At 35.4% G+C, this 1,153,433-nt stretch overlaps 4 protein-coding genes and 6 long non-coding RNA genes across 31 annotated transcripts; 6 read left to right on the top strand and 4 right to left on the bottom strand.

Annotated features, from left to right (window-relative positions):
* Window positions 1-92,413: 92,413 nt before the first annotated feature.
* LOC126931256 (uncharacterized) lies at window positions 92,414-126,441 on the bottom strand. The gene is made up of 3 exons (XR_007717809.1): window positions 125,861-126,441; window positions 125,536-125,768; window positions 92,414-93,116 (listed from the first exon to the last, which is right to left on the bottom strand). It is a non-coding gene; the product is annotated as an uncharacterized LOC126931256 (long non-coding RNA).
* Window positions 126,442-313,159: 186,718 nt separating this feature from the next.
* Window positions 313,160-817,963, top strand: PPFIA2 (PTPRF interacting protein alpha 2). Of its 22 annotated transcripts, none has more exons than XM_050749215.1 (33): window positions 313,161-313,374; window positions 314,138-314,245; window positions 318,487-318,737; window positions 400,052-400,105; window positions 608,445-608,546; window positions 623,103-623,267; window positions 628,427-628,501; window positions 668,249-668,365; window positions 689,958-690,179; window positions 698,231-698,377; window positions 699,408-699,542; window positions 704,923-705,006; window positions 705,262-705,393; window positions 706,953-707,015; window positions 711,337-711,428; window positions 715,810-715,945; window positions 722,104-722,324; window positions 727,742-727,979; window positions 731,227-731,256; window positions 734,626-734,756; window positions 736,478-736,632; window positions 750,518-750,611; window positions 776,906-776,987; window positions 781,657-781,857; window positions 792,183-792,245; window positions 793,462-793,491; window positions 795,061-795,236; window positions 799,163-799,260; window positions 807,745-807,920; window positions 808,829-808,897; window positions 812,788-812,947; window positions 814,141-814,232; window positions 816,573-817,963. In XM_050749215.1, exons 3-32 carry the CDS (start codon window positions 318,489-318,491, stop codon window positions 814,197-814,199), a joined length of 3,756 nt encoding a protein of 1,251 aa, XP_050605172.1. In that variant the 5' UTR covers window positions 313,161-313,374; window positions 314,138-314,245; window positions 318,487-318,488; the 3' UTR covers window positions 814,200-814,232; window positions 816,573-817,963. The 22 variants fall into 22 exon arrangements, with proteins under 22 accessions (XP_050605176.1, XP_050605172.1, XP_050605169.1 ...); XM_050749212.1 differs by having other exon boundaries at window positions 795,043-795,236; XM_050749219.1 differs by lacking the exon at window positions 628,427-628,501 and having other exon boundaries at window positions 313,160-313,374; window positions 795,043-795,236.
* Window positions 817,964-819,410: 1,447 nt separating this feature from the next.
* Window positions 819,411-1,001,445, bottom strand: ACSS3 (acyl-CoA synthetase short chain family member 3). The gene is made up of 16 exons (XM_050749257.1): window positions 1,000,756-1,001,445; window positions 970,791-970,935; window positions 946,148-946,336; window positions 942,042-942,176; window positions 938,339-938,479; window positions 929,319-929,399; window positions 929,147-929,242; window positions 905,872-906,023; window positions 881,106-881,209; window positions 864,025-864,120; window positions 860,929-860,992; window positions 848,944-849,025; window positions 846,609-846,731; window positions 822,773-822,872; window positions 822,508-822,683; window positions 819,411-821,338 (listed from the first exon to the last, which is right to left on the bottom strand). The coding sequence occupies exons 1-16, from the start codon at window positions 1,001,064-1,001,066 to the stop codon at window positions 821,273-821,275; spliced, it is 2,061 nt and encodes a 686-aa protein (XP_050605214.1). The 5' UTR covers window positions 1,001,067-1,001,445; the 3' UTR covers window positions 819,411-821,272.
* LOC126931249 (uncharacterized) lies at window positions 870,854-877,448 on the top strand. The gene is made up of 3 exons (XR_007717802.1): window positions 870,854-871,000; window positions 875,711-875,847; window positions 877,170-877,448. It is a non-coding gene; the product is annotated as an uncharacterized LOC126931249 (long non-coding RNA).
* LOC126931237 (40S ribosomal protein S2-like) lies at window positions 885,204-886,123 on the top strand. The gene has a single exon (XM_050749258.1). It carries the CDS (start codon window positions 885,208-885,210, stop codon window positions 886,120-886,122), a length of 915 nt encoding a protein of 304 aa, XP_050605215.1. The 5' UTR covers window positions 885,204-885,207; the 3' UTR covers window position 886,123.
* A 3,947-nt stretch (window positions 1,001,446-1,005,392) lies between the features above and the next one.
* On the top strand, window positions 1,005,393-1,015,669 carry LOC126931252 (uncharacterized). Its single transcript, XR_007717805.1, has 2 exons — window positions 1,005,393-1,006,125; window positions 1,013,027-1,015,669. It is a non-coding gene; the product is annotated as an uncharacterized LOC126931252 (long non-coding RNA).
* A 12,481-nt stretch (window positions 1,015,670-1,028,150) lies between these two features.
* On the top strand, window positions 1,028,151-1,033,816 carry LOC126931250 (uncharacterized). The gene is made up of 3 exons (XR_007717803.1): window positions 1,028,151-1,028,409; window positions 1,028,527-1,028,642; window positions 1,030,818-1,033,816. It is a non-coding gene; the product is annotated as an uncharacterized LOC126931250 (long non-coding RNA).
* A 33,190-nt stretch (window positions 1,033,817-1,067,006) lies between these two features.
* Window positions 1,067,007-1,068,316, top strand: LOC126931238 (nucleophosmin-like). Its single transcript, XM_050749259.1, has one exon. It carries the CDS (start codon window positions 1,067,111-1,067,113, stop codon window positions 1,067,993-1,067,995), a length of 885 nt encoding a protein of 294 aa, XP_050605216.1. The 5' UTR covers window positions 1,067,007-1,067,110; the 3' UTR covers window positions 1,067,996-1,068,316.
* A 17,658-nt stretch (window positions 1,068,317-1,085,974) lies between these two features.
* LOC126931253 (uncharacterized) lies at window positions 1,085,975-1,086,482 on the bottom strand. Its single transcript, XR_007717806.1, has 2 exons — window positions 1,086,287-1,086,482; window positions 1,085,975-1,086,208 (listed from the first exon to the last, which is right to left on the bottom strand). It is a non-coding gene; the product is annotated as an uncharacterized LOC126931253 (long non-coding RNA).
* A 2,422-nt stretch (window positions 1,086,483-1,088,904) lies between these two features.
* On the bottom strand, window positions 1,088,905-1,118,435 carry LOC126931247 (uncharacterized). Its single transcript, XR_007717800.1, has 7 exons — window positions 1,118,023-1,118,435; window positions 1,115,983-1,116,046; window positions 1,108,479-1,108,559; window positions 1,102,573-1,102,635; window positions 1,099,336-1,099,386; window positions 1,090,798-1,090,861; window positions 1,088,905-1,089,891 (listed from the first exon to the last, which is right to left on the bottom strand). It is a non-coding gene; the product is annotated as an uncharacterized LOC126931247 (long non-coding RNA).
* Window positions 1,118,436-1,153,433: the final 34,998 nt, after the last annotated feature.

The following is a 1,153,433-nucleotide window of genomic DNA, read 5'->3' as shown; positions in this document are numbered from 1 at the left end:
TGTCAGAGATCAAATGGCTATAAATATGTGGCTTTAGGTTTGGGTTCCCTACTCTGTTCCATTGGTCTACGTTTCTGTTTTTACACCAATACATGCTTTGGGTGATGGATGCCCTAAATACTCTGACTTGATCACTACTCATGATATACATGTAAAAAATTTCTTTTATAACTCACACATTTGCACAAATAATAATAAAAAGAGTGGAGTTATTTTAGAAACCTGAATCTGATTGGATCATGGCATCCAAGATTTTGGTTTGGTGTTGATTGTGGCTCCTTTCTTTCATCCTTTGTGAGTTGACAGTAAAGCTTCGTGCAGAATAAGACTTGTTTAGTGTGAGCTTCATTGAGAATTGAACACTTTTGAGGAGGCCAGTAGCTATTACTTGAACTAAACCAATCTGTGCACTCTGGATAGGACAGAGACTACATAGAAGTAATAGTATTATCTCACTGTATTTTCTATTGCAGTATGACACATGACCCCAAACTTAGTGCCTTAAAACAACACCCATTTATTAACTCACAGTTCCATGGGGTCAGAAATGCGGCACATCACGGCCAAATTGTCTCTTCCACGTTTCACAGGTTAAAATCAGGTTGTCAGCCAGGTTGATTTCTTTTCTGGAGACTCTGGGGAAAAATACGTTTTCACTCTCATTCTTGTTTAAATTCTTTGTTGTTAAATGACTGACTTCTCCTTCTCCTTTCCTAGCTTTCAGTCAGGGGTCACTCTCAGCTCCTAGAGGCCACCCAGCTTCCTTGACACATAGCCCCCTCCAGCAACAAAAATTCTCAAGTCCTGAATCTTTGTTATTTGGAATTTCTTTGACTTTCCCTTCTCCAGTGTGCTGAAGGAAATTTTCTGCTTTTAAAGGATTCGTGCAATTACGCCAGGCTGCCCAGACCTAATCTGTTTATTTTAAGGTTTGAGTTCTTAATTATTTTAGCAAAATGGCTTTACAGCAGTACCTAAATTACTTCTTGAAACAGACTATCTTCTGTGGGTTAATGTCAATATCTTCAAGTCTATTTTAGTAGTTCACTATCTTTACTCAACCAAATCAAATTAAACATTTTAAAATAGACAAAAGGTAAACACTCATTAGTGTGGACAAATAGCATAGGTAGAGATGGCACCAAAAACCCAGATTCCCATTTCCCACACTTATTCTTAGGTGGATGGGAGGCTATCACAAATTTAGGTATACTTCTTCTTTGGAGTATATGTAGTTCCAAGAACACAATGTAAATGGTTCCTTGGTTCGGCTAATTGCATATTCATTTAATCTATTGCTGGAAGAGTCAGATAAATATGGTTTGGTTTCAAGAAGTTCTTTGAGTGTGATGCATACAACACAAGATGCAGCTTCCCTATTCCATAATAAAGATGTGGTATTTGTGGGAAGTGCCAGACTTTTTCCTAATATCCAGGCAAAGAAAAGTTTTAATTACTTTTATCCAGCAACATATTGTGCTTAGAAACAAAAATTTAATAAAGCAGAATATTCTCAGCCAGGTGCTAATGAGAGTTTCCTTTTGATTCATGATGTATTTTGAGGTGGAGCACACTCAACAGTGTGAATACTGGTCAATAGTATGGCTTGATTTTTACATTTTCAGCAAAGATAAAGAACTATCTAGTTACAAAAATTCCCGTATATAGGATGAAATTTGATTCCCTTTTTCTGTTGTAATACTTGAAAGCTAGCAATCATAAGCAAACATTTAAGCCCTTCTGTACTTTCTAATCTGTATAATAGCTTTTTGGGGATCCCTGTAAAGGAATAGAATGTTGAGGAGGAGGATACTTCTCTGTAGACCAACACTATTGAATAGAATTCACTGCAACAAACTGTGAGTGTTCCCCTCTGCTGTCCAATGTGGTAGCCACTGGCAATAATTGAGTTGAGAAGCTGAAATGTGGTTAGTACATCTAAGGAAGTGAATTTTGAATTTTAATGTGTTTAAATTTAAATTTAATAGATATGTGTGTCTGTTAGGTTCTAGATTAGACTACAAACTACTATATACTATAGACTACAATATTAGCTATAGACTTTGCAGAAGAGGTGGTCAAGCTGTGGAAGCCTTTTGTAGTGCTCTAGGAATTGGCCAGCAAATGAGTAGAGCGGCAGAGATAATCATTCTGTCTAAACAGAGAGTCAATAGTGGTAATTAAAATTAAAGTCAAAGCATCATGGTCAGAAGTAATTAGGATAGATTCCTAAATGTATTAGAGATAGCTTTGGATTCTCCTAGAAATATCAGGGAAAGCAAAGTTAACCCAGAAGAGGCATTGAGGTCCCATAGCCAGAAAAGCAGGCTAATGAGCTAGCAAATTCTAGGTCTCTAAAATAACATGAAAATGACTTCAAAATCCTCAATAAAAATACCAGTAAACTGAATATAACAGCACAGTTAAAGGATGATTCACCATAATCAAGTGGAATTTATCCCTGGGCTGCAAGGAGAATTCAACATACACAAATGAATAAATGTGTTACATCATTAAAAATGAAAGACAAAAACCCTATAATCATCTCAATATATGCAGAAAAAGCTTTTGACAAAATTCAACAGTCTTTCAAGATAAAAACTGTCAAAGTATTAGATACAGAAGGAATGTGAATTCATATAATAAAGGCCATGTATGACAATCTCACAGTTAATATCATACTCAATGGTAAAAAGTTTTAGGCTTTTTCTCTTTGATCAGAAACAAAACAAGGATGTCCACTCTTGCCACTCCTATTCAACATGTTACTGAAAGTCCTGGTAGATCAATTAGGCAAGAAAAACAAATAAAAGGCATCCAAGTCAGAAAAAAAAATTAAATTGTCGCTGTTTTTAGGCATTAAGTCTACTTATGTCTTACTATAGAAAACCTCAAAGACTGTGAAATAACTGCTTGAACTAATGAACAAATTCAGTAACGTTGTAGGATACAGAATTAACATACACAAATCAGTAGTATTTCTACACGCCAACAACAAACTATCTGAAAAAGAAATCAAGAAAACAATTCATTTAGAATAGCTACAGAAAAATAAAATGCTTAGAAATAGACTTAACCAAGAAGGTGAAATATCAGTACACTGAAAACCATAAAACATTGATAAAAAAATTGAAAAAAGCTCAAATAGATTGATTAAAATAATTAATATTTTAAAAATGTCTAAAATACCAAAAGTAATCAGTAAATTCAATGCAATTCCTATCAAAATTCCAATGACATTTTTCATAGGAGTAGAAAATCATAACTACCATACTGCAAAATCAACTAAGCTGTGGTAATCAAAACAGTATGGTACTAACGTGAAAACAGATACATTGGCCAGTGGAAGAGGATAAAGAACCCATAAATAAATCCACATATATAAGATCAATTGATTTCTGACAAAGGGAACAAGAGAACAAAACAGGGAAAGGACAGTCACTTCAATAAACGGTGTTGGGAAAACTGGATATCCACATGCAGAAGAATAAAATTAAATCTTTATGTCACAGCACATAGAAAAATCAACTCAAAATGGAGTAAAGACCCTTTTCCCGCTTAGAAAAACAAAGTGCAGCTCACTGCCAATGCCGATTTAATTTTATATAAACATGTTCTTTGAGGCCAAAGCAAATCTGACTTATTTTCAATGTGAAAATAAAATATAAAAACTGTTATTGGAGTTACTTCTAAACAGAACTAACATTAGAATTGTCAGAATCATCAGAATCGTCTATTTTTGAAAAATCAGATTCATCAAATGAATCTTTGGCCAACAACTGTTTGAGAACAATGTTAACGTCATGCATAGAAAAGCTATGTTTTCTAGGATTTGACATTTTCAGCAATCAAGAATTACTATATTATGTAAATGATATACCACTACTGAAAATAGAATGCTATAAACAGAATAATATTCTTTGTTGCCAAAATCGACATAATAGAACAATGCAAAAATAATAATGGGCAAAGCAAGATATTTTGTGGCAAAGTTATTTCTGGGTAAACATTGCAGCCGCAAGCACTGTTGGTGAGTATTGTCGGGGTATACAGGAAAAGGGTTCGATGTAAGACCTGAAACTGTAAAATTTCTATAAGAAAGCAATGGGGAAAACTCAATGACATTGATGTAGGCAATAGACTCATTTTTGGTCTGGGCATTTTCTAATTTGACCCCAAAAGCACAGCTAACAAAAGCAAAAATAGACACATAGGATTAAATCAAATTAAAAACTTCTGCATAGCAAAGAAAACAGTCACAGGGTGAAGAAACAATGCATGAAATGAGGATAATATTTGCAAATAGTGCATCTTGTAAGTGGTTAATATCCAAAATATATAAGGAACTCAAATAACTCACTAGCAAGAAGACAAACAAAACCTGATTTAGAAATGGGCAAAAGACCTGAATAGACATTTCTAATAAAAAGACATACAAATGGCCAACGGATATATGAAAATATACATCTAATATAACTAATCCTCAGGGAAATGCAAATCAAAACCACAGTAAGATATAACTCCACATCTGTTAGAATGTCTAAATTAAAAAAAAAAAAAAGAAAGATAATAAGGGTTGATGAGGATATGAAGAAAAGGTAACCCTTGTATACTTCTGATGCAAATGTAAATTAGTACAGCTGTTATGAAAACCAGTATTAAAGTTTTTCAAAAAAATTAAAAATAGCACTGCTATATGATCCAGCAATCCCACTTCTGAGTATGTAGCCAAAGGAAATAAAATCAGCATCTTGAAGAGATTCTTGAACTCTGATGTTTCATGCATCATTAAATTCACAATAGCCAATCTATGATATCATCCTAAGTGTCCATTAATGAACAAATAAAGAAAATATGCTATATATGCATAATGGAACACCATTATAGTATTCACTTTTAAAGAAGGAAATCTTGTCATTTGAGACAACATGGATGGACATTATGTTAAGTGAAATAAGCCAGGCACAGAAAGACAGATATCACATGATGACATTTCTATGTAGAATTTAAAAAAGTTGAACTCATAAAAGCAGAGAGTACAATAGTGGTTACCAGAGACTGCAGGGGTGGTAGGACTGGGGAGATGTTGGTCAAAGAATATAAAATTTTAGTTAGACAGGAGGAATAATTTCAAGAGACCTGTTGTAGATAATGGTGATTATAGTTAATAACAATGTCTTATATATTTAATAGCTAAGAGAGTAGATTTTTAAAGTGTTCTCATCACACACACAAAATATCTTTTTGAGGGAATGCATGTGTAAATCATATTGACTTAACCATTCCACAGTGTACACATATCAAAACATCAAAATCCATATATATGTATATATACTTAAAAATGACTTCAAAGGCAACATTTGTGAGAATGTAAAAAGAGAGAGGCACCAAAGTAACATTAGTATCATCCCAGAGCCAACTACACAAATGTTGCTTCTTTATAATTTTTAAATTTGAAGGTGACAGACTAACAGATGGAGGGAATGGATGACGTGTTCCTGACACAAACTACAGAACTGGCACGGAGGCAAAATGAGAGACTTTCTGGACATCTGCTGGAAGTCTTGGTTGGCTAAAATCAGAGTATCTGACAAGTTCTGGACTTGCCTTGCTGATGACTTCATCTCCCAGGAGACAGGGAGAACAAATACAGAAACTGCTATTCTAATTTTGACCCTTTCCTGAAAAGAATTGGTGTAACAGAAGAGATGGAAAGCCTCGAGGAAGAGAAATAATGCCATTTTGGAAATCAGAGAAGAGATAAGAGGATGGCTGGGCTGTGCTGATATATAATTTAGATATTCTGAAGGCCAGCTTAATAAAAGTAAAGGAAAAGACAGGTTCACTTCCATGAGATGGGCTCTATAAGGGAGGAGAATTGTGGGTGGTATTAATTTTCTATTTCTGCTCTAACAAATTACCACATAATCAGTGGTTTCAAACAAGGCACATTTATTATCTCAGCTTTGTGGTTCAGAAGTCTGGACACAGTGTGGCTAAACTGAATTATCTGCTCAAGGCCTAACAAGGCCAAAATTAATGTTTCTTCTGGACTAAGATATTATTTAGATCTCATTTAGGTTGTTGACCAAATTCATTTCCTTGAGTTTGTAAGACTGTTCCCCATTTCTTTCTTAGCCATCAGCCAGGAGAGGGTTGTCCTTTGCTGCTAGAGTTTGTCTATCTTCCTTCTGATGCTTTCCATCTTGCTTTCTCCAGCAATAGCAAATTGAGTCCCTCTCATAATGTGAAGTCTCTCTGACTTCTTCTTCTTCTTCTTTTTTTTTTTTTTTTTTTTTTTTTTGGCCGCATTTTTATATAGGAAAACACCCTCTGCTTTTAAATGCTCCTGTGATTAAATTGGGCACACATAGATCATCTATGGTAATTCCCCTATTATGAGATATGTAACTTTAATTATGTCTGGAAAGTCCCTTTTGCAATGTGAAAGGGCGTGAACATCTTTATGGGGGTCATTTTGCATATCACACTGAGAATTTTCTTGATAAGACTTGAACTATACAAAGGATCCAAGTAAGGCATAAATGGACAGATGAAATTTCTCTTGAGGTAAAATTTTAGTCTATATAAAGTTTTAAGAAAAAATTTTAAGAATAGTGTCAGGAAGAATAACAACTTAAATGAGCTGATGCTTCCAAAAATGTTCAGAAAATCTAGAAAGACCATTATATTTAGATTTGCATTAAGAAGATAAAGAGAATTTTAGGCCTAGGGCTGGCCAAGGGAAGAGTATTAATGAATATCCACGAGATAAAGACACTTTTTTTTACTTACTTTCAAACTGAAAAAAATCCATTCAGCAAATGTGAGAAGTAATTCGTTTAGCTGCTCAAATGAGTTGTGTCTTGGCCTTCTCTAGCTGAATATCATGTTAGGGCAGTGAGGTGATTTCAGAAGGAAGGCACCAAATCCTTGAGGAATCATGTTGAATAGGAAAGATTCAGAAAATATAAGGCATAAAAGCATTGACTCCATCCTGTTCTGTTTAGTAATTTAGACAATGAATTTGACAGGAATATAGAAGAGGTTGCTCAGAAGTATCTTGTTCTTTAATTATAAAATAAATTAACACATATTATAACTTCCTAGAATTCTGATTTGAATGTTTATTATTGCCCACTAAATAGGAATATTCATTCAGATGTTATGAATTTGATGTTGACACAAATTGTGGCCAGATAATGTTCTTAAAACTAAAAAGAATTGATAGTATGTGGAGACTGTTTTTCATGTGTATGTGAGATGAAAATACAAAGAAGATATAAAACAAGTTCCCATATTAAGCCCCAGTTTATCCACATAAAGGAACTGAAAACTCTTAACCAGCATGGTTAACCAGCATGAAAAAAAGAAATTTTATTTGGTCTTATTTGTAGTTTTTCTAAAAAAATGAGAATCTGATAATTATTTTTAAATTGTGATACACTTTTCATTCTAAAATTTGTGCTCCAATAACCATATTTTAAGTTATATATAAAAATATTGTATTAGTTTTCTAACAAACAATTTGTGAGCACCCATTATGAATCAGAGCTGACTCCAGGCAGAGAGAGTTTCTTTCTTGCATATCTGCCTATTTGTGAAATCAATTTTCTTCTTGAAATGCATTCCTAAAGATAATTTTTTTCAGTGAGTGAACTGATGAAGGTAAACTTCCACAATTCTCATGTGTCTGAAAATGTCTCTATTTCATTCTTATTTTTTGATGATCATTTAGCTAGCTATAAAATTCTAGGTTAACTGTTATTTTATTTCAATCACCAGAAGGTACAATTTGTCTTTTGAATTCTCTTGCTGCTGCTGTATTCTGTCACCTATACAATTGTTACCAATTTTTTTCTTGTAATTTGTCTTTTCTCTTTAGTTACTTCTTGTCTTTAGCGTTCCTCAGTTTCATTATGATATGTCAAAGTATAAATTTGATTTTGTTTCATTTTCAGAGAAAATTCTCTGAAATTTGTTTCAGAGAAAATGAAACAAAATACAATAAATTGTATTTAAACTTTGTGATCTGATATTTGATATTCTTCATTAGCTCTATATATGTTAGCTATTTTTTCCTTAAAAATTTGTCCCTCCCTTACTCATTTCATGCTTTTCACTTGATATCTTTAACTATCTTTTAGAGTTCTTAATGTCTATTCACAAAACATTTATCTCCTGCTTCCACATTCCAGATAATTTCTTCATTGCTAACTTCCATTTTACCAATTATCTCTTTAACAATATCTAGTCTAGTATTTAATCAACTCATTGAAATTTATTTTTTATGTCAATTACTGCATTTTCAATTTCTACAAGATCTTTGGATTGTTTCCATAGTTTCCTGGTGTTGTTTTCTATAGATTTCCTTCTGACAGTATTGTTATGTGTATGATTATTTAAAATACATATTTAATAATTTCCAACTAATAATTTTAGTGTCTGGTTTTCAGGAATATAATTAACATAGCTATAGATTCCACTGACTCCCACTCACAATGTTTTCTTTTCTTCATATATTATGTAAATTTGCATATGATGCTTATTTTCATCAGAGATTTACCTGTGGAAACCCTATGAAGCCTCACTTGAATATATTTGCTTATTTCATGCACTTCTGAGATTTTAAAAAATACTATACCAAGAAGAATGTGGAAATCCACATCCTAAACTTGTATGATGGCAGGACTTGGAGAATTTTTAGGGGGAGATTTTTATTGTTGTTTTTATCAAAATCCTAGTCTAGACACCTTTTAATTTTTTTTTAGGAATCTTGAAATCTTTTTTTTGTGAATGTAAAAATATAGGCTAACTTATATAGGAAAGTGAGGTTTAGTGACAGGATGCAGTATTGTTTCAGTGAAAACGAGAAACATGCATTATAGAAACATCATAGAATCAAATATTGTCAGATATTTATCACCCAGCCCACATCTCTCATTCTCTCTGTCCCTCTTCCATTACAAATTATTGGAAAAGAGTATTATTGGATCAATTTATATAACCTAGGGGCTACTTCACATCACACAAAATGGATTCTAAAAGATCTGCTCTTTAGATAGGTCAAAAATTAAGAGAGAGTTAATTATAAGTTTTAAAGATTTGAAAATAATTTTAGGTGCCATCTAAGCTGAATAAAAGCTCTCAGTTCTCAAACAATTGATGATTGATGTAGACAGCAAGTAAACAGACCTACCCAATTAACATGAACGTTAGAAGGCAGAAACATATTTTAAATTATAAAGCATGAAACCTAAGAGAAGAACAGAGAATCTGTAATCATAAAAGTCATTGTAAGTGCCAGATACTATACATAAATAGTGTTTAATCCTAAAAGTTGTTATGGGGAAGTGGTATCAATGTTTTCTAGATCTACAAAATTGATCAGATGTCAGCAAGATGACTGATTAGAGATGCCTAGCATTAATTTCCCCCACAAGATAAAGGCTAAGGCAATAAATAAGCAGCTAAGATTTTACTGGAGTGTCAAAGGGAGAGTGCTGGAGTGCAGTGGGAAAGGAGATGCACCTGTGGTAACTGGAAGTCCAGGAGGGAAGCATGGAGGCACGCAGCCTCTGCAGCCCCATCACCCCAATTGGGTGGGATCTACCTGGAGGTAGGAGGGACTTCCTGTTGAGGGGAAAAAGTTAAGTAGGAGATCCCCACCAGCCCTCATTGCCATTAAAAGCACCTTCAGTTCTTACAAGAGAATTACACAGTCCTCACAAATCCTAAATTCAGTTTGGTGCCCACCTGAGGCAGCCCATTGCGTGGCCAGGTGAACTGCTGGGAATTCACAGAGACACATTGTCCTAAATTAGGAGCACAAGATGTGCATTCCTCATCCCCAGCTCACCCTCTGTGAGCCAAGCTGCTTCACCATGATGTATCCTGAGATAAGAACTACCTCTGGAGTTCACCCTGCTCTGGGGGCCAGGAGCCACTGCACCTCTCCAGCACTGGGACTCCATCTTCATTACACCAAGCCCACATGGGTGACTGAATGCCATAACCCAAGCTTTGTGGTACCTGGGCCCAGGACTGACTGTGACTCGGTCCTGTACATCAGGGAAACCAACCCAGCACCTATAGGTGGAGGACTAATCTGCCAGTCTCGCACAAGGTGAACCTGCCCTTGAGTTGGCCAAACTGCAGAAAGCCCTATCCCAAGTAGGAGAAGCCCATGAGCTTCCAATAAGCTGTTACACCCCCTTGCCAGCAAAATGGTTGCACACTCACATTTGGGACCTGAGAAAGAACCCCGCAGCATCCCAAGACCCCACAGATGTGTACCCCCCATAAGGCGAACAGTCCTGGTTTCTGACACTCACAACATCCCTATGCCCCCCAATAAGGGCCTGAGAAACTGCCCCATGGATCATCTCAGGTGGGCACGTCCGCAGGCCAGATGAGCAACCATGCGCCTGTGCTCCTGGCCATAGTAACAACACTGTAGACCCAAGCTCAGTGAGCCAGACCCCAAATTGCCTGACCCACCATATGCACACATGTGCCCCCAACCTGAGAAACCACCTGGAAAACTCATTTGGGATTTAAACTGAACTTTAGACCAAATGGACCCAACAAAAATTTACAGAACATTCTATTCAACAATTCCAGAATACACATTCTTCTCATCAGCACATGGGACATTCTCCAGGATAGACCATATGTCAAGTCACAAAATAAGTGTCAACAGATTTTTTAAAATCAAAGTCATATCCAGTATCCTCTCAGACCAATACTAAGAAAAACTTTGGAAAGTGTTTAAATACATAGTAATTAAACATACCACTGAATGACCACTGGGTCAATGAAAAAATTCAGTACAAAATTTAAAAATTTATTGAAACAAATAAAAATGGAAACACAACATACCAAAACCTACAGGATACAGTCGAAAGAATGCTAAGAGAAAAGTTTATAGTAATAAAAGCCTACATTAAAAAAGTAGAATGACTTCAAATAAACAACCTAATGATGCATCTCAAGGAATTAGAAAAGCAAGAACAAATCAAACCCCAAATTAGTAGAAGAAAAGAAATAATAAAGATCAAAGCAAAAACCAATAGAGACAAAAAAATAAGAAGGTAAACAAAACAAAATGTTATTTTTTGAAAAGAGGCAAAATGGACAAACCTTTAGGTAGACTAAGGAAAAAAGAGAAGATCCTTTTAAAATCAGAGATCATAGAGAAGACATTACAGTTAATACTACAGTCATTCAAAGGATCACTTGAGACTACTATGAACTATATGCCAATAAATTTGAAAACCTAGAGGAAATGGATAAATTCCTGGACACATGCAACCTACCCAGATTGAACTAAGAAGAAATAGAAAACCTGAATAGACTAATATATAATGAAATTGAATCAGTGATAAAAAGCTTCCAACAAAGAAAAGTCCAGGACTGGATAGATTCATTGCTGAATTCTATCAAATCGTTAAAGAAAAATTGACACCAATTCTTCTGAAACTATTCAAAAACATTGAGGCAGAGCGAACTTTTCCTAACTCATTTTAAAAGGCTATCATAATCTTGATACCCAAACCAGACAAAGACACAAAATAAAAGGAAAGCTACGGGTCAATATCTGTGATAAACAAATGCCCTCAACAAAATACTAACAAGCCAAATCCAACAATACATCAAAAAGATAATACACATGATCAAGTAAGATTCATGATGAGAACACAATAATGGTTTAACATACACAAATCAATATGCATCAAATATCAAGTCAATAGAATGAAGGACAAAAACCGTATGATAATCTCAATGGTTGCAGGAATTTTTTGATAAACTTTAATATCTCTTTATGATAAAAACTCTTAGTAAATCAGGTATATAGGGAAAGTATCTTAACATAATAAAGGCACATTATTTGACAAACTTATAGCTAACTTCTTACGGTTCATTGCAAAATTATTCACAGTACCCAAAATATGGAATCAACCTAAGTGTCCATCAGTGGATAAATGGATAAAGAAAATGTAGTGTATACACACAATGAAATACTATTCGGCCATAAAAAGAAATGAAATCCTATCAATCACAGCAGTATTGATAGAACTGGAGGCCATTATGTTAAGTGAAATAATCCAGGAACAGATAATTAAACACTAGTGTTCTCATTCATATGTGGGAGCTAAAAAGAGTTTATCTCAGGGAAGTGAAAAGTAGAACAGAGGATACCAGAGGATGAGAAGGATAAGGGGAACAGAGAAATAGGGAGATATTTGTTAAAGGTTACAAAATTACAGCTAGGTAGGAGGAATGCATTCTAGTGTTCTATACCACTATAGGATGATTACAGTTAATAATATATTATATAGTTTCAAATAGCTAGAAGGAAGATATTCTATGTTCCCCACACAAAGAAATTATAAATGTTTGAAATGATGAATATGGTTCTAACCCTGATCTGATCAGTATACATTATATGTATGGAAACATCAATATGTACCCCATGAATATGTATAATTATTTGTCAATTAAAAATATAAAGTTAAATAAATAAATAAAACAATAATAAATAAATACTTTGTTCAGATTGACCAAATATCAAACAGTTAATAATAAGTAGAACTGACATGTGAATCTAGGTCTGACTTCGAAGATTATGCTTTCTCTAAGAACACTCTGTTTTATTGTAAGATTATACAATGAGAGCAACACACAATTACAGGAGTCAGATGTGCTTAAATAAGCCATGTTCTTTCAGTTTTCAGGGTTTTGTTTGTTTGTTTGTTTGTTTTAATTTGAGACAGGGTCTTGCTTGGACACCCAGGCTGGAATGCAGTGGTGTGATCATAGCTCCCTACAGCTTCCAACTGCTGGGCTCAGGGAATCTTCTCACCTCAGCCTCCCAAATAACTAGAACTAAAGGTATGAACCACCACTTGCCTAATTTTGTGTAAAATTTTTTTGTCGAGACAGGGTCTATCTATGTTGCCCAGGCTAGTCTCAAACTCCTGACCTCAAGTGATCCTTCCACCTCCACCTCCCAAAGTGCTGGGGTTACAGGTGTGAGCCACCCCACCTGGCCCTACTGGTTGAATTTTTATTATCTCCTGTAATCCTTTCTCCTGGATTCACATTCAGGTAAAAGTTTAATTTAAATGTTTTTCTTCCCTGTCCACACTAAACTTATTTCATGTTCTCAGACTAGTAACTCAATCAAGAACCCAGGCTCTAGAGTCAAAATACCTGATGTGAATCCTGGCTTCATTGTTTAATAGCTGTGTGACTTCAGGAAAGTTTTAAAATTACTCTGTGACTAGCTTTTTATCTAAAGAAGAAAGGAAATAACAATAGTAAATATCTCACCATATTTTTGTGTGACACACAGTAAGCACCTCAAAAATGTTAACTTTGGCCAGGGGTGGTGGCTCAAGCCTGTAATCTCAGAACTTTGAGAGGCCGAGGCAGGCAGATTTTTGAGTCCAGGAGTGCGAGACCAGACTGGGCAACATAGCAGAACCCCTTCTGTACCAAAAATACAAAAAAAAAAAAAAATTAGCTGGGCATGGTGGCAGGCACCTGTGTTCCCAGCTACTCAGGAGGCTGAAGTGAGCAGACCTCTTGAGATGGGGAAGGGCAGGTTGCAGTGAAAAAAAAAAAAAAAAAAAAAAGGTAACTTCAGCAATATCCTTGAGTAGAGGAGGAACAATACATGTGTTCAGTGTGATACGCAAAATATCTGTATGTTTGGTTTGCATGTAAACCAATTAGGAAAGACACTGACCCTAGCACAGCAGCAGAATGCTGGAAACATTTTTTTTTTTTTAACTGACATGTAACTGGGGAGGTTCAGTGGGTCCTGGGAAGGGAAAAAAATAGCTTGAGCAGTGAGAAGGCACTAAGAACTCAGTACTAGGGTATTTACCGTTTAATGCAGTGAGATTCTAATGAATTAACAAATGGCACAGCCCTGCTAGTACGTACTAATTTGATACAGCTCTGGACACATCCAAAGAAAAAAGAAGGTAATGAGAGAAACTAGACTTTAATTACGAAACCAGCCAGGCTCCATGTCCGTATTAGAACATTGGTCATCTGATGTGGAGGGTGCCTTTAAATCCTGTTCTGTTGGATTAGCTGAAGAGAAAAATAATAGCCAATGCTGTCTGAGTACATTTTTAGTGTCATGCATTGTGCTAAGTGATTTACATGAAATAATTAATACAATCTTCACAATAACATTTTGAGGTTGGCTTAATTAAAATCTGAAATTTACAGATAACAAAGTGAGCGAGAGAAAGCGTGTCAAGACCCATTCAGGAAATCAAAACCAGTAGGTATTGTAAATAGAGTATACTTAATATGAAAGACAGAATAAAATGATAATGGAAGCCAGATAGAGCAAACAGGAGATGCTAGGAACATATAAAAATAAATAAATAAAGGCAGGCAGAAACTACCATTCCTAAAGCTGAAAAAAAAAAAGGCATAGATGGAGTTAGATCATGGAAGTTGGGAGGAGTTACCCTTTCATGCTGGAGTTTGCACTTCTCTGGGGAAGCTCTGCTCAGCTGGTGTTAGACCTCTGTGGAATGGGAATACCTGGAAGATGTTCAGACCATCAAGGAATCATGGGCTGTAAATACTTGGATAGTTTACAGCCCAAAGGGTAAGAAAGCCATACCTATTACTCCCATCACATGAAGGAAGCAAGTCCAGGTTTATATTCAAATCACTGAGTGAATGTGGTGAGGCTAATGTTGGAAGTAAAAAAATAAGCTCCAGGTGACAGCCATCAACTTGCTGCTGTTGAAGCAATGCTGATGAAATTGAATAAAAGGTGGTGCAAGGTCGTTCTCCCTTGCACACACTTTTCAACATCTTTTCACTGCTCCTCATAGCAGAACCTAACAGAAATCCAACTGACAAAGGCATCTGGGAAATGTAATTTGTATAGTCTCAGCCCTAGCATCCCAAGTGGATGGGACGCTATGATTACATCACCATCCCATGGGGAGCTACGATTACATCACTGAACTCCATTCTATATGTCATATAGAATGGTGAATTTGGAGTATAAAGGTGTGGGGCATAAGGTATAGTGTAGGTATGTATAGTATACAGTGGAGAGCTAGAAATTGTGTAGTTTATTTACCTTCACAGAGATTAAGTAAAAAGCACCACCCCTGGGAGCCATATTTCTCCCTGTTGGAGTGTGAGTTTACAGAAAAGCAAGGGGAAGTGGCCAGGATATTCCATGTGGGAATGGGTTAGAATTGGAGATATCAATATGAACTCCTGTTTAGTGAGATGAGTTTAATTAGATAAGAATATAGTTGCATATGGTCACATATAAAAGCATGTATAGATATGTACATATACATGGTTTAATATATACATGTCTATTTCCTCACTGTGTCAGCTAGAGAGTCTGAAATCAATGGTATCCAGTAGCAAGAAGCACACCTAGCATTCAGATCTTGGTTTCTAATGCCATTCTCCAATACCAGGAGCTAAGCTCCTTGGAGGAATGGCTTATTCAAGGACTGGAGCAAGGAAGAGATAAGATGAGCATGAAGCATCTTATAGTGCTTAGAAAGTCAGAAAGTGCTAAACAAACAAAACCATTTTAATATAGGTATGTCAAAGAGGTACAAAAGTCAACTGAAAGTGCAACCAATAGCCAAAACCAGAAAAAAATAAGTTTTGGCAACCAATAGCCAAAGCCAACAACAAAATAAAGTAGTAATAAGTTATAACACAAAGTATGAAATAAATATACAAAAGCTCATATTGATATAAATAAATACTTAAATAAACCCACAATGGAGGGAGAAGACATTAATATTCCATGCAAAAGAATTCCAAGTAATTTTTTTCAAAACACTGCCGTTAAGAAGTAGAGCATAATTCCATACTCCTTAACTATGTGCTGTGCATAGTGACTTCATTAAAAAGAGTACAATATAGAAAGTGATTGGGAGATAGCACCTTTATGGTGAGAAGCCTTATAAACAATACTTTTTAATCAGGTTATTAAGGTCAATGTCAACAGTGACAAATCATGTTGATATCAGATGCCTTTGTTATAATGTGATGAAAATGACACTTTAACCCCATGATTTTCTATCCATAACCACAGTCTAATTATGAGAAAACAATATGAACAAATTCCATTGGAGGGTAATCCTCAAACCCGTCAATGCCATCAAAAGAAGGAAAGTCTCACAAAATCAAGGTCACTAAAAACAGGAATGTTTGAAATCCCATCACAAACAAGAGGAGCCTATGGAGACATGATGACTGCCTTGGTTTGGGCTGGGTGGCTTATAAATAACATAGACCGCAATAGACTTGGTGGCTGACAGATAACATAAATGTATTTCTTATAGTTCCGGAGGCTGGTATCCAAGCTCAGTGTGCCAGCATTGTCAGGGTCATGTGAGGTCGCAGACTGCCTACCTCTCCTTGTGTCTTTATAAGGTGGAAAAAGGGGCAAGAAAATTATCTGCGGTCTCTTTTATAAAGGTAGTAATCTAATTCAAGAGAGATCCACCATCATGACCTAATTACCCCCCAAAGGCCCCATTTCCTAATACGCTCACATTATGGGTTGGATTTTAACATACGGATTTGGGGAAGACACATTCAGTCCATAGGACTCTGCCCCTGGCTCTTTCCAAATTAATGTCCTACTTGCATGCAAAATACATTCATTCTACTCTAACTCGCAAAGTCTTAATTATTCCAGTATTAACCCTAAGTTTCATAGTCTCATCTAAGTGTCCCTTCTCTGTTTCATTCTCCTTATTACTTGCCACTTTCTTAAATACCGTCTTAAAATACTAAATGTTTAACTTACGTGATATCTCTGATTTCCACCCTCCATTCCCTGACCCTGACTTGAAATAAAAGCTTCATGGGAGGAAGGAATGTGTCTATTTTGTTCACTATTCTATCCTTGGCACCTAAAACAGTGCTTGGCATATATTCAGTGCTCAAGAAATACTTGTTGAGTGAATGAATGACATTTGCTATGTAGTTTCTTTAAAACTGTAACTTTATTTCGGTGTTTTAACTCTGGCCACCAAAACCTCTGTAAAAACAAAGTCCACAGTTATTTGGAAAATAGTTCCCTGAAGAAAGTGACATGGAACCAAAAGTGATTTACTACAAGAACATCTACCCCAGCGTTCTGTGTCCCCACCCAAATCTCACGTCAAATTGTAATCCCCATGTGTCAGAGCAGAGACTTGGTCAGAGGTGATTGGATCATGGGAGTGGTTTCCCCCTGTTGTGCTCATGATACCATGTAAGTTCTCAGGAGATCTGATGGTTTAAAAGTGTGGTACTTTCTTCTTCACTCTCTCTCTCTCTCTCCTTGATGCCATGTAAGACATGCCTTGCTTCCCCTTCGCCTCCCACCATGATTGTAACTTTCCTGAGGCTTTCTCAGTCATGTGAAACTGTGAATCAATTAAATGTCTGTCCTTTATAAATTACCCAGTCTCAGGTAGTCCTTTATAGCAGAATGAAAATGAACTAATACACAAAATTGGAGGCTGGGTACCAGTACCGATTAGAGTAGGGTACTGTTGAAAAGGTACCTGAAAATGTGGAAACATTAGAACTGGGTAATGGGCAGAGATTGGAACAGTTTGGAGGGCTCAGAAGAAGACAGGAAGATGTGAGAAAGTTTGAAACTTCCTGGACTTGTTGAATGGTTTTGGCCAAAATGCTGATCATCATATGGACAATGAAGTCCAGGATGAGGCAGTCTCAGATTGAGATGACGAACTTGTTGGGAACTGGAGTAAGGGTCATCGTTGCTATGAAAAGATACTGGTAGCATTTTGCCCCTGCCCTAGAGATCTGTGGAACTTTGAACTTGAGAGAGATGATTTAGGGTATCTGGAAGAAGAAATTTCTTAGTGGCAAAGCCTTCAAGAGGAAGCAGAACATATAAGTTTGGAAAATTTGATGATGCAGCAGAAAAGAAAAATCCATTTTCTAAGAAGAAATTCAAGTCTGCTGCAGAAATTTCCACAGGAAATAAGGAACCAAATGTTAATCACCAAGACAATGGGGGAAATGTCTCCAGGGAACATCAGAGACTTTCACAGCAGTCCCTCCCATCACAGGCCAAGCCTAGGAGGAAATAAATCACTCTGTGGGCTGGGCCCAGGGCTCCCCCTGCTCTGTGCAGCCTCAGGACATAGTGCCCTGCATCCCAGCTGCTTCAACTCCAGCTGTGGCTAAAAGGGGTCAAGGTAGAGCTCAGGACATTACTTCAGAGGGTGCAAACCCCAAGCCTTCATGGCTTCCACGTGTTGTTGATCCTGTGGGTACACAGAAGTCAAGAATTGAGGCTCGGAAATCTCTGCTTAAATTTCAGAAGATGTATGGGAATGCCTGGATGTCCAGACAGAAGTTTGCTGCAGGGGCAGAGGCCTCATGGAGAACCTCTGCTAGGGCAGTGCAGAGGGGAAATGTGGGGTTGGAGCCCCCACACAGAGTCCCCACTGGGGCACTGCCTAGTGGAACTGTGAGAAGAGGAGTACTATCCTCCAGACCCCAGAATGGTAGATCCACTGATAACTTGCACTGTGCATCTGCCAATGTCACAGGCACTCAATGCCAGCCCATGAAAGCAGTCGTGGGGGCTATGCTCTGCAGAGCCATAGGGACGGAACTGCCCAAGGGCATGGGAGCCCACCTCTTGCATCAGTGTGACCTGGATGTGATACATGGAGTTGAAGGAGATTATTTTGGAACTTTAAAGTTTAATGACTGTACTATTGGATTTCAGACTTACATGGGGCCTATGGCCTCTTGGTTTGTGTCCATTTCTCCCATTTTGGGTATATTTACCCAGTGCCCGTACCCCCACTGTATCTAGGAAGTAACTAACTTGCTTTTGATTTTACAGGCTCATAGGAAGAAGGGACTTGCCTCCTCTCAGATGAGACTTTGTACTTAAATTTTTGGGTTAATGCTGGAATGAGTTAAGAGCTTGAGGGACTGTTGGAAAGGCGTGATTGTATTTTGAAATGTGAGGACATGAGATTTGGAAGTGGCCAAGGGAGAATGATATAGTTCAGTTGTGTCCCCACCCAAAATCTCATCCTGAATCTGAGTATAATCCCCATGTGTTGGCAGAGGGACCTTGTGGGAGGTGATTAGATCATGGGGGTGGTTCCCCCATACCATTCTCATGATAGCGAGTGAGTTACCATGAGATCTGATGGGTTTTTATGGGGATTTTCCCCACGTTGCTCTGCACGTCTCTCTCCTGCTGCCAGGTGAAGAAGGACATGTTTACTTCCCCTTCCATCATGATTGTAAGTTTCCTTACGCCTCTCCAGCTATGCATAACTGTGAGTCAATTAAACCTCTTTCCATTACAAATTACCTAGTCTCAGGCAGGTATTTATAGCAGTGTGAGAACAAATTAATACAATCATTTAATTTCAAGTCAGATATACTAGGATTTGGAGTCATACTATGTGATATATACCATTGCCTTTTTTTATATCTTAGATACCTTAAAACTCCTCAAATTTAAACTGTCCAATACTAAACTCGTGGTCTTCACCTGAAATCCACTCCTCTTTCAGTGTTCATATCTCAATGAATGATATCACAATCCAACCAAATATACAAAGTATACATCTGGGAATTTCCCTATTGCCTTTCTTTCCTCCCCATCTGCTATGGAGTCCATTAACAAATGTTACCGAAATGTATCTTAGTTCCATTCTCTCTATATTATAAGAACTAAGTTCCATTCTCTCTATATCATAACTACTCCAATCTGAGCATCAATCATCTATTATCTCAGTTACTCCCAATAGCCTTTTAATCATCTTCCCTAAATACATTCTTTCTTGTGTACAATCTGTTTTACAATCTGAAAACAGAATCTTTTAAATCTTAAAAACACAAATTTGACCTTCCAGTAGATTTGTATTGCTCTTAGGATATGTGTTAACTGTTTAACATGGTCCTCAAGTCCTTGTCTGCCCTGGCCACTGCCCAGCTGCCAAAATCACTCTCTCTCTCTCACTTCTTGCCTTTCATGCACACTGGCCTCTCCACACTCCTGTATTTACAGCATTGCATATATGGTTCTCATTTTTTCTCTTCTTTGCTGGATAAAATCCCATTTACCTTTCAACTCTCAGGTCAAACATGATTCAGAGACCCATACTCCAGCAGATACCAGAAAATTCTAATGCTTCTATGGTTTTCCTTCTTATCATATATCACAATATTGTAATCTACTTTGTGAGAAGCATTTGTCTCTACCCAGACCATATCTGTAATGTACAGAACTCTGGAAAAATGTTTTAGTTTGTAAGTCCTGAACCTATGTAAACATTTTGATTAGAATATATATTACAAAAGTCTTGGGCCTTTTTGCGATGCAGGGATTTATCAGTAAAAATTTAAAATAATGGGTAGAAATAAAGTGCTTATTCATTATTGTCAAACCTTAGTACAAGTGGGAATTCTTTGTAGTGGCTAGTCACCATCTTTTCTCGTTCTTAATTTTTGCCATGAGAATAAGATAGCAACACTGCCATTACTCATAATGCAATGGCCGGTCAAAATCAGCTTGCTTCTGCAATTTCCGAATACCATTTATTTAACGTGGAGTAGATCATCACTGAATATTTTGTATATATCATCCATTGTGCTACTGTGAATACTTGCTTCCAATGACCCTTTTAGGTGTTGTTACTGTGCTCTGCTAGTGATATTCACAAATGGTGATCTTACATAGATTATGCAGAAAAGTGTGAAAGATAATTTGTTTTCTGAAAATATTAAATTAGGAGTCTTAGAGCATAAAAGTAAGACAACACACTTTCTAACCATGTCTTCTCTTAAACTCTTTAAGCTTAATTTAAGTCTGATATATGATATCTTTCAGTGTTGAGCATACTCTTGCCTTTCCCATATTGCCGACAGCAGGAAGACTAGAAGAGGATCCATGGGCAAAATGAGAAGAGTGGTACCACTTGAGCAAAGAGTTTCTGTCCCTTGTTCAACATCGTTAAGACTGACCTGGAAGAGCATGACATCATTCATCACCATATTTATGAGAGGCAAACGAGGGCATTGATCAGAAGGGCCCAGTGGTTTCTTTGGTGCAACAATCTCAAAAGCTTTTGGATGAGATGGGTGCAACTACCCTAGAACAGTCCTTCTCATGTGACCTCGAGCCTACAAGGGGTGCAAGTAATAGGGAGCTCACAAAGGAAAGTTTGCTTCTCATCACCCTCAGATACTGGAGACCAGCGGCAGCACTGTGGTCAGAACACAGATATATGAGATTTGACACATGATTTCAACATAAGACCCAACACCTGAGCCCAAGCCGGATGGTAGTCAGTGTGCTAATGGTAGCCTAGAGCCCTGAACTCGCCCTGTGCCTGAACTGAGTGAGCATCGCATACAACCAGGTTGCCAGGTTTTCTGAAAGACTAATTGTATGTAGTTGTGAACAAATAAGGCACTGGCTTGAAGGGAGAAATTCTCACTCTCCAGGTCACCCTCTAGGAAGCAAGGCCCAGCCACAGAGTCCTAGGATGACCTCATATACATGAATCCTGGAATCTGTGGAGCCTTTATTTAACTCCATGCACATGATTCAAATTTGGAAAGTGCCTGCAAGAAAGACACAGGCAAAGGGGCCACAGGAATCCCAGTCTGAGTCTGAGACTCTCTTCTTGGATAGTACTGCTGGTCTCAGTTATTCCCAGGCACAGGAAAGAGATTGACAATTTTGAAGACGGCCTTTCAATATTTAGGGCACTGTGAAGAGCAGAGACTGCCTGGATCTAAGGGAGTTACTGGTCTACTATGAGCTCCAAGAGGACAGGAATGAGTCTGTTTACCACTACCAAATACTGAATAAATACTGGAAACATGAGTGGATTGGAACTTGGCTGCCACGAACATGACAAATTAGTCAATTGTAACAGAAATTTAACTTCTGGGTGTTCCTCTTCCTCAAATTTAAAGCATACAGATGATCTACAATTTACTCTAGTTCCACATACAATTTTTGGACTTTTCAATGGTGTGACAGTGATACACATTCAGAAGAAACCATACTTCGAATTTTGAATTTTGATCTTGCAATCAAAAGATCAACATTCTGGGCTAGCAGTATGCCATACGATACTCTCTCGCAATGCTGGGCAGCACCAGCCAGCCGCAGCCAGCCACACAATCTCGAGTGCCAGCAGTCAATACTCAGCAATTTACTGAGCCGCCAGATGATTTTGCCCAACTGTAGGTTAATGTAAGTGTTCTGAGCATGTTTAAGGTAGGCTAGGCTAAGCCATGATGTTCTATAGGTTAGGTGTATATTAAATGCATTTTCAACTTAAAACATCTTCAACTAATTACTAATTTTGATGTTTTCCTCCTAAGTTGGGTAGCATCTGTATATCACAATTTTCTCATAAGATTTTTTAAAGTGTTAATGTGATAAATTATATTAAGTGCTTAGATGAGTGTCTGACTCAGAGGTGCCCTTAACATATATTTGTTGAGAAAATGAATGAATGAATGAATCATTGAATAAAAAATGTGGTTTTTTGTTTGTTTGTTTGTTTGTTTGTTTTGTTGGCAAACCTTTAGTTTATTATTTAATTTTATGGTTTATGACTCTATCATGATTTAAAAAGTTAATTTTAGAAATGGTAGATTCTGACTCTGTCTGGTTGGTCTGCTGGATAATATATAGATTTCATCTCCTATACTTTTTTCTTGTTTTCTTTCTTCCCTGCAGAATAGCACCTCTGGAGTTTCAGGCACTAGTATCTAGCTTCGTGTCTACACGCAATAGATACTTAATAAATTTGTGGAGAATTTGATTGATTTTACTGAGATAGTCAAACTAACTGGTTTTATTGGTCGTACCCTAATCTTAGAGCTTGCCAAGGTCGGAATAGTAGTTCCTAGGATGTTTAATCTTCCCTAAGTGTGTAGAGGACTTGAATTCTGATGAACATCTGGATTCCCATTAAAAGACCTAAGCAGTGAATTTCTTTGTAGTTGTTTCCATTTCTTTCATCTACTTAAAAAAGCACTCTCAGGCACAAAGTTAGAGAAATCATAACAAGTATTTTGAAACATGTAAAAAATAATCTTTTTTTCGGAAGTTATGTATATCCTATAACAAGCAGTAAAATACTGTATGCTTAATTTATCTATGAGATTCTAACTCATATTAAAATAAATATACTGATAATTCCTTTTCATATTGTAGCTTACCTTGGAAAATCTTTGAGGATAAAAATATTCTTTTATACACATATAAAACCTTCCGTCTCTGGAATATTTTGTTTTAAAATAATAACCACTGCTTGAAAAAATGTATAATTCCTTGGTAGCTAAAAGCTATAAATAGCTCTGCAGAGGTTTAGCATATTCCAGAAGAGAATAAAAGAAAATATATAATCTTATTTGAACTTGAGGTGAAAATGACCAAAATGTGTACTCTTTTTTTTTTTTTTTTTTTTTTTTTTTTTGTATTTAAAATGCTATTGGTATGTAAAGGCACAGTACTGAATCAAAACTCCAGCCACATGTTTCTCACCTTGTATACGACTGGATTAGGATGGCAGCTGTCAGCATGATCTTCTGAAATAAATTTAGGAGTCTGATAATCTCCATTGTATTCCCAGCTACCCACAAAGATGCTGTCAACTTCAATAATAAGTGTGAAACTTGCTCTTTCTAGCTGAGTGTCCTCTCCAGAGGATGTCATGATTTTCTTCAATGTATCACCATTATTCAACCTGAAAATGAACATCAGGCTAATTGGCATAGTATGGTGGATATTAGAGTGTCTATTTTGTTTCCTTTTCTAAGGAAAAATGGAGTGTAAACAGATGTGAAATGAAAGTTTCATTATCAAGGATACATAGTTGAACAACAGCTACAATTTCCTTCGTTAGTGATGACAAATAAATAGCAATTCCTGATCTACTAATTTAAAATCACCATTTAAACCATGGTTGTTTTTTTTTTTTAAGTAATCTCCTGAAGCATACATTACTTAGAAATCTTAAAGTAGTGGTAACTGCCCGTATGCTTTGGATTGTTATAATGTTCATCTGTTTCAGATTTTGTTGGTCCTGAATGGAGAACACTTGGTGAACAGGATTTGTTTCTGCAGGGTCTCACCATCAAACTTGTGAAAAATATCAAAATATCATGCACGGACTGATCTGATAAAGGCAGACTACACCCAAAGGGTGAGGGAGGGTTTGCTTTAACTCTTTTTGCCCACTTTTCTTGTTTTAATTGAATTCTGATAGAAAGTCTCTACATTTAAAATGTTTGCAATTGTCAATTGCTCTATGCTGTATGCTTTTGTTGTATCTTGGAATTGTAACTGGTTGTAATCTCATTAACTGACTTTTAGTTCATTTGTGCTCATTTCAGCTATTTTGACGCTATGTGCATGTGGTCTACATTATCAATGAAGAATGCAAAGCAATGATCTCATTAGCAGATCTTACTTTTTGAGTTCCATTGCTTTTAAATGCAGTAGGTTTGTGTGTGGCAGTTAAATCCGTAAAGAAAACTGTTATTGTTGATGCCATTCTTCTGGAATAATTTCATCAATTCAACCCAATTCATGTTACCCACATCTAGACATAACTATGGTTAAAAATATATAGGCATTTACAAAAAAAAATAAGTATCAGTGAATAGCAGAAAAAATTAGTGTCTATTTAAAGCAGATTACTAGATGACAAGAAAGTTCTAAGCAGGTATTGGAAGCCTATATGACCTACAGGTTTCCGGACTATATTATTTTCAGGAAATGTTCTCCATTATTTTGAGGCGTTTATCATAGAAACAAGCAAAATTATACCCAAAATTCAGCTACTGTGACCTAGTTTAGGCCTAACATATATTGAGGTTCAATTTATAAGGATTTAGAAAGTAAGATTGCCTTTTTGCATCTGACATTGGCAGGTGTGAGAATTAGGTGGGTCTCTACTTTGATGCCTGTTCAGTTATATCTGTACATGTTTAACATAACCCTGGTATTCTGTCCCTTCCTCGAGCTCCCGTCCTCTCCTTAGCAGAGGATATTTTATAACCTTTGAGTAGCAACTTAGCATATATCTGGTTTTACTAGTAGTCATGCTTTGATCTTTGCCCCAGATCCAATAATTGAGATCTTCCGAAGAATCTATCTCCATTGTGTGGGGCTCTGTCTCAGCTCTTGCCCCGGTTCCTTTTATATCAAATTTAACATAATTCTTATATAAAATCTTCTGGTCTTGTGGTTTCCCACCTTTTGGTCCTTGTATTAGTTAGCTAGGGCTGCCATAACAAAGTATCCAGTTTAAGACTGGATAGGTTAAACACAGACATTTATTTGACAACAATGCTAAAGGCTAGAGGTCTGAGACCAAAATGATGGCAGGATGAGTTTCTTCTGAGGCCTTCTTCCTTGGCTTGCAGATGGCCATCTTTTTTCTGTGTCTTCACATGGTCTTCCCTCTGTAAACATCTGTGTTTTAATATTTTTTTCTTATAAGGACACCAGTCATATTGGATTAGGGTCCACCCTAATGACTTTATGTTAACTTTACCTCTTTAAAGACCCTGTCTGCAAATATAGTCACACCTGAGGTACTGAGGGTTAGGAGTTCAACACATGGATTTTGGGTGGACTACATTCAACTCATAACACTTTCCAGCTCTTCTTCCTGTCACAACAGCAAGAACAATTGTTATTACTTTCGTAACTAACATTTATTGGTTGCTTATTATATGCCAGACACTGTTCTAGTTGCTTCACATCTATTGTGCCATAAAGAAGAGACCTCTGACCCCATATCTCAAATCCCTAAACTTGTGACCTGAGTCCTGCTTTCTACTGCCAGATTCTCTGCTGTCATCTGACTTTGCAGACACAGAATTTCTCTTAGTTTGTTACTGCTGCTGTAACAAAATCTCTGAGACTGCATATTTTATAAGGAACAGAAATTTATTTCTCACAGTTCTAGAGGCTGGAAGTTCAAGATCACGGCATCGGCAGGTTTTGTGTCTCATGAGGGCCCTATCTCTGCTTCCAAGGTGGCACCTTGTTGCTGCATTCTCACATGACAGAAAGGGTAAATAACATTCCCTCACATAGTGGAAAGTAGAACAGTGAAAAAGGGGCCTAGCTAGTTCTCTTCAGCCCTTTTATATAAAGGTCTCTAATCCTTTTCATGACCTCACCACCTTCCAAAGGCCACAACCCTTAATAGTGTTGCATTGAAGATTACATTTCAACATGAGTTTTGGAGATGACACAAACCTTCAAACCATAGCAGGGTTACCTAGTGGTTATAAGGCTGGGCTTCAGAGCTGGGCAGTATGGACTTTTATTCTAACTCTGCTTTGTGTTGGTTGTTTGATCTTGGGCAAATTACTAATCTCATTGTACTTCAGTTGTTTGTGCAAATGAGGATAACAATACTACCTGCAGTGTTATTGGTGATGATTAAATAAGTTACCATAATAGACAAAGCACTTAGAGGTTTTCTGGATGTGTGGTTGGCACAGTGAAACACTGAGATAATGTACCTTGAAATAATGCAAATTTAGATAGAATGTGATTAACAATTTGGCTCCCATCCTCTGTAGCAGCCTTATCCCAGTGATTTTGTTAATTTATTTTGTAACTGCACATACTACAGGTTTTTTGAATCTCATGTAGAGAAGTATGGTGAACTTTCACTGTACTTGCTGTATTCGAGTTCCTGTTACTATTTCATTTTTCCTGCCACTGGGCTTACTGCTTCTGTTTCTTTTCTTGCCTTTAAGGATGCCTGTTCTTACCTCTTACATAGGCATTACCTCCCTGAATTGCCACCTATCTGTACTATTTGAATACTCTACCAGCTTGACTGTGCTTCTGATGACTGCCTGTAATGGGCTTGCCCTGCTTCACTGAATATGTCTAATTCCTTTCCTGTTTTTGGCATCTAAGTGCCTACATTCCATACCTGGTATAAGGCATGAGTCCTTAAGATTCACCATCTGCTGCAAAGAATTTAAAATCACCATGTTCACTGTAGTGCTGACATTACGCTATCACTCAGCAATGTATATGTTCAAAGTCTGTATTGTCTTTCCATGTGTCATCCAATAGTTTAGATTTAATAAAAACTCTCTCTCTCTTTTTTTTTTTTGTCATGCACAAGAAGTTACAGGCATGGTAGATGTGGAAGGTGTTATAGTATGTGAGTTAAGTCTACTGCCTCTGGAGTCATATTGATGGGTCTGAATAGCAACTCCATCATTTTTGCTAGCTCTATGATTTTGGCCTCAGTTTTCTCATCTATAAAACTAGGATACGTAGTCTTATGGGGATGATTCAGTGAAATAATTTACTGAAAAATTGTATCAGCCAAATGCTCTGCAAACATTATCTTATTTGATGCCTACAACTACTGTCTATACTAGGTATTATTATCACCTTATAGAGATGTGATAATACAATCAGTATAGCCCTGTTATTTTTTTCTATGCTTGCCTGCCATTTTCCTTTAAAATATTTTCTATTATTTGGATGTTTAGATCTTGTTTATAAGCTCCCTTGACTCAGTGAGTGTGTTAGGCTTATGCTCAGGCTTAAAACCAGATCTTACTCCCGGTAATTTAATAATAAATGTAAATTAATATATTTCCCAAGGGTAATTTTATGATAATTCTATATCACATAGAAACTTGTCATGGAAATTAGAAATAATTATATTTTCTCAACTTGTCTAATAGAACACTTAAATTTGGGAAAGTATCCTAAGAATCTGATAAATGAGAAGGATGATCGCAAAAGACATTATTGACTGTCAAAGATCATTGTTTTCAATAGGCCATTTTGGACTTTCTTTTCTAGAAAGAAACTTGCATAGCTTTTTTTTTTGTTCTTTGTTTGTTTTTTTCAGAAAGGTCATTAGTTGGTTGGCACATCTTATATTGAATTTTGTCTTATTTTAAAAAATGACTTAATAGAAATCCTTTTAAAAAGCCACAACCATAATTGAAATACCACACATTAGAAAAAGGCTATAATATAATTGGCATCAGAACCACAGGTTGTTGGGCTAAGAAGAACTTGAGCAATCATTCAATCAAAACTCCCCAAGGGATAGGTGAGGGAATTGAGCTCTCGCTACATCACATGACTTGCTCAAAACACAGAATAGTAGAGTTAGGATTAGAACCTTTGTCCTATGTCCTTAAAATATATGTTAAATATTGGTGAATGATGAAAAAATGGCTCTTAAAACTTGGTATATTTTGTATGAAAATATTCTAGTATAACAAAAATGTCAGGCTTGCCCCTTAGGTCAGTTCTACGCTGTAGGTGCTTCCTTGAAACACTCTCGTTTATGCTCTGGGCAACCTTTCAGTTTGCTATTGGTTGCATTCACTGAATACACGAATGAATAATGTTATATAAAGATAGTTTCACTTTGAAATTGTTTCTAATAAAACCTAATCCCAAGGGAATCTGTAATGACAAATGGAACTGGAAACTCCTGTCCAAGTTATTCTGAAGAGGAACTCAAATTGGTGGAAAGAGTGAATTACAAGGAAGACTCTACATCTTGTCACCACTCCTTTTCTTTTTCTTCTCAATATCATCATAGGATAACATTTCAGTGTATCGGACTCTCCTGAAAATGTAGGGAGATAATAGAGGTTAATATTATACCAATAAAAATAGCTTAGAATTAAATATTAAATGTTCCTTGTTCTAAAGCATTCTCTTTAGCCACTGGAACAGAAGAAAGTTACCCTCTGGTTACCTTGTTGACATGTTCTCTGTGTGTGTGTGTCTCTGTCTGTCTTCCTGTCCCTCCCTTCTTCGCTCCTCCTTCTACCTCTTCCTCTCTTTCTCCCCTTCTTCTTCTTCCCTTTTCTTCTCCACTCTTCCACCATGAAATTCTCATTGATTTGTTATGCAGTACAGTTTAGCTATGCCTTTTATCTACTTCATTATTTTATAACTGGGATTCAGCTTCCTCCTTAATAAGGTTCTATCCCTCTAGCAAATTTGGAAACAAGAAGTTTTGTCTCACATCTGCTGCTGAATCAGTTTCATACTGCAGCTGCTAATTTTATTGCCTAGCCCTCTTCCAAATGATGTATCAGGTAGGCATTATCCTACACAAAAATGCTACCTTGTTAACAAGCATCTAGACTAAATGTGTTGCACTATTTTTTTTTATCTTGATAGATGTCTTTTATAATCTTGTTCTATTTTCTCTCTGCGTGTGTCACTATTTGACTTTGGTGTTATCCAATGCAATGCTTGCTTCTTTGTTTACTGAATCAGGACGCATCTTACTCTTATTCTATTTTCATACCACCATAGTGGGTGGTATTTAATATGTGTTTATATTTCTTGTTAAGGAAAAGCACACAAGATTTATTATATGCTCCTGGTATCTTTGTTTTACTTCCTAACCTTTGGCTTTGTCAAATAGCATCAGGATTTAGCAATTATTAAAAAAATAAAGTTTAACCACACAAATAAAATTGGTACTTTGCTAATAATTTATAAATGTTATGTCTAATTTTCTATTTTTTCTTCTATTTTAGAATTACATGACATCTTTAACATCTTTTGAAATGGAAAGACCCTAAGGACTGAAACAAATTCAGGGTATTAATCTGGAGACTTATCAAATTCATATCCAGAACCAATTCCTCTTTTCCAATCACAGGGTATTTTCCTCCTTGATTTCTGTGATATAACCATACATGACCAGTCGTAACACATAGGAATCACCATTGCTTTTGCTCTTTCTTTCATTTTCTAAATCCGAATCTTTGCCAATGGCTGTTTACGCTAACTGTAACCATTAAATATCCCTTGAATCATTTGTTTTCAGTCTACCTATCCTGTCAGCAACTTGCAGCAGCCTCTTAAACAGTTTCCTTGTTTCTAATATTGATTCTGCTGACTCTGTTCTTCACATTGCGGAAAGAATATTTCTAACACAGAAGTTTTAGTGGGTTATCCCTTTGCTTAATTCCATGACTCCTCATTGCTTTTATGATACAATCTAAGGTTACATGGCAAATACAACAGTCCAGTTACCATGCATTTATTTTTCCTTTTCCCATTACCAAGGGTCCCTGGTTTCTATTAGCTCCCCGTGGTTTCAGGAAAGCTATTTCCATCTAGGCTCACGAGATTGAGCAGGAGACCTGGGCTAGGCCATTCCAATACCTACCTTTCATGTAGTTTTTGAGTCATTTGAAGTAAATCTTAGACTTTTTGCTATAAGTAGGAATCATCTTCCTTTTTTTTTTTTTTTTTTTTTTTTTTTTTTTCTATGCTGGGTGAGAAAGAGAAGGAAATAAGCCTGAAAGCTGCTGACAGTCACTTTCAGACCATCATTGTGGAGGCTGGGATACCAAGAATACAGTGGCTAAAAAATGGATCTGAGAAAAGGAAAGAATAAACTAGGCCTTGGCCTGAGTGTTTGCACAACCAGCTCAGCTCAGGATTTAGAGGTGATTTTCTGTTACGTGGTGCTGAAAATATCTCCTGAAAACATCTCAACTTACACCCCTCCTCCATCGTTTTTAACTCTAAAATAGAATTGCATAGAATTTCTTTCAGGACATTCTTTATCTCATTCCTGGGCCTTTGCACATACAGTTCTCCTTACGTTGAGAAGTTTTCATTCCTTTATGCTTGCCTCTCAAAAACTTGGCTAATCTCCAGACATCTTTCAGGTCTGAGTTTCAATTTCAGAAAGCTTTCTTTGAATTTCAGAATTAGCTACTGCTGCTTTGCTCTCTCTCACAGTATTTGTGACATTGGTCTTTTCTGCTTGCTTGCCTGTACCTTCAGTTAACTATAGACTCTGTCATGTAGGGACCAGGTCTATATTGTTCATTACTGCATCTTCAGCACCTAGTTCATGGCACATGATAACCATTCATTTATTCACTCAGTAAATATTATAAAACCCCTAGTATGAACCTGGGGCTGTTCTAAGATCCAGATATAAAATAGCATATATTATAGGGTCCTGTCATGGAGTTCATATTCTATCGGGAGGATACAGACAGCACACGAATAAAACAAAAAATATGTAACAGGTTAAGGGGTGGTAATTGTTATGAAGATAAATAAGAGAAAAGCAGAGTAAATGAAATAATTAACTTCAAAAATGGTTTTATTTTTTAGTTTTAAATTATGAAAAATTTTGAGAAACTTAATTGTTCTGGCCACTTAAACTGTTCGTAGCAATTATGTTCTAAAGATAATGCTTTAATTTTTAAAATAATTGTTTAGCAACTGGAAAGACTTAGTTTAACCATTACCTACCAATGTTTTTAACAAACCTCCTTTCACTCCTTCCATTATTTTAAATACAATAAGTTCACAAACTAATATTTAAAGAAATCAGTTAACCACCCTCTTAGCTTTCTATTCATTGTGTTTGATAGCTCAGATTATTATTAAAGTATAGGTTACTATAACATAGAAAAATAAAGCATAGAGAACGTTTATCAATATTTAAGTTCCTCAGTCATATCTTAGAACAATTTATCAGCTTAAAATTGCCTTTAAAATGATTTCTCAGTCACTTTCTCATTTTCTTGCCAGAATCATGAATTATAAATTATAGTATAGAAGTACCTATGAGACAAGAGTGGAAAAGAGGTAGTTCATGACATATTTGAAGTGGTTTTAAATTACCCTAATTTCAGTTTTTGAGTCCTAATATAATTTTCATTGAAACTACATACATATACTATAATAAAGGCAAGAGGATTTTGTTGTTATGAATACTTTTTGACCTTTTGAAAAGATGCAAAAAACTCTCATTTTTTTTTCTTCAAATTACTGTCATTTGGAAATCCAACTTTCCAGTCTAGCAGAAATATTTTGCTTCTCTTATATGTGCTTAAGATTTTGGACATTCATGGATTTTTAGTTTTCTCTAATGCCTACTGACCCTTGAAATATTTGCACAAGTATCTAACATATCACAGGCATTTTGCATAAAGAGTGATAAAAAATAGTGTATTTTATCAATAAGTATTTATAATACCTATTATGTACCAATCACTGTGTGTCCATTACTGTCAATTATTTGAAACAATATAAGTATAATATTATTTAGAAATGTGAGCTAGAGAGTTACATCAAATTATGTCATTGAAATGAAAATTCCACAGGTTGATTTGTAAATTTCGCTGTACAACTGCAATGAATTCTGTAGCTCAGAGCCTTCAAAAGTAGGGAGGGAAAGGATGTTTCTTTTAGAGGATAAGTATGACTAAACTGGAGAACCCCCAAAGTATTTAGACTTAAGCAGACATGGGACAGTATAAGAAGTTTGCTTAAATGTTTCAGACCATTAGGTGCCCTTGTGGAGGTTGGGTATCAAACAGGCACTGCCAGTATACACCTTGTGAAACTAAACCCTACTTATCCCGCTGACCCAGGCAATGTGTGCTGAGTAAGAAGAAAATTCTAGAAGTGTAGATTTTATGCTAAGCCAAGATTATAGAGCAAAACAGTAGCAGGTATTTGAAAACATCACTGTTGTGACGTGGAAGGAGTGGAATACCACAAAATGCCAGTATTGCCCCAATCTTTTCACACATTACCAATTAAATAAATATTTAAGCAAAACTCTATTTGTATCATGTCTATTTAAGTCTAGATACACTTGGGGGTTCCCCAGCTTAGTCGTATTTACACACGTTTGTGTAGTGCCCTCCGACATTGTGCCAGGGCATTGTCTGTATGATCAAATGGCAGAAGTGTGAGCAAATGAAAGAAGTGGTCTTCTTGTGTAACTCCGAGAGTAGGTTCTAAAAGACTGCAGCTTCTGTCTTGATATCTGGCTCTCTTGAATCACTTGTTCTAGTGAAAGTCATCATGTCGTCTGGGTAGCTCTGTGGAGAGGCCCATGGAGGGAAGAACTTCAGTGAACTTGGACATGGATTTTCAGCCCCTTTAGACTACTGCAGCCCTGGCTGGCTTGACTGCAACTCATGAGGGATTCTGAGCCAGAACCACTCAGCTAAGCCCTGTTTGATGTCTGACCCTCATCAATTGTCTTGTGAGATAATAAATGTTTGTTAATTTAAGCTGCTAAATTTGAGGGTCTTTTGCTATACAGCAGTGGATAACTAAAATGTCTGCAAAGTATTCAACTTTGTCCTTTGGTTTTACAAACTAGGCCAGGGATTCAGTACAATAAATTTTCAATAACTAAAATCTATTCTTAAGGCAAATGCAGGAAAACTTGCACAGACTTGCCATTTTTCTTTGAAGTAGAAACTACTTGTCATCTTATTTTTTCAGCTTTCCTTTCTCTTAAATCCATGCATATGACTTTAAGGAAGGAAGGGAAGAAGAGAGAAGATGAAAGAGGAATTGCAAGGGAGCATATTGGGTGCTTGCTATATTCCAGGCCTTGTGCTAGGCACTTTACATATGGCAACCAATTTAATCTTGTCAACAATGTCAACAAATCTTCGCAAATTCCTTTTTACTTAGATGACATTATGCAACTAAAACATTTTACAGCCAGAATGCAAATATGGGTCTGTTTGATTCCAGTGACTGTGATTTTATATTACACAAAGCTGCTAAATAAATCTATCAAAGACTTAAGTCCATAATGTAGAGATACTAATCTCCAGTTTAATTGGAGCCTCTGTTAAAATGTTAAAATGTTTGGGGAATTGATCCTAAATTTATATATATATATGTGTGTGTGTGTGTGTGTGTGTGTGTATCTATATATACATTTATATGTGTGCATATATATACATTTATATATGTGTGTGTATATATATATGTAGACAGATTTGATGTGAGGATAAAATGAGAAAGCAAGAGCAAACAAAGCTTTCACAACTGTAAAGCACCATGTAGAATCTAAGACTTGGTCTAATTTTTATAGATCTTGCAGTGGATGCTAAATATGCATTTGCTCAAGAATAAAGCTGCTGAACAGGAGTGGAGTTTTATCCTTCTGTAGGCAAAACAAGTTTTAATACATTTTTTAATAGTCTATATATTTTTATAAGAGAGCATGGATTTAAAAATGTTTCTATACCATAGATCTGATTATTGTGGATGGCATGTTTGTGTCCATCAAAATTCATATTTTGAAACCCTAACCTTCAATGGGATGATGTTAGGTGGTGGGACTTTAGGGAGATAGATTATTAATATGGAGCCCCCACGATGACATTAGTGACCCACATGCAAAGCGGAAGAAAGGTAATTCTTGTTCTCCTTTCTTCCATGTTAGTATATGAGGAGAATATAGCCATCTGTTAACCAGGAATTTGGCCCTCATCAGACATTGTATCTGCTGACACCTTGATCTTGGGCTTTCCATCTTCCAGAACTTTGAAAAGTAAAGGTTTATTGTTTAAGTTATCCAGTCTATGGTATATTTGTTACAGCAGTACAAACTGACTAAGACACTTACATGCACTTATTTTTTTGCATTGAGAATCTATTTTTGACTTCTATATAAGCTTTGTGAGAAAAAAAATTCTTCAAGTCATGTGTTACCGCCATGCATCATCTGAAGTACAAGAATGTGGATGAAATAGTTATTTTAAATTGCTGAAAGCATGTGTTAATGTCAATGTTGGTTGCTTTATCTTACATGCAATTTTTTTTAAATATATATATTATTTTGTTAATGCTTAATGTTAGCTGAGGCATTATGATGTGCATTTTGTGAATGGTTTGCTTCAATTAATATCACAATTATTTTGCTTCAGTTGATATCAGAGTAGAATTGCAATTGTTCCTCTTAACTGACTATATTGTTGGTGTTATTTGTCCTACTGCTTTCCTAATGTCAGCTCTAAAAGCAGCTATATTTACTGACAAAGTTTTGTAACTTATGTTTACAGTTATGTGAGTAAACTACTGAATAATTCTACTTGCAACCTTTGGGTTTCTTATAGAGAAATTTAGATTTAAGTAAGAAGCCTGAGAATGGAGGTTTGGAGACTGGCCCTCAGTACTCACTTGTGTAAGTTCAATAAGCCACAGATTAAATCTCAATATCTTTATAGGTCATAGAAATATTTATAAAACAAGAATAAGTCTTTTTGAAATTATTTTGACTTACATGATAGAGAAGATCAATAATTTATTTTTTATTATTTTCTACACATAATGAGTTAAGACTAGAGCTTAATCAGCTTACTGATAAAGTTTCTAAGATAGGTTGAAGGGCAAGGTTCATACTTGTCATTCAAATAATAGGTCATTTGTTTCTTTCAAAAGAAAATGACACTATAGATAGAATTCTGTTGGCCCCATATTTACTAAATCCTCTATACATGTACAATGAATAAATAATCTTTAAATTAATAAATGAATTAATGAAGCTGAAGAGGCAATCGATGTGCCCATTATCCAGGTGACTTTATTATGACAGATTTGGGAGCCACTGAAAGATTTTAAAGAGGATATTAATTGATGAGTATTGGATTATAGAAAGATCATCTGATAGCACATGGGTTAAATTGGAGGTAATAAAGCTAATCAGATGGCTAATCTAGACAAGAAGTGCTAGTTTGTTAACAAGAATGGTTAGGATGGATAGAAGTCTGAAGAGTTGCCATATATTTTTAGCAAGATCTTGGGCTGCAAGTAGTAGAAAGCCCTATTTGCAGTGGTACATTATCAGGGTTGTTTTTTTCTTTTTTTTCCACATAACAAATGTTCTATAACTAGATGGTGGCTGAAGTTGGTTCTATGAGTTGTAAGGACAAGTGCCTTTGTAGTTCTTCGGGAAATCTTTTGCTGTAATGAAGAAAATAAATTGACGCAAAATAATGGCAGAAGGATAATGGTCCTTAGGTACACATGTCCCTTTTTACTGGGGAAACAAAAAGATTTCCCAGAAGCCCCTTCAGCAGACTCTCTCTTAAGTCTTTTTGACCAGAACCAGTGGTCATAGATACCCCAACTTCAAGGGATACTGGGATATCAAGGAAAGGCATGGTCATGATTCATTATCATGATCCATCACTAGGAGGTCACAGTGTTTCCCTAATTTAAATTATGATTCTCTTAGCAAAGAATACAAAGAGAGTAGATATTGCAAGGGAATTAACAGTATTGTCTACAGTTGTCCATTTCAGTCCAAGTGGTACAGTGTAATAGGTTGCTCTAACTGTCTGTACTTAGGTATAAACGTGCTGCTTCATTGACTGACTGATGTCCATGATTGTTTATGATAACCTTAATTAGTGAATACGTAACCTAAAGGGATATGAGAATTAAATTTAAAAATAAAGTGGCTTGCTGGGCATAGTGGCTTATACTTGTAATCTCAACACTTTGGGAGGTCAAGGAGGGCGGATCGCTTGAGCTCAGGAGTTTCAGACCAGCATGGGAAACCTAGTAAAACGTTGTCTCTACAAAAAATGCAAAAATGAGCTGGGTGTGGTGGAACATGTCTATAGTTCCAACTATTTGTGGGGCTGAGGCAAGAGGATTGTTTGAGCCTGGGGCCTCAAGGCTACAGTGAACCGTGCTGGCACCACTGCACTCCAGCCTGGTGACAAAGTGAGACCCTATCTCAAAAATAAAAATAAAAATAAAAATAAAACAATAAGATGACTCAAGCAATTTATAATTTTCCTTATCTTCCATTTTTGTGTAATAATATCCTCAAACACAAGCTGTACCAGTCAAAGCATCTCTCCTTTCAGCCTGGCTGTGGTAAAGCATTTTACTTCCATGACAATAAAATGCATGAGAAGGAATTGAGATGGAGGCTTTATAACTAGAATGTCATGGAATACCATATCACTGACCTGCATTTAAAATTTGTCATTATCTGGATATTTTATAATTGTAAATTTTTTTGTCAAGGCAGTTGACTTTTCTTAATAGCAGTAATTCCCCAATGGGAGTGAAATCATATGATTATGCAGACTTGCACAATCTGCTTCAGTTCTTTGGCAACAGCTGATCAAAGGACACGAACTCCGGGAGCCTTCATCAGGCTTGAAGAGCAGTGGCATCTGGCATGTTAACTGGGGAATTTTATAAAGACTGTGGAAACAAAATAACTTCTGTGTGTTTTTAATTAGTTTAAGAAAACTGAATACTAGGGTCTTTAAATGTTGGCAATTTAACAATTTAATAACAAGAATTAAACTCTTTGCCCATAGAAATGAATATATTATTCAATTCCCTTAGGTATATAGAAAATATCTTGATTCCTTGCTGTATAATAAACACTACTTAATTCATCTTTAAGGTAAATTGGACTATCTTGAGCAGTTTGGTTACGGAGCACTTTTCTTGGATGGAAATTACAAAAACATTCACCTAAAACTCATACTCAGGAAAAAAGAAAAGTTATTTCAGTCAGTGCAATTCCATTTAGGGCATATTTTCTACAGTAATATTTTCTACTTCTATATTTTATATTTACATATGATATATTTTTATTGTTATATGCCATAAATAAAAATAAAGATAAAAATAAGTATTATTTCATAAAGCACTTATATGTTAAATTATAGGCTAAATGAAAATATCCCACTCTCCTTTCTTTGAAAATTTCTATTATGCTTTTAATCTCTATTTTATGTCAGTAGCTTTTTGGGGAACAGGTGGTTTTTGGTTACATGGATAAATTCTTTAGTGGTAATTTCTGAGATTTTGGAGCACCTGTCACCTGAGCAGTTTACATTGTACCCAATTTGTAGTCTTTTATCCATCATAGCCCTCCTACCCTTCTCCTCAAGCCCCGAAAGTCCATTATACCATTCTGATGCCTTTTTGTCCTCATAACTTAGCTCCCACTTATAAGTGAGAACATATGATACTTGGTTTTCATTCCTGAGTTACTTCACTTAAAATAATTGTCTCCAACTCCATCCAAATTGCTATGAATGCCATTATTTTATTCTTTATTATGGCTGAGTAGTATTCCATGGTGTATAAATACCATGTTTTTCTTATCCACTCCTTGGTTGAAGGGCATTTAGGCTGGTTTCATATTTTTGCAATTGTTAATTGTGCTGCTATAAACAGATGTGTGCAAAGGTTTGTTGTTGTTGTTGTTGTTGTTGTTGTTTTTTTCATATAAAGACTCCTTTTCCTCTGGGTAGATAACCAGTAGAGGAAAATATATTCCAGTCTTCTAGAAAAGGAAAACAAATCAACAATATAATTTCTAGAGTCATCAAAGTTAAATTGACAGGGTGATCTGAGAGACCAACTTTCTTTTTTTTTTTTTCTTTTTTTTTTCTTTTTTTAAAATTTTTTATTATTATTATACTTTAAGTTCTAGGGTACATGTGCATAACGTGCAGGTTTGTTACACTCTGTAGCCCTACTTCTCTTACAGATGAGGAAATACAAAATCCAGCTCATTGAGTTACCTGCTCGCGATCTCACAGCTTGCTAGGGACAGTCAATACTAAGATCACAATCTTCTAATATTCAGTGTTTCTTGTTGATCCCAGATTCATTTTCCTTAATATATAGATATAATAATTACTTGAACCAGGCAATCCTTTAACTGTATCTAATATCATATAGTTGAGACTGGTCTGTTAAGCACTGTTTGGCCCCTTGGATAATTACTCTTAGAACCTCAATTTGTAGAAGAACGGGATCTGTGAAAAAGTGAGAAGCAGTTGACAGGACATCCCTAGGGTTATATTTCATTCATTCATTCCTTTATTCATATAATATTAATAGATATTTAGGGAATATTTGCCAAGCAGCATGTACTATTTGAGAAACTGGAGGTATATTAGTGAATAAAATGGATATAATTCTTGTTCTTATGATACAATTAGAGAAAATGTGGAGAATAAACAGATGAAGGAATAAACAAGAAATGTATGTACTTGAAAACATTCATTTTCAACACTCTGCTACAGTGCGATTTTTCCATTTTGAGAGACCCTACACATTCTTTGAAGGAAGCGCAAATTCGGTTACACGTTAGTATGTTTTAAAGTCTTAAAGACAGTGGGCAGCTGCAGGAAAACTTTAGGGTGGAATGAGATAGTCAGATGTGGATAGAAGAGACAATATTTTACTTTAGCTGCACTTTGGAGGATGCATTGGGTTAGGGAAGGTGATATAATCAGAAGCAGAGAGCCCAGTTAAGTGGATGAATAGAAAAATACTGGAGGTGGAACTGGTAAGACCCTGGAATTGAATCAATGCAGAGGTTCAGGAGTGCAGAGACTAAAAATGGGGGACCAGCCATATGTAATCTGAAGCCATGATTTTTTGAAGAAAATATTGAAGCATAATAAATGCAAAGATGATTATAATTATAGGTGTTATTTCCTGTTGCTATATAGTGGAAATGTAGTATTTTATAAACAGTATTTAAAGGTAATTTCTAGAAAACACATCATACATTAAGATAGCCTTCAGATATGATCAACATGTAAGGACTGTTTGAGATTTTTGAAGTGCCACAATTGCTCCACACCTAGTTTTATTTACAAACAATAGGCTTTTAGATAAAGATCCTCAGGAAACCAGCAGTCCTTCATTCTACACAGTAGGCGTGGCTAGTTCAAACCTAATTAATTGCTTCTATAAACATTTACCTGAAAGGTAGAATGTGATATAATAATTATTAAAATATGTGTTACATTGCTATCATGTATTATTGCTGCTGTATGACATTAGTACTACCCATAATCTTTTTATCTTATTTATTATTCATTTTCACTTTGCTATCTAACCTTGGATCTTTCCATATTGTTGCATTAACATTTTCTTTTTTCTGTCAGATTCTCCTGTCATTCCCATAGGTAGGGAAATGTACAAGATCAACATTAGATTAGAATTAAACATAATATTATCAAAACATGATATCACCATAATTTAGTACATATTCATTAACGAATGGAAACCTTTTGTCTTAATATACATTAATGTCCAAGAAATGAAAGTGAACAGAAGAATTGCCAATAAGAAAAAGGGGAAACAAATGAATTAATTGCAGTGAGTGGATGAACGATTAATCTAGGAATATTTCTATGTTATTTAATTTTGGTGCATTCTTGCCTTGCCAGTATTACTCAGTTATTTAAACTAAGTTAAACTGTTAATTTGAAGTAATGCTTATTCCAGAGAACAATAGATGACAAACATCTATGGTACAGTAACACTAATTAGAATTTTTGCATCATCTTGCTGGGTTAATTTTTTTGATGTTTTATTTCTATTTATCTATGTTTCAAGAGTATTTGGATATTGCATTTTACAAAACACCTTCATATTCTCTGTATTTTTTATTCTCCCAACAATTTGTTAGAAAGTTATTTTAACTCTTCTTTTATATAACAGAAAATTGAGACTTAGTGAGGTTAAGTGACTTTTCTGACAACATCACACTGGTAAATATCAGAGTTTGCACTCAAATTTGGGCATGCTGACTCTAAATCTTGCCGTTTTTTTCTATATCATGATCTTGCTCTAAAAATGTAAAGAGATATGTTGTAGTGCATAAGTTCAGTTTCACTAACATTCATTGAATGCTACTTATGGCCAGCACTGTGCAAAGTTCTGAGGCTAATCAAACATCTTATTGTCTCAGATAGGGATAACTTCAATATATTATGGAATATGCTATCTGATACATTGTGTAGAGTTAGTATATCCTTCAAGAAAGAATATTCTATTTTTTGAAGTTGAGGAAAGCAAAATGTCATCCCCTGCAAAAAGTGGGAAGAATCAAATTCCAATCCAGATTGTTTCATTAGCTAGCTCTGGTGGAACAGAAAATAACAGTTTATTGGTAAGTATTCTGTATACACAGAGGTCTTCTTCTCTGTGGTATTGAATTTGCAATAAATTTTATAAGCATTAATACCTGTGTACAGCACTACACCATTTGTTTGATTCTGCCCAGCTTTATTCAGCCAGAAAAACAACATAGCACAGCTCATTGGCATATACTACATTAACTAATGGAATATTACAACTATAGTAGTTACCTCTATTTAAATGAAGGAGACATATCTTTAAATACATATCTTTTGAGTGCTTTGAGAGATGAAATGTGAATATCTTTTTGCAAATAAGAGACAAATATATATATTTACTATATATAAATATGTATGTAAATGTACATATATAAATATATATAACTGGCTTCTATATAGTTTGGGGACAGGTTATTTCTGAACTAGGAATGAGACTTATTTTTTTTGGTCCTCTAAAACGAGTCCTAAAATAAACTATGATTTTAAGACTAACTTTTGGATTTTTTTATTGGAGATGAGCTTTAAATCTAAAATTCTTACATATAAAAAATTTGAGAAGGATTGACATTAATTATTTGAATTGTTGTTGGAATTCACCACTAAAGTTATCTGGTCCTGGGCTTTTCTTTGCTGGAAGGTTTTTGATTACCAATTTAATGTCCTTACTCATTACTGGTTCTGTTCATATTTTCCTTTCCTTCAAAATACAGTCTTGGTAGGTGGTTTGTTTCTTGAATGTATCAATATTCCTAGGTTATCCAGTTTGTTGATATATAAATATTCATGATATTTTTTATGATTCTTTGTATTTCTCTGGTATCAGTTGTAGTGTCTCCTGTTTCATTTCCAATTTCATTTATTTAACTCTTTTCTTTTTTCTAAAAAAACAAGGTTGCCAATTTTATCTTTTCAGAAAGCCACATTCCAGTTTTGTTGACACTTTCTATTGTTTTTCTAGTCTCTATTTCATTTATTTCTGTTCCAATCTTTATTTCCTTCCTTTTATTAGCTTTGGACTTAGTTTGTTCTTTTTCTAGTTCCTTGACGTATAATGTTTAGTTGTTTATTTGAAAATTTTTCTTCTTTCTAAGTGTAAGCATTTATGGCCATAAACTTCCTTCTTGGTATTGCTTTTGCTATATCCCATAAGTTTGGGCCTGTTATGTTTTCATTTTCAGTTGGCTCAAGATACGTCTTAATTTCTCTTTGGATTTCTTTTTGACCCATTGTTTCTTTAGGAGTATGTTGTTTAATTTCCATGTATTTGTGAATTAAAATTAAATTTTTAATTTCCTCCTGTTATTGGTTTCTAGTTTCATACCCTTGTGAAATAATTAAAATAAAGATCTTGAAGAAGTATCTGTACCCCATGTTCATTGGAGCAATATTCATACTAGTAAATATATGGAAACAATGCAAATGTCCATGTATGTAAGAATAAAGCAACTGCGTTATATACATACAAGAATATTACTCAGCTTTATAAAAGAAAGAAATTCTGTCATTGTGACAACATGAATGGACCTGGAGAATATTTTGCTAAATGAAATAAGCCAGTCACAAAAGGACCAATACTACATGATCCGCTTATAGGAGGTATTTAAAATAGCCAAACTCAAGAGAAGCAGAGGATAGGATGGTGGCTGCCAGGGGCTTGGTGGGGAATGAGAGAGAAATGGAGGTTTTTTTTGTTTGTTTGTTTTGTTTTGTTTTTTTAATGGGTATAGAGTTTCTTTTGCAAACATGGATAAGTTATAGAGATTTGGTAAATAACATAGTATCTATAGTTAACAATACAGTATTGTGTATTTTAAAATATATTAAGATGGTAGATCTCATGTTTCATTCTTTTGAAAAAGAAACAAAAAAAAAAAAGAAGCAAAAACAAAACCCACAAAAGGACACAGAAAAGTTTTGGAGGTGATAGATATATTTACTACCTTTGTTACGGTCATGGTTTCATGGGTATACGCATATGTCCTAATTCATCAATTGCACAGTCAATGTGTGCAATTTTTTAGGTATCAACTATATCTCAATAGATAAAATACGGAAAAATTCTGTTGTATAAGCTTGAGTCTTGGGTGAGTTTAGACAATGTCTTCAACTACAGAAAAATATTTATTAGGGATTTATTAAAAATGAAATAATTGCCAATAAGGCACACAATACCTTCAGCTTGCTGCAAGTTGATTATCAGTGAGTAAGCTATAAGTAGAACTCCTCAGAGGCAGATGGTCAAGTACAAATTATGCTCTAAGTGAAATTATCTTGGGGGAATGTGAATGAATATTTCAGATGCTTGCAATTTTTATTCATAGCAATTTTTAAGGTTACTTCTTTTCATAGCCAGAGAGAAAAAAGTAGTGCTTCTTCTTTTCATAGCCAGAGAGAAAAAAAAAATGTGCTTGTTGATCTCTGCACCTTAACTATTGCTATCCATTGCTGAGATTCTGCTAGAACTGATTTAAATCTCAGACTATTGAAGATCTTTACTTTCTGCATGAGCACGAGTTTCTAAAGCCTAACCAAGCTGCAAGAAACTAACACGCAAATTCCAAATTATTGAACAAAAGCAGAAAAAGAACTTTATATCCTGAGTAAATTTTATGTACTTTGTAGGATTTTTAAAAGAGTCTAATCCTGCTAAATACCAGTGTGTTTACTCTACTTTTAGGTACCTACTGTTAAAAGAAAAACCTCAGACAAATTAAATTTAAGAGTTTAATTGAGCGAAGAATGATCCATGCATGAGCCAATCTTCTGAACCAGAGTAGGCTCAGTGATTCCTGTACAGCCATTTGTCAGAGGAAGATTTATGGACAGAAAAAGGAAAGTGACGGTGCAGAAGATGAAAGGAAGGTACAGAAACAGTGAGATTGGTTACAAATTTGCCTTATTTGAACACAGTTCGAACAGTTGGCCACCTTTGGTTGGCAGAAACTTGGTGATGGTACAAGAGTAGGTTGAAGTCTGTTTATGCATCCCGTTCGGTTCACTATGTATGGATAAATCTTTAGGATAAGCTTTAAATATGTAAGGAGGCAGCCTTAGCCTAAAGTCAGTCTAACACCATATATGCCCTGTATTAGGCTGACGAAAGATTTGGAAACATTTAACAAGTTGGTAAAAAGCGATCTTAGGAAGCAGCTGAGTAGACTGTGAAAGTTTGGTTACAAAGAAGACGACATTTGAGAAAACATGGATAAATGAACCTTAATTGTCTTTATTTCTTTTGTAAAAATCACAAAAATAGAGTGATTATTGATCCAAGGTTAATAGAGCAATTTTGTTACGGCTATTGTACAATTGCATAGTTATGTGAATAGTTAGGGGCCTCCAAGGCCCCTTGCCTTTATGGAGGTACTCCGTAAAATTGGCCAGAAGTCTTTACTTTTATAATTTATTAGTCATCTAGTGCCTAACGTGTGTGAGGAAAGCTAAAGAATTATGCAGACTTACATAATTTTCAGTGGAAATATGGTTTTAAACTTACATGAGAAATATATTTTAGAAAACCTTTGTGTTCCACTCTTCCTTGACTCTGACAAACCAAATGTTTCTGTTATCTTTGCATTTGTATATAAATAATGGGAGGCTATTCAAATCCCTTAAAATTTTTCTAAATATTATATTAGAACAACTCAAATAAATTTTTAAAATTCTACTGAGTTTCTGTATAATATAAAAAATTAAAAGACCAATGATTTAAAATTTAATTATTTATAGAATATTTAATTAAGTCATTTGTAGGTATATTTTGGGGAGAAATTCAATGGTACTAGCTGGTAGTAGGCACAAATTACATTATCCCTTTTTACTGCAAAGGATTTATAGCATAATGTAATATAAATAAATAAATGATTAATGAAATAGCATTTTAAAGATTCATAATGAAGATAAATACATTTAGCAAAATAAAATTTTAAAGGCTAGTTAAAAATTACAGCTCCTTATCAATTGAGGGGAGGTAGGGCTTGATGGTGAGAGGATGGAGATAGAGCTTCTAATCATTGGCACTGATGAGTGGTGAACAAGAATGAGCTAGTAAATGAGCAAGTAATAGTAAAAAAAATAGTAAATAAAAAATAAAATAAAAATAAAATATAATAAAAATAAAATAGAAAATTAGAAAAAATAGTAAGTGCCAGAGGTTTGTCTGTGACTGAATTCAAAAATCCGGTGGACAGTCTTTTTTCCTGGGTCTCAAAATTCTTTTAAGAGAATGTCTATGTATCAGCCATCATATTAAACCTTAGCAAAGGAACATGATTTTCAAAACTTAAAATAAATTTCTTGTTAAGACTCCTTTGCTCATTAGATGCAGGTCTTGATAAATAGAAGGTATCTGTAATTGCATTTTTGAAAGTAAGTGTCCAGGTTATGTCATGGTAATACATGATTTTCTCTTTAAAATATTTTTTTCCTTTAAGATTTGATAGCAAGTATAGCTGGTTCTTTATATCAACAGTGAAAATTAAGTAGACTGAGTACCTTAGTAACAAGCATTAAAATAAATTTTACACTACAACTACTTTATCAAAGTTTATTGCAATCCATTGGCAAAAATCTCCCCTGCCTCACTATCCATGGAATACACTTTATCTGATATTCCAGTTATATACATTTGCACATTTCTTAGAACATTTTATCAATCCAGTGTTTCCACTGAAACTCACATTCTTTACCCACTAAACTCCCTTCTCTATTATCTTCTTCAGATTTTTTAACATATTTAACATATTCTGTTACAATAACTTGATGCTTAATGGCATTCTATGCTAATTGATAGCCATTGATCTATGGCACAAGGTATTCTCTAGTTATTTTTAAAAGATTACATTGTACTTTGATAATATGGTAAAACTTTCCAGAATTGAATACACATTTTTTAAACAAAAAAATTATTTTTTGCTCATTTTCTTGTTCATATGTATATCTAAATTTACAACTTTTATGTGCTTTCTTCTATATATACAGTTTATAACTTTTAACTTTTCTAATACATGGGCTTTTCTAGGGGTTTTAAGTTCAATTACCTTCTTCAAAGCCTTTTACCTATTTTTTTTACTTAATAATGTAGGTAATAATGTAGGAAAGGTAATAATCATAATACACAATACACTTAAATGATAGGTGCACAAAATATGATTCTGTTGGAAGAAAAGTTGATATGTAATGACAAGTTAATTTTAGATTTTCTTTCCAGACTCACAGGCAATTTAAGTGTTTTTGCTTCCTCATACATATAGATTCATTGTCCTGCTTTTTGATTTGGATATAGACTTTTGAGTACACATGATTGCACTCAATTGAAACATGTCTTCAGATGGAATGACTTCAGCTAGGGTGGATGTGGCAGAGTGCATTATTGTTCCAACTCTTTACTCCCTCTCCAGTAGTAGGATTATACATCCACACTCTTTGCCATCTATCTTTGTGGTGCCCTCCTACTATTGGGATGACTGTATCTCTCCATCACTTGGTTCTAGGTTTAAAAGGACCTTGCTTTGGCTAGATATTAGCAAGTGTAATGTAAACCAAGGCTTGAAAAGCATTTGTGTAATTGAGTCTTCTTTCCTGGCCTCTACATTGACATGAGAAGAACATGCAAGGCCAGCACTCTGGTCAGTTCCCAGGAGGAGAATCACAGATGTGTGGATCAAATCCAACCCAGCCAGCCAAATTGACTGCAGATAGTCCACTGAATAAAGCTAGTTGAGATTAGCAGAGGCAGCGAGTTTGGTTGAGACTCAGCTAAGTGTAGACTGGAATGAACAAATCCTAGACTACCCACCAACTTGTGAGCTAATTAAAATCTTATTGTTCTATGTAGCTGACATTCAATGTTTTCATTTTTTAAATACAACATTATTGTGACCATATATAGCTAACTGATACTGAGGGATATGTGTATAAATAACCAAAATATAACTTTCACAAAACAACTATTTTTAGCTTAGCTCTATTATATACTAATGATTTTTTCCTATAATAATACTATTATATTCTAATTATCTGTTCAGTTCCCATTTTATTATTTAAAAGTAATGATTATAATCAACTAAGATGGATTATATTACCACCAACAGGTCTCCATTCAAACTACCTTAATTTGTTTATTGTTTCAGGTCTCCTGGACTCTTTCTATATGCTCCATGCTATCTCATGTAGCACACTCAATTTGCAGATACTGTTACTAAAGCAAACATACAAGACAGGCAAGGCCAAACCCAAGGCTCGAATTATTTGGTAAAGATACAATAAGACACTTTTAGATTTAGACAGTTTGTTTCTTATATAGTCAGTGAAAACAAGATTAGGCCAAGGTACCAGTTTCTTGTCCCATGCACTGAAAAGGCTAAATTCAAACAACAGGAGCCAGATGAGTGCAATGCCATCTGTAGGATGCATCATTGCTAAGGAGCCAAATATTGTCAGGGGAAACCCACTCCCGATATTCAAAGTGAGTCCTTTTCTATTTTCCCTAAATGTCGGCTGGTCTGAGAAATAAAGGGAAAGAGTACAAAAGAGAGAAATTTTGAAGCTGGGTGTCCGGTGGAGACATCACATGTCAGCAGGTTCCGTGATGCCCCCTGAGTTGTAAAACCAGCAACTTTTTATTAGCAATTTTCAAAGGAGAGGGAGTCCATGAATAGGGTGTGGTTCACAGAGATCACATGCTTCAAGGGTGACAGAAGATCACAAGGCAGAAGGTCAGGGCGAAACTAGAATCACTAATGAACTTCCATGTCCCACTGTGCACACATTGTCAGGTTTCAAGAGCAGAGAACTGGTCTGACTAGAATTCACCAGGCTGGAATTTCCTAATCCTAGCAAGCCTGGGGACACTGCAGGAGACTAGGGCGTGTTTCATCCCTATCTACATCTGCATAAGGCAGACACCCCCAGAGTGGCCATTTCAGAGGCCTCCTCTGGGAATGCATTCTTTTCTCATGGCTGTTAATTATTAATATTCCTTACTGGGGAAAGAATTCAGCAATACGTCTCTTACCCATTTTTGGTAATAAGAGAAATATAGCTCTGTCCTGCCCAGCCCCCAGGGCACCAGACTTTAATGTTATCTCCCTTGTTCCCTGAAAATCGCCGTTATCCTGTTCTTAAGGTGCCCAGATTTCATATTGTTCAAATACACATGCTCTACAAACAATTTGTGCAGTTAATGCAATCATCACAGGGTCCTGAGGTGACATTCATCCTCAGTTTATGAAGATGACAGGATTAAGAGGTTAAAGTAAAGACAGGCATAGGAAATCACAAGAGTATTGATTGGGGAAGGAATAAATGTCCACGAAATCTTCACAATTTATGTTCTTCTGCCACGGCTTCAGCCAGTCCCTCCGTTTGGGGTCCCTGACTTCCTGAAACAAAATATAGCCTGCACCTAAGTATTTTTATATTCTGACACTCTAATTCTGAAGGGAGTGGGGCAGAAAGCTTCATAACTTATCAAAACACAGCGGTTCTGAGAAACTTTCTCATGACAGCCTCCCAGGGAAGACAGGGAGATGAGTAGATGATGGCCTCATAATAGCTCTTTTCAGGCCTCTTTTCCCCTCCCTATTGTAAGATTATCGATTATCATAAGATGTTCTGCCAAGACTCAAATAAGCTGTGAATCAAGTCTTTGGCTATATAGATATGTACAAGGTAATCAGAACACCATGGAGGAGCTATTTCCCTAAATTTAGTACCTTTTCTGTTTTTCTTGCAACAAATGCTCAAAGTTCACAGACTTTATAAAAGTGTGATATGCTTCCAATAGTCTATGCAAAAATAGTAATTACTTTACTTGTTATCTCAAATGGCTGCACAATATGTCAACATCTTATAAGAACACTTAGTAACTATTTTTCCCCTCTGACATAATTATTTTCTCCCTAGTGGTCAGCATTATGAAGACACTGATGATTAAAGGGTTATTTAAACCTCTTTTGGAAAGAAGAATTAAATGTGCTTGCAGTCAGAGCTAAATGTGAACTTACATTGCACAGTGCTGTGAGATTTCTTGTGTAATACCAATGACTTTCATCTAGAAGCAATTGTTCAGAGGCCTTAACATATAATAATTTCATGCCTTATATCTTGTAGTCTACAAAATAGCATGTACAATACAAAATGGTACTAATTTTAACATATTATGATTTTAAAGATACTTAATTCCTATCCCTAGAAAATATATTGTAATATGTACTACAAATCCCATAATTGGTGTAAAGGAAATTTTGGGTTGACTTTGAAAATGTATCATGATATTGTCTTATGATTATGCATTATAGTTTTCAAAAAATCAATATTTTGTTACTCTTAAATACTATTGAAAAGTTTATACAATTCAGGTTCAAGAAGCTATACTGAGCAACATATTTAACTACATTAGCTTTGAATAAATTTTTTTAAGTGGAAATAAATTTACACTAACTTTCTCAGTAAGACTAGAAAGGTTGAACAATAGCAAACAGGTAAATCCACTTTACTGATGAGGAAACAGAGACACAGACAAATACATCTATTTAAAGGCATTGGAGAGGAACTGAGAAGTTTATTAGTTCAAGAGCAGAAGTCGAGATGCTGAACACTAAGCAGCAGCTAGGAAAATGGGAAACTAGTTCAGGCAATTTTAGTCTTCCAGAGACCTTCATTCTAGAGAAAAGAGTGAACTGGAAATTGAGTAGCTCTCCAAAGATTAAAGCCTAGTTTCAAATCTATTCAATTCATGATTAGATTAAGACGATCCACCTTGTCTTAGTTTAATATAAAAGCAAAGATTGATACAAAAATCTGGATGTAAATAGTCTGCTTTAGACATTATTCTGGAAGCAGAAAGAGATAATGGAGAGACAATATCAGAGGAGGAGGCAAAAATCAATAAGGAGTATTTTATTGATCTCGTTACTACTGAAGGCAATTGGGTCTCAAACCAACAGGTAATTCTCCGAGGAACCATGCAAAAATTACTTCAGAATTATCCCTTACTGAATGATGTGAAAGCTGGAGCATTTATTTACTGACAGCTATCCATTGTTGATTAAAGATTATTCCCCAAAACACTACTTACACTGCAGTTCAAGACCATGGCTATGCATAGTTTTGGAGCAGGTGTCTATGGCATTGAAGAAAGATTTTAGGTAAAGAGGCACCAAAATGCTGATGTTTATAGTTAAAGTGAATACTGACATTATATATGCAATTGTAAACCTCAGCTGTACTGAAGTCAGGTGGTCCAAGATAATGTGGTACAAGGCACCTCAAATATTTTGCACGCTAAGTGACTACCAAAAACAAACAGAAAACCTTTCTGAAAGAACATGACATCATCAAGAGTTTCAAATTATTTCTACAATTTTAATTTTAGCGTTTAGTCAATGTAACTCATGCGAAAGAACAAGCCTTAAATGAAAATCAAGAGGAAAATAGATCAAAAAACAGATAGACAGAAGAACTAGATATAGGAGTTAACCCACAGAGTTTAAAATGACTTTTTAGGTGACGATATGAAACTTTCATCAGATGAAGGAAAACAAAAATAAAATCTTAGTAATAAAAATATAATAATTGAAATTTAGATATCAATGGATGGGTTTAAATGATTTAGACATGGTTGAAAAGTGAATTAACTGAAATGTAGAAGAAAATATTTAGCCTAAAGTACTAAGATAAAAAGTTGTAAAGTACAGAAAAGATATGAAAACATACATGGAATACATCTAAAATACTTGAATTTAGAGTATCAGAATGAGAAAAAAAAAAACAGAATGGAAGTAGATATCACATTTGAAGAGATAATTGTGAAAACATTTTTAGAAAGATTATACTGATAAAAAATATCAAGCCACAGATTCAAAAAGCTCTATTAACCAACCACAGGCAGAGTAAATAAAAATATAACTACGGCTAGGCATATCGTTGTAAAATTTCTCCAAAACCTATATGAAAAAGCATTTTAAAAGTAGCCAAAGAAAAAGATTGCTTTTAAATAAGGAACAATTATAAATTCAGCTGATTTCTCAGCAGTAACATTGGAGGCCAAATGACAATGGGATCATATCTTTAAAGTGCTTAAAGCAAATAACCGTCAACCTAGAATATTTATAATCAGTTAGGATATCATTTAAATATAAAAGTGAAATAAAGATGTTTAAAAAAAAAAAAAAACAAATCCTGAAAAAATTAATCAGTAAATTGCAAGTAATACCTTGTGAGACTGAAAACATATAGAGAAATAAAATACATGAAGCGAAGAAAGGCAGGAGGCAGTAAATGGAGTTAAAGGAGCCTAAGTTTCTAATATTCCTTACCCCATTCTCCCAATATCCAACTGATTATAATTTAGCATATATATGGGGAATTACAGTCTGCTTTCTTGGTGATCATGTGCTGAACTACTGATGAATAAAAAAGATAATGTTGCCATTCCAATTGTATTTACTTGGCTTTGAAAACTATGTGTCTATATTACTTTGTTTTGAATCCTCTGTCATATTAAAAATAATACAACAGTAGGTCTTACTTTGATTCCTTGAAAAGAGAATTTATTTAAAAGCTAACTGAAAATGAAAAGATATAAAATTTTTACACTTTATATTATTAATAATTATTCTACCATTGCCATGTTAGAGAAAGATAGTGTTTAAATAAATAATATTTTAGAAGTTGTATTTTAAATACTATTGTTAGATATGAGTTATTCATGACCACAGTTTTTAGAGGAAGGAAAATATTATAGCTGACCCATTATATTTTACATATTAGAAAGTAGCTTGTCATTAATCATCAGGGAAATGAAAGTCAAAACAAGAATAAGATATCATTTCACTCAAGTTAAGATGGCTGTTATCAAAAGCAAAACAAAACAAAGTAACAAATGCTGGTAAGAATGTGGAGAAAAGGGCACTCTTAGACACTGTTGGTAGCAATGTACACTAGTACAACCACTACGGAGAACAGTATGCATGTTCCTGAAAATACAACAAATAGAACTAACATATGATTCAGCAATTCCACTACTGGGAAATTATTCAAAGGAAAGAAAATCATTAAGTCAAAGAGATGTCTGCACTCCCATGTTTATTGTAGCACTCTTCACAATAGCCAAGATATGGAATCAGTGTAGGTATGTACCAACAGATTAATGAATGAAGAAAATATGGTATATGTACATAATGGAATACTATTCAGCCATAAAAAGAATGAAATCCTGTCATTTGTGACAACATGAATGGAACTGGAGGACATTGTATTAAGTGAAATAAGCCAGGAACAGAAAGTTAAATACCACATGTTCTCACTCTTAAGCAAATGTTAAAATATGTATATAAAAAAGTTGATCTCATAGAAGTACAAAGTACAATAGAGAATACTAGAGACTGAGAAGTGAAGGGGAAGGTCAAGGTAGGGAGTGGTTTGTTAAAGAATACAAAATTACATCTAGATAGGGGAAATAACTTCTAATGTTCTCTACCACTGTTGAATGATAGTTAACAGTAATATATTATATAACTTCAAATAGCTAGAGGGAGGATATGGAATGTTCCCAACACAAATAAATGATGAATATTTGAGATGACGGATATGTCAATTCACCTGAGCTGAACACTATCCATTATAAGTATTGAAACATCAATATGTATCCCATATTTACAATTATTGTGTGTCAATTAAAAATAAAATACAATAATAAAAAGTAGTTTATTTCAAAGTAAATTTCATATCTTTAGAAGTATAGAAAAATATGAACTAGACCATTTAATTTTTGGTTCAATCAGAAGAGAGCATCTTTGTCCAGCATTGGCATAGTTATAAAATTACTGAAATAATTTACTTTAGTTTTAATAAACAAATATGGCTTGAATGGTCTGAGAGAGAAAAAGCAATTAATTCTGCACAGTTTCTGTAAAATATTTAGGATAACGAATTTAACAAAATAGTAATTTATATTTCTTAAGCTACTTTTTATAGAAGACAACTAAAAGTAAAAATATCCCCCATTATTAGTGCTAACACTAACAATTTAAAATAGCTATCTTTGAAGAAACTTTGCATGACAAGTTTAAAATTAGATAATGGTTGATGCAAATATGTTAAAAATAAAAGATAAAAGTGTGTTTTTAAAATATACATTGACAACAGTTTTAACACCATAAAAAGAAACCTATTTCACAACTTTCCTGGAAATGGCACTAGAATACACTGCTATTTTTTGTTTTCTTTCTCCTGTGAATAAAACTGTACTCTTTGTTCTGAGGTCCCCTGCTACCTTAACCTAGTGATAAGTCACTTGCATTTGTACCAAACATACTTTGACTCATTGATGTCATAGATAAAATGGTAAAGGCTTCCCAATATAGCTTTCTGATTTGTAAAACTATATACTTTAAAATAATCTAAAATAGAGAATACTCCTTTTGGTAAAGTGCACTGATTTTCATCTTGTTCTGGCAGGTTGTCAATGAATAGGGTGCTTCCCTGCACTACCTCACAACAAAGTGCAGCTAATGCCAAAATTAAAAAGCTCCCTTAACTTTCACACACAATTCAACATGTCTTCTTATTCCTAATTATGCTTGCTGTAGCAAGAAAAAACAATTTCATTGAAACAGAAAATACATATGATAATTCAAAACAACTCTATATGGGAAAGGGAACTCTTTTTATATATTATTATACTGAAGTGCTATTAGAACCTCTAGTTAAAAAATTATAACATGAAAGATGATACAGTAAAAATCAAGTCTCTTCCCATTACATACTTACAATGTCCCCTTCCTCAGAGGTAATCATCATGAATAGATTTTCTGAAGTGTTCTTCACTTTTCTGTTCAATACTTTTCCTAAGTGTTCTATTTACTTATAAGTGTGTGTGTGTATGTGTGTGTGTGTCTGTAGTGTGTGTGTCTGTGTATATCTACTCATTTCAAAAGGAGTTTATTTTAAAGCAAACTATGGGTATATCATGATAATTATTTTTAAATAATATGCTTTATATACAGGTGTTAATTTAAGATGTGCTAGTGGCCATATTTCTAATGAATGCATTTAAGTATTTTACTGTTAGTAGCAAGTTTCTCCTTATAATCAATTTACTGAGAATAATTTAACATTAACTGCAGTTTATTTTAATACTCTACCAGATTCCTGTAGGGGGCATATTATTCAAATAAGATATTCTTCGTGTGAATAATAACAGTAATAAATGAAGTTAATTGAGTGCTTACTGTCTACCATGCCATCTTCTAAATGAGTTGCATATATTAACTTATTTAACAATAATAACATAAACCTACTAATTTTATCCCATTTTATAGATGAAGAAATTGAATCACAGAAAGATAATTAACCTGTGAAAATTCACATAGCATATAAATAGCAAAGTCTGGGTTTTATTTCAAATAGCATGACTCAAGAATCATGATCCTACAGATTCTCCTATATTGCCATCAATAGTTAATAACTACTTTTATGCTATGAATCTGAAAATATTACCTTTACATACATTATATAGTTTGTTTTTATTTTATTATTTATTTTACTTTATTTTATTTATTTCTTCTTTTGAGACAGGGTTTTGCTCTGTCACCCTGACTGGAGTGCAGTGGCATGATCTCGGCTCACTGCAACTCCTGCCTCCCAGGTTTCAAGTGATTCTCGTGCTTCAGCCTCCTTGGTAGCTGGAATTACAGGCATGCACCACATGCCAGGCTAAGTTTTGTACTTTTAGTAGAGACGGAGTTTCACCATGTTGGCCAGGCTGGTCTTGAACTCCTGACCTCAAGTGATCTGCCTGCCTCAGCCTCCCAAAGTGCTGGAATTACAGGCGTGAGCCACCACACCCAGCCCATCATATAGTTTCTAAAGAAAGTTTATATTACGACATAATTTTCCCTTTATGTTTCCTTGTGTGTCTCTGTGAATTACTCTCCACGCTCTATATTGCTGTTTTTCCTAATTTCTCCAACAGAACTCTAAGAAATATCACTTCCTAGCCGGGTGCGGTGGCTTACACCTGTAATCCCAGCACTTTGGGAGGCCGAGGAGGGTGGATCACGAGGTCAAGAGATTGATCCTGGCCAACATGGTGAAACCCCATCTCTACTAAAAATACAAAAATTAGCTGGGCGTGGTGGCACATGCCTATAATCCCAGCTACTTGGGAGGCTGAGTCAGGAGAATCTCTTGAACCCGGGACGTGGAGGTTGCAGTGAGCCAAGATTGCACCACTGCACTCCAGCCTGGCAACAGAGTGAGACTCCGTCTCAAAAAAAAAAAAAAAGAAAGAAAGAAATATAATTTCTTTGGAGCCATCCTGACAGCTTTGCAGAGAGTGCTATATTTACCTTACATATCTGAGGTTATGGCATCAAACTTCCCATTCTTTGCAGATCCAACTGGAAATTGACTTTCTGTCTCTCTTGGCATTGCGTGCCTCAGCTGTGTGACACTGGAATACCTTTTGGGTTCTTCTTTCTGGCTTCTCTTCTACTCTGCTTGTCACTCCCTTTAAAACAAAAATCTTTTAGTGATATATTAACTCTTCTGGGAGTAAACTTCCTTCTAAAGAAGTAATCATGACTTTTTGGAAATGTTGACCCACATTATCTTCCTTAATAAAAACATTCTGCTAACCTTGTGTGCGTGCAGCTGTGCATAACGCATAACCAAAATACTTCCATATACACTTTTTATTTGTCCTTACACAGCAAAAGCTAAACAGTCTTTCTCACAGAAAAATAATGAAGATTTTGAATGTTTTGCAGGAAGATCTCAGTTTCTCCTTTCTGAAATCATATCTAGTTCTTATCACTGTGACTAGATACTTCTTTTTAAGTTCTGTATCTCAAATTGTGAAACCATTAGATTACATCTGAAAAGAAATTTTAAGAGTCATATGACAGAAAAAATAAAAATGGAAGTGCAGGGTCAGGGAGAATGTTTCTAAAATTTTTCCAAGAAAAACATTGGCCTAGATGCCCAATTTTGTCCCTCTCACCTGACTAGGAGGACTCAATATGTTGAATTTACAATCAGTTTTATACAAGGGATGATATTCATCCCCTGAGAATTATGAGCTAAAGGGTATAACTATGTGGTAAAAGTTTCTAGGTTTTACAGAGGGTGAAGTCATGGCCTAGTGTTATAGATTTTCAACTACTTAGCCGAATTAAGTCTTTTTACTTCTCAAATACTTATTATGCATATTTATTTTTTCAAAACCCTTTTTGCAACTTAATTGGTTTATTTTATTATCATCTTGTGGTCATTATGGCTATTCATAAATATTCTCTTTCTCTTTCTTTATTGCTTTGGCTAACAAATTGTGAACAGATGTGATAGGTATAACTTCTAGGTGTTATCGTGCTAGTGTGGGATGAAGACTCTATCAGCCTGGGTCCTAGAGCAACCACAGTGAACATCCACTCTGCTGCCCTGCAATGGACATCGAGTGTGAGGAAGAAATAAACTTTTATTGTCTTGTCTACTAAAATTTGAAGATTGTTACCAAAGCCTAATCTAGCCAGTCTTACTTAACCTAACACACATTATTTCTCTCTAGAATCCCTGTGGACCCTTGTCTTAGTCTGTTCAGGCTGCTATAACAAAATACCATAGACTAGGTGGTTTATAAACAATGGAAATGTATTTTTCATAGTGCTAGAGGCTGGGAAGTTCAAAATCAAAACATCAGTAGATTCAGTGTCTGCTGAAGACCTGATTCCTAGACGACCATCCTTTCACTGCAAGCTCACATGATGGAAGCAGCCAGAGACCCCTCTAGGTTCTCCTTTAAAAGGGCACTAATCTCATTCATGAGGGTTCTGCCTTCATGACCTAATTACCTCCCAAAGGCCCCAACTCTTAATATAAGAATACCATGGCCTGCGGTGTTAGGGTTTCAACATATGAATATTGGGGCTGACACGAACATTCAGATCAGGGTAACCTTGAATGATTTAAAATTTGTTAACATTTTTATCACAATATATTGTTGGAGTACATTAATTTTGTTATTCTGATTGTCACATATTGTTACATCAGCAAATTACGTTGCTATAATTCTCATACTTTCTTCTGCTCCTAAGAGAGGTCACACGTGGTTCTCCATGCCACTATTTTTCTCTTTCAGCTCACCTTTTTATCTTCTCTGACTTTATTGTCTTAGTGGAATGCTGTCATATAACTTTACTAATTACCATTAAAGGGAACCTCTATATGTTTAAGACTCTCACAATTAATAAGTCAGGTGCTGTTGCTTGTGCCTGTAATCCCAAGTACTAGGGAGGCTAAGGTCAGAGGAGACCTTGAGCCCAGGTGTTTGAGACTGCATTGAGCTATGATTATGACACTGCCCTCTAGCCTGGGTGACAGAGTGAGACCTGTCTCTAAGAAAATAAATTAACAATTGTCTTGCTTATATTGGTACATCTGATACCTAGTTACATCACTGCCTGAAATATGTGTATCTATCAGTCTTTTGAGAAGATGCTCTGATCTCATCTACTGGAAAAGAGTTTTCCCGCTGTCTTAGCTTATTTTGTGATGCTCAATAAACTAAGCCAAGGTAATTTATAATGAATATACATTTTTGTTCTCATATTTCCAGAGGCTAGGAAGTTCAAGCTCAAGGTGCAAACATTTGGCAAGGAGCAAACGTATCACATGACAGAAGGGCAAAGAGAGAGAGAGGAAGAGAGGGTGAACCCACTCTCACAATAGTTTCATTAGTCCATTCATAAGGGTGGAGCCATCATGAACTAAACACCTCTTATAGGTGTCACCTATTTAAGAATGCTGTTACAGTAGCAATTAAATTTCAACATGAGTTTTGCAGAGGGCAAATATTCAAATGACAGCACCCTCCTCTGGCTCCATTTATAACATGGAGACTTCCTGCTTCATTTCAGTTCCCAATGCTTACTATAAATTTAACATATACCTTTTGGGGGTGGAAGTTGCATAGAGTTTTATTTAATATTACTTAAAAATAAGGTCCATAAATAATCGATTAAGTCAGCCTTTCATTCAACAGTAAAGCTTTAAATTAAGCTAAAATTGGGAAACACAAATTTTACATCAACTAGTTTCTTTATTAGATAGAACCTGTAATGGTAGAGATGACACCTATTTCTCGAGAATGTTAACTCCTGTTTCGCAGATTCTCTTTTGTGACTTAACTTGGAGCAATTTAAATATACATGTAATGCTAAAAACTCTCAATAAATTCGGTATTGATGGAACGTAACTCAAAATAATAAGAGTTATTTATGACAAACCCACAGCCAATATCATACTGAATGGGCAAAAACTGGAAGCATTCCCTTTGAAAACTGGCACAAGATGGGATGCCCACTCTCACCACTCCTATTCAACATAGTGTTGGAAGTTCTGGCCAGGGCAATCAGGCAAGAGAAAGAAATCAAGGGTATTCAGTTAGGAAAAGAAGAAGTCAAATTGTCCCTCTTTGCAGATGACATGATTGTATATTTAGAAAACCCCATCATCTCAGCCCAAAATCTCCTTAAGCTGATAAGCAACTTCAGCAAAGTCTCAGGATACAAAATTAATGTACAAAAATCACAAGCATTCTTATACACCAGTAATAGACAAACAGAGAGTCAAATCATGAATGAACTCCCATTCACAATTGCTTCAAAGAGATAAAATACCTAGGAATCCAACTTACAAGGGATGTAAAGGACCTCTTCAAGGAGAACTACAAACCACTGCTCAGTGAAATAAAAGAGGACACAAACAAATGGAAGAACATACCATGGTCACAGATAGGAAGAATCAATATCATGAAAATGGCCATACTGCCCAAGGTTATTTATAGATTCAATGCCATCCCCATCAAGCTACCAATGAGTTTCTTCACAGAATTGGAAAAAACTGCTTTAAAGTTCATATGGAACCAAAAAAGAGCCTGCATTGCCAAGACAATCCTAAGTCAAAAAAAAAAAGCTGGAGGCATCACGCTACCTGACTTCAAACTATGCTACAAGGCTACAGTAACCAAAACAGCATGGTACTGGTACCAAAACAGAGATATAGACCAATGGAACAGAACAGAGTCCTCAGAAATAATACCACACATCTACAGCCATCTGATTTTTGACAAACCTGAGAAAAACAAGAAATGGGGAAAGGATTCCCTATTTAATAAATGGTGCTGGGAAAATTGGCTAGCCATAACTAGAAAGCTGAAACTGGATCCTTTCCTTACTCCTTATACGAAAATTAATTCAAGATGGATTAGAGACTTAAATGTTAGACCTAATACCATAAAAATCCTAGAGGAAAACCTAGGTAGTACCATTCAGGACATAGGCATGGGCAAAGATTTCATGTCTAAAACACCAAAAGCAACGGCAGCAAAAGCCAAAATTGACAAATGGGATCTCATTAAACTAAAGAGCTTCTGCACAGCAAAAGACACTACCATCAGAGTGAACAGGCAACCTACAGAATGGGAGAAAATTTTTGCAATCTACTCATCTGACAAAGGGCTAATATCCAGAACCTACAAAGAACTCAAACAAATTTACAAGAAAAAAACAAACAACCCCATCAAAAAGTGGGCAAAGGACATGAACAGACATTTCTCAAAAGAAGACATTCATACAGCCAACAGACACATGAAAAAATGCTCATCATCACTGGCCATCAGAGAAATGCAAATCAAAACCACAATGAGATACCATCTCACACCAGTTAGAATGGCAATTATTAAAAAGTCAGGAAACAACAGGTGCTGGAGAGGATGTGGAGAAATAGGAACACTTTTACACTGTTGGTGGGATTGTAAACTAGTTCAACCATTATGGAAAACAGTATGGCGATTCCTCAAGGATCTAGAACTAGATGTACCGTATGACCCAGCCATCCCATTACTGGGTATATGCCCAAAGGATTATAAATTATGCTGCTATAAAGACACATGCACACGTATGTTTATTGCGGCACTATTCACAATAGCAAAGACTTGGAATCAACCCAAATGTCCATCAGTGACAGATTGGATTAAGAAAATGTGGCACATATACACCATGGAATACTATGCAGCCATCAAAAAGGATGAGTTTGAGTCCTTTGTAGGGACTTGGATGCAGCTGGAATCCATCATTCTTAGCAAACTATCACAAGAACAGAAAACCAAACACCACATGTTCTCACTCATAGGTGGGAACTGAACAATGAGATCACTCGGACTCAGGAAGGGGAACATCACACACCGGGGCCTATCATGGGGAGGGGGGAGGGGGGAGGGATTGCATTGGGAGTTATACCTGATGTAAATGACGAGTTGATGGGTGCAGCACAGCAACATGGCACAAGTATACATATGTAACAAACCTGCACGTTATGCACATGTACCCTACAACTTAAAGTATAATAATAATAAATAAATAAAAAAAAAAAAAAAAAAAAATAAGGTCCAAAAATAATATATTAAGTCAGCCTTTCATTCAACAATAAAGCTTTAAATTAAGGTTTACTATATTAATATGTTAATATATAAATATATAATATGTATAATATATATTAAATTATATTTAAATATAAAATATAAATATATAAATAGATATTCTCTTTAAAAACAGCCACTCTGTTGGAACTAAATCGTATCTCCTGTTATATACTGGATTTCATTGTACCAGGAATCCTCCTCTTTCCAATATCATTTTTTCTACTTTGTGTAAATCAGTGTACAAATATTTTGTTTCTTTTATCAGAGAGCATTTTTTGCCTTATTATATCCCATGCCACTCTTCTTCTCCTTTACAGGAAAACTTACCAGAGCATTTGTATATACTTGCTGTCTCCAATTTACTTGGTCTCTTAAAACCACTCCAATCAGGTTATCCCCAAATACTCTACTGAAACTGCTCTTTTGTAGTTCACTAATGACCACGATGACAAATCCAGTGATTTAGTCTCAGTTCTCATTTTGTTTGACCTATTAGCAACAATAAACACAACTCATCACTCTTTTCTTCCCATTATATTTGCTTCTATTGGCTTTGAAACAACACATTTTATTGGTTTTCTTCCTATCTCACTAATATCCTTCTCATCGCCTTTGCCATTTCCTACTTGTCTTTAACTCTTGACATTGTGGAGTTCAGTTTTAATTCTCTCCTCTTTTCTGTCTACACATATTTCACTGGAGATCACAGACAGTCCCATGGTGTTTTAAATTTTTTATTTGTATAAATTTAAAGTGTACAAGTGCAATTTTGTTATGTCGATATATCACACAGTGGTGAAGTCTGGGTTTTTGGTGTAACCATCACTTAAATAACATATACTCACTAAGTAATTTCTCATTCATCAACCCCCTCCCACACTCCCACCATTCTGAGTCTCCAGTGTCTACTTATTACTCTCTTTGTGTCCATATGTACAAATGATTTAGCTTCCAATTCTAAGTGAGAACACATGGCATTTGATTTTCTGAGTTGTTTCACTTATGATAATGGCCTCCAGTTCAACCTCTGTTGCTGCAAAAGACATGAATTCAGTCTTTTTAAGGTCGAATGAGTATTCCCCTGTGGGATATATATATATAACATTTTCTTTAGACAATCACCCGCTGATGGACACCTAGCCTGATTTCATATCTTTGCTATTGTGAATAATACTGCAATAAACGTATAACTGTAGGTATCTTTTGATAAAGATATTTCTTTTATTTTGGGTAGTTATAGAGTAGAGGGTTTGTTGGATTAAATGGTGGTTTTATTTTTAGTTCTTTGAGAAATCTTCATACTGTTTTCCACAGAGGTTGCACTAATTTATATGCCCACCAACAGTGTATAAGCATTCCCTTTTCTCCACATTGTCCTCAACATCTGTTGTTTTTTGACTTTTTAATAATAGCCACTCTGACTGGATGATATCTCATTGTGGTTTTAATTTGTATTTCTCTGATGATTGGTAATGTTGAGCATTTTTATATATACTTATGGGCCATTTGTATGTTTTCTTTTGAGAAATGTCTATTCATGTCATTTGTCCACTTATTAATGAAGTTATTTGCTTTGTAGTGGTGGCGGTGGTGGTTGAATTCCTTGTAAATTCTGATTACTATAGCCTTGTAGTATAGTGATATCAGTCACCTGTTGAACGCATAGCTTACAAATATTTTCTCCCATTCTGCAGGTTGTCTGTTCACTCCATTGATTATTATTATTACTTTTTGCTGATTAGAAGTTTTTTAGTTTAAATCCCATTTGTCTATTTTTTGTTTCTATTTTTTTGAGGTCTTAGTCCTAAATTCTTGGTTTGAAGCAAGGTCTAAAAGACTTTCCCCTAGGTTTTCTTCTGGTATTTTTATAGTTTCAGGTCTTACATTTAAGTCTTTGTTTCATCTGGAGTAGATTTTTGTATATAGTGAAAGATAGGAGTTCAGTTTTATTCTTCTGCATATGGCAATTCAGTTTTCCCAGAAGCAGTTATTGAAAAGGGTGTCCTTTCCCTAGTGTATGTTTTTGTTGACTTTGTCAAAGATCATTTGTCTGCAGATATGCGTCTTTATTACTGGGTTCTCTCATCTGTTCCATTGACCCATATGTTTATTTTTATACCAGTGTCATGTTTTGGTTATTGTAGTCTTGTAGTATAATTTAGAGTCAAGTAATGTGATGCCTCCAGCTCTGGTTCTTTTTGATTAAGTGTGCTTTGGCTCTTTGAGTTCTTTTTTGTTACCGTATGAATTTTAGGATTACTTTTTCTAATTCTGTGAAAAATGGTGTTGGTATTTCAGTAGGGATTGCATTGGGTCTCTAGTTTGCTTTGCATAGTATGGTCATTTTAACCATATTGATTACTCTAATCTATGAGCATGGGATAGGTTTCCATTTGTTGTGTCATCTAAAATTTCATTTATCAATGTTTTGTAGTTTTCCTTGTAAATATATTTTACCTTTTGGTTAAATATACTTCTAGGTATTTTTTGTAGCTATTGTAAATGGAATTGATGTCCTGATTTTGTTCTCATCTTGATTGTTATTGGTATATAGATTGTTATTTCTGAACGTTGATTTTGTATCTTAAAATATTACTGAATTCATTTATCAAATCTAGGAGTCTTTTGAGGAGTCTTTATGGTTTTCTAAGTATAAGATCATGTCACGAGCTAACCAATAATTCGACTTCCTCTTTTCCAATTTGGATGTTTTTTATTTCTTTCTGTTGCATGATTGCTCTGGCTAGTACTTCCAGCAATATGGTGAATAAGAATAGTGAAAGTGGGCATCCTTGTCTTTTTCCATTTCTCAGGGGGAATGGTTCCAACATTTGCATATTTGGAATGATGTTGAATATGGGTTTGTCATAGATGGCATATTCTGAGGTATGTTCCTTCTTTGCCTAGTTTGTTGAGGGCTTTTATTATGGAGTAATGCTGAATGTTAGCAAATGTTTTAAATAGGGGGTTTTCCTCATTTTCCTTGTACTATATTAGAAGTATTTATTCAAAAGTTACCTAGAATTTTGACATGCATGCTTAACTTCAAAAAGTTTAATTTAATCAACATCAATGTCCTCTGAAACAACATAAGGATTTTAGAGTAATTTACCTCTAATCATATCATTTACACCTATTCTATTTTTTCATTTAATTCTATTTTAACTCTTTAAATTAGATATTATAATCATTATTTTATGCAGAATGCTAAAACTGTGTTTATCATTGTACTTTCCAAATCTTATTTACTTAGACTATTTTCCTTCTTCCTGATGTTCATCCCATGGAAACTCTTTATATGGAAGATTATTGATGGTGATTTATCTCAGTTTCCTTTGTTTATTTATTTGTCGGAAGTTGTTTTTTTAATATCTATATTATGGCATCTTAAAGTATGAGATGTTAATATTGCAAGTGATATTGACATCTATTTAACTCCCACAAGATGTCATGTATTCCGTGGGACAATAAGTATGTACAAGCAAGTGAAACAGAACTAGTCCCTGCTCTCATCAAGCTTAAAATAGCTTTATATTTACTATTTCAAATTAATTACTTTAATGGTATAAGATAATCTGTCTCAGATTTATCTAAACGTTTATATATTTTTACTTTCTAAGTTTTAAAAATTTTATATAGTTTTCTCAAAAAAATTTATTTTATACTTTGATTTCATATTGAAAAACTAAACTAATTATTATTCAGTAGATTAATTGGCAAACCTGATGTTGCAAACTTACCTAGTAAAATTCACTTTTCGAGGAATGTTTTTAAAGACACCACAAACATATTTTGTTCCAGTTGTTATTTTTGTCCTCACATGTCCTTTTTAATATGCTATTATGTGTTCTAGATTCATCTGTATATTTGTTCAACAATTTTGTTAAATATATAAAGGAAGTTGATCTTATGAAGTACTATAAATGGCACAGCTTATTCTATAGAGAAGAAATATCTCATTTAAGTCATATGCCTGCTTATTCTATATATAATTCAAAGATATCTTTGGTCAGCTCAAAATAGAGTCCTGCTAACTCACAAACTAAAAGTTAAAATGGTAAAAAAAAATAACAGAATGGGCAATTCCTGCATAATGTTCATGGTTGTTTGTTGAAAAGCTTATTTGAATTTTTTAAATCTTATTTTCTTTATAGATTACATTCTACATATATAATTAAATGTGCTTCTTGCAACATTTAGTTTACAAAATGGATACCATGAGTTACCCTTACATCCACATCATGGATACTATGAGTTACTCTTACATCTATTTAATAGAAGTATATTTATTTACCTGAGAGATGTTCTAAAATTTTTATGTTTTATTAGGATATAATTTATAAAAATTTAAATTATTTGTATGTATTTATGTAAATGATGTATCACATTAAAAATATATTTGGACAGATTTTTCATGTTATTTTTAGATTCTAGTTTATGATGAAATGATTATATTTTATAAAAGTGCTACTCATTCGAATCCAGTGAGTGGAGCTATAATTTACTTCATTTAATTGGATTTTATACTTCATATGTATTGGAAAAACTATGAATGGAGCATATACATTAAATACATACATATATGTGTATACGTATATTCTGTATATACATATAACTATATGTACATATAGTCTCCATTTTATAGTATGTATATAGGTATATATACATATATACGTTTAAAAGAGAGCCAGTCTTCCAGTAAATCTTTGTAACTCACCTAATTATAAGCATTATTGGACTCCTTCAACAATCATATGTGGTTTTTTTGTGATTCTGAATATTGTTCTTAGAGAAGTAGATTAAGTGAGAAGATGAGATCGTAAGACTTCTTACCCTAAAATAAAATAGCCACTTTGAGTTTTAACTTCAAAAATAATCACTATTGGTGATATGAATTTATGTAAATAATGGTATATTTTAAATATGTTAGAGCACCTTTTTGTAACTGTTTTTAAGATCCAAATTTATGAGTGGTAAAGAATGAGCTTATTGTTAAACTTCACATATAATGAAAATGTAATTGAAATTGTAACCATATTTTTACAGTCTAAATAGCACTATGAAATATTAGTCTGGTGACTTTGAACTGCATGCCAGCTTGAACTAAGAAAGCTCCCAAAGACCTCAAAAAAGAAAAGAGTAAGGAAGAAAGTACAACATTTTATTTAATTTATTGAATTAAAGTTTCCATCATATTCTACTAATTTGTGCTACACATTGCTTGAGGGGAAGAACTGGGGAAAACTTACTAAGGAATATTGTCACACATTTAAGAATTACCAAACATTGTAAGATAAATGTATCTTAGATCAGAACCAACCCATCAGATGTGCCTTTAGTTCTTTTCAACCTACCATAAATTTGAAAGACATAAATTAGCTATAGGCATTATCTATTGATTTCCATTGTCTAGAAAAAAGGTAAAATATTTGAGTGGAGCCAGTTCATCAGTGCTGAAGTTATTTTTTTTATTGAAAACTAGACAATATTCATTCTGGCTTATTTAGGAAATCAATTAGAATAAATTTTCAAACTCATTGCTGATCTCCTTCTGTTGTAGTCAAGTCAACACCATAACATCCCCCTTTTACTTTTTGTTTTTGTTTTTGTTTTTTTTTCCATTAGAGTAGCACTAGAGAATATGCTGGTTTTTCTATATTTTATTTACATCCCAGATCCATTGGATTTAGTAATCCTGAAATAGGTAGTACCCAAATGGTTAGTACAACATGAATGCTAGAGAATGAGAGAAAAATTACTCCATAAAATTTGGAAGATGTTCATATCTGTCATGATCCTTGAGTCCAGGAAGTCTGGGGCATGCCAGAGTACTCTTTAAAGTAAAAGGCAAATTTCTATGTAATATGCAACTCATCCATGCACAAAGAACAACTCCTGTTGAGCCTCTTTGGATTTTGGCAGTAATATAGGCCACATGTCAGTGTACTGCCCTGACCTGTTCACTAAGTAACACATAATAAACTTTGAGTGGGTTCTAGCAGGAGAGGGCTCTGTGGCGAAGGTGTATGCTGTAGAGCCCACTATCCCTTCCTTCGGCCTTATGACCCAAAAGATCCAATAATAATTGAATATCTGTGGCACATATTGCCTCATTAATACAATTTTTATGTCTTGCATTTGTGTAACTATGTAAGTTAAATTAAACATAATTTGGCATAAACAATGAAAATGTTGGTCGAGTGCAGAATAAAAAGCACAAGAAATTGGAACTCTTAAACACTGTTGGTGGGAATGTAAAATGGTGCAAGCACTATGAAAAACACTGTGGAGATTCGTATCTGAAAGAAAAAGAAAAAATCAAGATCTTAAAGAAATATCTGTGTTCCTATATTCATTTTAGCATTATTCATAATAACAAAATATGAGAACAACCCAAATGTTTATCTACAGATAAATCAATAAGGAAAATGTGGTATGTGTGTGTATATATATATACTGTGTGTGTATATATATGTATGTATGTGTATATATGTATGTACATATATACACATTTGCAACATGAGTGACACTGGAGGACATTATTTTAAGTTAAATAAGACAGAGGAGGACAAATTCTTCATGATTTAGATACACTTATAGGAGTATAACCATTATACTTATAGGAGTATGACAATTTTAGATACCTCCTATAAGTGTATTTAGGTACACTTATACCACTTAGATACACTTATAGGAGTTATCTAAATTGTTCAAACTTAGAAGCAAAGGATAGACTGGTGTTTGCTAGTGTATTAGCTCATTCTCACATTGCTATGAAGATACTACCTGAGACTGGGTAATTTATAAAGAAAAGAGGTTTAATTGACTCACAGTTCTGCATGGCTGTGAGGCCTCAGGAAATTTACAATCATGGTGGAAGGCAAAAGGAAAGCAGGCACCTTCCACACAAGACGGTAGTAGAGAGAGAGCCTGCAGGGGAAACTGCCACTTTTAAAACCATCAAATATCATGAGAATTTTTTATCAAGAGAACAGCATGGGGTAAACCACCTCCATTATTCAATTACCTTCCACCAGGTCTCTCCCTCTACATGTGGGGATTACAATTTGAGAAGAGATTTGGATAGGGGCACAGAGCCAAAGCTTATTATTATGCCCCAGCCCCTCCCAAATTTCATGTCCTTTCACATTTCAAAACCAGTCATGCCTTCCCAACAGTTCCCTAAAGTCTTAACTCATTTCAGCATTACCCCAAAAATCAAGCCCAAAGTCTTACCTGAGACAAAGCAAGTCCCTTTGGCCTATGATACTGCAAAATCAAAAACAAGTTAGTTACTTCCAAGATATAATGGGGCTACAAGCATTGGGTAAATATTCCCATTTCAAATGGGAGAAGTCGGCCAAAACAAAGGGCCACAGGCTGCATGCAAGTCATTAAATCCTAATGACTCCATGTCTCACATCCAGGCCATGCTGATGCAAGGGGCGGTTTGGGCACCCACCACTGCTTTCATGGGCAGAAATTGAGTGCCTGTGGCTTTTGCAGGTGCATGGTGCAAGCTGTCAGTGGATCTACCATTCTGGTGTTTGGAGGAGGGTGGCCCTCTTCTCACAGCTCCACTAGGGTGTGCCCCAGTGGGGATTCTCTGTAGGGGCTCCAAACCCACAGTTCCTTTCTGCATTGCCCTAGCAGATGTTCTTCATGAGGGCTCTCTCCCTGCAGCAGACTTCTGCCTGGACATCCAGACATGTCCATACATCCTCTGAAATCTAGATGGAGGTTCCCAAAGCTCAACTCTTGTCTTCTGCACACCTGCAGGCACAACACCAGGTGGAAGTCACCAATGCTTGAGACTTGCACTTTTTGAAGCAATGGCCCAAGCTGTAGTTGGGCCCCTTTTAGCACTGGATGGGGCTGGAGTGGCTAGGACACTGGGTACCATGCCCCAAAGCTCCACAAGGCAGTGGGGTCCTGGGCCTGTCCCATGAAGCCCTTTGTCCTTCATAGACCTCTGTGCCTGTGATGGAAGGGGTTGTTGTGAAGGTCTTTGTCATGTGTTGCAGACATTTTCCCCATTTCATTCCAATTTTGGATAAGTTGTTACTTATCCAAACTTCTGCAGCAAACTTGAATTCCTCCCCAGAAAATGGATTTTTCTTTTCTACCACATAGTCAGGCTGCAAATTTTTCAAACCTTTATGCTTTGCTGTGTTCCAAATTCAAGCCATCTCCTTGTGAACACAAATAATTGGATGCTTTCAGAGTAAGTCACGTTATGTCTTGAATGCTTTGCTGCTTAGAAATTTCCTCCACCTGATACCCTAAATCATCCCTCTCAAATTCAAAGTTCCACAGACATCCAGGGCAGGGCCAAAATGCTGCCAGTCTCTTTGCTAATGCATAGCTTGAGTAACTTTTACTTCAGTTCCCAATTAGTTGCTCATCTACATCAGAGACCATGTCAGCTTGGACTTCATGGTCCATATCACTATCAGCATTTTGGTCAAAACTGTTCTACAAGTCTCTAGAAAGTTCCAAACTTTCCCACATCTTCCTGTCTTCTTCTGAACCTTCCAAACTGTTCCAAACCGTGCCTGTTACCCAGTTCCAAAGTTACTTCCACATTTTCAGTTTATCTTTATAGCAGTATCCCACTCTGCTAGTACCAATTCTCTTTATTATTCTGTTCTCACACTGCCATTAAAGATACTACCTGAGACTGGGTAACTTACAAAGAAAAGAAGTTTAATTGACTCACAGTTCCACATGGCTGAGAGACCTCAGGAAACTAACAATCATGGTGTAAGGAGAAGGGGAAGCAGGCAACTTCCTCATAAGGTGGCAGGAGTGACAGAGCTTGAAGGGGAAACTGCATGTTTTAAAACCATCAGATCTCGTGAGAACTCACTCCTATCCCAAGAACAGCATGGGGGTAACCACCCTCATGATCTAATCACCTCCCATCAGACCCGTCTCTCGATACCTGAGGATTAAGATTTGAGATGAGATTTGGGTGAGGACACAGAGACAAACCATATCAGCAAGGGCCTGGTTGGGGAGGGTAAAATAGGGAACTGTTGCTCAATGGGCATAAAATTTCAGTTATATAAGATGAATAAGTTCTGGAGATTTGCTGTACAACATAGTACCTATAGTTAACAATATTTAAAGTTCAAGGGAGTAGATCTCATATTAAGTATTCTTACCCCTTCAAAGAAAATCACACAAAAATCAAAATATGCACAAATCCAAACCCATAAAGCAACACAACGTTATTTTTTGAGGCAATGGATATATTTAATATCTTGATTGTGGTGATGGTATCATGGGTATATGTAGACGTCCAAATTCATGTGCTTTTTGTCAGTTTTTGTATATCTATAACTCAACAAACCTGTTGGTATGGTTTTTCCGTGTCCCTACCCAAATCTCACCTTGAATTGGAGTTCCCATGTATTAGTCTGTTTTCACTGCTGATAAAGACATACTAAAGACTGGGTGATTTATATAGAAAAAGAGGTTTAATGAACTCACACGTTCACATGGATCGGGAGGTCTCACAATCATGGCGGAAGGCAAAAGGCATGTTACATGACGACAGACAAGAGAGAAAGTGAGCGCCAAGCAAAAGGGGAAATGCTGTACAAAGTCATCAGGTCTCATCAGACTTATTCACTACCAGGAGAACAGCATGGGGGAAAAAACCACCCCCACGATTCAATGATCCCCCACGGGGTCCCTCTCACAACATGTGGGAATTATGGGAGCTAAAATTGAAGATGAGATTTGTGTGGGGACATAACCAAACCATATCATCTCGTAATTCCACATGTCTTGGAAGGGACCCAGTGGGAGGTAATTGAATCATGGGGGCAGTTACCCCCATGCTGCTGTTCTCATGATAGTGAGTGAGTTCTCATAAGATCTAGTGGTTTTATAAGGGGCTTTTCTCTCTTTGCTCAGCACTCTTTCTTCCTGCCATCATGTGAAGAAAGGAGTGTTTTCTTCCCCTTCTGCCGTGATGGTAAATTTCCTGAGGCTGCCCCAGCCATGCACAAGTGTGAGTCAATCAAACCTCTTTCCTTTATAAATTACCCAGTCTTGGAAAATTGTTTATAGCAGCATAAGAATGGGTTAATACACCTGTGAAAAGATTTTTAAAAATTCTAAACTAGAAATGGACTTGCTTTTTAAAAATTAACCCAACATAAGACATATGAGATAGATCCATGAAGAAGAAAACTCATAACTTCCAATTACAGTCATGCACTGCATAACAATGTTTCAGCCAATGACGCTGGTCTCATGAGATTTGAAAGAAGCTGAAAAGTTTCTATTGCCTAGTGTTATCATAGCCATAGTAAAATCATTGCATACTTTATTTTTTTATGATTTACTGTAGCCTAAGTATACAATGTTTATAAAGTCTACAGTAGTGCACAGTAATGTCCTAGGTTTTCACATTTACTCATCAGTCACTCACTGACTCACCCAGAGTAAAAAAAAAAAGTCTACATTTGAAATCTCTGTCACTAGAAACTTTTTCGTTTTTATTTGCTGATGGCAGAAACAGCAATCACTTTTGCACCAACCTAAATCCAACATGTACTGCTCAAATGACTTGTGAATGAGTGATAAAGTTTTAACTTAAAACTGATTAATATTCAACTGTTTTTATCAGTTATCAATTAGAAAATACCCACTATATAATCAAGGGTTATGAACAAATTGTATTGATAAAAACTGGTTATATATTAAAGACCCAATGAACAAATACTCATTTTTAACTGTAAGAAGTCAGTCTAATTAAACCTTCTTTTAAAGGCAATTAATTGTGCTGCAGCTCTCGTTATATTGTACTCAGTTGTGCAAAATTGAGCCTTAGCCCCTGCTACCTCATCCTTTTTTCCAAATTATATTTTTCATCGCATGTTTTTTTCTCACATTAAGGATTTTGCAATGTAAACAAATAATGTATGCAGTTAGCAAAATAATTTCGGTTGATATGATATTTTCATCTGTGTTTGTGAAAAGGCACAACTTTTTTACTTTAAAAATCATCTTAATTCTCTTCTTATCAATACTGTTAAAGCACGTATTTGTTGAAGATAATAATATTAGTGGAAATGTGGTTTCACTTTCTCTCCCAATAGAAGAGTGAAAAAGAAAACAAAATAGAACAAAAAAAAAAAAAAAACTTTTTTGCCTTTTGCAATTACAGATGCTCTCACAGCAGAAAATAACTGGGTAATTGTTTTGTCAGTTAAGAGATCACACACAGAATTGTAGCATTTGTTTCATTTCACTCTATGTCTTGAATTGATAGAATATGCTATTTGGGGAAGATTTTGGTTTCAAAGTACACTGCGAAATGTTGCCATCAAAATCAATATCTCTGAAAAAGATGTGCATGATGAATGGGATTTTGTACCTTTAATGACAACCTCCACAGTTCTCAATATTTCTCACTGTCAAGGACAAAGTAGTTATCATAAAATAAACTTGCATCAGGCTTTCCATTGTTTTCTTCAAACTGTGGATTGATTTCTCGCATTTGGATTTCACTGACTGCTTGACCTAAAATTGGCTCATTGATTGTGATACATCTTTCTGTGCTTCTTCTAGTAATTGCTTGCCAGGGAATGTGACTTAAAAGTTAAATACTAAATAATTTGTGTAGGATCAGAAGACATCAATAATAAACCCAAAAATTAAATGTATAGTATATAATGAAATATTGATAATCTTCAAGAAATAAATAACACTCTGACTAGCAATATCCATGAAAACCCATATATATGGTTATTTTATATATATATAGTGTTTTTTTTTTTTTTTTGAGACAGGATCTAGCTCTGTTGCCTAGGTGGGAGTGCAATAGCACATCATGGCTCAATGCAGCTGTAACCTCCCCAGGCTCAAGTGATTCTCCCACTTCAACCTCCCAAGTAGCTGGAACTACAGGTGCATACCACCATGCCCAGCTCATTTTGCTGCTTTCAAGTAGAGACAAGATCTCCCTATGTCGCCTAGGCTGATCTCAAACTCCTGAGCTCAAGTGATCCTCCTGCCTAGGTGTCCCAAAGTGCTGGGATTCAAACATTTATAATTTAAAAGGACCTTATAGCATAGACGTTCATAATTCTAATATTGTTCAAAACTGCTGAACTATGGAGAACATTAATGTGTTTATTAATGATGAAAGAAAACATCACAGATATGCTGTTCTTGGAAAATCAGCTTTAACTGAGGCAGCAAGGGAAAAACATGTGACCTCTCCTCTGTAATTCTTCTGTTACTCCCAAATTTAAACCAGAGCCCACGAACTTAAATGGCTGAAAAACTGTACCATTAACATACAAGCATAAAGAGAGATGGGTATCTGTCAATAAGTATATTTTGAGTGCCATCCATATTATCTGCTTAATTTCACTGCTGCTTATGACAACCAAACAAGTCACATCTCGGTTTAGAGCAGTGTATGAAACTTGGCTTAGACTATATCCTCATTCTGGCTCACTTGTAGCACACAGTGTCTCTGTTTTTCATCTCCAATAACTCCAGTACTAGTACATCCTACACACCTCTATATTGATCTTCTAAATACTAGGTTGCCAGTATTTTTAATGGCAAAAACATCAATTACTTTGTGCCAACCTAATACCTAAACTGATTATGTCGTTTTTCTGTTTAAAATGTCCTTTCTTATTTGATGCAAACACATCACTTTCCAACATCATCATCTTCTACCTCTCATTTCACTGTGCAGCCTATGCTCTGGCCATACTAAACGTCTCACTGGGACTCTTCAGTGTCTCAAGTTTTTTCCATGACCAACATCTATCCCCTAATATTCTTCATTTCCCTAAGTTTACATAATTTGTGAATCTTTCCTTTAAAATCGCATTTTTTTTTTTTTTTTTTGAGACGGAGTCTCCCTCTGTCGCCCAGACTGGAGTACAGTGGCGTGATCTTTGCTCACTGCAATTTCTGCTTCCCAGGTTCAAGTGACTCTCCTGCCTCAGCCTCCTGAGTAGCTGAGATTACAGGTGTGCACCACCACACCCGGCTAATTTTTGTATTTTTAGTAGAGAGTGGGTTTCACCATGTTGGTCAGGCTGATCTCAAACTCCTGATCTTGTAATCCTCCCACCTCAGCCTCCCAAAGTGCTGGGATTACAGGCGTGAGTCACTGCACCTGGCCAAAATCAGCTATTTTTTAAATCTAGGACCCTGGTTCTATCTATACCTATTCTACTTCTCATATAGTACTTCAATTTGCCATATAAGTTTGTATTTCTGCTACTTACAAGGCAAAGAAAAATGCTCATTTATCTCTACATCAAACCTCACAAGATCTAGTACTCAAGAGGTTTTCAATTAATGTGTGTGTGTATGTGTGTGTGTGTGCTAGACAATTTCAAAAGGCATACTTCCCCTATTTTCATGTTAACTGAGATTATTCTGTACATAATTCATATATTTACCATTATTTCCTAGCCTTGACATAAGTACCTTCCATATCTGTGATTATGATTTGCTGCCTTTCTGTAGAGCTTTCATCTACTTTTTATTCAAGTAACAGAATAACGGTCCTTGAAATTTGAATGTTTTTAAAGCAACTGAAACTGTTTAGCTGTCTGCTTTTCACCTAGCAGATTTTTCTATGACATCATGTATCTGGGTCTCAATTAGACTTCATAAGACAAAATGAAAAAAGCACAATAAACTTACATTTGGTGTGTGCATGTGTGTGAGTATGTGTGTTTTTAAATAGCAAGGACTAGAGCTAGTGATTTGAAAAATTCATGCTGTGGTATTCCAGAACATACGTTATTATTTATATATCCATAAAATCTCTATTTTCTTTATTGGACTTACAGTATGGTTAATACCTGTCTTTGTGATGATTCTGCTATTATTGTAATATTCTTTTAATTAGGCTTCCTTTAAAATTGATTTCAAAAACTGATGGAAGAGCATATAGTCATTATGTACCTTCTTGAAGAAAGAAAATTATGTATATACAAAATGGAGTTTAAGGATTTATTTTCTCAGATTTGGTTATTTTCCCTGATCTCTTTAAAAGCATCACCTACATTTTTATTAAGACATTCTTTTTTTAATAATAAATGTTATAATTTCTTATTGTTGAATTATTTTAATATTGCTCTATCCTCTTCCATTTATTTGGCATAGTACAGAGTTCTAAAATTGTTCTCTGATTTCCACATTCATCTGAGAATTCAGGTTATGAATTCAGGCTTTGATGACAAATCTAGTTTGAAGAACATTTTTGCCAGTTATTACTTCCATCTTGATCAAGATTCTTAACCTTTCTAAGCCACAGAGAAAATGGAAATAATACTAAAATCCAGGCCACAGAGTTGGAAAATTTAAATAAGAAAATGCATGTAAAGCAAGCTGCAAATTTTTTAGAATATAATAAGCATTCAATAAATGTTAGTTGTGATAATGATGATGATAATATTTTCTCCATGTCCATTTACACCATGCCCTTTTCAGTCTAGCTTCCACACATGTTGTTTCATACCATAACAATTGCCTTTCTGTAATGATGATGATTCATTAATTCATTCAATAAGATCTTCTATGATATACCAGGCACTGTTCTAGTGGTTGGAGATACAGCAGTATACGAATAAAAATCCAAGTCCTTTTAAACCTTTATTTGTGTTAGGGAAAGAGGTAATACACACATAAGTGAATTATGTTGTGCTTTAGGTGATAATAAGCACAATGGAGAAAAATAAAGCAGAAATTAAGTACAGATAACCAGGAAACAATGATGTTTTAATGAAGGCATATTTGAATGATGTTTGAATAAAGGCAAAAGAGGTGGTGAGGTACTTGTGCCAATATCTTGGGAAAGAGCATTTCAAGTACAGGGCAAATGTTTACTATGTGTGGCAACTAGAATTAGGTCAGAAAGCTATAGAGGTTAGAGTGTGGCTAGAGATCAGTTCCATTATGATAGCATAATTCATTATCATACTTTGCTTTTCCTCAAGTCAGTGGAGGTCTTGAACCTTTTGATAATCTTACCTTTCTCATTTTAAGATTGCTGTGTATGTCTGTTCACAGTAAGAATAGGGCAAAAGTGCACCACAAGGTACCTAAGTGGAACACGTGTTTTCCACACATGCTATTCCCTGTCCTCATTGTGCAAAAAGCAGCTCTACTTTCTGCTGATCAGAGTCACCACTACTCCTCTTCTCAGGTGGTCCCTTGTAGTGTATCCTGACAAGAATGTTTCTTGTTTGGGCACTGGGATCCCTGACACTAAAATATTCAGAGTGATGGGGCCAGGAAGCACAAGATCTTTCAATGGCTGTTTGGAAGGATTGATAAGTGGGGTCACTCATGCCTCCACCCTTTAAAGGAATGACCTGTGTAACTGTATATCTTCCCTACTGCGGTTGCAGCACTATACCATGGTCTTTGATTTAGTGAATATACTATGTCCTGAAGGACAATGCATCATCTCTCCAGGGTGCTTCTTTTAGTTCCGCCTTTAGAAGACTGCTACAGCATTGTATGAAGCTAGCTGCTTCTGGAAAGTGTTGTACAGGATTGGGCCAGTAGATTCTATGGACATGAGCTCACCCTCATACCTTCTATATTGTAAGAAGAATCTCCTGGCCAGATTTTATGCTGTGTGGGATTCCGTACCTATGCATTAGGCATTGCATAAGCTCTTCAGTGGTAACAATGACTGATGATCTGCAAAGAAGAAAAGAAAACCCACCCCACAGTAAGTATGTTTCCCTAGGAGAACAAACCACTGGCCCTTCCAGGATTGAAGCTGGTGGATGTAGCAACTTGCCACAAACTTGCTGGACAATCTTCTTAAAGAAGAGTGCCATATCTGGAGCTCAGTTTTGGTCTGTTGTTAACGAGTTGGACAATCAGAGGTAGATTTACCCAGGTAAATGGGGTCTATAATTTTGATGTTCATATGTCTCTATCTGCCACTGTGGCCCCTCTGGTCCACCCTTAGGCTTGATTTCAGATGTGTTATTTCTATCTTGTGATGGACTGCTGATAGGGCTGTTTTATAACTCTATTATTTGGCAGGTCTGAAAGAAGCTAACTCATAATGAGTAGTTCTGGACATATATTCACTTGAAGCCACATTGGTTAAACGCGCAGTTTCTACTAGTTCCCAAAAGCATGCCAAGTGTTGCTTCTCAGCTTATCAAAACATATAATTATCTCCTCTGGATACTTGGCCTTGCTCCAGAATTCCAGTGGCCTGCATCTGATTCTTATGAATTTGCCGTAAGCTCCACATTGCATCTTTTCCCATCATTGACAGCTCCGGTACCATAATGTCTGCCAGATTGCATAATACAAGTTACAAGGCTGATTGCATCAAGACAAGCACCTCCTACAGCATCCTTTCCTTCTCCAGGCCCTATTCAATGTTGGAAGCCTTAGTTTCACCTGGTACATGAGCCAGAGCAAAATTCCTAAATGTGGAATGTGTTGGCTCTACAGCTTAAAGAGGTCTACCAGACACTATGGCTTCATTCTTTTTGGTAGGAAATGCAATGTCTTTTTATTTGTGGAGAAACTCAGCACGCCTTTGACCACTCGACCCCTAATAATTTCACTGAAGTGAAACATCTCTGAAGCTGCCTAGGATTGGTTTCCTATACTCTGGAGTTCTCCACACAGTTTCTTGTCATCTCATGCTCATCCTGTCCAATCAACATGATATCCATCAGTATAAAAGAGGAGTGAGATGTTCTATGCAATGTCCAGGTGGTACAGGTCTCTTCAGACTAGATTATGACAGAGAACAGAAGAGTTAACATAGCCCTGAGGCAAACACATAAATGAAAATTATTGTCCCTTCTGTATGAATGTTAACTATTTCTTATTCTTTTTCCTAATTGGAATGGTAAAAAACATGTTCACCAAATTAACGGCTTCAAATCATATACCTGAGGGTTTAATAATGTGTTCAGCAATGATAACACATCAAAAGCAGCAGCTGCTATTGTTGCTATGACTTCATTAAATCTGATATATAGTCTATAGCTATTCTCCATAACTATCCATTTATTCAGGGGCCAGTCTTGTGAATTAAATAGAGATTTAACATGAAGCATCTCCCTTGTATCCTTAGTCTTTAATTGTACTGCTAAACCTCTGACATAACCTCATAACCCTTGGGATATGATGTTGGTTTTTATTTTATGACTTGGCTGAAGTTGGATGAGTGCAGGGTAGAGATTTTCAGAAATTTCCGTTTGGCCTTTCCTGATATGACAGCTCTTACTCTCCAAACTAAGGACTTCTATGGCCAGTATGCCAAATAGAAATATTCCACAGGGACTGGGGAACTGACCACTGGATTGGGTTCCTAGGCCCCATGGGCACACTGTGAGTTGGAATTTAGCCTGGACTCCATTCTTTACTTGCTCTCTGTAGATTCCTATTCTAATAAGAGGATGTGGTAGAACTTTGGGCCTAGTTTGTGCTCACAAATTTGTGCTAGAAAATTCCTTAAATATTCAGTGAACAGTGTTTTTCTAGGCTCTCTAGTGGCTCTTCTGCTCTTACATAACATATCCATTTTAGCATACCCCCTTTTTTTAGCCTCTTAACTCATTTCTCTACCATCTACCAGGGTAACACAGTGTACATCACTAAGTGTTGGCTAAAATTCCTTAGCCCACTACAAGCTTCTAAGAGCTACTCACGAAACAATTTTGCTTCCACTGATGGTGTCCTTGGTTGGGTATTCAATCCCAAATTCCGAGAAAATATAATACTTCCTCAGTCAATGAATTCTTGCTTATCTATACTTAAATTCTGGCACTCTTAATCAAGCACTCTTAAAATTCTATCTCAGAAGAGCTCTCCTGGATCCTGTTCATTAATGACAATGAATTCTTGCAATTCCTTTTTGCATACTGTCTTTATCTTCCCTTAAAAGACTCAGCACATCCCCCACTGGGTTATGCTGGGATTTAACACTGGTCACCAGCTTGGTGGCCAGTAAAGGAGGTGGAAGGACACCTGATGCTTCATGTAAGAGAGGCTCCTGCAACATATTTCAGCACAGTGAAGTGCTAATTCTTACCAGAGAAGAATGGGTCCCTCCTTTGCTAGACCATAATCTGACCAAGTAAGTAGTCTCCATCCAGATGTACTCGAACCATATTTAACTTCTCAGGTTTTCTCTACCAGGGCCCTTTGTATAACAGACACCTTGGTTTAGCATTCAAACATTTCCCCTGAGCTTTGTGGCTTCAACAATTAAATCATTCTGTTGATCCACTGTTTCTGCCCTTCCACTGTAGGACATAAGCATCTCTATCACAGGGCTCTCTGGCTGTCCCACTTAGACATTAACTAGTTGTTAATAGCCCTTAATCGCTCATTATCTTTCTTCTGGAAATCAATACAGTTTAGCAGTACTCAGCCAACTCCACTGTCTTTGTAGGCATTTCTGCCAATATTTTTCAAATGCTTACATTATTTCACCTGCCAAGGAACTCCTTTCTATTGAGACTTCCTCCCCTCCTCCTTCCCTCCTTCCCTCCTTCCCTCCTTCTCTCCTTCCCTCCTCATTCCTTCTTTGCTTCTTTCCTTCCCTATCTTTCTGTCATTACAGGTAACATCACTGGCAATGTGCTAGCACTTTGTGCCAAGGAGTATCCATTTCTCATTTATAAAGGAGAATCATGTCCTCTCCAACTGTTGGATGGTGAGTGAGTCAGTTTCTTTCCCCATTTAACGGCCTGGTTTTTTTGGATCACCCAACTTATATACCTCTCGTATTTGTCTAGGTCCGACAAGAGGTAGACATTAAGGTAGGCTTAACCAGGCAAGGCTTTTATTAGAAAAAAATGCCTCTGTGACAGAAATGGGGAGCAAGCTGGATAAAACTGGGGGATGAAAATCTGACCCCTTTTAAAAGAAGGTTGAAAGGAAACAGTTTGCTCTGCAATGTAAGAAGGTTCAGCATGATCATCAGAGAGTCCTAGAGCCAAAGCTGGGTATAAGAAGAGACCTATGTTCTTCAGGAATAATCTTGTTTCAGGATCCTCGTGTGCTCAATCATTGGCTCGGAGAAGACAGTAAGAAGCACACCCTTGGTGAAAATATGGCAGATTCAGAGTGCAGCAGGCTTTGGCTAGTTAAGGTCCTTAGAGTTGAAAGTCTGAGGTGTACCTCATGCCTGCCACAACTGGTGAATAAAAATAATATGTTAGTCCAGGGTTTGGGGCAAATAACTATAGGAATGAGGCAGGTAACATCAATGAACTAGGCAGCCTGGCTAGTGGAAAGAAACGTTGCTGAAGCTTGAAGATAACCTCGCCTCAGTGCTGGAAAAACAACAGAGTTTGGTGCTGTGAGGGTATGACTGTTGTTAGAAAACTCAGAGTCTAGCATTTCCAGATCTTCTGATTTTAATTTTAAGAAGCATGAAATGTAGGAATTTACATAATGTATACATTTCAAATAATGAGAAATAATTTTTAAAAATTTATTGTAGGCCCGGTGCTGTGGCTCACGCCTGTAATCCCAGCCCTTTGGGAGGCTGAGACAGGGCGAATCACGAGGTCAGGAGATCCAGACCATCCCGGCTAACACAGTGAAACCCCGTCTCTACTAAAATACAAAAAAATTAGCCGGGCGCGGTGGACGGCGCCTGTAGTCCCAGCTACTTGGGAGACTGAGACAGGAGAATGGCATAAACCCTGGAGGCAGAGCTTGCAGTGAGCCGACATCACGCCACTGCACTCCAGCCTGGGTGACAGAGCGAGACTCTGTCTAAAAAAAAAAAAAAAAAAAACTTATTGTATTGGCCGATTGTATTAAGTTGATTTTGGTCTACAGAATTGAGTTTGCACTTCTCAATTTAACTCTTAGTAGAATATTTGTCCTTACCTTCCTTTACATATTGCAGGAAGAATGCTAGGTCTCAGATTATTCACTCTGTACTTCCAAACTCAAGATCTAGTAACTTCATCCCCTATCCTTTCTTCTCTGTACTTGAATTCTTCCTAGTACTTGAATTCTTGGCATTGCTGCATAAAAGCAAAGGATTGAGATGGCCCTGTGGGGCAAATTCTGTCTCCTTGTGATGTGCCAATGTCATAGTCTTTGATAAGGATGCCTCAAACCCTACTTGACCTTTGATACACTTGCCAATATCCTTAGCAGACCCATTGCTGCTATAGCATAGCCATTACCATTTCAATTCACCTTCCACATATAGGCATCTGCCATTTGCCAGCTCTCTTATTTTTCAGATTGGCAAAGCAAGAAATAAGTTTTCAGATTTTTTTTTCCTTGCTGTAAAACCTCAGCATCAACATTCTTCTAAAACCAGGGTGGGCTGAGAGCTAAGGTTTGCCACATTTAATCAGTCAATGGATGTGTAGTAGTTTTCACTGCATCTTAAAGGAGTCCTTTTCCCAGGTAATAATATGAACATTTGTGTTCTTTGTTTTTTTTTTTTTTTGTATTTAGAACCTCTTCTATGAAGGAAGTGAAGTTGGCCTTCCCAAGCACCTTTTACAGCACGTCTCTCTGCTTTCTATTTCAGAGTCATCATTTTCTCATTCACTAATAATAGAAACTTATGGAAGTAAATCTCTCTCCCACACTCCACTCCACGCTGTGATCATTCCTTTCTTTGAATTAGTCTCATTAAATATATTGTTGTATGTTTTTACCTTTGCTGAAGTGTCCTTCCTAGTAAAGATCATTTCAAGAGACTGGGGCCCATTCACAGACATTATTTTCAACCCCATGTAGCCCCAAGCTGAACTGTTTGTTTATTCTTAATGCTAAAAAGCAGTTTAAAATAAGACATGAAATATGTTATTATTTACTCCAGCCTGGGCGACAGAGTGAGATCCTGTCTCAAAAAAAAAAAAAAAAAGAAAAGAAAAGAAAAGAAAACAACACATGTTATTGTTGGAGCATGTATAGATATAGAAGACTTATTCATTCATCTTCTTATAAAAACAATGCCATGAAGCTTACATGTGCTATAAGAATGTTATTGAGAATGTCATTCAGTGCATTAAAAAGGATCTTTTACGAGAGTCTGCAGGATACATTTTGTTCTCATCTCAGAAAAGTTATTGTTCCCCTTGGGAAACTGTTACCAGAAAGGGGTCCTGGTCCAGATCCCAAGAGAGGGAAGAGAAGGTCTTTAGATCTTGCACAAGAAAGAATGAAGGAGAAGTCCAAACAGTACAGTGAAAGCAAGTATTTTAAGAAAGTAGAGGAATAAAAGAATGGCTACTCTATAGGCCACTCTATAGAAGGCTGCTGGATCCCCATTTTTATGGTTATTTCTTGATTATATGCTAAACAAGGTGCAGATTATTCATGCCTTCCTTTTTTAGACCACATGGGGTAACTTCCTGATGTTGCCATGGCATTTGTAAACTATCATGGTGCTGGTGGGAGTGTACCAGTGAGGATAACCAGAGGTCACTTTATCACCATCTTGGTTTTGGTGGGTCTTAGCTGGCTTCTATATTGCAGCTTGTTTTATCAGCAAGGTCTTCATGATCTGTATCTTGTGCGAACCTCCCATTTCATCCTGCAACTTAGAATGCCTATCCTTCTGGGAATGCAGCCCAGTAGGTCTCCACCTTATTCTACCCAGCCCCTATTTAAGATAGGATTGCTCTGGTTCAAACGCCTCTGACAAAGCTAGTTGTTTTGTTGTTGTTGTTGTTGTTGTTGTTTTTATCTTAAGACAGTAAACAATTATGTAGCTGAATAAATATCATTCTTCTGGAAAGCTTGGAGCCAATTTGTGAACCCTCCACAAAGGTTAACGCCCTATATTTTGTGTTAAGCTCGTGCTGGCTCCATTTTACTTCCTCATCCTTATTTTCTCTTTACTTTGTTTTTCTTCTCTTTTTTAAAAACTAGCTTTATCTTGCTGTATGGCCTGTGCCTTTTACAGTATATCTTCTTTCAAGTTCTTTATGAACCAAAGCAACATATAAACAAATTATACATAAAGTCAGCACCCCTCCAACTAACAAGTTCCAAATGACACAGAATGGCTACATTTGAGATGTAAATACCATGTAAGAGTCCATGGGAACATTTAGTCTGTCTGACTCAAAGATACATTACCATAGGTGAGATTCATTTTAGAGTTGTTTCCTGAGTATATGGTGGCATTTTTTGAAAGCTCATTGCAGAATGAATGTATTTTGTGTCAATTAGAAGAAAACTTAGGAAGTATGGCTGCAAATGTTACAGACGTTAATCTTCTTCTTTTTTTTTTTTTTTTTTTTTTTTTTTTTTGAGATAGTCTCACTCTGTCGCCCAGGCTGGAGTGCAATAGTGCAATCTCTGCTCACTGCAACCTCCACCTGCTGGGTTCAAGTGATTCTGCTGCCTCAGCCTCCTGAGTAGCTAGGACTACAGGCACCTGCCACTCTGCCCAGCTAATTTTTGTATTTCTTTTGTTTTTAGTAGAGATGGGATTTCACCATGTTGGCCAGACTGGTCTCGAACTCCTGGCCTCAAGTGATCTGCCTGCCTTGGGCTCCCAAAGTGCTAGGATTACAGGCATGAGCCACTGCGTCTGGCCTGATGTTGATACTCTTAAATTCTTGTTTCTCACAAGCATCAGGATAATCCTGTGAAATGTGACTTTCCAAAAAAAAAAAGGAAACCAAACAAATTGGACCTTCTAAAACTAGACATTTCTAAAGTAGACAATACTTTCTACTCTGCTCTTCTATCCAGATAGAGGTAAGAAGAATGTTATGAGCAGGATGGGGTTTCATTTAACATCTGAGGCTTATGGCTTCTTTTAAAGGCCTGTTTTAGATCGATAACTTCTCAAAAGCAAACTCAAAAGTCTATCTCATTTGATGTTGTCTTTAATATTTTTTCATGCAATAAGATCATTGAATTCTATATTTGATCATTTGTAAACTTTGCAAAGCTTTATTTTGGTGGTACATAAATTTATCCTTATTATTTATACACTAAAACTTAAAATACTGGTCCCATAACTTAAGTTTTGTCAAACTGCTAAAGAGTTAAAGTGTTTTGGGGGAACTAACTTCTCCAAAATGGTGGATAAACCGTTTCCACTGCCTAGAACCCTCCGATAGCTTCCCAGTGTATTTAGAGAATAAACTCTAACTCAGTGTCATGACTTGTAATTCTTCCCTGGCCTGATGCCTACCTCCTCCTCTGACTTCACCTCCTGCCACTAAGTCCCTTGTTATCTGGGTTAAATAGAGTTCTTCCTTGTATTCTTCTAATAACCCATATTGGTTCCTTCTCAAATATGTGCACTAACTCCTCCCTTTCATGAAACTTTCCCCTTGAATCTTTAAAAGGCTAGTTCTTTCTCCTTATTCAAATTTGACTTAAATATACCTTTTAAGAGGGCTTTGCTGAACATTTTGTCTATATTAGACTGATTTCCTGTGACCTCATGCAATCATTCTCCATCACATTATTTTTTTAATTTATGTTACAAAACTGATTACAACAACTAGTTTATTTCTTAGTTTACCTATAGACTGTTTGGTTTCCTCTGATGAATGTAAACTCCTTGAAGGAGTGAGCTAGTTTGTCTTTTGATTGCCTCATCCCCTGTTTCTATGACAGACCTGTTCTGTTGTAATCGGTTCTCAGTCAACATTACTTATTTTAATGAATGGGAAAAAAAAAGTGCACTGACTTACAGAGACAATTCCAGATATGAATCTCAGTGGTGCTTTACCAAGGTGGTGAGTGGCCATCCTGGGAATGATTTCTTCCTCTACTCTTCAGCAGCTGGGATAATGAGGACTGAGAGTTCCAAAAGCTTCTTCACTCAGTGATAGTGGGTTTTTTCCCATGGAAAATTGGAATCCTGGAAATGTATCACTCTTAGTTTTAGAAGGCTGAATATGTAGCACAGTAGGACATTCTGTAAGATTTACTTTTCACTTTGTCAAATCTCAACAGTTACACTTGAAAATCTTGTGTACTTTCCACTTGAATCTCTTAATTGAAAATTATATAGATTTTGCTTGTCTATGTTATTTTAAAGTTTGTCTCAAAACCATCAAACCCCGAAACCTGGAGTTACGCAATGTGATTGTATAAACCAGAAAATCATTAGAATGAAATTGCCTTCCACACTCAATATTATTGTCTCTTTTTTTTCCTGTTTTACCACGTATTTGATGGAAAAACTACTTCATAATTTAATCTCATATTTTATTCAAAGTATGTAAGAGATAATTTGTGAAAAACCGTGATGAGAAAATGATCATATGAATTGAGTTTATATTGTGTGCTAGGCACTTTTCTAAGCACATTGATCTTATTTATTCCCAAAACAAATTTCTGTGGCAGTGCAGCTATGGTTCCATTTTACAAACAAGGAGACTGAGGAAAAGAATGTAGCGATAGTTAATGTGAAACAAGGATTTGAATCCAGGTCATATGATAGGTGGCCTTTGTAGCTTTCATCTGGGAGAAAGAAGAGTGTTTTCTACCCTCTCAGCAGAGGACCCCGGTGGACATTGCTCTGTCTATTGTTTGCCTGAATCATAGTCTGGGCAGTTTGGAAAGTATTTTGCCCTAGGGGTGTCCCCCAGAATCTTCCTTCCCCTCATCTAACATTCTCTTGCCCACGGGTCTTTGGACATGCTGTTCAATCTTTCTATAAACATTTCTATAAACATGGATTTATTTAGTTACAAATTATTTGCTCACTCTAGACAATTTTACAAGGAGTAAAAATATATAACAGTATAAAAATCCCTTATAATCTCTATTGTTAGTCATTGTTCCTTTTCTTCCAGTCTCTTATTATCTTCATTTTATGACTAGATACTTTGTGTCAGCATCTCCTTATGTGTTTTCACACATCTATCTCTCCATGCATGTTCCAGGAGCAGCTCCTCCATGGTTCTTGTACACCTGTCATCCCTCAATCTTTTAGATTTTAGAGACATCTAAAATAAGAAAGTTAGTAGTTTGAACAATAGGTTGTATCCCTGCTACTGATCTAGAGGCAATAATTAGTCAACTTCTCCCTCCTCCACTGTTCATTCTGAATCCCCCATTCCCTCAGATACTACCTCATCAGGCCTTGGTGGCTTACTGGATTGTGTGACTCAAACCTTCATTTCTGAGGGGTCTGAGTTCTTGATAATTATACCCTCCCTAGGCTGGAGTTACGCATATGTTTGATCACAGTTATTAAGGGGCTAGGGAATACCAGAGACACCTGGGTTCCATATGTATCCCAGTTTGTCCCCATTGTGTAACAGCATCCCTACCTCCTTCTGCTGAACACAATTATCCTTGCTGCAACAATGACTTCTCTTCTTATTTGCTCATTCTTGGGCACAAGATATCCAAAGTTCCTTGATAGCAGGCATAACTTGTAGTTCAATGAGACCTTTGCTGTGTCATTTGTCAGGACCTTTGTGGACCAGAACAGCAAACAATACAGATTTCCGAGTGGGCGTCAACAGGAATAAAATTTCTCCAAGGAGTCATTGGTGGTGACGGTAAGCGTTATGGTAAGATGGGCCAGTCATGTTTCTACACCTTGATTCCCAAACCCACGCAATCTTCCTATTAATGGCACAGCACCATATAGCATTTCCTGATTTCATGCACGTACAACATCATGAAGGATGCCTGCCCCCCCCCACACACATCTTCTTCAAGTGTTGCCTCCAAGCTAGAGCTTCAGTCATTCCATTGTTCTATGAAACTTGTTATTTCTGGATGATGAGGGATGTGTTATGACTACTCAATCCCATGGGCATGGTGCTCCTCCCATATCTCCTTGCTGTGAAGTAGATCTGCTGGTTGGATGCTGATATGGTTTGGCTGTGTCCCCACCCAAATACACTGACATAATACATTAACATTTACATAATATATTTAGAATCACATGGTTTCCAGTGATTAGAATTTAGTCATGCCTCAAAAGGAACAGAAGACAATGACTAGGCTGCACATTCCTTATAAAGGATACAGTAATGGTGTACTTAGGATGACTAATATTAAGAATTTAAACAGTGAATTCTTTTTCCTCAGAGGAAGCAATTTTATTTTCTAAAAAGCATTTACCTCTGACATGTCAATTCCTGATTTCAGTGGCTGCAGACTTAAGTACCTCTGTGCCACACTTAGGACAAGTAAAGTACATGTCAAGTAATAAACCACTTTTAGCACAGAAATAACAGAAGATATGCTCACATCCTGTGGTGTGAGGCATAGTGGGACAATCTCCACATAGAGATCATTCTTTGCCACTAGTGGTTAATGTATTGTCACTACTGGGAGCACCAGTAAGAGGGATACACCATGAAGATAACTTGGCTTTCAACTTCTGGACATTGGTAAATGGTAGAGAAAAATCAGAAATTCAGAAAAACCATGCCAGAGAATAGCATCTCTGAATTCCTACATGTTGTGGGAGGGACCCAGTGGGAGGTAATTGAATTATGGGGGCAAGTCTTTCCCATGTTATTCTCATTATAGTGAATAAGTCTCATGAGATCTAATGGTTTTATAAAGAGGAATTTCCCTGTACAAGCTCTCTCTGTTTGCTTGCTGCCATCTATGTAAGATGTGGCTTGCTCTTCCTTGCCTTCTGCCATAATTGTGAGGTCTCCCCAGCCATGTGGAACTGTAAGTCCATTAAACCACTTTTTTGTGTGTGTAAATTTCCCAGTCTTGGTTGTGTCTTTATCAGTAGCGTGAAAATTGACTAATACAGTAAATTGGTACCAGTAGAGTGAAGTGCTGCTGTAAAGATAACCAAAAATGTTGAAGGGACTTTGGAACTGGGCAGCAGGCAGAGGTTGGAACAGTTTAGAGGGCTCAGAAGATAGGAAGATGTGGAAAAGTTTGGAACTCCCTAGAGACTTGTTGAATGGCTTTGACCAAAATGCTGATAATGATATGGACAATGAAATCCAGGCTGAGGTGGTCTCAGATGAAGATGATGAACTGTTTGGGGACTGGAACAAAGGTGACTTTTGTTATGTTTTGGCAAAGAGACTGGCAGAATTTTTTCCCTGCCCTAGAAATCTGTGGAACTTTGAACTTGAAAGACATGATTTAAGGTATCTGGCAGAAGAAATTTCTAAGCAGCAAAGCATTCAAGAGGTGACTTGAGTGCTGTTAAGGGCATTCAGTTTTAAAAGGGAAACAGGGCATAAAAGTTTGGAAAATTTGCATGCTGACAATATGATAGAAAACAAAAAATCCCACTTTTTTTTTAGGAGAAATTCTAGCCAGCTGCAGAAATTTGCATAAGTAACAAGGAGCTGAATGTTAGGTGTCCAGGGCATGTTAGAGACCTTTGTGGTAGCACCTTTCATCACAGGCCTGGAGGTTTAGGAGGAAAGAATGGTTTCATGGGCTGGGCCAAGGGCCTCTCTCCTGTGTACAGTCTAGGGATTTGGTACTGTGTGTCCCAGTTGCTCTAGCCATGACTAAAAGCGGCCAAGGTACAGTTTGGGTTGTTGCTTCAGAGGGTGGAAACCCGAAGCCTTGGCAGCTTCCATGTGGTGTTGAGACTGAAAGTACATGGAAGTCAAGAATTGAGGTTTGGGAACCTCCACCTAGATTTCAGAGGATGTATGGAAATGCCTGGATTCCCAGGCAGAATTTTACTGCAGGGGTGGGGCTCTTAGGGAGAGTTGCCTTCTGCCATGATTGTGAGGCCTCCCCAGACATGTGGAACTGTAAGTCAATTAAACCTTTATTTTATTATTATTTTTCTTTTTTTTTTGCCAAGTCTCAGGTATGTTTTTATCAATAGTGTGAAAATGGACTAATACAGATGCCATGTTACAGGGTTTGAATGCCTGTGGATCAGGCATTCTCTAAGCCTCAGGCTGGTGGCAGCAACTGAGTCACAGCAAGCAGGAAAGGCAAATGCACATCCTAAGTAGGTGTCTAACCCTTTGAGAATGAACCGCTGCCCCTCTCAGGATGGAAAGAGCCCAGTGCTGTTTATTTCCACCATGTGGTCAGTTGGTCCCTTGAGGAATAGTGCCACACTGGGATGTCTGGAGCTGTTATAGACTGAATTGTGCCTTTCCAAAATTCATATTTAGAAACCCTAACTCTCAATGTGACTGTATTTAGAGATAGGGATTTTCAGAATATAATTAAGTTTTAATAAAATCTTAAGGTAAGGCCCTAATATGAGAGGACTGTTGTCCTCATATGCGGAGGAAGAGACATCAGAGTTCTGTTTCTCTCCCTGTACATCCCACAAAAGAAAAGCCACGTGAGAACACAGTGAGAAGGTGCAGTGTGCAAGTGAATGAGGGAGGCCACACCAGAAACCAACCCTGTTGGCACCTTAATCTTGGACTTCCAGGCTCCAGAACTGTGAGAAAATAAATTTGTGTTGTTTAAACCACCCAGTCTGTAGTATTTTGTTATGCAGCCCTAGCAGACGAATATAGTGGCTGACTGGATAGAAATTCAAAGATGTAGTAGCTGAATGTGTGTATCAATTATGCTCTCTCCAGAGGAGGCTCTGAGTGAGTGACTGTCACACCTTATTATTTTATTAATCAATTGGCAGACAATATTTTAAAGTTGGAATTGTTTTAAATATGAGAATTAACTACAAAATTTTAATAAAATGCCTTCTCCATTCAAATCACTTTTTTGTTTTAAATTTTCTTAAATTGAGATAAAATTAGTATAACAAAGTTCAACACATTAACAATATTAAAGTGTAAAATCAGTGCTTTTTGGTGTATTCACAATATTTTGCAATCATCACCACCAAATAATTCCAGAGTGATATATATACCCCCCAAAAAACCCTACTCTTATAGAGCACCTGAATATTTCAGTTACGAGTGCTAGGGAAGAGATAACTAATACTATATGTCAGCCCTTAGAGCTTTCAACAATCTGTGAAAAATTCAAATAACATGTATTTCTGCAAGAAGGTATATTTTGCCTTCAGTTTCAAAAGGCATGTTATTGAAATTGCTAAAAATAGAAAGTAGAATTGCCTTAAACATCTTTTATAGTCCATTCATTAAATCTTTAGCATGAATAAAAGTGAATTTGACATTTTTAAAATCTCAAAATAAATCCATAAAAAAATCATTTCCCACTTATTTGGAGTTGACATCTCTGAACCACTGCATACATTTATAAGCAATGTGGCATATTTTTATTGTGCATCTGCTGTGTTTTACCCAACTAGGTGGTCAGGATAAAACAATCAAAAAGACAGGTGCTCATTCATGCTCATCCTACTCTTAAGGAAATTACAGAGTAATGTGTTCCTTATCAGACCTTCACTTAAGATGTTAAGATCAAAGAGATTTTACATCTTTTGATGCAGCTTTGGAGGCCTGTGTATCTGTTTTACCTCTATTACCATTTGTATGGTCAAGTAGAGCATAATGAGAGGAAACACTGGGCAGAGTATCTGTCATTTTATTCAGTTGATACACACTGTGAAGATAAATGTTTCTAATAAGGTAAGCAAAAATGAGCATTGTCATGCAGTGCATAGCCAGCTGTAAGTAAAAACATTAAATGCAAATGAAGGAAACCCAATCCAAATCAAATTTATGAGCTATAGAAATGGGACCTGGATATGTTTTAAAAATTGTTTTATATGTATTAATATTTTCTTAAATTATATGTTACAGTCCACGAGTGTCCAATCTTTTGGCTTCCCTGGGCCACACTGGAGGAAGAATTGTCTTGGACCACGCTAAAATACACTAACATTAACAGCAGCTGATGACCTTTAGAAAATGGCAAAAAAAAAAACACCTCATAATGTTTTAAGAAAGTTTATGAATTTGTATTGGGTCACATTCAAATTTGTTCTGGGCCACATGCAAGTCACAGCCTAGGGGTTGGACAAGCTTCTTATAGACCATTTCTATAATGTGTTCTATAAAATAATAATTTCCAGTGATGAAATTATTTTCTTCATTATTTACCAAAGATATTTTAATCTTTTAAGGTGTTTAAGGTATCTACTATTTTTGCAGTGAACAAAATTATTTTGTTAAAAAGTGGTCTACAGTGTGTGGGTGTGTGTCTTTATATATGTGTGTGTGTGTGCATGTGGGTGTGTGTCTGTGTGCACACTGTTTGGTATAATCCTTATATTTCTTTCTACCTCATCTAGTTCTTTATTTACACTACATATATTCTAGAGTTTATGCTAAATTACTCTTCTATATTAAATTAAAAATCCTCATGAGGAAATGTCTCTTCATTCCTTTGGAAGTTAAATTTAATATAGTCATAGTAAAGTTTATTCTCAAGACTTTTAGCTATATATAATAAATATGTCTAAGTAAGAACATGCATTATTTTTATATCATCAAACTCAAGGACAGTATCACTGGAGTAACTTTATAGCATTTTATAAAATTAAATACATATAATTCTTTTGTTGCAGTTGCCTAGGAACACATTATATTTGAAAATGCTTCCAAGAATCCCAGTAAGGTGGAAGGAGTAGATTGGAGCCAAGCAGAAGATTTTACTTTATAAATACAGTTTACACTAAACTCCTTTCAAAGAATACAACTGGAGTTGTGATCATAAGTTTGCTTCTGAGTTAGATAGAAAATGTCTACCTCTTAATTAGTCATATTTGTTAAAATATAAAAAATTGTCGTATCTTCTCTCATGGGATTTGGTCGCTAGACTACATAGTTAATGATGTGTAATTTATGAAGGTGTAACTACTCCCTTCGTAACGCGAGGAAACATTTTAGTCACCTTATTCCTCCTAATAATTTAGCTTCAATTTTGAATGTGTTTCCAGTTTATGAATCACAAAAGGGTTATGAATAAAATAATCCTTGTGATGTCATTTTGCTTTCTGAGTAAGGAAATATTTGGGTCTGGAAACAGCAAAGCAAAATAATACCCAGTGTTAGGGAAGGCACGAAGAAGGCAAGTTGTGCTGTTCAAAAGTGGGCTGCTTTGGCTTTTTGCAAAATATAAATGTGTTCTTTTCTCTCTTGATTATTACTTTTTGCCATGGGTCTAAGCTTATTATTTTATTATAATTCACTAAACACCACTTCAATTGGTTTATATGTTCTATAAAGTACCCTATTAACTAGTACTCCAATTACAGGTATAAAACACAATCTGAATGTGACCTTAATGTAATTCAAGAATTGCATAATCATGTAATTAGAGTTCTGATTGGTTTTATTCTTATGTGAATGAAGCAGAAATGGTTTACTTGAAATAGCTGAGTTTTACATTCCCAAGTTAGGACTGCAGGGGGTGTCCTGAGGCTGGTGTGTGTACCCATCTCTTCACAGTTCAAATAAAACCAATCAGAACTCTAATTACATGATTATGCGATCCGCATCTCAAAGATGTAGGAAGCACAAGTCATTCCTGCAGCAAATATATTATTGCCTGTGTTTTATATCTCCATAATATGTGACAACTTATATTTGTTCTACATATGTATCTAAAATGGCGATTCAACAAATACTGTGGATAAAATAACCCAAAACACATCAAACTTATTTATATTACAGGTTGAACATTCCTAATCTGAAAATTCAAAATCTGAAATGCTCCGAAATCCAAAACTTTTTGTGCTGACGTGATGCCATAAGTGAAAAATTCCATGAAGACCTCATGTTATAGTCATGGTCAAAATTTCGCTTCATGCATAAACTTATTTAAAATATCACATAAAATTACTTCAGGCTATGTGTATGAGGTATATATGAAACATAAATAAATGTTGTGTTTTGATTTGGCTACCATCTCCAAGCTGTCTCATTATGTATGTATAAATATTTAAAATTCGCCAAAAAAAAAATCTGAAATCTGAAACACTTCTGGTCCCAAGCATTTCAGATAAGGCATATTCAACCTTTATATCAATATGCTAGATATTCTCTGGGTAGAGTCTCATGCTCCTTTGAAGTCACTTGAGATAGGTTCAAACCTCCAATTCCATGATCTGTGGAAACATAAGCCCTTTTTCCATTCAAGTGTTACATGAATGTATTGGGGCTTCTGTGGTTACCATTTCTCTACCCTTGAGCTCAGGTTTCTGCACATGCCGTGTTTCACCCTGCCCAACTTACCCCATTTGCAAGGCTTACAGGGAAATATCCTACAAGAAAACACTCATAACTAAAGTAGTTCCATAGAAGATTGATTGGGAAGGATATCATAATGAGGTGCTGGATTTGGGGGAGGTAAGGTTGAAGTAACAGAAATAACTAGAAAGGAGACAGTTGCTATTGGATGCTTCTTAAAAACCTCCTGTTACACACCATCGCTCTGGTTCTTCTGACTTTCTTGCTGTTCTGTCTTTGTCTTCATATATTGATCTCTCAGGAGCTGAACAAATCCCTTTCCTTGTCTCCTAGAGAAAAATTTACTCACAATTGTTTGTTTCTTGGTTTTTCCTGATCCTAATGTCTGCAGTACTTAACCTCTGCAGAAAGTAGCTTAGCACAGTAATTAACCAAAGACATTTTTTTTTTCCTTAGGTAAGTTCTTATTTTGTCGTATCCATATGACTTTTGTGAAGGAAATGTTCTTATGTGAATGAAGCAGAAATGGTTTACTTGAAATAGCTGAGTTTTACATTCCCAAGTTAGGACTGCAGGGGGTGTCCTGAGGCTGGTGTGTGTACCTATCTCTTCACAGTGATGGCCATATCAGTTGCCACATTCACTCTGTGATACAGCTACCTCTGCAAAAGTAGGGCAGCATTTTCACAGGGAAGGGCATCTTTCTCTCGTTTCAAAGGAACATATTTACTACTTACAACTTTATATGAAAAGTGGGTCTTTTCCTTTAGTTTAAGAAGTGACAAATATAACCTCCAAAAGCACTGAAAAAGAAAGAAAGGAGTGACAATTGTGTTACTGTTTTTTGCAGTATTAGCAAAACCCAACATTTTTTATATAATAAATTACTGAATTTTTAGTGCTGTACCTTCATAATAAAATTACATTTACTACACAATAATTTATAAATTGAAGTACATGTTATCAAGTCAGAAGATAGCTTCTTATCATATATTTCCAGAAATATTATCTGTGAAAGACCTTATTTCCAGAACAGGGCCATTAATCCAAAATATCTGAATAGTTGTCTTAGAAATGATTCACGAGTTACAAAAAAGAAACCAAAAGCAATTAAAAACATTTTATATCTTGGCAGGTGAACAGGGCCAAAATGGAACTGAAAAATTAAAATTAACCCAATGGTGGTTGAGATTTTGCTTTCCATTTCATCCTCAATCCATCCACTTTCTCTGAATACACCAGCTCACACACACATAACCATTTTTGAAAGATAATATAGAAATATTTATTTTTGCAAATAATATGAGCCGAGTCCACAAAATGCCAGACTTACCATAGGCCTTACATGCTTGTACTTTAGACATGTCTCCATATCTAAGAATTGTTTTACACTGTTGCTTAGCAACAATCTGGTCATTTAATTCAAAAGCTATTTCTAAACTACAAAGCCTTTTGTGTAAAAGAAATCAAATAATCTGATGTTTTGTGTGTATAGAAAAAATGCAGGCAAGGTCTTCTGTTTTTCATAAAGGGACTATAGTATTAAATCTGGAAAATAACACTCTGATGGAAATGTTTGTTATAATTTTTAAGTCTTTTTATTTAAAATATTGAAAATAATGAAGTCAAGTGTCCTTTGCTCTGCTTATTCAGTTGCTGGTTAATGTGACATCCAATTTATATCCTAAGTTAAATGTGTCTGGGAGCTAATCTTTTGAGGAAAGCTGGTTGAAAAGGTGGTCCTTTGAGTTTTGTTTCTTTTGTTTTGCCTAAAGAAGAAAAGATTAAGGAGATACTTAATATTTAAAACACATAAACATGTATTTAACCATTGTACTTATGCATCTATTATAGAAACTTGTTACATTCTACCTGGTATTAGAGTTTTCTACATATTTTTTCTCTCACACTATTGATTGTATTATTTATAATCAGGTATCCTTTCTTATTTCAGTTTTCTATAATCTATTATTATCTTGTATGAAACAGGCTCTTCATAAATATATATCAAGTTTAATATATTAATAATAGTTATAACAATAATAACAATGCCATTTTTGACCAGTTATCTATGTGCCATGCATTTCATTAATGATCTATTTTAATGGTAAGAACAATTATGGCTATTTTTTCTGTTTCTATGAAGGACAGAGAAGAAGGAAATCTTAAATTATAGCTACTGTAAAGGTTGGGAAACACTAAAATAGGTGACCAAGAACTTGCATTCTCCCATATTATGATAATAAGGTAAAGTTAAATGCTTATATTTTTGGATACTAATGGGTTTCAATAATTGTTTTTTACAAACTTAGATCTTAGGCCACATCAGGAATAATAATTTATATCATAGTGCAGTGGATATTTGTTGATTTGACCTGTGTCAAATTTTGTATCACTATTTTTGGTGTTTTCTTTTTAACCTAAGAAGTCTTCTCTCCATTCTCATTTTGTGTGGTTTCAGTGCGACAACCCCAGCCCCCAACTAGAGAAAGAGGAACATAAGCCAGGCCTTGTCTATGACAGTGGCCTTCCCTTTGGCTATGGCAATCAAGTTAGCACTGTATGGTACATGCCCCCACAAAGGAAACCATTGGTAGCTCTATTGTAACTGGGGAAAAAGGTGCGATCTTTTTATTGGGATTGCTAAGCTGGTTAAACTAAAGTCTAGGCTACTTTCTGTCACTATTTCTTCAGCAATGTCTTTCTGAAAATGAATCTAGGGCAGAAAAAACATTGCCAAGGCAAACGTCACAGAATAATTGTTGCAGTTTTGAAAGGAAAATAAAAACATGGGAAATAATTCACTATGCCTAAAGGAAAAAATTAAGCTAAAAACTGAGTCACACAAGAAACTGCTTTTCCTTTTGTTGCTAAGCAGATAGCTCCAGGTTAAAGGTTAAATCTCTCCACAGGTAACTACTTTATGTTTGCCATATCTTATGTAAAGTGCCAGTTTACTGAGGAAGAGAGGAATATATAATTGACTATTCCCCTGCCTTTTCCCTTTCTATTGCACTTGTGGATTACCATACACTCCCTCCTTCCCCTCCAGCCCACTTTTCCCCTTTAAATATTGAAGTTCTCAAATTCATCTTTGGAGGAAGTCACAGACCACAGACTGTTTCTGTGATTTTGTGTTCTTTTCTTCCAGGCATGTCTTTAACCTTGGCAAAATAAACTTCTAAATTGATTGAGTCACAGACCACAGACTGTTTCTGTGATTTTGTGTTCTTTTCTTCCAGGGATGTCTTTAACCTTGGCAAAATAAACTTCTAAATTGATTGATTCCTGTCTCAGATGCTTTTTGGTTTACACTGTCAATATTCACCAATAGATGTTAAAATCATTGAGTGAAAGTTTGAGGAGAAAAATGATATTAACATAGTCTCAAAGTGTCTTCCTGTAGTTATTTATAAATTACAAAGGGGAAAATGTTAATTTTACAATGGAAAAACCTGGTAGAGAAACCTTAACCAAGTAATCAAGGTTAATATTGACAGAAATAACATATATTGGCACTGTGTTCCCCCAATAATACGTACTTAGAGGGGAAAAATAATTACTTCTGTAATTTGTGCCAAAAGGAAAAAACCTCAATCTAATCATAAAGAAACATCAGACAAAGTCAAATTGAGGCACATCTACAGTATAATGGACCAGTACTTATAAAAAGTACCAAGATAATGAAAGGTGAGCAAAGACCATGGAATTGTCACAAATAGAAAGAAACTAAAAAGACACAACATTAAATGCAATGTGGCAGCTTTGATTGAATCTTAGAAAAGAAAAAAAAGACTTTTGGGGAAAAAAACTACCTGATGAAATTCAAATAAGATCTGTAGTTTAATAGTACTATAGTAACAATGTTAATTTCCTGGTTTTAAAATTACGGCTATTTAAATTTTTAACAGTAGAGAAAACTGAGGAAAGAATATATGTGAACTCTTTGTAATATATTCCTGATATGGTTTGGCTGTGTCCCCACCCAAATCTCACCTTGAATTGTAATAATCCCCACATGTCAAAGGTGGGGCCAGTTGGAGATAATTGAATCATGGGGGTAGATTCCCCCATACTGTTCTCCTGGTAATGAATAAATCTCATGAAATCTGATGGTTTTATAAATGGGAGTTCCCTTGCACACACTCTTTTCTCTGCCATCGTGTAAGACGTGACCTTGCTCCTCCTTTGTCTTCCAACTTGATTGTGAGGCCTCCTTAGACATCTGGACCTGTAAGTCCATTAAACCTCTTTTTCTTTATAAACCACCCAGTCTCGGGTATGTTCTTATTAGCAATGTGAGAACGGACTAATAATTCCCAACATCCCTGTAACTTCTAAATGTATTTTAAAATAAAAAGTTAAAGAAATCGAGTCAAGAGATTAACAAAAATAGACTCCTGGTAATTCTATCTACCTCTGTCCAGCCATATTTGAATAGAAACCTACCACTATACTTTTCAGGTACATGGGTCAAAAATTATTTAATCATTTTATTTGAGTTTCTTCTCATTTCTATGCAAAAGAGATATGACTAATATATATTTCTTTTTTCCTCTGTTGAATTTACTATGGCCTGTGTAGAAAATACCTCGTTACCAATGAGGTGCTTCACATAAGGGAATTTTCCAGATAATTCTATACTCAAGGCAATAATTTTTTCAGTTTAATAATCTTGCATGGAGCCTTTTCTATAATGTACTTTTCACTTTCCTGGCTTTGCTATGGAGTACACAGAAGATGATTTTTTATTCACTCGATGACTTTGAGTCATCACCCTGAACATAAATCATCTTGTGTAATAATAGCATGTGATGGCATCATGATCGATTGAGGTGTGGAAGTGTATGTTTCTATTCTACATTAATTGGCCTCTGCTAAGATTTTTTGTCTATATTCATAATTTTTGTGAATATTTCTCAACTTATATGGTTTTATACACATTTTTCTGCTCTTAAACTATATTTAGCAGTTCTTCTCCCTGTAGAACTTGCTGCTACATATCTGCCTTAGAAAACACAATATTAATAAAATCACATCTAAAATAATAGTTGTGCTCTGGATGAAGATCTCTCATGTAATCAAAGTTCCTGTATTTTGTGCTATTGATTTTGACTAAATAGATTGGTGGGTTTCCTTTTCTTCATACTAATAAGTGTGGACTATGATCTAGAAGGGTGAATTTGGTGACTATATGACCTTGGAATATGAGAGTATGGCTGTATTAGAAATTAAAGTTTGTAGCTTATATTATTGTTAACATTTTTTTAGCATTTGTTTTCTCAATAAGTCATCAGTATCCTGTTCACTATGATACCTTTTCCAAAATGACCTATGAAAAATGAACATCACATATAACAAGAACTAAAAGTAATTCCCTTGGGCAGATTAAATGTTTCTCCATGTGCCAGGGCCTGTGATTACTTTGATTACTTCTTCCTGCTTACAGAACTATTCATGATATGTCTGTTATGACAGGTCTTTTGTCCTTGCTGATGTGAATTTAGAGGCTTCTCTTTTTCTTTCTTTTTGTATAAATTTGTCCATTCCCTACAGCCAACTTAAATGCCTATCCCTTTTTATCTCGATCTCCTTCGAAATTTGTCCCTTGCACATGTACTGAACTTGTAATTAATCTGAGCTGATTGCACTTTTCTTCACTGCCCATATGCATCTATTATTATCCATTCTTCTTTTTTTTCCTTCCTTCAAGTCAGCACCAGCTATACTGTGCTGTCATTTCCTTGGCTTGGAATCAATTCTCTTTTGCTGCCAAGTGCCATAGATCCTATAAAGTGCTTCTGTTGCAGTAGTAATTTTGTTACCTAATATAAATGAACAGCAAAGCTTCAGAGCCGTTACTATAAATAGCATAGAGCTTCTCAAAAGTCTCCCACTGATTGTTCATCAGACTGATTTAATCTCTACTAATAGTTTTAATTCATAAATTGGCATTTTAGCAATTCATTCTGGATTTTTTCCCACCACAGTGCACATTAATTTTTCATATTGTATGTAGAGAAATAGTTCTTCATTGTTTGTTTGTTCATTTTCAAATATTTATATGTAAATATGTCTAATCTCAAAGAGAAGAAAAAAGGAATTACAAAGAAAATCCAGGATTTCCGATTATTTCTTATCCTTGTGAATTATTTGCCCCTCAACCTTTTGAACAGAGTATAATTTGGAGTACCTCCTTTGGTACATTTTGTCAATTAGGATCATCAGTTGGTAAGCAAATATAGGGACCATTGACTATGCTTAGGGTGTGGTGTTTAGTAAAAGGGAAATGATGCACTGATGTAATGGAGACAGTCCTGGGCTGGGAGCCAGAGAGGTGAGTTTTAGTTCCAACTATGCTAATATATTTATGTATACTCTTGTGAGTTTACTGTGGCCTGTCTAGAAAATCCTATCTTCCGAACATGGCAAGGTATGTATGACTATGTGAACTTAAGTTGCTTTCATCTCTAATAGTTTATGAGTCTAGAATACTGTGTTCCTTTAGAAATTCACAATTTGAGATGGAGACTGATGAGTTCTGTTGTCTGCAATTCCTATGAGAATTTGAAGTAAAAGAACCATGTCTTATCCTGTGTATGGTTTCAACTTCAAGCATAGTCTGAAACAGGTTCCAGTTCCTTCCCTCTAACATGCAAATGACAGATGGCATTCATATTCAAGACAAATGCTCATAAGTCTACATGATATTATGAACTGTTCCACGATGATAACTTTCACCTTTTTTTCTGTCATATTAAAATCCAATGATACTATTGAGTCTGCTTTTAAAAATGTATTAAAACATCTTTTTCAGATATTATTAAAACACAATATGTCTTTCACATATTTAAACTGTAAAATTTAGTAAGTGTTGACATATGTATATTGCTAAAGAATTATCACCACAATCAGGATAATGAACACATCTATCAACTCTAATTATTTCTCTGTGCTTCTTTATAATCTGTCTCATCTGCTTCTCCATCATCTTTCTTCATCAATAAGCAAATACTGATCTTGCTTCTCCCATTAGAGATTATTTTGTATCTTCTAGAAATTTAAACAAATTGAAACAGTAAACAAGAAGATATTAACACTATAGCGGGGGTTGGTCTGGCTTTTGAAGCTGCATAATTGTTTTTATATTCATCCGCCTTTTGTGAGTTCATAACTTTTTAAGAAAATAGACTTTGTTTTTATAGCGGTTTCAGGTTCACAGCAGTATTCAGCAGAAGTTACAACAATGTTCCATATCCCCATCTTCCCTGACACATACATAGCCTCGCCTATTATTAAGATCACCCATCAGACTGGTACACTTATTACAACTGGTGAACCTACATTGACAAGTCATTATTACCCTAGGTGCATAGTCTACTCTAAAGCTCGCTCTTGGTGTTATATATTTTATGGCTATGGATCAATTTATGTTGACATGTATTCATTATTATGATACAGAGTAGTTTCATTGCCCTGAAAACCCTCTCTGCTCTATGTATCCTTCCCTTCCCACTAACTCCTGGTAACTGATGTTCTTTTTACTGTGTCCATAGTTTGCCTTCTATAGAATGTCATCTAGACAGAATCAGACAGTATATAATCTTTCCATATTGGCTTCTTTCACTTAGTAATAGCGACTTAAATTTATGCCATGTCTTTTCATGGCTTGGTATTTTATTTCTTTTTAGCACTAAATAATATACCATTGTCTAGATGTAACATTTTGTTTATCAATTTACCTACTGAAGGACATTTTGTTTGCTTCCAGGTTTTGGCAACTATGAATAAAGCAGCTATAAATAGTTGTGTGTAGATTTTTGTGTGAATAGGTTTTCAACTCTTTTGGGTAAATACCAAAGAGTGGTTGCTGGATGGTTTGGTAAAAGTATGTTTAGTTTTGTAAGAAAAAACCAAACCATCTTCCAAAGTGTATTTTGGAACCATTTTGCTTTCCCACCAGAAGTAAACGAGAGTTATGACGGTTCCACATCCTCACCAGCATTTAGTGGTGTCAGCGTTCTGGATTTTTGCCATTTTGATAGGCGTGTTGTGGTATTTCATTGTTGTTCTAATTTACATTTTCTGATCATATATGATGCGAAGCATCTTTTCATATGCTTATTTTCCATCTGCATATGTTCTTTAATGAAATTTCTGTTAAGGGCTTTGGGCCATTTTTTAACCTGGTTTTCTGTTTTCTTATTTTTCAGTTTTAAGAATTCTTCATATATGTTAGATAACAGTCCTTTATCAGATATGTCTTTTGCAAATACGTTCTTCCTATCCATGGCATATCTTTTCATTCTCTCAAAAATGTCTCGCAGAGAAGAAACTTTTAATACTAACAAAGTGCAGCTTATCACCTTTTTTCTTTTATGGATTATAAATTTGGTGTTGTATCTAAAAGGTCATCACCAAACACATGGTCATTTAGATTTTCACCAATGATATCTTCTAGGAGTTTTTGCATTTTATATTTAGTTCTGTGATCTATTTAATTGTTTTTTGTATAGATTCATTTTTTTGTATATGTATATCCAGTTGTTTATTGAAAAGGTTATATTTTCTCCACTGTGATGCATTTGCTCTTTTGTGAAAGATCAGTTGACTATTTGCATAAGTCTATTTCTGTTTACTTCCTTATTTGGTGTTGGAATCTTCGGTATGCTCCAGTTAAATAGAATTTTAAATGAAAGTGTTCTTTAAAATGTAATATAATATGTGATATAATTTGGATATTTATCCCCACCCAAATCTCATGGTGAAATGCAACCTCCACTGTTGGAGGTGGGGCTTGGTGAAAGGTGTTTGAATCTTGGGGGCAGATCCCTCAGGAATGGCTTGGACCATATTCTTGGTGATAAGTGAGTTCTCACGCTGAGTGCACATGAGATCTAGTGGTTTAAGTTTGTGTGGCACCTCCCACCCTACTATTTCTCTCTTTCTCCTGCTTTTGCCATGTGATGTTTCTGCTCTCCTTTCACCTTGTGCCATGACTGGAAGCTTCCTGAAGCCTCCCCAAAAGTAGATGCTGCTATGCTTCCTGTGTAGCCTGCAGAACCATGAGCCAATTAAACTTTTTCTTATAAATTACATAGTCTCAGGTAATTCCGTATAGAAATGCAAGGATTGCCTGATATAATACATAGTCCTTGAATATGTAGTATAATGTAACGCCTTTACATTATATAATAGAAGTTAATTTAAGTGTTTTCTAATACCTAGATCAAATCTGATCATTAAGGAAATAGTAAATTGGAGGGGTGTGACAAAGAAAGAAGTAGGATACATTGAATACATTGAAAATAAGTGAATAAAAACACAGTAGTTTACTAAGCAGTAGGAAGATATGGCACAGAACTTACGACGAATACTAGAAACCCAACAATATCTCTTCATTACCTCATTCTTTAGTATTTGAGCTTCCAGGTTCTAGCTGGCCATATGGTTGTCATATACAGGCTACATTCCCAGCTTTCTCTGCAGTTGATGTAGCTGTGTGATTAAGTGCTGGCCAATAATCAGTTTGGACTGCTATAACAAATTATCATAGACTGGCAGGCTTAAACAACAGAAAAGTATGCTTCATAGTTCTAGATTCTGGGAAGTCCAATATCAAGGCACCCACATATCCAGGGTTTGGTGAGATCAACTGTGCAAACCACATTGAGTTTAGTTTGCAGAAATGCTTGGAAATAAGAGGTGATTTAGTTTTGTTCCAGCTATGAATGTAAAAATCTCTGGATTTTTGTTTTATGTGTGATTAAAAGACATTGCAGGACTTGAGCAGAGAAGTGTCATGATCTGACTGATGTTTTGAAAAGATAGCTCAGAATGCCATTTAAAATCAATTACAGAGGGGAGCATGAGTGGAAACATGGTAAACCATTAGAAGATGGTTATAGTAGTGCTATTTAAAGATCATATTGGCTGCAATTGGGTGGTCAAGGTGGAGGTGGTCAGAAATAAGATTTGTGATATATTTTATAGAGAGGTTGATAAAATTTGCTAATTGATTGAGATCTAGTTTTAGGATATAATCAAAAGAGAAGAATGGAGTATTACTTCTAGTTTTCTTACCAAACCTACTTAGTGAATGATACCATCATTTTCTGATATGGAAAATCCAGGGTGAGGAGATTCCATGGGTAATCAAGAATGCTGTCTGGAACATGTTAAATTTGAAATGCCTCACTGGCAGCCAAGTAGAGTTGTCCAGTAGGGGTGTAGATTTGTGCAAAAGATTGGGACTGGAGACTTAGATGTTGGAGTTATCAGCATTATGGATGGTATTTACACTTATCCCATATACTTTCTCATCTCTGATGTTTGTTAAATGTTTTCCCTTTCTGAGTAGTTATTCCTTATGTTGTTTTGTGAATTTTGACTGATTGTATATGTTGCTCTTATTAGTGGTCTATTTTGGTTCATATACTTTGGTAATTCAGTCTTACAATGTTGTGGTAACACCATCTGGAGTCCCTGAGTTTGCAGTGCTATGATGTGTCACAGATATATTGTGTCTGGAGCAGAGGAGAATTCATTGTGGTATCTCTTTAGAAACATTGCACACAAGATATATGATTAGGCACTAATTGGATTAAGTATGTAGGGAATGTACTTCTCTTATACTGGCTAACTGTAAGGACCATGAATTGAAAAAACATTAAAGTTCATTTCTCTGGTTGCTCTGCAATCAACATAATTGTAGCAGCCTGCTTCTTAAATAACTGAATGATCTTGAAGTCAAACTGTGTCCAATAAGAGAAGGTAGTGGGAATAGAATTAGAAGTCAGTACTCCTAAATTCCAACACTCTTTCTTCCTCATTTTTGACCCTTCATATTCATCTCTTTTTTCTCAAAGTATTTTGGTCACATCTCCCTTTGGCACCTATATTTTGTCTATATGATTGTTTTGTGGGATATATTTTATTGTCTTTACTAACTTTTGAACTCTGTTTAAGTTATACTATCACCTTGTTTTTTAAAAATCCAGTATACCTATAGCAATGATTTATGTAAAATAGATGTAAGAAAATGTTTCTTTCCATCTCAAATCAATTTATCAGTGATATTTGCTTTTGTATTTGTTGGTATTGTCAGACAGTTTCTTAAGGCTACCAAATGATCTAAATCTAAGTAAGATGATACCGTCTTTTGCAAAGTAGTAGTCAAGATCAAATGAAAGACATAAAATATTGATACCAATATTAGGAAGACTTAAACATGAATTTATAATGCCATAACTTTTAAGGATTTTAAAAATGAGTTCCAGAAAAATTGAGGATATAATAAATGTTTTACCTCTGTAACATTAGCTATTGGTTTTTAACTGACTTATCAATAAGTTTTTTTCCTACATTTTGTTTATTTTTGAGTTCCTTGATATTAAATTCAAAATAAATATTTTTAAAATCCTTGCTCCTTACATAATAAATTCAATAATAAATAACAAAATTATTAACCAAATAAAGATTTTTGTTTATATTACATAAGATCCAGTCCAAACTGCAGAAATTTGAGCAGCAAAATAAATACAGCATTATTAGATTGTAACTCACAGTATAAAATAAATATATGAGTTCATATTGACAAAAATGAATGATTAATAAATTCTTAAGTGGGGAAGAGAAGACAAATCTTCCATGGTGAAGAACTGCAAATTAATTATATAGATATTTCAGTCTTAAGGGGGGAAAACAACTCCCTGCTCATTAAGTATAGGCTGCACATGGGAGGCTTAATACCAAAGACTAAAGTATGAGAAAAGGAGGAAAAGAGTAGCTTACAGTGGAAGCACCTAACAAGTGCAGCCTCAGCCATGAGATCAAGGTTAACATGAATAGCCATAAATCATGTTGATAGCATATTTTCTTGTTATGATGTAATTAAAAATGGTATGTTAGCACAGTGGTATTCTCTGCTAAAACCCACAACACCAGTAAAATCACAAGAAAAATGTCAGACAAATGCTGATAGAAGTGCATCTTACAATGCAACTAACCAAAACTCCCTGAACTTATCAAGGTAATCAAAAATAAGGAATGTCTGAGAAACTATCGCAGCCAACAGGAGCCTAAGGAGATGTGACAATTAAATCTATTGTGATAACATGTATAGAATCCTGGGATGGAAAATCTAAGAAAACCGGAATAATCTATGGACTTTAGTTAATAATAATATGTCAGTTTAGGTCTATTAATTATGCCACATGGGCCACACTAACATAAGATGTTCATAATAAGGGAGACTGTAGGCAGGGAAGATGTGGGGGTGGAACTTATGTGGGAAGTTTCTGTGCTGTCTAATTTCTCTGTAAATTTAAAACTATTCTTTACAAATAAAATCTATTAATAATGGTAATTTTAGAAAACAAAAGAGGAAGAAAGACAGTGAGGCAAAGAAATAGTAGCATAAAGTGGATTCAATGTCCTGTTGCTTACTGGTCCTGAGATGTAGGTGTCTACATTCAAGAACCCAACAGAAATCTGTAAGAACTAAGAACAGCCTGTAGCCAACACAGCTAGCAAGGAAATAAGAGATTATACTTTAACAGTCATATGGAACTAAATCTGACAACATCTGAATGAGCAGGAAATGGATTCTGCCCTAGGGTATACAGCAGGGCAAGGAACACAGCTCTCCTGATACCTTGATTTTAGCCCAGTAATACCAATTTCTGACCTACCCAACTGTGTGGAAACCTGACTGATGCAGTCCTGATCGGAATTTTTTCTGTTATATTTGCATATTTACTTAAGAAATATAATAAAAAATTTAACAAATTTAACAACTGGTATTATAACATGTTGATTTTCATCAAAAATTTTGTAGATTTTAACATTTTTCTTAATAGTTTTCAGACTAAATTTTATTAGAGTTGGTTTCCTTAAGAATAGGTGTGATTTAACTAAAGTAAAAACATAAATTATGTTAAGAATTTTTGCATCTCAGTTCATCAGGGATATTGGTCTCTAGTTTTCTTTTTTTATGTCCTGTCCTGTTTTTGGTATTAGGGTGATACTGGCTTCACAAATGATTTAGGGAGGGCTCCCTCTTTCTCTATCTTGTGGAATAGTGTCAGTATGATTGGTACCAATTCTTCTTTGAATCTCTGGTCGAATTCAGCTGTGAATCTGTCTTTTGTCTTGGATTTATTTTGTTGGTAACTTTTAAATTACAATTTCAATCTCTCTGTTTGTTATTGGCCTGTTCAGGGTTTCTAACTCTTCCTGATGTAAGCTGGGAGGATTGTATATTTCCAGGAATTTATCCATCTCCTCTTGGTTTTCTAGTTTATGACCATAAAGGTGTTCATAATAGCCTTTAATTATCATTTGTATTTCTGTAGTGTCAGTTGTAATATCTCTCATTTTGTTTTTAATTGAGCTTATTTGGATCTTCTTTTCTTGGTTAATCTTGCTAATGATCTTGCTAATGCTTACCACCTTTTTGTTTTATTTATCTTCTTTATTTTCTTTTGTTTCAATTTTATTTAGTTCTGCTGTGATCTTGGTTACTTCGTTTCTTCGGCTGGGCTTGCGTTTGGTTTGTTCTTGTTTCTCTGATTCCTTGAGGTGTGACCTTAGATTGTCTATTTGGCCTCTTTCAGACTTTTTGATGTAGGCATTTAAGGTTACGAACTTTCCTCTTAACACCACCTTTGCTGTGTCCCAGAGGTTTTGATAGGTTGTGTCACTATTATTGCTCAGTACAAAGAATTTTTAAATTTTCATCTTGATTTCATTGTTGACCCAGTGATCATTCAGGAGCAGGCTATTTAATTTCCATGTATTCGCATGGTTTTGAAGATTCCTTTTGTAGTTGATTTCCAATTTTCTTCCACATTGTCTGAGAGAGTACTTGATATAATTTCAATTTTCTTAAATTTACTGAGACTTGTTTTGTCGCCTATCATATGGTCTATCTTGGAGAATGTTCCATGTGCTGATGAATAGAATGTATATTCTGTGTTTGTTGGGTAGAATTTTCTGTAAATATCTGTTAAGTCCATGTGTTCTAGGGTATACTTTAAGGCCATTGTTTCTTGTTGACTTTCTGTCTTGATGACCTGTCTAGTGCTGTTAGTGGAGTATTGAAGTCCCCCACTATTATTGTGTTGCTATCTATCTCAGTTATTATATCTAGGAGTAATTGTTTTATAAATTTGGGAGTGCCAGTGATAGGTACATATATATTGAGGATTGTGATATTTTCCTGTTGGACAAGGCCTTTTATCATTACATAATGTTCCTCTTTGTCTTTTTAGGCTGCTGTTTCTTTATAGCTTGTTTTGTCTGATATAAGAATAGCTATTCCTGCTTGCTTTTGGTGTCCATTTGCATGGAATGTCTTTTTCTATCCCTTTACCTTAAGTTTTTGTGAGTCCTTATGTGTTAGGTGAGTCTTTTGAAGGCAGCAGATAATTGGTTGGTGAATTCTTATCCATTCTTCAATTCTGTGTCTTTTAAGTGGAGCATTTAGGCCATTTACATTCAATGTTAGTATTTAGATATGAGGTACTACTGTCCCACTCAATGTGCTATTTGTTGCTCGAATACCTTGGCTTTTTTAAAAAAATTGTTTATTGTATTACAGTTGTAGAAGTCTATGAGATTCATGCTTTAAAGAGATTCTGTTGTGATGCGTTTCCAGAGTTTGTTTTGGGATTTAGAGTTCCTTTAGCAGTTCTTGTAGTGCTGGTTTGGTAGTGTCAAATTCTTTCAGAATTTTTTTTTCTAAAAAAGACTGTATCTTTTCTTCATTTATAAAGCTTAGTTTCACTGACTACTAAATTCCTGACTGATAATTGTTTTGTTTAAGGAGGCTGAAGGTATGGTTCATATCCCTTCTAGTCTGTGGCATTTCTGCTGAGATATCTGCTGTTAATCTTACAAGTTTTCCTTCATACAGTACCTGGTGCTTTTGTCTCATGGCTCTTAAATTTCTTTCCTTCATCTTGACTTTAGATAACCTGATGACTATGTGCCTAGGTGATTATCTTTTTACAATGAATTTCCCAGGTGTTCTTTGACCTTCTTATATTTGGATATCTAGATCTCTAGAAAGGCTGGGGAAGTTTTCCTCAATTCTTCCCCCAAATATGTTTTCCAGGCTTTTAGATTTCTCTTCTTCCTCAGAGTGGGAGAAAATCTTCACAATCTACACATTTGACAAAGGATTAATACCCAGAATCTACAATGAACTCAAACAAATTAACAAGAAAGAAAACAAACAATCCCATCAAAAAGTGAGTGAAGAGCATGAATAGACACTTCTCAAAAGAAGATATACAAATGACAAATGAGCATATGAAAAGTGCTCAACATCACTAATGATCAGGGGAGTGCAAATCAAAAACACAATGTGATACCACCTTACTCCTGCAAGGATGGCCACAATCGAAAACTAAAAATAATAGATGTTTGCGTGGTTATGGTGAAATGGGAACACTTCTACACTGCTGATGGTAATGTAAATAGTACAACTGATACAGGAGATGTAAATTATTTAGGCAGAGAGTGAGGGTAAAAAAGTCCTCAGTGGAATTTCCCTTTTAACAAAAAAATGTAGTGCCAGAATCATTTATTTTCTATCAAAGAGCACTCTGAAAAATCGAGTTGCAAATATAGATAAGCAAGCTGGAAGCTTGCCCGGGTGAATGCCAGCAACCGTGCTAACAGAAAAGAGCTACCTGATGGCCAGGCATGTATGATATGGAGGTTCCATCTTCCTTTTCTTTTTTTTTTTTGTCACCACGTGTTCAGTAAAGGAATAGGCAGCATCGTGCTTCTCAGGCGGAAAAGTAATCTGCATAATAAAAAATTAGGATGGATATGGCCAGCTTTTTGCACACCATGCAAATGACATGCCTGGTCTGACCAATCTTTTGTCCCCTATGTAAATCAGACACTGCCTCCTCAAGTATTTATTTATAAAACCTTCTGCATTTCACCATGGAATTGGCAACCCATTTCTCCAGTACTTCTCTCTCTACAACAGAGAGCTCTTCTCTTTCTTTTGCCTATTAAACTTCCGCTCTGAACCTCACTCTTTGTGTGTCTGCATCCTAGTTTTCCATGATCATGAGACAATGAATCTTGGGCATTTACTCTGGACACTTCACAACCACTAGGGAAAACTGTGTGGAGATTCCTTAAAGAACTAAAAGTACAACTACCATTTGATCCAGCGTTCCCACTACTGGGTATCTACCCAGAGGAAAGGAAGTCATTATATGGAAAAGAAGCTTGCACATGTATTTTTATAGCAGCACAATTTGCAATAGCAAAAATATGGAACCAGCCCAAATGCCTATCAATCAATGAGTGGATGAAAAAATTGTGTGATACACACACACACACACACACACACACACACACAATAGAATACTACTCTGCCATAAAAAGGAATGAATTAATGGCATTTGCAACAACCTGGATGGAACTGGAGACTATTATTTAAAGTGAAGTAACTCAGGAATGGAAAACCAAACATCCTATGTTCTCCGTCATAACTGGGAACTAAGCTATGAGAATGCAAAAACATAAGAATTATACAATGTGCTTTGGGAACTCCAGGGAAGGGGTGGGAGGGAGGTGAGGGACAAAAACTACAAATTGGGTTCAGTGTATACTGTTTGGGTAATGGGAGCACCAAAATCACATAAATCACCACTGAAGAACCTAATCATGTAACCAAATACCACTTGTTCCCCAAAAACCTATGGAAATAATTTTTTTTTTTAAAACATAAATTAAATGTCCGACATGCCAAAAGGACTATGTTTGGCATTGGAGGAAATATTAATTATGTTATTTAGCCTAACAGTGAGTTTCTGTAGAGGTCAATTTAAAATCTAATGGATGTTCTACTAAAATGATAAATAAGGTATCTGGTCTCATGATTAGAAGTTATTGCCTGATTTCATATGTTGTGGTTATTCTCCTCCTAAAGAGTTTGCTAAACCCTAATTACACACACACACACACACACACGGACACACACAAACACACATGCCACACACTTATAAATGAAAGTAATCATGGTTAAAACGGACATTTTGATCTTTAAGAATTTTATACATCTGTGATCTGATTGTATTATTAGGCCTGAGAATTTCTACATGTCCCAAAGACTGGAAATCTTCAGGTTAGTCTTTGATGGCTCTTTTAAGTCTTAGGTTAGCAAGTGGGACCTGTCGTAGCTTTTGACTTTGATTTTTCAGCAGCCTTATATGTTTCTTAAAGTTCGCATTTCTGGTTTTGCAGTTGACTTTTTTACTATGAAGCCTGGGGAGTTTGTTTTGAATTTCGACTTTTATAAGGGCCGGGGAAATAGGCTTATGAGCATACCAGTTTACCCTGCTTTATGAAGGCTTTGTTTATAGGCTTGTGGCAGTTTGTATTTAGGTGAGTGACTTTTATGCAGGCAAGGGGATCTTTTTACATGTGTAGAACTACAGCAACAGCCTTAACAAATGCAGGCGGTCAATGCTGCAATACTGCCCTTAGCAATCTGGCACCACAGAAACAAGGATTCAGTTATGGAGAATAGAGTGGATCAGTTTTATATTGCTGTGTAACATATTTCCACAAGCTTAATAGCAGAAAAAATATACAAATTTACTATCTTACAGTTTCTATGGGTCAGCAGTCACGGCACAGATTGGCTGGATTTTCTGCTCAGTTCTCACACAGCTGAAATAAAACTGTTAGGAGTCAAAGTGTTATCTGGGGCTGTATTCTTATCTTCAACTTGAAATTTATTTAGTTTGTTGGCAGAATTCACTTTTTTGTAGCTGTAGAACTCCTGACAAGTTCCATTTTCTCCTAGGCCAGCAGAAGAGCATGTCTCTCATACTTCACCTTATATTTTAAAATGAATGTTATTGTGTCTATTTGAGATTTACAACATTATGTTATGAAATATGTAGAGAAAGTAAGATGGTTACTATAGTAAAGTGGATTAACATATCTATCATCTCATATAACTACTGTTTTTAAATGATGAGAGAAGTTAAAATCTATTTAACAAAAATCTCCAATGAAATAATTTTATTAACTTTAGTCTTCATTTTATTAATCCTCATTTTATACATTAGATCTGTAGATTTGTTCATCCTACATACCTGCTATTTTGTTGTTTTTAATTTGCATGTCTCTATTTCCTTCCCCATGCCCAGCCCGTGATAAAAACTGTTTCATTTTCTATCTACTTCTGTATCTCCATATATTTGAGCTCATATATATATATGGCACATATAAGTGAGATTATGTGATTTTTTTCTTTGTCTGGCTTACTTCACTTAGTATAATGTCCTCTAAGTACATTCATGTTGTGACAAATAGCATAATCTCTTTCTTTTTAAAGACTGTATAATATCCTGTTACACACAGACCCACTCAGACACACATGTGCATACACACACACACCATTTTCTTTATTGATCTGTCAATGGGCATTTAGATTATTTGTATATCTAGGCTATTGTGAATAATGTGATTAACATGAGAATGCAGGTAGCTTTACAAGATAGCAATTTCATCATCTTGTAGAAGACAAGACTGCTGCGTCATATGGTAATTTTATTTTTATTTTATTTTTTTAGAAACCTCTATACTGTTGTTCATAATGGCTATACCACACTTCATCTTATTTTATTGTATTTACTTGCATATTTATTTATTTAATTGTAGTAAGAACATTTAACGTGAGATCTACTTACACAACAAATTTTTAAGTGCACAATACAATATCATTAATTATAAGCAAAATGTCAAACAACATATCTCTAGAAATGATTCATCCTGCATATCTTAAACTATATACCTGTGAAATAGCAATTCCTCACTTTCCCTTTCCCCAACTCCTGGAAAAAAAATTCTACTCTCTGTTTCTGAGAGTATGACTATTTTAGATACTTCATATGCATGGAACCTTGCAGTATTTGTCCTTCTGCGACTGACTTATTTCACTTAGCATAATGATCTCCGAGTTTCATTCATGTTGTTGCACGCTGTTGGGAAAAGTGGATATCCACAATGGAAAGAATGAAATTGAACGTTTTTCTTACACAGTACCCCAAAACTAATTCAAAGTCAATTAAAGACTTAATGTAAAACCTGAAACTATAAATCTCCTGGAAGAAAACTTTGGGAAAAATTATATGGCATTGTTATTGGCAATGATTTAGATATGAATCCCAAAGCACAAGCAATAAAATAAAATTAGACAAGTGGGAATATATCAAACTAGAAAGCTTCTAACAGTAAAGGAAATATTTAGTAGAGTAAAAAGACAGCCTATGCAATGGATACAATATTGGAAAACCATATATCTATATCTGATAAGGGATTAATATCCAAAATATATAAGGCTCTCCTATAACTCAACAGCAAGAACAAAACAACCAAACAAAAAGTCCACACAACTAAACTAAAAAATAAACAAAGGGCTTCAATAGACAATTCTCCAAAGACATAAAAATTACCAACAGATATATGAATAAATGTTCAACATCACTAATTACCAGTATGATTCAAACCACAATGAAATATTACTTTACAACTATTGAAATGGCTATTAGTCAAAATCAAAAGATAACAAGTGTTGGTGAAGATGTGGAAAAATTGGAACCCTTGTATACTATTCATGGGAATATAAAATTGGTACAGCCACTATTAAAAACACTATGGTGGCTTCTCAAAATATTATAAAAAGGAATTGCCTTATGCTCCAGCCATCTCACTTCTGGTTATATTGAAGTCAGGATCTTAAAGAGATATTAGTACTCTCCTGTTCATTGAACTATTATTTACTATTGTCAAGATAAAAAATCTAAGTGTCTATTGATAGATAAATGGATACAGAAAACGTGCCATAAGCATACCATAAAATATTATTCATTTTTTTTTTGAGGCGGAGTCTCTTTCAGCCGCCCAGGCTGGAGTACAGTGGCATGATCTCGGTTCACTGCAATCACCATCTCTCGAGTTCAAGCGATTCTCCTGTCTCAGCCTCCTGAGTAGCTGAGATTACAGGTACCTGCCATTATGCCTGGCTAAGTTTTTGGGTTTTTTTTTTTTTTTTTTTTGTATTTTAGTAGAGATGGGTTTCACCATGTTGACCAGGCTGATCTTGAACTCCTCACCTCAGGTGATCTGCCCGCCTCGGCCTCCCAAAGTGTTGGGATTACAGGCATGAGCCAGAGTGCCTGGCCTATTCATTCTTTAAAAAGGAAATTCTAGCACTTCATCTTATTTTAATTATTTACCTGATTAGGTCACACTTACCTAGGATAATTTTCCTAAGTTAAGCCAATTGAATAAAGGCTTTAATTACCTCTGCAAAATCTTTTACAGCAACACATACATTAGTGTTTGAATAACTGGGGGAAGGTGCGTACACCAGGGCCTAGAAATCTGAGGTGGAGGCGGTCTTAGAATCCTGCCTACCTCGGGATTTCTTTAAAAGGTTTTTAGACATTAAGATGATAAATTATTTTTCGCCTGCTTAAATTGTCTTTCTCAGCCAATTTACACACTAAGGCTTAGGCTTTTATTCACAAAGATAATTTCCTTCCAGATGGCACCAGAGAGCCATTTTAGATTAAAATTTAATTTTAGATTGATAGCCATTGTGACTGGTGTGAGACGGTATCTCATTGTGGTTTAGATTTGCATTTTTTTGATGATTTGTGATGGTAATTATTTTTTCATGTTTGCTGGCCAGTTGTATATCTCCTTTTGAGAAGTGTCTGTTCGCGTCCTTTGCCAACATTTTAATGGGGTTATTTGGTTTTTGTTTGGTGGTTTGTTTAAGTGCCGTTTAGATTCTGAATATTAGACCTCTATCTAATATTGCACGGATTGCAAATATTTACTGCCATTCTGTAAGATTGTCTATTTACTTTTGATAAGTTGATTTGCTGTGCAGAAGCTCTTTAGTTTAATTAGGTTCCACTTATAAATTTTTGTTTCTGTTGCAATTGTTTTGGGGGGCTGAGCCAAAAATTCCTTGCCAAGGTTGATGTTGACAAGGGTATTTCCTAGGTTTTCTTCTTGGATTTTTTTTTTTTTTTTTTTTTTTTTTTTTTTTTTTTTTTTTTTTTTTGAGGCGGAGTCTCGCTCTGTCGCCCAGGCTGGAGGGCAGTGATGCGATCTCGGCTCACTGCAAGCTCCACCTCCTGGGTTCACGCCATTCTCTTGCCTCAGCCTCCTGAGTAGCTGGGACTACAGGCGCCCGCCACCACGCCCGGCTAATTTTTTTTTGTATTTTAGTAGAGACAGTGTTTCACCGTGTTAGCCAGGAGGGTCTCCATCTCCTGACCTCGTGATCCGCCCGCCTCGGCCTCCCAAAGTGCTGGGATTACAGGCGTGAGCCACCGCGCCCGGCCTCTTCTTGGATTTTTATATTTCGAGGTCTTACATTTATATATTTAATTTGTATACGGTGACAGGTAGGGGTCCAGTTTCATTACTCTGCATATGGTTAGCTAGTTATCCCAGCACCACTTAATGACTAAGGAGTCCTTTCCCCACTGCTTGTATTTGTCAGCCATGTTGAAGATCAGATGGTTGCAGGTGCACGACTTTATTTCTGAATTTTTGAATCTGTTCCATTGATCTATGTGTCTGTTGTACTAGTAAGATGCTGTTTTGGTCACTGTAGCCTTATAGTACAGTGAGAAGTTGGGTAGTCTGATGCCTCTGGCTTTGTTCATTTTGCTTAGAATTGCTTTGGCTATTCAGGTTCTTTTTTGGTGCCATATGCATTTTAGAATTGTTTTGTTTTGTTTTGTTTCTAACTGTAAAAAATGACTTTGGTAGTTTGAGAGTAACAGTGTTAAATTTGTAAATTGCTTTTGGCAGTATGGTCATTTTAACAATATTGATTCTTCTAATCCATAAGCATGGAATGATTTTCCATTTATTTGTGTTGTCCCTGATTTCTTTCAGCAGTGTTTTGTGGTTCTCATTGCAGAGATCTTTCATCTTCTTTGTGAGCTGTATTCCTTGGTATTTTATTTTCTTTGTGGCTATTTTAAATGGGACTGCATTCCTGATTTGGCTCTCAGCTTGAGCATTATTAGTGTTAAAATGCTACTAATTTTTGAACATTTGTTCTGTAACCTGAAACTTTGCCGAAGTTATTTCTCAGTTCTTGGAGACTTTTGGTGGTGTCTTTCGGATTTTCAAGGCACAGAATCATATCATCTGTGAGGAGAGATTCTTTAACTCATTTTCCTATTTAGAAACCTTTTATCTCCTTTGCTTGCCTGATAACTCTGTCTAGCCCCTCCAGTATTATGTTAAATAAGAGTGGTGAGAGTGGGAATTCTTGTCTTCTTCTATCTCTCAAAGGAAGTGCTTCCAGTTTTTGCCCATTCAATATGACATAGCTGTGGGTTTGTCATAGATGGCTCTAATTATTTTGAAATATGTTCCTCTGATTTAGTTTCTTGTTTTTTATCATGAAGGGCTATTGAATTTTATCAAAACTGTTTTCTCTGTCTATTGTGGTGATCATGTGATTTTTGATTTTAATTCTGTTTATGTGGTGAATCATATTTATTGATCTGTGTGTGTTGAACCAACTTTGCATCCCAGTAATGAAGCCTACTTGAACATGGTGAATTAACTTTTTGATGTGCTGTTGAATTAAATTTGCTAGTATTTTGTTCAGGAGTTTTGCACCTATGTTTATCAGGGATATTGGCCTGTAGTTTTCTTTTTTCACTGTATCTTAGCCACGTTTTGGTATCAGGGTGATGTAGGTTCACAGAATGAATTCGGGAGGAGTCCCTCCTCTTCAATTGTTTGAAATAGTTTTAGTGGAAATGGTACCAGCTCTTCTTCATACGTCAGGTAGAATTCAGCTGTGATTCCATCTAGTTTGAGACTTTTTTTAATTGGTAGGGTTTTTTTTATTACTGATTCAAGTTCAGAACTCAACATTGGTTTGTTCATTGTTTCTGCATTTACATGTTCATCACAGCACTATTTATAATAGCAAAGATATGGAATCAAGCTAGGTGCCCATCAATGGTGGATTGGGTGAAGAAAGTGTGGTACATATACACCATGGAATACTATGCAGCCATAAAAAAGAGTGAAGTCATATCTTTTGTAGCAATGTGAATGCAGCTGGAATTATTAATGAATTTATTATTATTATTACTATATAGTAATCATTATTATCATTATTAGTGAATTAATGCAGGAACAGAAAACCAAATACGGCATGTTCTCACTTATAAGTGAGCTAAACATTATGTACTCATGGACATGAAGATTACAACAATAGACACTGGAAAACACTAGAGTGGAGAGAGAGAGGAAATGGGGCAAGTGTTGAAAAATGAACTGTACAGATATAAGCTCTGTATTTGAGTGACAAGATTATTCATACCCCCAAAAAAAAGAAAAAAAAAAAGGAAAAAATAAATGTTAACATTACACTTGTCAATGGATATTCAGTCTTAGATGACATTATGAGGTTGATGTTTCACTATTACAGACTGAATATTTGTGTCTTCCTCAAGATCATATGTTGAAATCCTAACCTCCAGTGTTACTAAATTTGGAGAGGGGGACCTTGGAAGAAACAATTAGAGGTAAATGAAGTCATAAGGATGGGACTTTGTTCCCTAAGGATTAATGACCTTGCAAGAAGAGATACACAAGAACTCACTTCCTCTCTCTGTGCAAATGAACCAAGAAAAGACTCATGTGAGGACACAGAAAGAAGGGACTCAGCAAGAAGATGGCCATATACAAGCTGGAGAAAGAGTCCTTGCCAGAAACCAAATCAGCTAAACCCTGATCTTGAACTTCTAGCCTCCAGGGATGTGAGAAAATAAATTTCTGTTGTTTAATCAAAAAGAAAAAAGTGGTATTTATTAAACTAATATAGGAATATAAAATGATGTACCATGTCTGTTGCAAAACAGAATTTTATTTATCAAGCTAAGCAATTTAGAGAAAAACATTATACCTTCATTCATTTAAAAAACTAATAATAAAAATAAAAATTATACATTTTTAGAAAAAAAGGAAAGAAAAGAAAATGTAGTACATATTGGTCATGGAATACCATGCAGCCAGAAAAAAATGAAGTAATGTTTTTGCAGCAACATGGACACAGCTAGAGGTTATAAATCTAAGTGAATCAATGCAGGAACAGGAAACCAAATGCTGCATGTTCTCACTTTTAAGTGGGAGATAAATGTTGAACACACAGGGACATAAACATGGCAACAATAGACACCGTAGACTACTAGAAAGGGGAGGGAAGAAGATAGGCATGGCTTAAAAGCCTAACTATTGGGTATTGTGTTCACTGCCTTGGGTATAGGATCCATACCCCAAACCTCAGCATTACACAAACTACCCATGTAACAATCCTGCACCTTTACCCCTTGTACCCTGTGTATCTTTTTTTTCCTTTATGTTTTTGAGACAGGTTCTCACTCTGTCACACAGGCTGGAGCACTGTGGCGTAATCATAGCTCTCTGCAATCTCAAACTCCTGGGCTCAAGTGATCCTCCCACCTTAGCTCCTGAGTAGCTGGGACTACAGGCACACACCAATGTGCCTGGCTAATTTTTTACTTTTTTGTAGAGATGAGGGTCTTACTTTGTTGCCCAGGCTGGTCTCTAAATCCTGGGCCCAAAGTGATACTCTTACCTCAGTCTGCCAGAGTACTAGGATTACAGGTGTGAGCCACTCTGCCTGGCTATGCCATATCTAAAATTAAAGTTGAAAATGTTTAAAAACAACAAAATAGTTCATGCCAGGTATAAAGGGCTAAATAAGCTTCCTCAAAGTCAACTTCAACTCACCCTCTCAAATTGTATCTGGAAGTGTTAATTAGAAATTTCCAAATGTAGCTTTACATATCCGAGCCTTAATGGGCCATCTCACTCACAAAGGAGAAGTAGGTATTATTAGTAAAAAACAAAAGGAAAGGAATAATCCATCTTTTGGAGTTGTGATAATGAAAAAAACACAATGACATCATTTTAAGTCCCAAAGCTTAGACACTGGTAGGTCTGATACAAACAAAATGGCAGAGTAGCCAGAAGCTTACCAGAGACAATCAGAGAAAAAGACAGCAAATAAAAGCCCGTCTATGATGTAGACAATTCTAGAGGAGGCCTGTGCCTGTGTAATAGGCTTACCCAGACAGAAACATGAAATCTACATGTGGGGGTGTATTTAAAAACACCTCCCAAGACTCACACAAATCAACATGTCTGAAGCTTCACTGGCAAATGGGCTTACACACAACCTCTGACTGAACATTGACAGAATAATAAGCTACTCTGACCCAGAGGTGACTCCTAACCAGTATTCTAAATAATATCATAGTCATTCCTGGCATTCTCAAAAAACATCACGCCTGTAATCTCAGCACTTTGGGAGGCCGAGACGGGTGGATCACAAGGTCAGGAGATCGAGACCATCCTGACTAACACGGTGAAATCCCGTCTCTACTAAAAATACAAAAAAATTACCCAGACGTGGTGGCGGGCACCTGTGGTCCCAGCTACGTGGGAGGCTGAGGCAGGAGAATGGCGGGAACCCGGGAGGCGGAGATTGCAGTGAGCCGAGATCGTGTCACTGAACTCCAGCCTGGGCGACAGAGCGAGACTCCACCTCCAAAAAGAAAAAAAAAAAAAAAAAGAGAAAAAGAAAAAACATATGCGTGCCCAAGACTGCACACTCTCAGGAGTGACCAGAGAGAGACCCTCTCGGCTATTGTTCCTGGTTGAATATGCAGAGACATGTAAAATTGCTGAACTGTGCTAGCAGTTTACAAACCACAAACACATACTAATGGTAAAGAGTAAAACTAACTGGCCAAAGAGATTTACATGTAACATTTGACAAATTAGTAGCTATACTGACCAGGGTGGCCAGGCTTAAAGAAAAAACAAGGGGGAATATGTGAGCAATGACATCAGAATCTTCTCCCTGTAAGGGAAATATACGGCATAGAATTATTTCAGTCAAGCAACTAAGCAAATTTTAAAAGACCAAATAAGCAATACAACCCCAGGAATTATCAGTATCTAGGATTGGTAAAATAGATTATCTGAAATGTTCAGTTTTCAACAATATAATGGGACATACCAAGAAATAGGAAAGTGTGACTTATAAATAAGGAAAAAAATGGCTATAGAATATGTCTTTAAAGTGACCCTGATAGTGGAGTTAGTGGACAGAAACTTCAAAGCAGCAATTACAAATACTTTCAAAGAACAGAAAGAAATCAAGCTTAAATAACTAAAGGAAGGTATGATGACAATATATTATCAAGTATAGAATACCAATAAGGAGACAGATATTATTAAAAAATAACCAAATTAAAATTCTATAGTTTAAAAGTAAAATAACTAAAAAGAAAAAATAATTAGAAGAGTAGAAATGAGCTAGCAGAAGAAAAGAATAGTGAACTTGAAGACAGATCAATAGAGATCAGGCAATCTGAAACAGAATAAAGAATAAATAAAAATTAACAGAGTCTCAGAGAAATGTAGAACACCATTAAACACACCAACATACATTTCATGGGACTAACAATGGAGAAGACAGCAAGGGACAAAACAAATAAGCAAAGAAATAAAAGCTGAAGACTTATTAAATTTGATGAAAAATATTCACATAAAGAACCTCAGCAAATTCCAAATACAATAAGTACAAAGAGAAAAACAGCCAGACATATCACAGTCAAAATGCTAACAGACAAAGAGAAAATCTTGAAAGGTGCAAGAGTAAAAGGAATCATCACATCAAGCTGACAGCTCATCGGAAAGAAGGGGCCAGAAGGTAGTGGGATGACATATTCAAAAAGCTAAAAGTAAAAACAGTGAAAAATAAATTTATATCTAGCAAGACTATCTTTCAAAAATGAGGGTAAGATAAGACATTCCCAAGGAAACAAAAATTGAGAGAATTTGTTGCCAGTAAACTGCCTTAAAATAAATAGTAAAAGAATTTCTTCAGGTTGAAAGCAAGTGACAATAGACAGTAGTTCAAAGCTATGAGAAAAACAAAGAGTGCCCATAAAGGTAATTATGTAGCTAATTGAAAAATAGAGCATAATTGCATGCTCTTGTCTTTTATTCTTTTGACTGATTCAAAAAGCAATTGCATAATACAACACTCTGACATGTAACACAAAGATATGTCATGTATTTGACAATCACCATTCAAGGAACTGGGTGAGAACGAAGTTATGTTGGACTAAGGAAATGATACCAACTGTTATCTCACACCACTAGACAGAATAAAAAGAAACAGAAAGGGTAAATAAGAATGTTAATATAACAGGCTCTATACATATATATTTGCTTCTATTTCTTTAGTTCTTTAAAAAATTAAGATTATATAAAGTAATAATTATAAAAATGTATTGTTCAGTTTGTAAACTTTATAGAAGTAATATGTATGACAGTAATAGGACAAAATGTAGGGAGGAAAGGTAGCTGTATAGGAATAAAGTTTCGGTATTTTATGGGTATTAAATCAGTATAAATTTAAATTAGGCTTTCATAAGTTAAGACATACATTGTAAGTCCTCGAAGAACCACCAATAAATATTTCAAAATAAGATTTAAAATTTACTAAAAATTAAACTGTTACATTAAACATAAGCTGCCTAGTATAAAAAACACAAATAGATACAGAAAAAAGACATGTGACGCATAGAAAAAAAAAGGCAAAATGGCAGATAAAATTCTAAACATATCAATAATATTAAATGCACATGGGTTATACAATCTCACCAAAAAACAAGGACTTTTGAATTGGATTTTAAAGACTGTGATCCAATAATACTTTGTCTGGAAGAGACATAAATAGTTTGAAAGTAATAGGATGGAAGAAGATATACCACACAACTATAAATGAAAGAAAAGCAGGAGTAGCTATTTCATGCTTTTAAAAATAGCAAAAACCTGACAAAATTTTAGCTGGACTAACCAAGAATAAAAAACTAAGAGAAGTCTGAAATTACTAAAATCAAGAATAAAAAGAGAATGTTACTATTTATTGTATTGAAATAAAAAGATTATAAGGGAATATAATTACAAACAACTATAAACCAACAAGATGAGTTGCATGAAAAGAATTAATTTCTTGGAAGATACAAAGTACTGACTCTTACTCTAGTATAAATAGAAATTCCAGATAGATCTATAATAAGCAAAAGATTGAATTGATCATTTTAAAACTTCCTGAAAGAAAAGCCAAGTACCATATGTTTTCACTGGTGAAATCTATCAAACATTCAAAGAAAAACTACTATAAATACTTCACAAATTCTTTTAATAAATAGAAGAGTTGGAAACAGTTTCCAACTCATCCTATGAGGGCAATAGTACCCTGATAGTAAAACTAGAAGAAAAAAGCTACGACTTAATATTGCTTATGAATATATTTGCAAAATTACTCATCAAAATACTAGCAAACCAAATCCAATAACATATTAAAAGGATTATACTCCATGAACAAGTAGGATTTATCCTAGGAACACAAGGTTGACTTAACATCCAAAAATTAATTAATGGAATAAGCCATTTTGACAGAATAAAAGAAAAAAATATTATACAGTCATTTCGAAAACATTTGATGTACTACAACTACATTTCATGATAAAAATACTCATTTATACCTAGTAAAGACCATCTCTAAAAAATCAATAGTTAACCTTATACTTAATAGTGAAAGAATGGATATTTTCACCCTAATATCAAGAACCAGACACAGATGTTTGACTTCATCACCTTAATTTAACATTGTGTTGGAGTTTCCAGCCCAGGCAACTAGGTAAGAGGAAATAAAAGACATCTAAATTGGAAAGAAGGAATTAAAACTATCTCTATTTGCAGATCACATTATTTTGTATACAGAAAATCCTAAGGATTACACTAAAAACCTGTGAAAGCTGAAAAATAAAAGATCAATTTCTAAAAATCAATTATTTCTATAGGTTAGCAATGAAAATTATGCATTTGAAATTAAAACATTTCTAACCAAAATGGCATGAAAAAGAACAAAATATTTAAGTATAACAAAAAGGTTTATAAGATGTGTACACTAGAAAATACAAAACATTGCTTAAAGATATTTTAAAAACCCTTAAATAAATAGAAAGACATCTCATGTTCATGGATTGAAAGACTAATAATGTTAAGATGCCCATTACTTCCTAAATTGGTGGAAATATTCAATGCAACCCCTGTCAGAATTCTTGCTGGCTTTTTTGAAGAAATTGGCAAATTGAAGTTAAAATTCATGAGGAAATGCAAGGGACCCAGAATAGTCAAGCGATCTTGGCTCATATTTCCTGATTTCAACCCTTACTGCATAGCTACAGTAATCAAGACAGTGTGGTACTGGCATAATTACAAACATATGGTCAATTTATTTTTGACAAATGTACCAAGAAAATTAAATAGTGAAAAAATAGTCATTTCAACAAACACTGCTGGGGAAACTGAATGACCATTTTCAAAGGAAAAAAGTTGGAACCTTACCTCAAATCATATGCAAAACAAAAAACAAATAACAACAAAGAAATAAACAAACAAAAACATAAAAACTCAGAATGGATCATAGACTTAAACATAAGGGATTAAACTATAAATTCCTGCCAAAAATGTAGGAGTAAATCCTAATGATCATGGGTTAGGAAACTTTCGTAGTTAACACATTGAAAACATAAGTAGGAAAAAAACAAAATAAATTAAACTGTATTATTTAAAAACTTTTATGCTTCAAATTATATCCTCAAGAAAAAAAAAACACAGAATGAGAGAACATATGTCTGATAAATAACTTATATCCAGATATTTAAATGAATCTTACCATTCAATAAAAAAGGCAGTAACTCAATTTTAAAATGGTGAAAGGAATTGAATAGGTATTTTATCTGAGAAGATATACATGTGACCAATAAGTGTATGAAAAGTTGTTCTACATCATTAGTGAAAATCAAATCAAAGCCACAATGAGATGCTATTTACACTTACTGGATGGCTATGATAAAAAAGATGACAACAGCAACTTTAGCAAAGATGTGGAGAAATTGGAACGCGTATATGCTGCTGGTGGGAATGTAAGATGGTGCAGTCACTTTGAAAAATAGTCTGGCAGTTTCTCAAAAGTTAAACATAGTGTTATCATATGACCCACAATTCCATTCCAATGTATATATCCAAATGAAATGAAAATCTATATCCATACAAAACCTTGTTTATGATTATTCGTGACAATACTATTCATAGTGGCCCAAGAATGGAAACAACCCAAATGTCTATCAGCTGAAAAATGTGTCCATACAATCTGGCATATCCATACAATGGAATATTATTTAGCAATAAAAAGAAATGAAGTATTAATTCATGCTATGGTACAATGACTCTTAAAAACATTATGCTAAGTTAAAGAATCTAGCCACAAAAGAACATATTTGTATTAAATGGCCAGAATAATGAAGTATATTAGTAAGTTGCTTAGGGTTGGTATAGAATAGGGATTGACTATTAATGGGAACAAGGATTTTTTTGTTTTAGGATGTTGAAATGTTCTAAAATTTAATTGTGCTGATGGCCATGCAACACAGTGAGTAGACTGAAAAATGTTAGATGGTATACTCTAAATGAATAGGTTGTATGGCAGGTGAATTATTTTCAATAAAGCTGTTTGAAAACAAAAACAACAAAAACAAATGATTCACCAGATCTGGGATTTTCAAAAGCTGAGCAAGACGATGTATTGAGGAGCATATGACAAAAGTTGGTACATCTTAGGCTTCTGGGGTCACAAGTTACAGAAAAAGAAAAAAAACACAAACAAACAGAGCAAGTTTACCTTAGAAATATGCTGAAGGTGATTCTCCAGTTCAAATAAATGAGAGGACTAGGGGAATTCTTTTCTGTGCCACAGATTTCAAAAATTTCTAAGCTTACCCTTATTAAATGACTGAATTAAAGCATAGGACTAAAATGCTTGCTCACAAGGAAGTGTGAAAGCACAGAGCTCAAAAAATAAATGGAATTAGGAGGGATTAAATTAAATTTAGAGGTGAGATAGGGAGGGAGTAAAACAGCATATGGTGACTGGAGCTGCTACCAGTGTAAATTTCTAGACTTTGCAAGAAGGCAGCAGTAGCTCAAATGGCAGCATGAGAAGACAGTTTGAGTAGGTGGATTCCCTCTAAAATGATAGGTGCTTATTCAAAAATATTAACCCCATAATGAGAACTTTCACTCACTTCTGTTTCACGTAAGTGTTTATGCACTGAAATTGACTGCCTGACAGCTCATTATGGCTAAAATAAACATTTACCCCATTTCCTCTTCCTTCAGATACTATTGAGTTTCTGCTATGGTCTATGGCAGAGGTTAACTCTGGCTGGACATTAAAATATCCTGGGCTGAGACGTCCCTAAATAGATGAATGGATAAATAAACTGTGGTTCATCCAGACACTGGAATATTATTCAGTAATAAGAAGAAATGAGCTTTCAAGCCATGAAAAGACATGAAGAAAACTGAGATATATACTGCTAAGTGAAAGAAGTCAATCTGAAAAGGCTACATACAGAATGATTTCAACTAGGTAATTCATCTGGAAAAGGCAAAACTGTGAAGACAGAACAAAAGAAAACAGCAGTAGTTGAGAGCCAGGGGTTCCAGTGGAGGGAAAAAAGAATGAATTATTGGAGCTTAGGGGAATTTAAGGCCAGTGAAACTATTTTGAATCATAAGTAATACTGGGTATATGCCATCCATTTGTTAAGACCTATAGAATGTACAACACAGAGTGAATGTTAGTGTCAACCACAGATTTTAGTTAATAATTATTCATCAAAATTGTGTCATCAGTGTAGCAAAGGTACCACACTGGTGCAATATGGGAACTCCCTGTACTTTCCACTCAACGTCTGTAAACTTAGAACTGCTTTTATTGTGGTTACTAAAAAATAATAATAAAAAACCTTGGGATATTTAAAAAATACATCTTTACACAGTCCTCATTCAAAGATGCTGATTTAACTATTATTGGGTAAGATATTAGTATTTTTTTAAAGTATACAAGACAATGATAGTATACATTTGGGAATGAGAACTACTGGTTAATGACAACACTAAGTATGTTATTATAATAAAATTTTATGAAGAAATGTCTAGGTATTGGGGTTTGGCTGGTTATCTAGATTTGTCAGAAATGGACCAGGGCTATGAAGCTATGATATATTTTATTAATTATTTGACTTTTTATGGCATGATTTTTTTTTTTTATGAGATGGAGTCTCACTCTGTCACCCAGGCTGGAGTGCAGTGGCATAATCTCAGCTCACTGCAACCTCTGCCTCCTGGGTTCAAGTGATTTTCCTGCCTTAGTCATCCGAGTAGCTGGGATTACAGGTATGCACCCCCACGCCCAGCTAATTTTTGTATTTTTAGTAGAGACAAGGTTTCCCCATGTTGGCCAGACTGGTCTTGAACTCCTGATCTCAGGTGATCCACCTGCCTCAGTCTCCCAAAGTGCTGGGATTATAGGCATTAGCCTCTGCACTCCACCAGAATATTTTGATTCTTTTTTTTAATGAGATACATGAGAGACTTTGGCTAAGTTCAACTTTATTAGTGCTATGGCATTCGTAGCTTTTACAATAGGTGAAACATACTATAGCTTCAAGTATCAAGACTTCTTGCAGAGATTAAATGGAATAAGAAATTGAGAAGAACTTTAAATTTTTAGGCTTCAAATTATTTTACTTAAATAAAATATTGATATCTTAAATGTAAAATTTCTTTGAACATTTTAAAATATTTCTGTGAAACTCATAATGGAAGGGGAGTTTATTTTAGCTGTTATTTTATCTTTGGTACATCACAAAGTTATTTAATCTTATTGCAGAAAATTTGATGAGATATAACGAAATATAGGTTGACATAATTTTAGCTGGGAAATAGTAAAGGGTATATAATTTGGACTGAGCAAATCTTAGAGTTAGTTTTTTTTTTTTTTTTTTTTTTTTTTTTTTTTTTTTTTTTTTTGATGGGCTGTGGAGCTTTTTGTGGGATATACCTTATGAGTTAGAGGATCACAGATAATCCAGGGAGAACTCATTGGTATTTTGATTGGAGCCTCTTGGGTATGGAAGCAAACTAGTCCTGAAAAAAAGCTAACATGCTTACCTGAGAGGGACAATCATAACCCAAGATGACCTTACGTAAGATGTTCAAATCCAATAGGTAAGAGTGCAAAAGGCTTGAAGGATTGATGATGGCTACTTCTACCTCTACTATTTCTTCCCTAGAGAGGATATTCTCATGACAGGCTGCACAATAGAAACACTTGAGAAGTTTTCAAAAATCCTGATGTCCAGGTGACAAGTAGACTAGTTAAATAAGAATATCTTGGAGGAGACCTAGCATCAAAAAGAGAGGCAGCACTTATTCTTTGGTGATTTGGAAGAACACACTGCATATGTATAGATCACCTATTTCTTTCTTCTCTCACTATGAAATTGGCCTGACTGCAGAGAGATGCATTATCTATCTTTGCATCTATGCTGTGATTATTACTGGGCTTGTGACTAGGTAGGTAAATCTGACAAATCTGGGGTGAATTATTAGCAGTTTGCCCTTCTCCAACTTAGCTTTTATCCCCAATTAAAGCTGACAGCTTGATCTCTGTCATGCTTCCAAATATATCTCTCAATTTGTTCCAAAATAAAGACCTAATTTACTAGCCCATTATGTCTGTGAAGCACTTATGAACCAGAGAAATTTCAAGGAACCCAGTTGCTCGAAATACATCTGGCTTCTAATAAGATTCTATTCTCCTGTTCTCTCTCCCTCTTTCTTTGGGGCTGGAGGCTGCATGTTCAGCTTTATTCTCTTTTTCTCTGGATACGTCTGTCTTTGAGTCCCTTGATGACTCATGGTGAATCTAGGTTTCTATGACACTGGTTCTAACAGCAGTTGAATAATACCTTATAACTCCAGGAACCAATGCCAACAAGTTGTATTCCTGAATCTCAAAATGTAAATTTCCAAGAGAAAATAAGATTATCTTATCTTGAAATATATGCTAACTTCTCTTCTCATCAACTGTGCTAGCTAGAAAGTCACAAGTTGCACAGAAGGCTGCCCACTCCTTCATCAGTCTGGGTCTGAGGATGTTTCCCAGAAAGGTGTTGGCTGGAAGGGCATCCCACAGTATAGCTACTGAATCACCAGCTTTGTTCTGTTTTTATATTTATTCCAAGTTTCCCGTGTAACTTTCAAAAAGTTCTTGAAAACTTTTATCCCTTAATTGTAAAAATTACCAAAACTGCCATTGTGAGAATAAGACAATTAGATGCACAATTTAGAGAACTTTAGAAAAAGTTGGATTTATGATATTTTTAGGTAGTTCAAATGTATTTCTTAAACTACAGGTTAAATAAGAGTTATTGTTTAAACTTCTGAAGTTGTTACTATTATTTAAGGATAAAATGATTATTGGAGATTATCTTACCTGGGGAAAGAGAATGATCACAATCATTTTACTTCTAATGTTTCTTTTTTAGACATTAATTGTACCTCTACAACATTTTTTAAAAGAACTTCTTCAAAGTGTTTAAACCCTATTATTGAATGTTTAATTTTGCTTAAAAATAGTCTCAACTGAATTTTACCTCACTAGTGAACTATCTACAAATTGATTTTTGCTTTTCGAGAAAAGTGTTGAAATGTGGCTTGTTAAGGAAATACTGTTTCATTTTTTAAAATATGTTCTCTTACACTTTTGTTGTTTAGATTCCTTTCATTTAGTTTTACTTTAATGTTGTAGGATATGAAATTTCCTAGGGAGACCAAAGTGTCCATTTTGATTTTCCCTGCTATTAACCAATTATTCACTGGAGGCAGCACTAGTTTTAAGTTGCAATAGCATTAGTCAGAGTTTTTAGAAGACCTGTATTTGATTCCATCTTTCTAACTAATGAATTGTATAACCTTGGGCTGGTGACAATATTTCTGAACTTCAGTTTCTCATCTTTGAAAGAACAGAGTTAGAATATATTTTCTTTAATTCCCCTTCTAGTTCTGACGTATTATTCCATGAATGGCTCCACAGAGCAGAACTCTTGGCTCATGGTTATTATGGTAAACTATTACAAGGCTATAGAATTACATTTATAGATTTCTATGAAACACCATCAGAGGTTCACTGCTTGTGCCCCAAGAACTTAACAGAGGATCCTAAAAGGTACTGATATTCCTTGATTTATTCATGTACCTTAGCATTTGCTCCTGATCCAAATGGGCAATCAGTTTTCCTGAGGCATTAAGGTGTCATGATGGTAAAGGCAGGGAGTGACGTGTACCGAGAAACAGAGAATATGTGATTTAAAATTTATGTAAGTAGTAGGGTCTTTTCTGAAGAACCTGAAAAGTTTTACAAAATTTAGGAAATCCTTATGCATGAGGCTCATTCCAGGTTTTATTTCTTGATCTTGTTATCGCTTATACTTGCTCTGCATAATGGGGATACAACAGAAGAAGGGCCCACGAGACAGGGCTAGACTAAGCTGGTAGAATGTCATTCCCGTTGTGTTCTATTGATCAAAGCAAGCCACAAGACCAAGTCTTATAGGGAAATAGGCTCCATCTCTTGACGGGAGAATCTGCAAAGTGTTGCAATCATTTTTGAAATCGGGAGAATCTGCTAAGTGTTGCAATCATTTTTGAAATCTATCACATCCTCAGATTCTGATAAAATTGACAACTAATATATACTTTACAGAGTTTCCATAAGCATTCAGTAAAATAGAGTGCTTGTTTCAGTACTTGGTATAGAATGTCCACTCAGTAGGTGAAACCTCTTTATCAGCTACATAGCTATTATTAGAATATCATATCTGGGTTTTGGTCATCAGAATGACTAAATCTTGTTACGTCTACTCCTATCTTAAAAAAAATGCATCCTTTATTTTCCACTTCTGCTACTACTGCCTCAATTGTGACCCTCCTCACTTCTTACCATGATTATTGAAATAGAATCCCAACTGGTCTCCTTCAGTAATAAACAATTGATTACCTGTCTCTATTGGGGAACTGTAAACTCCATGAGGGTAGGGACCCAGACTTTATTGCTTATTGCTGCATTTTCCTTTCCTGTACATTTCTTATAGTAAATACTAATAAATATTTGTTGAATATATGAATAGATTAAACTCTGCATATAAAGAAAATTTTATAACATGCAAATCTTGTTACTCTACTTCTTTACATTCTGCGAACGACTCCGCATAGTGCCCAAGATGAAATTTAAGCTTCTCAGCTTAACCTACAAGGCTCTCAATGATCTGACCCCTTCCCTGTTAACTTCCTCTCTCACTCTTCTTGTACATGTAACCTATATTCCAGTAGTTGCCTGAAACTATCGTTCAGAAATGGTATCCTCTTCCCAAGAACGGCCTGAGCTCCCTTCTTCATGTGGCTTAACTCCTATATGTTTTAAGACTTTGGCGAAAAATTTCCTCCTCTGGGACACTCACCTTGATGGTTCTGAATTTGGCCAGACATTACGCCCTTGTCTCTTAGCACTCTATGCGTAACTTTGTCACAACAATTTTCAACCTTCCAAAGTAGGTACCTCATCCTCCACATGACCAGCAAGCACCGGCATGTAGTAGAAGCTTTGTAATTTTATGTGAATGAATGAAAGCAGCATAACAGGAGGGGAAAAAGGTAGCTTTAAAAATTCATTGCCAGAGCCAGGTGCAGTGGATCATGCCTGTAATCCCAGCACTTTGGGAGGCAAAGGTGGGTGAATAACTTGAGGCCAGGAGTTTGAGACCAGCCTGGCCAACATAGTGAAAACCCGTCTCTACAAAAAATACAAAATTTAGCTGGGCATGGTGGCAGGTGCCTGTAATCCCAGCTACTTGGGAGGCTGAGGCAGGAGAATCGTTTGAACCCTGGGAGGCAGAGGTTGCAGAGGGTCGAGATTGCACCACTGCACTCCAGCCTGGGTGACAGAGAGAGATTCTGTCTCAAAAAAAAAAAAAAAAAAAAGTTACTGCCAGAGGTTTGATGGAGTCACACCCTGCTTAAGCACTTAAGCCAAGGTATGTTTATTTATTCCATTATTAAAGTCTCGCTAGAGTGTTCTTCCACTAAGTAGACTAAATTGTGTTTCTTTATTCTTAAAAAATTATCAATAGTGAGTTTGGTGTTATTCTATCCCCAAATGACTATTGTCCTAACCTTTATTTGCATTGAAGCTTGACTTCATTTTTCTTTGATTGCTTTTGTTGATTGAGCAAGTGGCTTATATTTTATTTCTGAACAATCTCAAAAGGTTCAGACTAGTCCAAGCAAAGCCATGTTTGTAAAATGCTAAACTATTCATTTGGCAATGACTAAATTATTTTGGCATCTTGAGCACAGAGCTAGTCTCAGCTTCTTCGACAATAATAATGATATTGTGCTAGTATAATTGCCTTTAGGAAAGAAGAGAAATCCAGCATCGATTTGACAAGACTAATGTTTAAGTGGATCCTGCTGCATCTGCCTTTGAGTAGAAAGAGAAAAATAAATGATAGTTAGACAAAGCACCACGTGAATCCTGTGCCTGCCATTGTTGCATCAGTTAAAGTAGCCGCAGGCAACCCTTTTAGTTACTCTTCTTTGATTTACTATCATTCTTACAATAGAACATGAATGCATTCTAAACAATTTTAGGTCACCTAGTGCTTTTCATTATTTCCCAATTATAGCCCAGTTCTCTAAATTTTTAACTATTTAAAGGAAGTTACAAGACATAATTTAGTAAAGAAAAATATAGCAGAACATCACAAGCTACAATCTGAATAACCACAATTTCCTCTTTCTTAAGAATAAACTGGAGTAACCCTTCCATAAATATATTTGATAATTTCAGAGGATAGGTGATTTCTCTTTGGAAAACAAAAAATTATCCTTTACTTTTCATTGTAATGTTGTCTAAGGTTGAGCACGTGCCTTCATTACGTATCAGTTAACTCCTCTCCTGGCAGCACTAAATAATAAATGACATGCTTACAATAAGATACAAAGACTGAAATGGAGTTTGCTTTATGAAAGCCAACATCCCCTTTATCCTGCTAAGAAGACTGAAGCCAAGGGAACGCAGGTGACTAGGACAAGGTTATTCAGCTATCTAATAGAAAAACTAAACCAGGGACTAAGACTTCACTCTCTTTCCTTTATATTCTTTCTCCTGAGCCTCTAATTTTCATATTATTTTATTTCTTAGTCTTTTCCTTCTGAATACTTATATGTAACAAATTGTTTCAAAGGTAGCGTTATAACATTGTTTCATTGAAGATTGTTTGGTTGTAATATCGAGAAAAAACATATTCCAGCTGGAGCCAAGGTTTGCATGGAATTTACTAGCTTCTCCCCACACTTGTGTGGGCTTTCTCTGGGTACCCCTGTTTCCTCCCACATCCCTAGGATGTACACATCAGTGAGTTGGAGTGTCTAAGTGGCCCTGGTCTGAGTGCTTGTGGGTGTGCCTGTGAGTGCACCCTGCAATGGAATGGCATCCTGTCGGGGCAGACGGCAGGGAGGTTGTTCCTCACCTTCTCCCTAAACTTTGCAGATAGGCTGTGGCCATCCTCAACTCTGAACTGGAATAATGAAGGAAATAATTGTCTTACCTGTTTTCATGAATCTTTCTTAAATGTTTACATTTACTTCAGTGTTTAATATTAGAAGTGTTTGAGGTATTTATTTTGAAGTTTCATGATGCTTTTGTGACCAGAAATATGCCATAGATACTTAACTGTTTTTTGTATCAATTAGCCTATGTAAAATTGATTTCGATATATGTCGTTTTGCTTAAAGTCACAATTTCCAGGAAATTATTGAGGACATTAAGAAAGGATTTATTGTACATTTTAAACAGAGTGAGATTTTTAACTTAAAGAAATTGGTTTTGAGGAGGATTTGTTTATGGATACAAGAAAATTATTATCCTGTCCAAATTATAAAGCTGTCTTTTTTATATAAGATTTTACATTAACAAAAGAGAAATTAATATTTAATTACAATTGCTATGAAGATTGCAAGTCTTCTCCAGGATTTTTTGAGATACATGCTACATGTATATATTCAAGGTAAAATATATCATTTACATTTAATTCAAATTAAATTTAATTTTTACTGGATGTTGTAGGAATTGCTAGTGTATATTCTACAACATTGTCTGGGCCTGTATACATATTACTTGTTGTACTCAGTCTTTAATATAAATCTACCTACAAAAACACGGGTTTATTTATGAGCAGTCCAACTTTTTATTTCAGGCTTGATTAGTACTCATGCACTCAAGATGCAAATATGTCTGGATAATATTGAAAAAATGGCTGGATTCCTTAAATTAAATCCTTTGTACATATGTCAAGGTGCCATAACATATATGTATTCCATGTAGTTTGCTGTTTTGTAAATATATGAAAATAATTTTTCAAGATTTTTTACAAACTTATGGTCTGTATGAGCAGGAGTACAGTTATTCCTGTACATGCCAAGATAAAAATAGCATATATATATTTATGTTTATTTACTTTAAGATCTCATTTATTTAATATTACCTAATTTTCCTTCACTTTATTATATGTATCTATCTCTTGTAAGATTTGATTGTCAAAGAGTGGTTTCTCATTTTTAAAGCATTTCATAGATCTTGCAAATTAGACTTTTCTAACAACACTGTGAACCACCCACAGTGGCTCATGCCTTTAATCCCAGCACTTAGGGAAGCAAAGGTGGGAGGATCACTGGAGCCCAGGAGGTCGAGGCTGCAGTGAGCCCTAAGCATGCCCTGCGCTCCAACCTGGGTGATAGAGTGAGACTTTGTCTCAATTTTTTTTTTTTTTTTTTTTTTTTAATTTTTAAAACAGCCAGGCACAGTGGCTCACGCCTGTAATCCTAGCACTTTGGGAAGCCAAGGCGGGTGGATTGCCTGAGCTGAGGAGTTGGAGACCAGCCTGGGCAACATGGCTAAACCCTGTCACTAGTAAAAATACAAATAATTATCTAGATGTGGTGCTGTGTACCTGTAATCCCAGCTGCTCAGGAGACTGAGGCAGGAGAATCTCTTGAACCCAGGAGGTGGAGGTTGTAGTGAGCCAATATTGTGCCACTTCACTCCAGCCTGTGTGAAAGAGTGAAACTCCATCTAATAATAATAATAATAATAATAATAATAATAATAACAACAACACAACTAGGAAAAGATTATATAATTTTTATTAAGGAAGAAATATAAATTCAGAATTTTTTTTGTACTTGTGTTTTCCGAGCTAGTTTTCTTGTCAAAATAGGCGGGACTAGATCTCAGATTTATTGGGTTATTATTTTACTACAGGTCATGTTAAAACCTTATCTCTTTCTCTAGTGACAACAGAGGACTGAATTTGGATGAACTCTAATAACTACACACTCTAAAGTTAACAAGTTATTAAGAATAAAATGGTTACTGACACTTCGAGTTTATTTTGCAGTGTGTGTGCGTGTGTGTTGGTTTGGGAAATGAGAATGGCAGTGGGGATGGTGATAATGATGAGAATGATTATGAAAATGTTTTGTGGAGTTGACATTAGACTGACTTTGGGAGAAAAGGAGAGAGGTAACCAAGAAAGGAAGTGTGAACAAATGGCAAAAGAAAACACTGAGGAAGAAACCCCCTTAAAAAAAATCCCTTAATCTGTCAAATATGCTTTTGGTTGCAAGTCACAGAAGCCCAGCTCAATCTGGCTTAAGCAAAAAGAATTCTTATTTAAAAATATCATAGAGTAGATTTAGTTTCAGGCCAGCTAAACCCATGATTTTGACACTTGTGATGTAAAATTTTTTTTCTCGTCATCTCTCAGCTCTTTTATCTGTGATATTTTACAAGCTTGTAATTTAGGAGTCAGATCTGTATAAGGAGTACAGATTTAGGAGTCATCACCAGGTAACTGTTAATTGTTTTCTTAGTAAAAGATGAAATCATTCATGAGAAAGTTCAAGAAAGAAGAGAAAAGGACCTTGAAGAGAATCCCAAAAAACACCAGCATTTAGGAGGAAGAGAAGCCTAACAAGAACAGGAAGAACTACTGGAAAAGGAAGAGTACAAGGAACACTGAGGCCATGGGGAAAACTGCACGTGCCATAGACATGCACTGTCTGGCTATTTGACTTATAGCAGTTTCCTCTTTTCCAGAAATAGTCGCTGTACTCAGGAATGGCCATTTGGACCATAGGATGCTGACTCCTGGCCATAGCTACATGTTTTAGGTGGCTCCAATTGAGCCAGGCTGGCCCCATCAAATTCCCATTTCTTTTGTTGCTGTTGTATTTATTTATTTATTTATTCATTTAGAGACACCAACACGACTCCTTTTCCTTCTTTGCATTGTGTCACAATGTGAAAAAAAGAACTCTGGTAAATTTCTCTACCATATTGTTATAAATAGGCTCCAACAATTAAATAACCTAATATGTGGGGTTACTTTATTGCAAAACTAGTGAGATGCAGTCTGAGTCTTCAGCTACCGATACTGAATTCCAGGGGTCTGTCTGCAAGGCCCCAATCCATCTTATTCTTGCTGCAGTTTGGCATCATCTAGTAGTGGCTCTTCACCCTGGTGTAAATATGTTCGAAAATGATTCTAGGACCTAAAACTGGCTGTGACTTCTTGGACAGCACTTGTAATTCCAAGGCTGCTCCTAGTTATTTTGCCCTTCACCTCTTGGGACTAGTAAATTCTAATAACACAAAAATCTCTTCCACTGTCTGCAGTTTTCTTGCCTGTTTACAACCCCCTTCTATTGTATTCCCTTCCTTCCAGAAAATGAAAGCTTTAATATGTTCCAGTTTGAGAATGGGAGCTGGAATGGAAGCCAGGGGCTGATGACCCTGTGTGTTACACTATATGTCAAGTTTCTCCTGTCTTCTCAAATGTGTTCCTTAGGATTACCATATCCTCAATGCTTATTTAGCACAGTGCTGAGTACATTGTAGGATGTCAATTCAATTTTGTAAATTATGTGAATGGATGGATACATAAATGAATAGATGGACAATCTGCACAAATTGGAGGAGGCCAGGATCCAGAGTACAAGAGAGGACAGATAACTTTTAGGGAAGAGGAACTTCTTTTTCTATTGAAACATTTCTATTCTTCAGGGAAGGAAACAATATGCCTTGGTGTGGATTGTAGTATATATGTCACATACTACAAAGAAAAAAAGAAAATCAGATAACAGGAATTTAGTGTTCTTTTTTAAAAAATATATTTTTGAGCAATTTTAGGTTCACAGTAATAATGAAGAGGAGGTACAGAAATTCTCCATCTGTTCCTGCCCACACTCAGGCAAAAATCTCCCCTACCATCAAAATCCCCACCGGTGTGCTTTAATTGTTATAGTTGAGGAACATACATTGTTAAGATTCCTTTAAATTTTCAGAATGGTGTCCTGGGTGAATAAAGAATTATAATAATTGGGAATATGTTTAAATGTGTACTTCCAATTTTCATTTCTATGTGAATTAATTGAAGTAGTTTGATATAATTTTCTTATTTTGGAACAACCAGCATTATTAAAGTAAGTTATCATGGATTGAATGGATTGAACAGCTGTGAGTTTTAAATTGAGCATGACTATTAAAGCAATGTCTCTTAGGCTTAAAAACATAGTGCTTTATTTACATTGCTATTATTTAAAATGGGGCTCTCTTTGCTCAAAACCTTTGGGATTTTTTTTAAGTGTTAGTCTTTGACTTCTGCATCTTTCTTTCTTAAAACAAGCAGAGAACAACAAGCAGAGAACAATTCCTATTTTCTGATTCTTTTGGAAACCCAGAAGCAACTCTCTAGAATAGGCATTTTATTATATGTCTGATAGATTACCTAGTTCACAGCAATTTTTTTCATGCTGTCTGCTTTTATCCCTGTTATTCTTGAAATATCCTGTAACCCTCCCTGTTTCTGTTTGATAGGTTCTTTTTAATGGATGGGGAAAAAAAAGAAAAAGAAAATCTCCTTGAAATGTGTTTTCAGATTGTCAAGGGTTGGAGATACTTTGATATTTAGGTAAATTGATGAAAAGAAGTTTAGCTTTGTTATGTTAATTGTACTCGGCCTCTATATATATCAAGACAAAGTTATTCTAGGGAATATTGTTTTGTTTACCTTTATCTTTCTTAGAGGAAAAGACGGAGATAAGGAAAGAAGCTTGTAATTTTTAAAATTTAATAATATTGGAGCCTCTCTAGAGGCTCACGTGATTTTCCCACCTTTGCCTCCCTAAGTGCTGGGATTAAAGGCATGAGCCACTGCAACTGGTCCACAGTGTTGTTAGGAAAGTCTAATCTGCAAGATCTTTGAAATACTTTAAAAATGATAAACTGCTCTTTGACAATAAGATCTTAAAAGAGTTAGATACCTATGATAAATTGAAGGAAATTAGGCAATATTAAATGAATGTTAAGTTTTAATATTAAGTTTTCATGTGATTTAATATTTAATATGATTTGTGGGGATTTTCTTATAGTTTTAAAATTAGATTAGGCTAATATGATGACATCTAGTGCTATTTATCAGTATTTCTGGTTCTCCTTTTTCTGGATACAAGGAAGGATTGCATCTTTCAGCTTTTTTGAAGATAGGCGTGACCATGTCACTTTCTTTGGCAAATAAAGTGTGAGCAGAAATGGCACGTATCACCTTTGAATGGTAGTCTTTGAGGAATGAAACATAATTTGTCATGTTCTTTTCTTCCTGTAGTGGCGAACCACAATATTTCAGGAGGTGGAATCTCCAGCAGCCTACAACCCTAAAAGTGGTTAATGTACAGAAAAACTGCTTGTTGACCAAAGACGAATGTGTAGCATGAGTGAAAAATAAACCTTTGCTTTAAATTACTCTGATTTGGGCTTCATGTAAAAATTAGTCGATTTTCACATACACAGGAATTAGCACAAGGAAGTAGAGATCCTCTATAAAAGCTAAAAAGTAATATATGATGTTCACTTATAAGCTGGTGGCTGGATAAAAGGCAATACATTTTATATGGTAACTGTGATGACTAATACTGAGTGTCAACTTGACTGGATTGAAGGATGCAAAGTATTGATTCTGGGTGTGTCTGTGAGGGTTTTGCCAAAGGAGATTAACATTTGAGTCAGTGGGCTGGGAAAAACAAGCCTACCCTTAATCTGGGTGGATACCATCTAATCAGCTGCTAGCATGACTAGAATATAAAGCAGACAGAAAAATGTGAAAAGACTAGATAGGCTTCGCCTCCCAGCCTATATCTTTCTACTGTGCTGGATGCATTCTGCCCTTGAACATTATAATCCAAGTTCTTCAGGTTTGGGTCTCAGACTGGCTCTCTTTCCTCTTCAGCTTGCAGACAACCTATTGTGGGAACATATGATTGTGTGAGTTAATACTGAATAAACTCCCTTTTGTATATGTATCTATCCTATTAGTTCTGTTTCTCTAGAGAATCCTAACTAATACAGATTTTGGTACCAGGAGTTGTTCTAGAGGAATAGAATACCAAGGATGGAGTTCCTTTGTTGGTTTTGGGTTTTCTGGAGTTGGCTGCTAAATATGATTAGACCCCAAAACGCTAAGGACTCTACTTCTAATAGTATGGAGAACACTGATGGTTCTTGGCTTTGACTGTTTAGAGAGTTATGCAATATAAATGCATTTAACACTCCTGATTCACTGCTCATGAGAGGCAAGGAGTTTTGTGCCTCTATACATAATACCTTTGACCATATGTGGAGAACCAAGGAACATAATGAAGCTGGTTGGTTGCTCCTAAGTTCAGTGGACAAAGTAATGAAAGGAAATGATGAACTTAGGGATTCTAACTCCTGACTTTAGAAGCAGACACTGAGCCTCAAATCTATTAAGATTGCCCTGAGAGTCTCATCTCCTGTAGAGAAAGAGCTGAAATTGTGGAAAAACAGACACACACTCTTATCATGTGAGTGGCTGACCTGCAAGAAAAGGTGCATGCACAGCCTTGTCAGGTGTCTACTGTTAAAAAAAAGTGAGGGCATTGATTGGAAAAGAATAGGACCCTGCAACTTGGAATGGGGATATGTGGGAGGACCCTGATGAAGCTGGAGACACTAAACTTGTAAACTCTAATGAATGTCTTTTGCCAGAAAAACAGCTTCCCCATCCCCAGTAGTGGCAACATCCCCTCCTCAACCCATGCTACCATCAGCCTTTCCACCTTTGTCTGAGGAGATATACCCTGCACTGACTGAGGCAACAGTGATGGCCTCTCCTGAGGCAGTTGCCAGTCAAGATAATGTTGATTCTCCTCAGGAACCACCCCCAACACACCTGTTTGCTTCTAGACCTATAAATGAACTAAAGTCCCAGTGGGCCTTTAGAGGTGAAGTTAAGAGCATGACCCATGAGGCGGTACAGTACACTCAAAAAGAGTTCCATGAGTTTTCTAATTTATATAAGCAGAAATCTGGAGAACAGGTATGTGGATAGATATTAAGGGTGTGGGATAATTGTGGAAGGAACATAGAGTTAAATAAGGCTGAATTTAATGATTTGGGCCCACTAAGTAGGGACTCTGCATTTAATGTTGCAGTTCGAGGAATTAAAAAAAAGTTTCTAATAGTTTATTTGCTTGGTTAGCTGAAATATGGATTAAAAGATGGCCCACTGTGAGAGAGCTGGAAATGCCTAATCTCCCTTGGTTTAACATAGAGCAAGGGATCCAAAAGTTTAGAGGGATTGGAATGGTGGACTGGATTAGTCACTTTAGACCTACTCATCCCAGCTGGGAGGGTCCAGAAGATATACCCTTGACCAATGCCTTGCAAAATAGAGTGCAGCACCTGTATCTTTGAAGAGCCTTGTAATAGCCCTTGTCTCTATGTCAGATCTAACAGTGGGAACCACAGTCACTCAACTACAGAATTTAAATACACTGGGAATAATTGGATCCCAACATGTCAGGGGCCAAGTTGCAGCACTCCACTGTCAAAGGCAAGGTGGACATAGCTACCATAATGGACAGCAGAGACAAAGTGGCACCAGCATAGTCTGACTAGTGGACTAGTGTAGAGCTCTGGCATTGGCTAATTAGTCATGGGGTTCCTAGAAGTGAAATTGATAGGAAGCCTACTGCATTCCTACTTAATATATGTAAGCAGAAAATTTCCAGGTCAAATGGACAAAAGACTAATTTGAATTATAAAAACAGAGGAGGCTGTGTCCTTTGAGGAAGGACCCCACTACACCACCTACAATTTATGCTGCTAATCTTTGTCTCACCCTTCCCCAAGGAAAGCTATGCCCTTTTTACCAGGGTAACTGTCCATTGGGGAAAGGGAAATGTAAGGGTGCATTAAATCCTTTTTTCCTGTATAAGTTACCCAGTCTTGGGTATGTCTTTAACACAGCAATGTGAAAATGGACTAATACAGTAAATTGGTACCAGTAGAGTGGGATGTTGTGAAAAGATATCTGAAAATGTGGAAATGACTTTGGAACTGGGTAACAAGTAGGGATTGGAACAGTTTGCAGGAATGAGAAGGAGACAGGAAAATGTGGGAAAGTTTGGAACTTCCTAAAGGCTTGTTAAATGGCTTTGCCCAAAATGCCGATAGTGATATGGACAATGAAGTCCAGGCTGAGGTGGTCTCAGATGAAAATGAGGAACTTGTTGAGAACTGGAGTAAAGGTGACTGTTGTTGTTTTATCAAAGAGACTGGCAGCATTTTGTCCCAGTCCTGGAGACTTGTGGAATTTTGAACTTGAGAGAGATGATTTAGGGTATCTGGCAGAAGAAATTTCTAAATAGCAAAGTATTCAAGAGGTCACTTGGGTGTTATTAATGGCATTTAGTTTTGTAAGCAAAGCAGAGCATAAAAGTTTGAAAAATTTGCAGCCTGACAATGTGAAAGAAAAGAAAATCCCATTTTCTGAGGAGAAATTCAAGCCAGCTGCAGAAATTTGCATTAGTAATGAGGAGCTGAATGTTCCTCACCAAGATAGTGGGGAAAATGTCTCCAGGGCATGCCAGAGGTCTTCAAAGAAGCCCTCTCATCACAGACCCAAAGGCCTAGGAGAGAAAAGTAGTTTCATGGGCCAGACCCAGGGTACTTGTGTTGTGTACAGGATAGGGATTTGGTGCTTTGCATCCCATATGCTCTAGCCATGGCTGAAAGGGGCCGGTGAAGAGCTCGGGCCATGGCTTTAGAGGGTACAAGCCTCAAGGGTTGGTAGTTTCCATGTGGTGTTGAGTCTGCCAGGGCAAAAAGTCAAGAATTGAGGGTTGGGAACCTGACTTCAGAGGATGTATAGAAATGCCTGGATGGCCAGGCAGAAGTTTGTGGCAGGGGTGGGACTCTCATGGAGAACCTCTGTTAGGGCAGTGTGGAAGGGAAATGTGGGGTCAGAGTCCCCACATGGAGTTCCTTCTGGTGCACTGCCTAATGAAGCTGTGAGAAGAGGGCCACTGTCCTCCAGACCCTAGAATTGTAGATCCACTGACAGCTTGCACAGCACAGATAGAAAATCTGCAGACACTCAACACCAACCTGTGAAAGCAGCTGGGAGGGAGGCTGTACCCTTCAAAGCCACAGGGGTGGAGCTACCCAAGACCATGGGAACACACCTCTTGCATTAGCATGACCTGGATGTGAGACATGGAGTCAAAGGAGATCATTTTGGAGCTCTAAGATTTGACTGCCCAGCTGGATTTCAGACTTGCATGGGGCCTGTAGCCTCTTTGTTTTGGCCAATTTATTCCATTTGAAATGGTTGGATTTATTCAATGCCTATACCCCCACTGTGTCTAGGAAGTAATTAACTTGCTTTTGATTTTACAGACTCATATGCAGAAGGGACTTGCCTTGTCTTGAATGAGATTTGGGGCTGTGGGCTTTTGAGTTAATGCTGAAATCAGTTAATACTTTGTGGGACCATTGGGAAGGCATGATTGGTTTTGAAAGGTGAGGATATGAGATTTGGGAGTGGCCAGGGGTGGAATGATATGGTTTGATTGTGTCCCAACCCAAGTATCATCTTATATTCCCATGCGTTGTGGAAGGTACCTGGTGGGAGGTTATTGAATCATGGGGACAGGTCTTTCCTGTGCTGTTCTTGTGATAGTGAATAGGTCTCAGGAGATCTGATGGTTCTCCAAGCAGTAGTTTCCCTATACAAGCTCTCTCTTTCCTTGCTGCCATGCATGCAAGATGTGACTTGCTCCACCTTGCCTTCTGCCATGGTTGTGAGGCTTCTGCAGCCATGTAGAATTGTAAGTCCATTAAACATTTTTTCCTGTATAAATTACTCAGTCTTGGCTATGTCCTTATCAGCAATGTGAAAACAGATTAGTACAGGAGGTCAGGTAATTAATGGAGCTTTAGCTCAGGTCCAACTCACAGTGAGTCCAGTGGGTCCCCAGACTCATCCTCTGGTCATTTCCCTAGTGCCAGAATGCACAATTGGCATAGATATGCTTAGCAGCTGGCAGAACCACCACACTGGCTCCCTGACTGGTAGGGTAATGGCTATTATGTTGGGAAAGGCCAGATGGAAGACATTAGAGCTGGCTGTACCTCAAAAAAATAGTAAATAAAGAAAGATATCACAACCCTGGAGGGATTGCAGAGATTAGTGCCACCATCAAGAACTTGAAAGACGCAGGAGTGGTGATCCCCACTACATCCCTATTCAACTCTCCAATTTGGCCTGTGCAGAACATGAACGAACTTTGGAGAATGACAGTGGGTTATTGTAAGCTTAACTAAGTGGTAACTCCAATTGCAGCTGCTGTACCAGATGTGGTTTTATTGCTTCAGCAAATTAACACATCTCCTGGTACCTGGTATGCAGCCACTGACTTGCCTAATGCTTTTATCTCCATTCCTGTCCACAAGGCCTACCAGAGCAATTTACTTACACCTGTAAGGCCAGTAATATACCTTTATTGTCCTACCTCATGGGTATATCAACTCTCTGGCTTTGTGTCACAATCTTATTTGGAGAGACTGATTGCTTTTTGCTTTTGCAAGATGTCCCACTGGTTCATTACATTAATGACGATGCTGATTGGATCCAGTGATTAAGAAGTGAAAACACACTGGACTTATTGGTGAGACGTTTGTGTGCCAGAGGATGGGAAATAAATTTGGCTAAATTTCTGACTCAGTAAAATTTCTAGGGGTCCAGTGGTGTGGGACCTGTCAAGATATTCCTTCTAAGGTGAAGGGTAAATTGCTTCATTTGGCCCTTCCTACAACCAAGAAAGATGCACAACACTTAGTAGGCCTATCTGGATTTAGGAGAATACACATTCCTAATTTGGGAGTGTTACTGTGGTCTATTTATTGAGTGACTCAAAAGGCTGCGAGTTTTGAGTGGGGTCCAGAGCAGAAGATGGCTCTGCAACAGGTCCAGGCTGCTGTGCAACCTGCTCTGCCACTTAGGTCATATGACCCAGAAGATCTAATAGTGAGTGAGGTGTCAGTGGCAGAGAGGAATGCTGTTTGGAGCCTTTGGAAGGTCCCCATAGGTGAATCACAGTGGAGGCCTCTAGGGTTTTGGAGCAAGGCCATGCCATCTTCTGCAGATAGCTACTCTCTTTTTGAGAGACAGCTCTTGGCCTGTTACTGGTTTTGGTGGAAACTGAACATTTGATTATGGGTCATCAAGTCACCATGTGACCTGAACTGCCTATCATGAACTGGGTGCTTTCTGAACCATCCAGCCATAAAATGTGTCATGCACAGCAGCATTCCATTATCAAACAGAAGTGGTATATATGTGATCAGGCTTGAGTAGGTCCTGAAGGCACAAGTAAGTTACATGAAGAAGTGGCTCAAATGCCCAAGGTCTCCACTCCTGCAACCCTGCCTTCTCTCCCCTGGGATAAATTGACGGCCTCATGGGGAGTTCCCTATGAGGAATTAACAGAGGAAGAGAAGACTAGGGCCGGGTTCACAGATGGTTATGCACGATATGCGGGTACCACCCAAAAGTGGACAGCTGCAGCACTACAACCCCTTTCTAGGACATCCCTAAAGGACAGTGGTCAAGGAAAATCTTCCCAGTGGGCAGAACTTTGAGCAGTGCACCTGATTGTGCACTTTTCATGGAAGGGAAATGGTTAGATGTGTGATTGTATAAAGATTCATGGGCTGTAGCCAATGGTTTGGCTGGATAGTAAGGGACTTGGAAGAATCATGATTGAAAAATTAGGGACAAAGAATTTTGGGGAAGAGGATGTGGATGGACCTCTCTGAGTGGTCAAAAACTGTGAAGATAATTGTGTCCCATGTGACGGCTCACCAATGGGTGACCTCAGCAGAGGAGGATTTTAAAAATCGAGTTAATAGGATGACCCATTCTCTGGACACTACTCAGCCTCTTTCCAGCCCCTTCTGTCATAGCCCAATGGGTCCATGAACAAAATGGCCATGGTGGCAGGGATGGAGGTTATGCATGGGCTCAGCAACATGGACTTCCACTCACCAAAGTGTACCTGGCTACTGCCACTGCTGAGTGCCCAATTTGCCAGCAGCAGAGACCAACACTGAGCGCTCAATTATAGCATCATTTCTCAGGGTGATCAGCCAGCTGCCGGGTGACTGGTTGATTATATTGTATCTCTTCCATCATGGAAATGGCAGAGGCTTGTCCTCACTGGAATAGACACTTACTCCAGTTATGGGTTTGCCTGTCCTGCACGCAATGCTTCTGTCAATATTACCATCCATAGACTTATGGAATGACTTATCCTCTGTCATGGTATTCCAAACAGCATTGCCTCTGATCAAGGCACTGACTTTATGGCTAAAGAAGTGCAGCAGTGGGCTCATGTTCATGGAATTCACTGATTTTTCCATGTTCCCCATCATCCTGAAGCAGCTGGGTTGATAGAATGGTGGAATGGCCTTTTGAAGTCACAATTACAATGCCATCTTGGTGACAATACTTTGCAGGGCTGGGGCAAAGTTCTCCAGAAGGCTGTGTATGGTCAGAATCAGCATCCGATATATAGTACTGTTTGTCCTACAGCCAGGATTCAAGGATCCAAGAATCAAGGGGTGAAAGTGGAAGTGGCACCACTCACTATCACCCCTAGTGATCCACTAGCAAAATTTTTGCTTCCTGGTCTCACAACATTACATTCTGCTGACCTGGAGGTCTTAGTTCCAGAGGGGGGAATGCTGCCACCAGGAGACACAACAATTATTCCATTAAACAGGAAGTTAAGATTGCCACCTGGACACTTTGGGCCCTTGTTACCTTTAAGTCAATAGGCTAAGAAGGGAGTTACAGCTTTGGCTGTGGTGATTGACCCGGACTATCAAGATGAAATCAGTCTACCACTCCACAACGGAGATAAGGAAGAATATGCACGGAGTACAGGAGATCCATTAGAACATCTCTTAGTATTACCATGCCCTGTGATTGAGGTCAATGGGAAACTACAACAGCACATTCTAGGCAGGACTACAAATGGTCCAGACCTTTCAGGAATGAAGGTTTGGATCACTCCACCAGGAAAAAAACCATGACCTGCTGAGGTGCTTGTGAAGGCGAAGGGAATACAGAATGGGTAGTAAAAGAAGGTAGTCATCAATACCAACTATGACCGCATGACCTGTTGCAGAAACAAAGACTGTAATTGTCATGAGTATTTCCTCCTACTTTTGTTAAATACATGTTTGTGCATGTATACACTTGTATGAAGAAAATATCTTCATTTTATTTCCTTTTTCCTTTATCATGTGACACAATATTTATTGATTTCATATCAGCATTTAAGTATTGTTAACTTTTTGTAACAGTATTTGGGCTGGGGACCAGGGCATTTCTGGTTGTACAAAGGATAGTTGTATTATGTTAGGTATAATTATGAACTTATTTTTGTCTTTATTTGAAGATTATGTATGATGTCAGGAGACGTGAATGGGTTCAAGTTGACAAGGGGTGGACTTGTGATGGTTAATACTGTCAACTTGATTGCATTGAAGGATGCAAAGTATTGATCCTGAGTGTGTCTGTGAGGGTGTTGCCAAAGGAAATTAACACTTGAGTCAGTGGGCTGGGAAAGGCAGACCCACTCTTAATCTGGGTGGATACCATCTAATCAGCTGCCAACATGACTAGATATAAAGCAGGCAGAAAAATGTGAAAAGACTAGACTGGTCTAGTCTCACAGCCTACATCTTTCTCCGGTGCTGAATGCTTCCTGCCCTTGAATATCAGACTCCAAGTTCTTCAGTTTTGGAACTCAGACTGGCTCTCCTTGCTCTCAGTTTGTGGATAGCCTATCATGTGAGTTAATACTTAATAAACTCATACACACACAAACACACACACACACATATATATATATATATACACACACCCTATTGGTTTTGTCCCTGTAGAGAACCCTGACTAATAAAGTAACAATCAATGTTATGTTATGTTTGTTATGTTATGTAATGTTATGGGAAAAAATATTTGGCAAACCTGTCTCCTAAGGTAACATGAGAGGCAGACCATGTACACAATGAACTCTTAGCTTTAGCCGATGAAGTTGGAAGACAGGCTACTAATGTGTATGTCGGTCATTGACTGCATTTGATCAGTTGTTGGAGGAAGCTATGAGATTAACAAAGGACTTGCTGGGGTTGCAAGAAAGAGTTAACAGCAGCAGAAACTGCAGAAACTTAAGGCCATGAAATCTTGGCAGAGACAACTAATTTTATACCCAAAAGAGTGTAGATAACAATGTAAAACACTTTGAACAACAAAAGCAACAAAAGCTAATTAAAATTCAGTCTTATCAGTTTTATCTCTACACATCTATTAGAATGGCTAAAATCCAAAACACTCACAATACCAAATGCTGGTGAGGATGTGAAGCAATAAGATTTTTTTTTTTTTTTGAGATGGAGTTTCACTCTTGTTGCCCAGGCCGGAGTGCAATGGCACGATCTCAGCTAACTATAACCTCTGCCTCTCAGGTTCAAGGGTTATTCTCCCTCAGCGTCCTGAGTAGCTGGGATTACAGGCACTTGACACCATGCGTGTCTAATTTTGTATTTTGAGTAGAGATGGGGTTTCTCCATGTTGGTCAGGCTGGTCTTGAACTCCTGACCTCAGGTCGATCCGCCCGCCTCGCCTCCCAAAGTACTGGGATTACAGGCATGAGCCACCGCGCCTGGCCAGCAATAGGATCTTATTCACTACTGTTAGGAATGCAAAATGTACATCCACTTTGGGATACAATTTGGCAGTTTCTTAGAAACCTAAATTTAGCCTTAATGTATAATTCAGCAATTCCACTTCTATGTATTTACCCAAATGATTTCAAAATTTATGTCCACACAAAAACCTGCACATGAATGTTTATAGCAATTTTCTACGTAATTGACAGAAATTGGAAGTAATGAAGATGTTTTTCACTAGATGACTGGATAAACAAACTGTGGTACATTCATACTATGAAATATTACGCAGTGATAAAAAGAAATAAATTATCAAGCCATGAAGAGATGAAGACACCTTAAGTATATTTTGTCACGTGAAAGAAGCCAATCTAAAAATGCTGCAAAATGTATATTTCAATTATATGACACTCTAGAAAAGGCAAAACTATGGAGACAGTAAAAAGATCAGTAGTTGTTGGGGATTCAGTGAACAGACACTCACACAAACAAACACACACACACACACCCCTGACAGCATTTTAGTCATTAAGATTTTGAACATGTGTGAACAATAATTTCAGTTTTGACTGGAATTTTCTCTTGCTATTTGAGTAGCCTTGAAGAGGAAGAGGCTTTGTACTTGGCTTTCTGCTTATTCTCAGGAAGTCCAAGGAAGTACCACTTAAAATGAGAATGAGAATCTAAGACTGTTGTACAAATAATTTGCATAATTATGATTGCTAGTTTCATGTACATTTTGGGAATCTTGAGGTACATATTTCCCTTCTTATTACTGTATTGTTTTTTAAAATGAATATTTACTCCTTGGAGTTTTTGTGTATGTGAGTATATGTATATGTATGTGTGTGTGTGGAGGGGTAGTAATGTATTTATGTCTATTTGATCCAGAGTGCACCATGGTAAAAATTATGAAAAGTCTGTGCCAAGCAATTCACACTGAAGAGAGACCTGAAAGAAAACTGGACTTTGATTGCTTAAGGACGAGTACATATTGTAGTATGGTTGGAAGAAACCATACTTTGAAGTCAGGCAGACTGAGGTCTAATTTAGGTTTTGCTACCATGAGTCTCTAAAGTTTTGTTAACTTTAAGTCTTGATTTACTAATCTGCAATGTAGGATTAGTAATTTATAGCTCATAGTGTTACTTTGATAATTAAAAGATGATGTACGCAAAAGGCTTGGCTCATAGTAGAAGCTCAGAAGTAGGAACCATTGAAAGTGCTTGAAAAAACAGTGAAGCAAGTGAGAAAGTAGATCTAGAGAAACACACCCTTGGTTAGGGGACCATAAAAACCTTGGTCCGCTGGTTGCGGTGGCTCACGCTGGTAATCCCAACACTTTGGGAGGCCGAGACGGGCGGATCACAAGGTCAGGAGATCGAGACTATCCTGGCTAACACGGTGAAACCCCGTCTCTACTAAACATACAAAAAATTAGCCGGGCGTGGTGGCAGGGCTCTTGTAGTCCCAATTACTTGGGAGACTGAGGCAGGAGAATGGCATGAACCCGGGGGCTGGAGCTTGCAGTGAGCGGAGATCGTGGCACTGCAATCCAGCCTGGGGCGACAGAGCAAGACTCTGTCTGAAAAAAGAGAAAAAAAATCTTGGTCCAAGCTCCATATAAATTCTTAGATATAAATGAATAACATTTTCTTATGTTTAGTCTTCATGAATAAATATTTACTAAGCAATTTTGCATTCCATACTACTCTAAGGTATATGTATTCAAAAGCATCTAATTATTTTCTTTGTGATGTTTAGAAGAAGGTTGAAAGAGTGATTATTCATAAATCTAACAGATAGATGATACATAACAAACAGTAACAAAAAAGGGAGTACACATTGACAAGTGAGACCAGATTGCTATGATCCAGGAATGTTGGCAAAATCCAGGTTGAAGATGAAAGATTTGATCTCCATTCTAAAAGAGGAAAATGGCTTAGATATGGGAATGTAGAATCAGAACACAGTAGGGGAGTAGGTGACTGATATTTGTCGAGTGATGCAATGTTTCAGGCACTATCAGCAAGTATCAACATATTTAGATAGGGTCTGATATAATGTTTGCAAGCAAACAGATGGATAGATGGATTATATTGCTTTATCAACAATAAAATCTGGTTATTTTCATTTAAATAAATTTACATTTGTTTAGATGACTAATACTTTCTTTTTGTTCTGGATATCATATGTCCTATAACATTACAATACAATTTTATCGTTATATGCTGTATAATATTGAGGAATGCCGGTTTGTATGGGGATCATTGATAATGAGCAATTTCTGTTTTGTCTGTCAAACATTTACTGGAATATTACCAAAGTCAGTATAAGTAATTATTATAACTTATTCTTACGGTGCTTGAACACATTATATGTGGCTTTCATTTCTGTATTCTTTAATGAGACATCTTCAAAAGGCGAGTACATATAGATTGAGAAAAGTTTTTGATTTTCTACGTCACGAGTTTTTTTTTTTTCAATTTTGTATACATAGTTGCTTAATACTACCTATCAATGGTGCTATAAAAATACTGTTGGAGTCTCTTTTTTCATCCTCTTGAAGGAAGTTTTCTGTAACTGTCAAATTAATTTTCTATAAGATGCATGTGACATACTGTCTTTCACATGAGGCTTATATAAAATTTATTTAGATCATCAATGGTTTTTCTCTAATTGGCTTAGCCTATTATTTTTACATGAGGTTATTATTTGGTTGTTTAAGTTTGTAGTTAAAAGCTGTATCTGTTTATTATTAGATTTTCCTAGCAGTTGGCCAACTGTCTCATGTCATATATATTAACATTTTAAATTAGTCACAATATTCACTGTTCGTTAGTGTCTTATGTAAAAAAAAAATAGAAAATACATCTACTGCATATATTTATAATATAGGCACATGTAAATAAGAAAATGAGTAATTCATAATTACATGACAGGGATAACTACCATTAACCTTTACATGCATTTTGAGAGTTAGATAGAAAATAGATAGATGAAAAAATTATACTAAGAAGTTTAATTTTCTTGGTGAAGTCACATTCAGACACACTTACTGGTGTAGGCATTAAATGGTTAGCCTTGCAACAGGGTTTATCATCTAAATAGGATCATCCCCCAAAATTGCAGTCAAGAAAGCAGTAGACACACAGCTTTAAGACAAAAATGATCAAAACCGAATCTAATCTTATGTCCCCAAGAGGAGATGGATATGTGAATATTCCAGTTGTAGTGGCAGATACATAAATTTCTAAATCCTATAATATTCAAATTCTCAGATAATACAGTTAGTAATCTGGGTTTTAATGGTATTAATATATGATTTTTGAATCTCCAATGTTGGTAGGAATGAATGGCCTATCCAATAATATTTAGACTATTATTCAATAATTTCTTTCTAAAAATATGCTCCTACAAATGTGGAGATGTGCAGATACTGCCACATAGATGTAAGACAGAAAGAGAACATGTAATACAGAAAGAGAAGAAGCCATGGAGGGTGGATAGCTATGAGCCTCCTCTTCTGCTCTAAGCAGAGCCAGTTCACTTTTTTCTGCCTTTCATGTGTATTACTGTATTACATTGTTTTGAAGAATGGGCTTTTTTTTGCCAGCAACAAATATTTGAAAATTTTTGCATATACGGTTCCAGCAGCTCTTACCAGTTCCTAAGTTGTCAAGATTTATTTTTGTTGCTGTCGTTCCACTTCTTTTACAGAAATTTTGTGGTAAATGTCAATTCAATCTCTTTTCCAGTAAATATACTTCTGAACTCAAATTGGTATATTTTTAACATGGTATATGGATGAGATAATGAGTCATGGAAAATGAAAACATGTATATACTCTTCCCTTCTACTATTTGGGGGAAACTCACAACACCATAAATTAGTGATAATAACATATTCATCTAGGGCTTCAAGGCATTCAGATAGTATTTCAGGCATGGGAAAAGGGTGATCCTTTTCCTCCTTATGGGGAAAGTTCACAGTCGACACTCCTATAACAAAAAACAGGTCAATAAGAGAAAAGCATGATGCATTTACTACTGTTACATGTACATGTGTGCATGGGAGTCATACAAAAAATGAACTCAAAGAGGGGCCAAATAGTTGAGACTTAAATGTCCTGTTCATAAGGGAATAGGAAGTGGTTGGTGTAGGAGTGAATTAATTTCAGGAAAAAGGAATAGACCCAATGCTCAGACAATGGTTCATTGGAAAAAAGTTGGTCTTATTATGCAGATAAAAATGTTTAGATTATCTCTTGGAGCTGCCTTCAGATTAGATGGAAAATCTGTCTGGGCATAATGATGACTCCCAGTGTCTTCTCTTCTCAGAGGATGAATGTTTTCTGTGTATTTGATGAGGTCCCAAGGGAGGAAATCGTCAGACAAGTGCATTTATTTTAGAAAGAAGCTTTCTTGGCCAGATAACAAAATCCAGAGAGTCCCTGTCTCTGCTTGGAGAAGGGCAACAAAGTAGGTTAGAGGGACCTTGATTTTGAGGCAGCTTCTAAGGCCTCTCAGAACACTAACGTGCCAGTCTTTGAGGCATTGCTTTCTGAGCCCCATCTGTGTGTGTGTGTGTGTGTGTGTGTGTGTGTGTATGTGTGTGTATAGTTTGTAGTTAAAAGCTGTATCTGTTTATTAGATTTTCCGAGCAGTTGCCCAACTGCTTTTATATATATATATATATACACACACACACACACACACACACACACACATATACACACGCATACATATACACATATATATACTTATATATAAATATATATACACACACTATATATATTTATATATAAGTATATGCTTATATATCTCATATGCTTATATATATACATATAAATATATGTGTGTATAAATATGTGTATATAAATATAAATGTGTATATATGTGCTTATATAAATACATATATACACACACACACGGTTCTCATAATTTTTATCTGTGATTTTCCCTTTTTTTATCTGAAAGGATTTCAAATCTGTTCTGAATTATATTTTTTCAATAATAATTCCTTTCTGTTTATGTAATTTAAACCTAAACACTTCTATTCTATTTTAACTACTTCCATCTTCTGGTCTGACATATTGAGAACTTAGATGTCATCGCTCCCATCTTCACAACTGGAAAAACACTAAAACCATTACATTTATTAGATCCATTAGAGAACAAAGGTCACAGGGCAGACCACTGCCCCCATGACTGGAGAGACACACAAGAATAGAAAATCCCAGTTTACTGAGATTAAAAGCTACTGCTTGAGCCAGCAACCAGTAGGAAAACTTAAAGGATATTGAAGATATGCTGGATACAACACGGATCAGCTTGAGAGACAAAAACTCCTTAAAAAGGGCTCACACTTTCATGAGTTTTACCTCCAGGAGTTCCACCAAGTTCTCTTAAGATGAACAGAACAATCTCCTCATGCTTCTGGCAGGGAGAGGAGAAAAGTAATCATTTTTAAATATTCCCAGAGCACTCTGTTCTTAACAAAGGCTTGCATTCAAGGGAAACTATTTTACCAGAGCCTAACCTATTTGGCACATAATGGAGCATAACTGACGTGGGAGAAGGGAAATATCCAACTTCAGCCCTGTCTAGTCTTCCCGTCTCACCTAAAACGGCTGAAGATAGCTGAGAAGCACTTAGGAAGGTCACGTCCCTGGTATGGAAGCTCACTGAAAGACTGAGACTAATCATGGGATTATAAAATGCTTCCCCTTTTTCCACACTTTACCACCAAATCAATCAGGCTTCTGCATGATAACAGGGGATTACAATGGAAAGAACTGCCAGCCTCAAATGCTATTTAAGAAAAAGCCCTTAGGAAACCCAAGGAAGCAGAGAAGATAAATGCAGGGACTCTAGAGGAAACTCTGGCCTCTGACTCCAAAGTTATAGCAGAAAGTTTAACTCTTACCCAGATCAACATAAAACCTCACACTAAGGCCAATTTATCTGAGTGTCTTTTCCACTAGTATCATGTTTAGTTTTCAAGAACAAAAATTAACAGGAATGCTAAAAAGCAAAAACAATCTGAAGAAGCAAAGCATGCATCATAACCAGACTCAAGTATGGCAGAGGCTTTGGAATTACTAAACCAGGAATTTAAAATAACTATTATTAGTAGAAAAATGTACAAATGATGAGGAATATAAGCAGCGAGATGGAAACAAAAATGAATATCTTTGAAGGGCTTTTCAGTAGACTGAACTCAACTAAGAAAATAACGGGTGAGCTTGAATATAAGTCTATAGAAACTTCCCAAACTGCAAATCAAGAAGAAAATTAGATTAAAATTTGAAATAGAATATCTAAGAATTGTGGGATAATTACAAAAAGAATGTTACATATGCATAATGGAGAAACTAGAAAGAGAAGAAAGAAATGGAAGTAATATTTGAACCAATAATGACTGAGAATTTTAATCAATAGCACACACCAAATCACAGATCAAGAAAGATCAGAGAATGCCAAGCAAAAAAGATACCTATCAATCTATAGGTAGGCATATTCCATTCAAATTGCAGAAAATCAAAGACAAAAATATAATCTTGAAGGAACCCACAGGAGAGGATAAAACACCTTGTCTATAAAGACTAAGAATAAGAATTACATTGGACTTTTCCTCAAAAGACATACAAGCAAAAGGAATATGAATGACCACCAATATAGACTTATATATTCAGCAAAATTATCCTTCAAAAGTGAAGGCGAAATAACGACTTTCTCAAACAAACCAAAAACTGAAGATAGTTGTCACCTACCATGCAAGATATATTAAAATATATTTTTCAGAGAAAAAACAATATAGGTGAGAAATTCAGAGCTACATAAAGAAGGAAGAGCATTAGGGAAGTAATAAATGAAGGTTAAAAATACATTTTTAAATTCATCTAATGGATAATAACTTGTTCACAGTAATAATAGCGACAACATATAGTGTGGTTATAGCTATGAATAAGTGAAATGAATGAAAGCAAGGTAGTAAGAAATAGGAAGGAAAATAGATGATTCTTTGTTATAGGTTACCTGAGCCACTCCTAATGCAGTATGGTGCTATTTATCTCCCATATGAATGTTCATCAACCAAAAGCAAAGCTGGAGACATATACTTCCTGACTGCAAATTATATTATTACAAAGCTATAGTAATCAAAACAGTATAATACTGGCCTAAAAATAGACACATACAACAATGGAACAGAATAGAAAGTTCAGAAGTAAATTTGCATACATACAGTCAGTCAACCAGTCTTTGACAAAAGAGTCAAAAATACACAATGGGGAAAAAAATAGCTTTTTCAAGAAATGTGTTAGAGAAACTGGATATCCAAATGCAACAAAAAAAAAAGAAAAGAAAAGAAAAGAAATTTGATCGTTATCTTACATCATACTACAAAATCAACTTGAATTAATTATATATTTAAATATAAGACCCCAAGTAGTTAAAACTCCTAGAAGAAAACAAAAGGAAAAAACTCTATGACACTCATCTTGGCAATGATTTTTTGGATATGACAACAAAAGCACAGGCAACAAAAGCAAAAGTAAACAAGTGAACTAAATCAAACTGAAAAGTTTCTTTTCAGCAAAGGAAAAAAATCTACAAAATCAATAGGCAACTATGGAATGGGAGAAAATATTTACAAAGCATATATCCATTAAGTGGTTAGCAGTCAAACCATATAATCAACTCATACAACTCAACAGCAAACAATAAAACAAACAAAAATATAATAATCCAGTTTTAAAATGGGCAGAAAATCTGAGCAGGCATTTTTTTTCAAAGAAAAGATACAGATGGTCAACAGGCATATGAAAAGGTGCTCAACATCACTAATCAAGAAAATGCAATGCAAAACCATGAGATATTAACATACACTTGTTAGGATGGCTATTATAAAAAAGATGACAGATAAGGGTTGGTGAGGTTGTGGAGAAAAGGAAACCCTTGTGCATTTTCGATGGGAATGTAAATTAGTACAACCATTGTGATTAACAGTATGAAGTTTCTGCCAAAAAAAAAACCAACAACAACAACAACCACACAACAAAACAATAGAACTACCTATGATCCTGCAATCCCACTTTTGGGTATATAGCCAAAAGAAATTAAATAAGTATGTGAAAGAGATAATTGCATTACCATGTTCATTGTGACATTGTTCATAAAAGTCAAGATACGGAATCAACCCAAGTGTTCTTTGACAGATAAATGGATAAAAAATGTGATACATGTATACACAGACACACACATATATGTACACAATATTATTGTGAAATATTATTTAGTCTTGAAAAAGAAGGAAATCCTATAATTTATAACAACATGGATGAACCTGGGAGACCTTATGCTAATGAAATAAGCCAGTTACAGAGGAAAAAATAATGGACTGTTTCACTTCTATGTGGAATTTTTAAAAATCAAACTCATCAATGGAGACCATCCTGGCTAACACGGTGAAACCCTGTTTCTACTAAAAATACAAAAAATTAGCCAGGTGTGGTGGCATGTGCCTGTAGTCCCAGGTATTTGGGAGGCTGAGGCAGGAGAATCACTTGAACCCAGGAGGCGGAGGTTGCCGTGAGCCCAGATCACACGCTTGCACTCCAGCCTGGGTGACAGAGGGAGACTCCGTCTCAAAAAAGAAAAAAAAAAAAAAACTCACAGAAGCAGAGAGTAGAAAGGTGGTTACCAGGAGTCAGGGATGGGAAAAAATGGGATGATGTCAGTCAAAGAGTACAAACTTGTAATTATAAATTGAATAAGTTCTATAGAACTAATGTACAGCATGTTCACTATAGCTGATTATAATGTGTTACACATTTGAAGTTTGCTAAGAGAGATCTTAAATATCTTCATCAAACCCACACAGGTAACCAACTGAAGTGACGGATATATTAATTAGCTTGATTGTAGCAATTATATTACAATGTATAGATATATTAAAAATACCTTGTTAGATGCACAATTGTTGCTTGTCAATTATATCTCAATAAAGCTGAAAAATCAAAACCAAATGAAAACAAGACATGACAAGACTGCAATATCCACTCCTCTTTGAGTTTCCAGCCGGCTGGCCTTCCCTAGAAATTTTAGACTTGCCAGTCCCCACAATTGCAAGAGTCAATTTCTTAAGATAGATCTCTCAATATGTATGTATGCACATGTCCTGTTAGTTCTATATCTCTGGGTAATTCTGACTGATACAGCAAATTTTAAAAATCGTGTATGTATATATGTGTTTATTTATTTAGTTTTGAGATAGAGTCTCCCTTTGTTACCCAAGCTGGAGTGCAGTGGCACAATCTTGGCTCACTGCAACCTCTGTCTCCTGGACTCAAGTGATGCCCCCACCTCACCCTCCCCAATAGATAGACACCCACCACCTTGCCTGGCTAATTTTTATATGATTTTGTAGAGAAAAGGTTTAACCATGTTGCTCAGGCTGGTCTTAAACTCCTGAGCTCAAGAAATCCTCCTGCCTTGGCCTCCCAAAGTGCTGGGATTTAAAAGTTATTTAGGTATAAGTTAAATTAGCTGTAACATGAGACGAATAAATGACACCTAAATCATAGTATTATTATGAGTATAAAATCAGAGTGCAATCAAATCACTTAGAAAAATATCAGACAAATCATAAGCACTTTATAAATATTAGCCTCCATTCTTTTTACAGTATTCTGATTTCTAAAGCTGAAAAAAAAATCCTGGTATAAGTTTATTATTTTTATCTCTGTCTATATCTCAATCTATTTTAATGTGTAATAATTTCACTGAGCTTTTCCTATAGCATGGCTCATGATATGATTAAATTTTCCAAATATTGAGGGACTGATTCTTTTTGACAGCGTGTTCATTGATTATCTCAACTCCTCAGGTAGACTGAACTCATATTTTAAGTCTCGAAACTATTGAGCTACTATAAATGATTGTCTAGATAATGTTCACAGAAAATCTATGATCAAAGAAAAAAATGATAACGGGCTCGATCTTACCCCAACAAGCCTTTGGTCATTTTAGTCAAAAGTTTGGCTTATTGTTCAAAAGTATTTACTGAACATCTACTGTGTGTCAGGAGTTGTTTTACCAGCTGATTAAATAGCAGTAAGCCAAGCAAACAAAGTTCCATTTTCATAGAGGCTGCATTCTATACGGGGACTTTGTAAGGACTTATGCTTTCCTCAGAAGGAATTCAAGAGCTATTGGAGGGTTCTGAACACAGGAGAGCTGTGTGTGGAAGCATAATTGGCAGTGTGTCCTGCTTCCATAATGAATAAGTTTGCCCGTCTAAACTTTACTTATGACATCATGTCTTCCTGTAATAAGTAAAATAAACTCTTTGCACTCTAGATAAAGCAACAAACAAAAATTGGGTCACCCTTTCTAGTTCTAATCCTCCAAATAAATAGAATTTTTTTTTTTTTTTTTTTTTTTTTTTGCATAAGTTACAAACTCCTTAGCGGAAAACAACTTTATCCCTGACTTGCATTGCTAATGTCTGAATATATGTAATGTCTGAAATATATTTGTTATCTAATCCCCACATGCTTGAAAACTGTTTTACTACCTTGAACAGATTAATTAATATAAATATGGTAAACGTACTCATCCTGCATTTTTCATTTAATCCTTTTTTGTTTATTTTTTTATTTGACTAAAATTGCATGATGAGGAGAAAGAAAAATTGATGGAACAATGTCCTTGAGTAAGTGGTAGAGCTTTACGATGTGTGCTGGTGCATAGAAACAACGAGCTTCCTGGGAAAAAGCCCTGATTAGTAGCATTTGCAAATATTTGTGGTATAAACACTCCCTTCCAAATTTGTGTTGTTTTGTTTAACAATGAGCACAATCAGGAAAGGTAAATGAATGTATCTATGTAAAAGTTCTTATTTATCTAGAATGAATTCCTTCCCAGCATTTTTTAGGAACGTGTAAACGTCTGTCATCAACGTTACTGGTACAATACTCACCTCTGCTAAGATGAAGCAGTATGCATGCTCTCATCTTCTTTTTTTAAGTTCCGATAACTTTATTCTCCATTCAAGTAGGAATAATATAATATAATAAAATAATAAAGCTATTATATTCATAATAAAGACTCTAAGCGAATTGAATGAAACAGCATCATTAAATTCAGAGTCATTTCCACTCCAGCAAATCAGAATGTAAATTGATTGAAACAAAGCATCACAAGCTAATTTAGGGATTCTTGACATATCGGTCATTTCTAATGCGGTGCAAAATTTATTCAATCATCTTCCCTCAGTATAAAATGAACATCATGTTTTATGTTTTGTACAACAATAGTGCAATTATAATAAATTTAGATGCTGATTGAAACAATTTCTGATTCCTATTTTTATGAATAGAAATTTTAACTCTTGGTGGTAACCAACTCTAATGCTTTATTTTATTTATTTATATTCATTTATTGAACATATTATACTCCAGATGCTGTATGTGTCTTTGAGATAAAATGGTACACCACACGGATATAGTCTCAGCCTTAGAATACACTGGGGATTACAGTCTTGCTATTTCATAATAGGTTTTAAAAGAACACACACAACGTATTATTCGTGTGTGTTTTAGGGAGATAAATAAAGAGAATGTTGAGTCATGTTACAGATTGACCTTCCCAAGAGGGACATTCTGAGGAAGGATTTTCATGTAAAGTTTATTAAAGAGTATTTTGGTCCTATTGTGGGGAGGAGGTAGGGGGAAGGAATAGCATTAGGAGATATACCTAATGTAAATGATGAGTTAATGGGTGCAGCACACCAACATGGCACATGTATACATATGTAACAAACCTGCACGTTGTTCACATGTACCCTAGAACTTAAAGTGTAAAAAAAAAAAAAAAAAAAAAAAAGATTATTTTCTTGCCTGCGGAAGAAGACAAGAAAGTAAGATTGCTCAGAGTAAGATTTGCAGTCTCAACAAAGGCTTCTGTCAACCAGGAGAAATTTTAAAGTTGATATGACCCTTCAGGGTTTTCCTAAGTTGAAGCAAGGGAGTGAGGTTTTAATGGACCTGCACAGATCAGTTTTTAAGTGCTTGGTGGTCTGGGAAGGGACCATGACCGTGGGTGAGGAGACCCTCTTCAGCCTAGGCGATTCTCAAAGCAGGCTATGTGATGATCAGTTTTATGTATTACCTTGTCTGTGTTATAGTCTTGTTATGCAAACACTAACAGAGGTGGTGTTGTGAGGGTGATTTCAGTTGTCTTTACGTAAGAAAGATTAACCTGGATAGTCTTGTCGAGCCTGATTCAATAAATTGAAAGACTTTTAGAACAAAACTGAGGCTTCCCTGAGAAAAAAGACATTCCACCTGTGAATGGCAGCTTCAGCTTATGCCCAGAAGATCTGACCTGCCTTTCCTGATGGACTGTCCCACAGATTTTACACTTGCCTTGACAGCCCTCACAATTGTATAAACTATTTTTTTGCAATAAATGTGTGTGTGTGTGTGTATATATGTACATATATATGTATATATGTGTGTGTATATGTATATATACATGTATATACACACACACACACACACACACACACACACACATATGTACTGCTGGTTGTTTCTCTGATTGAATACTGACTGATATAGGCTGACAACTGAGAATTATCTGCTAACAAAACATATATACACACACACTACTGGTTCTATTTCTTTGTTTGAATCCTGACTGATACAGGCTGACAAGTGAGAATTATCTACTAACAAAATGCCCAGTAGCCAGCTTATTAATCCTTCAGCCCAGAAGGGGTATCTGAGTTAGATATCACAGGGTTACCTACATGGTAGTTAAATTATTTCTTGTTTTCTATCTTTTGCATTCAAATTCATACTTTCTGTCACTTGCCAAAAATGAGAAATATGGGGGAAGACTAAGAATAGCTATTATGCAATTATACTAGATAGGAGTTTCATATCAAGGTTGCAAAAACCCAATTCAAGCCGACTTCAACTCACATAAATTGAAAATCTGGTGATTCAGGTATAGTGAACCTAGGGGCTCAAATAAAATGGTTCTTTAAATTCCCATCCTTTATGTTTCTCCTCTGCATCCATCTGTGTTAACAATATTCTCACAATTTGCTAGATCCTCCACTGTTCAGGGCTTCATCAGCCTCTCACTAGTAAGTTCAATGGAAACATACAAAGAAAACCAATCTGTGCATCAAGCATGCTGATGGTAGAATTAAGTTTTATTTTTCATGCTTAGGTGACAAGACTTAACTCTGAACCAGTCACTATGAACAAGGAAGACAAAGTATACTGATTGGCTAACAAAACCTGAGTCATTTGCCTACCACTGAAGATGGAGGTTTTAAATTTAAAGAAAGGGCAGCACCTGGAGCCCTGGTGGGTAGGTGATTGTTAGACAACTGCCTACACCCAGAGACAATCTCTGTAAACTAGAACAACATCCTCTCCTCTCCAACATAAAAAGATGACAGGAAAGTGTGTCTGTCTCAGCCTGGACTCTAGAAGAAAAAAATAGGTCCTTCATTCATAATAAATACTGTTCAAATTTAGCTAACTCAAATCATCCTGGGTGAAGCCAAGAAATTAATATTAAGAGTGGTCTCAGGGCACCCAGAAAAAGCAAAACCAAAATGTATCTGTGAGGAATTCAAGGTTGCTCAGGATTTCAAATATGAAGCCCAAATGAAGCAAACTCACTCTTAAAAATTACAAAACTCAACAAGCAACAACTACATATGAGTGAGAGTCAGTCAATACAACAAATAACAGAATTACACATGGGAAGTTCAAATAATAGAATTATCAGATGTTTATTATTAAATAAATATGTGTAATTTAACTATTATACATATTATGATAACTTATTTTTTAACTTCTCTTTTAATTTGATTACACATAATATATGTAAGTATATATGGCATATATAATATATAAGAATATATTATAATTTATACACATGTATTATATATGCATAATATATGGAGAGTTTTACCTCTAAAGAAATCATTGAATAATAATCTTGTAATTATGTTCTCAAAGTAAATTATCGGGTGTTTATTATTAAATAAATATGTGTAAAATAAAGACAAAATTTAAAGCAAAACATTAAGTTCGGACCTAGTGGTTCACGCCTCTTATCTTAGTACTTTGGGAGGCTGAGGTGGGAGGATCACCTGAGCCTAGGATTTCAAGACCAGCTTAGGCAACTTGGTGAAACCCCATCTTTACAAAAAATACAAAAGTTAGCTGTGCATGGTGACATGCACCTATGGTCCCAGCTACATGGGAGGCTGAAGTGGGAGGATTGCTAGAGCTTTGGGAGGTCGAGGCTGCAGTGAATAGAGATTGCACCACTGCACTCCAGCCTGGGCAACAGAGTGAGACTCTGTCCCAAAAGAAAAGAAAAGAAAAAAAAAGAAAGAAATGACAATGTTTCATAAAAAAATAGATGTAATTTTAAAAGAACAAAATAAAACTTGTAGAATTGAAGCATAATGTAATTGAAATTCAAAGCTCAGTAGATGGATTGAACCATTTAGTCACAACACAAGATAGAATTAGTTAATTGAAAAATAAATTGGAGGAAATTACCTAAAAAACAGAAGTGAAAATTAGAGAATTTCTGAGAAATTAATATAAATAGAGGTTTCAATGTATATTGAATAGAAATTACATGAATAGAAACTAAGAGGAATGAGAAGCAGTAAGATTTGGAGGGACAATTTCCTAGTATGTATGAAAGACATAAATCCTCATATTCGGAAGCAAAATTGGTTCCTGAGGAGGAAAACCAAAAAATCAAAGTCATATCTAGACCCATTGTAGTAAAAATTGAGAGCATCAAAAACAAAGACAGCTTAAACTTGGAGGGAAATCAGATCAGTTACAAATGAAAGATAGCTTTTAGACAGTAAACTCTTCTTCTTAAAATCAAAATTCAAAAGAAAGTGTAAGAATTAACTTTAATGTGCAGAGAGAAATACACTATCTACATAGAAGTATATTCTGGTGTGCTGGAACCAGCTTTCTGGCTTATAAAAACAAAATGTTAAATATTTAAAAATTTTGCAAATAAGTCATCAAACCAGCTTCAAATGTGAGCCACAAAATAGGAAAAAAAAAAAAAAATTCCCAGGCACAAAAAGAACCAAATATATTCTCTGTAACATTAGCTAAGAATTTTCCTGAATTGATCAAAGACTATTTCATATTCCAGAAACTCAACATAACTTAAATAGGAAAAGCAAAAAGAAACACACTAGCAGACACCTCTGACTGACAATTCAGAACGCTAAAGGCAAAGACGAGATTATAAATGCAGATGGAGGGGAAAAGGAGAAAAGGGAGTGTTAATCAGTTTAAGATTTTTAACATCACAAATGGAAGCCATGAGACAGTGGAGTAATATCTTCAAAATTGATACTACTTAGAACTGTATGCTCGTTATATGTTTGCATTTTAGATAACCCTATTTTTTAAAAAATACTATCTTTTAATATGAACTAAGGGCTACATATTTTATACTCTTTTTTCTAAAAATAATAGGAATAAATTATATGATTATTTTTGGTGTCACACTAAGCCTAGGGTGGGGTTTGGATTTTTAAAGATGATTTCTCTCTATATAAAGTATGCTAACTTAGTTTTTAACTTCTCTTTTCATTTGATTACATATAATATATGTAAGTAATATGGCATATATAATATATAAGAACGTATTATAATTTATACACATGCATTATATATGCATAACATATGGAGAGTTTTACCTCTAAAGAAATCATTGAATAAAAATCCTGTCATTATGTTCTCAAAGTAAATATAATCTCAAATTTTATGTACACTTTTTAGATTTTGCTACGAATATCCTAAAATGTACCACTACATAATATATTTTTAGTATAAAGAAGGAGGTATAAAAGGAATGGTAAAGAATTCCGTTCATTTTTGTTGTTGTTGTTAAATCCTTATGTCATCTGGAAATACAAAAGCAATCTGAGATTGCTAGCTAAAAAAAGTATTTATCGCTTTGAAGAAATTTGGCTTATTTGAATCCCTAACACTTTCTGGAAGTCTTTCTATATCTACAGCCTTTAACCAGTTGCTCAACCTGGTGAATGGATTGATGTATCCTACAGAGTAAATTCTGATGGGCATTATGAACACATTATACCCTCTTCTCTCCATATCTCATTTTTGTCTTTAGCTCATGATAAACTACTGTATTTTTAATGATCAATTATGTGCATTTCATGATTGGTTTCCACCAATCCTCTGGTTAAAATTTTATATGGAAGGAATTTCATGAGTAGAACCATGGTACTCAATTCATATTTATATTCCCCTTACTCTGAAAAATCTAGAACATGAAGTCTTCAGTGTTTATTTGACCTTAATTACTTAAGCATAACAAAATCAGGTTTTTTTGGAGATGAGGTAATCTATTATAACTTACAGTAGGACTTTGTCCTACCCTAGGCTTAATCTAACCTAAAAAAAGTTAATAGTGTATAATTTATTCATATTTTTAAAGAAAATAATAAAATGCTTAATTTTGAATTAAATTTAAAACGTTATTTCCTGAATAGATTTAGCTAAAACATAAAATGTTATTAGAAGCATTGACTAATTTCACCAGATATAGAAAAGTGATATAAGCATAAGGAAAGTATTGGAGTATTGAAGTATGTTTTACATAAGAAATGTTTGAAAATAAGTAAAAATATTTAATGTGGAGAAGAAATAATTAAGAGTAGACATAATAACTGTCATCAAAGATTTGAGAGCTTTCATATGAAAGGGAAATTCATATGGATTATAAGAAGAAAATTTTTAATTACTGTATAGAAGAACCTTTTTAACAACCAGTCATTCAACATTGGAATCAACTACCTCAAAATGAAGAGTTTAAATGATAGCTGAATATCTGAAGTTATGATACAAAAAATTAGAAGAGGTATAGAATTAGAGATCAGCAAGCATATGTAGCAAGTATAGCAAATTTTTGGAGTGTTTGCTCTACTAGAAAAAATAGAAATGGTACAGAAAAACAACGTGAGACAAGATAAATTTGTTTTTTAAGACATAAAAAAAGCAAGATTATATGTTAAGAAGAATGATAGTCTGGGAGGAAAGGGAAATACAGGAAATGGAGAAGGAGAAGGAGAGAGAGAGAGAACAATTGTAGGATAAAAACTCTCTACTATGAAGCTAGCATAGTACACTGTACCTGTGCTGTAGTCTTATCTACTGCAGAGGCTGAGATGGGAGGATCACTGGAGCCCAGGAGTTTGAAGCCTGGGCAACATGGTAGAACCTTGTCTCAAAAAAAAAAAAGAAAAGAAAAAGAAGACAACAAAAATAAAAAGCAGATGGGATGCAAGGCCCAGGTGACAGACAAATATTTGATAGAAGTGCAAGGAGTTCGTTTCCTGTGATTGGCAGAGAATAGCAGTAGGTGCAGTAGACGGAGGTACACTATGGTGAAAGAACAAATGTGCTCTAATGACATCTAAATATGTATCTACATCTTATTCCCTGAAAATTCTGAAAAAGTCTAATTTTTTAAATTTTTTATTTCATAAAAGAGGAATAAAAAAGATCAGAAAACATGCCAATATTTACTGAATATATATTGCATTCCAGATATTCATAAGAAACTTATGTTGTTACATATTATCCTCATAAAGTCTCTAAAATAAAGGCATTATTGTATTGTTTAGGTACTAAAAAGCCAGGAGCTTAAAATCTTTGCCTACAATAACACAGTCCTAGAAGTGACAAAGTAAGAATTTAGAATGAAAGTGTGACTGGCTTTAGATTCCATGTTCTTGCGGTAACTCATCATTGCCTGAATAATTGAAAACCACATGCAAGAAACCCCATTCAAACTGATCTTAATGAAAAATGAATACTAATATGTTTTTGAAATTTTTCCTAGGGCATGAGTTTTATGATAATGACTTGAAGCAATTATTATAAGTTCTCTATTTTTAGTTTTCAAGAACTTGATACCACATTGGCATTCTGGAAGTATTTAACAGACAATTTCTAAGAGAAGGAATTTAGAAGCTAATATGTATTTTTACTGTTCAAAATTTGTCTTAATTTGCCAATTCCATCATTTTGTTGTACAATTTTGATGCCTAGTAGTTATTTATAACTTTTGAAATTGCCAACACACCATATGTTTAATGTCAAATGGCACTAACTTCACGAAGTTTTGAATTTCAGGCAAAATATCTTGCATTTTAAAAACAGTGCAGGCCGGTCACAGTGGCTCATGACTGTAATCCCAGCACTTCAGGAGTCTGAGGCAGGTGGATCGTTTTTAGCCAGGAGTTCGAGAACAGCCTGGGCAATATGGTAAAACCCCGTCTCTATTAAAAATACAAAAATTAGCTAGGCATGGTGGTACGCCTGTAGTCCCAGCTACTCAGGAGGTTGAAGTGGAAGAATCACCTGAGCCCTTGAGGTTGACGCTGCAGTGAGCTGTGATCCCATCAGTGCACTCCAACCTGGGTGACAGAGTGAGACCCTCTCTCAAAAACAAAAAAACGAATAAAACAAAACAACAGCAACAAAAAATAACAGTGCTGTGTGAAAAGTTAATCACCTACATTGTGTAGAATACTAGTAATTTTTTTTCTATTTGTCTACACTAAGAATATCAGTTGTGCATTCTGTCATTTTATTAGTACATGGTCATTTATAAACCAACAGCTTAGCTTTAACAAAAATCGATTAATATTTTTTCTGCAAATTATTAGTAATTTTCTTTTGTGCTCTTAAGCGCACAACATATTAAACATCTGTGACCTTTCTTTTGTAATGTTAGCACATACATATTTGATATTATTTGTATATGGGAAATTCAAAAATACTTGAGAAATCATTATAAATTGTAGAAAAGAAAGCTCTACTCGCTTTGCCTAATTATTATTAACATTAATAAATCTCAGTAAAAAAATCAGAAATATATACATCATGAGAAGAGATTTTGCTATATGTAAAGTTAGCAGATTGCAAAATAATTTAATTTAAAACAAATAACAGAAATATGCTTACTAATATTATACATAACCCCAAACCCTCACTTTTTTTAGTAATCAAAACAAGTAACCAAGACAGAACAGGCCACTGAAAATGTTAAAAATGCTGAAGTTTCTCAAAAATAAAATGTTCAAAAGAGTGTTAGACCATATATAGTGATATATGAGACAAGTAGAGATGTTTTCAAAAACACAAGCTATTTAGAAACATTCAGATAAATTATTCTATGGTAAACATTCTAGATGACACATTATAGGAAGGCTGGATTATGTTGATTTTTAGAAAAAAAGAATATTGATTTCTGTTCTGGCAAGCAGTTAGGTGGATCCTTTTCAGCTTATCAGGATTTTATTTTTTACTGGGCAGTTTATTTCAGTTTTATTTTCACTCCTAGGATGTAGTCTCACTCTTTGCATTGTCCCTACTCTCAAGATTTAGACTTTCAGGGGTCTCACCTGGGTGATGGTGATGCTATGGAGAGCTCCTGATTCTATTTTGTTCAATAATACATCTCTAGAGCTTTCATTTCCAGCTATAATCGGCTAAGTGGATTGGTACTGGACCTATTTAGAATAATAAATATTTCTAAAACTGGACAAAATACATGAGTAACAGTTTTCCTGAATTGAGGATCACATGTTAGAATGAAAGCTGCTAAAGTGGCTGAAAATTCAAGGCTGATGATGATAATCCAGGATTCTATGTGGGGGTCTCCCATGGGTCTTCGGTCAATGCCTGGGCTACAAATGTAAAGAGTAAGACCTACTGTTGCAGGGCTGAATTATGATACCAGTTGTCAGCCCACAATATTTCAGCTTGACCAGACTGAATCAATACAATTATTCTCAAACTATTAAAAAATAAGAGCAGTGAGAATTCTCTTTACCCATTCTACAAGGCCAGTATTACCCTGATAGCAAAACCAGATGAGAACACAACAACAACAAAATAAAACTACAGGCCAATATTATTGACGAACATGCATGCAAAAATCCTTGGCAAAATACTAGCAAATCAAATTTAACAGCACATTAAAAGGCTTACTTACCATGATCAAGTAGGATTTATCCCAGGGATGAAAGGGTGGTTAAATAAACAAAAATGTATAAATGTGATACACCATGCTAACAGAATGAAGGCCAAAAATCATATAATCATCTCATTAGATGCAGAAAAGGCATTTGACAAAATTCAACACCCATTCATAATTAAAAAAAAAAAATCTCAACAGATTTAGTATAGAAGAACTGTACCTCAATACAATAAAAGCCATATACACATGACAAGCCTATAGGTAGCATTATATTTAAAGGTAAAAAGATGAAAACTTTTCTTCTAAGGTCAGGAACAAGGCATGGATGCCCACTCTCACCATTTCAATATACTACTGAAAGTCCTTACCAGAGCAATTAGGCAAGAAAAAGATAAAAAGTATCCAAATAGAAAAAAAAAGAAGTGAAATTGTCGCCATTTGCTGGTGACATGACCTTATACATAGAAAACCCTAAAGACTCCAAAAAACTGTTAGAACTAATACATGAACACAGTAAGGTTGCAAGATACAATCAATATACACAAATCAGTTGTGTTTGTATACACTAACAATGAACAATCTAGAAAATAAATTGAGAAAACAATCCCATTTGCAACAGCTACAAAAATTATAATACTTAGGGATAAATGTAACCAAGGAGATAAAAGAGCTGTACACAGAAAACTACAAAACTTTATAGTAGAATGATTTATAATCCTTTGGGTATATACCCAGTAATGGGATTGCTGGGTCAAATGGTATTTCTAGTTCTAGACCCTTGAGAAATTGCCACACTGTCTTCCACAATGGTTGAACTAATTTAAACTCCCACCAAGAGTGTAAAAGCATTCCTATTTCTCCACATCCTCTCCAGGATCTGTTGTTTCCTGACTTTTTAATGATCACCATTCTAACTGGCATGAGATGGTATCTCACTGTGATTTTGATTTGCATTTCTGTAATGACGAGTGATGAACTTTTTTCCATATGTTTGTTGGCTGCATAAATGTCTTCTTTTGAGAAGTGTCTTTCATATCCATCGCCCACTTTTTGATGGAGTGGTTTACTTTTTTCTTACAAATATATTTAAGTTCTTTGTAGATTCTGGATATTTGTGTTTGTCACATAGATAGATAGCAAAAATTTTATCTCATTCTGTAGGTTGCCTGTTGACTCTGATGATAGTTTCTTTTGCTGTGCAGAAGCTCTTTAGTTTAATTAGATCCCATTTGTCAATTTTGGCGTTTGTTGCCATTGCTTTTGGTGTTTTAGTCACGAAGTCTTTGCCCATGCCTATGTCCTGAATGGTATTGCCTAGGTTTTCTTCTAGGGTTTTTTATGGTTTTAGGTCTTACATTTAAGTCTGTGATCCATCTTGAGTTAATTTTTGTATAAGGTGTAAGGAAGCTATCCAGTTTCAGTTTTCTGCATATGACTAGCCAGTTTTCCCAACACCATTTATTAAATAGAGAATCATTTCCCCATTGCTTGTATTTGTCTGCTTTGTGAAAGATCAGATAGCTGTAGATGTGTGGTGGTATTTCTGAGGCCTCTGGTCTGTTCCATTGGTCTATAAAGACACACGAACACGTATGTTTATTGTGTCACTGTTCACAATAGCAAAGACTTGGAACCAACCCAAATGCCCATCAATAATAGACTGGATAAAGAAAATGTGACACATACACATCATGGAATACTATGCAGCTATAAAAAATGATGAGTTCATGGCCTTTGCAGAGACGTGGATGAAGCTGGAAACCATCATTCTCAGCAAACTAACACAATGACAGAAAACCAAACACCACATGTTCTCACTCACATGTGTGAGTTGAACAAAGAGAACACATGGATATGCGGTGTGGGGCGTGGGGGTCATCACACACCAGGGCCTATCAGGGGGTTGGGGGTCAGGAGGAGGAATAGCATTAGGAGAAATACCTAATGTAGATGACGGGTTGATGGGTGCAGCAAACCACCATGACACATGTATACCTATGTAATAAACCTACACTTTCTGCACATGTACCCTGGAACTTAAAGTATATATATGTAAAAGAATAAGTTTAAAAGGTAAGAGAATAAGATAAATAAATTCTGCAAAAAAAGGAAAAAATAAAATAAAATTACAAAACTTTGCTGAAATTGAGGAAGATACTAATAAATGGAAAGCTATTTTGCGTTCATTCGTTGTAAGAGTTAAGATTGTTAAAATGTTCATACTACCGAAAGCAATCCACAGATTCAATGCAATCTCTGTTGAAATTCCACTTTTTCACAAAAATAAGCAAAATTCAAAACTTCGTATAGAACCAGAAAAATAACCAAGGCAATTTTGAGCAAAAAGGACAAAGCTGGAGGCTTCACAATAATTGACTTCAAATTTTATTACAAAGCTATAGTAATTTTAAAAGCATGATACTAACATAAAAACAGATGCAAAGACCAATGGAACAGAATAGAGAGCCCATTAATAAATGCATGAATTTACAGTCAACTGAATTTTGACACACACAAAAAAATTTGGCAAAGTTTCCAAGAACACACAATGGGGAAGAACAGTCTCTTCAATAAATGATATTGGGACAACTGTATATTCATATACAGAAGAATAAAATTGAAATTTGATCTCACATAATATACAAAAATTAAATCCAAATGGGTAAAAGACTTAAACAAAAGATCTGAAACTGTGAAACTACTAGAAGAAACTGAATGGCAAATTATATGACATTGATGTAGGCAATACTCTTTTGGATTTGTCCTCAAAAGCTAGGCAACAACAACAAAGAACTAGACAAATGGGATTATATTAAATTAAAGGTGACTGCACAGCAAAGAAAATAATTAACAGATGTGATGGCTAATACTGTGTCAACTTGATCGGATCAAAGGATACAAAGTATTGATTCTGGATGTGTCTGTGAGGGTGTTGCCAAAAGGGATTAACTTTTGAGTCAGTGGGCAGGGAAAGGCAGACCCACCCTTAATCTGTGTGGGCACAATCTAATCAGCTGCCAGCATGGCTAGAATATAAGCAGGCAGAAAAAATGTGAAAACAGAGACAGGCCTAGCCTCCCAGCCTATATCTTTCTCCCAAGCTGGATGCTTCCTGCTCTCAAACATCATTGGACTCCAAGTTCTTCAGTCTTGGGACTTGGACTAGCTCTCCTTGCTCCTCAGCCTGCAGATGACCTATTGTGAGAACTTTTGATTGTGTGAGTTAATACTTAATAAACTCCCCCTTTATATATATATATATATTTCATTAGTTCTGTCCGTGTAGAGAGCCCTAATTAATACAGCAAGGAACACAGGCAACCTGTGCCACAGAAGAAAATATTTGTAAGCCATACATCTGATAAAGGGTTAATATCCAAAATATATGAGCAACTCAAACAACTGAATAGCAAATAATAATAATAATAATTCAGTTGAAAAATGGGCAAAGAACATGAATAACCATTTATCAAAAGAAGACATATAATGACCAAGAGATATATTTAAAAAGTTCAACATCAGTAGTTATTAGGGAAATGCAAATTGAAAACACAATGAGACATCACCTCAAGCCTCTTAGAATAGGTACTATTAAAAAAACAAGAAAAAGTGAATGTTGTCAAGGATGTAGAGAAAAGGAAACCCTTATGCATTTTGGTGTGGATATAATTAGTGCAACCATTATGATAAATGGGTCCTCAAAAAATTAAAAATAAGAGGTACCATATGACTTCTGAGTGTATATCCAAAAGATTTGAAATCAGCATGTGAGATATACCTTCATTCCAATGTTTATTGCAGCATAATTCACAATAGCCAAGTTATGTATTCAACCTGTCTATAAACTGATTTAAAAAAAATAAACAAATTGTGGTGTATATACACAATGGCATGCTACTGAGCCTTAAAATAAAAAGGAATCTCTGTGGCACATATACACCATGTAATACTATACAGCCATAAAAAAGGATAAGTTCATGTCCTTTGCAGGGACGTGGAGAAAGCTGGAAATCATCATTCTCAGCAAACTTATACAAGAACAGAAAACCAAATACCATATGTTCTCACTCATAAGTGGGAGCTGAACAATGAGAACACATGGACACAGGGAGGGGAACATCACACACTGGGGCCTGTCGGGAGGTGGGGGCCTAGGGGAGGTGTGTCCAGAGTTGGTTCCTGCCAGTGGGTTCGCACTCTCACTGACTTCAAGAATGAAGCTGCGAACCTTTGCAGTGAGTGTTACAGCTCTTAAAGATGGCATGGACCAAAAGATAGAGTGGTAGCAAGGTTTATTGTGAAGGGTGAAAAAAACAAAGCTTCCATAGCATGGAAGGGGATCCGAGTGGGTTGCTGTTGCTGGCTGCAGTGGCTAGCTTTTATTCCCTTATTTGTCCCCCACCATGTTCCATTTCTGTCCTATTAGAATTCCCTTTTTTTCAATCCTCCCTGCAATTGGCTACTTTTAGGATCCTGCTGATTGGTGCGTTTTACAGAGCACTGAATGGTGCATTTTACAATCCTCTTGTGAGACAGAAAAGTTCTCAAAGTCCCCACTCAACCCAGGAAGTCCAAATGGCTTTACCTCTCAATCCCCTCTCTAAACAGGACACCCCAACTGCTGTTGGGAATTGGGAAATGACTGCTCTAACTACTTCCTGCTAGGTAAGGGTGAAGAGGGGCCCCTGCAGTTATAGTGTCCTCCAGAGGGGAACTTTCTAGGCCAGTCAAAAGGCCAGTGGGTCAGTCCAGGGTCCTTGGTAGAAGTTGTGAGTTGAGCTCATTTGGGGTTCCATTTGTAAGACCATCTATAGCTTGATGGCCTCAATGCTGGAGGAAACAAATTTGACAAGGAGGTTAAAAATACAGGGCCCAAAGGCAAGTAATAGCAAGATGGCTGTCACGGGACCTAGAAAGGGGAGAAGTCATGTCACCCAACTTGGTGTAAGACTTTGAAGGGCGTTGTCTGATTTCACAAGTCTTTTCCTGTAAATGCTGGGTGGTGTCTCATACTATCCCTGACTGGTTAGTGCAAAAACAACACTCTTCCCCTAAGAAAGTGTGAAGTCCTCCTTTCTCAGCAGTGAGGAGGTCGAGGCCTCAGGGTTTTTGGAGAGTCACTGCTGTCAAAGAGTGTATTTGGGATTGTAGAGCAAGGATAGATTTTGTTATTTCTTGTAAACTGTCTGAGAAATCCTTTGAGAGTGTGTGGCAGTAGGATAATGAAGTAGATAAATTTGTTATTCCGGCGCTTTGAGGGGCACTAATACGGCCTGATTTCCTGGGACATTGTCAATGTTGAGACTTAGGAAGGCTAAAGTTACAGGTGCCTGTCCAGTTGGTAAAGAGGCAGATACAGTTTGAAGTTCCACATAAGAACATGCCTTGGCTGGGTAGAGAGAACTGATTATGTATGTTTAAAAGGTGTGTGAGTTTGTTGTTTTCATTTTCCCATACTCCTAGAGTACTTGCCAAGGTAGCTCCAGTGAGTGGCTGGAAAGGGGTGTTGGGAGCAAACTGAGTGACTCCCTATGTTCTGTTTTCCCATTGGAAAAACAACCATTTCGTATCTACTAGGAACCATTCAAGAGAGCGATTGAAAGAGGGGATGATAAGGCATTCACTAGTGGTGGGGGCGCTGCTGCAGGGGGTTCAGGGGTGAATGGTCATGCAGGGAGTATGTTTGCCATTACAAAACCCAGACTGTTTGTTAAACAGGGAGGAGGTGATGATTTTTGGAGGCCCTGAGAAGCCGACAAGCCATCTGAATAGAGCTGTTTGGGTGACTGGGAAGTTATTATGATCAGCTGGGGCTTGAAGTTGTAGGGTGTAATTACATTGCTGGGATAGTAGGTGCCCCAGGGGCAGGCCTGATAAAAGGTTGCATTGAAAGTGCAAAGGGGCTTGGAAAGTTAAGGTGGTATTCATAGTTACAGGGCCTTGTCTGGGCTTTTTATTGCTCGTGTAACAGGTGAGGTTTAAAATGTAAGTGTGTAAACGCTGGATTTTGCATCCTGTTGGGGTACTTTTGGTCCTATCAGAGATGGGGAAGTCAGCTAATGATTGCATCTTTAGAAGTTGGAAAGGATCTCTTCCTTCATAACGGGGGTGGTAGGTTAAGTTAGTAAAGACCCAGTTTTTTGCAGGAACGGGAGTGGCAACGTAAGCAGTGGCTGATAGAGAGATACAAAGCCAACAGTCGTTTGCCAGGGAAGGATTGGACTGTTTTAACAGACAGTGGGTTAAGTTGAGAGCTTGTACAGGTAATTAGGAGCTAGTGAAAGGGGAGAGGCAACTGTGTGGAGTATCCAAGGAAGCAGGAGGGATAAATAAGCAAATAGTAAGTAGGAAGGTGAAGAGGTTGCCCTGGAAGATGAGATCATTTTATAGTCTGAGTTAAAAGTAGGAGTAAATTGCTGTCAGAAGAAAGGATGATAGCAAAAAGGTTGATGCGATTAGGATTTTTGTCCCAGCAGAAGCTACAATACATAGTCCTACTGCAAAGAGTATGGTTAGTACTGCTTAATAATGTGATGAAACAGTAAAAGGATGCTGTTAAAGGGTCAAGGAGAGTTGTTAAAGATTATGTAGGTTTTCACTTAGTAAGTAGGAAGAGATTTTTCCTCAGGATCAGCTGTAGGAGCCTTTTTAGTCTGGGATGTTTCCTTCCAAAATAGGAGACACAAGTCCTCCAATGGTTCACAGGTGTATCGAGGCTGGTCTGGCTGATCTTGGGACTCCTGAGCTGATGGTGCTACAGGTTCTTCAGGGGGTGTCCAAAGTTTAACTCGGGTGTGGTGAATCCAACATTCCACCCCTGCCACCGTAACTGCAGTAGGGGTAGAGAGGATTAGCGACTGTGGTCTTCCCGCAAAGAATCCATAGATGGGGAGGTAGAGGGGAGGGATTTGACCAATACTAGATCTCCCGGTTGAAACAACTCCATCCCCTTTTCTCTGTGACATCCTTCAGGTAGGTTTTTAAGGTTTTGTTGATATTTTGCCAAAGAAGTATATCCTTGACCAAGTTAGCCGTTTCCTGATCATGTAGGAGGTCATTTGTGAGAAAAGGTGGTCCATACAGCATTTCATATGGACTGAGCCCTATTTTGTGAGGAGAATTTCAGATTCTCAACAAGGCCACAGGCAAGAGAGTAGGCCATGAGAATGAGTTTCTTGTGTTAATTTCCTTAAGTGTCTCTTGAGTGTTTCTTTTGCCTTCTTGATCTTCCCTGAGAATTATGACCTCCAGGCACAGTGAAGGTGATATTACATCCCTAGCACCCTGGAAATTCCCGAGTTATCGTGGCTTTAAAAGCCGGACCACTGTCACTTTGTGAGCTTTGGGGAGGCCCAAACCTAGGAATTATTTTTTTTTTTTTTTTTTTAATTTATTTATTATTATTATACTTTAAGTTGTAGGGTACATGTGCATAACGTGCAGGTTTGTTACATATGTATACTTGTGCCATGTTGCTGTGCTGCACCCATCAACTCGTCATTTACATCAGGTATAACTCCCAATGCAATCCCTCCCCCCTCCCCCCTCCCCATGATAGGCCCCGGTGTGTGATGTTCCCCTTCCTGAGTCCGAGTGATCTCATTGTTCAGTTCCCACCTATGAGTGAGAACATGCGGTGTTTGGTTTTCTGTTCTTGTGATAGTTGGCTAAGAATGATGGATTCCAGCTGCATCCAAGTCCCTACAAAGGACTCAAACTCATCCTTTTTTATGGCTGCATAGTATTCCATGGTGTATATGTGCCACATTTTCTTAATCCAATCTGTCACTGATGGACATTTGGGTTGATTCCAAGTCTTTGCTATTGTGAATAGTGCTGCAATAAACATACGTGTGCATGTGTCTTTATAGCAGCATAATTTATAATCCTTTGGGTATATACCCAGTAATGGGATGGCTGGGTCATATGGTACATCTAGTTCTAGATCCTTGAGGAATCGCCATACTGTTTTCCATAATGGTTGAACTAGTTTACAATCCCACCAACAGTGCAAAAGTGTTCCTATTTCTCCACATCCTCTCCAGCACCTGTTGTTTCCTGACTTTTTAATGATCGCCATTCTAACTGGTGTGAGATGGTATCTCATTGTGGTTTTGATTTGCATTTCTCTGATGGCCAGTGATGATGAGCATTTTTTCATGTGTCTGTTGGCTGTATGAATGTCTTCTTTTGAGAAATGTCTGTTCATGTCCTTTGCCCACTTTTTGATGGGGTTTTGTTTGTTTTTTTCTTGTAAATTTGTTTGAGTTCTTTGTAGGTTCTGGATATTAGCCCTTTGTCAGATGAGTAGATTGCAAAAATTTTCTCCCATTCTGTAGGTTGCCTGTTCACTCTGATGGTAGTGTCTTTTGCTGTGCAGAAGCTCTTTAGTTTAATGAGATCCCATTTGTCAATTTTGGCTTTTGCTGCCGTTGCTTTTGGTGTTTTAGACATGAAATCTTTGCCCATGCCTATGTCCTGAATGGTACTACCTAGGTTTTCCTCTAGGATTTTTATGGTATTAGGTCTAACATTTAAGTCTCTAATCCATCTTGAATTAATTTTCGTATAAGGAGTAAGGAAAGGATCCAGTTTCAGCTTTCTACTTATGGCTAGCCAATTTTCCCAGCACCATTTATTAAATAGGGAATCCTTTCCCCATTTCTTGTTTCTCTCAGGTTTGTCAAAGATCAGATGGCTGTAGATGTGTGGTATTATTTCTGAGGCCTCTGTTCTGTTCCATTGGTCTATATCTCTGTTTTGGTACCAGTACCATGCTGTTTTGGTTACTGTAGCCTTGTAGTATAGTTTGAAGTCAGGTAGCGTGATGCCTCCAGCTTTGTTCTTTTGACTTAGGATTGTCTTGGAGATGCGGGCTCTTTTTTGGTTCCATATGAACTTTAAAGCAGTTTTTTCCAATTCTGTGAAGAAAGTCATTGGTAGCTTGATGGGGATGGCATTGAATCTATAAATTACCTTGGGCAGTATGGCCATTTTCACAATATTGATTCTTCCTATCCATGAGCATGGTATGTTCTTCCATTTGTTTGTGTCCTCTTTGATTTCACTGAGCAGTGGTTTGTAGTTCTCCTTGAAGAGGTCCTTTACATCCCTTGTAAGTTGGATTCCTAGGTATTTTATTCTCTTTGAAGCAATTGTGAATGGAAGTTCATTCCTGATTTGGCTCTCTGTTTGTCTGTTACTGGTGTATAAGAATGCTTGTGATTTTTGCACATTAATTTGTATCCTGAGACTTTGCTGAAGTTGCTTATCAGCTTAAGGAGATTTTGGGCTGAGACAATGGGGTTTTCTAAATATACAATCATGTCATCTGCAAACAGGGACAATTTGACTTCTTCTTTTCCTAACTGAATACCCTTGATTTCTTTCTCTTGCCTGATTGCCCTAGCCAGAACTTCCAACACTATGTTGAATAGGAGTGGTGAGAGAGGGCATCCCTGTCTTGTGCCAGTTTTCAAAGGGAATTTTTCCAGTTTTTGCCCATTCAGTATGATATTGGCTGTGGGTTTGTCATAAATAGCTCTTATTATTTTGAGGTACGTTCCATCAATACCGAATTTATTGAGCGTTTTTAGCATGAAGGGCTGTTGAATTTTGTCAAAAGCCTTTTCTGCATCAATTGAGATAATCATGTGGTTCTTGTCTTTGGTTCTGTTTATATGCTGGATTATGTTTATTGATTTGCGAATGTTGAACCAGCCTTGCATCCCAGGGATGAAGCCCACTTGATCATGGTGGATAAGCTTTTTGATGTGTTGCTGAATCCGGTTTGCCAGTATTTTATTGAGGATTTTTGCATCGATGTTCATCAGGGATATTGGTCTAAAATTCTCTTTTTTTGTTGTGTCTCTGCCAGGCTTTGGTATCAGGATGATGTTGGCCTCATAAAATGAGTTAGGGAGGATTCCCTCTTCTTCTATTGATTATTTTGTGAATTAGTACTTTAACCACTTCCTGAACCTTCTCTGTCTTGCAAGGGAAGGCTTCTATCCAATTTGTAAAGGTATTAATACAGACCAACAAGTATGGAAATCCCCTTGACTTAGGCATATGGGTGACAGCTAACTGCCAGTCCTCTCCTGGATAGTGCTCTATTCTTTGTTCCCCTAGAAGGGCTTTATGATGGACCAAGGGATTATTCCTTTGGCACACCTTTGTCTACTTGTCTAACAGGCTTTCACTACTTGTCAGATAGTCTGGAGGACATTTGGCCCTGTAAATAGGGCCAAATTTGATGAGTGTTCTCAATACCCATATGAAAAGTTTGGTGGAGAGTCTTAAGGATTTTCCACTGGCTGGCTTCGGGGATGAGTACCTTTCCCTCTTCTGTCATTAACCACCCCAAGGGGAGAAAACTATGCCACTGTGAAAGTCCCCATTCTGTTATGGTCGGGGAATATTGGGGCTTAATCTCTTGAAGAGGGTTATTCCATACCAAGGGTCCTTCAATAAGTGTTTCTAATGGGAGGTTCCACCTGGCAGCAATTTTGGCCTCAGCGTCTGCCCCACGGTTTCCTTCTGCCTTTTCTCCTTTACTTTTTTGATGCCTTTGGCAGTGTAAGCCTGCCACCTCCTTGGGTTTTTGCACTGCGTGCGATACTCCATGATTTCCTTGTGGTATTTAATGGGGGTTCCCTCAGAGGCTAGTAATTCCCTTTCTTTCCATATTGCAGCATGAGCATGTAGGATTAGATAAGCTTACTTACTATCTGTATACACATTTGTTCTTTTATCCTTTCCCAGTTCTAAGGCTCGGGTAAGTGCCACTAGTTCTGCTAACTGGGCACTGGTTCCTAGGGAAGAGGCTTACTTTCAAGTACTGCTACATCACTATCTATGACATAACCTGCCCTTTATGTCCCATTCTCCACAAATGAACTTCCATCAATATATAGGTTAAGGTCAGGATTAACTAAGGGGACTTCTAAGGATCCTCTCGGGCAGCATAAGTCTGGGCTACAATTTGTTGGCAGTCATGCTCTATTGGTTCTCCATCCTCTGCGAGACAAGTGGCAGGGTTGAGGGCCACACACATGTGTATTTGAAGCAACAGTCCCTCAAGGAGTAGAGCCTGGTATCTAAGCAGGTGGTTGTCTGATAGCTGTAAATTTCCTTTGGCACCTAGTATATCATTTACATCATGAATAGTCCAGACAGTGAGATCCTTTCTTGTATTATTTTGATAGCCTCTGATACTAAGATGGGCCACAACTACTGAGGCCAGCCTTTTGCTACTACATCAATTTCTTTGTTAGGTATGCCACTGGCTGTGTGGTTGTCCCATGAGTCTGAGTAAGGACTTCAAGAGCTATTCCCACGCTCTCTGTGGTATATAAAGACAAGTTTTGTCCTGTGGGAAGGCTTAAGGTGGGAGCTTGTACTAGGGCCTGCTTTAATGTGTTAAAGGCTGTTTCTGCCTCTGGTTCCCATTCTACTAGATGAGTATTTGTCCTCTGGGTAAATACTCCTTGACTAGAGTATAGAGTGGCCTGACCATCTCACCATATCCGGGGATCCATAGTCGGCAAAAGCTGGTGATCCCAAGGAAACCCCACAACAGTTTTAATGTCTTAGGGTGAGGAAAAGCCAGTATAGGCTGTATTCATTCTTTGCTGAGGGCCCTGATTCCTCTGGCTAAGATTAGGCCTAGATATTTGACTTGTAGTAGGCAGAGCTGGGTCTTTGATTTAGATGCCTTGTACCCTTGATTAGCTAGAAAGTTCAATATATCTAGAGTAGCCTGCTGGTATGAGGCTTCCGAACTGGTAGCCAAAAGTAAATCATCCACCTACTGATGAACCAGAGTGACTGGACTTGAGAAGTGGCCTAGATCTTGGGCCAGTGCCTGACCAAACAGATGAGTACTATTCCTAAACCCTTGAGGCAAGACCGTCCACGTAACTTGGGATGTGCGGTCTGTGGGATCCTCAAAAGCAAAGAGAAACTGCGAGTCAGAGTGCAGGGGAATGCAGAAGAAGGCATCCTTGAGGTCCAGAAGAGCGAACTATTCTGCTTCCTCTGGTATTTGAGAGAGCAGGGTATAGGGGTTGGGTACAGCTGGATATAGAGGAATTACTGCCTCACTGATGAGTCTAAGATCTTGCACTAGTCTCCACTGATCATTCTGTTTTTGTACTCCTAGAATTGGGTTGTTTCAGGGACTGCTGCATTTTCTTACTAAGCCTTGAGCTTTTAAATGTCCAACAACATCCTGTAATCCTTTATGAGCTTCACGCCTTAAGGGATATTGCCATTGATATGGAAAAGTGGTTAGGTCTTTTAGCCTGATTTAAAATGGGTGGACATTTTTTGCCCTTCCAAATTGTCCTTCCAATGCCCAGACTTCAGGGTTGATTCCCTCCTCAAATAGAGGACAATAAATGGGTAACTTGTTCCCCATATTCATGTAGATAATAGTCCTAGATTTGGCTAATATGTCCCTCCTTAATGAGGGTGTACAACTTTTAGGCATAACAAGAAAGGCAGGCAAAAAGAGCTAAGTCTTCCAATTACAACTGAGGAGGTGGGAGAAATACCTGGTTATGGGCTGCTCCAGGATTCCTTGGATGGTAATGGACCTTGAGGACAGCCATCCAGGGCATGAGATTAACACTGAGAAGGCCATGCCAGTGTCCAGGAGGAAATCAATTTCCTAGCCCTCAATGGTTAAACTTACCTGGGCCTCAGTGAGGGTGATGACATGAGCTGGCACTTGCCCCAGACACCCTCAGTCCTGTTATTGGATCATCTGGTTGGGGGCTTCTGACCCAGAGAACCTTTGTCCTCTGAGGCAGTGCGCCTTCCAGTGATTGCCTTGGCATAGTGGACGTGGGCAAAGGGGCGGCTTGTTTCTTGTTGGACAATCTTTTTTAAAGTGTCCTTGCAAACCACATTGATAACAAGCCCTACAGCGTGATTGGTCTGCTCCATTTTCTGTCCCCTCTGAACCACCAAGGTTTGTTTGCCTGAGGGCCATGACTAAGGCTGTGGCGTTTCTCTTATCTACCATTTCCTTTTTAGCCTGTTCCTCTTGGTCCCTCTTATAGAACACCAAGGTTGCCAGGTTTAAAAATGCTTCCAGATTTTGTTCAGGACCCAGGGCTTGCTTTTGGAGCTTTCTCCTGATATCTGCTGCTGATTGGGTAATAAACTTATCTTTTAGCATCAATTGATCCTCGTGTGAGTTGGGTGACAGGGGAGCATATTTTCTTAAGGCCTCCCATAGCCACTCAAGGAAGGTGGAAGGATTTTTTTCCTTTCCCTGAGTTATGGTGGACATCATTGAATAATTCATGGGGTTTTCCCTAATTCTCCTTAGTCCTTCTAGAACACAGATCAACAGATGTTTGTGACTCTACTCCCCATGATCTGAGTCTAGGTCCCAGTGGGGATCCATACTAGGGCTTGCTGACCAGTAGGGAATTTGTCCCTTTCTTCAGCTGTCATTCTATCATTTACTTGACTAAGATACCAGGTATCTCCAAACTCTCAGGCTGCAGCTAAAGCCTCATTTTTTTCATTAAACGCCAGGGTTTGATCTAACAATAACATGATGTCTCTCCAAGTGAGGTAGAAGATTTGCCCTAGACCCTGTAGTACATCCATGTACCTATCAGGATCATCTGAAAACTTCCCCAGGTCTGCCTTGATCTGATTTAAATCAGAGAGGGAGAAGGGGACAGGTACCCAGGTTGGGTCAAATTCCCCTCCCCCTACAGCTTGAAGGGGACAAAACCAATAGCCTCGGGGTTTTGGTGTTCTCTTGGCAATTTCTTCCTTGTTTCCTTCTGGGTGGGGGTGATTAGAGGAGGCTTATCATTAATAGGAAGGGGAGCTGTAGGGAGGCTAAGATATGGAGGTAAGCTGAGAGGTCCTCCTATGGAATGTAAATTGCAAGATTTGCATAGTTGTGGATTATCTTTCAATGAAAAAAAAGCTTGGACATGAGATATTTCACTCCATTTGCCTTCCCTCTTACAGAAAAGGTCAAGCTGCAGGATAGTATTATAATTCATACTTCCCTTAGGTGGCCATTTTTCCCCATCAGAGAAAGAATATGGGGGCCAGGCTGTAGTGCAGAAAAAAATAAGATGTTTCTTTTTCAGGGTTTGCAGGTCAAATTGGTCCCAATGGCTTAGGATGCATTTCTAGGGTAAGCATGTTGATGCCTGAGTGTTTCCCATCTGAAAGAAAAAAATGCCCATGGTTTTGGTTTGTTTGTCTGTTTGTTTGTTTTCCTGCCCAGGAACTTGCAACGGTCCCTGGACCCTGCTGTTCAGAATAGTTGTGCTCACCGAAGCAGCAGCAAAAACACTATTTTTCCTCCTACACCATAAAGAGGACCAAGGAAGGTCAGATTTAGTGGCCCCTACCAATGCATTCTTGAAAACATGCACCCGTACCTTTCCTCTTAGACCACAAAGAGGACTGAGAAAAATCGGATTTAGTAGCCCTTACCGATGCATTCTTGAAAACCTGTTAGAGTCCTAAGCCTTTTCTCCTGTTGATATTGGCACCTTACGCTTGTCCTATAAAGACAATATGCCTCAAAATGGAGTGGAGGGCCATACCTTGAGGGAGGGAAGGTATCTCCAGGATTGAAAGAGTGACACCTTTGGTCCTCACTTTTCATCATATGAATAGGAAAGATATGCCCCCAATTTTGGAGTCTATAGTTTCTGAGATTCCCCATATCCTAGTTTCAGGAATAGCCTTTGTTAGGTCTGCTACTCTGAGGAGGGATCCTAAAATTCCAGATAGTCCTGCCCCAATGAGGCTTTGGGCAAAATGTCTTTTTGATTGGTGAGCTTGGTGCCTAAGGAAGGGAACAGAGTCCTGAAATTTATATTAGAAATCATTTTTGTAGGATAAACTAGAAGAGCACCAGGGACAGGGAGTGGTTTTTAGAAGGAGGACTAGCCTTGGAGAAGAGAGGTGGGAGGGAGTTTGTCTGACAGGCATTAGGACCCAGGAGGCAAGGGTCAGGATAGAAAGGATAGATGGGCAAGTCTCACTTGGGTGACATAACTTTGAGAGTTGCGCTCATGGCTGCAGGGTCAAACAACTTTTGTTGGGACCCTGGAGCTGAATGGCTTTCCTCTCTCTTGACCCTTGGCTCAGCCCGGAAGTGCAGGAAAGGTGGTTCCAGGCAAACCAATGCTCCCGATTCTGAAAAGTCGGGAGTTGTTAGAAAGCCCTTTCCCAGAAAGCCTGGCACCCATGTCTTTAGTCTGGTGGTCGTACTAGTAGCTTTTAACTGGCTGACAGATGCCCAGTGTTTACCCCCAAATTCTAAGGAAAAATAGGACAGAATAGCAAGTGAAAGGGGTCCGATGGTACTCACTGTGTGGTGTTATCCTGGACGAGCCCCCAAGATGTATCCAGAGTTGGTTCCTGCCGGTGGGTTTGTAGTCTCACTGACTTCAAGAATGAAGCCGTGGACCTTCACAGTGAGTGTTACAGCTCTTAAAGATGGCACGAACCCAAAGAGTGAGTGGTAGCAAGGTTTATTGTGAAGAGCGAAAGAACAAAGCTTCCACAGAATGGAAGGGGACCCAAGTGGGTTGGCGTTGCTGGCTGGGGTGGCCAGCTTTTATTCTCTTATTTGTCCCTTCTCATGTTCCATTTCTGTCTTATCAGAGTGCCCTTTTTTCAATCCTCCATGCAATTGGCTACTTTTAGGACCCTCCTGATTTTTGTGTTTTACAGAGCACTGATTGGTTCATTTTACAGAGTGCTGATTGGTGCATTTTACAATCCTCTTCCTAGCTACAGAGCGCTGATTAGTGCATTTTTACAGAGCACTGATGGGTGCATTTTACAATCCCTTTGCTAGCTACAGACTGCTGATTGATGCATTTTACAATCCTCTTGTAATACAGAAAGGTTCTCCAAGTCCCCACTTGACTCAGGAAGTCCAGCTGGCTTCAATTCTCAGAGGGATAGCATTAGGAGAAATATGTAGTGTAGGCGACAGGTTGATGGGTGCTGCAAACCACCATGGCATGTGTATACCTAGGTAACAAACCTGTAAGTTCTGTACATGTATCCCAGAACTTAAAGTATAATAAAAATAAAAAGGAATCTTGCCATTTGAGACATATGGATGAATCTGGAGATTCAGAAAGAAAAATACTGCATGTTCTTTCTTATGTCAAAACCAACACAATCAAAGTTACAGAAGCAGAGAGCACGATGGTGTTTTCGAGAGGCTGGGGGATGGGGAAAATGGGAAGACATTTCTCAAAAGGTACAATGTTTCAGTTACATGGGGAGAATAAACAATCAGTATTTGAGGTGATAGATTTGCTAATTAGCCTGATTCAATTATTCCACATTATATAAATATATTGTACCCTATAAATACAAACAATTAAAATTTGTCAGTATCCAATACAATTATTTTAAAAGTCAAGGAAAATAGATTGAAACAAGCACAGCAAAATATGATTTTTGAAGCTAAATGATAGAGGTCATTGAGTTTATTTTACTGTACTGTTCTGCATGTTTGAAAATTTTATTAATTTGCATTATAGACAAGATACCTGTGAAGCTATATTTCACTGTCTTTGAAGAGAAAGGATTTTAAAAAGTCTATTTTAAAACATAATGTCAATATCCACAATCATCCAAGACAGGAACTTGAACTCAGTTCACATGTAATATTGATATGACACATACCTTGTCAGGCAGAAAACAGATGGCATGCTCAAAATGATTTGCTGATGAAAGTTTAATGGCTAAACTATTTAGAGAGGTGAGTGTAGGGTGAAGTAAACCAAGGGATGGTGAAGTCCAAGGGACTTAAGGTAGCCAAGAACACCCTCGATCTGAAAGGACAAGGGGAGGAAATGGATGAATGTTACTGGAACCTATGAAAGTTGGAGCCCTGGGAATGGACCACCAGAGAGGAGCCAGAGCTGAGGAGGCAATGAACATGCAGGAAAGACCATCAAATTTCCTGCTGGTGTCTTCTGATGCATGGTTGGAAGTCAATGTCAAAGGAATCTGCAGTCTGCAGACTTCAAACTCCCGGAGCACACTGCTGTGCAGAGGCAGGCAGAAAATGAATGTGATGTGGGGTAAGAAGCCATGAATGGAGAAAATTATTAATTAAATATGTATTCCACTAAAAGTCTAATCCTGATTGGGAATAAATTCAGATAATGTAAATTGAAATTTTATGAGTATATAGTCAGTGTTCTCTAGAGAAACAGAAAGTCCGTGGATGGTAGTCTTGGAAGTACCATTGTGTAAAGGATAGGCAAACCTATAACCGGAGTAAGTGTCTATTCCGATGAGGACAAACCTCTGCCTTTTTTATGACAGAAGATGTCCAAAATAATCAACCTTGTCCACCAGATAGTTGGCTGATCACCCTGAGAAATGGTGCCATATGGAGGGCTCAGTGTTTGTCTCTGCTGCTGGCAATTTTGGCTCTCAGCAGTGGCTGTAGCCAGGTCAGTCTTGGTGAGTGGAAGTCCATGTTGCTGAGCCCATGCATAACCTCCATCTCTGCCACCATGGCCATCTTGTTCATGGACCCATTGGGCAATGACAGGGCTGGTTGAGAAAGAGGCTGAGTAGTGTCCAGAGAACAGGTCGTCCTATCCACTTGATTATTAAAGTTCTCCTCTACTGAGTTCACCCATTGGTGAACATGAGATACAAATATCTTCAGTTTTTGACCACCGAGAGAGGTCAATCCACATGCCTCTTCCTCAGATTTCTTTGTCACCAATTTTCCAATTGTGCTTCTTCCGAGTCCCTGACCATCCAGCCAAACCATTGGCTACAGCCCATGAATCAGTGTATAATAGCACATCTGGCCATTTCTCCTTCTATGCAAAGTGCACAGACAGGTGCACTGCTCGAAGTGCTTCCCACTGGGAAGATTTCCCTTCACCAATGTCTTTCAGGGATGTCCTAGAAAGGGACAATATTGCTGCAGCTGTCCACTTTTGGGTGGTACCCGCATATCGTGCAGAACCATCTGTGAACCCAGCTCTAGTCTTCTCTTCCTCTGTTAATTCCTCACAGGAACTCCCCATGAGGCCATCGATTTATCCTGGGGGAGAGAAGGCAGGGTGGCAGGAGTGGAGACCTTGGGCATTTGAGCCACTTCTTCATGTAACTTACTTGTGCCTTCACGACCTACTCAAGCCGGATCACATATATACCACTTCCATTTGATGATGGAATGCTGCTGTACATGACCCATTTTATGGTTAGATAGGTGAGAAAGCACCCAGTTCATGACAGGCAGTTCAGGTCACATGGTGACTTGATGACCCATAGTCAAACGTTCAGTTTCCACTAAAGCCTAGTAATAGGCCAAAAGCTGTCTCTCCAAAATATTTTAGTAATCTGCAGAAGATGGCAGAGTCTTGCTCCAAACTCCTGGAGGCCTCCACTCTGATTTGCCTATGGGGACCTGCCAAAGGCTCTAAACAGCATCCCTATCTACCACTGACACCTCACGTGTCATATGTGTCATATGGTCCAAGTGGCAGAGCAGCTTGCACAGCAGCCTGGACTTTTTGCAGAGCCTTCTCCTGTTGACACTGCTCAAAGCTGGCAGCCTTTCAGGTCACTCAACAAATGGGTGGGAGTAACACAAATGAGGAATGTGTTGCCTCCAAAATCCAAATAGCCCCACTAGGCATTGTGTCTCTTTCTTGGTTGTAGGAAGGGTGAAATGCAGCAAATTATCCTTCACCTTGGAAGCATATATTCACAGGCCCCACACCACTGAACCCCTAGATATTTTACTGAGGTAGAAGGTCCCTGCATTTTAGTTGGATTTATTTCCCATTCTCTGGTATGCAAATGTCTCACCAATAAGTCCCGTGCGTTTGCTACTTCTTGCTCACTGGATCCAGTCAGCATAATGTAATCAATATAATGGACCTGTGTGATATCTTGTGAAAGCAAAAAGGAAATCAAGGTCTATTCGAATAAGATTATGACGCAAAGCTGGAGAGTTGATATACCCATGAGGTAGGACAGTAAAGGTATATTGCTGGCTTTGCCAGCTGAAGGCAAATTGTTTCTGGTTAGCCTTATGGACAGGAATGGAGGAAAAGGCATTTGCCAAGTCAATGACTACACACAAAGATACCAGGAGATTTGTTAATTTGCTCAAGCAATGAAACCACATCTGGTACAGTGGCTGCAATTGCAGTCACCACTTTGTTAAGCTTATGATAATCCACTGTCATTCTCCTAGGTCCATCCGTCTTCTGCACAGTCCAAATAGGAGAGTTGAACTGGGATGTGGTGGGAATCACCACCCATACGTCTTTCAAGTCCTCAATGGTGGCGCTAATTTCCACAGTCCTTCCAGGGATGAGATATTGTTTTTGATTTACTATTTCTCCATGTAGAGGCACCTCTAATGGCTTCCATTTGGCCTTTCCCAACATAATAGCCCTCATCCTACCAGTCAAGGAGCCAATGTAGGGGTTCTGCCAGCTGCTAAGTATGTCTATGCAGATTATGCATTATGGCACTGAGGAAATGACCACAGGATGAGTCGGAGGACACACTGGACCCACTGTAAGTCGAACCTGAGCTAAAACTCCATTAATTACCTGACCTCCATAAGCCCCTACTTTAAATGGAGGATCACAATGACTTTTTGGGTCCCCTGGCATCAAGATCAACTCAGAGCCAGTGTTCAGTAGTCCCCGAGATATCTGATCATTTCCCTTTCCCCAGTGCACAGTTACCATGGTAAAAGGCCAGAGGTCTACTTAGGGAAGGAAGGGAGAAAGATTAACGCATAAGTTGTCAGTAGTGTAGTGGGATTCTTCCTCAAGGGGACCCGCCCTCATCTTCATTCAAGGGGTTCTGGGTCTATAAACTGGCTGCAATATGGAAATTGGTTGGTGGGGGCGTGATTCTCTGTTTTATAATTCAAATTAGTCTTCTGTCTGTTCGACCTGGAAGTTTTCTGCTTATATAAATTAAGTAGGAATGCAATAGATTTCGTATCAATTTCACTTCTAGGAACACCATGATTCATTAGCCAATGCCAGAGAGCTACACGAGCCAGACTATTCTGATTGCTGCTTTGCTTCTGCTATCCATTACAGTAGCTATGCCCACCTTGCCTTTGACAGATGAGTGCCACCACTTGGCCCCTGCCACCTTGGGATCCAATTATTCCCAATGTATTTGCATTTTTTAGTTAGTGACTGTTGTTCCCACTGTTAGATCTGACATACAGAGAAGAGGAATTATGGGTTTTTCAAAGATGCAGGTGCTGCCCTCACAAATTTATTTCACAAAACGTTGGTCAGGAGTGTATATTCTGGACCCTCACAGTTGATGAGTAGGTCTAAAGTGACTAATCCACTCCACCATCCCAATCTCCCTAAGCATTTGGATCCCTTCCTCTACATTAAAACAAGGGAGCATTTCCAGCTCACTTACAGTGGGCCATCTTTTAATATATATTTCAGTTAACTAAGCAAGAAAATGATTAGAATCTTTTTTTATCTCTGCAAGCTGCAACATAAAATGCAGAGTCTCTACTTAGTGGACCCAAGTCAATAAATTCAGCCTGATTGAACTCTATGTTCCTTACACCATTTTCCCACACCATTAATATCCATCCCCATGTCTGTTCTCCAAATTGTTGTCTATATAAATTAGAAAACTCAAGCAGTTCTTTTTGAGTGTTGCGCATCTCCTCATGAGTCACACTCTGAACCTCACCTTTAAAGGCCTGCCGGGACTTTAGTGTAGTTATAGGCCTAGAAGCAAACTGAGGTGTTGGGGGTGGCTCCTATGGAAAGTCAGCATTATATTGTCTGGCAACTGCCTCAGGGGAGGCCATCACTGTTGCCTCAGACAGTGCAGGGTTTTTTTTCCCTCAGACAAAGATGAAAAGGCTGATGGCAGCATGGGTCAGGGAGGGGATGTTGCCACCACTGGGGATGGGGAAGCTGTTTCTTCTGGCAAAAATGATTCATCACAGTTTACAAGCTCAGTGTCCCCAGCTTTATCAGGGTCCTCCCACGTGTCCCCATTCCAAAGTGCATAGTCCCATTCTTTTCCAATCAATGCCTTCATTTTAACAGTAGACACCTTGTAAGGCTGTGCATGCACCCTTCATTGCAGGTCAGCCACTTGCATGATAAGAGCTTATGTCTGTTTTTCCACAATTTCAGCTCTTTCTCTACAGGAGATGAGACTCTCACTCAGGACAATTTTTGCAGATTTGAGGCTCAGTATCTACTTCTAAATCTAGGAGTTAGAATCCCTGAGTTCATCACTTTCTTTTATCACTTTGTCCACTAAACTTAGGAGCAACCAACCAGCTTCATTATGTTCCTTGGTTCTCCACATATGGTCAAAGGTATTATGTATAGATTCACTAAACTCCTTGCCTCTTGTGAGTGGTCAATCAGGAGTGTCAAATGCATTTATTTTGCATAATTGTCTAAACAGTTCATGCCAAGGACTATCAGTGTTCTCTATACTATTAGAAGTAGAGTCCCTAACAATTTTAGGTCTAATCATATTGAGCAGCCAACTCCAGAAACCCCCAAACCAACAAAAGAACTCCATCCTTAATATTCTATTCCTCTAGAGCCACTCCTGGTACCAAAATCTGTATTAATCAGGGTTCTCTAGAGACACAGAACTAATAGGATATATATACATATGTTTTTTAGGAGTATTAACTCACATGATCAATAGGCTGTCTGCAAGCTGAAGAGCAAGGAAGCCAGTCCAAGTCCCAAACCTGAAGAACTTAGAGTCCAATGTTTGAGACAGGAAATATCCAGCATGGGAGAAGGATGTAGGCTTGGAGGTTATGCTAATCTAGACTTTTCACGTTTTTCTGCCTGCTTTATATCCAGGCCATCCTGGCAGCTGATTAGATGGTGCCCACCCAGATTAGGGATGGGTCTGCCTTTCCCAGCCCACTGACTCAAATGTTAACCTCATTTGGCAACACCCTCACAGGCACACCCAGGATCAATACTTTGCATCCTTCAATCCAATCAAGTTGGCCCTCAATATTTCCATCACAATGAGGTTCCCAGAAGTTTCATAGTATGGGCAGTATCTGTCAAATTGCCTGGGGTAAAGTTACTTCTCTTATGTTATAATAATATTTGATCATTATGTTTGTATTTTAAAGCATATTAATGTGTCTTTATTCTCAATTTGTGTTTTCTTTTTTGTTTATGAAATTTTAATAGCATCTTTACCTATTTTTTATAGCTGAGTCACTTACAAAAACTACCGAAAGCTAAAATAATTTTTAATTTTTAATTCAATTGGTAATTTATAGAATGATGTAATCATCATATTCATGAAAAAATTTGCATGTACTTTGTAAAATATATCATGCATATGGCAACAATTTAAAGAAAAGAGAGGGTTGGACACTATATTTAGAAAAAATACATGGATCAAGATCATGCTATTGTGTTTAGTGTGACCATGAGAGACCAATGAATTTGGTCAGGAACATTTCGAGAATCATAGTCCCATTAAATTTTGCACCTGCACTGCGTAACTGAGGGACTGAAAGCTACAAGTCAAGATAGGATCTTTGCTGATCTGACCCAAATATTTGTGTAGTTTTTGCTATGTTAAAGAGAAATTGGCTGGGTGTGGTGGCTCGTGCCTGTAGTCCCAGTACTTTGGGAGGCCAAGGCGGGCAGATCACGAGGTCAGGAGTTCAAGACCAGTCTGGCCAATATGACAAAACCCCGTCTCTACTAAAAATACAGAAATAAACTGGGCGTGGTGGTGTGCACCTATAGTCCCAGCTACTTTGGAGGCTGAGACAGGAGAATCGCTTGAACCCGGGAGGTGGAGGTTGCAGTGAGCCGATATCACACCACTGCAACTGCAGCCTGGGGCAGCAGAGAGAGACTCTGTCGAAAAAAAAAAAAAAAGAAAGAAAAAGGAAAAAAAAAAAGAAATTGCACCAGACCAGTTAAACCATGACAAAACACTTTATTCAAGACTTTTACAATAGGGGAGATAGAAAATTGCTGTATAAGAGAAGGGCTGAACTCAACTCTACTGAAGCAAAAGGTATAAGAGTGAAAAAGTATTGAAAGACTTGGGAGAGAGAGGGATTAGTCAATGTGATTAGACCATCTGCGTTTGCTAATTAGCACTAATAGTAGTTAGGCTCCTGCCTGCCCAGGGAGACTGGGAGGTGGCAACCCTATCTTTCTTGATGATTACCTTTCAAAAGGATGACTCCAAGGTATTTGAGAGAGACATTTCTAGGTTGTAGCAGATTTCCAGCTCAAAGGGACAGAGAAGTAACGTACAAGGGCAAGTTTTCCTATAGCAAATGTCCTAAGAAGGGAGGTCAGGGCCCTACATCCAGGAAGAAACCTTATCTAAAGTTTCATTGAGCTGAGAGGAATGTTAGGGAAAGGCAATCTTGGTCAACTATATATCAACATTCTAATTATTAGGCCTGAAATGAAGATTTCATAAAACAGCAATATATTTTGTAACGGATGTTCTTAATGTGTTTTGGACAAGTAACATATAACTACCTCAGAGTTAATCCTCTGTTCTAGTTCTAGTTCCTTGTTCTAGTTCAAACCATCACACTTTCATAAAACTGGGGCTCCCATTTAAATGGAAAAATGCTTTGAGTTCTGTTTATCCCAGGCTGAGTAAGCAGCCAATCTGTATTCTTAGATAATGAGAGGCAATGAGCAGTCCAACTGTTGAAGAAAGTAATAAATTTGTCTGTTAATAAGAAAGGAACTCTACATACCAAGGATTCTTTGTGGGAAGGTTGGCATAACTAACTGCAAATTGTTGTAAACTAAGGCATAAGCAAGCACTGCATCACAAAAAATTCTTTCAGGCAATTCAGTGAAGAATATCTATCATGATTGATATGCAGTTTACATTCCAAAAGACTCTAGCCCTTTTTTGACTTAAAACTTTATACTTGCTGCTTCTTGAACCCACTACTTTTATTTTGTTTTGTTTATTTCTGGGCAACAGTACAGAAGGGAATTTCTTGGTATAACACTCTAAAGAAAATGAGGTCTGTAAAATCCCCTTGGAAGAGGGAAGCAGAAAAATGAGTGGTATTTTTGAACAAAGAAAGGACAAAATCTAAGATTGTCTTTTTTTTTTCTTTTTTTTTGAGACGGAGTCTCGCTCTGTCGCCCAGCCTGGGGTGCAGTGGCGCCATCTCGGCTCACTGCAAGCTCCGCCTCCTGGGTTCTCTTGCCTCAGTCTCCCCAGTAGCTGGGACTACAGGCGCCTGCCACCACGCCCAACAAATTTTTTGTATTTTTAGCAGGGACAGGGTTTCATCGTGTTAGCCAGGATGGTCTCGATCTCCTGACCTCGTGATCTGCCCGCCTCAAACTCCCAAAATGCTGGGATTACAGGCGTGAGCCACCGCGCCCGGCCTGTCTTTTCTTATATATGACCGAAAGGTTGGAATTAAAGATATTTTAAAATAAATATAGTTTTACAAGACAAAAGAATAGCTTGTTAGCTACAGAAATTATTTCTGCAAATGTCTGAGATAAAATTAAGAAAGCAAACAAAGGACTATGATTGAAAACTTGCAGAAAGCAGGGGAAAAAAAGCTGTTTTGTGAAAAGACTTAGATCCAGTCCATATCTCAATGAGAAGAAACAGAACATTGATATTGGAATCAGTCGAAAGGTATAGCCTCATATTATTTATAATTTTGTGGACATTCAGGCCTAAGTTAATAGACTATTATTTATAGTTCATTCTGGTATGAGATCACAAATTTGAAAAATCTCTCATATATATATATATATGTCTTTTCAAACTAATTCTTCTCTGTTACTAAATTTGAAGCTATTCAAAGTGAAGCTCTTCAAAGCTTGGCCCTAATTCCACTCTTAGCTTCTCACTATATATACACTCTCAATCCAATTACACCTATGCCTGTGGTTTATTTACCACACAAAGGAAGATGACTAGATGACTCCAATTTATATATCTGATCCAGGCCTGTTCTTTAAGTTCCAAAGTAAATAACAACAGTTTACCTGGCTTCTTCTCTTGGGGGTCTGAAAAATTCAACACATTGGAAGATGAATTAAAGGAAAATATAATCTTTTCCGAGTGCTACCTATCTCATGACAGGCAGCCTCCATATCCAGTACTTTATGGTGGCACATTACTTTCTATCTTAAATATCTTTTGAGCTTTCTTACATCTATCCATCTATATTGCCACCACCATCCTCCAAGCTGCCATCATTTGACATTTGCACGACTTCAGCCACCTGGACTACTTACATCTCTCTCCCTTGTTCTTTCCTCAGCTATCTGCCCCGTACTAAGACCAAAATATTCCCATCTCTTATCTTTGCTACAGCTGGAGTGATCTTTCTGGAATATAAGTTTAATAATCACATCCACCTCCTCTTTCAACTTTTCAATAGCTTTTCTTTGCTTTTAGAATAAGTCCTTTACAAGATATGCAAGGTCTTGCACTGTTCAGCTTCCACCTATCTTGCCAGCCTTATCCCATTCCAAGCTGCCCCTTATTCTTTCTCTACAGCCACAGTGGTTTTCTTTTCTCCTTCACTGCTTCACTAACATACTATCATGTTCTCGCCCAGAAATTTGTCCTTATCAGTTCCTCTACTCCAAATGTTTTTTCCTAAGAAAAAAAAAAAATTTATCTGAGAAATGTAAACCCTTTCAAATTATCAGGTCCAGAGAGGCATTAAAATGAGACAGTCCTACTTCTGACCTTTTAAGCTACATATTCATCTATTGAAACTTCTTGCTATTGCCCCAGGTAGCTATGAATTAACCTAATAATGCTGCTGTATAGCTTAATAATGTATAGCTATATCAGTCCGTTTTCACACTGCCGATAAGGATATATCCAAGACTCAACAATTTACCAAAGAAAGAGGTTTACTGGACTTACAGTTCCATATGGCTAGAGAGGCCTGACAATCATGGCAGAAGGCAAGGAGATGCCATCTACATCTCACGTGGATGGCAGCAGGCAAAAAGGGAGTTTGTGCGGGGCAACTCCTGTTTTTAAAAACATTAGATCTCATGACACCCATTCACTATCTTGAGAATGGCACAGGAAAGACCCACCCCCATAATTCATCTCCCATTGAGTCCCTCCCACAACACGTGGGAATTATGGGAACTACAAGATGAGATTTGGGTGGGGACACAAAGCCAAACCATATCAATAGCCAATCATGAATCAATGTTATTTCTGCAAACCAATGAAAATTCTTGACCACTTCATATCAGCCTACTCCCTGTCCTCTTCCACTTCTTTTTTTTTTTTTTTTTTTTTTTTTTTTTTGCCTTAAAAAATCTTCTCGTAACAAAGGACAAATGGAGCTCATATCCAAGGTTACTTGGCTCTGAATCTTCTGGGCAGTTGTCCTCACTTTGGCTCAAATAAATTCTATAAATTGTATTTTGTGCCTCAGCTTTTTCCTTTTAGGTTGGCACTCCCTGGGTAGTTATATAACCCCCTCTTCAGTTCTTTGTTCAAATATAACTTCCTTAGTGAGACCTTTCCTGATTATTCTATTTAAAAACTAGTCACCTACCCACAACTTCTGCACTCCCTATTCTAGCCTTTATTATTTTAGTTTCTTAGTTTTTCTCCGTAAAACCTATCATCTTGTTTCATACTATATATTTTACTTGTTTTGTTTATTTTCTTCACAAATCTATTAGAATATAAATATTCTGCTGCAGGAATTTTTCCCTCTGTTTCTTTCTAACACTGCAGAACCTAAAAAATTACCAGGAACATAGCGAAACCATCTTTGCAAAGATTCTGATAGTAGCAGAAATCTGACATAATTTGATCCATCTTATTTCTTATCTCATAAGCTGTCTTTTCTCATTCCAAGTTAACTAGGCAGGATTTAGTCTATACTTTAAAACACAGATAACAACCTCTTCCCACAACTAACTTGCTCCTTACTTGGAGACTGAAACCACATTCACAAAATTAAGAAAAGCCACCAGGCTAGAATTGTGATAGGGTCTAAATTCTGCTAAAATGTAGACATATTTAAGCTCTAACCAGCTATTGTCTTTTCTGCTAAGATGTAGATATAAATTCCTACCAGCCATTGTCTCTTCTGCTAGAATGTAGGCATAGTTTAACCAGTCACTCTTTAACCAGTCATTGTTTTATAACTTGCCTTCTTTTTTTACTAGGTACCTCTCAAAAGTCACATAGCCAATAGCTGCAAGATTTATAAAGTCCCCAGTTTCCCTTATAAATAACACTGGTATGTAAAACCTAAGACTAGCCTGGAGATATTTTTCAGACTTTGCATTCTATATGGACCAACTGGCAGCACGTGGACCAGTAAACCCCTACCCAGGGACTGACTGAGTATAAGAAGAGAGCTCCAATCTCCTACGACTTCATCCTTATCTCAACCAATCAGCATTCTCCATTCCCTAGCCCCCAGGCTCACCAAACTATCCTTGAAAAACTCTAGCCTCTGAATTTGAGGCTGATTTGAGTAATAAGCTTCTGCCTTTTCTCTTGTCTAGCCATGCATTTTTTAAACTCTTTCCCTACTGCTGTAGCACTGTCTCAGTGAATTGGTTTTATCTGTGCAGCCAGTAAGAATAACCTGTTGGACGATTACAGTAGTGCTAGATATTCTCCATTTACCATACTAGATCTGTTCCATACCTGTCTGTTCTGTGCTTGCTATGGGAGGCTGGATTGAATATCTGAACTCCCTTGCACTCTGGCTATCTATTGGTTGAAATTTGCTAATGGGAAGCACTGTCAGAGCATCAAGGGAAAAGGAAACATAAGTTAGGTATTTGTTGCTCTCGCAGCACCTCCTTAGCAGCTGTGTTTGTCTATTTCAAGCCACAGCTATCCCATAACACCATTTCAAACGTTTTAGGATCCCCAGGTTCTGGTAACTGCTTCCTTGCTTCCTGTTCTTGCTCTTTAGGGATACGTCTTCTGTTTTGATTCCTAGGCTTTCATCCTCTTCCTTTGATTCCCTCAACTCTTCCTACACTTTTGTAATTTGTCCTTCACCAACATTTCCTCAGTTACTCACTTGAATATGCCATCTATTTCCCAGTGGAACCTTGACTGATACAGTAGGCATTCAATGGTAATTTTTTAAAAAGTGTCTTATAGGAAAATCAGATGTTTAAAAAAGTATATATCTGACACATTGTGAATGCTCAATAAATGGTACTTATTATTTGGACAAGATTTATTATCAATATTGACATCCTAATACAGTTCCATATGGCATTTTGTATACAATATACTATTTTGACAAATACTAATAGAACATAAGCTATCATTTTGCTACATATATCTAGTCTTTTCCAGCTTCAGCTTTCTTTTCCAGCTTCAGCTTTTTCTTCAATAACTAGGAAATAATATAGTAATAATTTTGTTAAGATATGGCTCTTTATGATTAATTTATTAGCATTTCATAAAAATTCAAGTACATCTTCGAAAACCTAATACAGTAGTAGAAATACATTTACTTTGTTTTATGTTAACTGAGTGACTTCTCTGTGTACAATGGTGTAGTTCAAAGATAGTTCAATTTATGATGCAAGCAAGAAGATAACTTATAGAAGAAGAATTCTAAAAATAGCTGGTGATTACCTGTCAGCTCCCTGACTTTCAGACTGCTATAAATGGCTTATTTTTACTAAATGCAGACAATAGTCACAAAATCCAAATAGCCAAATCTAAAGCTGTGGGGTGTTCGACAACTAATTTAAAAGTAGGCTTTAAATTCTGTATTTCTTTAATTTATGTTGGTGGATATAATCTTTAGGAGGGTAAATATGCATGATGCTATTCATGATTTTTAAAAAAATTATCTGCTGATAAATAGGCCAGCATTTCAGTCTTCTGTTTGGGATTCTTCTTAGGCTCACACCTAAGCAAGATGTAGTCTCTATAATGACCACATGGCATCCCAGAAGATTCTTAATGAGCTGGAGCAGAATTACTGGGAAAATAATTACGCCAATGTCTATAGGGAGTCCTGTGAGCTCTCTGTTGCCAAGAAGATAAAATTCAAACGAGGAAAGAGGCTTTGGTCAGATATAAACTCAAAAAGAAAAGTAATAATTTTTATTTTTATAGGCACATTATGTAATTCATCTCAAACCATAATTATAATTTTTAAACTCCATAATTAGTAATTTTAGTTCAATACTGTAGTAATTTACTTTATCAACAGTACAAAATACATAATACCAAGTCAAACTGATGTTGTTAAAGGCCAAATATCCCTTGGGTCATATAAAATAAATTCATATGGAATCTACTTTTCTCTCATTTATAGCCACCATGACTGTGAAAGGTGAAAAAGCTTACATATTCTATGAATTCATTTAATTCACATTTTTCTGTGTCAACTATCTATGACATTTATCTTGCAGATTTATATTTAAGCTGTTTGTCAGACATCTCTTCACTCCTGGCATATAGTGTCTGACCAGCTGTTTTCAGTTTTTATCCCTTCCAAGCCTTTTGGCTCAGTGACAATATCCCCCCTCCAAAGATCCGCAGACCCATATCCACACTGCACAATTCCAGGGCCTGCTTAGTGCTCCCCCACAGTTATGCAGGATAGGAAGTAGGATTTCCCTGTGGGTAGGAAAAAGAGGTAACTTGAAAACCTTACAAAAAAGGTTTGCTAAGAATACCTCCAACGTTATTGTGAAATTAATGTGTCTGACTAACACAAAAAGAAGTCCAAATGAATATACATAATATCACACCACAAAAGAACACTTCTGGGAATGAAAGGCTATTATAGTTCCCCAGTCCAAAGATAAAAATGACCAGGAGTACAATTGGTTCACAGATCACTTAGGATAAGGAACTGCCTCATTATGCTTCAGGGAGTTCAAGTACAAACAACATTTGCCACTCTAGAGTAAAATAAAGATTGCTCTACTAAATGTGGTGGGTGTTCATTTTAATTTGTCTAATCTAGCTGCATTTTAGGAGACCTAACCACGAGGTTTTCAAAATCTAAGTTCAATGTGAACACATAGACACAGGGAGGGGAATACCACACACTGGGACCTGTTGAGGGGGCAGGAGAGGGAGAGCATCAAGAAAAATAGCTAATACATCCTGGGCTTAATACCTAGGTGATAGGTTGATAGGTGCAACAAATCATCATGGCACACATTTACCTATGTAACAAACCTGCACATCCTGCACATGTACCTTGGGTCTTATAAAATAAAATAAGAAAAAAAAAAAAGAGAAACATAAAAAACAAAACAAATTTAAGTACAGTGAAAATCTACGGAAGGTTTGAAAGTTAATTTAAATATGTTGGTATTTAAAATAGCTTAACATGTAGTCATTAAGAAAATCTGACATTTTTATTAACTCAAAAACACTTTATTAGTGAGATCATTTGATTTTCTCCTCACAGAATTAGGATTCCCTACTTTGGCTATTCCCACCTGCCAATTGTTAGGTAAGTCAGGTGAGGTAGCAATTGGGTACATCCCTTCTGCTCTCCTGTGTGTCTTCATGCCTCTGCCTCTTTGTGTTATAAAGGGAATGGCGGATTGACCGGCAAGTGCAAAGAAAAATGAATAGATGATCTCTATGGCACCTTTCAGCTCAAAGAGTCTGAAGCCTGAGATTATAAACGAAATTACTCATGTAGTTCCATTTCTGCTCAAAGAGTCTGAAGTCTGAGATTATAAATGAAATTACTCATTTAATTCCATTTCTGCCTAGACAATACTCTTCATATATATCCAGCCATTATAACAAAATTAAGTGTTAGAATGATTGCTAGGTCAGGCATACTCTAACATTTCATTCCACAGATATTTACTGGATTCATAAACTCTGGCATTTTTCTCACCAGTGATTCTTTTCACATTTTTGCTTTTATATAAAAATGCTCATCAAGGTAATATGGACATACAGTTAAGAAATACATAATATTAAAAATCCCACTCTTTACTGCCAATCCCCATTGTCAATCACTTCTTATGCTTTTAGCTATCTGTTATGATAGTTACCTGCATATATTCATGTAATAAGCTAATGCCATTATTTAATTTATAACTTTGCATAACACGTATTGACCTCCTTTGATGGCAGATAAGGACATTCCCTTTTTTCTATGCAATATGGAAATCATAATTTTGAGTTATTAATCAATGTTTAGATTATCATTACTGTGTAAATATTTGTTGTTGAGGATCATTAATGTTTCCTTTTAAAAATATATTTTCATGAAGTTAAATTTTTTTGCATGCAAATTTTTTGTTATGATGTAACATAACATCTGATGTAAGCTTACAATGGCAAAAATATAGGAGAATAAGAATGGAAACACTGAAGAAGGCATACCAACGGAAAATTTAAAATGTTGAAAGTTCATGATTTTATAAAGCACAGGAACTATATTTAATCATCTTTCTCCTAAATTATATATCATCCCAATATGCATAGCTTAAATACATTTTGAGAAGGAAAATTGTCTGCTATCTATATGATTATTTATTTGAAATAGTGATTCACTTTGCTAACAAAAGCTGTTCTAAGTTAAATATCACTTTTTTATTATTTTTATCAGGGAATTCAAGAGGTCACACAAAAAAAGAGCATGAGCTTTCAGTGACTAGGAAAGAAATTATTCGTATTTTTAAAATTCCTTGTGCTATTCTCTCTCACTCATAAGTACTCCTTCTTTGTTGATTTTTCTATGTTATACTTCCCTAGACCATAGCTGTACAACATGAGAGCCTCTAGGCACTTATGGCTCTTTAAATTTAAATTGGTTAAGGTAATATACAATTACAAATTCAGTTTCTTAGTTACACTAGCTACACTTCAAGTGCTCAGCAGCCGCATGTAGTTACTCTACTGCACAATGCAAATATAGGACATTTGCATCATCATAGAATGTTCAATTGAACAGCACTGCCCTAGACAAATACAGAATTATTAATCATGAACAAATAGACGGCTTCTCTCTTGTGAGGGGATTAAAGCACAAGCTTAACTTACAAAGGCTGCCTGACTCTCTTTTCCTATTATCAACAGCTGTTTGAGCTCCAAAACAAAAACTTGAAAGAAATATTACCTTTAAAACACTCCATTAGGACTTCCTTGTTTTTATAACTTGACCTGTGATTCAATCTATAACAAAGGCCAAGACATGAGAGAAACATGGCACATTAGAGGAAGAGCAACGTGTTTCATATTTGGAAACATGACACATGAAAGGAGAGTATTAACATATTGGGGCAAGTGAAGGGTTAGGATCTGAAGGAATATGTAAAACATGTTTAGATGTTAATTTTAATCCCCAGGACAGTAGAAAAGACGTTCCAAATTTTTAAAGAGGGAAAGGGCATAAACATTGTGTTAAAAAAAAAACTTTTGATTTTATGAAAAAGGAAAGCTAGAAAGATGATAAGATTTAGTATCAATCTTATCTAGATTCATATTATTTTTATATCTGTCACAATTTAAATGGTCTAGTACAAGTTAATTTCTTCTGGACAAACAGAGGGGTAACAATAAGCAAGAAAATGTGGATTGACAGCAATATCAATGGTTCACTTTATTAGCTATTAAAATGTTCTGTGTATCTGAGTTTTCATTTACAAAATGGAGTTAATATTGCTTCATAGATTTGTTGAGATCAATGAATAGAATGTGAAATGTAGCATGCCTACTTGAATGCTTGGCATTTAATAGGAATTTTGTAATTTGTTACTGCGTAGTCTTTTTCTTATATGTTTACACTGAAACTATCAAGGGATATGAAACAGAAATTGTGCAAGTCAATATAGTATTTGATCTCATAGTTCAAGATGATATATACATGGTTTAATTGTTAGGAAGTACAAGAAGTTTGAGATCTGGAAATAGCTTGTCAATCACCCAGTGGCATACCTGAGTACAGCAATATCAGAATAGAACCAAACACCTAGTAATCAAATGGTAGCAGGCATAGTGCAGGCATACCAACCAGCTAACTTAACGGCTACTCTGAGACCCATCAATACAGCATTAGGAGTGGCCATAATAAATGCAAAGAGGAAAGTTCATTTTCTTCATATTATAAACATTTTTCAGTTAGTATTATGGTTCACTGGGATACTACAATTGTTCATAGTTGTACTGCTAATCTTCAAGAGATGTTTGTAATTTATATTGTTTACAATTGATTGTAGGTATTATGAAGACACTTATTTTAATGCTTGTATGCATAAAAAGCTTTCCTCCCAGAGCATCATATAACTTTATTTTTCACTTTGTTCAGGTATCTGCTCAAATCTTATCTGTTCCCATGGTACCTCCTTGCCCATAGCATCTAAAATAGCTATTTTCCAAAGGCCTAAGTTTTACTTGAAGGATCAAATTTTATCTTTGGCAACAAATGCTGTCAGTTGTTTTCTTGAAGTGACAGGCTTACTCCATTCATTTTCAAGTAATTATCTGCCAAGTACCTAAGTCTGAATAACCATAGTTTATCTGCCACTTGTTCCATCAAGTGAAAATGTTGTTTTGAGAATAAAGCTGCTAGTTCAGCTCTCAATTCAAATAACTGTACAAGTTTTCTTTTCCTTGAGACAACCATAGTACTTTCGGTATGCAGCAAAAATATTTTATGCATTTATGCCTACTTCACACAGAATGTTAGGAACATGCACGTTCACTAATCAATATTTAATAAAATTAATAATTTTTACTGCTTCATTAAATACATTCTTAAGTGGAACTGACTTTTTTCTGCAAGTACATTCTAGTAAAGAATGCAAAGATTAATAGTACAGTTTGGTAGCAATGTCTTGATTCATACTAAGGTACCTATAATTTTACCTACCATTACTTTTTCACTATCTAAATTGCCTACAATAGATCATTAGCACAGGGAATAATATTAAAATAGATTATACAATAAATAATTTTATTTATAATTCATAAAATAAATGATAAAAATCTAAGCTTTCAATATACCTGAATATTAAATGAAAATTATATAATAAAGAAATAAGTATATATATTAAAGAGAGAAAACAGAGGCACAGAATTTAGAATCAGAAGGAAATATAATCACATAAGATATTTTAACATTATGAGATACTATTTCCAACAGTATTCTCATAAATTGCAAATAATTTGAGTAATGAATAATATTGTAGAAAAACACAAATTACCACAACGTTCCTAGTAGAAAATATGGAAAAACCTGAGAAAAACCATTAACCATGTAACTTAATTATCTTTAATTTCTTCTGGACAAACAAAGGGGCAACAATAAGCAAGAAAATGTGGGTTGATAGCTATAGCAATGGTTCACTTTATTAGTTATTAAAATGTATATGAATAGAGAGCTTAATTAAATTTAATATGTAGTACAGAAATAGACATATCCCTTTTATCATCATAGCTGACACCTATTGAGCATTTGCAATAATCCCGACACTGTCCTAAGTAGTTAACATGCCTTAAACCAAAAGCCTGAAAACAATCCTGTCAAGGAATTGACCCATAGTCGCACAACCTGGATATGGTTTGATCACTAGGTAAGAATACTTTCTATGATAAAGTATTTCAAAAGAGTAGAAGATGGATGAATCATTTGTAATACTGATGTGAAAACTGGTTATATGTTTAAAATTATTTAAATCCTCTTTTGATTAGATTATTAAATTTAAAATGGAATAAAACCCTTAGAAAAAAGTAAATGAAACTCTGATAACTATTTAACAGTTTTCGAAAGTATAGTTATACCCACACCTCAATATTTCCAAGAAAATTAATTATAGAGAGAATAAAGATGTAACTGCAAATATAATGAAAGACATAAAAGTGAATATACAGCCAGATATTTGGGGGATGGGAAATTCTAATTATCCTGCAAAGACTGTATTTAAATGAGAACTGATAAATTTGATTACATGCATGTATAAATCATGCATGGTGAAACAACACACATAAATAATAAAAGACAAATAAAAACTTTGGGAAAGTATTTGCAACATATATGACATGTATTGTATGAATAAACCAAATATACATAAAGAGCTTCTATCAGTGAAAAGACAGCCAATGGAGACTCAAGAATAAGAGAAGATTTATAAAAGGTCAGAGGCCCCGGTGTGGTGGCTCATGCCTGTAATCCCAGTTTTCGAGGATTACTTTGGGAACCTGAGGTGGGAGTATTGATTGAGCCCAGGAATTTGAGACCAGCCTGGGCAATATAGCAAGACCCCCATCTCTATACAAAATTTAAAAATGAGCTGGACATGATGGCACTTGCCTGTAGTCCCAGATACTCCAGAGGCTGAGGTTTGAGCCCAGAAGTTCAAGCCTGCAATGCGTTATACTTGCGCCACTGCACTCCAACCTGGCTAACAGAGCAATATCCTGTCTCAGACAAACAAAAATAAAAATAAAAGGTCAGAGACAATGGCCAATAGACATCAGGAAAAGTTTTAGTGTTACAAAATCAAAGATGTGCCCACTGAAACAACATTAAGATCTTGTTTTTTACATATTGAAAAGTCAATGATTAAGAGTAAGGTCAAACATGGGGAAATGAGTCCTTCTGTTGTCAGAGCACTTAAATTGGTAGGAATTTCCATAAGGAAATTTGCTATGTATCAAAAATTTTCAAAATGCCCATACAAATGCCCATGAAATTCAGTTTACCATATTTTATGCTAAAGCATAAACAATTTTATATATATTGAAGCACTATTCATAATAGTAAAAGTTCAGAATGTGAATGTATATAAATTAGAAACTCTGTTTTAAAATGATGGTACATCTGGATACTCTGCCATTTCAAAAAAAGGTTTATATTTTTATTTACTAACCTAAAACAATATTGATACATGTATGTGTATCTCTGTAGATTAACCTGGGAGTTTAGAGATTATTCTAGTTACCTTTAAATTTTTCTTTATTAATTTATGTTCCTATTTTCTGTAATTAGATTTTATTCATTTTATATAGGTAAAGAGTATTTTAAAATATTGAAAATAAAAGTTAATTTTTAAGGATCATAACTGTACTTATAACTGACAAGAGATAATGTCAGTGATGATTAAACTGATATAAACTCTTAAGAATATTACATAACATTTATTAAACATTTTTCATTTCTGATTAAAGTTTAGACATATAATTTGAGAAAGGTGAAGATAACCTATAACTATTTGTGCAGGAGCTGGGAGAACTGATAATTCAGATTATTGTCAAATACACCTCACTGATTTTTTTAATGTTTCTCATCGACTGTTTTAAAATTTCTGTAGCAAAACCTCTTTTTCATACATTTAAAACAAACTTTGAGCCTTTCCATTATCCTTTATATTCTTATATCAAACTCAAACTTCTTATCCCTAAATGGCTACAAATAATCTGACATGGTACTGGATCAGATTCCTAACTTGAGCACTTCACTTGGAAATTTCTGAACCCAAAGGGTACATCTGATTAGGACTTAGAATATGTTCTCCCAGAAGCAGAATATGCTTGACACAATCTATGTCCTAGAAATTGCAAAGCGATGCTCACTTGTCACATCCGTCCTAGGTACCTTTTCTTTGGTTCACACAAAATTGCAAAAATTTTGAATTAATAAACAACAACTTTAAAATGCTTGATTTTATACAAAACTTTAACAGTTGCGATTCCAGGCTTCATGTTTGCATCTTGCATGGCAACATCTTTTGGAACGGAGCAGCTGCAGGGTGCCCTAGATGTGGTCTTCACACTCAAATCTGCAACACAAAGTCTGCGTTGCTCATATATATTCCTTGCCTGACATCTTTATAAAATGTTAATTTATGATCACATCTTTAGGCATGTCCAAAGTCTTACCTGACACAACATGATTGCTCAACATGCCTGCTCTACTATCAAATTTCTATAAATAAAGACTTTTTTGTTTATATTAGGTTGAAAGTAATGGCAGAAACTGCAATTACTTTTGCACCAACCAACCAAATAGACCTCTATTTCTAGGCAGAGAGAAGATACGTATCATGTGAGAGAGTAATAATTGCATTCTAACATTAACAAAGATTGGATAGGGAATAGAGTTCCGAGTGAAAGTGGCACATAGGATATTTAAGTGTTCGTGGAGGATGCAATCAGAAGCAATGGGTACCAATTTTCACAGAAGTCTGCGATTGGGCTGTGGCGAGGAGAATAAAAATGGACATTTCATAGAAAGCAACAGAGGTAATTTACTTCTGAAGTTAATGTATAAAACTTTCCTTACCTGAAACAAACACTTAGTTGCAGTTTATAAAGCTATTCACATTGACTTTTGAGCAACTGAGTCTGTTGAAGACTCAATATGTGCTTAAATATACCTCTTTTTTTTTTAAAGAGATAAACATGTGCTATGTTTGATATTCTAAGGTAGTTTAATCTCAAAAGTGCTTTTTAATTCTTGTGCTATTCTTGATAATTTTGAAATCTGTTGTTATCTCTTCAAGACAGATGTTCTCAGTTGATTTTGGGCATTGTTCCAACAGCAAACATGACTAAACTTGTAATGGAAGCATTCATTCAGCCCCTAATAAGATGTGAATTAAATTCGTATTTTAAAACTCCTCATAATTTTTTCTATAAATTCATTCAACTTTTTGAATATTGTCTCAAATAATTTTGGAGCTGAGATTTACTACTGTTAGCACTTATCTGAATGTTCTGCTGCCCTAAGTGATGATAAAATCCGGGTCAGAGAATTTAGGTCTAATTTGGGGAAAGAGAGTATATGCTCCTTTTACTTATTCAAAAACATTTCTTAAGGTTAGATTATATGTTTCTTACACTAGTCTTTGCTGGGGGTTTAAGGTGAAGAGGACATGGTTAATGCTTACAAGAAACTGGCAACTTACCCAGGCCGAAAAACAGCTAACTAGTACAATGTGGTAACTGTACAAATAACCCAAGGCAACCGCAAAGGGAACGCAGTGGAAGGGTCGATTAATATTGCCATGAGAATCAGAGAGCTTCCCCCAAAACAGAGTGAGAAGTAACAGTGAACTGGACTTTGAAAGAGGCAGTGACTTTATCATATAGCAAAAGGATATATGAAAGCACATATCAGGTTCTGGGGGCCATAAGTAAACTCACAACATTAGAAAATAATTTTGAGGAAAGATAAGGCTGCCAAAGGATGTTGGAACCAGATGGTGAAATGTTTTAAACTGAGGCATTGTCCAAGGAAAATCAACAGCAATTGGGAAATGTATACCAAGAGTCTTAGAAGTTATATACATTTTGAAAAATTTTATGTTCAGGACCTTACCATAAGGAAATAGTGTGGAATAGACAATATACTGTAGTAGAAAGAATGTTTCTCACAGCACTATCTATAATACAAAAAAATAGAAAATAGCTGAAATGAATAGTGATAGAGGACTGAAATAGAAGTAAATAAAAGAAATCATTTCCATATTTCACCATTGGATTTGATGTTTGCTAGGGGCTTATATAGAAATCTTTGCCCCCTTAAAAGGTAGTTTTCTATTACTAGTTTTCTGAAGTTTGTTATTATTTGTTTAGTTTTTTATTTTTATTTTTTTTTACTAAGAATGCATGTTTAATCATGCTTAATATTTGTATTTATTTATTTGGATTATTATCTTTTTTCTCTCATGACTGAAGTAAAGCAGATGAAGAGACATTCAGAGGTTAAATTATTTTGCATTACTTGTTAATAATGAGTTGCTAAATAAGATTTTCTTCTGTTTTACTGAGAATATTTCTTCTATGATTATATATCAGATGGGTCTGTATATTTTCTTTCTGATACAGTTATTTTCTGGTTTTGGCATCAATGCTATGCAAGCTTCATGAAGTGTGTTGGACTCACTCAATTTACCATCCTCAGAAAGAACTTGCATGTAATTGAAATGATCTCTTTCTTGAATGTATTCTAAGACTTGTCCTTAAAAATACCTTTGACCTGGCCGGGCGCGGTGGCTCAAGCCTGTAATCCCAGCACTTTGGGAGGCCGAGGCGGGTGGATCACGAGGTCAGGAGAGCGAGACTATCCTGGCTAACATGGTGAAACCCCGTCTCTACTAAAAATACAAAAAAAAAACTAGCCGGGCGTGGTGGCGGGCGCCTGTAGTCTCAGCTACTTGGGAGGCTGAGGCGGGAGAATGGCGTGAACCCGGGAGGCGGAGCTTGCAGTGAGCCGAGATCACGCCACTGCACTCCAGCCTGGGAGACACAGCGAGACTCCGTCTCGAAAAAAAAAAAAAAAAAAAATACCTTTGACCTTTAAAACCTACCCAGTAGGTTTGGATGTGTATGTTTATATGTATATAATTTAAATTATTAGTTTAATTAATTTAAAATTTTTCCTTTGTAACAAGAGATGTAGTCCAAAGAGATATGAATCAACGTTTAGCAAAATATAAACTACATGGATGCATTTTTCTTCCATTCTTCTTTTCCCTTGAGTAACATGTGAGTCTTAAATGCTTACTTCTCACAGTCAATTTTGCTTATAACACCAATGTGCCAGCGACAATAGCCCATACCACTTTTTATGCCAGCTGATGTCCAAACAATATATAATTTTATCACTCTCCATGATTGCCAAAAATTGACAAAGGTGTTTTATCACACACTGAACTGACAATAAGAGACAAGTGGCCATTTTAAGTGATAGTCTTTTGTTTCTACCGAAAATAAAAAACTATAGATTTGATCCAATTAAAAAAGGCTTCCACTTCTACAGATACTATAAAGCTGTATATATATATTTTTTTTTTACTGGAATTCTAAATCACTTTACCATCAAAGTATCAAAAACTTCTGAGTTCTCATTTTTGACAGCACACTGGAGGAGAGTGAACCATCAACAATGACAAAAAGAAAACTATGCAGGGAAACACGTTGACAACCTGCTCCAGCCACCATAAGATGAAACCTAACTTTGTTAATACTTACAGTATTGCTAGGTATGACTCAGCTGGTGATATGATTAGGTGTAATAGGAAAATTACACCAAAATTTTTATTTTGAATTGTAATCTCAATAATCCCCACATGTCAAGGGAGAGACCAGGTGGAGGTGATTGAATCATGGGGGCTGTTTCCTCCACGTTGTTCTCATGATAGTGAGTGAATTCTTACAACAGCTGATGGTTTTTTAAGGAACTCTTCCCCCTTTGCTCAGTACTTCTTCCTGCCACTTTGGGAAGAAGGTGCCTTTCTTCCCCTTCACCTTCCTCCATGATTGTAAGTTTCCTGAGGCCTCCCCAACCATGCTGAACTGTGAGTCAATTAAACGTCTCTCCTTTATAAATTACCTAGTTTCAGGTATGTCCTTATAGCAGTGTGCAAATGGAATAATATAGCTAGTATATGCCAATACAGCATATCATCTGAGTTTCCTGACTATTCAGGCACTTACCCTGACTGAATGGTTCTCATAACACACCATTAAATAGTACTATTGCTTAAAATTATTTTGCTTGTTTTTAATTGGTATGTTGTTAGGATCTAGGTATGTGATGTGAGAGAGAAGGAGGAAATTTTGTGAGAAATGTCTGCTGGCAGCGATTGATAGACTCGATGAAGAGAAGAAATGCAGGATGGTTTATGCTCAGACTTGCTCCCATTTGCTACTTTGGAAATTTCTAGAAAGAATACCTTTGTTTAAAAGTGAAGATAAATGTTTCAAAGGCATTTAGGAAATACGGAGTATAGACAGTGCTGCCTCAGGGCTTAGAGACCAGTGGGGTCTCGAGTGGGCAAAAGCATTATTTCAGTTTCTGTGAGGAGCACACTGAAGTTCTGACTCCCTGTGAACTGATGAATCTTTAGTGTCCAAGAGAGCTTTGCATCAAGATGGAAATGAGCAAGACGTTAGAGGATGTCGTTGAGATCATATACAATACACATTGGTGACCTCTAGAAATAATTGGAGTTTGGGGAAGGGTGGAGTGGGTGCTGTGGTTCTAAAGTCATTTTCCTAAGGCTAGAAGATAGCAAAATGGACAGTAATAGTAACCGAATTTGCATAAATACCAGTTACACAAATATGAAAGGATGATACCTCATGATTTGATCTTAATAGCAGATGGTGTACAGGGAGAGAATATTTTAGATGTTACATCAGGTTAAGGGATTATCTCATATTTGTAATTTGTTGAGTACTCAGACAAACAAACAAAAACAGCAAAAATAAAGTTCTTGTTACACCTTGTCTTTTATTTTTATGTTTTTATTTTTATTTGTTTATTTTATTTTATTTTTTTATTTTTAGACAGAGTCTCGCTCTGTCGACCAGGCTGGAGTGCAGTGGTGCGATCTCGGTTCACTGCAACCTCTGCCTCCTGAGTTCAAGCAATTCTCCTGCCTCAACCTCCTGAGTAGCTGGGACTACAGGTGCCCCCCGCCATGCCCTGCTAATTTTTTGTATTTTTAGTAGAGATGGAGTTTCACTGTGTTAGCCAGGATGGTCTTGATCTCCTGACCTCGTGATCTACCCACCTTGGCCTCCCAAAGTGCTGGGATTACAGGCATGAGCCACCACGCTGGCACACCTTGTCTTATAATAGGGAATTTAACCAAGTTACATTCATGATAATAGGTAAAATTTTTGTCCCTGTTCAGGTTATTTATTTTATGCCTAATATATTTTCACATTTTCAACTTCTGCTTTATGTTTGAAACCATCCAACTTCGTATTTTTAAAGGTAATCTTACTGGTTATATATTCCTATGGCAACACTAATTTACTGTGTATACTTGGAAACATTCTTTTTACTTCTCTCTGACTTTCATTCTTAATCTTGTTGACATAACTACTTAGAAATGAGCTGTTTTCTCTTTGCAAGTGATATCTTCTTATTTTAGATAAAATGTGCTTCCTGGATATGTATTTTATTTTTTATATAAAATCAGTTCAGGAAACACAACCATTATTTCTTGAAATATTGCCTGTTGTTTAGTGTGTGTTTAATATATTTTTTGAATATTTTTTACTTTCCCTACTTACTTTTTTTATTACCTGCTTCTGGATGCCAATAAGATGCTCACTAGACTTCTCATTCTGTCCTATATAAATATTAATATCATTTTAATACATCTCTTTATCTGCATGACGTATTTTAGTCATTTCTTGGGATATATATTCCAGTTTGTTAATTCTCTTTTTGACTCTTTCTAATCTACTATTTAAGCAATTCAGTGGTTCTTTTTATTTTGAAAAATTACATATGATTATTTCTAGAAGTTAATTCCTCCTTGTTTTGTTATGGACTGTATTTTAAAAAAGGAATTCATCTGTAGCCGTTCTCTAACATCTGCAGTTTCAATAGCTCTAAATTTTAGTGTCTAAATATTTTTAAAAATTTTTGCTTTGCTTATCATGGATACACAGATAACACTTTTCTATTTTTATGGGATACATGTGATATTTTTATACAGGTATACGATATGTGTGATAAAATCAGGGTTATTGGGATATTGATAGTCTTATGCACTTATTATTTCTTTGTGTTAGAAACATTGCATTTTCACTTTATTACTTTAAAATATACCATAAATTATTGTTAACTATAACCACCCTATTGTATTACTGAATACAACATCTTTTCTTTTTTAATCAAACTCTGAGTTAGTGGGTGGACTTCTTTTGGTGACCTTTGATAATTTGGTAATCTTTGATATATTTTATTTCTTTATTTTATCCATTGAGAATGTAGCATTACACAAATTGGAAAATCTTTCTTCCAGAGAGGATTTGTTTCTGCCTTTGCTGGCACCAAAACTGAGATCATTTCAGCCTTTGGAGATTCATAGTCAGGGGGGAATCACAGACTCTACTGCTCTACTTCATCCCAACTGAAACTGAATATTCATTCAGCAGTGTTATCAGTGTCAAATGTCCTCAGAGCAACCCATTTCTTTAGAGCTATGTACTGTTCCAGCACCAAATCACACTTTGTGTTTTCACTGTGAGGAGAGTAATTAGAGACCTCATGACCTCTTGCAAAATCAACTGTGCCTCATGATAAAATTCTATTTAGGATGTACTATAGTAGACCTGTAGTCAGAATGGTCTATCAACACTCCTAGTCACTGATAATGTGCAAAGCAGAAGGCCACATTAACTATATATAAACATTTATCATTATTTTCTACTGCAATCTTTATTGCTAGAATCTAAAAACTATTGGGAATGTTGGTGAGCTATACTTCCTTCTTTACTGAACATTATACTTTGCCTCTTTTTTGAAAATATAAAAGAATTTTTGCTTTATAATTTCATTTATATATAGTACAAAACAGGCAAAAGTGATTTAATCTCTTAAATATTAGAACTGATATAAACCTGTGTCTCAACAATTTCACTCCTACAAATATACTCAACAGAACTATAGCCTTAGGGACAGTGAGTTAGTGGGGGCAAAAGGGGTTTCTAGGGGGCTGGCAATATTCTGTTTCTTGATCCAGGTGTTGCAATGAAGGTGTATTTTGTTTGTAAAATTCCACTGACTTGTGCACTTATAACAAGTATGTTTCTTTAATAAAAATATATTTCACAAAATAAATTAACTTTGGAAGAAGCAGCTGGGGAATAGATTGTTCCTGTGAATGTGTTTGACCTGCTGCTTGAGTCTGTACAGGATAAAACTTATGTAGCCACAAGCCTAGATCATAAATCCAGACATGAAACATGGGGAATAATAATAATATTGTATATTGTAAATCATGGTTTTTTCATGAAGCTCAGCAAAACAGTGTCCCCAATCTATGTTTTTTTTCTTCTATGATATTTTTCTGCTCCATTGAGCAACCATAGATGTAGGAAAAGAGATCATTGCTAGCATACACAGGACCGGTAGAGAAAAATTAAAAACTAAATATATTTGGGAGTTTCTTCTTAATATTCTACCCACCTGGAGTTCTTGGGGCTTATTGAGATAGCTAGAGATACTCAAGGGGACACTCATATGGACATACCCTGTCTAATCTATGAAGACAGAAAACAGATTTACATTCAAAATCTCTGAGGAAATGTTTCAACCTAAAAGGCGTCATCATCTAGGAGTTTGGGGGCACCTTTAAAGAGGGTGAACAAGTGGCTACAATGAGGTGCTTGCATGTCAAACTTATGGACCTCAGTCTTCATTTAGTACAGTAAAGGAAAAAACAATGGGGAAGAAGAGAAAAAATGCCCAAGATTCTAACTATAGTCTGAGATATGTAGATCATGTATATTGCCAAATATCTGGTGGTCATTCTTCCAGTTCCCATTGATTGGCATCTTCGGAGCCAAAGAATTCTGCATAAGAACATGAAAGTGTGGGCTAAATTCATCATATCAACTGAAATCCAATATTATTACTGAGAAATATTTGCTTAAGGTCTTTGTTTTGTTTCTAGGGGATTTTAATTAATTAAGTTTAGATACAGGGGTTGCATATTCTTATTTGTTACATGAGTATGTTGCATACTGGTGAAGATTGGGCCTCTAGTGTGTCCATTACCCAAATAGGGAACATTGTACCCAATACGTAATTTATGAACCCTCACCCCCCTCCCACACTTTCTTCTTTTAGAGTCCCCAGTGTTTATTATTTCCATCTTTATGTCCATGTGTATCGATTGTTGAACTCCCACTTAGAAGTGAGAACGTGCACTATTTGGTTTTCTGTTTCTCAATTCCCTTAGGGTAATGGCTTCCATCTTCATCCATGTTGCTGCAAAGGACATGATTTCTTCTTCTTTTTTTTTTTTTTTGGTTGTGTACACTTTATCCTGTTTAAGAATCTTGGAGGTCACCAGTTAGAAACTTTTTAAATGTGGTAAGGAATTTTGTTTCCAGGACTTTTTTGTTGTTAATTTTATAGGTTATATTTTACTCATTGTGAGAAATTTTTGTGATTTAATATTTCTTTGGAAAATATATAAAATAGGAAAATAAATTATAATCTTCAGATTATCTAGGAAAACACCATTATCATTTTAAACTATCCAATTCCACTACTATGCATATTTACTGATATGTTTTCATTTACTCTGCTTATTGATAATCTATTTTCATTTAGGAAATATATTTTTAAAATAAATGTATATGATCAATCTAGAAATTCAAATAAGTTTAAAAATTGGAAATCAGAGAAAAAGACATAAAATTTTAACACCCTGATGTAACAACTACTAATGCTTTGATGAACCTTGTTCAAGATCTCTAAGTACACACACACGTGTAGACATACTATTTTCATGAGAGTATATTGTGTAATATCATATTATGTGTGCTATTCTACAACTACCTTTCCCCCTCAGCAGTATGTTCTAAACTACACAGAGAAAACCCTTTTAAAATAGTATCTTAGAATTTTGAAATAAAGATAAAGCTCAAGGGAATAGTTGAGACAAAGTTGAGATATACAAATAGAGTTGATGAGAATAAATGTTTTCATCTTTTCATGAGCTGTTTAAAATTTATGTCTTTATAAATTGTCACCTTTCATTATTTGGTTTATTCTCATACATTCTTTCATAAATTTATACATTAGGCATTACAGCTGCTATTGAGAGCCCATGATTTTAAGTGCTAGAACTAGATGTTGGAAAATAAATGCAGCCTTGCCCATGAGACATATCAACCCAATTAAGAGGAAACAATTAAACATATTAGCAACCTATATAGAAAACACCCAGGCTACAAAGAAGAATTAGCAATTCTTTCTGAGAGGAAAACAGTCCAAAAATCTTAAAGAAGAATATCTGAGTTAAGTACTGATCATGGGAAATGTTTGCTTACCTGGTGGACTTACAAGTCTCAAAGTGAGAGAAAAAATATGAAATAGTATCTGTTAGTCAAGTAACAGCAATTTATTAGATTCAGTAAATCAAGGGTATAAGAGTATTAAATCATAGGTAATGGCGGTAGAACTAAGTTAACCGAATTAGTGAAACAGTTAAACAACTAAAAAAGACATTTTTTTTCTAATTCAACAATATGGAAAACAAATAATCTCATTAAAAATGGGCAAAGGACACAAATAGACAATTCTCAGAAGAAGACATAGAGATGGGCTACAAAATGACTGACTAGATGCAGCCAGTGAGCCCTGCTCCCATAGAACGAGATGAAGTTAATGAGTAAACCAACATAATTTGGGCAGATCTACAGAGAGAAAACACCAAGAATACATAGAGAGATGATGCTGATGTCAAGGCTGAAGAGAGAAGAAGCTGGGAACCCTGTACAGCCCTAAACAACTCCTGGGGAAGGAGCGAGTGAGGAGAATGAGAGACAGTCTATCCCTGCGGCAGACCTCTGGGATCTTAGCTACAGCAAACCTCACATACCCCAAGGATGTATGAGCTGGCAGGAGGATCTGCCCAGGAAGTAGGCAGACATCAAGCTTCAGCTAGTGCAGAGCCCTAGGGCTTTTGTCCTTGAGGCAACTCCAGTAAATTGCAGCCATAGGCACTTATTCCCTGGAGATCCTCATCTCTCTCCTAGAAGCCCTAGCCCCAGGTGACCACAAAGGCAGGAGAGAACAGCTCAGGCTTTCCTGTGGGACTGGGGCATTTCTGTCCTGCAGGCCCTTCTGCATGCCAGCCCCTCCCAGGGATCCTGCCTAGCCATCCCAAAGGAGCATGGGCACAGTGCAGCATCCAATGCCCATCATGAGTGCTTTGCTACATCTGACTACTTTTCTAGTGACCTAGGAGTACTGCACATACCCCAGTGTAGCTGGAGCCAACTTTGCGCCCCAGGGATGTAATGTGCAGCTCAGGAGTGCTGAGTGGAGATCTGTGGCCAGCAATCAAGTGAGGGAGGAGCCCTCAGTCTAAGAGCACTGAAAAGGGTAAGAAATGGGTATTCAAGGGCTGGTGTAGGAGCAGGGTGTGCATTCTACTGCAGGGATAGTCCAGAAAGTATGAGGCCTATCTCCCTGCCGCAGCTTCTGCCTTAGGGAACCCCATAGTCCAGAAAACCTAGTAAAAGAAACATAAGCATGGCACCAGTGATCAGAGGGGGTTCCCTGAAGGCCCAGGAGAAGAGCTGGTGAGGGAATCATGTCTCCCCTCAACCCCCACTACAGAGCATGCCAGCAAACACAAGGAAATACAAAAGAGCCGCGTGGCTAAGAGGCTTTCTACTGGTCATTACTCTTAAATACCATCTAGTGTATCACTGCCCAAACCACAACACTAAAAATTATTCTGCTAATATACACCCCTGAAAACAAGTGCAAGAATTTGCTCACAAATAAAGATCCCGTATGAGCCTTGACCCTCTGAAAGAAACAAACTGAGTTGACAATACTCAGCTTACACCCCAATTAAAGAAACACCAGTCCCCTCAGATAGGAAAGAATCAGCACAAGACTGGCAATTCAAAACACCACAGTGTCTCCTTATCTCCAAATGAGCCCACTAGCTCCCCAGCAATGGCCTTTAACCAGACTGAAATGCCTGAAGTGAAAGGCACAGAATTCAGAATCTGGATAACAAGACTTAACTATCATAAATATATATGCACCCAACATTGAAGCACCCAGATTCATTAAAAAAAGTTCTCCTTGACTTACAAAAATACTTAGATAGCCACACAATAATACTAGGAGACTTCAATACTTCATTGAAAGCATTAGACCAATCATTGAGGCAGAAAAGCAACAAAGTTTGGACTTAAACTCAGTACTTGACCAACTGAACCTAATAGACATCTATAGAATACTTCACCCAACAATCACAAAGTATACATTTTCCTTATTTGCACACAACATATTCTATGATTGACCACATACTTAATCATAAAGCAAGTTCCAATAAATTCAAAAAACTCAAATAATACCAAACACATTCTCTAATCACAGTGCAATAAAAACAGAAGTCAATATCAAGACCATCTCTCAAAATTACACAAGTACATGGAATCCAAGGAATCCAAGCAATCAAGTTAAGCAATCCAAGAACTGATAGCCATTTTAAGAAAGAACAAAACTAAACTTCTGGAACTGAAATATTTACTAGAAGAATTTCATAAGACAGTTGGAAAAAAAATATATATATAGGAAATATATATATTTGGAATATATATGTATAGTTGGAAATATATATATATACACACACACACATATATATATATAATTGTTTTTTTGAAATGGAGTCTCGCTCTGTTGCTCAGGCTGTAGTGCAGTGACATGATCTCAGCTCACTGCAACCTCCACCTCCTGGGTTCAAACAATTCTCCTGCCTCAGCCTCCCGAATAGCTGAGATTACAGGCATGCGCCACCATGCCCAGCTAATTTTTTTGTATTTTTAGTAGAAAGGAGGTTTCACCATATTGGCCAGGCTGGTCTCAAACTCCTTACCTTGTGATCCGTCCACCTCGGCCTCCCAAAGTGCTGGGGTTAAATATTAACAGCAGAATAGACCAAGCTGAGGAAAGAATCTCAGAGCTTGAAGACCGGTTTTTGAGTCAACTCAGTCAAAAATAAAGAAAAAATAATTTTAAAAAATGAACAAAACTTCTGTGAAATATGGGATTATGTAAAGAGACCAAACTTACGACTCGTTCGCATGCCTGCAAAAAGAGAGAGAGTAAGCACCTTGGAAAATACATTTAAGGATACCGTCCACAAAATTTCCCCAGTCTTGATAGAGAGGTTGACATACAAATTCAAGAAGCACAGAGAACCCCCTGGCTAGATACTATACAAGATACAATCCCCAAGGGACATGAATATCAGATTCACCAAGGTCTATGTGAAAGAAAAAATCTCAAAGGCAACTAGACAGAAGGATGAGGTCATGTAAAAAGTGAACCCAATCAGGCTAGCAGCAGATGTCTCAATAGAAATCTTATAAGTCCACAGAGATTAGGGGACTATTTTCAGCATCTTTAAATGAAAGAAATGCCACCAAGAATTTAATATCCCATCTAACCAAGCTTCATAAGTGAACAAGAAATAAAATCCTTCTCAGACAAGCAAATGATGAGGGAATTCATTACAACTAAACCAGCCTTACAAGAGGTACTTAAAAGGGTGTTAAACACAGAATTGAAAGAACAACACATGCTACCACAAAAACACACTTAAGCACATAACCAACAGACACTATAAATTAATGATGCAATCAAGTCTACAACACAATGACCAACTAACAACACAATGACAGCATCAAAATCTCACATGTCAATACTAACCCTGAATGTAAATGGGCTAAAATCCTCATTTAAAAGACATATAGTGGCAAACTGGATAAATGATTCAATTGTCTACTGTCTTGAAGAGACCCATCTCACGTGTAACAACACTCACAGGCTCTGAGTACAGGGTTGGAGAAAGATCTACCATGCAAATGGAAAATGAAAAAGAGTAGAAGTCACTATTCTTATTTCAGATAAAACAGACTTTAAATCAATAACTATTAAGAAGGACAAAGAAGGTCGCCAAATGATGAAGGGTACAGTGCAACACGAAGACTTAACTATCATAAATATATATGCACCCAACATTGAAGCACCCAGATTCATTTAAAAAAAAAAGTTCTCTTTGACTTACAAAATACTTAGATAGCCACACTATCTAGTAGGAGACTTCAATACTCCATTTAAAGCATTAGACCAATCATTGAGGCAGAAAAGCAAGAAAGGAAGTTTGGACTTAAACTCAATATTTGACCAATTGAACCTGATAGACATCTATAGAAAATTCTATCCAACAATCACAAAGTATACATTTTCCTTATTTACACACAACATATTCTATGATTGACCACATACTTAGCCATAAAGCAAGTTCCAATAAATTCAAAAACCTTAAATAATACCAAGCACACTCTCCAATCACAGTGCAATAAAAATAGAAGATAACATCAAGATGATCTCTCAAAATTATACAAGTACATGGAAATTAAATAACTTGCTCCAGATAACTTCTGGGTGAACATTGAAATTTAAGTCAGAAATCAAAAAATTCTTTGAAATTAATGAAAATAGGGGCACAACTTGCCAAGATCTCTGGGATGCAGTTAAGGCAGTATTATGAAGAAAGTTGTAGCCCTAAACACTTTAACCAAGAAGCTGGAAAGATCTCAAATTAACAATCTCATATTGCACCTTGAGTAACTGAAAAAAAAAAAAAAAAAAAAGCATACCAGAGGTGGGGAAGGGTGTGAGGGTGAGAGGAGTAAGTGAAGAGAGAGGTTAGTGAATAAGTATAAACTGACAGTTAGATAGAAGAAATAAGTTATAATGTTTCCTACCAGGCTAGGTTGAGTATAGGTAGCAACAATATATTTTATATTTTACAATAGGTAGAAGAGAGGACTCCACATACTACCAACACATATAAATGGTAAATACTTAAGGTGATGGATACCTCAAATATCCTTGCTTGGTCATTACACATTCTATGCATGTAAAAAAATCCTCACAAAAGACTTTTTTTTTCCAAATTCATTTCCAGTGCTATGTAACTCTTTATATTATCAGTTATATCACATGACCTCTTGCTATGATGGTTAGATTAGGTATTCATTTCAGTAAACACCAATATGTTCTAATTAAAACGCCTTCTGAGAAAATGGAATGTCACATTTTTAAATAGAATTTCAGGTTGCTATAGCAACTAATAAAACTGTCACTATTTATTCTAAATAAGATAAAAAGCATCCTTAAAGATAGTAAATCATTTTCAAAATAGCTTAATATCATTTAATATCTTTAGTTACTGATATTAAATTGAATTACATTAACAATTAGATGAATATTTCATGAGTGAGAAATTGCAGAGTATGTATCAGAAAAGAGAGAAAATAGAGATATCCTTAAAAAGCTTAATGGGTTAGCTGGAGACAAATGTTTAATGTACCTTCTGCAAAAGAGGAGACAGTTTCTCTTCACAGATCAGATCATCTGTTAAATTCAGATTATCCCATAACAGTAACTTATTGTTGTTGTTGTTCCCATGGAAGCATGAGTGTGGTTAAGTGAGGGAAACAGCATAACACATTCTGGAATTATGTGGCTCCTGGGGTCAAATCCCTGCAGGAATCCTTGTCTCTTTGTTTCAGACCTTGGGATGTAGGAAATAAAAGGCCAGCTGTAAAAGAGTGCAAGTATTTTTAAATATGTTTTATAAGATGTAACTAATGCAATATAGAATCTTAGAGGCTTCCTGATATCTTTTGAAACCTACTTTAATAAAATTTTAAAACATGTCATCATGCCCTTACTACTTGGTAGTGGCAGAGATCCCCTAGTATATTAAAAGAAGCAAAGTCAGGAGCTTATGATCAGAATCCCTTTAAGGGTTAAGAAGAATGCCAGCTAAAGATCTCCAGGGCAAGTTCAAGGCCTAAAAGCAAATTCAAGCTTTACTAGTAGACTAATGGATACCATCATGCTCCTTCTTATTTTTAAGGAAGCAGCATAATTGCTATATTATCCTAGTTCATCTTTCTCTGGCCTCAGTTTACTTATCTACAAAATGGAGAAAATATCATCTACAGCAAATGAGGAAATGATTTTAAGGATTCTAGCACAGTGCCTAATATACTTTGGTTCTCTTCTTTTGCCATTCTTTTTTAAGCTTTTAACAAATCCCACCCTGTCATAGAAATTTATAAAAGAATATTTTCACTTATGGTTACAATTTTGGACTAAAGGAAGAGCTAAAAACTCTTGCTTTTTTTTTTTTTTTTTTTTTGTCCCCAAAGGAGAAGACCACCCATGGCAAAGCTAAGTAATTGATTTTGTCCATAAAAAGATGCAAAAAATTTCTGTGAGATCCTCTTGTCTTATCAGTGCTTTCCTGATTCAATATGTACATTTAAGAATTCCCATCCATATAGTTTTGCTTTTATCTATTTTATATTTACCAAAATTATTGAGTGTAATTCTTCCTTTATAATGTTTTATTTTAATGTTTAAAAGATTTGAAAAATTTAGCTGAAGATCCTTCGTACATACTAATGTCTTTCAAGGTTAGTCATTTAGCTGTGACAATTCCTAGAACTCTTTAGGTTGAAATAACAGAGATATTAATTTCCTCTTCTTTCTTTTTTTTTTTTTCTTTTTGTAGAAAGGAGATCTTACTGTGTTGCTCAAGCTGGTCTACTACTCCTGGGTTCAAGTGTTGCTCCCCCCTTGTTCTCCCAAAGTGCTGGGATTACAGAGATATTCATTTCTTATTAAATATATCTCAGTGAAAATATTTTGTATGATAATTTGAAATATGAACTTGATTTTTAAATATACATTTCCCGGATTAACTTTGTTAATGAACATTAATTTTGGCAATACTTGCTGTAAAGCATGTGCTTTCTCAGGGAAGATAAAGTTTGAAATATGATTAAAAGGCAAACAACAAATCCAGCCAGGTATTGGAAAGAATTGGTATGAGAATGAAAATGTTATTTTTAAACTAGGACTTCACATTGTATTAATATTTTAACAGTACTAAAATTAAATAAAATAATCTCTGTTAGGCAAAAGTGACCCAAGAAACAGATGAAAAAAATTAAAACTTGTACGTATGGATAATTAGTCCATATTAGTTTCAGTGTTCTAAAGGAAAGAAAAGCTCTTTTCTTAAAAATTATTTTCTGGGCCTGGCACAGTGGCTCACACCTGTAATCCCAGCACTTTGGGAGGCTGAAGCAGGTGGATTGCTTGAGTCTAGGAGTTTGAAACCAGTCTGGGCAACAGGACAAAACCCTGTGTCTATAAACAAACAAAAATTAGCCAGGCATGGTGGCATGTGCCTGTAGTCCTAGCTACTTGGGAGGCTGAGATGGGAGGATCATCTGAGCCAGGGAGGCAGAGGTTGCAGTGAGCCTAAATCTCACCATTGCATTCCAGCTTGCGTGACAGAGCGAGACCCTGTCTCAAAAAAATAATTTTCTGCAATGTTAAAGGTAATTATCCAGACATTGTGAGGTGACAAAGTATAGAGTATAAAAATCAGATGCTAGAGTTAGAAAAATTTAACTATTAATCCCACATCGGCTGCGTACATATTGGGTATATTACTTAATTTTTGTAAACTCCAGTTTTCTCAACTGAAAAATGGAGATAGTTAACTCTAAGTAGTTAATTAAATAAAAGAGATAATATACGTGACACCCTTAGCAAACACTGTGTATTGCTGATGGTAAGCAATCAATAGTTGTTATTATTACAATTATATTTCTCTTATTTTTTCATACAGTAGTAAGCTCAATAAAATTAAGTATATAATTTACTTCATACATCTATGTCCCTTGCAGAATTAACTTGTAACTGATGGAAGTAGAGCCAGAAAGGAGGCTTCAGGAAAAATACAAAATTTTCATCTCCACTTCTACATTGATCTGAATGAGTATGTATTAGTTTTTAATAACCATTAGAAAAAGATAAAATATGTACTCATACCTTTTCTAAGGAATCTTATAATAAATGAAATAATCAGCTTTTGCCCTAATATTATATTTAAGTTATTTAGGGGGTTGGAGGTGAGGAGGAGGGAACAAAATGCCTATGATTTCCTTAATTGAATACCTTAGTTTTAAAAATATCTATACATCCTGAGTGCACATATATTGAAGGCAAAATACACTTACTCCATAAATGCCTTGAAGAACATAATAGTAATATCCAAAATTTAAAAACTAGAAGGTAATTTCACCACAATATCGAGATATTTCTAAATACCATGTACAGATGGTGTCAGACTTATGATGGTTTGACTTACAATTTTCCACTTTGCGATGGTACAAAGCGACAGGAATTCAATAGGCTCCTTGGCTTAAGATGAGGTACGTCCAGATAAATCCATCCTAAATTGAAAATATTTTAAGGCAAAAATGCACTTTCAATATAGTATATTTTCAATTTAGGATGGGTTTACTGGAATGTCACCTCATGATGATTGAGGAACATCTGTAATTTGTAATTAAGTACTGACATCAGGTAATATAGGTAATTATATATATCTTCTCTAGATTCATATAATAACCATTTTTTTCTCTACATTTATATGACTTAACATATAAGGAGAAATGCTTACAAAATGCAGAACACTTTAATCCATAAATTATTTGGGAAAAGCCTTGGTAAGAAATTAGAAAACTTTTTAAGTGAGGGTTTGCCATGCGTTGTTCACTGCAGGTGATCTCTCTCAGTGAACCATTCATCACAGTGGTTTACCTGTTTTTGTATTTACAGTGCTGTGTCATTTAAAAGATTTTTAAGCCTCAGAATGAGTTTGTGAGTTATATCATTAAATTTGTAAATTTCTCTTCTCAAACCAGATTGTATATTCCCAAAGCATAAAGTTTCTTTTCACCTAACTTTAAATGAACATCAGTAACTAATACTCATGACTGCTTGATTGGATTAAACTGAATTGCATGAAAGACTCCTAGAGTCTGATTTTAGCAGTCTTAGAGATTCTTATTCTAACTCTACTATTAATAAACTATGGGACACTGAACCAGTTGCAAATGCCCTAAATCTGTGATTTTTCAGCTGTAAATAAGGATTATAACATGCTCTGCCTTGCTGACTTCAAAGTTCTATTTAGTACAATAATATAAGTGAAAGCATGTTGGTTGCCATAAATGCTTTGCTTCCTTTCTAATCACATGTTCTCCACCTTAGAAGCTTTCCATTACCAGCAGATACTAAATTACAGAGCTCAGATTTTACAATGCCAAACTTTGGTGGCAAAATAAATAGTCCCTTTCTCACTACTTTTTTCATTAAAAACAAAATACACTATGCCTAAAAATACTAAGTCATATCCATTTATATAGGACCAGTTATCTAGTAAAATTTGGTAGAGAAAAGGTTACCAAGGGCAAGAGAATGGCTCTGTCCGCTTGTGTTTTGAGTATAATTTATAGATCTGGATAATTTTGTTAATTTTATTAATCTTTAAATTGCATTGTGCTTTATCAGGCCTGATCCCTGGCATGTAAACTGAATACACCTTACCCTGAATTGGATTTGTGTCTCGATTTAGCAGGTTGTGTGTGTGTGTGTGTGTGTGTGTGTGTGTGTGTGTGTGTGTGTGTGTTTTAGCATAAGAAACCTCATAAGCCAACTACAATTGTTACTGACATTTTTATCAAGCTGTTTCCGTCAAGGAGTTCTTAATCATTCTTACTATAATAACTAACATGTATTTGACACTTCTGTTAAACTCTCCACAATTATCCAATGTGAATGTACTGTTTCCTGATGGACCATGGCCAAGAGCATTAAGGAAGTAGCTTAATGGGGAGATAAGCTACTGATTCCGAAGGATGTCCATTTCTTAAAGGAGTATGCTTTTATTCTGTCTATAATAATAGGGCCACTGAAAGTTTTTAAATAGAAGAGTCCATTTTCAAATTTTAATGCTTTTGCTAGTAGTAATACCCCTGAGTGTTGTGGCAGCTCAATACATCAAAATATTCTGCAATTTCATAATTGAGCTTATTTGGGTCCAGTGGTTTAATACAATAAAAAAAACAAAGAAACAACTAGCTTGCTTACATGAGTTTACGGACTGCTGTCAACCTATATTTAATCCAGATGAGGCAAGATATATGGAAGAAAGCTTATCAATATTAATCTCTCCTCCAAAATACTTCAGACTCCTCACACAAACATTCATGAACCTCTATTATTAGATTACTTTGACATAGCAACCATTTCCATCCTTTCCTTGTCCTACTATCTCAAAAGTACTATCTGACCTACCTTTGGTATTTTTACCTTCATCAGATTAGTGATAGTGTTCTTGTTTCTGAGGAGAAGTCTCAGGAAGCTCTCAGTGATCTCTTTTTATGCAATTTTCTTCCTCTCTTTTATCAAAGGGGATCTTAAATTCAAGGTCATAAAGTTAGAAAGAGGAAAAGCAGAGGCTTAAAACTTGGTTACCTGTCCACTGCTTTCTTGCCAAAGGCATTGGTCCTACCATGATTTTTCCTGCCCTTTAGGATTTGCATCTCTCCTGCTTCTTATTTAGTGTTTTCAAATTTCTTTCTTCTTTTTTTTTTTTTTTAAGTTCCAGGATACACGTGCAGAACGTGCAGGTTTGTCACATGGGTATATGTGTGGTTTGCTGCACCTATTGACCCATCCCCTAAGTTCTCTCCCCTTGGCCCCCACACCCCAACAGGTGCTGGTATGTGTTGTTCCTCTCCCTGCGTCCATCTGTTGTCATTGTTCAACTGCCACTTATGAGTGAGAACAAGCAGTATTTGGTTTTCTGTTCCTGTGTTAGTTTGCTTAGGATGATGGCTTCTAGCTTTATCCATGTCCCTGCAAAGGACATGAACTCATTCCTTTTTATGGCCACATAGTATTCCATTGGTGTATATGCACCACATTTTCTTTATCCAGTCTATCATTGATGGGCAATGATTTGGGTTGATTCCATGTCTTTGCTATTGTGAATAGTGCTGCAGTGAACATATGTGTGCATGTGTCTCTATAATAGAATGATTTATATTCCTTTGGGTATATATCCAATAATGAGATTACTGGGTCAAATGGTATTTCTGGTTCTAAATCTTCGAGGAATCACCACAGGAAGACCCTGAAACGGCTGATCACTGAAGGCTATGTACTGACCACACACCTCAGAGTTGGGGTAACAAGTCAAATTCTTCATTGAAGTGAGATTGGTACTTCACAGTGTCCATCATAGAGGTAAAAGATAAAGTCACTGAAGTTAGAGATTGTCCTTGGAATCATGATGTAAGAAGTTGAATCCATTGTTTGTCAATTGCCAAGATAAATTCAGAAAGAAAAAGTGAAGACAACATTTGGGAGGATATGTTTAAAGGCATGAAAAAATCATAGGCATCAAGGACAGAAATAGAAATATGTCTTAGAAAAAAAGAGGACTTTTTTTCTGAAAAATAAGATGATTTGAAGATTGTATGGAACTGTATTTATGTTTAAAAAAAAGACAGCAGTAGAGTAAAATGAGGATCAGAGACTAAACGGGGATCTATAAAACCAAGGTCATAAAGTTAGTAAGAGGCTTAAAACTTAGTTGCCTGTCTACTGTTTTCTCGCCAAAACATTGTTTCTATTGTGATTTTTCCCGCCCTTTATAACTTGCATCTCTCCTGGTTCCTATTTGATCTTTCAAATTTCATTAATAAATGTTGCAACTTCAGTAATATTTTTGTTCATTTACAAACATCTTATTCCAGTCTCCATCCCTCTAACCAGTATTTCTGCATGATTCTGCAAAATCATCTCATTCATCTAGTTCCACATTCACAACTTCAGTTTGAACATCAGCTTCAAAACTTTGTCTTGTTTCACTCATGCCTGTGTCCATCCTCTTTCCTAAAATATGATATGATATGGTTGAGGCTCTTCTACTTCTATCTCCTGGGAAGGAAGAGAGAAAATAAATATTTATCAATCATCTACTTTGTACCTGGTAGAGTAGTAGAGTTTCTACAATAGTTATGTCTTGCTTTTTTATCATAACTCATAACAATGATAAAAATTGTGCTTTATACCCTATTTTACAGATAAGAAATCTAAGATACAAAAATACTAAATAAATTTGACCTATACTGCAAACTTCCCACTGATAGGAAGTTACATCTCAGATTAAAATGATACATTACATGACTATTTCTGTCATACCATATTGGATCTCATATCCTGTTGGTGAAATTATAAACTGGTACTTCTTTGCTATCATTCCAATTAGGCTTTCATTTCTATAACTTCAGTGAAAGTATTCCTGTCAAGGTCATCAGTGACTTGTATATTGCTAAACCCTGGTAGTACATTCTCAGATCTCATTTAATGTGACCTGTCAGCAGCATTTGACAAACTTAATCACTATATATACGTTAATATACTCTGTCATCAGTTTTCTGGACACCCCACTCTTCCTTTCTACATACCTCTCTATTCACTCTCTTTTTCACTAGTCTCTCCTCTACTCCTTGACCTTTTAATCTTTAAATGCCCAAATTCCTTGATTCTATTTTCTTCTCTACCTACATTCACTTCCTTTTGGCCTTATTCTGGATACTCCAACTTCTCTCAGATTTGTATTTCCAGCCAGGACATCTATTTCAAACTCCAGATGTGGGTATAAAATTGTGTACTTGACATCTTTACTTAAATTCTAAATAGTTATTTTAAAACTTGAATAATCAAACACATCCAAAACTGTGCTCTTGATTTTCTTCAACTGACTTTTCATCCTACAGTTCTCATTTCAGGTGATGGCAACTCAAACTTCTAGTTGCTCAGGCCAAAAATATTGGAGATACCTTTGTTTTTTTGAAAATCTGGATATACCAGATACATTCTATTAGGAAATTTTTTTCTGTCTACCTTTCAGATGTTCCAGAAATCCAATCATTTTATACAAAGTCCAGCATGAAACCTTAGGCCAAGTCACCATTAACTCTTACCTGAATTATTGCAAGAGTCTTCTTTCTGGACTCCCTGCTTCTTTCCTTGACCCTTCGTGGTATATTCTCAACATAATATCAGGGGTGGTCTTTTAAAAACATTAGTTAGATCATGTCTCCTATCTGCTGAAAACCCCATTTTATTCCCAGTAAGAACCCCAAATCCTAGATGACCTACAAGTTCCCATATGATCAGTGCCACCACAGACCACTATTTTTCTGATTTAATTCCTACATAACCACTCCTTCAGCTACAATGGCATTCTTTGCAGAATATATTTTGCTTTGACTGCTCCTTCTACTTGAAAAGTCCTTCTACTAGATATCTGCATGTCCAACATCCTTACCTCCTTCAAGTATTGCTCAAATAAGTTTTCAATGAAATTTTAAAATGCAACCTGCCTCTGTTCAACAGTCCTCCTGATCCTTTTAAACTTATTAGTACTTTTCCTTTCTCCCATAGTGCTTATCACCTTCTAATATACTATTTAATTTACTAATGTGATTGTGCTCTTCACCTAAAATGCAAACTCCTTGAAGACAGTACTCTGTTTTCATTCTTCAATGTATTCCAAGAATCTAAAACAATATCTGGCATAATATCTTTCCAATATTTTCTGAATGAAAAAATTCTTTCACACACCATTTTGGTATTGTATTCTGACATTGAAAACTCACATGCTCACCAGTAATTAGACTTCAAGGCATATATACTCAAGAGAAATATTAGCACATAAGGGGACATACACAATCCAAAACATCTAAAGAATTCTTACAACTTGATAGCAAATAATCAAATAAAAAATTGTCAAAGGACTTGAATAGATATCTCTTCAGAGAAAACAAAAAATGACCAACAGATGCTCGATATTATGCAAAGATGGTCAACATCACTAATCATCAGAGAAATGCAAATTCAAACCGCAATGAGATATCACCTGTTAGGGTGACTGTTATCTAAAAACAAAAGATAAAAAATGTTAGCAAGAATGTCGAGAAATTGAAACCCATGTACAATGTTAGTGGGAATGTAAAATGGTGCAGCTGCGGTGGAAAACATTATGGAGGTTCTTCAAAAAATTAAAAATAGGACTATCATATGAGCCAGCAATCTCACAATACTTTTTATATCACTTTCAAATAAACTGGGTTTATTCTCAGAGAATATCATAAAAATAACACCAGATTCTCTGGTCTGAAATAATTTACAAAAAGTAGAAACATGAGTAATCAACTACATGGATGAGTTGAAATGAAAATAGCTAGCAATATGGTTGAATAACACTTAGAATCAACTTATTTGAAATATGGTCAAATTTCATTTGGAATATTTTGGACACTAAGAACCCTCATTTGGCTTTCCAAATGGAAATGTTCAGTTTCCTGCTTTTAAAATATTTATGTGAGTTTGAAAATTCAGCAGTATCTTGGATACTGGGTTTTGTTTTACCTCATAGACATAATAAAAATGTGATTAAGATGGTGATAATTTCCTGTTTTAGCTATGACACTTTCTGACAATAAGAATTTTCATAAAAATATTATCATGAATGTGAGCACCAGAACACCATGAAAAATAAAATTAGAATAAAAAAGTTGGCATAGTCTAGGAAAGAGACTAGAGTTTATCTTTGTTAATAGTAATATTTTTCTTACTGGAAGAGCCTTATGAAATATACATCTGCTATTCAAAACAGTCCCATGAGAATAGTAGAAATTTTGCATTTACAAACATGCTTATGAATACATGAGTAATATTGTGTTGTAAATTTTATAGCAGCAATTATAATTATTTTGTAATCAAAGGGTGGATGATAAATGTGGAAAGTAAAATTTTTGGATATGAAATATTTATTATTTCCATAATGGGATCGAAAGTTTATTCTACGACCTCCTGGTTCTTCACCTTGTAAAAGGACTAGATAAAATGAAGAAGAGAAAACAATTGTTTCTACTAGTGACAATATAAATGCCATCAATATATACTTAGTGAAATTTCTAATAAGGATATGGTATGATTTTATTAAGTATGTCTTTTTTTTTTTTTTTTTTTTTTTTTTGAGGTGGAATTTTGCTCTCGTCTCCCAGGCTGAAGTGCAGTGGCGTGATCTCAGCTCACTGCAACTTCCACCTCCCGGGTTCAAGCAGTTCTCCTGCCTCAGCCTCCAGAGTAGCTGTGATTACAGGCATCTGCCACTATGCAAACCTAATTTTATATTTTTAGTGGAGACGGGGTTTCACCATGTTGGCCAGGCTGGTCTTGAATTCCTGACCTCAAGTGATCTATCTGCCTAAGACTCTCAAAGTGCTGGGATTACAGGTATGAGCCACTGCGTCTGGCCAAATATGTACATTTTTATGTAAAAATTTCCATCTTGATTTTAGACCACTAGTTAAATAAACAAGATTTCATTTTAAAAATAAATTTAACTCTTACATTTCACACATGTCAATACCAAAAATAAAATATACATTTGTTCATTGTACTTTACTAGAAATGTTTGCCACAGTTGGCCTTAATCTTCATTATAATGTAATTAATTTAGATGACAGAGGTAAGCAAGTCAGCATTAAAATCATTTATTGTGTTTCTAAAGTATTGTCCTGTGTTTAAGCTAAATATATCAAACTCAAGTTCTTATAATATGCTATGAGTTCTTATTTTATCAGCTCGAAACCCTCTATAGCTTATTACCGAGCATCATCTACCTGATTATTGATAAACAAACTACTGATTCTTTCTTATATTGAACACAATTCCATTTTGGAGCAATAAGAAAACTGCAGTCCAATTGAAAAGACAGAAGAAAACCTAATCATAGTGGGTTAACCGATTTGCATGCTCTGAGATGTTACCAACTGCTGCTCTTAATAATAAATGAAGTCATCACATTTAGCAATCTGGAAAATAAACTGAAATCATTATGTTTTCAGTTTTAACTGAAAAACAGTTAATGGGAGAGGGCTCAAAATTCTCCCAGTTGAAACAAGCTATAATTCACTGACAACCAGGTCAAGTGTGTATTTTTCACAGTGGCCTAATTTATTATATGTATACCCACTGAAGTGAAGAAGACCTCAGAGGGCTTTAAGGCAGAGGCCCAAGAATAAAGCTGAAAAAGTTCTGTATTCAAACCAACCAGATATCATTTAAAGGCACTGTTTTGAGATTGCTATTGAATTCCAGCCTTATTTTACATTAATAACCAGCATTTATTCAACACATAATCTCTAACTTGTTTTCCTACTACATTAAATGTCACATTTAATCCCCAAAATATAACTGAGAGAAGGTGGATTTCTTATCCCTATTTTAAACATAGGGAAACTGAAAGGTATTTACCTGCTTAAGGCCACACAGTAAGTGACAGATTTTGGATTTCTAGTCTTTCTAATTCAAAATCTTAGTTTTTTTTTTTTTTTTTTTTTTTTTAAATCCCTGTGATACTGATACTTCCTATGGGCTTATTACTAAATTCACTATTTATACAGCAGAACTAATATTCACATTACGTATTTGGTTTAAGAAATATTTTCAAGAGAAACAAAGTAATTTTCTGTGTCTTCGTAGAGCATATAAACCACAGTCCAGGACCATGAATATTTAAGGTCTCAATAGCCCACATAACATCACTAAAAGTACTTAATGGATAAGCTACATTTATTTTATCTGATCTCATAAGTTAGTAGTTGGATATAAAATTATACTAACTCAGGACCACAATGCACAATTGTGGTATTGTGTGTACGCAAGGCTAGTGGGTACTATTCATGTTGCATACTATGTAACTGAGATGATATGCTATTACATAAGTATCTAACTTCTGTATACATTCTTCCAGAAATTGGTAGAGTTTAGATTTTAAAGAGTTATAATTTATTTATATTTATTTATTTTCATTTTTTCGGGGGGAAGACAGAGTCTCACTGTCTCGCCCAAGCTGGAGTGCAATGGCACGATCTCGGCTCACTGCAACCTCTGCCTCCCGGGTTCAAGCAATTCTCTGAGCCTCCTGAGGAGCTGGGATTACAGATGCGCACCACCACACCCGGTTAATTTTTGTAGTTTTAGTAGAGATGGGGTTTCACCATGTTGGCCAGGAATTGTAACACTTTTTAAAATATATTTCACAGAGCAGGAAATGATTAGAAATTAGTAATTCCCCCCTCTAATCACAGGACAAAAATATAAATTAAACACAATGGAATTCTTCCCAGTCAGAGCCTTAAATAACTGCTCAAAGATAAACCAAAGGAAATATATCCTTGTAAGGTGTTAGATTTTTCTGAAGAAGTAGTCAGAGCTTGAAAATCAATCTGCTGGATTTTGGAATCTAGCTTTCCTACTAAGTGTTAGTTAATTGTTGTATACCTTAGTTTCCTATCTATGAAATGGGGCTAACAATAGCAACTGTCTCATAATTACTGTTAAGAATTAAGTGAGCCAGTGTATATAAACCTGTTGTCATGGTGCTTGTGACATAAAATAGTTCAATTAGTGTTCAGTGTGTTAACACACTTTAAGACAAAATTGCAAGTATGGTAGAAGTAATTGCTTGTCTTTAAAAATGATTTTTACAAGTTAATGAGGAAAAAAATAACATGACGAAATGGAAATAGACAAACAAAAGAGGAAATATCATTAGTACTTAAATGTATAATTTTAAAAATTCTATTTCAGTTGCACAATCATTCTAATGCAAAATAAAGGAAAATGAAAAATTATGTTCTGTGCATCCATTAAATAAGATATAGTGAATAATATTTATATGGGAAAATGTGATATACAGTGGTTAATCCTTTATTGATGGTGACTTTGTAATTGTATAACTGTATTGGATATACATTAGGCAATCTGTATCAACAGCTATTTTAGGTTAATTATTTTTGATCAGTAATACCAATACTGTGAATCTTGTATAATGAAATAACACCAATATGAAAACAATGTACAAATAGACTCTAATAAGGAAATCTTACATGATTAATAGTTTATTTACATAAGAATATTGTATGTGACTCAAAACTAAGCACTATAAAATTTACATCAAAAAGGAAAATACTTATTTTAAGTTGAAAAAAGGGATAGATATTGTAAGTATGAAAAAAAGGACAAAAGAAATCTTAAATTGAGGAACAACACGACATCACAGTGTATTAAATTAGCCGCATTTTGAGTGACTTTATTTGTTGTTCTTTCTCTCTTCTGTAACATGACTATAATATTTTTGTAATTTCAAAAATTGCTTAAAATATACGTTATACCATATGAATGATATTAAACAAACAGGTAATTATGTACATTTCTTTGTGTTGGAAAGTCATATTGAGAATACACTGTCGCAGACCAAATGAGAAATATAACCAGAATTTTCTGAAAATTAATTTTTTAAGCCTCAAAAACAAACACAAGTTAAAAGCACAGTTCTTGTCCTGTGTTTAGGTATAAATTGTTATAAACTGAAATTATTAAGAAGAAATACAGGACCATCACATGAGCTTGAAGTAGAGGGATTAGACAGAAACAACAAGGTGTGTGTGTGGGTGTGGGTGTGTGTGTATAATATATATAAGGTATTCATATATATAAAGTATTTCATATATGAACAATAAATAATGTAAAATTATATTTTATTGTTTGAGAATTCTATAATGAAATAATTGCTACCTTCATCTAGAGTGTATCATAAATCAGGCATTATATTCCACCTAAATTTTAAAGCTTTAAAACACAGTATCTTTTGAATAAATTTTGGAGACATATAAGGGAATGATTAAGCTCAATTTAGGAGTTCAGATAGTACTTCTTACAGGAGTTGATATCTTAGTCAAATATCAACTCCTATTGATATTGAAGGATTATTGAAGGATGAGGAAAATTTGCCAAACCAAAAATGTTGTGGCAAATAATACAGCATTATAATAGAGAAGAGATATTGAAAAAAGAAATATCAATGTATTTGGAAAGAGATGAGGCAGTTCAGTATTATTAAAATGCAAATTACCAGGCGGGGATATTAAGAGAAGAAGGCAGAAAAATAACCAGGTGATGGGAAAGTATATATGAAATATTTAGAAATATAAGCTCAATAGTTCTTGCCTCACTTTGAGTCACAGACCTCTGATTACCTGATGATAGTAATTAACTCTCTCCCCCACAACATTGTATATATAAATAAATGCACTCAATTATTTTGCATACAACTGTAGGGAGTTCACTGAGCACCTGAAATCTGTTAATTGACTCCCTGAATCCTGTGACAGGTGAAAAACAAAACAAACTATAACAGAAAAATAAAAAACTGGGCTCATTAATGAGGCCATAATTATGACAGAAGAAAAGGAGCTATAATTTCAGTAAATCTTTCTTGTTTCAATCTTGGAAATGTATTCCAACTGAACCCACCACTTCCCATTTCCATTACCCCCACCCAAATGGAAGCCACTGTTTAGCTATCTGCTTATTTCACTGTTTCCATTCTGCCCTCCCATAATCTGTTATCTGTATTGTAGCCAAAGTGATGCATCTAAAAAAGATATCAAATAATGGTGTCCACTAATTAAGACTCTAAAGACATCTGTTTTTGCACTTAGATTAAACCCACAATAAGTACTATGTCCCCAAACTCTTGTGCTCTGGCTAGGGTCAACTCCCAGCCTTACTTGGAACCATGCTCTCCAGCTGTATCTACTTTCTAGCTCATTGGATTCTTCCTCCCCTCCACCTACCTAGATTTTTTTTCCCAACTCAAGCCTTTGCATCTGCTTTTTCCTCTGCACCAAATACTTCCCCCAACTTTCTTATTCATTCCCTATCATTAAAATTCCAGCTCAAGTGTTTACTCCTGTGACAGGAATTCCTTGACAACCCAGCAAAACTCTGCTACCTTTAAGTCACTATTTCAATGATCTATTTTTATAAAAATTACTAATAGCTGATATGTCATGAATATTCAATTATGTTCATAGTGACTCTTCTTCTGTCTTTCTCTACGTGTATCCCCTAAGTAGAACTTGACTGTTTTTCTTCTCAACATCCCTAAATGCTTGGCACATAGTAGGTAGTCAATACATGTTAGATAAGTCAATTTCTCTGAATAATTGTGACTCTCAACTCTTCAGTATTTATATCTAAGTAAAAAGAAATATTAGATTGCATATATGTCCTGAACAAATGCGTTAAGTGAATGGATTATATCTTTTAGCAATTATTTTATGCTGGCATTTCTGAGAACAAGAAACCTTTGCAATAGATATAGTTCCTACACAGACTTAAGCAATTTTATCTTAAAGTTTGCAATTTCTGTACATCTAAAGGGAACTTAAAATTATCTGTATTTTTCTATCTGGGTCCTCTGCCAATTTCTTTTCCTGCTTATTTGAAGAAAAAAACAAACGTTGCTGACAATTGTATTGATGCTGCTACCTATTGTGAATAATGTTGCAATACTGTATAGTCCATCTCAAGTATTAGAAACTAATAAAATAAAAATTCAAAATTGTACTAATATTTAAGTGTCAAAAGAATATAGTGTCACTTCTATTTTCTTAAAACTGTTATTTAATACAAGTAGGATGATCATGTTTTGGTTTGCCTGTGACAGCCTTAATTCATGTCTGTCCTAATTACTCATACTTGCATTCTCAAAGTATTCCAAAATAGATGACAATTTATATGTTCCCTATAACTACAGGTAATATTAACTTCCATATTATTTCACATAATATTATCTGTTAAATGGTGAACAGGATAAAAATAAAGTAATTTCTTCTATAGGCTCCTGCAGAGATTAAATAATTTAGTGTATTTAATGTGCTTGCAAAGATACCTGGCATATAATGTATATGAAATAAATGTTTGCTACCATTATCTAGTTCAAATAGAAAGGACAGAGTAGCAGAAGCTGCCCAATTAAGTGGAAGAGCAAGCACTGAATGAATTCAGAATCACTGCTCCATCAAAGGTATCTTTTCTTACTTAGTTACATTTGATATTCTCCGATATTTTCATGTTTCCTGGTTTTCTTCTGTAAATTGAAGCCAGATAAACACTCAGGCCCCATGTAGTCCTTTAAAATTATTGCTTTCCTTGTAGGTTTTGTTTTGTTTTGTTTTGTTTTCCGCATTTGACTACACTAGGAACAGGCTATGCTGAATAAAACAATATGACAAAACAGAGCATGCAGACATTATGTGGTTAGGAACACAATTTTCTCTTCATGTTGGGAAAGAATTGGATTTTGGAATATGTAAGAACAGGAAGACTAAGATAATCTGATTGCATGTATTGTGCATTAACTACCCTAACTCTTATAGATCTCTAGTTTCATGATATAATTTGTTTTCTTATATAAATCAGTTTCAGATGTGATAGACTCACACTGAAACACCAAAAGGCTGTATTATTCATGCATTCATGAACATTGACTTGCATTTTATGATAAGAAGTGTTTTGAGATTGATTTCTTTGTGATCTTCAAGACATTAAGCAATATTTAAGGACTACAACGCTGCTGTTCTTTAAGGTATACATGATTTTATCTCTATAATTTATGTATGAAGATTTCAATCATATTAAATTTGAAGCTGTTTAATTTTCCAGAAAACATCACTAGTAAAAACAATTGGTCAGGAGCCCCTCAGTTATAAATATGCCTGTGTGGAAGTTTATAATTTATTTTTGAATGTTAAATTACCAAGGTATTTGTAACTTGGTTATTTTATTTTATTTAATTTAAATTAATGTTATAATTAATTTTTACCTATAAATTAATTACAAAAACTTTGGAAAATAGTGCTGATTTATATTTGCTTTTTATTAAACTGTACTGATAACCATTGATCCTTGGTTTATGTTGCCATTTAGGTTTAAATATATTGTTCCATAAGCAGATCATTTTGGGAAATCTACAGAACCATGTCAATCTTTGACAGAAAACAGAGAAAGCTCCCTAACTCCCAAATTTGACTCAGGAAAAAAAAAAATTTTACTACTTATTTTTAGTTCACATTTCCTCAGATAATTGTCTTTCATGAGTGTATTCATGAGAAATGTAATGTTTTAATGTTATTTTATTTAATTTTTAAATTGTTTTATTTATTTTTATTGTGTATATTTATATTTATTATGTGCCGTGTGATGTTTCAATGTAGGTCTTCATGATTGAATGATTAAATCAAGCTAATTAACATATCCATTAACTCACATACTTTTTTTTTGTAATGAGAACATTTGAAGTCTACTCGCTTAGCAATTTTCAAGTATACAATATGTTTTGTTAATTATACTCACAGTGATGGACAGCAGATGTCCAGAACTTACTCCTCCTGTGTGACTGAAACTTTGTAACCTTTGACCAACATCTCCTCATCCTCTGTCTTTGGCCCTCATCCCCTGGTAACCACCGTCCTACTCTCTGCTTCTATAAATACACATTTTTTAGTTTCCATATATATGTGAGATCATACAGTATTTATTTTTCTGTGTCTGGCATGTTTCACTGAGCATAAAGTCCTCCAGTTTCATTCACTTTGTCACAAATGACAGAATTTCCTTCTTTTCTAAGACTGAATAGTATTCTATTGTGTGTATATACCCATTTTCTTTATTTATTCATTTACTGGACACTTAGTTTGATTCGTATCTTAGCTATTGTGAATAATGTTGCAATGAACATGGGAGTACAGGCGTATTATTAACATATTAATTCCAACTCCTTTGTGTATATACCTTAAAGTTAGATTGTTGGATTATATAGTAGTTCTAGTTTAAAATTTTTAAGAAACTTATCTTCTGTTTCTCAAATTGGCTATACTAATTTTCATTTCCACCAACAGTATGTAAGTGTTCTTTTTCTGCATCCTCACCAACATTTTTTTTCTTGTGCCAATTATGCACTGAACAAAGGTCTAATATCTAGAATCTGTAAGGAACTTAACCACTTCAACAAGCAAAAAACTAAATAACCTCGTTAAAAGGTGGATAAAGGACATGAACAGCCACTTCTCAAAAGAAGACATACAAGTGGCCAATAAACATGAAAAAATGCTCGACACCAGTAATCATCAGAGAAATGCAAATCAAAAACACAATGAGATACCATCTTGCACCAGTCAAAATGGCTATTATTAAAAACTATTCACAATAGCAAAGACATGGAATCAACCTAAATGCCCATCAATGGTAAACTGGATAAAGAATATGTGATACATATACACCATGAAATACTATGCAGCCATAAGAAAGAATGAGACCACGTCTTTTGCAGCAACATGGATGGAGCTGCAGGCCATTATCCTAAGTGAACTAACAGAGGGACAGAAAACCAAATACTGCATGTTCTCACTTAGAAGTGGGAGCTAAAATTTGAGAACAAATGGACATGATGGAGGTAACAACAGATACTGCAGCCTTCTTGAGGGTGGAGGGTGGGAGGAGGATGAGGATTGAAAAACTATCAGGTACTATGCTTACTACCTGGGTGACAAAACAACCTGTACACAAAACTCCTGAGGCATGCAATTTACCTATAAAACAAACCTGTGCATATTTTTTTTTAAAAAAAGGGAGTGAATAGAAATATTTAAGACCTTGCCTTAAAGATGTTACAATTTTTTTTTTTTTTAATTGGGAGGCCATCAGGCTGAGATGGCTCCAACACTTTGGGTTCCTACAGAAACAATCCAAAAGCCCAATGTAAACAGTAAAACAAAATTGAAGACATTACCAATCAGAAACCACCAACTAACCTCTAACTACAGAATTTCCACACTAACGAGTCAAATATATTTTCTTAAAAGCACATTGCCCACACTATTGCAGCAGAGCTCTGTGAACGTCTTTTGATTTTGAATGCTGCCCAATTTATGAATTGTTTTAGCTCAGATGAACTCTTTAATATTTGAAATAAATAAATAAATAAATAATAAAAACTTTAAAAATAGCAGATGTTGGAGAGGTTACAAAGAAAAGTGAAAGCTTATATACTGTTTGCAGGAATGTAAATTAGTTCAGCCACTGTGGAAAGCAGTTTGGATATTTCTCAAAGAACTTAACACAGAGCTACTATTTGACTCAGCAATCCCAGTACTGGATATATACCCACAGGAAAATAAGTCATTCTACCAAAAAGACACATATTCATGTGTTCTTCACAGCACTTTTCACATAGAAGAGACATAGAATCAGCCTACCTGCCTATCAACCATAGATTGGGTAAAGAAAAAGTGGTACATATACACCATGGAATACTATGCAGCCATAAAAAAGAATGAAATCATGTCCTTTGCAGAAACATGGATGCAGCTGGAGGCCATTATCATAAGCAAAGTAACACAGGAATAGAAAAATAAATACCACATGTTCTTACTTAAAAGTTGGAGGAAAACACTGAATACATATGGATATAAAGATGGGAACAATTGACATTGGGGTCGACTGGGGTGGGGGTAAGGTGGAGGATGAGAGCTCAGAAAGCCCCTATTAGGTAATATTATTTTTTAACTTATGAAAAATGTCAAGCAGCAAATACGGTACACTTAAATATTTCATTATTGTGCAAAAATACATTCTTATTTTAGTCAAATTCATCATCTGTTTCAGTGACTTGGATGTATAATACTTCCCACAGAATAAAACAGAAAGTAAAGATAATTTGCCATTTAATTAGTTGTGAAATACACAGAAATCCTATATGATTTTAAAGAGTTGGAGATTGATGCCTTTTGAAGGGGCATTGTTACTGTACAAAAGAACAATCTGATGACTGATATTGTGGAAATGACTGAGAACATGTTAACCAAGACAAAAAGAATTTCTAAGAAATAATATTTCTGATATAGTCTGTCAAATAGTAATCTTTACACTATATTCCATTTATATATCCAATGCAATTCATAGCTTATTGATTATTGCATGGATTACTAAATATAGCCTTACCAGTTTATCAAATTCACAACTGGGCTATTTTAGTTATTAACTCCCTTCAACATTAAAGAAGGCTGAAAAACAATTGTTGAACCTCTATGCATTCATTTTTACTGCATTATCTGAGAGCAGTATACAAAGTTGCTATAAGCTGGTTTTAAGACGATTACTATTTTGAATCATTCATGTATTTATGTATTAAATAAATACTGTGATAAATATAAAAGAAGCAGGCATTTATTGTGAAAAACTTTGGAAGTTCATTATTGACAGAATAATATGTTTACTTAAGATAATATGAAATACTTTTTGAATCAAATAGCATGTTAATATTATGGGCTTAACAAGTTGGATTTATTGTTTATACTCTATCAAGTTGATTGACATTTCTTTTAGCTTCTTATAGAAGGAACTGATTGTTAAAACAACTAAGTAAATATCAACAAATAGTTCCCAGTAAAAGCATTACTTATAAATTGCTAACATTTACTAAGCTTTTACTATCGGTGAGGCTATGTGTTAAAATGTTCTTCACAACAATTCTAGGTCAGTTGTTAGAATATGGTAAACTACTGTAGCAAATGGCGCAAAAACAATGACTCAAATATATAGTCAAAGGGCATTAGTCCTGTTTGGTAGGCAGCTTTCCTTCATGGAGAGAAAACACGCTCTTCTTAACAATATTAATTTGAAAGAGATAAACATCACTTCTATTCAGATTTCGTCAACAAGAACTAGAATCATGACCACATCTGGCTGCAGCAGGAGCTGAGAAAGAGGGTCCATTAATGAATAAATTCTTCCTAGCAGAACTTGATTAAGAAGGGGAGAACAGATTTTGTTGAAGAGATAACCAGCCCTGTCTAATATATGTTAATGTTATCCACATTATACTGATGAGGAAACTGAGATATAGAATCGGTAAAATCTTGCTCAAGATTACACAGATAATTAGTGGCATATTTGGGATTTTCACTGAGAATGCATTGCCTTTTAATGTCTCTTCTCAACTGTCATTTTAGTTAATGCATGTGAAATGCAAACTGCTTGTTAAATTCCCTTAAAGTTTTCCCATGCTCATATTTTGTGTTTCTTGAAGTAGCATTTAAATACTTAACAGCAGAGACTCTGACTCCTTCTGTGTTTTTTAAACACTGTAGTATTTTTTTGTGACTCTGAGGTTGCTTTAATTCATAATTAATGTTCAATAAATTTTATCTGAATGTCTGCTTGCAAGTTAATGTCTAACCCAATTTAGAAGCATAAGGCATGATGTAGGAATTGATGTAAGAAAGGAGTGAAAGTAATGGTTGAGTTGTGTCTTGACAAGCTTTCATAAATAAATCACAATGTAGCTAGTGTTAAAATGTTAGCACAATCTTCATTCTAACCAAGCAAATGATGTACATGAAGTAAAACACAAGTGAGTGTTTTTTAAGTGTCATTTGAAAATATCCTTTATATATACGCAGTTAATATTGCATGAAAAATGGGAAAATGGTTGCTACAGAATGCTTATACTTGTTTTTGAATGTATAAAGGTATGAAGTAAATAAATAATAGCTATACTTTTATGTCAAAAAAACCTGTAGAAAATATTTGTCCAACCCAAAGTAACCAAATTTATTATGGCAGGTATTAATAAAAAGATGCCATAGTTAAAAGTGCTCTTATAAAAGTCAGATAGAGTTAACTTACTAAATATTCTCTAAAAATATTTTATATAACATTTCTCCTCTAATTTCTGTAGAATATTTTGAGAGAAAATCCAAATAAGGATATGTATAAAATATGTTCATTTGGAAGGGTGAGGTCAGATAACACATATGATCATATAACAATTGTAGAATTCATGAGCAATGTTTACGACAAAAAAAATATATGACCCACTCTAAAACTTCCCAGGTGGATTTGCATATTAAAGAGATAAACTTTGGGATTAAATATTGCATTTTAGAGGACACCTGGAAAACTGATGTCTTCGTAAAACAAATTTAAGTGGTCTTTATTTTGATACGTTTGAATGTCTGGCCACTATTCTGGTGAGTTCAAAATTTTTTTCTTTATTGCTTCCGAATCTTGAGCACACTCTTTCCCCAGTTCAAATACTTATATAGGACCTTTATGTTATTTGCCATTTTGCAATTTACATTAACTAAATTTTGTATTTGAATCAGCTTGCTTTTTTCTTAAGGAAACTTATTTAAAAATAAAACTCTACATCACAACTTTAAATAAAAAAGCACCAGTCTCCATAAATAAAATGGAATAGCGAATATAAATAATTTTATTTTAAATTTATTCAAATTAATAAATTGTATCAAATTTATGATTGAACAATTATAAAGTTTTTGCCAGTTCAGTGTTACTTGAAAAAATATATTGTCAATTATACAAAGGTATTGACAATAGGTAACGATGTAAGAGGTTGTCTCTGAAGTAATTAGAGAGATTGAAGAGAGTACTTGTCTTACTACTTGGCTTAATTATTACTATTGTGTTTACATACATAAAACCATCTTTTGCCAACAGTGGTATTATCCTGCATGTTGGAAGGCATCGAGAATATGCATGCAAGGTTTTCTTTGGTATGGAAAGCATCAGTGTTTTTTAAAACATTTGATTACATCTTGAGTTTTTGTATTGCTACAGAGACCAAGAATATTGGTTTGCTTATTAAAAGAAATACAGATTTTGAGTTTTTCTTATAGCCATCCTCTCTGTCTGAAGTATCTTTACTACCATTTCTGTCTGTTAAACACTGCTGCATCTTTTAAATCCACAATGTAGTGCCACCTCTGTGAGGAATCGTTCAAGATCACAGTCAGCAACATATACTTCTTCTTGACTTATAGTAATCAAGTGCTCAATAATTCTGTAATCCCATCTGGTTTAGTATATATCTTAGAGTTTTCTCTTTTTAATGAAGTATTACAGTTTTAGTTTAGGAGACTAGGAGGTATTGTACTAGTTAATTACCATGATTCTAGAGGGGCAGTGAATATTGATGGCAATAGTGACAGAAAATAAATGTTTCAAAGTCTAGATTCTTAAAAATTACTGCTCAAATCAATTACCCTTAATTTCTATATCTTGGTAAGATCTTTGACATAGGAATAGACAAGCATGATAAATGTTAATATTTAATTTTATATTAATGTCATATTTTAAACTTTGACTGGAACAGGAAACACAGTTTGAAGAGAAAAGAAGAAAAATAAAACAAATAGTGAGAAAAATTATTTTAAAATGATAGTAATCTTGAATGATATTTTAGATTAATGAATTTTTATGTTGGCTTGCAAAACTAAAGCTAAATTATATTCCAGTTGGTTAATTATTTTTGCTAAACTCAATCAGATTATTTTTGGTATTCAAATGAAATTGCTCACATTTGAAGTAACTTGTAAATTATAACTTTATTGCTTACACTTCTATTCATCTCATGCACATTAACACTGAACAAAACTAATGTTTTAAAAGAAAAGAATAATTAACATCCTTTAAATTATATTTATAGCTTTAATTATTTTCACAAAATTATTTTATTATTCAAAACCTTTTGTTTTGATTATATCAAAGAAAAAGACTTCTCTCCACACAAATTTTTTTAAAATGAAGAATCATAAAGAAACTCTTGAAGGTAATGAATATGTTTATTGCCTTGGTTGTGGTGATGATTTTGCAATGTATAAATACGTACAAACTCATCAAATTGTATACATTAAATGTGTGCAGTTTTTGTGTATTAATTATACTTCAATGAAGCCGTTTTAAAAAAGATTTTAAAAAGATTGAACAATATAACTATATAGGATAGAAGATATAGATTTTGCATAGATTTAAGAAATTGAACACAGTTCACTTGATGATTGACATCATGAAGCTAAAAGCTTTTCTTACTTAACTGTGCTTAGAAAAATAAGTATGGAACTGGGCAGGGTGGCTCATGCCTGTAATACCAGCACTTTGGGAGGCCAAGGCAGAAAGATTGTTTGAGCCCAGAAGTTCAAGACCAGCCTGGGCAACAGAGTGAGACCCAGCCTCCACAAAAAATAAAGTAAAAAAAAGTTAACTGGATATGATGGAGTGTGCCTATAGTCCCAGCTACTTAGGAGGCTGAGATGAGAGAATTACTTTATCCCAGCAGGTTGAGACTGCAGCAAGCCATGATTCTGCCATTGCACCCCACCCTAGGTGACACAGAGAGACCCTGTCTCAAAATATAAATAAATAAAAATAAAAAATAAATATGAACTTGATTACATTGTCTTTTTATTTCCAGTTTTATAGAATAACGGATTCTTCCTTTCTAATTTTAGCATCAATTATTATATTAACTATATTTAATTCATTCATTTATATAATTTAATTAGGAGTCCATTAGTACTGAAAAATTAAGCACGCAACAAAATAAACTAATGTAAGCATTTTAAGATAGATCAATAATATGAGAATAAATAGGAGAATCGTAGGCATCCTGAAAAGTGGGTTTCTGAAGATATCATCTCTTCACTAATTTCCTATTTGAAAACCACATCCAGGGCAACAACTGCCTCATTATTTGAAGGAAAAGGAAATAAGATTTAAGAATACTCATGCTGTAGAATAAATTAGTAATTATTGTGCAGAAAGGAGATAATTCATTTAAAAATTCTTCCATCTTCAAGAGTAATTCATCATGTCATGATACACATTTAAAAAGATTCATGGTCTTGTCAGCAAAGCCTTACAAAGCATGAAGGAACTAGCAAGGGGAGTCGTTATGTACTAGCATAAAAAAATTTAACCAGACTGAGCGTTTCTCGGACTTGCTTATGCTTAGTCTTACAGATGAAGCATGTGATGAGGATGGGCTGTTTAGCTAAGCGCTTCTTCAGCTGGGCTTTTAGTAAGCATCTACGGGCCAAAGGAATGGTTTTCAGCTCCATGTTTTCAAAGCATTTTGATCATATCTAACCTTGTGTTCATGTGTAGGTGTTTACTTTTAAATTGAGATACACCTATGTACAATTAATTGCACTAATTCAAAGTATATTGCTAGAGAAATTTTAACATAAAAAATGTTTACCTATTCCTACATCAATGTAACAACCACGACCCAGATCAAAAGACCAAGCTCCAGAAGGTGCCCTTGTACTGAGATCCATCCCAGTCAATACCTCCCTCCAGAGATACTCAGTATTCTCCTATTCAACAACATTGATTAATTTCACCTGTCTTTGAACCTCATATGAATTGAATCACACAGTATATATTATTTCTTTTACTCAAAATGATGTCTGTGAGAGCCATCTATGCTGTTGTGGTTATCACTAATTTGTTCTTTTTTGGTGCTGTATAGCATTCCTGTGAGTTTGCATATACATAATCTGTGCATCTGTTCTCTTGGTAGTGGCCATTAATGTTTTTATAAGTAAATGGCTATTCTAAATAAAGCTGCTAGGAACAAATCATATGGTACACATATGCACTCTTAAGAATATCTAAAAGTAGAAGTAACGAGTCTAGGGTAAATGTAGGTTTTACCTTTGCCAAAAGTTTGCCAAAGTGGTTGTAGCAACTTATACTACCACTTCGCAGAGTGAAAGAGTTTAACTCCATCTCTGTTACAATATTTGAAATGTTCATTCTTTTTCATGTTAGCTACTGTGATGGGTGTTTTATCATTTCAATTTTAATGTCTTTGATAATAAATGATGTGGAACTTTTCACACTTATTTAACCACTTTTGTGAAGTGCTTGGTCAGTCTTTTGGCCATTTATTTTTTTGAAATTAAGTTATTTCTCTATTATTGTTTAGTTATAGTTCTTTATTCTATATATGAGTCCTTTATCAGGTACATCTATTATAAATACTTTCTTATATTCTGCAAATGTTAAGACTGTCTTACTTATGAACTCTGTTGATATGTTTTGAGTAACAAATATTCTTAATTAAATGTTGTACAGTTTGGCAATTTTTAATTATTTTTGTATGTCATGTTTAAAAAATCTTCACCTATCTTATAGTAATAAAGATATATTCCCATGTTCTTGTCTGGAAGTCTCATGGTTTTACATTTTCAATTGAATTGACCATGCAAATTGAATTTCTTTTGGATTGTGGTGAACAGAAGAGTAGAGATTCATTATTTCTTATTTATATCTAATTTTCTAGTACCATTATTGAAAAGAACACCCTTTTCTCACTGACTGTCATTGGCCTGTTTATTTATATAAATAAAATGGCCTGGTATGTATAAGTCTACTTCTTAACTATTGTAGTTATTGTTTTATTTGACTATTCTTAGGTCAATAACACATTGTCTTAATTATTAAAGCTTTATAACCAGTCTTGTAATCTGATGGTGTAAATTCTATAACTTGTTGAACACGTTCAAAATTGCCTTTGCTATTCAAGCATCTTTGGATTTCCAAAATAAAATTGTATTAATTTTTCCAAAAATACTTACAGAAACTTTGACTGGAATTTTATTAAATCTATAAATTAGTTTGGGAAGAATTGCTGTTCTAACAGTATCGTGTCCTCTAATTTATGTTTGCCTCACTTCATTTATTTAAGTCTTCTTTGTCTTTTTCTCGGCTCTTCTTTGTAGTTTTAAGGACACACGTCTTATCTTGCATTAGCTTTAATCCTAGGAATATTGTTTATTTATTGTGGTAAAGTATACAGAAAATTTATTATTTTAAGTGTATAGTTCAGTGGCATTAAGTCCATTCACATTTTTGTGTAACCATCACCACCATCCATCACCAAAATTATTTTCACCTTAAAAAACTGAAATACTACAACTCTCCATTCTCCCCTTTCACAGCCCCTGGAAACTACTGTTCTACTTTCTGTCTCAATAATTTTGACTTCTCTATTTGTTTTTCTGTGGCTAGCTTGTTTCACTTAGCATAATGCCCTCAAGCTTCATATATGTTGTAGCATATGTCCAGACTTCCTTTTTTAAGTCTGAATAATATTTCTGTTGTTTGCATATACATTTTATTATTCCATTTATCTATCATTGGATATTTTGGTTGCTTCTATGTTTTGGCTCTTGTGGAATAATGCTGTTATGGACAAAGGTGCACAAATATCTTCTCAAAACTCTGCTTTCAGTTTCTTTGGGAAGCAACCCAGATGCCCACAAAAGTGGAATTGTTGGAACATATGGTAATGCTATGCTCACTTTTTTTTGAAGAACTACCATAATATTTTGAAAATGGCTTCAAAGTTTTACATTCCCATCAGAAAAGCAAAGAAGTTCTAATTTCTTTATATCCCTTTCAACAATTAATTTTTGTTTGTGGTTTTGATTTTATTTTTGTAATGCTTAGTGATATTGAGCATTGTTTCACATACTTACCATCATTTGTATATCTTCTTTGGCAAAACATACTTTCAAGTCCTTTGCTCATTTTTTAATATGGATGTTTGTATTTTTTGTTGTTGAATTGTCAGAGTGCTTTATGTATTCTTAACATTAATTCTTTATCAGATAAATGACTTGCAACAATTTTACCCCATTCTGTGGATTGCCTTTTCACTCTGTTAATAGCATCCTTTGATATACAAAGTTTTTAATTCTGATGATATTCACTTCATTAATTTTTTTTCTTTTCAGCACAAAAGCCTGTGCATTAGATTTCATATCTAAGAAATAATCATCAAATCCAATGTCATTGCAGCTTTTCTTCTATATTTTCTTCTAAGAGTTTTATACTTTTTGTTATTACATTTAGGTCTTTGATCCATTTTAAATTAATTTTTGTATATAATGTGAGTTTAGGGTACAATTTCATTCTTTTGCATATTCTGGTTTTTCAAAATGCCATTTCGAATAGTGTTTTAAGATTTTACTTTACTTCCCAGTTATTTATTCCAAGTATATAGAAATACAATTGATTGTTGTATATTGAACTTGTTTCCAGATACTTGCAAAATTTAATTATGAATGAGATTAATTTTATTTCTAGATTATCTTGAAATTTTTATGTACATGCAATTTTTATGTGTATGCAATTACATCAATTGTAAATGAAGAGAGTTTTACATGTTATTATCCAGTTGCGATATTTTTTTTAATCACTCCTACTCCTTTTTGTTTCATTCCTGGGCTCAGGAATTAACATTTTTACCACAAAGTATAATGTTAGCTATAGGCTATTTGCACATTACCTTTTTTAAATTAAGAAAAGCCATTCTATTTCTAGTTTACTGGAAGTTATTGATCTTTAAGAAGTGTTAAAATTACCAAAAAAAAAAAAATTAATTCAGTAAGAAAGTTGTATATTTCTTCTTTATTCTGTTAATATGGTAAACTTTTAAACTTTAAACCACATTGTATTACTGAAGTAAACTTCATGTAAAGTTTATTACCCTTTTAATATATATCCTGAATTCAATTAGCTTATATTTTGTTCAGAAATTGTATTAGTCTAATCTCACGCTGCTGATAAACACCTATTACCAAGACTGGGTAATTCATAAAGAAAAGAGGTTTAATTGACTTGCAGTCTCACATGGCTGGGGAGACCTCACAATCATGGTGGAAGGTGAATGAGGAGCAAAATCATGTCTTACCTAGCAGCAGGCAAGAGAGCTTGTGCAGGGGAACTCCCACTTTTAAAACCATCAGATCTCATGAGACTTATTAATTATTCAAGAATACTTGGTGGAAACCGCCCCCATGAGTCAATTATCTCCATCTGGCCCTGCCCTTGACACATGGGAATTATTACAATTCAAGATGAGATTTGGGTGGGGAAACAGTCAAACTATATCACTCCACCCCAGCCGCTCCCAAATCTCATGTCCTCACATTTCAAAACCAATTATGCCTTCCCAACAGTCCTACACAGTCTTAACTCATTTCAGCATTAACTCAAAAGTCTGTAGTCCCAAGTCTCATCTGAGACAAGGTACGTCCTTTCTGCTTATGAGTCTGTAAAATCAAAAGCAAGTTAGTTACTTCCTAGATATAATGGGGTTACAGACATTAGGTAAATACAACCATCCCAATTGGCCAAAATGAAGGAACTACAGGCCCCATGCAAGTCTGAATCCAATGGGACAGTCACACCTTAGCACCAAAATGATCTCCTTTGACTCCATGTCTCATATCCAGGTCACGCTGATGCAAGAGGTGGGTTCCCATGATTTTGGGTAGCTCCACCACTGTGGCTTTGCAGGGTACAGCCTCCCTCCTTGTTGCTATGGCTTTTCCAGGGGCACGATGCAAGCTGTCAGTGGCTCTACCATTCTGTTGTCTGGAGGATGGTGGCCCTCTTCTCACAGCTTCATTAGGAACTGCCCCAGTAGGGACTCTGTCAGGGGGCTCCAACCCCACATTTCTTTTCTGCATTGCCCTAGCAGAGGGTATTCATGAGGGCCCTGCCCATGCAGCAGACTTCTGCCTGGACATCCAGGCATTTCCATACATCCTCTGAAATCTAGGTGGAGGTTCCCAAACCACAATTCTTAACTTCTGAGCATCTACAGGCTCAATACCACATGGACACTGCCAAGTCTTGGGGCTTATACCCTCTGAAGCCACAGCCCAAGCTGTACCTTGACCCCTTTTAACTATAGCTAGAGCAACTGGGATGCAGGGCACCAACTCCCTGGGCTGCACAGAGCAAGGGGACCCTGGTCCCAGACCATGATAACCATATTTTCCCCCTAGGTCTCCAGGCCTGTGAAGGAAGGGGCTGCCTCAAAGGTGTCTGACATGCCCTCAAGATATTTTCCCTATTGTCATGGTGATTAACATTTGTCTCCTTGTTATGCAAATTTCTGCAGCTAGCTTGAATTTCTCCCCAGAAAGTGGGTTTTTCTTTTGTACTGCCTCATCAGGCTGCAAAGTTTTCAAACTTTTATGCTCCGCTTCCTCTAGAACATTTTGCTGCTTAGAAATTTCTTCTGCCAGATACCCTAAATCATATCTCTCAAGTTCAAAATTCCACAGATATCTGGGGCAGGAGCAAAATGCCACCAGTCTCTTGGTATATCAAGAGTAACCTTTACTCCGGTTTCCAAGAAGTTCCAAACTTTACTCCAGTTCCCAAGAAGTTCCTCATCTCCGGGTTCCTCAGCCTAGACTTCATTGTCCATATCACAATCAGCATTTTGGTCAAAGCCATTCAACAAGTCTCTAGGAAGTTCCAAACTTTCCCACATCTTCCTGTCTTCTTCAGAATGCTCCAAACTGTTCCAACCTCTGCCTGTTACCCAGTTTCAAAGTCATTTCCACATTTTCAGGTATCTTTACAGCAGCACCCCATTCAACCTGTACCAATTTACTATATCAGTCTGTTCTCATGCTGCTAATAAAGAGATATCCAAGATGGGTAATTTATAAAGGCAAGAGATTTAATTGACTCACAGTTCCATATGTCTGGGAAGTCATCACACTCATGGTGGAAGGCAAATGAAGAGGAAAAATCACATCTTACATGGCAGCAGGAAAGAGAACTTGTACCGGGGAACTCCCATTTTTAAAACTATCAGATCTCATGAGACTTATTCACTACCACAAGAACAATGTGGTGGAAACCGCCCCCATGATTCAATTATGTCCACCTGGCCCCACCCTTGACACTTGGGGATTATTAAAATTCAAGGTGAGGTTTGGGTGGGGACACAGCTAAACCATATCAGAAATTTTGTTCCTATCCTTATTAGAGATACTGTCATATAATTATGACAATAATTTTTTTTATTTCTGAAACAGTTTGTATAAGAATGGTATTAATTTTTTGTTAAACAATTTTTTAAAATCAGGCATGAAATCAACTGGATCTGAATTCGTCTTAGTGGGAAAGTTTGTTTTATTATTATTATTGGTTAATTGTATTTAGCTATAATAGGACTATTCAGAATTTTTAATTATTATACCAGTTTTGGCACACTTGTTTTTTTAAAATGTGTGTATTTTATCTAAATTGTCAAATGTATTTGAACCAACTTATTTATAAAACCCTCTAATTGCCTTTTAAATGTTATTAGGATCTGTGGTGATGTTCATTTATTTTATTTCATTTGTTTAACTAGGTGTTTATTATTTTTATAAATCTTAACTATCAGTTTATTACTTTTGTTGGTCTTTGTAAAGAACAAACTTTTGACTCCATGGGTTTTCTCTATCGTGCACCTCCTTTTCTATGTACTAAAACTGTGTTCTTCAAAAATTTGTATGATGAAACTCTAACCACCAATGTGATGATATGTGAAGATATGGCCCTTGCTCAAGTCTCTTATATAAAATAGTGTAGTATTTGCGTACAACCAACATATCTTCTCTTACATACTTTACATCATCTCTAGATTACTTATAATACAAAGTGTAGTACCATGGAATCAAAAGGAGAAAAACATTTGAAGAAGCAAAGTAAGCCAAAATTATAAAATATTTGTAAAGTATCAAGTAGCATGAGGATCAAAAGGCAAGTTTTGGATTTGTCAACATGAAGCACATAGATTATAGGATAATTAAAAGTCGTTGAAAAGTAAATTCAATTTTTTTCTCACCTAGTTAGAATTGGTTATATAGGAGTTATATTTCTATATCTATCTATCCATATCTTTATACCTATATCTATATATAGATATATACACAGAGAAAGAGAGAGAGTGCCCTATTATGCAATTGTTAGGTCAATTTTGCTGTCGTCTTCTGTTCTTCATATTCCTTGTAGTTGTCAGATTTTGAACTATTAACACCTTACATTTGGATAAAACTTTAGAGTTCACCAAGTATTTTCTCCTCTTTTGTCCAAATTCATGCAACTAAGCAAAATTGCTCTCTGGAATTGCTGCATATCTATAATTGCTAAATCAGTTCTTCTGTTTCTTCTTCTAGTGCTGTTTTCACTATACCACAGGGGAAATAGTAATGCACTTTTAGTCAGACTGATTTAATTGTCCTGGGAAGGCTTCAGTTGTATTTATTTCTACATATGTTGTAATTTGTACATAAAGAAACACATAAAATCTTTTTCCTTTAATGTGTCATAAATTTTTTAAAAAAGACTCAATATTAATTACTCAAATGATGATTGAATCCGGTGGATAATGTCTTAAAAGAATTCTGTGATCATTTTTTCTACTTTTTTGAAAAAATAATATTTTGTACTGTACATATTTGTGTCTTCTTTTTTATTAGTATTAGAAATGTAGATTCTTTTATTCTGTTTTTTTTTTTTAAGTGAGGCATACCTGAGCTTATCAGAAGGAAAGTGAACATATCACTTTGTGTAACCAATAAATTGAATATCTGCATTTCAAGTATGCATATCTTTTAAGGAACAACTTTAAGTTTCAAAGACATCATTTATGCTTCAAGGTTTTATATAAATCCACACTGGCAGAGATCCAAAAATAAATAGCATGATTAATAAAGAAAGATTCTTTCTATTTCCCAACAACCACTGTTGCAGGAAAAACTCTCTCAAAATGTGCTCTCACACCAACACAACAACAATCAGCACAGAAGACTTCTGTGACCTCAAAATACATGGTGGTTTCTCCTGACCAACAAGCAAGCAAGCAGTTCTGCAGCAGATATCAGCTAGGTGTCATCCAATTCAATTCTGCTACTATCTACCTGGTTATAGCATTTTATCCCACAATTTGAGGGCTCAGTCTCACAAGACTGCTCCCACACATTACCAGTGGCAAGTACAGGCCTCTGGAACTTCTGACCAAAGCGGCTTCACTTTGGGATTCCCAGGACTCCATCTCTGAATTTGATTAATTTGCTGGAGTAGCTCACAGTACTCAGGGAAACTCTGACTTACATTTATCTGTTCATTATAAAGTGTATTATAAAGGAAACAGATGAAAGGATGCATAAGCTCAGGTATGGGGGATGGGGCCTGGACCTTTCCTCCCTGGTGCATCCAGGGACTTCTATATATTCAGCTATCTGGAAACTCCCAGAACCCAGTTCTCTTGGATTTTATGGAAGCTTTTTGACATCAGCATTCCTTGACCCAGGTTATGTGGTGGTATCCTTCTGGAATGAGAGTCCTATGACCCACAATTAGAAAGGTGGGGAAAAGTCAGAGTCCTAATTTGGAGCAGAAGAAAGGAGGGTAGGAGAAGGTCAGAGAGCTTCCATTTCCTGGGACCTGACACACCCAACATTATAACAAAAGACTGTAACAGGGGCTATGTGAGTCATGAATCAGGAACAATGAAATGTATATAATAACACCACAACTACATCAATTTCTTTTTTTATTTTTTTATTTTTTGCCATGCATGTAATAGCATTTATGTGACAACTGAAATATCCTCTTGAAAATCTCTTTGAAATTTGAAAAGTTAAAGTATGATCATTTAAAATTTGAAATGAAGATCGATACTCTATAACTTCTTCAGGCTTATTCGAATAGGTGATTTCCTTTCTTTTGGATAAATATTCAGTAGTGAAGTTTCAAATATTAAATTATCATGCCTTAACTTTTCAAGTTTCAAAGAGATTTTCAAGAGGATATTTCAATTGTCAAACCTCTGCCAAAACAAGAGGTGGGAGGGGTAAGCTAGTGGGGAAGTATTACAGAACATTAGGGGGAAAGTTGGTCAATGTGTTTAGGTCCTCTGTGTTTGCTAGTTAGAGCTATTGAAGTGAGGCTTCTATCTCCCACAGAAGCTGGGGGGTAGTGGTGATATCTTCTTCCATAATTATAATTCAAAGAGAAGACTACTGGATTATTTTACTTTTCCTAAGTTGTGAAACTTACAAGAGGCTGGGAGACTTATCTACATTTCAAAGAGACATCGACAAATAATAAACAATATATATAGAGAGAGAAATATATTGTAAGATGGTAAGTACTATGGAGAAAAATAAAACAGAGCAGAGGAAATAATGACTTAGTAGGGGCTGCAATTTTTTAGATGACAGTCTGGAGGCACACTTTGAAAAGAAAACATTTGAACATATTGTTGAATCAGAAAACATAAACCAAGCACTTCAGGTAAAGTGCATTCTAAGTAGAGGGAAAAACCAGTTCAAAGGTCCTAAGGTAAGAAATGCCTGAGTTTGAAAATAGCAAGGGGAGTCAATATGTCTTGCATAAGGTAAATAAGAAGAGCAGTAGGAAGCGAAATCAGAAAGGAAATGGTTTATGTTGGGCTTTGTAGGCAATTTAAAAGTTCTGGTTTTTAGTGTTTAAAACATGAGTAAAGGATGAGTTTGTGTACTTTGTAGGGACATGGATGCAGCTGGAGACCATCATTCTTAGCAAACTATCACAAGAACAGAAAACCAAACACCGCATGTTCTCACTCATAGGTGGGAACTGAACAATGAGATCACTTGGACTCGGGAAGGGGGACATCACACACCGGGGCCTATCATGGGGAGGGGGGAGGGGGGAGGGATTGCATTGGGAGTTATACCTGATGTAAATGACGAGTTGATGGGTGCTGACGAGTTGATGGGTGCAGCACACCAACATGGCACAAGTATACATATGTAAAAAACCTGCACGTTATGCACATGTACCCTAGAACTTAAAGTATAATAATAATAGATAAATAAAAAATAAAAATAAAAAATAAAAAATTTAAAAATTTAAAAATGTGTATTCAAAAAAAAAAAAACATGGGTAGACATTATTGGAAGGTTTTGAAGAGAGAAGTCGTGTTATGTGTCTTACATTCTTCAAGGATCACTCTCACTTATATCGGGATTCAATTTTCAGGGAGCAAGGGTGGAAGCAGGAAGACATGTTATAAGGTCACTGCAAAATATAAGCAAGAGATGGCAGTGGTTCTTAGGAAGTGTTGAAAAGTGGTCAGAGTTTGGATATATGCCAAAGGTAGATGTGTATGGATTAGATGTGAAGCATGAGAGAAAGAGAAGTGTTAAGCATATTTTTTTAAAATAAGAGTAACGCATTTATTTAGTTAGTTTTATTTTCCTAGATTTAGGAGGTATAAGTGCTTGCACATGTTCTTCACAGGTACTTTCATTTCTATGACAAAATTTATTACTGAACATCCAAAAATGGATAGTAGTAATCACCCAAATAGTGCACATTGTACCCAACAGATAGTTTCATACATCACATCCCTCCCACCCTCCTACCTTTTGGAGTCTCTGCTATTACACTCTGTATGTCTATGTGTACTCATTGTTTAGCTCCTACTTATAAGTGAGAACCTGCGGGTTTTTATTTTGTTTCTGAGTCATTTCACTTAAGATAATGGCTTTCAGTTCCATCCATGTTGCTGCAAAAGACATGATTTGATCCTTTTTTATGACTGGGTAGTATTCCATTATATATGTGTGTGTATGTGTGTGTGTATATATATTATTATCTATTTATATCTATCATTGATCTATCATCTATCTACATTATTTATCAACTATATAATATATTTATATCTAGCTATTATCTATCTATCTATCTATCTATCTATCTATCTATCTATCTATTATCTATCTGTCTCACAGTTTTCAATCCAGTGAACACTTAGGTTGCTTCCATGACTTTGCTATTGTGAATAATGCTGTGATCATTATGCAAGAGCTGTTGTCTTTTTGATATATTAATTTCTTTTTTGGAGAGGTAGGTATCCAGTAGTGGGATTGTTGGATTGAATGATAGTTCTATTTTCAGTTCTTTGAGAAAGCTCCATATTGTTTTCCATAGAAATTGTACTAATTTACATTCCCACCAACAGTGTATAAGTGTTCCCTTTTCTCCACATCCTTGCCAACATCTGTTGTTTTTAGACTTTTTATGAAGAGCCATTCTGACTGGTGTGAGATGGCATCTCATTCTGGTTTTGATTTGCATATCTCTGATGATTAGTCATGTTGAGCTTTTTTTCATGTTTGTTGGCCACTTGCATGTCTTCTTTTAAAAAATGTCTGTTCATGTCCTATGTCTACATTTTAACAAAGTTATTTGTTTTTTCCTTGTTGGATTATTTGAGTTTCTTGTAGATTCTGAACATTAGCCATTTTTCAGATGCAGAGTTTGAAATATTTTCTACCATTCTGTAGGGTTGTTCATTTACTCTGTTGATTTTCTTTTTCTGCACAGATGCTTTTTAGTAAAGTCCCACTTATCTATTTTTGGTCTGCTGTGTTATTTTTGAGGACTTAGGACTTAGTCATAGACTCTTGGCCTAAGCCAATGTCCAGAAGAATTTTTCCTAGGATTTACTCTTGAATTTTTATAGTTTCAGGCCTTACATTTAAGTATTTAAATAGTCTTGAGTTAATTTTTGGATATGGTGAGAGATAAGTGTCCAGTTTCATTCTTCCACTTACGGCTATCCAATTTTCCCAGCACCATTTATTGAATACGGTTTCCTTTCCCCGGTGTATATTTTGTCAACTTTGTTGAAGTTGTGGCATTATTTCTGGGTTCTCCATTCTGATTCATTGATGTATGTGTCTACGTTTATACCAGCACCATTCTCTTTGGGTTACTATAGCTTTGTAACATAATCTGAAATCATAGCAAACATCATATTGAATGGAGAAGAGTTGAAAGCATTTCCCCAAGAACTGGAACTATACAAGAAGCTCACTTTCAATACACCTATTCAACATAGTACCAGAAGTCCCAGCAAAAGCAATCAGGCAAGAGAAAGAAATGAAAGGGATCCAAATTGGAAAAGAGGAAGTCAAATGAGATCTGTTCACTTAACATATGGCCTCCTACCAAAGAAACCATAAAGACTCCTCCAAAACACTCCCAGGTTTGATAAATTACTTCAGTAAACTTTCAGGATACAAAATTCATGAGGAGTAGCTGGGACTACGGGCACCCGCCAACGTGCCCAGCTAATTTTTTTGTATTTTTAGTAGAGACAGGATTTCACCGTGTTAGCCAGGATGGTCTCTATCTCCTGACCTCCTGATCCGCCCACCTCGGCCTCCCAAAGTGCTGGGATTACAGGAGTGAGCCACCATGCCCGGCCTAAACTCAGGAGCATTTTTATGCATCAATAATGATCAAACTGGGAACCAAATTAAGAACTCATTCCCATTTATAATAGCTACAAATATACCCCTAGGAGTGCGTTTAACCAATGAGGTGAATGATCTCTACAAAAAGAACTACAAAACACTGATGAAAAAAATCTAGATGGCACAAGTTGTAATATATTTTGATGTAATAAGTTAAGAACACTGTATTTTTCTACTCCAACAATACTTCCATTATGTGTGAAAGGATAGTGGCTAGGTGTTACAGAAAAGGAGGAGTTGAATTAGAACTATGTTTAGTTTGGGTTAGATCTGATATATTTTTTAGCTTTATTCTCATTCATGTAGAAGGTTATCCTTTTATTTTCTTTCTTTTCTTTTTTCTTTTCTTTCTTTCCTTTTTTTTCTTTCCTTTCCTTTCCTTTCTTTTCTTTTCTTTTCTTTTCCTTTCCTTTCCTTTCTTTTCTTTTCTTTTCTTTTTCTCCTTCCTCTTCTTTATCTCTCTCTTTCTTTTTTTCTTTCATATCCAAGAGTTATTTTAAGTTCATGGGTACGTGTGCAGAATGTACAGGCTTGTTACATAGGTAAATGTGCATCATGATGGTTTGCTGCACAGATCATCCCATCACCTAGGTATTAAGACCAGCATGCAATAGCTGTTTTTCCTGATGCCTTCCCTCCTCCCAGCTCCCATGCTCCCACATTCCAACAGGCCCCAGCGTGTGTTGTTCTCCACCTTCATGTGTCCATGTGCTCTCATCATTCAGCTCCCACCTATAAGTGAGAACATGTGGTATTTGGTTTTCTGTTCCTATGTTAGTTGACTGAGGATAATGACTTTCGGCTCCATCAGTGTTCCTGCAAAGTAGAAGATCTTGTTCCTTTTTATGGCTGCATCTATTTCATGGTGTATATGTGCCACATTTTTTTAGCCAGTCTATCATTGATGGGCATTTAGATTAATTCTATGTCTTTGCTATTGTGAATAGTGATGCAATGAACATACACACGTATGTATCTTTAAAATAGAATGATTTATATTCCTTTGAGTATAAACCCAGTAATGAGATTGCTGGAACATATGGTATTTTTGCAGGTCTGGTAATAACAAATTCCCTTAGCATTGCTTGCCTGAAAAGGATCTTATTTCTTCTTTGCTTATGAAGCTTAGTTTGGTTGAATATGAGATTCTGTGTTGGAAATTCTTTTCTTAAATAATGTTGAAGTTTGGTCCCCCAATTTCTTCTGGCTGGTTGAGTTTCCATTGAGAGATCTGCTATTAGCCCATTGGGCTTCCCTTTGTAGGTGACCACATCTTTCTCCTCTGTCTGCCCTTAACACATTTTCTTTCATTTCAACCTTGGAGAATCTGATGACTATGTGTCTTGGGGATGATCTTCTTGTGGATATTCTTACAGGGATTATCTGCATTTCCTGAATTTGAATGTTGGCCTGTCTTGCTAGGTTGGGGAAGTTCTCCTGGTTGGTATCCTGAAGTACATTTTCCAACTTTGTTCAATTATCCTCATCTCTTTCTGGTACCCCAATCAGACATAGATTTGGTCTCTTTACATAATCTCATATGCCTCAGAGGTTTTGTTCATTTGTTTTCATTTTTTTTTATGTATTCTTGTCTGCCTTATTTCAGAAAGACAGTATTCAAGTTCTGAGATTCTTTTCTCTGCTTAGTCTATTATGGTATTAATGCTTGTGATTGCATTGTAAAGCTCTCATGTTGTATTTTTCAGCTCTAACAGGTCAGTTATGCTCCTTTCTAAACTGTCTATTTTGGCTATCAGCTCCTGTATTGTTTTATCATGATTCTTAGTTTCTTGGCATTAAGTTACAACATCTTCTTTAGCTCAGCAAAGTTTGTTATTACCCACTGTCTGAAGCCTAATTCTGTCTTTTTAGCCACCTCAGCCTCAGCCCAGTTCTGAGCCCTTGATGGAGAGGTGTTGTGGTCATTTCAAAGAAAAGGGGCACCCTGGCTTTTAGAGTTCTCTGTGTTTTTGTGTTGATTCCTTTTCATCTTTGTGGGCTTATCTACCTTTAATCTTTGAAGTTGCTGACTTCTTTGTGGGCTTGTGGTTGTTGTTATTGTTGTTTTCTGTTTGTTTTTCTTTTAACAGTCTGGCCGTTCTTCCATAGGGACATTGCAGTTTGCTGGGGGTCTGCTCCACACCCTAGTTGCCTCGCTTTTTCCTGTACCTGGAGGTATCATCAGAGAAGTCCATGAAACAGCAAAGATGGCAGCCTGCCCACTCCTCTATAAGCTCCATCCCAGGGGAGTACTGATGTATTGCCTGTCCCAATGCACCTACAGGAGGTGGCTGGAGACCCACGTTGGGAAATCTCACCCAGTTAGGAGGAACAGAATCAGGGACCCATTTAAAGAAGCAGCCTGGCTCTTTGGTAGAGCAGCTGTGCTGTGTTGAGGATTCCTTCAGCCCCTGATTGGTTTGGACTTTCCAAGGCCCACAGGCTATACTAGCTGAGAAATCCAAATGGCCAAGGTGGTGGCCTGCTCCATCCCTCAGACACTTCATCCCAGGAAGAAATTAGAGCTCTGTTGGCCTGGTAGAGCACAAGTAGGGTAGCCGGAGTCCCTGGCTGGGAAGACCTGACTGGGAGGATCTGCCCTGTAAGGAGGAATGGATTGGGATCCCGCTTAAAGAAGCAATCTGGCCATGCTTTGACAAAACAGCTGTGTCATGGTGGGGAACCGCCTCTTGTCAACTTGGACTCTCCAAAGCCCGCAGGCTGGAACTGCTGAGTCATCTAACCAACCCGGGTGGTGACCCCTCACTCCCCAGGACACTCTCTCCCAGGGAGAGATTATAGCTCTTCCCCTGACAGTTGTGGGCAGGTGTGGCTGGAGGACAGGGCTAGGAGATCCTGCCCAGTGAGAAGGAATGGATGGGGGCCCCATTTAAAGGAGTATGATCTGGCAAAGCTGCTGTACTGCGCTGCTGTAGGGAACCTTCCTGATCTGGAAAATTTGGACTCTCTAAAGCCTACAGGCAGGAATGGCTAAGTTGATCAAACAGCAGAGATGGTCCCTGCCCCTCCCCACAGGGGCTCCTTCTGGTTTCAGGCAGGCTCTATCCTGTTGCCAGTGGTTGGCTGGAATTCCAAGCCAGTGGGTCTTATCTTGTGAGGTGTCGTGGAAGTGGGGACCACAGAAAGATGCTGCTCAGCTCCCTGAATTTTGCCCCCTCTCTGAGGGTATGTGCGAACCTGCCTTGCCTGAGTTGCAGACACTTTTTTTGGGAATCCCAGGGCTGGAGTACATATAGGTCCTGAGTCTCTGTCTGCCTGAGCAGCTGCTTTGCCAAGACTCCACACAGCTTTCTGCATCAGACCTAAGGCTCTAGTGGATTGGGTTCACAAGAGGATCTCCTGACCCATGGATCGCAAATATCTGTGGAAAAAGAATGGTTTCCAAGGGTTGCACAATCACTCACCACTTCCCCTGACTGGTGGTGGGTGTTCCCTTGGCTCCGTGTTGCTCCTGGGTGAGCGGTTACCTTGCCCGGGTTTTTTCTTTCTCCGTGGATAGAGTTGTTTCCCATTGTAGGAATGACTTCCCAGAACTCCTTTTACTGTCCTAGTGGCAACTTATTCTACTCGTGATACAAAGATACAAGGCAAAGGGTCTTTTTATAAAATAAAGATGTTTTATGGCATCAGAAACTAGAAGTATTTGGAGGGTAGTGGTTGAGAGATAAAAAATATATAAAATATTCAGAACCAGAAACTAATCTTTGAAAACATTCTTCCAATCTCAAAATGTGTTTATATATATACATAAACACTATATATATGTGTATATATATGTGTGTGTGTATATGTGTGTGTGTGTGTATATATATATAGAGAGAGAGAGAGAGAGGAGTAGTCTCACTGTAGGTTTATGGGGCATAATACTACTGAGAATTAAGTCTGAAATCAGTGACCAATGAAACTCATCATCTGTTTATTTCCAGTTTTGTCAAAGCAAGATGGTGCTCCATGGAAGACTTAGTTTCATTCCAGGCCTCTGTGACTTCCTACTTGGGTGGTTCATCTGCTTAAATGACCTCCCAACCTACTCCAGGAAAACTCAGCAGCCAGCATCTTCATCTGCTTTCTGAGATCCATCTCAACTCATGAAAGAACTCTGGAGGGTCAAACTCTAGCTACATTGCCTAACCATGAAGTATGATCACTTATTCTGCTATAGGCACTCCAAGATTGATGTGAGAGAGAACACCCATGAGACAGTTTTATTTCACACTTCAAACAGGAAATGGAGCAGCATTTCCTCTCTGTCTCATTTATTTGACTCTCCTTTCCATGTAAATTCTAGAAAGGAGAAATTAGAATACAAATTTAACTAATTTCACTTCCTTCTCTATCTCTTTGTTTATTATGCTTTCATAATCCCATGAGACAGAGAAGGACTGGGTTATTTCCATCCTCTATGTTCCAGCTTCATTCTACTATGAACAAAAAGCCTGAAGAACTAGCAGTCAAAGGATAAAGCAGTATCTTCTCACTGCTACGGCTATGCCCCTTATGATTGTCCCTTAAAATATTAAATTGGCACTCAAAAAGCCTGACAATTTTTCCTCTCTCCATAGAGCCAGGTCTTCAAGTCCAATGTTTTGCTAAAGAGAGTAAGGTCCTACTCTTTTTTTTCCTAGAAGTAATAAATTTCCTGGCTTGGCTCTAAAGATGGGAAATGGAAAACCAAACATGACTTAAAGGGAAAATTAAAATGCATTTGGGTCACTATTTGCAAAAGATTAGCCATAATACAAAAACTGTGTCTTTCAATAGCTTTTCTTTGCTCTACCTTATTCCCAACCCTTGTTTTCAGGTGGGAACACAGAAAAAATACGTAAATAAACCCTAGGATACCTTAAAGGAATACAAAATTGATATTTTAAATTTAAAAAGTGAAAATTTGTCCAACCCATCGTTAGTACCCTTGAAACAATATTAGTACCTTTGAAACTAATTTTATTTTCCTGAGACAGAGGAACCCTTCTGACCAAAGTTCAAGAAGAAACCATATTTGTGTGAGAGTATTGAAACTCTTATGAATGAGTAAAAACAATGAGAATTATACTTTTATCATCACTCTGTCATAACTTACAGCATAACTTTCAGATGATACCTCTGATTCATTTTAATACATGTTTAAACAAAACTTATGTTGGCTATACTATAGCAAACTTCTGTCATTCGGGTGTCTAAAAATAATAATAACGCCCTTTAGTTAATCACATTTTCTGTGATAGGAAGAAAGGAAAAGAATCTGCCTTGTATTAAAAACACTTTTTCAAACTTTGCTACTGTTTCTAACTTTCACACTTCTATAATGTTTTTCCTTCATCATCATAGTAAGGTAGTTACATTTCTTCAATCAAAAATCTGAAAGGTAGGTGGTCAGGGCTGTCAAAACTGCTTCAGGGTGTCATTAGGAAACCAGGCTCCTTCTGTTGTCATTATCTTCCATCCTTAACGTACAGCTTTCTTCCTGATGGCTTTAAGAAAGCTGCTGTACTTCTGATCATCATGTTCACATTCTAGACAGAGGAAAAAGAAAGGGGAAGGTCCAAGACCAAGCCATTTTTCAAGCAACTTTGACTTTTCATTCAGTAAATACAGCTTGCGGTGTTCTTCTACATTCTACTGGCCACATCTGTGTGTCCTGGCCGACTTTGTCAGGCAGTTGTAAAGGATACCGGGATAAAGTGTTCAGCTTTCCAGTGTCCAAAGAAGAGGAAGACAGGAGAGGCGTTCAGTGAGTTGTGAGTGAGTCAACTGCCAGCATCTGACAAACTGACACGAGATTATCTTTCAGCATGAGTTCAAAAGTAAAGGAACTTCGAAACTCTTCTTTCCTGTCTACATTCATAATTATAAATTACATTGTAATTCTAAAACTTCCTGTACAGCAAATGTTTGTGATTTTTGAATAAACATATTAACTAGTAATGTACAATTTTTACATACTACATAGCATCCAGTAAAGTTAAATATTAAGTCTGATCTATCATGACAGAAGTTTCTTAAGGATTGAGATAATAATTCTTAGTCAAAATCATGGTAAGCAGATAATATTTTCAATTATAATATAAAGCTGTAGTTTGTATTTATTATTTCCCCAAAAAGCAAAAGAAACATTATTTTTCATTTGAAATTCTATTTAAACCTTAGTGAAAATTCCTTTTGTCAACACATCAGAAAGAATGCAAAAATAGTGAAAGGCAAGACTTATGAATGAGAATGAAATTGATTCAGGAAAATATCACATTTAGCTCTTTTCTTCAGATTATATTCTTAATCATAGGTAGTTTAATGTATTATCATATATCTGATTATGTACTGTAACTCAGGATAAGCAGAACTATGATAAGGGTCAGTTTACATTATATTGAGTTTTCATTTAACGAAATAAAACATTTTGATCACTCCTAAAAGAAATCTAGCACTCATTAGCAGTCTCTCCTCAACTTCTTCCCAAAGCCCTCCCCTCTCAGCCCTAGGAAACCACTAATTAAATTACATTTTATGGGTTCGCTAATTCTAGACATTTATTAAAAATTGAATCATACAATATGTGGTACTTTGTGACTGCTTATTTTACTTAACATAGTGCTTTTAAGGTTTTTCCATGTTGTAACATTTATCAGTACTTCATTTCATTTTAATGCCTCATAATGTTTATTCCATTTTATGGATATACCATAGTTTATCCATTTGTCAGTTGATTAACATTGGTCTTGTTTTCACTCTTGCCTATTATAAATCAAATGCTGCTATGCGCATCTGTGTACATGTGTTTGTGTGTATGTATGTTTTAGTTTCTCCTGGGCATATACCTAGGAGAATTACTGGGTCATATGGTACTCTATGTTTAATCTTCTGAAGAACTGCCAGACCATTTTCCAAGGCTGCTGTAACATTTTAAATCATACAAGCAGCCTCTGAGGGTTCCAGTTTTTCACAAGATAAATACTTACATTTTAGCTTTTCAGATTTAAAAGGTAGCCTTAGAAATAGAATAGTACTTCATAGCCTCCCAAACTTATTAGTAACCTCAAACCCCTATTTATTTGCGATAGTCTGAACTGACCCAAGCAGTTTCATCACCTGTTATAATTCTAAATAATATGCATTATTTTGTCTCCCATTCTCTTAGGCTCTTATTTCATTTACTATCTATTATTCCTAAAAATAATCACTGTTCTGAGATGTGGTAGGCTGAATAATGGTCCCCAAAGATAACCAAGTACTTATCTTTGGGAAATTTGCAAACTTATATAGCAAAATGGACTTGCAGATGTAATTAAAATGGGAAGATTATCCTAAATTATGCAGATGGGTCCTAAATGAAATCCCAAATTGGGATGTAGAGAGAGATTTGGTGCAGAAGAAGGCAATGTGACCATTGAAGCAAGATGGTACACAGGTAGCTTTAAAAATTGAAGAAGGGGCCATGGGCCAAGAAATACAAGTAATACAGCTCTAGATGATGGAAAGGTCAAGGAAAGAGATTGTCCTCTACAGCTGCTGAAAGGAGCATGGCAATGCCAACACCTTGATTTAGATCAAGTGAAACTGATTTCAGATTTCTGACCTCCAGAATGTAAAAGAATAAATGTGTGCAGTTTTAAGCCATCATATTATTGGTAATTTATCATAGCAGCCAAGGAAACTACTGCATCAGGTATATATTTAAATTTTAATAGGATTCTTAGGGGAGATGTACTGCATTACCTCATAGGACTAATTCTAATACTAATATCATACATAGAGTATGTAATTGAAGGAGCTATTTGAGGGTAAACAAGGTTTTTACGTTCCATCAAATCCGACATTCTATATAATAGTTTATTCTTTAATTTCTATAATTGGGAAAGTACACAAAGATCTTTGTATGGATGATAGGATTCCAGGGGAAGAAAGCTACATTCCATCAACTCAAGGATGCTGATTTACCCTCATTGTTTTTTTTAATTAAAGAAAATCTATGAGCACTGGGGCTATGCTCTTGATATTCCTGTGGATTGAGTAGAAGAAAGTATAGCTAAATGGTTTACAAATTCAGGCTCTGATATTGATAGTCATTAAATTGTGCTGAAAAGTACAGGTTGAGCATCCCTAATTTGAAAATACAAAATCTAAAAGGCTCCAAAATCTGAAACTTTCTGAGTGTCAACATGACACCACAAGTAGAAAATTCTACACTTGACCTCATATGACAAATGACAAATCACCATCAAAATGCATATACACAATACAGTTTCTTCAGCTCCCCAAAGGAAGAAAAGAGAGACCTTCAATTTCCCTTTAGCTGTGATGTATCTTTTTCAAGCATGCCAAAATTTCCCATACTCATGCACACCCAAAACAAGTGTGTGGGTTTGATGTGCCAAGTGCCAGTTCCCATGATGCCCTGCATGGAAACAAGACCTATGTTCATTATTCACTGGGTACTTTTGCTTATTCTCTGCTCTGTGGTATAAAGATATTCTTGACAATATCAAGAAACTCTATGGATACCCCTATGGTAACTGAAATAAGGAAAAGTTAAAGCATTTATATTTGTCTATAGTGCAGAAAGTCAAAGTGTTAGAGAAAGTGGACAGTGGTGTAAGTGTGAAACATCTTACAGAAGAGTATAATGTTGGAATGACCACCATATATAACCTGAAGAAACAAAAGGATAGACTATTGATGTTCTATTCGGAAAGTAAGGAACAGAAATTAATGAAAACTTTTTTTAAAACTTAATAAAACTAAAAAGGAAGATCTTAATCATATATTGAAGTAGTATATACATCAGTGTTGCAGTGAACATGTGCCACTTAATAAGCTGATAATGAAACAAAGATCTACCACAATGAAATGAAAATTGAAGTGAACTGTGAAAATTCAACAGGCTGGATGCAGAAATTTAAGAAAATGCATGACATTAAAATTTTAAAGATTTCTGATGAAAAAGCATCTGCTGATCACAAAGCAGTAGAGCAATTCATTAATGAGTTGGACATCATTGCTGATGAAAATCTGATGCCAGAACAAGTGTTTGATGCTGATGAAACATCAACTGTTTTGGCATTATTTTCCTAAAAAGACACTAGCTACAGCTAATGAAACAGACCCTACAAGAATTAGTGCCAATGACAAAATAACTGCTTGGATGTGCTAATGCAGCAGGCATGCACAAATGTAAACTTGCTATGATAGGCCAATGCTTGCATCCTTACTGTTTCCAAGAGCTCAATTTCTTACCAGTCTAATTATTATGCTCATAAAAAGGCATGGATCGCTGGCAACATCTTTTCTGATTGGTTTTATAAACATTCAGTACCAGTGGTTCATGCTCACTGCAAGGAAGCTGGACTTGATGATGACTGCAAAATTTTGTTACTCCTTAGCAACTATTCTGCTCATTGTCTAAAATTCTCACCCAAAATAATGTTTATCCTATGTAATTTTTCTCAAATATGACTCCGTTAATTCAGTCATGTTACCAGGGTATGCTTAAGTGTATAAAGATTAAATATAAAAACACTTTCTTGAACAGCACGCTAGCAGCAGTAAACACAGCATGGATGTGGAAGATTTTTCAAAATGAGTTTGGCATATAGGATGCTGTATAGGCTGCTGCCAACATTTAGAACAGGTGACTAAAGACACAGTTGTGCAGGCCTGACACAATCTCTGGTTTGTGACTATGTTCAGCGATGATGAATAAGGTGGTGACTTTGAAAGATTCCGTATGTCAAGTGAGAAAAAACATGCTGTCTGACCTCTTCAGATACGCAAAAAATATACCTTCAGTGTCCCTCAATAAGCTGGAAGAAGTGAATATTGAAGTTTTTAACATCAATAATGAAGCTCCAGTTGTTCTTTCATTGACTGATAGTGAAATTGCTAAAATCAAAGTGATCATGATAATAGTGATGAGGAAGATGACATTGTTTTTTTTTTTTTTTTTTTTTTTTTTTTTTTGAGACGGAGTCTGGCTCTGTCGCCCAGGCTGGAGTGCAGTGGCCGGATCTCAGCTCACTGCAAGCTCCACCTCCCGGGTTTACGCCATTCTCCTGCCTCAGCCTCCCGAGTAGCTGGGACCACAGGCGCCCGCCACTTCGCCCGGCTAGTTTTTTGTATTTTTTAGTAGAGATGGGGTTTCACCGTGTTAGCCAGGATGGTCTCGATCTCCTGACCTCGTGATCCGCCCGTCTCGGCCTCCCAAAGTGCTGGGATTACAGGCTTGAGCCACCGCGCCCGGCGGAAGATGACATTGTTAACACTGCAAAGAAAAGTGCCTATAATGTGTGATGAGTTTATTGAAGGACTAGAGCAGTATGCCTTTATAACAGGTTAAGGAATAGTGTCATTTCATAAAATCCAAAAGAGAATTCTAAGACAAAAACTGTTGTTAATGTGGCAGATGAATCTGGAGGACGCATTTTAAAAAGCAACCCAGTAGAATGCCTAGACATCCCCAGAAGACTCACTTCCCGGTCCTTCAACTCCTTCTGATGTTTCCACTCACCTAAAACAATAAAATACAATGTGTGGTAACCTTTTAATCAAAACACAACATTGTAGATAGAGGCTGAAAGCCTGCCATTGTTTGTTGGTGGTGGTGTTTAACAGCTGCTATTCTTGTGACGTTACAGCACTGCTTAGTTACCCTGAACACATTATTTTCTCACTGTATTAATGGTGTGTCTTATTTTTTACTGCTAAGTGCTTATGACATTTATGTGTGGATAAGTGTAATAAAATTATTGCTTATCAGTAGCATAAAAATTCAGTCGGGGTAATGGTGATACCAATCAACCACAGATTGTCGACATGGGTGACTGAGATAGTGACACTTTTGCTTTCTGATGATTCAATGTACACAAACTTTGTTTCATGCAAAAAGCTATTAAAATATTGCATAAAATTCTCTTTAGGCTCTGTGTATAAGGTGATTATAAAACATAAATTTAGTTTTTGTTTAAACTTGGGAACCTTTTGCAAAGTACCTCATTATTCATATTTAAATATTTCCAAATCTGAAAAGAAAATCTGAAATTCAAAATGTTTCTGGTCCTAAGCATTTTGGATTAGGGATACTCAGTCGATATAATGCATATATATCAGAATTTGTTACGTAAAAATTTAAGAAGGTAAGTTTTGTAAAGTACTCAATACAGAGCCTAGTGCATAATAAACATTCAAGAATGCCTTAAATAATAACATTATTTTTATTAACATGGTCAAGACTCAGCCAAACATTAGGTGCAAGGCCTTGGATAAGTCATTTGTCAGCTCTGTGTCTCAGTTTCTTCCTGTATAAGATGGTATTAATAGGAGCAACTGAATTATTTAATAAATGAAAATTTGAAGAGTCATTCCAATTACTTACAGTCTGAGTAGCATAAATTCTTCATATTATTTATTAAAGAATTGCTTTCACTAACCTATCTACACATTTGAGAGTCTCTTTCAGTTGTGGAGTCATGTTTGTTTACAGGTGGGTAGAGAAAAGCTGGATAAGCTGATGTTGTGTTTCTGTGTCTTCCAGCCTGTCATATCCCTTTTGTCACTACACTATTCATGCCAAACAGTGATGCCCAGCTCTCATAAACCAACAGGGAAAAAATCCCTGTTAGATGGCCTCCTTACTCATCTCACTCAAACAGTACTTGGTGATAAAGGGGCTTCTGTAATTCTGCATGCTTCCCTGGGGGCAACATTCCTATTTCCACCTGTGTGCAAGTTTGTTTCTACATTTTAGAAAGTTGCTTTGTTTGTGATGACAACACTCAGCCAAACACCTGATGGGGCTCAGTTTACAGAATCCAAGCTCCAAATTTAGGTTAGATACAGGGGAGGAACAATGAATGCAGAATCAAGACCAGAAGAAAAAATAATAGTCTAAATTTTATATTTGCTCTCAACAAAAATACTGTAGGATGGATGTTATTGATCCCATTGTGTATCTGAAGAAACAAAAGCTAAGTTTAATAGTTTAGAAAAAGTAAGACACAAGAAGAGAGAATATCGGGACTTAAACCTGTGCCCAATTTCATCACCCAAACAGCAGGTGGATGTGTCAATATGCATTCAATCCCTTTCCAAACATTAAACATGTAAGTTGTTTCTAATATCTTGCTATTAAAAGTAATGACACAATGAATAGATCAGTGCATTAATCTTTGTCAGAAATTTTATTGCCTCTAGATAGATAGAATACTAGGAAGAGTATTCTAGTCCAAAAGCGTATGTAATATTTTTAAAGTTTTTTTAATACATGAGATGAAATTGCTTCCCAGAAAAGCGCAGGAATGAGTGCCAAATTTGTGTATTTTCACCCATATTATCATTCTTTAATCTTTGAGGATTCATTAGGGAATATAAAGTGTTAATGTACATAATTGACATAATAATGAGATTGAAAACTATTGTTTCTTAGCCATTTATATTTCTTCTATGAATTTTTCTACTAGTATTTTTAAATTGGAGATGTTAGAATTTTAGCAATTGATTTGTGGGCACTCTTCATATATTAAAACATCTTTTTGATTCTGACATATGACTGCATTTCCCTTGGTTAATTTTTGCTTTTAAATTTGTTTATGGTGGTTTTGTTGTTTTTAGTAGGTAATTATGCCCAATACATATAATAAAATTTACATTTTCCCATTATAAATTATCTTACTATTTTTGTCTTTTCTCCTTACCCTTAATCACATACACATGTTTACTTTTAAGCCCATCTAACCCTTTTGCAGTTTTATAACTCACATATAATTTTTCAAACTTCTTGGTATTACTATAGAATAATAAGGTTAGGATATAACTTTATCTTGTCTCAGAAAGCTAAAAATTTTAACTATTTTAACTATGTTATATGTAGATCTTCTCTTGTTACTTTTTATTAGACCTTTTAAACCTCTAATAGGTATTATCCTGTCCTTTTCATTTTGCATTTTTGTACTATTTTTGTAAATGTTAGCATTATTTTAGTTTCCATCTATTGTCTGTGAAGAAACTGATGATCCTATGAAGATAAATGGTGAACTGCATCATAGAGTTGATACATGGTGTGGTGGAGACTGGATTAAACCCAAGTTTTCAAGCTCTAAATGCCGTATAGTTATCATCATGCTGATCTTGCCTGTTTTATTTTTCCTCCTTTTTTTCTCTTCCTCTTAGTTCAGATAACAGATTTTTTTCTTACATTTTAGTGATAACACATAGTAAATGCTGTCTGACATCTTCTTACATCTCCAGTGGTGCTACATTTCATGAGTAAACTTTCCGGTATATTTTTAAGGCAATGTCCCCATTATGTTTGTGTAGTCTTTTCATTAGCCTAAGGCCACTTCCACGTCTCAATACCCCTGCTAGTTTCCTTACTCTGGAATAATGAGTGCTCTATTCTAGTAGTTTGCTGTTCAGCACAGATAAGATGTGTGTTTTCCCCCCTGGAGTCTCTCACGGTACACCTGGATGCTTCCAGAACACTCCTCTCGGATCTTCAGCTTGAGGACAGTTCAATGTGCAAAGTCTTTGCCAAATTTCCATTTACTGGCAGCCTTTAGCTAATGTGGATCTGCAAGATTAAGGAATGATCTCTTATCCTTCTCATTTTGGCCTGTTCTTTCAACTCTGAAGGGTGGAATTTTTTCCCCTGAACATTTGGAAATAAACGATATTTCATTTGCCAGCCTCAGAATCACTGCCCCAGTTTACAGTGGCGTTCCTATCCCAGGGCTGGCTTCCTTATTTGGAAATGTTCTCACCGGGGCAAGCTACATTACTGAATGCTTAGCCTCCAGGTCAAATGCTAAAAGTACAGAGGGGGCTAGTAATGCCATGAAACTGAAGAAAGCAGGTTCACAGTTTTGGTGCAGATCCTATCTTTCTGAGGTCACTGTACAGTGGGACTGTACCCGAACCTTATACTCGTGACCTTCCTATATGACTGTGTTTGGTTTACTTCTCAAAATATGGGGCAGGTCAGAGTATTTTCTGAATCTGGAACATCTGTGTGTAGCAGAGGAAATTATTCCCAGAATGTGGCAAATCACAATCAGTACTCTCTCGTCTACAGCCCTGGAGATTTATATGCTTGTGATTTCATGAGTAATTTGAGTACTGGAGGTGAACGAGTCTATCATTGGGAACTGTTAGTCATCGACATAAGACAAAAGCCACAAACTTGTTTAAAAATTCTACTATCACACAAATTTGGAAAATGTATACACTTGTGACACATCACATCCACCCCTCTTCCTGAAAATGCCTGTTTTGTAGCACATGATTTCAGGGAAGTTAATGGAAAAGATCTTTCCGTTCCCTCGTCTTCAGGCTTTGTACTATTTCTGTATCTCTTTCTCTTTGCAGAAACCAGCACTGTGAAGCAATTGTGAGACACATAATAAGTGGTTTTAAGTTGTTTCTAATTAGATTTTCTTGTCTTAGTGTTTTGCTCCATAGTTTCCATCCACTCCTTCTTCACTGCTATGTGTTTCTTCATGAAAATCAAGACAAAAGCTACACTAGCTCTGAAAAAGGACTGAATCATTTTGTATTTATTCTTCTACTTCAATTATTTTTAAGAACCATACATAACGAAGTCCAGCGCTTCTTATCTTGGATCAACAACTATTTGTTCAAGAGTATTTTCTACTTTGTTTCTTCCTCCTCACTCAAACACCATTGTGCAATTACCAAAAAAGACAATTTCTCGTAACTTACAGGGCAAATTGTTACAGGTAGTTTCAAAGACTTGCCCATAGCTGTAAACATGATACATCAGTGGTAGAGGCCAAAGTGGATATAAGGATGTTAATCTTATGTGCTTATAGTTTAAAATTCTAATATGCCCACTGTCTTCTTGGGGGTTACTATTATTCATAAATAATAATTATAAACTAATATGACATGTATTTTTGATGAACTATGATATCATATAAATTCTTCATAAAGCTAATAAAATGTTACCTTGATTATATTCACTTTTATAAAAATTAAGAGGAGTAATTGAGACAATAAATATAAAGTGGTTAGCAGTGCCTGGCACATAGTAAGTGCTAAATAAGACTTCATTATCATTATTTATTAAGTGGCTAATAGATGCCAACTGAGCTGCTCTTCACTTCACAGCTAAGGAAACCTTTATAGCAAATCATTTAATTATCTAAATTTCTTTTTGGCTTTTATATATTCCTTGTGTCTATTTTATCTACCCAGTATCATTTCATTTCCAGTATAATTTAAATTGCAGTATATCATTAAATCATTTAGAGTTTACATATTAGAGAGTGCTGGGTTTTTCTTAATCTATTTAATTTCCTCTAGTTGTATGCTTCACTGAAATGGCCAGGTCCAGAATTCTATTGTTGAAAAACAAACAAACAAAAAAAAAAACACACTCTCATAAGCCTACTTGTGACTGTTTAAAAAAAGTTGCTTGAAAAAAGTTTAAAACTAAAGAAAAATTACTTTTAAAATGTTTTTTACGCTCTAATACTTTTTACATAGTGAGTATGTAAGAAGGAACCCTGTGATTGAAAATAAGCAACTACAAAAGGAAGACAGGCAGTTACACAGAAGACTGCTGCAGGACGGGTCAGGAAGGCAGACAGACACAGTCACTACAGGAGCAAAATCCTCTTCAGGTCAATACATATGACCAGGGGTAACATGTCGGGGAGATCTGTATGTTTAAAATGAAAGACAGTAATAATCCATTTCATAGACACGGTAAGGGTTTTGTCGTTGCTGTTGTTGTTTTATAATGAAGAGTTCCTAACAAGTTACCTATAGAAAACTATTGAGCTGTGTCTCCCTTAGCAGCCTAGGGTGAAACTGATCACCACAGTGATGTTTACTTTGTATTCACAGATGTCGTGTTTAGGGTTGTGGTTGGGATGCCCAGAAACAGATCCTTTTCTTCATTATCTTCAAAGACAGGGCTTTCTGATACTGTGTTCCTTGCTTACAGGATGGCAGCAGTAGTTAATCCTCTCATTTTTCCAACGTTAGCCTTCTGCTCCTTCTGGGTGATTGTCATGTTGGTCCCTGTTCTTCCTTTGTTCCAGGTAAATAATTGGGAGATGAGAAGAAACTGAACATATGTGGTCTTATTTATCATCATTCTGGGCTTTCCGTCTACTCAATGTCCTCTTCTGCCCCAGTATAAAGCAAAGCCCAAGTCAGAAGAGGTATTATATCTGGACAGGAAGTGAGAAAAACCAGAGCAGCATAATGTGTAGGATTTGGCATATTCCTTGAGGGGAAGCAGAGGCCCAGTTTTCTTTGAGAAGGAAAGGCTGAACCAGCTAGGAACACCTACTTTCTGCGTCGCCTGGCTGCCTGCGAAATGCAGATGGAAAAGCTTGAGTACGTTCAGGAAGAAGCAGCTTCCCCCCAGGTATCCACGCTTACCTGTAGTTAATCAGTCTTTCTTCAGTACCTCATGTTTCTATTTTCCTGCTCCATCTTGTGTCCCTCTGTAAAGAGATTCTCAGTTATCTGTAGTTTAAACCCACTAAGGTGTGATCTGATAATGTTTTAAGGGAAAGGTTTTCAGTGTAGGCGTGTGTGACAAGAGGCTAAGAGAGAACTTGAAGCTACTTAAACACTTTATGTTTAATTAGGACTGCCACTGGTTACTTATTAAAGAAACTTGCCTATCTAGTTTAACCAAATAGTGGTATAGGTTTAATTGTACCATCTAATATAGTGACCACTAGCCACATGTGACTAATTAAATTTAAATTTAAAAATACATTAAGCATTTATTCCTCAGTCTCACTAGCTGCATTTCAACTGCTCTGTATGTGGCTAGTGGCTACTGTATCGGGCGGCACACAGTATTGCAGGAAGTTGCGATGAGCAACATTAGATGTGGGCAGTCACATGCTGGTGACACTCAGGGTCCTTTTAGATTCTCACCAGGTTATTCATTACGTACAGGTGTCCCAGAATCCTCAGCTCAAAGTGACTGTTCCTTTTCCAGGCCTCATGTCAATGCTCCAGGCAGGAGAGGGGGAAAGAACAAGAAAGAACTGATAACAGTTCATTCTCTTCCCACTTTCTGTTTTTCAGAAAAATAGTAACTTATTCAGAATTCCCAACTGTTAAATTACTTCTTATAGCACATGAAACGAAAATCAGTTGCATGGCCTTCCCTGACTGGGAGAAGGACTGGGGTTAAGTGAATATTTTTAATCGGCACATGGCTACTACAAACAAAGTCAGAATTATGTTGGAAGACAGAAGGGAAGAATCAAAACTGAGGAGGTAACATCAGAATCTGAAACACATGGGATACCTTTTTTATAGCATCAATTGTACTCAATTTAAAATATGTGCTTTGAATTTTTGGTAAGTAAATTTTAAGTAACTGAAAATGGTGCATATTTAAAGAAACACGGATGTGCTGTACAGTAGAATATTTCCAAATTACAAATTTTTGGTAAAACATGATGATACAAAGAAATGTTGTCCCTTGGCAGGGCCAGTTTAATACATACCTCCACGTACTGTTGGGGTACTTAGCCTTCTTTTGCCACTAGGGGGATTTGGGTTTAATAGTTTGAAGAAAAGAAACATACATTAGGTGCTTCTTTTATCAGCACAGTTCTCATTGTCATGGGAGGCTCTAGGCAACTGATATGTCTTCAGGGTCTCAAGGAATAATGAGATGTCTCACACTGTTAGAGCAGAGAAGATTTTGGTTGTTTGGGATCATGTGAGTTTTACAGCTTTTTGCAATCCCTCAGATAAGCCCAAAACAATTGTGTATAAAAGGTATATTAGTGCCTCATCTGCCTTACACGGCTCTTTAAACTCTTCCTAAGATCTTTTTAAAATGAAAAACTGGGTTTGGATTTCTTAATGCGATGGTGGAGGAGAGAAAGCATCAATCTAATTTTTCTGCTTTCTAATTTTTCAAAGTATACTTCCAAAATGTGAATATCCACTTACAAGTGAGTTTGCTTTGAAAGTGCTATGGTATATTTGTTCTATGGTAGGATTCTTTGGCAGTGGGGACTCCTTAATGACCATAGACATAGGCTTACTGTAGCACAGGGGTGGCCCCACAAGAAAGGTTTTAGTAGAGGTGAGCTATGATTTTGCAGAATAAATGACCAATAATAGTGTATCAATTTTCCATAATTTCCCTGACCTTCTCTCCCACATCCCAATATTGTTAATAAGACAAAATGGGATTTTGGTACATCTTGATTCTTTGATGCATCCATCCTAAAATTTGCAAATTAGCCACAAATATTAGAGACAGAAGTAGCCTTACAATTTTTCTTTGTGGGTAATTTTTAAAAATCTTTAATCGTTTAAAATATGTAATATTTAACATTCCTCCAGATATACCATTGTGCTTTATAGCTTGGACATACTCTTATGTGTTTATGTGTTACTATGATCATAATCCTTCATGAAAGCAAGACAAATAAAATAAAATAAACTCTGTTCTTCCCTATACAATTGCTTATAAAGCCAGATTAATACCAGAGCACAGATAAACACAGCCAAATGTAAATTTTCACATAGAGTCCACAGCAACAAGTGAATAAATTGATATGCCTATGTCTTGGACACAGAAAACCAAGGCAGCAGACTTTATATTTGGTTTTGCTGGAATGACAAGATTGGAAAGAAATGTAAAAGATTATTAAATTAACTTTTTGAAACTTTTAAAACCAAACTATATTGTACATATAAAAGAAAGCAAGTCATACTGTACTGCCTGATTTACTATTAAAAGGTAAACACATTTTTATAGCTACTACCTGTATCAGAACATAAGACAGACCCGGCATCTCGAGAAGCCTCTCTTATGCCTCCTCCCAGTGTTGCCTCTCCACAGGTAATTACTATTCTGAATTGCATAATCATGAACTAGGTTTGTCAAATTTTTGCATTTTATAGGAATGGACTCATATGGTACCTCTTGTTTTGTGCCTGAATTCTTTCGATCAACATAGCGCATCTGAGATTTATCAATGTGGTATGCAGCACTGGTGCAGGATATTTCTTCTTGGTCACTGTGCAAGTCAGAAACCCCTGGTCAGTGATGCCCTGCCCAGGCCTCACTCGGCCATGCTGGCGTGCCCCAGCTTACCTGTGTTATAGCTTGTATCCACGTTTGGCAGTTCCTGAACTCTTGTACTGTGCCCAAGAAGAATGAGGATATGCTGGACACTGAAGGGTGAGGAGGGCCGAGAAAAATTTTATTGAGTGACAGAACAGCTCTCAGCAGAGAGGGGATGCAGCAGGGTCAGGGAGGGGATCCCCTACTCAAAGATGGGAAAGTCCTCCTCTATGGCTGGGTCTGGGGTATTTCATGGACTCAGAATGGTGTGTGTGTGTGTGTGTGTGTGTGTGTGTGTGTGTGTGTGTGCTGATTGGTTTGTGAGTATGCAAAAAGGGTTAAAGCGAATAAACCACTCAAAGCTGTACATGACAGTGTAGAAAAACAATTAGGAAAGAGTAGGTATATGTAAAATAGGTGAAGGGTGGAGATCAATCAGAGGAAAGAGGAGGACAAGTTCTCAATTCAGTCCAAGGGTTTAACTTGTAGCTTGGTTTTCAGGCTTTAAACTGTCTTCCGCTTGGCAGTGAGGTTTCACTGGGGACCCGCCCCTATCTGCTTAATCATTTGGCTGCCTCCTGTCACTGTCAGCAGTGATTTGTTCTTCTTCATTGATGTGCAGTTTTCCATTTTAAGGATGTAACACTGTTTACCTATTCTACTGCTGATGGTTATTTGAGTTGTTTCCAATTTAGAGTGCTTGTGAAGAGTGCTGCTTTGAATATGTAGCATTAATCTCATATTAAAATTCTGTTCACTTTTTAATTACGTAAATATACCTCAGAGTGGAACAGAGGAAATGCAAAGTATAACTGACTAGAGTCAGCTTGTTAGATACTGCCAGTTTTCCAAGGAGATTGTAACAGTTTATGCATCATGATCAATGTTTGAGGCTTGAAGTTGTATTCCTTGTCCTCACCAACAGTTTGCATTGTTGGCTATCTAAGGCATGCTTTTGAGCGCAGGATAGTATCTCACTGTTGGTCTTGAATTTGCTTTTCCCTTATCACTTGGAATATGCAACACCTCTTCATATTCCTAAAGACCATTTGGAATTTCCTCTTTTGTGGAGAGTTTGTCATTAGTCTGTTTTCCTAAAAGGGTCATCTATCTTTTTCTTGTTCGTTTTTTTTTTTTTTCCTTGAATTTTCAAGTATTTAGAATGACAGTTATCTTTTAGATATAAGTATTACAAATATCATCTATCTGAAGCTTGGCTTTACACTCTTTAAATATTTTTTATAAATAAATGTTATTAAAATTTTACTGAAAATGTGGAAACATTGCTACCATGCAGCAGAACTTAATAAAGATTCTTGTAAGAAATTTTTGTATCTCATTCATCAATATTTCTGAGTTTTTTTGTTCTGTTTTTGTTTTTATTTTTTGTTTAACCAATCTGTGCCCATAAGTTTCTATAAGTCTGTCCTATAAATTCATTTTTCTCTCCTGTTCAAATGCTTAAACATCTTTGTTTTCAGATAATTATTTTATTTGTGAGTTAAAATAGCTTATTTGTAATATAAAAATATTTACTGTTTCAAGCTTCAATAAGGAACACGCTTTATTTGCTGTGCTGGGCGATAAGAATGAGGAAATTTGCAAGACTCTAGAGGTCAATGGGTAACTGAATTATGTTATAGAAAGAAACCATGAAATAAAGAAACCTGGCTCACAGATTCTAGAGTTTGAAAAGCTGTAGCTTTAAATTTTGGAGATTTAGGGGAAAAGGATGGAACAGAAGGTGCTTAGATTTTTATTAATTTCTGCTGTGTGGCTACAATAAGTTTCTCAATAAAGTCTACATTGCAAGCTGTTGCTTCCTAAAATTGTGTCTAATTTAGGGGAAAATATGCAAAAAATTCTGAAGATGACTCATGATGGACACAAGTAAGTGCAAAAGTTATCATGAGGACCCCATCATATCTGTGAAATCCACAATTCTAACATATCTACACAGTGCAATTTTCAGTTGCATTTTCAGTTAATTATAGAAAAATCATTTATTATTCTTTGTGATATCATACTTTACAAAGAAAAGTTAGCCCAATTATTTTAACTATGTTTTCTAACTTTAATAACATTTTATTTAAATTTTCTATGTGCCTTTTATTTCAGAAGTTGATATAGTCTTGCAGCAATATGTTTATTAGAATAAATAAAGTGATACCATATTTTCAACATGCTGTAATTCTCTAAATTGTGGCCATGTAAGAATTATGCCAGAATATATCCAAACTGGGTTAGTCTTTTTTTTCTCTTTTTGCTACAACAAATTCATGTTATTGTTTAGATTTACATTAATAATAGAGATAGTAAATTGCCATCTTGTGTTTACAAAGTAGGTTTTGTTTTATTTGACATATTTTAGCCATGCCCTTGGGTTTTCCTCTCACTAACGTAATTTGGCTGGGGGAATCTAGTTTTTACTGTTTCCAGAAAAATGAATACTGGTAAGAATTGATAGTAATATTGATAATTGCCTGCCTTAAATATTGTCATGTATTTACTGAAAAAAAAGAATACTGCACCCTCAGAAGGATACTACTGGTGCTATTACTCACATTCAAAAACTGTATTTATTGCCGTATACCACTAGATTTTCTTCTCCTGCTTCATTCTCTGTTTTCTCTCCTGTAGTATTAGAAAGTAATAAAATTCACTAAACTACTATTCTTGACAAACTAATCCTGCCCTGACAGAAGAAAGACCTTAGATTAAAATTTCTATAAAAAGAATTTCAAGACTTCTACAATTTTGACTGCAGGCAAAATTCACGTAACATTTACATTCACAAAGGTCGTCCACGTTGTTATTATCATAAGTGAGAACTGATCTAATTAGAAAGAGTGCCAATGCCCCTGCAGATGGAAGAGGGGTAAGATGATTGACACAGAGATTTTGAGTGTCAAAAGTAGAGTGCTGATGTCATACTTTGTTTAGACTTTCAACAAAGATTTTCAAAATCAAGAACATTAGATGTTGTTAATTCAGATATTTTGTAAAGTGACAATTTATTCTATGTGGGATCTTCTAACCAAAAAATTAATTTTTGCTTTTGGCTGGCTATCAAGGGCTGATTAGGTAGTATAGAAGTGGAATAATAAAGGAGTTATTTTTTAAATAGAGGAATTTTTGTCTACCACATTCCAGCAGGAAAAACAAAAAGAGGCCAGGCACAGTGGCTCACGCCTGTAATCCCAGCACTCTGGGAGGCCGAGGGGGGCGGATCGTGAGGTCAGGAGTTCAAGAACAGCCTGTACAGCATTGTGAAACCCTGTCTCTACTAAAAATACAAAAAACAAAAAAATTAGCCAGGCACAGTGGTGCGTGCCTGTAATCCCAGTTACTCAGGAGACTGAGGCAGGAAAATTGCTGGAACCTGGGAGTTGGCGGTTGCAGTGAGCCAAAATGCCGTCAGTGACTCCCAGGATGGAGTCACTGCACTCCAGCCTGAGCAACTGAGCAAGATTCTGTTAGAAAAGAAAAGAAAAGAAAAGAAAAAGAAACTTCTACCCTATCGCAAGTGGGATTAAGAATTTTTTTTTTTCCTAATGAATTACACAGGAAATCAGGCACAATGCTCTATAAACATGTAGGAAATGTGTATTGAGCACCTCTATTATACACTATGAACCTAGGACTTCTGGGAAATTCTTTATACATACTGCCTTCCATGTGTCTATGGAAAAACAAAAAACAACAACAACAACAACAAAAAAAACAGCCTAAAATTCCCGGTAAGCATTGGTATCTCCTGTTGGAAAAGTTATTCTGCATTCATAAAAGATGGCTTCTATATTTTTTTACTTCTTCCATTAGCCTGCAGAGAATGTTAATGATTAGGTGACAATTATCTTTGTTCTTATTTCTCCTCAATTTCCTTATAAATTGGTATCTAAATTCAGCAGGCTTATTATTATTATTACTTTTTCTGTATATTTTACTGAATTACGAGAAATGTGTCCCAGAAGAGCAGTGTGTGGTGTGCCCAGTTCTGCTGAATGTTTTTCCTGCCATCTGCCTAGATTCTTGTTTTTGCTTCTCCTACCCTGCTCTAATAATCAAGCAAATCAAGCAAACAGAGAAAGCAGCAGCAAACTCGGTAATTTTTCTTTCATCCTCTTGTTGATAATGTTTATTTTGACATCAGATATCAGCAACACTCATACAGATTACAAGGAGGCAGCATGTTGTGCTGTGGGGAGAAAGGGCTTTGTAGCCAAGGGTTTGAATACTGGCTTTGCCACTTAGGAATGTGGAATTAGATAAGTCATACATTTCTCTGTGACTTAGTTTCCCTTATATAAGATAATGATAACAATACTTAGCATAAGGTGCCGTGTAATTAGAGATAATGTTGTTAGAATGTAGCAGGCATGATTTAATTGATAGCTAGAAATCAAAAGAAAAATCTACAATCTCTTTCCTTAAGTAGCTTGGCATATTATGGGAGATATATGGAACAAAGAAAATAATTCAATATATTAATATAGTATTTAATTTTTCCAAATGATTGATCAGGATAATCAGTGCTAGAGAATTTCAGAAGCCAAGTGAAAGATTTAGTAACATTCATAAACTAGTGCCCTTTGCTCAGCCAAAAGCACCACAGTGAAATCATTGTCTTAGGCAGTTCCCCTTAACAGCAGTTGCTCCAATACACCAGGAGTGGCTATTGGAGGTTAGAAAGCTATTGCAAAAATTTAACAACATGTTAAAGGCTGGAATTGTACAGACAGATAATGCTGTTCACGTTGGAATTAAAAGCACTTAAGGACTGAAGGGAGCGAGCAGCACAAATAGCTAATTCGCTCACCAAATGTTAAACAGAGATAAGCATAATTTTCTTCCATAGATAGATAGTTAGCATCATTGATTTGAAATAAATTAAATTGCATTGAGCTACTTATTAATCCAGAAAAAAACCAATTGGAGCTATGAATAAGAATCTTTCCACATTATTTCCCTAGCCACTTCACACCCTGGTACTAGTGTTGAATTTAATAAAACAGGACCAAAGAAGCTGTGGCAATTGAAGCATGTAGCTTAGCTACAGAGCTCAGAAAGGGTATACACAGCTTTATCCAGGCTGTTTCACAAGGGATATGTAATATCCACAGAAAGAACCTCAGGATTTGCTCCCTTCTAACAACCTAGCCCTCCCCTCACTCAAGGCCTCCTACATTCACAGATATAGAAAAGATATATTTTCTAACACCCAACAGAGTAAAAATAATAACTGTATTGTTCTATATTTGCATAATACTTTATAGTTGTCAAAGTGCAGTGATACATATTTTCAGTAAGTTTTTATTGGCTACCTTTCCTATATTTCCAAATATATATTTTAAATATGTATTTCATTTTCACAAAAGTTGCAATCTCCGTGTATTAAATTGAAAAAAGAGGCCAGGTGCAGTGGCTCACGCCTGTAATCCCAGCACTTTGGGAGGCCGAGGTGGGAGGATCACCTGAGGTCGAGAGTTCGAGACCAGCCTGACCGACATGGAGAAACCCCATCTGTACTAAAAATACAAAGTTATTTGGGCATGGTGGTGCATGCCTGTAATCCCAGCTACTTGGGAGGCTGAAGAAGGAGGATCGCCTGAACCCAGGAGGCGGAGTTTGTGGTGAGCCTATCTCGCCTCCCATTGCACTCCAGCCTGGGCAACAAGAGTGGAAAAAAAAGGAAAAAGAACTTTAGATGTCACTATTGTCAAATCATTTTAAAGATATTAGATGAATGATGGAAATACAGAAAGGGTGGTCAGAGTAATTCTATCTTTTGGCAATACTTTGTTTAAAGAACGAAAATGAAGTATTTGACATAGAGCCTTGAAGGTTCTGGGCAATAAGTAAAAACAGTAAATATGTCCTCAATTCGGCCTCTTGAATGCATCAGTTTAGTATTAATATGGTTATATAAGTCTTCACAGAAAGGGGTTGGAGTTTTCCAGAACTCTAAACTCAAACATTGAGAATAAAAAGTATTATCTGAGTATTAAAAGTGACCCTTACATGGCATTCGAGGACATATGCCCAAGTCAGCAAAAGTGAACTGCTCATTATCAACTCTAATAAATATGAGCCCTGCAAGTCACAATCTATCCCCCAGTGATCCTGACAAGGATATAAATAATTGTAAATCATATGCGGATTTTTCACTTCTTCTATTATGAGAAATCAGTGGTAAAACATAATAGACCCAAAACAAGTTGGCTAGTAGGATAGCCTTTTAGTGTATGTGTGGCAGAGGATGTAAGAGAAGTAAAAGCATCAAAGCATATGGTATAGATAGAAAGTTCAGAGATAAAAAAGCTCTGAAAATCAGTTTTTAAGTCCTCTAAAAGCACATACATTCCAAAGCAATGATTTTTGAACATTCAGTTAATAGTATGTTTTCTGAGAATTTAAACTTCCTATTGGGGAGGGCACAGAAATAATTAGAGACTAGTCATGCAATCTCCATCTTTTGTTCTATTCAAATAAGTAAATTTACTTTAAAGTCTACATGAGACGATGCTCAAGAATATTTTAATATGACAATATAATAATAATGCTTAACATATTATTAAAATGTGAATGCTGTCTAATGTACATATTTTTCATATGTTAAGCAAGATCATAGCAGAATCTGGAAATTTTAAAGTACCAATTTACCAAGTAAATCTTGCCATATTTAGTGTAAGAATTAACAGTTATCTTTGATTTCAAAATGAAAAATCATGAACAAAAATGATTGTTCATGAAAAATCATGCACAAAAATATCCAGTTCATGAAAAACACTGGATATGACACCATATCAGTAAGCATAATTCAAGACTCTCTTTTAAAAAAACCCAAGAAATATCGGTACTCTGTTTAAGGGTAAAGTCAGAGAATATGGTTTTAGGAAAGCCAAAGGAAGAGAGAGTTGTGAGAAACAGTATTTATTAACAGTGTCAGATGTTTCTGGGAGCTTAGTTTAGAGGAAGCCTGTCAGGTGCCCATTTGGTTTAGCATCATGAAGTTCAAGGATGGGCTTGATTAGAAAGTGTTGATGTGAATTATGGAATGAGAGGGAGCAGATGAAATGGACATATTACAGGTAGTATGTCAGTAAGATTGGCTATAAATGGGAAGATATAGAGTAGTAATTGGTAGAGTATATGGATGGTAGGAGGGTCTTAAAAAGATGGATAAGACTTGAGTACATTTACATATTTGTAATAATGAGGCAAAAGAAGAGGAGAGGTTGATAATGAAAGTAGAGGTTGAGAAAAATCAACAAATCAGAAAGAGAGCTCCAGAGAACAGGCATATATGTGAAGGCTATGTGATACTCAATTGTAAATACTCTGTAAAGAATATATTTGTACATGTGTAGCAAACTAAAGTGAATAAGAACCAACAGAAAAAAAAACTTATTAAGAGGGGATAAAATAATAAGTTATGAAGGCAAACCTTCAGTAATTTTAAGTGAATTTCATTATAAAATGCATTAAATAAATGAGAAGCTGATCGTGGTAGTAATGGGTTTTAAGTTTTATGAAATGCTGCTATAATTAGGTCAGAATTTTCAAGTAGAATTTGAGTGATCATCATTGGAGATGCAAAATATTCATGGAACCTGTAACCAAGATGTTATTAAAGTCTTCAGATAAATATAATTCTGGCACAAAATAATAAGCTTTCATTTATAATTCTGAATCTCTATAAAATTTGCACCCAAGTGTTTTTATAGAATCTAATATTCTAATAATTTTTACAGTTTCTGAATGAGAAGTTTTGAAAGTCAACTTAGCTTGAATTTGTTTTATGTTTGAAAACTTATAAAACTGGATATATAGATATGAAATGAAAAATTAATCTGTTTAAAAACTTTAATTCCATTCTGTCATTACTTCATCTTTTATACAGCAGTGTAACTGAATAAAGGTTTAGTTTATTGTCTATAGTTTTCTGTGTCATTCTGTCTGTCCATTACTTACTCCTACTATGAAGTCAATATGTTTATATGCTACAGCTGATAAAAGCAAGGTTTCTTTATTATTAAGGTACATAATGTGGTGACTCTAGTGAAAACCTAAAAACAGAAAATGCTCTATATTCTATTTTAGAAATGTGACATATTAGACAGGCGTGGTGGCAAACACCCGCCTGTAAGTCCAGGTACTCAGCAGGCTGAGGCAGGAGAAGTGCTTGAACCTGGGAGGCAGAGGTTGTGGTGAGCTGATTGAGCCACTGCACTCCAGCCTGGGTGATGGAGAAGTTTAAAAACAAAAAAAGAAGTGTTACTTTTTCATTGTGTAACAATACAAACATTAATCCATGTCTTTTCATATTAATTGCTTCAAGTGAAACTGAATGAGATACAACTTTCAGTACATTAACAAGAGAAAAAATTTCATAGACTAGCCATCCTATTCTCCATGACTATTGGTGATATATTCTATTTAAAGGTATTATTTACCTAATATGTTGAAACATTTTTAATGAAAGAGTTCACTTCTGTTTAGATAGAATCACAATAATTTAACTTATGTTTACAGTTATGTAGATATAATCATACAATATGGTTCACTTCATGGTTTTGAAACACAGTGTGGACAGAAACTAATATTTTTCTAATGTAGTGAAAGAATGGATGTGAAGGATACTATATCCACACACATATTAAGAATAAGGGATGGCTTTTGAATTTATACATGTCTTTTAATTAAACTGAAATATTTTAATGTGTTATTTCAGTTTAATTGCTAAAAATAACTCCAAAAAATGACAAAAACTAAAGGAGCATAATTTTTTCTTTGTTTTAGTTATTTTCTTATATACTAATTATCCATGTGTGCAGGCTCTTTGTAAACTGTAAAGCCCTATACAAATATATTTTTATTGATTTTTCTAGATCACTAGAGTGATTCTATTTATCAAAACTTGTAACAATTCGGAGAGCAAACATATGAGATGGGTTTTATAAAACTGTAAAATTTTATTTTGATTTGTCATAAAGTTTGAGTGATACACCTACGCATCCCAGCCCCAAAGCCTTTTTGTGAGCAAATATTTCTTTAAAGTTGAAGTAGAATATTCTAACAAAAAATGCTAACTAAACAACTTGATGGTTTTATTATCCTTATAATAGACTAGGTGCTATGTAAAATATGAATTGTAGCTCATCCTTTTTTGGTTCAAAAACATTTAATTTGGTTTTGAAAATCCTAATTACAAAATGACTCAGTGACTTAGCACAGAGCTAAATAATTGTTTTTGTAATGAAACAAAACAAATATTCTCAAAGCGTATTTTGTTCATCATTGCTGACTTGTCATACAATAAAGGTAAAGGCAAAAAAAAAGTAACTTGAAAGATATTTCAGTATGACTTGTTTTACAGAATAATTAATTCTGCCATTCTACACTACATTAAGAAAAATTTCCTATCTTAGATGAACTCGAGTGTAAAGTATACTGGAAATTAATTGGTATAGAGGACAGCATCTAGCCTAAAGAGATGAGGAATGAAGGGTGCTTGTGAACCGAAAGTGACTGGGAATGGTGATGACTTCCCCAAAGGGCAGAGCTTATCAACAGGAATTTGTGGTCCATAGCAATGCTTTACACACCAGGCAACGGTCATTTTCTGGCTCCTAGGGCCATCTAATTTCCTGCAGCACAAAGAGCTACTGGTGTCAGGGATCAGGAGCCACTCTAGGAGAACAGAAGCTGAAAATACTAAACAAAGTGTCGACACCAGCCGTGTGGTTAGAGTTTCAGGAAAGAACTCCACCTAAAAAGAGAATTTGAGAGTGCAACAAATAACGGGAACAGAAGAGACAGAATTTGGGGAGAAGGATGAAGCTCAGAGAGCTCTATGATATTTGGAAATCTCTTCAAAGTACTGGCTCCAAAATATGCCTTGATAAGACTGATTCCAGAGTCTACATTGCTGATTTCCCACGTATTTCACTGGAAGAAGTGAAATATACAATGCCTATAACTGAGCTGTGAAAAGTTTTCAAAAACTTTAAAAAAACAGAAATAATTGTACAAAATCTATACTCCAACCAGATTGTGTGTGAATATTTATATGCGTAGATGTTTAATATGTAATAAAATACAGAAAAATATAAATAGAATCACATAAAGTATAAAATCAACAACATAGGGGGTTGAGATCTGTTGGTTCAGAGAGGAAATCAACATGAAAATGACCAAATCTCTGTAAAATAATAATAACCAAAGTCAAAAATCCATGCAGATTTCTGCTCTGGTCAAGATGAAGTTATGATACTAGATGTAACTTACCACCCTAACCACTAAAAAATAAACATACAAATCTATAAACAATGGTATTCAAAACACTGGACATTAATCAAGGAAGCACAAAGATCCCAAAAAGTTGTGAGATAAGTAAGATACGTTATTGCCCAACTTATTGCCTTGATAGAGGTTTTGTGCTGTGCTGCACAAAGACAGGCTACTAAATAGTGCCTGGCGTGCTCACTAAGTTGAGGTGAATGGAGTCCGGCAGGTCAGACACCCGACAAGAGAGGGTTCTATGGTGGATTCCCCTGGAGTATTCAAGAGAATACTCATCAGCACATGCCTATGAGGAAATTACCCAAAGCTGGGAAAAGAACTGCACAAAGTGATGGGTAGTTTCTTGATAAGCATGACATAAAATACAGGACCTCAAGTAAAGATTGATAAGTTTGTTTACATAACAACTTAAAACACTCTGTCAGAAAAGGCAAAAGGCAAATAATAAACAAATAAAAATATATGCAATATATCAGACAGATGAGGGTCAGCTTCCTTATTATGCCAAAACTCTCATACAAATTAAGAAAGAGACTAATAACTTGATGGAAAAATTAAAACACTGTAAAACTGCAGATATGTGTGTAAAAATGACTATTTCAGGATTGTTCATAACTGAAAATGTTCTGTATTCTAGCAACAATGAAGCCATTAAATATATTTAAAATTACATGCCAATGACCAATAAATCTATGAATATATAGTTATGTTAAACGACACATTAAAAACAGTTGAAAACATCAGTGTGGACAACTGCTAAATAAAACAGAAACTCTCAAATATTTGTTTTTAATATAACAAGATTGAACACTTTTGGTAATCAATAAGGCAGCAAATATTGAAACTATTTCTTTTTTTCTTCTTCTTTTTTTGAGACAGAGTCTCGCTCTGTCACCCAGACTGGAGTGCAGTGATGTGATCTCGGCTCACTGCAACCTCTGCCTCCCGGGTTCAAGCAATTCCCCTGCCTCAGCCTCCTAAATAGCTGGGACTACAAGCCTGCACCACCACGCCCAGCTAATTTTGTACTTTTTAGTAAGAGACAGGGTTTCACCATATTGGCCAGGCTGTGTTTTGAACTCCTGACCTCAAGTGATCTGCCCTCCTCAGCCTCCCAAAGTGCTGGGATTACAGGTATTAGCCACTCCACCCAGCCGAACTTTTTTTTTTTTTTTTTTAACTAGAAATTCTGCTTGTAGAAATCTATTGCATAGACAAGTGAGGAAGAATAGATGCATACAGGTAGCCAGTTCTTACAATAGTCAAACGTGAAATAAAACTGTAAAATAAGACCCCAACCTCTCCAGATCAGAGAGACTCCCTGTTGCTAATAAAAATGCTCTAAATTTAAAAGCAGAACCAGGTAGCAGAGCAGGATGAGATAGAGTCCTGGCATATTCTTGGGTCCCTAGCAAAAGCGGCTCTTGACAAACATTCTGCTTTACCTTTCCGAGTCAGAAGAGTTCCTGTAACCACAGACAAGATAAACTGAGGCCAGAAACACACCTCACTGATCATTTGAAATAAACACCTGACAGAAACTTCTGGTTTGGGGCTTAGAAACAACTCAATTAGGGCTTATTTTGACCAATCAGAACTGAAAGATTTGAATCCTTAATTTGTATAAATTAACCTGGTTAAGTACTTAGGTGAGAACTTTTCCTATTTAAGCCAGACCCTTTCTTTGTTCATTTACATTTTCACTGGTGCTGAAGGCTCTGTCTCCCCAATCTGCAGATTGTTGTTGTTGTTGTTGTTTTTAATGGAAAACAAAGCCCTCCCTTTTCCTTCCACAGATCTCATGGACCTTTGTTAACACCAAAAAAGAAGTCAATGACCATTCATAAGTGTTGCGGGAAGTCAGGGACCCTGAATGGAGGGACCGTCTAGAGCCACAGCAAAGGAACATAAATTGTGAAGATTTCATGGACATCTATCAGTTCTCAAATAATACTTTTATAATTTCTTATGCCTGTCTTTACTTTAATCTCTTAATCCTGTTATCTTCATAAGCTGAGGATGTACGTCACCTCAGGACCACTGTGATAATTGTGTTAACTGTACAAATTGATTGTAAAACATGTGTGTTTGAACAATACGAAATCAATTCACCTTGAAAAAGAACAGAATAACAATGATTTTGGGGGAAAAAGGGAAGACAACCATAAGGTCTGACTGCCTGCGGGGTCAGGCAAAAAGAGTCATATTTTTCTTCTTGCAGAGAGCCTATAAATGGACATGCAAATAGGAGAGATCTCACTAAATTCTTTTCCTAGCAAGGAATATTAATACCAATACCCTGCAAAAGGAATGCATTCCTGGGGGGAGGTCTATAAACAATCGCTCTGGGAGTGTCTGTCTTATGCAGTTGAGATAAGGACTGAGATCCGCCCTGGCCTCCTGCTGAACCCTCAGGCTTACTAGGGTGGGGAAAAACCCCTCGCTGGTAAATTTGTGGTCAGACTGCTTCTCTGCTCTCGAACCCTGTTTTCTGTTGTTTAAGATGTTTATCAAGACAATACGTGCACTGCTGAACATAGACCCTTATTAGTAGTTCAGCTTTTGCCCTTTGCCTTGTGATCTTTGTTGAACCCTTATCAGTTCTGCTTTTGCCCTTTGTCCTGTTCCCTCAGAAGCATGTGATCTTTGTTAGACCCTCATTAGTAGTTCTGCTTTATGCCCTTTGAAGCATATGATCTTTATACCTACTCCCTGTTCTTATACCCCCTCCCTTTTTGAAACCCTTAATAAAAATCTTGCTGGTTTGAGACTCAGGTGGGCATCACGGTCCTACCGATATGTGATGTCACCCCCAGCAGCCCAGCTGTAAAATTCCTCTCTTTATACTGTCTCTTTATTTCTCAGCTGGCTGACACTTACGGAAAATAGAAAAAACCTACATAGAAATATTGGGGATGGGTTCCCCAGATACATAAGAAACTACTTTAAAAATTAAGGTTTCAAAATACAATTAATATTCTTCAAGTTTTTTAAATGATGTGGTAAAAGGAGAATTATTTGATGACAGTTTGCCTCTCCAGATCCACTCCCGTCTCTCTCCACCAAGTTCTGTGCTACCTAGTCTTGTAAATAAGTTTTCTTGACCTCTGGACCCATAAACTTTCTTGACCTCTGGTTTCCTGTTGAGTGGAAGAGGAAGATGAGCTAGGGTTCTCCACTCCCTGCTGGGTCACTAAGGTTAGAGTGGGCAGATGATTTTCATTTCCTGTAAAACAGGCGTATCTACACAATTCTCTCTGATGTCAAGGAGCACTACACATTAAGCCATTGTTTTTTAAAATCCATATACATTACCTTCAAAATAAAATATGTGTGCTTATCTATTCCTATGTATCTATCTCCTCTTATGCGTATGAATATACCTATCTATATCTCATTAAATTTCAATTCATTTATTTATGTACATACAACCAAAATAGTACATACATTTACAATTATTTTTAGTTGAATTTCATACATAAATAATGTAACTCTTCCTTGTAGTTAATTGTCAAAAGTCTAAAACTTATATCATCAAATAAAATCACTAAATGTGCTTTATGTTTAGAAAATATATGGTTTTGGTATTTTTGAACAGTGTTTATTTTCTTATGAATATGAAGAAAGATTTCTCTGTATTTGTGAGAAATGTTTTTCTTTTGTGCTATCAAACTGAAGTGATAAGTTTTACCTGGGAAGCTACTATTTTACATGTGTTAAATGAAAGACTATATTTTATTTATTTCTATTTTACTTACGAAGCTCCAATATTGTTTAATATAAGTAGCTGCTATTCTGAAACCCTCTCACTTATTATTTCTCCCCCAAGATTAGAGGCTCCTTTAAAATACTGGAATATGCTTTACATGAAGGACATAACACAAATTAATAGAAGCTCTGACTAATGCATAAAAAACCTCTTCTAATGTAACCATGGTTTCATCATTGAACATTTCTATTGTTAGTTCCTTATTCTAATGGGGAAAGGCAAAACAGCAGGACTTTTTGATATCAAGATAATTTGAATGTCAAATGATAGAATATAATACAAAATGAAAATAACTGAACTTTATGTGAGTATGGGTTAAAAATATTTTTTTATTTACAAAAAGTAATATAGATTCCTATACCAAAGCAATGCCTCTAATTTAAAGCATTATTTATTTTGAAGAATGAATTACATGATGAAACATTAGGGCAAACTGTCAGTACTGATGCTTAAATGTTGTGATTACCAATATTACAACTATTATTGCTATTCGGGGGCAGAGATCACTTCACTTGACTTCCTTGCTGATAATTTATTGTTAAAATGTGGTATAAAAGGGATAGCTACAATCAATGGACCTGTAATTTGTATATCTGTGATAGATATTTAAGGTTAGGATATTTATTGTTAAAATAACATGGTCCCTAAAATGTGGTATAAAAAGGGTAGCTATATTTAGTGAACCTGCAATTTATATATCTGTGGTAGATATTGTAATGTTGCTATGTACAAAGACAATAAAGAAGGCAAACCAATGGGAAGAATGTCAAAGATTCAAGTTGAATTAATAGCAAGGACATTTTACAATAATGTTTTCTTAAGATGAGCTTTAACATTAATAATAGAGTAAAACAAGGGTAAAATTTGGTTTTCTGTCTTTTTATTTCTAACATGTTTATTTTAAAGTCCTTTGAAAAGGTTTCATAAGACATGGTAAAAAGCGAAGTAACAAGATAACATTTGTGTTATATTTTTCATAACTCACTTTGATCTTTGCATGCTAAATGTTCTCACAAATTCTTGTCATCTGGGTAATGTTTATATTAAACATTTCATGCCAATTAGTTTCTAAGCAAAACCTTTTCCTAGGTCATTTATATTTTCTTATTTTTTTCTTTTGACTTTTATTTTAGGTTCAGGGTACATGCGCAGATTTTTCACATGAGTAAATTGTATGTCACTGAGATTTGGCACATGAATAATCCTGTCACCCCGGTAGTGAGTATAGTACCTGACAGGTAGTTTTTCAACCCATGCCTTGTCCCACCCTCCCCACTCAAGTAGTTCCCAGTGTCTGTTGTTTCCATCTTGGTGCCTATGTTTATTCAATGTTTAGCTCCCACGTATGAGTGAGAAAATAACAGTATTTGGTTTTGTGTTCCTGTGTTAGTTCACTTAAAATAATGGCCTCCAGCTGCATCTATGTCACTGTGAAAGACATAATTTCATTCATTTTTATGGTTGCCTAGTATTTCATGGCGTATATGTACCAAGTTTTCTGTATTCAGTTCACTGTTGATGGGCATCTAGGTTGATTCCATGTCTTTGTTATTGTGCATAGTGCAGCAGCAAACATATCAGACAATATCTACCACAGATGTATAAATTGCAGGTCTATTGAATATAGCTACCCTTTTATACCACATTTTAGGGACCATATTATTTTTGCTAGAATGATGTATATTCTTTTGGATATATACTCTGCAATGGGATTACTGGGTAGAATGGCAGTTCTAAGTTTTTTGAGGAATCTCCACATTGCTTTCCACAGTGACCAAACTAATTTACACTCTCACCAGCAGTGTGTGTGTTCCCTTATCTCTGCAGTCTCACAGGCATTTGTTATTGTGTAAACTTTTTGTTAGTAGCCATTCTGACTGGTATGATATGATATCTCATTGTGGTTTTCATTTGCATTTTTCTAATAATTACTGATGATTTTTTTTTCACACATTTGTTGGCCATATAAATGTCCTCTTTTAGGAAGTATCTGTTCATGTCCTTTGCCCATGTTTAGTGGGGTTGTTTTTTGTTTCTTGAACTAAGTTCCTTATAGATTCTGGATATTAGATCTCTGTCGGATGCATAGTTTGTGAATATTTTCTCCCATTCTGTAGGTTGTCTGTTTACTCTGTTGATAGTTTCTTTTGCTGTGCAAAACTCTTTAGTTTATTTAGGTCCTACATGTCAAATTTTGTTTGTGTAATAGCGGGGAAATTATAACGCATATTCCAGGTTCACATGCAGTTACCTTTGTTGTAGTTGGAAGAAAATAAATGTTCTAAAAAAGAACAAAATAACAAGGGACTTCGGCTCTATTAGTAAATAACATTTAACAATATTATGTGATGGTGAAGTTAAATTGTACATCATTTATATTGATGAATAAAAATGTGACATAATATATTAAATCAATAGTTGTAATGTGAAGTATAAACTTAAAACCCTCCAGAGCCAAATCTTCAAAGATCGTAACTTAGTCTTTCTTTTACCTGCCAAACAAATGATGATGTACATAGCAGAGAATACTCTTTTTCCCAGCAATTTTTCCATTAGTCTCAAAACTATATTCAAATACAAAAAAACCTCTCACATGATTCTCAAAATGCCACATCAGAGTTCCCAGGTAAAATTTATTAGATTTTTAAAAAATGTGTATACATTCTATAAACTGAAATATGATAATGATGGTCTAATCATAACCCAGTCTGGTGAGTAACTTCTTGAAATAGATCCCAACATTACATTTTAAAATTTCCATAATATATTTTGAGCTACTATAGATTTTTCATATCAATTTTTTATTAGCTAATCATAGATGATTCTAAGTCACCATATGAAAATAAAAGTAATTTAATACTATGGCCTTATTATTAATAATTATTTTTAGTTCACAATGGTATTACAAATGGCGTCAATTCATGTTAGGCAAGAATTGGCATTACAATAAAGTTCATATAATATTTTGAAATTCCTTACATGTGAGTCACTATTTGTACATGTGAGTAATTATTTGCACATTTGAGGAATTATTTGCAAATTATTTACAAATGTATTTCTACCTCCATCCACCATACCTTCTTTTACCACTTCTCTGATAATACTTGAAGTTGTTTGAAGATAATAAATTTAGTTAGTTTTGTTTTCTTCCACAAAACCATAGATATGTATACTATCTACATAAATATATGTATAAAATTCTTTGTGATCTAGGATACAAAGATAAGCAAATAAGTTTTTAAAATCTGTGTGGTGTTTTTTTTTTTTTTTTTTGCCTTTTTAAGTTAATTTTTTTAGAATCACTTTACTCTTTTCTTTCAAAGATCTGAATGTAAAAATGTATTGGAGGCACTCAATTTAAAGGTGCCATTTAATATGACGATGTTTTAATGCATTTTCCTTTTACAATAATTAAATCGTAAAGTGCATGGCTGCTGATGTGAAAAATTTGTGCTACAATGATATCATTTAAGAATTGATTTATCTTAGAAAACTGACAGCATAATGAATATAATATCATTAACCTTGAAACCAAGACTTATAAACAGCCACAGTTGACAAGGAACAAAGGTCACCATCTGAAGGTTAACCTCAATATCTTGATCCAATTTCTAAAGGACAAACTACTTCATCTAACACTAAATCTCTAATTATTACAAAATGATAACTGTAAGTTAGTCTAAGCTAAATCACCTTGTCCATCTGTAAAGCTCTTTTATCCTTTGAGAGGTAATTGACAAAGAAAGATAATATTGAATTGTTGTTGTTGATGTCCATAAACGTTTACAGCCTATTAAGCTAGTTGTATTTTGTTAATCTTAGCCATATTTGCCAATGGGGTCAGTCCTTCCTAAAACATGCCCTTTCTTAACCAAGTATAGGTTTTTATTAAAGTTTCTCAAGTAGATGACATCATTGCAACCCAGGATCCTTGAAATAGTTTTCCCACTTGAGTAACTTAGTGTCTCCTGGTGACAGAAAAGCAATTAAAAATTGAGTGTTTTGAAGGACTTTTAGGCAGAAGTACAGATGGCAATTTACATGACTAAAAAACAATTCCAGTAAAAGACAAGAAAATAAAAAAGTATAAATATTACTTAGGAGGCTTTTCAAGTAATGTGAGTTTATAAGATAACATACAGCAAGATTTAATTTTTCCAAATATAAATGTACACGTGGGAAATAACAACTCTTATTCTTATGAACGTAAACTGTATAGAGAGGTGGAGGAAGAGAGGAAGAGAGGAAGGGAGGGATAGATGGGTAAGTAGAAAGATATACAAAACAACAATTGTTTAAACGTGGAGTGATTGGGTGTGAACATTTTATGAAGATGGTAATTGATAAATGGGAGCTATCATTCTTTAGCTGCGTGCTGACTTTACAATGTTATGACAGTGCCCATTTTATTAGTCATATTTTCAATTATTTGTCCAATTTTTAAATGTGCTTCATCTTCTATGTATGGTCTGAATTTAAAGGACATTCATATGGAATATTATAATTTTTTGTCATAATTAGAACATTTGATATAAAACTAGGACATTTGATTTGTTTTCTTGTGTTCTAACTTACGAAAATTAGAACGTGATAGAACATTTGATATATAACACTTCTTACAGAAATATTAAGTTTATTCTTATGGTAAGAAAGATAAATTAAATTAAATTACATTTTTCCATATTAGAAAAAGAAACTCCTAGTTTTATTCCTAATGCAATTTTAACATTCAGTTTCTGATGATATGAGCCCAAATATTCCAATCATCTTAGGGAACTTTGCTTATCTTCCTATAACATGCCTTTTGTATAAAAATTTCATCACATTTAACATAAAAATGTGAGGTAATCATTTTTGGTAGCCCATGTTTTATTTAAGATTTTGAAAACGGTCCCTTCTAAGGACCTTCAAAATCCCAATACTTGGAGATAAAAATATTTTCTTATAACCATTATATTTGATGGTATCAGATGTTGGCTGAAGACTATTATAATAGTCCATCGAATAAATGACAACTTGGTAAAGTAGGATAAACAAGTAATACTTACCTTGAAGTAGAGAAAAGCAGTCATGAAAAGTTACTCAAGTGAACAATTTGTCTTTGCATATTTCTCTCTAATATCAATAATATTTTATTGTTTTTCTTTTCTTGACTAAGTCTTGTTTGTCAACAACTCTATTACATTACTAGAGTGCTGTTTCATCATGTACAATTTCTTATCTTTTAAAGTAAAACTAATACCTCAGAACAATTTAAGTAGATATTGCTTGTTTTGATAAATGAATTAAATGATTATTACAATCATTGCTCAAAGAGAATATATCATGTTAATTGCTGTATTTTCTGTGTCCAGCACAATAAATATTTGTTGAATAACAAATTTGTTTAATGTTTTAAATAGAAGGAAATTTTCCATATATGTAAACAATATATAGCCCTAAAACAATTATATTAATAATATTTTGCCATGTGTTTTATGCTTTTTAAAAGAGCTTTCATATAGCTTTGTGAGAAAATCAATATTACTTGAGGAAATAATTTAAGCTGGTATTGCCTTCTCCCAAGTTGTTTCAGCTTCCTACCATGGGATTTAGATATGAAGTCCAAAAAGGGTAATTATAATGTATTTTCCCCTAAAATGAACATATAAAGCATTCTTATACTTACTTTAAAAATCTACCCTTAGCAAACACTTAAATCCTCATAAACAGGCTATGAAGATAACTGTATTAGAAATCACTTATGAATGTACTAATAAACTAAATTTTTAGCTCAGTTTATATGTTGGCAGCTTAAATGTTAACAAAAATTCTATATAATTTAGTTATATATTTTTTGTATGAGACTGCATAATTGAGAGGTTAGAGGAAGGTATGTTTATCTATCAAGACCATCCCTGACTTTCATCTACTTATACAAATTAGCTTTACAGTGACCTCTAATTTTTATCTCTGCTGCAAATATGAGGTTTTGCCTGGTTTCTCAGGTCTGAAATTACTGATGCTAATAATAGTTGGCATTTATTAAGCCTTGTATATGAATGATCTCCTTTAATCCTACATCCATAGATGTAGATATTATTTTATCCCTATTTTACACATAATGATATGGGTGATACAGAAAGGTTTAATAATTTTCTCAAAGTCAGCTAGCATGTGATGTGGCAGAGATAGGGTTTGAAAACAGGCAGTCTATGTAGATGATGCTTTCCATACTACATTCTGTTCTTTTCATACCCTGCCAGAAATTTTTAAGGCAGGTATCCTATCTTGATTTTGTACCCTTTCATGGGCTGGAATTCTGTTTCTGTCTATAGCCGAGTAAACCTCACATGCTGTCAGGCAACCCAGTCTGCAGCCCCTACTTGCCTGCTTAAGTCTCACATATTATGTGTGGACATGATGATTCAAATGCTCTTCTTGCTGACATATTTATGTATCATTTACCATTATACCTCACTGGTGCATCTTCCTATGTTTCCTGTCCCAAGAGCCTCTTTATATCCCAACCTCCTCGTATACTTACTGAATTGCTTCAAGATTAGTAAAGAAGGTTAAATGCCTTATGCAATAACATGACTTGAGGTACTGAGTCACAGTTGGATAAAAAGGAAAATATTGAGAAATATTTTGTAGTTAAAATTCAACAAATTTTACCATCATACTAGTTATAGGGTCAAAATTTATAATTAAGTGGGGATTACAAAATTATGAATTTTAGTTACTGGGAGGATGATATGGCATACAGAAGGACACCTGGAAGGAGTTAAGGATAAAACATTATAAAAACTCCATAACCTTGGTTTTACATACATTGACTTTGAGGCAAAGGAGAAACATACAAAGAGAGATCTTGTGGTATCACTATGTCTACAAGTTTATTATTTCATTATACATGATATTTTGATTTCTGAATATCTTCTACAGTAGCAGATCAATAAGTTGCATTAAGATATAGATAATAGGTGTTCAGGAAGTTCACAGTAAATTGAATTGTAGTGATCAGACTAAGGCATAGATTGATATCTAATTTTGCCAATTTCAAGGCCAAATCATCTCAAATTAAATGTGCTATACTCAATTGTTAATAATATTTTTTTTAAAAATCAACCGTTGCCACTAAGGCAAAATCTGATTTGCAGATATATACAATTAATCTCAAGATGTTCTGTAATAAATTAAAAAAATACTCTTAACAAATTTTATTTGTGCCCTTAATAACTTTGAAGTAAAATTAAAAATCAGTCCAAAAGTTTCTGATTAATAATGCTTAAGCTTTAATTGCAGGCAACTTTGAGGTGTTTTAATAAGGTATCTTGTTATACAATCCCTTTCACAAGGCATTCTGAAGGAAGAGATTATGAGATTTATTCCTGATAACTTACTTAGGAAAAATTTTATTGTTAATATCTGTGACACCTAAAATATTTGATGAATTAATAAATTCATATTTTTAGAAAGCAAAAAATATGTTTCTCTTTGTTTCTCTGCACTTATCTTTTTTTCTGCTTTCTGAATGATTTAATTAGAACCCTGAAATCTAATTGGACAGAAATTAATCTTTAAAATTGACTGCCTTCATTCAAGCCCTAGTCACAGGGCAGCAAATAAAATGAAAAAATATATATATATTTAAAAATGGGCTTTCTGGTTCTGCAAGAGCTAGAAGTCGTTAATAAAATTTTGTGTCTACAAAATTTCAGAATAATTTTCCAAGTTATTTGCTTGTCAACTATTAAATGTAGAAGCATCTTAATATAAAGCCATGCATGACTGTAAACAAATCCAATAGGAGCGTAAATAATAGTTTAATAAAGGTGTATTTTGCATTTAAACTTCTTCATGATGTAATAGGAACAGAGGTAAAGTGAAGTGAATTTTAAAAGTACAATATTTGTGAAATGTTTCTGAGGTCAAAATTCTCCCTGCACGCCCTTCCCCACAGGATTCATGGTTTTTAAAGCATTATATAATAATTGATATTTATAAGTGATAAACCATAATACTGATGCATTGTCTGATGAAAATAAGGTCTGTAATAAATATTTTTAAATGAGTGAACACTAGAATGTAAGCTTCATGTAAACAAGAATTTTGTTTTATTCTACTATTTATTGCTGAATCCTAAGCATCTGTAATATTGCCTGGCATATCATAGATGTTCAATAAGATATAGAGAATGAAAGAAAGGAAATGCATAAAATAAGAAACTAGTAACAGGGGAAAATGGTCTATACTTCAGCTATTTGGATATGACAGTGCGCCTTTAAGCTCCATATGCCCAAATCCCAAAAGAGTTTCAACTATCAACGTGAACTTCTAATTTAATTCCTTTTTACTCTTCTCCCTGTTATTTATTTCTAGAATTAATTAACATAATTTTCTTTTTCCTTTTTACTTCAAATGTCCTTTGATTACTTTCTTTCACTAAAATTTTATTGTCACCTATTTGAATAAGGTAATCTCATGTTTTATAATTTTGATGTCTTATTCCTGTATATCCATGTCATCTTTCTTGTCAGATGATGCTTCTAATCATTTAATTTTTTCTCCACTTCCCACATGGACCAAAGAAATTCTATGTATTTGTTCACTCCATATGTTGACTTATATCTTCCCTTCAACATAATTCATAAAGACCATTTAAAATCAAATGTATATCTTCCTCCTTTGAAAACATTATTGGTTTGATTGCACAAAATGTCAGTGCATTTTACATTTACTTTTTTTTGTTAAAGTCTATTTTGTTTTTATTTTATTCCTTCCACATTGCCTCAAGGAATGCAGCCCCAGTTTTCTTTTTATATATTTCATATTAATCAGCATATTGTCATGACTCAATATATACTTGCTTTGTGAAAAAAATAAAATGTTTCATGCAGTCCTTCTTTACATTGGTTACGTAGAATGGAAATGAAGAAAACTCCCGAAAACAGCATCAATACCCCAAAAATTGTAATGTGTGAACATACTAGGCAAAGTATGCTTTTGAAGACTATATTTACGTATTTTTCAGGTTTCAGATACAACCACTATCTCGGATCTGTGGCAAAGGGAAAGGAGTCGTGGCAAAACTGTAATGATTTTTTACATTTCTGCTAAGACATGGCATGGTCACTTCTGCTTACTTTCCATGAACAGAGACGGGTAACATGACCATACGTATATCAATACAGAAGGGAAGCCTACCCCATCCACAGAAGGCAGTGCAATGAACATGGCAACAGGTGGTGGCTTATACTCTTCTTTAGGGAGGATTGTGAATAATAGGAAATAGTAAAACATACCAAAATATACATTATAATAAAGTAACAAGATATTTTATTTTCTGTTATGAACAAAACTAGTCCTAATAATTCATTGTTATTATGTAAAAATTAAGCTCTATACAAGTTTAACATTTCATATATATAGTATGGAATACTAACGTGTATTAAATATATTACATGAAACTATGGTTATTAATGTATTTGATCCTTGATTGCTTTAAAAATCTCATACCATAAATATGCATCTCAAAGAGATGCACTTATGCAAATACATGGAAAAATCTGTATACAAATTCAGGAGAGTTTGGAACTTTCTAAAGCCTACCTAAGGATTGCAGAGAGCTCTATTGACTCTCAAGACGAAAACCTCTATTATCTCTTTTCAACTTGACTCCATCTCTTTGAAACCACTAGCATCTAAATGTATTGAACAGCCACTATTTCCATTTATGCATCTCCTGTAATCTCCTTAAGCCATTATGATTTATATTTTGCAATCATCATCTTACTGAAACCTCCCTTAATAAATATAATATGTTCTTGCTAAATCCAAATTATGTTTTCCAATTGTTATCTTACTTGATTTCTCAGGAGTATTTCACACTCATCACCACTCCCTGCTTCTTGCCGTGATTGCACTCTTTCCTTTCTTCCCTTCCTCATCTCTGCCTACTTCTTGTTAGAAGCATTTCCTAAGTATTAGTGGTCATTGAGGTCCTGTCATCATTTCCTCATATTATCTGATTCTACACCCTCTTAATTATCAATGTTCCTCTCTTCCATCATTTCAAACTCCAGTAATGATTTTCAAACACTTCTTATCAGCCCAGATTCTCTTTGATAGACTGGTATTTCAACTGCTTTTGAATATGTCTAATTAGATGGCTCACGGTCAGATAATAACCCTTAACATGATCAAAGGTGAATTCATTTTGCTTCAACCCAAATATACTCATCTCTGTTTCATATCCCATTGAAAGGAGGTTCAATATTTATATCACCTATCCTTTCTTATCTCTCAATTTTTATCCTGCCTCTTGCAAACTATACACCACATGCCCTTGCTTTAAAACTTTAATAGGCTCCCTGTTATCCACAGGACACATCTTAAAACACTTTAACAAGATTTGCATGTCTCGCTTAGATTTTTATTCTTTTCTTTCAGTCAAAGCCTCCCTTACCACTCTGCTATAGCCAACTCGGCACCATCCACCATTCCTTATGCAAGCCATAGTTTATCTGCCTCTAGTTATTTGTCCTCACTTTTACCCTTTCATGTCATTCATCCACAAATTTCCTTGGTAACACATTTTCATCCTAATTTCTGATCTTCCACAAATTGATTAAATATATTACCTCCATTATATTTTTTATCACAATGTGGGACTCCTGACTCCCTATGTATCTGGTTCCCACATGATGCAAGGAAACCAAAAATTATAAATCAATACATTATTTATATTATCAAATAAGTCTCAATACCCAAGACACATTTTATAATCCCCAAACTCAAAAAATTAATTGGTATGGTAAATAAAGAGAAAATAAAGCAGAAACACAAATGTACGCTGTAACAAATATTTGCTAACCATGGTAAAATGATCACTAAAATTTAATTACATAAAATGTGAGTTTGCATAATTTCAAGATTAATTAAAGGACCATAATGAGATTTTATCGCTAGCTTGCCAGGAGTCCCAAGCTCCCTCTATCCAAATCTACACTGGACACAGTTGCAGTTTGGCATTATTTTGTGGTAGTGGTCTGCCACAACTTGCATATCTCTGAGATGATTTGGGGTTCTTTGGCTGAATAGGACTTCAGATATGCCAGGAAGTTGGCTGACATGTTTGATTAGTACCTGCTTTGCGTTTTTTTGTTTTGTTTCTTTTGTTTGCGACAGTTTCTCACTTTGTCACCCAGGCTGGATTGCAGTGGCATGATCATGGCTCACTGTAGCCTCAACCTCCCAGGCTCAAGCAATTCTCCCACCCTGGCCACTCAAATAGCTAGAAGTACAGGCATACATCACCACACCCAATTAATTATTATTTTTTGTTATTATTTTATAGAGATGAGGTTTTGCTATGTTGCCCAGGCTGGTCTTTAACACCTGGGCTCAAGCGATCCCCCCATTTCAGCCTCCCAAAGTGCAAGAATTATAGGCGTAAGCCACCGCACCCAACCTTTTCTTTTCTTTTTGTTTGTTTGTATTTGTTTTTGGACTAATTCAGGGAGATCTGAGAACATATTTTGGGTCATAAGAACCCAAGTTTTTCATTACCACTTGCCAAAATAAAGTGTCATGTGGGACATCACCTTGATACAATGGAAGCCTCCACGTTAATTACCAGCAAGTACATCCCAGAGGTCACAGAATAGAAAGGCACACAGAACAAATGAAAATGATCAAATGATCCATTTTCTCAAGTCTACTAAAAACACGTAGAAACAAGGGAAAAGAGATGGAGTTGGTTATCACTTGTAGGATAGGGCACAAACAGTGTGGAGAAACCTTACTACCTAAACTCTGGGATCCACAGTGTTTTTATGTCTTGTTCCTCTCTCTGTCCCATTAGCCTTCCACATGAATGGTGTGGTTACAAGGCCCATAATTGAGGGGACTTGGAACACCTGCTAGGGGTCAAAAGGGCAGAAGGCATCCTGGGTCAATGGCACACACTCTATTAGAAACACACAGGGACAAATACATCTGGCTGGGAGATGTAGCTCTCTACTTAGCTGGATGAATAGTGATGGGTTTTATTTGTGTTACTTGGGCAGAAGATATACATGGTTATAATTAGTGTCACCTATGGATGGCCAAATAAAGACCTCTTAAATGCTAGTTTTTCATGTATATCTAGTGTATCCTAAATACTTAGAATCTCCTGTGTATTTGTTATCAAGTATATTCATATATAATGAATACAAATACATACACAAATATGTACTACTCACATGTATCATGAACATTGGATATCTCTAGTCTTTCTGTGCTTTTCTGTCTATGTTTAACACACACAAGCTCTGATATTTATTTTATACTTTACAATTCCCATGAATTCTGCCTATGTCTAACAAACATTTTGCTTACTAACTACTTATCCATTCTTGAAATATAAAAGACTTGGCGCATCTTTTACAAACTACAAACTTATCTATGAAAATTGAATATTTGAAATAGCAAATGCACATTTCAAAAACATAGCCAGCTGTGTCTGACTTTATTTTCTAAAAATGGCAGCAACAATACTTTTTACCATGTGATTTGGTGCTACTCTCATTAAGAGAAAGGGATTTATGTTTCTTCCCCTTGAAACCAGGTGGGTTGTTATGGCTGTCTCATAATACGAGTATTGCATGTGACTTCTAAAGATTAAGTCACTTAAGCTTAAAAATTACATGTGACTTCTAAAGCTTAAGTCACTGTTTGTGACCTTGTTCACTACTTGCTCTCCTGCCTTGCTCACTACTTGCTCTTGAAGATTTATCTGGTCATATCTGACTATCCTTGGGCTGCCATAATTGTGAGTAAGCCCGAGCTATCCCATTTTGCAATACAACGTAGGGAATCCATATGATGACACACATACACAGAGGAAAAGAGAGATTCCTGGACAGCCCCCACTACTTTAGTTGACTCCCACCCTGACACTTCCTAGTTTAGTCACTGTCTGACTGTATGTGCATAAGAGATTCCAAGCCAGAACTACTTAGGCGAGCTCTGACCCACTTATACCATGATTAAGAATAAAGTGATTGTTGTTTTAAATTACTAAGTTTTGGCATGATTTTTTACTCAGTAATGCATCGGTAGAGTATCTGTCATTTTCCTACCTGGTCTTGACCTATCTTCTATATCTTATGCCTTAATATTCATAATATATGAACTTAAGTTCACCCTATTTAGGTGGAGAAGAAGATAAGAGTCAATTGCTCAATAAATTATATAAACTATTATTTTGGAGAAATTTTTCTACATAATTTCAACTGTCTAGCACTTCTTAAAATTAGTACTAATTTGGGATTGAAGTTGCTGACTTCTCTTTACTGTCTTTGTAAAGCATGCATTTGCCTTCTTCATTGTTCAATGAATCTTTAAACTATGTCCAAAGTGAGGATTACTCATATCAGTTATTCTTGTGGTTTAATTTATTGTCCATGACTTCTTGCACACATCTTTGAATGGTAAATAGTAAGTAAGGGGTCATTGTCATGTTAGTGACTTTTTCCCAATGATTTCTCATCTAAAGAACAGTAACATTCACTGATCTCAACTTCATACAGTTTATTTGTGTTGCTGGTTAATCAAGTAAAATGTTCACTAGGCATCAGCAATGCCAATGGTCAAAGTAATTTGGTAATCATAAATCAGTTTGAGTCATAGCTGGATGATTTATATTTGATAGAAGTTAAAAAGTAGGTATTATCCTCAAAATAATAACAGCTATTTATGACAAACCCACAGCCAATATCATACTGAATGGGCAAAAACTGGAAAAATTCCCTTTGAAAACTGGCACAAGACAGGGATGCCCTCTCTCACCACTCCTATTCAACATAGTGTTGGAAGTTCTGGCTAGGGCAATTAGGCAAGAGAAAGAAATCAAGGGTATTCAATTAGGAAAAGAAGAAGTCAAACTGTCCCTGTTTGCAGATGACATGATTGTATATTTAGAAAACCCCATTGTCTCAGCCCAAAATCTCCTTAAGCTGATAAGCAACTTCACCAAAGTCTCAGGATACAAAATTAATGTGCAAAAATCACAAGCATTCTTATACACCAGTAACAGACAAACAGAGAGCCAAATCAGAATGAACTTCCATTCACAATTGCTTCAAAGAGAATAAAATACCTAGGAATCCAACTTATAAGGGATGTAAAGGACCTCTTCATGGAGAACTACAAACCACTGCTCAGTGAAATAAAAGAGGACACAAACAAATGGAAGAACATACCATGCTCATGGATAGGAAGAATCAATATCGTGAAAATGGCCATACTGCCCAAGGTAATTTATAGATTCAATGCCATCCCCATCAAGCTGCCAATGAGTTTCTTCACAGAATTGGAAAAAACTGCTTTAAAGTTCATATGGAACCAAAAAAGAGCCCGCATCTCCAAGACAATCCTAAGTCAAAAGAACAAAGCTGGAGGCATCACGCTACCTGACTTCAAACTATACTACAAGGCTACAGTAACCAAAACAGCATGGTACTCGTACCAAAACAGAGATATAGACCAATGGAACAGAACAGAGTCCTCAGAAATAATACCACACATCTACAGCCATCTGATCTTTGACAAACCTGAGAGAAACAAGAAATGGGGAAAGGATTCCCTATTTAATAAATGGTGCTGGGAAAATTGGCTAGCCATAAGTAGAAAGCTGAAACTGGATCCTTTCCTTACTCCTTATACGAAAATTAATTCAAGATGGATTAGAGACTTAAATGTTAGACCTAATACCATAAAAATCCTAGAGGAAAACCTAGGTAGTACCATTCAGAACATAGGCATGGGCAAAGACTTCATGTCTAAAACACCAAAAGCAACGACAGCAAAAGCCAAAATTGACAAATGGGATCTAATTAAATTAAAGAGCTTCTGCACAGCAAAAGAAACTACCATCAGAGTGAACAGGCAACCTACAGAATGGGAGAAAATTTTTGCAATCTACTCATCTGACAAAGGGCTAATATCCAGAACCTACAAAGAACTCAAACAAATTTACAAGAAAAAAACAAACAACCCCATCAAAAAGTGGGCAAAGGATATGAACAGACATTTCTCAAAAGAAGACATTCATACAGCCAACAGACACATGAAAAAATGCTCATCATCACTGGCCATCAGAGAAATGCAAATCAAAACCACAATGAGATACCATCTCACACCAGTTAGAATGGCGATCATTAAAAAGTCAGGAAACAACAGGTGCTGGAGAGGATGTGGAGAAATAGGAACACTTTTACACTGTTGGTGGGATTGTAAACTAGTTCAACCATTATGGAAAACAGTATGGCGATTCCTCAAGGATCTAGAACTAGATGTACCATATGACCTAGCCATCCCATTACTGGGTATATACCCAAAGGATTATAAATTATGCTGCTATAAAGACACATGCACACGTATGTTTATTGCAGCACTATTCACAATAGCAAAGACTTGGAATCAACCCAAATGTCCATCAGTGACAGATTGGATTAAGAAAATGTGGCACATATACACCATGGAATACTATGCAGCCATCAAAAAGGATGAGTTTGCGTCCTTTGTAGGGACATGGATGCAGCTGGAAACCATCATTCTTAGCAAACTATCACAAGAACAGAAAACCAAACACCGCATGTTCTCACTCATAGGTGGGAACTGAACAATGAGATCACTTGGACTCAGGAAGGGGAACATCACACACAGGGGCCTATCATGGGGAGGGGGGAGGGGGGAGGGGGGAGGGATTGCATTGGGAGTTATACCTGATGTAAATGATGAGTTGATGGGTGCAGCACAGCAACATGGCACAAGTATACATATGTAACAAACCTGCACGTTATGCACATGTACCCTACAACTTAAAGTACAATAATAATAAATAAATTTAAAAAAAAAAAAGTAGGTATTATAAGTCATGCAGTACCTGTCTAGCTTCTTCAGGTAGTCGAGGTGGAAAATTCAGGAATTTATATTACTGAGTTTTAATTTTACTAATTTGTAAGATTGAAATTACACTAGTACTGTCAGTATAAAACATTTTTAATTACAAAGTGAGGGTCTCTAAATTGGAGTAGAGTGAAAAATGAAAACCTTTATTATAAGCTTCATGTTAGAATAAATACTTTCTATTTAAAAACAACTGTTCATTGTATTTACACCATTTCTCTTCCCTTTTTATCAGACTTTTTATAAGTGTATGGTCACCAAATCTGGAGATGGACATAAAAGACTTTTTCCTATGAAATTTTATTTTCCTTTAAAAAAGAGAAAATATTTTAGAAGGCATTGCCATTTTTTATTGTTTGTTTTTTCTCTCCTAGTTCTCTTAGATTTAATGTCAGAAAGTATTGAGTGATGCAAAACAAAATTCCCTGAAACTTGTCTTCTCGTACCATACTTTGACTTCAAAATATAACTAACAGTTTTTGCTTTTGAGAACAGTAAGATATCCTTGGTTATGAATTGAAATGTCAGTAAATATTTGTCAAGTTGCTAGAGTTTACAGTAATCTCATATAAATGCATAGATAAAAGCTGACTAATATAGGCTTTCACAAAAATTTATCTTGTGAGAAGTGATGCTTATAAATTTGCGTGGAGGCACAAGAGTCAGTAACGATGTGCTTAGCATAGCTTTAATATTCTGCAGTTTGCTTTTTTAGACAGGTAGGAAGAATAACATATAGCATAAACATCACAAGAAACATGCTAAACTTACAATAAACAATGCTTACCCTTTGTAATAAAAAGAATTGGGTGTTTAATTTTTACCTTTGTTTTCAATTAATTGAGTTTAATATGTTTCTTAAATTTACGCATCACAGAAAGTTAAAACATAACATTTTCTAACATACCTTTCATTTCCATTATTATTTTCACAAACAATGTATGGGAGAAACTGGCTAAGTTTTAATCAAAATCTTTTTATCTTTTCTGTACTTAAGTCTAGACTACTTTCCCAGTTTCTTTTGTAATTAGATGTTGCCATGTGAGTTGTTCTTACCAGTGGAACTTGAAAAAAGTCTGGTCATGTGTGGGCCAAGGTTTTTTATGAAGTGAGTATGCTGCCGCCACCCTCTTTCCCCTGCCACTGCCTGGCAAAACCCAAGGGGATGACAAGGCACAGACAAGAAATGAGTCTGAATTACTCTAAAGGAGAAAGCAGTCCACTGATCAATTCTACCCTGGGATACTGAGAAAGTAAAGAATAAACTTCGTTTCAGTTTGACATATTAAATATTTGGGATTGTTTTGTCACCCACCCTAATAATACAGTGTGATAATACCATATGACTTTACTTTCAATGGAAATACCGTTTGTGTTCTCACAAGACTATTATATGTAAAGTGTATTATGATAGTTTCTTCTACTATCTGTATATAAATCCATCTTAAATTTTAAGTTCAACTTTAAGCATAAATATAGAAAATGTAATTTGTTTTTAATAATGTTAATAAATTATTTTCATTGTAGGAAAAATATTTTGGTAAATAGGTAACTATACAGTTGAAATGGTGTAATATTGAGATGAAAATGTCTTTTACAATGAACATTATTTGCATTCTATTTGCATGAAAATTATTCCTGTACTTAAAAGGTAAATTATTGCTATTTACTAAATTTTTGTTATTTTAATGGCCCATTTTAATTACCCAATTTTTTTTGGTGCCTGATATCATTAAACTTCATCTTCACAAATAAATCCACCCTTGATTTAAATAAAAACAAGTGACCATTATTATATTTGTATATTATTATATTATTAATATACCATGTGATATTCAGACTATCTAAAGGGATGGGAGGAAAGGATTACCATAGTAAAAATAAGTTGTATAACAGATTCCATTTAAGGAGTTGTATTAGTCAGGGTTGTCTAGAGGGACAGACCTAATTGGAGAGATGTGTGTGTGTGTGTGTGTGTGTGTGTGTGTATATAACTTAATACTTCCCCTTTATATATATAAAGGAGAAGCTCCATATGTATATGAAGCTCTCTATCTATATATAGTGTGTGCATATATATACATATATATGTGTGTATATACATATACACATATACATATATATGTAAAGGGGAGCTTATTAAGTCTTAACTCACATGATTATGAGGTCCCACAACAGGCTGTCTGCAAGCTGAAGAGCAAGGAAGCCAGTCCAATTCTCAAAGTTGAAGAACTTGGAGTCTGATGTTAGGGGCCAGGAAGCATACAGCATGGGAGAAGTTGTAGGCTGGGAAACTAGGCCAGTCTAGTTTTTTCACAGTTTTCTGCCTGCTTATGTTCTAGCCATGCTGGCAGCTGATTAGATGGTGCCCACCCAGATTAAGGGGGGGTTCTGCCTTTCCCAGCCCACTGACTCAAATGTTAATCACCTTTAGCAACATCTCATACCTCACAGACACACCCAGGATCAATACATTGCATCCTCCAATCCAATCAAGTTGCCACTCTCTATTAACCATCACAAGTTCATCCCTTGTCAATCTGAACACATACAGATCTCCTGAGATCATACATGATCTTCAAGTAAAGACAATAATAAGGTCATAATTATGCCAAACATAATGCAAATATCCTTCATACAACCAGAAATGCACCAATCCCCCACCCAAAATACTATTACATAAAGTTAACAATATTTAAATGTTGATATAAAGTCAATAAATCTTACTTCACATGATAAAGGAAAAAGGAAATAAAATGAAGATATATTATTAGTACAAGAAAACATGCACGAACATGTTTTTAACAAAATAAGGAAGAAATACTCATGACAGTTACAGTTCCCCTTTCTTGCAGCTGGTCACATGGCCGTAGCTGCTATTGATGACTACCTTCTTCTACTATTCATTCTGTATTCACCTTGCCTTCAGCAAGCACATCAGCAGGTCATGGTTTTCTTTTCCTGGTGGAATGACCCAAACCTTCATTCCTGAAGGGTCTAGGACATTTGTAGTCCTGCCTGGATTGGGCTGTTGTAGTATCCCATTGACCTTAATCAAAGGGCATGGTAATACTAAAACACACCCTAATGGATCTCCTGTATTCCATGCATACTTTTCCTTATCTCTATTGTGGAATAGTAGACTGATTTCATCTTGATAGTCCAGGTCAATCACCCCAGTCAACACTGTAACTCCCTTCATAGCCTGTTACCTTAAAGGTAGGAGGAGCCCAAAGTGTGCAGGTGGCAATCTTAACTTCCAGTTTAATGGAATCGTTGTTGTGTCTCCTGGTGGCAGAGTTCCTCCCTCTGGAACTAAGACCACTAGGCCAGCAGAACAGAATGTCACAAGAACAGGAAGCAAAAATTTTGCTAGTGGATCACTAGGGGTGATGGTAAGTGGTGCCACTTCCACTTCCACCCCTTGATCCCTGGATCCTTAAATCCTGGCTATGGGAAAAACAGTACCATATATTGGACTCTGATTCGGAGCATACACCACCTTCTGGAGAACTCTGCCCCAGACCTTAAAAGTATGGACACCTAGTTGGTGTTGTAATTGTGATTTCAAAAGGTACTTCCACTGTTCTATCAATCCAGCTGCTTTAGGATGATGGGGAACATGGTAAGACCAGTGAATTCCATGAGCATGAGCCCACTACTGCACTTCTTTAGCAGTAAAGTGAGTGCCTTGGTCAGAGGCAATGCTTTATGGTATACCATGACAGTGGATAAGGCATTCCATGAGTCCACGGATGGTATTCTTGGCAGAAGCATTGAGTACAGGATAGGTAAACCCATATCCAGAGTAAGTGTCTATCACAGTAAGGACAAACCTCTGACCTTTCTGTAATGGAAGAGGTCCAATATAACCAACCAACATGCCACCAGGTAGCTGGCTGATCACACTGAGGAATTGTGCCATATTGAGGGCTCAGTGTTTGTTTCTGCTGCTGGCACATTGGGCACTCGGCATTGGCTGTAGTCAGCAGCCTTGGTGAGTGGAAGTCCATGTTGCTGAGCCCATGTATAACCTCTATCCCTGCCACCATGGACACTTTGTTCATTGGCCCATTGGGCAATGACAGGAGTAACTGGGGAAAGAGTCTCGTGTCCACAGAATGGGTCATCCTATCCACTTCATAATTAGAATCCTTTGCTGAGGTCACCTGTTAGTGAGCACTCACATGGCATACAAATATCTTCACAATTTTTGACAATTCAGACAGATTCATCCACATACCTTTTCCCCACATTTCTTTGTCACCAATTTCCAATCATGCTTCTTCCAAGTCCCTGACCATCCAGCCAAACCATTGGCCCATAATCAGTATACAGTCACACATTTGGTCATTTCTCCTTCCATGCAAAGTGCACAACAAGGTGCACTTCTCAAAGTTCTGCCCACTGGGAAGATTTCCCTTCACTAGTGTCCTTCAGGGATGTCCTAGAAAGGGGTTTTAGTGCTGCAGCTGTCCACTTTCGGGTGGTGCCTGCATACCATGCAGAACCATCTGTAAACCAGGCCCTAGTCTTCTCTTCCTCTGTCAACTGATCATAGGGAACTCCCCATGAGGCCATTGGTGCAGGTTGGGGGAGAGAAGGCAGGATGGCAGGAGTGGACACCATGGGCATTTGAGCCGCTTCCTCATGTAACTGACTTGTGCCTTCAGGACCTGCTCGAGCCCAATGATGTATATGTCACTTCCATTTGATGATGGGATGCTGCCGTTCATGACCCACTTTATGCCTAGATGGGTCAGAAAGCACCATGTTCATGATAGGCAGTTCAGGTTACATGGTGACTTGATGACCCATAGTCAAACATTCAGTTTCCACCAAAGCCGAGTAACAGGTCAAGAACTGTCTCTCAAAAGGAGAGTAGTTATCTGCAGAATATGGCAGGGTCTTGCACCAAAATCCTAGAGTCCTCCGCTGTGGTTCACTCTGGGGGCCTGCTAAAGGCTTCAGACAGCATCCCTTTCTACTGCTGACACCTCAAGCACTATTGGATCAGCTTGGTCATAGGACCCAAGTGGCAGAGCCACTTGCACAGCAGCCTGAACCTGTTGGAGACCCTTCTTTTGTTCTGGACCCCACTCAAAACTGGTGGCCTTTCAGGTCACTCAATAAATGGGCCACAGTAACACACCCAAATGAGGAATGTGTTCCTCCAAAATCCAAATAGTTCCTCTAGGCATTGTGCCTCTTTCTTGGTATAGGAGGGACCAAATGCAGCAACTTATTCTTTACTTTAAAAGTCTCACACCACTGGACCCCTAGAAATTTTACCGAGGTAGAAGGTCCCTGAATTTTAGTTAAATTTATTTCCCATACTCTGGCAAGCAAATGTCTCACCAATAAGTTCAGTGCTACTTCTTGCTCACAGGATCCAGTCAACATAATGTCATCAATGTAATAGACCAATGTGATACCTAGTGGTAGCGAAAAGCAATCAAATTCTCTTCCAATAATAAGATTATGACACGAAGCTGGACAATTGATATACCCCTGAGGTAGGACAGTAAAGGTATATTGTTCATCTTTCCAGTTGAAGGTAAATGGCCTCTGGTGGGCCCTATGGACAGGAATGGAGAAAAAGGCATTTGTCAAGTCAATGACTGCTGCATAGCAGGTACCAGGAGATGTGTTAATTAGCTCAAACAATGAAGCCACATCTGGTAGAGCAGCTGCAATTGGGGTCACCACTTCGTTAAGCTTACGATAATCCACTGTCATTCTCCAAAGTCCATCTGTCTTCTGCACAGGCCAAATAGGAGAGTTGAACAGGGACGTGGAGGGAATCACCACCTCTGCGTCTTTCAACTCCTTGATGGTGGCACTAATCTCCACGATTCCTGCAGGGACGCAATATTATTTTTTATGTACTATTTTTCTTGGTAGAGACAGTTCTAATGCCTTTCATTTGGTCTTTCCCAACATAATAGCTGTCACCCTACCAGTCACAGAGCCAATGTGAGGGTTATACCAGCTGCTAAGTATGTCTATGCCAATTATGCATTCTGGCACTGGGGAAAGACCACAGGATAAGTCCCTGGCCCCACTGGACCCACTGTAAGTTGGACCTGAGCTAAAACTCCTGTAATTACCTGACCTCCATAAGCCCCAACTTTAACTGGAGGACCACAATGAGATTTTGGGTCCCCTGGAGTCAATGTCAGCTCAAGCTAGTCTTCAGTGGTCCCCGAAATGTCTAATCATTTCCTTTTCCCCATTGCACAGTTACCCTGGTAAAAGGCCAGAGGTCTTCCTGGGGGAGGATGGGAGAAAGATTAACAGCATAAATTGTCGGTTGTGTAGTGGGGTCTTTCCTCAAGGGGACCCAGACTCCCCTCCATTCAAGGGGTTCTGGGTCTGTAAACTGGCTGAAGTCTGGAAATTGATAGAAGGGCCATGATTCTCTGTTTTTATAATTCAAATTAGTCTTTTGTACATTCAACCTAGAAGTTTTATACTTGTATAAATTAAGTAGGAATGTAGTAGGCTTCCTATCAATTTCACTTCTAGGAACACCGCGATTACTCAGCCAATGTCAGAGCCTAACACAAGTCAGACTCTTCTGATTGCTGCTTTGCCTCTGCTGTCCATTATGATAGCCAGGCCCACCTTGCCTTTGATGGTTGAATGCCACCACTTGGCCCCTCTTTAGGATCCAATTATTCCTACTGTATTTAAATTTTGTAGTTGAGTGACTGCAGTTCCCACTGTTAGATCTGACATATAGAGAAGAGCAATTACAGAGCTTTTGAAGATGCAGATGTTGCCCTCACAAATCTATTTCACAAAGCATTGGCCAAGAGTATATTTTCTGGACCTCCCAGCTGGGATGAGTAGGTCTAAAGTGACTAATCTACCCCACTATCCCAATCTCCCTAAGCCTTTGGATCCCATCCTCTACATTAAACCAAGGGAGATCAGGCATTTCCAACTCACTTGCAGTGGGCCATCTTTTAATCCATATTTCAGCTAACCAAGCAAATAAACTATTAGAAGTTTTTTAACTCCCCGAGTTGCAACAATAAATGCAGTGTCCCTACTTAGTGAGCCCAAATCAATAAATTCAGGCTGATCCAACTCTGTGTTCTTTCCATCATTATCCCACACCCTTAATATCCATTCCCATGCCTGTTCTCCAGATTTCTGCTTACAAAAATTAGAAAACTCAGGCAGTTGTTTTCGAGTGTAGCACACCTCCTTATGGGTCATGCTCTCAACCTCACCTCTAGGGGCCCCCTGGGGCTTTAGTTCAGATATACGTCTAGAAGCAAACGGGGTGTTGGGGGTGGTTCCTGAGGAAAATCAACATTATCTTGCCTGGAAGCTGCCTCAGGGGAGGCCATCACTGTTGTCTCAGGCAGTGCAGGGTTTATCTCCTCAAACAAAGGTGGAAAGGCTGATGGCATCGTGGGTCAGGGAGTGGATGTTGCCACTACTGGGGATGGAGAAGCTGTTTTTCTGGCAAAAAAAAAAGTTTCATCAGAGTTCACAAACTCAATGTGCCCAGCTTTGTCAGGGTCCTTCCACATGTCCCCATTCCAAGTTGAATGGTCCCATTCTTTTCCAATCAATGCCATCACTTTAACAGTAGACACCTGGCAAGGCTGTGCATGCACCTTTCTTTGCAGGTGAGCCACTTGCATGATGAGAGGTTGTGTCTGCTTTTCAAGAATTTCAGCTTTTTCCTGCAGAGGAGAAAAGACTCTCACTCACGGCAATCTTAGCAGATTTGAGTCTCAGAATCTGCTTCTGAAGCTGGGAGTTAGAATCCTGAGTTCATCATTTTCTCTTATCACTTTGTCTCCTGAACTTACAAGCAACCAACCAGTTTCATTTCATTCCTTGGTTCTCCACATATGGTCAAAGATATTATGTATAGAGTCACTAAACTCCTTGCCTCTCATGAGCCGTAAGTCAGGAGTGTTAAATGCATTTATTTTGCATAACTCTCTAAACAATTCATGCCAAGACTATCAGTGTTCTCCATACTATTATAAGTAGAGTCCTTAGCATTTTTGGGTCTAATCATTAAGCAGCCAACTCCAGAAGCTCCAAAACCGATAAAATAACTCCATTCTTAATATTTTGTTCCTCGAGAACCCCTCTTGGTACCAAAATCTGTATTAGTCAGGGTTCTGTAGTGGGACAGAAGTAATAGGAGATACACACACACACACACACACACACACACATATATATATATATATATGAATTATTCATTCACATGATCACAAGGTCCCACAATAGACTGTCTGCAAACTGAGGAGTAAGGTGAGCCAGTCCAAGAACTGAAGAATTTAGCATCCGATGTTCGAGGGCAGGAAGCATCTAGCACAAGAGAAGACGTAGGCTGGAAGCTAGGCCAGTCCAGTCTTTTCACATTTTTCTGCCTGCTTTATATTCTAGCTACACTATCAGCTGATTATGTGGTGCCCATCCAGATTAAGGGTGGGTCTTACTGTCCCAGTCCACTGACTCTAATGTTAATCTCCTTTGTCAACACCCTCACAGACACACCCTGCATCAATACTTTGCATCCTTCAATGCAATCAAGTTGACCTTTAGTATTAACCACCACAGGATTATATAGACAAAAAAACTCATATTTAAAATAAAATGTTAACAAGAAGCATCAGTACATGTGGCTACTATAATATTATATGCTAGTGTGGACTACTTTGATTGATATTAGGCACTAAGACAAATAATGGCTTTCACTACTTCTACTTAAATCTGGTTAACTATTCAGGAGACAAGCATATCTCATCTTAATAATTGATTGGGCATCAAAAACAACAGAGTCAGATTTATATTGGTATAGGAGATTTTTTTTGAATACAAAATATTTACTAGTTCTTTTTTTTTTTTTTTTTTTTTTTTTTTTTTTTTTTTTTTTTTTTTTTGCTCTGTGCTTCTTTTGTTCCCAAAATTCTCCAGACATATCTACACAGTGGTTCTCAGAGTGGGATCCCTGACCTAGCAGTATTAGTACCACGTGGGAGCTTATTAGAAATGTAATGAATCAGATGTAGTGAATCAGAAACTCGAAGGATAGGGCCCAGCAATCTGTGTTGTAACAAGCCCTTCTGGAGATGCTCTCGTATGATAAATTTAAGGGCCACTAAACTTAGAGGAACTGGTGCAGGTGGTGACTCTTCTCAGGTGAATTGGCTCACCTAATGCCTTCTGCAAAATTGCTACTTTAAATAGTCTTTCTCAGTTTTAATATATCATTTACACCCTTTGCAGTGAAGTTCACAGTGATAATGTAGAGTTTCTCAGCTGAAATTTACTATGAAGACTGTATCTTCTCACCAAAATATCCTTTAACTTGTGATTTTTTTCTGCCTCCCATTATCAAAGTTTTTCTTTCTGTGATAACTACCATGGGTTAGCCTTTAACTATGTTGTGCCAACTGTATGTGGGGATTATACTTACAATTAAAACTTGTATTTGACATACGAATGGGACTCAAGGAAATCAAAACTCTTCTTGGAAACAGTAAGAACATCTGAGTCAGTAATTAACAAATGTTGACTGCCAAGGAAATTCAAACCAAGGTTTAATAAGGGAGGAATTCTTGTACAAATAAATATAATAGCTATATTTAAAAATAAGAATATCTCTCATGTATAAGGAATTTTTATATTTTGTGTAGAATTCTCGAGAGTGAAATTTATGAGTACTGATATCTGATTAGTATGTTGAAGCTATTACAATATGAAGTTTGTCTGAAAATAGACTAGGCTATTGTGTGAGGTGAAGAGTTTCCTGTAGTTAGGGGTATTTAAGCCACATCAAATTATGGGTTGATTGGGTGGTCTAGACCCTTCCTCCTCAAAGTGTAGTACCATCTGGGAGTCATTAAAAGGGTAGAATTTCAGGTTTCACCCCATTCCTGGTGAATCAGTATCTATAACTTAACAAGATCCATGGATGATCTGTATGCACGTTATGTCTGAGAAATAGTGCTCCAGTTGACATCTAATGAATTTTCATATTGTTTTTATACTTTTTATAGGAGTATGTTGTGTTGCAAAAATTTAAATAACAGTCTAGAAGTGGGGTAAATACATGAGCTTAACCCCTCTTTCTACTGTAAAGTCGCTAACTGAATTAAATACTTCCCCCAGAAACAAAGATTGTTTCTTGGATATTGTAGTTAATTTTAAGTGAACAGTTATTGACATACTAGTTCTTTGTTAACTTTGGACTCTTGGCTTTATACAAAAGTAAAACACGCCTTTTGGACTTGCTGTAGTACACTCAGAATATTTTCACTAACCCCCAAATTATATTCAGTGTTTAATCCTTCTCCAATTCCTTCATGCATGTCCTCTTCATTTTCACGAAATCCAGGATTCGTGACTCTCCCTCACAGAAACGTTCCCTGTCTGCTCAGAGTAGGTACTGATTTTGTCTCGTGCTTCCTCAGTCTGTATGAATGGACAGCAGCAGCAGAAAGAAAAGAGGGTAGTTAAAGGGAGGTGGAGATACAAGGGGGACTGGAGTGCAATGGAGAGACCAGACTCTGCTCAAAGCTAAAATTTACTGGGGCATGGAATACTTAACATACAATTCTCATTACCAAAACAATATGAATGAAGAAGAACTGAAGAGGTAATGAGAAATGACAGATGCCGCCACACCCTAGATTGGCTCAGGTCCCTACAACCATGACTACCATGTCCTGGCCCAGTGGGAAGAAAACTGCTTAAAGAAATGACAAGCACAGAAGACCGGGGAGCCAAAAGGTGCCCAAGTCCGTTCCCATCCCCACCAGCTCAGACTGACAGGAGCGAAGGCTGTGGAGCCCATTGTGTGAAAGAAGCCCAGGCGGGGTAGAGTGTGCCCCCTTCCTACTTTGCCCATCCCTGGCCCTCGCCTTCGCAGGGGGCACTGGGAGCAGAGCGAGCCTCGGCAGCCCGGGAGCGGCTCTGGGGGAGACGAGTGTATCCGCGGGCGCGTGTGCGTGAGGAGGAGAGCAAAGACGTGATTACTTCAGAATTTATTTAAGGGCCGGTGGAAACCACTGCAGCAGCTTCCAGGGGAAGCCCTTGTTCCAGAGGAAGAGGAGGTGGTGGCTGCCAAGGAGGAGGAGGGGAGGAGACTGAGGAGGAGGAGTAGCAACCACCGCACGAGGCAAGTGAGGAGAGAAGATGCTGTAGCGTCCTCACCGGCTCCCAGCAGGTTGGTTCTCCCGGCCAACTGAAGCAAGCAGAGGCTTGCAAAAAGGCTGGGAGGAGAAAAATGGGTGTGTGTGTGGTGGTGGTGGGGAGGGGGGGAGCAGTGGGGAGGGAGGGGGGCGGAGGGGGGTGATGCTTGCCTTTCCGGAGAAAAAGCGCCTCCTTTAAGTGAAATGAGACGCGGGAGCGCGGAAACAGGCTGGGGGCCAGGAGGAGACCTGTCCTGCTTTTTGCATCCCTAGGGACTCGTTTTCCTTCAGGTTTCTAACTCCCAGGGTTAGCCTTAAACTCCAGAGGGGCTCCAGGAGGGACGACTGGGTGGAGAACTTCTCTCCCAGATACTTCTCACGCCTTTTCTCCAAGATCTCTTTTGGAGGGACGCCCCACACACCCCGGGTGGCCCGGGCGCGGAGGGGGAGCGGCGCCGCTTGGTTAAGTTTCTGAAAGTCAAACCCAGTCCCCGGTCCCCGGTCTCCGCCCCGGGGCTCCAGCTGCACGCGGGGAGCTGCGGCTGCTCTGGCAAAGGGGCCGCGGCTGCTTTAAGAGCCGCCTCCCCCTCTCCTCGTTTGACAATGGTCTGAACCGAGCTCTGCTTCCCAAAGCAAAATTTGTAATATGCCATTTTTCCGATGGACGCTTCTCCTTTTGGCTGCTGACGGAGCCACGGGAAGATGCCGAGCTCCTGCCACGCCACCGGGCCGGGGCACGTTCCGGGAGGGCGCCGGGGCACGCGTGTGTCTGAGCTGCCTTTCTCCTCCCGTTGCTAGGGAAATGGTCCAGGAGTGCTGGGTGTGAGCCTCCCTTCTCCTCAAGCCGGAGACTGCGGTTGTCATTGATCAATTGAAGAAGCAAGGACCCGAAATCACAGACATTAGGTACAGAAACTGTCTTTGAGTTTTACTGTCTTCTTTCGCTGTATTTTTTGACCACCTCCCTGGCCCCACCCCGCCCCCAGGGAAGATGAGATGCAAATTCCTCCTTGTTGATTACTGTTAGGTGTCTTTTGCTTTCACCTCATCCTCTCCGTCTCCTATCTCTCTACCTCCTGCCTACTTGGCTGTGTCCTGTTGGGCAGGATGAACAATTTTAATATGGAAATGATGAAGTCAACTTCTTCAAGGTGGTGGGGGGTGTGGCTGAGAGATAACTGTCCAGTAGTGTGGGGTGAGCTGGCTCTTTGGCTGTCTGTAAATGCACTAGGGTAAAGAAAGTGTAAAATGTGTCCATTAAAGGTGATAATATTTCCCGAGGACAGAGGCTTTCAAAGAGTTAAACAGGAGGGAGAATATTCATGTAATGTAATCAGACAATAGCTAGGATTTCTCTCACTGAATTACTCCTTGTAGGTTAACTGAGGTGGAGCTGGGATGGTTCTTAAGACTAAATATTTTCAGAAGAAACTCACTATAGAGAATAATTACATTCTTACTTCTCGTAGGGCCGACATCTTACTGATATGATTAGATAAAGTCATTTATTGACAGCAAAAAGAAAAAATGCTTTTTGTAGCATTCTCATATCTGAAGACGTACTGCTTGGATGGCATACATTGCTAAGGAACACATTGGATTTTGAAAGCCCTTGAGTGAGGACTCCAGTGGGCATTCAAACTTTTATTTTGAAATCTGAGAAATTTAAAAGACAGTCAAGGTTATGTGCTAAGAATAAAGGAGTTGATTTTCCTGATATAAAATTCTGCCAGCTAAATTTCAGCACTGGGATAATTAAGCCAATCAGGTTTATTATTACTTTTTTTATTTATCAACAAAATTAACAATGTCTCTGACTAGGTTTCAAAACCTTCAGCAATTTAATGAGGAAAGCTTCAATATCTAGATGAAGATAACATAATTTATATATCGAATTGACTTGGAGGGGGGAATGATGAAAAGGCAAATATCAAGGCAAATTGTTAGGATGCCCTTTCTGGCTTTTCAGAAATTATGTGATGAATGCAGTTTTTAGTATTGAAACTGATTATAAAAGTTAAAAGTGATATATCTGAGTGAAATGCACTAGACATTGAATGACCATAGCCTTCTGGACTGTGTAAGTTGCTTCAGATGTCATCCATTCTTTAAAAGGGTGTTTAACTCTTACATTGAATATGTATCTTTAATTGCTTTTAATACTTAAAATGTACAAAATGTGCATTTAAGAAATGTTATACTGCATTTTAAGGATTATTCAAATATTTTGTAATTTATGTTAGAATCTGAATTCTAATGAAATAAACTAAGCTAGTTCATGAAAGTGGCCTTATTTTTTTGTAGACTATTTTTTTTTCTAAATTTGATAAGAAGACTTTGGATATACTCCTTTGGGTTGACTGTAAGGTATAAGCAACATATATTCATCTTATTTCCTAAGTAAATTTTGCATAATTTGATTTTTATAAATTGGATATGAAGAGTTCAAAAGTATCTACTAGAATTAAACCTTTAGCAGAGCAGCAGAATGAGTCATAAAGGTAAAATATTGTTTCTACAAAGATAAATGCTTATCACTTTATAATAGAAATAAATACTTACATTTGTAATTGCCCTTTATATGTTTTGCTGTGTGTTCTCAGTCAGATTACCTATTAGATCTTTTCTTTTTTTTTTCCTAAGCATAGCTTATTGGCCCTCTTTCATGAAAGAGATAACTAAAGTTTTAACATGTAAAGTAACTTGTCCTGGTTCACGTGCCTTAGGAGTGGAATCAAATCAAGTTCTTTTGAGTGTAGATTTAATAGACTTTCTAAGTCCCTAAGCCACTTTTAATCATAGCATCTTTTGACTAAATCTAAGACTACCTTTAATGTTGATTTAAGACCCTAAAGTTTGTGAATGTTTAGTATCTCATGGTAACAACGAGGGATTGTTAGGATATTATATTCAGGTGAAAATTATACTGGGGTATTCACTGCTGTTATGCTTTGCCTTGGAATTTAAAGTTGTTCTAAGTGATTCAGGGTGGAAAGGAATTAATAACTTTCATTCAAGAACGACATAGTTTAAAGTATAGATTTAAGAATTTAAAATATAGTTTTAAGAATTTAAATCTACAGGTAACCCTAAAATTTAAACCTTTTAGGGTTTCGTTAACCCTAAAATTTAAACCTTGTGAGTATTTGGGCACAAATTGTCCCACTGCTATGATTTGCTCTCCCAGTACTTTGTTTTAACCTTAAGTGTCAAAAGTAAACACATTGGCTCCTGGTGATTATTTCTCAGAATGACATAGCTGCTCAGTGTGTAGATTTCATGCATGACCTGCTAACTAATTGTTTTAAATAATCAAATGTGTTGGAACACTGTTGTTTTCTAATTCCTTTTCAATTAATATAAAGAAAGTTTGAAGCAGTTAAAAAGAGTTTGCATTTTCCATCTTTGTGATAGTCTTTGAATGAAAATCAAATTGAGACAAATGCAAGAAACAGTTTTATCTATTAAGTGTGTAACAGTAGTATCAAGTGTGGGTATCGGGGTGTGTGTGCTTATATTCATTTTATGTGTGTACTCTGTTACATATTTTAGTGTGCATACAAAATTGAACAAATTAAATTCCTGCCTTCAGGTAGCTCAATGTTATGAGCAATGAGCAAAACTTCAAAACATTTAAAATTTTCCTAATATTCACTGACCCCTTTAGTTTTTTAATATAGGTTATCATTCACAAAATACTTTATTACTTACATACTTTTTAAAAGTTTCTCTTAGTTTTCAGGAGTCCCTGACCAGATCATTCACAGATAATTGAATTTTGCTCCTCAATAACCCAATTTATATGAAGACTCACATAAAAAGTAATTAAATATTGAGCTGTTAAATCTTGACATTCTATTTGAAAATATCACCAGAAATATTTTCCCTAAGGACAGGAATGTGTAGGCAGAAAAATTAATTGACCTTGCATTATAAAACCAAAAAATGCTTCAGGATCAACAACCAAACCTGCCTTTCTTCACATTAGCCTTTTGCAAAACCAAGCCGTCTAATTAATAGCTGCTGGCCATAGTACAACAACCAAAACTGAGATGAGTTTGACTTTTCTTTGAAACATTAGCTAGAGGATGAAAGAGAAAATGAGATAATTTCTGACTTTTAAGATGCCACGTAATTGTTCAACCATGCACCTAAGTGTGTTTTGTCTATTTTAAATCAAATTTAAAAATATTCTGAAAGCAGTTCATTTATTTCATGACTGAGAATTTGTGATTGGCAGCTGAGATGTGAAGTTACTACATTAGCTAATATAATTTATGACATCTGTTTTGCAGAATATTTGAAAGAGTGTTAGTTTGTATTGTTTGGATGAAAACCAGACTATGTAGTTAACAGGAAAAAAGGAATATTAAGTGTAATGATGAGTATAATACTCTAAACAAATTTATATACCTCAGTTTATTTCATAACGTTTTTGTCTAATTCAGTCAGCATCACTTATCTGCTCTGGGTAGACCACATAGGAATTCAGGGAAAGAGCATACAAAAGTAATAAAATGGAAAATGTAATGTCAAAAAGCTTAAAACTAGTCAATTTGAAAAAAAAATCTGTTGACTAAAAAAGTAAAAGCTGATTATCATATAAAATAAATAATGATTTGTAGATTTTCTACAAGAAAGAGTAAACATTAATTCGTTGAATTACGTAAGTCATTCAAAAGTCATTTACTTCCTACCGGTTAAGTGCCAGACACTGTGCTTGCCATGAACAATATACAGTAATAACAAATAAGGGTAACATAAAAAGTATTCACTCTAAGAGATTTGTAAACTTGCAGATAAGAAAGGTGATGAAATAATAATGGAAATAACATGTTTATTTAAATTGAATTAGGTGGGATAAATCATGAACATGAACTTTGAGAAACAAGTGAAACAAAGTTGCATATGGGAGGTAGGACAAATGTGATGTCATGGAAAGAGAAAGCACTTAGGGCTGAAGGAAGTAAATGAATCATATTTCATTGAGGTCAAAACATTTTGCTTGGTTGGATTTGGGGCAACAGGTAGGGGAAATAGAGACAAATAGGCTAATAAGCTGAAAAATATTTAGTGAATTGATGTCCAAATGACATTTTTGGAAATCATTTGTTTACTAAGACTCCTTCCCACTTACTTTCTTTAAGCAATGATGTGTGAAGTGATGCCCACGATTAATGAGGACACCCCAATGAGCCAAAGGGGGTCCCAAAGCAGTGGCTCGGACTCAGACTCCCATTTTGAGCAGCTGATGGTGAATATGCTAGATGAAAGGGATCGTCTTCTAGACACCCTTCGGGAGACCCAGGAAAGCCTCTCACTTGCCCAGCAGAGACTTCAGGATGTCATCTATGACCGAGACTCACTCCAGAGACAGCTCAATTCAGCCCTGCCACAGGTATGCTTCCTGGTAGCCTTTGTTTCTGCTATTGTAATTGAAAATTCGGAAAGATTTAAATAAAATTCACTTTACTCCCATTCTTAATGTTATTTTTCCACTTAACATATGTGATATGCACATTTTGTTAAGAACAACTTAGGAATAGATGATTAGTTCACTTGAAACCTTGCCTCAAACAAAGTCATGGACTGTTAATGGTGGTTGGGGGTTTATGTGAGAAGCAAGAGTTCTTACCTGGTCTTTCTTAAAAGTTGTATTTGTGTGTCTTAGTAGGGTAGAAAACCACTTGTTGATCAGCTTTTAATGACCAGAATGTGGAGATAGTTTTATCTTTCTTACCTTTTAAACACAATGTTGACATTTGGAAATAAGTGTTTTTCATTTTCAGTTGTATGGTCTGCCTTTGACCGTACTTTGGAAGCCTCGTGTCCAACTATTGTTTCGTCTTTTTTTTTTTTTTTAATGCCTAATATCTGCTTTAAAATTCTTGGAATTACTAATATATTATCCTCTCCCTTGGGGAAAAAAAAAAAAAAAAACACTTTAACTGGTTTCTTTTTATTTTTAAAACATTTTGAAGATTGGTGAAAGGGAAAAAGTCAAGCCTCACTAACTTAACATTGTTAGATTAGCTATGTTTAAATACATTTCTGTCAATCTTTGTATTTTACAGAAAAAAAAATCCTAAGATATTTTAAGAACTGCCAGCCTATTTATATACAAAGTTAATGATTAAAGTCAATTTACTTGTTTTAGAAACGCATAGGCTGGGCGCAGTGACTCAGGCCTGTACTCCTAGCACTTTGAGAGGCCGAGGTGGGTGGATTGCCTGAGCTCAGGAGTTCAAGACCAGCCTGAGCAACATGGTGAAACCCCATCTCTAGTAAAATACAAAAAATTAGGTAGGCATGGTGGCGTGTGCCTGTAGTCCCAGTTACTCGGGAGGCTGAGACAGGAGAATTGCTTGAACCTGGGGAGGCAGAGGTTACAGTGAGCCAAGATCACGCCGCTGCACTCCAGCATGGGACAGAACAAGACTCCATCTCCAAAAATAATAATAATAATAATAATAATAATAATAATATAATTATGCCTCTTTTAGGTATGAGAAGAAACATAAAAATGAATGGGATTTTTGACAGTCACCCCCATTAAACTAAAACTTTCTTTTAAATACAAGGTTGATTGGCCCTTTCCTTAAAAAACAGTACACTAAATGTTAAAGAGTTGAATTCTCTTCACAGAGTTATGGCTTGTAACAAAGATATCTTTATAAATATTGAAAACTATATATTCAAAATTGATAAAATTCTAAAGCTATCTGTACTGTTAACTCATAGACATATTTACGACTCTCAAAATGGAAAGGATCGCTAAGAATCCCCTGTTGCATCCTGATTAGGTAATCCCATAGCCCTATGTGAATAACTGCTATTCCAGTCCTTTTCATTTTCAGTCAGTTTATCTTGTGCTGAGATGAAATAATGTTTTTATAACTCTCACTTCTTGGTACCATGGTTTGTGTCATCACACAAAATGTTTTGACTCATTTCAAAAGGCAGCTATGATAGCTACACCAAATATTATATATTTTTAAGGAAGATATTTTAGTCTTTGCAATTGCTCTTCATAAGGTGATTTCTAGAACTGTCACCATCATACTTACTCTCTTGGAGGATTATTTGAGTTGGTTAATTCTCTTGTTAAAGTGGTCCAAGAACCAGTCACACTCTTCCTCATCTACTGTGACAAGTGGAAAATGGGGCAATCATTTCTCCTTCTGGATACAGTGTTTCATTAGCTTACACTAGGATTTTATGATATTTGGAGACAAGTTCAACATACCTTCAATGTGTACTGGGACAGCAGTCAACTGAAGTTTCTAATTGACTTGCGTAGATGCTGCAGTGTGTTCCCATTTCCCCTCCACTCTTCTTGGAAGTTGATTCTGATCCTACATGTAAGACTCTGCATGTATCCCGCTTACATTTGTCTTTCTATATTTTATTCAAGCTTGAAGTTTTCAGTTTAAATCCTAATCTTATCAAAATGTATCTAAAAGTAATTTGGATTTTTAAATTTCCCCCTTCTGTAAAAAAAAGGTGACTATTTTACTTAAAAATGTTGTGAAAATAAAGCACTAGAACAAGATACTTTAGGAAAAAAAGGAGAAAATTAAAAAATATTTTTATACATAACTGATTGTGGAGGTGAATCTCTTTGTATAATTGATTGTGGAGGTAAATCTCTTTGTAAAGGTATAAGAAAAAAATGTTTTATTTCTAGCTCTTCAGTTGTATTGAGTATCTAAATTATGATTGCCTTTAAAATGTTAAGTTTTAATTTTTAAATATACTGCCCAGCCTTTTATCTAACTCCCTTGGGGCCAGTTGTGTTTTGGAGCTCACAGGTTTTCTGATTCTCTCTCTCTCTCTCTCTTCGTCTCTTGTTCTCAGTTTCTTCTCTCATTCTCTCTCTCTCTCTTTCTGTGTGTGTGTAGCATATTATAGAACACTATTCCTGAAGGACTATGGGCAGCACCCGTATTTCTGAATATTTCTGAAATTTTTCTGAAGAGAATTCTATGAGTATCCCTACTGCATGGAAAAGATAAAGACTGTAAATAGTCTCATGATAAGTATAGGTCTGATTTTCCCACCCATCAAATTCATTACATATTTACAAATAAAATGTCAATTTCAGAGTATATGGATTTTAGAATTATAGATTAGGGATTATGAGCCTATACATTTAGATGGCTATAGTTCCATTCTAAATTAAAAATACTTTAAGGATATCTTTTTCAATGTCAATTTGTATGTTGCTATTATAAATATCTGAGTACCCCTAGAAATCCACAGGTCCTCAGACAGCGATAATCCTCTTATTTTTTTTAAAAGAAAGTGTTTAATAACCTAATCTGTATCTTTAGGGCTGTAAATTTTCTATAACTAATGGAGGAATATTCTTCATTAATTGCTATCGTTGAAAGTTTATGAATATTTTGTAAATAATGTGCCATTGTGTGGTGGCACTGCATTTGATATTTAGATGGAAGTTGAAAATGACTACCATAAATGTGAGTTTTGAGGCAGAAATAAGGCATGTAAAATTGAAAACCACTAGAGTAACAGAAAAATGAAAATTATTTCAGCAAACACAGGGTAGAATTGAAAGCAGAGATAAACTTTATGACATAGATGTCTTAAATTGCCTATTCAGTGCTATTAGGTCTTGGTGATTGGAGCTTTACTTTAGTCACTTTCTCTCCCATTTTTTCTTTATAAAAGAAGGCAACAATAATTTTTAACAATTTTAGCCATGTAAATTATTTTATAGCCATGTTGTTTAGTTTTTCATTGTGTCTTTGGGTATATCTGTTTAAAGAGTGCTGATAATTTCACATCATTCCACACCTCCAGGCCTGACGTTTCTAAGCTATTCCCTCAACGATCTAACTTATTAATGCACAGATCCATTTTAATGTTCCACAGAACCTCAGATTCAACATGCTGCAAACCCAGTCATCATCTACCTCCAACTCACAACCTAAGTGTGCTCCAACTCCTTACCTAGACACCTTAAGAGTTCTTATAGTTGGTGCCTTCTTCCTCCTCTAAATTCAGTCTTCAGTGGGCCATACTTTTTGTACCTCTTAAATAATTCTCAAATCTCTCTACTCTTCTGTTTTTCTTGACACCTGACCCTGAAATTCTTTGCTACATCTCCTAACATTTCTAGTGTTGTAAATATGTCACATTATATGCTTGTTTAGTATGACACTGTTTGATGTGTCCCAGCAAACTCCATTCTTTTTCCTTCATGCATGTTCATCTCTCTACCTATAATGTTCTTCCTCATTGTCTTTGTCTGGTTAATTTCCCATCCTAGCCAAAAGTTTATCTCTTTCAGGAACTCTTTTCTGAACCCTAAGTACATCTGTTCTGTGTGCTTTACTCTTATCGTTTATCATATTGTAATTAAATTATCTGTTTATGTGCCTGTTCCCCAACCTAAACTATAAGCTCCTTGAGAAAACGAGCAGATCTCAATAGTGCAAAACCCCCTGAACTGCCAAAGTACCAGGCTCATAAAAAAGGCTTTTAAAGTAAATGCAGAACTAAATATATGTGCATTTTGATGTAGAAAGAACAATAAACTTGAAATAGGAAGATCAGGTTTGTACTGTGACCCAACTACACATCACCAGTTTGAGACAGAACTTCAGATTTCCATGCTACAGAAAGTGTTTAATACTAACAGCTTATAGGGTAACTTGTGATGATTGAAGAAAATGAGACACATAAAAACTAATTAATGTATAAGGCATTAAATATAGAATTGCTTTCATTTCTTTTATCCAGAATGCCAAAAGATGATTATTTCCATGTATGTGAATAATCATTAGGATAATTAGAATAATTTACTAGGAATATTGACAAAATCCTACACATTTTTGAGAACAAGGGGAATAATTGTCAATTATTCATATATTTGTTAAGAATGTTTAGAGGAGAGGTAAAGGGAATGTGCTTCCTATTGCAGAATGTCATATGTAAAAGTTTAAAATTTGTTTTCATCACCTTTTTTAGCATATATTGAGGGTCCACTGTGCATTATTAAATAGTTACATATGTTTGTAAAGCGGATAGGGGAAAACAGTTTGGCTCTTCGACAGTTTAGGGAATAGAGTTGCTTGGAAAAAATACATAAATGGGCCCAAATATAGTACTGGAAGATTATAGAAGTACTGAAAGTATTTGAATTATGAAGTTGATATGTGATTCACTACAACAAGTTTCATGTGGAAAGTGATATTAAAGAGGTATTTTTGAGAAAAGGTTGGTAAAGATTCTGAGATATTCCATGTGGGGTAGTAAAGTTGTGCAGATAGAACTTTGCTGAAGGACATATGGGAAACCAAAATTCAGCATATGCTCTGCTTCTCAGGCTAGGCTTAGAGTCCCTACTTTGCACAAATAAGACTCTTTGGGGATTCTTGTTTGTTTTGTTTTAAAAAATTAAGTGGCAATCAATAATGAAAAAAGATTTGTTTGATGAAATGTTATGGGATGAAAGTAAAGTTCTATATAGTGGCTGTGGAGTGTAGACTGTTATTATGTGTGGTGCAAAATAAAGACAGGAATTTCCCTGTAGAATAATCTGTAGAATTTTGGGTGAACTGATGATCAGATCATGAATAAAAATTATTCTACAATCTTGATTTTGGATGGATTACATGATATTTATCAGTTATCTATTGCTTAAATAATGCTATATAACAACACAAAAACCTCAATAACATACAAAAATATGGGTTTGTGGAATTCAGCTGATCTTGAATTGGCTGATCTTGGCTGGACTAACTTTATGTCACTGGCTAGCTGAAGGTTGGCTGTGTCAGCTTTATGTTAGTTGGCTGTTGTCTGATTCTGATCCAGGATGGCCTTGGCTGAGTCAACTGGGGCCATTTACCTCTATGCCATGTGTCTAATCCTGCAATGGGCTAGCCCTGGCAGGTTCTCATGATCATGGAAGAGGAGTAAGAGCCAAATGGATATAAGCAGATGCTTATTAAACTTCTGCATAAGTCATTTTTGGCAATGTCACTTGGCCAAACCCAGAGAGAGTGGAAAGCAGAACAGAATTACATGACAAAGGGTATGGCTACAGGATAAGTGAAACACTGGGACTATTAGTGCAACTGACCTACCACAAATGTCACTAAAAGAGTGATTTTGATTTGGGTCATTTTCATGTTAGAGAAAGCTTATTGTGATAACCTTCTGGTGAAGTATGGAGATTTGAAATAGAAATGTGACCAGAAAACTAGAAAAGATAATTGAAATGTAAAGACTATTGAAGAGAAAGAATGGTCAGAGATGGGTAATGTCCTGAATGGCTAAGGCTTTGGACTTGAGTCAGAAGATCTGAATTTAAATTGGGGCTCCTTCCTTTGTTAGCTGGAGGACCATTGGAAAGTCACTTGATTTGTCTCAAACTCTGTTTCCTTAATTGAAAAGAGTAAATGGCATCTACCCTTAGGAGTGATTGAAAAGAGGTATGAGTATGTGCTTCAGAAACCCTGAGCATTTTAAAATACCAGGTTTTTATATGTATAATTTGGGATGTGCTGGTGTACATCTTGACAAGAAATTAAAAGAGGCTACTTATGGAGGACATATATATCTTTTGACATTCTAACATTCAAACTATTTGAGTAAATCTTATAGAGAGCAACAGCTTCTGCCCTGACGGCACTTTTATTCTGAATGAATACTACCTAGGTAGAATTGGACTTGCTACTTACTAGCTCAATAACCTTGGTCAAAGTGCTTACTTCAAATAATGATAAAAACTGTCTCATAAGATCGTTATGAGAAACAAATGAGTTGGAACATGTCAAATGATCAATTCAATGCCTCACAGGTAGTACATGCTCAATAAATGTTAAATGTAGCTATTGTTGCTGATATTATCATTGTAGATATTATCATCATTATCTTTAGCCAACCTTAACTGCACAATTTTACTGGGTAATAATGAACAGTAGCACAAACTGAGAGCACTAAAAATCCTTACTCTCTTCCATCTTTATCAAATTTTAAAGGTCTTTTGATTTATCTTTTTAAAAAGTTCTTAACTGCATTTTCCTAAATTTTCCACTTCCACCATGGCCAGTCACCTATGTCCCTTGATTACATCAAACAACATCCCTTCCTATTGTGCTGAGATTATAACTGAATTGAGCTCCTTTGTGTTCTGTGAAACCTAATACCAGCACATTGCATTATCCCTTACCTGTCAGAGAGAAAGATGTTCCATCTTTTACCTCCTGTTATAGCCATACTATTTTCTTAATGTGTATTTTTCTCTTTTAGTTATTTTTTCTTCTGGCCAAATAAAATGATATCCACTTGCGGTCTATATTGCTCATTGCTTCTTTTTCTTTTTTAATGCTTACAATCAGGCTTCTATCATCATTGTTTTCCTAAAATAAAGTACATGTGTATATGCCACCAATATTTTGCAAATCTAGTGATGCTTTCATATTCTCCATGTCCCTTGAATTCTTTTTGTTAAGCAATGCTATTAATTATTTCATGTTGAAATTCCCATGCTCTTAATTCTCCATAACATTCCCTTTCTAGGCTAGTAGATATGTTGTCCTTCAGTGCTCCTTATTTTCCTCCCACACACTTATCTACACCCATACTTGTCTTCATTTACTTACATTCTCCAATCTAAAGCCTTGCCCTTCTAGTATATGAATATTTATCTCTAAATCCTTGACAACATTCCTTTTTACCTCCTCTCTTGATTGTTTTTTCCCTCTGTCTCTAGTATCTTCAATTACTTTTCCTCTAAGCTGGCTATTTTGCAAGATATTCAAATAGATTTCTTAAAATGATGACAAGTACAATTAACAACAAAAAAGTCCCTTGACTCTGTTTCCCCTTAGTTTTCAACTTATTTTTTTCTTCTTCTGTAAACTTATTCTCCACATTTATTCTCCAGACTTGCTCTCACTGTCTCAATTTTTTCAACTTCTATACTGCAGTCTGATTTTTACTCTAACTTCCTGTTCAGAATGTTCGCTGTCACCAATAACCAATTAATAATTGTAGTAGGTTTGTTTTATTTGACACCACCCTTCTCCAAAACCCAGATAAATTAATCTTATCCCTTTAACTTTCATGATGCCATACTGTCTTAGTTCTTAAATATTTTGTTTTATTCCTCTCAATTTTTTTTCTTGTGGACAATTCTTTATGTAGTTACTTCTTAAATGTTCAATAACAAAGATAAAATTAATTATAACAGCTAACATTTCTGAACACTCCCACTATGCCATTCAGTGTTTTATTTAAGCACCTAGATATTCAAATGGGAGTGCTTCCCTCTCTCTCTGTTGGAGATAAAGCTAATTAAGTGAGGCAGAAGACTTTATTTGCAGGAGATGCTAAGATATAGTCCAACCCGTTAAGTTTAGTCTTAACTCAAACTCCACATTGGAACTCTACAAAGATTGAGTTGGAAAAGCTAGAAGAGAAGTACAATTGTTTTGGAGAGCTGTTGGTTTGTTGTACATAATCTACCACTCCATGTATGAGAAATGAGAGCAATTCCTGCTCACCTTAGCCAAGTGAGATGAGCTTCAGGAAAAACATTCAGAGAGCTTAACAGGTTTCCTCTAGAGAGTAAAGGATATAGAGTCTGAAATCTAAAAGCAGCCATGTAGCAGATGAAGGACTTGCAAGGCAGGCAAGTCCTCTTGGTTCTCCATGGTCAAGAAGGTTGGCAATGTTTGAAAAGCAACTGTGATCTCACAAGGGGAGCTTGCTTAGGGTTATCTTAAGCCCATAGGCGAGTAGACTCACAGAAGCCCAGGTTCCAAGGTTCCAATGTGGTGAATTATGAGCAACAAATTTGGAGGATTGATTCCAAGAGAGGAGAACTGACAGAGGGGTTCTTTGAGAATGCCACAGATGCACTGCAGAAGAAGAAGAAGAAGAAGAAGAAGAAGAAGAAGGAGAAGGAGAAGGAGAAGGAGGAGGAGGAGGAGGAGGAGGAGGAGGAGGAGAAGAAGAAGAAGAAGAAGAAGAAGAAGAAGAAGAAGAAGAAGAAGAAGAAGAAGAAGAAGAAGAAGAAGAAAGAAGAAAGAAAGAAAAAGAAGAAAGAAGAAAGAAGAAAGAAGAAAGAAGAAGAGGTCATTGCTTCCACATTTGCCATTCCAGAAATCCCAGACAGTGGTGACACAAGGGTCAGCCACATGTAACTGTGGTCTTTCCCCTCCAAGTTTTTTTCACAGGCCCTGAGTCTGAAGTGGTCGGAAACAGTTGCTGTGAGTGGGTGATGTGAGAGACCACCAGACACCTACCCTCCAATGCAGACTTCAGGGCTTGAAGTAAGCCTGAACCAAGTGTGAGGGGAGAAACTTTAGGTTAGATGGGACCTTAGGGCTGTGTCTATTTTATAATCCTATATCGAACCAAAACTATAAAATCATTAGTCTAGACTAGACTTTTTCATTATAAAAGAAAAGATAATAATTTATTGTCTAATCATACCAGAGAAGCTAGGATGGCTGTCTGAAATTTTGTTTCATATTAATTTCTTAACCTGAGGGAATTAGAGGAGATAAAATGGCTACTAAATTCAGCTTATTCATTAAACTGGGTAGAGGAATCATCTCAATTAAGATTCTAAACATTCCAATGACGCCATTATTATTACTATTCCCATTTTACAGATAATGAAACCAAGGCACAGAGAGATTAGGTAACTTCTTCAGCACCACACAATTTGTAAGTGGTATTCACCAGGATCCCATTAATGACATACTTTTGTTTTTACCCTGAGCCCTCTTCTTCATCTTGTTATGTTCATCTAGATTAAAAGAAGTATTAAAGTCCTCTGGAAACCCTGTTTAAGAGACATGGACAATAGAAAGCATTTCTTGTGGCCAGGTGCAGTGGCTCATGCTTGTCATCCCAGCGCTTTGGGAGGCCAAGGTGGGTAGATCACCTGAGGTTGGGAGTTTGAGACCAGCCTGGCCAACACGGTGAAACCCCATCCCTAATAAAAATACAAAAAAAAATTAGTTGGGCATAGCAGCAGGCACCTGTAATCCCAGCTGCTTGGGAGGCTGAAGCAGAATTGCTTGAACCCAGGAGTCGGAGGTTGCAGTGAGCTGAGATCATGCCATTGCACTTCAGCCTGGGTGACAAGAGTGAAACTCTGTCTAAAAAAAAAAAAAAAAAAAAAGGAAGCATTTATCATAACTACTTCTAAGGCAAACAAATTATTATTAATGAAATTTGAAATTATTATAAGAATTCATATAATTATACTGAATTTAATTACTCAAGGATCCCCAGTCTGATATTTATAATACTATAAATTTACCTTTTTATGCATTGAGCATACTTTATAAGATCCTTTTTATCAGCCAGAAAGTATAGGTTACATGAAAAGATATTTAACTAGAAAGTGGAACACTTGGATTTCAGTTTCAACTTTTGCTAAACCGTGTGACATTGGAAAACCAGTGAACTTCTGAGGTTTCTATTTACTTACATACAAAAGAATTTACTATTTTCTATTGTCTTAAATACAAAAGAATTATAGTCTCTCTAATCTGTCATATTATTTTGCTAATCGTTATAAAGGGCAAACATTTTAGCTGTATTAGTTTAATCGTAACTATTTCATGAATAATTACTATTTATTCAACAAATACTTTAGGGCCTATTCTGTGTAAACTTCTATGCTTATGGCATAGTGTTGCTATCTATATTTTATTTTATCTTATCTTTGGTCAATTATGGTTTCTAGGAATATTTAATGGCAAATAAGAAGGCATTGCCTAAATTCTGCTGACTGTCACATGTATTTGTAAATTCAGTGAAACTGGCTGTTATTTTTAGTGATCTTATTGCCTTTTATCCTCTACTGTGATGAACTGTACATGTTCCTAGAAAAGGTCAACTTTTTCCCTTTTGTTCTAGATCTCATCCCCCCTTACTATTCCTGCACAAAACTTTTGCATTCTTTTTCCTACATTATGAATCGGTCCATCTCTAATAATTATAACTGAAATATTAAAATATGTTCTTACATTTCTCTTAATTTTTTTAAAGCTATTAACACTCCCCCCCCCCGCCCCACCATTCTACCAAGATACCACCCCACCATTTATCTTTCCCTTTACAGCAAAAGTTTTTTTGCTTTTTTTGTTTTTTGAGACGGAGTCTCACTCTGTCACTTGGGTCGGAGTGCAGTGGTGCAATCTCGGCTCACTGCAACCTCTGCCTCCCAGATTCAAATGTTTCTTCTGCCTCGGCCTCCCCAGTAGCTGGAGCATCAGGCATGTGCCACCGTGCCCAGCTAATTTTTGTATTTTTAGTAGAGACGGGGTTTCACTGTGTTAGCCAGGATGATCTCCATCTCCTGACCTCATGATCCACCCGCCTTGGCCTCCCAAAGCTCTGGGATTATAGACGTGAGCCACCGTGCCCAGCCTTGTTTGTTTCTTTTAATTGCCTATATCTGTTCTTATTTCTCTCCCCAAATTTTCTCTTTAATCTACTCCTGGATTTAGGCATTCAGCTTGAATTCACCCTGAGTGGAGTGGATTTAAGAAAACATGAATTTAGATCAACTTCATCTAAACTGCTCTGTGAAGATTAGCAATATCCCCCATATTGCTAAATGCAGTGGTCATTTCTTAGTCTTTATTCATGCTTACTTTATCAGCATCTTTAGACACAGTGGATCTCCCCTTCTTTCTTGAGACACTTACCTCATTTGGCATTAGGATAGCCCACTTGCCTGGTTTTCCTCTTTTGTTTTTGGCCACTTTTCAGTCGTTATTATCATTCACTTGTCATCTTCCTGGCATCTTAATGCTTGATTACTCCAGGGCCCAGATCCTAACCTTGTCTTTTTCCATCTCTATTGACACTATTGATAATGTCATCCATTTGCTCCCTTTAAATATCATCTAAACGTTGATGACTCCAGAATTTTCACCTCTTCTCCAGACATTCCTTCGACTTTCAGACACTTATTGTCTAATGTTGAAACTTAACGTGTACAAAACTGAGTTCATGATCTTCACTTAGTCTTTGACATCTCAATTAATAGCAACATCAATCTTCCATTGGCTTAGGCCCAAAACTTCAGTGTTTTATTTCTTCCACATTCTCTGTGCAATCTATCAGCAGTCTCTCAGTGTTTCCTTCAAAGTATATGCAGAATTGAACCACTATAAGCACCTCTGCAACTCCATCCTAGTCAGAGTCACTATCTCTTACCCAAATTAGATGAAAATTTCCTAACCGTTTTCCTTGCTTGTGTCCTTGTAGCTCATCGATATAATTCAGAGCAATAAAAAAGATTCTGATTTGGATAAAAAGTAAGTCAGTTTGTTTCATATCTGCTCAAATCTCTGAAATAACTTCCCATCTTAGTGGAGAAGCCTAGGTCTTTAACCAGTCCTATAGTGTTAACATTTGCAATTCCCCTATACCTATCTGATAACGTATCTTACTGTTTTCCAGCTCACTCATTCTATCCCACCATCCTGGTGTTCTTGCTGTCCGACGTGTCAGAGATTTAACTGCCTTAGGGACTGCAGTGGCTGCTCTGTAGGCTTGGAAAAGTTGTCCGCTAAATAACCATATAGCTTGCTTTCTTCACCTTTCCAGGTCTTTATTCAAATATTTACTTAGTAAGGCCATGCCTGATCACCCTGCTTAAATTTATGAAATTATTACATCCCTCTTCCTAATACACCCAACCCCTCTTCTCTACTTTTCCTCCAAAGCATTTATAACCACCTAGTATAGTGTATATTTTATTTCTTTATCTTACTTATTTCTTTTTTCCTCCATTGGGCTCTATGCTCTCTGAGGTCAGGCAGGGGTGTCCAACCTTTTGGCTTCCCTGGGCCACATTGGAAGGATGAATTGTGTTGGGCCACACATAAAATGCAAAAACACTAATGATAGCTGATGAGGTAAAAAAAAAAAAAAATCACCAAAAAATCTCATAATGTTTTAAGAAAGTTTACGAATTTATGTTGGGCCTCATTCAAAGCCATCCTGAGCCACGTGTGGCCTGTGGGCCCCAGGTTGGACAAGCTTGAGTCAGAGGATTCTTTTATATTTGGTTCACAGCTGTATTTTCTGCCTGTAATATCTAGCATTTAGTTGGAGTTTAAAAAAATACTAAATAAATGAAAATAAAGATTATTCTTTTTCTTGTTGTATACATTCTCCGTATCTATTCTATGCTTATTTAGCAAATCATGCAATCATAAAAAATCACTATCATACATTAAAAATCTTAATGAACACAAGAAAACAAATACAATTCGTGGAGCCTTATGGCTAAAGTGTCTACAACACGAGTGTCATTATGTGTGAGACCAGCATTAATGCTGCACCTCAAATCCCCTTCTAGAATGAAGTGGATTTTATATCAAGAAGTGGTGGTGACATTTTGAATATGTTACATTCATAGCACTGAGGTCAGAATGTATATGATTTGCTTTGAAGGAATTTTTAAGATACTGACACAATTTCTGTACATTTCAAATTCCATTTTTTCACATTCTTCATGTTTTTCTTCACTAAGGAATTTATTAAACTAAGCCACTTTTCACACACAAAAAAAGTGTATTAATAGTTATATGACATTACAATACTACTACCACTCTTTATTATCTATATCTGACTTTCAGTTTGTGGAAGGACAAAACTAACAGTAGAATATTTTGATTAGTTTTTTGCTTTGGAATAGTTTATATTTAAATTATTCTCTCTTTTTTTTGGCCTGCTCTTACTGTTATTCTATCAGAGGGAATGATACCAACAGAAAAATAGTCATTAGTATTATCAAGATGCATTTCTATTTAACCTGAGATTTTTCCCTAAAATGTATAATTTGTTGTACTTAATATTAGCACGTTTATGATTCATTTATTTTTACGAATCTTTGATGAGAAATTCTATATGCAGTAACAGAAACATTGAAATTCACACTATTTACTATTCCTGTATAGTTCACTTCAGAGCTTTACAGCTCGAGGGTAAGGTAGCAGCCACCATCACGATTCCTCAGTTTGTGAAAAAGAGTTTAGAAGTATGATTGTGGACATCTTCTTTTAAAACATGACTATCACACTCTAAGTAGATCACACACCTTTGCATTGACCTCTGCAATTAAATTAGTTTACAAAATAATATCTCTGAATTAGCTAAGGCTGCCTGGCCCTTAGTAAACCCTTAATACTTGTTGTTTGTTTACTTAAGAGTCATAAAAATTAAGTTATTTAAGAGAAGATTCATAGGCCAAAGGTACATAGGGTTTGAATTTTAAGTTACAATTTGTACTGCAACCAGAGTTTTATTTGTGACACCAATAATTTTAAAAAATACTAATAATAAGGCTCTACTAATTTCTCTCAAATATGATTGAATTTATTGAGTAAGATTCTGAATAACTGGCAATTTCTTCCTTGGGCCTTGAATTAGGACAAATTTCCCCCAAAATGAATATTTTTAATCATTTTGCTTTTCAAAAAGTGAGATTGTTGGCCCTGGAACTTGGAATAGGTACTACAGCAAGAAAATGAAATCTCATTGCTCTTGGCTCCCAGCTCTGCTTTCCCTCCTAGATCAAGAGGCTTCAGGTTGTCTTCCAAGCGAGTATAAAGACTAACAGTTATTCCTAAAATATTTGCCAGAAGAAAGTTTCTGTTTTGAAGAGGTTTTTGTCTGTTTGTTTGTTTTGTTTTTCTTTCGTTTTTTTTCTTTCTTTTTTTAAATCTATAAGCCCATGTTGATCTTGATGTTAAGTAGAAAAAATTGCTTAGGAACTGATGTGATTAGAATTTGACACTACATTGTTCTACAGTAAATTAATTTTCATGGATTATTCTTACCTATGATTTTCTCTTTTTATGTCCACTTTTAGTGTAATCTGCTTCAATTAAGATATGTGATATTATAGTTTGAAATTTTTTATTAATTCTTGTGAGAGTTTATAAGATGCATTGATATGTTGCTGATCGATAATAGATTTATTGAACAAGTTTTTTTTAAAAATGGGTAATTAATTTGAAAGTTTTCCATGATAAGAATATTACTTCATGATCATGATCTACTTCTTCTTTTTTTTTTTTTTTGAGACGGAGTCTCGCTCAGTCGTCCAGGCTGGAGTGCAGTGGCCGGATCTCGGCTCACTGCAAGCTCCGCCTCCCGGGTTTGCGCCATTCTCCTGCCTCAGCCTCCCGAGTAGCTGGGACTACAGGCACCCGCCACCTCGCCCGGCTAATTTTTTGTATTTTTTAGTAGAGACGGGGTTTCACCGTGTTAGCAGGATGGTCTCCATCTCCTGACCTTGTGATCCGCCCGTCTCGGCCTCCCAAAGTGCTGGGATTACAGGCTTGAGCCACCGCGCCCGGCCTTCATGATCTATTTCTAAGATAAAGGAGATAAAATCAGTTCTAAATAATATAAAAATTATATTATCTTTGTTAATTTTGTATATAGAAAAGTTTATTTTAAAATGCTGCCGGGCGCGGTGGCTCACGCCTGTAATCCCAGCACTTTGGGAGGTTGAGCCGGGCGGATCACGAGGTCAGGAGATGGAGACCATCCTGGCTAACACTGTGAAACCCCGTCTCTACTAAAAATACAAAAAATTAGCCTGGCGTGGTGGCGGGCGCCTGTAGTCCCAGCTACTCGGGAGGCTGAGGCAGGAGAATAGCATGAACCCAGGATGCAGAGTTTTGCAGCGAGCCGAGATTGCGCTACTGCACTCCAGCCTGGGCGACAGAGTGAGACTCTGCCTCAAAAAAAAAAAAAAAAAAAAAAGTAACTTCATTTTGTATTTCCGCATCTTAAGTTCTGTGTTAGAATAACAACACGTTTTATTGTCTCTCACAATAATTATAGAGTTTCTACCTCTTGCGATTCTTTTATTTTTAGCATATATTTTGAGGCTGCTATTAGTTTTATTTGACTATATCATATTTATAACTTCATGGCCAGTTGAGCCTTTTATCATCATGAAGTGACCCATTTATTTCTGGACTGCTGTTTTCCCTTGAATTCTATTTAATCTGATTTTATTACTAGTAGTAATAATATTATAGCAGATTTCTTTTCTGTTAATGTTTGCATTATGTGCCATTTCTATATTTCTACTTTCAATGTGTCTGTGTTCTTATATATGTTTCCCACAAATAATGAACAGTTTCTGAATTTTATTTGTATGCAGACTGATAATCTTTCTCTTTAAATTTTTTGGTATCTTTATAATTACTGTAAATACTTGTATATTTGTATTTAGTCTACTATTTTACTAAGGGATTTCTATTTTTCCTATCTATTCTCTTTTTTTTTTTTTAATCAACCTTTCATGCCACCATTTGAATTGCGTTTATTTCTCTGTTACTCTAGAAGTTTTACACGCTTGCTGTTCTTTTGTTAACCTACAAATTGCAATGTGCATCCTCAGCAAAGTATAATGTTAATGTATACTTTTCCTGCCTTATACTTCCATGTGTATGATTAGATTTTTATCAGGCAATATACCTTTAGATTTATTCACACGTATACCATTTATGTTACCAATTATTCTTTCCGGATCTCATTCTTTCTGGTTTTTCATCTGGGATCATTTTTCTTCTACTTGAAAAACAAACTTGAATATTTCTTTTAGTGTACGTCTGCAGATGAATAACTTTCCTGGTTTAAGTTTTGCAGAAAAAAATCTTTACTTCACCTTTATTTCTGAAGGATATTTCTACCGGAGATAGAATTTTATGTTAGTAGTTATTTTCACTTGGCACTAAGGCATATTATTTTATTCTGACTTTCATTGTTGCTGTTGAGAAGGTAGTTGTCAATTTAATTGTTGCCTCTTTGAGAGTAAACTGTACTTTTTTTGTTTATCATTTTGGCTGCTTTAGAGAGTTTTTTTAAGAAGAAGTTTTACTGTAATGTACTTAAAATGTATTTCTTTTTATTTTCCATTTTTTCCTTCTTAGTGTTCACAGAGATTATTAACATTGTGACTTACTGTCATTTATTGGTTTGGAAAAATATTTACTTTGCTTCATTAAATACTGCCTCATCACGTTCTGTTTCCCCCCTAATTTTGGAATGCCACTTCCTATATGCTAGTTCTCACTTTATTTTCTATTCCTCTTACTCTTTCTTCTATATTTTCCATCCCCTTATTGCTCTGTGATTCATTTGGAATTTTATTTTTGTACTAACATTTTAGTTCACTAATTTTCTCTGCTGTTTCTAATTCGCTGTTGAATCTATATATTTAATCCTTTGTTGTGATTACTATCTTTTAAAATTCTTTTTCATTTGTTTTGTTATAAATTTTATTTAACATTTTAAACATGGTCATTTTAAGTCTTTCTGATAACTTGAATATAAGGAGTTCCTTTTATCTGTTTCATTTGTCTTTTGGTGAATTATTGTTCATTTTGATTGTCTGGTTATCTCGTGTACATTGTTATTTTTGACTGTGTGACAGTCATCTTATTTGTAAAATCATCAGTGGAAGTCAATTTAGTTCTAGGAGAATATTATCTTCATCTAGAGGGAATATTTATTTGTTTTGGCCAGATATCTGGAAAATAGCGATCTTAATTACCTTAATCTAGGTAATCCCTGGGAAGATCTATCATCCAGAGATTATTTCTTCTATGGTGCAGTTCTTAGGAATCTCACCTCCAAGTGAGGAAGATTCACCAAGGCCACTGCATCTTGAAAGGACTTGATCTCAATTCCCATCTCTTCAGCCTTATGAAGTTGCCAAATGTGGTGAGCCAGCCTCTTCTTTTGCCACAACTAGGGAAAAAGCAGGTCCAAATGCCTAAGGGCTTAGTTTTCCTTAGATTCCAAACTCTAAAATCTTCACTGTCTTTTTTGTTGTCTTAGTTCAAAAGTGAATTAAAATTTGTTTTAAAAATTATCCAATTTTTTTAGTCGTTCTTATCAATAGAACTGGTCCTAATTACACAGTCTGCCATTACTGGAAGAAGGCCGCAACTTTAATAAGCACAATAAATATAGTAGCCTGATACCAGCATGGGTAACAAAGTAAGGCACCCTTCTCTACAAAATTGTTTTTTAAAGGAGCCAAGTGTGGTGGTACCTGTCTGTAGTCCCAGCTGCTGGGGAGGCAGAGGCAAGACAAGACCTTGAGTCCAGGAGTTTGAGGTTACAGTGAATTGATCCCACCACTGCACTCCAACCTGGGTGACAGAACAAGACTTTGTCTAAAGGACAAAGAAAAGATAGCTTAAAATGATCTTCTTAAAAATGTCCATTTCTATGACAAAATAAGCAATTCTCAAGTTTTTTTCTTCTGGTGTACTACTAGTCTTGCTATATATTCCTGTGAGTATCCTAGATGTCAGCAATTGTTCCAACAGTGTTGAAAAAGTCTTCCTTGTAAATTTGTTTCAGTTCTTTGTAGGTTCTGGATATTAGCCCTTTGTCAGATGAGTAGATTGCAAAAATTTTCTCCCATTCTGTAGGTTGCCTGTTCACTCTGATGGTAGTTTCTTTTGCTGTGCAGAAGCTCTTTAGTTTAATTAGATCCCATTTGTCAATTTTGGCTTTTGTTGCTGTTGCGTTTGGTGTTTTAGACATGAAGTCCTTGCCCATGCCTATGTCCTGAATGGTATTACCTAGGTTTTCTTCTAGGGTTTTTATGGTATTAGGTCTAACATTTAAGTCTCTAATCCATCTTGAATTAATTTTTGTATAAGGAGTAAGGAAAGGATCCAGTTTCAGCTTTCTACTTATGGCTAGCCAATTTTCCCAGCACTATTTATTAAATAGGGGATCCTTACCCCATTTCTTGTTTTTCTCAGGTTTATCAAAGATCAGATGGCTGTAGATGTGTGGTATGATTTCTGAGGACTCTGTTCTGTTCCATTGGTCTATATCTCTGTTTTGGTACCAGTACCATGCTGTTTTGGTTACTGTAGCCTTGTAGTATAGTTTGAAGTCAGGTAGTGTGATGCCTCCAGTTTGTTCTTTTGACTTAGGATTGTCTTGGAGATGTGGGCTCTTTTTTGATTCCATATGAACTTTAAAGCAGTTTTTTCCAATTCTGTGAAGAAAGTCATTGGTAGCTTGATGGGGATGGCATTGAATCTATAAATAACCTTGGGCAGTATGGCCATTTTCACGATATTGATTCTTCCTATCCATGAGCATGGTATGTTCTTCCATTTGTTTGTGTCCTCTTTGATTTCACTGAGCAGTGGTTTGTAGTTCTCCTTGAAGAGGTCCTTTACATCCCTTGTAAGTTGGATTCCTAGGTATTTTATTCTCTTTGAAGCAATTGTGAATGGAAGTTCATTCCTGATTTGGCTCTCTGTTTGTCTGTTACTGGTGTATAAGAATGCTTGTGATTTTTGCACATTAATTTTGTATCCTGAGACTTTGCTGAAGTTGCTTATCAGCTTAAGGAGATTTTGGGCTGAGACAATGGGGTTTTCTAAATAAACAATCATGTCATCTGCAAACAGGGACAGTTTGACTTCTTCTTTTCCTAACTGAATACCCTTGATTTCTTTCTCTTGCCTAATTGGCCTAGCCAGAACTTCCAACACTATGTTGAATAGGAGTGGTGAGAGAGGGCATCCCTGTCTTGTGCCAGTTTTCAAAGGGAATGCTTCCAGTTTTTGCCCATTCAGTATGATATTGGCTGTGAGTTTGTCATAAATAGCTCTTATTATTTTGAGATACATTCCATCAATACCGAATTTATTCAGAGTTTTTAGCATGACGGGCTGTTGAATTTTATCAACGACCTTTTCTGTATCTATTGAGATAATCATGTGGTTTTTGTCTTTGGTTCTGTTTATATGCTGGATTACGTTTATTGATTTGTGTATGTTGAACCAGCCTTGCATCCCAGGGATGAAGCCCACTTGATCATGGTGGATAAGCTTTTTGATGTGCTGCTGAATCCGAATTGCCAGTATTTTATTGAGGATTTTTGCATCGATGTTCATCAGGAATATTGGTCTAAAATTCTCTTTTTTTGTTGTGTCTCTGCCAGGCTTTGGTATCAGGATGATGTTGGCCTCATAAAATGAGTTAGGGAGGATTCCCTCTTTTTTATTGATTGGAATAGTTTCAGAAGGAATGGTACCAGCTCCTCCTTATACCTCTGGTAGAATTCAGCTGTGAATCCATCTGGTCCTGGACTTTTTTTGGTTGGTAGACTATTAATTATTGCCTCAATTTCAGAGCCTGCTATTGGTCTATTCAGGGATTCAGCTTCTTCCTGGTTTAGTCTTGGGAGAGTGTAAGTGTCCAGGAAATTATCCATTTCTTCAAAAAGTGGGCAAAGGATATGAATAGACATTTCTCAAAAGAGGACATTCATACAGCCAACAGACACATGAAAAAATGCTCGTCATCACTGGCCATCAGAGAAATGCAAATCAAAACCACAATGAGATACCATCTCACACCAGTTAGAATGACAATCATTCAAAAGTCAGGAAACAACAGGTGCTGTAGAGGATGTGGAAAAATAAGAACACTTTTACACTGTTGGTGGGATTGTAAACTAGTTCAACCATTATGGAAAACAGTATGGCGATTCCTCAAGGATCTAGAACTAGAATTACCATATGACCCAGCCATCCCATTACTGGGTATATACCCAAAGGATTATAAATCGTGCTGCTATAAAGACACATGCACACGTATATTTATTGCAGCACTATTCACAATAGCAAAGACTTGGAATCAATCCAAATGTCCACCAGTGACAGACTGGATTAAGAAAATGTGGCACATATACACCATGGAATACTATGCAGCCATAAAAAAGGATGAGTTTGTGTCCTTTGTAGGGACATGGATGCAGCTGGAAACCATCATTCTCAGCAAACTATCACAAGAACAGAAAACCAAACACTGCGTGTTCTCACTCATAGGTGGGAACTGAACAATGAGATCACTTGGACTCGGGAAGGGGAACATCACACACTGGGGCCTATCACGGGGAGGGGGGAGGAGGGAGGGATTGCATTGAGAGTTATACCTGATGTAAATGATGAGTTGATGGGTGCTGATGAGTTGATGGGTGCAGCACACCAACATGGCACAAGTGTACATATGTAACAAACCTGCACGTTATGCACATGTACCCTAGAACTTAAAGTATAAAAAAAAAAAAAGTCCAATATTGAAGGCACTTAATATGCTAGTAATTGCCATTTTGTGAAAAAAAAAAATACATCCAATTGAACCTAAAAAAAAAAAAAAAAGAAAAAAAAAAAAAGTCTTCCTTCCTCTGGCATTTCCTCCTTCAAATGCATCCCCTTCACAGCTGGAGAGTTATCTGTTTAAAATACAAATCTGACTGTGCTACTGCCTTTATTAAAATACTTCTATGTCCACTAAGAAACCCCAACAGAATGAATAAACCAAATTCAGCAAAGTCACAGGATAAAAGATAAACATTCAAAAATAAATTGTACTTTGGTACAGTATCAAAGAATGATCAAAAATGAAGTTAAAACAACTCCATCTTTAAGAGCATCAAAAGTAATTAAATACTTAAGAGTAAATTAAACAAAATGCATGCAAGAGTTGTATAGTGAAGACTATGAAACACTATTAAGAGAAATGTAAAAATATCTAAACAAATGGAGAGCCATTCTTGTTTTAAAAGATTCAGTGTTATTAAGATGTCACATATGACCAAATTTGTCTATAAATTCAACACAGTTCTATTAAAATGTCAGCAGGCTTTTATACAGGAGAGGATAAGGTGATTTTAATATTTATATAGAAAGGCAAAGGACCAAGGATAATTAAAACAATCTTGAAAAACATTAACAAAATTGGATAATTTAACATTTACTGATTTCAAAACTTACTCTAAAAGGACAGTAATCAGGCTAGTTTAAGGATAGACATATAGAGCAATGTAAAATGAGAGAGAGTACAAGAATAACCCCTTAGATTTATGGTCAATTGATTTTCAACAAATACACCAATTCAATGTGGAGAAGATAGTCTTTTCAACAAATTAGGCAAGGATGATTGGCTATTCAAATGCACAAAGACTAATTTAGAATCTTACCAAATATCATACACAAAAATTGACTCAAAGTGGCCCGTAGACCAATATGTAAGAGCAAAATGATACACTCTTCAGAAGAAAATAATAGGAAAACATTGCTGAAACTTTGGATTAGGCAAAGATTTCTTAAACATGGCACTAAAAGTACAATCCACAAAAGAATAATAAATTGAACTTCATCACAATAAAAAAAACTTCTACTTCAAAATACATTAGTAAGAAAATAAAAATACTAGGATAACTAGGAGAAAATATTTTCAAAGCTTATCACTGATAAAGGTCTTATATTTTGAATTTATAAAGAACTCTCACAAGTCAATAAGAAGAGGAAAACCCAATTAAACAATGGGTAAACAATTTGCATAGACATTTCACCAGTGATGGTAAATAGATGTCAATAAGCAGATGAACATATGCTCAATCTCTGTAGTCATTAGGAATTTCAAATTAAAACCACATTTCACACCATCTAGAATTTTTATAATCAAAAGATAATACCCAGATTAGTGACATTATGGTGAATCAATAACTTTCATACATTGCTAATTGGCATGTAATAAGGTACAACTACCATAAAAATAATCTAGTCATTTATTTAATTTTAAAAAAATTTACTCCTAGAAATCTAACCAAAGGAAATGAAAACATATGTTCACGTATATCCTGTTCACAAATGTTCATAGCAGCATTATTCATAATAACAAATATCCTCAGGTGGTAAAGAAAATATTGTGTATTCATGCAATGAAATGCTATTCAGCAATAAGTAACAAACTATCAGCACTACAATAGGAATGAAACTTTAAAAATCATCTTGCTAAGTGAAGGAAGCCTGTCATAAAAGATTATATATTATATGATTCCTTATTCATGAAATATCCAGAAAAGTCAGAGCTATAAGATGGAAAGGAGATTAAAGTTTGCCAGAGGCTGGAGGTGGGCATAGGAAGGGACAGCAAATGGGTAGGAATCTTTTTTGGGGAGATAGTGATGTCTTAAAAGTGGATTGTAGTGATGAATACATACCTCTATACATTTATTAAAATAATAGCATTCTACACTAAACACAAAGCAATTTTGTGATATGTAAATTATTTTTCAATTAAGCTGTTAAAAAATAACTTTCCATGGCTCCCAGTCACCTAGAGAAGTTTTCCCAAGCTTGACTGAAAATGAGAATTACTCACAGTGCTTGTTGACGATGACATCTTCTCTGGAAATTTTGATTTCATACTTTTAACAATCACCTTAGATAATTCATAGAATTACTTTTGTAAAATGCTAATCTGGAACATAAATGATTAAGCTTCTTACTATGTCTTCAAGCCTGACCTCTAATCTGCCTCTCTCCCCGTTTATATTCTTCTATTCTGTCTCATAACTTAAAATACAAGTCTAAACTGGTTATTAATGATGGCTTGCTTAGTGTCATTATATGCATTTTTGTTCTCCAGATGCAATGTAATCTCTCAGAGCAAAGAGATGTTTCCTTATATGTGCATATCTTCCCAAACTACTAATACGGTGTTGTGTGAGCCTTTATCTAGACTTAACAATTGTTAGGTGTTTGAAGAGGTTCACCCGAGGTTAGAGACAAACTCCAACTGTGAACTCCACAGCACCTATCACTTTCACCGCAGCATTCTCAGATTTGGGCACAGTATGCACCCTGAAATAGGAAACAGTGGTAACATGAGACCATGATTATCTGGGACAGGTGCTGATTATTTTATGCATTCCTCTGCTCATTGCTCTTACACATTTTCAGAAGACACAGCCCTCAAATCAGAAGTTTTAAATAAAATATGTATGTAGCAGGCACATTATCTAGTTTATTAGAATACAAAAGATAGACATGTAGGTTATCCTGGTGGCAATGTAACATGTAGGTTACTGGATAAAATGTAGCTTATCCTGATGGCTTATAGAAACAAAAAAAAAACAGATGAAAAATGCTTCTCTCTTTCAGGAATGCTTAGCTTATTTGAGGAGACAGATGATTAAACCAATATTTACACTCCTATGTGATAGAAATATGACAATGATAGAAGTATGACAGAAAATGAATAAGAGCAAAGAACTCAGTGTAGTAGAAGCATCTGTTGATCAATATATTCATTGCCATCTTTAAATATTTTATTTTATCTTCATAAAAGTTGTAAAAGCAATCTCTTTAATTCCATTTTATATATAGATAAAATCTCAGAAAAGTATGTTTCCTATTCTCACATTACTGGTAAGTGTCAGAGGCAAGATTTAAATTTAAGATTCCCTCACTTTATTTTATTATTTTTTATTGTGGTAAGAACACTTAACATGAGATCTACCCTCTTAACTAAATTTTAAGTGCACAATACAGTAATAAGTATAGGCACAATGGTGTACAGCAGATCTCTTGAACTTATTCATACTGCAAAACTGAAAATTTATATCCATTGCACTTTTAAAATGCAATATTCCTTAAAGCATTTAAGATTTTAGAGTCAAAGAAGGTCAAGAGGAAGGATTAAACATTTGATGTGTACTAGTTACTTTATATTTCTGGAGAAGTTATTTAACCTAAAACCTAAAAGGAGAAATATTCTTTTTTTTTTTTTTTTTTTTTTTTTTTGAGACGGAGTCTTTGCTCTGTCACCCAGGCTGGGGTGCAGTGGCGCGAACTCGGCTCACTACAAGCTCCGCCTCCTGGGTTTACGCCATTCTCCAACCTCAGCCTCCCGAGTAGCTGGGACTACAGGCGCCCGCCACCTCGCCCGGCTAGTTTTTTTTTTTTTTTTTTTGTACTTTTAGTAGAGACGGGGTTTCACCGTGTTAGCCAGGATGGTCTCGATCTACTGACCTTGTGATCCGCCCGTCTCAGCCTCCCAAAGTGCTGGGATTACAGGCGTGAGCCACCGCGCCCGGCCCAAGGAGAAATATTCTTAAGAACTATGTCTCACACTTTAGAACTGGAATTTTATGTACTTTACCATCATAAACTTAAACATAAGATATATAATTCTACTATATAGAGACAATGAAAGATTGTTATATTAATTCATAAAATATTTCAGTAACAGAGTCATCAAAAACACAAGACCAGGCGTAACTAAAACAGTTGTTTGCTTTTTACTGGTCTGCTCTAAGTTAATTTTCAACACAGTTTATGACACCTATTTTGGTGATTTTCTACTTTCCAATTACATATTGACTGTGTTTAATTTTGGGTCTGTTCTTGAAGTTGTTTCCTTGTACTGCTTTTTTTGTGTGCTTTGTAGAAAATATTCAAGCTTCTACATCTATAATCACTTAAAGTTCAATTTAGGTCGATGGTGTTTATCATCTTTTACACTAAGAGAAAGATGCTATTCTCAAACTTAGAAGCATACTATATATAATTTTATACACTGCATTTTTCATTTAACATATCATGAGCAATTATTTTTGTCATTATTTTTTTTCCTTTTTTTTCTTCCTTGATATTGTTTTGCTTTTTTGCTTTCGCTCTTGAAATGGGTTTTGTTGCCTTTTTCTTCTGCAGTATATGTAAGAAATACACATTATTTGTAACTACACTAATGGAACCTGTTGTGTGTGCGTGTGTTTTTAAAAACATCATCCAGATTTCTTCATTTGGTGTAATCAGGAAAGTGATTGTTCCATTTTCTTGTCCAACATATAAAGAAGAAAAATTGAATACTTCTCTATCCTTGTTCTTTGCCCCACACTGAACTTTCCAATTTGTATTAACATAAAGTGTTATTTATTATTAAAAACTTTTATACAATATTTTTACTGCAAAATCTAGTCTAAAGTTGCACTCGGATTTGAAATTAAATTATTAGCAATTATTTAAATGCTATTTAATAATGTTTAATTTTAATGATTCTATCATTCCTATAGTCACCATTTGTCCATTTTTATATTTTACATTTGATTTCATCACTTTGCCTGACGGAATGTATTTCTAGGTAAGCATTTTAAGAAAGATATTTGAGTGGTGATACATTTTCTGAGCCCTTACACATATGACATTTTCTATTGACTTTATATATTGTCACATTCCATGTTATATTCACCTGTATTTCTCATATCATCCTGTGACGTAGGTTTTATGAATTAACTTTCATCTTTTCATTATGCTTTCTTTACCACAATTATTTAGAACTCCCCACCCATCCCTGCACCGCTGACTCTTTAGTAACTAAAATCAGAACCAGAATTGATAGCTCATGTTTAAGACCTTGCTGAACTCCAGGCATAGTTCTAAGGACTTTACATATATAACAAACTTAATCTGAACCACCATTCTATGACTAGGTACTATTATTATTCTCCTTTTACAGGTAAGGAAACTGACGTAGAGGGATTAACTCACCTTCTCTAGGTTGCAAAGATAGTATATGGCAGAGTTCCAATTCTAATCCAGGTAGTCTGTTTTCTGAACCCTCACATTAACCAGCACTCTAAATTGATATACTCATATACGGATATATCACTTTTAATACTATTTCAACCTTATATATTTTTAATTAACTCAAGTGTCTTTAAAAGCAAATGTTTAGTTTTTTTATGGTGAGATATAAGCACAATACGGCTATTTTGTGAAGCTTGAGACAGAAAATGCATTTGCTCACAATGTTTGCAGTTTGGGTTTCAAGTTATGTCAAACCAGTGAATTTCCCTGTGTCTCAGATCTTCATTTTTGAAAAGTAAATGAGATCCACATTCAGAGCCAAGAGAAATTACGAAAAATGTGCTGAAACTTTAGATTCAGGTATTTCACATTGTTATGTGCAGAAATGGAAAAACACACTGGAAAGTTACATTTCCATCTCAATCTCTCCAGACAGACCAGATATAGCCTTCCTTTTACTGCTGAGTTCAGATAAGAAAAGATGAAAATGGGATGAAAGAGAACAAAGCATTTTGAGCAGCCAGCGTAGGACCCATAGAACAGCATCCAAAACAGGACTTCTGAAGACCAAGACTGAGTGTCAACTGAGCTTTATAGTAGGGTAGTGCGTAGTAGTAGAAGTGATGTTAGTGTGTGGAAGCTCTGACAGTTGCAATAAGAACAGCAGCACCAGGATGGCAGGAGCAACAGAGATGTAATAGTTTTAAGCAAAAACTACTACTTTTAAAAATAGAGATTCTCCATTCTCTATAAAGGGTACTAATGTACCTAACTCAGAAATTTCTAGTTTTTTTGGTCATAACAAGGACTCATTTATAATTCTCTTATGGTGCCTTCCAGACTAATTCTCATGGAAACAACTGTTACCTGGGAGTTAGATTAACTCAGGTTTGGGGTAATAACATTTACTTGAAACATGGTGACCTTTACACAAAATATATTTACAAATCTCCTAATTTATTATCTAACATATAGAGGTCATATCAAGGTTAGTTGCTTTTCCATTTGAGGACAGAATAAATTCTGGTCCAAGTGTTTGTTTTGTGAAACCAGAAATAATAGCTCTGTGTCCCCACCCAAATCTCACCTCAAATTATAATCCTCATAATCCCCACGTGTCAAGGGCGGGATCAGGTTGAGGTAATTGGATCATGGGAGTGGTTTCCCCCATGCTATTCTTGTCATAATGAGAGAGTTCTCAGGAGATCTGATGGGTTCATAAGTGTCTAGCATTTCCCTCGTTTGCCCTCACTCCATCCTGCCACCCTGTGAAGAAGTTGAATGCTTCTCTTTTGCCTTCCACCATGATTGTAAATTTCCTGAGGTCTCCCCAGCAATGTGGAACTGTGAGTCATTTAAACCTCTTTCCTTTGTAAGTTATGCAGACTTAGGTATTTCTTCATATCAGTATGACAGCAGACTGATAAACTTGGATTGAAATAGTTCTTAATATTCATTTATTTTAGCCAGGCTCAAATTATCATGGAAAATGGGTATAAAATAGGAACATATTGTGTAAAATTTTTTCTATGCAAAGGAAGAAAGGAACATATTGTATTAGTTTTCCTTTTGTTGCTGTAACACAAAATCACAAATTTAGTGGCTTAACACATTTATTATCTCACAATTCTGTGGTTCAAAAGTTCAGGTATACCTTGAGTCAACTGGGTCTTTTGCTTAGACTCTCACAGAGTCAAAATCAGGGTGTCAGCAAAGGCTACATTCTTTTCTGACAGTTCTGGGGACAAACCCCTTTCCAAGCTCATTCCAGTTGGTTGCCGAATTCAATCCTTGTGGTTGTAGGACTGAATTCCCAACTTTCTTACTGCCTATCGTGGTCAACTTCTCAGTACCTTAAGTGGGCTGCATTCATCCTAATTTTTCCCCATTTGTCTTCAAACCAACAATGGTCTGATCAATTCCTTCCCTTGCTTCAGATCTCCTTACTTCTCCTTCTGCTGCAGCTCTGAGACTCCAGCTGGAGAAATGTTGCTACTTTTAAGGGCTCAGGTGATTAGACCCATAATCCAGGATATTCTTCCTATTTTAAATTCCATAACCTTAATTATATTTGCAAAGTTTCATTTGCTATGTATGTAACATATTCACAGGTTCCAGAGATTACTGAGTAGATATCCTTGGGGAACTGTTCTGTTTACCGTACTTGAGGGTCCTTTTAACAATATCTCCAATAATAAAGTATGTGCTGCATATCTGAAACTATTCACAATATCAAAGTCAGGAACTCACTGCAAACTACAATGTAGGATACAGAAAGACAATTGTTTTCAGTATGTCCAACCTTGTCACTAGGGCTTGATACATTTCGAAAATATCCACAGGACTTTCTCTAAAAATAAATCCAGATTTCTTGAATGTTTTACCATTTATGAAATTTTCCTGTGTGACCATGGTTAGTGTGCCTTCTAAGTGCTAATTATTTAAATGAGTCTATTTATTCAAGTTCAATGATGAAAATGCTAATGTAGTCATTCTAAAAATGTGGATATAACTATTTGGACACTGTAAAAATAATAGATCTTGTAAAGAGTTTTTTTGTTTCTCTTCCTAATTTTTTATTGTAATACATATTTAAGTTAATCAAATTATTAACAGTTTTTTTGGTCAAGGTTCTAAAACAATTTTGATATTTCGTAATGAAAGTGTCTTGATGTTTACATATATGTAGCCCATAATTGTACATTCTTCTGGTATAAATATTATGTGGCTTTATTATCTTTTCAGAGTTGACTACAGATAGATAAGTTGAGAATTTACTTAAAAATGTCCTTTCTTTCTTACTCCATCCCATTTACCCATCTGTCCACCTATATCTCAATACCATCTATCACATTGCTGAATTTTGTTAAATAGGTCAGAATGTTTTGAAATAAGTTTACTCTTTTTCTGGTAGTCACCTTAGAATTCTTTTTCTGGGTTATCAAATTCAACTGCTTTACTAAAAAGCAGTTTTAATGGCAAGGAAATCTGTCTTCTGCATTTGCTCAATATTTTTTCTTCGTTCTGCAAAACAACAGTAATTTTGTAGCATTTTAAATGATCTCATTTTTTAAAATTGTAATCTATAGGAAATACAAGGAAAATCTAGATATAGTTACGGAACAAACTATAGTTTTTATTAAAATATAGATAATAGAAGCTGAGAGAAGGAGAGGGGGGTAGCAGGTAGAAGGAAGTATAGTTGTACTAATTTTCTCATCTTGCACTGTTTAAAATTATGCAGTAGTGGAAAATAACAGAAAACCTGGAAACATAAATGATTGAAAGTGGGGAGTGAGGCTGAGCATAAAGATGCTTGGGGAGGGAAGATTTTTACTTTGTGTTTATATTGTATTATTTTGTGCCATTGGCATTTTTAATATTATGTTTATATGATTGAAAGTCATGATTATTTTAAATAGCCCTATAAGAAAAGGTACTCTTAACCATTCTTAGCCTTTTTGCTCTTGGACTTGGTGGAGAAATATACAAACAACAAACAACCAAAAGTGAAGGCAATAGTCCAAACCAGCAGAGAGCTGTGTCAGCCTTTGGCAATATTTTCCCATAACCTAACATCATCCATTTATGTTATTTCTTCTTATTGCATTAGAGTTGAATAGTATTCATTTACACATTCATCATATTAATCAACGAATTTTATTATGCTCCTAATCAACTTTGCATTTGTTTTAGTCTCCTTTGCAGTTAACAGTGAGATATTTTGTACACTCTCTGATACAACCTCATAAATCTGTGAAATAGAAATAGGTAGTAACTTCACCATGGATGGAAGAATTGAAGTTTGGAGAAGTAGTTTTTACAGAGCCATACAACTAGTACTAAGTGTCAAAACTGGAGATTCAGACATACTCAGCTAAGCCTAAATTGATTTTTCTCAAAATGTATTATATAAATCTCTTACATCAGAATCATCTGAAAGTTTCATAAAAAGAAAAAAATGACTCTGGCTGTAACTACTCCAGATCTATGAAAAAGAACAGCTAGTAAAAAGGAGAACTTGTTCTTTTATAAACCACAGCCTCTCAAATTTTAATGTGCATGTCAGCTGGAGACTGTTAAAATGTAGATTCTGTTTCAGTAGGTCTGGGGTGGGGCCTTAGAACCTTCATTTTTAACAAGCTCTCAGGTGCCTCTATTTGACTATTTGAGTAGCAAAGCAGAGATCCCCAAAGAAACAGCATAGAAACAAGGAGAAATACTTGAACTATGTTAATAGGATTAAATGGCAATGAAATTATATTACTTTTCTATCATTCTAAGTTTTCTTCTTTTGGTGGTTAGTGAAAAACTGTCTTATGTAAATTAATGTTCAAAACGGCCCAGAAGTAGTGAATAGAAGAGCTAAATAAGCCAATAGGAAGTTAAATACAATTGAAAATAATTTATTTCTGACTCCTAGTACTATTAATTCAGAAGGTGCTCATGAACCTTTAGTTATATAAATAAGCTTATGACAGAGAAAAAAAACATTATTTTGATTTGATATGACATGGTCTGAAGTGTATGGAAGGAACCCAGAATTCCTTGGCCTAATGCTTTTCAGGCACCATTAAATTGGGCTGCATCAATTAGCTTTTGCCAGAATACGTTGCCATAACAACAAAAGCCAAATCTCTGTGGTTTGCAACAACAAAGATTTGTTTCTCCTTTTTGCATCGTATTGGCCACCTTGGCTTTGACTCTGTTCCACATGTCTTCTTTATTCTAAGACCCAGCTAAAAAGTAGCTTAAATCAGAGACATGCCATTCTTGAAGTAGTAGGAACTAAAAAGAGCAATTGGCAAGTCGTTCAATGGTTTTCAGGGATTTTGTTGCATCACAGCAGTACTTCTACTTACATTCTCTTGGCCAAAGCTAAGCTTAAAGGCAGTGGTGTGGAAAGTTCACTTACCCCAAATGCAAATACTACAGTTCACACAATAAGAGGCAGGCCATATAATCCTTTTTGAGCGAATAGCAGTACATGGGCCATCCGTGGGTTGTTTTGTTTTGTTTTGGTACTTAGTGGTACTTTCTCTGTTGACGTGAATTGTTTGTAATTCTAGGGAAAGTGATTACTGTTTTACATTGGAAACTTCTCAGAAGAAAAGCTGGTGTCTAACTCAACTATGAACATTCCCAAACTTGTACAGTGTCTAGCATATTACCCTCTTTCTACAAGTTTTCAGTAACTCAGAATGGACAAAATCCAGGTTTCAGTGACTTTAAAAGAAGAGCAGTAGGAGAAAAGATTTCAAGTATAAAGGGTTGTTTCAGGGAATTTTACTAAAAATGGGAAGAGATAAACAGGTGGTATCTGATGAGTAAAGTGGGGTTAAGAGAAAGTTTTCTTTTCCTCCAGACAGAATATCAGGATGTTTTCAAGGACACATGCTGATAGAAATAATCCATTTGAGAGCCATATATTTGTGATTTATGAGAGAGGGATGAGACATCCTGAAGTAATGTCTTTGAGTAGTTTTAGAGGAAAGGTATAGAATCGCTTTAGGAGAAAAATACATTATTTTTTCTATGATAGTTAATGAGATGTTATAGGATATCAGTAGAGATGGTAATAGGTGGGAAAATGTGACTGGGGAGTTGGTGGAAGTTCTCCTCTGGTTGCCTCAATTTCTTCAGTGAAGTAGGGAGCAAGGGCATCCATTGAAAGTGAATATGAGAGAGGACTTGGAAGTTTGAGTCTAGAGCAGGTAAAATAGTTTCCTAAGAGAGTGAAAGAAAATATGATTAGGGTACAGAGTATAATTACTGGAAAGCACTCTAGGTCCTCATAAGATTTTTTATAGTATTGATTACTAGAAAGCACTCTAGGTCCTCTTAAGGTTTCCAGAGTATCTATTATTTACCTATTATAATTTTTCTTTTTTACTTTGTGCATCCATCCTTTCTTCTCCCCCTTATTTCTTGACTATTCAAAGGGTTGTCTGTGCTTGTTTCTTTCAACTTACTCTTATTTCCTTTATCATCTCTACAATGTTTGTTTTCTTATTTATCAATTTATATTTTCATCATTTTAAAATACTTTATTCCACTTTCTCTAAGTTTATTTATTTTTTTTTGTAACTTTATGGGTTAGATGTTTAACTCATTTATTTTAATTTTTTCTTCTTCATTAATATGGATTTTAGGGTCCTAATTTTTTTCTACGAACTCTTTGGTTTCCTTCCAATAGGTCCAGATAGGCAGTGTATTAGTATTCTGCAGTTTAAAAGAAATAAATAATTGATTAACTGTTTTTCATTTCCAACTGATGGGAATATTTTTTGTTTCTTTTCTAAATTTATTAGTGTTTTCGAAATTGTGGTCTCTACTGGGTCCAATTTTTAAATTGTTTATTGATGTGTCTTCTATTATGGTAAAACGTATGTATTTTCTAAGAGAGTTTGGGGAAAAAAAACATACTCATTGTATAGAATTTAATATATGGATTATGTAGACTTAATCTTATTATGTAAGTTTTTCTAAATTATTATTTTATTTTTGTTCCCTTGATCTGACATAACTGAGAAAAGCTGAATTAATTATATAGGCAATTTGCAACATGTGTGTGAAAAAATGTTCAACATCACTAATCAGAGAAATGCAAATTAAAATCACAATGAGATACCACCTTACACCAGTTAGAATGTCTATGATTAAAAGTCAAAAAATAACAGCTGTTGATGAGGATGTGGAGAAAAAGGACCTATTATACACTGTTCATGGGAATGTAAATTAGTACAATTTCTATGCAAAACAGTATGTAAATTGCTAAAAGAACTAAAAATAGAACTACGATTGGATCCAGCAATCCCACCACTGGCTATTTACCCAAAGGAACAGAAATCATTATATCAAAAAACACCTTCTCCCCTATATTTATTGCAGCACTATTCACAATAGCAAAGATATGGAATGAATCTAAGTGCCCATCAATAGATGATTGGGTAAAGAAAATGTAGTATATATACATATCATGGGATACTGCTTAGCCATAAAAAAGGATGAAATCATGTCTTTTGCAGCAATAAGGATAGAACTGGAGGCCATTATCTTAAATTAGGTGAAATGACTCAAAAAAAGGAAAGTCAGATGTTCTTAATTATAATTGGGACCTAAGTAATGCATACATGTGGACATAAGAGAGTGAAATAATAGACACTGGAGACTCAGAAAGGTGAGAGAGTGGGAGGGGGTTGCGGGATGAAAAGTTACCTAATGTGTTCAATGTGCATTATTTGGGTTGTGGTTACACTAAAAGCCCAGACTTCACGACGAAATGATATATTCATGTAACAAAACTGCATTTGTACCCCCTAAATTTATAAAAATGATAGATAAATAAATAAATAAAAGGCTCAAAATTACATAAGCAATTTAATAACATCTCGTCATTGCTTATAATTGTAGAGCTTTTATGTTGTCAGTCAGGCATAACCCAATGTTATTTGGAAACTTTATGTAGAACGATTAACAATCACTATTAACAATGTCAAATACAACCTTTTAAAAGAAGATATCCTATAAATCTTTTAATATTGTTTTTTAAGATTATTCAAATTTAGAGATGGAGAATTGTAACCAAGCCAAAAGATGATTGGGAATATTCTCTTTTGAAACATTTTTCGTTTTTTTTTTTTTTTTTGAGACGGAGTCTTGCTCTGTCGCCCAGGCTGGAGTGCAGTGGCCGGATCTCAGCTCACTGCAAGCTCCGCCTCCCGGGTTCATGTCATTCTCCTGCCTCAGCCTCCCGAGTAGCTGGGACTACAAGCGCCCGCCACCTCGCCTGGCTAGTTTTTTGTATTTTTTAGTAGAGACGGGGTTTCACCGTGTTCGCCAGGATGGTCTCGATCTCCTGACCTCGTGATCCACCCATCTCGGCCTCCCAAAGTGCTGGAATTACAGGCTTGAGCCACCGTGCCCGGCCGAAACAGTTTTCTTTCCCTGTTTTACTTTTCTTATATTTGTAGATAGCTCAATTATTTGAAATGAGTGACGTAATAATATTTTGAAATATCCCAAAGTGTACTTCAATCTTAAACATTTTAGTTGATAATTTAGAAAAAAATAAAAGATAATATCATTTACAATTTATTTTATTTACAATCATGAAGGAGAGATGTCTCTTAATTTTACCCTCTAATTTATGCTTTCAGATATAAAGCACCTTAAAAGGGAATTATCCCATTATAATATGCAGAGTTTCTCAGTGAACTTGCTTTGTAGACAGAAATTCTAGAGTATCTTTATATTCTATAATTTGCATTACAATAGATGTGTTTGCAAGAATTTAATGAACTCATCTGGAAGCTTTTCAACGTGTATAGATAATTGTGTTCTATAACGTGATGACATCGTTTTTTATGAAAGAAGTGTAATTCTTTTCATGGTCACCTGGGACGTGTGTTAGAATGAAAATACCAATGACAGAATAGGTGACTGTAATGACAGCTAAGAATGTATTTCATTTATTTCCCCCAAAACCACAGTATGAACAGTTTTTACGGAGTGATATATTTGGTCATTGTTTTCATGAATCTTAAGAAAGTTCATTGACTTTCGATTTATTAACATTCTTTCAGCTGTCTGTGTCTGAATTAATTGATTATGTGTCATATGCCATTTCATTTAATCCTCACCATAAATTATGTGGCAGCTTGTGCAGGTTGACTGTGCATTTTCTGTAGACTGGTAAACCGTGTCCCCTTTATCTTTTATATTTAAATACAGGCAGGAAGAGTGCAGTGAACTAGTTAGCATTTTGAGATGTTAATTATAGGTTTTAAAGGGTTTGCATGCAGTTAATAGAGCAGGGAAGTATGAAGCACCAAGGTAAAAACACAGACTATTCTTAACGCTAGGTTTCTGAATATATTTGCTTATACGCTTTAATATGTGCACTTGTGCCTTTAGACTTTAAATTGAAGGTAGGCAGATCATAGGAGGTTAAATTGTTTGGCTATGTCCTGTTCTTTTGTGTTATATATTACTAATCAACGTGTTATTCATGTGTTTTCTGAACCTGAGAAGTTGAAGAGGTAGTTAATATCTTTTATACTTTGTAAAATGCATCCTCATGAACCTTCAGAAGAGAAATTTTGAATAAAAATCATATTGTATGAAGGCAGCACAACCTGCTTAGATAAACATCCCTTGAACTTTTTTTTTTTCTTTTCAGAAGAGGAGTTGTCCTTAGGAGGGTTGAAATGAGGTGATTTGGAACATAAATTTAATATTTTGATAATATAAAGCTTCCTTTGTAGCAACTGGAACCTGCCTGAGGTAGCGTCCTGATTTGCATTCCAGAAGGCAAAGGGAGGAAAATACAAGAAGTATTCCTCAAGGGATTTTGCTGTGGGAAACTGAAGCTTAATATGGAATTGAGATAGGTTTCCTATCTCCTATCTCTCCTGGGGTTCTAAGATGTCAGACAAACCTTTGTTGATTAGGGAGAAATTACTCTTTAAATTTTAGGAAGAAACTACAAAAGCATAACTACCTGTAATTTTAATAATAGAAAGGTCAATGTCAGATCTGGCCTATTTAGATTTGGGGATAAGACACTAGTAATAAATACATTTAAACTCATAAATATATGACTTGATGGACAGTAAATCTTATTTAGAGAAAAATCTGTGTCAGAGACAAGTTGATATATTTGACATCAAGTTCTTAATGATGATTGTCATACACTATCTTCTAATATTATGGCAAGGTACATGACTACTTGATTTTTTGGTTAAGATTAATCTTGGCTGGGAGAAATGTGGGGCTTGGGGAAGAGAGTGAGGAATGAGTCACATTGAATACTCCTAGGTTATATCTACTTTGTATATTGCATCATCTGTATAAAGTTGTACAATAAAAAATAAAATATTATTTTAGATCTAAATGCCCTGAAGAAAGTGTCCTATGAAACACTGATTTTTTTTCTTGGACACTAATAACAATTAGAAATCAGATATCTAAACTAACGTCCTACATTTCCACTGCAGATATATTATGATTTTACAGCATTGTTTTAAATAATAATAATATCTATTATGTGCTTATACTATATCAGACACTGTTATATCTCACTGAAATCCTTGCTAAACCCTTACGAGGTTGATGTTGTTATTACCTTGTTTTTTCTAGATGAAGTTTAGAGAGAATGCTTGTTATATCCCAGATCAAACAAACAGTTAAAGATTAAGCCAATTTTATGTGACTAAAAAATGTGTGGATGCTATGGTATCAGTGCTCTGTCATGAAATTATGACCAAAAAAAAAAGGTTGAGTTGCTTTTATAAAAGGCTTGTAGTAAAAATAATATTTTTATCATCATAAACTTTTAGTCACTCTCAGGTTGGATTAGTATGTCTACGTGGTAGAACAGGGATGAGGGGGGATATGCTTTATGCTTTGTGAGACCCCCCAATTCTTTTGAAATCATGTTTTAATAGCAGATAGCTAATCACTGAGGGAAGTTGTAGAGATAAAATTGCCAGTAGATGTGTGCATATGTGTGCGTGTGGGTGTTTGTGTGTGTGTGTATTCGGTGTTAATGGAATACAATTTCTGAACAATCACACTACCATATATAGAAAACATAGTAACCATAATCCCTTCCCAGTCGGAGTTTATAAATGCATTGAGGAGTGCAATAAGCTTAGAACACATGCATAGCAAAATATATAGTCCTAGGGAGTGGAACCATCATTAAAGAAAATTGATCAGGGAAGTTTTTCTAGGAAAACCTCTGGGATCAACATGAAAGATTCTCCAAACTTGGTCCTTTCTACACCCCTTTCTTCATTTCACTAGAGGCCTTACACTTCTCCTTTTTTTGTAATATTAATGTAATTTCTGATAGCTGCAGCTAGACAATAAAAACTGCCACCTTTTTTTTTTCTAGGATGTTATCATTGATCCATTCATAATAACCTGCCTGTCTGTTGCTGTGCTTCTCAACTTAAGACTTATGGTTCATCTTATTTGCCAGTTTTAATTTATTTGGTATTAGAAACATTTCAAACATTTCAATTTGCATGCTTCTGAACATGGAATATTTAATCATTTTTGTGAGCTTTCATTAGTTAGGGATCTTTGGTTGTAAGTAACAAAAGTTGATTCTGGCTAACTAAAGCCAAAAAAAAAAAAAAAAGAAGAAGAAGAAGAAGAAGAATTTATTTATTTTTTATTTTTTATTTATTTATTTATTTTTTTTGAGACAGAGTCTGGCTCTGCCGCCCAGGCTGGAGTGCAGTGGCGCCATCTCAGCTCACTGCAAGCTCCGCCTCCCGGGTTCACGCCATTCTCCTGCCTCAGCCTCCCGAGTAGTTGGGACTACAGGCGCCCGCCACCGCGCCCGGCTAGTTTTTTGTATTTTTTAGCAGAGACGGGGTTTCACCGTGTTAGCCAGGATGGTCTCGATCTCCTGACCTCGTGATCCGCCCGTCTCGGCCTCCCAAAGTGCTGGGATTACAGGCTTGAGCCACCGCGCCCGGCCAGAAGAAGAAGAATTTATTAAGTGTATACAAGTCAGCTCAGTTACAAAAAGGAAACCCAATAGTTATATTCCAGAAAAAAAATGGGTATCAAGGATTGAACAGGAGCTAAGGGACAATTGATGAGGTGTTTGTACATAAGATAAGTTACCTCTAATTGTTTTCCACCTTCATGGAGCTCTGTTCAAAATTTACTCACAGGTCAGAAAATTGAGGCAGCCTAATTTGAGTCACAGGGTCATACATTGACTAGAAGGGTGCAGTTCTTTAATTGGTGGTCCTATTGTGTGTGATGAAGACAGGTAGCATCCCAAAGAAGTTGAGGTCTTTTTACCAAAAGGGGCAAATAAGTGCTGTTCAGGGAAACCAGGGAAAGTGACAGATGACATTCTGACTGAAGGTTTGCATTCTATCCGTTTTAGGTCCACTTATGTGTGTAGCTCTTGGCTATGCAAGAATGAAGTTAGTATGTGCATTTGACATGCAGATCCAAATGTATTTAGTGCCAGTAATTTAAAGCAATTTTTCCCCCAAAGCATTTTACTGTATAATCAGTAAGAGCCTTTTACAGAAACATTTCTTTTCCTAATTAAAGAATCCTGTTGAGAGCAAGTGTTTCTGCACAGAAGAGAGTAACAATTAGGGAGTTGATTCTATTTGAAATCTAAAACCTGGGCAGATGTAGGCCATGCTTCCTCACCAATTATATTACAGGTTATTTCACAAGAATTACACTTGACCTCTTAAGGTAGGGAATGCCAGACTATGTTTAAATTACATTTTTAAAAATTTAATTTACTAACTCTAAACACAGATAGAATGGATACAATTTTACAGGTTATTTCACAAGAATCACACTTGACCTCTTAAGTTAGGGACTGCCAGACTATGTTTAAATTATATGTATTTTTAAATTTACTACCTCTAAATACAGATAGAATGGATATAATTTACTAATAAGACAAATATAACCCTTTAACTGTAAGCAAATGGAATAAATGTTCTTTTACACTGAAATATTCTATATGTTTTTAAAAACGTATTTTTGTCAATTAAGCTAAGTATGTCATGGTGTTATTTATCAGCAGTATGTTACTTTATTTAAGGTCAGTGAACTTAACACATTTTGAAATGCCTTTGTTTCACCTAGATATTAGAATATGTATATATTATTGAAATTTCAGGAAAGAACTGAATTTTTCATCTGTGATCTTTTTAAGATGTATGCTTCAATGCTGTTTTAATTATAGATTTAATTAAACTAAGATATATAAAGATGTTCAGTTAAAACTTTTTAATTCCTCCAAATGCTTCACTTTGGCTTAAATTTCTTTTTGATGTCATTGGTAGCTCAACATATTTAAAAAGAGGAAGAATAAGAAGTATGATACAGGAGATGAAAATTAGGAGTCCGTTTCAAGGACATCTCCTCAGTCAGGGGTAATCATCACAATGAGAACTTTTTAATAGCAAAGAATCAGGAAGCAGAATTAAAATCAGAACTTACATATAGGAGAATTGACAACAGAGCTAAGATATGGACCATTTAAGGTAGAGCTGGAAATGTAAGAAATTCTCTTTCAAGAAAACAAGATATGGCTTTGCATTGGAGCATAAAAATATTTTTGAATTATTAGCAACATTGGGTATAGCTACTATACATTCAACAACACCAACAACAGAGGGCTGAACCCACAAATAAATATTTCTATGAAGTCCAGTACTAATATGAAGTGGAATATTTCTTTCAAACTAATAGAAGTCACAAGATACCAATACTGTTAATGAGAATTCATGTGCAATGTTATTTTTAAATTGCTTTATAACTACTTAATGATTATCTGCCAAGAATAGTCTTTTGTTCTTTATTTGTCAATTTAAACATAAAATATTTTGCTTTGATTTGGTGGGAATAACAATTTATGGAGCTATAGTCATCTTGGCAGTAGCTGACCACTGCATTTAAAGAAAATATGGCTCACTTGCTTGAAATTATTATCACTATTTCCGTTTCCCAGCGTCCTGAAGTTACAGCTAGAATAAATGCCAAGCCAACGTCAGATAGTGAGCATGCATCCTCCGTGCATCAGCCAGCTGTCTCTCATCCTCTCACAGTTTTGCCATTGATGGGATGACATTAAGATTCAGGATTTAAACAAATGAACATAATATGTAGAAACTGTTCAAATATTTATAGCAGCATTTTCTTCAAATGTATTAAATGGGAAGTCACTTTCCATACATTTTAGAACTCTATCCTTGTCTTTTATCTTCAAAGAGATTTTCCACTCTACAAATCTCTAAAATTGAGAAGTTAGACCAGATGGTTTTTGAGAGCCCGTCTGGGTTCTACAAGTATAATGCACATACTTGTAGCACTTGGTGCTTTTGTTTCTTAAGGTAAGAGCTGAACACATTACAATGCTCTTCAGGGCCCTATATAATCTGTCATGACCACTTTCATCCAGCTTCAGTTTCTACCTCTCATCTTTAACACTTCAGCCACATCCCACTTCTCACACATTCTAGAACATTCTAAGGCTAGTTCTCTCTTGATTTAAAGCTACTTTTCCCTCAGATAACTGAATGACTGCTACTCAGTTTCCTCAGGCGTCTTCTGAAATTTCCCATTATCACAGAGGACTTCCTTGATCACTTGATGTAAAAGAGTAATCAATCCCTCTACCTATATCTTTCTCTATCTTCCTCTAGCCACACAGCCATGTCACTACCTGACATATTAAAAATGTTTAATATCTATATTTGTTATTTGTCACCCTTCTGTAGTGGATGATGTTAGTTTTATGCCCAAATCTCTCTAATGACCACTCAGGAATGTTCCTGTCTCCCTGTCTTGGGAGAATTACCCTCAGGCCAAATAGGAGGTGCCTCCCCAGCAAGGGACAGGAGTACAAAAGTCCAGCCCCCTTGCCTCAAAGTACAGCTAACCGTGGTACAGTTTCTGCTTCAGATTTTCTCCATGGGATCAATTTGACAATAGTCTGAAGCTAAGTCCATATTCTTGCTTAGTTTTTTTTTTTTTTTTCTCTTCTGCCTTGTCCTGCTTCCCCCTTCCTCTCCTCCTGAGAGCACTTTGCCATTGAATCACGTATACAAGAATCCACATCTCAGATTCTCCTTACATGGAAATTGTACTAAGACACAATCCTGAAAGGTAAGCTTCTTGAGGTAAATTTGTCTCTTTCATTCAGTACTATCTTCCTAGCATCCAGGTCAGTGCCTAGCGTATATTGGTGCTCAATTAAGTAATTTTGAATGGCTGTATTAGTTTTGAAGGCCCTAACTATTTTAGGAAGAGCAGCACACTGGTTTATTTGAACTCTCATTGTGCATCTGGGTGAAGATAGTCATATAAACAAATAACAAAGGAAAATAAGTACATCCAGCAGCTTTACCCTCTTCACTTGCAAGCGTCTTACAGTTCAATTAAAAAGAGGCTCATTAATATAAATGTACTGTTATTATCCAGTGTTAGATTTCCTGCAGTTCTATGATGATTTAGGCCTGAAGTTAGCAAACTATGATATATGGGCCAAATCACCTACAAGATAAGAACACTTGTTACATTTTTAAAGGGTTGAAAAGAACAAAAGAAGAATACTGTTTCATGTCACATAAAAATTATATGAAATGCAAATTTTAGCATCCATAAAGTTGTATTGGAACTCAGCAATAATCATTCGTTTATATAATGTGTATGATTGCTTTCTTGGTACAAAAGCGAATTTGAATAGTTGCAACAGAGACTGTGTAGCCTACATAGACTAAAATATTTGCTATCTGGCCCAGTACAGAAAAAGTTTGCTGACCCCAGATTAAACTCCCATGTTTTCCCACCATCTCTCAGATTCGTACAATCACATCACTTCAGATCATGAAATGTCTTTAGTGCAACAAGGCCTATGATGCCATACCTTGTCATTTTTTTTTTTTTCTGACTTATTCCATTCAGAAAAATCTCTTTTCTTTCCTGGTGGGAGCTTCCTTCTTTTTTCTGGTTACCAGCTGCCACTTGTCTAGCTGGTAACATTTATTTATCCAAAGCATTCACACCTCTTTCTGAGCACATTTTCTATCTTACCTAGGAAGACATATTTAGCACAAATCTGCTAAAGAAATAATAATTCTAAAAAGTGAAATACATGAAAATGTAACAAAAGCCTCGCAGAAGTCTTTCTGACTTCACAGTTGTAAGTCCAGTAACAAAACTACTTTTAAAGCATGACTTCTAACATGGATTTTTAGGCATTTATTTTTGCTTTCATGTTTTCCACCGATAGTATGAAGAGAAGAGAATGCCCTATGTGTGTGCTGATGTGTGTGTGTGTGTGTGTGTGTGTATGTGTGTGTGTTGGTACTTTCCAAGTATTTTACTATCTTGTTGAAGAACTTTTAGGTGAGAAATAGAATCTCAAGATTATACTTGATATTTTAAATAAATGTCATGAAAATTTTATGCACTGTTTTGCAGTTTTACTATCTCAGTTAGTATTTAGACTATAGTTCTAATGAGTAGAAAAGCATGAGCTTATTTCCTATATAGGCTAATTAGCTCTATGCTCTTCTTTGGCAACATAAACTACAATTCATCCAAATGTTTTGCTGATCCAGCTCTTTGTTCACATAGAAAACAAGGCAATACAGTGGATAAAATCAGTAAAATTAATTTTGTAGCTTTGGTTCACATTCTAGAACAAACTTTATATATTTAGATTATAATTCAATATTTATAAAAATTGTTACTCTATATTATATTTAGATAAATATAAACTTAGTGGTAATAAATGAATAATTAGCCATTATTACTAGCTATGACCTTACCTATTAATATTAAAACAAAGTATTTCTGAAACTATGTCACTATTACATGTTATTACTTTATTTACTCGATAAATATATTAAATATTTGTTAAAGAAAATACATAAATTTATTCCAATTCTCACTAAAGTTTTTAATTGAACTGTGAGTTAAAATTTTAAAAAGTTGTTTATATATTAAGGTCAGTCATTTGTAAGAAACTATAATTGTGTTGGCAATACTAGTCTAAATTTGATTTTAAGTATTTAATTTTTAATAGTAAAAAAGACAAGATAATATGAAATCAAGGGAGCATATGCCATTAACTTTTCTAAATTTTATGGGAATATGCTTTTATCAGTAATTGTATAATATTTTATGTGATACAGATTTCCTTGACTAAATTTTATACATGCAGCTTGCAAAACATTCTAAAATTACAAATATATTTCTCATTCACCCAAGCATTAAAGTTTATATTCATGGAAACTGAGAGCAAATGTATTTCTCTAACCATTGTTATGGACCTCACCTTAATCTTATTGGGGGGAAAAAGCTGAGAAAAAGCACATAAAGCTTACCATATCCTAACCTGCCCATATCCAATAGCTTTTCTTCACCTGAGGCTTAACCTGATATCATCTGAGAAAATATAATTTTATTTGTAATCTCCTACTTAAAAAATAAATAAAGTATTCTGTATACAAACCATAGAGCACACGCACAAATTTAAGAACACGTACTGATTTAGCTATTAATACATAAGTATTAACATGTAGTAGATTCAGCTATTGATACAATTAAATTCTCTTGAGATTAATAAATGGGAAAAGAAGTGAATGAAGATAAACAGTTCACAGTCTTACCAAATGTACAAAGAGTATTCCTAGGACTAGAATCCTATGTACAAATTGTGTCATTTCTATTTTGTGCTCTGTATATTGAGAAATTTGAATATATGTTCCAATGTTCTTGTGCCATCTTGTAAAATTAGGACCAAGGAGTACATCTATTTCTTTAACAATTTGACCTCCTCTTGTCTTCCAGTTTAATATGAAGAAGAATGACTGAGGGAGTTTGGAACAAATTTTCCACTTCATTAACATCCATTGACTATTTACAGATAATTATATATCAAATCCTCTACCACTGCTTCCTCAAAATGTTAAGTGCTGACATGTGCTGCTAGTGCAATTCCATATCAACCATTAACATATATGTCCTCATACATAGAGCTTTTATTTGCATAAAAGAATACCCCTTATGTTCATTTTGGTTCATTGCTAAAGTCAAAGGGTCTTACCACAGTTGTAATTAAATACAATATCTCCATGAAATCAACCACATATGTTTTATGAAAACTGTTTTTGCAAAACATATTATAGGATATTGTCTGAAGGATACTCAGACGCTCTATTTCTTCAGAGTCTAACAAAATAACCACTTTGATATCTTCCCAGCTTTAAAATATTGACATAACCAAGGCTGGTCTTCTGCCTTTTCATTCTATAACCACTCTGAGGGTGTGCTTATCCATCCAGGGCATTCAATATAATTCACAATGTGGCAACTCCAGATGATTTATGCTTCCTCAAGGAAGACTCACATCAGCAACTGGTTGTTTAATATGTTCCTTTGACATTAAATAGGAATATCAAGCATAAAATATTTATAACTTGAATACTTAATTCTCATTCACCTTGTAAGAAATTGCTCACTCAGCTGCCTTTCATACCTTTGTAATAGATAGACCCCGTTCTTTCAGTTGCTCAGGTCAAAAGTTCAAAGTCATCCTAGATTTAATTTTCTTTCTCCCCCAAAATATATCAGCCAGCACTTAATCATCTTCGCTTTACTTTCAATACATAGGATTGAATGCATGAGAGTGTGTATGAATGTATATACTTATTATATGTATATAAGGACATATTTATGCATCTATACATATTTATCATTTGCTCTGACCACATCTCTCTCTCTGACCACATACTACTCACCTCTTTATTTTCTTTTCTCCAATTACACTGGTCCCCTGAATGGTCTTCAGAACTCTTCCTAAAATAGTCTTCTTCCAGCGATCTTCACAGATCGTTCCTGCATTTCATTAAGGTCTTTGTTCCAAATGTCATCTTACTATTGAGGCCTACCCCTACCATTCTACATAAAATGAAATCCTCTATCTTTGGCTTTTTCATCAATGGCATTTATTATTAACGACAAATTGTCACTCTTCACATTTCTCTAGATGTAAGCTTTATGAGAACAAGGATTTAGTTTTGTTCTCTGCTTTTTTCTCAGTGATGGGAATAGTTACAGACACAATCAATTTTTTTTTTTCATGAGTAAATGAATCAGGTTAACCCAAGAGTAAAAGTAGACAGCAAGAAACTTCATGGCAGTGACCTGAACAATATGCTATAGGATAACTACATTAGCAAACCTATGAGATACCACTAGCACATTGGGACTTCCAGAACTAGGAGTGATTGAATTGGGATTGCTGTATAACTGTAGAAATTGGCATTGCTGGGTAAAGGAAATAGTGTCTCTTTTATTTTCATTATGATCCTGCCATATTTGCAGACTATGGAAGTTGTAGAAGAGTAATAGTTATATGAAAGATAGTAAAGCATTTTTTTTCATATACAGAAACAACATTATTTGTAAGGTTCTCTTTGAGACCTATCAATAGAAATTATTAAGCACTTTGTATCCAACTAGAGATCATACTCTTCCAGAGTATATAGTAGAAGCAGTCTTCCTAGCTTTGAGTGCCAACTTTATTACTCTTAGCTGGGTGGCCTTGGGCAAGTGTCTTAATTTTCTCATATGTCAAAGAGGAATACAAATAGTACCAGCCTCATAAGTTTGCCTTGAAGCTTAATTAAAATAATGCACTTAAAGCTCTGAGCATTCAGTCAGCCCCCCAAAAAGCTGTGTTATTTTTTAATCATATTTTCTAATAATTTTGTACTAAAGTATTAAAGGGAATCATCAAAATCATTTCAAAAATAGGAATCACAGCTATGTATCACACAGGTAAAAATTTGGCATAATATTTAATTGTATTATGAACAAAGAAGACAAACAAAATGAAAAAAGTTAATCATGACATTTTAGACTTTAAGATGTAGGTTCCAGCCCTTGCCTTTAGAACAGTTAACTTATAAAATAAAGCCAGGTTTCTTATTTAGTGAGACTCTAGTCACACCATCACTTCTCTTGGAGATGTGGTTGAAAATATCAGAACATTTAAGGAGAGCTTGAGAACAGACAGGGTGGCAGTTCCATGATCCAAGTTAAAGACAGCACAATTGAAAGCATACAAGTCTTTTATTTGTGGTTGATGTAAAAAAAAAAAAAAAAAAAAAAAAAGTGATGTCCTACTTTAAAAAAAAAAATCCCTTTATGTTATTGTTAGAGTCAGAGTGAAGAGGCTGAGTCACCCAGTGAGCCACCTGTTAAATCACGATGTTTCAAACTATCTACCTTCAGAATATATTTGAGAGTGGGCTGTTCATTAGTCATGGCTAAAAACACCAAGCAATTCTAAAATGTGACCTATACACATAGACTCTAGAACTGAAACTTATAACTAAACTCTTACTCTAAGTTTATATTTAGGAGTTTAGGCAACCTGCTTTTAATGTGCATCCTTATAAACTGAAATTCATGTCAGCTAGGAAATTCACATTTGCAATTAAAGGATTTTAGCATTTTTCCTCTCATACAAAAAAAAAAATTCTTTGTGAGGTTCTCTTTGAAACATATCAATAGAAAATATTAAGTTCTTTGTACCAAACTCTTATAATGGCATATTTATATAAATCTCAACATTCAAATTTATAAAATGATTTATCTGATCTTGTTTGTAGACTTTTGTTTAAAATTAAGGATGAAAATGAGACCAATGTTATGTGAAACTCAGATTTTGCTTTTTCTTTCAACCAGCATAGTAGTTATTGAATTAATGCCTTTTTAAAAAGTGGCGCTAAGTCATTTTACGCTGAACATATTAGTATAATTGATTTTAATTCTCCTTTAAAATAATAAGTTTATAAACAATAATATATCTATAAGTATAAAATGTATGAGAATGACTTTTGTAAAATATTCTAATACAGTCCTCTTTCTTTTTGCAAAACTTTGAATTATTATTTTCTTATGCAACTGAAAAATTTTGAAGAATTTTATTTTTTTTCGTTGTATCAGAAGTATAAGAAATGATTATTTGAGCACTTATAGTAGAGTTTTCCTTTGTTTGCTTTGGAGCTTTGCATTGGGACACTGATAAGGTGCCATACTGGCTTGCTAAAGGATATTTGTAAATATTCCTCCTAATTAAAAAAAAAAAAAAAGTAAGTATAGCCCATCCCAAAAGAGAGTCTTCACCACAGAGATGGAAGGATACACTGGTGGGCCTTTTAGTGGAGTCAAGCTGATGTTGGCACTAATAGGCAAGTCTTAAGTAGAAAAGCATTCTTGTTTGTATTCATTCAGAAACAAAAACTATGTGGAAATGAGACAATTCTGAGTGGTAAGTGTAGAATTGCCCACCACCAGGTATAAAAGTGTTATTACTATAGCACAATAATTATACTGGAATAAATTGAAAAAAAATAGAAGATAATAGAGAATCTAGAAATGACTAGATAGATAGATAGATAGATAGATAGATAGATATAGATAGTATTCTATAATTAGTTCATGTAAGTTAGTTTATATGGGGATTTACAATGCATGAAAAACTTGGCATTTCATTTCTGTGGGTTAAAGGGACTATGTGTATGTGTGTGTTATAATGATCAAAGCCAATTGAGAGAGATAATACTTTCTATTTATAGTTCCCATAACAATTAATTAATTATATGTTGGTTTAATATTTCATATCCTTTTTATTTTTATTTTTTTGAGACAGAATCTCATTCTGTTGCACAGGGTAGAGTGCAATGGTTGCAATAATGGCTTATTGAAGCCTCAAATTCCCGGGTGCAAGCAATCCTCCCACCTCAGCCTCCCAAGTAACTGGGACCACAGATGTGCACCACACCCAGCTAACATTTTTGATTTTTAATGGTGAAGAGGTCTCTCTATGTTACCAAGCTGGTCTTGAACTCCTGGGCTCAAGTGGTTCTCCTGTCTCGGCCTTGCAAAGAGCTGGGATTTCAGGTGTGAGGCACTGTGCTTGACCAAATATTTTACTTCTAAGTAGCAAAACCTTAGTAGAGTTTAAAGAAAATTCAAGTGGCTATACATATAGATTGAGCATCACTAATGCACAATTCTGAAATCCCAAATGCTCCAACACCCAAAATTTTTTGAGTGCTAACTGATGTCACAGATGAAAAATTCCGTACCTGACCTCATGTGACAGGTTGCAGTCATAACACAGTCAAAACTTTGTTTCATACATAAAATTATTTAAAATATTATATGAAAATATCTCAGTTCTATGTGCATAAGATGTTATATGAAGCATAAATGAATTTTGTGTTATCCAAATATTCAAAAATCCTAAGAAATACACAATCCCAAACACTCCCGATTTTAAGCATTCTCAGATAAGAAATACTCAAACTATTCACAATAGCAAAGACTTGGAATCAACCCAATGTCCATCAGTGACAGACTGGATTAAGAAAATGTGGCACATATACACCATGGAATACTACACAGCCATAAAAAAGAATGAGTTTGCATGTATTATACTGTACATTATTTACATGTCACTGTAATTATTACATGTTGATTAAACAAAATTTAAAACTTCTTGATTAAATATTTAAATCTAAAACATTGCAACAGTTTTTGGAAATATAAAATATTTTATAAATACAATATATAGCATGTACATGTGTGATAAGTATATGTACATTGTGTGTGTGTGTGTGGGTGTGTGAGTGTACAGTTTTCATAGTCTTGGGTGGAAGGTGCCCATTTTTAAAGTTAATACTAAACTCAAAAATCCTGAAGGGAAAACAGATTTTACTATAAAGCAACTAAAGATATATGCCCCAAAATATATAAAATACATATAAATATTGGAAAAATATTTATAACCGAGGGTAATTTTACCATAGATGTTGAAGTCCTAATATGTGAATAGATCTTAGAAATCAACAAAAAATAAACTCTCCAATAGAAGAGGAGGCAAAGGCCATAAATAATTTATTAAAAAAGAAATTATATATTATCTCCTATTGAATTGGCAAGTATTGATAATTTCAATATGGCCAATATTTAAACGATGTTTATTTAAAAAGAAACTGGTAAAATATTTTCGGAAGACAGTATGGCAATAGGAGCCATAATTTAAAAAATATATATTCTTATTTATTGAGCAATTTAATTTACAGGGATTTGTCCTGAGAAAACAATCAGGCAAGTGAAAAATATCATTTAAAAAAATAAGAGACAAAGTACTATTTGTGGTAGTAAAAAGGTGTGGTGCTAATGTAAGCATTCAGCACAGGGGATTTGATAATCTAGTATACTGAAATGGTGGAACATCCTAGAGCTGTTGTAAATTTACTACAGGGATATGCTTATGGACATGGAAAGTGCTCAGAATATATTTTTAATAGAAAAAACTTTCTAGCAAATAGCAAAAAATATATTAACTTTGTAAAATATATATTTACAAATATGTTTATCTGTGAGTCTATGTGTGTGTGTATGTGTGGTATGCATGCATGTGTGTGTGTGTACCAACTATTTGTTAATGGTAGTTTGTTTATGGCAGTCATCTAAATAAAGGTTTATGCTCTCATGGAGTGTAGTTTCCATAATGGAAAGTCCAACAATAAACAAGGAAAAAAAATAACAAAATAGATCAAAATTTGATGATGGATCTGATAAAAAGAAAGGAATAATTCCTTTCCTACATTAGGGGAAGAGGTGAGCACTTTAAAAGAGAACTCTGAAATTATGTCTTTGAACTGAGACTTAAATGAAAAGGAGGTATTTATGAGAGGAGCAGGGAGCAGCGCCTTCTAGGAAGAGGGAACAGCAAGGGTAAGGATTCTAAGGCTGGAATAGGCTTGCAGAGCTGGGCAGAAAGAGGCCCTATGTGAGGAGCCTGAACGACAAGAAAGATGAGAGAGAAGGTCTGAAACATTGGCAGTCCGATGGCCCTGGTAGGTCAGTAGTTTAAAAAATAAAATAAAAGGAGGTTTTTAATCTGAGTACAACTTATAAATGAAGCAGGGCTTCACTTGATAGTAACAAAAATAGAGAAGCAATTTTATCTTTAAAATTACCTTGCCTTGAGAAAATTCAGATAGAACCTTTAGCATTGCCTGCCTGAAACAACACTGTTTTGTCTTCCCAACAGTTTAACATGCATTCAGGTTCATTGAATCACAGCTAATTGTGAAGCTTTCAAAATTAGCAGAAATCTTTGATTAAGGGCCCAGTGATTATATTTATTAGTATTTGTGGCCTGATTTGTTATTAGGTAAAGAATGCTATTACAGTGTAATCTCATGCATTTTAACAGCTATGTTATTTCTAATCATTTGAAGAAGGCTGTAAACTGAGTCTCATATTAACAGAATTACCCAAACAAAGTAGATAGTAAGAATCAGTTTTAAGACACTTCACAGAATTAGTGTAACTATCCAATTACTTTAATACTATTGTATGTCACTATTGCTTCATGTTAACTCAGCTACATAAATCTCCGTTGTAATTCTTTTACAAGTAATACTTTTTTTTTCTTTCAAAGTAACCTAAGGAAATTTTTGCATGAGGTTCACTAACTCACAAGTAAATTCGAATTTCATTCTTTAAAATTTTACAACAATTGGTGAATGAGTCTCCATATCTTTAGTTTACAAATAGATATTGAGCATCTGAAGCCATTTTCAATTTAGTTTTAAATTATATACCATCCTCTGTTTTTGAAATTTTTCTTAAAATTAAAAACATAAAAAAACACAATGTATATTATTACTATACATTTCGACCTGTTGTTTATTTAGACTTTTCTCTTTAGCTTTAACTTATACAAAAGTTCTATTAGAAATCAATAAATTCAAATGGAAAGTATTATACATAAATCAAAAATATAAATGTTTTTGTATAATAATTTTTAAGGTTGTGGAAGCAACAAAAGTAACACAATAAATAGCTTCATAAAAATAAAAGTAAAGATAGTTATGAAGTTCTCCAGTAGAGTAGCACAATACTGTAAATGCATTTCAAATTTAATTGAAAATATGAAACATAGCCTCCCTAGATGGAACCATATTTTTAAAAGTGCTCAGTGCTTTCCCACATGTATAACACAATACTTATGTGGTACATAGTGTCAAACTTTTATGCTTCCTTACTTATATTACATATTGTTTTAGAAAGAATTTTGTGAACTCAGTATTGGACAATGTCTAATCTTCTAAGTTGGTGCCGTCCTATTCCTGAAAAATAGTATTAACTTGTTTCATAAACTTTTTAGAGCAGCATTGTCCAATAGAAATACAATGTGAGATACACGTGGAGTTTCAAATTTTTGAAAAGTTACATTTTGAAATAAGAAAAATAAATTGAAAAAATCAATTTTATTAGTATATTTTTGTTTAAATCAATATATCCAAAATATCATTTCAACATGTGGCAAATAGCCACATTTCAAGTGCTAAATAGCCATCTGTGACTAGCAGAGCTGCCGAACTGGACACTGAAACTTTAGAACATGACAATGTATGACTCAAACGATTTCCTATAAACTATAGTTTCTACAAAACAGTACCTATTTTTCAGTAAAAATGATTACTGCAGTGGAAAATTCAACTGTCTGATGAGACAGTTTTGCATCATGACAAAATAATCAACGGAATCACCTTGTTTGGTTTGAATTTTTGCATTTTTACCTTTCAGTAAGGGTCTTTGGCTCTGTGTGGACAAAATCTTTTATGCACCAAGAATCTGTTATATTAATTCACTGAGATATTGTGCTTATATCTTTTACATACCACCTGTTGCAATGTATATTGATTTGGGGTTCATAGGATTATCTGCCTTCCTTCTCCCTCCACCTGAAGTATGGACACTCTGTGAGTAGGTACTGTATCTTTCATTTTTGTAACAATACAACAGATAGAGGCTGAACACAAGATAGGTTCTTTTTTTTTTTTTTTTTTTTTTTTTTTTTTTTTTTTTTTTTTGAGACAGAGTTTCACTCTTGTTGCTCAGGTTGGAGTCCAATGGCACAATTTTGGCTCACTGCAACCTCTGCCTCCCGAGTTCAAGTGACTCTCCTGCCTCAGCCTCCCAAGTAGCTGGGATTACAGGCGTGTGCCACCATGCCCAGCTAATTTTTTTATTTTTAGTAGAGACAGGGTTTCACCATGTTGGTCAGGCTGGTCTCGAACTCCTGACCTCAGGTGATCCACCTGCCTCAGCCTCCCAAAGTGTTGGGATGACAGGTATGAGCTACTGCGCCCAGCCCACAAGATAGTTCTTAATAAATATTTATATATTTCAGTTACTGTCCTGAAGTAATGTCTCTTGGCTTTTTAAATATAACTTATAGAAAAATTCAGAATTGTGGGTATTAAAACTTCCCAAGGCAAATAAACCTTGTATGTGCACATATATGGGTAATTTGATTTTCCTATTTTAGTGAATTCTGCACTTGTCTTTTATTTTATCTGTTCTCATTGATGCTCACTTTCTGAAGGGCCTTGGGTGTTTGAGGTCACTCCCATCAAATACAAGTTTCATTTACTATCATTAAGTTTTATTACATATTTCACAGGTGTTTTTCTCATCATGGAATCATTTTATATATCCTTTTCAAGTTGTTTTGTGTGTTTGTACTTTAGCTCCTCTAAAATATTATAACCTTTAAAATCAATGACCATTTTATTTTTCACTCAACCTTCCTCATTACACCAGGCAGTATTTTGGGCACAGAATAGGTACTGGGTTCAATAAATACTTGTTAATTAACCTATAATATTTTTGCATGACAATTATGTTGAATATTGAAACTTTACTACACAGCATCACAGTTTAACCTGTTTAATGTTATAATTTACACACCTTACTTTACTATTTAAGTGTACATTGAATGTCTCTTTCATTCTTGAGTTCATTCATTTCACATATTGAGTGCTACAACGTCCAGGAAATGTACTAGAACTAAGCATCCCTTAGTGAATACAAGAGACAAGATCCTGTGCCTGTGTCATTTGTGTTAGCAGAAGTACAAACAACAAACAGGTAAACAACAAATAGATATAAAATAATTTTATCTTAATTCAATGAAGGAACAAATGGTTGAGGAATAGACTAATAAGGCAAATCGAGATACTTGAAGTGAACAAGGACTCTGTGAGTAGGCAATATTTAAGCTGAGGCCTGAAGGGTTAATAAATGATTGCCTTATGAAGAGTAGAAGAAAGAGCGTTCCAGAGAGAAGGAGTATCATGTGTAAGACGCAGCTTGGTACGCAGTCGCATTAGGAAGATGCTTGGTGCATCTAGGGACTCAATGAGCTGGTGAGAGCCAAGAAATGAAGGTGGAGGTGAGGTGTAGCCAAGGCACGGGATTATGTTGGGATTTTTAGGCCACAATAAGGAAATTGGGCATTATTTCAAAAGTATGGAGTAATGAAGGGCATGATCCATACTAGCAGAGAAGTCTGCTGAAGCAAGTGGAGAAGGAGGGCGAGAGGGTGAATGTAATAACAATGAGGGGCATATTTTAGTTTCTGTGATACAAGTTAGTGGATTGGGACAGTTGAGCAGCAGTAGTGACGAAAAGATGCTATACATTGGATGCTATACATTGGATTGATAGGACTACTTAGGGGATAGGACTTGGGGATTGAGGAAGAATAAAAATCAAGGATGACTAGCAGTATTTCTGCTTTTGTTGGAATGATTTTTTCAGATAGGGAAGTCTAAGAAAGAGAAACAATCGGGGCTGTAAAAAAAAAGAATTTTTAAACTTATTTAGTATGAGGTGTCTATGAGATGCCTAATAAGATGTTTGATAAACAGATTGCTATAAAAATCTGGAGCTCAGAGGAGAATTCGCAAAAGTACAAATGTGAAACTCATTGACAGTAAATAGCCTTTAAGTTTATGAAACTGGATAAAATGGATCAAAATAATTTGGTGATATAGACAAGATTGATTTCACTGGAGTGATGGTATATGAAGCTAGGTCAGAGTGAAGTGGGTAATATAGTGGAGAAACTAGTGAAGACAACACTAAAAATTTGGCAGTCAATGGCAATAGAAAAATTTATAGTAACTGGGGAAAGAAAAGGGACCAAGAAAAGACACATTTAGGCTGGGAAGTGCTACAACAAATTTGTATATTGAAGGGATGCATGTGCAGAACTATATCAGCATAATCTGTGCTGTGGCACTAGACACAAGCAGCCACAGTGTCATTGGTGGTGGGGGGCGGGGCTCAGAAGGAGAACTTATGCCCTGGTTGTTTGCTGGCTGCCCTGTTTTTCTTACTCCTCTCCAGCAGCCAGCTGCTAGGAGTAAGTGATAAGAAATGCCAGCTTACAACCCACGTTTTCTCTCACTTTCTCCAGTCTTCAGCCTGCTGTTGTTTCTCTTTCTTTTTCCTCACTAACTTAATTCTTGTAAATCTAAGTTGCAGCCACTTTCGTCTTACTTTTTTTTTAATCTTCCCGTAAAGTGTGTAGTTTACTCTTATGGGTTGATTTAAATGAGATAAAGAGTTCGGTTCGGGGTTCATCGGAACAGTTATGTGACTGATGAAATGAAGCATAAGTAATAAGCTTTTTTATTTGGATAGTTTTAATGGAGAACTGTATTACTAGTTTTTACAACATACTGACAGAAAGAATAGTAGAATATTAGGCACTGATTGATATTTATTTATTGAGCACTATGTCTCATAAACTAGTGATTTATATAAAATGTGCTATTTAAATTTCACAACCCATTTAGTCAGTTATAATTTTTATCTTCATTTTACGGGTAAATAAAGAGGTTACATAACTTAAGATAATGCATTTAGAAAGTTTCAGAGCCATGATTTGAGTCCAAGTAGCCTGACATAAAGCCCAGGCTCTAACCCCTGAATCCTGAATTCTACTGTCTCTAAGCCCATAAATTCTTCTTGTCTCAGGGATCAAAATTATGTGGATGGATGTATTAACAGTGTTCCAACATTGCATGGTTTCTTCAAGATGGTGCCCTCCTAACTCCCTCTAAATGCATGAATCAGGTTGACCCCAGTCCTAATATGGAGGCACCAGGTCAATCTCCCACCTGTAATGAGCAGTAATAGCGGCAGTTATAGCAGCTACACTTAGTTATAGGTGACATTTGCTGAATGGTGACTAAATGTCAAGCACTGTAGCTTTTCGTTTAATCTTTCCAACAACCTTTGTAGTGTGCACCATGATGGCCTGCATCTCACAGATGAGAAAATGCAGTTCACAGAGGCTGAGTAATTTGCCAAATAACCTGTACGTGCAGAAGGAAGCCATTTCACGCTGGAACCCAACCTGTCATTCTTAAAACCTTGTACACTTTTACTTGTTCAAAGTTCTTATGGAATTTACTCACTTCTCCATGGTTTGTTTCTTCTTTATCTTCCAAACCTTTTAATCCAAATTTGGGTGCAACTTGTCAGTGACATTAAAAAAAAATTATACTACATAAATATGAGAAATTTAAACTATGAGCATTCTTAGTAAAGTTTATCTCCACACAAAATTTTTATTTTCACTTAATTTTTATAACCAACTGATTTATTTCTATCCAACTAATCAATATTTATATCCAACTGATGTTAATTAGTTATTTTGTTTTTTTGTTTTCTCCATAGTCTTTCTTCGTAATTGTTCTCTGGAATATTTCTGTGATAATTTTTGGTTACCATTTTACTGTTTTATCCTTCTAAACACTGTATGCAGTCGATGTATAAATTCAGACATAGTGCACAATGCCAGAAGTAGAACTAGTAATCTTTAAATAATGCTAGAAAACTGTTTGGAAACACATTTCCCAGAACCATATGCTTTGGAATTTGTCAAAACAAAACAAAAACCAAATCTATTCTGGTCAGAGAGGGTTTCCAGGTTCCATATTTTATTCTTATAATTCATCATTTAATTTTCTGCATGCTATGACCGATTTTATATTTAGTAGAAAAAAATCCTATTTCTCCACATCCTCTCCAGCACCTGTTGTTTCCTGACTTTTTAATGATTGCCATTCTAACTGGTGTGAGATGGTATCTCATTGTGGATTTGATTTGCATTTCTCTGATGGCCAGTGATGATGAGCATTTTTTCATGTGTCTGTTGGCTGTATGAATGTCTTCTTTTGAGAAATGTCTGTTCATATCCTTTGCCCACTTTTTGATGGTCTTTTTCTTTTTTTTTTTTTTTTCTTGTAAATTTGCTTGAGTTCTTTGTAGGTTCTGGATATTAGCCCTTTGTCAGATGAGTAGATTGCAAAAATTTTCTCCCATTCTGTAGGTTGCCTATTCACTCTGATGGTAGTTTCTTTTGCTGTGCAGAAGCTCTTTAGTTTAATTAGATCCCATTTGTCAATTTTGGCTTTTGTTGCCACTGCTTTTGGTGTTTTAGACTTGAAGTCCTTGCCCATGCCTATGTCCTAAATGGTATTACCTAGGTTTTCTTCTAGGGTTTTTATGCTATTAGGTCTAACATTTACGTCTCTGATCCATCTTGAATTAATTTTCGTATAAGGAGTAAGGAAAGGATCCAGTTTCAGCTTTCTACTTATGGCTAGCCAATTATCCCAGCACCATTTATTAAATAGGGAATCCTTTCCCCATTTCTTGTTTTTGTCAGGTTTGTCAAAGATCAGATGGCTATAGATGTGTGGTATTATTTCTGATGACTCTGTTCTGTTCCATTGGTCTATATCTCTGTTTTGGTATCAGTACCATGCTGTTTTGGTTACTGTAGCCTTGTAGTATAGTTTGAAGTCAGGTAGCGTGATACCTCCAGCTTTGTTCTTTTGACTTAGGATTGTCTTGGAGATGCAGGCTCTTTTTTGGTTCCATATGAACTTTAAAGCAGTTTTTTCCAATTCTGTGAAGAAAGTCATTGGTAGCTTGATGGGGATGGCATTGAATCTATAAATTACCTTGGGCAGTATGGCCATTTTCATGATATTGATTCTTCCTATCCATGAGCATGGTATGTTCTTCCATTTGTCTGTGTCCTCTTTTATTTCACTGAGCAGTGGTTTGTAGTTCTCCTTGAAGAGGTCCTTTACATCCCTTGTAAGTTGGATTCCTAGGTATTTTATTCTCTTCTAAGCAATTGTGAATGGAAGTTCATTCATGATTTGTCTATCTGTTTGTCTGTTACTGGTGTATAAGAATGCTTGTGATTTTTGCACAATAATTTTGTATCCTGAGACTTTGGTGAAGTTGCTTATCAGCTTAAGGAGATTTTGGGCTGAGATGATGGGGTTTTCTAAATATACAATCATGTCATCTGCAAACAGAGACAACTTGACTTCCTCTTTTCCTAACTGAATACCCTTGATTTCTTTCTCTTGCCTTATTGCCCTAGCCAGAACTTCTAACACTATGTTGAATAGGAGTGGTGAGAGAGGGCATCCCTGTCTTGTGCCAGTTTTCAAAGGGAATGCTTCCAGTTTTTGCCCATTCAGTATGATATTGGCTGTGGGTTTGTCATAAATAGCTCTTATTATTTTGAGATACGTTCCATCAATACCAAATTTATTCAGAGTTTTTAGCATGACGGGCTGTTGAATTTTATCAACGACCTTTTCTGTATCTATTGAGATAATCATGTGGTTTTTGTCTTTGGTTCTGTTTATAGGCTGGATTATGTTTATTGATTTGCGTATGTTGAACCAGCCTTGCATCCCAGGGATGAAGCCCACTTGATCATGGTGGATAAGCTTTTTGATGTGCTGCTGGATCTGGTTTGCCAGTATTTTATTGAGGATTTTTGCATCAATGTTCATCAGGGATATTGGTCTAAAATTCTCTTTTTTTGTTGTGTCTCTGCCAGGCTTTGGTATCAGGATGATGTTGGCCTCATAAAATGAGTTAGGGAGGATTCCCTCTTTTTCTTTTGATTGGAATAGTTTCAGAAGGAATGGTACCAACTCCTCCTTGTACCTCTGGTAGAATTCAGCTGTGAATCCATCTGGTCCTGGACTTTTTTTGGTTGGTAGGCTATTAATTATTGCCTCAATTTCAGAGCCTGCTATTGGTCTATTCAGGGATTCAGCTTCTTCCTGGTTTAGCTTTGGGAGAGTGTAAGTATACAGGAAATTATCTATTTCTTCTAGATTTTCTAGTTTACTTGCATAGAGGTGTTTATAGTATTCTCTGATGGTAGTTTGTATTTCTGTGGGGTCGGTGGTGATATCCCCTTTATCATTTTTTATTGCGTCTATTTGATTCTTCTCTCTTTTCTTCTTTATTAATCTTGCTAGTGGTCTATCAATTTTGTTGATCTTGGCCCGGCGCGGTGGCTCAAGCCTGTAATCCCAGCACTTTGGGAGGCCGAGACAGGTGGATCAGGAGGTCAGGAGATCGAGACCATCCTGGCTAACACGGTGAAACCCCGTCTCTACTAAAAAATACAAAAAACTAGCCAGGCGATGTGGCGGGCGCCTGTAGTCCCAGCTACTCAGGAGGCTGAGACAGGAGAATGGCGGGAACCCGGGAGGCGGAGCTTGCAGTGAGCTGAGATCCGGCCACAGCCCTTCAGCCTGGGCGACAGAGCGAGACTCCGTCTCAAAAAAAAAAAAAAAAAAAAAAAAAAAAAAATTTGTTGATCTTTTCAAAAAACCAGCTTCTGGATTCCTTGATTTTTTGGAGGGATTTTTGTGTCTCTATCTCCTTCAGTTCTGCTCTGATCTTAGTTATTTCTTGCCTTCTGTTAGCTTTTGAATGTATTTGCTCTTGGTTCTCTAGTTCTTTTAATTGTGATGTTAGAGCGTCAATTTTAGATCTTTCCAGCTTTCTCTTGTGGGCAATTAGTGCTATAAATTTCCCTCTACACACTGCTTTAAATGTGTCCCAGAGATTCTGGTATGTTGTATCTTTATTCTCATTGGTTTCAAAGAACATCTTTATTTCTGCCTTCATTTCATTATGTACCCAGTAGTCATTCAGGAGCAGGTTGTTCAGTTTCCATGTAGTTGAGCGGTTTTGATTGAGTTTCTTAGTCCTGAGTTCTAGTTTGATTGCACTGTGGTCTGAGAGACAGTTTGTTATAATTTCTGTTCTTGTACATTTGCTGAGGAGTGCTTCACTTCCAATTATGTGGTCAATTTTGGAATAACTGTGATGTGGTGCTGAGTAGAATGTATATTCTGTTGATTTGGGGTGGAGAGTTCTATAGATGTCTATTAGGTCTGCTTAGTGCAGAGATGAATTCAATTCCTGGATATCCTTGTTAACTTTCTGTCTCGTTGATCTGTCTAATGTTGATGGTGGGGTATTGAAGTCTCCCATTATTATTGTGTGGGAGTCTAAGTCTCTTTGTAAGTCTCTAAGGACTTGCTTTATGAATCTGGGTGCTCCTGTATTGGGTGCATATATATTTAGGATAGTTAGCTCTTCCTGTTGAATTGATCCCTTTACCATTATGTAATGGCCTTCTTTGTCTCTTTTGATCTTTGATGGTTTAAAGTCTGTTTTATCAGAGACTAGTATTGCAACCCCTGCTTTTTTTTGTTTTCCATTTGCTTGGTAGATCTTCCTCCATCCCTTTATTTTGAGCCTATGTGTGTCTCTGCATGTGAGATGGGTCTCCTGAATACAGCAAACTGATGGATCTTGACTCTTTATCTAGTTTGCCAGTCTGTGTCTTTTAATTGGAGCATTTAGTCCATTTACATTTAAGGTTAATATTGTTGTGTGTGAACTTGATCCTGTCATTATGATATTAACTGGTTATTTTGCTCATTAGTTGATGCAGTTTCTTCCTAGCATCGATGGTCTTTACATTTTGGCATGTTTTTGCAATGGCTGGTACTGGTTGTTCCTTTCCATGTTTAGTGCTTCCTTCAGGGTCTCTTGTAAGGCAGGCCTGGTGGTGACAAAATCTCTAAGCATTTGCTTATCTGTAAAGGATTTTATTTCTCCTTCACTTATGAAACTTAGTTTGGCTGGATATGAAATTCTGGGTTGAAAATTCTTTTCTTTAAGAATGTTGAATATTGGCCCCCACTCTCTTCTGGCTTGTAGAGTTTCTGCAGAGAGATCTCCTGTTAGTCTGATGGGCTTCCCTTTGTGGGTAACCCGACCTTTCTCTCTGGCTGCCCTTAACAGTTTTTCCTTCATTTCAACTTTGGTGAATCTGACAATTATGTGTCTTGGAATTGCTCTTCTCGAGGAGTATCTTTGTGGTGGTCTCTGTGTTTCCTGAATTTGAATCTTGGCCTGCCTTACTTGGTTGGGGAAGTTCTCCTGGATGATATCCTGAAGAGTGTTTTCCAACTTGGTTCCATTCTTCCCCTAACTTTCAGGCACCCCAATCAGACATAGATTTGGTCTTTTCACATAATCCCATACTTCTTGGAGGCTTTGTTCATTTCTTTTTCCTCTTTTTCTTTAGACTTCTCTTCTCACTTCATTTCATTCATTTGATCCTCAATCGCTGATACTCTTTCTTCCAGTTGATCAAGTTGGTTACTGAAGCTTGTGCATTTGTCACGTATTTCTCGTGTCCTGGTTTTTATCTCTGTCAGTTCGTTTATGGCCTTCTCTGCATTAATTATTCTAGTTATCCATTCTTCCATTATTTTTTCAAGATTTTTAGTTTCTTTGCGCTGGGTACGTAATTCCTCCTTTAGCTCTGAGAAATTTGATGGACTGAAGCCTTCTTCTCTCAACTCGTCAAAGTTATTCTCCATCCAGCTTTGATCCGTTGCTGATGATGAGCTGCGTTCCTTTGGAGGGGGAGATGCACTCTTATTTTTTGAATTTCCAGCTTTTCTGCCCTGCTTTTTCCCCATCTTTGTGGTTTTATCTGCCTTTAGTCTTTGATGATGGTGAAATACTGATGGGGTTTTGGTGTGGGTGTCCTTCCTGTTTGTTAGTTTTCCTTCTGACAGTCAGGACTCTCAGCTGTAGGTCTGTTGGAAATTGCTTGAGGTCCACTCCAGACCCTGTTTGCCTGGGTATCAGCAGCAGAGGCTGCAGAAGATAGAATATTGCTGAATAGTGAGTGTACCTGTCTGATTCTTTCTTTGGAAGCTTCCTCTCAGGGGTGTACCTCACTATGTGAGGTGTGGGGTGTCTGTCTGCCCCTAGTGGGGGATGTCTCCCAGTTAGGCTACTCAGGGGTCAGGGACCCACTTGAGCAGGCAGTCTGTCCTTTCTCAGATCTCAATCTCCGTGTTGGGAGATCCACTGCTCTCTTCAAAGCTGTCAGACAGAGTCATTTGCATCTGCAGAGGTCTCTGCTGCAGTTTTTTTGTTTTTGTTTTTGTTTTTGTTTTTTTCAGCTGTGCCCTGTCCCCAGAGGTGGAGTCTACAAAGACAGGCAGGCCTCCTTGAGCTGCTGTGAGCTCCACCCAGTTAGAGCTTCCCAGCGACTTTGTTTACCTACTTAAGTCTCAGCAATCGTGGGCGCCCCTCCCCTAGCCTCACTGCTGCCTTGCCCTTAGATTGCAGACTGCTGTGCTAGCAATGAGGGAGGCTCCGCTGGCGTGGGACCCTCCCGGCCAGGTGTGGGATATAATCTCCTGGTGTGCCATTTGCTAAGACCCTTGGTAAAGTGCAGTATTGGGGTGGGAGTTACCCGATTTTCCAGGTGTTGTGTGTCTCAGTTCCCCTTGCTAGGAAAAGTGATTCCCTTCCCCCTTGTGCTTCCCAGGTGAGGTGATGCCTCACCCTGCTTCAGTTCTCGCTGGTCGGGCTACAGCAGCTGACCAGCACCGATTGTGCGGCACTCCCTAATGAGATGAACCCGGTACCTCAGTTGAAAATGCAGAAATCACTCATCTTCTGTGTCACTCGCGCTGGGGGCTGGAGACTGGAGCTGTTCCTATTCGGCCATATTGCTCCGCCCCTCCAAGAATTTTGTTTAGCAATGTATTAAGGTTATTTTGCTCTTGGCGAAATAAAATTCAATAGAATGGTGGATGCAGAGACAGATTAGGAATTGAATAAGTTTAGATATGGAGAAAGATAAATGTATATTACTCTTTTAGTACTACATGGACTAGAGATACATAGAGAGATAGAAAGATACTTGGAGGATGATTCAAGGTTAAGAAATGTGTATTCAGAGACAATAATTGACATTGCTTAATATTATAAGACAGAGATCAACCATGGTGATGAAATACACTAAAAGCCAACATTTAGGTTTATGGCATAATCTTAGAATGCAACAATTTGTTTTCTCTTTCATTTAGATTACACTTAACTAACCTAAATATAATTCTAATAGTCAAGAAAGAAGCTTTTTTTTTTGTTTGTTTTAGAGAGGATATTAGTATTTTATGTTTATATGTCTTCAGTAAGAGCTTATAATATTACTATGTCTATGAAGGAAGCAGTTTTACCACTACGTAATTTTGGTTACATAAAATTTTTATGATAAATGGTGAAAAAAACCTTTATATTAAGAAGCAAATATCCCTTCAAAAAGTCATGTTTATACAATATTAAAATCATGAAAATTTAAAAATGCTTTTGATGTATTAATATATTTAGCAAAATAATTTGGCATAATATTTACCAGAGTAAAGTCTTTACTCAACACTCAAATTTTTAAACTCATATAGAAACAAATCAATTTTAAGTCACCATTAAAGTGATCTTGTTTTATCTTTTACTAATGTTTGAGGACATGAGTAGATCACATGAAATGTGCTATACTCTCTATATCTCCTTTAATAACTTCTTACAATTTCTTTAATCCTATAATGTTTTATTTCTAAAATTGTTCTGTGGTTTTATAATAGATGCATGGCCTAATTCTGCATATTTCTTGATAGTGAAATATGTGATCTAAGGCTGTTCTGAGTTAGTAGAAATGTCTGCTTTCAAAGCTACTCATAGATAGTAAATATCTTAGCTCTACCAATGCTTATGATAAAGTCTGTTGTGCTCAAATGCATTTTATTACAACATATGTTAATTGTCATGGAACATACAATAGATAATTCATATTCAGTCTACTCAAAACCACTACTTTAAAGGAGAAAATCAATGAACCTTTTTGTTTCCACTAGATATGTGTGTTTGTGGGGTGTGTGTGTGTGTATGTGTGTGTGTCTGTGTATAAAGGACTAGATAGGTTGAAAGTAGTAACACTGCTAAATTGTGCATCTCATACGTACCCTTCCACAGGCATAGGAAATGGGCAAAATATATGCAAACTCATTTGCAACAAAGGGTTTACTTCAAATTATAATCAAAATATTTATTTCCTGAGGCTTCTAATTTTTCATCTTCTTTCCTCTGGCTCTTTATTCACAACCATTCTTCTCTTAAGTTCATTTTGTGCTGTGATAACAGCATAACACAGGCTAATTTATAAGTAAGGGAAATTTATTTTTTACAGTTCTGGAGGCTAGGAAATCTAAAGTCAAGGGGTCCTCCTCTGACTAGGGTCTTCTTGCTGTGTCATCTCATGGTGGAAGGTAGAAGGACAAGAAAGCGTGTTTAAGAGTGAGAGCATGAGGGGGCTAAACTCACTTTTATCAGAAACTTGCTCCTGCAATAATAGCACTAATTCATTTATGAGGACAAAACCCTCATGGTTTTACTACCTCGTAAGGGTCCCACCTCTTAATACCATCACAATGGTAATTACATTTCAACATGTAATGTTGGAGGGGACATTCACCTCATAGCAATTCTACATGAATAAATCTTCTTTCTTAGAAACAAAGTTTTTCAACTCCTGGCCTACTAAATCAGAAATTCTCAGAGTAAGTCTTGGAATCTTTACTTTTGTCACCTTAATGTTTCTGTTCTTGAATACTTATATCCATGGTGACATTTATATTACTACATTTTAAACGGCTTCTTTAAAAATATTGCTCAACAAATGTGTCTGTATAGGATTATTCTTATCACATTGGCCGTAGTATTACTGCATTCAGGTTCCAAACATGATATCTAATTGGTTTTTAAAAAATTAATGTTGGATATTTCCTTGATTGATCATTCTAGCCTGACTTGAGCCTATCATATACAGACGCTGATTGATCCAGGTGCCTGGAAATAGACCAGTGAACAAAGCAAAGTCTTGGCCTAGAGGAAATGTTCTAAATAGTTAAGGAGACAGACATATGAGAGTATTTGTAACATTTTGGAAAAGTTTTTCTACTGATTGATTTTCCATTTACTAAGGAAAACTATGCTATCTTACAGTTTCTGGACGAATGTTATTACTAAAGAATTTAAATTGCCCTGCTCTGAATAATGTAAATCTAAATAAAATAGTTGGACATATTCCTGTATAGATTTTTTAGCTGAAGTGGCTTATAAAACTTTCATAATTTTAAATATGACTTATTTAATTTCCCTGTCTTTTTCCCCTTTCCTTCCTCAAATAAATTAGATATACTTCTCCAGTCTGAGCTGATAGTTATTGCAAAGGAAAAGAATTACAAATAAAATACATAATTTTATTCTCTAAATAAGCTTTTAAATAATGTATCATAAATTTGTGTAACTTCTCATACTGTGTGACATTTAATGAATCAGAATAGCCCAAAGGGCCTAAAAAAGATTTACTGAGAAATATGTCACTTGGAGTGTATACACTTTCTGATAATCCCTTTCAATTGAAAGAGAATGGGAAAGATGTTTTACTTTTTATGCTTAATTCATTACACATTTAAAACATATTAAGCAAAATTTAGAAATTCAGGGAGCTCTACATTTTCTAGTAATCCTGCCATTTCTCTTATTAGGCATTGTCTGTCTATGATTCATTTCAACAATGACAAAGAAGCTGCTAGATTCATAACAAACCCGAGATTAATATTCTCTAACTTCACATGTCAAAAAAAAAACCCTATTTTTGAAGAGAAAAGAGTGAAGATCAAAAGGTAGGACTCTATTTCTTTTCAAGTGCATAAGGTTTAAGGATCAGAGAATATCTTTTCATCTAGTAGGGAAAATGTAGCAGGGGATCATATAGGTCAAGACTAATTGGATTGCATTTTAATAGGTTAGCTTATTTTCTGTCTATCACCAAGAAAGTGTCAAAAAATCTTTAATTCCTTTACTGGGTGAAGAATTCATCACGTGTGAATTAAGAAACTGCTCAGTCAAAAGCAAAGTATGAACAACTGAAAACAGCAATATGTTTAATAAAGAAAAAGTTTTGCTGAGGCCATTATGCACAGGACGAGTACAAGAGATCCTGTTCACTGAGGTCCCTATTCTATCTGTAAAAATATTGTCAGATTTGTTAAACTTGGCTTATGTCTTTGCTTCATAAGCAAGACTAGGTTGCTTCATAGTGTGTAAATTAAATATGCAAGGTTTAAATATGCAAATATGCAATATGTCAGTCTTTTTCCTTACCCTTCACTTGGTCCCAATACCTCCTAATGAAATTATGCTACCACATTCTTCATGACTGGATGATGAGAGTTAAGAGCCTGCCGCCACAGACCCAGTAGAGGAATTGACAAGCCCAGAGTTTTCCTCCTGCCAATATGCAAATAAAAAATTTAAACAAAGCACATCAAGTCATTATTGCACTGTCTACTACTGTTGCTACGATTGCTATTCGTGCTACTGCCACTTAACCCTTATTTGTATTTGCTGTGTGTACACATTTACCTTCCCAACAATCATCAGAGTCAGGTACTATTGTTATATAAGTTTTATATGTGGGAAATTAAAGCACAAACTCTTAAGTAACTAGCCCAAGGTTACACATCTATACAGTGTCTGAGCCAGTATTCAAATCCAGGCATCCTAGGCCTAAAGCTCCTGTATTAATACCAACACTAAATTATACAACACAAAAATCACAATATGTTGATATTAAATTAGCCTCTTTGCTGATTTTCTGATTGCAAAATTCTGGATAAATTTGTCTCATTTTAGGGGGATGCTGCTTATTCAGACAATTATATAACATAGCACTGAGAATTAAGAAATGAGGTCAGGGAATTGCCAAAGGAAACCAGAGTTGGGAAATATAAAATGCAAAAACATTCAGAAGAAGCAAAAACCAATTGGTGTATAGAGATGATCATTTAAGCAGAAAAGTTTGCTAATGAACATATATTTTTATTTTTTGGCTGATGTTTTGCTGAACAGAGTAAGGCTGAATCATTTGCAAATGCTTATGAAACAGGAAAAATTTATATGGATTTTTTTAAAAGTATCTTATATTAGGCCATTTTTGCATTGCTGCAAAGAAATGCCTGACTGGGTAATTTATAAATAAAAAATGTTTAATTGGCTCACAGTTTTGTAGGTTTTACAGGAAGCATGGTGCTGGCATTTGCTTGACTTCTGGAGAAGCCTCAGGGAGCTTTCAATCATGGCAGAAGGCAAAGGGGAAACAGGCACATCACATGGCAAAAGTAGGAGCAAGCAAGAGGGGTTACGGAGGTGCCACACTTTTCAATGACCACATCTCACAAGAGCTCGCTACCACAAAGACACACCATCCAGCCATACAGTGTGGCAGCTTCCCCCAGACAGGTGTGTGTGTGTGTGTGTGTGTGTGTGTGTGTGTGTGTGAAAGAGAGAGAGAAAGAAAGTCAGTCTATAGTAACCTAATCTCAGAAGTGGCAAGAAGACATCCCAACACTTGACCATATTTTTACTAGGTCTAAACATCTACACTTAAGAGAGGGGGATTACACAAGGGTATGAATACCAGGAGGTAAGAATCACTGGGAACAATTTTAGAGGCTTCCTATCATAATTTCCAAAGACATTCTAAAGAATATTATAAAATAAAATGTATCTTTTTCTTCTCTCTCTTTTGGCAATTTCTTCCTTATTTCCCCTGGTCAAAAGTTACTTATCTCCTTTCCACAGCTAATTAAAGTTTCCTTTTAGCTAACTATTATGCATTAATAGGCCCTTGTTGAATTAATCTTATGTGAAAGACACTTGGCAAATGCAACCTGGACAATAAAAGAATAACTATGTACTTTCTCCTAATGAGTTTGCAGTGGAGGTTCATAACATCAGACAAAATCTGTTGAAATGATTCACTTAGTATTGGTGACTAATTCCAATAAGGTATTATCTTGTCATTGTGCCTGAGCATTCAATGCCACAGAATAGAAAACAGAAAAGAATAAAAAGAATTTCAGGTACTGAAATAGGATACTTTAAGGCAGAGTCCTCCCACACACAGGAAACTGCCCACTGAAACTGTCTTTCCATTTATTTTTCTTGAATCAACATATTTATTGAAAGATTACAGAATATAGAGAGGTATGGATAAACCTATGCTAAGAGGGTTAGAATTTATATGGAAATAAAGCACATAGAATGATAATATAAGGCAATATATACATGAAAATAAGTATAATGGAAGTTAAGTGAGTGGAGAGGTCAATCCTAACTGGGCTGGTCAAGAAAGTTTCATTTGGTTTGAATCCAAGGTATTCTTACATTCAAGCCAAGCTTGTTCTGGCTTATATTTCTAATTCCCCCTTGTGATAGACTGAATAAGGAACCCCTAAAATGTCTGCATCTTATATCCCAGGACATGTGATTATGTTACCTTTGGGACATTGTGGGTGTGAGGACATTAGGTTAAGAATCTTGAGAGATAATTCTGAATTAGCTAGGTGCATCCAATATAAGAGTCCTCATAAGAAGGAGGCAAAAGGGTTAGTGTTAGAAAAAGAGATGTGAAGATAGAACTAGAGATTGAAATAATGCTCTTTGAAGATGGAGGAAGAGGCCATAAGCCAAAAAATGCATGAAGCCTTTAAAAGCTGGATAAGGCAAGGAAATGGATTATCCTCTGAAGTTTCCAGAAGGAACACAGCCCCTGCCAACACCTTGATTTTTAGATTCTAACCTTCAAATCTGTAAAAGAATAAAGGTGTGTTATTTTAAGTCACTAATTTGTGAAAATTCATTTCAGAAGCAATAGGAAATTAATATACTCTTCACATGGGATGGAATTTAGTCGTTTACCCATGGGCCATGTTGCTTTACTTTTCTAGACATTCCTGTTAGGTCAAGCACTTTAAGATGCACCGCCCACTGTGCAGCTCCAATCTGGTCCTCAGGAATATACAACTCTGTGTGCTGGGGTAGGAGGAGTAGGAGGGCGAAGAGTGAGAGACAGGAATAGGCTTTGGAGCGTAAGTGTAAAGATGCCAAAAATCCTGACATGCAAATTTAGTTTACTTTCCATGAAGAAATTCCCTCCCTAATATGCCAATAATGCTCTCATTAAGAGACAATGCTTATCAATTCTGGCAGAATCTGCTTTACAATATTTTCACATGGCTTAATGTAGCTCCTTGCTTAAGGATATGGAAACACTGGTCATCACCACATTATTTTTGGCCTTTGGACCAAAGCTAAAATTGAGAAAGATTCCAATTTTAATATTATGCTACATAGCCACTTCACTATGCATTCAAGATTCACAATCCAGTTTAAGGGATGCTGGAGGCAAAGGAATGAAGATTTATCTACCATTAAAATGTCACTATATTCTTGCTTTGAGTGGTACTGTACTGGGTTTACTGAAACCTGGACATGTCAGAACCAGGGGAGTCTTGTCCCTGCTTTATGGTAACTGATTTCATGGAGCCATGCAAGGTAAAGACAGTTAACACTGTATTGCACTAAGTAAGGACTGTTTGTATTGTCTGTTTTGATTGCTATCAAGCAAAAGAGATATCTGAACTTTGCCACTGCACTAACCCCGAGGAACTTAGCGTTGTATGCGCTTTGAAATTCTTACCTGGTGGTGTGGCTCATTTGAATGCTGTCAGTTACATTTGGGAGGAAGTATAAGTAATGAAAAATATGTCCTAGAAATATTAAGGAAAGGAGAGATAAATATATAAAATATTCTAAATTGATCCCAGTAAATTAAAGAATATTATAAACTTTAAAGCTTTATTTTAGTTGTATTTTGGGGGGAGGGAGCTTGATTGGATGAAAAGGAGAACAACACTGTCTGTAGAGCATATAATGACTCTAGAACGTTCTATCATCGACTCTAAATCTCCAGCTTTATGCTGTGTTCTATGACTCCTACATTATGCTGTAGTCTCAATTACTTGAATAGCATAACATCAATGCATTTTATGCTCTGATTTCAGTCAATTACATTTCCATTCAATAGTATTATTTGGTATTGTAAACATTTATTCATAATAGAATCCTGGTAGCGTCAATGGAAATGGAGCTGTCCAGAAGAAAAATAGATAAATCATATGTTCTTTTGCTATTTCTTGTTAACATTATGATCATCACTTATTTCAAAAACTAAACTAAAAAATGAAAAATAAATGTGAAATTCACTTATGATTTAGAACTTGATAAATTTATTTCCCAAAGAAAACAGCAATGCAAAGGGAATTTTTCTGCATATTTCTTAGATTCCAAATTAGACTTCCTTTCAAAAATTTTGCATATCTGATTTTGGATAGTGTTGCTAATTGCAGGGTTTTTTTTTGTTTTTTTTTTTTTTAATTTAAGATCTCATCTCTCCCCCTAGCTCAATCCAATTCCTCCATGGCTTATTTCCAAAATTAATGTGTGAGCATAAAATACTTAATATTCAGCTAAAAATCCTATGCCAATTTTTTCTAGAAGTGTGAACTTGAATTTGAATATAGATCATCTGTTTTCTTGCCAGCTTATTATGATTACCTTAAAACTGTTTATATTAATTGACTTAATACCTAAATTCTAGTAAGGGAGAGATATGGTTAAATAAATATGTATTAGAAATATCTATTATTAGAAGTATCTATTTTAAAAACAGATATATATAGATATTTTGTAAACCACTTGCCCTGTTTCTGCTTTCAGTTCACAAAAAATTCTGCCTTGTGGTTATTTATGAATCAGACTGATAAACTGCCGTTAGGTACCACAGTCAGTGGAACTGCAGTTATTAACAGTTGGAAAAGACAGTGTTTTATCCTTTCCTCTTACAAAAATCACTTCAGATAGGCTAATCTCCAAGTTTGTTTGTTTTTTTTTTTAATCTGGTATTTTAGGCTACTATTTACTGAGTTGAAAATAAAACCTGGTTTTTAAAATTAAAGTATATGGTATTATATTTTTTTAGTTACTTGTCCTATATTGTCAGATAGGAGAAGATCTAAGCATCATGTAATTGAAGATTTAATTGTAAATTAGAATTACAGTAATTGAGCCTCTGATTCACCAAACAAAAGTGAGTCTCCCATGAATTATGTGTATCTAGGATTATAATATTGATATTCTCATTTAAATGTTGAATTCTTCTTCTCAGTGGCTATAGCACATTTCTAACATACTTAAAGCTTCCCACATCATGGTATATAAACATGCGATATCAAATAACACATTTAAAGAGGAATAAATTTGTATGGGTTTATGGTATACATGTTACCCAATAAATAGTTTTTACTGTACAGCAAAAAGATTGCTCATTTTTTTATTAGGAAGAATGGAAATAATATGCTTTAATATGACATTGGTGAAAAATCTATAATAACCAAAGACATAGAAATGCATAAAAGTTATAAGACTATGTGGGGAAATAAAATGGATCTTAGGGTTCCTTCCCTTTCAGGCAAAATAATCTCTAGAAATCTAATGGAGATTTATACCTAAGATTAGTCTATATTTGGATCTTATTCTAATGCTTATTCTATACAGGTCTAAACCTATATTCTAATGCTTATCTGTTTTAACATATATCTTTATGTAATCTGTATCCATAGCCTATCTTTATTTTATACATGTGTAACTAGACTGTGCCTATGTATTATTACATATACATTATTATGTGTGAATAATAATATTGTTTACTGTAAGTTATCAATAGGTACCTTTCCGTGAATTATCAAAAATTAACATCAATTATTATAATAAATATTCCAAACCTTTCTAATTTGGGTACCAGGACATAGATTGATTTATTTTATGTAAAGAACATAAAGGAATTAGCTTAAGGTCACACAGATAGTAAGTAGTATAGCCAGACTTGAACCTGTTCTCTTGATCACTAAGCTGTCTATTTTTGCATGTGTCTTGCATTTTGCAGGCTTGAAGTAAAATTGGAGAGCTGTTGACCACCCCTCAGGCAAAGTTTCTTGGGACAGTACCTCTGTTGTGCTAGAGTAGAACCCTCCCCTCAGGCTGAGGGACTCAGGAAAGCCTCCCCAGAGGAGATGGTACCTAGACTGAGTTTCAAAGGATGAATTACATTCACCCACAAGGTAGGGGTGGCTTTCTAGACATAATAATCTGTGGTACAGAAACATAAAAACAAAAACAAAAACAAAAAACACTTGTCACATTAAGGGAGGGTAAGGTTTCTTTTTTGGAAAGTGGTAAAAGGTGAAGTGAAAAAGTAGTTCAGAAACGTATGATGATGATGGAAAACCACATGTACAGAGGTTTGATTATCCTTCCTTCCTAGGCATGGGGACCTTACTGAAGTATTTTCAGTACAGAAGTAACCCGTCTATATTTGCATTTAAAATACGTCACTCTGGGGCCATGGTTCTCCAACATTAGCCTGCATCAGACTCACTTGGAGGGCTTGTTAAACAGTTTCAGATGCAGCCGAACTCAGGTAGGACCCAAGAAATTGCGTGTCTTATGAGTTCCTGGGTGATGCTGCTGCTGCTGGTGGTGGTGGTGGTGGTCCTCAGGTCACACTTTGGGAACTGATTTGAAGAAAAGATGATATAAAAGTGAGCGTGGAAAAAGGAACTCAACAAAGACACTATTTTGGAAAAAGGCAGGGGTGGGGGTAAAATAAAATGAGGTTTTGTGAGGTTTTGAACTAAGCTAGTAAATGCAGTGGTTAATGAAAGGAGGCAATCAACTAAGCAGATATTTACAAGGAAAACTAGACTGGATTGGTATATGGATACCAGAGTGAGGGAAAATTCTATTGACATCCATAAATCTAGATTGGATAACTAACTGCTTATTGAAAACATCAACAGGAATAGGAAATTGGCAGTTGGCCATAGTAATGGCTGGTAAAGAAGATGATGTCTTCTTTGGATATGGTGAGTTTGAGATAGCAAGGATGCATCCATGTGGAAAAGTTGGAAAAGAGAAATTGATTGAGACTGAGTCAGGAATTAGCAAAACACTCCCTTTATTGTCTCAGCCATATGGAAAGGAATGGACAAGAAAACACGACACACAAAATTTATAAAGTGGAAAATATAGAACCTGAATCTCTGGCACTTTCTTCAGAAAGCCCTATTCTATGTGCTATGGAAACACTTGTGTCTTTGATACACATTATATTCCCTAGTTAGGTTTGAATTCAGATAGAAGACTTTGAAATTAGAAATATATAGCCAAGATTTTGGGAATTTCACTTTTTTATTAAATCTAATGTTATCAGCTCTTACGTTTACAGGTCAATCAGGGATAATCATTCTCCCATCAGAGGATATCAGCCACCTCAGAATTATTCTGCCTGCAATTTGTTGCATTTCTTCTTCAGACAGTGAATAAGTATTTATGTTTTCTTCCAAGTCACCATATGCATGCCAAGAAGTCCTCCCTACTCTTTTCTCACATGTCAATTCATTTAAGAGAGCATCGTTGTTAAAAATCATTGCCTCTGGAATCAGCCTCTTTAGTTAGAACACTTATTAGCTATGTGACCTTTGTTGAGTCATTTAAACTCTGAAAGACCCAGTTTCATCATCTTGAAATGGTGGAAATAATAATGGCTAAGAGAGTTACAATGTTACCTAATGCGGCAGTAGGGCTCTTGGCGTGGTGTCTGTTTCAGTCAATGCTTAATAAGTGTTAATTATTATGTTACTCAACCAGTTCCTGGAGACACTTACCTGGTATGCATTCAAAAATAAAGTATAATCTGGCAATATGAAATACCCAACCTAATTGTCACACTATAACATTTACCACCACAACCCTTGTCTGTTATAATTTTAACACCACATTTCTCAAAATTCTTCCTAATGTTGTTCTGCAGATTTATGTGCTTTTAGATTGAAAAATCCTTAAAGTCAGAAAGCATGTCATGACTCTGAATGCTATGAAACCTGTGACCTTGATTTACTCCTCCTCGTGTCCTCCCAGGAAGAGCACAATGCCTCAACCACAAAATTTGCTCAATTGCTCTTTTTTGAAGGAATTAATTGTGTGGCTTAAGGAAAATTCAGTTTCGGGCTGGCCTATACTCAAATAAATAGATATTTCCCCTTTTTTTATTTTAAAGAATAATTAAATAGGACACCTTTTGGATTACATAGGAAAGATTTATAAAATCGGTCTGTGTATTTCCTGCTTATTCTCTGTCTCCCAGGAAATTTACCCTGTAATGTTGCCAAGGAAACACTAACCGCTTAAGTCTGGTTGAGGAGGAAGATGCCTCATTAACAAACTCAGCTTCATTATTTGGATGCTTGCCTTAAGGAGCTGCTATTCGGTGATGAAAGATTGTTTCCATTAAGCCTCGTGTGAAAAAGTGAATGATTTGTTTAACATAAATTTTATCTTCTGTTACTTATTCCCAGTGCTGTGAACTGACACACTATGAGATGTTACATAAAAATAAACATTATTGATTTTTAGTTTAACATATTTGAACCATTTATTAATGCCAGCCACACATGTTAGGTCAAATTTTCAAGCACTGATGTATTGATTGTACAATGATTAAGGTGTCAGACCTTTAATTGGAAGCATTGGCAGTATTTAACCAGAGGATGAATTTAATGTATTGTTTGTTGACTATTAAATAATTTTGTATTTTTCCTTCTGATGTACTGGAAACCATGTAATATATAGAAACTTAGTACCTCAAGAGATGAGAAAATACAGAGTTGAGGGATTTTTCCTTTAGGAGGATGTCTCATTAGTGATGTATGATGGAACAGAAAATACACTGAGCTTGGGGTTATAACACTTGGGATTTCAAAGCCTCTTTCCTGCATTCACCAGCTGTATGATTTGGGGCAAGTCATTTATTAGTTTATTCACTCAGGCATTTTTTAAAGATTTATTGTGTAAACATTATTGCTTTGAGCCATGCTTTCAAAGTGATACAGTTATACAAAAATAAGACACACTTCAGCATATGTACTCTGAGATTCAGCTTTTTATATATGTAAAATAATATCACATACTTTATTCATTCATTCAGTAATTGTATTATTCAATAAGCACTTACTGAGTCTCCACTGTGTGGCAAGCTGTTCTATAAGCTGATGATAGGTAGTCACCTCTTGCTGGACTCTTGACCAAATTGTTCTTGTACCTTACTTATTTAGGTTTAAGGGTGGTTACAATGTCTAGCTGTTGCTAGTCCCTGTGTATCACCGTTCCTCTGGACCCTGCAAACTATCCATACCTCTATAAATCATCCCTTTATTAAATGCTTTTCTGTATAGTCTCTGAGTTTATCAGTTTTTCAGGTGGAACCTTGACTGATTTAGACAATTGGTTAGGGAAGGTCATTCAGAGTTTTACTGTGTAAGCTAAGATCTGAATGAAGTGGGTGAGTTAAATAGGTGGATATCTACTGCTATGGTTTTAATGTTTGTCCCCTTCAAACCCCATGTTGAAATTTGACACCTAATGTTGGAAGTGGTGCCTACTGTGAGGTGTTTGGGTCATCCCTCATGAATAGATTAATGCCCTCCCTTGGGGGTGAGTGGGTTCTCTTTTTATTAGTTCCCATGAGAGCTGGTTGTTACAAAGAGTCTGGCACCTCCTCACTCTTTCACACAGCTGGCTCCCCTTGGCCTTCTGCCACAGGTGGGGGCAGACTGAGGCCCTGCTCAGATGCAGAAGTCCAATCTTGAACTTCCTGGCCTCAGAATTCTGCACCAAATAAACCTTTTTTCTTTCTTTATTTTTTTATTACCCAGCCTCAGGTCATCCTTTATAGCAACACAAAATGGACTAGGACGTCTAGAAATGAGCACCCTAAGAAGCAGGAAAGGCACGTGCAAAGGCCCTGAGATAGAAGCCAAATTTTGAATTTTTTTTTAGAATAGTAATGAGGCCATTGTGTCTGAGAGGGCAGCATGGAGGGAGAATGGCAAAATATATGGTCAGAGAGATAACCAAGAGCCAGATCATACAGGACATGGCAGAGCATAACAATAAGTTTGTGTTTTGTTCTAAGATTGATGGGAAACTATTGTTGGGTTTTGGTCAAGACAACAATGTGATCTAACTTACAATTTAAATGGATAGTTCGGCTACTCTGTGGAGAATATATAGGGGAGAGAGAGATAAGAAGAAATTCATGGACAACAGTTAGAAAGCTATATATATATTATTTTTTTCATTTTATGTGATAGATATTATTGATGTAGTCCAAAGGATTAGTATGACAGGAATGATGGTAGTGACATGTAGTCAAATTCAAGTAGTATTTTTACAATAGACTCAGTAGTGTTTGCTGATGGATTTGGACCTAAGGAACTGGGTGAATGGTGATGTCATTTCATAAGATGGCAGTCACTGGGATGGGAACCTAATTTAAGGGAAGAGTTGTGATGAAATCAATAGTTTAATTTTGCGTTATTGCATTTTACATGGCTATAATACATCTAACTGGAGATTGAAGTGGCAGTATGAATCTCAGAGGATAAGTTGAAGCTAAAGATAGAAATTCAAAATTTATCAGCATGCATTATATTTAGAGCCACAGTACTAAATAAAATCATGTAGCGGGTGAAAATAAATGAAAGCCAAAAGGGAAAAGTATTTCAATAAAGATGGACTAGTCAGCTGTGTCAACTGAAGCTTAGTGATCAAGAAATATGATGACAGAACATGAAAAATTAAATTTGAACGATAGGATGTCATTGGTAACCTTGATAAGAGGAGTTGCAGTGATGTGGGTGCAACAGGGCATAGCAACAGAATGTGGTGGGGGGGGGGGAATTTTGAGGAATTTTTCTATAAAGGAGATAAGAGAAATGCTTACTTTCAATATTTTGAATACAATAAATTTTGTAAACTTTTAACATATTTATAATACTTCATTACATATTTTAAAGACTTGAAATAATTTTAAATATAACCATTTGATAGAAATGATTGTTTTACTATTTCACATTGATCCCACTGATACTGACTTTTTTATAGACTGCTCAATGGACTCTTATGTACTCTATATTGAAATATGATAACTTTTCCCAAAGAATCTGTAAACTATTCCCAAATTACAATTATGCATGCATTAGTTTGCTAGGGCTCCTATAATAAAATACCACAGACTGAGTGACTTAAACAATGTAAATGTATTTTCTCACAGTTCTGGGACTAGAATTCCAAGATAAAGGTGTTTGCAGATTTTGTTTTTTCTGAGGCCACTCTCCTTGGCTTAGAAATTGCTGCCTCCTTCTTGTGTTCTCATATGGCATTCGCTTAGTGTGCACACATCCCTGATTCTTCTGCTTCTTATAAGGACACCAGTCATACTGGATCAGTCACCTTAATCACCTCATTAAAGACCTTACATTCAAACACAGTTACATTCTTAGGTACTGAGGGTTAATACTTCAACATTTGAATTTTCAGGGAACATAATTTAACCTATAACAATGCATAAATCTGAAATTTTAAAATGCCCATAATTAACAATTATTATGTTTTAAGTATTTCCATATTACATTAAGTGACTTTTTGAACAAGTGAAAGGTTAAAACCTGATATTAACTTTAAATGTAACGATCAGGTTTGAAGATATCTTGGGTCTTGTGGCATATGTGATACTAGAGTCAACTAACTCCTTAGAATTTTATTTTGTTCATTCTTACTGTATTCAATAGCCAAACTATTTTATCATATTTTTCTTTAACATAATTGGCTGATCCTGCTCTTCAGGGATAAAAATAAGAATCCAGCAACAACTCTGAGAAAGACCTGAAATCCTAATATTCTTTTTTTTTTTTTCACATGAACACAAAGGAAGCAAGATTTACAGTACCTGAACTTGATGGCTTACACTGAAAGCCATATGATTAATCTCTATAGCTCCATCATTCAAAGTGTTTGTCAAGGGAAAAATACGCCAATTCTTGGAGCAGGGGTCCAGGGAGCAAAGGTGCAGTTGAACAACCAGTAGTACCAATGCATTGCAATGTAGACTCCTCAAGTCTGAGAATACCCTAAGTCTCACTCTACTTAGAGCTCTGACACTGATCACCTCACTCTTCCTGGAGCTCAACCTTCCCAAGCTTTAAGACTTCTGATTCACTGGCCATCCTTGGTTTACTAGGTTTTCGTGCCAGGACCATAACTTTCCAATGTTGAAAAACTGAATCTGCACAGCTGTGTTAAAGACTGGCTAATAACTCCACTTAGGTTTTTCATACCTTGGAGAGGAAAATGAGTCTTTCATTATCTGAAATTATTTTTTAAAAATGAAGTTTTTTATATAATTAATAGATCCTAGTTTATGTCATTCAGCATTGACGATAAAAATTCATATGATTGAGGATACCAGTGTGAAGCAGCATGCAGTCCCTGAGCAACAACATGGGGTAGGTGCTTGCTACACTTCTACATTTTCGAGTGATAAACAGAATCCAAATGGATTTATGTTTGTTACTTACACAGTCAGCGTAAGGAAGACCACCACTGTTTCAGCTCCTAAGGTCCCTAGAAAGGCCAGGACTCAGATGAGACAAGTGAGGTGCTTAGGGCACAACATTTAATAAGGTACTCACTATCAAGATTATACAAGTGCAGGTCAGCAGTTGTATGACCCGAAGAATGAGCTCCTACTTAAATTTTGCACCATAGGTACCTCACTTACCTCACTCTAATTCTGGTCCTGGTCCCAATTTCCACTGGACAACACTGAACTGGATGCGTCAAATGATAGGCAACAAGAGAAGTGGGCTGCACTGCTAGGGAAGAACCAATTCCATGCTGCACCAAAGTGGTTTGATAGCCTGAAGAGGGACCTGGTGTAGGGAGGTGTGAGGTGGAAAGTCCCATGCCTCACTGGTGTGAGGGATGCAAATAAGAAATAGCTGCGTAGAAGCTCCTCAGAAGACTGCTTCCTTTGCCATGTTCTGGGAGGGTCACGGGATATTCCACCAAGATTTACCAGCCCATGGTTTAGCCTTGCCTGCATCGCCAACATAGATATGTGCAGTGTCACCAGGGTACCAGGATGAAATTGTTCACTAGGACTGGTAATTTAAAAAATACAGATTTGGAGTCCTATATGTTTTATAACCCATTTCTTAATAGCTCTATGCTACTGTGTGAGTTATGTAAACTATCTAACCTTTTAAGTGAGAGAATAATTAACTAACAGAAGTTTATTATGGCATTAATGTCTACAAAGCATTTATAAGAGTACCTGGCACATAGCAACTGTTCACTGAGTAGTAGCTATTTTATTAGCTATTAGATACAAATGATGACCTCAACATGGTATACAATATGGTTAAATAAATGCTGTAGCCTCGTTAAAAATAAAAGTATGTTTTGAGTGTTTTAATCAAACAAACAATATTGTTACACTAGTAAGTCAAAAAAACTTTCTAGGAAGTCAATGTTTATACTATTTGATGTCCCCTTTTGTTGTTATCTATATAAAATATATTGAAATAACAAAATAGACACATTTGTCAAAGATTTTACTTATACTTTGCAGATAAAATATTCAACAACCATCTATTTTTGACTCATTTTTAGTTATCATTTGAAAGCTGTGTAGTAATCATATGTTCAGAGTTCCTCAAAGTATTTGTTTTACCTACTAATTTTACAACATAAATGCAACCATCCATACTTATGTTCATTATTCACACCTGAGAAGATTCCTTTTGTATGAACTGATAAGCCATGTTTAACCTGGACCTCTACCCAAGTAGGACACTCTTTTTCAAATTATACTCACAGTAGAACATGAGCTCAAACATTTTTTTACAATTGAATGATTTACATTCAATTTACAACATACCCGTTTAGAGGATAATAATATACATCTGTATATTATTTAGAGCCATTAATTCATAATTTGCTTTTAAATTCACTGTGTTAAAAACTACAAATTTTAGTGCCTTTTTCATTCATCTTCTACATTCTTGTTTCTCATCTTTTCTCAAGACATGACTATCACAAAGAGCTTAAAATTTTAAAAATCTGAAAATCAGCACAACTTATCTTTGGTAAGAAATCTTAATGAACAAACTTTACAAAATATGAGAAAATGCATTGAGTAAATTGCTAAAATAATTGTTATCCAAATCAGTTTCTCTATTATCCCTCTGATAGCTCCATTAAAAATTACATCATTAATATAACTTATATGCCTTTCTACAAAGAAAGACATGTATTAACTCCAAATGCACTTGATATCTTTTTTTTTCATTTTAAGTATAGTTGGAAAAAACATTTTACATGAACAGAAACTTGTTTTCATTATGGGCATAGCAGAAATATTACCCAACAGTGCAAGCTGTGTGTTTTATTATCTGTAAATCTAATATTTAATCATTTTACAACCTAATGTTGTTCATTCCTGAGATTTTAAGACAATTTTAAGTTATGTTTTATCTTTGGATTTGATAAGGATGTTAATATTCCTTGCCAATTTATATATATGTTTGATGCTTTGTTTTAATTTTACAAGGACAAAATTTACTTAAGTGACAATAAGAATGATAAAGAACATGTAAGATCAGATAATTTAGGTGAATTGATTTTTTTGTGTTGGACATGATGTTGGAATAAAGCATTTCAACAGGATGGAGAGGGTGGACCTTTTACAAATAGAGTCAAAAATGCAGATATAATTAGGACATTTTTACTTTTCAGAACCAGAAACCTATCTTAAGCTGAATTGCAGGCAGAGATAACATCTAATTTCAAACATTCCTCAAATGATACAATCAAGGACTTAAACTCTACCATTACGCTTTTCAGATTCTATATTGCCTTAATTCTCTGGCAGGTCCCTACAATATTTGAAGCAAATTTTTTAGCCTCTTTTGTAGCTAAAATGGGAGTGGGGAATGAGTAGTTCCTCAAAAGGATTCTGGGTAGAGAAAAAATATATACACACTTCCATTAGAAAGGAGACCATTTAATAATTTTCTTGGTAAGTACTCCTTGTCATTTGTGACCTTTAATAGACTATGCATGAATAAATTCATTACCCATTATGTTCCTGTTCAAAGTTAACATTTTCAGATAGAAGCAGTTATAATGCCATACTTCCCTGTCCCCTTCCTTGGATGTTTCCATCACATGCTCATCCGAGCCCCATATTGTATTATTAAGAGTCCTCACTTTTTCAATATAAGGGGAAAATCATTTGATTAAGTCCTAAGTGAATTAGTAGCATAAGTCGTCTTAATGATATCCAAGTATTGGCCTTTTTCCTCATCATAGGCATTTAAATTTCTGTCACTTCATTCAGGACTTAATTATCCTTCTTCTTTGCTTTCTTAATGCAACTATATTTCCCCCTTCTTCATCCCTGTCTTTCCAACTAGATGCAAACAGATAAGAGGTGATCAGAGTCATAAGAAAACATCTTTAGCCAAAAAGTGTAACCATTCAATTTAACCCAAAATTCCTTTCCAGCATCCTTTTAGCAGAGAGTTGTGTTTTGTCATTTGGGAGAGATGGGGGATGGTTTACAACTTAAATCACTTGCAAACACTAAAAATCTGGGTGATTTTACTTTAAAACCTAGAATTGCAACTTCTTTTGAATAAGTCATATAACCATTAATAACCCTGGAACCAAAGCCATAGAACTGATAAGGCTGAGGTTTAATTGTTCCTATAAACAGGTCACAGCCTCTACAGCTTATCACACTGTCCCCTATTTCTCCATTTATAAATTTAACAACTATAGTCATTACTCAAGCATTACCTTCTCTGGTTACCTATTAGAGATTAAAAATCAATCTCTTTATATTTTTATATTCTATGTGTAGAAATAGACTAGACCATAGTTATAATTTTTTAAATTTGCAACAACATGGATGATCCTGGAGAATATTAGGTAAAATCAGTCAGGCACAGAAAGATAAATGTCACCTGTTCTTACTTATATGTGAGAACTATAAAAAAAAGATCTCATGGAGGTGGTGAATAGAATGGTGGTTACCACAGACTGGGAAGGCTAGTCGAGAGGGGGTGAAAAAATAAGATTTGGTTAATATTTTTATCTACAGTTAGATAAAATGAATAAGATCTAATATTCAGTAGCACAATCGGGTGACTATTGTTAACAATAATTTATTGTGTATTTCACAATAGCTAGAAGAGTATATTTGGAATGTTTCCAAAACAATGAAATGATAAATGTTTGAAGCGATGGACCTAAATTTGATTATTAGACATCAAATACTTGCATCAAAATATCATATGTATGTCATAAATATGTACAACTATTATGTATTCATAAAAAGTAAAAGAAAATATTTTAAATTTTTTTTAGGTTAAACATTTTCCATGGGTTTAATATTTTTGAAAATAATACGTTATACTGAAGTTTTCTTAAATTTTCTTTTTTCTGCTCTCACTTCAGCTCTTCAAAGATGAAACATCTGCATATTTCAAAAATATCTGTTTATATGTTTTTCTTTTTATAGACTGTTCAGAGTTGGAGAGAATATCTAGATCTTTAGATGCAGACTATTTGTATAGTATTACAGTGTCCAAGATTGCAAAAAAAAAAAAAAAAAAAAGCTGACGTGCCCTAACTTTGCAGCTAAATAAATTATTACACTGTGGGATTGGGGGATTCTTCATGCTGTTGAGTAGCATTTTACAATCAACACCTCTCCCCTTTTCAGGATATCGAATCCTTAACAGGAGGGCTGGCTGGTTCTAAGGGGGCTGATCCACCGGTAAGTTAGATTCTTCATTAAATTTAACCGTTGACGAATTGAATTGTGTACACACCAGGTCATCAGTCGATTGCTTGTATATTATTTGTCATATACAGGTACTTTTTAGAAATATGACTATTATAGTAACTAATAACAGAAGTACGAAATTGCTTTGAGGTGTGGTCTGGTGTTTTAAAAAGTTTTAACAACTCATAAAAGTTTATCTCAATTTATTGGTTTTAAAAATAGGAATAAAATCTTTATTAGAATATCTCTGTAATTTACGTTCTACTAATAGGCTACACTAATTGGAGAGTTTATTATTCTAAATATGAGTATAATATTTGAGTTGTAATATCTTTTCTAGTTACTGAGAAAAATTATGTCCATGTGATAAATAGTATTGACTCAATATTGTTCTTTTCTACTTAATTCAGGAAGCTTCCAGGAAATTAAAGTTTATAAAGTGGTCTAAAGTTTCTATGAATTATAATTTATAAGCAGTAACAAAAGCTTGATGTTCTATTATTGGAACATCTTAGTCCTTTCTGTGATGTCTGATTTCAGAAAACACTGATAGAGATGACATCCCTATGACTTCATGCTTGAGATGCAAAATAAATTCAAAGAGTATATGTAAAGTAATGAGCCAAATTCAACTTATATCAACAAATAGTCAATGAATACTTTTTATCATTACTTGTTTTTTATTTAGCAAAATGAAATTTAATGAGGAACATACAGAACTCAGTATTATCATTTTTTTAGCTATTCTTCACATAGGGCATGTAGGTGAAGTACTTTAACTCCATTAAAATACCAGTGAGTTGTTAAAGAGATAACTTTCAGTTGTAGCTCTTTCTCTCCTGTCTCACTCTCATGTGTCTCATGGTGTTATCTAATTTTCATCAAGTTGCTCCTAAAGTATGGCTAAAAAACATATTATAGTCCTTTTCCTTCTTTTTATTTTTATTGTAAGTATTTATGTGGAAAAATATATTGGCTGCAGACAGCTGCTTATATTTATCCCCTGGACCTATTACATTACAATGTAAGGCAAGATTTCATATAAGTCAACCCGGAAAGTATATTGACAGGATTAATGGCCAGTCTTTTACTGAAGTATTGTAGGTGAGAGCTTAGGTGATGTAATTTTACCCTTCTGCCTTGCACGGTGCTTGTCCATAAAATTCAGCTTACATCAGAAAAGTAGATCTACTACCTTCAAAATACTTCCCTCAACTGTTCACTGATTCCTGGAAGAATTCTACAGTTAAGAGATTAGTCAATTTTCAAAGGATTTGTCCCTTGTTCGAAGCAAAATGAAATATCTGTCTTCTGCAAGTACTGATAAAGATCTTATCCATTATTTACATGGTAAAATAAATTAGTTTGTCACACCCTCTAAGAAAGCATGTTTCTAAACATGAAAGATTGAATGAGTATGTGGCCTGGTTGTTGAAGGAATCCTTTTGCAGGGAGAAAATAAAGGTCACAGAAAGGAAAAATGGTATCCTGAAGGCAAACCACATCAATGTCATTCCCAATAAATAAAAGTGAATAGGCATGAGTTATACAACTTTATCTCTCTCTCTCTATATATATATATGTATGTATAGTATATCAATCTATATATCTATATGTATACACAGATAGATAGATAGATAGATAGATAGATAGATAGATAGATAGATAGATTTTTTTTCCTTTTAAAACAACTTATAATACTGTGAAGAAGATAGGAGTTCTTTCTTGGCTGTGCTATACCATGATGATTATTTTATACTTATGTTTTCTGAAGTTTCAATGATTGTGCTTATTTTATAACATTTTGTAGAGTGGAAAACTTGAAAGTTTCAGAGTACATAAGGGCTTAGGCAATCTAGGGGTTCATTGCTACACATTAATTTAGTGTCTCCCATTGTTAAGGAGCTATCTGGAACATACTGCCGGGACCTATGTAACAGTCATTTTCTTTAGCCCTAAATATCTAAGGTATCTAGGTATTTGGCTCAATAGTATCTAGGGTTACTTCAATCATTTAAGAGTAAAGCTATGAATGAAGCTATTGTTTTTGCCTCCAAGTTAGAAAACTGAAAGTCAGATTAAATTATACATAATCTAAATCAATTTCAAGTTTTTAAAATTATTTTTTCCTTTTTAAAATTAAAAAAATAATTTTTGAGACAGAGTCTCATTCTGTCTGTCATCCAGATGGGAGTGCAGTGGCATGATCTCGACTCACTGCAGCCTCTGCCTTTTGGGTTCAAAGAGTTCTCCTGCCTCAGCCTAGTGAGTAGCTGAGATCACAGGCATGCGTCACCATGTCTGACTAATTTTTGTATTTCTAGTAGATGCAGAGTTTCACCGTGTTGGTCAGACTGGTCTCAAACTCCTGACTTCAAGTGATCTGCCTGCCTCAGCCTCCCAAAGTATATTTTTTCCTTTCTTTAAAAAATGTCATTTTAGTAGATCGTCAAAATACTGTTGTCTACTTCAAAAGCTATGCTTTTTGTAGAAACCATTCTATGGTGATGTTTTCATTGGTAAGAAATTCAAAGTCTTTTATTTTTTCATTTATTGAACAGAATACATCAAGTACTGAGTGAATTATCTCTCATAAGGATGCATAGCTGTCGAGTAATTTCTTTGCCAGTGTAATAGAAATCTCAGAGGTATCTTGAAATGTTAATGGTATATTTAAAATTGCAAATTTTGCTGTGGGTCCACACAAATGTTATTTCTGAAGCAGTAGAAAACAGAGTGGAGTTTGTTATTTCAAATGGTAAGGTATATATATGGAAGGTTGTGTTAAATTTGCAAATGTCATTATAAGTAAATTTGCATATCTGGTAAGAATAAATTTGAGAACTCTAGGAGAATTTTGCATTAATATTTTTAACAATAAGTGTTAAATAGATTTTACTGAAAATTCAGGTAGTCTCAGTTTTAATGTTAATAAAGAAAAAGAAAACTACTCATTCATGATTTTCAAGGGTGATTCAAAATTTTACAATGGCCTGTTTCTGAAAAGGATTTTAATTCAGAAACTGGAAATGAATTGTAGCAGCAAACACAACTTGTAGATTTTTCCAAATCACATAATTATCTTAGATAATAAATGCTTTTATCACTGGAGAAAAAATAGTGTCTGTTAAATATTAACTTGAAACTGTCTTTGAAAATTACATCAAAAGATATTCTATATTATGGCATATGTTTCCCATTCATAAAAACTGGATCGCAGATTAACCTCTAGTGTACAGGCATATAATTCATTTACATAGAAGTACAAAGGAAAAGAAACTAGATAATCAAAATTGAAAGTGTAAAATTCATTATTAAATTAAATAGTGCTTTGTAAATATACCACTTTGTATAGTCTTTGGTGTTTTAAATATGAACAATATTAAAATGTAAAAAACCTGGGAATTGTAAAGACTCAAAGTGCCCCACATTGTCAGACAACCCCTGGTAAGGCCAGGGTAAATATATCCATCTCTGCTACAGTCCAAGAGGACTTTGGATACTGAAGTACTGGGGTGCAATGCATGAACTCTGTTATATATCTGTAAAGCATGAACCTGCTATCTGGAGCCTGTGGATGTCAGGTCAGTGTGTAACCAGCAGTGTGAAAGATCCCTTCCTGTGTTGAACCCATGAGCCAGTAGGAGAGGGGTGTAATTTTTAAGACAACCCCTGCCCTAGTGCCAGAATTCTTTGTAGACTGTGGACTAGGTATAAGTCAATAGATAGGATTTAGTGGATCAGCTTGGCCATACGAGTTAAGTTTAGTGGTAACAGACTCAAGCAGAGTCTGTATATACACAATGAGATGTGTTTCTCTTTGCAATTTGGTTTAGGAAAATATTTTGATTGTTAAGTAGCTATTTACTTTATTATTATTTCTGATGTCTTTTAAGGGCCGATATTGACAAAAATCTAATAAAGAGACTACATGAGACATTCCAGAGCATGTTTCATTGTAACATACATTTGTCAAATGTGAAGATGTTTCAATTGTATTTTACAAAATGTTATTATCAGGATTTAAATTAAATGTACTTCATTGTCTCATGTAGTAATTATAGCAAGAATACCACTGAAGATATTCAGTTTCTTCCTTGTTTTCTTTCTATTTATTACTTTGGAATAATAAGATCTATGCATTTTATTCCCTGCAGAACTTAATACTTTTAAATATTCTAAGTTTGTTTTTTTTTTCCTAAATGCTAATGGTTCTCTTTATTTCTAGAGTGTGGTGAATAAGTGATTACCCATCTAATTCATATCCTTGGGTTTAATATATACACTGTCCTGAACATTCTTAAGCTCTATTAGGTTTTTTTTTTCCCCACTGAGGAAACAGAATTGTACTTTCTGTTCTCATTTTAATTGTCTTCCTGATGGTCCTTAGCAGTTTGGATAAACACACCACAGAATTTAAAACAATTTCAATTTTCTGAGGGTGCTGTTTAGACCAAGTTATATGTATTTTAAATTGTAAATGGTCTTAGAGTTTAAACATCTACAAAACTGATCTTAATTTGATTATTCAAAAGTGACAATGTTCTACTCATTTACTTCAGATAAGATGATAAAATAATATTAATCTGAATTGTGTCCTAATTTAAATTCTTTCAACTTGAACCTTATATTGTTATATTACTTCCTTTTATTTTCCTGTTTGTTTATTTCAAATTCAATATGTATTTGAGTATACACCATGTGCTAGGCTATACTATAGCATTTGGTTAGGTTTTGGAGACACTGTGATAAACAATACACAGTGATTTCAGAATTTTACAATATACTTGAATGGATAGTTTGGCAAAAACCAATTATAATTTCATGTAAGCACAAGATGAAATGAAGGCAAGTAAGAGTACCACATAATCCCTTTGATGGGAATGGAAAGGGACTTGAGAAACAAGCAAGGCAAATAGAAGAAAATCATTTCTTTCTTGCCAATTGTAGGATGAGTTGAAGTTTGCCAAGTTTTGGGGGGACCGTGGTATATTAAGCAGAGGAAACAGCATCTGCATAGGTAAAAAAAAAAAAAGAGAAAATAATATCATGTAGTAAAGTATAAAATAACCTGGGCATGGCAGATAAAGGTGAGATAGAAAGCTAGAAAGTTAAGCCTGGGCAAGAATATGATAAATTACATGCAAGGAATTTGTACTTTATACTAAAGACCAAAGGGAAGCAGTAAAGTCTTTAAACAGAAGAGTCAATGATATCTTCCCTTAAGAAACATTTTATTGTTATCTGTTGGAGAGTGAATTAGAGAAAAGACTAAAGCAAAGAGACCTATGAAAAGACTTGCAGTCATTCATCCAAAGGATAGTGATGAAAATGATCATGGTGACTTTTTTGGTCTATTTTCCTAGATTATAACAATAACTGAGGGCAATATCACAGGAGAAACTCAACATTTTTTTTTTTAAATTAGATGATTAATAAAAGCCTATAAGGTGACAACAAGAATGGAGAAGAATGGGTTGACTCATGAGATATTGAGAACATGGTGAACATACAAGAATAGGTGGTTGTTTGGAAGCAGACTGAGGCCTATTGAGAAGTCAAGGCTGATATTGGAACTTTCTGCTTTGGCAATTGAGTGGATGAAGGTACCATTCATCATGACAAGAAACCAACGAGATAGAGCATTTTCAAGGGAGAAATGAGGGATTCAGTTTTAGACATGTTAAGTTGAGCTAACTGAGTTGGGAATATATGAATGATTTGGAAATTTAAAGGTGAGATCTCATTTAAAGCTGTTTATTTGGACATGTAGAAGACTTAATTAAAGCTGTTGGAGTTGATGACATCATCCTCCCAAAAAACATGTATATAGAGTTAGAAGATAAGAGAGTTCAGAATAAAGCTTGAGAAAGAAAAGCACTTAAGTAAAGGTCAGAGAAAAATGTGCCTCAGAAAAGACAAAACAGAGATGGGTCCAAGGATGGAATACCAGAAATGTGAGAATCATCAATGCCAAGTTAAAGAGAGGATGACAAGAGGGATATTAGCAGTTTCATGATGTTGAGAGTTCAAAAACTATGTTGTATTTAAAAAGAAGAAATGATCTTGGTGAGAGTAATTGTAGTAGAGTAATTTAGGTAGAATCAAATTTCCAGGGGCCTGAGAGATTAAATGGAAGACTAACAACTGTATTCAGTGACTGTAGAAAACTATTTTAAGAGCTTTGTTATGCAGGAAGTCAGAGGAAGCAATAGCCAATAGAGGAGATGAAGTTGAGGCACAGTTATCTTAAAGAGAGAAGATTTGAGTGTGTTTTGTCATTACCTGTGTGCTTGGTTTAAGCATTTCAGAACCAAAATATTTCCAGGTACTAATAAACTCCAGATTGTGGTCATAGACGTGGGTGATGAAGTAAAGAGGGACTGAAGCTCATTGGAATTGATGATATTAAGGAACCAGGAGGCCAGTGTTGGATGAATCTTTTTTTGTGGCCCCTGCAATATTTTCTATCTACATTCAGGCCCTTGATGGCCCAATCTGTTTCACAGTTTAAGTGCTACTTAAATAATGATAACTGAAAAATTTATATTTCTAGGTTACATCATTCCCTTGAACTTCAGATTTGTGTATATGACTAAACATTTGACATGTCCACTTGTATATCTGGAAGGAATTTAAAACATAACAAATTAAAAATTTAACTCTGATTCCCTCTATCACTCCTACAAACCTCCTGCCATTTTCCCCCTCTCAGTTAAGGGCTACTTCATGCTACCCTTCTCAAAAGCCAAACACTGAAAGCCATAATGTGGGCCTGTCTTCACAACTTATTTAGAATCCTCCAAAACTACCACTGTGTTTACAGCCACCATTCTTTCTCACCTGTCCAGTCTCTATGAACCAAGAAGGACAGGTTTTGTGAAATGTAAATTGGCATGTTACATTTAGCCTTAAAGCTGTGTTAACTTGCTATCGCAATAAAAATCCCAAAGCCTATGGAGTGGTTTCCGAGACTCTTAATTACTTCCTTCCCTTATGATGATTCTAGGAACTCACCTTCTACCTTTTTCTCCATAGCTCATCCACTTAGGCTGCACTAGCCATTTTGCTGTCCCTTTACCCAGGCAAGTTTATTACCGGTAAGGGACATTACACTTGCCATTTTTCCTTCTTTGTGCCATGCTCTCACCTCAGATATCCTCATGGCTTACTGCCTCACTTTCTTTAGGTCTTTGTTTCATTGTCACTTTAACAGAGTTTTCCATGAACACCCAATATTATTTTTTCTGACCCTATAGGATTATTGTTTATATTTTTCTACTAGAATATAAACTTTACATAGTTGCAGGCCTCATCTCTTTCTTTCACTATTATAGAATAAAGATTTATAATACTTGGCATATGAGTTTCTCAATAACTATTGGTTGAATGAATGAATTAGAACAAATATTCATGAGCACATGATTTACATGGACATATTTGTGTGCTCACAATGATAACTGTAGCAGCATACCGCATGGGAAAAGAGATTGAGGTTATTATAATAATTCCAGAATAAAATTACAAAGGTGAACTTCAGACTATAGTAGTGGTAGTAAGAATGACAATAGCAAATGAAAAAAACATACAAAACCAGTATCAATAGAATTTTATGGTAGGGAAAGAAATAGGACCCAAAGAAACCTTTAAGTTTTGGCCACTGGAAGAAATAATAGTAAAGAAAATCAAAGGGACATATTTCGAATGCCATATGTCTTAGTTACGTTGTTTAACATCGTTGGAATAGAAACCCTATGAGAGCAGACATTTCTGTCTGGTTTACTGCTGGACCACCAATGCTGGCACACAGTATGCCTTCAATAAATATTTAATCAACATAAATTAAACAAGAATTATGATGATAACAGGTCTCAGATTGTAATAGTGTGAACCAGTAATTGAAAACTTCCAAAAATGCAGGAGTTAAAAAATGTGAAATGAGGTTTCCATTGTTGAATCAAAATTTTCCTTAAAGCCCCAAAACATAGTGCCATTGATGATAAGTATCCCCGCATTCTTCGGAAAAGTGTTAGACATACTCACCACAGACTTGTAATAATGGCAGCATCAGTCCTGCCACTATGAATCACCACCATTATCCTCTCTTAGAGAAGACCAGATGACTCATTAGCAGAGAGCTGTCAGCTGGTAGGGAGTACTGCAGGGTTTTTACTCTGTTGGGAGAAGTGTGTGCTTCTCCTTAGCCAAATGAGGGTGGACCCAAGGCAATGACTCATAGAAAGAAGCAGTGGTGTTTTTGTATTTTGATATTTTTTCAGCAGTATATCATCAAGTACTTCCATGAGTTAGATGTAAGGTAAGGGAAGAAATAAATGAATGTGCATTCCTTGGAGTTTGCAGACATGTGTGGCCACTGAATCTGATGTTTGCTGCTTCTCCAATAAATTTGGGAGGTAGAAGTCTGGTTAAGCTAATCTAAATTAGGCCAATGAGAAAGAATAGCAGTAAAAGTGGTCTTTACAACAAGAATTTGGTGTGTCAGAGGTACATGAGCTTCCCATGTGCCAGATTGATGAAGTAGAAGGATAATAGAACCCTTTATATGATGACTGCCTGCTAGGGTAATGGGATCCAGTATTAAGAATTAATAGGATGTCAGCTGTTCTGCCAAGAATATAAACTGAAATGTGAGGAGGTGGTGGGAGGCAAATGGTTAGTCAGAAAGCAAATAGCAATTGTCTATGTCAATGATCTGTGTAGCATGGGCTATCCCCATGGGACGACCTCCAAAGAATCTTTTAATGATTCCCAATTTAGAAGTCCAGTATTTTGGCACCTGGAACATAGAAGTTACCAGTCTTATAAAACTTTGCCTTTTTTTCTGTAATGCATTTTCATATCCCTGCCCCAACCTAGAAGAAAGACCTACGAATCAGACAGAATACAGGTGAAAAAGTGGATCATCTTCCTCTTTTCCAGTAGTTCAAGGTGGAGTGATCAGAAAAGCTCTGTGTTAAATATGTAACTTAAATTTTGGTGGTGGGCTGTACTGGGCATTCTGAACTCGAAAATGGTCTGGATATCCACATTGAGATTCATTCTTGCAACTCTAAGTGACTGAAAAGTTATGAATCTGCTCAAGCTGAAGTCCAGACAAGTAGAGGGACTATATGACAAAGCATGTTTAATGACGAGATTGATGAAAAATGAAGGTGTTACTTATTTGAGATTTGTTGCTTGTTTGTAGTTGCTTGTTTGAATTGAAGTCATTTCATTAGCTAACCTCATTTACATGTTAAAAAGACCATGCCATTTTTAGTTATTAATGATGGGGAGGAGTAACAGGAGGAATAGTCAGATGGTGTGAGCACCAAAGTAGAGATGGTTCTACTTTGGAATGGAGACGTAAGGGTTGGAAATTCTAATGGTTTTCAAGAAAGGTGTTAGCACTACTTTCTGAAGTTAAGTGAGCTGTGGAATTTGGAAAAGCATCCTATTGGTACAACCTATGAAGCCATTTAAATCTATTTTCATTGAGGTAAAGTGATGATGGGCTCCTTCAACAAAGTGATGAAATAGGAAAGATTGTTTTCTGTAAAATAGGGGTTTCAAAGGCACAGTAAAAAGTCTGAGGGGAAGATATTGGAGAAAGTAGATAAAAGAGAAAACACACAGAACACTAGGATAAACATTCTGGAGAGGTGTGGTGAAGTAGAACGGTTAACATTTTGCATGTCCCCCAAAGATGATAAAGGAAAACTGCTAGGAAAATTTCCAAAATAATTAGCGTCAGTGTACACATAGAGTCAGTTCAGACTACAATTTATTAGAAGTCAATAAAGTTATAGAAAGTGTACAATATTGTGTGCAAACCATATTTTGTATAAACCTTTGATTTCAATTTTTTATAATCCATGCAAAACAGCATAAGAGGTAGTGGCGTAGAGTGTGGACTCAGGAAAGTCAGCCTCAATTTGATTTTTGACTCCACCTTTTGATAGCTGTTTTTAACCTTGAGCAAACTAGCTTTCTTCTTTGTGTCTTTATTTCTTAAGCCATGTGATTATGATGAAAACAGGATCTTTTACATGGTGGTTCTATTTAATGAGCCAGCAATGTAGAGTGCTCCAAACCTGCCTGGCAAGCGCAAGTCCTCTCTAAATGTTTACCACTGTAACTGCTATGGTTTAGAACTACTTAAGCATCTATATTTCAACACAATCAAACTACTTAGAGGGCACATGCAAATGTAGTTTTCTGTAATCAAAAATTTAAATTACGTTAAATATAGAAATGAGCAAATAAATAGGAACTTTCAGACTAATACCTGAAAGACCTGAAAGTTAAGTTTATGATAACATTGAGTGTTACGTGTTAAAAATGTGGGAAGCATTGTGGAAATATCTTAACATATTGCTTTATTATTCTGATGATTAATGTGATAGAAAACAGTTTAGAAATTATTTTTTTGCTGTATCTGTCAAATTATTTGAGAACCTCTGGGTAATGAAACAACTCTTGGTTAGAAATAAAGTTTCCTTTTGATGTACTGTTAATTTATAATTAATCCATACAGAAAAAGGTATTTAAAGAAAGACTTGTGAAGTAAAATCAATGTTAATGAAATAGGGCAAAATATACAAAATAAATATTAATGTATATTCAATTTCCTGGTTAAAGTACAATATAAATTATTTTACTTCAAGTATTTTTGCTCCCCAAAATACCATTGTTTTGTCCAAAATGGAAATATCATTTTAACCACAGAAATTGCAAATATTTGTATTTTGTTCTTTTTCTCTCCCTTCCTTTTCTATTTATGTTTATTAGACATATATTTATTTCTTTGTATATAAGTTGGAAGGCATTTATATACAACCCTTAAACATATAAAAAACATAAGTAACTTTTTATATATCATATATGTATGTGTATGCACATATACATACACACACACGTATATTCTTCTACAGAAAATAGAACAGATTTCTTGATCTCAAGTTCTTAACTAGAGACTGGTTTCTAATTAGACTGTTCTCATCTAACACAATAAAGTGAAACTATTTTTACTTTTTAAATCAAAGATAGATGTTTTTCTGAAAAAAAAAACAGATGGATAAATACTAGGCTCACCACAACCTCCGCCTCCTAGGTTCAAGAGATTCTCCTGCCTCAGCCTCCCAAGTAGCTGGGACTACAGGCATATGCCACCATGTCCAGCTAATTTTGTATTTTTAGTAGAGATGGGGTTTCTCCATGTTGGTTAGACTGGTCTCGAACTCCTGACCTCAGGTTACCCGCCCGCCTCAGCCTCCCACTCCCTGGGATTGCAGGCGTGAGCCACCACACATGGCCAGCAATCATTTCTTTTTAACACATGATTAACAAGCATAAAAATGAGTACATAAATAAATGATTAATTTTGCATTATATAGAAATAATCATGATAATGATAATTTGGGTTTGGGGGGTATTTTTATATTTTTAGAAGACTTGTTTTGAGAGGTAAATGTTAAACCAGGTCTTAAAGAACTAATTTGCATTAAATTAAGATCTTCATTATGAATGGAAGTAAATCAAGGATCTTTCTTTTCTTGGTCCAAAAGTACTTCAATTCTACAGACCTTAGCAACTACAAAAGCTAGCTACTACAACTTCTTTAAGGTACATCAGTTTGCATTTAATTGCCACATTTATTTAGAATGTAAAATTAAAATTGATTCTTCGAAACCTTTTTCAAAATTATTTACTTTTTCTAGGGAACCCCAAACATCCTCCCTGTGACTGTGTAGTCTAATAGCCTGTTCAATCTCAGATTAGGTTTGATGATTGCCTAGTCATTCCAGAAAGAATGAAGATGGCTCTCTAAGAAGGTGAGTCTGAAGGCCAATCTCCAGGATAGCCCAAGGCAACAGGACATGTACAGGTCCAGGGTAACTTCTGTTGCTTCTCCAGGGACCCCAATAAGTTGGTACTGCATCCTATCTCTCTTGGCAAGATAAGAAATGAGCTACTTTTCCAAGGATCTAACCCTGTTCTGTCACTAGTATGCATTAAACTTTGGCTTTGTAGGAAATTGCACACCTCTTTGGCTTGAGATTCTTCCCTTTCCCCTCCCTGGGTCTCCAGAAGATTGGCGGCAGCATTAACCTTCCCAGGGGAGCTGTGTCTCTGTGTTAAGGAACACTCATCTGGAACGAAAATAACTTGTTCTAGCTTTTCTTCTGTAACTAGACAGTCTTTTCAAATGTTTACAGTCAGGGAAACATTAATCAGCAAAACGTGAGAATTATGCATTTTTTTCACTTAACATTAATTATAACCACTACAGACTCTTTAAAAACGGATCTGATTGTATATTCATAATAAATTAAAGTTGAGATTCTGCAGAATTATTACTTATAATTAAAATCTATGTTGATTCAAGAATGCCACATAACAGGAATATGCCCTAAAGATTTTATGATAGGCTATTAAATTATTTTTCAAAGAGATATTTGAAGCTATTGAAATACGTTTAGAAGATTTATAAGTATTATAGGAAGAGGAGTTAAATGTATATATATTAAATATTTAATATTTTACCAAAAGAGTTCACCAAGGTTCTCTGAAAGTAACTAAATCATTTATATAACAAATTCTCTAGATACTCATATTTTACTCATAAAAAATTTATATTTTGATTGAAGCATGTGGTAAGGACTTTTATAGAAAATCCGAGTTTTAAAATATTTTCTTTCCTTTATCACAGATTACAATGGCTAATCTACATGAATGACTATTTTTCTTCTATTGTCAACTCCCGCAAAAATTATTTTTATTTATTTTCTTGAGTTACAGATTTAGGGGGTACAAATGCAGCTTTGTTACATGGCCATATTACGCAGTGGTGAAGTCTGGATAAATATTCCTCAAATACCTATCCAGAAATACCGGATTTCACCTAATTTAAATCACCATTTTCTAACATTTCAAGAATTTAAATAAAAACTGATTATAACCAACATCATCACTCTAACTTTTAAACAAAAGCATGTAAGAAATTGCATTAAATATAAGTAGAAAAAATGGTCAATTCAAGATAAAATTCAAAAATGTTTTTGAATCTGTGTATTTACAAAAAAAATTCTGATATATGACTCTACAGACAGCTAGATCCTACAGACAATAACAGATAAGAGAGAACAAATATGAGAATTAAATAAAGGTTGAAACTAAAATGATAGAAAAAGTATGCCATAAAATACTAACTAAAATAAGCCTGCTTAGCTACATTACTGTCAATAAACATGGTCTTTCAAAAAATAATAAATAGGAAAAGCGCACTTTCAATACTGAAGTTAGTGTACTAGGTAGGTAGAAAAATTTTTGATGTTTATGCATCTAACAACATACATTTAAAATATAAATACGAAAATCAACAGAATCAAAAGGAGAACAGAAAAGCCTCAATCATGGTAGACTGTTTTATCTTACTTCTCCCCAGCTCTGATTGGACTAGAAGATAAAGTCTGTAAAGATGATAATCTGAGCAATGTGATAAATAAGCTTTGCTTCGGTGATATATATAGAGCACTTACTTTATTTCCCCAGATTGACCAAATGAAGGCCTTATACAGAAAAACACAATAATTGTCAAAGAATTGAAATCATACAGAATACATTTTCTTTTAACAGCAGAGTTCAACTAGAAGTTAATACTACAAATGAAAATTTAAAAAAAAATAACAAAAAAGTGCTAAAGGTTTTGGAAAACAAGATAGACACTTCTAATTAACCCATTGGCCAAAATAATTCAAGTAAAAGTAAGAAAAAAATTTTGGATTCATTTTGAGATACTACATATTGACACACGTGGAAGGCAGTTAAAGCCCAACTTAGAGAGAAATTTATAGCTTTAAAAATATATATTAGGGCCAGGCGCGGTGGCTCAAGCCTGTAATCCCAGCACTTTGGGAGGCCGAGATGGGCGGATCACGCGGTCAGGAGATCGAGACCATCCTGGCTAACACGGTGAAACCCCGTCTCTACTAAAAAATACCAAAAAATAGCCGGGCGAGGTGGCGGGCGCCTGTAGTCCCAGCTACTCGGGAGGCTGAGGCAGGAGAATGGCGTGAACCCGGGAGGCGGAGCTTGCAGTGAGCTGAGATCCAGCCACTGCACTCCAGCCTGGGCGACAGAGCCAGACTCCGTCTCAAAAAAAAAAAAAAAAAAAAAAAAAAAAAAAAAAAATATATATATATATATATATATATATATATATATATATGAAAAAATAAAGGCTAAAAATCAATTTTATAAGCACTTAAGAACCTAGGGGGAAAAAAAGAGCAAATAAAACCTAAAGTATATAGAAAAAAAATGGTGTTAGTAGCAGAAATTAATAAAATATATTGGAATATTTAATATAGAAGATAAACAAAGCCAAAAGTTGATTTGCAGGGGGCCGGGGGCGCGGGGGGGAATTAACATTGACAACTCTCTGGCGGATTGGTCAAATAAACAAGTGAGAAGGTGCAGATAAACAATAGCAGAACTCAGTAAATCACTATAGGTCCTACAGACAATCAAAAACATGATATTTTGAACAGAATTTATACTGATGAATCTAATATTATAGATGAAATGGACAAATTCTTAGAAAAACACACTTCGACCAAGTTAATTCAAGAAATAAAAAACTCAGGTGATACTTCACATAAAAGAAAGAAAATCCTCAATTAAAAATCTTCTCTCACAAAGAAAACTCCAGGACTAGATGTCTTCACCAGTGAATTCTACAATCATTTAAGGAAGGAATTATACCACCTATTAAAAGCTCTAACAGACAATTAAAAAGAAGAAGAGCTTCCCAAGTTGTTTTATTAGGTGTATTAGTTTTCTATTGCTGTGTAACAAATTGTCACAACCTTAATGACTTAAAATAACAATCTAAGTTTCTGGGAGTCAGAAGTCTGGGAACATCTTAGATGAATCCTCTGCTTAGTGTTTAATGGACTGCAATTAAGGTACTGGTGTGGCTGCTTTCTGATCTGGAGCTTAGGGTCTCCTTCTGAGCTCATGTTTATTTTATAATTAGTTAATTAAATTAAGCAATACACAGAATATGACCTCAGGTGATAGTTGGGTTTATTCCATAAATGCTAAGTCTATATACTCATTGTATAGCCAGAAAAACATGCTAGGAGGAAGACTTATGAAGCAATTCTTTTTGTTTTGTTCTTCTGTGCAGAAATTTAATTCTATAAACAAATCACCAAGATCCATACATTATTGATGGTAATTAGTTAGGATTTTATGTTAGTAGGTTTTTAAAATATTGATTAAGTGTCTCGAAGTTTTTACTTATAATTCTGTTTTGCTTTTTTACATTTGTTAGTATTGGGACTACTATCTCTCAGCCTAAAGAAAAAAAAAATCAGTATAAAATAGATTTTTTTTCAACATCTTACATAATACAAGGTGTTATCACTCTGTATCTTTCCTTTACATTTACATTATTTTCTCATTTTTTATTATTTTTAAATTCACAGAGTTTTTTTTTATTTTTTTCTTCTTCGCTAGTACTGTTTATTCTACAGATGATTTTATTTTTTTCCATTCCTTGAATACTCCAGTTGTTTCTTACTAGCTTTTTTTGAGTATATGCCATGACAGTTAGATGAAGAAATGTTCCCAAATTCTTAGATGATAACACAAAGTATATACACTTATACACACATATTACTATATTTATATGTTTGCTCATATCTATATTTAGTATGTATTCTCATATACATATATACAAACTATGCCACTGAAATGATACATGTTTGGCTGGCATTGTGAAGGAAACAACAGGGAGCTATTATTAAGAAAGGGAGGAAATCAAGGAAGACTTCTCTGAGGAAGTGATTTTCAGAAGATGGACCATCTGAATATCAGGGAGATGAAATGGAAGAAGTGCAGTGAGTTAAATATTGTCCCCTCAAAATACATATCCACCTAGAACCTCAGAATGTGACCTTATTTGGTAATACGGTTTTTATAGATGCAATTAGTTAAAGATCTTGAAATCATCCTGGATTTAGGTTGGGCCCTAAATCTAATGACTGGTGCAGGAGAACACCATCTGAAATGGAGACAAAGATTGGAATGACACCTCTACAATCTATGAAATGCCAAGGATTGCTAACAACCACCAGAACCTGGGAGAGAGACATGGAAGAGATGCTCTTTTGGAGCTTTTAGAAGGAAACAAACCTACTGGCAACTTGGTTTTGGACTTCTGGTATCCAGTACTGGAATTTGTGGTAATTTGTTATAGCACCACTAGGATACTAAGACAAGGAACAAAGGATCTAACTGTGACAGAATGTAGTAAGCTAAAGGCAAAGTGGTATAAAATGGGATTGGAGTGAGAGGTAACAGCTAATCATGCTAGGTCCTGTAGGAGTCTGGATTTTATTCCAAGTACTGTGGAAAGTGATATGAGAGTTTTATGTGAGGGAATTACATGGCAAGATTTATGTTTTAAAAATATTATTCTGGTTGCTCTTAAAAAATTAAGTGAAATAGAACAAGGACTGAAGCAAAAAGAATCCGGTAAAGGGCTAGTCTAATACAGGAGTTCAGGTAAGAAATGGTGGGAGTTTGGTTTAGGGTCATAGCAGTAGGGAATTAAATTGGGTTGAGATATATTGTGAAGTTAGAATTGAGGACTTGCTGATGGATTGGATTTGTATATTGAGGAAAATTAAAGATGGCTCCTAAGTCTGGGGAACTACTGGATAGATGCTCATAACATTTACCAAAACAGGGAACATAAGAAAGAGATTTGGGTGAGGTTGGGAGTGGGAAGAAAAGGGAAATGTTCTTTAGATTGGTGTGTGTAAATTCTTCATATGAATTGAGATGTAAATTTCAGGGATAATAGTATGTAAATAATATGTAACGATATGGGAATAGTGAGACCATCTACAGAGAGCGAGTAGAAAGAGGGGAGGAGAGAAACCTAAGACCAAACCAACATTGAAGCAAATTAGAGGAAAAATGTGCAAAAAAGGACACTAAATAAGTAGCTGTCAGGAGGAAAATGTATGAATCTTGTATTATAGAAGGAAAGATGGGGAAGTGGGGAACCACATTCTGTTGCTCCACGGTAATTGAGATAATTGATTTATTTTTAAGTAAATGAGGATTCATTGGTCAAATGACTGCATTCAGGACTTTTTACCTAATATTTTAGGGATAATTTTCCTTAGCAATACATTCTGAGTAGCTCTCTGACATTTCTGTGTCTTTAGTCTCTATGTTTTTTGTTTGTTTGTTTACTATGTAAGATGAGATAGAAATGTAATTCTGAAGCAAATTGCCAATGATAATTTTGTAAGGCCACAATTCTAGTTCACACTGCTTTATATAGCTTCATAAGCTGAAAGCCTCAATGGTATTCTGTTTTAAATTTTGTAGCCATTTTATCTAGTATGACTTTTTAAAAATAGGATTTATATGTAAAATCCAAGTGAAGAGTAAAGAAGGTTATAAACAAATAGCCAATTTCAAATTTGGCTCATCCTCAAGGTAGAGCTGGTCTTTCACCGTCATCCCACTTTTAGACTCATAGAAATGTAGAACTAGAAAAGACCTTACAGACTGTGTCACTGTATACCTTACTTTACAAATAAAGAAATCAAGTTTCAGAAAGAGCATAACTTGCCTATGGTTGTATTTTGTTATTGGCAGAAATGGAATTAAGATCACTGGTTTTCTTTTGACTGGTCAAAACTGTCAACTGTGGAAACTCCTCTTTGGAATTAATCACAAAGGGATGCTATCTTCAAAGGGCAATAATACCAAGGGAAAGAACAAAACAGATAATATTTCTTCAATATTGTGGTTATGTAAGATAGGAATGAAGTCCTAAGAAATGACCTAAGAGTTTAATTCCAATTGTATCACTTATTAGCTCTTTGATTTTAGATAATCCACTTATTCTCACAGAGCATCAGTCTTCTCATCTGTAAAAATAAACTTTCATTTCACTGTTACGTGAGGATTTGTGATAATCCTTTGGTAAGTATAATTAAGACTTTAAGCCTCTTGTGGCTTTCAGTCATAACACCACTGAAGTAACACAGTATTGAATCATTACATCAGAAGCTGACCTTGAGGGAAAGTGTTAAGCAGAGGGAAAGAGAGTGTAATAAGAAAAGAAAAGACAAAAAGAAAACAGCATGTTTAAGTTTTGGTCATGTAAGTGTAATATAATACAGCTACATTGACCTTCAACTATTTACTCAATTTTTTTGAAAAAAAATGTTTTGTTAATGTTTCTGCCTGCAGTGAGAATAAATCTCTGTTTTATATCTTAATAGATTAAAACAGTTTTTCCATCTCTCTTGGTTTTTACCCATGTTACTGCTCTCGTTTCTCTCCCAGCTCCTTGGGGAACTTAAACCTTCAGATACTCCTTTTCCCTCCAGCAGTCCCTTCCCTTCCATTAACTCCCTTCTCTCGGCTTTGGAATGTCCCCTATGCTGAAGATCCTTTTATGAAACTATATTATCCTCCCAATTGGGGTCTACAGATTTACTATATAACCAGATTCCTCAAAGTAGTACATTATATCTCCTACTACGGTCTCTCAACTATGATTCCTTCCATTTTATGTGAAAATATTTTTAACCTCCATCTAAAACAGAATGCTTGAAAATTATATCTGTATCTGTAATAATTGAATCCAGTGGCCTAATTTCATTCTTCACTTGTCTTGCCCTCTCTGTAGCATTTAAAACTGTTCTGTTTCTGCCTGGAGACTCCTTTCTCCCACTGTATTCAGTGAGCATGCCTTAAAATTCAGTGTTTGGCCATATGCTTCTCTCTCTCCCTACCTACATTTTTACAGTGGTCAAGAACAATCATAGCTTCCCCTGCAGGTAGCTAAATCTAAAATCTCTGGCTTCAGACCAAATGTTTCTTTTGATTCTTAATCTTCCACTTGGCATTAAAGAGGGAAAAAATTGATTATTTGAGAAATATTGCATAGGTTTCTAAACTTGAACCCCTGTCTACCCTGCAACCTCAGCAATCATTTCTGAATAACTAGTCTAGTTTTACCTCCCTAAATTATACATTTAATTTCATTCCCCTGCTCAAGAATAGTCTCTCTCTCTTATTTCCTATAGGATATAAGTCTATACATGGTAGATTTGCTGTTATGCATTAGGGATTTTATTTGAAAGCTTTAAGAAAAAAAAAAGAAAAATAGTCAAATTATTTTTGAAAATCCTTTAGAAAGAAGGCATGTTAAAGGCTGATAGTACAAGTTATCTATATATTTAATTTTTTTACTCAGGTACAATAGAGAAAGAGTACAACCCACATTTTAAAAAGTACAGTTTGATTAGTTTTGAAAAATGTATACAGTAATTTAATCACCATGACAATCAATATATGGAACATTCCCATGGCCCTAAAAATTTCCCTGGGCCCCTTTTGAGTCAGACTATACTGACCCTAGTACCATAGCAACCATTGATCTACTTTTTGTCATGATAGTTTTGACAATTCTGGAATTTTATATCAAAGGAATCACACAATATGACTTATTTCACTTAGCATAATGCTTTTTAAGATTCTTCTATGGTTTTGCATGTATCAGTAGTATAAAATAGTTCCTCTTTATGGTTGAATAGTTTTCTATTATATACGTATACCACAGTTTGTTTATCCAGCTGCCTTTTGATAGATATTAAGGCCATTTCTAATTTTCAGATATTATGAACGAATCTGCTCTGAATGTTCAAATACATATTAAAACCTCTTGAGCAGATACTTACAAGTAGTTCTATGTTTTCCAATGAGTGTATATTTAACTTTGTAAGAAAATGGCATACCGTTTGCCAACGTGGAATGTCATTTGCGTCATCAACAATAATGTATGAGAATTCTAAATTGATCCACAACCTCATCAGCACTTGGTATTGTCCCTCCTGATTTTACTCATTTTAGTGGATATGTCATATCTTATTCAGTTTGTACTTTCCATTTCTTGTTAAGTAATGACATTGAACATGTGGTCATGCATTTATTGGCTATCTATATGCCCATTAAAGTTATGTTTTAATCTTGTTATGGAGGTTACAGAGTTTTTTTGTATAGTGAGTGGACAAATCCATTAACAGATAAGTGTTTTACAAATATTTTATCTGAACCTATTGCATGCCTTTTTATTTATTCTAACAGTGCCTTTAAAGAGCAATTTTAATTTTGATTAAGTCCAATTTATTTTTTTCTTTGTTTTTGAGGCCTATATAGAAATTTCTCTCTAAATAAAGGTGACAAAGATTTTTTTCCTGCTTTTTCTTTTAGAATCTATGAATTTAGGTCTGACAGTTAGACCTATGATCTGTGAATGATTAATTTTTGTGTATGGCATGTAAATATTTATTTTTTCTCATATGTCTATCCAATTGTTCTAGTTCTATTTCTTTAAAAAAACTATCATTTCTTCCTTAAATTACCATAGTACTTCTGCCAAAATCAAGTGACCATATATGTTTTGGTCTGTTTTGGACTCTCATCTTTTCCATTGATCTGTAAGTCTATCTTTATGCCAATATTAAAGAGTCATGATTACTGAAATTTTATACTAATCCTTGAAAGAGCTACAATTTTGTTCTTATTTTTCCTTATTGTTATACTTAATAAAACCATTCACGTTCTGAGTAAATTTTAGAATTAGCTTGTCAATTTCTACATAAACAAAAAAGAAAAAACCCTGCATGAGAGTCTCTGAGATTACATTGGATATATAAATCAATTTTGGGAGAATTGATATCTTATCCATATTTAATCTCCTGATCCGTGAATATGGAATATCCTCTCCTTTCTTTAGGTCTTTTAAAATTCTCTCAAAATTGTTTTAATATTTTAATTTCCAGTTTTTATTGATAGTATGTAGACTTACTATTGATTTTTTATATTAACCTTGTATCATGCAATCTTACTGTATACACTTATTAGTTCTAATAGCTTTTTTTACATAGATGCATGTCAGCTGTGAAACTTTATACTTTGTTGTGTTTCATTTCAATAATTTTCCCCCTTTAAACAGAGCAAGTTCTTTTCTATTCCTAGTTTGCTAAAAGATATTTTTGTGTGTGTATGAATTGATTTTAATTGTATTAATTTGTCTTTCTGGCTTTGTATTGATTGAGAAAATAATGTGATTTTTCTTTTCCAGTGAATTATATAAAATGATTTCAGTTGTTGAACTAACCTTACTCCTTTACTAAAACATGATGAGTCATGAGATATTATAATTTTTGTGTAATTCTGGATAAAAGTATTTTCTATATTTATAGAATTCTAGAGTTTTGTTTTTTTTTTCCTTTTGGTTAAGTGTTGCTCCCTTGTCTTCTAGCTTTCAATGCTTCTGACAATAAGCCTCCTTTAATTTTTAATCATTGTTCCTCTTTTTCTCTTGATGATGTCTTCAAGAATATATATATATATATATTTGAGACAGAGTCTCGCTCTGTCGCCCAGGCTGGAGTGCAGTGGTGTGATCCCAGCTCACTGCAAGCTCCACCTTCTGGGTTCCTGCCTCAGCCTCCTGAGTAGCTGGGACTACAGGTGCTCTCTACCACACTTAGCTAATTTTTTGTATTTTTAGTAGAGACGGGGTTTCACCGTGTTAGCCAGGATGATCTCGATCTCCTGACCTTGTTATCTGCCCGCCTCGACCTCCCGAAGTGCTGGGATCACAGGCGTGAGCCACCGTGCCCAGGCATATTTGATTATTAATTGTTTTACTATGATTTTCCTGGTTATGTTTTTCCTCTTATTCTTAGAATTCTCTGAACTTTTTGAATATATGATTTTTTTCTCATTATTTTTGGAAAATATATTTGCATATAAGACCATTTGATACTGTCTTATAGCTTTTAGATGCTCTGTTTTCTGTTTTTCCATTTTCTCAATATGTTTCAGTGTGAATAACTTCTTTTAACCTATTTTCAAGTTCACTGATTCTTTCCTCTACTATGTCTAGTCTGCTACTAAGCCCAATTAAGGGAATGTTTAAATCTCTGACAATTAATTTTTAATTTCTAGTATTTGTATTTGATTATTCTATTTATAGTTTCCAAATTTGTGTTGAAATTCCCCATTTGTTTATACACACTCTACCCCCCACCTTTTTTTTTTCCACCAGTTCCTTCAAATTATTCATAATTGTTAATTTCAAATCTCTGCCTGAAAGTGTCATCATCTTGATTTTCTGTTTCTGGTTCTATGGGCTATTTTGTTGCTTTACACTAGGACTTTTTTCCTTCCTCCTTTTCTCCCAGCTTCCCTTCCCCAACCTTCATCACCCTCCCTTCCTTCTTTCATTCCTTCTCTCCTTCCTTCCATAACAAACTGCATTGGTCAAAAAACACAGAAGACACTGAGGTAAATATTTGTATTCCTATATGTCCACTCCCCTTTATCTCACAGGCCAGTAACTTGGAGGTTGAGTTAGCAGAAAGCAGTTGAGCTTGATTTGGGCTTTAGTGTCACTATGGACGCATTCAGTGCAACAGTCTTAAAATTCTTCCATTTATGGACTCTGCCTATGATGTAATTTGTATGAGTATTGGAATGTCAGAGGGTTTTTCAAAATGTTCCTGTTCCATTTTTAACTTTCAGAAGACTTTGCACGCCTGTGTTGCAAAGGGGAGTTGGAGCTTTCTCTTTGCATTCCTGTGCCTTCCCTAGCAATAGTCTATTGTGGCTTGCTACTTATTGCAAGTCTTATGGTAGGAGCAAGGGAAAGGGGAGATTGGGACTTCATAGTTCTCCTCCATCCCCAGTCTTATGCTGGCTCTCTGCACCAAACCTCAGCACTGGGTCTTTCTTCGTTTCCCTTCCTGTTCTCTAGAGGGTCTAGGGTGCAATCAAGTTTTCTAGCCCTCCTCCAAGACAGCTGACCTCTGCCTTGAATGATTGCGTGTTTCTGCAGGCCGATTTCCTGCCTTTCCCCTATAGCAATACGCCATATCATTGTAGAATTCTGGGATTAAGTTGGTGTCTTACTCCTCCATCAGTAGCAGATGGGTTTTCCTACTGTAAAGTGCTGGTTGGAGGAGTAAGACTTCTATACCTGTCTTAATGGCAGCTGACCTTAGCCTAGGAGGAAGGGGTGAGAGTGTCCCCTGTCTCTTTGCCAGTGCAGCCAATCCTTGCCTGAGTCTTATGGAAGGGTTTCCTGTCTCTCTCCTACAGGCAGATGGCTTTGGTTATCAAAGCAGGACTAAATGTTGGATGCTAGACAGGATCTTGCCTTTCCCCTAGCAGCAGATCTTGTTCTCTTTTCCTGCCTATCTCCAGGAGCAGCTGAGCCCATCTTGTAAAAGAGTTGGTGTCCAAGCAGGTGCAGGCTCCCCTTGGAATGGTGCCCTTAGGAATTCTGACTTCTCATGATAGCCCACGCTAGGTCTTAAGAATTTTTTAAATGTTAGTTGCCTCCCTCCTACCCACATTTATGACTGCTTTCACTTGGCTCCGTGTTCTGCTGATAATTAAACAGTTTGTGTGTCCTGTCTTTCCTCAGAGGAGGTTGTCAACCTTTGGAATTTTGTTCATCTCAGAGGGATGTCTTAAGTACTCCGCTTTCTGAATGTTTAAGAAAAAAATAATATTTTTCAAGATTACCTAGCTCTTTCTCATTTTCAGCCTAGAGTCAATATTCCCTTCACAATTCTTATATCCTAAGTGGAAATAAAATTCTCATCTAATTTTTTTTCAGTATTGGTGCATATTATTCTTCCTTTAGTTGGTTACCAGAGAAATAATTTGGTTTATGCTGAGGGATGGCGTAAGCAAATCGTGCAAAATTTTGAACATTAAGGTGGGCCTCAGCAGGGTGAGATGTAAAACTCTAAGAGTCTTGAAGGAATTGGGGGACCAGACAGTCAGGAAATACAATATTTGAAAAATATGATGAGTAAAATTAATGTCACTATTCAATTTCTTTTTAAAAATTCCTTCTTTCTCTTTCTCCCTTCCTTCCTTCTTTCCTTCCTTCCTTCCTTCCTTCCTTCCTTCCTTCCTTCCTTCCTTCTTCCTTCCTTCCTTCCTTCTTTCCTTCCTTCTTCCTTCTCTCTTTCCCTTTATCCTTCTTTCTTTATTTCCTTTTCCTTCCCAATACCTGAATTCAGGTTAATAAAGTATACTTACTATATGACTTCTCTGACTTAGCTTAATATTAGAAGGTTTAAATATGGTATTTCTATGTTATATTCTAGCTTTCTTTTATTTCCAGAGAAGAATTTCTGTTCCAGACAAAATTTTATTTTTACTGTTCTTCCCTCTGTGTTTTTGTTTATGGCTACTGTGCATCTTCCTATTCAGTTTTAACCCTGAACTTTTAAAACCTCTAAATTCTTAATAACTGAAATTGCTACCAAAATTTTTATACTTTTAGCATTTAAAAAAAGTCAAATGAAAATAAGTTTTCAGTAATAAATGTATTTTCACTGCTCATTTAGCCACTTAAAATCATGCTGAATCTGTATCATGATTGAGCACTATGCTTATATAGAACAAAACTGCTTCCTGTTGTAATTTTTAAATAAAGAGCACCACCTTGTGGGAACACATGCTTAACCATGTTACATAAAATGGAAAACAAATATTAACAGAATAATAATGTTTTAAATTACTTATAGTTTATTTATTTTAAATTAGCGTGGAAAGAAAGCACCATACTACTTCTGAAGAAAAAAACTAAAAAAGTAGAAAATAGAATTTGAAAAATTTGCCAGTTTTTCATGTTATGATTCAATAAAAGTCTTCTGCAAAATTGTACTTGCTAATGAGTACTTTTATATAAATATTAATTATCTGAGAACTAAAATTTAGCTTAAAATAACAGAGTTATCAGGGACTATTAATATGACCTATTCCAGAAAAGCTTTATTTTAAAAACAAGGAACCCAAACTTAAGGGGATGTATTTAGTGTGTTCACCAACTTGCATATAACCAGCGATGAGATAGGTATATTCATGTAAACATCATTTCTGTTTGCCTGAGTGAGTCTTGATTGATTTTCAGACAATAGAATATAGTAATGCATCATCATTTACCTATACTGAGGAACAGATTATTTAGCAAAAGTAAATTTTACAATGTAAAAGCTATAATATAACACACTACTGTATCCTTAAAAATGATTATTTTTTTATAGAATCTTTCTATGGTGTATTATCTGTATTTTTAACAGCATATGTTTGAGGCACATAATATGTCATGGAATTTAATTCAGAAAAACCATGACATTTTTGCTGGTCAAGGTGATGGTTCCTTTAAATGTTTCCCATTTGACATCAATTCATCTCAGTTTGCTTTCAAAAACTGGGGAAAAGTTTGTTGCCATTCCTCTTTTAATGGGAAGCCCAGACCTGGAAAGCAGCCCTTCCCCAAACAGAAAAGGAACATTGATTTTATCTCTTTCAAAATCACTCTATGCTTTACAATGACAAATTACCTTACTACTTGCAGACATCAAGTCATATCACTCTTCTATGTCGAAATCGCACAATAATTAAATATTTTATAATGAAATTACACATTGTTTTAAACATGGGATTTTGTTGAGCCAGATTTTCCCCACCTGATTTTGGTAACCTACCTTCAGGTGACTCCAAATTCAGTTACTCAGTCTGATAAGAAACCATCTCACTGTCACATCATCCAACCTGTATATTCCTATTTTTTCCTAAGAGCTGTAACTCAAATAATCCTGCCCACCAGGATTGTTTGGTTATAACAACATTTATCTTCTATTCTTGTTACCAAATGTAATTCAAATAAACATTCTACTTCGACTTAGTTTCATTCATAATTTGTTGCATCTAATGAAAATATTCCAGAGTCTAAAGAACTAGACACTGTAGACTTATTGGACTTTGCATAATTACTAGAAATCATTATACAGGATAATTAATAGAAGCTTTAGGGAAGGTGTCTGCAAAAGTATTTTAGTGATTGATGGGTCTTTTGTGTTTACTTTTCAGTTTCTCGATGTCTATTGAAAAGCTATGCTTCAGAGACATGATATTTGATAGTTATTCTGAATGAATTTCAAATCATAATCCCTTTGACTTTAAACCAACTAAATTGAGTGTTGAATGATAGTATATTTTATTTTTATAACGATATTTTAAATAATTTGGATATGTTTGTTGTAAGAATAACATGAACGTATTTATGTAATATATGCACACATAACACATATATGTAAAATATATGTGTATATATAACATGTAATAATGTCAGATATACAGACACTATATATAAAATATATATTATATATATGCACATAAAATATATATAATTTATCTTTGTGTATATTACATACACTATTACATATATATACACTTTTTTACATTTGTGCATATATAACATAAATATGTTCATTTCATTCTTACAACACATGTAATATATGATATATGTATGTATTACATACATATACATATATGATGTATATGTATATAATAGATATATAATATCTATTATGTGTGTGTATATGTATTACATATATTATTATACTGTTATAATAAGGGGCAATGCTTGTTTATATCCATTGCCCCTTACTGTTATAATAAGTGGCAATGATGGTTTTATATCCATTGCCCCTTATTATAACACTGTACTAAGGACATTATACAGCATTCCTTAGTACAATATTTGGCACATGGAAGGAACTACATATATTTTCAGTTTTTATTAACATTATTATTAACATTCCCAGAAAAATTTTTTGTTACAAATAGAAAAATACAAGGGTGATAAGTTTTCTGACATGTAAAAGCTGAGGCCAGAGAGATAAAATAACTACATAAAATCTTATATAACTCTGCATAGAAGTTGTTCTATCACTGGAGCTAATCTGCTATATTTCCTACTTTTTTGTTTTACCTCTTTAACTTTTAGTTATGTAAACTTTTGTGTGTATATGTGTGTATAAGTCTTGTTATAACAGGATCTTTGAGATAAAATATATATAATTGAAATCATATATAGTTGAAATATCAATACATTTATCTATCACCTGTCTATCTCTCTCTCTATATATATATCAATCATATAAATCATTGAAATCATCTCCATTATTTGATACTGCAAGCCTGGGATGACTAGAATTGTGTCATATGATAGGATAACATATTTCAATGAATTTAATCAGTAAGACATCAATGTAAGAAGATAATATGAAACTGTGAAATATTGTATGCAAGTATAAAAGTGGGAGAATAGTAAGAAGTTCAGTTTGACTAGATCAGAGTTTTCCTGAATGGATAAGCTACATTTTGATGCATAACAAGACACCCTGACACTTAGTTCTCCTCAGATTCTTAGTGTTTTAAAATAGTAAATGTTCATTTCACCTATGATTCTGTGGGGTGGCAATTTGAGGTTGGCTCTACAGGGCAGTCCTGCTGATGTGGGCAAGGCTCAGGTGAGCTTGGCTGGGCTTGTTTATATGACTGTGGTCAGTTGTCAGGTCAAGGAACCTGACTGTTCTAAAATGGTTCAGCTGAGACGACTCATCATATTGTGTGGTCCTTCATCCTCCAACAGGCTGGACCAGGTGTCCTCAGTAGGTAGCAGTGGTCGGTGGCTCAAGACTGAGAACAGTGGCATTAAAATCTGTTGAGGCTTAGATTCAGTACTTATACAGCCTCGTTTCTGGGGCATTCTTTGGGCCACAGTCAATCACCGGCCAGGTCAGATTCAAGGTGTGCGTACCTTGGCAATGGGCAGATCAGTAAAGAACTGTGCTCATTTTTGTAATCTGCTGTAATCTGAATTGTGGCCATGGAAGTGGAAATGCTACATACTGTGAGATAATAATCAATGGGATTTGGAATCTATGAAATAAGTGACAAAGGTAGAAAAGTCTAGTTAAATTATTTTAACTATGTGAGTTAGTTAATGAGAAATAATAAACTTTATGTGGTTAAATATTTGCAGTGAAGTTGACCTTGATTAAAACTCATTCCAGACTATATTTAACACCTGTTATATACTTCAAAATAGCTGGAAGAGAAGATTTCAAATGTTCTCAACACAAAGAAATGAAAAGTGTTTGAGATTATGAATATCCTTAATTACCATAATTTGAGCATGACACATTATGTACATGTATAAAAATACCACATGTATCCTATAAATATGTACAATAATGTATCAATAAAGAATCAGTTTCATTTTATCACCGATTCCCTTCCCTGAAAACTGGCCTTATGCAAGCAACTTAAATTTTTTAAAGTCTCGTGTTTCCTCGATTGCAAAAAAAACTGTAAATGATCATTGCCAGCACCTTGGATGATTAGGAGCATTAAGAAATAATGCAAGCAAAATGAATAACTATGTACTTAATGTGGTAGGGGCTCAAAATGTCATGAGTTTATTATTTTTAGGATTTATATTTTCTTGGTAGTATTATAAATAGTATCCTGGTTATAACGAAAGCACATCTCAGAAGGAAAAACTCACATGAAATTAATTCTGTTTTGGACAAAGTTTAATCGTACTGTGAATAGAAATGGATGATGGGACACTAGAAAATTTAAACAGGAGTTTTAGATAGAAGTCAGAGATAAATCAAGAAGATATTTGATACCATATCAAGAAGATAGTTGAAAAGTTGAGAATAAAGAAACTATGGAGCAAAAGTCTGTGCAAGGAAAAGAGCAAGCAGCCAAAACTAAATATTGAGGAATTTTGAAGATTAAATTATGATTAATTGGCAAGTGTGATTAGAAATGTAGGATAAGATGATATTTTGTTGTTGTTTGTCATTCTGAGTTTTGGCTCATCCTATTTATAGCCACTCATATCATCACCAACTGTTAGAATCTTATTCCTCTACAGACTTCTTTTGTATCCCCTGCTTTCTGTGTTTGATTATCTCAGTCTAATGTATCGTATAGGTAAAGAACTCTTCAAGGAGTATTTTAATTGAATATCAATAAGATGCAGGATTCATAATATAAATCACTTCAAAATTTTATGACAGTCTTTCAAATATTACACAGACATTAAATTTAGATTCATATACACATGTTTATGTATAATCTTATTCATATTAGAGGGTCATTAAATATAGCTAAGTTTTCCCAAACTTCAAATGTTTCACGAACTAACACTCCTTCCTCATAGGTGAGTATACACTTAGCACTAGCACGTATAAATAATAATAATTTCAATTTATATAAGAAATGTTGGCATGATCTGCTGCCTTCAAAAGCAATCTTACGTTCATTTTATTAAGGTGATGTGTTTTGCTTCTTCAATGGAGATTCTTTCCTGTATGACTCACCATAGGGCAGAGGTTGTCTAGATTATCAACAACTTTGCCCTCACTTATATAATTTAATATTGTGATATTAGTGTGAATTCTACAGGGAAATATATCGTTATTTTCATCCTATTCAGAAGACACTGATTTAGCGTATATTATGTGAAAGATGATAGTGGTTATCAATTAAGAAAACATTTATAACTTTTATATAAAACACATACATCTCAGCTTTCTTTATTTAAATCCTAAATATATTTCACCTGTTGTAACTGCATAATACATTATATTTTATTGCTGACTTTAGGAATACTATAAATATATATATATATATATATATATATATATATTTTTTTTTTTTTTTTTACCGAGTAGATATTCTTTGTAATTGTAATTACGGTTGAAAAGAATGTGTGTGTTTGAGTCATGCTGGAGGTGGGAAGGAATGTAGGTGGTTGTGTTTTATTTTTCTAGGCTGTGGGTGGCATTTTGATATGTTGGGGATATTTCTAGGCTTGGGAGTGAATGTTCTATTGTAGTTTCTATTTTCTTTTGTCAGAGATGTGCTAAATGTTGTTTTTCTTGCAGATGGTATTTGGAAATTTGATCCAGAGCAACATGTTTTAAAAGAAAAAAAAGTAGGGGGAAATTGATACTAGTTAAGCATACTCCTACACTACTCATCTGGTAGTTGTTATTGCTTTTCTAGTTTTATTTTGTTTCTCCATGAGGGAGATACTAAGTGATAAACAAGATTGTTAGCTTTCATAATTGACATACTAAAGACTTTGGACAATTCCCTTAATAACAAGTACTTCCTTCAAAGGAAGGAAGAGAAAAGTGACAGGACATTAGAGAAGAAATACGGAAAGACATTTCTGAAGTATATTAAAGTGGGAAAGAAAATTTATGACAAAACAAAAAAAAATCTGAAATTACAGTCTCGATTTTACCATACTAGGTATAGAACCCTAAGAAATCCTTATGTACATATCCCAAATTTATAAAGTGATCATCTTGCATTCATCTTATACTGATCAAACATTGCTTTAAGATTCATCTTCAACTCTCTACTTTTCTCTCTTCATAAAGATCATCTAACTTATGGCTCTATTTGTAGCTATAAAAATTATCAATTACTAGGAAGATAAACTTATCTCTTTATCTATAAATATTTATATTATTTATTTGCTAGGTTTTTTCTGAGCTCTAGATCCAATTTACTTGGATGCCACATAAGTCCTTGAAGTACAAATTCATTACTACTCTTATTTTTCTCCTACATTCTGTATTTTACTAAATATTTCTACCATCCAGTCAGATGATCTTGAGTAGACTTTCAAGTCATAAGAGTGATGATATGAATTGATGCTGAAATAAGGAAGTTATCCTAGAGTTAAAGTTAATAGTAATTGACAATAAGTGACTAGGGAGGAGAGGGAAAAGGATGAGATGACAAGAAGAAGGAAGAATAATGAGGAATAAATAGCAATGATATAAATTTCAAAGCAGAGGACATTTAAAGCAAGAACTCGGAAAAATAGTTTGGTTATGGGAAAAAAGAAGGCAAGTTTTCTTCTTTTGTGACTGAGCAAAATATAGTATATAGCTCATGGAAAGGGAGTAAACATTTCATCATTATATCTTGTTTAAAATCTATGTGTATACCTTTTAAAGATATGTATGTCCTTTTTCTTTGTTTTCAATAGAACTAGATAATTTGAAACTGTCTGTGTCTTTTTGTGGAAGAGTAAACCATAGTGTATGGCACATGATACATATGCAGGACAAAGAAGAAATATGTCTACTTTTGTCTCTTTTCTGCATTATCCTACAAGCTTTGAGGTGACTGGAACCAAGTGCATCTCAGTTGCCATTAATAAACATCTTTAACGGCATACAAATACTCAGTATAAATGGATGAACAAACGTTATTATCTAGTACTTGATTCCTATCCGTATAAGGTTCACAGTGTAACAGAGGAATCAGGGAGGTAAGCAAATGCTACAATGCTGTAAGTTCTGAAAGATTATTTGTATACAGTGATTCCATGTGAGGGGAGCTAGGGATAGAGATGGCCATACCTTGAGCTAGGTATGGAAGAATCCAAATATTTGACAGGTAGATAAAGGAAAATACAGTTTAGGAAAAGGAAGACCGATCTAGAAAAAGGAAATTGTTGGCTGGGCACAGTGGCTCGCCCCTGTAATCTCAGCACTTTGGGAGGAGCCAAGATGGCAACCATGGCACAGGGCAACAAGAGCAAAACTCCATTTCAGAAAAAAGGTATGGAGTAATTAAATTCTAAGATGTGTCCTTAGGAAGTAAGTTATACAACAGTGAAGGTTTAGAGAGAGAGAGTTCCATTTTAAGAAAAATGGAACAAAAGTAGTTTGACAACTTTGAAGTGTCTTAATAAATTTCATTCTACCCAGCACTTTGGGAGGCCAAGGCAGTCGGATCACCTGAGGTCAGGAGTTTGAGACCAGCCTGGCCAACATAGTGAAACCCCATCTCTACTAAAAATACAAAAATTAGCTGAGTGTGGTGGTGCATGCCTGTAATCCCAACTACTCAGGAGGCTGAGGCATAAGAATCACTTGAACCTGAGAGGCAGAGGTTGCAGTGAGCCAAGCTTGCGCCACTGCACTCCAGCCAGAGCTACAGAACAAGACTCCTGTCTCAAAACAAAAAACAAAACAAAACAAAATCTCATTCTAAGGATTTGGAAAATAATCTTGTGAGCTGTCTCTTTTCCTTTACTTTTTAAAAAAAAAATATCGGAGAGTTATAATTGATACAATCAGATTTATATTTAAGGACTATTAACTGGTAACAATAGAGATTAATATCTAGAGGGATAGAACAGAGGTATGAGATAGGATCAAAAGCTATTATAGCAGATCGAGGAAAAGATTATTTTGTAACATATTTGTAGATTCCTTCACATTTAACAGTGAGTGTTAATTTTAGCAGAAACAGAAAAAAAGATTAAAAAACATAGAAATCTCAGTAGGTGTAAAGATTAATGGTAAAATGTTTTGCATAAATAAATACTAATACAAGACATCTTTGTTTCTAAAATTCAAATGTTTCACATGTGTGGGTGAGAGAGACAGAGAGAGAGAGAGAGAGAGTGAGAGAGAGAGAGAGAGAGAGAGAGAGAGAGAGAGAGAGAGAAGAGATTGCATTTTCCCAAAATGGCCACAGTAGTATCTCTTATTCCACATGTTCTTCTTAAAATGTGACTTTGATACTCCTTCCAACTTGATCTGAGAGTTTGTGATATTGGCAGAAATGATGCTAGGAGACTTCCAAGGCTAGGTTGTAGGCAATCTAGCTTCCACTTGCTTTTTGTTTTTTTGTTGTTTTTTTTTTTTTTTTTTTTCTGTGAGGGAGCTTAAACTAACACATACAAAGAGGCCGAATGGACAAGTCAGGTGTGGTGCTGTTCCAGCTAAAAACAGGGCTGGAGTCCCAGATGAAAACCAGCACCACCCATCACACATCTGAATAAAGACACCTCCAGGTTATTTCAGCTGCCAGGTCTGAGGTCATTTCATATCTTTCTGGTCGAGGCTATAGATCTCAGGTGTGAAGTCATTTCCTGATTTCCTGGTTGAGGCTACAGACATCCTTATACAAGGGTAAGCCATCACCACTATGAGCTATCAAAATTCTTGACCCAAAGAATCCACAAACCTAATAAAATTATTTTCTGTCACTTTTTTATATAATTATAGTAAGTGAAACAGTGAGTGTGTATATATATTCCTTTAATAGAGTAATGTGTGTATTGATGAGTGACAGTTCTTATTTATTTTTGAAATCAAAGCAACAAATTTAACAAATATACTGCCTAAAATGCAAAGAGACTTATAAAGAAAGTCACCAAGCTTCAGGAGATTCTTACTCTAAAGTGTGCCCATCTTGATTTACTTTTGGCAGATGAGCGGTAGAGATTCTAGAAGGAAAGGGGGCATTTCAATAGATTTTCCATTTGAAATTTATTAGAATAAAATGCAAACATTTTCATAGTTGCTCCTACTGTCTTACATCAGAAAATCTGAGCCAATCATGCAGCAATAAAATCCTAATGTTGTATCACATTCTGAGAATGCAAGCAAGATATTTTAAAATAATGTCTCCTAGTACCTATTAATGACAATGAAGATATTTTGGAAGTTAGAGCTATTATGTAATGTTATTTGATAGAAGCAATATGTAGGGCAAATTTTACAGGACATATTACCCATACTATTGGATAATAACAAAAGAAGGAAATTTGGAACACCAGAAAAGAAGGAGAAACAAGCAAGGGGGAAAATATGGGTAAATGATATAGACTTCTGTTCACCTCTGAAATTTTCAGAATTATGGTTAATGGCTGAAGCACAAATGATCACAGTGCCTAATGTGGTTCTCAAAACTAATTATGATAATTCAAGTAATGCCTCTGAAACTTGTATTATAATATGCAGCATTGTTCCTTCAAGATAAATTATTCCACTTTTCACAAGAGGTCAAAACAGAAGCCTCTGGTGTGATGAACTGATTTTAACCACACAGAATTAATGTTTAAGACATGAAAACAGCTCACTTGCAGGAAGATATTGGCAGATTTTCCAACTCTGCAGAATAGCGAAGTTACAACTGGATTGGGATGCTTCATCAGTTCAACCAAAGGCCAGAAACATGCTCTGTGCTTTAAAGAATACAAAATGAAAAAGCTTAAACATTTTTTTTCATTTCACAAAATAAACTTACAGAAATCATTCTCATTTTATTAAAAAAATAGGATTAGTCACTTGAAGCAGGAACATTTCGAGAAGGAATGGAGGGGACTTCTTGCCTTATCCACATTTTTAAACCCTTAGCTCCAAAATTCATATTGCATGCTACAAAAAGATGCCAACCTTCAAACTAACCAATTATACAGAGCAGCCCATAAGAACAAAACCGCTATTGCAGTGTTACAGACATTTCTGGAAATGCAAGAAGTACTTTTATTTGGATCTATATTGGGTGAGGCAGACAAAAAATGCATTACTGGAAAAAATTAATGTAACATTTTAACTTATATTTTAAGCCATTACAAAGTTAACACCAGTTTAACACAAGAGAGTGCCTTTGAATAGCTGTTCACCTCCAAGCATTGTCAAAGCATTTTCTGGCAGAGTTTTAAGTACCTGGTCTTCTCAGTTTTGGCATATATTTTCTTGAGCTCTTAATATAAATATAAGCAACCTCTCTATTACCCACTTTCCTCTCCCTGCTGCCCCAAACACAAAACAAAAACAAAATTACCTTAAATGCCATCCTAATAAGGAATTATGGCTAAATTTATATTCTCCTATCTTGTCAAATATTCTCCATTTAATCTCATTATCTACTTATATATAATTATATAATTTTCACCATATAAATATGATCCTTAGTTTATTTCCTTTGCTCATAAAATTTCACCTGCCTGAAATGTTCTATTCCTATATCTAACTTACGTTTCTCTGCCTGGCAAGCTCCCTTTAACTTTGAAGAACCAATTTAGAAGTTGCCTCTTTGGATATTTTTTTGCTATCCTGCCTAACCTAGCCATGATTATAGTGTAGTTCTCTTGTCTGGGTCCCCAGGTGAACTTCAGAATATGTTGTATCACATTGTCTGCATGTCGGCCTCTCAAGAACATTGTCAGCAACCAAATGGTGGGGACAACGAAAAATTTATCCCCAAATCTCCAGTACCCAACCCCATACCTAGCACATGACTCCAGCGTGTAGTTTATTAAATATTTCAATACTCTTTCTGTCTAATTATCCTTAAGCCTTTCTGCAGGCTACTCTTGTATCTTTTGGATAAGAAAGAGAAATCCCAGATGTATTCAAAGTGTACGAGATTGTAAAATATTTCCTTTTCCTATAGCTCCATTAAGGTGGAAGGACATTGTAATAAAAATAGCCACAGTCACAGATTTTGAAGTCAGACAGAAGCCTGAGCACAAATGCCACATTCATCATTTACCAGACATGATTCTGATCAAGTTTTTACTACATCAAAAGAGTGGGCACGAATATTAAATGTGATAATCCAACTGGATATAATGCAGAGTGATTCAACAGACAGTAATCATTACTTTTCCCAGTCAGGCAGCAACTAAGCTGAGATTGCAGTTTGGGCTCCAATGCCACTGAAAATCAGTATACCGAGAACTACACTAGAGCCCTATCAGAATGCCAGGGTCCACATGGCTGGGAACAGAAGAGTACAGCAGCTCAGAGTATCCATGGCCATGTAAATCCCCTCAGGACACAGATTGCCTTTGCCAGTTAAAACGGAACCCCTTATCCACATTCTGGTTTGCTTTTTTGGCTCAGATACTAAAAAGGCGACTGCATTTGTAGCTTGCATATTTCCTTTCTTATTCCTGACAGAGGTGAGAATTTAAACATACTGTGTAATTCCTACCAGGAGTTAAAGAAAGGTAATTATAAAGCAAGGGAATTTGAAAGGCAAAGAGGGCAAGAATGAAGCAGCAAAGAATTTCAGCCCAATATAGTTTTTCCTTCATTCAAACTATTACATTTGTGTATTGCCTTGTATTGATCTCTTTGCAAACTACTTTTGCGTTTTAAGAATTTTAATGCAATGAACACTTGAAAATTTCTAGATAAATGATATTTCGTGTCTATCAATATCTACAACATATATATATTTATACATATACATCTATAGTGGGATTCATTATGTATTTTTCAAATTATGTAAGGATGATTTTTAAGGCAAATTGAATAATTTCATCTGAAGGAGTAACAAAACTAGCATTGCCAAATATTTATAGAATGATTTGGGGTGATGTCTGTGATTACTGTAATAAAAAAAATAGACAGCGGTAGTTTATGAGGCAGTTGATTGCTTTACCTTCCTTTTATATTGAGAGTATTTCATAGTCTACAAAATACTTAAAATTATGAAACACAAACCAAGTTCTCACTTCTTCATTTTCTAACGAATATTTTCTAGAATTGTATTTTGATAAGAAATCTATTTTAAAATACCTGCCATTTGTATATGTTAATGATTTATAAAAGTAAAATACATGGAATAAGTGAACATAGTATATTTCCCCAAGAACTGACACAAATTCTATACACTTAATACATATTTAATTTGTCCTTAACATTATTGACATTAATAGCTAAGATGTACTAAATAGTTATTGTGTGCCAGATGCAATGCCAAGTCACTAAAAGCATTATGTCATGCCACTACATCACACATTACTAACCCATGAGGAAACTATGATGATTACTATCACTTTATACTTCAGGCGAGGTGTTTGGCGATGGTAAGTCCAATAGGTCAGAGCCAGTCTTGTTATTGGATATATTTGCAAATGATGAACTCGCTTACAGAAGCATGAACACTGAATAGTAGATACTGGAAATTATGTTGCAACTTGGTTGAAATGGTATCTTCCCATTTTAAGGTTCTAGAATTCTTGAGTTAGATCCATGTGTATCAACAGAAGAAATGTTTTAATGGGATGAAAAACTTATACTTTGAACTTTCCTTTGCTCTCTGTATTTTTATATAAGAATTTATAATTTTATACAACCTTTTAAATTGTTTTCCCTTCCTTTTAGTATATCATCAGATCTTGGGGTTAGGTAAGGCAGATGATTAACAAAAATAACTGGACTCAGAAAAAAATAATTTTCACAAGGCCAGTCATTCATTCAATGTTCCAGAATTTAGGTCCTGACTCTCAAGCAGTATTTTTTATTTTTCATCAGACAGCACTGACAAATTCAATTCCATAATCCAGATTTTATATTCACTGTAATAACTGTAAATGTGCTGTTAGTATAACATTGCTAGTAGCATTAAAATCAGTATCTAATAATAGGAATCAGGTTAAAATATCTGATAGCCTTTCCAGTCAAGCACTATGGCTCACGCCTGTAATCCCAGCCCTTTAGGAAACAGGCAGGTGAATCACTTGAGCCCAGGAGTTTGAGACCAGCCTGGGCAACATGCCTAAACTCCATCTCTACAAAAAATACAAAAACTAGCTGGGCATGGTAGCAAGCACCTGTAGTCCCAGCTACTTGGTAGGCTGAGGGGAGGAGGATGGCGAGCCTGGGAGGCAGAGGTTGTGTGTAGTGAGCAGAGATTGCTCCACTGCACTCCAGCCTGGGCAACAGAGCTAGAATCTGTCTGGGGAAAAAAAAAAAGAAAAGAAAAGATAGCCTTTCCATAATCTCTACGTAAAAATATTACAGGGCCTGGAAGCACAGTTCTTTTTAAAGAAAGCATTATGCAGTTACATAGAAAAGATTTATTTTTCTTTTTATATTATGTTTGAAATAGATCTAGGTTGAGCTACCGTAGAAATTAACCTTTATCTCTGAGAGTTAAATCAAAAGTCTTAGTTTCTGAAGATTTTTGATCCTGCTTTGAGCTGTTGAAGGTATTCATCTGGGAAGGAATGGAAATAGTTTATCAGAGTCATCAGAACTAGACTATGAGGCTTCTAAAAGCTGATTATAGCAGAGTTCAAAGAGTAATAAGAAGAAAGTGTGATAATAGGAGATATTTTTCCTTTTGAGGGGCTTCTCAATATCTTCTGTATCCTCAGGGAATTCTTCATCATATACTTCTTAGGGGAAGTGTAACCTCTATGTTCTATAGAAGCTACAAAAATACTGGCTTTTCTATACTTTCTTGTAGTTAGGGAGTAGCTGCATCTTTTGGGCCTGGGAAGTCTGATGCACCCAATAAGGACTGGAATTGAAACCTGGTGATCAAAGAAGCATCTGCATGGGCAGTTGTATGTGTTCCCTCTTGCAACTACAACAAATTACATAATTTTATAGTTTAAAACTACATAACTTTATTATCTTACTTATCTGGAGGTCAGAAACTTGAAATTGGTCTTACTGTGCTAAAATCATAGTGTTAGTCAGGCTGTATTCCCCTGGAGACTCTAAGGAAGAATCTACTTATTTGCCTTTTCCAACTGCAAGAGTCTTCCTGCATTCCTTGGTTTATGGCCCCTTCTGCCACAAACAGGATAAGCATCTTCAAATCACTCCCTCACCCTTGAACTCCTGCCTCTCTCTTATAAGAATCTTTGTGATTGCATTGAGACCACTGAATAACCCCGGATAATCTTTCCATCTCAAGATAATTAACTTAATCACATCTGTAAAGTTTATTGGCCATATAAAGTAACACATAGGCTTCAGGGATTAGGATGTGGACCTCCTTGAGAAGACATAATTCTGCCCTTCACAAAAATCCTGTCTGGTGGCTCACCAACAGCAGTGCTCATTTCTTAGGGACATCAGTGACCTAGGGCCTAGTGGGACCATGTAGGGTGCAGTGGAAGTTGGAAAATCAGTGACATTTAGTGTTCTGTGACAAGTGTCCTTGCTTGATGGGTGCTGGAATGAAAGGTTAATGTTTAGTGTGATCCAGGTTACTCCTAAGCCAGATTTCTCAGGTTTTTGGTGGCTCTGTGACCTATTAAGTACTCCTTCCCTAAGTTCTTTACTGACTAAATTAATCACAAACCTGAATCTGTGGAAGCGAGGGCACTGAGTATAGATGGTAGTGAATGGATGAGAGAGGTGATGTTTGAAGATGAAAGATCCAGCCCTCCCTCAATCCAAAAAAATTAAGAGAGTTTCCAACTGTTAAAAAGACTAATTATTAATTTACTGAAAAAAATGTAGGGGTCATTAATCAGTTATTTTTAATCATAAAGGCTTTTCATACCAAAAATGTATTTTAAATGATTCCTACATTTTAAATTTCTACCTAGTTAGAATATTAATACTGAAGCTCATTCAATAGAATCTAAATTTTTAAAAGTAATTGATTATATTGTACAATTAACAAAATTAATATTATATATGAATAACCTGAAAGCCATGTTATGTGAACATTTTCAAAGCTCATATGATCTCATTTATGTTCATTTCTCATTGTGATGGTGCATACAGAGCTGGTTTTACCTTATCTTTTGGCACATATCTCTTCTGGAAGAGGTAGAAAGGTCAACTAATTTAGATTACCCAGGGGAGTCTGCTTAGCATCTCTCTGCCTGTGGTCTTTTTCCTCCATTGTATTGGCTCTGGGCCGCTCCTCACTATTTGAGCACTGAAAACAACAGGAGGCTATAGGCCTCATGTGCAATTGGATCCCTTTGCTCTAAAATGAATGACTTCTGAAACCTGCTATTGTGACCAGGAGACAGCAGCTTCAAACAAAGAGGACTCAATAGATATTTTGACTTGCATTCTAGAAATCAGTTGGAGGAAGTGAAACAAGAAAAAAGAGAAAGGAGCTGTTGATTGTTAATCAGTTCTTGCTAATTAGAAGTAGGACACATAGAAAGTAGATGTTATGGCCAGACGCGGTGTCTCACACCTGTAATCTCAGCACTTTGGGAGACCAAGACAAGTGGATCACCTGAGGTCAGGAGTTTGAGACGAGCCTGGCCAACATGGTGAAAACCCGTCTCTATTAAAAATACAAAACAATCAGGCATATGTGTTGGTGCATGACAGTAGTCTCAGCTACTTGGGAGGCTGAAGCAGGAGATCCCTTGAACCTGGGAGGTGGAAGTTGCAGTGAGCCAAAATTGCACCACTGCGCTCTAGCCTGGGTGACAGAGTGAGACTTCATCTTAAAAAGAAAAAGAAAAAGGAAGTGGATTAGTGGATTATGGATTTAGTCAAGATCATGTGGTTCAAACTTCTTTTACAAATGAGGAAAGCTTAAATAGGTAGTTGGGATCAATTGATGCTTAATACCTTAAATGCCTGGTTGTATTCATGTTATTACTTAAACCATCTTTGATGATAGAGGTGCTAAGTTGATTAAATATGTCAGTTCAAAAAAACAATTGTTTAAGTTTAATATATCTTAAAATGTCCTTTCCCCTGAAATTATATTAAATATAACATTAGAACTTTATTTTAGGGAATGAAAGCCTTATGTCAACTTCATGAATCAATAAATACCCATGGTTTAAAATTAATAAATAATCATAACAAACTCTCATATACTTAGGTATTGTATTTATTGAAAAATTTTATTATAGCCAATACTGAATTTTCAGCAATCAAGATTTTGTCTATAATTCATATTTAAGATTATTCATTTCAATTTTATCCTGACATATAATTAAGTCAATATTAAGATACCATGTGTTAACAAACTCTTGAAGCATTTACTAGATGGAAAAAAAGACAAGAAATGTTTTCATTTTGTTGTTAGTAGCTTTATAGATGGCCACAAGAGGGCAACCTATGAAAGTAATTGAAATTGCAGGAAAAACCTCAGCAACATTTAATATGTGTGTGGTAGGTATCTTTGATCATGAACTCAGCATTATTATCAGAATGTATAAAAGAGTTCCATTTCAACTAGTTAGTTTTAATTTTTTTCCAAACTGGAAAATCAACTGAAACAAATTAATGTCTACATTGCCCTTTAGATTGTGGTATTGAGAGTTATGTAATAGATAATATCCCATGTGTGACACAGGAATCAGATAACATCTTTCTAGTAATGATGTCTTGGAAAAACAGTTGCAATAGACTGTCAGTACTTTGCTAGGATAATGACATTGTTTCTTTTTGAAAACATTTTTAATTTTGAGTACATAATAGTTGCACATATTTATGAGGTACATGAGATATTTTGTTATAAGCATAAAATGTGTAGTGATAAAATCAGGCTAACTGGAAACTCCATAACCTCAAACATTTATCATTTCTTTGTGTTACAAACATTTTAAGCCCACTCCTCTAGTTATATTGAAATTTTCAATAACTTATTGTTAACTACAGTTATGCTATTGTACTACCAAACATTGAATTTTATTCCTGTTATCTATTGTAAATAGATACTCATTTTAATTTGTACCCATTAATCAGTCCCTTTTTGTCCCTCCCCATCCCATTACCCTTGCCAGCCTGATAACCATCATTCTTCTTTCAACTATCAAAATGACTCTTATTTTTTAAAGATGGTCATGGATTTTGAGACCCTTGCATAATCATTGATAATGCCATTACCTGCTTTCAAGCACATCAAATGAGACCTGAGGCAAAAAAAGGATCCTTTATGGATTAAAATAGTTTTGATAGGTAAAATAGATCAATTACTAATTTGTGTATTTCTCTGTGACTCAGGGTAATGTAGCATAAAATGATTAAATTTTACATCAAGAGGAAAAAGTGTTTAGAGAATAAAGAATGATTTGGCATACTGAGTACCTCAAAAATCCTTGCTCACCCTAACTTCCCACCCCAACAATCCCCAAAATAATACACATTGTCCAAAATGTGCTGTAACTTTTGTTCCTAGGAAAATAATGCAATAGAGCCCTCTAATTGAATTTCTGGAAGCAGGTGTCCTTTATAAGAGCATCACCTTATTTCCTGCCAAGAACATAATGTGCAGCACACAATTCCAGTTTTATTAATTTTGTTATTGTTTGCAGTACTTTGCCCATCCTACCAGACATGCTGCAGGGTGACTCAAACAGCACAAAAGATAAATTCTATTTATATCCCAACATTGTGTTTATTTGGTTACATGCCTTAATTTTCAAGATTATGCTATTTGTTAAATTTAATAAGGTTTTAATAATATTAGATCAAATATATCATGCAATTATATTTTGAATGATGCCTCAGATCATATAATGTAACCTTAAAATTTGGGGTTTTATAAGTTGGAATAGACCACTTTAGAAGAAAATATCCCTTTGGTGAACAACGTAAAAAGCTTGAAAATAGTTTATATTCCAACTTACAGAAAGTAATTATTTTAGATAGCTGTAAACCCCACTCCCCCCCGCTTTTTTTTTAACCTAGAATGAATCCTCTACTTAGTTTAATGTTCCTTTAATTAGGAAATATATGTAAAGTTAATCTACAAACTTGTAAATAACAGCATGAATTGATAACTTGAAGACCTATGAATCAAATTCAGAAAAGGAATAACACATACTAGCTTTATATATTCTGCTTTTGAAACTGGACATTTCTGTCAACTTAGAGCCCTGTGGTTGAGGTTTTCTAAGGAAACACGACAATGTTTGTTATTGAGAATTATCCTTTTCTCTTTCTGTGACTTAGGCATCACTTTTCTCTCTTTGACAAATACCAAAGGCTATATACTGTATCTTATGCAATAATATAATATATTTATTATATATTGTATTTAATAATATATAAAATAGCTACAGGAAGTAAACGTAGAAGAAAGGGCAAATAAATCAATAAATTATAATAATGTTTAGAAAAATATTGGAGGATAGTAGGAATAATATATAAATGAAATCAATAAATATTTTATTTTAATATCTATAATACTAATTATCCTTAAATTAGATGTCCAAATATAATGGTTGCAAGAATCTTTTCTTTCAGGTTTGTGTCATTAAAATTCATTGACGGCCTTAGAAATCATGATTTCTTTTTTTTTCTTTTTTGAGATGTTTGAGATGGAGTCTCTGTCGTCCAGGCTGGAGTGCAGTGGCGCGATCTCGGCTCACTGCAAGCTCCGCCTCCCGGGTTCACGCTATTCTCCTGCCTCAGCCTCCCGAGTAGCTGGGACTACAGGCGCCCGCCACCACGCCCGGCTGATTTTTTATTTTTAGTAGAGACTGGGTTTCATCGTGTTAGCCAGGATGGTCTCGATTTCCTGACCTCATGATCCGCCTGCCTTGGCCTCCCAAAGTGCTGGGATTACAGGCGTGAGCCACCGCGCCTGGCCAGAAATCATGATTTCTAAAGTTAAGTATCTTACCCAGTGACACATAATAGATAGTACACAATGTATCAGAGCCAGGATTCAACTCATGCCATCAAATTCCTAGTCAGGTCATCACATATATATCATACTATTTATTATATGTGTTTTTTTTTTTTTTTTTTTTGTCTTGTGAAAATTCCTCCTTCACAAGTCTTTCCAAGTGCTTAGGACATGTCCATGCAAACCAAACACATTATAGACAACCTTGACATATTTGAGTTACAGAGATTAATATGTTTAGTCCCTGACCATGACCCCATTTAAAGTGTGTAAGTACATAGTTTTAGCAACTGGGCAACTCATGATTCTCATGAGCTGAAAAGATGCATTTCTGACATCCATGCTGTTCTTTATATACAGGATAATAATGTAGTCATACAGATGCATATATGTGTGTATATATATGTACACACACATATGTATAATTTACATCTATTCATACAAACATATTGTGTGTATATAATATGTAGTCTTCATATAATAAAATCAGTTTATTTTATTTAGGGATGGTAGTGACATTTTCCATACTGCCATACATTTTTAGTTATGTATGTATTTATTTATTTTTGTTTTGTTATTTCAATAGGTTTTGGGGTACAAGTAGATTTTTATTACATGGGTGAATTACATAGTGGTGAATTCTGGGATTTTAGTGCACCTGTTCCTCGAGTAGTCTACGTTGTACCCAATGTGTAATTTTTTATCCCTGGGCCTCCTCCACCCTCCCCCTTCTGAGTCTCTAAAGTCCATTATATCACTCTGCACAGCTTTGCATACTCAAAGCTTATCTCCCACTTATAAGTGAGAACATACGGTTTTTGGTTTTCTACTCTTATGTTACTTCACTTAGAATAATGTCCTCCAGCTCCATCTAAGTTGCTTCAAAGGTCATTATTTTGTGTTATATATGTTATACATATATAATATATAAAATATATAATAATATATATTATCATTAATATATGATATATATATATTTGTCCAGGTCACTATAAAATATATATTTTGTTATATATGGGTTATATATAAGTAATATATATTATACATATAATATATATTATCATCAATGTATAATATATATATGTCCAGGTCACTTTATAATATATATAATATATGCATATAATAAGTATATATGTTTTATAGTGAAATATAAAATAAGTATATATTTTATAGTGAAATTTAAAATAAGTACATATATTTTATAGTGAAATATAAAATAAGTATATATTTTATAGTGAAATATAAAATAAGTATATATTTTATAGTGAAATATAAAATAAGTATATATTTTTATAGTGAAATATAAAATAAGTATATATTTTTATAGTGAAATTTAAAATAAGTACATATATTTTATAGTGAAATATAAAATAAGTATATATTTTATAGTGAAATATAAAATAAGTATATATGTTTTATAGTGAAATATAAAATAAGTATATATATTTATAGTGAAATATAAAATAAGTATATATATTTATATTGAAATTTAAAATAAGTACATATATTTTATAGTGAAATATAAAATAAGTACATATATTTTATAGTGAAATATAAAATAAGTACATATATTTTATAGTGAAATTTAAAATAAGTATATATATTTTATAGTGAAATATAAAATAAGTATATATATTTGTAGTGAAATATAATATATCTATTTTATAGTGAAATATAAAATAAGTATATATATTATATTGAAATTTAAAATAAGTACATATATTTTATAGTGAAATATAAAATAAGTACATATATTTTAGTGAAATTTAAAATAAGTATATATATTTTATAGTGAAATATAAAATAAGTATATATATTTATAGTGAAATATAATATATCTATTTTATAGTGAAATATAAAATAAGTATATCTATTTTATAGTGAAATATAAAATAAGTGTATATATTTTATAGTGACCTGGGACTGGTTAAGTAATATACAGATTATAGGACTGGACTGGTCCTGAGCCTAGGAAGTTAATAATTAAGGAATGGAGTATATAGAGATTAACATTATGAATCTACTCTCTATTTTCTCAATTTACAAGTTGACATATAAGTAACATAAACAACATAAAGCAAGCATCTGGATTATATATACAAGGTTATATATATATAAATGCCAACTACTCTAAGAAGAGCATCTTTTGACATTAAGTGCATATAGACATAAAGACCCGCTTTCCAAACCACCTCTTCCTTCCATTGCACCTGTGCTTTCCTATTCACCATTTCACATGGGATCTTTTCTCCTGGCAAAGGAAAGACAGATTAATTGCAAAAAACATGTAGTACAAAATAATATAACAGGTAATTCACTATAATGTTTCTCAGCATAATTTTCTGATAAAAAATAATGAAAATTATTTTTTGTAGTACAGTGTTTGTTTTTTTGCAGCTATTTAAGTAGTACCCAAAATGTGGCTGCCTTGTTTATAGGAGATAAAAGAATACTAACTAAAATTTGCCCTTTCTTGACCCCAGGATCATGGTCTTATTTTCACTGTATCTTAGGTGGAAAATTGTGTGTTAATACTTTACTATTCAAAATAAACTCAAAACTCAAAAACATAATATCCTTAGCTAACATGTAATAATTTGTTCATCTTTCAAGTGTCTGGTTTAAGGAACTTTACCTACACAGCTATAAGGATACAATCATGAATATACACAAATGTGCTCTGAAAAAAAAGAAGTACAACTACACATATCATCATATTGCTGATAACCAGGGTCCTTTAGCGACATAGCTGTAAGGATACAATTATGAATATACTACACAGCTATAAGGATACAATCATGAATATACTACAAATGTGCTCTGAATACAAAGAAATGGTGAGGGTCCTATGCTCTAAATGTAAGTTACCCCAATATTTTGGGGATATCACTTAACTGCTTACATTTGTAAACTAGTAATACATCTTTCAGTCTTATACAAATATGTCCCAATTCTAGGTTGTAGATGGATGAGGCTAATAATACATCATTTTAGGTCATGAAAATTGCCTAAGATATTCATCATTTTAATGAGTATTAGCAATACCAGTTTGTATTTCTCATGACACTTATTTGTATTCTCTCTTTTTAACAAATTTTATATATTTTTAGCATCTCTCTTTTCACTGTTTTGAATGCCTCTTGAAAGACTCATATCTCTAAATAAACTGGCATATTCCTCTTGAAGGACCCTACAAGATTATTTTCCTATTCACACTTCTACTTAATGCTATCTGGAGGCTAATAATCTTCCATTTGATTAAAATACATACATATCAGATGTCATTGTAGATTGATTATTATGCCTGCTTTTTGTTTCAACTTCTTTTCCCAAGATAGCTATGGAAGAGAATAGTCACTATCTTGTTTTTCTTTCTGAAAAGCAAAACCAAAAACATGTAAACACATTTTCCCCCTTATCATACAGTTAATGTTTTCCTGTAATGGGTAAACCTTACTGTATGTGTGTATTCTTATTCACATCAGTTTAATTTTCTTCTGGACTGTAACTTTTCTACCTTTCTTTAAATAAAATCTACTTAAAATTGTTGCTAAAGATCCTGTTTATCACCAATATGATGATATGTGTAGTTTTAGAAGTATTTCAAGCAATATGTAATCTGGGGGTTAGGGGCAGAGGGAGGACCATTAAAATGAAGCCAGGGCACATTCTATTCTCTTGGGTTCAGGTTTTCCCTGAATACTATGTAGACCTTCTCTGACTACTTCCAACATCAGTTATTTTCATCTCTGAACTTTGTTTTTAGATTTCTGGTAGTTTCAAAGCTATGTTCATAAGCTTTACCTAGGTCCTAGGGATATGATCAGATGCCTCAAGGATAGTTCCAGTGGGAACTCTGAGCAGGCTGTTTTCTGACTTTTTTTAACCTCTGCCTCAAACAAACAAATTCCACTGTTATATGCCTTATATCTTGGGCTTCTATATATAAATTTCTTTGAAAATTCATTCTTACGCTGAGGAAAAAAAGCCTGAAAGTTACTGGGCTCTAGGAAGCTGTACCATTTTCTTTATTACTGACATCCAGCACTCCAAATTATTTGGGGTATTGCTATTGAGCCCTGTATCAAATTGCAAGCACATGTTGTTTATTATTATGCTTAAAGTCAGAATATGAAAATTCTCATGTGGTAATTTGACACTTCATTGATCAACCAAGTTGATATACCCAATTGAGTTGGCCTGGGAAACATCACCTTCTTTCTCATTTCATCTGGGTTGCTGTCCAAATTACCCAGATAGTGGAGGAATGTGCTTCAGTCAGGAGCCTAACAGTGGGCTGCTTCACTGGTGAAACACCAAATCCTCGTACAATGCTTACTGACCCCTCCTTTTAATATGATTTGTTGCTACTTCCTTATTTTTATGAAGTCTTTCATATTGGGGTGTTACAGGGCTCAGCTATTGGACCTCTCCTTTCCTTTCCCTATACTTACTCCCTTAAATCTATATACTGAGGATTCCAAAATTTATATCTATAGCCAGTACTCTCTACTGAAATCCCAGGTAATATGTACAACTACGCACTTGACATCTCCATGCATATGTCTAAAGGATATCTCAAACTCAACATGTTGACAATTGAGATCCGGATCTTCCCTCCAAACCTGATACTTCTATAGTTTTCTCCATCTCAGCTGATGACAACCTGATTCTTCCATTTCTTTAGGAAAATTCTTGGAGTTACCTTTGACTCCTATTTCCCTCGAATCCAAATCTACTTTCAAAATATTTTTGGAGTCTAGATATGCCTCACATTACCTTCACCACTTCCGCCCTCTATAAACCACAATTAGCTTTCATCTACATGGCCCACTAGCTTCTTCCCCTCTAACTAACCCTCCGCATCCACTATTCTCAACCCAAAAGGTAGAATGATCCTTTCAAAATCTTGGTCAGTTTTCAATTATGGCATCCTGCTGCTCAGATCCTTCCAAAGCTTCATTCGCACTACCTGCTGATCTTACTCTGAATAAAAATCAATGTCCAGTTAATGCCATGCAAGAGCCAACACAATGTGGATTCTTGTTATGTCTCTGCTTTCATCACCTACTACTCCCTTGCTCACTTACTCAGTTTGGATAAACCGCTCTTTGTTCTTCAGTCACACCTTAATTATACTGCCTACCTAGCACCTTTGGATTTGTGTCTTCTTCTCTCTGCCTGTTATGCTCTTTGAGCCCTCTATGACTCCCTTTCTCACCTCCTCTCTGTTCAAATGTTAAATTGTCATTGAGGGATTCCCTAATTACCTCTAAGATATTTTTTCAACTCCCCTACTCCTTCTCTCTGATTTTCTCTCTGCTTTCTTCTACTATGATATATAAATTGCTTATTTATTCTCTTGCAAGATAAACTCTATGAAGACTATTTTTTTCCCATTTTGCTCACATTTCATTCCATACCAATTCATATAGCTTTAGAAATTCAGTAAAATATTTGGTAAATGAATACATGACTTTTTGAACATCATTTTATTCTTCCCTTTAATGTCTAAACAGTGTATTGATTTTACATGGGTATCTCAGTGACCTTAATATTTTAGAAGATGCCAGAGGAATGTTTACATTTGCCTGAAACCTTTTACTTCAGATCCATACTTCAAGCTCAATTCCGATTACCTCAGATAATCTCAGCCCCACTCCTACCAGATTCTGTCCCCTGCTGAGCCTCTTTAAAGTTTGCATGAATGCATCCAATTGCATTTCTTCCCCAATGTGTCATTAATGCAGACTTTCACTGCTAATTTTAGGACAGCACAAGATATTACATCATCAGGCAGAAAACAGTTTAAAATCAGTAGTAGATGTCTAAGTTCATAGAGTTTGTTAGGCATTCTCTGGCCCCAGAATATGCCTTGCTGGCTGTCTCTCACCTTAAGCTTTGGACATTTGTTTATATCTTTATGGTTCTGGGTTTTAGTTATAGTTAATTACCAAAATACAAAAAGCTGATGCATTAAAACATCCACTATAACATCCCTTCTGGATCCAAAGGAAAATTTTGAACCATGTGAATCATTATTGTTTGGAGTTTTCCCGGAATAAACTTTTTCCTTAAAATTGTAAATTATGATTCATCTGTAGTATATTTTACTTTTGATATATCTGTTTTATCTTTTTTAATAAGCCAGTCTTAATTTTTTTATTATTTTTTATTTATCCAGTCAACTTATCTCTACTAGAATTGCCTTTCTTCTTAAATGGTTAAATTTATTTTGTTTGTGACCACAAGGAAATATTGTGAGTATTTAGTATCATGAATATTAAACCTTTACAGCTGAGTACCAGAAATATTAAACTTCACAGCTGAGTAGCTAAAGCTTACATTTTCCAATGTGTTTGCATTTTATCTAACTGGGAGAAACTCTAAAATTTCCAGAAAAATGTATTTAGCATTTTATTTGCAAAAATAATGAAGATCTTACTTAAATTTCTTGTTCCAGAAAAATTATTTATTTATATTCCCAAGTAGGAAGTAACAGATTTTTGTTTTGTTTTGTTTTGTTTTGTTTTTACTATCTTGCAGTAAATTGACACCAAGTGAAGATATTAACTAGTCTGACTCACTCTTAAATGGGCATATTTTTGAAATCAGGTCATGTCCAGGTAGAAATTTAGAGAAGAAAACTGATACTTACATCTTACGGCATTTAAGTGGACTGCTTTTGCTCGGTTGTATGACAGCTTGAATTGAAAAGTTACATATCTAACGTGTATGATTAACCACACTTTATAGGTCTATTTCACTAATCACTTGAGTGTCATTGTACTCAGGACCAGAGCTCCTAAGAATAGAAGGCACATTTACCAATTCACATGTTCCCAGCCATTACCAGAGAGGGATGTTTTACCTCACTTGTAGTCCAAAGAGAAGACTATAGTAAGTAACATATAGGACAAAAAAATCAAGCTTCTAAGGCCGTTACTGAATGATGATTTAACCCACAGGAGACAGTGTGGTGATCTTCACAAGCACTTTTTTTGTTTTATTTTTATAATAACGTAGATACGGCATTTTAATAATTAAGAATGACTTTAAAAAATTACTGTGTCTGTCCTTTGAATTGTATGCCAATGCTTAATATAAAGCCTAAACTAGTATAGGTACTCGACTAATAATTGTTGAATTCATGAATGAATAATCTCACTCAAAAAATAATTGTTGAATTAGTGAATGAAGTGCCATGGGTATCTAAAGCATGTTTTAAAATAAAAATTCTTTTAATTATTCAGAAATAATACATTAGTGATTAAATTTCAGTTTTTTTCTCTACCTTTTAAATTTAATAATCATTAGTTGAAGCTAACTATTACCTACATTAATTCATTCAATAAATATTTATTGGCAACTCTATGCCAAACTGTGTCCTATGTACTAGGAAAAAAACAGTTAATAAAACAGAAAAAAAATATATTTCCTCATTGAATACACACACACACACACACACACACACACATTTACGCATAGTAAAAATGCAATGAAAAAATAAAGCTGGTTAAGCAAGCAGAGAGCTGTACTGTAGGAGTGGAGGCATGCCTTTTTGCACTCTTTAGACTAGGGCTCTCAGAAGTGTTGACAGATGTTTCTGTTTGCACAGACACTTAACTGATGGAGGGAATCATTGGGTGGACTGGAGAGAAAGCAAGGCAAAAAAAAAAAAAAAAAAAAAAAAAAAAAAATCAGCAATTGCAAATGCCCTGAGAAAACGTACTTAATGGAGGATTTAAAATCACAACTCACGAATCCCTTTATCCCTTGCTCTACTTCTTGTCCCTCCATACCAGCTCTACTTCTTTTCATTTTCCTTTTCCCCCTGTCACATACAGTTTCATTTACTTTTTACATGTTTCTCTGCACTTCTCCCCACTACAGTGAAAACTCTACACGGAAGAGTATTTGTCTATTTTGTTCACTAATGTATCCTAAAACCTAGAATAGTGTGCAACTTATTGCTGGTCCTTAATAGGTCTTTTATGTATCAATTGACATTATGCTTTGTGAACTGCAAGGACACTCGTGTTGCCTGAGGATAGTGTGTAAGGAGATAGTGTGAAATAAAGTGATGACAGAGAGAGGACCAGGGTCAAATATTGTACGGCTTGTAGGCTATGGAAAAGACTTTGAATTTTCTCAGAAATGTGACAGGAAACTATTGGAGGATTGGGATTAGGAAAATGGAGTGGCCTCATCTACATGTTTACAGATATCATAGGCTACTGTGTAGAAAACAAGTGGAAACAGGAGGAACACAATTCAAGTTCTTTAGGAGCTCGAAGTTGAAGGGGCAGGCACAATAACATGTGAATAACTTGCCTATTGCAGACCTTAAAAGGGCCACAACAGATCTACAGACTAGTGGTGGGAAAATGAAAAGAACCATTCCTCTTGATTGAAGAGATGACATGACAGAGGTGACGCTGGAGTTGGATCTTGGATAAATGTGAAAAGATAATTTTGGACAACAGAAAAACAAATAAGAAAGGGACAAATTCAACACAATCTACTGGGCAAAAATAAATTTAGAAAGATGAATTTTTTTTTTCTTTTGAGTGACTAAGAGGCCTTTACATACATTACTTCCTTTAATTTTTACAATGCCCTAGTAAGTTAAAAACCTACTTTAATTCTCACTTTTTAGAGAATAAAACTGAGGCTCAGAGAAGCTAACTCAAAGTTTTGTTCATCTAGAAAGGAGAAGAGTGACAATTTGAACTTGAATCTCTTTGACACTAGAGCCCATGCTTTTAACTGTTATACATACTGGGTTGTTGAGTTAATAATAATGCAATCAGCATTCAGAGAAATATCTGACTCCTTGCACCTAATCAGTTCAATCAAATTAATGTTAAGTTTGCATGACTGTGACTGCCAGTATGTATAATGCTGTTTAAAGCATTGTAATTATGTTACTGAATGTGTGCCCTTTTGATATTAAAGGAAAGCATTTATAATAAGAATTTCTGCATTTATTATGAAATATTAACTTTATGGTTCTTTCATTTAAGTAAATGTGTGGTGAATGTCAAGCACAGAAAGACAATTAAATAAATTAATGTATGTCCATAATTTGCCATGGCATAATAAATTTAATTCTGTATCTACATGACCTCCTAATCAGCAAGCTGAAAAATTGTGATTTGATCATAGTATTTTAGGTGTTTACATTTCCAGTTAAGTGGTTGTGATCCATGACATTCTTAATAATTCAGTGTCAATATGTAAAAATGAAGTTTTGCTAGGGTCATTCTCTCTCTAAGTGGTGTTTAACCCCTTTATTTCTTACCTAGTCATTTGAATTAATAATATACTTGTTAGACTTTCCTAATAATAGAAAACTGGTCACATGGCCTGGAATTAGAAGAGATCATCAGCATAAAAAACATAGAATTTGATGTAGAAAAAGGTAAAAAGACTTCTCAAAAAGAAATTTTAGTCAGCAGATTTTGTGGATAAGGTTCTACTAGATCAATTTCTCAATCTTGCTCACATCATGATACAGATAGAAAATCATGCTATTTCTACAATATACTGATATAGACAGAGAAGGATGCTCAAGCCTTGAATTGAGTCCTTCACTCCTTAAACATCCAAAATTCTCTCCCCCAACAGCACTCTCAGCTGATATCCTGGCTTCTCGATTTCCCGAAAGTGTGCACAGACTCCCATCATCACAATTACCAGCATGTAAACCCACATGCTCTGCCTTTCCATCTGTTATCAAAGATAGTACATTCTTCACTCAAATCCAATCTCTTCTCTTGTAGATTCTGTATTTTCTCATCTACTCAAGGACATTGCTCTAGTAAATATTCACTTTTCATCCTACATCATCAATTTTTCATCTTCTACTGGAACCTCTCCCTCAGCACAACATGCTCTTATTCCTATTCCTCCTTTCTTTGCCAGGGGCTGCCCATTTCTTTGCTTCCCTTTGAGACAATGTGCTAAAAAAAAGTAAAAATATGGATAAAAAAGTAAAAATATGCACAAAAATATGGTTTCCAATTTCTCTCCTCCCATTTCTTTTTAAATGTAGTTCAATCTGGGTTTTTTTCTTAACCTTCCAATAAAGCCAGATTACATTGTTGAATCGGATAGTCAGTTCTCAGTCCTCATCTTAGCTGACCTCTGAGAAACATTCAGGTTAATTACTGGATTAACGTGAGCAATTTAGTTCACACTGCTCTTTTGGTCTTCCTCCAATAGTAGCAATTGCTCCTACAGATTTTTATTTGCTGGTCTCCCGGGACTCTAATTGTTCGAACCCAGTAGGGCCTCCAGCTTGGACCATTTCTCTATTTGCATTCACTTTCTTGATGACCTCATTTCAGTCTTTTAAATTTCAGTGTATATGCTAATGTGGTGTCCAGATTTGTATATCCACCTGGCTATGTGACATCTGTAGGTGACTAATAGAAACCTTAAACTCAACATGTGCAAGAGTGAGCACTTGAATTTTTCCTAAACCTACTGCTCCTGCAGCCTTCCCCATCTCAGTTATTTTAATCTTCTATTGCATAGGTGAAAAACGTTAGCAACTGCTCAGACCAAAGGCCTTGCAGCTGTCTTTGATACCTTTCTCTTTCCCAACCCATCTGCTCCATCAGGAACATCTGAACAATTACATAAAATTAAAGACTTAATCAGATAGCCAGTCACCTAAAAATTATTTTATGTATGAAATAAATTATTTTTTCATATTCTGCACAGATTTAAAATCCATGTCACATAAAGCAGTACCAAGATGTAATGTTAATTTACACTGTGGCTTTGTAATAAGGTAGATCTAATTTTAAAGAATGTGACTTTCCAACTTATTAATTATGTGATATTAGACAATTTGCATAATTTATCTAAGACTCCTTATGCGTAATTGAGGAATAAATAGAAAGTTTATCATTATTATTATTATTACTATTCTAGAAGATTTACTAGAAGATTTTATAAAGGGCAACATCATGTTTTGCATACAATATTCAATAAATGATAACTATGGGGCCATTGTTATTGTTCTTAGTAGAAATAAAACAAGAGAGTGATTGGTCTCTTTTAAACAAAATTCTTGGAAAAAGTAAAATTAAGGAGAAAATAATGTATTTGCTACCAAGGTAAGAGTGGCAGTAGAGATCTTGATAAGTAAGAAATAAGGTTGCCTAAAGATTGCGTTAGTCTACTCCAGAGTTTTGCCTAATATTGTCTTGTTCCTGTAAAGCATTAACCTTTCACATCTTAAACATAAGATTTTGAACGTAATGTCCATTCATCAAAATTACTGGGTTTTAAAATTTTGTTCTGTTATACTATGCTACCCATGTAAATGTTATCCTAAAGTCCTTGCATATAATTGGTTATTATCCCGATTTTTCATTTCTTCTCATCTTATCATTTACATCTGTTTCTTCTGCGATGGTATAAATAAAATCTATGCTAAAGCATACATTGAAAAGCACTAAAACATCTGCTTTCTTTTTTTTATAACATATATTTATTTTCATTAATGTCATATTTCCCAATACTCTGTGAATACGTGCAGGGAGATTAGCATACTGTGTGTGCATCTGGCTAGCTGGATGCATGTAGGTATGCAAAGGGGCATGTCCCTATATTTAAAAACAATCCATAAAAATATTTTTTAAAACAATCTAACCTACTAGACAGTATGAATTAATAGAAATAATATGGTTTGGTAGTTAGAATATCTTGATTTGGTCATTATTTTGCTTGTTCATTCAGTCACCAAAATCTAGCCTACTATTAAGTACCAAGTAGTGCATTCAGCCCAAAGTTTAAGTGTTAGATGCACCACATACTAACTGTAATAATCTGAGAATAAGTATTTTCTAATTCTGAAGACTATTCAGCAAGTCAAATGAGATAATTAATGTTAAAATGCAACTCACACTCACAGAGAAGCAAAACAGGTAGAGGAAGATGTCTTTAACATTTCCTAAATAGTTACTGAATACCAACTCTATGCTATGCATTGTTCTAGTCCTTAGCAGTGATACACTAGAAGTTCCATAGATTGCATAACTTTTGCACAATAAGGGAACTTATTACCTCTCAAACTGTGGCTAGGAATTATGCTTGTAGATTTAAAAAACCCAAATTATGTATGAGAGACTGAGAAGTCTTTGTATCTTGATTTAATGATTACTGCACAGTGTATCATAGAACTTATATTGGTGCAGAACAGTAAATAAAGTGGATAATTTAAATTTATCTAGAGAAGAAATACTTTGTTGAGTCAGAAATGCTTAAGAATTTTAACAGTTGCTAACAAAAAGTGGTTGAAATTTAACATCAAAGGTACACTACATAATAGATAGATGAACATGGAGGGCATGTGCAAGTTTAAGTTCAACATCTAATAATCTGTATGTGGTTCTCATGTCATAGAGTGGGCCCCAAATTGCTCAGGTAACTCATTTTGTGTTTGTAAAAGTCATGGTTTTAAAACTCCTCCAGGTATTATTTTAAAATCTGGAACTATGTAGACATCTGGTATCCAGAGTGAGAGGCGAAGAAATAACATCCCACTCTGGAGCTTTAATGTAATTTCTGTAAAACTAGTTGATGACATATATTTCAAAACATGAAATAAACTTAACAGCATATAATGAAATGACTATGTTGTAAAATTAGTGTTCTTCTAATCAACTAACATATGTCTGTTAAAGGACCAACAAAAACAAAACTCTTAATCCTGAATTTTATATGATTTAACATTATAATTTAAGCATAAAGGTCATTATGGGCTATCACCAAGATAACACACGTAAAACTTTGTGAAAAATTTGGTTTAAGCACAGAGAAAAACAAAGAAGAAGAAATAAAATATGGAAAGTAAACACCATTTTAAATTTGTGTGTGTGTATGATTGTGCATGTGTATATATGTAGATAATGTTCACACATATACATACACACATATATGACACATCTATGTACATTCATTATATACTTTATGAAATTACGTAAAAAAATAAAACATCTTCAAAATGTGAATTAAACCAGATTTACTAATTTTGCCTTATTATAAACAGAAGTTTTAAATTTCAATTTTGACATGCCTTTTTTGTTCACTTGCCTGTATATCTTGTTATCCCAATGGAGTCTAAAATATGTCTTCATTTGTATGTGACATACTCAGTGAATGGTGAATTAGCAACAACATTTCTTGATATTGGAAGAAAGATTTTGGGGTATTCGAAGTTTTTTTTTCTTTTTCTTTTTCTTGGGATCCTCTAATCCGATATCTAACTGCGAAATTTGACAACACTTACTGAATGGAGTTTCTCATTTGGGTGCCACAAAATGCAGTTTGTCTCCCAGCTCACCTGCAGAATCATTTCCGTTCTAACTATAGCTGTTATCTGGCACATCATAGCTCCTCAATAATGATTTGTTGCACAAGTGAGTGAGTGAATGAGTTCTATGATCCTGTGCATACTCAGCTGTAGATTGTCTGGAAGTAAAAGACCGGGAAGTTGAAGGCCCGGAAGTAGGATGCATGAGTAAACTCAGGGGGACAAGATGGCTGACTAGATGCAGCCAGAAAGCGCTGCTCCCACTAACAGAGACCAAATTATTAAGTCAGCCACCATAATTTGAGCAGGTATTTGGAGAGAAGCAGCTGATAGTGGATGGAGATGTGACTCTGAAACTGAGGCTGAATAGAAAGGAAGCTGGAAGCCCTACTTAAGGTACCTGATCACTAGGGCCAGTTCCCAGCCACTAATGGCTCGTGGGAAAGGGGTGAGTGAGGGAAATGAGATTTGATTCAGTCTCCCCACGGACCTCTGGGAACCTAATGACAGGGGACCGTGCATCCCCTATGGACATGTGAGCTGTCAGGAGATCTCTCCAGGGAATAGGCAGAGACAGGCCTTCAGACGGCATGGAGCCCAGGAGTTTTTGTGTACTGGCAGCTCTAGTGAAAAGCAGCCATAAACGCCCATCACTCGGGCCCCCCTCCCAGCTCCCCCAGAGGCATTGGCCCCAGCTGACTTCTGAGGCAGAAGACAGCTGAACTTTCTTCCCTACAGATGTGACTGGGGCACATCTGTTCTGCAAGCCCTTCCACATGCTGTCCCCTGACCCCCACAGAGCCTGTGCCCAGCTGCCCTGCAGGACTGGGTACACCCCCCAGCCTCCACAACCCTGCTGAATGTGTTGCGGTATATGAGTACTTTCCAGACAGCCCAGGAACACAACAGATACCCTGGCACAGCTAGAACCCAACCCTGAACCACGGATGTCCCGGTTCCCCAGGGCTGCAGTGAACAATTCAGTGCTGTGGCCAGCACTCAGGCAGGGGAGGAACCCCCCTTGCAGGAGGGGGAACCCCACCTCAGAACACTGAAAGGGGCAAGATGCTGGGTCCGGGGGCCCAGGTAGGAGTGGGGCATGCCTCCCTCTGAAGAGCTGGTTCATAAACAGTGTGGCATATCTCCCTGTCATAACTTTTGTCCAAAAAGAACCTCGTGGCCTGGAACACCTACCAAAAGAAACTGAGGCACAGCGCTGGTGATTGCAGAGAGCTCCCCACAAGTCCTGAGAGCAGACATGGTGAGCAAGCCATCTGTCTTCCTCAACCATTGCATAGCACACCCGCGAATGCTAGGAAGTAGAAGAGTCATGGGGCTAGGTATCAGCCTAGCTACCAGGATTACTCTTAAGTGCCATCTACTGGATCACAGCCCAAACTACAGCATCAAAAATTGTCCTGTTAATATATACACCTGTGAAAACAAGCCCAAACATTCACCTGCACGTAAAAATCCTGTACAGAGCCCTGGTGCTCTGAAAGTACCCAGAAACAAAGCCAACTGACTATACTCAGCTAACTCTACGGTTAAAGGACATCAAAACTCCCTGATGAGAAAGAATCAGTTCAAGAACTCTGACAATTCAAAAAGACAATATCCCCTTCTAACAAGTCCACTAGCTCCTCAGCAATGGTTCTTAGCCAGTCTGAAATGGCTGAAATGACAAACATAGAATTCAGAATCTGGATGGCAAGAAGCTCATCAAGATTCAGGAGAAAGTAAACGCATCCAAGAAATCCAGGGAATCTAGTAAAATGATCCAAGATTTGAAAGATGAAATAGCCATTTTAAGAAAGAACCAAACTGAACTTCTAAAGCTGGAAAACTCACTACAAGAAATTCATAATATAATTTGAAGTGTTAACAGCAGAATAGACCAAGCTGAGGAAAGAATCCCAGAGCTTAAAGACCAGTTTTTGAAGCAACTAAGACAAAAAGGAATTGAAAAAAATGAACAAAACCTCTAAGAAATATGGGATTATGTAAAGACAATAAATCTATGATTCATTGGCACTCCTGACAGAGAAAGAAAGAAAATAAACAATTTGGAAAATATATTTGCAAACGTAGTCCACGGAAATTCTCCTAATCTCACTAGAGAGGTAGACATGAAAATCTAAAAGATACGGAGAACCCTAGCTAGATAAGCTGATCGTCCCCAAGGCCTGTAGATTTTTTTAACAAAAAAAAATCTTAAAGACAGCTAGAGACAAAGGTCAAGTCACGTGCAAAAGGAACTTTATCAGGCTAGCAAAAGACCTCTTAGCAGAAACCTTACTTGCCAGAAGACATAGGGATATTGTTGTCAGTGTCCTTAAAAAAAATCAATCAAGAATTTTAAATCCCACTAAACTAATCTTCATAAGTGAAGGAGAAATAAAATCCTTCTCAGATAAGCAAATATTGAGGGATTTTTTTGCAACTAGACCAGTTTTACAAGGGATCCCTAAAGGAGTGCTAAACTTAGAATCAAAAGAACAAAACCTGCTACCACAAAAGCACATTTAAGTATGTAGCCCTCAGGTACTATAAAGCAACTGTGAAATCAAGTCTACATAGCAACTAGCTAACAACATAATAACAGGATCAAAAATCACACATATCAATATTGACCTTGAATGTAAATGAGGTAAATGTTCCACTTAAAAGACACAGAGTGGCAAACTGGGTAAAAGACAAGATTCAACCTTCTGCTTTCTTCCAGGGACCCATTTCACATATAACAACACCCACAGGTTCAAAGTAAAAGAATAAGGAAAGATCTACCATGCAAATGGAAAACAAAAAAGAGAAAGGGTCCCTATTTCTATATCAGATGAAACAGACTTTTCACCAATAAAAATTAAGAAGGACAATGAAGGGCATTACATAATGATAATGAGTACAGTTCAACAAAAGAGACTTAACCATTCTAAATATATACACACCCAACATTGGAGCACCCAGATTAATAAAACAAGTTCTTCTTGGTCTACAAAAAGACTTAGACAATCACACAGTAATGATGAGAGACTTCAACACCCCCCTGACAGCCTTAGATTGTCAAAGCAGAAAACCAACAAAGAAACTGTGGACTTAAAGTCAACACTTGACCACTTGGACCTAATGGACATCTACAGAACACTCCACCCAACAACCATAGAATATATACTATTCTTATCTGCACACAGAACATATTTTAAGATTGATGACATGCTTACTCATAATGGAAATCTCAATAAATTAAAAAAAAAACCATACCAAGTACATTCTTGGATCACAGTGCAATAAAAATATAAATTGATAGCCAAAAAATCTAAGAAGTACACAAATGCATGAAAATTAAACAATTTGCTCCTGAATAATCCCTGGGTGAACATTAAAATAAAAAATTCTTTGAAATTAATGAAAATAGGTATAAAACTTATCCAAATGTCTAGGATACAGCTAAAGCAATGTTAAGAGGAAAGTTTATAGCCCTAAATACCTTCATTAAGAAGTTAGAAAGAGTTCAAATTAACACTCTCACTTTGCACCGAAAGGACCTAGGAAAAATAAAAAGAAGAAACCAACCCCAAAACCAGCAGAAGTAAAGAAATAACTAAAATTACAGAACATTAAAATTGGGATGCAAAAATATATTTTAAAAATTGATGAAACCAAGACTTGGTTTTTGAAAAAATAAACAAGATTGGCATATCACTACCTATATTAGCAAAGAAAAAAATAGAAAATTCAGATCAGTACAGTCAGAAATGACAAAGATGACATTACAGCTGATCCCACAGAAACACAAAAGATTCTCGGAGAGTATTACAAGAAACTATATGCACACAAATTTTTAAATCTAGAAGAAATAGTTAAATACCTGGAAACACACAATATCTCAAGATTGAATCAGGCAGAGATTGAAACCCTGAAAAGACCAATACCAAAAGACCAATACCAAATTCTGAAGTTCAATCAGTAATAAGAAACCTACCAACCAAAAAAGCCCTAGACCAGATGAATTCACAGCTGAATTTTACCAGATCTATAAAGAAGAACTCGTACCAATCCTATTGAAACTATTCCAAAAAATTGAGGTGGAGGGACTCCTCCCTAACTCATTCCATGAAGCCAGAATCAGCCTAATACCAAAATCTGGCAGAGGCACAACAAAGAAATAAAACTATAGTCCAGTATCACTTTTGATCATAGATGCAAAAATCCTCAACAAAATACTATAAAACCGAATTCAACAGCACATACAAAAGCTAATTCACCACAATCAAGTGGGCTTGATTCCGGGGATGCAAGGTTGGTTCAAAATATGTAAATCAATAAACGTGATTCATTACATAGCAGAATTAAAAGCAAAAACCATGTGATCATCTCAATAGACACAGAAAAAACTTTTGATAAAATTCAACATCTCTTCATGATAAAAACCCCCAACAGACTAGGCATCAAAAGAATATACCTCAAAATAAGAAGAGCCATCTATAACAAACATGCAACCAATATCATACTGAACGAGCAGAAACTAGAACCATTCCCCTTGAGAAATGGAACAAGGCAAAGATGTCCATTTTCACCAGTCCTGTTTGACATAATATGAGAAATCCTAGCCAGAGTATTCAAAGAAGAGAAAGAAATAAAGGCATCCAAGTATAAAAAGAAGTCAAAATATCTCTCTTCAATGATGATATGGTTCTATACTTAGAAAACTCTAAAGACTCTGCGAAAAGGCTACTAGATATGATACATGACTTTAACACAGTTTCAGGATACAAAATCAATGTTAAAAAATCAGTAGCAATTCCATACATCAATAATGTTTAGGCTAAAATTCAATTCAGAACACAATTCCATTTACAGTAGCCACAAAGAAAATGAAATATGTAGGAATTCAGCTAACCACAGAGTTGAAAGGTCTGTACAGGAGGAAGTGCAAAACATTGCTGAAATAAATCAGAGATGACACAAATGAATGGAAAAAACATTCCATGCTCATGGATTGTAAGAACCAACATCATTAAAATGGCCATATGCCTGAAGCAATTTGCAGATTCAACTACTCCTATCAAACTACCAATGTCATTCTTCACAGAATTAGAGAAAACTATTCTAAAATTCATATGGAACCAAAAAGGAGCCCAAATAGCCAAAGCAATCCTAAGCAAAAAGAACAAAGTTGGAGACATCACACTGCTCAACTTCAAACTATAAGGCTCCAGTAACCAAAAGAGCATGGTATTGGTACAAAGAGACACATAAACCAATAACACATAACTCAGAAATAAAGCTGCCACCTACAACCCTCAGATCTTCGATGAGGCTGACAATAGCAAGTCACGAGGAGGTGACTCCCTAGTCGATTAATGGTGCTGGGATAATGGGCTAGCCACATGCAGAAGATTGAAACTGGGCCCCTACCTTTCACCTTATATAAAAATTAACTAGAGATGGATTAAAGATTTAAATGTAAGACCTCAAACTATAGAAATCCCAAAAGAAACCCCAAGAAATACCATTCTCAACATCGACCTTAGCAAAGAATTTTTTGCTGTCCCCAAAAGCAATTACAACAAAAGCAACAATGGACAAGTGGTACCCAATTAAACTAAAAAGCTTCTGTACAGTGAAATAAACTATCAACAGAGTAAACAGACAACCTACAGAATGGGAGAAAATATTTGTGAACTATGTGTCTGACAAAAGTCTAATAGGCTGAATCTTTAAAGAAATTAAATCAACAAGCAAAAAACAAATAACCTCATTAAAAATGGGCAAAGGAAATGAACAGATACTTTTCAAAAGAAGACATACCAGTGGCCAACAAACATAAGCGGTGGCTCAAGCCTGTAATCCCAGCACTTTGAGAGGCCGAGACGGGCGGATCACGAGGTCAGGAGATCGAGACCATCCTGGCTGACACGGGGAAACCCCATCTCTACTAAAAAATACAAAAAACTAGCCGGGCGAGGTGGCGGGCGCCTGTAGTCCCAGCTACTCGGGAGGCTGAGGCAGGAGAATGGCATGAACCCGGGAGGCGGAGGTTGCAGTGAGCTGAGATCCGTCCACTGCACTCCAGCCTGGGCGGCAGAGGGAGACTCCGTCTCAAAAAAATAAATAAATAAATAAATAAATAAATAAATACTCAACATCACTAATCAGAGAATTGCAAATCAAAACCACAATGAGATACTGTCTCACACCAGGCAAAGTGGGTATTTTTACAAAGTCAGGAAACAATAGATGCTGGTGATGCTGTAGAGAAAGAGAACGCTTATGCACTATTGGTGGGAATGTAAATGAGTTCGGCCACTGTGGAAAGCAGTTTGGAGATTTTTCAAAGAACTTAGAGCTGCAATTCAACCCAGCAATCCCATTACTCAAAGGAAAATCAATCATTATACCAAAAAGTTACATGGACTCATATGTTCAGTGTCATTCTATTCACAATGGCAAAGACATGGAGTCAACATAGATGCCCATCAATGGTGGACTGGATAGTGAAAATGTGCTCCATATACACCATGGAATACTATGCAGCCATATAAAAATAATTAATCTTGTCCTTTGCAGAAACATAGATGGAGCTGGAGGCCATAATCTTAAGTGAATTATCACACAAACAGAAAACCAAATACTGCATTTTCTCACTTATAAGTGGGAGCTAAGCATTGAGCACACAGGGATAACAACATAGGAGCAATTGACTCTGTAGACTACTATAGTGGGAAGGGAGTGTAGCATGGGTTGAAAAACTACTTATTGGCTATTATGCTCACTACCTGGATGCAATACACTCATGTAACAAATCTGCACATGTAACCCCTGAATAAAAATTGAGAAAACAAATCATACAGTAAACTCAGAGTTTTGGCTATCTGCAAAGGGTTATTTGTGCTACATATTGTAGAACTCAAGATATAAAGCTAAGAGTACAGATATTGTTAGAAGTGGATAAATATGAAGATCGATAGATTAAATAGAGATAGATAGATTATAGATGATTGATAGATGATAGACAGATGGACAGACAGGCTAGTGACATTACATACTTAACTAACATTCATATGTTATCCATGTAAATTTACTAGGATATATTGTCCATCTGGGCTGCAAATTTCATTCCATATGGCGTGAATTATAACTGAGTGTTTGCCTGGAAAATGCTTTGTTATCCTATAGTGCTACCATGCAAAGTGTAATAATATCTATCTCCTACCCTCGCCTCCTCTCTCCTCTCCCTCTTCTCTCATCTTTATCTTTTCCCTTTACCTCCTTTCATCTTTCTCTCTCTTTCTCTCTCTCACCACTATGTTCTTCTCTTCCTTCTCTCCCCCATTGTTCTTTCAGTATGACCATTTTCCCCTGACCATTTATCAGAAATTAACAGAAAATAGGCAGCCTTTTCAGTGTATTTATTTAACTCCCCAAATTCTTATCATTTTAGCAAAATTTTGAGCTTTATATCCAGTACCCACAAATGAATGAAAGAAAGGCTGTACCAAATTGCTTGTCTTAAAACAGAATATATCTCACAACTGTTTCTTAAAACTAACTTATTTTCAAGGGTTACAAAAATATGTGAGTTGAATTTCCTGATATAAAAGCATAGACTCTAAATTATTTTTTGAACATTTTATAACACCAAGGTGATAACATACATTTCAGGTGGAATAGGAGTAATTGTTCCTAAGGGCACAAGGGTGTATTAGACAATTTCTTGGGGTCTTCTCTTAATTCTATTAAGAGCAAATGTCTGGCTTCAGGATTTTTATTTTACTGCATTTTAAGTTAAGTATAATTTAATCATATTTTTACTGTTTCATTTTCAACTCCTTTCTGTAAAAATTCAGGTGGTTGGGATACCTAATGTTACACTTCCTGAAGCTCAACTTCATAATTTATCTGTCTTGGAAAAGACACATCTTAAGAAATTTTTGGTAGTGGTCTGTCTGTAGTGATTAAAATGAGTATGTTATTTACCCTTCATGTACGGTGGTAGCCATTGCCTGAAAACCAATGATTGATAACATAAGCACATTAAATTTTATTTGAGCTGTGATATTGTACCATATATATATATATGGTATATATATGTATAATTTTCAGTTGAAATGGTTTTATGATAAATTGAAAGCAATCAAACTAAGAATGAAGTTTCTTCACAACCCAAAATAATCTTGGAAAGCTATTTGGCAAACTAAAGAAAGACATTAAAATATACTAACCAAAAGTGTGAAAATGTGACTCAACATTTCATATCTTTTTTTTTAAACAGGAATGTTCTAATTTTATTTGATTTTATAGGAAAAGGATGATGACCAGATTAAGTGTCTTTACTAATTTTACTTGAAAAAAAAGTTTGTAAATACTAACACATACCTAGCACAGTTGCCTCATGTCCTGAAATGCTTTCAGCCATATTCCATACCATTTCATTTTTTTCAAACATTGATTCTTTTCTTTGGAAAGCCTTTAACGTCATGCTTTGGCCAGGGCCACCCTGACATATGCCTGGAGTTCAGTGGTTTCCAGATGAACTCAGTATACATTATATCAAGTCAATTGTTAGCATTTGTCAAACTGCATTGCAGTTGTTTTGCTACTTAACTACCTCTACTTAGCTGGTATCTCTCCCACAAAATTTAAAGTTTATGAAGCACTGACATTGTATCTGATAATCCTTTCCCCAAAGCCTGGAAACAATATCAGTAAAGTATAAGGCATTTGATGATTAGTCTTTGATTAATGCATAGTTGAATGGATAAATAAATGAATAAATGTGGAAGAGAAAGGAAAATTGTAAGGGGCAGGTGTAATGTAAAGGGGTTTTTATTTTTAATCAGAATAGTGATTCTGTCATTGAGAAAGGTATTCTACTTTCTTGAATACCAATGTTCTCATATATAAAATCAATATATTACCCAGGTCAAATGACAGTGTATGGCTCAAATTAAATGCCATGTGTCCATGTCTGACACTTAAGTACTGAATGTTAGTTCTTTTTACCTTTCTAGATTTTCAGGTAATGTAGCTCATGAAGTCACCCTAATTAATAAGCCTAAATTAATGTCCACATTTGTTTATATTCTTTAGAATGGATTTGATATGTATAACGCTCTTAAAGTAATTTTTCAAAAGGTGTATCTGTTTTGTTCCTCTAATATAATAAAAGTTCCTCAAAGGTAAACATACTTTTGTGTTTACCATGGGTAGGAAGACCATGGTAAACACAAGACCAAGTTCTGGTTTACCAAGGACAGTCTTTGTGTCTATTGTCTGGAATAATGGTTGATCGTTCTTCTTTTCCCCTCAAATATGTGCCACTTATACTATAAATTATCCACTATATGTGATTAATAACCATAGCTCTCTAGGGCTAAGTGTTCTGTTTTATTTAAAAATATGTATTACTTAAAAAAAATTTTTAAATCAATTTTGCTAAATGTTAATATCAAAAACAATAATTTTTAAATGAATGAATAAAACTACATATATATAAATTACATATTTGAATTGACATATTTTCATTTTTCTAAGTAACTGTTCCAGTGAATGGTTTGAGCAAGTCCCCATTTCCAGAACTTTTATGGTGATACCTTTCTCTTTAATTACCAATTCATTTAAAAAATTTAATAAAATCCTAAACGTAAACTTCTTAGGAAATAATTAGTTTTTTAATTGAGTAACTGAACATAGTTTATAAATTCTGTATTTACTTATTATTTTATTCTTGGGAAATGTGGAACTTCCTGAAAACTATTATATCAAATAGCACTAGCAATTTGGAGAATATGATTGCTTTTGAGAATGTATTCTTTGTATTTTTCATGTAAATAAAGGTGAAGAAGAGGCTGGGTGTGGTGGCTCATGACCAACAATTTGGGAGGCTCATGACCAACAATTTGGGAGGCTGACTCAATAGCATCTCTTGAGGCCAGGAGTTTGAGACCAGCCTAGGCAACATAGCAAGACCCTGTCTCTATAAAAAATAAAATAAAATAAATAGCCAGGTGTGGTGGCACACTCTTGTAGTCCTAGCTCCTAGGGACACTGTGGATCACTTGAGCCCAGGAGTTCAATGCTGCAATGAGATGTGCTCACATCACTGTACTCCAGCCTGGGCGACAAGAGCAAGTCTCTCTCTCCCTCTCTCTCTCTCTCTCTCAAAAAAAAAAAAAGGTGAAACAGAATGGAGACAAATTTGGGTGTTACTACCTTAATTTTATTTAAATGTTACAGAAGACTTTGAGTGAGGCATACTTATCCCCATTTCATAAATGAGGAGATGGAGGCTTATTAAGGAACAATGAACTCAGTGTGGTCACTGAATTTTTTCCTTTACTTTCTGAGTATATGCTGAAGTTTTGAATTTCTAATAAGACTGTGGCCAAGCTGATTTTTAATTTTTGGTCATATTGATTAGAAATGATGTTTAAAGCAATTACTTAGCCATATTGTGTAAGCAGCACATTCACTGAGTCAACATTTATCAACCACCTGAAATGTGTTTGATTACAGGGATAGATGTTTGACAATTATTTAAAATTAAGGTATGAAGACTGTCCAAGAAATACGGACATGGATATTTGCAAGGGATTCATTTTCTTCTTCTATATGTACCCTTTTCTAAAATTTATTATTCTGAGAACAGTGCCGCAATTAAGGAGTTCTGTCTGCATTTAAATCAATCTTCTTTTTCAGAGTGTATATTTCTCATGAATCTTAACTGTGTCGCATTACCCCAGGGTCTCAAAACTTCAAGGACCAAAATAAGAAACCACTCAAATTATAGATTTAGGTGTTAGGAAAGTGAATGACTTTAATAGCTACATAACAAATCTTTTTGAAAGCCAGATGTTTTCTGGTTGTTAGCTTTCAACAAAATTGGAAGATGACTTAATCAAGGTATTTAATGATTATTATAAAATATATTTTGGATTCTAGTATATATGCAGAAGAAATTAGAAAATTTGAGTATAGTGCTGATAAAAACCCTAACAACAACACAACCTTTTTTATTTTCTATCTAGTTACTTCTGGGGAAAGGGTTTCTCAACAATAAATCTACAAAACTGAAAATTAGGACTGTCTAATTCTAATAGTATGTTTGAATTGAAACAAGCTAGTTTTAAAAAGATAAAACTCCAGTTATATCATAAAAACATACATTTTTGTATTATCCAGGCATAATATTTTGTTTTCTATATTTATCAGCATTTTAATATGTTTATTCTGTTCTGGCACATTGTATGGTAATAATATTTGTGAATGCTACTCATTTCAAGAGATAAGTTTTAACACTTATAAGCATATTGTCTTTTAAAATTTAAAAAGAAAAATATTTTAAGTGTATATTATATATTTTTGCAGTAACAAATTATAATATTACTGATAAAATACTTTAAGGCACACAATATGGAAAGATACTACAATATAGTAAAATAAAATTGTGTGCAGGAGGAAAGGAAAAAAAGTTGAAGGAATAAAAGGGATGTTATAAAATTTCCATTTCTAAGAGCTCTTTAGTTTTTTAATAGAAGATGGGCATTAAATTGCTATTCCATTTGATGCATTTAAATGAGTATCATCTGTCAATACCTATGATGTACTGTAATTTAAGTCTTTTAAAGTATTTAAATTTTGACAAAGAGAGGCTTCATAGTTTTTCAAACTGTATGCACCTAAGCTTACGAACCAACCAGGTTTGGAAAGTACGGTACTAGATGAAATGTTAGGCATGGAACTTAGCACAGCTCTGAGCCTGCTCCAAGACTGTTCAGTTCCTGTCCATCAGGACTTCTTGTGCCTGACTGAATGGGGCTTTCCTACAGAAAAAAAAAAAAATATGTCAAATGTCCCTGACTAAATACTTATTATTTCCTTTAGGCAATTGATATGAGTTAAAGAGACGTGTTTTTTAATGAGACAGACATTTCTCCATCCTCCAGCAACTCCAACATTCATGGCTTTCAGAATGAGAATGATAGGATCATACCTTGATATATAAGCTTTGGCCTCAGCCACAATGGACGTGGAAGAATTCTACATCTTGGCAATTTTTAGACCTGGTAACACCTTCCCTATTGCTACCAGGCAGAAGGGAAAGTTGAGATGTTTCCAAATAGCCATTTAGAATTATGAGATAACATTTTCAAAAATAGTCATAGGAAGAAAATATTCTGGAAAAATTGTATACTTCGGCAATTTCAGTAATTTTTAGAATAAAGCATTATACTTAAAATAATTATATATTAGTAGTACTATTTCTCCCTCCTGCCTCTTTTAACATTAACCCATACTACTTTCCTCTCCTCCCCCACCAAAGAAATATGAAAAATAAAGTGTATTCTTATTGGCTGGAAAGCTTCATAATTCCCAGTTAAAATAAAATAGTTTGCTGGCTGATGCAAATGCAGCAAACACATGGGACTGTATTAAGAATATGTGATATTTTACCAAAAACGTTTGATTTATGAGTTCCTCTACAATAATAAGCAATCTGGTGAATTTTCTGATCTCAGTTGTGTTAGACCCAGTTGACAGGTAAACATTAAAGTACATGGAGTTTATACTTGCATGGTAAAAATCTATTTGACAAACTTTTTTTCTTAAAACTTGGCTCTCAGGAACCTTGAGGTTTCTGTTTGAGAGATTATTTCTACTCATAGCTCTCTGGAGAACATGAGTTACATGGCCCCACTAACCACAAGAGGAAGTTAGATCCTAACATGTATCTTGAATATTTCACATATATAACTGATTTCCACAGCTAGTAAATCTATAAAGTCATTTTAAAAATTTGATGATCATTCGAATGAATCCCATGTGGACTAAGATATCAGAAGGAAAAATATTAATTTGAAAAAAATGAATAATATAGCTATTTTAAAATACTGGAAAACAAAACATAATTTTTCAAGTTTACTCACAATAATAGAGTTATAGTTAAGGAAATCAATAGCTTCAGCAAATCATAAGTGATTTATGTAAGAGAAAACCATTTTTTAAAAATAATCATTGAGTGCTCTAAAAACAAATGGATGGGGGCATGTCAAGGGACACAGGAGACAACCTGAAATAAAGGAGCTAACAATGATTAAAGCTGGGACAATATGAAAAACAATCTAAATTATGTAATATTAAATTACAAACAAGAGTATAAAGTAAATATACATGGTTCTCTACTGTTATAAGTAAATAACTGAAAAAGTAAATAATTAAAGGAAAAGAGGCCAGCCATTACAGGAGAAATATATTTTGGTACTCTCTCTTCCAGGGGGCCAAGCTTAATTTCACCTATTATTACCACCTCTGTTGAGGGTGTACTACTTGCCGAAGAATAGAGTATGGAAAGGGGGAAATAGTAACTTTACAGTAGAGAAACCAGGCAAAAACTTTGTTAGTCAAATGACAAAGGTTGACGTCATTAATAATGTTATGTGGATGTCGTGTACCACTAATATGATGTGATTGAGGACACTTCACCTCTGTGGTGTGCTTATCCATTCATAGCCCAGTGTAATCAGGATGAAAACAGGCAAGCATGTATGATTTCATGGGATTGGGAGATATTCTACAGAACCCTTGGCCAATTCTTCTCAAGACCATCAAGATCATGAGAAACAGAAAAGCTGTCACACACCAAAAGAAACTGGAGAGACATGACAACTAAGTAAATATGGTATCCTGAAAATGAACCTAAAATACAAACAGCACATTAATGGCGATACTAGTAAAATCCAAGTAAAGTGTATGAGTTTAGTTAATAATAATACACTAAGATCAGTTTCTTAGTTTTCACAATTGTCCCATAGTAATGCAAGATAACAGTTAGAAAAACTGAATGAAGGATATATGGGAATTCTCTGTACTTTCTTTGCAGATTTTCTATAAATCTGAAATTATTCCCAAATTGGAATTTATTAAAATAATTTTCTGGTTTATTTAGCAGTTTGCTAGTTAAATAACCTATACACATAATTTACCAGGTTGTAGGAGTTCCATCTAAGGAACTGAGGATCACCTTTCTGCATCCTTTCCATTGATGTTATAAATTTCATGTGTCATTGGAGAATCAGAAATACTAATGAATAATAATTTAGGTTTTAAGTGTAAATCATCATCCTTTACAGCCTTCAGGTTTAAAGTAGGTGGTTTTTATTATGTATGACTGTGTCATCTTAGATACATTCACAAAGACATCACTTTTGGCTTATTCTGTTTCCTATCCTACAGAAGTCTCCACATTTGAACCATGTGTAAATGGAACATTTATTTTTACCTCTAAAAGTTGTCAAGTCATCTGAATATGATCTTTTATACAAATTGAAGAATTCGTTAAAGATATACAAAAAGAACATAGTTTGCAACAAAACATGTTTGCATTCAATATTTTTGGATTTTTGAGTTGAAAATCTTCATGTGTATAAAATATTTTTTATTAATTCTTGTATGTATATATGTACATGAAATAAGGTTATGACTATTTAAAACAAATGTGTGGTACTTTTTGAAGCACTGATTGTCAAACATAATGATTTTTTTAGCTAAGATGGGGGAAATGAGATAATAATAATTACATTCATATTCATGATGTTCTATAGCAGTTCAGAAAAGTGGAAAATATTTGGTACATTTTATTTGATAGTACTCCTAGTATATAGAGTCTTACCGAATTGTATGCTATTGCCTCTCAATGTCCCAGCCAGCTGTAACAGCTGTAATATATTTTGATCTATAAATTATAAAAGAACTCTTTGTAAAAAAAAAAAAAAAAAAAAAAAAAAAAAAAAAAAATCACATCTTGTTGAAAAGTCTGGGAGTGACTAAAAGATTGAGAAAGATACAGAAATAAGAGTGATAAAATGGCAATTTGTTACTAAATAGAGCTTTAAACAGTATATGAAACATACTTCAGGTTAGTCAGAAGAGGTCCTCTGAATACACTGTGCATGCTTCCCTGAAATGAAACTGTATGTTATTGGTTAACCAGGATATTTAGCATAATCACTCTGCTAGACTGTGGTGGAGGGAGGTGATTATCACTGAGAACAGATGGGCAGGTCCACAGCACTGCCAGATTCTGCACAAGCTCCATTTATCGTTGGTTCTTGCTTTTTTCCTTCTGTGTTTTTAATTTTTTTAAAAAACATTGTATGTTCTAAAGAACTAGCTTCACAAAAGGTCGGTGGCTGATGATCTTTCAGCTAAGATTTCAAATGTAGAAGAAAGATTCAAAATGCTATCACTGTGTATCTAAGAAGGATGGGGCAGATTTCATTTTACCCTCTAGTCTCCCTCAATGCATGCACGGATTTATCTGTACGCTAAGCTCTCTGCTCTGCATCTGTAGCTCCTTGTGGATTATATTGTCTCTGTGATCAGAAATGATTTTCTCGGATATGAACACCGTTTCTGGCTCCCCTAAAGTGCATCCTCCTAATGGGACCCGGTTTTACACTTTTCAAGTAAGTGTGCTTTAAATGGCTTCACTACTTAGGAAGTTAATGTATTGTCAAACTTTTAATAAAGGGCTGTATAAAGGAAGAAAGACTTAAAAAGGGTGGAAGTGTTGAAGAGAATGTATGGAATGAATAATGTGCATGTTAGTTTAATCTACTTTAAACTGTGGATATAGGATGGCATCAGGAGCCTCTGTGAATTAAAAAAAAAAAAAGTGAACACAATTTTCCACAGGAATTTCTAAATCTGCTACAGTGTCATCCTTGAAGGTTTATGAGATGTGTTGTGTCTCCTGATATTGTTATTTATGGTTATAATGTGGTAAAAATTGTAGAGTTACTTTCCTTGTGCATCACAGAAAGAGTAAAATTAAAAAATTTTATGAACTTTGCAAACTAAGCCCTCTTGGCTTAGAAAAATATTTTGCATTTCATATACACAGTTTAACATAATTCCCATTATTTAATTTTCTTATGTGTATAACATAAGGGCAACAAACAATACAGGAGGTTTAAGAACCACATTTAGCATGCTTTTGAAATAGAGTAGAAACTCATTAAAATGGAAGATTTTCTGTGTTATCGAAAAGTAAAATGATTTATAATATAAATGTGAGTTACAAAGCTGTTACCTACTAAATGTATTTCAATTGCCTGTGACTAAATCAACCATCAGTCTACAAAATGCCTAGGTCTAAACTAGATCAGATTCTATCTTATTTTTATCTTCAAATTGTGCCTTTCATTACTAAGGTTTACTTTGTAATTCAGTCATATCATCGTTACATGAAAAGGGAACATGAAATTCTTTTCCCTGTATATTTTACATTATGGAAACATAAACAGCCTGACATTGAATTATTTTGGCTGTATAATTATACCATACTTGGAAAAAATAAGTATAAAGACCGAGAGAATTAATATAATAAAGGTAATCAGAATTTTTAAAGGGGTCTCTAAATAAATGCACATCTGAATTATAAGTCTCTTGCCTTTGCAAACTGTGGGCAGTAGATAGAATTACTCTTTCTCTCTCCCTTTTCTATACTTCTATTTTTAATTCTGTTGCCTCTCTTGTTTTACACTGATGTCTACTGATAGTGCAAGTCTGTGGTTTTACAAAATATATTCTCTTCCTAGTGGTGATCTGCTTATTGTGGCAGTGATTCAAAATGCAAGTGCCCTGGGGCTGTTGTACAGAATTATTACTTTTTTTTTTCTCCTCTGTACACTGAGATATGAACACCTCTTACAATATCCTGCAGCTGACTCTTTGGGTAGCATTTGACATTAGGTATTCTACTTCAGTCTCTTAAAGTTTAAGGGTCAGTTCATTCCATATGCTCGGTCATGACAGAGGCTTTTTACAATTCTTTCAGTAAAGATCTTACTGACACCTTTCTTGGCAGGTGACGTTCTTTGAAAACACACTGGTACAATTTTTAATTACCCCCTTTTTATTGATAATAACATATTCATGTAAAAACCATAGGAATTCAGATAAGATATAAATTTTGCCAAACATAAACTCTGTTCTCCTACATTTTAAATTTCCTAAAATATTTGATCCTGAGGTCTATAACACAATATGTGTTTAAGTTTTGATGTTTGTCTTTTTGTTGCTATTGTTGTTTGTTTTTGCCTTTTATGGAAGAAAGAGACAAAGATGGCTTTTAAAGCACAAAGATTAAGGTATATAATAGTCAACTCTTGGCTTTTCTTTTCCAAAAGAAAGAATTACATGATTATTACAATTATACTGAATGATTATTAGAATTATATATTGATTATAAAGAATTAAATGATTTTCTTACCTATATACATTAACCCATATTGAGGCAGCATATTTTCTTTGGATGAAATGCTGTTAAAAACAAATGAGATGCTGTAAAGTAACAGACCATTTGTCAAAAACTGTATCTTGAGAAAATGATTAAATTTTCAAAAATGGTTGTCATTATGAAATGGCGTAAATGTACTTCTAAAATGATTCTGCATCAAGGAGTTGGGATTTTAATGCTTACTTCCTTAAAATAATTCTAGCACAGTAGTTAACATATGCAAATATATTTAAGAGAGCTTAGCATGAATAATACTGCGTTTTAGTTCCATCTTCTCATTAAACATCCAAACTATCCTGTCATTTTTTTCTGACATGGTATGCTATCACATTTTAAGAGTAAGATTTAGAATGCATTTGACCTAAGTAGTTCAAAGGAGAAAAGGCAACAAATAAGAAGTTGAAGGATATTCTTAGTACAAGACTTTGCTTTTCATTGCATCTTTAATTTAGGCAAACACATTCATACTTCTAAGCATGCACATATGCCTTTTTAGATAGAATATGTAACACTTAATTTAAACTAATTCCCTTAAGTGTGAATCATCACTTTTATATTACTGTGAATATACTTGTGCCTGCAGTTTTCTACTCAGAGGTGCCTGGACCCTGGATGATGCCAGCACCCAATTTGCACTGTATGTCTAATGTATGACTTCTCATCAAAAGTCAAGTTCTACAGTGTAGTTTCTAAAATGCCCTTTAATTGACAAAAGTTAAAATTAAAAGCTACTAGAGGAAAATAATATTTGCAGTATTTTTATGCATTAGAAGTGTCAATTTGTGGGACTCAAATATATACAAGTGAAAAACCTACTTTAAAATAAACATATATATACATATGGTGAATTTTGTTACTTTTAGGTCCATATAAATGATGTCTCAACATGATTTTACATTTGTTCTTTCATAGCTTTATCTTTGTAAATAACACCATCTATTTGCTCTACTAACCCTACTGAGTGGTTAATCATGACTTAATGTGTTCCTCCTCCCAGAGGTCCTGGCCACCACCATGGCTCCCCTCATTTCCTAGAAATTAAATACCTTCACCCACCTGTTTTCAAACCATATCTGTGCAGTCCTAAACTTTCATGGGAGTTTGTCAGTAGTTGCTAGCAACAGTAGGGAAAATATTTTTTTTCTTATTTTTTTTTTTTTTATTTTTAGACAGCATCTTGCTCTGTTGCCCAGGCTGGAGTGCCATGGCCCAATAAAGGCTCACTGCAACCTCAGCCTCCCAGGCTTAAGCGATCCTCCCACCTTAGCCCCACAAGTAGCTGGGACTATAGGCACACACCATCACACTCAGTTACTTTTCTAATGTTCTGTAGAGATGGAAGTATCACTATATTTTCCAGAGTCTTGAACTCCTGGGCTCAAGCAATCCTCCAACATTGGCCTCCCAAAGTGCTGGAATTACAGGAGTGAGCCACCTCACCAGGCCAAGAAACATTCTTTTGAGGCTCACAAAGTTTCTCTACATTTTGGTGGTAAATTCTGGATTTACATTTTTTATTCATGGATGGTCTGTGAAAACTTTCATACGTAACAAGAAACAGTGTGTTACTATCACATATAAAACAAAGTGAAGTTTGCAACCCATTTCTTCAAACCAAAGGATTAATTTCTGATAGAAGGAATTTTATCTCCTGGGCCCATAGAATAGTTATTTCTGTTTAGGATATATTTATTTGTTTGTTTAGCCATTGAATCCTAGCATTAATAACATTATCTGTCAGAACTATGTATAAAAGTGGCTAACTCTTCATACCTACTGAAAACAAGAGAAAGAAGCTTTACTATAAGTGTGGAAACAGTAACCTGCTGCTTCTGTGCTTAAAATACTTCTCTTCTCCAACCATTTTGGCACCAGGCACTGGATTTGTGGAAGACAATTTTTCCATGAACCTGAGAGGGGGAGGGGAAGGGACAGTTTCAGGATGAAACTGTTCCAACCTTAGATCATCAGGCATGAGATTTCTGTAAGGCAGGTGCAACACAGATCCCTTACATGCACAGTTCACGATAGGGTTCACACTCCTATGAGAATCTAATGCCACTGCTGATCTGGCAGGAGGCAGAGCTCAGGCGGTAATGTGAGTAATGGGGAGCAGCTATAAATACAGATGAAGCTTTGCTCACTTGCCCACTGCTCACCTCCTGCTCTGCAGCCTGGTTTCTAACAGGCCGCAGACCAGTACCAGCAGTTGGAATCCCTGCCTTAAAATATAGAAATTATCTTCCCAGCTTGACATAAAAAAGACCTTCCTGATATGGGACAGACACTCTACTTTCTTTCCTAGAAAGTTGCTTGCATGCTTTTCTGTGTGATTGTCCTTTGCCTCTTCACTCAAAGTGCCCACTGGAAATTTTTTCTTAAATATTTATCTCAAATGCTACCTCCTCCATGAAGCCTTCACCCATTCCTGCACACTGTATTAAATGCCTTTTGTAAAAAAAATTCCTCTTTATTTGTTCATACTGCTACCAAAGCAAATTTTATGCTTTGTTATAATCCCCAAGACCATTTTATTATGCTGTGTTCCTCATGCATGGAGACTGACAATATTTCTGTAAAGTGGAAAATATATTTCAAAAATAATTGATTTACCTATTAACATTTAACACAGTAAGCAACAAATTATTTTTCTTTTAACTATATAGGCAGTTAGTGAGACATAACTATTTATTAATAGGGACAGTATCTAAAGACGTATAAATGTAAATTTGCTTGTGTACCACACAAAGTAAGATTCTTAAAAATATGTAACAGATACATTAGTGACCAAGGAAAAATTTTAATTTTATTGTTGTTTAATATTTCTATGGCAGCTAGCCAAACTCTTTTTGAAGATTTTAATACCTCTTTACCATTTTTATTAGTTGGGGGTTTTCTTATTTTACCAAGATAACTTTCAATTTTTATTTGTATATAGTCTCATACTTGGCAGATAGGATTAGCACCTGAAATAGGAGACTAATATGTAAACTGAAAATCTCAATTGCATGAAGAATTTTTATTCAAAAAGATACTTCACTGGGCATGGTGTTCTCAGCACTTTGCGAGGCCTAGGCAAGTGGATCTCCTGAGCTCAGGAGTTCAAGACCAGCTTAGGCAACACAGAGAAACCCCGTCTCTACCAAAAATACAAAAACAAAATTAGCCAGGCATGGTGGTGCACACCTGTGGTCAGAGCTACTTGGGAGACTGAGGTGGGAAGATTGCTTGAGCCTGGGAGGCAGAGGTGCAGTGAGGCAAGATCACACCAGTGAATTCCAACCTGGCTGACAGAGTGATACCCTGTGTAGTAGTTCGTTTTCATGCTGCTGATAAAGATATACCCAAGACTGGGAAGAAAAAGAGGTTTAGTAGACTTACACTTCCTTGTGACTGGGGAGACCTCACAATCATGGTGGAAGGCAAGGAGGAGCAGTCATGTCTTAAGTGGGTGGCAGTAGGCAAAGAGAGAGCTTGTGCTCTTCTTTTTAAAACCATCAGATTTCATGAGACTCATTCATTGTCATAAGAATAATAAAGGAAAAACCCACCACCATAATTCAATCACACCCCACTGGGTTCCTTCCACAACATGTAGAAAGTATGGGAGTTACAATTCAAGATGAGATTTGGGTGGGGACAGAATCAAACCGTATTTTTCCCCAGACCCATCCCAAATCTCAGGTTCTCACATTTTAAAACCAATCATGCCTTCCCAACAGTCCCCCAAAGTCTTAACGCATTTCAGCATTAGCTCAAAAGTCCCCAGTCCAAAGTCTTATCTGAGACAAGGCAAGTTTCTTCTGCCTAAGAGTCTGTAAAATCAAAAGCAAGTTGCATACTTCCTAGATACCATGGGGGTATAGGCATTGGGTTAATACAGTCATTCCAAATGAGAGACATTGGCCAAAACAAAGGGACTACAGGCCCCATGCAAGTCTGAAATCCAGCAGGGCAGTGAAATCTTAAAGCTCCAAATGATCCAAAATGATCTCCTTTGACTTCATGTCTCACATCCATTCACACTAATGCAAGAGGTAGGTTCCCATGGTCTTGGGCAGTACCGCCTCTGTGGCTTTGCAGGTACAGCCTCCCTCCTGGCTGCTTTCATGGGCTGGTGTTGAGTGTCTGTGGCTTTTCCAGGTGTACGGTGCAAGGTGTCAGTGGATCTACCATTCTGAGATCTGGAGGAAAGCAATGGCCCTCTTCTCACAGCTCCACTATGCGTTTCCCCAGTAGAGACTGTATGGGGCCTCTGACCCCACATTTTTTTTCTTCACTGCCCTAGCAGAGGTTCTCCATGAGGACCCCACCCCTGCAGAAAACTTCTGCCTGGACATCCCAGCATTTCCATACATCCTGTGAAATCTAGGCAGAAGGTCCCAAACCTCAGTTCTTGACTTCTGTGCACCTGCAGGCTCAACAGCATGTGGAAGCTGCCAAGGCTTCAGGCTTCCACCTTCTGCAGCAACAGCCTGAACTGAACTTTGGCCCCTTTTAATCACAGCTGGAGCAGCCGGGACATAGGGCAGCAAGTCCCTAGACTCCACACATCAGAAGGACCTTGGGCCCGGCCCATGAGACCACTTTTTCCTCCTCAACCTCTGAGCCTGTGATGAGAGGGGCTGCCACAAAGGTCTCTGACATGCCCTGGAGACATTTTCCCCATTGTCTTGGGGATGAATATTAAACTCCTTGTTGCTTATGCAAATTCCTGCAACTGGCTTGAATTTCTCCTCAGAAAATGGGGTTTTCTTTTCTATAGTATTGTCAGGCTACCCATTTGCAAAACTTTTATGCTCTGTTTCCCTTTAAAACTAAGTGCCTTTAACAACACCCAAGTCACCCCTTGAATGCTTTGCTGCTTAGAAATTTCGTCTGCCAGATACCGTAAATCATTGCTCTCAAGTTCAAAGTTCTACAAATCTTTAGGGTAAGGGCAAAATACCACCAATCTCTTTGCTAAAACCTAACAAGGGTCACTTTTGCTCCAGTTCCCAAAAAGATCCTCATGTCCAGCTGAGACCACCTCAGCCTGGATTGTATTGTCCATATCATTATAAGCATTTTGGTCAAAGTCTTTCAACAAGTCTCTAGGAAGTTCCAAATTGTCCCACATTTTCTTGTCTTCTTCTGAGCCCTCCAAACTGTTCTAACCTCTGCCTGTTTTCCAGTTCCAAAGTTGCCTCCACATTTTCGGTTATCTTTTCAGCAATACCCCACTCGTGGTATCAATTTACTGTATTAGTCCATTTTCACACTGCTGATAAAGTCATACCCAAGACTGGGAAGAAAAAGAGCTTTAATGTACTAACAGCTCCACATGGCTGAGGAGGCCTTACAATCATGGGCAGAGGCAAGGAAGAGAAAATCACATCTTAAATGGATGGTGGCAAACAAAGAGAGAGAGCTTGTGCAGGGAAACTCCCATTTTTTAAAACCATCAGATCTCATGAAACTCATTCACTATCATGAGAACAAGGCAGGAAAGACCCCCATAATTCAATCACCTCCCACGGGGTTCCTCCCACAACACATGGAAATTGTGAGAGTTACAATTCAAAGTGAGATTTGGGTGGGGACACAGCCAAAGCCTATCACCCTGTCTCAAAAATAAGTAAGTAAATAAATAAAATTGGAAAGAAAAGAAAAAGAGAAAAAATATACTACTGGTAATTAGTATGTGGTTAGCACCATATCTCTGTAATCAAATGAGGTTGAGGTAATTCTGGCTTTTTATCAAAGAACCAGATTTTCTATATTCTATCATTTTGTTACTACCTAAGAGTCTGCCATTATTTTTCTATTCTTTGAAGGACCATATAATTTCTTATGGTTGATACATTTTAAATCCATCTGAAAATACCTCTCAGAATGCTTGGCATGTGTTATGTGTTCAAATAAAATTAATGAAGACAAAGTAATGCTATATAGATGATACAAAATACCTCTTAGCTCCAAGATTACTTAGTAATATAGGCAGAGTTTCCCAGCTAAGTGAGAGAATGAGTATTTTGGTCTGTCACCCAATTGTATGCATTCATGCTTATAAATGGCAGAGATAATACAAGAGATGTTTAAAATAACTGGAACATAACCTAGAGATAGGAAATGGCTAAAAATAAAGTATGCAACCTCCAAAATACAAATATAGCTTTAATTGTAATCCCTAAGACCTTGGACTTTGGATTTAAGAATTTTCAGTGAGGAGTGAAACAAGAGCTTGGATTTGCTATTAGAATACTGAATGTTTCCTTGGTTGGGAATTGTACTAGAACAGAGGGAACAATTCAGTAGCTTTAAAAAAAAATGCAGATGAGTTGTCATGATTTCCCACTTTAGAGATGAAAAAATGAAGTTGCATAAAGGTACTCAAATCAGCATTTAATAATGCAAAGAGGGAGTAATATAGTTTCTGTCTGAATCCAGCGCCATAAAACACAAAAATTCATGCTCTTTCCATTATATTCTGCTGCCTAAACTGGTAATTATTACATGCAGCAACAAAAGTATTCTAAACTATGTAATTTCCAATACTGTTGATGATCTATTAGACATTTACAGATATTTGTCTCCATAGCTTCAAAACATTGCCTCACTGGATTTTTAAATTTAAGGCTTTTATTGGACTACACTCCCTCATTTAATCTTTACTGATAGTATTTTCCTAGTTGCAAATACGTATTTATTATAATCAAATTGCCAATAAACTTATATCCTGAAATTGCACTGAAAGATATAAAGGACAACTCAAGGAAAAAATCTGTCATAAATACACCCTTTTGTTTATTTAAGAATGCTCTGTTTATCAGTGATACAAATGATAGAAATCAATAGGAAGTCATAACTCTTCCATTTGCAGAATTCTCTACCTAATAGAAGTTAGCTAGGCTGTATGTTACATGAGGCAGGTGCTGTGTCCTTATTCTCATTGTTGATTCACAGACATCAAGCAGAGTGCCTAATACAAAACCATGATTAGTAAATAGGTGATGAATTTTGTTACAAATTAAAAATAAGAATGTCTTACTTAGTGTCATGTAGTCATTGCTGGTACCCTGATTTAGTGCAGCCTCCTTAAAATCACATAAATGCTTTTAAGATTCTCAAGTTTAGGCATACAAATGTATTTCACTTATACCTAGCTAAAATAACTCTATGTATCAGGTATCATCTGGAGGGGAAAGAAATTGGAAGTAGGGAAATGACTTGGGAAGTCCTTGAGATAAAGTATTTAATGCACTGAGTACAGTCCAGGTGGCTAGAAAGAGTCCAATAAAGCAGCTACTGAAACAGTGGTTTCAGTGGTATGGTATGGTCCATAGATCACTTTAGAGTTGGCAGGGATGTGAGCTAATAAAAGATAAAGTGAAAAATATTTAATAGGTATAATGAATATAATTCAAAATAATTTATTAAAAGTTGCTGAATATTATAAGAGGCAAAAGAGGAAAGGTCAGGTTTACCTTTAATATTTGTAGTGAAGGAGAGAGGAATAACGAGAAGAAACCCTTTGGAAAACAATATATTAAGTTCAGTTTTGAACAGACTGATTAGACAGCTGGAAACACAGGTTTGACTCTCAGGAAAAGAGGTCTGTCTGAGTAGTAGATGTTCATGTGGGAGACATCTGCTTACTGGGTAGAGGAATCTATGGAAGTAGGTGAAATGGCTTTAGCAGAGAATGAGGAGATTGGGAGTAGGGTGGGGAATGGACACATTCACTTACACAGAATTATCATTATTTTCAGTATGTGTGCTTGGTTTACTTTGTAAGCACATTTTGGAAGTTGTTTTCCTTATCACCCCTCCTTGAATATTACCCCTGAAGCTAATTAAAGTTAGATACTCTCCCAAATGTGTGTATTAGCTTTATTTTATAAATACTTTTTGGAAGCTTATATTCCCATTCAATCCCATCCTGGAATATTATCCCTGAAACTTAATTCAAGATAAATTCTCCTGTTCTTATACTTCCTTACCATAATAAAGATATGTGTATAGCATTATTATACTACACTTAGTTTTTCAACTGTCTCTCTGCACCACTAGACTGGTTATTCCTGGAGAGCATATAATTTATTTCACTTAACTGCTCACATTTTTATTGACACCTAGCATAATGCCTGTCATATAGAAGGTTTCTATGCTTTTTGAATGAATAAATGAATCAATGTTCAATGTTTAAATTTTAGACTAAAATTAGTTTTCTAACTTTGACACACCTTGTTGTGAGGCACCATTATGTCAGACTTTAACCATATTGAGAAAAACACTTGGCCTCTGCACTCAATGATCTTAGAGTTACTGCAAGGAAAATTATCAAAAAGTCACAATAGCATATTATTCTGTTCTCTAGAGCAAACAGATAAACAGAAATGCTTTGACTTTAAATGTACATACAGACAATATTATTATAGATTGGGTAATTTCAATTACACAAGTCTATTTCCAAATTTACTTTTAATTCTAGTTCATATTTAACTTTGCTATCATTTTTATTGCTTTTTCCTTTTATATTTTCAAAATGTTTTACAAATAACAAGAATTATTCTAAAAAAATTCATAGTAGTTAAAAGCATTCATGTATTAGTCTGCTTTCACACTGATATAAAGAATACTACCCAAGACTGGGTAATTTATAAAGAAAAGATGTTTAATTAACTCACAGTTCCACATGGGTAGGGAGGCCTCTGGAAACATAATCACGGTGGAAGGGGAAGAAGGCACGTCTTACAGGTGGCGGGCAAGAGAGAGAAAGTGTGAAGGAGGAACTGTCAAGCATTTATAAATAAAACCATCAGATCTCATGAGAACTCACTATCACAAGACCAGGATTGGGGGAACTGCTGCCATGATACAATCACTCCCCTCCCTCAACACATGGGAATTACAGGTCCTTCCCTCTACGTGTGAGGATTACAATTTAAGATGATATTTGGATGGGGAAACAGATCCAAACCATATCAGTGACCACTGGAATTAAATACATTATTCAAAAACAGGTTCTACGATTTGCTAGAGTGTGAGTATAAGCAAGTGAAATTATTTCTCTATTTTTACTTTCCTAAACCATGGGAAAATAATAAAAATATTTGGTTGTAAGGTTATTCTAAAAGCTCAATGGAATATGTATGGAATCTTGTAAAAGTATTTACTTCCAATAAAGATGGAACTCAATCAAGATTAACTATTGTTTTAATGATGAATGTACTTTTTAAATAATAGCATAATTTATTTCACAAATAATATTTTTATTGGCTCATCTTAAATTTAGAGAAATTTAATGTTAAGTGAGCACAGGCACTACTTTAAGTATTTTATATATAAATTAGGGAAGCTTAGTAAAATATATTGACTCGTCAAGGTCCTTATAATATATAAATTATTTTATGCTTATATAATATAAGTTTTCAGAATATCAATACTAAGTATCCTTTTGGAAGTCTTCTTATGTTTCTTTTATAAATGCATTTCTTGTGTATTTTTAAATTGTATTATATAATTCATTTTGAAGTTTACCATATTGAATCTTTGTTATGACTTTTATTATCATCTTAGTTTTATATGCATAAATATGTACATCAAAATTACCAATTTATGAATTTAGCTAATTTTAAAATAGAATTTACTGTATCTACAAATTAAAAGATAATATCTGATTTTATATGCTAAGTGCTGCATAGTGCAACATGTAAAGATTTAAATAAATTTGTGTCACTGGGAGTCAATAAGAGTCAATGCTATTACTGGCATGTTAAAAGAATATCACAAACCAATATTTTAAATTATATCGAAAAGCAAACCTTAGCAACTTTAAATAGAAAACTGGACAATGACACTAGGAAGCAATGAACATAGCCTAATTATTGTATCTTAAATATTCTTGATTGTAATTATTTTGGTGAAGGAAAGACACATGATTCGTAGAAAACATGGTATCTATTGGTTGTTTTCTACAAAATAAAATTAACACAAAAACAGTTCTGAACTGCAATATAATGTTCGTATATACAGTCAGACAACCACTTAATGACATTGTGGTAAATAACAAAATGCATATATAATGGTGGTCCTGTAAGATTACAATGCAACTGAAAAAATTCCTATCACATAGTGACATCATAGCCATCCTAATGTCATAGCCATCATAACATCATACACATCATATTGTGATAGCACAATGCATCATGCTGGTGGTGATGCTGGTGTAAACAAACCTACTATGCTGCAAGTCATATAAAAGTATAGCACATACAATTATGTACAGTACATAATAACTTGATAATGATAGTAAGCAACTATGTTACTGGTTTATACATTTACTATACTATATATTAATTGATATTTTGGAGTGTACTCCTACTTATTTAAAAAACTCAACTGTGAAATAGTATCAGGCAGGTGCTTCAGGAAGTATTCCAGAAGAAGGCACTATTATCATAGGTGGTGACAGCTCTGTGGATGTTATTGTACCTGAAGACTTTCCAGTAAGACAAGATGTGGAGATGGACGACAATGATGGTGATGATCGTGAGCCTGTGTGGGACTGGGCTAATGTGCATGTCTGTGTCTTACTTTTTAATTGAAAAGTTTAAAAAGTAAAATAAAAAAAATTCAAATAAAAAAAGCTTATAAAATAAGGATATAAAGAAAGAAAATATTTTTGTCCACCTATGCAATGTGTTTGTATTTTAAGCTAAGCATTATTACGGAAGAGTCAAAAAGTGAAAAAAAAAAAAAAAAACCCTAAAATTTATAAAGTAAAAACGTTACAGTAAGCTAAGGCTAATTTATCATTGCAGAAAAAAAAAATGTTTTGTAAATTTAGTGTAGCCCAAGTGTACAGCGTTTACTATGCCTACGGTAGTGTACAGTAATGCTGTAGGCCTTCACATTCACTCACCACTCACTCACCGATTCACCCAGAGCAATTTGCAGTCTTTTAAGCTCTATTTATGGTAAGTGCCCTATACAGGTGTGCCATTTTTTATTCTTTTATGCTATATTTTTACTGTATGTTTTCGATAGGCCTGATAGCTAGCTAGCTAGCTAGCTAGCTAGATAGATAGATAGATATACAATTACTACCATGTTACAGTGCCTACAGTAATCAGTACAATAACGTGCTGTACAGGTTTGTGCTCTAGGAGCAGTAAGCTATGCCATACAGCCTAGATGTGTAGTAGGCTACACCATCTAGATTTGTGTATTGTGTCATGATGTTCACATGACAAAATCACCTAATTACACACTTCTCAGAACACAACCCAGTCATTAGGTGATGTATAACTGTGTCATACTTTATCCTGTATTTCTGTTTTCTTTGGCACATTAGTATTCTGCTATTTTTAAAAGGATCCAACTTTGAGGTTATAATAGGACTATAAGAAGCCGTAGGTGTCATAGTTGGTTGATGTTACACAGCTGCTGAAAAAGAAGCCATCTTTGAAGTCCTAAATGATATATGGCATCATAAATAAAATATTATACATTCACTGTATTTCAAGCATTATAATTTATCACTGTCTACATTATTTGTTTAATACAGTTTTGCTTAATGTTTAATATATAAGGAATCACATGTTTTAGCAATAATATAGTTCAAATATTTGCATACACTGTTCTTTCATTCAGGAAACACTTATCAAGAGCTTACTTTAGATGTGAAGTGTATTTTCAGGAAGCAGTTTTTGTAAAGCATAAGAGGTTAAAATAAATATTTTAATAGACGACTGTAAGTTGCAGTTATATTGTGCTGAAAGAATCAGTTAATTCCAAATGTGTCAGTTGAGAAAGAATTTGAGGAAGAATTTTATTCTTTAAAAAGTCATGAGGAATTTTGAAGTAATTATATTGCATAAACATAAGTAAAGAAGTATTTTATTAATAAGTCCATACCAGCCATGGTTTATGGCTGGCCAATGGGCCAGAACTGAGAGACCATTCTAGACAGAGCTTCTCCATGGCATATATTCCCTAGAATTTTCATTTTCTTTACCTTCTTGAAGTTCTAAAACATGCTGTGGACCCTAGGCCTCCAGGTCTTTAGTGATGCCATTCCCTGTCTCCATGTCATGTTATGCACACATGGACACACTCATTCAGTACAACTCATTGGTGGTGGTAATTATAAAGAAGAAATACTCCATCAGCTAAGAGCTTTGCTCTTAGAACAGGCTAGTTTCTGTTTTAGCATGGTTTACTGGAAAAAAGCAATGGTCAATTTGTTTTAATAAATCTTAAACATCCTATATTTATTTTTTAAAAATATTCTTCTAGGTTATTTGCATGACAAGAAGAAAAATATGTATTTTCTTTTATCTTTATTGTATTAATTGATAGAAGGAAGAGAAAGCTGAAGAACTTGAAAAGGGTGAGGTTAAGAGCTGGAACATAAACCTTGTAGTGACTAATGCTTCATTGTCTTAGGAAAAAAAAGGAAAAGAGAAGATGGGTAAAGAGATGTAATAAAACTTAATAGAAAGCATTTTGAAACAGTTCACATAAAATGGCTTTATCCTAATCACTTTACCAAAAGTAAATGGCACAGGGATGATGTTGCATGCCTTAGAAGAATGGGAAATATTGGAAATAATGTCTTTTGGGGGGATAATAGATGTTAGCAGCAATGAGAGTCAAGGTACAATTGGAAGCATAGATGTGTAGCTGTCTTTTAAGTAGATTTCTGTGATTATCTTTCTAAACAGAATTGAAATGGAAATACGTATTGGCAGATGCCACAAAATATCAAGGAGGCAAGGAATTCAAGGTTTTAATGAGTAGTGTTGAACTGACTGAATATGGGTTAGTCTTTAGGTAATGAACATAGGAAGTGATATTTTTTATTGAAAATATATTTCACTTCTCAAACAAAATAGAAAAATGCCCCAGAAAATTATACTTTGCTTAATCCTGCTATAGTACTATGTTACAGACATAAATTCCAATAAAATGTATTTTATTCGATGATGATTCTCAGGACATTTCATCATATGTGGCACTCCAAAAATATATGTGAAGTGAATAGATGTTATTTGGTAATACATATTTGAAGATTTTTTTTACCTTGTAAAATATTGTAACTAAAATAAAGTTAATATATTTTGCACTATTAAGTAATCCCCCAATTTATTTTAACTTTGCATATGTCTAATAAGATATATTAAGTAGCACTATAAAACATGTGTTGAAGGAAATGTGAGCACATCAACCATTGTAGATAATGATGAGAGGGACAGTCATAGTTTTTTTATAAGCTAAACTAAAGGTAGGAGAATTTGTGCTTTTGTAGGGAAAGGTCAAATACAATCACAGGCCTAGAAAATTAGCCTTATTTTTAACATTGCATTAATCTAATTTTATTAGTATAGCCAGTTAGTATATTACATTTTCAAAAAATATAGAGAAATATTTAATATGAAATGCTGCCAACATAATTTACTAAGTGAAAACTAGATCTTAAGAAGAAAGGATGGAGAAAATCACAGACAATATGTAGCCTCAGGAAAAGAACATGGAAGAGAAACTCAATTCCATCTATTCAAAAGCAATATCCTTTGATTTGAATACATTATTATTGTTCATCATGTCTGGTGAGAAACCTGTGGGAATACATGAAAGTGAATGAAAACAAGATGTTTCAATTGGATATAAATATGAACTAATGACTGTTGGAGTAAAGTAATCATTAGAGATGGAATCTTAATCAAATCTCAATACTGGGGATTTTCGACATGAGGCAGACTACAAAATGCAAGGAGCAGGAGATACAAATTTCAGCCTTATATCTAAACTTGAAACGTGAATATGCAAATATTGAATTTCCCCAAGGTTCAGTTTATTTTTAAAGTAATAAAAATAGTAAATATATTTCTCAAGGTTGATGAGAAAATATATTGGAAAGCATTTTATACATTTTAAAACACTGTTCAGTTGAGGCTCACAATAGAAAGCAGCGGGAACTTATGGGCACATTAAACAAAATAAAAATGTATTAGAATGATACAGAAAATGATACATTTTCTACTTCTGTGCTCTAAAATCTCACTGTTCCTTCGGAGTCCAGTGCAATATATGAAAACCGAAAACATCAGGGTGTGTGTTTATTTGTTTGTTTGTTGTTTGTTTTCGACTTGTGACTATTATGTACAAAGTTCTATTCTAGTTACTGGACAAATTAAGGCAAGGAAGTGAAACATGGAGTTTATATTCTAATAGGATAAAATAGATAATAGCAAAATAAATAGGATGATGTATAGCATGCTGGGGAGTGATAAAAGCTAAGGAGAAATAGGGAACGTTGGAAGTGGGAAGGTAGTGTTAGAGTGTGCAATTTAAATGGTATGGGGGAGGAGAGGCCTCACAGAAAAGGGGACCTTTGCGTAAAGTACTGGAGGAATCAAAGCAGCTTGGAGATCTCTGTACTAGAATGCACTGAAGGGCAGTCTCTTCACAGTATCATCCATCACTAGATAGTTTAACTGTACTCACAGCCATCTACTCAAGGCAGAGAAAGTGTGACCAGCCCAATCTGGACCTCATTTAATCATGTATGGGCTGTCATCTGCTGGCCTGGTGCCTGGCTTGCCCAACCCCTGTCCCAACACAGTCCCACCTACTATAACAAGGTACACCACAGATTGTGCTCAAGGAGATCTTAGATTTCCTTTAAGACCAAAAAAAAAAAAAAGAAAAAAAAGTGTCTATGACATCCCTACACTCCTCACTTCTTCTAACACTTTCTTTCTGTGCCATCCTTTCCCCATTTTCTACTTCTGTACTCTAAAATCTCACTGTTTCTTTGGAGTCCAGTGCAATATATGAATATGTAACAGTCCCTCAATTTAGGTTCACCGCTACTCTTGTTGAGATTCCATATAATTTGTGCTTATCTCTATTATAATAATTATCACAAATCTGATTTAATTATGCATATCTCTTTTCCCATGATCCTGTGAGTTCCTTAAGGAAACAAAATATACTTTTTTAGGTGAACAAATTGTGAGTGTTCAATAAATGTCTAAATATATAAAGGATATATGTAATTATCTCAAAGGTCACAAAGCATATGTTGTACTAAGCTTTATGTTGGCGATATATTAATCAAAGTTGACATTGTGTCTATAGAATATGAAGTATCTAACAGAATATAATTATCGTTTATGTGTGTGTGTAGTTGTTGATGTTTTTGTTTATTTGGTGGAGAGAAGTTATAAGTGAAGGAAATAATTTATTATTGTAAGCATTTTAACATAAAAGTTTTAAAATATTTTAAAGTTTAAAATAAATATATTTAATGAGTATTTAATATCAGGCTATCTGTACTTTATATAAATACTATATAAAAGTAGATGTTCCATTTCAATCTGTTTAATGTTCAACAATACCATGCTATTCAAATCAGCTTTAATTTTCTTTTAATAGCTAACATTTTCTCTGAAGTTATTAGTATTGAATACTCAATCCTTATAGCATTTGAAGTCATACAGAGCTGAGTGTTAATCATTCTCTACCACCTTCTGGACAAGGGATTTAATCTTTCTAACTTCACTTTTTACATCTGTAAAATGGGGTAGATAGGAATACCAACCTCAAGGGATTGTCATCAAGGTGAACTGAGATACTGCATATGTAAAGAACCCATCATGGGGCTTGACATGCACAAATGCAAAACAGGTGTACTTACAGCACTATTATATTAATATTGTTACTAAAGTATCAAATATTTAAATGAAATACTTTGTTTCTCAATAATATAATTGATTGTTACTGTCAATTCAAATTCTTTCTAGAAATTGCTTTTGAGTTTCAGATTTTATTGGCCGCATTTTATCTCTTCTCTTTCTTGGATCAGAGTAAAAGATCCTTGGAATTGTTACTGTGATTCTCGAACTTCAGAATGCATAATTATCCAAAATGCAGACTACCAAGACTACCTCCAGAGATGATTCAGAAAATATGTAGGAGAAAATGAATTAGCATTTTTAATGTGAATCTGAGGTGATGCCTATGCAAAAATATCACAAATTGGAAAATAGTGTATAAGAGATGGAGTATTTTTAGCACTATAAAAGGTACTTTCTATGTGAAGAATGGTGAATGCAAGGTTAAATATTCACAGAGCCTTCCTTCAGTTATAAATAATTATATTTTAGAAAGATGTGCTTTGATTCGTGTGATGAAGTCATTTAATTATTTCCTTCATAAGCCAATTTGTAACTCCAATTGATGCATTCATTGTGAGGATACCAAACTACTTTTTTCGCATGAAAATAAGCTAATTAAATTGTGGACCAGCCCTCTGTAATAATGACCTTTTGCTTATACCTCTTTAGGGCATATGTTTGTCCAGGAATTTCCAAACTCAGACTTAATATATTGCCATGTCAAGAATGATATTCATCTCTTCTTAAATAATGATTTATCTGTCACTGAGAATCTGTTTAAAATGAAACAAAAGCTTTAAACTACCCACTATAATAAATGTGACTAGTTTTTTAAAAATTCTGATTTCAAATTAGAGCTTGATTAAAACAATTAATATTCATTACTAGAGGGGTGTTATGTGGTTGCTATTCCTGGAGTACACATTCCCTCCTAGTGGATTTGGTCACTATCTTTTTGCCTTTAGCTACATCTCAATAATAAGGCCATTATGAGTGTCACTTTTGCTTTTATACAAGTTCAAAAATCACAAATTGATACAAAAATTGTAATATTAGAAAAGTCATAAACACTTGTTTATGATTAGCTAAATATTCACTAATAACTTGTTTTAAGATTTTTTTTTCAATTTAGCTTCACTTAGAAGAAAATTGGTAATCTTATTCTAATATTGTAAAATGAGCATTATTTTAAAATGTATTTTAACTAGTACAGGAAACAATACTTTAAAGTACCTGGATTATTGATGTTGATTAATGTCTCCCTCTCCTGTGCTTTGTGCTTCATTTAAGAGGTGTATCAATCACCATACAGGCATTTATGATATCTAGCAAAATCAGCCCAGAGCAGACAATATTTCCTGAGAGGCATCATGATATGGCTAACAGAGTGTGAGATTTGAATCAGATGGGCAGATATGCTGCCATTTACTAACCATGTGGCTTTGGGCGAGTTATTTAACTACCCTCTCACTATAAAATGAAAATAATAAAACCTGTCTCACAGAAATGTTATAAAGAGTGGAAATGATATAAAAAATTTGATGAAGATTAGAAATGATGTAAGCTGCTATGTATTAGACTTTCTATAATACAAATGCTGATCATCATCCTCATCATGAAGCTTTTTAAATAAAAATAAAATAATAAACTCATTAAAAGTTCTTTTTAAAAGTGAAGTATTTTACTATAACTTACAGTTTCCTTCTAAGCAAGGGGATGTTAATTTTAGTAAGCTGGTTAGTTGGGATAATTTTTTATGAAAGACAAGATATTCTAATGTTTATCATTATGGTGATGGTGATGATGATGATAATATAATAATAATACCTAATTTGGTTGGTAACCTCCAGGACAAACCCAAACACCCTCACTTCCTGATATGTCTGCCTTTGTGTAGACCCCTCCTTCATTAAATTAGAGGTCACCTTGTGTAAATATTATATGGTGCAAGTGACCATGTATGCCTTCTGAAATGAGATTATGAAGGCATTTCAGCTTCTACCTACCTCTCTTGAAATTGCTCACAAACCAGCTACCATGCAAAAAGACACTTACACAACCCTGTAGAGATGCCCACATAGAAAGTCACTAAGGCCTCCAGCCCGTAGCCAGCGCTAAATTGCTGGTCCTCTGAATGAAACACTTTGGATGTGGATCCTCTAGTAATAGCAAGATTTCAGATGACACTTCTCAAGCTGACCACTGGCTGAAACCTCTTAGGAGATCCCAAGGTTGAACCACTCAACTAAGCCAACCCCAAATCCTGAACCAGAAAAGCAGTGAGAGGTAAAATATAATCACTGCCCTAAGCCACTAAATTTTGGGATAATTTGTTATAAAACAATAGTTAACTGATACAACTGCCAAAGTTGAAAGTCAGCTTTGTTTTCACTAAACAAGTTCACGGTAACTAGTTATGTTCATCTATATTTCATTACTGCTAGCACAGCTTTCCTAGTTAAACCAACTTGTTCTTCCTCTCCACCCAATTTATCTTTGTACCTCACTTTACCTGAATACTTTATCTTCATAAATACTCTAATTTTAAGGCATCAATATCTTTCACATTAAATCAATTTAATGAAACGTTCTTAAAGTTTACACTATATACTTCGATGTTGTTTGTCAGCAGGTATCCTACCTTCTCTTCTTTGGATTGTTTTCAACAACTCACTCATATGATCATATTTCATATTATGGTGGTTTAATGAATGCTCTCTGGCATTTGCCAATGGCTTCTTCTTAGTAGGAAAAATACGATTGGCAGTTATATCTACTTGCTAATACTGTGCACAGGATAGGAACCTTTCATACAGGAGGGAACAAATCCAGAGAAAAAATGTGGAGGAAAACAATAAAAGAATCAACTTTTTAAAAGCTCTTCTTAAAAGTGAAATATTTTACTATAATGTCCAATTTTCCTCTAAGCAGATGAATGTTAATTTTACTAAGCTCATTATTTGGGATAATTATTTTATGAAAGACAAGATATTCTAATGTTTATTTTTTTGGAAACATTTTCTGTTGAAAGAATTTGAATTCATATTAAGTAAATCTACAAAGGAGAATAGCCTGTTTAGAAAAGCATTTTATTATCCTGAGTAACAAAATTAGATAAACATTTGTTCTCTTATCTCTACAGCTCAATTAATTTATACTTGAAACATTATATGTATGTGAAATTCTAGTATCTTCAGCTGTATTATAAAAAATTCACGCTGAGTCTGGATATGGCAAAAACAAATGACTGGCTTAACAGCATTTGAAATTATTTTGAATAAATTACCAATCCCTCCCCCGCCAAAAAAAAGCAGGGAATATTTTCAGATGAAATCATACTAGTTGAATAACTTGTTTTAAAATGGTTTCCATTTTCCTAAAATATGAGATATTATTATCTAAAAGTTTTCAAAATCTTTGGTATAGCTCAGCAATAAGAAATATTTCAAGAAGCTGCTTACAAAATGTGTATGCATTCTGAAGACATTTATAGTCTTGATAGAGATTTATTTACTTTTGGATTTGTGATATTAGATGTTATCATAAACTCATGGTAAGAGTAAACCTGCTATTTTATTAATAAACAAAACAAAACAAAAACCATTAGTCATGCACCAGACCCAGAAAAATAGTAAAAATAGAATAAGTAGGCCTAATCTAAAGGGTCAGCAAAGGTTGTTTTATTTGGTAGGATTAAGTTCAATCACATGTGTTAAAAATCACAAAATGGCATTGACTGAAAGAAGTTTTGTTTCCCACATAAACACTGCTGGATACAGGAAGTTCTTGCAAGGGAGGCTGGTGCAGCCATGTGCCTGGACTGGTTTTCAGTCTTCCCTTCCTCACTCCATCTGACTAACATCTCTTTATCCTTCAAATCTCAGATCCAAAGTCATTTTCTCAAGACATTTATGGTAGGTACTGTTCCTTGCCTCCAAATATCCATTCTTTTCTTCTCCTTTATTGAAGGGCACCCTATTCTTAATCAGGCACATTTCACATGACCACACCAGTTTCTCTTCAATTGTAAGGGAACTTAAACCTGAAGGGAAGCTGGCATGGTCATGTGAAATGGGATGGCTATGGATGGCTGTATGACTAAGTGTTCACCTACTAATGTAAGGGAACGGATTATATTAAGCTTTCCTTCTGCTTGCTAACTGGAATGCAAACCTGATTGCTGGAGCTCAAGCAGCCATCTTTGATTGTAAAGTGGAAGCACACGCTTAAAATGACAGAAAAGAGGAGTATGGACCTTGGTCAACTTTCAGCTTCTGTGCATGACCTTGGACCACCTATATTCAGTAGTCTTTTTTATAAAAGAGTAGTCAACTTCTTTCTCATTTCTGTCACTCTTATTTTGTGATACTTACCTATGCAACTGAACCTTATCATAACTAATATAACAGCCTATCCTGATCAAATAGATATGATCATGTTCCTCTGTTTTATAGGTTTATAACCCCATATTTTTTCTTTCATACAAGTTATCTCAGTATATAATTATACATTTATATGTATTGGTTTTTCTCTTTTTTAATGGAACTTTCCAGAGAGCAGGGCCCAGGTATGTTTTTGTTCACCTTTATATTGCTGATGTCTATCATAGGGCTGATGACGAAATAAATGTTTCATAAATATCTGTTAAATAAGGAGTGATCACATGGCCAATATTTATAATCTAAGACTCATAAGCTTAATTGGGACTTTAAATTTCTCATGAAACATTGAATGAAAATTATCCAGCACTATGCTTGCATTGGTTGGCTGTTCAGCAGTAGTAATGAATTTGTAACTATATACTTTGTCATAAAACCTAACTGATGAGAGGAGTGGTGAGAGAAATACTCAGTTTAGTGGAATGATTAAATTCACCATCTATAGTTTCCAGATATCTTAAATACATATATCTTCACTTTCAGAAACTATTTCCATTGTGGATAAGGGGATATTGAAAAGTAATGATTAAATGTGCCTTTACAAATCAACAAGAAGATATAAATTTAACATTCTTAGGTGATTTAAAAGTCAGTGGTCTCACAAATATTGCATTTTTAGTTTTAGAGTTCGTCTTTGTGAAATGATTATATATCCATCCTCAACATAAATTGCAGAGGTGTGGGCGGGTGCGTTCTTTTGCTTCACAGAAAATATTCTGCCAGTTTTCAGAACCAAGAGAAACATCAATTTATTTGGCACTCAAATTAGTTTTAATACAATTCCATGAGAAGAGGAGAAACTTCAGTCTTTTGGTGACATGTTATCTAACCGTTGGTAACACAAAGGCATACAGCAGAAAATAATTAAACTTTGCATCTGTAAGAGCAAGGCGAACCACAAAAGTATCAGTTAAATTAGGACTTTGTTTCTATAAATACACATGTGACTAATTGCATGCAAGCCCTATCAGAAGAGTGGTGTTTTTTTCCCTAATAATAACAAAGCTTCTATAGAAACACCATAGTAACTACAGGTAAAATTTTATTTACACCTGTTTTATTCATGGAAACTGAGAAGTCAAAGGGTATTCTGGAGATATGACTAAAAAGGTACTTAGTAGATTGTGCAACTTTTTATTGCATTCAATTGGTATTAATAGAAGGATGCAATCTTTTACACCTGGGATGGTGAACATAGTGGCATAGAAATAAGCATCACCTCCTCTGATTCTGACCATTTTATATTTAATGGGATTTTTGTAAGCACTTTCTTAAAAAAATTAATAATACAAGGAATATCAAAACTCTGATGAGCCATCTGAAATATTAAGAAGAAAGTCAGTAGTGTTTCATGTAATTTTAGTACTCAAGTATAATCTAATTCTTTAAAAAAGATCATCTCTTGCTATTAAATAGAATCTTATCCAGAATTTCCCATCAATTCCCTGATTAAAGAAAAATGTATTAGCAAGCAATACATTAACAGATGGTAAGGAGTGGCATGCAACCTTCTGGCGGCACAGAAGTACATGATAAAAGAGGAAATGTGAAAGTTATTTCTCCTGGGTGTCTACAGAAAATGTATATGCAGCCCCTGATAACTATTTCTGTATTGTTACATTAGAAAATGTAGCATTAAATGTGTAATTGAGTACCATCTGTCTAGTTGCAAGCCAAAATTATGATCACAGATCTGGACATATTAAGTAAAACTCTAATAACAGGGTGAAAGTCAGTGATTCCAATCCTACTTCGAGTGTTTCCAGCCTAGAGCAGTTTACAAATTGTTTCTTTTATCTTTCAATTATGGTATTATGCTGTCTTTAGATTACAAAGAACTACTGACCACAGTAGGACCTTGGAGTCAATAAAAACTTCTTTAACCGCAATAAATATTTTTAAGATAATTTAGTATCACTGAGGACTAGGATTAATTGCTGTTTTGTGGGAGCATTTTAATTAACAATTTTGAAGCCCCTGGCATCAGTGATTAAAGACATGCTGTTCTCTTTTTTCGCATTTGTTAAGGGGAGTATACATTCTTAATTGGGGAGATAGAGGAATACTTCATGATTGTGCTGGTTAAACCAAATATCAGAATCACAGGATGAAAGCCCTGAAATCTTAGTGTGGAGATTCACATTTACCGGAAATAACCTAGAAATAGAGACTGCCTGTGGAACCTAGTTTCTGATTCTGCAGTTTCTTCTTTGAGAATGTACTCTTGCTAATACCAAATGTGGTTTGAGAAACAGAACAAAGAATGCCTAGAGATATTTTTTCAACATAGATGGTTAGCATTCCAGAATGGTGATCTAAGCTCTAAGTATAAACCACTTCTGTGTTGTCATTAGCAAGAAATTCACTATTTTCTCACCACTGCAGAGAATGTGAATGACAGCTATGTACCCACTTTGTAGGGCATCATTAATTTTAAAAATACAGAATAAGATATGCTACTGTTTTGTGTGGTACTGCCTGTTCTCTGAAGTCTGTGGCCTTCACCCTATATGTTGGGAGCTCATAGAAAGTACACACATGCTGTTTCTTCCAATTAATCTGCAACACGCTCTGAAAATCTGAAGTCATATTTGACATTTTGGACATGTCATTTAATTAACTTATTATTATCTTGTCTGATACCAATGAAGCTGTATTAGTTTCAGTGTTGCAAATGAGTCTCAGTCTCTCTCTCTTTCTCAATATTAATACACTTGTGTGTTTTTCTTTCTTTGTTGCGTTAAATTACACTCCTTTCTTTCTAGTACACAAGTTATCCCAGATTTTGTCAGTGAAAGCTCCTTCAAGCTGATCCGTGTGTCCTTTGACATACTTCCATTAGTCTTTGAATGCGTATTTTCTGACACACACACACACATACACACACACACACACACACAACTATCTCAGGCTCGCCTTCTTTAAACCTGAAATCAGTCAGTTCTTCAAAGGATCTCATTCCTTTTAATGGGAAAAGGTGTTTAAAAAACAGATCTGAGCACCAGGATGGCCCATTGCTACTGGAGAACTACCACTAATTTGTAGTGCTCATTGGGCATAACTCCAGGTTGCTGCAGGTTCTATTTAGTTTGTACAAAAGAAAGCAAATAGCCCAAGACACAAGCAAATAGATAAAGTAACTACATTTATTCTAAAGTTTATTAAACATTTGGACATGTGATATGTGGTAGGCACTGTTTTTGGCAATGAGTGTACAAATAGAGTGACTATTCTAATTGAGCTTACATTGTATGGGAAATGATATGTAAAGAAAAATAAATATATATTTATATGTAAAATGAAAACAATACATAGGAAATACATATTTATTATATTGCAAGATGATGGTGATAAAGAGGAAAACAAAGCAGGACAAAAATGCTGAGAATATGGGAGAAGTTGCTATTTTATAAAGGGTGGTCCAAGGAAGGCTTACTGAGAACTTGACTTTTGAGTTGAGACCTGAAGGAGAAGAGGACATGGGTCAAGCAGATTGTGTGTCAGAGCAGGGATAGGAGTAGGGAGATTAGGAGAAGTGAAGTCCTCTAGACAAAGAGCAGCAAATGTGAATCTCCTGAGGTGGAAGATTGTTTGACATGTCCTAACAAAGCAAGGAGACCAGTACGGCTATAGCAGACTGACAAGGTGATCAGACAGATCTGCATATCTGTTATGTCTTGAGGGATATCCTAAAACAGATTCTCTCTTTAGTGCTCTTGCATATTAAGACTACATAATCCAGCACTGGGTTTACCACTTTGGCTCAGATACAGAATTAGGCAACATTTCATTTGGAATGACACTTCAGTATATGAAAGAAGTAGCTGGAATACACTGGATTTCTCTTTTATTCAATTCTTAATATTTACAATGTGTCCACAAATATTGTTGCTTGTCACCTTATTCTAGACCCAGAAAAAAAGTGAGAAACAGTTACAGTACTCTGTTTTTTGAATATATGAATGAGTAGATTATTAAATGAATATAATTATTTCAAGGTTATAAAACACAAGTAATGAGGTTATTTTACTTTAGAAACACATATATTTTGTGTACCCTGTGTGTTCTGTCCTAAGTAGTTTACCCATACATACTTATCAGTTGACCTTTATTATAATCCAGCATGCTAGGTTATTTGCTTATTAACTTACTTCCAGATGAGAAACTTGCTTAAGGTGGCACAACTTGTAAGTGAAGACCTGGGATTTCAATCCAAGGAGTCTGCTTCCAAGTCCATGAACCAATATAATAGACTCTTCAAATAAGCTACTCGGTTACGTTGCTGGTAGCAAGGTCAAATGGCAGCAGGGAGAGTTGGTAGGATGAATATGAATATATTTTCTTCTAATATTCTGCCTGTTTTTGTATACTAGTTACTGATATATTTTTTCCTTCTTCCTTCCACTCCCAAGACAAATTTAATGCCTAGAATGTAGTCCAGAAGTGTTAAAAGCAGTAACCGGCCACCACAATTAAATCCAAAATCAGAGTTGATTTGGAAGAATATTTTAAAGCTTTTTACCCAAGGGATTTTCAATCCTGGAATCATTCTCCACATAGGCATACTCTAATTAGATTCTACAAATGCTGGTATCACAGCTATTTAGTGTAATCATTCCCTAGTAGAATAGGGAAAAAATTCTCAGTATGAAAAAACCAAATGCATGTTGGTACACCATGATGAATAGAATAAATATTCTAGATGATTATTTTTACTAGCGGATGCAATTAAACATGGCCATGTAAATGAAAATACCTTATGAATTTAGATTTCAATAAATCTAGCCAGTCAAAACTTTAGAAGAATATAAAACAGTAAGAGATCATATCTTCAGTTAGTTTTGAACCGACTTTCTATGATGGAATGGTATCTCCTGATAGACATGGGGGAACTGTTTTTATAATCTACATTACAGTTACTATTTTGAAATTAATATATAAATTTGTACCTATAAATTAGATTAATCAATATATTTTAATATATTATAAAATATATTTTTATATAATTATAAAATTATTTAATTTTTTTAATGAATGAGAGAAATTCCCCCCTTTTAAAGAAAAATGTTCACAATTGACGAGTGTTAAAGAATGCATCAATTTTTAAAACCAAGATTGCATAAAAGACACACAATAGATTTTAACACCAATATCACTTAAAAGACACACAATAGATTACTTTTAAAGAGTCATGTATATTATACTTCTCTTGTCAAAAATAGCAGCAGCCTTTACTGCTCACAAATCAACTCTCATCACCTCGCCCAAACACATTTCACGATCTGGCAACGCAGCACTTGTCTTTCTCTAAATTTAGTCTGGCAATAAGTGAAGGAGGAGGAGAAAAAACTTTAGTATGGATTTTTCAAAGGAATAAATGGGGCCAATGAATTTTTAAAAAATATATTATCAACATTTGAGGAAAACATATAAACATATAAATCAATATTAAATGTAATTGTCAAGTCAAAAAACAGTGTCTCTCATTCTATTATCACTGGGTTTAGTCAAAACTATCTTATCTTTCAATACATCATCTTTGATTCCCGAGATAATAAATATGATGTCAACCATGTGGATAGCCATCATATATTTGAGAAATAGGATGTAGTAATGAGCATAGATTGGAAAATAAGGGGAAGGGAAAAGAGTGAACACTTGCTTTGCTAGGTTTTGAAATAATTCAAGATAACTGGCTAGCCTGTGTCTAGATTTGGAAACATGGGAGAAAGAGCTCATAGGTATGGCTGATTCAAACTTGGGGTTTAAATTGTGGATAGTTTAGAGTTCAAATGCCCTCACTGCCTATTACCAGCTTTGTAACTTTGGATGGTTAACTTAATCATTTCTAACTTACCTATAAAAAAATCAATAAAAGGAACAATAATAGCACCTACTTCCTATATTTTGTTTATTAAATAAAATTTTAGCATGAATAAAGCTCTTTGCAGTATCCTTGTATTAAGTGCCAGTAAGTAGAAGCTATTGGTATTATTATGTAGTTCTTTCCTAATTCCACAATGAAAATGTTCCAAACTCATTTAATATTCTAATTTTGCTTATTATTTGGTGTTAAATTTAAAATATAGGACATAATATTCCTTTACAGTGTATTATTATTGTTATAAATGTTTTTGAATGAATGCATTTTAAAAATCTGCAAGTATACCCAGAAAGATATCAGCTATTAATAAAAACACTCCTCTCAATTATAAGGGTCTAGAAAGTCTCTCCTGGCTGGGCGCAGTGGCACACGCCTGTAATCCCAGCACTTTGGGAAGCCAAGGTGGTCAGATCATGAGGTCAGGAGGTTGAGACAATCCTGGCTAACACGGTGAAACCCCTTCTCTACTAAAAATAAAAATAAAAAAAAAATTAGCCGGGTGTGGTGGCGGGCGCCTGTAGTCCCAGCTACTCCGGAGGCCGAGGCAGGAGAATGACGTGAACCCGGGAGGCGGAGCTTGCAGTGAGCTGAGATCGCGCCACTGCACTCCAGCCTGGGCGACAGAGCGCCACTATGTCCCCCCCCAAAAAAAGAAAGTTTCTCCCAGGGAGGGACAAAGATCAGACAAATTATTATACAACACTTACATATTTTATAAATAGCATTACTATTACAATTTTATTCTTACAAAATGCAGTTGTTTCCTGAAACAAACTTATACCATAAAACATTTCTTACACTACACATAAATGTACAGTTGAGTACTGATATACATCTATGTCAGTGTATAAACATAGATACATGAGAAAGTGTATGTAGTAAGTGGAATGGCATCAATTGCACATGTATCTTGTATAAATACAGTCACACATGTTCTACAACAACAAAAATGACCACTGAAACCTTACAGGAATCCATTGCAATGAGTGTATATCTCCCGTAAGAGAATGTGAATAGGGAAACCTGAACAATTTGTGCTTCTCATGAAGTGAGCACTCTGTAATGCTGAATGTAATCCTAGTTGATAAAGACACTTTCAGACATTAAAAAGTACAAGTATTTTTCGTTTCTTTTTTTTTTTTTTTTTTTTTTTTTTTTTTTTTTGAGACGGAGTCTCACTTTGTCGCTGGGCTGCCGCGCTGCCAGGCTGGAGTGCAATGGTGCAATCTTGGCTCACTGCAACCGCCGCCTCCCAGGTTCAAGTGATTCTCCTACCTCAACCTCCCGAGTAGCTGGGACTATAGGTGCCCGCCACCACGCCTGGCTGATTTTTGTATTTTTTTTAGTAGAGACGGAGGTTTCACCATGTTGGCCAGGATGGTCTCGATATCTTGACCTCGTGATCTACCTGCCTTGGCCTCCCAGAAGTGTTGGGATTACAGGCGTGAGCCACCGTGCCTGGCCAAAAAGTACATGTGCTTTTCATAAGACAAAGCCCATGTGGCAGGACAGGTCATTTATCGTGTGCTGTTGCCTAGGAGGAGTGATGTATTCTAACTCTGAAGAAAAATGCCTGGAATGAACATAGTGGGACTCAGTATTTGATCTCCAGAGTGGCACTTCCTGAGGGACTATCCAGGGTGGTTTTGAATACATTGATTTTTGCCTTATGAGCTAACTTTAAAACCTAATTCTCTCCCATGGAGAAGATGTGATTTCCCTATAAACATGCATATGTGACACATTTGAGTACATCAAATTCTGGTCTGTCTTTGGCAAGTAATTATTGCAAAAGAAAGTAAATAGTTGTAGATTTGTCCTAAAATGAAGTGATCAGATGACAAATAAAGAAAATATTGGTTGCATTATCCATGAAATTTTTGGGGACCCCAGCTTATAATTTTTATAAGATATGAAAGCTGTTTCTAGGAATATGATTTCCCTATTTTCATTTCTTAGGGCAGCACAATCTCAGTTACATTAAGTACATCTATTTGAGGATTCCTGGGAGTTTAACACTGTGTTTAGGAGTTGGTCTATAATTTTATAATTGGAGAAAATGAAGTGGTGGCAAAACACACACAGTCCTCATTAAAATATTTTTCTCAGGCTATTGTAAATACTTTCAGAAAGGGGTGTATGCAGTTGTATTAGTTAGTGTTCTGTAGAGGGACAGAACTAATTAGATAGATAGATAGATAGATAGATAGATAGATAGATAGATAGATAGATAGATAAAGCGGAGTTTATTATTAACTCACATGATCACAAGGTTCCACGATAGGCCGTCTGCAGGCTGAGGAACAAGGAGAACCTGTCCGAGTCCCAAACTGAAGAACTTGGAGTCCGATGTTCGAGGGCAGGAAGCATCCAGCACAGGAGAAAGATGTAGGCTGGAGGCTAGGCCAGTCTAGTTATAGGTCTAGAAGCAAATAGGGGTGTTCCGGGTGGCTTCTGAGGAGAATCAACATTATATTGCCTGGCAACTGCCTCAGGGGAGGCCGCTGCTGTTGCCTCAGGCAGCACAGGATTTATCTTCTCAGACAAAGGTGGAAAGGCTGATGGCAGCATGGGTCAGGGAGGGGATGTTACCACTACTGGGGATGGGGAAGCTGTTTCTTCTGGCAAAAAAGGTCCATAAGAGTTTATAAACTCAGTATCCCCAGCTTTATCAGGGTCCTCCCACACATCCCCATTCCAAGTTGCAGGGTCCTATTCTTTTCCAATCAATGCCCTCACTTTAACAGTAGACACCTGGTGAGGCTGTGCATGCACCTTTCCTTGCAGGTCAGCCACTTGTATGATAAGAGCTTGTGTCTGGTTTTCCACAATTTCAACTCTTTCTCTATAGACTGTCACTCAGGGCAATCCTAGCAGATTTGAGGCTCAGTATCTGCTTTTGAAGCCAGGGGTTAGCATCCCTGAGTACATCGTTTTCTTTCATCACTTTGTCCACTGAACTTATAAATCACCAACCAGCTTCATTATGTTCCTTGGTTCGCCACATATGGTCAAAGTCATTAGGTGTAGTCTAAACTGCTTGCCTCTCACAAGCAGTGAATCAGAAATGTTAAATACACTTATTTTGCATAACTTTCTAAACAGTTCACACCAAGGACTATCAGTGTTCTCCATACTATTAGAAGTAGAGTCTTTAGCATTTTGGGATCTAATCATATTAAGCAGCCAACTCCAGAAACCTCAAAACCAACAAAAGAACTCCATCCTTAATAGCACTTCACTGTACAGACACACTATTTTGGTCGGTTTGCATTTTGGTAGAAAGGTCACTTGCAGTGGAGCAGCCTCACTTCTATTTCAGTTATGCTTCAGAGAATTTGTGTGCAAGTGTCTCCCAGAGCATCAGTTCCTTCTTTGTAAAATGATGAGTGTGGACCAAATAGTCTCTTAGTTTCCTTCAGCTTGAAAAATCTATAGTTCTGTAAATTTTCTCATTTTAAATGCTCTGCTTTTGAAGTGTTATTTGAATGATCAGTTTCATGAATGTTCAATGAAGATGAGTGATTTCTGTGTACAATGTTAATCAGAATTAATAATACAATTCAAAATAATTGTTTTTCATACTTACGTCTATTTTGCAAAATGAGTGAGTGATGTTTCATGTCATTCACACAAAAATCTTTAGAAGTCCATTTTTTTATTCCCTTTTAAATACAAAGATTTATGTTGAATATTTTTTGTTGTTTTTATATACTTGGACACAAAGATTTGTAGTAAAGGTTTTTTTGTAAATGACCCATCTTCTATGATACCATACTGCAATAGCAAATATCTCTATTATAGCATAACACATTTAATTACAATTATTTGTGTACTTTTCCCCTCACAAATGTGGGGACCATATGATTCTCAGCTTTATAACTTAGCATCTGTAATGATGCCTACGGCATGATAATGGCTTTATATCTTTTAAGTGCACAAATTAATGAATAACAACTGACTAGTGTATCATCACAGATGCTAAGATTTGAGACATTTATATTTACAGTAAAGCAGTTCAATTCGCTGATTTTAATAGTGTGTGTTGATTTCTTCTGGTGAGCTGTAGTCTGTTTTCTCAACAAACCTCCATGCTGACTGGAGGGGTTGTTCTTGAGTCATATTATGTCACACATTATGTCATATATTTAAAAGATTACATGTGAACTAAGAATAGGATTTCGGATTTAATTCACTAAAAAGGAAACCAGATTGCAATGAGTATGGAGTAAACACGTTTTTCTACAAGCAAGTTCCACACGTTTTTCCACTTGAAAAGCAAAGGGAAACAGTGAAGTTGGACTACCTGTTTAAGAAGGATAATTGTGAAAAAGAGAAATCTAAGACAGTAGAACAGAGCTTGTACATATATGAAGAGCATGTGTTAGTAAATCCTTAAGTGCTGTCAGTAGTGTATAAGGTTTGAAGGTCAGACTCAGGATCCAGTGGAGATGCCAGAAGAAAGGGGGACCCAGGCTAAGTAGTGGAGTCACAAACCAGAGGAGATAAAAGACAGAAGCAATGACATAGACAAACTGATATACTTGGGCAGGAATATATGGTGAAGTTTCTTAGGAAAGATAATTTAAAAACAACAAGAACGTATATATAGAAAAGAGGACAAGATGGAGACATTCACTCCTAAAAAAGAAAGAAAAAATGAGGGCCATAACGTCTCTATTTAGACAATGTTTATTGTCTGTTGCCATTGATAATGACTTGCAAGAATACCTTTCCTTGTCTAATATCCTGAAAGAATGAATATTATATTTTCCTATTGGAAATATCCACTGTAAGTGGTTATTGTACATTCAACATACTCTCTTACAAAATGCCTACATGTTCTTGAAATATTCCTCAGTGAAATGTATTTACCTATCATATTCAGTTCTGACTACATAAGTTTTCAATGTTTTCCCATAATAGTGTTTCCCCTGTAACTATCTATAGAATAATAATAATCACTTGGCAGTAAAAATAATAGGCTACCATTTTCAGAATTATTTTCATTTTATGTACTGGCCTAATTATTTTTGGCTTAAATTATAGTTTTATATTCAAAGAACATCAAGACAATTAACCTTTGGCTTAAAGTAGCATAATTTTTTCTTCTTATAACTTACTACTTTTGGATGTATTCAATTTTTATGTTTCTTTTACTGGATTTTATAATTTTCTTTTTGTGCCCTCTAAGTTACATTTCTTTTTCTGGCATGCTTAGCAACAGACAATCTGTTACAGACCCATAAAACTAGATCTGAAAAACATAAAGGCTTATCTTTTTAAGAGACAACAAAACTTTAGAATAAAAGAAGTCCTGTCAATATTAACTTATTAAATGATTTTTATCTTTGATGACATCTGTTTTCTGACATTAGCAAAAAAAAAAAATGTGAACATGGAGTATTTGTTAAGGTTAAAAGAAAGTCTAGTTAGAATTTTGTTTGGTAAAACTTCATCAAAAGAATACTCCAGATAGATGCATAGATAGAGATAATAAGCTATTCAGTGCAGACAGCATAAATCAACTCTTAACTTAAGCAGTCACTACTTTTAAGAACATACGGGAAAGTTTGAACCAGACTCAGAAAACAAAAACCAGGCAAGCCTAGAAAGTGAAGACCCTTTGAGAACAAGTGGCTTTCACATAGGAAACCCAAGTTGGCAGCTTGCATCTGTCACTAATTCCATCTGAACCCTATGCTAGAATTAAGAAAAAGTGATTTGTAAAATTGCTCCCGTCAGCACTCCAGAGAATATAAAATTTATTCATCAAAGGGAGGGGAGAGAATAGGAAGATAGCTATATGAGCCCTTTGGACAGGAATTTTTCTAACATACCAACAGATTTGCTTAAAGTTTTTTTGAGGGACTCCCTCCTGTATTACCCTGGCACATCACAATCTCTACACTTACCTCATTAATTCATTACTGTATTTCTCTTTACTTCACATGAGAGATTGTAAGTCGTTGAAGCATGAACTGTGTCTAATTCTTACTTACACTATCATAGTTGCCTATCATATTAAAGAGTCTCCAAATTTGTTTTTTAAATTATTAGCTATGCTATTTGAAATGTTATGTCTCAAACTAGTAAAATTAAATTTGCTGCAATATCATAAGGGAAAAGTGGGACATAGAAGACAGCATATTCTATTCATATGTTTTACTCTTTGCCATCTCATATCATACACACAGCCTGCGTCTTTCTTTCTTCCCATGTAAACCACAATAGAAATAGATGCCCTTATCTTCAATGAATCATAGGAAAAATTTTGGAATGTTATTACACTTTTAAACTTAGTGAATTATGTAAATCATTGCATGAAAATAGCTAAGATTATATATAAATACACTATATATGTGTGTGTATAAATATATGTATATGTATATGTATAATACATATACATATGTATAAAAATATATATATACACACACACACATACACAATTAGTTTTTCATTTAGGAACAAAGCTCATTGATTTAAAATGTGGGCAGGGAATCCTTTGCATAAAAGGTGATTTGTTGATGTCTATTCTTCCCTGATCAGAAGTTTCAATAGATAAAATATTATCAGCTGTTTTCAGATAGATTTATTTTTCTAAATTTTATAAATTTAAGCTTGCGTATTCATTAATAACTTATTTCCATATTAATAGAATGAGAGGCACCTGCACTAGAGCTGAGAATTAGACTTAGGTTTCTGCAATTCCAAATATGACCTTTTTCTTCTATTCCATGCTTTTCTGTGTTTATAAATCTAGGGTTATATGATGTTGAAAGGTAGTAAAGGCAAATTTTAGAACACATTTAAGCTCAGTTAAAATATTTAGACCAAAATTTTAAGATCTGAAGAAGTCTTCTGTGAGAGAGTCTGGTTCTTTGCCTGACACGTAGGCTCTTACTGGGCGTTTATTAAATAAGTCAATCCAGTTTTTATTTATGAAAGAAGTAAGTCATCGTAATGAATCCTCCTAGTTCTTTTTTAAAACACATATGACTCTTTGCTAGTATTTCTATAAAAACAATCAGATGATGAGGTCATGTAAGAATGTAAAACTAATGATGTATGATTACATGCCACTTTTCACATATAGTTCTACATCTAATGCTAAATTATGATTTGTTCTTTCTCTCTTTTGCCTGCTCTCTCTCTCTTGCTCTCTCTCACACACACACAGACACACACACACACACACACACCCCACACACAATTCTGTTTTTTTTAAGAAGACATGCCCATACTTTTGATAGTATTTTAAACACCTTTACCACACTACCTCTAGTATCTGTACCATTTCGACCATATTTTTGTCCCTTTTACATTTCGGTCTATGGTACCTGTATTACTCAGGATCACAGATATACGTCAATTCAAACCTCAGTTTAAAATACAAGAATAAGAAAGAAGGCTCATAGCTCTTCAGTGTCTGTTAGTACAAAGTGTGATAACATGTTATAACTTGGTTGGAGGAGGCCATCTAGGTCAGCCCACAAATTAGGATTCAAACTTTCTATTTCAGTCAAATGAGTCTACTGAGATAGGATGTTAATTTATTTGAAAAGATGTATGTCAAATTATTTGGATTGGGGGAAATGAGCCAGAAGATTGCAAAAAACTAAGCATCATGTAAAAAGCACTGGGTAACAAAAATAAATGAAATGTAAAATCACTTAATAAGTATCTTGCATTTTTAATTTCAAAGAGGTTTACAACATCTCATCTAAATATAAAAAAGTTTTCCTTTTGATGTTTTTGTGAAATGCTTGACACAATAGCAGTTGAACTCATTTTTAAGTCTATGATGGAGTTTCTAAGAAAAAGAGTCTTCTAATGGTATGTTTATAATTATAAGGGTGTAATTTTTAATGTGCTTATAAAATCTCATTAGATCAAAGTCATCATTTTGATTATGCAAAATGAAAACATTTACTTAGCTTTGGAATAAAAATTGTTTTTCTTCCAATGGAATACAATACAATAAAATTTGAGTCCTTTGCAGGGCCCAAAACACACAACTCTGGAATGACAATATTGTGTCATGTTTTATTGTACTATAATATTCTTGCTAACTATTACATGGGCACACACACATGTGCAAGTGCACACACATGCATCCACACGTGCAAACACACCCACTGCTTCCACCACACCCACATTCCTTTTTAAGAATGAGCATCAAGGTCCTTTAACCCTCTTGTTGTTGAAATATGGTTAGTTAATATCACCCACATTTTTTATCAGTTAGAGTACCTTGAAGCAATTCTTAACTCCTTTAGAGAAATGAAGGATAGTATTTTCTCTGTGTGTTTTAAAATTGTTTCAGCTATTGTACTAAGTAGGTCTTTTTCAAAAGGTTCAAATATTTAATTTTCAGGGCTGTTAACTCTGAGATGAATTTAAGAAAATGGATTAATCTAGCCAAAGAGCCATATGTTATAATTCAAGAACTTATGAGAGTAAGTATTATACTTGTTCTAGTTGAGGCAGGACTATATTTTGGCCTTTTAAATACACAATACACTCTTCTAGAAATGACGCTAATGTCACTGTGTGATATAGAATGGAAAAACACACATATTCATAACATGTATTATAGTATGTGCTTCCCCAGGACACTCCAGCCAGAGTGGAAATTGGAAAGTAGTAATCCCTTTTTCACTAGCTCTGCCCCCACCTGCCATTACAGGATCACAAATACTTAGCCACTCTTCAAGTATTTTTCAAACCCCCAGAGATATCTTTGAAGTCCTCCTAAACAAATCCTTTGAGTGACTGTTAACTTCTTCTGCTGTCCTGGCTTCTTTGACGTACGTTGCTCTACAGCTCTATGATCACACTGAGATGGGCTGTCTCCACTACCACCAATGTGCAAGGGCCATCCTATATTCCATGTGAAAGCATAGGAATGCTTTCTTCAGGTAGTGTAAATTTTATTGATTTATTTGTACTTTGATTATCTGAATTTTCTAATTATTATCAGCAAGCTTGTATCAAATTGTAATGTGTATGAAAACATAGTTGCCTTAGGATAAAGAAATGTAGATCACAGTAACTACTGATCAATCTTCCATTTATTCTAACTACTGGCTTAAGTCCAAGCTTCACAACTTGAGAAGTACAAAGAAAATGTGGAAAAGCATGAATATGATTATCTATATATTTCAACTTAGTTGCTAGAATAATTAGGCATTATGCAACGATATTATTTACACGCAAGGCAGAATGAGTCATCTACATCCCCTTTGATAAATTAGACATAACCTGGGAATTCAGAAAGTTTTATTTGATACATTTGATAGAATCTTATCTTTTTAGGGTGATTTGAGTATAAATAGAATATCTTAAGAGTGACAAGAATAACTCAAAAACTTTTTAAATGTTACTTTCCCTATTATAATGGTAGATTTGTGACAGGACCAATTCCGGAGAGAATCCCCTATAGTTGTACCACCCAGATTAGGTCATGGCATTCCTTTAGACACATTTTCTGAGTCTCAGATGGTATTAGAAAAATAATTTATAGTCAGAAAGTTTGTAATTACATTTTAGCATAAGCACTAATTCTCTCAAGACTATTAATACTTTTAAGTAAAACACATTTAGTGAGTTAATGCCATTTAATTAGAAAGGCTCAGTTATAATCTGAAAGTATTTAACTCTGAGTAATGGCCTAGCTTAGTGTATTTTTATGAATTAATTTAAATTATAGAGAAAGGGAATTACTATACCTATTCACCTATACAAAGACTAGTTTTAATGATAGCTGATGAAAATTGCTGAAATAATGCTGCTTCCCAGAACAATTGATAACTTTAATGATAAGATCTTTGAATAAGAACGCATTCACTGTAGCTATTAAATAGCTTCCTAGGGTGGACCAATTTTAAAGCTGCTTCTCCACTTTGGTCAATGGGAAAGAAATGTGCAAGGATTTTAACCAAAGCAAGTTTGGCATTGAATGCCTCTAGTAGAAAGGATGTAAATATCCCTTTAAAATATGGGGATGTGGGGAATCTTTACTGTATCAGAAACTGGGATTTGGGAATATCATGAAGAATAAAAGATCTTATCCCTCCACCCATGGAATTCAGTCAAATTCCTGGACAAATATTTATTTAGAAATTACTTAGAAATTACTCTCTATATATTATTATACATATACATATGTATAATGCATATACATATATATGTATATGTATGTTTGTGCTTGTGTGTGTGTGTGTGTGTGTGTGTAGAGATATAAGATCTATATCTGTTCTCTCTAATGCATACCTATTGATCAGGGAGAGAAATACAGTTCAGTTAAAGCATATAAGAATGAGATCTGATAAATACTTCTTGTTTAATTCCTCCTTTTACTGCTGATGGTCTCATTGAGGGAAAAAAATGCTAGTCATCAAGATAACTTAGATCACTTCTATAAATATTTTTAAAAATATTTTCAGTAGTTAAATTATCAGCTTGACTTTTATTGAAATTAATATTGATTTTTTATTGAAACAAAAAATAATTAATTTGCCACATTCTTGCTAATAAAAATGCAAATAAGTGCAAAAAGTGAAAGATGTGCAATCCTCATGTACATCTTACATTTTAGCTTCTCTTAGATTGATAGTGAATTTCTGTAATAAGGATCCAAACAATGGATAGGTTTTAGGCTATGTATGGAATTTCTCTCTTAAATTGGTTGATTGTCATTGATAAAGTTTTGCTTGATTTTTTTCATACTCCACCAGCCACAAAAGTTAATGTAATGGGCAGATAAATTGAGCTATAATAACCTATCAAAATATTGATTAAAAATTTGCACAAATTTTCCCACTTCTGTCTGATGTTCAGCACCACTTTTCAACCTACCGAATCTCATCTTCAGCAATTAGCCTTCATTTGTAAGATAGCCTATTAAGTCCTATCAATATATGTTATATTAGTTTGTGAAAAACAGTTCAGAGTTTTGCATCTTTTAATGTGCATGAAAAAAATGTAAGACATTCTTTAGGTGGTTATAAAAACAGTCAATCAAGTTTGACAAGTATGTAGTTTAAAATGTTAGGACCTCAATAAACCCATTTGTATTCCTCATAATAAGAAATATTATTCAGTTGACAGCCATAAACTTTTATGTATTCATCTGATTAATTTTGGTAAAGTGACCACCATGCATTTATCAAGGAATATTATTAGGCTACCATCACTTCAAAGTATTGGTCTAATTAATAACATTTCATTTTGATGAATAAGTAAAGATAACTGAAAAGTTGGAATATATAACATAACACATAGTATTTACAGTATTTGGAAATAGTAGGCAAATGATCTAGGAACACCCATTCCAGTGTTTCCCACATATCATGGCCAGTTACAGACCAGTTTTGTCAGAATCATCAGAGATGCTTTAAAACATAAACATTTCTTAGTTCCATCCCAAGTAACTCTTAATTTAGAGTATTAAACCCCCAGGGTCTCTATTTTAAAAAAACTCTGAATTATCCTGATGGGCAACAAGGTTCAGAAACCACTGAATTTGACTGTGACCTATTATGTTTTGTTAGAGTCATATTTAAGTGCCCAGAAGAAGCATAACAGTAATATGTATCAAGTCTGTACCTTTTTATTGATCTACAGACATGAGTTGTAGGATTCTGTATGTTTTCTTCTCTTCATTTGCATTAAAATATTAGATGTTTTAAAAATCTCAACTCTATTAATTTACTGATTTACCAATTTGTGCTCTAATTTTATTCTTATCCTCTATAAAAGGAAATTGTAATTTTTTGTGCTTTGTCATCCCAAATGGTGAAAATATTAATTTAAACCCATCATTAAATATTTATTTTCTCCTTATGACTGTCACTGTTTGAAAATTATGCCTATTAATATATATAAATTATCAATTTAAGGAATTTCAGAGTAATAAAGCATAATCCCTACTGGGAAACACAGAAAAGGATTAATGTGCCAACATCATTCCTTAATTACAGTTATATCAATAAAATGTAATTTGACTAATAGTATAAATGAAGATGATTTATATACATTATTACATCTTATACTATATTACATAGCATATGTCTTAAATTGGGACAAAAACTTCCATTTTGAAATGGACTTAGATATCTAGATCAATATTACTTTATGTGAATTTTCTACAACATATAATATGGGATATTAGAAAGACTATTAAAAATGTTGTCAAATACATTAGAAAATACTAGTTATAAAAGCATGTCTGTTTAAGATTTCTTAGAGCTTTTAATCTTCTATATAGTGAATACCTTGGAGGCAGACATAAAATACAGCACTTTCAGAATTTGTGTGAACACAGAACTCTGTGTTTGTAAACTTTTTAGAGGTGTCCTCTTTGAAAAATGCTGTTGTAAATGCAATAAACTTTTTTGAGATTTGATCACAAACTGTACTCTGAGATCCTATTCCCCCCAAAATGTCTATCTTTAGAGAAAGAGATCAATAATTATTAGAAGGTTGACTCATCTCTGTTACTGAGAGTTTGAAATGGACTCACATGGTACTGAACAAGAAAAACTTTGGTATACATTTCTGAACAGCCTTCAGCTCTTTTACTAAAATAACTGTATAGCTTTTTAGTTCGAAAAACATTTATATTTCAAATCCCATAACTATAAACTTCCACCTGATCTAGGATCAAGAATTATGCTCCCTTCATTGGAATATAATCGTTGTTCTTCTATGAAACTATTCACTACACCTCAAACTCCCCTTGTTGCTTTGAGGACATGAGCAAATTGAAATCAATTCTTCTCAAATACCTGGTCGGAAGATTTTTTGAAAATTTCGTTTCAGGATCTGAGAAGGAGATAGCAGACTTTATTGGATCTTAAGACTATTAGATGTAAATCTTGGTCAATTTGGAGGCCATGTGTTCCTCCATTATAATAAAAAAATTGGAAGAAGCCATTGTACGGAGAAATAAAATAAATATTTAGGTAGCAGCAGGGTTGAAAAGTGGAAAATGACATTTCAGTTCCCAGATCCAGTTGTCCCTGAGACCCAGACACATCCCAGTCTTTGAGTTCCAAGAGAAGCACCATTATCCTGAAAACATATCCCACTTTGGCTTAGGAAAATTTGAATTGCCGTCACTGTTTACTAATTAAGTACCTAAAATTACATCTCTCCTATGCAACTGATCAAGTACTACAAATTTTATCTATATAAATCTTGACATCACTTGTATCCCCTCCTTCCTACTGCTGCCATTTTAGTTCAGGCTCATCATTTTTACTGTAATTACTGAAGCACTCTTCAACTGAGTCTCCTCATTCTAGCGCTCACCTCTTTTAATTTATGTTGTGATATTTAGTATAAACTGGATCAAATCCCCATTTCTAGCAAAAAAATAAAAAGTTGTATTAAATCAATTAATTTCTTTTTGACTTAGCATTGCCCTTAAAACTAAAACCAAAATCTTAAACGCCATAAAGACCATTCTTCTTTTTTTTTTTTTTTTTTTTTTTTTTTTTTTTTTTTTTGAGACGGAGTCTTGATCTGTAACCCAGGCTGGAGTGCAATGTCGCGATCTCTACTCACTGCAAACTCTGCCTCCCGGGTTCCTGCCATTCTCCTGCCTCAGCCTGCAGATTAGCCGCCACCACACCCGGCTATTTTTTTTTTTTTTTTTTTTTTTTTTTTTTTTTTTTGTATTTTTAGTAGAGACGAGGTTTCACCGTGTTAGCCAGGATGATCTCGATCTCCTGACCTCGTGATCTACCTGCCTTGGCCTCCCAAAATGCTGGGATTACAGGCGTGAGCCACCGCGCCTGGCCAAGACCATTCTTAATCTGATTCCAAGTCACTCATCCAGCTCTTACCACCTACTCCATCATCACCATCAAAGCAGAGACTTTATATCTCAGTTATTTACTGTTGTTGACCAAACTCCAAAACAGAGAGGCTTAAAACAACACCTTATCACTATTTTTTCTGATCAGGGGGTTGACTGAATCATTCTCATTCGTAGTCTCTCAATGCAGTTCCAGTTGGAAAGCAGATGGGACTAACATCATGCAAAGTCTTTGCTGGGCTGCTGTCAAGCAAGGATGGTTTCTTCACATGCATGTCTAGCAGCTCAGTGCTCCTCTATGGCCCCTCTCTTCAGCAGAGTCTTGTGGTTCCTGAACTTCTTACATGAGGTCCAGGATTAGGGCTACAAGAAGCAGAAGGTAGAAGTTGTTAGGTCATTGAAGTGCTGTGCTTATATCTGTTACGCTACCAACTTCTGCCACATGCTGTGGGTTAAAGTGCTCAGAGGGCCTGCTAAGATTCAAAGGAATGAAGTCCAGTCTACATCTTGATGGGAGTAGGACAAACTAACGTTCAAAAGAGTATGCAAAGATAGGATATTTTCTGGTATCCATCTTTGAAAAATACAATTTGCCATCTTTGATATTACAGGAACAGCTTTAATTATTAATGTACTCCTGAGTTAGTTACATTCTAATGCTTCTTGTTTGCTTGTTTGTTTGTTTGTTTTTTCCTATTTTTATTTCCTTTGCCCAGAATGCTTCAATTTATTTATCTTGTTTCTCTGGCTAACTCCTATTCATTCTTCAAACCTTCGCTCAGATTACAGCTCCCCCAAGATACCTTCTCTGGCCTCTCAGCCAGTGAGAGATCAATGCTCCTTCTCTGTAATTTCATGTATCCATGTGTTCCTGTCACACTACACACTGTACATGAACTGTGGCTCTTTCATTAGGGGAAAAAAAAATCAGTCTTTGATTTCGGTGTCCTCAGTGATGAGCAAAGTGAATGGCAGAGGACCTAGTTATTATTTGTTATATGGAAAAATGTGAATTGCTCATTTGATTTTTAATAGGCTACATTATAACTACTTGTTTCTTTGTCGATGGACTGAGTGTAGGTGGCATAGATCTGTAATATAGTTTCTCTGGGTAATCTACATCATCAAAAATGACTAAAGCTACTTTACTGTTTAGAGTGAATGGGATCATATTTTCTAAATAGGAAACTACTTGTTCACTTACGTAAAATTTAGTCAAAATTTGAATTTAGAGTATTAATTGTACTGAGTTGTTTATTTGAATTATTATCATTTTGGAAAGCTACACACACGAATTTTTGATATTTAAACCACCAAACATTAAATAACAAAAGATTCATAGTTTTCATTATATTGTTCAAACAAATCAGTTTTTATTGATATAGTCATTATGATTGATAACTTAGATAGTAGAAGGTATTGTTTCTTGACATTTCAATTGTAATATGTTTGGCAAGTCAGAAACATATACATTGGTTCCGGAATAGTACTTTCAATTTAATTGCATCTATATTTACAAAGTAAATACCGGTCTCTGTAATTAATTGTTGTGACTACGTCTTTTCAAGAAAAGAAATGTATATTACACAGTGCAGTTTATACTTAGAAGGGACACAATGTAATATGAAATCATTTACTTCACCAGAAGGTTTTCTTACTTTCTCCTCCTGCATAGAGATCTATGCCTATATATTTAATAGTATTGATTCTTCAATCCATAATTTTTGAGGTTCTGATTAACCCTATAAAATAATTTTGTCATTTATTTCTAAAGTTCAATAATTTTCATTATTATATAGTATTATTTTGGTTACTATAATAGTTATAAATATTATTGAAATTATATAAACATTGTTTTTAAATTAATCATAAATCTATATATTAAAATTATGTAAGTTAAATAATTAAGTTTTTAAAATTAAATTGGTTATACTGAAATTATTTCTTAGAATTTTTGTGTTCAGAATATTCATCTAGGCCTTAGTCATTTATTTAAAAAGCATGTTGAATAACAGAGAAATTAATTAATCCAGTTATAGTTAGCGAATAAAAAATAAGATTCCACAGTATCACCTTGTTCCTTTGTTCTTTTTGAGAATAAGTAAATAAAACAGATATTGTAATTAAGGAGTTGGTAAAAAGATACACAAATATGCTTATTTGAAAAGACATTTATATATACAATACAAAAATCACTTCTAAAATAAGAGTTTCACACACTCAGAAGTAAATATGATAGTACAGAAATAAGCAACTATAAAAATATAAGATTTCAAAAATAGATTACTGTCATCCTTTGCTATCCGTGGGGTTTTGTTTCACCCCTCAGAAACCAAAATCCATGGATACTCATCCTTCACTGTACTTCAGAACATCTCTAGATTACCTATAATACTGAATATAATGTGAATACTATGTAAATCATGCAATGTAAATGCTTTGTAGTCACTTTGTTTTTATTTTTATTTTACATTGTTTTGTTGTTATTTTAATTGTTTTTTCTTGAATATTTTTTATCTGTTTGGACATGGAGGGCAGACTGTACTTTCTAATGACAGAATAGCTTCCTTTCAAAATGATAGTATTGTAATATAATGAAATTAATTAAATTTGATAATGCAGCGCCTGATAGTGAAGCATATAGTCCATATTTCATTTCGGATATGGCTCACCAGAATTTCATTTGCCATTCATCTCTTCATTCAGTTAGACCACAAACTTTATTGAACATCTGCTAAATGCTAAATAAGTCCTGCTGTCTGGCCTTGATGTGTTGGCAGCAACACCAATTCTGAGCATACATTTCTAGCCTGGTCATTTTCCACTCACTGTAATCTGTGTTTATCCTAGTCATGCCAATAAAGTTGCTTTTTCTATCTTTTCTGTTCTTGTACTTGCCAAATTCAATAACTATTTTTTACTCTGTTTCTTATCTGATCCCAATGCATCATAATGCATCATTTATCACCATTGATAACTCCCTCCTTCTTGAATTCTTTCATTAGGATTCTAAGAAAGCTCTGTCACCTGGTTCTTCCAGTTTCCTTCTGAGACCTCTTCCCGTCTCAGATTCTTCCCATCTCAGATTCTTCCTCTTTTTAGCCATTTAAGATAGATTTTTTCTCCCAGGGTTCAGTCATTAGTCCACTGGTCTTCTCCCTTCAATGATTTCCCCTTGTATCTTTATTGACATATTTGCCTTCACTGTTTTAATGGCACCTTGACTTTATTTTGATTAGCTTCACTAAAGAACTAACCCCAATATCGCCTATGCACATCAATATCAGCACAAATCAAATGTCAAACTAAAAATCACCATTAGATATTTTAATGTTGTTCTGCAGAGATGCCTCAGCCAGAAACCTGAGTTCCTTGAAACCAAAATCCCAACAGTAAATCTGTTTCAGATCCTCTACTGTTTACTTCCACAGCCTGTCTTCCTTAGAGCTTCAAAAGATATCACTTAAATCCCCTACCTTCTGTCTAATTGGATCACATCACTTCTATATATACCCTGTCAGAGATATCCAATTACTATTTTTTCAAATAAATTATCTTTATGCCTTTACAAATGTTTTCCCTGGTCTGGAATGCCTTAATTTCCCAAGTGCCTAGCAAATACTTATTATTCTCAAAGTCTTAGCTCAGATGTTTCCTTCTATGTGAATTCTCCTGCAAGCCCCTAGACCTCTAATCCCCAGATTTTCCCTGCTCCTTTACCCCATACAACTCTATTATAACACTTAGTGCATTGTCTGCAACCTTCTTCATTTGTCCATTTTCCCAGGTAGACAGAGTTTCGAAAGGGCAGAGATTTTTGTCATTTACTCTAAATCTCCAGTGCCTCCTACTAAGTAATTGGTCACTTTATTTGAGATTAAAGACAATATTTAGACTAAACTGTTTTTGTAATAGGATGTTTAAAGAGTCCTTTCAGAAAGAAAGCTATCTTTTCTTTGGAATATACCTTAAAAATCTGAGTTTTATGTTTTTGTTTTTGTTAAGATAAAAATTATTTGGGGATGGTTTAGACAAGCTAGGAGAAATAGAGATTTAAAAATAGCTTTATTTAATATGTTAATTGGGATATACAGATGTGGAGAGAGAATAGAGACCCCAGCAGGAAAATGACCAGCCAGACAGCAATAAGCTGCCAGTGAGTAGAAAACATGACTAAAAAGGAAAATCTTAAAATAAGAATGCCTTATATTCTGATTGCTATTATTTTTGCATATTACTATTTGATCTATGATTATTATTTATTACCTAGTAAGCACACAAAAGCCTTATGTGAATGATGTTTTGAGAATATCTAATGGAATGGGACATATTCAAGGATGTAGTGAGATAAGAACATCGGAGTGACCAGGTTGTTGCAAGAATGAAAACTCCTGTTTACTTAAAAGCATCAAAGAGGAATGCATTAGACTTCCCATGGGCCATGATATGGGGACAGCAGTCAGTATTATTTAACTCTGAAAATGAAGAAGACCCTAGTTGACATCTAGGTCATATTTTTAGAGAAACCAAAAGTTCTATCCATTTTTGTGGTGTCTCTAATTTGTATCATTATATATCTTAAAAGTAGATTTTTTTTCTTAGAATATATGTTAATTATCTTCTAACCAATTCAAAGATTTTGTTTCTAATTATGAATGATAGTGACTGGTATCTTTCCAATAAAGCATATAACTCTTATTCAACATCACAAAAGAACTGAAGGCTCTAGGAAGATAACAGCAAAGCTAGAACTGTGTATAAATGAAAGTAATAATAAATATACATGCCAATGCTCTTCCCAGAAAGGCAGATATCTCTAAGGGATATATCTGGGTTGAGACAGATGGGAGAAATGATTCACTACTTGTGTGGAGGCAATCTATGGCTCAGAGACATTAATTTTTACTATTTATTTCTCTTGCAGGAAACTAAGCTTCCTTATATTTCTGCTAATAAAAAGCTTACCAATGAAAGCTTTGAAATAACACAAATATTGTCTTTGCATATTTAGTGTATAGTTCCATAATAAGTACTTGACATTTCTTTGTAAAAAATTATAATGTCTATTCCAATTGGGCAAAAAGAATACGTTTTTAAATGCAAAATAAAATCTACTTAACATTTATTCAACGTACTTATTCTGTTGCATTCTTTTGGATGATTTCATCATCTGGCATTACACTGAATTTGGGAAATATGTCAAATTCTGAAGGCTACATGCATTTTTACATACAAACTTTAAATATTATAAATGAGGCTTTTGGAAATTCACTTATGGATGAACCACTGACTAACATTAATATATCCCAATTTAAGCCAGCTGGGGTGGTGCATGTCTATAGTTCCACCTACTTGAGAGACTTAGGTGAGAGGTTTGCTTCAGCACAGGAGTTTAAGTCCAGTCTAGGTAACATAGTGAGACCCCCATCTCTACAAAAACATATAAAAGAAAACATTGTTTTGAATATATCAAAGTTTATTATTCTCCAGCTTTGGACAAACCTAAAAATCAGTATCTTGATGTGAAAATTTAGAAATTCAAACAAGCAGGCTTCTTAATGGCCTGTTTTGAAATATTCATTAAAACAGAAAATAAACTTGCTCTTGCTTTCTTTTGGAAAAAAAAAAAAAAAAGAAAAGTTATTGGAAGACCTTAGATGATCGAACATTCCCCATGTATTTCCCTGTGTAAATTCCAACGTTGCTGCTAATCCTCTCTTACTATAGGCAGTAAATAGAGCTTAGAGTTTAGAAAAATAGCCTTTGGAGTCAACCAATCTTGAGTTCTATCTCCTACTCTGGTGTTTATTGATTATACAGACTTTGGAAAAATTACTGAAATTTTCTAAATTGTGACTTAGACATTAAGATATATAGTAGCGATAACCTCGTACATTGTTTGGAAAGCTGATTGAAATGCAATATACAAAGCACTTGCTGTTGTACCTAGCATGTGCTCAATGAATGTTAGTTATAGTGACTTCACTCACCAATCCTAACAACAGCTATGGGAGTCATGAATTAAAGTTTTCATTATTTAAAGGAAAGTAAGTATTTGAATATTCTTCTTACTATTTTTAAGTAAGGATAGTTCTTTGCCAGAAAACCACATTAGTGTTCTAGTCCATTTCCTTGTTTATTACATATTTTCTAGGTACTGGTTATGGTTGCTCTAGAGAACAGTTGTTATTCCTATTTTTCTGGTTAAAATATTAGTCACATGGAATTTTTATAGAGTGTCAAAGAACCATACAACAGATTATGGTGGACTTGCACCCAAATCCCCAATTATCTTTCTTTTTTTTTCTCTAACTCTTTGTTACTTCTTCAAATTCAATATAGCACTGATTCATTTAAAAGTTAGTCAGTAAGTTCGAGACCAGCCTGGCCAACAAGGAGAAACCTCGTCTTTACTAAAAATACAAAATTAACCAGGTTTAGTGGCACATGCCTGTAATCCCAGCTACTCGGGAGCCTGAGGCAGGAGAATCGCTTGAACAGGGAGGCAGAGGTTGCAATGAGCGGAGATCACGCCATTGCACTCCAGCCTGGGCAACAAGAGCAAAACTCCGTCTCAAAAACAGAGAAGGAAGGAGGGAAGGAAGAGGAAGGAAAGAAGGAAGGGAGGAAGGAAGAAAGGAAGGAAGAAAGGGAGGGAGGGAGTAAGAAAGGAAGAAAGGAAGGGAGGGAGGGAGGGAGGGAAGGGAGAGAGAAAGAGAGAAAAAGTTAGTCAATAAGTTAACATTTGTTACCCTACAGTGAAGTGTGCTGAATTTTGTTTTAGATTGAGAAATTGAGATTAAATTCAATATTATCTAAAATGTATAATTAATTAATAGGGGTTTGGGGTAATAAAATTGGAATTCAGTTGAAACTTACACAATATAACTTTGGTTTCTAGTTAATTTAAAGTGAGTGTAATTCATAAAGTGAGCACAGTTTCCATAAAAGATAAATGCAGTTTGTCACGGGCAAATAATTTTCTTGCCAACACCAAAATCTAGGTACTGCAAAATATTATTTTCTTTTCCCTTCCAGTACACCCACGTCCAGCATCTGCCACTCTTCTCATTGCCAGTCTTAGGGCATGATTAGGAACTGAGAAGTGATATCCTGCTAACTCTTTCCCTGTTAGAGAAGAAAACAGGCAGAAAATCAGAAGTTCTCTGGACCAGTGGTCCTCACACTTTCTGGGCCCAACTACTACGACTTACCATAAATGCATTGCTTTCTAAGCCAATGCTCGTTTACTTCCTAAATCTAAATGAATACAAAACATGATCCATCTAAGGAAATATTTTTTAAAAGTCCAGTCTCTCTGAAATGTAAGAAAAAAAAAGTGTAAGAAAAAGTAAATGCGTAATAAATAGCATAAATAGCATGTATTTTAATATATAAATGTTCAGACATGACCAAGCATAGTGAATTCATTAGATGCTTTTACTTATACCTAAGATCTCTGTGGGTGTGATAGATGAGGTATATTATATCGACAAATTGGGCAATTGATAGTGGGACTTTCTGAAATGTTTTTAAATAAAATAGATTTATCCTTGAGGTACATGGTAATTCTATGGTGGGGAAATTCATGTATGTTAAAACAGTGTAGAAGTGACTTTCCTTTTACTGGAGCTCCTGGCATAACTGCACAGCAGGATGCATTACCACAGCCTGCATTTGCCTCTAGTAATTACAAGCTCCACACTGGACTGGAAAGACCCTGTGGGAATGTGAGAGTGAGTTAGATATTGCACACAAATTTGGAAAATGGTGGTGAGCTGTGAACGCTATGGATCTCCTGAAGACCCGTGTGAACAAAGAGGTTCCTGTGACTTGGAACATAACTTAGGTTGTATGGTCTTGGAATTTGGCCTGAAGAAATTTAGAGTCTGAAAAATACCACGGCTTTACCTCTTTCTTGGATGATTTTTTTTTTTTTTTTTTTTTTTTAGACACAGTCTCACTCTGTTGCCCAGGCTGCAGTGCAGTGGCTTGATCTCAACTCACTGCAACCTCCGCCTCCCAGGTTCAAGTGATTTTCCTGCCTCGACCTCCTGAGTAGCTGGGATTACAGGCACATGCCACCACCTCCAGCTAATTTTTGTATTTTTAGTAGAGACAGGTGTCACCATGTTGACCACGCTGGTCTCGAACTTCTGACCTAAGGTGATCCGCCTGCCTCGGCCTCCCGCAGTTCTGGGATTACAGGCATGAGCCATGGTGCCTGGCCTCTCAGATAATTTTTATTAGTGGTACTCCGCAGATTCCTGTGGCATCAATGGATTGATTACCATTGTGGTGCTGCTACTTTGTAGTTTATAAACTGTTCTTTAGCAATGGTCAGTATTCTCTGCCACCATATTCTGAGTATTGGGCATTTCCCACTGTTGTCAGAAATTCACCAACTGAGCAGGACCCCCAATCCCAGTCTTTATTCTGCATTCAAAGGACTGCAGAATTCCAGCCATGATGCAACGTCTGTTTTTGACTGTCCTTTTGCAGGACAAGGATTTGAAAATTCTGGACCAGGATTCTGGACTGGCATGGGAACTGGAGGAATTTTGGGTATTTGTTTGGCAGCAGTATAGCAGCAACATTATTTTTAGACATGCGGTACCCTCATCTTATCCTCCACTGTACTCTAGCACGTGGAATAATCATCTTACTGCTTAGTGGAGGCCCAGGTGAAACTCTGACCTGAGAATAAGAACTGTCAGGGTATGGTGGTATCAGAAGACAATAAAGTCAAAAATTGAAGGAAAATATTGGTTGCAGAATTTCTGATTTTTCTTCACTTTATATTTAAAGAAAGTGCATCCTGTTAACACTTGTGGAAAGGGAATAGTGAAAAGTTGTGTTGAGAGTTCATATATAACCAAATGCTTGTGTATTATATGTTAGTGTAGCATGCATATGTATATCTCAGTTTTTGAAAGTGTTGATTATTGTGGAAGGCTGAAAATGTATATTTTTCTTTCTAAAACCTGTGAAGCTGTAAGAAACATTAAGAATGAAAGTGTTGTACCAGTAGAAAGCAAATACCAAAAAGTTCTATCTTAGGTGGTTTTAGTTGATGAGTCATTACCTCATTGAAACAATAATATTCTATTTGGTGTTATATGATTTATAGTTTGCTATACTTTAAGCATTTAACCCAAACTTTGTACTATGAATTATGCTACCTTATAGGTTCTGATTGCTTTTGAGCTCAGTACTTTGAACTCTTCAGTAGTGATGACGGTGATTTGGAAGTACCTTGTATAGGAAAAGATGGAAAAGAAGCACCTAGAAGGTTGTTGTGAATGATTGTGTGCTGAGAAATGCTTGAAACCTCCATATTTCATCAATTCCTAAGAGATAATATGCAAATACTTCAACAGTGGTCTTTTAATAGCAAAAGCATGCAGTTCTCTGTGGAATCTCAAGAATAGTGGTTACAGTCTGTTTCAGTCTTACATTAAAATGGAATAATTACATAATTGTATAAATTTTCATGTAGAATCAAATTAGGTACAGTCAGATAATTATAAACAAAGTGAATGTTCAAAGAGACATCCAAAAGCTATGCTGGAAGCATGTGGGGCTGCCCCATTAGCTAGAACAGCTCCTCTTCATCCTGATGGCAAAAGTCATTTGCATAAAAACTGCTCTGGAGACTGGGCATGAGGTACACTATCACGTCATTAAGACCATGCTGCATGAGCACATTCTCATCTTGGGGATTATACCCATCAGTTCTAGGGAAGAGAATGAACATTCTTGTAGGAAACCTGGATCTTATTTCTTTATCTGCTGAGAAAATCAACTCAAAAATAAAGATCTCTTTTTAATAAGCTTTTATAAGAATACTTTTAGAGTTACAGAAAAATTGTGAAGATCGCACAGAAAGCATACACCCACACCAAGTCTCCCTTGTTATTAACATCTTACATTAGTATGGTACATTTGTCAGAACTGATGAAGCAATGTTGATATATTATTATTAATTAAAGTCTAAGCTTTATTCATATCTCTTTGGCTCTTTTCTAACGTCCTTTTTGTGTTCCAAGATCTCTTCCAGGATACCACATACTTTATTTCTGCCTTATTTTGTTGCTCAAATTGTGCACACTTTGGTCATTAGGAGCTCTATTAGCTGTTGCCCTTTCCGTAGACCCCATCATTTTGTGTGTGTGTTGATGTGTGTGTTGGTGTATGGTTTATTTATTGCTATGTTGCTCTTATTTTTATCACTTCTGGCACTACAAAATGTTCCAGGCTTGTCTTGTATATTTCCCACCCCACTCTTAGAATCAGCTATTTCTCCATGGATCTTTAATTTCTTTTATTGGAGAATGGTGTTAGAAACCAACAGTTAGGCTCTAGGTGTTGTCAAAGCCAAAACTGCACCTGGCAAATTTAAACAGTAAAAGCAGTAAAAGGAAGATTCATTCAAGGCCACTGCAGACATGGAGAGAGGCCACAAGTTAATCTGAGCTCAATTCTCCTTAAAACAAATGGCAGAAGAAATTTTAAGAGCTGGGATGAGGGAATCCTAAGTCACTTTGGTTTTCTAATTTTCCTTACCCAGTGGAAAAGCCAACTTTCTCTGATCTTCATGACTGGAGGTAGTTTTATTGCTTGAACCATCATGCCCCAGGAAGTTAGGGGCTCATCCTCCCAGAGCCTGGGAGATGAGGAAACTAATTTATGATTACATTGCAAAGGAATGGCTTCCAGATTCCTGAAAAAGACTTTCCTGGCTATAAAGCTGGCTAGAGGCTGTTTAAAAATTTATATCTCAAAGGAACATAGAAATATTTATATTCACAAATTTTCTAAGGTAAAAGCTTTAGAAAAGAAGTCAGGGGCCTAGAGTCAGGAAGAAGTCTGTTAAAATTTAGTCCAGCTGAGGGAAACTTTAAGGTTATTTTAGTCAGCATTATCTTTGTTACTGGGGTCCCATTACTTCTAGCATCACTCAGCAGATGGAGCAAAGTAAACATATGTGTATTCTAACCACTGTATATGCACATATTTATAAAAACTTCTATGTATCTATTTGTGTTTGTTTCCTGTGTCCCTTGTCTGTGGGGACAAATTACCACAAAATCAGTGGCTTGAAACAATATAAATTTATTCCGTCACAGACTGGAAGCCAGAAGTCCCAAAGTGAGGTGCTGGCAGAGCCATGCTCCTTTCCCAAGGCTCCTAGGGGAGAATGCAGTCCTTGTCTCTTGCAGCCTCCTGTGGCTTTAGGCATTCCATGGTATCTGCACTCACCCCAATCTCAGCTTGCATGGTCGCATTGCCTGCTCATCTGTCCGAAAGCTCTCTCTTGCCCTGTCTTAAAGGATACATGTGTGTGCGTGTAAGTCCCACCCAAGTAAACCAGAATAAACTCTTCTCAAGATTCTTAGTTAAATCACATATTTTGCCATTTAAGGTAATGTTCATAAGTTCCAGGGATTACAATAGATACATTTTTTTTTTTGGAAGTCACCAGTCAGCCCACTGCTGTATCCATCTACATCTATATTAAACTGAACATGAGTTCATCCTGATGTTTCTAACCCTAATCCAGTAATATACCAATCATTCTAGTCTTCAAAGCTTGCTTATCTATAACTTCCAACTCCAATATGAGAAGCCTGGCTCCCAGAATCTGTCACCATTTACTTAATTGTCCAATTCCATTACACATGTATAAAGGTTTCAGAATTGTTCACTTGTAGCCTGGAATAAGTCAACTCCTGAGCAAGACAACTCAAGAAATAAAAGTCTTTTTAGTCCAGCAGTCTGATCACAAAAATGCCAAATATTCAAGAAACTATTAGCAGGGTTTTTTTTATTGCTTTAAAGACATAATTTGTCTAATTCATATAATGAAAGACAACTATTTGTTGAGCAGTAACAATTTTTTCACAAGTGTTTTTTTATTTTTTTTTTTTTTTTTTCAACAAAAGAAGAGAATGCCTTTTCCAAATTGGCATAGAAACTGTAAAATGACCTGGGAAGTCACCAAAACTGATTTACTTTGTTACATATTTCTTCTTAGAGTTTATGATTTTCCTTTGGTTCTTGACTTCTACCACAGAAGACAACTCCTCTCATGAGGCCTTCCTATGGAAACATTAATTTTACATAAAATTATCTTACATTAGTAGGGACAGCTGTTGAGGAGGATCCCATGAACAGAATTGTCAGATGTGAATGTGCCACGAGCAATTTCCCACAGCTGAATTCATTTGAATAGCACTCATTAAAAAAGAAAATGCCTGCCAATGAACTGTTTGTAATATGGGGAAAAATGTGGAAACAGCCTAACTGATTCTATGTAGGAGCCTAAATAGTTTCATTCTTATAATAGAAGACTATTTAACAACATGTATCAACACTGATAAATTTTAAAACTTAATGTTACGTTTAAAAAGTAAGTTGTTTATACAAATGTTTAAACACAATGATAATATGTGTTGTTTATGAGTATATACCTATGTATATAATGTGCAAGAATTTGTACGGGAATAATAGATTCTAGTTTCAGGATAGCAGGCACCCCTGGGGAAAGAGATAAAGATGAATGAGGAGGCACCAACTTTAATTGTTTTTGTGACATATTTGTTTTCCTAAAGAGAGATCTAAATATACTATAGCAGTACGAAAATACTTCTTAAATCTTAATGATAGATATAGGGTATGTCATTCTATTTCATACTCTTCTATATGTTATTTTCATTTAAATAGGCCAAAATAGCTTAGAATTCTAAACTGCAACAATATTTGAGTATGGACAATTAATTATTTAAATATATGAATTTGTGTTTTGAATATTCCATTTGTATCAATAAAACAATACCAACAATGTATTATTAAAGGCTATATATATATATACAATCTTCCCTTGAAATATTTTTTAAACTCCTGGTTGAAGAGTTATATTTATTTAAAATTTAAAATTGATAAATTCTCCGTGTCCTAAAGTTTCTTTCTTTAATAAAAGATGCATAGTTTAATCTCTGCTTAGTTCTTCAGCTGACAAAGCATTTTCCCATAAAAGAGACCAAGCCCAGACTTTGTAGTGAGTTTACAGGGAATATTTACTTTCTGTACACATTTGTATGTTTAAACACGCAGAAACTCCGAGAGGTGAAATCACTTTCCCCAAATCATTTGTTGAATTGATATCAACATAGTTCTTTTCATTCTTAATTGCTAAGTCTTATGGTAAATGTTTCTACTTAAATATTAAAGAAGACTTCAAAAGGTTTATTTCTTTATTCCCTGGCTTGGTGTTTTTATTCCCTTGTTAACTGTCATTTTATTTTGGTTTTGTTTGCTTTGATAGGGCAAGAGAACAGGAGTTGGTTGGTGAGAAGTGTAGAATCTGCCTGAAATAGGCTATAAACACAAATATCTCTTGGTCTCTCTCTTTCTCTCTCTCTCTCTCTCTCCCCCCCCCACCTCTGTTTTTCCACATTGTGGGAATTCATGCGGATAAACAAACCCCTCTTCTGGAATGCTAATTATCCCTGGATGTTTGAAACTTTAGTTAAATTTGAGTTTCTTTAATCAGATTTAATGGAAAGAAATTGAAGTTAGTGAAATCAAATTGAGGTAATAAAACTTATTCTAAGCAATCACGCCTAACAGCAATGGAAAATGAGAAAATAAGAAATGGAGAGTGTGTAAAAACATTAATCTAAGTGTGGTAGCATCTAAATGTGGAGTGCTTGAGTTTGAGCTCAATAAGTGACTACTTAGTTCTGTATCTAGTAGAGTGATTCCTCAAAGAGGTTCAGTGACACTGTATTAACATTTAAGGAGATTAATGAAAGTTCTTACATTTTTACCCCAAATTCTACTGCCCCTCTACAGCAGTGGTTCTTAAACTTTAGCATGCATAAGAATCACCTGGAAGTTATTAAAACACAAATTGCTGGGCCCCACTGATTCATTATGGCATGGGTGGGGTAAGAGGATTGCATCTCTAGCAAAGTCTCTTATGATGCTATTGATGCTAATTGTGGGAAAACCACATCAAGTTTTTCTCCTACATCAATTGTTTCATCTCAAATTTCATTGCTGGTTTCTTTTCCTCTCCAGACATTCTAAGACTGGAATACTGCAAAGGCAGACCTTGGTTATTTGGTGATCTCATCAAATGCCACCCAACCTCATGACTTTAAATATCATTTTGTAGGCCAAGGCTCTCAAATGTGTATTTCCTGCCCAGATTTCTCCCCTGACCTTCAGACATATATATGCAAATGTCTACTCAACCTCTCCATTTCTATTTCTGATAGGCATCTCACTTGACATGTCTTAAAGTAGAACTCTTGGACTTCATCTCTAAACTGCTCCCCGCAGAGTCTTCCTCATCTTAACTGATGACAATTCAATTCCAATGGATTAGTATAAAATCTTGAAATCATCCTTGAGTTCTCTGTTTCACACAATTCAACCCATGCAGAAATCTGACCACATTTCGCCACCTCTATTGTTGCCACCCTGGTATGAGCATCATCTTTCATCTGGATTATTACAACAGTCCTCTAACTACATTTCCTAAACCGTGATTCTACCCTGGTCCTTCTATGGTCTGTTCTCCACGCAGCAGCCAAAGTGATGCTAAACCTTAACTTTTGTTATTATTGCCCTCAAAACCCTCCAGACTACCTGTCTTACTCCAAATAGAAGCCAACATTCTTAGAATGACCCATGGACATGGCTCATGCTCTGACTTCACCTCATACTATCTTTTCCGTAGTTCACTCCACGTTATCTGCACCAGTCTCCATTCTGTTCCACAAAACAGACAATACATTATACCTTAGGGCCCTTGTATTTGCTGTTTTCTATGATAAAATATTTTTACTCCTGATAGCCACATGCTCGCTTCTTTCAAGTCTTTGTTGAAATAGCGTCTTCTCTATGATATCTACTGGGACTTCCCAACTTAAAATGGCAATCCCCCTTCCCTCATCCTCAGCATTTCCAATCTTCCTGAACATCCTCTATTATATTTTCCAAAGCATATATCTTCTCTCTGTTACATAAAACATATTTATTGTATATTTTTATTGTTTATCTCTATCTGCACTAGAACCTAAACTCCATTATGTTTTGTACAATAATATATCCATGTATTAAGAATAGTGTCTGACACCCATAAACATGCATGTAATGGAGGAATAGATTGATTATCAAGATCTACAACTTCTTTTCTTTAATATTGTCATGAAAATATCAACATTTGTTCTTTATTGTGAATATGCAGTAATTGTGCTATGTATTCACCACACCGTATCATTTTTAATGTTCACAACCAACTATTAAGGTGATTATTTTTATGCTTATTTTGCAAGGGAGGAAACAAGTTCATTGGAATATAATAAATTTCTAACACTACAACCTAGTTGGGGTAACATTTGATTCAATTCAATTCAAGATTTGTGCTCCTACCTACTATACTATGAAGCCTGCTATTCATTTCGTGGGATTTTGCTTATCATCAGATTACAAACATGGATAATGTGAGTCTAAGTTTGAGAAATTGATCCACTGTTAGTGTCCAGAGCAAAATCAAATATTTAACCCCAAAAGATTGCAGGGAAGGCACCGATCTAGGGAAGATTCAGTAAGAAAATGTTACATCTTGAGATCCCTTATAGCCAGCCAGTTCTCTTCTCCCTTAGAGTTCATCTTTTGTTCTGATTCAACATTTGCAGAGGTCAGACATGGGGCAGGCCAGGCATGGTGACAGGCCCTGGAAAAATTGGTAAAAGAAAGGACTCATGAACAGTCTAATAGGAAGAAGGGATTCTTAAAATATGTCTTGATATGCACTCTAGTTGAGGCATGTTGACATTAGAATACGTGGTCTACAGAGAACATCTAACTTTACCAAGAGTTATAAGGGAGGCATCTCAGGTATCAGGTTAGACAAGTAGGTGGTCCACAAAACATTGGTGTGAGGGGCAAGAGGGAATCCAAGTACACTCAGTTCTTTTATTTGGCATTGCATGGCAAAGGCACACAGTAAGGAATAATTGATTTTTCAGTTCTGTATTTTTTGATGCCTTTGATTGTAATTAGGGCCATACTTTCATTTTGTTCACTTCTCCCTTACCTCTTTCTCTTCTTGTATTTCTCTCTCTTTTTTACTTGTAAGTGTTGGAATAAGGATATGGTGTCTCCATTGCCAGTGGGGAGGATTTGTGAGATAACGGGAAAAGTCAAATGTTTAAATACTGAAATTCATATACTACATAATTGTCCTAGCAGATTTTTTTTTACACTTTAAACACATCAAGGAATTATCTTCTGTTGCTGGTTTCTCTACAAATGTTCCAGATTAAATTTTTCATTTTGCCTACAACATCATATATATTTAAGTGCTTCATTGGAAGATGCTTATTTTTCATTTCTTTTGAAATTCTTTCTCCTTCTGCTTCCCACTCAGATTTTAGGGCTATATTGTATTCTATAAAGAGTATATACTTAATAAATCAATATTTACTCATGTAAAACTATAAAGCTGTCAGTAACTGGTGGAGAACTTATCATGAATTTTAAAGAATGTTTACTTTCCCATCAGTCTTAACTGGTATATTTGAAATATAGCGTGTTTTTCTAGCTATGTCATGTTAACCTAAAAAAAAAGAAAAAATTCATTTCCTCTTCTCCTTACCACATTTCAGAGAGAATCTTCTAATGGTGAAGTTATTTTCTATTTTTCTTCAAAACTATATATATGTATATTTATGTACGTATATTTGTATATATGTTTGTATATATACATATATGATACATAATATATTTATGTATATATATTTATGTATATATGCATATCATAGATTTCAAAATGTTAACAACTAGAAGAGAGGACTTAAAATGTTCCTACTACATAGAATCGAGAAATGTTCAAGGTGATGGATATCCTAAATGCCCTGATTTATTACATGTTCCATGCATGTTACAAAATATCACGTGTGTGTATATATATATGTATATACATTTATACATATATACATGATTGGATTATTACATATTCCATGAATGTAACAAAATATCACATGTATATATATTTGTATATACATATATACATATATACATAAATATGTGAATATATTTTTGTATATGAAATATATGAAATATTCATATATTATGTATATATGTATTTATGCTTATATATTTACATATGTATTTATGTTTATATATTTATGTATATATCTATTTATGTTTATATGTATTTATGTATATACATATATTTATGTATATATGTATTTACATATATTTATATATATGCACACATGCATATATTAATTGAATAATCTGCAATAAACTCAATAAATTTATTACTAATTGGGTAATCTTCAGTAGTCAATTTGCCATTCACTTTTTTTGGTATCCCTGTGGGAAATTGAATAAATTGATCTTTTTTAATATAAAATTTAAAATTTTAGAACTTTAAGGAAAAGTTTTAATTGTTTAATTTTCTGTAATAAAGATGTTTGGGGAAACAATACTTGTTGGTATCTAATGTATTTGTCGGTATCTAAAGATACTTGTTGGTATCTAATGTAAGGTTGTTGCAATTTCTTAGTGTGGCATTCGAGTGGTTTGGAAAATATAATTAAAAGCTATTACTTTTATAGTAAAGCACCGTAAAAGTTTCAGATAAAAGTACAGGCTATATGTAATATTAAGTATTCATGAGTATGTTAGAATGAAATTTGGAAATTACGCTGAGCCAGAGATGATTACTGTGTAGATAGTTCAGAACAGATGATACATTTATCTTGTTTCATGTTAATCTTCAACTAATCTGATATGGAAGTAAATAATAGTTGTCAGCTTTGTTGTGATTTTGATGAATTTTAAGTGCGTTGGTAATTAATTCTCATAGTGTATTCTTTGCAGGCTGAGTTGCTGCCTATATTTATAACACTCATATATTCACTGAAGACTTAGATATGATGATGTGTGAAAATGAATCTGAGGAACAAATTTGAAAATCTGGCTTTGCTTGTTTTTTATGACCTGTCTGATTTAATGAAGTGGCTAATAGCACAGATTGCTAATGCTTTCTTCCTAGATGTTACCTTGTGTTATATTCTGGTTTTATTTAGAAAAGGTAGATATATACACAGTTACAACAAAGGCAGGATGGATAAGGAGTTTGCCAAGTTATAGTTATAGCCAGTGAAATTTTCACACAATTCCTAAAAATGAAAGAAAATAAATTCCTGTAAATTTTCCTGTTTTCTATGATGAATATCTTCTTGCTCCTGAACTTTCATTTCCTCATATAAAGCAACACATGTCATAAAAGAGATTTCAGTCTCCTTTAGTTTGAAACACTCTCACTAGTTTGTGTGTGTGTATGTGTATGTGTGTGTGTGTGTGTGTGTGTGTTTGCTGGGGGGTCGTTCTGTCTTACTTAAGAATTTTTTTCTTTCCTTCCTTGCCAAGGTAGTATGTAGAAGGAGAGAGAAATGTATGCATTTTCATGTTATTGAGTTAGATGTTCTTCATTTTAGGTGTCTCAACCTGATCTCATGGCACCTGCTACAGTGAGATTCTGCCTTTCAGGATATTGAGCATCATGACCTAGTGTCCACTGAGATATGGTGGGTACCATCTTGTCTTTCAAGTGTTGTCTGAAATCCACTCCTGGTGACTGTAGATCTGGCCTTTGCCAATAATCAAGAGTTCCCAGACTCTGGAACCCACTTTTCCTGAATCCAGTCCTCTTGAAGTCCACCAGCATTCTCAGAACTTCTTGTGCATACTCTTTGCCATCCATTGTCCTGAAAATTTCAATTACACATTTAATACTCTAAGCTGTAGTGTACAAGACCATCTGAGGCTGCTCTCATGTCCACTCAACTAGGCAAACTTTCACCCAATATAGGCTATTTTGCTATATTGAGACGTATATATGTATATACCATTATAATGCAAGATGATCCAAGATGATCCAAGATCTTTACTATAACAATAAGTTCAAATTTATTGTTCACATATTTGAAACCTTCTTGTTTCATGGTGGCCATAGCACCTGCTAAAATGGGAACTTCTCTGAAGACATTGGAACTTGCCAGGACTATACTGAGGGAAGCAGGAGACCTCCCCCTAATTATCCATTTCTCCAATCAACCTGAATCTTTCAAACTACTCCATCTTCTCCCGCTCCAGAATTTCAGTACTGAGTGGGGAGCATGCCATTTGCATATCATCTCTACTCTCTTTTTTCTCATCTTCTTGCTTCTCTCCTCTACTTCTGAAACAGTTCTTGGGTAGCAGTTATTTTATCTGCTCTCACTTCTGACTTCATGAACTGTCTTCTCAGCTTTGGTTCTTGATGTATATAAAGTGTACTTGGGTTGTTTCTAGAAAAGTTCTTTCCCTCTTGAAAGCGTGCCTTGCTATGAATTTCTGAGTTAAATTTGAAACTCAAAGTTTAACAGTAAATTATTAGTCTTTAGGGTCCCTCATAGTAATTTTTAAAAGAATAAAAAGTAAAAAGAAACCAATATTCTTTTTTTTTTTTTTTTTTTTTTTTTTTTTTTTTTTTTTTTTTTTGAGACGGAGTCTCACTCTGTCGCCTATGCTAGAGTGCAGTGGCGCGATCTCAGCTCACTGCAAGCTCCGCCTCCCGGGTGTACGCCATTCTCCTGCCTCAGCCTCCCGAGTAGCTGGGACTACAGGCGCCCGCCACCTCGCCCGGCTAGTTTTTTTGTCTTTTTTAGTAGAGACGGGGTTTCACCGTGTTAGCCAGGATGGTCGCGATCACCTGACCTCGTGATCCGCCTGCCTCGGCCTCCCAAAGTGCTGGGATTACAGGTGTGAGCCACCACGCCCGGCCACCAATATTATTTTCAAGAGAGAAAATGCATTAATAGTGTTTCAGAATATTTTTCCTGATACATAATATTTGTACATCTTTATGGAGTACATGTGATATTTTGTTATATGCATGGAACATGTAATAATCAAATCAGGGCATTTAGGATATCCATCACCTTGAGCATTTCTTGATTTTATGTAGTGGGAACATTTTAAGTCCTCTTTTCTAGTTAACATTTTGAAATATATGATACATTTTTGTTAACTACAGTAATCGTCTCCTTACTCTGCTATGGACTTTTAGAACTTATTCTTTCTACCTACCTCTATATTTGTACCCATTAATCAACCTCTCTTTATCTCCGTCTTTTTACACATGCACCCTTCCCAGCTTCGGGTAACTACCATTCTACTCTCAACCTCCATGAGAGGAAAATTTTAGCTCACACACATGAGTGAGAACATGCAATATTTGCCTTTGAGTGCCTTGCTTATTTCACTTAACATAATGACCTACATTTTCATCCATGTTGCTGTAAATGACAGGATTTCATGATTTTATGGCGAAATTATATTCTATTGGATATATATATATAACATATTCTTTACCCATTCTTTTTTTTTAATTTTGATTAAAAAAAAACCTAGCAAGGGAGTGATAATTTAAAGACAAATAGGATATTATTGTGCAAATTTACTAGGATGGGACAGTGACAGGAAATATATATATATTTCCTGATAATTTCACAAATTATCACAGATAGATAGATAGATAGATAGATAGATAGATAGATAGATAGATAGATTTGTGAGTTTAGAAACCATTATAATCAAAGAGGATTTTTGGTATAACATTGATAAGTTCTAATTCATTGTTCACATATTCATAACTGTAGAACTATTTCTCATTCAATTTTTGCACCCAAATTCAGTTTCTGCCCTCCAAAATTCACATTTTCAAAGGTGTAAAATTTGAAGTTGTGGAAAATTACTGCAGAAAATCTGTAACTGAGTATAATCTACCAGCACTTAATTTGGCATAAATTTGAGATCTTCTAGGTTGTGCTTTTTTAAATAACCTAGGCCTAAAGAATAGGATAAGAAAGGAATTGAATATACAAGCTATTTAAAAATATATGCATAAATTTGATAAATTCTACAATCGTAATCTTTGGAGAATGTGAGTACCTTTATAGGATATCCTTTTATACTAAACTGTTGTGATGTCATCCTTTTATATTAAAACATTGTGATGCCATTTGTAACCATTATTCAATACCTAATATTGAATTGAACCAATACCTAATAATCAATTGAACCATAATTCAATTCATTATTGAAGTAACCATTACTTCAATACCTAAATGCATTTTGAACATTTTATCCAATGCCCTTTCCATCATGGTTAAACATTTCATTTTGTTAAATCCCTTTCTTCTACCAAGATGTTGGTAACACTGGATATGAAACTGAGCTCTGAAACTTTACTCAGAAAGTTAAGTGCCCCTCACCAACATTATGATACAAAGTTGCACTGTCAGCTACATTTTGGCCAAAAACCAAATACATGAGAAACACATTACTAACAAAAAATATATATATTAAATGATATTTGTTAAATGGAGTTGCCTTCTTGGTTGAGATAAGGGGGATTTTATTCTATCAGTAAAAAACTGCTTCAGTTAATATGTTGAGGGGGGAAATGCAAATAATAATTTAAAAAACATTTTTAGGCACTCTGCTTAAGGGAAGGAGGTTATGGCATGAGGAAAACAAAGAGACAAGCAAAAGTCATAGCTCTTGCTTTAAAAATAAAATGGGAATCAGGATAAATTTAATCATAATAAAAAGAATTAGCTGTGAATATCTAAAATTCTGCAAATGGGATAGATTGTAATCAGAAACAGTTATGCGTCTGGTAACTGAAAATATTCAAGGAGAAGCTAAAAAATTTTCTTTTGTAGGTAAAGTAAAAGAAATTTCTAACTGTATAGTATTTTATCTATATCATTAATGGTTCTTTGCATTTTCTACCCAGAGCCTTTTTGTTTGCAAGCAACGGAACCCATGTAAACTAGATCAAGAACAGACAGTAAATTGTAAAACTTTGAAGGGCCTCACAAAATCCAAGGATGGTAGTGAAAGGACTACTTAACCTCATGGCAACTGGCAAGATTTTGGGAGCTGAGCTGCTCTGATAGTCTCTCAGGGACTATATGATTTTCATCTCATTTTCCTTTTTTCTCTCTGCTCTGCCCTGTCCTCCTATTTCTACAAATAGACTGAGTCATCAGCCTGCAAAAATCTGAAAATGTCCACCCCACAACCCGAGGGTGCATAATCTTCCAGCTGCAAAGTCTACAGCCTACTAGTGGGAATCTTTAAATCTCTAATTTGACTGGATTTGCTCATCTGTTAAAGCCAGGCCACCCAAGTCAAAAGTTTTCTGTATAACAAATGTCACAGCTGCTTTTATTTCCAAAGACAATTTTTGATCCAAGTAACTGTGGCCAAAGGTTGTGGTTTGGGGTTGCAGCCATGGATTGCATTGAGATCATGCTGACCTTTTAGGAACTGAGCAGCTCATTTATCAAAAAATGTGTCCATTATATTTATTTTCTAATTAATATTAAATTAATTTGAAATTATTTCCACAAGTGATTTAATAAACCTTGCTCTTTGAATTTCTCATTTTTGGATTCTACTGTCCTCAGTATTTCTTACCAGTACCATTATTATTAAAGCCTTTGAGTTCGTCTCTTCGCCTCCAGTCCTACTCCAGTCAAGGGTACCTTACCTGTGTTACTCTCTTGTTTAAAGAAATAAAATAATATTTAAAACCTTCTCATTACCCTTAGAAGAAAATCTATCCTTTAAATATTCTACAAAGTTCCTGGGACAGTAGACCCTGTCTTCCTTTCTATCTCATATCTTGCAATATCCTCACATGCCAGTATCTCAATCAGCCTTATCACTTGTTGGTGATTAGTTATCATCCTCTTCCTCATGATTGTTTTGTTTTGTTTTGTTTTGTTCTTTGTAAGCTGACTAATGTGATCTATTTATAGCCTAGGGGATTCTTCATTTTTATTCAGCATTCCACGTAAGCTTTAATTCACCCAGAAAGTCCTCTGTGATCTTTTGATGTTGGGTTTTGTTTCCTTTTTTTTGCGTGTGTGATTTCATGGTACACTCCATTTATACTATTATCATACTTCTACTCTAGTGATTTAATTATCTCTGTCTTCCACCATTCTTTAGTTTTCTGAAGGGCAGGGACATTATCATTCATCTCGAATATGCAGTGTCACATTGAATTCTAGACACAGTACAAGTAACTACTTAATAGGTATTTTTGGATGAATAAATTCTGTGCTATTTATGCCAATTTGATTTACTGGCGTGGCTTACATTTGCTGGGTGTAAGTAAACTGGTGGCAAAGTAATTCAAGTTATTGCATTGAAATTATTTTTGTAACTCAGACCAAATAATCGAAACTTCCTACATCTTAAATTTATAAAAGTTTAAGTGTACATTAAAAAATTTATAATGATATTGTCTGTCAAACAACTTAGACAATTAAAAGAGAAATCAGATGACTTAACATATTGAAATCTGAGTTTTCTTAACTATGTAAATACTGCATACAAACATAATAAGATTTCTGCTTGAAGTCACAATCTAAATCATTTTAAATTTCAATCACAAGCCAGACTTCTATCTCTAATAAGGACAGAATGTCTAAAAAATTTCAAATAATATATAATATTCCAAATATGTAGAGATTTCTTTTTAAACACAGATATTAATATAATGTGGTTCTTTTTTTTCTCTTTTTTATCCTCCTCAATCTTCTCTGGGCTTATCCAGGCTTACTATTTACTGTGTACTACTAAGGAGACTGTACCCTTTTAAGCTGATGTGCTGGCTTTTCAACTAGCTTTTCAACTGGAGATTGCAGCTGAGCAGGAGTTGAATAGCTGTGGACATTCTGAGTGGTTTTGCTCTTCCTTCCAGTTGCCACACTGAGCCCCCTTTTAAAATAATAAATTTGAACAATTTTTTAAAAAGTTGCTCTACTGGGTCTTGCAGTTCACAAATTCCAGGTCTATTCACAAAGCTTACATTTCCGACCTAGGCTATTACATCACTTGATTGGATCTTGCATTTCTTTGGCTCTTAGGAGAGGGTATCTGTCACCTTCTGACAGATAGAATTCTGACAGAATTCTGCCTTCTTTTTCAATTTCTTCCTATCTTGAAGCTCCAAATTTTCAGGACACTAAAATTGTATTCATTTTTATTCTGAATATCTGTCAAAGCTTTGCTTAGCTCCATAGTAGTCAGCAAAATTTTCTGTAAAGAGCCAGACAGTTGATATTTTGAGCTTTGGGAGATCATAGAGTCTGTGTCAGCTACCCACCTCTGCTCTTGCGGCTCAAAGGCAGTGACAGCCAATGCATGAAAGACTGGGTGGTCATGGCTGTGTTCCAATAAAACAACTTTATGGACACTGAAAGTTGAATTTGATATAATTTTTATAAGTCATGTAATATTCTTTGAAAGTTCTTTTTCTTCTTATTTTAGTTTATAGCATTGTATGTGTTGGTCTACATAGTTGTTTTTTTTTTAAACTTTTATTTTAAGTTCAGGGGTACATCTGCAGGTTTGTTACACAGATGAACTTGTGCCATGAGGTTTTCTGGTACAGATTATTCCATCACCAAGGTATTAAGCCTAGTACCCATTAGTTATTTTTCCTTATCCTCTCCCACCTCTCACCCTTTGCCCTCCAGTAGCCCCAGTGTATGTTGTTCTCCTCCATGTGGACCATTTAAAAGTATAAAAAACATTTTTAGCACCTGGACCATACAACAAGTAGTCAGCTATATTTGACCAGGGGAGCTGGAGTTAGCCAACCCCCACTGGAAAATTACAATTTCTAAAGGCATTCAGCTGACATTGAACAAACAATGGCCTTGCTTGCCTTTGTATTTTTAGTGCCTGGAGCAATCCTGGTATATGGATCTTTCTCTCTCTCTCTCTGTCTCTCTCTCTCTCTCTCTCTCTCCCCCCACCCCTTACTTTTTGTGTATGTCTCTCTCCCTCTCTCCCTGCCTCTCTCTCTCTTTCTCTCTCTCTTTATTTACTTGGAATAAATATACAGCTTATAGTCTCCTTGGGAGGTTATTTCTTCCTGGTGGACTATTGGATTGGGTTTTTCTTCACTCATAGAGATTGAAAATAGCAGAAAAATAAAAATTCAAGAAAATTAAGATATTGCTTTATCACTTGATGCTGAAAAAGTAAATAAAATATTAGCAAATAGACACAGGTGTCTTTGCTTGACTGGAGAAATCTATGATGACTTCGTTTTTATACTTCATGGCTTGTATCTTTATGTAACACAGAAAACTACTTATTTTTATAGTATTTTCTTTGTTTAATGTTGTCCATTAAAATAAGAATAGTTTTCTTGTGGGTTGTCAGTTTCATCTTTTCTCTGACCCATTGACTCTGAGAAACTGTGCCTTTCTTGATTCCAGATGAAGTCTTGCTAGTTGCATTAATGAGTTACAGATTAAGATGTTTGAGATGAGCTTTTATTTCTTCTTCTAAAATTGGGTCTCTAGCTACAGTGCATTAATTTTAGAAAAATAATCTCATATTAGAATATGATACATTTTACTGACACTAAAAATGTCATAATTGTCTCTTTTCATAGCTGTTAATCTATTTCTATGTAATTGTAGAGTGCTCAATGACTGTTTTATACATAAAATATAATTTTCTGTTGTTTTTCATGCTGCTGATTCTGTTGTGTGGGTGAGCACTGCAGTCCCATGATTCTGAGAAAAATAAAGCTTGGCTTTAGCACATTTTCTCTACTGCTGATTATAGCGATAATTATTCTGATGTTGCTATGGAAATGCTTTTCACAACACATTTGTAGATTGCTAGTATTGGTGTTATTTTTCTTTTTTTTTAATTAATTAATTAATTTATTTTTTATTATACTTTAAGTTCTAGGGTACATGTGTACAATGTGCATGTTTGTTACATATGTATACATGTGCCATGTTGGTGTGCCACCCATTAACTCGTCATTTATTTTTCTGTGTATTTATTGGTAAATAAATTTATAAACTGGTGAACTTAAATTATATTTTGTGGTCATAGAAAATCATAAAGCATTGCTGCTTAGGGATGAACACATGTACTCAGTAATTTGAATAGAAAGCCAATTCTATTGTCAGGCACTCCTTTTATTTCCCCTCATACCTAGAAATTAGTTGTATTTGCCTGATTCCACTCATAAATCAGCCAGGTTTGAAATAAATTCAGTCTCTAGACTATATAAAGTGAGCATGGATTTTTTTTTCAGTAGAAAGCTGATACTTTATCTAATTCTATTCTGGAACTTGGAATCCTGTGTCTTTTACCTAATCATTTGGTTGAGCTTCTAAATTCCTGTTACCCATATCACTATCTGAGTTCTTGATTTCTCTCAATTGACCTGCCTGCTTCAAGATGTACCCTGAGATCCTCTGTCTACTGTTGGTGACTCCCCTAATTTTTGCTCACTTGATCAATGGCACTCTCTCATTCATTCAAGGAATACGGAATATCTGCTAAGGGGTAGGTACTATTCTAGGAACTGAAATAATAAGGTGAATAGAATAAAAAGAAACTCTCCTTCATGGAACTTACATTCTAGTAGGAGTGATTGGTGGTGATTATAAATGTTGTGTTAGTTCGTTCAGGCTGCTACAACAAAATACCATAAACTGAGTAGCTTATAAACAACAGAAGTTTATTTCTCACAGTTCTGGAAGCTAGGAAGTCCAAAATCAAAGTGTCAGCTGATTTGGTATCTGGTGAAAGCCTAGCAGATTTTCATTCATAGGTGGTGCCTTGTGTCCTTATATGATGCAAGCAAGAAGCAGGCTCTCTCAGGACTCCTGTAACGTCACTAAACCCTTCTGACATCATCTAATTACCTTCCAAATACTCCACCTCCTAATACCATCACATTAGGTGATAGAGTTCCAACATATGAATTTGGGGGGATATAAGAATTCAGTCCATAAGAAATATATAATAAATAAACTGTAATTAAATAAGTATTAAGCACTAAAGAAACAAATAAAACAGGAAACACTGAAAGTATGAGGGAAGGCCTACCTGAGAATGTTCCATTGGGACACAAACTCAGAAAAGGAAGTGAAGAAGGAACTATGCATATACTTGAGTAGCGGGAGGGGAGGGTGTGTTCGTGTGGACCTTGCTAAGATTTGTCAGAAGGCTTTGAAAGAGACCAAGAAAAGTGGAAGTCAATACAATGAAGAGACAACTTCTTCAAATACTTTTACTCGAAACAGAAGCATAAAATGGAGCTACCCAGGGCGTATATAGTAGGAGTAAATACCTAGTGTTAGAAAATGGAAGATGAGAATATTAGTAACATGTTATCTTAGGATGATTGAAGTTGTGGCATGATGAGAATGCTACAGGAAAGAGAGAAAAGTAATGATGCATCAGATGCCCAATGCTGGTTTCTTGGTCTGTTTCTACATCTTACTTTTACAGTGCTGACACTTACTAAAGTGAAATATTGATTAGCCAAATTCTTGCAGGCAAAGATAATGACATGTTTCAAAGACTAAATTAAGACACAAATATTTTTATTGTATCATTGGCATGGATTTTGCAAAATTAATTCCCCTTGCCATCACCACTTTACAATTATATGAAGTTCCCACCATCTTCGTATTGGTATTATGCCACCCTATTGGTTCTAATCAAAGGCTAATTTAAATTCTCCCAGAGAATAATTCTGTCTTTTAACTTTTAAGTCATACCCTCAGCTAGAAGCATAGGTACAAATCTGTTATGAGAATTCTAATATATGAGTAACTGTATCTACCAATTAAAATAGATATTAATGATATGCAAACTAAACCTACTCAGAACCACTGGGTATTGAGGAGCTAGAGATAGATATTAAGCAAAAATGTTAAATATTTTAAAAATTTATTGCTTCTGTCTTTATAAATCAACATTAATCTAAAAAAGTCATACTTTTCTATTTCCATAATCATAAAATATGAAGATGTATTAACAAAATTATCCATTCAGCTATTTGACATCTTGTGAATAATTAAATGACCAAATGTTTGCTTTATACCAATCCTAGTGATTCTTTGATAATATAGTTTTAGAAATGGCTTCACTTAGGACTATATGTTAAAGCTTCAGAATCCCAACTAATACTGGCTTTAAACAGTAAAGAGATTTACTGGTGACTCAAGTCCAGAAATAAGACAGGTTCAGCAGTGGTGGTACAGGTCTTCAATCATGTCATCAAAAACACAATTGATTTTGTTTCCCTGCTATGAACTTGGCTATCAGTTCATGATATTATATCCATCCCCAAACAGGCAAAACTCAAAGCCACAGATTGCCTTGCATTAGCAATCAGTGCCACATGCATCCTTATTCTCAGCTATCAGGAAAAAGACCACTCTGTTTCTGGCATTCCAAGTAAGAGATTCACTGAAGTCACATCCCTATGCTGATGTTTGAGATTAGGGAAATAAAAAAATGCTGTCTCAAGCTAAAAGAGTTGTCTGAAGGTAGGCAATTAATTGGCTTTCCTTAAACTATCAGGGGTGCATGTAAAAGGCTAAATACCTAGTCTAATATCTAAGTACTTGGAAAGGAAAAAAAAGACCCATCAATGTCCACTATTGAGACCTGAGACCTGGATTTTTAATAAGGATTTTTTGATTTTCTGATTTTACTTTTGTTTTTAACCAACGACTAGATTACTTAGACAAGAATAGTTGGAAAACGTATAAGAATTTTGTTATGTATCTATATGATTCTAGCCAAAAATAAAATATGTTCTGATTACTGAATTTTATAAATGAGATATGGTTCCTGCCTTTATGGAATTTGGAGTCTCACCACACATTTAGCAACTTAAAACAGCACACATTATCACACAATTTCCCTGATTCAGAAATCTAGACACAATCTAGGTGAGTCTTCTGTTCAAAGTTTCAGAGGCCAGATCTGAGTTGTCATCTGGAGCTTAGAGCCCTCTTCCAAGCTCACAGGATGGCTGCTAGAATTTAGGCCCTTTGATTGTAGTACTGAGACCCTCAGCTCTAAGGGGTCACCTACACTTTCCTTCAAGTTCAGCAGGAAAGTTTCCCTTACCTGCAGGGTGCTTCATATATTTTTCCAAAAAGACTTTTCACTTGATTTAGTCAAACTCATCTAGAATAATATTCCTTTTGATTAACCCAAAAGCAAGTGATTTGGAACCTTCAATACATATGCAAAAATCTTTGCACTTCTTCACCTTGGCTAGGAGCAAGTCACAAGTTCTGTAACACAAAAGGGTATGTATAGAAAGTGAACACTAGAGGAAAAAATACCAGTGTCTTGACCTTGTCCATAGGATCTATCCATCACAGGAGCCAAACTAACTCTAAAAGGGTAGAGAATTGTTAAGGAAGGTGTCTTCGTCCATCTGGGATGTTACAAAAAAATACCAAGAACAGGGTAACTTATACACAGCAGAAATTTATTTCTCACAGTTTGGATGCTTGGAAATCTAAGATCAAGACACCCTCAAATTCAGTGTCTAGTAAGGTATTGCTTTCTGGTCCACAGATAGTTGTCTTTTCGCTGTAACTTCACATGGCAGCTTTAATGGGTAAGGAGGTTCAGACTTCTTTAATAAGGGCACTAATCTCATTCATGAAGGATTTGCCCCCATCAGCTGATCATCTCACAAAGGCTTCCTTTCTTAATGCCATCACCTTGGAGATTAGCGTTTCAACATATGAATTTTAAGGGGATATATTTAGACCATTTCATTCTGCCCCTGTCCCCAAAAAAGCCATGTCCTTCTCAAATGTAAAATGCATTCATTTCTTTTCAATTGCCCCCAAAATTTTAACTTGTTCTAATATCAACTTAGAAGTCTAAAGTTCACGTCTCATCTAAATATTATCTAAATCAGATATGGGTGAGATTCAAGATATAATTCATTCCGAGGCAAATTTTTGTCCAGTTGTGAACCAGTGAAATTAAACAAGTTATGCGCTTCCAAAATATAATGGTGGGACAGGCAAGCAAAGACATTCCCACTGGAAAAGAAAGAAATAGGAAAGAAGAAATAAATGATAGGTCCTGAACAAGTCCAAAACATAAATGTTGTGGAAGAATCTTCTTTGACTCAGTTATCTGCCCTTGAAGTCCACTGGGGCAGAAATAGGAAAGAAGAAATAAATGATAGGTCCTGAACAAGTCCAAAACATAAATGTTGTGGAAGAATCTTCTTTGACTCAGTTATCTGCCCTTGAAGTCCACTGGGGCACTGGGGTACAGGCTCCATCTTCTCAGCTTTACTGGGCAAATGGGCTTCAGGGCTCCAGGCAGCCCTGCTTGGTTTTGCTGGGTGCAGCCCACACCAGAGCTCTTCTGTGCTGGAATAGAACTCTGGTTGCTCTACCAGTCTGTGGTCTTGAGGATAGAACTACCCCGATGGCTCCATTGGGCATTGACTCAATGGGGACTGTCTGAAGCGGCCCCACCCTCAAGGCAGCTCTCTTCCTGGGCACTGATGTTCTTCAGCACTTCCTTTCAAAACAAAGTGGTGGCAGTCACTCCCACAGCTTTGCCGGGGGCAGCAGAGGTATCATACAATGTATAATATGTGAGTTTGGTAGTGGAAAATAAGTGAGTTTTTTTAAGGCAGATAAAGGAGGGAAGGGCATCTAGGTAACTAGATGGTCCGAATTTCTAAAAGTTTGGTTTTATTCTAAGAATTGTTAATTTTTTATATTTTTGGAAGATATGGGGAAACTGATGTTTCACTAACCATGGTAGTAGATGTAGAAAAAGCAAGACTGTGACCAAGGTTTAGCAGCTATTGGTGGGTTAATTTGAAATTAGCAAGAGGTGTGGGGTGGAAAAGTTCAGTCTAAGCTCTTGTTAAGTTAGTAGAAAATTTTCATTTTCTAAGCATTCCTCACATTATAGAGGTAAGCTCTAGGTTTTTTTTGGCAACACAGTGTACAGATACCACCCCCAGGAATGAGAAGGGTAGTTCAGTGAAGATTTTATTACAGAATTCTATTATTAAAAGAAATAATATTTCCTAGGGCATGCAGATGAAAAAAAGGATGCAATATTCAATAATTAATAATAGGTCAAATGTTCAAATGACAAAAATGTGCAAAGCAAGGTGCATGCATGACCATGAATATGAGTAGCAGAAGAGGTCGACAGTAAAGAACGTTTATGTTGAAATACCTTTTTTTTTTTTAAAATCAGGAAGATACATTTTGAAATGGGTCAACCATATGAAGATTAAAACATCTCAGAGAGATAAGAATATAAGGGGTTGTCAATTCTAAGAAAGATATAGTTTGTTCAAGTGTCCTAGGAATAAGGAACTATTTACTAACTAGAAAAATGCTAACAAACTCCTGTGCCTATTGCATGTGAAGTCTATGGTACTGTGAGAGACTGGTTAACTGTTTAGCAAAACTGTTCTTCTTTCTTGCTGGGCACTTGGGTATAACGTATATCCCATCCTCCCTTTCTGTTAGGAGCAGCCACGTGACAGATTTATCACCAATGAAATAGTGGCAAGAATAGCATACATCAGTTTCTGGCCTGGCCAAAAAATAATCTCATGTAATCCTCTGATAGATGAGTGTTGATCCTTTGAGCAAACTAGAAGCGACATGCTAAAGATGGTAGAACCTCCATCAGCCTGAGTCCTTGAGTAAGTGTAGGGAGAAAATTCCCCCAGTCCACTAATTAGAAAAACCTCTATTGAAATTTTAGGATTTATTTGTTACAGAAGCTACCACTACCTTAACTAATACAGAATATTGTCTCTGTGAGTGAGGATCATAGGACAGTGATGCACTCTAAATAAAGTTTTTGCAGTCAAAGCAAGCCGGAGGAAACCATTCTGTGAAGAATCAAGGTAGATAAGAGAGTTATTTGTCATGGAAAAGGGCTTCTGAGGAAAAAATTCAATGCCAGGGAAGTGATTAGGTTGAAATTCGGTGAAATGAAGCACGGAATGTTAGTAGTAGTGCTGTAATTTTTATAAAGATGCATTTGCAGCAGTGTAGGATGAATTACAGCACTGAGCTAGCAGGAGCCTGATGACAGAAAGCATGTGTAATTTCTCATTCAGAAATTTTCCTATTGTGTGCTTACAGAGATGTAGTGCTGATTGATTCAACTTTTTGTATTTAAATCGCCCTGTATAAGCCCTTTTAAAACTTTATTTTTCAGAGTCAATCTTCAGAAAGAATATTCTTTTAATGTAACATATTTTTCTGATCATATAAGACATATAGAGTTACATCCAATTTTCCATATATTGTAGTGTATCTATAAAATCCACAGTGGATGGTTAATATTTCTAAAAAGAAGGTGTTTGCACACATAGGAGAGTACCTATTTATTCCCTGGTAAGGTGTAGGCAGTGGAATCAAAAAGAAAATAATAGCCTACGATAAATTATTTTGAAGCAATTCAATAGCTAGCTTTAAATATCTTGCATAATGAACGTTTCTTGTCCAGTTTCAGATTTTTTATATTCTTTCTTCTTTCACATCTATAGATTTAATACTTTCAAAAAGCTATTATGGAACAAGTATATGTACAATGCCATATTTCAAATATTTTATTTGATTCATCTTTATTCCCATAGGTAAATGCATTTTATTATCATATTTGGTTGGAAAAAGAATAATTGCAAAAATTAACCCTTGCTGCTGTCTTTATGTAACAATCTACAATGTAAACTTTGTAATACAAAATTCAGCAGTCTTGGATGCAATTTAGTTTCATAATACAAGATCACTGATTTTTATGAAAAAATGTGCAATGATTTTTTTTTTTTTTTTTTTTTTTTTTTGAGATAGAGTCTCGCTCTGTTGCCCAGGCTGGAGTGCAGTGGCGCAATCTTGGTTCACTGCAAGCTTCGCCTCCCGGGTTCACGCCATCCTCCTGCCTCAGCCTCCCGAGTAGCTGGGACTACAGGTGCCCACCACCACGCCTGGCTATTATTTATGTATTTATTTATTTTTGTATTTTTAGTAGAGATCCTTGTTAACCAGGATGGTCTCGATCTCCTGATCTCGTGATCCACCCACCTCGGCGTCCCAAAGAGCTGGGCAATGATTTTAACAACAGGCTATGAACATTTCAAACTCTGTTCCTTTGGATGACATTACTTTTCAAAATTGTTCTCAAATAAGAAAATGTTATTATATTGCACTTACTGCATGTGTACACTGTACTTACCACTGTTGATGATACATTGCAGATGAATCTTTTCCAAAGAATAAGTGTTTAGTAAATATCAGAATAAACCATCACCAGCTCAATTAGATGATAAATACGCTCACCGCAGTTACTATTTTAAACGGCTTTTGTGAGGGGCTGTTATTGAGGGAATGCAGAAGACTCGAAACTCACCTTGATCTTTTGCTAGTGAACATTAGACCACACATTTTTTTTCTCATGACTCCTGAAATTTCTAGAAACAGTCTAGAATATGTTGTATTCCATTGACTATAATCATTGAGTTACAGTCTAGTAATTCTTTTGTGAATATTTAGGACCTCACTTTTGTAAAAACATGGCATAATTTTTGGATTTATATGATTCCCTAGCACTATATACAAAATAGGGCAACATATAAATAGAGAAACATTTCTGCTATTATATTTTAAAATGTTTATATCATGTGACACCTCCCTTCCCCACCCCCCTAAAAAAATCTGCTATAATGATTTCCCATTGCAGTTCTAATAGGAACAAACCCTCTCACTGGGCTACCAGGCACTGCATGGTATAAATCCTGCCTACTTTCTCTCTCCTCTTGACACATGCACTGTCACTGATTCTATGTTCAGCACCCTGGCTCCTAGAATACAGCATGCATTTCTCACCAGCAGAAATGTGTGGGGATGCTCTCAGGAAGGGTGGTCACTACCTCTGGACCCTCTTCTTCTCAGCTGTTCTCTTAACTGACTACTTCCTATCCTTCAGATCTCAGTCACCTTGTCTGTCTTGTTATGTACTATTCTGCTAGACCTGTCAAAGCACCTGGCATGTAGTAGATGACAAGTAATATTTGCCAAAAGGAGAAATGAAGAAGAAAAGAAGAAAGAATCAAAGTGGAGGATGGAAAGAACAAGTGTTTATTGCATACTTTGTGAGTTACAAGTACAGTAGTCCTCACTTATTCATGGTTTCACTTTCAGTTCAGTATTGTGGTTTCAGTTACCTAAGGTCAGTTGTATGGCTCAAAAATATTAAATGGAAAATTACAGAAATAAACAGTTTACAAGTTTTAAATTGCTACCCACCATTCAGGGTAGTGTGATGAAATCTCACGCTAACCCGCTTCATTCTGCCTGGGACGTGAATCCTCCCTATGTCCAGCATATCCATGCTGTCTACACTACCTGAGTTTTAGGCATCAACATCATCTACTCCTGACATCCAGTCATGAACATCGTGATAGATCAGTGATCCAGAATCACCTAAAGCAGATGAGCCTTCTTCTGACATATTGTCAGAAGGTCCAAGTAACCCAGTGTTAAATGCCTACCACATCTTTCACCTCACTCCATCTTGTCACATAGACATTATATCATCTCACATCACCACAAGGAGAAGGGTGAAGACAGTGCAATAAGATAATTCTCGAGAGAGAGACCACATCCACATAACTTTTATTATAGTATGTTGTTATAATTGTCCTACTTTATTTTTGTTAATAAAATAGTAGGAGTATTTTAGACACAGTAGGAGTACTGTGTCTAATTTATAAATTAAATTTTATTACATATTAAACTTTATTACATGTACATATAGACAGGAAAAAACATATATAAAATTTGATACTATCTGTTTTCAGACATTGACTGGAGATCTTGGAATGTATTCATTCCTCCATGGATAACGGGGGCCTGTATATAAACTCAGAAAATTCCATTTTAAAATTAATCCTTCATCATTATTGTAAGTTCTAAATAGCAATTTGTGTTGTTTGCTTCTATAGCTAAATGCTGTGAAGGCTTTAGGAGCATGTTAGTTACATAAGGTCTTGAGACATTTCTTTAAGTACATGATTCCATGTCATTTGATATATTGTAGGTCACCTAATAGTTCATTATAGTAATGGAAGCAACATCACCATAAACATTTGAAGTTACAGACATGCAACTGTACCTCTATAGGCTCTCCTATTGCATGGTTATGTAATGTAGGTCTCTCTATAATTAGATAATCAGTTTAAATAGTTTTTACTAATATAATTTTCTCCTCCATTTCCTATTAATAGCTTGTCATGGTTGATTTACCTGATGTAATTAATAATTTGGGAACTACATTGTGACTGCTGAAATGCAGCATTAAAATTAGTCTTTAAGTATTTTCAAGTCTTAATATCCTTCCTTAAAGACAGATTGAGGAGAATAGAATCAATTTGAAGATAATCAGTTCCAGCACAATATTAATATAACCTGTAGTTATTTTAATGGACCAATGTAAGAGTTTATTCAATTAGTTATCGCATATATTTTTAATCTTTTTGAGAATTATATTGTTACTTTAATTGAGGTAATTTCCATTTAAAAGGTAGGAAATTTAGGAGGAAAAGTTTTTAGAAATGGAAGGAAGTTTCAAAGTATGATATATGACAAAATGAATAGAATACATTTGTTTTGTTTATTTTGTATATTACTGGCTTTACACAATTGATTTTTCATTCTACCTTTAATGAGTAGATCAAATAGACTTTAAAGGTTCATTTTATCTCAGGATTCATTCTATATGACTCATTTATTCAGTAAGATATTTAAGCAGCTTTAACCTGACAGACAATATTCTAGTTAACCTAAAATATTATTATGTCATTAATTTACTCAGTAACTATTTATTGAGCTCTTATTACATACTAACCACAATTTCACCATCTGAGAAAACAGCAATAAACAAAAGAGTCTTTGCCCTCATGGAAATTATGGCCAAGTAGGAAAAGAGGCAACTATTAATAGATAGATAGATAGATAGAAAAAATGATAAGGCAGGGAAAGTTTGTAGGGAGTTCTGGGGAAGAGAAAGAGATGCTTAGAAAGGTGAAGGTGTCAGTAAGAAAGTGCTTACCATGGCTGGTAGTGGTGGCTCAGGCCTGTAATCCCAGCACTTTGGGAGGCGGAGGCGGGTGGATCACGAGGTCAGGAGATCAAGACCATCCTGGCTAACACAGTGAAACCTCGTCTCTACTAAAAATACAAAAAACTAGCCGGGCGTGGTGGCGGGCGCCTGTAGTCCCAGCTACTCGGGAGGCTGAGGCAGGAGAATGGCGGGAACCCGGGAGGCGGAGCTTGCAGTGAGCTGAGATCACGCCACTGCCCTCCAGCCTGGGTGACAGAGCGAGACTCCGTCTCAAAAAAAAAAAAAAAAAAAGGAAGAAAGAAAGAAAAAGAAAGTGCTTACCGTGATGGGTTGTACTATCTAAGATGAATAGCTAGGGATGTGAGAACATGAGAAAGCATGGAGGAGTGGTCTGCAGTGGATTTGGTTCTCCTAGCTTTGAAGAATTACTGAATCTTAGCTATATGAGGAGTAAAAGTATTAGAAATAGAGAAAATTAGTAGATAGAGAATGAGATGTTTAAGGTTGAGATTATGGAATTGGGGTGTACTTATTGTTATTAGCAGGACATAGATATGACCTTGAAAGTAGATGGCTGAGACATGATTGAGGATCAAGTTATTGTAAAAGAGATGGTCAATATCCTTCCATGTTGGTATTGGATCATCAAGAATTTTGACTGGAATAGTGAAATTGGCCATGATCCAGGTGTTAAAATCTTTAAGGAAGTAACTCTGGGGCATTTGTAAATTATTGCAACAAGGAAAGGTAGCAGGTAGTGTCACCTGAGAGAAGCAGCCTCAAAACTAGGTTTTCAGGAAAGAGAAAGGCTAATAGCTTATATGTGGTAATGAAGAGTAAGAATTCCTAAAGTCGAGCCTGCATCAGGTACCTAAGAGAGTTTCATAACTAACCAACGTTTCTGTGTTATTTGGTGGGTTTAGTGGCTTGGTGCTCAACACCATACCAATCTCCTTTTAATGGTCCTTGAAGAATTGCAGAATATGGAAAGCTACAATCTACATCTTCAAGATTCTCTTGCAACTAGAGTTCTCAATGTGATTGAGGTTCAGTCAATCATAAGTCTTCTCAGAAAGCCGAATTTCAGTGGCTCCTGCTCTGTCTACCTACAAGCACAGTCAAAGGCATGTGGAGTTCTTCTTTTAGCTGAGGCCTCAGCACCTGGTCAGCAACTCTGAGGATCTTGAAAAGTGTGTGGAATGCTTTTCACTGGTGCAGGCTGTAGAAGCCATGTTGGGTTTCTGGAGCTGCTACGGCTACATATCCTTCCTCATCGTGGCAGTAGTGGTGGAGAACTGAAGCTGGTTACTTCCTAACTGTGGAAGAGACAGTAATTCTCCTGGATCCTTGTTCTGCCGGGTAGCTTTAGGATTAGTTACTAAATGTTTGGCTTAAAGTCTATTTTGTCATCTCTACCAGTGATGTGGTAAGACATTTAACATGCTGTGACAGATTTCCCCCTAGTTTGAGTGGATTCTGTTCTCTTCTACTAGAACTAGAACTCTGAACAATGCAAAACAGACAAAAAACAGCTATAATGTGGAGTTAAGGGAAAATGATGCATATTTTATTTTACTTCTCTTTTAATCACGATGCCTTCTCTCGTTCTGTAGGATGCAAGAGCAATTCATTAAACATATTTTCCTCTTGGTTTCATGTCTAACATTATCAACATCTTTCATGAACCGTCAAGTTTCCTGGGGTACTTTACTAAGTGATATGACAAGTTATCTATGTGTTTCTGGTTCAGATATTTCATTAGTTAACCTTCCAAAAGAGTTAACATAATAGTGGGCACATTTATAAAAAACATAATAAAACAACTTTATTAGTTGGCTGAGGCTGCCATAAGAAAGTACCACAAACTGGGTGGCTTACACAACAGAAAGGTGTTATCTCACAGTCTGGATGCTTTTGCAGGGTTGATTCCTGCTTAAGGCTGTATGGGAGAATCTGGTCCATTCTTTGAACTTTTGATTGCCTCAGATTCCTTGGCTTGTAGATGACCTCTCCCTGTGTCTTCACATTGTCTTTCTGTGTATGTGTCTGTCTCTGTCCAAATCTCTAGTGCTTATAAGGACATAGTCATTTTGGGTTAAGACCCAACCAAATGACTTCATCTTAACTTCTGCAAAAACCCTATTTCCAGAAAGGCTCAAACTTACAAGTATAATGGTTAGGACTTTGACATATTTGGGAGAGGACACCAACCCATAACAACAAAGTCAAATTTTATTTTATAAATCAAATTATAATTGGAAATGCTGGTAACTGAAAGCTAAGTGAATAGAAGAGTTGATAAATGAAGACAGGAACATTATATATTACATCTGATTTAATCTCAACAAGAATTCTTTCAGGAAGTATTATCCTCCTCTTACAAATAAGTAGAATCTATCTCTTGATAGTTACATAACTTGGCCAACTTTAAACAAGCATAAAGACAGTACTTGAACTTTGAAATGGTAAAACTAATCTATCTGAAACAAATCCAAAATACGTTTTTCCACTCTTCTACTCTTTTCCAAATAGAAAAGCTATATAAGAATTATAAATCTGGAGAGCATCTTTTCCTTAATTCCCACAACTCATGTGGAAAAAAACATAATATCTTTAAAACTATTTAAGCCATAAGATACGAAAAAAAAAAAATTGGCATGCTGGGAGTTTAAGGTCTTTCCAAGTATAAGATGTGCCGGTATAGTGGAAATTCAAGAAAGAGTTTTGGTAAGAGATGATCAAATGTGAGGAAGGAGAGAAAAGAGTGAGGATCTAGAAATCTATTTGGGGTAGAATTTTTAGGCTTTGCTGATATATTGGATGTACTCATGAGAAAAATGAATATACAATGACTCCCAGATTTCTGATTTGAAAATAGAATCATTAAATAATCCAGCGTTTATCAAATAATATTCAAAAAGAGAAAATGTGGGGAAGGTGAGTTTTGAAGACATTGAATTTGAGTTGACTTTAAAACATCCAGATGACACTCATTGAGAAGGTGTAGTATAAGGTGATGAATAAAGCAGGTGATAGTCTTCAGTAGCCTAGACTGGCCATCAGAGTAGTTGAAGAGCAGCTAAATCCAAACCCAAGTCAGAAAGAGAAATTGATGATAAAGCTAAAATAATAATAGCAAAATCTTTAGAATTGTTGCTATTTATACTTTTATTAATATGTGTAAACACAGCATATTTATCAATATAAATAATATGCATTTAGATTTGTATGTTATTTGCATTTATCAGAGTGTGTTTATCTCTATGTTGGGTAATCTTCAAGATTTCTGAAACACAGCAAGCTTTTTATCCTACAGGAAAGATTTCTTTTGATTTACTCATTGGTACATGTAGCTGGTAGGAAAGAGAGGGGTAACCTTGTACCCCCCATTACTTGACTTAGCATTAACTACTTCAACACCTCTCAAATACTGTTCATTATAAAGTATAATTTTAATTGGTACTTTGTTTTTTATTATGATGATTTTATATATCTTCATTTCTCAGTATAAAATTGCCAAAGCAAACCAGTGATATAAAATTCATGGCAATGCCAGTAATAGAAACACATACTTTCTCTCTCATTAAATTTATTTTAGCTGTATGTGATCTTGCAGATTGAATATAATAGCAGAAAACAACACTTAAGGAATGCAGAAAAGTGGGTAGGAAGAAAGTCTCTAAGAATCCACCAGAGATTCTTCTCTATAATAAAAGCATAAGTGACAGCTTAAATGATAAAATGTCATAGAATAATAAATGAGTTAATTTGTTTCTACCAATCTTTTATCAAGGAAAGCACAGTGAATTTAAACAAGGAATAAATGTAAGCCATGCAGGATAATTTAGTATATTTATTTTTAAAAAACAGACATCAACTTTATCATTGTATAAAAGTAATTATTTTGAATGGTCATATGTGTCAAAAAAAAGTATCATTTAGTTGTATCAGAATTGTATGATTTAAGAATACCAAATTTCCTTAAAGTGTTTTATTTCTAATTTCAGCCTTAGTAAATGAGTTTACTTGCATGTAGATACATTATAAGACAGTGCATACCTCCAAAAGTGTCCTAAAGTTATGTGTATGAAAATGCTAATTTTAAAAAAACCACTTCTAGAAGTGTCAAAATAAAATAACTTAACTTCCAATTAATTCATTTGTTCATATGATTACAGAAGAAAAGTTACAGGTGTTGTCATTATTTAGCAACTTAATATGGGAATTGTACTATGATAGAATGTAGCAGTGAAGACATTAATTCTGAATTTTACTTGTTACTTAAATTAGTTTTCTTTTAAAATAAAAGAAATATAAGGTGTTTTAAATGCTACCATCAGTAGACGTTCACATGTGGATAAGGTTAATAGGAGAGAGGACATTTTCTGAGCAATTCTGCTCGTTGCACTGACTCTATATACTGTATTTGTTCAGGGGAGGAATCTTGACTGGGATAGAAGAGGGCAGAACCAATGAATAAATTTTAATTAAATTCTGGAAGTTCTATTGAGGCAGACATAAAAGATTTTTTGTCTATCGCCACAATTCCAAATCAATCTGCTCATGTAATATTAATTCAAGAAATAATCATATGGGTAAATAAGAAGATAAAAAACAAATACTTGAATATGACTTTGTGGTTGGTTTGCTTGTTCATTTTTGTAGAGCAATGAGGTTTAATTCTGTCACTGAAGGGAAAATCATATGTAAAGCAGGCTGCTAATTTATTGCCATTTAAATGTCATAGATGACAAGTAAATCTGGATTCATTTCATAATTTGCTAATGGAAAATATAGAGAAAACATTCTTATAACACTAATCTTCAGAGAAAGGTTACCCACCAATGTATGCCTGATTGTTCTACCTTTATTATATATTGTTGATCAATTTCAAGTGGCATAGATTTTTTTAACTACATAAAATCGTTTTAAAAAATAAAAGTAAACTGTTGCACAAATATTAATTTCTTAGTATGGTGAACATACTATAAGATGTCAATGTTAGAGGAAAGAGGATGAAAGTTATATGTGAACTCTGTGTACTATCTTTATAGCTCTTCTATGAATCTAAACTTCTTTCAAAATGAAAAGTTAACCACTGGATTGGTGGGAACTTAGGTTGGTTCCATATCTTTGCAATTGCAAATTTGCTGCTATAAACTTGCAGGTGCATGTTTATTTTTAGTATAATGACTTCCTTCCCTTTGGGAAGATTCCCAGTAGTGGGATTGCTGGATCAAATGCTAGTTCCACTTTTAGTTTTCTATGGAATCTCCATACTGTTTTCCATAGTAGTTGTACTAGTTTGCATTCCCACCAGCAGTGTAAAAATGTTCCCTTTTCACCACATCCATGCCAACATATAATGTTTTTTGACTTTTGAATTATGGACATCCCTGCAAGAATAAGTTGGTATCTCACTGTGGTTTAACTTTGTGTTTCCCTAATAATTAGTGATGTTGAGCATTTTTCCATGTTTGTTGGTCATTTGTATATCTTCTATTGAGAATTGTCTATTCATGTCCTTTGCCCACTTTTTGATGGGATTATTATTTTTTTCTTGCTGATTTGGTTGAGTTATGTGTTGATTCTAATATTATTCCTTTATCAGATGCGTAGTTTGTAAATATTTTGTCCCACCCTGCGGGTTGTCTATTTACTCTGCTGATTATTTCTTTTGCTGTTCAGAAGCTTTTTAGTTAACACCATGGAATACTACTCAGGCATAAAAAGGAACAAAATAATGTATTTTGCCACAATTTGGATGAAACTGAAGGTGATTATTCTAAGGGAAGTAAATCAGGAATGGAAAACCAAATATCATATTTTGTTCTCATTTATTTATAAGTGGAAACTAAGCTATGAGGACGTAAAAGCATAAGAATGAGGTAATGAACTTTTGGGACTTGTGGGGAAGAATGGGAGGGGAGTGAGGGATAAAAGAGTACATATTGAGTATACAGTACATTGCTTGAATGACAGGTGCACCAAAATCTCAGAAATCACCACCAAAGAACTCGTCCACGTAATCAAAAACCACCTGAACCCCAAATATTTTGAAATAAAAATAAACAATTAAAAAGTTTAAAAATTAGTCCCAGCTACTCGGGAGGCTGAGGCAGGAGAATGGCGTAAACCCAGGAGGCGGAGCTTACAGTAAGCTGAGATCCGGCCACTGCACTCCAGCCTGGGCGACAGAGCGAGACTCCGTCTCAAAAAAAAAAAAAAGTTTAAAAATTAAACATTTTTGAGAAAAGCTAAAATTATTTTTTAAGTGCAATAAAGACTAATGGGTTAATTTTAAAGGAAGATTATAATTTAGATTAAAGAAAAAATCTATTTTAAGCTGGGTCCAGCATCATAAAGTTTAGAAGGTAGAATGCTCGGAGAATGTAAGTAATTTGTTTTGGCTGCAGGTACATAAGAGTTAGCAGTGGGAGATGGGAAGGGAGAGGCAGAGGCTGACCAGAACATCACGTATGTTTTATGTCAGCATGAGTTGTTTAGATTTTGTAATGAAGACATTGGGGAGCCGTTAAGGGATTTTTAAGTAAGGGATAATAAGAGAGCATCTACTAAGTATTAGACACATTGTTAGCTAACATGCTGACATTGGTGGACACTACAGAAAAAAAGCTTAAAAGCAGGCAGAAAAAAAAAAAATCACATAGTGCATCTCAGTAGGCCTTGAGAGATTCTGTTTACTGGAGTAACTACGCCTCCGATTTATTTAGTACTATGTGTTTATATGCTAAATGCTTTTCATGCCTTGTGTCACATAAACTGCACAAGAAACCTAAAAAGTTGTTGTTAAGAGTATTATCTTTGTTTGTTTGTTTTTTTTTCAATTTAACAAACAGAAACATTCTACTGCCCAATTTTGCAAAACTAAGAGAAGAAAGGACTCTTTCTTTGAATATACACTGTCTGCTTCCTGTAGAAATGTTCGGTCTATTCAGTTAGCCAATCAGCTCAGAACTTGGAAATGTTGGGTTCTTAAAGGATTGCTTACCAGGTGTACATTGAATATATATGAAGGAAAATATATATATTCATTCATCATTTAACTTTATTTTTTGCACTGAGTGTTGATTATGTTCCGTATACTGATGTAGATGCTGAAGGTATGAAAGTAAACAGCAGGGTTGTTTAGCAGGGTTGTTTTTTGTTTTTCCCCTCACAGAACCTACAATATAGAGGAAATAGCTTGATGCAACTTTGGATGTATTTTTATGTATTTGAAATCTAGTGGTACATATAATCTTGTACAGTATTTTTTTTAAATGTACTATTATTTGAAATATTTTCCTATGTTATCTAAATTTGCATGATTATACATTGCATTTTAATCAATTTTAACTGTGGATATTATTGTTTATAAATCTTGATCTTCATTTCTAATTATTTTCTTATAATGCTTTCCTTGAAGAGGTATTATTTTCTTAACAAATAATTTTCCAAAAGTTTGTACTAATTGACACTCCCACCACAAAATGTCTGATAGCAGTGGTGAGAGGTTTCTTTTTTCCTTTTTATATGCTTTTTCAAATGTAAATGATGTCTCTTGACATTATTTGAAAATGCCTAGATATGGGTCAAAAATGGTCACAAAATTGACCCAATATTTTTCAGAATCGTCTCTATATATGCTAGGGAGTTTTCAACTTTCATTGCTTTGCTTGACAATTAACAGATTTTTTTATTGTGTACCTTGCAATGAAAATCTTATTGAACATGACTTTCCTTTTCCTAGTAAATTATTGTTGTGGATGTAACTTCACCACATCTACCCGGCTGCCATTTGAAGATTAAGGAAAGAATAAAGATGAAAAACAAGGAAAACTATAAAGAAAACTAATTAGAATGTTTTCTAATTAGCTGCACATCAGCCTCCCTGGTTGATTCTGAGTTTAATGTTTCATGTGGGTGAACATGATTTCAGACATGGCCTTATTTTTATGCTTCTTAATCATGAATATTTTGTTTGTAATAGCAATTTCTTTGAAGATTTTTTCTTTTATGACTATGCAAAATTAGTATATCATTATATTAATTTTTTAAAAAACAGTTAAGAGTGAGAATTCTTCTTCCCCCCACAAATCAGAAATTCCACAGATTATTCTTAACTCATCTATTATCATCTATTTAAATCATCTATTTAAATCCCTGCTATGCATGCCACACACATTTGTGACTTTTCTGTTTTTTTTTTTTTTTTTTGAGACGGAGTCTCGCTCTGTCGCCCGGGCTGGAGTGCAGTGGCCGGATCTCAGCTCACTGCAAGCTCCGCCTCGCGGGTTCCCGCCATTCTCCTGCCTCAGCCTCCCGAGTAGCTGGGACTACAGGCGCCCGCCACCTCCCCAGGCTAGTTTTTTGTATTTTTTAGTAGAGACGGGGTTTCACCATGTTAGCCAGGATGGTCTTGATCTCCTGACCTCGTGATCCGCCCATCTCGGCCTCCCGAAGTGCTGGGATTACAGGCTTGAGCTACCGCGCCCAGCCACATTTGTGACTTTTCCTATCTCCTTTGTTGTTGCTAAAATTGGTACAATCATAAAACTTATCTCATGATGTTGTCTTTAGAATTAAAGAAATAAAATCTGTAAAGAGCTTTGAACAGTGTCTCATACCTAAGTAATTAATAAATTCTAGATATATGATATATACCTGTTTTAAAATTTATTTCAGCTTTTTACTCTGCTGCTAAAGATTATACAATTACCATATTCAAATATAGAATAAGTTTGAGTTTCTATGTGGTTAATTGGAAAAATTAATATGAAGACAAGTTTGGCAAAGTTCCAATTACAGGAGCTCATGAGAAATGAATGGTTTCTGTGGGAAGTGTGACTGGAGCTCAGACACACATACAGGCACACACACACACATTTGTATGCATCTGCCTGCCTCATCTGTTTATTTGTATATATGTTATTAAGGAAATATGTATATAATAGCTGCTTGGAAAAATGTTAATATAATATATATGTGTGTGTGTGTGTGTGTGTGTATATATATATATATAAAATAGCTGTTTGGAAAATATTAAATTTTTGGATTCTAAAATACAATTGACATTTTGAATATGTGTAAAGATAACTTTTGGAACCTGCCAACTGAAGAAACCAAAATATGAGGCATAGGAAATTAAGTAATTGGAATGGTAAAGTTGCTTTTATCTTTGATATGTGTTCATTTCTTTTCTCCTCTTCTAAATTCCAGTCACCTTTAACATCTAAAAGACAGCATAGAATGGTTCTGAACTTGCAAAACCGTTCACTTTTTACTTCTAATGAAGTAAAAAGGTTGAGTTCTCACCAAAATGATGTTGAGTCCTTTGTATTCAGGGAAAACGGAGAATATTTTCTTTAAAGATGGCATCTAACTTCCCGTCTTGTTCAAGCTAGATTCCCAGAATTTCAACCTGTTCTAGGTCTGCAGAAACCATATGTCGTTGTAGAAGTGAGTAGAGGTGATCCACAACTTTGAAATGGGGACAGAGAGAAGCTACACTGAGTCTCGTTTCAGAGGAGTTTATATAATTTTGAGTCCACAGAAGAAGTCAGGAATCAAGGGGAAAAAACAAACAAAAAAAGGTTAGGTGGAGTGAGCTAGTTCAGAAAGCAAGACCTCAAAGTATTTCCTGAAGCAAGAAAATATGGGTGAAGAAGACAGAGCTATCAAGGCCACCAAGGCCCCTAAGCTCCTTGGGACAGAGAAAAGACCCTATACAAATGCCTGCAAATAAAAGCTTGTTCACTTGGGCTCTATACCTGGTATTTCACCCTGGTCTCAACTTTTAGACCAAAAGTTGGAGGAGGATGAAATAGGAATCCTTGAATAATAAAATTTGAAATTCTTTTATGATCAAGATGATGGCTAAAATGGCAAACCTTCTTTCTCTTACCATTTTCTAATTTCTGTATAATATTTGGAAGCCACTGAGAAGGGGCACAATCTAGAGTTTCGCCATCTACACATCTAAACATCTCACTGATAATAATTGGACAAAAGGTTCTGCTTTGGTTTGGATCCCAATGAAGTAATGTTATTTCTATTCTTTAAAGTACCTGTGAAAGTAAACTCTTGCTATTTATAATTCTTTAAGTTTTACAAAGCTTTTGTGTGTGTGTGTGTGTGTGTGTTTTTGTTTGTTTGTTTGTTTTTGAGACAGAGTTTTGCTCTTGTTGCCCAGGCTGGAGTGCAATGGCATGGTCTCAGTTCACCACAACTTCCGCCTCCTGAGTTCAAGTGATTCTCTTGCCTCAGCCTCCCAAGTAGCTGGGATTACAAGCATGTGTCACCACATCCTGCTAATTTTGTATTTTTAGTGGAAATAGTGTTTTTCCATGTTGGTCGGGCTGGTCTCGACCTCCTGACCTCAGGTGATCTGCCCACCTCAGCCTCCCAAAGTGCTGGGATTACAGGCGTGAGCCACTGTGCCCGGCCCCAAAAAGCTCTTACCATAAATATTATCTCATTTGATCCTTGCAGATAACACACGAGGGAAATATTTGTTCTATAAATTTATTTCAGAGATGAAGAAGCATACATATATTTATATATTACATACATATATAAAGTTAATGCCCCATCCTGAAGTTTAATACAGTGTGACTATTAGAATCCAGATCTAAGGAACTTAGCACTTATTTATGTCAGAAGTAGGAGTAGACACTCTTTGGTATTATTATTTTAAAAAAATATCTAATACTAAGAAAACAAATAGCACATGAATTGAAATGTAGAAACCTTTGGTTATGTGATAAGGTTTCAGATTCAATGGTAGATGTTTTCTGCTCTAGTGCCCAGACCTACCAGTCTATGTGAGGATGGACAGGTCCCTTCAGTTTCTCATAAATTTTTCTCCATCTAAAACTGATTACTCTTTGGATTTTGAACAAAGGAGAGACAAATGTGTTTTATGTTTTAAAAGGACTCCTCTAGCTAGTATGCCTAGCGTAGACTAAAGGAGACAAGGACAGAAGCAAAGATCAGTTAGGAGGTTGCTACAGTAATTGAGAGGAAAGATAAGGATGACTCAGACCAGCATGGTTGCTAGTGGTTATATGCTGGATATGTTTTCAAAACTAAATGCAACAAAATTTTCTAATAAACTGAATAAAAAAGAAAAGGAGGAGCTAATTGAGATTTCAAGTTTTGGGTCTTGATAATATCTACAGAGCTTGGATGGAGTATTGGATACAAACAGTTACTTCAGAGGTACATACAAAACTCAATTAAAAACAATTTCCCGGACATTTTAATAAGAATTGTAGTCTGGGTTTTAGTTGTATCTATACAATTTCAAGCTCATAAGATATAGACTGAAAAAAAAAATACTGCTTTATTATGTAAGAAATGAGAGATTTTATTTATAAAACCCAAAATAAAAGAATTAATAATGATAAATATGCAGTTTCCATTTAGATATAATAAAACAACTGAAGTATAAAACACCTAAGCAGATTTGTTTGAAAAGAAAATCAATATGAACCAATGATAGCCTATGTTAAAAATATAACATAGTCTTAGGCTTATCTATGAATGGAATCTATTGTCTAGATAAGCATTTCTGTCAGCCAGCATTGCTCATCGGAACCACAGAAAAAAATAATACTATTAGAATAACTATTTTCTCAATTCTCCTAAGATAGTACATAACTATCACCATTCTGGATATATATGAGATAAGTTAATTAGTATATAATTGGATGCTTTAAGGCATTAGGACTTATTCTCTTGTGTAACCATGTTTAAGAAGTGCTGGTATAGATCAGGGCCACATCTGGCCTGCCGCCTGTTTTTGTAAATAAAGTTTTACTGGAACACAACCATGCCTGCTGTTTACATATTATCTGTGTTGCTTTTGTGCTATAACATAAGAGTTGAGTGGCAGGAAAGAAACCATATAGTCAGAAAAGCCTAAATTATTTACTATCTGGCCTTTTGCAGAAATAAAGGTTTCTAAATGATTGGCTGAATCAATAAAGATAATTTGCCTACCATAGACCATCCTGATTATATAATACCTAGAATATTCTGTCACATTTTCTGCAAAAGATCTTGATAAAAAGTAATTTCAAGAAAAAGATAAACAAAACAGTATAGGAATAGGAAACTGAATATATGTGTTTAATTCAATTCATCAAAAATTATTTGTATCCTTTGTATATATCAAATGCTGTATTTGGTTTGGGGTAAAGAAAGAATGAGCAAATATCATGTGTTCAGTGAATTTATATTCTAATAGGGAAAATACATATACATAAATGTAATGCTGTGTGGCAATGTTAAGTTAGAATTATGTACAAAGTGCTATCTAAACATAAGTTAATTTTGCTGATGGAAGATTGGGAAACATTTCATGCAGAGTGTAAGTTTGACCTGCACTTTTAAAGAAAACTTTGGAAAATTTTCAGGCAGACAAGAAAGAAAAGAAGTATTCTAATGGAATGATATGCATAAGCAAATAATACAAGTTATAGTTGAGGTCTTTGTAGAAAGGTGAGTAAAAAATATTTTATAAGCCCAATGTAACTTTGCATATAACTTCTGACATCCTCATTCTGGTTCCTTCCACCAGTATGGAAATATTTTCATGATACAGCAGCTGCTAAATGACTTATTGGTACTTAATCCTTACTGTACATCAGGAACGTGAGAAAATGGAGGCAACCCTGTCGGGTGCTCCGTGCTTCAGCCCGTCTATGATCTTCTTTTGGTCTTATTCCCTACCACTAGAACAGATGTTCCTGAGATCAGGAGTCTAGACCCAGTTCAGTATCCCATTACCTCTTCTACACCATCTCCATGTACCAGGAACCCTGAAAATCCCTAATCCAATGCTCTGAGCCTATTTCCAAGGACTGAATGGGCCTCCTCCTTTGTCTGCATACCTCATCTCTGACATGTATATCCTTAGGACCATAGAGCCAAAAGGAGACTGCTTATGGTTGAGAAGCTGGTACATGTGGGTCAGGGCATACATATGTATGAGAGGGACCTCACTGTGTGGAACAGAGGTGGAGGAAAAAGAAGAGGGGCAGCACTGAGCCTCCACTTGCACTTTTGTGGTAGACCTTCTAAATGCCATGGACAAGCCTGCAGCCAGAGGCCAGAAAAGAACAATCAACAGCTAGACATTGCTCCAGAGCTGCGTATAGATTAGGCTCACTTGCAGAGGAAGCAAGAGCTCAATAAAACACCAAACAAAAACCATCCTGGGGAAAACCCTTGGCTAAAGGAAATAGAATAATGGATTCTGATCTTCTGATTAATCATCAATGTTTTCTATCTCTTTGCCAAGGTGAAGCATTAACAGCCCCTCTACCATTACTTTCAACAAATTCAAGTGAATCTCTTCCGCATTCTTTTGAGTAGTTTGGCCCTTTCTTCCCCTTTCTTTCTTTCTTTCTTTCTTTCTTTCTTTCTTTCTTTCTTTCTTTCTTTCTTTCTTTCTTTCTTTCTTTCTTTCTTTCTTTCTTTCTTTCTTTCTCTCTTTCTTTCTCTTTCTTTAAATTATACTTTAAGTTCTGGGATACATGTGCAAAATGTGCAGCTTTGTTACACAGGTATACACGTGCGATGGTGGTTTGCTGCATGTTTCTCTTAAACCTAGCAGCACATTAAATTGTTCGGAGGAACTTGTCAAAAATACTGATTACTGGGACATAAAAGACTCAGTATATTAGAATATATTTGCAAGTGGTAATGTACCACTGCTACATGCATCAACCCATCATCTACATTAGGTATTTCTCCTAATGCTATCCCTCCCCTAGCACCCCAGCCACTGACAGGGCCCAGTGTGTGATGTTCCCCTCTCTGTGTCCATGTGTTCTCATTGTTCAACTCCCACTTATGAGTGAGAACATGCGGTGTTTGGTTTTCTGTTCCTGTGTTAGTTTGCTGAGAATTATGGTTTCCAGCTTCATCTATGCTCCTGCAAAGGATATGAACTCATCCACTTTTTATGGTTGCATAGTGTTATGGTTATGTCATCCACTTTTTATGGTTGCATAGTGTTATGGTTGCATGGTATATATGTGCCATATTTTCTTTATCCAGTCTATCCTTGATGGGCATTTGGGTTGGTTCCAAGTCTTTGCTATTGAGAATAGTGCTGCAATAAACATACGTGTACATGTGTCTTTATAGTAGAATGAGTTATAATCCTTTGAGTATATACCCAGTAATGGGATTTCTGGGTCAAATGGTATTTCTAGTTCCAGATCCTTGAGGAATCACCACAATGTCTTCCACAATGGTTGAACTGGTTTACACTCCCACCAACAGGGTAAAAGCGTTCCTATTTCTCCATGTCCTCTCCAGCATCTGCTGTTTCCTGATTTTTTAATGATCTCCATTCTACCTGGTGTGAGATGGTATCTCAATGTGGTTTTGATTTGCATTTCTTTAATGACCAGTGATAAGCTTTTTTTCATATGTTTGTTGGTCATATAAATGTCTTCTTTTGAAAAGTGTCTATTCATATTCTTTGCCCACTTTTTGATGGGGTTGTTTGTTTTTTCTTGTAAATTGTTTAATTTCTTTGTAGATTCTGGACATTAGCCCTTTATCAGATGGATAGATTGCAAAAATTTTCTCCCATTCTATAGGTTGCCTGTTCTTTCCATAGTTCAGTGATCTCTGAGCTTCAAGAATTTATGAGGAAGAGAATTTTGCATTGATTAAGACTTTTAAATACATGGGAAATGCCTAATTTATTTATCATTAGTTTATAATGTAATTATTTCTCATTAACTGCACATAAAAGTATCTCAAAACAAATAATAATATGTCTCCAGTATATCACGGTCTAACTTTAATCATCTTATTTTAAATATATTGTTTTGTTCAAATTGCTCTTTTTGTATTTTTTAAATGCTACAACAACCCACAATATTTTGTTTTTAATGAGTTTTAAGCCTAAGCATTACTTAGTTTGCCCCAGTTTTTCATACATTTTAGATTCTGCTTAAAATAGCTTTGCCTTGTTTATACATATGCATTTACATGACTATTTAGGCTTTTAGGTCAATTTTTAAATGTAAAATTTATAAGTAGAGAAAAATAAGCAATGTGCTCAACTTATTAGGGACCAGAGAAAATTAATTCCTGTAGAAAGACTATAGATTTTAATTCACAGTTTATCTATAAGGTTATCAAAAATTACATAAATGACTAAAAAGTTTTTTTTTTTTTTTTTTTTTCTATTTCCTCATTGAATGAAACTTGTTTTTTTTAAACAAAGTAACAAAAGGGTGAGTAATTCTGTATATCTAGACTGGGCTAGCTAGAGCTGTACTGGAGAATTTGACCAGAGTCAAGTTATAGAAGACTGTGTGTGCCATGCTAAACTACTTGGTCTTTATGATGTGGTCAGTGGGAAAACCATTTGGTCTTTATCATGTGGGCAGTGGAAATTTGGCAGAGTTTTTTGCTGTTGTTTGTTTGTTTGTTTTGTTTTTTTGGACAGTGTGGATGAGCAGATCTGGATTTCAGATATATTCTTGGAACTGTGAAGGACTATTCGGAGGGTGAAGATTCTAAAAGGAAAAATAAAAATAAAAAATAAATCAGTTAGAAGGTTGTTACCACAGTCCTCATCAGAGGAATTGGTCCAGACCAGGGGAGTGGCAGTGGCAGTGGGAGGGAGAGACAGAAAGGACTCATCAAAGAGAAAGAAGTGTTATTTATGGGAAACGAGAATGTTTAGTCTAGAGAAAAGAATCCATACACAAGGTTTTGAAGTGGAGACTTTTTGTCTGGTTTTGAAGTGAAGTTGAATTCTCTTTCTTTTCCCCTGTCTCTCTTAAAATTTCCATAGACATACGGCTTTTGATAGAGGGTGTGTTTTCTCCTAGAGGAGGCATTCCAAACATGGAAGCAGTGGAGTGGTACAAGTTGCAATAGATTATAGATGACAGTCTAGTTATACTAGATCTTAGATATTATTTAGATAAATGATTACAAATAAATTAGATTAACTTGAGTGAGGATAAAAGGAAATAAATTCTCAATAGTGTGTTATTGAGATGGATGTAGCAGTGGTATTAACATTTGAGTAGTACTTTCTGCTCTTCTGCTCAATATTATTTTTTCTAGACTACATTATAAACCCCATCACCTTTTTCCCCTAGCACAGTTCCTAGCATAGGGTGGGTACTTGATGTAATTTAGGATGAACGAATGAATCATCAATGAAGAGTATTAGGCAGATATGCCTATATACATTTGATCCCACTACACATGTTTCTCTTAAACTTAGTTGCACATTAAATCATTTGGATGAACTTGTCAAAAATACTGATTACTGCGACCTACCAAGACCCACTAAATTAGAATATCTTTGGAAGTGGGAGAAGTATAGACATGAAATATCACATACTAATATTTTCAAAAGTTCTCTGGTAAACATGCAGCCAGAATTGAAAACTACTTCTACATTGCACAACTGTTTCTTTATCTATAACCAATTTTCCTTTGTTTTAGAGAAAAGGCTGATTCTTAAACGGCAAGTTTGCAGTTCCATATCATTTTTATGTAGGCAGCAACTGCTGGTAAATTTTCTTGCAAAATAATTGCTGGACAATTAAGTGCAACTACTTACTTGTTTCTCTCAGAGTCAGTATTAAAATTATCAGTGGTGAAATGCTTGTGGTAGCAGCAGAACCACCATTATGATCATAATGAGAAAAGGGCATTTGAACTATTTTCTTAAAATTATAAATCAGGTCAGGGCATAGTTTCTGTGAAAATATGGTGTTCCACTGGAAAACAGAGAAATGTTCCAAAAACTGCACATCTCTTTTTCTGAGGGAAAATTCCCTTTTTTTATGTAACTCACCCACTGCCAGGGCTCGGATATATTCCTCTTCAAAGCCACATTAATATCTCCTAGCTCTATGCCTCCTTGGCTTTCAATTTCTCCTTTTTTGATCTTTCTTAGTAATGAATTGACAATACCAGTGTTATGAGCATTACATATGCCTGAGAGCCAACTTTCACCTTGAAAAGAATACTGCCTTTAGCATATTCTTTTTACAATTTCATTTAAAAATAAAAATACTAATGATAAATCTCTAACAAAGGTGTAAAGTTTTAGTAAATATGACCACATAAAATTAGCTTTTATTAGCTGGGTGGTGTTATTGGGTAATAATAATACATACCTCAAACATTGGCAAAATTCAATAATGGTGTGTCTATTCATTTACTTTTTCAGTCACGTGATAAATACGTTTTGATAATCTAATAAGTGCCAGGTACTTTTAAGGCTCTGTAATATAACGGTGTTCGACATAGAGAAAAGTGCCTGTATAATGTAGCTTACACAGTATTCAGCAGACATAGACAATAAACAAAAGAGTTCAAGCAAATATATAGTATGCTAGATAGTGATACATGTTCTGATTAAAAATAAAGCAAAGAAGGGGTGTCATACATTTAAATAAGGAAATCAGAGAATGTCTTGATGAGAAGGGGGCATCTGAATAAAGGCTTGACTGAGGTGAGGGAATAACTATCTTGGAAAAGGTGAAGGGAACATCAAGTGCAAAGGCCCTGAGGTAGAAATATTCCTGGCATATTTGAAGCAAAGAGGACAATTCAGCTATATGAGAATGAATTTGGATTTTTAAAAATCAGTGACAAAATCAATGGAAGGGAATTCAAATCATGTAGGACATCATAGGCTAAAGGATGACTTGGCTTTTACTGTGAGTGAGGTTGGAAGCCACTGGAGGCTTGTGAGCAGAGGGCTAACAGTGAGGCCGGTTGGACTTTGGTGTGAACAGGATCTCCTGGCTACTGTGTTGAAAATAGACTGAAGTAGGGCAACTACTATTTTTGGCAGTGGTTTTGACCTCTTCCCTGAAGCAGCTTTATCTGAGTTAATCTGATTATGAGGAGCAGAGGTCAGACATAGAAGAGGCAAGTCTATTTACAAAGAGAAGCTGCTGCTGAGAAATCAGGGTTAAATTAACAGATAAAATTCAGGAAAGCCTGGTTTAGAGATACAAGTCACATAGCGGGTCAGGATAAGATCATCATTAGCACACATGAGTGCATGACTTTTTGACACAGAAACTATGTCTTTGGGATATATGTGTTTTAACATACTATAATACCCAAATAACACAACACTCTGATTGTATTAATTTAAATTAAATTTTAAAAACAAATAATTTGCTATAGCTTTGAGGACTTTAAAAACTGGAGTATTTCTACTGTGTATCAATGGAGGAACTTTCTTGGATTAACAATATATTGGTTGCTGTATACTCAAAGCAATGTTATGCCTGGGATCTGTGCCCTTTGCTATGGAAGCTCTCCAAACTAAAGTGGCTAGAATTTTAGGCAAAAGGTACAAATGAACTCAAGATTCATAAACACTCATGGAAATGATTTCATTCAGCACAATTTATGAAATGTTTTTTGTGTTCCAAGCACTTTACTATACGTGGAGGCTAAAGTGGGGAGGGGATAGTGTAACACCAGGCTCCATAGGATAGGGAGGGTATCTTGCAGGGGTTATGAGGTCAGAGCTTGGGCCAGAGAGACTAGAATTCTAACCCTAATACTTGCTGGGTTTGTGACCTTGAGTAAGTTATTCAACCTTTCTAAGTCTCACTTTTTTTTTTTTTTAATGTGTATCTTGTAACTACCAAAGGGTAGGATTTTGATTTGAATATGGCTGCACCCAATTTCAAAGGGGGAAGATAAGTGCATGTTCACTATGCGCCGGAAAAAAATGAGGCCGTGAATATTTGTTAGTGGTGAAAATAACAACAGACGGCTCCCTGCTCTGAGGGACTGGTCAGAGTTGAGTTGGCTAAAGTAGTTGTCAGTGCATGAGGATTATGTCCGTTAGTTTAAGAGTTCCTGGAGAGCACTGAAAATAGCAACACAGAGTGTTGGAAGAGTGGTGTTTTGGAGAGATTATCAAGTAGATACTTAAGCATAGGAAATCATCAGGTACCCAGACACAGAACCTCACATAAAAAACAATTTCCTTTTTTTTTTTTTTTTTTTTTTTTTTTAGGAAGCACTGACAAGATGTCTGGCTTTAACCCATACTAAGGTAGTATGAATGATTTATACCTCCAGGTGAGGGAGAGAGAAAATACCGTGACCTGTGGTCTCCACCCATTTACTAACTGGCTAACTTGAAGAATTTTTTAAATTCTACTGAACTCCACTCTCCTCATCAGTCAAATAAGGAAAATGATAAAGGCATCTCAGATTTAAAAGAGATCTGACAAAAAGTGTTTAGCACAATACAAAGCTATCTTAGTAGGGATTATAAGTGGTGTCTCCTCTCCCCTTTGTCCTCTTTCTCTGTTCCTCAAAAACATAATTATTATTAGCTGAACCTCTACCTCCATGATGAGAATTAATTTAGGAAAGAGTGTGGACTTCCTGAAGGCATTGCTTCTGACCACGGCCCCCCCACTCAGATGTAGGGTAAAAGAGAGGAAGAAGAGAAAATGAAAGACAGAATGAAAGTTAATAGCCCTTTTTTGAGATTATCGACAATTTTCTTAACTGGAACAAAAACAAAATAGTTGGAGATTCTCTCTAGTTTTTGTAGCGGTTGGTCATAAAAGATAAAGAGCAGATACAGAACGGTGCACCCTTTGAAGTCACATTACAGGGGCATGGTACAGAGGCAGTCCTGGCAATGGATGCTCCATGAGTAACTGCAGGGGTGGCAGAGCCTGCAAAGATTAATGGGACAGAAGTACTGACATTCTTGCAGCACCCTACCTTCTAGTGTATAGTATTGGCTTATGGCCAGCAGGTCAAAAGTGCCAGTGAAAACAGAATATTGATTTCCTTATATTGCTGGATGCACAGTTCTTTTCTTTACCTCACTTTCTCAGTAGGAAACATGCATTTTAAAATCCCCAAGACGCCGGGCGCAGTGGCTTATACCTCTAATCCCAGCACTTTGGGAGGCCAAGGCAGGGGGATCATGAGGTCAGGAGTTGGAGACCAGCCTGGCCAACATAGTGAAACCCCATCTCTACAAAATATACAAAAATTATCCACGCATGGTGATGTGTGCCTGTAATCCCAGCTCCTTGGGAGGCTGAGGCAAGAGAATCCCTTGAACCTGGGAGGCGGAGGTTGCACTGAACCGAGATCATGCCACTGCACTCCAGCCTGGGTGACAGAGTGAGATTCTGTCTCAATAAATAAATTAATTAATAAATAATAAATAAAATAAAATCCCCATGGCTGTATTCCCTGAAAGGATGCAATAAGAAGGACACATCCTCTCTTTGCTACTCTTCCAAAACATTCACAGTGTTAGAGTAATCACGAAAAAATACCAGAAAAATCCAAACTGAGGATCATTTTACAGATTGTGTGACCAGTACTCTTCAAACATGTGAAGCTCATGAAAGACAAGGAAAGACTGAGAAATTGTCACAAATTAGATTAGACTAAGGAGACATGATGAAATACAACATAGTATCCCGAATTGGATCCTGGAACAGAATATTAGTAGAAAACTTGAAAAATCTGAAGACAGTCTGTAGTTTTTCATTAATTTTAATTTATTTGATAAATGTACCATGATTATGTAAGATACTAACAGTAGGTGAAGCTGAGTAAAGAGTATATGAAAACTCTTTGTGGTATCTTTGCAACTCTTTTATACATCTAAAATTATATCAAACTAAATTTGAGAAAAAAAAGCTGTGACACAAACTACAACTTGCTCTCTTGCACAATGCCAGCTCCGTACATTTGCAGAACAGCAGCCCTTGAGGTTTTTGGTTTCTTATCAGCATTTGGGATACTGTGCCCTCCTCTTTGTCTCCGTCTTTTCCAAACCAATTTAATTGAAAGGCCTGGGAAATGAAAAATTATGGAAAAGGAAACTGAGCAGTGCTCATGGAAGGTGAAGGAAACTCTTTAGAACTAGAACTTAGGTTATATTTCAGAACATCAAAAAGACAACTATGAGGGCCAGGTGTGGTGGCTCATGCCTGTAATCCTAGCATTTTGGGAGGCCGAGGCGGGCAGATCACCTGAGGTCAGGCGTTCGAGACCAGCCTGACCAACATGGAGAAAACCTGTCTCTACTAAAAATACAAAATTAGCTGGATGTGGTGGCACGCACCTGTAATCTCAGATACTCAGGAGGCTGAGGCAGGAGAATCACTTGAACTTGGGAGGCAGCAGTGGTGATGAGCTGAGATCGCACCATTGCACTCCAGCCTAGGCAATAAGAGCCAAACTCCGCCTTAAAAAAAAAAAAAAAAAAAAAAAAGACATCTATGAAATAAGGGACACACTTAGATATAAGACTAACATGGGGAAGGGAGGAAACCCTCTTCCTACTTCTATCTCTATTATGTTTTCCTATGTTAACTCATATACCAAGATTATATGAGAAAACCTTGCCTTATGAAGAGACAATTAATAGAAAGTAGTAATTTACAATAATCTTGGAGAGATAAAAAAGGAAGACACTAGTCTCAGTTAGAAATTTAGAAGCATCTCATGAGCCACAAATAATCATAAAATGATCTGAAAATGTGGGCTTGGTGCAATTGCTTCTATTGTCTTTAATTTATTACAAAGAACAATCAGTAAGAGGATTACTTCTGTAGTCACAACTGTTATTTAGTTATGTATGAGTTAAACATTTGGTTGTCTCTAGGGATGTGACAGTGCTGCCAAGCAGCTAATATGTATGAAGAACCAAGCATGAGTTAGGACATATATGTTGACCTTTATGATTTGGGAATTTTAATTATGACAACTTTTTATTACTGATTGCCGACTTAAAAAAATTGTAACTCCTTTCTCCAGGTAGATGGAGCTTCAGTAGGGCTAAAGCCATTTTTGTGTCTCTCGTGTCTGCTTTATTTGCTCTGGGGCATGCCATACTCAAGAAGAGTAGACTGTGGTATGCGGCATAAGATATCCAACTTCTCAGATTTATTTTTATGCCTCAAAGTTGGCTTCCATTTTTGGCATACTAAACCATCCTTCTGGTTTACTCATATAAATGTAACGACATTGACCTCCCATGCTATACGTTTACTCAGCATATTCCTTCAGTTTTATTTCTACATGATGAATTTTCCCATTCTATCCCAGAGGGTTAGAGCCTAGAAACATTGGACTCTGTGATCTTGTATATTAAAGCTGACAGAGTATACAGAAAGTATTGTTATTGAATCCTTTCATTCACGTGGATTTATCATTGTTTTGTCACATTTACCTCATCTATTTCTTTCTTCAACACATTTTTCTGACATATTTGAAAGTAAGAAGCAGAAGACATGATATATGATTCTTAAGGTCTTCAGCATCTCTCATAATCATGAGGACTTTCTCCTATAATAAACCCAATACCATTATTACACCCAAGAAATTTCACATGATATACCATTATCTAATATATTGGTAATTTTCTGCAATTGTCTCCAAAAATATTCTTCTTGTTTATAGTTTTTTGTTAATTCACTCCAAAATTCAATCAAGGATCACACATTGCATGTGGATAATTTAAAACTTCTATGAGCTCCTTTCCTAAAAATGATTTGTCTATTGAAGAATCCAGCTGATTCACCTTTCTCATATCCATTTAAAAATGCTTCTCTCTTCAAATAAAAGAGAGAAGCGGAGGAGGGAGGAGATGCATCACTTTCATTCATCCCAAATTATTTTATTGTGCATTGCTCTAAGTTATAAAAACTCCTGGGTCTCCAAACAATAAAACAAAACACCGCATTGTCATCTGTGAAGCAGTTCTCAATTAAGTCATAATATCACTTCTTATCTTTTTCATTATACTATGTATATTGCCAACAAAATTTACTTCCTATCTTTCATAATTAAACATTAAATGTTATAATATGTGTTTTTAACATTTTCAACTAATAATAATCTATGAGAATTCAAACACAAAGCAACATTTTAAAATTGGAGCCTTATAATATTATACTTTTGTTTTGTTTTGGAAACAGGATCTTACTGTGTGGCCCAGGCTACATGAGGTGGCATAATTATAGCTCACTGTAGGCTTAAACCCTGGGCTCAAGTGATTCTCCTGCCTCAGTTTCCCAAGTAGCTGGGACTATAGATGCTCACCATCGTGCCTGGTTAATTTTTATTTTTATATGTATTTTGTGTAGAGATGGGGTTTCACTATGTTGACCAGGCTGATCTTGAATTCCTGGGCTCTAGCAATCCCTGTGCTCTAGTCTCCCAAAGTGCTGGCGGTAGAGGCATGAGCCACCACACCTGGCCCTACATATTTTAAAAACAAAGTACTTAAGTGTATTTATTGCAGAGAATTATGTTAGGTGATCAATAAGTGGCTTTAAGTTTTAAAATGTTTTTGTATTGTAAAAAGATGGAGCTACAATTTAGGCAAGATAAAAAATATGAATTTTGTATCTTACAGAAGAATTTATGTTTTTATTTATTCATGTAAACATTCTCTCAGTATCTTTCATTAGTGCCCTTCTTGTCTTCCCAGCTTCTAAACATTGAGAAGTGTACCAAGACTTAGTCCTTGGACCTCTTCTCTGTGTATTAAGTCTGTCTCATACTTTTAGCAATTTGGGCTGAATTAGAGATTTAAGTACCTTTTTATAAGTGATGACTCCCATATTCGTGTCTCCAACTTGGACCCTTCTCCCGAATTCCAGACACCAAAAATGTGTGTCTTAACTTAGTTATCTAATTGACACATCAATTTAACACATCAAAAACTGATTCCCAATTCCCTTTCCCATTCTGAACCTTTTCTCATAATTTTTCCAATCTCTACTTTTATGTTGCAGCTGCTTTGGCGAAAACCCTGAGTCATCTGCCATCTTCTCTGACTTTCCTCTTTATCTCTCACCCACATATAATTGTTCAACCTGCTGACATTATCTTGAAAACATATGCATAATCTGTCTACTTAAGTCACTTCCATAGCTAACACTTAGGTTCAAGTCACCTTTATCTTTTTCCAGATTCTTTCAATAGTCCTCTCATTGATTTTCCTACTTCCTCTTTTGCCTCACTTAAGTCTGTTCTCAAATAGCAGCTGAAAGGATTACATTTATAGACAAATCTGATGATGTCACTTTTCGCTCAAACCATTTGCTTCCCAAAAGCCAAGTTCTCATAATAACCTATAGAGTCCCACATACTTGAATCCTAAGTTACCTCTGAGATGTGGTCTCCTCTTTATGGCTCCTTCTGCTCCAAGTACCCTGTCATCTCTGAAATACTCCATCTACCCCTTATCTACTCACATGTCTTATTCCCCTGATGTCCTTAAGCCTTTGCTCAAATGCCACACTGTTCTTAAGTGTTTTCTGCCATCTCTATCTAGATTGCAGCTCCACCCCTCCCTGTTTTATTTTACTCTGTAGCACCTACTACCATGTAACATACTCTGTATATGCCTGTCTTCTTGAATGTCTTCCTCTCCAGCCCCACTATCATCCCTGCAAGGATGTAAGCTACCTAGGGGCAAGGAGTTTGATCTGTTTTGACTAAATTTAGTCTGCTACGAGAATCCCATTTTCTGGCAGAATGCCTGGACCTCTTCAAGGAAACCTATAAATGTGTTTGAATTAGTAAATGCATGAAGGAATGTGATCAACTTAAAAAAAAAAAAAGAGTAATTGAGACATTTTGTGGGGTTTTTTGCAGATGTTATTATATCAAACATGAGCCGTGTAGTACTTACACTATGCTTTTATTTCCTAAAAAAATTGGTGAAGCTATTTTTAATAAGTCTACAAAGTCAGGAAAACAAAACTCTGCTGAGATCTTGTAATTATGAATAAAAATTGAAAGATTATCAATTGGAGAAGTATTCAATGAAGAACTACAATTTGAACTAGGCCTTAAATTAAGTATATAGGATTTAGAAATACTGAAGGATGAATACGAGAATGTTCCAGGCAAGAGAAATGACGTGAGGCTAAATTGAACAGAAGAAATCTTATAAACATTCTTTCTTCCCTGAAGCAGAGTGTTCCTTTTAAAGAAGTAGTAGACATTTTGTTTTAGGGCTATAGGTAAAGACTAGTATATGATGACCTTGATAAAGTGCTGTCTTTGAAAATTTAGGCTAGTAGAACAAAAATACCACGGACTGAGTGGCTTAAACAACTATTTATTTCTCACAGTTCTGGAGGTTGACAAGTTCAAGATCAAGGCACTGGTGGATCCAGTGTCTGAAAAGAGTCTGCTTCCTAATGTATCCTCACATGGCACAGAGGGAGAGCGCGATATCTCATGTCTCCTCTTTTCACCGTGAGGGCCCCACCCTCATGGATTTATCTAACAGTAATTACCTCCCAAAGACCCCACCTCAAATTCCCATCAAATCAGTCTTAGGGCTTCAACAAAGGAATTTTGAGGGGACACATTCACTCTCTAGCAAGAAATAAAGACAATTTATTTTATCCTCTAAACATGAGGGATTTATTAACTGGTGGGGTGACTTATTTTTGTGGGAGAATGAGGAAATAAATGGGGATGAGGAAATAAAATGGCCAAACAAGGATTTGTGATAAGTAATAATCTACCTGTAAAATGAATTAAATATAAGAAGGTTTGAAAGTAAGAAACCTGGATTGACAATTATTTCAATACAGTGGCGACAAAGCAAAAAATAATAATAATAATAATGCCAGAAACATTAAAAGGTAACTGTCCTAAAGCATGAGAGGAGAGAAAGATCGTAATTGGTGAAAATGAGTTGCAGAAACCTACTGCAGCGTGAGTGAAAAGGGAAGCCGTATCTCAGAAGATGACATGAACAGAGTATTTCAGGCAGAAGGAAAACAATTGCACAGTCCTCCTGGAGAATATAAAGGAACAGGTAAAAGCAGCATTGTGTTCAGATGGGAAATGGCAGAAGATAAGGCCAAAAATAAAGTTAGAGGCCTTGAAGAAATAAAGTTCTGTGACGCCTTAGAGTTAACAAAAATTAGGGTGTCATTTGCTTCCATAGAGGAGGTGTGCTTCAAAGAAAGTTGAGCCCATTGTGAATGTTAAACAGGAGGAAAATCTATGGGGACCAGTATAAGCAAATGCCTAAGTGGCATAAACAGCAGTCAAAAAACAAGAATAAAGTAGAGAAAGACTGATAAGGCAGCAGAAAACAGTGTGCTGGAAAGGCAGAACGGGGCTCTGTAAGAAAACAGTCTGACTGTTTGGAAGTCTTAGAGGTATGAAGAGATTTTTGTTGTTGCTTTTCCTCCTACAGTCAAGGCTGCTTAACATTTTCTTATGCCTAATAAATGTGAATTTGGCATCCAGAATGCCATAGGAGCTAAATACACAAACTTCAGCAAACCTCTATTTGCACTTAGTACTCTTGTTTTTGCATTTTCTCAAACATAAACATTCAATTGAGAAGAAGTAGTATGTTGGCCATTAAGAAACATTTGTAGTGGCAAAATGGTGGAGAAACATGATGCTGACAGCTTGCATGCATTTCTCTCCATTTGGCAATTAAGGACTTCCACTGAGGCAAATGTTGATGCTGAGATTGTAACGTTTAGATTGGCTATTTTCAGTGGGTTGCATTTCTAGAAATATCCTACAAAACAATATTCCCAAGAAATAATTAACAAAAAACAAATTCAGAATTTTCCAAAGGCTGACCTAAAACTCTTGGAGTTTTAGGAGCTATAAGTGGATTTGCAAACATAGTAAATTTGAATTGTGTATTTCCAACCACTTCATTAGCTTAATTCAACATCAACCATGCGGCTAGTACTGCTAAGGTGTTTATTCTTAATAAGAGGAGGAATGCTAGGTCTTATAAAGGGGAAAATGTTACGATGGGTTAAGTGGATACATACAAAAGAAAGATTGTAATAATAAGAAAAAGTGATATAAAAATAGACAGAGAGAGATAACTTTCATTTCTATCTGAGGGAATATCCAATTAGCCTTCTCTATAGTGTTAGAACACAGAATAGATCTTGAAGTACAGGTAGCATATAAATAGTAAGTTATGTCATAAGAGTTAGAAGGACAGACTTGTCAACCTCCACTCATAAATGTTTTGAATTAAGTGTGTTGCATAGACACATTTCAAATAACAAATATAATACTTTCACTGTTCATGTATAGCTTATATACTATAAGGTATTCTGGCTAAGATTATACTTGATAGAAACTTTTCAAACACAAATATATGGAGTAGCGACTAATAGTTGCATCATTTCAAGTGAAAATGAGACATTTCTCGAAGATAGATTTATTTTTTCTTTTCTGTACTGTGTGACAGTAGAGTATAGTAACTCAGAGAAAAGTAGGGAAAAGGCTAATTTTTTAAACTACATTCTTTTTCTCCCAGTTCATAATCAAAACTGTCTAATAATTTTTGTCTGTGTTATTTTGGTTGCTTTCAACTGGTGCATTGAAACATGTACAAATGCAAACATTCAAATAAAGAAAGCTAAAAGTAATGTCCTTGATCATAGGTAATGCATCTTGAGTTTTCCTGGCCCTCCCAAAGCATTTTGTAAAATACTTAAAAAAAAGATCTATTATGAATATTTTTACCTATTAATAATATATATATACCCATATATATTAGATGTATATATAGATATAGAAATAGATATTAGAATACTGAGCAACTAAGGAAACAAATTTTAAACTCTTTCCAATGCTTTAAGGATAATTTGCCTGAAAATTAATGAACTATTTGAGTCATTAATAATTCCAATTACTATAGTTTATTATTTTTGTATCTCTCAATGTTACCAAGTCAGCACATATTGAGAATATGGTAAACTGTATATCTGATCCAAGAAAATTTGGTCTTTGGTGATTTGGCCTAATTTGTCAAAATAGGACAGATACTTGTTTATTTGGCTAATCTGCAGTCATAGAATCATTGTGCTGTGCCTCATTGTATACATATATTCCATTAGGTAGCTTATTCATTCTAACACATCAAGACCGTGCCCTTTTGAGACACATCGTTGTGAGAAGGTTAAAAATGAAAGGACCATCCATCCCTTCAGAGTCATGTGTTCTCTTATGGGAACTAGACAACTGTGCAATTATAGCACCATACATATATATTCTCATCAATGGGAAATCTGAGGAGAGGTTTCCAAATTTTGTCTGAAGATCATAGGCTTCCTAGAACAGGGGATATGCCATCAAAGCCCTAAAGAATGAAGAAGAGTTTTCCAAATAGACAAGGCAAGGAAGAGCACCTTAAACACAGGAAACAATGCAAAATTAGTAACATAAGTGTCTTAGGAGTAGGCTGTAAGGCCCGTGGGCTTTTGAGTAACAGAATTCACTCAGATGCTATCAGGTGCCATGATAATGGGTATTGTGACAGAAAGAGAGGGAGATGTCTTTGTATTGTTCCTTTGTCTCTCTGTGGGTGTGTTTGTGTGTGTGTTGGGGGTAACTTCAGTGAAATCCCCTGTTATGACAGAGCAGGGAGGCATAGGATATGATCCTTGAAAACCCTCCTAAAAATGGCAAAATGTCAGGTGAAAAGAATTATGGTGGTAGAGAGAGGAAACAGATGAGACTGTAGTACACTTACTCACTTGTCAATAAAATTGGAGTTGATTGTGGCTTTATTATGGTCATGTTCTGTGTATGACAAATGTTTCATGTTTGTCTGATTCTATTCTCCAAAGGCAAATATAAAAAGAAACTGGAATAATGAAATAACAGGAACAGACAATGAAATATAGACCATCAAACTTTCCTAATTGTTGGGTATAATAATGTTACATAGGAAAACTACTTTCTCTGGTTTAAATAAAGGAATTATCAGCCACAACTAATGTATCCACTAAGTAACTATATTACATGACTTTTTAAATCAATAATTCAAAAGTGATAATGAATATAAAATTAAATGAAAATTCAGAGGTTAAACATAAAAACAAATTATGGTCCTCGTCCTCACACACATTTCAAATTACCTTTAAGTATGATATATTTCTTTTGCCTTCTATGGTGATTTATATTAATTATTCTTTCTGTGTAGTTTTGTCAGCTTTTTCAAATATCACACTGGCCATTAAACATCTGTCATTTTCATGACATTATGCCCACACTGTTTGTTTCTTGCCTTAAAGAAATAACTGGAATTGACTGTGGAAGAATCGTAAGTGTGGGCCTGAGAGAACTGAGAAAGCATGAGTGTGAGATATCAGCCATGGAAGCTGATTATTGCCACTGCTATATGGCAATATCAGTACCTATAGATTGGCGGGATTTGGAGACATATAGCTTACTCTTAGAATCACCAGTGACAAGGCCCTTCCACCCTTAAAAATGCAAGCTTTGAGTTTGTTCCGGTAATAATAATAATAGTAATAATAATAATTCATTGTTCACACTTACCAAGTGCTCATACTTGTCTAAGCACTTAACCTGAATAACTTAGTTAAGTCTCACAACAACCCAATAAGACTATGTTGTACCTGAAAATTGTATCAATAATATAATTTCTAAAATTACTATTTTTTTTTATCTTTTATATGCATTGATATCCTGAAAGTTTTCTGCATGGCATATTTGTTTATGTTGCAATGTTCATGTTATCATAATAAGGTGACAGTATCAGTACAGTGTTAGTGATTAAACTGAACTTTTGTTACCAGATAGCTGGGTTCAAGTACTAATTCTGCCACATAAGACTAACGCATGTAAGGCACTAAGCAAATCACTTAAACTCTTTGTGCCACCATTTCCCTACATGTAAAATGAGATCATCATAGTAGCAACACCATATGGTTATTGTTTATATTCAATAAGCTGATACATATTGAGTGCCTAGAACAGCGCTTGAAATATCGTGAAATTACACTTACTACTATTAATCCTATGAGTTACATTTCATTTAAAAATTAATTTATAACCCTAAAAATGTATGATAATGTGTACAATGAGCTAAATCAAATGTAAAGTCAAAATATGAATGTCCTGTCAGAATGACCTCATATATGCTGGAATTATCTGTGTTATAATTTAATAAATTTAATTGCAGATGGGGTACTTAGTCTGTATTAATTGAACTTGCCAAGTCATTTAGTTCCAAAAATTATGTCACTTATATTATTATACATGTAACATTCAATGTTCCCTAAATAAAGGGTGTCAAATTATTTGTAGTTTCAGACTTTCATATTTTGCCATCAATAATGACAAATAAAAATTTACATTTTGTTGTCTCATAGAAACGTGTATTTTAAGTGATTTATTTACTATTTTGTGACTTGGGTTATACATTTCTTGCACAAAATTTGAAATACCTTTTTTAAAACAAATTTTCATGTGAACTTGTGATTCATTTGTGTTCTAGCACACAACATTTAGATCTAGGCTGAAGTTAATAGAGCACAGAGTTTTAAAATAAATATTTTTCATTCACAAGAGGGGTGACAAATTTGAGGTGAGAGTTGTATATCTGAGTTATTTGGGGAAAGTACTCTTTTATTTCTTAGCACTAGAGGAAAAATATATTGGAAGCGACACAGGTACAACTAACTTACAAGTTAAGGATTTTAAAATATATATATTTATTGAATGTGTGATATATAAAAATAATTATATAAAGTGTATCAAGGAGTTAAAAAAAGACTAAATGATGATGAAAAGAAAAACATAAACCGTACAAAAACGATATAAATAAGAGATCAACTAAAATAAAATGAGGTGTCTTCTTAAAAGTAAAAGTACGTAATTGACTAGATAATGCATTGGGTTCACATTTATAGAAATATCACTTTGAATTAGAAAGTTGAAGACAAGCAAAAACTACATAATCCCTACAATCATTTACTAGGCTGGCTTTTTGAAATATAACTCAAGCTAATTATTTCCTTTTGGCCTTAAAAATAATTGGAATCATTAATTTTAAAGTAGTTTTTTAGCCTATAATTTTCACCTACCATATAAAATAAGCATTTTCTTATGTCTCTAAATATCCTTGAAATAATTATATTGTAGCTGTATATTATATTGTTAATAATTTTATCATATCATTTACTGAATCACTTCCTTTGAATTACTGATTCAAAGAAAGAAAACATTTTAAAACATTTTGATACATGTAGTTAAATTTCATTTCCAAAATGAGTTATATGAAAATTATCACAACTTATAGCCTTAATAGAAATATGGGAATTTAAAATTAGCAATGCTATTTTTATTTTAATGAAAGATATTTAACATACAAAAATTTTAAATTATGCCAAAATAGAGATTTAGAAGCTGAGATTAAATTTAGTCAAATGCTTCTCTTGCTAGAATGAGGGTCTGGCCTATTATGTGTATTCTCAATGGTTATTCATTTCCATAGTACTCTAATGAATATTGCTATTATGTGAATTGGTGGAGTATACTTAAGTTACATAATGTGAATTTTAATTGTATAAAAACATGATGGCAAATGAAGCCTGGAAAAAAATTTTGATTATTATTATACAACATGAAAATATTAATATATTTGAGGGTATTTTTGCCTCCCATAATCACCATTAATCCCACCTCCTCCAGTGTTCCTAGAACTCTTTGCACACATCTTCACCACTAGCCTCTGTCTCGTTGTATATAACTATTTATGTGCTGTGTTTTTCCCACTAGGTAATCAGCATCACTGTGGTTAAAACTTCTTCCAAAGTCTCTAGCATAGTGCCGGACTCAAAATAGTGTGGACTATTGCTTTTTTAAATTTGTCCATTACATCCACCTCAAGAGTTTTTGACTTTCATTCTGTCAGCATTTTAGGATTTTTATTTGGTCTTACATAGTGCACAAAAATGAAATTCTAAAAGTACCAGGATATTGTCGAATTATTAATAAGGAAATGACCTTTGCCCAGGCAATGCCACATTATTTTTTTTTTTCAGTGTCCTTTAAGAATACAGCACCATCAGTGAAACAGCAGGGAGTTTTAAAAGTGATTCCTACCCCGAGGGATGCTTCAAACTTCTGCACGAGGGCAAGAAATAATTTACTTTTATAGGTCACCAAACCCAAAATAAAGGGAGGGGGGAGAAAGGTGATTCTACAAAGTACTTTGAAATGATTACATTTATAATGTTAAAAGTTCCCAAGTGTACAGCAGAAATTTCATTAAAATTGAAATATGTCTTATAGAATTGAAAATATTAAACTTCAGAAATAGAACCTTCTATGAAAGTTCTTTTCCATTTTGATATTTAAATAATTTATATAGTTTTTTCTTAAAATTTATCATACTAACTGTATTAAGAAAAAAATATATAGCGCCGGGCGCGGTGGCTCAAGCCTGTAATCCCAGCACTTTGGGAGGCCGAGACGGGCGGATCACGAGGTCAGGAGATCGAGACCATCCTGGCTAACATGATGAAACCCCGTCTCTACTAAAAATACAAAAAACTAGCCGGGCGAGGTGGCGGGCGCCTGTAGTCCCAGCTACTCGGGCGGCTGAGGCAGGAGAATGGCGTGAACCCGGGAGGCAGAGCTTGCAGTGAGCTGAGATCCGGCCACTGCACTCCAGCCTGGGCGACAGAGCAAGACTCCGTCTCAAAAAAAAAAAAAAAAATATATATATATATATATATATAGCATAAAATTCACCTTTAAAGTGTATACTTCAGTGTTTTTAGCTTATTCACAGAGTTGAGCAAACTTCACTACTATCTAATTTTAGATCATGTGCATCACCCTATTCCCTGTATCTTTTAGCAATTAATCCCCATTTTCCCCATTTCCAAGGCCCTGGCAACCACCAGGCTACTTTCTTCCTCTATGGATTTGTTGTTCTGGATATTTCATATACTATAACTGAAATTTTACAATATGGGGTCTCTTGCTTTCAAGATTAATCTTCATTATAGCTTATACTTTATTTCTTCATCTTGCCAATTAATATTCCATTATATGGCTGTACTAATTTTATTTATCCATTCATTGGTTAATAGATATTTGGGTTGTTTTCATTTATTGGCTATTATTAACAATACTACTATGAATATGCATATAAAAGCTTTTTTATATACATGTGTTTTCATTTCTCTTGTGTATATAACTAGAAGTGGAAGTGCTAGGTTATATGGTAACTCTAACATTTCAAATAAATGCTACACTGTCTTTCAAAGTGACTGTGCTATTTTGCAATTCTGCCAGCAATGATGAATTGCTTAATGTAGGGTTCTACATAACTTTTTAATATGCACCGTTGTCGTGGCAGAATTATTCTATCTCACATTTGTAAAACACAATTCAATTTTTATCACAAATAATATGTATCATAGCATATCCTGAAAATGTATCTTCTTAAACTGTAAGCAGAATTTTAGCACTGCAACCCAATTTATTCTTTGTGATCCCAGCACGGTTTATATATATACTTTAAGTTCTGGGATACATGTGCAGAACCTGCAGGTTTGTTACATAGGTACACACGTGCCATTGTGGTTTGCTATACCCATCAACCCGTCAGCTACATTAGGTATTTCTCCTAATGCTATCCCCCCACCAACCTCCGACCTGCTGACAGGCTCTGGTGTGTGATGTTCCCCTCCCTGTGTCCATGTGTTCTCATTGTTCAGCTCCCCCTTATGAGTGAGAACATGCAGTGTTTGGTTTTATGTTCCTGTGTTAGTTTGCTGAGAATAATGGTTTCCAGCTTCATCCATGTACCTGCAAAGGACATGAACTCATCCGTTTTTATGGCTGTATAGTATTCCATGGGGTATATATGCCAAATTTTCTTTATCCAGTCTATCATTGATGGGCATATGAGTGGGTTCCAAGTCTTTGCTATTGTGAACAGTGCTGCCATAAACATACATGTACATGTGTCTTTATAGTAGAATGACTTATAAACCTTTGGGTGTATACCCAGTAATGGGATTGCTGGATCAAATGGTATTTCTGGTTCTAGATCCTTGAGGAATTGCCACACTGTCTTCCACAATGGTTGAACTAATTTACAATCCCACCAACAGTGTAAAAGTGTTCCTATTTCTCCACATCCTCTCCAGCATCTGTTGTTTCCTGACTTTTTAATGATTGCCATTCTAACTGGCATGAAATGGTATCTCATTGTGGTTTTGATGTGCATTTCTCTAATGAACAGTGATGATGAGTTTTTTTTCATATGTTTGTTGACCACGTAAATGTCTTCTTTTGAGAAATGTCTGTTCATATCATTTGCCCACTTTTTGATGGGGTTGTTTTTTTCTTGTAAATTTGTTTAAGTTCTTTGTAGATTCTGGATATTAGACCTTTGTCAGATGGATAGATTACAAAAATTTTCTCCCATTCTGTAGGTTTCCTTTTCACTCTGATGATAGTTTCTTTTCCTGTGCAGAAGCTCTTTAGTTTAATTAGATCCCATTTGTCAATTTTGGTTTTTGTTGCCGTTGCTTTTGGTGTTTTAGTCATGAAGTCTTTGCCCATGCCTATGTCCTGAATGGTATTGCCTAGGTTTTCTTCTAGGGTTTTTATGGTTTTAGGTATTACATTCAAGTTTTTAATCCACCTTGAGTTAATTTTTGTATAAGTTGTAAGGAAGGGATCCGATTTCAGTTTTCTGCGTAGGGCCATCCAGTTTTCCCAGCACCATTGATTAAATATGGATTTCCTTTCCCCATTTCTTGTTTTTGTTAGGTTTGTCAAAGATCAGATGGTTGTAGATGTGTGGTGTTATTTCTGAGGTCTCTGTTCTGTTCCATTGGTCTATATATTTGTTTTGGTACCAGTAGCATGCTGTTTTGGTTACTATAGCCTTGTAGCATCATTTGATGTCAGGTAGCATGATGCCTCCAGCTTTGTGCTTTTTGTTTAGGATTGTCTTGGCTATGCAGGCTCTTTTTTGGTTCCGTATGAAATTTAAAGTAGTTTTTTTTTTTTTTTTTTTTTTTTTTTTTCCTAATTCTGTGAAGAAAATCAATGGTAGTTTGATGGGAGTAGCATTGAATCTATAAATTACTTTGGGCAGTATAGCCATTTTCATGATATTCATTCTTCCTATCCATGAGCATGGAATATTTCTCCATTTGTTTGTGTCCTCTCTTATTTCCTTGAGCAGGGGTTTATAGGTCTACCTGAAGAGGGCTTTCACATCCCTTGTAAGTTCACATGTATTTTATTTACTTTGTAGCAATTGTGAATGGAAATTCACTCATGATGTTGCTCTCTCTTTGTCTGTTAGTGGTGTATATGAATGCTTGTGATTTTTGCACATTGATTGTGTATCCTGAGACTTTGTTGAAGTTGCTTATCAGCTTAGGGAGATTTTGGACTGAGACAATGGGGTTTTCTAAATATACAATCATGTCATCTGCAAACAGAGACAATTTGACTTCCTCTCTTCCTATTTGAATACCCTTTATTTCTTTCTCTTGCCTGATTGCTGTGGCCAGAACTTCCAATCCTATGTTAAATAGGAGTGATAAGAGAGGGCCCACCTCATACAGCTGAGCTCTGGCTGGCATCCGGTGGGTGCCCCTCTGGGAGAAAGCTTCCAGAGGAAGGAACAGGCAGCAATCTTTGCTGTTCTGCAGCCTGCTCTGATGATACCCAGGCAAACAGGGTCGAGAGTGGATTTTCAGCAAACGCAAGCAGACCTGCAGCAGAGGAATCTATTAAAAGGAAAACTAACAAATAGGAAGAGCATCAACATCAACAAAAAGGACATTTGCAAAGAAACCCCATCTGAAGGTCACCAACATCAAACACCTAAGGTAGATAAATCCATGAAGATGAGGAAAAACCAGTGCAAAAAGACAGAATATTCCAAAAACCAGAACACCTCTTCTCATCTAAAGGATCACAACTCCTTGCCAGCAAGGGAACAAAACTGGACAGAGAATGAGTTTGATGAATCAACAGAAGTAGGCTTCAGAGGGTGGGTAATAACACACTCCTCTTAGCTAAAGGAGCGTGTTCTAACCCAATGCAAGGAAGCTAAGGACCCTGAAAAAAGGGTAGAGGAATTGCTAACTAGAATAATCAGTTTAGAGAAGAACATAAGTGGCCTGATGGAGCTGAAAAACACAACACAGAGTACTTTGTGAAGCATACACAAGTATCAATAGCGAAATTGACCCAGCGGAAGAAAGGATATCAGAGAGAGAAGATTAACTTAATGAAATAAAGCATGAAGACAAGATTAGAGAAAAAAGAATGAGAAGGAACAAACAAAGCCTCCAAGAAATATGGGACTGTCTGAAAAGACCAAAGCTATGTTTGATTGGTATACCTGAAAGTGACAGGGAGAATGGAACCCAGTTGGAAAACAGTCGTCAGGATACTATCCAGGAGAACTTCCCCAACCTAGCAAGACAGGTCAAACATTCAAATTCAGGAAATACGGAGAACACCACAAAGATGCTCCTCGAGAAGAGCAACCCCAAGATGCATAATCATCAGATTCACCAAGGTTGAAATGAAAGAAAAAATGTTAAGGGCAGCCAGAGAAAAAAGTCAAGTTACCCACAAAGGGAAGCCCATCAGACTAACTGAGGATCTCTCTGCAGAAACCCAAAAGCCAGAAGAGAGTGGAGGCCAATATTCAACATTCTTAAAGAAGACAATTTTCAACCCAGATTTCATATTCAGCCAAACTAAGCTTCATAAGTGAAGGAAAAATAAAATCCTTTATAGGCAAGCAAATGCTGAGAGATTTTTGTCACCACTAGGCCTGCCTTAGAAGCGCTCCTGAAGAAAGCACTAAATATGGAAAGGAAAAACCAGTATCAGCCACTGCAAAAACATATCAAATTGTACAGACCGTCAACTCTATGAAGAAACTGCATCAACTAACTGGCAAAAAAACCCAGCTAGCATCATAATGACAGGATCAAATTCATACATAACAATATTAACCTTAAATGTAAATGGGCTAAATGCCCCAATTAAAAGACACAGACTGGCAAATTGGATAAAGAGTCAAAACTCATCGGTGTGCTCTATTCAGGAGAACCATCTCACATGCAAAGACACACATAGGCTCAAAATAAAGGGATGGAGGAATATTTACCAAGCAACTGGAAACAAACAAAAAAAAAAAAAAGCAGGGGTTGAAATCCTAGTCTCTGATAAAACAGACTTTAAACCAACAAAGATCAAAAAAGACAAAAAAGGGCATTACATACTGGTAAAGGGATCAATGCAACAAGAAGAGCTAACTATCCTAAGTATGTATGCACCCAATACAGGAGCACCCAGATTTATACAGTAAGTTCTTAGAGACCTAGAAAGAGACTTAGACTCCCACACAGTAACAGTGGGAGACTTTAACACCCCGCTGTCAATATTAAATAGCTCAATGAGACAGAAAATTAACAAGGATATTCAGGACTTGAATTCAGCTCTGGACCAAGTGGATCCAATAGACATCCACAGAACTCTCCACTCCGAATCAACAGAATGTACATTCTTCTCAGCACCACATCGCACTTATTCTAAAATTGACCACATAATTGGAAGTAAAACACTCCTCAGATAATGAAAAAGAAAGGAAATCATAACAAACAGTCTCTCAGACCACAGTGCAATTAAATTAGAACTCAGGATTAAGAAACTGACTTAAAACCACACAACTACATGGAAACTGGACAACCTGCTGCTGAATGACTACTGGGAAATAACAAAATTGAGGCAGAAATAAATAAGTTCTTTGAAACCAATAAGAAAAAAGACAATGTAGCAGAATATCTGGGACACAGCTAAAGCAGTGTTTAGAGGGAAATTTAGAGCACTAAATATCCACAGGAGAGAGCAGGAAAGATCTAAAATCAACAACCTAAAATTACAATTAAAAGAACTAGAGAAACAAGATCAAACAAATTCAAAAGCTAGCAGAAGACAAGAAATAACTAAGATCAGAGCAGAACTGAAGGAGATAGAGACATGTAAAACCCTTCAAAAAATCAACGAATCTAGGACATGGGTTTTTGAAAAGAACAAAATAGATAGACTGCTAGCCAGACTAATAAAGAAGAAAAGAGAGAAGAATCAAATAGACACAATAAAAAAATATAAAGGAGATATCAGCACTGATCCCACAGAAATACAAACTACCATCAGAGAATACTATACACCTCTACGCAAAAAAACTAGAAAATCTAGAGGAAATGGATAAATTCCTGGACATGTACACCCTCCCAAGACTCACTTATGAAGAAGTCGAATCCCTGAATAGACAAATAACAAGATCTGAAATTGAGGCAGTAATTAATAGCCTACCAACCAAAAAAAAGCCCAGAACCAGATGGATTCACAGCCGAATTCTACCAAAGGTACAAAGAGGAGCTGGTACCATTTCTTCTGAAACTATTCCAAGCAATAGGAAAAGAGGGACTCCTCCCTAACTCATTTTATGAGGCCAGCATCATCCTGATGCCAAAACCTGGCAGAGATACAACAACAAAAAAAGAAAATTCCAGGCCAGTATTCCTGATGAACATCAATGTGAAAATCCTCGATAAAATACTGGCAAACCGAATCCAGCAGCACATCAAAAAGCTTATCCACCACGATCAAGTCGGCTTCATCCCTAGGATGCAAGGCTGGTTCAACATACCAAATCAATAAATGTAATTCATCACATAAACAGAACCAGTGACAAAAAGCACATGATTATCTCAATAGAAGCAGAAAAGGCCTTCGATAAAATTCAATATTTCTTCATGCTAAAAACTCTGAATAAACTAGGTATTGATGTAATGTATCTCAAAATAACACAAGCGATTTATGACAAACCCACAGCCAATATCATACAGAATGGACAAAAGCTGGAAGCATTCCCTTTGAAGACCGGCACAAGACCACCACAGGTTTTCACACATGGCCATCACTTTCAAAATGTTCAATGAATAAATGGTGGAATTTATCATTTAGTAAAAATATGTGTTCCTGACCTCCTCATAATCATTCTCTGTCAAAGGAACTTTGTCCAAGGCTTTCCAGGTGAAAGCCTTTCAAATAAAATTGAAGGTAGCTGTCTCTCCTCCTTTCCTCTCAATCCTGAGGTTTTGTCTTTCTTCTTCAGACCAAATTCCCTTTTATTTTTCTTTTTTTAAATTTTATTTTAAGTTCCAGGGTACATGTACAGGATGAGCATATTTGTTACATAGGTAAATGTGTGCTGTGGTGGTTAGCTTCCCGCATCAAGCCATCACCTAAGTATTAAGCACATCTTACATTAGCTATCTTTCCTGATGCTGTCCCTTCCTCCGCTACCACCCAGACAGGCCCCAATGTGTGTTGTTCCCCTCCCTGTGTCCATGTGTTCTCATTGTTCAGCTCCCACATATCAGTGAGAACATGCGGTGTTTGGTTTTCTGTTCCTGGGTTAGTCTGCTGTGGATAATGGCTTCCAGCTTCATCCACGTCCCTGCAAAGGACATGATCTCATTCCTTTTTATGGATGCAGACTATTCCATGGTGTATATGCACCACATTTTCTTTATCCAGTCTATTATTGAGCTGGTTCCATGTCTTTGCTATTGTGAGTACTGATGCAATGAACACTCATGTGCATGTATCTTTAAAATAGAATGGTTTATATTCCTTTGGGTGTATACCCAGTAATTGGATTGCTGGGTCAAATGGTATTTGTAGTTCTAGGTTTTTGAGGAATCGCCACACTGTCTTCCACAATGCAGACCAAACTTCTTAACAGAGAGCACTTTCACAATTGAAATGTTAATTTGTTTTAGTTGACTGAATTATTTTAAATACAGTTCATATTTATGTGATATAAATCTAGATTTATTGTATTTTTCTTTATGAACTTAATTTTTATGTCACATTTAATCATGTGTCTCAAAAACTAGGTGATTGGCAGAGAGAAAATAAATACAAATTTTCAGGGATGATTCTCCAATGGCTTGAATTGCTTTTAATATCAATTCAATATTGAAACTTAACATCTATAAATAGTTCATCATGTTCAACTTCTGCTTTTGACTGTGTGGCAAATAGGAAAGTCTGAAAGACTTCTCACTACAAAAACCTAGACTAAATGCAACACAGATACTTTTAAATTCTCAAAATCACTTTCATGAAAAACCAAATCATTAAAAACCAGCATAGTGTATTCTGAAAGCCGGAGCACCCTGTAGATAATTGCTGATTCCAGGAACTAGAAACTTGAGGTTTGATGGCCATCGAGTACACTGAAAGCAGAACCTAGGAATGAAAGGAGGTCATACTAAAACTTCGGCATAAATCCGGAGCCTCTGAGGAGCTTCACTCTGACAGAGATAGACGAGCCTAGAAAAAACTTATCTAGAAAAAACTTATCATCAACAAAAAGACATCAGGGTGACCATTAATATAAGCCTGAGTTAAGGTGGAGGGAAAATAAAAAGTTACCACAATGCTGTCCTTAAAAATGATGGTCACAAGGTCATGAGATCGAGACCATCCTGGCTAATACGGTGAAACCCTGTCTGTACTAAAAATACAAAAAATCAGCCTGGCGTGGTGGCGGGAGCCTGTAGCCGCAGCTACTCGGGAGGTTGAGGCAGGAGAATGACGTGAACCCGGGAGGCGGAGCTTGCAGTGAGTCGAGATCACGCCCCTGCACTCCAGCCTGGGCGACAGAGCAAGACTCCATCTCAAAAAAAAATAAAAATAAAAAATAAAATAAAAAATTTAAAAAAAGATCGGAGTTCACATTTTTAACACTTTCAACTTAAAGTAGTCCTTGAGTCATAATGCCTAGCAGAAGGAAAATATATATTCTCTCTGAAGTGTCTTCAGGTGGACCTTACAGAATTCTCAACAGATTAAGATAACCAAATACGAGCTTGCAAGCCAATATTTAAAATCACAGGAAAAACTACGTTGTCTTGTGCTGGAATCAGAAGAAATAATAGCAAACTATATTCTCGAATTTTAAAATTATAAAACACATTATATAAAATAAGTTTAAAATGTTTACAGAATAACACTTTGAAAATAATGAAATATATATGCCATGTTTTAAGATTCATTCACCAATAGCTTTATCAGGAACAAGGTTTTTGTTCTTATTTTTACTTAAATAAAAATGCTTACTAATCTGCATCAAACTTTAATTACTAAATGTGAGCATTTTACCGTGATCCTTTAACAAATACAGAGTCTCTATGTCAGGCCCCATATAAGGAGCTGGCAAAATAACAGAGGCCAGAACGTTTTAGTTCTGGTTCTCACAGAGTTTACCATCTAGATACAGAGGTTTGTATGACAGAATAGAATTAAAGCTTCTAGTATTCTGTCTTAGTGGGATCTGAAGATTGACTGTCCAAGATTATTAACAAAAATCAAAGAAAGAGTAGTATGAAAAATTAAAATTAGAAATAATTCAGCTAGAAATCTCATTAATCCTAAAAGACCATTTTATTTTTGTTTTGTGTATCATTCTATTCTAGATAATTCACACTTCAACATCTATCTAGATTTTTCAATCAGTCAGGGTCCCCCTTTTGTATCTGCTAGTGATTTTATCACCTAAATGATTCTAAGAGTGATCTATGCAAAATTAGCAAACTTGTAGTTCATTGGAAGAAGGCTAAACCTTCTTTAATTCATGGAAAACAGATTTAGAAATAATAATTTTGCTTATGAAGTATAATACAGGATTTTTAAAGAATACAATCCAAAAGCAATAATTATATTTCACAGCAATTAAGTTATAATAAAATGATATTGGTGCTAGTATCCATTTACAAATTTGGAATTGTTTAAAAGAAAAATTTTAAACTCCACAAGAGGGCCAGGTGCAATAGCCCATGCCTGTAATCTCAGAACTTTGGGAGGCCGACACAGGCGGATCACTTGAGGTCAGGGGTTCAAGACCAGTGGGACCAACGTGGTGAAACCTCATCTCTACTAAAAATACAAAAATTAGCTGGGTGTGGTAGTGCATGCCTGTAATCCCAGCACTTTGGGAGGCTGAGGCCGGTAGGTCACTTGAGGCCAGAAGTTTGAGACCAGCCCAACCAACATGGCAAAACCCCATCTGTACCAAAAATACAAAAATCAGTTGGGCTTGGTGGTGGATGCCTGTAATTCCAGCTACTCGGGAGGCTGAGGCACAAGAATTGCTTGAATCCGGGAGGTGAAGGTTGCAGTGAGATGAGATCACACCACTGCTCTTCAGCCTGGTTGACAGAGTAGTGAGACTCTATCTCAAAACAAATTAGTTAATTAAAGTTTAAAAATAAAGAATAAAATTCTACATGAAGGAAATGTTGAAAATGTTTTCTTACTTTGGTGTTAAACATTTTTTTCCTATTTAAAATAAAGGATCAAATTTCTTACTTGAAATATAGTCTTTCTCTTGAAACACATTGTTAAAGAAAAATGTGAGAAGAAAGAACATCTGAATACACACTTTGACTCATAGCCATTTTTCCATTTTCCCGGGTAACATTAGCTTACACAAATAAAAATGAGTAAGGAATGCTATGGACCTGAGGTCAAATATGGTGATTATCTTGTGTTGATTTCTGTGCATAACATGGAAAACAGTCAATCATTCTAATGTAATTTATCAATATAAGTAAATAATAAACTAAGTCATGGTTCTGCAGTTGGACAATTTTTGGTAGGAGATCTTTCTAACTTGGACTATCAGCTATGCTTTATATTTTGAAGAAGATGTAAAAAATTTACAATTCCAGAACAGGATGACCAATAAAATTCATCTTGGGTGCCAGTTTGGGTTATTAAATAGTTGCTGCCTAAAGTTCAGCATCAAGGAATATTATGGAGCTGCTTCAAGAAAAATGTCATGATAATTTCACGTCTCAGGCGAAGCAGTAGCCAGTGTCATCACACGTGTGGTTTATCTGATGAAGCTGCAGGAAGATGGTATAAAATACCAAAAAAAAAATCAATTTGTTATATATGCAGTTATATATTTTGCTACCAAGATGGAAATGTTTGTTTGTTTGTTTGAGATGGAGTCTCGCTCTCTCACCCAGACCGGAGTGCAATGTCTTGATCTCGGCTCACTGCAACCTCCGCCTCCCGGGGTTCAAGCCATTCTTGTGCCTCAGCCTCCCTAGTGGCTGAGATTACAGGTGCCTGCCATCATGCCCAGCTAATTTTTGTATTTTTAGTAGATACGGGGTTTCACCATGTTGGCCAGGCTGGTCTGGAACTCCTGACAGCAGGTGATCCACCCGCCTCAGCCCCCCAAAGTGCTAGAATTACAGTCGTGAGTCACCGCGCCCGGCCCTACATGCAATTTTATGTACATGTATGTTTCTGTAGCAATTCAACATTTACAAGGCTTGTTTCATAAATGAGAAAATAGCTGTAGGATAGAGAGAATTCAAGAGTTAGTTATTCATACTTTGAGCCTTTGTAAACTACTAATGAACGGTTGCAAAGATTAAGATAATATGTGAGTAATTTTATATACTTTTTCTTTTTGAAAATTGTATTTTACAAAGCGCTTCTCAAGAAAGCCAAGTCTTCTGAAATTCTTTCTGCTTCTACTTACTAGCAAGATACTCATAGCAAGGGAAGTCCCCTAGGAGCAGGAGGGAAGCTGGCATATTTTTAATGTGAAGTAGTATTTGTTTTTAGTATATTTTTGTTTCTGCTGGGGGAGGGGATGTTAAGATGGTCATAAGGATGGGGATGGAAAAATTTCCAATGGCAATAATCAATAAATGCTATTGACATAAAAGAATTAAGTATCCACAAGCATACTGGTTTCTAAAAAGTATATTTCAGGGTTACATTACCTTGATGAATTTGGTAAGGTCCAGAGTCTGGCCCTTAGCCTGGCAAGTCCAGGAATTTAGTGTTTTTAATTTCTTTGAGGGGTTGCTAAACTAATAAGAAGGAGGATAAAATTAATAATGTCATTCACCTGCCTAAATTCCATCCATGGTGCCCATTATTACCTTTTACCAAAGACCAAAATAACTAGCATAGCTTACCCTCCATCCAAACTGAACTACTGTTGTTTAAACAGCTTTATTGCAGCAGCACTTACCATTTTATTCAGCCATTAAAAATACAATTCATTGGCATTTAGTGTATTTGCAAAGTTGTGCATCCTCATCACAATTAATTTTGGAATATTTTTGTTACCCCAGAAGGAAATCCAGAGCTCCTTAGTTCTCACCTCCTCCAATCTCTCCAACTTCCCTAGCCCTAGGTAACCACTAATTCATTTTCTGTTTCTATATATTTGCCTGTTCTGGACGTTTTACATTAAGAGGAACATACATAAACATGGTCCTTTGTGACTGGCTTCTTTAACTTAGCATAATATTTTCAAGGATCATCCATATTATAGCATGTATACTTCATTTCTTTTCCTTGTTGAATAATATTTCCTTGTGTGTATTTGTTTAAAAAACTCTTCATGTAATTAATGTACACAATTTCGTGAGTTTTGGCATATATATACACTGATGTTACAATCACCACAATGGAATTCAGGTAATAAACATATTCATCACCTCAAAAAGTTTTCTTATGTCACCTAATACCTGTTAGAATGGCTATTTTCAAAAATAAAAATAAAAATAAAACAAATGCTGGCAAGGTTGTGGAGAAATTGAAACCCTTATTCACTGTTGGTGGAAATGTAATATGGTACAGCCACTGTGGAAAAGAGTATAGAGGTTTCACAAAAAAAATAACAATAAGATGAGCATATGATCCAGCAATCCCACTTCTGGGTATATAACCAAAGATATTAAAATCAGAATCTTGAAGAAACATCTGCACCCCTATGTCCTTTGTATCATTTTTCAAAATAACCAAGAAATTGAAACAACCTAAATGTCCATCAATAGATGAATGGGTAAATAAAATATGATATATACAAACAATAGAAAATTATTCACCCTTAAAAGGAAGGAAATCCAAGTCAGGCATTGTGACTCATGCCTGAAATCTCAGCACTTTGGGAGGCTGAGGCGGCAGGATCCCTTGAGCCCAGGAGTTTGAGACCAGCCTGGGAAATATAGGGAGATCTCTTCCCTACCAAAAATAAATAAATAAATAAATAAATAAATAAATAAAAAATTACCTTTGTGTAGTGATGTGTACCTATGGTCCCAGCCACCTTGGAGGCTGAAGTTGAAGGATCCTTTGAACTCAGGAGGTAGAGAATGCAGTGAGTTGTGATCATACCACTGAATTCCAGCCTGGATGACAGAGCATGACTCTGTCTCCAAAAAAAAAAAAAAAAAGAAGAAGAAAAGAAGAAGAAAATCCTACCATTTGTGACAACATGAAAGGACATGGAAGACATTGTGCTGAGGGAAATTAGTCAGTCACAGGAGGACAACTCTTGCATGATTCCTCATATATGTGACAATGTGGCATCTAAAATAGTTACAGGAATAGAAGTAGACCACAGAACAGTGGTTACCAGAAGATGGGGGAAGGGGTATGCGGGTAGTTGTTCAATGGATATAAAATTACAGTTATACAAGATTAGTTTTTCCAGACGTCAACTGATCAACATAGTGCCTTTACTTTACAGTTTAGATATTGTATACTTAGAAATCTGTTAAAAGGTCAGATATCATGTTAAATGTTCTTATCACAGGAAATAAAACAATATGAAATGAAACAAAAAAAAGTATTTGCATTTTAAAAATTCGTTCCTCCACTGTTGGACATTTGGATTGTTGCCACCTTTTAAATATAATGAATAATGCTACTATGAACATTCATGTACAAGTTTCTGTGTGGACATATGTTTTCAATTTTCTTGGGTATATACCTAGTAGTGAAATTGCTGGACCATATGATAATTCTGTTTTACCACTTGAGAAACTGACAAACTGTTTTGCAAAGTGACTGTACCATATTACACTCCCACCAGCAGTGTATGAGGCTTCTCTGCATCTTTTCCAATGCTTGTTATTATTTATGATTTTGATTATAGCCATTCTAGGTGATATGAAATCGTATTTCACTGTGCTTTTGACTTGCATTTCTCTGATGATTAATGATGTGGAACAGCTTTCCATGTGCTTTTTGGCTATTTGTGTATCTTTAGAGAGCTGTGTATTCAGATTATCTGTTCATGTATAAATTTGGTTATTTGTCTTTTTATTATAGAGTTGTAATAGTTGTTTATCTATTTTGACAACCAGTCCTTTATCAGATATATAATTTGCTCATATTTTGTCCCATTCTGTGGATTGTCTTTTACTTTATTAATGATTCTACTCGAAGTGTAAACGTTTTTAACTTTATTGTATATTAATTAGCTCTGGCTCCCATAACAAAATACCATCCACTGGATGGCTTAATCAACAAGGATATATTTCCTCACAGTTCTGGAGGTTGGAAACCTGAGACCAGGGTTTCAGCATGCACGGGTTCTGCTGATACCTCATTCTGGCTTGCAGATGGCTGCCTTCTCACTGTGCCCTCACATAGCAGAGAGAGAGCTCTGGTGTCCCTTCCTCTTCTAAAAAGGGAAGTAATCCCAGCTGGAGAGCCCCATAGTCCTAACCTCATCTAAACAAAATGATTTCCCAAAGTTCCCGTCTCCACATACCACCATGTTGGGGATTAGGGCTTCAACATATGAATTTGGAGACACAATTCAGTCATAGCAGATGGAGTCTGGTCTATTTTAACTTGTGTTGTATGAGCTTTTGGTGTCACATTTAAGAAACCATTGCCTAATCCAGGATTGCAAAGATTTACCTCTATGTTTTTCTCTAAGAATTTTATAGGTTTAGTATGCTTAGGCTCTTTTGGATATTAGAAAGTTGCTCATGATGTTCCCTAATCTGGACTAATTTTCATTCAACATACATTTTGCCTGGCTCTTACTCATTTTTCACTTTTCGTCTTAGATGCCCCCTTCACACACATACCCTCCTACAGGAGTGCATGCTGGACACCCTGGATATAACCCGATCACGGCGTTTATCACATTTCGTTGTAATTATCGTTCAGTTACTTCTATTTACTATGTCTTTTTCAACATTGTACACATTATAGTGTCTGAAAAATTTCACAGGATCTCCTACATATTAGGCATCCAATAATATATTGTGGAGTAAATAGAAGAATAATAAAAGTGTCAGTTTTTAAAATTTGCAGAGAGAAATGCATTGTCAAGCGAGCCAGTATCCAAACTAGGCTGACAAGGGCAAGCTCCTTCTCTACAGTAAATGACACAGAAAATTTGAGTAATTTAAAAATATCCCTCAGTATCTATGGAATTAGAACATGTTATATTATTTGAACATTTGATGACACCATGTCATGTTAGTGTGTCCTAAGAATTCCAGAACTCGCCTACACCCCTATTGCCAGACAACTACAATCCTTAGGCTGGGATGGACTTTCACAGAGAGAGTGGTTAGAAGAATCTTTCCAGCTTTCTCTTTCATGGTTTGCTTCTTTTTCTTTGTTATTTAATGCTTTCACCCCCAGCCCCCCACTGATAAACTGCTTTAGTTGTATATTGATATAACATATTATAACACAAAGTGATTTTTTCTGAGCTACGGTGTGCAATTTTAAATGTTGTACACAGTAAAATTCTCCAAGGCAGGAAAATATGTTTCAATAGATTTTACAACTTTTATAGCACCCACTACAGCATTTCAGCACAGTGAACAGCAAACAATGTTGTAGCCCAAATATTTTTGGTTATATAATTATAACTGATTGCTAGAGATGTGATTTTGTTTTGTTTTGTTTTGTTTAGAGTTAGAGCTTTGTTGATCTATGTTGGGAGATTTAAATATTCAGCTTGAATGCTATTTTGTGTGTCTCTGAGTGTTTGCCACAGCAGGTGTTACCTAACCAGATGCTAAAGCCTTTTAAATTAATACGCAGCATCTTGTCAAACATGCCTCCTGCTTTACACTGTCAGAGCTGTTGGAAATTGGCTTTTCCTGCCAAAAGAGTTTTTGACTGGCAATGACTCAGCCCTGAAATGCTTTAACTACAATGCTTACTGGGCCAGGTGATTGTACTAACGTACTTAGAATGTTGAGTTTTAATAAATGTACAAATGCATGAAGCATCAAATACGCAAAAATATCTTTTGGACGTTTATAGAGGTTGAAGATTCTTTCCCTCTCCTCCATAAAGAGAAGTCGAAATTAAGGACAAGAGCATGAATTGGCTGAAGAAGGAAAAGAATTGCTTCCTGATGACCTCCCCTTCTGTTCGTTCATCTACTTGATACAATAAGACCAGAACAAGGTTTTGTTTTATTTTTTTCTATTCGGAGAAAAATGAAGGGGAGATGGAGCAAGTCAAAGGGAAAGGAAACTTGGAGTGAGTAACTTCAGTCTTGATTCTAAGCCATTCTGTTTGTCTCTTTCTCATTCTAGTGATATTATGCAGAGGGATAGGATTTGTTAGCAAGGCAGTTACTCAAACTTAGAGCAAGAGCTCAAGGGGTGAGGTGGGAGCTTCATTCAATAGGGAGCATCCTTCTCACCTGGGTCAGGGAATCTGTGAAAGACTTCAGGCTCTAACCCTGGATTCTGGTCAGACGTGTAGGCAGCTGGACTCCTCTCAAACAGCATCTCAGAGCAAGCAATGCAAGGGTTCATTAAAAACTTCTCAAATATGTTTTATACTATCATTGCATTTCAGACAACAGAAAACATCTTGAGAGGTGTGTGAGCCCTGGGTTAGTGATAATAGATGCAATCAGAGGATGAGGAGAGGATAATAGAAGATAAAGTCAGAGACTTTTTTTTTTTTTTTTAAATAGAGACGGGGTTTCACCATCTTGGCCAGGCTGATCTTGAACTCCTGACCTCACGATCCACCAGCCTCAGCCTCCCAAAGTGCTGGGATTATAGGTGTGAGCCACCACGCCCAGCCAATTTTTTTGTATTTTATTGGAGATGGGGTTTCACCATGTTGCCCAGGCTGTTCTCAAACTCCTGAGCTCAGGTAATCCGCTCTCCTCGGCTTCCCAAAGTACTAGGATTACAAGCGTGAACCACCGCGCCCGGTCAGAGATATGTTTAAGGAAGCTTTGAAGAACTGTTTTATGATATCTAGATAATTTCCTCATAGGCTCTACCCTTATATACATTAACATTATAGAATGTCACTTGATGTGTCTTAGGTAGTAGTAATGTAAATTTCTGATCAGCAAGAATTACTGCAGGAACACAGGAACAAAGGACATATTTTCTCTCCAAAAATGTGCTGAGTATTTTTACTGTATCACACTAATGTCAATCACTTCTGCCATGCTAGCTTGCTAATGATATAGTAGAACTCTCTCTTTTTTTATTATCATGCTTGAGGAGAATCCTCTTGTCCCTGATACATAATTAGTTTCATTATCAGTGCCTTCCAAAGAAAAAGGACAATGAGTAACAATGAGCCTTGGGTAGGTGACTCTAGAGTTACATTTTAGTTATCATTAAAGAAAAAAACTGCATGTTTTTATAAAATTTATATATATAATATGAATATATGCCTTCATGAGCCCATTCATCTATTAAAAAATATTATTTTATATATTATATATCATATTTAATATATAATATAATATATATATATATTTTAATAGATGAATGGGCCCGTGAAGGCAAATGTGCCTAGGGCCCACAGAAGCAATGCAGTGCCAGCAGAATAGCCAATGTGGGGATACTGAAAAACTCTACCTTGCCTCCAAATATGTTCCCAACCAATCTGTAGTGACCTCTCCAGGATTTAAAAACAATATGTAGTGCCGGCTCTCCAGGATTTAAAAACAAGCGGAATCATCTCTAGCAAGCCATTGTCAAAGAAAGCCTAATACCTGGGATAGCTCTATACATATATTGAGAAATTGGTGCCCACAAAGCAGAGTGGAAATAAGACATAAGATAGGCACATTTCAGTAGGAGCATAGTGAATGATTCATGGCTTGATGGACAGACAGCCTGAGACTGATTGACAATTTTGATTTCCACAAACATCCACTTTTTGAAAGATTCTAAGTACCTTGATTAGAAGAATTTGAAAACAAAAGTTACCAAGTACCCAAGTACACATCTACCAAGGGAATGACTTCTGTAGCATGCTGGATTTTAAATAGGCTTGCATCCCCCAAGTCACCATGATACATTAACATAGTCTTCTGTTATGCAGTTTTAGGAAAAAGACCAAAAAGCTCTCTAATTAGAATATAGATACATAAAAATTCAAGGGGGCACGAAATATAATGTACATGGAATTTAAACCTCGTTTTGCTTTTAACTTGAGCCATCTTACCCAATGATTTTTGTGAAAATTCTGAGTCCAGTTGTGCCTGTCACATTGCATTAGTTATGCAGGCAATTCTACCTTCAAGCTGTCTAGCCCAGGGCTGACCATGAGACATGGGCTGTTTTGCACAGTAATTTTGGATGACAGCATTCCCTGGGCTCATGTGAGACCAGAAGGCAATTATAAAAACAGAGGTCATTAACACTGCATTTGATTACATAATAAAATAAAAATATTGCATATACATAGTGATATAATGATGAAGTATTAATTTCTGTATGCCTTTCTTCCCAAATTAAATGATTTCCAAACTGAATTTCTGAAGACTCTTCTGAATTTTTACCAGCTAATATACTAAGTGTAGATATAAAAGTTGAGAAATACATTGTCTTTTCATTGCTTTGTTTATCTCTCAAATGTAATACTTCTGTTATTAATCTGTTCTAGAAAGTATGTCCTGTGGTTTGGGGAAAAAATACATATCTTTTTACATGTAAATTTATGTGAAATTATATGCAAATAAAAATAGATTTCAAATCCAAAGCTTTCCACTGAGTATTACAGATAGAATTGCTAGAAGAATTATTAAAGTTCAAAGGAGGAAACACCAAAATACAGTAAATGAGGGGCATAGCCTAAGGAAGTCATTATAAAAAAAAAAGCATTTTGAAGCAGTTAATTTTGTCTAATTGAAATGCTAGATGGTCAAATCAGCATGCTTCCATGCCATATGCTTTCCTGAGAGCTATTTTTGATTTGCACAAATGGTTGAAGAATAAACTTAAAAGATGCTTTTTTGTGGTTGGTGAGGGTGTTGGCAGTGTTTAGTGAAGCTGAATTCCAGCTCACCATTTATTTTTCCTCTTCTCTCTCAAACTGGTTTGCACTCACGATTCTTCAAGGCAGGACTTACTCAGATAGATGGCTGCAGAAATAAAGCCATTGTCCGTTCATTAATTAAGTGGCCCACAAGATTAGAAAATGCAGGTTTAATTGAAAGGTAAAGAGTATTAAAATTGTAATCAAGATGAATGCATTGTCACAGATTTCTCTGGAGACTGTCTGGTGTCATTGACTTGAAATTGAAAGGCTGAATTTTCCTCTTATCATGCAGCTTCTCCTAACCCGCTTTCCTGAGATGAGGCCTTACCTATTAAATCAAAGCCTTTCAAGCATTTAGTAAATGAGAAAATGTGTCATTTTTTTTCTCAATTAAACCTCCTCAAGTAAGCATACCATCTGAAATGAGTCAGGGAAGTTTTTTTTTTTTTTTTTCAAGCCCTATTATGTTTATTATTAAATGTCAGAAAATGAGTTTAAAGAAGAACCTGTATAAAAATAGAATGCTCTGTGTCTGTCTGAGAATGGGTAGCCCGATAGGGTCTGGTGATATACCAGGTGGAAAAGGCATAAGTTGAAAAGAAGAGGAAGGTTGACCAGAAGAAGTTATACACTCTTTAATTTCCTGTCTAGGTTACTCTTATAGAATGTAAATAGGCACAAGAACTGAGTGAATCTATGCTTTGCCCCTGTATTTTTCACTTTGGAAATAACATATGCAGAGATCAAAACAAGAGAAGCTTCTTTTCATTAAACTTACTAAGAACAACATATTGACCTAAGGCCTATCATTTGAAATATTTGCAGCACAGACACTTGAATTACTCAAGCTCATCCTTAGCTTAGAAGTCAGCACAAAAGAATGAAACCACTGATAAGATACAAGACAGCTTATCTTTGTTCTGGGATATGACAGGTTTCAGGGATGTTGGCACTAGCATCGCCATATAATGGAATGGGTCTCGATGGAAATACTTAATTTCTTCTACTTTTCTCATCTGTGTTCTGGGAATAATAGCACTGCTATAATGATTAAATGACATAACAGATGTAAAGTTCCTAACAAGGTACCTAGCATATAATTAGTACTTAAGAAACGATAGTTAAGTAAAGAGCCAGGCTCAGTGGCTTACACCTGTAATCCCAGTGTTTTGGAAAGTCGACTTGGAGGTGGGAGAATTGCTTGAGGCCAGGAGTTTGAGATAAGCTGGGCAACATAGCAACACCCTTGTCTTTTTTTTTAAAGGCAGGTGAGACCCTGTTTTTAAAAGAAAAAACGATGAGAGAGGGGAAGAAAATAAGTAAAAAGGTAACAACTGGGAATATTAGCTGAAATAGAAGAGCTTTAGATTTTATGTAGTTTAAGAGACTTGTAACAAATTTAGGAGTGCACAGAAGTTAGATGACCTGTGTTGGTGTATAAGAAATGATACTTTCAAAATTTTAAGATACTAACAGAAAAAAAGTCATTTTATTTTCCTCTTTTTTTAAAATAAAGAAACTATTGCTTTATACCATGAGCTGAATTAGTATTGAGAGGGATAGAAATGGCTAGAAAAGATTAATTTCAGAGAAAAAGTAGTTTGAATGATTAATCCCCTGAATACATATAAACATATCGAGAGCAAGGACTTTAACTTGCTTCTTTGCTTGTCTTCTTCCCAGCACTAAAAACAGGGTCCACTACATAGTGATATATATATATATCATATAAATGTGTTTGTGATGTGCCTGAGGACACACTAAGAAAGAGAAGGGCACTCATCCCTTTGCGCTGAGCGTACTGTTACGGCACTGTGTTTGAGACAGAGTCTGGCTCTGTCACCCAGGCTGGAGTGCAGTGGCCGGATCTCAGCTCACTGCAAGCTCCGCCTCCCGAGTTCACGCCATTCTCCTGCCTCAGCCTCCGAGTAGCTGGGACTACAGGCGCCCGCCACATGGCACCGCTAGTTTTCTTTTTTTTTTTTTTTTTTTTTTTTTTTTTAGTAGAGACGGGGTTTCACCGTGTTAGCCAGATGGTCTCGACCTGCTGACCTCGTGGTCCACCCATCTCGGCCTCCCAAAGTGCTGGGATTACAGGCTCGAGCCACCGCGCCCGGCCTGTGTGGTCTAGATCTTGACTGTTCTTTAAAATTCCAAGGGACAAAACATAGAGTAGGGAAAGTCATTTTGCTCTTTGGAAAAAGAAAGTATTTGGCACGCATGGGTTGGAGAACAAAATAGTCTCAAAAGTTGTTGAGTATGCTTAGTAGTTGGTGACTGATCTAATTCTCTTATCTCACTGATTCAAATACACTTAGGTCTTTCTACAGATTCTTTTTAATTCAGATGAAGTATGAATAAAGTTTCCTTCTAACATTTATTTCTCACTACTTTAAGCTTCTGATAATACTCTGTGTTATACATTGTATTCTGTTTCTTACCTTTTTCGCTCAAAATTATATTTTTGAAATCTTTCCATGTTGTTATACAAAGATCTAACCTATTTGTTCTTCCCTTTGCATAATATTCCATCATATGCATTTACTATATTTAATTCATACATTTTTCTATATATGGAACTCTAGGTTGTTCCCCCATGAATTCCTTTCTGGGAATCTTGTGGAAATACTGTTCTAAAAACATAATTTGAGAAATGCTAGACTAGAGAAATACCATATTGGTTAAATACACACTTTCACTTTAAGAATGAATAAGACCAATGTGATAGATCCAGTGAACAAATGATAAATTTAAATGCATGAATTATTCAGAGCAATAGGCCCAAAGCACTAAGGAATAGAAAATATTTTCATGATTTCTCCTGCCACATTCATTTTCTCTCAGGTGCACATGCCCTCATTCATTCTACCATCTTTACATTCAACACAAATATTTATATCACAAAATTATGCTTTCATGATAATGAGCTTCAGCACTAGAGCTAGCCTGTTCCTAGGTGGGAGGTATACTGCAGATCTCCTTGTGGAAACTACCAGGATCAGAAAAGATTTTCTGAATAATTTGTTGAATTTGGCAAATGTCCTGGTAATCACTATATCACTATATATATATACACACACACACACACACACCCATATATATGTGTGAAAAAGGTAAGAAACGGAATGCAATGTATAACACAGAGTATTATCAGAAGCTTAAAGCAGTGAGACATATATGTTAGAAGGAAACTATTCATACTTCATTATGTCTGAATTAAAAGGAATCTGTAGAAAGAACTAAGCATGTTTGAATCGGTGAGATAAGAGAATCAGATCAGCCATCAACCACAAAGAGCAAAATGACATATATATGTATGTATATATACATATTAGAAAGCATGACAGACAATAATGTCATTGCTAGGCAGAATATAGTATATTTCAATACAGACAAAACAACAGCTATAAAGTAAAAAAAGAATATTATATCTGTTATATGTTAAGCAAATTATAGTGCTCTCACTTAGAAAAAATTTTAAAAACCTCCGATAATATCTTTTAAATTTATTTTGGTATCAAAGTCCAAAGTTTGAGGAAAGTAAACCATTTATTTATTATCACAACAAGGATTTATTGTTTACTCAATTTTCCAGGAACTATGCTAAGGCCTAAGGATATAAAAATACACTAACAACCTTGCCTTAAAGGATTGTACTGTTTAGGTGGAGGAGACTAACACATAATTCAGTTATTATAAAAACAATACAATTAGGTATTTTAAAGCATTAAGAAGGCTAACTAGTGCTTTAAAAGTGAATTAGTTAGGCAGAGGGATGATGAAGAGTATTTGAAGCACAGTAGATAGTATGTAAAAGAAACAAGAAAAAAAGTTGAAAAAAATGAAAAGGTAGAAATGGAAACAGGAAAGATAAATTTTTGACAGTAGATAGACTGTCTAGGAAGGAGGCTTTTGAGGGGTGCATGACTTATAAAAGGCATACACTAGTATTACTCTGTGTGTGGCACTTGGTGATGGGTTTTGAGTGCTTGTTAATGATGGAGATCCCTGATGGCCCTCAAATGTGAATTCTGAAAGTTCTGTGAGGTCAACTGCAACAACTGTTCTATGTTATCTTCATATCTTTAGCATCTAGCACAGGGTCTGATATGTGGTAGGAGTTCAATAACTGTTGTATGAGTGGCTGGATAGTTAGACAGATGATAATCTCATAATGCTTGAGACATTTGTTAAGAGACTCCTTTTTTTGGCCAGAAGGACGTAGTGTTGCAGAAATCTAAACGTTTTAGAATCAAAGTGGGTCATATTTAGCTGCGTCCTTGAACAATTTATTCATCACTGCTAAGCTTCAGTGTCCTCATCTGAAAAATAGGGAGTAGATGGAATTATTCATGTAAAACGGTTAGCTTGGGGCATGGCAAAACAAAGTGCCAACTGCTCAAAGTGGTATTAATAGTTACTATTGTTCTATAAGTAATAAAGCTGTTTAGTTATGAAAGGGCCATGTTTTGGGTGGTTTGAATTTTGAAAGTTAAAGTTGGTTTCAATTTGATATGTTTGAAGGTTAAAAGCCCTGAAAGTTTGATGACCGTGGGAAATATAATTTTTCCAAAAATTGAAGCACAAATCAGAAGGGAAAATCCTGTGGTCAGGGGAAACAAACAACCTATTGTAATCACCCAGTATGAGTTAGGTTGTCTGGGTTCAAAGCCCAGCTCCATCATTGACTAGGTGTGCAACTTTGAACAAATTACTTAACTTCTCTAGGCCTCAGTGAGATTTTAGTAGTTTCTTATGGTGTGTTATTAGGATTGATGAGATAATTAATATAAATTGCTTGGCAGAGGACCTTGCATACCGTAACTGTAAGGTTACAATCAATGTTAACCGTATTTGCTGTTATCGATATGTTTGTAAGATGATGTGAGGCTCAGTTCATATTTATGGTAAGGAGAATAGGTATAGAAAAGAGAACTGTCAGAGGAAAAGTGTTAAAATGTTTGGTGGTTAACTCCAAATGAAATATCTGCCTTTACGCGATCTCAGATACATAGAACATGCTTGTCTAACACTTGTTGCTCTGTGTAGAAGGTATACTATGCTTTGGACCTTCTAGTTCCCCACACTCTTGGACTAATTAAGGGGGATCATGCAAGATAATTGCAGTTGTGTTAGTTCTTTTTCACGTTGCTGATAAAGACATACCTGAGACTGGGTAATTTATAAAGAAAAAAAGGTTTAATGGACTCAAGTTCCATGTTACCAGGGAGGTCACACAATCATGGTCGAAGGTGAAAGGCACTTCTTACATGATGGCAGCAAGAGAGAATGAGGACCAAGTGAAAAGGGTTTCCCTTTATAAAACGATCAGATCTCAAACTTACTATCAGGAAAACAGTATGAGAGGAAACCGCTCCCATTATTCAATTATCTCCACCTGTTCCTGCCCTTGACACCCGGGGATTATTACAATTCAATGTGAGATTTGGGTGGGGACAGGGAGCCTAACCATATCAGTAGTAATATTATTTAATGTTTCAGATAAGGAAAAAGGTCACCTCTAGATGTACTCCAGATCTGAATAATATAAAGGCAACAAACAACTAGGTTCAAAATGAAATAGTAGAAAAGCACTAAACTTGCAGTGTGGAGAATGATGCTCAGAGTTCACTCACTCCCTGTGGCTTGTGAGTTTTGTGAACTTAGACCTACAACTTACCATTATTCAGTATCCTCAGCCATAAGATGGGAGTATGACCCCCTCCCTAGGTATTTAGAGAGCAAGATGGTATAATGAACATGAAAGTAGTGCCTGAAAGTTGCTAGGACGTTAATAAATGTAAGACTAATCTTGATACATGGAGTCACTAGCCTACTCAGAATGAGTGCCATAATAACAAAAAAGGCCAAGTCTTCCGTGGCCTATAACATCTTGACTAATTTCTCCCCTCTGCTTTAAAAACTTGATTCTTTTACTGCACTTACAGATTTATATTTTCTCTTATTTTCAAAGCACAAAAACATATTTCTCCATTGAAGAAAGTTTGATGATTGAAATACATGGGTGGAAGCCAAAAACCAAAATTCATTCATAATTTCACTGCCTAGAGATATCTAATGTTAAAATTATAATAGCTAATTAGCATGATGTTAAATATACAGATTTTATGTTTTATCTTTGTCAATGTTAATAATATACACAAAATTGTTTCTGAATGCCTACATGTTAATAATGTGCAATAAAGAATCTTCAGGTATCACTTATTTTCTGTATCAAAACTATGCAGTATATGAAGAAAATTTTATTTTCTAGAGAAAGGTTTATTGTTTTCTATTTGTTTTATTTCCATTTACCACATAAATAATATGCTCAGGGTATTAGCAGCATTTAAGCAGCAATCGGGGAGAAAACATTTATCCCTATTTCAGCCAAAATGCAACAATAAACTCTGTCATCTAGAATCTAAGCCCTAAAGCCTACTCTGAGATCTTTGAAGTACTCACTTGGGTTGAAGCCATTTCGAGAAACTAAGCAAAATAAATGGTTTGAAGCAAATAAAAATATAAACTCCAAACCTTCCCCAGCTTTTCATAATCATCATATTCATTTTCTTTTCACTAAATTTGCCTCCCTGGAGGTTACATTAACCAAACCTGTCTCCTTCATTTTTTTTTTTTTTTATCTTCTGAGTGCCTTCTCAGCCTAGAGCTAAGTTTTCCCAAAAACTTAAATATTTGATAAGCATCAATTTTACTACTGAAAATCACTCTGACAGGTTTGGTGATAATATGGATCTGTTTACTTTTTTTTAATTAAATATTTGTTTATAAGGTAGAATACCAGAATAGTTGACTTTCTTGGTCTTCTTATTAAATAACCTTTTTCTGTGTGTAAACAAACTCTCCACCTATTGGTAAAAATACCATATCATATGATCTCTGATCCCATTTAGGGGAAGGAGGCCAATGAAGATTCCTTCACAGTGTCATTAACCACATGAAGACAGAATTACTCCAGAGCCCCCAATTTTTTGGTAACAATATGACCTATTTCTATGAACTAAAAATAAATATCATTTGAGCTCCCACTGTGTCTTAGGCACTGGTGGTGTAACAGTGAACAGGTCAAAGCCTGTGTCCACATGGAGCTTATCTTTTAGAAAGACTGAGCAATATGCAAATTAATAAGAAAATCTTAGATCATGTTATCAAATCTTAGGCATATTTATTACTTTGCAAAAAAAAAAAAAAGTAGATTACCCTGCTTCATCTTGTTAACAAAATAAATTTGTTAATCTCAAAGTAGCACGTTTAGCAGGGTTTTGTGTAGTTGTTCTGAAGATCCACTGTACTCTGCATAAACATTGCTGTATAGGAATTAAAGTGTAAGATTTTGGGAGCTGTTAGCCAAACTTAAATTGATTCTGGGAATAAGTTATCATATTAACGTAGGTTCAGTGTGATGTATCTGATATATTTTGAAAAATACTTTATACACTATCGTAATAAAATGCATATGATACATATTATGGATTAGCATGTTTTGAATAATGAATTTAAGATACTTCATAACAGCAATATATGTTGACCAGTCAATGGGGTCATATTTCCCCATTCTTTTCATTTTGAAATTTATATTTTGAATTTTGTCTGCTTTTAGATCTTGAATATTTCTCCAAATATTTTTATTACTCTTCCAGGAATTTGCTGCACTGACAAAAGAATTAAATGCCTGCAGGGAACAACTTCTAGAAAAGGAAGAAGAAATCTCTGAACTCAAAGCTGAAAGAAACAACACAAGAGTAAGTGTAAAGCAGCCTTCTTGGAATTAATTCCATTTGTAGTTCAGTGCATTACATCTAACACACATATACGAAGAAAATATAAGCATTTAAAACTTTAGAAATACTTTAAGCAGATAATAACTCATAGTCAGTTACTTAAAGTAAAGGAGGATATACTATAAAACTCAAAACAGGAAACCTAAATTATAGTCACAGCTACTAAATCACTATGTTGCTTTACAAAATGTTCACATTCCTTCTGGCCTTTACTTTATTTGACTTTAAAAAGAAGATCTGGATTTCAATAATGGGTTTCAAACTTTAAAAAGGTTGTTTTGAGGGTAGGGTAATCCCTCAGAGGCTGGAAATGGGCAAGAGAGGAGAGTTTTGGAGAAGAGGAAGAGTTTAAATTATGGGCTGCTACAAAAGAGTGGCCTGGATTTGGTCCTCACCTCCAACCAGCAAAAGGTTTTTTTAAAAAAAGGAAAACTAAAGACCGGGCGTGGTGGCTCATGCCTGTAATCCTAGCACTTTGGGATGCCAAGGCAGGCAGATTACCTGAGGTCAGGAGTTTGAGACCACCCTGGCCAACATGGTGAAATCCAATTTCTATTATAAATACAAGAATCAGCCAGGCTTGGTGGTGCACATCTGCAGTCCCAGCTACTTGGGAGGACCTGGGAGGCAGAGGCTGCAGTGAACCGAGATTGCATCACTGCACTCCAGCCTGGGCAACAGAGTGAGATTCTCTCAAAATAATAATAATAAATAAATAAAAATAAAAAGGAAACAAAAAATAGTGTCAAGAAAAAAGAAAACACTCAAGAAAAAAAATATCTGCCCATTAAAAGTGGAGTGCCTTTATGTTTTAACAAATTTCCAAAGGGATGTCCAGTCACAATATTCTAATTTCATGAAACTCATGGAATTTGCCAGATTCTACTGTTGTAAAACCATGTATTTTCATCAAGCATATGATATGCCATGTAACATTAAAGTTCAGAATTTGATAAAACATGCTTTATTTTCTTTCAGAAAAAAAAATTACTAAATTTTATAAAATATGTAAATTACCACATTACCCATACAGAAGTACAGTTTACTAAATGGAAGTAGAAAAAAAAAAAAAAAACACTTTTATGTAGATGTAAGTTCAATTTAAATACTAAGTTGGTGAAAAATAGTCTAAGTGTTATAGCTATAAGAGATTAATCCTGAAAAAATAGATATAGCTAACAGCCTATTCACTTTATGAGTCTTAGAGAGTAATATAAAATACAGTTCTACTAACTGGGAGCTTGTGCCTTTAATGAGAGATAGGGTTGCTTGCATAATGGTTACATGGTCAAACTGAATTTATGTCCTTATTTATCAAGGTCTTATTTATGGTAAAGAGAATTAACATACATGCATACATTGAATTGGTTTTCAATGATACTTTGATGAACCAGTCTAATGGATTGCCTCAAACACGGCATGACAAGGGCAGTTTAGATCACATTATCAGGTATCAGATAATTTTTTTCTGTTGCCCTCTTCCTTTCTATATATTTCCTGCCCTTGATTTTTTAACTTACCACTGTGTTTTCATGCAAATTTGAAATTTATTTATACCGTGACATTTATTCCGCCCTATTACACTATGTTATATTTTAGTACCTTAGACTACATTCCTTGATTTAACACAGCACAGTCAAATGTAAAAGTAGGAGCAGAAAGCTGAGAATGCAGGGAAATACAAAGCTTTGGTTAGGTTTATAACTAATGCTCACATTTAAAATGCACCAGACACTCTTTTATTAGCTGTGTACGTTCATCTAGCCTTTTTTCTTCAGTCCCTTACTCCTTTCTACACCCCTCTGGAGATGTTATACTTATCTCCATTTTACAGACCAGGTAAGTGAGCTCAGAAAAGGTCAGATAACTCGCCAGAAGTCACACAGTTGGTAAATAGCAAAGAAGGAATTTGAAAGGTAAGGTAGTTTAAATCCAGAGCCTGGGCACTAACCATGAGGCCATCAGCATTATTACTCAAAGACTTGTTATAACTAGAGAGGACATTGCTTAACAGTCAGACCACCACAGTATGGAATATCTAGTTGTGATGAATTTTAGAGAGCTAAGAGATTTGGTGACAGAGTCCATACGATTTTCATCATATTGAACCCCATGAGGCCCAGAAATACCTGAGGCTATTGTGTTTGCAAAGGAGTCTTGGATAATAAAGGGAGGAAGGTGAGCCACATGTGGAGTACCTATTCAGTAGTCAAAATGAGAAAAATACAAAGTTCCTTTAAAATAACAGTAACAGATATTGAAGCCATTGATTTTAACCATGCATAATAGTTACTTTGAAAATGTGAATAAGGCTGGAAAATACTTTTCTACCCTCCTTAAGGCAGTGATGTGGATGATTTTTGTTGTTGACTACACCAAGAAAAACAGATTTATGAAAACTCCCTTGTACAAAGTATTGATTATATAATAACTCCTTAAGTTACATAACTACCTCTCACCCTCCTCCATCTCCCAGAAGAAGTATATCCAGGGCTGAAAATCAAATACATCTCTCTTCCCACCAAATGCCTTATCAAATGTTGCTAAATAAAACCACTTTTATAGATTTTATGGTTGTTTATTTTTCTAGATGTTGTGCTTTTCTTCTTACTATCTGTGTGCTGGTCACAGAGACAAAGCAACAAGCTAGCGTTTCCTTCTCACATGTAAAGAAACTTTAATTGATGTCAGATTGTGAGCAAATTTAAAGTATAACTGATAGCTGGGCATGGTGGCACATGCCCGTAACCTCAGCTACTCGGGATGCTGAAATAGGATAATCGCTTGAATCCGGGAGGCGGAGGTTGCAGTGAACAGAGATCATATCACTGCACTCCAGCCTGGGCGACAGAGGGAGACTCTGTCTCAAAAAATAAATACATAAATAAATATATAAAATAAAATAAAATATAAAGTGTAATTGAGCATTCCAGTTTCCAAGGTTCTGATCAACGTGTGGCTCACTTTACATCAAGTAGTTAGCATATGTTCATGAACTGAGCCAAATAACATAAAAAGCTAGTCCATGAAACCATGTGTGGATGAGGTCATTTGTATTAATTTTGAATATTATCAAAAACAATAGATCAGAAAAAAATCCTTCTGTGTAATTATATTTGAATGAATTATACCATCTCCCAAAATAGAAAATAGAAGTTCCAGTGGGAGTTGAATGAAGATGGAGAGTAAAAATGATAATACAATAGCTAACATTAAAATCTAAATGTTTTTATAAATGTTTTACATGTTTAACTCACTATATTCTCATAGCAGTCTCATTATCCCCATTTAATTCAAGAGAAAACTAAGGCAGTAAGTAACTTGTCCCAGGCCTATAAATGGCTTATAAATAAAATACCCAGAGAGTCCACTACTTCCTTCTCAGTTTACCCACAGACTATGTATTGAAGAAATCATATTCCTATGTCACCCACAATTCACATGTGATGCAAAGGTATTATGTTTAAAGAACAGAGTTTGTTCAGATTTCTTTTTTTTCTTGTTTTTAATTCTTTTGAGATGAGATCTTACTCTGTTACTAAGGCTGGAGTGCAGTGGCACGATCATGGTTCACTGCGGCCTAGAGCTTGCTGGACTCAGGTGATCTTCCCACCTCAGCCTCCCAAGTAGCTGGGACTATAGCCACATGCCACCCAGCTAATTTTTATATTTTTTGTAGAGATGGGGTTTTGCCATGTTGCCTGGGCTTATCTCAAACTCCTGGACTCAAGCAATCCACCCATCTTCACCTCCCAAAGTGCTGGGATTACAGGCATGAGCCACTGCTCCTGGCCTATTTAAATTTTTGTAATTCAATCCTGATTTATTGTGTGTTAGTCATGTGAAAAGTCAATGTGCTACGTTTTTATTCTGAGGTCAAAGCTGAAATGCATGGCCTGGCCACATGTTATGTTTTCTCTGCAGAAATACCTTGTTGACATTGCAGAAATGTGAGTGAATGAAAGAAAATCAGTCATCACTGCAGTTGCTCTTAAACCCAACTGCCTCAAGTTATTAAATTAAGAATATCCTAATACAATCATTATAACGTTATAAATAATTATACAAAAATAGAAATTTCAAAAATTTATAGTGGATATTTATAGAAACATACGAACAAGCTTTTGTTCAATATTTTTACACTGATAAAAATGTAGAAAAAATATTGAAACAAAATTTGTTATTCCTAAAACTCCTCTGACCATCTTTGGCAAGTATATGTTTACAGAAAGTTATATTTATAGAAAATAATTTATCCCTGGTGTTATTGCAACTCAAAATGATCAATAAGACATGTTTTGACAAAGTTTTCTGAACTAATGAAGAGGTAAAGAAAAACTGGGAATTTTTATGTAGTTACTGCCTGTGAATGTCAACGTGAAGAACATTTTTATTGTCAGAGTTGTTTCAACTATTGTTATAGCTGACGATCTCAAAGGATGTTTTAAATTGTTCATAATGTTTTAGAATGTAACTATTGTGTGACTTTGAAAAACGTTATGGTTTTGAGAAACAGTATTCATATCACGTTATGATTTTGAGAAACAGTATTAATATCTAGTTATATATAATAAAGCTGTAACTTAATCTCATGGATCATAAACTTAAAAAGAAAACTTAATTGCATTTGAAACATTTCTTACCATGCCCTCACTTTTGTTTTGAGACAAAACAAAATTAACAGATATTGAGATACAATTAGACACATACCACTACTAAAGAAAATTTTTTTATTATTGACAAATATCTGTCTATACAAGTTAATAATATCATCCAAACATATTTCATCAGTGGGTAGAAAATACAGTCCAATTCAGAAAAGGAAGAACTTCTCAGTTGAAAGCAGATAAATATTCTACATGTGTGTACATGCATGTGTATGTATAGTTATTTTTGAAAGTTCTATGATAGGATATGATAAATACAAGAATAAATAGGACAGGACATATGCCCTCCCAACAGCTATTTCAATTTCATAATCAAACATGTACATAAGAAACATATGGGATTTTAAACATTGTTTAAGGGTAAAAGATATGGAGTGGATTGAGTATGAAGGCAACCAGTTTAAAGGTTTTCGTTTTCAGATGTTAATGTCATGCTATATGACCATACTGCAGCAGCCAAATTAGTCTATGGGGAAGAATGAGTTTCTATTTCAGTGCCATTTGTAATTGGGAATATCTGTTCACAATGTTGTGTTGAATTAAGATCTAATAGGAAGTTATATAATTTTAGAAATCCTTACAGAATCATAGTAAAGTAAAAGATTTTGATTACCTAAGCCATCTTGCTTTTCAAAACAAAACAGTCCAAAAAATTCCCAATGATGCATGATGTGTGGGTTTGTGTGTATGTGTGTGTGTCTGTGTGTGTATGAATATATGATACATATGTGTGTATACATATATAGGCTATGGTCATTTAACGAAAATTCCAATGTAAGATTCATGGCCATTCACATAGTCCCTGCAATCCTTTGAGTATACCAGAGAGAGTTCCATTTGCACTTTCTGTGAGAATTACTAAATATTAGGCTAAAGTTGTAGCTACCAGTAAAGGAGTGTAATTAGTAGATTGTTAATGATATCTTAGATAAGTTTCACTTTTTGTACTCTTAATTTATTTACCTTTATTTTATTTTTATTTTATTTTATTTTATTTTATTTTTTTTTTTTGAGACGGAGTCTTGCTCTGTCACCCAGGCTGGAGTGCAGTGGCCGGATCTCAGCTCACTGCAAGCTCCGCCTCCCGGGTTTACGCCGTTCTCCTGCCTCAGCCTCCCGAGTAGCTGGGACTACAGGCGCCCGCCACCTCGCCCGGCTAGTTTTTTTGTATTTTTTTAGTAGAGACGGGGTTTCACCGTGTTAGCCGGGATCGTCTCTCGATCTCCTGGCCTCGTGATCCGCCCGTCTCGGCCTCCCAAAGTGCTGGGATTACAGGCTTGAGCCACCGCGCCGGCCTATTTACCTTTATTTTTAACCTTAAATTAGGCCATAGCTAAATGCCAGATGAGAACATCAACCTGAATAATTTATGTTTATCGTTAACCCAATTCAGCAAGTATTAAGCACATATTATGTAGAATATTTTCCTTGGTATTGAGGATAAGTGAAATTGTTCATCCCTTAAGAAGTCTGTTTATATTAATAAAAACATATTTAGTTTTTATTATGATGTAGATGAGAGTTCCTAATTGCACAAAACAGAGCATATAGCTTGGCTGTTTAAATCAAGACATTAATTAAGGCATATAAGAAATCTCTAAAGTGAGCTTTCAGGCAGTCTCTAGGACCACATTTCTTAGCTTTGCAAATTTTTCTAATACGCCCAGTCCCAGAAACATGCAGCCTCTGCCACTACCCCTTAGCTTTGCAAATTTTTCTAACACGCCCAGTCCCAGAAATATGCAGCCTCTGCCACTACCCCTTCCCAGCGTGTTTCCTCTCTGCCCCCTCAGGCTCACTGCCACAATGGTGGGGTCTGGTTGACTGATCTTAAGTCACATGTCTGCCACCTAGTGGTAAACGTTCCCAAGAAATGTTTCTTGGATTCTATACTGGGAAGATGGGATTCAGATTGTGAGGAACTATCAAACAGTCAGGGGGAGGGGTAGAAAATGAGGAAAATTAATGGGTAAAATATGGTAACAAGGTAAAGAAAACAGAAAAGAGAAGGCCGGGCGCGGTGGCTCAAGCCTGTAATCCCAGCACTTTGGGAGGCCGAGACGGGTGGATCACGAGGTCAGGAGATCGAGACCATCCTGGCTAACACAGTGAAACCCCGTCTCTACTAAAAAAAAAAAAAAAAATACAAAAAAATAGCCGGGCGAGGTGGCAGGTGCCTGTAGTCCCAGCTACTCGGGAGGCTGAGGCAGGAGAATGGCGCAAACCCGGGAGGAGGAGCTTGCAGTGAGCTGAGATCCGGCCACTGCACTCCAGCCTGGGCGACAGAGCCAGACTCCGTCTCAAAAAAAAAAAAAAAAAAAAAAAAAAAGAAAACAGAAAAGAGAATAATGTATTAACTAACGTACATTATATACATATACACACACACAAATATGCGTGTGTGTGTGTGTATATATATGTATATAGTGTGTGTGTGTATATATATATGTATATAGTGAGTGTGTGTGTGTGTCTGTGTCTGTATGTCAACAGAAAAGTATTGATCCTCTTTTCTCTACTGGTCACAGGTCCTAGTTCGCAATTATAAATTCCAATTATAACCCTTGATTTCTGGACTTACGTATATGGACCCATAGTTATTCCAAGAAAGACTCTACCTTACTTCTATCAGTAGTTCTGAGGATATACTAATTCCAGGATGATAGCATTCCTACTTAGCAATGTATTATGTCCATGCTTGAATTAAAATAGTCTTGGCTCATTTAACCATTCTATAAGATCGGTTACTTCTAAATGATGTAATAGTGTGATAAAATCAGGGGTCCCTGGGAGCATCCATCAATTGCATTACTCTTTTCATTGTAAAATCAGGTTTTTTTTTTTTTTTTTTTTGTCTGAAGTAATGTTGTGTATGATAACATGACTGTAAGCAAAAACTCAGTAAGATGGTGTTTCTGGGACCGGGCGCAGTGGCTCACGCCTGTAATCCCAGCACTTTGGGAGGCCGAGGTGGGCGGATCACAAGGTCAGAAAATCGAGACCATCCTGGCTAACATGGTGAAACCCCTTCTCTACTAAAAATACAAAAAAAAAAAAAAATTAGCTGGGCGTGGTGGCAGGTGCCTGTAGTCCCAGCTACTCAGGAGACTGAGGCAGGAGAATGGCATGAACCCGGGGAGGCAGAGATTGCAGTGAGCCGAGATCAGTCATTGCACTCCAGCCTGGGCGACAGAACGACCCTCTGTCAAAAAAAAAAAAAAAAAAAAAAAAAAAAAGATGGTGTTTCTGGTAGAAGTATGGCCATTAGAGAAGGCAAATCCATATCCAAAAAAGGGGTTTATTACAGTGAAGAAAAACTACTTTCTGTTTAATAGAAAGGATTTGATGTAATATGCTTGCTTCATGGTGAATAACTGGTCTCCAGCTGTATTTTATCATGGCAGGGCTCAAGTTAGATGGCTGCACCTTACTGCTGGGCCTCCGCCATGGTGGTAACTCTATCAGTCTTAATCATGGGAAGCCCATTTTGTCAGGTTTATGACCCTGAAACCATGGTCACTTCTTTATGCACACTGAGAAAAATGACAAATGAAATAGGCTGATATCTACAAGGTAAATCAGTTTGTCCACCAGGTTACTGAAAGAGTCTTACAGAGTGAGGACCAGAAAATTAGTCCTAGCTCAGAGGTGATATTCACAAATTTTGATATTTTGTTTTCCTCAATACTATGACTCTAATAGTTACAGATCCTTTGGGAGAAGGTTTTCTGATTATCTATCACGATATGACAAACTATCCAAAAACTTAATGACACCAAACAACATTTTAATATGCTCATAGACTCTCCTGGGCCAAGCATTCAGAAAAAGAACAGTGGGGATGGCCCTTCTCTGATCTATAATATTTGGGGTCTCAGCCAAGATAACTGGTGACAATGATGTGCTGGTAAATGATTTCTTTTGTTAGCAAAATAAAAGCACTGATCTCTGGTGTTTGCCAATTTCCCTAGTGTAAATACTTCCACCATGGTTGATTTCAAGCTATGTTGATGTTACTCAATGCCAAGTTGGGAAAAAATTCACAGTACTGAACCATTATGTAGTATTTCTACCTTTTAGGTAAAATAGATGTAAATAATCTAAGGAGCATAGATAATAGTGAAATGTAATAAAAATAATTAGGAATTAATATACTTGAAATGTATACTATTTCTTAAAAATATTTTTATTTAATTATAAGCTTATGCAATTTAGACATAATGATTGCGCTTAACCACCAGCTCACAAAACTCCTGAAAATTAAAATTAACAATCAGCTCCCAAAGCCAGAAGACATCTGTTCTAGCAAACCATTTGCAGGGGATGACTCAAATATTTGGGGTTAGGAAGATTTGCTTGTGAAGCGGATTCTTCATGCACATGTCTGGTGCCTGAGCTGGAATAGCTGAAGGACAGGTAGACTCAGTTGGAACTGCACACAAGAGAACCTACACATGGCCTGTCCATCATAACAGTCTTGGAATACTCAGACTTCTTAGATGATAACTCAGGGACCTAAGAGCCAACATTCTGGTCTACCAGTTGGAAGCTGCCTGGCCTTTTAGGACCTAAGCCCAGAAATCACAAAATGTGACTTCTGCCATACTTTGTTGGTCAAAACAGTCACCAGTCCACCCAAATTTAATGGGAGGGGACATAGACCCCCATGTCTCAATAGCAGGACAGTAAAAAAAATTGATGACTATACAAACTCACCTTAATTTTTTACAAATATCTAACTGTAGGCTGGGAGTGGTGGCTCACACCTGTAATCCCAGCACTTTGGGAGGCCGAGGCAGGCAGATCATGAGGTCAGGAGACTGAGACCATCTGGCTAACATGGTGAAACCCCGTCTCTACTAAAAATACAAAAAATTAGCCGGGCGAGGTGGTGGGGTCCTGTAGTCCCAGCTACTCAGGAGGCTGAGGCAGGAGAATGGTGTGAACCTGGGAGGCAGAGCTTACAGTGAGCCGAGATCTCACCATTGCACTCCAGCCTGGGTGACAGAGTGAGACTCCGTCTCAAAAAAAAAAAAAAAAATTTTCTAACTGTAAACTGACTCAGGTATAGGATTTGGAGAAGGCCAAGACAGTTTACCAGGTGACTCAAGTAAAAAATTATTCCCCCAGGTCTAAGGATTTTATTATTAATATTACTTTATTAATACAACCTAATTCTTGATGTCTTATTAACAACTCTATAATCAATTAGCTATCACAAAGATCCCAATGGATCAAACCATTCTGCCTATTATAGTAACCACACATAACTTAGCTTAGGTAGTTAATTGCTATTACTTAGCCTCTGCCACTGCAGAATTCTGTCATCCCCAGAGAAATCAAAGGGTTCCTTTTAGGACTAGCATCTCTCCATTTTTATTCTTTATCTGTAAAGAACTGCTGTTCTGGCAGTTTTGTAGGTCGTGTGTTGCCTTTTTTCCCAATCTATTTCCCAATGCCTTAGTGAAGATAGTGTCACTTTGGTCATCTCAAGGGAAATAGCTGGGGGTGAGCTGAATTCACCATTTTTAACTCTATAAATCATCAGTTTCCTTCTACCTTCTACCCAGTGAATTTTTGGCTTTTACTCACTTGTTTTCGGCCACCACTGAGTTTATATTTTAGTTAACCAATGGAGCAAACAATTAAAACCACTTTTTGGTGTTTGACATCAAAGTTTAATTCAGATTATCTGAAAAATGTCATCATATTGATTAATTTAACCAGATCAAAAAATGTTGTCCCCCTCTTTCTGTTTCATTAATATTAGCATCTACATATATTTCCAGATTTCTGAAACTACAAATTAGCAAAAGCATACAGGTCTATTGATTTGAAATCCTTCTCTTTTTAGGTTAGACCTTATTATTTACCTCTTCATATTTTAGAAGTCTGGAGGCAGAAAGAGGTGTTTGTGGTGGAACATGATGAGCAGAGGCTTCTTCTTGTAAGATAACTGCTTTAAGTGAAGTCATTCTGTGGCCATTAAGACAAATAGAACTGGATTCATCACAGAATCAGGAAGACTTATTGCGATGAGAGTATCAGGGTAACTCAGACACATCTGAATCTTTCCAAATGTCCATTTTATAGTTCTTGGGGTGCCTGCTTTTTTTCTCGGAGTGATGGCAAGATTTCTACATAAGATTCCTGGTAAGGCTGTGAAATTATCATATATTGTAATTCAGTGACCTCCCTTAGACTTTGTATTTTCTTTCTGTTATGTTTTGGGATCTTGATAAGAGGCTATCATGAGCAGCCATAGCACCTCTTGGGTTCTCTAACTGAGCCTTGACCTATAATTTAAAACCTTAAGCTTGTCATTTTCTTTCTTTAAACCCTTCAGTGCAGTTCAAAGCATTCTGCTCACTTCATTGTCCTTATATTCTTCATGCCTTTCAAATGGTCTATTGTAGCTATGACTCAATCCATCAAAGTCTTACTTACACAGACACCCCATTTTCAGAGAGCTCAGGTGTTTATATAACTATCTCACCTCTATGTACCATAGAAGACAATCTTCCTTCTTTTGATGCTAATCTATTAGTTCTGTCAAACCTATTCAGGTCAAACATCCCAGGTATCCATTTCTCTGAAGAATTTTGCCAATAAAGATACAAACTATTGCTTTAATCAGTACTTATTCATTCATTCAGTAAATATACATGAGCATCTACCATGTGCCAATCTTCTAGGCACTAAAGATACAGCATGAACAAAATAGATTTAAAAAAATGTATTTCCTTATTGACCTTACATTAAGTTTTGAAAGACAGATAGTAAGCAAGAAAAATACATAAATAAATATGACATTAGATAGGGACAAATGCTAAGAAGAACAAAAAAGCTAGGAAGGAGATATCCAATGTTGTAGGTAACCAGGGAAAGTCTCGTTGAAAAGTGGCATTTGAGTTAAAACATGAAAGAGATGGTGAAGTGAGATAGTCATACAGATATCTGAAAGAGAATGTTTTAGTTAGAGAAAATAAGAAGAACAAAGACCCTGTTGTGGGGACATGGATGTCTAACATGTTAAAAGCAAAATTAACAAAACTAAACAAACAAAAAACTGCAAGGCAGCCAACATAGCTATACCGGAATGAGCAAGAAGAAAAATAGGAGATGAGTTCAGAAAATTGAGATCCCTTTGGGACGTATAAGGACTTTGGCTTTCACTTGAGCCCAATAAGAAGACATTAAAAATTTGAGCAGAAGTATAAATGACCTAACTCACATTTTAGCTTAAATAGTGTTTTGAGAATAGCCTGAATATGAAAGGCTGAAAGCAGGAGAACCAGTTAAAGAGCCATTATAATTCAGGGGGAGATTGTAGGTCTTGGACACAAATGTTAGCAGTGGATGTAGTGGCAAGTGATCAGATTCTAGATATTGAGGGAGCATGAAAGAGAGTGCTTACAAATACTGAATTGTTAACTTTAAGCTGGGTAAAGAGACAATGAGGGCATGAGGGTAGGGAGAAGCAGTTAAAAGTTCCATTTGCCAAATGCAAAGAGTGTGATTAAAAGATTTAAGTTGTCTCTGAAAACGGATGTCCTTTATAGCATCATTATTGTGTTTCTTTTCCTAGAGGGTGGGTATTTTATATTTCTAAATCTTACACTGTACTGTGCAAAATTAGATGCTGATATGTTTAATGAATTACTGTATTAAACAAGATGCCTCTAATTTACAATTAGAAAAAAGCAGTTTTCACTGTATTATAAAGGTTTCATTATTTATGTCATCAGATTGAAGGATAGATGTACATAATAATGTTAATTAGCCTAAGCTTTTGGGAAATAATGCCAATTAACCATGGCCACAAGCTTAGCTTTCATATAGGCCAAACCTGTATGGAAATATATAAAACTATATGACGTATGTAAATTTAACTCATTTATTAATATTTTAATCTGCTCAGCAAATATTAATTGCATACGTATAGATGTTGTGAATTGAGCTAACACCCAAATTCAGAGAGAATCAAGAGGATGAAGGCAGACAGACACTGTGCCAACTCTCTTGGAGCTTTTATTGCAATGGGAAAATAGAATGAAATTTAGTAGAACAATTTCTTTAAATTGCACATCATGAAATAGTCTGAAAAAAAAAATTAGTAAGGGATTGAAATAGAGACTTGTGGAGGTGGGGAAAAGGAGAAACTACCTTAGGCAGTAGTGAGCAAATGCCTTGTTGAGAGATGATATTTAAGCTGAGACAAACAATGGGAAAGAGCTGGTTAAATGAGGAACAAAGAAGGAGTACTTTAGGCAGAGGGTACAGCATAAGCAAAGGCTTGACATACTGAGGAGCTAAAAGTAGGCCAGGAAAGCTGGAACATAGTTTGCCAGGGAAAGAGTGACATCAGATGACACTGGAAAAGTAGGCATTATTAAGTTCATGTAAATCTCCACAACCTGTGTAAAGCAGTTTGGATTTATGCAATGGATACATGTATCTGTAGAATTTGAGAGAATAGAATACCATAATTTATCAATCAGAGATTGATAAATGTTAAAGGGCTCCTTGAAAATTTCAGGTCTTTTTCATACTGAAAAACTACTAATATTATGTTGACCCTTAAATATGACTCTTATCTACTGATTTATATATGTTTAGTGTCTCAGATATTGGTGTTCTTTGTGCCCAATAATGGCAAAGTTTTCTAACATTTTGAGTCATAATTAGTGACAGCAAATGTAGAGAAATCAACCAAAAAATATGATACTAATACATGACACTGAATCTAACAGTAGTATAGTGAAGACCAAAATTTTTCTTTACAATTGAACTTTTAGAAAATATCTTGGAAAAAAGGAAAGTTGTTTTCTTTCCTTCTTTCCACCTTCAGTGTCTTCTATCTGTTTTTAAATCTTTTGTTTGGGTAATTTCTGCTGTATTTTCTTTATTTTGCATAAGTGGATACCACTTGTTAGCTTATGCTTTCCACTGTTCTTCCGAAGACCTTTCCTGTAATGCTTACCAGTTGTGTGTGGTTATTCACTAGTAAAATTATAATAACTGATAATAATCAAGCAGTTTCTGATTTTCTTCTCATGTGTCTTTGGTTTTAGCAGTGGAACTTCCTTTTGAAATGAAAACAAATATGAAACCCCAATTCACAAAACATTTCAAAGCAGATCTTCTCTGGCAAGAGCTAAGAGTGTAGAGCCTGAAACATCCTGGGAACTTTTCAGGGACTTTCCCTCCACCTCTGTCATGGCCCCAGAGGCTACCCTGGGAAATCATAGATTCTAACATAGACAATTCAAAACTAATTCCTTAACTTCCTTTCCTGAACTGACAATTGAGAATCTCAGTTACTATGTTCTAATTGGTTGCATATTTTTTTCTATAATCTAAAGAAAAATTGTGAATAAAACCATGGGATTATTGAAGCTAAATTAACATTATAATGATTATGCTCATTTTATTCAATTCAAATAATTTTAATGGCCATATGTAAATGAAATAAATTTTGACTTTCACCGTCATCCTCTAAAAAGGTCCTGATGCATCAAGCAATGTTCTCTCATCACTAACATACATATTTTGTCAAGTGTTCTATTTCTGCTGAATCCATACTGCAAGTATTAAATTTGCTAAAGGACTGCATACATTTGCATTACATTTTTAAATTCAGTAACTTGTTATATGATACAATTTATCTTTAATGTATTTTATAAACCCTGTTTTAAACAGGTCTGTGCTTCTTTGTTGCCACTTGCAGTGTAACCTGCAACTAACATTAGATACTATGTAAGCCTGCAGTGTTTTAAGGGGGAAGTCATTTGAAAGTGTTCCTGACTTGTATTCAGAAGATAATTGCATTTTCTGTTAAACCCAATAGCTATTACTGGAGCATTTGGAGTGCCTTGTGTCACGACATGAAAGGTCACTAAGAATGACGGTGGTAAAACGGCAAGCCCAGTCTCCCTCAGGAGTATCCAGTGAAGTTGAAGTTCTCAAGGCACTGAAATCTTTGTTTGAGCACCACAAGGCCTTGGATGAAAAGGTATAGTATGGATAAAAGATTTCAAGCTTAACTACACTTCTGTCATCATCATCAAGCTCTTTGTCTTCATCCATTGACTCACCTGACTTCTAAAGTCAGTCAGTTGAGGAACACATTTGAGTTATATGAAAAATCATTTTTTTAAGTGAAAATGGATTACCGTGTGGATGTTGGTAATATTCATAAACATCTTCTTTTTCTAAGCCACTGAATCTATGACTTACCAGAATTAGACTTCTATTATGGTACATTATAGCCCCACTTCAGATGGCATTCAAAATGTTGTATCATTTAATATTATTATTGAGTCTCTCTCTCTCTCTCTCTCTTTCTCTCTCTCTCTCTCTCTCCCTCTCTCTCTCTCTCTCTCTCTCTCAAACCCTGGTCTTTCTCTATAGATTCCAAAATAAGAGACCACTAACTGAAAGTTATATCTATTTTGAAGTACAAATTGGATGTACTTTAACTTTTAGACATTATTTTAGAAGCATCTGATTTTCTAATGTCTCTAATATCTTAGTTTTAAATATTCATTTGAAGAGCCTCTGCAAGTAACATCATAAGGTATTAGTAGAAAAATTTGTGTTTAGATATTTTTTAAAGTAGCTGTAAGCTTCTCTTAGCCGTTACTCAAATAAGTTCTACTGACATATATAAACCAATAGGATGATAATATTCTTTGGAGATTAGGATGGCTTATGACATGATTTCAATTTTGTGAAATTTCAAAGACTGAACTTATAAAAATCAATAAAGCTTTAGGAGTTAGAGTGGAAATTGGGACACTTCATTGTAAAGTATCTGACAAGTTCTGAGCATTAAAATCCAAACTAGGGATTATTTCCGAGTTATATATAGTTTTTAAGCATGCAGACATTTTTGTTCTATTTAATATTTATATACATTTATATTTTTATCATTGGTATTTCAGATGTTCTGAGAACAGGGGATTATGTGGAATGTGTATGTAAGGATAATTATAATTCTGCCTTCTAGAGTATTAAGAAGAAATTGTATCTCATTTTTATTTTAGCAATGAGAGATGACTAGTATAAGAATTATTTTGAATAAAACAGAAATGAATATTATATAAAAATTCTTGCTAAATATGACATCAAATAATTATTTAATATTCAACATTTAGTTTCATATTATATTTCCTCTTTTTTATAAAAGTGCTAAGAATTTGCAAGAGTTTATATGTATAGAATTTTTAGTATGTGTCAGACTCCACGGCAGATGTTTGACACACAGCAATAAATAAGATATTCTCATTATGACGGAGAAGTTCAGAGTTAGTGCTAGGAATTCACATATCAATGAAAAACAATTCAAAAAAGACATATTTCCATCACAATATGTAGTCACAGAAAAGGTTATGACTATGTGAGTAATGACAAAGACAAGGATGTCTTCAAGAAAGGGTGGCATTTGATCTAGGTATTAAAGAATGATTAAGGGTTTTTTAAGCACAGAAATACACTCTAAGCAGCAGGACCCACACAGAAAATAACCCAAAACTGTAAGAAGAGAAGGACCTGTTCAGAGAAAATTCAAGAGTTTGAGATGACTTAAATGAAGGTACTAGAGAATGTATGATTTGAGATGTTTCCTATGAGCATTCCCATATCACTTACAAGTGAGGGATGCTTTTACAAAAGAATGATTATTTATCAGAATAGAGGTAATAAACAACATTTAAGACAAATAACCTGATCATGTGAGTACATTTAAGAAGAAAATGGCTGTTGTACAACTTATTCTACATATAATTTACTTTATAGAAGTTCAGTGGGTTTAGTGCAACTAAATGAGTTGTTCTATCATATGGCCATAGGAGCTGTAATAATATGTATTAACTCACCAGAGGTATCCTGAACATTGGTGAGTTCAGGGACAACTGGACTGATTATCAACAAGTAATGCTCAGTGGCCTAAAGAAGACATGTTATGAGTTGGGACTCTAGAGTCAGACAGATCTGGACAAGTGACTTGACCATTCATTCTCAAAGCATCAATTACCTCTTATCTTGAATTAAGATAATACTAGTACTGACCTCAGAGTTGTCATGAGGATTAGATATGATCTGATATGCAAAGCTTTCAGCTAGTGCTTAGCATATGGCAAGACCTCAGTGGATATTTATGAATATTGTTATTAACAGGAGTAAATATCAGCATTTGATAAAACTTTCAAACCAAGTAAAAATATTGGTATTATTCTTGATCCAGATGCTTGTTTAAAATAGCATTTCATTTAGTTATCAAGGAACTCATATGTGTCTAAGTGCCTTCACAGACAATTTTCCTAAGAGTAACTCACAGCTTCTCACAGGGATGAGGAGGGATGTGGATATAGATATGTAAACAAGTAATACTATATATATAGAAAGTCAGAAAAAGATGCAGTTAACCATACCTTGGGAACAAGAAACAAACAACTTTATCATAGAGGGATTAGTACATATGCAGAACTAAATAAACTCTACAAGGATTGAGCATAGCTGTAGATAGTTGCAGTGATTCATAATTTTCATTATTAATGTCCAATTATTTATATAGCCACTAAATTGTAGAATGAGAACTATAGTTGTGAGAAAATATAGTTGTGTTTTTCAATTACTCAGAAATCATTGACTATTAAAAAAAAAAACTATATCAGACATGTATAGGAAATGTAAACCAAAACAAATTAAATATATATACCATCCTTATATATTTTCATTATCAAATATCTCAGTGTCAAAAATGAATTAGAGCTTCTGGTCTGAGGAGGTTTCCTCAAAAATATTTTCTGTTGTAGGAGTGATAATTCCCCAAATGCAACCCGGCCATATATTAATTTCAGTTTGCATTATTGATATTAACAGCAGCAATTTTTAAATTTATAATATAACTCAAAATATATTCAGAATTTTTTTTTATTTTCTTGTAAAATAGTTTTAGATTTATTACTTCGTGGACAACATAACCTCAATTTGTAAACCACTATTCTAAATATATGAGAAATTATTATTTTATTTTCATATTGTTGGGTAAATATGATAATTTTTATTCCTTAAAAACTCACTATAATGAAAATATAAACGCTTAAATTGTAGTAAATAGAAAACAGTTTGGAATAGTTCTAAGAGTTTAAGTTTAGCAAAACAAAGTCAGAAAGATATTTTAACCTACCACATAAGCTAGATTCAACCATTTCTTGCATGATGTAAATGACTTAGAGAGATTTTAATGTGTCAGTATTTTAAAATATGGTAACTTCCTCTCTCTACAGCAGTTTAAGTGTGATATGATCAAGCTTGTGTATGGTGAGATTATTACCATATTTAGATTGCTTCTTATTGCTGTTCTCATTAACCAGGTTTACTAGGCCTTCTTCAGAACACCAGTATTTTACAGTTGGTATTTTAGAATATGGGAATCCCTGGTAAACATCACATGTCTGTTGAAACGTTTTTTGATATATGCATTCCACACATCAGCTGTCCTGCTCATTTTCATGGCTTCAGGATATTTGCTGCTTTTTCATGTATTCAAAATTCATAAAAAAGCATTCTCCAAATTAAATCATCAAATATTTCCTGCTATGTAACTAGTGTTTGGTTATTAATCAGTATTAATTCTATGTATTTGTTAACAATTGGATATTTGTCTAACAGGAATGATACTTGGCAGTTAATCTCTAGCTCAATATGATGAAAGATCCTGTGCAACTGTTTTAGACATCAAGTCTCCATTTATGTGTGTATTACTGTTTTTAGAGAATTTGAGCATAATAAAATATAATTAATATTAAAACCCCTACTTGGATATTTTTATTGCTGATTCATGGTCTGTTTCAGGAATTAAATGCATCCATTCATCTGAATATATGTGGTATCCTAATACAATACTAAAATGTGATTTAGATTTTTTAAAATTCTTAATTAGATTCTAGGATAATAGGTCATTACTGACTTTTTGTTTGTTTGCTAACTGGAAAAAATAATATTATAATTCCAACTTAAATTTGTTTATGTATCTGGGTTTTTACATATTTTATAAATTTAATCTCTATTCCCAGTTAAATCTTATTAGAAGAGAAAAATACCATTTATTAAAATATACTGTCAGTAAGTTAACAAAATGAAAGCTCATAGGAATATAATTATATATTAAAATACATCTTAACTGCACAAATACTATGGCATTCCCATGAAAAATCTATGTTAATTTATAAATAATTGAAAATCCACCATGAATTGCATCTTAAGTTAAAGCTATAAAGTTTTTTTTTATTTTTTAGGTAAAATTAAACTGCTGTGGTCATTCATTTTAATTCAGCAATATTTTTTCTATGAATTGTTATATATATAATACATTTATTTAATATATATATCAAGACATATCTATAGATCTAAACATACAACAACTAAAACAATTTTAGAAGTTCTAAGAAAGCAAGGATCAAAGAAATACTTCTTTGAGTTTCAGTTATGTAAGAAGCAAGTATAAATTATGACTTTCAAACTAAAATATACAGAGATTTTGGTTCTATAAAATACAATGGTTTAACCTTTGGTATCTGAAAGTTAGTTGGAAATTCCAAAATACTTAAATACTTTACAGTTCCCCCAAAACAAAATAGACCTCTAATTCATACAAAACATAGAAGCAAAGAACACTTTTCAGGTTTTAAAAGGCCTTTCCTTCAGGCAAATTATTTTTGAAGTTAGATACTATTTACCAAATGAAAATTTACTTATTATTTTACAGAAGTAGAGAAAAAGGTGGGGTATTTTTTTTTTCCTATTTGTCACACTTAGTCAGTGACTATTTTTCAGATGAATTCATAATATACTTTTAAACTTTGTATTCGCTTACTATGAATCAGAATTCAGAGCAAGACAAATCAATCTCCAGCCCCACCTGAAGCTCTATGAGGGAACTACCAAAAGGATTTGCTTACAAGGAAATCCCTTGATAAAGTGACAATACGAGGTGGCAATGCATTCATTGTATTTTTGCCAGGTTTAGTATTCGGAGCACATAGGGATATAAATACTTCTTTAATAATTTGCCAAATTGACTGTCTCTGATGATGTTAATGATGGATTCGGCACAGTTTAATATGTATGGGATGTACATTACTGCACATATTTTGATTTTTCTTCTAGGTAAGGGAGCGACTGAGGGTTTCTTTAGAAAGAGTCTCTGCACTGGAAGAAGAACTAGCTGCTGCTAATCAGGAGGTAACATGCCACACTTTCTCCTCTTTTGAGGTGCAATATCGCTGACATTACATCCCTTGTGTTTCACGTCACTTTTATTAATACTGTCACTAAAAATAAATTACATGCTGTCTATGCCATTGAACAAGGCTTGTTGAAATTAGTTACCAGAGTCTTGCCTTCTGCTTTTTGGTTATTTATATGTGTCACTACTAGACAAAAGGAAAATTATCAAGAGCTAGTGACATGCGAGCTAGTGAGATGAAGACTTAGAAAGACTGCAGGCAGAGCGTCAGTCCTTTCAAGAAGGAAAACACAGCTCCAAAATTGGAACACATATCAAATAACTGTTAAACTTACAAAATGCTACAAATAAAAGTGAACTCCTTAGAGAGATATACTTCTGCTCAGGTCCTGCCTATTCTTATCTTCTAAAAGCACTGTACTCATGTTTAGTGACAGCACTGAATCCACTTCTGCTACTCTTCACAACTCCAAAAAAAGTATTTTCAATCATCTTTTCAAGATTTATAAAGTTATTTTCTCTTTGGAAGATTCTACTTCTCTTGGGTTTTAGTGCACAAATTATCTTGGATAATTAGGCATATATAGAGAGTAAATAAATTTGTTTATATATACATTTATCTGTCTATACATATTTCTCTCTCTCTCTCTCTCTCTATATATATATATATAAAATATATATATAATACCTAGTTTTATCCCTCAAGTATTATTATAGTCTCCTATAGGCAGTGTGGTACATCTGATTGATTTTTACATAGATCAAATAACATTTTACCTATATATAGATATATAGAGATAAGCAAATTTAACCTGTGTCAGCCATTAAAATAGTCCCATCTCTCTTTTTCTCTGACATTTATAAGGCTACTTTTTTTCCTAGAAGTTTATTCCAGTAATGTAATATTGGTATTACTAGTATTGGACATACTAATATAATTTAGCAAAACCTTCCTACTCTTAAATAAGCAAGGGTAGAGGGGAGGGAATAATGAAGAGGGTTGATTAATGAGTACAAATTTTCTGTTAGATAGAAGAAATATGACCTAGTGTGTGATAGATCAGTAGATTGATTATAGTTAACATTAATCTAATGTACATTTCACAATAGCTAGAAGACAATAATTTAAATGTTCCTAGCAAAAAGTAAAGATAAATAGTTAATGTGGTAGATATTCCAAATAACCTGATTTGATCTTTACACATTATATAAGTGTATCAAATTATCACAAGTACTCCAAAGTATGTACATCTATTATGGATCAATAAAATAAATAAATATAAATAGATTTATAAAAAGATATACGACTAAGATCAGTAATGATAAGTCCTATAAAGGAATTTATAAAAAGATGATGTTTACATATACATTATGCATACAGACAAATACACAGTTTCAAACCACTCAATAAATCTTGTCAGTATAAACTTCTTTTTTTTTTTTTTTTTGAGACGGAGTCTTGCTCTGTTGCCCTGGCTGGAGTGCAGCGGTGCGATCTTGGCTCACTCCAGCCTCCTCCTGCTGGGTTCAAGGGATGCTCCTGCCTCAGCCTCCCTAGTAGCTGGGATTACAGGCACCCACCACCATGCCCGGCTAATTTTTGTATTTTTAGTAGAGATGGGGTTTCACTATGTTGGTCAGGCTGGTCTCGAACTCCTGACCTCATGATCCAACCACCTCGGCCTCCCAAAGTGCTGAGATTACACACGTGAGCCACTGCACCCAGCCATTCTTTTGTTCTTTAAAATAAGCTAGATTAATTAAATGAGTGTATATATGCTTTTGTTTGTCCCAGCCATAACAATTTAACCTTTAGAAATAATGGACTTGCAGCTAGAAGGAGAGTAAATTCTATGTGAATTAAAGGCTAGTAGTGTTAAAAGCATAAATGGTGAAATAGCCATTTTTAAAAAGGAAAGAAAGCTTTTTGATGACCAGATTTAGCTTAGTAAACAGGATGGTTTGGAAAAAAAAAAAAGAAAAAGAAATAAGAGATTGGTACCTCTCAGTCATAATGGAAGAAAAGAATCTCTGGAGTAATAGGTAATGACAGGAAGTATGCAGTCTTTTAAAGAGATGGGGTTGATAAATTATCTTCAGGATGGGGTGTACTTGTTCCTGGAACTATCGGGAAAAAAATGTTAAATGTGTATTCATATTATATTTTATTAATGTTGTGATTTTTATGTGTGATAAAATATACATTCATTTTGGAAATATTTCTCAAAATATTTCATTGATAAGGGCAAACAAACAAAAAGTTTGGTGACTACTAATATAAAAGCATGGCTTAATATGACCGTGAAAGAATTTATGTTTGTCATAAACAAAGGTGTGATGAGACCACTTGGCTAAAGTAAGCTGAAATAATAATGTCCCATAGGCCAGGCGCGGTGGCACACGCCTGTAATCCCAGCACTTTGAGAGGCCGAGGTGGGCGAATCAGGAGGTCAGGAGATCCAGACATCCTGGCTAACACGGTGAAACCCCGTCTCTACTAAAAGTATACACACACACACACAAAATTAGCCGAGCGTGATGGCGGGTGCCTGTAGTCCCAGCTACTCAGGAGGCTGAGGGAGGAAAATGGGGTGAACCCGGGAGGCGGAGCTTGCAGTGAGCCGAGATCATGCCACTGCACTCCAGCCTGGGCGACAGAGGGAGACTCCCTCTCAAAGTGAGGCTCTGAAAATTTGCTCCAGAAATAGTAACTAAGTAGTTACTTCAATTATACATAAAATTGAACAGCAACCCTTGAGAACAAAAGTGGAGGAAAGATTTATGACTGTTTCCTGGAATATAGTTTTATCCCTCAAGTATTATTATAGTCTCCTACAGGCAGTGTGGTACATTGGATTTTACATAGATAAAATTTTTACTTCTTTGTGGGGAAAAGAAAGAGAGATCAGACTGTTACTGTGTCTATATAGAAAGAAGTAGACATAAGAGACTGCATTTTGTTCTGTATTTGAGATGCTGTTAATCTGTAACCCTACCCCCAACCCTGTCCTGGCAAGAGACATGTGCTGTAGTGACTCAAGATTTAATGGATTTTGGGCTGTGCAGGGTGTGCTTTGTTAAACAAGTGCCTGAAGGCAGCATGCTTGTTAAAAGTCATCACCATTCTCTTAATCTCAAGTACCAAGGGACACGTACACTGCCAAAGGTCGCAGGGACCTCTGCCTAGGAAAGCTAGGTTTTGTCCAAGGTTTCTCCCCATGTGATAGTCTGAAATATGGCCTTGTGGGAAGGGAAAGACCTGATCATCCCCCAGCCTGACACCCTTGAAGGGTCTGTGCTGAGGAGGACTAGTATAAGAGGAAAAAGGCCTCTTGGCAGTTGAGATAGAGAAAAGCATCTGTCTCCTGCCCGTCCCTGGGCAATGGAACATCTCGGTGTAAAACCCAATTGTATGTTCTGTTTACTGAGAAAGGAGAAAACTGCCTTAGGCCTGAAGGTGGGACTTGCTAGTGGCAATGCTGCTCCTTATGCACTAAAAAGGTTTATGGAGATGTTTGCATATGCATATCAAGGCACAGCACTTTTCCTTAAACTTATTCATGTCACAAAGATCTTTATTCATGTGTCTTACTGCTGACCTTTTCCCTACTATGATCCTATTATCCTGCCACTTCCCTTTTTACAAGATGGTAAAGATAATGATCAATAAATACTGACAGAACTCAGAGACCGGTGCCCGGGGCGGGTCCTCTGTATGCTGAGCGCCGGTCCCCTGGGCCCACCTTTTCTTTCTCTATACTTTGTCTCTGTGTCTCATTTCCTTTCTCAAGTCTCTCATTCCACCTAAGGAGAAACGTCCGCAGGTGTGGAGGGGCAGGCCACCCCTTCACTTCTTAACATTCCTGTATATCTACTGCAGACTTTTCTGAATGCTTTTTGTTTTGCTTAAAATCATTTGTAAAAATAAGAGTCATTTGCATAAGTAAAAATCATGTCTGTTAGTAATTATTGTGCTCGTTATTTATTAACTTCCATATGTTTTGGTTTTGTTGTTGATTTTAACTAATGTCCATGTGTCTTGACTTGAATCCCTCTTTAGAAATTCACAAACCCAGCGATAAACAAAATTAACTTTAGTTTTCTAATAATAAATCGCTTATAAACAGTGATCCTTTTGTTGGAACCGAACTGTCGATTCCTTCCTGGGCAGGGGTCGCCGCGAAGGATCACCGACACGAGATTCACAGCAGAGAGTTATTTATTACTAGCGCGCTAGGGTCCCAAGCTCTAAGTTGGCCCTGGGACCCTGACTGCTTGTTACAGGCTGTTTATATAGGCAAACACAAGTTCAAACACAGCTTAGGGCGCGAAATTCAAACAAAGCTTTAGGCGCGTGGTAATTGGGTCTGTCTATGGCCTGAGCAAGGTGCCTTGTTCTAATTGGTTAGAGCAGGACCTTATGAGGTTTTTTCCTGGAGTTGTTGATTCCGGGAACTTCGAGGCAGGGTGGGACCCCCGGAATTGGCAGGGTGGGACCCCATGAGGTTGTTTCCCGGAATTGGCAGGGTGGGACCCTATCAGGGTGGGACCCTATTGAGGCAGGGTGGAACCCTATCCAGAGCCACCTGGTGTTAATTTTTTAAGTTCTTTTTTTATGAGGCCTAGTTTCTAAGTTTTATGCTGCCTAGTTTCATTCCCTCCTCTTTTTGTGTCAGAGTCTCAATCTTGAGCCTCTTCTTCAGTCCTGAGGGTCTGGTATTGTTGGGTCAGAACCATAGCATGTACTATGTTTATTCTATTTTTAATAAGGGTGAGTAAGCAGTTGAGTATGCATGGCCTGAAAGTCAGGATGAGCGTGAGCAGGATGAGGGGTCCTAAGATGGTGGAGATTAGGGTGCTAAGCCAAGGGGATTGGTTGTACTAATTTTTAAACTAACTTTGTTGAGATTTTCTCTCTTTTTTTTTTTGTCTAATCTTTTTCTTAGTTTTGCCATAGAATCTTTAACTATTCTTGAATGATCTGCATAAAAACAACATTGCTCTTTTAGGGCTGCACAGAGCCCGCCCTCTTTCAGAAAGACAATTTCTAGTCCTCATCGGTTTTGTAATACAACTTCAGACAGAGAAGTCAAGGACTCTTCAAGTTTTGTGATAGATTGTTTTATGGCTCTAAGGTCTTTATCTATGGCTACTTTAAGTTGTTGCAGATGATGGTTACCATGCACTAGGGCTGCTGTCGTGGTCTTAACTTCAGCCGCTACCCTAATTCCTAACATGTCGGCGAGGGTGAGGGAGATTAAGGGCGGGGAAGTGTTTTGAGGAGCTTTTAGTTGGGGCTTCTCTGATATGGAAACCGGGGGCTTCCTAGCTTCTAATAAAACCTGGTTTGGCCTTACTGCAACAGGGGCAGTGTCTGGATTGACTAATAGTCTGATTTGGAGGGGAATTTTAGGCGGGTTGTGCTGGTATAAATAGAGACCTTATATTAACCTTGTTGTTATTTATCTGTTATCAGATTTTGCCGCATCTTCAAACTTCATGCGAACCAGGTTGCAATTTTCCGAATATCGGGTTGTGATACAGGACTGGACAAAGGACATGGTTATATACTAAGGTTTTGTGGCCTATTTCTACTCTCTATTATTAGTAGTCACACAGGACCAGCTTTTGCAATACAAGTGAGTCAGATCTCTACAAGTTTTTTTCATTTGTCCTGTCCTGAATCCGGGACAGGCATAAAACCCGTTCCGGCTGATGGACACCTTTCTAGCCTGTCCTTTCCATTCTTGTCTATCCTGAGGAGTTCCTAATAGGACTCCTGTGGGACCAGTAAACCGGGGGCCTGTGTCTTTTATCTTTTCTGCTATATATATATATATTTTTTTTTAGGTTGAAATAGAGGTCTGGAAACCAAGTCTTTATAGGAGCATTCTCGGAGGTCTTATTTAAGACCTCTTGATTATTAAAATTAATTATCTGTCAGGTCAGGCTAAATGGCCGGTGGGGGTTAGCATCAAAAACTACACTAGAGACGGTGCAGGGAAGAAGGGCAAACAATAAGCAAGGAGTTAGATACGAGAGAGTCTTATCTTGAGCGGGTCCGCGGAGCATCAGAGTTTCCATGTCTCAAGTGGTGTTGGTCCGGACGTCTCTGGAGCAGCCTTGGCGTGGGATGCGTGGATCTAAGTGGAGATTCCGTCAACCTTTATGGCTGTGGGCGTGGTCAGGAGAACAATGTAGGGTCCTTTCCACCGAGGCTTTAGTCCTTGAGTACGGTGCCGTCTAACGTAGACAGAGTTTCCCACCTGGAAGGGGTGACTGGTCTGTGGATGTCCTGGTTGGTACAGTTCTGCCAAGGGGGCCCAGATTTGGGCCTGTACTGCTTGGAGTCCTTTTAGCCGAGCCTGTAGGTCAGTTTTAGGATCGGAGAGGGAGAAGGAGTTAAGCAAGGTTGACAAAGGGGGAGGTCCTCCGTAGAGGATTTCATATGGAGTGAGCCCAAAACGGTTAGGTGTATTTTGGGCCCTTAACAGAGCTAAGGATAGGAGGCGTCTCCAATCTTTTAAACCAGTCTCTAAGGTCAATTTAGTAAGGGTCTCTTTTATTGTTCTATTCATTCTTTTTACCTGTCCTGAGCTCTGGGGTCTATAGGCACAATGCAATTTCCAATTAATCCCCAATATCCTGGCGAGCCCCTGACTTACCTGAGAAACGAAGGCCGGCCCGTTATCTGACCTAATTACCTTGGGAAGTCCGAATCTAGGAAAGATTTCTTCTAAAATTTTCTTGGCTACTATGTGTGCCGTTTCTTGCCGGGTGGGGTAGGCTTTTACTCATCCTGAAAAGGTATCTACAAACACCAGTAAGCACTTATATCCAGCATAGTGAGGTTTTACTTCAGTGAAGTCTATTTCCTAATAGACTCCTGGGCGGTTACCACGAGTTCGTTTCCTTTCTGGCACTCGGGTAGCCCCAGCGTTTACCTGCTGACAGACCTTACAGGCAGATGTCACTTGTTCTACGAGGGTACTTGCCTTTGGGATTAGAAAGTCAGTTTTTTCAATCAGTAATTTTAGCTTTCGATTACTCAAGTGTGTCCAGGCATGCATCTGCTGGATCATTGCCAGGGCCTCCTTTTGGGGAAGGACTATTTTTCCTCCTTTTTTCCTAGTTTTTAGTGTCTTTGTTCTTTATAGCCCCTATGGCTTTTGCTTTTTCCTGGTCTTCTGGGGTATAAGTATGTTCAATAGTTATGTGGCTGGTTTCGTCCTACTGCGACTGGATCCTGTCCTTTCTGATGCCCGGGGCAGTGAATTATAGCCACTTCTTGAGGAAGAAAAAGGGCTTTTAATAAGGCAATTATTTCAGCTTTGTTCTTGATTTCCTTTCCTTCTGAGGTTAGGAGACCTCTTCTTTCATAGATACTTCTATGAGTATGAGCCGTTGCAAAGGCATACCGGCTATCAGTATAAATGTTAGCTTTCTTTCCCTTGGACAGCTCTAGGGCCTTGGTTAGTGCTATTAACTCAGCCTTCTGTGCAGACGTGCCAGGAGGTAGTGATTGTGCCCAAATGGTGTTGTGGCCATCTACTACCACCGCTCCCACCCTCCGGCTACCTGAGTCAAGGTAACTGCTGCCGTCTGTGTACCAGGTGTGATCCGCGTCTGGGAGTTCTTGGTCTTTAAGGTCTTCCCGTGTTCCATGGGTCTCAGCCAGTACTTGCCGACAATCGTGTGGGCTTGGTTGGTCTTCTGGTACCAGCAGCAGCGTAGCAGGGTTTAGGGTGACCGGAGGGCCAAACTGGACGCGGTCCGTGTCCAGTAGGAGGGCCTGGTAGTGGGTTAGGCATGCGTTGGTTATCCACTGGTCCAGGGGCTGCCGCACTATGGCCTCTAGAGCATGTGGGGTAATAACAGTTAGTGGCTGCCCAAGGGTTAACTTAGCAGAGTCCTTGACCAGCATAGCGGTGGCTGCCATGATGCGAAGACACGGGGGCCAGCCGGCCGCCTCCGCTTTTCTCCCTCTCTCCCTGGTCCTTTCTCTCTCACAACTGCCGCCAGGATTTTTGTTAAATGCTTATCCTTCACTCGGTTCTTACGATCCTCTCGCTCTATCTGTTCCTTCGCTAACCTGGCTTCCCTTTACTCAGGGGTTTCTCTCTTATTATATACACTTTTTCTGCCTCCTTAACCAATTCCTGTAATCCATAGGTTTGGATTCCATCTAGTCTTTGGAGTTTTCCTTTGATATTTAATGCAGCTTGGTCTATGAATGCCATAGCTACGGTAGCCTTATGTTCTAGGGCCTCTGGGTCTAATGGGGTATATATTTGGAACCCTTCCAGAAGCCTTTCCATGAAGACTGCCGGGCTTTCATCCCTTTCCTGAGTTATGGTCCTTACCTTGGCCAAATTTGTGGGGCGCTTTCCTGCCCCTTTGAGACCCGCCAACAGAGCCTGGCGATAGATTTGGAGACTCTCCCTACCTGGTGCCGTTTCATAGTCCCAGTCTGGGCGGGTAAGGGGAAATCCCTCGTCTATTTTATTGGGAAGTTGGGTTGGGAGGCCTCCTGGTCCTGGCACATTTTTCCGGGCCTCCAGGAGGACTTGCTGCCTTTCTTCAGTGGTTAGGAGGACCTGCAAGAGTTGCTGGCAATCATCCCAAGTGGGCTGGTGAGTGAGGAGAATGGATTTTATTAACGAGGTTAGGGCCTGGGGGTCTTGGGAAAAGGAAGGGTTATGGGTTTTCTAGTTGTAGAGGTCAGAGGCAGAGAAGGGCCAGTACTGGACCGTGTGATTGACAGTACGGAGGGGAAAAAGGGAGGATTGCTAAGTGGAGGGGCCTTCTGGATCCTCAGTCCGCTGCAAGCGGAGATGAGGAGGTGTCGGCGGCGGCGTCCGAGGGGTGAGTTTGGGCGGGGCTGGAGAAGGAGACAGGGTGGAGGGAGGGGCCGAGGGAGAAGTTGGAGAAAGGGTAGGGGCCGAGGCGGTAGAGGAAAGAGCTGGGGACAAGACAGGGGGCAAGGGTGAAGCGTAAGGTGGAGGTCCCAGAAGGGGGTTCTGAGGTGGAGGAGGCAGGGGGTCAAGAAGGAGGAGATCCCTCTGGGGTTCATCTGGGAGGACTGGCTTAGGCGGGTCCGGATTCCGATTCTTTGGGGCTTCTAAGGCAAGGAGGGTAGATTGGGATGGGGAAGGGGAATGGAGGAAGGGTTTCACCCAAGAGGGAGGGTTTCGGACCAGATCCTCCCAAGTAATTATGTAGGCCACCTGGTCTGGGTGTCCGTGTGGCCCAGGATCCATCACTGTTGCTTTAACCTGTAAGATAATTGGGAGGTCAAATGTTCCGTCCCGGGGCCACCCAACATGGAGGGTAGGCCACTCGGACGAGCAGAATTTTCGCCATCGTCCCTTACGGACTTCTATGGAGAGGTTGTGGGCTCGAGCCCGAATGTCAGGGAAGTGAGTCAGGGTCAGAGACAAAGGAGTCGTCAACGTCTGTCTTATTTCGTCCATGTATAACAAGGACAAAACGAAAGTAACAAAAACAAAGACCAGACAAGTAAGGAGAAGCCGTGCAGCCAGAGAGTGGTGCCACAAGATCACGAAATATTCAGACGGCAGGGGCGGCCTGCCTACAGATTTGAAGAGGCTGACTGAGTCGTCAGCCTTCTCCCAGACTACCGCCAGGGCGTCCCCCGGGGCGTAAGTGGGAAGGTGCCGGACACGTCTGTCCCCCTTCCCTACTTAATTCAGAAGGAGTACTCCCCAGAGTTCAGAGTTAGCCGGCAAGACAGACAGAACAAAACGAAAGTACCTGGTAGGTCCGTTCAGTCAGCAGTCCGTGGCCCAGGCCAGATGGGTCTCCGCCGGATGGGTCGGGGGTCCTTGGACGACCCCACTTCCCGGCCAACGCACCAAATGTTGGAACCGAACTGTCGATTCCTTCCTGGGCAGGGGTCGCCGCGAAGGATCACCGACACGAGATTCACAGCAGAGAGTTATTTATTACTAGCGCGCTAGGGTCCCAAGCTCTAAGTTGGCCCTGGGACCCTGACTGCTTGTTACAGGCTGTTTATATAGGCAAACACAAGTTCAAAGACAGCTTAGAGCGCGAAATTCAAACAAAGCTTTAGGCGCGTGGTAATTGGGTCTGTCTATGGCCTGAGCAAGGTGTCTTGTTCTAATTGGTTAGAGCAGGACCTTATGAGGTTTTTTCCTGGAGTTGTTGATTCCGGGAACTTCGAGGCAGGGTTGGACCCCCGGAATTGGCAGGGTGGGACCCCATGAGGTTGTTTCCCGGAATTGGCAGGGTGGGACCCTATCAGGGTGGGACCCTATTGAGGCAGGGTGGAACCCTATCCAGAGCCACCTGGTGTTAATTTTTTAAGTTCTTTTTTTATGAGGCCTAGTTTCTAAGTTTTATGCTGCCTAGTTTCACTTTTAAGAGAGTAAGTAGGAGAAAAGTCAACTTTAACTTTTTAATAAAATTGATATTTCAAAATTAAATACAAAAAAATCAGAATACACTTGCAGTTTGAGTTCTTGATTCTCTATGGTAACAGTAATTGGTATAAGAAATCGCTGTAAATAAAGCATCTTGTATTGGTGGTAACAAGATATATTTAGAAACCTGACCAAATACGTTTAGAAAAATTCATACTATTAGCAGCTTTAGGATAAGAACTAGGCGACTTTTGAATGTTGGAGGTAATAACTGAAGAAGATAGTTTTTAAAACAAAGAGCAAATTTTCATGCAAAAGAAAGTTTAAAAAATTATTAAGAGCCAAATGCAAATATATAATATAGATGAAAATAATCAGGAACCAGAGCAAAAGTCCTGCATATGGCTAAATGAGCAAGGAGCTGGAGAAATTGTATTTGGTGCTTCAGATTTAATTTTTTTTTTTTTTTTTTTTTTAAGACAGGATCTCACTCTTGCCAAGGCTGCAGTACAGTGGCACGATCAAGGCTCACTGCACCTTCCACATCTTAGCCTCAGGTGATCCTCAAACCTCAGCCTTCCAAGTAGCTGGGACTACAGTTGTGTGCCACTATGCCCAGCTAATTTTTTTTGTATTCTTTGTAGAGATGAAGTTTTGCCATGTTGCTCAGGCTGGTCTTGAACTGCAGGGGTCAGTCTGCCCAACTCGGCCTCCCAAAGCACTGAGATTTCAGGTGTGAGCTACCACACCTGGCAATATTTCTGATTTTAAATTAAATTTAAAATGTATTTACAAGTGTCCCTTAACACTCCAATCTATTTGTTGTCTGAGTTCATGTTGCCATCTTGAAGAGTAAGGGTGCCACATTATGATAATCTGCTTGGTTCCTGAGTTTCTGGTTGTTATAGTGACCGTTTAGATATAAAACCTTATCCAAATGTTTTTTTCTGAATTCATTCAATTCCCAAATTCAGAATGGAGAATTAAGAAAACAGATTTAGATTGTGAATGATATCTTGATATATTCATACATACACATATATGCATATGTAGAATCTGAAAAGACTATACAGTTTATTCTATCATTATATCATTTTAATAGACTTTATTCTCTCATCTATATATCATTATTATATATGGAGAGAGGTTCTCTCTCTCTCCCCACACACACCTACCACTTGTCTTATTCTCACAGATGGGTTTGGAGTTATCACCTCTTAATATCTTTTCTTTATATAATCTCTTTCATAGATCCCTCATCTATTCTTCCCAGACATCCAGGAATTCAACCATGACTTCTGTAGAAAAGAAACTAAAATCTATAGTTAAAGGTGTATGCACTACTCTGAGCCCCACAAAAGATTTCAGACATCCCTTTGGCATTTCCACAGGGCTTTGTTAATGATTGTATAGATTATTCTCTCCTACAAATTTCCAGCAGAGGGGCCAGTGCGAGCTGAAATCTAGTTCAGGGTTTGCTAATCCAGACACGCACGGGAGGACATAGCCACCTGTAGGGAGTACATTTTCTAACTTACACAAAAGTGCCTTATGCTCTGATGGGCCTGAATTGCCACCTAGTTTTCCTGATGTCCTCTTAGATTCTATATGGCACATTAATGTAATGAAGTGAGTCGTCTCATTAAAAAGAATACAAAACCACTATGTGTTCTTTTCTGGAAAAAGCCCCCAAACATTCTGCTATGTGAAAAGAATGAAATTGCATAGAATAATCTCAATATTTTTCAAATATAAATAATAATAATAATTCATTATTGCAGGAATAGAAAAAGTTTTAGATATAAATACCAAACTCTAATTATTTGTTTTCTCCATTGTTTGCAAGTATATAGACTATATGTGTCTGTAGTGTTTGAATTTTTAATAACTTTTCATTATTCTTATAAACAAAATAATAAAGTCGTTTTAGAGTCAGATTTTATTGTCCATAATGACATTAATACTAGATCATTTTATGGAGCACTTAATAGTAATCATAGTTTATGTTTACTGAGGGATTTAAATCCCTCAGTACATGCTAAATACATATATGTCAGTACACTAATGCTGGCAGGTGCATACTATTATTTTACAAATCTGACCAGAGAAGTTATTTCTCCTAATGTGCTACTATTCCCTCCTACTTGAAAATGTAGTTATCTTTGAATTTGTCTTAACTCTCTGCTTTCAATTGTTTCAATTTATGTATATAATTGTGTCTATAATGCTCCCCATATCTTTTTACTCTCACCTTTTTTCATATGTATTAAAATTGCAATAGTTCAGGTCTTCATGCATACTCACCTGAAATATTACAGTAGGCTTTTATCTGTTCTTATCGCTTCTCTCTTGTGCTGTATAATTCTGCAAGGTTAAACTTGCTAAGTGAAGCCCCAATTATAATGATTACTTTTGTAATATGTTTGCATCTATAATATATACATATATATGATATATGCCATGTTAAGACATTGATAACATAATGATATATTATGTTTTATTAATATATGTTAACAATGTAGTGATATATGGTACATAGACTTGTAACATGCCATCAAAAATTTCTTCAATGTTCCTAACCTACAGATTCTACTTTAACTCCACCACCCTTGCTGCTCTACCTGAGTCATTCTAAGGCCTTGTTAAGTCATAGAGTGTATTGTTTTAAAGAAGCCAACATTTTTCCTGACTATAAATCTTACTGATGCTAAGGTCTTTCCTGGAATATCTCCACAACCCCAAATCACTCATTGAAAACATATTTCCCTATTTAAGCTGAAGCTCAGATGTCACCTCTTTAATGAACTATTTTATAATTCTTTGCCAATAGGCTCCTTAATTTAAGTGGCTAAAGCTCGTTGCTTCAGCCTGTATTACGACTGTTTAACAAGTATTAGGGTTAATTTTATACTTGTGTAAGCTATGTCATTAGTTTACTGAAAAAATAGACTTCATCTCTCTCCTTTATATTTATTTCACTCAGTAACAGTGATATGAACCTCTTGATCAATATATATTTGTCAAATTGCGTTATATACACTTCATTCTGACTAGTGTTTTCATGTTGACTATTCTCTTAATGAACCATTTGAACAACATTCGGTACGCTCAATAAACAGCAATATGTTGATCATAGGTATCAAATGAACAAGTTGTTTCTTCTTTCAATTTAATTAATGAATCTCTGACATGTGCAGAAAATTTTGAGAGTCTCTGAAAGGAAGAAATGGAAAGAAAGAAAATAAATGAAGCATTAAGTAAAATTTCATGTAACTTGCCCTCTCTTGAAAGAAATAGACATATACACGTATTACTAAGATGTAATTTAGTGCAAAATAACTAAATACAAAATACAGGCACAAGCAAAATACAGAAGGGAACAGAGAAGAAGGGTATTCTGTGCCAAAGGATCGGAGAAGACTTCTACCTAAAAATACAGCGTTTGAGCATATCCTTGAAGGAAGTCTATGATTTGACTTCAAAACCGTGGGAAGTATTTCAGGCTGAGGAGACAGAATGATTAAGAAAATCCGAAACTGCCTGTTTCAAGAATAAGGAATGTTGCATTAATAAGAGTCAGGGTATGAAAAGATACAGAAGAGGAGGGTAAAGAGGTTGATGGGATCCAGATTCTGGAGGGCTAAAAATTTGTAGATTTTATGCTTTATGAAATGAGAAAGCACTAAAGGTAATATTATGGTTTTTTTCCTGTTTTTTTTTAAATAATTTTTGGCAAAGTGAAAACCATTAAAGGTATGTTTTTGTGTGTCTTTTTGTAAAGGGTTTGTTTTTGGTAAAGTGTAAGGTTGAGGTGGCAAAGAGCTGGAAAGTTGGCATAATTTGATACGCTTAGTTAGCATAATAATCCATGTGATTTTAATCATGGTACTTCAACAAATACTTATTGGGCATCTTCCATTTGCCAGATGTTTCATTAAGTACTGGGTATAAATATGTTAACCAACTCATATGTGTAAAAAGTTAGTTCTGGTCGGGAGTGGTGGCTCATACTTGTAATCCTAGCACTTTGGGAGGGTGAGGTGGGCGGCTCATGAGGTCAGGAGTTCAAGACCAGCCTGACCAACATGGTGAAATCCCATCTCTACTAAAAATACAAAACTCATCTGGGTGTGGTGACACATGCCTGCAATCCCAGCTACTCGGGAGGCTGAGGCAGGAGAATCACTTGAACCCGGGAGGTAGGGATTGCAGTGAGCTGAGATCGTGCCACTGCACTCCAGCCCGGGCTACAGAGCGAGACTCCGTCTCAAAAAAAAAAAAAAAAAAAAAAAAAAAAAAAAAAAGTTAGTTCTGCTCTGAAGGCCAGTATGTGAGATAGACCTGTCAAAAAGTAATTATAAGCTGGGTGTGTTGGCATATATGTGAAATCCCACCTACTCATTACACTGAGGCAGGAGGATCACTTGAACTCAGGAGTTTGAGACCAGCCTCAGCAACAAATCGAGACCCCATCTATTTGTTAAAAAGCAATTATAAGGAAGAGTTAGTATTTAATGTGTACAGAATTTCAGTTTGGGAAGATGAATGAAGTTCTAAAGACGGATGGTGGTAACGGTTGCTTAACAATGTGAATGTATTTTATGCCATTGAGTAGTACTTAAAGGGCATACTTAAAAATGATTTAAAAATACTATTTTATCTTGTTTTATCGCAGTAAATGTAATTATAATACAGTATGACTAATGTGAAAATAAAAGTCGGTACAAGGTTTAGTAATATTACCAAAGGGTGGAATTCATTGTAGGGGTATGAATAGGAAGAACAGATGGTGCTACAAAAGTGACTATAAAGAGCTCACCAGATGGACTTGGAGGAAGAAAATGGAAGCAGGTAGAGGTAGGATTGGGGAGGAGGCGACAGAGAGAGGCAGATCTGAGTGGGGGTAGCTAGAGCTAGGCTTTGTCCTGCAGACAGCAGTGAGCCAACAGAATTTTTAGGAAGGGAAGAGATATAATTGGACTTTTGGTTTTATAGACTAATGGTATCTTAAAAAGTTAAAGGTAAAAAATGTATTAGATGGTCAAGGTACTGTGTTTAAAGATAGATTTAAAAGAATCTTCATGATCTTAAAAGAATCAAGGGGACAGTGTCAGAAAATACAGCACTGAGTAGACCACAGGTATTACTCTGTGTGGCATTTCTTATGTTCTTTTAGTAATGGCAAATATAAATTTTAAAAAACAAAATATTGTAAATAAATACATACATAATGAAAATGTGTTGTAATTTTAGGCCTTTTTCAATGGCCCCACTTAGGCAGATTGGATTGTTAGCGTTGAATACATGTTCCAGGCCTTTGTCCTAAAAAAGTGAGCCCAGGCAATTTAGACACAGAAAATACAATAAAGTCTTTATTTATTTTTATTTTTTTGCAGAGTATTGTTGTTATTGCTTAAAATTGGAAAGCCACAAAAAAAAAAAAAAAAAAAAAAAAAAAAAAAAACACACACACACAATAAAGGGAAGTACGAGGTGGAATAAATAGATTACATCCTAACAATGTGTTCCCTTTTATCAGAAACCTGTACACTTTTAAAATTATTTAATTAAGCCAGACGAAATGGATTATTCAGAAGCTCCCATAAAAATTCAATTGACAGACTAATTTGCAGTGAATACACAGGCGTGCTTATTTTAAAAGCCTTTCCACATGATTGCATTATACATAAAAGGAACTGGCAAGTGTAGTTGTAGGCTGAACTATATTTTTTATTGCCTTTACTCTGTGCACGCTTATTCCAACCACTGAATTTACCAACTTTCAATTAGAATTTTCCAAGGAAATTAACAATTATTGTACCTCATCTACAACCAGCTTTATCTCTGAAGTCTATTTTCCTAAGGAAAAATTAAAGAACTTGCATGGGCATATTAAGTACCATTCACATTTAGAAAAATATTGGATCAGGATGATGAAAGAAGCTAGAGACAGCAACACACATTTTGGGGACATTACAGGCCCAAGGATCATGAACATTGCGTCACCTACATTATTCCATGTAATCACCCCCAAAATCCTTTGAGTTAGGTTAAGAACTAGTACTCTGTTAAACCCATGGAAATAAATGGAAAACTGGAAAAGGTGAATAGATACAGGCAAAGGTGAAAGCTATTCTAAAAGCAAAGAGACTGGAATGAAGGAAGGAGAGATATGAGACTCAAGCAAGTCAAAAGTCACTGAACCAAAAGGGAGACAGCAATAGTGAGATAGCAAGATATTGAGAGAGAGAGAGAGAGAAAGAGAGAGAGAGTTTTAAGCATAGTGATTGCAGGTGTTCAGTGTTTCCTGAAGGCATGGAGGATTATATCTGATATGAAATGATTTCACTTATAGTTAAGAGGTCACTGGAAATGTTTACAGAGATAGTTTCAGTAAACTCTAATGAAAATAGAGTAACTGCAATTAAAAGAATGTATGAGTTCAGATAAAGAAAGAAGGTAATACTCTTTTGAGAAATTCAGCAACAAAGGGAAGGAGAGTATAGGCTGATTAATTCCAAACAGTAATGAGTGATAGCCTTATTATAATGGGACAGAATTGAAAATGTTTATAGCCATTGAAAACAAAGCCACAAATGAAGGACATGAAATTAATGATGGCAGCACAGTGGAAGATAACCATAATTTTAAGATCAATGGCAAGGAATAGAACTCCTTACTCTGAGAAATGGAGGAAGGAAAATAGAACACGTAGTATAGTGATGAATGATTTGGAGAGGATTTCTTTTTTCATAAGGGAATCTCCTCAAGGAAATGGGTTATCTGCTAAGGAAAGTGAGAATAGAGTTATTTTTTAGGAACTAAGGAGATTATAAATGAGACAACATAGAACACAACAGGAGCCAATAAGACTAAGCAAATAAATTTTAGTATGGGATGGTAGAACCAAATGAGGTTCTCATCAAGTTACCCCAGCAAATTAAATAAAAGCCAGTATTTCACAGCTCTTACCAACTGAAACAACATGGATTCTCCCATGGTATTTCCTTATTTAAATTTATAAAGTTATTTTATTCATCATAATTCAAAGGGAAGAGATACAAACATTGAGCTAAAGTTGCCTTTGATTGCTTTGGCCACTTAGAATAAAATCAGTGTTAAAATTTTTCTCTAAAATTTGACAGAGGTAAAAATCAGGGAACTTCTGAAATCCATGAATAGTTCAGCTATATTTGAATAGTTTAAAAGAAACTTAAATGGCTGATAATGATCCAGAAAAACATGGAGAAAGTAGGAGATTTTCTGAACAATACTCTATTAAGGAATTTGCCTAGAGGGAAGTAATAGAAATACTCATCTGAAGTTATAGGATCATTTATTTGAAAAATTAATCCAGTGACTAAGTCAGTTTTCTTTTCAAATTAAAACTGCCATATCTGTGAATAGAAAGCTCCACTGCAAAAGCTCTTAAGTTAAATTATTTCAGAATCCTAAAAATAAGAATCATTTCTCTTGAGGGGACTTTGCAAATTATTCACTTTTGCATTTTTTAATTCTATCTCTTTCTCAGTTCTGTGAGATGAAAGCAGATTTAGTTTTGTATGTCTATCACTGCTTTATAAAAATGATTACTCTCAAAATGACTTTCTAATTTCCTGCATGTTTATGCATGCTACATATTCTAACTCCACTGATTAGCTTATTTTAAATATTAGGAATCATATTAGTAAATTCCATGACCAATTTTCACTTAACATTCGAACAGAAAGTCAGATAAAAGAGTTTTTTTGTTTGTTTTATTAACAATTGAAACAAGTTGCCATGACTAAACTTACCAGATGACAGCACGAGTTTAATGACAATAGTGTTTGCATAGGACAGTGACACCCTTGGAGTTTTGAACTTGTATTCCTTAAAGATAATGCAAAACTCTCTGATGCTATGTTTTTAGCTTGCCTGACAACAGTTGTGAGTTTCCAAAAGACCTACTTATTGGGAAAGTATTATTCCTGTTGGAAATGTATCATTTTTGGTTAGAAAATTGTACAGATTTTAATTTCCTGGAAAAGTTGAATGCTGGTTGAACAATGGATTTTTTTTTTTTTTAATTTTAGATTGGTGAACTAAAAGTTTCAGTGTTGTTAAACCAGTAGTTATTTACAAAGACCTATGATTTCTTATTATACCTCTTGATTATGCTTTATGATGATATTGTATTATAAAGATAAAGAAACTGTAAATTATCCAAGTTATTACCATCAATAGAAAATGTCTCTTTTGCTGTTGATGATTATATTGTTATAATACAAAGAATCTTTCCCAGACAAAAAAAAATCAAGGTGTCTTATAACAATACATATTAAAATCCAGCAAAGAAGAGAGGTAACAAAATTGCTGTTTGCTACCTCCACTATTTTTACTAGTTCCAAGTCTTGTGTGAAACAATTATCTAAAATAGGAGTTAAAAGTGTCACCTATTATGTACAAGACATTTGAAGTTTGTTTGCAAATCTTTTCAGACTCTCTCCTATTTTGAATAGAATATTTTCTTTGATCAAAGTATAAGGTTTTTTTTTTTTTTTATTTGTGGTAGCAGACATAGTTGTTTTATTTTTGAATGTGGAGATTTTGAAATGCTTTTTTTCAAATTAATAGCAATATGTTTGATATTAACACTTTGATCATAAGCATCATAAACTGACCTATTTTATTTTGCCCATCTTTATTCTTATTAATTTTAAGCTAACATTTTGAGAAAGATTACTTATTGCTTAGAAATTTAGATGAAATATTGAACTTTAGTGAGAGGCAAGATAAAAAGTTATAAAAACAAAGAATATTAACCTTAAGTCAGAAGATTCAAGATTGAGTTATAGATCTATCATTTACTAATTATGTAACACCTGGCAATTCATTCAGCTTCTCTGTGCCTTATTCTTTTTAATCTGTGAAATAGAATGTATTAGTAAACTTTGGACCTGTCTTTCAAATAAGTCATGATATTCGGATGAGACAATATACTAGGAAGTACTTTGTAAACTTGACATACTGAAGTTGTATTGCTGTTATTAGACTCAAACGTCAGCATTAGTATTAGTTGAGCAAATGAAAATACTTTTCTGTTGATACTTTGAATGTGATAAAAAATGAAATGATAGTAGTACTTTTTATTTGATATTATACACATGACTAAATCTCCTTTTTTTATTTTTGAAATCTTCTGTTGAATAAGCAAATACATTATTTTTTCATAGAATAATCCTGTAGCACTATATGCATTTTATAAATGATGTTGCAATTCATTTATTCACATATTTGATAAAAATAATAGCATCTACAATTTTAGAGGAGGTTACTGTGTGCTTGGTACTACACTAAGTACTATACCCATGCCCCGAACCCACACACAATTTTTAGTTATCATAATTAACCTATGAGAAAAGGATAATTATTACTAGCATTTTGAAAGTTAAGAAATTGAGTCATATAAAAGCTAAGTGAATTTTTCTGAGTGTTATCACTAGTTGACAGGAATCCATATCCAAGATGTCTGACTTTCAATTTGGGAGTAGCAACTATGTCGCCTGGTCTTTCTCCCAACAATATTTCCTCTTGTATGAAACTGGTATAGTTTCCTTATCTTTCAGTAATTTGAATTTATCATGATATCTTCATATCTATTATATCTACATGAATTATCTCAAAATTTATAACTCCATTACACTGAAAGAGACATAAAATGTGTAAATTAAAAAAGCATGTATTAAATCAATTAATCAAATTAAGCTACCTTTACAAATGCCAAAAACTTGGATAAAATTTAACATTTAACTCTACATAAAAGATTAATTAAAGCATGCAGATATTTACAGATTATTATATCTCAGTATAGACTTTGGTATAAATGACTGAAGTAGTGTCTTGCAATAAATAGCATGAGAACATTAGAGTGGCTACTATGTTTAAATATAGAAAATGTGACACCTCAGGTCATATTAAACAAGATGAAAGGATTTCTGCAGTACCTATTTGTTCACATGTCATTTTTAACAAGAAAGTGCAATAGCTCTCAAGTATTGAAAAATGTGGAAGTTCCAACTAAGTGTACTCTTGGAACACTAAATAAATAAATAAATAAATAAATAAATAAATAAATAAGATGGATGAAAAAGATGTACATTAATTGCCTTAATTTTCTAATTGATAATTGACTGCTAATGATTTTACTTTTAAAAAACTTGCTGGCAAAAAAGCAAATATAATTTGATCAGTTGGTATTTACCATATACTATTACCGGAGTTTAGCCAAACTGCAACATCTGAGGGCACAGTCCTCCATAGGACCTCCCTCACTTCTGATACCAACTGTAAGTTCAGGAAATTCTCAGATCCACCCTTAGGTTCAGTAAGTCACTAGAAAGTCTCACAGAACTCACTGAAATCTATTATATTACAGTTATGGTTTATTGCAGGTAAAGATTACAGGTCAAAATCAGCCGAAGCAAGAGAAACAAAGGGCAGAGTCCAAGATGGTTCCAAACACAGAGCTTCTGTTATCCTCAGGACATATTACACTTCTAGAATTGACACACCAACCAAGGAACCTGAATCAGTCTTTGATGTTTGAAGCTTCAATTAGGGTTTCATTACATAAGCATGATTGATTAATTACCTGTTTGATTCCTCACAGCTTTGAAGTTGGGAGAGAAAGCTCCCTAAATCATCTAGTTGGTCAAACTGGCATACTTGTCCCTCAAGCTGGATTATCAGGTATAGTCAGCCCCACCTTAAAATAACACTTCTATTGGGTATGACAAGATTATCTCCTTGAGGCTGAGGGCAAAACCCTGAACCTCTTTTGGTTCATGTCAAATTCTTTACCACACAACTATAAATCATCTTAATTTGTTTTAATGGAAGATTTTTACAAATGTTAGTGCTCATGATCTCTCATATTATGAATTAATAACATGTTGATAAAGCCAAAATGGTATTTTTCACTTAGAAAACAGTGTCATTGGGAGATAAGGAAGAAAATAACTTACAGTAGAATCAGAACATGTGTTGTGGAAGTTTTGTAAAGCCAGTGCAGAGAGAGAGAGAGTCTTTTAAAAGAAAATTACAAAACAAATAATACTGTAGGGGCTGGGTGTGGTGGCTCACGCCTGTAATCCCAGCACTATGGGAGGCCAAGGTGGGCTGATCACGAGGTCAGGAGTTTGAGACCTTAGAGACCATCCTGGTTAACATGGTGAAAAACCCCTCTCTACTAAAAAAAAAAAAAAAAAATTAGCCGGGCGTGGTGGCACAGGCCTGTAGTCCCAGACACTCGGGAGGCTGAGGCAGGAGAATCACTTGAACCTGGGAGGTGGAGGTTGCAGCGAGCCTAGATTGCGTCACTGCACTCCAACCTGGGCGATAGAGTGAGACTTCGTGTCAAAAAAAAAAAAAAAAAAAAAAAAAATAAATAAATAAATAAAATACTGTCATTAGCAAGTTTAGGAAACGCTACTAGTATTTTTGAGGCATGAGGCTGAGTCAATTATATTTATTTAAGTGCTCTTCTATCATTCTCAGGAAGCTCCAACCACTTACTTACATTTCCTTGCCTTCAAGTTTGTGTATCCCCACATTATGAGGTTATTGCTGTTATAAACAGTGAAAATGTATTGAGATCTTGCGATTATCTAATCGCCTTTAAAGCAGGGAGTACTATCACCACTTTAAAGATGCAGAAAATACGGTTCTAAAGCTTAAAGTAATTCACCTGAATCACAGTTAGTAAATGCCTGAGCCATTTCCCTTTTCTTGGATGTATTCACTTCTTCCAGTCTCTCCTTTTGAAATCTTTTCCCCAGGTTTCAGTTAATCAATGCTTACTCCAAGAAGCATACTTTTTTATCTATCCATGAAATTAAATGGATTTGCACCCGTACTGATATGTCTATTGTATCCAGAACAAGTGGGCTGAGGGACATATAAATACACTGTCTGGGTTAAAATGCCTGTCACAGATGGCACTACTTCCAGCCAGCAAGTATTATAGGGAGCTAAAAAACATAAAGAAAACTTTTAGGGGCAAGATCAGGAAGTAGCACACATGAATCTTACTTACATTCCATTGAACAAAACTTGGACTCACATCACTCTAAGCTGTAAAAGAGACGAGGACATGCAATCTCTATTTTCATGGCCATATACAAAATTCTATTGCTAAAGAATGGGAGAATGAATATTAATGTGTAAAAAGTAGACTCTAGAACACACAAAACATAAAGAATGTTTGGAATTTATTAAAGAATTTAATAAAGTAATATAAAATGTATATGTAAATATCAGTAGTATTTCCACACCAGCAATAAATAGAAAGCATTAGCGAAAAGCATATTTCATTCAAATAATTGTAGAGATAGATATATGGATGTATTTTATATGTAAACATTGAATCGTGTAGAAATTTTCAGCTAAAATAGCAAATCCTATTGTTTTAGGAAATACAAAAAGTCCTAAATACATGGAAACAAAAGTTACATTTTTGTGTCTGGAGCTAGATATTGTAAAGGTATCTATTTTTCCCAAGTTATTTTATAGGTGTAATTCAATCAAAATTCTAATATAATGGATTTGAGATCTAAATAAAATAGTTCTGAAGTTTCCTTATAAAATAATGATGTAAAACATTTAATAATATTATGAAAATTAAAGATTGTTGAGTATGGAGTTTTCCTAGAATGCACAGATATTAAAATATATTTTAAAGTTTTTTACCACTTTGATTAAGTTTATTGCTAAGTATTTGATTCTTTTCATTGCTATTATTAAGGGTGTTGTTTTCTTAATTTCCTTTTTATATTGTTGTTTGTGTGTGGAAATGCAACTGATTTTTGAATGTTGATTTTTTATTCTGCAATTTTACTCTTTTGTTTATTAGTTGTAACTGATATTAGTTTAACAGTGAGCCTTTACAGTTTTTTTATGTCTGTGGTCATGTCATTTGCATACAGATTATTTTACTTCTTCCTTTCCAATTGTTTGCTTCTTATTTTCTTTCCCTAATTGCTATGGCTAGGACTTCAGTACTGTGTCGAAAAGAAGGAGTAAAAGTGGGCATCCTTTTCTTGTACTGGATTTTAGAAGGAAAACTTTTAGTTTTTCCTCATGGATTAAGATGTTAGCTATGTACTTTTCATGCATGATCTTTATTGTGCTGCGGTAATTTTATTCAATACCAATTTTGTTGAGAATATTTTTCATAAAGAGATGTTGAACTTTTTCAATTGCCTTTTCTGCATCTGTTCAGATAATTCTGTTTCTAAAAAATTGTGCTAATGTGTTGTATCATATTGATTGATTTGTGTATGTTAAACTATCCTTGCATTCCAGAGATAAATCTCTCTTGGTCATGGTATATGATCTTTTAATGTTCTGTTGCATTGGGTTTGCTAGTATTATATTGAGGATTTTTGCATGTTTGTTCATCAGAAATACTGGCCTGTAATTTTGTTCTCTTGTAGTATCTTTGATTTTGGAATTAGGGGATCCTGACCTTTAAAGTGTTACTGCTTCTTCTATTTTTTGGAAGAACTTAAGACGAATTGATATCAATTCCTCTTTCAGTGTTTGGTAGAATTCATCTGTGAAGCCATTTGTTTATGGACATATTTGGGTTGCTTTATTACTGATTCAATCCCCTTATTTTTTATTTTTCTGTTCAGATTGTCTATTTCTTTTTGATTCAGTGTTAGCAGATTGTATGTTTATTGGAATTTATCCATTCCTTCTAAGCTCTGCAGTTTGCTGGGGTATAATTTTTCATAGTAGTCCCTTATGATCCTTTTTATTTTTTAGGCATTCATTGTAATGTCTCCTCTTTCATGTCTGATTTTATTAAATTTATTAATTTTGGGGACCAGAAGCAGAAAGCTATGGCTTGAATACATCTCCCAAAATTCATAGGTTTGAAACTTAATCCCAGTGCAGTGTTAGGAGGTAGAGCCTAATGAGTGGTGATATGGTTTGGCTCTGTCCCCACCCAAATCTCATCTTGAGTTCCCACGTGTTGTGGGAGGGACCCAATGGGAGGTAATTGTATCAAGGGGGTAGGTCTTTCCTGTATTGTTCTTGTGATAGTGAATAAGTCTCATGAGATCTGAGGGTTATCATAAGAGCTCCTGTATGAACTCTCTGCCTGCTGCCATCCACGTAAGAAATGACTTGCTTATCTTAATGAGTAGCCCCTGACTCCCTTCCATCTGTAGTAATTTCTTTAGCAAATGGTTGCTTGGCCACATTTTTTCACATTTTACCTGCCCACGCTGTGAATTTTCCAAGGTTTTTCACTCTACTTTCCTTTTAATTGTAAATTCAACCCTTAAGACAATCCTTTTCTGTCACACTTCACTGTAAGCAGTTAAAAGTAGTCACGCAGCAGGGTGAATGCTTTGCTACTTAGATATTTCTTTCACCAGATATCATAGTTCCTCATTCTTAAGTTCTTCATTCCATGAAGTCCAATAATATAGACACAATTCTATTAGTCTTTGCAGAGGTGTAACAGGATGGCATTTACTTTAGTTTCCAATACCTTTTTTCTCATTTCCATCTGAGATCTCATGAAAATTTTATATATATATATATGTATATACCTGTTTATATAATCACCTTCCTGCCTCTAGAGACAGTTCTAGACTTAAAGTCTATTTTGTCTGATATAAGCATAGCCATCCCTAGCTTTCTTTTGATTATCATTTGCGTGACATAGCTTTCATGCTTTACCATTTGTATGACATAACTTTCTTCAGCTCCTCATTTTCAAACTATGTGTGTCTTTATATGTAAAATGAGTCTCTTATGAAAAATAAACCACTGGATCTTGTTTTATTATTTTTCCCTCTAAATCCATTCAGCCATGCTATGCCTTTTGATTGGTGATTTTAATTCATGTATAGTTAAAGTAATTATTGACAGGTGTGGAATTGCTAATTTCATTTTATTAATTGCTTTCTATATATTTTGCCATTGATTTCTCTCTCTGCTCTCTTACTGTCTTCTTTTTAATTAGACAGTTTTTTTGTAGTTATTTACTTTGATTTTTTTCTTCTTGTATTTTTTGTGTTTATTATGGGCATTTTATTTGTGGTTAGCTCAAAGCTTTCATAAAATATCTTGTAGCTACAAAAGTCTTTTTTACATTGATAGCAACTTAACTTCAATGGAATACAAAAATAAATTTCACCCCATAGAAGGAGAATATTGCAAATGCAATTGGCATTTAAATTTAAACTGTTTTTTTTTTCCTGTGTTATCTCAACTGTTTCCATTTTAATATTAACCAACATCATTATATTATCTGAATCTCTGCTATTTAGACATGAGTAGACAAAATAGCATGTGAAAAAAAGCCACATTATCACTATCAAATAATTTCATTTTCAGGGGTAATTTTTTCTTTGTACTGATGTAAAGGAAATTAGAAACAATGTATAAACCTAAAAATCAGGAATTGTAGTTATAGTTCTAACTTTAACTGTACCACTTGAACATTTTTTTTTTTCCTTAAAAAGATAGACAAGAACCACTAGACTAGGTATCAGCAAACTTCTGTAAAAGTCCAGCTAGTAAATATTTTTGGCTTTATGAGCCAGATGGTGTCTGTCACAACTACTCTACCATTGTGGAGTGAAAACAATCATAGACAATATGTAAACAAATGAGTTTGGCCATTTTCTAATTAAAATTTATTCATCGACACTGAAAAGTGGATTTCTTTTAATTTACACAATATTATTCTCTTTTAATGTTTTTCAACTATTCAAAAATGTCAAAATAATTTTTAGCTTACAGGTCTGACAAAAACAGAAATAAGGAGCAATAAAAGTATGAAATATTCTATGGAAAGTGCATAGTTTTGAGTAGTTAGAAATTAGCATTGGCAAGTAAGGAAAAGTGGTAAATAAAAAACCTTTATTCTAAATAGAATATTTACTTGGTTGCAGTAAATATATTCTACTCTGGAAATAGAAGACTAAGGACAAGAAAGGAAAGAGGCAAACCTACTCCGAAGAGGAGCTATAATGCCCACCCAGTGAAACTTACTTTCTCCCTAAGTCATTCTGCTATTCACTAGCTTTGTAACCATAGGCAATTTCCTTTTTCTTTTTGCCTTAATTAGTTCAACCATAATAATAACTTATAATGATGTTGTGAGGTTTAAATGAATTAATACATGCAAACAACATAAAACTGTGTCTTTCAGTAAATATTATGATTATTACTGATTTTGGTAATGTCATTGTGGTCTTTTTAGAGACGATACTGTCCATCTCCTTTAAAGATAATTGAACTGAGATTTAGGGAGGCAGAGTGTCTTGTCTACAGTGAGACTGACTAGATGGCAATTTGTTGGAGACAGGAATAGAATTATCACTGCTTCTCTGTAAACTTCATTTTCTATATTCATAATAGTAAGGATGTAAAGACCACATACGTTCTGCTTCCTTCTCATACTGACATATTTTGATATGTGCATATTTAAAAATCACATAAAAATAAAATGGAAATGGGTAGAGATAAATGTAACATGATAATTACCATTAGAACTCAAGTAAAAGGATTACTTTAAAAGGAATTGGCCAAAACAATGGATTTAGTATGCTTCTGTTATTTCTAAGAAAGGAACTAAATGAATAAATCCTTCTTATTGCCCTGGCTTGCTTTGTTATATGCAAGATTGACTAATGGATATTGTTTCTGACTTCTACATTTTTTCAAGCACTTTTCAAACACTTTGAAATGCTTTTGTTTTCCTTAAAGCTCTCTTCTTTGCCATAATAGAACTAAAATAATAGATCTAGGACACAGCCTATAATTTTGACACTTTTGCCATGATTGGAGAAAAAACAAGAAAAGCACATGTGTACTTACAGTGTTAACCATGCATGGCTGAAGAGGTCAAATTTCATGATGCTAGAAGAAGAATATAGAAATCAATAAGTCCATCTTCAGAGAAATTCATTTCAGTGTAACATTTTAAAAGACTCAAATTGATGGAATTATAGTGTGTTTGGATTATTAAAGCAGAATGTTAGTTCTAAAACATTCAAATATCCCCGAAAGCAAATGGAATACACTTGAATAAACAAAAGACAAAGACATGATTAGAATAGTGTAGATTTATCTTTTTAAATTTAATACTATTAACAGTGTTTGCTCAAAGTATTTTTATACTTCTTAGTGTACATAAAGTAAATGAAATATAAACTTTTAGTCATATATTAACATTTCATTTTATTTAAAATGAATATTTATTGAGACTTGAAAACAAATTCTCTCATTCACCGAGCATGTTTCCTGCTTTGTGAAATCATCATGTACGGACACATTGGATTATTTAGTTTGCATTCACTTTCTTCTCAGCCTAACTCAGTATCTTTAATTTTGCTTTTGCTTTTTATTGTAATTGGGGGGATAATTAATTACTGCAGTCAGTTGTCATTTATGCCCTTAGCTGAAGCCAAACCAAGTTAGCAGATTTTGATACCTCTGACTTTAGAGGGCAAAGAGCCCAGTGGGAATGATTGTGAGGAACGAGTATGAATCAAGAGAGCCTCCATTCTGTACAAAGAAGTACTTTATAATAATCAATACCTTCAGTAAATTCTGTTTGCTATTTTCACTGTGAGACACCTATTTCTCTTTTTGAACAGGATTTTTCTGTCTTCTTCAAGGAGCTGAGAAGTTATTAGCAATAGCATCTTCCTTGATGATGGAGATTTTGCCATATTTTCTTTATGAAACTCAAAACTTTTAATGCAATTACTGCCAATACTCTCAGCACAACACTGAATTAGTGCAGTTTCTTTATCCTTGGTAGTGCACTTCTCAGTGTTGTTTACCTTAATGAATACTCTCTACCCTTCCTTATTTATTTATTTGCTTATATATATTCTAAATTGAGTCTTGTTTTCATGCAGTGATACACATAAGTGGTTAAGAATGTGTTTTCCTACCACTAACACATTTGAAAAACTGTTTAGAAATTGGTGTTTGCTTTCATTCTCTAGATTAATTCTTTCACTTTCCTGTGTTAACAGCTTCCTTGGCTATTTTTATTATTATTCTTCCATATTATGCTACTCTGAGTTGCTAACCTAGTAAAATAGCAGTGTTGTGCCTTAACAATGTCTACTAATTCTTCTGATGAATATAAGTTGTTTTGTATATTCTGTAGCCTTTTACATGCCTCTAGTGAATATGCTGGTATTTTATTTTATTGTCATTTTAATTATTAGGTAACTATGTAGGTGGTCAAAATAAAAGATGCATTATCAAGCATCAGAAAATGTATTGACTGAAATACTGAGTAGACAAATAGAAGAGATGCATTAGTACAAAGTTGTAATTTTCATTAGAATTACGTTAATAACAATGACAAAGTATAGCTATTGTCAAAATTAACATTGTTGAATATTATAATTCTAAGTTAAATGGATAGCATAAACATCTCCTGAAAAAAAATTTAAAAAAAATTCTACCTAAGAACACATTTGATTTTTTTTTTTTTTTTTTTTTTTTTTTTTTTTTGCTATTGGAATCATTATGTTTTAAACTTAAAACTAAAAATAATAGTTTTGCATTCCAGTTATTGTTTTAGGAAGGGTTCTTTTTAAAAAATCTTTAAATATTAATTTTAAGAGGATTTTTTTAGTCATTAGAAACTGAGCTTGAATTCCATGTGTATTTAGATATAAGAAAGACTAGTTTAGATGTAAAATTCAGAAATAGCCAAATTTATGTACTTTTCATATGATGTATGTTCAATTAAAAGGTCACCAGAAACTTACTGGTAATGTGCATTTAAATTTTAGCTCTTAGGTAATTGATCTATACAGGAATTGGGAGTACTAGTCAGCCAAATTTGGGGTGGGAAGTTTAAAATAAAGAAATATAGAATATTCTTATTTGTCCAGTAAATATTAGTTGACTGAGTAGAAGTATTGTATGTAAAAATTCTTATGAAGCTTTTTTTTTTTTTTTTTTTACCTGAACCAAGATAAATTCTCACAATGCAAACCTCTGATACTCACCTCAAAGCAATTAGATTATTCACTGGAACAGTTCGATTTCACAAGCTTTCAAAATCTGCCCATGGTTAATGAAAACCATTTAAATTGAATGTTACATGCAAGCTGATCAAACTGCACAGACTACATGAAGTTGCTCTCCATTGGTTTTAACATGCTTCAGTGATGCTTATAAATCTTATTTCCAAATGCAGAGCTAGAAAAGGAAATAGTTACTGGCTTGGGGTTCTTAATTCTGCTTAAATAAATGTTTCAACCTTTATGGTTTCCCAATTAATATATAGCAACACAAATGCAAACTATTGTGACTGAAGAGTTGCTTAAGTGTAAATTGTAAATCCCTACTCTTTTACCGGTTTCTTTGTTGTTGTTGTTTGTGTGTGTGTTGCAACTTCATTGTAATCTAAGCATGGAATTCAGCTAGAAGTAGAATAAGCATCTGTGTGGAAGTAAATTATGTGTTGGTGTAGTGAGACTTTGGTAAGTGTCACCCTTGGAATTGTTAATTGAATTTGGGATAAAAATAGATGAAAAGAATCTTTGTTAATTAGATGTTGGCACTATCTGGAAGTTGTTAAATAAGTAGAGACAAATATTAATTTAAAAACATGAGAATGAAAATCCCTGTAGAAATACTATGAAAGATTTTATGTAGATGTAGTTTATTTTAAAAAGTAGTTAAATTTTTTTCAGGATAAGTTTAAGTGCCTATGCTATATAAGAGTTATAAATAAAAATAATCAGTAAGGTAAAAACCATGACTTTTTATTTTGAGGAATAAATGAAGATACATTTTAAATGTTTTTGAAGACATCTTCTAAATTGTTTGCCAATGCAGGGCAGGAAAATCCCCCTGCAATCAGATCACAGACTTATAGTCCTGACCTTGATAAATATTTAAATTGTGTATGCAGTGAATCATTTCATTGATTAACAAAAGGCATTACAGCATAATATTTTTAAAATGTTTTGAAGGAATCAGACCTGATTCAGAAATCTCTCTGTTGTGTCTTTTTCTGTATGACTTTAAGTATATTACATATTTCCTCTATGTTAGTTGCCTCATTTGTAAAATAAAAATAAAAATACCAAATTTACAAAGTTACTGGAAAGACTAAATGAGGTAATGTATGTAAATTGCTTTATATCATATGGGGCATGTAATAAATATTCAAGACATAGCTATTATTATAGGTAGAAGTTCTTAATTAGAAATTTAATTTCTCAACTCCCATTTCTTCATGTATATTAATATTTCAGAAAGATAAAGAAAGGAAAATGAAGTGAAAACTAAATCAATTTGCATTGATTTTCCTTTTTCATTGGAGAATTCTATTGGCAGAAATTAGTGTCTTAGATACCCTTAGAATTCCATTTTTCTGTCCACAAACACCGATTCATTCTAAATCTAAAGCAAATACACAATGTGCTTCAATGCAGTGAATCATATTACCTAAGCTGCAATATACTTGCAAATACATTTTAATATTATATTTTAAGACACAACGAAATTGCCTATTACTTTGAATTTACAAAACATCTCTTGATGACTTTCATTAAACTGCCCTTCCATAATCCTACTGCTACCCTCCTTTACGGTTGCTTATGCCTTCTACTTTATCTGCCTCCTCTCTCTAGACAGTGACTTTCCTACAAAGCCATTGCAGTATTTCCCATTCTTTTATTTCCCCAGTGAACTCTTCCCAGAATCCTTTTTAACCTTGAAGACTATAATATGAATATTTGGAAGGCCTTCAAGTTTACATAGTCCTCTATGTGGATAACTAATTTTCTTCTCCATGTATACATCCTGTGTACCTTTCTGTCAATTTTTCCAACTCCTCATAGGCTTTTTTTTCATTCATGTAGCCTGTCATCATTTGACATTCTACAGATATTTCTAGAGTGCCTCCTGTTTGTCAGTCAGTGTCCTAAGAATAAGTGATGAATTGGAAACAGTTTCTAGTCTCAAGGCACTGTGTCAAAATGGTTGGTGAGAAAACTAACATCCAGTTGTGATAGAGTAATCACTTGCATGACATGAGTTACTGGAGAATACTAAGGAATTCTGTAACTCCTTGGGAAGACATTGTCCCCGAATTCAGCTGAAAGATGTAAAAGACTAAGTGACTAAGAGGCAGTTAAAAAGGAGGAAAGGTAACCCAGGTGAATATAAAATCTCACAGCCAAGATGGCACTTTTTATATGTGTGATGCAATCCTTTCAGTAAACTAGAGCATGCGATATGAATAGAAAGATAAAATTGAAGAAGCAAGTGGAAGACAATTCATTATTGTTATTGTCATTAATAGTGGTTAATGTACATCCAATTTGACTAAGTATTTTACAAACAAATATAATGTAAAGTAGATATTATTTGCCCTCCATTTGATATAAGAAGAACCTGAACTTGAGGTTAAATAGCTTGTACAAGATCTTACAACCAGCAACAATTACATGGGCCAGGACTCATCCTCAGCCTTTCAAGCATATTTAAGGAATGTTTTACTTCCAGGAATCACCTCTCAAACTACTTGCACCTGATTACTGTTAGGTGGTGCAAAAGCAATTGTGGTTGTTGCCATTAAGTATAATAGTCTCAGCATCTGATTCCAAGAAATCTCAAACCTGGAAAGAAAAGTTAATATAGATGCAAAGTTTATGAAAAGAAGCAAATTTATATAATGTGCTTAGCACAGTTTCTGGCACATTATAAGAGCTCAATAAATAATTGTTATTTTTGTTATTGTAGTTTTACTGCTTCCTTTTTTTTTTTTTTTTTTTTTTTTTGCCTCTTTAACTGGAAGTAACCTCCACAAGGGAAGGAAACTGTCTGCATTTTCCTCAGTATTTTGTGATACTTAGAACAGTGATCAAATGAATATTTGTTGAATAAATGTATTAATATTTCTTAAACCTTCAAGAAATCCTAAAATTTTGGAATATAAAGATATTTAATAGTCTTTGTTATTTTCTAACAAATCACATTTTCTTCATGATAACATATTTCCTTAAGTTTTCAGGGCATCAACTTGCACTGATTTTTTACCTCTCTTTTAGGGAGGACATTTTACATCATTTAAAGAACTTCATGAAATAGTGTAATAAATCTCAATATTTGTTTTTTAATAATTATTTACATTTTCTAGAATGTTCTTCTCCCAGATATCCACATTGCTTGTTCCCTCTTGTCCTCAAGTCCATACTCAGAAATCACCTAATTTGTAATTAAATTATACCTCACAGCATCCTTCACTTGGTTTGATTTTCCCTTTTCTGTTATCAGCATTTAAAAATATGCTCTGCTTATTTTTGTTTATAATTTATTTTCCCCAATGAGAGTACAATTTCCATTAGGAAGGATTTCTGCCTTTTTCCCCCGATTATAGTTTCCTAATACTTGGTATATCGTCAGTGCTGAATGAATATTTTTAAAATAAGTGAATCTTTCCAAGATATCAAAGAAAAACAGTTGTTCATAGGCAAGGAGCTAGAAGAGGGTCTGTTGCAAGACATGGTAGTATTCAAGCTGGTAGAAAAAAAAATGAGGGCTAAGGAATTTTGCAGACTGGAGGCCCAGCCACCAAGACTACGGTTGTTTATTGTGTGGGGTCAGAGCTTGTCAGAGCCAAAATCAACCTGACAGAGGCGAGGATATGAATGAAACCTAGAAGACTGGCTTGAAAACTGTTAGGAATTCAGGGACCCTGTACAGAGGGACTGGATGAAGCCACGGAAGAAGAACATAAATTGTGAAGATTTCATGGATATTTATTAGTTCCCCAAATTAATACTTTTATAATTTCTTACAGCTGTCTTTACTGCAATCTCTGAACATAAATTGTGAAGATTTCATGGACACTTATCACTTCCCCAGTCAATACCCTTGTGATTTCCTATGCCTGTCTTTACTTTAATCTCTTAATCCCGTCATCTTCTTCGTAAACTGAGGAGGATAAATGTCGCCTCAGACCCTGTGATGATTGCATCAACTGCATAAATTGTAGAGCATGTGTGTTTGAACAATATGAAATCTGGGCATCTTGAAAAAAGGACAGGATAACAGCAATGTTCAGGGAACACCAGAGATAAGACTTCTGGCCACCGGTTAGCCAGACAGAACAGAGCCATATTTCTCCTTTTTCAAAAGCAAATAGGAGAAATATCGCTGAATTCTTTTTCTCATCAAGGAACATCCCGGAGAATGAGAATGCGCCCTGAGGGTAGGTTTACAGACGGCCCCCTTAAGGCCAGCCATCTTTTATGGTCGAAGCCGAAGGGATGAAATAAGCCCTGGTCTCCTGTAGCGCTCCCAGGCTTATTAGGATAAGGAAAATTCCTGCCTAATAAATTTTGGTCAGACAGGTTGTCTGCTCTCAAATCCTGTTTCCTGATAAGATGTCATCAATGACAATGCATGCCCGAAACTTCATTAGCAATTTTAATTTCGCCCCATCCTATGGTCCTGTGATCTCGCCCTGCCTCCACTTGCTTTGTGATATTTTATTACCTTGTGAAGTATGTGATCTCTGTGACCCACACCCTATTTGTGCACTCCCTCCCCTTTTGAAAATCACTAATAAAAACTTGCTGGTTTTAAGGCTCAGGAAACATCACGGATCCTGCCGACATGTGATGTCTCCCCCGGACACCCAGCTTTACATTTCTCTCTCTTGTGCTCTTTCCCTTTATTTCTCAAACCAGTTGAGACACTTAAGAAATAGAAAAGAACCCACGTAACCATCCGGAGCGGGTTCTCCCAATAGAAAATATGACGTGTTTGAGAGTGCCTAGAAGGAATGGGTCAGGCTGTTATAAGCTTATGAGCAACCAGAAAACACAAATAAGGATCAAGACAAAGCAATAAGCCAGAGAGAAAAAGCACACAGATGCCCGAGATTTAGTTGAAGCACTTTAATTTTGCTAATCCCATCCTTCCTCCAACTTTTTCCAGGTACTTTTTGCCACAGGAATATTTAACAACTTACAGTGCTAGGAACACAAAGTAGTAGAAACACAAAATGCCTGTGATCTTCTATACACCTAAAAAATCTTCTGTCATGTTTGTTTGGTAAATTCTTAGTCTCTAAAATCCTCACTTAGATATTGCATGCTTTGTATTGTCTTCCATGTTTCCTGATGCATTTGCAAGTCACTTTTAGTTGCAAGTGACAGAAAACCATTCCAAGTGAGTTTGGGCACAAAAGGGGAAATTTGGGGCTTGGCTCATATTACTAAAATGCCAAGGAATGATTTAAGGATGCCTAGAATCAGGACCAGAAGCAATTTATTAGGACCTCATCTCTTCCATGTGTTTTCTGCATGTGTAGGAATTAATGAAAAAGAGTACCCCATTGATATTCTACCAGTTTACCTTCCTTAGTAGATAGAGAGAATAGTTTCCCATAGCTCAGCCAGAAACATGTAAAGTAATAATATTCTGATTTCCCTGGCTTGGATCATGTGCCCACCCATTTTCCATGGGCTCTTGGTTCCTTAATTGACAGTCTGTGGGATTAGAATAAGAAAGTCTCCAATGAAAATATAAGATGTTATTATCAAAAGAAATGTGAAGGGATACCTAAAAGCAAATGTCAACAGATACCTGATAAATGATGATTGAACAGAAAACACAGTTGAGAAATATTCATCTTGAACAGCATTCCATGAGCTTTCAGTGGGCTGCTAACTCACTGAAAATATATGCAAAACTTTGCCTCCATATGAATCTGTCCAGGGAGGCGTCCAATCTTAATGATGTACAAAGGATTCCAGAAAGGGTATCAGCCCTTGGAAATAAAATGTTTATGCTTCCTAGCCCAGCCTGCTATTAACTTCTCCTGATTTAGTAGACTGCAAATGTAAAAGCGGAGCCATTTGAGGCAATGTTACAAATTAGGAAGTATAAGGATATGGAGTTAAGTTTTATTTCACTCTTACTTCTTAGTCCATTTGTGCTGCTGTGACAAAATGTCTGAGACTGCATAATTTATAAACAATGGAAATATTTATCACAGTTCTGGATACAGGAAAGTCCAACATCAAGGCATCAGCAGATTTGGTGTCTGGTAAGGACTGCCTTCTACTTCCATTATGGCACCCTGAACAATGTGTCCTCACGTGGCAGAAGATGAATGGCAAAAGGCTTACTTAGCTAGTACCCTTGAGGTCTTTTATATTGGTACTAATTCCGTTTATCATCTCCTAAAGACATCACCTCTCAAAACTATCAGATTGGGCCCTAGGTTTCAATATACAAATGTTGGGGGTTGGAGGAGGGCATATATTCAAACCACAGCAGTTCTCCTCATTAATCTGTCTTTATCTTAATCTGATCATTTGTTAAACATGAATCATACCCCCTTTGTAGATAAAACTAGTTTAGCACAGTGCTTGTACATAGTGGGTTTTTCAGTACAGTTATATAAGAACTGGGTAAACAACAGGACTTGTACATAAGTGGTTCCTCCTACTCAACATGTAATCATATTTGGAGTAGTGTCTTAGTCTGTTTTGTGTTGCTATAACAGAATATCACAGACTGGATGATTTTTAAAGAAAATAAATTTATTTCTGAAAGTTCTGGTGGCTGGGAAGTCCAAGGCATGACACTGGCAACTGGCATGAGCTTCTATGATGCCTTATCCCATAGCAGAAGGATGGAAGGGCATAAAAGCATGTGAGATGATACAGAGAGAGGATGAGGGGCAAACTCCATCCTTTTATCCAGAACCCACACCAGTAATAAATAACTCACTCCAGAGATAACAGCCTTAATCCATTTATGAGAGCAAAGCCCTCAGGCCCTAAAAACTTGTTAAAGGTCTGACCACTTAATACCATTACAAAGGCAATTACATTTCCACATAAGTTTTGGAGGGAACATTTAAATGATAGCAAGTAGGCCATGTTGTTTAGTAGTGAGGCATCCAGACCTATGTTAGTTTTCTTGTAGGCAAATTGCTTGGGCCCTCCCTCTGACAACATTCCCTCTCAGGGAGAGCCTAGGGAATATTTTGAGACCATCAGCTGCTTTTCATTCTATTTACTGTCCCAAGCTGGTGCCCTAGCCATCTCTTGTGTTCACTTCTCAAACCAGCTAAGAGAATTTCCTAAAGAAGTCTGTGCTACCTTAGGCTCTAGTGATTTATTGGTGAACTCTTCACTCTTTAAAACAGATTGAAGAAAACGCTTAACCCCAAAAGGTGAATTTTTAAAAGAGAACTACTAACTTCCCCCCTTTCCCCAGTGTCAGAAATAATCCGCTTATTAACACCCACAATTAAATCAGGTGCTGAAGCTTTGGTTTCATAACTACCCAGGATAATTTATTATTGGGGAAAATAGCATATTAGAGTGGTAGAGAATATAGAATATGTCATATTCATTCTTCTGTATCAAGAGCCAACGTTTTTGGACTTGATTCATTTTTACAAAACAAAGTTAGCATGTTAGTGGTTGAAAAATATGTCTTTTTTGGAACTAATTGTCATGTATACACTGTAGCAAACTTGAAGTTTAGAATTTTAAAAATCATAGTGGCTCAATTATATTTGTACTTTTTTTTGAATGAATTTGATTTCTTGATTATTTTTAATAGGGACATTAATTCGTCTTTTCACTGATTCATTCAATAAACTTTTATAGATGGCCTGCTTTATTTCAGGCACCAGGACATATTTGAAAGTCATTTGTTTATTAAACAAATGTAAGCTGATCTATAAACTGAGAGTTATATTTGCTCTTGAAATAGTTTTTAAATGTCTCCCTTCACTTCTGAATAGATTAATAATAGAACAAAGCATATAATTTTTAAATGGCCTGGTACTTTGTATTAGCATTTCTGTTAGTCATAGGTGTTGTCTCTAGTGGAATGTCAACAAATGATACTTGAATATTTTAAACTTTATGATTAATAAAATCTCATAATATCTCAATTGTAACATAATATTTATGCCAAAAGCAACATGTTAAGAGTGTAATATAAAAATAATATATCTAGGAGCTATTTTTTTTATTCTTGTCATTCCTTTGATGTAATCTATTTCCACGTTGACTAATGTGAAAAGAATGTTTCTGAAGTTTTGTGTACCCTCCAAATCTTTATCTTTTGTTATTTTTTGAATTAATTAGGTTCAGATCTTTGTTTTCCCATATCCATGTATTATTTAATTCAACACATTTTTAGTGAATACCCTGCACATAATAACTTGATGTGCTACTTCATATGAAAATGCTGTTTTCAATGAAGCATTCTTTTGAAAATTATTTTCTCAGGAGGTATTATTAGGACTTGTGCTAGCTAAATAAATAAGCAAAATGAGGAAGTGGAGAAATGGAATAATAAACTTTAATGAGTGCTACATGCACAAAAATAAATAGGGATATATTGTAAAATGTGTTCGATGAAAAGACACATTCACTCTGAGGAGTGGTATCTCAGCTGTTTTTAAAGATGGGATTCTGTCCCCTGTGATAGCTGAGGAATAATGTTTTAGACAGGAAGATCATCAAATTCTTCAGTTCTGTGTAGGTAAGAGACAGGTATGTTTGAGGAATGGAAAGGCCAGTGTTGCTGAAGCAAAGGGCTCAAATAGGACAGTATAGACCTTGTTAAGAAGTTTAAATTTTGGCTAAATAAGCTAGGAAAACATTAGTTTAAAAAAAATTAAATTATTTTATTTTATTTTATTTTATTTTATTGTATTTTAAGACAGAGTCTTGCTCTGTCGCCCAGGCTGGAGTACAGTGGCACAATCTCGGATCACTGTGATCTCTACCTCCCAGGTTCAAGGGATTCTTCTGGCTCAGCCCTCCTGAGTAGCCGGGATTATAGGTGCCCACCACCATGCCTGGCTAATTTTTGTATTTTTAGTAGAGACCAGTTTCACCAGTTGGCCAGGCTGATCATGAACTCCTGACCTCAAGTGATCTGGCCACCTTGGCCTCCTAAAGTGCTGGGATTACAGGCCTGAGCTGCCGCGCCAGGCCAAACATTAATTTTTTTAGAAAGCTGAGGGGTTACACAATATAATTTAAGTTTGAAAGATGTACCTGGCTGCTTTGTGGATAATAGATTGTAGATGGACAAGAGTAAGAGTGAGGGAGCCAATTATTTGATGATTACAGTTATATGAGAGAGAGGAACATATAACTAGAAAAGGATATACCAAATGCTCAAATACCAGAGATTATATAGCAAGATCAGCTGATGTCATGGACACATGGTGGTAGATACGGCATTGAAGTAGTGTCAGGTAGCAGGGCAAACACCCAACCCCTTGATACCATGTTTTTTTCAGTTAATGATTATTCGTCTTGTGACATGTTGGTCTTGTAATTTCCACATGTAAGTTTAATATTATTCAGATCTTATTGTGCATTAAATACTATGTACATTTATTTCTCCCAGAACTAATATTGACTAATACCTGAGTTGATAATACAATAAAATATGCCATGAAATAAATAAGTTACAGCATTAATATAATGTAAACTATTTTCAAAGTGATGTGTATATATACATATATATAGCAAATGTATTTTAAAATGCCATTTTATAAAGGCTGAAGCACTATTTTTCACTCTATATATTACTATGATCATTTATGCTGTAACTACCCGATAATTTGTTTTTTAATTGAAATAATTTTGTCATTAAAATTGAGCTGAAAGTTTGTAAGAATTAACTGCTTTCTGAATTTGTGTTTGCAAATTAATTAAATTTGGTAAAATAATGGACATTAAAATTATAATAATAAAACAAATTTAATACATGTTCATGACAGAATTACAAAATATTTTTTAAGTCCAGCTATGTATCTGCTTATATTAAATTGCAGATGGGCTATCAATGTAGGCGAAATTGCTGTGCTCATAGTCTTCAACCTTCAATCTTTTTATTTATGTTCCTTGTATACTTTAAAAATAGAGACCAAAAAACATTTTTATTACATCCTATAAATTAATTTAGAAAAAAATTTCTGAATTAATGGCACATTAATACAAATACATCATTGATTTAGATGCACTTCCAACTAGAAAATATTTTCTTAAGTAAATTTCACAGTGCTTTAACCTCTTCTTGGCAGAGATGTTATGAAGTTTTATAAATATTATTCAAAATGGTGACCTACATTTAAACATATATTTTGAATAATAATTCAAAAATGTAATGTTCACTTTCTGGTTATTTTTTAGTGTTCATTAGTTCTTAATCACATTGAAGTAAATTCATTTTCTTTTTTTATTTTATGCTCTATTTAGACTTTAAAGGCATAGTGCTTTTATTTTGCAGATTGTTGCCTTGCGTGAACAAAATGTTCATATACAAAGAAAAATGGCATCAAGCGAGGGATCCACAGAATCAGAACATCTTGAAGGGATGGAACCTGGACAGAAAGTCCATGAGAAGGTATGACACACACCACATGCTCTTACATGGAAATGTTTACTTCTTATATCATTTGACAGGAAATATAAAAACCACATAATGAACATTTTTTAGTTTTTGTTGATTCTTTGGTCAAAAGTTCAAGGTTTATGATGATTTCCTTTCTCATTTTTTGTTCTTATTTTGATTCTCTTAAATATAATACGTATGTGTATATGTTGTGTGTATGCATATACACATATTTGAATTTTTTACCTGCTTAATTGATTCTCTTAAAAGTATTTCAATTATATAGAATTGAATTTATAATATATATAAATAATATAATTTAAAGTACACATACACACATTGTGTGTGTGTATATATGGCATATACATATAAGTACATATATAGGCAGGACTATTTTAAGTCTTAAACAACACTTTTGAATTGTAAGTGATATAATATACAATTGGTAACTTACTGGTTGTTTATCACTGCAAAAATTGTTGGTAAACTTTTATTTGATTGGTATTTTTCCTGCATTGTTTGAGGCCTCAGCAGTACTCTTGTTAATGAGAGATAACATAAAATGATATGTGAAGTCATGGGACTTTTACCATTTTTTATAATGCAATGATTCTCCCTTTGGGTGAAGTTTAGTCTCACTCAAAGGAAACTAGCACTCTGTTGCTCCACTAGCAAAAGACAAAAGGTTTCTGTGCAGGACCACTTCTTTCCAACACAAGAGGAAGAAGGTAAGTTATTGGCAGGTCCAGAATCAGATGAAAATTACACAGAGGCATTCACACATCCTGTGTTGGAAACTCAGGAGAATCATTTGCCTGTAACAAGTTATATCTTTGGATTCTTAAGCTCCTAAATGAAGACCACATGAATCAGCTAGCTAAATTGCTGTAATTGAAAATGTCAAGAGTTTCTAAAACCTAGCCATTAAGAAGCAAGTGACTGGACAATACAATAAATAGCATTAGAATTCTTACTATAAATTAAGTTTATCATTTCCTTACTTATGTGGTTAGAAAAAATAGAGGGACTTCTTATGTTTCTTCCTTCAAGTAGAAAAGCAAAATAAAGTAAATAAATCAGATGAATTTCCAGAGAGAAGCTTCTATTCTGGTGGCTGACAAATGAACAGATCTTCATATAAGACCATAAATTTAGCCTTTAGCCATGTATTTAATAGAAATCTTAAGCTCAATATAAAATGTAAACTACAATTTGACGTATTTCATCAGCTGTATCAGAGATTAAAATAAAATTATTTCTCTTTCCTTCAACTAAATGAACTGATACTGCTTCAGTAGATATACCACCAAGCTCTTTAATAAGGCATTTTCACCTACACTCAGTTTAGGAAACCAACATGTAATTTGATATTGCTCTTTCATTTTAATTATGTCATTAGTAGTATACCTCTCCTCAGAGAATTATAGAATCACAATTGGTTCGTTATAAAAATGGATTTTATGGTCATCCAGTCTTTTTCATAGAAGGCTACAAATTGTTGTTTTCTATAATAATGCTGTATTTATGCTAATCTAGTCCAGAAATGAAGAAATATACCTTTCTCAGACATGAACAACTTGAGATTTTGTTTATCTTCTACCAGATTACTTCATACTTAAAGCGTTCTTCTTATGGAGGGGGAGGGCAGGGAATGCTCACACATATATATTTTTTTCAAATATTGTTTCATCAAGATATTGTTAGCAGCAGCAAATCCATACAGGTCTGTAGCAACCTCAATTCTTGCCTTCTCAGAAGAAAGAAATTGACTGTGGGCATGAGGCAAAGGGAGAGACAAAGGCAAGTTTTAGGGTAGGAAAGTTTTAGAGCAGGAACAAAAGGAAATAAAGTACAGCTGGAAAATGGCCAAATGGGCAACTTAAGAGATTCAAGTGTGCAATTTGACCTCTGAATTGGAGTTTTATACACTAGCATGCTTCTGGGGTTGTGGTACTTCTCCCCTGGTTCTTCCCTTGGGGTGGGCTGTCTGCACGTGCCGTGGCCTGTCAGCACTTGGGAGGGGCCACATGCACAGCCTGTTTACTCAAGTTGTATACATGCTCACTGGAGGCCTTTTCCCCTTAGCAGTTGAGTGTTCCTAGAGGAATGTTCTATTCCTATACCAGTTAAACGCTGCCATTTTGCTTCTCAGTGCGCATGCTTGAGTCCACTCGCCCGACTCCTGAGATCTTATCTGGAAACTGCTGATCACCAGATTCAGATGTTTCCTATTTATTAGAGACTGTCTTTCCCTGGCACTGGCAGCAACCAATAATTGTTTTACAGAGAGAGTTTAACAGCCACCTGACCATCACCTGTTGGTTGCCTAACTACCTACTCTAACAATATAACCACTAAATATTTGAATATGCAGACATTAGAGAATGTAAGACAGTTTATGACAGATTATTTTTCAGGAACTGGTTACAGAATTAGAATGAGGATTTACACATAATTGATATTTGTCTCTATTAATCTTCACAGATATAAGTGCACATATAGAGGATTTTGAGTCATTGGTGACCCAAAGCACTTGTCTTTAACTTTCTTTGACTTCCAGTTCTTAGGGAAGGCATTTCAGCCAGTGGAGAAAAGAAATTGTGTGCCAATGCTAAGTCAATCACTTCTTGTGTTGGTGTAACTAAAGGTTTTTAAACATTATATTACTGGTATTCATTTCCTTTTTTCAGCTTCCTTGAATTTCAAGAAGAGTGATTTCTAAATGCTTTAGAATAATTATATATTATTATCATGCATAATCTCATGCCCATATCCTTTAGTGTGAACCTAAAATATGTACAATATGTCATATATATTTAGTCTAAAGTTAAAAATATGTAAACTGTGTTTCAATTTATATTAATCCTGTGATTGATTTCTCAGGATGATCCAATAAAGTGTTGTAATAATTAGTTCTATTTATGTCACTTTTTTTTTTTTTTTTTTTTTTTGAGATGGGGTCTCACTCTGTCGCCCAGGCTGGAGTGCAGTGGCGCGATCTCGGCTCACTGCAAGCTCCACCTCCCGGGTTTACGCCATTCTCCTTCCTCAGCCTCCCGAGTAGCTGGGACTACAGGCGCCCGCCACCTCGCCCAGCTAGGTTTTTGTATTTTTTAGTAGAGACGGGGTTTCACCGTGTTAGCCAGGATGGTCTCGATCTCCTGACCTCGTGATCCGCCCATCTCGGCCTCCCAAAGTGCTGGGATTACAGGCTTGAGCCACCGCGCCCAGCCTATTTATGTCACATTTTAAAATTTATTTTTATTTACATATTTTTGAGACAGTCCAGGCTATAGTGCAGTGGTATAATCTTGACTCACTGCAACCTCCCCATCCTGGGCTCAAGCAATCCTCCCATCTTAGCTTTCCAAGTAGCTAAGACTACTGGTGCGAGCCACCATGCCCGGCTAATTTTTGTATGTTTTATAGAGACAAGAGTTTCACCATGTTGCCCAGGCTGGTCTTGAACTCCTGAGCTCAAGCAATCTGTCCACCTCAGCCTCCCAAAGTGCTGGAATTACAGGTGTGAGCCACTGTGCTCAGCTATACCACATTTCTTTACCTGACATTTCTTGATAAAACATACAACAGTATCCTGATTATTATTTTCATTGTCCTTATATAAATACTTCCAAGTTATACACATAAAATATTATAGAGCATTTTTAATATCAAAATCATCCTCCATGACATGATTATTTGAGGTATATTAATGCCATAAAACAAGTTGTCAAAGTATTGTAATTTAAAGCCTATTACTTATTTTTTTAATTGAGAACTTTTAAAAAGGTATATTCAAACAAAAGAAAAGAGAATATTATTTTGGCAGATTATCAACGATGATTGTAATGTTAGTGTGTAAATTGAAAAGTGGTTGATCAAGACAAAAACGTAAAACAATTTTTATATATTAATAGAGCTAAGAAAGTGACTTCTAAATCCTAGTCGGAAGGATTACCCTTTGTTTAGGGAAGTTAATTTATTTAAATTACACAGTCAAGGTGGGTGATTAGCCAACAGAAGATGTTTTATACCAGTGGATTAAGAAATGTTTGACAAAATAGTTGACAAAAATAATCTCATAAAAACACACTCTGAAATAGGCCTTATTATTCATGGAAAAGTCTGGTAATTATTATCAGCCTTTTTAAAAGAAAACAATGAAAAGAAAAAACACTTAACTGAAATGAGTTTAAATATTTCTGTGTGGTCTTAAATGTAATTGATTGTTTTAGAAGAATATAAATATTCACAGGATAATACAAATTTTCAGAACACTAAATTCCGCCTTTTCAGAACTGGGCTCTAATAACTTTTTCCTATTTCTTTCTAGATGGAAGTTAATTGGTGAATTTTTAAAAGTAAACATGCTGCTCTTGTAAAGGAGATAATAATGCTTGTTATTTCTATAATCTGTACTTCTAATTATTTTTTCAACTGCAAATATTTGCTAACTGATGTGATTCAGTAGAATATTAGATATGGTAGAGATTCAGAAGATATAGTCTGTAATAAATTTGGTAAGAATCTACAGTGAGAAATAAACATGCCCAAATTAATATCATAAAACATGATAAATATTGTGTTATCAAAAATAATATTGAGTTTAAAAATAAGGTTAATTAATCCTCATTGAGGGGTGTCAGAGAAGCAATGTGGAATAGCGATTTGTTTGAAGTTCCTATCTCTGCCAACTACTAGCTGTGTTAACCTTACCCTTTAACACTCCTGAGTCTCAGTTTCAGATAAAATAGTCTTGCCAACTTACAGAGTTATAAGAATAGAAACACTATATTCAATAAATTACATCATCTTAGGCATATTGTATACAAGCAATGAATGCTTATTCTATTTGTTAATACTGTGTTTTCAATCAAATAAATATTTAGTGGCAACCTTATTAAAGGTACTAGGAAATGGGCCCCTATTCTAGGTGACAGGAATATAATGATGAATAAGATAGTTGAGGGTATAGGCAATAAACAAATATACACAGTGTAAAAGGGCGTAGATATGACCAAGGGACCTGTACAAGGTGAGTGGTGAAGACATTAAAGAGGCAGATCTTTTTAAGATGGTGGGATTTGAACTGAAGCCTGAGAAATACAAGGAGTCAACAATATGAAAAAGCTTTCACAAAACGATAGTCACACTTAACTATATGCAGTGAATTTTTGTACATGTCATGTATTAGTGACTGAGACACTAGTTCTTCACAGATCGAAGAGTGGAGTTGACTAACTCTTCAATGACCTTACAACAGATGAGGCACATCCTCGGCATGTCACGTGAGGTTCTTCCCAAGCTGGCTGGCCTCTTCTCGCCTCCCAGGCCTCTTTGTTTATCATTCCCACTTCGAGCTTAATTACTAGGTGAACTTAAGTTAAAGCTTCCTTTTTAAAGTTGTTGCTCTTATTCTTCTCTCCTCTTTGAATCTGACATTTATTCGTGACTGTTCTCTAAATTAAAATAAAATGCAACATAATAATTTAAGCAACAGTAATATGGAAATGTGAAAGCTGAATAAATGTAAAATCAGAAATAGATTTTTGTTTGCATGTTTTCAGTTCTTTAGTTCTTGTCAGATAGAAGAATTATGGACAAAAAGTACATAAAGCAAAATGAAGAATCTGTGGCAAGAATAATCCTTAGATGGGTACATTTAATAAATAATTGTCTAGTATTTTCATTGTGGAACTATTGTTCATGAAGGATATTGATCCAAAGTGATGCCTTTATCAAAATTAAGGGTTTTGTAGACTTTTAGCAATATAATGCTGTTTTAGAATGAACAACCAATGACAAAAATAGGTACTTAGAACAAGCCAATATAGCTCTCTGAGCAATGTGATCCTCAGTGAAGACAAAGGATTTCATTCCATCATGCTATTGTGAAATATTGAGATATCATTGTATGAAGATTTGCACATTCTCACGCAAACCTGTCAGCTGTCCAGTTAAAAGTTTGGCTTATCAATATATCTCACCCTATTTTAAAATACCAATAAACATCATTTATCACTAATGCCATTCTTTTAATGATTCTCACTAAATTCTAACTAAAAGTCATCATCCCCAGGCATGTCTACAATATATTGACTACATTTTGTTAATTTTTATGTGTTCCTCAATACATGTTAACTACTCCCAACAACCGTTCTTTCAAAGATTCAGTCTTGTCAACTGTAGCTCATTTTATGCATTATTGATTCCCTCTCTCAAAAATAGTTATAATTGGGCTTATTTACAACTGGATTGCACTCACAGAATATTTTCTTCTGTGTATTGATCCCATATATTGTACTCTAATTCCTAATAAAACATAACAACTTGCATGATTCTCCTTTGTTCTTCAGTTGAATTGTCAAGTAATGAAACCCCAAACCAAATGGAGTTTATGAATTTGCCAACTTGGAAAGAACAGGTCCAACGATATACATGGACTGGACTGGCCCAGTGGTTCAAAGATTGGCTAGAAAAGGGGCCAAAAGAGTAGAGTTAGGCTATTCTGTGGCGTAGCCATATATACATGAAGTTATATCAATTTTCTAGAGGCTGAGTTTGAGAGGAAGCACATAACCAAAGGTCTGGAATCTTCTATATGCCATGGCAAAAATAAAAATCTTTTAATGCTGTGTGGAAACTCATTAGGTTCAAAACAAATCTCTCGAGGAGCAGTGACTGGATTATTGTATGTTAACTAAGACCTTATTAGATGGAAAGATGAAGTGAAATTGATTCTGTTGTCTTCAATAATAAGTATAATGAGAATTTGAGGGACTCAGAATAAACTTTTTTTTTTCTGAAGAAGGATATTTCCAAAGACTTTAAAAGACTGGCTGACTGGAAATTTGTTCATTAACCTTTATTTATTAACATAATTGGAGGGTTCATTTTGTGCCAAGGAATCTGTTGTCTTTTGGTGATGTACACAAGAACAAGTTATTTTTCCTCTGTTTTGTTTTGTCTGATCTGTTAAGCAAGGCCAGGAGAATTTTTAAGTTTTTCATTCAGAAGTTCCTCAATTAACCTAATTTTATTTTCTCACTTTGGTAGAATTTATCTATCTCATCATTTCTCATAAAACACAAGCTCCCCAGAAATTTAATGGGTATTTGATGGGACCCACTCCCCCAACAAATGAAATTTCCAGGACAAGAATATTAGGAAATATTGTTCTGTACAATTTTTAACTCGTATAAGTACTACAGTATTTATATTTTAACTCTTAATATCGTCGAGCGTCAAGAAAGAAACGCAGTATGTAATGTTTCCAGAGATGCTCTTTATCCACGGGGAAATAGCCCATGCCAGAATGAGCATTCTACTGGATATGCCTCAATATGGAATTAAGGAATGCTAGTTCTTGACCTTTAAAGTTAGGCAAATTGTTTCTCAAACTTGCCTCAAAACCTCATTAACAAAGGGGCTATAGGTCTTTAGAATGAGATAAGTAACCGGTATAAGTCTTTACATGAGTTGTGTTATTTGATCTCTGTAACAACAACCCTGTGAGGTTTGTAGAGCAAGGATCAATGGCTCAAAGTCACATAGCTCATGAACAGGGGGATCTGAGATAAACAGGTCAAGTAAATAAAGATTAAATGTGAACTATGGAGGGAAAGGCAGCGTAAAACTACCTAATTTTATGAATTTCAAAATATAAGATTATTTACTTTAAGCAAAGTCTTAAACCTGTCCATGTTTCTAAGAGAATGGAAGAGTTTATTAGAGTGAGCATGAGGCTTACAAAAATTTCAAAAAAGCCTACTCAAAGAAAACTTTGTTATACCATGTGTAATGTCTTCAGCACACATTTAATCAAGTATATTTCCCCGGCAATTTTTATTGCTTTTTCTTTTGCCGTCATTTTTTTTCTTTGTCTACTCCAGTGGTACCCAAAGTTTTTGGCACCAGGAACCAGTTTTGTGGAAGATAACTTTTCCACTGACTGGGGGTGCGGTGGGGGATGGTTTCAGGATGATTCAACCACATTACATTTATTTTGCACTTTATTTATATTATTATTACATTGAAATATATAATGAAATAATTACACAACTCACCACAATGTAGAATCAGTGGGAGCTCCGAGCTTGTTTTCCTGCAACCAGATGGTCCCATCTGGCAGTGATGGGAGATAGTGACAGATCGTCAGGTATTAGATTCTCATAAGGAGTGCACAACCTAGATCCCTCGCATGGACAGTTCACAATAGGGTTCACACTCCTTTGTGAATCTAATGCTGCCACTGATCTGACAGAAAGTAGATCTCAGACAGTAATGCAAGCAATAGGGAGCAGTTGTAAATACAGATCAAGCTTTGTTCACACCTTTACCTCCTACTGTGCAGTCTGGTCCCAAACAGGCCACAGACCAGTATACATCCATGGCCTAGACTCTAGGCACCCCTGGTCTACTGTATTTTTATAATATACAAAGTTCCCCTAACTTAAAAAAATATATATATCTTTTGGCCCCACATTTTAAATTCCTTTATAAACCTATTTCAATAAGGTTTTGCCCCACGACAGCACAGAAGCCACTCCTGCTACAGTCATCACTAAATTTATATTGCTAAATACAAGCCAATTCTCAGGCCTTGCTGTAGTTGATGTCTCAGCAGTATTTGACATAGTTAATCATTTTCTTCCATCATACACTTTCCTCTTACCTTACCAGTGGCTATGTCTCCATCTATTTTCCTGCCTCTGACTTCTTAATGTTGGAGCATCTGACCTCTGAAGAACAGATGATAAGTCTGTCTTGGCATGATGACTCTCAGTTTCTTCTCTTTTTCTCTTCCTTTCTTCACCCCAGGGCTCAGCTCTGCACATCTTCTCTGCCTACACTCTCTCCATGATTCCAATCAATCTCATCCTATTCATATGCTAATAATTTATGAATCTTTACCTCTAGTTCAGACCCTACAACCAAACGCATATATCCAGCCACAATTGAACATCTCCACTTGTATATCTAAAAGACATTGCACACTTAAAATATCAAAAACTTACCTATTTGATATCCTCCCTTACAAAACTTGATCCATCATCTCCAGTTTATATGATGAAAACTTTGCCTTTCCAGTTGCTCAAGCAAATAATTTGAAATTACTCTTACATCCTCCCTATCTCTCACACCTCCCATCCAACTATAAAGAAATTTGATTTACTCTACCTTCAAAATATATCCAGAATCTTACCACTTCCATTGATCAGTCTGGGAACCAGTGTCATCTCTCAGCTGATTTATTGTAATCAATCACCTTTTATGAGGTCTCTCTGCTTCACCCATGGGCCGTCTCCAGATTATTTTTAAAACAGCATGAATCAGAGTAATTTGTTTCCTTTTTTTTTAAAAAAAAGAGTCTATGGATATATTCTAATTCTATATTTATATGGTTCATGTGATACTTTGATACAAGAGTGATGTTTTAAAACATATATCTGAACACATCAGTCATCTGCTGAAAACTCTGCAACTGCTTTCCACTTACACAAGGCTCTACATAAATCTCACTGTCTTTATCTTCTGACTTCATATCCAAATCTACCCCAGCCACACTGGCCTCTTGTTGACTTTTGATTTCCTCTTTCCTTTGTCTGAAATGCCTTTCCTCCAGATACATGGCTAACTTCCTCAAATCCATCCAGCCTTTTTTCAAATGTTGTAATATATTCTAACATAGTAATGTATTATAACACAGTATGTATTTATATACTTTACTTATTTATAATGTCTGTAATGTAGTGTCTGCCACCCTAGTTAGCGAATAACCTCCATAAATGTTAGGATCCTTGTTTTATTCCTAATGAAACTCAGGTACCTAGAATAGTTCCCAGAACATGATGAACACTTAATAATTATGTGCTCAAGAATAAGAAATAAATGCCACACTGTTTTAACTATTAATTTTATACATCTTGATTCTGAGAGCTTAATCATAATATCAGCTTTTCAAATTCCATTTTTCAACCCTGTCGAGGTAGGGGCCAAGGAGAAAATTTTCTTCTGCCCTCTAAAAGTTTGCTGAAAATGAATTGAGAGAAGGCAGATTAATACAAAAAAAGACATACAAAACTTATTTTAGCACACATATGGACATAACTGCCATTTACAAAATATTAGACTGGAAGAGGGGCCAGAGGGCTGATACTAAAATATTCTCAACATAAGAGATATGTACGGATTCAGGAGGCACACATTTTGCAAATGATTCTTTTTGGAAACTGGGTGGGACCGACAAATTAGTGGAAAGTAAGGGGGGAAAACTGCGCAGGAACAAATATTGTTTTATTATGCAGATTAAGTCCCCTGGGTAATCTCTGGGAGCTGTCCTCTGAAGAACAGATGATAAGTCTGTCTTGGCATGACGACTCCCAATTTCTCCTCTTCTCTAGTGGTTAATCTGACAGGATTCCTGAAGAGAGGAATCTTAAGACAATTACATTCCTTGTGGAAAGAAGTGTTTTTAGCCAGATAAGGGAATCCCAGAGAGAGGGAGAAAAAGGAAGGAGAGGAAGGTCAGAGAGAGATTTGATTCTAAAGATTATTTCTGAGGCCTTTCAATTTTCAAAGCACTCAACAAGCCAAAGTCATATTTGGGGGAATCGTTTTCTGTGCCCCAACAAGATTTTTACTGGAATTGCTTAAATTAATAAATTAGCTTGGGGAGGTTATTGCCTTTATTGTATACTGTTTTATACCATGTGTACATATACCTTATGTCTCCATTCATTTATGTATTATTTTATGTTCTTCAATAAAATTGTTTAATTTTTTCCATAGAGCTCTTATAGATGATTAGATTTATTTCTAGGCATTTATAGTTACTGTAATTGTTATCTCCTTTATATGTTTTTCCTAATAAATTAATACTGGCATATAAGGATGCTATTGATTTTCCAATATTGATAAGGATTCCAGCAAACTAGCAAACCTGTCAGTTCTAAGAGTTTGCTATACTCTTGGTATTTTCTCAGTAATTAAGCAAATTGGGAGGATTTAATTTTCTCTTCTCTTCCTTTTCAGTTTTCATTTCTTATTATTGTCTAAGACTTATAAAGCTTGTAAAAGTATAGACTTTAATAATAATGCTATTCATTAATGTGATGCTTATTGTAGTAAATGGTAGATACCTTTGATCAGATTTGGAATTTCTTTTACAAGTTTTCTAAAAGGTATTATCAGAATACGATATACTCCCCTTTCAAAAGTAGTGGATTTCATTGACAGATTTTTCTTTTAACTTTAAGTTATGTGACACATGCAGAATGTGCAGGTTTGTTACATAGATATACATGTGCCGTGGTGGTTTGCTGCCCTATCAACCTGTCATCTAGGTTTTAAGCCCCACATGCATTAGGTATTTGTCCTAATGCTCTCCCACACCCCGACAGGCCCTGGTGTGTGACGTTCCCCTCCCGGTGTCCATGTGTTCATTGTTCAACTTCCACTTATAACTGAGAACATGCGGTGTTTGGTTTTCTGTTCCTGTGTTAGTTTGCTGAGAATGATGGCACATATTCTTTTGGAACTATTTTTCTTTTCCTAGGGATAAACAACTTGATTTTTTGTTTGTTTGTTTTAATTGTATGCATGCTTCTCTGACAGAAATGAAATTTTTAAAAAGAGAAAAGAAATTAAACTCTCTTGTACCTGATTAGTGTTTATTATTTCTATGCCTAACACCAATTCTTTACATATAAAATTTTTATGACCTGGATACAGGTAAGTTGAACTCTTTTTTGACTATCTAAAATATATGAGAGCTCAAGTAGTCTAAGTAGCAGTAAGTCTGGTACCAGCCTCTTGAGACCAATGTTGTTCTGTCCAAGTGATCTAAAAACTTTCAAAACTTGATCAGACCAAAAAGGTGTTTTGTTTGTTTGTTTGTTTTTGTTGTTGTTTGCTTGTTTACAATTCATGAAAAGATAACTGCAAAATGTGACAAAGTAACAAGCGAGTAAAATTTTAAAAAATGCTGTTGCATATTTTTAACCCTCAAAGTATCACTTTTGAAACAAGTGTTCCCTCAAAATCAAATACCATCCATGAACCATTGCAATAACCCACTGACATACAGGCCAAATGAAACCATCCTGTGCCAATAAATGGCCTAGTTTGGAAGTTCCGCCAGCAGTAATGACAATCCTCTACCAAAGCTATTCTTCCGGAATAATTTTCCATTCTCCAAATTTTACCAGTTGAAGTTTAGGTTCATACTCATGTTCCCAAGTACATCAAGATGACTGAGTCAAAGGTCTTCCAGATTCCATGCCAGAACCACCACTGGGTGTTGGACCCTAGTTCAAGTTCATACTCTTACTTCCCTCATGGTAAGTTCTCCTTGTGGACTCTTGGAGCTCCTTGTGATCTAGTCAATTGCCAGTCTACTAGTGAATTTAGAAAAACATTGAACTTCACAATTGAAAGAGGAGTAATCTGTTTTTTCCTCTCCTTCCTGAAATTTCCTGGTTACGTCAAATATCTTCCCCCTCCACTCTCTTAATATCAAGACACAGTAGAAGAGACACTTTTTGTCAGCGTTCTATTAAATATTCTTCCTTGGGATGTGGGAGCCTACTTGACTTATATTTACACATCTAAAAGGACTACTTGGTAATTCATCCAAGAAGAAAGATCCACTCTAGTGTTACTTCTTTATTTTATAGATGAACAACAACAGCAGTAACAAAACATTTGAAAACTTTCAATTGATGACTTTCTCTAAAGAAAAGAATAAACTCTATATACACAAAATAAATTCAATATACATGCATCTCATCTCTTCAAACTATATAGATTATTTAAGAATTTGACAGGTGAATGTTTTTCTCTATCAACCATTAACATGTTTATTTCATGCTGTAATGTGGGACCTAGCTATTTTTATATTTCTGATTATTATGAACATTTATCATGGGAATATTGATTTAACTGCAATGTAACAGGATCACCATGGATCAGTCTGACTGCTGTAAGAATGAAAATAAGAAACAAAGTTAGAAACAAAGAACCAGTTACAAGGTTGTTACAGTAATTCAAAGGAGAATAGATGATGCAGACAAGGGTGACAATGGTGGAGGTCATGACAGTGGGTCACATTCACATATTTTGTGAAAAGAAAGCCAACAACTTTTTCTCATAGATTGTATAAAAGATGGGAGAAAAAGAGAGAACTCAAGGATGACTCCACCATTTTTGGAGAAAGTGAAAAACTGAAGTTCTCACGAATTGAGTTGGGGATGAATTAAGGCAAAACATATTTGGGGTAGAAGCACGTTCTGAACACAGATTTTAAACATACTGAGTTTGGAAAGTCTGTTTGACAGCCAAGTACAATAATTATATTACAGTTAATGTACAATAATATGTAAGTTAAGATTTAAACTTTTAATAGAGATAACAATTTTAGGAATATATATTTTGGTAGGTGAGAAAGACAACAAACATATTTTGTAAATATATAATATAGCAGGGCTGAAAGACCTTTCTGATAAAGTAACAATTGAAGAGAGTTCTACAAAGACATTCTTAGTCATCTTTGACGACCCCCTACTTCACTCCACAGGTGATCTCATCCAATGTTATAACTGCTTGCAGAAAACATCCATATACTCACTATTCTTTACTGTGGGCTTATACAGTAGCTTGCCTTGACACCTTTATTTTGACATCTAACTAGTCATTTAAAACTGTTTTCAAAACCCAGTCCATGATTTTCCCCATCCTAACCACAAATCTGCTTCTCCTGCAGACTTTCTCTTCCCAAAAAATTGCAACACCATCTTTCTAATCAAAGACTACGAATCTTGCAGTCATCCTTGAGTCTATGCTTTTTGTCACATATCACATTCAATCCATTCAAAGAATATGACCCCTTTTATAACCTTTAGTCCTACTACCGTGGTCTAAGCCAATGTAATCTTTCACCTCTTAATTCATTTTCTTAAATTCATTTTTTTGTCCTGTCTTTTATAAGAGGACTGAGGAATCCATTGAAAATGTAAGTGAAATCATGTCACTCCTCTGCTCAACACCTTCCTATAGTTTTCATATCACTTTGAGCAAAAGCCGGTCTTAAAATGATCTCAAGAATATACATCATATTTCCATCTATATCCACTCCCACCCTCTTGCTTTATTTAATACAGTCCATTCTAGCTACACTGGTCTCCTTGAAAATCATAAACCCACTTGTATCGCTTTGTCTTTGATCTTTCTGTTTCCTCTGCCAGATAACTGCATGATTTATGCTTGTGTTGCAGGTTTTAGCTCAATGTTTTCTTTTCATAATCAATTCCCCTACTATAAGCTTGACCCAAATACTGCATGTGATATCATTACACTCAAGTTTTTCATTGTTTATTGAAAATTCAAATCTAACTGTACATTCTATATTTCATCTGGCAACCCTAACTGTGAGGAAGGGGGAAAAAGAAAAATGGATATTGAACAAACAAGCAAAAATTGTCCATTACAGATAGGAAAGGCTTTATCTGAATTACCGAGTTTATGATGAGAGAGTAACAGTTTACCTGCAAAGTTATACATGTTACTTCCCTATTCAAACACCTTTGATGGCTCTCTGTCATTCTATCTGGTACCCAAAGTTTATTCTATGCAGTATGGAAAAACAAAGGCCATCATAATCAATGCTGTCCCTACCTTTCAAGTCTCATATTTTACCATTTCCTTATAGCACATGTTTTCTGCTCTGCATATAGGACAACTTATAATTATTCTGCAGGGAATGTTCCCCTCCCTTTGCTCATGTTATTTTCTGTTCCTAGAATAAGTACTCCCCTCCTTTCCTTTACTTGAAATATAATAACTAATCTTTCAAGACCCGACTCAAAGAATATCACAAAGATATTCTCTGCTGTCTGTTCCCACAACATAAATATGAAGCAAAATAAAACTTTATGATAATACTTTATGGCAATGCATACACTTGCTTATTTGTGTATTACTTCTCTGCTTGATAGAATTGCCTTGATGTCAGAAATGTATTATCACCTTTTAAAAAATTCTAAAACTTGTTATCTTCCACCTTACACAAAGTAAGTGCTTAATAAATATTTGTGAATGAGTAAAAATATATATTTTTTAAAATATATATAAAATATAAATTTAAAATAACATATTACATTTGATAATTAGTAATTTCAAATATATATATGTACTGCTTTAAAAAATTGAAAATCTTTATGACTTTCTGTTGGGAATTGATTTTTCAGAAATGATACCAGGAACCCAAGCCATAAAGAAAAAAAATGACAAACTGGACTTTCTTAAAATTAAAAACATTTGAAATTCAAAGAACACCATCATGAAAGAAAGTGAAAAGATAGTCTAAAGAACAGAAAGAAGCTATTTGCAAGCCATATGTTTCATAAAATACTTGAATCAAATATATGTAAAGAATTCATGTAAATCAACAATAAAAATACATGTAAATAAATTAATATGAAGGCAAATAATTTGAATAGACATTTCTCCAAAGAAGATATACAAATGAACATAAGTACCTAAAAAGATGTCCAATCTCGTTAGTCATTAGGAAATGCAAATACAAACCACAAGGAAATATTACTTTGCACCCACTAGAATACCTGAAATAAAAAGATAGACAATAAGAAGTTTTAGTGAAGATGTGGAAAATTAGTACTCTCATACATTGCTGGTAGGAATGTACAATGGTGCAACCACTTTGGAAAACATTTCCTCAACATGTTAAAAATAGAATTGTCATATGGTCCAGCAATTCTACTCTAGGAATCTATCCAAGAGAACTGAAAACATTTGTCCACGTAAAGACTTCTACGCTAAAGTTCATGGCAGTTATTTATAGTAGCCAAAAGGTGGACACAACCTTAATGTCTATCAACTGATGTATACATAAATAACATGTAATATATCCCCATGATGGAATACTATTCAGCAATAACAGAAATGAAGTATGGATAACATGCTACAGTACTTGAATGAAATTCAAAAACATCATGCTCAGTGCATAAAACTAGTCACGAAAGAACACAGGTTCAGTGTCTCCACTTCTGTGAAAAGTCCAAAACAGCGAATCTGTATGACAGAAAGTAGTTAGTGGTTGTCTGGGGCTGTGGGTGGGTGAGTGATTGCTAATAATTATGAGATTTCCACTAGGGGTGGAAAAAATGTGAGATTAACTTATGTTTATAGTTGCACAACTCTGTGAGTATACTAAACTCCACTGAACTTTTTATGTTTAAGAGTGCATTTTATGGCATGTAAATTCTATCCCAGTAAAGCTGCTTAAAATAAGTATTGACTTTTAATACAGTCATTTGTCATTTAAATTAAAGTGCCACAATTTATTTTAAAGGTAAGTCAAGTTAACAGTGGTTTGGAACAAAAACAAGATCTTTTTCTAAGATATAAATCACAGTTTTAATATGACTTTTCTGATATTATTAAGACACACAGTAAGCTCACCATAGAATATATTTAAGGTCATGAGAATAAATAAAAGATTATGTATTTTCTACAAATACAAGTTTCATAAGCACTACAGAATAAAAATTGAGAGTTTTAATATCTTCTCATGGGTAATCCTAACACAATAGCATAAAGACTATGCAGTGAACATTTACTGCTTAATGGAATTTTAAAAGTTAGCATTTTAAAAGTGTTTTATTTTAATTGCCTGATTGCTCTCTACAGTTAGTTAAATTTCTCTTACCTTGAGCCCATTTAAAAGTATGCAATGTGCTTGTTAAGTGCATTAACAAGATTTTAATGGAGCGCAGGTGCACAGAATTGGAACAAACATTTTTCAAATTAGAAAATAAATATCGTTCATTCACACTGAATAAATATTTACCAATATTATATATATAATATATTATATATATAATATATATTACTCAGCATGTACAATTTTATCCTGTTGATTTATATGTTCTGATAAGAGGCAATATGGTAAAGGGGTAAATTAACTGAACTGGGAATAAAAGTTCTGCATTTTAATTCAGATCACCTCTATGTGATTACCTGAGTCTCAGTTTCTCCAAAATTCTTTAGAGCTCTAGAATCTTAAATATGATTTTTCAATTCCATAAAACATTTTTTAAAATAAAAATTTATTTTTCAAGGTTTTTATAGTTTTTTAAGCAAATTTATTAATGTACAAGTAACATATAATTTACGTGCACAATTCTGTCAATTTTGATAAATATATGTGCCTTCATAAACACCCAAATCAAGATAAAGAACATCCCCATAAACCTTAGAAGTGCTCTCATGCCCTCTTGAAGTCAACCCCACCTCCCCCATTCCACCTCCCATTCCAGGCAACAACCAATCTGCTTTCCTGCCATTATAGATTAGGATGATCTTTTCTAGAATTTCAAATAAATTAAATCACACATTATGTACACTTTTGTATGTAGCTTCTATTTCTCAGCATAATGTTTTTGTGATTCATTCATTCTATTGGAGAGATCAGTAATGTGTTTGTTTTCATTGTACAAACATATCAAGTTATATTTGTTTACGCCAAGAATACAATAGTTTCTCCTATTTTTAAGAAATGTTTTTGAATTTAATTATTTAGCATGATTGCATTGTAGTTTTATTTATAGCATGTAAACATTATTTCCAAGAATCCCTGTTGGTTACTAAATTATCTCTTAAGATACAAGTTGAATCTACAGACCTAATTCTGTGAAGATATCATTCCACATCTGAACATAGAACTGCTGTATTGTGGGTGCCAAACTCTATTTAATAAAAGGGGTAAGTGATGTTACGAATATGTGGGAATGTTGGAGTGTGTACTGCAGTTCATTAATCACATCTCCCTTTAGAGTCTCTATTCCCCTTTCTGCTGGAAATGTTGCTGGTTGAAGGATCAGAGCTGAACATTTCTCTCAGAATTGCTCTTAGAGGAAGGGAATTGTGAACTTCTACAGTACACAGCTATCTGTACATTGAACTCGGAAAGGCCAGTTTATAATCTTTAGGCAGCACTCAAGATCTGGATTAGGAAAGACCGGTGAAATCAATTGCCAGTCAGTTATTTCCAAATTTGAGATAACTGAGGTATGATAACTAATTTTAGAGGGGTTTTGCCATAATTTTAAATATCTTCAAATCCTGTATACAGTCTACAAGTAACTAGACAAGTGTAAGATTTATTAGAACTTCTGCCTTATCACATTGAGAAATTCCTCCAGTCAACTTTAAAAAGGCAATTGTCTCTGTCTTTCTCTGCTCTTTTAATTTTGATTCGCTTAGCTATTTCTCCACACTCTCACATTGTATTAGGTTATTGGACTTACACTACTTCTTTCCATTTGCCTGCATTTCCTTTCTCTGTGTTTTATCTTTCTCACTGCTTTTATGATGCTTTCTGTTCTTCCCATTCTTCTATAGTCCGTTCTGCTCTATGTGTCATTTGCATTCCTAAATATCATGAGCCATGCAATATTGTGCAATAAAAAACACAGGGCTTAAGGGGGTAATGAAGTTTATGGCACAACCCTAAAAGCTTTATCAGTGTCACATTAAAATAAAGGTAAAAAAGCTAATAAAAATGGTAGCACAGTTTTACACCTGTTAAATAGTTAGAAATTGCACAAATACAGTGATACTTTTTTTTTTTTTTTTCCTGAGAAAAAGCTGAAGTTTGCTTGTGGAGTTAGAAGACTTAAAGGCTTTCATTTTTTGTGAAGTTGTAAAAGGAAGGGTATCCGAAATCAGACAGAAAGTTGTAACACAGGTGTTGATGGGCAAATTTCTAACATACATGGGACACTGAGGTCAGTTTTAGATATTTGAGGAATGGGCATGTGTGCGTTTTATGTGTTCCTACGTGGCTTGTTTCAGCCAGGTGTGGTTTTCTCTATTTAGCCAGTGCTTCTCAGGAACAAAATTGCATGTTAAAAAACACAAAAAAATTACATTACATTGAAATTGCTTTCTAATATATCAATCATGTTGAAAGAAATTCATGTTTTTAAACAAGTGCTTAAAAAGTGAGCAGAAATAAGCGTACTTTCTGTGTTTTCTCTCTATACTTTCTGTTTCTACTTTTTTTTTTTCTCTTAGTTATTTCTCCCAAATTGCTGCACTGTCCTCACTACAAAACTTCTCCAATGTAGCTAGGCTGAGGAGCATACTTTTATTTATTATTATTATTTTATTTTTATATATTTATTTATTTATTTATTTTATTTATTTTTTGGTCAGAGTCTCACTCTTTCACTTAGGCTGGAGCACGCTAATGCAATCATGGCTCACTACAACTTGGACCTTGCTCAAGCAATCTGCCCACCTCTGTCTCTCTAGTTGCTGGGATTATGGGTGCATGCCACAATACCTGGGTAATTTTTCTATTGTTTAGAGATGGAGTCTCCCCATGTTGCCCAGGCAGGTCTCAAACTCCAGACATCAAGTGATCCTCCTGCCCCGGCCTCCCAAACTACTGGGATTACAAGAGGGAGCCACCGCATACAGCCCATACTTTCTTTTCTTTTCTTATTTATGTATGTATGTATTTATGTATGTATGCATGCATGTATTTAAAGGCTGTAAGGCTCTGTTGCCCATGCTGGAGTGGTGTGGCATGATCATGGTTCACTACAGCCTCAAAGTCCTGGGCTCAAGCCATCCTTATGCCTCAGCCTCTTGAGCAGCTAGGACAACAGGTGCATGCCACCACACCCTCATTTTTTTTTTTTTAATTTTTTTCTAGAGATGAGGTCTTGCTATGCCACCCAGGCTGGTCTCAAATTCAACACCTCAAGCAGTCTCCTGCCTCAACCTCCCAAAGCACTGAGATTACAAAAGTGAACCACAACACCCGGCCTCTTAATTTTTAATCGACAAATAATAAATGTACATATTCGTGGGATACAATGTAAAGTTTTGATATATGTATACAATGTGGAATGATTCAATCAATTTAATTAACATATCTGTCACTCGCTTACTTACCATTTTTGTGGTGAGAGCACTTAAAATCTACTATTCTAGCAATGCATTATTATTAACTATAGTCATCATGCTGTGTCATAGAACATTATTCTTACTGTACAATTGAATCATTTTACTCTTTAACTAACATCTCCCATTAACTCATCACAGTCATCCTCTTTTTCCAGCCTCTGGCAACCACCATTCTACTAACAACTTCTATGCGTTTGACTTTTTTAGATTCTACAGATAAGCGAGGTGAAGAAGAATTTGTCTTTCTGTGCCCGGCTGATTTTACTTAGAATAATGTCCTCCAGGTTCATCCTTGTTGTCACAAATGACAGAATTTCCTTCTTTTTAGAATCTGAATAGTATTTCATTGTGTATGTATACCACACTCACTTTTATCCATTCATCCAGTGATAGACACCTAGGTTGATACCGTTTATTGGCTATTGTAAATAATTCTGCATTGAACATGGGAGTGCAGATATCTCTCCCACACACTGATTTCAATTCCTTTAGTTATATACCCAGAAGTGAGATTTCTGGATTCTATGATAATTTTGAATTTTTGAGGAACTCTCGTACTTTTTTCCATAGTGGCTATACTAATTTACATTTTTACTAGTAGTGTACAAGGGTTCCATTTTCCCACATTCTTATTCTCTCACCAACACTTACTGGCTTTTTGCTAATAGCCATTCTAACATGTATGAAGTGATATCTCATTGTGGTTTTAATTTGCATTTCCCTGATGCATTGTTGGTATTGAGCATTTTTTCATATATCTGCTGGTCATTTGTATGTCTTCTTTTGAGAAATGTTTATTCAGGTCTCTTCCCTGTTTCTTAATCTGAGGATTTCTTTTCTTTCTATTGAGGTGTTTGAGTTGTTTATATATTTTGGACTTGAGCTGTAGGGCATACTTCTGAAGATACACTTTTAGAAAACCCTGGTTTCTATGCAGTCCTTTCGGAAAGAAGAAAAATCATCTCTCAAAATATTTAACCCCCTTTAGCCTCCTTCTTGTGGGTTGTGTGCATGCATGATTTTATGTTAATAGTAATATAGAAATAAAAACTTTTCTATGCTATATGTTTGTTCCAGCTAGGTCAGATTCACAGCAGGAATAATCTTTAATAAAAAATATTTGGTAAGTTCTTTTCCTGGGCATCATTGAAAATAAAACTTAAAAATTTACAAAGGATCTTGAACAAAGATTTTTAAATTGCACACTTTATAGGTCCTTACCTATTAATTAAAAATAATGTGTGGTGTTATATCAATATAGTATTGTAAATTAATAATAAACTATATCTAATTGATAAAATAGTAGCTAGTACTTAATGTTTAGGATACCTCAGTGTTTTATGCTATGTTTTACATATAGAGAGAACATAGCATACTTTCCATTTCAAATACATCTATTAAACTGATTGAAAATTACTGATCTACCTTCATATTTTAATGTCAATTAACAGTTTCCTCAGAAACTTAGTTTTTTGGCAAAGCTAGTTCTTTTCAGAATTTCTTATTTCTCAGTGTGAAAGCAGTGTCAGTTTAATTTCTTTAAGTTTATTTTAAATTTTAAATGAAAGATGAAAATTCTTAAGTGCCATTTCTTTTTCTATTCCTGCAGCGTTTGTCCAATGGTTCTATAGACTCAACCGATGAAACTAGTCAAATAGTTGAACTACAAGAATTGCTTGAAAAGCAAAACTATGAAATGGCCCAGATGAAAGAACGTTTAGCAGCCCTTTCTTCCCGAGTGGGAGAGGTGGAACAGGAAGCAGAGACAGCAAGAAAGGATCTCATTAAAACAGAAGAAATGAACACCAAGTATCAAAGGGACATTAGGGAGGTAAGTGATTCATCTTACTTTCAGTCTTTGATTTCTGAATGCTGCTTCTGAGATACTGTTTCCATAATTTCCCTTAATGACCATACACTTTTTACTTCCCAAAAGACCATACTTTGGCATGCATTATATTAGTTATGAAACTTGTTCAATAGGGCAAATAGTTTACTTCATGAGCACTTTAAATATATATGGAAAGAAATATGTGCTATCAAAGGTCAGATATAACAAAGACATTCTGAAGCTGTGAATAAATTTTTTTAAACGTAAGCTTTTAATTTTAAATAACCCTAAATATGTGTATGAATCATGAATTGCTATACTCATACTCTTAGCATATAGAAATACTACAAAAATACTTCAAATTGTTCCATTGCTTGTTTTTGTTTTGTGTCATGAAGGTGAATGTATCCCTGTTAATATGCATATACACGCATATGTATAACATAACCTTTCTTTGTCTGTATATTAAATTCCTGTTAGACATAACATCCCTTTTTCTACTTAAAAATGAGTACTTTAGTCACTTCTCAGCCTCTTGGCTAATATCAAGTGAAAAAAGAGAGTACTTTAAGTTACTACAAAAGATACTAGGAGATGTTTGATTTGTAACACTGTCAAATCGTTTTACCTGCTAAGGTGAAAGTTTAGAATCTTTTCACTTTTTCACCTTTTCACTCACAACTAAAAAGAAAATTATATTTGTGGAAATTGAGTTTTCTTACTTTTTGCCTTTTCCATTTTTACATATTTTAAATGTATTTGTATCTTTTAAAAATATTTTTTGTATCTAATTAGCTAGTTGTTCATCAAGTTGGCCCTATTCTATGTACCCAATTCTTTTCTTACCATTCTCTTATAAGCCAATTTTATCTTACTTTTTCCCTGACTGTTCCACCAAAACTCTTCTCATAAAAGTCATTATTGACCTCCATGTTACTGAATCCGGGGTTCAATTCTCAGTCCTCTTAAGCACTTGATCCATTTTCCAGAGGACTTCCTCACTGGGCTAATAGCACATTCTCCTCTCCTGGTTTTCATCCGTATTTACTTGCTTACCTAATCGCAGGCTCTTTTACTGCTTCTGTTTCTCCTCCCCTACCTTGGAGTGTCTTCCCTTCTCCACCTACTTTTATTTCCCTGGTAAATTTCTGCAGTCTCATGGCTCCAAAAGCCACCATCATCTTAGGACTCCCAACTAATATCTCCAGCTTGTTCTTCTTTCCTAATTTCCCGATGTTTCTCTCTCAATCACTAAGGGATATCTCAAAATTAGCATTTTCAAACTCTTTTCTTGATGTTTTCTCAACAAACCAGACCCTCCTGCAGTCTTCCATATCCATTATTATTGTTGCTTAGGCCAAAAGACTTGGAGCTGTCCTTAAGATCTCTCCCCTCACACACTTGGTTTGATTCAGCAATAAATCCTGTTATCTACAATTTCAAAATATTCATAATGGGACCTCTTCTCAGAATCTTCGTGGCTTTTTCTTTTTCTACACAATCACTTTCTCTCAGTGGATTATTTCAATAGTCATCTGTTCCCTGGTGGTCTTGCTCATGCCTTCAGCTCACCTCAGTCTGTGCTCAACACAGCAGCTTAAGCTGCCTGCCTGTAAGTCAGTTCATGTCATTTTTCTGCTTAAAACATTTTAATGACTACCTATTCTACTTACAGTATTATCAAAGCCCTTACAGTGCTCTATAAGCCATATACAATCTCTTTAATACCACCTTCCTGACCTCCTGGAGATCATGTACTGTCTCATCCGACCATGCTCTGCTCAACTGGAGTGACCTCTTAAGCAAGCCAGACCTGTTTTATTACATTTTCTTTTCTCTCTGCCTTTTGTTCAATGTTGTTTTCTCAGTGAAATGTCCCCTGACCTTGCTATGTACACATATACACTCTCCTTCTTTTGTTTGCTTATCCCACAGGACTTCTATCACCTGACACAATGTATATTTATTTTACTGATATAGTTGGTTATCATATGCCTCCCTCCCCAACTATTCCTAAACATCTATAAGGGCTAAGTTTTTTTTTTCTTGTTTTGTTCACTGCTGTCTTCAGAGTACCTATGCAGCTATTGATTGTATAATAGGCACTCAAAAAATCTTTGCTGAAAGAATAGATATTTATAAGTAAATATCAGAAGGTGTGAATGATATCAGAATATGTACTAAGATGATGCCTACTAGCAAAACAAAACAAAAAGAGATAGATGAAGCATGAAGTGGTAGACTGCTCCACTGCAACACAGATAATGATACAACTTTTTATGAATTAATAGTTCATGGCTGCATCTCTCCTCTTCATCCTCCCCACAATTCCAGCTCAGAGAGTTCTTAAAGACAGTTTAACCTCCCTTCTGTATCACTAATAAGGAATTACTGGGATTTCTGGCTATCAAATCATCGGGCTCACTTCTTGATCTGTTGTTCATTCTCTCTGTCTTCATTCTCTTGGTTCTGGAGATTTAGATGATTTCCTTTCATTTTAGTACTCATTGCTCTGTTAATGCTCATCTAATCCAGCATCACTTACAGGTAAGGTCCAACATCCGATTCCCATTTTCTTACTGCCCATTTAAAAATAACTCCTTGATACTAATAGTCTCGGAATGTAGGTGACAAAACGCCCAGTCAGATGGAAAATGCACTCCTCTGATGCCAGGTGTTCTTTGATTAAGAATCTTCTCATGGGCAAAACGTTCTCCTTTCGTGTGGAATTATTTTAAAATACAACTACTCTTATCAGCCCCATCGTGTCTATGTTTATATTTTGGAAGAGTTTCTGGAGAAAGGAATATCTCTCATCACCCACCTTTGAAAGGAGATTGCAAACACAAATATTTTCAGAGCCAGGCTGGCAATGGAAAAGTAAAAAGTGCCAGGTGCAAGACAGTAGGAAGTGATGGCATTGATGAGACCTGTGAAAGGGCCTATACTCAGCCTGCATTACTGGATGTATCACTTTTTTTTTGTATGCACACACACACACACACACACACACACACAGAGCACTGTGAAGGCTAAATAAACTAATTCTGAAATATTCAGATCTCAAGACCCAGGCCTGTGGCTTATGAAGGATTTTTTAAGGAAGAGTCACATGTGAAAACTATTACAGTTGTGTTACATGGAAATTCTCAAATTCCTCACAACTGGCAAAAAGGGGAAATGCTAATTATTATCTCCATTTTTCTCAGATGAGAACCATAAGGTTCAGTGAGGTAAAGTAACTTGCCAAAGGTCTAAGCAGTTCTCTCCCCAGCAGCACAGCAGAGAAACAAGATCAGCATGGCTTTAAAACCTGCGCTTCTTCCACTATGAACTGCTTCCAAAATCAACACAGCGTAATAATTAATTCAGTGATAGCAATTATCATAAAATGCAGCTACAATATAACTGTTCTCTAAATAATCAATATTTGGATCTTTTTTTTTTCCAATAAGCAAGAAGATGTGAAAATCACATAGTTAAAAAAAAACAGATTACTTAGCACTTAAAGCTTTTATTTTCTTGAATAATATTTTACTGGGTTATGGTCACAGAGAGTCAACTGGATTGCAAGTTTCTTTTTCTTTTCTTAATTATTCTCTTAAAACATTATTTATTTATTTTAGAGACAGAGTCTTGCTCTGTTGTCCAGGCTGAAGTGCAGTAGTGTTTTCAGCTCACTACAACCTTGAACTCCTATGCTCAAGCAATCCTCTCACCTCAGCCTTTGGAGTAGCTAAGACTACAGGGCATGTGTCATGATGTCTGGAAAATTTTTGTATTTTTATCGAGACAGGGTCCTACTATGTTGCTCAGGCTGGTCTCAAATTCCTGGTTCAAGCGATCCTCCCACCTCATCCTCCCAGTGGACTATGATTATGGGCGTAAGCCACGGATTGCAAGTTTCTTAATAGAAAAAAATAAGCTCCCTTTTCTTGATACTCGTATAACATTTCTAACATAGTATAATTTATAAATTGTACAGGTAATAAATGTTTGTTGTAATAATTGAGGAAAAATTAGGAAATAAGAAAAAAACAACCACATAATAAAAAATGGAAAGGTAATTTGCTTTGCATGTGAGGACATTCTAAGGTATCTAAAAATGAACTATTATTTTGAGTAGCAAAAACTGCATTTACTTTTGCAACAATCTAATTTATAAATATGTTCCACTGATGGCTTCAGAATATATTTTTGTAATTTTTCTTTGTCAAAAAAGAAACCTATCCAAAATTTACTTTCGTTTTACATTTTGTCTTCAAACAAAACTCCTTAAATTGATTTTGACCTATGAAGAATAGGTGAGTTGGATTAAAGCTAGACACAACACTCAAATTAGAAAAATAGACAATCTTATAAAAGTAGCTTCTCTCTCCAGTTTTTAATCAAGAGGATTATTAATTGTGTATGGATAATAATATATCACATACATAGCTGTGCAAATAGCTAAAATTTTCGGTGGAGTATTTTAATTACATTTTGTTTTGTGAATAAAACCATCTTGTATTTCCAACTTCCTATTAACAGTTCTTCAGAATTTCACTATGTGATTAAATGAATTAAATACATATCAGTGTTGCCTTTTCTATTATCTGAAACATGTAGTTATATTTTTCACCTTAATAGATCTAAATTACCAGAGAGTTGTATTTATTAGATACGAAAAATATGAAATTTATATATAAACTTCAGGTCAAGAGATAATTGAATCTTTATTTTTTCTCATTTTTTGTAGGTAGCAAGTTTTAGGGACTAGAAAAAGCTCCCTTTTTTAGAATTTTTCAAATGACAGAGGGATAAGCTATTTCTCTGACTTGTAAATCCAGTTTATTTTTGGCAACACAGCCTGCAGTTAAAAATTGAATCTCCCACATGAATCACTGAATCAAAAAATACAGTACCAAAATTACAAAATGCAAAAATTCCTGCATGTAATGTATGTCATAGAGTGAGATCATCTAATTGTGTACATAAGAGGAATTAATAATAAAAAAAGACTATTATTTATCGAGGGTGTTTTCTACATGAGACACCATACAAAGCACTTCCTGAGTCCTAACAGCAATACTATGTGCTACATATTAGAATCTCAACTCACATAACATATGAAGAAGGTGAAGCACAGAAAAGGTGAGCAACATTGACCCTTGTAACAGAGTTAGTAAGTGTCCTGAACTAGCATTTGGAGCAAGTATGTACTACTTCAATGCTCATGTTCTTGAGAAATGTGTGTATGTCTTTTGTTGATTTTATTGCTGTTAAAATGTAGTAAGAAGTTTATTTATACAGGTTAGCTTTAGACTTTTCTCTTCAGGCCACGAAATTTTCCCAGAGTTCTGTTTGCAAGTGAAACGTACAGAATACAATATTAAGCACTCTGAAAGGATCCTCTAAGATAAAAACTCTACCATCACTGAGATAAAAAATATATAAAGTAGAAAAAGTCAAAAGTGAAAATAAGAAGTGTTTAGATAATAGACATTATTTGGGATGCCTAAAATCTAGGGGTATGTATATAATATTTCTTAAAAATTAGTCTGGCTAATTTTTGCTGAATTCATAGATTAAATTTAATTTTTTATTTTTGCACTTTAATGTCAACATAATTAACCAAGTAGCTTTTGACTGGGTCTTGATGGTCAGTATGATTGAGCTAGACAAAGACGACAAAACATATTCCAAGTAGACATGAAGTCACAGAGTGCATTAGTTTTGTAGGGCTGCCATAACAAATTGCCACAAACTGGATGGCTTAAAACAACCATAATTTAGTTACTCACTGTTTTAGAGGCTTTAAGTCTGAAATCAATGTTTCAGCAGGGCCATATTCTCTCTGAAGGCTCTAGTGAGATCTTCTTCACCCCTTCTAGCTTCTAATGGTTACTGGCAATCATTGGCATTCTTGACTGGTAGCAGTATAACTCTGTATAACTCCATTCTCTGACTGCCTTCCTCCTTCTTCCCCGTATTTCTCTGTCCCCAAATCCCCTCCTTATAAAAACACCAGTCATTGGATTTAGGGCCTATCTTAATCCTGTATGACCCCATCTTAACTTGATTATGTCAACGAAATCTTATTTGCACATAAGATCACATTCATAGGTTCAGAGTGGACACAAATTTTGGGGGGATGTTATTAGCCCCAGTACACAGAAGTAAGGAAGTATCAGGTCACAAAACCACTTTTTTTTCTAGGCTTTGTAGCTCAGATTTTACCCTGAAGATGGAGGGGAAGAAATAAAAGTACTGAAACCAAGAAGCAGTATGATCAGAGTAACATTTAGAAATATCTCTTGGGCAGCAGGGTGGAGGAAAAGTAAGGAGAATAAAAGACAAAAAATACAAGAGAGAGAGCTAACTTGTAGGTGAGCAGGAGACTAGGGACAACACGATGAGCTTCATGGTGGATCTATTACTTTTTTTTTTTTTTTTTTTTTGGAATGGAGTCTTGCCCTTCGCCCAGGCTGGAGTACAGCAGTGCAATCTTGGCTCGCTGCAACCTCCGTCTCCCAAGTTCAAGTGATTCTCAGGCCTTAGCCTCTCCAAATAGCTGGGATTACACACATGTGTCATGACGCCCAGCTAAGTTTTTTGTATTTTCAGTAGAGACGGAGTTTCACTATGTTGATCAGGAAGGCTGGTCTTGAACTCTTGACCTCAAGTGATCTGCCCACCTTGGCCTCTCAAAATTCTGGGATTACAGGTGTGAGCCATCACCTCTGGCTGATCTATTACTTTTTAATTAATTTTAATTTTTTATGTATACAAAAATTTTCAAAGTCAAATAACGGCATGTATAAAGATGGTACATATATAAACACACACAGCATCTCACTTCAAGTTTTCATCCCATTTCCCTGAAATTCTTAATGTCAACCCTTTTATCCACGACTTCTGGTATTTTCTCTCTTTATTTAAACAAAATTTATGTCTTGGTCTTAGATTAGGACATTACCTATTTTATTCCTTATTTTACTTTTTATTCTACCTATCCTTTCATTAGAGTTATCATCTGAAAAAAATAAAAAATAAAAATAAAGAAAATTGGAAGGCTGTCTGCTTATCTGATTATTATAGGTGATGGGACTGGCTCTGGACCCTGTAGGAGAGTGGCAAAGGCACTGATTAGGAATAAGTGATGAAATGATTCTGGATAATAAGATATGGAAACTATTGCCATTTCCTCAATTCCAGAATTGTTATACAAAGAAGCTTCCCACGTTCTCAGGAAACCATTCCAGGCCAATGAGCCTCACTTCTGCACTTGATTTTCCCCCAACATCTTGTCAATAAAGTAGGTTATCTAACTACCAGTAAATTTTCACGTAAGCTGTGAGTAAGGTAAAATTATCTCCATATTACTATCTATAAATTTGATTATTTAAAAATTACTGTTTAAAATATTATCAATGCCATGATTTTCTCCACTTGAACTTGATTTTTTCACATATTTATGCGTTCATGGACTTCTTTAAACTCTTATGTAATTGAAACATATATAACTAGGTAAATGGTTAAGAGTCTAAGTCAGTTGGTAAACTTGTAAATAAGATCCAAATGTACTATTTTTTTTTTGTGGCCTGCTGTTTTAACCACAGAATTCCTCTTTCTTAACATAAAGGTAAGAATACGGATGGTATTTGTTATCTATTTGAAGATTGCTTTACAATTTAGAACTGTAGTTGCCATTTTAACAATTCTATGATTTGCAACTCTACTCATAATTGTAATTAATTTTACTGCATAATGAACTAATTTATCTGCCACTTCTCTTACAAGAGTGCCAGTTCTACAGTAGACAGTTTCAAAAGCTGCACCATTGTATTCTTAGACAGCAAAATGCTTTTGGTTAACCAAAGATACAAAAATAATTCTGACAACTAAGTTGGGAAAAGTCACCTGAAATCTTGCATTCCTTCAATGAAAAGAAAGGAATGAGTATTTATTTCAAGAATGCAATAGTTTTTATGTTTCTTTTATATTTAACAAGACAATAATTAAACAATCTGAGAATCTGACTTGCTTTTTTAAAATTATTTTAATTGTAGGCCATGGCACAAAAGGAAGATATGGAAGAAAGAATTACAACCCTTGAAAAGCGTTACCTCAGTGCTCAGAGAGAATCTACCTCCATACATGACATGAATGATAAACTAGAAAATGAGTTAGCAAATAAAGAAGCTATCCTACGGCAGGTTCAGTATCTCTGTCTTGGTTTTTTTCTGGTCCATGCGTTCTCATCATTCTCACAAAACAGGGAGTAAATAAAATAGGGTACTTCTTGACAGATGTTTGAGTAATCATTCTCTAAAATTTAAAATTCTCTGGCAAAACAAATATGATTTTCAGTGTGAAATTTCCTTTCTAGAAAGATAAATTATTTATCTGAATAATAATAGAAGTAATGACTATGACTTACTTTTCATATAGACATGAGCCAGAAATTGTGCTAAACAGTTTTCGTGTATTACCTCACTTAATTCTAACCACCACCTATGAAGTAGGCAGAGTTATTATGCTGAAGACACTACAGTTCAGAGACAGTCACACTTTCCCAAGATCATACATCTACTAAACACCAGAGCCAATAGTGGAATCCTAAATTTATTGGGCTCTAGAGCACAAACAGGCAAACTATAGCTGTGGGCCAAAGCTGGTTGGTTGCCTTCTCTTGTTAATCAAGTCTTATTGGAACACAGCCATGCCCAATCATTTAATCATTGTCTATGACTGTTTTTGTGCTACAATACAGTTGAGTATTTGGGATTGAGGCCATATGGTACATGAGGCCTAAAATTTTTACTATCTGACCTGTTACTGAAAATGTTTGCCAACCTTATCTCCAGAGCCTGGATCATCATGCTACAATACCTCTCCCACTCCAGTCTAAATACTATGATTTTCAATATTTTGCTATGGTGGTATATCTGATGTCTTAGTACTGAGCTATATTCCCTTTGTTAAAATTTATACTCATGAGTAATTTCTTTCCTTTTTGCTGCCAGTGGTAAGAACTTTTTTATTGTTTTAATGTGCTTAAATTTATGAAGGAAATGGATAAGCAATATATGAAAACAAGACAGCAATCAACACTTTGCACATTTAGGTGTGGTAGTGGCTGATTTTAAATCTAAAATCATGGCTGAAGTGCAAAGCCCCCGGCGACTGGTGTTTGCTATCCAAACTCTGACTCTTTAAGTGTCTCTGCTCCCATTCCCATTTCAGATGGAAGAGAAAAACAGACAGTTACAAGAACGTCTTGAGCTAGCTGAACAAAAGTTGCAGCAGACCATGAGGAAGGCTGAAACCTTGCCTGAAGTAGAGGCTGAACTGGCTCAGAGAATTGCAGCCCTAACCAAGGTACTGCACTAGAACAATTGGTCAACCTAGATATATTTGTCAAAAGGATTAGCAATTGAAATGTATAAAGATTTTCTATAGGCTTTATGAAAATTAAGTTTATTTAATCTTTATTATATTTGTCTGTTATTAAGTCAGTTTTTTCTTGTCATACATATTTATGCCAGCAGGAATAATTGTTATACAAATGTGATGACCCGCCTGCCTATTTAAACATTAACAAAACAAGTAAAATTTCATGTCATTGTTATAGTTACTTTTCCATGGTAATATTTGTATAAGAATAATCCTGGAGACAAAAACGATAATGTTATCTATATGAGACACAACAATTTAACAGTCTTCACATCAATTGCTATTAGAAGTATACAAAATATCATAACTTTTTGATTCCTCCCCAACTACAGTATAAAACTTGTTAGAAGTGGGAAGTTAGACTTATAAAAGTCTGAGGTCTAAACAATTAAACAGTCAGAAAGCGGTTTTACAGTTGTAATTTCCTCTGAAAATTAAAATCAATAATACTCTGAAGAATGTTCAAAATTTTCTGTGTAATATGGCTGGTAGATTCTGCAACTATCTGAATAGTTTGGAATTTTACAAGCATTATTATGTTAAAAAGGACTATTCTGACCTCTGACAGTCAAACGGAAATAGTATCATTTCAAAGTGTGTGTACATGTCACAAGTTATATAAAAGCGCATTTTGTCACTAAAAGCCTGTTTGACATTTGATATGAATTCAAAAATAATCACACAATTTATATTTTTACACAATCATTAATATTTGCTAAGTTTTCAAGGCCACTACAGTAAATGAGTATGATAGGTATTTGGACTTCAAGTTTAAAATTATGGGATTAGGATTTACCCAAAATAATTGATGCAGCAATGAAGTAGACATACACGCATGATTTTCTAAAAAAGCAATTAATTAAAAATGAACAGTGGACTGATCTTCCTGTTGGTTAAAATAGGACAGTTAAGCAGGTAATGGAAGGCAAACCTTTGACGAAGTAGAGCAGGATTAGAGAGCGTTGAAACAGTTGCTTGTTTGCAGAGTGTTGGAGTAACTAGTTTGCTAAAACTGATTGAGGTGGGATTATAATTTGGATCGTTCCGTAGTCACAAACCATGCCAGTAAACTACTATGGCAATTTCAGGAATGTGTGATTTCTAAGATAAACATAAATTTATCATTTAATTTGAAAAAAAAAATTTAAATATGTTGGTATTATTTCATTTTTTTCCTGCAAACACAGATCTTAAATGACTATAACATAGACTAAGATATGCATAATTAGCCCTTTCATCTAAAGAACATAAAGGCCTTTCAAAAAGAGTTATCTTTTTCAATTGCACTGTTTTGGGGGGTTAGATGAGTGACTGAATACGAAAAATAACTTTTGTAAAGTTGTAGCTTAAAATAATGATCAATATTATCCTGACTAAAACACAAGAAAGTCTACAATTTCCCCCCATTTACAATTCAGAAAATCACTGCCCCACATTAACCTTTGATAGACTGAGAATAAAAACAATTTAAAATATAATATTTGACATAAAAATACTATATTAAATATTACCAAGAATTATTGATTTAGAATATGTAAAAATAACTGGAATTAGGTGCCTTATATTCTTTGCTTTTATCTTGTCTATTCTGTTAAATTCATTCATATATATATATATATAATATTACCTTGGGCACAAAAAATAGCTCCCCTCAGCTTTCTCCTCCCTAATATACTACCAAAATTCCACTGTCTCTGAACCTCTTTGATTTCATTTTTCAGAAAATTGGAATTCTTCCAAAAAGTCTTCAAACGCTCTAATTCACTCTCCTTTTTATCACTTTCTTTTCTGACTAGTGCTATGTCAACAACATATTTCAAATATACACTTTTTATATTATTACCGTATTTTATTCATTATGAAAGCTCCTTAAGTACTGAGATTTTATCCTGAACACATTCCTTTTGCCTGTATTTTTTTTTAACATTTGAGGATCATCCTTTCATTTCTTCTACCAAGTTTTTTGGTTTCAACAGCCTTGTACTTTTTCTTGTACTCTGTTCTCAAGACCTTTAGGGTCTATCTTTATACCTGTTGTTTTTTCTGTTTCAGTTTGTTTCAGATATTTCCCTATTATGGATCATCACAGTCTTCTTCTTTTGTTAACCTTTTGACTGCTCACTAAAGTAAAAATATTTCTTCTTAGCTTAAACATGGGTTCCTCCTCCTATATTTTGAATGATATTCTTAATAACCCCTCAGACATTTTATTTTACCAATATACTTTTTTTCTACTTTACTATCACTTTTCTTCTTTTTTCTAGGTCTTTCTCTTTAAATTTAATTTCTTCTCCCTTTCTGAGTTTGTTCATGTTCTTCTCAAAACCATTTCTGCCTGTAGTTCATCCTGAAACTTTAGTATATTTTAAATTTTCCTATATCATATTAAGGAGTGAAACCAAGATAAACAGTTTTTCACCAAGGAGTATAAAAAATAGCAGACTGTTCCTGTGTGATCTTCGTATTTACAACAATTGCTGAAACTGTAGTTTTCACATAGACTGAAAATCAGCACTGTTGGTTGAAAATTGGTCCCAGTATATATTATTTAGAAGGGATGTCTGAATGCATTCTTTGATAAACTATTTCTCCTTCTGATGTATGTGTGTGTTTGCGCGCACGCGTGTGTATAGGCGAAGCTTATTTATGGCTTTAGAAAGTCAGAATTATTGATTAATGGCTATGGATACAACTAAAACTTTTGCTTTGGTGAGTTTATACACAATTAACCAATAAAGATTACTTTTGGCTCCCAGTCTTATGATTTATTATATCTACATTTTAATTAAAATGCATATTCCTTTAGCAAGGACATAATTCATCTTGAATGAGGTATTTTATTTATTTCTAGTACCAATAAAATGTATCAGCAGTAACAGTAATTTAAACAGGACCAAATTCTTATTTTATCTCTGAAGTGAATTTTCAAAATTTTGGTGTTTTGTGTGTGTGTGTGTGTGTGTGTTTTTTTTTTAAGTTTTATGTGTTTTTAATAAGTAAACAAAAAGAACTAGAAGTTTTAAAGACCTCTAAAAACTTGTATTTTTGAAGACACAGTTTTGGCAGTTGAAATATTCATGTCTCAGGTGTCTTGAGTCATCTAATTAATTTAAACACCAATAACTGCATGTTAAAATGTAATTTTGAAAGATCACAGATACCTTTATGAATTTAGATTATATAATTTCAACAACATTTTTATCCACTTACTGTATTCTTAATCTAACTCTAAATTTTAAATAATATTATAGAAAAGTTATGGCATTTGGGGACCAAGGTAATTCTGTGTAGCTTCTAAATTGGAAATTTGAGGATGACCTGGAAGAAATAAATTGGTTATTTGTTATGTCTTTATTATCTTCCACATTTATAAAATAAGAATATCGGAAGGAAAACCTTACAAAATGTAAATGTTGAATCATAGTTTGCATAAGCACACCAGAATTGAAATGTTAAATGTTTGCTTTCATAGGTTAAATTTGAATTTATTGCATAAAATAGTACATATGCATCTGAATCAAATGAATAGGTTACTATTTCTTTTCAGTTACTGCATGACATATTTATATATAGTTCTATATTGGCATAAAGTGAGTTTCACTGTTTTAGAACGATCTTATAAAATGTGATAGAATATGCTCTGGAGTTAAATTTTGTGGTCCTGACATAGAGTCCTTTAGATGTAATAATTATTTAACTTGCAATGATTAAAATGTTGATGTAACTTCATATGTAATCCTTGCATAACATACTAACAATTTTGCTATCAACAATGTCACATGTGTTGAACACTCTGCACCTGTGGTAACCTGACAGTCACTTCCAAGACATGTATCTAACCTTGGCACTGGGCAAACACGAGCTTACAAGGAAACTGTGCCGCCTGTTCACTTGAGGCACTATTTTGTTTCCACAGCAACAAATCAGTGGAGAAACAGTTTGGAATTGGCCCCTGGTGTCATTTAGGAGAGTCACAAACAAGATTTCTTGTTCTCACAGCATTATTATCACTGGATAATTCGAGGACTTTCAATCATTTTCTTTTAAAATTTCTAATTAAACCTATCTGAGAGTAGGCCATTAAATTCTAGATCAATATCTGAAAGTAGACCATTAGACCAATATCTGAGATCAAGTATCTGAGAGTAGGCCGATTCTAGACCAATGACCATAGTGTGCATTCAGAGAACAGAAATCATTTCATAAGTTTTCCTGTTGCTGAGGAAACTCAATCTTGCTTGAACTGGGGACTACTCGCAATAACCCCCGGGTTAGTTTTTTATCTTATTTCTACAGAGCAAGGTTTGGAATAAATTTTGTTCCAAATTAATTACACCTGAGTCATTGTCTAGCATATTCCTCAACATTGTGATACTACTGTTTCCATCATTTTCAAGTAATATAGACAAAGAAACCCAAATATAAACTTCTAACAGTCTATCAGAGACATATTCTGGTGTTTGGTTTCCCATAATTCCAATTATTATATAACTCTTTCAGAGTTGCTTTATTCATTCTGTAGTATTCTTTCATTGCCAGCCATCACTAACCTTTCATATCTTAGGTTGATAGCTTTTTATTTTAGTATATTATTTTTTATTTAAAACCATCAACTGCATCGTGTTCACCAAATATCAATGTAGTTCTTTCCACATAAAATTCTGTCTATTAAAATATTAAATTTGCTGTCACACTTTTCTTTTAAGCATTCTGTGCTATGTTCTGTTCAGTGTCAGTGTCTTTAGTTCTGATTTTTCAATTTTGTCCCTCTCCTTTTCCTTGACTCGTTAGTCTGATCCAACCTCTTCTACCTCATCTGATGATTATCAATATGTTATGGAAGCTAAACTACAAGAAATGATCTCCATACGTAGGAAGGTAGTCCTACTGGACTTTACTTTCTATTGCTAAATAGAATCCATCTAAGTTTTTCTTTTCATTTATAAAAATTATGTTACTTTTATTTATTGATAATCAACCATCTGTGCAGTTCAGTGCTTCAGGAGCTTAAGATTGGACAATGGCAGGTTTGTGTTCAAACCATGCACAGTCTGCATGTTACATTTGGCTGATTTCATTGCTCATAAATAAGTCCAATGTTTTGCTGATGCTTGGATGTAACAGGCCTTTGTAGCTGACACATTTCAAGCAATGCTGTTCAGCTGCCTGTTTGAAGAAAGTTTATTTTTTAAAAACTATGTTTGCAGTTGGTAGTAGCTTGCTTTACATTTTATTTCAATTTATTTAGAGGAAAAGTGTTAACCAAATCTTACATTTCAGGTGCATTCTTCATATTTCTTAACAGGCTGAAGAGAGACATGGAAATATTGAAGAACGTATGAGACATCTAGAGGGCCAACTTGAAGAGAAAAATCAAGAACTTCAAAGAGTATGTATATTAAGAACTGTTACCCCCCAATCATCGGTTTATGAATTCATATTCTGCATATAAGAAGAAAGCCTTTATTTGAGTATGGGTTGTATTTAAAACCTACAGATATGGCCTGTAGACTTTGAAGAAAAAGTTTCCACCACTTCAACCAAAACAGATCTAAAATTAAATTCAATTTAAAACTAGCAATGCTATAAAAATAATCTCAAACAATTTTTGAATGGATTTTTATGTCATTTTTTAAAATATAAGGCTAGGCAAAGAGAGAAAATGAATGAGGAGCATAACAAGAGATTATCGGATACTGTTGATAGACTTCTGACTGAATCCAATGAACGCCTACAACTACACTTAAAGGAAAGAATGGCTGCTCTAGAAGAAAAGGTAAAATGATAGAAGGGTAAAATCACATGAATATTTTGCAATGCTCTTATGATCATGTTTGTTTTATATACAGCTGCAATTATTGTAATAGTCAGATGATCCATTTACTTAGTTTTTTAAAATGCCTGATATATTCTTAGAAAGAAATGCATATTTTTTATTTTAAAAAGTATAAGATCAAATTTGGGATGAATATAAAAATTGCATGAGATATAAATATTTTATATTGGCATGTTCATATGAGGCAAATGTAGTAAAATATGCTGTGCTTTAATGATGGAAATATTTTATTTATCCTCTACCTGGTATGCAAAATAAAAAAGTGATGAGACACAAGTCAATACTTTTTGGTGGGGGGAGGTGATTTGAAATATTCATGTGTCAAGTGACTGATATCTACGCACCAGCCTAAAAGTCAAAATGTAAGTGAGTTTATATAATCAGAAGAACTAGTATCAATCCCAGTAAAGGGTTTAGGAACCCAGTATTTTCAGCTGCATTATTTCAGAAATAGTGCTTCTCTACAGTCTGCAATGTGATTTACAGTTACATATGTCTCATTGATAGTTGGCAGCTACCAGACCAGCAAGAGTTATGAGAGCTGGTTACCAATTCCAGAGCATAAATTAAGGTAGGGTATAAAACCCAGATGATCATATCATTTTGGAAATTTAGATTGAATGCCAATCACTATTTTAGCTAGACATTTTCCATTAGTGCATAAAATAAACCAAAATAGGGAAAATGTTTTGATGAAAAGTTAAAGTAGTTTGATTAATTTACCCATTAGAAAGTTATAAGACATGATTTCCTCTCATACAACTTCAAATACATGGCCACTGTGGAATTACTACACTCTTAGTTTGATTTTACTCTATAAATATGAAAAGAATACATTATTTTAAATAATGCCTTATAGTATTTGTGTGTTTTGTAGAAAAATAAATAATTTTTAACAACAAAAATAATTTTCTGGCAAGGTTTATTTTAAATATCGATGATGCCAACATATTTCCACATCACTTTGTGACATGTAATATTAGGTTTATGAGTAGCTAGAATTTGTTATTTCTCTAATAATTTAAGTATCATTATGAATTGTTAATTCCACATTGCAGTAGATGTCCAGAAAGTTAAATTTTTAAGAATATGATTTCCTGATTTCTTCTTTCTTCAGATAATAGAAGTGAGTTCTTCTGAATTCTTTATAACACCTCTAAGATTTAGCTTGTTACTCACTTTTTCTTATTTGAAGAATAACCAATAGTTTCCAATTTAAAATGTGGTCTGAGAAAAGGCAAACAGAAATAGCTTAAAAAACAACATTTATTTCATTTGTTCATTCAAGTGTTACAAAATAACCTTTTCCATTTAAATTACATATTTTTTTAAATGTGAAGGTCTCATGTTTGAAAATTTCATCAAAGTGTGATTTCCATGAAATACCTGTACTAAGGAACAAATCTAAGAGGATTCTTGAGTGATAGAATATTAATCAATATATATTTAAGTATTTTATATTTAATTTATTAATTATTTCTGCTATTTTCTTTTTTTAGAATGTTTTAATTCAAGAATCAGAAACTTTCAGAAAGAATCTTGAAGAATCTTTACATGATAAGGTATAATGGAAACTTACATTTTTGGCCCATTTTTCTATTTTTATTTTCTATTCCACTGATGAATGTTTTGTTGTAAAATAAATTTGAAAAAATAATTTTAGTATGCTATCTTTGTAAAACAATTTTAACATTTTTATTATACCTGCAGAAGAGTGCACATAGAGAGGGAGAGCTTGATGAATCTTTGCAACCCAAATTCACCAAAAATTTGCATTCCAGAAACTCCCCCCAGATTAGTCTATACTCATACTCTTCCATTAAAGGATAATCACTATCTTGACTTATAACATTAAAAAATGGTTTTATCTTGCTTTATGCCTTATATAAATAGAATTAAAATATATGCACTAATTTATGCCTACTTTTAGATAGTCTTTCAGCAGAAATATATTAAATACTATTATATATAAGAATTATGCTAAGTTATATATGTCTGAACATAATCGTAGTTCCAAAGTAGCTAAAAAGTTCTAATTGAGGAGAGAGAACACAGCCTTTACAAACCAGTGGAGATGCAGAGTAGCAGATGCCAAGTGCCAAATTAGTGAAGTAGACAGTAAGAGCTACAGGTAGGAAAGACCATAATATAATGCTGCTGTGAAGAAGACTTCAGGAAGGAGGGACTTGACTTAAGATTTAGGGGAAAGTAGGACTCTGATGCAAGGCTTTCAAACATAGTGCATGTGGCATGATCACAGGTGCTTGGTGGGGGGAGGGGATGGGTAATGAGTGTGACATTTTAAATAATAGGCACAACTATTTGTCTGAAATCAATTATTACTGTTGTAGGGTATGTGGTAGAAGAGGAAACTAAGGGCAGATTGTGAAATTTTAATGGTAGTTGCTAATATGTATTTTTCTTATTAGCCTGTAAAGTTATTGTTAGCAATTTTATCTTATTTTGTTAAAGAAGATAGGATTGCTAACTTAAGAAGTGATCTATAATTGTGTGTTGAGAAAAGATAGAAGAAATGGAGAGAGAGAAGGAAGGGAAAAGGGGAATGAAGAAAAGAAGGGAGAGGGGGAAGAAGGAAGGGAGGGAAGGGAGGGGAGGGAAGGGAGGAGGGAGGGAGAGAGGGAGGGAGGGAGGGAAGGAAGGAAAGAAGGAAGGGAGGGAGGGAGGGAGGAAGGGATAGTATGGGATATAGAAGGTATTGGAAAAGATGAAGAATAGATGAAAGAGAACAATTATACATTTAACCCTACTGGATGCTGCATATTATGATGCAATTAAAAATAACTATTTAATTCTTTAGTTAAGGTGTCCACAATCTCCTGAAAGATAGGTCTTTAGAATAATGTTATGTTGGACCTAGAAGATAGTATCTGATTCTTTCTGAGGTAGTTCACAATGACAACACAGGAGATTACATTTTTAGGAGCCTCTTAAAGACATATATGATCTTAATAAAGGTAGAAGATTCTAGGTAGAGGATGAATCCTCTGCAACAGCACAAAGAAAATCAAGATGGTTGATTTGATGAATCATCAGAAGTTTACTGTGACTGGTATGTATTTAAAGAAGTAGTTTTTAAGCAGATTGTGAATTTTGGACTAGATGTTGTTATGCGTGTGATGTTATCCAAAGCTCTGTGTGCTCTTGGCAATATCCCCAGAACCCACTCCCCCACCACCTACCGAAGTCTTGTAACTCCAACAATCTGCCTAAGCAACCAAGAGTACTAATCATATCATGCTTTGCATCCTTGCTTATGTCAGTCTCCACAGAGAGTAAATCCCAGGTTATACCTCATTTCTGAACTATCATCCCATTTAGATGGGCACATTCACTAATCTGACCACATCTTCTATAATTCCTCAAAATTCCACTGAACTAACTGTACTCACAGTCCATTATCAGCAAAACCCTCTGTAGGCTCAACCTCTTTCTCAGTGTTTCCCTTTCCATCTTTATCTCTAAAATTTAAAGTTTCTAGGTAGCTGTCCTTTCTTCTCTCTGATTCGCCCTTAGTGACCTCATCTGATCTCCTGTATTTAAACACCATCTGTAAATTGAGCACATTCAAATTTAGATTACCTACTGGGTCCTCTTCCCTGAGAGAGATTTTATATTCTAGTGCCAACTCAATATCTCCATTTGGACACCTATGTACCTCAAATGTAACATGCCAATCTATTCTCACCCCACTCCCACACATCGAACACCACCACCACCTAACCTAACACACCAGCAGTCTTCTCAGTCAATCTTAATTACAATTTCTTTCTTTCAGTTACTCAGGCTAAAAAACTTGGACTCAGTCTTGACCCCTATGTTTATTTCATGTCCCTCATCTAGTCCAATATCAAATCCTCTTAGTTCTGCTCTCACAATGTAGCAAAATATAGCCAGTCTTACCCTAACACCAATCTTGTCCAAGCCATTACTCTCTTGCCTAAAAATTTCCTCTTTTCTACCTCCCAATTTAACTTGACAATCTATTTCACAGCCATTAGAGTGATCATGCCACTTATCTGCTAGAAAATCCGGAAACATAGCAAGACCCCATCTTTACAAAAGTAAAAACTAAAAACAAATTACCCAGGTGCAGTGGTACACACCTGTAGTCCTCCTAACTACTTGGAAGGCTGAGGCTAGAGGATTACTTGAGCCCGGGAGTTCAAGGCTGCAATGAGCTGTGATCACAAAACTGCACTCCAGTTTAGGTGACAAAGTGAGACCCTGTCTTTAAATGAATAAATGAAAGAATTTTTTAAAATCCTCCAATTGTTGCCCATCTCATGCAGAGTAAAAGCCAGAGAGTTTGAAGTGGTTTACAACCTCTTTTAGGACTACCCTTCCTGAGTTCTGCAATCATACTTTTAAAAAGTATCCTCTACTTGTCTATTTAACCTCTCCAATCCAGCCACACTGGACTCCCTACCCTCTACTCCATTTCCACTAACAGGCATATGCACATGCTGTTGCTTTTATCTGCCATGCCTTTTCCTAAGAGTCTGATTTTTGAATTTCTCCTTTATTTAGGTCATTGCTCAAGTATGACTTTACTGAAAAGCCCTTCCATTACTCCCATTTTCTCCTTCCTAACAACATTGTATATTCCTATATTCCTGCTTGTTTATTGTTCATCTTTTCTACTAAATTCTAAATTGCAAGAGGGCAAGACATTTTTCAGCTCACTACTATATCTCAGGTGCCTGACACACAAGAGGTACTGCACTTTTGTGAAAATAATGAACAAAGATAGTTACAAATCAATAAGAAACTATTGAACATTTTAAAGCAACGTGTTAGTTTATTGTACATGTGTTTTAAAATTACATGTCTGGCAGAGAAATGTGTAGGAAAGAGACTGAAGCTGGTAAAAATCATTCAGGAAAAAGATAAAAAGGGCTTAGAGTAGGATGGTAGTGAGGTAGTGAGAATAAAAAGAACAGAGAAGAGAAACATTGCAAAGACCACATTGACCAAAAAAAAAGTGTGGTAAGAAAAGAAGTTTGAGTAAAGTAAAATATCAAGCACTAGCCACTGGGGAGGGGAAAAACAATAGTAGAAAAAATCTAGAATGATACATTTAGACCTGTATAATGATATAAAAGTTATAATCATTAAAACCAAATTGAATGCTTACATGAGCAGTTAAATAAAGCTCTAAGACAACCCTTATCTTCATAAATTTACAGACCAGAACCTATAATGTCAATTTGAAAAAATTATCATTAAGTACAAGTAATTGTGCCAATATCAAGCTAATCAGTTGTTAACTTTATTTTTTAAGGTGCACTCCAGCCTCAGTGACAGAGTGAGGCCGTGTCTTAAAATAAATAAATAAATACATACATACATACGTACATACATACATACATATTTTTTTTAAAAATCCTCCAATTGTTGCCTATCTCTTACAGAGTAAAAGCCAGAGAGTTGAGTTTGCTTTTTCTTCCAAACCAATCCTCTTTTTCCTTCACCTGTATGTCCTTTAACCCTTATAGAATATTGGAAATTCTTCATTTGCTGTAGAAAAAAGACATTTTCTTTATTTTCAAAAATAGATATGATTTCTACTCTGCATTTTTAAGTGACGTCTACATAGCTGGTCATAATTTTAATATTCCCTTGAATTTTCAAATATTCAGGATTAGTGAATGCCAGGGATTGTAGATAATTTTTTATTGATTTCTGCTATCCACATTTTTTATTACAAGGGGAAAATTTTGGCATGCTTTATTATTATGTGTAATGACCTTTAATAAAAATATATCCTCAGTTTTTCCTTTGTAAAAAAACCATTAAGACTGATTTATCATAATTAGTTGCTGATATTACTGGCATCGGAGTAACACTGTTTTGATTTTTTAGGAAAGATTAGCAGAAGAAATTGAAAAGCTGAGATCTGAACTTGACCAACTGAAAATGAGAACTGGCTCTTTAATTGAACCCACAATATCAAGGTAACATTAAACTAAAAGCTTATCTCTAGTTCACTGAAAATCAACATGAATTCCCTCCCTTATGGTTTCATATGTCCTCAACTAAAATATATCGGTACTTCTTATTGCTCACTAGTCATTACCATGTTTTGACTCTTCACTGATTTACAGTTTTTACTTCAAAAATAACTTTATAATTTAGAAATTACTTCTGTAATCAATAAAAAATTAAATTATTACCTTTTGTATTCTACATTTCATTATATAGATAGAAATATATTAAAAGATTCTTAAATGAAGAAATTGAACTGTGTACAGAGATATTGCATCTCATTGCAAGAAGAGGCGTCAGCCCTTTTCTCTATATGTGTTCAATACAGAAATTGAATTCAACATAAAATTTTCTACATGTGTTCAGTGTAAAAACAGGTGGAAATATGTTCAATGCTTATTGTGACTAAACAAATATTATTGATTACGGTCACTTAGCAGTTACCTATTTCGGTAAAGTAATTGCAAAAAAAGAGGAAAAGAGAAATGAATCAGGTTAAAGAAAAGAAGAAAAAAAAACTTCAAATAAATTTAGCCATACTCATCTACTTTGATTCACTATCTCATCTTAAGAAAAATAAGCAATGGATGTCAACTTACTTGATAGATGATTGATAGATAGATAGATAGATAGATATGTTAATAATTCATATATAATTTCCTTTTGTGTTTGAGTTGTTTTATTTAAAATTGTTTAGAAGTCCTAGAAGGACTCACTCATTTAAACATGTATTTACTAGGCAACACAGAATAATAGCAGCTGTTTGAAACTTTCCACTACCAAAGGCTTTTAGGAAAAGTCCATCTTTCTTGGTGTAATGTTCATCTTTAGAAAGTTAACTCCACCAGAGTATTTGTTTTGATAACTACCATAATCTCAAGACCTAAAAAACTATTTTGCATATAGTATGCTCTCAAGATATATTATAGAATGAATAATTGAATATCTGGTTTCAGATGCTCAAATAAAAATTCAAATAAAAAATCTTAAAGTGTCTTAAACTCTTTTCAATAAGGAAAAGCAATATTTAATATTTTAAGTATTTCCATACTCAATTTAATATGAGAAACAGTTTGGCAGGCATAAAAACACCCAAGAAACTTTTATATATGCAAGTCACTAATTGAGAAAATCATTCTTATTTTTCAAATTTTTAAGATTCTGATTTTTATATATGAACTGAAATTATTATTTCAATGGTATGTGTTCACATGGTTATGATTATTATAACGAGGATGGTGGAGAAGGAGAAGAACTGATAAAATATCAAGGGAGTCAATGCATAGAATAAGCATTATTGAATCAATAGATTAAATATATATGAATAAGAATAAATGATCAGTTCCTTATTTGTTTGACCTTAGGTCTCAAAATACAGAGTTTCAAAGTGTTGTCTAAAAGTCTATCACTGCACTGAGTCATTATGGGCAGCCTAACAATGTGACATTTATCTACAATGAAGGATGATTGAGCCTATATAGAACAATTATTCTTTGATCAACAGGTTGTAGTGGAAGGAACCCTAGACCAAGAATAAGACAATCCACATTCCCAGGACTCAGACAGATAATTACAAGCTGCTTGATTTTGGAAAACCCGTTTTCCTTAATAACATTCTAAATAAATACATATTTGTACCTATATAGGCATAAATGATATTTTTCTGATTATCTCACAGGCTTGCCTTGCAGATAAAATAAGACAAGTAAGCATTATAGTAAATCATATTATATGTATAGTATGTATAGTAAATCATATTACAAGTATAAAGTATTATAGAAATAAGGTAAGCTAGCTAAACAGAACTTATAATAAGTTACAGGATAACTGAATGTTTATTAAACAGTTATTTATAGAACATCCATGCTTCTGAGGACAAATAATTTTGTAAAAACAATAATGGAAATAGGAGGTGCGTGAGAACTCAGTCTACTAAGTTTTGATCTAATAGGTAGGGAGGTGAGGAGAGATAAGCTAGGCGAGTGAATATCAGTGACCACTCTTGTCTCTTAATATCTCATCGAGAAGAAAGTAAAATGAGTTCCAGAGTGACTAAAAAGGGCTTGATTTGGCTCAACTCTTAAAAAAGGTAGAATTTGGGTAATTGGAAAGGACAACAGAGGACACTCCAGAAAGCAGAGCGATGGGTAATGGGTTTTCTCTAAAAAAATTCTTACCTGACTTATTTATGCTAGTTCTTTAATGAGATTAAAGAACAGGAGATTCAGGAGGAGAAACTACAGGGTTCATTGCTTAAATGAACTGATACCTATTTTGTGACTTAGCCCTTCCAAAAGCCTTTCAAAATATTGGACACCTAGAATGATTTAGAAATTGAACTAGCATGATAATATTGCCTCTATTTTCTCCTGTTAGAGAACTATCTCAGAGAACTGGAAAAAAGAGGAGAGAGATGAGTGTGAGGACTGTTATAATAAAAAGAATACTAGGAGCTAGAATAGTAGATGGCAATAGTATTTTTAAACTGAGACCTTAAAACTGTTAACCACATGTGTTGAGACTGTTTTCAGGAGAAAACTAACAATCAAAAACAAACAAACAAACAAAGCATGTTCAAAGAAATGAAAAGAAAGTGTGAGTTACTGGAATTGAAAGAAAGTCAATATAGCTGTATGAAAAGTTATGCAGAGAGTACCTTAAAATGAAACTGGAAAGTGGCAAAGGTCCAAATTATAGAGGTCCTTTAAGGACATTGAATAATTTTAAGCAGGAAATTGACATGATTAGATCTGTGTTTTGCTTTTTTTTTTTTTTTTAAATAAATTATCTGCAGTTGTGAGATAAATCAACAAGAAAACAATGCTCATAGAATGATGAGTTCTAACGTTAGAAACTCCACTGTGATACCTAAAGGGACATTAAGGTAAGCAGCCACAGGAAAAAGGAACCCAGACTGTTCAGAGCAAGATAGTTTAAGCCTGTATTATAATCATTTCATGTATTTATCATCTTGCCAGATATTTATGAAGTGCTTATTATATGCTAGGAACGCCTTCCTGGACATAGGAAGGTAACTAAAATCTGATCTTTGTTCTTCATGAAACTTAGAACCTCCGCCCAACAGATAAAGACAGAGAGTTGTGTCCTTTATGAATATGGCCTTGTTGTTTTTTTTTATGTAACTTATCCATGATAAAACCTGTTTACTTCATTAAGTCTCAAGTATATTGCTACAAAAACAATAGCTGTCACTTATTTGAGGGATAACTTTTCAGTTCTTTTGTTTCAATGTCCCATTGGTAAAACAAGAACTTTCTTAAGTTAGTGTCTTCCATTGTTGCAAACACCCAAACCTCACCTCCTCTTTTTAATGTTACAAAATATTTGGAAGTGCTTGTCTTTGTTCACAAGGATAACTTAAAAAGAGAGTATAGTCAATCAGCAGGAGCCTCAAATTCAACAGAACTAACAGCTTTAAGTGTATTTCCTACTGATGATGGATTTGTTATTTCATTTTATAGGGCAGCATGATGTCGCTGTTATTATCATCATCATTATTGTAACAATAAAATGAATTTGCTATAAATCCACATATAAGTAATATGCCTGGACTTTGATTATAGGGTACTTTATTTGCCATGTTTATTGAAAACTAGTGTAATGATACTTTCCAACTAAAATTTTCCTACTCTTTCATCTTTAAACAGATTTAAGAATGAAATGTGCTTATGAAAAGATTTTTCTTCATCCTTTTGAAACAATGTCTTATCAAAAACTTTTAAAAAATACTTTTGGTAGTCTATCCTATTTTCTTTTATAAAACTAAGACCATAAGCTTTGGGTCTATCTAAATTTAAGCATTTTGTTGATTCTCTAAATTGAAAAATAGAAGGTGAAAAATAGACAATGTGTGAATAAATTTCTCCAAACATTTTAAAATTGGAAAAGTTCTGGGACCCCCAAATTTTAGACATTTTTGGCTAGATTTATCAGAAATACTTAAACACAGTAAGCAATAGCATATATTGTGATATACACAAAAGATCTCAAATTAAATTGCCAGAATTTAACCTAATGGATTTTGATTATCAGTCTTATTATGATTCATTTTGCTACTGCATTTGAAAATGATGCTAAACAGAAAGGTTATAAGTACTGTATATTCTAAAAGAAGAAAATGCACTTGACTTTCAGGAATGGACCTAAGACTGCAGCTTCTGACATAAGTCTCTAAAGAGGCCTCAGAGTCATGACAATTTATCAGTTTTCTTTCTTGAGGTTTATTTCCTTGAGGACTTCTGCTTTATTGCTAGTGAAACAGCAGATAGTAATTTCCTGGTAATTTTAATTTTTGAGATTGGATTATTTTATATTTTTCCTTTTTTCCAGAACTCATCTAGACACCTCAGCTGAGTTGCGGTATTCAGTGGGATCTCTAGTGGACAGCCAGTCTGATTACAGAACAACTAAAGTGATAAGAAGACCAAGGAGAGGCCGCATGGGTGTGCGAAGAGATGAGCCAAAGGTTAATCTTTTAACTTCAACTCTTCTCTAGTTTTATTAAAATAGATCACTTCATTTTGGATAGAATTTTAACACTGAGATAATTAGAAAATGCTAGCATTTTTATTAATTTGAAACACAGAGTGTGACTTTAAAAAAATATATCTATATAAGTAACATAAAGCCCCAACTATGGGCCCAAAATTGAATAAGCATTTCCCATGTATTTATTCATATAACATTATGAAGTTGTTACTACTTGTATACTCACTTCAGACATAAAAATACTGAGGCTCAGAAAAGTTAAATGTTAAATATTGTACTGGTAGCAAAGTGATGGAGTCAAAACGTGGGCCTATATTTGTGTGGTTTCCAATACTATTAGTAGTGTAATATTAACTATTATACTACCTTGCCAAACATGTAGTCTTTTGATTTTCTTGGGCACTTGAGCAATGGCATTCATGTTGTTCATTCAAATTAATTTAATTAAAATTAGTATTTTTAAAACACTTTGAAGAAAATGTACATAGACTATTCCTGTGTTCACAAAGAACTATTAATGATAAGGGACAGTGCTAGCCTTCTATTCAGTCAATAACTTAATTTAAAATTTGCAAGCTATGTTTGTTGAGTAATGTAGTTGTATTTTATAGAGAAGTAAAATAGTCCTTTGGTGCCTAAGTATAGTTCATTCTTTCAGCCACTTTTATGTATGCCAAATACTATATAATCCATTTGTCCTTATATTTTTTTTGGGGGGGGGCACATAAGATATACTTTTTTTAAATTTTTTAATTTTTTTTAATATACTTTATGTTCTAGGGTACATGTGCACAACATGCAGGTTTGTTACATATGTATACAGGTGCCATGTTGGTGTGCTGCACCCATTAACTCATCAATTACATTAGGTATATCTCCTAATGCTATCCCTCCCCACTCCCCCCACCCCACAACAGGCCCCAGTCTGTGATGTTCCCCTTCCTGTGTCCAAGTGTTCTCATTGTTCAGTTCCCACCTATGAGTGAGAACATGCAGTGTTTGGTTTTCTGTTCTTGTGATAGTTTGCTGGAATGATGGTTTCCAGCTGCATCCATGTCCCTACAAAGGACATGAACTCATCCTTTTTTATGGCTGCATAGTATTCCATGGTGTATATGTGCCACATTTTCTTAATCCAGTCTGTCACTGATGGACATTTGGGTTGGTTCCAAGTCTTTACTATTGTGAATAGTGCCACAATAAACATATGTATGTATATGTCTTGGTAGCAGCATGATTTATAATCCTTTGGGTATATACCCAGTAATAGGATGGCTGGGTCAAATGGTATTTCTAGTTCTAGATCCCTGAGGAATCACCACACTGTCTTCCACAATGGTTGAACTATTTACACTCCCACCAACAGTATAAAAGTGTTCCTATTTCTCCACATCCTCTCCAGCACCTGTTGTTTCCTGACTTTTTAATAATCATCATTCTAACTGGTGTGAGATGATATCTCATTGTGGTTTTGATTTGCATTTCTCTGAGGGCCAGTGATGATGAGCATTTTTTCATGTGTCTGTTGGCTGTACGCATGTCTTCTTTTCAGAAGTGTCTGTTCATATCCTTTGCCCACTTTCTGATGGGGTTGTTTGTTTTTTTCTTGTAAATTTGTTTGAGTTATTCGTAGGTTCTGGATATTAGCCCTTTGTCAGATGAGTAGACTGCAAAAATTTTCTCCCATTCTGTAGGTTGCCTGTTTACTCTGATGGTGGTTTCTTTTGCTGTGCAGAAGCTCTTTAGTTTAATTAGATCCCATTTGTCAATTTTGGCTTTTGTTGCCATTACTTTTGGTGTTTTTGACATGAAGTCCTTGCCCATGCCTATGTCCTGAATGCTATTGCCTAGATTTTCTTCTAGGGTTTTTATGGTTTTAGGTCTAACATTTAAGTCTCTAATCCATCTTGAATTAATTTTTGTATAAGGTGTAAGGAAGGTACTGGTACCAAAACAGAGATATAGACCAATGGAACAGAACAGAACAGAGCCCTCAGAATAATACCACACATCTACAACCATCTGATCTTTGACAAACATGACAAAAACAAGAAATGGGGAAAGGAATTGCTATTTAATAAATGGTGCTGGGAAAACTGGCTAGCCATAAGTAGAAAGCTGAAACTGGATCCATTTGTCCATATTTGTACACAGGCCCTTGATGCCTTTTGGGTTTAAACTGGCACCAGTATGTCATGTATTAATTAATCCATCAAAGTAGGCATTCAATATCTATTGAATACATGAATAAATAAATGAGCAAATGAAAGCTACATTAAGTTAATCTCAATTTTTTTCTCATTATTATGTGACAAATTAATTAAGTACTACTTGATATCAACAAAAGTTGTAACACAAATACTAATTCTGATTCTCAATTCTTAACTCAATGCTCAGGGAAGTATCATGTGGCCTTCCATAGAAATCATTTTATATGATCACAAAAATAAAAACCAATTTTTTAAAAAGCAGAATAAAAGAGATCTAGGACCTCTCTTTTATGTCCAACCTCCTCATTCATTCAGATAACAGCTTGAAAAACACTGGTCAATTGCTTACTTCAAATGGAAGGCTTCTTATATCCATTTAAAAAGCATAACCATGTAAATTAGCATGCCTTGGGCTTAAAATTACAGATATACCTTGTTTTACTGTGATTTGCTTTATTGTATTTCACAAGCATTATGTTTGTTAGTTTGTCTGTTTTTTACAAATTGAAGGTTCCTGACAACTCTGCCTCACACAAGTCTATGGGTGCTATTTTTTCAATGCATATGCTCACTTGGTATCTCTGTCTCACATTTTGGCAATTTTCACAATATGTCTTTTTTTTTTTTTTTTTTTTGAGGCAGAATATTATTCTGTCACCCAGGCTGGAGTGCAGTGGCACTATCATGGCTCACTGCAGCCTTGAATTCCTGGGTTTAAGCAATCCTCCCATCTCAGTCTCCCAAGTAGCTGGGACCACAAGCAGGTACCACTATGCCCAGCTAATTTTTATATTTTTTTGTAGTGATGGGGTTTCACCATCTTGCCCAGGTTGGTCTCAAACTCCTGTGCTCAAGTGATCCTCCCACCTCGGCCTCCCAAAGTGCTGGGATTATAAGCTTGAGCCACATCAGTTCTCGCAATGTTTCAAACGTTTATTATTATTATTATATCTGTTATGGTGATCTGTGAACAGTGATATTTGATGCTACTATTGTAATAATTTGAGCATGCCACAAACCATGCCAATATAAGACAGTGAATTTACTCTATAAATGTTGTGTGTACTTCTGCTCCAACAGCCATTTCCCATTGCTTTCCCTTTCTTTGGGCCTTTGTATTACCCAAAACACAACAATATTGAAAGTAGGTCAATTAATAACCCTACAATAGCCTTAAGTGTTCAAGTGAAAGGAAGAGTTGCACATCTCTAAGTCAAAACTAGAAACAATTAAACTTAGTGAGGAAGACATGTCAAAAGCTGAGTTAGGCCAAAAGCTAGGCTTCTGGCATGAAACAACCAAGTTGTGATTACAAAGGAAAAGTTCTTCAAGGAAAATACAAGTGTTACTCCAGTGAACACACAAATAAGAAAACAAAACAGCCTTACCGCTGATATGGAGAAAGTTTTAGTGGTCTACATAAATGTGATCATTTAGTGATAAACAATCAAAGCATGCACAACATTCCCTTAAACCGAAGCATAATCCAAGGCAAGACCCTAACTCTCTACAATTACATAAAGACTGAGAGGTGAGGAAGAGGCAGAAGAAAACTTTGAAGCTAGCAGAGGGTAGGTCAGTTCATAAAGTTTAAGGAAGGAAGTCATCTTTACAACATAAAAGTGCAAGGTGAAGCAGCAAGTGCTGATGGAGAAGCTGTTACAAGTTATTCAGAAGATCTAGCTAAGATAATTGATGAGAATGACTACACTAAACAATGGGTTTTCAATGTAGATGAAATCACCTTCCATTGGAAGATGCCAACTAGGACTTTCATAGCTAGAGAAGAAAAGTAAATGCCTGACTTCAAAGCTTCAGAGGACAGGGGTGAATGAATGCAACTGGTGACTTTTAAGTTGAAGCCAATGCTCATTCACCATACTGAAAATCCTAGGGCCCTCAAGAATTATGCTAAATCTACTCTACCTGTGCTCCATGAGAAGAGCAACAAAGCCTAGATAAGAGCGCATTTGTTTACAGCATGGTTCACTGAATATTTTAAACACACATTTGAGACTTATTGCTCAGAAAATATATATATATATATATATTCCTTTCAAAATATTACTACTTATTAACAATGCACCTGGCCACCAAGACCTCTGACAGAGATACTCAAAGAGATTGATGTTGTTTTCGTGCCTGCTAACACAACATTCATTCTGTAGCCCATGGATGAAGGAGTAATTTTGCCTTTCAAGGATTATAACTTAAGAAATACATTTCACAGGGCTATAGCTGCCATAGGTAGTGACTCCTCTGATGGATTGGGGCAAAGCCAATTGAAAACATTCTGGAAATGATTCATCATTCTAGATGCCATTAAGAACATTTATGACTCATGGGAGAAGGTCAAAACATCAACCTTGACCAGGCGCGATGGCTCACACCTGTAATCCAGCACTTTGAGAGGCCGAGGCAGGTGGCTCACCTGAGGTCGGGAATTAGAGACCAGCCTGGCCAACATGGTGAAATCTCATCTCTACTAAAAGTACAAAAATTAGCTAGGTGCACCTCTGCAATCTCTACTACTCTGGAGGCTGAGGCACAAGAATAGCTTGAACTCAGGAGGCAGAGGTTGCAGTGAGCCAAGATCAAGCCCGCCAGCATGTGCAACAGAGCAAGACTCCCTCTCAAAAAAAAAAAAAAAAAAAAAAAAAAAATTTCAACCTTAATAAGAGTTAAGAAAACATTGATTCTAACCCTCATGGATGACTTTGAAGGGCTCAAGACTTCTGTGGAGAAAGTAACTGCAGATGTGGTGAAAATAACAAGAGGACTAAAATTAGAAGTAGAGCCTGAAAATGCAACTAAATTGCTGCAATCTCATGATAAAACTTGAACAGATGAGGATTTACTTTTCATGAATGAACAGAACATGATTTCTTGACGTGGAATCTACTCCTGGTGAACATTGTTAAAATGACAACAAAGGATACAAAATATTACATTACATAATTGATAAGGCAGTTGCAGGGTGTGAGAGGATTAACTCTAATTTTGAAAGAAGTTCTACTGTGGGTTAAATGCCATCAAACTGCATTCCATGCTACAGAGAAATCGTTAATGAAAGGAAGAGTCAATCAATGTGGCAAACTTCATTGTTGTCTTATTTTTAAAAATTGTCACAGCCATCCATCCTTCAGCAACCACTACCCTTATCAGTCAGCAGCCATCAGCATCAAGGCAATACCCTTCACCAGCAAAAACATTAAGGCTCAGATGATCATTAGCATTTTTTAGCTATAAAGTATTTTTAATGAAGGTATGTTCATTTTTAGACATAGTACTATTATACACTTAATAGACTTCAGTAGAGAATTAGCATAACTTTTATGTTCATTGGGAAATCAATAAATTTGTGTGACTCTATTGTTAGAACTAACCCTGAAATATCTGTGGAGTATACCTGTACATAATTTTGCAATATTTTAAATAATATTTTGTTACAATCGATGTAAATAAATGTTGGGAAGAGAATTCTTGTATAATTTCTTATGTGATAATATTTGTGGTCTGAGCTTATAATAAGGAAATATAGGAAGACTAATTATTTTAAGTCTTGAATGCTTAAGTACAAATAAATAAAGATTGCTATATTTGGAAATAAGGAACAGTATTGCAAATACATGCTTTAAAGTAATTGTTACCTTGGAATATGATCAAACTATAAATCATATAGAAGTTTATCATCTTTATTTCTATTAAAATCTTGATATTTATGCTGACAATTAATCCCTCACATTACTTACGATGTCAAGGAACTATTTTATGGAAGCAAATAAATTAAAATGTTAATAATTGGTTCAGTTTTTGCAAGGTCAGTTGTAAAAGCATGCCTGTTGTTGTTGTTGCTGTCTTTGAGATTAGCGCTTTGAACATGAGCAATGTGATAAATATTCTGCATTTTTCATTTACCATTCAGGTGAAATCTCTTGGGGATCATGAGTGGAACAGAACTCAACAGATTGGAGTACTAAGCAGCCACCCTTTTGAAAGTGACACTGAAATGTCTGATATTGATGATGATGACAGAGAAACAATTTTTAGCTCAATGGATCTTCTCTCTCCAAGTGGTCATTCCGATGCCCAGACTCTAGCCATGATGCTTCAGGAGCAACTAGATGCCATCAACAAAGAAATCAGGTAACTTCAATTAGTACTGATGGTTTCAAGAAATTAGAAGACCTGGATACTGTGCTAAAAATATAAATACTAGATCAGAAGCATTAGCATTGACTGGGAGCTTAATAGGTCTGCAGAATCTCTGACCTAACCCCATATGCACTGAATCAGAATGTGTATTTTCAGAAGATTCCCAGGATATCTGTGTATCTCCTTTATAATATTAGGACAGCCTTTGTAAGGAACATACATGAAACATATAAGACTAATTACATTAGTGACAATATAAAAGAATAAGTTAAAGGCAAAACTTTCTCCAGTGAATTTTAAAGCACTTTTTAAATTAAAATTTACTACTTAAAGGAAAGTATTTGTGATAATCACGTACATTCTTCAGATACATTACATACTGCAGTAAAGATACCAAATAGTATGCAAGTTAATGTGCATTCAAATCCTTTAAAATATTTAAACATTGGAGTGAAATTAATTTATCATTCTTTTTGTCAATTTTATGCCATTTATATCAGGGACAGCCTGTTTCTTGGAAGTTTATTAATATTAACAGTTTTAGAGGCTGGAAAGTCCAAGATGAAGGTTTCAGCAGGGTTCAGTTTTTGGTAAAGGCTCTCTTCCTGGCTCCAGGGAAAGGGAAAGTAAGGCAGGCGATGGGAGGCAGAAAGACAGGGGGAGAGAGAGAGAGAACATAAATATAGTAATTCTATGGAATTAAACCTCTCTCTCTCTTTCTTTCTGCCCTCCACTGCCCACCCACCTTTCCATTTCCCTGGAGCCAGGAAGAAAGAGCCTTTACCAAAAATGGAACCCTGCTGGAACCTTGATCTTGAACTTTTCAGAACAGCAAATTAATTTGACTCCAATGTTTAAATACTTTTAAGGGATCTGAAAGCCTTTACCAAGGAAAGATTTATGGAAGACTTCATGTAATCTCAATTACCTCCCCAAGATCCTATTTTCAAATACAGTCATTTTGCCCTTTAGAGCTTCAACCTGTGAATTGAAGGTGGGAGATAAGATTCAGTTCATAGCAAAGCAAATGCTGAAAGCAGGATAGAGTCCTCTTCTCTGCCAGGAACACTTGAGAAAAAAAAAAAAATTAATGCCTTTAAATGGGATAAACTAAACATATTACTACTTTTCTTAATAATAAAAATTACATTTTTGTAGTAATATATTGCATGAAAATTCAGAATTTTTTTTATTTAAATGGGGTTTCGCACTGCTATCTAGGCTAGTGTGCCATAACTCAGATCTGGCTCTCTGTAGCCCACAACCTCCCAGTCTCAAGCAATTCTTCTACCTTACCCTTCCAAGTAGCTGGGATTATAGGCATGTGCCACCATGCCTGTCTAATTTTTTTAATTTTTTGTAGAGACAGGGTCTCCCTCTGTTGCCCAGGGTGGTCTTGAACTCCTGTGCTCTAATGATCCTCCTGCCTTGGACTCCCAAAGTGTTGGAGTTACAAGCATGAGCTACCACACCCAGCCTCAGACTGTTAATCTTAGTGCTTGTGGCTGGTTAATTGTATTCACTGATGCCTAAAACTTGTGTTTGAATTGGGCTGCTACCATATTTTAAACTGAGACACAATTTTTATAGAGTTTTTTATGATTAATATTCTTACATCAATGAAAATACATTTTCACATATTAACGCTGAAGTTTATAACAAATTAGGCTGATCAATAAAAATCCCCTAGCATTTTGGGGATGTATGTGTGAAAATTTTCTAAGTAAATGGGGACCAAATTCATTTGCATTCTTTAAATATAAAAGGCTTAATATATCTGTGAGACATAATTTAATATTATGGCCTAACAAGTATCTTTATTATATTTTCATTTCAAAGGCAATAAAACATGTGGTGATATGAATTATTTCATACTATATATGAAAAACATGTACTGTTGCTATATAGTACCCTAATAATAGATGGTTTTCATTACAATTGAAATTGGACAAATTAACATTTCAAATATTGAGAAATGTTGGCACTCTGATAATTTCATTTTAATTTAATATATGGTTTCTTGAACCCCATTGACATCAGCTTTTTCTGTCAGTTCCTTGACTAACCCCAGTGATGAACCCAATTGTATCAGGTATATTTGTGTTCTTTTGATAATCCACAAACCATTCTTAACTTGTTTTTTCAACTGGTGAACATGTTTTAAGTCTTTTGAACAATGCCTTTCTTTTTTCTTTCTGGCTCTAGCTAAATCAATTGGCTTCCTTCTACTATTATTCAAACTACCTATCATCACCCTACTGCACTTAAGAATAGTTTTTTACCTGTATGACAATAACCATTACTATCTGGTTTCTTTGTAGTATGCTAGTTCTCCATGTAATCCAACCTCACTGCAGCCAGAGAAGACTTTTAAAAACAGAAATGTGCTTATGTAATTCCCCTCTTTCAAACGATTCAGTTGCTCTTAGGATACAAACCAAACTTTTTAATATGGTCTACAATACCTCACCTGTCTCACCACTCTCTAACCATTTACCTTACCTACTTTCCAGTTCCTTGATGTTCCATGATCTTTCTTTGGTTGTGTCATCCCTTTTTTCTGGAACATTCCTCTCATTCTGCACCCTTCTACCCTAATATTTCACTCATGTTACCCTTACTCACCATGGACAGCTCCTCCATTACTTCTTCAAGGAAGGTAGTACTGTCCATCAGTTCTTTACCTTCACTAGATTGCAACTTTTATAGGAGCAAGAAATGTTTCTGACTTTGCTTATCTTTATTTGTAGGTCTTCGCTTGATATTTAGAAAGTTCTCCATAAATATTTGGTTACTCTAAATAGAACATAAATATTAACTGAATAACTGAGTAACACTTTCTGATGCTGTTCAGCTAATGGTTGAATTTACCAAATTAAGTTTGAAATCAAGTCTATATTCTTGTGATATTTATTTTCACCAAAGAGATCAACACACCTTCAATAACAATCTATTTCTCTTCAGTGACTCTTATTTTTGTAACATTAGGGTAGCAATTTCTAGTAACAATCTTGGCCAGTAGGTTAATATAGTTGTTTTTTGTAAGAAATTTGAAAAATACATGAAATGTGATTACATCACATTTAAAAGAAATAGTCATCATGATTTAGACCAGAGTGGTCTGCTAATAACAACCAGAATTTTTCTCTGGTTAAGATTTTTCTTCTTTCATAAACTAATTTAGCCATTTAAAATAATGCATGTTTTCTAGCTTCACAGCTCACTGATTCAAATTACTTCAAACCCATTTGCCACAGCACTGTTCATTCATCTGTTATTTTATAGTTAGCTACTAATTTCTGTTAGATTAAACTTCAATCAACGTCTTACCCAACTTGTTCCTCTAGGATTGGATCTCTTATACAATTTATATAATATCTAAAATTAATAACCAAAATTTCTGTGTACAGCAGAACCACGTTACATCTCACCAGAAAAAAAAAAAATTTCTAGGAGTCATTTATCTACTAAGTATTTTAAAAGTACAAAATGCCTTCTTTTTTTTTTTTTTCATTTTTATTTTTTGAGGGGGAAGGTAGTATTTTCTTTCCAATACATTTTAAGCTATGTTACTATGTACTGTGTTACTTGATTAAACCTTTTTTGGGGGTTCTGACCTTGGGGTGAAGTTAAAAAATGCATTCATGAAAATAAACTTTGAGAGTAACAGAATTCATGTTCTTTTTCTAAGTGAAAAATTATAATTAAGTGTAAATGTGCCTCATAATGTTTTAACCAAAATGAATCTTTGTGAAACATATTTGATTAGATTTTAAGTCCATAATTTGTAAGATTTTTAAACAGCCTGTTAAAAATCACAAAGATCACTTATTCCAATGACAGGTAAGTAGACTACCAAAGTACTTTCTGCCTTGCCAGGGAACACATACTACTTAAAAACGGAAGGATTTGCAGAATAGTTAGTGAAGACACCAGCAGTGAGTTAATCATCAAAAAGCTGGTGAACATATAAAAACAGGGAAGTAAATGTAGCTCAACTTCCCACAGTAAACGTAGACCAGACAAGTATTTCCTATTGAATAGATTTAGCAAATAAATTACATTCTCTATTCTAAATATGTAAAAAGAAAATTTTGAAGTGATCATAAACTTGAAGATAAGGGTTCTATATAACAGAGGATCACAATAAACCATTGTAATTAAGAACAAAATAGCTCAGGAGAATTTTACAACCCACTTATCAAACTATACTGGTACACAGTTTCATTACAACAACATACAAAATGTATATAGATTTGATTCAGGATTCAAACAGAATTTTTATGCAACCTAGCTAAAGCTCTTTCTTATTTGTGCCTTTGTAATAAATAATTTATAAGTATTCTTGAAGATACTTCCCAATTTAAAGAAAAAGGACTAGTGCTTTGCTGTCTCAAAAGCATTTACATTAATTAGTTTGTTGTTGTTGTTGTTGTTCTTGTTGTTGTTGTTGTTTGAGACAGAGTCTCACACAGGCTGGAGTGCAGTGGCACTATCTCAGCTCAGTGCAAACTCCGCCTCCTGGGAGATTCTCCTGCCTCAGCCTCTGGAGTAGCTGGGATTACAGGCATGCACTACCACGCTTGGCTAATTTTTGTATTTTTAGTAGAGGCGGGATTTCACCATATTGACCAGGCTGGTCTTGAACTCCTGACCTCGTGAACCGCCCATCTCAGCCTCCCAAAGTACTGGGAGGATTACAGGCATGAACCACCATGCCTGGCCTAGTTTTGTTTGCAAGTTATTTTTTCATTATTTGTGTATTCATCAGCTATCTGTATAACTAAATTTTCACATTATTACCTTTTCTGATACTTATTTAAAGGAGGCTTGGCTAAGTATTTATTAATATTAACAAAAGTCTCAGGGTTTTATTTGGCTAATTATGAATGACAGCTTATTGAGGATACTATCCTTTAAACTTTTTCATTAGGTAGGAGGTAAGAGTCAGTGACTTTGAATCTTATGAGGCACATTTACACGTAATTATAGTCTTTCACTTTTTCTAAGCTATTGCTAGTGCTTTGCCATCTCAAGGCTGAGTTTCTAAAGTCTCTTTTATTGGTTCCTGAGGTCAAATATAAGATTAGAATTAATGGTAGAGATAAACTAGGTTCAAGATTTTTAAAGAGTTTTAGCAGGTGGTAGCATACAAAGAGGGTAAAACTGAAAGTTGTCGGGAAAAATGTATCATTTGATAACAATTTTTAAAATTGAAGCCAGGAAGTCCCTGGAATTTATTGAAAGTTATACTGTTTAGAGAAAAGGATGAAAAAGTTAGATTTGATGTAAAATGTTCAAGAATAGTTTCTATTGATTTATTATGTGAATTCCAATGATCTTTACAGCAGTATATAATGGATCCATATTAAATTATATATGGATCAAAATTAAACTGTATCTTTCAGGCTAATTCAGGAAGAAAAAGAATCTACAGAGTTGCGTGCTGAAGAAATTGAGAATAGAGTGGCTAGTGTGAGCCTCGAAGGCCTGAATTTGGCGAGGGTCCACCCAGGTACCTCCATCACTGCCTCTGTTACAGCTTCATCGCTGGCCAGTTCATCTCCCCCCAGTGGACACTCAACGCCAAAGCTCACCCCTCGAAGCCCTGCCAGGGAAATGGATCGGATGGGAGTCATGACACTGGTATGGTGTTGTGTCCAGAGAACTTTTGCCTCCTGTTAAGATTCATGATGCTTTAGCTGAAACTTAACTGGGTGTTTGTTCTAGTCTAAGTACTTTCTGTATATTTTATTGTTTATTTCTTTTCTTATTCACAACATCCCTATGTGATCTGCACATTTATGAATCCCATTATGAGATGAAGAAATGGTAACCCACACAGGTGCTGTAACTTTCTTAGGATCAAATAGTAAGTCAATGATAGAGCAGAGATCTAAATAGCACATTATAAATTTCAATGAATGGCTGGGCATAGTGGCTCGCAGCTATAATCCTAGTGCTTTTGGAGGCTGAGGCAGGAGGATTACCTAGAGGCAAGGATTTCAAGACTAGCCTAAGAAACATAGCAAGACCCCATCTCAAAACAAAACAAAACAAAGAAGAAAAAGAAAAAAATAAATTAACTGGGTGTGGTGGTGGTGGTCTGTACCTGTAGTCCCTGCCACTTAGGATGCTGATGAGGCAGCAGGATCCCTTGAGCCTAGGAATTTGAGACTGAAGTGAGTTATCATGGCAACACTGCACTCCAGCCTGGGCAACAGAGTGAGATTCCTTCTTGAAAAAAGATAAAATAAAATATTTTTTTAAATTGAATGACTTAAGCCCCTAAGTACTTTTTTATTGATGGCATATTGAGGAAATCACTTTGGACACCATGTGTGTGTGTTTTTAACATAAGTAACAAAACTTAGTATTATAATTGTTTCAATACACCACGATAGAGTTTTATAACTTTTTGATATATAATATAAATTTTTTGCATTATTTGTATTGTTAAGAGCCATAAAAAGCAACAGCAACTAATTTCTAATTTTGTCTTAGACTTTATATTCACATTTTCACATATATACATTAATTCCTTATTTCATTTATCCTTATATTTGGGATTAGAAGATGGAAACCTGAATTAGGAAGTACCCTGGATGCAACTGAGAAAAACATCAGATTGCCCATTCTAAAAATATACATATAATATATGTATTTCATTATAAAATATATTTATTTACATATATATAAAATAAAACCTCTGGAAAATACGATTGTGATGACTACTGAATACCATGATACATTTAATTCTCATGGAAAAACTGGAGGTAGTAGGGCATTATCTCAACAGAGAGTGGAGGTTTTGGGAGTATAAATGGAGTGCCCATATTCAAAACAGCTAATAAATGGAGCTGGATTTTTCCTCAAATTTCCCTAATTTAAAAGCATGTACTATCCTGTCTTTTGTTTCTGTCATTACTTGGAAATATAGTATGTTGAAATGACACCAATGATGAAGATTAAAAGATTATGAACTGTTTATGGAGGTAAAGTTATGATTTTGTAATGAATGTACATTGGCATACTTACAATTATGAGACTTCCAAGCCATAAAACTTACGTAAAAGAAAAATTGAGAATATTTTTAAAAAAGAAAATAGTTACCTCTTTAAGCTGCTGAGTCCACTATTGCTGCTCATTTCCAAAACTTTCTGCTAAAAATGGTTTTTAAATAGAATAGACAATGGCCAACCAGAACAATGCCCAGCTAATCAGAAGTGATTCCACTCGGATACAGCACAAACTTCTAGCCAATGTACTAGGATATACTAACCAAACATGCTGAACTACATTGTGATCTGCTTATTTTAGAAATTTAGGAACCATTCATCTCATTTTATTAGTTAAAAGTGACATTGTCTCTTGCTTAGTTTCTGCATATATAAGTTACACTACATAGTATTAATGAGCAACTTAGTACCAAAGCTACAGTAAGAATCCTGGACCACAGAATAAAATTTAGTCAGCATTCAAGGCAGGAATACTTAGATTATTTTTGTACTGCTTTTATTTCTGACGTTTTTGCAACACAGTTTTACCCTTTTATGGTAGCATCATAACTCTTGATAGTGCTATTATTTTCATGGTAATAAAATAACATATTATATATTATATATAATAATATATTTATAATCTTAGATGTGATTGTGATTGTGTGTGTGAGAGAGAGAATGATGCCAGTGCTTTCATGAATTTTCTTAAACAGTCACAAATAAATAAATAAATCCATAAAACATGAATTTTATTACACTGTAATTAGAGTAGTGAAAAAATATTTAGGGCATTCTTGGAAGAGTAAGAAATATTTAAAGTGTTTAATATCTAAGTCAGAGAAGCGAGAAATGAAATCCAGGAAGTCCTTAACACCTAATATAATTATGTTACCAATTGTATTATTTTTATAGTAAAACATGGGTAAATTTTTTTAACCTGAAGAAAATATTGTAGGAAAAAAATTTGTTGGATATAATTCATGGTTAATATTCAGAAGAAGATTAGAATTTTTAGAGAGAAAATTAGAGATTGAAAAGATATTGCATTATTTGTATTATTTAATAATTTACAAACATTGTGGTATTTTTCTCCTGATAATAAAGCATACCTGTATTTACTTTTACCTCACAACAAATCCATAAGCAAAAAACAACATGTTAGTGATATCTCGTTAGACTATTGAGTGGGGTAAAATCAACACATTTCTCAACAACAAAAATGCAAAACATAATGGAATAGTTTCACAGAAATTGTTTTGCTTACCTAAGTGAATAAGGTTCACTTGAAATCATAAAACACAACTATTTTTAAAAGTTCTAAAAAAGAGCATTGACAAGAAAGCAGCAGTCCCAGAGCTTTTGGCATTTGTGGTATGGAGAAGGATTTTAGGATGCAAGAAATTCTGAGATCCCTCAGGAACAGCGTATCTGCCCAAAGGAGGCCCAAAGCTTTGCATATAGATGGGACAAAAACAAGAGTTTATAAACTCCTTATATATGCATTGGATCTTCATTCCCAATAATATTTTATTGGAAAGATGAAGTCTCATTTATTTCTCGTTAGCTCAGTCTTCTAGCTAGACTCAGTCGCTCTAGCTCATTCCACAATTTCTCTTTCCCAGGGTCCATGCCTCGTATCCAGTGCCTGTACACATGGCCCCGTTATGGAAACAAGCCTCTGACTTCTGTTACCTGAGAAGTTCCCTCTCTAAATTTAACTACTACAAGGAGTGCTTCTATAGTAATTAAAAGATATTTATTTAGAAAATAACAGAATGAAGAAAAAAATGATAGTCAAGTTGTAGATACTATTTAAAATTGTAACATAGTTAAATGAATGTTAATTCTTAATTAATTCTGTTTTATGTTGTTTTTATTACTGCCAATCACAGCCAAGTGATCTAAGGAAACATCGGAGAAAGGTACTATAAATGACTTTTACATCATTACGGATTGAATATTGTTTTATTCTATGAAAGCTTTAAAATAATATTCCCTGTAGTCGAATGTTAATAAAACATTAAAAAGTTGAGAGTATTTAAATTGTATTGAATTGTTTAAATTTGCTTATAATAGAAAATACTTCGAAGATAAAATTGTTCATGCTTTCTGGAGAAATAATTAGATTATAAGAAACATAATATCCTGTTTTTCATTGAATATTTAAACCAAGGATGGTATAATTTGATATTTTAATATAAATATTTATATTTATTAATATATACTACACATATTTTAATATTTAGCATATATAATTAATGCTCATTATTTTCAAATATTTTATTATTATTGTGTTGATAGGATGAGGACAACAGATCAGGAGACAGCTGTCAAAAAAAGGTAGTTTGTTACTCACAGTTCCCAAAAGGAGAGAGTACTCTGTGCCTCAGGACAGCACCAGGGTCAGTCAGGAGGCAGAAGGCGCAGGGCCAGAAGGCTTTCTGAGGTCTCTTAGGGAAAGGCAAGACAAGGCAGGGTAAGCAGGTTTAGGATGGGTAGCTTGATTAATTTCGTCTGGCCCCAAGGTGTAGGGACTCTCTCTAGTTGTCTCAGTCTGGCCCACAGGTAATTAGGGCAAAGGAATATTGCCTCTTGGAGAGTAAGAGCCAGATGGAGAAGATGATTTAGAGTGTGGGCTGTGAGTTCTTTGGTTTGCATATGAAAGGTGTACTTATAGGCAAGTGATGTGCTATTTCCAGGAATTAACTATCCCTAGGGATAGAGGAGCATCCTCTCCAGATGCCAGAGCATCAAGTATATGCAAAATAAAAAATATATATATGGTTGAAACACTGCTGTTCTGTTTGGAATGAAATCAAGAGAATAAATATGGGATATGGGAAACAAAATGAAAAGTTCTGAATCACAAAATGACGTCTTATTAGACAATTGAGTAGAGCTTGCACTCATGGGACATCAGATGAGAAAGATTTCAAAGATTCAAACTACTATGCAGTGCAAAAATCTATTCTTCAGCATCTTCAAGATGTGGTAGTCAGCCTACACCCAAACATTGAAATACTCCTGGAACCAGACAACTTTTATTTCCTTTAAAAAATGGTAATAAGGGAATCTATATTATACTTACATGGCTTGAATAGATGGAATTAGCATTTTCTTTTCCTGGGCTATTATCTGTCTTCCTATAGCCTCTTCTCCTTAACAATACCAGTTCATTCTTATTTACCAAGTTTACCAAGGATAACGTCTTTATTTTCTTTGACCTCCATCACCTTAAAAGGACTATAAAAGTTTAATGGGTGTTAGAAATAGGAAGGTAGGATGGAAGGTTCTATACGAAAATGTAGTCTCAAATAATTCAGGAATTAACAACGTAATTTGTGAAAAAAGTCACGGAAAGAAGGACCACAAACTAAAAAACCTTGCGTATCAGGGGAAGAAGTTAAATACATGCTGGTATTTACACTTCAAAAGAACACCTTAAGAAAAGTGTTATATCACTTCCATTTTGCTGATGAGGAAATTTAATATTAGAGCAGAAAAGTAATCAGCCTATTTATTCAACATTTAAGAGAAATCAGAATTCAAATCCCTCTCTGAGTCCAAAACTCTAAGTGACATTCAGAGGAAAGTTTTGTATATGATGTTTTTAAAAGCTGTTATTGGGAATAAGTAGTTTGGCTGGCAGGGAGAACAAAGAAGGTATTTTATAAGGTGTTTCAGAAGCAAAATTCTGACAGCAAAAATGGCCCTGCTTAGCAGAAACAATCAGAGAAGAGTCGTGGTGGGATCACAGAACTGTGAAAACACTAACTTGTATTAGGAATAGTTCAGAAACACGCTTAAGAGTTTAGCTGGGGTGTGGGTTTGAAAAGGTTTTCCATAGCATCAGAATCAAGCCGAAAGCAGTTATTGAAAAAGATTCTCCTGATGGCAATATGCTAGTTGAATAGAACAAAGGAATTATAGAAAAATGCCTACCTACCTAAGCTGTTAAAAGGAACCTAGGATTGGGTGACAAAAGTCCTGATAATTTCATGAAGTTCCTCGAAGGTGCGAGGTCTTTATCATAGATAAACACATTTATGCATAATAGCTTTATATAAAAACAAACAAAATATTTCCCCAGAACTTTAAAAATTTTTGCTTAGCCATACTTAGAACTTTTTTCATCAGAACTCTCAAAGCCATAAGTCTTTAGCTGTGTTTTCTACAATCCTGATCTCTCCATATTGTGTTACACAACGATGCCATGAAAAATATGCAGCATTGTTGTAAAAACTACTTCTCTACAATTAACTTGACATTGGAAACAAATTTTAAGTTACAGCTCTATATCTTGATCTCTGACAAGACGGATAGTATCCTGAGTTGTTCTGAATTCTGTACTAAATTGTTATTTAAGGAAATCCCTCCCATCTCATCTTCTTTTGGTTTTCTGTATGTCTTTGCCAGTTTTTCCATCATGGTAGTAAAATGAAACAATTTGGAAATATCATCATCTTACCTTTTATTATTCCCACTTTAAAAAGAGTTTTTTTCTTACAAACCACAACTCATATTTTAAACACCCTGTAATAAATTTCATCAGTCATTTCATTGACTGATGTAAAGCACTTTATCTGATAAAGTTATATTTTATCAACTTCTCATTTCAAAAATCCCTGCTTAAAAGATGTCTTTATTATGATAACCTGAGTATGTATAATCCTATATTTTAGTGAATTGTTCAAATGTGTGTTTAATACCTTTTTGTAAAGAGTTTACATTCTGATATTATAAAATATCATAGATCAATGTCAATAAACACTATAGATCAATAGTCAGCATCTAGTTGATTTATGGCAGGAGTGTCTAATCTTTGGCTTCCCTGGGCTACATTCATTAGAAGAAGAATTGTCTTGAGTCACACATAAAATACTCTAACACTAATGATAGCTAATGAGCTTTAAAAAAAAAAATGGTCGGTGCATAAATCGTTTTAAGACAATTTAAGAATTTGTGTTGGGCTGCATTCAAAGCCGTCTTGGGCTATGTGTGTCCAGCAAGCTGTGGGTTGGAAAAGCTTGATCTATGGTGTTTATTAATGAAACATTTTTGTGTAGTGGGTCTATGATTTTTTTTAAATTTTAATGTGTCCACTTTAAATATCTGTGAAAATCAAACTCTTTAATGGGAATTTATACATGTAAGACTTATATGCCCCAAGTTTTGTTGTTTTATTTTGTATTAAAATTACTCAGTAGCCTTGCTCTCATGATTCTCCATTTGTATCAATTTCAACTGAAATTTAGAAAGGATTTATTTGAATGTATTATTTTTGCTTCTAGATTGCAGTTGTGGAAGAAGATGGTCGAGAGGACAAAGCAACAATTAAATGTGAAACTTCTCCTCCTCCTACCCCTAGAGCCATCAGAATGACTCACACTCTCCCTTCCTCCTACCACAATGATGCTCGAAGGTAAGACGCTGCAGGCACACTGCACATTGAATGCCCTCCTTTCAAAAATATTCCTCTTCCTTCATTGTTGTCAAATAGACTGCTTAACGATTTACATTGAGCCAGAATTCTCCAACTTCCTTTTCCCAGTATCACTTGTGAAATAACCACATTTCAATTTTGATATCGAATTTGTGTTTTTAAAATTAACTGTATCTTTGTGGGCTTATTAGTCAAAATAGATAAGAATAGCTCTTCTAATTTTTAGTGGATATTTTCTATTAAAATGAGATCAGGCTAGAGAAGGACTTACTAGAAATATTAACAAAAAACTAAGGAGACTCTAGGACAAGATCATAAATTTGGATTATAGTATAAGCATCATTAAAGTCTGAAAAGTTTATGATTATGCCTTTTAGCAGACAGGTATGTGCACCCTGCAGGTACTGCTGCTGCCAGCAATAATAACTCCTCAGTCAGAAAGTTATTAGAAAAGAAAAAAAGTCCTTGACTAAAGTATTAAAGAAAAAGATAAGTCTAGATGGAGAAATATGTCATTTGTCCTCACAAGTCTTTATACTGTCTTATCCATATGCATAGAACATTACAAACAGATCTCTATAATCACTGATGATATGAATATACCGAAGCATGTAGTTTATATCTGAAATGTATCTTCTCCTATTGTCTCATCAGTTGCAGCATCTGTAGACACATAATTGATGTAACCAAATATAATGACTTAAGGATTAATACTTCAATAAAAGAACTCTCTTCTAGATAGTATGTTTTACAATAAATGTTTTAAAAGTAGGGCTTTCTGTGTTGGCAGTCATTTCTTTTTTCTGATTATTTTTTATTGTTAATGTGGAAAAATCAGTTACTTCAGCTTCAAAATATTACTTCTTTCACTCTCCAAAAACAGAGTATATTTCAGCACATAAAAAGTTATTGCTTTGAAAGTTAGGGAATGTGAGTTCAAATTAATTGGCATGAATAAGTAAAAGTAAGTAATTTATCATGGTGTTATAAAATTAACAACAGTAGAAACTAATAGCAATGTCTATTGATCCCCTCCTATTAATACAATGTCAAATATATTGACCAGAAATTGAAACTTAACCAACTGCTTGAAGAGCATTTCAGTTTAACATGTATTTAAAATAATATTTGAGAACTCTAATTAAGAAAACATATACATTGATCACGAGGGTACATGGTTTGTTGCTTCCGGATTGCAGCCAGATTATTTTAAATTAACTGAATTTAGAGGAAAATCAAGTAAAACTGTAGATTGGAAGAGCAGCTTCAACTTCACAATTAGTTATATTTCAGTTCCTTGCTGTAGGTCATTATGTTTAAGATTAGAAAAACAAACTCTGAGAAATAAATAGATAATGGATCAAGTACTCTATAATAGAAGGCCATTTATCAGGCAGTTAATAAATCAGCCTATATTCACTGATTAGTTTGAGATGATATCAAAAAAGTAAGAAAAAAAGCCATTTGGAACAAAAGTACATTTCTCTTATGGAAATTTGGAGGTTCAGGGCCCAAGGCTGAAAAAAAAAAAAAAAAACTGCACTTAATATCTTAAAAGGAAACACAGGAAGATAGGGGGAAAAATGACATTACAAGTCTACTTGTTCCTCTTTTGGTGCATTTATAAAGGAAACAACTTTTGTGTACCTTGTGGATGTTGCACGAAAATGAGCAGTATTTTCCTCTTTTGTGTTTTGCAGTAGTTTATCTGTTTCTCTTGAGCCAGAAAGCCTTGGGCTTGGTAGTGCCAACAGCAGCCAAGATTCTCTTCACAAAGCCCCCAAGAAGAAAGGAATCAAGTCTTCAATAGGACGTTTGTTTGGTAAAAAAGAAAAAGCTCGACTTGGGCAGCTCCGTAAGTATGCATTTGCTAAGACTTTCTACTGCCGCTCATTTTAGTCACGTCAGAGTGCTCGTCTATCTTTCATTTCATTTCATTGCTCTTCTTTTCATTTCTTCTCTTTTCTACCTGACAAAATTTATATTTTGATCAGCTTTGAATGTTCAATTTAGCTGAATAATGCTTGATAAAACTTACAGTGAAAGAGTATTGTGAACTTTTCAGTTCTTTTGTTTATCTGTTTATAACAATAGCTAAAATTTATTTAATGCTAACTCTTGTGACAGGCACAGCTACCTACAAAGTAAATGTTATTGCTATAAACGTTATTTTATTAATGAGTAAATAATGTCTTCATAAATCGCATAACTGTGATATTCATCGTGGTGCCAATATTTCAAAATCAGCTTAAAACCATTGAGTATACTGCCCCTTAGAGCATGAATGTGTGTAAAAGCTTAGCGATGTAGATTTAAAGGTTTTTCTGTTGAAAAAATTGGTAAGCCTCCAAACAATTAAAAAGAATATTTTAAAAGTTAGAATAAAGCTTTATATGTGTTACATAAAATGTGAAGAACATGATTTTTTTTTGTTTGCTTAAAACTATCATACCTTCCCCCTAATAAACTCTATGGTGTATAGTTGAGGGACGAGTGTGGGGAAAATAATAAGGCAATAGATATTGTCTTATAATTAGTTATTATCAGTGACTGATAGAATAAAAATATAGATCAGTACATTTGAAATGGTCCTACTTAAATATATATTTAGAAATAAGCAGATATACATACATGATACATACTTACATAATTATCTGAAGAATATGTGATATTTCTGAAATGATTATATATATACTTTGCTTTTTGGGAGTTGTCTTTCTATGTATTAACTTTTAGAGTTATATTATTGGGAAAGAATTAAACTCCTACCTACAGTGGTAAGTGCTGAATGGAATGACCCAAATTTCTTAGTACATCCTTTGGTTTTTCAAATAGAGGAATAATTATTTGCAAGGAATACCCAACTCCAAGACTTAGTTTTCTGCCCTACCACCAAAAGAATTTCTGATTACGATATTCATGTTTGCAGACTTATGACTACAGTATCCAAAAATGCCTTTCCTGGCTTCCACAGTGTGAAACCCACACAAAACATCAGAAGCTACAGGAAACTAATGTGCGAGCAGTGTGTGATTATATGTTCCCCAACAAAGGAATTAAATCTTTCTGTATTCCTCTTTCTCAGTAGAGGAACTCTTTAGGCTATATATAATATTATTTTATGAGGAAAAAAGAGACACACAGATTATTTTTTATTTAAAATATACATGCCAGACATTATTTTAAAATTTGTTTTATCTTATTTGACAACTCGTGGTTGTCTTACCAAATGATCTGTCATACCCAATATATTACAGTGTCACTATAGTGTGGGTGGTTAATTATTTTTGAGTATTAATTTTGCTAACATCATAATCATATTTATTTATATTTCAACATATATTCATCTTAGTTACCATAATTCACACTTTACTTTTAAAATGTATTTAATTGCCCTTATCACTTAAAATTTTCTGTTGTTATTTCATATTTAACTTTGATGAGAAATTCCTAAATCATTAGAAATTTCACTAACAATATTCTGTCAAAATCAAGGTATGCAAGATATAAGTTTAAGTCTAGAAAAATATAGAACCTTCGAGAAACTTAGCATTTATTACTCATTTTCAGTGACTGTGTGTTTTAGGTCAGAGCAGATAAGAATTAACTCAATTATGATTACATTCTTATCAACCCCACCAAAGTCAGAAACTAGCAATAGTTAATTCGGGTCACAGTTTATACCTGGGAAGGTTTCTGAGCTCTGAGTAATATTGCTTTATTTCATAGAACAGCAGAGGTAGAGTTTAAACAAAGCCAGAATCAGCAGCATGTTAAGGACTACAATGTGGATGAGGAAGACAGGAGCAAAATGCTATACCTATGAGGCTAGGTAGAAGCTACATAAATGGGGAATCAAAGCTTCCAGAAAAAAGGAACAAAGTCTTTATTGAAAATAAGACTGAAAAAATAAAAATAAAACAGGTATAAACACTTTCCAGAAAACCATATTTGCACCAAAGGAAATGATACATGGGCCCCATTGATACTTTAGTTAAGGGCTATGAATTTTAGGTCTGCTTTGGTCCTAGAAGAGGTATCCAAGTTGTGATGGAAAGACCATACACGTTTTTCAAACCCAGGGACTACAACCTAGTACTGCTTCTTCATGCATCTGAGGAACCTAGGGAAACATCTCCAATGATTATGATTTTAATGTCTTGATCTGAAAAATTCTAAAACACAGGAGCATTGTCAATGTTCTTTCTTCTACCAGTGAAAACAGAACTATAAAATACAATAGTATGCCAGGGAAAGTATTAAGGCAAAGAGATAGTGATGTCAAAGTACCAATTTTGAAATTCTGAACCATGTGCTAAGATTTATAACTCTTAAAAGGTTTAACTCAAAAGAGCAGAGACACATGACTTAACTTGAAAGCAGCTATACTACATGCCTATAAAAGAAATACGGTGTGGAAAAGGAAAGCTGTGTAAATAAAACTATGAAAATTTTTCCTTGGTTCTATCAGAAATGATGAACAGCAAAGGAGATGTTTGTAGTCATTCACAAAGGAAAATATTTGGAGAGGATATCTTATTTGTTGTATATAATAATTTGAAATGCTAGGGTAATAACATAAACTTCAGATAGGAACGATCAGTCAATGTGATTGTATGGATAACCCCTACCCATGAAGAATCAAACTCAATATGTACATTGTCTGTTCTTACTAATGTGTTACTAGCATAGATAATATCAATATGGAAACCCAAAACTCAAAGGAAGCAATGTGTTGAAAAGCAACTGAATAAACCTAACAGAAACCAAGCAAAACTATTTTATTTTAAAAATCTCTTATGACATCCTTTTCAAATGGTTAGTTCACTCAAATTACAAAAGTAGGATAGAAAAAGCTGTGGTACTAATAGGAGATTTCAAGTTTTTATATATCTTGTGAAAAATGCATTCTATTCTTACCAGGGTTTACAGTTCTTGTTCATATTATTATTGCTTATAATGTAGGAGTAAGATTTCCAAACTGAAATGTCTATCAGTGTATGGGCAGAAGATAAAAAGGAGTAGTGTAGACTTAAATGAATCAGTGAGCATTTATTCTTCCATGTTAAGCATTCAAATTCCATTTGTAAGTACTATTCAGGAAAAACAAAGCGTAATACAAGCCAAGTTTACCTGAAGGTCACAGTTGAATTTAGGGAAGCTCACTTAACAGAGGAAGCATTCCTTCTAGCTTACTTGGGGATCTGGTTTTAGAGTCATTCTATCTATTTCTTTGTATTTTTGTTCACTGACTTTTTTTTTTTTTTTGAGACGGAGTCTCGCTATGTCGCCCAGGGTGGAGTGCAGTGGCCGGATCTCAGCTCACTGCAAGCTCCGCCTCCCGGGTTTTTACGCCATTCTCCTGCCTCAGCCTCCCGAGTAGCCGGGACTACAGGCGCCCACCACCTCGCCCGGCTAGTTTTTTGTATTTTTTAGTAGAGACAGGGTTTCACCGTGTTAGCCAGGATGGTCTCGAACTCCTGACCTCGTGATCCGCCCGTCTCGGCCTCCCAAAGTGCTGGGATTACAGGCTTGAGCCACCGCGCCCGGCCTTTTTTTTTTTTTTTAAACAGAATCTCACTCTGTCACCCAGGATGGAGTGCAGTGGCACAATCTCGGCTCACTGCAACCTCCGCCTCCTGGTTCAAGTGATACTCTTGCCTCAGTCTCCCTAGTAGCTGGGATTACAGGCACCCGCCACCATGCCCGGTTAATTTTTTTATTTTTAATAGAGATGGGGTTTTGCCATGTTGGTCAGGCTGATCGCTACTCCTGATCTCAGGTGATCTGCCCACCTCGGTCTCCCAAAGTGCTGGGATTACAGGCATGAGCCACCACACCTGACCATTCATTATCTTTCTATGTCACAAATCCCAGGATGAAAAATTACATAAACAGGTTTGGTTTGTATCCCCATGACAACAGGACCAATATGTACTTCTGCTGACTTCCTGGAATATAGATTCGGAATGTAATAGCATCCTGCTATTGACCATGCACAATGACCATGATCTCTCTGCACCCCTCAATTTATACATCCATATGCAATGCATCTCTCATATTTCCATTATTGTTCCAATACGCTCATGTCTAATCTATACTTTTAAAAGTTGTCACTTGATCTTGCCATTATCTCCAAATATTGACTTATCTTTACCCTGCATTTAATGTACAAGACTGAGTTGTTCACAACTACTTTTTTCCTTCCTCATCTGTCAATCACTTTACGACCTACCACAGCATCAATTCCAAACACACTACACTGAAACTCTAGAAATAGGCGCAGTCTTAACTAACATGGAAAAGTAGTCAGGATACCAAAGGCTATGTACTGTCAAAGCAATTCCAGAGGATGGTAACACACAATTATATTTATGATGATGTGGATTAAGGAAGAAGAAATGTATCTGAAATGGGAGTTTTCTGCCTAAAACAGATATGAAAAGATTTGTTACAAAAGTTGGAAAGTGAGAACATGACAAATAATAGATAGAAGCAAGTGGCATCGACATGTAAAAGCAGTGGCAGGAATGCCATCCATCAAAATAAACAGACAATTGGAAAAATCACCAAGATCAAAGTGAGAATTATAAAATCTATATTGTTATTTTTGTTTAGTAATGCATAAATTTAGAGAAAATGAATGAAATGAAGGTTTATCTGATGTGAGTAGAGTATACAAATAAGTGGAATCATTCAAAAACTCATCTGTTTACTTGAAGAGAAAAAGTTCAGCAGAATATAGGAATTACCAAGAGGGCATTTATGCCCCAGAATTGAGGAGATATTTTTTTTTTTTTTTTTTTTTTGGTGGAGGGAGAGAAGACATAGATAATCCAAAATAATTTATTTATTCCTATTTTTAGTGAATAGACATGTATTGAACCATTCTTAAATGCAGAGTACAATTATGGACTTTAGGAAAATGACTAAGGCATGGCTGTTGGCATGAAGGAATTTTCACTTTAGCAAAGATAGTACATAAACAGATACAAACTTTATACTTAAAACAAAAACTTCATGATTTTTTGGCCCAGAAATGTTTTATCTGCTACATTGTCTGTCCTGTCAGAAGTAGGAACAGTGGCCATGAACCCTAAGATCTGTGATCATGCATAAATAATTGCAGTCCTGACTAGCTTGACTTTTAATTTTATCTGAAGGCATTAATCTATTTTGAAACAAAGTAAATTAACCTATGTTAAAAACAGCCACGTCAGACTAATTTCCTTTGTTTCTTTGACAAATTTTCTTAGTAACAGATAAGGAAAGGTGGTGAGCAAGTCATCACTCATGAAATCCCTGGGGACAAAATGTCAAAATGGGGTCTGAGTGATGGAACAGGTAGGTGGGATTTATAACTGGTTAAATAATCCTTGCCCAGTAGTGCTGATGAGTGGAGTAACGTCACCTTGGATCAAAGTTTCTAGTGGCATGATTAGGATTTTCTCTGTTCTTGATCAGCACATTCAAAATCACTTGGATATGAATATTTCAACAGCTCAGGTATCTGATTGATACCTGAGGGTATTACTAAGGGGAGGAATCCCAAGTGAAAAGATTAGTATTACCCCTAAACACTATCTCCCCCGCCAAAAAAAAAAAAAAATAGAATGGATGTAAGGGGGATCTAAATTATCCTACTCTAAAAGTATAGCTCTTAGAAGCAAGATTTTAAAGAAAAAAAAATAAAAATTTCAACTGACTCTAAAGTCAATATTGATTAATAAGTTTAGGCCACATTAATAGACATAAGAGTTGATATGACAGTTTTTTCTACTCTACTCTGCTATGATAAAATAACAGCCAAGCAATGGAATTCATCCTGGTTACTGTATTTTTAAAGGCACATCATCAACCTGGAGGAAGGTTGGCGGGGAAAATTAGGGACATGTGGAGGATTGGAATCACGTTCAGAGAACATAAGTAGATGGTGTGTTTATTCTCTTTGCTGACCTACCAAGTAGCTGATCACAAAATTTGAAGAGCTGTTCTGTATAAGAGCTATCGTCCTTTTCATTGTTAAGTGAGGATACGAAACTAGAACCAAAGTATTAAAGTTGTACAAAATTATTCTTCATCTCAATGTAAGAAAGAACAGTGGGATATCAGAATTCTATACAAAGTGGGCTGGCTTATGAGGTAGTGAGTTATTTGTCACTTGGAAACTGTTGACCAAAATCTAGACAAATACTAGGAAGAGCTGTTGTGGAGAGGATCCAAGCATTGGAAAGATGATTGTAGTGGATGATCTTTAAGACCTACTTCAACCCTAGGAATCCTGAATCTATGAATCTAACATTTAAGTCTTTTCTCAGGCAACTCTTCTTTATACCACTGATACATCTTAAAATATTTACTGTGAAAAGGAATTTCTACTTTTAGGATTACAGACTTCTAGAGCTATATGCCTAAAGATTCTAGAAGATATGTGAGGATGATATAGTTGTCCACATTCTATACTTGTAGAAATGAGATGATTTCAGAAGGCAGAGCAGCTACTTAGTGAGAGAGCTGAGAGTGAATCCTGGCTCCTACCTCCAGGTTTGATGTTCAGGAAAGGAGACTCTCGGGACTATTTCAATCAAAAAATACTTCATTGAGTTCCTATCCCTGTGGAACATGTGTGGGTACATAAAGAAATTTAAAATATGATCATTTACTTCAAGAAGTATATAACATCTTGAAGACATCCCATATAAATGAATAATTAAGAACTCAAGGCAACAGTAAAAAAATACATCACACAGAAACATTATAATTTTCTAATACAAGATACAGACATAATGTTTGCAGAGAGTTCTGGGTTAATCTTTCTCTCACTGTATATGTTTGATTCCACTAGGATCATCTAAATGCAGTGTTCCTACATATTTGAAAAGGTGTCAAGGTAGAGTTTCAAACAGGACTTATCTTTGAGAAAAATATTGAAACTATGTGAAAGAGTAAGCTCCATAGAGAATGTCATGGAAATGGTACTTTTTGTGGTTAAATAGGAAGTGGGTACTGACTGGGGTCAGAAGTGTGATATCAAATTATGAAGCAAAGGAAATGATTAGGACTGAAGATCAAGTTACCTAGTCACAGAGGGATTGAAACTGCAGAGATTGGGAGGCAGCATCTTGAAGCAGAACCAACCACAGAAATAAGATGATCTGAGTTCCAGGGTCAAGCATCCAAGCAGAGGTGAGAGTTAAGGATTAGAGCAAACAAGCTCTATTCTCTAGAGGCAGTTTGTCAGCTGAGAAAAAATGATGATAGTATATGGAGAAGAAACAGAAATATTAAAACATTTGCTATTTCTGGGGAAATTATCTGCTCCATACCATCTTAACATACTCATTTGTTTGCCACCTGGGAAACACCAACTCTCTCGAGTCTTCAGAGAGCTCTACTAATAATTACTATGAAGAAAAAATAACACACATGACCAACTTAGCTGATGTCAATAGTGAATGGTTAGGATAAAGAAGAGGCTATTAACAAGCATTGCAAAAGATGAAACAAATCTCAGACAAAGAGATGTTCAAGACAAGGGAGTGATCAAATAGAGCCAAAACAACAAAACTGTGAAAAAAATAATGAAAACAGAAAAATACGTTAACTTTGAATAAGCAGAATTCCCAATTACATATATAAAAACGCATATATCATTAGGTTAAGGCTACTTTAGCAAGTTTCCTTTAAATGCATATGAAAAGCAATATACACATTTCAAAGAGCTTTTTTGCCTGCTAAATTGCAATTCTTTTATGGTTATCTGCCAGTTTGTATTATAATTGTCTGAACTCATTGACCTACCATAATAAGCTTAATAAAAAAGTAATTTCACAGTGACAAAAATGGCTTCAGCAGTATACCAGCATCATTTCACAAGTACAGTCATGCGTTGTTTAATGATAAGGAAACATTCTAAAAGATGCATCCCTTAGGAGATTTTGTTGTACAAACCTAAATAATATAACCTACTATGTACCCAGGCTGTATGGGATAGCCACCTACACACCTAGACTATAAGTATAGCCTGTTGCTATAAAAACTCTACAATATATGACTGTACTGAACACCGTAGGCAATCGTAACACAATGGTTAAGTATTTGTGTACCTAAACATTAAAGGTATAGTAAAAATATGCTCTTATAATTTTATGGAAACACTGTCATAAATGCAGCCCGTCATTAACAGAAAGGTCTTTATGGGGCACATGACTGTATTTTTCTACATCTAAAATTTGGATGTCCCTGCTGGCTTTTAGGCCAAAATTTAGATTGTTGCTTGATGTTAAGGAACCAATAGTTACAATGTAAATTCCACAAAGTATCAATTAGAAATGACTCATGTTGTGCATAGTGAAAGGGTCTTTCTTTAAATAAAGTAGTATTTCGCTCCAATTATGATTGTATTTATTACATACCCTTTATGAGCCAGTCACTGTGTCTAAATACAGTCTCCAGATAGGTAACAGACTAACAGATGTTGAACAATTAAGTAACAATTTATACATTCAAATGTGTTTAAATACAAACCACGTGCTTTTGATTAAGGATGAAGACAGGTCTAATGAAAGAAAGAGGAAGCCAGCTATCATCAGCAGATTGTAGTAGAGTTAGAGCTCTCTTTTTCACACAATGATAGAGACCTCTGCTGGACAAATGGAGGGACAGATGCTTTGCAATATGGGTTTTCAAGCAATTTTTACGGACTTGTATCTCAAGGGCCAATATGAAATAAGTTATTTTGAATGGAATTTAAGGACTGGGAAATGTGGAGATATTTGTCTTTGTTGGCCTAAATAACAGATAGAGATGCTCTCTAAAAGAAAAGATGTTTATTTAGGAATAGAGCATTGCGATAAGAATATGTATGTCATAGTAAACTATAAACTGTGTACATTCAGGGAAGGAAAGGAAGACAAAGATTTTTAAAGGCAAAAAATTAAGATTGTATAATTTTTTGACACAATTATCTTTGGCTACTCAAATTAATAACAAGGGTGCCACCAGTCAGAGGTTGGACAGGCAATTGCCAGATAGATATCCCTATAAAAATATTTTTTGCGTAGGATTGCAATGGCCTTTGTGCAAGGTTGTGGCTTCCGTAGGGTCCTTTGTTGTTGTTGTTGTGGTTGTTGTTGTTGTTGCTATCATGCACGGGAGCATGAGAACTCTCTGTTTATGGCCTTCGCTGGCTCTATGTGCCGGGATTTTCTTAACAATAGTGACTCCACTTTGATTCTAACAACTTTCACACCTTCACAATCCAAATGAATAGATATCTCCAACTAGTTCCATCTATAGATCTGGGCATGTGAGTCTCCTTTCTGAGCTCTGCAGCCCTGAGCCTTCACGAGCCCTACATTTTGTAGCATCTTCCTCGAAAAATTTTAAGAACCCCTGTAATGTCTGGGATAGTTCGGGGCTGGCAGTGCCATCTGGGCAAGGCACCCCCAGCCAAGAATTGGACCTGGGGTCTAATCACTGGAAGCATCGAAATGTTTTTAGTTACTATTCAGACACTGGGACCAGCAGGGAAGTAGTGCCATCTGGACATGCTGCCTGATCCAACCAAACAGCAGGGGCCTGGGTCCCTGTTTCTCGCCTTCAGGGTTTTCATTGACACTCTACCCCATGCATGCACTCAACCAGATGCCTTAGGGAGCCTAGTGACTCGCATCTGTGGAGTCATCCTGAACCAGTGATCTGACCCTGTTTTCAAGAGGGTGGTCTGGCAATTGGATCCCTCGCTCCCACTGGCAAGAATGGTATTGTATGAGATTGAATCAGTAGATTGTTGTCCCACTGATTTTTTAGTGGTTCAAAACTGTTTATATAGGAAGAGGGGCTGGCAAAAAAAAAAAATCCTTGACTGTGCCTGTCACACACTAGGAGTGGTCTTGCCCTCAACAAATCCAAGTCCTCAAAGGCCTCACAGAAGTAAAGGTGCCTGAGTCATAGCCAAGAAAACTTATTTGAGGGCAGGGATGCTGCCTTGCTCACACGCAAGCACTAGGTGGACCCTGACAAGGTGATAAACAATTTATTATGTAAGTAGTCCACTGAATCATGGAACTCAAACCTTCAAGCCCAAGCACTTCAGGCCATGAAAGGGGTGGAGTTCATTGTGTTCTTTCCACATAGTTTCCTAATAGACCTCCTGAAGAATGAGTAACCCCTAGCTTCCACACACCAGTTTCTCTCTGTTTCTCCTCTGAGGCACTCGTCATTTTGAGAATGACAAGCTAGGCCAGGCATGGTGGCTCACATCTGTAATCCCAATGCTTTGGGAGGGAAGTCAAAGGATCCCTTGAGGCCAGCAGTTCAAGACGTGCCTAGGCAACATAGCAAGACCTCATCTCTACAAAAAGTGGAAAAACTAGCTAGGCATGGTAGCACACATCTATAGTCCCAGGGACTCGGGAGGAGGATGGGTTGAGTCCAGGAGTTTGAGGCTGCAGTGAGCTCTGATGGTGCCTTTGCACCCCAGCCTGGGACAGACTGAGACTCTGCAAAAAGAAAAAAAAAAGAAAAAAGAAGCTACAGATCCTCTTCTTAATGAAGGAGGTTTAGAATCCTTGTCCCCTGTCCAGTGTGTGCCAATCATAGTACCCCCAAAAATGCACCCTCCTTCAACATACACAGACATTTACATTCCTTCTATGGATGTGCTGTATCCAGGTAGAAACTCTGGTATATAGTGCTGGCCAACATTAATATAATATAAGCCACAAATGTGAACCACATATGTAATTTTAAATTTTCTGGTAACTACATTAAGAAAAGTCAAAAGGGATAGGTGGGATTAATTTTAATCCTACATTTTATTTAACCCGATATGGAAACAATATTCTCATTTCAACACATGATCACTTAAAATTTGTTAATTACATGTATTTTTTCTACTACATTTTCAAAACCTGGTGTGTATTTTACACTTATAGTATATCACTTGGATTAGGCATATTTCAAGAGCTTAATAGTCACATGTAGTAAGTGAATAAAATATTGGTATAGATAAATAGATATTTCTGAAGTTCACATAGCCATATGAGCCCACTGATGCCTGGATAAGAATGAGACAGACTCTCACTGGATTCAGATAATCATCCATAGAGTAAAAGATTTAGCAAACTGGTTTTGCTAAGGTCACCCTTACCGGTTAGTTGATAAAGTATGTGGAAAGATAAACATGAGATGAGTGAGGCAGCTAGGTCAATTCTATGAAAAAATGTCCTCCTTCAGAAGTGTTTTAATTGGGCTGAAAATATGCACTTGCTGGGACTTTTCTCCTGGTTAAGTACACTGTCCTGAATGTGATGCTTAAAAATAACTTTACTTACAATGGCCTTACGTCTCATTTGTATTTGGCATTTTTGCGCAGGATGTAGTTCCAGTAATCTATCAAATGCTTTGAAAACAAGACACTAGATTTTGAAATACTCCCAGTATTTCTCAGTTCTTCATGCTTTTTATGTTTATTTACGAGAAAATAAAATATCTAGATTTAACTCACAAAATATTCCTACATTTTTCTTTGCTTTTATTTCAAGTTTTATTATTTAAAAATGTGTTTTTTTTCTATTAAAATTTTGGGTGTATGAATAAATTTAAATCATAATTTAAATGTTCTTGTATTTCTCAGAGGAATAAAAGCCTGATTCATCCAACCACCTGGTGGCTGAAAATGTTTCACTGTTTATTGAAAATGTCTGCCTCATCAATCTCTATGTCCCCATATGGACCATTCAAGAATGTTATAACTTTTAAATGACTCATTCATTTTCATTTACATTTCAAGAGAACACTTTTATTATTATTTGAAAACTCTGAATAATAATTTATTGATATACAGTAAGGGAAATATACAGATGAGACAAATAAAATGAAAATATTCACTCACTGTACATAATGGAAACTTTCCCATTTGAAAGTGTTTACCAAGACTACTTTAGTCACCAGTGGAAAACTTTCCTAATCCATACCAAGAAGAGAAATCTTTCATAATAAAAAAAGATTTAAGTACCTATATTCATTAAACATGTACATAATAAGTAAAACAAATTTTGGCCCTCAAACTCCACATCTCTGAATTAGATCTAGACAGCAATAAACGTGTTCTTAATTAAGGGATACTTTTAAAAAATTATACCATTCAGTAAGAAGGTTATCAGGAATGAGATTCATTTATTTATATCAATGTTCCAAAGTTAATATTATCCAGTACTATAAATTATTTGGTAAAATAAGTTATTAAAAACAGTAACATCAAAATTTGCTTCTGGCGCCTTGGTAAGATATTTTACTCTGCTAAAGAGAAACCATATCTTGGTCAAGTCCTGCAAATGTTAAGTAAGGAAGTGCTCACTACAATGAGAGAAGAGCAAAAGTTGTCTTCGATAGTCTTACTTACTGATATAGTGATGAAATTTCTTGCATAGTCTTTGTAAGAGTTTGTATTAGCTTAAATCTTTCTACCTGGTCTTGACCTTAACTGGAGTTTAAATTTCTTTTATAAAAAAAATTATATACCTTAACCCATTTAAAAATAGTGAGCATTTTCATTTAGCTTGACTTCAGCACATAGGGAGTAAGTCCTTATTTTTCAATTAGGATAGATAATTTATGAATTAATTTTGTAAATTTAGAAATCCTGTGATATGTGTTTAAAATACATCATACTTTTCTTTCTTCCTCTTTTTATTACAAAGTTATATGAGGTATATGTATTATATATTGACACTAAATGAGAGTTTATGACCTACTGGGTAATAGCTATTTTTATCAAGCTCTTTTTTTTTTTTTTTTTTTTTTTTTGAGACGGAGTCTCGCTTTGTGGTCCAGGCTGGAGTGCAGTGGCCGGATCTCAGCTCACTGCAAGCTCCGCCTCCCGGGTTTACGCCATTCTCCTGCCTCAGCCTCCCGAGTAGCTGGGACTACAGGCACCCGCCACCTCGCCTGGCTAGTTTTTTGTATTTTTTAGTAGAGACGGGGTTTCACCGTGTTAGCCAGGATGGTCTCGATCTCCTGACCTCGTGATCCGCCCGTCTCGGCCTCCCAAAGTGCTGGGATTACAGGCTTGAGCCACCGCGCCCGGCCTATCAAGCTCTTTTGAAGAAATTTAGAATTTTTTCAAAAAATATTATGAAGTTTAAAAAACAACACAAGAACCTTCCCAGAACACATCAAGTTATGGAAGTAAGAGGATATTGGAGTCAGCCAGTAGAGCAGAACAAATTTCCAGTCTATGAAGAGCTCTTAAAAGTCAGCAAAATCCTCTCCATTGTGTCAACTTGTAGCGGAAAACATATACTTGAGTTCCTACCCAATGACTATCATTTACCCCATTATATGTGAAATATTGCAAATACTTCACGTGTTGAAAAAATAAACAAATATCACACACTGTGTAGATATTTGCACTTATTTTCCATAGGAAAAGTATAAAAACAGACCTTAAGACTTGGGGACAGTATATTCAAGTGTCTGTCAGTGTACAGGCCACATTCATTATGTTGCCACTGGGTGCAACAAATTGTATCCCCGTAGGTACTGTTTGTTTTCATTTTCTCAGTGTATGTTTATGTATGTACCCAAGCCATTTTATGCATGTTAGGTTAGTAATATAAGGAGCATTTTAAAATGTGATACTAAACAGTTGCTCAACTAAACGTTTAACAACCTGACTTCAGAATTGACACAACCTATGCAACATAATCTGAATACTTAGTTACTTCTCTTCACAGGAGGCTTTATGGAGACTGAAGCTGCAGCTCAGGAGTCCCTGGGGTTAGGCAAACTCGGAACTCAAGCTGAGAAGGATCGAAGACTGAAGAAAAAGTAGGTTTGGGGATTTTTCCCCCCCTTTTTCTAACTTTTACTAATTCTTTATTGTTATTTATAGGGAATTAAAAAGAGAGTGGTTGGAAACAAAAGAACTATATTGAAGCCAGTATTTTCCAGATATTACCTAAAACCCTCAGGGCTTATGTTTCCTGGTTGTGAGCTACTGTTGAAAAGAGCATAACAGTATTTGGCCTGTGGTGGAAATAAGCAGTTTCTTCAATGTAACCATCCATGGATGTGTTTCAAAATCCTTAAAAGTAATGCAAAACCCTATTGATGGTAAAAATTAATACCTGATTGGTATGATAAAATGAGATTATACCATCTACCTTTGTTTTCTCTCGTGGCAATTATAAGTATCTACTCTTTGAAATGGAGTAAAGGAGAAACATTTCTCTGACTGATTGAATATAAACTTATTTTAGACTCAGAGCAGATTGTTTTGCATCTGTCAGGAAATTGATAGTGTATCTTTTCATTCATATATAATATGGAACATTTAAATGACTTGCAACATTGGCAAATTTTGAGTTGCAGCAGCTGTTGGAAAGCAAGTAGGTCCCGAAATAACATTTTAAAAATACATAGTAACATTTTCATTGACAAAATGGCACCTTTAGGACATGTTCTTTAAATGTAAATCAATTTCTCTTTATTCCAGAATCTATTGGTTGATTATTACTTTTCCTTCTTCTCAAATATTTCTTACATTGTGTTTTTAGTTTTCACATTTTCCTTCTTTCCTATGAAAGAATATTCACTGCTTTCATAATCATTTTGTAACAGATAGGCTCTTAGGACTATACTATACGGGCTAATCAATTGACTTCATATTTTGCTTTCTCACTTGCTTTGTAAATGTTTACTAATAATGGGGAACTATATACTTACAAGTTGCCAAACAACTCACTAACCTAATTGTTTATTAGTTTGTTAGTTACTAAAAATTATGTACATATATCCCAGTTCAGTAGGAACATTGTCCAGAAAAAATGACCTTGAGAACATCATTATTTCTACAATACAATCAAATGCTCAGCCATAATCAATAATGTATATTTATTCTTTAGTTACTGATCACTCAAAAATATATTTAAATATTATCATAATCTGTTTCAAATGTCTTAATTTTGTTTAGTCCTACCAGTTAGTGATATACTCTATTTCATAACTATTTATTGAGAAAAACATTCTTCTAAAAAATACTTTCCTCTGTTAATTTTTTTAAAATGTTGGCAGTTGATTTCAAGTCTAAAAATATATAAATGATCAAAACCCAGCCTGACTAATGGAAACAGTTTATTTCCCTTAAAAGTTAATTCTCATTTCTCCCAGAGAAATACTTAACTTAAGAATGGCAATCTGAACAGCTTTCACAATTGCATATAAGTCTGATACCGAGGCAGTGCACTGCATACTTTATTAGTTGTTGATGGAACCAACTGGAATATTTTTTTAAATAGCTACTAAAGATAAACATTTTAATTTAAAATAACATATTTAAAGTTTAGCTATTATTAACCTTATACACTGTTGGGTTGATTTGATAATAATTTTATAGACTCATTTCTCAACTACTAAGTACCCTCACAGTCAGAAACAAATACTAGTTCTTCCCTTAAATATCTTACCATGCTTGACTTTGGGTTTTATTTTGCAACATGTATTGGCAAAATGTAACTGTAAAATGTATTATGTAGAATACTTGTTTTAATATTAAGAAGAATATTAGGAACATTCTATAAGGCAAAAATGGCTAACATTTCTTAGTACAGTTGTTCCCCATGGATTAATGGTATTTAGGTTCAAATGGATTTAACAAGGCAAGTCAGAGATAATTAATGAAAGCACAAAAGTATTTCCCTTATTATTGATTATTCCATAGCAATAACCCTATGAGCATAGATACGCAACCAGTGTTCAAAGACTTATATGAATAATTGTTAACACCTATTCGGAACTTTCATGGCACTGTGGCTTGATTTCTGGATTACCAGAGAGTAAATTGTCTTCACATAATGAGTTTTATTAGACATAGACAATTTACTTTTAAATTACGTGGTTTCAAACTTTTTTGTATTGAATTTTATGTTGTTAATTATTAATATTATTAAATGTTGACAGCCTATTCTTGAATTTTTCCAAGTGTTTAAAATTTCATTTAAACAATTCCAATTTTATTTCTTTTTAAAGAAACCATATCCTCTTTCAGTGCACTTTGATGCATTATGCTCTTTTCTGTGTTCAAATTTCATGTCTGCTAGTCTTCTATCAAGATGAAAAATAATTTTAAGTACATTTAAGAAATAAATAAAAACAATAAACGAAGCAACATTTTTCATAATGTTGAACACTATAGATTGTATGTACACAGTTGCAACCTGTGTTATCCTATCAGTTGTTTCTAAATTCTATCCACTGGACCAGCAAAATGGTATTTCCAGGGCTTAGTACTTAACACAGCTATGCTCACTATCCCATAATTCATAGCAGAGATTCAGTAGTCTTTGTGAGGATAGCCAGAACTAGACAATATCTTATTTTCAAATTTGCTAGGATAGCAGCTATTTAGAATTGACAGTCTGTAACTTTAAATTTAATTGGGAGAAATCTCTAGAGGAGTTAATTATGGTACATTTTTTAAAAAGCCATATGGGGGAGTTACTTTCAGAGAGTAGCATTTAAGACATTCCAAATTCTTGCAAAGTTCAGAAATTTGTAACTTGGCAGTCCTAAACAAAGGTTTAATTTGAGGCACACTTACCATCCAGTAAATTTAACACACATAGGTTACAACAACTTAACAAGATTTGTGTTCCTACTTTAATTCTCCTTTTTCTTTGCTTTCTGGTCCGGGCATTAGTTTTGCTTATATTTCTCTCTATTGTCTTATTATGAGAAATAGGAAATCAACAACATTGAATCTACTAAACCACCCACTAGTCATGAAAATCTTGTCTTATCCATCGTTACCTTCCTGGGTATTATTAAACAATTGCTGTTGTTTCATCAGAGTAACATGTAACTTCGGCCTAAAGTCAATCTATTGTTGGTCTGCCTAGTTTGCCTTTACTTTGCCCCATCTTTGCTGTACTTTTCTTTAAATCATCAATTCCATAAATTTCTCCAGCAGGTTTATGTAGAGTATAGTTAACCTATAATAATTGTGTCAAACTAAAACTCAGCTAGTAATTCTTTGAATGCTTCACAGTCATTTTCTTGGTTTTCCCCCTTTAAAAACTGAGCAGTTTCTCTGTAGGCTCCTGACATTTAAGGGTGAGTCACTTATTCTCAATATATAGTCTCAGTATTAACATTATAATTCTTCATAGTTTATTCAATGTGGACTTCCTGTGGGGATGCCATGACTCTCTGAGATCTTATCCATCACTCTCTGTTGGATTTCTTTGAACTCCAGGCTCCTTTTTTATTTAACAAAAACATCTTCTCTTTTACTGTTACGTTTAGAACAACCAGACCTGAAAATTTCACTCCTTTTCTTTTATACCTTTCACCCTCATATTTAAGAACGTATTTTCCATTCTTAGCTCTCCAGCCTATGTTTTAACCTAAAAGCTTCTTATTCAGGAAGGCTGATTAAAGCCAACCACACAGGCCAGTAATGGTGACTCATGCCTGTAATCCCAGGACTTTGGGAGGCTGAGGTGGGAGAATTGCTCAAGCCTAGGTGTTTGAGACTCAGCCTGGGCAACAGGGTGAGACCCCATTTCTACAAAAAAATAAAAATACATGAGACAGGCATGATGGCATGTGCATGTCCTAAGGCTGAGACAGGAGGATTGCTTGAGCCCATGAATTCGAGGTTACAGTGAGCTACAATCACACTGTATGGAATGATAGATGGTCCCTTAAGACTTAAAACCTACATGTGCCAGCCCCCCCAAAAAAACCTGTGTTTCTGAATGAGGTCCAACTCAACAAATTGTACTTAGAGACTATATTTGGGTATTTTAGGGCACAATAAATAGAAACTCTCTTCTTTGCCTAAGTTCAGAATTTATTTGTTGACTGACAAAACTGTCAATTAAAAATCAAACTGTCAGCCGTATTTCCAATAAAGGGCTGGCTTAGGTAAATAGTGGGGAAAAAAAAAGCATAACTGGAAACCCCAAATAGTTAAATCCACCTAACACAGAAAGACCTGGTTAATCACAGACTTTCAAGTTGCACAGGTATAAGCACCACATGATATTAAAAATAACATTTACGTTATTATAATTTCATAAATCTGTTACTTTAGCATCAAGAACTAAGAGCTTACAAGGGAATTAATAAAATTTAATGTCATCAACATTCTTGCTTAAGCAAGTTTTGAATCATCAGTGTTAATTATATTTTTATTATATATCTCATTATATTTCTTACTTTTCTCCCCTGGAATATATTTAGTTTCCAGTTTCACATGTCAGCATCTCTAGAAATGTGATGATAGGGCAAGTGGCAAATTCCTTGAGTCATTAGAGACCTGAAAATATATTTTACACCTAACATGAGTTGATAATTTCCCAAAATATAGAACTATTGGTTAAAAATAATTTGTCCTCAGAACTTTGAAGTTATGGCTCTTCTTGCTTCTAGTTATGGCTAATGATCAATTGATTGCCATTCTTTTGTATATAGCATGTAGGATTTCTTTTTCCTCTCTCTCTGACAGTTTTTTAAATTTACTTTTGCTTTATCTTTGGTGTTCAGAAATGCCATAAGTATGTGTCTATTCAAATGTTGTGTTTCATTTTTCTACTTTATACTTAGCAAACTGAAGACTTGTTAGGCTGAACTATTTGACATCTGTTACTCTAGGGGATTCACATTTCTACACTCAACTTTGATTCCAAGAAGCTTAGTCTTACACAGACTGCTGGGATTAAAGATGAGGATGTCTGTTTCAATAGTAATTCACCTCTCTAATTCTCAAGACAGTTCTGAACAGGCAGTGAACATATTAAAATTGACAGAATATCCACTGAATAGTTATTTATCTCCAGCAATATACATGGTGAAATATTTAGCTTAATTCTTTATCTGCTAATGTTTTCTCTTGCCTCTTAACATTATATAATTTTTTTGGTACAGGATATATCCATGCTGAAATTTTCTCTATTTTTGTAACTTAAGTTGAAAGATATCATATGAATGTTAATATACGAACATCGTTTTCAATCTTTAGTTACAATATAGATAGTATATTATTATATGTTAGACTTTTATATGTATTCTGAATGGATAAGACTGCTAAAGGAAAATAGATTTCCTATGTGAATTAATTTTTTGATATCATTAAAATGAAATTAACACCCCGATTCAGCTATCAGCAGCATCCTCTCCCGAGAAGCAGTTTATCCTTGGAGCAAAGCAGTCACACTTAATCACTACCAATAAATCTTTATGTTAGAATATCAAAGACATAAAAGTGAAGCTCTATAGATTTACTTAATTTATTCCCATCACAATCCTGAGGGTCTCCTCAGTGTGTAATCGTTAATGTGTTTTGAGACTGCACTTTTAATCTTTGGCGTTTGGCAGGTTCAGAGTGTACATATCTGTAAGCAAAATATATGTCATGGAAAATATTTATATGTAAAGGTATCACAGAAACTCACAACATTCTTTCATTTAATACATCTTTGTTAAGTGCCTATATGCCAAATTAAACTTACAAATGAACTGTATTCCAGAACTTAATTTGTAAGATGTGTTAGAAGCTCTGAGTACGTACTCCCATCTAAGTATTCTATATACACAGAAAGTAAAAGTCTGTGCTTCCCCCACAAAAATTTGTTTTGTAGGCATGCAGTAGGAGCTGTCTCTGGGTAGATAAAGCAAAAAGAAGGATTCACCTGCATGATATTAGATGATCTCACAGATTACAGAAACAACAGATTCTAGAGGCAATAGAGTCAAGATATTCCCAAAACTTTGACAATAAGATATCATGAGAGATTTTTCCAGCCTTGTCACAAACACATATATTCTCCTTCATCCCATTCCAAAAATAAAGTCCTTAGATGAAATCCTTTTAAGGCCTAGTTTGGAACAGGTATTTGTGCTTGGATCCGTTTGTTTATTTCAGTCGGGGGTTTATTTAGTACAGACACAATTACTGTGGGAAAATTCCTGGGCAACTAATTCAACAAATATAATAATATACAACATTTTAGAACCTAAACCCAATGCTTTCAAAATTTCTCTGGGAAAATGTGTCCCAGTTTCCTACTTGGAACTCCAGAAGCCTGTCTCCTCTGTTTTCACTAAAATAGAGCTGCTGTTGGCTTTGCCATGTGATCATGCATAGCCCTGCCTAGCTCCAACCAAGGACAATTATAAGAATTCCCTGAACGTAAGTAATAATAATATCCAAAGCATAAGGGTCAAAATGCACTGAAATTTGTTAGTAAAAAGAAAGCTAAGGGAAACCAAAGTGCTCTCTTTTAGATATATTTAGATATATTGATCTATTTAGAGGAAGGAAAACAGCACAAAAGGAATAGAGTTGCTGTTTTGAGCCAGCAGTGCAATGTTAATATATCACAAAGAGTAGAGCAGAAGCCCTCTGCTGTCTCCATCACTTCTGCCAGGAGAAACATTTTTGATCTGGAAAGAGTAAAATAAAAATTAGTAAACGAAAATTAAAATCAAGATAGTTACATACACTAGAAGATAATGTCGTTTTCTAAATAAATTCATATCATTTATCTTAATTGATATAAATCCTGGATTAATATTAGTAGAACATGAAAATGATAATTTTTCATTCTTTTCCTCAGTATGTCCCAAGAAATGTTTTAAATTACTGATATTTGAATTACCTAGTTCTGTTCTTCAAAGAACTTGTAGAGAGATGGACATGAAAACTAATTATTGCATTTAAGTATTTCAGGGCTCATGATCACTTTTTAAAGTCTTTGTAGAGAATGAGAAAAGTGTCAGAAACCCAAAGGCACCCTAATATTCTTATTTACAAGACATTCTCCCAGCTAAAGACAAATAACCAAAGGGGCTTCACAAATGAATTGATGAGGACTAAGTGAAAAAGAAGGTGGCATAACCCAGCACTTTCACACATGATTTAAGTAAGAACATCAGGTTTGGCAAAGTGCAAAGCTAGAAGGCATAGCTCAGTTTTTAGATAAAGAATATGCTTAAGGATGATTTTTACAGAGGCATCCAAATCTGACAAGATGAAATTTTATATGGGAATTTCTATACTCCTGCAGCCAACTTCAGGACTATACTTGATTTCTTCTATAGGGGAACATATATAATTTACCTGTGGCTCCTACGAAAAAAGTTTCTACGAGGTAGGCAAATGAGCAATGCCTGACAAATAATTTAATGTTTTTCAATATCCATAAAAGCAGTAACAGGGTCAAAATTCTATGCATTTGCCAGATTATAGCTGGGTATTGTGTTCATTTCTGGAAAATATACTTAAAGTAGATGTATTAAAACCAGCATATGTTCAGAGGAACATGACCATCCTAGTGAGATGACACAAAGCCATGTCTTCAAAGACTGGTAGAAATAGGAATATGTGGTGTATACAGAACAAAGATATAGACGCTGCCAAGAGAATGAACAACCAAACGTGTTCTTTATGGCCTTGTGATAAGACCTTGGGCCAGAAGTCAGGGGTTACTACAGATAAATTGAGCTGACTGTAAGAGAATTATTAATAATCACAAAGGTAGGAAGAAAAAATTGACCACCTGGAAAGGGAGTTGTTCACTGTAATTATGTCTAATATAGACCTGACAGGCATATGTACATAATAGGATTATGGAGGATTCACCTTTTGGCTGAGAATTTGTACTACATGCTTTTTAAATTGTCCCTGCCCTGAGATTCTGTGATCCCCTATAAAATTCAGAGGAGAACTGAACAGAGGAGGATCTTTGAATTTTTAACATATAGACGCTGGCATATTATAAGTATTTAAAATGCATTTCCCAAATAATTGAATGGATATACAGAAGCTGGACAAAGAAAGAACTCTAGGATAAAGAAGAAAACCTGAAAAAATATAATAGGAGTTAGGGCAGTGATTTCTACCCGGATGACCAAACCTGAAACCTGGGCTTCCTCTTTGCTCCTGTTCTTCCTTGTCGTAATTCTTCCTCTGCACACGTCCATGTACTATTACCAAATCTAGTTAATTGCATTTTTATAAACCTCTCAAATCTGTTGATTTTCTTCTCTCCAGCTCAAGCCATCATACTACAATAGTCTTTCTACTTCTAGTCTAGTCTTGCCTTCCTGTAATCCATTATTCACGCTTCAGCTAAAGAGACCTATCTAAATCTTATTTTTTTAGCTGCCTAAAACCCCTCAATCACTCCCTCACAGCCCTAGAATTAATTTCAAATGGCTTTATGTAGTCCATAAATCCCTACATTATCTGCTCCCTGTGTACCTCACCAGCTTTATCTCTCTGTTTCCCATCTTCCCATCTTGCACTTCATGGTCTTGATATGCCTATTATCTATTTTTTTTTTGGTTCCTGATTACTTTTATCTCCTTCTGTGCATATATTCTGCTTCATGTTTTCCTCATCTTTTGCATGCTAATGATGTTATCCATTTTATATGTAATATCTACATAATCACATTGATTAGTTATAATGTGCTAAGCAATGCACTGTTCTATGCATTTTACATCCACTATCTCTAATATTTTTCACAAAGCTTTTAATGTAAAAACTGCTATTTTCTTCTATGCATCAAGGAATATAGCTTTCCAGGCACTGTGTTATACAAAAATGTAGATCTCCAGAGCCCAGTTTTCCTTGGAATTATTTAGTATCTAAGAATAGGGCTTTGATTTAAAGAATATGTAGTCCAATCTCAACTGCACCTAGAATATCCTATATAACTTTTAATGGTCCAAATAGGGAGTGAATGAAGAATTCCCCAGTTTCTTTGTACTCTGGAAAGGGTAGCACATTTTTTTTCCTCTAGAGAATAATTAGTTTCTTATCTGCCCCTACCCTATCCTTCAAAATGAGCAACAAATGTATTCAAACCAAACATGCTTTTAAAGAGTGGGGATGGGGAGGATTTCAAAACAGAAGATGTAGATGCTTTATAAAATTGATATTTTCTGATATAATTCACCACACATAATATTCCAGTGTTTGATATAACATATAATCATACTAATGTTCCCTAATAAATAAGCCATGTAAAGAATTTAAATGTGTGCTTGAATCAATCTGAATTATTCATTCAAGTAAAACTTACAAGAGAGAGTCTAATAGCAAGAAAATTATGGCTTTTTAAATGAAAACAATCAAATTAAAGTACATTTAAATATAATGCTGACATCTTAATCTAGAATTTTCCACATTTGTTCCTGCTAATATAAAATCCTATATAAGCTTTGTATAGTATTTTTTATAAGATCTTTGGAAATTTAGTTTCTTCCCATAGTTATTTCCAATGAGCCATTCATGAACCGAGTGTCTCTTGTCTCCACACTTCTAAGAAGGGCAGTAATTATGTATAATCTCTCTCTTGCCGGGATTTTACAGATAAAAAGTTCAATACAAAAAGACTTCATATATATATGAAGTGTGTGTGTGTATTAAGTATATTTTTGTACACACATATGCAAGCATGAAATTAAATATCTTTAGTTCAGATTCTCCATAATTGAAATTTTAATTTGAGGCTTAACTGTATTGGGTTTGCTAGGCAGATGAATAACAAAATTCTTAGAGCGATAAAGATTTCTTAAACTCCTTTAAGTAGTCTCAAATGCTTTAGTTATTTGAAGTCAATATTAACTTAAAGAAAAGTTATTTTTAATGTGATGGTGAACCACACTTAAACTTCTGAACCATTTCTTTCATTTAGAAGGATCACTAGAAACATGCTTAAATATTTGTCTGTAAAGTCCCATCATCTGTCTTTAAGCAGGAATTTTAAGCAGTTCTTGACATCACCCTGGTATGCTCTGATATCCACATAGATCACCCATTCACAAACTAACCTTTTGGTTTTATAACTTTATTGCTTCCAGTGTTGTTCACTACCCCAAGTCAGACACTCTTCATGGTACTATTCTGAATCTTGTCATCACCACAAATCATGCTTCTTTCAAACTTACCAATTCAAGCATCTCATTTCTTGCTAATCACAGTCTTCCCACCTTTGATCTTGCTTTATGAACTTTTTCTTCTATCATCTATATTTAACCTCTATCCTTTACCAGTGCACTATCCCCTTTCTGTTTTCCCCTCTCTCCTTGTTTGGCTTAGATCATGTTGGTAATTTCAGCACCCTCAAAATTTGTTAAATGTCTTCACTCCGCTTTCATTTGGTCACATCTACATATAACAACCACACCCAACAACGAGATTTTTTTTCTCCATGTGTACATTTTGGCACATCTGTGCTGTTGGAGAAAATTACAGCAGGGAAATTAGAAATAGTTTTATCGTGAAATTCAGCACTGCCTAGTAATCCCAAGAGTTTTATTTCATTAATGTTGTTCTACTCTCTGCAACTCTTGTTAGAGACCTCCACCCTCCTCAAACTTGTATCTTCTGCTGATGAGTTTACATTCTAGCTTAAGGAGACAGAGAGACACAGAAAGAGAAACCATCCAAGTGCCCTGAATTGCTTGATGCCAAATATATACTAACACTTGCCCCATGTGTCTCTAGGCAAGTCATCCCTTTCCATTTTCTTAGTCATTTTTTGCCCCCCTGAATTGTTTTTTTTTTTCCCCACCAGCATTTAAACATTCTCATTTGATTCAGTTTTTTTCCATTTCAGTTACCAGCCATTAACTTCTCAATTTGGTGTTAATAACCAATCAATTGACAATATTTCCAAACGTAAAACTCTTTTAACAGAATTGACTAGTTTATAACAGGAGAAGGTCCATTCAATTGTAGGAGATCTGGAAGATCAAGGTGAGGAAACTGAAAAGTTGAAGGCTCTCATTTTGAAATATAAGACATATGTTTGCTGGTAATTTCTTCTTCTCCTGACTGGATATATGCTGATGTTGCCAAGGAAAACATAATGTCAATAATTGCATCTGATCTCATTCATTAGATGGTAACATAACCTATTTTTTTCATGTTAATTAAAACTTACTTGCCTATTACTCACAATGGTCTTTAACTGAAGAATATTTATTCTTGACAGAATCTCTCTCACTATTAACATAGCCTTGACACTTCTGAAATGGAGAGAAAAATAATGAGGCCATATGCTACTGTAAATAAATATCTGTAGGAAAGAATGCATCAATATTTACAATAAGAAAAATTAATCAGAAAAAAACTTCTCTGCAAATGTATATTACCTCCTATATGAAGTTTATAATATATTAGCACAAAATATGGGTCATTTATAACTATAGATTTTTGTCTTTTGCAGAACACATTTGTTTGAAAGTCATGAGGTGAAATTCTTAACATTCTAAAGTGATATAGCTGCTTGAAATTGTTCTTAACTTTATTTACTACGGAAGAGAAGAAAGTTCATAAAAACTATGAGAAATCAGATAATTTATATAAATTCATAAAAAATAAATAAATTCATAACAAAATAATAGAAATTTTTGCAATGCTTTTTGAGCAGTTAAATTTTTAAACTTGTGTTTAAATTTGTGTTGTTTATTTTCGTATTTTCTCTTATATTTTATATTTTAAGGTATTTATACTGATTAAGTTTTTTATTTTAAAAAATGATGAAGGACCATCTGATAAATATTACTGTTTTACTGCCTGCAAATTTAATCAGCTTGTTTTATAGGAAAGTGATTCCTAGATAGCTAGTAGGCTCAGAAAGATTATGTTGTCCATGGTGATAACTAGTTCCAAATGCTTTTGGCTATTTTCTTGGAAAGCTGAGAAATTGCCTATTTTTTCTGAACCCATCATAGAATTCACAGGTATGTTGACAAGAAAACCATTTTAAACATCTAAAAACTATATCCTTTTGGTTTTAATTTCATTTCTGTGGGGTGTATGATGTGAAAAATACGATAAATTTCTTGGGACAGTGTAATGCCAGTGTTTCTGAACATTTATGTTTTTGTTCATGTGAAAATTTAAGGAGCTTTAAGATGCTGTGGAGTTAAGGCCAAAAATATGCATTTTTTTTCAAAGTGCCAATTTAATAAAAAGTACGTGGTTTCTCTGAATGAATGCCTTGAGAGGAGGCATGTGCAGGGTGTTCCATTGCACATCAATCTTTTCTTTATTATAATTGTTCAATAAAAAAGGAGATGCTCTAACCTGCCTAATTTCTGACATAGGAATTTCTGCTTTCTATTTTGTTATATTGAACATATTTTATGAGTTGTAGTAACAATTTTATTTTTTAATAATTAGGCTATTATGCTTGTAATATATTTTTAAAACAATATTCTCATGGATTTTTGTTGAATTATTTAACTTCCATATTTTCTCAATGCCTCTGCTACATCCAGGGAGCAAGGGTTCTTCAAAAGCAATATATCTATCAATGTTGTTTTAGTGATGATTTCTGGTAATATTGGTGAACCAATATAATTTATGGACTTTTCCCAAAAAACATTTATAAACACCTATTCAAATAATTAAATATTTCTACTACTGAAAAAGCCACAATAGGCACAAACTTGATGTTTATTTTGCCAGTAAAATAGAGGAGAAAGTAATGTGGCCACGGAAAAAGAGGAATAGAACACTTTTACACTTTCTCATGTTCTGATTACTAGCCATACATATTTACCAAAATAGTAATTATTATTACAGCATTGATTGGAAAAATAAATTGTGGATCTGGAATGGACTTTACGCATTACTATTGCTAGGGATTATGATGAGTAAATTGAAGACCAGAATCTGCTAATAATTTTGACCAAATTGTGTATGACAACTAGAATCTAGGTTTTCAGTTCATCAAACTAGGAAGGACTTTCTTCACTTCAAGTTGCTGCCTCTTCACATGTCTGCTGTTCTTTCTTCTTGGGCCTTAGCAGTGGCTTATAAAAATAAAAATCCAAGTGCCAATTAATAAGTTATTGTTTCTACTGGTAAAATAACATGGAAGTGGCCTGAGGTAAAGAATGTCCTTTACCAAGATTCCTTGATTTCCTCCTGGGATGTACTTGAGGCTGGGAAAATGTGGTCATGCATGTTTCAGAGTGGCTCATACTCAAGACATAGACTTATTGGTCAACTATTAGAACTACCCTCAGCCTGACTATGCTTTTGGACGCAGTGAGTATGTGTGTCATGATGAAATACAAAATGGCACCATGTCTTTCTCATATCTGAGCTTTCTCACATCTGAAATAATGCTCTTGTTTTATTCCATGGCTTTCTTTGGATTGAACTGTATCCATTAACATTTGTGTGCTTTTCTTTTCCATCCGTCCTTCTCCATCTCATGAAAAGCACATCTGGGTAAGTTGAATCACAATGGCTGCTGAACATGTTTATTTTCAGCACCATCTTTTTTTTTTTTTTCAAAGTATTACTCTTTTGAGTTGTAACACAAGCTGCACTGCCTCTGACCTGAAATGAAAATCGTGAAGTGTATTTATTTCCACACAGTAAAAAGGAATCATTGGTTCAGAGAAATGTTCATATTTAAATTAATTATGTGAGCTTTCGGGCACTTGTATTTCTTCTGTTTTATTATATACATGTCAAAAACATTCTAGACTGCCTTCCCCCTAGTTTTCTAGTAATTCCCTAACGGGTCAATGTGGCAAGCAGCCAGGCTCAAGTCATACTTTCAGACCACTCAGGTACTACTGATTGTGCTGCCTGTCTGAATTGCCTGTACCTTTCTTAATGCTCCACCTGTGTTATGTTCAAGAGACAAACTTATTCATCAACGAATAGAACTGCACATATCCAAAAAGGGTTAAATGCTGTTCTTCCTGCAGAGCTTTTGCAAATAGAGAGCCAAGAATAATCCTTGGTTTTGGTTGAATGTGTGTTGTTCCCATTGTTTCCTGTACTACTGGTTGATTTCTAAAGTTTTAAAAACCTGAATTACTCAGTTAATGGCTTCAAATTTTAAATCCTTCTCTTTGAACTAAAATTAGAGTATTTATCTATTCCTAGCACAGATTTGGCTTCAAAGTAAAAAAGTAAAATAAAATATGCATAATATTTAGATTGGTGTAGACTACTGCATTTGTAACATGGTGAGCTATTAAAACACTTTGGACTGAGAAGAAGGTATTGCTTTTAAATTTAAAGCAGTGTTATTTTCTATCAATAAAATGACTACAGTGAGATACAATTATCCAGGAAACTATGAAAAGTATTACTAGTTGGCTATATATATATTTTGTATGCCAATATAAATTCATTTACTTTATAATATTACTTTATTAACTAGTAAGGTTTATATTATTTTTAATATAATGTTAAGTTTCAGTTGCCATTAACTAAATGATTTAGTGATGCAGTATTTGCTTCAGTTAGGATATTTTACAATACTGAGGAATTAAGGAAAGCTCTAGTAAGGTGTTCTTAAAAATGCAAGGCAGGTTGTGGTTAGAGTACTAGTCAATGATGTTGGCCAAATGAATGTTGTAAACTCTTTTTGAAAATAACAAATGTTCTCGACATTGAGTTTTAAAGCAGAGTTTTCATGTCATCATGTAAATTCGGTCTTCTGTTTTCTAATGATTTTTAATTTTTCTGAGGAAAATAATTTCAAGAAATAAAACTTAATTCCCCACATTCCTTATTGAATAAAATATTGAAAAACAATGAATGAATGATGCATTTTTATTAATGGACTATAAGAAACTGATATAATGGCCTTCATTCTAAAATTCAGTTTCTTATTATCTTGCATGTGCTCCTCGGACTTAAACATTTTAGGACCTCAACATCATTTCCCTAGTACAATTACTAAAAGAGAGCTTTGAATAATATAATATCAAGGAAGATAGTACAACATAGTGAAGATGACATAAGAAGATGTGAAGAAAAAAGAATACTGACTTAGGAATCAGAAGATAGAGTTTAAGTTCCATCTTCCCCACTTATTTGCTACGTGCCCCTGAGTGACTGAAATATTCTTTGTACTTACTAATATTATTATCTACTTATCTCCTACAACAGTATGAGAGAATATGTGTACCTTCAGAAGCATACAAACTATAAACTTCCAAACTGAGTAAAAGATGGTATAAAATTAGATGAAACACTAGAGCAATCTAATCTAAATGGTATTCATATAACCTGAAAAATTACAATATTTTCCAGTAGGTCCCCAATTACTATCCAATTACTATTAGGAAGTGACTGGCATGTACAGACTATGGTGTCTTGCAAAAGTGAAATTGTTTAATGGGGAGTAATATAAGCCCCTCTCATTTTCAATAACAGCATAAATAATTGTATGATTCAATCATATTTGTGTGTATGTGTGTGTGTGTGTCGGGGGGTATTTATACCTTTTTAATGGTTTTGGAAATAATTCAATTCAAAACACAGTAAGGAAGGAGATTATGTAAATCCAAATTCAATTCACAAATAAATTTCTTTCCTGAGATTATGACCTATATTTCAGAGAAGCTTGAAGATGAAAGGTTTCAATATTAACGAATTTTGGTTTCAATGTAATGAAATTATTTGAAATCTAAACAGCCTAGCGTGTGTTACTGGAATCTGAATAAAACACTACTTAAATGTGTCATAGATTTTCATACATTTTCACCAAATGTGAAAATATGCAGTAATAGGATACACAGGCACACACACATTTGCACTTGCACATACGCAAAATCACAGTATGCTGTGCTTTCAAAACAACTCAAATTTAATGTTGAATTTGAAACTTAATTTTATGAAGCTAAATATGTATAGTTAGGTAATCAATCTTCTGAAGCAGCTGATTGGAATTTGTAACATATTTCTGTTTAGAATAATTATGTTAACTAAGATATACATGTTCAGCTTGCAGATGTTAAAAAAAAAATAATTGAGTTGGCACCATACTGTATTCGCATTTGCTGACCAGAATTTCAACTAGCTTCTCAAATACGTAGTTTTAGTTTTCACAGACTTAATCAAGTGTGGATTCCTGAATAATAAGCCCATTGTTTGGTTGAAATTTGAGGAGGTTACATCCTATTTACTCTCTTGAATGCTGAATTTTAGTGGAACAATATACATTTTACAATTAACAACAGTGTGAAGTCTGTGCACATTTCCTGCTAGTATCGTGTAAGGAAGATTTATTTTCTGTGCTGCAATACTAAGTATTTTATATTGTCACATTATTTGACTTATATTTTATTTTTCATTCTTAGCAAGCCACATATTTATTTCTTCTGGTTTTATCAATAAGTACTTGTTATGTGCCATAGTAAATCAGTAGCTCTGAAGGTAAATTTTTCAACCAGAGAATTATTTTGTATGGTTATTACAAAATCAATTGAAATGAAATGAATGGCAACAAATTCAACTTCTCTATCTCATTCATTTAAACTAGGCTAACTTTTCTCTGGCCAAGATGTACAACCTGATATTACTAGGGAATAACAAGAAAAGAAAAGCCACAGTTCGTTTGTTCTTTTATAATGCTGAGGATTGAAATGTGTGACAATAAGAAGGTAAAGACCTTATATATTAACCAGGAAGTCAAATAAATGTATGCCACTTCTAAAAATAAATGAACCATAGGAAAAGAAAGAAAAGTAGGAGACCATTATTTTATTTTACACTTAAAATAAGGAAGGCACTATTATCCTTATTCTTCAGTGATGAAAAATTTCAGAAATATTAATTGGCTAAGAGATGGCGTGGCGGTTAAGATAGCTGACTCTGTGGACAGGTTACTGGGGTTCAAATTCGATTCTGCAATTTGATGGTTCCATGACTCCAAGTGGCCTCTGTTCTTCAGTGTTCTCATCTGCAAATGTGTGTCAATATGTATCTTATTGGATTATTATGAAAATTAAATGAGTTAATACACATAAAAACAGGATGGTGCTTCATAGATAGTAAGTGATAAATGCACATTTAGTTATTGTTTTGTGTGATCCAAAGCCTAATTTGTCTGCATCCAGAACCTTTGCTCTTTCAAACCACTATATTACATCTCATAAGAATATGAAGTGGTTCAGATGAACAGGAGAGCACATTAGATGCATCTCAATTATAGCACTTACTGTATTAAATTGTAATACAATTTATTTCATTTTATTTAGATTGTATTTTAAATTTTAAGTGAAAGTATAATAAGTACAAGTATAATATATACAAGTTATGGTATTTGCATAGAAGAGAGAGTTCATTCTGCCTGGGAGAGGACTTAGAATCTTAATAGAAAAAATTAAGTGTGAGTTGTGTCTGGAGGATAAGTTAGAGTTGTTACGATGGTGACGTAAAGAAGGATGCTCTTGGCAGAAGAAAAGGGCATATAGCAAGTCATGAAGGGGTAAAATAGAATGAGGTATTTGGGGAATAGCAAGTATTTCAGTGTTGGTTGAGCAGAAAAAGCCAGGGAGACAGTCAGATCATGAAGGGTGTTTTTATAAGATATTTGGCCTTTATTTTGAGAACAGTGGGGGAAGCTTTCAAGCAGGTGAGTCTTAAAGAAAGATTTGTGTTTGAGAAGGTCTCACTGGAGGTTGGAAGGGAGAAGTTACCAAATGAGAGACAGAGAGACTCTAGGAGCCCATCACCATCATCGTCAGACGATAAGGGCTTAAACAAAAGCTTTGGCAGTACTCAGTCAGTTTACCAAATGTCTTTCTGAATGTTAGATATGACATTTTAATCTTTTTCTGCAGCCAACCTGGGTAACTGTGATGCAGAATTCTTATTTCTTTTTAAGATGCAATGAACAGTTGGAAGTTATAAAAATATAGAATACTTAAAAATGCCCTACAATCAAGTATCCTAGGTGACTGTCAACATTGTGAGTTTTTTGGACTATAATTTAGCAGTCATTCAAAAGATGTTCTTGACTAGTGCATCCAAAGAAAGATGCATGATACAGTTTGAAGACAAACTCTGATTTTCAGGATTTTACTCTCTTGGATTGGAGATGATGCCTCAGGCACAAAAAAATGATTTCTATGGGTGAGATTGACATATTTTAAAGGAGAAGTTTTCCATATTTTAAAGGAGAAAAGGATAATTGTAGATTGGGCTGATCACAAAATATTTCATATAAAAGGGAAGCCAGGAATTAAATAAACAAGGTTGTTGATAGTTGAAAAAGTAGCAGTCAAGTTATCCACTCTAGGAAATGGTATTTGCAAAGGTGGAATTGGTGATGCACAAACCGTGAAAGTACTTTTCAATTCTGGTTAGAAGGAAAGGTAATTACATAATTAAATCAAGATTAAACGAATATCTTTGTAATGAAGATTAAAGATAATTCTTTAGACATTTGAGGAAACACTGAAAGGTTTTTAGAGGACAGTGCTATAATTATTGAAAGTGAAACCTGGCCAGGCACAGTGGCTTATGCCAGTAATGCCAGCACTTTGGGAAGCTGAGGTGGTCAGATCACTTGAGGCCAGGAGATCGAGACCAGCCTGGCTAACATGGTGAAACCCCATCTCTACTAAAAATATAAAAATTTAGCCAGGCGTGATGGCATGTGCCTATAATCACAGCTACTCAGGAGGCTGAAGCAAGACAATCGCTTGAACCTGGAAGGCAGAGGTTGCAGTAAGCCGAGATCACGCCACCACACTGCAGCCTGGGAGACAGAGTGAGACTCAAAAAAAAAAAAAAAAAACCAGAAGGAAAGAAAGAGGGAAAGAAGAAAAAGAAAGAAGGAAGGAAGGAAGGAAAGAAAGGAGGGGAAGGAAGGAAGGAAGGAAGGAAGGAAGGAAGGAAGGAAGGAAGGAAGGAAGGAAGGAAGGAAGGAAAGAAAGAAAGGAGGGAAAGGAAGGAAGGAAGGAAGGAAGGGAGGAAGGAAGGAAGGAAGGAAGGAAGGAAGAAAGGAAGAAAGAAAGAAAGAAAGAAAGAAAGAAAGAAAGAAAGAAAGAAAGAAAGAAAGAAAGAAAGAAAGAAAGAAAGAAAGAAGAAAGAAAGAAAGAGAAAGAAACTCACATTTATTGACCATTGCCTTTGTGGGAGGCACTGTTGTAATCATATTATACATATTTTCTTATGAAACCTTCATAAAAACCCTATTAAATGGGTACTATTATCAGCTTCATGGTTTCATATGAGGCAACTGAACCACAGCAAAATACAGTGACTTGTTATGGATGCACAGCCCAAAAGGACGCGCAAAGGAATCAAGCTCAAGCGATTTGATTTTAGGAGTCACTTTGTCACCCACTCTGCTATAAAGTCTGTCTTCCAAGCAGATTTTTTAAAATATCAGTGTAAGAAGCCTGGAGATAAGGACCAATTAAAGGCTGAGAAAAAACTGTGGTGTCAGTGACAGTAGAAAGTAAAGGAAGAGGCATTAGAAAGTATGAAGGGGAAAATGACAGTCATCAAATAGAAGGTGAATGAAATGGCCATCATAAGTGACAGAGGGGACAGTGCTGTATGGTATTTGGACAGTCATACCACAAATTGGCAGTCCCAGAATAGCATGCTAAAGTAAGCGGTCTGTGAATAAAGTATCTTTTCACTGACAGAGATAAACCACCCACATTGGGAAGAATGAGGAGGAGACATACTGTTCCCTTTGGTATGTGACTTTTTTGAGTAACTAATTTCATTTTTCACAATTGCAAATACAAACACTAACAAATTCAAGTTTTACCATTTCAATATGGTTGCCAATAGGATAGCTATTTATGGAAAGGATTGTCTAATAAGTGATTTTAAATAGTGAGACATGGCTCATGACTGCAGGGGATTATGGTGTAGAGGAAATAAGCCTGTGTACATACAGTGAACTGTCTACCACAGTCTTGCACATGATATGAGTGGCATCACTCAAGGGATGGAGAAGATTTGAAGGGTATGAATTGAGGAAAGGCCATTCCAAATGGAGAGAAATTCAGTAGAACAGAAGAGGTAAAGTGCAAAGAATGGTGGGTATCCATTATAGCTAGAGAAAAGAGATACAATAGGTAAATCTGGAAACACAATTTAGGGGCAGATCAAGAATGACCTTGAAGGCCATTATTTCAATAGTAAATTAAAAACCATTATAGAAATGTGAGTTATATAGTAAGCTAATAAATGTTTACTTTAAGGAGGCTAATCTGATGGTAGCACATACAATGAATTGCTTTGGGAAAAAAAGAAAAAGTGGAGAACTAAAATTAGTATCTATTGAATACATATTGGCTGCTAGGTGCTTTTGTAAATATTATCTTATTTAGTTCTTATAAATTGAGATCAATTTAGAATCATCTTCAAATATGAGAAGACTGAGTCTCAAAGAGATTAAGTACGTAGCCAAAAAACATATAGCTGGTAAGAAGTTAATTTGGCATGCATTCTTTCATTCAGTTACAATTTATTGAATGTATGCTGTATGCCTCAATCCCTATTCCAATAACCTCTCACCACTTCTACTGCCACAGCTCAGTGCCAAGCAACAATTATCTTCTACTTGAAAATTGCAACGACCTTCTAACTTGTATCCTTAGCTCTCACAACTCTGACCTGGCTCAAGTCCGTGCTTGAGCCAGAAGTAGCTTTATAATGTACAAATTATGTTACGTTTTTGTGCTTAAACCATCTGATGGCTTCTTATTACATTTAGAATAAACTCCTTTTCAGCTCCCAAGGCCCAACATGATCTTACTTTTCTCTTGTTTACCTCTCCAATTCCGTCTTCCTCCACCCCCAACTCCCCTGTCCTTCAATTCACTCCAGTCACACTGGCCTTTCTTGGCTTTTATCAGTTGCTCAAACATTTAATTCCACTCCTTTAATAGGAATTTTATACTATGTTTCTGCTTGAAACATATTCCACCATACCCCTACTCCATGCCACTTTTCAATGTACATGTGTCTACTCAAATGTTGCCTTGTCATAGACATCTATGTCCCTAGAACACTATAAGCATTGCCTACTTTACTACCTTAGTCTAATTTACCTTCTGTAGAACACATAACAATGGCTCAACTTATTTTGTTTATTTATGTGTATATGTGTTTATACAAATCTTCCTTCTTCACTGGAATGTATGGTCTTTGAGGTCAGAGATTCACTTGGCTTTATTCTTTGCTTGCTGAAGACAAAAGATGGCACATAGTAAGTCTATAAAAATTAGATGACTGAACCCCTAATCAACTCAGACACACAGCATATGAAGTCTCTGCTCTTAAGCCCATGGAGTTGGGAATCACAACTTGTGAACCAACAAATTCAATAAAACATAAAAGATACTATAGAGAAAATTGCTTAGAACTATGGGGCCTGTGTATGAAAGTGGTAAATATTGCCTCCAGGGCAAGAGAAGGATGGATGTAGAAAGGAAGCATTTTTGTTGAATCATGAAAATCAGGACAAAGTGTGTAGGGAGATAAGGCAGGAAGGCATGTGATGGCATAAAAATGCAAGAGATGGGAGCCAGAGACCCTACTCATATACCAATTAGACCACAACTGCAATTGTTAAGGAGAGACTTAAAACCTAAAAATGAAGATCCAGGCATTTCCATTTGGATTTAGTCATTTAACCAAAGTTGCACCCACTTGCTTAATTAGCCTGGATTAAAAGTTAGAAATCCGAAGCCTGGCAAATGCTCTTGATTTATTTATGTTTTTTAGACCCTATTGATCTTTTATCTAGAAATTTTTGAATCTAGTCATTTCTAAATCCCTTTTCATACATGGACAGGTTGAACAGAGAACACCAGTATATCTAAAAGGCTTGTTTGTGCCAAATCAGTTGTCATTTAGTATTTCTTAAACAGTTCAGGTCACTATTTTTCCGACAGTAACTCCAAAACTTGACGACAATAAGCATGCCCTTATGTAATGTGTGCAACTCTTTGTTCCTGTCTTCAGTTCAGGCATGGCAAGTGCAGCCTCCCCTCTGCACCTTTAGATATGGGCTTGCAAATTATTCACAGACCTGAGTGCTCACCACATGTTGCCTCCTAAAATGTCACTTTCTAGTCACAGTAACTTACTGATATCAATAATAGGACAGCTTGAGGCCTATGGAGGATACTAACAGCATTCTTTATTGAAGAGTGTTTCTTGAAAATGCACAATGATTCAGAAGTTGTACTGATTCAAAATAACTATTTCTTGCAATTAGTACTTTTCTTGTTTGTGTTTTGACACAAGTGATAACACCTCCATGCCTGATACTTCCTCTAAAAGGAAGTACTGCTGATGTCCTCTAAAATCTATTCTGAATCTTAAACCTGAAATGCATGCCCCAAAATTTAGTGATGCACAAGTGATCCTTTGGGAAAAGATGGTCAAATATTTGATTGTCTGAAATTATTTTTAAAAACACACTAAATTATGGTTCAGGCCTACAGGGAAAGAGAGTAATTTTCAGAGTTAAATTTGTACAGGGGTAAGTGATCATGTCCTTTTACTGGAAGAACTGTCACTTGACCTTTAAAAAAGTTGAATTCTAGCTGCAAAGAAAATCCATTCCAGACTAAATCCCTTTCCATACATGGACAGGTTGAACAGAGAACACCAGTATATCCAAAAGGCTTGTTTGTGCCAAATCAGTTTGTCATTTAGTATTTCTTAAACAGTTCAGATCACTATTTTTCTGACAGTAACTCCAAAACTTGATGAGAATAAGCATGCCCTTATGTAATTAATGCTACCCTTAATAATCTGTTAGCATATCATCATGTATTAAATTCAGTTATTTCCAACTATTATAGTATTGCCCACATTGCTATATTTTTCTAGCATTGCTTCTCTCTCAAGTCAACATGCCCAGATATATGCCTTTTATAAATTTTGTATGGTGCAGATTATTTTATAATTGAGAATAATAATGCAATGCAATATTGCTTTGGAAATTTCAATGCTGTTCTTTTTTACACAATTGATACTTCTCTCAGGTTAAGGAAAAGCACATCTAGAGTTACCATCATGTAGTACACAGTCCTGGTGTAAAACCTAGCCATCCCTCCCATCTGTTCCATTTCTCCACAGTCTCAAGTATGTCAGCCCTAAGACAGATGCTAGAGATTTTGCCCTAACAGTTGTAGACCAAAGGATTTGAGCTCCCTTATCTCATTTTCTTAGACTGCGATTACTTAAGTCATCCTGCTATTAGAGTTTGTGATTTAAACAAAACAAAACCAAAGAAAATAAAACTTTTTCAGTGGGCATATTGCTCAAGAATTTCCCAAACAAGTGTATTATCAATATTTCTGTTCATAGAACGGAACGATTTGGGCACATTGGGTTGCCTCTTAACCAAATTCTCACCAGGAGACCCAGACAGATCAGACTCTTGGGATCAGCTAGAATCAGTACTATTGTGACAAAGTGGGAAACAAAAAGCTCAAGGGGAGGTAAGGTACGAGAAAAACATTTCGTTCTTTACAACATAAAATGTTGTACATGGTTATAAGGTAAAATAGAAAAAGCTATTTGGACTACAAAACAAAACATTATAGAACACAATTTACTGAAACAAGAAGCACCTAAATATAAACACTGATTGGCATTTTCTTTAACATTTACAAATATTTATTCAGTACCTCTTCTGTGCCTGACCTTGTTCTAGATTTCAAATTCATCTCTGAACAGAATATATGAAAACAAAGAGCCTCCTTGAGCTTACATTTTATTGGCAGATGACAGAATGAGGAGTAAATAACATACTGTGTTAGAATGGCAATACCTTGGAGAAAAATAAAGCAAACAATGGGGATAAGAAATTCCTTATTGGAGTTTTTAGGTGGGGTTTTCAGGGAGTAGGGGAAGAGACATTCAGAACAGGTGATATTTGAGTAAAGATTTAAAGTAGCCGAGAAAGTCAACCATGTGGAGATAGAGGGGAAGAGCATTCCAGGTGAGCTGCAAAGATCTTGAGGCAGAAAAGAGGTCTGGGTTGTTTCCAAAGAACAACAAGGAGGCCAATGTTGCTGACTAAGGTGGGAGTTTAGGCAGAGAGATGACATAGGTAGAATAGATTGTAGCAGCTGTTTTGGCTTTTATTCCCAGTGAGACAGGAAGTGATTGGAGAGTTATGAGCAGAGAAGTTACATGATCAGACTCAACAGGATCAATCTGGCCTTTCTAGTGGAATTTTTACTAGGGAACTAGTCAGAAGTTTCAAAATGAAAGTGTTCTAATATTTAAAAATAGCTGTTGTACCACTCATATAATACACTTCTGAAAATGTTATGTGCTCCTTAGGTTATTAGTGCATATTTCCTTGCTTTTTTACTACGTGAAGCAAAAACTAATAGTAAATGTAAATTTGTTTCTTCCCTTTTAATGTCCCTAACCTATGACATAACTAGAAGTGTCCCTTTCCCTACTGGATTTAACATTACAACTCTTACAACATGCTTTAACTCTGTGAAGGCCTCCCCTAAATTTTCTTCCACATATTTCGTGTTAAGTCTCATACCTTCCCCATTGGTGCTTGTCCTGCGTGGAATGCCATCCCCACCTCTTTCCTAGCTGCCCACCTCTTTCAAAGCCAGCTCCATTGCCACAATGCCTTCACAACACCTTCAATGGCTATTAACCCCTTTTCCAAAATGACATACTTCAGAAGGTACATCACCAAGTTTTCATGTTGGCAGCTGTTTGTGTATTGTATTGTATTGTATAGTATTTTTGGACAGTTTCAAGTGTTTGTTTTGTCCATCTAACAGGGTATATCCTGGGAAATTAGACCCATATCTATTTTCGACACCAAACACAAGTCTCAGTCCACAACAGGTGTTCAATAAATACCTAATAGGTATTTTTTTTTTGATCCTTCAATCCATTTCTATAAATATATCTGTCACAGTGAGGCTAAGCTATTTGAAACTGGTTTTCAGTAAAGGAATGTCACTGGGAGACCTGAGGGAATGAGGGATGATAGAGCAAGCCAGGTGAGGAAGTGCTTCTACTTTTTTAGATTCAGAGCACGGGTGTCGCTGTTCCCTTTCCCAGGTGCTGAATACCTTACACGCAGACCTTACTCAAATGAAACGGCAGTTGATTTATGTCTCTTCAGCTACTATAACTTAAATTTGTAGTTTGCCCTTTGGGTTTTTTTAATGCATTTTTGGTAGCCTCTATTACAAACACAGAAAACCCTGTGTTGAAAGGCATTTTATTCATTATATATCTTAATACATTAATATAGTCTACCACAGTAAGTAACTAATTGATCAATAGCAGAAAATAATCAAATTATCCATTTGGGGGTTCATAAATGATTTTCATGAAATATTCCTAAGCATAAAACACACATTCAAAATAAAGCAATTATTATACCATGTTTTTATCATCTGTGTGTAAGATCAAGGCATACTAAAATAAAGAGAATGTATTTTCCAACATAGTCCTGCCAAGTATATATCAATTTGAGTTTCAATGAAAGCACATAGCTACTATCTCAATAATGAGTGATCTCAAATTGGTTTTGTAAGTGGATGTCAATTCTAAAAATCAGTAAGAGTCAGTGAAATTATAGATGCATTTTTCAGGGTTCTTTTGCATCTTTTTGTTATCAAAACAACCATTTATTATTACTAAGATATTTTAATTTCATTAAAACAGTAGTGATTATAGATAAAAACCAGTGTACCATTGAATTTAACACCTTACATTGCTTTCGAGTGTTAGAAATCAATTTACCTTGGAGTTTTCTCCAAGTGAGATGTAGTTTCTTAGTCCAGACAAATAACTCCTAAGATAGACCCCTGGACCCATAGGGCATACTAAAATCAACCACATCACTAGAATGTGACTAAAAGGACCAAATTTATCTTCTGCCTCTCTATGTAAGCATTTTCTTTGCCATGGGGATAGTAAGGCAAAGAGAGCAGGGCAAATGGAAAAAGCCACATTTAGATCCCATAATGCATACTTGAATATGAACATTTGGGCCATTTTCTCATTGAAGGGATAAGATATTTGCTGATAATATAATTCCACTTCTAATTCCATTAGCACGTAATGTTCTAATTTTCATAAATAAATGTTGGGAATAATTACTTTTCTATGTCAATGCTTCATTCCTAATAAAATCAATGGATGATGTGTGTGTATTACTCAAAGGAAAAAGGAATTCTGTTATTCTATATAGTATCATAAAAAATCTTGTAAAGGATGATTGGTTGTTTTAAAATATTGTCATTAAAAATAATCACAGTCATATTTTTCCATATACCTGACTAATAATCTTTGCTATATACTTCAGGCATGAACTTCTTGAAGAAGCTCGGAGAAAGGGATTACCTTTTGCCCAGTGGGATGGGCCGACTGTGGTCGCATGGCTAGAGGTAAGAGAATGAAACCAGGAGGCCCTTAAATCAATCACTTCTAAGTTGATAGTTTATTTGAGACAGGTAAAGGCAAGTTTCTGAAATCACAGCACCCCCTTAGTCTGGATTTGCTCATAAGGGACTATTTGCTTACTAGGGAATAGGTTTGTGATTTTACTCTGACACTTTTTGTGATTGTAGCAGAAGAAAGCATGCAGTGGGATAAAAGGAAGTGTCTCTAAATTACACCCTCTTCATTTCTAGAGCCAGAGAAGAAACAATTTTTTCTTTTTTGACACGGAGTCTCACTCTGTCACCCAGGCTGGAGGCAGTGGCGAGATCTCGGCTCACTGCAAGCTCCGCCTCCCGGATTCACACCATTCTCCTGCCTCAGCCTCCTGAATAGCTGGGACTACAGGTGCCCGCCACCACGCCCGGCTAAATTTTTTTTTTTTTTTTTTTTTTTTTTTTTGGTATTTTCAGTAGAGACAGGGTTTCACCGTGTTAGCCAGGATGGTCTCGATCTCCTGACCTTGTGATCCGCCCACTTCGGCCTCCCAAAGTGCTGAGATTACAGGCGTGAACCACTGCGCCTCGCGGAGAAGAAACAAAGTTTTATTGTTGCAAGAAAACATCCATTCACATCCATTACGCCAGGGTCCTTTCTCATTAGCAGGTTACAGAGAAGACCCTCTCCATATTCAACACTTCTGTAATCCAAGAGAGTAAGATCACCTAGATATACCGAGAGACATTCCTTTGCCTATCATTTAATTGCTGAACCTAATTCCCTAAAGCCTAGGGACCAGCTAGGTTTAGACACTTGGGATAAAACAGAAGATTTACCCCTTATTCCCTTATGTGTCCAAACTGAATGCTACAATAAAAGAATTGTTTTTAGCATTTCCCGTACAACATAGTGTTCTGGAAAAATAAGGGAATATCTGAACAGGGTGGAAGGCAGCAGAAACTGATTCTGATATTGAGGAAACTACATATTTGGCTGCAAAGGGCTCTTTTGTGTCACTTAACAGTAGTGCTCACTGCCCCTTCTATTCAGTTCTCTCTGTGAGCTGCTAGTAGCTGCTGGGATATGCCTGTGTCAGGGCAAAGAAGAATCCAGGCTTTCCTTGCCTGACAGAGATAATTATACACAGTGTTTTAAATGGTCTTGGATTATAAAATTATCTATCTTCATTTTATTATAGCTAGAGCTAAGAAATAATCAATAACGAAACATTAAAGCCCATTTTAGTTTTAAAAATAGACTTACATAGCTATATCTAGAAACATGCTTTGTATTTTTTCTTGGACTGAATGAAAAATGCCTGTATTTTGCTTTTACTTTATTCTTTCACATCAGACAGGGAAATTTGGCATATTAGCCATCAGATATTAGCGATCAGAGCTGCTTCTTTCAACCGTGTCTTTAAAATTACTATATTTAAAAAATCAATCACAAGACAAAATGCTTAAGAAATCACACCTCAGAAATGATAGCAGTTCTTTGTTCGGTTTTTTCTCCGATAAAATGAGCTGCAGTTTGACAAAGAGTTCGCTGCTGTTTTGGCAAGCGACGAACAAATCCTTCAGATAAAAAGAAAAAAAAAAACAGATTTACTGACATTAAGGTGATAGGAGATGACAGACAGTGAAGTTTCTGCTAATTAAACCTATTCTGAGTACATAGAAATTGCCTATAATGTGATTCCTAATGCAACTTAAATTATGAAATGGAATAAACAAGATGAATGAGCTGAGTGATCCAATGAATGAAAGCTTTAACTTCATCTCCTTTCGCTCCTCCTTGAGTGCACAGCCTGTTAAGAATTTTGTGTCGACAAGAATTCCATGCTTCACACTCCATTTATCCACATCAAAGACTCTTAAAGGTCTAATTATGGATGACATTGGTAACAATGTATTGGCAGGCATCTGGGTGATGTTAACTTGTGTGGAAATTCAAATATCTTAGAAGACAGGGGTAAAAAAAATCATTAGGATCCAAAGAAGATATGTTTAGATGTTAGTTATTTTGAACAGTTTGAGTTTATAAACTAAATATTTAAGTCCTATCTTCGGTCATATATAATGTACCCGTCAAGGTCAATTATTTGTGCCTAACCCACTGGAAGAAAGCAGCATCTTCCTCTTATTTTCTCTTATCACTATCACAACCCAGTCCACACTGACTCAAAAAGTTTCGTTTGTTGGCATTTTTTTTTTTTTCAAAAGAGAGAAATATTCTTTAAATGTTGTAGAATTTTTAAACTAAAAGGATGTTTGTACTGGTTATCTATTGCTGTTTACAAATTACCCCCAAATTTGGCATTTATGATCTCATGACTTCCATGGGTCAGAAGTCTGGGAATAGCTTTGTGATGGCCTCTGCTCAGAGTCTCTCATAGGACTGCAATCAAGGTATCAGTCAGGGCAGCAGTCATCTCAAGGCTGGACTTGGGGAGAATCCACTTCCATGCTCATTTATATGGCCAGGGTCATGATTCAGTTTCCTGCTGGCTGTTGGCCAGAAATATTAGTTCCTTGTCATATGGGACTCTCCATACGGCTACTGAGATCTGAGTTGCTCCAGAGTGAGAGCTCAGCGGGAAAGAGAGAGCAGAAGGGGACTAACAAGAATGAAGCCATAGTTTTTTTATTGCCTGAACTGGAAAGCGACATCCTATCACTTTTATCATCAGCTATTTATTAGAAATAAATCACTGGGCCAAGCCAACCTCCAAAGGAAGGAGATTATAGAAGGGAATGGATATCAGGAGGTAGAGATCATTTTGACAGCTATCACGATGCCTCAGAAATAATCAAGCTTGATTCCTTCATTTTACAAATGAGGAAAATATGGCTGAGGTTTAAATGGGTTACATGACTCACCAATGAGACTGGAAAGGAATTAGGGCTCGGGTCTTCTGATTTGTAGTCTAGAGCTCTTGGCACCGTATTTTGCTGATTTATAGTTTTTCTTCTTTATCTCACTTACTTGTTCTCACTCTCACAATTCTCTCCTTTGTTCAACCTATTTATTTCAACAAATATCAAAAAAATATCAATCTTTTGGACATTCAGAAACAAATACGTAAACTGCTACATTTTTGTTGTGTTTTCTACTTCTTACTCATAACTAATGATGGGGGGAAAATGGGAGAATATTCCCGCTTTAAGTGATGTTATTCAGATGCTGAAATATAATGCCTGTGATTGGCATTCACGCAGTGCTTGAGGGTGCACCAGACCCGTGCTCTATTGATAGAACTACTGGTTTAATTGTCTTTCAAGAGTCTCACAGCAAAATTAAAAAATCAGAATATCTAATTTCTTTTTTTTTTTTTTTTTTGAGACAGTTTCACTTTGTTCCCTAGGCTGGATTGCAGTGGCACAGTCTCGGAGCCGCAACCTCTGCCTCCCGGGCTTAAGCAATTCTCTTGCCTCAGCCTTCCACGTAACTGGAATTCTGGAATTATAGGCACCCGCCGCCACGCCCGGCTGATTTTTTTTTTCTTTTTTTAATTTTAGTAGAAACAGGGTTTCACCCTGTTGCCCAGGCTGGTCTCGAACTCCTGAGCTCAGGCAATCCAGCCATCTCGGCCTCCCAAAGTGCTAGGATTACGGGCATGAGTCACCACGCCTGGCCTCTTTGTTTGTTGTTCTCTTCTCTTCTCTTCTCTTCTCTCTTCTCTTCTCTTCTCTTCTCTTCTTCTCTTCTCTTTTCTTTTTTCAGGCAGAGTCTCATTCTGTCCCCAGGCTGGAGTGCAAAGGCCTGATCTCAGCTCACTGCAACCTCTGCCGCTCAGTTTCAAGTGATTCTCCTGCCTCAGCCTCCCAAGTAGCTGGAATTATAGGCACCCGCCATCATGCCCAGCTAATTTTTGTATTTTTAGTAGAGATGATGTTTCATCATGTTGGCCAGGCTGGTCTCAAGTTCCTGACTTCTAGTGATCCTTCCACCTCAGCCTCCCAAAGTGCTGGGATTACAGGCATGAGCCACTGTGCCTAGCTTTAAAATCTCTAATTTCTGATGCATTATTAATTTTGTTACTTTCTTTAGTTTTTCAATGATTTGAATTTTAACTTCTTTCTTAGTACATCATTTCACTCTCCAAAAGGCATTTTCATATATAGCATCTAATTAAGTTCACACATCTTTCACATGGTATAGGAAGGTAGGTGGAAATGTGGCTTAGCTACACTGCATGTTTTGATCAAAATCACATGGCTGGCTATGGCACAGCTGTCTCTTTCTGTGACAGAATTTCTCTTCACTCAGAATTTCAAAGGAGCATTATAAATTGAAGCCACTCATTAAACAAACATTAATTAAGTCCCTTATCAAATGTGGCTTGTAGCCGTTCTAGTTCCTACATACAAAGGGGAACTTGGTGCCATGCAGCAATTACTTTTATCACTAGTAATATGAATTAGTTAAAATAGAGTCTCTGGAGCTAGCATTTCTCAATTTCAAATCTTGTTTCTATCACTACCTTGCTGTTGTTTTTAAATACATCATTTAATTTCTTTGTGCATCTATCTCCTCTGGGGAAAATAATGGTAACATTTTATCTCATGGGATGAGGTCATGTATGTAAAATACATAAAATAATTCCTGGCATATGAGACACTAAAATGACAACTATTATTATAATTTGTTAATGCATTTTTTCCTATCTAACAGCTTTGGTTGGGAATGCCTGCATGGTACGTTGCAGCCTGCCGAGCCAACGTGAAGAGTGGTGCCATCATGTCTGCTTTATCTGACACTGAGATCCAGAGAGAAATTGGAATCAGCAATCCACTGCATCGCTTAAAACTCCGATTAGCAATCCAGGAGATGGTTTCCCTAACAAGTCCTTCCGCTCCTCCAACATCTCGAACTGTGAGTCGGTTTGTGCTCCTCCCCTTCCCCAATGCTGGGCAAATAGCAGCGTGTCTAAGTCTACAGAGCAAAATTGTGACAGCACACATTTCAATGTCAGCTTGAATTATTCTCAAGAGATTTAGCTTGCTGTTTATTAAACTTGCTGCTATTTTTAATAGGTTTTCAAATGAGGAGCTGTGATTCATATCAGACTTGAAAGCTAGCATAGCAGACTTTTGAGCTAGCATCTAAAGTTTACATTTTTCTTCCAAGCAACAAGACCCTGAGCTTACTCTTTTTAAGTTCTTCCTTCCCTCCCTCCGTCCCTCCCGTCCTTCCTTCCTTCTTTCCTTCCTTCCTTCCTTCCTTCCTTCCTTCCTTCCTTCCTTCCTTCTTTCCTTCCTTCCTTCCTTCCTTCCTTTCTTCCTTCCTTTCTCTTTCTCCCAGGTAATTTCTCAGGAGATAAGATATAAGCATTAATGCTTACTAAAGATGCAAGGCTTAAGTGACTACTTTACCTTTTTTTAGTTTTAATATTTTTTATTTAATATTTGTTTCTAAGTTATTTCACTTGAGATAATGGTCTCCAGTTCCATTTATGTCGCTGTAAAAGACTTTAGTTTATTATTTTTTATGACTGCATAGTATTCCATGGTGTTTATATATATTTTCTTTATCCAGTCATCCACTGATGGACACTTAGATTAATTCTGTGACTTTGCTATTATGATCACTGTTGGGATAAAGACATGAGTGCAGGCTTTATTTTGATATAACAATTTCTTTTCTTTTGGGTAGACACTGAGTAGTGAGATTGCTTAGTTGAATGCTTGTTCTATTTTAAGTTCTTTGCGAAATCTCCATACTGCCTTCCACAGAGGTTGTATTAATTTGCATTCCTACCAACAGTGTATAAGTGTTCCCTTTTCTCTGTGCCCTTGCTGACATCTGTTGTTGTTGTTGTTGTTGTTTACTTTTTTTTTTTTACTCAGCCATTCTGACTGAGGTGAGATGGTCTCTCACTTGGTTTTAATTACATTTATCTGATGATTAGTGATATTGAGCTTTTTTATACGTTTGTATAATCTTATATGTCTTCTTTTATAACTCACTATTTCTTAAGAAGTTTCCATAATTATGAAATTACATGATTTTGATGTTTCACAAGTACCAAATGGAATATCTGGAATATCCTTTTCTTTCAAAGTCTGCTTGTCTTTCAGTTACAAATTCCTAATCATCTCATAATTTTTTACCTATCCTAATCCTAGAAAAGAACAAAACGTGACAAAAAAGGCATGCATCATGACAAATTCAAACACAAAAAAACTCACAAATAGTATTTCATTATTTATTTATTCCATTCCTAAAGTATATATTTTGTTCACAAAGTATATTATTTCTGATAATTACTAGATTTCCCACATCTCATATCTTATACAGCATAATAAAATATGGGCAAATGAGATAAATTTTAGCAATAGGTAAAATATTAAAAAGTCATATTGCTTTATTGCAGTTTCCAGGCAGAAAAGTAACTTAAGTATAACTTTTTATACATGATCTTAAACAGTTCTGAATAGTTTGCTTCATTTCTATTTACACATTTTCCTTCCCCTTATAGTAGATTCTAATGCCAGAAATAAAAGGTCAAATTTAAAAGGCTTATATATTTCTTACATAACTCCATTTTAAGTTCTTCCCAAATAACATGTAGGAAAAATATATAATTTTTAAAACTCTTACCTGTATTATTTTTAAATAGATACAAATGTTTTTCACCATACCTGCATTATGACTCAAGCTAAAAGACAATTCAGAATACAGTAACCCCTTGAACAAGATGGGAGTTAAGGGTGCTGACCCCCCACAAAATTCAGCTATAATTTATAATTTGACTGAATATAATTTAGTCAAAAATTCAGCTATAATTTTTGGCTCTCCCAAGACTTAACTGCTAAGAGCCTACAGTTGAGTGGAAGCCCTACTGATAACATAAATAGTTGATAAGCATGTATTATGTGTGTTTTATATATATTATATGCTCCATTTGCACAATAAAGTAAGCTAGAGAAAAGAAAATATTATTAAAATCATAGGGAAGATAAATGATATTTACTATTCATTATGTGGAAGTAGATTATCATAAATGCCTTTATCCTCATTGTCTTTATGTTGAATGTATGCCAAGGAGGAGGAAGGGGAGAGATTAGTCATGTTGTCTCAGGTGTGGCAGTGGCCGAAGAAAGTCTGTGTATAAGTGAAATGATGCAGTTCAAACCTGTGTTGTTCAAAAGTCATCTGTGTATTTAAAATAAAAAACTGAGATCATTAAAATAGTTATTGTAAATTGAATTTAAGTCTGATGAAGAGTTTTCTGAGTAATTTCCAGCTGAGAGAGAAGCATCATAAATGGTTTATATCCACATTTTCCTCCCAAGAGCAAATGCAAACAAAATTATTAAACATCATGAATCTTGCAAAAATAAATTTGAAGTCCCAACTTCCAGATGAAACATAGGATACACTTTATTATTTTTATTTACCAGTGTAATTCATTTCTTAATGGACAATAGGAAATTTAAAAACTATTTTTCTAAAACTACTTAACCAAACTGAAAGAATTTAAATTATACAATATTAATTAACATTCAGTTGTTTAAAGAACGGGAAGTAAATAAAGCTTATGAGAGTCTTTATGATCTAGCTTCAGTTCACCTCAAAGGCTTTATTTCCCCAGGTCAGGAACTACTTTCAGTTTTTCAAACTTCTTTCCCCTTGGTCAATTGTGAGCTTTTGTAATTGGTCTTCCCTTTGCCGGAAACTTTAATCCTACTTCAAGGTCACCGTATTTTTCCCAGTTCATTATTCATTTATCGATTCCGTTATATATTTCCTCTGAAAAGCTTTTCCTGAGCCTGCAAAGTCTGGGTTTGGTTTCCCTCCTGAGTTACCACTCCATGTACTTGTAAACAACATTTCACAGTTCTCTCTTTTCTTGATTTATCTCACATGAGATGAAATAATGATAATATCAGGTTTCCATCAACCCCAGGCCTTAACAATAGTGCCTGGCAAATTTTAGATATTGTGTAAATATTCACCTTAAAATAATCATTGTATAGATCACTCCACCCACATACTGCATGTACTCTGCTGAAGTATAAGAAATGTGTGTGTCCTTGAGATCAGAAAGGGAAACTCTACCAAGGAAAATAAGTATGTTGACCAGTAGATATAGTACAAGATTATATCGATTAACTCCTAAATGTACAATAGAAGCAAAGTGTGATGGAGCTTCAAGACAGGAGAAATCACTACCAGCTGGATAAGGCTTCAAATAAAAATGAACATTTGCAGCATAAAAAAATATATTGTTTATAGCATTTAAGTTTTATATGTGTTTATTGAATTAATACATGATCCTGTATAACATTTGTAAAATGCTGAAAAATACAAAGATGGCAACAAAATAATTTAAAAACTTAAAAAATACTGATTCCAGAGATAATCAATGTTAATTTTTTCACTATTGAAAAAATTTGATGAAGATCTTTTCATTCTTTTTTCATTATCTTTTTATAAATATGGATTATTTCACATAACATATTAATTTTTACTTTTTTGGAAATTTAGTAATGTAGCATAAGCATTGTCTTCATTTTATTAAATATGCAATTGCAACATCACTTTTAATTGCTGCATATCTCCTTTGTAGAAATGTGATAATTTATTTAACCAAATTCCTACTGGTGGACATTTTTTTGTTGTGTGTAACACAATTTTTTGTTGTGTGTAAAATATGTGCTTGTAATTATATGTTGCATAAACTGTGGTTATTTCCATTGCTATATTTTTGTATAGGGAATGCATTTTCTTAATACTTTCAAACTTTAATTGTCGAATTGTGTTGTGTTGCTGTCTTTTCTCCCTTTGTCAACATTGGTTATCTCCCTGCTTAAATTTACATTTTAAAAATCACTACTAAATGTGCAAGTTTGTATATTCCTATTAATCAGGTATTTATATTAATTTTCCATTCATAACCTTTCCAACTTATCTATACTATTATAGGAATATTTATCTTTTTACTAATGTGTAATAGCTCTGTATTCACAGAATATATATGCCTCTTGCCAAATACTGATGCAAATTATATGAGACAGTTAAGTTGTGTCTCTAGGCTTTAAAATTATCTACTAAATGTTTCCTCTTCCTTCTACTCCATCTACATGGAAGCATTTACTCATTTCTAATATATTTCCAATACAATTTGCTTTGCAAAATGAAAATTCCACATAAATCGCTATTAATGAATCCACTACATAAAGTCATAACCTAACATTATGTGTTAGAATTCATACTTACAAAACACAAAGGCAGATTTTTAAATTTTTTTTCTGTTTTACAAAGTTATTTTATCATATCTTCTAGAACACTACAGTTTGTTCAAATCATACAAGTTATTTTGCACACTGAGGTTTGGGCTTGGGTTCCTCAGCCAGATATTTCATGTTTATTAACTGAAGTTCTGAGGAGAAAAAGACACGGTACTTGGGCTTTTTTTTTTTCCCCCTACTACTTCTGTTTGATTCTGCCTCCTTTCCTGCCTAGATATAATGGACTGGACCATCAGAAAGGAAAATTTAAATGTCACATGTATGATTACCTTGGGCCAGCCCTAAATTTTCAGTTTTCTGTTTCTTTTCCCCAAGCTACTATTACTATAGAAAGTCTCTTACCTAGTAGGATAGAGATGGAGATATCAGTTAATTGAAATTTGGTTGAAGAAGGATGTCATAAAAATAAATGTATTCTTTGAATACTTTATCTGAGGTAAAAAATATGAAAATGCTCAAGCATTGCAAATTTAAATGGAGCACCTAAAACTTTGTTTGCATGTTTCCAGTGTCTGTAGTTCCACATTATTCTTTTAGATAATCTTATCTGGAAACATATTTAATTTCTCTAGTTGGTGTTTCTTTTTAAAGTGATGACTTCAAGATAACTCAAAAAGCCGTTTGAATGAGGAATCCTTCTGGAAATTTACAATGTCTTCCCCAGACTTTGACAAAATTGTGTTTTATTGACAGTGTGTTTCAAGATTTGCCTCTCTCTGGTTTTTCCAACTAATTCAACTTAGTGTTTACATATGAGCCAAATTTTGTTTTATATTTTGCTTTATGTAACATTTATTTAAATTGATAAATCAAGCATTTTAAAAGCAAGTGCAGTGGAAATAAATAAGTTTGAAACTAATAAAGTGATTTTTGATAACCATATAATTCAACAAGATTGAGCATAAATGTAAGGTGTAAGATAGGCATTAGTCAGGTCAGTGTAATACAGAGACCTACAGAGTATTTCTTGAATTAAAAACTTGCTTGAATGGAGATTACCTGACAGAATTTCTAATATAATTACAGTAGTAGCCAACATCAGCAAAATGCTCACTGTCAGGCACTGTTCTAAGTGCTCTACATGTAATAGCCCATTTAAATCTCACAACCACACTATGAGAAAGGTACTTTTATTATAGCTGTTTCACAAATGGGCAAAACCAATGTAAAGAAGTAAACTGACTCAACTAAGGTCATACTCCTCTGTGGGTTTGTTCCTAACAAGCACATTTTCCTGCTTCTGCTTCCTGCACTCTATCAGTTTTCCTTCTTTTTATAGCATTCTTTTAGTCTGTGTGGTTCCTCTTTTCATTATTACTTACCTCATAAGCCTCAACCTTTATTGAAAAGAGGATGAGGTATAATTGTCTATAAACCTCAACCTTTATTGAAAAGAGGGTGAGGTGTAAATACCATTCTTATTGTAATGAGAAGGATTTATCTTATAATGAGAATATAGGGGAGAAATGTGAATCCAGGCCATTTGAATGTGAAAAATAATTTCAAGTTACTACTTTGTAATTCCATTACAAAGTAAAAAACACTTTAAATGACCTAGGTAGTAACAAAAGTTACTTTAACTAGTTAAGATTTAAGATTATTCTGAGGTCTGGCTGCTTTACGTATGCTGTATCTCTGACAGCAAGACTACTCATTATTTTCACCGGATTAATTTTCAGGAGGTATTTCTTAAATTCATTGTATTATTTATTTTTCTGTCATAACTCTTTCCAGAATGATTTAATTAGGTAAGTGCTTTAATTCTTACCATTTTTTAGAAATTTCCTTCTCCTTCTCACTTGATATTTTCTCAAAGTTCTATTCCATGGGTACCAAGGGGAGACAAGCAAGATAATCTCAAGCATAAAATTTAAAGAGGCTCTCATTGTCAGACATCAACCCTCAAAGTGAGTGTTTCCTTAAATTATAGCCTCCCAGGACCTCATGTGCCTCATCCTAGTCCCAGCCCTGTATAAAAACATATTGTATCATAATGTAAACTTTTTAGTGTTTCTTTCTAATCTGGAGCATGCACTTTTAGTCCCACTAAAGAGGTTCAGAACCTGAAATGAGGACAGGTTTAGGAAATGTCCTAGGGGAGTCATTGGTAAATGCTACTGTATAACTCAAGCTCCTTGATTCTAATTTGATAATATAATTGAAATTTTATAAATTTCATGTTGGACTCAGATGACATTAGCCACAAAAAATGACTATTGGTTTGCGTTTTCTAGCTCACACATTTTTTGGGGAGGTTGCAGCACAGGCTACCCAGGGCAGTGAGTAGATAATTTTACGGGTATCTCAGAGAACCACAACCAAGTTATACAATATTTGTTTTTTATGCTTTTCCAACCTACTTTTTGTACTCTCTTTATCCTGAATCCCAAGGCACTCATATCTTTATGCCCTTTGGTTGTTCAAAGTTTCCCAGTCTAGCTATCTTATAGGGATGCTTTTCTCTGAAACTCTCATGCTCTAAATTACTCCCTCACAATGTACTTAGATGCAAGTTCCATCCTCTAAAGTGGTGGTGGAGAGAGAGCAATCTGATTGAATAATTGACTTACTACATATGCACTTCCCTATAAAATGAACTTGTTAAAACTTCAGTTAATGTCTACTTGATTAGGTTGTGTAGAAACTATTTCTGTCGGCTATTTTACAAGACTATATAGGGCAGGCAGTGCTCTTCACAAGTAAAACTGCATGTCAAACAGAAACAACTAACATACAGCTTCTGAAAGTTTTCCAACCATACTTTAGAAAATTGCCCTGGGTATATACTTATTTTGTGAGGAAATAAATAGACAAAACCATAGCTTCCAGCATGTTCCCCGTCCCAGAAATGGTGACAGACTGGCAGACACAGACTTAAAGATAACCTGCGAAAGGTACTATGCATGTATCTATTCTAGTATGAGGTAATTAATACAGGTAGTTTCTTAAAGAAGGAGTGAGAGCTTCATTATTTGGATTACGATTCAAAGCAGAAGCTACACAAATCAGTGTAAAATTGATTTTACACTGTTCTGCAAGCTTAAGCCATTTAAGATTGGCTTAAATGAATTTCTTCTCAGGTAATCATCACTGAAACTCACTTTGAACCAACCGTACACACACTCAAGCGAAGCGCCATGATAACTGGTTGTAAAGGGAATGTAACAGATGCGTGCAGAAAAGTGCTTTTCAACATAGCACACTCCTCATAAAGTCAATAAAAACAATTTATTCCTAGTAATGTAATGTTATATATTCATGTGCAACTTTCCTTTTATAATGAGCATCATTGTTAGAAGCAGGGGATACGAGGAAGGGACTTTTAAGGACATAAATGACTTTTATATTCTAAATTTAATTTATAGGTGTACACAGATTTATCTTATAGAAAAAAACATCAGCTGTACTCTAAATTCCAAAACAGTAGAAGAAAACAAATTCTACACATAAATTTGATGCCTAGCCTGTGGAATTTTTATGTGCATAGAATTTTCTTATAATTATAAACCTTTACCACTCAATTCCGTTTGTTACTTAAGTATATATACAATCAAATGTCACTTAATGCCAGGTATATGTTCTGAAAAATGAGTCATGAGACAATTTCTTCATTTTGAGAATACCACAGAGCATACTTACATAAACTTAAATGGTATAGACTACTGTACACCTAGGCTATGTGGTATAACTTATTGCTCCAGGATACAAACTTAGCATGATACTAAGCTGAATACTGTAGGCAATTGTAACACAGTGGTAAGAATTTGTGTATCCAAATAGTCTAAACATAGAAAAGGTACAGCAAAAATATAGTATAAAAGATAAAAAATGGTACATGTGAATAGGACACTTAGTGAATATGAAGGCCTAGGACATTTACTATATACTACTGTAGACTTTATAAGCACTATACTTTATACTACACACAATTCATAAAAAAAGTTTTTATTTAGTAATAAATTAGCCTTAATTTATGGTGATGTTTGTAATTTATAAATCTTTTTTTGTTAACTTTTGACTCTTTCTAAATAATACTTAGCTTAAAACACAAACACATTGTACAGCTGAACAAAATTAATTTCTTTCTTTATATCCTTGTCCTATAAGCTTTCTGCTATTTCATTATTTTTCCCCCTCTTTAAACTTTTTCATTACCAAGACAAACACACACACACACACACACACACACACACACACACACACACAAATTGCTGTAGGCCTACACAGGGTCGGGACCATCAGTATCACTGTCTTTCATCTCCATATTCTGTTCCACTAAAAAGTCATTGGGGCAGTAACACACATGGAGCTGTCATCTCCTAGGATATCAATGCCTTCTTTTGAGATGCCTCCTGAGGAGCCTACTTGGGGCTGTTTTACAGTTAACTCTTTAAAAAACAAAAGTAGAGGGAGTATACTATAAAATAATGATTAAAAATGTATGGTGTGGTAAATACATAAACCAGTAACCCAGTCATTAATGATCATTATCAAGGGTTATGGGCTGCACATAATTGCACGTGCTATACTTTTAGACGACTGGCAGTGCAATGGATTTGTTTACACTAGCATTGCCACAAACATGTGAGTGATGCATTGCACTACAATAGTATAATGGCTCTGATATCACTAGGTGACAGGAACTTTTCAGCTCCATTATAATCATATGAGACCATTTGTTGTGCATGCACCCCATTCTTGACTACAATGTTAGTATGTAGTACATGACTGTATATATGTATGCATATACATATATAAGATTTCACTTACATCAAATTATACTCATCAATTTATACATAGTTACATTTTAAATTATATTATTTTTAATACAGGAAAAGTCGTGGTACTAGGTGAACGACAGAAAAACCCAAAGTGAATTATGGTGATGACTTGTAATGTTTGGGTAACAACTTTACTACACCAATTCTTTAAAAATTGGACCTTCCCCGAAACAAGTAGCAGATAATACATAGGATGTAAATTTCATTGATGTACTTGGAAAACCTTGCAATGTTCATAAAGAAATGATGGAATTTGATGGCAAGTGGTTTCGAGGGGCCAATACCTTCAATGATATGCCTGATCTGTATGTTACTAAGTGGACTTTGGTTTCGAAACTGTGCATTATTAAGTGTATAGAACTAATGCCAAGGGGTGTTTTATTTAGAAAGCAAATGGGACTTTATCATAGAATATTGCCTGCTAGAGAAAACAATTTCTTTTATACTATGTTCTTCTCTACAATGGTATTGGATACTGGTGAAGAATTAGGAAGTACATGGGTTTATTAGTGTGGCTGAAAAAATACCTTTTATTGAATAAAAAATAGCATTTCACTTCTTTCTCATCCGCAAGAATGCAGGGACACTTGCCATTTACTCAATCACACACACTAAAGGGAATCTTTCGGGAAAAGCTGATGCTGCTTTCCAGATAAGTTATGAGAATGTTTCCAGCTTTATATTGACAACCATTTTTTTTTTCCTTCGAAGGATATTGAGAATCAAAATTATGTGAAGGAAATTTTGATAACACAACAAAGTGCATGTACCATTGTTTTCTGAGTAAACAATTAAAATTACTTTATTCTACAGTTCAAATTTAATCAGTTCACCGTTATTACAAAAATTGATCTGATAGCCACATACCATTGGAATGCAAATTCTGATGATGCTCTTTTTCTAATAATTGCAGAAATGTCATTTTAAATCTACATCCCCCCCAAGAGCTTCACAGCATGCCTCTTTCTAGTTAGTCTTTTTGAGTAGAAGAAACAGGAAGCTCTGAGCAAACCAGCCACGCTATCTCTTTTGTGCACACGGTAGGGGCAAGGGCACTGTGGTATTGCTGTGTTGCTGTTAACTCACAGAGGTGCTGCCTTTCTTCTTTACCACTGCTTGCCTCCCATGGATTCCTCTGCTTCCCTCTGGGCCTCCTCACTAGCCTTCAGGCAACGTTTGGGTGACTCATGAAGAAATGGAAAATCTTGCAGCTCCAGCAAAAACGGTTAGTCTTAATGGCTTTGTTGAACCTGAAGGAAAGTGACTTTGCTGCTCTTTGGATGAGGAAACTAATTTGTTTACTATAGACCAGAGTAATAGGGTGTGTTTTTATAGTCATATGCAATGATAACTAACATTTTTTACAGTTTTCTTTTACTGTACTCTCTTGAACTTTTTAAATGAAATAGTGTTAGATTATGGCTAATATCATAAGAGCTTATAGTACACAAACAATAAGCAAGAATATAATAAATAGTATTCATGTTGCAACATTGGAAGTTTTTGTAACAAATATCATTTAGTATCGGACATATTCACAGGTAACAGGTTTCTAAACCGAATTAAATTGGTAATAGAAAAGATTAGATTGAATATTCATTTTTAATATGATTATGTGGTTTCTTGTGCTTTACCATCTTAGATACAAGCTTGATCAAACAAAACCCCCCCAAAACCAAAAAAGTGTTATGTTAATTTGGTACTGAAAAGCAAAATTTTAAAGAATGTCTTGGGGACTTTGTAATTGTCACTTTTAAAAATAAGATGTTATAAAAGTCATTTTTTTCACGTAAAGTAACAAAGTTGGGCATATCATATATTTTATCTTTATCAGCTGCTTTTTAATTTGATGTCTTTTCAGTGTTATCCTTTGAAAAATTGATTATCTTCAAGTTTGTGATGGATAAAAACACCAACGTCATGTATTAATTTCATTTTTAGTTTAGTTTTGTTGTCCTTGGTTTTTGTCTTGTTTGGTTTTGTTGGTCGTTGTTGAAATCTATTTGATTATCTCCAAGCTTTGTTGAAGGGATACAGTCAGTTTCTTCACTTCACTAATTTACTTTGTATAAGATTTCTCTATCATATATACATATGTATATTTGTCATCAGAAATTTTTATTATAGCACACTACATTTTGAAAATTACACTCCTTTAAGAATTTAAAAAAAGGTTTCTAATGACCAAATCAAATATTCACAAAATTATGAATTTAGCATTTAAATTAGAATTAATTGAAAACTATGTCGTTGCTGCCTAATTGCCTTTGAACTGCAAAACTGATCTCTGTGGGTCTGAGTCAGAATCTGTGTATTTATCTGCCTGTTATACAAAGCATTTTGTATAACAATTTTGTTTTTGCTAGAAAAATTTTACTGTATTGATTTGAAATTAATTTATATTTACCTGCTTTATTAATCATTTCCTGCTGCTAACACAGAAAGAATCTGAGGAAGGAAGCTGGGCCCAGGTAGGAGATTCATATGCTTTAAGACCCTTAATATCATTTAGTAGGCGATGAGAATATAAATTAAGAAACTGTCATAAGTCGTAATATTGTAAACCTTCACTTAGCTCAATATTATACTGACCTGTATAGGTAAATCTAGATTACGTTAATACTTTATATGTCTTTTTTAATTACCATATTTTAAAAATAAGATGATTGCCGTTTCATACCTTGCCTCTTTTAAAAGGGTGCTTTTCTTTCTTTCTCAAAAGAATGATCCAAAACTTAAATTCCTCTGAAATCACTCCTGAATATATTTAATCAGGAAGCATTCAAGTTGGATCTAAAGGGGGAACAAAAAGAAAGAAAAGACTTATTTGGAGTTGCCCATGCCTTCAGATATAACGGAAAGTGTATGAAGAGGGGTTGGAGGTGCAAGTGTTGGCGTTGCAGACCACAGAGTCATTAACATTTATTGAAATGTTCGTATGAGATAGGTGTCTATACTTGGAACAGACCTGTGCTTTTGCAAGGAAGCTGTGCATTTTTTCTACATTTCCACATTTTGGATGACCAAAAGAGAAAATTTATGTTATATTCAATCTGATTGAAACCTTTCGATATAAGAAAAATTTTGGTAGTTATATTAGGACCTGTATATAAACACACAATAGTATTGTATTTGATTTTGATTTTGATAAAAATTTCATCATTGTTCAGAACACACAAAAGAAGAGGAGCAGTTATATTTTCCCTAGAAATGCATATTAGAATTGAGAAATTAGAGCATGATAAGGAACTAAATGGGAATTCTGTAAAAATAATAGAGAATAATATTTCTTTTAAAATATTGGTTTAGTGATAATGGTTGATTTTGGTTTTCATTTTAGCTGTTTTGAACAATATTGGTAAGAATAGTTTACTTGTTATATTAAAGAATTAGGTTATCTATCTTAGTTTTTGATCCTACCCTGCTTCTTTTAGAGTGTATCTTGATTGATTTCTAGAAAAGGCTGATTATTTCCAGTGATTTTTTGGAAAGCTGATGATCTGCTTTGCTAAACAGTGTCCATACAAAGCTTCAAAATTCTATCTCTCCAAACCATTTATTCCTTTCTCTGTTTACTGAGGTTTCCATTTCACATCAACATTTGCCATTACACTGTATGTAGCAATGGCAGTAGTGGCATTGATAAGAGGGAAATGGCAATAATGACATTGACAAGAGGGTAATGACAGATACAAATAAAACAAACCTATCAATATAAAGACAAAATCTTAAAGCTCAGAGTTTGTATAATACTTTCTTTATTAATAAAATACATACTTGGGCAAAATGTAATTCCTTTTGAGAATACAAAGTAAATAGCCAATCATTTTCAATAGGCAAATACTTTAATAAATGAATGCAGAGTTCCATTTTATACCAAATCAAATATTATCTGAATATTATTTTTGCTTTGTTTCCACATATCGTAGTAATTAAATATCAGTTATAATAATAGGTAATATTCTCCAATTACCATCTCATCTGATTGGTTAAGAAACTTGACTGCTATAAAACAATTCTAGTGTCCGGTTTTTCTACAGACCCTGGCTTATGGAGATATGAACCATGAGTGGATTGGAAATGAATGGCTTCCCAGCTTGGGGTTACCTCAGTACAGAAGTTACTTTATGGAATGCTTGGTAGATGCAAGAATGTTAGATCACCTAACAAAAAAAGATCTCCGTGTCCATTTAAAAATGGTGGATAGTTTCCATCGGTAGGTTTTTGTTTTTTGTTTTTTGTTTTTTTTGCCAAAGAAGAATTAAAATGAAACAATATATTACCTATACTTTAGTAAAACAAAAATGGATATCTAGAAGATAGAAAATATATGTCATTTGAAACATCGTTTGTTTACATCTACTTGGAAAAATATCTTCATCCAGCAAATTTCAGGGACTTTCTAATTTAGAGCTATGTGCATATTATGTGCCCGAACTTCATGGAAATATATGTGTACAAAATTCTTCTCATAGAGCATAAGTCTATTTTTTGTGGGATTCTTTGAAAATCCCATGTTTGTAATTTTATAGTTGTATGTGTTTCTATTAGAAAATTATTTAGAAAGAATAAACAGATATTCATAGTTTCAACTCTACAAAAATATGGGGTTATAAATTTTATAATTTAGTAACATTCTAGAAAAACCTTTGAGAAGAAATTCTTCATCTAAGACATATTTGTGCTTTTTATTTTTCTATGTCTTTTGGTGAGTTTGCTTATTTGTATATTAATTTCAGAAAGAAGCAATACTGTGTTAGATAACTGTGAGGATGCAGATGAACAACAGGCAATGTCTTTTTTCAAGTTGTTTACCATCCAGCAGATAAAAAGGGATTTGTTGCTATACCGTATCATAAATGCTGTGTTTATGTTAGGTGAAACAATGTCAGCTGGATTTTGGTTGTTTTTTTTCACATATAGTTGATTGTGGCGATAAGTTAATAAATATAACAATAGATGATTTTGGCTTGGGAGACTGTATTTGCTTCTCTCCTGTCCAACATTTAATCAGTGACTGAAGATGGTATAAAAATTGGATATGTTGATGACATAAAATTAGGATAAATAGAGGATAATTGGGGCTTTTGATTCCAACTTATGGAGATATTTTGAATTTTAATGCAGTTGTTGACACTGTTGAATTAAATGTGGTGAAGATAAATATAACAGTGTTTTTTTAAAAACCTATTAAAGTGCTGGATGGAGAATCCATAATTTAACAGAAACTTGTGTGAAAAAGATAAGGAATGTATCATTAGCACGAAACTCTCCATTTTGGTTAATGGCTTGACAAGGCATGTTTAGACTGTGTTTATTGGCAGGGACCACAAAAGTGCTACCATACGGTGACATAACAAAAATAAATTGCATTTATTTATGGGCATCAAATTGTTGTAAGGTGATAGAAGTCTGATGATAAAGTTGAAGTAGTTAAATACATTTAAATTGGATGAAGGAAGATTTTAAATAAGTTTTCTTATGTTTTAAGATCATTATTATGTGATAGAAGAATTATATTTTCTCTGTTGAGTGTGTGATTTTTAGTTAACACAGGTGTAGATACTAGGGTGAGTGACTTCTACTTACTAGAAGAAACAACTTTGTACCACTCTCAGCTGCCTTGTAGTGTATACATTGTGAGGTAGTGAGTGAGCTCCCTGTCATGGGCAGTTTAGGGCTTCATATTTCATATGGTTGCATTAGATTTTTGGGGTCCAGTTTTTCCATTCTTCACTAGATTGACTTTTAATGCTGTTTTATTACTTTAGTAAAATGTTTTCTATAATGATCAAATTTTAAAAAAAACCCTCAGATGACTTGCTTTTTGTCTGTTCTGGGAAATACCCAAGCTTCATTTTTAAGTTATGCTAATCTCTGACTTAAAGCAAGTAGTACCTGACTGTATATTGCATCCCATGGTCTTTTGGGCCCAGTTTTCCGTCTGACAGACATTTTCATAATATTATATATCCTCTGTATAGTATAATTTTGTATTCCATATCAAAACTTGGCAGAAACCGACCAAGATGCATTGGTTTAATCTCAAGCTGCCCAATATCTGTGATAGTGATTATGTCAGTATTATCTAGTATACCACTGAATTAGTTTGCTAGGGATGCCACAACAAAAGACCACAGACGGGTGGCATAAACAACAGAAATTCATTTTCTCACAGTTTTGGAGGCTAGAAGTTCAAGATCAAGGAATTAGCAGGTCTGGTTTCTTCTGAGGCCTCTCTCCTGGGCTTGCTGATGGTCACCTTCTCTCGGTGTCCTCACATAAGCCTTTCTCTGTGAATATATATTCCTGTTGTCCCCAAGTGTCCAAATGTTTTTTTAATAAGGTCAGCAGTCAGTTTGGATTAAGGCCCACCCTAATGGTCTCATTTAACTCAATTACCTCTTTAAGGACACTGTATCCAAATGTAATCACATTCTGAATTACTGAGAATTCGAGCTTCCACATGGAAATTTTAGGGGAACACAATTCAACCGACAACACTTGCCTAATGAAATTTTCTTTCCATTTTTCTTTGATTCTGAAATATTTGACTCAATATTGTTTTTATTAAAATGCAGGGCTTAGAAATGCATCTAACAAGTAAGTGTAGCCTGACCAATGTGTATGTCTAAATTTGCTTATATTCCTAAACATGTAAAGTATCACTGATAATCAATGATCTTTACTCTTGAAGTCTACAGATTATTTTTTCCTATCACATCTTCTGCATCTTTATATCTAATGTCACTGAGCCTTCTCATTTTCTCTCTCATAACATCTCTGGTTTATCGATTTTCCTTTCAAGTTTATGACTGTTGTCCTTATTTTAGCAGAACTGAACCCTGAATTGATTTTTCTGTCTCCTCTGATTACTTATTTTCCCATCTCCTATTTTGCTATGAGATTATTTTTCCTTAAACAGAAAACTTATTTTATTTATTTATTTATTATTTGTTTGTTTATTTATTTATTTATTTATTAGATGGAGTCTCACTGTGTTGCCCAGAGTGGAGTGAAGTGGCACGATCTCAGCCCGCTTCAACCTCTGCCTCCTGGGTTCCAGCGATTCTTCTGCCTCAGCCTCCCGAGTAGCTGAGACTACAGGCGTGAGCCACCACACCCGGCTAATTTTTGTGTTTTTGATAGAGACGGGGTTTCACCATAGAGGCCGGGCTGGTCTCAGCCTCCTGACTTCGTGATCCGTCCGCCTCAGCCTCCCAAAGTGCTAGGATTACAGCCGTGAGCCACCGTGCCTGGCCAAACAGAAAACTTTTACTGTCACCTCTTCCTTCTCTGAAAATTGTCCAATAATTCTGTATCAATTATATGTATTTCATACTTAAAAACAATTCAAGGCTTTCCTTCAAATGCCCTATTTTCCATGTGTAATTGTATTCCTCCTTACTTCCTAGCATGGGTTTTCAGCTCTGGAATGTGTGATCTCGCTAACCACACCTTTAAATTTTCATCTGCAATCTTTTGTTCATGATGCTCCATTTTCCTAAGTCAACCTGTCTCTGCTACTTGATCCTTTAAGGATCAATCAATTTTCTGCTCCTTCCACGTTTCCTTTTCATTCAGTTTCAATATCTGCTGACCTGTTCTTCTTACATGCTTCTGTATCACTTAGAGTTATGAGCTATTCATTTTAGTATTTGGTCCTCTATCCTATTACCTAACTTACTCATGTTTTGTGTTATTTTTCTCATCAGCTTAAGAAGAGAGTATCCATTTCTTATTAATTCCTTACTGTCTCCATAATGGGGACTTTAAATTCTTTTCAAATGAATAAAATATTAAGTTGCCTGCACCTAATGTAGGAATAGCTGGATGAAAGACAAAGACACATAGATGAACAATATAATCCATGATGATTTTAAAACTATGGTTTTTCTTATTTTGAAACCATTTTTTTCTATTCCTTAGAAACATTTTGTGCTTAGAATAATTATAAATGTATTTCCCTCCAATACTGAAGGATTTGATTGCAAATGTAATTTATTAACTTGTTGCCCTAAGAAGCAGTGCATAGTGTTGACTATGGCTAATCAGAAAACTTTCTCCACCTGCTGAGGTAAACTCACTGTTTTTTTTTTGTTTTGTTTTGTTTTTTGTTTTAATTTTTTTTATTAAAAAAAGAACAAGTTTACAGTATGGAATTATGTGCTTAAAGAGGTTGAATTATGACAGAAAAGAACTAGAAAGAAGACGGGAAGCAAGCCAACATGAAATAAAAGGTAATGTGTCTTTCTTTCATACGAAATGCCTTTATTCTGGGGTTTTAACTTTCACTTATATTAACCTAAAATGTTATATGTGTTACAATGGTCAGTAAGTAGCATAAGCATTTGGCTGGAAGTGTTACTGTTTTTTTTTTTCATTCTTTTCTAATTAAAATACAGAAACGATATCACCAAGTTATAGGGTAAATATCCCATTTGGGGAATAGTCTTGAGTTTTTGAACTGAGATTTATTTATGTGAACCTATTAATTATACATTCTGCTTGTACTAAAGATGTCACCATGCAGATATTTTTGTCAAACTTTTAATGGAACATTCTCAGTATGATTCAGAGAAACATGGTATATCATTTTTATGGCAGTTCATCTTTGGTTTATATCATTTTACTTTTATTTCAGTACCCAGCAATTTTATTTTTGTAACACTGTATAGTTAAAGAAATTATATAGTGACTTTATGCAGAAATGATATAAGGATTTTCCCCTATAAACCAAACTAGTTCATTAATAATTTTAGCTGATAATATTATCAGGAACATTGTAAATTGCTGCAACTGCTATGTGCACAAAAATATTTTATTTGAATAACAAGAAAAGACACTCCATATTGCAGCTTTGTTAGAAAAAATACTGTATTTAAAAACTAATCATCTAAATGTTGAGAAGTACCTTAATATACCCGAGAAAGAATAATTTCAAAAGAGGAATATGTTAGATTATATTCTTAGAGACCATTCTATTTTTATTATTGTTGTTGAAGAAAAAAATACATGATTGGATATAAGATATATGTAAAGGTATTTTTTGGTATAAATTTAAAGGATTCAAGTGCAATTTTCTTACATGGATATATTTGTGGTAGTGAAGTCTGGGTTTTAGTGTGTCCATCCCCTGAATGATGTACATTGTACCCATTAAGTAATTTCTCATCTTTGGCCACCCTCCCAAACTCCCACCCTTCTGAGAATCCAGTGACTATCACTACATACTCTATGTTCACTTGGACACATTATTTGGTGCTCACTTGTAAGTGAGAGCATGAGGTATTTGACTTTCTGTTTCTGAATTGTTTCACTTAAGATAATGTGAGGGCATTTTTTGCTAAAACTAATCAATCCACTTTTGTTGTTTAAAGAAGAAAAATATTAAGGAAAATACAACCAAAATTTTTAAGGAAAATTTTGGATATTAAAATACTTATTAGTTATATTTCCATTTCCTATTATCCAAGAGTTGATATGTGCAAGCATTATATCAAATTTAGTGGGTGTTTCTACATTACATTAATTGTTCAAAGGTAGGCATGGGTCTCTGTTTTAATCTTCACTTTTAAGGCTTAATTTAGATAATAAAATAGTATGTATTACATTCTCCAATATTAACGTTTAGTGCTGTTTTATTCTTTATTTAAGATTTTTTTTAGGTTTCTATAATTTACATTTTTGATAAACAATGTCAGAAATTACTTTTATCTTTGGCAGGTCTTGGAAAGTACATTAGTTCTAATGGAATGGGCTTGAATGCGTGTGAAAGTGATTGGTTAAAAATAGTTTTCTATGTATGGCTCATCAGAGAGTAGACAGACTCACAATGGATTTCTTGTAACACTTCATTTGATGCATTACTTCGAAGCAAGAAAGTGTTTTTCCATTATCAAAATCGAGTTGTTTGATTTCACTTTATTTTGGGGCCCCAGGAAATTGCAGGTTGTTTTCAGTGCATTGCTGTTCAGTTGAATTGAAATTTGGGAATTAATGGACCAAAGATAGACCCCCAGAAGGAAGTTTGCATTTGACCACACAATGAATGTCTTAGCACACAGATAGATTTTACCCATGGGATACCACTTTGTAGTTTCCTTTCTGAAGTATTTTTATCCAATTGCATTTTATTATGTCTCAGCTCACCACATGAAATGTTTCACATATAGATAGATCTAAAGGAGAGGAATTACCCAGTTGGCCCTATACCAAATGTTATATTAGTATTTGGCAATTGCTGATGAGAGTGTAGCTCTGAGGGAAAAAAAAAAACAAACCTACCGTGATTCACTATGATCACACACAACTCTATCTGATAAATAGCTGTGAATGAGATCATAAATAGCTTGTTTCCTATGACGATCTGGTGACATTTACAGGAATAATTCTCAACTGTGACTAGGGGTCTCTTATTATCGGAAGTGTTATTTAACCTTGACCTTAATGAATAGTTTTCTAAAGTGAAAAGACCATGTGAATATCAAGAACCTAGTAACATTTTATTTTTTGCTAAGAATCAGTCAACACTGATCTCTAGCCATTTATTGTTTAGGTCAAGAAGGTTTCTACACAGTTTTAAAGTCAGTTCATACATTGCTTGGAAACAGATTTATGGAAAGGGATCTAACTTTAAAAATGAAACAAAAAGAAGTATTTTGTTCTGATGAGGAAAAGTTTGAATTCATGCTTTATTTGCCTTTACCTCATAAACAGATCATATTAAATATTTGATCACTCTTAACTACAGGTGTGACGATGGAATTTTTGATGGGCACCTATTTGCAGAAATATCATGACCATATAATATGTCTTAGACTATCAAAATATAAACCTAACTCTAGAAAAAACCAAACATTCCCTATTTACAAATCCATCTAGTGCAAAGAAAACTGGATTTTGTTTTAATTATTGAGAGCATTGTCACGTTCATTTTTTAAAAATGATGTGTTTAGTAAAATTAAATGGAGAACTGTTGCTGCCACCCACAAGTACTTGCCTAGCTTTTGGGGTTCAAGTGTAGGGTAACCAGTTGTTAGAATGAATCAGTAACTATCAACAGCAGCTGATTATACAGCCAAAATGTGATGCTAACCAACTCACATCCCATTTTCTGAGGTCCAAAAACCCCAATGGAATAGGCTAAGGAAAACTCAGAGGAAAAGCTACACTTTAGAACTGACTCGGAGAGACAATTAACACATATAATATAAAATTTCTTTATATAATAAAGAATATTAAGGAAATCCTTTGCTTTGCTGAAGACCAGCGGGGAAGAAAGAGGCAAAACTCTGAGCGGGGACAATAAATGTCCTACTTCTTGCAGAAATTCATTCTGCTTTGGATGCAGCAGTTAATAGTAATAAGACTGTGGGACATGGGCATTCCTCTCATGTTCCTTCTTACCTAAATCCGAAGAAAGATCTAGGACATTTCTTTTGAAATGAGATCATTCAATCCACAAATGGAGTTAAGTAGAGAGATGTGAGACAGACATATGTACAAATTCCAGATTCATATACAGATAGCACTGTGGATTGGCACAGACAGAAAGGACACCAACTAATTTGAAGAACTTCTACTTCTGATAGATTGGAGTACATTAAGTCAGACCAATCTTCCGCCAAGAAGAAATAGAAAGGCTAGATAAATCAATAAATGGTAATAAGGAGCTATTTGAAAATAGTAGAAACCAATTAAGAGAGACAGGACTTGAGAGGTTATGATCTTGGAAAAAGAGAAATGTAGGGAAATGGTGAAACTGTCATTCTCTAGTGTTTTTCTTCTTTCTAACAGAGAAGCAGGAAACGGAGTTGGGCGGTGGTGGGGATTGGAATTTAGAGGTGCCAAAACTGCTGGGCAAAGAATCTATATAAAATAATAATAATAAAATAAGTAAGACTGTACTCCTCTAGAGACGTTTGTGGACTTCTAAAAAGGATGGAATTATAAGATAAAAATTGAACAGAAAACCAAAGCCAAAGGGCAATAAATCTAGAAAGAGAACTCTTGTAATTTCATGATAATACAGTAAAAAAAAAAAAAAAGGTTTTAACCACCAAATACACTTTAATTTGAGGTCTCTGATAAAACACACCCTATGACTAAGGGTAAACTTAAAGATATCAGGCTATTTATAATGTCTATTAATGTTAAAAATAAATTTTATTATATATATTTGAGGTTTGGAACATATTATAGAACACATATAGGTAGTAAAATGGTTACTATAGTGAAGGAGATTCCTAGACTTTATTTTGAAATGTTAAAATTGAAATCTAGCATTGATTTATCTCAATCCTTAATTGGAATAAAGTTGATCTGCCTTTATTATAACTTCAGAAAAACATAAAAGCAAAGTCCTCTCAAGAAGTTGACATTCAGAGCCTCTGCAATTTTTCAATCATATTGTGTGAGAGCCAGTAAAAGAAAAACTCAGACATGTCAGATAATGGCCAAAATGAGGAAAACCAAGATGATAAAATCAGAAAAAAGAAAGATATCCATAGTTGACCCTGACACTGTTTATTAAAAATATGTAAGGAATATAAGTGACAAAATGGAGAATTTAATATAGTTGGAATCAGTAAGTTTAACAAATAATCAAATGAAAATTTGAAGAAGTGAGAAGTATAAAGACTTTAATTGAGAACGCAATAGGTGGTTTAACAATAGAAGAGAGTTTAGTGAAATAAAAGATCACTTGAAAATATCTAGCCCCACATATGACAAGAAACAGAAAGGATGAGTGATATAAAACATCATTAGAGACATTGGACATGGTGAGGTAGGTAGGAGACAATAAGAAAGACACAATATTTGAAAAGATACTGGTGGAGACATAAAAAGAAAATAACTGAAATGATAATCCACAGACTCAAAGTTCTCGATGGACCCCACGTGAGACTATAAACAAAAGGGTAAATAAAAATACATCTAAACATATTACAATAGAGCTACTGAAAACCATGAATTCTCATGCCACAAAATCTTAGAATCTGCCAGAGTAAACTCCACAATAATTTCAAAGGCACAACATAAGATAACTGATATTGCTCAAGTAAATAATGCTAGAGGAAGATGGAATTATAGCCTTAAAACGGTGAATCAAACTAACTTCTTACTTTGAAGTATGTCCCTCAATATTAAAGACAGAATTAACATACTTTCAGACAAACGATATCTGAGAGATTATTTCATCAGAAAAAAAAACAAATAGAAAATAAATATTAGAATAAGTGATTCAGGCAGATGGAAAGATCATAAAGTTAATTTTAAAAATGCACACATGATGGAGGAGAACTGAAAAATGTATGGGTAAATTTCATAATAATAGTAAAAACAATAATATCTGCAGGGCTTAAATTTTACATAGAATTAAAATACATAACTATAATGCAAAAGGCCGGAAGGGAATAAGTGAAATTAAATTGTTTGAAAGTCTTTGCATTATCTAGAAAATAATAAAAGGAATAATTTATAATATACTCTAATAAGAACACATTATACGCTTTAAGTGCCACTACTAAAACAATAATATAAAGTATAAATATAAAAAGCTAACAGAGGGCTGGGCATGGTGGCTCCTGCCTATAATCTCAGCACTTTGGCAGACCAAGGCAGGTGGATCACCTGAGGTCAGGAGATGAAACCAGCCTTACTAACATGGTGAAACCCCATCTCTAGTGAAAACACAAAATTAGCCAGGCATGGTGGCGCATGCCTGTAGTCCCAGCTGCTTGGGAGGCTGAGGCAGAATTGCTTGAACCTTGGAAGCAGAGGATGCAGTGAGCAGAGAGCATGCCATTGCACTCTAGCCTGGGCAACAAGAGTGAGACTCTGTCTCAAAAAAAAAAAAAAAAAAAAAAGCTAATGGAGTGGTAGAATAAAACAAGAAAACATAATAAAGGCAAGAAAGAGAGAAAAGGAACAAAGAACAGGTAGGACAAATAGAAAGATGGTAGAATTCAACTCAAATATCAAAGTAATAATATTAAATGAGCAAGAACTAACTATTTCAATGTAAAGACAGATTGAAAAACAATGATGTGCTGTACACAACAGACACACTTCCAATATAAGAACACAGAAAACGTATTAGTAAAGGAGGTACACATGCAAATATTAACCAAAGCTGCTATGATTCTTCTAATATCAGAATATAAACTTTAAGGCAGGAAACATACTAGAAATAAGTTGGCTATTTTCAAATAATAGAAGGGAAGATATAGCAAATTAGTATACATCTAATATGTAGATTTAAAATACAGGAAGTAAAAACTGACAAACTTTAAAAGTATCAGACATTTTCAGTTCATAGTGGGTGTTACTGATTAAAACTACAATGAGACACCCCATGTATTAGTTTGTCGGGGCTGCTGTATCAAAATTCCACAGATTGCGTGTCTTAAACAACAGAAATTTGTTGTCTCACAGTTCTAGAGACTAGAAGTTCCAGATCAAGGTGTTAGCAGAGTCAGTTCCTACTGAGAAGAATCTGTTATTTGCTTCTCCCCTGGCTTCGGGTGATTTGCTGGCAATCTTTGATGTTCTTTGGCATGTAGGCACATCACCATGATCCCTGCCTTCATCGTCATATAGTGCTCTCCATGTGTGCATGTCTATTTCCAAATTTTGCCATTTAAGAAAGATGACAGTCTTACTGAATTTGAGCTAACTCTATTGACTCATTTTAATTGATCATTTCTATAAAGACCTGATATCCAAGTAAGGTTACGTTCTTAGGTGCTGGAAGTTAGGGCTTCTACATGAATTTGGGGGAACACAATTCAATGCATAATACCATACACCTACCATAATGGCTAAAAATTAAGCAAGACAAAAACAAAAATGAGAAACACAAAGCATTGGTAAAGATGAAGATGTTCAGACATTAATAATGTGAGTTTAAATTGTGAGAGTGGAATTTGCTTAGCAATATCTGCTAACAAGTAAACACATAACAATTCTATTCCTTGTTATTTATTCTACTGCAACATGTAAATATACAAAATACATGTATAACAATATTCAAAGCAGCACTTTATTATTTTTTTATTTCAATAGTTTTTTGGGGAACAGGTGCTGTTTGGTTATATGGTGATTTGGTTAGTAGTGATTTTTCTGACATTTTTGTCCACTCATCACCTAAGCAGTGTACCCTGTACCCAGTGTGTTGTTTTTTATCCCTTGCCATTCCCCATCCTTTCCCCCTCAAAGCAACACTATTCTTAATAACCCAAAATGGAATCTACTCACATGTCCATCTACAGTAGAATGGATACATTGCAGCATAATCAAGCAATGGAATGCTAGATAGCAATGATCATGAACACACCACTGCTATTTGCTAAAGCATAGATAAATTCCATATTGAATGAAAGGCAGACAAAAAAGTACATATTGTATGATTTTATGTATGAAAAGCTAAAAAAAAATTAAATCAGGCAAGGTGATTCGGTAATGAAAGTAGTCAGAATATTGGTTACTGTTAAGTGAGAATGGTGCCTGAGAAGGTGCATGAGGGAACTTCTGTGGGTCTGTGCTATCACTTTATTGCTTCAAAGTTATACACAAGAACACCTAAGTTGGTTATAAATGAATAAAATAGGATAAATAAGGCTTTTCAAAGACTCATCAAAACATATTTAAAACATGCTTTTCAAAGGCTTATTGAAACAGTTATTTAAAACAGTTAAAAGTTGAAGAATATTTCCTGAAAGATTTTTATACTTTTTCTGAAAAAGTTATACACTTCATTAGAAAGAAAAAATCAGACAGGAAACTTACTTTTACTTAAATAGTAATTATAGTTCCTTTCCCCTTCTATGGGTAGTAAAAATGTTTTAATTTTTTTCTCATATCCCCTTAAGTTTCTTCAAATTCTTTCTTTTCTATGGATGATTTTAGTTCTGACTGTTTTACTGGTTTTTACGTAGCATTCTGCCAATTTTTAATGGGAAGATATTGAAGAAAATAAATGATAAAACATAATTTGATGTTTTTATCTAAAAAAAAAGAAACATGACATTTTTCTCTAAAAGTTTTATTTTTAGAAAATAGAAATCAAAGGATTTTGTTCCTCAATAGAATATTACTTTCAATAGAGTGGAAGCAATTTTTGACATTTGACTGAGTGCTTGAATTTTGCGTTAGCATGTGATTGGGAAAAATGCATTGGAACGTAATAGTAAAGTAAGTATCCATCTGTTGATGCCCTATATTATCTTACTGTTCCGTTCTTATGTATTACTTCAGGTGAAAAAAAAATCTTCTATTCTATATGCCCATGTTTAGGTAGTGATTAATAAACACTTCTGATGAAAGACAGTATTACAATCTCGTCTGCTGTTTACTGAAGAGGCATGTATCAAGACACAAATAGGAAATGTCTCCATCTGGTGGTAAAAATATTGAACTTCAGACAGACCCCTAGGGCTCTAGTATGAAAACAAGAAAAACACAGACACCTTGTTCTATGCGACTGAAGTGCTGTCATTTTAGGTATAACAAACACTCTGAAAAAGAACAACTTTTTAAATAGAGATTCGAAAGGGTTAAATATTAAAACAGTAATTACACGCAAATGAAGGGAGCCAGATGCATTAGAGTGTGAATAAATCAGCATAAATGTGACCTGGCCAGATACCCATAGCTCATTTCAGCCAGTGGTTCTACTATGCAAAATACTGCATCCTAAAATGATGCATCTCTTTTCCTAGACGTGTTGGTGTGGAGCAATGACCGAGTTATTCGCTGGATACAAGCAATTGGACTTCGAGAATATGCAAATAATATACTTGAGAGCGGTGTGCATGGCTCACTTATAGCCCTGGATGAAAACTTTGACTACAGCAGCTTAGCTTTATTATTACAGATTCCAACACAGAACACCCAGGTAAGTCGCTTTTTGCTGTAGTCTTGATGTGTTCTGGTTTATCTAATGATAATCTAAACTTTTAGGGAAAAAAATGGCTGTGTATTCATGATTGTTAATGAAAGTTAGTTCAGTGTTTGAAATATGTCACTGGAGGTTTAATTTCAGGCTAGTGGATTTCTAGCCAAGAAACATCATACAATTAAACAAGAAAGGGATTTAGAAGTTACGTGGCCCAGTCTCCCACCTGAATGCCAGATTCCACTAAATGAAATCCCTGACAGATGGCCATCAGTCTCTGCCTCTCTGAGAGGCAGTCCTTTCTATTTACATGTATGAATTATACAGACCATTAGCATTGGATATGCCAGTGATTCCCAAAACTGGATAATAATTTGAATCAGTATAGTTCCTTATGAATAAAAAATAAAACCTGCAACCCACGTCATAGTCCTAAGACATCAGTTATCAAGAGATAGGGCATTGGAATCTTTATTATCAAAACTTTCCTCAAATGATAATCGCTGGTCAGGTTTGAGAACTACCTGCATAGGTTTGATAAAAATTTGGCAGTCTAATTTCACTTTTTATTTCGTTTTTACATATTTCAGAGATTAAACAAAATACTCAATTGAAATAAAGTAACGAAGTGAGACCAAAGCCTCTTGACCTCAGACGTTTATGCAAAGCTGTCTCTCTACTGTTCACAGACAAAAAAAAAAAAAAAACCAAAAAACCAACAACGAAAAAGTATATATATTTTTTGTAGTTAAAATTTACAATGGCTAATAATAGACATGGAGGACTAAAAACTTTAAAACCCATAAATAAAGTATGTTTTATAATACATTCTCAGATAAATAGGAGCTACATGATTTTTAAAATAAAATGCGATTTCAGTGATGGTAACTGTAATTTGACGTCAACAGGCAAGGCAGATTCTTGAAAGGGAATACAATAACCTCTTGGCCCTGGGAACTGAAAGGCGACTGGATGAAGTAAGTGTACCTGTTATTCAAAAGAGATCTGAGAGAGTAAAAGAAAAATGATAGACCATCTTTGTTTTTACTGAATAGTGCCTGGAAATTAATCAAATGACTGTTCTATGGTTAGAATCAAGAATTTTCTCCAGGTTTGTTGTTAAATATTCAATCTTATTACTTAATTTTGGAAAGAGCTGTATTAATTCATAAATATTATCATTTTGGCAGTTAGAGATACTAAACAGTTATTTACAAAACTTTTTTATGAGTTGTGACTGCAAAATGTTGGGCAACATTTTTTAAAACAATTAGAAAAAAATTAAAACACTAATGTTGATATATTCCGCTTTTTAATAAAGAGTGCATTTATTTCTCAAATATCAGTATATCTTGCCAGGAAATTTTAGAAAATTAAAACGAGGATAAAACTTGCTTCAATAAATGGGAAGCTTTTTATTATTTTGTATATCGATACTGGGTTTTCCTTCAAAACAGATTAATAACATTTTAACAGTCATAGAATTTGAAAGCTATATTGAGTATAAGAATCACTATATAATATATTCATATTAAATTATTTGGAAAATAATAAACATGTAGGTAGCCTCCCAGGATGAATGAATACGAGGGATATCAGCAAATGCTGTGGACTGTAGACATTTTAATAGTCTTTCTGAGTTTTTCTACAGGGTCTTTCTGGAAGAAGTGGGAAGGAAACCTGAGCATGAAATAGAAAATAAAGAGATGCATAATTCTGTGTTGCAAAGTACAAGTGTTTCTTGCCACAAAGACAAGCTGATTAAAATTATTTTGTGAAGAACTCAGCAAATCCAAATATGGACCAATCATTCTATATTCAAATAGGCAGGACAGATAATCTTGGTATTATAAAATCCACTCTGTCCTTATGGTAGGGATTATAAAGAGATAAGTTCTACAGTCTTATCTAACTCAGCTAACTTCTGCTAAATTCATGCTCTTATTCAATCAGAATAATGATTAATATTTTTAAAAGCCTAGTCTTGTAAGTTGCATGACAGTCTTTTTAATCCTTACTAGAAATTATTGATTCAAAAAGGTAGTCTTATAAACTCATATACCTTAAAATACAATTATTCTTTCTTAAAAGTTGCAAAAATTTCTAATAAAAAATTATTGAAGACTTGTCATATTGCTACGTTCTCTTAGGAGCTGTCCAGGTGTGGGGTAGCTTCTTGATAGTAATGAACTAGAAGAAAAGTCTATGGAGCCAATTAAATGAGATGCGACTCTTTGTCTTTAAACGATGCTGCTGCTGCTTCTTATTTTTAAAAGCACAAAATATAATTTTGTCATTTAAACCCTCTAGTCTCTTTTGTTCAATTTTATCTATTTATTTATTTATTTATTTATTTTTAGTGTGAGCAAAAATAACCAACTTTCTTAGAACAGTAGTCGACTTATTTCTGAGGTTTTGCTGATCACATTCAGATTCCACTGAAATAATTTGAGAGGTGTCAACAACCTTATGCAGACTTTGGCTCCAATTAAAAGAATCCTATCTCATGAAAACGTTTCCCCATGATATTGTTGTTTATAGTTCTGTTAACTTTCTGCATTAACAATATGTTGAAAGAACAGAAGTCAGGAATCATAATTCAAATCTTCAACTCTAAAAACTGGCTTTTTTTGGCCAGGCGAGGTGGCTCACGCCTGTAACCCCAGCACTTTGGGTGGCCGAGGCGGGTGGATCACGAGGTCAGGAGATCGAGACCATCCTGGCTAACAGGGTGAAACCCCATCTCTACTAAAAATATAAAAAATTAGCCAGGTGTGGTGGCGGGCGCTTGTAGTCCCAGCTACTCTGGAGGCTGAGGCAGGAGAATGGCGTGACCCCGGGAGGCGGAGCTTGCAGTGAGCCGAGATCGCCGCACTGCACTCCAGCCTGGGCAACAGAGCAAGACTCCGTCTAAATGAATAAATAGAATCAAATAAAAACTGGCTTTTTGTTTGTTTGTTTGTTTGTTTTGTTTTTTGTTTTTTGTTTGACGGAGTTTCGCTCTTGTTGCCCAGGCTGGAGTGTAGTGCCGTGATCTCGGCTCACCGCAACCTACGTCTCCTGGATTCCAGCGATTCTCCCACTTCAGCCTTACAAGTTGCTGGGATTACAGACATGCGCCACCACGCCCATCTAATTTTGCATTTTTAGTGGAGACAGGGTTTCTCCATGTTGGTCAGGCTGGTCTCGAAGTCCTGACCTCATGTTATCTTCCCACCTCGGCCTCCCAAAGTGCTAGGATTACAGGCATGAGTCACCACGCCTGGCCAAAACTGGCTTATTTTTAAGCCCCTAGCTACAACACTGTAAGGAGTTGTGTAGCTCTACAGTGTAACATAGTGTTTTATAAGCCTGAAGACTATTTATGCTTAATGCAAAAACTTCTCCAAGAATCAAGAAGTCATAGAGGCTGCAACTGTGACATTCTGTTTGTCTTCTACATTTACACACATTTGGAGGTCTAGGGCAATGAAAAACACAGCAGTTGAGAAGAGTAGCAGACATCTCTTGATGTGCAAAATGGCTACCACACTGAAACAAAATGTAGGTTTTAATGATAAGGATTGAAACGGTGGATATGTTATTATATAAAAATGATTTTAGTTTTCCCTGATTGACTTTACATGTCCTTTAACTAACATAGCAGTCTACAAAGACTACCTTGTAGAGTTATTCACTATAACATAGCACAAATTACTATGTTGAGTGACTATAGACCTATTATTTCAAATGCCAGAATGAAATCAAATGAGATATTAGGATACACAACATATACTTGGCTATAACTTCGTGGAATAGATAGTCCTTCCCTAGGTAAGAAACAGTGAGATGAGAAGACAAGACCTATGTGGAATGATTCATATTTTCCTCAGAATTAGACACATAATATTCATTAACTGCTGAATTATATATTGCTGCTTGCCAATTTGGAGGAAAATAATTGTGTCTGTAAAAGTACTTTGTGTATACACACAGGGAGAAGAGATTATTTCATTAAGGCCTAACAAAATCAGCAACCAGAATTAAAATGTAATTGCTGTGCTACATTCTAAAATGTGGATTCATCCTAGGATCTGTCCAAGTAGAGACACTAGCCTATGTGGGGTATAATGTTGCTTCTAATAGTAATGAACTAGGAAAAAAGTCTATTGGGCCAATTAAATGAGATGTGACTCTCTGCCTCTGTGTATATTAAAATACACATTATTAAAATGTAACCAGGGTAACATTATGCTTTCAGTGGCACTCAAGGACCACATGTACTTATTGAAAGGATGGTGTCCAGGCTATACAGATTTTTCAACAAATTGCAAATTAATTCTGTGTCACCTAAAACTTCACAAATCACATATTTAGAGTTTCTTGTACAGATATAATAATAGGCTACAGTATCTCCTATTAGCCATGTCATCTGAAATATAGATTTCCCTGAAATAAATACCTACATTGTATTTGTGTACATAAAAGTCATTTCATTCAAGTGTCTGAGTTAATTGTAGTCTACTCAACAACTGATTCAATTAAGTATATCATCTCATTCCATAAAACCAGTAGTGGAACAATGTATATCCAATATTTATTTTGGAAAACATTGGTGACTTATTTTAGGCTTTCAAAGATATTTACTGTATAGATGTCAACCTTAAATCTGAAATTGTATGAAAAGTTTTATTTAAAAATTTATATATCAAATCTCCTATAGTCTTGTTTTGGAATCATAGAACTGTCTCGATAAAGCATGATTCCATATGTATACTTGACGGACTAAATGTAAATAATCTATGTTACATGTTTCTAAGCACACTGCTTTAAGCACATGGACTAGTTTACTTGTTTTCGTAACATCACATTATAACTGTACTGGCAGAGTGATGACAAGAACTTCAGACGTGGATCAACCTGGAGAAGGCAGTTTCCTCCTCGGGAAGTACATGGAATCAGCATGATGCCTGGGTCCTCAGAAACATTACCAGCTGGATTTAGGTTAACCACAACATCTGGGCAGTCAAGAAAAATGACAACAGATGGTACAGTAGTTTTGTGTTGCTGCTTATAAAGCAAAAAGCTTGTTTCGCCAAAGCTTGTATAATTCTCTGACCTTGCTTTCTGGAACTATTTTCTTGAGTTGGTTTGCTCTGCTTGAAATTTACTTTGCTCTCATCACAAACCAGACTCCTTTTTACACTGCTATTGCATGAACTCATGGCACTTTGTTCACATTTTCAAAATAATTTATAACATCTTAAAAAGAACAATTTGGCTAATGTCCACCTCTAGGAGGAACAATAAACATCTGCATGATTTGTGTTTCTTTAGTCTTCTATTCCCAAAATTAACAATTTGTTTAAGTTAGAGGTTGGACTTGGACTAAAGATTCATAGTAAATGGAAATTAACTCCACTGTCCCCCTACATGTTGAAATACTGTGAGTTTTATATGTCATCTTAGAAATTCAGACTCATCAGATATTTTTTCCCTCTGACCAAAGCAGAAGCCCTTAAATAAACAAGCACGAACATGAGAAGAGAATTAAAGAAACACAAAACACAGTAATTTCCCAATTACTATTTCCTTCTGTGGACATTAGACTTAAGCTATCTAATTTACAAAAGAAAACAGTCATTCCAGAGGAGAGACAACTTTGAAATAGTAGTCACAAAATTATTTCTGTTTGGAAGGCATTTAAGAAAAATAGTCCCACTCTATTTGTTAAGATAATCACCTAGCATCATTATTTTTTTCCAAGGTCATAGTTATTATAACTCAAATTTATTCCAGCATAAACCGTGATCTTGATCTACATTTCTTACCACTTGTTAATATAGTGGAACATGTCAGCGAAATTCATGAGGAATTTAACATCATTACAATTAGTGTAGAAGTTCTTCAATACTTGGAGCAGAAAAAAAATCCACTATAATGAGTTCTCTAAGAGCAATCTCTATATCAAAAACAGAAGCACCCTGGGGAGCTGCTCTTGTTACAGATTTCATCTAAGGAGGAATACATAACAACTCGAAAGCTCAGGTCAATTACACTGGGATAAATTTTCATTAGGAACTTGATCTAGAGAAGAGGAATGTGAGTGGCTTATATCTGAGAGAAAGAAGGTCTACTAATATGTTCAGAATCCCCGTATGCAGGGAAAATAAATCTTTCTCATCTGAAATCTTGTACTCAATCATCCAAGTCCCTCTAAAGCCCTTTTCTCCATTTGCAGTTGCTTCATCAAGACTGCAGAGGTTAGACAACTCCACTGTTCGCACATACTCATGTTGACAAGCCACTCAAAGGAGGCAGCACTGACCTGCTGTGAGTAGTTTCCCTTTGGCTGACAAAAAAAAAAAAAAAAAAAAAGACAAAAAAATGGAACCTACATAGACTAATAAATATACACTATATTCTTTGGTATGCCCTAGCAGTACAGAAGTGAGATAACCCTTTTGAATTGCTTCAGGGAAAAAAGAAATCTTTGTATTGTAACACTTAGTCTAGCATTTCCTATCACCATCTGTCTGCTATGGTTTAAGGTCTGCCTGTTGGAGGCCTGTCACTCTATTATTACACATCAATGGGTTGCCACTACACTGTTTTCTACTTTTTAGTACCATTTCCTATTGATTCACTTAACATTTTATTGATAATAATTCAACACTTTAAAAAATCCTATATATTTAAGTGTATATTTTATATAAGGAAGCCAAGGTAAGCAGATAGGGATTTAAGCAAGTTAACAGAGTCAAACAGCAACAGACAGGAAAATGACTTAGAGATGGTTTCATATTAAAAAGTAGAAACTTGCCGAGGCAGGTGGATCACTTCAGGTCAGGAGTTACAGACCAGCCTGGCCAATGTGGTGAAACTTCGTCTCTACTAAAAATATAAAAAGTAGCCAGGCATTGTGGTGCACTCCCATAATCCCAGATACTTGGGAGGCTGAGGCAAGAGAGTCACTTGAACCTGGGAGGCAGAAGTTGCAGTGAGCGGAGATCATGCCACTTCACTCAAGCCTGGGTGACAGAGCGAGACTCCATCTCGAAAGAAATGAAGAGTAGAAACTGCAAAAAATTTAAACCTTGATTACATTGTATCTTATCAATCTGATTTACACGTTTAAATTTACAATGTAAATTATAATTACAAATTTATATTTGCTAAAAACAAATATAAATTTTAAGTATTTGAGACTTATAGGAACAAAATAAAGTTACTTTATAAGAGTGGAGGATAGGACCAGCACAAAACCTTCCTGTGTAACCCTAAATACCAGGCGTTTGATTTTAAGGAAATACTAATTAATGAAAGCTACTTTAAAATCCATATAAAAATGAGATTTTCTTGAAAAACAGTCTTAATAGTAAAACCGTGGTTTCCTAGATTTATAAATGTCAAATGTTCGTAATTTTTTTCAACCTAAAACTATGCTTTACCAAAATATTTAACCACTTTTGATGAATTAATATTTTGGAAAAATACTTTTTACGGCGATATTTAGAACAATAAGTGTGCACAGGGATAAGAGAAACCAGTTATAGGCAGAGGAATAGCTTGCCTTGTGCTGTTTGTCGTTGCCTTGAACTAAAAGCTCCACACAATTTATTGTTGGTCTTTTGGGCTTAAGATGGGAGCAGATAAGCTGCCTTATTTGGATCACTATTTGAAGTGATAAAACAAAAAGCATCCTGATAAGATATTTAATTTCAGAATGTAGAACCCTTACATTAAAATTTTAATTATGGTATATAATTTGGCATCTAATTAGGCATGATTTAAAGTGTATAATAATTTGTCTGCATAAGAGGTCTCCCAAAATACTGTTTATAATAGATTCTACATATAGCAGCATACTTTCTTCAGGAAATGAACACTTCACTAATTTACAAATGACTATTTAATATGTTCAATAGTGCTTGCTTCTTAGCTCTTAACTGATGGGTAGAGTTCCTCTAACTATTTGCAATCTGTTTTTCGTGCATGGCATTCTAGTTCATATTTCCTAGTTTTTACCATTATCTGGGATAACAGTATTCATTTACAATAATTCAATCTAGGACAACCATTTTTTGTTTTGGTGAAACAATAACACTTTTGTTATTAAAATAATCCAGAGCATACTGCTTGCTGTTTCTTTCATGTCAGTAATAGCAATTGTGAGGTTTTTCTAAGTATATTATGGCTGAAAAGAATCAGCAATGCCATACTACTGACACAAACCGTTTAAAATAGGTGACTTAGTATCATTATGTTTTTGTAACAAATAAAGGTACTTTTTTAAGAACTCTAAAATATATGAACTAGAATATAAATCTATATTATGAAATAGGTCAATTCAACCCAATTTGTTAATTAGCAAGTTGTAAATTTTTCAGAAGGCATGCTAACATCTTGCATAACTACCTTTGTTTACATTACTGCCATACTTTCCACAAATTTGAGCAAATTCTATTATTTGTTAAGCTCCCCTGCACCAAATTGGAGAAGAGCAAATGTTAATTACATATGGCTGTTGGCTACATCCTAGATGATTTCCTTCCCATAATCTTTTAGGACAGGAGTAAGCAGGCTGCATGGAGGTACACCACAGAGAAGTAGAATGAGATTTCCCAGTCTGGGACTTTTCAGTGAACTAATGCTCTCCATTGTATATTTTAGATGGCGTCTTTTCAGTCTACTCTACCTAAAGTGCACTACCATCTAAGAAGACGAGCAGTGAAAACCTTTGTGAAATCTGAATTCTAAGGAAATAATGACGTCATGACTTATTAAAAGCTGAATAATGTGATTTTGGGGGGGAGTCAGATATTACATTTGATTAGTTTACTACAATTGTAATAAAATGCTTAAGTCATTTGAATAATAAACATCATCTACATCATAAACTCTGTACAACAGATGCTTTTATGAAATGAAGCCAGTTGTTTTTCATGTTTTATTGTAATATACTAGGCATTTATGTATTACTGTGCATTTCTTTTTAAATGTGTAAGTCTTATGTAAATGGATATAAATATGATTTTTTAAAAAATAAAATATATGGTTCATGGAGTCTCGAGTGCAAACATTTGACAATTCCAAGTACTGTTTGTATTTTACCATTCCACCATTTTTACAGTTTTTGAATTGTTAATAGTCAAATCAATATGTTTCCTTGAAGCATGTTTCATGCTTCAACATGTTTCTCCTTCAAGTCTGTCAATACTTAAAGCTGAACAACCTGCCTCTGATCATGTGAAAAAGAATGATTTAACCTGGAACCGGAGCCAAAAATAGAGCTTTAAAGGCAATCAGGGATGTCCTATATCTTTAGAAATAGCACTGTGATGGCTTGATCTCCTTTTCAATACAAAACAAAGCCAAGCTGTTTACAAGAGTCAAAAGCAATTATTTAAAAATTTATATTAAAAAACCATAATCTTCTCTTGTTACCTGTGGACCAAGAAAAAAAAAAAACAAAAAACTTCTTTACTAAGAACCACATGTTCATTCAAATATCTTGAACTGCCAGCCAGTACTGGACAGCGAATGTCAACCACTGCGGAGTCTGAGGCTCATTTCCACTAGAGAAAACAAAACCCAATATACCTTTCCCTTTTGTCAATGTAACAGGGCATTAGCCAGACTCATGTCTAATGTTATAAGCTTTTAGCCGAGATGGCCTTGTTGTGACTTCCCTGAAGTCAGTTTTATCAGAGGAAATAATGAAAGACAGAATGATTAACATATATAGTGTATAAAAGTATAGAAGAGTAATCTCTTCCCTGTGGCTTTATTTGGTGGTGTTACTGTTGTTTATTCTTTGTTTATATGGGAGATTCAAAGTAAAGCCTATTTAATAATACCATTTATCTAACTGCTGATTTTCTGCTGCTTGATCTTATTAAGCGCAAGATCTGTCATTAGTAATTTCTTTTCTGTATTTTAATTTGCTATGTTTGCACGTACATTACATTTGTTTTGATGTCTATTTTTATTTAACAGATTCAGTCAAAAGGTAATGGTAACAGAAACCCTTTCCATTGTCAATAAAAACAAAAATACTTCCAGTTCTCTGTTTAAGCTTTGTTTTCTAGTCACATAAGGCTCGACAATTAAGCTATCAGGAAATGTGTTCTTTGGGTGACTCAAATATTTAGCTTCAAAATTGAGTCTGCCCACAAGAGGGAGATCTAAACTTGCTTATGGGAGTGATCTTAAATTTTTCTAAAAAATGTGACCTGAGTAGGAACAATGAGAAAGAGCTTTCTAAGCTCATCTAAACATGGGCACCTTGATTCACAGAAATGAAATAGAATATAGGAATTACAACATTATAATGCCATAACTAGATTTGTATCTACTATTATATACCACTGAATCACTAAAAACATATAGTGATGCAAAAGATCCAGCTATTTCCCTCAAAAAAACATAAAATATGATTTAATTTATAAGATAACTTCTACCACATTCTAAAATCCATTGAATGGATTAAGCTCAGAATCTCAACGTGTTATCTTTTGATCATCAACATTATAAATTTTCATATTTTTAATGTTCAAGACATTTCAAATACAATTTTATATAAACAAAACTGGTTTTTAAATGTAGGAGAGGTCTCATTTACATATGTTTAATATATTTTGACAAGCAAAGTAATTCAATGAATTGGAAAATACTTTACTATAACTTTTGAAAGTACTTTATATTTTCATTTTCCAATGACTTACAGTAAGAAATCCTATGAAAATACCAAACGAAGACCTCACAGAATTTATTCTGGCAAGTTTAAGTATGGCTGCATTTTTTAGTAACATTATATTGTTGTTTTTAAAGATACATTTAATTCAGAATATTTTAAGTACTATCTAGCAAAAGTGATTTATGGTTAGTAGTAAAATAGAATAATATTTTTTTCTCCCAAATTTTAAGCAGTCTGATGATTCAAGTGTATCTTTCTTGCCCTATTTTTTCATCACATAAAAGTAACAACATTCTTTGACCTTGCAATTCCCCAGTCAGACACAGGAAATAGCCACTTCCCCAGTCTCAAACACTGCTTTCCATTCCTATCCAACTGGAAAATAACCCAAGTCTGCTTGCTGAGGTGTCCCTTCAGATTTGATTACCAGAAAAAAATGTGCAAGAGGAGCAAAGATGCGCCCTTTATATAATTCTGGGATCTGCCTGAGTTTAAACCTTGCAAATGAACAATGATACACATTCAGCTAAATAATTTGCCATTTCAAATTAACTGATTTTTATTTGAAAAAAATAAGGAAACATATTCTACTTCTAAGACATTAAAATGAGTTATTAATGAAGACCACAGTTATGACAATGGATAAAATGTACCAATGAAAGAGGCGATTCAAGGATCCCAACGGCTTCAAATTAGAGAGTGTCTATGTAGCTGGTTTAATTCAGGCTACTAACATAATTAAAAGGAAAAAGTAGATGAACGTATTTTTCCAGGTGTAACAATCAAGAAAGCAATTTCTAAGTAAATAGGAATTTACTTTGAGAAGCCATTTGTTTTGCAGCCTTCAGTCCAAAAAAAGTTAAGATTTTCAGAATTTTTTTATATAAGTTGTAGGTCATTTTTATAACAATAAGCCTTCTATTATCTATTTATCTCTCACATACATTTCATGTACCCAGAGTATTATGTTACAACAATCTGCTCTTGATAGTAATGTTCCTGATAGATTAAAAGAGTGAGAAATACTTGAAGAACAATCAAAGATACAATGAGCATGGTATACTTTTGGGTTAAAATGTATTCTTTGATAACTGATGTCATATAGATCCCTAAATAAATCAAATATTTCATTTCCTACATCTGTCTACTCTAGTTAACTGGCCCATTCCTACAAGCTTAACAAAAAGTCACTTTACAATCATTTTTTAAAAATTAAGAGAATTTTAGAAGTTAAATGGAAAGATGCTTTTGGACATTACAATTTTTTAATGACTTACTATTTTAAAATTAGAGCTATCACAGAAAAATCAGGATTCTTTGTTTTCTCTTTAAAAAACAGAGGCTCTTGCAGCAGGAGACCTGTCTCCTTTTTGGGCCGTGTTCTGCTGGGTCCACTGCTCCTTGAGGTGGAGCAGGTGATCTGCAGTCTTCACCATTTTCTACTGTCCTTTGTCCCTCAAACCTAGTGGCTTAAATTCACTTCAAAATCATCTAGACATTACACTACCTGCCTAGAAACCTTCTTGGTCTTTAACCTAATGTAAAAACCTTGATGTTTCTTTCTTAAGAGTTTTCTTGCCATCCTACCCCATTTGTACATCGATTCCTTGTTTCCACAGGAATCTGGAATCGTTTGCATATACACAGTTAACTAAGAACCTGAGACATGAGGAGGGGCTCCCAGGAGCCCTCATCTCCATGAAGAGATTGAGAGACTAAATGATCTCTTGATTCTCTGCCAGGCATGTGGTTTTTTGTTGTTATTGTTGTTGTTGTTGTTGTTTTGAGATGGAGTTTCACTCTGTCACCCAGACTGGAGTGCAGTGGTGGAAGTTGGCTCACCGCAACCTCCGCCACTTGAGTTCAGGTGATTCTCCTTGCCTCAGCCTCCTGCCACCACGCCTGACTAATTTTTGTATTTTCAGTAGTTACAGGGTTTCACCATGTTGGCCAGGCTGGTCTCAAACTGCTGACCTCAAATGATCCGCCTGCCTCAGCCTCCCAAAGTGCTGGGATTGCAAGCTGAACCACTGTGCCAGGTCAGACATGTGGTTTTCCTTGCCTAAGAAACAAAAGACCTGAAGGTATAGCCGTAACCCTGGTGTTCTGCTTTCCCTCAGAAAATGTGTAGAAAGAAAAGTCCTCCTACCTAGATAATAATTTCATCTGTCTAGATGATTACCTAAACTTCCCATTTCATAGATTTTATTTAAAACAATGTGAGCATCTAAAGAATACTAGAAAATTTCTAAAATTTCTACTAGAAAAATTTTAATTATTTTCTGACTTCAAATCAAGTTTTAGACTATGGATCAAAACTACATATTCTTGGTTTTGGAAAGTGTCTCTATATTAGTGTTGCTTTCAATTAAAGTGTTTTTCTTGGGAGGTACAATTTTAAAAATAATACACTAGATACATTTTTCCTAAAGCAGTAGATGACGTATAATGAGCCATGTTATAGATAACTAATAACAATGCTAACAGGGTCAAATCAACCAAAAGGCACAGGTCTTTCACAAGTTTTCATTAGATTTGTTTAGGCCAAGTTTTACAATTCGCGTTTCAGTTTGCAGTAATTTCTACTGAAAAATTTATTTCTGAGAAACAACTCAAATAAGTTAATTTCAATTAAGAAATTAAATCAACTCAAAATAGGAATAAAACAAACTCATTATGTTTGTTTCAGCATTTCTTCTACATGGCCAAAAATGCTGGGGTCTTCGATTGTAGAAGTTATCTGGAAAAAAAAATTAGGGTCAGGTGAATACTCTTCCTTGAATTTCTTCTGCTCTTCCTATAATTAAACAATTATATTCAATGTGGTTTTCCCCATTGTCTTGTAATATTCATATGGAAAATTTAAAAACAGGGAACTCTGAACCTAATATATTAATACTCATCTATAGCTTTCCAGAGTAAAAGAATAAACAGTTCAGTTAGCAAAACTATTAGACCTAGATGGTATTTTCTCTAGAGTTGGAATCATCTTCTATATATTTGTATAGAAAGAATTTTTCTTTTTTGTCATGTGTTCATGTAACTACTCCTTACTGTTGTCTTAATCTTAATGATAAAAATAGATATATCTTTTCACCCATAATGTACACACGAATTAAAAGAAAATGTATGATTGAATCGACCTAAGATTTCCTAAAACAATTACAAAATTAGCATTTATCAATTAGAGCATTTTAAACATCTACTGCTGCCAGCCTCAAGAATTTTGCTTTCTCATTCACTAATTGCCATTAATTACTATAATAAGGAAAGTGTACCTTTTAATTCAATAGGATTGAGTTTCCAAAAATGTGTTTGAATTTAACTGACAATTACTAAGAGAAAAAATACTTTGGCGGGCAGTAGTGGCTCAGGTCTGTAATCCCAGCACTTTGGGAGGTTGAGACAATCAAATCACTTGAGCAGGAATTCAAGACCACCCTGGGCAACAGAGTGAGAATACTACCTCTACAAATACAAAAAAAAAAAAAAAAAAAAATTAACCGGGCACAGTTTCATGCACCTGTAGTCCCAGCTACTCTTGAGGCTGATGTGAGAGGATCTCTTTAGACCAGAACTTTGAGAGTGTAGTGAGCTATGAGTGTGCCACTGCCCTACAGCCTGGGCAATAAAGCAAGACTCTATCTCTAAATGAAAATAAATTTAAAAAATTTTCACACATTGGTTCTTATCATCAAAGCATGTGTTCTTAATCAAGTTTCTTTCCAAAACCCTCATTCCTACAGAAGGAATGGCTATATAATCTCTCCCTTACCATTAAAAAATAGTACTATTATGTGTTTAGGGATGCAATTCATATTTGAGAACAATTTTTAAGAGCTTTGCTGATGCCAAATAAATGAAGAAAAATGTTATAGAACCCAGGATTAAATATCTTTGATAATTTACCTTGTATGGCTTGCCATTGACAATGGCAGATAAAGCTGATCGGGGGATCTTGCCAGATCTGGTTTTGGGTAGCTGTTTGACAAACACTGCATTTCGAAAAGCAGCCACAGGGCCAATGGTCTGTCTCACATGTTTCACAATTTCTTCTAAAACTTGTTCCTCTGTTGCATTTATATCTAGAGAGAAAGTTCAGATGGTAAGCACTGAATTAACCTTAGTTAATTATTCAGGTCCCAAGCAATCAGAGAGAACAAAGATCTCTCACCTTTTCTCAATACACAGAGTGCTAAGGGGACATGACCTTTTAAGGGATCTTCCTTGCCAACAACAGCACAGTCTGCCACGGTACCATGGGAAAGGATCGACTGTAATAAGGAAAGGCATTCATTTAGAATATACATATTTACCATATATATACACATTCAACATGTAGATATAGATATACAAACACATATAATTTCAGTTGGGGGAAAAAGTACATGGAAGAGAAGCCAAAAATCCATGGCTGCCTATTGAAAATTCTTAAGTAATTTACATCATTGCTACTGAAGTGAATGCTTAGAATCCCCATGGTAGTCACTAAAGGTTGACAGTAATTAAGATAAATTGCTCAGCTTACCCGGAAAGTAAGGAAATGGTTTCTTGGTCTCAATTGTTTATTAATGAAGTCAGAGAAAATGTGTAGTGGATACCACATGTAAACAAGCCTCTGCAAACAGGCAGACTCGCGGCGATTTAGTCTTAACTCTGGCTGCCATAAGCATACGTTCCAGAGGAATCCAAGGCTGCCCTATGGCTAAATAATAACTTTATTTCTGAGTCTGTTAGTGAACAATGAAATTCCTTTAGTGGCCACCCATCCAGAGATGATTTTCCAGGACTTGCAAGAGACTGAATATGGAGAGAGGCCCTGACATCAGATAATCCCCACTGTTAAGGAACTACATTCATATTGCTCGCCTTAAGTTCACAAAGCTGGTATCTATCTGAAATCACAAAAACCCATAGAGTTGAGTAACCACATGAAATACAGATGCTCAGTGTTTTATATGTGTGTGTGTGTATATATATATATATATATATAGTGACAGGACTTTTTAAAATGCATACTCAAATGTTCTTTTCTGAAAGATTAATAGTTATTTCAGTGACTCCAAAGCCCTAATAGCTAGAGAAAACATTGAGCAAACTTTTAACCAACAGCACATCTGGCAGTCCTTATTCTTTCTTCTATTCATTCATTCAATGAATATTTGCTAAATGCCTCCTGTGTTGCAACCATTCACTGGGTTCACAGGTGATAAAAAATAGTCAGCATATTGCTTCAAGATGCTTACAGTCTAGTAGTGGAGACAGATATTAATAAATAATTATGAACATCTACTCTAAATAAATACAAAAGTGATAAGGACTCTGGGGAATAATTTTTTTTATATGAAAGATACAGCAAAAGCAACCAATTTGGCAGAAAGGTATGGGTCTCAAAAACTTTTTCTTCAGGAAATAACAATAAGCAGATCTGAAGGATGAGTAGATATTTATTAGGCAAGGAGACGGGGATGGGGCAAAAACCCTGAGGAAGGATTTCACAGGTACCATTCATACCTCAAAGAGACCAGTGTGGCTGGAAAGCAGAGAACAAAGAGTGAGAATGGAGAAGATGGAGCTATACAGGTGGATAGGTATTGTGTCAGGAACTTCCAGCTCATTTTAGCAGCCCTGGGAAGGCTATAAAGCATTTTCAGTAGTTGAGAAGGAATGCAAAATCAGAATAGATTTAATATTGAGGTTTTATGTTTGTTTGTATGTTTGTTTGTTTGAGACAAGATCTCACTCTGTCACCCGGGCTGGAGTGTGCCAGCATGATCATAGATCACTGCAGCCTCAACCTCCCAGGCTCAGGTGATCCTCCCACCTCAGCCTCCTGAGTAGCTGGTTCTGCAGGTGTACACCACCATGTCTGGCTAATTTTTTGTAGTATTTTTTTGTAGAGATGGGGTTTCACCATGTTCCCTAGACTTGTCTCAAACTCCCAGGCGCAAGCAATCTACCTGTTTTGGCCTCCCAAAGTGCTAGGATTACAGGCATGAGCTACTTTATTTTTTTAAAGTAGTTTTAGATTCATAGCAATATCAAGTAAGAAAGTAGGATTCTCATATACATCTTACCACTACCTATACACAGCCTCCCCCATTATCAAAATTTGGTACCAGAGCGATACATTTGTTGTAACTGATGAACCAAAACTGGCACACCATTATCATCCTAGTTCATAGTTTGCATTACTACATTATGGTCTACTCTTGTACATGTCTGAGTGTTGTCAAATGTGTAAGACAGGTATCCACCTTTATAGTATCACGCAGAACAGTTTTACTGACCTAAATACTCCCTGTGCTCTGCTCATTCATCCCCTCCCTTTTCCCTACCTGTTGGCAACAACTGAACTTTATATTGTCTTCAAGGTCCTTTTCCAGAATGTCATATAATTGGAATCATTCAGTATGTAGCCTTTTCAGATTAGCTTCTTTCACTTCAGAGTGGATTTTGAAAAGCACAAACTTATTTTAGTTTCATCATGGAAAATAAATAAAGAATTGTTGAGAGTGGGTGTCACTGTTTATACAGGAAAACCACCTGAAAGGATACCGCAGTAGGCTAAGGTCATGATACTAAGAATAAAGACTAGAATTTCTTTAGCGGTAAAATGGACAAAATTTGATGATACATTGAATACGGGGCATGAATAAGAGAGATGGATTAAGGATGATTCTATGGTTTTTGACTTGAGCATCTGATTGGATGGTGGCATCATTTTTAAGCCAGAAATTGCTAATGAGGATAAGACTTGAGAGGAAATATCACATATTCAGTCTTGGAGTTGTTTCATTGAGGTGCAGTTGAGACATCTAAGTAGAGGCAGTTGTACACCAGAATCTGAGGAGAGGCTTAATCTGCAGATACACATTGGGATGTCATTAATGTACAGATGCTAATGGAAGCTATAGACTTTGATGAGCCTATTTCAGGAGAAAGTAAGAAGAAGAAAGAGTAAAGACCTTAAGGAACTCCAACATGTAATGTGGGCACCTGAAAAAGGAGAAGCTAGAAAACTAAACAAACAAACAACAACAAAAAAAGAACCCAGCCAGAGAGGTAGAAAAATAACTCAGCACGATCTGGTATGTGCCATTTTCAAGTCCCAAACTTTCCATGAATATTTTTTTTTTTCTAATTAGGCCAAATTGAAAGTAAGTTTTCTCTTCTCTGAACTCCTGGAAGACTTGATGACCTGCTAGGATGATTGGTACAAAGCCAGTGCAATATCTTACTTTGGACTCAATATTGCTTCTATACCATAATATAAGCATACCATTTGAAGAATTGGCTTGTAAGGATTTTCATCCACATACCTTCTGATTCATGCAGTGCTGAGGGTAGTACATGTTAAATAAATGATTTTTGTAGATATGCTTTGTTAGCTTTTGCAGGATTTGCTTAGGCAAAAATGTTCACACCCTTTCCATTAGTTGAACCTAACTAAAAAGCTTCTGCTAAATACATACTACACGACTACACAACACCATATTCTCCCACTGCTTCTATATGTATAAACTCTTAAAATGCTCCCAACAGCTCATTAATTAGTCTTTTTTACTTTTAAGACCCATGTGGTGAGATCAGAAAGACAACTTTTACTGCCAGATATATATTTTAGTACTTACTGTAGTCAGTCATTAGTCATGCAAAATAACACTTTGCTGTCCCAGATAGGATATAGACTTGGAAGGTTAGATCCTACGAATTCTGACTGGGTGTTCCCTTAATGAGTAAAGAACATCTCTTTTTCCTGGCTAACCAGAGGTTTAATCGTCAAAAATTATTAGTGTTTATTGGTGCCATGACACTCTGTACTGGAGTTCCTAAAATGCCAAGGTATCTGTTCAAATCACTGTTAAAAAATAAATCACCCACATATTTTGTCACCTAACCAATATGACTAGAATTTTAACTAAATTTAATGTTAAAACATCTAGTTTGCCACTCTTTGACTTTGTTATTTTAAATGTTACTAAGATTTTGTCCTTAGTCTTAGTGCTTTTAGAAGTGGATGGGAAAATGTTGATTGTTTTCTATAAAAGCAAGGAACATTTTAAAATCAGAAGAAATATACAACAAAATGTCTTGTAGTATAATGTTAGAGTTTCCCATTTTTGCCTGCTGCAGATAAATTCTTAAAAATTGTGAGAAGCAAAATCATTTTCAAGAATTATGTGTCATATCTAAGTGACATCAAATATTATTCATCTATCAGTTTTTAAAGTGCCATAAAGGAAGGGTAGCAGCTTTTTATGTTGGCCCCACAAATAACATTTGCATGCCAAGTGATGATTTCAACAACTGAAGCATTCAAAGCGAAAGCGTCAAAATATGTCTTGGCAACATTCAAGGGACAGAAGCCAACCAAATGTCCTATGGGGGTAAAAATATCAAAAGCCACATTAATGCATTCCCTCCAAATAAAATCTATGAAGCATCTGTGATTAACTGACATTTAAGTACCTAAAGATGTTATGGAACTTAAAAGGCAATAGTCTCACCACAAGTGAGTATATAAATGTTACGGGATTAGCACTAGCAACTTCCTGTCATCTGTTGTTTCTTAGGTATTGCCAATTTTGCATAGATTTTAATGAATTTAAAATATTTTTGGGCTTCACTGGGCTGACCTACACAGGTTTCTCAATTATATTTTTAAGAATCTTAATTTAAAAAATCAGTTCAAATCAAACACCCTCATAAGATGGGAGGAGCCAGTTTGCAGTGCGATATCGTCTATGCAATGGTTTGAAGAAGAGGGATTTTAAAAAATTTCCTCTGACATTGGAGTAATCTAGGAAACTTGTCAGAGAGATTCCAGATACTCATCAATATTCATAGGAGTACCCAGGAAATACTCAGCAATGTTGTAACTACTTAAATCCAATAGTCATTTAACGCTTGGTAGAATTGAAATGGCAAGGCATCTTAGTTGGATATACTGTCACTTTACGGAAATATATTCAATGTTGAAGAATCATTCCTAAAATAGCAAACAAAATAGCTAACTTGGAAAACAAACAGTGACACTTTGGTTAGAACAACCTCAAAAAGGCCAATGGCATGTGAACAGTGTCCTAGGTAGGCTTTAAAGGCAGTATGTTAACACCAGATTTCCAAGTTCCCACAAATATTAGTGGGATTATTTAACAAACCTAAACTTAAGCTACAAGGGAAAGAGTGAAATTAGAGAGCCCAATTTATTTCCTGTGCATTTCTTTGTATGAAAAAACCTGTAGATTTCTTCACAAGAAAAACCACAGCAGTCAAAGAGAACTGAGCAAGAACAATCATATTAGCTCCTGAAAATTTTAGCTTACAAGTCCAGAACTAGCAGATTTTAGACATAATTTTTCCATGAACTCTTTAACTTCCACCAAAGTTTCCTAAATGTCTAGCATGATGCTGGACTTTCAAAAATGTATCAACTCTTAAAATAGACTTGATTATTACTTAATAGTTAAAGAAGGTCCTCATTTTTACTTGGATCTGCAAGGATACTGTCCTCTTAAATTGATAAAAACCTATGCCAGAGCTCCATTTTCTTACGATGAGAACAGAAAAGAACATAGAGTTTCCTGAAATATTTTTGATGTAATAATTTTAATAGAATATCTGCTTGATTTAGGTAATATACATTTTATGGTTTTGTTGTATTTGAAATTCTTTTTCTAAAAATACTATTGTACAAATATTTGTACATATTTATAGGGTATATGTGATATTTTGTTACATGCATAGAGTGTGTAATGATAAATTTAGGGTATTTAAGGTATCCATCACTTCGAGTATTTATCATTTCTATGTGTTGAAAAAGTTTCAAGTGCTAATTTCTAGTTATTTTGAACTATACATTGTTATTAATTATAGACACTCTACTTTGCTATTGAATATTAGAACTCATTCCTTCTATCTAACTGTATATTTGTACCCATTAACCAATCTCTTTTCATGTGCTTCCACCACTTGACACACACATACCCTTCTCAGCCTCTGGTATCATTCTACTCTCTGTTTCTGTAAGATCAACTATTCCAGATCCCATATATGAGTGAAGATAGATATTGTCTTTCTGTGCCTGGCTCCTTTCACTTAACGTAATGAAATCCAGTTCCATCCAAATAGCTGCGAATGGCAGGATTTTATTATTTTTTATGGCCAAGTATTGTTCTATTGTGCACATTTACCATATTTTCTTTCTTCATTCATCTGTTGATGATCACTTAGGTTGATCTATATCTTTGCTACTTGAGCAGTGCTGCAATAAACATGGGGGTAAATGTAGCCCTTTGACATACTAATTTCTTTTCCTATGGATAACTACCCAATAGTGGGATTGCAAGATCTTATGGTAGTTCTACTGTTAGTTTTTTGAAAAATCTCCATACTATTTTCCATAACGGCTGTACTACTTTGCATTCCTACTAACCGAGTATGAGTTCCCTTTTCTCTACATCCTTGCATGAATGACTTTCTAACAACAACTTATACACTTTTTTTGTCTTTCTAATAATTACTCATAAAACGTCTACTTAGGGAATCTGGAAAAGTACAGATAATTTCACAGTACATAAAAACAATATTCAGTCTATTTTTTCTACAAATAAAACTTTCAATGGATTAAGACCCTCAATTCCTATTCCAAAAAGTTAAAATGGAATATGGTATTCACCATTGGGAACCCTTGACAAGTAGTTAAATAGTAAGGTTTGGACACTTTAGTAAGAGCTGGATATATCATCAAACATTTCAGAAAGAAATAATCAATTTGCTAAGCAATTTTGCTAGGAGCTAGTAAAAAGTCAGTACAAAGTATCAGTTCACAATTCTCTAAGAGATTTCAAAGACAAAGACAGATCTGATTTAAATTGAGATATACTTTTCTTATTAAATATAAATATTTAATAAACACTTAGGCACTTAATTCATATGTAGAGAGAAGTTAACTTAAAGATTTAAGGTCTGAATGGTTTCCTGTTATGCACCCTAAATACTCCAAGACCCAGTGACAAAATTTCTGTTAGATGCCAATAATTCTAGCATGTTTTTCTCTTTTTCCATTTTAACTGCCTATTTTCTGCCTATCTCATTCTGCTGTTACATACAGTGAGAAGGATTTCAGTAGAAGCATTAAAGCGCAACATATATTTGAATAGGTTAACACTCCTCTTTTCATTCTAAAAATAAAAAAAAGACTAAGGTTTTTGGCTAATAATAAGAACTATGTGTACATAGTTTTCGTATTTTGATTGACTGAGTCTGCCAGAAATGCAGGTGAATATTGGAAGTAATCTCTTAAAAGGAAGAAATTAATATTTCATGCAACCAGAGCCATCTTTTGCCAACACACCAAAAGACATGAAGCAAAATTTTCAATTTCAGGTTATCACAAAATTCAGAGTCGTTTAAAAACAAGATAACATTATAATAGCACACAAAGCTCAAATGTTCTAAAATATTTTATAAAGTTCCTTCCTTTTGCTCAAAAAAATCACATTTAAACACATGCCAACATAACAAGAAGTATTAAGCCGTTAAGTTTGAACAGAAGATAGGTATTAACTTTTTTAATTTTTAATTTTTATTTTAGATTCAGGGATACATAAGCAGATTTGCTATATAAATAAACTCATGTCACAGGGGTCTGTTGCACAGATTATTTCATCACCCTGGTACTAAGCCTAGTACCCAATAGTTGTTTTTTTTTGTTGTTTTTTTTTTTCTGATCCTCTTTCAATTAGAGAAAGAGGAAATAAACCTTTGATCTGCATACTCTGATCACAGTGAATTGTTAATCATGTTACTTTAAACATTTTCTTTCATTCAAATTGTAGTTTGTTTGCTCCACTCAGTTTAAAAACTATTCTGGGATTTCCTTCTAGAAAAAAAAAAAAAAATGAAGTAACATCTCTTCCACAATAACAATGAAAAACTGTGGGCTAAAATATATACTAGAAGACTCATTCAGAACATCAGAACTTGAAATACAACTTGGCGATAAGTTCACTGTCATTTGGGAGTTTGGGGATTTTGTTATTTTTGTTTATTTGTTTGCTTTACTTTCTGTATAATCTGGCCCCAGGGCTAAAGCAGCTCAACATGTGTAACTGACAACGAATACAGACAGAAAAGGCCCTAAGAGCCTGCTGTGTCTGGTCAGAGGCCCAGGAAAAGGAGTAGGGGAGACATGAAACAGGTTTCGTCCTCCCTACTTTAGATGAGTGCCGACAAAGAAGCAGGGCCCACCCTCTCTTTACAGAGCTGTAGCAAATTTGTTACCTCTCCACACTTTACACCAAGTAAATGTCAGCGACCAAGGTGTGCCCCTTCCCTTCTCCACACTAGCTGTACAACAGCTCCTGCAGGAGGGAGCCCTGGGTACTCTCCCACCCTAAACCAAGAGAATCCAGGAAGGATCAGTGCCACTTGCTCTCTGCAGCTGCAGCCATGCCGTTCCTGAGAGTGGCTCGCTGTTGACTTACCCTGCCATGTGCTAGGCAACTGCCAGCAAAGAGACAAAACTGCTTCCTCTCCCCAGAGACACTGTTCCTGTAGACATTGCAGGAATAATCCTGGTAACTGTGGGCAGACAGAGCCCTGACTCACTACCCATAAGAACAGCAAATGAGAGTTTTGTGAACCAAAGAGGGAAAAGGGATCTCTGGTTTTGGTACTACATAAAAGAAGCTTAGAATTCACCACCCCATTCTAACAAGTAGAAAGTTAAACAAACTGAAAAAAAAAAAATTCTTAGATTTGTCAGAGGGGAAGTTCACAGGGAAAACCACTGCCCCCAAAACTGTAGAGACAGACAATTAATAGAGAAAAACACAATTTACTGGAGCAGAAACCTCTACAGGAACAAGTGCTAAGGTTGGAAAACCCGAGCTTTATGACAAAACACTGTGTTCTTCTTTCCAGGGCCTACCCTTAAAAGAAACTATTCTGTAACAGAACCTAACTGCTGGAGTTTTCTCAGAGCCTAACTGACATAGGAGAAAGTAAATATTCAATTCCAGCCCCCTTTATTCATCCTATTTTAAGAGGGGATAAATCTACAAAGAACTTATGAAGTTCACAGTCTAAGGACACACATTCATGAAACAACTAAGATTTAATCATAGGACTACAGAATACTTCTTCTCCCCCTTATCTTACCAATACACCAGTAAAGGCCTATTTACTGAAGTTCTTTTTACACAGTACATCTTGTCAGTATTTCAACAAACTATTACAAGGCATACCAAAAGGCAAAATAAATAAATAATAGCAAACCACACAAATACACACATACACAGTTTGAATAGACTGAAGAAGCATTAGAAACAGAGTTTCATAGGCAGGAATATTGGAATTATCTGAACATGATATTTTTTTAAAACTACAATTAATATGTTAAGGGCATTAGTGGAAAAAGTAGACAACTAGCAATAACAGAAGATTAATATAAGCTGAGCAGAGAGATTGAAATTCTAATAAAGAATTTTTAAAATGCTATAAAGAAATATCACTGTATCAAAAATAAAGAATGTCTTTGATGGGCTTATTTGTAAACTAGACATGGGGGAAAGAAGAAACTTGGCGCTTGGGGATGTATCAATAGAATCCTACAAAACCAAAAATCAAAGAGAAAAAAGATGGAAAAGAAATCCCCCAACAGAACAAAATATCCAAGAACTTCAGAGCAAATACAAAAGCTGTAACAAACACGTAATAGTGGTAATGGGAGGAGAAGAAAGAAATAGAAGCAATATACGAAGAAATAATGACTGAGAATTTCCCCCAAATTAATGGTGACACAAAATCATAGATCCAGGAATCACAGAAAACATCAAGAAAGATAAATGTTAAAAAAAAAAAATCCTACATGTAGGCATATCATATTCAAATTTCAAACAATCTAAGATAAAGAAAAAAATTCTAGAGAAAGCCAGAGTGGAGGGAGAAAAACCTTACCTGTAGCGAAGCAAAGATAAGAATCATATGTGATTTCTCCTTAAGAACCATGTAAACAAGCAGACAGTGGAGCGAATTATTTAAAGTGTCAAGAGAGAAAAAAGCACCATTAATTCTAGAATTACAGAATTACAGATTGCTATATTGTGGAAAATTATCCTTCAAAAATTAAGGAGAAATAAATACTTTTTTAGACAAAAGAAAAAAAATTGAGGTAATATGTTGCCAGTAGACCTGCTTTGCAAGAAATGTTATTTGGAGACAAGGAAAATAATATATCAGAAACTTGTATGAATAACAATAACAGAAGAGCATCAGAAATGAATAAACAAAAATAAAATAAAAAATTATTTTTCTTGTTCTCAATTTACTTCACAGATAAGTTTGTTCAAAATAATAATAGCAACAATGTGGGTATATGTGCACGTATATATGCTTATGCATAAGCAAGTGAATGACAGCAGTGATACAAGAGCTACAAGGGAGGAATTAGAAATATTTTGCTATTATAAGGTATTTGCTCTGCCTATGAAGTAACATAGTATTATTTGAGTCTGGACTTGATTAGTTGTAAATATATATTGCAAACATTAGGGCAACCACTAACACAAGTTTTAAAAAGTATATTTAATATGTTAAGAAAGGAGAGCAAAATGAAATAATATAAAATGTTCAATTATAACCACAAAATGCAGAGAAAGACAGACAGAAATAGAAACAAAGAATAAGAGCAACAAATAGAAAACAATAACAAATATGGTAAATGTTAATTCAGTTATATTAATGATCACTTAATAACTGATCTAAATATACCAATTAAAAGGCAGATCATCAGAGAGTAGATAAAAAAACAAGCCTCAATTATATGTTTTCTGAAAGAAACCCATTTTAAATATGACACATATAGATTAAAAGTAAAGGGATGGAGAAAGTTATACCATGCTAATTTTTATAAGTAGGATTAGTTATGTTAATTTCAAGCACAGAAGGCTTCAGAGCAAGAAAATGTATCAAGAATAAAGAGGAGCATTACATAATGATAAAGAAGTCAATAACCCAAGAAGGAATGATGGTCCTAACAGCATCAAAGTATGTCAGGCAAAAACTGATAGAATTGGGAGGAGAGACAGATGAATAAACTATTATAGTTCAAGACTTCAACACCCCTGTGCTGGAAATTTACAGATCCACTGGGCACACGATCAGTAAGGACATAGTTCAGTTCAACAGTACCGTCAATCAACTGAAGAAAACTGACATCAATAGTCCACTTCATTCAACAACTAAGAATTAAGAATAAGAAAAAAAAAAAAAGACCATGCTCAACACATCATAGACAGAACAAGTACCTTTTGATAACAAAAATTCCTAATTCCTCCCTTCTAGCCCTTGTATCACTACTGTCATTTATTTTGCTTATACATAAGCATATATATTATGTGCATATATGCACACATATTTTTGCTGTTATTAGTATGAACAAACTGTTATTTGTGAGATAAATTGAGAACAAGAACAATAAAATATTTTATTTTACTTTCTGATATGGTTTGGCTGTGTACCCATCCAAATCTCATCTTGAATTGTGGCTTCCATAATTCCCACGTGTCATAGGAGGGACCCAGTGGGAGGTAACTGAATTGTGGGGGCGAATCATTTCTGTGTTGTTCTCGTGATAGTGAATAAGTCTTACAAGATCTGATGGTTTTATAAAGGGAGTTCCCCTGCATGTTCCCTCTTGCCAGCTGCCATGTAAGACATGACTTTGCTCCTCATTCTCCTTCTGCCATGATTGTGAGGCCTCCCCAGCCATGTGGAATTATGAGTTAATTAAACCTCTTTCCTTTATAAATTACCCAGTCTCAAATAGGTCTTTATTAGCAGTGTGAGAACAGACTAATACACCTTCATTTATTCATTTCTGACGCTCTTCCTTTACTTTTTTTTATCTAAATTTCTGATTTATATTTTTTCTTTGTCTCTGAATGAAGTTGTTGAATGAAGATTACACATTTTTTTCAAACTCAAATGGAACATTCATCAAAGCAGACTATATTTTGGACTATAAAACACACCTTAAAATTTTTAAAAGAATATAAATCATACAATGTCTGTTCTGAGGTAATAATGGAATTAAACTAGCAATCAAAAACAGAAAGACAGATGTAAAATCACAAATTATTGAAGATTAAACAACACACTTCTAAGTAACACATGAGTCAAAGAAGACGTTTCAAGAGAAATTTAAACATATTTTAACTAAATGAAAATTAAAATATAACATCAATATTTATGGGATGCAGCAACAGCATGCTTGCAGGAACATGTATAGCATTGAATTCACATATTTGAAAAGAAGAAAGATCTAAAATCAATTACCTAAACTTTCACCTTAGGAAACTAGAAAATGGGAAACCAAATTAAATTCAAAGTAAGCAGAAGAAAAGAAATTATAAAAATTAGAGGAGAAATAAATTAAATTGAAAATAAGAAATCAATAGAAAATACCACACAACCAAAAGCTATTCCTTTAGAAGATCAACAAAATCAATGAACCTCAAGCCAGGCTAAGAAAAAAAAAAGGAAGAGACAAATTACTAAAATCAGAAATGAAAGAGGACATATTACTATAGACCATGGACATTAAAAAGATAATAAGGAATATTGTGAACAAGCCTATGTCCACAAATTTGATTTGATGAAATAAACTAATTTCTTGAAAGACACAATCTTCCAAAAGTCACACAGGAAGGAACTGACAATCTGAATAGGCCTATATGTATTAAAAATTAGATCAATAATTAATGATTATTAACCTTCCAAAACTGAAAGTACCAGGCAAAGATAGGTTCGCTGGTGAATTCTACCAATTCATCAGTTAATTCTACCATTTAAACAATAAATCAGACCGATTATCTACAACCTGCCCTTCTAATGACAGAAGTAATGGGAATATTTTCTAACTCAATCTATGGGACTGGAATAATGCTGGCCCCATAGAATGAGTTAGAAAATATTCCCATTGTATTAATACTAAAATAAGACAATTACAAAAAAAAAAAAAAAGGCTATAGACAGTGGCTGTCATGAGCATAGATGCCAAAATCCTCCATAAAATATTAGCAAATAGAATCCAATCATGTGTGAAAAGAATTATGCACTATGACCAAGTGGAATTTATCCCAGGTATGCAAAGTTGGTTCGAAATTCAATAATCAATGTAATCCATCGCATCAATAGGCTGAAGAAGGAAAATTACATAATCATATCAGTAGATGCAGAAAAAATAAAACATTTGACAGAATCCTATAACTATTCATGATAAAAACATTGAGTATACTAGGAATAGAGGGGAACTTCCACAATTTGATGATGAACTATCTACAAAAAACCGAGAGCTTACATCATACTCAATGGTGAGAAACTGAAAACTTTCCTGCTAAGATCAGGAACAAGGCAAGGATGTCTGCTCTCACAAGTATATTTTCAACATCATACTGGCTAGTGCAACAAGAAAGAAAAACATTGTCATACTACGTAGTGCAATGAGACAAGAAAAGAGTATAAAATGTATACAGACTGAGAAAGAAGATCTCAAATTGTATTTGATCATAAACAACATGGTCGTATATGCAGAATATCAAAATAGACAAAAGCTTTCAATTGACATTGAAACCACAGTCCACAGAAAGTGGGTAAAGCTATGTAGTCTGATCCTAACTGGGCTGACCGCCTCCTAAAATAAGTAGCCATGATAACAGAAATCCAGATTTAAATAGGATCCAGAATCTCATGGTGTAATATTCAAAACACTCGGGATAAGATGTAAAATAGACATAACAGTTATCAGGAAAATCTAAACATCTTTTAAGAAAAAAAGAAATCCACAGATACCAAACCCAAGATTATCCAAATATCAGAATTATCAAAAATTTTAACTTAGCTATTGTAACTATGGGGAAATAAAGCTCTAGATTTATCAGTGCTCCTATAAAAAGTCCTAGCCTCCTGAGACTCTTAAAACATCCTAAAAATTAGATCTATAGTCATTTCCTTAATCAATTGCTCAGATCTTAAAGGAAAATAAAACTTTACTTTACCTGTCAAGGCCGAGTGTGTACAGTCCAGAGTAGATCCCCGGTATAAACTCCCAAGGATCTGGGGAGACTGGCTCACTATCTTCTTAGGTATTTACCTACTAAAAATGATTAATTCCCAGGAGGTAGAAACATCTCCAGGTTGTAAAACTGGAGATGCACAGGGCTATCTGGCTCCTGGGGCTATTTTACTTATATATTAAATAATTAGAATTTTGATTAAAGACACTATGTTTTTAAGAAGAGCCTTCAGGAAGGATGGCTGCCTCTCTCCCTTTTATAAGTGAGAAAATTCATTTTTTAACCTTCATTTATGGAGAATCTGGCTACTCATGTAGGAAAAATTGCCATTGGCTCTCATTGGGTCACAATAAGACCTAGGGTAATGGGGAAATGACACTCTTATTTAAAAAAAAAAAAAATGTCTTTGACCCAGAACACCTCATTTTCACATTCAGGATAAAAGTAACAAAGATGAATAATAAAAACCAAATAATAACCATGGTCCAAGAAGAATGGGCAAAATCTCTTGGCATGAATGGAATAATAGACATTCTTGCAAATTAATAAAAGCTACAAAAAACCCCCAAAATAATTTAGAAGAGAGAAGAGGGGAGAATGAAATGAGAAGAATAAAATAAGAGAATGAAAAACAGAAGAGTCAAAAAGAATAATGAACTGGTAGACAGATATATAAATATATCAATAATTAAATGTAAATTATCTGAAAACACTAAATGATAGAGATTGTCAGATTGGATAAACATAAAAACAAATACATGCTGTCCATATGATCTAAGTAGATGCTGTCTACAAGAAACCCATATGAAACATAATACAGATAGATTAAAAATGAAAACATGGAAAAAGATCAATGATTCAAACATGATTCAAAGAAAAGAAAGACTATGTGATTACCACAAACAGTATATTTCAGAATAAGGAAAATTACTATTGATTAAACAAATCAATGTATAAAAACAATAAATCATTGGAATCATGTAAAATTTGTCCCAGGAATGCACGACTAGTTCAACAGCTGAAAATTATTTAATGTAATTCACACAACACTGTTAAAAAGAAAAACCACGTTCTTATCAATAGGGGCAGAAAAATCATTTGATAAAATTCAACATTAATTCATAACTAAAAATAACACTTCAGCAAATTAGAAATAAAAAACATTTATTCTGTTTGATAAAGTATATATTTACAGAAATACCTACAGTTAGCTCCATTCTTGCCTTTACCCTAAGATCAGGAACAGGACAAGGGTGTCTGCTCTTGCCAGTCTTATTCAACATCCTACCCCAAGTTCTAGCCAGTTTCAAAGGCAAGAGAAAAACGTAAAAACCATTCAAATAGGAAAGAAAGTAATAAAAATGTTTTTATTCACATGTAACATAATTGTTTACACAGAAAGTCTCAACAAGTCTACCAAAAATACTGCTAGAGCTAGCAAGCAAATTCAATAAGATCATAGGTTACATATCAGTCTGCAAAAAGGTCAGTAGTTATTTCTATCCACTAACAATGAAAAATTTGAAACCAAAGTTTTTTAAAAATACTATTTACAATAGCTAAAAAATTAAAGATTTAAGTATAAACTTAACAAAACTTGTTCAGAATTTGTATGCTAAAAAGTACAAAGTATTAGAGAAACAAACCAAATAAGTCCTAAAGAAAGAAATATACAAAACTCGTGGCTTGAACTCAGTAAGTTTGAAATAGCAATGTTTTCCAATTAATATATGGATTTAACACAATCTCAATAAAAATTTATGTATGGGTTTGTTGTACGTATAGAAAATCTTATTCAAATGTGTATGTGGAATACCTAGAGGAACTAGTATAGCTACAACAAGACTGAAAAAAAGAGCAGATATGGAGGACTCACATTATTCAACTCTAAAATATACTATAAAGCTACAGTGTCAAGACAGTATAGTATTGGTAAAAACATAGATCAATGAAATAGACAAGATATTCTAGAAACAGACCCACTCCAATATTATCACCTGATTTTTGACAAAGATTCAAAGGCAATTCAACAGAGAAAGGGCAGTTTTTTTCAACAAATGATGCCGGAACAACTGGCATCCACTTAAAAAATTATGTATCAACCTACACCTTGCGCTATATTAAAAAACTAACTCAAATTTAAATTTAAAATGATATAAATTAAAACAATAAAACTAAATGTAAAACATAAAACTATAAAACTCTTAGATAAAAACAAGAGAAAATCTTTGTCATACTGAGTTAGGAAAGAGTTTTTATATACAATACTAAAATCATAATCTGTAAAAGAAAAAATGATAAATTAGACTTCATCAAAATGAAAACCATTTTTTTTTCTCTGTTATGGGCACTTCTAACAAAATAAAAATATCAGTCAGAAACTAGAAAAAAAATTTGCAAACTGCACATCAGATAAAGGACTTGGATATGAAATATATAAAGAACTTACAAAACTAAACAATAAAAAAGAAACAATCCAAATAAAAAAGAAAATGGGTTGAAGATTTTAACAACTATCTCATCAAAAAAGATATATGGATGGCAAATAAGCTTGTGATCAGATGCCCAATATCATTAGTTTTTACAGAAATGCAAATCACATGCACAATGAGCTATTATTACACACCTAGTAGAATGGTTTAATCAAGAGTAATGACACTACCAAGTTCTAGAAAGAACGGGGAAAATTATAAACCCTTAAATACTGCTGGTGGCTAGGTAAAATAGCACAGTAACACGGGAAAACACTTTGGTGGTTTCTCACAACCTTAAACATACATTTAACATATAACCCAGAAAACTCACTTAGGTATTTATCATAGAGAAATAAAACATTCTTTACACAAACACCTGTATTTGAATGTGTATAACAGCCCTATTTATAACTGCTCCAAACTAGAGATAACCCATTTGTCCTTTAATGGATGAATGGATACATAAACTTGTTAGTATAGCCACACGATGGAATTCTATACAACAACATAAAAAGGCAAATTCGTAATAAATGCAACAACTTGGAAGGATCTAAAATATATATTCCTAAATGAAATAACCCAGTCTCAAAGGTTACAACACTGTATAATCTATTTATATAAAATTGGAGAGAAGGTTAAAACATAGGAACGGAGACAAAAACAAGGGTTACGAGAGTCAGAATACGAAGGTGACATTGTGAGAGAATTCTTTGACAGTGTTGAAATTGTATCCTTTCCCTGGTGATGGTTACAAGAAACTATATTAGTATAAATACTCACAGTATTGTATAACAATAATGTAGATTTTACTCCATAGGAGTAAGTTTTTAAAACATTTTTAAAAACCTCTTCTGGAGATTTTACGTGACTTACATTGGAAGAAAATTCTCAGGATTTAAGAGTACAATAAAATGTTTAATCCCACACCACTTAAAGACCGTATGCAAACCTGATGATTAAACATGAGTAAATCAAGAAGCTAGAGACATTCAAGTAGTAAGTATTAAGAGACAAATGTGGGGGCGGAGCAAGATGGCCGAATAGGAGCAGCTCCAGTCTCCAACTCCCAGCGCGAGCCACACAGAAGACCGGTGATTTCTGCATTTTCAACTGAGGTACTGGGTTCATCTCACTGGGGAGTGCCGGACGATCGGTGCTGGTCAGCTGCTGCAGCCCGACCAGCGAGAGCTGAAGCAGGGCGAGGCATTGCCTCACCTGGGAAGTGCAAGGGGGAAGGGAGTCCCTTTTCCTAGCCAGGGGAACTGAGACACACAACACCTGGAAAATCGGGTAACTCCCACCCCAATACTGCGCTTTAAGCAAACAGGCACACCAGGAGATCATATCCCACACCTGGCCGGGAGGGTCCCACACCCACGGAGCCTCCCTCATTGCTAGCGCAGCAGTCTGTGATCTACCGGCAAGGCAGCAGCGAGGCTGGGGGAGGGGCGCCCGCCATTGCTGAGGCTTAAGTAGGTAAACAAAGCTGCTGGGAAGCTCGAACTGGGTGGAGCTCACAGCAGCTCAAGGAAACCTGCCTGTCTCTGTAGACTCCACCTCTGGGGACAGGGCACAGTAAACTAAACAAACGCAGCAGACACCTCTGCAGACGCAAACGACTCTGTCTGACAGCTTTGAAGAGAGCAATGGATCTCCCAACACGGAGGTTGAGATCTGAGAAGGGACAGACTCCCTGCTCAAGTGGGTCCCTGACCCCTGAGTAGCCTAACTGGGAGACATCCCCCACTAGGGGCAGTCTGACACCCCACACCTCACAGGGAGGAGTACACCCCTGAAAGGAAGCTTCCAAAGCAAAAATCAGACAGGTACACTCGCTGTTCAGAAATATTCTGTCTTCTGCAGCCTCTGCTGCTGATACGCAGGCAAACAGGGTCTGGAGTGGACCTCAAGCAATCTCCAACAGACCTACAGCTGAGGGTCCTGACTGTTAGAAGGAAAACTATCAAACAGGAAGGACACCTACACCAAAACCCCATCAGTACATCACCATCATCAAAGACCAGAGGCAGATAAAACCACAAAGATGGGGAAAAAGCAGGGCAGAAAAGCTGGAAATTCAAAAAATAAGAGCGCATCTCCCCCGGCAAAGGAGCGCAGCTCATCGCCAGCAACGGGTCAAAGCTGGACGGAGAATGACTTTAACGAGATGAGAGAAGAAGGCTTTAGTCCATCAAATTTCTCAGAGCTAAAGGAGGAATTACGTACCCAGCGCAAAGAAACTAAAAATCTTGAAAAAAAAAGTGGAAGAATTGATGGCTAGAGTAATTAATGCAGAGAAGGTCCTAAACGAAATGAAAGAGATGAAAACCATGACACGAGAAATACGTGACAAATGCACAAGCTTCAGTAACCGACTCGATCAACTGGAAGAAAGAGTATCAGCGATTGAGGATCAAATGAATGAAATGAAGCGAGAAGAGAAACCAAAAGAAAAAAGAAGAAAAAGAAATGAACAAAGCCTGCAAGAAGTATGGGATTATGTAAAAAGACCAAATCTACGTCTGATTGGGGTGCCTGAAAGTGAGGGGGAAAATGGAACCAAGTTGGAAAACACTCTTCAGGATATCATCCAGGAGAACTTCCCCAACCTAGTAGGGCAGGCCAACATTCAAATCCAGGAAATACAGAGAACGCCACAAAGATACTCCTCGAGAAGAGCAACTCCAAGACACATAATTGCCAGATTCACCAAAGTTGAAATGAAGGAAAAAATCTTAAGGGCAGCCAGAGAGAAAGGCTGGGTTACCCACAAAGGGAAGCCCATCAGACTAACAGCAGATCTCTCAGCAGAAACTCTACAAGCCAGAAGAGAGTGGGGGCCAATATTCAACATTCTTAAAGAAAAGAATTTTAAACCCAGAATTTCATATCCAGCCAAACTAAGTTTCATAAGTGAAGGAGAAATAAAATCCTTTACAGATAAGCAAATGCTTAGAGATTTTGTCACCACTAGGCCTGCCTTACAAGAGACCCTGAAGGAAGCACTAAACATGGAAAGGAACAACCGGTACCAGCCATTGCAAAAATATGCCAAAATGTAAAGACCATTGAGGCTAGGAAGAAACTGCATCAACTAACGAGCAAAATAACCAGTTAATATCATAATGGCAGGATCAAGTTCACACATAACAATATTAACCTTAAATGTAAATGGACTAAATGCTCCAATTAAAAGACACAGACTGGCAAACTGGATAAAGAGTCAAGACCCATCAGTCTGCTGTATTCAGGAGACCCATCTCACACGCAGAGACATACATAGGCTCAAAATAAAGGGATGGAGGAAGATTTACCAAGCAAATGGAGAACAAAAAAAAGTGGGGGTTGCAATACTAGTCTCTGATAAAACAGACTTTAAACCATTAAAGATCAAAAGAGAAAAAGAAGGCCATTACATAATGGTAAAGGGATCAATTCAACAAGAAGAGCTAACTATCCTAAATATATATGCACCCAATACAGGAGCACCCAGATTCATAAAGCAAGTCCTTAGAGACTTACAAAGAGACTTAGACTCCCATACAATAATAATGGGAGACTTCAACACTCCACTGTCAATATTAGACAGATCAACGAGACAGAAAGTTAACAAGGATATCCAGGAATTGAACTCAGCTCTGCAGCAAGCAGACCTAATAGACATCTATAGAACTCTCCACCCCAAATCAACAGAATATACATTCTTCTCAGCACCACATCATACTTACTCCAAAATTGACCACGTAATTGGAAGTAAAGCACTCCTCAGCAAATGTACAAGAACAGAAATTATAACAAACTGTCTCTCAGACCACAGTGCAATCAAACTAGAACTCAGGACTAAGAAACTCAATCAAAACCGCTCAGCTACATGGAAACTGAACAACCTGCTCCTGAATGACTACTGGGTACATAACGAAATGAAGGCAGAAATAAAGATGTTCTTTGAAATCAATGAGAACAAAGATACAACATACCAGAATCTCTGGGACACATTTAAAGCAGTGTGTAGAGGGAAATTTATAGCACTAAATGCCCACAAGAGAAAGCAGGAAAGATCTAAAATTGACACTCTAACATCGCAATTAAAAGAACTAGAGAAGCAAGAGCAAACACATTCGAAAGCTAGCAGAAGGCAAGAAATAACTAAGATCATAGCAGAACTGAAGGAGATAGAGACACAAAAAACCCTCCAAAAAATCAATGAATCCAGGAGTTGGTTTTTTGAAAAGATCAACAAAATTGACAGACCACTAGCAAGACTAATAAAGAAGAAAAGAGAGAAGAATCAAATCGACGCAATTAAAAATGATAAAGGGGATATCACCACCGACCCCACAGAAATACAAACTACCATCAGAGAATACTATAAACACCTATACGCAAATAAACTGGAAAATCTAGAAGAAATGGATAATTTCCTGGACACTTACACTCTTCCAAGACTAAACCAGGAAGAAGTTGAATCCCTGAATAGACCAATAGCAGGCTCTGAAATTGAGGCAACAATTAATAGCCTACCAACCAAAAAAAGTCCAGGACCAGATGGATTCACAGCTGAATTCTACCAGAGGTACAAGGAGGAGTTGGTACCATTCCTTCTGAAACTATTCCAATCAATAGAAAAAGAGGGAATCCTCCCTAACTCATTTTATGAGGCCAACATCATCCTGATACCAAAGCCTGGCAGAGACACAACAAAAAAAAAGAGAATTTTAGACCAATATCCCTGATGAACATCGATGCAAAAATCCTCAATAAAATACTGGCAAACCGGATTCAGCAACACATCAAAAAGCTTATCCACCATGATCAAGTGGGCTTCATCCCTGGGATGCAAGGCTGGTTCAACATTCGCAAATCAATAAACATAATCCAGCATATAAACAGAACCAAAGACAAGAACCACATGATTATCTCAATAGATGCAGAAAAGGCTTTTGACAAAATTCAACAGCCCTTCATGCTAAAAACGCTCAATAAATTCGGTATTGATGGAACGTACCTCAAAATAATAAGAGCTATTTATGACAAACCCACAGCCAATATCATACTGAATGGACAAAAACTGGAAAAATTCCCTTTGAAAACTGGCACAAGACAGGGATGCCCTCTCTCACCACTCCTATTCAACATAGTGTTGGAAGTTCTGGCTAGGGCAATCAGGCAAGAGAAAGAAATCAAGGGTATTCAGTTAGGAAAAGAAGCAGTCAAATTGTCCCTGTTTGCAGATGACATGATTGTATATTTAGAAAACCCCATTGTCTCAGCCCAAAATCTCCTTAAGCTGATAAGCAACTTCAGCAAAGTCTCAGGATACAAAATTAATGTGCAAAAATCACAAGCATTCTTATACACCAGTAACAGACAAACAGAGAGCCAAATCATGAATGAACTTCCATTCACAATTGCTTCAAAGAGAATAAAATACCTAGGAATCCAACTTACAAGGGATGTAAAGGACCTCTTCAAGGACAACTACAAACCACTGCTCAGTGAAATAAAAGAGGACACAAACAAATGGAAGAACATACCATGCTCATGGATAGGAAGAATCAATATCGTGAAAATGGCCATACTGCCCAAGGTAATTTATAGATTCAATGCCATCCCCATCAAGCTACCAATGAGTTTCTTCACAGAGTTGGAAAAAACTGCTTTAAAGCTCATATGGAACCAAAAAAGAGCCCGCATCTCCAAGACAATCCTAAGTCAAAAGAACAAAGCTGGAGGCATCACGCTACCTGACTTCAAACTATACTACAAGGCTACAGTAACCAAAACAGCATGGTACTGGTACCAAAACAGAGATATAGACCAATGGAACAGAACAGAGTCCTCAGAAATAATACCACACATCTACAGCCATTTGATCTTTGACAAACCTGAGAGAAACAAGAAATGGGGAAAGGACTCCCTATTTAATAAATGGTGCTGGGAAAATTGGCTAGCCATAAGTAGAAAGCTGAAACTGGATCCTTTCCTTACTCCTTATACGAAAATTAATTCAAGATGGATTAGAGACTTAAATGTTAGACCTAATACCATAAAAATCTTAGAGGAAAACCTAGGTAGTACCATTCAGGACATAGGCATGGGCAAAGACTTCATGTCTAAAACACCAAAAGCAACGACAGCAAAAGCCAAAATTGACAAATGGGATCTCATTAAACTAAAGAGCTTCTGCACAGCAAAAGAAACTACCATCAGAGTGAACAGGCAACCTACAGAATGGGAGAAAATTTTTGCAATCTACTCATCTGACAAAGGGCTAATATCCAGAACCTACAAAGAACTCAAACAAATTTACAAGAAAAAAACAAACAACCCCATCAAAAAGTGGCCAAAGGATATGAACAGACATTTCTCAAAAGAAGACATTCATACAGCCAACAGACACATGAAAAAATGCTCATCATCACTGGCCATCAGAGAAATGCAAATCAAAACCACAATGAGATACCATCTCACACCAGTTAGAATGGCGATCATTAAAAAGTCAGGAAACAACAGGTGCTGGAGAGGATGTGGAGAAATAGGAACACTTTTACACTGTTGGTGGGATTGTAAACTAGTTCAACCATTATGGAAAACAGTATGGCGATTCCTCAAGGATCTAGAACTAGATGTACCATATGACCCAGCCATCCCATTACTGGGTATATACCCAAAGGATTATAAATTATGCTGCTATAAAGACACATGCACACGTATGTTTATTGCAGCACTATTCACAATAGCAAAGACTTGGAATCAACCCAAATGTCCATCAGTGACAGATTGGATTAAGAAAATGTGGCACATATACACCATGGAATACTATGCAGCCATAAAAAAGGATGAGTTTGAGTCCTTTGTAGGGACTTGGATGCAGCTGGAATCCATCATTCTTAGCAAACTATCACAAGAACAGAAAACCAAACACCACATGTTCTCACTCATAGGTGGGAACTGAACAATGAGGTCACTCGGACTCAGGAAGGGGAACATCACACACCGGGGCCTATCATGGGGAGGGGGGAGGGGGGAGGGATTGCATTGGGAGTTATACCTGATGTAAATGATGAGTTGATGGGTGCAGCACAGCAACATGGCACAAGTATACATATGTAACAAACCTGCACGTTATGCACATGTACCCTACAACTTAAAGTATAATAATAATAAATAAATTAAAAAAAAAAAAAGAGACAAATGTACACAGGCTCTTCCATAAAGAAAAAAATATATGTAAGTGTTTAAAACTCTTCACTACCACCCAGGGATGTGGGAGTGTAGGGAATAGGAATATGTAAAAGAGAGAAAGTGAGGTGAGAGAGATACAAGAGTAACCTAGCCTCTGCTGCAAATGAAGGGTGTGGTAATTTTCCAAGTGAAATAATCTCAATATAGTCTTCAGTGCAGCTCTGTGTCTAAACACTACTTGGAATAGAATACCAATATTCATCAATACCTCTTCAATGGCACCTGCAGAAATTCTGTGACCTGCAACATTTATTACATCGTCCATTCGAGACATAACATACACATAGCCTTCTTCATCCATGTAACCAGCATCCATGGTATCATAATATCCCTGAAAACAAGAAAAAATAATATTTGATTAGCATGTACCATGAAGTAATGTAATCGTTTTAAACTTTGTAAAATATACAATGTAATAGAAATGGATTTACTGTGAACTTTTGCTATTTTTCATAACTAGACTAGGAAATTACACTACTTTTTATCTGGAAACTGTGCTAGAATCTCTTTGCTCCTTTAACAGCCAAGAATAAGAAGTGTTTTTAGAAATGTTTAAGTGTTTGAATATAGAGTTGTAAAGTTTATGAATCTGATTTCTTTTTTTAATGGAGAAGTAATAGCTTAATACTAATTCTAATATACTTTGATATTGCAAAGTAATTCTTTGATACATTTCTTCTTTAATTGTATTAACTTTTAAAAGCTTTAAAGCTCCCGGTGAATAATTTCCCAATACAGCACTAGTTTATTAATATAGGTTAGGATTGGACTCAAGCTTCAGTGAAATTTAATAGTAAGTATGAAATTTAATTTTTAGTCACTCAAAGTAAAACATTGTTGCTGGTCTAGAAATGACAGTAGAATAAGAATAATAAAGAATAAGAAGTAGAAAAAATAAATATTATTTTTCCTTATGCTTCTGAGTTATTTTGATACCTATGTTTATGAGCATGGACTTTAGTACAAATCCTGGAAAGCCACTATTGTGTTTCTTAGACTTTCTGAGACTTCAGTATTCTCATCTGTTAAATGGGAAAATGAGCTCTGCCTTCTAAGGCTTCTGTGAAGCACACATGAAACAGTGTATATAAGTGAAAGAGGACAGACTCTGGCATATCATGAGCTCTCAATAATTTTACTGCAATTAATACTTTTATTAATATTAGAGAGGCAACCTAGAGTAGTAGTTAAGAGTATGAACTCTCAAGCCTGACTATTTTGGTTCGTCTCAGTTCCATCACTTCTCACTTATGTGAACTCATGGGAAATTACTCAACCCTTCTGTGCTGTTATTAATTCCTCAAATAATAGGTTTGAGATGAGGTAAAAAGACAGAGTACAGAGTCACTTCACATAGTGTAGCCATAAACAGGGGCTTTGAGGGAGCTTTTAGTGTTAAAGGTGATCATGTCAATACCACATGCACATATCATTTGCCATTGCCAGGCTATAATCAATGATCTCACCACCTGCACTCTGATGATTAACTATGGCCCATCATGCAGATAGATTGGGCTTACTGGAGTCAACTACACTGACAAATCTTCCCTGCCACACTCTATCAGGGGATGTTTAATCTTGGCTATTGAGGTCATTCAATGCTGCAATTTCTTCCTAAAGAAAGTTATTTTAATTCTTGTCATTTGTCTGGTTGATTAGGTTATCTTTCCTTCACTAACAAATAATAAAGATAAAATGCTAAATACTTTGGCAAAATTTTAGTGAAATTCTGTTCATTCAGAATTTTACTTAGTGAAAAATGAGAACCAGGTGTCCCTGTTGGGGTTAGGCAGTGGGGGAGGGGGGTGTAAGTAGAGGGACAACCGAAAGATGATGTGAGCAGACCCTGATGTGTTTTATTAATGAAGTGCTGTTATAAACATAACACACATCACCACGGCATGGAGTAACAAGTTTCACATGATGACAGAATGTGAAACAGGAAGGCACTTTTTGTTATCCAGGACGCTGGGTGTTGGGCTTTGAGTACACTGTTTCTGTCCTGTATCTGTATTTTTAAAATAAGGTTTAAAAATAAAGCACTCAGAGAACATTCAAGAAATGGTGTCAAAAATAAAGAAATGGAAAAATACAACTTCTGGGCAAGCTGAATGGAATTTGCTCATATAACCAATAAGAGGTTAAAGGGTCTGAATGACATTATATAATTCCGATTTGTTACTCTCTGTCTGTTGATACAGAGGAAGCAAGTAGAGGAAACAATATAGAAAGTCCAAACGACATTTTTATGTAACAAATAATGTCCTGATGTCCTGACACTGAGGACTATTAAATTCTAGGAAAAGCTGCTAAGAAAAACCAAAAAATGTCTATGTCTAGAGACTGACAATAAGTATAAAATTGACTTATTTAGATAATTATGAGTTGGGCATTCTTATCCCTGGGAGCTGGAAACTGGTCCAGATAACCTTTAAAAGTTTCTTTTTGATCTACGATTCTAGGAGCAAGTTTCTCAATTTAATAGGCAAGAATTATAGAAAAGTACATAAGAAGATAAAAAAAAAGCATATTAAAGTTCTTACAGGAAATTTTTCAAAGTATAAATGCTTGAATGCTTCCTGATTCTTCCAGAGTCCTGAAAAGGCCCCAGGTGGCAATGGCAACCTTATATAAAAACAGAGCAGTTAAAATTATGATGAAAGTGATAATAAAGACAGGTTGATTAGAACTATTATTTTTCTAGTGTGATGGATAATTACAATTCAAATCCCACATTGAAATATAACCCCTAAATCTGCTGGATAGCTCATGTCTAACTGAGGTTTATGTAGCTGACCATTGTACAGCAGAATTGTTGAAGAATGACTTTAGTCTCTGGAAAGTGCACAAAAGGCACAAATATGTGGAATTCAAATAACTATTAGCAATAATCATTGTTTCAATGAAAAACATAGTATCTGCAAAAAAAGAACCAAAAAACGTGTCATTGAATTACTTTCTTAGAAAACTATTCTTTCACCATTGAAAAGTTAATTTATTTTTTGAAGTATCAACATACTGTCATCTTTGCCTGTCTCTTTGTGTAACAGAATATTCTAATTAAGCACTCAGTGTACAAACTTATCTTCATAATCAATATGCCTCCCTCCGCTGGGAATTCTCTCTTACTGCTTCCTCCTCCTTTTTCTTTTCATGATCATCCAGAACTATGTGATTTCTCACTTCTATAAACACATGGAAATGCTTCAGCATAGAAAATACACAGAACTATGTATCTTTTGTTTTCAGCAAATTTCCTCCTTATACTTCTTTCATTTATAGTGTCAAACAGGTGTTATATGCATGGCAAGGGCTTAACTTCTATCTGTCTACTTGTTTATCTATCTATGTTTACATAAATAAATGAAATTCTCATATTTTTTCCTTGTAGGAAGTGCCTACTAACAAAGACAACCACTCAAATTGCTTTCTGAACACAGAAACCTTTTAGATACTCTAGTTTGGAATTTTCAATACTGTAAAACGTAGGGGCTTTCAAAACCTACCCTCCCATATTTACGCAATAAAAAAAAACACTAAATGGAGTTGTAAATTCATAGTTCTGACGCTGAGAAAATTGAAAATGAAGTACAGATGGCTAGTGTCCATGTAAGACGACATCACACATTCTCCACAAGCAGGATTTTCGGGTCTGACAGTACAAAAGAAAGCAGTGTGGTCACATGGCCCCACCTCAACATTAGAACTTCATGGCACTGAATTTTACTCTCACATTCTGTCAGGAACAAAATGCTGTTACAAGTGGAGGCAGCTGCCTATGCCTCCTTGAGCAGCCCAGTAGACACTGCCCATTTGTATAATGTCCAGCCTCCCAGTAGTGATTCAGGGGAGGAGTTCTCTCTTGCTAGATGCTCTTTATTTAAAATTATTTTAAGACAGAGGAAATATACTATGTCAGCATTTCTGGACTTCATGTAATTACATAAAATGCACATGAGGGTATTTTGTAATCTGTAAAATAGTCCAAAGAAATGCTGTTGTATTGTTGCTGTTGCTGTTGTGATTATTACTGTTTGCTAAATCCATATGAAGGCAATAGGTTGCAGCCAATAATCCCTCCAGTTTCTTTTAACTGAGCTTATTATGTAAATACTTGTAAATAACCATATAGATAACAGCACTTCATTAGTTTGTTTTAATTGTTAATATTTTACAGAAAAGTGTAAAATCATTGATTTTTAAGCACTGAAATAAAATAAGACTATAACAAATACTAAAAATCAATTTAGCAGCACTTTCAGGATGCTGAAGGTGAAAAAGTGAAGAGGACCTTAGGAAAAAAAGTGGCAAATCACATGCCAATATGGGCAAAGAGAAATAACATTAGTGAGTGAAGCAATTGTATGTAAAATAAATGATAATAAACCTGATGAAGATGCATTCTGCTTGCATATTAAATAACAGACAATTTTCAGTTGCTCCCAAGAAATATATAATGATATACAGGGTTTTTCTGTATTTCATGGTGCCATTTTTGACATATACATGGGTATTGGAAATTATTGCTCTACTATACTAAAGAAAAAGAAGAAGTATCTGTGATAATCAATGGCAGCTGACATTTATGATGATTGAGGGCAATAGAGAGTGGTGGAGTCTGAAGCAAATTACAGTGTATATGCCAGGTACAATGGGAACAGCTGTTTCTTCCACCTGATTGCTGATCCAAATTTCTGAACATGTAATATTGCCCATGATGAGAGCTATGCATATCAAAAAATACATATTAAAAAGGCATTTTTTCCCATTTTATCTACCCCAAATCAAACATTTTGGTCCACCAGCATCCACACACTATCTACTCACGGCAGAGACTTCTACCTGTTCGCAACCATAACCTAAATGAGTTAGTATTTAGTGCTTTTTGCAAGAGCTGAGTGTCCTGGTAGCCTAGTATGTACCTAATCCAGAGTGTATAGATAGGACCAAGAGGATTGCATTTTACAGAAAGAATATTACTAGAGAGAGAGAGAAAATCTCATACTTTCCAGAAGCCAATTATGTTTGCAACTTCTATTTTTAAAAGAAGATGCCCTGCTAACCTGTATTTCCTCTTACCTCATGAGAGAAAATACAGTGCTAGCAATTTGTAACAGATAGAGTATATTCTTTTTTCTTTTTTTTACAGTGATATTCTTATTATTTTTTCTTTTTTTATTTATGTTTTTATTATACTTTATGTTCTAGGGTACATGTGCACAATGTGCAGGTTTGTTACATATTTATACATGTGCCATGTTGCTGTGCTGCACCCATTAACTCGTCATTTACATTAGGTATTTCTCCTAATGCTATCCCTTTCCCCCCTCCCCCCACCCCACAACAGGCCCCAGTGTGTGATGTTCCCCTTCCTGTGTCCAAGTGATCTCATTGTTCAATTCCCACCTATTAGTGAGAACATGCGGTGTTTGGTTTTCAGTTCTTGCGATAGTTTGCTGAGAATGATGGTTTCCAGCTGCATCCATGTCCCTACAAAGGACATGAACTCATCCTTTTTTATGGATGCATGGGATTCCATGGTGTATATGTGCCACATTTTCTTAATCCAGTCTGTCATTGATGGACATTTGGGTTGGTTTCAAGTCTTTGCTATTGTGAATAGTACCACAATAAACATACATGTGCATGAGTCTTTATAGCAGCATGATTTATAATCCCTTGGGTATATACCCAGTAATGGGATGGCTGGGTCAAATGGTATTTCTAGTTCTAGATCCTTGAGGAATCACCACACTGTCTTCCACAATGGTTGAACTAGTTTACAGTCCCACCAACAGTGTAAAAGTGTTCCTGTTTCTCCACATCCTCTCCAGCACCTGTTGTTTCCTGACTTTAATGATCGCCATTTAACTGGTGTGAGATGGTATCTCATTGTGGTTTTGATTTGCATTTCTCTGATGGCCAGTGATGATGAGCATTTTTTCATGTGTCTGTTGGCTGCCTAAATGTCTTCTTTTGAGAAGTGTCTGTTCATATCCTTTGCCCACTTTTTGATGGGGTTGTTTGTTTTTTTTTCTTGTAAATTTGTTTGAGTTCTTTGTATATTCTTATAATTAATTGATGACTACAGAATGAAAGCATAGGTAGCCATCTCCCAGAAAAAAATAAGCCTTAAGGACACAGGCTTCCAGAGCTATTGCACAAAACTTTAAATATCTGCACAAAATTCCTGAAGAACAAGGACAATAGACATTTTTATATCATCTCTCATTCTTACAAGATAGGTCTGAGTAACTTTATATATACCTCTAGACCCTGGGAATTAAGAATAACACACTATGGGGTGCATGAACACTGAGGACTCTTTGAACCCCCTGAAATTTAATGTAAAACTTGACTGTATGTTTCCCCGGAGAATGTCTTTGGCTTTCATCCAATTATTGGAAGGTTAGTAACAATCACCAAATATTAAAACCTCTGTTCAATGAAAAGCCTAACCTAAAATGTACTTCAGCGGTAAAAATAGGTCATCCTAATCATATTGAAAAGTATCTATAATCTTAATCATTAAGAACAGAAAATCTCAGCTCTTCACTTTCTCTCTGGAATTAAAGCCACCCTTATAGAGGGACATCATATATCTAGCTGATTCCCTTTGGATTACAGAGGTGATTGCTATTAAATATGACACATGGTGCTGGGAAATGGCAGCAAAGAGAAAAAGAAAAAGAGTGAGAAGTGGGGGGAGAAGTGGGGGAAGAAATAATAGAGGTAAAATGAGAATGAGGCCCCAGAATAGTGAAAGGATAAAAGCAGGTGATGGTATCATTCAAATCATCCTGAAGAGGCATCTAACAAATAATTCAATTTATGCAATATGTGAAAGACATTTTGTACAAAAGAAAACATGAGAGAGGAGTGAGCTCAAAGAATGTGACATGCAGAAAGTGATCTATGATTTCAATCTTGAAGAATAGGTTCAGGAAGCTGAGAAAGGAATAAGAAGGAAAGACACTTCATGCTGTGTGACCAACATACCTAAGCCCTTCCTTCCTTTCATGTGTTTCTTTGTTTCATTCATTTTTTCCATTCAGTCAGTTAATCAGCAAATAGATACTGATTTCTTAAAATATGTAAGGTATAGCAATAAGGGCTTAAAAATGAAGTGAATAATGAGTGCACAATTACAAATGGTCTGCTCAATCTAATCAACACTTACAGTGCATGTGCATGCGTGTGTGTGTGTGTGTGTGTGTATAAATAGTCCTCGGCATTATGAATAGGTGTGATGGTTAATTCTATGCATCAATTTAGCTTGGCCAGGGTACCCAGATATTTGATCAAGCATTCTAGGTGTTTCTGCGAAGGTATTTTTTTTAGATGAAATTAACATTTAAATCAGTAGATTTAGAGTAAATCAGATTATCCTCCATAATGTGAATGGTCCTCATCCAATCAGTTGAAGTCCTTCATAGAAAAAAAAAGTCTGACCTCCCAGGAGGAAGAGGGAATTCTGCCTTCAGACTCAAACTACAACTTTTCCTGGGTCTTCAGCCTGCTGGCCTGTCCTGCAAATTTTATACTTGCTAACCTTCACAACTGCATGAGCTAATTCCTTAAAACAAATATTTCTCCCTCTCTATACATATGTGTGTGTGTGTGTATATATGTGTTTATGTATACATATGTGTGTGTGTGTGTTGGGGGGAGGTGTGTACATCCTATTGGTTCTATTTCTTCAGAGAACCCTGACTAGTACAATAGGACATGTTAAAGTCAAGTTACCAAAGGTGTTTTAAAAACTAAAGATGTAGTTGGATCTTTGTTCTAAGAAGAGTGCTAAAGCAGGTGTGATGAACTGGATAACGAGAAGCCACAGTAAGAGGATGAAAATTAAATGTGAGGGTTGAAGAAAAGAGAAAAATCAAAGTTGACTCTTAAAGTTTCTATAGAAAGTTTCTATTCTAGATGGAAATAGAAAGTTTCTATTCCAGATCAATAGTGATGCCAACACAAAGAGCGCAATGTAGTAAAAGCAGTATTTTCAGGAGTGGTGGAATGTTGGGATTTGTACAAGTAGAGAGGTGACAGATAATTTGTTTAGATACTGAATTTTAGCAATGTGTGGCATCATAAATGGAGCTATCAAGTAATATGTCAATAAATATATGTCTGAAATCAGAAGGGAGATGAGCCTGGGTGGACATATTGATATGCTCACCACGTGTAGCTAGGTAATTACAGAAATCTTAGAAATTGATGAGATGATTCACAGAGAGAGTATAAAAGAAGAATGTAGCTCTACGGCTACATATCAGTGTTAAAGAAATATCAAAGAAGAAAACTCCACTGAGAAAAAAAAGAAAAGAAAATCAGAGATATTATGAGAGCCAGGGGAAAGTAGTATCTAAGAAGCCACTAGAATACAGTTTTAATAATGACCGAGTATGAAACGAGGTTAAATGAAGTGTAAACTTTGTTTGAAAGCAGATGCAACAGTGATCATGGAACTTAGTAATTAAGATGTGCATTTTCTCACAATTGTCATTTCAATGGAGTGGGGAAAGCAACAGCTGGAGTGATTAAGAAATAAACAGGAAGTAAGTAGGCATGGTAAGTTTAGACCATACTTTGTAAAATTTGTGGGTGATTGGAAGGAGACGTATATGTCAGTGGTTTAATGCACAAAGGCAGGTTTATTTAATATGAGAAAGATTTGAGTGGAAGTAGCCAGTGGAGAGAGAAAAGATGGAGATTTGAACAGTAGCGAAGAAAACACCAGAGGAATTATTCGATGGCCTTGTTTATTTATTCATTTATTTATACGTTAACACAAACATTCATTTTCTTCCTTTGGTCAATATTTGTTAGGTGTTTGGTATTCCTCATGCACCGTGTTACACATTAACGACCCAAGGATATAAACTATGATCACAGACACATGGAGATCCTAGCACTTTGTGAACTACAAGAAAAAGAAATTTAGTATTTTTAGAATACAGATAGGGAGGATAGTGAATGATGTCTACTCCATTAAGTTAATGAAATGACATCAAATGCAGTCACTCAAGTGTTCGTCAGGTGAACTTTACAGAAGGTGGTTAAACTCTGCCTTGCCAGTAGTGCTTAGAAGAGAAGTTTTTATCCCCATCCAAGGTGTGGACCTGCTGGAAATAGCATGTGTGTTTGTCCTAAGTTGAGATGCTCTCAGAAAACTACTTCATCATTCACAAGTCTGACTGAGGATCAGACTGAAAAGCAAGATATGAAATTGCAATTGGTAATTGATAGGATAAGATAAGCACATGCTTTCTGTTCCTCACTAACACAATGTGGTGTCTTAAAAAATCAGATGTGGTAATTTGAATATTGAGAAAAATCTCTAAAGAAAGACTCATAAAGGAAGACATACGATATTCCTAAAGAAAAGGGGAATAGAAAAAAGGATTCAGAGTTGAAAAACAAACAATCATTTGTTTTCAATAGACACACACATACAGAAACACACACACACACACACACACAAAGTAGTTCCCCTTTATCTACATGGAATATGGTCCAAGACTCTCAGTGGGTGCCTGAAATCATGGTAGTACTGAACCCTACATATAATAAGGTTTTTCCTATACATATATAGCTATGATAAAGTTTAATTTATAAATTAGGCACAGTAAGAGAAGAACAGCGACAACTAATAACAAAATAGAACACTTAGAACAATATGCCAGCATCACTACTATTGTGCTTTAGGGTCATTGTTAAGTAAAATAAAGGTTGGTTGCACACAAGCACTAGACACCTAGACAGCCAATCTGATAACCAAGATGCCTACTAAGTGACTAAAGGACAGTAGCATAGACAACATGGATACACTGGACAAAGGGCTGATTCACATCCTGGCAGGACTAAGCAGGACAGTAAAAGAATTCATCACCTACTCAGAATGGTGTGCAATTTAAAACATGTGAATTATTTATTTCTGAAATCTTCCATTTAATAACTTTGGACTGTGGTCGACCACAGGTAACTGAAACTGCGCAAAGTGAAACTATGGATAATAGGGATTGCTCCATGTGCATACATACATATATGTATTTACATATATATGTGTAAACATGTGATAAGAAAATGTGATCAATGAAAGAAAACATGGGAAAAGAAGCAATAAGATCCAGATAGATATTAGGTGCGTATGAGCTACAGCAGAATTTTTTTTTTTTTTCAGTATTTCAAATGAACACCTTTCTTCTTATTGTTAAGGATTATTACACATTAAGTGAAGGTGTTCCTTCTGGAACAATGGGGTGCACTGGAGCTCTTTTTCTAAAGTTATAGAAAAAGAATTTTTTTTCTACAGTTACAAGAATGTAAAAATGTGTTGGATTGGCAGAAGGAAGGGAAAGATGCAAAAATACTAAGAAATGAACTAGTTGATACCTATACTCATCCCTCAAATGTGAAAGCAAATGCCACCACCTCGTGATACCTTCCCCAACTCTGCCAAGCAGAGTGAAAGAGGGAGTTTTGGTACAACTCATCCAATTATGAATTGAGAGTCCTCTTAGATAATTCTCTTTCCTAAAAGACCATTCTGAAGGGGAAAGGTGAATAAGTGAAGCAGCAGTGACAGTCACGTGGGAAGGGAAGAATTAGAGTTCTGAGAAATCCTTAAATAGCTAGGGCAGGACAAAGGATGTCCATCACCCTAGAAGGTAACACATTCCTGGCCAATCTGAAATATTACACTCCTAGATGCCTCCTATCCTAGATAAAAAATGGTCTATTTTTCACTGCTCCATCTGGAATTTCCATGGCAATAGAAATAAATTGAAGACTGTTCCCTAGAGAGATCTGGGTTAAATCCCAACTTTGCACTCTTAGTATTTCCTATGGGGTCCTTAGAATTTTCTCGAGATTTTCATATGAAGTTACTTTTTATCTCCCCAGAAGAGATTGACCATAATTTATTTCCCTCGGCGCAGACAAAAGACTGGGCAATAATGTGAGTTCTAGCTGTGAAAGTATTAATGTTGCATACTTTGTAATGTCTAGAATGAGGAGGATAATGTTTGCCTATTGCCTAACTCATAGTGTTGTTAAAAGGCTAATAAAATATCACAGTCAAAACGGTATATGAGATTTAGAAAGGAACAGGATTATAATTATGTGACATGCTTAGTTATACTCAAAGGATACCCTGATGAAAAGAAAGCTTCCCTGACTCTTTCCCAAGATGGCAACACAGTGACCGAATCATTCATATGAAGCTGTAAATACGTGAATAGGTGTCGTTAACCATATCTGAAGAATGAGAAATTGGCAGGCACTAAAGTAAAAGCCACCCGGACAATTCCATACAACTCCCTCACACCCCACTATGGCTTGCAGGATACAGCACAGGGTGAACAGGCCACACTTCCAATAGCAACAATGGATCTGGTCAGAGAAAAATGTTTGTCCATCAGAGAGAAAGAGCCAGAGACCTACGGCTTTAATAACAATGAGCACTGTGCTAGGAAGAAAGGCAATTGCAGTTAAAATTTTCTTTCATGCCCTACTGTCTGTTGCCTGGAAATTACTGACTCATAGTTTTATTTCTGCACTTTGGAGCTCTGGATGCAATTACACGAACACCTTCTAAAACTGATGAGTATTTTGTATTCATAGGAATTCAGATCCCATAACTTTCTTACTAAATTAACTGCCTGGAGTAGGTTTCCAAATCAAAAGAATTTTCTAACGTTCATGTGGACATGAAATTCTCTCTTCTACTAGAAAGATAAATTCTATGAATGTAAGTAATCTAATAAAACACTAAAATTGCAGGATTCCTTTTTATTATATCCTAAGGCCTATAGTAGTTTAGGAGTTGCCTAAATGGCCAACTTCTAGTCAAGGGGTCCCCAGGAGAACAAAGCAGTGCTTTTCAGAATGTCATAAAAAAGAATGTAGAAAAATCTAGGTGGATCAAAAGGTTTTTTGGTTTTTGTTTACTTGTTTGTTTGTTTCCACATATTACTATTTCTAAATATGAACCTACACAATGAGTCTTAAGATCTATAATGTGAAATGTTATAGATGTTAAATATAAAAACATCCTACTCATACTGCAGGCAGCCATTGGGATATGTGAATCCTTTTCAGGTTGATAAGTTAGAGTGAAATGGCTGCTGGCAATGTGGGTTTCAAAAGGAAATTCTTGCTCTCATAGATAAAATGAGTTCCTGAAAAAGGTTTCAAAATCTGTTTTGTTACAGACAGAACAGGAGAGAGATAAATCTTAGTGGTAACCTTTGTTTTCTGATTATTTCTACCTTACCTTTCTAATACAAAAAGATTTATAATATATTCAAATATCTAGTTTCACTGTTAACCTAAGACAGGAATCAAATCTACTGTTTGTCATAACATATTACATCATCAACTAATTTATAATGAAATCTCAGAACCCCAGATCTGTACAATAAAATTCTTTTAGGAATACAGAGGGAAAAATATAATTGTGAATTGGTGACAATCTAAACCATAGAACGCTTTAAGGCAATAGTTGTTAGTTTTAAGTATTTGAAATAACACTAATGGCTATAAGAAAAAAATTACAGTTTACGTGGGACACTGCTATATTTTATTATCTCTGAATGGATGTGGGGTGAAGCAGCCCATAATTAGAGTGACAAAACAGATGAGGAGTTTAAAACCGTGCTGGCATCAAATGCCACCTCTGAGATCTTGCAAAAGGTTGTTTTATGAAATACATGACTCACAAAGTTAGGAGGTTATATAAAAATGTATGCTGCTAAAGTGCTTTGAAAAGCTTTCAAAAAACATTTTATTCCCTAAGCAAGCTAAACATCCACCCACAAACATGTTCAAATTATTAATTTCTTTAGCAGCCCTTCCCTTCTTCCCTTGCTGCTTTTCCCTTGAACAGGTCAAATTTGAATTAGCTGTATGTTACTACAGATTCCGGCTCAGAGAACTGTGAATACAAATGGTATGTTCAATATTTAATTTTTTCATTTTGTTGGATATGTTGTTTTAAAATGGAAACTTTTAACAAAGTAACATAGTGCTTACATGTTTACTGATAAGAGCATGAGAAGAATTACATCATAACTTGTATGCTTTCTATTAGCTTTCTATATAGTTAAAATATCTTTACCTGAAGAAACATCCTCTTTTTAAACCACCATTTTTCATATAATTTTCATTGAATTTAAAATATCTTCTTTATAGGAAGCAATCTTATACCAATCTGAGAATGCCAAGTAATAAGAGTTCTTTTGACTTCCAATAGAAATAAATAGGAAAGCAAATCATTTTTAAAACCTGATGGTCTGTATTTATAGTAGCTCAATCTGGTGAATTCTACTACTTAAACTCTATCAGTAAAGATGTCAATATCATGCTAATCAGAGGGACTAAAGCAACCTCTCTTTCAATTATTAAAATATCACATACTGTGAACCTTCTAACTTAATCAACTTCTATTTCTGCTTCCACTAGCACACAAATTTTAAAGTACCTGTCTTGATATAATTAAAGTAAATTTAAATATTTTCACTTTAAATGGTAGCACTTTTGCCTATCAAATGAACAATGATTAAAAAAATGTTAAGAAGATGGGATATTTGGTAAGTCTGGAACTTTATAAGATGATACTGTTTGATGCAGTAATTATACTTTCAGCAATCTCTTCAATACTATTGCAATTATCAGAAAAGCAGAAAAACAAGACCAAAAAATGTTTAATATAGTATTATTTATAATCATAAAATTCAAAAAATGCTAAGAAGCCTATACCAGGGATAAAAATTTTAAAAACAGAGTAAAAATTAAACATGCCTGTGAGACAACGGTAAGGGAAAACAGGAATACACAAAAATAAATTGATTCACCATTGTAAAATGTTTGTCAAAAAGTGGAAAGTCAAATCAGAAACAGAAAATCAAATATTGCATGTTCTCTTTCATAAGTGAGAGCTAAGTAATGGGTACACATGGACATAATGATGAAAACAAGAAACTCTGGGGACTCCAAAATGTGTGAGGGAGGGAGTTAAGGGTTGAAAAACGACCTATTGGATACTACGTTCACTATTTGGGTGATGGGTTCACTAGAAGTCCAAACCCTAGGATTATGCAATATACCATGAAACAAACCTGCAAATGTACCCCTGAATCTATACCAAAAATAATGTAGAAAGTCATATATATTACAAAATTAATAATGTATTGCTGAGAGGTGAGAGTACAGAAACTTTATTTACATGTTTTTATTTTTTGTATGTAAGTTAACTGTATCATCTATACATAACCTGTAAAATGAAAAAGAAAGTTATTTAAAAAGACGCAAAATTTGTGGTTTTTGAAAATTGCATTTAAATTGGTTGTATTTTATGGGGCTTCTATGTTTAAACTACAACACAGCTGACACAGTTCTTAGGCAACACACAAGTTCTTTCTACAACTGCCTCAGTAGCAATAACACTGCAATGACTCAATTTTTTCTTAATATATACACCAGTTTTTGCCCTTTAAAATAGTAGTATTGAAATTTTTGCTTACTTTACCACAATATTTCCTAAACACCGAGCCTTCAGTTTTTGCATGTTGTCATCCAAAATCATAACTACAAAGTAAAATATAAATATTTGAATAAAAATACGTAACTTTAAAGCTTAAACATTTTTCTATATTTTTATATTCAACCCACAAAACTCTAGCTTAAGAAAGTAATATTTTAATTCCTGTGAGACCATGAACATATATAAATTAAAATATCTTAGAAAAAAAAAGAGCACATGTATTTGATTCTTAACAACATCAAACATTTTCCTTCAGAATATCCCTTAAATGAAGACATCATATTTCAAACATGTGATAATTTCACCTCTATGTCTATGTCCACTAAATATATCCTTGTAATCTATTAGAACCATTAAAAATATGTTCAGCTTTTTAAAAAGTAAAGGAAATGAAGTTTTCAAACTACCAAAAATTATTATACGCAACAAAAATAAAAGACTTACAAGCACCAAAAACCCTTTATTCTGATTTAAAGCTTAATATCCACTTAGGAGCTTTAAATTAGGTCAATTTAATCCTCCCAAATATTATCTCAGTACTTTCTGTGCTGTCCTGATAAAATCCTAAAAGAGTTTAGGAGATTAAAGCTTGTATCCACATTCAGTAACCCTTGGTGCAAACTAAATATGAAGATAAGTCATCATCTTCTAGGCTTTAATAGATTATGTATGTGGCCTCATTCATCCAGGTAATTCTACCTTAAGCAGCTATGAGAAGAGAAGATTGTTGCTCTCAGAAAAAAAAAAAATTAATCGTTCCCTTCTTTGTGTTCCTGAAGCACTTTGTTTTAAAATTCTGTATTGACAGTTAGGAGAAGTACCTGTATCTCATTAGATTGTGAGTTCATGAAGGCCATGGCTAATTTATCTTTGTTTCCCTAAATCCCAGTACAATGGCCAAATCACTATATGCCCCTGGGCACATTCTGTTACCCATTCAGTTTCCCTGTCTATGAAATGGGAGAAGTTTCTTTGTCATAGCGCTTATGCAAGAAGTATTTTTAAAATGTATACAAAGTGACAAGCTTGCATAAGGTACTCAATAAATGTGTCACATTAAATTAAATGTTTTTATACAAAAAGGATTTTCTTTTCTTTCCTAAAAGGATCCTGCCATTTTTATTACTATACTATTTAATCTTACATTAAGATTTTAATTTCTAAACAATCACAAAACGTAAAATTTATCAGTCATAAAGTCACTGGTTCATTGGTTATAAATGTTTAACCTATACTGTCTGCAAGCCAGTGCCTTCAGACAATGAGAAACTTCTGTATTAAAGTTACATGAGGGAAAAAAGCGTAACTATTTCTTACAACTAGATAGAAAAATGGTACTGAAATACTAACAGAGAAATGTGTTTAACATCTTCCACCATCAGAAACCCCTAAAAATGTCTCAACATAAAAGCATTTTTTTCTGATAAAAGGAGAAGAGATGACAGACTGTTCAAACAGAGGATTTCACTAAATCTGGGTTCACCATTCCAGGGCTGGAGAAGTCACTGACTTCACAGAATATCTATTTCTGCCCTGAATAATAATAATAATAATAAAATCTGAAGTGTCTTTTTATAAATGTATCTGCTAGGTTAAACCAAATGATCCATGCTTTTGTAACTAGTCATTGTCCTAGAAGGAAAATCCAATATTTTTATGTTAGAGAAGCAAAAGACAAATCTCTGAATTTTGTAGTTTACATACAAATAAGAAATATATGTCAGGAATCATATTTTGTCTCCCAAAGCTGGGTTTACTTCATAGTTCTATTAAGCCAAACTGTGTGACCTTAAGCAACTTACAAAACCTCTGTGCCTCATTTTCCTTGTCTGTAAAATGAATGTGGTAGTCTAACTCAAGTCAGTCCTCCGACTTTCCTGAAATATTAGTAGCACTACTAGCTAAGACGTATTCTGTCTTTCTACTGGTAGGCGCTGTGTTAATGCTTTGTTGCATAACATCACAAAACAGAATCCCTGGAAAGCATATGAAAATATTACTCTTATTTAGAAATAAGGAAACAATGTTTGAAAAGTTAGATGACTTGTATAATTTATACACCTAGGGAGAGCCATCCAAGGGAAATTACTGAATAATGATTACTACCCTAAATTTAAAAACAAAAATTGACAGGATATTATAGCTTTTAGTCACATAAAGTCAGCACCAAATAAATGTGTTCTTTTGGGATTCTCCCCCTTTGTTTTTATTTTTATTATTTATTTATTTATCTTTTGATACAGAATCTTACTGTGTTGCCCAGGCTGGAGTGCAGTGGCATGATCTCAACTCACTGCAACCTCTGCTTCCTGGGTTCAAGCAATTCTCGTGCCTCAGCCTCCCAAGTAGCTGGGATTACAAGCGCACACCACCACACCTGGCTAATTTTTGTATATTCAGTAGAGACAAGGTTTCACTATGTTGGCCAGGCTGGTCTCAAACTCCTGACCTCATGTGATCCGTCTGCCTTGGCCTTCCAAAATGCTGGGATTACAGGCATGAACCTCTACTTCTGGTCTGTTTTTATTTTTAAACAATAAGGTTTAAAAATTTTGTCCTCACTCCTAAATTAAAAGGCAGCAGGTGTAATATATAATAAGAAATTGCAGCTTTTGAAATGAAAGCAAGCAAATTCTGAGGATAATGGTTTGCATTGTCCCCAGGATCTAACCAGTGGTGTTAAGAAAACTACTTAGTCTGTTAACTAGTTTGTTAACTCATCTCTAAAATAGTAATGATAGCTCTGAATTAAATATACTTCAGCATGAAATGAAATGATGTATGTAAAGTACTGGGCCCCAGCAGGTGTTTCCTTCATAGTAATTTCACACCCATATTCCTAACATACCTTATAAATGACATTATTTTTGTGGTTACGACAGTCATTTAGAACATATCCTGGAAATCCACAACCTACTTTCCATAGCAAAAATTCAGGCATTCTTTTTTAATACAAGACATTCATTCAACTGAATTCTAATTAAGCATCTAGTTTGTTTCATGCAATATAATACATACCAGATGCAAGAAAATGCCACATTTATTAACATTACATATTATCAGGGTCACTCCTTACCATTGTATCCTGGAACACTTTTTCCTGCTTGCCCTGGTGGAGGTGTTTTAGAATTGCCTAATCCAACACATGACGCTGTAATTGGAGATCCAGTCTCTGGAGAAAGAAATGTTACTTATCACTTCATGTTTTAACTCGGAATCATAATGTTTCTTGAGTACATGCCACTCTACCCCATCCTAGTTTGGCACATAATGTAGTTGCGTTAGGAATAGATGATTAGTGCAAATATATTATTAAAAAATTTAAAACTATCTAGGAACTTATAATATATCCACAGTATTGAAACTTAAGAATTCATAATTAGAATAATTTATATAGTAGTGTTTCTTCTAAAGAAAAGAAAGGCTGCTCTAGTGTTTGCAATTGTGGATCAGCAGGCGTGAAGAATGGAAAATGATGTGACTGCGACGGTTCTACAACACACATTAAAAGCTAAATGATCACTAGAAAAGATGCTTTCTCTTGACTCACCTAAAGTTATTTTATCATTGTTAATTACGACTGTGTCAAAATATTTTTGTTATTTCTAGCTCATTCTCTAGAATAAGTAACCCAAAGATTTTTGAAATCATTAGGTTGATGCAAAAGTAATTGTGGTTTCTGCCATTACTTTTAATATATGGATAACATCATGCTCTAATTTCCTAAGAATTACACTTGCCTAGAGAACCTGCATCTAAAGCTGAATTTGGCAATACTTTATCAAGTTGTTCAATCTGCTGTTCCTGGATGTTAGAGGCCCCAAAACACAGGGAGGAAGATGATTATACTCTGCTGACTATTTCATCAAAACCATGAACTTTCTCACAATTAGTCTGCAATGATTGACAAAAATGCGAAATTTGTCTTCTGTGTTTCAAGTTGTAACAGCCAGAATATTAGCTATTACCTGATAACTATAAGTTCTGAAAGTGGTTATTTTTAATGGAGGGATGCACTTATTAATATTGATAAAATCAAGTTTGGAGTTAACACAATCTTTGGAATATGAAACATGTATGTACAAAAGGGCAGGAAGATAGTATTTAGATAGTGAAAAGTTTGGGAATTACTGGCTTAGTATTACACACATAACCTACACATACCCATACCCAAGGAATTAACTGCCAAACCCATCATATCTAAAGTAAACCAAAAAATGAAAGACATCCATCTTCTGAAGTACTCAGAATGTGTTCCTTCTACCATGGGCTCTACCATAATTTATCACATATTTATATCACTTGAGAATGATGGGAAGAATTTATTACTGTTCTTTACCTTTCAGAGTAGTTCATTTTATTATTCACATTTTATGGATGGTGGCTCAGCTGGCATCAATAACAGAAGATGAACTCTTGAACATCAAAACACAGTTCCTAAGTCACAGTCTACGCTAAAGATGAGAAGCCATATGGTCACTGCTGAGGATCATTGGCAAGTAACCATAGCAGACATTTCTCATGTTTAACAAAGAGTTCTAAAGTATTTTCCAAGCATGACCAAAAAAAAAAAAAAAAAAAAAAAAACTGGGGCAAAGGTATTTTATGAAATGGCAATCCATAGCCGTGTAATACTCCTGCTAATTTTCCCTACAACATAATCAAAGCAAGGGAGGAAATCTGCACGGTCAGAAATGTTAACAGCATTTCCCCCTCTGTGTTTTCAGAAATGTCCAGGTGCTCACCTCAGCTATCCTTCGAAATGGATATAAGAGACAAGAGCAGGGTGATGACAGGAAGCAGTCTTGTAGAGTGAGGTGCTTAAAAGAAGGTACACAGAACGAATAAGATGATAATAGGAAGAGTAGCTACTCAGACACATTAGGAAAGGAGGTACCACCTTCAAGAAGCTTTTGTTACCTCTACTACCTGGTGCAAGGAAGCTGCTAGAGCAAATCTATTTAGAAGTATTTCTTACTAAGTTTAGTTTGTCAATAGGGACACTCCAGTTACCTGGTGTTCAAACTCTCTGCAGTTCTTAACACCATAGAGCTTTCATAGCTTGTCAACAGATGGCTCTAGAATCTAAAGTGTACCTACCAATGACTCTTGTACCTACTGTCTAAAAGAAAAACAAACAAAAACACACCTCGAGAAAACTCTAACTGCCCCATTGTTCACCCCATCTCAGTGTGGATTCTCACGAAAGACGTTATCACTCTGCTCTTCCTATCGCACTGGGAGAAGGGGGATGTAGGAAAAGAAGGTGAGAGTATAACGTAGTCTTAAATAAAGCTGCGAGACTGCAAGGAAGGATTAATGAAGCATTGTCCATATTCACTGCCTAAGTAAGCTTATATATGAACCTCCTGAGATTCCCAAGCATCTTTCTATAGTAATTATTTATTTATAATCCTTATCCTTCATCTTTTTTACACATTATGACTATAATCACAACTATGAAAAGCTTATTTTTCTATATGATTAATTTGAGTCTTAATCTTAAGGGTGCTGAAAATGATTATTTGTTTAGGTTACCTAAAGTAGATAATATATGTTTATACTTTGCACATTAATAATTCAAGTGTCTTGTTGGCTTTATTTTGATTGATTCATTCGTAGGATTAGAAGAAGAACTATTGCTAGCTGGGCGTGCTGGCTCATGCCTGTAATTCCAGCACTTTGGAAGGCTGAGGCTGGTGGATCACCAGAAGTCAGGAGTTCGGGACCAACCTGGCCAACATGGTGAAGCACCATCTCTACTACAAAGACAGAAATTAGCTAGGCGTGGTGGTACACGCCTGTAATCCCAGCTACTTGGGAGGCTGAGGCAGGAGAATTGCTTGAACTCAAGAGGCAGAGGTTGCAGTGAGCTGAGATTGTGCCACTGCACTCCAGCCTGAGCAACAGAGCGAGACTCCATCAAGAAAAAAAAAGAAAAGAAAAGAAAAAAGAAAGGAAGAGAGAGAAAGAAAAAAAGAAAGAAAGAAAGAAAGAAAGAAAGAAAGAAAGAAAGAAAGAAAGAAAGAAAGAAAGAAAGAAAGAGAGAGAGAACTACTGCTAATGACATGTAGAAAATACAGTCGGACAAAATGGTAGTTCCTAGGACTCTAAGCATATTAGGGAATCATAGGTAGGACAAAAGTGAGCTGAAAAAGACCATAATTGTTGTTATAGATACTTTGGTTCTCCTTCTTTGTAACTCTGAATGTCCTGGGACCCAAGGACTGACGAATCTTCGATATAAACATATACATGTTTTCTCACACACTTATGCACACAGACAAGATAAACACTCTTGCTCTCAAACTGGTCCATGTGCAGAATAGGCTTCTGGTTAGTGACAGCCTCTAAGCATGCTGCAATCCTTAACTGAAATCCTACAGACTCCCAAAGCCCCATTTCTAGGATGTTCTAAAAATATCTGCTTCACATTACCCAGGCTATAATTAAGTGGCTAGCAGTTATTTAAAAGGGAGACAAGAAATCTAGATGTCATGTTGTAATTGGGAAATAGCCACAGTAAACAAACCAAAGCATTCTCTTTGTAGAAGAGCATTGGATACTTCATTTAGAGAAATCTTTACAAAAAGACCTAACCTTAGAAACACAAAATGTTCAGCAAATCACCAGCATAATTTCTTTAGATAAGAGACAGCTAGGAACAAGACGAACAGGGAATTGACGGGTGTGAAGAATATCACCTTAGCATGTTTATACTCACCCTGCATTAGAAGCTAATAGAGAAATGTCCTTGTTTTTAAGAAAGGACAAACTTCACGGTATCTTTACTGCATATCTTTACTGATTCACTCTACTTTATTATATAATAAGTTTTTACCTAAATGAATTGTCTTTAAAATTTCTAACTCTGAAGTATAAACAGGGAAGACAACTAGATACATATTTTTTCCAATATGAATTATGCTATATACCAAGAGTCAAGTGATTTTAATCTATATAATTGCATTTAGTCCCACTACTACAAGACTATAAGGAGAAAAGGGAATATTCTTTTTACTGATGAAAAATTCTGAGGCTTAGCCAAGAAAATTTAAATAACTGGTTCTAGTTTCATAGTTCTTTCAAAGAAGGAGAAGAATGGAATAGACAAGTACCACTTCTGAATTTCTCAAGTAACAGACAGAGGTTGAGAAGGGAATAAAATCACCTAGACTGTGTCTCAGTAGAGGAAGAAAAACCCCTGTGGCAGGAAGGGAGCCCAGTCTCCCATACTTGCAAATAACAGTAGTGGTGGTAAAAATCACTTATTAGCAAATAGTTTTTGAGCAGCTATTATGTGCTAGGTGCTGTTGTTAGAACTGGAGATACAACAATAAACAAAAGCAGCCAAAATTTCTAGCCGCATGGAGACCTCCCAATTTCTAACTGGGGAGATAATGAACAACATATTATACAAAAGTAAAATACGTTGTGTGTAAAAGAGTGATAAATACTAACGGAAAAAGGAAACATAAACCGAGTATGAAATGTCATGGAGAGGGTTTGCAATTTTGTACTGAACAGAAAAGACCTCCCTGAGAAGGTGACATTTAAGTAAACATCTGAAATAAGAGAGGACATGTGACACATAAATATTTAGGGAAAAAGAAAATAAGAGAAGGGAACCTCAAGCTCAGAGGTCCTGAGGTCGGTTTATACGTAGAGTGTTTGAGAACAGTGAGGCAGCCAATGTGACTGAAATAGAATCACAGAATTAACAGAAAGTATTAATATGAAATAAGGTCAGAGAAAGAGTGAGGAGGCAGATCATGCATAAATACTTCAAAGTCATCCTAAGACGTTAGTCTGAGTGACGTTGTAAGCTAATGAGGGCTTTTGAACAAAAAGTTAATGAATTATGACAATGTAAATATAATTTATTTAAATACTTACTACACCATTAAGTTTGTATGTCCATGTTTATTTTATTTGGGCTGCAAGAGAGATGTGTAGTAGGAAATGCAGAGACAGACAGAAGCTGTATTAGAATAATTGGTTAATAGATTTCTGTGGCTTTCTAAACATCAGGGACCAATCCACACGAGAATTCACAAGATTGACAGAAAGACTAGGGCCCAGTTGGGTGGCAGATGACAGACAGACTGTGTGAGTAGATGGTCCACATAAACCAAAGATAATCCCTTTTGTTATGTAAGTGTGAGCATGTATAAAACTGATATATTTCTAAAAAAGAATTTGGCAGTTCTTATAAAAAATCCTTAATCTACCCCTTTTAACAAGATATGATTATTATGTACTGCATGTCTGTATATTTCATGCAACTATAAAATATATGTATCCACAAAAATTGAAATTAAAAATTTAAAAAAAAAGAGGCTCATGACTGCATTCCCAGCATTTTGAGCGGCCAAGGCAGGTGCATTGCTTGAGCTCACAAGTTTGATACCAGCCTGGGCAATGTGGTGAAACCCCATCTCAACCTCCCCAAAATACAAAAATTAGCCAAGTATGGTGGTACACACCCAGCAGTCCCAGCTATTGGGAAAGCTGAGGTGGGAGGATCACTTGAGTCTGGGAGGTCAAGAGCCTGATAGCACCACTACACTCCAGCCTGGGCAACAAAGTGAGACACTGTCTCAAAACAACAACAACAATGGCAAATTAATTAATTAAATTAAAAATCAATTAAAATTCCATCAAAGCCAAATTTAAAAAGCCTATGTGACAAATAATTATTCTTGCTGCACTTTATACAAATAATTAGGCCAAGTATAAGACTAAAGCTTATTTTTATAGGCAAATCAGTCTTACCATGATTTATCTTTAGTGAAAATGGGAGACCGGAGAGAGAAGATTATTTTTCAAGAACTATGGTATACCTTCTATTAGATTCCAGTCTCATCAATTGTTTTTGAGTTTTTTCCTGTAATTTAGACTGACCTTGATTATTCCTGTGAACAAATCAGTTATCTCTGACTGCAGCTCAGAAGAAACAAGAGGGATGAGTAATATAAAATTCCAGATTAGTATTCTAATTCTGGGTATATATTGGAATCAGCTACCAACCCCATATCAGTTTGGTTCCAACAGTTGCCAAGTTCATAGAAAGCCTTCTTATTTAGTTTACTTGGGATAGTTTTTACTTATTTTGCTTTACTCTTGTGGAATATATTGCTGTTGTACTCTATGTGTAGGAATGCAGGATAAGCTTACTCGATGTTCTCTTAAACTGAACACTTTTTAATCTTTCAGATATCACCTTTTGATGGAATCCAAGCGTTATGAGTCATCCTCAACATACTCATGCTTTCTGACCAAGTTCCTCTCTAACCTGAATACAAAAGACCCAACAGGCAGGAATATCATTGCCCCTATTCAACCTGAAGAAGTTACAGAAGATGGATTTTTATCCCTCTACAACCCTTAGGATTAGGGTTCTCTTATAAAAGGTAGGGGGAAAATATGTCAGAGGCATTCGAACCAGAGCAACTCCATCTTGAATAGGAGCTGGGTAAAATAATACTGAGACCTACTGGGCTGCATTCCAAAGTGGTTAGGCATTCTTAGTCACAGGATGAGATAGGAAGTTGGCACAAGATACAGGTGACAAAGACCTTGCTGATAAAACAGCATGAGGTAAACCAGCTGGCCAAAACCCACCAAAACAAAAATGTTTTATGAAAGTGACCTCTGGTCATCCTCACTGCTCATTATGTGCTAATTATAATGCATTAGCATGCTAAAAGACACTCTCACCAGTGCCATGAGTTTACAAATGCCATGGCAATGTCAGGAAGTTACCCTATATGGTCTAAAAAGGGGAGGAACCCTCACTTCTGGGAAGTGCTCACCCCTTTCCCAGAAAACTCATGAAACATCCACCCCTTGTCTAGCACATAATTAAAAATAACTATAGAAATAGTCAACCAGTAGCCGTTTGGGCTGCTCTTCCTATGGAGTAGCACACTTTTATTCCTTTACTTTCCTAATAAACTTGCTTTCACTTTACTCTATGGACTTGCCCTGAATTCAATCTTGTGTGAGGCCCAAGAACCCCCTCTTGGAGTCTGGATTGGGAGCTCTTTCAGGTAACAAATTCATCACTGAATACTGTCCGAGTTGTTTTAGTCATAGTACTTGGAGCACCAGAATCCCTGGCTGATTTCTGCCTATGATCCACAAAATCTTGAGATATGGTTGTTGTTTTAAGCTGCCAGGTTCTGGAGTGTTTTTTTTGTTTGTTTGTTTTTTGTTTGTTTGTTTGTTTTTACATAGCAATAAATACTTGGAACATTTCCCAATAAAAATGTTATATAACCTTTTAAAAAAGATTTAGTGCAAGTCTCAAAAAAAAAGTGCATGTAGTTAACAAAAAACATTCTCCTAGCCTGCAGTTGAAATCAGTCTGTGTGCCTGAGAGTCATTTGTATTGGCAGGACCAAACAGTCCAGTCCCTGACATTCTGTGCTTGGGAAATGTTTGCTGACTAGTAAATGCATACTTCTAACATGATTTTAGGCTCCCATGATAAAGATCAAGGGCCTAAAAAATAAGTACCAAATCACAGAATGCAATCCCAAAATGAACCAGAGAGAAAAGAAAAAAAGAGGACTCCAGGAAGATAAAAACTATATATTACTATTATAATTCCAAGATTTTCTTATTCCAAGAATGATATTCAAAGGACAGTCATTCAGTAAGTATTTATTGAATATATTCTATTCACTAAAAGGTATTTCTTTTTGGAAGAAGAAAGTGCTGAGGGCATAAATACATGCCAAATAGAAATTGCAGCATGTATAAAGGTTCAGAAGTTAGACCGTCAAAGGACTATGAGTTATTCAGCAGAGCAAAGATTGTGGGAGGCAGGTGTACTTAGGGAGATGATGAGATACCAAGTGGAAGAAGTGAACAGAGGCAGATCATGAAATGCCTTTCACGCCGTGTTAAGAAATTTGAATATTGTTCCAGGAACAATGGGAGACATGGAGAGTTTCACAGAGGTGATTCACTCAGAACTGCATTATAGAAAAATCTCTTCAGTTGCTAACTGGAGCACTAAACTGATGATCCCAACCCAAAGCAATAAATCAGATAGATGTGGACGGTCTGGTGCAGGTGACTGGCAGTGGAAGATATGACCAAATTTTAATTATATTCAAGATCAAAATATCTTGGTGATTGTCTGGATATGGGGCAAAAACAAGAGGGAAAAGGCCGAGTTAACCCCCAGGGTTATGGCTCAAAAGTTAAAGACAACTAGATGTGAACGAGGGTTAAGAGGAAGATGAGGTGGCAAGTTCACAAGTCCAGCTCTGTAAATAAGAGCTCCCGCTGGATCTGGCAATCGGCCATTCTGCCTTTACAATGCTTCCAGAAACTACATTAAAACAATATGGATTTAGAAGTCGGTAGCCCGTGCTGCAAGCAGAAGACTTAGGAATAAATCAATGCAGCGACCTAGTACTGCTGAATCATATTAATCACAGCATCAGGATGGGCATAGAGGCAATTTGTAAAGAAACCACTCTCCCCACCTCTGAATCTTCACAGTGAACTATAAATAACTTGAATAGGTAGCAGAAAGAAAGCAGAAACAGTGAGATGTACACTAGTGAAAGAAAATCAATTTAATCTTTGTGTTCAGGAGATAGCACGATTTTAGTTTAAAATACTTAATTCAAAGCAACATAACTTTTTGTACAGGAAGAAGACCATTAATTCGAGCTATGAGACACTAGTCTTATCTTACTCCCTTACCAGCACATTGCCTCTAACTGTGGAGGACTCAATGGAGAAGCCCATAAATAACCTTGTGTTTAGATAAGAAACGCTGAGTTAATGAAGGCATGAGATAAAAGCTATGGGGAGAGGACCCAGGACAGCACAGAACAATGAGAGTTCTGGTCCTAATGCCAACTAGTTAGTTGACTCAAGGAAAGTAAAATCTCTACAGTTACATTTTCTCAAACATAAATTCCACTTTTACAGTCTAAGTTTTTTTGAAGCTGAATTATTTACAGGCCAAGATTCTGAAGATGGCCTTTACATTCATGAAGGGCTATTTATAGAAAGCAAAATAAAAACAGTATTTTTTGAGTGCTGACTATATACCAGGAATTCTTCTAGGTTGTAAGTACATATTTCACTTTACTTAAAGCTTTCAATTAGTCCTGAGGAAACTGAAGATCAAGGATTTGCCCGTGGCTATAGAGTAAGTGGCTGAATTGGGATTTAAAGGCAGTCCTACTGGATTCTGCATCACTTTTTGCTACCCACATTGTTACTCCAAGGAGAATAGCCACCCGCTGTTTTCCAAATTAAAATTCACAGCAAAAGAGGGATTGGGAATTGTTTTGTGGGGGAAGTAGGCCCAGTGCAGGGGTTTACATGTAGCAGGGAGAATCAAATTTTCAGACAGTAAAGTTTGTCAAAGGAAGGTATAGATAACTCTTGTTCCTGTGAAGATCTATAAAAACGTGACATATTTTCACCTTTTCAACATGGTTTATACGTGATCCTTGCCAAGGGTAGGAGGAGAATTGGAACAGGTATTTCAAAGGCCAAAACAACTTTATATTATTAATCGATTTCCCAGCGTTTAGTCTCTTGCCAAAGCATTATCACTGATACAATAATGAGCACAAATAGTGATTCTAAAACACAATTCTACATCTCTCAAGTAATTTGTGTTATCATATTTTTTAAAAATTATGTTCTTTTTACATTATAATGCTATGAAGATTAAAATGTCTAATTCAATGAGGGTGTTTGCTTTGGGAATTCATTCTCAGGTGGATTAGCAGTTTGTAAACAGGTATTCACTTTCAGAAAGAGAAAGCCTTATTAAGCATGCCTTAGGTTTGACAAAAGGTTATTCTTTCCACAAACCAAATTCATGCAGCTTACTTCTAAGCTCCAGCTTTTCAAATTATCAGTGAAAATCACCTACTTTAAACTAATGAAGACTACTCTAAATGAGAAAAAATGCTGTTGCCAGGCAACGATAATGACATAGGGCTTCTTTTCTCTCTCACCAGATGGATGCTGTCACGCCATCTCTAGCTACACGTTGCTGAGATGACACTGTGTCTATATAACTGCTTTTTCCCCCATCACAACTTCTCATGCTAAATTTACCAAAAAATACCTTTTCTATGAATGGAATGAAAAAATGTATTTCTGACCATTGAATTGTGAAAAACAAAGATGTATCAGACAGTCGTTAAGTCATTCATATTATTGAAAGATTATTTGCATTCTACTATTCGAAAGTAGCCTAAGGTATCTCCTGGGCAACCCAGTTCATGGGACCGTGTTTTGTTCAGTACAACCCAGCTCTTTGAGTTCTACAGTTTGCATTTCACACTAATTCAATCCATTATCTTTGAAACACAGACATGTACTTTAAAGAAACCCTCCCACCATAGTGCAATTTTGATAGACTCAAAAATTACTGAGTAAAATACAGAAGCAGAGAATAATAAGTAGTTAAAAAGCAAAATCCAGAAGGCAGCATTTGATAGCACATGGAAATATTTTGCTCCCCGATCTGCAGCCAGAGGAATATTTGCTAATGGCTATTGGTACCCAAACCACAGAAAACAGGTTTTTAAATAATTCAAGATGGAGTCCTCAAGTCACCAAGAATATGCTTTCTTCATTGTCACATTAGCCATATGGGGCCTCTTATGCTTAGGTACGCCTAGGAATCTATTTTGCAGTAAATATACAAGATTTTGCACAGGACACAAGCTAAGTAAATTCGAATAAAGTCACACATATAACACATAGTTGTAAAATGTTTTAAAAAGCAAAAGAAATAACAAGAGGCATAATGTTCTCAATGCTGATTCCAGGGATATAAAATTTCCTATTATAGCCTAAATATAGAGAACTGCAGGCTGACAGATTAAAATCCATCTGCAATTCAGCATATCAACATGGACACATGAAAGAAAAATGTCTGAGAATTCAAGAGTAACAATGGAAGAGGATGATCAAGGAAAAAAAGTGACTTAGACTTTAATACCTTACCTGTCAAATCCTCAAATCCTAGTTAAGTGTTTTACAATTTGTTTACTTAGGAGGAATGAGACAGGGCTGTAGTTGTGCCTGTAACATTTCCCACAGAGATCTCTGTTATCCAACTCTTAGTAATTATGCTACTTTGTGGTTTTGATTTTTGTAAACAAAACGTATTACTGTCTTAAAAAATTTCTGAGTTAGTGAATCTTCTCCAGAGATCCCTAAGAATAAGGATTACATTTGATCAGCCTCATTAACTTTTGTAGTTAAACGTCTTGCCTCAGTTGTCTGCTGTCAGGAATTCTAACTTGACAAGCTGTGCAAAAATAAGAAATCATGTCAAGTAGCCCTGACACATTTTAGGAACACAGCATTAGGGTATGTGTACCCTTAGAATCAATAGTTTAGATTTAGGAGATGGCATAACTGAAGTTTATTGGAGCCTTTGAGTTCAGTTTAACAAATTCCAGAATTATCAGATTATTCCCCAAAGGAGGGAGAGTTAGGCTATATATAGACTATAGTTAATTCAGAATTGCAGTTGCAATTAAAACTGAAGCAGTTCAATCAAATACGGAGTGAAATACTCCGATTACACCAAGATAAAAGAACTCCACAAAGATGGCTCAAGGCAGATAAAGTGAGATCAACCATTTCAATCATAACCAATGTCTCAGTTCATTAGATGACTACTGGTTTCTCACTGAAATTTTTCCTTAGAGTTTAAAAAATTCTGTGAATTATCTAAGAATTTTATTCCTCCATTAAAGTGATGAAAATAAACAAACAACAAAATCACCTAGTGCTGCTCAAGTTGATGGTCATTACTTCATTTCGACTATGTCATCAGTACCTGGACATGAGGACACTTGAAACACTTTCAATATAAGCTCTAGAGCTTCTAATGGTAAGTACACAGATCGTGTCCTGTCAACAGGTAAAAATAATCTGAATTTTGTTGAACTAAACCCTTCACTAAGTTGTCCCTTATAAAAGCCATTGTGGAAGTTGAGTATTCTATCTTTGTAGCTGTCATGAATTAATTGAGCGATAGCAAGAGAAAGAACGAAGTGTTTTTATCTAGGATTAAATAACGTTAAACATTGGGACTCCAGGATGTTTTGTTAACAATCATTTCAAAAACCAATACCATATCTTATAGCAAATAGGAATGAAGGAAGGAAGGAGGAAATAAAAGAAGGGAGGAATAAAATAAAAGAAGGAAGAAGTGTGGAAGAGAGGTAGGGAGGGAAGAAGTGCGGAAGAGAGGTAAGGAGGAAAGAAGGGAGGAAGACAGCGAGGAGGGACACAGGGAGGGAAGGAAGGAAAAGGAGGAGGAAGAAAGGAAGGAAGGAATGAAGGAACGAAGGAAGGAAGGAAGGACAGAAAAAAATAGATCTACTGTGTTTAGGATTTAATAGTAAGTCTCTGAACTTTAACAAATAATTTTTTTTTGCACTAGCTCATTTACTCATAAAAACAATAATTCCTTTATAGTGATCTTAAATCACAAGAAAAATAATCCTGTAAATGCCACCACGCACTGTACTGACAGTTCTTTGCTTCCAAAATTGTGCTTCCTGTCTGACCTCTATAACAATATAGTGTTTTATGTGGGGATCGTACAGCTGAGGATAAGGAAGTTCTGGCTGTTCTTTTTGTTTTGGCACATGAATTACCATATTTTAAGGAAACCATTATCTTTTTGTTTTCCCTTTTTAAATTATGATTGTAACACCTCTGTTTCTCTATCTCTGGGTAAAAAAAGAAAATGAAAAATTCAGTCAATAATCCAGATGTTTTTAATTAATTTTCTTATGGATGAGTTACTGTGAAGATAATACATCTGGGTGAATGACAATGTGGCTTTTATACAGATTTAGAAACAAATGGAGACAACTCTCCTCTCTAAACTTGACAAGACCAATTTCCTTCATGAGAACATTAAATATTTACATTATTATACTCCAAAGCAAGAGATTCATGCTTCAGTGGTGCTGAACAGGAACAATTCTTTATTAAAATGCTCCTATGAGGGGTGGAGGGTGCTAATCTGTTTTTGTATTTTCTACAGATTAGTTCTCAATTTAGAATATTAGATATTATTTGAATCAGACATCAAAGAATGTCTTTTTAATGAAATAAAGAGGATGTTAATGACTAAAATCTGTTGGTACTAATACAAGTTGCACTAGAGTAACAATAATAATGTGTGATGGTTAATTTTAGGCGTCAACTTGACTGAATTAAGAAATATCTAGCAACCTGGTAAAGCATTATTTTTGCTTGTGTCTGTGAAGATGTTTCCAGAAGAGACTAATATGTGAGTCTGAGTGGAGAAGATGAGAAGATCTTTCCTCAGTGTGAGTGGGCATCCAAAAAGGCAAGACCAGAAAGAACAAGAACAGAGGAAAGGTGAATGTGTGCACCCATCTGCTGAAGTTGGAATATATTCTTCTCCTATCCCTGGACAACAACTCCAGGCTCCCCTATCTTTGGAGTCCAGAACTTATACAAGTGGTCCCTGAGTTCTCAAGCCTTTGGTCTTGAACTAAGAGTGACATTATTCATTGGCTTCCTTCATTCTGAGGCCTTTGGACTTGGACTGAGCAATGCTACCAGAATTCCAGGGTCTCCAGCTTGCAGATGGCCTGTTACAGGATTTCTTAGCCTCCGTAATCATGTCAGCCAACCTCTCTAACAAGTGTCCTCTCATATATCTGTATCTGTATCTACAAATTCTGTCTCTCTGGAGAACCCTGATTAACAAAACATGGTCATATAAATGAACTGACTGCAGAGTCCCTTCTTACAACTCAAGTCATAGGAACTACTTAATTTTTATTCATACATTTTAGTTACTTAATTTCAAATTACATATCACAGTTTCTAAGCAGCTCATTTGTACACATATATCAATGTAATCAGAGAGCAAATTCATGAATTCTTCATATAAATATGAATTTATATGAAAGTCTCATAAAAGTGTGCAAGTATGTAAAAAATATCAACTTCTAAGTCAATAACAAGAAAAAGGGACCCTGTAGAAAACTTGAAATTTGAAATAAAGCAAAGTATTATTTGGCTAAAGCTAACCTTCTCTTAAACATTAACACGTGTTTACTAGCACACTTCTTGGGGAAATGCACCACCACCTATCTGATATACAAAACTAGGAAACTCCTGAATGCTCTTGAAATACCAGATGCTTTTCTTTTCATAAGAGTTCATAACAACTCATAACATACTTGCCCTTTCCCCCTGGAATCAAACATCAATTTGATAGCACCTAAAGAAAGAATGGTTGAAATTTTATTTTATTTTATTTTATTTTATTTTACTGAGACAGAGTCTTACTCTGTCACCCAGGCTGGAGTGCAGTGGCGTGACCTCGGCTCATTGCAACCTCCACCTCCCGGGTTCAAGCGATTCTCTTGCCTCAGCCTCCCAAGTAGTTGGGATTGCATGCACACACTACCATGCCTGGCTAATTTTTTTGTATTTTAGTAGAGATGGGGTTTCACCATGTTGGTCAGGCTGGTCTTGAACTCCTGACCTCGTGATCTTCCCACCTTGGCCTCCCAAAGTGCTAGGACTACAGACTTGAACCACCGCGCCCAGACCTTCAGTATCGTTTTATAACTACTTATCACAACACACAACTTTAAAAATGATAAATTGATTTTTTCTATGCAAATGAATAGAGATCCAAACTAGTTTCCTGTTAGTAGCCGACCTCTTCATCACCTGTAATGAAATTATTTTACAAAGCACAAAACGATCTAGCAATCCAGCTACTAGCTACCTATCTACCCATCCACATGTATTTGTGTAGTTCAATAGGACAGAATACTAAACAAAAGTTGTAAAATCAAACGGGGTGAGGATAATGGAAATGGAAAGAATCAGTCATTTTATTAGTAAAATCCACGTTTTCCATGGCAATTAACCGTCACTCCAACCTGATTACAGTGACAGCACATTGACACACGTGGCTATTAATTCCCTTGGAACAATACATTAAAGAAAAATTGCAAATTCTCATGGAACTCAGCACCCACCAGGGACCTCATATGCTTCTGTCACAGGCTTCAGAGAGCTTTTTTGTAAGCCTGAATACACTAACTACATACATCCACACAGGCTATTATGTACAAAGGTGTCTATAAGAAAAAGTAAAATAATTTTATAATTTTATTTGTGAATGTGCTAGTTTTCTTCAGTGAGTTTTGGCACAGTCACCTTGAAGAGAGAAAAACAGAACTCTTCCACAAGCGTTTGTGGCAGGTCACGTTTGTGTGGGAAGTAATGCCCCCATTTTGACCAGATAAGAGAAATTATCTGAAAGGTGACAAAACATTTTCCAGTTCATGACCAAGAAAATAACTGTTAAAATTTTCCTGGCTAATAGGGAATACATAAATACTGTAAACATTCTTGCAGATGCAATAATTCTTCACTTCTTTTTATGTATTTCTACACATAGCATGGATTGTTCTTGAAATTCATTCTTATACTTTGTATTTTCTAAGGAGTTACAAATCTGAGTTTAAATACGTAATTTTCCCCTTAGTAAATAAAACTGGAGGGAATAGAAAGTTGTTTTCTGATTTTCATCTTATGTAAGGAAAGTGTCCTCTGCTCTGATTATTCATTTTATATTTCATATTACAAAGGATGTAGAAAACATTTTTTTCTTTTTTTCTTTTTTGTGTTTTTGAGACAGAGTCTCGCTCTGTTGCCCAGGCTGGAGTACAATGATAGGATCTCAGCTCACTGCACCATCCGCCTCCCGGGTTCAAGCAATTCTCAGCCTCCCGAGTAGCTGAGATTACAGGCATGCTCCATCACGCCCGGTGAATTTTTTGTATTTTAAGTAGAGATGGGGCTTCATCATGTTGACCAGGCTGGTCTCGAACTCCTGACCTCGAGTGATCTGCCCGTTTTGGCCTCCCAAAGTTCAGGAATTACAGGCGTGAGCCACCATGCCCAGACAGAAAACACATTTTTAAAGAACAATAGTCGAGGACATAATATAAAAAGTATAATTTCTCAGAATCAAACATTTCTGAATCACCAAACACTGAATTTGAGGTTTAGTCATTCAGTTAATTGTTTACATGAAAATCATTTTTACAATCAGAGCTATTTTTTTGCAAAGTATTCTTACTAATTTTTAACCCAAATTTGATATTCTGCCCCAGATGCAGAGAAGGTGAGAATACTGAAAACATGTATATAGAAAGGTTGATCTAGTTCATTAAACTAAGCGGGACTGAACTAAAATATGTACATTTGAAGGCTGTAAGGCTCCCACGGCTCATAGCTGCTTTCAGTGGGTCAAATTTTTTTAAATCTCTATACCTGGTGAGGAGATAAATGGCTTCTAGACAACGTACCCGCTCTCATATATATAGCCACCCCTCAAAAGAAGAAGCAGAAAGAGTTATTGTTGTGGTGGTTGTCTGCTTATTCCAAAGTTTATAGTTGATCCATTTAATATGAAAATTTGTTTCCCAGGAAACACTTAGTGGGAGGACTATAGAGAATAAACAAAATAAATTAAATGAATAAATTACATATATAATGACAATTGTTTTGAAGAAAAATAAATTTATCTGCCTTTAATGCTAGGCAGAATATGTGGCAGAATATATTAGATATTATAGAACACAAGAAGGTGGCCAGAGAGTCCTATGAGAGGAACAGGTCTTCATAAAAGGACTCTGGGAGCAGTGTGCAGGGTGTATCAAAAAGCAGAGAGAACAGAGATGAGTGATTAGGAAACTTTAAATCAGGACAGAGGATGATGCAGCTGCCAGAGCTCAAAGGCAAAGGGAATACTGAAGGTGGAATGAACCCAACAGACACTTCAAAGGAAAATCTGAGACTTAGTAACTTACCAGATATAAGAAACAAAGAAGAGAAGATAAAGAGGTCTTTAGTGCTTTATACCTACAGACCAAGAGAATGGTGGCATCAATGTCACTTATGAAGACATTATTAATAACAATTTAAAAATTACTTATTTTTACTGAAACCTGAACCACTCGAATCCTGAGTTTGTGTCTGATCTGCTGGTCATCGCTCAAAAGTTTCCTCCAATCCTTGCAGCATTTTGGAACATTTCTTTAATATTTACGTGCATGCTAGGAAAATGCTCACCAGTTTGCCACCAATGGTCTAAGACAGGTACTCTGAAGACATTTTTGGACCATTCCAGGGTCTCTACATCACATCGTTCTCCAGCCACAAATAATGTTTTGAACCTGAATATGAGACAGTGAATTCAAATTATTCCTGGAAAATAAATCAATATAATTGTTTTACATTTTAAAAACATTGTTTAACCACACTCATTATGTCAGAGGAATACAGCCATATAACCAATACATCAGACTGTATAATGATGAGAGTCATTTCTTGTTTGGGCCCAAATGTAACCAAACACACATCACAGAATTGGAATGAGGTACTTCCAAAGTAGAATTCACAGCTAGCACTTTTCAGTTTTTAAAAAAGCAATTGAGTTGATCTCTGTAATCAATCATGTTGATCTAATGATCAAAGATAAAATATATTTCACCTTGATATTGTCCCTGCTAATTTTAGCTCCAAATTTGTTTGCTGAATTCCAAGGAAGGGTATACACAAAAAATACATACATAAGTATCGGTTAAGGCAGCAAATATTCTTATAAATATGAATTTGTTCCTTCTTGTGAGTTCCTCTGATAAAAATTACTTTAATTTCAAGTACATATTTTTCCTATTCCAAGGACATATATAGGAGAAATAGCTAGTGAAGAAGTAAGTACCATTGTGGCCTTGGAAGTCAAAAAGGTTCTACAGTCAAAAGGAATACAAGAGTACTAATAGATGAAGGAGAATAAGCATTTTTGGCAGAAAGCACCATACTACAGAATGGAAAAAAATAAAATAGAAAAATACAATTGTGTTGACCCAATTAGTGGTTCATTGAGAGCATGGGTGTTTTGTCGTTTTGTTTTTGTTTTTGTTTTTTTTTCCATTTTCAAATGTCCTCATGACCTGTTTCTATATATATGTATATATAAAGTGTGTGTGTGTGTTTGTGTAGAGTTAATTCATTTATCATCAAAGTAAAACATAAACAGTTGACAAACAAAAACCTGTCTACTGATCCTGAATAATGTAGCATATTTTACTATTCCCTTAATTTTTCATATCATTTCATAAAGATTCATGGAGATTCAAATACTTCTACTCCTATGTTCCAATAACATTCTGTTTCTGTCTTTGCTATAAACATGTATCTCATTGTAGAATTCTTTTGTTTTTGTCTATTTCCCACACTACACTATGAGCTCCTTAGGAACGTGTATCCTTATAACTCCAAGACCAATCAAAGTACATGAAATTTTTAGGTATTTAAACATTTCTAGATGCTCAGAATGATAAAGGGCAGAGGTGGGGAGTTAGCAAAATAAACACCGGTTTGACTTATTCTTTTAAGTAAAAGAGGAGGCATGTTGGTTTCTAAGAGTGTGGAAATTGAGAAAAAACAGTGACTTAAGGAGAGCAAAATTCTGGAATTACTATTCTAGGATATTTTCAGTGTACAACATAAATGTGAAAAGACTTGAGAACAGCCAGTTGTTTTTTTATGGACTCAATCAGTGACCTGGGAGGCTAACCAGGGATAGCACAGATTGGGGTGTGATATAAAGGGTGGGAAATCAATGCTGGAAAAGCTGTCTGGAAACTCTAGAATAGGCAGGAATTATAGGAAGCAAGGCAGCAATAACCAGAATAAAAGAAAACTACAAGGAAAAATAGTGAGGTAAATGACTAGAAGTCACATAAGAAAAAGTTTGATGAAAATGAAAGCAAGGTGAGAAAAACAGGGTGTCATTATGGGCAGAAGGCAATTTCAAACTTAGAGATCTTGAAAACCTGTCTGTTCTGAAGGATGATAGTATTTATGGTAGCTGAAGTCTAACAGTGGAAGACACAGAGGGAAATAAGAGTATTTTGATAGAAGGATTCTCTTCAAGATAGTATTAAAAATCACTCAAGGATCACAGAGGTGGAGAGTAAAATGAAAGTCTGTGACTTGTTGATTAAATAGGCTAAAGGGAGGTCTGAAGAGTGGAGAGATGGCATTACAAAGAGATAGCATGAACTTCAATAGAAGATGGGCCACAAAACAAACAAAATTGTCAAGTTCTCATGTCACCAATTTTACTTTAACATCTTCCCTAACTTTTATAGATAATCTTGGCCCTGAAGGTGCATTTGACCGCAGTAGTGAGAAAAAAAGTAACAGTTTAATTATTCTACAGAAAATAGAGGTTATAAACAGCTATTGAAAATACACAATAATTAATTTTTGAGTATAAATGAATCACTGATAAATGATGTCTATATGTGAAGTGCAATCACCTAGAATTATTCATGGTAATTTTCATCTATAGAAGATGATACCTTTATATCTATAAGGGTGTCAGAAGAGGTTTTAGTTAAATTGTGATAAAACATCCAATGTGCTGTTACTAGATCCACACTCGTTTTCTGAGAAAAGAAAAAAAAATCATCTGCTAATATAAAGATATTCAGAGAGTAAAATTATCTTATTACTTTTTTTTTGCAATAATGTAGTTGGAGCCATGAGGATGAACCAAATTGGTGATATAGTTAGGATATCTGTTCCCTCCAAATCTCATGTTGAAATGTGACCCCCCCACAACCAGTGTTGAAGGTGGGGCCTAGTGGAGAGTCTTAGTGTCCTCCCCATGGTAATAAGTGAGTTCTCACTTACTCTACTTGTACACATGATAGCTGGTTTTAAAAGCCAGGCACCTCGTCTCCTCCCTCTTGCTTCCTCTCTTGCTATGTGAGATGCTTGTTCTCCCTGAGTCTTCAACCATGATTGTAAGCTTTCTGAGGGCTCACCAGAAGCAGATGTGGCACTGTGCTTCTTGTACAGTCTGCAGACCCATGAGCCAAAATAAATCTCTTTTCTTTATAAATTATCCAGCCTCAGGTATTCCTTACAACAATGCAAAATGGGCTAATACATTGGTATGGTTCAATGGAAATATAATGTTAGCTACAAGTCCAAGAAATATATCTAGTTTAAAATTTTCTAGCAGCCACATTCAGAGAAAAAAGAAGAATAAGGTCAAATTAGCTCTAATAATATGTTTTGTTAAAATACATATATCTCAAATGTTATTATTTCAACACGCAATGAATATGAAAATTACTTGTGAGATCTTCCAGTCTTTTTTTAATACCAAATCTCAAATCGGGTTTGCCACATTTCAAGAGCTCAATAGCCACGTGAGGGTATTTCAAGAGTTCAATAACCACATGAGGCCAGAGGCTACCATATGGGACAGTGTAGAGGCAGACCATGACTTTCTGAAGAAGCAACAGAATTCTTACACTGGCCTGGATGAAGAAAAATTGTAATTCAATACTATGTATTCAATTCCTGCTCAAATCATTATGCTGATAATGATTTGTATGCATGCACATGTGTGGGTATGCAAGTGTCACGGAATGCAGCTAAGACAATCTATTACTTAACGTTTTATAAGTAAACTGTTATCTCAACAGATTTCCAAAATTTAAAGTATGATTGGTTTAATAATTAGGCATTATTATAGGACTTCACATAATGGTACAATCCACTGTCAAAAATAATATTTGAGTAGCTGGCCACTTGTATATTTCTCCACTGCATATTCAAAATTATCTAGGAGCAGTTCTTTAGCACAATAAATGCCAAAGGTAAAATTTACATGTTCTGATATAGACACAGAAGCATTATTTTAAATTTCAGATAGGAGAGTAACCTATTACTAGTCTTTGTTAAGAAATTATTTGAATAATTTTTGTGAGTACCCACTAAGAGTATGCAATGCTGCTAGGGTAATCTTTAAGCCTTTGAGAACAAAGAAGGGGATAAAAAGTAAGGGCGAAAATGGGAGAGCAAGGAAGGGAATGAATAAGAGGCAGAGACTAGGGGGAAAAAAGCACACAATTTTTTGACAAACTACATATACATTTGCAATTTGAGATAAATTTAAGTAATCAAATGTATGTATTTGTAATTTGAGATTAAAATTTGATGACCAAAATGACCTCATCTGAGAGAATTGTTATAACAGAATGAAAAAATTGTTTAAACATTAAATGATTAAAGTAGGTTAAAGTATAATAAAGATTAGTGTAAAGTTTTAATGTTTAAAATGAGGTTGACTTCACCGAGAAAACACCAAATGGCGGATGACGCCGGGGCAGCGGGGGGGCCCGGAGGCCCCGGTGGCCCTGGGATGGGGAACCGCGGTGGCTTCCCCGGAGGTTTTGGCAGTGGCATCCTGGGCCGGGGTCGCGGCCGTGGACGGGGCCGGAGCCGGGGCCTGGGCCGAGGCCGCGGAGCTCACGGAGGCAAGGGCGAGGATAAGGAGTGGATGCCCGCCACCAAGCGGGGCCGCTTGGTCAAGGGCATGAAGATCAAGTCCCTGGAGGAGATCTACGTCTTCTCCCTGCCCATTAAGGAATCTGAGATCATTGACTTTTCCTTGGGGGCCTCTCTCAAAGACGAGGCTTTGAAGAAGGTGCAGAAGCAGACCAGTGCTGGCCAGCGCACCAGGTTCAAGGCGTTTGTTGCTATCAGGGACTACAATGGCCACGTCGGCCTGGGTGTTAAGTGCTCCAAGGAGGTGGCCACTGCCATCCGTGGGGTCGTCATCCTGGCCAAACTCTCCACTGTCCCTGTGCGCAGAGGCTACTGGGGGAACAAGATCGGCAAGCCCCACACTGTCCCTTGCAAGGTGACAGGCCGCTGCGGCTCTGTGCTGTTGCGCCTCATTCCTGTACCCAGGAGCACTGGCATCATCCCAGCGCCTGTGCCCAAGAAGCTGCTCATGATGGCTGGTAACCATGACTGCTACACCTCAGCTCGGGGTTGCACTGCCACCCTGTGCAACTTTGCCAAGGCCACCTTTGATGCCATCTCTAAGACCTACAGCTACCTGACCCCTGACCTCTGGAAGGAAACTGTATTTACCAAGTCTCCCTGTCAGGAATTCACTGATCACCTTGTCAAGACCCACACCAGAGTCTCCGTACAGCGGACCCAAGCTCCAGCTGTGGCTACAACATACGGTTTTTATACAAGAAAAATAAAATGAATTAAGCTGGTTACTGTCTAAAAAATAATAATAATAATAAAAATGAGGTGGATACACCTATAACTTTATATACTATGTAAAAATAAGAGAAAATGAAAAATATAAAGGCCATAATGTTGATAATCTTAGGACTGAAAAATAGGGTCATGTTTTTAATTATGTTATTCAAACACTTTTCTGATATTTTAGAAAACTCCTGTGATGAAAGACATTACTCATTTAGATAACACATTAAAATTTATAAAATGATAGGTTTGGCTGATCCCAGCAGTGCAGGCAAAGAGCAGCCAAAACGAATAATGTTATAGATATTAATACCACATTTCCAATGCCTGTTAAGCCATAAATTAGTTTAAAGAACTCTAGATGGTTCAAATGCCCGTGTCTTTGGCTTATATATGAAACTAGAGATTGAGAATTTCAAAAATATTCACTATTGAAAATGTAATGTACAACATTGTCAATTAAAAAATTAAAATATAGATTTTTTAGCAAACCAAGGGACAGCTGATATCTTGATGTTACCAGCATTTTTGCAAGTTGTAATATTTTTTGGCTATCCCCCATCCTCCATCACATACACTACAATTAATCTAAGTAATTGATTATAATAATAAACCATGCATTAGCACTGAGCTCTTATTTGATGGCAAATTTGACTATTATATATTTTAAAACATAGTATTTATTATTATGTTTTTGTAGTATATTCCTTTTGCTTTTCTTCCTAAACTTGTTTACTGCTATTTTTAATATCATTATTATAGCAATCGTCATGCTGGCACTAATAAATTGAAAGGTACAATATTCCACAATGGATGATAAAAGTGGCTTCTTCTCTGAAAGTCAGAAAAATCCCTTCCATTTCCATTAAAATCACTTTACTATGTATTGAATGCAAAGGAAAAATTGTGAGATAATTAGTGGTTTAGAAAAACGTCAAAGTAATACTGATGACTTCTTTCGCTAAATATGCCAGAAACTATCCATTTATTTTTGTATTAAAATTCCTCAAACTATAAAAAAGTTATTGTTATTTTATCAATTACAGACTGCTAATTGTATAATACTAATGAACATAAACAGAATACAAATCTAAATAAAATTTAGAAATAAGATAATTGATGAAACAATAAAATCTCATAAATATTTAATCAAATATAATTTAACTCTCAATTCCTTTTAGTAAACAAAACTATACTAAGTGAATTGCTCTTTTTGTAACCATGATAATAATTGAAACAACAAATCTTAGTATAAATCTATATTTTACAGTTGTCCTAGGCATCAGGTATCTTCTTATGGTTTCAAGGAAGTACGATACTTCCTTGAAACTTTTGTAAAAAAAAAAAGAAAAAAAATAGTAACCTTTTCAACAGTTAAATTCCTCATTAATGACTTGACATTATTTTATTAATAATACAAAGGAATAAATGCCTACAGTGGAAAATTCATAAATATATCTTGTGTAAATACACATTTTAAAAAGTTAAAATTGACATTTTTGTAGAGTAATCTGGGCCATCTGGATGGTAAATTTACTTGAGTTACTTATATATGCTCTAGATGGGACTGTACAATATAGTAGCTACTAGCCACATGTGGCCATTTAAGTTTTTCTTTTTCTTTATCTTTTTTTTTTTTTTTTTGAGATGGAGTCTCGCTCTGTTGCCCAGGCCAGAGTGCAGTGGCGCGATGTTGGCTCACTGCAAGCTCCACCTCCTGGGTTCGCACCATTCTCCTGCCTCAGCTTCCCTAGTGGCTGGGACTACAGGTGCCCACCACCACGCCTGGCTAATTTTTTGTATTTTTAGTAGAGACAGGGTTTCACCGTGTTAGCCAGGATGAGTCTCCATCTCCTGACCTTGTGATCCGTCTGCCTCAGCCTTCCTTAAAATTTCAATTAGTTAAAATTAAATAAAAAAAAAGTGCAATATAAATTTCTCAGTAATACTAATCCAATTCAAGAGTTTAATAATCACATGTGCCTATCATATTGCAGAGATCAGTTTATTGGCGTGCTGTCCTAGATTATTATTGACTATTAAGTGTGTAGATAATTTCTGATGATGGTAACACATGGAAAGGTTTATCTACTTTAAAATCTATAATACTATAAACTAAACAAAATAATAATATCCAGAATAGAAGAAAAGGAGAGGAGAGAAAATGAATGGGCTTGAGACCTATGCACCTTTCCCTAATTTTATATAAAACTGAACATAACTCAAGACTCAAATGAAGCTGAAAATTAAGCAAAAAGGGAAATGGAAAAATGATAATGCTGTCAAATTAATTTTAGTCAAAAATAGAAATGAATAAAAAGCTAAAGACAAATCTGATGAAGAATTTTCAGTGAATAAAGTGAGGACCAAAAAAAAAATGAAAGTGAATATTTCCTTCAAGGTCCGTAAACTACCAAATAAGCAAAAATTACTCTTCACTTGTGCCAACAGATGTTAAATTAAAATAGATTATTTCAGTGATGCCTCATTGACTTCTAGTTCACATGATAGATTATCATTATTTTTTGCCATCAATATCCCTATGGTTATCTTCATTTTCCCTACATTCAATTTTCTTCTATTTGCTCCCATTAGAATTCACTTTTAAAATGTAAAGATGCTAGTGTTAATATTACACATGTATTTGACTCTTCTGTCAATGACTGACTAGCATTTTGCCCAGCAGTGTCTCTCTCTCTCTCTCTCATCTCTCTATCTCTCTTTTTCTCAAGCACAACCCTTTATCTCTCTCTTTTTCTCAAGTACAACCAAACAAACTGGAAAAATATAAAAATGAAGTATCTTTTGAATACATCAGAGAGCTCAAAGGTAATAGCACTTAAGACATCAAAAGCCCAAAGAGAAAAAACATAGAGACACAAGACTGCTTGTCTTACTGCTTTCCTTCTTGGGACACTTGTTAATTGGAAACAGTAATTGAAGTGCTGGGAAACCGAACAAAAACTATGTGACTGACTGACAGGCGTTGGAACTAAATGGTAAGTCCAGTCATAATAATTTCTTGGGAAAGGAAAATCGAAATTTAAAATTCACAATGGAAAAAAGGTGACATAAAACACCCAGGCATTCAGTTTGCACACCTGAAGACGTATACCTAATAATGGAGGTAAACTGGAAAGAAACCAAGCCTCTCAAATATTGGAGTCTAGCTTCAAGTCAGCTCCATTCCTAATTGAATAGAAGTGATCTTCCCTTAAGACAATTGCCTGTCGGAATAAGAATCCCTCTGTGGGGATATGAAAACATCCGGTATCTCAAAACAGCTAGTTTCTTTTTTCTGTATTTGTTTTTGTTTTTGTTTGTTTGTTTGTTTGTTTTACTGAGGTGGAGTCTTGCTCTGTCACCCAGGCTGGAGTACAAGAGTGAAATCTCAGCTCACTGCGACCTCACCTCCTGGATTCAAGCCATTCTCCTCCCTCAGCCTCCCAAGTGGCTGGGATTACAGGCACCCACCACCATGCCCAGGTAATTTTTTGTATTTTTAGGAGAGATGGGGTTTCACTACGTTGGCCAGGCTGGTCTCGAACTCCTGACCTCAAATGATCCACTTGCCTCGGCCTCCCAAAGTGCTGGGATTACAGGCATGAGCCACCGCGCCTGGCCAAAATAGCTATTTTCTTATAACAGTGATATAATGGAAGACAAGACCATATGATTAGACACTCAAGAGAAAAAAAGAGACATTAGAAAAACACATAAAATCAGGTGTTTTTGCTATCATTCATAGACTTCAATATAACTCGGATGAATATGTTCAGGAAATATACATAGAATATTAGCAGAGAACTGGAAATTATAATAAAGAATCAAATGATAATATTTAAACTGAAAAATGTTAAGAAATTATAAACTCGATGAAAGTTTAGATACAACTAGAGAGAGGATTTGAAACGCAAAATACAGGTTACAATAAAATCATCTAACTGCAACTGTGAAAAAAAGCAGAAAAATCATCAAATAGAGCCTATGAAATATAGGTGATATGGTAAAAAGTTCTAACATATGTGTTATTAAAGTGTCAAAGTTTAAGAAGAGAAAATAAAGTAGAAGAAGTATTTAAAGAGACAGAAAAGTTTCAAAAATAAGTGAAAGATATCAAGTCAAAGATTTAAGAAGCAGTTTGCATCAACAGGAAATTGAATTCATAACTTAAAAACCTTCCCGGCCGGGCGCGGTGGCTCAAGCCTGTAATCCCAGCACTTTGGGAGGCCGAGGCGGGCGGATCACAAGGTCAGGAGATCGAGACCACAGTGAAACCCCGTCTCTACTAAAAATACAAAAAATTAGCCGGGCGCGGTTGTGGGCGCCTGTAGTCCCAGCTACTCGGGAGGCTGAGGCAGGAGAATGGCGTGAACCGAGGAGGCGGAGCTTGCAGTGAGCTGAGATCGCGCCACTGCACTCCAGCCTGGGCAACAGCGTGAGACTCCGTCTCAAAAAAAAAAAAAAAAAAACCTTCCCATAATGTCACTTCTGGCCCAGAGAGTTTTATTTGATTTTTAAATACTTCAAAACATTTAAATAAAATCAACTGTACATAAAATCTTCCAGATAATAGTGGGGAAAAGGCCTTTCATGCCCATTTTATGAGACAAGCAAAACCCTGAAACCAAAACCAGTGACAGTATAAGAAAGGAAAATAAGATATCAATCTTGATTGGTTTTAAAGAGATCCCCAACTATAGAAAGGAAGGGGGGTAACAGGTGGAGCATAGATTATTTTTAGGGCAGGTAAAACCATGCCATAGTGATGGATGCATGTCATAATACTTCTGATAAACTTCATAGAATGTTCAATACCAAGAATGAAAATGTATTTAAATTATGGATTCTGGATGATAATGAGGTATCAATCTAGGTTCATCAATTTTAAAGGAGATACAACCCTAATGTGAGATGTTCATAGTGGGGGAGGCTGTGCATGCATGAAAACATAAGCTATATAGAAGCTCTGAACTTTCCACGAGATTTTGCTGTGACCTAAAATTGCTCTAAAAACAAGATCTACTAAAAAAAATCTTCGACAAAATGTCAGCAAATTAAATTCAGCTATATTTAAAAAGCATAATATATTAACCGAGATGTATTTATTTCAAGATTGTAAGAATGATTTGACACTTAAAAAATCAGTCACTGTAATTCACCACATTAACTCCTAATAGAATAAGAGGGGGAAAAGTCATATGGTTATCAGAAGATGAAGAAAAAACATAGATAAAATCCCAAACATCAAAAATAGAAACTTTGTTAATTTGATAGCTTTACTCCAAACAAATAATATGTTAATAACAAAAATGCTAAAATCATTTTTCTTAATAATGAATATTGAGAGCTTTCTTCCTGATAATCTGGATGAGACAAAAATGAGCTTTGCCACCAATTCAATTAAATATTTTACTGGAGGATCCTAGGAATAAAGTTAAAAAAAAGAAATAAGCGGCATAAAAGAAGAAATAAAATAGATACTTTTCTCAAACTACATGACTCTGTACATAATACAATCATACATATATACGTTAAAACTACTACAATTAATAAGTTACTTGGGGAAGATCTTCAGAAAGTAGGTTATTATACAAAAATAGTTACATGTTGTTATATTAGGACCAAATAATGCAAGTATAAATAATACCATTGACCATAGCATAAAAGTAAAATTTCTTAAATATAAAAAGATATGCAAGATTTTCACACAGTAAGTCAAAAATAATTAATGAGAGAAATTAAAGTCCTAAATAAACAAGGAGATATACATGTTAACACGGACATTTTCACTGTATCAATCTGTAAACTCTCTATCTCTCCTTATGTGTGTGTGCTTAAAACTGCTAGGCTGATAGTAAAATTTGTTTAGAAATAAAACAGGCCAAGAATATTCAAAACAAATTTGAAAGAGAACAAGCTTGATATATTAATAGTAGATAAAGATCTGTTATAAATGTACAGTGATAAAGACAATGTAAGAGTAATGTGAATACAGACAAGTAGGCCGATGGCACAGAGTAGAATTGAGAAACAAACCAGGTATTTGTAGGCACTGTCATAACAAAGGTGTTGCTGCACAGCAGTTAGAAAAGGACGGCAATTTAAATAAATAGAAATTGATCAAATGGATATACATAAGGAAAAAATAAAACTCCGCCTCTTACTTAATGTCATACACACAAATCTATTCCAGATAGATTATAGTTGTAAGTATGAAAGGTAAAATGAACAATAAAATTTCTAGAAAATGAAATTCAGGAACAACACCTATGTTTTAAATAAGACTTGAAAAGCAGTAAACAAAAAGAAAACTATTGATAAGAAGGCACATCTTTTTATCAGAAGTCACCATTGTGATGGTAAAAGGAAAATTTAAGTCAGAAGTTGGAGAAGATTGTTTATAATACACATAAGTCAGTAAAGGACTTGGGTCCAAAATAAAGTATGAAAAACTCCTACAAAGAGAAAATAAAATTTGCAAAAGACTTGAATAAGCAAGTTATAAAAGAGGATCTTTCAATGGCCAAACAATTATTAAAAGGTGATCAACCTCATTAATAACCTTGACATGCAAATTAAATGATAATGAGATATCACTACATGACAATCAGAATGGCCAAAATTTAAAATACTGAAAATGCCATCTTCTGGTGGGGACATGGAAACTCTAGAACAATCACACACTGCAAGTGATTGTGTAAATTGGTGAAAACCTTGGAAAACTGTTTGACATACCCTGTAATGTAGCCATTATACTTTAGTTACATATGCTCAACAGCAATATATGTGTATGGACAACAAAAAGACATGTATTATTAATGCCGCAACTGTATAAGAGTCAAAAAATCAGAAACAACCAGAAAAGCATTCAACTGCTGATCTGATAGAGAATAGAATGGTGGTTACCAGCAGCTATGGTGGTTACCAGCAGCTATGGTGGTTGGAAGGGGAGAGGTTAGTTGGGAGATATTGGTCAAAGGCTACAAAATTTCAGTGAAATAGGGGGAATAACTCCAAGAGATCTGTTGTAAACATGATGACTAAAGTTAATATATTCTTTCTGAAAAATGCTAAGAGAATAAATGTAAAGTGTTCTTACCACAAAAACGAGAACTATGTAAGGTAATGCATGTGTATTAATAATTAGCTAGGTTTAGTCATTCTACAATGTATCTATACTTTGGAATTGAACATCATGTTGTACAGAATAAACGTATCACTGTATCTGCCAACTTAAAACAATAACATTAAAAGTTATTTCAACTGAAAAATAGGTAAATAAACTGAAATACTCATGAAGAGTGATCTAATCAGCAATCAAAATGCAAGAACCACTTTGACTGCAACTTTCTGGATGAAGTTCAAGGCATTAACGAAATGAAAGAAGCCTGGTAACAAAGAATACATTCTGTATGAGTCCATTTATATCAAGTTCAAAAAATCAAGCAAAACTAATATATAGTGATACAGGTCAGGATAAGGCATATTTTTGGGAAGCCAGGAAGAGACATGGTTGGGAAAGGACAAAAGAGAGGGCTTCTGGGATGCAGGTTATGTGCTATTTCTTGATCTAGATGTGTTCAATGGATGTGTTCACTTTGTAGTAATTATAACTTTTAAAATTCTGATTTATGTTCTTTTCTGTATGTATAACTCAATAAAAGTTGAAATATAAATGTACACAGAGTTCCCTGTTAAATTACTTCTACTTCATATGAAAATATTTTTTAAAGCAATGACATAAACTTGGAACCATAAATATTATTTTGATATAATATGTGAAAATTCTCATGTTCCTAAGGCTAGATCAGTTTCATTATTTACTAACCTAACAGAGATATATATCATCTTTAAATTTTTAGGTTTGTTCAATAACACTTTTCAATATTTTTTATCAAGCGTATCACAGAAGAGATACTCTGAATATCTCTAAATTCAAAAAATGCTAAATAAAAAAGTGTAAGTTTTTTTAGGTAGTGAATATAATTTACTTCCCTTTAGCGGTATCCTGTCCTCAAATTTGCTTAGCAATAATGTCATCCTTCTAATTTGCTTTCCTGTTTTCTACATCGTTATGGGATTTAAAATCATTCCAGAGTTGCGCACATTCATATTTATGTAGCTTTAGGCTTACCTGTGTAACCTTGAGTCATACATATACAAACAAGATAGCAATCATTTCTCCATTATCAGCCTCAACTTGCTGACTCAGTTTAATAAAAATCTTCCTCCTAAACCAAAATTTTTATTCTAAGCACCAGAGGGATAAAAATAAACTCAAACAACCCTTGTTGCTTTAAAATATAGGAAACAGACAGAGAGAGGTAACACTTTTCTAACATGTATAAATTATAATTTTTATTTTTTTCACAAAATGGGTTCATATTATTTACTTGTCTGATTTGACCACTGTTGTGATAATTGGTAGCTGAATAAAGAAAGATTTAGTAATGAGAGCTGGATATTTGAAATGCTTATATGCAACTCCACCACAAACTCAAAGATAGCCAAACATACAGGCATTGCCATTTTATCATTCTAACCGGAGTGTTAGCTCTGAATATGAGCTCATATTTGTGCAGTAGATAAGACACAGGGTATCTCCAAGAGCTTTTTAGAAAGAAATATTGGTAACTTTATGAAGAAATTTCATTTTTGCTTGTACATTTTCTTGTTTAATTTTAATAATGGTGGTTGCTAAAGTTGGAAAGTTATATGTTGTACACTAGGTCTCTAGACTTGTTCATCCTACACACCTGCTACTTTGTATCCTCTGACCTGTTTATCTGAATATCTGTTCATTTTCCCCCTTCTTGGGAAATCCTGGAAACCATGGTTTTCTTCTCTATATCTGTATTTTTTATTTTTTTTTTGTTTTAAAATTCTGTATATAAATGAGATGATGTAATATTTTTCTTTGTCTGACCTACTTAACAATGTAGTGTCTCCAGCTTCATCTATGTCGTGGCAACTGACAAAATCTTACTCTTTTTTAGAACAAAATGATATTCCATTGTATATGTGTATCACAGTTTCTTTATCCATTTGTGCATCGACAGACACAGGTTGTTTCTATCTCTTTGCTATTGTGAATGATGCCACAATGAACACGGGAATGCAAATATGTTTATGAGGTGGTGACTTCATTTCCTTTGAGTATATACCCAGAAGACGGATAGCTAGATCATATGGTAGTTTTTAAAGAATTTTAAATTTCTTTAGAATCCTCCATACTGTTTTCCAAAATGGCTGTAACAATCTACATTCCCAAGAACAGAGTACAAGAGTTTCCTTTACTCCACACCTTTATCAACATTTGTTATCTTTTGACTTTTTGATAATAGCATCTAATAGATATGAGGTGACATCTCATAGCAGTTTTCATTTGCATTACCCTGATAACTAATGATGTCGAATACCTTTCTATATACGTGTTGGCTATTTTTATGCCTTTGTTGGAGAAATCTGTATCCAGGTCTTTTGCCCATTTTTTGATCAGGTTATTTGTTTTTCCACAATTGAGCTCTATGAGTTCTTTATAAAATTTTGGATATTAACCCCTTATCAGATATACGAGTTGTGAATATTTTTTCCCACTTCATAGGTAGCTGTTTCTTTTTGTTAGCTATTTCCTTTGCTGTGCAGAGCTTTTTAGTTTCATGTAATTCTATTTATTTATTTTTGCTTTTGCGACCTGAGCATTTGATATGATATACAGAAAACCATTGCCAAGTCCAACAGCCAGAAACTTTTCCCCCATGTTCTCTTCTACAAGTTTTATCATTTCTGGTCTTACATCTAGGTCTTTTATCGATTTTGAGTTGATTTTTGTGTATGATGTAGGTTAAGGATCTAATTTCCTTCTTTATATCTGGAAACCCAGTTTTACCAATACCTTTTATTAAAGAGACTACTATTTCCTATTGTGTCTTCTTGGTGTGCTTGTCAAGACTTAGTTGACCATATATGTTTGGATCTATTTCTGGGCTCTCTGTCCTGTGCCACAGTGATCTATGTTTTTATTTTCATGCCAGTAAGCTACTGCTTTAATTACTACAGCTTTGTAATATACTTTTAAATCACGAAATGTGATGCCTCCAACTTTGTTGTTCTTTCTCAGAATAGCTGTGTCTTCTTGGGGCCTTTTATGTTTTCATACATATTTTAGGATAATTTTTCTATTTCCGTGAAGAATGCCATTTGAATTTTGATAGAGATTGCATTGAATCTGTATATTGCTTTTGATAGCATGGACATTTTAATAATATTAAATCCTCCAATCCATGAGCAATTGGCTACCTTTCCATTTATTTGTGTTTTCTTCCATTTCTTTCATCAATATTTTATAGTTTTAATGTATAGTTTTACAGTACCAATATAGTTTTCCACCTCTTTGGTTAAAATTATTCCAAGGTATTTTATTTTATTTTTTCAATGTTATTGCATATGGGGCTTTTCTTGATTTCTTTTCAGTTAGATCATTATTTTTGTATGAAAAAGACACTGATTTTTGTATGCTGATTTTGTATTCTGCAATTTAGTGATTTCACTTATTAGTAATAACTTTTTTGTGGTATCTTTGGAACTTTTTGTATATAGGACCACATCATCTGCAAATAGAGATAATTTTATTTCTTCTTTTTCAAATTAGATACATTTTATTTCTTTTTCTTGTCTGATTGTTCTTGCTAGTGTTCCAGTATCATATTGAATAGAAGTGGCATGAGTGGGCATCCTTGCCTTACCAGATCTTAGTGAAAAGCTTTCAGTTCTCTCCAGTGATTATAATGTTAGCTGTGGTTTTTTCATGAAGTCTTTATTATTATAAACATTCCTTCTATACCTAAACTGTTGAAGGTTTTTATCAAGAAAGGATGTTGGATTTTGTTGAATGCTTTTTCTATGTCAATTAGGATGATCCTGTTAATGTGATGTATCACACTGATAGATTTATGTATGTTAAACCAGTTTTGCATGCCATGGAAAAATCTCACATGAACACAATGTATAATCTTTTCATGTGTTGTTGAATTTGTTTTGATAATACTTTACTAAGAATTTTTGCATGAATTTTCCTCAGAAAAATTAACCATAGTTTTCTTGTGATATCTTTATCTAACTTAGGTGTTAGAACGATGCTGGCCTCATAAAACGTGTCTGGAAGTACACTTTGAGCTTTATTTTTCAGAAGAGTTTTGGAAATATTGACATAAATTATTCTTTGAATGTTTGGTGTAAAATTCAGCTCTAAAATCATCTGGTCTTGGGCTTTTCTTTGTGGGAAGGGTTTTGATTACTTCTTAAATCACTTTAATTGACTCAATATTGGTAGCTCATATTTTTCTAGGAATTTATCCATTTTCTCTAGTTTATCCAATTTGTTGGCATATAATTGTTCATAATATTTCCTTATGACACTCTTTATTTTTGAGAAGACTGTTAGAATTTCTTCACTTTTATTTTTGATTTTATTTATTTGAGTGTTTTCATTAAGAGTTTGTAAATTTTGTTGTTGTTCTTCAAAAAGTAAACTTTCGTTTTCTTAATTATTTTTATGATTTTTCTCTTCTCTATTTGATTCATTGCTGTTCTGATATTTATTATTTCCATCTGCTAATTTTTGGTTAGTTGTTTATTTGTTTTGCATTCCTTGAGGGGTAATGTTAGAATATTTATTTGGGGTCTTTCTTCTTTCTAAATGTAGGCACTTACTGCTGTAAATTTTCCTCCTGGAACTGCTTTTGCTGCATCCCACAAGTTTTGGCATATTGTGTTTCCATTATCATTTGCCTCAAGATGTTTTTAAATTGTTCTTTTGATTTATTCTTTGACCCATTGATTGTTCAAGAGCATGATGTTTAATTTCCACATATTTGTGAACTACACAAGATTACTCCTGTTATTAACTTAAGTTTCATATCATTGTGGTCTAAAATTATACTAAATCTTATTTCAATCTTATTAAGTTTGTTATGGCTTTTTTGTGGTCTAACATGTAGTCTATCCTGGAGAACGTTCTGTGTACACTAGAGGAAAATAAGGACTCTGCTTCTGCTGTAAGTGAAGTTCTGTATATGCCTGTCAGGGCAATTTTGTCAAAAGTTCAGTTTAAGTCCAGTATCACTTTATTAATTTTCTGTCTGTTTGATCTATTCATTGTTGAAAGTGGGATTTTGAAGTACCATATTGTATTGCTATCTATTTCTCCTTTCATGTTCATTAAAATTTGCTTTATATATTTAGCTCATCCAATATTGGGTGTATACATATTTATAGTGGTTGAGTTATCTTAATGAACGACCCTTTTATCATTAACGAATGACCTGCGTCTCTTGTGACAGCTTTTGATTTGAAGTCTATTTTATCAGATGTAAGTATAGCCGCTACTGCTCTCTTATGGATTCCATTTGCATGGACGTTCCTCTTCCATCTTTTTACTTTCAGCCTATATGTGTCCTTAAGGCTTAGGTGGGTCACCTCGGTGGAACTTGTTTATCCATTCAGCAACTACATGATTTTGGTTACAGAACAAAATCTGTTTACAGTCAAAGTTATTATTAATAGGTAAGAACTTACTACTGCCATTTTATTTATCTTCTGGTTATTTTGTAGCTTCTGTGTTCCTTTTCCCCTTTCTTGTTGTCTACCTTTGTTATTTGATAATTTCTGTAGTGCTAAGCTTTGATTCCTTTCTCTCTATCATTTGTGTCTCTGCTGTAGATTTTTGTTTTGTGGTTGCCGTGAGGTTTACATAAAACCTCTTGTAACCAGCAAAGGCTCTGTCTGTTTGCCGCTTGTAGAAAGAAACCAAAATCACGAGAACGAAGTGTGATAAAAAGAGAGGAGTTTTAATTATCTGCGCTAACAAGGGGAAAAGTGGGTGGAATTCTTCCAAAAACTGTTCCACTCTTCCCCTTGCTAGCATGGATAATAAAGTCTCCTCTCTTTTTATCACACCTCACTCTTGTTATTTTGGCTTCTTTCTACAAGCAGTGAGCAGCTGGACTCTTTGCCAGTTACAATTTTTGGTGGCCTGCATGGGGAGAGAATTCTGGAGGTGTCTGTTCTGTGTCAGTATTCAAGTCCTGAAGCTTCTAAGAAAAATACGTGACCAGATAAGTGAGCATGATGTGCATTTGACAAGCATTTAGGTAAATAAATGTGCATAAGGCATGGGAGGATAAAGTGGGAAAGGGAAAGAGAATGGAGGTTCACAGCACATTCTAGAAAATGCATTTGTAATTTGTCTCAACACTGTGTCCTGAGACTGGGGAGAAAAGAGGAAAGAAAGAAAAACAGTTTAAAATGCAGTTTGGAGCTAAGTTGGTTGGTTACAATCTTATAGATGTAATGCACTTTTTTAAGCTGATAAAAACTTAACTTCTGTTGCATACAAAATCTCTAGATTTTTATGCTCCTCCTGATACACAATTTGTTTTTGATGTCAAAATAGGCATCTTTTTACACTGTGTGCTTCTAACCAACATATTGGCTATTATTAATTAATTAATTGACTTTTAACCTTCATACTAGGTGTATATATGATTTATGCACCACCATTACCTCTAGAACAAAGTTTTATACTTTCGTATGTATTCATGTTAGTAATAATCTTTCCTTTGTTTCTCCCTGAAGGACTTCCTCAAATATTTCTTATAAGGCAGGTCTAGTGATAATGAATTCCTTCAGCTTTTGTTTATTTGTGAAATGCTTTATTTATCCTTAATTCCTGAAGGACAGCATGTCTGGTTAGCAGTTTTGTTTTTTGTTTTATTCTTATTCCTTTCAGCACCATGCCATTCTCCCCTGGCCTGCAAGGCTTCTACTGAGAAATCTGCTGATGGTCCATAGAAATTCCCTTATATGTAATTTGATGCTTTTCTTTGTCGCTTTTAAAATTCTGTTTATGACTTTTGATATATAATTATAATGTGCCTCTTTAGATTAATCTATTTTGGGATCTGTGAGCTTTAGGGGTCTGAATATCCATATCTCTCCCAAGACTTACTAAGTTTTCAGAATTTTTCAGAATGCATTTCATTAAATAAGCTGTTAGTCTCTTTCTCTGTCACTTCACTTCTTAAATAACATAATGCAATACTTCTTCACTTAATGATGTCCCATAAATCTCACAGGCTGTCTTCACCCCTTTTCATTCTTTTTTCATTTCTTCCCATGAATGAGTCATTTCAAAAGACTGATTTTTAGGTTCACAGATTCTTTTTCTGCTTTATCTAGTCTACTATTAAAGCTCTCAATTGTATTTTTTGTTTGCTTAATTGATTGAAATCTTTGGTTCCAAGATTTCTGGTTCTTCTTTATGATATCTATTTCTTTGTTGAAGTTGTCGTTCAGATCATGAATTCTTTTGCTGATTTCATTGAATTTTCTATTTGTATTCTATTATGTCTCTCTTCGTTTTCTTAAGATCATTAATTTAATTTCCTTTTCAATAAATTCACACATTTCTGTAAATTTGGGGGTCAGATACTGGGAAATTCTCATGTTCCCTTGGTGGCAGCATGTTCCCTTGTGTTTTCATGTTTCTGGTATTCCCACATTAATGCTTGTGCATCTTCTGTTACAGTCTCCTCTTCCAAACTTCAGAGAATGACTTTCATAGGGAAAAACTTTCACCTGACAATGGGCTGGAGGGCATCAGTTGGGCAGAGTGCAATGGTTCTGGTACTATGTGGGTGCAGTGGTGTAGTCTCCATACAGCTTCACCACTTGAGATCAGTGTTAGTGATGACTGTAAATGCCTTAGTGACCTGGCTGCAGGAGTTTCTCGCAGTGACATTGACTGTGTAGGCTATTATGATAAGGGCTTTAGAGATCCTACTGTTCTTGTCTTTCTAACACTGGGAAGTCTTAGCTGAAGAGGCCTTTCTTGATATTGGTTCTAACATGATTCACAGGCAGTCACAGTGACACTGGGATTCAGGGCCTAATATCTATTTTAATTCTCTTGGGCCACAGAAATATAAAATTAAAATACTCTGGCATTTCACTTGTACAATACAATGTAAGCCGCCTTAAATCAAGCCTACTTTTTGACTTGAGTAAACTATAAATCTCTTCTTTTAGTTTAGGATAGTAAACTAATGCAAAGAGGTTCAATGAGACTGATGTTGGCATTCTCCTTGAAGATGCAACTTGCTATAATTATCTTTGATTATGTATAAGATTAAACAAAAATGTAGGTCTGTGATCTGGCGCAGTGGCACATTCCTGTAATCCCAGTACTTTGGGAGGCTGAGGCAGGCAGATAACCTAAGGTCAGGAGTTTGAGACCAGCCTAGCCAACATGATGAAACACTGTCTCTACTAATAGTACAAAAATTAGCCAGATGTGGTGGCAGGCACCTGTAATTCCAGCTACTTGGGAGGCTGAGGCAGGAGAATCGCTTGTACCTGGGAGGCAGAGGTTGCAGTGAGCCAGGATCATGCCACTGCACTCAAGCCTGGGCAGCAGAGTGAGACTCTGTCTCAATTAAAAAAATAAAAATAAAAAAAATATATATATTTATATATATCCATAAACCAGCAGAAAAACACCTAGACTAAAAGCACATTATTACAAAACAAAAATAAAATATTTTTCTTCACTTTGCTTTTTCCAACTTGTATCTTAGATTCAGGGTACACATGTGCAGATTTGTTACACGGATAAATTGTTTGTTGTGGTGTTTGGTGTACAGATTATCAAGTAATCCAGGTAATGAGTATAGTACCTGATGAGTAGTTTTTTTATTCTGACCCTCCACACTCTACCCTCCAGTAGTCCCTTGTGTCTATTGTTCCCTTCTTTGTGTCCATGCGTACTCATTGTTTAGCTCACACTTAGAAGAGTAAACATGCAGTATTTGGGTTTCTGTTCCCACATTAATTTGCTTAGGATAATGGTCTCCACCTCCATCCATATTGCTGTGAAGGCCATGATATTCTTTTTATGGCTGTGTAGTATTCTATGGTGTACATGTACCAAATGTTCTTTATCCAGTCCACCATTGATGGGCATTTAGGTGGATCCCATGTCTTTGCCAAGTTTCCTGAGGCCTTCTCAGAAGCTGAGCAGATGACAGCATCATGCTTCCTGTACAGCCTGCAAAACCATGAGCCAATTAAATCTCTTCTCTTTATAAATTACCCAGTCTCAGGTATTTCTTTGTACAATGTGAGAATGGACTAATACAATGTCCTTTGCCCATTTCTTAATGGGATTGTTTGGTTTTTGTTTGTTGAATTGTTTAATTTCCTTATATATTCCAGATATTAAATCTTTCTCTGATGTATAGTTGGCAAATATTATAAAAAATATTATTAAAAAAATACTCTACATTGTCTGTTTTCTCTGATGATAGTTTCTTTTGCTGTCCTGAAGCTTTTTAGTTTAATTGCACTTGTCAGTTTTTGCTTTTGTTTTTGTTTTTGTTTTTGAAATTACTTTTGGAGTCTTCATCATGAAATTTTTGCCAGGGTCTATGCCCAGAATGGTATTTCCTGTATATTCTTCTAGGGCTTTTATAGTTTTAGGTTATATATTTAAGTCTTTAATTCACGTTGAGTTTATTTTTGTGTATGGTAAAAGGAATGAGTCTGGTTTTAACCTTACGCATATGGCTAGCCAGTTATCCTAGCACCATTTATTGAATGGAGTCCTTTCCCAATTGCTTGTTATTGTTAACTTTGTCAAGATTAGATAGTGGTAGATCTGTAGCTTTATTTCTGGGTTCTCTAACTTGTTCCTCTGGTCTATGTGTCTGTTTCTGAGGCAGTACTATGCCATTTTAGTTAATGTAGCCTTATAGTATAGTTTAAAGTCAGGTAGTATAATGCCTCTGGCTTTGTTCTTTTTGTTTCAAATTGCTTTGGCTATTTGAGCTCTTTTTGGTTCCATATAAATTTTAGAATAATTTCTTCTACTTCTGTGAAAAGTGTTATTGGTAACTTGATAGGAATAGCATTTAATCTATAAATTGCTTTCGGCAGTATGACCATTTTTAAAATATTGATTCTTCCTAACCATGAGCATGGAATGTTTTTCCATTTATTTGTGTCATCGCTGATTTCTTTCAGTAGTGTTCTGTAATTACAATTGTAGAGATCTTTCACCTCCCTGTAGGTGTATTCCTAGGTATTTTATTCGTTTCACTGCTAATGTGAATGGGATTGCATTTTTTTTAATTTGGCTCTCAGCTTGGATATAATTGGTGTATAGAAATGTTACTTATTTTTGTACATTGATTTTGTATCTTGAAACGTTACTGAAGTTGTGTATCAGATCTAGGAGCCTTTGGGCAGAGACTATAGGGTTTTCTAGGTATAGAATCATATTATCTGCAAAGAGAAATAGTTTGACTTCCTCTTTTCCTTCTGGATGTCTTTTTTATTTCTTTCTCTTGAGTGATTGCTCTGGTAAGGACTTCCAGAACTATGCTGAATAGGAGTGATGAGAGTGGACATCATTGTCTTGTTGTGGTGGGGAATCCATCCAGCTTTTGCCTGTTCAGTATATTGTTGGCTGTAGATTTGTTATAGATGAGACTTACTGTTTTGAGGTATGTTCCTTTGATGCCTTGTTTGGGGTTTTAAAATGAAGGGATACTAAATTTTATTTATATATTTTTCTGCATTTATTGAGATAATCACATAGCTTTTGTTTTTAGTTATGTTTATGTGATGAATCACATTTAGTGATTTGCATATGTTGAACCAACCTTATATTGCAGGAGTAAAGCCTACTTGATCATGGTGGATTAGCTTTTTGATGTGCTGCTAGATTCAGTTGAGAATTTTTGTATCTATGTTCATTAGGAATACTGGACTAAAGTTTTCTTTTTTCATTGTATCTCTGCCAGAGTTTGGTATCAGAATGATGCTTGCCTTATAGAATGAGTTAGGAAGGAATCCCTCCCCCTCAACTTTCTGAAATAGTTTCAATAGGATTGGTACCAGCTCTTCTCTATGTTGGTAGAATTCACCTGTGAATTCATCTGGTGCAGGGCTTTTTCTGGTTGGTAGGATTTTTATTACTGATTCAGTTTCAGAACTCCTTATTGGTTCATTAAGGGTTTCAATTTCTTCTTGCTTCAATCTTTTTTTTTTTTTTTTAATGGAGTCCCACTCTGTGGCCAGGCTGGAGTGCCATGGCATGACCTTGGCTCACTGCAACACCTGCCCCCCAGGTTCAAGCCATTCCCCTGCATCAGCCTCCCAAGTAGGTGCGACTACAGGCCCACACCACCATACCTGGCTAATTTTTGTATTTTTAACAGAGATGGGGTTTTACCATGTTGGCCAGGGGTCTCCACCACGTGATTCACCTGCCTTGGCCTCTCAATGTGCTGGGATTAGAGGCATGAACCACTGCATCTGGCCTCTTGGTTCAATCTTAAGAGACTGTATATTTTCAGAAATGTATCCATTTCTTCTAGATTTTCTATTTTGTGTGCATAGAGGTATTTGTAATTGTCTCAGGACTTTTTACATTTCTGTTGAGTCAGTGCTAATGTCCCCTTTGTCATTTCTGATTGTATTTATTTGGATCTTCCCTCTTTTTTAAATAGTCTATCTAGCAAGTGGCCTATCAGGTTTTTTATTCTTTAAAAATATAACTTTGGGTTTTATTGATCTTTCATATGGTTTTTTAGCATCTAAATTTTTTTCAGTTCAGAACTAATTTGGTTTTCTTTTGTCTGGTAGCTTTGGGATTGGTCTGCTCTGGTTTTTCTAGTTCCTCGAGGTGTGATGTTAGGTTGTTAATTTGAGATTTTTCTAACTTTTTTGTGGGCATGTAGGTCTATAAACTTTCCTCTTACCATTACTTTAGCTATGGCCCAGAGAATCTGGTTTGTTGTACATTTGTTTTCATTCATTCAAAGGATTTCTTGATTTCTACCTTAATTTCATTGTTTACCCAAAAGTCACCCAGGAGTAGATTGTTTAATTTCCATGTAATCTTTTGATTTTCAGAGAGCCTCTTGATATTAAAATCTCTATTTTTTTTTCACTGTGGTCTGAGAGTGTCATTGTTGCCTTTTTTAATTTGTTGAGAATTGCTTTATGGCTGAGCACATGGTCGATTTCAGAGTATTTCTCATATGCAGATGAGAAGAATGAATATTCTATTGTTGTTGGGTGGAGTGTTCTGTGGATGTCTGTCAGGTCCATTTGATTGAGTGTTGAGTCCCAAATATCTTTTGTTAGTTTTCTGCTTTGATGATCTGTTGAATACTGTCAGTGTGGTGCTGACATCTCCCACTATTTTTCTGTGTTTACCTAAGTCTCTTAGTTCTTCACTTTTTTAACATATTTAATTTGGACTATAATTTTTCACATTTTATCTGTATACATACATTCAAATATTGTCCCTTCATGTAACCCATTCTTCTATTTTCAAAAGACAGATGCTAGTAAATCTGCATCCATCTATCTGTGCATTTTAAGTCACAATTGACATTTTGCCTTTTAAGGAAAATATAAGAAGAGTGATTTTTTAAAGTAATATTTTGGTAATATTTGGACTGAAATTAACATGATATAATATTTTAACATCTCTAAGCAGAGTTAAAATTACAACTATTTCAAAATTATATTTAGACAAGTTATTCTTAATAACACTCCGAATCTTTTGGCTTTTCCTATAAGAGTATTGCAGTACCAGAAAAAAATATAATGTTCACTTATTCATTTTGATTGCACTTTCTAATGTCATTTGGCCTATGCATCCCAACATCACCTTGTCAGAGAGTACTGCTTCCCCAAGGCTGCCCCAGGGTCCTGTTGACGGATTGCTCTAATTGCAGTTGGTGCTGTAAACAAGGCAGCTACTCCATGCTCTGCAAGCACACGGAAATAAGCGCCAGCATCTGGTGTTCCCACAGGCTTCCCCTACAATGAGATTCATTTAAAATGTCACTGGGTAAAATGTCTCATATTTCACTGACAGTTCAATAGTTATACATTTAACACAACAATGTTAATAATATGGGGTTTTCAACAAATCTTAGTTTTAAAATATTTCCATGTTCTGTCATAAATAAAGCAAACCAAATACTCAGGCATAAGAGAGGCTGTTTGCTCCATTATAGTATCTTAAAAGCTTTCAAATTATAATTTTTTCTTCATTAAGTTTTGAAAAATAAAGAATTAAAAATACATATCACATTCAAATTAAGAACATAAAACATTCTTGTATTTGCCAAAAAAAACTAAATATGGTTGTTATGAATATTGAACTTTAACGCATTTTTAATGATCACTATTAAAAGTGACAACAGTATTTCTCAAAACATTTGAGAAAAAAGAAAAATCTGCAAAAGCAGTGATTCCTGAGCAATGACCTTTTCAGTTAAATGTCTCACTCCAAGAAAAGTAACTCCTATGAATTAAAAATAATCCAATAAGATGTGCCAAAGTGCATGTTTTTCACAGACTCAAAATAACATTATATATGTTCAATGGAAAATCATGCATAAAAATCTCACAATTTGGCAAGCCATACAATTCAAAAGACAAAGAAAGGTTTAGTTGATGTTTCTGCAAAGTGGAAAATAGGCAAGTTACTAAAATAAATCAGTAAGTCTGCAAACATTCTAACTAACCCATAAAATCTATCTTGGCCAAGTCACATCCCCTTCTCTCATAATCAATCCTCATCACTGCTACCTTTTCCTGTGTTTCTAAAGCAAGATGACTGGAATGTTAATGTATGTTTTGGAACATATATTATATATATGTGTGTGTATATATATTTCACAGCCAAACCCTTTTGTGGAAGTTGGAGGTAAACAAATGGCAACAGGGTTTTTTAATCTTAGATCATTTCTAACCTTAAAAGGGTTAAGATGTATTACTGATTTCTAAGAGAAGGATAACTGTATTTAATATTTCCTAAACCTCCCTGATTAAATTCTCAATCTCAGTTTCCCATGAAACTCTGTAAATGACCCGTAGGAAACACCGAACTAAGGTAAAAAGAGCAAAGGATTTGCTAGTAGCACACTCAACAATGTCCCCAAACAGGGAATAAGAAAAAAATGATGATATCATGACAGATATATTAATTTTTTTAATTTAGAAAAAGTAATGAACTATAAATGAGGTCTAGGATAGCTGTCCAATAATTTAGATTCAATACTCATTGATTAGATCATTGATAGAACACTATTTTTGTATTATTTTTAAATAGTTTTCTTTAATATTCTTTAGTGTAATTATATTCCTATTAAAAAAAAACTATTTCAACTTGTTTTATATTCTATTGCTTTCTATTTTGCCTTTTTAGTACCAAAAAAGTATTTGCTGCAGCTGGAAATTCATTTTGATTATCACTATCTAAAGCACTATTTCAATTTATTTCATTACTCTTCATACAAATCAACACATGCAAATAATACAAAAAGCTGCAAAATACAACCTGGCAACACATGTACATAATTTCACTCACAAATTTTGAAGCCTTTAGTACATCAGTCTGAAATGAGTCTGCAACTTTATTCCTTCTAACAAACAAGGTAAACATTTTATTTTTACTTTTTTGATATGTCTCAGGCATTGATCAGTTCCCTGAGTATTAGACTGTGACTTAGAAAATGTGATCTCACCCACGTGAAAATGATTTATTAACTGACCTTGTGCAACTGACTTACCCTGTCTATGCTTCCATTTACTTGCCTGTTAAATAAGAATAAATCATTTTGCCAATGTTTTCTCAATAAGCTAAAGGCACTGAGATAATATTGTAGGATAATTTAACCTCCACTGAAGAAAGATATTTTATAGCCAATCGAAATTGAATTCCACGACAGTGCCAGTGTCATGAGAAAATAATTACTCACTAAAGGGTGATATTAATATCATAATTAAAATGATATACCATGTAAGACCACCTACATAGAGGACACAGTATTTTACAGTGCCTCCAATTACTTATGTTTAATGATAACAATAAGGGCATATCAAGTATTAAAAATATAGTCCTATGCCATATAGCAATGTTTTAGATAATTATGATACCATATTTTTGTGCTTTGTTTTGGTGGTTTTTAAGACAGAGTCTCGCTCTGTCGCGCAGGCTGGAGTGCAGTGGTGCAATCTTGGCTTACTGCAACCTCGACCTCCTGGGTTGAAGCGATTCTCCCTGCCTCAGCCTCCTGAGTAGCTGGGACTACAGGTGCACGCCAGAAAGACACAGGTGCATGCCCGAAAGACTACAGCGGATGAGACATCCCCTAAATAATTAAGGATTCCAAGGACAGAATAACCATGCTGAGATGTGCTCATACAGCAGGCACACATCAGTGTAAACTTGCTGTGATAGGCAAAATTTTGTCTGCTGTTTTTAAAGAGTGAGTGTCTTAGCGGTCCATGATTACACTAAAAAAAAAAAAAAAAAAAAAAAAGGCATGGATCACCAGGGACTTTTTTTTTTTTTTTTTGGAGACAGAGCCTTGCTCTCAGGCTGGAGTGTAGTGGCAGGATCTTGGTTCACTGCAACCTCTGCCTCCCGGGTTCAAGGGATTCTCCTGCCTCAGCCTCCCGAGTACCTGGGATTACAGGCACCGCCACCATGCCCAGCTAGTTTTTGTCTTTTTAGTAGAGACAGGGTTTCACCACGTTAGCCAGGCTGGTCTTGAACTTCTGACCTCAGGCAATCTGCCTGCCTCGGCCTCTCAAAGTGCTAGGATTACAGGCATGATACCATAGTTTTACTGCACTTTTTCTATGTTTAGATATATTTAGCTATACAAATACCATGTGCTACAATTGCCTGCAGTATTCAACACAGTAACATGTACAGGTTTGTAGCCTTGAGCAATAGACTATACTATATAGCCTAGCTATGTAGTAGGCTATACCACCAGGTTTGTGTAAGTATACTCTATGATGTACACACAGTAATAAAATCTATGGATACATTTCTCAGAACGTATCTCCATTGTTAAGCAATACATGACTGTATTAGTAAAAAAACTACAGCATACTTTTTATAATATATGATTTTAACTTCTATTGCAAGTCTGACCCTGTACCAAACTAATTTTCATCAATATTATACTTACGGAATATAAAAATCATGATAATGTAGCATTACTATTAGAATAGTAAAGAAGTGTTCATAAAATCTCACGATGTTCTTTCATAAGTTAATTGAACATAGAAAAGTTCAGTTGCTTTGTGTTTTACTGTCCATTCCCCAGAAGATAATTCGATGTTATGAATAAAATGTTTTCCTATTTAAAATTACTTTAATATTTATATACTTTACTTTTTTCTTTTTTAAAACCTTCTGTTCGATGTCAAATTTAATTAAAACAATTGTGATATTAAAGAAATTACCCATTTCAAAAATAGTCTGATGATTAACATATATATTAAGCCCAGAATAATGTAAACATTTCAGTTAATATAATGTAGCATAGAGAAAGATCTTTCATCATAAACTATTGTTTACATACAAACAAATAATAAAGTGGGTAACACTGGTATATTTATTTATTTAATAAATATTCTGGGAACAATTGTGTGAATAAGCCGGATAAGGTCCTGCTTTAATGGAACACACATTCTCATAAGTTTGGATGTGTGTATGTCTATGTGTGTGTGTATGGGATAATATTATTAGAAATTGCACAGTATATGCTGCAAGCTATTTGTGTCCCATAAACAGAAAGAATGCAGTAATAAATGGAGGACTTGTATGTGCTCAGTACCTACCACCACCAGTAGCTTCAGAAAGCTGAAGCAAAGCCTGTAAGAATCTTTTATTATTAATGCTAAATAAAAGTGACTCAATGGCTTACTGATTTTATTTATAATTCTCTCCTGCCTTCATACACGTGCACACACACATAGACAAGCAGGCACACATAAGCAATAAAATATCTTCATAATGCTTTTTAAAAGCAGCCAGGAACACATTAAGCATACTGAACTGCCTAAAGAGAAAGACATTGATTCCATAACTTGGTTTTCAGTAAGGGGCAGTAACCCAGGCAATATTCAATTTAAAAATAAGAAGATTCTAAGATTGCAGGGATTTTAAACAAACAACATATACACCAAAAGCAATAATGCAGTCAAAAATATCAACTTTAAAGCTCCTCAAACTCAAACCAATGTGGTTACCAGTTGTTTATTTAATTTCTTTCTCCCAAACTAAGTCTACATTATTAGTTGCTTCCTAGATAATAAAGGTAGAAAGGGATGTCTACAAAGACGAAGCCAAAATTCTAAGCTTTCAGCTGTTAGAAATTATAAAATTTAACCTCAGAGAGTTATAAAACATCAATTGCTAATATTAGCAAGATTTATAATGTGGCTAACAAGGTACACAGCACAGAAACCAAAACAGTTACCAAAATGCCTTAATATTAACATCCATATATAATTTTCTACTAGTTATGATTTATTATATTAGTATGTATTGTAGATGACAAGCCCCCAGTTAGAAAACCAGTTACTGTCTCACCTTCTCACATATTTTCTACTAAGGTTAAGTTTTCAACACAGGAAAGCGGCGAAATACAACCACTTAGCAAAATTAAGTTATAATTAAACAGTAGAGTTAAATCTTTGGACAAAAAAATTGCTTTATTATTAATCCTATGATTAATCCTATGATTCCATTTCTTCAAGTCTTGAGGTCAAGACTACTTGTGATTTCCCAGACACTGATATAAAACTTTTTGAGTCAACTGCAGTTTTGCCTCTTTTTTGGTGGCAGGATTAGAAATACATCTGGTCTCTTTCTGAATACTACTTTTGAGAAATGTCACCCAAGGCATGTTTCCACAGCAGTTCTAAGGTGAAGACAGCAGCATCCTTTATCGACTAGTAGCAAATTTTATTTCAGCAGACAGGTTGTTTTGTTTATTTCAGGAGAGTGATAAAACTGGAAATAGCATTTGCTGAGTTCCTACTACAGCTCATGTGTCTTTGTCAAGGGATGAGTGCTTGGGACGGCAACATTTAAAGTTAAAACTTGTTAAAACGTAAGCAGTTATCCAGGATATACTATTTAGTGAAAAAAAAATCAAAATGTAGAATAGTGTGCATAAGATTGACAACCTTCAAGGGAGATAAATTGTAAAGCTGGAACAGGGGATGGTGAGGTTTCCAATGTTTACCCTTTTGTAAGTTTTAAAATATGAAAAAAGAGGGTGTACAATCTCTTCAAAAATGGGCCTTTTCTTCCTCAATGCCCCTCTCTGTATAACTCACATTATTTTGTTCCAAGTTTCAAAACATTACTGCTGCTTTAAAGCCAAATGGGATAATTGACCTACGCCTTAAGATCCTCAGACGAAGGACTTTGTGTTATAGCAGATGCTCCTTTAAGAATTGAAAACTTACTTGTAAATACAATCTGATTCAGATCAGACTGACTTCCCTGATTCTTACTTGCTAGAGATGTCCCATCATTCTGCTGGCTTCACCTGTAAGGATAGGCTGCCATCTTGCCTTTCTCCATCTTATTCAAACCACCATCTAATATTACTCAAATCCAGTGGTTACTAACCCTAAATGTACAGTAGAACTTCTTAGGATGCTTTTGAATGAAACCAATGTCTGGTGCCACTTTCAGAGATTCTTATTCAATTGGTCTTGATTTGGGCTGACCACTGTTGTATTTTAGTAATTCTAATCTGCGGCCAGGATTTAGAACTGATACATGGTCCTTTGATCGGCATTATCTCAGACAAGGCTATTTTTCAATACCAACCTGCCTGGTTGCCCTAATGGATGAGCCTAGAATGTAACACTAGCTGTTTCGAATTTTCTCCATTTGTTATAAATAAATGAGCTAAATCCAAGTGTTAACAAGTGAATATAATGATAATTGAAAACTGATTATGACCATACACAGAGGAAATTACTGGGGACAAATGCTTCATTGTCTTTAATTATTTATGCCTTGCCCTATAAACCAGACTCTAGACTGGACATAAATGTCATGATTTATAGGACATAGTACCCTGAGTACAATGACCTTTCTCTAGAGATGGAAGGATTAGCTCTGACCAGAAGCTCTTTCTGTGTTACCCAGAGACCTTTTAAGAGTATCACTCTCCTCCAGTGTTCTCGTTGGTTGTTGGTTGTATCACTACTTGAGAAGATCATATGTTAATTTCATAGATACAGAGTTTGTGGCCCGAACTTCAGAGGAGTTCATGGATATTCTGAAATTAAATTAAGATATGTACATATGTTCATTTTCCTATGGAAGAGACATCAATAGCTTCTATGGGATTCTGAATAAGAGTCTATAAACGAAAATTGTTGAAGTATATGAAAGCATCTCAAAACACAAAATGCTCCTCAAAGATTTTCTATTTGTCTCAGAAACAGCTTGGAGGAAGCAAGACCGCAGATGGACATGTAGAGACAATAACATCCCTTCATTTTCTGTTCCACAAGATAGGTAAATTGCCAAGACTACCCTTTTAATGCACTTCTATTAAAGAGCTATAAATATTCTCAAAGAACCAACAATTTATTGGTTTAATCTGAGGTCTCCAACCAACCTTCCTTCTTTCCCCACTCCCCATTACTTTAATCATATGGAATCACCATTTTCACAAGTCAAAGCAGTCAAATATCAGCAACGTCACATGGTTCAGATTAATGCTTTCTATCAGTTTGCTATTTTGACAATCCCTCTTCACTGTCTCCTTGTGGTAGGTCCCACACAGGTGCAATTCCTCAGGCTTGAGTCATTTCCTTTCTTCAATTAAGGATACAACCCTGTGTCCAGACCTGAGAAGCTGAGACTTCTCCATGGCTAAAGCTCCAAGACACAAATATCTATACATCTATTATTTTTGAAGATATGTATGTGCTAGGGTCTGAAACATGCCTCTCAAAATTCATGTGTTGAAAATTGAATCCTCAGTGCAACAGTGTTGGAAGGTGGGGACTTTTGGAAGATGTTTCGGTTAGGAGGGCTCTGCTCTCATGAATGGACAAGTGGTGCTAAAACAAAGGGTTTGTGGGAAAGTGTTTGTCCTCTTTTGTCCTGCTCTTCTGCCATGTGAAGATATACTGGTCCTCCTCTGGAGGACACAGAAACAAGGCAGCATCTTGAACAAGAGACAGAACCTTCCAGCACCTTGATCTTGAATGTCACAGTCTGCAGAACTGTAAGAAATAAATTTCTGTTCTACATAATTACCCCATCTGTTGTATTGTTATAGCAGCATAAAACAAACTAGGGCAGGGTGTGTATCCTAAACGGTCTAGAGCTATCCTTTCGGTTTGGTTCTTCTCTTGTCTTTTCCTAGCTCTGAGAGTTGACAATTTGGGGTCTTATACTGAAGCCAACCCCCAATGAATAAGCCATTGTTTCTATCTAGCAGGTAAGAGTCTATCTAATCCCCTTAAAAAAAAAAAAAGTTTACCTTTGGAAGTACTAATGTCAAGTAAATGAAACTGAAACTGCTAATTCTGCAGATGCAGTGCTGAGCAAATTAGGGATTCTGACATATTTAACATTCTCAGTAGTCACAGAGAGCATTTACCCCTGGTATAGCTCATAACTCACTGCTTCTAGCAGGACTATTTTCATCTCAGAGTTATTTCATGCTGAGGTGCAGTCACTCTGCTATCCTGTACTAAAGGGACAAATTAAGGTTTTTCTTATTCATTGTAATTAATGAGACTTTGCTGTAAGCAGAAAAATTAAATGGGTTCTTGCTTAATCACACTACCAGACTTCTGCCCAGGAAGTGAAGTGTGGCTATTCCATATGCATACTACAATTCAGCCTGAGGTTGCACAAAACCTGTTCCCTCCATAACATCCAACGCTTTGCCCAAAACAACCTTCAAACATGCTCAGATTTCTCCATGTCAAAAATGAAACAATGAACTTTCCTGTGAAATTGCCCTCATCAAAGGGACTAATAACACCCTGATCACCAAAGTGCTCTTCAGTTGTCTTATTAGTCTTTTCTCTATAGCACTTGGCGCTGTTGATCCTCATCCTGTGAAAAACCTTCTCATCACCCTTCTTTAGTACACTTTGCTTTTCCGATTCTGCTGTTGGCTCCAGTTTCTAACTCTCAATTTATATAGTTTCTCTTCCTCAGCCTCAAGAATTTCCTAAGTTTCTGTTCTCAGTCTTTACCTGAGTAACTTGATCAAATCTGACTTTGCAATGTCATATGAATATCTGAGTACAACCTTCAAACTCAGTGTTACCAAAACCAAAATTATTGCTTCCCTCTCCACCAGTTGTTCTTCCTACTGTGGTATTTCAGTTGATAACTGCCATTATATTGGTTGTCCTAGCTAAAGACATCAGAGCCATTTTCAGCTCCCTTTTCATCTCTTACAATAGCCACCTGACACGCTAACCTCCTCCTCAATGTTCTGATCACTAATATTCTAGTCCTGGCCATGTATCTTGGATATCTTGGACTACACAACAGCTTCTCAATTGTCCCTCTCCAGATTATGGCAAGGGAATCCTGCTTTTGAATCCAGTGAAGCTTGTTTCAAATCCCAGCTCCAGTCCCCTGTGCCACTGGCAAATGTATTTGCTGTCTCTGATTCTAAATTTCTACAGCAGCTGTAAATGGGGGACTTAAAATATCTACATCATGGGTTTGTGCTTATAATTAAAACAATGTATAAAAAGTGCTTAGAAGAGTTCTGATCACTCAACACTCAATGAATAGTAGTTATTATTAATTTGTATTGTCTCATTCACAAAGTTATCCGTATCTACTAGTTGCAAACCTCCCTTAAAAACCTAGTGCAGATTTTTAAGCCACCATGCAAGAGTTAAATGTAGAGTATTTATCATAGGTGATGACACTATGTAGTTTACAAAGAAATTGTCATATCTTCTACACAGTGTAAGAGTTTGTTATTTAGGTGTGTCTTGATTTGTTTGCTTTCTGCACTTTATATTAATCTTAATTCCTTGAATATATTGTCAGAACTTTTGGTGCAAGGACCATATCTGATATTTATTCTGCTTCCCCATTACCTTCTAGCATGATTTGGAGCTGACAATAGACATTAATAAATATTGTTGATGGAGCCATGATAATACCTGAGCTTGCTAGCTCCAACATAAAAGATATAAAGAGAAAAACAAACTCAAAAATAAATATTTTTTTAACAACTAGTCACGGGAGAAATCTAAAAGATGCTAGCATCAGCTTTATAATCTTTTCCAGTTGAGAAGATCAAATTATATAGCCTCAATCAGAGTAATAGCTGAGTCATCATTTTTTCTCATTCTATATACACAGAAGGCAGATTGCTATATACTAGATTTTTTTAATGTTATTTTCCATTACATGAAGGGGAGAGAAGGAGTATGATGTGTACAATTGAATATACTAGTTAGCGGAATCATGGCTACTTGTCTTAAAAGGAAGTCGCATATTTCTGTCTTTAAAAGAAGCAAATCCCTGTCCTTAAAAAAGGAATAAACAAATTAGAGAAAACTGGTTAACATAAATAAAAACACAAAATTCTTGCAAAGAGAAGATAACTACATATGTGGAGATAAAATTACACTGTGAAAATGAAGCCTGGGAAGGGTTCACTATTCAGAAGGTGTACATGTGAAAAATACAGTATAGGATGACTTAGTGGAGATTACAGATACAGGGAAATAAAGAAGTAATTGAGATGTTCATTGAAGATACTTTGGGGATGACTTAGCAAGAGTATTAAATGCAAAAACTAACTTGGGAGCCTCAATATTTTCAAATATGAGACCTGCGTATTTGGAAATGGCTTGAAGTTTCAGTCCACATATATAAAGTGATAATAATTACTCTTATTTACACATGTATAAAATGTACAATCACATGTTACTTGATGATGAGAATACATTCTGACATACGTATCTTTAGGTGATTTTAGCATTGTGAAAACTTCACAGAGTGTTTTGACACAAACCTAGATGGTGAAGCCTACCACATACTGAGGCTGTATGGTATCGCCTCTTACGCCAAGGCTACACATCTGTATGGCATGTTACTGTCCTGAATACTGTAGACAATTGTATCACAATGGTAAGTGACTGTGTACCTAAACATGTTTAAGCATAGAAAAATAACAGTAAAAATATGGTATAAAAGATAAAAAAAATGCTACACCTATATAGGGCACTCACAAGAAATGGAGCTTATAGAACTAGGAGTTGCTTTGTGTGAGTCAGTGAGTAAGTGGTGAATGAATATGAAGATCTAGGACATTATTGTACACTACTCCTTATTGTGTAAACACTGTACACTTAAGCTACACTAAATTTCTAAAGTAGTTTTATTTCTCCAATAATAAATTAAGTTTAGCTTACTGTAACTATTTTACTTTATCAATGTTTTGATTTTTTAAATTTTTGACTTGTAATAAGACAGCTTAAAAGATAAACACATTGTACAGCTGAACAAAATTATTTTCATTATTTATATGTTCATTCTATAAGTTTTTTCCATTTAAAAATTTTCAATTTTTAAAAAACTTTAAACTTTTTTGTTTAAAAACTAAGACACAAACATACACATTAGCCTAGGCCTACACAGGATCAGGATTATCAGAATCACTGTCTTCCATCTCCACAATTTTTCTCACTGGAAGCTCTACAGGGGCAAGCATGAAGCTGTCATCTGCTATGACAATAATGACTTCTTCTGGAATACCGCCTGAAGGATCTGTCTGAGACTGTTTTAGAGTTAATCTTTTTTAATATGTAGGAGTACACTCTAAAATAAAATGTGTAGTATAGTAAATACACAAACCAGCCACAGTAGGTTGTTATCATTATCATGTATTAATGTACTGCACATAATTGCATGTGGTATACTTTTACACCATTGGCAGCACAGTAGGTTTATTTATACCAGTAGGTTTGTTTACACCAGCATCACAAACGTGAGAAATGCAGTGTGCGACAATGTTAGGATGACAGGAAATTTCCAGCTCCAATATAATCTTATGGGACCACAAAGTATATGTGGTCTATCACTGACCAAAACATTTTTATGTAACACATGACTGGATTGTATTAAAAAAATAATATTTTTGAAACGTTTGAACTACTTTCAACTACACTATTCCATTTGATTCCTAAACAAATATAAAGAGTACAGAGTTCATCTCTACAACAATCATTCTATAAAGAAAGGTTAGTGGCGGCAGCAGTGGTCTATCTGGAGCGGTTGCTATGGAGACAACTTTCCAAGCCGGCAGGATAGGATCCCAACCCTTCAGGCTGCAGCTGCAGCCACCCAGGCATGACTATGGACCCAGACATCCCTGTGCTCTCGGAGTCCCAGAAAGCCCTGCTCCCCGCACAGGCTCAGAAGTGCCTGCTCCTGCTGCATGGCCTCTCCCTGCTCCTGGTGCCTGCTCTGATTTTGTAGCAAAGTTGTAGCCCTATCCAGGTGATGTCACAACACAGCCGAGTGTGTGCACACTCAAGGCATTGCGGACATGCCAGTCCCCTGCCTCCTTGGCCCCCTCTGAACTTTGGGCACCAATGAGCACAGGATGAGGACCAAGGAGGGCTGAGGATGGTTCCACACAGGCCTGCACGTGTCCCTTGGCATGGACAGCCAGGGTGCCATCGACAAAATGTTGATGACAGCAGGAGGTAGACAGGATTCTGGGTGGAAAGGGGTGGGTCCCGAGTGAAGCCCCACCTTCAAGGCAGGGACAGCCTGAAACCTGAGGGCAGGGCTGTCAGTTCTGGGTGGGGTCCCAGGCCCAGAGTGAGAACTTATGGTGCTTTTTCCGGGCCATCCATGGCCACTAACAGACCAATCAGCATGCACATTCTCCCTTCTGAAGCCCATAAAAACCCCAGACTCAGCCAGACTCACAGAGTTGAGGGACAGCTTGCCTACAGATAGGAGTTACCCATTCTGGAGGGCTGCAGACTCAATGGGATGACTTGCCTGCCAATAGGAGGTAGTTACTCTGGGTCTCCTCTCAGCTGTAGCCTGCACAGATATTGGGATGACCTGCCTCCAAATAGGAGCTACCCTGTCCAGGTCTCCTCTTGCCTGTGGACAGGACCTATCCACTTCATGTCTCCTGAGAGCTGTACTGTTGCTCAATAAAGCACCCTTTTGCCGTGCTCACCCTCCAGTTGTCTGCATACTCATGCATCCTTGACCTGGGACGAGAACTCAGGATCTACCGAATGGCTGAACTGAAAGAGCTATAGCACAAACAGGACTGAAACACGGCCCCCTGTCCCTGCTTGTCATGTTGTGGATGACAAGGAGAGAAGAGCTGTGGCCCTTTGGGCAGCCCAGACCTGGGGGCTCCCCAAGCCAGGGCTGTGACAAACTCTTTGGCATGGGATCCAGGCCAGTAGGACAAGCTGAGCACAGCCTGCCAGGACAAGTGCGCAGAGCGAGCCCAGCAGGCCCAAGTAAAACTCAGGCAAAGGCATCACCAGCTGCAGAGGCTTCCAGCTAGAAAAGCGACACCCCAAGGATCCTGTGACATTAGGGTTATCTAAATTCTCCTTTTTGTCTGTGAATTTAAGAAAGAAGCATTCAATAAGAGATTATCAAGCTGAATACTATAAAGTTTTCGAATATTTATGCAAGGTTGAAAAACTAGTAATGATAATGCCCATCAAAAAAACAGAAGTGGTCTACATCTTCTGCTCAGTCTTCAAAATTGGTAGTAGCTGGATCAACACATCCCTGTGTGCTGATTTTTTTTTCTTGGTGCTGAGAGAATTAATGGGCTCCAAAGGGAGCTGCCTCTAGTGCTCTGATTTGAATGATTCAATGTTATGAGGACAAACAGACTTTGAAAGAAGAAATGTGGAGTAATATTCAAGCATTTAAGTGACTGGATTACAGGAGAATTTATGTTTAGTGTTTATATGTTAGAATTCTATTCTGGGAAATAATATATTTGTATTTTTGAATAATAACTATAGCTTATAACATCCAGAACCGATTATACTATTATATCCTGGGAATGATTCTAAATATTCTAAATATTTTTTCACAGATTAACCAATTGAATACCAGAGGCATTATTACTACTGATAATTATAGTTGAGAAAACGAAGGCGGAAATCAGTAAAGCAACTTGTTTGAGGCCTTAATAAACAGAAGTGTCAGAAATCATACCATGGCAGCCTTAAGTTTTATGCTTCCTCTCCAACACTAAAAGTTTTCACTAATTTAAAGTGAAAGTTTACTTCAGTAAATATATATGAAGAATCAGCATTCCCTAACCATGAAAAGAAATTGGAATAAAGTCCAGGTTAAAAATTAAAATAAATTACCAAATAATATATTTATTCAAGAAAACCAATTAAAGTGAAGAAGATTCTCAAAAGTGAAAATTGAGAGAGTATGTGTCAACCCTCTCATTTTAATGATTAAAATATGAGCTCCCAAAGAGGTTTAATTAATTTGCTTAAGTCATATAGGTACATAAAGGCAGAGCAAGATAACAACACATATGTTAGTATTTCTAGTCCAGTGACCATACTCCTGTACCATAATTCAGAATTTTAAATCCTCAACTTTCTCTAATTCAATTTATTGCCTGGAAGGCAGAGTATGGCATATACCTTCAAAGTTAATTGTTGAATTATTAACAAATGGCCATCTGCCCTGGCTAATCTAGTGAACATACTGAAGAATTTATTGAAAAGGCTTCTTGCTGTGATGTATACCATGTGTGAAATGCAAACAAACGTAAAATGAGAGCAAACTTATATCCCTTGACTGGTAAAAAAGACTGTTATTACATAAAAATGACAACTGCTATATCAAGACCAATTATACCAATCAGTTTATGGCTTACTCTCAGGCCAGATTTCAGGAGAAACAGTAACTACTAACATTCCATTTTAGACCTATGTAATACCCTAGCCAAGGAACAGTAATCTCATTTCTTGCTTAACCACACCACTGTCATTGTGGAAGCCTGGGCTTACTGTATCATGAAATTGAAATATGTGTACAACACACACTTTTGCACATTTGTACACAGCAAAGATAAGGAGAAAGGCAGGACCCAGAAAGATTTATTTGCCTTAGAGAAACAGTGTTGGATTTTGATTCTGCAGATGACAGTCTGGTAAAGGGGAGAAATACTGGAGAGAAGAGAGAGGCCAGGGAGCATATCTCTGTATAATCACCATTTGCCATCACACACACGTGCATGCACATACGCACTAGGCTGCTAGCTAAATTTGTTTATACATTGCATTCCTATGTGAAAAGATTGCTTGTGTTTTATCCCTTCTCCTTGGCAAAACCATCCTACCAAATATCTGTTCTTGTTCATACATGGTTAGGGTTAGATCTATTGGAATCAGTGCTCTATTAATGAAGTAGATTTCTAAAGAAGTAGCATTCATTTTTTCCTCTCAAAAGTAAGACTAAATTATTCAGAATTGGTTTCCATATTTTAACTGGTCAATCCAATTTTCCTCCAAGAATTACATACTTTAAACATCTCATACTCCACTGACTGAGCTGGCCAGGTGTTCTGTATTTAAATATGTTCAATTCCATTGATAAAAGTAAATCTCTGTCTATAAAACATACAGCCTGACTTATTCCTTTATTATTTGGTAACTTTATTATTCCTTCCTGGTTTTAGGTATATTTTGTTCCTCTTTTGCTAGGTTCTTGAGATAGGAGTTTATATTCTTGATTTGAGAGTTTTCCTCTTTTCTAATGTATCTATATAGTGCTATAAATTTCCCTCTGAGAAAATAACCTACTTAAATACAGGTGTTCCGTATTTATGTTGAATTCTGTTGATGAAAGTAAATCTCTGTCTATAAAACATATAGCCTGACTTACATAAGTTGCTCATATAGTCCTGTGGTAAAAAAGAAAATTTAAATTACTCTTACTCATTGATAGAAAAAATCTCTACGTGTAAGTCAAGTTTTCTTCCTGATACTGTCATTCAGGCATTTATTTAACAAATACGTATTAAACACTGAATATGTGTCATTAAGGCAAGGAGCTGAGAATTGATGGTGTACACAAACTCAGATGACTCCTTCCCTAGTAGAGTTAGAGGAAAGAGTGGGAAACCAACACATCAAAGGAGCCTGGAGACTAATATGAATCTGCAACTTTTATAGAAACCACCAAGGGAAAATGCAGTGTGCTAAGAGACTATGATAAAGGGGTTTGACCTAATCAGAGAGGTCAAGGAGGGATTCCCTGAGGAAGTGACACCAGCTGAAATCTAACAGACAAGTAGCATATATTTCAGGCAATGTTCCTGGGACAAGAATGAACATAAGATTAACTGCAGGGAAACAGGGGCATGTAGTACATTAGACAGGAGCATGTTGTACCTTAGAAGGAACGAGAATGATTAGAATGGAGCAAATGGCCAACGCTTTCAAATGCTGAGAAGTCAAGCACAGTGAAGACTGAAAATGCCCATTGGCTTTGGAAAAGTAGAGATGACGGGGGATGTTAGGAAAAGCTGTAGCGATGGAATGATGGTGACAGCAATTGGAGAAATTCCATTTCTTAATCAGGAACTTACTCTACAATCTTCTCCAACTGCTGTTGGAGCTACTGAGTGTAGACAAGGCCTTAAAGAGAGAATGTTGTAGCTTCCAGGAGATAAGGGATTAAAGATTTTTGTTGTTTGTTTTAATGAGTTAATTTTATGAATTTGTTTGAAAATGTGGTAATTATCAGGAAAATAAGCAGATTTACATGCAGTTGTAAGAAATAATGCAGATATATCCCATGCACCCTTTACCCAGTTTTCTCCAGGTGTAAAAACTGCAAAACTACAATCTGTTATCACAATCAGAATACTGATACAGTCAAGATACAAACCAGTTCATCTCTAAAAGGATCCTTCATGATGCTCTTTATGGCCATATGTGGCCATTGCTGATCTACAGAAACACAATGAATATTTGTATGTTAATCTTGTATCCCGAGACTGGGTTGAACTCACTTATTAGTTACGGGATTTGTGTGTGTGTGTATTCCGTAATTGTCTATGCAAGTAGTCATGTCATCTGCAAATAAAGACAATTTTATTTCTTCCCTTCTGGTATGTATGCCTTTTCTTCCTCTATATTTCTGTTTTTATTTATTTATTTATTTATTTATTTATTTATTTATTTGAGGGAGTCCTGCTCTGTTGCCCAGGCTGGAGTGCAGTGTTGCGATCTTGGTTCACTGCAACCTCCACCTCCTGAGTTCAAGCGATTCTCCTGCCTCAGCCTCCCAAGTAACTGGGACTACAGGTGTTCACCACCACACCTGGCTAATTTTTGTATTTTTAGTAGAGATGGGGTTTCACCATATTGGTCAGGCTGATCTTGAACTCCTGACCTCGTGATCCACCCTCCTTGACCTTCCAAAGTGCTGGGATTACAGGCATGAGTCTCCACGCCCAGCCTCCCTATACTTCTTTATTAAATGAGCTAGAACTTCCACAGATATGTTGAATAGAGGGTGAGAGTGGAAATTCTTGCCTTGTTTCTGAACAACAGAGGAGAAGCAATCAGGCTTTTATGATAGGTAGCAACAGGTTTTTTCATAGGTAATCTTTTGTCAGGTTGAGGAAGTTCCTTTCAATTACTAGTTTTCTGGTAGTTCTTCATTATGAATGAATGGTGAATTTATTAAACAACTTTTTCTACATCAATTAATATGATTATATAGTTTTTCTTTAGCCTATTAGTATGGTAGATTACCTTGATCAATTTTCAGATATTGAAGCAGCCTTGTACCTCTGGTATAAATCCTACTTGGTCAGTGTATAATTCCTTTTATATATTGTTGAATTGTTGAATTCAAAATATTTGCTAATATTTTGTCAAGAATTCTTGTATCTGTCTGTATGTTTATGAAGGACATTCGTTTGTAGTTTTTTTTTTTTTTTTTTCTTTTTTTGCCTTTGACTTATTATTAGGGCAATACAAGCTTCATTAAATGATTAAGAGAGTGTTTCCTCCTCTTCTATTTTTTGAAAGAGATTGTGCAGAAATGGTGTTGATTCTCCTTTAAACATTGGTAGATGGCACACGGGATACAGAAATACCAAACACCCCCGCCTCCTCTTCCATTTTAAACATTGGTAGAATTTTCCAGTAAAACCATCAGTGTCTGGAGATTTCTTATTGGGAGTCTATTTAATTACATATTGGATTTTCTTAACAGTCATAAGGCTATTCTAGTAATTTATTTCTCATTTGGTGAGTTTATGGTTTTTGAGGAATTAGTCCATTTCATCTTCATCTGTCAAATTTATGTGTGTTGAGTTTCTCATAGTATTCCCTTATTATTCTTTTGATATAAGTCTGCAGGTCGTTAGTGATACCTCTTGTTTCATGTGTGGTACTGGTAATCTGTGTTTTCTCTCTCTTTTCTTTTCCAGGCTTACAGAGGTTTGTCCATTTTATTTATCTTTTCCAAGAACTAGTTTTTTGTTTCATTAATTGTCTATGTTTTTATGTTTTCAATGTTATTGGTTCCTGCTCTTACCTTTATTATTCCTTCCTGATTTTAGTTATATTTTGTTCCTCTTTTCCTAGGATCTTGAGATAGGAGCTTATATTCTTGATTTGAGAGTTTTCCTTTTTTCTAATATATCCATTCAGTGCTATAAATTTCCCTCTCAGAACTGCTTTAGTTGTGTCCTCCGACATTTTATATGATGTACTTTCTTTTTCAATCAGTTTGAGATATATACACACAGAGACGTGTGTGTGTGTGTGTGTGTGTGTGTGTGTGCATTCCTGGATATTTCCTATTTGACCCATGGATTATTTAGATGTATATTGATTATATTCCAATTGTTTGGGGATTTTCCTGTTAACTCTCAGTAATTTTTAGTTTGAAAATACTGTGGTCTTAAAATAGACTTTGCATGACTTCAAATATTTTTAAATTAGTTGAAGTTTGCTTTGTGGCCCAGGTTTTGGTTTATCTTGGTAATTATTCTGTGGGCATTTAAAAAGAATGTGTATTCTGCTGCTGTCGAGAATAGTGTTCTATAAATGTCAATTGAATCTTGTTGGTTGATGATGTCAAGTTTTTCTACATCTTCACTGATTTTCTGTCTGTTGTTTTATCAATATTAAGAGGGGAGTGTATCTAATGATAACCTGAAATATGTAACTGGAATGCATAGGCACAAATCATATCAGAAGCCAAAATGTAGAGTGGACATCAGTCAACATAACATATTTGTGCATGAGCTGAATATCAGCCTTGAATACATGTCAAGAGGTATGGAAAAAAGATGACACTTTGATAAGTACTAAGTAACTAGATTCAATAAAATGTAATGACCAGTAGAGTGTGAGATGCAAGGAAAATGAACTTAAGAATCATTCGCAGATTCTCAGTTTGCATTACTGCATGAATGGAGGTAACATTACCAGAAACACAGAGTGCGCTGAAGGAAATATGGTTTGCAGGGTGGGGTGGAGATACAGAACTCAGTTCATGTCATCTTGAGCATAAGATGTGTAAAGACTATTCAGAGATGTCTAGCAATAGGTTAGTACTCAGCAGGAAAGTCAGATATAAAAAGGGGATTTAGGAGCCATGATTTAATTAATGGTCTTCAAATATAACTGCTTGGAGATTATCCAGGAAACGTAAGCAGAGTAAGAAAATAGAGCAAAGACTATGATCCTGCTAAACTCTAATGTTTAGGACCAAAGTGAAAGAAACAAAGAGAAGAAAAGAAGAACAAGCTGTCAGGATGGAAGGAAGAAAACGAGGAGTAGAGTTTAATTCAGTTCCACAAGTATTTGTTAATTGTGTAGTATGTGCTATGCACTGTGCTGTGAAACTGGCTTTTATCCTCTTCTAGATGATAGCCTCTTCTAGATATAAACGTATCATTTCAGTACAGTGTGGCCAGCTCAGTGACAGACATATGCTCGAAAGCAACAGGACCACAGAAAGAGGCACTGCACACGGCCCAAGATCGTGAGAGGAAACTTTCAAGACATGGTAACATCTAAGCAGAGTCTACAAGGAGAGTAGGAGTTAACAAGAAAGGAAAGAAGGAGGAAAGTCATAGCAGATAAAAGAAACAACATGAACATTAGAAAAGGAGCGTGGAGCTCAACAGAGAGGAAAGGATCACCTAAAAGAATGGTCAGTAGGGCTGAACTCTAGTAAGAGAAAAAATAAATTCAGATTAAAGAAGGCCCTTTGACTTTGTCACTTATGAAGTCACTGGTGACCCCATCTGCAGCAGTTTCTATGAAATGAAGTGAACATAAATCAGACTACAGTGAGATAAGGAGTGACTGAAAGAACATGAGGTTCAGGAATGTGGGCAGGATATTTTTTCAAGGAACTTAGTGGAGAAGAAAATAAAGATGGCCTAGCTGATGCAGCCATAAAAAAGGATGAGTTCATGTCCTTTGTAGGGACATGGATGAAGCTGGAAACCATCATTCTCAGCAAATTATCGCAAGGACAGAAAACCAAACACTGCATGTTCTCACTCATAAGTGGGAATTTAACAATGAGAACACTTGGACACAGGAAGGGGAACATCACATACCAGGGCCTGTCATGGGGTCAGGGGGAGGGAGTAGGGATAGTATTAGGAGATATATCTAATGTAAATGACCAGTTAACGGGTGCAGCACACCATCATGGCACATGTATACATATGTAACAAACCTGCACGTTGTGCACATGTACCCTAGAACTTAAAGTATAATTTAAAAAAAAAGAAAAAAAAAGAATGTAATATATTGCCTGGCATATAATAAGTGTTATGCAAATGTTTGTTACATAAATAAAAGGAAAGATCTGAAAAAAGAAAAAACTTGATGGCATAGCTAGAAGTAGACAAAGGTCTAAAAGACTTGGTTTTATGATCAGAGAAAGTTAAAGACATTTATAAGTTGTAGAAAACAAGCCAGAGTACATATACACCATGCAATACTATGCAGCCATAAAAAAGGATGAGTTTGTGTCCTTTGTAGGGACATGGATGCAGCTGGAAACCATCATTCTCAGCAAACTATCGCAAGAACAGAAAATCAAACACCGCATGTTCTCACTCATAGGTGGGAACTGAACAATGAGATCACTTGGACTCGGGAAGGGGAACATCACACACCGGGGCCTATCATGGGGAGGGGGGAGGGGGGAGGGATTGCACTGGGAGTTATACCTGATGTAAATGATGAGTTGATGAGTGCTGACGAGTTGATGGGTGCAGCACACCAACATGGCACAAGTATACTTATGTAACAAACCTGCACGTTATGCACATGTACCCTAGAACTTAAAATATAATAATAATAAAAAAAGAAAACAAGCCAGAGTGCAGAGAAAAGGTTTTAAATTGTAGCTTACTTCAGTCAATTATTCACACAACAAATATTTATAGAGCATCTACACTCTACTTGACCAAATCATTCCAACATAGAAACAAACAACCCTCTATCACAGTGTTAATATCATGTTTTAAATAAAATTGAGAAACAATAAAAGCCCATGGTAAATAGTGCAAAACATGTATCTCAATTCTAAAGCAGCTTAATACTTATAACCACAAACACGTAGCATCTTTGGCTTTGTCATATTTATGTAACCAATGCCACAATTCAATATAAATATTCAGTATAGAGGTTTAATTTGTTTACTTCAAGAGAAATGATTTTAATTAAAAAATTATATTACAAAGACAATGGTATGAAATGATTTGTCAAGATTATTTTGTTTTAATTATTACAAATACCTAAATGCATATTCAGTATGCAAGATAGAAAAGCACTATACAAAAGATGTAGAGTAGTATATGAATTCCCAAAAGCATATCAAGTCTGCAAGATATAAAAGCATGATACAAAAGTGTAGAGTAGTATATGACGGTTTAATACTTGTGTCAAAGTCAACCTTAATATTTCTTAGCATTCAGAGACAGAAAACCAGCCAGTTAAAAATGAAAGAACACAAATGGTCTTTAAGTGATGATGAGGCCTGGAGTATTCCAGAAAGATTGAGAATAGCCTCTCATGTTTTCAAATTCATCGACTTGCAGAAATTTAAGACTGCAAATTAACTTGAAATCATTTAATACTATTCTCCACACCCCACATATAAAATTCCCTTTACTTCACAATCCTTGTCTGGTATTGACAGAACACTTACGTGAAAGAGAGCCTTATATTTGAGAAGTTGTCCATTTGTTCTACTGCCAAGCATTTAAATTTGTCTCTGATTATTCCCAAAATATAACCCTCTGTAACTCTGCATTACAAGACAACATAATTTATATGTAGCAACTTTTTAAACATCAAAATATTATTATAGTATCTGCACATTAAGTGTATTATTTGTCAGACTAGTCATTCCTAATTCCTTCTTTTTTTTTTTTTTTTTTTTTTTTTTTTTGAGATGGAGTCTCACTCTGTCACCCAGACTGGAGTGCAGTGGTGCAATCTCTGCTCACTGCAACCTCCGCCTTCCAGGTTCAAGTGATTCTCCTGCCTCAGCCTCCTGAATATCTGGGATTACAAACATGCATCACCATGTCCGGCTAATGTTTGCATTTTTAGTAGAGACCGGGCTTCACCATGTTTGGCAGGCTGGTCTTGAACTCCTGACCTCAAGTGATCCACTTGCCTTGGCCTCCCAAAGTTCTGGGATTATGGGCGTAAGCCAATGTGCCCAGCCCACCTCTTTCTTGTATACATTATTTTCATGCTACTCTGTTATTTCAGATCCTTGCTTTTTTTTTTTTTTTTTTTTTTTGAGGTGGAGTCTCACTCTCTTGCTCAGGCTGGAGTGCAGTGATGTGATCTTGGCTCACTGCAAGTTCTGCCTCCCGGGTTCAAGCCATTCTCCTGCCTCAGTCTCCAGAGTAGCTGGGACTACAGGTGCCCACCGCCACACTCAGCTAATTTTTTTTTTTTTTTTTTTGTATTTTTAGTAGAGACGGAGTTTCACTGTGTTAGGATAGTCTCGATCTCCTGACCTTGTGATCTGCCCGCCTCGGCCTCCCAAAGTGCTGGGATTACAGGCATGAGCCACCACACCCAGCCTTTCAGATGCTCTCTAGTAATTTAGTGATTTTTTAAAATCATCTTGGTTAAACTGAATACAAATTTTCAAATGTGGAAGAGTAAAGTAAGATTATATCATTGTACATGGTGAGTAATTTTTAAAAACAGTCCTACCAACAGCTTAAGTTATGGATGCTATAATACCCAGAGATTTGACTACATAAACTATACCAACCCAAATTTTCCCTATTTCATTTCTGTATTTTTTAATTTAAATATAAAACTGTAAAGATTTATGTATTTTTCCATATTGTTAAATTTGTCCCAAAAGTCCAAGGTCATTTTGAAAGATAATATAGCAAACTACTATATTAGTTATCCCTCCAAGACTTCGATCTTCTACAGATCTGATAGGTATGTTATTCTAAGTCTTTATACAAGACATTGATAAAGGTCAATGGAATAGGCATATAAAGGAAATTTTCTGTACACAAAGAAATCTTCTTCCTAGGTGACACTGATACATTCATCGAATTTTTAAACAGTTATTTATTCAGCTATACATCTGGTCAGTCTATATTCCTATGCCTTATACACAGAGCTTTATTAGAAATCAAGGAAAGTTATTTATTTAAAATTGAAACAACATGACTTTGGAAATCCATGAATCCTATGAAAATAAAAAAGGTGAATCTACATTGCTCGCCTTGTGACAACTATTTTCTAGGACTCTAAAATCAGTATCAGTTTGCCAGTAATTTCTAGAAATCTGTTAGGGATAGATATAAAGCTTGTTTTTGTGTGTTCTTCAGAATTTAATTCTGAATGTTCAACAAAATTAAAATAACTGGCTAATATTTCCTACATATCCCTTTCTCTTTTGAAATTATATTTTCAACTGGAAGAAGATAATAATAATGTCCCCTGCCCCACCCCAATTTTTCTGATCCTACTCAGGACTGCTTCATGAACAGTTTTAATAAAATAAATAGTATCTATATGTGGTATTAATTTTACTTTATTACCTCATATAAAACTGTTGTGTTCCCATGGAGAAGAGGTCCATAGCAGATATAGGAATGTCCAACAACCCAGCCTAAGTCAGAAGCTGCCCACCACACCTAAAAAATAAGATAATAAAATGCATATATTTTATTCAGAGAATGTTATGTAATGTGAATTTAAAACCACGATTACCTCTCCAGGTTGAAGTCCATATATGGAAGACATTGACCAGTTTAGCATGACAGCGTATCCCCCAGTGGGTCTAACCACACCCTAAGGAGAGAAAAAGTGAAGTTAAAATCAATAAACAATGTGTAAAAACACTCTCTATCTTCATAGCATCCACTTTAAAAGTTCCTGGTCAAAAGTATTTTATATATTAGCTACAAGTTACTTTGGCTTTTATAAAATTATCTTTGAATCATTATTTCTTTGGGTCTTTTAATAGTCACCACAAAATAATTGTCTTTATTAGTACCATTTTTAGAATCCATTCTCACATTATTAGTCTTCTAAAGAAAACATGATTTCACAAAATTACATGCAATACAAACTTTTCTAATAGCACCACACATTATCAACACTACATTTTCAGACGTATTTCCAGAACAAAAATTAGTGTGAAGAAAGGTAAAATGTAGTTATATGCCTCAAATACAGACTAACATAAGGACCTCTGTTTCTTAAGATGATTAAATAATAATAGCTGCTTAGAGGAAACAAAGTCATAATGTAACTGGAATCTCATTGCAACACTTCACTGAGGATCATGCAAGCACACTTTAAAGCTGAGCAATTATTTCATTATGAACTCTAGAACTCTTAAGGATGAATTCCAGTGAATTGAATTTAGATTAAAAGATTTGTCTTATATTGCATTTTGGACAAAAGTAGGGATCGTTATATCATTGTAGTACAGTTTTCACAAATCAGTTTCAAGTAGTTTTCCCCAACACTGGGAACATATTCAACCTCAATACAAGACTAATATTTGAACACTGGATACAAATGTCACCATAAACAAGAACTAATAGTAAATTTAATAATTAAGTTCATGTATTGTTTTAAAAAACGTTAATTGTCATTGGCTCAGTAAGACATAACTGAGTGAATACTCAGAATGAGTCGGTGAATACCTGCTGAGAGATAGAAGGTATATTCCACTCACATGTATTTTGAAGCATCTTTTAGTACAACAATTATAACTGCTCTATGCAAAGAAAAAAAAGTGATTTTTATGAAAGGGCAAACATGGATCTAATCAATAACTGTGCTATTAATTATGCTTTTTGGCATAGCGCTGCACCTTAACACACATACACAACTCAGGAAAATGAAACAGAAATTGACTTTCCATTAGTTACTAAAATTGCTGCTCTCCTCAGGTGCCACTAATAAAACATAGGTATCATGCTGTGGAACATTATTTTATTCACCAGTAACAACACCTGGTCTCTTAGCAAATATCAGATGCAACTTTGTTGGTATTTGAGAGCTATTTTCTAGGTCGTATGACATGGTTAGCATGCAGCTGGCCCTCTTGATCTCCATGGGAACATTAGACATTCTAAGCCCCATGCCAGTAGGTTTTACACATGCACTTTCCCATGTAAACGAAACAGTTATTTTCCCACTGTATCCTATCCTATCTCCCATGCACTTTGCTAGTTTGTTCTATTGAGATCTTTTCCTATGGCTCAACAGATTGATTGAATCTGGTATTAATCAAACTGCAAACACTTCATAAAAACTATTCATTTTACAGGCTAGAAAAAGTAGTTTTTTGTAGACAATACGCTGTCCATGTGTTATGACAGATAGTGATACTTAATATCAGTAATAATTTCACTTTAAAATGTTTTAAAATTTTCTCTCCATCCTACATGTCCCTGCATTTAGAACCCATTTTTATCAGTAACTCTAAATATTATTATAACTAGGTAAATGTTTAGACCATATGGTACAGAGGGTAAGATGCATTGACTAGAAATGATGACAAGAAATAAAAGGTGAGGGAAGACATAACTGAGTAGTAATTCAATTGTAAAACCTGAAAGATAAATGTAAAGGATAAGTTGTCAAATTTCTATTTACCTCTCAGATGAGTACTTCTTCAAACGACATTTACCAATGTCACTCTGTCTGTAAATTAGTGAATACTTAAACCCATCCGACCAAAAAAAGAGACTTAAAAATGAGACCATGCATGAAAAAGCATTTGAAGTTGTAAAGGCTAAAATTTAATAACTCATTAACAATATTTTTCCTTAGTTCTAGCAATTATTGCTTTATATTTTACCCTGTGCTCCTATCAGTCAAAAGGCATAAATGTCAAAATAATTAGAGGTTGCCATCAAAGATTCTCATTTAAAACAATTAAAATGAAGCTGAAGGAATGAGAAGAGCCATAATTTATGTTTTTCATTAGTCATTGATACCCACTTACTTTTATTTTTTAAAGAATGAGTATACAAATTTTAATCAAGCATCTTTTTACCATTTATTAATCTAGACTCTAGATCTGCAATTTGGTCTTGCCTCCCAAATGCTCAGATAATACACTTTCAAATTTCTGGGTATTTGATATGGTGCAGAATAAAGAAACACATAGTTTCATATTCTCCAGGTTCACCTTTTATAAGAGGTTTGAAAGCACAAAAAACACAAAGGTTACATTTCAAGAGAATTTCTTTAGCATAAATATTAATTTGTGACAAAAATAAGATGATAAAGCATTTTTGTTTCCTGTTTATAATCACATTATCCAGGTAATGAAAATTAAAATGCAAAAGAGAAATACCATTCAGCCTCTGAAAACACATAAATTATGCTCCAGAAAACAAATCATTATACTATAACTAAGCAAATTTTGTTGGAAACTAAAAATACCACTTTTACAGTAGTAGATCTGAATATGAAGTAAAAATACTCAACACCAATGCTTACCTCTAAAACACAAACCTTCTTCATTTTAGTCTTTTGAATCTCTATTATTTATTATTACCTTCTATATGTGCTTTTTTCTTTTCCTTTGAGAGGGAGTCTTGCTCTGTCACCCAGGCTGGAGTGCAGTGGCATGATCTCACTCACTGCAACCTCCGCCTCCCAGGTTCAAGCGATTCTCCTGCCTCAGCCTCCCGAGTAGTTGGGACTACACAGGCATGCCACCATGCTCAGCTAATTTTTTTTTTTTTTTAGTAGAGACAGGGTTTCACCATGCTAGCCAGGATGGTCTTGATCTCCGGACCTCGTGATCTGCCCTCCTCGGCCTCCCAAAGTGCTGGGATTACAGGCGTGATGCACCGCGCCCGGCCTCTCTATGTATTTATACTCTACCTACCTTAAAAGTCAAGTCATTAGATGATCTAATATATTCTCATAAATACCCTGTAACCTGCCAATATGCTGTTCTGATCTTTTGGTAGGATCAGTCATAATTCTTAAAGATGTCTGGGGAACTTGAAAAATATCCAGATGGGACTAGCACTCTGTGCCCTGAATAAAGACATAAAAGTGAATGCTATCTCAGAAATAGGAATGGAAGCAATATGAAAGTGCTCTCTTTTGGGATGGGGGCACAAATATAATGTTCATGGTGTTTAAAAAATTCAATCAGTGCAAGTACAAGTAAAGGCTGAATATTAGTTTCTCAGAAATGGTACCACAAAGTTATCACAGATAGTTCTTCATAATTTCCAGCTTACTGTGCTACTTTTGAAGACAAGTCAAGTCAAAGACTGCCATAAATGGGGCCATTAAAGTAAAACAGAAAACATGTTAGTATAAATGTTGTGTGCAGTTTTGGTTGCCACAACTTGAAAAAGAAAAATACAATTGCAACAACAGGTGTTGTAGAAGAGGAGGGAAGCCTGAAATGTGTGGTAAGATTAAGAATTTGGGGCCAGGCACGGTGGCTCAAGACTGTAATCCCAGCACTTTGGGAGGCCGAGATGGGCGGATCATGAGGTCAGGAGATCGAGACCATCCTGGCTAACAAGGTGAAACCCCGTCTCTACTAGAAAATACAAAAAAACTAGCCAGGCGAGGTGGTGGGCACCTGTAGTCCCAGCTACTCGGGAGGCTGAGGCAGGAGAATGGCCTGTACCTGGGAGGCGGAGCTTGCAGTGAGCTGAGATCCATCCATTGCACTCCAGCCTGGGTGACAGAGCAAGACTCCATCTCAAAAAAAAAAAAAAAAAAAAAAAAAAAAAGAATTTGGGATTCTTCATTGTAAAAATGTAAGCTTTTTTTTTTTCTGATCGTCTTTGAATATCTGAGAGGCACATCCCGAAATATTGAGAGTAGAAAAGTTTAGAGTACATGACAAAACTTCCTATTTCTTACATTAAGTCCCTCTATCATTTATTTTGTAATAAAGAATCATACAAGGCAAATACATATATATTTACATATGTAAAATGTCTATTCACATATACACATGTAAATATATGCATGTATACATGCATGTGTACATATTTATATCCTTACATATATGTGTGTATGTATATCTGTGTGTGTGTTTGTATGTGTGTGTGTGTGTATCAATTCAGCCTGACAAGAAACAATAGAGGGGGAAAATAAATTTTACTTGAAGGAAAGAAAAGAAACCCATCACCAAATGATGGCAGGTGTCAGAGAAAAAAATGAATCGTTCTGATTGTTTAAAAAATCTAACACATCAGCACTAAACCTTGTTTTGGTCGTGGTTTGACAGATGGCACCCCCTATTTCTAGAGTAAGCCTCCACCCCTTTTCTAAACCTGATGAACTCTAATGTCTTCACCAGGAGTACTTCAAGACGTTGCAAAAATACCACCTTTTCTGGGAACTTTCACCCCATCCTATTATTTGTGTCAAATGTCTTTCAGGTCCTCTTTCACAGCCCTCAGGGCCTGCAAACCTCATCAGAGAACTGATATCCCCACCTGGTGCTGTGCCTTCTCCACCACTTTGAGCACAACACCTTTGTATCTTCAGCACAGTGTCTGGGGTAGAATAGGCATTTACTACATTTGTTGACTGTCTAAATGAATGAACAGTTGAGTGTATAAATCCATATGAACAATACAATTATGTTAACAAATACTCTTTGTTCAGTAGAAACCCTCGACACTTGTAGAATTTAGTGAACCTTGAATCTTCTTAGAAGGCATAAAATGTTTCCATTTGGGATATTTCATCAAACAGGAAATATCTTGATACAGGTTTTCAGATGATTCTGAAGCTATGTCCATGGAGGATATTTTGGCAGTTGTATAATTTTTTGTTGATCTGAACAACTGTGAGCTAAGGGGCAAAGGTGCAACCAGTTCAGCACTTTAACTGAAAGAGCGTACCACAGATTAAACAAAAAAGGTCACTGCTCTTTTATATTTGACTTTCATTCTCCTTTTTTTTTTTTTTCTAGGGCAGGAAATAGTATTAAGTCACTTAAACAGGAATAAAGTTACATAAATTTTGTAAGTCCACATCAGGACAAAAGGTCTTATCTACCACTTTCTTGTCATGTTTTCTTTTCAATCTTTTCCTTTTGATTTCTTTCCCCTTGTTTTCTTTTGACACTGAACTTTTCTTCTTTCTTTTTTTTTTTTTCGTTATCACAATCCCTTTATGATATCAAACCGAATAAGATGCATATTATGATCACTAAATCTCCCATACCTGAAAGGACATCTCATCCAGATGAGGGATTCTTTTATCATGTAGTGCTTTGAACTATCTCAAAGATAGGCACCCAAACCAAACAGAATAGAAGCCCACAACAAAACAGAAATGTATGCAAAGAAGCTCAGATGTGGTTGCTGGAATATTTACAGCAGCTAACAGATTAACCTGTCATACAGCAACTTGACAACTCCAGAGTTGGCAAATGCCGATATGCAAATATGCCCTAAATATATCTACAAATTCTAACCAAAGAACAGACTGCCTTATGTGTGTTTTATATTTGAGAAACAAGCATTTCTGGGCAGAAGAGTTTTTTTATGAGCTCACAACATTATTTTTCCTCATGAAGATCAGGAATTGAGGAAACAAACCACATGATGACATCATATTTATATCTAAATGCTTCATTAATGCATGTGTGTTTATTTTTCCTATACTTACATTCTGTGGATCCCAACATTAAGATTTTAGGTACTATTAATCCTGATTATACCTATGAAAAATGAAATGAGAATGGTATGAATAAGGAGGTGTCCAAGAAGCTGACTTACTAGAGAAGTAAGAGATCATTCAACAAATATTCTGAAGCTCTACATGGGTCAAATTTTAATGTTAGTGCTACAGTGGATCCAAAAAGGAAAATGTGTATTCTAAGACCTCAGAGGACATTCATTGTTAAAAAAGTAAATTAATAAAAACTAATATGTATAAGATAGGTTAAAATAAGTGCCATAAAAACTAACATGTATAAGATAGGTTAAAATAAGTGCCATAAAGGTCTGTTGGTAATGTAAAATTTAAAGCAATTTCAATTCTAAAGTCCACTGGAGGGAAGAGAGACTTAAAGAGGTAACTACCTTCTTTTGCCATTCTGTATGTGTTAACTTTGCAAAGCCCACTCACTCACACAATTTAATCACCGGTCCTGTACCCCAATAACCTACAAGGGTCTATCTCCAACCGCATATGTATAACTCTTGGGCTGAGACTCTCATTACCAACTCTTGACTGGGCATCTTCGTGTTAAATGTCCTGAAGACACATCATGCTCAGCATGTTAAAGACTTTTAGTTTCCCTAGCCTCAAACCATCCTTCTGATTCTATTTCAATGAATATTCAAAAGAACCCTCATATGTTCTCACATTCAAAGTCTTAGACTTCTAACATTGAACCAAATCTGATTCCTCCCTATTAGGTATGCTGTCCTATGTAAACTTCCAAACTAATTAAACAGCCTGAAAACTAATCTCTTTGTCTCCTTTGTGTGTAGTCAACTATCTTCCCAACTAAATGACCACCTTCTATCTTGCATCACCTGTATTCATACCTGGTTCAATCCCACTAGACTAGAAGGACTATACTTTACTCATAGTTGTATCTGTTCTAGCACAGGATGAGCACTCCATACAAACACATTAAATTGAGTCAAATTCAATGTGGGTGCAGAAATCTCCACACAATTAAAGCCCTCTCAAATTTATTGAAATAGATTGTCTTCAGGATGGTACATCAGGAGGAAAATGAGAACGATAGAAATATCAAAGGATCTTCCATTTAGGCACTGAAAGGAATCCAGAAAAGAACCTCTCAGAGAAAACCTGCGCCAGGCGCAGTGGCTCACGCCTGTAATCCCAGCACTTTGGGAGGCCGAGGTGGATGTATCACAAGGTCAGGAGATCACGACCATCCTGGCTAACACAGTGAAACCCCGTCTCTACTAAAAATACAAAAAATTAGCCGGGCATGGTGGCAGGTGCAGGTAGTCCCAGCTGCTCGAGAGGCTGAGGAAGGAGAATGGCATGAACCTGGGAGGTGGAGCTTGCAGTGAGCCAGCCTGGGCAACAGAGCGAGACTCACTCTCAAAAAAAAAAAAAAAAAGAAAGAAAAAAAGAAAAGAAAGGAAAAACCTGTGGTAGCTAGGGTCCTTCCTTATTTGGAACCACTTTTCAATCTAATACTCTGTGTATTGCTTTTATTTTATTTCTACTACACTAGCAAGTCAGCTTTTAATTTCTGAAAACCTTTTCTTCTGCCCATCCCATGAGATCCTACTCCAGGTCACAGTGAATTTCAGTGACTTAAAGTCTTGAGGTAGCACAAATGTTTTTATAAGATTTCTTCAGGCTTTTAAGAAACTAAATTTTTAAAAATTAAGTTATACTGTGTTTTCAGGGTCAGGAGTTTTCTCTCATGTTGATACTTTTATATTAGATCATAACTTTCCTGAGTTCTCTTTTATTTTATAGCCAAATGTTCAGTTGGACTCCAGGTGGCGAGTATGCAAGGCAGAATTGGAAAAAGTTGAGGTTAAGAATTATGTCCAGCAGATTATTTGGCATGCTTCAATAAATAAATCTTCCAATCTCCAATATGCAGAAATATTTTTCAAGTCACTCGAGTTGTAACAAAATCATAAGGCTTCAATTCTACAATGAAACAAATATCTTCATGTGTGTGCATCTATGTATGATTTCAACAAAAATTTATTGAGCACCAACTACATACAAAGAACAATGGTAGACCAAAATATACTAAAACATGACCTGTGTCCTCAGAGAGAATATATTCCCCTACGAAAAGTGTTCCTTTTCACAAGCAAGGCTTACATGGAACATCTTAAATTTCCTTTTAAAAAGCTTACTAATCAAATAGAACCACTATTTTAAGATGATTAAGAGACGACGTTTTCAGAACACTGATGCTACAGTAATCTAACAGTAATGAAGAAGTCACTCTCCTCAAGGATAAGAATGATTATGAAAGTCCCTTCTCCTACTAAAATTCTACAATTCAGTGAATATTAAACCACCTAATAAAGATGAGTAAGGAAAATTATACTGTTATCCTTTATAAGGGTCTATGAAGAAACAGTGTTATTCGGAGATACCAGGCAAAAGTGGTATTTGTTGATATTTGACACATTAAATGAATATTGATGCTTTCAACTTTGCTTTGTAAAAACACGTTTCATGGTGAACAGATTTAAAAATCCTTGAATGTCTTCCATGCTGTAAATCAAATAGGTCAATACTTTGGATAAACTGCCTCTGTTCAAACTGCCTAGGTCAATTCTCTAAATCACATTCATAATAAAGAATTGAATTCCCCTAGATCAAAAAATCAATTCTACACTGCATGAAACTTATACCTCAATTTAAAAGAATAAAAATATCTTATTTGAAATATATTTTTATATAATGTTATTAAACCAACTGATATTCAATCAAACATCTACTAAAGCAATTGTATATTTCTAGCATTTGAGACAATTCTGGAAGAAATGAGAGCAAAATATTTGATGTTAAATAATAAATGTTTTATATTTAGCACTAGGCACAAAATCTCTTTAAGATATAAAGTAACTGTGTCAGGTGAGATCACGCCACTGCACTCCAGACTGGGCACAGGAAAAAAAATAAAAGCAAATGAAGTAACTCTCTAAACTTCAAAGTAAAATCTGCAAACATTTCCAGTCAGTGATCAAACATTCTTGGTGCAAAGTAAATCTGCTGCTATAGATAGTTATCCCTCAGAGAGTGAGTACCTTAGGTAACCCCGTTGTGCCAGATGTGTAAAGAACGTACAGTGGGTGTTCTGAAAGAACAGGAACACAGTCATGTGATTGGGCTTTTGCCATCTCTTCATCCCAGTCAAGGTCACGACCTGGAGCCAAAGGAACCGCCTCCTACACAGGAAAAATATAAGAGTATGTACTGTAATAAGGAGATTAAATCAAGAGAACAAAAAGTAGCTAAATCTATGTAAGTCCGAGCATCTGACTGAAAATCTAAGCCTATAATGGCGCTAAACATCAGATTTATGACTAAAAAGCTCAAGTTCATGATTCAACATAAATGTTTATAAAAAGTCCAAAGGTTTTATATTCACTTCAACTAAACTGACAAAAAAACATGTTTCATTTAAATCTAGAGATATCCTTTAGAAATTCAGTATAATGTAGTAATGTTTCCATCAACACTCATAGCTTAATTAACAAGGTTTCATGTTTTTATAGATGTATGTACACTAATAACTTTATAAACTAACTTTTATTTTCCATAGCCTATTTCGTTTACTTTGCATTTATCATCTTTACAATGATGTGTCAACTAAGCTAATAAATTTCTCTTCATACAATGGCCTTTAGGAGTAACACCACAGCTACCTTTCCAAATAAGAAAACATTAATTCTTCTTCAGGAGTAGGGAAGAATTCTACTATTGCTTTTTGAAGACTAAAATCCAGTATTGAAATTTAGTCAGAGTCTGTGATATATCCAAAATACGATCCCAATTTTACTCCTTCTAGATCATTCATTATTGTGGGAGAAATATTTTTTTCCTTTTTTTGTTTCAAGAACCAGGCTCTGTGTTGTAAACTTTGTGATAATAGAGTCATGAGTTAAACAGATACATCTTTAAAGAAATTAAACAGACTTCTTTAAAAACAGTGACAATGAAATGGCCAGATGGGTGAAAAGCAGGGAAGTGGCTGATGGAAAAGTTACTCTGATGGGGAATTACAACTATTTAAGTAAAGTTAATGCCCATTAAAAGTCTGGTTTTTTCTTAGATGTTAGCTGAGCTCAAGATCACACATCAGGAAGTTTATAATTGGCAAACATGTTAGCATAAGCACAAGCAAAGTTATATAACACTCAATGAAAGTTAATGAGATCTACTATCTAGAGATGTGTGTAACCATTTCATTAAAGTGATTCCTGAGATAAGTCCAAAGATTGAAAAATTTAGAAAAGACACTTCCATTTTCTAGGTTGCTTAATACATTAATCATGGTTGTAAAAACTGTTCATATATTTAAATAGGTACATTTACCAATTAATACTCCGAGATAACATCACAAATATGATGCCTGTATGAATAAACACATTTATAGCTAACACATTTATAGCTGAATTGAAGACCCTTCATCAAGTTGAAGTTTCAGGCCAAACTGCTTTCTCCAGCCCCACCCTGATAGGTACTGGCTCTGCCATTTAGATAAATAAAATAGTTGATTATGACCAAATTATATGTTTCCATTTCTTTTTATACAATGGATAAAAGCAACTAATTGCAAATTATCAAACTTTTGACAACACAGAGATCTATAAAAATCATCACACTGCAAAATAAAAACATCAATTAAGGATCACAACAATAATTACAGGGTTGATAATTTTTATGGGCCTCTAATGAAATTAGGACTTCAATAAATGGTTATTCTTCAGGCTAAGAAACAGAGGTACATGTAAAGGAGATCTGACAAAGAGAGAAAACAAAACATTTTCATATATATGCATTTACTTCTATAGATATGTCTTTCCTAATTCTTGTAATTCTTAAAAGGCAGTATTGGGAGAGCGTAGGGGTGTAATATCCTTTGATTCCATCACTGCTTGCCTGAAGCTTAGGTGTGGCAGCCAAGTTTTTAACCTCCTCTTAGAAAAATGCAATCCTGGTTAATAAGACACACCGCTGAGCCTTTGTGTCTCTCTAAATTCAAAGCAAAGCCATTCCACTGGGCTTAGTTACTGCCTAAACAGCAGGTCTACTAGAAAGAACAAGAGATTTCTACAGCCCTCATCTATATCACAATAGAGGAAAGGGCCTGCAGAAAAAGAGAGAAGCTGAGAAAGTAAGCTAGTTATTGGAGGGGAGCAGACAGTTAATCTCTATTAAGAAGAAAAGAGAAGAGACTTGCGTTAGAAAAAACTGAATAAGGAACATTGATATCCTCCATATGCAATGTGTTTATAGTGAAAGAAATATCATATGTCTTTTTGGTTACAAGTCATTAAACTGGAGTTTAAATCCTGGTTCTGCCACTTATTAGCCATGACTTTGGGCTATGACCTCTCTCCATTACTCAGTTTCTTTATCTCTAAAATAAGGCTAGTAACATCTATTTCATTGGTTTGTTAGAATTAAATAAGAAAAAATATTTGGAAGTACTTAGCATTGGGCCTAGAAATTAGTACCTCATCAGTTCTGTGCAAACTACATATTAATGTGAACAGCACACATATACTCATATATGCATACACTGTGTGTGTGTTCCTGCCATTCCTCTAAACTGTTCTTACCCAAGGCCTTCTATATTGCTGATTTTGTATTACCTGATTTAAACAGCAAAGAAGCTTTTTTTAAAAAAAAGTGTTTGAGGTCTTCTGAAAGAAACTTAAAATTCTTCTTCAAGATCATAAGAACATTAAAACCATTAAGTGCAGCAGTTCATGAACCACAGACTACTAAAACTTTACACAGGAATTTAATGTGGTAATGGGAATTGCTTGGTGGTAATCAAAATGATGTATTTTTAATACTCTGTTCTCATATCTTGTCATTTAAGTATTTTCAAATAAAACTTGTCAAGAGTTCTACAAATTGCACATGATTCTTTAAGTCTTACAATTTCACTTCTGCAAAAAAAAAAAAAAAAAAAAAAACTTAATCTGCTAGAAACCCAAGTTGATGTCAACATAAATAGCTAAAGATTTGCTTGGGTGAAGAAATAAGGTGATCATCAGTTCAAAGTTACAGAAAAAGTACCGTAAATTGTATTCATTGGTATATTACACTGTTCTCCCTTCCTTCATGGATCGCAGAATAATGTATCTACTTAGAATATTCATGTTTTGTTTTCCTGAGCATAGTTTTATTTCTAGCCTAAATACTTTTCTAAATTTTAAGAAGATGTTTGCATTCAAAGTAGTCACACCACTCCAAGAGTCAGGAGAGCTGAGGGATTAAGCATACAGTCAGAGTGCATACATTCAAATCTCAACTCTGGAGCTTTCAAACCGGGCAAGTTGCTTTATCTCTGTGTTCACTGGAGTCCTCGTCTATTAAAATAGTAATCATATTATCATCTAGTTAATAGAGTTACCAGGAAGATTAAAAAATATATTCATTAGTAGAATGTCTTATAAATCATACGGTAAGCAGTCAATTCGTGTTGTTATTATTATTGTTGATATAATCCGAGCTAATTAAAAACACAACAATAGCAGTATACATAGAATCCAATTCATTAATCTCACACATGTTTCTGTGTTTCAGTCTTTTGGTTTTAGGCTAGATTTTCATGAAGTCAGTAGGTCTTATTCATATTTTTTTAGAAATAACAATGACATTCAGCAGTATACTTAATAGTTTATAAATCAAGTGTATCTTTTAAATGGTAAAAACTAAAATCATTCTTAGCATATTAACATTAGCAAGAACCAAATTCAATATTCAGATTACCATATTTGGACGATTATAAATGAGAATTTTCTCTGGTTTGTGTTGTCCTATTTTTAGAGCTTCTTCTACAAGTGGTACGTACTCTACCCTCCTTCCAGGTTCAATGCCAAATGATGCTGTAACAACCACCTTGGGCTACAATTAAAAAATAATAATGGAGAGAAAGCTTTAACAATGTTAATTAGGGTAATCACAATATTTTAGTTGCAGACTGGCAATTTAACATTTCTAAAGAAATATCTGAATGATTCTGTTTTCTACTGAATGGTATGAAAATGAATAAACCATTTGTAATTGTTATAGACTTAACCACTTCTACATAAATCTCACTTACCTGTTCAAAACTGCATACTCAATGATGTTTTTGACTCATATGTATGAAATGTATAAATCCCTTTCAAATAATTCATTAAGCCAGGTGGATTTGCCATGAACTAGTACAATGCAAATCTTGAGGCCCTTTACTTGCAAAGGCCCCAGTAAGAGCTGGCTGCTGCTGAGGTTGTAGCAGCATTTCATAGGTTTTCTATATGTTTCTCTTCTAAATGCCTAAAGAGACTGCAGCAGAAAAAGACGCAAATCTCCAATAACTTATAATATTTTTTCTAATTCTAAATATATATTCATATTCACCAAATATTACATTATATTATTTTCTTAAAAAGGCTCCCAAATGATTAAAGTTTCAAGCCCCACAAAGCCTAGACCTGCCCCTGTCCTTAAGATACACTTTGTACTCTTTACCTGGCAATTTGCTAAGTCATTCTTCAAGACAAACACAGGTGTAGGCAACATGTATCCCTGTTGGGAACCACAGCTTATGTCAATCTCTCTTCTTCAGTATATTCTGGACATGCCTCAAATGTTCAGTTGTAGTCAGTGTTCATACATCTCTACTACTGCACAGTAAGCTCTATAAGACCAAGTTTGAATGCCATTTATTTTTGTGTTTCCTATACCTAGCACAGTGCTTGGCATGTCATGAGCTTTCAGCAAACATTTGTGGAACTCATTAATTTGCAGAAAAATAAGTCCTCATATTTTTAAGTATATTGTTTCTTCACCAAGAAATCCAAAGCAAAAGAGACAGATAATAAATTATTCAGAAGGCAGAAAATTGACCCAAGGTATTGCATGTATTCCTGAATTCTGATTTCTAGTTATAATACATTTCATCTAGGAAAGGTTTATACTGTGCTAAATATATGCATATATAGTATTGTCTGCTTTTTGAATATAATTTAATATTCATGGAACTGAGGCTCAGTGCAATTACATAGTTTGCCCCAGGTTACAAGTGGCAAAGGCAGAAGGAAGGCCAGTTCGGTCTGGTTGCAGAACGTCTTTCCACCATATCAAGTTGCCTTAAAACAAAAGAGAAAAAAAAAAAAAAAAGCAAAAAGTCTTGTTTCCTTTTATTATATTTTTAAAGGTCAGACATTTGAAAATAATTCACATTTTAATATCTGTAATATGCACAAAAATAGCTCTAGATAGCATTCCTTAAAATTAGAATTCTGAATAAACAAAAGCAAGCTACATATCAGATTAGGAGCATATATAGAATATATCAAAGTTTGAATAATTTAATAAAGTCAAAATTAGACTTCTCTGAAAAAAATAATTCTTTTCATATTTCTATTAACAGTCTTATTGGAGATATTGAGTCTAGACTGACTTGTTAGAATACATCATTTCCATCTTCTTCTATAAAAATAAAACTTTTTCTTTAGCCTATTTATCTGAAGATCATGACATCAAAACCATTCCTAATTTCAACTACACACTAATTTTACCTAACTATCTCAGATATACATCTCTATCTCCATCTTCTCTCCTTACATTTGACCTGCCCAATTGCCTTATCTATAAAAGCATTTATTGCAGAAACCCCTTAACAAAGGAGTCTTAGGGTGTGTGTGTGTGTGTGTGTGTGTGTGTGTGTGTGTGTGCGCACGTGTGTGTGTGTGTGATGGATGAAAATTCCTTAAATGGTATACCATAACTTTTGTAAATTCTTATTTTTTTTACATATTGTAATTTCCCTATATCTTATCAGAATTTTTTAAAGTTTCATTTGCAAGTCAGTGACTGATATTTTTTCCCTAGATTTTCTTCATAGGCATTAACTCAACATGTTTAAAAAGAAGAAAAAAAAAACGATAAAAAGGACCCAGATGGTTTGTCCATAAATCAGCATTCTTATTTTAATAACTAACCTATTACAAAATAAAGTGAGATATGCAAAGCCTGACTCTATATCTAGCACTCAGGGGGGCTTCAGTATATATTACCTCTCTTCCCATTAAGAATGTCTCGTCTTGGGCTTCTAAAATTCTAAAGGTCAACCATCTCTTACTCTGATAGGCAGCTTCCTTCCTGAATCTTCCCAGAGTCCTTTTTCCCCTTCATATTGCCCACCGTTTTACAAACAGATCACCTATCAAAGGTTTTTATTACAGCTTCCAGCTTCACTCCTACTCACATACTGCAAGACCTGCCTCTTCTTAACATTGCTTCAAACGTGACACTCGCCTGTTCAAAAACTTTTACTCGTTAACAGAATCCAGTTCAGACAAAACCCGCCTTTGCAAGCTCACCGTCTCTCACCTTTTAGTCATAATGGTCTACTTACTGTCCTTCCATATGAATTTTACCGTTTCCTGTCTCTACTGCTTGACTCACATTCTTTTTCTGCCTTTTTGGATCCTAATATGTCATTCTTTTCAACTAGCTGAATCTTAGCCAAGATCTAAGTCGAATCTCACCTCCTTCAGGAAGCCTTCTTTGGCCACCCCGACTGAAAGAAAGTGTTCCTTCCTCTAAATCAGGGGTCTGCAAACTATGGTTGTGAGCCAAACCCAGCACAAAGCCTGTTTCTGTAAAATATTATTGACAAATACACACCTATCGTGTACGTGTTGTCTAAGGCTGCTTTTGTGCTACAACAGCAAAGCTGAGTAGGTACAATAGAGATTGTGTCATCCACACTGCCTAAAATATTTACTATCTGGTCAATTACAGTTAAAATTTTTCTAACTCCTACACTAAATTCATAGATTAATAATAGTTAACATTTTTTAAATGAGTACTATATACCAGACACTGTGCTGTTTTAGATTAAATAGCTCAATGATATTTCACAACAGACTCACTAAATTGTTATTTTTGTACCCCATTCAAACATATACACTTCCTGGATGTATATGGATTGTAAAACTAGTTATATGTCCCATCCATTTGATAAGTATTACTTATTATCCAGTTGCAAAGACAGTATCAGGAACATAGTGGGAGCTTAATCAAATATATGTTGAATGAACAAATTAGTTATTAGTCCTTTTCTTCTATGTCTTATACACCCAAATATATGACAAGCTAAGTTGGAAAGCATACACCTTCTCTTATAGTTTATATTCCCCAAGGCACCCAGCAAGATGTCTTTCACATAGAACTGACTTTAAAACAAATGTGTGATTAACAGATGTACATGAAATAAAAAACATTTTATTTATGTATTGATTTAAATAGCTTGAAGTCTGGGCTTTTAGGGTACCTGTCACCCAAATAGTGTACATTGTATCCAATAGGTAGTTTTTCATCCTTCATCCCCCTTCTACTCTTCCCCTTTCTGGATTTCCAATGTCCATTATACCACTCTATATGTCTTTGCATACAGATAGCTTAGCTTCCACTTAACAGTGAGAACATGAAGTATTTGGTTTTCTGTTCCTGAGTTGTTTCACTTAGGGTCATGTTCTCCAGTTCCACCCAATTTGCTACAAAAGATATTACTTTATTCTTTCTTATGGCTGAGAAGTATTCCATGGTGCGTGTGTGTGTGTGTGTGTGTGTGTGTGTGTATCTCACATTTTCTTTATCCACTCTTCAGTTGGTGGTCACTTAGGTTGATTACATATCTTTGAAATTGTAAATTAAGCTGCAATAAATGTATGCATGTAGGTGTCTTTTTGGTATTTAATATAATGATTTCTAGAAAAAGTATATATCAACCATCCTATTTGAAGGGAGGCTCTAACAGGTGTAGATCATTCTCAGATGATTCCTCCACAGATGAATATGATTTCCCAAAATAAAGCACTTACCTTTACATGATCAATGCGACTGCTTAGTTCTTTGGAAGCAAATCCTCCAAATATGAGACTGTGGATGGCACCTATCCTTGCACATGCCAGCATGGCATACATTGCCTGTGGGATCATGGGCATGTAGATAACGACAGTGTCACCTTTCTTGATGTCATGCTTGACGAAGACACCAGCCAGCTTGGAGACCTATGCCAAGACCATTAGATCAGTAAAGTGTTTTTTGTATTGTTTCACTAAACTTCTAACTTAAGGTAGTAATACTAGAAGATGATCAGCCACTTGGCAGTAGATTAAAGGAGCCTGAGTAACACGTATTTGATGATGATGATAATGCTTTAGATAGTGATAGTAATAACAATTGTATTATAATCATTAATTATAAACCAACCTACTATTATTATATCACATAAACTTTACGACTTAAGACTGCTTAACTATTCATGTTACAACATTTTTACTGAGCAACTATTATATACCAGATATGGTATGTAAGAGTTGGGAACACAACACTGATAATTGAAAGACACAGAATTGCCCCTGTAGAGCCTGTGTATTGCAAAAGGTGAATCTGTCAGGTGAAGAGAAAAACAAAATAATTACAAATTTAGATAGATGTTGGGTAACTGTTAAAGGAAACAAGTATACATTAATAAAGAAAACATATCATTAAACACTAATAAAGCAAATAAGACAAATTCTACTATATTATTATTTACATCTAAAGATAAGGTAATAAGTCTCAGAGCTTATTAGCTCTGGTAAACAGCTATTAGCTAAGGTAAACAGCTAACCAAGGTCAGAGAACTAGCGAATGCTGTAACAGGACACGATCACAGGTCTTCCGACCTCATATTCTTTGCTCTTTCTATGCCTTTATAGTTTTTTTACACTAATCATTTATACAAAGTGACTTCCCTCTGTATTTGGATGAAATGTACACAGTTCTTTTTGCTTTTGTGTTTTTGAGACCTCAACATATAAATGTCTCTTCCCTGTAACGTGTTTTTGTACTTTCTAGCAATAAAGACAAAACAGATCATAAGCCCACACACGATAAAATTTCTTTCAAGAATCCTTCCCATTGGCAATTATAGCGAGCTGTGGGAAGCACCCCCAGACCTTAATGAATAAGTAGCTCAACATTCTTTTACTGAAAATATATATATTAAGTATCTATTGTATGTCAGATACTGTTTTCAGATACTTCAGATAAGTAAACAAGATAAGACAATAATCTCTACCCTCCAAATACTTATACTTTAGCAGAGAAAATACTTACAATAAGCAATAAACACAAGAAATAAGGAAATTATCAATTATGGTAAAAAATCTTCATTCATATGGGGGAGGGAAGTAGAGCAGAGTAAAGAGGATTTGGAGTGCAGGGGAAAGAGTGGATGCAATTCTCACTGGGACCTCACTAAGAAAGCAACAAGTTTAGTAAGACATGTAGAAGGTTGGAAAAAAGTGGATATCTATAAGTGTACTATTTTAGGCAAAGAGAAAATCAGTGAAGTACAAACATGTAAGAGGTAAAGGAGATCATATGTGATGCAATCAAGGAACAGCAAGGAAACCAGGGGCCTGGAGAAGAAACAAGTGACAAGACAGTTGTCAATCAGATCAGGGGACTAAAGGGCCTGTATGGGCGTGGTGGGCAATTAGAAGGACCATGACTTGACTTTGAATGTGACTGCCCAACACAATGAAGAGAGGAGGATTGGGAGAAGAAATTAGGCCACACGGCTATTTATGGTTCCTTTCATTTTTGTCTCTCCTACTTTCAGAACAAGTTTAAAGAATTCTGAATCCTGGCCATTTTTCTCTTTTCTCTTTATTTACTTACTCTGTATAGATGAGGAAAGGTGTGGTCAAGGTTAAAGTCTCTGGTGAAATAAAGTAGAAGCAAAACCAAAAAAATATTTTAGTGTTTATTCTACTTTATATTGCAAACTCTATAATTGAGTGCTATGTTTCAGGAACTTCAAAGATGCTAGCAGAAGGTTATGAGAAAGATACACTAAAGTAATAAAAATCATGAACTGGAATTCTATATGGAATTCAAAAAACAAGGCAAAAACTGGAAAGTTATATCCAAACATCTCAGTGTGCAACCCCTGCAGAAAGTGACCATGCTTTGTGATCACATTACTTGGTACATCATTTAAGGTACCACACTGAGAGAGACCAAGGAGAAGAGCTAGTCTTATCCAAAGCTGTGACTTCAGCATCTTGAATTGTGCCAGTTGTTGAATAAAAACGACATTCAAGCAAGTTCCGTACAACAAATAATTCAGTAACTTTATAATCCAGTCTCACTTTACAGTGTTAATGGAAGATGCCCACAAATTTTCTGTCCTCTGAAATAAATGAGATTAAAAAATAACTAAGATCAGAGCAGAACTGAAGGAGATAGAGACACAAAAAAAACCTTCAAAAAAATCAATTAATCTAGGAGCTGGTTTTTTGAAAAGATCAACAAAATAGACTGTAGAAAGACTAATAAAGAAGAAAAGAGAAGAATCAAATAGATGCAATAAAAAACGATAAAGGGGATATCACCACCAACCCCACAGAAATGCAAACTACCATCAGAGAATACCATAAACACCTCTACGCAAATCAGCTAGAAAATCTAGAAGAAATGGATAAATTCCTGGACACATACACCCTCCCAAGACTAAACCATGAAGAAGTTGAATCTATGAATAGACCAATAACATGCTCTGAAATTGAGGCAATAATTAATAGCCTACCAACCAAAAAAGTCCAGGACCCGACAGAGTCACAGCCGAATTCTACCAGAGGTACAAAAACAAGCTGGTATCATTCCTTCTGAAACTATTATAATAAATAGAAAAAGAGGGAATCTTCCCTAACTCATTTTGCGAGGCCAGCATCAACCTGATACCAAAGCCTGGCAGAGACACAACAAAAAAAGAGAATTTCAGATCAATATCCCTGATGAACATAGGTGCAAAAATCCTCAATAAAATACTGGCAAACCGAATCCAGCCACACATTAAAAAGCATATCCACCACGATTAGGTTGGCTTCATCCCTGAGATGCAAGGTTGGTTCAACATATGCAAATCAATAAACATAATCCATCAGATAAACAGAAACAAAGACAAAAACCACACGACTATCTCAATAGATGCAGAAAAGGACTTTGACAAAATTTGACAGCCCTTCATACTAAAAACTCTCAATAAACTAGGTATTGATGGGATGTATCTCAAAATAATAAGAGCTATTTATGACAAACCCACAGCCAATATCATACTGAATGGGTAAAAACTGGAAGCATTCTCTTTGAAAACTGGCACAAGACAGGGATGCCCTCTCTTACCACTCCTATTCAACATAGAGTTGAAAGTTCTGGCCAGGGCAATCAGGCAGGAGAAAGAAATAAAGGGTATTCAATTAGGAAAAAAAGAAGTCAAATTGTCCCTGTTTGCAGATGACATGATTTGATATTTAGAAAACCCCATTGTCTCCGTCCCAAATCTCCTTAAGCTGATAAACAACTTCAGCAGAGTCTCAGGATACAAAATCAATGTGCAAATTCACAGGCATTCCTATACACCAATAACAGACAAACAGAGAGCCAAATCATGAGGGAATTCCCATTCACAATTGCTTCAAAGATAATAAAATACCTAGGAATCCAACTGCCAAGGAATGTGAAGGACCTCTTCAAGGAGAACTACAAACCACTGCTCAACAAAATAAAAGAAGACACAAACAAATGGAAGAACATTCCATCCTCATGGATAGAAAGAATTAATATTGTGAAAATGGCCATACTCCCCAAGGTAATTTATAGATTCAATGCCATCCCCATCAAGGTACCAAGGACTTTCTTCACAGAATTGGGAAAAACTACTTCAAAGTTTAGATGGAACCAAAAAAGAGCCTGCATTGCTAAGGCAATCCTAAGCCAAAAGAACAAAGCAGGAGGCATCATGCTACCTGACTTCAAACTATACTACAAGGCTACAGTAACCAAAACAGCATGGTACTGGTACCAAAACAGAGATATAGACCAATCGAACAGAACAGAGGCCTCAGAAACAACACCACACATCTACAACCATCTGATCTTTGACAAACTTGACAAAAACAAGAAATGGGGAAAGGATTCCCTATTTAATAAATGGAGCTGGAAAAACTGGCTAGCTATATGTAGAAAGCTGAAACTGCATCCCTTCTTTACACCTTATAAAAAAATTAATTCAAGATGGATTAAAGACTTAAATGTTAGACCTAAAACTATAAAAACCCTAGAAGAAAACCTAGGCAATATCATTCAGGACAAAGGCATGGGCAAGGACTTCATGACTAAAACACCAAAAGCAATGACAACAAAAGCCAAAATAGACACATGGGGTCTAATTAAACTAAAAAGCTGCTGCACAGCAAAAGAAACTACCATCAGAGTGAACAGGCAACCTACAGAATGAGAGAAAATTTTTGCAATCTACCCATCTGACAAAGGACTAATATCCAGAATTTACAAAGAACTTAAACAAATTTACAAGAAAAAAATCAAACAACCCCATCAAAAAGTGGACAAAGGATATGAACAGACACTTCTCAAAAGAAGACATTTATGCAGCCAACAGACACATGAAAAGATGCTCATCATCACTAGCCATCAGAGAAATGCAAATCAAAACCACAATGAGATACCATCTCATACCAGTTAGAATAGCGATCATTAAAAAGTCAGGAAACAACAGGTGCTGGGGAGGAGTGGAGAAATAGGAACAGTTTTCCACTTCTGGTGGAAGTGTAAACTAGCTCAACCATTGTGGAAGACAGTGTGGCAATTCCTCAAGGGTATAGAACTAGAAATACCATTTGACCCAGTCATGTCATTACTGGGTATATACCCAAAGGATTATAAATCATGCCACTATAAAAACACATGCACAGGTGTGTTTATTGTGGCACTATTCACAATAGCAAAGACTTAGAACCAACCCAAATGTCCATCAATGATAGATTGGATTAAGAAAATGTGGCACATATACACCATGGAATTCTATGCATCCATAAAAAAGGATGAGTTCATGTCCTTTGTAGGGACATGGATGAAACTGGAAATCATTATTCTGAGCAAAATATCACATGGACAGAAAACCAAACACTGCATGTTCTCACTCATAGGTGGGAACTGAACAATGAGGACACTTGGACACAGGGCGGGGAACATCACACACTGGGGCCTCTCGTGGGGTTGGGGGAGTGGGGAGGGATAGCATTAAGAGAAATACCTAATGTAAATGATGAGTTAATGGGTACAGCACACCAACATGGCACATGTATACATATGTAACAAACCTGCACATTGTGCACATGTACCCTAGGACTTAAAGTATAATAATAAAAAAAATTCAAGACCTTGTGTGAAACAAAGATCTCAAAATGGTAGATCACAGCCAAATGTGACCAAGATGTCTTTAAGTTGGGGCCATATCACATTTTAAGAGAATGAACCAGCACATTAAATTTAGTAGGTTTCACATACAAATCTAGATCTCCAGTTTCTCTAGAAAAATTGTAAAGTCTAGCAACACCAGGCCTGTGTTCTTGAATAATAGCAATCAATTGAACCAGAAGATCAGCCTAGTGGTTTGCCATAGAACTGGCTATTCCCAGGGGGCATTTATCATACAGCTTGCGTTTTTTTTCATTCTGAGTTCAAAATATATTTTTTTTACTTCTTGTTTATTTTATGCTATATGCTTACACCATAGTTCCCTAACCATACAGAAAGTGTGATATATACCGACAATTGATGTTTCTCCCATCCACCCACTTCTGTAGGCATCTGAGTTGTCAACCACTGCCCTGAAAACAGTTTTTAGTCAAATTAGGTTGCACCAGGCCCATGTAACCACTAGATGGAGTCTATTTGGCCTTGCTTATTTCAGCTGCTCTTCAGTGTTTTGATAACCTGATAACCACACCAGACTTGGTCTACAGACAAAAGGTTTACAGAATCAATAGTACAATTTTCTTTTCCAGTAGTTTTCAGGGCTAAATGTCACTCTGGTAAACTTTTTCATTATAATTTATAAATCTAAATATATATGCATGAGAATATGTATGAGAAAACATACGAGTTTATAATCACTCAAATAAAGTATTATTGGAACTCCAAAACAGAAGGCATTTGATACTGCTATTTCAGGGTTCACTTAGTTTTTATCAACTTCAGGTGGAAAATTATCAAAGAAAAAAACCGGTATTATTTTTAGCGAATGCCATATTCTTATCCTACCATAAATGTCTGAGTGTAGAGTTACGATTTCTATTATTAGCAAAAGGGAAAATATTTTAATATAGGTTGTTTATAATAAATAGTTTTTCAACTGATGAAAGGTTAACCATGTGCCATTCACCCAATTCACATTCATCTTTGCACCTTCTTAAATTTGTTTTTTAATTTGTCAATAACTTGATGGTTTTATACAAGGATAGACCAGTAAAATTGATTTTCAGTCTGACATCAAGGGCAATACAGATCCCAGGGGAGCAAGGCCAGCTAGCATGAGGATACTACACTGCCAACGTGTGAATAACTGGGCTGTGAAGGAAACCTAGAGGAAATGAAATAAACGTATTTATTTAGATATAACAATGTGTGACTCTTCCCACTAGAATTTATATGAATCATTTTGGTACTAATTTAAAGCCATTTTAACACATAAACATCCTGTCATTGGTTCAATTTATGTAGTATCTGCTGTATGTCCTAAACTGAGGTCAAGTCTACAGATACAAAAATGAGAAGGAAATGGTTGGTCCTTAAGCCAAAGAAATCTGGAGTCTGGAAAAAAAATCACGTATAGTAATAATAATTGTAAAGAAAATGTAACAACTGAAATTTATATATTGTAAAATGGTGTACACATATATTTGGTTTATATATAACATAAATATAATATATAATGCATCAGATAGAAGTAAAAGCTTTAAATTTCAGTTATAAAATGAAAACATATTGATATGAATAACGAAAACTAAATTAATTAAAAAATTTGTTATCATTCTGGAAAATCTTTCAAAAACAGTCTTTGGGGTAGTATAACTTTGTTATCAAATGCTCATATCTCAAATATAAAAATTAGTCAAAACTGACCAAAAGATATGTTCTACAGAACAAATTAGCAGTTGCTTCACAAATAGCAAGTGTGCTCACTTAAGGAAAATCACGCTTGTACAAAAAAAAATAGTTCTAGTTTCCGAGTTGTAGTAAAAAATGCAGTGATCACGGGCAACTTCAAAACCACATCAAAGAAAACTGTATGAAAAAGCAGACAAGGGAATGCATATTTTCAAAATGCCACAATGTTACATTGCAAACCCTGATCTAAACAGTAACAAAAAATAAAACTAATTTAAAAACCAACTATAATATCTGAGGAAACAGATTACTAAAAGTATGGATAAATGAATTGTTCTCGAGAATATGTATAATTTTCATAGAAAGAGTTATATAAAATACCTGCACCTTACTTTAAAAAATATTACATTAATCATACACATTTTTGTTTGTTTTACTTGTACACATACAGGCAGCCATTGAGAAGATTGAAATTGTAACTATAATGAATAACTTATTCTTTTGTCCATGCATTAACTACGTATCCAGGTAAATATCTGTGGAAAGAGAATTTTCAGGAATATAAATATTTTCATATAACATAAGAACGTTCTAGAAATGTAACATTTTAGACAGTTACAATTTATTAGATACAGCATTGAACTAATTTTCATTTAAGATGATACTATGCTAAGTCAATTTATTTTGAGACATGTCTCTTAAAACCAGGAAAGTTAGAGATGCTATTTAAAAAAGAAAGATCTTTCTTTCAAAGATGAAAAAAATCACATTTTCGTTTACAAGTAAAATGTATTATTACTTATCTAAAACACAGAGGAATATTTATTTTATATTTAAGAATGGCGTTCTATTAAATTTTCTAAGAAAAATTACAAAATGCTATATTACATTCAAAATAGTTATCTGTCAGTGGTCTAGAAAACATTTACTAGCACATTTCTTCTCGAATAATTTTCTCCAAATGAAAGAGTAAATACCATTACTCAATTATCATTTTTCTCATTACCAGTTTCTTTACACATGGGTTTCAATCAATATTTAGTCATTTTCAGACTATGTATTCACAAGCAAAGTGAAATAGATAATTATTTAATCCCTTTAGTTCAAGCTCAAAATAACCAATATTTCAATAATCTTTTTGCTTTCAAGACTACTGTGATTTTCAGACTATAATTTCACAGAAAATTAGTTAAATCCTGTATTTCCCTACGTATATGGGCTCACAGTTTTGATAAGGAATATTGTCTTCCATTTCTTTAATACTTACGTTAAAATTTAAAAGAAAATCATCAGAATTCATCATATCTTGTAAAGAATATTTTGTTAATTATAAAACAGTATTTCTATGTAACAATCAGGCCATTGTGGACAGAGACAGGAGAAGCCCAAGGTCTTAAAGAACGGAAAATGTAATTGATGATTGTCATTAACACACAACAGGTATAGGGTGCATGCAATAAAAAGGAAATAAAATACATAGACAAAGAATAATTAAGGATTGCCTCCACTTTTTACCATTTTAACATCTCTACACTCTAGACATTAATAATTGGGTTAGTGTAACTTCCTCCTGCTTTTACTCACTGGAGAGTTTCTGACAATATCTCTAATCATCACAGCATGTGCCATTTGGCTGAAAAAGTGAAGGCAGTTTAGTTTAGAGAGAGAAAACATTCAAGATGAAGAGGTCATGAGATTAACTGGAAAGGTATGAAGAAACAACATCAGATATGATGCAAAGCCTTGTTATGCCCATCAAGTTTAGACTAACCCAAAAAACAATGTATAATAATTGAAAATTGTTCATCCTCTTTAAAAGTAAGTGCTTTCCAAATTCTTAAAGTGTAATCATTATTGCATAAACTACAATCAATAATTTAATGATTATTGTATAAACTCGATTATTATGTAATAGGGGTAAAAATAAATAAATTTATTTGAGAAATATTAAGAATGGGGCCACAGTTTGGGTTTTAGCAACTGACTGGAAAGTGATGCCATTCACATTGGATATGTTTAAATTTGAGATGCTAGTGGAACAACCATGTATAGACACCTACTCGGCAATCCTGCATATGATCTCAACATCAGGAGAGAGATGTAGGCTGATGACACAGAACTGAGAATAGCCAGCATTGCCACTGGGAGTAGCCATCACATACATGGCAAAAAAGGCCATTGGCACAGATGTAATCACCCAGGCGGGATGTGTAAAATGGAAAGAGAAGGCAACCTAGAAGCAGATAGTGAAGGGACAGTCAAAAGAAGCATTTAAGGAGGATAATTAGACAAAATGAACACAGGAAAGAAAGGAAATGGGCAGAATGGTATATAGAAGTAAGTGAAGACTGGCAGAGAATGGACAAAACTGTTAGATATGATAAAGAGAGGAGGTAAAATATTGAACACCTATTGGAATTAATAAGAAGAAAGCATTAATTACCTTAGCTAAATGAGGCAGTAGCATATTTTAGAGGACTTTGGTTATTGGTTATGTGTGTGGTAAGGAAGTTAAAAAGGCATTTTTCCAAAGTTAATCAGTGAATGAAAATAGGTAAGAAACTAGCTAGTAGTAGAAACATGGTTTCTATTTTGTTTTGTTTGTTTGTTTTTGGTTTTTTGTTTTGTTTTGTTATTGAGATGGAGTCTCGCTCTGTCACCCAGGTTGGAGTGCAGTGGCGTGATCTCGGCTCACTGCAACCTCGCCTCCTGGGTTCACGCCATTCTCCTGCCTCAGCCTCCCGAGTGGCTGGGACTATAGGTGCCCACCCCCACGCCCGGCTAATTTTTTGTGTTTTTAGTAGAGACGGGGTTTCACCATGTTAGCCAGGATGGTTTTGATCTCCTGACCTCGTGATCTGCCCACCTTGGCCTCCCAAAGTGCTGGGATTACAGGCATGACCCACCGCGCCCGGCCCATTTATGCATGTTTTTAAGAGAAAGAGCCAGCAGTGAGATCGGTATAAGATAGATTAACAGAACAAGAGCCCTAAAAAGAATTGATAGAATGGCTCCAAGAGACCAAAGAAAGATTAGCTTCTATTTTAAAAGAAGGGAAAGAGAAAACAATGGGTGTGGATACAGGCAAGTCTATAGGTCTGGTGACAATAAATTTATATAATCATTGCTGGGCTTGAATCAATGTACCCTGTTAAGCTTGAGGCACAGAGGCAGGAAAGCCAAAAGTTTAAAATAGCCTTTGGAGGGTAAAAGAGAAACTTATTCGAGAAACGCTAAAGAAAAAAAAAAAAAAAAAAAAAAAAAAAGCAGCATTGAAGTCCCAGTGGACACCGGAGACCGTAAATTTATATTAAATCTATATTTGTAGTTACGTGATTTTTCTTTAACAGGATTTGACGTATCAGATACAGTAATGAAGATAATAAGGAATTGGATTGAACCAGGTCTGAAGTTTTGCCACAGAAATGAAATGGATCAACAATATGCAGGAGAAGTGAGGATACTCGTAAGAGACGAGTGGTGTGGTTAAACTAGAAAACCTAACCTGGATAACAGAAAGGCGAACACAGAAGGGACCCTTACCTAGTGACTACATACCATCAAAACAATTTAAAACAGTATTTCATGAAGCCAACAAATATATTAAGAAGTGCTCAACATAACTCATCTTTAGAGAGATGCAAATCAAAACCACAGTGAGATACCATGTCACACCAGTCAGAATGGCTATTACTAAAAAATCAAAAACAACAGGTGCTGGTAAATCTGTGGAGAAAAGGGAACACATACACGCAGTTGGTGGGAATGTGAATTAGTTCAGCCACTGTGGAAAGCACTTTGGAGATTTCTCAAACAACTTAAAACAGAACTACCATTTGACCCAGCAACCCTGTTACGGGGTATATACTCAAAGGAAAATAAATATTTGGTGGAAAATAAATCATTCTGCCAAAAACATACATGGACTCGTATGTTCCATCACTGCAGCACTATTCACAATAGCAGACATTGAGTCAACCTAGATACCCACCAATGGTGGACTGGATAAAGAAAATGTGGTACATATACACTACGGAATACTATGCAGCCACAAAAAAAGAACAAGATCATGTCCTTTGCAGCAACAAGGATGCAGCCGGATGTCATCCAAAGCCAATTAACACAGAGACAGAAAATCAAATATGGCATGATCTCACTTATAGATGGGATCTAAACATTGTGTACATATAGAAATAGAGAATAGAACGACACTGGGCACTGGGGCCTACTAGAGAGGGGGGTGGGAGGTGGGTGAGGGCTGAAAACCTATCAGGTACTATGCTCACTACCTGGGTGGCGGGATCATCTATACCACAAACCTCAACAACACACAATTTATCCATGTAATTAACCTGCACAGGTACCCCCTAAACCTGAAATAAAAGTTCAAAAACATACCTGTGGTATTTAAATAGGTATTGTGTTTAAAAATGCATGCTATCTAAAAATGTAGTTTCATTGCACTGTGTAAGAATACAAGAGGTTTAAAATAGACACTCTAAAAGTTATAAGCCCTAATTTACATATATTCTCTATCCTTTCTCCACCTTCTATCTACCAAAAAAGCAAAACTGTAGGATCCTCTCATGTATCTGTTTCCAGCTCGCCTTCACAAAGTCTTCCTTTAATCTTGTGGAAATTATATCCATAATTGCCCCTTTCCCTCCACCGTTCAATCCAGGATTCAACTTATTCCACCTCAGGAGATGTTTAATTGAATCTGCTTTTCTCTAACACTAACATTTCCAATAATTTTTAATTAATATTCATTTATTTCCCTCCCTTATGAGTACTGCAAGAATATTGATTTTTTTTTTTTTTTTTTTTTTTTTTTTACTGCTAATGCATTGTATTTCAACTATATTATATGTTAAGCAGTTGGGTAGCCTGACTGGAACCCAGACACCACTCAGAAAAGTACCATTCATAGATACATAGAGAAATAGAGTACAAACTCCTATTTAAAATTTTTCAAATGATTTTTTAAAACATAACACAATTCAAAGTTGATTACTTTCTGTACATTTCCTAGAGTATTTGTAAAGAAAATATCCCAAGTGCTGAAGCAAACTTTATTACATATAAAAAATATGTAACCCACCTGGACTAAAATGAAAAAGAAAATTCAACTCTTAGAGAAGTAAATTTTCACAGTTATGCATTCACATACCTTTATACAAGGATTCTGAAAAATCTAGCATAATTTTGTGGCTAATGTACACATTTTTCCAAATGAGTGTTTGAAAAGATAAAGAATCTACTACACTCTATTAAAAAAGACTATTTAATACAACACAAGTTTATGTAAGTCATCTAGATAAGGTTATATTCCTTCAGTGAACATAATATGATAGTATGATAGTAATAACTGCCTCACATATTTGTTTATACAATAATAAACATGCAAAATGTGAAACAAAGTTGTCACTTTAAAACTGTCACTGTTGTCTGCTATATACACTTCATTAAAGGGCTAACAAATAATATTTTTTAAAGAACATGAATTTCTACTGTTAATGAAGGCCAGATTCCTTTTCTCTTGATCTAATAAATTGTTTATTGTAGTGTTTCTCCAAGTAGAGTCTGTAGAGAGATTCTCAGGGCCCATGAGTTCTCCCTGAGAATTTTTTAACGTTGTGTTTTTATTTTGATACAATTAAAAAACAATAGGCCAGGCGCAGTGGCTCACGTCTGTAATCCCAGCACTTTGGGAGGCCAAGGCGGGCAGATCAAGAGGTCAGGAGATCAAGACCATCCTGACCAGCATAGTGAGTCCCTATCTCTACTAAAATACAAACATTAGCGAGGTGTGTTGCCGTGCACCTGTAGTCCTAGCTACTCTGGAGGCTGAGGAAGGAGAATTTCTTGAACCAGGAGGCGGAGGCTGCAGTCAGCCAAGATCACGCCACTGCACTCCAGCCTGGGCGGCAGAGTGAGACTCTGTCTCAAAATAATAACAATAATAATAATAATACAGCATACTCTGGATTATCTGAGCACTCATGCAATTTCACTGTGTTTGTTTCTGTAACCTCATGCAGAATAAGTAAAGGTCAGATAAGGTTATAGCACATTGGATAATCAAAGGCTCTATGGAAGTTCAATTACTAATATGTGACAAGAGAACTGAGGCATCACAGGGAACATGTCACCAAACTCAAAGCCCCAGGGTCACAGCATCAAACACATTTTACAATCAGTCATTCAGCTCCAGCAAGGCAATGTCATTCATTATATTAAATTAATATTGTCATGTTGAGCTTGATTGGCTTTGTGGGTTTGTTCTTACCCTCCCTGTAACTCAGATTTGGCTTTATATACGTAGTAAGCTGTAAAACGGGAACATTAAGGCCTAGGCTTAATAATACACTAAAATAAAAATAATTTAAGTCAACACCAAAAGTGTGTAAAAACTTTTTGTCTTTATAAAGCATTTATATGCCTCACTATTTCATGAAAAAAAAAAAAAATGCCCAGTTGGTTTCTTAGAGGCTTTTTCCTCTTAAAGAAAGACAAATATAAAAGATGCAAAAGATGTCAACAGGAATCCTGCTGCATTGTTTAGATCAATTCTGCTGTGATTATTTAATGAAAGTTCTAAAACAAACACCCCCAGCACTTCCACAGGCAGTACATAAAACATGACAACAATCCTGAGTACACCAACCACACTTCCCAGGATTGGGCAATGTTCCTGTTAACCTTTACAGTTTCATTGATCAATACAACCCAAAAGCCAATCAATATATGTGAAAGTCTCATAGAGAACTTGCTAAATATCCCAGGAATGGCACAAGGACATGAGATCATTGCAATAGCTGGGTCAGTTTTAACATCTACATCACTCAACCAAGGAGCCCCGTACGCATTTAAAGAGAAGAAAAATTCACAATTACAGTGCATACACTAGTAACTAATAAACAAAACAAACATAGACCATCATATGTGCCAAGAATTTATGATAAATATTCTAAAATATATCAAATTTCCCATAAAACCTATACATGATAAAGTTAACATTATTCAACTTTCTAATGGAAATGAAATGCTTTTAAATCAAGTATGGCATGAGAAAATGAACAATCAATATCTCCAAGGTCTCTAATCTTGACAATAATTCTACTGAATGCAACCTATATTGATTTATTCAAATTCATTTTACTTAACTATTACATATATCTACACAGTGCACAAACGTGAGCATAAAACTTCCAAATGAATTAAAATATTCAGTGGCATCATTTTTCATAGCTACATATTTATTTCAAAAAACCTTATATGAAAAATACTTTGTCTTATATACTCAAAATGTGGTTCTAATATATTAATTTGCATCACTTTAGCCACTCAGTATCCTCAATTTATGTTAGTTAGCTTTATACTGTACTTGTTATGAAAGTTGTGCTTGGTTAAATGAATTTGTAGTTTCATATGTTAATTTTTAAAGTCCAGAAACAGAAAGTTGTTGATGCGTGTAGCTGTCTTTACATTGCTGTATAACAGGTACTGGTGTTCATCGTGACCAACTCTCCTCACTTCCACTTGTAAGGACATTTTTTTTCTTCTTCTATTCTCTTCCTACTAAACTTTGACTGCCTGTCTCCTTCCTTTATTCTCCAATGATCTTTCTATATTGTTTCCTACTTAATTCATCTTCTTGCCCTAGAACTTAAGACAACAAAAGCAGTCGGTTTTGTTCTCGGGGTGCACATTTTCATTATTAACTATGTCAAATCCACCTCGTCGATAAATCTGCAGACCTTCAGGGGACACCTGTAGAAGGGTCACCTATGGGTGGGGCACACAATTCTATTTTTATTACCTGACCTAGCTTCTACATCACCTCCACAGTGAAGCCTTCTCTGAACTGCTGTGGCCAGGTTGGTCCTTTCTCCATGCTGCAAATGCACAAAGCTTTGTTGTTACATTATCACACTACATTCAGTAGCTTTTGTGTATTTCTCACTGGGCAAACTATAAACTCCTGAAATTCTGGAATCATGTTTTAATTCATCTGTGTGGCCCCACTGCCTAATTCAATAAATAATACACAATAAGCATTCAGTATGTGTCTGAGGAATACATCTCTGAGAGCTTTGTTCTTAATCTCTAGCGTGCCACCTATGAGATTTCAATTTCAGCTATTATTTATTTCCCTGGACTTACAATTTATTGACATTAACAGGTTACAATTATTTATGTGTAAGATCTGATATTTATTTTGCCTATGAAATGAAACAGTACTTGTGGCAGGAACTCCTAACTCCCCATCAAGATGCCTCCACCTACCCTACTTTTTCCAGCCTTCCTGGCAGCCAATAGCCAAATGGGATGTGTGTGGAAGGCATATATGATATTTCTCTGTGTGGATATTAAATACCATGTCCATTCCTCTGTATCCTCCTCCACCTTCCCAAGAGTTGGGACATACATGTCTTTGCCTCAGCTTCAATGATGCAGATGAAGGCAATGAGCTGGAAGATGAAGGTTCAATAAGACTTAATAATCTCGGGTCATGCCAAGCTAAACCTCATAATCTTTAGATTATTACAAAAGAGAAATACATTATTTAAAAAAATTAAGCCACTATATTACTGCACATCCTTATTTTAGCAGCTTAGCCTTTGACCTAACATTTACAAATTTGGGTGGGAGGGGGGATAGTGTATCAATTATTAAGTAAAGGTTTAATTATGAAAATCATCCTTAAAGTGTATGTGTGTATGTGAAAGAAAGAGAACTAAAGTACTTACAACAGATAATCTTCTTTTCCCAGAATTCTACTTGAAAATTATACAGAAACAATTTCTTAGAATGCTCACAAAATACCTGAAAATATGGGGATGAAGCAGGGCATTTACAGGTAACTGCTGTATAATTGGTTCAACCAGACTTCTTTCAAACACACTGGATGTAGCCAGGGATCCAAGACCAGGCACATACGCAGAATAGCTTCCAGAATCTCACGGCACAGACTGTATCTATCCTATCCCTTAATTTCCCACATGTAAGTAAATACTGCTGTTCTTAGAGGATTTATGTTATGGGGTGCCGATTCATTTGTCATCTCCCTGTTTCCAATCTTACCCACTACAGTCTCTTCATCTTCAGAGATGCCAAAGTGAATTCTTTCACAATACGGAGCTTCCCATCATCCTTGAAATCAGATACAGTCTTGACCATGGCCTGCAAGGTTCTATATGATCTGACTCCTGGATACTCACCTAACATCACTTTCCAGCATTCCCTTCTCATGAGGTCTGAGTCCTCATGGCTTTTCCAATGGTCTGAATCTATTCTTGCTTCAGAGCCCTGTCTAATATAATTTTCACTCAAATATTCACATAGTTCCTATCTCACTCTTTATTTGGGTCTATGCTCAAATATCATTTCATAAGTGACATGTACTTTCGCTGACAAGCCTATCTCAAATGGCAGGCAAAGTCCCTCTCTGGTCTTTTATTGTTCTTCTCTCATACCTATTTATATTGTATTATCTTTTTATTCGTAGTACATACTCCCAACTAGAATGCAATTTCCTTAAAGATTATCTCATTCACTACTGAAACCCATGGTGTCTCTAGTAGTGTCAAATATATGTGTTCCATAAGCATGTTTTCAATAAAGAAATTTCACACCATGATCATTCTAGTCCAAGAAAATAAATTCAAAGCAGATGGCCTACAGATTTTCAGGTAACTTTCTAAAAGGTCAGGGTTTAGTCACCCTGAAGAAGTAAGGTAAGTGTTTTAATCAGGGCTTTAAATGAGACAGGACACAGACCTTCAAAGTCAGAAAATGAACTAAAATGAGAAAGATTCTCATTCTGTTTAAAAATAAAAATTCTTAATATATAAAAACAAAAATCACAGTGTGATGGCAAGTGATATTTTTGGAAATAATCATTTATCTTAGATAATGATTAGATTTTACTTTCTTATAAATGAATTATTAAATGTTTATTCACAAACTCATTCACTACATAATATGACTCCATGTACTATGAGGCCTACATTAGCTACTGTGTAGGTGAAAAAGTGAATAAAACATTACCTTTATCTCAAGGAGCTTTTTCTCTGGTAGGAAGATTACATAGGTACACTAATAACTGGATTAAAAAGCAAAAATGAACCAATACATTAGGAGAAGGTGTAAGCAAAGTGCTCTGGACTTCAAAGAGTGGTAAAATAGTTTCTAGCATGGGGGGAAGTGAAACGAAGTGAGTTTACACTTCCAACAGGGGTCTTGATTTCATGGACAATATAATTTCTAAAAATCTGGCTGAGAATATTCAAGGGGTTGGTTGTATTGTTGCTCTTTTGGATTCAGTTTGAAACAGTTTTTAGCCACTTATAATTGTGAACAAATGGGGAAAATAGGAAATACTAAATAGTTGCTTCATCATTTAATAATTCCCTATATTTTCTATTAAAATTTGTCTAGTGCTTATCTTCTTTATATTGAATCCTCTCGAAATTTAACCTAAATTTTAGTAAGTTGTAAAGTGCTTTAAAACAAAGTTCCAGTTACAATTTTGATAAAAATTTAAGTCAGTATTTAGCATATACTCATCTAATTAAAATGAAATACAAGGCTTTCTGCTTGTGTACATTATATGTACACAAGCATTATACAATATATACATTATACATGCATTATACAACATAGCTCACAAAAAAATATGGTTGGACCACTTAAAATTTTAAGACCACTTAAAATCAATGTAACTAGAGTCTTTTAACATGAACAAATGCATTAACACAGCATAAGCTTCTGTAGATCCTTGAACACTAGCACTGGTGCTTCCTGTTGCATAAGATTCTACTGGCGAGCTTTCATTTCAAAATGTGCTTTCAAAGAATGGCCAGTAGAGACTGAGAGAGTGTAGATCTTAATATTAATTATTTTCAAAACAAGGGCAAATGTCTTCCCAACTTTAGATTCCTAAAATCATTTAACTCACCAACAGTTCACTAAAGAATCTTTATTATTTTTCTTAAGGCTTTCTAATATTGGTAAGGTCTTCTCTTTAATTGTGAGAATGTCTCTCTCTAAAACTTCAAAACATGGCATGCTAATAATCCAATAAAAAATTAATGGACAAAAGATATTAATGGCACTTCAGAGAACAGTATCAGCATTTAGTCAGGTGTAGTGGCTCACACCTATAATTCTAACACTTTGGGAGGCTGAGATGGGAGGATTGCTTGAGCCCAGGAGTTTGAGACCAGCCTGGGATATAGCGAGATACCATCTCTGCAAACATAAAATAAAACAAAATAAAAGACAAATGACCATCAGGCACCGGATAAGAAGTTCAACTTTATTTGTTATTAGGGAAAAAAATAAATAAATCACAATGCAATACCACTATGCATTCACTAGAAAGGGCAAAATTAGAAAGATCTGGAATTGTCAACACTAAGTGTTTACAGCTGACATTCTCATAAACTGCAGATAGGAATATAAATTAGTGCAACTACTCTGGAAAATTGTTTGGCACTATCTACTAATGTCCAACGTGGGAATACCCTATGAACGATTCATCTCATTCCTAAGCTCATCCCCAATAAAATGCATAAATATTGTCAACAAAATTTGTGTACAAACATATTTATAGCAACATTATTTGTAATAACCCCAAACCAGACATTACCCAAATAAGCAAACTACAACCTCTTGCAATGAAATGAGTGAAACTCATCAACAGAAAGTTGAGTGAAAAAAATCCAGACTTTAAAGAGTACATGGTATTACTCAATTTGTATAAAGCTCAAAAGCAGGTAAACCTTTAGATGTCTGAATAGCAATCATGTAGGGGCTGAGTAAGAAATGACTAAACAGAGGTATAACATGGGCTTCTGGGGGCCTGGAAATATTCTGTTTCCTTGCCTGCTTACATGGAATTATTTTGTTTGTGAAAATCTAACAAAATTTATTCTTGTGATCTGTCCTCCTATCTGAATATATATTATATATCAATAAAAGTTCAAAAATTGCATGCCAGGAAAAGAAACGCATGAACAACTATAACTTCTACCTCATACTAGCATCATTCCCCTATTTACCAAGCATGGAAAAGGTAATTTAACTTACAGAGACACACTTTTTAGTGGCACTGACTATAATACAAATGAAGTTTTTATTGTTTATTTAGGAAATTTAAGGAAAGGAAACAGATAATACACGCCACTGCATCTTTTCCCCTGAACAAAGACAACCACTGACAGGGCTGAATTTCTGCAAGTCCTGGATTTTGTGTCTGAAGTATTTGCTTAAGGAAATACTGATATGACAGATGAAACAATGTCAGATTATCTTACTCTGACATATGTCTGGGTAGATGGAATACATACTTTGAAGAAAATATCCTACAGGGCAGGGGTTGGAAGGAAGAATTCTCATGGGACATGGTCCTTGATTTCAGAATACTTTTCTCCTCTAAATTATTTGACCTTTATAATTACAACTACTGCCATAATTATGTTTCAAAAAATTACCTTTAGTTAAGATAATAGGCATTTGCTGTTTGAATTAAATCAGGAAAATTAAACACACAATTGGTTTTATCAATTTTCCCAGTATACATGTATTCATGAAAATTGCTCAAATGCCCTTCAGGGGTCACGTTCTTATTTAGTGAATAAATACATAAAAATACACAATTGTTGAAATAAAAAAAAAAAAACAGAGCACACTTGCCACACACAGAAGTAAATTCAAAATAAAATTAGTGATGGTGAAAATAAATATAAGGATACTTTAAAATGACTAGAAGTATATATATAAGAAATATATACACATATAAATACACTCTCACACATACCTTTTATTTCACTGAGGCTTAATATAATGACTAACTTGGCAAAAGCTAACAAGAGCCAGGATACAATAAAAATATACATGTCTTCTAGAATGCAGATCTTCTGAGTTATAAGTATGGGAAATCCAAGGAGGATATATTCATCTTGAACTACCAAGCTGAATGTAAATAAATTAAAATCCTTCACAGATAGAATTGGAGTTTACTTGGAAAGATAATCCAATTCCATTACTGATACAATTTAAATCTAAGACATTCCTACAGTAAAAGAAGCTAGAGTCATTTAGAAATTTCAAGAAGTATTTCATTCATTTATTCTTTCATTGACTCATTCATCATTCAACAACTATTCACTACATGCAAGGCACCGTTCTGCAAACAAATACAAAGTCACTGCCCTCATGGAACTTACACTCTAGAAGAGAAAATGACACTAAAAAAGACAGAATAATAAAATGTAAGGAATGATACTGAATAATAAATACTAAATTAAAAACAAAGTGAAGACCGGGCGCGGTGGCTCAAGCCTGTAATCCCAGCACTTTGGGAGGCCAAGACGGGCGAATCACGAGGTCAGCAGATCGAGATCATCCTGGCTAACACGGTGAAACCCCGTCTCTACTAAAAAATGCAAAAAACTAGCCGGGCGAGGTGGTGGGCGCCTGTAGTCCCAGCTACTCGGGAGGCTGAGGCAGGAGAATGGCGTAAACCCGGGAGGCGGAGCTTGCAGTGAGCTGAGATCCGGCCACTGCCCTTCAGCCTGGGCTACAGAGTGAGACTCTGTCTCAAAAAAAAAAAAGAAAGAAAGAAAGAAAGTGAAAAAATGAATTTATGAAGTGGTGTGGAAAGGAACATTTGTATTTCGTGTGCTCAGAAAACATCTCACTGAGAACATAACATTCAGGTAACATGGACTATAAGATATGTAGAGGAAAAATTATTTCAAGTGGAGGGTAGGCAATCGGGATAACTTTAGGCATTAACTCTTCCAGAAATCTCCCTAGACTCTATTTACCTCTGACTGAGTTGACTGCCTTCACATGTGTTCCTACAGAATATAACATTAACCCCTATTATGATCCTTATTTGGTTATATTGAAATTGCTTGTTTACATGTTTTCTTATCTCCTTGACAATAAGAAATGGGTTCATTTACTTTGTATCGCTTATTCCTATCAGGGTTTGGCATACAAAACAAATATTTGTTGAATGAATGATGGATCTTAAACTAGGTCCAAATCTCTGTACAAAGACCTTAATAAAGGATTATTTTAAGTATTTTCAGATGTATAGAAAAAATGATAGTTTTGGAAAACTTCTGCTTCTCGATCATTCTGTAAAATTTTCAGATCTTTCATGTTACCAAGACAAAGTAGCCTGTCTTGTTGGCTCATTAATTAAATAAGAAATACAAACTAATTTAATCAAGTATTATCTAGCCAGAAACTTCCAGTAGAAATGAAACATGGGAGATTAAAACAAGTAACGTACAAAGGCACTTCTTTTTGTTTGTTCTCAATGGAATTATCCATTAAATCTTTTCTTTCTCTGTCTTCTCTACTTAACAAAATAAAGGCCACAGGGAATCAGAAGCAAGTAATCAAAGTAGCACACAATGCTTCTCTCTTTCCTAACAGTTCTTCCTTTAGTACTTTAGAGAAGAAAAGCCTGGGGAATCAGAGCTGTCAGCAGGTGAGAGAAACAGTCCTTTCAGCTACTTTGATATCAGGCTAAACTGAAACCAGGGAACCAGCACAAACACAGAAAGGGTTTGAAAAATGAGTTAGCAGGAAAGCTTCTAAGCAAAACATATGTGTATAATTGTCATATACACTTATGTAATTAATTAATTGAAAACCAACAATGGAAAATGAGAATGGCAACATCTCTTCTTATTTTAGGTTTCTCTAAAGCTTTTTCCTTGACTCTGATGTTTGATTATGTATCAAATTCAATATGTGGATATAGGTAATATTTTTACAATATGTAAGTAAACTTACATTTTGGTATACATTTGTATACCAATAAGAATTTGCCAGTGTTTTCATGAGAGTGCAGCAATATGCCAGAATCACAGGCACAATTTTTAATCATAGACTAAACCTCTTCTAAGCTGAAAATGCAATCCTAAAACAAAACATAGATTATAATAGGTTTTCAGGAAATCGACATTATCTCTTACAATAGAAAGCAACCTCATAAGAATAACAAGCTCATTTGGTAACAGAGTGCCTTTCTAACTCACCCCCAATGTGAGAGCTGTATCTGTATACTTAATCCCAAAAATATAGTTTTCAGTTACAGACCAATAAAAAATACCAAACGATGTATCTGCAGCATTATTTTGTTTTTTTTTTTTTCTGTCTTGAGCTGCCCAGCATTTGAACCCCATTCTTAGTAGACTGAAATTCCCCTTGTTTGCATCCTAGAGGGAGAGAGGGCCCCAGTTCCTACTATTAAATCAAAAGAGGACAAGATATTTCTTCCCCACTGCCTGATTGTTTAGGCAAGTCACCTAAGTTTGGCCAAGTGAGTGCTGTATGGTAGACGCCTCGACAGCAATGACTTGACTTGACCATACCCTGAGAAAGACCCTGTATGACAGGCACACCTGAATATGTGTTCAGATTGCTGAGCTAGGGAATACAAATCCAGGAGTGGCCAATCCACATATCCATTCCTTATATCTGAGGAATATGTCAGCCCTATCCAGTCTGGGATCAAAGCCTTTTGATTTAGGGTAAATGGAAGTTGCCAGGCAGAGACTGTTAGGGGGATGGTGCTAAGTGAAGATGCTATAGAAACTGCATGCTTTTTGCAAGTCGTGCGGTTCTCCTGCCCAGCCTGCCACCAGTGGACTCTCCCCAGTATGTAAGGCCCCAGTAAAACCCCATGACTTGTATGGGGCTCTGGGTCTCTTCTTTGGCCTCTTGAACTTGGTGCCATCCCCACTGGAGTCAATAGGGGTTCAGCACAACAGATGTTCCTACTCTGTCTTTCAATCTAGAAGATTGACTCAAGGCAGCGAGCCTAGTTACTGGACAGTTTGTGGGTTCTTCTTAACTCCTCACATCTGCTCTTTCTCCCTTAGGGTTTACTATTTTTCTAAGCCTGGCTCTTCAGTCTTCCCTTTTCATAAGGTCTTTCTTTAATGTTTAAATTAGCTGAGGTTGGAATTTGTTGCTACAACCAGGCTGACACCCAGTCTAAGCAAATCGGTCTAACTCTTCTCTCTTGTTTGCAACAACTCAGTACTGGAAAGGTGATTATTTAATCTGAGTTGCCTTTCTTGAAATTTCTTACAAGGCAAAATAAGAACTTGCTGATGAAAAAGAATATAATTTCAAAGAGTCAGGGAGAGTTGATGAAACTTTCTAAAAATGGAATGGAACCCTTAAATGGGTTCAAAAAGCAAAAGGAGAGAATGCAATTTTAAAAGCCTTCATGTCAAAGCAAATGCCTCCAAACCCTGGCATGACAGACTCTGCTCAACTTCTGTTTCTCAACCAGTGGCAATCTTACCATTCAGCAGACATTAGCAATGTGTGCAGACATCACAACTCGGGGAGGTGGGGGTGTATTATCAGCATCTGTTAGGTGGAGGCAGGGATGCTGCAATGTGTGCAGACATCGCAACTCGGGGAGGTGGGGGTGTGTTATCAGCATCTGTTAAGTGGAGGCAGGGATGCTGCTAAATATCGTGCCACATACATGGCAGCACCCACAACAAAATATTATCTGATCCAAAATATCAATAGTGCCAAAGTTGAGAAATCTGCCTTACACCATTACCTCTCTTTAAATCATTTTTCGTAAATATTCCACAGAATTTGAGTAACTTTCCCATAGTCCATTTAGGAAAAGTATTTCCCAAATACTTTTTATAATTACTTCTGAGGCCCTATTTCTACCCTAATGTTAATAAAAGAGAAAAATCTCCTAACTCATCACTTAATATGATCCACCTAAGAACTACACAGATGGGAAAGAACTCAAAAGAGCAAATAAGCCAAAGGGATGAACATGTTGAAAGAGCTACAAAGGCCCAGGAGTGTCTAAGGGAATAACAAGACATCCAGGGCAAAAGAAAGGGTTGTGTGCATTGTCAAGAATTTTGGAAAATGAAGCTTAGAAGGAATGCTATGACCAGATTTCAAAATGTCTTAGACACCACAGCAATCTAGATTTTACTCTCTGAATAACAGCATTTTTAAAGAAATAGATTTTTAAGTGGCGTAGAGAAATATGTTGTTTCTTAGGAAAAACACACTGGTGATCATCTAACATGGGCAGAGCCTGGTGACAGGGAAGGCAGTTGGAAGACTGTTTCAATAGTACAAGATCTGGGGAGCAGCCAAAGGTGATGGTAATGTGGATGAAGAGCAAAGACCAGAGAAAGGTTGACACATTTTCTCAGGATTTGTCATCCTCTCCCTGTAAAATGAGCATCATTTAGCACTGTGAAACATAAATTGAAGGCTATAAAAACTGTCTGCATGAGTTAACACACCTGTATTCATTTCCAATGTGTATCAAAAGAAAAACATGGCAGCATATTTCAATGCATTAGAGAACTGAAGGCTCTACAATGAGAATGTATGCTATTTAAGTAATTTCTATATGACTTCCTATATATGTATATAACTATATATATATATATATAAAGTTTATGATATTACCTGCTCCAGAACTTCTTTATAGGTAAAGGTTGCTTTAGTGTTTGTAACAGGACTGTCATAGATGATAGCAATCTTATCCCCTTTACCGTTTTCAATATGACGATCAATGGCATTGTAACAAATGTTAAGCATTCCTTCCACAAACCTGAAAAATAATTGAAAAGTAAAAGTGAATGATTGCTTTAAAAATATATTGTCACTTAACAAAGTTATTATATTTCTAGTTTGATAGAGCTGGCCTTAAAACAACGTTTCCTAGTGCATTCTATGACAAGTAATGATAGCTGTAAACTAAATATTTAAGATGGTACACAGTGTACTTTTTTATTTTAATAAACATGTATTTATTTTGATGTGCACTAAAAAAAGTACATACCTCACAATTACAGCTGGCAACTTTGTGGATTTTATTGCTTAGGATAAAACTAGAGTATAGAGCACCAAAATCAGGCTTTATACATAGATGAAATAAACTGTATGTAAGTGCAGTGCAGAGGCATTGGGGATTATGAAAGGGCAAATGGCAGATGTGTGACTGAAGTTTTGGTACCTGCTGCAAATAGAAAAACTTACTGAAAAATTCTATTCTGCTTTGAAATATCTATATGTATTTTTTATTTCAGTTAAATGTGATGTCTTCAATTTCACAAAGAATATATAAGCTCTTTTCTGCATGTTTGAAATGCGTCATAATTTGAATAAAGAAGGGACATGCATATAAAATATTTATTTTTAAAAACCTTTGCAATTCAGTGCTTTTCATTTCTTAATTGATCAATGTTTTCCTTTGAAAACACAGAAATCATGTAGATACATGGAATAACTTTTTAAGGAACTATAACTCATTTTCCAAAGGAAAAGGCTTTACATATACCACATTTTTAGTAAAATGGGAATTAGAATAAAATATACAAGTATGGTAATGGTCCATTTCTTCCAATGTCAGACTACCAAATATAGTAACAATGCAAAATAACAGGAAAATATATTGAAGCAAGCAAAAAAGCTCTTGCTAAATAGCTGAATATCACTTTCAGGTATTCACTCAAAGAGCCCTGTGTGAAATGAAGCTTTGGATTAAAAGCAGCTATAGATACCGTGGCAGCATTAAAAAATAACAGCCACAGAGGCCAGGTACAGTGGCTCACACCTGTAATCCCAGTCCATGGGGTTGGGGACCCTGCTCTAGATGACACTCAAAACCAGTTGTTCTACTCTGTTTCATTTCCCCTCATCCAACTTCACAACTCCAGCTGTACTGATTACAAAGTTTGCAGTTCCTTGAATTCAGTCAGCTTCCACTTCTGTGGCTGTCCTTCATTTTACCACCACCCTCCCCAAGTAGTTCTTAAGCCCTGTGTACCTGTGTACGTATCTCCACCATAGCACTTATCACATAGCCTAACTTAGAACATTGCTCCACTCAGATGTTTCCTTCATTACACTGTAATCTACCTGAATGCAGAGACAATGTCATATTCTTCTTGGAGTCTTAAAGACTACAAGAAGAATATGACACTTTTTTAGATCCTAAGATTACAAGGAGAATATATACAGCACTTGCCATGTATTAGTCATTCAATATTTGTTTGATGAATGAATGAATGAGAATATGAGTAAATTTTCAAGAAGCATAGGATTTAGAACCCAGATAGGGTAACTAGGGAAGTTTTTACTCTCCATTTTAAAGTCAAGAGAATAGAGATAAGAATCATACCCAGGACACATGGTTAGGAATTGGAGAAAGCCATCCCTGAAAACCAAGTCTAGATGTCTAAACTGGTGTTATAGTTGGCAACATTATATTCACTCATTCACTTATAGATGATTTTATATTTTTCTCTGCTCCAGTTCATTGCTTCTTTTCTCTGTCACCTGCATTCTGCTGTTGAGCCCATCCCTGAGTTTCCATTTTCATTATTGTATTTTTAAGTCCTAAAATTTCCATTTGGTTATTTTTTATATATTTCACTTCTTTGCTGACGATTTCTACTTATTTATGGAAACTTTGTAAAAAAAATTGTTTTGAGTGTGTTCATAATTTTTCATTGAAGCACTTTTATGATGGCTGTTTTAAAATACTTGTCAGGTAATTCCAAACTCTGTATCATCTAAGTGCTGGCACCCACTGATTGTTTTTCTTATTCGGAGTGAAATGTTCCTGATTCTTGCATAACACATAATTTTTGGATCTTTGTATAATGAGTAAATCATATCTAGACACCTCAGGTCTTATATTACAAGACTCTGCAGATTATTAAATAATCTGATTTAACATACGCTCTTTGGGTGATGGTTATGCTGAAAGCCCGGACTCCACCAATAAGCAATATATGCATGTCACAAAGCTGTACTTGTACCCTCTAAATCTATAAAAATAAAAATTAAAAAATAAACAAAAATAATAATCTGATTTAAATCTTCTGTTTTACCAGGTCTACTCTGACACTGTACTGGTGGGCAGGGAGCCACCTCATTACTACCAGGCACAGGTATAAGTCCCAATTAATCTCCAGGTTTCCTTGACACCACTTCAGCTGGGGGATGGCTCATGAATGATGGATCACGGTAATAATTCAGGCTCCCAAGAGCTTTTTATAACACCATCCTAGGTGAAAGGAGAAGGGCACTTTGTGACTGCTCCCCCATACCCTTCATGTCCTCCCACGTGACTGGGTGGGAGGACCTCCTTACCTTCTTACCGTAGCCAGAATCAAAGTTTCAGCTCCCCACATAAACTAATCTGACCCCACTAAGGGAGGAGTCAATGTTTGGGGCACCTTGGTACGCCCTGGCAAGAGCAGAAGTCTAGACTCTCCACCAGGTCTTTACTGGTAAGGATGAAATTGAGGCCACAGTATTTTTCTGGAGTGTTTGGCTGGATTAGGACAGCACTCACCTAAAAGTTTTCTGTCTTGCTATGCTGTCCCTTTCTTGGTTCTGTAGCCAGGGAGAGAAAGCTTTTATTGGGGCTTTTTAAAATCTGTTCCTATTGGTGCTTCTGGGTTGCCAGCTTCTTAAAAACCCAGTGTGGGTTACAAAAAGAAAGAAAGAAAAGAACCCAGGGAACTCATTGCCATGCCATTCCTCACATCGCTAAATTTCCTAGCTGGTTGACCTTCTCTCTACCTTTCAGAGTCTTCTTATGTGTGTTTGATATACAATGTCCTAGGTTTTTTATTGTATTTAGAAGGAAGTATATTTTCTCTGTCTTGTCTTCAAAACAGAAGTCTCTAAATAACACTTATCAATCTTTTACTCTAGTCCAAGACTTCAAGTCATATATGTTAACAAATTTAATTTTAAAAAACCTTTCCCTATGAAGCAGGTATTATTATTAATCCCATTTTACATACAAGGAAACTCATGACAGCAACTTGCTCACAGCAGTCTGATTACAGAAGAAAGCCCTTAAACATACAACACTACTTCTATAAACAATACTCAAAAAACTTCAACTTGGAATTTTTTTCAATTGTTGGCAACTTTAGAGTAGTTTAATATTGAAAATATTAACACTCTAGGATTTTCTTTTTTAAAACTACCTGTAGACAATTTTTTTTTAAAGTAAGAGTACCTTTTGGAGGAGGCAATATTAAGATCCAAATGAGGGTAGGCTCTGCAGGCAATATTATGCAGAACTGCTGCAGGAGACAGCAAATCAGCATGGTCCAGAGGCAGTTACAGGTAATGAATCTACCAGTATAAATTGGCTAAGCTTAGAGACTGGTTTACTGTGGCTGACTAGACCAAGTGACCTGCAAGAAGCCTCCCAGCTCAAAGATTTGATTATTCTACTATGACGAGTTTCTTGTTTTATTTTAAATCAAATCATTTCAGTAAAGGTCAATTGAATGCCTTCTATGTGCTGACTCTTCACTGTTCCTTCTAAATTCGTGGACAGGTTTTAAATGGTTTGTCTCCCCAGATTATAACAGTAACTAATGCTCACTGTAAAAATACTAAAAAATATACTTTAGAGTATTTTCTACTCTTTCTATATACAAACATACTTATTATATAGTTTAATCGTTTGCCTCTGTATTGAGGATAGCAATACAAGTTTTTCCCAAGGGCCTGAGGAATTCTCAAAAATTATGGTAATTATGCCATAATATTCCATTCAATGAATGGCTGTTCAATAATAAAATTAATCCTGTGTTGTTACTAATTGCCTTTCACAACATTGTCATTATTTTAAATGATCCTAGGATGATGTTTCTTGCAGACAAATATTGGTCACACTGCTTTCTAATTACATTAGCAGGCTAGGTTCCTACAATCAAACACATGCACATTAAAACTGAATAATCAAATTGCTTTCTGGAAATACTGAATTAATCTATATTATCATCAGTACTCCCTGAATCTAACATGAGCATCTAACTCCTCTCAATGCAGATGACTCTCAATCTTCTCCAGTTTTTTTTGTTCGTTTGTTTTTGTTTTGTTTTGTTTTGTTTGTGAGATACAGTCTTGCTCTGTTGCCAGGCTGGAATGCAGTGGCATGATCTCGGCTCACTGCAACCTCCGCCTCCCAGGTTCAAACAATTCTCCTGCCTCAGCCTTCTGGGACTACAGGTGTGCACCACCAAACCCAGCTTTATTTATTTATTTATTTTTTATTTTTTTGTTTTAGTAGAAATGGGGTTTCACCATGTTGGCAAGTATGGTCTCGATCTCTTGACCTGGTGATCTGCCCGCCTCGGCCTCCCAAAGTGGTGGTATTACAGACATGAGCCATTGTACACAGCCAATCTTCTCCAATTTGAAAAGTGAAACAGTTTCAATTTTGGTTTCTTTGGTTACTAGTATTAAGCCACACATATCCTCCCCCACGTATGTTCCTCACACCCTCACCTGCGCCCATGCACGTGCACAGACGTCACAGAAACTTTTCTGGGCCTAGAGTGTAACTTTCTGAGATGGGAGGATTTTCTCCATAGAGGATCCTGTACAAGATTTAAGACTTGTGGAACACAAACAAGGCTCTATATGACTTCTGGAAAGTCTAGAAATCCTCTCTCATTGCCTCTTCTTCCTCAAACAATCATAGGAAGAAGGATTTTAGTAACCAAAACCTCCATTAACTTACAAGTGAAAAAGGATCTTTATTCAGATTCTGAAATGTACTTCACTCAACTACCTATATATTGACACTCAGTTGAGCACATGTGTGTATATATGTGTGTATATATAGGCAAGAGTGTGTGTGTGTGTGTGTGTGTGCATAAAATAGAAGAGAACATAAAGCCAGGGTATGGGGAGAACATAATTTCGACATATTTAACAAGGGAAAGACATATTTGCAATATTTAAAGTGTTTGTATAATTAATAAGAAGAAACGTACAAATCCAATAGGGAAACAATTTCAGCATGATATCCACTGATGAAAACAAAATAAAAATGACCAGTAAATGTAAAAAAAAGATGCTCAACCTTATTAACAGTCAAGAAAATTAACATTAAAATTATAAGATGTCATTTGCCCCTCTGGATTGATATAAAAACATCATACATAGTTATAGTGAGAGTGAAGAGAAAACAGCATTCTTGTATAGTGTTGGTGAGCAAATAAATTTGTTCAGCAACTTAGGAGGGCTCAAAATCAGTATCTAATATGTATTTAACATTTTAAATACATATTGTGCATCATTAAAAGGAATGCAATATATATGTGATATATACATATATCAATATGAAACAATGTCCAAAATTAGTTTTTTACACAGCCAGAGCAAGTTGTCTGTGTGTTTATCTATGTTTTGCATTATATAAGTGCACAAGCAGTATGGAAACATGCTTAAGAAAATAATAGTGGTAAACTCCAGGTAAGAGAAAAATTGGAGGGCAGTGATAGAAAGGGGATAGTCTATATTTTTATGTAATAAAACTTCTGAGTTATTTAAGCATGTATGTACATACTGAATGGGTGATTTAAATATTTTTAAATAAAAATACAAATTTTAATGGTCTACCTTGCTTAGTTTTTGGTTTAACTGACTCATCAACTTAATAGTCAGCATAATTATGATTAAATAAAAATATTTAAGTAAAAATATAAGTTTAAATTTTTCTTCTGGTAAAAAGAAGGATTTCTTCCACTTATAACAACATCTAAACTCAGTTTTATGAAACTAAAATCTGGGCCATAAAAATTTTGCTTCTGCCTTTTATTTTTTCAACAAAATCAACCTCAAACAGCTGAAAAGTCAATAATAAATGGCTACACAGAACCTTCCGATCACAAAGAGAAAGATGCTATCAATCATTCCTGCTGTCCACCATGATTTTGGTTGCCTTGCTTCTAGGCGTTTGTAAGATTTCACATTCATACCCAGTGGAAATGAGGCATGGCCATGTTGCTTTCTGTAGCCCAGGGACTAACAAGAGAAGGAATGCAAGCAAAGTAGTCTCCAAAAGCCAGCGGGTACTTACTACACATCCTCCACCCTGCCTCCCTGCCTCAAAGGCCAATGACATCCCACATGTTGACTGTACTGTCAGCCTATATCTGTGAGTGAGGATGGATGGCCTGGGGCAAATCTTCCTAATAACCCAAGATCAATTTGTCAGATGAGCGAGAAATATCTGGGCTATGATGTACTAGGAAGATATGGGTGTTGTTTATTTCTGCAGCATATCTTAGGTTATTCTGACTGATATAAAATTCTTAAGATCTATCAGTTTCAGCAAATTCAAATAAACTTTGAAATTGTCATATTTCATAATTTAAGAGGCAGAGGGATACATTCCAGGGCAAATGAAATGGGAAGAATCTCAGCTCCTGTAAATAAATAGTCACTACAGAAATGTTAGATGTCCTGGTAAAGAAGTCAAAGATGCACCTGCATCATGTGAGCTCTCAGAGACAGGCTTGAGGGCCTCCCCAAAGCCATCTGTAAAGAAGATAGCTTTTAAAATTCCTTCTGGACTTCTTATTTTACATAATTTTCTATTTTCCCCTATAATCGCACCTGTGAATAGCCACTGCACTCCAGTCTGGGCAACATGGCGAGACCCCATCTCAAAAAAAAAAAAAAAAAAAAGGTACTTTTGTATTTGTCCTTGCCCTTTGCTCATTAATGCCTGCTAACTCACATCCAGCATAAAAGCCTGGACTCAGCCCTTTGAGAGAATCTTGCTTGAATCTGATTTGATCTCTTCTTCACCTTAGCCTACCCTGAGTCTTCTCTGTCTTTTCAAATATAAACTTCGCCCATTCTATATTTGACTGTGGCCTTGTTTATCAAATATGTGAGACTGAGGAATGTGTTTGGTTCACACATGGAGCTAAGTCAGTGAATGTATGTGGGTGTCTGAAGGGGTTTTAAGAGGCAGGGAGCCTGTCCTCCACAGTCTTGATCTCTGGGTGCCAGAAGTGGCTTGTAGCAAATGTTCACATGATTCTTCTCTTCCCATCAATTTTTTCATCACTGCCAATTTCCATCTTTCCCTTTTCTGAGAGCTAAACTGTTTTAATTTAAACATGTATTTACTATTCAAATATTATAAAAGGGAATAAGACTGATGCTGAAAAAAAGTCTTCTTTCAGAGGGAATGATAGCATTTTCTCAGAGAGTAACTGATAGCTTCTAATCTACAAATTTGGTTACTGAGCTACAGAAAGTTAAATTAGTAAAATCTAAGATGTTTCTTTCAATTCCACTATCCTCTCCCATTCCAAGAACAAAGCTTAATATATTTTTAGCAGTGTGGCCTATAATATGAAATTCTCAAAAAGTGCCATATTGCACTTTGTATGAAATAACTGTTGAAATCTTCCTCCAACACAACCATATTTAGTAGTCATAATGTTGCAACTTTATCTGTGCTCTCAGTCACTGATTTCTGCACTTTGCATATATTTATTACTAAATTACTGAAAAGTTCAGGTTTATATTTACTTTCTCTTATAAGCTTCCTTCTTAGAATAACATTACAATTTATTTCCTTGATGACCTCCCATATACATGGGTCTTTATCACAATTTATAAATAAATAATAAAACAAAACACTCTAGGCTCTTTTTCTAAAGTTAAATCAACCAAAGTCAACATATTGGAAACAATTCAAAGATGAAGGCTACATTTGATTATCTATATATTTTAAAAGGTGAATATATAATCTTTATAAAAAATAATTCATTATCTCATAAGAAGACTACAACAGATTAGAGTCCCAAATATTAACTATAATAATTTTTCTATTCAAAAGTGTTTATACTGAATACATTTCATAATAATGTTCTGTTAATTAGACCAGAGACTGTGAAGGAAGGGGAAAAATTGTAACTGGGAACATGTTCTCTACTCTCAAAAGGAAGACTGGTTTGCAATAACTATGATAAGAAGCAAAATGTGGCAAATTTCCTGACAGAGGTACAAAGTAAGCATGACGAAAGCACAGAATTAGAAAGAGATTAATTCTAAACTAGGGAATGTAGTAAGGAGCTGATGGGTGTTGAAAGGAATGTAGTAGAGTGTTAAGGCCTGACCTTTGAGGCCAACAGACTAGAGTTCGAATCTTAGCCATATCATTTGCTAGTTATTTATATGACTGCAGACAAATTAACATGTCTATGCCTTTCTTTTTTCATCTATAAATATCAGGGGAAAAATTTTTAAAGAACTGTATCAAGACAATGCTATGAGCATTTAACACAAATTAACTCACTTAATCTTCATAAGGACTCTGTGAGGTAAATACAGTAGGTCTTCATTTAACATCATCAATAGCTTTTAGGAAATGGAGACTTTAAGCAAAACGATATATAAGGAAACTAATTTCACCATAGGCTAATTGATATAAACAAGTGTTAAGTTCCTAGGGCGTATTTCTGGTCACAAAAACATCATCAAATTTCTAAATAAGGACCCAAAACACTTCTAATATTAAACACTGAAATAAATGTGAGCTATTCATACATTTAAGAAAGATAAATAAGAACAGCTAAGAGCATTATTTACCGAATTATTCAGCTCAGGGTTGTGGGTGGCCGGAGCCTGTCTCAGCAACTCAGGGCACAGGGCAGGAACCAGCCCCAGACAGGACACCATCCTATCGCAGGGCACACTCACACACACACACACTCACACACACACACATACACACACACTCTCTCTCTCATTCGTACTGGGACCATTTAGATATACCAGTTCACCTTATGTGCACATCTTTAGCATGTGGGAGGAAACCAGAGTACCCTGAATAATCCCACTCATACATGGGGAGAACATGCAAACAGCACACACAGATAGTGGCCCTGCCCAATAATTGGTCTTTTTTTTTTTTTCCACATCAATGTTACAAGAAAACAAAGTTGAAAAAAATGCTGTTATTCAAGGACCTCTGACATCCAATAATCCTCTTTTACATATGAGGAAATTGAGGTAGAGACAAGTTTCCCACCTGAGGTCCACACACAATGAGTGACACACTGGTATTAGGTGTTAGTCAGGCTCTGAGGCTCAACTATTCTGTGTTAATGTATCACTGTGAGAGTGTTCCATGCCTTCCATGATCATAATTTTATACACATTTTATTGGCTCCTTTCAATAACCCCATCAGACAATTTCTACTATCACACACATTAGCAGATGAGCAGACTGGCTAAGGTGAGTTAAGAAGGCATAGCTGTGCGGCCACAGGTAGAATGGGCAGGAGCAGGACACCAGTGGAAGGTGATCATTTATAGTGTTTTGAAACAATGAAGTGTGTTGCGATAACAAAGATGGAAGCAGGGAGGTGTTTGAGAAATATGGAATACTGTAAAGGGAAATTTTAGAGGCAAACAGGAAAAGAGCAAAGAAAACCAAAGAAACCAAAGTTTTACGGCTGGGGTCAGCAAACTCCAACTCACATGCCAAACTGGTCCACTATGTGTTTGTGCAAAGAAAACGTTATTGGAACACACAACTGATTGTGTGTATTCTCTGTGGCTGTTCTTGGTCTACAACAGCAGAACTGAGAGGTTGCAATGGAACTAGTCTGGCCTGCAAAACTACATATATTCAATCTGGTCCTTAAAAGAAAAGCTTTCCCACTCCCTTCTCTAGAGCAGCCCTGTCTAGTAATTTCTGTGACAATGGAAATGTTCTGTGTCTCTGCTGCTCAGTAGGGTAATGACTAGCCACATGTGTCTAAATAAATTTAAATTTAAATTAACTAAAACACAATAAAATTTAAAATTGAGTTCCTCCACCACAGTAGCAATCATGCAAGTGCTCAATAGTCACATTTGGCTAATGCAACAGAGAAACTGATTTTTAAAGTTTAATTAAATTAAACAACTTTAAATTTCTACTATAAAGACACATGTACACATATGTTTACTGCAGCACTTTTCACGATAGCAAAGACTTGGAACCAACCCAAATGTCCATCAGTGATGGACTGGATAAAGAAAATGTGGCACATATACACCATGGAATACTATGCAGCCATAAAAAAGGATCAGTTCATGTCCTTTGCAGGGACATGAATGAAGCTGGAAACCATCGTTCTCAGCAGCTAATACAGGAACAGAAAACCGAACACTGCGTGTTCTCACTCAAAAGCAGGAGTTGAACAATGAGGATATATGGGCACAGGGAGGGGAACATCACACACTGGGGCCTGTCAGGGGGTGAGGGACAAGGGGAGGAAGAGCATTAGGAGAAATACCTAATGTAGATGACTGGTTGATGGGTGCAGCAAACCACCATGGCACATGTATATCTATGTAACAAGCCTGCACATTCTGTGCATGTATCCCAGAACTTAAAGTATAATAATAACACAGAAGGTAAAGAAAATGGTATGCGTGCATGTCGGCTTTTAAGTATCCAGGTTATTTTTTGTGTAATTTTGTGTCCTCCCAGACTCTCTGCTTTCTGTAGGCAGGGACCACGTGCTAGTTCATTAATGGCACACAACAAATGCTCAATGATTATTTAAAAATAAAAGCTTGTAAGTGTGAATAAATGTGAAATGTAATATACTCTCCTGACACATTCTCCTTACAAATTCTCTGTTGACACATTCTCTTCTGACAAATAATAAAAAGAGTCTTATAAGGTAAATAGTGCTCAGCAAAAACAATGACTAACTCAAAAGACTACTGTTGCACAGAAACAGAGCAGGCTTTAAGTATTTTTAAGAGGGCAACATTTTGCTTTCTTCACACAGTGATATCCTATCTAAATTACAGATACTTGGCCTTGGGAAGTATCAACTGACTGTTCCAGGAAACTCTCCAAATTGGGTAATTGCTTACTTGGAACAGAATAATAGCTGTATGTTAATTTACCGCTAGGGATATTGTTTTTGTAAAAGTACTTGGAAAGCACATCTCTCCATAGCACAGATAATTATTTCAGCAGAGAAACCCGATGCAAAGACAGAGGCATTCCTTAGTCCCACTGATCCTTTCTACATGAGTAGGTATACTCAGAATCTGGCCCCATCACACCATCTCTAGCCAGACTGTCCCATCTCGACATGAAAGGACAACGTAGGCATCTTTAGCCCTGCCAGATCACCTCGGATTAAAACTAGGTGAATTGCCAATGGTGAGAAATGCAGCCCACAGGAAAAAGAACAGAAAGAAAAGCTTTCAGGAAATCAGTGCCTGTTATCTGAACTGAATCCACTGTCAATGAAGAGAAAAGTCATAAATGAATGATCTTAAAGATTCTCCGGTTGTGAGTCATGCCTGACAGTAAATCCAAAGAAGTTAAGGATACCTTTTATCTTGTTTATTTGTATTCTACAGGAAAATGCAGGAAAAAACAATAAGTGAAAGGACATAGGATTTGGTTTAATCTAAAAAAGTGGAAAATGTAAAATGATAATTAGATTAATATTAAGGGTCAAAGTAAAAGATAAAAACATTTTGGTTTCAAAGCATAAGTATATTAAGTTCAAATACAGTGCTAATAACATAAACTTAAAAGTACAGTTTTTAAAGGAAAGCACGTTTCATCAGTCAGTCCTTTTCATGCTTAACACTTAGGGACAGTGATCCCCAATCAACCAATTCCGAAATGTCATGATGAACTTGTAAAGAACAAAACTCCAAACAAGAGCAGGTTCTGCCGGGCGCAGTGGCTCAAGCCTGTAATCCCAGCACTTTGGGAGGCCGAGACGGGCGGATCACGAGGTCAGGAGATCGAGACCATCCTGGCTAACACGGTGAAACCCCGTCTCTACTAAAAAAAAATACAAAAAAACTAGCCGGGCGAGGTGGCGGGCGCCTGTAGTCCCAGCTACTCGGGAGGCTGAGGCAGGAGAATGGCGTGAACCCAGGAGGCGGAGCTTGCAGTGAGCCGAGATTGGGCCACTGCACTCCAGTATGGGCAAGAGTGCCAGACTCCGCCTCAAAAAAAAAAAAAAAAAAAAAAAAAAAAAAAAAAAAAAAAAGAGCAGGTTCCTAGAAATCAGACCCACAATCCAGGATGTCCTCAGGGTCACAAGTAGGTAACTTTAAAGAAACCTCAGAATTATCCAGAGAACCAAGAGGGAGTGGAATGGAGGGTGTACTCTCCCTAATGACAGCTAGTACTTGTTGGAAAAAAACAGAAGCCTGTATTCCTGATGATAACAATAATGAAATGATGAACAAAGAAGGAAATGAGGAGAAGGAGAAGAAAGAGAAAGAGCAGCAGCAGCACCATGCAGGGGAGGAGGACCCCAACTAGCTGACATGGTGTTAACGCTGCTCTTTTTAAGGAGAAATGGGAGGAAGAGAGGAGAGAAATAGACAAGGATTGACATTAATGTTCTCTAAACCTGAGGACTTTAGGACCACACATTTTTTCATTTTTTCATATTACATCTTTATCTTAACTATCCATTTCTTTCTCTTTCAGCTTATAACTCACGCAAAATGACATGCTGCAATGTTCTGATGAAATGCTCCTCTACAGTGGAGGCTCCTAGAAGGCAGAGAGCATATTCATTAACTCATTCTGCTCAACACTTAGCTCATGTCCATGGGGAGATGTTGAATACTAGCTCTTATTAAAGAGAGGGAATACAATCAATCATTTTAGAATGTCCAAAAAGCACTTTTCCTTTCCATCGAGACTTACAAATTATTCTAAGATTGTTTCTGTAAATACCATGTAATTGGGAGAGATACACAGGGAGCATCAATTGTGTCTGTAATGTTTTACTGCTTATGATAAAAAGCTCTGAAGCAAATGTGACAAAATACTAAGATTTCACAAAATTCAGTGTTGAGTGTCCTCTAAGTTACTCCCTTTAGTCTTCAAATATTTCATAAGGAAAAAGATGGTAGGAACTTACAATATTTATTTATTTTTTTCTTTGGAGAATGGCTGGATAACATACATTGAAATCTGCTAAGAATTCACCAGAAGGAAGGAAAGAGAAACACACACACAGACACACACACACACACACACACACACACACACACAGAGAGAGAGAGAGAGAGAGAGAGAGAGAGAGAGAGAGAGAGAGGAAAAAAATATCCTTGGAATGCCAAGCCCAAAGATGAAAGTCTATCTGCCTATTTACAATAGCAAATAAAGACAAACCATCTAATGCCAATATGAAAAGATTAAGAAATACTTATATATTCACCCAATGTGTTAAATATTCTGTGTACATTAAAAATAATGAATTAGAAAAATGGAAAAAAACACTTCTTACAAGGGAAAAAAATGAGCTGCCAAATAATATGGATGGATAGTACAACTCTATTTCTCTCTAAGAACAGAAATAGAGATCCAGGGAGTCAAACAGATCGACAGACATAGATTCTTGATTTTTTAAAGGCATGACACCTACACAAAAAATATAAATACATAAATGCAAAAACTGGTGAATCTGAATAAGACCTATAGCTTAGTTCATTGCATTATGCCAATGATTTTAATAATGTACTATAGTTATATAAGATGTTATTACTGGGGGAAGCTGGGTTATGGATACAAATGAACTCTTTGCATTATTTTTGCAACTTCTTGTAAGCCTATAATTATTTCAAAAAAAAAAAAAAAAAACACTGACGGGAACTATGCCTAATATATCAAGATATTTTACTTTCCTGCATTTACCTAATTAAAATTTAAAGTAATTCCTATTTTTACAGTGGGAAAAAAGTCATAAACCTACATTTCAATCAGAATTCTTTTTTTTTTTTTTTTTTTTTGGTGGCGGTGGGGACAGCATGTCGCTTTGTCATCCAGGCTGGAGTGTGCAGCAGTGCGATCTCAGCTCACTGCAATCTCTACCTCCCAGGTTCAACCGATTCTCCTGCCTCAGCCTCCTGAGTAGCTGAGACAACAGGCATGAGCCACCATGCCTGGCTAACTTTTTTGGAGTAGAGATGGGGTTTCACCATGTTGGTCAGTACGGTTTCGAACTCCTGACCTCAAATGATCCGCTTACCTCGGCCTCACAAAGTGCTGGGATTACAGCCGTGAGCCACCACATCTGACTCAGAATTATTTCTGAATAAATAAATGCCAATGAAAGTAATTTAAATGTAAGTCTCAATCCTAGGCCTTGCATTTATAAAACCTCTCCCTTGATAATTAAATCACACTACATCTCCATCTAGCATCCAACCTATACCTTGCACCCAAAAAAAAATCTTAAACACACAGACACAAACATAACATAGACATAGCCACAAAAATAAATCCAACTACACTAACTAGACACCATTGGACATAACTTTAATGCTAAGTAAAACATAAAATTTTTATCCTTTTTTTCTAGCCTTATCCTCAAAATAATCTGAGAACAATGTTACGAAGTACATCTTTATTTTATCTTTGTCAATTACCCCACTATCTGTAACCACATTCCTAGATGAAACGTTTTCCATTAACATTTTGATAATTTGAAACTTGAATACAGTGCCGCCTGCTCAATTATCTAAGAGTTCATTATCTAGCTGGTGCTAAGGAAACCCATTATCTCCCTTTATTCTCACTTTTCTGATTTGTCTTTCCCTTGCCTTCCTACTTGTTACCACCTCTAACAAAAAATGAGAGGCCACACAAAGGGATAAAATTAAAATTAGTTGTGTTTTTTTAATCTATTAAAGGATTCATTAGTTAGAAAATGGCCACTGTTCACCAAAATGGAACACTGTGTGCTCTAGTTTTTCACACCTCAACAATCAAAGGCAATTCAGAGTAGAACTGATTGTAAAATAAAATGGATTTTATTACTCTTATTTTCAGAAAATAATAACTAGATAATCCATATCACTTGTTATTACTCTTCTTTTATTGAACAGGAAAATGAATGCTATTTTACTGTAAGCAAAATGCCCTTTTTCCTCGCTTGATGTATAGCATTGTTTTTCAGAGTAAAAACTCTATCTGTAATCTCATCTAGCTCCTGGAATAGTGCCTGGTCCAGAGAGGTCATTCAATAAATATTGGATGAATGAACAAAATAAAGAAGAAACAAATGCATTAACAAATGAATAAACTCCAGAGCTAAAAACAAAAGAAAACCTACTTTTATAAATATAAAAGGCTAACAAACATATGTGTGTATGTATATATGTATGTATACACGGCTTGTTCTTAAATTTGTAACACTGGTATTATGAGGGTAAAATAGGATTAACTGGGGAGGAAACATGACACAACGAGAAGCTGATACACTCTCAAGCATAGTTAGTCTGTTTTCTCATCCTAGATCTGTTATCTCTGCATGGCAAGTGAGCATTAGCAAGTTACTTAACTTTCCTTAAATTCTTAAGAACTCATGCTTTTAAGAAGTTAAATAACTATGGTAAGAGGTGATGCTGTCATTATGCACCAATATGTTTTGTATCCTGTAACACTTTAACACACACAAACACACACATACACAGGAATACACACTTAAAGTAAAATCATCTTTTAAAATTTAAAAGATTTTGATCTAAGAGTGGTATTATACTACTTCCATCAAATATTGTCTTTGAAATAACTAGTTATTTAATTTTTTAAAAACCCTCCTTATTAAAGTTTTTTTAATAAAGATAAATTTGAAAATTAATATTTTTATAAATTAAGTAAACCAAGGTAAGAGAAAATTTCATCAAATTAGGTCTACTAAGCCTGTAATTACAAATTACATTTTCAGACAGCTCTTGAAATATTTGAGCGACGTAAAAAGATGCTTATGCTAGACATATGTAGATCTTGAGAAGTCAAGACTCAATATTTTTAAATAATAATAAAAATAATAAAATCAGTTTTATATTTTTCTAAAATTCAAGCTTTTAACAGATCAAGATAGGCTTTTACTCTAATATATTAAAATTTTGTCATAATTTATGATAATAACATAAATGCATTCTAATTCAAAAATTTTTATATGATTGCTATCACTTTTTCATTCTGTGACTTTAGTTTTCTTAACATATTTACTAAAAGATGACAATCTGATAACATAATATCAACCCAATTCTTAATCTGAAATCCTTGGAATCTCATATGTGCGTAAGAGGCAACCTTTCCAGTTCATTCTCATATAGGTAGAGTCACCCCTCCATATCCACAGGTTCCACATGCACAGGTTCAACCAACCGTGAATCAAAAATATTTGGGAAAAATTAATTTTAAATAACAATATAATAATTAAAAAATACAAATTTTAAAAATGCAGTACACCAGTTATTTACATAGCACTTACATTGCTTTAGGTATTGCAAGTAATCTAAAGATGCTTTAAAGTATATAGGAGCATGTGCGTAGGTTATATGCAAATATTACACTATTTTATATAAGGGATTTGAGCATCTGCAGATTGTGGTATCTGCAGGGAGTGGGTGGTGTTCTGGAACCAATCCCCCACATAGGTGAAGTATGTCTCTACTTTCCCTATTTGTCTTGATAAATGGAAACCCGTGGATTATAAAATATCCTCTACTATAGCTTAAAGATCAATGAATAAGCTAAGAAGAGGTAAATGAGCTAAGGAGAGCTAAGGAGAGTCCTCCCACCTTTAGGACTGTCAAACACAATAAAACATTAAAAGTTTATTTTTTCAAAGAAGAGCTATTTTTTATTCCATATCTAGAATGTTTTAGAGATGTAGACCCAAATTTTAAAAACTCTTCTTATATCACTATTTAAAAAGAAAAGTAAAAACTTTAAACAGCCAACTGCCTGAAAATAAAGCTTAGACCCAAAGCTTAGATGACAAAACTTCAAACTCTTTGGTTCCTTGATAGAGGATTTGTGGATTATTTGGGGTTCTGATTGGATACATGACTCAGGTAGTATCTACCTGCAATTTATATAAAAACTCAGATTTAGGAGATGGATTAAGAAGGTAAATCCGTGTATGGTAAAGTTTTAATATCAGTTCAACTGATATACAGATGGCTCTGTGCATTCTACTGTGAAGATCACAAATGTAATTTACACCTGAACCCTGCTCTCCTATTACCCAGTGGTGATGTATCAAATTACTGGCAGAAGTATCAAGAGTGTGAGCTTACACAGTACATGTGAAGTGACAAAATGGCGATGAGTATTGAGCACTTTTGCCGAATTTGCTTAAAAGAAAACAAGATTGAAGTGCTTTTTAGGAAAGAACCACTAAAAATGTTAAGATACAATCCTTAGAGACATTGAAAGGCGATGAAATTGAAAAGACATGTGCAAGTTGGCTCTGGGAAAACAGTGAGGACTTCCATTTCTCTAAGATAAGAGGAGAGTGGAAGACATACAGAAACATAGAGAACAAGTAAAGCAAAGGGAAGTTAAATCCCTGATTAACATTTTTAAGAATGCTACATTGCTGTCATGCTTTTTCACTCTCTAGGTTCTGCTATGCAAAACAGAAGGTAGAGAGCATAATTACCATCTATACTGAAATTAGGCTCTACAGTGTGACCCAACTGAGTTGAAAAAACTAAGTCCACCACTGTATGACTTCGGACAAGCTACTTATCTTCCTGTGCATTTGTTTACAGTGTTATAAAAATGCATTATAAGAGTTGTTGGGAAAATTCAAAGAGATAATATACATATAGTGATTAGCATAGGGCCCGACACAAATCAAATTCTTCATAATTAGTATTAGAACAGCAGTACTATAGTCTTTGCCATTGTCATCGTTTTGTTATTACTATCACCATTATCATTATTGACGATAATACAACAGGTTACTAAAAAGAATGACTCAGTAACAAGCTAGAGAATAATCATGTTAGTTTCCTTCTCTTTCTATTACAGACTCTCTACATATCTTATCATATTTTTGACTCATCCCATAAACACTCAAAGGAAGCATTTAACATTTTTAGGTCATTTGTTTTCCAAAGTTTGGCAACGTCTATGGAATAACACAGGTGAGAGACACTGCAACTCATTGTCCTTGCACTGGATTCCTAAAAAATGGGATATTCTTATTAAAACTAAGGGAGCCAGTTGCAATGCAATTTCCAAGAAATGTATCTCTGCACTTAACATATGCCATTAATCAAGGTTTGCCCACCTGCATATCTTCTGCTTGAAAATGCACAAGGGAATTAGGATCAAGATAAAAAAGAATGAAAGAAAAATAAAAAGAAATAGTACACATCAAGGCATTTAAAAGTAAATAAAACCAACAACTTACATATAATGAAATCCTATATTTTTATTGAGAGGTTGGAGGAATAAATTTTCAAGTGTTCGTAATTAGATAAATCAATTGGCTATTTATGATCATGTTCTTACAAAAATAACATTAAAGCATACTATAAGCAATGAATAATGTGGTCATTATAGATTTTCCTTAAGCCAGAAAACCAACAGAGTAGTTTTAAGGAAGAGATTAATATTGCTTTCTACCATCCAGGAAACATTTCTAAAGAAGCTGTAAAGTCATTTAAACCTCCCTTCCTCCCACCTTTAGGACTGTCATACACCATAAAACATTAAAAGTTTATTTTTTCAAAGAACAGCTATTTTTTATTCCATATCTGGAATGTTTTAGAGATGTAGACCAAATTTTAAAAACTCTTCTTATATCACTATTTTAAAAGAAAAGTAAAAACTTTAAACAGTTTCAGTGTAGAAGAGTTAAAAAATTTTTAAAAATCTAAAATCAATTGAGACTATTTTTAAGAAGCAGTAGAATATATTTAGGAGCACAGATGCTAAATTCAGCCGGCCTGGGTTGAAATCTTAGCTCTGCTATTTACTAGTTTTATAAGTTTAGGCAAGTTTCTTAAGAAACTATCTTTCCAAACCCATGGAGACAATAAAAACTTAGCTAAGAGCTGTTTTCATGATAACGGCTGTTTTATGATAACAGATAATAAAAAGGTTAGCTATTTTATGATATACCTGATAATATTTATGTACTTTAGCTGACTAAATTATCCCAACAGTCATATAAAGTTATTACTTCCCCCTCAATCAGTAAAGACAGGCTGGATTATACCATATGATAACGACTGCAAAACGTCAGTAACTTGCAAAAATAAATGTTTATTTCTCACTCATACCACTCCATTGTGGGTTCAGGTAGACTCCCCAAAACATTGTCATCTATACGTTTTTGCTCAGCAATCCAAACAGCTTCTATTCTACATGTACTTCCACAATGGCCATGGCAGATGAGAAAGAACTAAGAATTGAAGCTCTGGCAATTAACTAAGTGAAAAGCCTTGCTCCTCTTACTGCAGTGGCCAAAGCTAATCACATAATCAATCACGTCTATGTGGGGAAGACCAATCTTCCTACATACTAGCAGAGGAGAATAGATGAGAAAAGAAATGACACAAAAAAATAGTAATACGCATCACAGTATGTATGTTATAATTCTTCTGTATTATAATTATTTGAACCAAGATATTGTTAAAAGAGTACAGGCAAGATTTTTTTTACCAGAAATCAGTTTTCTCCACTAACTGATTCTCAACATTTTTTCCTTCTAACCACCAAAATTAGGATATCCAACAAATTCCATTGATAACAGTGGCAAACTTCATCTGTACTTCAGGAGGGAGAGTTGGGAGGGAGAATTAGAGGAAGGCACAGTCTAGGTATTTGTGGTTTATTATAGAAAAATATTTGCTTCTCAATTGAAAATCAATGGAATTCTATGAAAATAAGAAAAAGAGTGTGGAGAGAAAGCTAAGTGAGATTAGTGTAAAAGTGGACTTTTCTAAGCTCCCATGCTCTCATTAGATTAAAGTTATTTAGCAAATGGTCAATAATACCGAGCAACTTTTTTTTTTTTTTATTCTTACTAAATTTTTCTACAGATATCTATACTGGCCAGATCTACAGTAGAAATTGAGCATTCTTTTTCTTCCTCCTTCTTCTCTTCCTCTTTCCTTCTTCCTCCTCCTCCTGCTCTTCTTCTCCTTCTCCTTCTTCTCCATCTTACCAAATTTATTTTACTTAACTGCTGCATCCACTTAGGAATGACATCTTGAAAGATTATACTTGGCAAGTGTTATTATTCTACCATGAACACCTTAAGCGAAGGTATTCCTATTGTCCAGAGTCAGGTCATAAGTCAAAGACCTACAGACTTTAATTGCTTTTCCTCCCTCTTAAAGCAATTAAATTAATGTTTTAAATTATTAAAGCCATGTAATTAAACTCCATCCCTGTCTAATTTAATATTTGAAAGAGTTTCTGTTTTTTATTATCCTCAGATTTCCAACTGGACTCCTTCAAACTCAAAATTCACAAACTTTAATTTTCCTAAGATATTATAAAAATAATACCTCTCTTTTCTATGCACTGTTCCTTACCTCATTCAGCTAAACACTGACAAAAACAAATATAATTAATACCTTTAATGTAACAAGTTCCCTATCCAAATAGTTTAGATAAAGGATTTGAGTTCCACATTCACATATACTTGAAACTGTAATTTAGAGAGGTTATTACATTCATATATATAATTGCAAAGATTCATTAGCCTCCTACACATTTTTCTTATAAATGTCACATCACAATGGAAAGCAATGATCTCCCTCATAGAGTTGCTGCTTGTTGCTTATGAAAATAGAATTAAAAAAAAAAAACTCAAAAAAAAAAAGCAGCAGCAGCAGCAGCACAAATAAATTCAACCACTGTATTTTTTCCCCCTTTCAACTAATACTATATGTGGCATGACAAAAGAAAAGTAAGCCACCTTTCAGGAGGTGATAAGACTTTGGATTTTCCCCCAACACCTGGTAGTTGATCAGTCACAGCCGATTGAATTTCCATTGTTCATTGATTGCGCCATCTGCCAGGCAATCCATCCTTGCTTATGTAATTGCAGCATTCCTGTAGTTCACTCTGTTCTGTCCTTAAGGTTCAGCAGCATGACAGGCTGAGAAAATTAGATACGGGACAGTACCAAGCTACTGACCTTCAGAATATGAAATAAGGCCCATCTTTTAAAACTGGTCTTTCTTGATGAGGTTATTTTGAGAGGCCTTATTTCTAACAGGCAATTTTTCTTGCCAACCAGATACCTTCTTAAAATATTTTTATATCTATAAAATAATGATGATTTTAAATTTTAAATATACCTGTACTGTGTACAATGCTATGAATAAATTCATTGAATTTAGAGTTTGTCAAAAGGAGGAAAATTCTTCCTCTTTATATAACACTTTCGCCTTCAAACCAGCATTAAATGTAACTTTAAAAATATCTGACAAATACTGAATTTCCCAAACAATTTAATGTAGCTGAGCATTTGTTTGCCAAAGAGCCGAAGTTCAATAGGGGGATTAAATTGCTTTCTGGATACATGAAATCCCCATTATATTTTCATTTATTTTCCTTTGACGCAATCTCAAACTCACAGAAAATTTGCAGTTACAACATTAAGCACTTTTTTTCCCCTTTGAAACCTTTACTGACATGATACACAAGAACCCTAGAATAATTTAATATGTAATTGTTACAAATAAGGACATTCTTCTAGAGATCCATACTATAACCATCAACTTCAGGAAAGTAATATTGACACATTACCACCATCCAATCCTGAAATCCCATTCTGGCTTCTTACTTGTCCCCAAAAATATCGATTATAGTGAAAATATTCAGAAACTACCTCTTGCATTTAATTCACAGCTCTTTGGTCTCCTTCAATTTAGTAGCCAAAAATATATTTCAGGTTTGCCAAGACTTGGCAATCTGACTTCTGGAACAGTTGCCTCGATATTTGGAGGAAAAGATTCTGAGCTTAGCCACTGGAGCTATTACTACTAACCCAGGTCTAGCCACTACTAACTAGCTGTGTGGCCTTGAGTTTCAGTTCCCTCATATGTAGAAAGGGCATGATAATACTAACTTTGCAGCATCTGGGGAAGGAATAAATGGACATACATGACTCTACTATATAGCTGATAGTTCAGAGAAAGGACTCAACAAATACTAATTATCTTTTCCCTTTTCAACTGCTTCCTTATCCTCCCTGTCAGACTCGCAAACGAATGTAGAGATATTTAGCTCACTAGAATCACTCTAGTGTTTAAAAAGAACAAACAGATCTACTGAGTACTTTTTATATCAATTTTGAGAATTTTGCAACCTGTTTCTTTCAGTAGCTCCTAGTAGCAAAAGCAAAAAAATAACATAAGAAATCACACAAAGTTCAACTTGCAAAAACAAGGAGTCCTGTTGAGCAGTAGGCTTCAAAACAAGCAAAATTCCTTTCATTCCTGTTTCATAATTTCTTCACTTCAGAATTTAAACATAGATTTCTTCTTAAAGGGAGAAGAGGAAATAAGGAATGAGGAAGAAACTGTATTTTACTTGACCCAGATACCACCATACCGCCATATATTATCCTGTTTCATCTTCCTGTCACTGTCGAATATCCTCATGGAATGTTTTTGCCTATACCAGTTCACTCTGTAATGCGCTATTCTGGCTTTGGTCCTCATCTCATCATTGATACCATATTATTGAAAGTCATCAAGGATCTCTGAGTCACAGCAGATTTTTTTTTTTTCAATTCTCAGTAGCCTCAAAGCATCTCTAGAGTCCTTGACCACTATTTTTATCTTTTTTCTCCTTTACAATGCATGACACTAAAATATCTTGCTCTTTCTTTTCCTCTTTCTTTGAATGTCTCATCCATTTCCATAGTTTTTTTTCTCCCACTTTTTCCCAAAGTTCAGTCCTTTTTCTCTTCTCTTCCCTTTCTTTCTCTCTTTCTCTTCAACTTTCATAAGCTTCTACCTCTCACCTCTTTAAGATTTATACTAAAATCTATAATTCTACATCAAGCTCTCTCCCAGTTTTCAGCCTCATAGTTTTAATTGCCCCATCAGTTCCTCATCTGGACACTTAAGTGAGATTCTTACAGTTACCATGTCTTTACTTCCCTGCATCCCACTGCCAAAAAGTCACTATGTGTAATTTAATTTTTATTCCTGACGTTTCTCTCTTTCTATACCTCCTGCTATTATCCTAGTTCATTAGTCACACTATTTTATGTTCTCGTTACTCTGTGTTTCCCAATATCCCTCATTTCCCAACCTACCAAGAAATATTGAAATCTGAAGTCAAACTTGGCTTCTGATAATACTTTCATCCTATCACCGTCTTAACAAAATGTTTCCATGGATCATTACTGCCTTACTAGGCACTGCAAACAAAAATGCTCACAATGGAAAAGTTAATGGCTGGGACACGCAAAGTGTAATGCAATAGGGGTGAGGACAGTGAATAACAAACAAGCACATGTACCATTTAAAGGGTCAGCAGCTGCTCAGTTCCAGCAGAGTTGCTGTGCAGGAATACTGACCCATTGCTGACAGATATTCCGGTTTGTTGTTGTTGTTGTTGTTTGTTTTTTTGAGACAGAGTCTCACTCTGTCACCAGGCTGGAATGCAGTGGCACAATCTCAGCTCTGACTCCCTGTATCAAGCGATTCTCCTGCCTCAGCCTCCGAAGTAGGTAGGATTACCGGCATGCACCACCACACGCAGCTAATTTTTGTATTTTTAGTAGAGACGGGGTTTCACCATGTTGGCCAGGATGGTCTGGATCTCCTGACTTCGTTATCTGCCTGTCTCAGCCTCCCAAAGTGCTGGGATTACAGGCGTGAGCCACCGTGCCCGACCCATTTTTTCTTCTTTAAAGAGAAGACCAAGGGCCAGACACGGTGGCTCACGCCTGTAATCCCAGCACTTTGGGAGGCCGAGGTGGGCAGATCACAAGGTCAGAAGTTCGAGACTAGCCTGGCCAACATGGTGAAACCCCATGTCTACCAAAAAAAAAAAAAATACAAAAATCAGTTGGGTGTGGTGGCGCACATCTGTAATCCCAGTTACTTGGGAGGCTGAGGCAGAAGAAACGGTTGAACCGGGGAGATGGAGGTTGCAGTGAGCGGAGATCACGCCATTGCACTCCAGCCTGGGTGACAGAGTGAGACCTCGTCTCAAAAAAAAAATAAAATGCCAAAAGCTGATTTTGTTACAAGAAATTTAAATTTTTAGATAAAATATTCCAATTTTTAAATGCTAACGAATTAAACAAACAAAACTTCTAGGTCAAACAAAGCCTATCTGCGGGCTTTAAGGCATGTTGTGACCTGCAGCCTAAGAAGTAAATGCAAATGCCTTAGCTTGCTACTCCAAGCCTTCTAAAAGCAGGCCAAAACTATTTTCTGGGCCGGGCGTGGTGGCTCAAGCCTGTAATCCCAGCACTTTGGGAGGCCGAGACGGGCGGATCACGAGGTCAGGAGATCGAGACCATCCTGGCGAACACGGTGAAACCCCGTCTCTACTAAAAAAAATACAAAAAACTAGCTGGGCGAGGTGGCGGGCGCCTGTAGTCCCAGCTACTCGGGAGGCTGAGGCAGGAGAATGGCATAAACCCGGGAGGCGGAGCTTGCAGTGAGCTGAGATCCGGCCACTGCACTCCAGCCCGGGCTACAGAGCGAGACTCCGCCTCAAAAAAAAAAAAAAAAAAAAAAAAAAAAAAAAAAACTATTTTCTGAAAGTAAGTGCCAGCAACTCAGACAAGCCACTAAAAGCCAACTGGTTTACTATAACTATCCTCTAAGGACACTTGGCTTTTCTTACCTCGATGTTTTTGTCATCTTGTTCTCTGCACATAAATGACTTTTATCCTAAGTCCTACTTTAAGATTCATTCTAAATGCTACCAGTTCCCCTCAAAACTTATTGGACCACATCAGCTCATGGGAATATTTCTTTCATATTCCAAAGATAATCATATCTAGTTTTATGTGGCAGGGACAGTCCTAGGCACTTTACAAGCTTCCCTCACCCAATTTAATCCTTAGAAATAGATACCATCATGATTCTAATTTTGCAAATAAAGGTATTGAAGCTTTCTCAGCTTAAGCGGCAAAGCTACAGTTGAACTCAAGCCTGTATTGACCCGGTGAAGAAGGAAGAATAAGAAATTTACATTTTGGTCATGTATTATGTGACAGGAAAAAATTTTTAAAATCCTTAACATAACTCAAAAGACCATTCACAATATGGCTCTCTCCTTCCATCTCAAGATAATTTTCTGTCATTTCTTAAGCCCCAACCATGTAAATCTTTTTAAGTTTCTGGAACTTACTAAACATGTCTACCTCATGGCCTTTGCATATGCTATTTTCTTTCCCTGGAATGTTCCTCCCCACTTCTCACATGTCTAACTCCTACTCATTTTGATCTCAATTTAAACATCATTTCCTCTAGACCCATCTCATGATCCTTCTAAAGAAGACAATATCATATCCCTTAAGAAAGATTGTATTACCTAGCATCAATTGCAATTCTAAATTGTGTTCATCATGTTGAAAACCAGATACGCATGTTCTCGCTTATAAGTGGGAGCTAAACACTGGAGACATACAGATATAAAGATGGGAACAATAGACACTGGGGATTCAAAAGGCGGGGAGGGAGAGATGAGGCCAGGGTTGAAAACCTACCCGGTACCGTGTTCACTATCTGGGTGATGAGTTCAATGGAAGCCCAAACCTTAACATCACACAACATGTCCATATAACAAACATGCGCATGTACCCCTGCATCTAAAATTTAAAATTCATTTCTTTTGTAATAATTTAATGCATGTCTTTCATGCTGCTGTGTGGTGAGTTCCTTCACTATCTCTTTCATCATTTTCTCTGTACTGTACATGCAGTGGGTGAATGATTAATGTCCTTTAATTCTTATAAGCCATTTTAAGACTTGGCAGGATTAAACAACCTTAATCTAAGCTACTAAGGAATTGAGATCCTGCATGTTGAGAAACCCACACTATTTTGACTACAGAAATGTTAGCCAAGCTTAAGTTATTTTCTAATAATCTGCATTTAGTTAGTCTTTTCCTTTTTGGTTTATAGTCACTGTTAATATATATTGATTTCTTAAAAAATGGTATATGAGAATCCTATCATTGAATGTTGTTTAGATAAAAGTAAACTAAAATTGGAATGCAATGCTTCCATAGAAAGAGATAAATTGATGGCCCAGAGAGTCAACCACAATAAATAATAGAAAACTGAATTGACTAATCCTTCAGAGAGTGGCAGCTGGATTTAAATTTCAGGATAGGCAGCAGGATGTCTATCAGGAGAAAATAACCAGAAACATCCACTTTGTTGTTCCAGGATTAAAGAAATTACTATGATTGCAGTTCTCCACTGAAGTCTCTCTAATAGAGACTTTATTGCCCAAAGAGCCAGGTTTCAACAATATGGAGTAACCACCAAACTGTAAGGAGAAGCAATTATGTATAAATCCCTAAAGCACCTACCCGTAATTTGGATTTGTTTTTTGAAGGTCTCAGAAATTACAGGACTGGAAATGCATTTAATAGAGTCATTCACTACAATGGAAGTTCCCTTCCATATATCACCCTTAAAGATTTCTACTCCCTGTCTATATTACTGCATGCATAAAATATTGCATAGCTTATGTCACTGCAAAAACTAATATTCAGTACTATTTATGTGCTGAGACTTTTGATAAGCCTGAGGGTTCTGAGGGGAGTTTACTCTTATGAACAACAAACAGACAAGCTTATAATGAAGAATCTCTCTTGCCTCTGGGAAGCCAAAGGGCATCAGAGACTGTGACTACACATATGCCAGCTGCACAGAGGACAGAACAATTAGCTATAGCAATCTCGCCTTGTTTTGCTGAAGCACTTGGCTGTCAATATCTCCCTTCTCCAGATCTCAGCTTCAAAGAAAGTAAGTAAAGCTCCTTCACGCCAAATTGTGCCTAAACCCACTTATCACCTCCCAAAGAGGTGTTTTGTTTTATAGCAACAAAAAAATCATCAAAGCTATGTATCCAGTTAGTTGACTCTCACTTTAAAAATTTATATGCCAGCTCTGCCTTAGATCTTGGGGATATAAAGCCAAACAAAATGAAACAAAAGTAAATTCAGTCTGCCCTTGAGTTTGGCTTTGTGGAAAATTGCTAACCAATCAAGACTATCTTCACTTAGGTATCCAACGCAGTCATAGATTTAAATTGAAACTACTGACTAACTGAAATTTAAGATTGGTCTCCTACGTCTACTTCCCTCCCAACCCTGCTTGCCCAACCAGAATTCTTGTAAGATTGAATCGCACTGCTGAAATACATAGAGTCAAAGCTTTATCACTTCTTCACTTTGATTTTCTGGGCATGAGTTCAAGACTGAAAAGATAAAGAATTCAGACACAGTGTTATCAAATGTTGATCTATAAAAATATAGTGACCCTTTCACAAAATTTCTCATTAAAGACTTCTTATACATACAAATTTTAGAAAATGTAGACAAGCAACTAGATATTACAAAGAGAAAGCAAGTTATTGGAAAGGAAATCTCCCAGTCTTAAGCTCTACTTGCTGGGTACGTTGACACTCACTTCCAAGGCTCTCTCCTGGGCCTTTGCTGATCCCCGATTGCACTCTCAGATCACTACAATCTGTCCTTTCTCCTCCATTCCTATTGCCACTGTCTTAGGTCCGGCCCTCACTGTTTTTTCATTTAGAATATACCTGTGTTTTCTTAACTGAATGCTACGCACATTAGTTTTCTAATGGAGATGGCCACATAAAATCATTTATAGCACCATGTTTTATGACAGATATTTGTACATAGAACTTTGAGAAACAGTGATGCAATAATCTCTGTGTTTTCATCTGAGGAACACTAGGAGAGTTTCCTGCTCCTAAGATAATTATGGTCTGAGAATACAAAGAAAGCTGTTCTTCCTCTAACATTTATAGGGCCTAGTGTATAAAGACATAGTCTTCATCCCTTACTAAGTTAAGCCTCCACTTATTTCCATATTTGCATTTCGGGAAAGTGAAACAGAGATTAAGTCACTTGACAGTGAACACACAGTCAGTAACTGTGAGAAGCTGAACTCAAATCCAGGTAGTCTGGCCTCAGAGTCCATGCTTTCAATCTTTATGACTTCTAGAAATCAAGGACCAGGTTTCACTCATTGTTGAACACCCAGTGCCTTGTTCACTGTCTGGCACAGAAAAGAGGACCAACCAAATACTATTGAAAAAAATAATTGATAGGAATGGGCAAGGTGCTCAGATTCTAAAGGGGACACCATGTCATCTCCACACACTTATGAGAGGACTGGGCATGGTGGAGACACAGAACAGGCTCTTGCCAACTCCATTCCAGATTTCTTGCTCTAACCACAGAGCCATTCGTCCACTGCAAACCTGACCATGTCATTCCCCTCACCTCATTGCTGAGCAGTGTTTTCCAAACCTTTTTTTTTTTTTTTTTTTTTTTTTTGTTTTGAGATGGAGTCTCGCTGTGTCGCCCGGGCTGGAGTGCAGTGGCCAGATCTCAGCTCACTGCAAGCTCCGCCTCCCGGGTTCACGCCATTCTCCTGCCTCAGCCTCCCGAGTAGCTGGGACTACAGGCACCCGCCACCTCGCCTGGCTATTTTTTTGTATTTTTTAGTAGAGACGGGGTTTCACGGTGTTCGCCAGGATGGTCTCGATCTCCTGACCTCGTGATCCGCCCGTCTCGGCCTCCCAAAGTGCTGGGATTACAGGCTTGAGCCACCGCGCCCGGCCTTTTCCAAACTTTTACAGGAGACATCCTCTCTAATGGCTGGCAGATGAGAGCAATCACACCCCCAGCGGGCAGGCACATAAGGAGCCACACTGAGATAATCACTGACTGTGCCTCTCCCTCAGTATCTGAGCAAGCTTGATATTTATTCTACAATGTGTCTCTGTTTGTTGTAACACAAAAAATAATGCTTATAACTTCTTATAATTCCAACTCCAGGTAGAAGACTTTACAAAATACCATGACTTCTAACATCACCTGGCCTATATCTATCTGTATTCTTTCTGGGTACCCCATACTGCAGCTTCATATACACAACAGGCCTATGGATCTGGTCCAAGCTACTTAGCACAGTACCTAAATCCCTTCCCAACCTAGCCCCCAGACTCGCCACTTCCCCTCCCACTTCTCCAGCCACCACAATCATTTGCAGTCACTGTCTCAGTCACATTTCAAGCTGTTGTTCACCTCTAGAACTTTGATAATTAGGGTCTTGTCAACTTTGAGAAGACATACCCATCCTTCCAAACCCTTCTGGGGTGTGATTTTATTGAAGTCTTTTCTCAACCCTCCCTCCCCACAGTATGAGGATACTTAGTTATAATTCCCTAGTTTATTGCACCACTTGCTTTGTTTACATAGTAGCTCCCCTACTAGACTGTGCCGTCCCTGGAGGCAGGACCTTGTTTTAGTCCTCTTAATATTCCCAGTGGCAAGCAGAGCCTTGCCAGTCAGGTAAATCCCCGTTTATGGGACACTGGGTTCACAATAGGTAACAGGGTCTCTCAAGAGCAGAAGGCAAGAGAACTGACTATGAAATTGAAATGAAACACGAATTGAGGGATCTGAACACATCTCCAGTTTCAATTTTCTTTCGTGATAGAATGCCAGATTCCAGGTCCCAGGGAGGTCCTGGGGCCCAAAAAGTTACCAGGGATGGGGGATCGGGTTGGCACAGAAGTCACTCACCAACTGGTAGAGGGCGAGTGTTTGTTCTCCAGCGTTTTGGTCCAGGGCTTGTACCAGCTGATCTGCTCTGCAGCTTTGCCCCAGAACCTCTCGGGGTCGGTCACCGAGGCTGTGAAGTGGGTCTTGTACTCGCTGCCACTGCCGGAGGACAGCGCCCTGCAGCCCCGACCTCCGAGACCGCCCCGCGGGCCCGGGGCCACTAAAGCCCTGAGGGCCGCACCGGCTCCCCGGGCCGGAGAGGACCCAGGCAAGGTCCCTCCGAGCCCCCCGGCGCCGGTGACTTTACGACATTGCAGCCAAGAGGGTTTCATCTCCGCCGGCCACCCGCGGTCCCCGAGTGTGCGACAAATGGGACTCTTGCAACTTCCTGGGGCCTGAGAGAAGCGAATAGGAGGCGGGGGCAAATTCCGAAGTGAGCCCGGAGCCCAGAAGTTTGGAAGCCACACTAGAGTCGCCAGGAAAAACCGACCTGGAGCGACCAGAGAAGCAACAGGCTAAAGTGGGGGCCCCGGGACAGGGGTGTCACAGCGCAGTTGCAGCAGGTTAGTTGCGCCGCTGCATGAAATCCAAACCTCTGCACGAACTTCCAACCCCCAGAAAAATCGCGCTCAAACTCCAGAACGTCCTCCTGATTTCAACACACAAGTACTCTTAGGAGGAGGCCAACGGCCCAACTCTCAATTTTCAGTCCATCAACTTGTACATGGCTAGTTTACTCTTTGGAAGGTCGTTGGTGGAGGTGGCATCGCCTCTGACCTGCAAGAAACCAGCAACCCGGTGAGTTGCGGCAAGGCTCCTGATTGTTATTTATTTATTTATTTTAAAAAATCAACTCAGTCCCTGGTTACTGAAAACACAAGCGGCTCCAGGGTAGAGATTGCTCCGGGATTTCCCGACCACTGAGAGGGTGGGAGGAGTGGAAGGAGGTTGTGCCAAACAAATTGGGAAGTGCTTCTTGGGGTGATTGACAGGCCACAGGGAAGGTAATCCCACTGGGATGCGGATTCACCTGCTGACCAGACTCCGCATGGGATCCAGACAGAGAGCAGATAGGACTTGTTGCATTGCCTCCCTTCTAATTTGCCTGTTTGGAGTTTCTGTGGCTTGTTTTCTAATGAGAAAACAAAACAAACAAACAAACAAACAAAAAACAAAATAGGAAATAAGTAAAGATGAATCAAAAGAGGAAACTGGGAAAATGTAAAAAGAAAGATGGTATATATTACCATCTAGGTTTAACATTCTTCAAGCTCCACTATTATTCCTGCTTTACCGAGATTCAGATGCTATCTTTTGCCTTAATATTATGCCAAACACCATTCTGTCTTGGTGTGACAGTATTTGCAGTTTTAAATGTAAAGATATGTATTTCCAAATCTGAGGTGAGAAATAGTGACATGCCCCTGACCTTGGGAAGGATCATAATTTGAGAAGCTGTAAACAAATGATTCTGCAGGAAAAGAATAATGTGGAGATACACGCTAAACAGAACAGAGGTAAGTCTAATGCAAAACAGAGAATATTTCTTTAAATAACCACCTCCCTTTTCACTGAGAGGCAAGGCACTAGACTTTTCCCTGACATCTGCAGTCTACTTTAGTCCTTCCAAAGGTCTCAAATCAAGTAATGTCTGATGGCCAAAGACACAGTCACCATTTAAATCCAGAGAAAGTTACAAAGCCATTTAACCTCTTGGTCCTCTCCAGAACGAGAGATTTAGGTATTGCACCTAGTATGTGTTCACATTGTGCTGGGCACTTCAAACAAATGTTAGCTCCTGTAATTCTCATAAGAGTACCAAGAAGTGGGAACCATAATCACCTGTTTACAAATGGAGCTAGTATAGAGATAGATCAACTTGCCCAAGGCCACGCAGCTAGCAAGTGAAACAGTCATGATTCAAACTTTATGGATGCCCAATACTTCAAAGCCTAGATGCTTTGAATTACAGATGTGCTGTGATACAATTTACTGACACCTCAAGATGTAGGGCTAGGGGAAAACCAACTCTAGTCCTGTCACTCACTCCAGCATACTGTGCAAATATGATCATTTTATCTCTGTGCCATGACTTGAACAAGGAGGGGAATCTGACTCCAAAGTCCACGATTTTAATTCCAGGCTGAGTATCTTCTACTTTTTAAAAAAGATCTTAGAATTCCAATAAAATATGACAAATTGAATAGCCACATTCATTCTTCTCCTTAAAGAAACTCCACTGAAAGAGAATCAAAGAGGGTGGTGGTCATGGTAAAAAAAAAAAAAAAAAAAAAACCTACAAGGATAAAGAGAACAGGAGAAGAGAAGAAACCAGATGAAAGAACAGAAAGAAGATGAATCTGTGGAATATGACTTAAAAGTGGGAGGAGGACCTTGTGGAGGAGAAAATGGATTCTCCTTAGGAAATTTATATTTTCACCTAAATATTTTAAGAGCCAAATGTCTAACTACAAGTATTAGAGCTAACTACAAGTATTAGGAACCTGGAATGTCTCAAGTTTTGGAGGTGCTGGGTTTCTCTGAAGGTTCAGAAGGAAGTATGAAGTTTAGAACTTAAAAACAGAGAACTGATTACAAGATTGTATGAGGCAAAGTTAGACCCCGGTATCTCCAGATTAAACCACTTTTTCTGGACCCATCAGTGTACCATTTTTTCTTTTGAAAGTAATTGTGTACAATAGATTGTTACTGTAAGCTCCATTTCAGGCTGAAGGGAGAGCATAAGTGTAAACACAATCCAGCAAATGCAGCGGGTCTGGTTTGGAGAGCATTCAGTGTACAGGTAGAGCAAGCAAGGCTAGTGGAACTAGAAGATTGTATTGGAACCAGCCGGAGAGCTGAGTGTAAATAGTGTCAAATGCAAGTCAGTACCTAAGGATAAACTATTAGCCTTTAAATTAAGACACCAAGAGCCTGTTGATTCATTAAGCATATGAAAAGCTTAAAATCATGAGCCATGAAGTCTCAGGTTGAATCTTATTACAGTACTGCCACTTATTAGGTGTGAAAATTTGGAAAGTTAATTAAGTTTTCTGAACTGCAGTTTCTGCATCTGTAACCTGAAGCTGACAATCTTACTTCACAGGATTGTTGCAAGGTTCAAATATGTGTAAACTGCTTAGCATTGGGTCAGTAGCAAGCCAAGCTAATTTAGGACAGCGGCCAAGCCTGGGAACAACCAACTAATCTAAAAATTCAAGCCTGAAAATTAACGTACCTAAAATGAAACAATCAGAACATTTGAAAAGAAATAATTTTAATTTAAGCATGCGTATAAATTCTGTATTATTTCAAAAAATAAAATTACATTTTTAATTAATTTAAGGAACAGGGTAATCACAATCTTTTCAATGGTTAAGTATGCTAAAACTCCAGCTTATTAATGCATAGTATTTATTTCATTGTATGTAATAATGGTATAATTAATATGCTATTCAGGATGGCATTTTAAAACATCGTAAGCAGATATATTGACAAAATTATTTGAGATAAGCATTCTAGCAAATGGAAAAAGCAAAATAATGGAGAGTACAGAGAAAGAAGATCAGAGAGAATGAAAAGGTGTGGAAATTTGCTCAAGAAAAAATGAAGAGAGGGGAGAAAACTGAGGTCAGAATACTTAATGCCTGCCAAGCCAGGCGGATCTCCTGAGGTCCAGAGTTCAAGACCAGCCTGGCCAACATGGTGAAAACCCATCTCTACTAAAAATACAAAAATTAGCCGGGTGTGGTGGCGCAGTCCTGTAATCCCAGCTACTTAGGAGGCTGAGGCAGAAGAATCGCTCAAACCCGGGAACCGCAGGTTGCAGTGAGCGGAGATCATGCCACTGCACTCCAGCCTGGGCCACAGAGCGAGACTCCATCTCAAAAAAAAAAAAAAAAAAAAAAAAAAATACTAATGCCTAAGGAAAAAATGGTGAACTACTAAAGAAGAACAGAGTGGAATTATAATTAAAAGAGATAAGGATCCTATAAACCAATTTTTCCCACTTTGCAATCTTTACCAGGTTTGGTCATCACTAGCAGAGGTTAACCTTTTTACCAGAGAGAGAGAAAAAGAGAAAGTAGTTAAATTGTACACAATTTTAAAATAATGCATTCTCCTGACCACGAAATTTATATTTTCACCTAAATATTTTAAGAGCCAAATGTCTAACTACAAGTATTAGAGCTACTAAAATGTTGGATTGTGGCCAGGTGTGGTGGCTCACACCTGTAATCCCAGCACTTTGGGAGGCCAAGGCGGGTAGATTACAAGTTCAGGAGTTCAAAACCAGCCTGGCCAATATGGTGAAACCCTGTGTCTACTAAAAATACAAAAATTAGCCAGGCGTAGTGCTGCGCCCCTGTAGTCCCAGCTACTCAGGAGGCTGAGGAAGAAGAATCGCTTGAACCTGGGAAGCAGAGGTTGCAGTGAGCTGAGATCTTGCCACTGCACTCCAGCCTGGGCAACAGAGCAAGACTCCATTGCAAAAAATGAAAAAACGTTTGCTTGTAACTTCCATGCTTCTGGTTTCTCAAATATTTTGAAAACTTAGCAAGTATATGCGAAGGGGTTTGCATAAAGTACTTCATCTCTGCAGCAGGGCTGAGCTGAAGTTTGCCCCTGAAGAAACACTGCAAGTTTATTATGAGTTAGCAAAGGGTTTCTGAAAAATATACTGATTTTCAGGGCTTAAAAAATAGTTTGTAAATGTCTCAAATGAAATCGTACATAGTAATAAAATTGTAAACTCCTATTTTGAAACTTTCTTTTTATTCCCAAATGGTAACTGCAGAAGAAGAAGAAGAAGAAGAAGAAGAAGAAGAAGAAGAAGAAGAAGAAGAAGAAGAAGAAGAAGAAGAAGGAGAAGACAGATGAAAGAATAGTTTTAAAACACTAACATTCCAATGGATGGGAAGGCATTCTACAACTCCAGTTCATTCTAGCAGCCAAATATCCTCCACTAATCTTATTTTTATTTCTGAAAAAACAAAACAACTGAAAGTTATTTCTAATTAAAAAACATATTAGCCAGGCGCAGTGACTTATGCCTGTAATCCCAGCATTTTGGGAGGCTGAGGTGGGCAGATCACCTGAGGTCAGGAGTTCGATGCCAGCCTGTCCAATATGGAGAAACCCTGTCTTCACTAAAAATACACAAGTAGCCGGGTGTGGTGGTGCATGCCTGCAATCCCAGCTACTCGGGAGGCTGAGGCAGGAAAATTGCTTGAACCAGGGAGGTGGATGTTGCCGTGAGTTGAGATCACACTATTGCACTCCAGCCTGGGCAACAAGAGCAAAACTCCATCTCAAAAAAAAAAAAAAAAAAAAAAAAACCACACACCATATCTAGTTACTTCTATTTGAGAAAAACCTGAAGGGAACAAGGTAAGCAAATATTTTCAGTAAAAATTACTAATATTTTCATCAAATCACCCAAATCCTTAAAAGGTGATTTTAACTCTTCTGCAGAGAAAATTCCAAAAGAATTATCCTGTTTCTGTGTCTGTTTCATATTCCTAATACCACTGTGGGGTACTCAAATACTGGCAATATTATTTTAAATGTATAAGAAATTATCTCATTATCATGGTAACAGATTATGACAAGAAAAAGAAATACCCTTTGTTATAGTATTTTTCATAAAGTGTAGTTGATTGCCTAACAATATAGGTTCCCAATTCATATATGTGTGTGTATGTGTATCTTTGTGTGTGTGTGTGTGTGTGTGTGTGTGTATGTGTTTAGGGTAGGATGGAAAGGTACAAAATTAAACTAGAAAATTAAACTTAAGGCCGGTTTACCACAAGAACTGCTCTTATGTAACAAGGAAGTGGCAATCATTTTTAGATCTCAAAGACAATACAAAGATTTCAACTGAAGTACTGTTTCAAACTGAAATAAATAGGGGAAAGAAATGACTTAATTTTGGTAGATCATGAAACCAGATGTTTCACTTATTTATTGGATATACTATGGAAAAGAAAACTAAAAGATATGACTATGTGCTGAATATTGGGATGATTTTAATGCAACCTGGCCAAAATTTAGCTATGCAATATCTCTCTGGTCCTATTTTCCACACCTCCAAACCTACTATTATACTATACCCTTGGTAACTAGAGAATGGCATGATGAAAACAATTAAAAAGTACAGTGAGCTATTTGGACGCCTTTTTCCAATCTTTATGTTGAAGGATGATCTGCTTAGATGACTCTTCTGGTAGCTTTATATTTTGGTTGTTGATAAAATTTCCTGCCTTTTCTGAGAATTGAGCAACCAAATATTTACAACTTACTTAGGATACATGCTTTAAAAAGAGAAATTTGTAAATTGTATCAAGAGGTTTAGAGTATGTTCAGAATTTCCAGTGAAGACATAAATTTCAATTGACATCTCTTTATTTGCTTGCACTTGCCTTTTTTTTTTTTTTTTTTTGATGGAGTCTCACTCTGTCGCCCAGGCTGGAGTGCAGTGGCACGATCTCAGCTCACTGCAACCTCTGCCTCCCGGGTTCAAGTGATTCTCCCACCTTGGTCTCCCGAGTATCTGGGATTATAGGTGTGCACTACCACACCTGGCTAATTTTTGTATTTTTAGTGGAGACGAGGTTTCACCATGTTGGCCAGGCTAATCTTGAACTCCAGACCTCAGGTGATCTGCCCTCCTCAGCCTCCCAAAATGCTGGGATTACAGGCATGAGCCACTGCACCCGGCCCACTTGCATTTTTAAAACTTCAGATACTACAACACTGTGGTGTGAATATAAGTTTCTTTCTTTACACGTATGTGCTTATAACTCTATGCAGATATAGAGTTTATCTATAGCATTATACTGCTTATTCTCATTGGAACTGTTATCAGCCATTAACCAACTCTTTACATCAGAAAGAGCAAGAAAACAGTTATTTGTTTTGTAATTTTACTTTTTGTCATTTCTTGGTATTGTTATTTTATAACTACGAATTTCAAGTGATATTAATGGGCTCTGTCAGGCTATTTCTGAGTCAGTCTCATTTGTGCTTTTTTTATTTCTTTTTTAACATCTCTCAAGTCCATTCTGACCAATTCTCCAGTGAGTTTATGTAATGGCCTTTTTCATATGTCACTTTTTTTTTTTATTTTTGAGTTACTTTTTTATTGTATATTTTTGTGAATGCAGGAAATATATTCCACAGAAATGTACTATGTCGTTTCCAAAGAGGTCTTTTGGGCTAAAGCTGAAAAACCAATATTCAAATACATGAAGTATGCAATACAATGTGAAAAGCCAAATGAGATGAAAACAGATGTAATTTTTCCCTCCATATTCCCAGTGTCAATTCTTATTATTGTATTAGAACTCAGTACAAAAGAATGAAACCCACACATACTGAAACCCATGTGTGAGGTCACAAGTGGATATTAACCAATATTTTCTCTAAATTTACTTACAATTACAGATTTCCAGACTTGTTCTTCCTAACAGAAAAGTCAGATCCTCATGACCTCAATTTTCACTACATTTTCGGTCTTTGCTCATATGTCACTTTGTCTCTGAGACATTCCTGGATTCCTCTATCTAAAACTGCACCCGCTGTACATCATGACTCAATTACCCTATGCCCAGGTTTCTCACTCCCTCTTTTCTGCATTACTGTTCACTATTATATATGCTATTTATTTACTAACTTGCCCGTTAGTTGACTCCCCCTTGTAAGTTATAATTAGTACTATAATTCATTTGTTCAAAAATTCAAGGTGCATTAGGACTTTTTATTTTATTTTTATAGATTTAGGGGGTACAAGTGTCATTTTGTTACATGGATAGATTGCCTAATGGCAAAGTCTGTGCTTTCAGTGTAACCATCACCCAAATGGTGTATATTAGACCCATTAAGTAATTTCTCACCTTCCTATCACCACCAACTCCCTCTCACCCTTCCAAGTCTCCAGTGTCTATTACTCTACTCTGTGTGTCAGTATACACATTACTTAGTGTGAAAATGTAGTATTTGACTTTCTGTTTCTGAGTTGTTTCACTTAAGATAATGTTTCCAGTTCCATCCATGTTACACAAAAGACATAACTTCCTTCTTTTTCATGACTGAGTAGTATTCCATTACACACACACACACACACACACACACACACACACACACACATAGTCACACTTTCTTTGTCCAGTCATCCACTCATGGACATTCTGCTTGATTCCGTATCTTTGCTATTGTGAATAGCGTTGTAATAAACACATGGATGTGGGTATCTTTTTGATACAGTGATTTTTTTTTCCTTTGGGAATATAAGCAGTAGTGCGATTGCTGGATCAAATGGTAGTTCTACTTGTAGTTCTTTGAGAAATCACCATACTGTGTTCCAGATAGATTGTACTATTTATATTACCACCAATAGTGTATAAGTGTTCCCTTTTCTCCACATCCTTGTCAACATCTGTCATTTATATTTCCTTTTTAATAATACTCATTCTGACTAGTGTAAGATGGCATCTCATTGTGGTTTTAATTGGCATTTCTCTGATGATTAGTGATGTTGAGCACTTTTTTTCATATGCTTGTTGGTCATTTGTATCTCCTCTTTCACACAACGTATGTTCATTTCTTTTGCCCACTCTTTAATGGGGCTATTTATATCTTGTTTTTTTGTTTTGTGGAGTTGCTTGAGTTCCTTATAGATTCTGGTTATTAGTCCTTTTTTAGTTGCATAGTTTGAAAATATTTTCTCCCATTCAACAGGTTGTCTATTTGCTCTGTTGATTCTTTATTTTAATGTACAGAAACTTTTTAGTTTAATTAAGTCCCATTTGTCTACTTTTTGTTTTTGTTGCATTTGCTTTTGGGTCTTGGTCATGAATTCTTTGCTTAGGCCAATGTCCAGAAAAATTTTCCTGGGAATTCTTCTCGTATTTTTATAGTTATAATTTCAGGTCTCACATTTAAGTTTTTAGTTTATCTTGAGTTAATTTTTGTATATGGTGAGAGAAAGAGATCCAGTTTCATTCTTCTGCATATGGCTTTCCAATTTTCCTAGCATCATTTATTCAATAGAGTAAACTTTTCCTAGTGTGTGTTTTGTCAAGTTTGTCAAACATCAGTTGGATGTAGGTATGTGGCTTTATTTATAGGTTCTCTATTCATTCGACTGATGTATGTGTCTGATTTTATACCAGTATCATGCTGTTTTGCTTACTACACCCTTGTAGTATAATTTGAAGTCAGTAATGTGATGCCTTCAGCTTTATTCTTTTTGCTTAGGAATGCTTTGGCTATTTGGACTCCTTTCTGGTTCCATATGAATTTTAGGATTTTTTTTTAAAATTTTTGTGAAAAATGACATTAATATTTTGATAGGATTTTCATTGAATTTGTAGATTGCTTTGGTTAATATAGTCATTTTAACAATATTGATTGTTCCTATCCATGAGCATGGGATGGTTTTCCATTCATGTCATGTACAGTTTCTTTCATTAGTGTTTTGTAGTTTTCCTTGTGGAGATCTTTCATCTACTGATTAAATATATTGCAAAGTATTATATTCTTCCTGTTTTTTAGCTTCTTTCCCACGATTTTAAATAGTCAGCGTTAATTTTTACAATTCTTTATATTTAATTTTCATTCATCATTTCCAATACAGGAGGAATAATTGTTTAAAGACTTTTAGAGTGTTCAGATCAAATTTGTTGTATGTATTTTTGCTAATTTGACTCCACAAAGTGCATTAAAATCTTTCGCTTTGTGTGTAAGCATTGGGTGTGTACATAAAGATGATAAAACTTTTTCAATAAATTAAAGAATGTCCACTTTGTACAACTATATTTGTGAAAGATAAAATTTCTCAAGATCTCATCTCTTCAGGTGACTGCATATGTGGTGGTGATTCATAACAGTTTTTTATCGATCTTGCCAAAAGACTTATGTTGTCTGTTGTAGTATTTCAAACACGAAAGTTATAAACTTGGGTGCACACAATTCCCAACCATATTGGCATGCATTTATACACTTTGCTTTTTAACTTATTTCCTTATGAATACGGTTCATCTTCTTATAACTGTTGTACCTGTGCAACTGTTGTTAGTACATCTTAGTGTTTATGCTTGCAAAAAAATGTGTTATTATGTTTTATTGCTTAAAGTAGCTTATAACGTGTTCTGTAGGTTTTAACGCATTTCTTAAATAAATATTTCTTTAAAAATAAAAACAAATATCTTTAAAACATATTTTAAAATTTTTTTGCAGAATCATATTTTCAGGATTTAACATTTGTAATGATAAATTTCCAGATTATATATTTCAGGATTTTGATTGGCTCATATCTGTAAACTACAAAACTAAAACTTACTATCTTATAAAAGAGTTAATGCAATATTCAAATTGATTAACCTAAGGAATTTTTTATTAACTGATTCATGTATGTTATCTGGAAATAATTCAATAGTCCTAGTATGCTTGAAGTTTTGCTCTTGACGTTAGGTTTCAGAATTGTCTGTTTCTGTGATTTTCTACCTATGAAAGATTCAGTCTGTTAGATATGATCCTGTCCTGAATGACTTCCGCCAATCCTTTCAGATGTTGAATACCTTCCTTTATCTTCACCTGCTCCCAGACTCTTCTTAGTCTCTGCTTGGATATTTGCCCAAATGATTAATTCAGTGTATGATGTTCATTCATTCAGGTAGTCTCCTTAACAAATAGTTATTGAATGTCAGCTCTATGTCAAGTATTGTATTAGTCCGTTCCCATACTGCTATAAAGAACTGCCAGAGACTGGGTAATTTAATAAAGGAAAGAGGCTTAATTGACTTAAAGTGCAGCATGGCTGGGGAGACCTCAGGAAACTTGCTGATATTATGGAAGAAGGTGAAGGGGAAGCAAGGCACTTTCTTCACAAGGCAGCAGGAGGAAGTGCCGAGTGAAGGGGAAGAGCCCTTTATAAAACCATCAGATCTCATGAGAACTCACTCACTATCATGAGAATAACATGAGAAAAAGCACCCCCATGATTTAATTATCTCCACCTGGTCTCTCCCTTGACATGTGGGCATTATGAGGATTATGGAGATTACAATTCAAGATGAGATTTGAGTGGGAACACAAAGCCTAGCCATATCAGGTATATATGAATACAAAGGTCAAGAGAACAGACAGTTTTTTGCCAGATATCATGATGTTTATCTTCAAATGGTCAGATATAGAAAATAAAGAACTAGCACACCATAATACAGTAAATAAATATTATTCTAAATAAGGATGTGTGGACTAAGATGAAAATAAAACAAAGTGACAATCAAATCAGTGACTTCTGTAAGGAGGTGATATTTAAATTAAGATGTGAATTATAGGAAGAAATCAGCCATGAAAATATCTAAGAGAAGAGCACTTTAGATAGAGGAATGAAGGGACCAGTAAGGGCAAGGTCTGTGTGGTGGGAACAAGCTTGGCACACATGGGAGTTGGAAATAAACAAGTGATGTTGGAGCATATTGTGGTTGTGACATGCAGTCTGACAGATAGAAGGGTTGATTATGAAGACTTTACATACTATGGAAAGAAGTTTAGATTTTACAAGAAATTCAGTTAAGAGCAATTGGATGGATTTCAAGAAAATAAGAGATATTATCTTATTTATACTTGTAATGTTTTGGAGTTCTGACCCTCCTTATTATAATCTTTACCAAAACCATTTGCTACTGATTCTGACACTTGTGACCAACATCTCCAAAACAGAGATAACTGCACCTTTAATCTCCATTTTAATTTCATGGAACTTCAGTACTGGATCCCCCCTTAATTTAAGTTCAGGAAGCCCTTTCTTCTAGAATCTTTATTTTATTAATAGTTTTACCTGCGGGCTAAACAGGCACTTAACTTCTAACCATTCATAGTCTTTGCTCATTTCCTTTTGAATTCTACTTTTGGGAAGTATCTACCAACAATGACAATACAACTTTAACATCTCAAGCCCCATTTTGAACTTTTTAAGGAGTGGGTTGGGTCCTATACAAACATCTACCAACAATGACGATAAAACTTTAACATCTCACACTCCATTTTGAACTTTTTAGGAGTGGGTTGGGTCATATACAAACCCAAACAATTTTAATGTGGTCAAATGATACCAACTGTCTCTCATGGACTGTCACAACAGGTAATTATTTTCCAAACTGGAGAAGAGTCAATGGCTATTCTAGACCTAGGGCATGGAGCCTGCCTAAGAAAGATCTTAACCTTAGATAAAATATTAGTAGCTTATTAAAGATCTCTCTCTCTCCTCCTCCCTTCCAAAATATAGCTTCCTTATATTATCATCAAGACCATGTATTTCCCATGTAAATTATCTGCAGTAGGGAAACATTAAACAGAAACAAAGAGGAGCATTCCAAGATGGCCGAATAGGAACAGCTCTGGTCTGCAGCTCCCAGTGTGACTGATGTAGAAGATGGGTGATTTCTGCATTTCTAACTGAGATACCTGGTTCATCTCACTGGTACTTGTTGGACAGTCGGTGTAGCCCATGGAGGGCAAGCTGAAGCAGGGTGGGGTAGGACATTGCCTCACCCTCTACACACTGCTTTAAATGTGTATACACTTTGGGAGGCTGAAAATATACTGATTTTCAGGGGTTAAAAAAAGTCAAAGTGCAAGGGGTTGGGGGACTTCCCTTTCCTAGCCAAGAGAAATTGTCACAGACTACCTGGAAAAACAGGACACTCCCGTCCAAATATGTTGCTTTTCCCAAGGTCTTAGCAACTGGCAGACAAGTTGATTCTCTCTCCTGCCTGGTTTGGTGGCTCCCAGGCCCATGTCTGAGATAGATCTGAAAGACAGCAGCCTGGCTGGGGGAGGGACATCTGCCATTGCTGAGCCTTGAGTAGGTAAACAAAGCAGCCAGGAAGCTCAAACTGGGTGGAGCCCACCACAGTTCAACAAGGCCTACTGCCTCTAGACTGCACCTCTGTGGGCAGGGCATAGCTGAACAATAGGCAGTAGACAACTTCTGCAGACTTAAACGTCCTTGTCTGACAGTTCTGAAGAGAGCAGGGATTCTCCTAGCATGGGGTTTTTACTGAGAACGGACAGACTGATTCCTCAAGTGGGTCCCTGACCCCTGTGTAGCCTAACTGGGAGACATCTCCCAGTAGGGGCCCACAGACACCTCATACAGGTGGCTGCCCCTCTGGGACGAAGCTTCCAGAGGAAGGATCAGGCAGTAATATTTGCTGTTCTGCAACCTCCACTGGTGATACCCAGGCAAACGGTCTGGAGTGGAACTCCAGCAAACTCCAACAGACCTGCAGCTGAAGGGCCTGACTGACTGTTAGAAGGAAAACTAACAATCAGAAAGGAATAGCATCAACATTAACAAAAAGGTCATCTATACCAAAAGCTCATCTATAGGTCACCAACATCAAAGACCAAAGGTAGATAAAACCACAAAGATGGGGAGAAACCAGAGCAGAAAAGCTGAGCATTCTAAAAATCAGAGTGCCTCTTCTCCTCCAAAGGATCATAGCTCCTCGTCAACAATGGAACAAAGCCGGATGGAGAATGACTTTGACAAGTTGATAGAATTAGGCTTCAGAAGGTTGATAATAACAAACTTCTCCAAGCTAAAGGAGGATGTTAGAACCCATTGCAGGGAAGCTAAAAACCTTGAAAAAAGATTAGATGAATGACTAACTAGAATAAACAGTGTAGAGAAGACCTTAAATGACCTGATGGAGCTGAAAACCATAGCACAAGAATGTTGTGACACATGCACAAGCTTCAATAGCCAATTTGATCAACTGGAAGAAAGGGTATCGGTGATTGAAGATCAAATGAATGAAATGAAGTAAGAAGAGAAGTTTAGAGAAAAAAGAGTAAAAAGAAATGAACAAATCCTCCAAGAAATATGGGACTATGTGAAAAGACCAAATCTACATTTGATTGGTGTACCTGAAAGTAATGGAGAGGATGGAACCAAGTTGGAAAACACTCTTCAGGATATCATCCAGGAGAACTTCCCCAACCTAGTAAGGCAGGCCAACATTCAAATTCAGGAAATACAGATAACACCACAAAGTTATTCCTCAAGAAGAGCAACCCCAAGACACATAATTGTCAGATTCACCAGGGTTGAAATGAAGGAAAAAGTGTTAAGGGCAGACAGAGAGAAAGGTCGAGTTACCCACAAAGGGAAGCCCATCAGACTAGCAGCGGATCTCTCAGCAAAAACTCTACAAGCCAGAAGACAGTGGGGGACAATATTCAACATTCTTGTAGAAAAGAATTTTCAAACCAGACTTTGTCACCACCAGGCCTGCCTTACAAGAGCTCCTGAAGGAAGCATTAAACATGGAAAGGAATAACTGGTACCAGCCACTGCAGAAACAGGCCAAATTGTAAAGACCATTGATGCTATGAAGAAACTGCATCAATTAACGGGCAAAATACCAACAAAAATCATAATGACAGGATCAAATTTACACATAACAACATTAATCTTAAATGTAAATGGGCTAAACACCCCAATTAAAAGACACAGACTGACAAATTGGATAGAGTCAAGACCCATCATTGTGCTGTATTCAGGAGACCCATCTCACGTGCAAAGAGGCACACAGATTCAAAATAAAGGGATGGAGAAAGATCTACCAAGCAAATGGAAAGCAAAAAAAGCAGGGGTTGCAATTCTAGTCTCTTATAAAACAGACTTTAAACCAACAAAGATCAAAAGAGACAAAGAAGGCCATTACATAATGGTAAAGGGATCAATTCAACAAGAAGAGCTAACTATCCTAAATGTATATGAACCCAATACAGGAGAACCCAGATTCATAAAGCAAGTCATCAGAGACCTACAAAGAGGCTTAGACTCCCACACAATAATAATGGGAGACTTTAACACCCCAACGTCAACATTAGACAGATGAATGAGACAGAAGTTTAACAAGGATATCCAAGACTTGAACTCAGCTCTGCAACAAGCAGACCTAATAGACATCTACAGAACTCTCTACCCCAGATCAACAAAATATACATTCTTCTCAGAACCACATCACACTTATTCTAAAATTCACCACATAATTGGAAGTAAAGTACTCCTCAGCAAATGTAAAAGAACAGAGATCACAGCAACTGTCTCTCAGACCACAGTGAACTCAGGATTTAAAAACTCACTCAAAACTGCACAACTACATGAAAACTGAACAACTCATTCCTGAATGACTACTGAGTAAATAACGAAATGAAGGCAGAAATAGAGATATTCTTTGAAACCAATGAGAACAAAGATACAATGTACCAGAATCTCTGGGACAAATTTAAAGCAGTGTATAGAGGGAAATTTATAGCACTAAAAGCCAAGAAGACAAAGCAGGAAAGATCTAAAATCGACACCCTAACAACACAATTAAAAGAACTAGAGAAGCAAGAGCAAACACATTCAAAAGCTAGCAGAAGACAAGAAAAAAAAAAATCAGAGCAAAACTGAAAGAGACAGAAACACCTTCAAAAAAAACCCTTCAAAAAAATCAATGGATCTAGGAGCTGTTTTTTTGAAAAGATCAACAAAATTGATAGACTGCTAGCAAGACTAATAAGGAAAGAGAGAAGAATCAAATAGTTGCAATAAAAAATGGTAAAGGGGATATCACTACTGATCCCACAGAAATACAAATTACCATCAGAGAATACTATAAACACCTCTACACAAATAAACTAGAAAATCTAGAAGAAATGGATAAATTCCTGGACACATGGACCCTCCCAAGACCAAACCAGGAAGAAGTTGAATCTCTGAACAGACTCTGAAGTTGAGGCAATAATTAATAGCCTACCAACAAAAAAAGTCCAGGACCAGATGGATTCACAGCCGAATTCTACCAGAGGTACAAAGAGGAGCTGGGACCATTCCTTCTGAAACTATTCCAGTCAATAGAAAAAGAGGGAATCCTCCTTAATTCATTTTATGAGGCCAACATCATCCTGATACCAAAGCCTGGAAGAAACACAACAAAAAAAAAGACAATTTTAGACCAATATCCCTGATGAACATTGATGCAAAAATTCTCAGTAAAATACTGGAAAACTGAATCCAGCAGCACATCAGAAAAGCTTATCCACCACGATCAAGTTGGCTTCATCCCTGGGATGTAAGGCTGGTTCGACATACGCAAATCAATAAACGTTATTCATCACATAAACAGAACCAACAACAAAAAACAAACGATTATCTCAATAGATGCAGAAAAGTTCTTCAACAAAATTCAACAACCCTTCATGCTAAAATCTCTCAATAAACTAGGTATTAATGGAACGTATTTCAAAATAATAAGAGCTATTTATTACAAACCGACAGCCAATATCATACTAAATGGGCAAAAACTTGAAGCATTCCCCTTGAAAACTGACTCAAGACAGGGATGCCCTCTCTCATCACTTCTGTTAAACATATATAGTGTTGGAAGTTCTGGCCAGGGCAATCAGGTAAGAGAAAGAAATAAAGGGTATTCAATTAGGAAAACAGTAAGTCAAATTGTCCCTGTTTGCAGATGCCATGATTGTATATTTAGAAAACCCCATCGTCTCAGCCCAAAATCTCCTTAAGCTGATAAGCAACTTCAGCAAAGTCTTAGGATACAAAATCAATGTGCAAAAAACACAAGCATTCCTATACACCAATAACAGACAAACAGAGAGCCAAATCATGAGGGAACCCCCAGTCACAATGGCTACAAAGAGAATAAAATATCTAGGAATTCAACTTACAAGAGATATGAAGGACCTCTTCAAGGAGAACTACAAACCACTGCTTAACAAAATAAAAGAGGACACAAATAAATGGAAGAATATTCCATGTTAATGGATAGGAAGAATCAATATTGTGAAAATGGCCATACTGCCCAAGGTAATTTATAGATTCAATGCCATCCCCATCAAGCTACCAATGACTTTCTTCACAGAATTGGAAAAAACTGCTTTAAAGTTCATATGGAACCAAAAAAGAGCCTGCATTGCCAAGACAATTCTAAGCCAAAAGAACAAAGCTGGAGGCATCATGCTACCTGACTTCAAACTATACTACAAGGCTACAGTAACCAAAACAGCATGGGACTGGTACCAAAACAGAAATATAGACCAATGGAACAGAACAGAAGCCTCAGAAATAACACCACACATGTACAACCATCTGATGTTTGATAAACCTGACAAAAACAAGAAATGGGGAAAGGATTCCCTATTTAGTAAATGGTGTTGGGAAAACTGGATAGCCATAAGTAGAAAGATGAAACTGGATCCCTTCCTTACACCTTATACAAAAATTAATTCAAGATGGAGTAAAGACTTAAATGTTAGACCTGAAACCATAAAAACTCTAGAAGAAAACCTAGGCAATATCATTCAGGACAAAGGCATGGGCAAGGACTTCATGTCTAAAACACCAATAGCAATGACAACAAAAGCCAAAATTGACAAATGGGATCTATTTAAACTAAAAAGCTTCTGCACAGCAAAAGAAAGTACCATCAGAGTGAACAGGCAACCTACAGAATGGGAGAAAATTTTTGCAACCTACCCATCTGACAAAGGGTTAATATCCAGAATCTACAAAGAACTCAAACAAATTTACAAGAAAAAAAACAAACAACCCCATCAAAAAGTGGGCAAAGGATATGATCAGACATTTCTCAAAAGAAGACATTTATGCAGCCAACAGACACATGAAAAAATGCTCATCATCACTGGTCATCAGAGAAATGCAAAGCAAAACCACAATGAGATATCATCTCACAACGTTTAGAATGGCAATCATTAAAAAGTCAGGAAACAACAGATGCTGGAGAGGATGTGGAGAAATAGGAATGCTTTTACACCATTGGTGGAAGTGTAAATTAGTTCAATCAATGTGAAAGGCAGTGTGGCAATTCCTCAAGGATCTAGAAATAGAATTACCATTTGACCCAGCAATCCCATCACTGGGTATATACCCAAAGGATTATAAATCATGCTACCATAAAGACACATGCACACATATGTTCACTGCGGCACTATTCACAATAGCAAAGACTTCAAACCAACCCAAATGTCCATCAATGATAGACTGGATTAAGAAAATGTGGCACACAAACACCATAGTATTCCACTATGCAGCCAGAAAAAAGGATGAGTTCATGTCCTTTGCAGGGACACGGATGAAGCTGGAAACCATCATTCTCAGCAAACTATCACAATGACAGAGAACCAAACACTGCATGTTCTCACTTATAGGTGGGAACTGAACAATGAGATCACTTGGACACGGGGCGGGGAACATCACACACCAGGGCCTGTCAGGGATAGGGGGCTGGGGGAGGGATAGCATTAGGAGAAATACCTAATGTAAATGATGAGTTGATGGTTGCAGCAAACCAACATGGCACATGTATACCTATGTAACAAACCTGCACATTGTACACATGTACCCTTGAACTTAAAAGTATAAAAAAAAAAAAAAAAAAAAAAAAAAACCCAGAAACAAAAAGTCAGCTTGTGTAGACAACGGTAGAAGAGGCAGATGCTCAGCTAAACAGATGCCTCTTTTATGCTTTGTCTTCCTGAGATTAGATGCTTTAAGAATTGATTTAAACCTTTAGTTTGGTCTGCAAGCAATACTCTTTTGAATGATACATAGACCATAATCAGTAATTAAATTAAAATTTTAGCTTTAAAAAAATCCAGCAAAATCTCCTCAAACATTAACATTATATTTTTCAGGATTATGTAAACTGTAACAGAAAAGTGACAAACGTTTACTCCTACATAGTTCTTTATTATCTGTCGTATGTGTATTGCCCGTTGACTTTAGCAGTGCTACATTATAAGATTCTATAGAAGACAAATAAATTTGATCTTCAGCACTGTATATGCATTTGTGGTAATGTTCAAAAGCAATTATTTTAATTGTCTAGTAATTAACACATGTAACTAAACTCCTTAATTTCTATGAAACTCAAAATAATTATGTAGAGCAAATTAAAGATTTTTGTAGTAACAATAAATGTAAATCTGTTCTAGGGATTTGGTTATGTTGCATACAACCGAATGCTAATCATATTTTATTGGTGTTTTTTACGATAATCCCCAAATCTGCTCTTTTCTTCACAAATATTATTAGGAAGTAACATTAAAGTACTTATTATAATATACATGTTAATGAATCCAACAATAAAAAACCATGCAAATGTTTAACTTACTGCAAGTTTACTTTTGGTAATTTGATCAAGAATTTCTGCAAGACCTGGATCTAGGAAACATGGATTTTGTAGGCAATCATCTTTCTCTGCCTCTCAAAAACACATGTAATCATATAAGGTTAGAAAGATAATAATCAGGAAGCTTTGCAAAAGAAAGGGCACCACTCATTTCAAACTTCCCTTTGGAGATGGAACATTTATTTAAAAAGTAACATTAGCATCAGATGCAATTATGGAAACAAAAAGATTTACTAAGAGCAAAAGAGCATAATATTTGAACTCCATTTTAAAGTTATCTGTAATCTTCCCTCCTATTAACAAAAGTGAAACAAGAAGTCTTTCAACCATATGGTAGAGGCACATTAACAGAATTCGAGGTAGAACATGTGAAAATATTATCTAGGAGGAGAGCGAAATTAAGAAAGGAAACTTAAAAACATTTTAAGATTGTATTCATTTCTTCAGTCACTGAAAAAGCCTTTAATGTGGGCCTAACATGTTGTGATCCCAGGACATCAGAAACAAAAGGGTAAATGTAACAGCGAAGACCAGGGATAAATTACAATATACGGTTTAAGAATTCAAGCTCAGTCCTTGATTTTAGTCCTCACTCCGTCGCTTATTAGCCATATGCTTTTGGTCCAGTTTTTCATTCCAAGGCTTAGTTTCCTCATGTGTGAAATGGGAATAATAACAGTGATTCTTCCTGGAGCTACTGGAGGGCTAAATAAGATAATGCATATAAAGTGCTAGGAACAGTGTGTAATGCAGTCAGTTTTGTTGAATTTCCATTCATTCATTCAACATGTACTTATTAGGCACCAGCTATATATGAGGCATTCTATAGCTAATGGGAATAGAATAGGAGCAAGACTATTGTCATGGAACTTACAGTTTAGTCAGAGAGAAAATTAAACAATCAATTACAAGAAAGTGCTATGGGAGTGTGGGAGCACAGTCATGATTCTTGAAGAGGGTAGGAGAGGAAGGTAAGCCAAAGAAGGCTTCTTGGAGGAGATGATTTTTTTTTTTAACTTTTATTTTAAACTCAGGGGTAGAAGTGCAGGTTTGTTACATAGGTTAATGTATGTCATGGGGGTTTCTTGTATAGATTATTTCATCACTCAGGTATTAAGCCTAGTACCCATGAGTTACTTTTTCTGATCCTACCCCTCCTCCCACCCTCCACTCTCCAAAAAGCCCCAGTGTGGGTTGTTCCCCTCCATGTGTCCATGTGTTCTCATCCTTTAGCTCTCACTTATAAGTGAGAATATTCAGTATGTGTTTTTCTGTTCCTGTGTTAGTTTGCTAAGGATAGTGGCCTCCAGCTCCATCCATGTCCTGGCAAAGAACATGATCTCATTCTTTTCAGGGCTGCAGAGTATTCTGTGGCGTATATGTACCACATTTTTAAAATCCAGTCTATCATTGATGGGTATTTAGACTGATTCCATGACTTTGCTATTGTGAATAGTGTTGCAATGAACATATGTGTGCATGTGTCTTTACAGTAGAATGATTTATATTCCACTGGGCATATACCCGATACTGGGATTGCTGGGTCATATGGTATTTCTGATTATTTTTAAGGTAAGACTGCAGGAGTAGACTGGGGTCAAGTAGGAAAATGAGGCAGAAGCATGTTCCAGACAGAGAAAACAGCATATGAAAATGGCTTTAATCTTTTTTCAGTGATTCAGATGGGTGTATGCTTTTCTCATCTTCATCTCCAGCTATTTTCATATGCTGTGACCTCTGTCTGGAACACTCTCCTGCCTCTTTGTTCTCTCCCTACCCATCCCACCTCACCGTATGCAGTGGTCAATAACAGTCAGGTGAAGTAGTCATGACTTATAAGGTCCTATTAGTGATTTATAAGTCACAGAATGTAATACGCAATTTATCTTTAGGGTAACAGAAACTAATTGAAGATTTATGAATACATGTTCCTATATACATGTGTGTATGAATATTGTTTCCTGGAGGTTACTACTCCCTTCATTGAGTTTTACTTAGAGAACATCATCATGCCTTGGGGAAAGGAAGGGAGAAATGGATCTTCATGGGCTGCTGAGAAAATAGGCCCACAGATGGAATGGTCCAGAAACTCCAAGTAATAGCATTAATCTAAGTTGCAGATAGCCCCATGGTTAGTGTGAAAATAGTATCTCCTGTGATATTACACTGATGGATGTGTACAAAAGAAACTGAACCCAGTAGCATATAATTAAAAGTAATGCACAGAATGTGCAGTCCAAACGATATAGTAATGGCAGGAGTGACATGAGAAGTACAATCGTATATTGAGAAAACTCGCATAAGCCTTTATGCTAAATTATGACCTAAGAAATGGACTATGTATGTCAGAGATAGAAGAGAAATTGGGAAAGTAATTTTTTTTTATGTATTGCAACCCAAATAAACCTATTCCTCAACCCATCTTATTAGGCCCTTCATGATCTATCCTCTCATTAGCTTCCCTTCCTCATCTCTTACCACATTCCCAAGTTGACCCCTGAACTTTCAGGTTCCTTATTGACTGATTCCTACCCCCTCTGCTTACACACGTTGCTTCATTTTTCTAGACTATTATTTTCTTATTTGCTTTGCTAATTCCTACTCAGTCTTCATATCTTTGTGCTTTGCTTCTTCCAGAAAGCCTCTCCTTCCTTCCTTCCTTCCTTCCTTCCTTCCTTCCTTCCTTCCTTCCTTCCTTCCTTCCTCCCTCCCTCCCTCCCTCCCTTTCTTCCTTCCTTCCTTCCTTCCTTCCTTCCTTCCTTCCTTCCTTCCTCCCTCCCTCCCTCCCTCCCTCCCTTCCTTTCTTCCTTCCTTCCTCCCTCTACTTCCTTTCTTTACCTTTTTCTTTCTTTTTCGACAAGGTCTCTTTCTGTCGCCCAGGCACAGTCACTGGGCTCACTGGGACCACAGGCACACCACCACACCTATATATGTACATATACATACGTGTGTGTGTGTGTGTGTATATATATATAGAGAGAGAGAGAGTGAGATGAGTTATCACTACCTTGCTGTTCTCAAACTCCTGGACTCAAATGATCCTTATGCCTTGGTCTCTCAAAGTGCTGAGATTACAGGTAAGTGTCACTGCAACTGGCCCGGAAGCTTTTTTTTAAGTATAATAAGTGCCGGGGCTGTTCTCCCACTCGCATCGCAATTATTACACTTCACTTTCTGCTCCAATAAACTACAACTCTGTGATCTCTCTTCCTATCCATGATGGCTAGCTCATACTGTTACATAGTAGGTATTGATAATTGTTTGTTAGTGACTGCATCCGATTTGCCAACTGATTTACTAAGTGGATGAGTGAGTTATTGAATAAGACATAGAAACAAAACCTCGAGGGCTCAGCAAAGGAGGATGCAAGAACAGGACACTGTGGGTATTTATGTTTATAAACAGCTTATTGCTCATTATTATTATTATTATTAAAGTTTCACAAAACCTTGGTTAATTGATGTAACAATCCAATTTTACAGGTAAGAAGTTTGAGCCTCAGAAAAGTTAGTGTTGTACTGAAGACTAACTGATGGTATGTAGAAGAAATGGAAAGAGAACTAAATCAGAAAAGGCAAGAGTTTGAGGTAAAGAATAAAGCACAAGGCCGGGCGCAGTGGCTCATGCCAGTAATCCCAGCACTTTGGGAGGCCAAAATGGGCGGATCACGAGGTTAGGAGATCGGGACCATCCTGTCTACACGGTGAAACCCCATCTCTACTAAAAATACAAAAAATTAGCCAGGCGTGGTGGTGGGGCCTGTAGTCCCAGCTACTTGGGAGGCTGAGACGGGAGAATGGTGTGAACCCCAGAGGCAGAGCTTGCCGTGAGCCAAGATTGCGCCACTGCACTCCAGCCTGGGCGACAGAGTGAGACTCCGTCTCAAAAAAAAAATAAAAGAGTAAAGCACAAATATAAAAATATTTTAAAGGGTTGTAGAAGAGAGATTACTTCATAGACACATTTGTATTGATATTTGAAAAGAAACAAATTTGATCTTCCTTCTGGACATTGTATTATGACTGTATTTCTTTAAAGCTTAGAAATATGGGAGTAAACATACTGTGGCCTAAGTAGGATTTGAACCTAAGGAAAAGCATGCACTTTTCTATTTGAGACATGTGGTCATGATTTATTTCACTATGAGGAGCTGAAAATCGAAAACTCAGCTCCAGATATCGTGGATCTCTGATGAACAAATATTAGCAGTTTTAACCAGCAGCATTTGTCCAACTTCTCTTAAAAGAATAATATAATTAGGAGTGGAAGCAAAACAATTAAATCCCTAATATATTTAATGCAGAATCCATTAAAATTAATTAGAGATGACAAACCCCAAGCTTTAGTACTAGAACTTTAAGAGAACAAGAAATGGAAAGTTCTTAATATGAATGTTTTGAAAATACCAAGGTACCAGGCTTTAAGATCTTGTAAAACAACAGAATACAAAGCTGAAGAATATTTATGTGTCAGACACCTTTGAAGATGCTAAGACATAATATTATCAAGGTTTGAGTGGAACTTCCTTATTATTAGATCTTGTCATCATAAGATGTGTATCTTATTACCCATAAATGTAAAATTTGTTTGCAAGATGATTTCCTAGGAGATTTTAGTTTTATTGCAATGGTTTATTGTTATTTTAATATTAGCACATATATCTTGATGCTAGTTTACTTGGGTGTTATGGAATGTTATACTTAATCTTGGTGGATTGTTTTTAGAAAATTGGATTTAAATGCACTCCAATTTAACTGGGTGGCACTAAATTGATCTTTTTATAATTAATTCATTTTTTAACAGTAGAATTAAGTCAACATATATACAAAATCATTCAGATTCTCATGGAGTTAGGAATCAATGAATTAATATCAGTTATGATTAAGTAAAAACAGAGAGTGAGTGTAACAGAACACTTGTAAAACATAATATCATCTCCATGTCAGGAAAAATCTGTGAATTTAAACCAAATCTCCTGAATTTCCATAGAAGACTGACCAAACCCTAACCAGTTTTTCACCAATATCTATGTTTTCTTCTTTTTTGGCATGGTGCTGGACTACATTTCCAGCCCCTCACATGGTGAGGCAATGAGTCCGAATCTGGTCAATTTAATGTGGGTCTGACTGATATATGCTCTCTGGGACTGGTCCCTAAACCCTTGAATGAGATCCTCCAGATCCTTTACCTTCCTGTCTGCTCTCTATCTGTGAGAATCCAGTGGAAGATTACAGGACCTTAAAAAGACATAGAGCTACATGAAAGGAGCCAGATCTCCGAATCACCCTGAAGAGTAGAGTCCCTCACTACCCATATCAGATGTGATGTTAGTGAGGAATAAATCTTAATGTTTTAAGCCACTGAGATTTGGGAAGAATTTGTCACAGTGGATAGTCTAACCTGAGTAATATGGAGGATATGAGAACAACTCCAAACTTCTTGTCTATGCTTTCCTCGCTTAGCTACCACTCAGTGTGCTCATTGTTGCTTAATATTATCACTAATTATGTGCCAATTAATTTAAATAAAGATGAATTCGATCTGGATATTGCTAGGAAATCTACTTATCAATTGTTTTCAGCATTCTTACAACAAGAAATGTGAGTCTAAATTAAAAGTGTACAATGCTTTCCGTAGAGCTACAATATTCTTCCATTGTTTCATAAAACACTAACTTCTTGCTCATTTTTAATAATTTCTTCTCCCACATACTCCATATTCTCTGCTAATATATTTCTACTGGACAATTTCTTATCATAGAAAAGAACAATTTGGGCTTCAAAGGAGTCTGATTTAATGAAAAGCTGTGTTGGTAGTTAAAACCCATTTTATGAAATCATATCATAAAATACGTATTCCAATTAGAATTAATCCTCATCTAAATTCATCTGATGAAATGAATATATTTTCTACTTTCTATTACAAAACAAAATTACTTGCTAGCTGCTGGGCTGATTAGTTTTTACCAATATAAAATTTCTCCTTCTTTAAGTGTACAGAAAAAAATTTATCACAAGGGCTAGCAAAACTAGTACAATTTGTTTTGAAGTATTGTACATTATTTTTACTAATTATATCCAGAACCCAAACATCAGAATAGCAAGGAGTTTCTGTTATTCTGAAGTAGCATATTTGTCTTACTGATTTTCATGGGTGAATGAAATGTTTCTCTTAATTCATCATAAAAGGAAGTGAACATTTTATATTACATTTCTCATTTTACAGATCAGAAAACAGATTCAGAGGGGGAAGGTAACTTTCCCAAAGATCAACAGCTAGTAAGGGGAGGAGCTATAATTCGACTCACGTGAGACTGGCTCTGATGGCCTCAGCTCTTATTGATTATGTCCATTAGCCAGGATTTCTCAGACATGAAAAATTACAGACTATTGAGGATGTTATCTGTGGATCACCAGGGATGTATGGACCCTAGATTGGAAAACACTGCCATTAACTACTAAATGTAACTTCTTATCTTGGACTAGTAAAACCATAAACACAAACATGTTGAAACTGTAAGGCAGTTGCATGATTATAAAGGAATCCATCAGGTTGTCAAAAACATGTTTATACATACATGCATCTCTATCCAAGTATCCATCCATCTATTCATATGGTTATTGAAGAATCTGAATTGGTGGGGTACAAAAAGAGTTTAAGTTTTCTCCAATCTCTGATTTTCCAATACCCTTTGGTCAGTCTTCAGACTCAGGTATGGAAATCCCTATCATGCCAAACTTGAAAAGGAATAAAAGAGAAAGATAGCTTTAAGAATATCAATTTCCATATACTCAATTTCATATTTTTTTTTCCTAAGACAGATCCATTTGAGAGTGAATCTGTGGAATAAAATTAAGATAGTTTTCCTTCTTCCACATTCCTCTTCCTTTGTCTTTTATCCTGCTTCACAAAACATCTCAAACACCTCAAAACATCTCCAGACATAAACCAAAGTTAATATGAAATATCAGTCTAAGAAATCACTTTTAATAGATAGCAAAGGAAACAAACTATCTTAGGAGTTGTGTTTTCCCTATCTGATACATATTTCTGTTAAAGGTGAAAGAAAAGCATTTAAAACAGATTGGCATTGATAATTAATATTTAAAGACCTCACTTCTCCATCTTCCTACAACTGTCAAAGAATGTGTTAATTTTGAGAGAATTCCAGCAGAGGAAAGCCAACAGCATATTATTAAAATTTTCACTACTGAAAACAGCTTTTTCTGTGTATTTAAATGTAAGCAGTTCTCTTCAGCTATTCTCAACACTCATCCTTGGGACGTGACATTAGCTGAAAAGGAAAGCTTTGAAGAGTTGAAGCCGTGTAGGTTAATGAAGTAGATTTTTAAAGTATAATTTGAACATTTTTTGAGATGACCAAAAACTATCCGTGGAAAAAGCCCATGGATGAAATTTTTATAAATTATTTCTGATTTTCTATGCATTATGCAACAAGGTAGTTAAAATCTATTTTGTCAAGTCATATCAGAAATACTTCTTCTAATTTACATGGTGAAAACTAAAGACTATATTGTGTAAGTCTTAGCTATTCAGTGAAACTAGGTATTAGTGAAAGAGTAATAGTTACAGACAATTGTCATTTGATAAACCTTGGTAAAACCATTTCAGAATACTTTCTAGATATGGAAAAAATTAATGACTTTGACCACTACGTAATAGATTATTTTGGGAATCAGTGGTTTTCAAATTCTTTGCTTTTGACAAAATTGAAGGAGCATCTAATTTAGCTATCCATTAATATGATATTAACAATCATTAATATAAATAACTATGTTATTTTTTGCTTATAACCCAGGACTCAAATAATTAAGTGATACTTATATTTAAAATACTGTGATTAATATCAGCATATTTATGAAAGTATTTTTTTCACTTGTATAACTATAAAAATAAAAAATAGAATGAAATTAATGCTAACTTTGTTGCATTCTCACATTAAGTAATATGCATCGCTGCATAGGTGAACTAATTCTTTTGGATATTTTGATCCCATTAAAAAGTTATTTCTAAAAAAAATTTATATATTTATAATACAATTTTACTTTTAAAGTTATTTTTATTAACATTTATAAAATATTTAAATTGTTTAGATAAATTGTGTTATCTTATTGAAATAACTAGGGAGGGGCACGGTGGCTCACACCTGTAAACTCAACACTTTGGGAGGCCAAGGTGGGTGGATCACCTGAGGTCAGGAGTTCAAGACCAGCCTGACCAACATGGCGAAATCCCGTCTCTATTAAAAACACAAACATTAGTCAGGCATGGCGATGCGCACCTGTAGCCCCAGCTGCTCAGGAGGCTGAGACAGGAGAATCGCTTGAACCCAGGAGGTGGAAGTTGTAGCGAGCCAAGATCGCGCCATTGCACTCCAACCTGAATGATGGAGAGAGACTCCATCTCAGAAAGGAAAGAGGTAAGGAAGGAAGGAAGAGAGGGAGGGAGGGAGGGAGAAAAACTAGGTTCAGAAAAAAAATATTAAGCCTATAATTTGAAGAAATGTTTAATGAATCCAATTTATTTTTCTGCACAGATAGGCACAATCTCCACATTCACTGCGTGTGATACATTAAACTGTGCAATAAGATACCAGTGTTGGCTTCTATTTTCTGGGAATGTTACTTCTTGATGCCTTCTCTCCTGGATTTGGTAAGCATGATGTCCCCACTCTTAAAGCAAAGAGGGGGAAAGCCACATTGCTTTTCCATGGCCTAGTAATTCACAATTTGGAATTGCTCTCTTTATTACCTGGAGTTCTGCTTACGTGGATTTGAGAGAGAGATGGAGACTAGGTTAATAATGGGGAATGGCTGAGATGTATGTGAACCCTGTAATCAGCTTCAAGGGGATCATATCCTCTCAGGCATTCTTTATAGTGTAGGGAATTGATGTCTCCTTTTTTTAAGTCTTGCATTTTTAGTTGTTGAATTTAAAACTATTAATAAGAAAATTACTACCTCAGCACACACATACAGAATGAAGCACAGATTTTTAAATTTGTATAACAAGCTATTGTAAAGCCATAGAAAACATCCTCAGATTCCAGAGACTGCAGACTCCAACTTAAGGTTCTATGAGAACAAACCTTTCCAGCTTTTAGACAGGTACCCTCTAAATCCAAGCTAGCCTGTCAACTGGAGATTGCATCAGTATTACAAAATAAGTCTATGCTGCTCTTTATAAAACACATTTCACTGACATCCATTTAAAAATCTTATAAAGATACACCTATTTCTTATCTATCATTTTATTTCAAAATTTCAGGAAGAATAATGAAATAAAATTAAGATTATTACAATCAGAATTGTAGACTAAAATTAAAACATCTTTTAGGATTGATTCTTCAAAACTTTATGGCAAAAAATTCTAAAACTAAGAGAAAAAACACAAAAACGGAAATATAATAATTGTCCCAATGTAATTATATTTTAGAAAGTATTCAACAATCTAAATGAAAAAATCATTGCAAAAGTATCCAGATATTTTCCAAAAATGATTATCTAACATTACTTTTTTGTTTGTTTTTGATCATTGTCTAATTTATTACCAGCTTAATTAAATCATTGAGGCTGGAAATAATGACTCCAAGTATATGAACACAATGAATTTTACAGATACATCCCACAGTATAAATAAAATAGCATGTCTAGACATATATGTATGTATACATATATATTCAGAGTATCAATGTATTCAGCCAAGTAATATCAATAAGAACAAAATCATAGAGAACAGTTTGGTAATATATAAAGAAACCTGGAGACTTTCCGATAGAACACTCACAAATCTTGCAGTTTTATCATACGCAACATTATCCTCTCAGGGAACTATTGTTTAGACTTGATTCTATCCTCATATGTGGAAAGATAAGAGATCTTAATATTTATGTGTGACATTTTGTCTATATCTAACAATGAGTAAATACAGTAACCACTCAAGGCAACACATACAAGGTTGAGCATGCCTAATCTGAAAACCTGAAATCCAAAATACAAAACATTTAGAGGGCAGACATGACACCACAAGCAGAAAATTTTATACTTGACCAAACCATGTGATGGACTGTAGTCAAAACTTAAGTGTAAACACACAACTTCTTCTTTTTTTTTTTTTTTTTTTTTTTTTTTTTTTTTTTTTTTTTTGAGACGGAGTCTCGCTCTGTCGCCCAGGCTGGAGTGCAGTGGTCGGATCTCAGCTCACTGCAAGCTCCGCCTCCCGGGTTCACGCCATTCTCCTGCCTCAGCCTCCCGAGTAGCTGGGACTACAGGCGCCCGCCACCTCGCCCGGCTATTTTTTTGTATTTTTTTTAGTAGAGACGGGGTTTCACCATGTTAGCCAGCATGGTCTCGATCTCCCGACCTCGTGATCCGCCCGTCTCGGCCTCCCAAAGTGCTGGGATTACAGGCTTGAGCCACCGCGCCCGGCCCACACAACTTCTTTATTAATCCTAACGGAAAACTCCTTCTATCCCCCTTCAGCTGCCATGTATCTTTTATACACACCCAATCTTCTCCATGCCAAACACGTTTACAAAAGATAATAAAATGACATGTGTACAGGACAGACTCACAGGCACTCACAGGCTTCCCATCATGCCCCACATGGGGCTAAGACCTATGTGCATTACTCGTTGTGGTTTTTGTTTGTTTGTTGCTTATTCTTTGCTCTGTGATGTAAAGATATTGTTGATAATGTCAAAAAAGCCTACAGATACCCTGCCAGTAATGATAAGAAAAAGAAGATGTATTTATCATTACCTATAGCACAGAAAGTAAAGCTGTTGGAGAAACTGGATGGTGCTGTTAAGTGTGAAATGTCTTAGAGAAGAGTATGGTGTTGGACCCCCACATATGACCTGAAGAACCAGAAGGATAAACTGTTGAAGTTCTATCCTGAAAGTGATGAACAAAAGCCAATGAAAAATAGAAAAACATTGCGTAAATTTAAAAATGAAGATCTTGATCACGTACTGAAAAAAATATATCTATCAACATCACAGTGAAAACATGCCACTTAATAGTATGCTGATCATAAAACAAGCAAAGATCTATCACAATGAACTGAAAGTTGAAGGGACTGGTAACTATTCAATAGGATGGTTGCAGAATTTTTCAAAAATACATGGCATTAAATTTTTACAGATTTGTAGTGATAAATCATCTGCTGATCACAAAACACCAGAGAAGTTCATTCATCATTCTGCTGAGGAAAATCTGACCAGGAACAAGTCTATAGTACTGACGAAATATAACTGCTTTGGCATTATTGTCTCAGAAGGACACAGACTACAGCTGATGAGACAGCCTCTACAGGAATTAAGGATGCCAAGCACAGAATAACTGCCCTGGGATACGTTCATGCAGCAGGCACACATCAGTGTAAACTTGTGATCACCCAAAGCTTGCATTCTTGCTGTTTTCAAAGAGTGAATTCTTACCAGTCCATTATTATGCTGGCAAAAAGGGATGGATCACCAGGGACATGTTTTCTCATTAGTTTCACAAATATTTTATACCAACAGCTCATACTCACTATCAGGAAGCTAGACTAGATAATGGCTGCAAAATTTTGTTATTTCTTGGCAATTGTTCTGATCATCCTCTAGCTAAAATTCTCATCAAAAATAATGTTTGTGCCACATACTTTCTCACAAATTTAATGTCATTAATTCAGTCATATAACCAGGATATTTTTAGGTCACTGAAAATAAATACAAAAACACTATTTTTTTTTTTTTTGACAGTCTTGCTCTGTCACCCAGGCTGGAGTGCAGTGGCACTAACTCTGTTCACTGCAACCTCCGCCTCCCAGGTTCAAACGATTCTCCTGCCTCAGCCTCCTGAGTGTCTGGGATTACAGGCACCCACCACCACACCTAATTACTTTTTAAAATATTTTTAGTACAGACGAGGTTTCGCCATGTTGGCATGGCGGGTTTTGAACTCCTGACCTCAAGTGATCCTACTGTCTCGGCCTCCCAAAGTGCTGGAAATACAGGCGTGAACTGCCAAGCCCGACAAAAACCACTTTATTCAATAGCATGCTAGCAGCCATTAACAGAGACATGGGTATGGAAGGTTTTCATAAGGAGTTTAGCATGAAGAATACTATGCTGTATATATTGTTTCCACTGCTTGGAACACAGAGATTAAAACCACAATTGTGTGTGCCCAGCACTACCTCTGGCCTCTGACTATATTCAGTGATGATGATGAGCAAGGTGGTGACTTTGAAAGATCTGATATGTCAAATGAGAAAAAAAGTCTGACCTCATTTCATATGCCAAAGAGATACCTTCAGCGTCATCAGTAAGTTGGAAGAAGTGGATATCAAAAAAGATTTTAACATCAATAATAAGACTCCAGCTGTTCATTCACAACCCAGCTATTCATCCATCAACCAATGATGAAATAGCTGAAATTGTTCCAAATCAAGGTGATCATAATAATATCAATGGTGAAAATGACCTTGTTAACACTGCAGAAGTGCCTAGAGACAATATGGTGAATACGTATGATGGGCTTATTGAAGGACTAAAACAGTGTGCATTCATAAGATAACCAGAAATAATGTCAGGTTATAAAACCAAAAGAGACTTCTAAGACCAAAAATATTGTTAATAAGGCAGATAAATCTGGAGGAAACATTTTTAAAAGCCATCCAGCAGAATGCCACCTCAACCCTAGAGGACCCACTTCCTGATCCCACAACTGCTTCTGATGTTTATTCTCATCTAAAAACAAAAAACAAATGTACGTAAACTTTTAATCAAAACACGGCATTGTAGGTAGAAACTAAAAGGTTACCTTTGTTTGTTGTTGCTGTTGTCTAACAGCTGATGTAGGTATCCTGGCAATGCTACTGTGCTACCAACTTATCCTGAGCACATTATTTTTTCACCGTATGAGTGGTATGCCATTATTATTATTTTTGCTGCTAAGTACTTATGTGTGAATAAGTGCAAGAAAATGATTGCTTATGGGTAGCATACAAATTCAGAGTCAGGAGTGATGGTGATGCCAAATAACCACAGATTGTTCACATGGGTGGCTGCGATAGTACCACCTTTGCTATCTGATGTACACAAACCTAGATGCAAGCACAAAATTATTTAAAACATTGTTTAAAATTACCTTCAGGCTATGTGATTAAGGTGTATATTACATAAATAAGTTTTGTATTTAGAGTTGGTCCCATCCCCAATATATCTCATTATGTATCTATAAATACTCCAAAATCTGCAAAACTGCACAATCCAAAACACTTATTTTCCCAAGCATTTCAGATGAGCGATATTCAACCTGTATTTGTTAACATATTAGTATTGCCCAAGGGCACGATGCATTATTTTCCACGTGTCATTTTCTCATTGATAATAAAATCTGATTCATGCAGTGGTGACTTCAACCTTTGGGAACTTGAACACCTGTAAGAAATCTGAGAACTTTATAAGAAGTGAAAAAAGTTCTGGCCCGACAAAATAATAAGTATTTCAAGATCTGAGCATCTTCTTTACTGGCTGGTCCTTTGATTCAACATTCAATATAATAAATACAGATTTTCAGCATCATGCTTATCTTATTTTGCTAACTATGTCAAGTTAAAAGGAGAAGAATTGAAAGCTTCACTTGGGAATTCATATATTCATTCCATAAAATTTAAAAACTTCCCATGTGCTCAGCAATGAGCTGGCAAACTAAAATATTACATAACAACTAAATAACAGTAAGGGGGGGAAGAGAAAAACAATAATATTAATGCTAAGCCAAAAATCGATGGTCATGAAAAGGACTCTACATTGTTAAGAGCGAAACTATGCTTGATATTTTTTGTTTATAAAAGCAAGTAGGTAACTGTTTATTTAAGTAAAATATTTATTTTATTCTCATTTTATTTTTATTAATTGTAATGTTAATTTAAATATAGACCTCAGGTCTACAGCTGACTTTAAAATACATGTTGTTAAAAAATGTCATGTTTGATACTTAAAGAAACAACTTGTCACCTATGAAACTCACTTACTGAAAGCAACGCATCTCACAATAGCAGCTGTATGACAGTAACAACAAGCAGGACCTCATTGTTTCTTTAGAAACTTTAAGGATTTATTCTCATAAAAAAAATCCATAAAGACTAGTATAGCAATTTAATAAGCCCAAAATTAATTATGATGACATTATGTCTCAGAAAATGAACATTATGTAATAAGGTACAGTTAGACTCCCTGGGGAAACCACAGTAGTTATTTTCAATTGGCTATTTCTGTTAGATACAGGAATAGTACTGAGAGGCTTTGAAAATTTAATAGTCTCTGTCCTCTCTAGAGGACTAAATCAGTAGATTGAAATAAAATGTTATGCTGGATTTCAAAATAGAATATTCTGAACTGTATACACAAATTAATATTAGTGGCCATTCAGAAAAGCAATCAAACATTGCACATGTTAAACCAGCCATGTAGAGTGGTATGGGTTCATCAGTTCAAGGTCTTCATGAAATACTGCCAAGGGCAAATAAACATTTAAATCCAAACTGAAAATATAACCCTCAGGTCTATAGCTAAGTGTATTTTCCAGTCTGAGTTGCATATGCATTATCACATTTTGTAATCATGTAAAATGTGCAGGTTCCAAAAATAGACAGAAATGGTCACCTCTCAGTCAGGTTATTAACAACCCAGTGGAATTCAATTTGGCTAAAAAACAAAATTGGTAGCCTCGTGTCTGACCTCCTACAGATGTTCTTTTTTTCCCTGCACAACATATCCCATATTTTACCTATCAACATAACTCAATGATTATCATTACCAAACACATCTATACATGATCATTTATATATTTTGAAACATGAAGTTGACAAATTGTTTCTAAGCAAATATTTCACATTTTACTTGCCACTTAATGATTTTTGGGCCTTCCCTGGGAAGAGCAGTTTGGAATCAGCAATCCTACATTGTCATCATTATGTGTCCATAAAGGCATTCTGGTAGGTGTTCTTAGCCCCCATTTTACTATAATGAGAATTATAAGTCCAATTTAAATTAAAATAAAAATCTTACTGGATGTTTGATTCACCCATTTGTAAAGCAATTGAATAAATGAAAACCCACTATTGGTTCCATATATTCAAAATCCACATGTTTGTAACATGGCCCTTTGTAGTTTTTGATAGCTATCATGATTTCTAGATGAAAAATATTAATGTTAATTTTTGAGGGCACTTCTCAAAATGCATTGGACCCAGCAACTTTATGGATTTATGATTCTTGATATGCATCAATTTTACTTTCCATTCCTTTGGTACTACAAATTTGTGGAGGTATTTTAAATAATGAAAATAGCTTTAGTGTTTAGATAATGAAAATTATCTAAAATTTTAGACTATTTTCTTAAATCCTAAAAAGAAACTACAGAAAAAAACCTGTTTTCCTGGGCACAATTACTGAAATGTCAAAAAAAAAAAAAAAAAAAAAAAAAAGATCTTTAGACATACTACAGTTGGGAAAAATAGACCTTTATTTTCTGGTAATACTACATAAAATCACCAGATGGTATCTCCTAGTCCCTGTGGAAGGTTTCTGTTCTCTTGGTAGACAAAACATTTAAAACAACAAAAAAATTATGCTGTACCACAAAGGAGGTGTTTCCAACCACTAACTGCTTTTTTTGTTGTTGTTTTCTATTGTACTTTTTTTCACTTTAGTCTCTTGCTTCCATTTTTTACTAATTAAAAAAAAAAAAAAAATGAAGCCAGGTGTGATGACTCAAGCCTGTAATCCCAGCACTTTTGGAGGCCGAGACGGGCGGATCACAAGGTCAGGAGATAGAGACCATCCTGGCTAACACGGTGAAACCCCGTCTCTACTAAAAATACAAAAAAATTAGCCGGCGTGGTGGCGGGTGCCTGTAGTCCCAGCTACTTGGGAGGCTGAGGCAGGAGCATGACATGAACCCAGGAGAGGGAGTTTGCAGTGAGCGAAGATGGTGCCACTGTACTCCAGCCTGGGTGACAGAGCCAGACTCCGTCTCAAAAGAAAAAAAATTGATAGCCTATGTAAGATTGTAAGGTTTACAGCCAGGGGGAAAAAAAAAAGCCTAGAAGCAACCATTAAAAAAAATTCTCTTCCCCAGACATAAAGCCCCTGGCCTATGTCAAATGTCTGACTGATGCTCATAATACGATAATAGTACTTCTGAATCAAAACTCAACTTTCCTCCAAGAAACACAGCCCAAAAGGCAAAATTAAATGTGTAATGTCTAAATGGAGCTCGCTGATCATTCTTGTTTTCCTCCAAGAACCTCAAGCTGTGGTTTATCGTTTTCCTGTGGAATGTGCTGTGAAATATCAAACTAACTTTAACTTATCTGTTACCTTGGGGCTTTCTTTACTAAATAGAGCAGCAGCAGGATATAAAAAAAAAATTCTGGAAAAGTATACTACCTAGAATTGTTTCCCAAGCCCTCTATTGAAGAGAAATATTGTTATGTTCAAATATGTCGGAGAAATAACTGATTAAACAAAGATAAATGTTTTTGTTTATATGTTTGTTTGAAATGTCTCAGAGATTTTCTTATTATAATGTGTTTTGGTAAATCTGTCAGATAAAAATATGAATAATAGCTTCATTGAATCATTACACAATGTATGCATATATCAAAACATTACATTACATTGTACTCCATAAATATATATAATTATTATTTGTTGATTTCCAAAAAAGGTGCTACAAACAATTATTTTACCTCAGTATGCACATTTTGTTAGTTTCATATCATGATTTGTATTCAAATGAACTGACTTTGGGAAATTTTGATGTCATGGATGCTAATGTTAATCACCAACTTTAAAGAATCATTTACAGGAGACCTGCCTGCCTCTGTAGCCTCCACCTCTGAGGACAGGGCATAGCTAAACAAAAAGCAGCAGAAACCTCTGCAGATGTAAAAGTCCCTGTCTGACAGCTTTGAAGAGAGCAGTGGTTCTCCCAGCACGGAGGTTGAGATCTGAGAATGGACAGACTGTCTGCTCAAGTGGGTCCCTGACCCTTCAGTAGCCTAACTGGGAGACATCCCCCACTAAGTGCAGACAAACACCTCATACCTCACATGCTGGGTACACCCCTGAGACAAAGCTTCCAGAACAAGAATCAGACAGCAACACTCTCTGTTCAGCAATATTCTATTCTGCAGCCTCCGCTGCTGATACCCAGGCAAACAGGGTCTGGAATGGATCTCAAGCCAACTCCAACAGACCTGCAGCTGAGGGTCCTGACTGTTAGAAGGAAAACTAACAAACAGAAAGGACAACCACAACAAAACCCCATCAGTACGTCACCATCATCAAAGACCAAAGGCAGATAAAACCACAACAATGGGGAAAAAGCAGTGCAGATAAGCTGGAAATTCAAAAAATCAGAGCACCTCTCCCGCTCCAAAGGAACACAGCTCATCGCCAGCAATAGAACAAAACTGGATGGAGAATCACTTTGACGAGTTGAGAAAAGAAGTCTTCAGTCGATTAAACTTCTCAGAGCTAAAGGAGGAACTACGTGCCCAGCACAAAGAAACTAAAAGCCTTGAAAAAAGAATGGATGAATGGATAACTAGAATAATCAATGCAGAGAAGACCTTAAAAGAACTGATAGAGATGAAAACCATGACACGAGAACTACGTAACAAACTCACAATGTTGAGTAACCGACTCGATCAACTGGAAGAAAGAGTATCAGTGATTGTAGATCAAATGAATGAAATGAAGCAAGAAGAGAAGTGTAGAGAAAAAAGAGTAAAAAGAAATTAACAAAGCCTCTAAGAAATATGGGATTATGTGAAAAGACCAAATCTACGTCTGATTGGTGTGCCTGAAAGTGACAGGGAAAATGGAGCCAAGTTAGAAAACACTCCACAGGACATCATCCAGGAGAACTTGCCCAACCTAGTAAGGCAGGCCAACATTCAAATTCGAGAAATACAGAGAATGCCACAAAGATACTCCTCAAGAAGAGCAACTCCAAGACACATAATTGTCAGATTCACCAAAGTTGAAATGAAGGAAAAAATGTTAAGGGCAGCCAGAGAGAAAGGTCAGGTTACACACAAAGGGAAGCCCATCAGACTAACAGCAAGTATCTCAGCAGAAACTCTCCAAGCCAGAAGAGAGTGGGGGCCAATATTCAACATTCTTAAAGAAAAGAATTTTCAACCCAGAATTTCATTACCAGCCAAACTAAGTTTCATAAGTGAAGGAGAAATAAAATCCTTTACAGATAAGCAAATGCTTAGAGATTTTGTCACCACCAGGCCTGTCCTACAAGAAATCCTGAAGGAAGCACTAAACATGGAAAGGAACAACAGGTACCAGTCATTGCAAAAACATCCCAAAATGTAAAGTCCATCGATGCCAGAAAGAAATTGCATCAACTAATGAGCAAAATAACCAGCTAAGATCATAATGACAGGATCAAGTTCACACATAACAATATTAACTTTAAATGTAATGGACTAAATGGTCCAGTTAAAAGACACAGACTGGCAAATTGGATAGAGTCAAGACCCATCAGTTTGTTGTATTGAGGAGACCCATCTCACATGCAGAGACACACATAGGCACAATAAAGGGATGGAGGAAGATCTACCAAGCAAATGGAAAACAAAAAAAAAAAAAAAAGCAGGGGTTGCAATCCTAGTCTCTGATAAAACAGACTTTAAACCATCAAAGATCAAAAGAGACAAAGAAGGCCATTACATAATGGTAAAGGGATCAATTCATCAGCAAGAGCTAACTATCCTAAATATATATTCACCCAATACAGGAGCACCCAGATTTATAAAGCAAGTCCTTACAGACTTACAAAGAGACTTAGACTCCCATACAATAATAATGTGAGATCTTAACACTCCACTGTCAACATTAGACAGATCAACGACACAGAAAGTTAACAAGGATATCCAGGAATTGAACTCAATTCTGCACCAAGCGGACCTAATAGACATCTACAGAACTCTCCATCCCAAATCAACAGAATACACATTCTTCTCAGCACCACATCACACTTATTCCAAAATTGACCACATAGTTGGAAGTAAAGCACTCTTCAGCAAATGTACAAGAACAGAAATTATAACAAACTGTCTCTCAGACTACAGTGCAATCAAACTAGAAATCAGGACTAAGAAACTCAATCAAAACCACTCAACTACATGGAAACTGAACAACCGGCTCCTGAATGACTACTGGGTATATAACGAAATGAAGGCAGAAATAAAGATGTTCTTCGATACCAATGAGAACAAAGATACAACATACCAGAATCTCTGGGACACATTTAAAGCAGTGTGTAGAGGGAAAATTATAGCACTAAATGCCCACAAGAGAAAGCAGGAAAGATCTAAAATTGACACCCTAACATCACAATTAAAAGAACTAGAGAAGCAAGAGCAAACACATTCAAAAGCTAGCAGAAGGCAAGAAATAACTAAGATCAGAGCAGAACTGAAGGAGATAGAGACACAAAAATCCCCCCAAAAAATCAATGAATCTAGGAGCTGGTTTTTTGAAAAGATCAACAAAACTGATAGACCACTAGCAAGACTAATAAAGAAGAAAAGAGAGAAGAATCAAATAGATGCAATAAAAAATGATAAAGGGGATATCACCACTGACCCCACAGAAATACAAACTACCATCAGAGAATACTACAAACATCTCTACACAAATAAACTGGAAAACCTAGAAGAAATGAATAATTTCCTGAACACTTACACTCTCCCAAGACTAAACCAGGAAGAAGTTGAATCCCTGAATAGACTAATAGTAGGCTCTGAAATTGAGGCAATAATTAATAGCCTACCAACCAAAAAAAGTCCAGGAACAGATAGATTCACAGTCGAATTCTACCAGAGGTACAAGGAGGAGTTGGCATCATTCCTTCTGAAACTATTCCAATCAATAGAAAAAGAGGGAATCCTCCATAATTCATTTTATGAGGCCAACATCATCCTGATACCAAAGCCTGACAGAGACACAACCAAAAAAAGAGAAACACACACAAAAAAAGACAATTTTAGACCAATATTCCTGATGAACATCGATGCAAAAATTCTCAACAAAATACTGGCAAACCGAATCCAGCAGCACATCAAAAAGCTTATCCACCATGATCAAGTGGGCTTCATCCCTGGGATGCAAGGCTGGTTCAACACTCATAAATCAATAAACGTAATCCAGCATATAAATAGAACCAAAGACAAAAACCACATGATTATCTCAATAGATGCAGAAAAGGACTCTGACAAAATTCAACAGCCCTTCATGTTAAAAACTCTCAATAAATTCGGTATTGATGTAACATATCTCAAAATAATAAGAGCTATTTATGACAAATCCACAGCCAACATCATACTGAATGGGCAAAAACTGGAAGCATTCCCTTTGAAAACTGGCACAAGACAGGGATGCCCTCTCTCACCACTCCTAGTCAACATAGTGTTGGAAGTTCTGGCTAGGGCAATCAGGCAAGAGAAAGAAATCAAGGGTATTCAGTTAGGAAAAGAAGAAGTCAAATTGTCCCTGCTTGCAGATGACATGATTGTATATTTAGAAAACCCCATCATCTCAGCCCAAAATCTCCTTAAGCTGATAAGCAACTTCAGCAGAGTCTCAGGATACAAAATCAATGTGCAAAAATCACAAGCATTCTTATACACCAGTAACAGACAAAAAGAGAGCCAAATCATGAATGAACTCCCATTCACAATAGCTTCAAAGAGAATAAAATACCTAGGAATCCAACTTACAAGGATGTAAAGGACCTCTTCAAGGAGAACTACAAACCACTGCTCAGTGAAATAAAAGAGGACACAAACAAATGGAAGAACATACCATGCTCATGGATAGGAAGAATCAATATTATGAAAATGGCCATACTGCCCAAGGTAATTTATAGATTCAATGCCATCCCCATTAAGCTATCAATGACTTTCTTCACAGAATTTGAAAAAACTGCTTTAAAGTTCATATGGAACCAAAAAAGACCCCGAATTGCCAAAAGAACAAAGCTGGAGACATCATGCTACCTGACTTCAAACTATACTACAAGGCTACAATAACCAAAGCAGCATGGTACTGGTACCAAAACAGAGATATAGACCAATGGAACAGAACAGAGCCCTCAGAAATAATACCACACATCTACAGTCATCTGATCTTTGACAAACCTGACAAAAACAAGAAATGGGGAAAGGATTCCCTATTTCATATTTGGTGCTGGGAAAATTGTCTAGCCATAAGTAGAAAGCTGAAACTGGATCCTTTCCTTACTCCTTATACGAAAATTAATTCAAGATGGATTAGAGACTTAAATGTTAGACCTAAAACCCTAAAAACCCTAGAAGAAAACCTAGGGAATACCATTCAGGACATAGGCATGGGCAAGGACTTCATGTCAAAAACACCAAAAGCAACGGCAACAAAAGCCAAAATTGACAAATGGGATCTCATTAAACTAAAGAGCTTCTGCACAGCAAAAAAAAAAAAAACTACCATCAGAGTGAACAGGCAACCTACAGAATGGGACAAAATTTTTGAAATCTACTCATCTGACAAAGGGCTAATATCCAGAACGTACAAAGAACTCAATCAAATTTACAAGAAAAAAAAAAAACCCATCAAAAAGTGGGCAAAGGATATGAACAGACACTTCTCAGAAGAAGGCATTCATACAGCCAACAGACACATGAAAAAATGCTCATCATCACTGGCCATCAGAGAAATGCAAATCAAAACCACAATGAGATGCCATCTCACACCAGTTAGAATGGCACTCATTAAAAAATCGGGAAACAACAGGCGCTGAAGAGGATGTGGAGAAATAGGAACACTTTTACACTGTTGGTGGAACTGTAAACTAGTTCGACCATTGTGGAAAACAGTGTGGCGATTCCTCAAGGATCTAGAACTAGAAATACCATATGACCCAGCCATCCCATTACTGGGGATATACCCAAAGGATTATAAGTCATTCTGCTATAAAGACACATGCACACGTATGTTTATTGCGGCACTATTCACAATAGCAAAGACTTGGAATCAACCCACACGTCCATCAGTGACAGACTGGATTAAGAAAATGTGGCACATACACACCATGGAATACTATGCAGCCATAAAAAAGGATGAGTTAGGGTCCTCTGCAGGTACATGGATGCAGCTGGAAACCATCATTCTCAGCAAACTATCACAAGAACAGAAAACCAAACACGGCATGTTCTCACTCATAGGTGGGAATTGAACAATGAGATCACTTGGACACAGGAAGGGTATCATCACACACCAGGTCCTATTGTGGGGAGGTGGTCGGGAGAGATAGCATTAGGAGATATACCTAAAGTAAATGACGAGTTAATGGGTGCAGCACACAAACATGGCACATGTATACATATGTAACAAACCTGCACTTTGTGCACATGTACCCTAGAACTTAAAGTATAATAAAAATAAATAAATAAATAAAAATTAGGAGAGGTCACATTAACGAAGAAAACAAAATTTCAGTATCTCTTGAAAATTTAAATATATGGGAACACTGAGCCAACATACTCATGTGCTATTTATAGTTTTGAGCTGGGTACCTGTCATCCTCTGGAGAAGAGCAATGCTATGTATTTACTGAATCTTATTTATTTTTTTCTTTCTGAGCACGGAACTTGATTGCATTTCTCAATAAATTAGGTATGGATGTTTGATTGAGTTGTGTCAATCAAATATAGTTAAAAGTATGTATGTCACTTTGAGGAATGACCACAGAACAAATTGCCTGTAAGATGATCAATAATCGTTTTCTTATCCTGTAAGCCAGACTCATACAAAGGATATAGTTGGAAGACTTCAACTATAGATGAACAGATATAATAGATTATGGGGGCAGTACATAGAAGGAGCCTGGACCCTTGAGCTATTTATTTACTTACTTATTTATTTTTGAGACGGAGTCTAGCTGTGTCGCCCAGGCTGGAGTGCAGTGGCACAATCTCAGCTGACTGCAAGCTTCACTTCCTGGGTTCATGCCATTCTCCTGTCTCTGCCTCCCGAGTAGCTGGGACTACAGGCACCCACCACCACACCTGGCTAATTTTTTGTAGTTTTAGTAGAGACGGAGTTTCACCGTGTTAGCCAGAATGGTCTCAATCTGCTGACCTCATGATCTGCCTGCCTCAACCTCCCAAAGTGCTGGGATTGCAGGCATGAGCCACCACACCTGGCTCCCTTGAACTATTTATTACATGGAGCAGAGTTCCCATGCTAAACTTCAACTTCATTGTAACATAAAACTAAATAAATGTTTATTCTGTTTTATCATTGGGATTTGGGGATTGATTGTTACAGCAGTTAATCTGACTAATGTACTGTCTTTAAACCATGGTAGGCAGTCTAATTCACTATGATCTACACCAAGCCTGATTTATCTGTCTAATACCTGTAAGCAGTTGACTCTTTGACTCCTAAATTCTTCCTATAGAGTAGTCACAGAGTGAATTTTGAGGACCAAATTTACAAGGAATTTGACAAAATGAAGCACTTTAAAAGACAATTTATCAACACCAGGACTACTTGTCAAAAAAATTATTAAGAATTATGTATGTATAGCTTTGAAATGGAAGTTGTAGAAAATACTTTAAACAGTTTTCAAATATTTGAAAGGGTTTATACAATGAGGAATTGAATGTGCTCTGCATAGCCAAGATGGCATGATTAGAACCAACTGAGTACAAATAAAAACGGAAACACCATCCTTCAGGGGTCTTGTAGAGACTATTCTTATATTGGGTTAATAGGTTGAACAAGAAGACACCTGATTTCCAGAAAAATACCCAGATTTCATTAAGTTGGTGTTATAAGAATTACTCATATTTGAGTGTGTATACTTATTACTGGTTCTGCTTTTCTTGAAATATTATAATTTTTTTTGGTTTGGTTTAGTTTTTGTTGTTATAGTGAGCTTAGAATGATTTGTTTATCCTAAGTGATCTTCAGCTACATTATAGATTCATTTGCTTAATATGAACATAAAATAAAACTGCCTTGGTAAAGTAACTAAAAATAAATGGGTCCTAATCACGCTGGTGTTTTTACTTTCATAGTCTCTAATATTGAAGATGGCTACGTGAGCTTTTATGTTTCTTTGTATGAAGGCTCTTAAATAGGTCCAATGACTATTCCGTTTATAGCCATCTTTAAATTTTATACGATTTTTTATAGAATCACAGATGATGTTAATATCATTAAAATATAAAATATATTTAAATGACTTTCCTAAAATAATTTATTTACTTTAAATCACTGAGTATATCCATACATCTGTTCTTCTTTGAGCTTTTTCTCTTTTCTTTTTTGTTTAGAGATGAGGTCTCTGTGCAGGCTGGAGTGCAGTGGCTCGATCATAGCACACTGCAGACTCATGGGCTCAGTCACTGAGACTCCTGGACTCAAAGGATCCTCCCACCTGGGCTTCCCAAAGCACTGGGCGTGCTACTGTACCTGGCCTGAACTTTTTCAATCTATATGCCCTAGTTTGAAATAAAAATATAAAAGATACAGTGTAAGTTCCCTGGGTCCCCTTTCCCAATCCTATTCACCTCCTTCTTTTCCCAAAAATAATCAGGAACCTAATTTCAAATTGAGCATCATTCCCATAATACTTCTGAATTATTGCTATATAAGCAAATATCAATAAATTACATATTATTTATTTGACTGCTATTAAAATACATTTAATATATATTTAATGTATGAAATATGTGTTTATTCAATATATACAGATGATAAATATTTATATTAAAATATAAATATTAAAATAATTATATACATTAGTATATATTTTAATAGCAGGGAAATCAATAATATGTAATTTATTGATATTTGCTTATATAACAATAAGAAAAAGCAAATTATATTATTGTTATATAATTGTATTATGTAACAATAACAAGAAAAGGCAAATTGTGTTCTATGTGGTGTATATACCCAATTGTATTCTATTTCTTGTTCAACATTGTTTTGTTTTTAAAAAGTAAGTTCATTTCTGTTATATATTTTACTTATTTTTCCATTTAAGCATTTAAACAATCAACTAACTTGTGAAATAGCTAATCTATTTACATGGTTTCATAGTCAGTAAGCAAAAAATGTTACAGAGTTGAAAGTCCTCCTCCCACCTCTGTACTTTAGATACCCAGTTTCCACCCACCTCAGTCCCCCAAAATAGGTGCCCATGGTTACTAGTTTCTTGTATATACCTCCAGAAATGTTTTAAATGCATAAACAAATGGTAGTGTGCTATACACACTGTTTTGTACATTGCTTTTATAACTTAATTATATGTGGATTATCTTTTCATATCAGTACATAAAGAACATTCTTATTTTTTCTAAGTGTAGTATCATGTTTCATCTTATGAATGTACCCTAATATATTCAACAACTGTTCTACTGATAGATATTTACATTGTTTCTGTGTTTTAGCAATTGCAAATAATGCAGCAGTATATAAAAAATATATACATAATTTTATACATATGAATTAGCTATTGTAGTATAATGAATTCTGTGAGCCAAGAATCAGTCTTAGTTTAGGTACATTCTTCTGTATCAATAACTCTTACAGGGCTATTATTACAGGTTGACCAAGTCTGTGTTCTCATCTGAAGGTTTGACTGGGGGAAAATTTGCTTTCATGCTCACTCATGTGGTTGTTGGCAAAATTCACTTCCTTGGAGGTTAATGGACTGAGAGTCTTAGATCCTCCCTGTCTGTTGGGTGGTCTTACTTCTTACTTCTGTGTCAGATGAATCTTTCCATAGGACCGCTCACAACATGCCAGTTTGCTTCTTCCAGAGCAATAATTCTGCCAGAGGGAGGGGAGTGTGATAGACAGTTGGATGATAAACAGATTATAGATAAATTAGATAGATAGATAGATAGATAGATAGATAGATAGATAGATAGATAGTAGATAGATAGTGCCCAAGTCATACTCTTCGTAACCTAATCTTGGAAGCAACGTCTCATGGGTTTTGCCATATTTCAGTCATTAGAAGTAAGTCAGTAAGTCCAACACCCACTCAAGGGAATGAAAATTATACAAGGGTGTGAAAATCCCCAATGAGGCAGGATCACTGGGGCCCATATTAAGGGCTTCCTACGTGATTATATTTATAGGATAAATTCTTGGAAATAAGACTGCTAGTTCAACAGGTATATACATATGAAATTGTAACTGATATTGCTAAATTGCTCTGCATTCCCAACAGAAATATGTGAGAATACCCATTTCCACATATATTAATATTTCTATTGTATTATTGAACTTTAATATTTTTGCCCATTTGAAGGGTGAAAAAACATCTATCTCTTTGTATTTTCATTTGAATTTCTCCTATCATAACCAAGCTTGAGTATTTTTCCATATATTTAAGAACCATTTGTATTTTCTATCCATTTTGCCCAATTTTTTATTGGGTTATTAGATTTTGATATATCAATGTTTAGGAAAACATTATGTCTTAAGATGATAAGCCCTTGGTCAATATTGTGAGCTACAAATATTTTTCTCACTTTCTTTATCATTTGCCTTTTGAGTTTTCTTATGACATTTTTTGTTATGGAGAATTTTTAAATTTTAATTTTAGTCAAACTCATCAATCTTTTCTATTGCAGTTTATTTTGAAATTCTACATATTTTCTTCAAAATTTTTATCTTTATATTTCATCTTTGATTTATTTGAAGTTTATCATAATATAGTGTGTGAAGAATGGATCCAACATTGTTATTTTTTAGTTGTCCTGACACCATTTTCTAAATAATCTATATATTTTTTCATTGATTTGAGATGCCATCTAAAAATTACTAAATTCCCTTATGTATTTAGATCTATTAAACCTAGTAATATTAACAACAGATATTTTATGTATGTATATTTATGTATGTATCTATGTGCACATGTCTATGTGTATGTATAGATATATAATGCTGCACCATGAAGATAATAAAATTGATTGCATACTATAACATAAATAAAAACTCAGTGAATATCTCCAAGTGGAAATACTGCACTCAACATTGTCTTATTACAATGCAATGAAAATAGTAATTAATAATAACACCAGAAAACCAAAAGCCTCTACCAACCAAATATTAAAGTTTAAAAGCATTTAAAGCTCTTGGACAAAGAAAAATTATAAACCAAATGTGCTGAATATCTGAAAGCCACAATAATAAAAACACTACATTTCAGAACCTATGGCATATACTTAAAACAATTTTCAGAAGAAAATTCATAGCCACACATACATGTCAGTTAATAAGACTTAGAAAGTTGAATTAACATCTCTTTCCTCTAGTGTATTTGAATTAATATCTTTTTCCTGTATGCTTTTAATGGATTTCTTTTTTTTCCTTTTTTCTTTACAAATGTTGATGTCGCACTAATTGGTGTTTAGATATTTATAACAATAACAACTTCTGGGTGCCTAGATTGATATACATTACTCGATCTTTTACCTATTAGCCCAAAGATGATTTCTTTATCACTGCAGTACAGTGAATTCGCTAGGACACTGGCATATTTCATCATTGCTTGTAGCTGGTTATTTTTTCTGGCACAGAGTTTGCCCTTACATAATGTAGATTTTAAATCTTCATTTCAGGAAAGTTTTCTTGAATTATACCTTTAAATACTTTTTTCTAGCCATTAATTTGGTTTTCTTTTTCAGAGATTCCTATCATGAATCATATCTTGGGCCCTCTATATCTATTATTCTGTTTCTTACTCTTTGTAGGTCTCTACTTCTATTCTATAGTATTTATTTTTCTCATTTCTATTTTTCATGATTTTGATTTCCCTTTTTTTCCCATTTTTTTCCTACATTCTTAAAATGAGTTCGCCCTTTTTTCCTACTTTGTTTTGAGCTCTGCTGTCTCATTTGACTTCTAATGCTTTTTGTCTTTTTAAAATATATGATGAACATAGAAGTTGTGTTTGCTTTGGGGCTTGTGACATAAGTTGAATAACAATTCAAAATAATTTTTTAGTTATTAACTGAAGTCATATATTCTAGATTGGCATAACTTGAAGATAAATATATATATTTCATCTTATGTATTATAAAATATTTATCTTAGCTTCATTATTTTAATAGACTCATTTGTTTTCTGGGATATTTCAAAGAATACTTATTGAAAAAGCATTCCTATAGCTTCTTGTTATACTTTTTTCTACTTATTTGACTTTCAGTATTAAAATAGAAAACAATTCTAGACAAGGATTTATTTTTATAAAAAGACATTGGCATTTACAATTTAAAATATTTATATAATTGCATTGCAATAGTTTTATTGTTATAATAATCTCAGAATAATACAACATTTTCAAATGTTATATGGTTTAGGAAGATCTATTTTGAAACTTGGAAATATAATTAATTGTTACTTGGGCAAGAGAACATTAGAAAACCTCACACTATAAACCCTCTATTTCTTTTTGACATGATTTGTTTATTTTTTAAGTTGACACATACAAATTCTTTATATTTATCATGTACAACATGTTTTGAAAGATATATATATTGTAGAATGGCTAAATCAGGCAAATTAACATATGGATTATCTTATATTTATCATTGTGTGTGTGTGATGAGAGCACCTAAAATCTCTTCTATTAGCAATTTTTTAGAATACAATAAATAATTACATTCATTGGTAGATTTCTACTAATATTTTTTGTATATTCCTTGCAGAGGTCACTTCTTTATTATTTTTAAAATGTATGGTAAAATTTTAGGCCACAATTTTCACCTGCATTGTAATTATACATTTTTCTGGCAAGCATTCTTCATTTGTTAAAATATTTTGCCATTCTTTAGAGTTGCAGGCTATCCAGTTTTCACACACTAAAGATTGCCTCATTGCTGCTGCCACAGAGACAAACTGCTTCCTGCAATTATGGCTTGTTTCTGTGATTCATTTTGAGGCTATGCCTCAACTTCTCTTTAGAATTAAATGAGAACTTGAGGGCATTTATTGACATCTATGGTGGAAAAGAAAGGATCTGACTGCCACAAGTTGGGAATAAATCTTACTTACAGGAATTTTTTTTTTCCCGTCTGAGATCTAGTGCCACTGGATCCACTCTGTTTCTTATTCGATTTATTCCATGAAGCTCCTGTCTGATCTCAATTGCTTTAGGAGGATTTACATAAAATTTTAAATCTGAGAGTTATTTTTATAGTATATATTTGCCAAAAATAGAGTATGCAGGTTTTGGTAGACTGGATTTTTTATCCCATTTATTCACCTGTCCCCACCTCCACCCTCTTGTCAGAGGCATTATTGACCTGGGGTTTGCCTTTGTAACTTGGTTTTAACAATGATGTACGGGTAGAAGTTACACTCCTCCAGATCCAGGCCTAGATCTCTACAGTCTCCAAGTTCCCACTTTCATTTTTTAGCCTCTGACGTTACCATGTCCTGGCTAGCTTGCTGGTCCAGGGAGGATAAGAGACACATGAAGGATAACTACCTCAAGTAACACAAAGACATGATGGAGAAGCAGAGCTGTCACAGTCACCACAGCCTGAAGCAGAGTTGCACAGATGAGCCCAGCCCACCTCCAGATGTGGTAGCAATAATAAATGACTGTTGCTTTAAGCTGCTGAGTTTTATGTTTGTTATGCAGCTAATGAATGCATATATTGTTTAAAATTCCTTTTCGTTTTAAATTATTCTTAGAAGTGACAAGAAAGAGATGGGAAAGATTTATATGATGTGCTCAGTCATATTGATATTTAAAGATCAGCATTTTAAAACAACTTCTTCATATTGATTTAGGTATATTTGGTTAGTTCATTTTAAAGACTATGGCAGTTTATTGTATATTACAATTTATCCACTTTCCTCTTCGCTGAATTTTTCCATTGTTAGTATTTTTAAAGGCTTCAGTGACAGTTTAGTTTTTGAATCTTCCCAAATCCTCACATAAAATCAGAAAAAGCATTTAGTTAACACAACCAAATCCATAAGAAATTTTTATTAAAATACTAGGTGACAAGATATATTGAAAGACACATAAACACAGACGAGTGGGAGACAAATCAGCAGTAGCCACAAGATCTGTGCATGCATCTGCGTGTTTGTAATGGTAGGTGCCAAGAAATGGGGACAGACAGCAAAGCAGTGAGGGCACAGTTGGGTGTGAGAAGAGAAGAGCACCCAAACAGCCAACAAGTGTCCACTGGAAAGCACTGAGAGACAAGAAAAACCAGAACTGCAGCTACTACAGGAAACTATAGAAGAGGCAGCTCTGCGAAGTTAGAAAACCCATCTGAATCAAACTGCTTTTTAAAAGTCCAGGAACACGAATTCCACACAAAAATAAACAAGACAAAAATATTAAACCTGAATTCCACAGGTAAAAATAGAATAAGGAATGAAATACTCACGCAATGAAAGGACCCCAGAAAAGACATGCTTTAGATACATACATACACCGATAATATATATCTACATACATAGACAAATAAATAAATACCAAAACTACACCTACTATTTTCAAATGAACTAAAAGATACCAAAAATGACTTAAATAAATACATGAAAAATGTAACATGAAATTACATTTAGAAAAACTCAGAAATAAGGTGACAACTAAAAAGCTAATCAGATTTTATTTTTTTAAATACTCATGAATATTTTGTATCTGAAACTTCAAGCATATGTGCTGGAGTTTTACTGAGGGACAGACCTAGAAGTGCAATTAATTAAAGTGTGCACACATCTTAAAGTTGCTAAATATTGCCCAATTGCTATCTAAAATGGTTGTGCTAGTTTACATTCACATTAATATCTCAGGAGAATTAATAGTCTACATATATTTACTCCACATTTTAATTGTCAGACTGTTTCAATTTTGCCGATTTATTGGATGTGAAATAGTATAGAAATGTTATTTAAATTTTTAACCCTGTGATTATTGAGGTTTAACATTTTTTATTTTGAAATTTTTTATTTCATTTTTAATTGGCAAATAATAGTTGTATACATAAGTAGAGTACAATGAGATATTTTGATACAGGTATGCATTATTATATGGTCAAATCAGGCTAACCAGCATATCCGTCACCTCAAATATTTATCATTTGATGTATTAAGAACATTTTAAAGATTTAACATTTTTAATGTATTTTTAAATCATTTTTGGTGAATTATCTGCTCATATGTTTTATATTTCTTATATATTGGAAAACAGTATCTTGTGCATTTTCTTGTTTTTAAGTTTAAGATTCATCTTTTAATTGATAGTGTCCCTTTCTGAAACAAAACTCGTAATTTAATGTGGTACATTTCCACAAGTTTTCATATACATTTTGTGGTGTTCGTTGCACTTTTTTTCTCTGCCCATTAAGAAAAATAAAGATCCAGGCCGGGCGCGGTGGCTCAAGCCTGTAATCCCAGCACTTTGGGAGGCCGAGACGGGCGGATCACGAGGTCAGGAGATCGAGACCATCCTGGCTAACACGGTGAAACCCCGTCTCTACTAAAAATACAAAAAACTAGCCGGGCGAGGTGGCGGGCGCCTGTAGTCCCAGCTACTCAGGAGGCTGAGGCAGGAGAATGGCGTAAACCTGGGAGGTGGAGCTTGCAGTGAGCTGAGATCTGGCCACTGCACTCCAACCTGGGCGACAGAGCGAGACTCCGTCCCAAAAAAAAAAAAAAAAGAAAAATAAAGATCCTATACATTTTTTAACATGTGGTAAACCTTTGGTTTTTAAATTTGAATATTTAATCCACAAGGAAGAGATTTTATTTTTGTCATGTCAGCATCCACATTGAACCCAGTTTTTCGCAGGATTTCAGATGAGCACATGAATCTCTATGGCAGCACTCAGAATGGAGATACTGAAGTGAAGAGTGTGCTTATTTTTGAATTTGCTAGCTATTGCCAAATTATCCTCCTAAGGAATTTTTCAAATTGACACTATCACCAACCAAGTATGAGTTCTACTTCCTTATGAGTGTTATGAATCATTAATTTTTGCCAGAATAATGAGTGTTAATTGTTGCGCCAATTGTCACTTTACAAAATCTTTTTTTTTTTTTGGAATTTGTTTCCTTGTGATATATTACACAATTACTCATTCAGAGTAGATGGTCCACTTTCTCAGTTTTCATGAATATGCGAATCCCTGCTTATTTCTTTCAGAGTAATATCTAAATATCCCCAAAGAATGTGATAAATACTAACTCCTTCTCCCATGGTTACCTTGTACGTAAGACACCGTTTTAAAGGTGATTGACGAAAAGAAATTTACAATTATTTATTTGATTTTCCTTATCCTCATGCTTAAATATTTATATTAATGCTGCCTTACATCTGTATGAGCACTCAACAATTTTAAAGAGTTCTAACATGTATTTCAACAAGCATTTAAAACTCAGATTAGAGTTTCCCATAACTACATAATAAAGTAATACAATGTTCTTTTTCGTGCTTATGAGTCTCTTTCAGTTTCTTAGTTACCTATTATGTTATGTTTCATCAAAAACGCTTGCATATTTATATCAACATTCCATTTACCCCTTTGATTATTCATGCCTGAGTGGAGTGTCAGCTGCAGAAATAGGAGATTTAATGAGTTTCATGGGGATACCTCATTCCAAGAACAAAAACTGGAAAAGAAATAAAACACAAATGCCTGCATACTAATATGGTCCCTTGTTAGAACTGATCTCGGGAGCACAGAGGATAGATAGTCCCTACCCAATATACATCTCCTGTAAGTGGGCCTTTACTTCCAATTTTGTGTTCTTTGTATAAGTCAATCTCTCACTGACACCACACTAATGCTTAATAAATAAGCCACAAATGCCCAAAGGAACAGGTTACCATTACCCTGTCCTGAATACTGTATTACTCTGCACCTGCTCAGCTTTTCTTTTAGGCTATTGCTTTGTTCTTCTGATCTTTTATTTCTCAACATCTTTGTTGTTTATAATAGAAACAGGACACCATAAAAATAAATATTTAACTTATTAGCATTCTACACATCCTTCATTTTTGTTTAAAAGAGAACTACAATTTTTCTTGGTGAAGATAATGCATTATAAAGCACTTTTAAAAACGTATTTAACATATACTATGTAGTCCTAGTCTATAATAATGGCAATAAAAGTTAATTTAAAAGAATGAAATTTAAGGTTGATTGAAGCACATGAAAAATGGAGAACTAAGCCAATTATTCATGCTTTTAAGATACAAATTACAATATACGTATAAATAAAAGATTTTGATTCTGTATAATTTAGATACATTATATTGTGTATGGTTTCTCTGTGTGTTTGTGTGTGTGTATGTGTGTAAGCATGCACATGCAGCAAAATAACATGCAATTATAATCTTTGCATTCTAATAATTATGATAAGTTTGGTATTAAATTTTGCAGAAAAAGTAAACAAAGACTTCCAAAAGGCCCTGAATTTCTTAAGCCAGGTGAGGTTTTTGAAGGCATATTTTCCAATGGTATTTGGGAGAATTTTATTAATTTGTCTGAAACATAGGAGGAAATGTTGTTTAATTCAGTTTTAAACCTCACTTTGAACTATAGTCAGCACGTTCTGATGGGACATACTCTCGATTTCCCAATTTTCTCAGATTTCAAAGAGAATAAGTTAAAAGGTGCTTATCCCTCCATATGTAACAGTCTGAAGTGTTGTCTAGTGACAATGAGAAGATAGGCAGGAGGGACAAACAGAAATGAACATCAAAGTAACTACTAATTTATGTAAGGCATTTTACAGATTATTTATATTATTATTGTGGTTGAAGTTATGTGTTGTCATTCCCTCTTTTACTCCACAGAATAAAAAAATTATTCTCTCTTTGCAAAAAATAATGCAAGAGAAGTAGCAACTTGCTAAATGTGTACGGTTAGTAAGAGTCAGAGTCAAGATTTAAACTTCGTAAGTTTTTGATTACAAAGTCAATATCCTTTCCCATAAACTATGCAACAAAATAAACATGGAATTTTGATTAAGGGTGATAAAATATGCAAATGTAGCCAATAAAACTATCAGTTGGCTCTTAGTGCTATTCTATGTTGTTGAGAAGGCATAAATATATTACCAACATCATTTATCTAAAGAATACAAGTGCTTAAAGAATTTTTAAATATTGGGCACTCTAATAGGCCCTATAATGTATATAATTTACAAAATTTTTTATGGTTTCATTACAATATCATTTATTGAGTTATTTTTTGCCAGTCATGAATCTAGTATCACATTCCATCTGTTCAACAAGCAGGTAAGGAAAGTATGAAGTAATTTTTTATAGAATAAAATACTAAGAGGTTCATAGACCAATCAGTATCACAGAGCCCTTCAGGGACTTACCCAAATTCAGCCAAAGATCTCCAAACTTCTAATCCCCTATACTCATACTCTTTCCGCACCTCCTCAAGCAGACTGTCCAATGCATTGAATATAGAGAACACTCAGGAGCCCAACAATGATTCCAACTTAGATACATAGAACAATTACTATGATCATTCAGGCTTTCAAAATTCCTTTTTTAAGCAGAGTAACCCAAGTATTTAGATTTCAAAACATCCAAATAATTATCTCAATCCTTTCTTTCACTTCACCCAAAGAAACTAAATTTTAAAAACTCACCATCAAAATGTTATCAACTAGATAAAGAAATAATAAGAAACCCTTCTTTAAAATTCCTAGAATATGCTGATAGTAAATTCTATGATGTGTCCATTATCATTAAGGAAGGCCATCTACTTTATCAGTTAAGCACCATGGCTCTGTAGTTCAGACTTACAGAATACAAACCCTAGTTCTAGGACTTCTTTTCTTAGGCAATGACGTAACATTTCTGAATCTTGCTTTCTCCATGTGTGTAGTAGGGATCAGATATTTGGTTGTAAGTTTCACAAAATTCTACTCAAACCAGGTATAACCAAAATGTGTTGGCTCATGTAAGTACAGAGTTCAGAAATTTCAAGAACGCTTTCATCATTGGCCTTGGCTTCATTTTTTTAAGGTTTTGTTCCAATGCTGGCTCACCAAGGGGAAGCCAAACAGCTGCAATAGTTGTGAGCCTCATATCTCACACTATTCCTTTCAGAGTAAAAGAGACATACTCTTCCCTCAACCCTCAAATACAAAGCCCCAGGTTTCATCCAGATTTACCTACCTATAGGCACATGCCTACCTTTAAAAACATGTCTATAGCTTACCCTGTAATCCACGTGCTTTGGGAGGCTAAGGCAAGAGGATTGCTTGAGGCCAAGAGTTAGAGATAAGCCCAGGCGTCATAGTCAGACCCTGTCTCTACCAAAAAAAAAAAATTAAATTAAATTAAAAAATAAAATTAGTTGATGTGGTGGTGCATCCCTGTAGTCCTAGCTACTCAGGAGGCTGAAGTGAAAGGATCACTTGAGCCCAGGAGCTCAAGGTTGCAGTAAGCTATGACCACATCACTGCACTCTAGCATGGGCAACAGAAAGAGACTCTGTCTCAATTTGAAAAAAAAAAAAAAAGGTTCTATGGCAGAAAGAAAATAAGAATGGGGGGAAGGAGTATTCTTATCTTGGTTTAGACCAAAGTGTGCATCTGGAGTAGGTTCAGTCTTAAACCACATAGTGACTTCTCAGTGGAGGAAGAGACAGAAATCATGGCTGGGGATGCCAAAATCAACGTCCTCTGTAGGCTGCCTTGTAAGAGTGGCTGTAGAATTGAAAGAGGTAAATGTGTAATGCATCCAGCAGAGATTCTGACACAATAAAAGATGCATAAAAGTTAGATAATATTTTTCTTCTACTATTTTTGCTTTATTTTCATTTTATTTGATGATTTTATTAGTAGAAAATCTAAAATATAGAAGGCAAGATTATACGCTGTAACTTAGAAAAAAATTCTAGGATATTTGTTCTACATAACTGAATTAGAGCATTGTCATTTTGTGTCCTGAGTTTGCCTTGTACAGACAGCCAAATCATATATCTTGGTTCAAACAATTCTTTGCTATTATCCTCCTTCTCTTTTCCCATGCAAAAATTTATAAACTAACTATTCAGCAACAGTTGATCTGGCTATGTAAACTACAGTCAAGCAATTTCACAAGCTACTTCATCAAATGAACTGAATAAACACTTCTATTTCGCAAGCTGCATGTGTTCCTGATACACTTTCCATGCAACAATTTTTGGCTCTATACTTAAAGGGATTAAAAGAAAGTGGGTGTTTATTTTAAAAAAAACATATTTCAGAAAATTGAAGGGATGAAATCTTCCTTTTTTGTAGTTACTCAGCTATCTATTAAGGTACTGAGCCACTGTGCAGTTTTATTTTCTACTCTTCTGACACTCATGCACTGGCAAGACGAAATGTTCACATATTCTAATGAACGCATCATGTCTCTTTTTTCCTTGTCTTGTCATTTCCATTTCCCCTTATCTCTTTTTTGAAGAGGTTCTGTATTACTTCAACCAACTCAGCTTTCCATAATGATAATATTAGATAATATTTATTGAGTGTCTGTTATTTGTCAGAAACTATTAAGCCTTTTATATGTATTAACTCTTTTAATCCTGAAAATGATGACATTACTTATAAGAAGGATTTTCACACTCCCACATGTAGCAGCACACCTTATTGGAACCCCTGAGTATGCCTACATTTTATAGCAATAAACGTTTAAAGAAGTTATTTTTATAGTTGGAATAAATCACTACAAGAATCAATATTTATATTATCCCCTAACACACACACACACACACACACACACACGCACCCCTACTATGCTCTATGTCTAGAGCTCTTCAACTAGCATGAATTTCCACACACAGCAGCCTCATTGTTCCTGAATTTATAGCTTCAGATTGATTTACATACAAAGACTGCCTACCTGTCTCTGAATCACAATTTCAAGTTCCTGAAAAATAGAATCTAATGTACCAGCTGAAGTTAAATGTCTATGAATGATTCATCCAGCTATACCTAAGAGAAAGAATCTCATAGTTCAAAAAAGGATAAAATATATCATAGATGTATCACTTTTGCTATTAGTAATAAGAGCCCTTATAAAAGGAAGCAATACTGTATCAGAGCTTAGTGGGACTGGAGGGAAATGGAACATACAGAGATCGGCAGAGGTTGGACAAGGGAAGAAAAGACACTTTACAAACACAGTTCCCTATCTTTATGTCTAAGGACCTGAGCAAGTGCTTTAATAATGAACCTGGGAAATCAGTGAATTATTTATAGTTGGTTAGTTAATTATACTTAACTGCATAGCAAACTTTTTTTTTCTGTAGTGCCAGTTGAATCGTTCTCATTCAATTTCTCATAATTTTAATCAAAGAACCCTTTCTAATGTTATTTTAGACTCCTATGAGGATAGGGAGTTTCATGGAAATTGTGATTAAGATCCTTATACTTTGAGAGGGCAGAACATACAAGTAGCAACCCTTATAGACTACTGCAGTAACAAGACATTGCCCTATGAAAGTAGTCTTCCATTATATTTATTCCTTTTATTAATGTCCTTTATACAAGCAAACAAGTGAGAAGAGAATGAAAACAAATAACAGCACTACTACCAACGAAAAAACTAAGAACTCTTACACAGAAGTGCAATAATCAGTTCCCAGGACACGGTATCTATAAAAATTTCTTCACATCTTTTCATAGAAAGTAACACATTATAAGTGAATTTTCTCATCAAAAGACATTCATGAGCTTTTTCTCCTAACATGTTTGATTCCTCTCTTCATTGTACTGAAGAGCACCATAGTTTCTGTTGTTAACTTGAGGAAACACAAATTTTCTTTCAATAGGCTAACTAGTTAATATCTGTAATGTCCAATGCATATATTAACATGTAGAAAAAGGAAAGAAAAGGACTTAATATTACCAACTCAAATTCAATCGCAAATCAAGAATCTGAATCATACTTTATACCCAAGTTCTTTTTAAGAGGCAAGTTGCAAAAAGATGGTACTTAGTATTGTCCTTGTTTTAATTTTAACAATTCTAGATTCTCTGCAATGATATCTCCTTACATCATTACACTTTTAATTTGCATTTCCCTGATGACTAATGATGCTGAGTATGTTTTCATGTTTTAATTTTTGGACACCTGAACCTCCTCTTTTTTTGTAATGTTTTTGTCTTTTTCTCATTTATAAAATTGAGATCTATCTTTTTCCTATTGGTTGATTTTCTTAATCTCAATCGTGTTGACTGATTATTTATTGAATAGGATATATATTCTGTAAGTGAGTTATCTGACGTATGTATGTGAGGCAATTACCTTATTTTAGTCAATGGCTTATCTTTTCACTCTCATAATAATGTCCTTGGTGGAACATATGTCTTAATATCATAAAAAACAGTTTATCAATGTTTTCTCTTATGGTTTGTTTTTTGTGAACTGTTTCAAAAATGTTTGTACTCATCAGGCACATGAAAACTTTTTCCTGTTTTCATTGTGGGAGGTTTATTATCTTGTCATTTACATTTATATCTTTGATACATCTCAAATTATTTTTTATGTGTAAAGGTTAATGTTACTTCTGAATATCTGGTTGACCTAGTACCATTGATTGAAAAGACAATCATTGTCACAACACATTTCAGTGATGTTCTGTTGCAAAACAGATGAACATACATGTGTGGGCCCATCTCTGGACTGTCTGTTGTATTTCATTAATCTATACATCTATTCTTGCACCAGTACCACACATTCACAATTATTGTAGCTTTGTGATGTGTCTTGATATTTGGTAGTATTAGTAATCCAGATTTACTCTTCTTTAAAATGTATTTGACTCACATAAATCCTGTGCATTTCCTTATAAATTTTAGAATTTTAATTTTAATTTTAAAAGTACTAGGATTTTGATTTGGATTGTGTTTTATCCACAGATCAATTTGGGTTAGGTTTTAAATCTTTAAATGGTGTTTTAATTTTCTATGGCTACAGAACAAATTACCACACATTTAGGAAACCAAAACAACACACTCACTTATTATCTCACAGTTTCCATAGTCAGAAATCCGGGCACAATTTATCTGGATTCTCTGTCCAGGGCTCACAAACTTTCAATCAAATTGTTGTCAGGGTCTGGGGTCTCAGTTGAAGCTCGTGGTCCTGTTGTCAGTATTTGCTTCTAGAACATGTAGAACTCATAGCAACTTGCTTCTCCAAGATCAGAAGAGTCTCTGACTTTCTTCTCTGTCATCAAGACCCTCTTTAAAAGATTCACCTGATGAGTCAGGTTCGCCTCAAACAATCACCCTTTTGCTTAACTCAGCTTCAACTAATTTGATATTAGTTAATTATATCTGCAAATTCCCTTCACCTTTGTCACTCAACAATCCATAATTATGTCTGTGATATCCCATCACCTTTTCCATATTCTATCAGTAAGAAGCAGGTTGAAGGACCTGCCCACAGTCAAGAGTAGATTATGCAAGGTTGTAAATCATTAGGGCTCATTCAAAAATTCTGCCTACTAGGCTGGGCACAGTGGCTCACACCTGTAATCCCAATGTTTTGGGAGGTCGAAGCGGGTGGATTGCTTGAGCTCAGGAGCAGGTGGATTGTTGGAGTTCACCAGCCTTGGCAAAATGGTGAAAGCCCATTTCTTAAAAAAAAAAAAAAGAAAGAAAGGAAGAAAAGAAAAAAGAAAAGAAAAGAAAATTAACTGAGCATGGATGGTAGTGCACACCCGTAGTCCCAGCAAGTCAGAGGGTTGACATGGGAGGATTGCTTAAGCCCAGGAGGTTGAGGCTGCAGTGAGCCATGATTGCACCACCACACTCCAGCCTAGGCAACAGAGCAAGACTCTGTCTCAAATAATAAATTAATAAATAAAATTCTGCCTACTACAAGTAGTAAGCCTTCCAATTCAGGAACATGGTGTTCTCTCTGTTCATTTCTGTTATTTTAAACTTCTCTCAACCATATTTTGTAATTTGTATTGTTGAAGTCTAGCACATCAATTGGAAGAATTATGGTTAGGAGTTTGATATTTTTGTGCTGTTATAAATATTTTAGAGTTATCCTGTGTTTAGCATAGAGAGATACAATTTAGTTCTGTATATTAAATATGAGCTAGCCATCTTGCTAGATTAATTTCTAATAATTTATTTGTAAATATTAATAGATTTTTATGTAACCACAATCATGTCTTCCGTTTCACCTCCCTACTATCAATTTTTTTGCTTTTTTCAGGATTTTTGCAATGTTGAATTGGAGTGGTTATAGTGGTATCTTTGTCTTGTTCCAACCTACGGGGAAAGTGTTGAATATTTTACTATTAAGTATGATGTTAATCATGAGGGGATTTTTTTTGTAAATATCTTTTACCCAATAACAAAGACTTCCTTTCATTGCTAATTTGTAGAAAATTTTTAATCCTTAATGAATGTTGAACATTGTCAAATAATTTTATGCGTCTATGGAGATTATCATATTATTTTTATTCTTTATTATCTTAATGTGGTTAACTATATTGATAAATGTTCTAATATCAAACCGATGTTCCTTTCCTGAAAGAAAACATTCTTTGTCATGATAACACATTGTATATTTTACATATTACTTTGTTTGAATTGTTAAAATTGTTAGGGGGTTTGCTTTCATGTCATGACAGATGACATGAAATTACAGACTGACTGTCATTTTTCTTTCTTATATTGTCTTTGTCAGCTTTTGGTATCAGATTTATTCTGGTCTCATAAAATGCAATGGTAAATATTTCCTCTTCTAATATGCCCTGGAAGTATGCTTGATTTTTTTTTTATTGATATTGTTTCTTCTTCATATGTTTAGAAGAATTTCTAAATGAAGGCTAGAGAGGTTTTTTTTTAAGATTTTTATTTATTTATTTATTTATTTTTAAAACAGCTTTTTTGAAGTATAATTAATACACAAGAAATTGCACATATTTAATATATGCAAATTGATGAGTTTGGACATATGCATATACCCATGAAACCATCCCATACTCAAGGTAATAGAATATCCATCTCTTCCAAAAGTTTTCTTGTGTTCCTTTGTGTATGCGTATGTGTGCGTGTATGTATGTGTGTGTTTTCTTTTTTGTGGTAAGAACATTTAACTTGAGTTCTACCATCTTAATATTGAAGATTTAAAATTATACATTCAATTTCTTCAATAGATATAGGACTGCTTAGACACTTTGTTTTTTATTATGTCAGTTTAGGTAAATTGTATTTCTTAAGAAATTTTTCCTGTTATTTATCGTTTTCCCTCAGTATTAGTTCTAGTCTCTAATCTCTTTCCCAGTAGTCTGATCTAATCTGATTAATAATTACCTGGAAAGAGATTAGTAACCTAGAGAGGAAGTAATCAACTTTCTCCAGACTCTCAGTATTCCTACACACTTCCCAACTACCAATGAGAAAGTAAGTTAATTATTAACATAAATTATTTTGAAGATGTTGGATAAATTAACTATAAATGGTTGATATATTTGACAATTTTTCATTTCTTTCACATAAGCAATCAACCATAACCAACAGTCACATAATTAAAGAGTTTTTGTTTGTACTTTGTGTTTTTAACTAACTTCTAAAAGATTTTGTTTCTGTAAGTTTTGCTAGTAAAATCTCAGTAAACTGAAGTTAGAGAGTTAGTAGAATGTTAGAAAGAATTAAAGATGCTTTTTCTCATGTTACTCCCTCCACTGAAATACCGTGACCAATTGGTCATCTCAATGTTGTTTCAATAAGTCATCATTGTGGCATGACTTGGATATACTTCAGAATAAAAATAAAATGAGTTTTTCCTTATAATTTCAAATATCCTAACACAACGTAAAACATTAAAATCCAAGTAGCCATCTGGATTTTGGTAGCTTGTACTCAAAATTTTCTTTCTTTTGATTATTTAATCCTTTATACAAATATATTTAAAGAAATTCTGAAAACACTTTAATATATGAGTGCTAAGATGTTAACATATATCTGAATTTTAGGAGAATATGTAATTTGTTACAGCATAGTTAAATAATGATAAGATTAGACAAAATAAGTTCCAAGATTCATTCAGTTATGGATTTCTATGAATATATAATTTACAGCTTTAGGGTAGTATTTAAGAAAATAAAAAACTATACCAATTGTAGAATGGGAAAATTTGAAAATGTAAAATTATATATGATATTCAAACAACATATGAAATTATAAATTATTACTGACATAATGAAAAACGTTAATGAGGAGGACTAGGATTATTTTAAAAACTGTTTTTCAGTGGAACCAACAACATGATATAAAATTTTAATCATATGATCAGTGTGGAGGAGTAAGTGTATAGATATCTATTAATTTGTTAGGACTAAGGACATATGTAGAGTCATAGATGTACGTTAGGTACTTTGAACAAAGCAATGCTTAAAAAATAATGATGACCATTTTAACAGTAATCGTAAAACTACCAGTTCTTCAACAGTACATTCGATGATGTGTTAACCATGAAAATGCACCATTCTGGCTTCCTGTTGTTCTCAGCCAGTTTCCGAGCATGGCAGGCTCATTTCAGCAAGATGATGGTTTTGGCTCTAGGACTCACCATTAACCTAATAAAAATTTTGTTAGAACTGTGCTGCAGTTTGAGGCTCTTTCAACACAATCCTTCGTTTCCTCTCTTTTGTAGGTGTCAGACCTGAATTTTGTGGACTGAAGACTCTCCTCACCTTCTTCCACTCCTTTGTCCAATAAATCTCTTTCAGGACTAATATCATATTGATTATCTACTTCTTAGGAGATGCTACAATGGGCCAGGCACTTTCAATAACCAGTCAATATAAGCCACACAAGAGCTGTATAGCACAAGTTAGGAGATTAGGGCACGATGAGGTTAAGCGAGTAATTGAAGGTCATTTCATCAGGAAGTGCCAAACTGATATTCAACCAAGGTTGGTCTGATACTAAGTCTGTGTTCCTAAGTATCACACTGTACTATTTTCTAGTGAGTTTAGTATATTTTTCTAATTTTGTGCCAAAATATGTTGAAGTAACCATTTTCATTACTAATAATTATGATGTTTTTAAAAACCGTATTATTCATCTCAACTCCCCTCACATGTTACTTTCTTAATTGGTTGCATGGTAGAATATGTCAACAACATACAAATTAAAGGAAACAGTTTGCAATTATATAGTTTCTACACTGAACCCACAAACCATTCCATTACAAAACCATTGTTCTCAAGGTCTTCTGCAGATCCTGTTAAATATTTACATAAGCTCTATCACCCTAGGTGTTTTAAAAATCAAGTAAAAATATTCTTGGTTTGCATGATTTTTTCCTTCTTTTGTTTCAGTGTTAGAAGGATCAAAGTTCACTGGGTCAGAAGAGAAGACAATTAAGTCTGTGGTTTAATATTTTGATATTTGATATCCTAATGTTTCTGTAACACATTTTTTTAAATTACTAAAAATCTTGGTTAGCTCTTTCTGAATAACCCATCCACTCAACAGAAACCTGCTGGCATCTTTAATTGAAAAATTATTAAGAATAAGAATTTCACTTGAAAAGACATGATCAAATTAGTAAAACTTCTTTAACATACTAGGTCCTTCATCTGCTTCTTTATTATATTCATTTACCTTAACATTTTCAGTTATTTGTCATTGCTGCAGTTGTTCTAGTACCAGGTTTTAACTAACCAACAGTTTATTTCCTGTGGGCTTACTCAGATTTCATTCCTATCTTTTCTTTTTTCTCATTTTTTTATCTTTTATATGCAAATACAGAGACAGATAGTATCAAATGAAACTAAAATCTCTGGAAAGTATTTGTGTGGTGTGTGTGAGCAAGTGAGACAGAGACAGAAAGATTAAATCTTTGGAAATTTGGGCTTTTAATACTTCATTATGTACTAGATATCTTCTACATATTAACCAACATTTACAATTGTACTAAAATTTTTACTTACTTGAAACTGCCTTACAAATACTATATTCTCTAATCAACCAAAGAAATATTTTTTTAAGTATAAAAAATTGGTTTTTAACTTTATATCATTCTGTAAAGTGATGGGGACAAAACAGGTAAATAAAAGTAGTCTGCCTGATTTTGTTAGTTGGTCTATTGATGTTTTGGCTTTTTAGCTTTGTTTTGGGTACTGTTGGAGGTTGCAGGAAGTTACTGGAGGGGTTAGTGAGGGAGTAAATGGAAAGAATGCATGCTCAGACAAGGACAGTCTTCCACAAGTATAGGTTGAATGTACTCAGCTAGGTGTTACATCTTGATAAGCATTGCCAAAGTTTCACATACCAGATATAAAATATTTGCGCTGCAGCTCAGCAGAAGGTTGCACCTCGTGAGCATTTTGATGCTTTCCCCCTCTCTTTGCCTTGCTAGGTTCCTGTTGATCCTCAAGTTAGCACGATAGGTGGTTTTTCTTCTTACCCACAAATATCCCTTGAGTGGCCTCTTTCTAGATATCAGTCACTGTTTACCCATAATTTAAAACTTGTAAACCATTGGTTTTCCTATACCAATGAAAGTGTGAGTTTGTGTCTAAAACCCAAGGAAGTAGAACTGTAAGAATTTAATATGAAAGTACAAATACATGACCAGTTTTTCCTGTAAGTATCTGTTTGGTGGTCTGATAAAAGAAACTTTGCTTAAATATACTATAATATTGAGATTTTTGTCACCTAGGTATTCATTTCTTTTGGTCCTCAGTATTAAAAATCCATGTATTTCTCACTAGTTAGAATCATACCTGAAACTGTTGTCTGCTGCCCTGTAGGAAAGAATCAGTTGAAAATCAGTCCCAGTAATAACAAGAAAAAAGAACTACCTTGTTGAGACAACTTATCAGGACAGTGGAAGATGGGGACCAATATTAAATGTTAGTATTGCAGTAAGATCTCTTCTTGTAAATTCTTCACAGATTTGCTTATAGTGGATTCTGTGCAAATGCATTTATTTTGTAAGTAGGATCAAAGGAAAAACAGCAACCTTGATCAAAGTTGAAGAAGGTGTTTTAAATCTTTTGTTACAAGTTATTCAAATGCAAAAAAGAGTTGTATCTCCTTTCTGCTGTATTTAAATGGATTTTCAGTTAAACAAACACCTCTTATATGTGTGTAGATTTTATTTTTTTTCCTCCAAATACAAGATATGTATACAGACTGAGGATAAACTGTGAGAAACAAAAGAAACAGAAGAAATAGAAAAGATATCTAGCTTATCTTCTGGCAAAGATAAGCTTGTTTTTTAAAAAAATTTTTTTTATTATACTTTAAGTTCTGGGATACACGTGCAGAACGTGCAGGTTTATTACATAGGCATACACGTGTCATGGTGGCTTACTGAAGCTTTGCGTTTTCTATTAAGCCATTGTTACAGTAGCTTCAGAATCTCTGTGAATTTAACATTAGTATCATAAAACTTGAGATCTGATAAAGACAATCTAATCTAAACCCCTCATTGCCCAGGTGGTGAAAAAAGTTCCCTTAAATCTCAGTTTAAAGTTGATTCCACAACATCAAAATAGTGTAATCTCATTAGTTTGTTACAAAATCACCAATAGCAAGTAGATTCACTTTTATTTATACCTTTTTTAGTACTAGAACTGTTAGCTGTAAGGCAATAGGGAACAATGTTCCCTATTAGTTGGCATATTGGGATAATTTTTGAATTACTACTTTAGATAGAGCATATTATGTTAGCAGTAACATGACATTTTGTTTAAAAAATCAGTATTCTCCACAGCAAGGGAAACAACCAACAGAGAAAAAAGGTAATGCATTAAATGGGAAAAAATACTTGCAAGCCACATATTTGATAAGGGGTTAATAGCCAAAATTTATGATGAACTCTTACAACTCAATAGCAGAAAAGCAACCCAAGTTTTTTGTTTGTGTTTTTGAGATGGAGTCTTGCTTTGTTCCCCAGGCTGGAGTGCAGTGGTGCTGTCTCGACTCACTGCAACCTCCATCTCCCGGGTTCAACTGATTCTCCTGCCTTAGCCTCCCAAGTAGCTGGGATTACAGGCGGGTGCCACGTCCGGCTAATTTTTTGTTTTTGTTTTTTGTGTTTTTTGTTTGAGACGGAGTCTCGCTCTGTCGCCCAGGCTGGAGTGCAGTGGCCAGATCTCAGCTCACTGCAAGCTCCGCCTCCTGGGTTCACGCCATTCTCCTGCCTCAGCCTCCCGAGTAGCTGGGACTACAGGCGCCCGTCACCTCGCCCGGCTAATTTTTTGTATTTTTTAGTAGAGACGGGGTTTCACCGTGTTAGCCAGGATAGTCTGCAACTCCTGACCTCGTGATCCGCTCACCTCGGCCTCCCAAAGTGCTGGCATTACAGGCGTGAACCACCACACCCGGCCAGCAACCCAATTTTTAAATGGGCAAAGGACCTGCACTGACACTTCTCCTAAAAGTTAGAAAAATAACCAACACATATATGAAAAGGTGCTCAACATCACTAATGAGGAAAATGCAAATTAAAACCATTAGGAGATACCACTTCACACCTGTAACAATGGCCATTAAAAACAAGGGATAATGAAGTTTGGCAAGCATGTGGAGAAAAGGGAACTCTGGGAAGGTAGATTAGTTCAGTCATAATGAAAAACAGTATGAAGGTTCCTAAAGCGATTAAAAATAAAACCGTCGGCAGGGCTTGCTGGCTCATGCCTGCAATCTCAACACTTTGAGACGCCAAGACTAGAGGACAGCTTGGGCTCAGGAGTTCAAGAACAGCCTGGGCAACACAGCAAGGCCTTGTCTCTACTAAAACTGAAAAAAAGAAATTATGTAGGCATAGTGGCATATGCCTGTAGTCCCAGCTACTCAGGAAGCGGAGGTGGGAGAATTGCGTGAGCCTGGGAGGTCAAGTCTGTAGTGAGCCGTGATCACGTTACTACACTCTAGCCTGTGTGACAGAGATCCTGTCTCAAAAAACAAACAAGCCTGGTGTGATTCCGTCCTGCGCGGCTGTTCTCTGGAGCAGCGTTCGTTTATCTCCGTCCGCCTTCTCTCCCACCTAAGTGCGTGCTGCCACCTGATGGAAGATTCGATGGACATGGACATGAGCCCCCTGAGGCCCCAGAACTATCTTTTCGGTTGTGAACTAAAGGCCGACAAAGATTATCACTTTAAGGTGGATAATGATGAAAATGAGCACCAGTTATCTTTAAGAACGGTCAGTTTAGGGGCTGGTGCAAAGGATGAATTGCACATTGTTGAAGCAGAGGCAATGAATTACGAAGGCAGTCCAATTAAAGTAACACTGGCAACTTTGAAAATGTCTGTACAGCCAACGGTTTCCCTTGGGGGCTTTGAAATAACACCACCAGTGGTCTTAAGGTTGAAGTGTGGTTCAGGGCCAGTGCATATTAGTGGACAGCACTTAGTAGCTGTGGAGGAAGATGCAGAGTCAGAAGATGAAGAGGAGGAGGATGTGAAACTCTTAAGTATATCTGGAAAGCGGTCTGCCCCTGGAGGTGGTAGCAAGGTTCCACAGAAAAAAGTAAAACTTGCTGCTGATGAAGATGATGATGATGATGATGATGAAGATGATGATGATGAAGATGATGATGATGATTTTGATGATGAGGAAGCTGAAGAAAAAGCACCAGTGAAGAAATCTATACGAGATACTCCAGCCAAAAATGTACAAAAGTCAAATCAGAATGGAAAAGACTCAAAACCATCATCAACACCAAGATCAAAAGGACAAGAATCCTTCAAAAAACAGGAAAAAACTCCTAAAACACCAAAAGGACCTAGTTCTGTAGAAGACATTAAAGCAAAAATGCAAGCAAGTATAGAAAAAGGTGGTTCTCTTCCCAAAGTGGAAGCCAAGTTCATCAATTATGTGAAGAATTGCTTCCGGATGACTGACCAAGAGGCTATTCAAGATCTCTGGCAGTGGAGGAAGTCTCTGTAAGAAAATAGTTTAAACAATTTGTTAAAAATTTTCCATCTTATTTCATTTCTGTAACAGTTGATATCTGGCTGTCCTTTTTATAATGCAGAGTGAGAACTTTCCCTACCGTGTTTGATAAATGTTGCCCAGGTTCCATTGCCAAGAATGTGTTGTCCAAAATGCCTGTTTAGTTTTTAAAGATGGAACTCCACCCTTTGCTTGGTTTTAAGTATGTATGGAATGTTATGATAGGACATAGTAGTAGCGGTGGTCACACATGGAAATGGTGGGGAGACAAAAATATACATGTGAAATAAAACTCAGTATTTTAATAAAGTAAAACAAACAAACAAAAAACAAACAAACAAACACAAAAACCCTGTCATAAGACCCAGCAATCTCTCTTCTTTATATATACTCAAAAGAGATGAAATTACCACTTTATATGTGTATTTACAGTTCATTGCAGCATTATTCACAATAGCCAACAATCTAAATGTTCATGGATGGGGGAACAGATAAATAAATGTGAGATATATATATATATATATATATATAATGAAATGTTATTCATCCTAAAGAGATCCTGCCATTTGCTACAAACATGGATGGACCTGGAGCACATTGTGTAAGTGAAATAAACCAGACACAGAAAGAAAAATATTGTATGATTAAACTTATATGTGAGATAGAGATAGATAGATAGATAGATAGATAGATAGATAGATAGATAGATAGATATTTTAAAATGTCAAATACACAGAGATAGAGAATGAAATAGTGGTTACTAACAGCAGGTATGTGGGAAAAGGAAATAAGGAAATGCAGGTCAAAGAGCACAAAGAAGCAGATATGTAGATTGAACAAGTTTACAGATCAAATGTACATGAGGATAAAGTTAATAAAATTGTATAGTATTAATAATTTTTGTTAAATAAGTCAATTTTAGCTGCCCTTGTACTTATGTGAGATGAGAGATATTAATATATATAGTATACACTAGTAACTATTTTACTACCTATATATACTGTATAACATCATGTTGTCAATTCCAAATATACACAATAAAATTTATTTTATAAAATAAATAGGTATTTTGCTTATTTTCACATTATATTCAGGTACAAAAATAACACTATCAGTATTAAAGGCACACCAATTAATATGAAAATATAATAATTCTCCCTTAGATAAGTGGAGTTATCATGAATAACATACACATCATTTGAAATTTCCATTTCAAAAAATCATAAAACCAAGCCTTCAAGTGAGAAATATCAGCAAACAATCTATCTTTAGTGTTCAAATTTCTTGTATTTTAAAGCACGAAACTTTACTGCATATTATTCTTTTAAATTCACACTGTTTTTAATTTAATGCAGTGCTTTAAGTACCGAGTGTCCTGAAGCTCTGGTATTTTCCTGTTAAATGAAGTATTTCCAACTAAGAGCTGATTCCTTGAAATGTATGTAGTTAGAGTAAACAGATAACCTACAGAATGGGAGAAAATATTTGTAAACTATGCATGCGACAAAAATTGAATAACCAGAATCTATAAGGAACTTAAATTAACAAGCAAAAGACAATCCCATTAAAAAGTGAACAAAGGACCCGAAGATACTTCTCAAAAGAAAACAGACAAGCAGCCAACAAACATATTTTTAAAATGGTCAACATCACTAATCATCAGAGAAAAGCAAATGAAATTCACAATGAGATACCATCTCACACCAGTCAGAATGGCTATTATTTTAAAAAGAACAGATGCTGGCAAGGTTGTGGAGAAAATGAAACACTTATATACTGTTGGTGGGAATGTAAATTAGATCAGCCACTATGGAAAGAAGTTAGAGATTTCTCAAAGAACTAAGAGTTGAACTACCATTCAACCCAGTAATCCCATTACTGGGTTTATACCCAAAGGAAAATATTAATAAATCATTCTACCAAAAAGACACTCACTTGTATGTTCATCGCAGCACTATTCACAATAGCAAAGACATAGAATTAACTTATGTGCCCATAAACATGGACTTGGATAAAGAAAATGTGGTGCATATACACCAAGGAATACTATGCAGCCATATAAAGAACAATATTGTGTCCTTTGCAGCAACATGAACACAGCCGCAGGTCATCACTCGAAGCAAATTAACATAGGAACAGACAACCAAATGCCACATATTGTCACTTACAAGTGGGATCTAAATGTTGGGTACACATAGACATAAAGATGGGAACAACAGACCCAGGGGACTACTGTAGTGGGGAAAGCAGGAGAGGGGTTAAGGGCTGAAAAACTACCTGTCAGGTACTATGCTCACTACCTGGGTGACAAGATCATTTGTACCGGAAACCTCAGCATGATGCAATACAGCTATGTGACAAACCTGCACATGTAGCCCCTGAATCTAAAATAAAAGTTGAAATTATAAACAAAATAAAAAATAAAAACAAATTGCTTTAAGCAAGTTAATTAGCAATTGCTTTTTCTTCTTTATTGAACAGATGTTTATGTATTTTGCTTATTTTAAAATTCAGTGTTTGTTTCATTATTGATCAATAAAAGCTTGTTATTCATTAGATAAGTTTTTTTAAAAAATAGCTATTGCACTTTATAAACGAATTGTCTAACTAAATCAAGAAAATAAAATTTAATTTTGCTGACTTAATAGAGAGTATTTTAGTGCTATGCAATACAATACTGAAAAACTAGATTAGTCACCCGGACTTTTACAAGTTATACTAAGTAAAATTTTCCTGTGGGAAATATTATCACATAGAACACATACTAAGATATTTGAAATTACTTTTAGGTCTGTAAAATCTAATTTGTAAGAATGTTTACTTCATTAGTTGGAGACACTTTGCCTTGAGCTGCTATTTTCTCCTTTTTATCCCTACAACTTCAGAGAGTTAGATGCTGAAAAATAAAGTAAATGAAACGAAATAACTGTTTTGAAAAAGAAAGTGTATTTATTGGGGAATAAAGCATTGCAATGGAATACACATTATAAACTATGTGTGTATTCAGGGAGGTAGAGAAAGACCAGAGTTTTTAAAGGAAAAAAGGAAGAGGGTTACATAATTGTTTTAAAATCATTATCCTTGGCTACAAAAATCAATAACAAAGGTGATGTCAGTCAGAGGTTGGACAGGCAGTTGCTGGGCTGATGTCCTTGCAGAAGTGTTTTTTGTGTAAGATGGCAACAGCTTTTGTGCAAGGTTATGAATTTTGCAGTCTTTTGTGATAGGTTCTGTTATCCAGCATGCAAACACAAGAACCCTTTCTCCACCGTCTTCCTTGAAAATAACTATTTAAAAAAATACCTGATGAGTATTTTTTCAGGTTAGCTGTTTTCTGGTCATTCTTTCCTATGCTCATTTAAAATTATGGAACCACATTTGGTGAAAATCACTGCTTTCAACCACTTGCCCTGCCTCTACGTTTTTCTTCAAATCTATTCTAATTGACTCCTTTTCTAAAGTCTTATTTGATCATCCTGGTTGAAAGATTTCTCTCTTCTAAACTCACATAGCATTCTGATACATGGAATATATTTTTCATTGTCTGTTATTTTGATCTGTATCAAATTGCCATTTGAATAGCCAAAAATGTTGGTAATTTCATATTATTTAAATTAATATATGCTAGGCCGGGCGTGGTGGCTCACACCTGTAATCCCAGCACTTTGGGAGGCCAAGGCGGGTGGATCACGAGGTCAGGAGATCGAGACCAACCTGGCTAACGCAGTGAAACCCTGTCCCGGGAGGCGGAGCTTGCAGTGAGCTGAGATCGTGCCAGGGCACTCCAGTGTGGGCAACAGGGCCAAACTCGTCTCAAAAAAAAAAAAAAAAAAAAAAATTAATAGATGCTAGTTTGTGTATGTTTTTAAATGTGTGATTCGTTCTATTCCCTCATGTACACCTTGTATACTAGATTTTATTATGTATAATTAAACATATATCACTTTCTCATCTAGCATGTCAATTCCTGATGTAAAGGAATGCCACATTTTTGTTTTTAAAGAAGAAGAGGACAAAAACAATTTTGTTGAAAGAATAGATGAGCATATATGACCATCGCAGTAAAGAAAGAGTCAATTCAGTTATTACATTAACAAACAAAATTAAGGTAGTTCAACCATTTTCTATTTGTAACACCTCCTAGCCAGAGCTTTTGTTATAAAACTTAGAAAAGAGAGAAGCAATATAAAATATTGCTATTTGATGTGTATTTATTAATCCAGAAGCATAGTTATTCATTCATTCATTCATTCATTCATTCATCCAACAGTATGTAGTTATCACCTATTATGTTTTAAAAATTATATGGGTGTGGGAGAGACAAAACTCATAATGTCAAATGTGTATTAAATATGAGATTTAATATACCAAGCACTATTCTAAATGCTTTTCACATTTTAACTCATTTTATCCTCATAATATCCTACCAAATGTTACCCACAGTTAACAAGTGGTGAAAATGGAACACAGAGAATCTAAGTAAGTTGCTTAAGGATACATACCTCAAAAATAGTAGAGATGGGCTTCAAGCAATGCAATCTAATTCCAAAGTCCATTCCCATAACCTGTAACTACTAGCTAGTACTCCTTCTGAAGAAAAGATCTACCTACATGATCCACTAGACTGAAAACAGAAATTATTCCTTCCTTTTTTTTTTTTTTTTTTTTTGGGGGGGGGGGTGGGGAGACAGGATCTGGCTCTGTTACCAAGGGAGGGGTGCTGTGTTCTGTGTTGCCATCATAGCTCACTGCAGCCTCTAACTCCAGCTCAAGCAATACTTCCACCTCAGCCTCCCTAGTAACTGGGACTGCGACTATAGGTGCCTGCAGACACATCGGCTATTTTTTTTTTTTTTTTTTTTTTTTTTGGAGAGATGGGGTCTACCTATGTTGATCAGGCTAGTCTTGAACACCTGGCCTCAAATTATACCTCACCCCTCCACCGCCTCGGCCTCACAATCACACCTTGAATTACAGGCATAAGCCACAGTGCTCAGCCAGAATTTGTTTCTATTGTTTTCATTCCTCCATTCTGAGAACCCAGACCAATGCCAGATACATTGTACACAGAATAGTTGTTGCTGAATAAATGAATTAATGCTCACCAAGAACTCCAGAACTAACAAGATAAGTTAAAACCTGTAATAAAGATTTTTTTTAAAGCATTGTGAAAGATCTTAGGGTGTAAGATTTAATTTAATAGAATTAGGTGGAGTTTCATGAGGGAATACTATGAACAGTTTTTGAAAGACATTAGCTACAAGAGTATCTCCGGTGTAGAAAACAGCATTGCAAAAGCTCTGAGTCTTACAATAAGTTAGGTTCTGCTGCTGGGTGTTAGAATAGAAAAAGGGTAAGAAATCTGTTTAAATTTCCCTGGGGTGAGAATACAAAGGGTGATGTATCTTGGTCTCAGGAGACTGTGTTTAATCCTAGGGGCAAAGGAACAGCTACAGGCTTTCTTTCTTCCCTTCTCTCTCAGTTTGAATGTACATTTTTAAAGTTCTTCAATTCATGAGCGGTTTTTTTCCGCCTTATAGCCTGTCGCCACTATATTTCAGCTAGATTTAGCAGAAGATCAGTCATTGAAAGAATACGTTTCAGATATTAAAACAATATAACAAATTATTAAACAAAACCTCCACAAAATCAAAGAGAGTGACTAGTAATTTAACTGTTTATTGGAACACAAAAACACTTTCAGAGGAAGATAACAAAATGCACAGTTTCTGCAACTTTGCTGCACAATTTCTAACATGCAATAAAAGGTGCTAGACTTCAAAGAAGCAACAAAATATGACCCATTGTCTATAAATTTTAAAATGCAATAGAAAATCACCAGAAATGGCCAATACATTGAAAATAGACAAAGTTTTTAAAGACACTATAATAAATATATTTCAATGAACTTAAAAGCAGACTTGAGGCAACAGATGGGGCAGTGAACTTGAACACAGATCAACTGAAATTATACAATCTAAAGAAAGAGAAAAAGGTTGTAAGAAAAAAACTGAGCATAGCCTTATAAACTAAGTGGTCTGACATACATGTGAATGGAGTTCTACCAAGAGAGAAGAATAGGGCAGAGATAAATATTGGATAAATTTTTCAAAATTTTCACGAGTTTGGTGAAAAACAAGAAACTTAGCTAACTCTACACAAGATAAATACAAAAACAGTACATCTAGGGACATCATAATCAAATTGCCAATGAATATCAAAGATGAAGAGAGTATCTCAAGTAGTAAGAGGGAAAATATATATATTACATTCAAGGGAACAGCAGTATGAATTGTGTGGACTTGTTTCTCATCAGAATAAAAAAATGAAGAAAATGGAATTACATCTTTAATGTGCTAAAAGAAATCAAAATTCTATGTCTACCAAAAATATTCCTCAATGATAATGATAAAGTCGATTTTTCAGATAAGCCAAAACTGAGATAATTCATCCCAAAGATCCACACTATAAGAAATGCTTGAGACTTTAGATTATAAAACGTGATTGGACAGACTGTTATTATTCCTTTATGTATTTCTCCCATTTCACATCATAGTGACTTATACAAGGTACGTACTCAAAAAATTTTTTCAGAAATCCATATTGTAATTAACAGTTTTGCACCAATTTATCTGAACTACCAATACTTAATTTTCCAACTTTACTTTTGCAATTTTTGTTTTCCTAATCCAGTTCTATTTTTTCTGAAGTTTGAAGATTTTTATTTAATTGTACTCTCCAAAAATTTTACTAAAACTGGGTCAATATTTACTGAAGGAATGAGACTTGTGATATGTAAACAGGAATTCTGAATAACCAACAATTTTTCTTGAAAGATTTGCAGTTTCATTTTATTACTGCCTAAAGTGCTTAAATAATTATCTTTTGTTTAGCAACATTACACATTATCATGGTATAACATACTTAATATCCCTACCTTTATGTTCTAGACACAATACGATTTAAAAAGTATTAATGTGCATTTTGCTGGGATAAGCTTTAACCTATGGCCTGCAAGAAATAATTGTGGGAAATATACTGCCACTACGTGTTTTTTTGTCAGGACAAAAAATTATTGCACCCCTAAACATTCTATTATTTCACTATTTTAATTTCCAGAACTAGAATACAAACTCTTCATAGATAGAATGGAATTTAGATCTTCTTGGAATCCTTTGGTTCGATGCTTTCTACCTTGTAGCTGCTCAGCTACTGGTGAATTAAAGAAAGAAATAACGAATTTTATAAATAACAGAATCACTAGTCTAGTGCACAGTCTTTTAAATTTGTTATTTGAAAATAGATCCTAAAGAAATTGGATTGCTTGCCACACTATCTAATTATTTATGTTGTAGACCTCATAGTCTAACGCCACTGGATTGTCTGTATTTACTGACTTCCTACTACTCATTCTTTCTTTCCGCTGCTCCCAGTATTCCACGAAACTCCATTCATCAACATCACAGTGATTTCCATCTTACTGAATGAAGTGGTTTTTAAAAAAATTTCTCATCATATTCCAACTCATAATACCAGTACCGAATCTGATACTGAAATCCTTCTTTCTTGAGCTCTCTATGATATCACATTTGCCTAATTTTTATCCACATTCACCAATTATATGTGTTAAATTTTATTTTATGCCTTTTTGGTTATTTGTTGAATTTGTTATATTATTCTATAATGCATTGATGATATAATCACATTTTAAAAGATCAGTATATCCTTGAATTACTGTAAATAATATTGAATAACTATGTGATTATGGAAGGTCATCAGTTTATTGATTTTTTAATCACTTTCATAGGCTGTTTTATTCTACATATTCATAAGTAGATTTGCATCAATGAGAAAGGGCATCTTTATTTGAACTCAGAAGCATTTTAACATTGAAAATGATAGAAAACATTTTTCCATTTTTCTATTCTGTGGTAGTTTATACAACATTTGATGTACCTACGATACAGTTTGTGAACTCTGCATCCCCCATCCCCATTTTCCTTGGTGCTTTTTATGAGAGAGCAATGAGAAGATAAGTAACTAAGCCATTGCTATGTTTTGGGTCTTTTATTTTTGGAAACTGAGATTGTAAAATATTTATAGTGATTTAAATCTGCTATGGCAGAAAGGATATTTTCTCTCTGCTAAAGTCTCTGCTCATTGAAATATATGAATATACTTTCTATAGCATCTCCTCTCTACTAAAATTAATGTTAAATTAAACTTTTTCGTCAACTAATCTACCTTTAAGTTAATTAATGTTCAAGCATCCTATGTCTATTCATTGTGTAATTAAAATTTTAAAAGTTAAATTGAGTTTATGTCTAGGGAATCACTAACAGTGATAACTGGATTACAAGACATTTTGTAGAATAATGAAAAAAATAAAATGAATCCAAGGAAAAATGCAGCAAGCCATTTATTTTAATATCTTCAATATTTAGGAAAGTAAATCACTAAATTAGTCTCTCCCTTTTTTTTAAACCAAAGACTCATTACTTATAAGCCTCCTGAACTAGTCTGTGACTTATTTTACAAGTTTAATTCAATTAATTTGTATGGTACGATCAAATCAAAATTTGACTCTTATACTCCTTTAGCTTTCAAATATAAAATAAAAGCCTTCCAATTACAAAGAAAATGAGGAATAATACTAATATTTATTAGTGCAAGTTAAAAATAGCTCAATAAAAAGTATTATCCAGTTCCCAATTTTCATGTTTTTAGTAATAGGCTTTAAATGATGATCAATACAGGAGACCCACTCTTTTTCAATCTGTGGCTTTCTACATGTGAGCTTCTTATTCATCATGGTTTCATAGCATCTCCTCCAGGCCAGGTGCTGTAATCCCAACACTTTGGGAGGCCAAGGCAGGAGGATTGCTTGAGGCCAGGGGCTCAATTCCCATCTGGACAACAAGCAAGACCCTACCTGTAAAAAATAATAATAATAACAAAAATTAGGTGTGGTGGTGCACACCTATTGTACCCACTACTTGGGAGGCTGAGGTGGGAAGATTGCTTGAGCCTAGATGTTTGAGGTTACAGCAAGCTATGACCATGCCACTACACCCCTGCCTGGGCAACAGAGTGACACCCTGTCTCTCTCTCTCTCTCTCTAAAAATATATATATATATATCTATATATATATATATAAAATGTATATACACACACATATACACACAGACACACACATATGTATATACTGCATGCATATTTCAAACTATCATATATCATATATCATTACATTTAAAAGTTGCTACTTTCTGCTTCAAGTTCCAACACTATATTTTGGTTACAAGTTTGAACACACCATATTTCACAGCTTTTATTCTAACCTCCCATTGTTACTTGATTAATAGTTTACAGGCACTGTGTGGAATCTGCTTCTAAGAGTAAGCTAATTATTTCTGTCAAAATAACTACCCCAGAGATTATTGAATAATTTCTATGATGCCTACATTAATGCATTTTTATGTAGTTCACCTCCAGCCACATAAACGCAGTCATCCATTTTCTTATTAATGACTTGATTGTGTATCTAAAAAGTTTGATCCTTTTCTCCTTTCAGGTCTTTGTTTAAATGTTACCTTTTTGGCAAGATCTTCCCTGGCCATCTTGTTTAACAGTATACTTCCAATATAACCTACCCACTACCATGATTTGTTTTGGCCCATAGCACTTATCACCATCTCATGTTTTATATTTTATTTGTTTGTCTTCTGCATCAACCCACTTGGATGTAAGTTTCATATAAGTGATATTACATAACTTTGTTCATGCTCTAACCACTGATACTAGAATAATTTTTGGAATATAATAGGTTCTCAGTAAATATTTGTTGAATAATTCTTTTAAAAAAAATCCTAAAATGATGTGGACATTATAGAAGAAGGTATATAGAAATTTTCAGGTAAACTTCAAGAGCACTTGCACAATTTGCCAACAAAAGTAAGTTTATGCGAGTTTCTGGACTTCCTCATAATATGTATACAGCTGTGTAGGGCATACTATTTAGCAGAATCTTGAAGCAGAAAATATGAATGAAGTTCTTAGTACGCAGGATTCATGTTCACAGGGCAGATATTAAATTACCAGTGAAATGATGAGGTGAACATGTGCTGTAACGAGTGGAAATACGCTAGAAGCTAGAAAACAAAATCGGATGTGCTAGTAATAGGTTGTTTCTGTTTTCCCTGAGCTCTGGTGTCTCATTCAGTCATCCTCATTGTAACTTGCTTCTCACTGCCAAGAACACTCTGCAGGAAAAATATAAGGCAGTCTGTCTCTATCGGTTTCCCCCCATATCTTTTGGCATGTATAATACTCTGGGAAATAAAGACCCTAAATATAGTTGGTTGCTCTACTATTTAAAGTGCTCCTCAGTGTCTAATGAAGCAAAGTGCTCTATAACTGAGTAGGTAGGGGCGTCATTGCCAGAGCAGCTGGTGTCATAGCTCATTTTGGCACTAGTGACTGATGCAGGGTGAAGAAAGTAGCAATATGCCAGGTGGAGATAAGTCACTTAGCTGGCTGATTACATCAAATTGCTTCCAATATAATCAGCCAGGACACATTTACAAAATTGGCATTTCAAATCATTATACGGAAGTTGAATTAATCACGTAGGTATATGGCTTCATATTAGGTGTTCAGTATGTGTTCATAATAGGCACTTAATACAAATGTTAATTATAATGTATGGAGGAGGAAAATAGAACAAATGAAATCATAGCTGATTTTTTGTAAAGTTAGGCTTACCTTTACATTATGACTAGAATATTGTCCTAATCAAAAACTCTGTTAGCTTTAATAAATGTTTTCGATTAGCCTAAAATCTGACAGTTCCAGGTTGCCAATTATTTCTGAGAAAACTCAGAAATAAGAGATGGCAACCTGGAACAGTCAGCACCTGATTTTCTTTGTGTCAATCTCCATTTAGAGTCAATCAGAATTAGATTACAACTCATTTTTAAATTTACCTAGTTCTCCGTTGCTCTGTGTCTGCCAGCTCCTGGATCCAAATTCAACTGTGCTGTGTCCTGCATACATTCCTCTTGATTAAGAACCTCTATTGGTTGGTTGTGGCAAGGTTTTACACAGTGCCTTGATCCCACAGAGTCCATTTAAACTGTCTTGCCATTTTCACATTTCATTACATAGAGAAAATGGAATATGGGAAAGATTGCAGTATAGTATAAATCATTTTTTCTAACCTTTGAAATGATGACATGACAAATGGCAATAAAAAATGTGTTTTTAAATCCAAGTAGAGTGACATTGACATTGACATTAACCTAAATGTTAATTTACAGTTTAAGCAGTTCTAAGAACTGAATGATTCCTTTTCTTAGGAACTTTAAGACAGGCAACATCAATATTAGAGAGTCTCTGTACAACATTGTCCCTTTAGCTAACAATGTTGTGCACTTAAAAATTCGTTAAGATGCTAAATTTTATGTTAATTGTTCTCACCACAATAAAAAACCAAAAATCGTTTAATTTCAGTCACTGTCATTAGATTTATAATATCATTATATTTTTATAGACTTTTCTAAGATAAATATAGTATCAATTTTAAAAAAAGAATAGACGGGAAATTTTTTTCCATTTCAAAACAGTTCAGGTAGAGAAATTTCTAAAATATCACCCCAGCACACATGTGTGCATGCACACACACACACAAATGGGAAAAAATCACATCAAACTGTTAACTCTTGTTATTTTAGGAAAGATTATGACTTTTAAAATTTCACTTATTAAACCAGAAATACTACTTTTTGAAATTTAAAATATTTAACAATATAATTTTAATCACAAAAAAGAATAAACTCTCTCTTTAAAGAAGTCAGTATGCCCCTAGTTTTTATTGAGCACATTAAGGACACTATAAGTTATTTGCCTTAAACAAGGAAATGCACTTATTCTACTATATTTATTTCTTGAGTGATTTTGTAGCGGAACATTGACTTCTTTTTCTATCTCATATCCTACCAGCCATCTTATTTGGGAAGAATTCCCCTGATTTAAGTAATGAGAAAATTCTACCTCTTACTACAGAAATGGAAGCATCTAGATATCTCCTCTCCAGGACTCCCTTGGCTGCCAGGTCATGATGCTTGACCAGTGAAGTGCTTCAGCTTCAACTTTGAATTTTGAGATGGTGATGCAAAGATTCAGGTCCAACCAACTCTAGCATAGCAATATTGAGAGAGTCTTGCAGAGGTGTCGAGAATGGTATCCTGAGCACAACCTTGGTTGTGTTCATTGATGCCTAACCCTTCGGTGCATGCTTATGTTCTCAGACTGAATCTTTAGCTTTCCTGGAATTTTTTAACTAATCATTATTCATCCAGAAAACAATTTCTGCTTAACTTCTCCAGAGGTGGCGTTGCTGCTTACTACAGAAACTCTGGTAAAGAAATGGGTACTTGGGAATAGACTGTAGACAGTAGATACTTAGAGAAATGAGGATTCTTGCCTAAAGAGAACTGAAGGGAAATAAAAATCCCCTGTAACTATCAACAGTTGGAAATCCAGCAACTAAGGTATGCAAGGCATAAGGAATTCAAGACTGTAAGACAGGTGGCTATTTATAGTTGTAACAGAAAGCTTAGAGAGAAAGAGAATGAAACCCACGCTGTCCTACTGCCTAGTCCCATATGGCTAAATATGCCAGGAATATTGAAGACTTAGTGCTTAAGAATAATAACATGTAAGTCTGTCGTTAATAATTTTATATTGCTTATGTATTGAAATTATATTTTGATTACATTTCATTAAATAAAATATAAAATATGATTTTATTTGTTTACTTTTACTTTGTGGCTACTAGAAAATTTAAAATTGCATGCAAGGCACATATTTGCATCTCATATTGTTTCTATTAACAGCACTTCCCTAAACCATTAATGTAAGGGCCAGTCTGAAACTCTGCTACTTTCTATTACTGTACTTTAAAAATTAAAACTTAAGAAAAATTTATCTTACAGCATTGATAATGAACCAGCCAAATACCAAAATTTGATTGCCAAATTATAATATCGTTGAAATCATGGTCTTACTAATTCTCTTACATGAAATATATGGCAATGACCAAGAAAGAGTGAGGACACGAAAGAGACGCGTCAAGAAGAGAGGTTCTGGAAGACTTGAAATATGCTTATTCCTCAATCCCACTAACCTATTGCCAGACAAAGAAACCCCTTCCCATTTGCTTAAAATTCTGCAACTCCCTTACATGAGTGTTATCTGGGAAATTAAGCCAGTATCTTTCATATCCAATGACGGCACATTTTTCATTGTTTCTATTCTTCCAGCTGAAGCCATTATCAACATGGTTTCGAAATTGCAGACTCACAGGCTCAAAGAATTTCAGAACTTTTGTTCTTATGTCTGCAAATGTGTGGAAATATTAATGAAAATAAATTCTGAAAATATTTAACAAAGGAGGAAGTAATATTATTTAAAATAGGACTGAAAGTATCAATATAAACACACCTCCCAGAGATTCATGATTCAGTGTGTTACCTCAAATATTGGGTCTAATTATTTGCTCCCCTAGAATGACGTTACCAGTTACCCACATTACTGTGCCTTGGTGAAGGCTGTTAATGGAAACACAATGTGAGCTGCAAATATGTGCCTTGCATGCAATTTTAAATTTTCTAGTAGCTACAAAGTAAAAGTAAACAAATAAAATTACCTTTCATATTTTATTTGATGAAATGTACTAAACATTATAATTTCAATATATAAGCAATATAAAATTATTAATGACAGATTTTACATCCTATTACAGGATGTAATAAGAGAAAGGGATTTGCTCACACCTTTAAAGGAATTGGTACATTGAGCCAATGTTAATTCTCATTTCCCACACTGCCATTGCAATCACCAGTAAGAATGGGAGTGTGTTGCAGTTAGAAAGTTGGTGGAATTTTGACCCAAGTCTGCCACTTGGTTAAGTCAATTAAAGCCTAGTTGATAGGGATTATATTTCACAAGTTCCTAAAATGATTCTGCAAGTTGTGTTTCTGTTAAAAGAAACCACAGTCTATTTCTATTGCTTGCAACAAAGGGCATTCGCTGGCTGACGTAAATTTATAAAGCTTAGTAATTTATTCCATTTATTGAAAAGGGTACTGATGTTGATAATACGTCTACTTTTAATTTCAGCTTTTAAACTAACAACTGTATGACTTTTAGCACCTACCTTCTTCACCTGTGAAATTAAAATATTTCGCTATTATTTTAATTGCTTCCAAGCTTAAAATTTTTGATTCTTTACACCATAACAATCTAAATGTAGCAAATGTCTCCAAATTAAATTTGTTTCAACCCAATGGTTTAACAGCTCCCACACCATATAATCGTGTGTCAATAGAATTAGAATTATTGACAAAGCCTTCTCTAAACCTGAGGATATTTTTATATTTTTCTCCTCATACTTGTATTAACCGAAGTTCTAAAACATAAAGCTTCATTTATTGATTTGCCTCCTTTAAAAAGTGTTGCCTCCTCGTCCTTTTTTTTTTACATTGTGATTTACAGCCTTTGATTGTTAGTTTACAATTACAACAAAGTCAACTTCTCTAATCTACAATAGAATATAATCTCTAGGCAAAGGAGGAAGACAAATATAAAATGAATAGTTTTACAAATATGTAACAACAAATGTGGTAAGTGCCCCAAAGTTTAATAGGGTGTTATGAGAACGCATAATGAAGCACCTGGCAGATAACTGCCTCTGAAAGAAGCAACAGGATTTTCAGAAGTGTACTAAAGATGGAATCTGGATCAAACTAAGCCTGGTAGCTAACAGATAACAGGGCTGTTCTCCAGCTGATGTGTTTAATGCAGATCAAACTGAAGCACAGGGTAATGTGTAGTATGTCAATCTGCTGACATAAGAAGTTTTATTAATCCTCTTTTCCTCTTAGAGTTCTGGAGCCTGAAACCTCAAAGGGCTTAGGTCGAGGTTTTCTCCCCTCACCAGCTCCAATTAGGTGTTCGTATCTCTTGGGAAAGATAGTGATGAAAAAGCAAATAAATGCCTTCAGGTTACTTCAAACATCAAGCTATCTGCAAAACTCTGCCTTACATGTATGCAGCATCTCCTTCTCCTGGTTAGTTTCATCTTCTTTTAAACTAAAAGAATAAAAGTTTTAAACTGCAGGAAATAAACCAGAGTTCTTCTCAAGCAGCATAGAGTCCTATAAAAATCCACTAGTCACAAAGCAGAAAGTAGATTTTCTTGTAGGCTACTGGCCTCGTTTCCTTTGACACTTGAGTTTAATTTAGGTCCTGGGCATGAGCTTGTTTTCACAAAGGTATTTATAGAGAGAAGAAAAGAGAGAGAAGCTTAAATTTGAATTTCATCAATGCCTTCTGAGATCAGGGCTTTTTCCAAGGAACATGAATGCATTTTCTTCAGACTGGCAGCTTCCTAAATGCAGTCACCTGGGTAAGTGACAGGCCTGCAGCAAGGAGGTGGAGTTATAATTTTATACTGTCTTCTGCATGGACAAATCACCTAATCACCTAAGCCTCAACTTTCCAGGCTGTAAAATGTAGCCAAGAATGCAATTATCATGAAGAATGGATGAAATACATATGTGAAGTGTTTAGTACAGTGCCTGACGAATATCTGCTCAATAAATGTTAATTATTAACATACTATCATCACTATTTTTTAACAGACAGCCAAAACCAGAACTGTGGTGGAAATAAGAGTGCACAAAAAGATGAGAGACAAAAAGAAGCATATTCATGTCACACAGTAAGCCTCGGAAAACATTTTAATTTATATAAGACCTATGTTCATCTGCGTTATTCATTTTAATCACTTTTATTGATTGTGTATTTTTGAATTGATCTTTTAAAATTGTATCACAAAGCAGCACATTACAATATTTAAGAGTAAGGTTGGTGGAGTGAGAATGCCTGGATATGAATGTAGTTTCCACCATTTTCAAGCTATATTAGTTCAGACAAGTTCCCCTTCTAAACCTTTGTTTTTACATCTTTAAAGTAGGAGTAATCGATATTAGCCCTTTGTCAGATGAGTAGATTGCAAAAATTTTCTCCCATTCTGTAGGTTACCTGTTCATTCTGATGGTAGTTTCTTTTGCTGTGCAGAAGCTCTTTAGTTTAATTAGATCCCATTTGTCAATTTTGGCTGCTGTTGCTGTTGTTTTGGTGTTTTAGACATGAAGTCCTTACCCATGCCTATGTCCTGAATGGTATTCCTTAGGTTTTCTTCTAGGATTTTTATGGTATTAGGTCTAACATTTAAGTCTCTAATCCATCTTGGATTAATTTTCGTATAAGGAGTGAGGAAAGGATCCAGTTTCAGCTTTCTGCTTATGGCGACAAAGTGCTAATATCCAGAACCTACAAATAACTCAAACAAATTTACAAGAAAAAAAAACAAACAACCCCATCAAAAAGTGGGCAAAGGATATGAACAGACATTTCTCAAAAGAAGACATTCATACAGCCAGCAGACACATGAAAAAATGCTCATCACTGGCCATCAGAGAAATGCAAATCAAAACCACAATGAGATACCATCTCACACCCGTTAGAATGGCGATCATTAAAAAGTCAGGAAACAACAGATGCTGGAGAGGATTTGGAGAAATAGGAACACTTTTACACTGTTGGTGGGATTGTAAACCAGTTCAACCATTGTGGAAAACCGTATGGCGATTCCTCAAGGATCTAGAACTAGAAATACCATATGACCCAGCCATCACATTACCGGGTATATAACCAAAGGATTATAAATCATGCTGCTATAAAGACACATGCACACGTATATTTATTGTGGCACTATTCACAATAGCAAAGACTTGGAATCAACCCAAATGTCCATCAGTGACAGACTGGGTTAAGAAAATGTGGCACATATACACCATGGAATAAAAAAGGATGAGTTCGTGTCCTTTGTAGGGACATGGGTGCAGCCGGAAACCATCATTCTCAGCAAACTTTCGCAAGAACAGAAAACCAAACACCACATGTTCTCACTCATAGGTGGGAATTGAACAACGAGATCACTTGGACATGGGAAGGGAAACATCACACACTGCGGCCTGTTATGGGGAGAAGGGACGGGGGAGGGATAGCATTGGGAGTTATAACTGATGTAAATGACGAGTTGATGGGTGCAGCACACCAACATGGCACATGTATACATATGTAACAAACCTATACGTTGTGCACATGTACCCTAGAACTTAAGAACTTAGAAGTATAATTTAAATAAAATAAAATAAAATAAAGTAGGAGTAATCATAGTGCCTCCCTCACTGGTTTGTTGTCAGGATCAAATAAAATAATGCACATAAAGTTCTCAGAACAAAGCAGTCTAACACAAGCTAAGCACTCAGGAAATGTTATTTCAAAATACAGTGTGTCACTTAACAATGGGGATACATCGCATCATTAGGCATTGACTGTGCAAACATCATAGAGTGCAGTAGTTTCACAAACCTATATGATATGGTCTACTACACATTGAGGGTGTATGACTTCTAGGCTGCGAACCTGTACAGTATATGACTGTACTGAATACTGTAGACAATTGTAACACAATGATACATATTTGTATATTTAAACATAGAAAGGTAATAGGTTGTGGCACAACCTTAGGATGACTACGACGTGGTAGGCGATAGGAATTTGTCCATTCCATTATAATCTTAGGTAAGCACCATCATATATGCACTGTGTCATAGGTTTTACATCTTCCTTAATGATCAATCATGTTCTCTCATTTCCCATCCTGTGAAGCCTGTTTAAGGGTTTAGCTCAGTGTGTTAAGAGTCGACCTGTCAATTCTTTGAAAAAGGGCAGGCTAAATCAAATTGTGTTGCCAAATCTCAAATTTTCAGGATTCATTTGAGCAATATCATGGTATTAGTCAGGGTTCGATTAGAAAAAAAATTGTTTTTAACTCTCTGATATTTAAAGCAAGAATAAATTTAATACAGTGAACATAGTGATTTAAAAATGCATAGAAAGGGCTGGAGGAGCAGCGATCATAAAGAACATTCGCTATTACTCAATCACGAAGAACACTCAGTTTCATCACCAGCCATGAGAGGATTAGGAAGTTTCAGGAATCACAGGAAGCCCTCCACCATGGATCTCAGCTCACCATAGCACCTGATGAACAATTTCCAGGGGATCCGCAGGAGCTGCAAAGCATCATATCTGTTGAAGCCCAAGACATCTCCCCATTGAATAAAGAATAATGGTTAGTGCTTTTCATTCACCTTTCAGACTTTGTAACCTCTGCTTGCTGAACTCTAACCAGAATACCTGCTGGCAAAGGATTCTGGGACACGTATTTTCTAGGCTTCTAGTCACTGTGATTTGAGGACAGCCAGAAAAAGAAATAAGGGTGCATGCTGGCTGCTCCAAAAGAAATAATATGCAGCAGTCACTCCTCTGGCCATTTAGCATCTATATAAACCTTTCTAACTATGTTTAAACTTTTAAACACCAAAAAAAAAAAAAAAAAAAAAAAAAAATAGCAACGGTCTAAAATCTAACATATTGGAATTATTTCTTATTCAAAAGAAATTTACTCTCTCAATACAAAGAAAAGATCACAAATTCTACGAGTTATTTTACCCAAATTAGTAATGTTACATATTCTTCCAGTTTGGTAACAATCCTTTTTGATAAACTTTAACCTAAACATTAAATTATCAGGTTATCCACCACCAAAATACTTGATATAAAAAATTACATAGGTTAATATACACAAATATATTCATAGCAAATGCCTGAGTACTATAGAAATTTCTGTCTCTAGATATAAAGCAATAATTAATATTAACAACTTCCCTTTCTGGTAACTGTTCTATGTCCTCAGCTGGTACCTAAGGTGCTGTGGTTCTTTGCTTGGCAGGGTGCCCTAAACTTTAATGATCTTACCTGTATTCAGTTGCTAGAGTTGTCCCTTAATTTCTCCCTCTGTAGATGGAAGCAGTACGAGTTTTCCATACTCCACCCCACTGTGTAGCAGTGACCTTCTTTTCCCTTAATAATCAGGATCATTTACCCCAAACTGTTCAGTACACCCCTGAATTGCCTGTTAGTTCATTTATATGACATATTAAGATGGCAATTTCAACTTCTATTTGCATAGACATTTGGTTTTATTCCATGGTAGAAGAATTCCTCCCTTAGGAACCGGAGCCCAAAGTTGTTGGGACAGGAATTGGGATATTAAGAGTGAGACCGGCCGGGCGCGGTGGGTCACGCCTGTAATCCCAGCGCTTTGGGAGGCCGAGGTGGGTGGATCACGACGTCAGGAGATCGAGAGCATCCTGGCTAACACGGTGAAACTCCGTCTCTACTTTAAAAAAAAAAAAGCCGGGCAATCCCAGCTACTTGGGAGGCTGAGGCAGGAGAATGGGGTGAACCCGGGAGGCGGAGCTTGCAGTGAGCCGAGATCGCGCCACTGCACTCCAGCCTGGGCGACAGAGTGAGACTCTGTCTCAAAAAAAACCAAAAAAAACAAAAAAGAGTAAGACGAACCACGAACCACTCTTATTTCTTCCCCTGGTTCCACACCCATGTGTTCTCCTGTATCTGGGGGTGATAGGGTACCCTGTAAAACCAGTGACTCTCATAGTGTTAGTTTATCTTCTCATTAATCTCACAGCAAATGAGTTCCTTGGTCAGAAACAATAGTTGGGATCCTATGACAGTGATATGGTTTGACTCTGTCTCCCCACCCAAGTCTCATGTTATAATTCCCAATGTTGAGGGAGTGACCTAGCGGGAGGTGATTAGATCATGGGGGCAGATTTCTCCCTTCCTGTTCTCACAATAGTGAGTTCTCACAAGATCTTGTTTTTAAAAGTGTCGAGCATGGGTGGGCGCAGTGGCTCATGCCTGTAATCCCAGCACTTTGGGAGGACAAGGCAGGCAGATAGCTTGAGCCCAGGAGTTTGAAACCAGTCTGGGCAACATGGTGAAACTCCATCTCTACAAAAATTACCCAGATGTAGTGACACCTGCCTATAGTCCCAGTTACTGGGGAGGCGGAGGTGGAAGCACTACTTGAGCCCAGGAGGCGAGGCAGAGGTCGCAGTGAGCTGAAATCACGCCACTACACTTCAACCTGAGCAACAGAGCAAGATCCTGTCTCAAAAAAAAAAAAAGTGTGTAGCATTTCCCTCTTTGCTCTCTCTCTCCTGCCCCACCATGGTAAGACATGATTGCTTCCCCTTCACCTTCCGCCATAACTGCAAGTTTCCTGAGGCCTCCCAGCCATGCTTCTGTACAGCCTACAGAACTGTGAGTCAAATAAACCTCTTTTTTTCATAAATTACCCAGTCTCAGGTAGTTATTTACAGCAGTGTGAGAACGAACTAATACAGACTGGGAGTAAGGCATTCAGTGAATCCAAGCATCATGTTTCTGACAGAATATTATGGGACTGGGAAGGAAAATGCATACCCACAGTGTCTATTTCAGTGATTTCAAATTGTTAACCTTAGTATGATATAAAAATCCAATGTAATCAGTTTGCCACCAGATGACTGGCTGGTCCTGGGGAATGGTATCATTAGAGACTCAGCTTTCATCTCAAGCTCTTGGCAAACTCATTATTTAGCAACTTTCCTGGCCAGATTAGCCTTGGAGAGGGTTACACTCATATGGTTTAACTCTTGGATAATTTCCACTGGAGCTGCATTGAACACTTTTTCTTGGATTTATTGAGCAAACACTAGGTGGTTGTTGAAAATGACTGATATTGACCAGGCATGGTGACTCATGCCCATAATTCAATACTTTGGAAGGCTGAGATGGGAGGACTGCTTGAGGACAGGAGTTCAAGACCAGCCTGCACAACATGGCAAGATCCCATCTTTACAGAAAATCTTTAAAAAAAATAAAAAAGCCAGGCATGGTGGCACTTACCCCTGTAGTCCTAGCTACTCAGGAGGCTGAGGTAGCAGGATTGCTTGAGCCCAGGAGTTTGAGGCTGCACTGAGCTACAGTCATACCACTGCACTCCAGCCTGGGAAACAGAGCAAGACCCTGCCTCTGAAAACAAAAAAGCATTAAGACAGACTGACTTCCAACATCCACCAGGTCACCTTGTCTGTGTGATTATCGAGACTCCTCTGCAGTGTATGCCCTGTGCCAAGGCAGTGTATATGTGAGATACAAATATATTTGCACTAAGTAATGACCCAAGAGGTCTTTTGCTGATTTCCCATTTACTTCTTCCTCTGAATACCTTGTCACTGATCCTCAAGTCAGTTTCCTTTCATGTTTATTATTATTCAGAAAATCTATTGAGATCATTCATTGTTGGGTATGTATCCATATGTCTAGTCATCTCCACTACCATTAAAGTGCACTGCTCAAGTTTCTGCCCCTACTGTCTTCTAGGACCCCAGTGAGTGGAGTTGTTATGTTATAGTTGTATAGCTCTTACTTTGAAAATCCATTTTTAATGTGTAAACCAGCCTTACATTTTTTGCTTTCTCATACAGCTGGTTATAGAAAACTTCCCATGAGATCACAGGTACAGGCTTTAGGAATGGTGGGAAGGCATGTTGCCTGCAGACTCTAAAGGGGCTTTTCCTCAATGGCAGGGGCGTGTAAGGTGTAGAAACTTAACTTCCACCTTGTAGAGAATGAGTGAATGTGGCATAGACCACTGACAACTTAGAAACTTCACCATGGTGGCAGGCGCTCAAATTTTCATGGGGAATACTTCCCACCATCTGGCACATTATGTGCCACACCAAGGCATCTAGGGTATTTGTTGATTCTTGCCACCAGATCCTAAAAAGATACCATCAGTGTAGTGAACCCAAAATCCTATGGGTTGGAGAGATGACCCAGATTTCTGTAAAGAGGTAGAAAATTAAAATTATCCTGGTAAGTGAAAAAAAACTGCTACTAGTAATCTCTTCTAATTGGCTTAACTTCAAAGACAGGTTATAGTTTTTCATGTATGTGAACTGGTGCTTTAGAAAAGATTTGGCCCGGCGCGGTGGCTCAAGCCTGTAATCCCAGCACTTTGGGAGGCCGAGGCGGGCGGATCACAAGGTCAGGAGATCGAGACCACAGTGAAACCCCGTCTCTACTAAAAATACAAAAAATTAGCCAGGCGCGGTGGCGGGCGCCTGTAGTCCCAGCTACTCAGGAGGCTGAGGCAGGAGAATGGCGTGAACCCAGGAGGCGGAGCTTGCAGTGACCCGAGATCGCGCACTGCACTCCAGCCTGGGCAACAGCGTGAGACTCAGTCTCAAAAAAAAAAAAAAAAAAAAAAGAAAAGATTTAACATTTGGTGAGAAAGAAAAATATTTTCATATCTAATAAGCAGATTTATGAAACAAAGCAGATGAATAAAATATATAATAGGAGTATTATGCTAAAAGACACATAAAATGACAAGAGGTAAGAAGATGAGATCATAGAATAGAGGAAATAAGATGAGTTCATAGAAGTAAAAATGAATTTTAGAGAAATATAATGAAAATAAGGGATAAGTATAGCAAAAGAAAAAAAGAAATGATGATTATATAGAATACTATGGCAATCTATTCACAATTTACTTCATTATCACTTATTTTCTTTTTAAATTTAGCAAGTATGAAAGGGAAAATATCCATTGTACTTAAAAGTATTTATTACCGGTACATAATAAAAATAACGTTTTGCTACAGTGCTGATACCAAGAAAATCATAGATCTTATTTGAAATTTAAATGTGGCCAATATTCATCTTTATCTAGATACTTAAAACTCACATATGCCGATTCTTTATTTTTATGTTTTCTTCGTTTCATTGTTCTGAAAAAACTTGAAGTATTTCTGTTGAATAATTCAATATCATTATTTCCTAGTAAAGTTAGTTACCTTCATGCACTGTTATAAGTTAGAAAGATATCACTGGTTCTAAAAATAACTTTCTTTGCTTTAGATGAAACCTAATGAATATAAAACATGTATTTTCTTCCAAATTTATTCTAATTTAGCATAATTTAATAATTCCTTTAGCATCTTGAATTTTGCATTTTACTGTCTTTATGATATTACCTTACCTTTATTGCTTCACCTTTATTTTATTATAATGTACATGCAACAGAATTTTAAATTTTAGAATGCCTTTTGGAGACCTTGGTGGGACCTTTCAAAAAAATAGAATACATTTTCAGGTCTTTGGTTTTACTAAGGCTAAGTGCTAGCCATTACACATTCTTAAAATAACAATGCTAAAACTCAAAGAGAAGTATAATTCAAAGTATGTATTGGCCAGGTGTGGTGGCTTATGCCTGTAATCCCAACAGTTTGGGAGGCCAAGACAGGCAGATCAGTTGAGCCGAGGAGTTTGAAACCAGCCTGGGCAACATGGCAAAACCCCATGTCTACAAATAATAGAAAAATTAGCTAAGCGTGATGGTGCATGCCTGTGATCCCAGCTAGTCAGGAGGCTGAGGTGGCAGAATCTCTGGAAGTTGAGGCTGCAGAAAAAGAAAGGAAGAAAGAAAGAAAGAAAGAGAAAGAGAGAAAGAAAGAGAAAAAGAAAGAAAGAAAGAAAGAAAGAAAGAAAGAAAGAAAGAAAGAAAGAAAGAAAGAAAACAAAGAAAGAAAGAAAGAAAGAAAGAAAGAAAGAAAGAAAGAAAGAAAGAAAGAAAGAAAGAAAGAAAGAAAGAAAGAAAACAAAAAGAAAGAAAGAGAAAGAAAGAGAGAGAGAGAGAGAGAGAGACGGAGGGAGGGAAGGAGGAAGGAAGGAAGGAAAGAAAAAGTTTGGAGTAGGCATTCACGTTGTACTGGGACTATGTTGGTTACAGTGCAAAGCAACAATGATCATTGCCATGGGGTAATTTATCATTTAAATCATAAACCACTCTAAATTCCTTTTCATTTTATATACCTTTAAATTTAAAATAATTATCTCATATATTATTTTATAGTTTCTTTAATATTATTTTATAGCTTATAATACTTCTAAACATTTGTTAACATAAAATGTTAAATTGCTAGCACTCTCTTCTTAGGGTTTTCTTTTTTTCACATTTCAGCTCTGTTATTTTTTAAATTATAGCTTTTTATGAGATATAATTCACATACCACAAAATTAAACCATTTAAAGTGTACAATTCAGTAGTTTTTAACATGTTTACCACTATCTAATTTTAGAACAACCATTACCATCTAACTTCAGAATATTTTTGTCACACCCAAAAGAAACCTCACAGCATTCACTACCCCTTTCCCCTTTACCTCAGTGTCTAGAAACTACTGTTTATTTTCCTCTCTATCATTTTGTCTATTCTGAACATGTCCCATAAATAGAATCATTCAATACATGGCGTTTTTGTCTAGTTTCATTCATTACAATGATGTTCGAGGTTCATTTGTGGTGTAATATGTATCACTACTTCGTTATTTTTATGAACAAATAATATTGCATAGATATATGATGCTTTGTTTATCAATTCCTCAATTGATATTTGGGTTGTTTCCACATCTTGACTGTTATGAATAATACTGCCATAAACACTCATATGCAAGTTTTTGCATGGACATATGCTTACAATTGTCTTCAGTATATACTTAAGAGTGGAATTGCTACATCATATGGTAACTCTGTATTTAACATTTTGGGAAAATGCCAAACTTTTCCAAAATGGTTGAACCATTTTATTATTTTTATTATTTATTTATTTATTTATTTATTTATTTGTTTTTTTTTTGAGACGGAATTTTGCTCTTGTTGTCCAGGCTGGAGTGCAGTGGCGTGATCTCGGCTCACTGCAACCTCCACCTCCCGGGTTCAAGCGATTCTCCTGCCTCAGCCTCCTGAGTAGCTGGGATTACAGGCACCCACGACCACACCTAGCAATTTTGTATTTTTAGTGGAGAGGGGGTTTCACCACATTGGCCCGGTTGGTGTGAAATTCCTGATCTCAGGTGATCTGCCCCCTTGACCTCCCAAAGTGCTGGGATTACAGGCGTGAGCCACCGTGCCCTGCCGAACCATTTTATAATCCTGTCAGCAACGTATATGGATTCCAATTTCTCCACATCCTAAGCAACACTTCGAACAGATTGAGCATCCCTTATCTGCAATGCTTGGGACCAGAAGTATTTTAGATTTTGAATTTTTTCAGATTTTGAAATATTTGCATATACATCATGAGAAATGTTCAAGAGGAATCCCAAGTCGCATCACAAAAATTAATTTATATGTACACCTTACACACATAGCCTGAAGATAATTTATACAATATTTTAAAATAATTTTATGCATGAAACTAAGTTTGTGTACATTGAAACATCAGAAAGCAAAGGCGTCTATCTTAGTCACCCATGTGGATAAACTGCTTGTGTGGCAGCTCCATCATTTCTGAGTCTGAATTTATATGCTACATATAAGCAATCATTTTCTTACACTTAATCACACGTAAGTACTTCACAGTGAAAAACAAAATGACAGACCATTCACACAGTGAAAAAATAATGTATTCAGGGTAACTAAGCAGCACAGCAGCACCACCAGAATCTGTATCAGCTGTTAAAGAACAAAACAGCAAACAACAGCAGGCTTTCAGACTCCACCTATGGTGCTGTGTTTTGATTATAAGATTATTGTACATCTTATTTTTAGATAAGAACATCAGAAGCAGTTGAGGAACCGGCACATGAGGAGGCATTCTGCTGGATGGCTTTTAAAAATGTTTCCTCCAAAGTCATCTGCCCCATTAACAACAGTTTTTATCTTAGAAGTCTTTGATTTTACAAACTGAAATTATTTTTTGTCCTGTCGTGAATGCACACTGCTCTGGTTCAATAAGCCCATCATACATTTTCACCATGTTGCCTATAGGCACTTTTTTTGCAGTGTTAACATCATCCTCATCATCCCTATTATCACAGTTACCTTGATTCAGAACCATTTTGGCTATTTCACCATTGATCAATATGAACAACTGGAGCCTCATTATCAATGTTAAAAACTCTTCAATATACGCCTCTTCCAGCTTACTGGTGGACTCTAAGGGTATACTCTTTGCATACGTAAGGAGGTCAGACATTTTTTCTCACTTGACATGTGGAATCTTTCAAAGTCACCACCATATTTATCATCATCACTGAACATAGTTGTAGACCAGAGACTGTGTCAGGTCTGCAAAACTGTGTCCTTAGTCACTGTGTTCCAAGCCTTGGCAACAGCTTATCTGTCATCCTTCATGATAAACGCCTTATGAAAACCTTCCACACCTGTATCTTAGTTCACTGTTGATAACAGACTGTTCAAGGAAGTGTTTTTATATTTAATCTTGATTGATCTAAGCATACCCTGGTCACAAGGCTGAATTAGGAAGTCACACTTCAAGGGAAGGACCTGGCACAATCTCATAAATTATTATTTATGAGAATTTCAGCTAGAAAATGAGCGGAACAGTTGTTAGGAAATAACAAAATCTTGCAGGCATTATCCAGTCCAGCTTCCCCGCAATCAACACAAGCCTCTGGTACAAAATGTTTGTGAAACCAATAAGAAAAGATATTCCTGGTGATCTATGCCTTTTTGTTGGCAGAACAATGGACTGGTAAGATACTCACTCTTTGAAAACAGCACAAAATGTTGCCTATCACAGCAAGTTTACACTGATATGTGCCTGCTGTATGAGCACATCGCAGCGGGGTTATTCTGTCCTTGGAATCTTTAATTCTTGTACAGGGTGCCTCATCCGCTGTAGTCAGTTTCATTCTGGTATAAGGAGGCCAAAGTAGTGATGTTTATTCAGCATTATAGGCTTGTTCCTGAGTCAGATTTTTATCACTGATGACCTTGGCAAACTTGTCAATGAATTTCTCTGCTGCCTTGTGATCAGCAGATGCTTTATCATCAACAATCTTTTAAAAAGTAGTGCTGTGTCTTTTTTTTTTTTTTTTTTTTTTTTTTTTTTTTTTTTGATGGTGTCTAGCTCTGTCACCAGGCTGGAGTGCAATGGCACAATCTCGGCTCACTGCAGCCTCTGCCTCCCAGGTTCAAGCGATTCTCCTGCCTCAGCCTCCTGAGTAGCTGGGACGACAGGCACGTGCCACCATGCCCAGCTAATTTTTGTATTTTTAGTAGTGATGGGGTTTCATCATGTATGCCAGGATTGTCTCGATCTCTTGACCTCGTGATCCACCAACCTCGGCCTCCCAAAGTGCTGGGATTACAGGCGTGAGCCACTGTGCCCAGCCAACTATGTTTTTTCTTAAATTTCCACTACCATCCTGCTGAATATTCACAATTCTCTTCCACTTTCAGTTTATCACGGTAGATTTTTGCTTGTTTCACGATCAGTGTACCATTACACATGTGTTCACTACAACACTCGTGGATCGACACTTCCAATATTCAATCAAGGTCTTTATTTTAAGCTTTATGCAGTGTTTTTCTATTTTTCATTAATGTCTATCCATCACTTGCAGTATGGAACTTCAACAGCTTATTCTTCTCTTTCTTTAGGTCTTACAGTGACATATGTCATTCCAGTACCATACTCATCTGTAAGATGTTTCATACTTACACTGCTGTTCAGTTTCTCAACCAGCTTGACTTTCTGTGCTATAGATAAACATAAATGCCCTCTCTTTCTCTTATCACTGTTATCTAGAGGGGTACCTTCGGGCCTTTTTGATATTTTCAACAACACCTTTACACCACAGAGGAGAGAATACACAAAAACCACTGTGAGTAATGCATATAGATCTTGGGCCCACTTGGGGCATCATGGGGAACCTGTCATTGGTTTGTCCAACCTGTACACATGCCATTTTATTATTTTGTGGACATGCTTGTTGAGGAAAACTGGGCAGGTGTGGAAAAAAATATACCACAGCTGAAGGCAGCTGCAAAGGTCATTTTTCCCTTGAGGATACTGAAAAATCTATGTATTGTGCACCTGCATTTTGACTGTGACCAATCACATGAGGTCAGGCATGAAATTTTTCACTTGTTGCATTATGTTGGTGCTCAAAAAAAATTGGATTTTGGAGAATTGGTGATTTCGGATTACAGATGCTCAAACTGTGTCTATCTTTTCTATTTTAGCCATCCCAGTATATGTGATTTGGTATCTCATTGTGGTTTTGATTCAATTTCCCTGATAACTAATTTGAATCTTTTTTCTTGTGTACATATTTTTATTTGTTTCTATATTGCAGATATGTCTATTTACATCTTTTGTTTGTGTTTTAGTTGGGACTTTTATCTTTTTGTTGTTGACTTATAAGTGTTCTTTACGTATTCTCGATTAAGTTCTTTATCATACCTATAATTTGCAAATATTTTCTCCTATTCTTTGAGTGGTCTTTTTACTTTATCAATGCTGTCTTTTGAAACCAAGTTTTTATTTTGATGAGGACGGATTCATTTACTTCTTTGTGCATTTGGTGTTCTATTTAAAAAAAGCATTACCTAATCCAAAGTCTTGAATATTTATTCTTATGTTTCCTTCTGGTAATTTTTATAGTTTATTACATTTATGTCTCTGATCCATGTTGAATAATATTTGTATATGATGTATGGTAGGGGTTTAACTTCATTCTTCTGCATGTAGAGATCCATTTGTTCCAGCACCATTTATTGAAAAGACTATTCTAGTTGATGTCTACATTTGTTTGCATATCATCCATGAAGTATGCATATGTTTAACATAATGTATAAAGAAATATGCTGAAAGTACACATATTATTATAAATTCCATAATCTTTTGGCAAACTAAAAAGTTCTAGGCTAAAATTTTAATGAATGTCTTATCGTCAGTGGAATAATATACCACCAAGGTTAGTAAAAAGTTATTTTCCATCACTATCTATGACTCTTGGCAAGTTAGCTCTATTTAGAAATTCTTCTATTCTGTTTTTCCCTTGTCAACTGGATTGTGGCCTAGATTTACCAATGAGAGGCATTCATGTGAGAAACAGAGAGCTTAAGAGAGGCTAAAAATGTCTTATTGCTCTTGGGGCATCAGTGGGATATATGTGAGCTTCAGCAGATATGAAGTTTTGAAACGGCTTCTGGGAATTCTCCTAAAACTTATCTGCCTTTGGCTTAGAGGCAGCTACAAAGACACACAATGAATTCCTGTTTACTGAAGTTGCCTGACTCTCAGAAAGCTTGCAGTGGACCTGAGAGTTATGGTGGCTTTTCTCAATCTCTGCTCTTTCAACATACTGAATGGTTTCCCAATCTTCTAGCTCCTTGTGTTAAATATTTTCCTTCTTGGATTGCTTAGAGAGTTTCTGTTTTTTCTAATTAAAGCATACATTTTATATATATATATATATGGGAGGATATGCCACATACATATTTTAAGTATTATATAATCAAAATTACACATATAAGAGATTCTTTAAACATTAACTATTACAGGAAGTTATCAAAATTTATTTTCCTTTCTCATACTACCATGTCCCTTGCCTTGATATTGCTGTAGCTTCATCTGAGATGTTTACAAAAGAGGGTAATTTTTTCACTCCTGCTGTTTATGGAGGCCACCATCTTAGGGCCTGTGGCATATTAGCTCTACTTTCTACTTCCTGAAAAGCCACAGCCCATAACATTTTCTTCTTGCTTTCATCAGATGTCTGTCTCCCCATGTACAATATGCGGGACATTCTCTGATTTCCTCTGGGAGAACTGGGTCTTTGTAAGAGGATATATAGACAGAAAAGTCTTGGTTCCTATTATGTATCTTGTAGAAAAAGTTCACAAAAGGTTGTTTTCTGTTCTTTTTGCTTCTAATGGTTTAATTCGTTCTTCTAGTGGTCTAATTCCTTCTCTGTAATACATTCTGGTACTACAACTGAGGTATGTAGGTAAGTAGATTGATAAAGATGATGATATGGGTACAGAAAAAGGCTACCTATTCCCAAGAACCAACTTCATGCCAAATACTATAGGAAGCATTTTCATAATAATAACAGCTGATGGTTTTTAGTGCATAGTATATTCAGGGCACTATGCTAAGGGGTTGATAATCATTATCATGTTAAATCATTAAGCATTTCTAATAAGGTAAGTATTGTGGTCATTTCTATTTTACTGTTGGAAAAAAACAGACTTTAAAAAAGTTAAAAAATATTCTAGCAGTCAGAGTTACTATGTATTAATAATAGAACTAGGTTTCAAACCCAGGTCTATGTGGCTCTGTAATTCATATTTTTTTATACTAATTGATTCTGAGACTTATATTTGTGCAATATATTTAAAGAGTCTATAGTTCCCTTCCATATAGGTTTTTTTTTTTTTTTTTTTTTTTTGAGACAGAGTCTCTCTCTGTCACCCAGGCTGGAGTGCAGTGGTGCAATCTCGGCTCACCCCAACCTCCACCTCCTGGGTTCAAGTGATTCTCCTGCCTCAGCCTCCCAAGTGGATAGGACTACAGGTGTACGCAACCATGCCTGGATAATTTTTGTATTTTTAGTAGAGGCCGGGTTTCACTATGTTGGCCAGGCTGGTCTCAAACTCCTGACCTCAAATTATCCACCCACCTCAGCCTCCCGAAGGGTTGGGATTACAGGCGTGAGTACCACAGTTCCCTTCCATATTATTCCAACCCATCTTCCATTGCCACAGGGTGTTATTTTTTCATAAGCAAATAAACACAGCTACTTTTTTCTCCTAATTCTTCAGTAGTTCTCCATCACCTACACTGTGCAAATCTATATACTCTTATGCTTGGCTCAAAAGGCACTTTGCAATTTAACCTTTTAAGCTATTGAGTCTTAGTTTCCTTTACTTCCTCTAAACTTCGTATTATTCTAACATGTTTTTCCCTCAGTCTAAAATGCTTATAGGACAGGAAAACTCTTAATGGTTCTCAAGTCCTGCCTCAAAATATTACATTCTCTGTAAAGGTTTTATTGATTTGATTTCTTCCAGAAGACTTAGACAGAACTTCGCCTCTACTCTCATTGCTTCTTGTGCATTTATTTGTGTTAGCTAAATATCATGATGAATATCAAAGAGTATAGTCCTGTCTCGAACTTTTGGTAAAGTTACTTAATTTCTCGGTTCTTCACTTGTCACTTTGGGGACAATAACAGAACTTCTGTCATAGGTTTCTCTTGATGATTAAATAAGAATGCCTATGTAAATGACTCAACAGAATGCCTGGCACACAGGAAATGCTCATCAAAACGTTAGTTATTACTTTTGTACTTTTATTACTAATATAAAATTAGCACATTGTAATTTTATTTATTTTGTGTTATAGCATTTCATTTTATATCATTCTACATTTTTTACAGTAAACTATTTAGATACAGCTTGTACTTACGATCAGAGAAAATCCTGTGAATATTTTAGGCATGGCTTGTAGACGAAGATCCTGTTTAGATGGTCAACAAACCAAATTTGAAAAAGTTGTTAGACTCAAAAATGAAAGTTTTTTGTTATGATGATGTACATTTGGGTTTGTATTTAAATAAGTGTGACTGAGAAGAAGTGAAGTGAAGCAGCTGAGCCTCTCTAGTGATGACAGAGAAGAACTATATTTTCAATAGTTCAGGTGCTTAAAAGGTAAAGGCACTGGCCTCCTTTTGAGAATGGCTTGGTGGAGCCACACATGCTCTTTGCCTGCTCTGTTGGCTACCATGATGTGTAAATGAACATACATCTCTTCACTGACAGGAAGAAAATGATACAATGGGGAGTTACAGACTGTTGAGATAAATTTCTAATTCTTGCTCCTTCTATTAGATCAGCCCATACTTTGTACCCTGAGTGACAGCCAGCAATAAAGTGCCCTCACGTTCTTAACCTGAAAATAAATATATGTGAATGTGCCTTGTCATTATCACCCCAAAACCTAAAAGGACCTGAGACAATTGTGGAGCCAAGTCTGTGATCTGAGTAACATCATTAGGTGTTCAGAATACACTATCATTTTACCTCCAAGTTCTTAGCAATATTCTTATCCCACATGTGTAAACCCAAAAGTATCTGAGACAGGTCTCAATCAATTTAAAAAGTTAATTTTGCCAAGGCTAAGGACATACTCATGACACAGCCTCAAGAGGTCCTGATGACATGTCCAAAGGTGATTGGGGTATGGTTTGTTTTTAGGGAGACATAATACATCCATCAATATATGTAAGATTTACATTAGTTCAATCTGGAAGGGCAGGACAACTTGAAGTGGGGGGGGGGTGATGAGGGTGAGGGCTTCCGCATCACAGTTAGATTTAAAAATGTTCTGATGGCAATTGGTTGAAAGAGTTGTTATCAATCAGAAGGAATGTCTAAGTTATAATAAGGGGTTGTGGAGACAAAGGTTTTATCATGCAGATGAAGCCTCTAGGCTTCAGAGAGAATAGATTGTAAATGTTTCTAATCAGACTTACGGTCTATGTTGATGTTAATACTGGTTGGATTTTCTTGAATTCCAAAAGGGAGAAGGGCATAATGAGGCATCTCTGACCTCTCCTTCCCATCATGGTCTGATCTAGTTTTTTCAGGTTAATTTTGGAATGCCCTTGGCCAAGAGGTTGGGTCCATTCAGAGGTTTGGTGCGGGGGGAACCTTAGAATTTTATTAGTGGTGTGCATGAGATACTGGATGAGAGAAAAAAGGAGAGAGAGAGGAGAAATAAAAAGCAGTTAAATGGAGGAAAAGGGAGGGAGATTTGGAGGTGACACTGCTCCCTTTCACTGACTGCACCATACCCATTTTTTTTTCTACTGCCAATATCTCTAGGTTTTCTGCTAAAAGTCGTTTGTTCTCTTTTTGCATTATGACACCCTGCTGCACTCAGCTTCTATGGTAACACTTTTTTCATACTCAGAGCTGTTGTAGCAGACATAACTAAAGCTTTACTGGATGGACAAGAAGAAACTATGTTCTATTAAAGTTAGGAATGCCTGTGTGACCTGCACAGGTCTATTAAATGTGAGGAGCAGGGATGAGAGTCTTTTTGTCTGTTTTGAAAGAAGCATTTCAGAGGGGAGAACAAATGTTCATGCTCTCCTTTCCTGCCAAGGCAAATGGGGAGGCATGATGTTGAAATAGCGACCTTATTGATAAACTAAGGAAATTACTTTCAATTTAGATCCTTGAGTAACCACGATGAGTGGAGCTCCCAGGTTAACCCTTGGTGACATACAAGTGAGAAGTAATCATTATCTTAAATGACTAACATTTTTGTGTTCACTACTGCAAATAACCTCATGTATAATACTGAATATGATGACTATGCTGAATAATACAAATACACTTTTTCTTTAGGCACATTGAACCTGAAATAGATATTAGGCCTCTCATTCCAATGAAAGACCCTATTATATCAACCTCTTTGTGATCAAACAGAGAAGAAGAATTTTCTAGACATGTATTACTCATCAGGCTGACTGCTTTGGCTATGCGGGTCATTGCTACAGTGAGTTTTAGTCTGATCACACATTATTGGTCAGCTTCTCTTTCAGTATACCGACAGAAATTCTTTACCAACAACTATGCATGTGAATTACAAGGAAGAGTTTTTAGACTCCATATCCTATTTATAAGTAATAATCTGGAACTACAGTCTCCAACCTTTTTGGCACCAGGGACTGGTTTCAGACTGGCGGGGTTGTGGGGGTGGATAAAACTGTTCCACATTAGATCATCAGGCATTAGTTAGATTCTCTTAAGGAGCACACATCCTATCTCCTTTACATGGCAGTTCACAATAGCATTTGTGCATCTGAGAATCTAGTGCCTGTGCTGATCTGACAGCAGGCAGAGCTTAGGCAATAATGCTAGCTGGCCTGCTGCTCACCTCCTCCTGGACAGTTGGGTTCCTACCAGGCAGTAGAATGATAGTGGTCCACAGCCTGGGGTTGGGGACCCCTGATCTAGGAGATTGTTGGTTTATGGTGGATGGCAACCAACAGTAGAATAGCCTTTATTTCTATTTGTTTCAACTCTTCTCCTGATGAAAAGTAGCTTCTAATGACGCAAAGACTTTATCCTCAGTTCAGCACCTTTCTAATAAATAATTGTATGTCCCCAAAATAATGCTATCAATTGCATTTTGTTTGGTTCATCATATTCCTAATGTGACTCAATTATAGCCAAACTCCTAATATCTGATACATTCCAGAGTTCCTTTGGCTTGAGATTGATGGAACTAAAGATTAGCTGGAACTACTCATAGATTTTTAGGAGGCTAAGCCTGTTTTTCCTTGTATTTCAGGAAACTCAATGGTGTGACGGGGCAGAGCTGTTTCATTATTTTCCAGGGCCATGTTTATGTTCATCCTGAAAAGGAAATCCTTTAAAACCTTAGCATTATTTATTTATTTATTTATTTATTTATGCAACAAATCTTATACTATTTAATATCTTTAGTAGTTCAGGCAGTTTTCTATGTGCTGAGGGCTCTGCCCTCATGGGGATAGCAGGTAATAAACAGGAAACCAAATGAACTGAAAGTGTCAGAAAGTGATAAAGGTAACAAGTGAAATATAATAGATAGATGGGCTCTACAGTGCTTGGCGGGTCCCCTTAGATTGAGTGTACAGGGGAGACTTCTTACCTTATTAGTTTGATTTAGAAATATTAGTGGCCTCCTTCAGGTGAGCTCATACCGGTATAGGTGCTGCGCAAAACAAAAACAAAAGTAGCAGAAGACAGAAAACTGCTCTCAAAGATGTCAGTGAATTTGTGAAGAACCAAATAGTTAACCAAATTGACTCCACGCAGAGAACCTTATCAGCTGCCTCCAGTTTTCCACGTACCCCCACCTTCCATCTCCGATATTCAAGCCTGGTCCAAATCCAATCAAAATAGTTTGCATCAGAACAAGATGGGTTCAGGAATGTGACTAATCACAAGACCACCTGATTTTCTGCTTTTGGCTCTGAGTGATGCTCTAGTTATGGAGACATATAAAGCCTATTCACTTCAGATCTGAAAATGTCATTATCATTGTATTCACTAAACATCCTTGTTTTATCACAGTGCTTTTATTGATAGCTATGAAAAGGAGAATTATTCTTATCAAAACTAAATTTTAAAAAGAGTCAATGACAAGAAGCTCAAGTGCCTTGTAGTACCAAAGACACTGCTCTGTGTTGACAGCAATTGAAACAACTCTTCAGAAAAACTAACAGTGTGCAGTTTAAGGGGTCAACAAGCCTAATATACAGTTGGTTTGAGCTTCTCATTTTTGTCGAGGGCGCTAGTGAGCCTCAGTGCCCGGAAAGTTAGAAATTCTCCCTCTGTGCTTCTCACACATGCTAATACAGACCATAACACTTCCCAAGCTGGACAATAACTTGGCTGACATCTGTAATCTGAAAGAGGGAAGGAAAAGGTAACCAGGATTTATTCAGTGCTTTTGATGTGCTACTCAGGCAATCTGCTAGATACTTTACATGTATTTCCTCATTCCAGGTGTGCTTCAATTTCCAACGAGGCATCAAATTCTGCCCTTGATATACAACCTTCAGTTATGTTCAAGTAATTCTGCAACATTTACTGGGATATAGCGGTGGCTCCATGGCTGTAGATACAGTTTATCAGTACAGGAGTGGAATGTGCATACCCACACAAGAGAAGTAAAATACATGCTCCTAAAGGGAACTAAAGCAGCACATTTACAGAATTCTGTTCTAGAAATTATATTCAGGAGATGAAGAACCCTACATTTTTATGGTATTCAAATTGTACATACAAAACCTCTTTATTTAAAACAATAGAGAAGGAAGAATGAGGAAAGAAAGCAAAAAAAAAAAAAAAAAAAAAAAAAGGATTCTATCATCTTGCCTCCTATTAAAAAAAAAAAAACCCTTTTTTTATGTTAAGATTAGCAAAGAAAAGATAATGTCAATACTGGGAGAAGATGGAGGGAAAAGCTAAATACTGGAACATACGTGAAAGTCTCTCTGGCATATGCCCTCAGGCTAGGACATAAATTAAACCATTCCCAAGGGTTGCCTGCAAGAGCAGACAGTCTATTAAGGCAAGGTTTAGAGACTAATTTATTGTCTGTGTTTTTGTTGTCTCTTTTTGTAACTAAAACATATTGGACTTTTTCCCCCCATATTTTCATTTGAACCAAGGTTATGAAAGTAATCTGAATTGTATATCAGCCATTTTACATCCTCATGAAATCTTTCAATATGACACAGTTGGAAGTGAATGATTGTGTGAGGTATGTTTAGAATAGTAAAGCTGTACCAGAAAACGTGAATTGCATTTTTTTCCATTTATCCATAAATTAATTCCTCAAGTACTCAGGTGTATGTAGAAATTGTTGAGTTTTCTTCACTGGTTAATTATTGACCAAAATTCTATTAATATTTACATACATCATTCAGGCATTATTTTCTGATGTGGATTATATCTCAAGAAATAAAATATGAGCCTCTAGGGTAATTGAAAAACCTCTACATTTTACAATTATCAGATAAAGTCTAAAGTGATAGATAATGCCTTTAAAACACCCGGGAAGCCATTATTTCTAAAAATATATTGTAAACTAAGCATGATTTTATTTTGCAAGGTTTCAAAGCTATAAATCAATTTATGGTTGCCACTATTAATTTAACCTATTGTTGTTTCACATTCCCTATTTCTAAGGAGGTGATAATAATAACCCCTCTGTATCTCATAGGGACTCTTATGAAGATAAATGGGAAAATATATGTGAGCATTCTTTGAGCTACTTTAAAGGGAGTATGTGTGTAAATAAATATATATATATATAAAAAATATATATATATAAATAGCCATCATTGTTTTTGAGGAACTACAGAATGAAAATTTAATACAATTTTTATTTTAAATACATATACAACTTCATATTTTCAATTAAAAAAATTAATTTACCACACCTCTGATATAGGTAAATCAGAATAAATACTATTGATTTTTTCCTCTTCATTGTCCTCTTCAGTTCATTATTTTTGAACACTCTAGTAAGACTTCATGGGCCAGGATTCACTGGTGTATTTTCTGAGCTGTGGAGCCCAAATCCAGAAACACACCCACACCCTTCTTTCCTGTATTACAATTATAGACAGTTAAGTCAATGACTGTGTGAAGTTAACGAATTGTATTCTTAGCATCAATTTCTAAAAGTCATTGTGTTACCATCCTTAATATTAATTGTGCCGTTTTCAATCCACCATTTTGCCCATAAATAGAGAGAAGCAATGAGGCATGTTGTAAGAAATAACAGGTAATTCATTGATCCCTCTATCAGAGTCAGCATTTTTATGCAATAGGGATAGTTGTGGGAATTGTAAAGATGTGGCTGCAAGTGGGTTGAATTTGTTTTTTCTATGGCTTTAGAAGGCAGTCTCAGCTGGGTTCAGCCCCCAGTTGAATTGTGGTTTCATGGTTTCAAGGTCATCAATAGTTGGAAAATGAATACAGATTAATCTAGGGAACTGAATTTAATTCTTATTACCCTGGAGAAATAGCACTGGGAATTGATGCTATGCCTGCTTGACTAATAGATCCTTCTTCTGTTCTCCCAAGTCACCTTGTCTACAGAAATATTTTCACTTGGACAGATAAATAATCTAGACAATGACATGCATCCTTTTAAAAGACCAAAAATAGGGATTGTATGATTTTAAACCTAGCAACTAGAATGGTGGTGAGATGAACAAATGCAGTATAAAATATGCTTATATGAATAAATGAATTACTTGGAAAAATATTCATTAACCACTTTAGATATCAATTTCAAAAAATGTCCTTTGGGTATATGCCCAGTAAGGGAATTGCTGGTTCAGATGGTATTTCTGGTTCTGCATCTTTAAGGAATTGCCACATCCTCTCCCACAGTGGTTGAACTAATTTACATTCCCACCAATAGTGTAAAAGCATTCCTATTTCTTCACAACCACACCAGCATCTTTTGTTTCTTGACTTTTTAATAATCACCATTCTGACTGGCATGAGATGGTATCTCATTGTGGTTTTGATTTGCATTTCTCTAATGATCAGTGATGTTGAGCTTTTTTTCATGTTTGTTGCCTGCATGAATGCCTTCTTTTGAGAAGTGTCTGTTCATGTCCTTTGCCCACTTTTTAAACGGGTTATTTGGGTTTTTTGTTTGTTTGTTTGTTTTATAAATTTGTTTATGTTTCTTTTAGATTCAAAGGAATATAAATCATCCTATTATAAAGATACATACACACATATGTTCATTGCAGCACTATTCACAATAGCAAAGACATGGAATCAACCCAAATGCCCAACAATGATAAACTAGATAAAGAAAATGTGGCACATATACCATGGAATACTATGCAGCCATAGAAAGGAATAAGATCATGTCCTTTTCAGGGATGTGGATGGAGCTAGAAGCCATTAACCTCAGCAAACTAACAAGGGAACAGAAAACCAAACATCACGTGTTCTCACTTGTAAGTGAGAGCTGAACAATGAGCACACATGGAGACAGGGAAGGGAACAACACACACTGGGGCCTGTCGTGGGGTGGAGTTGGGGGAAGGAGTGCATTAGGAAAAACAGCTAATATATGTTGGGCTTAACACCCAGGTGATGGGTTGATGGGTGCAGCAAACCACCACAGCACACGTTTACTTATGTGACAAACCTGCAGGTGCTGTACATGTACCCCAGAACTTAAAATAAAAATATTTTTTTAAAAAAGAAAAATGTCACTGTTCTTATAATCTGAGGTCAGATAAAATTAGAAAACAGAGACTTGGAAAGGAATTTCAGAGAAATGGTGGAATTTGAATTGATTGCTTTGTTGGGGAAGAGGGAGCATCTTATTAGGCTATTTTGTTACACACAAATAAAGCAAGGGCTCTGCCTCCTGTTTCTGTTTTTGAAGAAAATTGGGACAATTACTTGGTCCATTTTAATCAGAGCTATAACCGCTCTATTTCTGAAGACTTGTTTTTTTCTTTATCCAAAATATCTTTCTCTCTCTTCTCTCTCCCTCTCTTTCTCTCTCTCTCTCTCTCTCTCTCTCTCACACACACACACACACACACACAACACACAGAGAGAAAAAGAAAATTGGTTCAGCAGGATGATTTGCAGTAGCAAAGTATTTGTTTTTGTAAAGATCATGTATTCTTCTTTGGACAGTTACTCAGAAAATAAAAACCAGAGCCTTAGACACTGAGGATCAGAATTATTTCAAGTTTTACCAGGCGTAAATGGTGGATGCAGCACTTAAGAGGGCTCTACATGTTACAAACACTAGTCAAGCCCCAAGAAGGGCTCTTTCACATCTCTTGTCAAAACAAAGACAACTGCTGTTAGTAGGTATGGAGGTTTATGAGTGATGCTGCTGTTGAAGTTGAGACAGTTGAGGAGATAAATTGAGTGGTGAAGAGTGGTGAACGGAAAGAGAAAAGATAAATTAACTAACTTGTGGAATTCCTTTTCTTAGGCATACAAGACCTTGCCTAACAAAATACTATTTCCCAGGCATTCTGAGCGTCCATTTACTCGCCTCCCATTCCAATTTGCAGTCTCAGCAGTACTTTCAAAATGTGCAGTATTTATGAGAGTCACCAATGAAGGCTGAAAAACATTTTATGATACCATTCATATTTCTCTTAAATTTGAATTCACATTGGTCTGTATTTATACTCTACAATGTGGTAGTTGCTAGCCAATGTGACCATTGAACACTTGAAGTGAGGCTGGCCCAAAATGCTGCAAGTACAAAATAAACACTGAATTCTGAAGACTTACTGTGAGAAAAAAAAGAATGGCATAGATCTTAATAAGGTTTTATATTGATTTTATATTGAAATGACATTGCCTTTAGATATGTTGACTAAAATATAATGCATCCTTAAAATTTTACCTCTTATTTTTACTTTTTTCATTTTTTCAAAATTACTTATGTGGCTCACATTATATTTCTACTGGACAGTGCTTGAAGTTTTAAAAATGGTTAATTTTTTCATTGTATTAAATTAGTTAAAAAATTGTCAAGGGGAAGCTCATGAAATAGTGCTAAATGTATCTCTTAAAAACAAATATGTACTTCCAGAATTGTAGACAAAAAGCTAGAATCATTCTTTGTGCTATATATGGGCTTATTTTGACCTCTTACAAAGAAATGTGTCTTCAGCTATGCCAACAGCATAAACATTTTTTGGATATATTTCATAAAATAAAAATACCAAATGCCACATTATAACCACTCTCAGACACACTATGAAAATATCAAGCATGTGCTGTTGAAACAATATACACTAGAGGAATTAGAGAAAACAACAGAAGGTTCTCAAATAACGAATGAATAGTGAAACCACCCTAAACTCAAGTGCTGAGAAGAGGGGATACTTAAAGCTCTCATTCTGTTTTGGGAGGAATTTGCGGAATTTCTATATTTCATATATTATCCAACTATTACACCAACCCATGATCTTGTTAAATGAAGTTCATTAGTCCGTGCCTTGACCCAGAAAACTTAAATTCTAAAGGACCTACCTTAAGCACAGAATTCTTCCTTGACAAATTCCATGATACATCTGAGAATCTCATGCAATATGTATAAGTATGGGATTGTACCTTTGAAATTATAAAAATTGTATATTATTGTGGTGAAAATTTGAGGTTTCAATGTTTATTAATATTTTTAATTTACCCGTAATGTTATACAGCTGGTGCTCAAAATTGTTGTATATTTGCTGCATAAACTTTAATTGCAGAATATGTTTATGATGTATCAAAAATCCCCACTGGGCTTGTTATAAATAATTGGATAGGTATTAAACATATTAAAACAATCTTTTAAATGCCAAGAACAACAACAAAAAATAGTGAAGTGTGAAAGAAATCAAATCAACCTTGAGTCTGTACTATCTGCTGTTGCTTAGTATAAATTGTTGTTTGCCATTGATAATGTTGGCAATCAGTTCAAAATTTACTTAAATTTAAGATCGGCTACTTCAATTTTTGACAGGATAAGGTACACTATGTAAAAATTTAGGGAAAATGTTGTTTCTAAACTTAAAAAATGCGTGAGAAAATGTCAACAAAACTGATTTCCTAATAAAATAGGAAGACATTAAATAAATGAAAAATATTTGCATGATGATGATGAAGAAAAAGATTCATATACAAATAAACAGAAACTAATTTCTATTTTTTAAAAAAATGCTTCTAGGCTGGGCACAGTGACTCACACCTGTAATCCCAGCCCTTTTAGAGGCCAAGGCGGTCAGATCACGAGGTCAGGAGATCAAGACCATTCTGGCTAACCCCGCCTCTACTAAAAAACAAAAATTAGCCGGGTGTGGTGGTGGGCACCTGTAGTCCCAGCTACTCAGGAGGCTGAGGCAGGAGAATGTCGTGAACCTGGGAGGCCGAGGTTGCAGTGAGCCGAGATGGCACCACTGCACTCCAGCCTGGGTGACAGCCAAACTCTGTCAAAAACAAAAAACAAAAAACAAAAAACAGCTTTCTATTATAAATTTAAGTTATACTCCTAATGCAGGAAGATTTGAGTCATATAGTTCTATTTAAAATTTTCTTTATACTATTCTAGCATTGAAGAATTAGGAAGAATCAAGAAACATGTATCGTTTTAGATGATGCATTATGAGGGTAAAATCTTGATATAAGTAATATAAAATTATATAATTGAATTAAATATTTATGTGATAGTTTCTGTAAAGCATTAATTTTTCAAATGTTACCCTTATTACAATGTTTTAGCATATAATTTTATAGGGTAGTTCCAAATATAAATATTGCTTTATAGCTTTATTAATAATTTCATATACTTTTTCAAAATGAAGTTATTAAAATAAACCCTAAGCATTATGATGATTCAGAAAAGATTGTCTAATTTTGTCTTACTGTCAAAAGAATACAAATTATGTGAAAGCCATGATTATAACAATATATGAGTAACTTTGTTGATATGAATGCAATAAATATAATATATAAAATAAAAACGGCTGATAAATATATATACATATATATGTTTTGCTTATTAACCATACAAATACTTTACTCTTTTTAATGAAGCAGCCAAGAATGTGTTATAATAATTTAAATTTGGTCATTTAAAACATTTTTTGACCTTTAATAATAAAGAATTACTAAAGTTTAATACATATTTTTCAATGTGTTCATTATAAAGGGATGCTTGTTAAAAAAGAACAGTGTACTATTTTCATGTAGTAGTCTGAAATTCAGATTTCTAACTTGTACCTATTTGGTCATATTGTATGTGAATCTACATTTGTGATGTTTCCCAGGTCCCACAAGTATCAGTTGTAAACCTGGTAGTGATATTAGATCTGAAGGAAGTGACCATTTCCATTTTTATTAATCATGTTGAAAAAAAGAATGTCAAAGTATAATTTTCTAAAAGAAAAAATGTAACTCAAAAAACACAAAGTGAGCTCACATTAAAAATCTTAAGGAGGAATTAAACCAAAGGATAAATTTGTTCAAAGTAGTATAGAAAAGACCAAAGTATGTATAGTTAAAGAAAGAGAAAAAATGCTGAAATTATGTTGCTAAATTAAATACAAAATGATTTAATGTGCTCCAGGACCAAAACAACTAAGCTTTATGGTTATTTTTTTCTATAAGATAGAAATTATTTGCATCTGAACTAGATAAAAATCATTTGCAATTTAACAGCCTTCTGAAGGTTAATATCTTACTGCACAGAGTTTGGTACTTTATCAATAGTAAATAGTAAATCAAATGAAACTGTATAATCTTAGAGAATTAGATAAACCTGGGGCAGATCTGTTAGTGCTTGTTTAGGCCTCAAGAAGAAGATGCAGTCATCCTTTTACATCCTAGATTTTAAATACTTTTCTTAGCAAGGGAAAGGAAATAAAGTCTGGGAAATTCAGTCTTAAGTTGAAGTGAGCAAGGCAATCCTTCCTTAAATGAGACTTGGGGCAACCCCTCCCCTTATATGGGAGCTCTGTTTTCACTCTTTTTCACTCTAATAAATCTTGCAACTGCACTCTTCTGGTTCGTGTTTTGCCATCGCAGACCCACCGCTGACTTCCAGCCCTCCGGATCCGGCAGGGTGTCCGCTGTGCTCCTGATCCAGCAAGGCGCCCATTACCACTCCCCATTGGGTTAAAGGCTTGCCATTGTTTCTGCACAGCTAAGTGCTCGGGTTCATCCTAATCGAGCTGAAGGCTAATCACTGGTTCCATGGTTCTCATCTGTGACCCACAGTGTCTAATAGAGCTATAACACTCACCACGTGGCCCAAGATTCCATTCCTTGGAATCTGTGAGGCCAAGAACCCCGGGTCAGAGAACAGGAGGCTTGCCACCGTCCTGGAAGTGGCCTGCCGCCATTTTGGAAGCAGCCCACCACCATCTTGGGAGCTCTGGGAGCAAGGACCCCCCGGTAACATTTTGGCGACCACGAAGGGACCTCCAAAGCGGTGAGTAATATTGGACCACTTTCGCTTGCTATTCTGTCCTATCCTTCCTTAGAATTGGAGGAAAATACCGGGCACCTGTCAGCCAGTTAAAAATGATTGTGTGGCCACCAGACTTAAGACTCAGGTGAGAGGCTATCTAGGAAAGGGCTTTCTAACAACCCCCAACCCTTGTGGGTTGGGGGCATTGGTCTGCCTGGAGCCAACTTCCACCTTCAATTTTCTTGGGGAAGCCGAGGGACTAGAGGCATAAAGCTGTCATCCCGAACTCCCGGCATTAGCTGAGATCATGGCACAGCCAGAAGCCTCTACTCAACAGTCACCCATGCGTGCGTCCCTACCTTTCCTTCTGACCTGTACCTCCTGGGTCCCAACCATGAAAATCTTGAAAGTGTAGCCCCAAAATTCTCCTTGCCTCTGAATCTTCCTCTGATCGCATTTCCTCTAGCAAGTTGTATCTCCAAGGGGATCTAAGGAAGCTCTAGGCTGTGTCCTTAGGCATCTAGATTATAAACCCAGGGAGTCTTATCCCTGGTGTCCCTCCTGATTTAGGTATATAGCTCTCAACATGGGCAGTTATGTAGGACCCATTCCCCACCACACTTGCCAGGGCCACAAGTTTGTAATGGCTGTGAGAGAGAGACAGAGAGAGAGAGAGACAAAGAGGGAGTCAAAGAGAAAAAAAAAGAAAAAGATAGAAATAGTAAAAAAGTATGCCCTACTCCTTTAAAAGCCAGGGTAAATTTAAAACCTGTAATTAATTATTGAAGGTTTTCTCCGTGATCCTATAACACTCCAATACTACCTTGTTGTCAGTGTAAACAAGGGCGTAGCCTGAGAACACTGAGGCCACTGACAACCCGGAGCTTTCCTATCAAAAATCCTTAACCCAGCAGATATCCTAACAAGGGATTTAAATCTTAATTACCATACAAAGGTCCGACCAGACCTAGGAGGAATTCCCTTCAGGACAGGGTGATAGATGGTTCCTCCCAGGTGATTGAGAAAAAAACCAGTGGGTATTCAGTAATTGATACAGAGACTCTTGTGGAAGCAGTTAGAAAAATTGTCTAATAATTGGTGTCCTCAAACATGCGAGCTGTTTGCACTCAACCAAGCTTTAAAGTACTTACAGAATCAAAAGACTCAACTTATATTCTTCTGCAGTACCGCCTAGCCACGATTTCTTCTTCAAGGGGGAGAAACCTGGCCTCCTGAAGGAAGTATTATTTATAACACCATCTTACACTAGACCTCTTTTGTAGAAAAGAAGGCAAATGGAGTGAAATGTCATATGTACAAACTTTCTTTTCATTAAGAGACAACTCGCAATTATGTAAAAAGTGTGATTTACGCCCTACAGGAAGCCCTCAGAGTCTACCTCCCTACCCCAGAGCCCCCCTGACTTCTTCCCCAACTAATAAGGACCCCCTTCAACCCATTTGGTCCAAAAGGAGATAGACAAAGGGGTAATCAGTGAACCAAAGAGTGCCAATATTCCCCAATTATGCCCCCTCCAAGCAGTGGGAGGAGGAGAATTTGGTCCAGCCAGAGTGCATGTACTATTTTCTCTCTCAGACTTAAAGCAAATTAAAATAGACCTAGGTAAATTCTCAGATAACCCTGATGGCTATATTGATGTTTTACAAGGGTTAGGACAATCCTTTGATCTGACATGGAGAGGTATAATGTTACTGCTAGATCAGACACTAACCCCAAATCAGAGAAGTCCTGCCCTAACTGCAGCCCGAGAGTTTGGAGATCTCTGTTATCTCAGTCAGGTCAATGATAGGATGACAATAGAAGAAAGAGAATGATTCCCCACAGGCCGGCACGCAGTTGCCAGTGTAGACCCTCATTGCGACACAGAATCAGAACATGGAGATTGGTGCCGCAGACATTTGCTAACTTGAGTGCTAGAAGGACTAAGGAAAACTAGGAAGAAGCCTATGAATTATTCAATGATATCCACTATAACAGAGGGAAAGGAGGAAAATCCTCCTGTCTTTCTGGAGAGACTAAGGGAGGCATTGAGGAAGCATGCCTCCCTGTCACCTGATTCTATCGAAGGCCAACTAATCTTAAAGGATAAGTTTATCACTCAGTCAGCTGCAGACATTAGGAAAAAACTTCAAAAGTCTGCCTTAGGCTCAGAGCAAAACTTAGAAACCCTATTGAACTTGGCAACCTCAGTTTTTTATAATAGAGATCAGGAGGAGCAGGCAGAGCAGGACAAATGAGATAAAGTAAAAGGCCACTGCTTTAGTCATGGCCCTCAGGCAAGCGGACTTTGGAGGCTCTGGAAAAGGGAAAAGCTGGGCAAATTGAATGCCTCATAGGGCTTGCTTCCAGTGTGCTCTACAAGGACACTTTTAAAAAGACTGTCCAAGTAGAAGTAAGCTGCCGCCTCATCCATGCCCCATATGTCAAGGGAATCACTGGAAGGCCCACTGCCCCAGGGCATGAAAGTCCTCTAAGTCAGAAGCCACTAACCAGATGATCCAGCAGCAGGACTGAGGGTGCCCAGGGCAAGCGCCAGCCCATGCCATCACTCTCACAGAGCCCTGGGTATGCTTGACCATTGAGGGCCAGGAGGTTAACTGTCTCCTGGACACTGGTGCGGACTTTTCAGTCCTACTCTCCTGTCCCGGACAACTGTGCTCCAGATCTGTCACTATCCAAGGGGTGCTATGACAGCCAGTCACTAGGTACTTCTCCCAGCCATTAAGTGGTGACTGGGGAACTTTACACTTTTCACATGCTTTTCTAATTATGCCTAAAAGCCCCACTCCCTTGTTAGGGAGAGACATTCTAGCAAAAGCAGGGGCCATTACACACCTGAACAGAGGAGAAGGAACACCCATTTGTTGTCCCCTGCTTAAGGAAGGAATTAATCCTGAAGTCTGGGTAACAGAAGGACAATATGGACGATCAAAAAATGCCCATCCTGTTCAAGTTAAACTAAAGGATTCCTCCTCCTTTCCCTACCAAAGGCAGTACCCCCTCAGACCTGAGGCCCAATAAGGACTCCAAAGGATTGTTAAGGACCTAAAAGCCCAAGGCCTAGTATAAACCATGTAATAGCCCCTGCAGTACTCCAATTTTAGGAGTACAGAAACCCAACGGACAGTGGAGGTTAGTGCAAGATCTCAGGATTGTCAATGAGGTTGTTGTTCCTCTATACCCAGCTGTACCTAGCCCTTATACTCTGCTTTCCCAAATACCAGAGGAAGCAGAGCGGTTTAAAGTCCTGGACCTTAAGGATGCCTTTTCTGCATCCCTGTACATCCTGACTCTCAATTCTTGTTTGCCTTTGAAGATCCCTCAAACCCAACATCTCAACTCATCTGGATTGTTTTACCCCAAGGGTTCAGGGATATCCCCCATCTGTTTGGCCAGGCATTAGCTCAAGACTTGAGCCAATTCTCATACCTGGACACTCTTGTCCTTTGGTACATGGATGATTTACTTTTACCCACCTGTTCAGAAACCTTGTGCCATCAAGCCACCCAAGTGGTTTTAAATTTCCTCGCCACCTGTGGTTACAAGATTTCCAAACCAAAGGCTCAGCTCTGCTCACAGCAGGTTAAATACTTAGGGCTAAAACTATCCAAAGGCACCAGGGCCCTCAGTGAGGAGTGTATCCAGCCTATACTGGCTTATCCTCATCCCAAAACCCTAAAGCAACTAAGAGGGTTCTTTGGCATAACAGGCTTCTGCCGAATATGGATTCCCAGGTACGGCAAAATAGCCAGACTATTATATACACTCATTAAAAAAATTCAGAAAGCCAATACCCATTTAGTAAGATGGACAGCTGAAGCAGGAGCGGCTTTCCAGGCCCTAAAGAAGGCCCTAACCCAAGTCCCAGTGTTAAGCTTGCCAATGGGGCAAGACTTTTCTTTACATGTCACAGAAAAAACAGGAATAGCTCTAGGAGTCCTTACACAGGTCCAAGGGATGAGCTTGCAACCTGTGGCATACCTGAGTAAGGAAATTGATGTAGTGGCAAAGGGGTGGCCTCATTGTTTATGGCCAGTGGTGGCAGTAGCAGTCTTAGTATCCGAAGCAGTTAAAATAATACAGGGAAGAGATCTTACTGTGTGGATATTTCATGATGTGAATGGCATACTCACTGCTAAGAGAGACGTGTGGCTGTCAGACAACTGTTTGCTTAAATATCAGGTTCTATTACTTGAAGGGCCAGTGCTGCGACTACGCACTTGTGCAATTCTTAACCCAGCCACATTTCTTCCAGACAATGAAGAAAAGACAGAACACAACTGTCGACGAGTAATTGCTCAAACCTACATCGTCCGAGGGGACCTTTTAGAGGTTCCCTTGACTGATATTGACCTCAACTTATACACTGATGGAAGTTCCTTTGGAGAAAAAGGACTTCAAAAAGCGGCATATGCAGCAGTCAGTGATAATGGAATACTTGAAAGTAATGCCCTCACTCCAGGAACTAGTGCTCAGCTGGCAGAACTAATAGCCCTCACTCAGACGCTAGAATTAGGAGAAGGAAAAATGGTAAATATGTATACAGACTCTAAGTATGCTTACCTAGTCCTCCATGCCCACACAGCAATATGGAGAGAAAGGGAATTCCTAACTTCTGAAGGAATGCCTATGAAACATCAGGAAGACATTAGGAGATTATTATTGGCTGTACAGAAACCTAAAGAAGTGGCAGTCATATACTGCCGGGGTCATCAGAAAGGAAAGGAAAGGGAAATAGAAGGGAACCGCCAAGTGGATATTGAAGCCAAAAAAGCCACAAGGCAGGACCCTCCATCAGAAATGCTTATAGAAGGACCCCTAATATGGGGTAATCCCCTCTGGGAAACCAGCCCCAATACTCAGCAGGAGAAATAGAATGGGGAACCTCACAAGGACATAGTTTTCTCCCCTCAGGATGGCTAGCCATCAAAGAAGGGAAAATACTTTTGCCTGTAGCTAATCAATGGAAATTACTTAAAACCCTTCACCAAACCTTTCACTTAGGCATTGATAGCACCCATCAGATGGCCAAATCATTATTTACTGGACCAGGCCTTTTCAAAACTATCAAGCAGATAGTCAGGGTCTGTAAGTGTGCCAAAGAAATAATCCCCTGCACTGCAGGCCATACATTTCAATCCCTGTATCTTTAACCTCCTTGTTAAGTTTGTCTCTTCCAGAATCGAAGCTGTAGAACTACAAATAGTTCTTCAAATGGAGCCCCAGATGCAGTCCATAACTAAGATCTACCACGGACCCCTGGACTGGCCTGCTAGCCCATGCTCTTATGTTAATGACATCAAAGGCACCCCTTCCAAGGAAATCTCAACTGCACAACCCCTACTATGTCCCAATTCAGCAGGATGCAGTTAGAGCGGTCGTCAGCCAACCTCCCCAACAGCACTTGGGTTTTCCTGTTGAGATGGGGGACTGAGAGACAGGACTAGCTGGATTTCCTAGACCAACTAAGAATCCCTAAGCCTAGCTTGGAAGGTGACCGCATCCACCTTTAAACATGGGGCTTGCAACTTAGCCCACACCCAACCAATCAGAGAGCTCACTAAAATGCTAATTAGGCAAAAACAGGAGGTAAAGAAATAGCCAATCATCTATTGCCTGAGAGCACAGTGGGAGGGACAAGGATCAGGATATAAACCCAGGCATTCAAGCCGGCAACGGCAACCCCCTTTGGGTCCCTTCCCCTTATATGGGAGCTCTGTTTTCACTCCATTTCACTCTATTAAATCTTGCAACTGCAAAAGAAAAAAAAAAATGAGACCTGGATAGTAAGCCAGGGCTCTGAAAATAGACAGACTTGAAAACATTCTATGTAGTAAGAGTAACCTGGCCCCAGCCACATAGAGGCAAGACAGAAACCGGGCCAGGAGGTGCCCTGTAACTGGGACTCTTCAAGCATGGTCTGGGCTAGTACTCTCCCAAAGCAGCTTTATGTCATGATAATTGTAATTTATTCTGTGTTTTGATCACCTCTCTATATCTCCAGTCTTTAGTGGAATACTGCCCAGTCTTGTCTTTAGATATGTTGTGGGAAATTAAAGCAAGGTCCGTTCCATGTTTGGGTTAGGTATTCACTTATGGCATGGAGAGAAAGGGGTGAGACAGTGTTTGTCCTCATACTGAGGCCAGTATGATGGTAACAGCAGTCAGTGGCTTAAGGGAGGATGAGGGAAGGAAATCTATATGAAATTATGAATTAACATTGTTGGGTACATTAAAAAGAGGAGCCATATAGACCCAGCTCGGCCAATGGCAGTGGCAAATGAAGAATAGGTCGTATGAAAAGCTAGTGAGGTGCTTACCAGAAATATTTAGAAGGGGACCCTGGAAAAGACTAGCTTTTCCCTTTGGATATATGAATGAGGGCCCAGAGCACCTATGCTTGTTGAATTGTAGTATAATTGAGGTAGGAGGTGAAGTACAGACACCAGACTAAATTGAGGACTAGCTAAAACAGGTCCTGGATGGAAGCCTTTCCCCATAAGACATCCTCACCAGCCTGCCATGTCAGTTTACCACTGCCATGGCAACACCCAAAAGTTACCACCCCTTTCCATGGTAATGACCCCAAAACCTAGAACTTACCACGGTCTTCCTAGAAATTTCTGTATAAATGGCCCTTTAATTTGCATATAATTTAAGGTGGATATAAGTATGAGTGCAGAACTGCCTCTCGACTGCTACTCTGGGTTCCCTGGCTGTGGGGCAGTCCTGCTCTGCTGCTGCTGTACACTGGTGCTTCGGTAAAAGTTCCTGTTTAGTACTACCAGGCTTGCCTTTTAATTCTTCTCTGAGTGAAGCCAAGAACACTCCCCAGTTAAGCCCCACTCTTGCAGTTTGCCTCTCTTGCATCACAATGACTGCAGGTATGAACTCTAGAATCATATGACCTGGGTTCAAATGATAATTCCACCTCTTAATAGCTATGTCAATTTTGATCATATTACCTAGCTTCTTTATTCTTCAGTTTCTCCATCAGTAAAAGAGGGATAAAGCCATATATACCACACAGGGTTGTTATGAAAATTAAATGCGTATCTATCTACCATCTATCTTCAAATAGTGTCTGTTATACCGTCTGCTTTTTGATTATTTTTCTCTTGGCATAGGTGCCATTTCTGACCCCCTATGTTCACTTTTGAATTGTAAGAGTGACAGCCTGCAAACTCTATTTCCGTTACTAGTTAAGAGACTGTAAAGTAGGAGGAAGAGAGATACCAGTTTCCTACCTTTGGAGATGGCCTCAGCAGAAATAGCAGCAGTGTCAGATGAGCTCCTCAGCAGCAGTGTGGCTCCCAGGTGCTCACTAAACTGCAATACCAGCAGGAGCAGAGCCACCAGCCAAGAAGTGGAAAGGCGGACTACAGACCAGGAGTCATAACAACTCCATACCCATGAATAACTACCTGTACTCTTTGGTTCACCCAGCCCTTCCAAGCACTTTGTAACTAATTCCCTGCATTAAATCCCCCTGCAGTTGAAATATTTTCCTTACTGATGGACACAGCTATCGCTATTACTAACCAATTAGAGTAATCTTGCTATTATTATCCTCTGAAACATTACCCAAGGACCAATATTATCCTCTGAAATATTACCTAAGGACCCAAGTATGAATATAACCTTCGTACTCATTTTTCCACTCAACTATTCTAATACTTTTCCCCACAGACTTTGTCCTTGGCCCAGAAGTATTATATAATGAATGGTCAATAGTTATATGTACTGGTGTTTCATCTAAATACTCCACTGTAGGTTTAGCTCCTTCACTGATCAATAACCTAATGGGAGGAGAGATTTAGTTCATTTGAAGTCAGTCTAAGAAGTTCACTGGAGTTCTATTTTGGAGAATAGATGTAAGGAAGCAAACGTGCCTAGAAACATTGTGTGATTTACCTTTAATACTTTATTTTTTTCCAGCTATGTATTGAATACCCATGACTTATAACAGTTTGAAGGAGAAAATATATACCACACAGGTAACCTTGTTTCACAGCTGAAGCAAAGTTTATTTTCAGTAGCCGTTCTGCCTTGGTAAGTGAAACTTTGATCAATGAATTTAGTGTCCAGAACTATAAATTCACAGAAGAATTTGTGAATATGAGGACTTAAAACTGAAGAATAGTTCAAAAAATGATCCAGAAAAGACAGAACTAATATAAAGGGAAAGTGTGGCTCAGAAATTGACTTAAATTATGTAAGAGATTAGTATGATTCACATTGTTTCCTTAATTTTTCTTTGATTCTTATTCTCTTTCTCTAAGGATTTAGTTCTGTGTTTAAATTGTCATATCCATCTTTCCTCATTGTCCTCTTTTAGACTCTGGAGAAGACTATTGTTAAACTTGTCATCTCAGTATACTGGCTTTTGCTGGCAAGCAAAAGACTTCTCATTAAACAGTTATGCAGATTTGTAGCTGGTTATGAACAATGTTAGCTGAAAAATGTCTTTGAATGACTCTTTCAATTAGCATACTTCATCAAACAGCTTCCTTGGCTAGTTATATTAAATTATTTTAAAAAGCCAAGAAAGCTACTTTTATTAGTTTTTTGTTGTCGTTGTTGTTGTTTGTTTGTTTTTTGAGACAGAGTCTCCCTCTATTGCCCAGGCTGGAGTGCAGTGGCGCAATCTTGGCTCACTGTAATGTCTGCCTCCTGGGTTCAAGCGATTCTCCTGCCTCAGCCTCCCTAGTAACTGGGACTACAGGCATGCACCACCACACCCAATTAGTTTTTTTTGTATTTTTAGTAGAGACGGGTTTCACCATATTGGCCAGGCTGGTCTAGAACTCCTGACCTCGTGATCCACCCACCTCAACCTCACAAAGTGCTGAGATTACAGGCATGAGCTACTGTGCCCAGCCTAATTTCTTTTTATTGATAACCTATAGTAAGTAACTGTACAATATGTGACCAAAAATAAATAAGATCAATACACAGGTATGACATGTAGAACCAGCATCACTATTACAGTTGTACCACTTACAGTATATGATTAGTCTTCATGAGATAGTCTACTACTTTCTGAGAGCTGGGAAAAAAATGCAGAGAACTGCTAGAATATAATTTGAAGAGCTGTTGACTGAAAGACAGCAGAACAGAATTAAAATAACACTGGTTTTATAATCATACCACTTAAAATTAATCCCCAACTTTTTCCTCTCTAAAGATTATTTCTCTCTCTCTCTCTATCGCTTTCCTCCTCTCTCACTCTCACCTTCATTCTCCCTCGCACTCTCTCCTTCACTTACATACTCACAAGCCACATATACACCCTTGAATCAGGTGCAGCAAATTATAGACTGTGGGACAAACTTGGCCTACTTTTGAAAATAGTTTTGATGAAACACAGCCATACCCATTTGTTTACATATTGTCTACAGCTCTTTTTTGCTTCAAAAGCAGTTTAGTAGTTGTAACAGTGACCATATATCTGCAAAGCCTAAGATATTTATGGTCTGACCCTTTACAGAAAATATTTGCTGGCCTCTGCTTAAGGTTATAGTAGAAGTTCAAGAAAGATCAGTCCCCTTCCTTTTGTTTGAAAAAATATGACAGAACACTTAGTACTGTGATCTCCAATAAAAGAAAACAGGGCTGCTTGGAAAAACAGCTGATTTTATGACTGGGACAGAAAATACACAAGACGAGCCTGGAACATTTTGTAGAGCCAGAAAGTAAAGAAGTGCTGAAAAACAAAAACAAAAACAAAAAACAGAGATATGTCAACGAGATAAAGGAGACAAATGAAAGTGCTCCCAATGGCCAAAGCTAGAGCAATTCAAGTACAATAAATAAATAAAAATGGTATTGGATTATAACTTAAAGTTTAAATTAATGTCCATGAGTCTATGCTGATATAAATGACTCACTGAATAAAGAAATAAGAGGGTAACAAACAAATCTGTAGTGCAGAAGATTCCAAGTAATTTATGTAGATGCTACCCTCAAAGAAGCGTAATGTTACTGTCCACTCCTCAAGTGTGGGCTGTGCATGCTCACTTTCTTCCAAAGAGTACAGCACTGGAAAGAGGAAAATGAGTAACTTTACAGTGGAGAAACCTGACAAACACTACCTCAGCCAGGCATCACAGTTAACATCAACAGTGGTAAGTCAGGTTGATAGTGAGAGGTGAAGCTGGCTGGGCTTCTGGGTACAGAGGAGACTTGAAGAACTTTTCTGTCTAGCTAAAGGTTTGTAAATGCACCAATCAGCACTCTGTCAAAACGGACCAATCACCACTCTGTGAAACGGACCAATCAGCACTCTGTAAAATGGACCATCAGCAAGATGTGGGTGGGGCCAAATAAGGGAATAAAAGCAGATCACCCGAGCCAACAGCAGCAATAGCGTGAGGCCCGGTTGCAATTTAGGGATGCCTTGTTCTTTCCCCCTTTGCAGTAAATCTTGCTGCGGCTTACTATTTGGGTCTACGCTGCCTTTAAGAGCTGTAACACTCACCTGGAAGGTCTGCAGCTTCACTCTTGAAGTCAGTGAGACTGTGAACCCACCAGAAGGATGAAACTCCAGACACATCTGAACATCAGAAGGAACAAACTCCCATCTTTAAGAACTGCAACACTCACCACGAGGGTCTGTAGCTTCATTCTTGAAGTCAGCGAGCCCAGGACCCCACCAATTCTGGACACAATAGTACGTACCCTTGATATTGTGTGATAAGACTGGTAGCTTGCCTTCATCCACAAAATTTGTGATACAGGTCTGATCATGAGAAAACTGTCTAGTTTCAATGTCTCTCAAGTGAGAGACATTCTACAAAGTATTTGACCAGTACTCCTCAAAACTGTCAAGGTCATCAAAAACTAGGAATGTTGGAGGAACTGTCATAGCCCAGAGGAGGCTAAGTAGCCATAACTACATAATGTGGCTTCCTGGATGGAATCCTGGACAGAAAAAGGTTACAAGTAAAAACTAAAGAAATATGAAGAAATTAGGAATTTTAGTGAGTGATAATGTGCCAATATTGTTGTCATATTTATTGTAACAAAGTTATCATACTAATATAAGATGATAATAGGAGAAACTAGGTATGGGGTATATGTGAACTCTCTCTACTATTTTTGTGATTTTTCTGTAAACTTAAAAGTATCTTAAAGTATAATTTTTTTTTTAATTTGGCAGAAAACACCTGAAAAGTTACTACATTTCATGACAATTTTCTTACACACTCAGATGTAGAAATTATTTCACCATGGATCTAACAAAGAAAATTAAACAAGTTCCAAATATGCTTATTATCTTATGGTAATAGTCTGTGCTTAAGTGTTTTATTTGAAAACTTTTGAAGTTTTTGCATTTACAACTAATGGGCTCCTATCCCAGAAATGCTGGAGAAATACAAAACTCTATTTCAAGTAGAAAAGACAAAAATAGCAAGAAATAACAGTCATGCTCTGAATATAATAAAGTCATTCAGAGGTTCTACATAACTGTAGTATAAAAAAGAAAGAAGGAAATAGTTAAAGGGTAAAATCTACTGGGAACATATTTAATTCGTGTATTGTATTTTGGAAACTACCCAAAAGCAGTAAGAGAGTTAGCACGATGTCTGGGAAATTATAGTGAGCAATACAATGGCATAGTAGTTGATTTGTATATTTAGAGGAAAAAAATCAGCATGAGAAAGAAATTTTTTTTTTCTACATTTGAAGAAAAAAATACTCTAAACTAAAAATATATTTCCTAGGGAATAGCTATCTCCAGGTAGCAAATGTGTAGCAAGGACAATTCTATGCCAAGAATAAATCTAAAATTGGCATACAGTTCATCCTAGACATGCTAAACTTTGAATTCTTTAAAAAGTTAAGCAAAGAAATCCAAAGCTGTCATCTGAAGCTTTTTAAATCCATGACAACATACTTAGTTTTAAAATGACAGTTCTAAGACAAATTAAGCCATGATGGTAACCTTTCTAAAAGGGAAACTGATATTACAAGAGGGCTGTGTCAGGTCATGTCATAATAGGGTGACATTGGCACCCTTGGCCTCTGATGCTAAAAGCAAAGTGATAAACCCCCAATTCAATCTTCAAGAAATCTTTTTTTAATACATACAAATAGAAGAAAGCAAGTCAATCATTTAGATCAGTGGTCCCCAGCCTTTTTGGAACCAAGGACTGGTTTTATGGAAGGCAGTTATTCCATGGATTGGATTCTAATTATGGGAGGATTTCTGGATAAAACTGTTCCACCTCAGACCACTCAGATCATCAGGCATTAGTGAGATTCTCATAAGGAGCATGCAACCTAGGTCCCTCACATGCACAGTTCACAAAGGTTTTGGGCTGCTATGAGAATCTAATGCTGCCACTGATCTGACAGCGGGTGGAGCTCAGGCAGTAATGCCTCTTCCCATCACTTACCTCTTGCTGTGCGTCCTGGTTCCTAACAGGCCACAGATCAGTACCAGTCTGTGGCCTGGGGGTTGGGGAACCCTAATTTAGATGACTGATGATATTTCCACTAAAAGACACGTTTTTGTGTCTTAACTTAGAATACAGTTAACCACAGATCAATGTTATCAAAGACTTTCCCCAATATAGTAGAAAAATATTTAAAATCACCTTTCCTTTGCCTTGAAAACAATTTTGAAAAACGGATAGTTCCCAAACAGCTAAAGATAATCAAATGATTTCACCTATCTATTCCATAATGCTGGATCAGAAAATGTCTGTTACATAGAAAATATTTATTAGCTTATTAGTGCTATATATTAATACTTCAATATTGTGCAATTAGGAACTTAATTGTCAAAATAATTTTTAAAATGTGATTACACTGAGTAAATTGAGCGTATAGATTCTCCACGTTTGCTTTAGCCTGATATCAGTTTAATCTTTGAAAAAAGTAAAACAACTAATATTTCTATCAATTAAGAGTAAAATAGTGAAGGAGAAACAAACTTAGACCAATTCCTTTAACTGCTTCATAGTTATTCTGTTTAACTTCTCGGCTAAAAGGGAAGGAATTATTTTTTCTTGTCCCATTAGAGCCTTAGCACAGATCACTTATCAACATTTATTTGCTTAATAAATATTTCTTGATTACAAAATTTACATGAGTCATTATGGAATAGCTGTGGGAATACAACCGTAAGCAAAATCAGAAAGAGTCTCTACCTTTACAGAGCTTATAGTCTTATAGAAGAAAACAATATTAATTAAATAATCACATGAACAAACATGAAATTGCTCTTGGAATAACTGCTAGGAAAAACAGGTGAATGGTGCTTTCTGATTTAGTTGGAGAATTAGAAAAATCTTCTGGGGAGTCATACAAGATATAAATAAAGCATAAGTAAAACTTAATCAAGGGCAAAGGGAAAATTTTCCAGGTAAAGGGAAAAATATATGCTAATATCTTATGGTGAAAAATAGTTTGGAACATACATGAACTTTAAAAATCATAGTAAGAAAGTTTATCTTTTTCCTTAAGAGGCTACAAAGGCGTTTAAGAGTTTTAGCCAAAACTGACATGACCATCTTTTGCATTTTAAAAAATGTCTTGTAGTCTACAATGTGGATAAATGATTAAATGGGGCTGGCCTGGATGCAAGTAGATTAGTTAAAGGGTTATTATTGTTTCCTGGAGTCAGATAATAAGTAAACCATGATGTTTTCTACAGAGCCAAAAGATGGATGAATGTGAGAGTTACTTAGGAAATAATATGCATTGCACTTGATAATGGATTGAATATGGGATAGGGGAATAAAAGAGAGAAACAGAAACAGGTGCAAAAATTAGCCTCTAGGTTTCTGACTAATAAAGTCTCAGTATTTTGACTATTCATTGAGATAAGAAGATCATTAAAATGTGAGGAAAATGATGTGGAGTAGAATTTATCCATTTTGAGATATTAATAAAGCACTGAGACATTCGGAGGAGTTTGTACTTCCAGAATGGCAGAGTAAAAAAGCCCTGAAAATAGGTCATAAAACAATGCTGCTCATAAAAGCAATGAGAAAACTGGCAATAATAGAGAAAATCAACTGTTTAAAAACTGAAAATTAACCAAAGACTTGCAACAATCACAGCTTTTATGAAAGAAAAATGGCTGAATCTCAGTAAGAACAATGAACTTTTTGACATTTTAACTTGCACTACTCCCATTACCCTCTTTCTTATTCCATAGCAGCATTGAAAACCAACAGGCTCATAACTATGTTAGTGATCAACCAGCAGTCTACCAGCCAATGGAGGGTTTGGAGCTTCCTAAAAGTGCCATCCCCAGAGAAATGTTAGCATTTGGCTTTTCTAGCAGGTTCTAGGTAAAGCTCCATTCTTAGAGCTTGCCTTTATTTGACCTAAATCAAGACTTCCTCTATGTAAGTGTTGTCTTCAGGAAAGTTGTAGAAAATAATGACAATTCTTTAACATTGCAGCTGGCTGAGGAAGTGATAGCAGTTGTAGCTAGCAAGAGGCAGGCTAAGAATTTTAGAAGGGAAAAAGGGAGTGAAATCCTCACTGGGGGATTTGAAAAGACCGAACATATTCTTAAAAATCTAGAAGGTCACATTCATATGAAGGGCTGTGCATATACCCAGGAATGACCTGAGAAAACTCTAGTCTGTCACATTTGACTGATGTTGATGCCCTTTCCAAGTGGGAAGTAGAGGCTAAGGCAGAGTTTTAAATATGTGATGGAACACTGAAGGTATACACCACAATACAAACAGTACAGCTTGACAAAGATTCAGAGACTTATTGGTTCCAGTCTCTAAGGAAATCTCTGTGTAATTATTAACTGGTCACTAAGTTAACTGAGAAGAAATTTCACTGGCTGCAACAACAAAGAACACGGATTTTACAAAATTGGTCCAAGAAAGTCATCAAACAAGCAATGCCCTTTGCTTTGCTCAGCATCAATGACAAAAATAATGACAACAAATGGCAACAGTAACAAACCCTGGGTAGTGAGGCGTTATTTGATTTCAGAATTATGACGTTATGTTATTTTACATGTCTAGTGTTTCAAATTAGAAAATTCATAAAACACACACACACAAACAGTAAAGCAGGGCCTGAACACATAAAAAAGCAGTCAGTTAAAAATTGGCCTTAATAAAGTCAGACATTGGACTCACTAGACAATGAATTTAAATCAACCATTATGATTATGTTCAAATAACTAAAAGAAGCCACATAGAATATGAAAGAAGAAATAGAAATTATTTAAAAGGCTGAAACAGAAATTCTGGAGTTGAAAAGTACAATAACGTCAATACTAAACTTTCAATAATGGATAGAACAACTAGTCAGAAGAACAAGAAAATAAAAGACATGAAAAACACTATAAACAAACTTGATCTAACAGACATCTACAGAACACTGACCTAGTAAAAGCAGAATGCACACTTTTATCAAGTATAAATGGAACATTCTCCAGTATAGACTATATGTTATGCCATAAAATAACTCTCAGTATATTTAAAAGGATTTAAACCATACAAAGTTCGCTTTCCAACTATAACGAAATGGAATAACAGAAGGAAAGAAACAGAAGGAAATGTAAAATTCACAAATAAAAGGAACATAAACAGCATGCTCCTAAGTAACCAGTAACTTAAGAAATCCCAAGGAAAATTACTTTGAGATGAATGAGAGCAAAAGCACAGCATATCAAAACTTACAGGATGCAGCTAACATAGTGGTTAGAGGTACATTTATATCTACAAGTGGTTGTATTTAAAAAGAAGAAAGGTCTCAGTTAAATAACCCATCTTTTCATTTCAAGAAACCAAAAAAAAAAAAAAAAAAAAAGGCAAGTTAAAGCAAGAAGAAGGAGGGAAATAAGAGATACTAGAATAGAAATTAGTGAAAGAGAGAATAGAAAAACAGTCATCAAAATCAGCAAACCCAGCTGGGCGTGGTAGTTCATGCCTGTAATCCCAGCACTTTGGGAGGCTGAGGAGGGCGGATCACGAGGTCAAGAAATAGAGACTATCCTGACCAACATGGTGAAACCCCATCTCTACTAAAAATACAAAAATTAATTGGGCGTGGTGATACGCGCCTGAAGTCCCAGCTACTCAGGAGGCTGAGGCAGGACAATCGCTTGAACCTGGAAGGCGGAAGTTGCAGTGAGCGGAGGTCACATCACTGCACTCCAGCCTGGGAACACAGCAAGACTCAGTATCAAAAATAATAATAATAATAATAATAATAATAATAAGCAAACCCAAAAGTTGGTAATTTGAAAAAAATCAAAATTTGTAGAAATTTTAGCTGGATTGTCTAAGGAAAAATGGGAAAATATTCAAATTATTATTTAATCAGGAATAACAACTATCTACCTCACAGAAATAAAAAAGATTAATAAGAAATATTACAAAAAATGGAATGTTAACAAATTAGATAACAGATGAGAAGGACAAATCCTAGAAATACAAAAACTATCAATAATAATTCAAGAAAAAATCTGAATAAACCTATAACTAGTAAAAAGTTTTAATTAGCAACTAAAATATTTTCCACAAGGAAATTTCAGGCCCACATGACTTCACTTGGTAACTACAAATGAAAAGATATTGACCTTCAGGAATCGCAACACTTAATATTATCAAATGACAATAGTTCCCAAATTGATCTATAGATTTAATACAATTACCATCAAAATCTCAGCTGCCTTATTTGCAGAAACTGGGGCTCAGAAAATAATACCGTGAAATGAAGGCCTCAGCAGCGACCTCAGAAGCAGACATTTTTCCTTGACCTTCTCCTGCCCTCATGAGTCTCAGTTCCGTTCTTCCCCAAGACTAGCCATAGAAACTAATTCTCTCTTCCCGCAAACAAACCATAAAACTTAAAAATATTACTGTAATTTTCCTCTCCCTTTCCGTGCAGAAAGTGGATATAAAGAAATTATCTGTCTTACTTTGATTACACAACATAAGACCCCCATTCTAGGGAAGAATTCCCTATACTCAAAAGAAACGAATACATGCTCAGAGAGGCCAAGACTAATGTAGAGAGACAGGCCTTTCTGGTTTTCCCCACTCAGTCTGTAAAAATTAGATCAAACCCATTTTATCCAATCACATTTCTACATGACTGTCCATACTCTGTTGATTCTAAGCATAAAAATGGACAATTTCCCCTGTATTTTCAGTTCTTTATTCTGAAGGATCCCACATATACATGTTAAATAAATTTATATGCCTTTTCTGCTATTAATCTGCCTTTCAAGAGTTGATTTTTCAGCAAAACTTAAGAGGTTTGCTGTCCCCTAGAATTCTAACATTCATATTGAAATACAAGGGACCAGAATAGATAAAACAGTCTTGAAAAAGAATAAAGTAGGAAAATGCACACTTTTTGATTTCAAAATTAACTACAAAGCTATAATAATCAAGAGAGTATAGTATTGGCATGAGCATAGAAATATAAATAAATGGAATAGAAGTGAAATTCTAGAAATAACTCTTTTTTTAAAAAATGTACTTTAAGTTTTAGGGTACATGTGCACAAGGTGCAGGTTTGTTACATATGTATACATGTGCCATGTTGGTGAGGTGCACCCATTAACTCATCATTTACATTAGGTGTATCTCCTAATGTTATCCCTCCCCACCCGCCACCCCATAACAGTCCCCTGTGTGTGATGTTCCCCTTCCTGTGTCCAAGTGTTCTCATTGTTCAATTCCCATCTATGACTGAGAACATGCGGTGGGTTTTTTTTTTTTTTTTTTTTTTTGTCCTTGCAATAGTTTGCTGAGAATGATGGCTTCCAGCTTCATCCATGTCCCTACAAAGGACATGAACTCATCCTTTTTTATGGCTGCATAGGATTCCATGGTGTATATGTGCCACATTTACTTAATCCAGTCTATCACTAATGGACATTTGGATTGGTTCCAAGTCTTTGCTATTGTGAATAGTGCCACAATAAACATATGTGTGCATGTGTCTTTATAGCAGCGTGATTTATAATCCTTTGGATATATCCCCAGTAATGGGATGGCTGGGTCAAATGGTATTTCTAGTTCTAGATCCTTGAGGAATTGCCACACTGTCTTCCACAATGGTTGAACTAGTTTACAGTCCCACTAACAGTGTAAAAGTGTTCCTATTTCCCCACATCCTCTCCAGCACCTGTTGTTTCCAACTTTTTAATGATCGCCATTCTAACTGGTGTGAGATGGTATCTCATTGTGGTTTTGATTTGCATTTCTCTGATGGCCGGTGATGATGGGCATTTTTTCATGTGTCTGTTGCCTGCATAAATGTCTTCTTTTGAAAAGTGTCTTTTCATATCCTTTGCCCACTTTTTGATGGGGTTGTTTGTTTTTTTTTCTTGTAAATTTGTTTGAGTTCTTTGTAGATTCTGGATATTAGCCCTTTGTCAGATGAGTAGATTGCAAAGATTTTCTACCATTCTGTAGGTTGCCTGTTCACTCTGATGGTAGTTTCTTTTGCTGTGCAGAAGCTCTTTAGTTTAATTAGATTCCATTTGTCAATGTTGGCTTTTGTTGCCATTGCTTTTGGTGATTTAGACATGAAGTCCTTGCCCATGCCTATGTCCCGAATGGTATTGCCTAGGTTTTGTTCTAGGGTTTTTATGGTTTTAGGCCTAACATTTAAGTCTTTAATCCATCTTGTATTAATTTTTGTATAAGGTGTAAGGAAGGGATCCAGTTTCAGCTTTCTACATATGGCTAGCCAGTTTTCCCAGCACCATTTATTAAATAGGGAATCTTGTCCCTGTTTGCAGGTGACATGATTGTATATTTAGAAAACCCCATCGTCTCAGCCCCAAATCTCCTTAAGCTGATAAGCAACTTCAGCAAAGTCTCAGGATACAAAATCAATGTGCAAACGTCACAAGCATTCTTATATGCCAATAACAGGGAGCCAAATCATGAGTGCTCTCCCATTCACAGTTGCTTCAAAGAGAATAAAATACCTAGGAATCCAACTTCCAAGAGATGTGAAGGACCTCTTCAAGGAGAACTACAAACCACTGCTCAATGAAATAAAAGAGGAAACAAACAAATGGAAGAACACTCCATGTTCATGGATAGGAAGAATCAATATTGTGAAAATAGCCATACTGCCCAAGGTAATTTATAGGTTCAATGTCATCCCCATCAAGCTACCAATGACTTCCTTCACAGAATTGGAAAAAAAACTGAAATTCATATGGAACCAAAAAAGAGCCCGCATTGCCAAGTGAATCCTAACCCAAAAGAACAAAGCTGGAGGCATCACTCTACCTGCTTTCAAACTATACTACAAGGCTACAGTAACCAAAACAGCATAGTACTAGTACCAAAACAGAGATGTAGACTGATGGAACAGAACAGAGCCCTCAGAAATAATACCACACATCTACAACCATCTGATCTTTGAAATAACTCTTTATACTTATGGTCAACTAATTTTCAACAAGGGTGCCAAGACAGTTCAATGGGAAAGAATAATTGTTCAACAAACAGAATTAGAAAAACTGGATATTCATTCTTTTGCATCTGTAATAGACAATGACAATAACAAGTATTGAATAGCATGTGCAGAAATTGAAATCTTCTTAAATTCCTGGTGAGATTATAAGTGATACAGCAACTTTGAACAAAAGTTTAGCAGTTCTTCAAAATAGTAAACATAGAGTTCACATAAAGAATGAAGATATGCCCCCTACCTCACACCATATACAAATATTATATGTGTATGGACACAGACCTAAATATAAGAGCTTACCCTTTAAATATTTTAGAAGACAATGTAAGGGTAAATCATTGTGACCTTGGATTAGGCTTTTTCAGATGTGAAAACAAAAGATTAAACAACAAAAGAAAAAAGAGATAAATTGAATTGCATCAAAATTTAAAATTTTTGTGTTTCAGTGAACATCACCAAGAAAGTAAAAAGAAAACAGAATAGAAAAAATATTTGCAAATAACATATCTAATCAGGGAATTCCACTATTGTAGATTAGTTATTACAGAAATAACCCGTTATACTATGGTCAACTAATTTTCCACAAGGGTGCCAAGACAGTTCAATGGGAAAAAAATAATTGTTCAAGAAATGGTATTAGAAAAAACTGGATATTCATTCTTTTGCATCTGTTGTAGAGATTACAACTCTACAATAAAAGACAAATGTCTACTTTTAAAAAGGTAAAGTATTTGAATAGAAATTTATCTGAAGAAGATACATAAATGACCAAAAAACTGTATAAAAACATACTCAACCTCATTAGTTGTTAGGAAAATGCAAATTAAAACTATAGTGAGATACCACTTTACACCTACTTCTAGGGCTAAAATAAATAGACAATGACAAAAACAAGTGTTGGCTGGGAGGCAAGAAACTGGAAGACTGGGCTGGGCATGGTGGCTCACAGCTATAATCCTAGCACTTTGGGAGGCTAAGGCAGGCAGTTCACTAGAGATCAGGAGTTTGAGACCAGCCTGGCCAACATAGTAAAACTCTGCCTCTCCTAAAAATACAAAAAACTTGCTGGGCATGGTGGCACATGCCTGTAGTCCCAACTACCAGGAGGCTGAGGCACAAGAATTGCTTGAACCCAGGAGGTGGAGGTTGCAGCGAGCCAAGATTGTGACATTGCACTCCAGCCTGGATTACAGGGTTACAGAGCAACTCTGTCTTAAAAAAAAAAAAAAAAAAAAAAAAAAAGAAACAAAGAAAATAGAAAGAAAACAAACTGGAACACTCATACATTGCTGGTGAGATTGTAAAGTGGTGCAGCTACAGTTGGAAAACAAGTTGTGCCATGCGATTCAGCAATTCCATTCTTAGATATTTGCCCAAGAGAAGGGAACACCTATGTTCATACAAAAACTCATACATGCTCCGAGTGTGGTGGCTCGTGCCTGTAATCCCAGCACTTTGGGAGGCCGAGGTGGCAGTATCCCTTGAATCCATTAGTTCAAGACCAGCCTGGGAAACATAGTGAGACCTTTGTCTCTCCAGGCATGGTAGCCTGCACTCATAGTCCCAGCTACTTAGGAGGTTGAGGTAGGAGCATCACTTGAGCTCCAGACATTGAGGGTCTAGTGAGCCACGGTCGTGCCACTGCACGCCAGCCTGAGTGATAGAGTGAGACCCTGTCTCAAAACAAACAAGCAAACAAAATACATGAATATTCATAGCAGCATTACTTATAGTAGCAAAAAAAGTAGAGAAAACCCACATATCCTCCATCAGCTGAAAAATGGATTTTAAAATGTGGTTTTTAAAAATGCAAAGGAGGCAGGGCGTGGTGACTCATGCCTGTAATCCCAGCACTTTTAGAGGCCAAAGCAGGCAGGTCACTTGAGGTCAAGATGAGAGTAGCCTGGCCAACATGGTGAAACCCCATCTTTACTAAACATACAAAATGATTAGCTGGGCATGGTGGTGGGCATCTCTAATCCCAGCTACTCGGGAGACTGAGACAGGATAATCACTTGAAACCAGGAGGCGAAGGCTTCAGTGAGCCAAGATCGTGCCATTGCACTATATCCCAGGTGACAGAATGAGACTCTGTTTCAAAATAAATAAATAAATAAAATATAATTTAAAAAATAAAAATTAAAAGTCAAAGGAATTTTGTTTGGTCACAAACAGGAATGAAGTACTGGTACATGCTGCAACATGGATGAAACTTGAAAATGTCATGGTAAACAAAGTAAGATGTAAAAGATTTCATATTGTATGATTCCATTTATATAAATGCACAGAATAGGTAAATCTAGAGAGAAAATTAATGGTTTCTAGGGGTTAGGGGAAGTAGGAACAGGAAGTGACTGCTAAAGGTCACGGTATCTCTTTTTAGGATGATGAAAATATTACAAAATTAGATACCAATGACAGTGGTGAAACTTTGTAAATATACTTAAAGCCACTCAGTTGCACACTTTAAATGGATAAATTTTATGGCATGTGCATTATATTTCAATAAAATTATTATTTAAAAGTGTTTAGGCCAGGCACAGTGGCTCATGCTTGTCATTCCAGCACTTTGGGAGGCTGAGGCAGTTGGATCACTTGAGTCCAGGAGTTTGAGACTAGCCTGGGTAATATGGTGAAACCCTGTCTCTGAAAAATACACAAAAATTAGTCAGGGCATGGTGGCAGGAACCTGTAGTCACAGCTGAGGTGGTAAGATCACTTGAGCCCGGGAGGTCAAGGATACATTGAGCCATGATTGTGCCACTGCACTGCAGACTGGGCGACAGAGTGAGACTTTGTCTCAAAATTAATTAATTAATTTAATTTAATTAAAAAATTAAAGGATGGAATAATAAATTTGAATGGTTTACAGGAAAGATAACTTTGGGTGCAAGTTAGCAAGCTTTCTCTTAATATGTTGATAGAATGTTTTATTAATGGCATTTCAAAGTAAAATCTCTCTTAAAGAATATGAAAAATAAAGTAGGGGGCCGGGCACGGTGGTTCACGCCTGTAATCCCAGTACTTTGGGAGGCCGAGGCGGGTGGATCACAAAGTCAGGAGATCGAGACCATCCTGGCTAACATAGTGAAACCCCATCTCTACTAAAAGTAAAAAAAAATTAGCTGGGCGTGGTGGTGGGTGCCTGTAGTCCCAGCTACTCAGGAGGCTGAGGCAGGAGAATCACTGGAACAGGGGAGTCGGAGGTTGCAGTGAGCCAAGATTGTGCCACTGCACTTCAGCCTGGGCGACAGAGCAAGACTACGTCTCAAAAAAATAAATAAATAAAATAAAATAAAAAATAAATAAAAAATAAAGTAGGGGAGATATGGAGCTCAGGGATTGTATGAAGAAATGGTTGCAGACATCTTAGAGGTATTACATAGATGTTCCTGGTTTACGCTGGTTTAAAGCTATCATTTTAGAAAACAAAAATATGTTAAAAGTTACTTTGAAACAAGGCAAGAAATATTAAGATAAAAAGAGCCAGGTAGGATTAAAGCATATGGTCTTTTGCTATTTCTCAAACTTCTTAATGCCTTCTTTTCAAAGGCATTGGAATAACATAGCAAAGCATAAAGACAGTGAAAACTAAAGGGAGCCATTCACGGTAATTGCAATAGCCAAATGTAAAATGCAAATACGTTTTGAGATATTGGTTCTGCTTTGAGAATGCTTGAAGTTTTTTAAGAGAAGATAAAGATTGGCATAGTTCATATAGATAAAGAAAAGAGATTTCAATGAAAAAGAAGCAACATTCCTTTCCATATATGTGGTGCATTTAAACCACTAGGCAATTCTTATAGCCAATTATTTATGTCTGTGAGAAAAAAACTAAAGAAACTAAAAAACTAAAGAAACTATTTTGAGTGTGTTAGTTTTTAAAAGAAAAACATTGTAACATCAAATAAATCCATCTCTAGCCTCATTGTCTTAATTATGGTGTCTTTATCTGCTTTGTCCATATTAGAGTCTTACTCAAAGAAGTAGTCATATCAGTTCAAGTCCTGGTGATAAGGTAAACTGCTGGTATTTAAACAATTGCCAACCTTGAATACTAATATCAGAACTATAAACAAGGAATAGACTGGGATGGTGATAGGTGAGTTAGCCTTTGAACAGTGAATAAAAAGCTGCTATTGTCTCTGATGGGTTCCTTAATGTAGTTTTTTGAAAAAAAAAGGTGGGGTTTGGAGTCTGGCTTATTGGAGAAAGCGGTCATGTTCCTTCACCTCTCTGTGTACTAATTTCCTTACCTGCAAATAGAAAACAATACCTTCATAAAGGCACAGGAAAGATGAAATAATGTTAATATCCTGTGTGTACCTGGCATATATAGTAGGCCCTCAATCAATGTAGCTATCATTACTTCTGTAATTATCAAATCCTACTTTACATTATAATAATGAAAAGCATCAGAAAAAAAGCAACATTGTGGTGACATTATAAAATGTCCAAATATTTATAAGTCATTATGATAAGCTTTGACCAACACACTTTAATGTCTTAGCAACTTGACTCATATTCAGATGAGGTTGAAAAAATAATTATCTCTATTTAAATATAGTACAAAGGTACAGTGTTTGTGAAACAGTGTTTCTCTCATTTTCCAGCTGAAAGTAAAAAGGAAAGATTCATTTCAAAAAGATGATATAGCAACTGGTAAAATGAGACAAATGAATGTAAAATATCAAACTCCTCCTGACCCGCTCTCCTTCACGGATGAAAAGTAAAACAGAGGAAAATGGTTATCAAATGACTGTACTTGTCACTTAAATTAAAATACACATATACTTGAATGCACACAAATATTTCATATTTATGTAGGATATACTCTGTTCTGACCATCCTACAAAGAATAGTTAGCTACAGAGTTGTATTAGTCTCATATATTGCAGCAAATATTTATTAATATAATGTTCATTCTTCCCTGCTAGATAATAGGTGTTATGAATTCAATGTATGTTGCTCACCTATTAGTATATTAAGTGTACCACATAATCTTTGGTATGTTGCAATACTGAATAAAAATTGGTTAAATTAATGAGATACTTAGCTGGACATGCTAAGAATACATCTGCCACCACTGTTTCAGTAGGAAGAAATACAGCTTTCTCTTATTTAATCGGAGGCAAGGACTCTGAGATCATGGTAGCAAAGGGGTAAAAGTTTAAATAGCTGGTGGTACAAAAGGGGTGAGTGTGCATGTGTGTCTGTGTGTGTGTGTGTGTGTGGAAGTGGACCAGAGGACCTGGGGGCCTCATGGCAAAGCACCTGGAAGAACCATTCCTTTGGTGATTCTAACCGGGATTGGATATGCTATTGAGGTGTGTCCGGGTATTATGACAGGGAAGGCTTTTTGGCCAATGAGCCAAAAAGATTTATTCAGGAGGACTAAACTGGTAGATCTTAGTGATAAGGAGTTACATTACAGGTGTATTTAACTTTTGAGCTGGGCTTAGAATGTAACCCTCACTTAATCTGCATTTGATACCTAAGAGCATAAGACTGATTCCTGTTCAGTAGGGCCTCCAAAGGTAGCGACAGACTGGAAAGATAGGACACAGGCAGCCAAGGTAATCTTTCTATCTTTTCCATGAATAGTGTGCACATGAATCTGCTCAATCAAGATTTAGATTAAAATCCAGTAAGCATTATCTACTGTGTGTCAGTGACATTTATCTCCTTACCTCTTCCCAGGAAACTATTTATTTATATTCATTAAGTTTACAGAGGCTGATTTGTGAAAACAGAATGGAGTAAATTCTGCAGACAGACAAAAACAGTTTATAATTCTCATCCATCATTTGTCCTTTGTTAGGAATTGTATAGTTATCATAAAGTCAGGAGGAATAGCAAACACACTTCACCACACGCTAGACCCTGTTTCAAACCATTTACACAGATTACTTCATTTGATTATCACAACAATCTATTCCATAGGTACAATTATAATCCAATTTTACAGATGTGGCAATGGAGCAAGAGATATTAAGTCATTTGGTCAAGGTCATACAGACAGCTGCTGAGCCATAGATCTGGGATTCAGAGTCAGCACACTGATTTCAAAGCAGGGATTCTTAACCTCTAAACTATACTGTCACTGAGCACTATGGGTCACATGGGTCACTCACTCACTACCCAGAGTTTTGACTTTGTTTTGCCGTAGCTTAGCACAGTACTCCTCAAATTTTAATGCATTTACAAATTACGATGTAAAAGTATAGATCTTCAAAATCAAGTTTTATGGGTAATATAAGGGATTTCAAGGGCAATTTTTGCCTTAGTAGATAACTTTAGAGTTTAACCCTTTAGAAGTAATCTCGCTGTAATTTGCAAAATTCCAGACAGCCTGTAAAGCAAAGGCAATGTTAAGTAGAAGCCAGCCATCCCTAACAGGGTGCTTGGATATGCTAATTAAAGATAACTTAGGAATTCGTTCGGGCTCAGACTTTTTTAGGCAACACTAGTCTGCTTGCTGTATTGCAGTTAATATACAAAATTTGAGATATAAGATAAACACTTAGAAATATACTTGTATTATTTATCCATTTGTCCCTTTCCTCTTTCCCTTAACTTCTTCCCATTTATTCATTTTTCATTCACCACTATGTCAGATTTGTGGACTAAACAAAACAAAACAAAAAACCCAAACATGGCCTTATCCATGTGCAGCTTATTCACTTTAAATGAGTAAGGAGCTTCCACATTTCTCAGCATTCATTTAGCTCATAGAAACATGCCAAGTATTAATCAATGGAACTGAATCTTTTGCTTAAAATTATATAAAAATTTAAGACAAATAGAAGTATGTTTTGATTTTTATATTTTAGAACTCAGATAAAATTCTGGTACAAGTTGAGGATTATGAGAATCTAGTTTGAAATTGATAAACGCACTTGTTGTCATTATGATATTGTCCTTTTATAGCTAGGTAGTAGAAATAATGTGTTTAGCTCTAAAAATTTCTATCTGTTATCAAGCTGAGGGATCAATTGCAGTTGTCTATATTCTATTTTTATATTCTCACATTTTAAATATTCTTAAAAAATATTCATGGATTTTTAACGTCTAAATGTTCCAGTGATTTGATAACCAATTGCTATTGTGTTCAAGTGAAAACTTCTACACCACGAGCAACACCAGAATATTACTAAATGAATTCTTTAGGAAGTGGGGGTTTCAGACCAAGAGGATAAAGAAGCTCAACAGATATCTATCTCATTCTGAAAATAACACATTTATAATTCCCTCGATGCAATAAGGTAATGCCCACCTAAGAATATCTCATCTGATGGAGATAATGATGTTACCAAGTTGCAGGAAGATATATTAATATATTTTAATTTATTTTAAATTTTAAAGTGAATTTGAATTTGTAAATCTAGGAAAATAAATGAATGACTCATGGTTTCCATAGAGATAAAAGAAAAATTCCTCAAAATCACCAATAAGCCTATGAACAAACATAATTATATATGCTTGCCATATAAGGTGCTCAGACTTGATATCATACACGATATCAAAAGCTTACTAATTTAATTGGAATGTTTATTTCACTAAAATAGTCAATAAAATATATAATATGATGGACTTTTTTTTCAGAGCTCTCTTCAGAAGGTGAAGACACAAAGCAAAAGTAGTTTTGTTTATTCCTCTTTAAAGAATGATTTTTTGCTTTAATAAACATGAAAATTTACAGTTCACAGAAGGATGTTTCATTTTTCTTTTTGCTATCATTTCCCTCAGGATTTGTGTAAATTCTTTCCAAATTTAGCAATGGAACATCTTGGAAAGTAAAAATTTGGAAAGGCAATATGAATATTGATAGAAGAGATGAAAATAAAAGCAAACATAGATATGGAAAATTTGAAGGGGAGCATAAGAAAAGAATAAGTAGGTGAGAAGTAAAATCAGACTAGTAGTAAAACGCAGATTTTCTTTAATTTGCGTACATATTAATTTTCTGAATTAAGAAAGAAGTAAAAAAATAGTATAGTAATTTCAAGCCTCAAATTTAAAGACAATGTCAACCTGGAGTTGATGGAAGGTTACATAGTGGTACCCTTGACATATAATGATACTATAACTCAGCTCTAAATCACATTGCAAAGATGAAGATTCATAGAGAATCGGAAAGCCAAATTCTTGAAGCTGCACATTTGAAGTCTCAAGTTCTTTCATTACATGGAAGAAGCATCTATAGTCATTGAAAGCAGTGAATCCCGAAGGACTAGAGAACTACTAAAAAAGAAAAGTGACCTGTCAGATGATAATTAAAATTACCTGCAGGTTTAGTATTGTTGGTGTACTACAACCCCAAGCATGCCACAGAGACAGCTGATAAAACACCTCTTTCCTTACAAAATCTATTTTTCCATCAGATTGCTTGTAATATTTTCCATAGAACTATATTTTCAATTTTATATTGAAAATGAATCAATGGATGACATTGTCTTTATTTTTTTAAATGCCCTGAAACTCAATTTTATGAAATGTATTTCTTCAGTAAACCGAAGAGACAGGGGAACAAAAAAAATTCGGACATCGGATATAAATAATAATAAGGGAAGAAAACCTAACAAGTATGGAGATGAAGGAAAATTGAAAGGCAAAAACATAAATGCTGCAATTTTATCTGCACTTTTTCTCCTGATAGATGTTGAATACAACAATTAACTTGGCACTAACCTCCACCCACACTTCCCATTGACTCAGCGGGAGCTCTTCACAAAGTTACAATTATGAGCTGCACGTAACACAAAATTGTTAACCTGCTCATTTTCCATCTCTCTTATTCCCTAAATATTTTATCTCATTTATTAATGCGAAAGTTCCACTGACATCAAATGTAGATACTCTGTTTCAAGAATTATATCATGTGTATACATCCCACATGATAATGGTACATAAATCCCATGTATATGTTTAACATTTGTCTTACACACATCTTTGTCTTACATGTCCAGTAGTCTGAATCTAAATGCCAGTCATTATGTACTAAAACATTATGATGCTAAAAATCTATGGGGCAATGTTATCCACATAAAGGCCTGATGTAAGGGGGAAAAACTTCTTCCCATGTGATAATATTCAGTCATTTCTATAGGCTCCATGATATTTCCATTTTGTTTAGGCTTTGTCTCTCATTGTAAAATTGGGATTAATGATAATTATAACAGAACTGACATAAATGACTCAGTATACACACCACCATTTAAATCTCCATAGCCATTCTCTCTCCTCATCTAGTTCATTGTTCTCAAAACATTTCAACTAAATGAATATATCATCATTATTTCAGAACTCATCTTGAAATAAATAGGAATCCTTAATAATTCCCCCAAAGCTTCCCAGAATGAACCTCTCATCACTGATGTAGTACCAATATTTTGTTTATATCCTATTAAGTCAAAATCTCTCTCACTTTTTTCCTTATTTCATTGTTGTTCTTTATTTACAAGTCTGTTAATACTTAAGCCATCTTGAGAATTATTACCATGTTTTTATACTACCTGGGATCAGATAAGCTACTATAATTAGAGGGTATTCACAAAAGAATACAGTTATTTGGGAGTATATAAAGGGACACTTAAGGAAAGGTATGGGATGTTAGGAAAATGTGGGTCTTCAGAATTTTACACTTAGGCCACTACATACTTTCCTTTGTATACCATTGATTTTTCTACAGTCAGACTTATAAACCTTCAAAAAAGTAGTATGTTTTTTCATTTCTGCCATAGCAAACACTGAAGAAAATGGTATGGAGGGCCATCAAGCCAATGAGTCAAGCTGTAGTTTGGTGTGAAGGCCTGTCTCTATGACCTGAGAATGAATCTCTTCTCTTCATACTAACATAGAATATCATTAGTTCATGTGGATAATTTTGACATTCTGTAATTATACCTCTTTAAAATTCATCATCATTTTTCTATAATAAGTTTTAACACACTGGCAAGAACTTCCTATCACCTTCCTGCTCAAAAAGCTTTAGACTGAATGAATCTTAAACTCCTTGAGGTAACTCTCAGAGCCCCCTATAGTATCTTTCTCTTCCCTTTTCTTTCTACTTTTCACAGGTTTCCACTTTCCTTCATGTCTCCCATGTTCCAGACAAGTAGACTGTTTCAGTAATAAAACACATACCATCATTTCCTGACTGTACATTTAGACTTTCTGTTTAGTTCAACTGAAATGTTTTTCAATCCTACCTCCACCTAAAAACTCTTCTGTTTTAAAAGATCCAGCATAAATACCACCACGTTTGTGAAACTTTCCATGTTCCATGTAATACTTTGTTCATATCTCTTATATAGGGTGGCACTTACCATGTCCTACCCTGTTTTGCAGAGAATTGTGATAAATGTAAGTTCCTGTAGGGCACGGACCACATTTTTTAAAAAATTTTTTCTTGTAAATCTCCATAGAACATAGAAGATAAAACATGTTGTACAAAGTGAGCAGTTAATAACTGTAGTTGAACTAATTTTCCATTGTAAAATGTATTTTAAATGAATATTATTTTCTAGACAGTATGGTTCTTTTACTCATTATTTTATTTATGTATTTATTTATTTTTTGAGACAGGATCTTGCTCTATTGCCCAGACTGGAGTATAGTGGTGTGATCATGGCTCACTGCAGTCTTGACCTCCTGGGGTTCAAGCGATCCTTCTGCCTCATACCCCACCTGTAGGAGCTGGGACTACAGGCTGTACCACCATGCCGAGCTAATTTTTGTATTTTCTGTAGAGTCGGGGTTTCACCATGTTGTCCAGGCTAATCTTGAACTCCTGGGCTCAAATGATCTACCTGCTTCGGTCTCCCAAAGTGCTGGGATTACAGGCGTGAGTCACTGTGCTGGCCTTCTAATTCTTTTATTCACAAATATTTACTGGGCATCAGTTAAATGCCAAGCAATGAATATGCAGTGGCAACCAAAACATTGTCCCTCTACTTGTGAAATTTACAATCTAGTGTAACAGCACAGTGTAATATAAAGGGTACTGGGCTGGTTGAAACTTGGGTTCCAGTTTGAGCCCTGTTCCTCACCAGCTAGGAATAGTGGGGCAGTTGATATAATCTCTCTGGGTCTCATCTCATTTTCCACTGTTGGTTAAATTTGATACTCGTAATGAGTATCAAATTCCATTATGGCTCAAAAAATGTTTTCATATTTTATCTTGACTCTGGAGAAACATGTTCAGATGGATGCAACTCGTTCAATGATATATATGTCAATATCAGGGCTGTCATTTTTGGGTTTTTTTTTTTAGTTACTTTTTCTCTGTGTGCAGCAAAGACAGAATCAGCATATGTGGGTGCATAGTAAGTAACATCAAATAGAAATGAAGTAAAAATCAGCTTCAAATATTTTAGTAGGCCTAGAATCATGTACTAAACATTAATCATAAAAAAAAATAGGGCTGGGCGCGGTGGTTCACGCCTGTAATCCCAGCACTTTGGGAGGCCGAGGCAGGTGGATCAAGAGGTCAGGAGATCGACACCATCCAGGCTAACACGGTGAAACCCCGTCTCTACTAAAAATACAGAAAATTAGCTGGGCGTGGTGGTGGGGTCCTGCAATCTCAGCTACTTGGGAGGCTGAGGCAGGAGAATGGCATGAAGCTGGGAGGCGGACGTTGCAGTGAGCCGAGATTGCGCCACTGCACTCCAGCCTGGGCAACACAGCGAGACTCTATCTCAAAAAATAATAATAATAAATAAATAAATAAAATAAATTACGTGTGTGTGTGTGTGTATATATATATATATATATATGATTAGCAGTGTACTGTTTTAGAAAAATGATGGTCACGTTGCAAAATCCTGACCAGGAAGTTACCCAGAGCTATGAGGGTTTCCTCCATCCATGGTTATTCAGTCAGGCAGTCATGATGGGAAAGATCATCTGCTCCAAATCAGTTCAGTGATCTATGGAGAAACGAAGCCACTAAGCAATAGCTGAACTATAAAGTGTTATGCTTTACTTTGAGGAATATTAAAAGAAGTAATTCACAAAGCTACTCGTAGAGTTTATATTTTAGCATTTAAGAGGATTGGGAGTGGAAGAACCTATATGGCCAAGGCAGTATCAATCAACTTAGGTGAAGCAGATCCTTCAAAAACTGATTAAACCTGGACCTCGATCCAATTTTTATTAACTCTATGCAATATATATATATATATACTTAAAAAAAGGAAAACAAAAAATACCTCTATGAAATATTTATTTCAATACTCTGTACTCTACTCAGACCTAGTTTGGTCTCAGTACATGGCTTTGCTTCTTATATCACTAAATCCAGGGGTCTTTGTTCAGGTTGGCTCTTATTCTCTCAGAAGCGCTTGTGACACATTGCCCATTTCTTTTGTATTCCCTTGCTGTATATGCTATTAATCTCTCTTAGTTTTCCTTCTACCTCTTGTTTCTCCCTTCCTGGATCCTTTTCCTTTATATGAACTTTAAATGTAGGCTTTCCTAAGGGTTTAGTGTGAGACACTCCCCATTCAGTAGTCTTTCGTTGTGTGGTTTCCTCACATCTCAAAGGTGTCAAACTTTGGTGTCAAACTTCATAAGTTGAAAACTAACTTTTCTTCCCAATTTTTCCTTCAATATTTCCTACCACCCTTTATTCACTCATTCATGTCAGAAGTCCAGGAGGCACTTTTCAAATATCTTGTCTCCTTTACCACTTGCATACAATCTTACCGAAGGCCGTGGGTGTTATCCTTCAAACATTTCTGGGATCCATCCACTTCATTGAGTTTCGATTCCATCTTTGTAGTCCAAACCACTGTACTTTCTTACCTGGATTGCTGAATAGCCTCTTTAATGGTCACTGCTAATTTATACCTACTCCCTGCACCCTGATCACTCTTCACATTGCATTCAGATACTAAAGAAAATACAAATCTCTTTATTTCACTTATTCTGCTATTTTAGACTATTCCCATGACTTCCCATTTCTCTTGGGATGAAATCCAAAATCCCTCATGTGGCTTTCAAGACCTGTTTTTTTACCTTAGCTTGACAGATTCTTTGGTTCTGTTTTCTTAAGCCACATTGACCTTTCTTTCTGCTTTTTGAAAGGGCCAAGTGCTTTCATGCCTAAGGTACCCCATAGGGTACCTGATCTTGGAATGCTCTCTACAACTTTCACCTTTGGTTGGTTAACATCTAATACTCATTCTTCACATTATGCCATAAATGTTACTGCTCCGGAGATATCCTTTCTGAATCCCTAGATTGGTTTATGTACCAGTTAAAGGCTTTCTCATTGCACGATGTACTTTCCTCAATCACATTTATATTATTGAGGAATAATTCCTACAAATACCAATAATTCCAGTCAGGTATTCGTGGTTTTGAAAACTGCTCAATGTTTAGTGCTTAGCACAGTATGTGGCACTAAGCATCAACTAGACATGAAATTATAGAATAAATGAAGAATGTCTCTCTCTCTCTCTCTTTCTCCTGAAGCAAATGTCTTTCATAACCATTCCAAAATGTTTTCCTAAGCTTTAAAAAAGCACCAGTAAGATTTTTGGAATCTTTAGAAGATGGTGCAGGAAGTAAGGAGTGTTGGAGGAAAGACAGGAAGGAGCTCATGATGGTGGTCACTGTCCACCATGATTTCCTAAATATACACCCCCACCCATTCTGCTCCTGGGAGGCCCCCACTTGTTTTCTCCAAAGACAATAAAAGCAAGCATTGTAGCTGCTACTGATTTATGTAAGGCATAATGTTTTCAGTTCGGTTATTGTTCTACATCCATCTTTTTTGTATTTTCTCTTTATTACATGATTATTTGTGATGATGTATGCCGGCAACTTATTTGCAGAATTCACAACTGACTTCAGTGTAGAAGTTCAAGAATGAATATTTATGCATGCACATACATATACACACACATCCCTAAAGGAGAAAACAAAAAGAAATTAAAATTAAAATACTATCAGTCTTTGGAGACAGAAGTTTATTATGATGGTTCCTATATAACTACAAATTCTACAGTGATTGTAGTTGTAATAAAGATAACGCCAGTAGAGAGCACTATATGCACTAGCTTTTAAAATAGTCTTTGCATTACTAACTACTAATAAAATTTAATGGAAGAATAGTATTTATTGTTTTAAGTTGTACTTAGCTTTTTAATTCAGTTGATGAATCAACATGTCATTTTATTTGAAAATGAAAGTACTTAAACATCTCTTTGTGTTTTCATTGTGTTCCTATACAATTTCACAACGAATATCTAAAAGTGGCTCTATTGTACAGCATAATGACCACAGTTAGTAATCTATGTATTCTTGACATAAGAGAGTGGATGTAAAGTGTTCTCATCGCTATAATAATAATATGGTGAGTTAATACATATGTTAATTAGCTAGACATAAATCATTCCATGATGCATATACTTAAAAGCATCATATTGTATGTGATAAATACATACAATTTTTTAATTATTTATTTATTTTTTAGACGGTCTCACTCTGTCACCAGGCTGGAGTGCAGTGGCGCGATCTCGGCTCGTTGCAACCTCCAACTCTCCTGTTCAAGTGATTCTCCTGCCTTGGCCTCCTGAGTAGCTGAGATTACAGGTGTGCACCACCAGGCCCAGCTAATTTTAAAATTTTTAGTAGAGACAGGGTTTCACCATGTTGGCCAGGATGGTCTGTATCTCCTACCTCATGATCCACCCGCCTCAGCCTCCCAAAATACTGGGATTACAGGTGTGAGCCACTGCAAAAAGTGGTACTTTTAGGCTTTTAATTTTTATCTTCCTTCGACATATATACCATTTGTTTCTTAGTAGAAAATCATTGTCATCATCTTTTGACTTACTGAATAGTCATCTGGATAGTGTACGATACCACATATTTCAAATGGAAAAATAGTCATCAGTCTATGGTGACTAGTAATTTTAGGTTTTATGAATTCAATTACATATGACATTTTTATAGATAAGTGGTAACAAATGGCATATGATAGAATGCATACAATGAAGCAGGAATAAATGCATCGCAGGTATTATAATCTGGAAGCGCAAAATTGAAAATGGCCACATTAGCACTGGATTATTCAAAACGACATGGACATAACTGAGTGGAATTCATGTTTATAAAGATGCTATAAACAAGACTGATTTTCTTTCATAGCCTGTTTGAGATAGCAAACACCTAGAAACAACCTGAGATTACACCTATGAGAGACTATTTTGATGAAATTTTATGAAGTAGTTAAGAATTATGCAGATGTATATGTATTGATATGAAAATATCACTAAAATAAAGATGCAAAATATAGTGTATAGTAGAATTCTACTTCGAATTTTAAAAAGACATGTGCACATATAACATACATTATATACATTTCATATTATATATATGGTATTAAATATACCAAAAAAAAAAAATCCTTCTTAACATTGATGACTTGTGATTGAGTGGGTTTCAACAATACCTTTTGAACTGTTTGACACGTGCATTGTCTTACGTTAAAAATTCCAAAACAAAAACTCTTGTTAGAGAAAGAATATATAAGATTTATAAAAGACTTAATAGTTTGTTTGCTTATCTTACCTTGATAAAGATGGCAGAGATTTGCTTGCTGTCTCCACTTTTTGGGGATTTCTTTGATTTGGAGTCTAGATAAAAATATTTATTCAGGTTGGTTTACCACAATTAATCTATGCAATATTCTGGGTGACAGGAGCCTTGAGATATTAATATAGAGTTAAAACCATCTTCAATTACTTTGTTTTCCCCCATTCTAGTTAAATCCTTAAGAGACTACAATAAAGTCACAACTGGATTTATTATGTGGGTATATGCTTTAAGCAAGAAGTAAAATTAAGAAACCTTTAAAAGAGGAAACTTCTCAGAGATACTGCATTTCAGGAAGTGGATCTGCCTTGTGTAATGGCATAGACTCGGGAATAGCATAAGGAGATTACAGGGTCAGAAAGGCCCACCTGAGGGGCAAGAGTGTAAGAGTTCCTCCAGGACAAGACAGGCCAGGGAAACACAGAAGCTGAGAGCAAGGAACTGTTTTAGAGGAGCATCATTTGATCCTCTTAATTAGTTTTGAGAAAAGGGCATTTTATGTTTTAGGCTGGGCCCAGAAAGATGATATTTAAATATAAACTAACTACAATTATAGCAATTTTTGCTTCAAATTAGAGCATTGGAGGATAAAAACTAGAGGGAGTTTGGAATTCTCTACTGAATGTGCTGTCCATGCTAATGGTGGGTTTAGCTCTTAAACTTGCTAATTACTGACATGTATGTTTCCCAGCACACTTAGAGTAAATTCTGTTACTAGCCCCAATTACTGTACGGTGTAAGAATGTGAAGAATTTGAAGACGGCCTGTTCATCTGTTTCTTCCTCATGTCTTTAATTAATTCCATACTACCAAAATTAGAGATAAATTTTGCTGGTGGGAGGAAGAAGTCAAGCTATATTTAAAGGGATAGAAGTCAGATATTGAGGTGCTCCTCAAGAAAAAACCATTTTAACCAGGTTTTAAATAAAGTTAGAGTCCCAAACAAGTCCTAGCTCTCATTAATGTCCTTTCCAAGTATCAGGTGACAGTGTTATCCCTTCACCATGGTAAGACTCCCCAGCCACATTGAGACTCTATTATGCCCCTCCTCTTTCTTTAGTTTTCTATGAAATTCCTTAGATTCCTTTTATTTTATAAAAATAAAAATAATAATAAAATAAAACAAATACAGAAATGAAAAAAAAAAAAAAGTTCCTGGTCTACTTAGCAATCCTCTGATTCAAAGTTGCAAAGAGTAACTCTGCTCAAAGGTAAAACATTCTCCTATCTACATGCAAGAAAGTAAATATTTCTAAGTTTCTTCTGGAAGTCAACATAAATTGCCTCCAGAAAGTCATCACAACACACACTTGCCTTTTTTATTTCTGTATCACTTTAACACATATAAATTTATAGTATCATTTATTATTGATATATAATTTTGTAATTAATTTTATGCTTTTTTCCCCAATTATTTTGTAAACTCCATAAAAATATGAATATCTCCTACTTCTAACTCCATCTCTGGTCCTGTGTCCTAGTCAGTACACACACATCAAGTGGAGTGCAGATTTGATATTTTAAAAAATGTTCTATTAAGTACAATGTGACTTTTTCCCTGACCACTCCAAAGTAGCCTCTTTCCCTGTTGTATATTTCATCACAGCATCCTCTTTTATTTTCATCATATACTTTGTGGTATTCTGGTAAATGTTTAACAAGTGGCTTTCCAGAGGGACAAAAAAAAATTGGTACAGAGTGTTTACCAATCCCAATGGTTTAAATACAGCCACCATGGTCAATCAAAAGATACCAATGTGACATAACTGAAAGTGATGTTGAGACAAAATGCACATTATTAGGTCTCACATACAGTGTGAATAGGCTTTAACACATCAATGTTTGTGATAATCAATACCTAAGATTATCTGATTGATTGGCTAATTTGTATTTTATCTGTCTCTCTTCATCAAAACCAAGTTCCAGGCACAGAATAGTGCCTAGCATATTGCAGGTGCTTAATTTGTTAGACAAAAGCCTAACTTTTTACTCAATGTTAAATACATTTAAAATGTTTAGATGACAATGGTAATAAAGATGTTTTTAAAATTGTTAAAGTTTGTGAGTTCTAATAGTTTAGAAATATCTCCTGAGCAAATGTGAGAAGAGACTGTTTTACTTTTAAAAATTAGTTTGTCTAATATTTCTTGTATTTCTAGACATTCCTGAGAGATGTAAATATGAGTTTGGGATGCATAAAGAAAAAGAAAAAACTAAGCTTTGAATTTAAATTTCATTATTAAAAGATCAGTCATAACTTCTAAATGTGAAAACAGAGAAGTGTTATTTCTTTTGGAGAAATTAAAAAATAATAATAATTAGAATTTACTTTTTTTTTTTTGAGACAGTTTTGCTTTTTTTGCCGAGACTGGAGTGCAATGGCATGATCTCAGATCACCTCAACACCTGCCTGTTGGGTTCAAGCGATTCTGCCTCAGCCTCCCAAGTAGCTGGGATTACAGGCATGCGCCATCATGCCTGGCTAATTTTGTATTTTTAGTAGAGACGGGGTGTCTCCATGTTGGCCAGGCTCCTCTCGAACTCCTGACCTCAGGTGATCCTCCCACTTTGGCCTCCCAAAGTGCTGGGGTTACAGGCGTGAGCCACCATGCCTGCCCTTAGAATTTACTTTTAATATTTTAATTTCATCCTAAATTTTTTTAACATCCAACTCTGAATTAGTAACTGTTCATTCTGATGTTAGCAATTTTTAATGCAGATGCTATGATGCAAATATTTTTCTTAGCATAGATTGCATTCGTACATTTTATTGTATGATTGGCACAAAGAAATTAATGAAAGGTTCATTGTATTTCTGTTCATTAATTATATTACCTTCCACCACCTAACTCTCAATAGCTCTCTTTAGGCTTTTTTTTTTATTATTATATTCCAAAATGAACTGCCGATTTTACCCAAATACACACTATGCCTGCTCCCTCATCCCTGGCTTTTCTCTCCTGCTCCCTATAAGGCCCTTCTCCCTATCCCTGTCTTTTGTAATTCTGACATTATTCTAGATCTAGTTTAGTCATCAATTTATTCATTCTTTGCACAATACTTAGTCACTAATTGTTCTCTTTCTTGTTTGTTTATTGACTTTCTCTTCCTTATAGAATATAAAACAAGTGAGAACAAGAATTTTTTCTTGTTCACTGTAATACCCCAATGCCTAGTATAGTGCTTGACATATAATCAGTATATTGTCTTTGTTGAATGAGCAGACAAATAAGTAGTTATCAAAACAAATACAAAGATAAAATAAAGATAAAATAAATGTAAGATACTCTGTGATGGTTTTCAAAAATAAACATTTAAATTTCAAAGTATTGGTTGGCACTTCGTCTTAATCTAGTGCTATTTTGACAAAGCTGTGTGAATTAAGAAAGATAACATGTTATCTTAAATCAGTCAAAAACAATTTCTAATACCCAGGCTGAAATAACTCTAGTTTGAATGTGCTATTTTCTCATATGAAACTGTGCTCATTATACTTCATTTGTAATCTAACTAAACACATTTCCTTGGTATGCTAATGCTCTATGCAAACCGTCTTTTGATTTTGTCATATAATTTAAAAAAATTCAATTAAGTGAAACCGACCTTAACATAGCTTTGAATGATTTTGCTAAGAACAGATTTTATATATCAAATAGGCAGTTGTTTGAATATTAACCTATATGTATACAGAATGGAACCAGTATCATAGTTCTGTTGTTCTTTGACCTAACTTCCCTTCATCCATTCCTCCCTTTGAGTATGTCTCAAGTCAACACACACACAAAATAAGAGAGAGAAAAGATGTGTGTGTGTATATATAATATATCATATATGTATTAAATATATTTTACATGTATTATATTTATTAATATATTAAGATATATTTATAATATTATATATTTATATCTCTTAAAAGATACATATCTTGTCTTTGGTTCTGTTTGTATGACAGATTACATTTATTGATTTGCGTATGTTAAACCACATGATTATCTCAATAGATGCAGAAAAGGCCTTTGACAAAATTCAACAGTGCTTCATGCTAAAAACTCTCAATAAACTAGGTATTGATGGGACGTATCTCAAAATAATAAGAGCTATTTATGACAAACCCACAGCCAATATCATACTGAATGGGCAAAAACTGGAAGCATTCCCTTTGAAAACTGGCACAAGACAGGGATGCCCTCTCTCACCACTGCTATTCAACATAGTGTTGGAAGTTCTGGCCAGGGAAATCAGGCAGGAGAAAGAAATAAAGGGTATTTGATTAGGTAAAGAGGAAGTCAAATTGTCCCTGTTTGCAGATGACATGATTGTATATTTAGAAAACCCCACTGTCTCAGCCCAAAATCTCCTGAAGCTGATAAGCAACTTCAGCAAAGTCTCAGGATACAAAATCAATGAGGAAAGCATCACAAGCATTTCTACACACCAATAACAGACAGAGAGCCAAATCATGAGTGAACTCCCATTCACAATTGCTTCAAAGAGAATAAAATACCTAGGAATCCAACTTACAAGGGATATGAAGGACCTCTTCAAGGAGAACTACAAACCACTGCTCAGCAAAATAAAAGAGGACACAAACAAATGGAAGAACATTCCATGTTCATGGATAGGAAGAATCAATATTGTGGAAATGGCCATACTGCCCAAGGTAATTTATAGATTCAATGCCATCCCCATCAAGCTACCAATGACTTTCTTCACAGAATTGGAAAAAGGTACTTTAAAGTTCATATGGAACCAAAAAAGAGCCTGCATTGCCAAGACAATCCTAAGCCAAAAGAACAAAGCTAGAGACATCATGCTACCTGACTTCAAACTATACTACAAGGCTACAGTAACCAGAACAGCATGGTACTGGTACCAAAACAGAGATATAGACCAATAAAACAGAATAGAGGCCTTGGAAATAATACCACACATGTACAACCAACTGATCTTTGACAAATCTGACAAAAACAAGAAATAGGGAAAGGATTCCCTATTTAATAAATGGTGCTGGGAAAACTGGCTAGCCATATGTAGAAAGATGAAACTGGATCCCTTCTTTACACCTTATACAAAAATTAATACAAGATGGATTAAAGACTTAAATGTTAGACCTTTAAAACCATAAAAATCCTAGAAGAAAACCTAGGCAATACCATTCAGGCCATAGGCATGGGCAAGGACTTCTTGACTAAAACACCAAAAGCAATGGCAACAAAAGCCAAAATTGACAAATGGGATCTAATTAAACTAAGGAGCTTCTGCACAGCAAAAGAAACTACCATCAGAGTGAACAGGCAACCTACAGAATGGCAGAAAATCTTTGCAATCTACTCATCTGACAAAGGGCTAATATCCAGAATCTACAAAGAACTCAAACAAATTTACAAGAAAAAATCAAACAACCCCATCAAAAAGTGGGCAATGGATATGAACAGACACTTCTCGAAAGAAGACATTTATGCAGCCAACAGACACATGAAAAAATGCTCATCATCACTGGCCATCAGAGAAATGCAAATCAAAACCACAAGGAGATACCATCTCACACCAGTTAGAATGGCGATCATTAAAAAGTTGGAAACAACAGGTGCTGGAGAGGATGTGGAGAAATAGGAACACTTTTATACTGTTGGTGAGACTGTAAACTGGTTCAATCATTGTGGCAGACAGTGTGGCAATTCCTCAAGGATCTAGAACTAGAGATACCATTTGACCCAGCCAATGCATTACTGGACATATACCCAAAGGATTATAAATCATACTGCTATAAAGACACATGCACACATATGTTTATTGTGGAAGTATTCATGATAGCAAAGACTTGGAACCAACCCAAATGTCCATCAGTGATAGACTAGATTGAATAAATGTGGCACATATACACCAGGGAATACTATGCAGTCATACAAAAGGACGAGTTCATGTTCTTTATAGGGACATGGATGAAGCTAGAAACCATTATTCTGAGAAACTATCACAAGGACAAAAAACCAAACACTGCATGTTCTCACTCAGGTGGAAACTGAACAATCAGAACACTTGGACACAGGGTGGGGAACATCACACACAGGGGACTGTTATGGGGTGGGGGGAGGTGGGAGGGATAGCATTAGGAGAAATACCTAATGTAAATGACAAGTTAATGGGTGAAGCACACCAACATGGCACATGTATACATATGTAACAAACCTGCACGTTGTGCACATGTACCCTAGAACTTAAAGTATAATAATAAAAAAAGATATATATCTTAATAGATATATATTTATATATCTCTTAAAAGATTTTATATACATATATATACTTATCTGGAACTCTGAAATAAAAGGCTGAAATAACTAAATCTTCAACAACATAGAATAAAGTGCGATGAGGCCGGGAGTGGTGGCTCAGGCCTGTAATCCCAGCACTTTGGGAGGCTGAGGCATAGGGATCACTTGAGGTCAGGAGTTTGAGACCATCCTGACCAATATGGTGAAACCCCGGCTCCACAAAAATTAGCCAGGCGTGGTGGTGGCCGCCTGTAGGCCCAACTATTCGTGAGGCTGAGTCAGGAGAATTGCTTGAACCCCAGGAGTGGAGATTACAGTGAGCAGAGATCATGCCACAGCCTGTGCGACAGAGTGAGACTCCATCTCAAAAAAAAACAAAAAAAAAAACCCAAAAAAAACAGAGTGTGATGTTTCTTAGTGGAAATCACAGGAGATCGTGAAGGTGAAGCCAGGTGCTACTAATCTTAAGCAAGTTTTGTAAACTCTGTGAGCTTCAGTTTACCCATCTCCAAAATGGCATAAACATACCTACTTTTCTGGGCTGGAAAGAAAGGGAAAGAGAGACCAACCTAGCACCAAGTCTGGCACATATACGTGCTCACTAAGTATTTATTGAACTAGTTAATGCCATGAAAATATAGTTACTACTGAACTAAATTTCTACGTATCATTTAATGAAAGAGTGTAGTGATTTTGTAA

Source organism: Macaca thibetana, chromosome 11 (genome assembly GCF_024542745.1).
Source record: "Macaca thibetana thibetana isolate TM-01 chromosome 11, ASM2454274v1, whole genome shotgun sequence".
In the NCBI taxonomy this organism is placed as follows: domain Eukaryota; kingdom Metazoa; phylum Chordata; class Mammalia; order Primates; family Cercopithecidae; genus Macaca; species Macaca thibetana.
The sequence above is the reverse complement of the archived record's forward strand: the minus strand, read 5'-3'. Positions and strand labels throughout refer to the sequence as shown.

Coding starts and splice junctions, on each gene's coding strand:
- PPFIA2 (XM_050749212.1), top strand. CDS start 318,489: ATGATGTGTGAAGTGATGCCCACGATTAATGAGGACACCCCAATGAGC. Junction 623,268..628,426: donor ACAAGGCCTTGGATGAAAAG/GTATAGTATGGA, acceptor TTTTTCTTCTAG/GTAAGGGAGCGACTGAGGGT. Junction 808,898..812,787: donor CTGAAAGGCGACTGGATGAA/GTAAGTGTACCT, acceptor CTGTACTGGCAG/AGTGATGACAAGAACTTCAG.
- LOC126931237 (XM_050749258.1), top strand. CDS start 885,208: ATGGCGGATGACGCCGGGGCAGCGGGGGGGCCCGGAGGCCCCGGTGGC.
- ACSS3 (XM_050749257.1), bottom strand. CDS start 1,001,066: ATGAAACCCTCTTGGCTGCAATGTCGTAAAGTCACCGGCGCCGGGGGG. Junction 970,936..1,000,755: donor CACTCGCCCTCTACCAGTTG/GTGAGTGACTTC, acceptor ATTATTTTTCAG/GTTTGTGGAAGGAATGCTTA. Junction 821,339..822,507: donor TCAATGGCAAGCCATACAAG/GTAAATTATCAA, acceptor TTTTTTTTCCAG/ATAACTTCTACAATCGAAGA.
- LOC126931238 (XM_050749259.1), top strand. CDS start 1,067,111: ATGGAAGATTCGATGGACATGGACATGAGCCCCCTGAGGCCCCAGAAC.